This window comes from Chiroxiphia lanceolata, chromosome 7, assembly GCF_009829145.1.
Source record: "Chiroxiphia lanceolata isolate bChiLan1 chromosome 7, bChiLan1.pri, whole genome shotgun sequence".
Lineage (NCBI taxonomy): Eukaryota > Metazoa > Chordata > Aves > Passeriformes > Pipridae > Chiroxiphia > Chiroxiphia lanceolata.
Window position 1 is genome coordinate 29,266,051 of NC_045643.1, and position 910,569 is coordinate 30,176,619.

The window sequence follows — 910,569 nt, forward strand, 5'->3', positions numbered from 1 at the left end:
GAGTGCGAGCATATGGGTGTGTATGGGGTGTGTAGAGGTCTGTATGGAGCTGCAGCCCTGCCATGCACTGCCCCAGTGCCAGCAACGGGGCACTCTCACAGACACACAGGGGCCTCGGGGATGGCTTTGCCTCCCCTCCTCCTCCAGAGCCTGGCTAGGGCCTGTGCACTGACACATCTGTCTAGGGATGTCCAAATCTGGGACAGGGGATTTAGTTTAATAAACCGTTTACAGTTAATTGTGTTAAGTGCTAAATTAGTGTACGAAGGAAGAGCAAATGAGAGATGGGGACAAATTGAATCCTCTTCAACAATAAGACCTTAGAACTGCTGTTTTACAATGTGGAGCTGGAGACCCTGAAGGGGAGGGGTAGGGAAATCAGGTACATTGCAAACTTAAAGCCTTTTTATTCTTGTGGGTTTTTTAATTATTTTTTTTTTATTTGTACATTTAAAAAAAACCTAATCAACTATTCATCTGAAATGGATTTATAACCAGATCGTGGGGATAGACATAAAAGATAAAAGATAGACATAAAAGATAGACAAAAAGCCCAGGTTCTATGGATAAAGCCTTTTTTTTCTGTTCTCTTGCTTTGTCCCGCGCTGTGGTCAGATTACTGCTGGGTACCTTTAAATGTGGTTCTGAACTGCTACAGAAAAAGGAAAGAAAAAGATGCAGAGAACGTCCCTCCTCACCAGGCTCTAAGATACCTCTGGGTGGTAGAGCAAACGACAGTCCAGGTTACAATTCTTTCTCTCCCCTTCACTGTTTCAGCAACCATCAACTCCGACAAATATGGCCAAGTCACAGCAGAGATGTACTTCACTGCAGCGATGTCAGGAATTTTATATTTGCAGAGACCTCAATGTCTTTCATTTTGATTCTGAGGTGAATTTTTCTGCCATTGGTAGAGCACGTGTCCTGCTACCTGAGTAGGCTGTACAAGGAGGCAGTGCTTGCTTTTTCTGGTACGTCATTCCTGGTACCTGAGCACAAGCCTCTGCAAAGGACAAAAGCAGTCCAGTAAGAGTCCATGAAAAGTTATAGCCATTACTTTTGACTCTTTCAGGTGCAGTACGAAGTGAGTGAACTGGGAGGAACTGCTGCTGCCTCTTCAAGAGAAGGCGGTGATAGTTTTCTTATTCCTAATTTCTTTAAATTCACCATGTTAGGAGAAGAGGCTTTTCCTGTTTTAAAGGCTCTGGGACTTTGAAAACAGATTAATAGAGACTTATTTTTTAATTTTTATTTAAACTGGAGTCGCTGAAATGGGAGTCCTGAAGAAAAGTAACTTTGTTGTCGGAGGTTCTGAGTACCTCAGTCCTCTCACCGTTTCTGTTAAACCTCTCTCTGCAGATTTTTTTCTCTATGAAGTCACAACAGAGTTTCAAGAAAATTTTAAGAATATCTGTAAAGTAAAGTAAACCCGTGGGTTGGTACAAATGAATTTTAAATACAGCTATTGGTCAGTTTACTTCACAGGTAAACTGGTGCCAGGTAACACTATTTGTAGTACTAGCATTCAACTGTATGTACATACTGTGCTAATTACATCCAGCCAGACTGTTACATTTTCTTTCTCAATGCATGGTTGTGGCATATTCTGGATTGCCAGATGTTTTCCTCTTTAGTCAAAAACAAGTGGACATGCATCCCTGATCTTTGATGAATTGTGTGACTGTAGTTGATTTCAAACGGCAGTGCACAAGCACAGAATTCCACAGCTAGATACCCATTGGCACATGAGCTGTTAAAAGAAAGATGCTTGTTGTATGAGCATTTTCTTTCTGCAGATAAATGTTTATTTGGCATTAGAATACAGAAAGAATATGAAAACCCAAGAGCTATGCAGAGCCTGGCACAAGCTTGCTTTGATCTTCTCCATGGTCTAACTGAAGTCTGTACTGCCAACACCTTTTTGGAAGGAGTTTTCTTCTCAACATTTTTAAGTATTGTTTTAAGGAGATACTGCTCTGCATCATGCTTATGCTTTTCTGTGCTGATTTTTAGCCTAGGCTTCATGAAACCCATTTTCTTCTAAGTGTTCTCATGTCTTACCAGTTGGGAATTGCTGCTCTAGACAATCTTGTAATAGCATCACCGTATCTGCTTTCAATTTAAAATGATTGCTCAGGCCCTAAACACTCACAAAGAACAAGGCCCAGTGTTGCCAGTGAACCCACATCTGCCTTCAGCTGAGAGGGAGGAGTAGGAGACACTCGAATTGTGATGAAAGCCACTGAGCTCCATAAGGAGAGCAGACGGTGCCCCTGCTGGGTTTCAAGGGATTGACTCATTTTCAGCAAAGCTCACATATTTCTCTTTCTCTCTTGGTGTGTTTTTGTTTATTTTTTTTTTACTTGCACAAATCAGATCAAGAAGGAAAAAAAAAGGGTGAGGGATCTCCCATCCTAGTAGAAGCCAGTGTGACATCACACTTCGTGCCCAGCCATAGTTTGTCCCCAGAGTCTTTTGGGACCATTTATCTTCTAGTTAGGCCTTTGTCCTAAGAGCCCTCTAGGATGCTGGAAGTCAATAGTTCCACTTCTTTAGATGCAGATCCTAAATGTGATCAAGTTTAAAACAGTGAAATTTCAGAAATGATGTTTAATGAATGCTGCTCGCTAGAGTAATCCTGTGCATTCTTAACTGGCTGCTTGAGAGTTGTTTTTAATTGTAAACATCCTTCGTGCAGCTGCTTCAGGGACATGTTTAGGAAACAGCGGCTGGCTGTGTTCAAAAGATTTCAACTCATCTTGACCTACATTTAGATTTTTGTAGCTTACGAGCCACGGACTGTAACCAGCAAAACCCTCAGAGAGCTTATATAGCTTCTGTAGGGCAAAGAATGGGAAATGAGTGAAGGATGAAGTTACCCAGCTGAAGTGTTTGGAGTAGTGAGTTACTGGAGCTGAACTACGGGGTTCAGATGATTATCAGGTGATTAGAAGTACAAGGAGCATAAAGGGAGTAAAGATAACCTCTCCTTTTGCCTTGTGCTTTCTTCCCCATTCATTCTTTCATTTGCAATCTTTCTGTAAAATCCTTTAGGCTCCTTTCAGGATAAAGTTCAGGAGGTGCCTAAACACAATTGTGTTTTGATATATTTGGGAAGTAACTTTATTGTGAAGGAACACACATTCATCCATTTCCCGGAGCCCATTCTTTCTTTTCTTCTGACATGTGAGGGCTTGGTTTTTTGCTTTTTTGTTTTCGTTTTCAGAATGTAAAAAATTCATTCACTCATTTTAAAAGCAATGCAGCTTCTAATCTCTTGAGATTAGAAGACAATCTTCTAAAAGGGAGCCACTGTAATATCTTTCCAAATCTGCAGGCAGACTAAATTATCGCCTTCATCCTGCTTATGTCTTTGCTGATCATGAACATAGAAAGCATTAAAAGCCTGTGAGTTTCATGCTGCAAATAGAGATTGAGTACCTAAGGAGGGAGGAAGCCAAGAGGTCAGTCACGGTGTAGTACTAACATTGACATAACGTTTAGTCCAGCATCAATTCACCCAGCTCAGGAGCAAGAAAAATGAATTAGATGTGTCAGCAAAAGACCACACAGGCAGTTTATTCCTATCTGGTAACCTGTACAGATATCTGAGCCTTTACACTTTTATGTTTGTTGGAAAAAGGCAGCAGGGCTATAAGCATTTGGCTGCTAGGGAAATTTCATATTTGGAAACTCAGCAGCTGTTTTATCCTCTTGTATTTAGAGGCTGAAATAACATATAAGCTGGTGGAATAAACAAGGAGAAGCTAGCAATCTCACTGATTTTAAAAGCAGCTAAAACGTACAACCTGTGTTTCAAACTAACAAAATGTTCAGACTAGCAGACCAAATATTTGGTTGGGACTGCAAAAATTCTGCACCTTCATTTTTTTAAAGCCACTGACGGTGTCAGAGAACTTCTGCTTTCATACATTAAAGCATTGAAAATATTAACTACTTCTGACTGTTGCTGAATGAAATCCATTGGCACAGTGCTATTGGTTTTCATGTAAGGCAAGTTATGGATAAAGGGAGTGGTAACTGTGTTATGCAAACAGAGAAACAGGTACCAACTGAAGCCAGATTGACCCTGCAGAGGAATCATAGACTCACAGAACATCCTGAGTTGGAAAGGACCCACAAGGATCACCAAAGTCCAACTCTTGACCCTGCACAGGACAGTCCCAGAAATCCCATCATGTGCCTGAGAGCATTGTCCAAAAGGTTCTTGGACTCTGTCAGGCTTGGTGCTGTGACCTGGGGAACCTGTTCCAGTGCCCAATCACTTTCTGGTGAAGAACCTTTTCCTAATATCCATCCTAAACCTTCTTACAGTTCACTATAAAGACAATAAACAGAAATACGGTCTTGCCAATCTGGACCATGCAGTTGGTTTTTCCTCTGTCATTAAATGGAAACAGATAGTGCCTGCACGTAGGTGGAAGACACAGCTTTTTGTCCTGAGCTCTCACTTCAGCAGAGCTAAGTTCATATTGACAGAGGGAGCTTTGAGATGATTCAGAGGCTGGAAAAATTCAGCAACTATGCTTATTACTGTTTGTACCAGAGCATAGTTACATTCTGCTCAACAGCCCAAAGTAAAGAACTTCCATTACATCTGCAGTTGGTGTCTATTCCCATTCCCAGAGACCAGCCCAGACAACTGTAGAGTATAATTTACTTTTATTACAACTTTCAGTCTCTAATCTCAATTTCTGGCCTAAAGAAAGAAACACTGGTCATGGCTACATGGCTACAGCATGATTACAGAGATGCACACGACTCTTATTTTATTCTTTCTCCCCCTTTTTTTTTTAATACAAAGCTAAGGAGTGCCAATACCCCAACTCTTGGGAATGAAAGCGAAGAACAGTGTGATAGAAACAATGTCTGATAAGTGTTATATAAGACAGATGTGTTACCCTGAAGAAGTAAACACGATAAATTGAGAAGATATGTTTGAAGATTGCTTAATTCATGGCAATAAAGTTGTTATTATTTGACAAAACTCAGGTTAGGTAAATTCAACAGTTATAGGAGAGTAATGCAGTGTTTGTAATTAAAGGTTTTTGCCAGGAAATTCTGTTCAGTTATAAATCAGTACACAAAAAGTAGATATGCAAGAGGATATTATATTTACGTGTAAATGCAGCACATGCCTGACCATGCTCCAATGCATGTTTGGGATTTCCAACTGCTCTCAGCAGGAGTTTCACATAAATAGTTCACTATCTATATTTTGGAAGCCAACCTCCAGTTACACTGTAGATATAACCAAACTTCTGTATTTATAACCAGACCTCTACTGCAGAGCAAGTGAAAACATGCAATTTAGGGAGGGGAGTACTCCCCTCTAGGCAAGGGAACGCAGGATTTCCCAGACACTTCCAAAACAACTGCATTTGCACATCATTCAACTATGGCATATGCTATCTGAAGATATATAGATGTAGCTAGTACAGTTTACAGATCTAGGGACAGAGAAAATTAATTCTTTACTAGTCCTCTTCCTTCTTTTTCCCTGAAAGAGGAAAACATTCATTTTTACCAAGCTTAATGAGAGAAACCAATCCTCTATATCAGTGCCCTAGCTGAGAGTACTGTCAGCAAATTCCATTTAGACTAAAAACTTTAAGTCCCTGTGGTGGTGTCAAATTTCTCAGACTTTAAGTTAAAAATGAGTTTGAGCAGATTAACTAGCTGGGACTTGAAGATAAAGCTGGCTTCTCTGAAAGAAATCTGTTTTACACAGTGTTAAGTGTGCTTGGTTCCTCTTTTATTCAAAGAAAGCAAAGGAGTTTTGTGAAAAGAGCCTTCAATAGGGTCTTTTCCTTTTAAAACTGTGGAAGAGTTCCAGCCCGTCTGTAGCATTGGCTTGAACTTTGTTTTTCTCCAAAGCAAGAACCCTCTAGTTTTCAGTGGCTTCCACATTTTTTCCTCCTCCTTTTGTAAAATGTGCCAGTGAAGTCAAGTGTGTTGTATTAATTCAACATTTTTCCAAACATTCACACTTAGGACCAAAAAAGGGAACATTTAATAAATATAACCAGGAATATGTTGGAATGTTGATTTTCTGATGATCGTAAGAATTTTCAGTCATAAGGTCTAATTAAATATCCCAAATTGGAAATGCTTCCAGTGACTCTTACGTCTCCTTGTTATCTGATGAAACATTTTTAAGTCAGCCCAAGTGGCTTCTGTGCCAAAGCGATATATTTAATGTGAATAACACACATACACAAGAGATTGCATTAAAATTCACCTAGGCTAGTGACATTTTGGCATCGCTAATCTGAAAGCATCAATTTATTTCTATGCACAGGGGGATAACTGGCAATGAAACAGCTCTGCAGTGGTAGTTGTATGCATTTGTCTATAACAAAATTTTTTGGCCTAAGAAAAATTTGTCTACATGGCCTAGTATGGCAGTTTGGACTACCACTGCTGACATTCTTCAATTTTGATGGAGTGGGATAAAAGGGAAATAAAGACATCATGTGAGACAGTTTTCCAAAAGTACTATGCGATGCTGTTATCCAAGAATAAAGCATTTTTGCCAAGATTAGATAAAGAACACAAAAATGAAACCCAGAGATAACGAATGACTGATTAACCACTTCTTCTGATTAGGAGCAATAGAAATCCAGTGGTACTCAGATAGCCAGAGCTGCTTTGTATTAACTGGTAAAACGAAAAACATTCTAAGAGACGATCAGTGCCCCAAGGAGCATCTCCTCTAAGTAGACAAGTCAGACAAAGGAAGCTCATTGTTTTAGAATTAGGGAACTGAGGCACAGAATAATTGTCTTGTCTGCAGCCAGTCTGTGGTAGGACAGTAATTGAATGCAGATCTCCTCACCACATGCACATTCTCTATCTATATTCCAACTGGTCAGCTGAAACAGCCTTTCATTACTGCTCTGTCAACATACCAAGAATTACACAAGACCATGAGCATTTCATATGCTTCAAATCCTCTTCTCCCACTACAGTATTTAAAAGCATGTAGAGCAAATACTTGCCATAGATACACTGAGTTCTCCAGCCCAGAGAGCAGGTTGGAAGTTTACAGTCCATCTGGAGACGACTCCTCCTGCAAAATTCCCACTGATGTTCTATTTTGAACTTCAGCTTCCTGTTGCAGCATCAAATTTTTCTTTAAAAAATCTTTAAAATGATTTCCAGCTTTTCTTGCTGCAGCTGTAAGATAAAGCTCCATTTACTTTAAGCTAAAATCTACCTTCTTACCTTACCTCACACATTGACCTGTACCATCCATACAAAGAGTAAGACTATCATAGCACTAAAGGTAGTAAATGCAATTCTCAGGTCTACCAACAACCAGCAGAATCCAGGTATTAATCTTATTCGTGTCAATACAGTCTTTGGAGAAATCAAATACAGAAATAACTACAGGGAGGTTTTGGGAGACCAAAGAAAATTAGAGTCTGGCCACTTAGCTGACCTCATTGACTGCAGATGAAAGGGGCAATTCACAGTCCTACTCTGCTTCTAGGCTTTGACACGAGGAGGGCAGAAGGTGTTCCCCAAAGCAAAGTATTTTCTTTTATAGACCTGTGAAAATACCTCACCCAGTGGGGCTTCACAGGCCTCCTGCAGTACAAATAACCAACTGCCAGAGTCAGGCCATTTGTTTTGCTAAACACAACCCTCTCCAAAGCATTTTTATGTTACACATTTGTGTATTTTATTCATACACTTCTTAACCTACTGGGAATGAGGGAGGAGAAAGCACTTAGAGAACAAGCTGTGAAGGCCTCCATTTGCTCACAGGACAACCAGGCAGCTATTTAAGAACTTTGGCACATGGACCATGATATATACAGCACTCCATGTGCTTAAAATGAGGAATAGTAAGAAGTAAAAGAAATAGAGAACATTTGGTCCTTCTCTTTGCTGGTTTCTCTTTGCCTGAAATCCAGAACATCTTACTTTGCATGACAAGAAGCTTAGCACAAGGGAAATGTACCAAGTAGGAGGCAAATCTATGACTCCTTAGAAGCCTGGGTGTGCCAAATCGGTATGTGTTGGCCTCACTGCCATCATCAGTGCCAAGTCACACTGGCAGTCCTGCTGCCCAGCTCTTTCTTCATAGTGTGACGAAGCCAAACCCTATGTCCTACAGTATTCCTCTGTTATAGTTTGCTCCTGGAGACCTACCCTAAAGCCTGTTACTTTGAAGACTCAGTGTTTGCTGGTGTCCAGGAACACATTCAGATTATTTCAAATCATGCTAGTTCTCTGTTCCCAATGTGTCCTGTTGCGGGGAGTTCCCTGAGTCAGACCTTCTTCCCCATCTCCAGAGGAAGGGGTCCTTTCTCTATTATAGAGGAACAGAACTCCACAAGGAGAAAAGCAGCTGACTCTGTTCTGTGTTCACCCTTGAGCTAAGCACAGAATGACTTACTTTTGGGCTGAAAATGGCTGAGCACAAAAATGAGTACCCGCTCAGAGATACACATAGTACCGAAAAGAAATACAACTCCTTTTTTCCTCAGGTCTTTCTCTATTCAACTTCCTGGTCTCATCCCACATGCTCCATGTAAGATATACTGTATCTGCTTGCAGTCGCAGTATGGTTCTTCTAGTACAGTGTCACTATGAGTTGCAGTTCCAGGGACAATTTCTTAATGCCAGTTTTGCTCTTCCTTTCACCTGTGCTAGGAAAGGAGTAATTTAAAAATAGATTGTCTTCCTTGCAGCAGAGAATCTGTGGACGTCAAGTTTGGCATCTCTGTTCTCTGCAGCCCTGCAGTGAAACATTGGGTATTCAAGTCATTTCTGATCAAAAGAACTACTTTTGTCATGGGCTGCTCTATGTCCTTGTAGTTCCTAAATGTTTTGGCAGCCAAATCCAAATGAATACACTTATAGTAAACACTCTGTTTTCACACAGCATTGATGCAGCTCAGTGTCTGTTCCAAGCAGTGCCAACTCCAGCCCAGCAACAGGACAATCTGATCCCTGTCTCACTGTAGCATTTGTTCCTCCTGTGCATCACAAGATTTGTTGCTGCTTTTCACCAAATAAGCAGACTAATTCCCTGGACACCAGTCTACTGAAGCTTGGGTTGCTGTTTATTTGTATTTCTTGATCAACTACAATTTTGGATTCTAGGTGTTTGGTTTTGGGTTTTTTATTCCAGCGGAGAAGAATTTATAAGAAATCTTTACTGTGGGGATTATTTAATCTCAGGCTACATGTGCATTCTTGCAGCAGGCTTTCAAGGCATTTCTATCTCTCTTCTATCCAAATTCTAATTTCCAAGCAACCTGTAGTAGCTCAATTATCTTGTTGTTCCCCCACTTCTGTCACATTAGCTTGAAATCAGACAATGAGTTCAAACCTATTAAAGGGACACAGACAGATACCAGGATCATATAAGCCTCATTTCCTTGATGAAGTAAATTAACATTTCAGATGGTGTCTGGTTCTCATTGCTCACAGTCTAGACAAAACAGGCATACATAGGACAGGCGGGGGATTAGGTTGAAATTTATTTTTATTTTTACTATATTTTCACAGAAAAGAAACTGCAAGTTTACAGTAAGAATAATTTTATGTGGCTTTAGGGACAGCTCAAGAGAATGGCTAAAGAAGTAGAAGCTTTTCATTTCTATGTTTCCAGATTTATTCCAGCATAGGTCAATACTGATTAAAAGTAAGGAGTGTCTAAATGCAGCTCTCATTAGATGGGTACACACTGCAGACAGCACTGGTTGTCAAGGCCATTTTGATTTTTAGAAGTGATCTCTAAATTGTCTTTTGTGGATATCAAGTCCTCCTACTGCTTCCAGGTGATGAGGAAGAAACCAGTACGAAGACATGAAAAAGTAAATATTACATAAAGGTTGGAAATAGACAATAGGGGTGTGTGTGGTGGCAGGACATGAGCAGTAACCTGCAAACTAATGCTGAGTTTGAAATGGAAAAAAAAATTAGGGAGAAAAGCAGACAAAGGAGAAGCTTTGAAGTACACTCCAATGTCACAGCTGAAAGACTCCATCATCAGAAATAAGAAGTGAACATAGAAGGATATTGCTTTATAAGTGCCCATAAAAACTGGATGTGCAGTAAGACAGTCGTAATAAGCTGAATGCTGTGAGTTAATCCATACTTTTTTTCACAAGAGCACTGAAGCTAATCCATACTGGCATTAGCTTCAGTGATTACTCAGTGCAGGTGCATGCATTTGCTACGCCTGTAGCCAGCTTTGATGCTGCTCCAACACAAGCTGTTAGCTGGGGAAGGACGGCAGCTGTAGGTATTTTGTACCTGGCATTCATTAAGATATCCAGTATATATCCCTGCTGGAGCAGCCAGGATTTGACTCTGGTTAAAGTGTGTACTTTGTGGATTTTTCTTCTGGAAATGCTTTGGATACAGAAAACTGTGACTAATGCTTTGTTATTCCACCATAAGGATTAACAAAATATTAGAGTCTTTTAAAAACAATGTTGTGGCTGTAGGATTTTTTTGCCTTTATGTGTGTACATGTATGAATAAGTATATGTGTGTCACTGTCTTTAGCATGAAGGCAATATTTAGTCATTAAGCAGAGGACTAAGATCTTTCCAAGCCTTAATCTGGAAAAAGGTGGCTAGTTTGCCTCTCTGGCCTCCAAAACAGACTAAGATGTCATTGCAATGCAGATGTCAACTCTGATCATTACTTTCAAAAACAATTCCTTTGAATGAGCTTGAAATATTTGAAGATTCATGGCTGTGACAGCTCAAAAACCTAAATACATTTTTGGTGAACTGCAGAAACAGAGCAGAACAAAAATATCATAACCAGCAAATTCTTCCAACAAACAGTATTTTCAAGCTTTTCCCAAATCTTCAGACGTGTACTATGCACAGGTTGCTTACATCCCCAGATCTTTGGTGTGATTTCATGAGGATAGATGTTTCTACTGGAATGTTGCAAAATGTCTACCTTAAAGGTGGAGAAGACCAAGTCCTGAAAAAGATACATGTAAAGTGTGAGATCCAGATGAATTATTGTAATATCTGACTGTTTATCTGTATGTTTGCTGCAACAGATGAGAATCAGTGTTCCTCCCTGCTTCCACACAGAGAGTGTCTCTTGAAAGGTAACTGGATAATTTTATGTGTGGGGTGTGGGTTTTTTAAGACCCAGAAGTATTTCTGTTACATCTTAATTACTCTTAAATCAGTTTATTGCTCAGACTACTTATTTCTCTAGTAGCACTAAATTAGCACCTTCATGGGCCACCTTCTCAGAAATGACAAGTGTTTCAATAGAAAGAACAACCTTGCTGCCCAACCACAGTTTCTAGGCAGGTGTGAGAAGCATAGAAGAGGAACGGATGCTTCCACATGTGGATAGAAAGTGTTGGTCTCCAGACTTGCCAATTTCCAATGCTTTCATAAACTTTAAAGAAAAATCAGTTGCAATTTTATCCCTTAATGAAACAGAGAGAGGCTTCCTACCAGCTGTCTTTCTCTGCATACATATAAGTTGGAAAACATGCTCGCTTCAGTTGAAACACTGCATTCATTTCACCCTGAAGCATCCAAGAGGCTGGGGTTACAAACAACCAAAAAAGACTCCAAAATCTTACCCCAAAATAAACTGTAGAAAAAACCCCTCAGCCTACATGTTTTGCTGCCAGAGTCTGACTTTCAATGGGAGCTGTTTGACATGTTTATATGTTGCACATATTGCTTTTATCCTGGAGTGCGAGCTCATTAGTAACAGAAATGTGTCTCTCATGTTAGCTGGAGATTGGAAATTAGGGGTAATGTAGTCACATCAAAGTGAAATGTTTTCACTGTAGCTATGGAGCTCAAGAAACATTTTGATTTCTTTATCACAGTCTTACAATGTAATCTGATTTGGGCAGCTTTTTATATCTGAGCCTCCCGCTTTTAAATGGAGGTTAATAATAATAATAATAATTAATTACACATATTCTTTGCCTATTTGTATGAGACTTTCAGGACTATAAGATTTACGATTACTTTTTTCGTATATCCCTCATCCTCTAAAACAGAATCTAGTTTGCAGTCTTTTAGCCTTATAACAGTAGCAATAATTATGTTGACTGCACAGAAAAATGGCCTCAATTAATTAACAGAATGAGCTAGAGTCTCGGACACAGATCAGACTCCTATTCATCATTAGAGGCATTCAAGTGCTAAATGATTTGCAAGAAATCTTCTAATTAAAGCTCTAACAGTTTCTCCAGTGCAAAAGATTTTTTTTCTCTGAGAACATTTCAAAATAATTTGTTATATGTCCAGAGAACTGAGAACATGAATGAATTAGTTGTTCATGGAACTATGGCTTTTAATAAGTTAATCTCATTAAGGCAAATGTAATGATAGATTGAAAACAATTAATCAAAGAGATCTAAAAACACAAGCTAAGTAAAAAAATTGCATGCTTTCATTATACATTGAAACCTTCTTAAGTACTGACAGATTGGCTGCTGTTAACACACTTCTACCTGAGGCTTTTGACTCTACAGCTGCTTTTGGAAAGCTCATTTCCTCTTTACACACAATCTTTGTCTGAGGCATCAGCTTTCTCTGTAATCATTTGGCTTCAATAAAGCTGAATAACAAATTTTAGCATTTTTATGCAAGTAACATCATCTGCTTTTAATGTGGCTATGCATGTGTGCAGTCTAGAGAGAAGGGAATTAAGAAGTAGGATTGTGAAATTATGTATGGTACCAAAGGAGATGTCAAGTGGTCCTGTTATCTTGCTTGCCAGTACTGGATTATGGAATACCAACTGAAACTTCAAGGAAATTTATTTACAACTAAACAAAGTGGAAGGTGATGCCACTAGTCCCCAAAATCACCTCTACAGATTGATGAGAAATTATCCCATCTCCCAGCGTTCCAGATATGCCTTGGATTGCAGGCACCCAAGGGCATTATATTTGCACTACTGTTTCAATTAGATTTGATGTTGCCAAAGAAACAATATACCTTGTGCCTGCTAGAGGTAACTGGAATCCTTTATAGGACCAGGCATGCTTAAACTGTAAACAAAGGCATTCTAGCAACAGTTCCTGGAAAAGGAAATTAGAGAGGAGAAGCCTAAAACTAATAGAATATGAACTATGAGGACACCTAAATATGAAGCTGGGCCTCAGGTGTTTCAGTGACTCAATCGTTCTGGAAATGAAAAGACGGATGAGTCAACCAGCCTTGTGTCTGCTGCTGTTGATTGTGCAGAATGTTTTTTCCTCCTTTATTTGCAAAAGAAATTTTCTCCTTATCTCATCTGATTCTCTCCCTCTCTCCTTTTCACTTTCTCATATCCGTTTCAGTCACAGTCTGACTTGCACTGTCATTCACTGACACTGTAATAAGTTAAGCACAAGCCCTCTCCTTGAGACATGAGGGAAGTAATGGTATTCCTAGATTTGTCTGTCTAATGATATAGGCAGCACTGTCTTACCTTGCCACCTTTTAGAGCCCGCATTCATGCTTAAATGACTTCAGATGATACAGGAGAGCTACAAAGCTTTGGAAGTCATATAGCAGCAAGTTTTTGCTATATGGTAAGTCTTACAAAACTTACAGGCTTCACTTTGCCCTGCGCTCTTCAGGAGAATTGCATATCCAGTGTAATGATGCTGGCAGCGGGTCTCACATTAATGCTCAGCAGTGCAGGAGAAAGACCTTTCCCAGGTCAGCTCCAGCTGAATTTCCATGGAAATTTCTCATGAGAGATTAGGGCTATCACAGTCACCACTCCTACCTTCTGCAAGTGTCTAGGGCATATTTTAAGCTTGTCTTTCAGCAAAACGTTGAATTTAGTTGAAAAGAAAATAAATAGGACAATACAAACGTATTTGGTATATCCAAGGTTCGAGTAAGAGATCCCTGACAGAATCCCACTGCCAGACAAATCATACAGTTGCATATAGGGAAAATGTTTAGGAAAAATCCTGCCAAAAACTGAAGTTTAGCTAGAAGTTACTCAGCCTAACTGTAAAAAGTGGAAATATTCAAGAAACTCCTCAATACAAGTAATATAAACCTACCATGAGTCTCTTCCTGAATGCTAACTCACAGAATCACAGAATATGCCGAATTGTAAGGGACCCACAAGGTTCGTCGAGTCCAAACCTGAGCCCTGCACAGGACCCTCCCCAAGAGTCACACCATGTGCCCAAGAGTATCATCCAAGTGCTTCTTGAACTCTGTCAGGCTTGGTGCTGTGACCACTTCCCTGGAGAGCCTGTTCGCTGCCCAATGAACCTTTTTCTAATATCCAGCCTAAACCTCCCCTGGCACAACTTCAGACCATTCCCTTGGGTCCTGTCACTGGTCACCACAGAGAACAGATCAGTGCCTGCCCCCCCCCCTTTTCCTCCCAAGGAAGTTGTAACTGCACTGAGGTCTCCTCTCAGTCTCCTCCAGGCTGAACAGACCAAGTGCCTTCAGCTGCTCCTCATTTGGCTTCCCCTCAAGGCCCTTCACCATCTTCATCGCCCTCCTTTGGACACTTTCTAAGAGCTTAATATCTTCTATTGCGGTGCCCAAAACTGCCCCAATATTGCAGGTGAGGTCACCCCAGTGCAGAGCAGAGTGGAACACTCCCCTCCCCTCCCCTTGACCAGCTGGCGATGCTTTGCCTGATGCCCCCCAGCACATGGTTGGCCCTCCTGGCTGCCAGGGCACTGCTGACCCATACTCAATTTGCCATCGACCAGGACCCCCAGGCCCCTTTCCACTGCACTGCTTTCCAGCATCTCATTCCCCAGTCTGTCCATGTGTTCAGGGTTGCCCCATCCCAGGTACAGAATTCAACACTTTTCCTTGTTGAACTTCATATGGTTGGTGATTGCCCACCTCTAATTTGTCAAGGTCTCTGTGCAGGGCCTTGCTGCCTAACTCCTAGGTCCCTATATTTGTGTAGGCATTTACCATTCAAAAAAGAGTGTGGTAGTGTTTTAAATTATAGCTGTCTCAACAAATAAACACAAAGTCAGAACTTTAGGATTTATATTTTATTTTGTAGGGATGGTCAAATGGTTAGCAGAAATTACTAGCTGTAAATAAAGCTGGCTTGTTTTCTTGGTTTGTTTTATAGGTAAGAATTTTAACATTCTTTTAATTACTTGTTCTGTATTTCTTTTAATTACTTGATGTGTTTAATCTCCAAAGTCTTTTTTTCATTGAAAACATACTGCAATGATAAATCCAGTGAAAAGCTCTATATATTCTTACATTATGTGTAAAGCTTCTTTAAAGGTATACTAATATATTTTATTGGCTAAGTTTTGAAATGCATACGAGAAAACTTCGTTTTGCTATCGCTGTTAGTATGTATCTACCTTTATATAAAGTTTATCTCTGGCATCAGGATTAAGTCAGTGCTTTGTGTTTGTCTCTACATAGCAACAGAACAAGTGGACAGGAAAGCAAAGCTTTCCTCTTTGAAACCCCAAAATAAAGCTTGTAGTAGTGGTACCACATTGCTGGAGTAATTCGTAGAGTATCTCTTTAAAACTGGTTTTCTGTCACTAGATACAGGTTATAGCTGGTGCATAACTGGAACTTCTTTTCTTTTAAAAGCCATGTCTCAGTTTCATATCTCTTTGGGTGGTGATTAGCTTCACTAATAAGTTTCAGGCCTTGATCTCACTAGAAGTAGATTCAGAATGGCTGTACAAGGGCATTTAATGTTATAATGTTATAATAAAAAACTGCTTCAGTACATTTCTTACTAGCAAACTGCTTCTTTTGTTTCTGAAGCACCAGACACACAAACCTTCATTTATCACGAAGTCTCAGATCTCTGTTTATTTGTGTTAACCTTTTCTGTACATAGTAAACCTTTCCATTGTAAGAAATGGATCAGGAGGTGTCATCTTGGTACTGATCCTTCAGGGAAAGTGATGATAAAAGAATAACAGAGTGACACAGTGATTCTGAATTAACCAGCTGAGTACACATGTAAGGGTTGCACAGATTTCAGTGTGGTGAATATTGCTGGTGGTGTTCTATTTGTAGAATAATAGAAATTTGTAGAAAAATATTTGTGGCCTTCAACAAAGGAAGCTAAAGAATATGGAGTTGAATCTTTGTTTTTAAATATTCTGGGATGACCCTTTAAGTCCTTCCCTGTCTGTGGAAAAAGTCAGTTTTCATTAAACTCCAGACACCCTTCTAGTAGTAGTCCTAATATTCTCTAGATCAGTGAAAGCATTTGGTAAACACACTGGGCCTGAAGCGTATTGCAATTTATATGAGAATATGAGACTATTGCAATTTATTATCAATTAAGGATGGAGCAGGAAGAACAGAATAACTGCACGCTTAGCCAACACATCCTGTCAGCTATTAGTTTCTCTGTTAAATAGTATAAGCACTGAATAATTTAACAAATACAAGTCCTGATACTAAAACTGAGATTCAGAGCGCATTCATAGGCTTGGAGCCAAGATACTTACACTGATCACAAGTGTACAGGCCTTTATAAGCATTCTTTGGAGAACTTGGCTTGAAGTTTCCCTGCAAGTTAAGCTATGTTTTATAATGAACTACTCACAGACATTCAGATGTCATTATGGTAAGTGTTTGCTTCCTCCAGCGGATAACCGAGGAAGACTCTTATCCCAGTAAGGGTTGCATTGGAAGGAAGATGGGAGTAGAACCATATACAGTGTGGTATTTGCAAGGAGAGAAGTATGGCAGGAAGGAAAGGGAGAGGCTTTAATGTATAAGCATAAAGCCACAAAGATTAGACCAAGAAATGCAAAACTGCTCCAGAGGAAAAAAGTGCAGTCTCTGAATGTTAATGAGTGCAATAATCACAGAAGGAACACATTAATTTTAACCTTGATTTAATTGTCAATATTTGTAAGAGGTGGATCGGAACAACAAGACTAGTTAATGTTCCCTTAAACTGTCAGAATGATTTCTTTAAAGTCCTGCAAAACCATAAACATTAAATCTCTAGTGACTCGATGCACTACACTGCCAGACTGTCTAGAGCATAGACTGAGAATGGCCAATTACAAGCCTTGTGACTCAAGTAATGAATCTTCTCACAGGCCTGTAAAGTAATCTTCAAAAGGAAAAGGGTTCTTTTGCTAATTTTTGGAGCCCTGAATGATTTTTCAACAAACCCAGGCACTTTAAAATGACTTCCATTTGCAGTCCTCCCAGGTCTCTGTAAAAGGAAAGCTATTTCGGTACATTTAGGCTATAGGTGTGTTCCTGTTTACAAGGTAAAGAAGCTGCTGCTCAGTTACTTCAGCAGAGGAGATCCAGCTGAAGGAGCCAAGTGAGGGGGAAATTTTTAGACTTTTAAAAGTTGTTTCTGGAATTTAGAAGCAAAATGTTTCTAATTGTGGCTTCTGTGGGATGAAATGACTGATGAAACAGTGTATTTGGAAGATGTGGCCAAATCCCAACAACCACTTTCTGCAGCATGGCTGGATGACAACAGCATTTGTTGTAGCTGGGTAAAATAGAGTTTTAGAAATGCCCTGAGCTGTTTACAAAGGAAGAAAATCAGCTTCAGATAACTTTTAGAAATGGTCCCTTTTGTACTCTCATGGGCACCAAATTTCGGTATCGCGCAAGATCATGCTTGGAGACCATTAGGCAAGAAGGGGCCCGTACTGCAGGCACATGACTATTGTCCTATCACTTTTGGAATCTCTGGTGGAAGCTTCTAAGAGGCCATCAGAATATATTTAGAAGACATCTCAGTAATTTAAAATATTAATGGTGAACATGTGTTGTAACTGCAGTTAATCAAGCATTGATAAAAGAATCTGAGCGTAAACAATTACACACTCCCCAGAACATTTCCTGAGTGGCACTAACAATAGCAGCTCTTCTGTACATGGCCTGAGCCGGTCTGTGTGAATCAAGGGTGTCTGGGTCTCCCTGGTGGGCTTGTGGTGATGATTCCTGCTCTTGTTTCCAGAGCCAGCTGCTGGGAGAGAGGCTCTGCTGCAGGGACTGCACTCCGAGCCTGGCACTCAGAGAAGTGATTTCCCAGGGGATGTCTTAACCCTTTTGTAAGAATTAGGGCCGGATTATGAGATTTCAGAAGCAAAAGTGGAGTAAAGACAGTGATGGCACACGAAGGAGTGTTTGAGGGGTGTTCACCAAACACAGTGAATGAACGGGCTGGGCTGTGACTCCTTGGTCTGTACGCAAACTGCTCGCTGCTGTGTCAGCTGACACTGTGGTTGGTGTTGCTGCCTCCCCTTGCAGAGGGAAGGTTGGCACTTGTGACTCCTTGAGATGAGGCATCTCAGAGGCTTCCTAACAGCATAGCAGTGGTTGCAAGGACCCTGTTCAGGTACGCTCCTTGGGAGAGCTAGGAAGCTTGAACAGACAAATATTTGCTCAGCATATGTTGCACTGAGCAAATTGGACCAATGATGGATAGTATTTTTAAAATAAAAATAGTAAGTGCTTTTGAAAGAACTCACTTCCAAATTTCATCTGAGCCTGTCGTTCCTTAGTCAATGGCTGCTATGAAATGAATCACCTAACCTCTATCTTCATTGTTTGCAGAGAGGCTTCACTGCTCTCTTGCACAGAGGATCATGGTTTAAAAGCTGGACTAGGTGTCAACATTCCCATGTGTTTGCTGTTACAGAGGGAAAGTGACAATCAGTAGTCCTTAAATGTCATGGCTTGGCCCAGGGGTCCGTGTGAGACATAAAAATGCCACAGTGAAAATTTTTCTGAATGGAAATGCAAACTTTATTTGGAGACACCACCAGTGCTGGAGAGAGCCCAGTGTCATGGTGAACTGCTGCATTTCTGCAGACTGGGAGGGAAGGGGGATGAAAGTTGAGGGAGTGTATGTGAACATCTTCATGGTGTTGTCAGTCTGAAGTCTTGGGAGGCAGAGCAGAGTTCTTGGACCCCCTTTGCTTGTGTTTCTTGGAAAGGGGGTGCTGGGGCAAGGGTGTTGTTGGGATGATCTTAGTATTGATACTAACTATGGAAGAGAACTGGCATTCCCTGGGGAATAAAGAAAACCAGAAACTGATGTTAAAGCTATTTATATTCTAGATTATGCCAAGAAAAATATTTTACACTTAGCTTAATATCATAATTGCAAGTCCAAAACCATCACTGCTAGCTTCTAAATACAGAATAGAGTCTGGGAGGAGGCAGTAAGAAAATATATGTTTTGGCTTTATGTTTGCAGCAGAGAAGTAGCCAGAATTCATCATGGGCTTGGACAAAACAAGGAGTCTTAAAAGAAATAATACTTCTAAGTAGTCTTTAGACATTCAAATGCTTCAAGAACCTATAAACCACATAATGTTAACTGTAGCACAGGTGGCCACTATACTGGCTAGTTTAAGCTGCTCTTTTTGCAGTCAGTAAAGCACCAATTTTAGACTGTCTTTGTAAAAACTTCAGTAATGGGTGTTCACATTCATGCAAAAAGGAGATTTTCAGCCTATGTCACTACTGCTGAACTTGCAATGCTACTGGTGTCACCTCATGACTCGGGGTTGTTGCATGACTGTGCACTGTGACTGAAGTCTTTTGTGGGGCCAAGAGGTACCTATGGGATAATATTGTCTCCATTCTGTGCCCTGATAAACAGAAGATATCTGTGAAAGCATTGGGTTTTCAGTTCAGCTTGGTATTTTTTCTTCAAACAGCATGTGAAGTCATTCAGTGATGATGCATTTAAGTATGACCACAGCATCTGTGTAAATCCAAATTTCAGTTGACATATCTTGTTCACATACGATTTCATTCCTAAAAAAGATCACCATGTAACTGTGGCATTTCCACCAAGCATTGGGAGGAAAAGCAGTGTCGTCTGCTTGTGGAGAGGTATCTTTCCCTCAGCTCACTGCAATAACAGGTGAAAACAGGTATAGTGAATACACTTGCCAAGACAATCCAGAAACAATCCATTTTCACAGATTAAGAGAAATCTGGAGACTGAAAACTAAGGAAATTACTTTCTTCTCTACTGAAAAGATTTCTCAGCATATGTACAGTGTGTGTAGATACTGCATGTGCTCAAGTGTGCATCTTCAAAAAAGCCTATCAAACTCCCCCCTATTCTTATGCTGCAGAAAGACCTGGTCAACAGCAATAGTGATTGAAGCCTGGGGGAAAGGACAGGTTGTTCTGGTCAGGCTCCAGCTGGTTACAGCTCAAATCATAGGAACAGTCATGCAAGTTACAATCACTCTTGGTTTCACCGGAAAGCAGAGATGCTGAAGTGAGCTCAGCAATAAGAACTCAGTTTGACTGCCCTGTATCAAAGGCTCTGCAGGCACTGTGTTTTGCAAAGAAATTATGGAAGGGATGCCCTGAATTTTGGGGAAGATGGATACTTTGTCTAACACCATTTGCATTAATCTTGATTAAGAACCACTTGAGATGACCTGCCTGAGCTTAGTTGGAAACAGATCATGACAGATCATCTGATCTACCTAGGATGGTTTAGAGCTAAATCTGTGTTTGGACTGAATTGTTTTTCATACCCACTTCAATACTCAAAATCTGACGTGAGATTTTCATCTGTCTGTGTAAGCTCTGGTGCAGTGGCAGGTGTGCAGACCTGTCCTAGCTGACCTATTCAAACTTGAATATTTCTCTGCGCTATTTGGGGATCATTACAGTGACTAAATCTATGATTGTTTTTTATTTTTTTTTTTTGCCTTCATCTGTTTCTCTTCCCTTCTAAGGCAAAAAAACCCAGCCTTGTTAAGAATGCCTGAGTAAGTCAGTGACTTAAGAAATGTACTTGAGGCACAAGCAGAAATCCCTAGGGTTTTTATTTATTTATTTATTTTGTAAAATATTGAGCTGTAAAACCTTCCTTCCATACACAACTGCATGATGTTGCCACTTGATCACAATCGGTGTTCCAGGTAGCTTATTTACACACACAGATGCAGCACTGGCTTCACTTCAGCGAATCTTTCATTCCCTATGAAGTTTCTGATGGAGTTGGACACAGTAGTAAGACAGCAATCCTTTGTGTCTGCAGGGAGCCATTACCATTCCCCAGTTCTTGGAATGAGACACTGGACTACAGGCATTTATTGCTCAAGAAGTCAGAGGAGGGAATTATATACAGGCTAAACTCAGGTATTCAGGAGTATTGTCCAATCTTTTCTATTTTCCGTAAGGAAAAGTATTCATAAAAAGAAAATGACTGTTAAGAGCTTGATGAAATGTGTTTTAAGAGTTTCTTTCTTTCCACACTACTGAGAAGTGCAGATGTCAACTTCACAGAATATGCTTTGTAAAAATGAAACTCCTGTAACTTCTGTGTTTACAAGAAAAATCTAGAGGAGGCCACATAAAATCACAGAATTGTTTGGTTGGAAGGGACCTTAAAGATTATCCTGTTCCAACCCCCTGCCATGGCCAGGGACACCTTCCACTAGACCAGGTTGCCCAAAGCATCGTCTAACCTGGCCTCGACCACCTCCAGGGATAGGGCATCCACAACTTCTCTGGGAAACGTTTCAGTGTCTCACCACCCTCATAGTGAAGAATTTTTTCCTAATATCTAATCGTGATCACTGATATTGTAGCTGCTGAGCTGTTACTTTTGAAGTTTATCCTTGCAACAGAAGAAATGATTCACAGCAGCTATTGTTGAACATAGAATAATGATTTCATGTTGAGCAGAGCAGTTTCATATATCCTTTTTATTTGGAGGCTGATACAGTGATGGATAGAACCTGAAACCAGCTTTTCTGGCCAAACTGGAAAGTCCTGCTGAATACTTGTTGAGCTGTATGATCAAGTAGCCACCTGTGATAAATTCCTCGGCCCAACTAGTTGTGCTTTTCTCGATTTGGCACCATAAGGTTCAACCGTAGATCTTTGCAAATCCTGAAAATACACTATAAGTACTTACAACACAGTGGAAGAAAATCTTAAGCTGTTTTTCTCGTGATCCTGGTAAAACAGCAGGTGTGGAAGAACAGGCTTTGAGATGCACAGGAGATGGTTCCTTTCAGAACTGCCCCAAACATCTCATGGCTGTTTACACGAGTGATAGCCTGGCTACAGAAACAGGCTCCACAGCTGGCTGCACTTTGTCTGATCCCTCAGCTCTGAGGAAGGTCTGTACTATTCTGACACAATAGATCTAACTGAATTTAAAGACTACCTTTTATTTGTTCCTTAGAAACAACTGCAAAATTTCATGTGCAACACGAAAATGACTCGTATAGCTGACACAGTGGCTCAATTCATGATTGTATTCTCTTGCCTCTTGCAAGCTCTCCTAAAGTATCCTTAACAAACATGAAACAGAAAGGGAGTTTGAATTCTGTTGCAAATACAGTTTGACTCCTCTACCTCATTGTAGGGATGTGTCCAAAACCAGAAGTCAAATGAAGATTGTATGGCTCTTATTGGGGTGGTTGGTGTGAGTGCTGGATTTACACAGGTAAAAATTCTGTCCTGCTTCCAGATAGAAAGTTACAGTTTTTAGCTGCTGGGGAAACAAAGTTTGGCGTTGGAATCTAGCCAGGCAGCTCAATCAATTGGATCACAGTGAAAGGTTCTTAAACGTAACTCAGGAGTGTAACCTAAATCAGGAATGAAACTCAATGAAAGATACAGGCCTAAGGACTACATGTGTGCAACAAGGATGAATCCTAGTAACTCCCAATTCATCATATCCTGATCAGTGAAGAGCAGAAATACGTGCTGCAGCTTGAGCTACTCCAATGTTCCAAGCATTGGTGTTGACAAAAGTGATGCCTTTGGTCCATAGTGAATTTTACCTCCTTATTATAGGAATAAGAGTAACTTTTAAACTGTTTTATGCACCAAAGATAAAAACTTCTTTCTACTCAGTCATTTGGGATCTTATTTAGGATGTACTTGCAAGACTGCAAATTTGAGTGGTCAAAACATGTGACAAAATGTGCAAATTTAGGATTGCCTTTATTTTCTGTAGGGATTATTTACTACATACATACATTAAGAGAATGAGTTTGTAAGCCTTATGTTGAGGCTATCAGAACACCAGTTATGTTGATTTCCACAGCTTCAATGCCCTGTCTTGGGTTGAATCCTAGAAGCCTTGCCCAGCTTTAAGAGACTTAGATATTTGAACTTGTTGAATTTTGCTTCCACAACAGTGCACATTCATAATGCCCATACATGGGAAGTTTTATAATTCATTAGGATGCTATAGTTCTGATTGACATGTTTGAGTACAAAACAAAGAACCACATGAAAGACGTTGTCTCCTTCCTGTTTCTTCTTCTAAGCTTCTCCTCCTTGCAAGCGGATACACATTTCAAACCTGCTCATATGTCATTATCCCCAAGAGGGTTTTCCAGTAGTCATCTCCTGCTTTGATAGGACTGACTTTGTGACAATGAACAGGACACGAGTAAGATGGTGTAACATCTTCCCTCACTGAGACAAAAGTGAATGTAAATGTTCTCAACCAAAGAACAACGGGCTTGGGTATCCTGACACCACAGCTGCCTTATGCAGATTGCAACTATCTTTGGCCAGGACAAACACACTCCTTCAAATGGAGAAAGTCCTAGCTGCAAGAAGAAAACTGAATTAGTTTGTATACTAATGAATATTCTTCCCATCTTTCCTCAGCTTTCTTGTGAGTTTTAAAGACTAGAATTTATTGTAGCTTGTCTTTAATCCCCACCGTAATAATAGTTTAAATCTTGCTTAGCTTCTACACTGAAACTGCTTGTAAATATTTAATTAAAGCTTTCATACCATCAACCTTATATTGAATGTGAACACAAGGAGTGTGGAGAGTACCAAGAAATCCAGGCCAAGCCTTAAAAGCATTCTAAATCACTGAAGTCACTATTTAGTCTAACTTTCCTTTTTCGAAGCAGGAGTGCCAGTTGGCATCTTCTGTAGTATGTGTTGTCTTCATACCTTTGTATGACTCAGTTACCAGTAACTAAAACAATCACACAACTGCTTCCCAGCACAATGCATGGACAGTGTCCTAACTTTAAAATGTGTTCATTCAAGCAACTAACCATGAGGGACTTTTCTTCTACTTGGAAACATACAAGAAAACAGTACCAGGAAGCACAGCAATGTTTTCTAGGAAAAAAAAAAAAAGCAATGCTGCAGAAAGAGCAATCTTAAATTCAGGTCCTTATATTGCTGTTTCTTTTCCAAAGATATTTTCCCTGAAAAACAGCACTGAAGCACTGCTAAGAGCGCAAGAGGAACAGAAGGGTAGCAATAACACCACTTTCCTGTACCTGTAACTTAAACACTTATATTATGCATATTCTTGAGACTGAGATGTGGAAAGGCCTGTCGGGGAGAACAGCGGACTGGAATCATTCCCCCTTCCACTCCCATTCCTGTGAGAGTCAATTTGGGTGATTCAGTCCAGACTCTCTGTATTTATGCCCAGTAGATGCCTGACATCTCAACAACTGTGGAATTTCCATGGCTTCCTCACACTGTACATTCTGGTGCTTTGCTAACTGCACTGGTTTGCCAGCTTTCACTAATTCTTAATTTGTCTCCTTTGTGTCAGCTGTGCTGCTTCTGTTTCTCAGCATCAGCCTGTTTGTTCTGTGTTTATCCACGGGTTCTATATTCTTTTACTTTAGATAAAAATCAAACATTAGTAAAAAGTATAACCTGAAACAGAACTGTAGAAAACAACAGAACTTTGATAGTTCTTTTCTTGCTCTCGCCTGAACTCTCCATCAACTTCTTCCTTTGAGTAAAATGGTCCAAAGAGAAAACTGAGTTTTATCAGTGATGAGTGAAAAAGGATTACTTCATGTATTTTATATGATCTACCATACACTACAAATCCCATATGATGGCTGCATTTATTTTTGGAATAGCATGATCCTGACTTAGCAACTGTAACTCTCAGCATTCCTGCTGCTCTGTAGACAGCTCTTCCCTGGCCTCTACCTGTGGAACCTCTTGCTCATGTATAGCACCTTGCAACAGTTCTTAGGGGAAGGGAAAAAAAACCATGAGTAAACAAGTACATTTAATTTTCAAGTATAATTAATTTTGCAAGTAAAGAGTATAAACCTAAGTAATAATTAAAAAAAAACCCAAACCATTTATATTTTATATAAAAAGCCAGTTATTTCAAGTTGTACACATCAAGGGAAACAGTGCCACAGCTTAATGAGGAACAAATTCTATCCATAGCTGAAACAGCTAAGCACAAGTTATTACATACAAATATACATATCTGCACCATACTTATTAATATACTTTAGAAAAACCTAATTTTTCCGAACAAGGGCAGCCCATTTCCCCTCCTCATAATCATTGTTTCCTGATGTTACTCTGCAGAGTCCTTTGTAACTTGGCTATGTTGGCATCCAAGGCTGCTAAACTATTCTTAAAGTCCTCTTCATCTCGAGAAGTAAATGTTGAGAAAGAAGTTGCACTCCACTCAGATCTCACTGATAAACCATCAAATGAAATGCAACTAAAATCAGCTGTTTTACTACCTTTTCTCTGAGAAATCTCTGTTGGAAATGGCATTGATACACGAGGGTATGTACCAGGCTGAGGTTGGTCTGGTTTATCTGTGGAATCTTTTGCAGCTCCACTTGGAATGACTTTTGATCTCATTTGGACTTTGTCTCCTTCCAACTTTGCTTTATCCCCTGTAACTTCAAGAGTGTTTTCCATAGTCTTTTTCACACTGTACCCAGCACTTAACTTATCCAGTACAGTTGGATCCTTTGATAGCTCACATCCACACTGCTGCACAGAACTTGGGAGCTCACAGAAATCCAAAGTTTTACAAGCCCCTCTACTCTGGGGTAGCACACCACTTCTTTCAGAGACTGGCTGCTGTTTTTTAGAGGCACTGCTAGTCAATGGAATATAGATTGTCTCATCCACCTTGTTTTGGTCATCTAGTAAAGTCCCAGAATCACTAATTGTTTCTGCATCTTGGTTCAATGAAGTTTGTAGTGCTCTGGGAGCTGATGTTCCTTCTTCTATGAACGTACTGTTTATTTTACTTCCTTCAGCATCAAACTTTTCATAGGCCAGATTTTGCATTTCCATGTTTCCACTTTCATTTGCGAATTGGAGATCTGTATCTATCAAAATATGATCCATTTCTAATTTTTTAAGGTAAGTCATTACTGCAGTACTCCCAGGAAACGGCTCAGGTTGCATCTGCTTTTCGTGGTCTTCCAGAAGAGACTTTGAGAGAGCTTTTTCAGGTTTGGGTCTAACGTTGTCCACTGTGAGGTCAGACAGAAGCTTGGCCATACTGCCCTGCAAGGTTCTGTTTAGGTAAGATTAATACAACAGGTTCAAAATTAGTCACTAAAAAGAGTAGTTAAAAACTTTTCTATAGGACCAAAACAGTAGATTTATCAGACTGTGGTAAAGTGGCAATGCTCTTTCTACATATTGTCATAAAATGTAGTACAAACATGAACCAATTCCAAGTTTCTTGAACTTTTCTTCAGGTCAGTATGGTTATAAAACAACTAGAATAGCACAACCCAATGAAGTTCTCCAGATTATTCCTGGTTTACCTGACTTTGTGTGGCACAAAATGAAATAAATTGATGCCAAGAAACTGTTCAAAGCAGATAGAAGAAGTTATCAAAATCCCTACAAAATGTTTTCTGAATTATTGTTCCCACTACATATAAAATATTATGAAAAATATTATAAAGGAAATAATTCTTCTGATTTTCTGCTTTGTACATCAAAAGCAATTCATGTTTAGATGCTTAAGTCTATAGCAGATACATAAACAGATGCAGTAAGACATTATTATACCACCATCTGGTGGTCACTATAGCAGCCACAGAAGTGTCTAAAATTCTACTGAATAATTTGAAACGTTGATTAAAAATATTCTGCTGTTTCCATCAGTACCAACTATAAACATGTCAAACAACAGTTTTGTTTCCTGTACACAGAATGTCCAAATCAATTTTTTGTGCATACCACTATGCATCTGAAAAAACCTATTTATGTCTCCCAGCTTGCTGCTATTTTTATCATAAAAGACTGTGATAAAATAAATTCACAATAGTAGTTCTGAAAAAAAAAAATGTGAATAACACCACCTTCATTCAGTGATAGAAGAACTCCTACCTCTACCCATAATTATATCTGGGCATAATCTACTTCAAATGTCTGTACAGTTAAAGAAAGGACTGCTCATTCCCACAGGAAGAGCTTGCTGTGGGTCCTGAAGGCAGATCTTCTCTGCCAATTGTGCTCAAAACCAGACCAATATCTAAAACAGTGTAAAAAAAAATTCAGGTTAAGAGTTAGTTTCCAAATTCTACACCTTCAAGGGAAGTATCAGTATGTTTTCAGGTCCTTGCCCTTCCCATGGAACAACTTATTTCCAGATCTGCTATTAAGAGTTAAAACTTCACACAAGTTACTGCAGATATTATTTTACTTTACCACAGAATTCAAGTCATGGAATATGATAACTCTGTTTAAACAAAATTATATCACCATTGCTACAAAAGTAACTACAAAGAGAAGTTTTAGCCGGTGTTACCTCCTACCACCAAGATATTAAGATTACAGTAATCCACAGCATAAAAAAAAAGAAAAAAACCCAAAAAGACCAATGTCAAGAGGCAAAAAAAAGGCTTAGCCAACAGTACCTGGTTAATTCCCGCAGTCTCTTAACCTCAGCGTCCCGCTGACGTAATGTTATGCCCAAAATCTTGTTTTCTTTCTCTGAAGCTTCCAGCTTAAACTGAAGGCTCTTCACATTTCCTAATGCTTCTTCCACTTCTGAAATGCCAAGAAGAATTTACTTAATTATTTGAGTTCTAAAACATTAAACAAAGAATAACCAAATTGAAAACACGTACCGATCTTGAGCTTGGTGGAATGAATGTCATAATGCTGTTTGTTTTCAAGCAATTCCTCTTCTTTATCTTGAATAACTTTTGCAAGATGTTTATTTTCTTCTTTCTGAGTTTCTACTATTTTAAGAAGTTCTTCATTTTTAGCCTGCAGCAAATCAAGGCCTTTCTGCGATTCTTTCAATTGACTCTGGAGCATCATATTCAAGGACTGCAAAGAAACTACTACCAAAAGTAAAACATAAAAAGTTTAAGTGTTTTGTATGGTAGTTTGAATTGCTAAACCAAACTAAGTTTTTAAATAATCTTGGTAATATGCATTTTGGTTACAAATAGAGGAAGGGGTTTTTGCAGCAGCAAGATAAAGCTCAAGCTTTCTTCTTAATTATCTGTCATCTTCATTTTAAGAGGCACATAAGGAAAAAAAATCTGCTTGGCAGCTGAAGAGCCAAGTCTGATTGTGGAGCCTAAAGAGGCCCAACAGTCCATGCAAATGCAGCTGCATGATTAGACCCACAACACTTAGTTTGGTTGCCACTAAAGGCTGCATTACATACAGACATAGGAAGGTACAAATATGTAAATAAAAAATAACAGTATCTATTGAAATAAAGCTGTAACAAATATCCCCCTGACAAGCAACATTATCAGTACTTTACATTCATAATTGCAGCTCTGTCCAGATTTCTTCTCACTGGTGTCTTGTTCCCTGAGTTTCTGGTTTAATATTCGTAGTCTCCTAAATGTGAATTATGAAAAAGCACAAATTCAGAAGTATTAGAATTAGCTCAAAAGCACGGCACTTTAAATTAGTTTGGTAAGAAGTTGCTACTGAGAATTACATGTCATGGAATGTTTCAGAAACATAAACATTTTTAATAACATGTTTTTCTTACATTCCTGTACTTCTTCAACACAAAAGACCCTTTGCACATTCTGGTATATATCCTTCCCCCTGTTCTGAAGTCAAGTGCTACTCAGTAATGCATTTGAGAGCTTCCCTGAAATGAGAGACACTTTTGCATTTGAGAATGGTCTACAAAAAGAATATGAGCAGGCTAACTGTGTTGATACTGCAGTTTTCAGAACAGTGCATTGATCCCACCCAGCCAAAGGACACTATTAAGACATCAGTATTAACTGAAGACTTGCTGTGTGTTAGTTATTTCTTTTTAAGGCATACAGCCTTACCAACACACTTTCTAGTACATAAATACTGCACAGACAAGAAGGGAAGAGCCCTAACATGTACACCATGACAATGATAGAACACAGGCAATTTAGCACAGGCCAGTTAAAGATGCTTTAGGCACATCTGTAGTAACCACAGGATCGCTGACAGTTACTGACCTGCGCAGCTGGGCATTTTCACTCCTGAGGGGCTGTAAAGCCAGTGCTATTTCAGCTTGGATGTTTGTACTTCCCACTACAGCTGGGAGCAATGATACACAACCTTCTATTTCACTCATCAACCTCAGCATTTCTGAATCATCTGCAAGATGTGAGGGGAAAAAGGAGATTCAATAAACCTATAAAGCTGCAATATGACAGTAATATTTTACATGTGATTAAGCAAGCTACAAAGTGGTTTACTAGTATCTACATTGTTTTCCCCAGGAAAACCTCATTTTTAACTATATTTACTTAAAAAATAAGCTTGACTATGAAAACTAGGCTTTACATCCTCAATAAAACACAAGCCACCATCTCTCCAACCAGCCTTGGTGGGACTGCTGTTGCAACATGTCCACACTGGGCCCTCTCTCAGGGGAAAGGTCTGTATATGAAATAGGAACAATCCTTACCCCAGATGTTATGATAATGTTAAAATAGTCCAAAAAATAATACTTATGCAAAGTGAAACCTGAAGGTATTACTCTTGTGGAAAACCACGCTAAGATGTCACACACCATCTGACACACACAGCTTGCAGGAACTGAAGTGCTCACATTTAACAGAGCTCTTCTGTTATTTGTATGTATTAACTCCACTGCACAACAAAAACGTCCTCACCTTGATCTGTTATCAGTTCTCTGAGTTCACCCATAAGATATTTTATAGTCATAACTTTATGGGCTGTTTCTTCTGGACTTCCTCTTCTAGATTTTAGAACTTTTTTCACACAACTTGTCCTACAGCTTGTATCTCTCACTGGAGCTATGTCAAGGACACTCAATTCATCTTCCTCACTGACCATATCCTCACTGTGCTCTTCAGAAGTATCTTCCTCTGTGTCACTTGAGCCATCACGTTGTGCTGGACAGTGCTGATGGCACCTCTGTTCAGTGCTGCCATTCAGTCCCTCACGTGATTGTAACAGGGCCAGGTGAGCTTGTATGCACCTTATCAAATCTGCTTCTTTTATCTGGTGCTCTTGGCTTGGAGTCATCTCTCTGGCAGAAGATGCTGGGACCAATGTAGGCACTGTAGGGATCGAAGAACCTGGTGCTATACAAGGGACCACACTAGGAAGAGCAGTGCCAGACTGCACTTGTGCAGCAGGAGCAGCAGAAACTACTGGGAAAACCACAGGTCCTCCCATCTCTGGCACACATTCACTGGCACTATCTACAGGAACACCCTGCATAAAGAATATTCAAATTAAACAAAAAATTAACATAATTTCTAAATCTTTAAAAAAATAAACAACAAACAACACTACTCTTGTCTGCCTCAATGTAGTCTTGATCATTCTTTACTAATTATAAGAACAAATTATTAACTGAATAATTTTCCTGTATAATAAGGAGTAATTAAAATGTAAATCTGGTTTAGATTGTCTTTATCTTAAATGTTACTGGCAACATTAAAGCACAGTTCTTTTTCAAGTGTTCTATAAAGAAAAAAACCTCAGCAGTGTTTCTTGAATCCATCTAGAACGGGGAAGAAAGAAGGAAAAAAAAAAAGGACAACACTGTTACCTTTCAAGATTTTAAGCAGATGAATTTCAAAAGTCAAGGCCAGCACTAGCTATACATGGACTGTCTGCAGATGGAAGGTAAGTCTACAGTCTTACAGATTCAAGGTGCAAGCCCTCTACCACATTTCCTGAGGTGGCAGCTGGTTCTCTCCATTAGTTCTATTCTATACCCTGAAATACACAGGCATTTTAACATGTGCCTGTAAGATAATACAGACTGTCTGAAGAAATGATTAACTTGATCATTGGCAGGGAAAAACTCCATATGATATATGATTTCTTCTATCAGGAGTTGGTTAATGATCCTAATGTGCATTACTGAGAATGCAATTAACAGTAATCAATAATTTCCTGCACCTTCCATGTTTATTGTCCATTACAGAATTTCCCATGCAGAAACAAGCAGCCAGTTGAAACGCCTCTAATTTCATTTTCTGGTGTCTATATAAGATGTGCTTTGAAAAGCGATATTTTCTCTATTTTGTTCATCGCTACAGACTGAAATATGCAATTTTTTTAAAGGAAAAGCATTAGGAAAACTGACAAAATTAAATGTATAAATAAATAGGCAGTGCTAATTCAGTATGTTTATTAATAGTCAGAATCAAACTTCTACTTACTGACGGAGTAGTCAAGGGATTAGCTGAATGCTGCAAGGACAGTGCTGATGTGGACGTAGGTAACAGATAATTAAAAGCTGCAACATTTTGACATCCTGAAAGAAAACAGCACTCAGAGATCAGGGAAATTTGGGGCAAAACTCATGCAGTTAAATAGTCAGCTCTACATTAATAGTTCCACTAACCCTGATTTGAGGTAGGAGAAGGAGTTATAGTAGGAATTTCGTTACTCTCCTGTGGTGGTTGGCCAGTTATCAGAGACATCTGAGTTTCCACATGCTCACACAGTTTCTGATACCTCACAGGAGAGTGTTGACTGCAAGGCACATGAATAGGTTGAACCATCTGATTCTGCGCTGCACTGGAAAGTTCTTTCTCAGTAGAAGGTGTGGTGGACGAGGCAAATTTTCTATTTGATATTGGCACTGCAGAGAAACAAGGAACAAAAAACCCACCTGAAGTTGCCAGTCTTCTCGAGCTACACAAACCCATTGTATTGTCTGGTAGATTGGTAAATGCACTCAATTTCCTTTCTTATACATGTAACTCAAACATTTGTGAATTTCAGTAACTGTTTACTAAACGTTTAAGGTTTTAAAAACCAGTAATTTATGTCTACATCCTTTTGTGGATTCAGCCTGGGATCAGCCTATAACAAATGGCAACAATTATCTGAAGCCTTGTCGTATCTCAGTAAGTTGAGGAGTCTTTTAATGTTGTTCAAGAAAAAAATCAAGCCCAAGAAAGCCCACTTACCAATTTCTTTTCGGACAGGGGCAGGAGTAACATTTCTTGTTAACCCCTTTTTCTTGGAAGTATTTCCTTTGTTTAGCAAAGGCTTGGAAGTAGGTGCTTTCCCAGGTTGTTTATGGACAGCCTCCTTTCCTAGTATTAGTTGAAAGAAAAAGTAGTCAACAAAACAAATCAAGAGAGTATTACAAAACCTAAAAATATAACTTGCATTTTCAATAGCTACAACCTGTAGCCCCATTTTGTATGAAATTCTTCAGTAAAGCTGCACACTGATCAAGTCCATCATGGATAGCATCAACCTGCAAAAAGAACACTGCAGTCAGAAAATGAGTACCACTGTTTTCTTTCAGTAGATTCAGGTTTGAGGGGAGTAATCTCCACTCTATCACCTGACAAACTGATAATCAGAAAGAAGTTTTCCATATACTACTTTACAATTATATGGACTTTTGCAAAGATGTAAATTTCACAGAATAACTAAATTGTGTTGTTGCACCATGTCCATTCGCTGAATTTTGTGTCTTGGTAACTGCATGCGTGGTTTTTTTAATTCTTATTTCCATGTACAGTTAAACTATTATCTACAGCCTATTTGTATTTTGGAGACAACTGGTTCAGCACTACACAAATCCCAGTGCTGCAGCACTGACTCCATACCACTCTTTGTGCTCTTTTCAGAACAAAAACTTAACAAGTGTGGCTGTTCTTCTGCCAAGACCAGCCCCCGTCCACAAGCAGCATATTTGTCTTTGCAAAATGTATCCTGTGCTTTAATGAGATTTGTCAGAGCCAAAGTCACTGCACACAAAACCAACTTGCTTGTACCTGCAAGGTGCAGTACAGACTCTCTTACTTTGCAGGAGCTATTTCAGGCTCAGATTAACCTGCTTTTCTTCTATTACTTGTGGTATTACAATTTCTCTTTTCTTTAGATAACAGGGATGACTGTATTAAAAAGTCACTTAATTACCTGATTATCAGAGTCAGGGGAAAAGAATTCTGCGTCAGAATAACATCCTCTCCTTAAGGCAAACCTGAAAAAGTCAAATTCACTGTTTATACCAACTCCTTAATATGCAACAAAGTAAAAAACAACTTACTTTCATTCAATAGTAGGAAACAAGAGGAAATTAATTTTATCAAGAAAAAATAACTTTCACTTTCTGAAAACTTTGCATGGCTGCAACAAACATATTTAGCCAACAATAACAGCTGAAGTCAAAAGCGACTTCAGTCTCCATTCAACAATCTTACATACAGCTAACAATTACAAAAATTCAATCTACTACAAATAAAACATATGCAGAGTCAACTCTCTATTTTTACATGCAAAATTTCTATTCAGTTTGTGTCTGTCTATTAATGGGCTGCTTAGAACCTGGCCATACTGACTTTCAGCTAAAACCTTTTCTTTACATATACAACAAATTTTGGTTAGTTGTGCAGTGTGACAAGTATAAGATTCCCAAACACTCACACATACACTCAATCTTAAACAGTATTTGTGATCAAAGTCTTACTGTTTTCTTCCATTTGTTGGTTTAACTGCTCCTGACAGCCTTCCAGAGGACAAACCCTGTTGATTACAGAAATACACTTTGATTTTCATAGTACTTTCACAACATACTTGAAGACTACCATTGCCCCCCAGTTCCAAGAACTTTTGCAGAAGTGGATCAGTTCAAGGTAATTTACAGCTCCCAGGCCAAGGAGGGGGTAACTGTTGCCACCAGGGCCTTAAACTTGTGGGTTTCATTTCATAAAATGTGCCCTTACAGCATGATGCTTTGATAATTTCCACAGCATTCTACAGATACAGTGATTCACTTACTGACACATCCAAGAGCTGATGTACAAACTCAATAAATACCCACCTGAACCCTGGGGACTTTAAGGATCACACACAGGGTGGAAGAACCCTCACACATTCCCAGAGTCACAGGATGGGTCAGGCTGGGAGGGACCACAGTGGGTCCTCTGGTCTAACCTCCCTGCTCAAGCAGGGCCATCCCACAGCACATGGCACAGGATCGTGTCCAGGCGGTTCTGGAATATCTCCAGTGAGGGAGACTCCACACCCTCTCTGTGCAATCTGTTCCCCCCTTTAGATATTTATACACATTGATGAGGTGCCCTCTCAGCCGTCTCTTCTCGAGGCTGAGCAGACCCAGCTCCCTCAGCCTTCCCCCGTAAGAGATGCTCCAGTCCCACAGCCACCCTCGCTGCGCTCCGCGGGACCCGCTCCAGGAGCTCCATGAGAGACTCGCCCAGAGTTGGACACCGCGCCCCGGTGCGAGCCGGGCTGGGCCCCGGAAGGCCCGACCGCTCGCGGGAGTCGTTACTGGATGGCGGGAGGGACCCCCGCAGCTCCCCTCACCCCGTCCGGGCACACGCCGGGTCTGTGAGGCCGCGGACGAGCCCGCCCCGCGCCCTCAGCCCCCCCGCCCCGCCGGCACCTTGCGCGGCCGCGCAGCCCCCGCGGCGGCCATGGCCCTGGCCCCGCCCCCGTCCCCGCGCCCGCCAATAACGGGCCGGTCCGTCCGTGAGGGGGCGGGTCTAACGGAGGGGGCGGGTCTAACGGAGGGGGCGGGTCTAACGGCTGCGCCGGCGGCAGCGGACGCGGGAAGGGGAAGGAGCGGCGCTGCCGAACGCGGCTGGGGATTGGTGGAGAGCGGGTGCGGAGGAGCCAATGGGAGGAGAGAAGAGGAAAGGGCGGGGCCAAGGTGGCCGTGAGGGGCGGGCGCGCGCCCCGGCCCCGCCCCGCCGCTCCTGAGGGGAAATTCCCCAAGCTAGGGGGAAATGCACGTGCTGATCCCTTAGAGCTCCTTTCGGAGCAAGAAAGTCACTGTGATAGAACAGCTGAAGGAAGGAATATAAGCTAGGGGGAAAAAAAAAGAAGATGAAAACAACTCAAAACGATGTGAGGCAACTACCAAGTTAGAGCCAGAACCATTGGTATACTTCTCTCTTAAAGGAGTTTCTGGACGTTTATAGGTAAATTCTCATTGAACTGATAGATGTGGGTGCAAGATTTAAATAATGAAGAATTATTCCAAGTCGTTTAGTAACAAGTAATATATGAAAAAACCCAAACATCCCCGCACCCCAATCCCATCCTTTAGTTTGAAGATACACAGATCAGCACTTCATCATATTCATAAAATACATCACACTCATAAAATACGTGGGAAAATCAAGCCTTGCAGGTGGGTGGTCACAAAATCAGAGGATCAATTGGGTTGGAAAAGACCTCCTCGATTCCAACCCGTAACCCATCACCACGAGGTCGGCTAGACCACAGCACCAAGCGCCAAATCCATTCTTTCCTTAAACGCCTCCAGGGGTGGTGACTGCACCACCTGCCTGGGCAGCCCATTCCAATGTCTAATCAACTTTCCTGTGAAGAAATTCCCCTGATGTCCAACCTGAACCTCCCCTGGTGCAGTTTAAGACTGTCCGCTCCTTCTGTGTAGTCCCTTGGGGCCTCCCTGTGCTGCCAGCACAGCCCATGTCCTGTGTCCCCTCAGGGACACCCAGGATGAAACCAGGCTGGCAGCCAGGCACAGGGAGCTGCTGATGCGTTGTGTGCAGGCTAAATCCATCGGATCTTTGTTCTCCATGCTGGCTTCCAGCTCGTGTTAAACCTGCCATGGCAATCCCTGAAAACACTCGTCTGCACGGATCATCAAAGACAGTACCTCAGGCTCCACACTCACAAACACACACTTGTGTTTATCACTGGCATATCAGTATTCTGCATATCCTCACTTTTATTAGCTGAATAATAGACCTTCTGAACACACAGCGTTGAAAGCAATTACATTGACTCAGGCTGAAAACTGAGCTATTAAGAGTACTATAGCAGAATTATATATATATAGACAAACATCTCTGGTCTCCCAATGTGTAAATTATGTTGTTATTACTGTGTTAACATTTATGCTGAAACTATGCTGAACTCAAAGTAAAAATATATTGTGAAGATATTTATCATCTTGTCAGAAATAAACCCAAACAAAATAGTAACCCAGAAGGGTTTTCTCCCAGAAATTTGGAGACTGCTTCAATTCTTCTCTTTGAAAAGTGTAAAACAAGAAGATCACCACAATAGAACAGCTGAAGGAAGGAATATAAGCTAGGAAAAAAAAAAAAAAAAGATGAAAACAGCTCAAAAAGATGTGTGGCAACTACAAAATTAGAGCCAGAGCCATTGGTATACTTTTCTCTTAAGGGAGCTTCTGGAATTTTATGGGTAAATTCTCATTAAACTGATAGATGTGGATGCAGTATTTAAGTAAGGAAGAATTATTCCAAATAATTTAGCAACAAGTAACATATAAAGAAACCCAATCACCCCACCCCAATCCCATCCTTTGGTTTGAAGACACACAGATCAGCACTTCATTCTTTTGCATCAAAAGGAAAATAAATACAGAAGGCCATCGAGCTCACTTCTTGCCAACTGAACCATTTTGAAGCTACGGATGAAACAGCAAGGTTGTCTTATAAATAATTTTTTAAAATGTGGAAAATCACTGAATACCTCTGGACCTCTCTGGTTATGGTGAACCTGTGATTTAAAAAAAATAATAAATTATTCCATGTCTTACATACTAAAATGCTTCAATGTCATGTGCTGAGTTCATACATAGTTATGACATATTGTTACTCATACTCATCATCGAGATATGTTTCAGAGAAAAAATTCAATGAAACCATTTTTATCTTTTTTTCCAGTTTGACAGAAAACTAGCATTCCCCATATGTTTCCAGCGCATGACTTTGGATATGGTTGAGGCCTTTGGGAAAGCAAACTGACAATCTTCCTGGTTTCAACAGTGGTGTAGAAATAATGCTTAAGTCGATTGGAAAAAAACATAAAAAAGCTGGTAAAAAGGCTGGTAAATGTGACATAAATAAAAATATAGTATATGTGGAAGAAAAGACTCAAATCATTAACAAAGGAAAAGCTGTCTGAATTATGAATAATGAATATATATATATATGTGGTTGCATTTCAATCTTAATGCTTGAGATGCTGTCCATATTGCATGATGCATCACCAAAAATAACAAAAAGCTTATGCTTAGCCTAAACTGCTTGTAGTGAGTTGAAATACCAGAGTCTTACAGCAAACTGTATACATGACTGATGTGCTTAATAATAATGAAGATATAAATATATGTAGAACAGATTTCAGGGATCAGAGATTTTTGAGGGGACAATTCTTAGAGAAAGTAAAACAAAGCTCTTTTGTTTCAGGAAGGAAAGCAAAGAAAATGAAGCTAAAGATGAGAGAAGACACTTATCAATCAATCCAGTTTCATTAGAAAATGGGGCTTTTCCAGTACCTACGTAGGAAAACCAAGGTGTATTTGCATTCAGTGTAAGTTCCAAAAGCCTCTTGCTACCAGTACCAAGAAGTTCTAGTGATCTAATTAAGTACTAACCTAAGTGTGATCAAGCAATAGCACAAACTAATATAAAGCTTTCCTCTGAATGGATTACAACCAAAGTTTGCTGGACTTAACAAGGGAACATTTCATGAAATGAGCTTTTTTTGAGATCAATAGGCCAGGAATACGTTTATTACTTTGAGACTAGTTTGATAATTGCCCAAATCCCTGTAAGTGTCTAATTAGTGAATAAAGCTACAACTTGAATACTGGAAAGCAAACTAATAGCTCTTTTGTCTATCTGCCTGTCTTTCAGTCTACAGCTGGCCAACAGAAAAGGGGAGGTGAATAGCAGTGAATATGTAGTTAATAATGCAACCTGCGGAAAACACGCACTTCAGAAACAGGTATGTCAAAATCATGCTTAAGGGATGTCATATCAATTAAAATGGATATTATGGACCCTAGAAGTGTAGTGCAATTGTAAAAGAGGTTTCAAAATGATCTACACTAGATTTTCAGTGTTTCAGTCCAAGACATGCTTTAGTTCAATCACACGTAGTGAAAGCTGCCGCAGGACTCGCTGCATGGTCTGTGTGGTTCAGAAAGCTTGTAATCAAATTCTGATTTTCTGATATATTTGGAATTAACGTGTCTATAAGCCATGAGTTTGTTCTTCCTGTTCTGTAAATATAGTGGGAGAAAAAAATAAGTTGCTTTTGGTCTGTCTGCTCACATGTAAATGAAGGATCTTATGTAAAGCACATTAAATGCTCCTAACCTTGAGAAGTTCTCACAAGAATGAGATCATGAGGGTCTTGACTTGCAGGAGACATCACTGCTGTTTTGACCTTTCTGAGCTGGTGACAGTGTAGGTAACACCCCGGCGTGCTCAGACGGTGGATGACACTGTGCTGACAAAGGACTGGTGCGGGAGGTTTGATTGCCACAAGATGGAGCCACGAGAACAGTAAATAATTCTCTCTGCATGGAAACCAAAAGGGATTTGTTGTTTCCGTGCGATAAATCCAGGCACATTTTTGTTTAAATAACACTAAGAGAATTCCAGTGATATTTTACAGAATCTTTGTCAAAACTTGGCTTTTCAGGCAATCCTACTGACAGGAATAATGTTTCGTTAGGGAAAGCACATGTATGAAAATAGTAATTTTTTTGGCTAAAGCACTATTTATTTACTTCTCTACTAAATATAAAAATCTACTGTGACATCAAAATGACCTTTAAAACCACATAAACAATTTTCACAGTATGCAAGTTTAGTAGCAGATCTAGAATCTGATGGCTTTAGAGGGAGAAACAAACTCTAACAACAGATGATTTTCTCAAATACTCATGTTCATTCTGTGTTAGAAAAAGAAATGAAGCAATAGAAGAACAGCAAATAAAATACCTAAACAGAATTGTCCCTAAATAGAGCGTTTGTCCAAATTTCCTATGAGGCAGATTTTGGAAGCAGTACTGCAATGAGAGTGTTGAAGTCAAGGGTCAATGAAGTTTGTCCCACCAAGGTTAAATCCTGTAACACTTGTTGTTTTAGGAGCAGATTCATAGATAAGTAAGTTATGATACCTAAGAGACTTTAATATAGTTCTGTTGCAAAAAGCCAATAGAGCTTTAACCACAAATTTCTTCTTGAAGCTTTAACTTCCATTTGAACTGTACCAGCTCCTTCAGATTATCTCAGGGGATCCCTTCCAAGCTAAATAGTTCTGTGATTCTGATTCAGAACTTTTTTCTTCCACTTTTTTTTCTCCACATCCACTTTTGATTACCTCAGTGTAATCTATTGCCTTGCTCACATCCATGGCCTAGCCTCATCTGAATTAAAGTTATCAGCTGGGAAGTAAAGCTGGCTATGCCAGTATAATAACAGTGCCATAACCAGGGCTCTGTTAATTCTCCACATGATCCCACATAAGAATTATGCAACTAAGTAGTCTTCAGTATGTAAACCTTTGCCCAAATCTGGTAATTAGGATGAGCGAGAGGTCCTTTCCTAAGATCTGCAGTGAATCAATCTCATCAATGCACCTAACTAGTCACATCAGCACAGTAACCTGGTTGTCTTCCACTGAGAATAGAAATGCACAAATCCATTTTCCTCTCTCCATTAAATGGCTAAAAGAAGTCACGCCTTTAAGTGCTGTCAGAAGTATGTAGGTACTTTTCTGAATCCATAGTGAAACCCGTGACTGTATTTCCTGGGTTGTCAACATGAACTGGTAAAGCTTTTAAATTCTGGTTTCTTGTGGTTATGTGAGAAGACTGCAATCTGCTTTCCATACGTATTGACTATCAATTGCCATTAGATCCAAACCCACTCCCTGCCCTTTTGGTTTTCTTAGTAACTGAAAACATGTGTTGTGGTACTGACTTCCCCTCATATTCTTAGGTTTCTTTGACAGAGACTGTCTGAATATTAGGTAGTGTGAAAAGATGCTGATCTGTTTCCTTTGACAGAAGGGGTTTGCTCCAGTCTTCTACATTAGCTATACAAAATCTGAGTGAGTGAGAACAACAAGAAGACAGAACCAGGATATTTGTAAGACAGAACCAGGATATTTGTAATCAGTCCTGGCTGCTGAGTGATGCTGGAAACAAAGGAACTCTTGCACTCACCCTGAGAGCAGAAATGGCTTCAACAAACTATTAGATGAACCTTACAACCTTTGTCCCTGTCTCTCCAGCTATCTTCCCCAATGCTTAATCTGTTGCCAATTGTCTGGAAAGGAAAAAGCTATTACAAATATTCTTACCTCATTGATCCCTGAAAAAATACAGTTAAAGTAATTCCCCTACTCCTAAAAAAGATTTCCTTCTCATTTTTAGTGGTTACCTGGTTAAAACATGCGATTGCACATGCCGGTAATCGCAAAACATCGGTCTCCTTTTTCAACATAAACATCAACTCAAAATCACAATATAGAGGATATTCATTCAGAACACCATGAAAGTATGAATAAACTTACAACTCCAATCAGGAATGCCAGGGCTAAAAGCTTCAGCCACTCGATTTCTTCAGTAAAGCATCCAATATTCCCTACACTCACAAATAAGTCTTCTGGGAGATTGAGTGCCTCCCACATGTGAGCCAGTCCAGCTGCATGCAATATCTCTCTCCCTTCCATCTGGAGATGGAAGGGAGCACAAACTAAAAATGCATCACAGGAAAATTCTTTCTATTTGCCTCCATTCAGAGGAAGACAAAGTTTTCTGTAATCCAGTATCACCCCGAAATACTTGAATTGGGCTTGACCTAGGCTTTTTTTTTTTTTTGAAGTGTGCTGTGATATATAGGGAGCATCAGTGATATCAGATACTAACTGGGTGCCTGAAGCACATGTTTGTTGGGTATATCTAATAAAGATTATAGCAAAAGCACTCCATAAGTAAAATGGAAGAAAAAAGTAGAAGCACATAGATGATTACAAGTTATAAAAATACAGGTAAAATTAACAGTGTGAGTACAGGAAATAATTACTTCTGTAACATCTGGAAGGATGTTAATTTTACAGAAGTGTGGCCTGACTATAATTCAAGATTTGTTAGTAGACATTTATTCATGCATATTCTTTCTTTGGCAACTTGGGTGAGCAAGTGATCTGAGTTTGAAAACCATAAATCTTCAGGACCAAAAGAAGCACAGCTGAAGAAACAATCTACTTTCTACTATATAGAAACAGCTAATACATCAGTATTCATCATCCACTGTATTCATATTAACCATACAGAACATTTATGGACATAGAAGTGGAAGCAGATTATCCAAACTAAAAATGTAGCCAGTGTAACAATGTAACTGAAATAATAAATGTAGTAAGAAGCCTATGGATGTAAATTATCAATGTTTTATATATTTGCCCCAAAATGGGGGGTATATCACTTTCTTTTTGATCCAGGACTTTTAAGAGCTTTGACGTGATGTCTTTCCATGCTGTGCAAGGCACCCTTCCTGATGTCTGGGGGAACATCACCAAGGGCCACAGCAGCTGTTTGATAATTCAGACCTATGGCATCAAACTTGAGATATCTAAACAAAGAAGGCAAGCCTAGAGGTCACCTGGACTCTTCTTCTGCTCCGAGGCTGGGTCAGAGACATCTGTGCCCATCCTGCCAGGAGCCTGCCCTTGAATACCTCCAGCCTTTCCTCTATGTCCCACAGCCCTGAGGGCATCAGTGGCCTGAATAGCCCTGACCAGCCTCCCATGGAATAATCTCTATGCCTGTCCTTGGGCCCAGGGCTCTTATTTCAGCCCAGCCCCATCAGTCCATGCCCCAGCAATGCCATAGGATGCCAGGCTTGGGCTGTACCACAACCCTGCTTTGCTTGGCCATGTGCCCTCCTGATCCCAGCCTGCTGGTTTGACCTTGGATCTGCTGCATTGCCAGAACTTGCCAGATAAGATTGGCTTGAGCTGCCTCCCCTGGCCTGCCCTGACTTATTGCAGTGGGATGGGCCCTGGGTGGGGGGTCTCTGCCCTGCCAGTTGTGGCATTGCATGTGGCTCCTGGCTCTGAGCTATCATCCCCCTGAGCAATCTGTTGCAGTGCTTCACTGTGAAAAAGTTTGTTCTAATCCTATCTTAAATCTTCCCTGCTGCATTTTAGCCTACTGTTTTCTTTTCTATTCTCTGTGAAGATGGAGAGCATCACTTCCCTTTCTTCTTTGAAGTAGTGTTTTAAAGATTTGAAGGTAATTATTGTGTCATGTTTGGTATTCCATTTTCTGTGGTAAACAACCTGAAATTGCTCAATCCTGCCTGTGGGTTCTGTTTCATAGAATTTTAGTTACTCTCATCTGAAGGCTTCATCTGATACACATCTTTCTTGAAATATAATGCCCAAAACTGGACAAAACGCTCCAGCTGAGACCTTACCAGCACTAAGAATAACAAGAGGATTACATCATCTGTCTATAAATGTTACCCTTGTTTCTATTTCTCAGTACAATGTTTTCCTCTTTTGCAACAGCACTGTTGTGAACTGAAGTTGAATTTGAATTTCATGATAGTCCTCAAAACTTTCTGCAACAGTGTGAGATATCCACTTATTCTTTATGTTGTGTATATTGTTGCTAAACTCTGACTCACTGCAGAATTTTGCACATTCCCTTATTGAATGGCTATCTTTTTTCCACAATATTTCTTTATTACTACATTAGCATAACTTTTAATCTAGGTTTCATCCTCTAGGTCCTTGGGGTTAGAATCTGCTCCCTTTAATCTATCCACATGCAGCTGCCTTTACACACTTCTTATATCAAATACTTTCCCTTCCTATCAGCAAAGTAGTTAATAACACAAACATTTCAATTACCATTTTGATTCAATGTTAACACAACAGGATGATGAATCGGTTCTGCCAGATGATGTTGTGAGAAAAATTCAGTGTATTACACTTGCTGTACTGCTTAGTTATTCCAGGTTAGTCTTGCTGCTGCAGTGGAATGGCTTCAGTGTGGCAGTGGGGTGATGAAGAAACAGGTTCACAACAAGCCTTGTAAACGTACATACTGTGCCTACGTGATTTTCATTTACATTATTATTGCATATTATTTTTGTCAGTTTGAGGAATTCCGTGATATTAAAAAAAAGAAACCAAACAAACCAGACCCTTCTGCATGTGAACATTATGGGCTTTTGTTATCTCTCTAGGGAATTAGGTAAAACATGGGCCTGATGCTACCATCCATTTAAAATGGAGTGTCAGCTGGGCCATTGATGTAAATGCCTGCAACTCCCTAGTAATCAGTACATTGACCCGAGCAAGGAAGCTGACCTGTATTCTCAGTTCAACTACTGGGAGTTTCTGAGAGCTCTAAATACTTTTTACTCCTTTTGGACATTAACATAAAGCATTTGAAATTATTAGGAAGTCTACTATTTATTTAATAGTGGGCTTGCGATTATTTTGTTTATAAACCAAATAACAGTGCTGAAAATGTATCATTATCTGCTCCTTGAAACAATAAGGAAGTGACTGAAAATAATCATGTGTTAGATATGTCTCCTTAGACCTGGGTCTACATCAAAGGATGCAAGTAGCAGCTTGAAGGGAAAATGTTGTCTTCATCTTAAATTATTCAGTAGAATTAAAGAGCATTAAATCATTGATATTATCATCTTCACCTAAATTATCTTTTCTGAGAAAAGAAATTATTGATGTAGAATAGACCTTAGTCACAGAAAAACATTTATCCTCTAAAACAGGCTTTGCCTAAAATGTTTTATAGGATGGGAACTATCCTTCACTGTTTCTTATCCTTTACTTCTCCAACACAGTCTTTAGTTGGAAAGTCTGGTTTTGATCTTCCATTTCATTTCAATATTTCTCAGCTAAAGTTTTCAAGCAATCATTTTCACTTCCACTTGTGGAATGGCCATGTAAATCCTTCAGTGATATCCTCCTCCTCATATTTTCTGAAATTTTTGGGCAAATACCTACAAAACCTTTCCCAGGATCTGTGTTGTATCTCTTTTATGTAAAAAAAGTTATACATAAATCACCAAAAAATCACTGACTTCTACAGAACTGAAGTTGTACAGAAAGTGACTGGAGATCTTTTCCTATCTTATGACTGTTTTCTTATGAGAAATTAATTTAGTGTTCTCACTCTGCTTGCTAGTGAATATGTTAGCATAATTCATGACTCCCACAGCAGAGAAGGCTGAAAATATAGACTTGAAAACAGTTTTTCCTTTTCTCATGTAAGTTATCTTGTATTACTGCCGAGGGACACCGCCTGGCTTAGGCAAGGGAAGCTTGAACTGCTGTGCCTGTGCATCTCCATGTGGAGAGGCATAAAGGAGCTATATATAAGCATTTCTCTAAGGCTGCATCCTCTGTACTTCTCCAACAGCTTAAATTGCCAATATTGACTTCAAACTCATGTTTTGTGACGGTTGTTATATCATGGGACTGGCTGCCTTGTGAGTTCTGTAAGCCCTGCCTCAGGTGGACGAGGGTCTCCTTGTCAGAGCTGAATGTGGCTAAGGTGACCTGGTAGGTCATACAGTGATGACCTGACATGCAGAGACTGTCCTGGATTTTGAGCAAAAAAATTTTTGAGCAGAAATTATTTTTTTTCCCCACCTGTTTGGCTTCTGTCAAGATGTTGGATTTTCTCCCTTTCTTTCTCTTTGATTTGATTTCCAGGACTTACAACTTATTCACAGCTTCATTTCCAGTTTCATTCTCAGAGATTAAACCGATGGCCTCGGTCTTGGTGTCAGTGTCAGAGCACATGGAAAAGGTTACTGACCTTTTAAGTTGTTTCAGTGCTCAGTGTCTCACACTGAATTCCTTACTTTTACTTGTAACTCTAATCCCCATTCCAAGTCCAGTAGCTGCCATCTCCCTTAGTTTATTTCCTCTTTCTTTGCCTTCTTTTTGCACCAAAAGTGTCAGTCCTTTAGTTATGGTGGACCTACCCTTACAAGATTTAGTGCTGGTGTCTTGCTCCCTGTCCCATCTGGTCTCTTCCTGGGAGGAGTGTGACCTATGCTGTCATGTCATGAGCTTAGTGAGCACTTCAGTATGCATGGGATAGACCCTTGAAAAGACTACATGAGCTTAAATAGATATTATTTACCTTAGGCTCAAAATACAGGGTTTTTCTAAAGATTTCCAGAGCTTGATATTAAAGAAATGTCTTATTTCTTTAACAAAAAAAAAGCCAGAAAGGTAGATCTGATTTTAAATATTTGATTTAGCATTTGGATTATATTTCTGCACATGAACCAGATGATGAAACTGAAAAAACTATTTACAGTCTTGAAATTTATTCATCTACTTTTGCTGTTCAATGTGATTAAAAGTTAAATGAATGGAAAACAAATTGTTATAATAATCTCCCAAGTGATTACTAACACACAAAATAGGACTTTGAAAGTGTTAGCTCAAAAACCAGTAAAATTAAAAAACACTTTTGGAGTTGAATTCCTATTGTGCGGAGTGCTAATGGAACTGGTGGATCGAAAAATCATGCCAAGAAAATTGTATTAACTTCCCAAAGATTTTTAAGACACATCAAAAAATGAAAACTTGAGCTCCTTCAGACCTTGTCCATCTTTATTTCTACCACTGAAAAATTACCAGTCCATGTAACGTTACTGCCCATGTTCTTTGCTGTGCTTAGTGGAAATTTCTCAGTGTAATTCCCATCTTGCTGTTCTTAAGTCAATTATCTCCTTTTCCTGTACTATTTCACTCCCCATTCTTGTTCCACTTCTCAACCCTTTTCAAATCTTCATTCTGCAATACCTCTCTGAACCCTTAAACATATAGGTCCCCACAAAACTGTCCTGTAATAGATAGTCTCCTCCCATTTCATGACCAACATCCATGCAGATATCCCACCTCTTCCTAATTTTCCCATCTTAACACCACCCTCTCCACCACTGTCCTCTGCATATTAAGTTGTTCCTTCTCCATGCTCTAAACTCCAGTTATCTCGTCACCTGCCTCTCTGTGCACTGGCCCTCTATCCACATTTCCAAGAGCTTCCCCATTTTCCATCATTACCAGAGACTCAGGTTTTCTCCGGGAAGCTTGGCCAGTCTTAAGGAGAAGAAACATTGGACCTGGTTCTAGAAGCATTTCTGTGATCCCAGCTGTAGTCTACTGGCAGGAGCAAGGCTCTCCTTTCCCTGCATCCCTGTGTGAATCACAAACACCCTGATCCCATCAGCTGTGTGATGCCCAAGGAAAGATGAGGCTGGGGAGCTCGAACAGTTCACTGTGGCACCAGAAAAAAATCTGTTCACAATCATGCTAGAGATCAGCAAAGGACGGAGCATTTGAGCACTTCAGGGTGGTCACCTTGAAATACTTTTGTGGCTCGGGATAGAGAAGGTGCTGGTTACACAGACCTGCACTGCCAAATGCCTAAAGGTGGCACAGAGGGTGTAAATGTGTGGGGGGGGACAGGGACAGCACATGCACTTGTTCAGGGAGCTTGCAAACACACTTGTACAAATAGAGTGGCCCTGGGCTCGAGGAGCTCCGTGTCTGGGAGACAAGGGCTGCACTGGGACCAAGGGAGAGCAGCCTGCAAGTGTGTTTCTCAGGAGAATGGTAACCTGTGTGTGACTCTGAGGGGACACCAGCACAATATGGTTTGAAAGTCCAACTTGGTCGTCACCTCCTAGAATTTAAATTATATTTAAATTAGGGCCTATTTTATGTTTTTGTATCCCCCAAATCCCCTGTTTAAATTTACGATTCAAGTGGAATGTTTTAGGCAGACAGCCTAAAAGCAGTAGCTCCAGGAGGTCATCTGAGCACTGAAATGTAAAAGCTTTCCAAAGGAAGGCAGGGTCATGGTAAGGCCTGGCTCCTATCCATTTATCCTGAAACAATACATAGTATTAGTTCAAAACTAACAAATTAGTATGCTGCAAGTAGCTCCCACTCATTGTGTATTGCCTTTGTAAATTGTTTGAATGCTTCAGTCAACAACCATCAAATGCAAAACACATTAAAGGATGAAGAGTTAGAGTCATGAAGTACAGCACATTATGAATTACATGCTGTCAGTATATAACAAAATAGACACAAATGTATTGATGTAGACATAAAATAGATATCTACCAAAAGAGATCTGTAAATAATACTACTCTGAAAGAGGGATCATTCAGTAATTAGAGCAGAACAACTACAGAAATTGCACATTTTTGTAATTATTACAGTAGAAAAACTTGAAAGGTTTTATATCAGAATAGTATAATTCCTGCAATCTTCCTTCAAATTTATGGAAGGTTAGTGCCTTTGTTTCAGGTGACAGGAACTGTGCTGTATGTAGATGCAGTGAGGTTGGTCCAAAGGTCAAGCCCAAATAACTTCTAGCAGAATTTGGCAGTACTTCTTTATGTGACTTCAGTCTACATGTGAAATAGAAATGGTTATTTTGTTTCTGCATACAAAGTTTTTCGCCCTTCCCAATGTTTTTGTCTAAAATTGCATCTAGGCATATCTTTGGAGGCCAGGAAATGCTGGGGAGTTAGCCTGCTGCTTTGTGGAAGTGAAACAACAGGGATATACAACTCTCTTCTTTCCAGTAGTTGTTTTTGGTTTTTTTTTTGCACAAATACAAGCTAAATAATGTTGCTAAATCATAATTCACCAAAGCATGAACTGGATATTTGGGTGTAGCCAGCTGAAGTCTGTGCTGAAGTGGTTGCAGGCTTGCTGAGTGAGGATTCCTGATGAAGTTCTCATGCTCAATTATGTGTTCCCCTATGTAAGTGATTCATGTTATGAATAGGCTTTATATGTCCTAGAGAGATTTGTTGCTAACCAATTAGCACTAATAATATTACTTTCTCCTTCCTGTTGATGTCAGGGTAGGCTTTTGTGCTTGAAAGTTGTGGGAAGAGGATGGGCATCTTAATTACTGAGGGCTGGATCATGCTGCCTTGTAGCGAAACTCTGTGGGAGGAATACAAAAGAGAGCAAGATTCCTCCATCAGAAAAGAAGTAGAAAACCAACTTCTCCTTCCCCCTGCACAGAAGGTGCAGGGATCTCTGTCTCTAACACTTGTAAACAATGTGCAAGAGACACTGGCCTTAGCAGCAACTGGACTTCATTCTCTTCAGGTTGGCAAAACACTGCTTACATAAAAGGACACAGGAGCTTGGTATAAAGTAAATCCAGAAAACTGTATTTACCTCTTTTGTAGACTCCCCATAGCACCTGGGAAATGAAAAGTTATCTCTGCACTTGCTCACCTTCAGGATTCACAGAAACCATTTGGGAGTCATCTGAAAATATTCACCTTGACTGCATACACATAATTATTTTTGTCTAGATATACATATTTATTTTTAAACTTACTGCTACCTAAGCTGGTTTTGACAGGCAGATAATTTTAAATCATGTTTTGTGTGTTTTAGTAAGTCAGAATATAATGACAAAACCATCATGTTTCTTTCTGTGTCTTCTTTAAGGTATTTTGTGATATTCTATTTCCCCATTCCATTGGTTTGAAAAAAAACATAGCAATAATCTAAATATTGGACAAACTGTCAGGGGAGCTTAACAGCTTTTATATTCCTGCTGAGAGGGTGCAAATGCGGTAGAACATGGGCACAGTAACTTTTTTTCTGCAGAAATAAAGCTTATGGAGAATGAATTGAATCAATCCAAGAAACTGCAAATATAGACACTTCTTCCTTGAGAATATTAAATTAAGCAAGTTTTATTGGTATTTGATTAAATAATGCACGATTTTTGTTGTGACTCATATTTATATTCTATTATTCTCTGCCATAATTTCTTACTATGCAGAATAGTTCATAAGCCTTTTTTTAAATAGGAGTGTATTTAATTAATCTAAGGAGAGACATGAATTCTTTTAGCATAGCACAGTAATGATGAAACCAAAGTGTTATAATCTCATGCTCAAACTTAATGAGCAGATCCAGGTGTGCCCAGGCAGTGTCTCAGAAGTGCTGTGTGGTGTCCACATCACCACTCCTGGGAGCAAGTCACAGGAGCTGCTCTGGACATGCACACTGCTAGCCTCAGAAAACTCTGCTTACACTCTTCCCCAGTTTGTTCCTGGTGATTCATCCTTCTTTAATCCATGTTTTGATAGGAAGGTGAGCAGAGGAAGAGAGGCTAATCAATCCTTCATGGGTTGGAGCACTGGGATCATTTGACAGAAACAAAATAAGAGTCAGCAGCCCAATCGGTGGAGACATGCTGTGTTTGCATCTTATCTTTCAGGAAGAACAAATAGTCTGTGAGAGATATGGGAGAAAGACAATGAAGAGGAGCTTGCTGGTTTTGTATCACCATACCCTTAAATAGAGAGGGAAGACTTGAATGTTTATTATTTCCTTATTTGTAACCATAGCCAAGGGAAACAACAGCCTTGCACACACAGCCTTGCATATATTGTCTGCTCTTGGACCTTAGCAGGGTGCAATATGTATGTAGGTGGAGGGTTTTGATGGAGGGTTTTGAATACTGAATAAATTTTAAAACTCAGATATTCCCATTCTCATGCCAAGGATACATCTTTCAGCAAGCCTGGGAGGTCAAAATCAATTATTTACTGTAAGTTCCCTGTTTGATCTTGGTTTTTTGCCATCCAGTCTGACAATCCAAGGGCAGCAAAATTAACTAGGGCATCTCCTTAAGGCTGCAAATTTTCCATTCCTTAATTCTCTGGTGCAGGTGGGATGACACAGGAATGGCATGTGGCCATGGTGCTGTCACTCATCCTAAATGACCCCTGAGCCTTTCAAACCACCTGCTGCTCTGACATTTGGCAGGAAAAGAAAAAGGACAGTTATGGCCTGGTTGCTGGATTTTCTTATTTCATGGCCCCAAGGCGTACATGAGTGGCAGGAGGGAGCCTGTTTATCACAGTTCATTTGGATCTCATCAGGCGTTCCTCCACTCCAGTTCTCCTGTAAATCCCAGGTTTCAAAGAAAAACAGAGAATAAAGCAGCCAGAGTAGTTTTCTCTGTCACCTCTCCATGACCCAGCCAGTGTTCCGCAGAGAGGATGTACACCTGCAGCAGGGAAGGAACACTGGCTCACCCAGCTTTGGATATACCTGCAGTTACTTCCCAGCTTGCTGGGGAGGAGGCAGAAGAGGTGTTATGTGAGGGGTTTCCAGCTACAGTGATAACAACTGATCCTATAAAAAGCCTCCGTGTTTTCAACTTGTCATCAAATACATATTTTTCTTAAGTCAAATTGGCACCACAGGAACTACAAGCCATCAGCAGGTGAAGGCCCAGCACCTCTGACATGCTGGTGTGCAAACTTGTTTGCTTTCTGGTCTTGGCTTTGGAAGTTTGGGATCAAAGAATGGAGGTCAAAGTGAGATGGAAAAAGGAGATTCAATGTACAAGCTGTGCATAAGAGATGACATTCTGGATCTTCACAACAGTTCTGTGCATCCACCTTGTATTTGCCACTGCTCGCTGCCCTTCAGTCTCTCCTTTCTTCTGCCCTCCATGGATTTCTCACTCCCCATATCTGTATCCCTCTGTGTCAGGGAGGAGATTTCAGTGTCCTACTGCATCTGTCCAGGTGTTCCCAGGCACAGAAAAGACCCAACCAGCCCAATGAAACATTTTTCCATAGAAGGGTCTCTGTGCAATGGTATTATATTGCAGAGTTACAAGGTGATATGGCAGGTTGGGAGAGCACATTCCTGGGAGGAAATTTGCTTTGAGGACATCTGTGGATCATATATCACCCCCTTAAATAATCCACAGAGATTTAGCCACCCAGAAGCCTCAGCTTCTTGGGCTACTTGGCACATAACTGAGAGGTGCAAGAGCCCAAACCATGAGTGCAGGGAAGCCTCCACCACCACTGACGTGACTGGCAGGAGCACTGCCCTGCACTGAGCAGGTAAAAACACACTGGTCTTCAAAAATCAGCTGGGTGCCCACGTGGTATCAGTCCAAACGCTTTTGTTCTAGTTGTCCCCAGTCCTCTTCCCCATCAAAGCTCATGTTAAGAGATTATTTACTGGCAGCATTACAGTAGTGCCAAGGGATTGTAGATCATTTGGCGTCAGAAGTTCAGTGAGTAGAACAGAGGAGGCCTCAACATCATAAGTAGATCTCAGACATCCATTTGTGTTTTCTCTTTCACAGGGGTTTCAACTAACACGATTGCTCCACAGGTTAAGTGCAAATATGTAGAATTACATTGGTGTGGTTGTTGTCCTGCAACTTATTAAATCATATCAATTCAGTCATGAATCTTAAAGTTGATGGTGGTGTCCATCCTGTTGATGTTGACACTAGGCTTTAGAGCAGTCAGATCCATGATTAGTAATTTGATAACAAAACAAAAATAGCCAGCAGGACTTCCACTCCATTACAAAATAAAAAGAGGCTGTTTAAATGTTTCTGACCACATAATCTTTGTGAGACAGGTATCCTGACTTAAGACACACAGTATGAGCCAGAAAGCCTGTGAAGGTGGTGCTCAAGACAGGCTGAGGCAGCAAAGAATGGGAACATGTGAATGTGCAGTTCAGCAACTGAGAGCCTCTGTGAAACCTCTGCAAGGCTTCTCAGCAAGTTAGAGGTGCTCTACCTTAGAGTTCTTACCATTTAGCGGAAACCTAGAAACATTTCTGACATATATTTGAATGTTTGGGCAACCTTCATAAGGTCCAAGTGTGCAGCTGGTGCCCCGATGAAGGGTTGGACCTTGGTTTGTTGCGAGGTCTGTCTGAGCCCTGTCTTGGGCAGAGACCTCACTGCAAAGTGCACCTTGAAACTGGACAGCAAAGTAAATGAGCCAGGAATCTCATGCTGGCTGGGGGAATCTTTAAGAAGAACAGGACAGTTTTAGAAGTCCTTTGTTACCAGTAAGCTGGGGGAAACCCACAACTGGGGAACAGAGTCTGCTTTCCTTCCTTTAGTAGGAAAAGCTTTCAGCTGCTTTTATATCTACCCCACTCATAAATTTGAAAAGAAGCACGAGGGTGAGGTAAATTCCTCTTCTCCCTTTGTAGATCCCTCTGTGGAATGGCACTGGGTGGTTTGGGTGGCCCACGCTGACTAACCTGGGAGCCAAGTGCAGCGTCCACCCGTGTGTGTGCTGCGTGATGGGGGCCATTGGCAAATGTGACACGCCTGATTCTTGTTTTCCAATTGTGCAGCTCAGTCAGTCCCCTGCCCATCACTAGGAATCTGCCAGTGCAGATAAACATCTCTTTTTTTGGTCTGCTTTAATTAATTGGTTTTTTTGGTATTGCTAATGTTAAGAGCAATAGAGTTACAAAGAGCTACAAGAGTTACAAAGAGCAGCACGTAATGAAAGATGGAGATACTGTGTGTACATATACACATAATTTTAGCTAATATCTAAATTAGCAAAATATCTAAAGGATCTGAATTTTGCTTTGACTTTTAATTATCTTGGTCCTTTACCACACAGATGAAACTCTGTTAATGCTGCATCAGTATACTGTCAAATGGAAAGCCACAACTCCATTTTAATAGAATCCATACTGAAAATTGGAAAATAAGATTGAAGATGAAGTTTTTGACTTCTGGGCTTTATCAGTCTCTAGGAAAAAATTTACATTTTCAGCTGAAGAGAAGAGGAACTGGGAAGCCAGAGCACAAAAATGAAGAAAGATGAAAGCAGTTGAGAAAAAAGAGGAGGTCAATGAGGCAAAAAGGGGTAGAATAAGAATGAAAGGGTCAGGTGCCCTACTAGGAAGGCAAAAAAAGGATCAAAGGGTAGGAAGCCAAGTACTAGAAGAAAGAATTATAATTTTCAACAGTTAGGGAGAAAACTAGAATAGAGGAGTCTTAATGGTGCATAATTGAAAAGGGAAATTGAAAGGTACTAAATCAAAAATTTATAGTAAGACAGAACTTGTGGGGGAAACAGAAGCAGAGAAGAGCAAATAAAGTAGCTGCTAAATGGAGAAGCATTCTGTCATTTGTAGCAAGGGATGGTGGCATAAGAACAGTAATAGCTTCAGCTGTTCACTGAGAGGTGTTGGAGATCCTTTTGCAGTGTGCAAAGAGAAATATACTTTGCTTGTTATATTCAACTGAGGCTCTTCAGCAAAATGGTGGGAGCAATTAGTACAGATGATGGTTTAGCATTCTTTCCATGCTGGTCTGCTGGACCTATTTTTGGCTAACACATGATACTTACAGACATTTCTTTCAAAGCATTAAATTACAAATCAAGAAACTAATGAGAAACTCATGACAAATATGATCCTGCTTTTAAGGACTTGAGCTTGGTGGCAGAAACTGAATAATGATCTTCATGTGGATTGACCTTCAGGAAGGTTATCAGTTGGGAAGGGGAGAGAATCAGAACGACTTTTCTCATCTTCTGACTCTGGTTTTTTCTGTATCAGCTTTTTTTGCAGCCTGTTTCTGTAGGTGGTGGAGAGATTTGAGCTCTTTATCATGGGATCCTAGAGAGGAATCCATAATTTCCCTAAATTCTTTGCATATTTATGTTGAAAATGATGCAGCAAAAACACTTTCTGTGCATATGTTTTCTTTTGCTTGCACCTTTTTTTCTACTGTATTTTTCAGAGTTATTTCTCCATTCTCTACTATATGACAATCACTAGTGAGGGTTTTATTCTGATATTGTGCCAACAAACGATCAAGATTTTTAGCACCTGTTTTGGATTTGGTTCCAAGAACACAGCAGAGCAAAATAGGATTGCCCTCCCTCTAATTTCTATGATGGAAAAAAAAACAATCCAGAAAAATCAGGCATAGACACAATGTTTTTTCTGTAAAAAAAAGAAAGAGGGTGTCAAGAGAGAAAATGTATTTTTAAAAAGAAGTTCTATTCACTAAATCATAATTTCTGATTAGATTCCATCCTGTTTTCAATGAACAGAATAACAATATTAGTATTTGCAATTTTAGTGGCATTCAAGTAAATGGCAGAAGACCTCCAGTTCACCCTGTCTCCTTGCAGTGTTTTGTCCACTAACAAGGAAAATACGTAAGGGATGATTGGTTAGCAGGGAAATACTGAAATCAGCCTCAGTCACAAAATATTGAAAATTTGATGGAATAAATTATCTGGCATACAGGCTGTAAAAAGGTCTCAGAGGTAGAAAAAAATAGTCATTTGTATTATTAAATCTTGAACAAGATCCTTTAGCATCTCCACAGGACTTTCTTCTAAGAGTGTGACTCAGTTTTGAACATTACATTACCAGTGTAATGAAATTTTAGCAGAATGTGCTTCATTGCTTGAGATATTTTAAAAAAAACATGATTAAAGTAAAAAAAAAAAAGGTGGAGAATCATGCATCCTGAAAGGGAGATTAAAATAATGGTCTGACTCCTTGTACTTCTAAAAACTCTCAGACTTTTCTGATGGTAAATATGGGCAATAAAATGTGAAGAATTTCTGTGCATGTGCAGGAGGTGTTATCCCCTCCCAGTGATGACCCCAATGATTTTTACCTGTTGGACATCTCAGCAGAGTGGTTTGCAGAAGACTTGTACATGCATGTGTACCAAGGAAGTCAAAGAGGACAATATCACAAAACAAGAACAGAATTGGTTATTTACTCTCACAAAAAGAATATGCAGATAAAATATTTAATGGATATGCATTAGCAGACCAAAAAAAAAAAAGCTCATTGCCTTGCAAAGAACCTGTTAATTTTCTCCTTTTAACCTCTTTTTGTGCTCACCTCCAGTTGTCACATTCCTGTCTCAAATCATAAAGTCACCTGTGCATATGCATCAATGAATAAGAGCTCTGAAATGGGTCCAGCTTAAACAGCATTGGGGGAAAATATGGTATATGGAAACTTGTCACATTTTCTAGTGAGCTGTTGGATACTGTTGCAAGTTTTTACAGTCTGTTGACATGGGCATGTGGCAACTGAGGGAGAGCATGGAAAAGCTGAGGATTTGAGCCACCTTCTTCCCCAGAGGGAGTAGTAGCTGGTGAGTTTTAGCAAGGGCCCAAATGGAAGCGGCCACTAAATGGAAGTGCTCTGTAGGAGTAACCTGGGATTCAATCCTGCTGCTTACAGGCATCAGTGACCTGGTGCTGGCATCCTCCTGCGATCAGGGCTTCAGCCTGGGCTCTTATCCATGGGTTTTGTACACTGGGCATGGCAGCCTGCAAGTAGGATATTGTGTTTTCAGCTCCCGGCTCTACAATCTATTTTTCTGGTGTCCCTACTGCCCTGCATTTTGCCCAGTATGATTCTTTCTTGCCCAGTTTCAAAGCTCTAGAGTTCTGCAGCCAAGACAGGAGTTTCTCGCTCTGCTGTGCTGGGGGTGGAAAGATATTCTGGTACAGTGGAGAAGACAACTGAGGTTAAAGTGCCACTTTGTTTATTTCCCAAATTAGCCACAAGGCTCATTTCAGTAAATGTCATTGTAAATGAGCAAATTAGACTGACTTCATTGTTACCATGTTATTTTATATAATTAAGGTTCAGAAAGACTCTGGAGGTTTTCTTAGATAAGAAAGAAATGGTGCAACATGACTACAAATTTTTAGTGAAAATAAAAGAAAACCTTGCCTTTACATGACGTTGAAGTGTATTGTAATGAAAGTACTGAGTTGGGTACTTATCATAAACCCTTTAAGTGCAGAAAGTCTATCTCCTTCCTTTGCCTAAACAAGATTAAATCAAATAGGATTCTTTTTGAAGTTTTGCCTTGTACCTAAATTACAATTCCCTGGAAGAAAGGGGCATGGGGGAAGAGCTGGACCAGGGTGGTGCTGGGTGCAGCAGGTTGCTGTTGGGCCAGTGGGAGATGGGGGCAGTGCTGGGAGAGGAGCCCTGAGTGGCCTGGTACAGAGCCGTGTGGTAGCAGAGAGAAAGACCACCACGGTGGCCTTCAGTTGCTAACAAGGGGAAAGGATAGAGACTGACACCTAAATAAAAGACAAATCTTTCTATACAGCAGTTGTTTGCTAGTCAGGAAGGCTGCTAAAACACGGCTTTAATTTAGAGAAAGAGCTGATGTATTTGAACACACAGTGAAACTAGAGAATCATGTAATCATGTTGTTACAAAGCTCAGCCCTTCTTCTGTCTGCCCTGTCACTTTTCTCTTCTGGATCATTTGAAAATGAGAGCCTGATTTCTCTTCTGGCACTGGAAAGGCAATCACACATGCCTGCACAAAGCCCCTTCGTGTGAGTCCATCCCCACAGGTCTGAGATGTGCTCCTCCCATGGCAAAAGGAGCAGTGTCTTCTAATTCTCCTGTGAAGCAGCTGTTGCTGTACAAATAACAACATAATGACCACAGGAGGAAATTACTTGGCAGTGAAAGTTGAAACAAAACTACTGTTGATTAGCTTAGCTGCAGCCAGAGTCTGCTTTTTTTCCACCTTTTGCTTTGATAAAAGTGGTTGGAACTCTTACACCAAATAGAGGCATTTGTTGTAAAGACAAGTTGTCAGTAGCATAACTCTGCCCACACCATGCAAGCACCATTTATAAAGTGTATGGGGGAAAGCTAGAAAACACAAGGAACTTGCATATCTGCATGTTATGTACTGTGAGTTGAGTCTTCATCAAGCCTTTAAAGGAGCATCTCCTCAGAAAAAAAGCAAGTGTAACAAGTGTATGATGCCAGTGAAGGATAAATTCTTTATTGACTGAATCAGATTAGTTAATTTAGTTGTACCCAGAGTCCATGAAAAGCTAGTGAAAAGGGAATCTTTGGATCAGGTTAAGAGAAGTGGAACAAAACCATGAAAAGGTTTTGATATGTCACAGCACCTTTGAATTAAACCAGACGTGATGACTAAATCAGAGTCCTTGGATTGACATGGAGGTTTCTTTTCTTGTCAGCAGAGACTTCTTTGTGCCTGGAAATCCTTAAAGATTATTGTTGGAGAAGTGTTTCTGAGAGATGAAAGGATATTTGTGCCTGCCCAACCTGCTGCAGAGCTAACAACAAACGTAGGATTCAGTCTTGCCATAGCATTGCAGTGTTGCAGCTGTGATGATCCCACCTTAATGTATAAGCCCGGCAAATGACAGAGCAAAACATTCTTTATTTTAGATGAGATAGTATTACCGGGAAAAACAGATATATTTGGGGGAACGTGTACCTCTTTTTAGGGAAAACTATTTCAAAGGCCTTATGGAAGAGTTATGCACTCAAAACCACATCCAGTGTTTCCCAGTTCTACCTGCTGAACTAATAGAAGATATTCCTTGCCCTTGCACACCATATCTCCTTTTGTGACAGCAGTGTGATCTAAGATACGGGATCTCTGCAATTTATCCTGTTTAGTTCTGCTCATCTTCTGTGATGAGGAGCAGCTGGAGCAGCCCATTGCTGCCCCACCTCTAATCTACCATGGAAGAAATGTCAGGTGAGTTAATAAATTATGGTGGGGAATAGGGGTTTTATTAAAAAACTCACTGTTTTCTAGCTGTTCTGTCTTGTCACTCAACATAAAGCAAGTACTGGAATAGCTGCAAGGTTTTGGTAAAAGCTTAAAGCAGGAGGCACATTAAGGTAGTGAAAAGTCACTTTGGCATTATATCTCACTTTTATTTTTTCTTGCCTTTAGATAAGGAATAATCAAAGTGGAAAGAAGGAATTAAAGAAGGAATTTTATCTTGCCTCCTTATATTTTAATGTGTATTTTCTCTTTACTTGAAATAAATGGCTTTTGTTAATTCAATCAGTGGTCAAACATCTAGAACTTTCAAGTCTAATTTAAGACAATAATCCTTCTGTCTGAAGACAAACACACCTGAATCCCAAATCTTTCTGGCCATGTCGTGAAAACAGTTTAGAAGTAAAAGTTTTGTAGGTATTTCCAGTCTTGGCCAAGTCTTTCTTTCACACCCAAACCCCTTTTATTCTCTGTGGATGCTTTTCACTTTAGTGTATTCTAAAATACACAGCTTTTCCTTTTGTTCCATTTTTCACAGTCTTCCTCAGTGACTTATTTCTTTCTTCCTCTAAAGTGAAAAACCTGGGTGGAGAAAAAAAATTTGTAATTGTATGTGCTCATTAATCCCTGTGATTTCAATTATACACAGGGCAGGATAATTGCAGTTTGAACTCAAGGCTGGCTATACAGGTCTCATTGACTTTTAAAATATGTTTCTGACAAATGGTTTTAATTAGATTCAAGTGATGGGGTTGCTATTTTGGGTATGTAATCTTCACAAGGTATTTGTCCATGAAGATTCAAAAGAAAAAAAAAGTCTCTTTGAACTTTGAAGGAAGTTTTTATCACTGGAAAAAGCTGTCCTAAGAGTGGTCAGTGACACATTTTAAATATGCAGCTATGGTGTTCCTTAGTCATGATAATGTCAAATTCAGAAGTGCTTAGAAGTGATATTGAACTTGTGTTCTCTTTTACTAGCTCTGAAATCTTAGGCTAATTATTCACATTCATATATTTTAAACTAATGCAGATTTATGGGGCTTCAGGCACAAAGAGCCATATGCTTCCTCAAGCAGAGAGCCCAGAGTGAACAAGACACTTGAAAGACACTCCCCTATGTGCCCAACACATGCTTGCTTGCACGAAAGAAAAGAATGTGTATGTTAAAGTACAGTCACAATTTCAGATCCTTACAGGCTGCAGAGCACAAAGATCTGATCCATCACTCAGTGAAATCACTGAGGATTTTTCTATTGATTTTAATCAGAGATAAATCAAGAAGAGGCATTTTGTCCAAACTGAAGAGCCGTGAGTGTGTTAAAACAAATCAGCTGAGGAGCCTTATCCTGCATTATTAAGAAATTCAGTAGAAAATGAATGTTATCTCATTCCTTCTTGCAAAATATTTCAGAGAAAGGATAAATGGGCAATATTTAGCTGGAAAATTTGGAGGTATATAAATCTTTTCTGTTCTGTGAGTCTTGGGAATCTTTATCAAAGATGCTGCTGCCTGTGCAAACACCAACCAGGTCCAGGGGTGATGTTCCCACATGTGCCTCCCCTCAGCCCCTCCTTCACTGGACTCCCTTTGCTGTTGATTGCTCTGAGCCATAGCAGGGACCAAGAACAAGAGAAGGCAATTTCATAGTGCCTCCCAGCAGGAATTTTGCACTAAAAATCTAGCTGCTACACTCTCATTCTCCATTACTATAATATTGCAGAAACGATGGAAGAGCCTTTTTTCTTAAATTACAAATCTCTAGTTGCAAAGGAATAAAGCCTGTGAAGAGAGCAATTTGGTGCTGAGGCAACTCCTTTCCATCCTCTGCTCAATAGCAACCTATTTAAAGATGGTTTGGATAAAGCGTTCGGCCTCTTTGGTTTTTGACAGAGACTTGGGGTTTGTTTGAAGGCTCTCTGTGTCAGCCCAGCACCTTGGCACTGGGAGCTGAGGAACAAGGCGGTTCTGGTAACGGAAGGCTGTGCGTTACTCAGTAATCTGCTGTCCCGTGCACGTACAATCCAGCCCCCTAAAGCTCCTCATGAATCACATTCTTGTTTATTTGCCACTCTCCCTTATTATTCACTGATTTCCTCAGTGCTGATGTTCATAATGGGAGGCTGTTCAGAAGGTCAAAATGCCTCTCGCTCGGCGCTTATTATTTCCCTTTTCCCTTTGCCACTAGGAAGCAAGGCTGTGATCAGTGGCAGAAAGGTTTCCTCATGTGTTTATATTTTTAAGTTAATTTCCATCTATGACTACAGCTAGAGTTAAAACCTACGAATATCTTGCTGTTTTTTTGTGTGTTGAAAAAAAGAAACAAAAAGCAACATATTTTATTGGATATTCTTTCCACTGCCTTGCAAGAGAACATAATAATTTGCCATCCTAAAAAATTTTTTTTTGTTGATGGTTTTTTAATTAGTTGAAGTATTTTTGATGACTTGTAGTGTATCACCTGCAGTAAGAAATCATGGATATTTACAGTAGAGGGAGCAATAGCCCCACTACTGCTCTATTTCCCTTTGGCTGTCAGTTGCGTTAGAGCTTTATAGAGCAGACATATAGAGAAACAACAATTATCAAGATAAAATGATGTGTTCTTTTCTGTAGTAAAGTTTCCCTCGTGGTTCATACTAACTATTGAAATAATACATTCTTTTATAAAAAGCAGAAAATTTTGCTTATGGAGTCGTTTTACAATACAGCTGGATAAGTGGAACTTCAGCTGGATAAGTTTCCACCTGAAGGAGCTTTCCTTTTTCAATTGCTACCTTAAAATTATGCTCTTATCAGAATTTTAAATTGTAATCAGCATATTTAGCACCTTTTTTTTTTGAGACTTGCAGAATGGTTTAAAACCTTCTGAGTGTGTTATGCTACCTGTGGTTAACAAGGCCCTTCTGGTGTTGCTATGGAAATTGTGAGGTTACAGTATGCGCAGGCCAGATCCTCTCCTCACTCAAATGGGAGTGGAAGAGGTGATGATGGTTCAGCATCTCTTTGTTCAACTACACTTCCCTTAAGCAGGAGGCAGTCAGAAAAATTAGGAAATTTTTTGGGAAAAGGCATATTAACGGAGGATGTCATAAGACTTCTGTTCAGTGCAATGAGCCTTGCAGGCTATTTGTAGTATCAGCCTTCCCAGACTGGACTTTTAACTGCAGGTCAAATAAAAATCAATGCCATTACTGGGCAACCCATTTTCACTAATCCTCTGGGTGGTCACTTGAGAAAGATTTCTGTATAGTAAAATGTATTTCCTTGCATTAAAGAGCCTCTTGAAAAGGAGGAGGAGGAGGATGTACTTGGCATGGATGTGTTAGCTGAAGTTTTTGTGTGAGGATGCAGTGGCTGCACATCAGTGTAGGGTTTGAGCTGGTGCCTCTCCAGATGCACAGGTCTGGATGATGTAGCTGAGGACTGAAATGTGCCTTAATGTTGGTCTGAATTGCAGCTTCTGCCCCACCTTCACTTCAGTGCAATTACAGGAGGGATATTTCTCCTGTATGGTTGGGATTTTTTAATAGATTGCCTCCTGCAACATGCGGTGTCTTATGTGGGGCAGAGATGTTACACATCATGGGAACTGGTTCACGCTGGAGGAGTAATCTTAGGTGAAAATGAAGGGGTAAAGAATTTGGCCTGAAAGAAAGAAAGAAAGAAAGAAAATTTGATTTTTCCATCATAAAAATAGAAGGAAAAAAAAAAGAAAGTCGGCAAATCAGGAATTTTCCTATGGGGAAATTTTGAAATTTTTCTTAAAATGTAATAGGTTGAAACTTCCTAGTGAGTTCTGTTATTCCGGCTACAAATTCCTCCAAGCAAGGAACTATCTGCAAATATGGTCTATGTGGTAAGATAAGATCTGATCTTATTCTCTGGGTATTAAAGTAAAAATGAGACATCATAGGCAAGGAAAAAATGTAGGAATAGAGCTTTTCTCTGGTGGTCACTGACAATGAATAAATATTGATCTCAAGAGTGTTGTCTTTATGAAACCACTCTTCTTACCAGAAATGCACTTTATAGCCTCTTTGAAAAGGGATTAGAGGAAGGGAGGGAAAAAAGAAGGCTTATGGCTCAGATGATCCTTTTGCCATTCAAGATGAACTGTCAAAACATTGTCACTTATTGTCACTGACTCATTTAAAAAGCTGAATCACTAATGCATAAATGGCTCTTGTTCATAACATGATTTAAATGGAATGCCTCTGATTTAGTTTAGTTTAATTTGGACATCATACCATCTTTACAGAATCATGTTGGTGTCACTTCCATTTTCTTGTTACAGGTTGCTCTTCAGCAATTCACAGCACCACCCTTTCATTTCACTTTGACAGCATTGCCTCCATACATGCACACTGACAGTGGTTGGGGTATCATTGTTCTTTTGTAATTACATCATAATGTCTTGAAGCAATTAATATTACAATAATGTGTTACAAAAAATATATGTGATGTGTGCATAGCAGTCTGTGCTGTAGCCCTTGTTAGGCTTGTACTGAAGTCTGTTTGCAGGCCTCCAGAGAGGGGTAGTTTGTAATAAATGCTTATACAATAATTAGCATTTCAGTACATTTCAGCAAAAAAACCCCCAAACTTTCTACCTTGTCATAATTAATTGCCTTTTTCTGTGTTAACTCAAAAAGCACTGACGCATTAAAGCTATTTTTAACCAAGAGGATGACCATAAGGTTGACAGTTTATGAACCAATTAACTCTCCACTTTTCTATAGCACTCCTTGAGCATCTCAGAGCGCTATAAACTGGAACGAGGACTCCTTGCCACTCCTGGGAGGCAAATAAGTATCACCATAACCATTTTACAGAAGTATGAAAGAGGTACAGAACTGTGAATTGCTTGATGTCGTTTTGCAAATCCGTAGCAGAATTGTTACAAGACCCAGAGATTCCTGTGCACGTGTGCAAATCACCCAGAGGCTTTATGTATGAAAATATGGTAGTATTTAAAATCTTGTAAAGGGCAGAATACCTTTAAACCAAAACCAAAAAGCCCAAATCTTTGTGTTCATGTTCAGTGCATTCCTCCTGACCAAAGCTACCCTGTTTCTCCCTTGCGGGCAGTGTAACTGGAAGGCAAAGGATCAGGAGGGAACCTCAGGGTCATCAAGCCCTGCCACTTACCTGACAACTCTGTCACACGTTGTCAAGTTTTACTGATCAACCTCCAACTCTGTTTTTTATTTAGATACTTTGTCTTTCATTAAGATCATAGAGAAAAAGATGGGAAAATGAGATTTCTAGAAACAGGGGTAGAAAACTGCCTGTTGCAGGGAAAATGAAAGCACTGCCCTAAAGGATCAGAAACTACAAATAAGAGTCAAACCCTGCAGTTCTTCTCTGTTTGAAATCTTGGGGAAAGGCCAATGGCAATTTTGCTTTAGCTGAGAGTATTTCCAAAATGAATAAGGAAGTGACAGCCCTGGAACTCGAGCTGTCTTTCTGTTGACTCCTATGATAATTATACTGGACTCTGAAAACATGGGTGTCTTTTGTTGTGGAGTGAACAGAAAGCAACATCTGTTGGGTAGGCTCAGAAGGAGGTTTCTGAAACCTTTTAATGGATTGGTTTCTCAGAGACTGTGACAAACTCTTTGTGAGAGGGAGACTTCAGAGTTGACTCCTGTGAGGTTGAAAGTTCACAGCAGATTCTGAGTCAGTAGCTCCTCTGCCTGATGTTAGTGTCTGAAAATGTCCACCTACACTGTTATGGACAAAACCATAGCACAGCAGGGAGGCAGCTCCACGCCTTGGCAGAGTGTGCCATATGTAGTCATTTCTCTAGGGATTTTTGAAATTATTTGGCACTTAACACCTACAGAACTGTAATGGGAGTGGAGTGCCTAAGTCTAGTGGGTTCTTGGCACATTCCCAGCTTTCCTGGTGATGCTTTCCTTGTCTCCTCTATTCCATTTCATTTATCTCCTTCTCCCCATGGGTTTGCAGGAGATGGCAAGAGCTCCTAGGAGGAAGGAGGACATGTCAGCGAGCAGTAGCATGCTTTGGTGCTCTTCCCAGGCACAAGGAGGACTAAAGCAAATGCAGCCACTGCTGGTGCACTGGGGATGTTCAACTCCCTTGCACGGGAGGGGTTGAAATCATCAGGCTCTATTTTAAGTGTCTGCTGTTTTGTTAGCATACCATAAACCACAGAAAGTGTTATTGGGCCTGGAACAACAAACCACGGTGTCCCTGGTGAGGATGAGAAGTCCATCTAGCTTTTGTTTCCTTTAGGGACATATGTTGAAGTATTTGTCTAATGCTTTCATGGTTGTGTTTCTTGCACCACTAAATGTATCACAGCAAAATCCAATTCAATTTTAAGAATAATCACTTTGTAGTGTGGAGAATGTACCTTTCAATGTTCAGTAATGATCTAGAAGATTAATTGAATAATGAGGTGGTGAAACCAAGCAAGAAAGTATGGAGGACTGGGAGAGTGTCCTGAAGGATTTAATAAACTGGATGATTGGGCAATATGATGGCAAATGAAATTCAGAGAAGATAAATACATGATAATGCATTGGGGGAAATAATTTAAGCTGCTCCTGTGCACTGATGTATTCTGAATTAGCTGCAACTTCTCAACTGTAAGAACTTGCTGTTATTGAGGGTAGTGCAAGGTCTGATAACTGATGCAGAAGAAAGTAGTTGGGGAGATCCTGGACCACATTAGTACAGGGTGGAAGAATAATTTTCTGAATGATGTGCTTTACTGAAAGAACACAGAATGCTAAAATATTGATTTTCATTCAAGGAAAAGAAATGTCCCCTGACTAAACTTCCTAGGATTAGTTCTGGTTCCACAATCTAAATAGATGATGAGTTGTGCTGATAGTAGTATTTGAACCCTGGGTTTTCAGCAATAAAAACATGTTATACTGAGCAGATGAACAGCATTTAGATGAAATTCAGTCTTCTTGATGTTAGAGGGCTTTTAATTTCACCAGAGCAGGGAATTTACTCTAGTCCCACAGTTAAAGTCTATAGTAGACTTAAGACACTTATGTAAACTACTGACTAAAACTAAATGCTGCTGTTGTCCCAGCGTTGCAGATACAAGGCATAGAAAATATATTTGGTCTAATAAGTTAGACAAGATAACACTCGTTGGTAAATAAAGAAAACTATTTAGTAGAGAACTTTAATCTTCATTGCCCAAATTAGTTTTAATTTGGTTTCCCACACTTGAAAAATACATATATAAAAAGAAGTGTGTGTGAAACTTTCCTTTGGCCGGGGGAGAATCAGCATAAGTATGAGTGTATATCCACATGTACATAAGAGGAACAGGAGGGATGGCCTTGCAAAGAGGTTAAAATAAAAGGATTGAAATGCCATTACATATAAACAAACGCAAAATCATGGATTTCAAACTATATTTGATTGTGTGAGTGGTAATAATGACTGCAGTGTTTATTTCTGTTGCCTAGGAAAGCCGCCTGTGTTTGCAATATTGACATTTGAATCTTAGATTCATTTGTCGTGTTCTGCTGTTCCATTTTATAACTGGTGAAGAGATGTATCTTTGAGATAAAAGCTTCTCCTGGACTTGCAATTGGTTATTATTTAGCACTCGCAGAATGTCAGACTTGGGGAAGGGGTGGCTGGGTTTTGGGTGTCACTCCTATAAGCAAATGGGGACCAATGTAACTGTTGCCCAGACTCTGCCAACTGGGACAAGTAGACAGAAGGGGAGGGGAATGTGTGTCCCTTGGGCACCAGAGTATCCTGCTATAGCACTACACCATCCACCATAATTGGGAATGTGGAAATTGCCTCTGTGCAAAAGATCCGCCAGGACTTCTCATAGAAGGAAAATTCACCCTGAAGTAGTGTGTTGTGCAGCTGTAGATATAAGAGTATTTCACTGAACCATAACAAATTTAGCCTTTCCCTGAAGGCAAGAATACACTATAGCCCTGTTGCAGATAGGTTAATTATTATTTAGAGGGGTAATTGTTCTCTTCCATGTCACAGTTCGCAGCATAAAGAAACCTTGGATTTGAATCTAAGAATTCTTACTCCCAATATTTGTTTCTATCTAATATATATTTATTGTTCTGGCTTTTGCATTGGAGTAGAAGTTGTTTTTTTCCTTTGGCTACATACCAGACTGAATATTGCTGAGCGTGTACTGCATGTACACAGGTTCAGTTTTTCCAGTAGCCATAACTACTCAAGCTGCACAGGCACCCTGTATTTCACTTTCAGGATACTTGGCTTGTCTTTAACCACCAACCATTTAAAACAAAAGTCTCTGAGGGAAAAAAAGAACCCAAACCCACAAACATTTTCAAATATAGTCAAATATTGATTTGCCCCAGACAGCTCTACCAAGAAACGAAGTCCTGATGAAATGAGTTATGCTTTCTCTAATCACTGACAAGGTGGTGTACGAATGTCTTTGTAGATTTGTGTCTGTGTTATATACCAGGTCTGCTGGTAAAACAGCCTGTTCTACCAGGACCAAAGAGGCTTGGTCCAAAGACACTGGATCTTGGTAGCCAGATGGCCTATGGCCTATAGCTCAGACTTCTTGCAGCTCTGGAGCATGGGCTGTCTACTGCTGGCTATGAAATAAAGCATGCTAGCATAGCATAGCAAGGAATTAGTCTTTCCAGATGTTCACCAGAGCACAGGGAAGAGCTGACACGACACAGCCAAGGAAAGGAAGATGGTTGGTTCTCGTGTACACTTTCTAGATTCATTATATCAGTCAGAGTGATACAGAGAGCTTTTTTATAGCAGATATCAGTGTTCCTAAACAGATCCAGACGACCACTGAGGGTTTACCCTTTGAAGGAAGGCAATGCTTCAGCTCCAGCAGCTGTGAGGCATTATGTTTTCAAAGATATTCAGAATCATGTGTGGTCCTTAAGAATTTATAGCACAGCTTCCCTGGAGGTCAATTTTGATACCAGCCTCTATCAGACTGACAGATGGGGCTGTAGAAATACCTGCCTTGAAGGCAGCTCTTCTGCAGAAAGTATGTCAGTCTTACCTGCTGTTATATAAATGACCTCCCTCTCAGAGCAAGTGTCACAGTGGTTAGGAACATATTGTTTTGAAAATAGTGTCTTCAGACACGGTCTTGCCTCTTCTGCAGAACAGTATCATCTGTGTTTTCCCATCTGGTTCCTAATTTTGTCTCCTTCTAAGCTGTCAGCACACCAGATCTGCACTTCTGCACGAATCTTGGTCCCATCAGCACTGGAACTAAAAATAAAAATATCAAAGTGGCAATTTGTTCTGAAAACCCAAACTATACAAATCTACAGAGGCTCTTTCTTGAATGTTCTGCCACTGAAGCATCTCTTTTAGGGTGAAAAACATTCATACTTGCAGTTGTTGGAATGGTCACAAACCTCATCAGGAATCTTCAATACACCATATGTACATTATCCTCCCTGCCTGGCTACGTCTCCTTGTGAATGGTGGGAATCCATCCCTGACCTTTTAATGCATGGAAAGTGTAAGATACTATAAGCAAGATGTGGTGGCAGTAGAGACCTACTTTTAAAGTTCCGAGCTAAGCTGGGCTATGAGCTCTGAGAGATCTGAAGTACCACTGCAAGCAGTTAAGTGCCAGTTCTGGAGTCATTGCAGAGAGGGGTGGAAGGCTGGCCCTCACCCCAGGGGCTCTGTGAATCAAGAGGATGTGGCTGCTTGGACACATCTTCCTCCTTGTCTAGTTACGAGTCTGGTTGCAGTCACATATGCTTGTCTTGTATCCCCAGTATCCCAACACCTGCCCTCTGTCACACTTGCCTGTAGCAAGGAATACTGTGAGGAAGCTGGAGCTACTCTCTGTCCTTGTGAACCTCTGTGTATGGGCAGCAGTGAGAGGAGACTTGCTATTAGGCAGAAAAGAAAAAGCCAAAAGGACAATAAATGGAGGAGAATATCTGAAACCTTTCCAGCCATAGCTGTAAGCAAGGCTGAAAATATACCTGTGGAAAGCAACAGAAGAGGAATTGTGCTCAGCAGGACTCTCAAAGCTCTCTGGAGAGAAGTAGTTACTGGAAAGCAGGGAGATACTGAATAACTGAGCCCTGCTCATTGTGTCAGGAAGAGTGATGGCTGCCCCTGAGATCTACCTGCAAGAACTGCTGTGTGTGCTTTCAGGAGTGTGGAGGAAAACTCAAAGTCACTGAATAACTCCAGTGCCTCAGATTTGGTCTCAGTAATTTACTGATTGCTGCCTTCAGAAACACTAATTCTATTTTTTTTAAAACAAAACAAAACAAAACAAAACACCCCAAAATCCAAACTGCCACAAAAAACCCCACTGAGGGATAACTTCTAACAGTTCCTTGAGTGAGACTCCACAGATGAGAACTTATCCAAATCTGTTACATGAACAATACTGTGATGTTCACTTGTAGGCAAAATAAAATCTATTTGATTAACTTTATTCATTTAGGTAAATATTGAAAAAACATTTATCTTACTGTGGAGAGTCTGGTGTGAATATCACAATGTACATGTTCAGTGTTGCAGCTATTGCAAAGCACTGAGCAGGATAAACAGGTACAGGGGCTGTGAGGATTGCTGTCAGGATTTATGAGGAATGTATAGTGTACTTTGTAGTAAGGAGGTCTAGGGGATTTTGAAAGGTTTTCACCTGATTCAGTAAGAATGACTTAATCATTTGATGTCCTAAGGATACTTTTAATGTGTTAGCTAATTAAGTTTACTAGAGCTTCTTAGGGGAATCCAAAGCTTAAATATTATGGCACATTTAGAGATCCAATAACGTAGTTTTCTAATTTTTTGTAAAAAAAAAATAAACGGGGTTCACATTGGTTTTGGGTTTGCATACAACACCATTACTTTTGTCCCAGGAAGAAACTTCTTTCTCACACTAATTTATACTGGTGAAATGGAAAACAAGTTAGTATTTATGTCCAGCCATGTGTGAAATTAGTATCCTACAAGTGCACTGAAATGAATGCTTGTGGTAATAAAGTAGTAGTCACTGTTTAATTTTAATGCATGCTTCACTTCAAAATTGGTTTTCTGAATAGCTACCATGTACATTTACATTCTTCCCCAAACACTTCAATATTTAATACTTCCTTTTTCTGTTCTAGTTCTGTAACTCTTTCTACACTGGGCAGAACTTGCCTGGGAGGTTGCTTGGAGTTAGGAGCTCATGTCAAATAAGTACTGCTCAGTATCGCTAAGAATCTGGCAAAATTTCAGGATCAGGATTAAATGTTTTCAGGAAACTTAGTTAGAATAAAATGTTCCAGCTTAACAGTGCTTAAGGCTCATGTTCTGTATGTACATAAACGTACAGCATAGACTTGGCCGACAAAGCTTTTTTCAAGTCTGCCGTAGCAAACGGAACCTGGCTGAGGGATACCGCCTTTGTGATTAGATTTATTTATTTTATTTCATTAGTTAACAGAATCTGTGATCCATTAGCACTTATTAGCAACTTATTTAACAAATGTATCCAAATAGTTGCCAGGGAGAAAAGGATTTTCCATCACTATTGGCTCTTCTAGATTCATATCTGTAAGCTTAACTGAGACCTGTAACTTCTTGGATGCATCAGCTGTTTTGCTTGCTGCTAATTCAGTTTAGCTTCTGTGGCCAGAGTAGCAAATGCAGTTCTGAAATTTATGGAAGAGACATATTTGTCTGTCTACTGATGCTAGCAAACCTCTGTACTGCCACACTAATAAAAAAACTCTCTATTTTTAAAATTGTCTTGCTAATTGCTATCACTTTCTTCTGAGTGGAGTGATGTTTCTGCAGAGGAGTGATTATTGCTCAGCTTTCTGTCCAAGTTAGGGGAAATTTACATCCACTCTGAAAGCAGGAGTATGGATAGTGACTGAGTAGACATTCCCACTTCAGCTGTGATCCAGAGAGGGGGGATAACAATAGTGGGGATGATGCTGGGACAAGGGCTTTGGCATGGAATTAGAGCTTGCTCCATGCCTGCCCAAACAGCTATTCTACATCTAAGCAAAGGATAGAGCTAAGCCACATGTGTAAATGTACATGTGGATGCTGCAAAGCCAACCTCCATGTGCACGTGCTGTCTGCTGAGCCAGAAATTATCTTTGGCATATATATGGGCATTTGAGCCTACACATATGAAACGTGTTTTCTGCCTCCTCCATTCTGCCCTCCAGTCTTCTCTGAACACCCTGTTTCTGGGGACTTGCAGATTTTCCCTTGCAACATTCCTGATAGTCTAGAACGTGGATGGAAACTTCCACCCCCTTGTGCCTGGTGCCATTTAAAAGCGTAGTAGTCTCAAGTCTAATACCTAAACATAGGTCTGAACGGGTCTCTGGGTGTGAGAAATTCTTCTCACATACCCCATAATGTAGCTGCAAATAAATTATTAACAAGGCAGCCTTATGTGCTTTTAAGACTTATATTTTCCTCTTCTGCTATTCAGGTTTTCTCTTGATCCCACCTATTAACACTCCCTGTTTAGACGTTGCTGTGTCACTGAATGGGAGGCACTTTCTGCACAAGTAAGTCTCTGCAGCCCCTTGCAGACTGCAGCTCATCTGCTGAGTCTCCAGGGTGGTTTTTCTCCCTGCCCCTTTTGAATGACAGCCCTTGCCCCTCGTACTGTGTTTTGCAGCACTGGACTCCTGATCCTTTGTGCAGGACACTCATGTTGCATGCGCTTTCTCAGAGTGCTATTCTGTTTCCAGCAGTGCAACTGTCCTAGAGCCTTCAAATGCATTTCTTCTGTCTTGGATCTGCTCTCTTGGAAAGATGAATTTTGCTGATTTCTTGTTCAAATTCTTCTCCCTCCTCCCATCCTATAGCTTGCAAGCTCATGAGGTTTAGCTAAAAAGTGTTTCACTCAGATGCCACCTATTGCCATCCCACTGGAAAACTTGACTGTAGCAGAAGCCTTAAATCAAAAGCCTGTGTGACAGTTTCTGATCTTTGAGCGGCTTTAGGGGCTGTCAAAAAGAAAAACATTCGTACCTAGTTAAACTAAGTTGTGTGGTATGAATTGAGGCATTTGTCAAGTAGAGCCATGCAAAAGATTAAAAGCCGTGTCTGTCAGTGAAACTAGTGTATTTTGGCTTATGTAATTCTACAGGGGGTTTTTTGTGTTTTGTTTTTCAAGGAAACTGTAGGTGCCTTCAGCATTTTATCTAAAAAGTGAATTATACATTGCAGAAAGTATTTTATTCTTTATTTAACGGCTCTTCTTTGAACAACAAAAACTGTAAACTCCTTGCCAGGGCTTGAACGGAAGTCATGGTGGTTCCCACTTGTTAATGATATTTTACAGTGACAGCCCTGTTCTGCTTGCAGTGTTAATAAAAATAGTAGCTCAGTGTCTGGGTTTGCACTAAAATTTACTGATAGCAGACTGTGGTACTCCCCACTCTGCATTGCCATGGTGTGTGCAAATAAGAGGTGTGTGCAAAATGTGACAGCAGGACTAATGCTTCAATGATAATTCCATGAAAACTGTGAATATATTGTGCAGGGCTTCCCTGGCTGGTGGAGCTGCAAGCAGAGAAGAACAAACTTGGTGTGTCTTGCACAGCAGAGATGGGCAAGAAATATTCATGGCTAAGTCTTGATAGACCTTAATGAAACTCTATTCAAAAAAACTCTCCAAACACCATTATTCTTTAAAAAGTGGAACTTCTCATTTCTTTTAAATTATGAGAGATTTGGGACCATTCTTGTTGCAATGACATATTTCTGTGAAGAAAAAAATAATTTGTTTTCAGAAGATATCGGTATTTTATGTGGTTAAATATGAGTGTCTTAGATGGTTTAATCATTACCCAGGAATCTGTGTAGGTATTGGGATGACAGGCCAGCTAAATGAACCACTCCCTCCCTCAGTATTTTCTAACACCTTTGATTGCAGGTTATACAGAAAAATGTGCTTTCTGTAGCCTATATGATTTCTACAGCTGGTGCTGCAGGCCACGCCTGCACTGTTCCTAATGAAAGGGGAATATAAATCTCTCCATCGCTGACAACATTCATTCCCTTTGGAGGATGCTAAACCTTCCCTGCTTATGAGTAACCTCTGTCTAGCTTCTAAGGAGGCTCTACAATGCTTTAACTCTAAACCCCACCAGGTTGTAGCAAATCCTGAGTGGATTCAAAGTGCTTCATGAGGAAGCCACATTCTTCCCAGCTCCCAAGACTTTAGCTCACACTCCTAAATGAACCTGGCGGAGAATGAGGGTTAAGGAGTGAATCTGAGTTGGGTTAGTGAGTATTCAGAGATGAGATCTTGAGATGGGATTCAAAATGGTGCAGCTTCCTTAAGCCTGGAAGATGGAAAGCTTTTCTGCTTTGTGCTGGGATATGGAAGAAGGGGGGAATGGTCACTGAAGAAAGACTGATTGTAATCAGGTACTTGTACTGTGGTAATGTACTATGGTAATGCCCCACTGCTGGCATGCCTGATGCTGAGGTGGTCCTGGAATCCTGGTTGTCCTAAGGAGGTGAACTCAGAGACAGCACAGGGGTCTACAATGAGCTTCAGCAGCCTGGACATAGCTTTTGTGTTGCTATTTTCTGCAGACAGTTGTGAAATTACCCTTTTTATCCATAAGCATAGAAGGATAAATGGCTTCAGCTAAAACCAGCTGGAGTTAGGCATGGGAAATCACACTACATCAGAGATCAGGAGGGAGGGAATAAAGCAACCAGAGGGAAACTAAATGCTAGATGGATCTCTATGGGATGTTTGCCCTTTTCTGAGTCTCTGGGCATGACATATTCTGTTTCAATTCCAGTAGTAAACAGTAAGGTCAGAGAAGATGTGACTGAGATCTCTGTGCTCATCCTGCCTGGTCATTACCATTTTGAAAGTTAAGTTTCTGCAGGGAAATTTTCAGTCTTTTAATCAAATGCAATATACATCCAAATCCAGCCTTCCTCTCACTCAGCTCTATTGAGAAGAGATCAGGTGGAGGAAACTCCTGCTCCTCTGGCATCTAAAGTAATCTGGGCTGAAACAACCTTCTGCCAGGCTCAGCTGCTAACCTGTGTACAGATCGAGATCTGATCCAAACAGTGTCACTCATAAGCAGTTGGCTCTGACACTTGTGTTATTCCAAGTATTTTCTGTCTTGGGATGCACTAGACTGATACATCTTTTGAAGTGCTCCAGTGAGTGTCTCTGTGGTGACCAGGTTCTCAGAGGCGTTTTGTCCTCAAGTCTCTTAAACATCAGAGTTTTTCAGTGGCACAGGAGTGCTGACTGGACATTACTCCTACAGAATAACGATACAGAGTCCATGGGGATGTGCTGGCTAAAGGACTTCTATTCTTGAGAGTGATGAGTGGGATTTTACAGCAAGGATGGGTTATCAAAGAGTAATAGAGCCAGAGAGGTGATAGCACTAACAGTTGCTTTTTCTTCCTAATAGTAGAGGAAGCAAAGATGGAGAACTGTGAGGTGTGAGAGTAACACTCCAGTTTTACAACCGTGGTTCAAATAGGTGAAACAGCAACATTTCTCCTTAAGCAGGCTGCTCGGTTTTAGAGCCGTTACGTGATTATAGAAGAATGAGGAGCTGGGGCAACTTCAAATAGGTGAACAGCAGAAGAAAGTGCCCAAATGGCAAACATCTGTCTTTCTGTCTATCTCTGCCTGTCTGTGCTTGAAATCTTGATAGCTGGGCTCAGAGAAGAATATTTAACTCGCAGCTAACAAAGTACAAGTATTCCTCACAGCACTCCTTTTGAGACAACACTTATTGTCCCAAACCACAAATACCGGACTTACAGTAGAGAAATCAAAATCGTTTAGTGAGTTGAATCGGTGTCTGACCTGGGACCAGGGTCTTGGCTTTTCAAACTCTTTTTTGGCTCTCTAGTCACCTAGGATTATAAAGAACAAAATATGAAGGCATACCTGCAACAACATGCAGTTTCACTGATCGTTTCCAAAGCAAAGGTGCCCTACAGCTCATGAACATTAAAAAAAAAAAAAGAAAGAAAAGAAAACCAAAGAAGAATTTTTGTGTCTGTGTAACCACAGTAGCGTTCACTTTCGCTGCCCGAGTACCTGCCTAGCTGACAGCCGAGCCCCCGCGGCTGCTCCTCGCAGAGGAGACATGGCAGCGGTGCCGCCCGGGGATGCACAGCCACACGGCTGCGGAGCGCACAGCGGTAGGGAATAATAAAACCCCCTGCCGGCCCCCGCTGGGGTGTCTGTGCTCGCACCTGTGCCCGGCCCGCCCCGCCCGAGCGGCCGCGCCCCGCGGAGGGGCTGCCCCGGCGGCGGGGGCGCCGCGGCCGGGCCGGCCTGGCTCAGGAAGTGCCGGCAGGGGAGCGGCGGGGGCGGCCGCCGGGGGCCGGGCCGGGCTGGGCTGTCAGCGCGGCGAGGGGCAGCGGCGGCAGCGGGGGGAGCGGAGCGGAGCAGGTCGGAACAATAGCGGGCGGAGGGGAGGGGGCCGGCGGCGGCGGGGCTCGGCACCCGCACCCCGCCCCGGCCGCGCCGCCCAGCGCAGCCCAGCGCAGCCCGGGGGCAGCGCAGCCCAGCCCCGGGGCAGCCGCCCCGCAGGCACCGCGGAAGGGATGATCCGGGCGGCGCTCGGCTGGGCTCGCTGCTGAACGCGCCTCCATCCCTCCCTCCCTCCCTCCTCTTCTCCCTCCCTCTTTTTCTCTCTCTCTCTCGGCTCTCCTCCTCCCTAACTCACTGGATATTACCAGCCGCCGGGCTCGCTGCCGCCTCTCCCCCAGCCATGAATCCCGCCGAAGGGGCGGCGGAGGAAGGCGCTGTCCCTGACTCCGAGGTGGATGCTTTCTTCCGAACAGGTAGGGGAGCTGCGGGGAAGGGGCCGGAGCAACACCGGGCCCTGCCTCCGCCGCGGGATGCGGGGCTGGCGGCTGCGGCGCGGGCACCGCCGGCAGTGGAGTCGCGAGGAGGGGAGAGGAGGGGATGGAGGGGGGTCCCTGCCTGCCTCTTCGCTTTGTCCTCTTCAGCCCCACGCGCGTCCGTGCCCCGGTCGCCTCTCCCGCCCCCGGGAGGATGCTACCGCGGGGCTGCGCTCCTACCGCCTCGGGAGAGGACCGGCCGGGCCCCCGCCCCAGGCAGGCACAAAAGCCCCGCGGGGATGCTCGGGGACAGCTGCCGCGTTGTCACCCCCCGCAGGAGGCAGCGCCGGCTGGGCCCCGCCGGGCCCCCGCCCCGGGCGGCGGCACCACCCGGGTACCGGCCGGTGTTTGGGAGCGGAGCTGGCCGCCTGCCCTGCCCACCCCGCGCCAACCGGGTGGAGCGCCGGGAGCTGCCCCTGCCGCCCTCGGGTGGGCAGTGAGGGCAGAGACGCCCCGGGCAGCGCTCGCCTGCAGCCCCGCTGCCGGCCGGGGAGGCTGACCCCGCGGGGAACGGCTCGCGAAGTATCTCAGGGCTGGGTGAGAGTCCTGTGTTTCACTCTCCCGTTTCAGAGGATGCTGAAGTGTAGCCAAGCGTAGCCGGGCTACGGCAGAGCGTGGTGTTGCTAATGAAGCGGTGGTTAATTAAATTGTATGGGCAATAGCTACATGCTGGGGTCCCCACTGCATCACCCGTTTGTGGGGTGGTATTTGTGTGGGAGCCACCAGCACAGTATCAGCATCTCAAGTGAAGCAACTTGTGGTTTGCATGACACACCCCCCTTCTCTCCCTCCCCTCCATCAAAATCTTGATGAAGTATTATAATCTTCTTGGTAGATTTTTAATTAAAAATTGTAAAGGATTAAATGCTTCTTTCACAAGGGCATTGACCCTTGTGGGCTAGGACTGACACTTATTGCCACAGCTGTTTGTCAAGATTCTGCTTTTCAGCTGTTTTCCTCCCTCTACCTGCTCATTAGCTACACATAGTGCTTTGAGCTCCGCTTACCAAAAAGCGATTATGTAATCACCAAAACTTTAAAGAAGTAAAATCCTGAAGGCCTGCAGCAGCTCTCTGCTATGGTAGACTGCACCCCATTTATGTGAAAACCCTTTGATCTAGAAGATAAGTATAATAAGGTCTGGCTGTGTGTATCTTGTGATCCACAAGTCATTAAGCCATAGGATATTTGCTTGTTGATAGCCTACCTGGTTACAAGCTAATTTCCTAAGTCTCAACAATGACAGATTTGTTAGGGGGAAAAATGAGAAAAATAATGCACCAATTTTCCTTTAAAAAAAAACCCTGTTAATTAAGGTTCCCCTCCACCTTTTTCCTCTCTCCCCTTCTTCACCTCAGGCTGAATCATTTTTCTGCAACACTGCCCTCTCAACATAAGCACGTTAGCAGAATTGAATTTGGAAAGAGTCAAACCTATCTAGCTTATATGAAAAAGGTATTCCTAAATGAGGGGGAAAAACACAGGGAGACATGTGGCTAGACATTTCTGCCAGCCTGCCTCCTTCACCTGAAATTTCACCTGTAGATCCACGAATACACTTGTCACCTGCATTATACGTTTAACATGGAGATTTCAGAGATTCTTCTAATACTTCTGCTTGAGGAAACAAAATCGCAGGAGCCTGGGCTTGGAAGGGGGGCCTAGGCCACGTCCTTGCAGTGAAGCATGTATGTGTAGGCTATCTCTGATGCTTGTCTCCTTTACGTTAAGGTTCATCAAAGAAGATGGCAAAATTCAGGTTTCTGCACCATTATGTAGCATCTTGTGTCCAAAAAGATGATATGAAAAAAGCGCCAAAGTTATTAGTAATTAATTTTGATTGTCATCGGTTAGAATGGCTGGGCAACATCGCTGAGAAATGGGGAAAGCACGAGAGCAGACACGACTTGTGTGAAATGAGACTGTTGGTTCTCTGCATTGTTTGGGCCCCCTTCTCTTCTGGGGTTTGTGTGCTGCTGTTGTGCCTGTCTGAAATTGGGTTAATGGATGGCTGAGAGAACAGCTCATGTGGGGCTTGGGAGAACAGTTGTAGCCAGGACACAACTGACTCTCCCGCACCTCTCAGGCTGGCAATAACAACCCTGCCTGAGTAGGGACTGTGAGACAGGGTCTGATCTGTTAGACCTGCAGAGACCTGCATTGACTTAGCATCCCTTCCCCCTTGGTATTATCTTTTTTTTTAATTCTTTGTCCTGACTTATATTCTGGTTTTGTAAAGCATAACCATTGTCTTACATGCCCTTATACATTCACATCAAATAAAAAATTGAATTTGCGTGGTTTAAAGATTAGCTGCTCTAAAAGCACATGCATATACTAAACAGCCTAAACTCTTCCCAAATTCACAGCTACCACATGGAAAAGCATGAACTCATTATTCTCCATGAAAAAAACAAGGGTCCGAGTAACTAATATCTCTCTCAGAGGCTTTTAGCAAGCGGCTGGGCTTTGCACTGAGCCGGGAGGATCGATAGGCTGCTCCCTGGTACCGGCAGAGGAGGCTGATGCTGGGAGTGGCGCCGCTCACAGAACAGCTCCCCCAGCAGCACCCAAACACTCGTGGTACCAGTCCCTTATCAGCGGCGACAATTGAGATAGCAGCTTTCTGAGCTGTACCTGGAAAGCCAAATTAAAAAAGTTAACATCAGGTAATAAAGGAAGGTCTGTCCTGGTGCTTCACACTGATGAGAACTAGGAATGACTTTAGAAAAAGGGTGGATTTAACACCTGTGTGGTTGATGCTGGCAGTCAGTTAAACCTCCCTGGAGACAGGCAGGACAGGGACTATTCTAATTTTCACCATCAGATATATGCGGAAGGAATTCAGGAATTCTCCTTTAGACAATCAATTCCATGTAATTGGGATAAAAATTAACAGGCAGAGGGATTTGAAGGGCAGAAATTACTCTAGCAGTCTCCAGCTCTGATTTCTAGGATAACACTGGCTGCTGAATTGCAGCAGTAATTTCTGTGTGATGTCTGTTGCTTCTGTTTGAGCTTATGTTTCAGTAAGAAACCAAATCTATGCCTAGGTATTCCTTATTAAGTTTCTTATGTCTATTTTGGTGACAGATAAAATATGAGCAAGTTCTCTGGAATTCTCAGTAGTCTATATTTAATGTGTACTGAGACTTCTATACTGCATGGAACAGAATACAAATACTTATTGTTTCAAACATAAAGTAAGTCACTTTGTAAAGTGCACAAATGATAGATATCCCTCGGAAACAGACACAGAGGGAAAGTTTTCACTTCCTGCCTAAGCTGCAGTAATTTATGCAATGTGTTTTGGAAACAGAGGTGAAACACATAAGGAAACCCTTTTCCAAAAGTTTAAATATTTACAGAGGTCAGAGACAGAACAATTTAGCAAACTACCAATTACTAACAAGAGTAATCATCAATATTTCTTAGCCACTATCAGGTACAGTTTTATTTTCTAATTTATTTTTCTGGCACTTAAGTATAGCATTGATTGTGTCTGATATGAAGATGCCAGCTTTGTCATTGATACTTCCCATGTGTAAGTCAAAAATTGATGTTGTTCCATCTCCTTTGAATGCGATGAATTATTCTGTTTGCTTTCTGCTTTTCATCTGGTTATACTTCTAGCATTGTTCATTTGTGCATGAGTGACTGGCAGTTCTGCTATTAAATAACTTTAAAATAATTGGCAGTGGCCAGGGTGTTTGATCAATAGATGTGCTTGAGATGATGTCTGCAGAGAAGTGCTCCTCGAGGTTGATGGACTCGAGTGTCTCCTCGTAGAGCAGGTAAATTGATTCAATCGAGTTGTCACTGGGGGTGAGGTGTTCGTGTGATCCCTGCCTTCCTCACCTCGAGACTTTTTAATTCATAAGGCCTGGTCTGGCAACGTGTGCTGATAAAGGAGGCTCTGTTGCAGAAAACACTGTCAGGTCTTTCCTACCACTTGGAAAGCCCTTGTGTTCTTTGAGGTGATGCTGTTAATTAAAAGCTGTACCACTCTCTGGAGGCTTTGACCTCTGACCCTGTCAGGAATGTGAGTTTTGTTGTTTTCTTTCTTTATTGTCTAATGCAGGTGTTTTTTGTTTTGTTGTGTGATTGACATGGGGGAGGAGGACAGTTATCTCACTACATGTGGGGCCCCAGAAGCCTCTTGTCACTGGATACCCCAGTGCACATGGAAGGCTGTGTGGCTCTGCCCTGCTGTTGTCCCATCTCCTCCACCTCAGGACTCTGAGGCAGCTCTGTTAGTCTGGAAATTCACGTATAGACATGGCAAAGGACATAAAGGTGAATCAAGAGGTCTTGGTGAGATGGCTGTCCTCTTCCCCCTCTCACCATGCAGATGCTGCTCAGAAATGGGGCAGAACCTGCTCGTTTGTGGGGTCTTGGGACAAAAAATGGATCTCTTTTTGTCTGATGCTGAAAGGGCACAATTTAAATGAGTGATTTATATTCAGATAATAATTTCTTTCCTATACTACTTCCTTCTTCCTCACTCAGAAGTACATACAGGGCATCAGGGATGACATCTGATAGTTATTTACAATGTGTTTGTTCAGGATGAGATTGCATTGTGTTATAGGCCAGTAGAAAGATACTTACTGTGTTTGATATTAATTCAATTAGTACTGAACAGAATTACTTCCAGAGGAAGGGGCCTTTCACACCCAGCTTCTGTTCAGAGTTCACGTGTACGGAAGTTCACAATCCCTGATTTCCAGGACAGGGCACAATAGGAAACATAAGCCCACAGCACAGACATTAGTGAAGTGCACAGGCACACAAAGCTCGATGTGGCACCTACAGAAGCTGTTGGTGGGGTCTGTTGCCTGCGCTGTGTTTTGGGGTTGAAATTCTGAAAGAAGAAAATTGTATTCTTGAAGTCATCAAAAAGGAACAAGCTTCCTAGTGTTTTTGGAGACTATTTTGCCTGTGGCCTTAGATGGCCATGTGTGTCTTGGGATGATGAGTGGCATGGATAGAAATGACCATCCAACCTGGCCAGGTAGATACAACTGTTGCTGTTTCCTACCACCTGCCTCCCATACTGTACTTTTTATCAAGTCCCATAATAATAACCTACCATGAGGAAACATGAGGTTTTAAAAATGGGTTTGGTGGGTTTTCCTTGGTGTAATTTCCAAGCACACCCCCATGTTAAGAGCCTGTAGAGGAGTCCTCTGGCTGGACAGGTGCTCTGGGCCTCTTGAAGGCTGGGAATGAAGCATTCTCTTGTTTCAGCTGCCGTGACCTTGTGGTCTTTGGGAAGGTCGATTATGGATGTCGAGCAGCTTTATTGCTCCATGGTGACATGTACCATACAGTACCCAGTGGTATTTTAAGTACTTCATAGTTACATCAAAGAAAATACTTATGGAGTATTAGGCCTTATAAACCCATAGTACTGTGTCTTTTATGGCTGGAACTTAAAGTCATGAAACGACTTAGAGGTATTTGTGCTTTTGTTTGATTTGGACTGGTGTCCTGCTTTTAATATTTCTTTGGATAAACAACTCCCGTTTTACAGCCTTGCATGGCTCACACGCCCTGGGTTTAACTGAAGGGACTTTGCCACTTGGGGAATTTTGCCTAGAGAATCTGGCAGGAATAACAGTGAATATTACAATATACGTTTTGCAAAAGAAAGCTGGATACGAAAAGTCAAGTATGATCATCTGAATGGAGAACCTTAAAGTGTAAAGGGCTGTAAAAGAAAGAAGTCATAATATTTTAAATTATTTCTTTCCCACTCAGTTCTGGGATGGACTGTGTTACTGTTGTACAGATCCAGAGAACTTCAGAGGAATTGTTTGGGAGTTTTCACAGATATAACGGAAAACAGAACTTGGCCCAGACACTGCAGTGGCAATCATAAATCTAGGTTTAAGTCAGTCACCTGTGTGATATGTGGACTGCAGTGTGTTGAAATGGGATTTAGAGCATTTTGTGCTAAGAATAGAGTAACATTTCAGCAAAATATGTAAGTATTCATGTTATATTTCAGATTTGGTCCAGAATGAGCACTGTGTTTGAATCCAGGGCAAACACTTTCCTCTGTTGTTAGTCATTGTGAAAGTTGGTAACCTATGTGATTACTGTGGATTCATGTTAGTTTCAGTTGTTTTTCATTTATTTTATTTTTAACTATTCAGTGAAGGTTAAAAGGGGTATATTGAAACAATGTATGTTCAGTGCTGGAGACTGTAATATTATTTAAAACGTTTGTTGAAGTTTTAATAATTTCTGTTTCCTAATCAAGGGATTAGAAGATAATTCTGTTTCTACTTTTAAATATAAACATAAATATTCATTTTGTTTGCTCATTTTCATTAACTAGTGCCTTGAATAAATTGTGGTTTATTGGGGTGCTTTGTGTCTTATCAACGTGTGGCTTTGTTACTAAAATCTAGGAGTGTTTTCTGTTTCTTTCAAATTATACAAGCTGAGAACATGCAGGTACATAGGTCTAATTTGTTGCACTTCCACTTCAAGGCAACAAATTACCTTTAAAACTAAAAATGGAATTCCTTTTTTAGTAACCTTAATTATATGAACCAGCATTTCAGTTTCACTGATGGAACAAAACTACCATAATTAGGCAGCCTGTAGTTTTTAGTGTAAGGTCACATCATGCTTTGCTGAGAATAATAAGAGGAAATGATCTTCAATTTAACATCTCAGTGACTGGCAGACCAGCTGCTCTAGTCATTTCTTTTAGTGAAGTGGCCTTGGGAAAAAGGGTGAATGTGTGTTGTTTGTAAGAGAAATTAAATTAACCTTGTTGCATAATTGGTACCCACATAGACATGGTGGAGTTTTCAGGTTTTTAAAATACATTTTGGGGATGGGGTTGGGGGGGAAAGTGGTGAAGGGGAAGGTGTGATATGTGGAATAAGCTTGCTGAAGTGGCAGAAGACATGCCTTACCTTAAAATAATAATAAACAACATTACAAGGAAAGATTTGACACCAAGATGTTGCTGTCTTCTGGGGATTGTGACCATTTCTTTACCAGGTGAGTGCTTGGTGAAGCAGTAAAGGCAGTAGGTCAGGCATGCTCAGGTGCAACTGGGATAGAGAGGGTGGTTTAATACCTGAAATCAGAATATATAGATATATATCTCAAAAAGAGCTTTGTATAGATTCACCCGGTAATATCGGCGCTGCTGGCACGGTTCCTGACTCCTGGAGCGTACTCGGGCGCTCCCGCTGTTTTAATGGCAACTGGCAGCCTACTTTGGGAGCAGCATCGTCAGCTGGAGACAATAGTGTCTGATTCTTGTTTGTCAGCCGGGACAATGGCCCTGCTGATGGGCTGCGGCGGAGGGGAGCGGGCTGCCTTTGTATGGCAGTGCCGGCATGGCAGATGGCTAATTGGACATGATAAACCACGGGGGCAATGGGGGAGAAAAAGGAGATCTGCGGGGATTGTCGGCTTGTATCTCCCACACTAGGGAAGAAATGTATTTTAAAGATGTTATCAACTTTAGCGCTTTGCCATGCCATGAATATATCGTTCAGTAACAAGGAGGAGGACACCTATCTAAAGTCTTGCCTTAGCTGAGGTGAAATTCACTTTATTATCTGGGAGGAAATCCCATTACTCTATGGCAAGGTAGGCAAACATGTGGCCCCCAGAGACGCTGGCGTGGCACTTAGGAAAATTAGCAGTGCATATTTTTCACCAGTCTTGTAAGTGAATGTCAAACTGTTGTGCCAAACAGCATCCAAGCTGAAAACAAAAGAGCTTTGCCAGCTGTGTTCTTTAGGAGTGGAAAGTTATGATCTACCATAGCCTGTCTTGATATGAAGAGATGTCATTCAGTGTTGGAGCACTGAAAAGTTAAGCTCATTAATAAAGATGGAATTTCTTTATTTAAATGTATTTTATTAGTCTTAATAGAGTATACACTATGAAGCCAAAACCCAAGACCTTTGCACAAACAAACCTTTGCTTATTTAAAACAGCTTAGTGAAAAATGGAATTGAAGCCCCAAGGTTAGGTCCACAAAAATGATCAGAGAGGTTGGAAATGAATTCTGTGAGGAAAGGCTGAGAGAGCTGGGGTTCTTCAGCCTGGAGAAGAGAAGGCTCCAGGGATACTTTCTCATGGTCTTTCAATATTTAAAGTGGGCTTATAAAAAAATGAGTAGGGCCTGTTGTGATAAGACAAGAGGTGATGATTTATACTGAAAGAGAGTAGATTCAGACTAGAGATAAGGAAGAAATGTTTTAGGATTAGGGTGGTGAAAACACAAGCACAGATGGCTCAAAAAGGTGACAGATGCCTCCACCTCTGTAAACATTCAAGACCAGGTTGGACAGGGCTCTGAATAACTTGATCTCTTGGAAGATGTCCCTTCTCATGGCAGGGACCTTTAAAGGTCCCTTCTGATCCAAACTATTCTATGATTCTAAAGTATCCTAGATAGTTTTGCTATGAGATATGTAGGCTTAGCTGATGGCTTTAGTGGCTCCAAGCTGTGGGCTGTGAGTCCAAGGCTGTGCCCACAGCCTGGTAGCAGAAATCAGAAGTTCATCCCACTGGATGCATTTTAATTCCTTGTTTGCTCCCTGCCACCCCTGTTAAACAGTAGGAGAAAGCACACCACAGCTTGGGGAGTAACTCCACAGAGGAGGTATGAGGAGTAAGGCTAAAGGGGGGTGTGTGTCCTGTGACTGGTGTTTGTTGCAGTGAGCTGCAGTCATCGCTGGCTTTAACTCCCTGCTTTGTAAAACGGTATCAAGTGCCTAGAATACTTTGCTATTTTAATGTCTCTCATAATAATAATGTTATGGCATATAACAGATACATTTAAATTGTAGTAAAAATAAATCTGCAAGAGGTTAAAAATAATAGCTAGCAAGAAATAGGCAGTTCTCTGTGGAAGCAGATTTACTTTCTGTGGAAATATCTGGACTGTGTTTCTCTTCCACTGTTTACTACTGTCTTTTCCCACGGCACGAGTATAGTGGAAACTCCAGACGAAAACTTTCAACGAGTTGCCTTTGGTTTCACAGGCCTTTCATGTGCTGTACCTGTCAGTCTGAGTAGCTTTTGAAGCTATAGGTGCAGGAGACTATTCAAAGTATTCTGAGTGAATGCAAATAAAACTTTGAATTGGGCAGTCTTCTTATAGGGTCTGTGATATTGTCATGTTATGATGGTTCTTTACCAGGGTTTATTATTTGTATTATTGTCAATCACTGATTAGTTCCTTCTGAAGCAGATGCCCTGGAAACACTGAACAAAAATATGGTCCTTACCATTGAGTGCTTATGATAAAAGCTGTCAAGTGGATTGTGAATTTCTTTAACCAGACTCATGTTTTCTTTGCTTTGTTTTTAAACATATCTGAAGGACAAGCCAGAGGAGTTACAGAGTCTAACACTGGGTGTGGAGCAGAGGGAATGGCTGAGAATAAGGTACTAGCAGAAAAACAGGGAAGAAATGAGAAGCCTGTAGGGAAACCATGGAAGAGTGCCACAAAGTTACCTCACAGAGCACTTCAGAACTGGAGGGCACTTGGCTGAGAAAGGGATCAGAGTCTGCATCCTCTTTGGAAGGGAAGCAGGTGATGTCAGTATGGGAAAGGTCAGAAGCCAGAGGAAATCACAGAAATAAGACAATAAGATATTTGATTAGAGTTGTAGTTTTTGGGATAGAAAGCCAAAACTAGGGGTTTTTTTAAGAGAAAAAAAATTGAAAGACTCTCTGGGTACACAGTGAAAGCAGGGAACAGGCAAAACCTGTGCACGTACCATGCTTAGGCTGAGGAAAGCAGCCGTAGGAGGTACTGCAAAGCACAGGAAAAATAACAAGGTTTTCTAGGAGATGTCCCATATCATAGAAGACTGTTATTATCACACTGCAGTCTTTTAATAGTGATGCACCAAATGCCTGTCTTACTTTGATGCTGTGAAGAGGAGGCATTTCCGTATGAAGCAAAGACACAGAGCCAGAATCCTTGGGTGTTCTGCTTCACATTTAATGCATCTTGTTCACAGAAATATGTCATGAAGAGCCAACCTCCTTGGATTTGACTGCCACTGTTCACAGCAATTTAACTTTCCTGCTCTGCTTTTCTGTGCTGAGGCAGAGAGTTCAGGAGTGATGCTAATTGAGTCAGTCTGAAGCATTCAGATAAATTTAGTCTTAAGGAGCAAGTCAGGCCTACCGGGTAAATAGTAATGATCTTGTGAGTTTGGAGGACATAGATCTATGGTGTGTGAATCTCCAGTTAACAGCTTGCTCCTATTCAACTCAGTCCTGCTCAAAAGTTAGCTGGGGTGTTAAATAGGTCAGCTATCTCTTACAGGTGCCTGTTAGTCTGTAATCTGTCTGATGCTTCAGGTTATTTGTCAAATCCCTAATGAGATGGTCTTGAACTATTTGAGGCCAGGAGAAAGTTGTTAACACTGTCTCTGGTACTAAAACTGAGCAGAGGGGAAACCCTGTTGGTTGGATGAGTTTAGACCTATTGAAACTGATCCATGTGGTAATGGGAGTCTGTAAAAATGACACTTCCCAACATGTAAGCCTGTATAATGGGAAAAAAATTTTTTTTTTTTTTTTTAAAGCTGATTGACTTCCTCACTGAGCTGTGCAGTAAGGTGTAACTAGCAGCTCAGGCCTGGCTGCTGTGATAGGGACTAATTCCAGTATTTTTCCAGCTTCAACTCCATCATATTTCAGCCTGGAAGCTTTATGATACTCATTTGCAATAGCCCAAAACCAATGACTGGTAGGTTCTTCTTTGTGTAGTCAAAGGACAAGTTTCTGTAGCATCCACCTCCAAAATCAGGAAGTGCTCAAGATGTGCACAATGAACAATAATTTCTTTGCTTGGCTCAGCTATCCTCAGCTCCCCTTGGCGTGCAGTAGTAATGGAGATAACAGGAATTAGAAGTAATGCACAGAATTAGTGCAGCATTTCAGAACATTTTAAGTGTCACAGCCTTTGTGTAGAATCGGGAGATCTCATCTATAAAAAGGGATAATCAGGCACAAAGCTGTAGTAGGTGGTTTTCTTGAGTTTGTATGGACTTTGTGTTCTTGAAAAACCCATGTCCTGGGGGTGGAGCAAATCCTGACGAAGCTGCATGGCTTTACCTTCTGTTGGTAGGGCACAGGCCAGGAAAAGCACACCAATCCTTTTCTACTGTAGGATTGTCAAAAGTCATGGCTGAAGTGACAAGTGAAATGAGAGAGATGTGCAAACACTTGGCTCTTCTTAAACCACTTGATATGGGTGCCTATATATGGATGCAGGTGACCTACTTCAGACAGATTGTACATCTTGGCCTTAGTCCTGGAAATGAGATTGACATACCTTGCCTATGTCCACACCAAGAAGTCAAATGGTCTTAAGATTTTTATTACACTGACCATATTTTTAAATATATGTAGGTCAGAACTACAGCTGGTATAAAAAATGGCCTGATGCCAGTGACAGCAGAGGAGCTACAGTAGTTTACACAGGCAGAAATTTTGGCCTGTGTTCAGCTGTCAGACTCGTGTGGGGATGGGGCCAAAGAAGACTAGTAGCAGATTAAGGATATTTCCAATTTAATGTGTTAAGACATCCAGATGATTTTGCTCATCACCGTGGTACCCAAATGCTGACAAAATGAGGCACTTGGGCTCTGGGTCCGTTCTGCTCACTATTTGGTAAGGTCCCCTGTGCCCTTTTTGTAATGAGCATGCTGCTGTGAAAGTTAAATCTATTAAATGCTAAATGTAAGAGAGATTTAATGACATGCTATTAAAAAGTTCCACCTACCTAAGAATGCTTTGCTTTCCAGCCCAGGTTTGCTAATATATTCCATATTTCTCAGCGATCTCTCCGTGAAGAGGATGCTGTCAGGAGCCATTTACAGCTCTGATCGTGCTTTGTTGTCATTTACAAGTGCCAAATTCCCTGTTGCTGCAGAAACAACCACTGTGCCAGGAAGTTTCTGCTGTGGATGTCTCTCATGGGCATGTTAGTTCCTTGGGGCATGGGAAGGTACCTCCTGACTGGTTCCACTCAGCCGAGTTTAATAGAGCTATAACCATAGTATATGATTTCCTTTTCTTGGTCTCATTTTTCCTCATACTTTTTCCTCTTGGAATATATCTCACAAATGTAAAACCTGTGTGTTGCTATTCCAGACAGGGCCATTTGCTTAACATGGCATTATCCAGGGTAGAATGGCCTTCTGAAGAGCACTGACTGATTGCACACACTACCTAATTAGGTGCTGCTCCAAAGAGTAATTTCCACACTGACAAGAAACAGACAGTCATGTTGCATCTTCCTTTGGGAATATATAGACAAAGGAAAGTTTCCTCTTTGGAAGTTATCTTTAGAGACAGAAGCTGTGGGAGGTGTAGTACAGGCAGTGATCACCAGCCTGAGGACTGTAGAGATTCGTGTGGGAGCTCTCTTCCCCCTGCAAATGCCTGCAGCAGGTTGACCTTGGCTGGTGCCCATCAGGCCATTCTCAGTAGGCAAGGGAGGAGAAAACAAGATGGGAAAAAACCTTTAGGGATCAAGGTAAAGGCAGATTAATAAAGAAAAAGCAAAGGTTGCATGTGGAAGGAAAGGAAAACCAAATATTTTCATCTCTACTTCCCATCAGCAGGCAATGTACAGCCACTTCCTGGGAAGCAGGGCTTCAGTGCGCATAGCGGTTGCTTCAAAAGACAGGCATCATAAATAACAAATGACCCTCCTTCTTCCTCCTTTCTCTTACTGTTTATTGCTGAGCAGACATCATATGGTATGGAATACTCCTTTGGTTCATTTGGGTCAGCTGTCCTGGCTAAGTCCCTTCTCAAGATCTTGCCCACCCCCAGCCTACTGGAGAGAGAGGGAATGTTGGAGAGACAGTGCTGGTGTTGTGAGCACTGCTCAGCAGTAGCCCAAACACTGGTGTGTTATCAACACCTTTCTAGTTACCAGTACAAAGCACAGCACTGTGAGGGCTGCTGTGAGCCAGTGTGTGCCCTGGTGGCCAAGAAGGCCAGTGGTGTCCTGGCTTGTGTCAGCAATAGTGTGTCCAGCAGGACCAGGGCAGTGACCGTCCCCCTGTGCTCGGCACTCTTGAGGCACCTCAAATCCTGTGTTCAGTTTTGGGCCCCTCACAACCAGAAAGACTTTGAGGTGCTGGAGCATGTCCAGAGAAGGGCAGCAGAGCTGGGGAAGGGTCTGGAGCGCAAGTCTGATGAGAAGCAGTTGAGAGAGCTGGGGATGTTTAGCCTGGAGAAAAGGAGCCTTTGCTCTCTGCAATGACCTGACAGGAGGTTGTAGCAAGGTGGGGGCTGGTGTCTTCTCCCAGGATGAGAGTAAATGGCCTCTCAAGTTGTAGCAGGAGAACTTTAGATTAGATATTAGGAAAAATTTTTTCACTGAAAGGGTTGGAACAGGCTGCCCAGGGAAGTGGTGGAGTCACCATCCCTGGCGGGATTTAAAAGATGTGTGGCTTTGACACTTGAGGACATGATTTTGTGGTGAACATGTTGGTGGTGCTAGGTTGATGGTTGAAATTTATGATCTTAGAGATCTTTTCCAAACTTCACAATTCTATGATTTTATGGGGAAAGTTACTGCCCCTCCACTGCTCCTTAGTCCAGACCATAGCCCTTACTTCTTACTGGCTGCAGGTCCCCAGCAAAGTCTTTGTTTGGCTCATGTATACCTGGAAGATTTAAGAAGTAGAAAACCCATTCCCTGGCTCTGTTTTCTAGATGTCCCTAATCCAAATGGGCCTCCAACTTTTACTGAATGAGAGAGTGCTATAGGGGGAGTCTGATGTTCTTTTCCTCTTGTCCTGCTCCTCGGATGCACCATGACCTCAGTTTGTACACAAAATAGTTTTAACGTCAAGTGGTCAAGTCAGAAACTTTTTACAGATTAAACTAAAAATCTTGAAATTAATAGGAGAGCGTGGAGGGCACACTAAGGATGCCTAACTGGCAGGTGTGCAAAGAGCACAGGCAAACAAAGCAGGACTATGAGCTCTTTTTTTTTTTTTTTTTTAATCTGACATGCAGTTACGTTAACAGCTGCAGCTAATGACTTCTGAAGGGATCTCCTCTCCTGGCTTCCTTTTTGCACTTCCAGTCTATGTATGTATTTTCCCTGAGAGCTGTTCCAGGAACTGCATTGAAACCTCTCTAGTTATTACTTTTCCTACTGGTGTGCAAACACCCTGCAAACGGTGGCTCAGGCAGGAGCCTGAAGCAGTTCAGTTTCAGAGGAAACCAACTGTAGCAATCTATTTTTAAAAGGTTATTTTGATGAATTGGATTTTATGACCTGATTTGAACTGCTGTTGAGCACCCATGTGTTATGCTGCTGCAACCTGGACCCACAGGAGTGTCACTGTGTGCTGTTTTACCATTGGAATCCTGTTTGCTTCTGTATCAGACAGTAATAAATTATTCTCTCCAGTCCCAATCCTGCTTGTCCTGTGTGTCGATAGTGGAAAACTGCAGATCTTTGGCTGAGGAAAGTAAAACTACACTTGTTACATTGCAGTTTCTTGGCTGTCCTGTTTCCCTTCAAGGAGTGGGAGTCTGGAGTTGGGGCTGTCACCTTTTGTGAAACACTTTTACATTTCTTTTGATTATCTTAAAAATTATTTAAAAATCCTCCGTGACCAAAGAGTTTATGCAAGAGTTTACATAACATTCATCCTTAACTTTGCTATAGAGTTACAGATATAGGTACTGTATTAAGATGTTAAAACACCAAACATGCAAACCTCTCAACTGCAGAAAAAAAAACTTGAACAACCTTGATCCGGAAAACCACAGGCAGTTGCAGCATCAGTCCCTGATGCCTCGTCTGGACAGATCTTTGCACAGCTCCTCTTACCGTCAGTGGCACGGGAGCTTTACAGTGGGATTTTGGTGGGCAACAGCCTGGGCTTGTACTTCCTTGTAGGAGGCATTCAGCATGTAGGAGTGAATATAAACCTTGTATTCAGTGTCTTGAAACTGTCTCAATATTTCTATTGTGTAATTCTACACAGAGTTTTAATTGTGCTGAAGTAACTTGACTTTATTCTCAATCCAGAAACAAATGGGAAAACTGTAATGGATGGTTTTGAATTAGGTATTGATGCCCAAGAAAGCTGGTATAAGTGACACACTTTTATACATGGATAAGTAATGAATATGTTAATTTGGAAGTTTAGGACTTGTCATGGGGTTTTTTTTCATTCTGAAGTCCTGCTGGGACTCTTCTGACAACTGAGATTTTTAGATAGAAAGCCTGCATGGATGAGTAGGTGCTGATGGCTCTGTTGTTGGCACTCATCCATTTCAGCCCCCAAGAGTCACTTAGACATTAAAAAGGCACTTTTTTTAAGTTAAGACTTGAGGCTCATGGTTTTGAAGCTGTTGGTGCAACTAAGGCGTTCCCCAAGCAATTTCTATAGAGAAAGGCTGCATTTCTATACCCTGGCCAGATTACTCTTGATATAATTATGTTCTCTTGCTTTTCTACATTTCTGCTCTGAGGTTATGCTTTGCAATGCTGGTGTGCATGAGTAGTTGCTGAATTTGACTGTATGAATTGCTGCACTTCAATGTTGAGAGGTAATTTGTATCTGTGATTCTTCCGTAGCGCTTCAGGGTGAAGATCATATTATTCTTAGCCCCTCTACTGTTTTTGCATAACCTCCCTTCCTCTAGTCAAGGTAAAACAAACACTGTCCCTGGCAGCTCTGTGTCGGGAACAGCACATGCAGACACCGTGTCCATGCACCCCGTCCTTCCCGGCTGCTACCGAAGCCGTCCGGGAACACACGGGCTTCCCCTGCGTCACGCCCCAGCCTGCCTGCCTGAAGGAAACCTCCTTGGATCTCCGGCTCTTCCTGCCCAGCTGCGCGTGGCTCCAGCACGTCACAGCTCGCTGTTTCAGGCGGCAAAGTGCGCTGCCGTCTGCAGCACGACAGGAGCTGTAAAATGCTATTCCACAATGATGTTATTGTTATTAAAGAAGTTTATAAATTGTTAAGTACCACGTGTCGGTCAGACAGAACTTTCCTACTTATGCTGCTTGATAAGAGGCTTATGAGCAAACACCTGCTCTATGCAAAGATGGGGGAAGGCAGGCTCTGGGTGTCTCCAGCATCCCAAATCAGTGGGTGCTTTTTGTGGTGCTGACTGGAGTTGAGTTCCCAGCATCTCAGCCCTGGTCTGCTTCTTCATGTGTTGCGTTCATATAGTGTTAAATTAGGGCGCAGCAGCTGAATTACGAGCTCTTTTGACAAAAGCTCTTGAGCTTCTGCATCTGTAACTTTCCCGAGGCTCCTGTCGGTAAAGCCTGACATACTTTATCTGACAGACAGATTGAGACTCCTGACTGTTTACTCTCCTGGTGTCAGTGCATTTAGGTGCAGCCAGAAGTGTTCATCCTGAAGTTGTAGATATCGCCAAGTTATATTTACAAGCAGCAACGTTGCAATAGAAATGCCTCAGAAGTAAGGCATTAAGCAGGCATAAAGCAAGAAAGAGTGTTGCATCCCCATGAGATGAAACAGTTGTGCCTTTTTGGGTGGGAACCATAATTTGTATATGGGAATCCAGGCTTTTAATTTTATGCATTTCACCTTTTCTGATCTCCTTGGGCTGTGTGTCAGACCAGAAGGTTCCTCAATTATTCTTGTTCATCTTAAATATCAGTTATCCCCTTGCTGGGTAAACTGATCCATTGCAGAACAAGGATTTTTTTTTGCCTTGGAGTAATCCTAGGAGAAAAGATTGCTGCTGTGAAAAGCAAAGCCCTTGGTCTTGTTATTCTGTGTTCCTCTTGTCATCATTAAAACTTCTTGTGTTAGACCATGAGCAACCCACATCATCACCGGCTTTCCCTGCTGCTAGAGCCTGCAGTGAGACCATAATCCTGCATTTGCTATCACAGTGTCTTCCCATACAGCGTGATTTTACAAATCCAATATTGTGCTTTCTCTGCAGGAACAACAGTAACAACAAACCAGGCTGCAAACAGCAATGTTAGCAGAAGCAAACATCTGACAGTGCTGGACAAACAGCAAGCTAATTTTCACCTTGGAGTATCAAAGTTGTAGATAAGTTTAGAGGATAATGTAAAATTCTGGAGATGAAGGTCCTACTTCTGCTGTGGCCTACTGGATGGCATTAAGTAGTTAACATTGCTCAGTGCCTCAGTTTCCCTCTGAGAATTGGGTAATTGGCTGTGGATAAAAAGCTCTATAAAATAATAGCACTTAAAGCAGTGCATATAACAGTTATTAACAGAGAGCGCTGTCATCATCTCCGCTGCATAAATGTGAGGAACTGAGGCAGAAAATGGTTTGCCAAGAGCTATTGATGTAGCTGGGGCAAGAGTCCTCATTAGACCCCTGGAGCTGCCTGGCCAGCCTGCAGGCTTCGTGCTGCTTATCACCCTCCTGCCCTGCCCCAGAGTGCCCCAGCGCAGGGTGGATGCACGGAAGTTGGGTGTGTGGAGCAGAGTGAGGCTCATTCCTTTCACTGTTCCTGCTGAGTGAATTGGAAAAGTAATAAAATCGTTTTTATCTAGGAAAAATGCTCTAGAGCCCTCTGTTTTTAACAAGCATTTGCTAATAGTGCAAAGTATATGGGACAGCATTGTCCTAATTAGTTTTCTGTCAAAATTAACGGCCTTTGAGTTCAGTAGGAACAGATTTAGGCCAACATAATGTCATTGAAAAATTCACAGAACTTTTTGCTCTGTGGTTTTGTATGAGTTGAAGCTTCAACATCATGGAACATCCTCTGAGCAGAGCTTTACTCTTCATTTAAAATGTTCTCGCTCTTTAAAAGTCTGCTCCTTAGTGTAATTTGAATCCATCTTATTTTAGGGTATATATTTAGTATCCAGCTGATTTTTTTCCCTCTAAAGTTCTTGGATAGCAAGTCCACTAAGAAATCTCAGCACTGCCAAACCAGTTTAGGACATTTGGAACTTCAATTACCTGCTGAACTCTTAAAAAGTAATTTGGTAATGAAAGCAGTGAATGCATTCTGCAGTGTTTAAAGATTGCTTACAGAGATAAAATGGTTTTGGCTGCGTGTCAGATAAATACTTTTATGATGAAGCATATGTGCAACCAGTTTTTCTCCTTTTTTTGAATGAATCTGAAGAGCCTAATCCTCCAGAATATCCCCAAACAAATCTTGGATTACTAGACCCTCTGTTCTTAACTAAAGAGAAACATTTAGTATTTTGCACCTAAGGAGCATCTTTTATCTCTCGATCTTGATGTATTTTACAAAGCCAAATATGTTCAGTCTAACCAAACTTCTGTGAAACAAGAAAATATCATTTCCTATTTTAGAGCTATGTTAGCCAGCAGGACATGATCTGACTCTCATGTTGGGCTGATAGCAGAGCTTGTTGGCAGATGATATGGGATGGAATGCTTAGGTAAGAAACTTGGGCAACAGATTCTTGGAGTCTTGCTATTTTGACATTGACTTGAATGTGGTCCTGGTCACGAGCCTGATGGCTCTTACAGTTGAACAAAAGAATGTGCAGAACTGTTTGTCTCCCACTCTGAGTTGTGGGTCATATCTGCACGAGTCCCTTGGTGAGTTCTGGCCATGCCCGGGGAGCCAAACAAGGGCTCTGATGTGCATAACAGTGGCCAGCATAGAGGAAGAGAAAGATCTCAACCACCTTGCTACCATACAGATAACACCTGGAGTATTGCTTGTGGGAGAGAAGCTTCTCAGCTCTTCCAGTGTGCTTCCATTTTAAAATTCACTTTTCTGGAGTTGGGTTGGCTGAAATAAATACACACTTAGCTCTAGTTTGAGAGGTGATTGAATTACTGTGGGATGCCTATCTCTGCGTGCGGCTGTGTAGTATTAACAAGTCTATCCTAGTCACCCTAAAATGAAGAATTTAGTTGACAAATGAAGACCATTAGTACCGGAATGGTGGGGTTTCTCTTTTAATTGTGATAATGGAATCTGAAGCTGAGTAGTGTTTCCTGTGAATCATACCCTAAATTTTTACACTCCATAGTTCATCTGTGACACTGAATGCAGCCTCATTTGCCATTTTTTTTCCTGAACAGTGTCTACAGCTGTGGCCAGATGTGCTATTTGGCTTGCAGCTGAGCTGTGTTCGAAGGCTTTGAACCCGAGCCAGGCTCAAAGTGGCTGGGCCCTGTCCCCACTGCTGCAGGGTTGGTATCTGCAGGCGTAGCTGCACGTGCAGTCCTTCTCTAACCCAAATCAGTCAGAGTGATCTGGGTTAAAGAAAACCCTCCATGCTTTTAAATAGTAAGGCAACCTGGATCATTTTGACACAACCGGGTTAGGGAGCGACTGCGTACAGTCACGGTGACAGATTGGAGGGGGCAGTAACAGCTCTGCCGAGCCGAGATGGGAGCTGGACCACAGGCCGAGCCCTGACTGTTGTCCTCGACAACAGTCTTGTTTATAGAAATCATTAAATAGTCTAAGGGCTAAAAGTGCAGCTGATGTTTCCCAGGTTTGGCCTCTGACGAGCAGTTTGCAGCCCGATGCCACCTATTGTAGATGTAGGTTCCTGCTCAAGGGAACATACTGGTAGTGGCTGGTTTTAAACCTACAGGCAATTTAAAGCAACTTCAAGGTTCTGCTAAACTGTGCTGAAAGGAAGCTGCTACCCAGGCAGTATTTTCTGGATAACAGCAGTGTTTTTCAGATGTTTATGCACATGACTGATGTGTGTGTAGTATTGACATGAGAGGTGCTCTGTGGGTTTTCACAGCATTCTAAATGTGCTAATAAGGGGCAGATATAGCAAAGCTTTCTGCAGAAACTGAGTGAAAACATTCGAGATTTTAGTTCAGAGGGGATAGTATGAAAATCTCTGTAACTTTGTCTTGGGCAAGTTTGTAAGTGTATGTGTTTGACACTGGACTTGACAGTGATCTCATTGATTTCTGCTGGGCTCAGACTCAATTACTCTGGTTTAGCATCTTTGCATGTGAGACCAGAGTTAGGCCTGCTGAAAGCATGGATACTTTTTCTTTCCCCTTAGGGAACCCATTGGCATTGGTTATGCAGGTCATGTCCACATGCTGTGACCTGTCTGCACAACAAGCCACCACACTCTGTCACTTGTCATTAGATATTTCCAAGATACCCTCTTGGCTGTATAAGAAGCATCTTTTCACCCTGTCTTCCCTTCCCAGGAGAAACAATCCCCTTGTTCCCATAGCACACACACTGGGTGCTGTGGTCTAGCTCCCAATCAGGGCATTGTGTCCTTGCCATCATGGGACCTCTTTCAGTTTCTGGTGGAGGCAACAATAGGAGAATCCTGTTTTGATGCATAGGCTCGTTCGGGAGAGTTGAGCATCCAAATAAACAAATGGAGGAAGTCCTGCTGCAGGGAGGTGTGTGTGCATGGTGGTGAAGAGAGCTGGCTGGGCCACTGGATGGGGAGCCCCCATGTCATTGACTTCAGTAATCCCATCTGGTGCGTGTTGCAGGTGTGTTGATTGTGACTTGTGACAGCTTCGTGTCCTCTAGCCCTCAAGTTGATGACAACCGGAAAGAAAAGACTTTCCCTTGTTGGGAATTATTTCCAAATGCATTCGCAGGGCAAGGCAGTGTTTCCTCTGGCTGTCTTAGGTGAAGACTTGACCTCTCCTTCTTTCATGTCTCTTGACATTTATTTGTAACAAACAGACCTAGATGTTGCAGTATGTTTTTCTGGGTCCTTGAATGCATTATATGCTTGTCCTTCAAAGAAGAAATACACTATCTTTCATCTCAGCGCATCAGCTTGTTTTTGTTGGTTTTACTTTTGTTGTAATCTTTAAAACCCAGTCGTTTTGTCAATAAGCATTATTCATATGAGAAGAAATAACTTGATTCATACTGGAAGCACAATTCCTCGTGCACACACTCACACAGAGCTGTAGCCTGAGGCAACAGCCACAAGTCCAACCCAAAGGGCCAACTCCACTGCTGTGCAGTCTGGGGAGTTATTTATACCTGAAGGAGTGGGATGCAAAATCCCATTACAGTGCTTAGCTATCAGTGGGGCTGAGCTGTCCCAGAACACAGTGTGGCCTCCGGTGGTTGCACTTGGCAAATTTAAAATTTCTCCTGTGTCATGAGTACATGCTCCCAGTCCAGGCTCTCCTGCTTGCTGTGCTATATAGAGAAACAAGTCTACATGCAGCCTACAGGCTGCCTTCAGCATTTTGGAAACCTCTGTGCATGACGGTTTATCAGCATATCTGGAAACGAGCTTGACTGACACAAACACACAGGAAAAGCTGCATCCCAGATGCTTTTGCTATGATTTCGTTGTGTTTTCTGGGAATTCTTGGCATTCATAGCAGTCTGTCTGGTCTCCTTCAAATCATGTACCTGCCTGGAGGCTAGGACCCTGTGAGCTCATGGCTTGAGCTGGAATTGGCTACCTTCAACCTTAAACACCACTTTTCTGCAACAACTGTCTTTTATTTGTAGAATTTCTGTCCAATTTCATGGTATGCAGGCTGTTTCACTTACCATTTCCCATGCTTTTTCCACACTGTCTCTGCATCCCAGTAGTGCAATGGTCTCCACATAATCTCATCCTGAAAATTTTGATGGTAACAATAAAAATGTCTATGTATATTGATGGTTCCAGGAGAAACCTCTTCAGCTTTTGTTGAAAAAAGAAAACCAGGTAATTTGACATGTTGGACAAAAACCACTAATAACTCAGAAAATTGTTTGAAAACTTGCCAGAAAATTAGAGTAGAAATCGTTAGCTCATGAGTGCTGTATGTTCTCCAACAAAAAGACTACATTTTCTCTGAGAACAAAGGACACCCTCCTTTCATTATTTTGTTGAGTCAAAGCCATATTTCATAGTGAAGAGAAAGTTTTGCTGGAAACTCCTTGTTCACCCCTGCTCCTCCAACTAGTTCATTAAGCATCTCCTAAAAACCCATTCTGTTAATTTCCATGCTTTAATATTTTTGTTTAAGATGTGTTTTGCTAATATATTAACAAACAAACAAGCGAGCCTACGACCTGCACGTGCCAGAGTTAATGGAGCTGTCAGCTCTGTTAGTGCCACAGTGATTGATGGGTGCTCTGATGGAGTGGCCTCTTCCCTCTCTTTCTGTCTTGTCTGCATGTTAATGTCTCCACTCACTGAATAATGATGCACTTTAACACAGATTTGTCTTATTTTTGTTTCTGAGTGCTGGCAGGGCTGAAGTTATGTCTGTGTTTCTCCAGAGCTGGAATAATTCAGCTGGAGGAATTTTACCTGGAGTTGAGCACACCCTCGCATTATGGGAGCACCAACCAGTAAAACCAGTTACCATGTAGTATTTCAGTGAATCTGCAGATTTGTAACTAGGGGAAGATGAGGTCCATATCTTGGAGCTTATGGGATTGCTTGGATCTGCATGAGTGTGCCTGGCCTTTTGGCGTGGTTCCAGCATGACAGAGATGTGGGTTTGGAGGTATGAGGAGGACACACCGGAGTGGTTTTTGGCTTCTTGCAGGAGTTTTTCCAGGCAGCTCGTGGGGGAAACTTCTGCAAATAGGGAGCAGACAGGGAGATCTACACCCATATTGGACTTGGGTCTGCTCCTGGGCCAACTTGTGAGGACTGGTGGGGACGCAACCAGTGGAGTTGTATGTGATTCCCTTGTGGATGCGTTGGGTTATCCCTTATGTGATGGATGCACTTGACTTTATGTACTGGCATCTGAAGCTCATGTAAACCTTCAGAAGCAATGTTTCTCTCTGTGGACACAATTCCTTGTGGAAGGATGTCCATAAGGATGATTTATTTTGACCCATGAACCACATATCTCAAATGTATGAATTGCCAGTATTTTGTAGAAATGTTAAAATCCAAGTGGTCCCAACGAGTTTTAAATTTTTAAATGTTTCTATTGATAGTCAGTTAAGAAAACAGCTAACAAAGTTTACTCCTCCCCCACCCCCCCAAAAAACCCCCCAACCCTAACTCTATACAACTACCTGAAAGGAGGTTGTAGCAAGACTGGAATCAGTCTCTTCTCCCAAGTAACGAGTGATAGGACAAGAGAAAATGATTTCAAGTTCCATCAGGGAAGGTTTAGATTGGATATTAGGGAAAATTTCCTCACCAAAAGGGTTGTCAAGCATTGGAACTGGCTGCCCTGGGAAGTGGTGGAGTCACCATCTCTGAAGGTGTTTAAAAGATGTGCAGATGTGTTGCTTAGGGACAGTTTAGTGGTGGCCTTGGCAGTGCGGGGTCACCATTGGACTTGATCTTAAAGGTCTTTTTCAACCTAAGCAATTCTGTGATTTTATAATGCCTTTAAGAGTTTTTACTTGTCACAAAGGTGGTCCTGATCACTATTTATTCACTTCTCTGTGGGATGAGAGCAGATAGGCTCCCTCATGCAATGCCCCTCCTGTTTATCCTATTCAATATTCCTGTCTCTGGTATAGGTATTTATGGTAGGGCCAGCTCAGTGTATTACTAAATTTCCAAGTCCTTGGTTACATTGTTAGTAAGAATAAATATTTTAAAAGACAAGGGCAATTTGGAGATACTGGGTTAGGTGTAGCAATTTAAGCAGGAAAAGTCAATTGATACTCTGAATAGCATTACCAAGACTAGTGATTTAGCAGCGTGGGAGGAACGGGGCTTCAGGGACCTCTGCCACCAATGCATATGGGATAGTTTCAAAGATTGCAAAAAGACCTAAAGATATTTTGATCAACTGCTGCCTGTGTGATTACAATGTGTGAGGAGGGTGTATATAAGAAGTAGGAAAGGCAAGATTCCCACTAACAAAACATAGTGAGTTCCCTACATATTTTTATACATTTATAAAAAGTTGTATTTTGGGAGCCTGGTGGGTTAAGGAGGTCCCAGGGCTGCTGTCTGTGTAGGATACTTGGAAATCAGGAGATGTTAAGGGTAAGTAATTCTTTCAAGATTGCAATTCCCCTCTCCCTCCGTTATTTACTTCAAAGATTAGTCTTGAAATAAAAGAAAATCCCCCGTTCCTGTTGACAAATATTGCAGAATATAGCATGAATATATAGTGTATGTGTGGGAAAGCAGCAATTCACCCTGTAGCTGCAGTCAATTGGAAGTCATAAAGTAGCACAGTTCCAGAAGGACATCAGAGGCTGCAGTTTGCAAGCTCTGCTCCCTCCTGCTCTCCTGCAGTATTTATCCACCAAACTGTGCAGAGGGCTGTTAGACACCAAGGCACTTGGGGATTTATCTCCCTTGCTGGCTTTGTTTCACTGAGGGGTATGGAGACTTCATCCCTTCATCAAGCTACTCTGGAGAGGTTTAGTGTTGCGAATACGCCGGTGCATGGTACAGCTGTCATATTCCTGCTGCTCGAGCAGAAATTTATGGCAAGGAAAGACAGATACATGTGGTGTTGGGTTATGAGACTGACATATTTGCTGTCATGTCTCATAGCAGTTTAGGTGAGATAAAGCTGTTTTTTGTTTATTTTATTTTGTCATGGAGTGCAAAACTTGAGCAGAAATAAGGGATATTAACAAATAAATGGAGTCTAATTTTCCTGTTGGTGTAAATTTGGAATTTCTCCACTGATTAGAGATGAATAAAAAAATCAAGCTCAGCTAAGTGACTCAGAAGCAGACAAGGTACCAGGCAGTGACAAGCACAACCTCCAGCATTCTGGGTATGGCATCCCAACACTCACTGGAGACACCGTGAGCAGTGCTCACCTGCAATGGGGTTATCACAACTTCACTGAAATTGTTTTCATGTGTGAATTGTTGTCTTCCTTGCAGCAGCTGTCAAAATCCTCCCTTGGGTATCGTCTCAGATTGGTCTGATCCTGCTGCAGGAGGCCACCCGAACCTGGGCCCCCTGAGAGTTTGTTACACGCCACTGATCACGTGAGATGTGCTCCACCACACTAAAATGAAGCAATTAGGGAAAAATGTGGAAACTGCGTTTTGAGCCAAGATTTTGAATAGTTGTTACTAACTTCTTAAATTTTCTGGAGCCTGCTGGTGGTTCTTAAAACTAGGACTGGTCCATGCTGCAGTGACTTTTGTGGTGTTTTTTGGTTAGTATTTATGCTTTGAGGCCAAAGATGTGACTATTTGTGTCAGAAGCTCTTGCCTTAAGCAAACCAAGTAGTGAAATAAAGGTCAGAGTTTCCTTCTCCTCTTCTGTGCCTTCACAGTAGGTCTGTACGCCCATAATCTGTCCACTGAATGTGATTTAGGATGTCTAAGAGGAAAAGGATATTTTCCTGTATATATGAGTTTATTTCTGTCTCTGAAGTAAAATGTGAAGAATTAAAAAGAAAAAATCCCTTCAATATGTAATTTCCTCCCTCACTTACTGGATATCCTTTGAAAAATATAATTCCTATGACACTTGGAAGTTTCAGTGATTTTGTTTGAAAAATCTCACAGGTGATTCCAAATACTTATTGCTTCCTTAGTGGAAAATCAGTTTCTAGAGACTTCTTGGCAACTGTCTTTTTTTTTTATTTTTCCTGTCTTCCTACATCATGGTCACACTTTCTTTTCTAATTCATTGTCCAGCTCTTTAGGAAAATAAATGAATCTAGGAAAGCTGAGTTTATTTGCTCTGTGCCTGGTTTGGGCATCATTCAGCCTTGCTCCTATTTGGACAGTTCCAGCTTTTTAACTTGTCTTCATATCCTCTCTGTTTCTCTGGGTTGGATTGTGTTAAGTTCCTGGCGCTTCTTCACATGTTTCAGAATTGTCACAGCAGGGCTGGTCTGGATAGTGCAGCATAAAAGCATAGGCAGTTACTGGCCTTGCCCTGTTAGGGGGAAGAGAGAATTAAGACAAGTACTGCACAAGTACTCTGGAAAAGCAGCAGCCTTCAGTAGAACAGGAATATCTGTGTTTGTGTGGCTTGCAGAACATGTGGAATATAAATCTGATTTATTCTAGGAGTTTTAGTTTCGCATAAAAAAGAAGTAAATTCAGATGTACTTTTTTTTTTCCATTGTTTGACTTGTCACATGGGCATGACCAGAACCATAGAGGGAACATTGACCTGGATGTGGCTTAAAGCATCAGAAAAAGTGTATCCTTCAGGCTGGGATGATTCCTTCGGGATTGCTCAGAAGAGCTGGCAGTAGATACAGGCCCATCTACCCTGGACATGACTGAGATGTGCACTTAGTGCAGGTTCTGCGTTTACCGCATTGCCAGGGTGGCACAATGTATTGCTACGAGCTGTCTTTTGTAACACTTAACTTCCTTCTGTAGAACTGCTCCCAGATGTGTTTTGGGTTTATTTCCCCTTTGTCTTACATATCTTTTTGTGTCCCAACAAAAAAGTTGCTCTGCGTATAGATCTTAAATAATACTGCTTTTCTGATACAGATACTCAGCCATCTGAAAAGGAGACCCACTCTGTTTTCGTCCAAGACAGATGTCCTAAAAAGGAAAAAAATAAAACCCTCATGCTTGCTTTGAAAATCTTAACATTCACTCAATTTTTTAGAAAACTGATTTCTTAATTGCCTTTGCCCACAGAGAAACTAGAAATTGAATGACTGCAGTGCTCGCTTCTTTTTATTATTTGTATATTTTGGGTGCTTCACAAAGAATATTGATATTGGGAAAAAAAGCTTGAGCTGTTTTTTTTCCTTTTCACCTCTGAATTTGTCAACCTCTGTTGTTTAAAACCTGGTATTAAAATGTGCTGGACATCTTTTGGTGCCCTTGGTTGTGATTTGGCATCAATTTATATTGTGCCTTGGGTGAGATATTTTGTTGTTGGTTTTCTGAAGATTAATTTCTACTTTACCTAGAGTATTCCCTCAGCTAATGCAGAAATTTATGGTTATCTATCTTTTATCCTTTAGAACAACAGGAGTTGATGACATCTGAACACCTTTAAAATGTGAAACCTCATTGCTTCAGTCATTAGGCTGCTGAAGTGTACATATGCTGACAAATTCACTGTGTTGCTGAGCCTTTAGTAACTAATATTCTAAGTATCACCAGTTCACAAACAAACAAACAAAAATCCCAAACCAGCACTACTGAGTATCTAAAGCAACCCAGTTGTTATAAGTATCAAATACTGCAATTTGTAAGCAATACATAAGGGTCTTGTCTTCTCCATCATTGTGAAAATTATTTTGATACCTGAGCTTTATGGATGCTTATGTTAAAAGATTCAGATGCAGTTCCTAATATTAGATATATAAGTACATTTTGGACTTGGATATGAGTTGAGACTGCATTTTGGAAAAGAGCTGTAACGTAGCTCTCTTGGGCATCTGCAAATGAAGTAATTTGTCCAGGAATGTGAAATAGGTGTCTGAGATGGCTGTAGCTTTCAGAGTGTACGACACGTATCACAACTTATACTGGTGTTTACCTGGAGCATCCTTATGTCCACGATGGGAGCTGTATGTCTATGAACATAGAGCAGCCTGTGGTGGTGCTCATGCAGCACAAACAACAAGGTAGTTTTGTCTGTTCTGAACAACCCAAGAGATAGAACTATTTCTAGTCTGATTCATTAACAATGGCATGTTTGAGCTTCCACACCAAATAAGGCTGTGGTAGCAACTAAAGGTCAGTTTTCTGTGACTTTTGTTTTCCATGGTTGCTTTTATTGCTTAGTTTGGTGATCAGGTGTTCTGATAGAGTAGTTCACTTAATGTCTCAGACATGCAGCCTCGAGCAGAGAAAATCTGAGAAGGAAAAATATGTTTTCTCTAAACAGTGCAATTAGGAGCTTAGACTGATAAATGCAGCTCTGGCAAGTATTAAACAGTGTGTCTTAGGCTGTTTGTTTGGCCCCAATTTGTTCTTCATGGAGTGACTTCAACTAAAATGTCAATGCTGTAAAAGTTTATCACCCTTTAAAGAAGAAGCAAGACCTTTGTAGGTTATTAAACTGTTAGAATTCGGGTTCCTGACACCTCTAGTGTAGCTGTTTTCAGTAATCCTTCTTTCGGTTAAGTCAGTGAGAGCTTTGTCACTGCCTTTGGTAAGCTTAGACCACTCTGCAGCAGAGAGAAACTGAGATCAATGATTTACTGAACCAGACTGGTCTGTTCCAACCACCAAAAATTCCCTTTTCCTCTAGTCACCTGATCCTTTCTTCCATTGCTGTTCTAGCAGACATTAAAAGCAGTACTGTAGCAGCACTATTGGAGGCTTACTCAAATTCACATCTGTCTGCTGATGTAGCAAAGCTCTGTGCCCTGCTATCTGTGAGTTTTCCCCAAATTATGAAGTGTGCACATACAGTGAGGCTTCCCTCTACCTCTCCCCAGGGCCATCTGGGCTTTGTTTATCTGTGTGTGAAGTGGGGGATTTTATGTGGCCTCCCTGTTGCTGCACCGTCCTGATGCATGTGGAGTGAGCCAGCTCGCTCAGGAGATGATCTGGGTGTTGTGAGTCACAGCCCCAAGCACTGTGGCTGCACCAGGAAAGAGAAGGCTCAGCATGTGCCCATGGGGTTCTGCTCTGTCCAGGACCAGCACCAGCCTCAACTGGTGCCAAGCTGCCCTCCAGACCTGGATCCTCCCAGTCCTGAGATCGTGGTATCAACAATTGGGGTACTGATGGGAAGGCAGCTGAAATGTTTGAGCTTTATTTCATATTTAGTGGTCCAGTGAGCCTACATCTACTTCGTCCTTCATCCAGTTCCGTCCATTGCAGTTTATTCACTGTTGTGCCCCTACAAAATAACCTCTGGCAGTTTACATGAGCTGACTAATTGCTCCTGTCTGTAATTTTGCCTTCATACCAACTCACACAGTGCATTTTAAACCAATTGAGGACCAAAAAATAGAACCGAAGGTTACAAGAGGCCAGGCACAGAATGAGGGGCTGCTCATCTCTGTCCCTCTCATCAGATCTGCAGTGCTGCCCATCCTCCAGAGTGCCAGGGCTCAAAAAGCATGTTCTTGCTCTGCAGTGCTTTCTCTCTCTGCTGCTCTGGACTGGACTGGGAGGCTGCAAAAGGAAAGTTAGAATTTAAATTTTAAATCACATTCCTACAAAGTGATGATATGGAAATATGGAAATGATATTTATTTGGTGGTTGTTCTTTGTTGACTGTGGCTTTTCTATGGTTTTTTTATGGGTGGTTTTTGTTGGGTTTGGTTGGGATTTTTTTGTTCCCCCCCCCCCCCCCCTTAACAGTAAAAACCAGTTCTGTTTTTTCCGAATTCTTAAATCTCCAGTCACACTTTCTTTGAAGCAGAGTATGATCCAAACTGGACTGCAAAGGCTGTTTTTGCACAAGTTGCAAGGAGACCACATGCGGTCACAAAACTGATCTTACTTGAGATCATGTGATCTCACTTTACCCCACACTATCCCGAAATGTGAGATTTACATTGAGGCTGATAAGAGAAACTTCTTTCACTGGATTTCTTGCTTGGAAAGGAACTGCATATTTTGCTGACATGGTTTGATATTGCTGGAATTGTGAGAGAAGTTGGGCTGTTCCCAGGGTCCCTGTTGTGGACCCTGCCAGCTCTGGGAGCCACCATGGATGGGGTTGGCAATGCTCTCTTGGGAGGGTACGTGGTGCCAGGGCATGCAAACCGCTGTGGGGCCAAGGATCTTGGCATCACAGGGTCTGTGGCTCAGGAAAAGGTTGCCAAGCCACTAGGGCCCCATTTTTCTTTTGGAAGAAAACCAGGTTTTTAAATACTAAAATCCAGCATTAGGCAACAGCTTTTTTCTTCTCAGCTCTTGTTATTGCTGACCCAGAAGGAAGAGAACCATCCCAAATCCTCTTCTCTCAAAAGTTAACTATTCCTTGGATGTCTCCCACTTAATTATTTGTTTAATGTGATCCTTAAATCCCAACAGCCCATACAGTGTGAGAGAAGTCCGTTTAGTCTAAAACAATCTTAATGAGAACTTCCTTGGTTATTCCATGAAAAATTTCTGCAAAAACTACCATGATTGCTTTTTAATTTTTAGGATCTGCTATGGTTATCAGACTGTTGCTGTGTCCCATTTAGGAAGCTGAGTGGAAAAGTGATATAAACATGCACTTTATGTGTGCAGGCTTATCGGGTACAGCTGAAAGATGAAGGCTTTGGGCTGGCATCATCTCCCACTACAGAACTGTTTAATATCAGCCCAACAGGAGACATAACTGCACACAGCAGTAGGCAGTGATACAGCAACACTCATTAAAACAGGGTGAAAATTATATATTGATTAAAAGTTTTGTCATATCGAAGAATGCAACAGATGGTTGATTTATAGGCAGGGAAAGATTATTTGCTCTCATTTATTTGTGTATTTCAGCAATTCAAACATACCCAGTTGCAATACCTGGAGAACACGTGCAGTAATTAATAAGCTGACAAAGAAAAGAGGTGATGCTGTGGTGTCCTGTTAGCGCCCGTCAGCACCGAAACACCGCTGAGCCCTGGCGAGTTAATTCATGGAACAGCTGTGAGACGTGGGGATTATTAGCATCTCTGTTTTGCAGATGGTACTGAAGCATGGAGAGGTGGATGAAATGCTAGGATTTGACAGTGGTGGGAGAACAGAAATGGATCCAGTTTTCTCCTGCTTAACTTCAGAACCTCCTTTCTCCCACCACAGCCTCTTGTAATAAAAATTAGACCCTGTGTATGAATAGTCCAAGTTTTGCTTGAGCATTTTGTCTGATACTCTCTGAATAAGTAGTAAAGGAGGACAGGAAAAGACTTTCACAGAGCTGCAGCCTCTGAGGGGTTGCTAGCCTGTTAATGGGTTGGATTGCAACCAAGAAAACAGTGAGAAGCTGGTCGACCTGGCTCCCTTAAGCTCCCCCCTGTTGCCTCAAGCAAGCAGAAAGTTGCTGGCTGTGCAAGGTGAAATAACTCCACTGTCACCCATGCAGTAACCTCAGACAGGCTTGGTGGGGGTAATGGTCAGAGAAGCTGCCTGAGTTTGATGGAATCGAGAACTGAAGGGAATATATCTGCCTGTTTTGGCAACAGAAAGATCATGGAATCATACCTGATATATGGGTGCAGATCATAAGAGCCTGAGCCTGCTTTGTTGGATTACAAAGAAAACAGGAGAAACACTACAGTAATAATATTAACACTTATGAGCATCTGCCAGGCAGTCCAGAAAACCAGGTTTTGGGCACCAAGCCTTCATTCTGCTCGATTAACATCAGTGGACTGCCCAGACTCCTCCAGGAGCTTACTCACCCCTTTGTCCTCCAAAGGAAAGTAGAACTCCTTGAGACCCTCACTGATAGTGAAGTTGTTACCCTTGTGGTTTGATGGCAAGTAGAGGTACTTGATTTATTTATTTATGGCAAATAATTTGAGGCCTCAATCAAATCTGGCTATGTTGGTCATTCAGGTGGTGTGTGACAGTCTACACCATCAAGTGTTGAGCTCACTAAATGGATGAGATGGGAAAGATGAAGGTGAACAGTTCACTAGGATAAGCTATGTTCTGTGGTTGCATCTTTTAAAAACCCAAGGTGTTTGGGTAGTATCTGTATTTCCTGAATGCTGGCATTAGGAACACATAGTTCTAAACAGTTGTTGTGTAGATAGGAGACAGTGAGCTCCAGAGAGCTACACACTAGTCTCGGGAAATAAAAACTTAGCTTTTAGGGAATAACAAGTTGGATGTCCCCTTAAGCTTGTCCGACTCATATTTGGTGCATATGAGTGAGGTTCTGAGATTCCACTTAAAGCCATTGTCTTCATCCATCCCTCAAGATGACACCACTGAGATTTCCCTCACTTTTCTTTCCTTTTCTTTGTTGCCCTGTAGAGAGTTTCTCTGTATCCCGAGCACATCTGTCCTTTCTAACAGTCATAGCTTTGGAGGTCTTTAACAGTTGAAGATCACCTACATGTCTAAAGAGCTGGGACTGAAACTCTCCAAGTTTTAATTTCAGATTGCTCTTTTGGAGAGTGATGGATGAAATTTCTTGTTCACTATTGCACTGGTGCATAATTCTAAAAACAAGGTGAGGGAGGTACCCACTTTTTTATTTTTCTGTGTGTATAATAAACTTAATACTCAGTTTGTCAACTCCCAGCTTCAATTTTTAATTTAGAGTTAGTCAAAGTGCAGTTTGTTCAGCAGCCTCATTAGGCATTTATGTTTATAACTGCTGATTTAAACAGATTCAGCTTGCAAAGGGCCTCAGAAATCTTCAAAGAATATTTACTAAAGGTCCAAGACAACACAGTTCTTCTAATTGTATCCTAAATTCAGTAGGGACATTATGCTGCTGGTTTCATGCTAAAATTATTATTTATATTCAACAAAAGAGACACTTCCATTTGCACATCTATCAGTTCTTGCAGAGCACAGTTGTTTTCTCAGAATATTTCTTACCTGCACACTAGTAATTAAACAAATAAATAAACAAATGACTTGTAAAATGGGCTGAGACATTGAATTTCTCTAAAAATACAGGGAATGCCAAGCCAGCTTGTGTGCGGGCTAGATGGTTATACCAGGTGTTGTAGAGGTCTAAATGGCAGTTTATCAGATCCTTTAAAATGACATAAAAAAAAGCTACTCTTCTGATCATAATTCTGGAGAAACAGTGTTGCCTAGAGAATAAGTTTTATAGCACTTTTTTAGTCTTAGCAAGCTGTAGCTAAAAGTAGGAAATATATGAAGACTGGAAGTGAAAGTCTTATATTTTGGTCTAATTTTAGGTAAGGAGACACATTTTGTGGATTTAAAAAATGGAAATTTCTTGCTGAGTAAACCCAGGCTCTCCAGCCCCACATTTTATTCTCTTTCAATACTGCTCATCTATAATGAATCCAGTTTTATCAGGTAAAGTACTGAGTGATATATTAGAGCCACATTTACTGCTCTGGGGATTAAAATCACATAACAGTGCAAAGCTGAAGGGAGTGCACTTTCAATGAATATGTGTATCTAAGCAGGGAAAAGCAGCTTTCTGTCATCCTAGAATTGATACAAACCAGCTTAGTCACATTGAGGAATCACTACAAGAAGTACAAACCCAATTTTGAATGCACTTCTTTGTTCACTGTGTTGGAAAGTACAAAGGTCAAGTTAACCAAGGGACATCATGACATGATACAGAAAAGATACAGTAGGAGAAAATAATTGAAAACGAGTACCCATTTACTTGTTCCCATACACTTCATAGGTGGTAAGAGAGTGATGGAGTAATGTCATTAATGCATTGTCACCATTGCTGTGACTGAGATCCATTCATACAGTGTTGTGTTGAAGCTTTTAAATCAAAACAGCACAATTCCCACCACCACCAACTCTGCAGCTAGTTCAAGCAGATGCATTTGTACTGTGTTTCAGAATTCCAGGTTTTAGCAACAGAAAGTCCTTATTGTGCTGACTTTTCCTTATTTTGGTGTTATAAGTGAAATAATGTTATGTAGCCCACGAGAATGATGTGACAGTCTTCTGCCTGATTTGCAAATGTAGAGTTGTTTATCAGGTCTCGCATATTCTGAGCTGAGTAGGAAGGTCTTTGTCATGTCCCACTGAACATTGAAAAGATGTGGTGCTCACCCAGTAATGACTTAAACCAGAGAGGGGATACTAGGAGGAGTTGTCTCAAACCTGAAAATTTTCCCTCCTTTTACTGGGAAAGCTCAAAAAGCTCTTAGTGAGTCTTTGGAGACATTTGATGGCAAACATCAGGGTGATACCTGCCCTGGGAAACTAGCAAGGGATGTTTCAGGTGATGGGATGCATCTCAGGGAAAGCAGAGCAGCATCTGAAGCGTGCTGCTTGATGATGACTTTGGCACACTGCATACTTGACAGTCCCAACAGGCATCTTTTGAAAATTGGTCCTTTCAGTAGTTATTTTGTGTAAAGGTATAGACAGGGTTAGCTTGTCAGGATTTTACATGTGTTTCTCATAAGCTCCATGTGCAAGTATCTAAGTAACAGTTTACAACTTAGCAATGTGTGAGAATGGAAAATATTATTTTTGTTGTATTATTGGCTGGATGACTGAAGTTTCTTATAAAGGATCCAGTGCTTCTGAGGTGCCTGTGTCTTGAGGAGCCTCCATGGTCGGAAATGGATATATCTCGCGGCTCAGGACTGACTGCATCCTACACTCTGTAGGAATTTGAAATTTCCATAGGAACTGAAATGCTGTATGTCATTCAAGCTAGACAGTTTTTGGCCTTTTGAAAGTTTTCAGTGTACACAGGCTGGGTGTGATCCTGCTCTTGTTAAAGCTAATGGGAGCTTTGCCATCAACTTAATAGGAGTAGGAAAGAATCTGTCCCAAGCTATGCCTATCCAAGCCATGGATTATTTTGCACAAGTCAAGGTCTTTGCTTTAGTTGCCTTTTTTTCTTATTGCTAGGTTTTTCTTTATTATTTTTATTCTGCGTGTACCCAGAGACCATGACTGAGCTTTACTATGCTGTGCACTGTACAAACAGGTTCCTGGAGGGGAAACCTGCCACAAAGAGCTTGCAATGTAAACAGGAAGATAAGGGGAAGCTGGCAGGCAAAGAAAGAGGGATGTGCAGAAAGAATACAGGATAAAACTTTCTTGGAGTGGCGGGCAAGGATGAGGAGTGCAGCCAAGTCTCTTTAATCCAGGTTCAGTGCTCCCAAGTGCACTATCCTATTCTGTGCTGGAGTAATTTTGGATCAATTCTGATGGGATTGAAGGAATTTTCAAACTGATTTCAGCTGGAGCACTATCTGCCCCTTGCTGTCAGACGGCAGCAGGAGGAGGAACAGAGTTTTGTGTGTTGGGGAATTACAGTACCTGTTATCATTCGGGAGTAGAAGCCACTTACACCATTTCTGTTTGGCTTACCTGCTTCTGTGAATAACAGTTTGCCTTCTCAGGAAAGCTGTCCTGATGCTGAATGATTCAATGTGCTGTGGCATGAACTGCTAATAAGATAAATAACACAATTAATTGGTGTTTTTCTTATTGGCATTTCAGAAATATCTGAGATCCTTGTTAAAACAGGAGTGAAGTAAGTCTCCTGAAATTAAAATGCACCATTATAGTCACTTGTTTCACACGGGCTGGTTTATTCCTTGAAACTCTCTTCACCTGTTGAAAAAAGGAATTAGGAAAGCTTCACAAGTTCTAGATTTGTCTCAATGAACTCATCTAGTCTCTTCAGGGCAATATCCCAGTCTTTTTCTGACTACAGGGCAAACATGGTATCTGTTTAGCACAGGAGAACGTGAATTTTAACTGTGAGCAAAGACTACATTGCCCACACAGGTATATTTATATTAAATATCTTGGTATCCAACTTTATGCCAAGATAAAAATAGTTTTCTGTTTTCCAAGGTCTAGAAATGGCTGAAAACTCACTTCCCAAGTGGATGCCGGGGGACATTTTTGTGCTAAATTTTGAGTGAAATTAAGTCACTGTTGCAATAAGAAAGATTACATCCTAATCTGGTTCCTCCCTGTAGCAAAAGCCACCAGCATGTACAACATGACAAGTTGGCTCTTGCTGTCAGGAGCTTTCTTCTGTATGTGATACTATTTGAGAAGTAGAATGCTATGGTGTATTTAAGGGCTGTGTTGTAAAAATGCATATGCATGGGGGGGCTAAAATTAAGGTTGCCTGGGTAACCTTAATTCTGGTATTTCCTGATTTTTGAATGCTATTTTGCGCAACCTTCTCATTGACTCAAAGTGGTGCTTGCACTGTGTGCTATTTATATGCACATGGTATAAACAAAAATAAATGTTTTGTAATGTTAGTGGTGAACTTCAGCGAGTTATTTGTTCTTCATGCTGGAGTTGTTTTGTCTTTTGGGTTTGTTTTTGACATTTTTAACAGTTAATGTTATGGATTTTGTCCTTTACATACTCAAGACAGCTCTTTTCAATTGAACCTGGCTGTGTGGGGGTGAATCAGGAAAGATTTTTGCTCAAGTGATTTCTATTTCCTTTGGGACTTTTCTCCCTGTTTTGCAGTAGTTCTGGATACAGCTTTTCAATGAGTAATATGTTTCCCCTACAGTTTCACTTAACTAGAGAGATCAGGATGGAAAACATAGCATCCAATCAAAGTGATGTAATCTCCAAGGGAAAAGTTTCTTCAGCCTGCTATATGTAGAAATTACGTTTCTTTTTAGCAGGTCTCCTGGATCAAGCGGTTTTGTGCTTCTAGAAGGGAGTGACTGCATCCAAATGGATTTTCTCCAAAGTAAAATGTTCTCTCTTTTTTTGGCTGTGCTTTTAATAGCAAAAGTTGCTTTAGCTCTCATCAATTTCTAAAAAAGCAGAATAGTGAAGTTCACTGAGTCATCTGAAAATGTAGCTGATAGGTGATCTTAAAAGTTGAACTGAGGAAGCAGTGACTGGAGTGTAACCCATGATGTATGGGGAACTGGAGGAAGTAAAGATGAATGAAGTGTTTTATTGGAGGTGGGAGCAGGAAGGAAGCAGGTGGGCAGAGCTAGCTCTAAATGAGATAGCTGTAAATATGGTGCAGGTTATTTTTAATATTATGTCTCTCTTTCTTCAAATGTTGGGGAAAGTATTTTGGTTTCCGAGGCCTGACGATTGAACAATGAAACAAATGTTGTTCTGCCATGACTGATGGTGAAATCAGAGTTGCAAGATAACTAAGGAAAGAACCAGGTCAGTAATTAATCCATCTTGACTATCAAACTCAGTAAATCTCATTGCCCTTTTGAAAATGAGGAATGAGGGCAGGTAAACACCTTCCCAAAGGTGTGGAGGGGTGCAGTGCTGGGGTAACACCTCCATCAGCAAGTTAATGGTTTTCAGCAGTGCTGTGTCCAACCCACTAGATATGACCTCTTTCTAAAAATGTTTGCTTGCACTGTGATTTAAAATTAGCATTCCACCCCGGCACATCATATGATTTTCTAGCAGGGGTAGAGCGAATAAGAGTGTTCAGGACACTCCCAATATCAGCTGTTTTAATCTAAGTACTAAGGAGGAGTTCAGTGTCCTTCAGACCTGCTTTCTAGGCTGGAACATGCTGTTCCTTTCTCCCATCCTGAGCTTTACAACATGCTTTGGGCCAAATTGTCTGCTGCAGTAAACACCCAGAGTTCCATTTGAGTTCATACAATCCCAGACAGGTCTTCTTCCCAGTGGGGGCTGGGGGAGGGTGGGGAGTATTGTATTGTAACTTCCCTGCAATCACAGGGAGTTTGAAGTTAAAGAGACATTTAAAATAAATCACTATGCTATAACATGAAATGCACAATTAAATCAGTCAAATAATCTACTTTATACTAATGCCCTGCAATAATGCTAAATGTGTGATTAAGGCATTTTAGTGGTTGTGGTCCTAGAATAGATGCAGCTGATTATGAGGCACATTTGAGATACTTCTTTTTCTCCTTGTGGTATCTTGTAAGGCAAAGACGATTCCTGCAAGACAGAGCAATTGAATCTTTGATTTAATTTGCAAAATGAAATTCAACCTAAGTATTGATTTGCTCAGAGTACTGTCACAGTGAGATCATGCAAAGACTTGCAGCATTTTGTGCCAGCTTCTGTTTCCATCAAGATTACTGGGAACTTCGTCACCGACTTCCTTGGGAGCAGCTCTGGGCTGTTCACGTGTACTTGTCGTGCCAGCACTCCCACTTAGCAGGGCCTGAGGACAAACTGGTCTTGGAGGTGATGCTTCGTTGCTCAGAAAGCCAGCAGGGAGAAATGTGAATCTTTTGATGTGAGGTTCTCAGTCACTTTCTGAGTGATGCACTTCTACCAGTGCAGCTGTGCTCACCCTGCCTTGGAAAAGACCAGCACAAATCTGTCAAGCAATTTTACCTTTTTTATTTATAAATTCTGTGTCCACAGCCCCATCAGCGCAGTTGTCCTGGTTTGATTGAAACTCTTGCACTGGCACAGCTCTGTGAGCTGGACCAAAGACCTCAGCACATCCCTGACGGACACAGTGTGCAGGCAAAATTATGTGGGCATTTTGACACCTCCTTTGTGCTGCTATAAGCCTTCCTTGTTTACTTTTCTCCAGGCCATGACATTCTCAGTGATTAAAATACATCCCTTTGTAAAGAAATTACATACACTGGTCTTGCCCTGGAGATCTGCGCAGTGCACGTAGTGAAAGTCAGGTCTTGGAGTTTGTTACTCTGCTCTACAGGCCTACCACCATTCCAGCCAAAAATCCTGAAAGTTTTCCTTGTTTCTACACTGTCAGAACTACTCTTACCTGCATTTATCTTGCAAAGCCACGTGTATAAACTCATTGTCTTCAAATTTACAAACTCATTGTCTTCAAAGTATGCTCCCAGTGACACATGTACAACCCAGAGAAGGAAATAGTGTTGGCCAGATGACACAGGAGACATAATTAATGAGTAATGGATTTACACAACACTGGACCTGGGAGGACTTGTATTGTTACTGACGATGCATGAACCAGAAATAAAAAGAATTTGCCTTGCAACTTGAGGTGAAGTTTGCAGCAGTACTGCTTTACTTTTAATCTCAGTGTCTTGCTGTAGTGGTTCTTAACAGTTGTACAAACCATGTAGTCCCATTGTACAGAGTCCCAGTGCGGGGCTGAACAACACCACACAGGAAGATGGCAATCCTGAACAAAAGCAAAGCTCTTCCTGAAGACACAACAGTCCTCTGATGAGGAAAGCAAAACTTTTTTTTCACCCACCGTGAAAATATGTGATGAAATCTGAAATTCAGGAATACTTTCCATCTCCTAATTCACAGCTTTCAGATGAACGTCACAGTATGTTTGAAAAATTAATAGCTTCAAGCTGAGTTTTGTCACAACATCCTCAAGTTTGTCTTTACAGCCCAGCAAAAGCACAGACAGTGCTGGTTAAGTTGCTCTCTTAGGCAAGTATTCTGCTTTATTTACTTCAGCGGTGTTTAGTTACTAAATATAATTTTAGGGCCTAAATTCTCACTGTTAACACTTGGATTTACTCTTATTATAATTTGTTTGAAGCCAGCAATGCTACATTGTTACAAGAATGAAGTAAAAGAGAAATCTCTTGCTTCAATCTAAAGAGTTATCGGGTGCTAACAGTTCTGAGGAGAAAGGGCCAATATTTGCAATGCAGGACTCTAAAAAACTTTGACATTTCAATCCATATATGGATGTCTCTTTAACACATGCCTACTTTCAGGCATGCTGGATCTCTGCAGCCCTCGTTGACATAAATGGAAATCAACGTGTTTGTTGCTTATGCTTGCGTAAGGCTCCGGGTCTGCTTTACACATGTGCATGCCCAGTATCCAGGACTTTGAGCCAGATGCTGAGCCCCCAGCTCTCTGGGATGGTTGGGCTTACCATTCTCTCTTTCTTTTTGATGGACTTCCTGTACCAGCCCTGAACATTTGTGAGTAAATGAACCATACTGAAAGCACAGAAGACTATGACAAGACTTCCTTCAAGTCTCATCAATGCTTTTCCTTATCATATAGTTTCCAGCTTCCAGACCCCAGTATCGGGGCCGAAGTGGGCTATTGCTGAACAAGACAAGGTGTACACTTTTCTGAAATAAGTGGCTTCTGTTGCCTCTTGAGTGCTCCCAGCCTCAGGAGCGGGTGACAAGGACCATTATTCAGATGTGGCTTGGCAGAGTCACTAAGCTTCCAGGTTGGCTACAAGTTGGTTCAATTGAGCAATTTTTTTTTTTTTTTTTTGCTTGTAAGAGAAGAAAAAAATTCATATTCTTTGAGTTTGATTGGAAAGAAAATGATCCTCTACTACTGTATTTCCCAAACTGCCACGTAATCCAAATAAGTCTGGATTTGACTGAACTCCTATAAGAGGCTTAGTGATATCTGAGCCATTGTTTTAACTTAATGCTGTCTGATGGGTTGATTACACCTAGTGCTGCAATGCTCAGAGGTTTGTTTTGTTTGTTAAACTGTGGATAAAGAAGTTCATTTGAAGATGAGATCCCTTTCATCATAACAGAAATTAACAAGTCCAGCAGTTGTTCATTTAACGATTAACAGTTCCTGGCATGTGTCACTGGAAGGGCTTTTCAGGTTGGACTCCCAATTTGCACTTCTGATCAGGGATCTGTATGATTTTGGTGGAGCTGTGTGCACAAGGCATGATGATCTTTTGGATGTTTCAGTTCTTTAATGTAAGAGCCTCTCTCGATGGGCCTCAAATTCCTCACTTTCACTGCTGCAAATTTACTGCAAAAACTACCCAGTGTAACACATCCTTGCTTCTTCTTGTAATGGATGAGATTCACTGGCATAATGTTCCTTGTTTGTTCTTGGCTAGCAGTATGATTTGCTGAATGATTACCTGCCAAATCTGAATTACATGCCTTCTTACACCTTGTGAGGATAAAAACATGACAAAGTATCAGTCAAAATGTTGTCTCTGAAGCTATTGTTGGTAAACTATAACTGTCAAAGGGCATAATATTAAAGGCAGAAGAGTAACTCTGTTCAGATCTTGTAACATATAGCAAGAATTTTTTTTCCCAAAACTTTACCATCAGCTATCAGCATCAGGAAAGTGTCACAAATGGGCATCATTAGAGCTGCAATGCTGAAATCATGCTCCCACTCATGTTAGATGTAAATGACCAGAGCACATTCACAGCACAATGACGGAGTTATTAAACACTGAACCAGATTGTGTCCTAGTGATTGCCATCATGAATGTGTTCTAATGAAGTGGATATTTTGGGAGGAGACATGCACCCCTCTGATGGCGTGGCGGGAATTGTGCCCAGCACCTGTGCCAGGCTCCCAGCATCAACTGTATGTCCTGCTCTGATGCCAGGCCTGTGCTTGAGCTGCTAGATGGGAAGGAAAGAGAGCTGGGCATCATGAGGGCTTGAGAATCTCAGGGTGTTTAATTATAACATCATCTGGCCAGGAGAAAGTTGATACCAGCGTGACAAATGAAACTGAAAACCGAAGAGACTCTGGGGAAAGAGGCAAAATTGATTCCCTCTTGTCATGCAGGTATCGTGTCTGATATTTCAGTGACATTTATGGTGATTAAATAGAGAGGATCTGAAAACCTGTGATTTAAGTTTTTGTTGTTGTTGGTTTTTTTTTTAATTTTACTTTAAAAAAAAGTGATTGGGAATTTGGAAGAAAGCCTTTATGGTCTCTTTAATCTGTTGGGGAAGACTTGGTACTATACCAGCTCATGAGAGGCTGGCCTCACAGCATCTCTTTTCCTGCAGTAGTTCGCTATATCATCTATAGTTTGAACTAACCAAAAAAGTATTGCACACTGGGGAACTGCTCTTTCCAGCCTCACTTCTTTCTATCATTTGCATGAATAATGTCGTGTCATGTGTTAGCATAACATACTCCCCAGGTTCTTGCCATATTTTGAAGAATTGACTTGATTTTTCTCTCCCCCTTTCCGTGATGGTTTCAGTGCTGTTGCATTCCTGGTGTTTGAGATCAATCCCATATGAGCTAATGACAGCAGGCAAAGTTATAATTCTGATAATTTTATTAATTTATTATTTGGTGACACCAAAAGCCTCAAGGAGGGTCTAAGATCTTTCCCAGGACCTATACAGGTGCTTGCTGCCTGGCATCCAGATTTGAGCATGTATTTAAGGGCCTAACTTTTATTTTATGCTCCTAGGTCTCTATAGAAATGAATAAGAATTTAGGGTCCAGATTCATCAGAATATTAGACTTTTATTTTCCATTGATTTTCAGTAGACAAAGTCTCATAAGTAAAGACTTATGAGAACATGAAGTAGATTGTGTGGACGCAGGTTATGGAGTGAGTGCTGTAGCCTCTTAAGTATTTTGATAACTGTCCATGAGTAAACTCTTAAATTAATGAGTCACATCTGGAAACGCCTTTTGAAATCTGTGCTTTACTGCTTTAACTGCTGCAGCTGAGGCTCACAGTCCTCTCCATGTGGCCTGGCATCAGGGGGGACAGCACACCAAGCTGTGCTTATGTTGGTTAGGTACCTCCAGAAGTAGCAGGCCTTTTCTTGCCAAAATTATAACCTCTACACCTGGACACGATGCTCTTATAACTCCAATAAACACATATGGAGCTAGTTTTCCAATTGGCAACAGCAGCATATTTTTATTTGATGGCACTTGAGTCCTAAGTGGGGAACATGCTATTAATAATAACTTACTGAAAATATTTTGTAGTGAATTTATCACTAATGCAAAATGTATTTTCCTTTTTTGGAATAACTTCTCTGGCGCATAACAGGCGCAATGGCCTGTGTAGAAACTTGGATTCTTAATAATAATTTCTTCTTGGATAACTTTAAAGCTATTACATTGGAAACTTACTGGTTTCATTTTGTCATGATTAAAAATGCAAATCTGAACTGTAACTTCTAGTCATTCACCAAACGTTCCTCACAGGTATTGTAACCAATAGCTAAATTTGGCATGGATTGGGTCCTATCCAAAACCCACAGACAGGAGAGAGGTAGAGATCACATTGGCACACACAGTTGTTTTGCTGGTATTATGGTCTGTATGAACAGTCTCATTCAGGGTCTTGTTACAACAGAAACTGTTCATTTCATCATATGTGGGATGAGAGGTGTGAACCTCACCTATAAGGAGGAAATCTACATCTTAATGTGCAAGGCATACAAATTGTGAGGAATGGAAATTGTGCTATAAAGCCCTAAAGGCTGGCAGGTGACACTCCTGCTGTCTGTACCTTTCTGAAGCATTTTAAGATTAAGGATAACTTCAGGAGAGGATCAAGAAATTTTGGTCACCAGCTGACCTTCGAGGGGAGAAAATAACCCTTGAAGGACAAAGTATTTATTTACTCATTATACTATACATCTGCACACTGCTTCTCAGCAGGTTTTTATTTAAGAGGGAAACCTAAGGCATCCCTTTGCCCCTGCCTGAATCCGTTCTTTTATATTTGTCTTGCACAGTCTTGGAGCTGCAGTTCCAGTTCCTACAGCACCAGTCAGGGCAGTGCAGCACGTTGTGCCAGTGGGTACCTGTGTCCCATCAGCAGTGGCTGCCCTTGGTTGGGCTTCTTGAGGGCACAGATCCTAACTGGGATTTGCAAGGCTCTGGTTATCCATCTTTCTTCATTTTCAGTAAGAACTCAGTGCTAGTTTACCTTCTTCTGGCTTTCTTGGAAATTTCAGCCTGACTCTAGAGGACCCATGGCCTGCACACAAAACTGATGGTTCATATCAACAGGGAGGGCTGAGCTGCAAATAGACTTAAGAAACCTTAGTAAATCTCCACTGATGTTTTTCAGTCCCAGTAAACACTTTAATACAATCTTGCAGAGTGCTTGAGGAAGGAACTGAGATGGAGCTGGCCACCTTTGAAATAATAAGTAACTGTGCTCAATGAAGGGGACTGATACCCAAATGCAGACAGTTCAGTGGCTGAGAAGGGTGGATTAGTTACTTACTGAATCTCTCCTATGCTCTGATGTTCATTCATCAGCATCAGCTCTCAGATAGGTTCCTGTGCCATCAGGTGCCTCCCAAAGCCCAGTTCTAGTTTCGGTGCCATCACAGCTGGGCAGTGGTAGCCACACCAGTGGTGGAACCCAAGGCATCCTCTTCAAACACAGCCTCAAATGTGCAGCCATTTGTGTCGGCAGGAGAAATAGGTTTGTAATGTCCCGTGTCATTCCTGCAATTACTAAATTTAGAGGGTCCCTACCTGTCATTACAGGTGGGCAAAGAAGATCATTCTGGAGCCCTTCCCTTTCCATAGATATTGTTTTTTCATTAATATCTAAGAGAATATTTGTGATTCTCAACTTGAACATGGGGCTAAATTGATAACTGCTCTTATGCTTACAAAATACTTCAACCAGAAAGAGGAAATGTCTGAATTTGTATAGTCCAGCTTTGAAAAAACATTGGCTTTCCCTTTATAAGAAAAAAGATTTTGTGTTGGAGGAGAAATGGAAAACATTTCCAGACCTGGGTAAGTCTCTTATATAAGCCATCCTTTCTTTTCAGATGCCCAGCAGTAAATGATGCAAATGAAAAAGATACAGTGTGGGGAGTACTATTTCAGTGTAATCTTCCACCTCACGACTGATGCCTGAATGATTTTATTATAAGAACAACATGGTTTGGGGCACAGTGTCAGAAAGTCAGCTCTTGCCTGGAGCACACATTTGAATGCCAGTAACTCCTCTGTTGCCAATTGTCCAGAGAAATCCTGCTTCCTTATCTTTTAAAACTTCTTCTCTTTCTTTCTATGCTGAATACTACCACTGAAGTTCAAACACAAACCCACTGAAAAGGCAAGTGCCGTCATCTGGACTGGCTTTTCAGTGGCATTACTAAACAGGCTATAATATGTGTGGATTGCTTCTTGTTAGAGTAAATCAGAATTAAGATGCAGTGTTTGTAGTAAGACTAGATTTTACCAGCTTGTCACAGAAGGGCTTTACCATTGTCACGTGCTTCAGGAAAAGTCTGCAGGTTCTTTGTTAGGGAGAAGCATTTGGGGTGTGCTATAGCAGTGGTTTGTGGCACTGCAGGTGTGGGGAGGTGAAAAGGTATTGCCCATGAGACTTTGTATTTCCCCCAGGAAGAGATTTTACTTCATAGAAGTGTGTGCTGTATTGGTACTGCAGGAACAAGTTGCCTGCATCAGGGAGAAAACACAGTCCCAAAGAGCATGTGGAGGGATAAATGAGGATCAGTGAGATTTATCTTATGTAGACATATACTAGGCAAACTGTCATTGCTCTGGATTTTGTGCTGTTCTTCAGAGTCTGCACCAAGCCTGTCTATTTTGGGAGAAGGACTTCCTGTCCTGATCCATGAATACCAGCTATATTGAGTGATATAATTAATGTTTACTCTGTGGTCAGTCCATAACATATCTTACCTTCAGGCTAGTGCAGAAGTGCTGTTCTGAATTACAGCCTCCCACAGGGAGTGCCAAATGGGTGTAACTCATGGAAATAATAATCTTCCTAGGGCAACACGGGGCCTGCTCACCTGCAGCAGCTTGGGCAGCCCCCACACTCTTCCCTTCTTGGGACACATGAAGGTGCTGACCTGAGTTGTAGGGTTTTAAATGGATTCAGAGAGGGATTTAAGGAACTCCAGCAAAAATAGTTTGTGAAACAGTTTAATTAGAATTTGTTTCAGAGAAAACTCTTAAACAACTGTTTGCTGGAAGAGCATCCTGGAGAAGCATCACTTGTCAGGTACCTGGGTCTTATTGCCCAGCCCCTCTGTGAGGTTCCTCTGGTTATATCAGTCCTTCCTGGGGTTAGATTTAGGGCAGGACAGGTATAGTGCCCCAGCATGGATGTTCTCCAGAATGATGCTTATTATATTATCTTTGTGACTTAATTTTTTTTTCCCTGTGGTAAGTATGAGAATAAAAAGAAAAGAGTTAGTAGGATGAATAAAGGTGAGACGTGCATGTGTATTCTCACAGGTCTCAAGAGAGCACAGCAAGTCCTGTCTCAAAAAACAGAAGTAGCTTCTTGGGACCCAGGGGCACATGAATCCTGTGGATGTGGACACTGTGTTTCTGCTTGTGGCTCTTTGTGTGTCCTGTGCAAACTGGGCTTTAAAGACAGCACAGAAGCATTTTTTTCCTGCCTTGACTCACTGTATGAGTATTTCTTGGCAAATTATTCTAAGCAGAAACACATTTGAGAAAATCTGCAAGGTTTTATTTGAGTAATCTGTATACAAAATTAGAAGCTTAATTTGGCAAGTGAATTAGGTACTCTGAAGCTTTTGCTGGTCTCTGATTTTGGACCAGGTGGGTTTATTTTTGTAGCTGACATTGCTTACGTACCGATTTAAATGTCATCGTGCTGTATTGAACTCTAAATATGCCACCTATAATAGTACGTAGAGTCAATGTGTTTTGGTTTTTTACCAAACATGGGGAAATACTGATGTATAAGCATATTGAAATCTTGATTTCTTTTACAACTTCTTTAAGTGCTTAACAACTGCAAAATCCCAACTTCAAACACTTCCTGCAACTACTTAGGGATTAATTTGAATTAAGATAGTTCAAATGCTGGCATGTAACTAAGAGTTGGGCTTTAAAAAAAAAAAATCTTTGCAAAATGAAAGGATTTAGGTTTTTTTTTCCTAATAAAAACAAACAGCTGGGTCTCCCATATGGTATTCTCTTGTAAAATATTTACATTTGAAAGGCGCCCAGACTCCTTGCAGTAGAATACAATTTAAACAATGAGCCTAAGTGAAAAAAATCTATTGTTGTTGGTTCTGATCACAAAGGTTTTTAGTAAGCACCTTCCCTCTCCGACCTCCCTGCTCAGCATTAGTCTGTGCTCTTAGTGTTGGAAGATTTTCCAGGTTGAGTAACTCAGTGTTTCCCTTTCTGAAGAAACAATAATTTCCATCAAAGCTCAACCTGATGCATTTCAAAGGGTGTGTGAGGAGAAGGATATGGTGAAGGAGTGTGGGGGGAAAAAGGGTAGAAGGGAATGAACTCTTAATACATGAAGTTTTGTAATGGTTCACTGCTCTGAACTGCAGAAAAGTTGGCTGTAGGATAGTGTCCCTGGAAGCACTATCTCTCCTTGGTTAGTGGAAGCAGTTTACTTGGCTGCCTGGCTGCCAGAGTCTGTCTTTTTTACCCAACTGCTAGGATAAATGTTAACTTTCCAGCTGGAATTGCTCTGTTTGCTTTCACAGTGAAAACAGAACTAACCATTCTGGTAATGTTATTAAAAAAGATTTGTCATGTCAAAAAGTCTTGCTGCCTGTAATTATGTTCAAACATCCCAAACTGAATAGCAACATTCAAACTCAGCTAAAGTATTTGATTGGACTCAGTTAATAATTACTAATGGCTGTGTAGCTTTTATGTAGGACTCGAGGGAGAGAATGGGGGAATTAATGGCAAGCATATTTGGAAAGCAGTGAATGACTGAAGAGCATGAGGTCTTGAACCTCGTCCCGTCCTGTGCAGGGAGCAGGGCAGGGAAGGCTTGTGCCAGGCCTGTTTCATAAAGCAAAAGGTCTAATTTTACCAGATTAAGGCAAGATCTTAATAGAAAACAAAACAGTATTTATGTCTGATGAATGCAAGGGTGGTGGGAGTTTCTTTATCTTTTTTTTTTTTTTTTTTTTTTTTTAAAATTTCTGTTTTGTCTCAAGCCCTCAGCAATCTCTTTGCTGGCTGTGTTTGTGCTGACGTTATGCTCTGCAGAGCAACGGGGACCTCAGTCCGTAGCGTTTCAGCAGCAAACTCTGATTATGGCTCTTTCATGGTGCTGGACACATCATCTCCTGAGTCTGCCAGACACCCACGGTAGTTTTCTAAGGCCTTGTCTCTAGAGGAGTTATATCACTAGGAACAGCAACAGCGCTACTAAAGCAATCCGTCACTCCCTAATGTAGCCCGAGGCTGGACAGTTAAAGGTGCTTTTCACAGAACGGGCTGTTGCCCAGGGCAAGATCTACCTGCATGGACAGAGGTGAGCCCTGCAATGACCCAGTGATGCCACAGCAGGGCTTACATGGGACACTGTGTTTTAACTGTATTGGTATCAAATCACATCCCTGGCCAGCAGTCACACATGGAAGGGAACTTGGAAATTAGAGATAGCTGTGCAGTTTTACTTTTTATTTTATGTCACTCCTGTTTACCAAGGCCCCTTGGTGCAGGCAGTCCATGAGGATGTAGGAGTGTATTATAAGGAAGCTGTTTTACCCTATGCGATGACATCTCGAAGAATTAGTTTCCAGCACAACTTTGTCCTTTCTCCTGTCTTGGTTTTTTTTTTTTCTGTTTTTTTCCATTCTGAGTACGCGCTTTTCTAGCTGTAGTAAAAGAGTATTTCCCATTTGAATTATTTATCAGCTTCATCCAGTGCATGTTGTTTCTCAGGAATAAATATGAACTCCTGATAAGAAGATAGTTTTATGCTTTTTGGCAACAGGCACAAGGTGGTCCAAAAGAGCTGCATCTTTTAATTATATGCAAAATTTGGACCTTAGGAATACATTCTATTCAGAAATAATGTGTTGCCAGCACCTTGAGAAAAGCCATGAGACTAAAGAATGCTTGTTTTTGTTGCTTAAAAGAAGGATTGTAAGGATAGTGTTTGTGATACATCTGATGTTTGAGATAAATTTATTATTGGGGTGTGAAGCAGCATGCTGGTTTACTGGCTGTTTTGAATGGGGGAATTCAAAATTCTGGGTTTACAAATGCATTTTTTTCCTAATTGAAAAGGAGAATCTAATGAATCAGAACACATGAGCAAGATAATCTGCGTGCTGAACTGATTGGTGTCTTTGAACAAATCTTAGTGGTGCATTTCTGAAACAAGTGCTAGAAACTAGTGACCATTTTAAAAGCAAGGCAGGAAGGGCACAGCTATTTTATACTGGAAAGGAAAGCACCTGGCACGGTTACATTGATTTCAGAGACCTACATCACCCGCCTGTGTTTTTGGACAGGTCTGGAGGAGATGGCAGGAAGACAATAGCAAGTTCAAGGGGTGCTGCTTACAGCAAAAAAGCCCAAAGCAGCGATTTAACCCCTTGCTGGCTGCTGCTTTTCTCCTTGGCCATGTGTTGCCCTGGAACAGCTGTCGGCAGCTCCGAGCGCACCAGGCTCGGTGCACACAAAGGCTCAGCGACACGGAGGTTATGACCTAATGTTAATGGTGCTGCCATTTATTGTGTGGCTGCCATGGGACTTCCCCTGCTTTGTCTAGGGTCCTGACTAACCTAATAGTCTCTTTAAAAAGCTTCTTTGCACAAGGAAGAATTGTGAAATCAAACTTTCTCTTTTATTGTAGCAGCTCGTGTTTACTCTTGGCGTGCTTGCTCAGAAAAGCTATTTGTGTCACCGCTGGGGAGAAGAGAGTAGGTTCCTGTGCATCTTGTTTAATCAGAGTTTCAAATGGTTGTTTTCTAGGGGATAAAAAAAAAATTCGGGTCAGCAGTCAAGGGATCTTTTTATGTTGATGGTGACAGTTTTTATTCTGCAGGAGTTATAATCTGGATAAGAGAGGCAAAAATACTCGGGGACAGATATCTGGCTCTGTAGACTAAAAAATGTTAAGTGTTGCTGCAAGGCTGAATGTAAGTCTTTTTCACTCCACTGCTTTACTGTATTCAGTCATGTAGTGGTGTAATTTTTCACCATAGATTTTCCCTTTTAAAGTCTATGCACATCTGCTTTAAAACTAGCTGTAGTTTGTTGCTCCCTACCAATCAGATGGTGGGAAGCGTGCATTTATTACATGCTTGAGGGTATCTATTATATTCCCCCAATAATAATGTGAATAAATGCTGCAGATCAACTATGATTAATGATGATAATAGTAATAATTAAAAAATCAGTCCTTAGATATCTAGAAGACATCTATCTATCTATCTATCTATCTATCTATCTATCTATCTATCTATCTATCTATCTATCTATCTGTCTACTATCTATTATCATCTATCTGTCTATCTATCTGTCTTCTGTCTATCTAAATAGAAGATCTCTTATCTGCAGTAGAAGGTAAGTCTAATTACGAAAGGGCAGCAAGGATGGAGCATTGTCCTCCACTTCAAAAGCACAAGCTCTTTGCTAGCAACATCTGTTCAAATTTGTCTGTGCTTATTAACTTATAGCTGACCTGTCGTACACATTCGGGCAGTCCTTTTCGGGATGGTGAAGGGCAGCAGTGCTCATACATGCTGGCCAATTCATTATAATTAGTTTTGCAAACTGGGAAATCTAGAAGAGCAAAGGTTGATTAGGCACAGGATAATCAGAGCTGCAAAATTCAGTAAAATGCTATTTGGTTTTAACTGTGCCCAAGGGATACCTAGGGGAAAAGCAGATTATAGATACATCACGGTAGAGACAGTGCTATGCAGTCATGTCCAGAATTACTCCCAATGTTTTTATTCAAGTATGCAGTTAAACTTGCCCTTTGGTTAGACAGATATAGTTTGAGATTCAAGTGCCAGAATGAGTAAGGTATATTTCAGGTTCTTGTATCCATTGTCTCTAGCTGGTGCCTAAAACTGAGATGTCTGAAATAACTATGTGCTTGTTAAAACCTTTGCTAGGTTTTCATTCAGAAAATGATAAATGGATGGGCAGGAACAGGAAACATTTAAATTCTACGAACATAAAAGCCTCATGTGGCAGTAGAAACAGAATAGTGGCTCTTTGCCAAATGCCTGGGACAGACACGGGGCCCTGAGCACCCTCACGTACTTGTGGTGCCAGCGCTCAGCCACATGGCGAAATTCTAGCTCGCCAACTTTGTCTCACTACTTGGAGAATCTGTTTCAAATTTACTTACATAAAAACACCGCAACCTATTAAATATGGCTCATTACCAAGTTTAAAGGATATCTGTAATGGATATTTCACAAACCTGCAGGTAGTGAAGGCTACCCTTTGGACAGTTACCTAAAATGACCCTTTGCATGTTTAAACCATTTAATACCACCACTGCAAAATCAATTATAGGGGTATTTTAAAGGAAACACATATTGATTAAGAGACTCCTGGGATCCTTTAGTGGTGGTTTAGATTTGTCACAAGGATGATGCTGTCAAGTATCTGATGTTTCACAATTGGAGGTTGCATAGGGGCACACCCCTGTTTTATCTTACTAGAGGCATAGGAAAGCCCAGCACCTCAGACAGGGGAGAGTGGTGTGGCATATTGTTCAGCATCAGCATATCACCTTTTGAAACATTGCTTACCAAAGTTGCACGTTGTTTGCAAAGCAAATCAGAAAATATGGACCTCAAGAGGTTGCCTTGTTTATCCCCTACTTCACAATGGGGAGAGTGACTCTTGTGTTATACCTGGCAGCTCCAGCGAGGAGATGCCCACAGCCCTTGCAGTGGCCTCTGTTCCAGCACTTCACTATGCACTCTTTTCAAATATTTTTCCTCAAACTTTATCTCATTTGCAGAAATTTAAACAGTAATCTGCAAGTTTGAAGCTGTCCTTTCATGAATTTGTTTGAAAACCCACAGTGTGTTTTCCATAGACCTCTCTGATGAAACAACCCCAGCTCTTTCAGTCTTTCCCAGGACCTCATGTGCTCTGGACCTCTGCACATTTGCACTCTTCTTTTCTGGCCTCTCTCCAATATATCTCTATCTCTGGGGGGACTGGTTGTTTTTTTGTTTTGTTTTGTTTTTGTGAGTGGCAAAGTTATAGAGTGTTTGAAAACAGTTGATTGGGTAAAATAGAAGGCAAAACTGAAGAATTAACATTTCATTATTCAACTAATTCAGCTTGTTCCAGGTGGCCCAGTGCCAATTTAATGAATTTCTTGTAATTCTGATGGAAGAGATTTGGATGCCTTTGTTTCCCAATGTAATTGTAATTCACTTATTGTCTCTTTACTTCCTCCTGCTCCATTCTATAGTATTTACTTACTGCTAGTTTTCAAATGGAATTTTTGAGTAACTGAGAATGAAATGAACAGATCCAGCACAAGAAGGTGGAAATTTACTGAGTGCTCTGTTCCATCCCAGCCACACACTGATTTATCTCTATCTTCATCTGCAAGCCAGCTCCCCTCTCTGCTTTCTAACTCTGTAATTCCTGCTGTAGTCTGGGACATAAGAAAACTTCTCCTGTGTTTCCTCGTTATCCTAAGATTGTTGAGACTGTATCCTAGCTTTTTCTTTGTGTCTAAGGAGAGAAAATTCAGCCACAGAAATAACCTGAACTTAATTTTTCTGTGTTTTGTGAATGTAAATCTTGAATGGCTGACACCAGCCATCCTTATGGCTCTAAATGAGAACAGAATATGGTCCTGCTTGTTTCTAGAAAAAAAAGAAAACCCACATAGTTTGGACTTTCAGTGATATTATCTTTTGGTTTCTGATCTGTCCAATGGTTTTCAAATTATGCTTTCTAAAAAGTTACTCATACAGCATCTGCTGAAGGATTTTTGGCCTAAGCAGATTGGCAAAGTGCTGGTTTTATGGGATCTGTATCTGGGTTCTTGACTGTTATTGCTTCTACTGGCTTATCGTTTCTATGCTGATTTGCAACTCTGACTTGTGGTTACCTGCAGTAATAACTTTGGCCCTTTCCACTGAACAAATGGCCCAGTTTCAGAAGTGGAGTTGCAGAGAGGTTGCAAATCAGGGCCACATGTATAGACTTAATATTTGCAGGAATATGGATTGAAGGTGCATTTCTTTCAAGGGAAAACGCCAAAAGGACAGAGCCTCATGGAAGCCAAAAGTTTGAGTTGTGCAGTGAAAATACTCCAGTTGAAGTCATGCTGAGATGACTTGAAAGAACAGCTCTTACCTAAGTTGGCAACAAGAACAAGAAAAAAACATTTCAAAAAGCACAGCCCATTATGAGACAGAGGCATCAACCCTTGCAGTTGTTCAAGCCTCTGAATGAAACAACCTCCTGTGATGGCTACATGTCTTCTTCAAGTGTTCTTGGGTTTGTAGCAAAATGTGAGAGAAATTTTCATTAATCTAATACTGTAGAATAAATTTCTGTCACAGCTGTGTGCAGGAAAAAAAAAAAAAAAGAATATAAACCACTGAACTTTCCCAAACTCAAAGCAGTGTCTTGGGATGATGAAATGGATGATGGAGACCTGTGCATGACCGTCCCCTCTTCTGCAAATTTTGTAGCCACAGGGTGTGATGTGGTGACAACAGGCATTTCCTGGCTGGGCCTGTAATTCTTAGAGCAGAATATTTTTGCATGCCTCAAGTACAATAAGATCTGAATGTCCTCTTTTCTTCTGAAGGAAACCATCTATCTTACCAATCCTTTTCTTCTCTAACTAGCTGTGCTCAGCATTTTCCAATTCACATTTGTCTAAGTGATAGGGAATAGTTAGCGTGGACTTTCAGTCTTGAAAAATGCATCTTGTGGAAGGAAGCATGTGCTGTCCCTGTATTTGGAGCTCAGGACACTCAGAAATGCTGAGAAATCCCCAGCTGGTACATGCTGCTACATTATGGTGGCAAATAATGTCAAAGAGGGAGTGAATCTGTTCTGAGAGATGGTTGATGTGAAGGAGCTGATGTTTGCACATTGTGCATTTCAATTGTTGCGCTTTGGAGCGGCCCCATGGATGCCCAGAGCACCCATTTGTGGGTTGTGTGCATCAGTCATTTGAGCATCATCCCAAAGGGCACACTTTGGGTGCCCATCAGCCCCTTTGGCAGCACAAATCAAAGCACAGAAAATCAGAGCAGTTGGGAGATTTCTTCAAAAGTGCTTTCTGGACCCGTGTGTGCTGCTGAAGTCCCTGCACCTGCTGTTGCCCTTGTGAGGTGAGGGGCCACTGCCTTCGTGACCACCTTATCACTCCTGCTCCTCTAATCAGTGAGAATTATTGCTGTGGCTCTGAGGGATGAATGCACATCCCAAACTCTCCTTTATGTTCTCCTTCCGCAGTGCAACACATTGGTCTCTGGCACTGTCTCTAAAGCTCCACGTGTCAATGCAGCCCCTACCATCAGCCATGGGGACTGGGCTCTCCCCCTCAGCCAGGTGAAGAGCAGCTTCCCCTCCACCTCCATCTCTCCCTGGGAGCTGTGGGCATATATCAGCACAGCTCCCACTCAAGTGCTTGCTATTTTGGAAAAGAGCAGAGAGGATATCAGCCCCTGTGTGCAGCACTTACTGGAAGTGCCTCACTGACTCACAGCAATTACTGGGGTATCTGAGGTTAAGGGAGTGATGAGTAATTGAGGTCTTTTTCACTTCAGGGATGCCAGTCTCCTTATGCATCCTATGGAGAGAAGTAATTTGCAAGCCCTAAGCAAAGAATTTACAATAGATAGATTTTTTTTTTTTAACCTCAACAATACTAGCAGTGTCTCTAAAATATCCCTTTGCAATGACTGGGGGTGTTATCAAGGGCAGAGAGTGTTGCACACTGCATCCTCTGTGAGGATCCTGACCTTTCCCTGCATAGCCCCTGGGAAATTTGTTGTATCACATACAACACAGGATCATGCCTAAAATTTACCTCTGGTTCAGCATCTATGGAGTAAGAGCCCAGTGAAACCAGGAAGGATAAGATTCTTCCTGAAAATCTTCCAAGAGTGCTGTGTGCCTCTTCTTTATCAACTGGTGAGCCACGTCCTTGGCAGACTGACGATTGATGCCTGATAGCAGACGTTCCTGGGAATACAAATCCCCACGCTGCCGTGTTACACATTCATAAGGCAATTATCAAAATGGAGGTGATCTTGCTGAGCGTATAATTTGGGTGCTGAATAATCTCTACTCAAATGTAGTATCGGTGCTGACTGAAGGAGGTGTTTTTCATGCCTGAACATGTGTATCTCACAGCAGAGAATACAGCCCAGCAGCTCTGGTAGCAAAAGCTTATCAGTTCAGTGCACCCACAGAGAAGAGTCCATTTACTGCAGTTTCCTCACCTTCCTGAAGCAGATTCTGTTGCAGAAATGCTTAGTAATTATCTGACACTGTATATTCCCATGGATTATTGCAGTTCCACCAGATGTACCACATGGTTGTTACTACTTTTCTTTTTAGGCTCAGCGTGGTTTTACTATGGGCTTTTCCATGTGTCTGTAAAAGAGCAAGTTTGGCTGTCATTAATCTCTTGCCCACCTTCCATCACCAACTTTCCTTTCCTTTTTTGTGATGCCTGCTGTGCCATCTCGTCCTGGAGGATGCCTGCCACAAGGGACTGGGGCTGCAGCCCATACGCATTTAATATTTGAACTAAAAATACAGAGATGTCATTCCAGTCATTTCTACCCTGAGGCCAGACAGGCTTGTAGGGTTTTTTTATCATGTAATGAAATGCTTCCAGTGACACAGTCTAAATGAAGAATAATAACTTATGCATCTTGTGGTAATCAATTCAAAACTGAAATGTAATTAAAATTACTTTTAAAGGAGGACAAATCATGCTGAATTCAAAATATGGAAAATTTAACTTTAAAAACTCACTTTTCTGAAGAATGTTGGGTTTGGTTCTGATTCACTGAAGTAATGAGAGGCTTTCAGAGATCAACGTTTGTCTAAAAAATACTGCCTTCCAGTTATGCAGTCCACATGCAACCTGAGTGGGTGAGACCATTCACTGGAGAACAAGTTTTGGTATCACTGTTTAAAAGCAAGTCAAACAAAGAAGCTTTGTTTGAATAAAAGCCTTCATCCTAAGCTCTGGGCAGAGTAGATGTGGGACTTAAGAGTGGCTTGTAGGGTCACAGCCTCACCCTTTATTCTTCTCATGATAAAGTGACCTGTGGCAGCTCCTGGGTTTTATTGCTTTATGGGACTGTATAAAGTGTGGGTACACGAGGCAAACCTCCTCTGGCATCACACTTTCCAAAACTTTCGGAACTTTTGGACAGTGTCTTCTATCACACTTATAAAGCTTCAGATCTAAACCCAAAAGTGAGCCAAATTAAAGCTTTTTTTCCTTGGTGAATCGTGGTTATGCAGGGTGGATTTCTGACACTGTTTTTTGGGGCTTAAACCAGGAGCCCATCATGGTCTTTGGGTTTTCCCAACCCCAGTCAGGGCACTGGGGCACTGACCTTGAGCAGACCCAGCTTTCTGCACCAGCGCCCATTCAGCCAAAGCCTGGTAATTGTGCAGCCAATTAGTCTTCGTTGGGAGCATCTGTGACAAAATACACTTTGTTTTAATAACAATCATTATTTGTAAAGCCACTAAAAATTAAAACAGATGCAGCCATTATGTAGCTGCTTACATTTGCGTGGCTCTACCGGCTTTCTTCAGTCATGAGTGAAATTGTAGCTTGTTCAGGGAATATGACAGACCCCTAAATATGGTGATCAGGCAAAATATTTTCACCCCGCTGCCTTCACACAGAGGAGCTCACACACGCCTGTGCTCCCAGTGGCTCAGGGTGAGACAATGAGCTGACAGATTCCTGAATTCAAAATAAATTCAAGTCAGCCTCAAAGGCAGTGAAGGGAGGGAAGTATCTCTCCCTCCCTTCCCCCCCCCCCCCCTTCCCCTCTTCACTCATGTAAGTGTTTGGTCTTGGTTAGGCTCCAAATCAAATTATAATTTTCAGGTTATAGTTCTGTGAGCATTTTTGTGCTTTTGAAAATATTATCCCAGGAACTCAATTAAAAAAAACCAAAAACGTTTCCTCCACCTGTAGTGGTGGGAAGGTATTTTCTGGTAATTACAGTATCAGGCGTTACTGTTCTTACATTTTTCAGAGACCATCCAATCTTTTTCAAGGGAAAAATTGCATCAGATAAAAAATACATCAGCTGAATGCTCATAAAACAGTCTTGGAAATACTGTTTGAAAATGTCTAAGTCATGACTAAGAAGACCACAATGTCTTGTCTCAAAGCCTGGGATTATATTCTTCCATTTTCTTAACATGCTCATTAGCAGGTAACACTGCAGAGGTCAGTTAAGGAACATTTATATCTGCTATGAGAAGTAATGGGGACTTGATCAAAGTTTTCATTGTATTGTTGTCTGAAGAATGTGAGAGACGAGAAAGGACTGCAGTGAGGGAGATCTCTCAGTTTAGTACAAGCCTCACTTGCTTTTTCCAAATGGGCCCCTATTTGCCCAAAGTTCCTTTCCTTTTGGTGCACAGGGTGGCTCATGCCATGAGTTCATATGAACAGCAAGGCCTCTGCTCTTCATTTGCTAAAGAGAACAACAATGGGATTCTCTTCTTTTTCTAACCTTCATCTTTCACATTAGAGCCTTCTTCAGAAATTGCTCTTCCCCATCTGCTCCTACTGCCTGTTTCTGACTGTTCCCTGAAGTTACAGTTCTCAGGAACAACCACAAGTTATGGACATTGTGTGTCACAGGGAGCACCAGGACATGTAAAACCAGAGAAATCCTTACCATGATCTTTAACTCTCCTTCATTTTTCTTTCTTTGTATTTCCTGCTGTGTTATGCATCCAGTAGGGCCCAGTTCAGTTAGTACCTGAGCATTTCCATTACAATCAGTGGGATGAATAGTGTCAGCAAGAGCTGCTCACCTGAGGAAGATCTTAAAGCATGGCACTGGAACTGCAAGTTAGATCTCCTTAGGCACCTATTGGCTTTACTTCTAAATCTGTTTTAAGTATATTAGGAGACTTAAAAGTGAATCACCCAGACCTTTAAATAAATAATTGATCCTAACCATAGTCTTGTAGAGGAAATTGCTGAGTAGAAACTTTTTTCCACATTTTTCAAGTCATAGTCTGGGATGCAGTCATGTCAGTGGACTTGTCCAAAACGCAGACAGACGGTTTCAGAAGGAGATTAAGAGAGCAGGAATTCCTGGCTCTTGGCCCTGCATTCAGACCATTTGCCCTGACAGAGAAGAGGAAACCACAACACACCAGGCTCTTGGTTGGAGTGCACTCCATTAAAGAGAATACGAGACTTTTAAATTAGGCTCTGTTTCAGCAAGGTGCTTTCAGCGTGCACTTAATGTTGTGTGATTTATGCAATGACTTCACATGTTTTCCATGGGGTTACTCACAGTTAATGTTATTTGTTTGCTGAATCAGGGCCTAAATCAGATCTTCTTTTAAAACTTCCTAGTTAATTAGTGATCTCATATTATCTTGTGCCCAGAGCAGTTTCCAAACTGGCGTTTTAGAGCCTGTGGGTACAGTTAGCTTAGAGTAATCAAGATAAATGTTGGATTTGGAATGCTAGTCCTATCCAAATTGCATGTTAACTAAAAATACTGTTTGCATATGCACTATTGAATGCAAATAATATTGAGGAACTGAACTGGCTCATGTGTACAATTGAGGAGATATTAAAGATCAGGAAGAAGAGGGAATAAGCAAGAAAGCCACTGGTGTATTGAAGAACAAGCCTCTTATTTCTGTCAGATTCGTGACACAAGGTTTTGTAGTAACTAGGGACTATTTTTTTCCAGCTGTTCTAACTTGGCTTTAACTTACGGTTAGTTTTTCAGCTGAAGTAGAGGCATAAGATGATGGAAGAAGGCTGGTAATGTGTTTATACTACGTGACAGAAAGTCTGTGTTCAGTTCTTGTCCTTGCTATAAGTGTCCTGCTGGACTGTGGGCAAATCTCTGAAGTTCTGTGGGCCTCAACTCTTTGTTTTCTGCTTCATGTTTCATTTATCCTTTGGTTGCATATCCAGAGTTTGGGCTTTGCAGGACAGAGACCAGTGTCAAAAAGCTGAAAAAGTTACAATACTGCTTCTGGAATTTCCATATCCCAAGACCTAAACACATATTTTCCATCTAAACAAGTCATTTTAGATATAAAGAACCATGGCAATGGATAACCATGAATCCTAGGAACAAATCTTCCCTAAGGGCAGAACTTTTAGAAATATAGAGATGCTGTCCAATGCATACACAAAAGAAAAATCATCTTTTTTCCAACTCCATGCATGATATTAATTATTTCTACCATGTAATATTCACCTTAAATAATGCTGACACTTCATGCTTAAAAGCATTTTGAACAAGACAAAAGGGCATATTGATCACACTAAATACTGTGAAGCAAAATACAGAGTTTGAGCTGTGATCCTCGATCAGGCTCTTGGTGAGGTAAAACCATGGAGCACCACATCTGAGATGACAGCCCCGAACAGTGCAGGTCATCGTCGTGGTACCAGGAGGAGCTGGGAGAACTTCAGCATATCCCTTAGGGAAACAACATCGCTTCTTGTAGGACGGTATTTTCACAAAAGAAATGAAGCCAGGAGAGTAATTTTTCTTTCTTCCAAACAAATAAAAATGACCAAACATTGTAGTTCATAATATTTTATGATTTGATTATTGTACATTGCATGTTATTACTTGTGTTATAGAAACACCTACATATATTAACCAGACGTAGGACCCACTGTGCTAAAGTTGTATCCTTCTGTAGGACATTTGACTTGCATACCTTCTTCCCTGGTCCTTGTGCAGCAGGATTGAACCAATGTACTGTTTGGTCTTACCTTGAAATGAAACGAAAAATGAGCCCTTGACATTTCTAAGATTGCCCCTCTCCATTTTCTTTAATATTGATTGCTTGAAGGAGATCTAGCCTGTGAAAGTAAATAATCCCAAATACACCTTAGAAGCACCACAGAGTAAATTCAGATGAAATAAAGAATTAATGCCATCTTGTCATAAAATTAATAATTTTGATATAATATTAAAATTATATTTGTTTTCTTGGTGTTTGTGCTGACATAATACTGTTGTGCATTATACTGAAATAATACTGAATACTTTATACTGCATAGTACTGAAAGCATGAGGTTGTATTTAAAGTTCATCTTTATCACACATGGTTTCAACTTCAAGGTGATGTAACTTCCAAAGCAATTAGGAAGTCTGGAAAAATTTACTCGCTGGGTAGAATTCATCAATTAATTTGAACTGCAGTAGGAGTCAGTGTAGATGATTTTAATCTCCATGTTGCCAGTAGTTCTCTATGGTGGAGTAAGATAACATTTTATGACCTGCCAAAGTTGTTTCCATTTTTGACACAGATACCTGGCGTTACTAAGGTTAAGTGAAAGGAACCAGAGGGAATTAAATATGAAAAATTTATTAAAGGCAGAGAGAAAGATGTTCTTACTATATGTTAAAAGACATTCACACATTGCCGATAGTCAGAAGCTGCAAGAGATACTTTTTTTTCCTAGAATCCTTGCAAAATAATCCTGGAACTGTCCCAGAGTATTCAGAAAATCTCTTTACGGCAAATAGTATCGAAATGTATTGCAAATCTTGTACCCCTTTTCCAACTGTCACATTAAGCATTGCTAAGGTACTGAGAAGGAATTTCCAGATATTTTCATTGTCAGCCTACCTCTGCCTCTCTGGTTGTTGAAGCTTTACCAGTGGTATCTGTAGGGAAACCTGACCAACAAAGAGCTCTGAATGCTTCCTTTTCTTCTTATACAGCCAACCTGTAGATGATCCCAGTGCTATCAAGTCATGAATAGGCCTTCAGCCCTGGGAATACACACCAAAAAAGCATTGCATAATGCATAAGGCTCCACATCACTGAAACTCCTGAATGCCAGTTAAGCACCAGATCTTTTTTTTTAACTTGTATGTGAATAGCCATTTCCAGGGGTTTCGGTCCTGGGGCTGTAGTTATTTGGCCAGCAGTATAAACCCACACTAATGCAGAACCTAACGCGTGATTTGCAGCTAGAACTAGAAAAATTGGCCTCTGGCTTTTATACCTGTATAAATAGGTATATTAATATAGCTATATTAATATAATAAACAGAAATATTGATATATCTGTATATTGATCTCGACATGTAGATACCTCATTTGTAAGTTCATTCAAATACAAAACCAATTAAACAATCTCTCCAGAAACAGTTGAAATTGTAAAATATACTTAACAATATTCCACGAAAATGTAGAAATAAAACAGAGACCTAGCTGATACAGCTTGAAATTGAAGGTCTTCAAGCTTTGCCTGAAAGTCCATTGAAGCTCATTGCATTACCTAGGACTTGCATTTGAGTGCAACTGTACACCAATATTTTAGAAGCATAAAATAGGAATAATTGTCAAAGCAGCACATGAAAATACAGCAAACAGTCTAAAAAGCTGTTGAACTAATTAATTAAGGGAATCCTCCCCAGATTCTCTATGTTGTGTTAAAGTGCTGGGAGTTTGGAGATAATAGTAGGTGAGGTATAATTAAAGGGCTTTTCAATTTAATGCTCCAAAGTTTGAGGTCTGCATGGTATATTATCAATCACTTAGCCTGGATTTTATTGCGTGCCCTATGCAATTCAACAGCTTCTGAAGAAAACTAATTTAAATGCTCTGAAATGTAACAGTGCAGTATTGATTTGATGTGTATCCTATTTGATTTGAAGATGGAAAGCAACACAAGCCTCTGGTCTTTGTCCTGGATTCCTGTGTTCAACACATGGTATGTCCCAGGTAGGAAACAGTCATTGAAATCAACAGTTTCACAGGCAGAGCAAGCACAGGGTCTGCAGTGATGCTTCCCAAAGATCCTCCTTGCTCTCAGCAGACCAGTGCTCCATTCTGCTGTTTGAGTAAAGGCATTACCACTGGGGAAAAAATTCCCAGTTAAACACATGTAAACCTTCAGCCGGGCTAAAGGGGATTTAACTGCATGGGGGGATTTAACTGTAGGCATAACTTGGCAAAAATGGGAACATTATATGAGAAATAATAAGTTTTGAGCTTGGGAATAACTGATCAGGCCTTGGTAGCATTTGATGGATAATTTTTATTCATCAGTCCCCTTTTTCTCCCTTATGGTTATGATTTCTTCCCTCAACTGGTTAGGAAAGTACTTTGCTGAACTGGATGTAGTGGCGATTCTCCCTTGTACAGTTAAGGTTCAGATGCCAATGCAACTGAATGGGTGTGAAAAATATATCTGTGGTATAGGAGTGGCTCCAGTCACATGTTCTTTTATAATGCATTTACAGATCCTTCTTTTACATTTAATGCTGTAGAGTGTCACTAAGGAGATGCAAAAGGTTGTTGCCTGTAGTTACAAAGGGTCTCCTCATTTATCATCATGAGCTGTTTTGATCAACAGATTGGGATTTTCAGCATTTCCATTAATGAAGAAGGGGTTTGAAAACCTGTATATCTTTGCAGGCAGTGTTTACTGCTGCCTTGCGTTGTGCATATGAGCACTCAATACAGACTATAGCAAGTCAAAAGGCTTAGTGTGAAATTTTGTGTGATTTATATGCAGTAAGATACAGGAGGTCTTGAGGAAAGAGTCAGTGTTGAATAACAAAATAGTCTGTGGGAAATGCAGCCAAACAGCTTTAAGGTGCTTTAGGGGAACTAAGGGGGTTGTCAGCGATAGAAGGAGCTGGGAGGTTTTAATCGCTGAGAAGTGTGGGTGGGACTGTCATCACCAGCCACTGCTGACCATAAAAGCTCATTCCTGCAGCCCTCAGGCAAGGCTTTCCTTGCCTGAAGAAGCTGTATAATCACACCTGAAACGCCCCATCACTGTTAATGTTTGGCAGGTCATTTCACAAAGCATCTTTTGGTTATAACTGTGAGCATCCTTTCACTCCCAATAACTAAACATTATTATTAGCTGGTGGTTACAAGCATATGTCTTATGTTCTGTCCACAGAAGAGCCTGAATGTATTTACATTTCGGCACAGAGGCAAATTATATTGGGATGGTTTGATCAGCATTTATGGAGAGGCCAACAGCTCCCATGCCATCAAGAACAACATAAAAAGGCTGTTTCTTGACATAGCCCACACAGTTAGGTTTGATGAACCTGAAAATGTTTTGTACAAAGAGACCTTGCAATGTTTTGTCTAATTGTCACAAAATACTAATGATATATCCAAGTTGCTGTTGTTTTCCAAAATAAAGTGGTAATACTCAACAAGGAATAAAATCTTCCCAGCAGAATGATGTAATACATTTAAATATGTAAACTCTGTAAGTGGCTCTCCAAATGATTTGAAGGAAGCGTATAAAAAGAAATTGGACACTACCCTTGTTTGCCCTACACAGAGGGTCCTCCTCAGCATTTTGGTGCGACCGGGGTGGTCACCAGTGCCCGTGGGACACCCCTGGCTGGTGCAGAGGTGCAGAGCTGTGCATAATCTCCATTGCTCTGAGGCAGAGACCATGCCAGCTCTTGAGTGTCCTTCATCCACAGGCTGGCTGAGCGGGTGACTGATGTTCCTAAACAGCAGTTTAGCGCTGGAGAGAGCCCTGGGGGCTGAAGTCATTTATTTATGTGCAGAGCGTCCTGCACTCAGCAGTGCAGTGTCTGGCCCCTCGTGGGGAAGCACCCAAGGCTGCCTGCATGGGACCCAGCTGTCCTAGGCATCCTGGTGACTTTCTGGCATGGATGCATGCCTGGAGAAACTGTCCAAAGGCCACTGACACTTTTCCCATTCACCTGTGGTTCCCAGATCAAACTGGGAAGGCTGTTGCTGGTGTTCCCTTGGGAGTGGTAACTCAGGCAGCCCCCAGCCACAGCCACGCTTCCAGCTGCCAAAGGACCTTAAAGGGTGGCTTTGAAAATGCTGGAGTTGTCCCTATAAGTAATGGCTGGAATGGACATGTGAGTGAATGGCATGGAAGGTGTCTTCCAAAAGAGGGCAAAAAGCAAGGGTATTTGGGAAAGTCTGGAAAACATGGATGCTATAATACAACCTTAAAGCAGTACAGGGATTTTACTTCCAGGAGACATCAGATAGACTTCAACTGGTGAGATGAAAGTGACTGTGCTGGGCTTCCTATGCCCTGATCTGTCTCACTCCATCTGAGGAATTGCTGTAATATATACTGGTGTTTGACATATCTGCTGGTAAACAGTTTCCTAAGGCAGGGATGGAGTGGCAGAACAGTTAATTTACGAATGGCTTTTTTCCTTTGTCCAGTCCATATTCTGCTTCTCACTGGAAAGAAGATGTTTACAGTTGGGCTAGATTATCAAACTGCCACTGATGTTATCAGGAGTGATGATTTAGCATTTATTTGTGATGGACAGTGATGCCTCTGGCAATTCTCACCCACGAGTATTTAAAGGAGCCAGTCACAATTTTATGCAATCAGAGTTCTTGTTGTTGTCTCAGAAACAAATTAGAAGTTTAATTAAAATCAGCACTGTCTTTATTGGCTACAACTCCAAATATCCTAAAATGATCAGACATGTGTCTGCAGCCTTTAGAATTGTGAATAGTGAACAGTTGCCAAACGCTGAAATGAAGGAAAGTGTTGGCATGCATTTAAAACCCATATAAATGCTAAATTAAATCTTTTAGATTGGATAATAATCTCCATATTTATTTAAAACTATTTTAAGTATATCTGTCTCAAAATAAAGCAAGGAGGCAAAGGGAATGACATATACTTCAGACAGAACAACATTACTCATCAGACTTTTAACTTTAATGATCACAAGGCTTTTAAAAGACTCTCTGTTCAATACTATAATGTAGAACATATTTTCAGCTGAATATTTAGGACAAATAGAGTCAGTTGCTACAAGACAGAATCAAGCCTCCAAAAATGAGCTTTTGAGAGGCCCTGGGATGGCACCACGGTGGGGAAAAGCTGGTCACTTCTCATATAGTTCTCTTCTCCTCCCCATTACGCTGGAGTCCTGACATAAAGCTCATTAGATTACCCAGTTGATGTTTACGTTTTAAAACTGTAATAGAGTTTTGTTGAATTTGTATTTCTTATATTTTAATTTATGTCTTTAATTTAACAAGACTTTGGCATATATTATAGGCAAAGAGTCTTGTTCAGGAGAAACATTGGTTTGAGGAGGAAACTGTCCCAGTGCGACCTGGATCTGAGTGCAGATGTATAGATTTACATGAATGTGAATATGTCAGAAAACTCCCCCTTTTTTGTTCATTAAAGGTTAAACCACAGGCTCAGTAGCTAACTTCTTGAAGATATAGTCAAGGAATGTCTGCATTCATGAGGTGTCAGGCTGTCAGAAAAACAGAGGAAAGAATCAAAGACAATGTAAAAAAAGGCATTTTTATTTTAATGTCCCTTCTGTTTTGCATGCTTGAGTTTGGCAGGGTCTGCAGGAGTGTCCTTCACTTTGAAACAGAACCTCGGTGTTACACAATGGATCTCACCCAGGATGTTGTAAAAGCCCTTAATGGTCCATATTGTGGGATTTAAAGCTGCAGAGTACTGGAATGTTTGCCTTGTTTATTATGATTTTTTTTCCTCTGCAAAAAGAAACCTCAGAATTGTGCATAATTACTAATATTAGACAGTCAGTGTGTGGTAAAAATAACATTCAGTCTTGGTGTAGTTATAGTTGCAGAGCTGTTCTTGCTGGTAACAGCCACACGCTCAGATGCTCCACCAGATCACGTCTGCCAAGAGTCTGACTGACTATTCTGCAGTCTGTTGCTGTGGACAGAACTGTTATTAAAAAGGCACAGAAATCATGCTTTCTGCTTTTTCTGTCCCATCCTGAAAGTGCCCTTCCATTGCCCATTGTAGCAGCTGGTTGGGTGAGAAATCAGAGGTGCAGAGAGGAAAGAGTTTGAATTTTCTGTATGTGGATGCTCTGCTCAGGGCTAGTGGTCGACTGCAGCATGATAGTGTTGTTTTATCCATGTTAGAAGGTATTTTTTATTCATTAAATATGTGCCTTGATGACACAGGGAAGTCCAGATTTCTTTCTGTCACTGAGACAGACGTTCTTCAAGTGTAGCCCCATTCTTCCGGCCTGCTTTTGTTAATCATTGTAAACAGGCCCAAACCCTCATCTCCCAGAAATGAGAGAATAGCAGTGGTTCCTTTGGTCAGTGATGTGTAGGAGAAGACAACACATCAGGAGGTTTATTCCCAGAGAAGTGTTGCAAGTGGGCTTCAGGCAATAAGTTTGGTTAAGCATGAACTTGGTAAGCATAGTGTCCCGATAAAAGCAGGAATAGTAACAGAATCAGATGTCCAATAAAGGAAAACTTTAAAAATGTCTCAAGTGTTCTGTACTTACAGTTGTGAATGTACTTAAACCAAACCTCTGTTTCTCACCTTCCTATCACCACAAAGGTATTATCAGGCACAAGGTTGTTTAGGGCTGCAAGGTTTCACCTTCCTTTCTGGCATACAGCAGGGATCATTTGATAAACATAGTCAGCTGGAAGCCTTATGCAATGTTGTGCACCTCAATCTTTCAAAAACTGCGGGTCGGGCTCACCAATGCCTTGAAAACAAGATTTGCAAAAAATATATTTTTGCTGGCCTTTTGTATCTGTATCTTGGCCTTTAGGCCCCTAGGATCTGTCCTCTGAAAGTTTACATCGTTAAACAAGTTTAAAGGAAAGTTTCAGGAGGTTTCTGGTAACATCAGGAGCAATCAATCTCCGTTTTATGGTATGTTAAGTCCAATATGAACAATAATGGAGAATTGAAGTTTTATATCATATTCTCTTACGTGTAACATATGTACTTCCAGATGTGACACAAATGGGACTTGTTGATATTCATCCAACACAATGCACTGATCATGCTTTAATTGTATGCAGTAATATTTCACAGATTTTATTGAGATAAAATTTTGGAGTTTGGAAACAAATTAGTCAGGCTTATTTGAACACAGTTAAATAGACACTCTGGGAACCTGCAGAGTTCTGGGTGTTTTCCGTTTCTTGTAAGATCTCCAAAGTTAAATTAGAGCAAAAGGCATCATTAAAAGGCCACACAACTGCCACTATTGTCCCTCCCCAACCTGTAATTACAAATAGTTCCCACCAATTTGCCCCACTGACCTCCAGTGAAGGCAAATGAGCATTTATTTGACACTGTGTTGCAAACTGTCCTGTGTGTTTCTTGATGTACATTGAACTTTTTATTCTTTCCTCTTTGTTTCTTTGGTTTTGGGGGAATCATGAGTTGGTAGTATTTGCTTAAAAGTTATAAAAACAAGAGAAAGAAAACTTTAAAAGCAAAGAGGGAATGTGTTGGCAGAAAAAAATCCATTTGAAGCCACTGGAGAATTCCCACTGTCACTTGAAATGGCTGTTGTGAGGGGAGATAGTGCAAAGGCCTGGATTTTTAAATGTGATTAAGATAAACAAACAGTGTTTCTTATCCTTGAGCTGGTTACAATCTAATCCAAGCAGCTAAGTGTAAGAGTGCATTTTTGGCCTTAATTGATATTTTTAATAATGTTAGTGCACAGTCTGGAATGATCACATTTTGCTTTGACAGCGCAAAGCTTTGTGTAAGTTTTCACCCGTACCACTGAACTATAAACATCGCCTGAGCCAGCCCATCAGAGCTTGAACGTTTGAACTGGGACCCACTTTGCCTTGAGTGCAGGAAGGAGATGTTCTTGCCGAGAGCAGAGTTGTCAGTGCTGGTTTAGGGGGACACCAGCAGGGGCTGGTTGCAAGAGTTTTAGATTTTATGGGTCTGATTCCATAAAGTGCCTGGCCATGGACTCTCAGGGTGCAGAAGGAGCTGTGTGTGTGAGAGAGCCAGGTAGGGCTTATCCCAAGATAGTTTAGCTGCCTGTTCATGGTGCAGTTTCAGTATTAATGGTGAAGAGAGAAATTTTTTAAGTACTGATGGATGCTAAAGCTCCTGTGCAATGTCTATCACAATATATCCTCCCTGGTTATTTGCTTTAAGAGTGTTAAGTCCGTCTAATTTCTTTGTAAGTCTGAGGCTGAAGTTTTTGTTGGAATCCCTATCCATGAGCTGTGTTTCCACTCCTGGTGGGTTATTCCGTCTGTCCCAGGAGCATGTTCACCTCCAGCCAAACAGGACTTTTGCCAGAGGGTGGTTCCCTCTCACTCAGAGCCACACTGCCCTGTGCTAAAAGGGGCAACAGCAAAAGGAAGGATCTCAAAAGGAAACATGAATCCTTACTTATCCTATCCACAGTGCAAATCAAAGCTCTGTCTGGTTGTTGCTGGCCCAGGGCGTGGGGAGCAGGTGGTGGCTGAGGAAGTTGCTGTGGGTGCTGGGACCCATCCAGACTTCTTCTCCGTGTTTAGGTGATCTTGAAGAGCCCTTGGGTAGCACAGCATTGCCCCCAAACTGCTGCCCCAATGCAGTGGATCTCTCTGCTCTGGGCCTGGCTAAAATGATGCCACCATAGGTTATAATATAACATATTACAGAGAGATTTGTAGGTTTTCTGCAGCAATTTCCATGACTTCAGTTCAACTCTTCCATCTGCATCTTAGATTCTACCCTGCCCCCAAACCCAGGAGCACAGAGGGTGAAAAGTTACAGGAGGAAACACTACAGCTTTTCCAAGCGGCAGTTAAGATTTGATTTAGACGTGAGTGGAAAAAAGCTCACCAAGAAGCAATAACAAAAGCAAAAGAAACCAAGTCAGGATGCCACAACATAAAAAATATATCCAACAAATAAAACAGGAAGGGAAGATAAAGTAATTCTCTGTTTTCTTTTGAATTTAGAAAAAAGAAAAATCATAATGCTATAAACCCATATCAGTTATATCTTAGCCCATTTTGTTTATTCGGAGTAGGAAAAGTTTGTCCTTGTATTCACTCAAACTAACTCATTTGCTTCAGGTAGTTTGTTTACAGAAATGAGCGATGACACTCCTTTTATTATTTCTGCTTCATCCCAAACCTGTATCTTTCATTTACAGTCTTTAGTGGCCTAAAATTATAAATACCATTTTAAAGTTAGTTTGCCTGTGGGAAAAGAAAACTTGGGACAAGTTGGCTGTGCAATCCTCAGACCAAACCTACAGCATCAAATGAAAGAGCTGAGAGCAAGTGTTGGTGAGCAGAAGGGACACAGATAAGGCACTGTTGGGGTGGGAAAACCAAGATGGGTTAAGCTTAAAAGCTGCTGCTCATGAGAGTAAGTGGGAAATAAGATGTGGGAATGCCATATTTCTTGTCCATATGAATGGAAATGAAGTCCATCTTGACCCTAAGAGCCAACGCTGACATGGCAGAGCATATCCACATGTGTCCAAGGCTGATCTGAGCAGGAGAGCACTGGGCTGTTACCGGCTTGTCCCCTTGCATCCTTTTCTGCCTCTGTGAGAGGAGGAGAGCTGTGGTCATGGTTGGCCCTATCATGAGAAAACTTGTAGCTTTGAGTGCTGAGCGAGCTGGGATTTTAAGAAAAGGAATGGTTTAGATACATGTGTTTGCATCCAGGGGCTGCTACTGTTCATGTCCTCCTTTTACCTCTTTCCAGTGCTGTAAAGCAAAGGCTTGTTCTGAGTTTCCTCTCAGTTTATCACTCCTGGTATACACGTGCTTCAATTAATTAGAAATGTAAAGTCAGGAATCTCTCTGGACCAGTTCCTCTTGCTCAGTAAGATATAGAGTAAGACAAAGAACAATTGGTACTACCATGTGAAATATTGTACTCACTGTGTCCGTGCTGACCCTGCAGCACCAGCCAGCTGGCTCCTCAAAAAGAATTTTAGTCCCCTCTGAAACCTGTGAAACAGTTCACAAGTTCACATGGCCTCGGTAGCCAGATCTTGCCAAGGTTGGCTGGGATCCACACCACCCTGCATGTGGGTAGTTCAACATGCCAGACTCCTGAACAGTGTATTTGGAGCTGGTTGATGATTGTGTATTTATCAAACAAACCTTATCTGATTATATTAATTTACATCCTCTTTGTGTATCACTGTCAAAAACCAGATTAACCTCTCCTTAATTTCCATGACACATCTGCTCTGGGATGAGGAACACCTGTACATAAATTTGAGGTCTGTTGTCCAGCTAAAACCTGTCTCTTCATATGTCCCTCTTGCTATCTTCCATGCCAATGAAGAACTCCATCTACTCTATGGTAAAGCTGGTACTGATCCAGACATCTGACGTTGACTGCACAAGACCTAATCCATTGCACCAGATCTTGGTTTATTTCTTGCTCTTTCCCAGTCATCAATGAGGATCAGTATCAGAAGATACTGTAGAAGACATGGCTTTCCAGAAGGCAAGACAACCTGGCCATCCATCTGAGCAGAAAGTTTATTGGTAAATATGAATCAAGTCTTAAGTAATACAGGCAATATTCAAACAGAAATATTGCTAATTGTGGTGTGTTGGCCAGGGGAGCTGGTCAGGGGAGAGAAAATGTAACGAAAGGCCTGTGGGTTGAGATTAGTACTGGGAGAGATCACTCCCTGATTACCATCCAGTGCAGCCTTCCCACAGGATCACAGCCTCCTTCAGGCATCCCCCTGCTCTGGCATGGGGTCCTCCATGGGCTGCAGGTGGATCTCTGATCCCCTGTGGATCACCATGGGCTGCAGGGACACATCTGCCTGACCATGGGCTGCACCATGGGCTGCAGGAGAATCCCTGCCCTGGTGCCTGGGGCACTTCCTCCCTCTCCTTCTTCGCTGACCTTGAGATCTGCACAGTTGTTTCTCACACATTTTAACTCCTCTTCAGCTGCTGCTGCTGCTCAGCCAGCAATGGGTCCATCTTGGAGCTGGCTGGCATTGACTCGGTCAGACATTGGGAGCCTTCCATCAGCTTCTCACAGAAGCCACCCCTGTAGCTTCTCCCTGCTACCAAAGTCTTGCCACTCAAACCCAGTACACTACTTTAGACCTGTCTACTAACAAAGAAACAAAAAACATGATTACTCTATTACAGGATAGCCAGAGCCAGTTTGGGACTCAGAGTTCTTACATGCACACCAGAGCATCCCAGGGACCTTCAAGCAAGTCTACTAAAACAAATTTCACAGCCCTGACACAGTTAAGATATGTTGGTTCTTTAACCTTTGATATTTGCACTCTACAGTTTCTTATGATCATACTCTTAATCCTGGATTTAATCTTTCAGAGACAGGGCCAGGCTCTGCATCCTCCATCTCACCAAATGGATGCCAAATGGCTCTTTTGGAAGAACAAGCTCACATAAATATTCAAGACATCCTCACCAGCAGCAGAAAAGGCTCAGTTATGAACACTTACCTGGCAAGGTAGGAAAGGATTTCAGTTTGGCTCACTGACACCTTCTTGTCTCTATCCAAAGCGCAGAGCCAAGGTGTTTTAAGCCTGCCAGTGGAGAAGTCAGGCCTCCCAACAAGATCACCAGAAGTTCTATTTTAGAAATGGTCTGGTTTTGCTTTCTGCAAAGATAAGAGTTTAAAATATTTAAGAAAGAAACATGTGTCTTCCAAGGCACATAACTCAATTTTGATGGGACTTCAGAGACAAATTTTGCAACCAGCATCCTCATTCTTTCCTTTTCACTTATAGGTGACTGGGAGAGCTACAAAGCTATAAAAACAGGGCTCCTTTTCAGTATTCTATATGCATATGTCACACAGAGACCTCACAGACATCTATCAGAAGTGATCTCAGAATTTCATCCAGATTGGCCAATATATCCATCAATAGTCTTTCCAGAACTTGAAGAAGCATTTTGCAAGAATAATAATTATAAAAAGCATATCTATCTCAGCATAAGGTAATCTAAGCCCAGCTCAACTTGCATTTTGGAGACAGCCTTTTCACCAGACAGCTTGCGGCGCGTGACGAGCACTGCATGGGCTGTTCAGAGGACAACAACTCCCCGGGTGTGTGCCTTGTACTCCAAGGGTGCTCATGACTGCAAAGTCCTTGGTCTGTCTGCAGGGGGTTTTTGATTCCTCACTGTCATCTTTTGATGACAACTGCAAAGAAATGAAGAAAGGAACGGCTAGAAGTTAAAATATGTCTTTGTGATGGTTCAAATCAACACTCAGTTATGAATTTGGGGAGTTGGGGTGTTTTGTTTTCTTTTTTCTCAAACAATCTTTCAGAAGAGCATGCTTGCTTAGAGCGTCTCAACTATAATCTGTGACAAAAATGAAGATTGTTTTCTTGACTCAGAATCAGCTATGGTAAACTTCAACAATGCATGTGTATGGGCATGAGAAAGTGAAAGAAAAAAGGAAATTTTAAGAGAAAGACAGACTGAAGAGCTAGAAGCTGTGTTGCTTACAGTGCAGCAATCCTTTTGCTTCAGGCAGAAGTGTTGAAGGCTGGTAAAGGGTAGTTGATTGAAAACAAGGACACTGAAGGTATTGAAAACATCCAGCAAGTGGGTAACTTCTTTGTTCATGGTGATGCATCTCCCTAAATCAGTTTGCTTAGAGTGAGTTGTCTGGTAAGAGCTCTGCTCCTTGTTTGAATGAGAAGTGGGGATATTTAATTTGTGTCATCAGAGGTTAGGTAATGCTAAATCAAGGCAACTGTGCTGACAGACGGGAATGCTTAGTCACAACCAGCTCCTGGAGGCTGTAAGATCTACGATCTATGAGGACAAGTACATTTGTTTTCTTACCAATGATACAGGGACAAGAGGCCCTCTACAGAAACATTGATTAGGTCTTATTTTCTCTCCTAATGCTTTTAAGTTCATCTGATCCTTCGTAAGAACTTGTGCTTACTTATCCTGTTTAATTTATTGAAATACTTTAAGCCATTCAAATTATCCACAGGTACAGAAGGACTGATAGAAGTGTCTACTTCAGCAGCAAAATTGTCTTATTTTACTACAGTTTGGAGGAGAAATAGATGCTGAGACTGAGAGAAAACCCCGCTGGTATGCTGGATGCATTCATGGCAATTAGTCAAGGAGCTATCAACAGGAATCCTTACATTTCTTTTGTCTGTGGCATCTTGAGAATAACTTTTCCCAAAGTACAATAAACTTCAGGAGGCAGAGATTGCTACAAGAAAATTCCAGATATGAAATACAGTGTTTCTTCAGTGTTATAGAGAGAACTCTGATGCTTGTAAGAATCAAATACTAGATCAGACATTTAGTCCCTTTAAGTGCAAGTTTCTGGGGTTTCTTTGTTTGTTTTTTTTTTTTCCCATTGTTTTTTGTTTGTTTGTTTTTGTTGTTGTTGTTTGTGTTCTTTTCCTGTGCTTTTAATATTATTTTGCTTTTTCTGTGTCTTTCTTATTTATTTCCTCCCTGCTTATTGAGACAGAATTGCATATAAAACATGTTACAAAAGCAGTGGTGCTATTTGTTTCAGGGTATTACATTTGTCCCATCATTATCAATCTGTTTTGGGGAAAGTTCCATAGCGTGCTTTGTTTGTGACAGGTATTGAGAAATGGATGTTTCTATCAGCTTGTATGTCTCCTTTTCCTTAATGATTGCAGTCTTCTGCCATTGTAAAACTAACCTGATCTTACTGGAAAACAGATTTCACCTAATGTGTGTTTGTTGCAGAAAGATCTAATCATCTAGCCTGATAAGACACACAATGAGTACATTGACACAAGGATAGGATTCATAAGGAGAGCCTCATAAAGGCATTGTCAATTTGGGTCAAAATCTGAACAATCTGAACTTTTTTGAACTGACATCCTCCCCCCCAAAAGCCACAAGGAAGTTTTCAAGGCCAAATGATTCGTCATGAAAAACTGCATCTGGCTCAGGGACTGCAGTCTGGGCTTCCCTGAGTCAGGGTTGCTTAGGGGCCACAAGAGCAAAGAGGAAATATCCTCTGTTGTTGGACATTTTCAGGGGAGCAGGAGTGGAAGGGAATTTGTCTTGGGGGAGAAGGGGAGGGGGGATTTGTTGGAGAAGAGAAGACGGGAGCAAGTAAAGGAATTACAGGAGGAAAAAAGGGTTTATCTGTGGGCCTTGTGGTCTCCTTTGGTGGTACATTTAGGGGTTCACCACTGTAAAATCTGTAAAGGGTACCCGAGTGTCCCTTGGCATATACCCGGGCTGAGGTGGAGCACTGTATCCAGATGCTCCCACAGCAAAGAACTTGTCCTTCGTTACTGTCCTCTGTAGACTTTGCTGCTGACCAAAATGGTATTTGTGTTCATTCCTCAGCATACTCTTTTGCAACCTCAATTAAGAAAAAGTTCAAGCAAGAGCTGTGCACTCAACCCCATGAAAAAGCCACTGTGGCCTTGAATCTTTCCTCCCTCTTCAGATGTTGCTGGGGACGCATTCTTTGAAACGTTGATATTGTGTTGCTTCCAGACTGAGCCATTTTAGGATTGTGGTTAAATATCATATTGTTGAAATTACTGCTGTTGATATTAAATTGGCTGGATGGTGACTCTTGCTTGGGGTTAGCACAAGAATAAATTCCTTCTCTAATGACTGCTTTCAGGTTCAGCGCCACTAACATTGTGCAGCAAATCTGTTCTGAATGTGCTTAACTAAACCTCTTGGCATTAACAGATGTGTTGCTTCCACTGGTGTACACAAAACAGAGCTTGCAGAATTTCTTTGTTTTGGGAAATCTGGACTCTTGAAATCAAAGGGGTGAACTGAATGTTTAGAATAGATTTATATGTGTTTTAATTCTTGCCCTGTGGAAATACTGTACTGTCTCTTAGATGAGATACCTTTAGATTTACATCCAATACCACTGACAAGATGTCTCTTAAAATTTGACATCTCAGTACAGTGCCACATACTATTTCAATGTGGAATATTTTTCACTCATTCTGTATTCATTTAAAACCTGCTAGTGCCAGCAAAGAACCCCTAAAAAGTAGTAATTCTCTGCCAAAGTAAGCTTGGAGATACACAGGAGACAGAGCATGAGAAATGCAATGCTCTGCTCTACTATTTCTCATTTGCTTGCTAGAAGCAACATTTCCGTCTTGGTTCTTCTGTTTGTGTTGTTCCATGTATGTGGATGTTCTGTGTATTTGTTAAGCACTCGTAATTTTATCAACTCTCTATGAGATACAAATATCACATCAATCCCTTCCTGGGGGATTTCACAGCCTGGAAAATTGCAAAAGCAAAATATGCACCTGGGTCAGGATGCTCATAAGTCACCAAGGCTAACCTGAGGGGACAGAGCAGCCCTGCAGAAAATGTGTAAGTGAAACGTATGTTCTGATCTTGGAAAAGAAATGAGCCTTTTGGAGAGGTTGGTGTAAACGGGAAACGTGAACTTTTCTGTACCAGTGTTTGGGTGAGAGGGAACTGTTGGATACCCTTTTTCAATAGTAGCTGCAGAGCGTGAGGCAGGGGCAGACTGAGATGGGAGAGTGGGCCCTGTATGTGCTGCAGTCTCTCAAGCACATGAAGTGAAAAGCAGAGGTGGTAGGTGGGCAAGTCACAGTAAGTGGGTTGGTGGGGAACCCTCTTGAGATGCTCAAGGATGAGTGTCCTTGACATGGGGAGGCTCAGCTCAAGGACAGGGTGGCCATGGCCAGCTTTGGGTGTCTGCCTTGGGCCATGTCTTTGCCATTGTGTTTAGCTCAGCGGTTCTCTGATCTGCAAGGATTTGCAGCCTTGCACCTTCTAGCAAGAGGCCCTGTCTGCTGAACAGGGAAAGGCTGGGTTGGAGAGGATCATAAAGCAGAAAGTGGTTTATTTTTGTGATGACTTTGTGATTGTTGTTTACATGGAAGATACATAAACTCTCTCCTATCTCCTTACTTTTAGGCCATCTCCTGCAATCTACAGAGTCCAAGTGGAACTAGTTATGTTTATTTAAACAAACTTTCGTGTTCTGTCCCTTTTACAGCTTGCTTCAAGTCTCTCTTTTCTTATTTGAACCATTAGTAGTCTGACTCCAAAGGGGAAGTAATCTTTAGAACTATTCCTGGTGCCTATAGGCACAATGTGGGAGTCACTGTCTTAATAAACCCTTCTGGAGATTAACAAAAAGCCAGGGGGGACTCAACATCTACTCTGTGCACATAGAGTGCTTTTGGGGTGTTCTCTCAGTAGGGGAAATTTCTTCATGACAAAGACTCTTCCAGAGGAGTTCATTGTGCATTAAAAAGTGTCAGATTTTTATTTATAATGTGAAACTGAGTAATTTGCTCTTTTCATTAACCTGTGAAAGTGCAATTGCCTGAGGTCTAACAAAATCAGCAGAACTGAGGCCTCTCTAGTAATGACAATCAGTTTCTAGCCTTAACTTATGAAAGAGAAACATGATAGTACTATGTGTAAAGCCGTTATTAACTGTGTAAGTCTTTGTAATTAATTTTCTGCATTCTCCTAACAGTCTTTTTGCCTTGGTCATTTGCTTTATAAATCTTTCCTGGAATGCCATGGGTTTAAATTTTTAAAATTGAATGTAATAAATGTATAAATGAGGTCATTTGTGTTGTAAACAATGCTAGGAATTCTGACTGAATAACAACAGATCTTTTAATACTTCTGTTGTTACTAGACTACCAAACACTGTCAAGAACCATCATCTCTAGTGATGGATCTGATCTAAATTGCTAGACAAAGATCTTCTTAAAGTTTAAGTTCACAGTTGTTTATATAGTCCTAGTTAGCTACTCACAAGGCATAATCAGCTCAGGCAAACATCTGGCACGTTTAGAAATACCTGGAGTGGGATGTGCAAACAGTGACATCTATACAGAGCAGAAGATGTAGAGAAGGCTTTGCAAAACATATTGATAAGCAGCTGGACAAATTCAGTTTGCTCCTTAGCCCAGTTTGTGAAAGATCGACACTACTGTGGTGGTTGAGAGATATTGCCAGTTCTCTGGATAATAATTTTTGAGCCCAGTGGGAAAAGACTGACTATGACTTGAGTTATATCATTATTAGACTGCAGAGAAAACCTATTGTAAAGGGTGGTTCTGAAAACTCGAGCTGTAGAGAAGGCTTTGGATCAAAATGTGTCATACACCCCAGGGAACCCCTCTACAAGACAGAAACCCATAAAAAATGGGCATTGTTAATGCTGGTGTTGATTGTACTTAATTAGGGCATGAAGCTGGGAAGCAGTAAATCTGTCGGTTTGTTGGGTTTTTTTCTAACTCTGACCTTAACTTGCTTCAACTGTTTGAGTAGTTGTTTTTAAGATCTTGGATAAGGATTAAAGTGTTTTGCACTCTCTCCTACTCATGGTGATAACATTATGCTTTACCTAGAGAAATGGCATTTAGCCTTTGTGTCATCCAGGCCTGCTTTTCAATATGAGTGTAATATTCTCATTAACGAGGATGTTTCTGGAAACTCTTATTCAGCTGCAGAAGCAGGGCAGTGTTACTGAGCTTGATACCTACAACTTATTTCACCCTTCAGAAAGCTTGATTTATCATTAGCATAAGGCCCTCTCAGAGTCTGTAAGGGCCAAAAACATGCTCTTTTGTGACATATTACTTGTAGGGAAGCACAAAAAGTCAGTGTTAATGTTAGGGTGAAATCATTCTGAGTCAAATCAGTGGAAGCTTTGCCAATTGCTTTGGAAAACCCAAGCCTGTAACATAATGACTAATTAATGAGAAAAAAATCCTCATTAGGAAACTCAAGAAACACACTTGCTACCTCCAAAGTTCAAACTCAGTTTACACTTTGATGAAAACAAGAGAATGTTAAAAGTTTTGGAATCAACTGGAAATCAACAAACCATAAGCCTCTCCAGGACTATGCTTTTCATCCCTGCTCCAGGCTGTTAACCTAATAGGAACTCATTGATAAGAGCATTAAAAACATATCGATAAACTGATGAGAAGAGCTGTGCAAAACAGATGGGCCTTGGAGGACTCCCTTCCCAGCTGCTAATCAGTCTGCAGATACTTTCCAGCCTTCCAAGCAGCCAATCTGAAAAGCCATTTACTTTCACACATATCAGGATGGAGTTCTAGCAGCTGGAGCTGAGTGAATAATTACTTCAATTAAAATACATTCTGCGAGAGGTCAGTGAATATTTGGTGTAACAACATATCTAGTACTTAGCAGCTTAAATGTGTGCAGATTTTTCAGCTGTGCATACATACAGAGTGTCACTTTGGGCAAGTTGTGAGAGGCCCAGGAGAGCAGCCAGGAGGTCTGGTTTTTACTGCCCTGCTGTCTGATGGTGTTTGTGGTTGGGCTGTGGGGTTGGAGGTGGGATGTGGGACCAGCATTCATGGGTGAGGTGCTTCCCTCCCTGGGTCAGGACTCAGAGAAAACCATTGCTTGCCTCGGGGTTGGACTGAAGACTCACTGACACCTGAGACATTATATATGAACACTGAGCACGCAGCTGGATTGTCCTCTGTTATTATTATGCAATAACTGCACAAAAATGCTATTAAGCTACACATGAAATTAATTGAACATAATATGGAACAGACTCATGAACTGACTCCATAGTCTGTCTGAGACATTGTGGTCTGGTATCCACAAATATGGATTTATTTCTAGGTCCTATAACCCGTTTTAGTTGTGACAGATAGTTAAGGCACCTGACAGGGTGTTCAGGGAATAGCATGTCCTAGCTCCTTGATGACCTACTTATTCTATTTGTGAAGTGGAGATATAAATTCTATTCATCAAAAGATCATGGAAAATATTCTTAATTTGGAAGCATTTTCCTTTCCTCTTTTTGAGCCTTTCCATATAAGTATCCCTGTCTGAAAAATTTTAGTCCTTTCCCTCTTTTTCTCTTGCAGTTGAATAGTCCAAATTCATTGAGCCCTCACCAACTGAAGGGCAGCAGGGGCTACCCAGGTAAGGGGCCCAGGCCTGAATTGCAGCAGTGCACCAAGTTCCCAGTAAGACATCAAGGCATCTGTTGTGTGACAAATAGTGGATCACACCATTAAGTTTTGCTGCTGTGTGCAGGATTAAGTGGGGGACTGTGGGTCAGGATGCATCTATTGACTTCCATGCTGATTGCACAACTGTTTAAAGGAAAATATTTTACCCAGCCAGGGTCATTAAAGGATCTGAGCCTTAGCAATTCAATTCACTTAGCTGCCTTTTTTTTCCCCTGTTTTTTTTTCAGGGGGAGGTGTGGTGGGGGTTTTGGTTTTGTTTTGTTTTGTTTGTTTGTTTTTTTCTGGAATAAAATCCAATTTGATACAAAGATAGTGAGAACTAGAGACATAGATCTTCCTGTAGTCAAATCTATGGCCAGCCATGCTCTTTATATAGTTTTTCTCATCTGAACTTCTTTTATAAAAGAGGCAGTAGTTAGACCCTGTAGTGCAGTCAGATGCTTTATTGCTGGTAAACTAAGCTTTTAACAGTCTCATTTAAGATTTATTTTTCTATACCTTTATTTTTTATGGCAGTTTCTGCATCACTTTCAAAATTTCAGTCTCACTGTAGCAATACTGATTATAAGCTGCAGTAGTTTTCCAGTTCTTCTTCCTGTTCTCCTTTTGCAGTCCTCAGTTTGCAGATCCCTTTTGTAACATCACTGAATGAAGAACTGGGGTTCAGCTGCTGTAGCTCATTAACCTAAATTACTTCAGACCTGCTGCCTTCCAGAGACAAGTCCCACTTTACTGTGCACGTTGTTTCTTCTATAATTTTTCACCTTGCTTCGTAAAAAATATGTGGTTCTGGAATGGATTCCCAAGCAACCTGTATTGCTGCTGTACTAGACTGACGTGCCTTCATCCCCCTTTACTGCTTTACAGGCCTTTTATCAATAAGGCATTACAGTAGTAGCAAAGTTACTTTTACCTCCTGAATGCTTATGAAAATGTTCAGTGTCTTCAAGCATAACAATCATAATTCCTGAAGAAACCTCTGCAAACACCCATCCCTCATGTGTGGTTTGAGACGTCAGTTAGCAAGGTCTGAATTCATTTAAGGCACACTTTACTGGCACTCCATCATGCTTATTATTAATATGCGTGTCACGCTACATTAATTTAAACATTTCCTAAAAAGATATGTGCGCTGTATCTATACAACTTCAGACTTCAGCAACCACACTTTGCTGCCTCATTAAAGAATCAAAGCAGGTTTGTTTGACAAGATATTTCAGTGATTGAAGTATGCACTGAGGTATTGACCATATTCATCTTTATCAATTGCATTTTTTATTAACTTTTGCATTCACTTCCTTGTGGTTGATGTCAGACTCTATCGTTTATAGTTGTCCTAAATCTGTGCTTGTACTTTTTCAATGTTGGCACAACATTAATTCTCTGCTAAAGATTTTTCCCTGGCTTAATTTGCAGACCAAACTTCTTAGCTGGGGTTTAAGACCTTTGGGCTTTGCTGCTTTATGTTTTTGCATTTCTTTCCCATAGATGGTGCCTGAAAGTGCTTTCAGGTTTTGATTACCTGGGTTCATCATCTTTGCATGATGGGAATTCATTGTCCTACTTCTCTCAGGGCAAAGTGCTTTTTTCCCTGGTAACAATTCACCTTCTGGTGTCTAGCAAAAAGGGCCTACATAATTGCTAGGATTATAATTGCTGTTATTTCTTTTTCTGTAGAGGTTTATATAAAAATTTGAAGTGTACAGAAATACAGCTGAGGACGAATAATTTACTGTAGGAAGTAGATGTGCACTCTGTTCTTACAGAATGCTCAGATCTAAAATGAAAGTTCAACTTGGCTTCTGGTGCAGCATGCTGAGTAGTTTTCCCTTTAAAGACTTTTCTTCCTTTTTCAGTGAAACCTTTTCATGTAGGCCTTTGCTTCCTTGAGAAGATCTCATGCTGCTTAATGTCAGTAGATACACCCACGGCTGGTCAGGAGGTAGATGTCAGAAAGGCGTCCTGCTGGGTTTGGATTCCCGAGGCAAGCCAGGTGCCCTGCTCAAGGAAAGGAAAGAAGCTGAATGCTGCCTCATGCAGCAGTCAGTAATTTTCCCTGGTTAAAATGAAGCTTTGAATATAAGCCCTGTAGTCCCTCCCCCACAAGCCCAATCAAAATGCTTATTTCTTTTGTTTAAAAAGCATAAATCACTGTCATTTCATGTACTTGTGCATGTCATAAACTGAAGCTATCTACTTTTTCATTATAAAGACCTCTGTTATTACGATTTGTATTATATTTGTTTTTTGCTATTTGAACTTTTAATCTTTGATGTTACTGTGGTCTGTAGCAGCATGGCCAATAACTTTTTTCCTCATGTTTTGTCCTGTCCTATCGTATCTTATCCTATCCAACATTTGTGTAACTGTGCTCATCATATCCAGAGCTTACTGTCTTCGAGTGGTGCACTAGGCAATCTGAAGAAGAGCTGAAACACATGACAGCATTACCACAGCTTAAGGAATTATTATAATTTGGTGAATAACTGACAAGTACAAATATGTAGTACTTCCAAGCTCAATGTGAGATGCTATTAACAAAATATGTACAAAAACCTGGACATCTCTATTCAAGAAAGGTGACAAGAAGGGCTATTGGTGTATGTATTCAGAAAACTAGAGAAGATATATATGGGAATCTCACTGAAAAGATACTAAAGGTGTGATTGTTTATTTACCTAGAATAATGAAGACAGAGGGTAGGTAGGCTTTGTTTTCCTGTAAATACAGGAGGAGGTAATCTATTATTCCACCACTAAAAGAAATTGATCTCCAACTTCTTGTCTAGTACAGATTGTCTCAGGATATCAGGTCAAGTTAGACTGGGCTAGCAGCTGGTCTTGGAAATTTTCTAGGAGTTTTCTAGGAAGCAGGAAACTTAAACTTGGTCATCATTTGTGAGAACATTGTGAAGTTCTTCAGAAGTCCAGATAGGTCCTTTCAAATCATGACCATTGTTTAGTGGACTGGATCAGACATCTTGAGGTAACTTCGTTTCCTGTGACTTGTAAGCATCCTGTAAACACTTTTAGTGATGGGCAAAAGGAGAAGGTGGAGGGTCCCGTGACCAGCTAAGGTCACGTATGCACCAGGCATGTTACAGCATGGCTGGAATGGGTACAGACAATTGTTTCAATCAGCTTGAACAGAAAATGAGAGACCGGGGAAACCATAGGTAGCTATTACCTATGTGAGAAGCAAATCCTGGGCTGTGGCCAGTCATCCTGGACTGTTCCTCCCCTTCCTACACTGCTGGACTCTGGAATCAGGAGTTCGATCTTCAGAGAGCTGATGTTGCTGATGTTGCTCAGCAAAGGCTGCAGTTATGGCTAGTCCTGTACTCCCTGAATCCCTACAACTCTTACCACCACTGGCAACACAGAAAAAACAGGCACAAAATTTTCAGTGAGAGCAGCTTTACAGCGCTTTTAATTGTCATACAGTTGATAATCTCCCTTCCCCCTCAGTGTTTTCTGACTGATGGGTAATTTGATAGATTCAGGATGATCCTGGAAATATGCGTGGAAGACTTTTTGTCTTTTGTTTTGTTTTGTTCAAAGAGAAATAATTAATTCCCTTCCTGCTGAATTCAATTCTGTTGCAACTTAGTTTTTATGCCTCATCTTACCACTTGACAGGCAAATATGTTTGTGTAAGAACTGGCTTATTAAAGTGGGATAGCCCAATAAACCAGAAGTAAACCCACTGAATCCTAGTAATATCCTTGCCTAACAAAAAGCCAAATCCCATGCAAGTGTCCTTGTTTATTGTTCCAGATTACATGAAAGGTGTGTCAACCAGTGATGGGAAATAAACTCTTATTTTTCTTTTGATATTTGAGTTTGAGGGTAAAAGAAAAGAGGAAATATTCAGCTCTTTGAGCAGGAATGCCATCTGCCCTCAACTTGGAGATACAGGCCAGATGTCTGTGTACCTATCCTGGAGGTCTGTGGGAGGGTAATTTCAGGGCAGAGATGATCCAAATTGTTGGGTGCCAGATAGCTGGGACTTGACTGACCACAAATATTCAGCCACATTTGGATGACTGATGTTTTTGTTATTCTGAGGGTAGGTGTTTCTTTTTGTCTTTTCTTACTGCCAGGGCTTTGCCTTTTTATGAGCATCTCTGGTGAGGGGGAGGAAGGGTTGTGGAGTGCAGCAGGTCGTCAGTAATTCCACTGCTTGGAGTAGTCTCAAGCTGTTCAGAGAGAATAACCTCCCTTTCTCCTTATTAAATGCTAATAGCACATTGGCTTTTGAAAACCTTTCTTTGCTCAGGTACTTGGCTGGAATCTGCAAATCCTGGTATTTTAGGGAGGTGGGCTGAATATTTCAGTAACTGCAGAGTACTGTGTTCCCATAGCAATGGAGAAACCTTAGTGCCTTGCACAGGCACTTGCATGATTCACAGTTAGGAAAGACAATCAAGGGAGAAGGGTGGTAAATCCTACACAGCCCTGGTTCTTCGGGACAGTTTGTCGTGTCTGCTCCTTGCTGAGGGTGAAATGCTGACATGGCAGTACTTGGTGAGTTCATCAAATCACACTGAAAAAGAAGACGGATGGTAAGATTTCACATACTTGGGTGACTGTTCACCTGGATACATGTTTTGTATCCTGGCTGTCCTGTCCACAGATGACAACAGGTGGGTTTTCCTGTTTGTGTCTGCTCACCACACCTTTGCTGAGGAGAAGGAGTTTGGGAACAGCATTTTCTCTGCAGTGCCATTCTCCACTCTGCTTTCCTTTTGATCAATGCAGAGTAAAGAAACTATGCATTGTGAATACCGAGGCACTGAACTACTGAGGAAACAGCTGCATGGTTATGGTTTTACCAGCTTCAGGAGTAGCCAAATTTGGGAGACGAGCTGATGGAATGAATTGAGAAAGAGATTATTTTCTGTAAAATAATCTTTTATTATTTTTATAATTTCTTTGCTTGACAAAACATAGAACCAGAGAAGCAGGGAAAAAGAGAATCTGGACTGTATAGTCAGGTTGTCTTCTGAACAATGGAGAGTCACCCAAACTTCTCCCTTAACAGGCTCTTTCTCTTTGGGATCACAGGTTACAGCCATATCAGCTGGGTTTGGTGGTGGAAGGGTTTGCTTGGACAAGGACATCAAGGACTGGATACCATCCAGTGCTTGGAAGCAGGTTAGGGCGATTTGTGCCCTGTCACTAATGTGCTGGGGCTGTGCCAGGACACATTCCTCTGGCTTCTCAGAAAAAAGCAGTCACTGGTTTCCGTGTATGAATGTGCAGGGAGGAGCTTCAACTGCCTCCAGCCAGCACATCTTTGAGAGTGCTACTGCAGTGACCTTCCAGACCTGTTGTGAAAACCAGGCTCAGAAATGGCCCCTGAACACTCAAAGGAAAGTGCACTGTATTAAACAGTTGTTTAATTAGTAGGAAGAGGCATACTGAGATCCCCTCTCTGGAAGCTGTAGTCAGCTAAATTGAAACAGGAGAGGTGGGTGACACTTCAGCAATCAGGGTTATGGCATCTACAGTAGCTTTCCAGCAGATGTTGAAAGTTCTTAATTACCTGAATTTTTCAATAAAGATTAAATATCTTTCTGAAGTAAATGATCTAATGGGACCACAGCATGTAACTTCATTTCCAAGAACAGTTAAGGAACTATCTGCAGCATATCTGAAGTGGTGGATCTAAATTCCTGTGCTTGTGATAGTCTCTTCTTGCTTCAGAACACAAGTATCCATGCTTTGATTATTTCTGCAGATACCTAAGTAGTGAAACTAAGGGGGGTGATCAGGCAGTGGATTGACACCAATTTCTGCACTTTGTACTTTTAGGCCTAAAGAATTCTCAGAATGACTTTCCAAATACTTCTTGACTCAGGCTTATTTGTTATATATGTCTTACTGATGAAAAAAAAAAGCATGCTGAAGTAAGCTGCCTTGATTAAGGCCACACAGGAGGGCTCTGACATTAATGAGACTGGAAACATATCTTGATTTTTTTAATTTAATTTTTTAGCACTGAGGAGAGACCATAGGATCTATGCTGATATATTCTCTCCAGTTAAATTAGCCTGGTTCTACTGGTAGTTGATATAGTGAACTGGAGAATTAGAGTCCTTTGTCCATTGCTAAGAAATAATGGAGAAAAAAAAGGCAAGACAAGTCTCATTCATTTGCATCCCATTCCTTGAGCTGAAAGAAGTGTTTAGCTTGTGAATTTAAAACCCTGTTAGCAGATACTCTTATCTGTCTGGCTGAAAGAACCTTGACAGAAGTTGTAGTAGGAGCAGATGAGAGATGTGGAATATTTTTCACTACATATACCTTCTGACCATCTATGCAGGGCTGGTGACAGATTCTGGCAAAGACAGTCCAACATTTTTGTATTTAATGATGTGATATTCCCTCTATCAAATCAGCAGAGGTGAAGCTTGAAGCTCTTTCACAGGCTGCTCATTATGTTCCTAAGCAAAGAAAAAAGCACAATTGTGCATTTTTCCTCCATTAATTAATAAACAGCAACACAATGGGAGTACACATAGTGCCTTTTATCTCTGAACTTTGCAATACTTAGCAGAGGTAGATAACCTTCTCAGTTCATTCAGAGGAAGAAGAACAAAGGTGAGGACCACATCACTCAGTGAATCAAACAGTGCTAGTGCTGACAACAAAGTTCCTCCAGTTCAGCTCCACTTACAAGCGGCTGTCAGCTACCAATAATCAATGTATTCAGTCATGACTTGTAGCTTCTGTTCGATTTTATGATGAGTTACAGTGGCATACATAACTGGAGTTCATTTTTAGAGTTTGAACCGTAAACAGTTTTAAGAGAAAGTCTTCTTAAATGTCTCTAAACATCACCTGCTATTTTTAAATATTCAGACCTGTTTTCATGTAAATGTTGCTGATCTCTTTGTCTTCTCAGGAAAATAACGTGTACTTTTAGGTTGCTCTCAATCTGACAAAAGCTAAGATATCATAATAATTCCCTCTAGCAGAAAGAATATGCTATCTGAACTATCAGTGGGATGAAGTTTAGCTTTTTTAAGAATTTAATCTAAATCGTGAAATGTATCAAAGATCATGGTGATTTACTAGAGCTTACCTAAACCTCCTGAAAGTTCTCCTTTCATGTTCACTCTACTGAACGTCTGCTTCTGAAGGTATTTGAAATGTCTGAGAAGTTAAATTCTCTTTTTACAGAAATCTCGCTTGATTTAGCCCATGAGCAACAGCTGTGAAGATAATAGACCACTGGTGGCAAGGAATAAATTATATTGGCAGGTTTTGTTATCAAGAGAGAAAAAAAAATGGTTTTAGAATAAAACTAGAAGGTTGATAATGCATTTCTGCTGCATTTATAAGATTTCCTATAAGCTTCTGCATAGCTTTGTATAGACAAATTGGTATAATTCTTAACCCAAGCGAATATTAGAATAAATATTTAATCAAACCACTTATAATGTGAATCATAGAGTGAAACATAAATCTCATGTACAAACTTTCTATTTCTTGCCCTGAATTTTGATGCAATATTTATTGACTAGATCAAGTTAAATAATTTAGGCTAGCATAGCTGGATTTCCCAGAGCTGTGTGTACTCTGCCTGTCATTTGCCCAGCAACCTTCCCATGGACATACCTTGTTTGCCATCTCTCCTTCAGGAACAAGTGAAATAATAAATCTCCCAGTATTTTTGATTTCTGCATCATGAACTTAAAATGACTAAAACTGAAAGTAGAGGGAGTGTCAATAGGCTGCTTGGTAACGATAGGGGAAGAAAGCAAACCCTGCTGTATTTTTTGTCTCAAGTACCTCTTCAGCAGATTGTGTCTGTTTTTGTAGGCTGGTTGTGCTATGAACAGCATTACTGATATAAACCAGTAGATACTTGCATTGCTATTAGACCAGAGGGACTTTCAAACGGAGTGTTTCAAGAGACTGGGCTCTCCCCAGGCTGCCTGTTAGAGAAAGTAGGACAGTAGCACACATCTGATGTGTGCCAATGTGGTACACTCTAAACTCTTTCTGGTTTCATAAATCTACAGGGAAGTGACTCTTTTTTCTCCCAGCTCTCTGATACCTGAAGGTGTTTCTGTGGCCTGGTACCTTAGCTCTCTTTTTGGACATATAAATTTCCTGGTTGTCTACGGGTCTTGTGGCAATATAGCACAATATTTTTTTGTTGTTACTATTAATATCTATAATTTGAGACTAGAACAATTGCTTGTAGTGAATGTCTTGCAGAGGTGTTCTGATCTATGTCCAAAGTACCTCTGGTTTGGTCCCTCATTCAGTAAGGAGACAGATGGCCCAAATGAAGAGAAGATACAGGGTCGCTTTCCTGATGTGCTGCTCTCAAAAAACACATTTCATGCTACTTCTAAACCAAATCCTGAGATTTCCCTTTACTTCCCGTTCAGTGCTGTGACCCCACTGCTACAGGGGAAAGGCTGAAACCTGGGTTTTGATGTAGGAAACTAAACCTTGTGTGGAAGGCCTCTAAGTAATCTGGTGAGTATGTTTGAGTTCTGAAGTAAGCAGTTTTTCTATAAGTTGCCCTGGCTCCTTTGCTACTCAGATGCTTCAGTGATAAGCACAGTATAGGCATTAGGAACAAGAAGTTAGAAAGAAAAGAAAAAGAAGCAGAAGAAAGAATTTTGAGCACTGTAGATAAAGAAAAAGCTACTGAAGCGTTAAAAAGAAAGAAACGTTTTTGACCACAGGGATCTGTACTGGGTTTGCGTGACAAGGTTTTGGTAGCAGGGGGACTACAGGGGTGGCTTCTGTGAGGAAGTGCTGGAAGCTTCCCCCATGTCTGACAGAGACAACACCACCTGGCTCCAAGATGGACCTGGCTGAGCCCATCAGCAGCAATGATAGAGCCTCTGGGATAACAGATTCAGCAAGGGGTGGAAAAACATGCACAACAGCAACTGCAGCCATAGAGAGGAGTGAGAATATGCGGGAGGAACAGCTCTGCAGATCCCAAAGTCAGTGCAGAAGGGCAGGGAGGTTCCAGGCACGGGAGCAGAGATCCCTCTGCAGCCCATGATGCAGACTGTGGTGAGGCAGCTGTGCCCCTGCAGCCCATGGAGGTCCACAGTGGAGCAAAGACCCACTTGCAGTCCCTGGAGGGCCCCACACTTGAGCAGGGGGATGCCTGAAGGAGGCTGAGACCCTGTGAGGAGCCTGTGCTGCATCAGGCTCCTGGCAGGACCTCTGGACCTGCGGAGAGAGGAGCCCATGCTGGAGCAGGTTTGCTGGCAGGACTTGTAAACCTGCAGGAGACCCACACTCGAGCTGTCAGCTCCTGAAGGACTGCACCCTGTGGAAGAGATCCACACTGGGGTAGTTCATAGCAGACTGTCTCCCGTGGGAGCGACCCCATGCTGGAGCAGGGGAAGAGTGTGAGGAGTCCTCCTACTGAGGAGGAAGGAGCAGCAGAGATGTGATGACCTGACCACAGCCCCCATTTCCCATCCCTCTGCACTTCTGAGGGGAGGAGGGAGAGAAAATTAGGAGTGAAGTTGAGCCAAGGAAGAAGGGAGGTGTGAGGGGAAGGCATTTTAAGATTTGGGTTTATTTCTCATTATCCTGTTCTGATCTGATTGATAGTAAATTTTTCTCATTTCCCCAAGTCAAATCTGTTTTGCCTGTGATGGTAATTGGTGAGTGACCTCTCCCTGTCCTTATCTTGACCCATGAGTTGTTCATTATATTTTCTCTCCCCTGTGGATGGGAGTGATAGAGCACTTTGGTGGGCACGTGGTATCCTGTCAGGGTCAGCCCACCACAGGGTCTCAGATACCAGATTTTTATTGGCAAAGTAAATCTGTGCTTTATGCAGCACAAACATACAGAGCAGCAGTGACCAAACAAAAATGAAATCTATCTCTTATCATTGAATTATAAATAATACCTAACATATGCATGTAATTATGACCAGGATTACATATACACAGAGAGCCAAGTGAGAGCTGTAATGTCTATGCTTTAAGAACCAGCAAGGTCTTTCCAGTCCTGTAGGGATTATAGGACAGCATGTTCATTTTACAAATATGTTTGCGGTCCTAATATGCCAGTTTCTGTTTCTGTTGAGTTACTGTTGTTTTAACTCATCTTGACAGCTGTTTAACCTGGAGATCTTTAGTTATATTGTCTTGGGGACCTGGAAAACTCAGGAGACAGCTGAAGGGCTAACCTTCAAGGCCAGGTTGTCCTCAGATGCCATGCATCTACATATCCCACTGAACAAAATGCTGACTGTGGCGAGCATTGAGGGAGTGAAAAAATGGAAGAGAAAAATCCTTGTTAAAAATGTAACCAAAATGGTAGCAAATCTGTGGTTTTGTAAGTGGTTCCCCACTTATGACCAAAATCCTGTGTAGTTCACTGTTACTAAATTGGCAACACCTGTACCACTCTCACATCTCTGCTGCCTCCAGAAGTGTCAGACATGGAGAAAACGGAACGGCTCAACAGAGAGACAAGGAATGCCTCTCACTTGATATCAGCTCTTATTACAAGAGCTCTTGATATGAGCTCTTATTACACATATTATTACTGACACTTACCCCTAAACGACTTGGATATCACTCGTTTAAGCAACAGGGAAAATCCATTATTTTTCTCTGTTGCCTTTTGTTATAGAAAAATTCCGTTAGTGCTAAGCCGCTCCTAGGAGAGGTGATCAGCTTGAAACTCTTCCATTTAGAAAGGTCCCTCCTTCGTGAGTCCAGATACATCCTGCTGGCAATTATCTTGCTCTTCCTGACATCCTGCACATCTTGCCTATGCTCCTGGTTTGAGCTGCTGGTCATGGAACACAATAGCAGTGCAAGGGACATGAGAAAGAATGGAGCCTCCTACTCTCATCAACTTGGAAAACTGATCAGATGCCTGCATACTGTAACTCTGAGCACTTTTGCACCAAACCCACTAATGTTTGCAGAAGTAATTTTAAAAATCATTATTTGTTTGCATTTTTGGTTGTGATTATGCAAAACAGAAAAAATTGACAATTACCTTAGATATCCTATCAGGATAAGGCAGACAATTTTCCCCTGCAGCTTAGTTGTAGCTCTTTAGGGACTAATAAAAATTATAATACTCTATCTTGTTTAAATCATTAAGTAACTTTATCCAGTTTTGTAGGAGAAAATATTCTCAGATTATCTGCTTGCTTTGATGTAGAAACTTTTCCTTGGGTAAAGCTTTTTCCATTGAAGTCTTATTCATGTTGCTCTTATTATTTTATTGTTTTCACACGTGGACTCTATTATCAGCTTAGGGATGAAATGGTGTTTCTATATTCCTTTAAATAGAGAGTTCAATGAAAATAATATTAATCTTTCTGGGATATTTGTTCAGCATTACGAGTAGCATATCTGTGGCGTCAGTGTAAATCAGTTTATGCAGAAAGAAATGACATCTCTCTATTGACCCTAAAGCATTGTGTGTTTGCCAAGTATTATTTTGCAGCACAGATATCTACTGCTGATTACTGTGGTCCCATGAAAGGGTCTATTAGCTGTAACATTGATTTTTCTTGTGCTCTTATATATATAAGAAAAAATGTGTTTGCTACAATTCATTTGAAGGGGGATCAAACAAGTTTTGTGCATTCCTCTAGCCTCAGCTCACAGGACAGCTTGGGTCCTGCCTTCCTGGGTGATACTAAGGTGGTAGTGCAAAAAAAAAGGTAGATTTTTTTAAAAACCATGGGATAATGAGCTATAAGTGAAACTTATTGAGACTGTACTGCCTTATTGTACTGGAAACTGGGGTGGAAAAGAGAAAAAGACAAAGTTGGGCTCTGAAATGGAGGGTGGTAGCTGATGCAGCACCCTGGCCAGGACCTGACCACTGCCCATAGTGGAGGACGCCAGAGAAATGCTTGTGGGTGTACCTGTCCGCTGATCAGATCAATTCTGTAGCTGTATCAGGCTTGACAGGCCCTCAGTGCTGCACATTAACTCTTGTCACACCGTCAGGTCTGGATCTGTCTGCCCAGTGTATTTTTAGATGTGATTTGATAGAGAAGTGTGGAGACTTGCCCTTTCCCTGTGGAGGGGAGCTCTGATTATCCCTTTAGCTGCTGCATTCTTGTTTGGCCCTCTCTAATCTACTGTACCTCTGGAGGCATTTCTATTGCACTCATTACTGTGGTATGCGAGCACTTTGTGCAGTGAGCTGAAGAGCAGAGTGAGAGACAAAAATCCCCCGGCAGGATCCTGCACTATGTTCTACTTCTCTCTTTTCAGGATGGTGGTGGTGGGGGACTGCTGAGTTTGCTTTTCCATTTCTGTACCTTATGTATCTGGCCCCAGGGTGGTTATTGCTTTCTGTGGTTCCTGTCCCACCACCATGTGCTGGAGGACTTCTTATATGGGGGTTTCCACCAGGATTCCAGCACACCATAATGACATCGACTGTAACGCAGCTACTGCTGTTCTGCCCAGACAGTACCCCTGAGTTGCAAAACAGTGATATCCCCCATTAGCAGCAACACGTGTCCTCCTTTGGACCATTTCAGAGTGATGTGATTTTTAAAGCCTTTTTTGTTTGCTGTGCTCTGAACTACTGACTCACCCTCTCCTTTTCCAGCTTGGACAGCTACGCAGCTCCCTGCGATCCGTGACCCTTCCCCTACGAACAGGTCTTTATCTTTTCCCTCTCACAAACTTGTATGATCCTTTAATTGCACTGCTGCCTGCCCGTGCCAGGGTTTAGTCACGAGGCCTCAGTGTGTGTTTGCTTCCTATGCTGAATACCTGGAGGAGGGTGGTTTTGTCCTATTCCTTGGTGCAGAAGCAAATTGCTGCCAGAGAAGCTGAGGGGTGAAGAGCCACGCACAGAAAAGTAGAAGCACATCCAGCTCACACACTTGGTGGCAACTTGGCATGTAAGGGTCATAGTTTCCTGTAGCTTTCCCCCTCTTATATCCATAGCGTTATGGAAAAAAAAGGCTGAAAAGTGCTGGTTTGGCTTGGAGCCTGGGTCTCCAGAAGATACAGTTCTGCTGGCTACTCACCCTCCGTGGTGCTGCTCAGGTGCCTGTCTTATTCTCAGCTATGTCCCCCTGTGCAACATTGCAAAGAAACATACTTGTCTGTGATGGTTCAAATGCTCTGGTAACTGCCAAGGTGTTTCTTTTTTCATCCGTTTGGCAGGGGATCCCTGTGAGGTGGAAAACTCCTGTTTTCAGCAGTGATGGAGAGAATAAGAGGGACTCGTTCTCCATCTGCTGAGCTCCACTTAAGTTGTTATTCCTTCATGCTTTCTCCACTCTTCAAACATAAAATTGGCAGAAACAAATGAAGCTGTAAAATAACAGTTCTGAATTAAAGCTTAATTGTGCCAAGTGCTGTTAAAAAGAGCATTGCCCTCAGTACACTCTTAACACTTCAGCTGTTTTGGCTGCTGGGAAGAGAGGAAAGTGGTTCGTTTTTACCTGCCTGGATACTATGGGGCTAATAGACCCCACGCTGGGTTGGTCAGTGTTAAAATCACTGTCTGGAGCAAGTGGAAATGCTGTGGAAGCCACTACAAATGCAGGTGAGCAGCACCAGCTAATAGCCTGGCTGTTAAGAGTGGGATCTATGGGATTGCCAGTGAAAATACCCAGAAATGGGCTGGGCGCTGCTTAGAATCAAAACCTAGTAGGAGCATGCACAATGCTGCTGGGAAGGGGTGGGATTTTCACTTGGAGTCATCAAAGACTGATGTGGATGTCACGTCTCTTGGATGAGACTAAGTGAGCAGTGTAATGCTGATCTATCATAAACATTTGTTTAAAGTCTTCCCGGAGACTCACCCCGGCCCAGGCAGGGGGCCCGGTGCATTTGCTGACTGTCAAGCAAACCTGCTTTGTATTCATAGGAAGGTAGCAGCGTGTCTGAAAAGCTGCCAGATTTTCTATTTAATTATCTATGAGGGACATGTCACTATTAGGGCTGTTTCCTATTTTGCATTCTTTGAGGAAATACAAGAACAGGCTCCCTCTGCCAGTGACAGAGAAATTCAAGGATGACTGAGAAGAGTGGCTTTGCTGGGGCTGCAGCTCTATTAGGCATGGTCAGAAAAATTTTGGCAGAGTCCACACTGCAGCTGAAATGTTTTGTGGCAGCTGGTCTCAGGGATATTTTCTAAACGAACAATTTGGGAACCAATGCTGACTGCAATTACTTCTGAAAAGAAGGAGAAATGTCTCCATCAGACCTCTCACCTTTTCTGCCTTGAAACAGATATTTTGACTGTACTGATTTTCCTGTAAAATTTGAAAAGATTTTCAGTCCAATGATGAACTCAAACAAAAGAAAAGAAAGTATCCTTTGTTTAGCTCTAGGTTATGTCAGGGCACGGAGATTCAGAGAGCAGCACATCTGAGAACCTAAAAGCCCTTCTTTGGTTTTTGTCAGTAAGAGGATGCATGTCCTGTGTAGTACAGACTGAAAAATCTCTTTAAAACCCAAGCTGATTTTCACTGGGGTTGAGCTTGTTTTTTTACTTTCCTTTTCCTTTGATTATTAATTGTTGGTTTTCTCTGTGGTGAGGAAAACTGGTCACTCAGAGCAATAATCTCAAGCCTGTGGCTGTCAGATATGTGATTAACTGGCTGCAGCGAGAAGGGTGTCTCATTTAGATGATTAGCTTGGTGATAGTGTCATGGGTCTTCAGGTGAACCAGCTGACCAGGTAAATGCAGCTGCCTCATGATCCCGTAGCAAGACTCTGTTGCTTATAGGTAGCATCAGGTCTGGAGCTGCCCTGGACCTTTATTGGTATGTCATGTCTATGCACTAAATGGGATTTATAGACAATAGAATAAAATGAACAGATCTAGTTACCAACATTTTGAATTATTTAGAAATTCAACTTAGAGGTCTTAGAGTGTGGTGCTCCCAAGAAAGTTATAACATCCAGGATATTCAACCAAGAAGAGTGGAGCTCAGATTCCAGCTCCACCACTGTTATGGTGGATAGTGCTGGGAAACAATTTTTCTTAACATTTTTCAAAGGTGACTGTTTTGGGTGCAGGAGGTAGTGTGCTGTGTGCTTGGTTTTCAGTGCCAGAGCCAGGAACTCGTGCAAGTGCTTAGAGCTCACTAGTGCTGAGAATTTGTCATGGCCATCCTCATATTTGACGAGAGAACATTATAAAGCTCAGAGTCATGAATGTCTTTTGAAAACTGTGGTGATGGGCATGTGTAGAACTGGAGTGGCAGCACAGGCTTCAGCATCTTTCAATCCCTCATACAAGTACTGAGGAAAATGGCAAATTAAATGGAAAAAATGGCATCAAGGACTTGGGTGCAGTAAAACAAACATGAACATTAAATTTGCAGAATTTACAGTGGTTCACCCTTGGAAGCCTTTGGAAATGAATGGGAAATACAAGATTTAGTTATTTATTCAGGCAAACCAGGTTTCTGGTATACCCTTTCCTTCAGAAAGGGATGTTAGCGAGTGATTCTTGGTCCAAGAAATGTATCTTAAGAATGAATTTTTTAAGTCAGAAAAGAAAAAATAGAAAAGCTTTATGGACATTCAGGGAAACTTTGGCTGAGAGCAGGTCAAGATACAAAGGAGCCACTACTCTACCCTTTTCCTGCAACTTTATACTGATATTATTGGAAAAATACATTAGCAGATGTGCACTTTATGAGAAGAGTGCAAGTGGCCATAATTAAGAGAGGGGTGATGTATTATTTAAGAGTAATTTGCAATTAGTGTTCCTAAGTGCTATGCTATATTATTAGTTTCTTCTCTCTGTCTTGATCAAATGCAGTTGGATAATCTGAAAATTAATAATGATGGAAAAATCACTATGTGTACAGCTCTAGCCCTCTGGACTGAGAAGAGCTGGAAGAGGAATTGGCAATTTGCTGCTCTGGTTGCAGAGGGTGGGTAGCTCCTCTCACCTGCTCCTGACTTTATCTTTGTGAATTCACTGGAAAAGGCCATAATCATGCTTCACATGTCCAGTGATATCCAAATGCTGATGGTTTAATTATTTCCTGCATGGTGTTGAATAATGGATGTCTCATCCAGTGTCCATGCTTCTCCATGGACACTGGATAAGACATTTACATGTGCTTTGGGACCATGGAAGAGTTTTTCAGACTGTTGGAAGCTCTTTCTCCACGTAGGCATGAGGCAGCACATGTCACCACTGTCACATAATGCCAAGTGAACAAGTTTCTCAAGCTCTTCGTCACCTTCCTGCATTGTCACATTTTCCTTTCCCTTGGCAGATTTATCTTTGCAGTGGCTATGGCCAAGAATGATCAAATATAATTGATTATTTCAGACAGTTCCCCACCGTTCGTGGCTTTAGTAATGTGGTAGGAATATAGAAGTGTTCAACCTGTAATGTCAGTGCAAGGAATTAAATATTTATCATATGTATAGTATTCCAGGGAGTGATTTGGGAGTGATTAACATATAGATTTGCATACAGGAGCATTAAGGAACCCCATAAAGTGGATCATTCATTTCTAAAAATATATGCAGAATCATGTTTTGTTTTCAAATTTTCAGATACATGTGTTTAAAAGAAACCTGAAGAACTGTGATTGACATGATCCTGTAATTCTGCTGGCTTCAATGTCTGATTATGCTCTGTATCCCATAGGGCAGCCCTCTCAAAGGCTTTTTGTCTATCTACGACTGTCAGTCTCAACTGTTTCTGAATCAGCAGCAGTTTTAATTTGAGCTGGTGTCACTGTGAGCACCTAGTCTTAATTTGCATGGTTGGAAGCAGTCAGATAGCTGTGGCTTCACAAATTCTAGTTTATCAGGCAAAACATGCTAATCTACTGTTAGTGTGCTCTTAGCTTACTCCAATCAGTGGTGGGTTAAAACCTCCGTGAAACAGCTGCAGATATCCCCCGAAGCACGTTTGCAGCAAATGTTTTTTATTTCAGTATTGAAGTGGGCTTAAAGTGCTCACATACTTATTGCAACTCAGTGGATGGGGAGTAAATTGCTGAGCTGTAACCGCTCAATCATTTTTGGTTATGGGAATGTACCCATTCTTTCTGTTTTTATTAAGAGTTTGATTTTTGTTATAGGTCAAATTTGACTTGGCAATGACAAGCTGGAAATGCTTTTGAGTCTTTTTCAAAATCAAGCAGAAGAACTTCACTTGCAATATTTTAAAGTGTTTTAAATTTGTTGTCACTGGTGCTACCTGGCCATTTAAGCTAGGAGCTCATTTCTTTCATCTGGGCAAATGAAATTGCTTTACTCAAACTAGAAAACCAGGAGGATTTTAAACCTCTTTTCACTAAGAGGGTATTTCAGTCTCTCCTATGGCAGTATGTGAGATACATGTCCAAAAGTGAGAGACCTGTTTTTTTCTCTAAGCCAGGCCTATTAGTGTGCTTGACAATGGTCTGGCTTGTAGAGCTTGTGCTGAATCCTGCTGTAGACCTGGCAGTTCTCTTGCAGAGATCACATCCCACCATCCTGTTGGAGGTTATGGCCCATGGAAGATGTGTTTGTTCTGCAGCTCTGAAATATCTTTCCCTCTCCAAAAAGATGGGAAGAGCTGTGTTTGATTCCACAAAGCTCCACAGATGTTAAAGGGAAATACAGAATAGAACTGAGCTAATTTACAGATATTGCAATATCTACCTTGTCATCAAGTTTTAACAGAAAATTATGGCTTTCAGAAAGCTTTTGCATGTAATGGAAGTGAAGAACTTCAATTGGAGCCCCCCCATCGCAGTTCTACTCTTAATATGACAGTTTCCAGCATATTTGCAACAGTCAGCATGGCTTGAAGTGTTTAAGAATCATAACAAGTCAGAATTGCCAAAATCTCTTTTATTAATATTCTTTTCATTTCAAATTTCTTGTGTCCTGGGGGCAGAAAGAGTACTAGAGTGGGCATCCAGAAGAGTGGGTGACCAGAGGCCCAGAGGTGTTCCTCGTATTACCTTATTTCCAGTCTTACCAACAATACTGGTTCTAAGAAGCGGCTTTTTTCTTTATAAAAACTCATTTCAACTCGAGTTATGAGTTTTATTTGTGCAATATGCATTTTTTGTGATAGAGTTGGCTTAACTGTGCGAGATTTGTAAATATTTGGTACATTTATTTTTGTTTTCTTTTGTCTTTTAAGTGTTCAGAGCACCAACGTGATAGGATGCTGGGAGTTTATGTATTAACTGTGGATATAGTGATGCTATTCTGGGAGTTAAATTAGATTCAATGTACAGCCAACAATTCTTTTTCAGTTTCTGACTTTCTTATAGAATTCAGTCTAATGAGGAACAAACCTGAAAGAGTTATCGTCTGTGTGTACTATCATGATGCCTGATGGGATAGCAGGTTGTTGAATCAGCTGGTTTTAGAGCCCAGGTACAAATCCTGTGGTGTTGATGAAATTCCATAAAAAGAAAAAATGAAAGAAATGGAAAAGAATAAAACAAGGACCAAGAGTTGAAATATTTTATGAAACACATGCTAAATCTCCCATCTTTAGGGCTGGTGGCCTACAATGTAGCAGAGCACTGGGCCAAGAGGAATAAATCTCATTCTAAATCAGCGAGACAATTTTATGCACAGCATGAATTTAGAAAGGGGAGGAAGGGAGGAGGCCGTAAGACAAAGCTTAGCAGGAACAGAAAGAGGTAGAATATGTCTGCAAGAGAATGCAATCGTAAAAGGAAAGGAAAATTGACACAATATGAACAAAAAAGACGAACTCACTTTTTTTCGTTCTATGGCACTTTGTCTTCTCCATCAAAGCCTATTCTACCATTACCTCATCCTTGTGCTGAGTACTAAACTGTGCTTTCACTGGGTCATCTGTTGTTCCCAGGAACTTTACTGCCTATTCCGATCACCTCGAGCCTTGATTTTGCATTATGTCCATGGGGTTAGTCCTGATTTATGTTGTTCTAATCCTATAAAAATCGCACACTTCATTGGTAACACTCAGCATTTCTTTAGGGTTTATCATTCATCGATCTCAGAGCACTCTGTGGCAGTAAATAATGATCACTTCCAGCACGCGGCAGATGATTAAAAAAAAAAAATGGAAAGCGGAGAGCACTTGCATGTTTTGCCTGTGATCACATGGCATGGTGGGGAACACAACCCAGATCTCCTGATGCCTTGCCTATGAGGTCATGCTGCCTCCCTAAATAAAATTAAAATGGAGTTCTGCAGTAAAAAGGAATGACTCTGCTCTGATACCAGTCTTAGTGAGGTCAGCAGTGGGCCTCCCCTTAATAACACTGTGTTACTGTCAGGTTCACTGGGAACACTGTTAGACTCCTTCAATAACTGGAGAAGAAAATGCCCAAGCTTCGGTTTCAATCTGTACACAAAATGCTGTAACACATGGCAGCAGGAAAACTTCAGCAGGTGAAAAAACAGTCATTCATTTCACAGTTTACATAGCAAAGCAAGTATTTGCTATATCCGCCCAATTTGCATCATAGCCGAAAAAAACACTGATTGTTTCCCTAAGGTGGCAGTGTCCCCTGATTTATCTGTGATTTTCTGAGATTCAGCTGTCTTCGGTGGGATGCATGTCTATCCCACTATCCCTTTCCCTCTCTTTCTACTCCATTCTGATTGGAAAATGTGTTTTTAATATTGTGAATCAGAGATTGTGTTTCCATGCTACCAGCACCACAGGAAATTCAGCCCTTACTAACAATAAAAAAAAATTTAGTGATTTCAATTGGAAGGGAGTTCAGGACAAGTGCAGAGTGCAGTGTCTCACCACAGGGATGTGAGGATGTGGGAGCTGGGCAGCAGTGGCCATTGGGAAGGGCTTTGGCCATGCAGAAAATACACCACAATAGGGAAAATGAAAAGCAGTACTGGGATATGAAGCAGTTGGGATGGCTGCTTAGGCCTGTCCCAGTTGGTCTGCTCAGATGCTCAGCTGGCACAGTGTTGCTGCTGTATGGTAATGCTTCATGGAGAAACAGAGGGTCGTGTTGCTGAAGAGCACTGAGTTTTTAAGTTCCCCTATGAGAATTATAAATTTGTGTTGCCATACTCTGAGGTGAGTGATATACACGAAACTATTTATGCGTGCCCATATGAAAAAAAGGTGGAGAGAAAAACAGGTTACTGTTTCATTATTTGTAGGTCTACCATTTATCTGGTTTTCCCTGCAAGTATACACTTTTTTCTTCCTGGATTTCCACCCCCCAAAAAAGTGCTGTATATCAAAAGGCTTGGACAAATGGTCCTAGCAGATGTTTAGGCCACCTTGGTGCACATCTGTTTATTTGTGTTGGACCTGTTGGGCTCTGTGTGGTGTGTGGCCCACTCAAAAAAGGAAAGTTTTCCTTACAGAGAACAGGGAGACTCTGCTTCAAGCAGCCTGACCCCTGGGTATCTGCTGAGGACACCCAATGCAAATGGGTGGGTGCCCTGAATTAAGATGCATTTTGCTGGGAAATACTAAACTTTGGGGCAGTGGAGCTGTTCATGTACATGAACATAAAGTAGTCTGTGATAAATGAGAGGGCAAAGATGTAGTGCTGCTTCACTGAAATGGAGCCGCTGTTCTTTTATCTTTCGAAAATACAGCTGAGATTTATCTTCATGGGTCAAGGTCTGTTTGTGATCCAGTAGAGGAACATGTAGGAATCTGACCATGAAGTATCTTAATACTGCAAAATTGACCTGTAATACGGTGGTGGCCTGCAGTGACCTATTGCACTTTCACGTGCTTCTTCACAGGTGTGAATGGTCGGGGCATCTTCTGAGATATTTCTTTCATGATAACCTGTTCATGTGTGGCAAGTCACATCTGTAGTGATGTTTTGCCATGACTGACCACTTCTTTTTAAAAGGGTTTTAAAGGACATGTTTACTATGTATGCTTGATGGCAGTAAAATATTTTGGTTGCTTTAAAACATCATAATAGGAACAAAGAGCAACTTTGAAGTTGGTGTGGAGTTCTGGCCTTCCTTTGCTTCGGTATTTCAAGTTTATATAGAAAAGAAATACTGGGTTGCCGTGGTAACTGCTTCTTCACAGTTTCACCCCGTGTAACATGCTATAAATCTTTCTTATGTGCTAGATGGACAGATAAGGAAGTAAAATCTAGGCTCAGAGTCTGATGTATGGAAAGGTAAGTATAAAGTGTGATTATGTGGAAGTAATTCAAGCAGTGCAGAGCACACAAATGTGCCAGTCTATCAGTGCATCTCTCTCCCTATTTTAATTAGTATTCCTCTCTTGGGAATACCTGCTTCATCGAATTCACTGTGTTCATAGGCCATCCAGTAGAACTGAAATTGTAATGTTATAGCTCTGTCACGTGGCTCATGGTTTTCTTAATAAACATTTCAGCCACCTATTTCTTAATGGGATTTGCTCAAAGCAGACTGACAAACAGTGTTTGTGATGACCTCTGTGGAAAATCATTACTGCCTTGCAAGGCAGTTAGTGTCCCATAAATCAGTAAGATTGTAACTCCACCACTCTCCACAAAACACAGCTCCTACCTCCTTACTTGCCCTGCCTGGCTTGCACATTTGTGCTGAGGATAATGCCTGTGATGGGCTAATCTCCCATTGTAGTAGCAGATTTTCTAAGTGTTTCAGTCCTGTTTAACATGTAATTTGTAGCCAGTGTCTAAATATTACTAAGGAAAAGCTTTAAAATACAGAGAACTGTGTGTCATAACTGGCAAACATCTCTTGATCATTTTTGGGAGTGCAGCACAATTCTGGCCTAAGCAGTTTCTGCCTTGGAAAAAGCTTTCAAACCAAAGAGAAGCAGCAAACAGAAGCTTTAAGGGTAAGGACAGAAATACAGGGGTGACAGAGCTCACCAAAGATCATACAGAGACACAGCAGTGTAGTGGGGAGCCAAGGGGAGCTGAGCCCTGGGTCTGTCTGGCTGTGACACATCCCCAGGTTTGTCCTCAGAGCAGGATTTTGTACATGGTCATGACTTTGCATGAGACAGAAAATTGAACTTCTCAATGTCTCCTGGTGATTCTAACCTTGATGTATGTTGCAGGGTGAAGCAGGGTGAAAACTCTGAAGTGAGAATCTTTTGAGTGAAAAAGTATGAAATGGTTTATTATCATTTTTCCCAGATTTTAATGACATCCTGAGTGTGTACAGAGAAATATGAAAAAAAAGCAGTGTTGGTCACACAGTGTTGTGTCTTACAGGCATTTGCCTTGCAGGCATTTGTGTGAGAACCTGATATTCATGAGTTTCTCAAGTTGACCTCGTCTCTTCACCATTTTTCATTTGTGGGGAATGTGTTCACGGTGAAATACACATGGGAGACAGTACATTAAAACATGAATAACGGGGAACATGTTCTACTTCTCTGCAACAGGTAGATCAAAACAACCTAGAATCTCCAAAAAAACCTGGCTTGAAGCTCCCTTTCTATTTTTACTGGTGGCATGAATGTCCAAGGAGAACCTTGAGAGAAAGCAAGTGCTTGTAGCTGTTTGGCTTCATCTTTTCCTTAACAGAGGCAGTTTTGCTAGAACTCTGAATGCTTGATCTATGCTTCACCAGGCCGGTATAAAGTGAGATCTGACACCTGAAATACTGGTTTGAAGGACTGTCCCATGCTCTGATAATCTGCAGCACTACAGCACCACATTGGTTTATATGGGTGAGATCCTTTTTGCCAGGCCATAAACTTAGTAGAGGAAATTACCCACATGTCATAATTAAGTTAGAAGTGTTGTGGCTAATTGTAAATATCCATATTGTCTTTATTTATCCTGGACCTAGGGGGCATCTCAGACAAAAGCCTAAGATTCAGATTCTACTTACTGCAAGAAAAAAGTTGGACAGCATCTGATTTTGTTTGCATTGATTGTTTTGTCCATTAAGCTTACGCACAAGAAAGCTTTTGTGAATGAGTATCGGGCTGTAGGTAGGCAGCATAAAGAACTGATAGCAGGATGCTTTGCTTTTTACCAGACATGCTGTGGTTGGGGGCATCAATTGCCAGGAAAGTATTGAACGGGAGACAGATGGCTGACCTCGTAATGGGCAGCGTTAGGGACTTGTTATGGACCATTTCCTGGACGAGCGAAGCACTTCGGCACCGCTCTCATCCCCCACCAACACTGGAAACAAAAGTGCCTGAGAACCAGAGCCGGCCTTGGCCATCGGGCTGTTCCTGGCATAGGGCAGGGTCACTTGCTTGGGAGTTTCTGTGTGTAAAGAGAAGGAGCTGCAGCCTTCACCAGATCCCAGATCCTTAAATAAGGGTGACAGGTATTACTTGTTAAAAAATAAGAATTATGTGCTGTCTGGAGGATAAGGCTGCAAAATGACAGAGCAGGAGTGATGGGGTCACTAAAGGCCTTTATAAGATTCCTGGATGCTGAGTGTTTGCAACTTTCTATGAGTCTGGAGTCCCAAATTATTTCATTGGCTCCAAAGCACATAGGGCTCTGGTCATTCAGTGTTTTAGAACATAACTTAGATTTCCTGAGTTACCAAGGTTTTCTTCCAGTTGAAAACAGGACCTGGACAGGAGTCAGTGGGACTTAGCACTTTCCCTGATGTTAAGTTGGGATGTAGCCAGAGTATACATGCAAAGGAGTGGGGAAAATTTCCCAGACGTGATGGTTTAGATGTGCCCATGTAAACACTGTCTGCTTTTCCTGATTTATTTGACGATGTCACCTGGATAAACTTTTACAATGCTAGGCAGTACCTTTGAAACTTCATCTCCTGCAGGGAATATTCGCATCCCACTTTCAGGCATTTGATCTGGATGCTTCAATCAACAGCTTAGGTGATCTGTATGAGCTCGCAGCAGTCTCCAGCGGCAATTCAGAGCCTCTAAGCATCAAATTAGAAGCCACTTCTAAAGGGAGAGTTTTTTACATGCCTTTTTCTAAATCTGAAACAATCCAGTAATGCTCTTTAAGTGCACTGTAGGACTTCATAAGAAGTCATTCAGTGACTGCTTTGGGAGTCCTGGGACAGAAAGATAAAAAACATCTTTACTTCTACTCTGGCTGACTGTTGCGTCCAGATGGAGAATAATTCCATGTCTCAACAAGACCAGTATTAGGTTCCTCGGTGGTTAGAAGTTAGAGGGAGCAAAGCACACGGTGAAATTACTATCAGAGGTGACGAGGATGTTGACTTTGAACACGTGCAACAGAGTAGAGATGATGATATTTTTGTAATGGTTGCGTAAAGGTGTGTTAGGAGGTGGAAGTGAGGCTTTCTGTCTACTCGAGGTCACTCTGTTTCTGTACTGAGAGTTGAAATCTTGGACAGCTTCTGACTAGCTTGGAAAGTTTACTGAAGCACTGAATAGCTTTTTGGCCTGGTTCTCATACAGGGCATGGCACAATGAAACCCTTCTCTAGAAAGGGATCTGGTGCAGCCACTGGGCATGTAATACGTGTGCTTCTTGGCTAAAACATTTGCTTTCGATTGAACTTCATGTAGAAATTCCAGATGCACCCATGATTTTGTTGGTAAGATAACTAAATCCAGGTTACAAACAGAAGGCAGCCTCTCCTGTTGTTATGGTACTTTTAATGCATCAATAAAAAACAACAGAAATTTTTTCAAGAGAACATATTTTGCATGCACCGAAGTTCACTCATACTGTCGTTTCTTCAAAATGGAAGAAATTTGGTTTGGTTTTCTAGGGTGCAATCATCAAATCATTAACGTAAAAAAGGATAAAGCGGTAATGAAATGGAAATAATTTAATTAATCATATTTAAAGGTTTTTCATATCTGTGTCTTGTTACTATTTATCTCCTTTTTTCTTTCCTATCTCAAATCTATGGCAGATTACAAAAACTGGAAAGCTTTTATTCTTTCTTCACCTTCTAGAAATCTGTATGAAAGGCAAAACATACAGGCACGCACACTAAACTGTTAATGAAATAGCATCCTATTTAATTTTAAAGACCCCATCAGGAGACAAACTATAAATAGCAAATTATGAAATTGTGCCTTTATACGTGAATTACCTACAAGATTCCCTCAAAAGAAGGTTTAGTCCCAATGAAAATTATATGTCCATATCCTCATATATCCAAAGCACGTAGCATAAGCTTTCCTTTAAACTTCTGTAGTGATTAAATGTAAGTTCATTGTATTTTTTGAAGTATCCATAATTGATCAAGATTACAAAAGTGTGACAGTAATTCCTCTTTTAGGAAAGTTGCTTTGCATTAATCATACTTGGTTGTGGGGAGAAGTGCGGGTGTGACTTTTCAAATTAAGCAGCCACAGAGAAAAACACTTAGTGATTTTCTTCAAGTAAGTTAATGTTTTGAAAATTATTTTCATTTGAAAGCAAACAATCTTGAGAGCTGGGTTGGAGAAGGAGGAGCGATCTTTTATTTTTATTCTCATTTAATGTTCCACCTTCGTCCTTGCCATTTTTGTTGCACTAAAAAAATTAATTAACTTAATTGAGTTCATTTGGAAATAGTAACAGAAGGATGGCAGACGCATTTGTCGACCCTCTCCCTAATGAGGGAGCATTGTCTCATTCAGTAGCTGCCCAGAGCTGTGTATGCATGGAAGGAATACAGTGGTGGTCCCACTGCCTCTGCCTCTTAATGAGCAGAAAAAGTCCCTCCCACTTTATCACTGCTCTGTAAATAAAAGCTGCAAAGATGGTCCTGCGGGTCCCCTGCTGGGGGGTGGCAAGGCTGTCACTCTGGTGCCTGTTCAGGGGCTTCGTTTTCTATGTGTCAGGATCAAACAAGTTTTAGTAGGACAAAATCCACTGGAAAAAACAAATGAGATGAAAAAATGAAGATGTTTCCCTCTGGAGGCAGGAGGCGGATACCTTGGTCCTCTGTGTCCCCGCCATCTCTGAGCAGCAGGCGTTGGCATCGCTGCTGCAACCCCCTCCAGTCCTGCCTTTCTCTTCCTGGGGGTATTTACAGTTGCCAGCTCTTTGTCAGCCTTTTACTGGGTGTTTGCACAGCACTGGCTCCTCATTTCTGTCAGGGCCCCCAGGTGCAACTGCTCTTTTTGAAAAATCCTTCTGCCCACCTGAGGAACAAGCATCACCTGGAACAGGTGATCCCTCACTCAGAGGGATCCATTCAGTGTGAAGTTTTTGCTGGGATGATGCAGGAGAAGCTGACTAGATAGAAGACGGAAATAATCACTCAGACTTGAGTCTGAGTCTTTTTTCTTGCATGAATCATCCTTTAAAGAAAATAAATAATTCTTCACTGAATTTTAATGCTGAAATTGGGGTCATTATTGTGGGTTTTTTTGTTTTCTCTATCTAATCAGACATCCAAGGAGACAGCCCAGAAGTCAGAAATTGGCCCAGGGGGGTTGGGGGCTTATCCTTTGTGGTACATGACCACCCTGGCGTTCACATCCTCCTCCCCCCGAGTGCAGTTGAGTAGCTCAGTTTCCCGTCGTGCAGGCACAGGTGAAGACAGCTCCTCTCCCACATCAAACCTCACACCAAGCTCCAGAGGTCCAAGTTTGTCTCATCATTTACAGTTTCAGCCTGGATGTTGAAAACATCTGCTAACCTGTCTGCAGGCATGAAAAAAAAAGGGGGGATTTATGTATTGTAGTCAACTTGATTTAAAGAGGTAAGAGTTATTGCAAGACAAGGAGGTATCAGCTGTTCTTCCTCGCAGAGGGAGAACCACCACATGGCCACAGTAGACTGTTTTTGGCAAGCACAGCTGAAGTGCAATAATGTGCGTGTTTCCTATGAAACATGGGGGATGAGCCATGAAAAATGCCAAGCAGCTCTGCAGGAGCAAGGCACGCTTGGCTTTCCTCAGTGCTGAGCCCTGTACCCCTAGGGTGCCGGGGCTCCTGAGACCTTGGTTTACCACACCTCCCCTGTGCAGCAAAACACAGACACACATGCTTGAGGTTAAACCTACTCCTAAGTCTGATATAACTCATTAAATACAAGCATATGTGTTTAAATGCTCTCCTGAGTGACACCCTCACAGCACATGCCAGCAAGCACGTATTTAATTTCATGCATTTGGTGAAATGTTGATTTTGTTTTATTTATTTTGGTGCCTGGTGAGAAGGAAAAGCTTTTTTTATTTAATTTTTTCTGCAACTTTCTGTATAGAGAGTGTTGAAAATAGGGACTCTACACCATCAGCGAGGAGCTTTGCTACCTACTAAATCTAGTTAGGTTTTTAAAAATCCATGGTGATTTTTAAATTAATATGCTAAATAGTACATTAGGTTATTTTCATGACAGCTTTTATCTTTAATATCTGGCTACAAGGTAAGAGGTGTTAGCGACCGGCATGATGTGTAAAAGAAGAGGCATCGTTCCCAGTGCCCAGTGCACCTTTGACAACAAACAAGCAGTAACATTAATGCATTAGAGAAGGAACATGGATTCCTGTAAAGAAGATGCCACCATGCAGTCCCAGCTCACTGGAAAACATCCTAGCTTTGCTTGGATTTTGCATGACTATGGCTTTACTGGAGCAAGGGAGGATTTTGAGGAGTTTTCTCATACATTTTTCCTCCCAGTGAACACCAGCTTCCCCCTTGCATAAGGTGTGCAGTTTCCCTGTTTAGATTGGTCTAACCATTGCAGACCTAGTTCAGCAAAGCTTTTAATCATGTTCTTAACTTTAGCATGAAGTTAATGAGCATGCTTTGATGCTTGGGGGTTCATTTCTGCAGTACCTGGGTAGTTTTCTGTACTGGAAATCCCATGCAGGAGCGTTACGTGCATAAAACTTGGCTGCTGGAATTTCTGATCTGCAAGCGAATTGCAGTAGGTCCTGTAAGAGCAGAGTGGAAAGCATGGTGTCCTAGATCTCCCTGCTGGTAGGCTCTCTTTAACATTAATATCAGGGATGGAGGAAGGAGACTTTGGCCTAATTGTTGGATGCTGGATGCTAGGTATGAGCTGGCCTAATTGCTGGATGCTGGTACAAGCCTGTCACTGAGAGTGAGAGAGTTGAATTTGCATCAAAAAACGGTACAGTTCTAATTAGTCACCTAAAATCGTGTTAATCATTAAGCAGCTGAAAAAGACCACTAACCAAAGTCCTTAGAGCTTTTAACAAATGTTAGCAAGATCACTGTGAAGCATCCAGCCCTTCTACTGGGCATCTTGCCCACAGAGCTGATGGTATTTTGTAAAGGGTGTAAGTGCAATATGTGAATCTGTCAGGTCTGGTCCTTTAGACTTCCCTCTTATTGTGCATCTGAAATAACTTCAGAACAAATCAATGTAGGTGGACTTTGTGGAAATTGTGTGAGGGAGAGACTGGGCCACCAGGGAAACTTCCAGACTAACCTGCAAGGGCTTACATATGTGTGGTTTGGGATCTGTGGTGCTTCAATATGGAAGTTCACACAGGAGGGTGTCCATTCCTCTGGGACACTCAGGGAGAGGTTTGGATTTATCATGTATCTGAAACTTCCAGGCTTGTGGCCTTTGCCAGAGCTTTGGTGTTAACCTAACATAAAACATTTTCTTTAAAATAATATACTGATATCTGAAAAAGAGAAGAGGAAGAACAACACAGGAAATAATGAGATCTTTTTTGACAGCATCACTGTGTTAAGCCACTTTGTATCAGCAGAGGTTTTGGCTTTGGAAATGCTTCCACTTTTCTAAAAGTTGCATTACTGGCTTAGTGAGATTGTTACGTTTCTCTTTTTAAATAATGTCTTCCAGGTCTGGAAAGCAAGCCCCCTTTCATTGTCTGGAGTGAATGTGCAATGGGGTTGGTGAACCATAAATGGACCTATTTGAAAGCACTCTCTTCAGAAGGGTTTCTGAGGAAAGTGAAGGACCAGACAACACATTTTTATTATCTTTAAATGGTTAAGAGATGAACTGGAAAACTGTAGGCTAGTTTACTTAACATCTGCTGTTAGGACAGGAAACTTATTGGAAGATTTCTCAAGTGATGTGGTAAGAAAACACCTGGAAAAGTGTATTTTGCCTGTGGACAGGCAAGGTGAGGACTGGCTGGGGAGGTCATGGTCAGCCAGCTTCTGGTGACACTTTAAGATATCGGTACCATGGCAGAGGAAACACATTTTGTAGAAAAACTGCAGTGCAGAGGGCTAATGGGGGGGAGGGAAGGAAGGAGGCAGGTTTTAGAAAGAGGTCTGCATGGATGAGCAGTGGCAGAGGAGCAGTTGTGTGCTGCTGGAATCTGGCCAATAACAGATCAGCATAGATGGAAAATTCAGATTTGAAAGGGGTCGATGGCGTGGAACCCTGTGGCACAGCTCCACTCATCCTGACCAGCTGGTGAGGCAGCAGGAGGGGTACCAAGGCAGATGTGGTGGGACACTTGAGGCTGCCAACCCCCCAGGCCTTCCAGCAGCTGTGCCCCTGCAGCTGGGGGTCCACTGTGCACATGGGACTGTGCCTGCCCCGGGTTGTCTGCTTGGTACTGAGGAGCATAGTCAGTGTTAGGACTAAGAAGCTCTCTTGAAGTATCATTGCCTTTGTTAAAACAGTATGAATAGTCAAGATTCTGGGGTTTTTGTTCTGGGGGGGGTGGGGTGGGGTGTGTTCAGGTGTAAAGGTTTGACCTGAAGCAGCGTTAATACTTTCCTATTTATTTTCTGTCATGCCAAAATGAGAAATATAAGGTGGCCATGATGTCTTATACTCAAAATCTGTACTGATACAAATGCATGCAATTGCATATATTCATCTCTTTTGGACACAGGAGGGAATTCTTCTTGCTCCTCTTTAAAGGTCATTGTCCCTATTTTGTCTAATAGCAAAATATTAATTAGGGTAACTGGTATAATCCTCCTTTATCCCTGAGAGTCTGCTAAAGCCTGCATCACCCTGCAGGCTTACTGCCAAATTTCAGTGAGTGCAAAAGATGCCTTGGATTTGTGTGCATGGTCATTTCTTGTGCTGTAAGTAAATGAAATGATCAAAATGCGCAAGCAGCATCTGACATTAATTGCATGAAATACCATTCTGTTGAGAGTTAAACAGAAGAGAAATTCACTGCTGGAGACTCCTCGTCTTTGAGATTGATGATACGTAAGACAACAGCCTTAAAATTCATTATTTAAAGTTCATTGGAGGCTGTTGACAGGAGAGGCCATCTCGATGAAATGAACTCTTCATGTGGGATTTCCTAGTTTCTCAAACAGGGTTGGCCTTTAGAGAAGACTGTGTTAATAGTAGTTAGATCTTTTGGGTTTCTCTTATGTTCTTTGTAATGCCCAGGAAATCCGTGATGTTGTCTCCTATTCTCAGATTCAGAAATAAGGTGGTGCAGGTACAGACAGCTGCTTGGTGCACCGTGTTTAAAAAATGACATTTCCATTCTTGTTTGGAAGCAAAAGCACTGTGAAGCTTATTAGAGCCCAATTAACGTAATATATTGCAGTTATTACTCTCAGAATGATACCAGACATTCCCTTCGGAGGGGGTAAATTGAATCCTCATAACTGGCATTTAAACAAAACTGGAAACCAGCACTTAATAATAGGCAGTAAAAATAGAGAATATCATTCTTCCTCTTCTGAATTCAGCTAACTCTGGTTGCAGGTGAAGAATTAACCATAGACTTCCATCTTTTGTTAAAAAAAAAGTAAAAGACAAAGAAAACTTTAGCCTGAAATAATCATTACGCTTCATAATGTGGTTTGCTGTCAGTATAGAGCTTAGAGAGAAGGAGGAAGGTTTTATGGTCCTCAGCTTAGCACTTGATGGACATTTATGGACTTTATCAGGCATTTCTTCCCAGGCCCTGCCCTCATTTTCCTAAAAGACAAGGGTAATCATTTTTCAGTCTGCTGCAATCTGCTAGACCTCTTAATATGATCCTTTATTGCTAATACAGGAAAAAAAAAAAAGTGTTCCAACTAAAGCCTTAGGCAGAATTCTCTGTGTCCTCTGGTCCTCTGCAACATGATGGGACAAAAATCTAGGGTTAGGTTAGTGCCTCAGAAACAAAAATTCAATGCCTACTATGTTGCCCACAAATCAATATGATTTTCAGGCTTCTGAACAGAGCTTGGAATTATTTTTGTATTGTAACAAACAGTTTATTTGAAAGTCCTTTTCTCTATATATCTGTTTTTTTCATGATCCCCAAATCACGTGGTATTAAGCGAAATAATTATTACAGATACAGGAAGTTTTAGTACATTAAAGTGAATTGCATTTAGTCAGTTCTTCCTCATGCCTAAAAGAGAGGTTGCCATGGCAAGATGCCAAAGCTGTCTCCATAGATTGGTGTGTTCCCAAGGCTTAGCTCAGTGCAGCAAAAACTCAAGCTGGGAACAGCTCACCCGAGAGTTCCGTGGGAGGTTCCCCTCTTGCTTCACCCAGTAGTGTCTCTATATTACACAGAGACCTACTAAGTAAGAACACTCAGTGCAGACAGTTTTGGAGAATGGTCCTTGATTTAAAATGTAATCCCTGCTAGAAAGTGTCAGCTGGAAAATTTGTCAGTTGGAAAACTGAAAAGTATACAGGGAAAGAAGTATACAGTTGCAAGACCTGTTAAAGATGTGGGGATCTATGAAATAGAAAAGAACATTGATGATCTGAGGGTATAAAGTTATTTCATCACATATAAAACCCAAGTAAAAAAACTTACTGGTTTTTTTTCCCATGTAACCTGAAGTAATTATGACAAACAGCTGGCAGGGAGGAGCTGCCTTCACAGGCCAGTAGTGACCATGCTCTCCTCTGCACCACACTTTTCCGAGGTCCTCCCCACACTCACATTCAGCAAGAGGCTCAAGGCCATGCTTAGATGCATTAAAGCTCTTTTAAAGGTATGATTAAGTATTTTATTAAATGGAAACCTTGTCTGAATTGGGGCAGTCAGTACCAAGTCAGCTTTTCTTCCAGCCTGCTGCCTTTCCCCCATCCTGAGGGCTCTGTGCCCTCAGTGGAGCCCATTCCCTTCCCTGCAGGGTGTTGAAGGCTTGATTACTGTTTGTTGAATGGTCTGAAATCCTCGGAAGGAAGTTGTCACAGGAAAGCAAAATATTGCAAAATATGTCTGTTCTGATGTACTTGTTAATAGGTTCTGGGATCCCTTGGAGATGGAAAGTGCTGCATAAATGTGAAATTTTAATTATTTCATGTAGCATTACTCATCAAAGGTGCTGCAGACCTACTTCTATCTGATTAATATCTGAGCTGGTAAATTTCAAATATGTTTAAATATCATTATTGGATAAATTGAAACTACAGACAAAACCTAATTTGTTGGTTTACATTGATGGTAAAACTCCATTATTATTTTTTATGCAACTTAATAAAGATTATGTGCATATATTAATTATGAATAAAACTGTACAGTGGAATGGGTCATGAGTGACCAGTATTTCAGTGATTAAAATAACAAAGCACAGTGGAAAGAAACATAAATAAATCGAGACCCGTTTTTAATTATTATTAGCCTCTTTTGTCGTGCAGGTCTGAGAGTGGTGCTGCCGATGTCCATTGCCGTTTAATAGCCTCCTTTGTGTGATTCCAATTTGCATGAGATTTACTTGGGAATTGATTCTTCTCCAGCCCTGCTAGCTGCTATTTTGGGAAGACAAAAGGGACCAAGTATGGTGCTGTAGCTCCAGCACAGGGCAGGATTTCAAGAGCTGCACCCCGACAGGCTTTGTATGGCTGTCAGGCTGCTTTGTTTTCCTGAGCTGCTCCGGTCCAAACGTTGAGTTTGTGAGCTTTCTATCTCAGAGAATAGAAACAATAATAGTTCAATTATTATTTCTAAAAATAGAAATAAGAGAAAGTCCGATTTTCAGTGGACCCCAGGCATTTAATAATCTTTCAATGATTCCTGCAAGTTGTGAAGATGGGGAATTGGAGCTTCTTTATAGCATATGAAGCACTAATGTCTGTGTGAGCTCCTCACTCCTGCCCTAGCAGCCCTGTTCCTGGAGCAAGGAGCAGTGCAGTGCCTGAGCCCTGATAGGGCAGCTCTTTCCCTACCTGGGAAGCCAGCTGCCTCCCCAGAGTCCTGCAGGAAGGGTTTGATGTATAGGAGGCAAGAGCATATAAGGGACATAGATTTACTAAGGAGACTGTGACTGTGTTTGATAGTGCAGTATAACCAGAGCTCACAGGGTGATGGAGGAAAGGCTCTAACACAGAGAAATCGTCACCAAATTATGCTCATGGCCTTTCCAGTCCCAAGGTGTTGGGATTTGGAGTGAGTAAAGAGGGCTTTGAGCCACCCAAGGCTCCTCTGCCCCATGGGCTGTTTGCTTTATACTGCAAGTCGTAGCATGGTCTCATGACAGGTTGCCTTACTGAAGTGGCTTTTATTTCCACAAGGACTGCAGTCTTCTGGGTTTTTACCTATATAACACTCACTGAAGGTAACTTCTTGTGTAGGTGGGACCATGGCTGCGTTTGCTTTCACCACCAACTTGACAAACCTGTGAAGGTGTACAGGTACAGCACTGAAGATCAGACATGGGAAATGTAGTTTACACCATAGCCCTTGGTATCTCTGTTGAGTTTGCAGACAAGGGTGCCAAGCAGTGTTGATGATAAAGTGATTTTTGGGATAAAAAGACTTATTTAGCAGCCTTAGCACAAAAAAGATTACAAATTTGAAGAAAATGAAGAGGTAAAATCTAAATCAACAGAAAGAATAGCTCAGCTGAAAAACTGAGGGTGTTGTGACAGGGGTTTTATGCAATCTTCAAAGTAGAAACATATAATTCTAGCACCATCCGAGTCTCTAGGAGAGGCCAATCCTGCATGGTTCAGATTCTGGTAGGAAGCAGAGCGTTGGTGGGAGCTGAGATGACAGAGCTCCTGGCAGGATGAGACCAGGAGCTGGCATGTTTCACAAGTGGCTCTTTTTGCTGCTAGCAACCAGCTCTTCTTTGACAAGTAGGGAAATAAAATGAGTGATGTGCTTTTTGGTTCAAGGAAGAATTTTAAAATGTGATGGAGAGCTGCCAGGATAGGAGACAGCACTCCTCCCTTGCTTTGCTTCTGATGTGCAGCAAAGATGGAGGTATTGCCTTGAAATAGTCTCCTGCACTGGGCAAACAGGAGAAGATAAAAGGGAAGAAAAGTGGGAAAACAGTCTCGATTTAGACCATGGCAAAAACAGTGTGCAGAGTAGCCTCTGTAAAATGTGTCACAATAGGAAATCAATTTTGAATTACACTATGTGATGCATACTGTATTTTCCATCCTTCATTATAATGAGCAAACACAACCTTACATAATGATGGCTTTTTAAGAGATTGCCTTTGGCTGAATTTATTGCCAGACAGATCTATCCCATGGCATTTAAATTCATAATGCTGGGAAATGTGCAAGCTGGCAGGAGGATGCTTGTAAAACTTCATGCCAGTGAGGGCCATCTTTCTTTTGCTCTTACACCTCATTGGTCTCTTGCAACAGGTGAAAACCAACACAAATTGATGGCACAGATCTCTTGCAGGAGCTGAGTGTCACCTCCCTTTTGCTGTACCACAGCAGCAGCAATGCTGCTGTAACAGGAAGAAGGGATTTTCCTCGGCATTGAGATCCTCTGTGCACGTATCATGTCCTGTAGGTCTGTACCAGCAAGGAAGACTGAATAGCTGACGTGGCTGAGCATGCAAGATGGTGGCAATTGTTGAAATAAATTGTTGAAATAACTCTCTGCACAACTTGGGGTAGTGAGGCTTTTGCTGTCTCGGTGGAAATCCCCAGACAGTTTAGAACTGACTAGCTGAAAGTTGTCAGCATGCAGCGTCTGCAGTTTCACATTCCTCCTCTAGACATTTGGGCACATTTTCCAGTGTTGGCAAAACACTGTCCTTGAGTGAGCCTGTTGGGCTCAAATAGAGGGGGAGACACTCCTCTCTCATGCACATTTGCTTCCTCTGCCTTGCAGCTGAGGATGCCAGTGAAGATGCAGGTTATAACAGTGACTTTTAGCATGTGGGCATCCTTCCCTTCCAAAGCCTGTGGATGGATGGAAAGATATTATTTCATGGAAGCCAGATATTTCATGTGGATAATAACTTTCAGAGGCTGGATTTGAACTAGACTGCTGTGCAGGGAGTGCTGTACTAGTCGATTGCTGCTTTCCAGCAGGACAGCAAATGCACTTTCAGTTGAAGTTGCACTGAACTGTCCTGTTTTAGGGTGTACTCATAATTGTCATGACAAGATGAGATTTTCACATTTTTCTGTATTTTTGGTACTAAGTTTCTTTCTTCTTTGGTATGGTGAAATCCCCCTCTCCTCTTCAGAAACTGCAGTATTATTTAATGAATATGAGCTCTCTTTCAGCTTGGGTGACATTTTCAGCAATGCTTAAAATGAAACTCAGTGATTTATTTACTTCTGGAAATAGCCAACCATCCAAAATTCACCCTGGAATGTCAGGATGCTTCTCACTGAGTCGTATTATAACACTGCTCAGCTGCATGAGATGCCAATTCACTAAAAAACCAGAAAAACTGAGGGCCCAGTTCCTGTTTTGTAAAGTGAATCAAAAAGATAATTTGAATTAGAAAACAAATGTTTTTGAGTTTCCATTTTGGAATCTAAACTGGATTTGGTTGGATTATTCACTGTGTCTGCAAATTCTTTGAAAAATGTTGGTATTTGTCCTACATTTGTCCACTGAAATTAGGAGGTATCTCCTGGGTCTGAGATGGATGAGAGGTCCCCAGTGTGGAGCCTTGTCCTGACAGGCGTACAGGAGCCCTTCAACATAAATATTCTCTGCAGCCCGGCTTCACTGGCTCTTTAAGGGTTGCTTCCTTCATGTTGAGAAGGTCAAAGCACAATAAGGAAATCGAACACAACTTCTTGACATTTGAGATCATGAATTTTCCTTTTGAATTAGAGCACTAAATTTGCAAGTTAGTAAGAATAAAACTCTGAACCCTTCAGATGGTTTGGGGACGGGGGGAGTGACTCCAATTAAATCCTCCAGGTCGAGCAGTCCTCACTCGCCTGGTTTGATTTTGGTGAGCTGCCTGAGCTGGTGTGTACAGAAGTGTGCTGCTGTTTGTTTTGTTTCCCAAAGCACAACTGCTACGAATCCCCCAGTGACAACAGCAGACCTGGACGTGCTCAGCTGTGGCAGATTGATTGCCTTGGCTTGCCCTTGGAGTCACTGGCTGTTTGCACAGCACACAGGGATGGATATACATCACTTTATCCCTTAGAAATGTGGTGAGCTGAAGCTCCCCAGCAACAGAGACGGGGGATGCTTAAATGCAGATCTGGTTTGTACCTGTACTTTTCCTGTTCTTGTTACCCTCCATGCCTGCTGCTCACCATTGCCTCAGCTGGTCCAGAGGGCCATTTTTTCAAGAGCATGAAGCATTGACATCCAGCCTGCATTTAGTTTACTCATCAAATGCAACCTGTGAAGTCTGAGTTCAAATAAATGACCATCTACTCCAGTTTTTGGAGGAGGAGAGAGGAACTGGCTGCTCCCCAGCTCTTGCAGACTCCGAGGCCAAACTCACCCAGCATATCCTGCAAGATGGGCAGGGAGACTGGAGTTGTCTAAGAATAGCATGAGACCTGGAGTTAGACCAGTCTGACTAGGATTGAAAGGAACTGTACAAAGCAGAATAGCACAGCTATTTTATTAGAATTTTCCCAGGGAAGCATGGAGCGGTCGGTGAGGGTGTCTGGAAGCAGAAATGAGCTATCTGAGCTGCTTGTGTAAACCAGTGGTAAATCTAAAGCCAAATTCAGATCTGCCTAGGCTTAACGAGGGTTAATGAGGTCTAACCCTGGGCTGGTAATGGGCCCTGAGAGGTTCAGGTTCCTTCTCTTCTCTGTAACAGACCATGGATTCTGCCTCTGTCACTGATAATTATTATGACAACAGTGTTGGGTCCGGAGCCAGGAGACTTATTTGTTCTACATAACAGAGCAACTTTCCAATTTATGTATGTGTTTTACATTGCTATTTTTGTTATCACTGGACTTATCCAATTAGTCCCTTCCAGTTCCAATTTCTATAGGTATTTGCAGTACAATTGTACTGCAGACACACATATGGCAGCATTTCTCATATCACTACTGTTTCCTATATGGGGTTCCCCCAGATTTTGGGTGGGTTTCATTAGCCCTTCCTACACAGTTGTGTTCCAGTTTACAGTCACCACTTCAGCCCCTTAGCCCTTACTGGGTCCTTGGTCTCTGTTTGAGCAAACCACGGAGAGTCTTCCTGGCTTCTGGTCTAATGTGGGAGCCTATAGGACAAATATTAAGTTATATATTTTCTAAGAACTGCTTCTGTCTACTTTCTTGTGTGGTGCCACATCTTCCAAGATTTTAACGACTTTTTGTTTTCTTTTCAAAGACAAATATTTCCTTTCCTTTTACATGCTTCATGCATCTTTTCAGGGACATGCAGGGGATTTTGAATCACCAGCTGTTTCCTTTCAAGATCTCTTTGAAGATCCCTGGACCTGTACTCCTTACTCAGCTCCCGGGTAGCTGCAGGGTCCATGCTCCATGCAGACTGCAAGGGAATGGCTTCCAGCCTCTGTCTCACCTAAGAGTACCTGGGGCTGCCTTGTCTCTCTGACTTTTGGCAATTCAGTCATCCCAGTCCATGGTGGAAGCAAGTAACATATATATGACTGTCACTGATAAAAGTTCCTTTTTCTCATGCCCTGTGAGATGTGCCTCCATGTTAAAGAGCAGCAAGGCAAAACATGGGCAAAGTGAGAAAATGCGTTCCTATGCTATTTGCAGTCAGAATTTGGATAAAAATTATATAGAAGAGGTGGAAATTTTCACAGCCGGTCTGTGCTAAAGAGTGAAGGGCTACAGCAGATAAAATGTGCTCAGCCTCCAACAAGTTTGAAGGCACCTGCTGAGAGCAGCCACTGAGGAAATGTAGAAGTGGTAATGCTGGACTTGTTCCTGAAAACATTCCATTGCAGTAACGGGAAGACTATAAGTGGTTGACAGGATAATGTCCCAACTGGTCCCTGGTACATTTCTGGGCATGTCCTTCATTTAGGGTCACCATCAGGATGCTGGAGCTTTCCCCATGAGCACTACTCCCACCTCCGTGACAAAGGTGTCTGGTGTCCCCACGGCACTGATGCTGCCCTTGCCTGGACACTGCCCACCATCCTGGAGTGATTGTTCCTACAGAGGTGACCATCCTTCCCTCAGCTCCGTGCCAAAATCGTCACAAAGTCAGGAGCCTTGAGATGTGTTGGAAACTGAGAGGCAGCAACTTGGTCCATTTGTGAAGGGGATGGCACTCTGTGGATAGGTGATGGGGTACCTGGCTGTGCTGTGAATATTGGCCTCCACAACCCCACCTAGTTCTGTCCATCCCTCCCTTGGTCCCAGAGAGAGGATTTAAAGTGATCTGGCTAATTCTGTGAAGCTGCAGCTCTGCAGCTCAGCCACCAATGCCACCCTGGCATCAGCTCGCTCTGAACTTTGCAGTCATCACGGAGGCACGGGTTGGCTGTGTCCATGCTGGTGCATCTATCACCACAAAGTGCAGGAAGTTTTCCCTCTGAATGGTGCTCCATCATTAAGAATTTTAGCACCAGGTGTAACTAGTAAAGCCCAGTTACGAAATATTTGTTCTAATGACGCATTTGTAGCATTGCTTTTGTTGCTCTCAACAATGGTAATTGCTTGGGTCCCTGGAAGACCCTGCAGCTAAGAGATAACCATGGCCTTTCTACTGCAAATATGCCTATGGGTAACTTTTTATGCATATGCAGTCTCATTAAGCCATCTGTAGAAAATTAGACTGCTTACTGCATAATCGTTCGCGGGAACAGGAACTGGGTTCATCGCCTTTCTAACAAAAATTGTATATCTGTCTAGAGCCTGATGACTTCATTTTAATTTGCATCAAGGCGGTGGTAATGAAGTAGGCTTGATGAAAATGAAAAGCAGACTATGAGAACCTGGCATCAGTAGTGAACTACTGATAACACGGTCTCATTTTCAGTTCATCTTGAGTGTGCTGTGCATGTGCTGGGAAAGTCTCATTTTGTATCCTGAGAACATCAATCTATCAAAGACCTCTGTACCAATATTGATGCTGTGTTCTTACTGTTTATCCTCTTACATACATGTACTCTCTTTTTAAAGAAAACATTTATTAGAATTTTCATATTTTTCTTCTCTTTTTGAAGAGTAGGACAGTCCTTTAGTTGAACACTTGACTATGCTGGATTGAGACAGTTTCATTTCCAGCTTTTCCTCACTCTGATACTGCAGTTTGCCAATGGCATAAATAGGATTGTGCTCTTTCCCTTCTCCTACTCCATGTGTACTGTCTTTAGAGATTGTCTTGTCCTTGACAAGTGCTAACTCAGGTACCCAGCTAATGCAAGCAGAGGTTGCCAAAGGACGGGCTGCAATGTCTCATATGCCCAGACCCTCATCCCAAGTGCAGCCTGGTTTTGCTCACCTACAGACAAATCTCGAGACGTAAGACTGCTGGAAAGAAAAGGTTGTTGCTGTGTTGGTGACCACACTACCAGGCAATGCACAGTGTCTGTGATGTGTTAGACACTCAAAGTTTGGGGTCTTAGGTTAGTCAGCGGAGAAAAACTGATGGTCGTTACACCATCAGCTTTTGCCTAAACTGTTGAAAATCTTCCTTCATGCCATAGTTAAAACCCCATGCTGCTTTCCAAAGTGTTCACCCTCTAAAGCATTGTATGTGATGCTATTTGGCCTAAACATGTTGGTTTACTACTAATGACAAAACTCTGGGCTGAGGAAGCTTGAAGGCACTTCAGCATCTCAGCTCTCTGAAGGTGCTGTGGGTGGGGTTGATGGATCCTACTTCAGAAGTTTACAACATTTACACCTCCATCTGGACTAATCAGGAATCTCTTTGTTGTTAATTGTGAGATGCAGACACTTTTAGAGAGTGATGCATTGATTTTTTTAGATGTGTCTTACAAATGAGAAGAATTCTCCCCTACATCATCCCATTTCTCTGTTCTCTCTTTTGATTCTGTTATAAGCCATTTGCAGCCCATGAAGCAAAACCACTAAATGTTGGTCTCTTCAGCTGTCTTCCAGCACCCTGCTGCAAAAGGAGAGCTTACAGCTGCCCCAGCCCTATGGAGAGTGAAGGCTCATCAGGAACCAAGGTGTGCTCCAAAGTGTTCCTACCTGAATAAAGTGATCAAAACCCACAACTGAACGTATTCCTTGAGCCTGCACGGTGCTGTAGGGCTTTACTACTTTCTGTGCACATCTTTGCAACCTACTGTATTTCTTGTACTTTTCTCCTGCTTTACTTGACCGAGGAGCAGCTTTGACTTTGAAAGAAGTCGTCAGAGACTGCAGCAATCTGCACTCTTCCACTCTATGTGCTGTTTGCGGCTGAAAGGGAGAAGCTGCTTGAGGTGGAATCCTCACTTGCATTTTGCCACCACACACAGCCATATCTTACAGTCAGGGAAGCAGACATTGCATATGGGGCACTGATTTATTTCATACCATGCTCTTGTGAGGCAACCATGGGTTGAAGTGGAAGCGCACGAATCGGCCACTGCCATTAGAGAGCCTTAATAAATATTAATTTAAGTGTGTGCTCTCCTGCTAAGAAAGTCACTGGTGAGCAGAGTGCATGCTGGCAGCTGTGCATAAATTAAGCTTTTCCATTTGCTGAGTTTATGCATAGCCACAGAATTGCACGGGGAGAGGAGATGCACCGAAGTGGGCAGATGTACCTTGATGTCATCACACCACAGAGTCCATCTAGTCTCGGTAACTGACATGAGGAGTGTCTTTGTTTTTACTTTTTGATCCTTTTACAAGTGACACTTGGTTTGATTTAGTAAACTTTAGGACATGATGATTTGCCAAGGCACATAATTTACACCAAATCTGGCACTTTTTCCAGCAAGTAATTATATTAGAAGTAATTATATAGCTTCAATAATTCAAATAAGAAGCTTCAAATTTCTTTCTCTTATTTTTAACTTTTAGGCTTTAATCACTTAGAAGATAGCGAATATTTTCATTTTTATTTAACAGCTTACTTTTCATTCATAGTTTATATCAAACTTACTAAGATGGAAATTGGATTTCCTTTAAAATGCAGAAAACCTGCACTGTAAAATAGCTTTAGTATTGGTTAAGTAAATCTACTTTCCTTGTCCTGGATGAAGAGTTTTGGGGTTTTTTACTAATCCATGTATACTTGTATTTTAAAAGGTTTAAAATATTATTTCCATGTAATAAACTAGACTGATTATTTTGGGCAAGCTGTCCTTCCGAATTATTAAGTCCCAGTTTTCCACACTCATTTCTTTTTGATGTATCAGAGGGGAAAACAAATCTTCCTGATGTGTTTTGTTTGTTGTTTGTTTTTTTTTTCCCAGTACTCAGTCCTTTTCTTAATCCTGGGTGAACTGATTACCCTGACTTTACTGAATTAATTAACCTAAGCTAAATGGATCATTCCATTGAGATAGTAAATGTTTGCAAGGGTGACTGAACCTGGCCCTAATAATAGATAAAGGAAAGAGATGTGCTAGATTTTATTTTCCAGCCCTTGAAATGTTAAAGTTTTCTGTAAAACTGTTTGTAACCGAATGCATACCTCAGTCATTCCTAGGTCCCTAGGGATCCATTGGTTGTTACTGATTACCAATGCTAGTCTTGATCTAAAAGGGACAAGAATTGATTTTAGAAGGGTATGTAACACTTCTAAATGGGGTGAAAGTTTTTTTGTGTCCAGAAACATTCACTAAGAGATCTAGCTAAGTGAATAACCATATGATTTCAGGATTGAATATAAGTAGAAACTGAAAGACTTATTATTGTTATCAAAGATAACAGTTGATTTTAATACAGAATTCTTATTATTTATCTTTATGGTTTGTAGAGCTAAGAGTTGTTTATACATTGCAAGTCAAACACAAAATAAGTACTTTATATGAAGAAGAAAAAAAGACATGTAAATATATTGGGTTGGATTTAGTTGAGCTAGGTTATTAAATTATTCAGTTCTTCATGTGATATTTAGATAAATAAAGTCTCATTTTCCACTATGCAGCTGATCTCATTAAAGGGAGAAAAACCCCTTTAATGTTTAAACCATCCTCTAATTCTGAGCAAATCCCTAAGAATGTTCTAAGGAGAGAGAATTCTTAAATCGCTGGATTTTGTATCCTAATTAAATCTCTTGACAGCTCTCTGCATTATGTGCAGCAGTGGTTCAGTGAAATACAGGAGGTGGAGCTCAGCTTTTCATGAGTCTCCTTTTTTACAAAATAAGGCTTATATTTCCTTTTTATTCTGTGTACTGAGCAGCCCCATGTCTGGGTGATCCAAGTTCAGTTACTCCTTGGAGGTGTATGTTTTCTGGGTTTTTTTCTTGACTGGGAAAGCGGGACTGTCCAAAGGAGGGGTAGATGTTTCTAGTAGTGCAACAAATTAGGAGGAGGAGTGGATCCATTTCTGAAGATGTCTTAAGAATGAAGTATGGGATTTGACTGATAGATTTTAAACTATAAATGGATTAATTAGTGTGTGACTGAGATCATGTATAAAAAAGGAGCCAGCTAATTAAGTCTGAGCAGTACTCCAAATGCCTTTTGTACTGATGACTGGAGATCAAAGGCTAGAGAGAGTTTTTAAAGATTATATTTCTTTAAACGAATAAATGAGCCTCACTAAGGGTGGACAGGGCATTCTTTTCAGTCAATCCAGGCATATTTTCTACCTAGTGGATATGCTTAGAAGTGTGTCTGGGTTTTAATTGATGCTTGGGTATTCAGATATATTATACTCCCTTGCATTATGGAAGAATAGATTTGTACTTTTGCATTGTGATGCTTAATTTAAGTGCAAGAATTTTTCTCCTATGTTTTTGGCTCCATTCTCAGAGATTCTGGAAATTTTGTTTATTACCAATGGACTCTAGCTGCACCAATCCAGGAATTGCATATGCCCTAGAGACTTAGCCCTCCTTTCTTTCAAGGAATGCAGTCAGATTTAGTCTGTCCTATGTCTCTGCTGCCAGCTCTCCTTTCTTTCTGCTGCTACATGTGTGGCGGCTATAGATACACAACCAGATTTGGGGATGGTGGAAGTTTGTTGGGGGGCAAGTTATAGTCATCTTGTATCTCTTTGGGGTGTCACATAGGACAATCTAATCCCAAACCTTCTTGTTTTGCACTGGGCTTTTGTTGGAGAGTTGTGGATTGGAGGCAATAGCAATGGAAAATAGAAAGTATCATCTCCTGTGATGTGCTGAATGCCTGACATCAACACAAAGTTCTAGGGAAAATAAGGACACTCAGCTCAATACAAAGGAGCGCTGAATGTGATTAGGAGTCTAAGTGGCACTTCAGTTTTTCTTTAATATTCCATTGCTTGAGTTTAAATAGAAATGATGATCTCCCTGAGCAGAACAATCCAAACCCAGATACTTTGTTGTGGAAGTCAAGAGACAGTAGGAAGACAAGTTTGGGGCAGAAGGACAGTACACTTCACTGAATATGCTTCTCTCTGCCCACAGTCACAAAGAGACCTATTCAGTATAGTTTTCATGTTTGGACATGGTTTTGCACAGTTATTTCTCATTTTTTGACACGCTGTACCATGGTACGTAGATGTTGATGTTGGCATTTCCACACGCATGTGATGTTGATGTAAATTTTCTGTGATGAAGTTGTGGGAATTTTTTCTTATAGACAAGAAAATGGCAAGGAGGAGGCTGCTAATTTTTGATGGCTCCACTCTAAACTGAGAGCTATTTCTGTGTGGATTTTTAAAGAAAAGAGTAGGTTTTTGCCACTTATGGGGTTGGCATAGACCAAATGATGTCTTGAGGTCCTGCGTTTTGATTTTGCCAAGTATGTCTTAGAAGTGACCTGACCATTTGGAGTTACATCATTTAATTAATGAGATTTGTCCCTTTTCCTGTCCTGTGGTTCAGCTACCAAAATTTAAAGAATCATTTAGGACCATGAGAGTTACTGGCTGATGCCCAAGTGAACGTGCAGAGTCTCCTGCTGAGGGTCTTGACAAGCTGGGCAGCAGATGAGGTTTATAAGATATTGCTCCTGGCAATCTCATCTTTCAGACTTGGTCTGATGTGCAAAGACTTGTGAATGGGATTGAAGGAGGATTTATTGTCCTCCTGCCCTGGATGGCCCAAGGTGGAGGGCTGTTCTCCAGACTATGGATTGTTTGCAATATCCCTGTTGCTTCCCATGCATCACAGCAAAACTGCTTCAGTCCATAATGCTCTTGGAGAAATATTACTTTTTCATGACAGTAAACATCACTTGATGGATACTCCAAAATAGGTTTTATTGACCTTTGTGTCTTTTTATATTTTCTGATTTGTTTCTTTTTTTGAAAATTGTGTCTTGGATAATCCATTGTAGAACTATATAATTTCAGAAATGAGAGTAGCTGGAGGCTTGAAAGCATCTCCTGTTGCCAGGTTTGACCAGCAACAAAGGAAAAAAGGAAATAGCTGGTTCCTTAGCATTTTCCTCCTGTGTGGATTGAATTGATGTTTGATGTCTTTCAGTCTTCAGCACTGGTTTAAGCCAAGAGGGATCTCCACCTCACAGTGTGCAGATGGGTGTTCTGCAAGCACCTCTTTCTTTCTCCACTTCAAAACAGAACACCCAACAAATGGTTGCAGATGCTGACAGTGGTACTTGGACATTGAGAAGCCCATGGCACAACCTTCAAGACAGTGGTCTTTTAACATACTCAATAGCAGAGGGGACCTTTGAGTATCCAAATCAATAGGAGATCTCCTGGACTTACAAAAAAAATCCTAAATACATCTAAGAACAGATCTGTGTACAAAGAAGTGTAAACATTACCTTGTGGGTCTTGCAAAATCCACTTAAACACCTTTCCTAGATCTGCAAGCAGTTACTATTTGGAAGACAGATGACTATCAGCCAGTGTTCAAGCCATATCTCTCTTTCTCAGGGCCTAACTAAATGAAATGATGCTTCACAAGCATTTCTATTTGCAAATAAAAACTGCTTGAAAGCATATTATGGACAAAGGAAGAATTCTGTGGAGAGTGAGATGGAATATATTATGCCTGTTCATAGAAATTTAAACTGGGTTATTCGGCAGGGCACAGCATGCACACAACTACCTGTATTATGGAATATTATAACTGTATGTAGTAGACAAAATCAAGTGCTATTACGTAAAAATGTTATCATCCCCATTATTCTAATTCCAGTGGCCATTTGGCCCCGTTCAGGTGCTGGAGTTGCTCTCCAGGCCCACAAAAGCACACAAACAGCAAAAAATTGTTTGTTGCTCAGTTGCTCATCACATACAAGTCTACAGTAAAGTCTTGTATTCAGGTGCATAGTATGAGCCAATCTGTTATAAAATTGGGATGGTAATTCCATTCTCTGCAGAGATGTTAAGTGAAAGGCCATTAGGGATGTAAGTTATCGGGAATTACAGTGGAAAGGACAATTCATTTCTATGTAAGGGTATCGATCACTCTGCCCCTGAAATCAACAGTGTCACCCCCAACACCTTAATCAGGTGGCAGCCAAAAAGAGCCATGGATGTAATGTGGCCTGCTGCTGGACAAACAGCACATGCCATCTGGGAAGCCAGAGCAACACAGTGAGTCCCCATCCCGCAGAAAGCCAGACATCTCACAGGTGGGGATGGCAAAGCAAAAAGCCCCTTCCATGCCAAAGCATCTCCAGAAATTGTCTCTTTCAACTCATAGTAGTGTTGCACTTCTTTTATACATAGGCTGGTAATCTGACAGGTTTATACCATCCATATTATATATATATATAGGTATACACAAACACAAGCATGCTCAGTTTTCTCTGTCTGGCTTTCACAACTCTTGACTTTTGCAAGTGGCCTGAACACTGTATTTATAACACAAGTTATATTCTTTGATATTTCTTTTTCTTTTTATGTGGATGAGTTTCTAAGCTGTGCTCTCACTGCCATCTCAGAGCAGTGCTGGTGGCTGGGAAGTTGCTTTAACAAGACACAAGCAGAAATCCGAGTTTGATCTATGTAGCAAGTAGTCAAGGCAATTTGAGATTATTGCATGGAAGAAGGGATGGTTAGTGCAGAGCACTCATGTACAGCTTTTTGAAGCCATGAGCCTTTATTGTAGTTTTCAACCTTCTAAATGAATTTAGGGTGCAGAATATTCTCTGGGTCTTTGATTTGCAGCCACAAAGAAACAGAAGGAAGCACAGGTATTCAGGCTGGCTCTCCCTTCTTGAAGGCTGGCATACAAATAGGGATACCCTAATTATGCAAAAATTACACCTGCAAAAGCATTCTTCATTTGAAATCTAGCCCTGTCTGAAATGCAAGATGGAAAGGAAAGCTGGTTTTGTCAGTGAATTGAGAAAATGTGGAACTTATGTCAGAGCAACTGCTCTTATATGTGCTGCTGCTGTCTTTCACAGGAGTAAAATTTAATATGAATATGTTTATTATTACCTCATAAAGCCAAGCAGCATTTTAGAGCAGAGTAAGAAAATATATTTGATGGATTGTTTCCCCCCATTGGAATGAAATCCCAGTGAAAACAATAACATGGTTAAAGAGTCCTTTGGGAAGCAGAGGATGACGAGACTGGAAAGCCTTCTGCCATTTCACACCAGCCTGTAAATAAGCTCACACCTCTCTTCTGACTCTTCATGTCTCTGACATTTAATTTTAGGACATACCTGTGCTTATATTACTGTCTCTGGAACTAGGAGCAGTTCTTCTGCTAACTGGATTTTCTTTGGAAATTTTTGAAGCTGTGGGCAATAAAAATTAAAGTTGTCCTGTCCCTTTCTAGAGTTACTTGGATGTAAAAGCCCCAGTGTATTTCACACCTCCAAGTGCTTGTAGAGCAGGGTACTGTGAGTGACGTGTGTGTGCTGGGGGAGGTTTTGCAGCTGAGAGCTGGAAGCACAGGGAAATGGATCCTGCTCCTGAGGCGTGTTGGCTGCAGGGCCTGTGTCCACTGCTCCACCTGTGTGCATCGTTCTTCTGGGGTTTTGTGATGCCAAAACCCACAGTGACTGTACTTTTCTGTCTCTCTGCTTGTAAGACTTGGGCATGGACAGATCACTTTGAAGTTTAAAGGGTAACTTAATTGACTCCAATGGACATTGTCTCTTCCCTGTCCTTGCTCTCTTCAAAACACTTTGAACTCTCCCAACTAAAAGTGCTAAACAGGTGAACAGTATTTTCCCTCCTGCACATACTAGAATATCCTTGTTTTTCTTAGGGATTTGAAGGGTTGTTTCTGTATCTCTTGGCAGAAGAGCATCATAGTCTGTTCCTGTCTATAAAGAAATACAGGTAGTTTGATTAAAAAAACCCAGCAAACACAAATAACCTTCACCATTAGTCATCAAAGGTGTTAATAAATAGAGCACATAAATATTGAGACTATCTGTCTCAAATATTACAAGTCCCGCAAGATAAGCTTCATTATAAGGATTGACCTGTCTCTCTCTGTGTTGAAATTTTTATGGAATTATAGCATGCCCTGAGCAAGGATTACATGGGGGAAGCAGCTTAAATTACCTGGAGATTTTAAAAATTGGTGGGGGAAAAAGAAAAAGAGAAACAAAAGCCAAGTCCATTGCTGCAAGATCCATGGGGGAAAAAAACCCAACAAAACAAAAGCAAAAAAGCCCCCTCCCAAAACCCCCGAACTCAACAACAACAAAAAACAAAACAAACAAGAAAACCCCCACCAATCCCAACCCCCCAAAACAAACAACAAAAACCCCCAAACACAAAACGACTTATAGAAGGAGAAAATTTAATTAGAAGATTGGCTTGGAGGCAGCAGCTGAATCAGATTTACAGTCTGAAGATCTAGGACACCCCTGCATCTCTTCCATCTGGATCACTTACTTGTTAGGAAAGACAGTTTACTATTACACAGCTAACATTTATGAAACCACAAAAATAGAAACGCTTAAACAGAGAAATACCCCAGAAGCAGTTTAGGGCAGTGTCTTGCCTCAGCCAGTGCTGAAGGTCAGCTTTGGTTGTGATGTTTTCCCTCCCATACAAGCTCACTTTTCTGTCCATCTCCTAGGAGCAAATCTCTGTGGTGTAGAAACTAGAGATGAAAATCTAGGTGGTCCTGTCCTCCAACTGTCCTTTGCAGAACATTATTCTTAAGTATAGTTGTCATTTACTACTTCATTATGTTAAAACTGTGTAAGTGGCCATACTGCTGGAGATGAAAGTAATTTGAAAGTGCTGTCTTTCAAGGTGTTGAGCATCTTTATGTCTATTAAAGTCAGTGGGAGTTGACAGCACTTATCACCTCATAGGAGGAACTGAACATCCCAGAGGGTTTGAGTTGCACATTACAAAGCCCCTCAGGGAAGGAGTTTGTCATGATTTATTTGTCTTTGAATCTCCAGAGTCCCCTGTGGTGCTGTATAAATAACAACACCCTTCTGGAAATGCCATTTGTGCAGCCTTGGTAGCTGACCCACTTATCTTAAACATCTTAAGCAAGATCCTACTGTTAAGCTTGAGGGTGCAATGTTTGTGCTCTCAGTATGCTGAGCAGGGGGTGCTGTCGGAGATCTGGGGCACCCAGCCCAGCAGCCTCCCCTTCAGCATCACAATGGGAAGTGACACGGGCCCAGGGGCTTCCCCTGCCCTGGGAGCACACAAGTGCCTCACTCGTAATTAAAAGTTTATCTGGAAACTAGTTTATCAAAGAGGTGACCTGCAAACACGGCGAAGAACAAAGAATTTTAGGACAATGTCTCCAATGTCTCAAAGACTGAGCAGGTGGGGGAGATTTGCAGCTTTTCTCCCTGTCCTCATTAGTGGGCTCCCAGCTGCTGTTTGGGGAGTCCAGTGCAGGATGCACTCAGCTGCCCAAACCATGGCATAGGGGAAAGCATTCATCCTCCACCACTGAACGTTCCTGTGTTTTGCCACTGGTTTTGTTAGTTTAGTTTGAATGGTAGAGCAGACAAGCTCACCCTTGCCTCAGCATCCTGCCTCCAGCCTGTGGTGGAGTGTCATCATCACCTCACAGTGATGTAGGCATTCCCCTGAGAGGGTGGATCTCTCCAAGTGATCCACACAAGGTGCATCACTGCTCATTTCCACGAGCCTGATCAAGCAGATGTGTCCCCAGGTGGGAGCATGTGAGACCCACTGTCTAGACTAGGAGGAGAGGGAAAAAAAAAATAAAATCTGACATCTGTTCAGTGTCAGATGCCCCCCTTATCCTGCTGCTCAGCACGCCGACTGAATTACAGATTTAGTGCAGAGAATGAAGGCTCTCCCTTTTAACACAGCCCAACTGAGGCAGGTTTAAAGGGCTACTTTGTCAGCTCCTTCTGATAGAAAGGTCAAATATTCCTTTGCTTGTAGTAAGTGATTCCTCAGCGAGCAAAGAAACCCTCCAAGCTGTGCTGCTGGTGCATTTGGCACTGGGAGTGTGCAGGGTGGGGAGGCAGGACACCAGCTCCTGTAGCAACTTGGGTTTGTGTCTGTGAAATTGCATGTGATGTACCTTTGGGGTTTGTGTTTCTGTACTGACTGTAGTGGGGCAGGGGAGGATTTCAGGCTCAGCCCTGCAGCTCGAGGTGACTGTACGCTCTCAGTTGAGCGGTGTAAGTCACGATGTAACCCAGGCACTATTAGTGCTGTCACCAGAGCAAACCTGTTTGCTGCTCACCCCCTGCTCAGCTCAGGACAGGGCTGCCTTCTGACTTGCAGCACAGCAGTGAATGCAGCTGCTCAGGAAGCAGTTTTTCACTTGGTTTTGGCCATTTTGAATTTCCCTGTTAGAGCTTTCCTGGACTTGGTTAATTCAAATTTTTGATTTTAGTCTTCACTGCTGTTTTCTCCAGGGGAATATAGAGACTGAGCACAAGTGCTGTTTCCTTCTGACCATACCAGCCCCACCATTTCAGCAATGGCAGGAGCTCTATAAAAGCTTTTAAGCAGGGATTGCAAAGGGATTGCTCCCTACTAAAGTGCTTTCTGATCAATGATTATCAAGGTCAGCTACTACACTGTAGAAGTTTCCAACCTACTTGTTAAATTAGGAATTTTTTTAGGGATGCAGTCCTGGAAGTGCTGCAGATGAGGTGTGTAAGCCCTCCAGCAGAAAAAGCTTCCAGTCTAATTCAGAAATACTTACATCTGTTTTTCAGTTACTTTACAACTTTTTTACCCCCCTTTATTACATGTTCATCACCAATAAAAGAAAAGAGAATCTAAAATCCAAAGTTCATTTCTCTGGTCAATTTTCTGTCTCTTGTGAAAGAGTTTTGCTGCTAAATGCGTTATATGCTGCGGGAGACAGAGCTGACAGGCTCTGGGCTGGGAGTTTGACTGCTAAATCCCATGAACAAGGCTGCTGATGACTTTGACAGATAGCATGGCTTTTATGTTGTGGCTCAGCTTCACATTAGATTTTTTTAACCTCATAATATTGGGATCTTCTCACAAGGAGATGCTCTGACAAGCTGAAATATTAATTCAGTGATTGCTTACCGCACATACCTCTTATGAAAATTAAATTCTTTTGACTTTCTCTGTAATTACAAGCTGCACAGTGAGGGTCGGGGCTTGCTTGGGGACATGCTTGTTGATGAACCAGCCACTTTCTGAGTTTTTTTCAGAGGCTTGTCTTTAATGTTACTCTGCAAGGGACATCAGGACCACACAGAGGCTGTGGAACACCCCAGGGTTGGGATGCACGCAGGGTAACGTGAGATCTAATGTGTAAATGCAGAAAAGGGGCCCAGGATACAGTGTGGGTTGTACACCTTCCACGTTCTAAAGAGCCCTGAATAGCAGGAGTTCTAAAGAGCCCTGAATAGCAGGAGCTTTTCTCGCTCTCTTATGCAAAAGGATGGGTTCATCCATGGATTTTGGAGACACTTCTTCCCCAAGAGCCTGGCAGCCATCCCCTGCACAATCGTTCCGCTCCCCACGAAGCAACAGAACGAGACACAGGAAAACCACACATTGGGATTGGTACGTGACAACATGGATGAGAGGTGTCATGATGGCTGCTCAGAGTAGTCTTGCTCAAAGAACCTTGAGGTTCATCTCTGCCTGTGATGTTACTTACCAAGTAGTTCACAGCCTCCTCTGGTCATTACTTTGTGTTGAATTTTGAAAAAAACCAAAAGGTTGCTTTTTCTCATTTGTTTGGGGTTTTTTTGGGAGGGGAGGGGGAATGAAATCTGCAAAGTGCTGGGTTTTATTTAGGACTCACTTGTGCCAGTGAATGAATTAGAGAGTTGTGGTGATGCAGCTGATTTATATGCAGAAAAATGCATAGCAATATCCAGTGCAAAGACTGGTGCTTCCAAGGAGGAGAGGATCCCATATAGGGGTTTATGTCCCAGCCCAAATGCAGTGCAGAGTTGCACAGCCAGGTAGCAGCTCATTGGGGTCTTTCCGTCCTCTCCTACTGTTAAAGTGTGTCAGCCCCTTGTGCTGCAAAGCCAGATGGCAGACTCGATGGCTCCGCAGTCCTGCTCCTCAGGGAAGCTGTTTCCCTTATGATCTCTCTCCTTCTGTGGGCCAGATCCTCAGCTGGGAAAAATCATAGCAGCTCCCAGGGTTTCACTGCAGCAATGTGAAGTTACAGCTGCTGACTTCAGCTGCTGAGGATCCAGCTGGTACCAAACAAAGAGCCCAATGAAAACCTTATCTCATGGAGGTAGCAGCCAAAAATTCAGATGAACAGCTGTAGATCCAAAAGCAAATCCAGGCTGTGATGTCATTGATCAGCATTTTGCCATTGTACCAGTGCTTTAAACCTGATGCTGCAATAAATGCAGCAAAAGTGTTTGCTACACCTGCACAAATCCCCTTCCAGACCAGGGACTTGCAGGGCTGCACAGACGTACCTGAAGTCAAAATCTGGCACTCGGCTTTCCACCTTGAGCCTTTGCTGCCTACTGTTGGCTCCCTTCGACAGGTGCCAGCTGGCCCTCAGCCTTTTGCCTGGCTTGGGTCTGGGGAGCAACATTTTCCCCCCACACTGTCAGTGGTCAGCCAGTTACGACGTGTTTATTCTTGTTGAACTGGTGAAACACTCAATGGGGAGAAACGCCTGCCAGTCAGTTTGGTAGGAATGGGACTGTTTCTCATGCTGTGCCATTCCTGATGTAAAATCCATGAGGGGTACAGCTTTGTGCAGGGTTTTGGAAGATGCCCACCAAGCTGTGAATGAAGGGCTCCAGTGGATTTCGGCACGGCTTTGGTCCCAAAGCATCCAGGGTTTCTGGCAGCAGGTTTCTTCCAGCATCACACTTTATATATATACATAATTATATATATTGGATCTCACTTAGTCGTGAGTGTTTTTCTTGTACAGGAATGAGGAGATGCACAGAAAGGAAATGTAATGGCTGCATATAGGAAAAATGTTACTTTCTTTGGCTTTAAAAGTTTCGTTCATACAAACCACAGGAATATTCCTCCTCCCACTGGGAGAGTCAGGTTTTGTCTGCGTATCATGTCATCTGTCCACATTATTTTGGATCCAAAGAAATTATTAAAAGTGATTGAAAAATCAGACTTTGAAACAGTTGGTATGGAAGTGTGAGACCTGTCTATCACCTTCCATCAAGGAAGTCTTGGCACCTCTCTCGCTGTCTGACAGTTCTCCTCCCTCTGCTTCTGTAAAACAGAAATGCCGCCTGCTTTGGTAGGAGAACACAACCTAGTTGATACCAGCAGATATTCTGTGTTCACCATGTGACCTGTTGGCAAATACTCTTGTTAGAAAACTAATCCTTTAAAAGAGAATTAGAGAGACTGGAGGTTATGACTGTGCCCTGCAAAGCATGTTGGTCTCTGGGATATGGTCTCCAAGAAGCCCTTTTCTGTTTTTTGTAAAGGAGGTGCTATCTGTTCTCCATCGTTTACCTGTTTGATTTTTTTCTGCTGTCACTGGTGATGCTTTCTTGGTCAACGCCCTGCACCATCATCAAGGCAGCTTTTCCTTTCAACTATTTGTTTTCCAGCATTATCCCTTTTCTCTTCTGTTTTCAGAAGTGAGGGATTGACCTATTTTCTCACTTCTTTGTGTTTCTGCATCCAGTCTTCCCCTGTTTTATTATTAGCAAGCTGAAGCGTCACTCACTAATCTAGGAAAACAGCCCTGTCCCAAAGTAGCATAGCCATATGCCCAAGTGCCTTCTTGAGTTTAGAACTAAATCCATGCCCTTCTCCTGCTGTCCCCCACCAAGAGAGAGCTGTTTCCAAGCAAGGACTCCAGTCACAAACCAGGGCCACTGCAGGATCAGTATGCAGAGTCAGTTTGGCAGCCCCAAACTGTGATTAGGTTAGAGACTGGGATTCAGAGCTGTTGACTGCTCTGCTAAACAGCTCATAGGCAGCGGAGCAGCTGCAAGGTGGGAGCAGCAAATTTGGACTTGCTGCTGACACAGACTTTCAATAACCAGATCCTGGGTGCAGAACACCTCTATATAAAATAATATGTATACAACTTTATGTACAATAAGAAAAACTAGCCCACATGTTACTTTTCCCCTTACCTGCTAAGTTACCACATATCTACAGTGTCTCCACTTGCTGTCATTGATTATAGAGAAGGTACTTGCCTGCTGAAAATTAAGTCAACAAGATTGGCTTATTCATCCTGGGTCTGTCCTCATTGCCATCTTGCTCCAGGGAAAAAAAGAAGTCTGTCCAGCTTGACATCCTTCCTGTCAATGTGTGTCACTCTTTTTTCAAGCTACTGTCAGTTATTTTTCCCAGTGCTAAGACTGGGCTCAGGGAGCCTCATGTTCCTCACTTGCTGTCCTGAACCTGAGCTCTCCTGGTCTCTCATCTGCTCCTCACGGGTAGTTAAAGGGCTTCCTCCATACAGATTCTTCAGACTATTGCTCCTGCCTTGCTGATCCTCCCAACCCCTCCAGAGCACTGTTTGATTTTAATTGTTCTTATCCCTTTCTTGGTTCATTTGACATACTTGCGTGTTGCCTCGCATTTCATTAATTTTTCATTTTTTGCCCCTGGGAAATTTCTCTCCATTTTTGGCATGTTTCCCTCATTCTCCCCACAGAACACTGAGTCAAAGAAATCATTTAGTTTCCTAGCAATATCCGCCTCATCTGTCATCGAGAGATAAAATTACTAAAACAATGAACAAAAGGTTAAAAAAAACCTGGATGTCTCTAACTGCCTGATTGTAGGTCCCTGCAGTCAAATACTGGTTGTGTGTGTATTTTCCCTGTATGCCTTCACATTTACCTCCTGCTCACTTCCCTCCCTGTGCTGAAGCAGCTTAGTTTGATCTGATCCATCCTTCTTGTCTAGAGAACAGGGAGGAAACCTCCCTTAAAAGCATCATTTTTGCTGATGGGACAGATGGAAGGTGTTTGGAAATGTCTCTTTGTTGACTGTCATTAAAAGGAAGTATAGAGTGGTTTGTAGCACTAGAAGTTTTACTGGGATGCTTGTGAGTAGGATTGGGCAGTGCCTTTGCCCTCTCTAAGTGTGTAGGTAATGCTCAAAACATTGGGCAGACAGAGCCAAAAGTAAGTAGGAAAAAGAAGTGGGTCTACTTAGTGGAAAAGAGGAAATTCTTGGTTTATTATTATTCATACTGTAAACAGAAGTGTTTTTCTTGGCCAGCAGATTGTACACAGCACAGTTATTAGTGCTGAGGACAAGGATCTGCTGGTGGATATACCTAATTTCTGCGAGTACAGGAACTCCTTTGGGTGGCAGGGGCTCACATAGGTGTGACGGATTTTGTGAATGACTGAGGGCTTCCTCTGGTTTGCTTTCTGGATCTTGAGACAGCAGCTGTTAACAGGGTGTGCTGCTGGTCCTTGTGGAGCTGGGCATGGAGGAGAGCACCAGGGCCAGGCTCTGTCCTCTGATGGGTGATGCAAACCTGGAGCTTTCGGGGCACTGGCATTGCTCAGATGTGCTCTCTTCTAACTGGGAGTTAGTTCAAGACCTTTAAACCTCCAGAGATCTTCAGGTCTCTGAAAATTATCTTGAAGGTTTTTCACAAACAAGTGTTATGTCCCAAATTTGTAAAATTGAATAAAAGTTGTCTGAGTCGTCTAAAATTTATACTGGGAAAATCTTGTTCAACAGAATGAGATTATCTGAATGTTTCAAACAGCTGTCAGGCTGAAGCTTGCTTTTGTCCCAGATATACGAATTTCCAGCAATGTCATTAACTGGATTGTTCATCCTCAGTGCTGTATGAAATTCCTTCCTGCCATTGCCATTGAAGGGAACAAAGAAAGAAATAAAAGGCTGGGTGTGGTGGGGTGGTGTTGCAGGGTGCCTTCTGCTTTCCTAGAGTGATTATAGAATAAAGCTTCTGTCAAAGCCAGACTGTGCACGTCAGTGAATGTGTTTCATGTGATAAAGGAAGAAAAGTGACAAACCTCTAATTTTGTGTCCGTCTGGAAGGTTCTGCTTTGGGCTTCTGGCAATTTTGGCGGTTATTTTAAAGGTGGAATCCAAAGAGTGCAGAAATATGTGATGACTTTGTGGCGTGTTAGTACCAGCCAAAGTCACCAAGTCACCACTGTCAAATGGCAAAAGTGTATTTTTGAAGCCTTGACAGCAAATACCTTTGTGTTTTGCATTTCAGCTGTGGTTCAGTTTGGGCTCTTTGAAGATCTTCTCATCTGTGCTCCTCTGGGTTGGGATTTTCTCTTCTAACATGTGACAAGGAACTCTTCCTGTTTGGAAAAAGGCCATGACCGTGCCCTTATAGTGCATTGATTTTCATATTGTTTAAGCACATGCAGAGCAGAGAAATATTACCAAGTCATGACCTTTATTTACAGAGTAAGTAAATATTGGTAACCATTAAGTTTATATCAAGAAGTCAGAGGAAAGGCTTGTGTCCAGTCACTGATTGTCCAGAAAGCGTGTGTGTGGTCTGTCCTTTACAGCCTGTGGCCACACTCTGTTATGAATTTGCCAGAAGAATCAGTCTTTCAAAAATGCATATTTTTCCCAACTGCTATGGGAGTAGTCCTAGACCACTTGCTATTCCATAACTCCGGTAAGTAAAACACTGTAAGTTTGCTTTTCTCATCTTAGCTTGATGACCTGTGATGAACAAAAATTGAGTGAGGTATTCCAGTTTATTTCCCATGTGCATTTTAATTCTGCATCCAATGCAGGTTGCTCCATCAATTTATATTTTTCTTAGATCAAGAGTTGCTATTTAATTTTTCCTGGTATTTCAGCTGTTTCAAATTTGCTCTTTTAAATGCTCACTAAAGCATCAGGATGACAGTCAACACTTGGAAGTCTGTTTTATGAAAAAATTTGACATTACCGAATTTGTTTTCTTTCAAAACTAGAATAAACCCAACCTTGTTTGAATTTCCCTTTGGGACAGAATTTGCAACACTAGAGGTGAAATACCTCCTTCCACCATAATTAAAAATTGCAGAGGGCTGAAAAAGGCTACAGGAATGAAACCTCATCTATTGGCAGCACAGAGAGAACTCCACCTCTAAAAGAATTTTAAATCCACCTCCATGGCCCATTATTTCTGTTGCTTCATTGCATTTGGCTTCAGAGCCCATCAAGGCCCACTCCATGTCCCCACAAATGAGGCAGAAGAGGACAGGGATGTCTCTCTCTCTCTTTCTTTCTCTCTTACTTGTGTTTAAATGTACAACTCCAGTGAACTGTAGTATACACCACCAGAAGAGGATCTATGACTCCTTTTACATTTTTATTCAAAGGAATTGGAATTCTAAGGTGACATTTCATGTAGACTCTAATGATCAGGCTTATAACACGTGCTCGCATATGTATCCTCTTGTATAAAATCTCTACATCTTGCCGGGGTGCCAATGACTTCACACTGTAAATGTCTTTAGTGCCTTGTATGTTAACAGCCCTAATTGTTTTCAGTGATCCGTCGTGAATTGTTAGCTGAGGACACCAGCTTTTAACAGGAGACGTTGCACTAATTGCCCAGTTTTCACAGATTGGCTAAACCTTTGGCCTTCTGAAGTTTGTGTGTGTTTGTATAGTCGTGAATGGCACATAAATGATGAATAGAGCATTCAGCTGTGCTGGCATCCTCTAACAGGGGCTACAGACCGTAGTGGTTACTACCAGTGAGGTCCTGAGAAGAGACAGCCAGCTGCTAACGACTTTGGCTGCACTCTTTATGTTCAGAAGCTTCTGGAATAAAAAGACACTACGGAGTTTAGCATTTGTGTGAGCCCTTTTTTAGTTTTGAATTATTTGGAATCTTGTTTCTTGTAATCTGGGATCACGTTATACAAACACACTTCAGCCATAAATTCTGCAGACTTGTAGAAGTGGTTACAAAACCCAATGCTCTGAAGTGGTGAAAGCCCTTCCTTGGTGCTTTACATGGTGTCTCACTCATTTGCAACTAGTGAAATTCAGCTATAAAAATTCTTTTCTTAATGAAAGGAACTTCTGTAGTAAATAATTCTGACATCTGTAAAGCAATCCAGAATAACAGACATCTTCAAAGGAACGTGACTTACAAATTTCTGATTACTTGTAACTCTTTCCTTTTTTTCTTCTCAGAGATACAGGATGTAGAAAGCCAAAATAACTCGTTGCTGATCTGACTCTGCAAGATGCATTTTTGTAGTTCCAGGATGAGGGCCATGATGAAAAAGCTATTTCAGCATGACTCTGAGCTTCACCTCTGGCATTTGTTGGCCGTAGTGGCTTCAATTTACTGTAATAGTTTGGTGCTATTGTAACGTGTTTGTTTTCACTTAGTGCATCTTCAAGATTCAGGTGATAGCTGTTGGGTTTCAGATTTTTTTAGGGGGAGGAGTTACGTGCTTCAGGGACTCATGTAGAAGATGTTGATCCCTCTGAAAAGCTCTTGGAGTTATCAAGCAGTTTCTGAGGGCTGGTGATGTTAAACAAGCCTCTGTATGTTCATGTCACTCAATTGAACTTATTACTGCAGATTTTAGGTAGATAAGATCCAAAACCATGTGGAAATGTTTGTGAGGTGCATTGATGAAGTATAAGCACTTGCCTTTGAATCACAGGCAGGATTTCTCTGTACAAAGATCACAGAGATGATCTGGAATGGTAGAACCTTTAACAGATAAAAATGTGCTGACCAGCTCAACTCTCTCGTATCTTGACTACAGCTGATAGGGGATTTTCTAATCCTTGGCTCCACAGGCTGTGCTGTTACTGTGGACCTGTCAGTGTAAAGATCTAGTGAGAGTAATTTAATGGCAAAAAGGCATTTTGTCCAGAAGACCAGGAAAACCAGTTTGGGGACAGTAAGCATTTCTCTTGCTGACCAGCTACTGGAGTGAATCCCTCTGATTCTTGGTTCAGCACCTCTCTGCCCTATGGTAATTTTGTCCTGCTATATGAACCTGACTGTAGGTTCCCTGAGCCAGGCTTGTGGTGGTGATTTCCCTGTCCACAGTGTCACTCCATGCTGCTCTTTGGTGACAAATAGCCAAGCTGACAGGAGATGCTGGGACCAAGGGAGAACCATCCTCAAATTGCCGGATATACACACCAAATTTCTAAAGTTCTCATGGTAATACAGTTTTTTTGGTCCTTGGGTCAAGGGGTGCCAGAGGCTGTGGAGTGATCATGGAGGGAGAGAGCCCAGCAGATGGGCAGGTTATGCTGGGCAACCATTTGCAAATTGAAACTTGATGGCTGCAGGAAGAAAATGAGCCCAGGTTCAGGGAACTATTCTGTTTTTAAAGTAATGGAGGAAAAAATATTTGGTTTTGGCAGAAATTTGGAAACTCCGTTTCCATCAGCCTCTGTTAAAAGAGTAATTGTGACTCCCTCATACTTGTTACACAGACTTTTATTTTCCAAAGACACCAAAAATTAATAGATTCTGAAAGTGTAAGACCTTGCAGTCCTTGTGTTTTGATTTATGGCTTCTAATGGCAAAGGAAGCAGTACTGTGTGAACAAATTATTCAGAGATCAGAAAAAGCTGGGGGGAGGGGAGGGGGGAAACAGGAGGCTACTAAAGAAATTTGCCTGAAGAAGCACCTAAAGTGATCCCCGTTTCCCAGTGGAGAGCTGGGATAAAGTGTGCAGCACTGAAATGCAACTGAGCCTGTCCCAGATGTATATTCAGCAATGCAGAAAGAGGAGGCAGAAATGCAGAGCAGAAATGTTGTTAAATGTGGGGGAAAGGAGGATGTCTGGGTTTTTTGGGGGAGAGGATTTCTTTGTGTGCTGTGCTGCGCTGCTCTTGGGGCGGTGGGAATTAGGAGGCTGCCTGGTACCACAGCAGGTCTATTGAGGACTCCAGTCTGAACCAGTACTTTAGCATTCATGATACATAGACTGAACTGCTGACAGCCCATTCAGCAGGGCAAGTGAAAAGGACAAAACTGCCCTGTGTTCTGCTCAGCTGCACTGCTCTCTGTTTCGAACTAATACAAAAATTCCACTCCAACAGTAAAAGGAAACTCACATCACAGTGTAAAGCCTGATTCCTACTAGTAGTAGATTAAGCAAGCCTTGGCTGTACCTGATATTCCAGGAGCTGAGGTGTGGTGTGAGATGCCAGAATGCTATGCTTTCAGAATTGCAGGTTGAAAGAGTTTGTCATTCGATAATCTGATCTACACAATTCTCTTTAATCTCTTTTCCTAGTAGAATCCTTAAGTACGCAGGAAGGTTTGGCAGAGAAGGGATGGATTGTGATATATCTCCTTTTGGAAACTGACTTTCCTTTTTAATAACAATGAACATTCTTTCCACCCATCACTTTTGTGACTGACACAGCAGATGTAGTAAAACTCCTGTTTAGAAGAAGTGTTAGGTCAATCTGCAGCATTTCCTACACACAGGAACAGTTAACATCATTGTCTGGATAAACTCCTCAGATTTACAGCCAAGTGCTTGTTTGAACTTCCTAAGCATGCTGAAGGATTGATTTTAGTGTAAACACGACCTGCTTGCAGCGCTGACAATAACACCTTACTTCAGTGTGAGCGGGAGGAGGATGGACAGGGGATCCAGAAGGCTGTGTCAGATACGACACTGGGAGTGAGATTTTACCAGTGAAAGCAGACATTTTGAGGGTTTGTATTTTCAAATTCCCCTTCTGGAGCCTCCTAAAAAGATGGAAGGTTTAGAGCATGTTTGTCGCTTCTGTTCTTGAAATCTCTACCCCTTAAGAGGTCTCCTGCAGTTGCTAAGAAACTGGGTTCCCCAAATGGACATCCCTTTGAAAATCCTGGTCTTTTGTCATAAGTATTTGCAGTATTTCAAAGCAGACACAAAAGATTCAATAGTCCTTTTTTTTGGTTGTCATTTTTTGTTGTTGTTAAGGTTTTTTTGTTGTTGTTTTTTTGTTTCTTTGTTTTGTTTTGTTGTAGTTTTTGTTATTTTTGGTTTGCTGCTGTGGGCAAGTACAAAAAGAACCATCTTTTCTCATAGAGACACCTGACAGGTGAGAAATTTGGCAGAGGAAAGGATGTCCATCATCCCTGGACTTAGGAGGATGGTGCTGCTTTTATAATATGAGAACACTGGTCTGTGTACACAGGGCAAACACAGCACAGTCCCAACTCACTCTGGTGTCTTTTCCAGGCCTGCATGGCTAATACAGGTGAGAGGGAAGTGTAGGGGCAGGACAGGGAGCATCTTCATCTTGAAGCCATGTCCAGCTTTTGCTGCTCAGACTCTGCTTTTTCACTGCTCTGCATATCCCTGTTCCAGATCCCAAATCCTGCAGTGAACAGGCTCAAGGAAGAATGTCTGGATGGTAGAGTTGTTCTTGTGGTTTCTGTGGTAAAGTGACCAAGAGGTTGGCTCAAACAGGGTTAGCTTGAGCATTACTGATGCAGCAGCCTCAGTACCCATCTCTTGCCTAGGAGATGGGTAATGGCTCTGCCAAGCTTTTTAATGTGGTAGCTTGTCAAGTGCACTTATAGCTGCTTGATTATCTGTACATTCCACTACTGTCTGACATAAAGACATTCTCATGTGAGCTGTCCTCAAAATCCTTCTCTGCTTCTCCATGGAAGTGAAAAGCCATCATCATCCTTTGCACTAACACAGTCTTGTGTTCTTCCCTGGGAAAATGGCCGTCATTTGAGCCTATCACCAGCCTCTACCTTGCTCCATTTTTTGTTTAAAGATATACTATCTTATAAAATATAAATCGAGGGCCAACTTCTTCTCTGATTCATACACTCCATGCTACCACCTGGTCCTGAATCTGCAGTGTCTCCTTGTTGAGATTTCCCATCTCTTTCAGAGGGTGTTTCATGCATGGATGGGATGTACTGACTTGGCCTTGTAATGATATGTTATTTAGCTGCTAGTTATCTTTGTGTACTGTAGAGAAATTCAGGCAAGATTTGCTGCTTGGTAAACAGGAAGGCAGGGTAGGAACCAAACCCTTTTTATTCACGTCAACTCCTTTAGGTTTTGTCTATAACAAATACCTTCTGTTTAAGAAAACTGTGTGTGACAGGAGAAAAAAGGGAACGAAATGATCATGGATTTTCAGCTTGGAGAAGAAATTGCCTACTGCTTTTATTCCAGATTCTGGGTTTGAATATTATCTTGTCTGGAAAGGTTTGATGAGGTTTTACCACCAAATAGCAGCATGTTTTTATCAGCCCATACCCTGTCTTCTGATCACCATGGAAAAATGGATCATTCAGGCCTGTTTCATGTTCAAATCAGCAGTTTATAACTTGAGCAAATTAGCCTGGAATAAAGAATTATGGCTTGTATGTCTGTCTTCCTCATCTGCATGAATTTACAACATCTATTTGAACTGGCACTAATTTGTAGTATTTAAAATAGCAAAGGGCATTTAATTGAAGAGAACTGACAATGTGCAAGGAATAATAGGCTGTGAAAGGAATAATTGGTTATGAGGTTACAATGCTAGATGTTTTCTTTTTATTTGTAATTTGCCTTTAAGCCTAAGTTAAATTTCCTTTTCTGTGCATATAAGATAAGCAGTAGTTATTGGTCTTGTTTGAAATGATTTCTTGATTTCATTAAGAGTCCAAAGCATCCTGGAAAAACAGAGGCACAAGCCCAGTGCACAAGTCACACTCTGCCTGAACTGCTGATCTGTAACAATGCATCAACCTCAGACCTGTGGATTCCTCCCTTGGTTTCCAGATCTCCTGGCTATAATGGTTTCTTCTCTTGAAGTATTTTTCCTTCATTTTTTCTAAAAATGCTTTCCACAGTAGTAGCATCCTAGGATGTCTAATGGCTGTTGGGTATGTGTCACACAAAGATGGACATAGCTCCTATCCATGCATTTAGAGAAAGTGGGCTATGAATTTTCTGTTTTCCATGAGCTGGATATTGGGGTATAGCTGTAAATGAAAGCCCAAGTAACCAAGAGGTAAGTTACTAGGCTGTTTCTGAGGAGAAGAAAAAGAAAGGACACTTGTGTTTAACAAATTGTCCTGAAGCTTTTTAGCATCATCTTAATTGTTAGTTCCTCATGATTTCCTTCCATAAGTAATTATGAAGGAGAAAAGTCATAAATTATAACTTAATTTGCCCCAATTAATGTTGAATGATCAGTGCAGTTTGCAGAATTGAGTGATTCAGCTGCACTAATGGATTGTGGTGAAAATGGGTTTCTGTCATGTTATATAATGTTCTGTTATTGTCTTTAGCTCAGCTCATGAGATGCTAGAAAATCTCTTGTTTGCGCTTGCTTGGAAGCTGGAATCTGTCTCACATTGCCAAGCAAATTACGTGGGTTTTCTCCTCAATGCTGTTACCAGGAATCCTGACAAAATCCAAACCAGGAAATAGCTGGATTTCTTATTCAAGGGTTATCTTCATGGCAAAAAACCCAGTATGGACTCATTACAGATAAGTGTATTTGCTATATCCTTCTCTAAGATCATGATCTTACATATTAATTTTCAAGACTACCAATTTCCCAACGGTTTGACTGGGATCTGCAAAAGCCTTTGATAAGAGTTTATTTCCTGTCATGGGACTAGACTCTGCTTCCAATTATCATCCTACAGTTTTATGTGCAACAGATCACTGACTATTTAGAAGACAGGATAAAAAAAATCTGTATAAAATGTAATTCTTTTAACTTGCGCCACGTTCAAATTTTCTTCTTTTGACTTTTAATTATGCAATTTCACAGGATAATATTTTCATTAAAAAGTGAGTCTTCCTGTCTCACTTTCTCTTTTTTTGATTCCTTGTCCTCATTTCCACATGTTAGCTGTCTGTTCTCACCCCATTGCACTTTCAGCTGCAGGGGCCTGGCAGTTCTGAGCTATCACACAGTCTTGTTCTTTTAGGAAAGCCCTACACGTTGCATTAAGTTTCTATAAATTCCAGTTGTGTTAAAGGAAGATCTTAAGGTAGTTGGATTACCCTGTTTTCAAGAAATAATATGTCTCTGTGACTTGAACAAAAATGTATTCAGCCTGAAGAAATGATAAACATTGTCTCCCAGATGACACAAGTTCTCTAACAGGAACCTTGTATAAAGAGATACGGCTCCAGATGAGCACATCTCTTTATGACTTTCTGACTGGCTTTCAGCACAAGTCCACTCACAACAAAATCCAGGCCTTGGCCGAAAAAAGGCCTTGGAAAGGCATTGGAATTTGGCCTTCTTTGCCAGAAGAACATGTGGCTGGGACCCGTTATGATGGAGATGCAGCTGAGGCCTTGGACGCTTCTCTGGTCTGAAGGAACAGTTTTGACTTGCAGCTACAAGCCCTGTGTAAGACCTAATTTCCCTCACAGGACAGCAGGACAAAGGAAAAAGATAATCTAGTCATTAATAACATCATATAACATTTTTCTGCTGCACATTCCCCTTTTTTCCTCATTTTTGGTATGCATTCATTTTTTTTTTCTTTTGCCACATTATTGGTTAGTTGACCCAATTTAAAATCACGAATTCTATCAAATCCAATATTCCAGAGTGTAAAGCTGCAGTGCTTCTGATGTGCTTCCTCTTCAGGTTTTGGTCTAGATGTGACTCTTTGACTGGGAGCAGGGGGAGTATTTTCTTTCTGAAGCTGTCTGGGTTTTAACCACACTTAAAACACTGCTGACTGCCAGCTTCCTCTCTCTGCCCTGCTTAGTACCTCCCATGCAGATATATGGGACAAGCACTTCAAATAATGAGAGGTAATCTGGTATCAGTGTGGGTTCACCTGAGATTCACTCGAGTAGAGACAAACTGATTATTCCAAATTTCAGTGTGTAGATTTTACTATTAAGGACCAAATCTGCATACTCATTTCACTGAACATCCCACACAGAGTTGGGGCGTGTGTCTTAAAATTTGAAGGTGATGGTTTTGGTGACCAAGTGTTCTTGCTTCTGCAAAAAACATCTTAAAAAAGGCTTGTGCTTGTTTCCCCACACTGCAGCTCCTTTCTCAACTGTGTTGGCAGCTTTCAGGCTCATAGATAGAGAAATTATATGCTCTAGTACCCAGGCAATTAGGTATATGGTTTCATGTTTTATTTTCAAATCTGCCAACTTTTGGAACTGTTATTGCTCAAAAATTGAGTGCAGTCTATTGCAGATAGCAGGAAGACTTGAGGAGGAAGAGATCTGGGCTAACACCCACTCTGTGCTTAAGTGCCTCTTCTGCCACCCAGACTCCATATCTTCTGAAGATCACTACTTGCTGTGGTGGGAATTTCAGATCTAATGAAATGTTTGAAAGCTCAGAAGATTGAGAATGTGTAAGCAGACTCCTGACAGAGGCACCTTTTTGAAGTGTTTAGTGAAAATACCTGTAAACATCTGCAGCATGGAGGGATAAGCAAGTGACTGGTTCGGTCCTGGTCTTTGTCAGCAGAGGCCATGCAGTGCGTGGCACGAGGCTCTGCACAAGGGCTGAGGGGCTTATCCTGAGCTTCTGATAACCCCATGTGTGCCCTCAGTGAGGGGCTTGGCTTTCCCATGCCTCTCTTCCTTCACTCACAGAGTAGATTCACTTTGCCTCCAAGCACACTGTTCTCCATGGCAGCTGCTCCAGGATAGGAGTGATCCTGCTCAGATGTGTGTGTGGAAAGCTTAGAGATGACTCAGACAAGCTGGGTTTCTTTCTTAGTGCAGTATTTACCACTCTTATTTCTCACTTGCTTAACTAAAGATTTGCACTGGGTGATGGGTTGCACCCAAAGGTCTTCACTGGGTCCGAACAGGCAAGTGGGGCAGCTGAGAATAACTCTGGCTGAGCACCCTCTGCTGGAAACATACTGAGGCTTGCACTGACGGTAAGTTATATTACACCCAGTGAAGTTCAAGCAGTCAGCAGACTAATTGCTCAAGACTTCACTTGGCAGCAGTGCTAAATGTGTGGAACTTGTAATATTTTCTCACTTTTCTGGAGATGGACATTTTCTTTCAAGAACAGCTTTACATCTTTGCTTTCTGCCTTTTAATTTCCCTCTGAGCAAACCGTACAGAGAAAACACCCACTTACCACTGATGGTAAGAAATTTTCTTGGCCAGTGAAAAGACAAGATGCTGCTTCCAGGCTCTGAGGCTGCTCTCAGGAGTTAGGGAAACATGCTGTCCCCAGCATATGGGTGAACTGAGATGCAGGAAGAGCGAACCATTTGCGTGTGATCACGTTACATCTGTGGCCAGGATTGAAAAGCAAATATTTCCAGCTAACTCGGGTAACCATTATCCTTCCTTATATTGGGACCACCAGGGAAAGTGTCAGAAAGTGTCCAGTCCTGGAGACTGGAGCTGGCACAGCAAGACCCGAGGCAGAGCTACATGGAGCTGGGGGAAGATCTCACATATTGGGCCACCTGCAGCTTTTATCTGCCTCACTATGACATGGGTTACTTCCTTCACAGGCTTTTGGAGAGGGTACACCAAGGAAGGGAGGGCCATTTCCTTCCAAGGAATAAAACTCAAGTGTAAGTTCAGTGTTAATTTCTAGAGAGCTTTCTTAAAGGAGCCACAGAAAGGGGTTGGGACCTGCACTGATGTCTGGATATCTCCATTATCTGTTTTGTTGCAGGAAAACAGCTAAATGAATGGTTAGAAACATCACATGTTTATAAGGCAGTAACTGTTTCTTGGGCTAATTTAATTTATATGCAACTTTTGAATAAGATATACATCCTGAGACTTTTAGCCAACAGATTGTCCATGATGGCTTTATTGCCAGATTAATGTGCTGTACCTCTGTGTTACTCTTAGCATACAGATACGTGGTCTCCTTTTTCTCATCCTAAAATAATTTAATAAGGTAAAGATAAAAAATGAAATGGGCTTTCAGTATCAATTTAATCTGCAATGGGCTTTCAATATCAATTTAATCTTCAGCTATCAGTAGTGCTGCGCATTAGCCATAGCTGCGTGCTTGCTCCCTGCTATCCCTGGAGGGTCTCTGCAACCTTGCTGGTATGCCTTAACACTGATTTCCATACCTTAGCCATCTTGGTTTGCTTCTACATTTAACTCAGCTCTGAATTTTCTGGATTTCTTTTTGTTGTGGAATAATTACAACTTCCCACAAAATGCTACTTTTGCTTTCGGATATCTGAATTTACTCAACTTAAACTCCAATTTAATGTTTATTTTTCTTGTGAATCCAAGTAGGAAGCTTTCAGGTCCGAGCCAGTAACTCTACAACATCCTGTGCTGTAAATGGCAAGGCAAATCCATTGCTTCTTATAAGGAATTTAAATAATTCCCAGAGGGATCATGAGGAAAGTCATACAGAAGTGTGGAACTGAAGGATGGTTTCAGCAGGGTGAATCTACAGTTCTCTGAATACTGTGCAGGGCTGCTCCTCTCTACCTCAGCATGACTAAGGATAGGGTTTAATCCAAAGTCTAAAGCCAGTAGTATTGGGAGGGTTCTGTTTTCCTTTCAACCCAGAGCATTTCATTTTCTACCACCCTACCACCCCACCTGTACAAGACATCGAACATCCCTGAAGTCTCCAGGACTCAGCTCAGCTTGGAGCATTGTGAGGGAAGCCAAGCTCTCAGCCTGAAAGCAGAAATGCTGCATTACTGGTTGGGAACTATTTGCATTCTCAGATGAGGATGACTCAAATAGCACGAGCTGTGACTAGTGCTGGGAAAATATCATCCGGAGGATGGAGTGAACCACAAGTACTCCCATTCCTTCTCACTGTGCTCGTTTCAGAGCCCCCTTGACAGTTTATGAAGGCAAGTCAGTAGCATCTTGTTGCAGGAACAGCCTTGTCTTGCATGACTGTGGCTCTAAAATCTCCAGGCAGATTTTATCATCATGGGCAAGACCTTGGCTGGGGCTGGAGTGGAAAAGGATTGGCAATTGCCTGACACTTAAAGGCTGTGTGATTGACAGGACTCCTTAGGAGTGAATATGTCCTAAGCAGCACAATTAGCATTTGAGGCTGCGCTTTCCTTCCCTTTACACCTGAATACATACACAGAGCCAGAGAACAGAAATGCGTCTCTCAATGCATCTCTCAGCACCGTAACAGCTGTAATTGGTCTGATGTTACATTGATCACAGTGCTCTTTAATGATGGAAGCCAGGAGCGCTGCTTTCCAAATGAACAATTTTACACTTAGCTAAAAATGTTAGCATTTGGATGTAGTTAAACACCCTTGCTTGTCCTTGTTGGAGGGGGATAGGAAAGGGGGGAGAGCCACAGTAAAGCTGTGAGGATGGCCTGGCAGTGCTGCCCCTGCAAGCAGGCACCTCCAGCTTATGAAACCAGCGTGGAAAGGCTGGGTGTGTAAAACCGGCCAATATTTTGGAAAGTTCCTCTCAACTCGCTAACTCAGTACATCTGTAAATACTGGCCATGTTCCCGGCCTTTATTTTCAGCCCACTTTTCCAGTAAGCTCTCATGCATTATCTCTTTGGTTGCCATCAGACATCGTCATTAACTCTCAAAGGCACAAGGATGGAGGAGGCAAAGCCCAACTCCAGACAGGGTGGTCAGGGTGGCTGCACCATGGGTCACGAAGGAATGCTTTGTGACAACTGGTGAACGGAGCGAACACTTCTTCAGTTTACCCACCATAAATCTGTGTTCACATACAGCTGTTAGCTAAGGCTTCTGCAAATCCTTTGCAGGGTTCGAGGAGACCATCACACTGGGATCCACAGAGCAGCATTCTGGGTATAATACGTGTTTGACTGGTGGCATCCAAAACCATGTGGCAAAGGAGCTCAGAAGGAAAGAGCTGGATATACTGGGGGGGATGAAATGGAGAGAAGCTGAAAAGTGGAGGTTTTGCTGTAGGGAACTCACAGGGGACATGACAAAGAGCTAGAGGATCTGTATGTCAAGGTGGTAGGTAGCTAATCTGGAGCAAACCAGGTTTCAGGAGTTCTGCCTCTAGAACATCTTGTTTCTTTCATCTGCAGGTCAGTGGGGCTCAGATACCTAATTACAGCCTGTCAGAGTTGCCATGAGGGAAACCTGCTAACCTACTAACCCCTACAACGCTGAGGTTTTACAGACAGCTGGGGAATGGTTGAGTTACATGTGTGCACATGGGTCTGTGTAAGCAACTTGGTGTTGTAATGCAATAATTTGCAGCTGTCAAATAGTTAATGTACACTCAGCTTGCAGACTCATAAATTTTAGTTTAACATGCAATTCTGCTCCGACAAGTATCTATATAAAAATAACACCTTGCTACAGAAATGATCTGCTTTCTGTGTGTAATCACATGCAAATCTGATTAATTTGCTGACTAAATTAAGGGGAACAGTTTTGAAAAATGGGTGCCTAAAGTTAGCTACATACTATTTATGTACTTAAATATGCAGTAAGATTTTATGTGGTGCTTAAATCTTGTCACTTCAAGATGCCCTTGGAGTAGCTTTTAAAATCAGATTACCTTTCTGAAGCCCTGAAGCACAGAATTAGATAAGTGGGTTTGAAAATATTGTCCTCATTTTTATTCCTTATTATCTCTGAAGCTGGAAATACACAGCCACTCCGGGAGCGAGCAAGCAGATTTCTTTTTCATTCCTTTTGCAATTGTACAAGCCAAAAAGATGACAACTTAACTTCTAGATCCCAGCATGAGTTTGTAGACCTGGTAGTTGGAAAAGCAAACCAAACATCTCTTTTACTTGTAAACTGACTGCATTTGATCTGGAAATCATTGAGACGCAATAAACATGAACTCCATGATCCTATTTTTATGGAGTCAGAGTAGAACCACACGTAACAAAACAATCATTATAATTGAATAGCAGTGCTTTTGAAAAAGGGCTGGATTGAAAACACTGATGACAGAAGCCTTCTGTTTATCCTTGGAACAGCAGTGACAGTGGTAGCACAAGCTACAGCACACTGTTCCTCAAACGATTGACACCCGAGGGACTCACTGGTGTTATGGCTTCAAGGGTACTGTTTTGCCCAGTACCTGTTTTCTAGCAGTGCTGGTGCTCCCGAGCTCATGGTACTGTAAGTTCTGGTGGGTTCAGCCACGTTGCTGAATAGGTAGAGCTGACTTAGGGCACTTCACCTTGCTGGCACTTGTGTAGCTACACTATTGCTAAACAGTTTTCAGAAGCGAAGAGGTGAGGCGGTTACTCAGTTGCTGTTGGTGGTTTGGTCTCCACAGACAAGCTCACTGCTGTTCTGTCCATTGCTGCTGGCTTTTCAGGGCTTGGACTTCCCCCCCACCCCCCAGTCTTTTTATGCTGACATCTGTCTGTTGGACTTCAAAGTGCAATCTTTCAAAGCCACAGAGTCATATGACTTACCAAACACTTAAGGGATGATCTGCACAAATAGGGGCAGGCTCGCTCCTGGAAGAGGCATTCTTCTGTCGTGATGCGTTAAAACAGCTCTTTGTACTTGGGCAATAACAAAGATTCATTTGAAAGTATTAGCTATCATCAGGGCTTGACCTCTTCAGAAAGTATTCTTTAGTGAGCGCTTTAAAGTGGATTTGGAAACATAATTATTCTTGTTCTTTGGTAGAATCTGGGCAATTTATGTGCTCAGCTGACTTGCCACTTTGGCTTCAATGGATATTTATTCCCATAACGTAAGATTTCTGTGCATGGTTTTGCTGTGGTGGCTGAGAACGATGGTAATGGGCAGATCAGATACATGCAGACAGAGATACTGTTCAGGGTGACACATCCTTAATTGTCAGTAGTCTTATAGCAGCAGTGTGCTCAGTACTGAAGCACTTCAGTGCAGGGGAAGAAGAGACTGTTTATCTCTTTGTTTTTCTCTGTGTGTGTGAGTTCACAAAACATTTGCAAAAAAGCACCATCTCATGGCCGTGAAAAGGCTGATTGTCTATATTTTAAGCCAGTGTACCACTCAGAAAATTGAATTTTGTGCCTCTCCTGCATAATAACTTTCTATAATATTTCAGTATGCATTTTTTGTTCCCAAGCATGCCATTATTGCTTTATCCTGCAGCTTTCATTAGTAGCCAGTGTCATGTATCTTGGCTTTCAGGAGTTAATGTACACCTTGCTATAAATGGATATCACAACATTTGATAGGGCTTCCTAGGAAAGTGCTAGAGAGGGTAGATGTATGTCCACAGGCTGCATTTTCATCATATCACAAAATTTAAGCAGGCATTACCACAAGGGTATTTTTCTGGCTCTCTCAGTCCCATGTAATATCTCAGAACTCTGCTGTTGGGCACTGGCCAAATCCTGCACTGGGATCCACCGGATGAGGTATAAAACAGAGATCTGCGGACTCGTGAACATTTCCATGATATGTTCCTCAGGAACGAGAGCTCTGTTGTAAAGTCCTATCTACTTTTCCAGGGCAAGTTTATAAAAGCTTATTATAAATGTCCTGCTTCAAATACCTGGCCGTGACACCTGTGCTCTGCCATCAGTCAGCTCCCATGGAATACGGGAAATGCCATTATGTGTCTGGTTGTCTCCCATCATATCTGGCTCTGGCCTTTTTAGGCACTTTGGGGTAAAAACTGCTCCCCATTATCTGTTTGTGCAGCTCTGTACCAGTGCTGCTGACTGGACCCCATAACAAAGCTGCAGGATGCAGGCATAAGATGGATGGTGAGGGGCACCAGCACAACTACTATTTTCCATGACTGACACACACATGTTGCACCAGCTGGTGGTGGCAGAGGGGTGGAAACAGAGCTTCTTAATGTGCACCTGCTAATATAAATTAATTATTATAATAATGAAGCCAAAGCGTGATGAATCTATTCTCTCCAGCCCGTCTTTCATTCTGCATTTGCTTTGGAAGCAGACAGAAAAATCTCACTGCATTTCTTTCTTTTCCTTTGTGCAGTTAGTTTGCCATTTCTGATTTGTCATCACTCCTAATGTTTCATTGACTTCTGGCTGTGACTTGTCATTTATTCAAAGCCTTATTAGCACGGTAGTGCCTAAGAGTTATTGAACAACTAACATAATGGATGAGTCATTCCAGCAGCAGAGCTGGAGTTTGCAGGAAAAGGTCATGGAAATCCTGGGTTGAGTTGTAGGCTGGAAACATGGACACGATCTGTCCTTTTTTCAGCGAAGTCAGAACCAAAATATGAGAAGGTGTGTGGGTACATGTTTGTGTGAGAGAGCAGGAATGCCTGGCATGAGATGTTTATGCAGGATGGATTCGTGGCCAGGGAAAAATATAAAAATGGGTTATTAAAACTGCTGCAGCCAGAGGAGTGAAATCTCACCTGGAGTAGGAGGTGTGGGAGAAAGGAGAAGATGTGTTTTCCTTTCATCTCTTATTTACTGAAGGTAATAAATGTCCTTTGGTTGACTGAGCTGGGTTTAGATTGAGGTCTACTCCTCAGTGTTATATTCAAGGAAGGCTTGGCAGCCACCTGCAGCAAGATCCTACAGGGTGCAGTAAGTCATCTCAGATCCAAGTATAATTTCACTATCTTTAGAAGACCTTCCTAATGAACTATGTGGACTATTACTGACACTTTGCATGTGACAATTTCCCCCTACCTAGAATTGCTAGCATGCCTAGCATGCTACTCAGTGAAACCACCAACCAGTAAAATCCCTTTAGAAGAAGGGAAAATGTGGGTGGGAAAAGGATTTTATAGTTCAGTCTGTGAAATTAAAAAATCATTGCCAATATATTGCACTTCTGTCACCTCTGTTGAAAGCAAAAAATGCAACCTGGCAGTGGGCTGGAAAGAGGGGCCCCAAACTATTTCCCTCTTTCAGGGATGAGTTGGATGGTCATTTGACTCCAGCTGTCAGGGATCTATAGAGCAGCAGCTTGCACCCTCTGGAGACCAGTCAGATCTCATTAACCTGTAGCCAGTTATTTGTGCAGCTCCCCCTTAGTGAAAAAAGGCAATTTACTGAGTTTAGGTGATAATCTTTTAGCCCGTTCCACAAAGAAAGGCATGTTGGAGATGAAGAACTTATTTCTGGTAACTCTGCTACCCAGAATCACAGTCTAATGGGTTTAGCGGTGGACTTGGCAGTGCTGGGTTAACAGTTGGACTTGATGATCTTAAAGGTCTTTTCCAACATAAATGATTCTATGATTCTGTGATATGTAAGATGAGATTAAATGCATCTCCTCTGTCTTTGAAGCCTGCCCAGTCACTTTTTGTAACCCTGCCTTCTGGTGAGTGTCATTTCAGCAAATTTTAGGACTGCTTGTCCAGGAAGAGATCCAGACAGCTCATAAGGCTTTAATCCCAGTCATCTCTTTATATGTGTCCTTAGCTGCAACAAACTAAAGGGAAGCTGTGTTTTCAACCCATTGGTGATCCTTTTGAATTCGACAGTACAATAACATCGCAGGTTATTAGCACAAAAATGTCAAGCTTCTTACAGCACTAAGTCTTAGGGCTATAAACATTTATACTAGCATGCTAAAGAGATTTGGGCATAAGGGGCCATAACTGGCATCAGGGAGCAGCTGAAAATATGAGTAGGCTAACATTAGATTAAACAGAGGCAGGCTGTAATTTAATTGGCATTTATACATTGAGAGAAGGAAAAAATAGTAAGTTTAAAAAAGAAATGCAGCTAGGAAGCTTTTGGAAATCAGGGAGGTAATTTGCTTCCCAAAATGATTCACAGCATCTCGTGTTAGCTAATTAACAAAACAGCAGGTCTGTGAATTTAACAGCAGTGGGGTTAGGACTCGGTGGGCTGGGCTCTCATCCATGTGTTCACTGGGGTCTGTTCCGCCCCCTCAGTGCTTTTGCTCTGCCCTTTGGCATCTGGGGGAGCCCGGCTTCTTTCAGGGGGCACAGTTACAAGTGGCTGCGCTCTGCGATAGGAGCCAAATGAGGGTGAAAGGGGCAGGTGGAGAGGCAGGAGATTATCCATTGACTGGCATGACTCAGCCATCCATAAAATGATGTTCATTAATGTTTAATGTGTGTCAAAACTGTCAGCATCCGCAAGAGAGGCAGATAAATTATTTAGCCCTGTGAGTGTCTTACCCTCCCCCTCCACCTGATGTATGTAAAATGTTTGCCCTGGTTTTGTTTAGATTTAGGACGCTGTTGGGGAAGTTAAAGCAATTGCTGTTACACCCAGAGTATTTCCTGGCGAGATCCTCAGAGGAGCTGCTGCCGCTGCCGCTTCACAGTTCAGTGCTTTATGAAAGAGGTCTGGGAAACCTGAAGTCAACTGCAAGTGGGTTATGTACAGGCCCTGCTGGTGGGCTGTGGTTGGTTTTATATTGGTTTGCAGAGGAGTAGACCCTGGGAAACTAAAATAAGAGCAGACGAGTGGGGTGTGGAGGGAGGTCCCGCTTGCCAGGTAAGGGCTGCAGAGCGACTGTTGGAGTAGCCCAGCATTGCAGCATAGCCTGAGCCTTCCCTGTGCCTCTGAGGAGATGTGCTCTGCCTGAGTTCACCTGGAGTGCTTTCTGCTGCTGTTCTTGGTGCCTTGGTTTTGTTGGTTTTGTCCAGAAATGCATCACCTAGAGGCCTGCAACTGCCTTTCCTGGATGAGCTGTGTCCTGCTCAGGGGTGGGGACAGCCTCTGCCATCCCACCAGGGACCCATGTACACCTCTGCAGGGATGATTTCTACTTTTACCTGCCCTGTTTCAAGAGCTTATGGCATAGATCTCACTTTATCCCTAACCAGGGAATTCATGCACAGGAAGGGAATACTCCCCTTTGAATTGAGGATTTAGGTTTTCTTTTTCTTCTTCCTTTTTTTTTTTTTTAAATCAGCCTCCCAGGGTGACACAATAGCTGCAAGCAGAAATCATAAGCCCTGACAGAAAGAAAAAGGGACCAAAGGAGATGAGCAAAGGCAGAAATGTATGCGGTCAGATGGGATTTGAGGCGAGGTGAGACGGGGGAAATGTAAGCCTAATTAATAGCGAGGTGCTAGTTTGTGAATGTCGAATGAACCACAGTCAGAAATGACTAATTTAAAACCTACTCTGACACTCGTACTAGACACAGCCATGCTTCTGAAGGCAATGGGAACTTTGTCAGCCTGTGCATCCCTTCAGACGAGGCATGGTAAAATCTGTCAGAAAAATTAAAAAGAGAACTCTGCATTAAAAGAGAAAATGTACAGAATGTTTTTAAACATTTTGGTTTGTTTGGGATGTTTTTTCTTTTCTAGGGAAGTCACAGGTTTTGGGAAAAGGATCTCAATTGGCCTCTAATTAAAGTTGCTTTCTTACTGTCTGGCATGAAATCCCCTGAGAGGCAGATGTTTGCAAAGCACACTTGGGGCACTGGCATATGGTTCCTTTGTAAGGCTGGCGTTTCAGCTAAATGTCTCCTCAATGTTGTACATAATTAGATATTTTATTTTATTTTTTTTGTCCTGGAGAAGTTACTGGTGGCTTGGGACCTCTGGGATGTGAGTGGGAGGCTTTCTGGGAGACGGACGGGAAACCCTAAGCACGTCCCTGATATGTGACAGGTGCTGGCAGATGCCCTTTTGCAGTTTTTTGGGAAAACCCTGTTGACTAAACCAATGCCAGTTAAAGGAAATTATTCTAACCTACAGAATTTAGTAGAGGATGAGACCCTGGGTGCTCAGCTTCTACAACTTCACTGGGGCCCTGCATCCTTCCTACAGGAATCCATCAGCAGTTCTAAACTTTTTATGGGATTATAAAATTCTGAGGAATGTTTCCATAAGGAACCCAAATGTAATTGAGAAGGGAGTGAAATGAAAAGAAAATATTCATGCACACTAGGCCTGGGTAGAAACCATGGCTATGTCTAAAATGTGACTTCAGATTACAAATGGCCCGTAGCTGTTTATTAACACCATAAAAGTCTGCTGCGTCTGGGTGGTCACTGATGTGTAGAGAAATCTGTAGATTGCAAGACACTTAATGACTAAAAGCTCAAGGTGCTGAATATACTTATTTCCCTCTGGGGCAGCACATCTATCCCTTGCACACTTAAGAAATAAAACACAGGATTTTGTGTCAGATGACCTAATTTTTCCAATTCTCCCAACGTCTCCATTTTTTTCCCAAAAAGCCCTTTCTGTGATCACCAGAGCAAGTCTTTCCTACTGTCGGTGCCTCATTTTTGCCTGTCTATAAAAGTGCACTGCAACAGTTCCCTGCCTCAGAGAGGTTTTTTGAGGCAGAATTAATTCACGTTTGTAAGGTGCTTTTGAGGTCTGTGAACCTGACTGTGCTTTACTAATGTGGGCAGTCATTATTTCCGTTCTGTAGAGAGGGAAACCAAGATCTGGCACAGTTAAAACAGCTTGTTCAGGATCATAAAGCAATTTAGGAGCAGAACCACAAATAGAGCCAAGTCTTTTGAGTAGCAGTCAGATGTACTATCCACAGGGCTACCTATAACGTCTAATTATTTTTCCAAGGGTAGGAACTGAAAGATCTCAGCCTGATTCCAAAGTCCTCATGAAAATAAAAGGGAAACGCGTACAAGATTGACTCACAGTCATTGCATTCTCTTAGCATCTCTATTAGTATATGTTTAAAATGAAATGATTAAAATCCCCCATGGATAGAGTTGAAGCAGAGCCTTGGCCGCAGATTGTGCATAAATTCAGTATCCTTCTGAGGCTTTGAATGGTTTTGTGCCATCTATTGAAAGGCAAAGCCTGGCTGTCAGCTTAGGTGGTGTGCACAGGGTGGGACGTTTTAGGTTTCAGATGCCGAACACGGCTTATTAGAGGCCACACGTGCTCAGAGGCCGATGAATTTGCATGCTTGCTGCAAGCGGCTCTGTCTTTCTTGAGGCCTTGCCTATTCTTTGGCGAGCTTTCAAGCTGAGGCTACTGTTTAAATGTGTGGACATTCGAAGGCTGTGCTGGGAGGCTCGATGCTGTCAAGTACCTCGTGGAAGGAATAACAATCTTAGCAATTAGCAAGGTCCCCCAAACCCCAGCCCTGCCTCTCTCGGTGTTACAGGCAGGGGAGGGGGCGAAGCTGGGCTGGCAGTGGCTTTCCCTATGCAGGGATTCAAGCAATGGGAAATCAGAGGATCTAACCTGTCGGTGTAGAGGTGGCAGAAAAGCAACTGGACCTCTGATATGCACTGGTAAAACTTGGAAGCAGAGGTAGCCTGTAGTACTGCCACCTGATAGCTGTGACCAGAAGGATATTTCAGTGAGCAGTAGTGGTGTGTAATTCATAAAATGAAGGACAGAGTAAGGAAACAGAGATAATAATATTAGTCATGGACTGAGGCTAAGTATTATGTATAAACCCAATGTTCATCTTTTCATTTTAGAATAAATGCAGCAATGTAATGCATATGACTTCTGTCTCAGCTGGGACAAAGAGTGTGGCATGTGGTGCAGTGGGATTAGTCTTCTGTGCAGACCATCTAATTGTTGTCCATGGCTCTTGCAACTTCTGAAGCTGTGGCACGAGTCTGTGTGTCAGTCTGCACACTTGATCTGGTGGCTTGAGAAAGAGAATGGAGGATGGAGGGGCACAGATGCCATCCTTGCCCCAGGGCTATGATGCTAGTCCAACCTGCCTTTCCCCCTGTCCCTGCCACACTCTGACCTGCAGTCCTAAATGCTTCCTGTGAGATCAGGTATTACCTTTATTTGTTATTAAGGAGAAGTATATAGCTCTGGGTTAATCTTCAATAATAGTTCGTAATAATATTTACAGCTTAATTTTGTGGTATTTCTGTCTGGTGCTGCCTTTAGATTCAATTCAATCCAATCCTTCCTTCCTCCCTCTGTGAAATCAAAACCTGCTCTTCTGCTGCCTGCAGCAGGCGAGCAATGCAGGAGAGCGTCGTGGGCTCCTGGGGTGCTCGGGGCACTAAATTGCTCTTTCTTTGCATCAAGGATCAGGCTGTTGTCCACAGAAGAGCGACCAGCAGATGCAGAGTGTCCAGCCCCATTTATCTCTGCCAGATGGTGCTAAAATACTAGTCCGGAGCACATGTTGCTTCTATTCAACCAAATGCTTGTGCCATGCTGTGGCCTCTCTGCCTCTGAACCAATGAGCCTCAGCCAACAAAATCCCAGCGGCAAAGGCCCCAGCAGCCCTTGGCTAAGCCCCTCTGCATGGCTTGTGGAAAATCAGAGAAATCAAACTGGGAAGGCTCACAGCCCTGCGGGGACAGACAATAGCCTGCAGGAAGGGGAGGAAGGGGTTAAAGAGGGTTTATCACACACAAAAAGTAAATATTTGAGGCAGAAATGCAGAAGGAAAGAATAATGGAGAGAGAAGGGCAGGAGGAGGAAGCCAGAAGTGTAAAGAGAAGAAAAAGGAGGATTATATTCTGCCAGAAAACAAAGGGATGTTTGTATGAGAAAAGCATTGGGGAAGCATTGGGGAAATGAGGGTTCAGCTCTGCACAAACTTTCTGTCTGACACAGGACAAGTCAATCTCTCTGTGTCTCAGTTTGCAAAGGCTACAATGGGAATAATAAAGTCTCCTTTGTTCTGCCTCTCTCTGCTCACATCAGACGTCCCTTCTGCTTGTATGTTGTAGAAAGCCAAGATGCCACTGTACTGCAAACATGAGTAAAATCTACTGAAACTTTGAGGGGAAAAAAAGGAAGGCAATTAGACTATCATAAACCTGGGAGGTAACTGCCCCCAAAACTGGGAGGGGAGGGGTGGTGGTGGTGTAGAAATACAGGAAAGGCCTTTACTGAGGGAAGAAGAAAGAAAATATGGACCAGATTAATCCTACTGTTGCATACTGGACTCCAGTGGCATTCCTCGAGGGATGGGTTTAAGCCCAACGAGTTCAGTTTTGTTTGGTTAAAGAAACTTAGTGCCAAAGTTTTTAAATAGTCAAATCTGTTCTGAGAACTATGAGAATGTGGGCTGCCTCTCCTGAAACATTGCATGGGACTTGGGATGAACAACTCCTGCTGAAGGCATCAGGAGCCAAGTGATTAAGCCCCATGCAGTGCTCTGACAGGAGGCCTTCTTCTTGCCTACGCATACTTTTTTTAAGTATAGAAAGTATTTCCATATTTTCAGCAGCTGATCTTTATTTGAAGCCAAGAGCTGCATTTTTCAGACTAGAACTGAAGCTTTTCTAGGAAAAGCCACTCTGGAGCAGATCATTGCTCCATCTAGCCCCAGACTGTGTCTCCAACAGAGGCCCTGCACTCTGCTTAGAGAAAGCAATCTGAAAGCTCACAGAGCTCTCTCCAGGCATAATTTATATTTCATTCCAAGAGTTAGAGCTTGGCTTTCACTTCAAAGTCTGTAGGCTTACATTCTTTTCAAAACTCTTGCTTATTTTATTAATTTTCACAGTTCCCTGGAGATTGTCATTTGCAGATCTCCAACCTGTTCGGGAAGCCCCTTGAGCTGCTGACCTCCGTGTCCTGCAGCAGTTGAGTTCCCCAGGCCAGTTGGGGCATTTGTGCAGGGGAAAAAGGAATTTTCTCAGTTTCAAGATTGCTACATTTGACATGGAAGCATGCCTTAAGCTTCTCGTCTCACCCATCTGGCTTCTCATTACAGCATGTCATCTAAAACAGTGAGCTGCTTCTGCCACCCAGGGAATCCCTGCTGGGAAATGGACTGTGCCTGTGTGATGCTGCTCTGCCCTCACATGTGACTCAGCCATGCTGAGGATCCACTCTTTTAATTTTTCAGTGCTTCCAAGTTTACAAGAACACATTATGCTGTCAGCTGCTCAAGCTCACATGGTGTGCTCTCTTCTCGTGTCGCTGGAGTAATACAAGTTTGTAGCCAGTCGTGGTGTCCCTGTTATGTGGATGGCACACTAAGCCAGGACAGGAAGGAGGTGTGAGGGGCGGCAGGGTGACTGGGTTACCCTGAGCACTGTGCTCTCTGTGTCTCTCTTTTGGTAAAGAGGAGATTGCAATATTCAGATGTCTTGGCAGCTCTTGGTGAGACCTGTTGGGAGAAAGCAAGAGGCACACTGTTGTGTAGTTCCATGCTTATGAGGGTGGTGAACCCGCAAACAAATACCTGGACAATGGGGAGGATGCCTCAGTGTCCAGCCTGCCCTTTCTTCATATCTCTGTCCTCTGTCTGTCTACTGCAGGAGGGCTTGGGTCTTAGAGGGGTAGCAGGGAGGAGGAGGGCAGGATACAAAGTACAGCCTTGGTGTACATGGGGCTCTGCAGCCAAAATCAGATGGTGCTGTGCAGACATGTCCTTGGATCCAGCACACAAACAAACAAAACAAATGTATTAGAAACAGCTGGGGAATAGGATGAAAATAAGCATTTTTAAGGATATGCTTATAATAGCTTATGAGCTGGGGATTGAATAGTTGCTACACTGGACCCTCCTGGAGACAGATTTACTGTTGGTTTCGGGGTCCTTATTAGAGCCATAGGTTTTCCCATTTATGTATACCTTCCCCTAGACCTTGCTGGAAAACCTCATAGCATGTGCTGAGGTGTAGCCTCTAACACAAGGATTTTGTCAGGAACCTGAATGACCTCTGAAAGCAGTGGCCATGGCCTCATCTGGGGGTCATGAGCTGCCACTTGGTTGAGCACAAACATGATCCAGAGTGAGGGCATTGCTTCAGGCACTGATCTGCCTTCAGGAGTTTCCTTCCTCATCCTGAGGGAAGTTTTGCAGATCTTGGGGCTTTTTGTTTATTCTCTGGCTGTAGGATGGGCTCACAGTTTTCTAATTCATTCATCGTGTTCGAGCAGGTCTGACCTACCCTGAGTGATACTAAGAAGGGGGAAAGTACCTTCTGGCAGCACTGTCTCCTTTCAAGTCTTTTCTTGCCTCTCCTGTGCACAGTCAAGGACATTGGGGCTGTTAGCAGAGAGGCCCTTGCCTGCAGCCTACCCTGCTACAGCTCAGGAGGTGACCATCTTTTAAAGTCACACATTTCTCTCCTGGCCTCCATGCACATTACCTTTGTGATTTGCAGCCCTTCCTTGTAGAAGTGTGTCTGAAATTGTCCTTCAGCCCTCAATATAGCGGGCTTTTGCTAAGAAGTCCTTGTTATGTGCTCTACATACACCCACTGACTTTTTTTCTAATGTTCATTGAGGTCTCAGTTGTATAGTGTCTGTGTCTGCTGCATAGTTAAGTGCCTAAGAATTGACTTTGCCATTTCCCTGAAAAATTTAATAAATATTGGCCAAAAATCAACTTGCACTGACACTGCTGAACATGCAGCTGGGTAAGTTTGGCCCACTACTCCATTTGAGTGTCTTCAACGCCCCATGATGTGTCTAGCACATTGGCTGTTCTTGTTTGCTTCACAGTTGGATGAGATGCTTATATATAAAGCTGCTTAAACTCCAAACATTGTCTGTGGCTGACAAGTTCCTACCTTTGATGTGAGAGCTAGCCACAGCCAAGTATCTGAGACGTTATTCTTGTTAGGAGGATATGTTAATAGCAAAGTCTCCTATATTTAACACAGAGTGCACAAAGTCATGCTTACTTGATCACAGAAAGCCTTCAGCAACCAGGACTCTTGTGCTTGGTCCCAAAACACTTTACTGATACAATGCACTCTTTAGGGGTCCCTCAGGACTGTGCTCTGGTGGCTGTTCAAAATGCAGCTACATTGGCCGTGGCTTTTCATTGAATTACCTCACTCCTAATTTTCACTAGCTTACTGGTCAACTTGTGCATCTTTTGGAGCTGAGTGCCACAAAGGTGACACATGAGAACATACAGGGACACACAGAGGTAGCTGTAGCCTTTGGTCACCGGTGATGCACATGTTTACATGTGTGAGACAGTCTTGTTGCACAATCTGACTGTGAATGGCAAGTGCTGCCTCATTTGCCATTAACAGTAACTCAGCCGTAATAATACTAACACTTGTAGTTCAGCTGCAGGTGAAAATGGCTTTTACAGTCTTCATCCTGTCTGTTCCAAATGTCTGCATGGATCAAACCACTGTACTTTTGCAGGCTGCATGTTGGAAGTAATAGGGGGTACTTTTATCCTCAGTCCCACTTTCAGTCCCAAATGTTCAGGTATCATTTGCTGTGTTCAGCAAGGAGGGTGTGATGGCTGCAGCAATGTTGCCTTGTCTCTAGAAAGCTGCTTAGTGAGAAGACTTTCTTTCCCTGGTACCATTTCAGATGATCTGCCTGCCTGTGAAAGGCAGAAAGTAAAAATACAGGTTTTCAAATGTGTTATATTCTTTGGTGAGCTGGAATAGATTTAAGGCGATATGGAAGATCACTTGTCATGATGGGTATTCACTACCCAGTGATGGATGACTTATTTTTCAGAGTAACTACAAAGATGTCCTTCAAACCCACCTTTTGATTTGTAATTGCATTGATGGAGTAGCAGTGTCCAGCTTGCTCTGGGGTTATCCATTACTGCTGGGCTTTTGCAAACAGAAAGATGCTGCTGGTGCCTGAAACTGTCAGCAGTTCTTTTTCCGAGGCTTCCAGGAGAGTAAAAATCTGTGATTTCTTTGGTGAAATTTTAGGAGACATGAAATAATTTGGCACTGCAGGGAAGGCAAATGGCCTGTGCAGGTACACTTAACATGTAATCAAACAGCATGAATTACATGAGGTTGTGTTGTGGCTTCAAACTGCTCCTTATCCAGGGAAAACTCGTCAGGAGCATGTCCTCCCTCTGACCACAGTCCACACCTGGAGATGTTCCATCTCCAGCTGTGCTGTGTACAGCAGAAAAGGGGAAAGGGGAAAAACCTTATTTAAGCCAGTCTCTGTGCAAATCTATCTCAAGGGCTGATACCAGATGGATGTGTATGAGCTGCAATGTTCCCTGTGATTTTGCTTGGACTGTGTTGAGAACAGTGAAGGGAGAAGGCTCCTCGCTTGGTGTGCAAGCTGGGCATCTCCCAGGCTTGATACTATGGTCTTGAAAAATGCAGCAGGGATAAATCTAGTTACTTGGTGGGAAATTTGTTAACCTTTCAGAACTTCTGAAGGATAGAATGGTGAGCTGATTCTCTGTATTTTTTTTTACAAACATATCTCTATTGATATTAATGCTGTTGGTGTATCAGCCATTTGAGTCCATTTGTTGGTGCTTTTATGTAATTTATAGACTTTCTCCAGTCTGATTTTGAAAAACATGGCATGTCCATGAAGCTGGGAGCAAGGGCATACTTCCTATTAATGTGGCTTTCCTGTTTTTCTCTGTTTTGCAGGTTCTTTTCGAAATGATGGTTTAAAAGCTGCTGATGTCCTTCCTATACTGAAGGAGAAAGTGGCCTTTGTGTCAGGTGAGCACTTCTTTTCTTGATCCCTCCAGCTCAGCATGAGCACTGTCTGGTCCTTATGGCGCTGCAAGGTCATGAGGGACCAGCTTCAGGTTTTGGCCTTGGTAAATTAGTTCTTCTGCTAACAAAAGGACTGTATGTGGAACAGGGCTATCCAGTAATACTCAGAGAATTGGAAATTGGCCCATATTGATTTTCTTCATATTCTGAGGAACAGGTAAATGGGCAGCACAGGTAGGATGAAATGCAGCTTCTCAGCTCCAGCCTAGATGTGGGCTGTCTCAGCATTCAGGGCAGTTCAGGGATCCTGCTTTGGTTTCAAGGTCAGTGAATAGCGTTAATTCCTATTTGTAGGCAGCACTCTGACCCATAAATCACTGGTGTTCCATTTACAATCCCAATCAACTTGCAGTTAAAAGTACCATTGATGCTGCATTTGCATAATAACTCAGATGCTCAAAGCTCTCCTGCCACCCTGTACAAAGATTTACAGCCTTCATTCAGGATACAAATCTCGAGGACCTGGGGGTGGATGAGGACTAGACAATATGGAAAAGGCTTTGAGAATAGCTTGGATGATAGTGTTTCTGGCATGAATTACAACTTGTCAGTGAGAGGGGGAAGAGAAAGTCTGAAGCAATCATAATCTTGCATGAAGTCACTCAAGCTGGCAGCATAAACCCAGGGTATTTCCAGTGGCAGCATTTCTATGATTACAAACCACTCAGGCTGCTTACAGTGAAAAAACCTGCATCAAGAATAGCCAGCTTCCCTTGTTTGCAGTTTTTGTTTTTTGTTTCCTTCATCTCCACAGTAATGCTGACTGCAGAAGGGAGGAGAGGAGCAGCAAGGCTGTTTGGTGCCCAGACTCTTCCTCCTTGGCTCTCTCCCCAGATGTGGAGTCAGGCCCATGAGGATGGGGCTCATCACCCTTCTGAGCCATGGAGATGCTGTCCAGGCAGGAAAAGCTTTTGCCTTGACTAATGGTTGGTGTGAGATGTCTTTCCATGTAGCAACAGCTAAATAGTCCAGGGATCATGAGTCCAGCAGTGACTTGGGCAAACAATTTCTGGCCCTATAAAAGCTAAACCTTCTCATCAACAACATGAAAATCCAGGAGTTTGAGGGAAGTTTCTGAAACACCAAAAGCCTCACATGGAAACCCAAGACTATCCCAACAGTCCTCACATGCAGGAGTACTTTATCTCACACTGAAATCTCCTTCTGAATGTCCTGAAATGTTTTATGTGGTTGTTGGCTTTCACTGCTCTGAAGTTTTTACAGTCGTAAAAACACAGTGTACCTGCACCCTTGTTTGTGACACAAAAGTTGAACTGGGTGCTCTGGGGAGGTGAAGGGGAGGAATTTATGCAGGGACTGTACTGCAATTTAGTTCTTGGCTCCTGCTGTTGCTTTTCATGGAAATGACTGCAGGATCATTTGGTAATTCATGGAATATTTAATAACGACAACCTGTCTGGATTGTTTATATAGTCCCTTGCACTGATGGTGCCTGTGTTCAACTGTGAGCCAGAGGGTCTCACACCAAATCATCAGCTCATTAGACACTGTTCTGGGCCAAGCTTGCCTTTGGGTGGGAAAGGGTGTTAAATAAGCAACTCCAACATGATCTCCTGGGGTTTCGCACCATGATCAGCTGCAGGCAGGGTACAGCTTGCTCCTTATAGACTCACCAGCCTCCAGACTTGGATCTGCTCAAAATGTGCTGTTCCTGACACAGCTAGATGTCCTAAGATTTACACCTCCTCTTCATAGTCTCCAAATGCAATGAATACAGCCAACAGTTGCCAGAGGCCTTTGCAGGCAGAACACTTTGAGATTCTGGTGTCCCACTGCAACAGCCCCAGCATCATTTTCCAGCCCAGAGTGTAAGTACTGCCCAATCTTCCCCTGAGTTGTAATAAAGCAGATTAAGAAAAGGTTTGAGCATTTCAACTGATGGCTGAGTTCTTTTTACTTAAAATGGAATAATTTCGTAGAGTATGCTTTGAGCACAGAATGTTTGCAAAATAGAAAAATCAAATAGTTGGACTTCGCAAGATAAAAAAAAAGTTCTGTAGTTAGCACAGACTCTGAGAGCACATTGTGTTTTAATCAAGCTTCCTTGAGGAAAAGGAATTTTATTGAGTCTTCTTCAGATTTTAATGCTACAGTTAATTTTAACGATAACAGTACACTAAAGTTGTTGAGGGGGCTCTCCTTACACCAGCAGAATTTATCAGCACGCACAAAAACTCTCAGCTGAACCTCTCAGTTACATAGTTTATTTCTTTTCCCATCAGCTGTGCCTCACCAGCCGGTTTCTTAGTCCATGATTCCACAGGAAAACTGCAGAGAACACACAAGACCCCTCAGGGAGGGGATACACCACTCTTTGTGTTTCAGTGTGGTGGATGCTCCACACCTGGACCCTGCAGAGCAACAGGGCAGAACAGGCAGGGAAGGGAGAGCGGCTGCCGCCTGCTCCGGAGCAGGCACAGCAGGACCTGCCTGCACAGCCGTGTCATCTCAGAGGAGCACTCAGGCTTTCACAAGGACACTTAATTTCAGAGTTGACATACAGCTCTAACTAGCTGGGCATGGATTCATCCAGCCTAAGTGCTGTCTGGGGCTCTGTGCCTGGCACTTCCCCTTGGCTGACTCAGCTGGCAGCGAGCAGCAGGCTCTGCATCTGCATCCCTGCGCTGTGGGAGAGTTGAGGGATGGTGGATAATATTGGGATTTTTTCCTGGAACTGGTTCTTGATTTCTTCCAGTGATCTCATACATGAGCTAGACTGAACCCAGAGTTCATCTGTGTGCCTAAACAGCACCTGAAAATCCCATTCCATAACTCACATTCTGAGTGATGGACTGAGCAGTCGCAGAGGCAGCACGTCCGGGCCATTGCCATCTAATTGCTTCCATCGCTGACCTCCTGGAAGCAGATTAAGCAGGGGGTTGGCAGGGGGGTGGCTTTGGCCACCTGTTTGTTGTCTAAACCCCAATAAAATCTTGGCTTTGCCTGGGTGGTTCACTGTGTTGCTTCCAGCAATGAAAAGGCTTTGGGAACCATTAGTGAGTGAGTTACAGGCCAGAGACTCATTTTTGTGTTCTGAGAAGGGGATGAACACCGAGGGGAGGAAATAAAACAGATTGTAGATTATTTTAGGTGTTTTTTTTCAGTGAGAGGTGGTGAAATATTTTGGAAACTGGTCTTATAGTCTTTCTTGGGAAACACAGACGCTGTTTTAGAAGAGTAGTGTAATTTGGGGCGTTGTTCAGCTGCTTGATTGTATTTATAGGAGATTTCCTATTGATCAGTGCAATGCAGAAGGAAGAGTATGAGGCTCTCAGGAGAGGGAGGGGAATGTGTTGCCATGTTCCTTTCCCATGCATGGAGCTTTTAATGCACTTAGGCTATAAAAAGCTTCTTTGTTGACTGTCATGGGTCTCACTGAAAGCATTTCCCCCATCCCACCCAGAAGAGTTTCTCGGGATCCTTTGCAGTGCTTCTGCTCCCTCGAGGGCTCAGAAGAACAGTGGTGTGTGGGCTCCCACCTGTCACCCAGGTGCTGTCTGCTCATCTGCCGAGGTAGGAGTACAAAGGAGGAGGCTGGCCAGGTGTCTGAGAGGGTGGTTGAGCACTGAGGAACCAACAGCCCATGGCAGAAGTGTGTAATAAGCTGGTGAGCTGCTGCAGCTGTGACAAGCCGAGCTCCCAACCCACGTGTTTTGCAAAGAAGGAGGTTTTTCTGTGGACTTTGGGCAACAAAAGGCACAAAGCAGGGAGAACTGGATGTAGTAACAGCTCAGCCATCTCCATCCTTCAGAAGTCCACTGTCCCCAGCACCACATGTCTTGGGAGCAGCCTTGTGAGCTGAGTTTCAGTATAAATAGAGTGGGTGAAAGGACAACTTTGCAATTAGGTTCCACCAAATTTAGGCCAGCAGATTGAATCAGAGAGGAAAGCTCAGAGAGGGAGACACTGACCTTCCCAAAAACTTGTCCAAAGACACCACAGGTCACTTATTGTCAGAGGTACCACATGTGGAGGAGCATGTTTTTTCTTTTTATGTAATGGATGAACTTCACTCTACAGAGAAAGGGTTGAAATAAGACCCCCAGTGCCTCTGGGCACTGGAAGACTTCACATCCAGGTTCCAGGGGTTCTCAAATGCTGATTTGAGGACACTGGAATTTGTATTGAGTTGGGAATAAAACTAACTAAAATATTTAATTTTTGAATAAAACTAACTAAAATATTTAATTTTTGAACTATATAAACATTCTGTATTTGCACAAAAAGTTCTGATTTAAATTAAAAGTTTCCATCCTCCTCTTCCTCTGGAATGGAAATTTCAAATGAAACATCAATAATTCTTCTGTATTTTGTTACAGAAAAGTCTCTTCCATTTTATACCATTCCCTATTAACATTAGTGTAGTTTGAAATAAATGGAAATTCCAAGAAAAGAAAATATGCTATTACAAAAACATGGCATTGCTTGACTATTGAATTTTCCTAGTGGTTTTGGGCCATGATGCTTTCATCAGGGATTTGCTGCTGCATTAATAGAGATTTTTCTTTAAAGAAGAAAACGAAAATCTTTAGACTGTGACATTTCCAGGTCTTTTGACGAAGTCTGAGCCTGCCATGTTTGTTTGTTTGTTTGTTTGTTTTTTCTTTGTTTTGTTGTTGTTGTTGTTGGTTTGGGTTTTTTTAATTGTCGTTTTATTTTTTTCTTTTGTTTTCCAAGAGTGTTAGCTGATTTTTGAGGATAGAGAAGAGCTTTTACCTATAGTGTTTGTTTAGATATCCTCATAGGTCTCTAAAGTTAAAGCAGAAATCAAAAAGTCTCCTTGGATTTCTGATTTCATTTACAGGTAGTAAATATAGTGTGCAGAATCAGTTGCTCTATATTTTTCCACACATTTTAACCATAGCCATGGGACATTCTGTGGAGAATGTCTCGTCACTTCCAGCACTTACTGTCCCTGCATCCTGTCACATAGGTATAGCTTCTCAATTCATGTCAGGGACTTTGAAAAAAAACAATAAAAGGGAGGAACTGAGCCTGTGAAGGAAGAAGGTCTGTATACGTCCCATCCTGTTCCAGCTCACAGGGTTTTCTTGTCCTTAATATAAGGACCCAGGAAGGTGACTGTAGCACTTGAGATATTTAAAACAATAACACCCAACCATTTGGGTTGTTTTGCAGTAAGATGTGCTCTTCTGTCCCACTAATGAGACTTGTCAGCTCTGGAAACTTCCTTATTTTTGTGAAAGCACTTTGGTTCCAGGCTTGTGTTTTTTTTCCTAAGGAATCAATTTTAACTGACAAGAAGCACTGAAATTCACAACTGGACATCCTCTCTGTTTCTTGTCATTGTGGGGTTTTTGTTTGTTTGTTTGGGTTTGTCTGTTTGTTTCTCTTTTGGTGTGAAAATATAGGCTATTTGAAATGGAAATACTTTGCTGGAATGTGCAATTTCAGAAACATTTTCATCTGCCAGTGTTTTCCAGCTCTAGGCTGAATTTCTTCTTAAAGCCAGAGGGGGGAAAGACTTCCTAATAGCAATTACATAAATCCAGTAGCTTAAACTCTCCCCTGAACTTCCATTACTTTGCAGGATCCTCTGTTTGGCTGTAGATGTTGAGGACTTCTCTGCTGGGGATGTGGCAAACCTGAACAGCCAGTTATAGTGAATCAGTTTATCAATATTTCTCTTTGCTGATGAACATCAGAAACTTTTCCATTGCCATTTCTCCATACTTGTCTCAGATGAGGAAGACAAACAGTGTGTGATCAGGGTGAATCTGGCCTCTCTTTGTTTCTCCTTATTCTCTACAGCTTCTAACATTGTGCCCAGTGGTGTGAGTTTGGAGTGTCTGTCGGTACCACCATCATTAAGTGCTGTGTTCTTCCCTCCCTATCTCCAGGGGCAAGAGGGTGTGCAATGGGCTATTTTGTTTTAGAAGACTTGGGGGTTATTTTGTTCAGTTTGTCAATTGATTTTAAATATATACAGCTATTCCCATACATCTGCAATAAAGGAGGCAAGATCAAAAAAAAAGTAATTTGCATCTGAGGCAAGAGGCAGAGAGGTTTAGGGTCAGTTTTGAAGAGGAGGGTACTGGTACTCCCTTGATACTTCAGAGCAATCCAGCTACTTCCAGAGGAAAAAACAAGCTTCTCTATACATTCTCTGGAAGTTTTGCTTTCCACATGAAGAAGCTTTTCCTTCCTTTTAATGAGTCTCCCTTGTCCTTAGTTTTGCTTTGCTAGAGTAATAACTTGAGACCATTTCCCCAGGGGCTTGTTGGCCAGCATACATTTAAAGTTAAGGAAGTATCCCAAAATACTTGCATAAAGCAGCAGAAGTGTATTACAAGCCACAACAGGTGGTCTCTTCAAATCCATGCAGTGGCTTTTTGGAGGGCAATTGCAGAACAAATCTACTTGGTAGGAGATGGGATCCTCCAGGGACTGTACTGGGCATCCTGTCTACAGCCTCTGATCTGCTCTGCCAGGAGATCTTCTGGTGAGATCAACTGGTCTTGTTTTTGGAGTCATTAACCCTAAATGTACTGTTGTGTTTGCTATTAGGACTTGATTCAGGTAATTGACTTTGGGATATGGGATTCTGGTGACTGCACCACAGCTGTGTTAATTGGCAGGTGGGCTTGTTGTGGGAGCTTACATTTCATCACAGTTGCACTAGAATCACCTGTGTTGGAACCAACTGAACTTGAGGGCGGTCACACAGATAATCCTGTATATGACCCATGCAAGATAGTCCATTTTGAAGCTGGAGGATTTTTAGTGTAGAAATTTGTTCAGAGGAGGTCTAGTGGCAAGCAGTCGCACACAGCTCAGCTGTGGCAGGGAAAGGAATGTTATTTTAAGACTGGATACCAATTCTTTGATACTTTCCTTTCCTAGGAAGTCTGTTAATTGGATTTAGAAATCCAGAGTGTATTGTTTATCATTGCATTGAAGTGTCTGACATCAGCTGAGCTCCTTCTGTCTCCTAGTTCTCTTCATTGTCATTCATTTTTTCACCACATTTTGGAGTGAAATACCCGTTGAGGATTATTTCAGCTCCTCTGGAAACTCACTTATGGTCTCAGCAGAGTCTGCAACCTCAAGATGGATCAGCATATGATCTGCAGGGTCAGATGAAGCAGCGTGTTCATTTGAACTGCAGAGACATCTGAACAGGGGCCAGAGACACTGTGTGCTGCTCCCGTTTCTGTTCCCAGTGTGCTGCAGGACATTAGACAAGGTACTGGGGAGCCTTGTCTGTGGGGATGTTTCTCTGAATCTCTGGTTAATCCTTGTGAATTTATGTTTATAAAAAGAGTGAAGAAGGAAGTAGAGGGTTTGGAACCCTTAAATATGGGTCACTATAAGCAGGTAAGGTACTGTGGTAGAATGGCTGATAGAAGTGGAGAGATGGAGCTTGAAAACAGAGCTTGATAAGATCATTATCTGCTTTATACAAGGAGTCTGCATTAACGGAAACTGATAATTTCCTGTCCTAAACAAGACTAGCCATAGTTGGAATTCCAGCTTTTTGTGTTAATGGGGATGAATTAACAGTCTCACGTCTCAGGACTTGAGATTGGTACAGGAAGTTCGTAGCAGCAACACTCAGGGTTGGGCAACATCTTTGCTTACCTGTGGGCACCTGGGGCCACCACAGGCAGAAACATTTGGGCCTACCACTAAAGGGTTAAGATATCAATTTGGGCAGCTGCTAGGAAAAGGATCTTGTTGCTGAAGTCTCTTTCCCCTTGGATGCACACTTGACTAGGTGAGTGGTCATCAGAAGGCCGCTGACTATGCAGCCTGCTTCCATCCAGGTCTTCTGAGGTTTCTTGAATATTTTCTTTTAATGGGGTGTGCGTCACAACTCCTTGTGCCATCACTGCAATATCCCCTGTATGATTTGTGGAAGAAAAATTATGTAATTCTATTTCTGGGAATAAGTGCTGACTTTAGCAATCGGTTCATATAGGCCAGAAGAAAGGGAGATGGGAAGAATCAGCAAGGAAGCCACTGACTGGCAAGGCCATCAACAAAGCATTTCTGTAGAAGAAATGCAAGACATATATGGCTAAATATTTGTTCTCAGTGTACTCTGTGCCCTGAAGAACATGTGTTTTTCTAACTCTTTTTTTCCAGAGCACTAATAACCAGACCATCTGTTTGCCTCTCTAAATCAGAGCAAAGCCCATGAAAACTCACCTTGAAAACCAATAAGAAATTATCAGCTCTTTGTTTTAGCATTTAATAACTGTAATTAACAAACCTAATGACATGTTTGATTATTGCATCTCATGTCTGTGAGTCCAGGGGGAGACAGGAGATGGGACATATTGATTAAAGCAACTGAAACTCTTTACTTCCTTCTACTTTTTATTTTCTCTTAAAACAACGGGCTGAGTAGCTCTTTGAAGACTGTTCATATACAATTGATGTTGAGATCATGGCTGACTTGGGGCAAGATTAGCCTCCTCGAGTGGATTACTGACAAGCACAGACAGTTTCAAGCACTGTGAAGTTCTAACATAGTGGGCCAAGTCAGAAAACCTCATTTCTACTGGTTCTTCAAGTGAACTTGCTGTGGGATCTGGGCTGAATTTCTTCCCCTCTCTCTGTACTTCACTATTCCCCTCAGTAAAAAGATAATAATAAAGAAAAGGAACAATATAAGCTCCCTATACAGCTGATGCCAAAAGATTTTCTTCTTTTTTAGTGCCTGTTGCTACCTGTCCAGAGACTCTGTTAGGGCAGATGGGTGTCCTAATATAGACATGTTTGGTGTCTGAAGTTTGATGGTGGTAATATCATATTTAGACTGCCTAGAAAAGCTGTCTTTTTTGGTTATAAAGTGCAACAAGAAAGGTACATATTATCAGTATTTAGAGGAGTAAACCACAGTTACTGAAATCTGTAAGCCTTATGGTGAATTAAACATACCATGGTTTGTTCTGGAAGAAATCTGATGTTCCTTCATACAGGCTCTTGATAAAATCATAAATTATGCAGGCATTCATAAAAAATAGGGCTTTCTCAATAATTGGGATTGGCTTGAGTTGAACTGAATAATTTGGAAGCAACGGAAGGATTCTAATATGTATGATGCACTTGTAATAATAATTTCACCCTATTGCTCAAAGCATAGAGCAGTATTTTTATCACAAATGAGAAACATTTGTTTCTAAACCTCATATATTTTGAGATTTGCCCCATGTCTCGTTGTTTTTCTGTGCTGTAAGACTAGAATGAATCAACCCAGGCACTTATTTATCCTTCCATCATCCAGAAACCTCCAACTGGGTCATCATGTAACCTTCCTCCTCCAATAAGAAATTAACCCATTTTCCTCAGTCTGTCCTGGTAACTTCTGACCCTGTGCCTGAGCCTTATTTATCCTGCTCCCCTGAGGACAGTTTAGATGAACTGTTGAGGGACAGTTTTTATCCTGAAGCAAAGACACGATGGGAATGTTCTGGATCCTGTTTCCTTTTCTGTAGCTGAAATCCTTGTGTTACCATTAGTAAAATGGTAACACTTTTTCAGCTTACCAGAACTTAGATATTTTTTTTAAATTATTTATTTATTCTGCAGAGCTCACTTGGGTGGAACTGTAGGTGTCAAAGGGGTTCCAGAAACATGATTTTTGGTTTACTAGGTGAAAGTGAATGGGCAGCATCAAAGTGATTAGGGCTGATTGGGAAGCTCATGGCCCTTTACAAGTGTTTCATATCCTGGGGGAGGATTATAACTGTGGGCTTGGATGTCTCCTGATCTCATCTCTTAGTGCTTTTTCAAGTTGTACAAATATTTAAATAATTAGGAATGAAGAAACAGAGGGAGCCTGACTGTGTAGAGGGTAGCATGATCTTCTGGGATGCAGTTCAAGTTAAGGTCTCTGCTTCAGTGAGTATCTGGAAGCTTTTGAAAGCCTTAGTTACATCTTGATGTGATGGGAAATTTTTCAAAACCTTGAAAAGCTTCCTGTGTTGAAAAAATATTTCCCTCCAGCTTTAGTTCCTGTACTGGTTTGCCATTCTATAGACTGGCTTGCTTTTCTGTTGGACACATCATGCGTGATTTAATGGCTTTGGCACTGGTGTGGTGTGTGAAATAATCTCAACCAAGGGAGAATGTACTTAAAATGGGAAACTTTTTTCATGAAAAGGTATGAAAATTTAAATGAGCTTATTTCCTTGTAAATTGAATCCTCTTTACATTACACCCCCATTTTCATGCTGTGTGGCAGAGACGTGGATCAGCCAAGGTGACACTGGATTCCAATGGACCTTCCTCACCTTCACGGTGTGAAGCCAAAGGCAAACAACAGGCACAGAGATTTGGGGCGAGATTAGGCAGGACAGTTTTTTTCTCCATGTGTACCCCTGTCTGCATGAGGGATCAAAATAAGGATGACATCTCTTGCTTTCCTCTCCATTTTTATCTCTGGACAAATCAGATGTGACCTGGTTCCAATGGAGAGTTGCACAATGTAGCCATTCAGGTATGTTGCATCCATTGGAAACCATGGGAATGTGGACTGCTGAACTGTAACATGGGGTACCAGTGGCATCTCTATCAGTATAGGTGAAGTTTGTGTAACAGATTTTGTCTGGTACAGGCAGCAGCACTGTAGAAGACTCCTTAGCAATTAAAAAAAAATAAATCTATATTTTAAGAAAATGTTTAAATAGTAACAAGAATGTTCCAGTAGCACAGACTTCAGGTGCCCTGAGTTCTGCATGGGGCAGTGCAACATGGATCAGTGCTGGAGATGTGCATGTCCTTGTGTAGCCTTTTCTTCTTGTTGGCCAAGTAAATTAGCTCAGAGAAGCACGTGATTTTCCTTTCTCAGGAGTGATATTTCTGGTAAAGGGATTACACTTTTAGTGCAAATTCATCTGCATTTTTACAGCTTGTTTGTGAAGTCATTGCAGTTCCATGGTAGCTTTTTGAGCTGTAGTTTTGCTGTGGCTTTTTCCTAGATAACAGTGCAAACAGGTATCTAAAAACACACAATTCCTGGAAAAATTCCTGAGATAATATGTGAAGAAAGAACTAAACATTGAATAAGGCATTAGACTTCAGTTTCAAGCTTCTTAAACCTTAGTCACAGGAGAGAATAAAATAAGGTGCAGTAGAATAGATTGTATTCATACCTGTACTTGTGACTATATAGTTCAGAGTAGAGTCATTCCTTTATGGCTAAGCCTTTAGACAATTGCTGTAAAAGACTGAGTGCCAAACACTGGCAGTTTAAAGGGAGTGGATTTTAAGACAGGAAACCTACAGAAAAAAAAACAAACTAAAAGATTATTCTGACTGCCAACAACTTTCTAAATAGAAAGCATAAGAGGCATGAACGTGTACTCAAAATTCAATTTTAATGAATTATCTGATAGATTAGAATGTTGTACTGCATAAACTTTACTGGGATACATCCCTTCAACCTGGCAGGATGTTGTGAACTGTCTTGCAATGAACTGTGCAACACACCGAGCAACAGTGAGAAATGCTTTCACTTTCCTGATGTTGACCAGTCTAAAACTATCCCCACAGTAGGATTTCATTATCTTTGCCTGCTTGGATTGGCAGATATATTAGATTTGATGGGATTAGGTGAAAGAAGAAATGCTAGTAGCAATTTTCCTAGTGTGGGCTTTTTTTTTTAATATATATCTTCCCCTTTGGAGCTCCAGCAAATGCAAGCCTGTCTTCCTCAATTAGGGAAGCCTAAAAGCTACAAAGAGTGCATGGACTCTTGAATGTGCTGTAATTTATGTTTATCAATTCAGTGCACATAGTTTTTTTGACATGTGCTTCCTGCCTGATTTTCTAACAATCCTTTATTTTCCACAGGTGGCCGTGATAAACGAGGTGGTCCTGTCTTGACCTTCCCAGCCCGCAGCAATCATGACAGAATAAGGCAGGAAGACCTTCGGAAACTTGTGACTTATTTGGCCAGCGTGCCAAGGTAAAGCTAGAAAGAAAACACTTCAAAGCTTAGGGTGGATGGGTGGGTGGGGAACTTGTTCTTGGCAGTTGCTGCTTTCCCAGTATGAACATTTAGTACCTCGAGTTCTTGGGGTGGAGGGACAAAAGTGTTCCCTTCCTCCTCCTGTGTACACCCCGGTGGTTTTTATCGCACACGTGGCAATGCAGGAGCTCCACAGCGGAGGCAGTGTGAGCAAACCCAGGCTCCTGGCTCGTCACAGCAGCGAGGAGCATCTCTCATACCCTGTGTTTCTGTGCAACTGTTTTAGAGGATTGCAAAGGAGGAGAGTGCTCAGAGGCCTGCAGTTAAATATAGCAAGCTGGAGAGAGCCTGCTGTCTTGTTGTTGCTTTCTAATACCTTGTGGGAGGTTCAGGAGAGCTGGGGAAGGGGACTATATTTGCTTGGGAGGAGAATGCACTTGTACAAGGAGGCAGATTTTCCTGCTCCTGCACTTCCCGGAGATTTCTCCAGACTGGGGAGGGAACATAGGTGGACTTAAGGGGAAGCTTTCAAAGAAAGCCATTTCAAATTGTTCTGAATGTAAACCAGCACCTTTCTCCACATTAGTCCCTGTGGCTCTCCTCCAACAAATAAGTCCCCATCCTTTTCCCAGGGATGCTGGTGGAAAGGTGTGTTGCCAGAGCATGTTTATCTTTGCAGGCTTTGGGAGACTGTTTATAGGGCTCAGTGCACAGGCAGGTATTTCTGATCCAGCCTCAGGGGCTATGAGGCTATGAATGCCCTCATCCAGCTTCCTTTTCCTGATTTTAAGCTTGCCAAATATCTTTGCCCAGTAACTACTGCACTGGCTATTGAGATGAATGTTATCCCCAGGCAGGTAAGGGGCTGAGAAGGGACACTCAGGTTTGCAATAACACACCCTGAGCCACCCAGGAGCAACTTCTCTTTTAAAGCCACTGTTAAGCAGTGCTTGTGTTTTTGCAAAGAGTGTGAAGTTAGGACATGAAAGGCAAAGGAATTGGCTGCATCTGGAATTCAAGAGGTAAGGGTCTCAGGTCACACATGCAATGTGCAGAGAACAAAGGTCGTGTTTGGTATGGAAGAGGAGTAAGGGTTCTCTGGAGACTCATCACTTGGCTGCAGAGAGTGAGTGGCAAAAGCAGCTGCGTGTGCCAGATCTGACAGTGCTTGTTCCCTGGATGTCATAAGTCCTCTGGTGATTAACTTTTTGCTGCGTTGAACTTTCAGTCATCAAGGTTTTGTTAGTTGAATCTCTGAATCTGTTTGCTTTTCTCCCCACCACTCCCCTTTCGTCCTCTAGCCAGCTCTATTTTCAACCATATTGTGAGAGAGATTACGGACATGCTGTGGGGCTGGGAGAGCAGTAGGTCACTCCCTAGGAGTGCATGTCCCAGGGCTTGACAATCCCCCTCCAGCTGCTGCAGTAATGAAAGTGCTCCCTTACATCTTATAATTTCTTTGCATAGTTGCAAGTATGAAGATATGACATTGCTTGAGGTTGCAAGCAATTGCAGAGCAAAAATGACCTTCTAACATGTCAACCTTTTTTATTAATTGCTTTTCCCTCATGGAGGTGGCAGCAATAGCAAGATACATCCCTTCTGCTCCCCACTCACACAGCTAAATTGATTAGCTCAGTCTTTGATGCTGCTTTTGGTTGCCTTGCTCTGGATCAGTGCAGCAGTGATTTTTCTCTGCTGATGCAGACACTGGGGTCAGAGGTGCATGCTGAAGGAGCCAATACAAGACCTAGCTGCCTGTCTTTCTAGAAACATTAAAAAAGCTTTACCCCCACCGGTCCCCCCTGCAAAGCCTTGTCCTGCCCTGATGTGTGAAGCCTTTGGAGGATCAGAGAACATTTCTTCCTCTGTGATACAACCACCCATTCAGAAAATGTGCCAGCAGTGAGGGACATGTGAAACACTTCTACAAGCTTCCAAAGGATCCTTGCAGATTGGACCTCTGGAGACATTAGCTAGAGTACTGTCTCCTTCTTGGGATATTGCACATTGAGGGGTGTGGAGCAGAAAGTAGCGAGTGATCAGTGGGTCTTGGAAGAGTAGCCTGTCAGGGAAGGATTGAAAGGGTAGAGTTTGTTCAGCCTAGAGAGTGAGTAGGGTCTGTGGAAGCACATTGTGACACTGCAGAAGGAAGGGATTCACAGGGCTAAGACAAACAAAAGTGTTTCACTGAAGCAAGTGAAGCTTAGGCTTGTTATAAGGAAGAGATTTCTAGTAGATTCATAAGTTATCTAACTTCTTCTTAAATCCTTCCATTACTCTATAGACAAACCTTTGGCATGGGTATAAATGTTACGAAGAGGGTATGATAGATCATGAGGTGATGTCTCTTGGTTCCTTCTAGTCCTGTTTTGTCTGGTGCCACAGATGTGAACTTGCTGCTCTAGGAGGGAAATGTGACCACAAACTTCACGAGTCTGGCACGTGGGATTATGTAACCTGTGTGGAGTAAGGAAACCCTGAAAACTCATTTTCCCTAAACATTTTGTTCACTTCAACAAGGGCAATCAGCCGAGCTTTCAAACTTATTTACTTTTTGGAAACAAATACATGGACAGAGCAGTTGCAATTCCTATGACTGGCTCTCAGTTCATGTTTGTTCCAAGATGAGTGCTATAGTGACTAACTGCATCAGCCATCTACCAAAATGAATAATTTCATTAATGGACCCTCTGAATAGGATGTCAGGAGAAACTGCTCTGATGTTGAGTGCTAAAAGCAGAAGAGTTTTCTGTGCTAGCTGAAAAACTGGAAATTCTTTTTTAGTAAAAAGAGACTGTAATTCATCATATTGACACAAGGATAATAATTCTTTCTTTATTCCCAGTGCATTGGTTTCTGAGTGAGACGGATTGCTATCCAGGTTGATACAATCTGTCACTTAACCCTTGGTTTATATCTTAATGGAGGGGGCAGAGGTGGCACAGCGCTGGGAGCTTTGAGCAGGTATGAGATTGGTGATGAAATGTGATGATAGATTAGGGTAAGTGAAACCAGGGTCTTGCGAGCACTTTTGAAAGTTTCTGATTCAGCTTTCTGCAGTTCCTTTTTCAAAACCAGAATAATAATGTGGGTTTTCTGAAAGCGGCTGTGTGTGCTTGAGTTAGAGCAGAATAGTGAGGGCTTTCATGCAGCTGGGAGTCGTGGTCAGGCAGGTGCCTGCAGGCAGCGGGGTTCCCTGTGTCGTTGAGGATTACTGCGTGGGGGTGAAGACCTAGGAACGCAGTTTTTTCCTTTCCCAAAATGGTAACCTTTCAGTCCATAGTGCCTGGGGTGACTTAGGGCTCCTGGAAGGTTCAAAAGCCTGCTCCTGCATTCTTGGGTGCCAGGAGAAGGAGGTGAGTGGGTATGTGACGGTGTGAACTAATGCAGTCCTGGTTCGGTGCCCTACGTTGGCTCTTTCAGGCAAATCACGAGGTCCTTTTCTCCAAACAGTTCCACTGTAATTAGTTACTAAGGAACTAAGACTCTATTCATTAGATGTAAAGGTAATTGCCACGGATGCCAGGTTTCTACCACTCTGCCATTTTCTGCTTGGTTTACATTTGCACTGATGCTTTCTGGGTAGGCAAAGCTCTATTTCTTGTGAATCAGGATAGCTCCTATTTATATGCAAATTTAAATGGATGCGATGTTTAGAAATTTGGAGGGCGTGACTGAATGTAGGATAACATGGTGTTTATGATCAGGGAGATGAGGGGGAATCTTCTGCCCTTGCTGATCTTATATTTTAACACCAGTGCAGTGCCATCTATTCCGGTAGACTGAGCTTTGATTTATATGTGTGGAAATGAAACTAGCACCAGGCCAATCTCCTCTGCGAGCCCTTTGGAATTAAGAATTAAGTTATGCGTAGGCTATAGGAGGATAAAAAGCAGACAGAATATTATTAGCCTGAGTTATCTCCTCACACGGAGAAGCAATACGATGAAGGAAATGTTCTCTGTCAGCTACAGTGAATCTTCCGGCTGAACACATCCATCTGTTCTGGAGCCAAGATAAGCAATCTTCTGTGCTCTCTGCAGAGGGGGAAACCCGAGATGCCTTGGAGGCCTGTGTTTTTAAAGACATCTACTTTTTATTTGTCCTCTGTTCAAAAACCTGCTCAAATATTTCCCTGTTCTGGGGGACATCCAGGGCTCATAACAGCAGCAAAGTGTTTCCAGGAGCCAGCCCTGTGTGTTTGAACAGTTCCTCAGAGCTGCCCGAGTTTGATGGAAGGTGCTAGGATCAGTAAAACAACTGAAGTGCCTCTGATAATTAGTTCAGTGACTGGGGCTTTGTAAAATTAGAAGAACAATACAGGGGATGGTAAAATGTAGCAATACTCACCCACTCCTGGATTTATTTTAAGCTCTTCTCTGGTGACCTGTGGTACTGTATATATTAGCTCCTCTGGCCAGGAGTAGTGTGAAACTCATTTTGTTGATTGATAGGAATTAAACCCTAGAGCTCTGCTTTCTGTTATGTGATCCTAGCACAAAAGGAGCTTTTGAGGACTTTTTTTTTCCAGAGGCTATTGTAGATCTACAAAAATAACCATCTATTTAAAAAATAACACCAGGGAATTCATACTAATTTTAGTAACTAAATATCTGGTGCCATCGATAATTATTCCACTGTGCACTTGTATCAAAATACCACAGTAAAACAATGAAGTGAAACTGATGAGCCTAATGGAGGTTTAGCATTTTCTTCAGATATAATTTGATTTAACAGATAATTGTAAGGTATTTTGGAGCAAGAGACTCATTAGGAATATATAACTGACATGAGTGCTGGGGATTTTAAGAGCCTTCTGCCCCCAACAGCTAGTTAAAATCCAGCCTCTACTGTGTGTGGTACTGGTAAGTGATGTTATTATCACCATCCATTAGGGATTGGGGGACTTCTGTTAAAATAATGATGGTCTTGGCTTGTCCTATTAAAGGACTTCTGACCACACTGCTCTGTTTTGCTTCCTGTGTCACCTTACTGAGCCCCTCAGGACCAAGTTACATGTTCACTGCTTGTTGGAGATCAGGTCTTCAGAAGAGGATCTCTGATTTCCTTCCAGATGTGGTAACAACATCTGGAGGTATTGTATTCCTAGATGAGTGAACAGTGGCTATAATCGATGTTGACATTCTGCAGTGTCTACGGCTGCAAGCTTAGCAACTTTTTACCAGAAACTGCTAGAAAATGTGGACATCCTAGAGGTGCAGAGACAGTGATAAGAGCTGTCAGAGCCTGGGGAGCAGGAGTTATGAGAAAAGATTGAAGGTGTTGGGGATGCTTATGTTAGAGAGGGAAAGTAAAAGTGATGTGTTACAATCCACTGTGCAAGACTGAGCTAAAGTAAACAATTTGGCCTCAGTCTACACTGCAAATGGGACAAAAATAAAGGCATTAAAATCAATAGATTGAAGAACTGAAACAGGTTTCTTAGCATGCCCATCTTAGAGACCCTGTTAGAAGGCATATCAGGAGGGATCCAGATCTTGTCACTCCTGTCTTGCAAAAGAAGGATGAAAACAGGCTTTCCAGCTCTTGTGACACTGTTTTGTATAAAGATGTGGGTTTTTTTTAAACAGGTACATAATTTTAATTTCCTATGTTTATTCTTAATCCCTGGAATTATTTTTTTTAATCCACCCAAACCTTAGGTAAGTGGTGGGAGCTTCAGTATTGGTTTCCGAATTACTTCCTGCTTTCATTTCCTGTTGCTGTTTTTTTGGGATAGTCTAAGGTCTGATCTTACACAGCTCTGGACCTAAAGCAGATGTCCTCTTTTTCTCTGTCCTCTGTGGGAGCTAGGAGTGCCCTGAGTGGTTCCAGCTTGGTTAGCTGCTGAGCCCTGCTCTGCCTTCCAGCTCGATAACAGTGCAAGTGTTTTCAGTCTGGTTTTGTGATAGGCAACATAAATAACATGATACAGAGATTTGCAGTTAATGTACTGTGACTTGCACAGCTCATGTAGCCTTTTTCTTCTAAAGACTAATAAAGGGTAGGGTAAACTGAGCTCTGAACCTCACTTCTATTAGCCATCATTAGTATGGGTCTAACAGAAGCATATCTCTATTTTGAAATAGAAGCAAGTGAGAGTAACCCGATGTTAATATTGAAACAACCTCATGAAGATTTGATTGCCTTATTTCAGAACATTAGTTTGGGAACTCAAATACATAAATAAAATAAAGGTTGATGTTATTTCAAGACTGAAATTGTTATTTGAAGTAAATTACTCAAAGGACATAGAAATTACTTTGCAAATCCTTTTGCAAGCTGTCTGTCTTGTATACAAAATTTTTTGCACCATTTTGGAAGACCCGAAAATCTGAATTCAGTGGGTTTCTTCACACCAAATTATACAATATTTCTATGTTCTTAAGTATAGGTTGTTCTGTTTCATTATATTTTAATTGGATTCCAATAAATAATTGAAATTGCTGATTGCCACATGCAGAGAAACTGGGATTTCAACTTGTCATTGTGTTTTTAAGCATTCTATTCAACACTCAACATCTGCTTAATTTTAGACTATAAATCTGCAGTTGAAAACAGTTAATATGAAGGAATCCCTCATTTATTATGTCTGAATTATTTCCAAGGCAATTGTTCTATTTTGCAGTGTAGGGGAGGGAGTTCAGTTTTCTCTTACTGCCAACCATGCAGACTCATGCTGAGATTTCAAAGTCATATTGGGTTCTTTATGATTCATCCATCATCTCCAACAAAAATTCAGTGGGTTAATGATTTGAAGATTTAGGATTGTGGAGGTAGCCCTGCAGGCCAAGTTTAACATACAAAAAAAAAATGCACAGGTCTGGAAGAAAAGTTCCTTTTCCTGGCACTGGGCTGTTTTCCAGCCCAGTGAGAGCTCAGTCATGCCTTCTTCAGTGGAGCCAGGGAAAAGGGCTTGAGGAGGCACACATCCAATGAAACAAAGGTCACTGTTTTACTTTGTGCTCTTCCCAGGCAGCAAAGCAATTGTCTCTACCCACTTCGGGTCCAATGCCTTTTGGTTTTACTGATCTGGCCTTTTTGCTTCAGCCCCACCTTCCCAGCTGTGGGGTGTTTCTCCTCACCACAGGCAGTGCACTCAGGCTGCAAGTTCAGAGCAGCCAGAGGGATGGCAGTGAGTGGAGTCCTTCTCTGCAGCCCCCCATGTCCTCTGCACAGAAAGCAGCCAACAGGCAGCTACTGCCCAGCTGTAACCCTGCAGCACCTCCACACTTGGCTTCTCTGTTTCTTACTGTGAGAGGAGGGAGTGAATGGCTCTTAAAACCCTCTGAGAAAAGTCAGAGATGCCTGTGGCAGTGCTTCTCCCATGGCCAGGGGGTACGGGGCTGACCTGGAAATATGTACCTCCTGTATGGGTGGTGATTTGGTGCAGCAGCATCAGCTGAGCCTTCTTGAGGGTTGATGGGCTGTGCCAAGGAGTCTGTTTCAAGGGTCTGAGCTTTGCCAAGGCCCTGAGTAAACCTCAGCTGTCTTCTCAGGGGAGCCTCAGATGCTGCTCAGCTCCTCTGCATGAGCTGGGGGTGCTGATCTCTGGCTCTCTTGCACAGGATGGTTGCCTGCCCTGTGCAACTGCTCCCTGTGTTGCTGTATTTCTGTTAGCCATGCTGTAGGTAGTGCCTGACTGCATTTCCAACAGGGGTTCATACTGAGAAGGATTCTGCTTGGCTTTCTCCAAATCTGGAGCAAACAGTAGAACAACCCCCCTCATCATGTACACTGCCACTGCGAGGATACAGGAGCCACCATGACCGAGTGACACCCAGTGGCACTGGCAGGTCTGGAGCCTGATCCCATCCCCTGAGCTGTCTCACGTAGAGCTGCGCTGCACACTCTGCTTTTTGAGCTCTGTCCAGGCCCCCTGACTGGGGATTAGATCAGCATTGTTCCTTGTCCTAAATGGCTTTTGCATGTTGGTTGTACTGGAATTTTCTGCCTGGAAGAAGGAGCTGAGGTGATGGAGAAAAGGCATAAACTTGTAAACTAGGATATATTCTGCACCCGCTCACTGGTGAGGGAGCTGGCGGGCACCACAGCCTGCTATAAATTTTATGCAGAGCATCATTTTCTCCATCCTCTTTCTCAATGGCTCTCTGACAAGTGGTCTGTGAGTCTCTGCAGCACACCTCACCGTCCAGCCCTCCCTGGCCTTTGTTGTGCTAGTGCTAATGTAAAGCTGTTGCATGGTCCTCATGGGCCTTTTAGCCATCAGACCTGTGGCTCCACAGTACTCTGAGAGGTCCAGGCAGCAGTGACTGGGAGAATTCCTTGGAGAAGGCAGGTTTGTGTTAACGTGAGGAGTAATTCAGAAAAGCTAAAATTAGCAGACAGAGATGTTTTGTGGGAGCGCTGTGCTGGCAGCAGAGCTGGCACCGGCGGTGTGTGGTTCCTCCTGAAGCTGTCAGCAGCTGTCAGTGGAATGTGCAGTGGCTCAGCCAATCCCAACTTCTCTTTTAGGTGATCTCTTTCCTACGGTTTTTGCAGAGACTGTTCCACTATGGATGCTTGTGTTCCTCATCAGTAACTCCAGTATGTGTTATATCCTCTTTACTCTCAGAAATTATTACAATTTGGAAGTTGCTTATGCCATGCTCTTCATGGATGTCATTAGAAGCAGGAAAACAACTGCTGTGCTTTGCAGTCTTCTTTGTAATGGGAATATTGTCAAGTGTATCTTAATGTCAGTGGAAAGCTCTTCTAAACTCCCATGGAGAATGGATGAGACCTTTACTGTGTGCCAATATGGAACAAGTAATGGGAGACACAGAAGTGGAGTCATCTCAGCCCAGACTGCCTGATCCTTATCCTTACTGGATCTGTGGAGGTATTGTGGACGCTGCTTCAAAGTCTGGATTCCCCAGTGCACAGCTTGGGTAGGACTGCTGATGCATTTTCACGAATATATTTTTAACTGTGTCTCCAAATTAATGATTAATAGCTTGTGCCATCGTGCTGTCTGTCAGTCACTGTTAAACCAAATCTGTCAGAGAAGATTCTCAAGAATATTAAATTCCTACAAATTTAATGAGAATAAACAGCTGCATCAAGGAAAGAGATCTAATTAGTGTCCACAGAGAGGGAAAGGTGGTCTGAACTCAGCCTTTTTCAGAGACTGGAGGTGTGGAGGCATCTCCAGAGCATGTAAGAGGCACATTGATTCTCTAATGGTTAATAACGAATGTGTAAACCACCACCAAGGGTTCGGCAGTTCTCATGCTCATAAAAGCATGTGCTAGTTTATGGTATTAGAAAATTGGATCATACTGAAATAGAACAATGACCAATTCATGGTAACATGTGGGATTGAGCGGGCTGATGCTCTTATAACGTGGAAAGTATGGGTTGGGACTGGCAAACTGTGTCTCAGAGGTTGGGATGCTCAATTCCCTGCTGTTTGCAAAGGGAAGTGGTATCCAAGTTTGGTAGACAGTTGTAAATCTCATCAGTGGTTTCTTCTCATTTTCCACAAGGTGCTCCTAACCAAGTCTGTGGTATTTTATGTCTTTCTTGTGGATCCTGGTGCTGCTCAGAGCTCCCTGTGGATCCTGCATGGCTGCTTGCAGCAAAATGTGATTGTAACTATGTGGTGTGAGACTGTTGTGCTACTTAGATTAAGAGAAAAAAAGAAAGAGATACTTTAACACAAAGCAAAATCAGAAAAATAATTCTAGACTCTCTCCTTTCCCCCTAAGAAAAAGGAGAAAAGTGTAACACTCAAGTGCTTTTGGCTTGGCAAACATTGTCTGGTCTGCAACGTGTGCCACAGTGTACTTTTCTACTATTAACAAGGGAGCGTTGGTTTCCCTGCCTGTGTACACAGGGCTTTACTTTATGTCTGACTTTAAAGAGAAATCTTAGTCTCTGGAGAATTTCCCAGCAATACAGTATTTTAGAAAGTTCCTTTGTGGTACTTCACCAACAAGCCAAAGCACCAGAACAGCTCTCTCTTGTCCTACAACTGCTTTCAGGGAGATATCTTCCACCTCTTGCACATACCTGTGCTACAGCACAAATGGGAAAGTAGGAACCTGCTGTAGGTTTGATGCTGCATTTACAAGGGATATCTTTGCGGAGTGCTCCTTCTGGATTAAAGTCATTGGATAGAAATTGTAGCAGAGGACTGGTTTTGTAGAATAACTGCATCTCTCTCTGAAAACTGTAGCAGCAGCAGTTCATCTCCAGCCAGATTCAGGCTGCTTTCATAAGCCTTTCCTGTGCCTTTCCCCCATTTCACACATGAATACAAAAAATTGACAATCTCTAATATTTATGCAGTGTTATTAGCAAACTTGCACTAGAAGGATGACTTAAGTTTGATAGATTATTTATTTGAGCATCTGGCAAGCCAGGTGCTTCTGCTATTGATGTTGTCATTGAGGATTGAATAAATATTACTTTTTTGAAGTTTAGTGTGAAAAAATTACTTGTTAAAAACCTTTGCTTGGTAAAACTCAACCCTTCTTCCTCCACCAGTCCTAAACCAGGGTCCAGCATCCAAGCAGTTAGAAAATGTTCCCATTTAAGGAATAGAATAATATGGATACCAACACAGCATTGATATGGAGATGAGTGGGATCCTTAGCAGGAACTTTATGGTACTTTAAAATACATATTGTACCCATACAGGGGCTGTGATACTTTAGAACTCCAGGAACTGTTTTCAAATTTTCTCTGCAGGTTACTATTCTGCAAGGCATGGTTCATGGCTCTGGTGTTCTTGAGGCATGATCTGCAAAACACTTAGTTTGAGGTCAAGACTGAATGCTGTGTTCTGAAGTGCTGTTGCATGATATTGAGTTGCTCCATGGGCAAACATCATGTCCCACTGGGAATAAAAGGGTTTTTTTCCCCTTAGAGAACTCCAAGTGGGCTTCCTGTACATCTTTCATCAACTGTGCATGTACACTTTGTATGTCATATGGAAAAGTCATGCTGTCAGTCATGGTGGATGGAGACTAATATTCGTTAAATTATATTGCTACAAACTATAAGTCTAAAATAGTTTCCCGTCATTCTTCTTTATTTGCATGTTAATTTAATGCTAGTGAAAAATTAGCTGCAAGAAAGGTAGGCTTCTGGTACTGATTATTGTTCTTTCTTGGCTAAGTACCAACAACATCCCTGGCTACGATGATTAGTTAGGTCTCTTCTATCTCAATCTTCTGTGATTCAGCAGTTGACTGCCCTAGAGGCCAAAGTCCTCTGCTAATGCAGCAATGCAGATTTTTTTCCTTTTATTGCTTTTCTGTTGTGTGTCAGTCCTAACTGGAGACTAAAATTACATTTCTGTTTCGGTAGAATTAGCAGCTCTTCTTAGCCCACCAACTAAAGCCTATGTTTATTAGCAGTTCTGCTCATGTCTTTTGTGATCTTTGTAGACGATAATTGCATGGACCCTGAGGTTTAATTTAGGTCACCCATTTAGGTCACATTTGCACTAAGGTAGGTGCCATCCTAGAACATAAGAGAAGACACACAGTCAGAGTTTCCTGCATTTTAGTTCAGGACTCAACACTGAGTTTTCTTCTCCCTTGGCTTAGCTGTATAACCTGAATTTACCAGTCCATACTCCCTAAAGTTTGGGAAACCAAATTAATTGATATTTTACATCTTGAAGATATAAAACCCTAAGTGTTTTGATTATAGGTATGCTGTATGAGGCAGAAATACACATCCCTTTAATGGCATGCACTGATTAGACCTCTAATTTCTGGGAGACAGGGCCTTAAAGCTGCCTTTCCCAGTGCTGAAGTGGGAGCACTGTGTAAGAAATTGGCTGTGTACTGTGTCACTGCCTGACCTGAGAAAATGTACTTGAAAAACCTGTCTCCGTTACAAATGTACCATTTTGCCATGCAGTGATTTTTGGGAGTATAAGAAGAATGTAGGGGAGAACAACAGTTCCAAAACCCAACCTAAATAAAAAGCGGGTGCCTGATTAATTAATGGGCGATCTTGCCCGCAGGAAGAATGACTGGAAAAGCTTATTAGTAAACTCTTAGTTTAAGAATTAATCAAATGGACAATATGTTCTTTTTCTTTAAGACCTCTTTTTTCCTCTATTCTCAAGACAGAATTGAACTCTTAAAACACTGATCAATCACATCCAATTTTGTGGTTATGTCTCCTTATTTCTCCATTCTTCTGTTTCTATAACATTTGTAAGTTAGTTCAGAAACTGCATCTGGAGAAGCAAACATTTCTGGGATGACAGATTAGTTTAGATTTTGCTTCCCACTGGAGATTTGTGGTAGGAGCTGCAATTCCATTCCAAAATCTAATTAAAAAGCAGGTACATAGGAAAGTAGTGAACAATCTTACCCATAGGAAGAATGTCTGGGAGCTTTGCTTTGTTAATGAACTGTTAGACTAGGAATCAAATACACAAGCAATATGTGCAGGTATTTTAGGGTTTCATTCTTCTCTGTTCACAAGGCAAAACTCAACTGTTATATCATTCCCCACTTACCAGGCTTACTGGAAATCTCAGTTTCTCTTTAATTTCCAGAGCAGCCACCTCAATGATTTTGCAGTGTCGGATTGTGCATGGTAGGTGACAGGGAAATATGGTCAGCTAAAAAGGTTTCCTGGGATTTTCATTTTGGAATGAATTGTGTAGGACACTTCACCTCTGTAGTTTTATGGACTGTTAAATTGTATCTGTGGTATAATAGCATCAGCAGCACTTATCTGATGACCTGTTGGGCACTACTAATTATATGAAAAGGGCATAAATTTTTGTTAGGTAAAAACCACTCAATACCTTTGAGAAAAAGGCCACTTGAGAATCCACCTGCTCTAACTTTGACACAAGGTTTAGAAATATTCATCTAAGTGAATAAGGTGCTAGTTGTCTTCATTATATATTTTGTACATTCCCAGGGGCACTTGGAAAATTAAAGCAGACATGTTTGATAAGGTACAGAAAGTGGAACAATATAAATCAAATTAATGTATTATATACAGTACCAGTGCAAAGCTGTCTTGATCTCCATTTCTGGGCTTTTGAAATGGTGACAAGTCAGTGTTTTCAGGAGCTGAAGTCCATCTTGCCAATATTGTGCTCACATTGCCCTTTTAGAGGTTGACTTATAATTGTTTCTACAAATGAAAACATATTTTTTCCCTTTTTTTGTGGGAGTGTACAAATGCACAAAGAACTTTAACTGTGTTCATGCTGCCTTGAAAAGATGCCAGAAGTCAGATGTGTAATTAGGGATTCTGTTAAAAGTCTAATTCCTGCACCTGTGAACATTTTTTTGGCACATAGCTTGTTGAGTCCTTGCTTTTCTTTTTGTATTTCTCATTCTTGTGGCCAAGGAGTAAGTTCCTTTTCAAAGGAAATTGTCAGAGATCTTCTGGGGTGTAATTTGTTCTTTGTTGAAGTCCAATACAAAAAGGTGGTTTTCTCTGCCTTTGTTGTTAAGTGAAATACTCTAAAGCATAACATTAGACCCTGTTTTATTTAACACCTGATTACTCATGGCAAAGTTCTTTAAGATCCTTTTTTACATGTTAAGATGCTACAACAGTTTATGACAGCATTCTTGCAGTGTGGGTTTGTTCATGCAGTGCTAAATATGTGCAGATGCTGTGGCACTTTATGTTCTACATCACATAAGTTCAAATATTGGTCAAGTTCAAACAAAGTTAATGATAAACTATTTTAGTTAGATGGGGCAGAGAGAAGAGCAAAGAAGCCTTTATCACCAGATGATGTAACAGGATTTTTTGTGTGGATTTTAAGGTAGTTGGAAACAAATTAATGTATCAGGTAATTTTATGAGTGAGTCTCAACTGATTTATCAGACCATTAGTTCTTCCTACCTTTGATAGGTGCCTCTTGTGAAGATCACAGGATTCACCTGTTACTTCTTCCAGGCTACAGCTGACTTCCAGAATCGGAATGAATTGAAAATATATATTTACTCTGCAAAAAGAATCAAGCAACAAATGAATCTCAAAATAACAGACTAGAAAGAATCTATCTAGGCAGCCATTACCAACCCTAGGACTTTTCCACAAATTCTCTACATCTTAAGACAGAGCAAAGATATTTATTCATTGTGTTAGTTGCCAGGGGCATAAGAAGGAAATCATCAAGGTGGAAACGTGCATTCACCATATCTGCTCTTAGTCACAAATGAAAGGAGGATATCAATACTTTTTCAGGCTAACACATTAATTTACTACAATAAACTTGGAAATTGATGCAAGAAGTCAACCAAAGCAGTAAAAGGCCTACCTGGCCTGCAGGCTTCTACTTAACCATGTCCTTTTCCTAATTCTTAAGTACCGTCATCCTCCTCCAGAAAACCAGTCAAGTGTGATCATAAGTCCATCCATATCCAGCAAGTGTAAACATGTGCTTCATGCACCATCTTAATTGCTTAATCAAGCTCCTTCTATTGTGAGGCACAACCATACAAACAGGAACCAGATGGAAGATATTTTTATCAGACGGACCATAGGATTGAAGAAACACGGTCATTGAACATCGCTGTCCTTAAAAAACCCAGCATTAGGATGCAACTGCATCCGTGCAGCACCCCCACAATGGGATAATTCAGGCAGCAACAACTGTCATAGACTCAATCTTACATCTTTATTTTCGGACACCAACCACCTGTGTGAGTTTGCTTGATGGACATAAACACTCATTGATAATTATTTCAGAGGAGCTTGTATCAAAGAAGATTGAAACAGTTATTTACGTTTGGAATCGGTAATTACAAAAAATACAGGCATAGTCAGTTCTACTTAGAGTCATTAGTTTTGTGGGTGATTTTAGCATGGAAGTAAAATGAGTTGATATAGCGTCACTCTCATAAGAGACCAGGGCAGCATTCTTATTATTTTCAAATTGTAGGAAAATGGCTGAGTGTATTGGAGCTGTTTTCTCTGCTGTTTCTAAAGCATGTCATAGCAACAGAGATTTTAATCTGTTTTCCTTAGTTTTATCTCATAAAGCACTTAAAATTATGCATTAGGCTAGTGCTCCTGTGGGTTCTACATCAAATCCACAGTAATTGTGGTTTTGCAATCTTTTCCACTATAGGTTTCTAGTAGTAGTTTGATTATGCTGTGATCGCTTTTTTACTCCACACAATTAAAAAAGAGCAAAATCTTTGATTATAATTGCAGGCATAAATATTTGGCCAGGTACTTTCCTAGTCCTTATTGACAGCCTGAATTGTACACCATGGTCATCAAAATGGGAAAGAGCTGATGTGAATAATTCATGGCTTTGACAAACATTGTGTCTGAAGATTTGTGGTAAAATTAACGGAAATGAAATAGTTAAGAATTGTGGTATTTAGGCTGTCAGAATTGGGTTTTTAGTTAACACCCCAGTAAGATGGAGAGTGCAAGTTCACTATTCTCCTCATCTCATTGTTTCCTTCCACTGGCTGCAGACTCAGCAAGACAAATGTGCATTAGTTTATATTGTCAAGGCTATCTTTGCAAGCAGATGGGCTGGAAATCTAATTAAAAAACCCAAAAGCTTTGATTCTGGCAAAAAAATAGAAAAGTCTGTGGGACAATCCTAAATCCTCTGAGTTAAATGGATCTTCTATGTCAATGCCATTCTATTGTCCCACTTTATAAATAAAATATGAAGGGCTCTGCTTTCAGATAGACCCATAAATGTGCTCATTTATGAGTTTAATAAAGCATGTATATTCAGTACAATTAGATAAGCATATGTGTAAAGCAATAAACAACTCCTATATAAAATTAGCATACGTGTAAAAGAGGATATATCCCAGTGTGGATAAATAAGCACATGCTTAGATTATTAAGTGATATCTCTTAATCTTTTGTGAATTAACCATGAAGCGGCCAATGACTATTTGCAATTCTCCTTGTCATTCTGTATCCTCCTCCCTGTGTGTGAAGATATGGTAAATATACATTCAAAGGAAAAATGCACTAGTTTCAATAAAGAAAAGTCAGGTAACATGCAGAGATAGAGTTGAGCTGTTACACAGAAAACACAAGAAAGAAGTGAGTAACCCAATTAGGCTCACCTGGCTCAGTCTCATCCCTTGGACTGCGGTGCTCCAGCTGTATGTGAAGCTATAATTGAAAAGAAAATAGTTACATATATTTGTGGTATCTCAGTATCAGGGAGTTACACTTAGTAGGCTTTTCTTAAACTGGGTGATGTGTCCATTGAGGGGCTAGAGGTTTGCACAGCGACTGTGAAACGGTGTCTGTTGTTTCTCATTAGCTGTTTTCTGGGGGATGTGGGGATATGACTGTGGTGGTTCAGCTTGCTACAGAAAGCTGCTGTATTAGGCCCATTTCAGCACAGGATGTTATATTGCATTAGTTTAACTGACAGGTAGGAAACCATTAGTCTGGTGGAGTAGATGTGGCCTGTGATGTATGTTTGATGTGTCTTTTCCAGATCAGATGAGAGACTCAATATTAGGCCAAATATCCTTAGGTGCAGTGTTTCATGATTCTGCTCTCTCTGATTTTCATTACCATGAGCTTGCTGATATAATAATAAATTGCTGGATTTTTCTGACTAGCAGATTCCTATCATTCCTATCCTGACTAATTTGTCAATATAATTTTCAGGTCTGGCAGCAAGAAAAGCACCACCTGGGGTATGTAGTTCTTGAGATGAATAGGGTGATGTGTGTTCACATGTGGTACTTGTAGATGGGCTTGCCTGGAAGTTTTATTGTGCTTTTGATAGAGATACAATACAGCTAAGAGGGAAAAGGGAGCAGGCAGTTGAAACTACATCATTTATCTGAACCTGCTTTAGCTGATAAAACAGTTGCTCTGAGTTTTTCCAGTTAGAGGTGACTGATGAGTAGAGGTAGTTATGGAGAACTGGAATTACTTGCAATCATGGTGAAAGTTCAGGATCATAAGGGAAGCAACATTAAAACTGTGTTGCCATGACACCAGTGTGTGATTTCCCATTCGTGTGGGAAAGTGCCTTAGCATGATGGACTGTAAACCTGAGAAGACCACACACAGGCACCTAAGGAGCTCAGTCTCCTAAAAAGGTAAGAGTATCTGAGGCTGGAAAAATACCTGAAGTGATCTTGGGAAGACAGGCAGAGCATTAGCTCAGAGACTCAGTTGAGGTTTGCATGGTTATTGCCACTTTCTCACTCTCACTCTCACTCTCAGGTCTTCCACTCCCTGTGAAATACGGAGTTATTGACTTGTTTGTGCTCAGTCAGCATCAGTGATTTTCATCTCTTGCACATTTATGTCTCCACAAATAACAAGGGATACCTCACCTCCAGTAGCTTCATTGGCAAGGCTTAGCCCCTCTTGCTAGATGCAGACAGAGCCTGGCCTTGCTAGGAGACAGATTCAGAATAAATGGGATGTGAGCTGGATGTTTTGTAGCTGGGTTGTCAATAGCACATCAGTTTCCACTGTCTCTTGAGAACTCGGTAAAAAGGACTTTTTCCACTCTCAGTGGCCATCATGGTAGTTATTTGAAAGAATGAGTAAAGTCTGCTGTGTAAATGAATGCACAAAAATTGATTTTACAAGTGTATCTTATAACACAGATTGATTTGTAGCTTCAGAGCAAGCCCTTCTGAATGTAATACAACAGGCAGTCTTCACCCAGCCTGGCATGGCAGGAAGTATCTATCTGATAAGTGAACTATTTTAGGTAAATCATTGTGCCTGCGAAGACCTGCTTTGTTTGTATATGGGTGGAACTCAAAAAAAAAACCAAAAAAGAGTACCACTCATTTATTAGTCATGGTCAGCCCTCATTGTCCAACCTGGGGAAAAAGGAGGCATCAGCTTTTTAACTGTGCAATTCTAAAGAAAACTGAAATACTCTTGTAGTTTCATAGCAAAATAGACCTGTAGAAGAGACTACAGAGTATTTCTGGGATGTAGCACTCAACCTTTCCTCCTAACAGATACACTTGAATCCAGTGTTTGTCCTTAAATAAAACATGGAGTGAGTGGACTCCGGCCAAATCTTGTAGGTCTCAAAGAATAGTTACATCACTTCTGCTTAGGAGATAGAAAGTGCAAATCCCGTGCTGAACTCTGCACTGCAAAAGGGCAGAAGCCAAGTTACTAAGTTGTGGAAGAATTTGCTGGTTTGAAGTGCAGATTTTTCAATGAGGAAAAAATCCAAAAGCTTTAAAAAATTCTCACCAAAAAATACCTCTAAAATGCTATGGCAATCAAAATATTTTGATAAAATTCAGAATTGTTTTCTCCCCCCTTTTTTTTTTAGTAGACTGATCAAAAAAAGAAACAAAAAAAAAAAGACATTTCATCTGAAAAGGACTAAACAGAATATTTTGCTGCTATAAAAGCTTTTTTTCAGTTTTTAATTCAGTGGTAGTTCCATGAGAACCTGCACTCAGTGTCTCATCTTTTCTCCCTAGTTCCTTATTTTAATTACAGTACTTCTGTAAATGGATGTGCATTGCTCTCCTGCTCTGCCAGGAGCAGCGTACGAGAACTGATGAGTGCTTACTGCAAGAAATGTCACTACCACATAGAAAAAGTGATTTTACCATCTTTGAAGAGGTTTTTTTTTCCTGTCCTCATTTGTGAGCCCAGTTGAGCCCTGAATCAAATGTGCTAGTCCCAGAGTGGTTATACCTGCTTGCATCAGCACGGAATTTGGCATGGTGTCTGCCTCTGGACATATATTGGATTTTACCAGGTGCTGCTGTCGACTGTCTAGACCGACATTAATCATCCTTTGCATGAGCCGAACATGTTTGCAGGCTTATTTGTGCTATAAAAGTTCTTTCCCCTATGGGTTTCTCTGCCTCCAACAACGCGTTTCAAGGAAATGTATGTATTTGCAATCTGGAGACTTTCCACTCTGGGGTGACTGTGTTTTACAGTGCTGACTGGAATTCCTGGAGCTGTTCACCGTGCTCCATTCACTCCCTTGTTAAGTCACCGATGTCGAGAACTGATAAATTAGGATCCCGTGTCTAAGAGCCCCAAGCACTCATTGCCCAGATGAGAAAAGTATCCTTTTCCTTATGTGAAAATCTGGCAGTGTTGGCTGTAGACTAAACTTCATAGCGACTGCACGTGAAATGGACTTCATGGTCTCCTTGCTTGGACTATGAAAAAAAAGCTTAAAGCGCAGGCAAAAAGATATATTTATTTTTTGAATCTTACTAGTTTGGTTGTCCTAGGCACAACCATATACACTTATTTCTCATCTGGAATCCAGTGGATTTGAATCTTCAAACTTACTTTTAATAGCCTCTGCTCATCCAAACCTTTTCAAGAATGATGTGTTTATATTTCAACACAACCCTAATATTTATTTTTTCCAGCAAATGTCAAGAATGTGTAATTTTCATTTGGTAAAGCATTATTGTTTTGTTTCTGCTAAATCATCTCAAATACAAGACTTTAAATGCTCAAGAGAGAGTTGAATGGTACTTACTGTTCAAATATTTCTTTGTTGTAGTAACAAGTCTTTAAATGTAGCCCTGCTTCAACAAAAACAAAGCCCTGATTAATATCATATTTATCTCAGCAGCTGTTTCAAGGAAGACCTGCCAGACATTGATCCAAATATAGTAGATGTGCAACAACAAAAGGGGAAGAGGGTAAATGGGTTTAGATGAAGGCATCATTTACCAGCAGAAACTTAACAGGAATGTGAAAAATTATAATATTCATCCTCCAGACTTGGCTTTAATAGCTGTGATCATGCATTTTTGGACACAGCTGTGTCTTATATCTTTGCTATTTGAATGAAGACAGGAAGCTTCTCAAATAGTGTTTATTTGCTCAATTAAATAAGAGAGCTCTGGATTCCAGTTCTGGTCTGTAACTATGTAGATCAGGATTTTTACCTGGGTGGAAGAGAGCACAACACAAACCTGCTGAATTCCGATCTGTACCTCTTAAAATAACTCCCAGAAGCTCATGGGATCATGGTTACATGCTGGGAAAAGGTTTTCTTACACCTAACTCGTGTCTGAGTTCTTCCTAGCTTACATCATTTTACAACAGAATTGCTTTGAGTTCAGAGTAATTTTTTTTAGAAGTAAAAATTGAATACCAAAATGAGTTACTTGCTTGAGAATAGCAGGAGGGCCCATTCTGGCACCAGTTAGCTTCTGCCAAAGTATTTGGGTTTTTTCTGTCTTTTTGTTCCCTCCTGTTGATTTGAGGCCAGGGGCAGGGGTTGAATGCAGACATTGTGCAGCCCACACATCTGCATTCTTGTGCCATTTGCAGTCACACCGTGTGTCCCCTAAGAGCAGTGGCTGGAAACCAGAGACAGAAGGTTTGTCTCTGCCTGGACCTCACTGGCTCCAAGTCTTTTTACAACATGTCACTGAAATTTCTCTATGCTGCTTTATGTCCAGTTCCAGCCAGTGTGAAATGGGCTTTGGTTTCTTTCTTTCCTTCTCTTTTTAAAAAAGAGAAGTGAGAATGAGTGATTCCTTTTATGTGCTGAAAGAGAAAAAACAAAGTTAGATTACAGCAAGGAAGAAATGGAGGCTGGGTGTCTGTTTCTTCTCTAATTGCAAAAAAAGCATTGTGAAACCAAGTTAGGAAATGTAACAAGGAAAATTTAGGATGAAGACTGTCTACCTACAGTATTTTAAGTAGCTGAAATTCTCTGGTGGGAATTGTTATTCCAGAGTAATGGTGCTCTCAGGATGTGCATCACTAAGTTCCTCCACTGGTTTCTGATGAGCGGGCACGTAAGGGAGGTGTGAGGATTAGGAGTCACAGGTGCCCCAGGATCTTTGGGAAGACATTCTGCCTCATCACAGCCAACAGCCACAGTCAGTGGGGGATGTGGGTGATAGCTCAGACTGATGCTGTGACAGTGCAGGAACATATCAATTAACTGGGATAATTAGCCACATCGAGTTTGCTGAGAAGGATTAAATAGAGTAAGCTATTTTAATAAATAACTGTGATTCAGGAGTGCTTGACAAACAGGTCTACTAAAAAGGACTTTACCTGGTCCTCTAAATGTACTGGAAAGTATGTTCCGAATACAGATGACTATTTCTACTGACAAGGTGATATTCAGGCTCAACATGGTGATGTAAAATCAAAGTATGAAACCCTATAAGTTAAGCTGATTATAAACATCTTTGTGTAGTTTCATTTTCAAGCTGAGCAAATGAGTCACAGACAAAATGAATAAAAATTTGCAATTAATCAAAAATATTAACACATAAATTACAGAAGTGATCCTCGGTGCATTTTGATATGGAAACCAGGCAGTGTAATTAGTTTGGTCTCAGTATGAAATGAGGCCTTTGGGATAACTGTTTGTGCTTGGAGGCTTTCACATACCTGTTTTCACATACCTCCTCTTCCTCTCCCTTTTCCACCCTCAGCTTGTGAATCATGTGGCTGACTACAGCCACATTTGTCAAAGGAATGGTGATCTCAAAAATAATTGGGTTCCTGTAGATTTTGTGCTTACAAATTGATGCTTGAAGAGCTACTTGTTATGCTGAGAGTGTCTCCTGACAAGGTTACACCGACCCACCTTAAAAGAGATCTTGTTCTCCCCGTTAACAAATCATATTTTGAATGAGATGCTAGGCATGTCAGATCTGTGCTTTTAATGGTCCAACAGGTGTGCTAAATGTGCTGCTTCATCATTAACTCATGACTGCAAAATGGGAATGGAGATATTATGTTGTTTCAGCTAATCAAGTGCTGAAGCTTTGAAATGCCAGAAGCTTTGGCCAAACCATAAAGATGAAAAATACACAATCAGTGATAGGTATTTGAAAGATTAATCAGAAAGCATGAAGTCCTCAAATTCATTTGGTACCCAGCAAACCAGTTCTTGCCAAAGAAAATACAATTTAGAATGTGCCTGAATTAAAGAGGAAATTTGAGAAAATAACCTTATGAAAGCACCCCAGAAAAAAAAATAGAGACATTTATTTTGACAAAATTATCACATCTGCTTCTGAGTTTCAATTTTATGCTTTCTTTTTTTTTAAAATTCAGATCACAAGTACTGTTTTCACAAATATTCTAGGGTGTTTTTATTGAACTTAGAAGCTGGTCTTTGTCTTTTCTTAAAAGCAGTGTAGCAACTGAAATGACGTATCAACTATCAAATATTTTGTGCTCACTGTTGCAAATCTAGTCCAGATGAGCACAGACAAAAGTCTGATGGATTGTTCAAATACCTTGATCTGAACGTTTTTTCCAGTTTCTGGTCAAATATCGATACCGGAAAAAATTAAGCACCACAATCAACATTAATTGCCATACTAAAGTGATTACTTGTGCGTAATAGATACGTCTTGATGGAGCATCTTGGGAGCCAGGAATAACGCATTTCTTGCTTGGACAATGTGGAGGAAGCTTGATTGCTACTGATTCTTTTCCTGGATCAATTGCTGAATTAGGAAGGGTTTGAATTGTTGCTTTTAAGCAATAAAGTTAATAAGCATGGCTGCACTATTCAAAAGGAACCTCGGGTCATTTCCTTAATCCATGCTGAGGTAACTGAAGAAAAATGACTGACTGTCAAAGATGACTAATCTTCACAGATTGCCTCACCAGAATTTATCAGTGCTTCGTTATGTCTATGCAAGGCCAGCTTTTTTGGGACCTGATCAGTAGCTGTGAATATTTGGATATTGCAGCTTAAATTTTGGCCTGTTTTTAGTTTGTTTGTTTGTTTGTTTGTTTGTTTTAATTAAATTGCCTTTGAGGTGTCCCCACATTTATGCAAATCTTTTGTACTTTCACATACGTGTTCAGTTTCGGTTTTGCAGATCATTATTACTCATTATTTTTAATTTCCTGGATTTGCATCTATGGTTTCTTGAAAAGTAAATTATTGGAATTCATTCCTGACAGCTGAAGACTGTAGTATGAGTATAGACAGCTAGAGACCTCCACCAAGGCAAGCTCCTTAGACAAAGGCAGCATAGCAGATGCCCTGAAGAGTTTACAATCTAAATAATTTTCTTATCTCCCACTTCTTTCTCTGAGATATTAGTGCCTTATTAGTATCTGGCTACCTGTTTGTACAGTATAAGTGCTTTCTCCACAGTAAGCTTGGCAACTGAAAGCAGAAATAATGAGCAGACAGCTTTCTGTCTTGCAACAGTTTAACCACTGTTAAATAATAGCTTTTGACAAGCAGGTTTAAAAATCAGGTGCTAATTTTCTGCAGAGTCAGAAGAATGTGGAGTTATCACTGTGCTGGGGAGATTAAATTGTAGAGACAAGACTACAGACCCTCAGATACTGTTACAGCTCAGTACCATTCATCACATTAAAGAAAAAATTTGCAAGCAGAACTACTTCTGCAAGAACGTGAAAAATGCTCTTGAAACAGCGTTAGATTTCTCTCACAGCAATAAATACCATCCATTTGTGTGTTTTCCTGCACTAGGATTAAAAGGGATACTCATCTTTGCACTTATTTCATACAGGAACTTACAGGCTTAGATGATGAATGAAGTAAAGAAATCCTATTTGTAATTAGGAGCATTGTTTGGAGTTTTGTATTACTAGTGAAAGAGTTGTTACATGTTGATGTGTTTTGAACCAAAGAAATCTATGATTATTCTTCTTTCTTTCCTCATTCTCCATACCTGTTTCCTATCAGTTTCATACTTTAAATGTTGTTGAAAATTTGGTCTATTACAAGGAGTGTGGATAGGGCTGGTAGTGAACAACTGCTTTTTCAAGGGCAAGAATCAGGAAGCATCTTGATCCCTACCCTGGGCTGATGTCCCAGCCTGGTCCACAGCATCAATGGTTGTTCTCATGTGTCCACCAGAAAAAACTGGGAATCGTTGCCTTTTCTTCTTCCACTGAAAACATACTGTGAAGTCTCCAAAACCCTGTCTGATCCCTCTACTGCTTCTCTGCACCTCCTGGGCCTGCAGAGGCTGTTATCTTTCTGTAAACAGACTCCAGCCCACAGTTACGTTTCTTAGTTCCCTACCTGGAATATCTGTCTCAGTGCAGGGTGATCTTCTAGTCGTGGTAGTAGGTAATCATGAGTATGGAGGTATCACACTGCCCATGCTCCAAAGCTGGGGACAGTTTTTTATTTTCAATCTGTTTGGATCTAAGGCTGTAGTTCAGGTTCATACACAGAAGATGTCAGTCCCTCAGGACATTCCTGTTCTGCTTACTGAAACAGATTTTTATGTCGCTCATCAATAAGCATTAACTCATTGGTTTAGGTCAGATTTGGTAAGTTCTCAGGATGGCAGCAGCCATGGGGAGTTGGAATGGAGCTCATATTGGCTATGCCTTGCTGTAGTTGCCTTGGGGTGGTGATGTGCTTATTTATTTATGCCAGAAAAGAGAGATTGCACTTACCTGTTACTTCTCTGCGGTTGGAGCTCTCCACGTGCCTGTATGGCTCCTCGACATCTTTGTCAAGTGTTTGGAGAAAAAGAAATCCTTGAAAAAGTCAGGTCAGTATAACTGGGATCAGCGACTTGGCAGGAGTTCCCAACGACCCTATAAAGCTTTGCAAGAAAAATAACACAAAACACAAAACGCCTTCTATTCATCCCTTTCTGATTTGATTCCTTGTCTCAGCTCTTGTTCCAAAAGCCAAGAGGCAGTAGCACCACCAACAAAGCTTCTTTTACAGCCTTTTTTGGCATTAGTTATGGAAGGATCAGATGTCTGACCTTTCAGCAGTAGGTAAAGGGAGAATAAAAAGGTCTATATTCTTGACAGTGTTTGGAAGTGCCTGGTCTCCCTAGTTTTTCTTTGCACTGACTGTTGTATGCTGTGTGCTCTGGATATGCCAATAATGTTAAGGCAGAGGACCAAGCTTCTTGTCTTTGACTGTTACAGTCTGGCACTAAGTTGAGGCTGTTCAAGTTAGTGAACTCTCTTAACATATATTAATCCAGTGTGCCTCCTATGAAGAGTATCTCAGTCCTTGTTCCAGCCAAGAAACCTAGTTGTAAGCTTTAGAGGGTTGTTTTCAGTTAAATATATAGGAGATGGATCTTATAAGCAGAAAGAGTGTTTTAAGAAGTTAAAGAGGTAGAGTGAAAATCTTCCTGTCTTTATGCACTGAGAGTATTTGTGTGGAGGCTAAACAGAGTCTTACAATTTCTGCATTATACCAGTATGTAATAATATCTGTCCTCGGCATATTTCAGATTCAATCCAGTGATATCATTCAGTGGTATCCAGTATCAGTTACTATTTTAAATTATCTTACATATGCTTCTATGTACACAATATTGATCCTATTTATGTTGATGTCCCATTTGCAGAAAAGTCAAAGGTTCTATATTCATGTATTAAAGAGGATTTCTTGTTCTGTACCTCATTGTTTGTTCATTATACAAAATATTTTCATGTTCTGCCATCTTTCTTTCATTGTTTTTTTCTGTTTTCATCCTCCTTTCTGCTTTCCACACTTCCTTTCTTCCAACAGCTTCTCTTTCAGTGGAAAAGGCTGTGACCTCCATCCCAGCTTAAAAAATAATAAAACTAGATCAATATAGACCATTCTGGCATCTTTAGTGCATCACAAATAAATTTTACTCCTTTACCATACTGATAATGTTACTGTGAATGGGGACATTCACATTTTGTGCAAGAGTTTGTGTCCTAAAGCAGACCCATAGCTCTCAAGACTTCAACACCATGCAAGGCAGATATATTAGCTGGTCAGTGAGAGGAGTAGACACTTCCTAAATCTCATCAAATGTTGGATCTGCAGATGGAGGATGATACTTCTGAACTATACCTCTTTCCCTCAAGACAAATACTACTACATCCCTTAAAAAGCTATACTGAAATCTGCCCAGATATGACTTGAATCAACGTGTCCTTTTATTCTTTCTCCTCTTGAGGAAAAAGAGGAGTGTTTGCAAGCTAATGCTCTGGTGTCGTTGGGCCCCATGCATTGCCAGTGACCAGGCCAGATATCTGTCTTGAACTTCGGACAAGGCAGGAGCACAGGCTGGCAGAAAAGCCTGACTGCAGATTGAAAAAGATCCAACAGCATTTGGAAGATCAGTCAGGAGGGAAAAGGGCCCAATGATAACAGTGCACATGCTGAGTGACAAGGACCTTCCTGTCAGGGAATGATTGCCAGGCACTTTTCTGGAAGTGCCACTTTTTTAAAAAGCTCTTAGAGGGACCTCTGAAAATGAAGGTACCCAACTTTAAAAGTGGCCAGTAATGTTAAGGCACAGGACCCTGCTTGTTGACTTTAGCTGTGGGTTGAATTCAATACATTGAAAGCAGAATCCACTCTAAGTACATATAAAGAGCTTCTATACAGACATATATGATTCTGGTTTCAATTGTGTGGAAGTATATATGGTTTTAGTGAAAATTTGCATTAAATGTGTTTGGCAAACTATAATATGGACACTTGAATTTCATGTAAATTAGATTATAGTAATATTAATACAACCTTTCTGAAAGCCTTCATGCTGCGCAATATTTTGTCTTTTATTTTAAAGTATAACACTCCTTGCTTTGCCGTGAAGCACAGAACACTAGCAACAAAAGTTAAGTCTCAGTGTGACTTCCCACAATATTAATTATAATGATATGCTTGTATTCCTACAGCGAAGATGTTTGTAAACGAGGATTCACTGTTATTATCGATATGAGGGGATCCAAATGGGATTTGATCAAGCCTCTCCTAAAAACCCTTCAAGAAGCCTTTCCTGCTGAGATTCATGTTGCCCTGATTATAAAACCTGATAATTTCTGGCAGAAGCAGAAAACAAACTTTGGCAGTTCCAAGTTCATCTTTGAGGTAAGAGCCACAAAGAAATGTATGGTAAAGCATTGTCTGTGATGAGAACTTTTCTTCAGGTAAAAAATAATTCCTATGCCCTGTGACTGAAAGCAAAAAGTACATCTGAGGACTGGGAATGGGAGCAGGAGTGGGCTCATGCCCTGGCATCAGGTTGTCTTCTGAGTACACTGGTGGAATGAGTTGCATGTTTCATGTCAGAGGTTCACATAGTTCATTTTGCTGAGGGTTTTTTTGTGGTATTTATTTTTGGTGGTGTTGCATGAAGTCCTTCCTTTGTTTCTCATAGGAAAAAAACCCCAACAGCAAATCAGTTAAAATACTAAAGACAAAGTTCTTTAGAAGCAAGTGTATGGGTTTGTTAGTTGCCTTCTATGCAGCTTCATGTAGTGACTTTTTTGGGGGTAAAAGACATTTACTAAATTGTCACCTCTTTATATTGTCACCTCCTTCATTTAATTGAGCTTTACGATTCAGAGGTAACATTATCAGTGAATGATAATGCCTCAGGCAGTGCACTTCAGTTTTTTGTGAATTTCAGCTTCTTACATGAAGAGAAGCAAAGCTCAAATGCATGAAGTGCTCATACTTCAATCATGCCCAGCCATGACTTAGTCATGTGTTGTTTTTTCTAATTCACTGAAAAACAATTATATTTTTGGCTGTCTTACCAATCCATTAATTCCAGAGAGACACTCAGATTTTGCATCTCTGGAACTCAGTAGAGAATTTGGCTATAGCTCTTAATGTTTACTATAATGGAAGACTGTATTTAAGTATATATCTAAGATTTGTTGAAATCAGTGTGATATAAATATATCCTTATTTTGAACATCTTCTTTGAAGCACTCTTGAATTGGTATGGGGAATTAGATTGGTGTTACACATTAACACAATTTTACGTTATTATCACAATTTAACTATTTGTACACTTTCCCCGCCTGTTTCACAAAACCCAGGCAACTTATAAATTTTGCTTTGATTAAATAACTCTTTACATTCCTTGGCTACTTTTGAGGACTCTGCCATCAAAATAACTTGCATTTGCTATCTCATATGCTATCCCATATTTCCCTCTGAAAGCAGGGCTGCCTCCAGTATGGGTTTGTTACCTCCAGAGATCCCTGACACTTACTGAAATCACTGCTCCTGGCAGAGGCAGCTGCCATCACAGTGCAATGAGATTGGCAATGCTGCCTGAGGGGAATGAGATGGATTGGGGCAGTGGGAAGGAGGAGGGAGATGTATGGGCACAGAAGAACGTGGAGCAGGAGGGAGCCTGTGCAGAGACTAGTAATAGAATAGTTTTGCGGGATGGGGACTGTCTATTTAAAAAATATGTGGGCGCTGAGGAGCAGTCCCATAGTAGCCCAAGAAAATACAGGATATGCATGTGTATCCAACACTGAATTTCAATCCTCCAGTGCTTTAGTAAACAAAACCAATGTCTTCCTAGAGCTTCAAAACCTAGAAGCAGAGTAACAGAGTTAAAATACATATTTTTAGAATATTTGTTTGTTTTTAAAATGAATTAATACTTTCTGTAGGCTTTTTTCTGTGTGGAGTTGGTGTGATGATAGTAAAGAGTAAACTGTGATCAAGCTATTCCTCATAGTTACAGATCTGAGTCCGTATTGTGTTAAAAGCTCTGGACTTGTTTGCTGTACATGCTGGCACACATGAAGGGCATTTTAATTTTGTGTGTGTTGTTTGTGCCTTTGAGCCTTAGTCTGTCTGCTGGGCTGTTCACATGGGTGTCTGTAATGGGTTACAAGATTTTGGACTGGAGGAGGAGTGTCACTGCTTTTGCTGTGTATTGGACCACCTGCAGATACTCAGAATCATAGAATGGTTTGAATCCTTCAATTCCATAGTGTAAACAAAGATTTCCTAAGCTGTGGTCCACCCTGCAATATATGCACCACAATCCAGGAACTTCTCTTTTAAAGGATTCTTGGGGCTGAGGCTGCTGCTGCTCATCAGTAAGCTCAGGCTCTTGGGCAGCTCGTGCTCTCATAAGAACTGAGTATCAAACAAGCTTCACAGTTCAATATGACCCACATTTATTTGATTTATGTGGGGCAGCTCACAGGTACCTTCTCTGCACTGAACTGTCATGGTGATTTCCCACAGCTCGGATCAAACACGAGGGCCTTGGCAGGAACACACTGCAGTGGAAGGCGATGTAAGTCTCTACTGAGTTGCCCCATCCACAAATTCAGCAATAACCAGTGTCAGTTTTAAGGCCAGATTTCTCTTTTGAGCTTAATGGAAGCATTATATGTGTGCCAGGGCACTGTAGGACCCTTAGTGGAGGCTAAGGATTTGGATTTTGTGTGGTGAGACCTCAGCAGAGTGTTTCTGTGTCACAGTCCAAAGTGAAGCAAGCCCACAGATCTTCACACAAAAGAAAGGGTTTGGTTTATGTATGTGGACTCCAAAGCTGCCTGGCACTTTGAGGAATGGACCAGGCAGCTTAGTTACCAGTAATTCAGAGATGCCTTCAAGATTATTTTCTTTCTTCTGCTGAAAGAGTCTAAATAGTGGACAGCACTTTTTAAAGTGATTTCTAAAAGAAGGATGGGTGACACCTGCAAGACAGTTACCACCTGCCTGCCTAATTAAGATTGTTTTCATTAGAGTTTAAAAAACTCCTTAAAAACCCAAACCTGAATAAAGGAAATTTCTTCAGAATTTGTGAAATGAAAATCCTTTCTGCTATCTCATGTCAAATTTTGTCCATGATTAGACCAGTGCTTCCATTAGCTTGACACACTGCAGGGGGGATTCCCAAGTGTTAACCATGAGCAGAACTATTTTCCTGACAGGCAGTTAAACTGTTAAGTTGAATTATCTTCAAGGGGTCATTGTCCAGGTCAAGAGATTTAAAAATTTGAAAAACCTCTGAAGCTACATACTTACCTTCCCATTGTTTGTTGGCTCTTCCCACTGTCTTCCCCTTTCCCCAAAGCAAGGAATAATGCAAGAAAGTTTTAAAATAATCTTTCTCCTGAGCATAAGTTCAGTACAATCCCAATTTTAATAAGTTCCAGAATGCCTGATATCTTTATATAGATACAAATTGAAAGAAAAGGCTTATTATTAAATTTAAACCAGTGGTCAGCCTGCTCTTTTGGACATAATTCAGGAAAATGATCACGACTTCAGGTGTTTTTCTTTGTAGATGACTTTTATAAGATTGCTGTGACTACTGGGTTCCTCCACTTCTGAAGAGCACAAATCCTGACAGTCTTTAGAGACTTGATCTTTAGGGGATAGATATGCAGTCACTGAGGAATATCACAGGCCTTTAAGGGCTGCCAATTTGAGTGTTAACATGACAGCACTGAAAATCTCTAGTTACATATGAAACCCTAAGCTTGTATTTCAGAAAAAGAATAATTTGTCAAAAATAAATGGGAACAGCTATCGGTTGTTGCATCCTTAAACTGTAATCTGCTTTCCAGACACTCAGTGCTTTTCTCTATCACCAGGTACTGAGTTTGAATGAATAAAAACCATCTCTCATTGACTGTGTGTGATTCATGAGCAGTACTTTCTATGGGCAATAAATTCTAGTTGTTAATACTCCAGTGACATTTCACTTTTACATTGATTTTGGCTTAATTACATTAGGAATTGTTAATATGGAAGAGATCTGCCTGTGGCAGAAGCCAGCTGGAATAATCTGGAAGAAAAAACTCAACACGTTGTGTGTTTTGGCAGGTTGCAATACCTGCTTCAGTTCATATGCCTAAAATATTTGCTTCTGTATAGCCACTGGCTGGGGTGTAACACAAGTAGCAGAATCCCTGTAACACCATATACCTGTTCAGTGAACAACCATGTCCAGATATCCAAAAACTGCAGTAAGATGTCTTCAGTGTCCAGCTGCGTTGATGTAATCTGTGGCAGAAGCATTCTCATTATTTGTTTTTGATAGTCAGGCCAGCTGAAAAAGGTAGACATTATTCCAGTAAATATAATGTCTTTTAATAAATAAGTAAATCAATACCATTAATAGCAAAGTTTTCTATCCAGTTAATTCATCAAAATTAAACATAGTCCTCGATGTGTTTTACAATGTTCCTTCAATTATGTATTGATGAGGAAAATAATCACTTCATGCACCATGCATCGCTTTATGGATTGCACTGTTGTTTCTGATTAGATGGTCACTGATTCAAATGCTGTCCTTTTCCCTTCCTTAGACGAGTATGGTGTCTGTTGAAGGCCTGGCAAAACTTGTGGATCCTTCTCAACTGACGGATGAGTTCGAAGGGTCCTTGGATTACAACCACGATGAATGGATAGAGTTGCGTGTCTCACTGGAAGAATTCTTCAACAGTGCTATCCATCTGTTATCAAGGCTGGAGGATCTCCAGGAAATGTTGGCTAGGAAGGAGTTCCCAGTTGATGTTGAGGGCTCGAGAAGGCTGATTGATGAGCACACACAGCTGAAGAAAAAAGTGATTAAAGCTCCCGTGGAAGAACTGGATCGTGAGGGTCAGAGGTTATTACAATGCATAAGATCCAGTGATGGTTTTTCTGGTAGGAACTGCATTCCTGGAAGTGCGGATTTTCAAAGTCTTGTGCCAAAGATCACCAGCCTTTTAGACAAGCTGCATTCCACCCGGCAGCACTTGCATCAGATGTGGCATGTCCGCAAGCTGAAACTGGACCAGTGCTTTCAACTCCGGCTTTTTGAGCAAGATGCTGAGAAGGTAGGGAACAATCTTTTCCTTTCATACTTTAAACAAGACACAGTTGCAAGGACACTGTGACCATTTTTTCTATAAGTGGCAACATGAGGTGTTCATCCCAGGTGTAAATCTCGTGTTGTCAGCAGATGTACTTTGTGTGACTTGTAAACCAGGTTCATTGAGCTAATAATTGTTGGATATAGCAGACATAATGATATCCAAGAGTAGCTTGTCTGTGTGACTTTTGGTGAAAGTTAATCTGATTTTCTGTGTCACAATGAGTATATTTAGTAGACATTAGCACGAGAATCGGGCTTTTTTTCAAGTTTCTTTTACAAAGCTTATGAATATATTTATCTACTTGTCACAGCACCTAAAGAAGAATGATTTTAGGGTTTGGTTCACTATGATTATTGTTTGCACTTCTTGGAGTCTATGGGAAATTTGCAGTTTAAATCCTCCTAATTGTTACCTCAAAGAACATTTTCAGTTTCCCGTTCCTAGGAAATCCCAATGAGATTTTAAATGGGTAAAATCTTTAGTAATGGCTTTGTACCAAAGCTGTGGCCACTCAATTCCCACAGAACAGATCTGAGGCTATGTTTCGGTTAAACATATGAACACTCCAAGAGAAAGTATTCTGAAGTAACAGCAACACGCAAAGCCCAGTGTGGCTGGTTTGCATTTGAAAGCACATAAGGATGGCTTTTGAATTCATACCTGACACTGAGTCAGTGCCCTGTTCCTGTTCACCAGCACAAGACCTTATTTGAGAAATATTTAACAATAAAGTATTCCATCGAGATTTCATCACAGCTTCATGTTTCTTAGATGTTTGCAATGTAGTGTGTCAGCCTGAATGGCATGTAGTGTGTCTCGAAATGCAATACAATATACAAAAGTATGTAGAGCAGCAAAAGTACAGGTAAGTAACAGGGATTTAGGAAGCTATAGTTTCACAGGTGTACAGTACCACATCCTCATTTCCTGCCTCTTCAGAAGATACTAATTCAGGAACCTGCATTAGATAAGGAAGTCCCGTGCAAGCAAAGCATAGCAGCTTGTCGTGTTTGTTGAAAAGGCTGGCTAAAAACCAGCCAGAGTTCCCAAACCAAGTCTCACAAACAGCAGCATGTACAAATTTCACTAATACACAGTAAATCGTGCTCCTTATTACTTGAAGGTTTTGTCTGTTTGCCTCTGGAAGCACATGCAAGTACAGGTTTTGGAGAATTTACTTTAGAAAATTGTGTTGTGCCAGAGTCTTGGCTTTCTTAATGCAGGAATGCTTGACACCTTCTTAGGTGCTTTTGTGAGAAGTCTTTGCTGCACATTTAAAATTCTAGGCCAGAGAGGTAGGGTATTCTCAGTGGAAGGTACTAAGCTCTCAGACCCGTGTTTATCTAGTCTGTACATCCATCAAAAACACCAATCTGTGAATCTTCTCTACTTAATGTATTATCCAGTTGTTTCACTAGTGTGTCTGCCTGGACAGACCCAGGGGGATCTCACTGAAGATGTTTTTTTTTAATCAGCTACAAGTTAGTATTATTTTAAAACATCAGGGAAAAGCACATTGCTGAAACAAACATAATCTTCAGTAGTGCAGAGCAACACACGTGACATTGTTTTTCAATGCATGTACTAAATATCTCTAAGACATGTTAAGACTGAAAAGGCTCCATCATTGTATAATCAATCCTGTTGGGAAAACCTTGAATTCAGATGAATCCCTCCAAAATAAGAGTCGCTGCAGCATCACTCAAGAATGTATAAGGGCAGAATTTTAATTCCAAATGCTCCACTTTCTTCTTCTCCCTTTTCCTTGTGTATCAGGTGCTGTAAGGAGATCACTCAATTCTGTGCTTCCCAGCAATGGTTGTATTTCAATGGTCCAGTTTGGATTTTCAGTTTCTTTGGGATTATTCAGATGACTGCTACTTACTAACGTAATTTTAAAATTTATGATTGTGATTAGCTAATATTATTAGTAAATTATTAATATTTAGGAAGTTGTTGTGATGAATAAAGTTATAAGCTGAAAGCCTCTCAGATCAAGTCAGTGTCTGAGAAGTTCTTGTTGCCAAGCACTGTTCTGAAGTGTTGAAGGAAGTCTCCAGTATGTTTCCCTTTTACCTCCTGAACAGGAATAAAAGGATGGGGTGATGTAAGTCTGGCAGTGTGACAGCTACAATCTTTGCACATCTTATTCTGAGGTTGTTAAGTGTAAGGTTTAGGCAAGTCAACAAATAGATGAAACCTTTGAGGTGAAGGAAGAAGCGGTGAGAATGTGATTCCTGCCTTTGTAACACTGTCCATCTTGAGTGATTCCTGTTTGACAAAACTGGTATTCTGGTATTCTTGATGTCTCTTATTCATCTACCTCACATTAACTAAACACACAGTCTTGATTTGGCTTCTCTCTGCTTTGGCTCTGCTTGCCTTTCCTTGACTGCTACATTTTCCCGAAGAATAAAAAATATTTTGTTGTTTTATACTTTGAAATCTGTCCTTTTAACCTCCCCAGTTGGAGAGTCCCTAAACTTCTTCCAGGAAAGGTTGCAGACCCTTTAGCTTCACATTTCACACGCGTAGACTGATGTAAAATATTGATGTGCCTTTTCCATGTAGCTGCCTTTTGCAGGTCTCTTTGAAGTAGTGTGATCATCTCAGACTGGAAAGTACTTGTTTCATAAAATGTTCAGAGCTAAATCAAGTCTGAGCACTGTCTCCACTGTAGAAATAGCCACCAGTGTGTCTGTGTATTGAATTTTAGAGTTTCCAAGTACCTCCATTTGCTCAGTTGCACTTTACGCTCTACACGTAGGTGTGGTAGCAGAGCCAGGACAGTCTTCATCTCCCAGGGAGAGGTGCAGCTCTTTCCATCTAACCTGGATATGTCATTTAGTTCTAATCAAATGACAACTCTAATACCCTGTGAAAGCTCGAATTCCAACATAAAATTCTGAATATAAACAAGGTTTTAGATTTTTTTTTTAATATCTCTGTATACTCATTGGATGATATTTCAGGAAACCTGTTCTAATAAGGAGAAAACGAACAAGGACTTTCCATTCTCTTGACATCTCTGATTTCAAAAATTTCAGGTGTCCTCATTGCCTGAAAAGTTCTCAAAACTGAGATAGAAAAAAAAAAAAAGGGACACGAGAACTAAAACCAGAGTATTTTAAGGTAGGTTAATTTTTGAACCCTTTGGTATTAAAACACCCCAAACGTTCCAAGCAAATCAATTCAGTTTTTTTCCTCCTATAGATCCCCTCTATTGGAACATTTAGAAATGGCAGTCATTGCCCTGACACACAAATCATTCAAACTACAGGTATTACAACTTAGAGAAGTCTGTAGAGTTGTGTGCTGAACAGCTCCTATTATTGGCAAATAAGCGAATGGGTGGCAGTCACAGCCTGGGTTTCTCCCACTCAGATTAGTGGAAGAGAGCAAAGCTGTCTATGGAGAAACTTTGTCTCTAAGTCAGGCCTTTAGGATTTTATTTTCCTGTACTGGGGCCAAGGGAGGGGAGAAGGGGAGCTCTCACATAGGCAGAAGCAGTGCAGTGAGATTGAATCCCCAGATGGAGACTGGAAGCTCCTTGAAGCTCAAGTCAGCAGGCAGGTCAGCCATGTGGGGAGCTTTGGCACAGGGGTGTGAGGAAGTTCACATGCTGTGCAGTGCTGACTGTAATGATCTGCTGATAAATAACACATTTCAGCATAGCTCTGTTCAACAAATTTATTCCTCACCAACTAATATAGAAATACGTATGTACATACATATAATTTTGAAACTAGAACTGAGCCTTCACTATGTTTTTACTGGGTAACAGGGAAAATATTTTTAGTCACCAGTAACTTTAAAAAATGTAGCCCAGTCTAAACTGAATATTGTTTGAAACAAAAAAACCACGATCTGTGTAGATCCAACTATTAAAACTATCTGAGAAATGATAATTGGTTGGTTGAAATCTGGACAGGGAGACTAATTCAGGCAAGAGTCCACATGTTTTGCACTTGAATAAATACCAAAAAAAGACAAAAAAATTATCCTTACATGCTGTACTTTCCAGCTTTTCTGGAAATCATTTGTAACTGGCACCCAATTTGACTTTTTGTAGGAATTTCCACATCATTCTGGATTGATTCCATATCAATTTTACTACCCTGGCACGTATGTGAATGAAAAACAGCTATCATGATGTAATCAGCAATGTCCACATTAAGTATAAACAGTACGGTCACCAGCTGGACTGAACTGAGAGTCTCCACTGTAAACTTGTCACAGCAGAGCAAAGAGGAGGCTGCTCTAACACCACTGGGGTCAGCCCCAACAGGAGGCAGAGGGGGCTTTGCACGTTCTCTCTGTCCTCACCTCCCCTTCTGCTTCCTGTCTTCCCATCCACTACACAAAGGCTAACTCCAAAAGATGGCAATGGTAGTTAGAAAATGCCACAAGTGAATTTCACTGGAAGTTTGCGGTGGGAGAAACATTTTATTTGGATCAGGCCAGCTTTGTAGAAAGTCTAGTGGCAAACCACAGGCCACATCTAGTCTTAAAGGAGCAGTGAAGCAGCAGGCTTGCAGTCAAAACCAACTGCCTCATGTACACCAAAGCTTCCCTTTGAAAAAACACAGCTCTGCCTGTGATTTTCCCTGTGGAGCAGGCTCTGGGAAGCTCTGCTGGCTGCTGGGGGATGCCGTGGTGCTGCTGCTCTGCAGGTGGTTGCAGCGAGGGGGAGTGGGAAGCAAAAACGGCTTGCAGCTCATATCCCACAGCAGCTGTTGCTCCCATTTCCCAGGTGATGTGACCAGCTGGAATGGCAGTGAGCACAAGAGTGATTGGAGATTAACAATGCAAAGTTCATAGATAGAAGACGAGTTTGGAGGGGGCTGTAAGCAAAATGATTGAGGGGGAAATAGGGTGCAGTAACAGTTGCAGCAATTCTTCTGCATCCTGCTCCCTTTGCAAGTGTGGGCAGTGAGACCATGGCATTTAACAGCACACACTGTGTCCCTCCTTTCTCACACCTGCTTCAGGCCTTTTCCTCAGTCAGATTTCCTTAAATAAGGGAACTGATATGTTATTTTACTGGATAAGTGCTATTAAACTCAGCCCCAATGTAGTGAAATAAATAATTTGTCATTTGGTTTCTCAAGGAGGAAAATCACAGGTGTGTCATCTCTACTAGATTCCTGTCCAGTATCCGATTCCAATCGCCCATGAAAGTATTGGAAAGACTTCTACTGATTTTCAGCAGAAGCACAAGATAGCCATTAACTAACAATATACCCACCCTGAAGTGCTAGACAAAATTTAGGAGTTCCTCGTTTAGAATGTCACTTAAGACCAGACAGCTTTAGTCTAGAAAAATACAGAGAAGCTTTAGCTCCACAGCAAAGTCAGTGGAGGGAGAAGAGTATCTGAGAAGTATATAATCTGAGTGTTTGAACTATGCTCATGTTGTTATTGAAGTATTACACCTACCAAAGGTTCGTGTTCCTCAGAAGGAAGGAATGCTCTGCAAGCTACTCTTCATGTAAAAAGATGCAAGATGGCTTTGATGGATAATAGAATGTAAAATGTGGAAATTTATGGTGTGGTTTAGGTGAGAAAAGATGGCTTTAAGAAAGAAACACTGATATCTTGAGGTTTGAGAGAAGGAAAACTATCAGTATATTTGTGTCTGTATGATACTCACTTTAACTGTTTCATACATTACTTCCCTCTAGTGCACTTAAAAATTCTGATGCTGTATGTTCTGTAATAAAATGCATTACAAATCTGATCGTGTGAGCCTTCTTGCTAATAGAAGGCAGTTTATTTTACTACAGTCCATTAAGTAGAGCAATTGTAACTGCTCCTTTAGTCAAGTGATGTGTGGGGAAGCATTTCATAGAAATGGGTCTTAGCTGACTTTCTAGAAAAGCAGCACAAGAAAGACTAAAAAGATTATCTTTTTAGCAGCATCTTCACTTTCTTCTACATTTCCCATCACCTCAATTTTTTTTTTTCTTTAGGAGTATCAAGAGACCCTCGAAGTGATACATAAACAAACAATAGAGTTTTTCTGTTTGCAATGTCCTATTAACCCTTAAGGATCCAGATAATGTCAACAGGCACAGCACCTGGGACAGACTCCTCTGACTAAGATAAAATCCTCTCAGTGAAGGACCATTTCTCCTCTCTCATTTCACTGCAGGAAGCGCTCAGTTTCTTTGATCTGTGCTATGCACCAGATATACAATTGCCTCCAAGATTTCATGTGAATTATTGGCTTAGAAATTACTGTAAGACGAATGTGTCCCAGGGAAGGAGAGCGGGAAGCCAATGAGGAAAGTACTGAGAAGCTGACAGAGGGAGCTGTCATATGTGAAAGGAATACAAAATGAATGAGTTCTGGGGAGGTGGTTAATTAGGACTGGGGAGGAGGCAGGAAGCATATTAAGAGGGGACAGAACCAGAATCAAGATTAAGAATGAGAGCACATCCTTAGTGCCTTGCGTCAAGGAAAAGTACGTTTGCCCTGGGTGCTGTTTCACTGTGAAAGGATTTGTTACTGAATGAATGGTATTTAACAGTTAACAGTAATAATCATACAGGCATAATAATCATGGATTAGGCATGGATTTTTGTATAGGATTTAGATTTCATTTAAGTTATGTGAATACCACATTGGTGTGCAGAACTCAGCATGCCCTGGATTTTCCATGTAAGGACTTACACCATGGATATCACAACAGCACAGTAAGTGAGCGTCACAGTAAGGAGCTTTCCTGGAGATTTTGAGCACGGGGGCTGTTGTTAGACCTGGGGTAAGCTCTGTAAGACTTCTGCAATAAAAGGAGTCAATGAGCTTAGTGCCTTCTGCACAGACATTTGACTGAGGGTCCAAGTGAGGCTCATTTAAGCATGTTTCTTTTATCCTTAGCCCATTCCAAATGTCTGTGCAGAGATAGGACAGGGCCTTGGGGTATAGATACTGTCTGGGAAAGGCACTGAACTGGCAGCCTATGTTTGTGAGTAGGCATGTGTTTGCAGAGGGCTTTATGAGAAGAGTGACCAAGAATTTATCATTGAGCATAAATTAAATCTCTTACCCACGGTCTCAGAAAAGGCATTCTCAGAGGACCAATTTGTTGTTGGTACCTACCCCTCTCAGACCAAAGTATCTGCTTCCCTCTTCATTGGGTGAAAACACTCAGTTTTAGGCCAGTTTTAGCTGTATCCCTGATCTGATTGCATTTTGGTGCTTGAGGTCTCCCTGAGTTGTCTGCTAAGAAGACAGAGACCTGGTCCTGTACAACAGAGAGAGTCTCAGCTTCTACTGAAATCAGTGAAGGACTCATGGTGTCTGTAAGAGCTCCCCCTGACAGGCACTGACTGAGCCAGAAAGTGTATCATGCTCTGGTAAAAGTTTCTGACTGCGGCTCCAGCCCTGCTGGTGGCAGGATTAGCCACTGCCACCTGCTTGTGGTAATAAGACCATGTTTTTACCTGTCTCTGTTGGTGCCTCCCCCTCTAGTATTCCAGTTGTGTTAATACACATTTGCAACATCATGGGCAGCCTGATTTTCCAGCGCTTGAAATACTTCTAATATAAGAACAACAAGCTTTGAAAGTGTTCTTGACACAATTGGTTCTCATTTTTATCATAGAGGAGGAATATACAGATCTCTGCATTTATGGATCTGGAGTAGACGTTGCTCAAGAGGAACATTTAGTCTAAGAATTTTAAATTGCCTTGGCATCTTTGTCTCTTCTCATGCTATGGACTCTTGAACAGAGCACATAGTGTCTGTTCTCTCTGGAAACCTTGTTTCCAAATCTGGCATCTTCTCCTTCATATTGCCAGTGAAAAATGCTTTCTTTTATAATCTGAAGTTTCCCTTAGCATATGGTACCTTTTTTTTTTTTGCTGTAGAGATTCTCACTAGACAACTGTTCATAAAATCAGACTTGGGATGCCAATGTTGTGAAGGAAAGTCAGCTTGCAGCTTAAATAAGCTGCCATGTGAATAGAAGATCATCAATTTGTCCCATCCTTTATACTTAAGCCTGCTATAAAACTAAAGCAGAGGAGAGGATAGGCCCTGTGTTCAACATGAAGTGTTTGCCCTGACACAGAATTTCCAATACCAGGCAGACCACAGAAAACAGATGCAGATAGGTTCCTAAATTGTTGAATTGGCAGACACTGTCTTACAATATCAGATCTTAAAATGTTAGAAAAATTATTATATAGGTGATATGGAAAGGAGGCTTAAATTGAGACTGAGCTGGGTGTATAAACAATAGTTAAGTGCTTGTTTACATGGCATGTAGAATAATAAGGCCCTGAATTTGACTGTGGTATTGGTTGTTTCAAGCAAAGAAATGCATATTTTCAGTTGTAAAATGCCCTTGGAGATGTAAGGGTATGGAAACATTCCTACTGAATACAGATCTATATGCACACATGGTTTGGGTTGCAAATATTCAGCTTCACTTCAGCTGTTTTGAGCAAGACTTTTCTGATAGCACCAATCAAGCACAAAAGATCAACACGGGAAGTTCATATCAAAGAGGGAAACTGTATATTCATTTCTAAAAATCTGTTTATTTCCTCAAATGAATGAATGCCAGCTCTAATCACTTTTACTTAATTACTTCACACATCTTAGAACAAAGAAGGCTCTAAAAAACAGGTGAGAATTGAAAGCATGTAGCAATAACTCTATTGTAGCAGGTTTTCATTAATTTTCAGTGTTTATTCAAATGTGTTCTTTGTTGTGTTTCTTTTTCTTTTTCCTTCCCGCATTTTAAAATAATTGAATTCTTGCTACTGACTGCTGCTCCTGCTTTGTCTTGAAGCACATTTTTGCTCTCTGTCATGGGTAAGCACCTATGAGGTGCTCAGTGCAGCTGAATAGACAGTATGATGCTCTGAATACATCTTTACTGATTTTTTTTACGAAGCTCGGTGGTAGCATAACAGGGCTTTGACTCACAGATTTCCCAAATTACTGGGTTTACTGGCTCTCAGAATTTATTTTTTTTTTTTAATAAAAAAAATAAAAGAATGAAGTTGGCCTAGAAGCAGAAAAAATGTTATAACCAGGGTGGTTGTGCACAGTGTGTGTTGGCAGTTCCTTTTGATGCTGTGACCGTACATGTCGTGTGCTAAAGAGATTTCATACTGGGATCAGCACCTTCGTTTTGGAAGGCTCTGAGAGTGGTAGCTAAACTGTGTCAAATCTGCAATTTCCCTCACCTAGTCATGGACACAAAAGAATCATTGGGGAACTGTGGGGGTAAATCCTCTCCAGCATCTTCAAGGATAAATTATTTTGAAAACCCTTCACCTTTCAGAGGAAGATGAATCCTGCATAGCCGGTATCTCTCAGTTCAGGAACCTGCATGTCAGGACTTGCAGTCTTTGCAGGCTGTAGCTCTGAATTAAAGATGCAGCGAGCTGACATCTGCTCTGTTCAATATGAAGTCAGCTTCTGACAGGTTGTTAATGCCATCCACAGTTTGTTGTCCCCAATCTAAAGTGAAGAGTTGCCGGAGCGGGAAGTAATCATGGTGGGCTCTGTGGGAAGTGTTCATTATTTTGACCACTGCTGGTCACACTTAATAAGATCCTGTTCTTGGTACCTGTACGAAAAAAAAGACCCACAGATTTTTGCAAGATCAGGAGATAATTATAGAAGTTTTCAAGTTTCCTTAAAGCACAAACAGAGCTCATTTCTGCTAATTGGACTGTAAAAGCAAAAAGTCTTCATTGTTAATGATATTCCAAAGAAGCTTTCACTGTGTCAAGCTTGTATTCTGCTACTTTCCTGTTTATCAGTCAAGACCACAGGGGGTCTTTCCCTGTGTGCCGATAGCATTGTGAACGTTTGCTTTTCTGCCTTTCCATCCATCAGTAGAAAGCTTGGGGACAAAGCTAACAACCACAGGGCAAATTCACAAGTACATACCAACTGCTTTGTGCTGCTCCTACAACTGAAAGCAGCTACAAACCCTGTTTTGCCATCTGGTTTGAGGAAGTGTGGGATTGCCTTGCCTGCTGAGCAGAGCAATACAGGGAACAGGGTAAATATATATCAGAAATCCTCTTCCTTATGGCTGTTATTCTAGTGGTGAATGTCACCTACCATTGCTGCAACCATCATTTCTTTCCCTGTGGTGAAGAGGGCAGGACCCCTTTTGGAGCCTACCACTAGCATTGCTGTTTCTCCTGCAATGAGTCTGCTGGTTTGACAGCTCTGAGGGTACAAACTTCCTCCCTTCACACTTCCATGACCTGAGTTCAGACTCCAGAAGCAAAGCACATTAAGAATCTTCTGAAGGCATTTGTACTGATTTTTCAGATGTGGACAACTGTCCATCATGAAGGGCAGTCATCTGCCAGACACTGATTTCTGTTGATCTGGATTGGCTTTGGAGCAGCAAAATGGACGTACAAAGGATGCAAAGTTCAAAGCTAAAAATGGGGAATTAAAAACCACAGGGGTTAACTGCCTTGCCTCCTGTCACAGAGAAAGCCTGTCCTGAAGTAGGAGCCCCAATCTGATGTGTAATATAGATATCTTAGTGCTTTCCTTCTTTCTTTTTAAATTCATTTTGCCCTGTGCTGTGCTGCCAAATCTGGTGGTTTGTTTTTGTTTTGTTTTGTTTTGTTTTTTTATTATTTTTACTGGCAGCTAAATGTGTTGCCTCCACAGCACTTGGAATTGAACCTGGTCTTTTCAATGGGAATGTAGAAGCAATAACAATGCCTCTCTCCGCTGCTGCAGCTCGGGATGAGGAAGCCTTGCGCATTTCCTTCGTGCTAAGTGTGCCCTATAGCATAGTTACAGCACCAGGGGACACCTTCTATCCCATTTACACTGGATCATCCAACACACTCCTGACCTTTTGGTGTAAGAGGGCAGAACATTATCCGAGGGATGGCGTAGTTCCTGCTTTATGTTTCCAGGCTCTGGCAGCAGCCGCCTCACAGCCCGTCCACTCCTGACTGTAAGGAAACGGCTCTGCCGCTGCTGGAGCTGGAACATGGTGTGCTCTGCTATTTGCAGTTTCCTGCTGCCGACACTGGATACGCAGTTACTATTCCTCTTGCTTCCTCCATGAACATTAAAATGGGTCCAAAAATAATTGAAGGCAGTATGTTCTGATGGAGTATTTTTGCATTTGCAGAAATTTCCTCTTTCTTTTGCTTGCCAATTTTGATAGGGAGCATTTCAAGACTGTTTCAGCATCTCCAACTTGGCACCGCTGGGAGGCACAGGAATGCTCCCCTGATCAGTATGGCACAAGAATCTGTTTTGGCATCTGAACACAGACCTAAACCTCATTTTTAAGGATGATTATAGCATATTTTAAGCGTGCAGTTCTGTTTTATCTAATGAAGACTAGAAGACCCAAATGCTCTAAAGGGCAACGAAGCCCACACTTCTAGAAAAAAGGAGAGAGGCCGACACATACAGAAAAAGAGAAGAAAGCTGCTTTTTTTAATTTATTGCTTTGATCCTCAAGAAGGTTAGGTGATAAGAGACTAGCTGTCAGGAAATAATGTAATTAAACTGTGCATGAGGTTCACAGACTTACTGTGCAGCATCTTTCAGATGTAGCCATGTGATTATTTCTAAATTAATGTCTTCCTGGCCTGGCTGAAATGCTTTCAATGGCCCACACTTGGCAGAGCTTGGGATCTTAAAATTATGCTTCATATCTATTTATAGGGAACAGATAAAGGTGGGTGTGCAGCTGAGACATTGCCTCCCCAGGAGCTGGTGAGGGTTTTTTAAGAGGAAAAACCAGGAGCATGATCTGTGGATCACTTCCAGAAGTATCAGTGTCATTTTAAACCACATCATTCTGACTTTGCATCTTACATATCATGCACATATCATGATGGAAACTAATTCAGAAATATTGTCTTCAATCTTCATGTCTTGCAAGGCCCCTCTGTATTACTTGGCATCAAAGTCTGGATGCCTTGTGTCCTACATGGGTGCTGAAGAGGTGTCGTAAAGGAAACAGTCTTGAGTTGAGGAATTTTGCTCAACTTATTGCTAATGAACACAAATATCTGCTCTTAATTTGGGTGTTAAAAGGAAAAACCAGGACACAATGCCATAAACACCTACTCTTCCCCAAATTCAATTTCCCTCAATTTTGTCTTGGTTTATACCCAGTCCATCAAAACTTTTTTGGTGGGATGATGGGACAGGGATAATATTTGCGTAAATTTCTTTCTACTGCTGTTACAGCTATTCTCTGATTCTTACATCTTTTCATCTGCTGTTCCTTACAGTCCCTGCCCTGGCATGAGCCACTCACTGTCCCCTGGGTGAGACCCCACAGAGTGTCTCCAGCCCTCAGCAGCCATCATGTTATTTCCCTAGCACCTTGTATCCAGGTGTTCTCTGGCTGATGGGTGTTTTGGCGCCATGGTCAGGCTCTGGCATGTGGTGGTTCTCCCCCCTGGGAGGAGAGGCCACCTCGTGAAATCCAGGGGGATGCTGAGAGGGCAGCGAGACCCAGTGCCACCTGTGGAGCCACCTGTGCCCCTGCACCAGATGAGGACACTGCTGTCCCAGCTCCGCGGCTTTGCCAGCATTGAGCAAAACATTGGGCTGGGCCCGGAGAGTGGTGGTGAACGGGGCTGCATCCAGTTGGTGGCCAGTCACTAGTGGTGTCCCCCAAGTATCAGTGTTGGGTCCAGTTCTGTTTAATATCTTTTTTGATGATTTAGATGAGGGGATTGAGTCCACCATCAGCAAATTTGCAGATGACACCAAACTGGAGGGCAGTGTCGATCATCTGGAAGGCAGGAGGGCTCTGCAGAGGGACCTGGACAGACTGGAGAGTTGGGCTGATTCCAACGGGATGAGGTTCAACAAGGCCAAGTGCCGGGTCCTGAACTTTGGCCAAAACAACCCCCTGCAGCGCTACAGGCTGGGGACAGAGTGGCTGGAGAGCAGCCAGGCAGAAAGGGAGCTGGGAGTGTGGATTGACAGGAAGCTGAACATGAGCCAGCTCAGGTAGCCAATAAGGCCAATGGCATCCTGGCCTATATCAGTAACAGTGTGGCCAACAGGTCCAAGGAAGTGATTCTTCCCCTGTACTCAGCGCTGTGTACACACCTCGAGTGCTGTGTCCAGTTCTGGGCCCCTCAGTTCAGGAAGGATATTGAGGTGCTGGAGCAGGTCCAGAGAAGAGCAATGAGGCTGGTGAAGGGACTGAAGCACAAGTCCTATGAGGAGAGGCTGAGGCAGCTGGGGTTGTTTAGCCTGGAGAAGAGGAGGCTCAAGGGAGACCTCATCACTCTCTACAACTCTCTGAAAGGAGGTTGTAGCCAGGTAGGGGTTGGTCTCTTCTCCCAGGCAACTATCAGTAAGACAAGAGGGCATGGTCTTAAGCTCTGCCAGGGGAGGTTTAGGTTAGATATTAGGAAGAAATTCTTTACAGAGAGGGTAATCAGGCACTGGAATGGGCTGCCCAGGGAAGTGGTGGATTCTCCGTCCCTGGAGGTTTTTAAGATGAGACTGGATATGGCACTTAGTGCCATGGCCTAGTAACCACAATGGTAATGGATCAAGATGATGATTTCAGAGGTCCTTTCCAACCTGGCTGATTCTGTGATTCTATGATTGAACTGGTTGATTCGTGGGATGGGGAAACAGCCAGTGCACAGGGGTAGGAGGGCTAGGCCCCCCAAAATCCAGCAGAAAGCTGATATCCGCTGCTTTCCATCTGTGCACAGATCTCAGCTCCAGCCACAAAGTGCCATGACATGTCAGGATTTTAAACCTATGATTACACCACAGCTGTATCTTTGGGTTTCAAACATCGGTAGGTTTGCTAGTGGAAATGCCATGATTCTGGTACAAAACAGTAAACACCCATCTGGCAGTTTTTGTTTTTCATGGCAGCTATTTGGAATGACAGGAATGTCACACATTCAGCCAGGAATAGAACCAGGGTCTATAATAAAGTCACCAAACTTCTATGGCGTTTTACAACCAAATGAAAATTTCTTCTGAAAACTGAGAGGAAGATCCCTCATATGGGAACCCACTGTGATGTTTTCATAATTTACACTGTGGTTTGCATTCACGAGACTGTTGTCTGTTTATATCTTTTAGTATTACAATTTGTGTTCAGCCAATGAATTAATTTGCACTTAGACAGTAAGAAGTACTCTGTAGATGATCTGTGCCCAGGACAGGCCATTTCCATTTTAAGGAACAGAAAATCCTTTCCAGGAATGCCTGAGTGCTTGATGTCACTAGGTGTGGTGGAACGGTGCAATATTTCAAAAAGCAAGCAAACAACACAGACATATAAAATACGCCCAGATATCGTTAGTCATATTTATCTGTTTGGGAGCTGTAATTTTCTCCCATCTTCAACAATAAAATTTTTGCTTCTTTGTTCAACATTATAGGAATCACATGCTTTGTGCATGGCTGTGGCTTGATATCTGTCAGGAAAAAAATACACAGATCTCTTACTCTGGCATTTAGTAGGAACATTCAGTGTGAATATGTTGGAAATGGTGCTCTGATATAAATACAAAGCTATTTGTCACGTCACACATCTAGCTAATTTTCTAGTGGGTTGACAGTTGGGCCCATTGTCTGGAATAATTTAATGTGCTGAAGCTTAAACTTACTGTACTCTGTGAATCATATACACAGTTATTTATAATGGAAAAACTGTGTTCATGCAGCATTGAGGTTACACAAATACAGCTGTGGGTCTGAATCTTCAGCTGGTGTAAATTGGCCTTGTTGGAATGGCATCAATTTATCCTGGCTGTGGACCGCTCTGAACACATGTGAAAGGGAAAGATCTGGCAGAAATATTGGCTTGTCCATCACCATCTGTAAACAAGAGACAAACACAAAAACAAACACAACATTGTATTTAGGCCCTGGCTTAGCAAAGCATTTAGATGTACGCCGAGTTCTATTTTAAAGCTACAAGTAATTTGGTTTCATTAAGGCTGTATTTATAGAGTGGCGACAGGAATTACAGCAGATTGGGGCTTTTTTTCTGTTGAAGCAGTTTTCATCAAATTTGTTGATTCATGAAAAAAATTAAATGTGCTATCAAAGTTTATTCTGGAGCCATTACACTGCTGCCTGATGACCCTTCACATACCCAGCCCAGTGTCAGGGCGCTGATGGACATTGATGGCCCTGACCAACCTCACCTCCAGCTTTTCCACAGCCCTGCCCTGCCAGGCCATGAGCCCTGCTGAGCCAGACACTGAACAATCAGCTGCTTTTGTGGCATGACCTGGGACCTTCCTCATCCTTGTGGACCTGTGCTGTGGTCACAGGGCTGTGTCTGAGTCTGGTTACCCTCACTGAACCTGATCCTGACCTGCTGGTTGATTTCATAGTCAGGAAGCTTGGACTTGTTTGGCCACCAGAACTTGTGTGATGATCTCTTGTTTAAACCTGGTTACTATAAGCTCTCAGGGGCTGTGGGACAGGCTCTGATTACTGAGGGCCCCTGTTCTACCTGCTGGTTCTTTGTTTCTGGTTTCTTGCCCCCTTCTGGCTTCTTGCCCAGCTAGTCTGGGCAGCCAGAATCAGCCCTCTGTTCCACTGAATTTAGCTCAGAGCTTAATTGTGGGGATTTTTCTGTTTTCTGGGTAAATGTCCTGATTCTTCAGACTGTTGACATTTCTCATGTGCTCCTTCATGGAGATGTTGCACTTCTGTTGGCCTTTTCCAGGCCTTTCCCAGATGTACAGGTGACCTAGACACTAGTTCCAATTAAACTGCAGTTCTGATTCTAGTCTGGATGCAATAGGGGACTTTCTTGATTGTCTTTTATAAAGATAGCTCATATGCAAATCTTTCCTGGATCAGGCCCTTGCATGTCAATGCGGACGGTGTATGTGCCACAAATCTGTTGCACAGTATTATTTTTTGTTCAAGTACTGGCTAAATTCAATTGCAAAGGATGTAAGAAATATGTCTTCATTTTTGTTTAATTGAATTGCTGTGAATACTTGAACTCCCTTAATGAGATAGGAATAGACCTTGTAGCTGGAAACTTTGTAAACCTCAAGAGAGGGACTCTGGCAGTTACTGTTCTACGTGTGTTATTATTTTGTTTATATTGTGGAAACATATGAAAACGAACTTCCTTAGCTGTAGATGTTCTCAGAGTGGAACTTTCCACTTTCTGTTGTAGATTACTTAGTTTAACACTGGCCAGACAGTTTTGAAAATCCAAAATGCACATGGACTCTTATATGGACCTCTCTTTAATAAGCAATGTATGCTTATCTCCAACCTTTCCCAACCTGTGGATCATGGATATTAAATGCCAACTTAGTAGTTGCTAAAGGTATTTGATAAAGCAGATTTATGGTTTGAGGACTCGAATTTGCTATAGCACTTGCTTTGAACAATTGTATGGGGTCCACGAATTGGAAGAGATGGAAAACCACTAATCTAATAGAGATTTAATCTGGCAAGACATTCTTTTAGATTGCCAATATTTTTCTCTTTGTTAGCAGCATATGGAGGCATGGTGGGAGAATGCATTTATGCCTGGTGCATTACGTGTGAGACTACCAGGAGTTTATTTCAAGACCCTGCCTCATATTTTTCCTAAGTGCTCTTGAACTTGCTCTTATTTGGAACATCACCCAAGTTATTCTTTTCAGAGCAAATCCGGTAAACACTACTGGTCTTTGATACTATTTACGCAGGAGGCTGCCAAGAGAAAGATGGTAAGTACTGGTGATCCAGTACTTGTTGCTCTTTCATTTTTATATCTCCTTTTCTAAAGCTGATGCCAGAAGCAAAGGTTATCGTACATGATTTCAACTGGAGTATTTCCAGCAAAAAGAAATCAACATTCCACAAAGTGCTACTAGGACCTTAGTTGAGATTGAAAGATATCCGAACTAGAACAAATGCAGAGAGAGGCTGTGTGTCTTAAGATGAGTTAAAAGCACTGGGCTCTAGTAAAACAAATAGCAGGAGAGACAATGAACCCGCAACAGTCCACACTGGAAAAGGTTAAACACCTGGGAGAAGAACTTTTTTAACTTGAAGGAAAATGTTAGCCTAAGAGTAAATGTGTATAAACTGGACATGAGTCTTATTTAGGTCAGAGAGTGTGTGATGAGTTCAGTAATGAGCAGAAAGTTTCTGGAGCTGCTTCTCATAGGAGGAGCTGAGCTGAAGCACTTCACTAGTTTTCAGGTGGAGCTTCATCCCTTTATGAAAGGAAATTTTATACTGTGGTTAGCTGCCAAAAGCAGTGATTGGACTTGATCTGTATGTCCCTTTGGGACCCTTTTCTTTATATGTATCCCATATTGTTCTTCGAGACGGTGTGGTTATAATGGTTATCATTCTGCCCTTAATTAACCGTATGAGTTTGATATTTATAGTTCAGAACTTACAGAGAAGATGATTTGCTACAAGCTGGTTCATAATTAATTCCAGCCCTCGTACAGTGTTCAATAGATTTGGGATTTATTATTTTCAGCATGTATAAACAATTTCATTAATGAATATATTCAGTTCACTGGCTGCCAAAGCCATGAAGGCTCTAATCCTCCCATCAATAACACTTGGCATAGGGTGTGCTGCCAGCTCTGTGCTGGGCACATCATCCTGTGGTGCTGTGCACCACTGTTCCAGAATCCAGTGCTAATGCTTCTCAGCAAGCTCTGACAAAAGCCAGAGAGCAGAGGTTTTTATCTGAATGATGTTATAAATCTCATTTTATCTGAGGTAGGGCTGGACTGTGCACAGGCTGCATACATGCTGTTCCATATCCGTGTTTCTTCTCTGTTCTCAAACAGCTGTTCTCACCCTGTACTCGCGAGCCTGCCAGATGTTACAAATCCAGGGAAAGCATTCTCCCTCGGCAGGACTTATTCATGACCAGCTTGAGACCTGCTGTTTGGTCTAACGCTTAACCTGGATTTTCTAGTAACTTATCAACTAGGATGACAAAACATGAGGTTAAGAACTCATTGTTGCCAGCAGGACTGATGTCGGAGATATGATCTGATACCCTGATCTCAAGTGAAGTGGCCTCAAGACCACATGTGTAATAATTACTGGTGCATATATGATCACTAATGACAGTCAGGCTTCTCAAAGCACTGGGCAGAGACCCTTCGGATCATTCTTAGTTCTTCTGGCTCTCTCATAAAAGTCTAATTTCCTTAATTAAATGTAGCGCTTAACATTCTTCAGCATATGCATTCAATTTCCTTTATGTATTGTTCGAAACGGGACTACAAGAGATAATCACATCGAAAGTTGATCTTCTGTTTTAAGTGTGCTTAACTCCTCTCCCCAGTATCTCAGTCACTGGAAAACTCCAAATGACTTAACTGGTCTCCAGGTTATCTACAGCAGTGTGGAGAAGTGCTAGGTTGGGAGACATTGAGGACATTTGGTTCATGTGTTTTTAGTGATATAATGTCCAATCTTAGTTATTTTGTGCTGCTGTTTGGTGAGAATTCATGAATGCAGGAATGATTAGAAGGCTTACAAGAAGAATTAAGTCACTGGCAGTCATCATAACTCCAGCTAAGAAGTAAGTCATGGGAATAATGAAAGATTCAATAATTTTATGATAATCGCTTGGCTAGGTTTGCTAAGACAGTCTTTTTCATGGATGGTATGAGATCAATTGATACAGTGCTGTGTGGCAATGTTAGAATGACAAAGGAAATCTCAGTTTGCTGAGACACTATATCTGGTTTAAGCTGATCTCACAGAGCACATTTGCCAAATTTTGATATTTACTGTATTAAAAACTCACTCCTTTGACAGGGAAACTAACTTGTCAAAGGATCTTGAATGTTTTTTCAGGAGCCCAGATTAGCCCCTTGAAACTGGAGCAGTCCTCCCAGGGTTGAGTGAAACAGCAATTGTTGGGTCGGTGCCATGTTCACATCCGTAATGGTGTGTTTTAATTAAACAAACTAGGCAACACACTCACTTCAGGAACACAGGAAGCATCAGAGTTTCTCATGTGGAAAACAAGTTTAACCTGAAAGCTTTCAAGAAATATTGCTAGTAATGTGGGCCAGGCCAGACAATGTTGACAGACCTTCATATTGAAACCTCCTGGCCACACACTGCAAACCTGCTGCAAACTTTCACAGCAGCATCACAAGTCATCTGACATCTGGTATTTTCAGCACCTCAACTTTGAGTCATATTATTATGAGAATTTTTTTTTAACTCCATTTTAGACTTTGTGGTCAAAGAAAAGAGTTTGAAAACACAATCCATTAGATCTCAAAAGCAAATAAGACCCCATTTTTAGGTATTTATTTATTTAAATACCACAATTGTTAAGGAAATCTCATGACCTGTGGGACTGTGTAATACTGACTGTTTCCATGCATCTTTGATTAGGAGGGTGAAAATACAAAGTATTCCATGATGCCAGACTCCCAGTACTCTCTTCTGGGTACTTGGGAAAATGTCTACAGTTATGTAAGTATTAAGCAGAAATGCTTGAGAAGTCTCTGAAGGAACCAGCCCTGGAAACCAAATCAGTGTAGATACAAATCCAAGCAGTACTGAGCTCAGGCTGTGCTGTTTTGAGGGTCAAGTTGGCACTTCTACACAGCATGGGACTGTGCTGTGCCAAGGTACCAGTTCATCTGGAACTTCTTTGGGTACCTCAGACACACTATTGCATTGCTTAAGGCTGGCACGTCTGCAATCTTGAAAAGCCCTGGCTGCTGTGTAAAGCAAGACTGTTTGTAAATACTGCTTGTTATTCATTAAGACTCAGGAGCAATGTGTGTTCTCAGGAGCAATGCGTGTTTTCACAGAGCAAAGTCATCATTAACCCTACTTCTGCCTCTACTGAATCTGCATCTTTTTTACTCTGCACTTGTTCCGAGACATCTTGCTTGATTTTCTCCCAGCTCCAAACCACGTGAAATGCAAACTTCTTTATTCTCTGGGCATTTGTGTGAGATGTGAGAGAGTCAGAGCAAGACTCCAGATCATATTGATAGGGGATAATTTGCTACAGGCATAGGCCAGCTGAAAATAAAATAATTTTTTATGAATAATATCATAGAAAGATGCAAAGTCTAAACTGAAATTGAACCTCTTTCAAAATCTGTTATTGGCCATGGATAGAAGTTTAAAAACCATATTGTTTTTATGGTACAGATTTCATCATCAAAGTCTGTTGCTCAGTGTTGCTCAAAACTCTTGAAGGACATCCTTTAAACTGTTGTTGTGTATTTTGGTTGATTAAAAAAAAAGACAAAAAAAGATTAATCATCTCCTAAAGTTCCTTTCTTTTTCCTCATAGTTTACTATTTTATATTAAAAGGCAGAAGCATGGTTTAACTTAAGCTGGATTCTCATCCAACAATATGTGTGTAGATTAGATGGAGGAAATGCTCCCTATCCACAGAACAATAGATTACTTGTTTAAATTATGTGTCTTAAAAAGATCCTGATTCGGCTTTACTGAGCATAAAATATTAAATTTACTGTTTATTTTTAGTGGATTGCTGCCAGTTTTCTTCTCCCTGAATGTCTTTAGATTGTTTAAAACATTAAAAAATGTTCACATCAAACATATATCTACTTACAAGAAATCTCTGTTGGTCTCTCAGCAGAGACGTAAAATCTTGTTGTTGGGACATGAACTTTACTGTTATGGAATTTTCCTTTCTTTATTAGCTTTAAGGCTTTTCTCTTCTTTTTTTTTTCCTCTAAGACCGCAAGTGTGGCAAATTATTTTGTGCTAATGTTGCTTATTAAATCTTCATAAAGTGAGAAAAAGGAATCCAATGAGAAAGCTTAAGATGTCTCTTCAGGTGTACTAGGTTGTTTTGTTCTGTTTAATTGGCAGTAATGTTTGAAACCCTTGACCTCATCCTTGCAAAAATATTGTTAGTTATATTTCCTGAAAAAATGGTGATAGGCCTGATCAGCTCCATGGGTACAAATGAGAAATTAATTGTGTCATTGATACCACTTCGGACTTGCGTCTTTGTAACCTGAACCAAAATTGGCCTTTAGGACTATTCATCAACACAAAATACAAGCTGGTGCAGACTCTGTAGCTGCAATTGTATTTTCATAAAAGGTAAAAAGTCAGGCATATGTGACAGATTTTTGGGACCAGGTTAGTGTAGCATGTCTGGTGACACTTGCAGTGTTTATTTGCCTTCTGTTGGAAGGGATATTCAATATTATCTTTGCAAATCCCCTGCACAAAGCAGTGCACTCCAGTGCTGAATGGAGTGCTCAGCATGAAATGTTGCTTTTACTGCAGGAGTCGTAGGTGCCCCATACAGGGCCTTTTCTCTCCTCTCGGAGAGAAATCTCTACAGGGAATGGGGCAGCGACCCTGAGCAACTACAGCAACATACTGTGCCTGAGCAGGGGGCTCCGAGTGTTCTTCAGCTGTCACAGGGCTAAAGAACAAACCAGCTCTTTACTGGAAGACATGCAACTGTTACAGCAAGGATCTGGACTCATTCTGTGACTGTAAGGTGGCTACTCAGAAGTTGCATCACTGCCTTTTGACCCTAAACCACTTTCTCTAACACCGAGGACTGTACTCACCTGAGCTCTGCTGCCTCTATAATTAGCTTTTCTTTTCTTATAAGGGATTAATGATTTAGGGTTTAATTTGTTTATTTTTTTATTATGAAAGAGTCCTTATTAATGGACAGTCCTCTACCTTGCTGGGATGGAGATGAGGGAAGGTGCTTTGAAGGGATTTTGCAATAAAAATATTTGCAGAAAAGAAGAAATCTGAGATTGTATTTGCCTGCAGAACTATAGTCAGGAATAAAGAATGAAAGGCTCTCACTCCGAATGCATTTAGTCTCTAATACAACACAAAACACCAAAACATAAATTCACTATCTCCTACCTGACTTTTGACAGCTTATAATGAATGAACGTGCTGCAGATTGAAATGTCACATTAATGTGCTTCAAAATAAGGAATGAGTTCTGTCAGCTTTATTCAATATATTTCTATCTGTGTCTGAAGTACAGAACAATCCATTTTGCTTGGAAATACATTTGGAAGTGGAAGAAGTTGAAATGTGTGTTCTTTGTAGATATTAATATAATACATTTTTTTCTTTTTCTCTCTTCATTCCCAAAAATAATAAGTGGAAGATAGACTAGGTTCTGGCTTAGGAATTGCAAAGACCTGGGAAATATAAGTGTCGGAAGTCAACTGGCTATTTGAATGTAACATTTGGAAACTTTATGTACAGATGAAAAAGAAAAGGGGTTGAGAAAATTGCATCCATAATGTTTATGGAATTTTTGGTCCATTTGTGGATTAAAGGTACTTTATGAACTGCTAGAACTTTGGTCAGTGAAGCAATCCCTGATTGTAGTTTACTTATAGGAAAAGACTATGGGATCAGCTTTCGGAGGAACATGCTTTATGAATGTTTTTCTGGGTCTATCATTCTGTTAATAATGAAGTATGATGATAACTTCAATGCTTCCATTGCTCGACAACAGTTTATTTTAATGAGGAGCATAGATGAGGTGATTTTGTCTGTGTTGCATATACATCTATGAGCATATACATCTATGCATATACATATGAGTCATAACATGATTTTTATATTTTGCACTGTCTCTCATTGTTTCCATCCTTGTCTAACTATTTTTTCCCCTTTATCTTATGTAACTTGTAGATGTTCGACTGGATCAGCCACAACAAAGAGTTGTTCCTGCAGAGTCACACGGAGATCGGTGTGAGCTACCAACATGCCCTTGACCTGCAGACCCAACACAACCACTTTGCCATGAATTCCATGGTGAGTTGAGAGCATGATGTGAACAACACATGAGTGAGTAAAGGGCCCACACAGGGGGCCACCTCCAGTTCAGAGAGCACTGTGGAACTGTGAAAGGTGAAGGCAGGAAGGTCAGGCTGGGCTGTGGTGGCAGCCCTCATTCTGCAAACAGAGCGTTGCTCTGTCCACCCAGACGCTGATACATGATTATTTCCTTGACATAAGTTCAGCACAGTTCTGTGGAGTTAGTTTACATTCTGGGGAGAAAATACAATATTTTTTAAGCTTTGACATTTCTTTGATGGGGAATTATTGAGAGCTATAGGTGACACCTTAATAATTTATGTTTCTACACTCCTACCCTGCTAAGGTACTTTTTAGAACCTTGAAAAAGAGACAATAATCAAGCTGTCAATTGTGGCCACAGTAGGATTTTGCCTTTTTCAATTATTAATCAGGCAGAATTTTTGAATGCAACTAAATTTACCTTTTTTCTTTTTTAAAAAAAAGATCATCACTATACGTTTATAAGTGCTTTCCTCATTTACTTATTCCTTCCAGGCATAAGGTGTTTCTTCTGGAAACTGCTCTGCTTTCAGCACAAAAATGAGGACAGAGTGTATTGATGTTTTGATTGTTGCAGTGGGTTAGAAAGATGCACGTATACCCCCTGCTGCAATTGCACAGTGCAGAGATAAGCCCTCTCTGAATGCTCTCTGCCAAGTACACCAAAGCTTGCCCTCAGTAAACCAGATTCTACAGGTGAACCTGCTCATGCTCTGCATGGTCAGACTACAGTTGCAAGGAGCTGAGACCTCAAAGGTGGTGGTGATGTTAAAGTTGAAGGTGTAAGTCACTGGAGAGCCACACCTGCTGTGCTGCTCAAGGACAAGGTACTGGAGAGCAGTTGTCTGAAATGTGAAAAAGAGGTCCTGGCTGCCTGAGGTTGTTAAAACCACACACGGCTTTCATAATGCTACAGGCATTAAGCTTGGTATTCCAGCCAAATTCCAGCTTGAATTCCACCCCCCATTTGCACCTAGCTGGCTGTTTTCCACTTAAAGCACTGTGCCCCACTAGGGCATTGCATAACAGTGGGAGATGAATAAATGTTTATAATGCCTATTAATGTATTTATTGTGATTATATCTGAAAGAAGCAGTGAAAACCAGGCTCTAGGCACTGATTTATAAGCTTGCCCTCACAGTGCCATCTAGCAAAATACAGGATGGCACTGTCTCCATATAACACTTGCTGCTCTCAGAGTCCTAACAAATAAATGTGTCCTGGAGGTTAGTACATTAAAATTCATTTGGCTTATGAACGATGCAAAGTTGGTCATAATTCTTCAGAAAACACCAATAAACAGTCAAGCCGTGGAATTTTCCTTTATTCTTTTTTTGTGGTACTAGATGGTATTATTTTCTTAAAATAGCTGGAAATTAAGCTTGGAAAGGGATCATTGCTATTAATAGAAAATTAACAAGTGTCAGGGATGGTCCACCTAATGGAAGAAAAATTGTTTTCCCCCATTCTTCTTCCATCTGTCCCCAAGTACAGTAAGAGATGATGCCCAATTCTACCCTATTTAATGGGACTGAAACATATGGGAGAATCCCAAAATGTAACAAACATGCCAAACGCTATGTATGTTCTTAGGTAATCCGATGTTCTTAGATATTCCTATAGGAATATAAATCAAAAAGAGCAGACAGCTGCATGTCATTTTTTATATGCTATTTTTTGTTTAACTTTAGTTGAATATTAGACCTGGAATCCCCTCTGATGATGGGGTGATGTCTTCTGTTTGGTTTTGGATCGTACAGAAAGCAGGAACAGTGTATTCAACTTAAATTTCCATTTTAAAATTTCTTATGATACCCTTTCTCAGTAGGAACTTTTTTAAAAAATTGTTCAACAGATTTCAGTTGTCAAAGAGAGATTAGATAATGAGTTGTGGTATTGTTACTGCAGTGTGGCAAAGTCAGGTTAAAAAAGACTACAGAAATATTTCAGGATACAGAAGCAACTCAGGCCTATATTTTTCTTTTTTTTTTTCCTTCTTTTTTCCCCCCCAGTCTAAATGAGGCCTCCATGGTATTTTTTTGGCAATATCAGAGCTTTACTCAGTGATTGAAATTCCTCACAATCAAACAGGTTTTTAAAGACTTTCCCTATCGCTGAAAGGCCTGTATTTGGGCTGTGCTTCTGCACAACATTTCCAGAGGGTATTTCAATGCCGAGGTTACACAGGCTGGCACATGAGGTGACTTTTACAGCCTGAAGAGTGGAATTAAACAGGGCTGTGGAATTAACCAGGGCTGTTGTCCTGCAGAAGGCTGGGCATCCTATTTTTGAAATAGCCGATGTGGGGATGTATCAAACTGAAAGGATATTTGGAAAAATAGTGGGAAAAGTGTAATAACCGTAAGCTGCCGCTGTTTGAACTAAACTGAAGCTGCTGCTCATATGTCAGCAGTGATGTACTTTTCTTTGCTAGAAAAATGTGGAGTGAGTCCCAGTGTCTCCGCAAGTCAGCATTGTGAACATGAGGGTGTTGGCATGCAGGAGACATCACTTTGCTGCATTAGAGTGTTGAGCTGCATACTAGTCACTCCACAGGTGGTAAAGTGTGCAGGAAGAATGAGAGGAGTCTGAAACTAAAGCAACCCTTTCCTGTCTTATTTTTATGGCAACATCTTAGTTCACCTGTTCATGCTGCTGTTTGATTTCTGTTGGAAAATGACTAACCCATATTATCTGGTGATATTTATATTTCAGTGAGAGTAGTAGGTTTAGGCCACTGTTACACTTAGGTGCTGTACACTTCAGAGGAAGAAATGGTCTTTGCCTTGCTGTCGGTTCCCGAAGGCTCTGCTCCTACAATACTGATATACATAAAATACTTTTGCATATCAAGAATATTCTTGCATTAAGTTACCCACTGATAAATATGTGTGAAGCTAAGGATTAGGTTACATAATGCAAAAGGTGTTAGAGAGGAAAGTGTAGTTCTGGTGAATTTACTATTAGTTATGTACTTATTGGTGTTTATAGTCCAGTATTTCTCAATCCCTTCATGTAACACTTGGCTGCAAAAACAAAATGACAGGAATCCTTTCCAGTTTCTTTACCAGAGCAAGGGGATAATAATACCCTTAGATTTGTTTGTGACCCACGTAAGTCTGAAAACTTAAGATTCTAGTGAGTTTTAATAAGATAAACCAAACATTTAATTCATATCAGATTTATATCTGATGAGTTTTTCAGCTCTCTCATGCTAATTACAAAAGTCAGTATTGAGAGAGGAGGAGGACAAAGTAGCTAAGGATGGCTGTATGTTTTGCAGGGAAAAACCCTACAAACTTCAGTGGAAGTTGGATCTAATTTTGGATTTCTAAGGTGTTTTGTTTTGATTGTGTTTGTTGTTGTTTTTTTTTCTTTACACTGTGCCTAGTGTCCTTTAAGCCTGGCATAGGTAATAATAGTTAAAATATTGTCTTCAGTTCCTCTAGAAAATGCACACTCCAAATGTTTATTGGGTCATGCCTTTTGTCGCATGATCTTCCCATACATCTTTATAGGCATGCTGTGACCAAAGCTCCTGCTTGGAAAAACAATTTGTTGCTCTGTTTGTTACAATAATAATTCTTCCTTTTAAATGATCAATGTGGGATGTGGGGAAATCATATATTTGAGGTAATAAACTGTAGTGTGTTATTTTTCTTTCAAATAAGGACCATAGATTATTTTTTTTCCCTGTGATTCAAGGCAATGCTTGTTTTCACTTCAGTTTCAAAATAAATTATGTTAGTCTTTATCACAGCTGTATAATGTTTATACTAAAGCAATAATACTTTACACAAGGATGAATATTTAGCTCGGACCTTTTTTGAGGTATATCAATAGTCTAATAAATCCACTAGAAAACAAAACCCTGGTGTTTCAATATGGCACAAAGCTCTGCACTTGGATACATGGTGTATGTGCCATTTGTTCTGAGTAACTGGAGTTATTCCTGTTGCTTTTGCCTGGACTTTTTTATGCCTGGATCTATTAGCCTCCTTAAAGAATGACTTGCAACTTTGTGTGGGGAATGCATAAAAATGGCAGCATTCAGAGCTGTCATTGCTGCCTATCCTGCAGTCTGACACTACATGGACACCCATGCTGTCCTAAGTCACAATATATTTCAAACACGTTACAGTTATCATGTGAAGGCTAATAGTGTCTGTTGAAAATTCCCAACATCTGTCTGAAATGAATGGTATTTTTCTGTATGTAGGCAGAGCTAAAATGCCATCCAATATTACTCTGCAGTAGGCTACATGTAATGGGCCTTGTTATAGAAACTTAAAGGTCTTAAAGATATCTCATGAGTTTTTTTTGTCACTGAAACATTCTGCTTTGGAGTTATGTGTTAGGTTCATTTCACATATGGTTTCTAAAGTCACAATAACACAGTGTAAACTGGTTATTTTTAAATTTTGTTTTAAAGAACAACTCAACAATCAAATCTCACCTTCAATTAATCTGCAAAACCCTTCTCTAGCAGCCCACCTTTGCTGCTTGCCATCACAACATCTCAACTAGTTCTCTAGGAAATGAGATGAACACAGCCAAATTCCTTGCAGATTTAATGCTTCTCACTCCTCATTTTTCTTTTGTGAGTGTAAGGTATTCTTTTCATAAGTGTATCATAAGAAAGTATTGTTCCAGCTAGGGTTGGAGGTTTTAATTAAGAGGGAAGGTCTCCCAGCATGCCCGTGAGATGATCAGGGCTGAATTACTGTGTTTCCCTGTGGGAGATCATTCCACAATTGAAACTCCACTACTGTCAGTGCTTATTGCTGAGACTGAGGGTTCTTGTCCTGCCGTGTGCTCGGGACCTCAGCAGCGCTTGGTTGTACTGCGGGAACAGCTGCGTGACACACACCGCTGACCAGACTCAAGGCCTTGGTTAGGCAGCAGAAATGGACTAAGAATCGGTGCACAAAGAGGGGTATGTTCACTTGCAAAGCACTGCACAAGGCCTTCCTGAACTGTAAAAGAAATTGTTATGCATCATGATGCCAATGAACGTGTGGGGAAATTTTTATTTTGTTTGCCAGTCTGGTGATTTTTAGAAGGCAAAATTCCCCTTTTTTTGACTAAAGTTTCAAAGCTGAAATAAAGTCAATACCGAATTAACTCCAGCATGTGGAGTGCTTTTGGAAAGTTTGCAAATACATGTAAAATAAAGTTTTTTCAGTGATGAAGGATATATATTATCCAAACATTTGATGTATCCTAGTGTCATGACTACAGAATGTCAACTGAAGTGCTTTTACTTCTATACATCAATATATTATTTTCTAATTGTTTGACCTACTGTGGTCCTATATAGCTTTGCAGTCCTTTCTGGGGACACCTCTATTTTGAAAAAAAGGTGAGGCCTTAGATTAAGTTTAAAGTGAGACTCTTCATGCATCTGATGAAGTGGATTTTCTGAGCTTAAAGGAAAAACAAAGTCACAGACATTAGTCGCTCTATGTAATTTGTATCATATAAAGAAAGATAAGAAGATCTATATAATAGTGACATAGAAAAAAAAATCTCAATTCACTCAGTTTTTAGAGGTGAACAAAGCAGAGGGAAAGGAAGGTTTAACTTTGTGAGATGTCATCAGTTGAATTTTGTCAGCATAGATTTTCCATTTTACTCAGACCATTACACACTGGCAGATAAAGATGAAAAAAAGGTACTTAACAATCTTGTACTTCTTCAAGGTGGAAAACAAATGTCTTGCATTTTGTGAATTGTGGTCAATTAAATGTTTTTCTCTTGAAAGTAAATTATGGAGTGCCTTGAAGCCATACTGCATTTTATATCAATCTGCAACAGAAACCCATATCTTCCAGTTTTCCCAGGGATTTCGTCTTTCCCAGTAATAGTGACATTGAGCAAGCATCCTGAAACTGTAAAATGTCTAGTAGGATGTGCTATCCTGAGTTCCAGTTCTTCAGCCAAATCTTTGCTCTGTCATGTTTTTCTGTGAGACCTTGAACAAATCTTGTATGTCCAAACCCCACTTCAGTGTCTCTGCATCACTGAGATGGGATAAAAAAAATGAAGATAAAGGGTGCGTGTGTCAGGGAAGTGGAGGTATCTCCACTGAACGACTTTTTGGAGCTACAAAGAGCACATCCTGGTTGATACTGGATTGGAATGCTCAGAAACTCAGGCTTGTTCAGAAGGAGGGGCAGGGGAAGCTCAGGGCTCTGTTTCCTGAGCCTGTTCCACTTGGTGCACTAAGAGTGGAGGTGTGAGCAGGTGATTCCCAAACTGCTCCTTGCTTTCTGCTGAAAAAGCTATGGAGTTAGTGAATTGGTACCCTTCCATGAAAAATTCTCATATAGGAAAGAAATTTCATCCTCATCTCTGTATAAAAATACAACAGACATAAAAAACTATAAATGTCTCTGACTTAAAAAACAGACTCTCAGAACATCTGATGTAGTTCAACTAATATTACCTTTACCTTCCTGCTAGTTAACACTGTAGTGAACCAAGGAATTCACAGTTGTTTTCCCATTGCATTGCAGTGGCTGAGGTAATTCTGCAAGGAAAAAAAAAATCAGGATGAAAGCAACCATTTTTTACATGAAATCAAAAACTTCTCCAGCAATTTTTCTTTTCCTTCAAGCACAGCAAAGTTCCATGTCTTGTTTTAACACAATTCATCCAAGTTTTAGCAACTATAGTGTAGCAGTGCAGTCATGCTACACTGCTTTCCACCAGAAGGACTGACCTGAAATATTGCAAAATGATCTTGGTTGAGGCTTAGTCATGAAGACTTTCTGGGAAAAAGGCTTAAATATTTAGTCTGAATTCCAGTTTTTAACCTAGAGGGACACAAAGAAGTGTTTGGCTATGGCTGGTGGTTAAAATTTCAAATCAGAGTATCTTTCTTTAGTGTACCTTAAACTCCAGAACAATTTTGATTGGTTTCTCTAATTGTACTGGAAAAAAAGAAATTCTTTAAAATTAATCTGACAATTTTGGGCCAAGTCCAATTTTTAAGAAAAGGCTTTGTGATCAGGGGAAAAAACACAACTGAAGGCTGAGTATTGCTTTAGATCTGTGTTATTGAGGTGGCAACTTTCACAGTCATGGTTTTACCAAGGAGAGCAGGGTGGCTGTATGGGGTGTGGCTCCATCCTTTTGCCCTTTATCACCTACAGGTATGATGAGTGTACTTCATAGTTATCCCTCACACTTTGCAGACATACTTTGCCCTGCTTTACAACTTAGTTTGGAACTGTGCCTGACTTGGCAGTGCTCTGTTGTGTTTCATGTTTGGATTGGCAGATACCTTTCCACATTGTGCTCCCACTCACTATGATGAGATCCTGCTCCAACATACACTTCCATCTCTGATTTATTATTTGCCCATGAGTAATACTGTTAAAATCATCAGGGCTGTTGTCTGTCCTTGCACATAAGGGTCTTACAGATTCTAGTCTCAGAAATTCCTAAAGCCCTTTTGAAATACTTCATTGAGACAAGAAAGCAGCAGAAAGTCAACACTAGCAAAACATCTGAAATTCTGAGATGTTCCTTTCATCTGGTGAGGAGGAAAGAGAAAGGAAAAGTGCTTACATCAAATGACATTCCAAAAATCTGCAAGACAGTTGTCATTTGTCTTTTGATGGTGCATCTTTGTAAGACATTGTCATGATGGCTATTTATTTTCAGCACTGCATTCCTATGCAGAATGGGGGTATTGTAATGCAATTATATTGCTGTCCACAGTTCAGTTTGAGAAAAAACTGTTCTTCCACTTCTTCAAGGATGAATAAAAACTGTAATGGAAAATTCTTATGAAAGAACAGAAAATATTACCCTTTTAGTGGGCTTTTTGAATCCTTCTAAATGCGGAGTGAAGTTAAATAATATCTCTGCTGGAGAACAGCTTAAAATAGCCTGCAGAAAAGATAACATTTTAACTGAAGCCTATAAGGTAATAGACATTTCTATGGAAACACTTATATGTCTATAGAATATCCTTATGAGCTCTTTTAAATTCTATGAGACTTTTCCATTTGTTGACACTACGTGTCTATAAAGGATTATCAGAGTTCTCAAAGGACAGAAAGCAAACATTTTACTTATGAATACATGGATATAGCATCCAGATATATGAAATAATGCAACAGAAATAATAAAAACATAGAAACAATGAGTAGACCCTAACAGGGGAGTAAATAGGTAAAGTATGGCAAATTAGTTTTACATAAATAAATTCAAGTAGAAGGGGAGATAATAGTGTTAGATAATGGCATAGATGAGCAAAAAGATTCCAAAGGGATGTATTTTTAGAGTGGAAGGTAGTATGCCTGCTATTCTCGCATATTTAAGCAGGTGCTTGATTGCTCTCGCTGAACTGCTTGGCTTTACTCCAGCTGATGGTGTTTGGAATGTGTAATGAAGGCAGAGGGTAGTCACAGTTCTTCCTTCTCTTTATTTATGTGTGCTTTTTAATTTTCAGAACGCCTATGTCAACATCAATCGAATCATGTCTGTTGCGTCCAGGCTCTCCGAGGCAGGCCATTATGCTTCCCAGCAAATTAAACAAATATCCAGCCAACTGGATCAAGAGTGGAAGAGTTTTGCTGCAGCTCTGGATGAGCGCAGCACCATCTTAGCCATGTCTGCTGTCTTTCACCAGAAAGCTGAACAGGTGAGTTGCTTTTGTGAGTGGCAAAACGATCCACTGCTACGTTGATAATGATGATGCTGCAATTATTACTTGATGGCCTTTGGCTTATGTGCAGAGAGGTTTAGAGCCTTGTTCCTAGTGGCTCAGTCTCTCAAAAACAAATAGTAACATTTCCACCCCAAAAACGGCCCATGTTCCCTGATGGGTAAGAAATTATGTTTTCACTTTAATAATGAGGAGTGTGATCATGAATGAAGTGCAATAGTGCAATAACAAGCTGTTTTGTTTCTATTGCCTAATATTTCGTTGGTGCTGTGGATAAATTCAGGATTATTATGGTCAGTAAGACAGTATGTATCTGCACCCATATGTATATGTGCTATGTGCACAGGAATGTTCACACATAGGGCATAGATCCATACCAGCAGACAATTTCTAGGAGCCAAAGAACATTATTGTTAATGAAGCTTACAGAATTCATTCTAACAGTTACTCTTGCAGTGCTCTCCATAGCCCTAGACTTTATTAGACCTCAATAAGTAGAGATTTCAGAGACAGGAACATCCAAGAAAATTTTCCATGTCCCTGAACTCTGGTTTGTGTGTTTAACAACTACCAGAATGATTCCATAATTCGTAGCTACAAAAGATTTAAAATACGTCAGTGAATAAACCTTCCGATTTTTTTGCACCTAAACCAGGTCCACCTAATGATGATGGCTCAACATCGATCATATGTTGATTACATTCATTTTCCAGTGACAAAGACTGCTTTGGAGCTCTTTTCAGTGTTGTTGTTTGCTTGTTTTTCCAAGTGGTTAATATCAAGGCTACCAAGTGGGTGTTCTTGGTGTTTATAAAATGACCCATACCTGAAGCATCTGAAGAAGAAATTGTGAGATAAGCCAGAAACTGTGCCTCTTAAGCCAGAATTTATGTATAGAAAAGGTTAGCTCAGAGAGTAAAGATTTTCCTTATTGTTTGTTTCTGACTGTAGAATTATAATGGATTTTTCTTTATTCTGTGTTTCCTACTGACAACAGGACATAGCATAGAGCAATTACTCACCCTACTGGGCACTTACTCATGTAAGCACACTCTGTGCCTCTGATGGGACTGATACTCAAAGAAGATTCCCAGTACAAAAACTTTCATCTCCTTACAATAGGTACTGTAGTGTTTAGGAGTAGTCTTCGTGTTAATAATTGTCAATCATCATGTATTCATAAAGAAAACTCAAAAAAAGAACTTATATCCAGTCTATAGTCACAATGAAAATGTTTAAGGTTTATTATGAATTAGTTATTTCTTCTTTGCGTGGTTTAGGATTGGATGTTTTTGTTTTTTTTTTTTAATAAGTGATCCCCTATTTTTCCAAAGTGTCAGTCTTGTGAGCTACTTATGAGGTATTGTACAGCATGAAAGGCAATAAAACAGAAAACTGCACTGAACTGTCTCTGAAACTAAAGGTGACTATTTTTTGTCTTCTTGCCTTTTGAATACTCTCGAAGTGGGTATTTTGCCTCAGCCTTAACTTGAAAAAGAGCCACAGTAATGTCACTTTCAGCTTTGGGTCTTCCTTCTTTACAGTTGTATGGATGGGTCTGAAAAACCCAGTCCTGCCTTGGCATCTCCTCACAACAAATTGAAGTTTGTGCTGTCTGACAGAAGCAAGTCTCATATTACTAACAGACAATTTGCTAATTGTGATAGCAGTTGCTCCTTACTTGCAGTAAGAGAAAATTCAGTGTAAGATAAATGCTGATGTGAAACCTGTGAACTCAGATTGCTGCAAAAAAGAAATGTGGGTGTCAGTGTGTCCATGAGCCAGGAATAAAATTTCAGCCCTGCCTTAGTAACTTTGGTAAAATAAACGAATGACCTGAAGGCTAATAATTTAGTCATATGACCTCTGTATAGTATAAATAGTGAGGTGTTTGAGATTTGGTTTATAACAGTGTTATCTATCCAACATTCATTCAATATGTGATTTTTTATTATTTCACATCACGCAGGGTTTGGTTTTTTAAACTTAATTCAGGGCTTCATTATTTTACAATAAATAAGGCTTAAATCTATGAAGCAAAGATGTAGATAAACCCATTATTTCCTCTGTTGCAGATCAAATCTGTTTTTGCTCCCTTTGTTCTGTCAGTAAGGGTAATCTTGTTGTGGATCCAACCATTTCTCCCACAGTGTACCCCTGCTTCCCTCGCACAGATCTGATGTGCAGATTGCCTTTTTCTCCACTGTGATAAGCTGCTACAGTCTCTTTGTTCCTTCCTTCCTATTGATTGAAGTTCTCTGTGATACCAACAGGAAGTGAGTCTATTAGGACCATAATCTTCCAGCCTTTTGCACATCCCAACCTGCAAGGAAGTTGTTGGTTTGGAACAGAGATTTTTGCAAAGCTCTACAATTTGTATAACATGCAAGCTGAGCAGGAAGAAACTTGTTTTTCGAGGTCTCTTCCTAAAGACCCCACACAGAAAACTGCACAGAATACAATTTGTCTGGCTTGGAAGGATGAAAGGCTGAGTCAATCCTGCTGGGAATTGAGCCTCACATCTGTCTTCATGTGCCTCAGAATCACATTGCTTTCCTGGCTCTTATTGCAGATACATGTGGCATTTTGAATGGGACTCAGCTGAATGGATTCCTGGATGAAAGCTTTTTTTTTTAATTATTTTTCTTTTTCCCTTTTTTTTTTTTTGTGGGTGTGCACACACCTGTGTCTTCCTTAGTTTTTTTAAGCACAACCTGTACATACTAAGCCATCATCAAGAAAACAGCAAAGAAAAGGAAAAAATGGAAGAAAGAAAACAAACCAAACCATTCCAAATTAGCCTCCAGCCAGGGATCCTTCAACACGTGTGTCTGATCAAAAGCCAGTAAACTAAACTCCAAACAACTACTATGTCCAAGTCAGGGTACCATTCAGCAGATTCACTGGAGGTGTTTCCCAAATGTCCTATAATTCCACCTGGTACAAATCTCTTGATTGTTTATTTTTTCTTCTTTCCTCTTTCTGTTGTTTTTTTTTTTTTTCTTTTTCCCTCCCTTTCAAGTGCTAACATGGAGATATTCTAGTGCAAAAGAGAATCTGCTTCTGTATGTTTAGGTTTGTCTGAGCTATTCAAAGTTGCAAAAGAACATGGCACAATGTGTCTTATCTCACTGCGATTTCAAGAGAACTGTGCTGATTTACTCCAGATGAGATTCCAGCTCCCTAACTGCCAGATGGGGGAAGCACACATACCAGGTGTCCTCCCCTGCTTGGATGTAATCTCTGAAAGCGTGCTAAATTGTTCATAAGATGTTCACTGTACAGATCCTGTCAGAATGAACAAATTAATGTTTTCAATCGGCTGAGAGATCTCAGCCAATTAATTCTGGGTCAGAATTCTACCCTCAGAAGTGCACAAGTAGAGGTAGCAGGTGTTAGGTGCACATACTAGACATTTATGCTGATTCTCAGAAAACTGACCCCTGGCCATTTGTTTCATATTACTTTACTCCCCAACCAGGAAGACTACTGTTCTCATCTCTCATTTCTGCCCAGATCTGTCTAAGCACACCCTCAGCTCCCCTATATGAGGAAAGGAAATGAAAAAGAGAGGAAAAGAAAATAGGGAGGAAGAACTTAATGAAAGGGAGAAAAGGAAAATCCAGTTGATATCTACGAGATACAGGCATAAGATCAAAATAACTTCTGCATTAGACAGGGAAATTCCAGAAACAGCAACAGGAAATATGGAATTAGCCTCATACAAAAAAATCAGGGTATCAAGAGGTATTAAAAGTCACTGAGGAAAGTGGCTTCTTGGCCTTCTTCCCACCTTTCCCCACAGCCATTCTGGAGCATGAAGGCACATTAGAGTTTTGTTCTAAATTTTCTGGGTCCTAGGAGAACCACCCTGGTTATTTTGCAGCTTCCACACAGAGGCCTAGCAAGCGGTAGAACTGTGCATATCTGTGGAGAAATACAGAGTACAAAATGTCTGAGCTGTGCTTTGGAGCAACCATGTGACACAGCACAGCAGTCCCCGAGGAAAGTTAATAAGAAGTGGTCTGAGAATACGTTATTACCGGCTAGAATCTGCATACACAATTTGCAACTTAGGTGAATAGGTTGTGAGTCAGGAATAAGTGTAGGTCATTACTTTAAAGTTACTTTTGGATTGGATCAGAGGCACAAAGATACCCTATGGACTTCTTTATTTTTGGGGAGAAATTTTTCTCAATCTTTCCTGAAGCCTTGAAACGCACAGACAATTATTATTTCAAATCACATTTAAGCAGTTTTTATGTTCCCAACAGGAGATATTCTAGTCAATAGACTAACTATAAATTTAAGCATTCAATTTAAATGGTACTGATTATCCAGTGGACAGTAATGGCTCGTGTTCCAAACTAACAGTTAGTAATTTATAATTTTAAATGCAACTTCTTCCAACTGATTCAAGTGGTGATTTTTTGATGTGAATATGCTTCTAGCATGAAGGGTTACATTGAACTAAGCTTTTTGTGTCTGCCACAGTGTGTGACAAATAATAAAAATGAACATAGCTACATTTCTCAAAATACCCAAATCAATAGTCCTATGCCATGAACTAACACTTTGCAAAAATCCTTAAAAAAACCCCTGCTCTGCGTACGTGACCCTACATACACAGCACAGACCACTTTGCATTGTTTCAAGATATCAGAGTAAAGCATTCACAGGCTGAATCTCTTAAAACTTTTTAAACCAGATGATGTCAACTGCTCCTCTAGATGCAGAAGTAAAATTAACAAAGTAATTGATGTGACATTGTCTATATACAGCAGATCAATGCCAGACAACATGGTGGACATGTGGTTTATGCATCGGATCTTCTTGAGACTTCTCCCACCTACTGTGCAAATCACAGTCTGGGGATACGGCAATAGATGAGTTACATGACTACAAGAGCTTTTACTAAAATTGGTAGAATTCTGCAGTTTTGATAAAAGCCATAACAGTGTGATTCCAGCAGCAGGAGCACTGGTCTATAAGTTATAAAGGTCTTTTGTTCATTGTTTCAATCAAGAGGTTCATGGAACATCCCCAAAAGGGACTGATCTCGGCTCCGTGCTCTTACACTGCATAGGAAATTATGTGAATTCCACCGCCTTGGCACAAACTACGATGACTTCAGCTCTGTGCAGGGGTGTTTGGGGATTTCATCTGAACAGATTCGACAGATTGTAAGTCAAACCAATCCGAGAGAACCTGCCATCCTTTCCTCTAGTCTTCTGGAAAGCATAGTTGTCCCTGGTAGATTTGTACTTTGTAGACAGGAATGTTTTGGAATTACTCTTTGTCACTGCATCTTTGTGCACTGAAGTGTTTACAATGCAAACACTTTATATCCTTGATTACACAGCAGCATGGTGAATAGCTTTACAGTACTAATAAAAGAGGATACTGATGCCAGAGTTGAATTGGAATTTTTTGCTTTGAATCTCATAGCAATCCATGCTGCAAGTACTTTACTAACAAGCCACAGGTGAACTCTTCAGGAATGGATAAAACTGTGATCCTGGAGTGGTTTTGTGGCATTATACATTCATCCTACAGGGCACTGCATCTGTTATATAATTAGCTGTTCTTTTTTATAAATAGCCCAAAGTATGGCAGGCTGGTTTAACAGAAAAATGGAGGAAGAGAAAACATTAATGAGAAGTAATGAGGTGGCACCAGACAGCTAGTATGGGCAAAATACGAACATGTGTGCTGTGTCATTGAACTAAGCCCTGATTAAAAGAAAAACAGGATGGGAACCTTAGAGACTAAATTCCTCTTTTTTTTTGCAGAACAGGCAGCACACAGGAGAGCTTCCCCAATTTGTTCTGCCAAAGTGCATGAGCACTACTCTGGAGGCCTTTAAGAGTGGAAACATATTTTTTTTCCACCCCTTTGCTCCGCAAAGTGCTCGGTTTCTGGCTGGCTGTTAAGGCTTCCAACCAAGGTGCTAAACCATATCAATTGCAATGGCATTGCCTTTTTTCTTTTTCTTCCTTTTCATGGATATCTGCCCACTGGCTGCCTAGCAGTCATCAGATGGTAATGGTATCTGATCACTGCTGATCTGGGCCAGAAGAACATGTGAGACCCAGGGGGTTAAAGCCTTGGTATCCTATTAGCAATCCCACTGAGCTGGACCAGGATTGGGAACTCCTTCAATACAGACTGTCCATCTTTCACTGAAATGAATGTCAGAAGTGATTTTAATGGGAGTTTTCTGTTGCTCAAATGAGTAGTGTTCAGGACAGGTAAATGACTGAGGGAAGACTGACAGATGAGACAACGCCAGAAACAGCTGGAGCTGTCACCGTGTCCTTTTGTGCTTCATGCTGATGGTTTTTTCTAAACATGCTGCAGCCTCCCTTTTTGGATTGCAATATTGTGGCCTCCCTGCATGGTATGTGAAGACTTTTAGAAGGTGTGTTTGCTGAGCCTGGTTAAATGAGCATTTGTTTTTAATCCAGAAGGAACAAAAAACATGCCTTTGGATCTGGGTGTCCCTCAAGTACTGAGGAGGTGACAGGTACGCGCTGTTCCAAGGTGCCCAAAAGGACTCTTTTATAATTGTTATGTTTTTCTCAGTTGTTGCTGCAGACATATGTGGCACTCTACAAAGTTTTCTGATGTTGATGACATGTTGTTCTGTGTCACTGTTACTCATGGTTCCTGGAATTCAGTTCCTTTCAGGTGTGGATGCCTGGTGCAAAATGTGCAGTGACGGAGGCCTGCCCTCAGAAATGCAAGACCTGGAACTGGCCATCCACCACCACCAGACCCTCTATGAGCAAGTAACACAGGCCTACACAGAGGTATGTGCTTCCCAGAGAAAATGTGAGTATCTGTTAAGTGATAACAGACATCCGACTGCATTTAGGAGCGTAGCTTTTCTAAATGAAGTAGGTTCTGGTTTCCATTTCTGCAACTCTTTCATGGAGTTAGACCTGTAGTAGGTGACTCCCAGCAATCTGCTTGTAAGGACAGAACAAAAGGACAAATCTGAAGGACAAACCCCATACAGAAATAAAATCTAGAACCAGTGTTAGCACCCAAAGAAGAGCCATTTCACTGCCTTTGCTGAACTGGGAACCCTTTTAAGCCACCAGCAACTTTACTACTTTTGCTTTCTTCCTGTGCATGAGTCCAGGCTAGATCTAGCAAGGGTATGCTGATGGCACACAGCATGCCAAAGGGTTTTTCCTTTAATATACAACATCAAAGACATGTGAGGTCCTAAGTGCAATGAATTTTGCAAAAGACCGTGCTTTAGACAGAATCTAGAGTCATTTAGACTGAAAAAGATCCTTAAAATCATGAGTCCAACCTGCAAATTACCCTGGAGGTAGGAATCCATATATGTTATCTGTTGTATTCTGTTAAACATGTGTCCAGGACTCAGGTTTGTTGGAAAGTAAACGTCAAAAATACCTGAACACTTGGTTTTATTTGCATTTCTCATTTCCCTGTACTGTTTTAAGCTTGACTGCCTTGCTGGCTATGAAGGGATTTTGCTCCTTGCAGTTTTGTAAGCTGGACTAGAGGACTGTGGTAGTGTTTGCTATACTTAGTAAGTCACCAAGTGAAGACTACATAACAGAATGTAGCAGCTCTCCTACATGCCCAGCCCTTATTCTGGTCATCATGGCCTTGTAAGAATCTATAGTATAAAACAGAAGAGCAACTGATTTGCTCTTCTAGGCTTGGTGGTTGGCACTCACACATACAGAGTGCAGTTGTGCAGATACCTTGATGATAAATATAAGGAATGTTAGATAAAAACCTCTTCTTTCCCAAATGCCTGCAAGAATTTGAGAGTTAGTCAATTAGAATGAGGAAGTCTGGGTTGCAATGACAAAGGATGCTTCCTTATTCAGTCCTTAGGCTTCTTGGGAACAGTGAATTGTGTGAGCAAAGACAGAACAGTCTTGTTGACCTCTAGTTGCAACTATGAATTTCATACAAATGCCCAGTCAGGTGAAACTAAGTTTTTTAGGTTGCATTTAAAAATATTTCAAAAAACTATGTCATATTGGGTTTAAATAAAAAATAATAATGTTTGAAGCTGGCATTTTGTTTATAAGCCCCAATCTTAGATTTTGTGAAATCAAAATTTGTTTAAAGCTCATTACCAAAAGTAACTGTCAACATCCATATTGCTTTTGCTGATGCTTCCTCAGAAAGCTATAATTAGTCACAAACACAGCTGTTTAAAACATCTCTATACTATTTTACTAATAAGTAAATTTTTAAATGGTATGTAGAATTGCCAGAAAGATTACAGTCTTTCATTTCAGAAATGTTCATCCTTTTTCCCACAGATATGTGGTAAGGTGAAGAGTCTTAGGAGTCCTGCCTCCTATCCACATGCCTGTTCTCCAGTCTATATAATGCCCCTTCTCATAGAAAACAATGTCTCTTCCCTCAAAGCTCTCTATGATAGGATGAAAACCTTAGCATTTTCTTTCCTTTTCATTGTCATTGAAAACCCCTGTTTCTATTTTCCTGCAGTCACTGAAAATCTCTGTTTCTATTTCTATAATTCTGAAAGATTTGAAATAAGAGTAATCATTCCTTGAAATAACCATTTAATATGGATATTTAATAGGATACTAGCTAACATTTAATATGTTATGGGCCTATTATGTTCTCTTACAGAGTATAACAAAGCAGTTCGAATTCACTTCAGTAACCTAAGAGCCACCCAAAGATTCTTAGGAAGGATCTTAGGAAGATTCTTTTTATCCATCTTGCCATAATTGTAGTCATAATTATTTGTCTCATTTCCTTTATTAAGCTTGAGTGAAGCTCAGAACTAGTGGAGGTGGAGATCATGGATGTGGTATGCAAACCACATCTAAGAAATCTCCTGCACTATACCAAGCTGCTGGCAGAACAGGCCTTCTTCCTTTGAAGAACTTAGTTGTGGCCTTGCTTTTCTTTTGGGTAGAGCAGGGCTGGAGGGAGGAGAGGCACACAAGATGTATGCCTTTGGCAGCTTTCCCTCTTGCAAGGAGATCTCCTCTTGATTTCTCTAGCCAGGGTGTATTTATGTTGCTCAACCAGTGTTTCTTGTGGATGAGGAGACAAAATCAGGACATCTCTACTGAGGACTGCACTGCTGGGATAAAGATAAGGTTAGGAGGGAAAGAAAGGTTTTCTCCAGTTATGGTTGACGGTAAGAGCATCTTGTTCACTGTGACATAACTGCTCTCCACTCTCTGTTCCTAAAGGCATGATATATTCACTCTAAAACCCATTTTTTTTTCCCCAGTGCCAATCGTAGCTATTTCACAGATGGCACTATTAGTCCAGCCACTTGCAAGGCTCTGGAAGTCTTTCTTACCCTCTTTATGGGATATCTGCAGATTTTAACTTATTCCCTAATTATGTATAAGGCATCCATGGAGACTATTCCACTAGCACAATAAAATCTGTTTTTTGCTTCACCCAACGTCACATAACTTTTGCATTCTGCCCATCCTTCTCCTACCATGAAGCCAAAATGCAGGAATATCACCAGATGACAGGAGTGTATATGTGTGTCGTGTCAGGTAATGAACTAAAGAGATTTGTTGATTTATTTTTACAGTTATAAGGAGAAGAAGGAAATGACTGCAAGAGCACAGTAGGTAGCTTCTCAATTTGTGAAGCTGCTCCCTTCCTTTCTGAAATGTGTTCAATTGGAGAACTCTGAGAGCACAAACCTTCTGAACTTATTGATGGGGAATGCAGTAATATTTACAACAAAAACACTTTTGGAAAATGAAGTTTTTAAGCCAAAGAATTTCAGAGCTGCAGAAGATATGAAACCCTGGAATATGTATGTAATCCTTGTGAATACTGCATACTGCTGGTTACCTCATGGTCACCGTGCTCCTTGCCATATATTTAGTCCAGTATGACAGGACAGGCATGTAAATTGGAGAGCACTGGAGCACTTCTAGTAGCCTCCAGTTTGTATTAATGATTATTGGCAGGACAACAGAAGCCCTTAAAGTCTGGTTTTTGTCTCTGGCTGTGCAGAGAATAACTGGAAGGCTATGCCCATCAGGGAAAAATCATAACTTGTAGTCTCTGAGGCTTTTTAAACAGACAGCAGAAACAAATTGCCATGCAAGAGATCAAAGCCTACATCCTGTAGAAGAGAAAGGAGTAAGAGACAATGCAGAAGCTGTAGGTATTAATAGATCTATATTACGGCACAAACTTTCCAGGAAAGTTGTCCTGAGTAAAGCATGTCTGTCATATTTTCTATGCATTCTCTGCAGTCAGGGCAAACCTTTGAACCTGCATTGTTAGTCCCAATTCTGCTGTGATTGCTATTAGTGTAAATCAGCAGGGACTATACTAAAACCGTTGTACCACCACCGAGGGACTGATTCAGACCAACTGTAATCCCAGAGCCCAGTAACAGGAGCATACTGAACATAGACAGTGAATTTTAGCCAGTGCAAAGAGGGAGTTTCTAATAAGCTGCACCCAAATGTGTCCATAGCCTTGGTTTCCTGTTCCCAGTGATTAAGTTGCTGCTGATTGTCTTCCCACAGATAAAATAGGATGTACTATGCCTTATCTCTTTACCTGTCTAGAAGCTGCTTCTTCCTGAGTATCAGATAATACCATATCCATAATCTTGCCGAGGTAACACCTGTGCCTCAGTGTTTCCTCCTAAAGTCCTCCCTCATATCACCACTATCCACTATTGCTGTTCCCTCTGTGACTCCAGAAGGCACCAGCATGTGAAAATTGTTCCAGCTGATCTTCAGCAGCAGCTGAATTTAGTAGGAAAGCCACTCCCTATGGACTGGCCAGTTATTTCTGGATCTTATTTCAAATTGCCTTGAATATTTAAAAAAATCTACGAGGATTTGCCTAAGCCCACCCAGCAGTCATAAATATGATGAGATTTGACTCCAGTTTTTGCCAGTATAAATCTCAAAGGGTCTCTTGATTTCTTTGAAAATGCACCAGATACACACTGCAGCAACAGACTGGGATGTGGCATGACTTGCCAAAAAAATACCCAAAAAGTTTGGGTATTTAAGGATATTTACTACATTTGAACAAGCAACTTATAATACAGAAACAAATGAGACTTGGAATCCTTGAGATGTGTTTTAACTTTGACTGATAATGTTCAAAATTTAAACTAGATGAAAAACATTCATTAATCTATTCCCTGGCAAGATTGGTAATTGTGATTGCATAGAAATAAAAACACTTTTCAGAAAATCTTGTCATTTTCATTGCAGTTTGTTTTAGAGTGAAAAGAAAAAATTGAACCAGGAAAAGAGAGGGATTCCAAGAGCGTCCTCATTTACCATTTCTGTTGAAAAAAATATTTTAATTTTGTAACCTGCAACTGAAAAATATTTCAAAAAGCCATTTCTAGAGAACCAGTGCATGCACACACTTTTTAATAGCAATTTGGTTTTTATGGTTCCATTTTTCATATTGCCCCTGCAATATGAAAATGCTCCAGGAATGTTCCAGGAAAAAATTCTGGCATAAAAAATCTGTCATTTTTTTTTTTTTTAATTCTCAAATGCCTTTGCATCTGTAAATGTATTTTAATATTCTCAAAAAAGGTTACACGTGGCTGGCTTTACATTAGCTAGCCAGCTGTAGTCCTTTGAAAATGGAGACCATAGGTCCCTCTGAGCTATTCCTGGGGAAGAAAAGAATCACTGTCATATACTAATTTATTTTTCACTGCCACTAAATGAAAATAAATGAAATACAGAATGGAATGTCACACTTCTCAACGTGGAGACATACTTAGTAATCCTTCGAAGAAAGGACTCTCCTTTATCATACAGAATACGAATGACTCTGCCATCTGTGGTTTTCTTAAAATGCCACCTCCTCACAGAAATAGGCCTGCTACTGCAAATGCCACCTGTCACTAGCCAGGATATGTCAAAGATTTTCAGTGCCCGAGTGTCAGAATGTAACATAGCCTTGGGATGTGTGTGTGCAGTCCCAGCAGTGCAGTACCTCTGCTCCTGCTGAGTGACACAGCAGGCTCACTAGGAAGCAAAGGCAAGTGCTGAATGTGTAAGTACAAGTCAAAAAGAGATGTGATGAGGTCTTTCTTCCTTTTTGACTTAAATAAGGAAAACACACGGGGGAAAAATAATGAGCTAGAATGTTCTCTGTTGGCTACTGGATGTTTAAGTATCAGTGCAGTGAAGTAGACCTATTTCTTCACTCAGGTGAGCCAGGATGGAAAAGCCTTGCTGGATGTTCTACAGCGTCCCCTGAGCCCTGGGAATTCTGAATCCCTCACTGCTACTGCAAACTACTCCAAGGCTGTTCACCAGGTGTTGGATGTGGTACATGAAGTCCTGCATCATCAACGGCGCCTAGAAAGCATCTGGCAACACAGAAAGGTCCGGCTACATCAAAGGCTGCAGCTCTGTGTGTTCCAGCAGGATGTTCAACAGGTAATATCACTACTAAAAGAGATAAAAAATGACCATTTCTTTTCAGCCTGTAAAGATTGGTGACTCATCTAGAGGCTATTCCCATAACCAAGATTTCACAGGCAGCTCTATGTATGCTAAAATCCTAATTCACCTTTCAGTACCTCTCTGTTTCACGTTGGCAATCATCAGTCAGTCCATTGATTATTGATCAGTCCATTCCCCATAAGGAATGTGACATTATTTTCAGTGTTCAGTTTTTCACAAGTGAGCAATTAGCTGTAGGTGCTCTACTGTTTCTGAGAAAGTGATGTTTAATAAAAAAAAAAGAATTTCAAGTGTAAAAAGCCATTGAACTGTGGTGTATTTCACTCTCCTGTGAGGAAACAACATAGACATTTTAGTGGTGGTGTTTAGATCATCTTTAGATGTTGCTGTGCTATGAGTTTGCTGGCTGCAATGAACTTCACACCCCAATGTTCCGAGCCCATCTCACAGAGGTACAGTGTATAGGGTACAGGCTCACCTCTGAGAACTTGGGCTCCAGGTGAATAACTTTTCTCTCCCAGAGGAATCCACATGAATACCAGCACAACAGCATAAGTGACAGTAGGTGTGAGATGCCATGTTTTTAGCTGCCTAATATGCAAGCACAATCAACAGATGTTACAGGGCTCCGCTCATTCAGGATGGTGTGGTTTGTTAATGGGCCCCATTACAGCCCGAAGCAGATGCTGGTGGCAATATGGTACTTGCTTAAATGAAGAGCCTGAATGCTGTAATCATGTTTATGGAGCATTCTAATGTCCCTGGGGTTCTTTATGTCATTGCCTTCCTCCACGTGAAAAATGACGCGGAGACAGAGCAACAAAATTGTCACAAGCAAAATAGACATGAACCAACAAGGGGAGGGGACAGGCAACTTTTATTCAACATGCAAATCTGGGGTCCTGTTAGTGGCACAATTGGAATGCACCAGCACAACTGCAGCTGTAGATGTCCTTTGCAAATATGTATGACCATTTCTTTGGCAGTCTTGAAAAGTTTGCCATTATTTCTACCTGCCTAATTTTTCCTCTAAACCCACAAAAATATTCATGCCGTATATATATATAACTAAAACTGGGACTGAATGTAGTGAATGCTTAATTTAAGCAACTTTGCTTTCATTATATGTCAACAAACATGCTGCATGGTAATGAAATTCATAAGCTATATATTAAATAGGGAATGTACTTGGAATTCAGGATACTTTCAGCAAACTATACAAAGTTAATACAGTTTTAGGGTTACAATCTCAAAAATCAAGGGTTGTAAATTCTAATGCTTTTGTGATTTTTCTAATTGTGGTATATAATGTCAATAAGAATCCATATTATCTTAGATATTCTTCATTCCCTACAGTGATTTACACTTTTTTTCACTCTTTCCAAACCAAAACTTGCTCTCTTACATCTTCTGAATTCAGTAGAAGTGTTTATGAGATTCATTCCTAAAACCCATTCAGACTTTTACTCTCCACATATACAAGGCAATGAGGCTGTGTCACTGGGTTTCAGAAGGAACAGGTCTCTCGTATGTACCGTGACTTTTGGTGAGAGGAAAAGAAAGAAGCAGTAAGAGTCACTGGAGCACCATTGCTTTAGAGAGCAATACTCTGTGTGAGTTCTGTTGGCAGCAGTCTTTCCAAATTTTTCTCTTAATGGGTAGTTATTATCTGGGAAGCAACAACTTAATGACAGACGTCTTTCCATCCTAGCACACACTGGAGGCATCTCTTTGTCCTACTTAGAAAGCAGAGAGGAAGAGATGAATCATTCTGTTCACTAAACATCTGTACTATTCAAGATAAATGCTTTGTAACTCATAAATGAAATTATCAGCTAAATGTGAAATATGAATTGTAGATTCCGTGAGGAGGAGGAAGATATCTGAGGAAGTTGATGAGGGCTTTGAAAATAAACACCTGTATATTTGTTGTGCAATTCCTATTATGCTTATTTTGTTAATGCCCATCAGTTGGCAGATGAAGCTCTCTACCTGTATGTTTTCACTAAAGATATGCAGCATTTATCTGTAATAATTTCTTGACTTGTCAAAATTTAATAACCTTAACTGAGTTCTTCCTGGTTCAAGTCTAAAATGAAAATATGTGGGAGAACAAATCGTGACAGGAGAGCTTAGAGTTTATTAGAATTTGCTGTCTTCTAGACAGGTAATCATACAGCGTAGTTTCTCTAAGGAAGATACTCCCCTTTCCACCCAGCTCAAAATTAAATGTGCTCTCAGAGATGCAGTCTTCCCTGTCAGGATGTCCCGTGGCTCACACTCTCCAGCTGTTGGCTAGTGCAGTAAAAATTCTGGTGAAAGATGATCTCTCTGTCAGAACTTTCACTCCCTCACTTGTTCATCTATACCTTTCTCTTCATGTCACCTGTTCTGTGTCAATCTCGTTTTAAAAGTGGATGTGAATAGGGACAGGTTTTGTTGTTTTGCACGTTCTTAATACAGACTCAAATATTATTTTGCATCTTCTCAGTCTGCTATTAGCAGCTTTTAATAGCGATTAATAGCTTTTGGGAAAGACACATCTCCAAGAAGAGATTCTTATGGATCCTGAGAGATCAATAATTCCTCATCTAACTACTCTAGTTAGTCTTGCCAGAGGGATCAAGTATTTGGGCATCAATATCAAGTGTTCACATAGAGGCCTTGCAAAACTAATTAGCTGGATGAAGGCTTTATGTAGGCCAAGTGTGTGCCATTTGGACTGGATTTAAGGGTTAAGATATGTTAAACAGGGCTCATTCATATAATTCCTGGCATACTCTGCACCATTTGCAAGGCCAGACTACATGCTGTATGTACTAATGGCAGGTCAGGGCTGTGTTCTCAGATAGTTTCACACTGTCAAGGAAATACTTCTGAATCTAGCTGGGTTTTAGTTTGAACTGCACAAAATCCTTACAGTCACAGCATAATCAAAATACATGTTGTGCTGTAGAAAAAAACCAGTGTAAACACTATGGATTGACAGGTTACAATATTAATGTAAGAAATGTTATGCTATAAAATATCATTAGAAATAACCATTACTTCACACCATCAGACATTTTACAAGACTGTTTACTATTATACTGTGTATTAATACAATGACATCCATTTGCACATGTGAACCAAGGTAAATAATGGAGTGCTAAGGGCAATGAGTAATGAATATACAGTGTTTTAAAGAAGGAAAGAAAGTAAATGGCATGAAACTGCATTTGCAGCCTTTGCAGGAAGTAGAGCACCATTCACACAAAAGCAATAGCAGTTAAGACAATTTGTGAGCTGTTATGAGGCTCTACACAGGCAGGAACTGACAAGGAACTCTTTTAACACTAAAAGTATTTAGGATCATTATAAAAATGTTGGGTTGCTAAGTGTGTAAAATACTTCATTGCTTCAGTTGCTTTTTAGAAGTTCTCGGGTTTCAGATAGGGAAGAGCTACAGTGTTTGATCCTTTTAGAACACAGCTGTGGGAAGAGGTGATGAGATTCTGTCCTGCAGGGGAGGAAAAAAAATCCCTTTGGCATTCACACTGGTATTTTATAATTGCTGCAGATTCTTCAATTTTTGTTACCTTTTCCCTTTTCCCTCTCTCTGCTCTGGGTCTTCCCCTTCTGCAGACGATTTACCAGCAAATTAACACCATTTCCATCGCTGTTGAGATTTGAAATTGTTCTCATGTAGGCTCAAATTTCCACTGCTTTGCACTGTTAGATTCTGATTTATCCTGCCAGCCTCTGCATGCATCTCTCCATGCATCTGATATGTTCCCTTTGCCCCCATGAACATCAACACTCTGAAGCAGCAAGAGTAGGATAAGGGTTGTACCACAAGCAGATGTTACCATGCAGCCTTAGAAAGAGCTGAAGTAAGTTTATAAGGCTGTTCTGCACCTCATTGCCTCCCCATCCCATTTGTTTCATATGGGCAAGAATTTCATCTGAATTCTCTACTTTATAAGAAACTCATTCAAGAGAAGTTGTAAAGCCTGAAGCATACCTGTTAAAATAGAAGGAAAATGGAGACCCATTAGATGCATTATTGAAATGGTCTGGGCAAACCTTGAACTTGGTATTTTAACACACTTTCATGGCAGAATAGTCAAAGTGCTACTCTCATTCTACAGGCCTTATGGCTTCTCACAGAAATTCTTGGTTCTTTCTGTCATTTCCATGCGTACATAAAACACTCAGCCTGGCACAGGCAGCCTGTTTCTCCACAGACTCACATAATTGTCTCAAAGTCATGGCTGGTGCTACTTTCTTCTTGCTTCGCTTTGGTTGTGTTGGCTGCCTGTAAAGGAAAAGCGGAAAAATAGGTGGATGTAGAGTTACTGTGGGGGGGGTTTCTTGGCTATGTACACAGTGTTGAGGTAGCTGTGGTGGCTCTGCATGGCAAAATGGAACAGGCCTATCATGCCAGATGAAGACCAGTGGCAAACAGCAAGATGACACTAACAAACAAGAAAGTAGGGGTACTAAGAGAGCTAGGGCTGTTGCCTTACCAGCTGTAACGCTGTCTGAAATTATCTTGGTTATTGAAAAGATCAGGCTGGACTAGTGTCAGGTTCATCTGATTTCTCTAAATTTGGGGATTTGCCTTCTGTTGGCTTCATGCCCAGATACATTAATGGACATAGTTTTGGTTCCCTTGCGTGGTTATCTGCCTCTGGTGATGGATAAAAAGGCCATGTGGCCATTCTGATAACATTACATTTACCAGCTGCCACTGTTGTGGGAGACTGCAGAGTGTTGCAGAGGAAAGGCTGTCTCTCTTCAAAACCAAGCACTTTAACTTGTAACGTGTCTGGCTTTTCCTGGCAGAGAAAACAGATCAGGGCATGGTTCCGACATAATTTGTATGGAAAAGTGTCCTGACAATGTCTATCTGTCTCCATACACTATCTGAGAATGCTGAACACTTCATGTGATACATGTGATCTCTGTAGTTCATTTGCAGAAGAATGCTAGGATACTTGAGGCAGTTGGTGTTTCATTTAGCTCTCACACCAGATTTTAGAGGATTAGGTCTGTACATCCCCCCCCCGCCCTCCACCACATGCACATGCATGCTAAGTTGTTTTGATCATTTGATCACTTCAAGGCAATGAAGAGTTCTCCACCACTCTGTAGTTTTCCAACCTGTCACAGTTTGTTTCAAAGACAGAAGAAATCAGACTATATATCTCCTTTTATGCTTTGTTTATAATAATACTTGTAAAACAAGAGATTTATACATAAACAATTGCTAAGGAAAAAGAAAAATTAAGTCAGGATTATATTTACTACCAGATGACTTCAGCCACAGCACCCTGCAAAAATACATCACATGCTCTGTGCACCATCTGAGCAGATTTAGCCTGTAAATAGCTACCCCTGACAGATCACTGATTAAAACATTACAATTCAAAGCATCCTAGAGAATTTTCACAACCCTTTTGGTAAATTGATCAAGTCATGAGATGCACTTAATGTTTGTCATTTATATGTTTACATTTTCAAGGTATTACTGCTGTGAGTTCTCTGAGCTTAGAAGGTATATGTGACCTTACCAGCCATGAGTGATAGTGAGTACAGGCTCTAATTATGGTTGTATTGCCCCCAAAAATTAATGAAGAAGGAACTCAGGAATCAATACCAGTAAAACTTCTTGGCAACCTTCTCCCAATGGGATGTAACAGGAGGGAAAGCAACCTTTTGTTATCCGTGACCTAGAGATAAATCCCTTTGTTCTCAATAACTTTGTCCTTCCAGCAGTTGGTGAGGCCACAATGTCCTGGTTTGTTATTTAATGTAAATATCTCACAACAAAATTCTGATAGACCATACAACTTTTACCTACAGAGCTCTAAAGGACCAACTTAATAATATGTGCATGTGTTTCCAAACCCAGGTATGTCTCTAACAGCCTCTTATGCTGTTAAATCTTCTCTGCTCTATTATTTATGCAGTAAAGGATGGTACAAGAGTAGTAAAAGGGGTTTTTGTTTGTTTGTTTCCATCCAGTCTTCATCACAGACCATGCAATAAAACATTTTGGCAACTGCTTTTTCTGGGCAATTTTCATTCCATTCCTTTTGTTCCTGCCAAAGGAACTGGCACATTTTCAGTCAATGTGAGTGCGAGTCCAGGCAATGAACAGACTTGTGGCCCCACTCATCTTCTAAAGAGGATTAACAAGTAACTAGCTCTGTCTTGAAAGTAAAGTGGTGGTTTATTTGTTCTGATTAGTATCCTGCAGATATTATGAAAGGAATTAATAATGGCATGGCCATGAGTGACTTATTTGCTTATTTTGAACTCTTCAAAGAGGACTGCCATTCCTTAATTTGGACCCTCAGTAGCATGGGATTATGCAGGAGTTTCAGATGATTTCTACTGGCTATAGACATACCTCTAAGCTCTGGTGGCGGCAGAGAGCAGTAGAATAAGAGCACCCTGCCCAGCCACACAATCCCTATTTCTCAATGACCAGATTGTGTTGGATTTGCTGCACAAGGCAGCCATGCTAGGAAGGAGAATGAGAATGTTTCCCACCTGTTTTCTGGTGATTTCATATGGATGTTTCCCTAGTTCCTTTGGCTTGTGAAGACACAGAGCATTTATAGACAGTGCACTCAGGGTTTTCAACACAAACAGGACAGGGTTCTAGGAAAAAGAACACAACTGAAAGCAACTTGCCATTAACTCTGGCTTAGAAATCTGCCCTTCAAAAGGCCAGAGCAGAGCTTCCTGCCTGACTTGGCACACTGATACTTGAGCATGTTCAGACAGTGGCTGTTAGTACAGAGGCAGGCTCTGTGTTTCTGTCCAGGCAGTCACATTTGCACTCTGTAACCAGTGATCAGTCCATGGTGTAAGAACACCTGGCATGTCTTAGGCTATCAGGTTAAGAAGTAAATTGCTTTAAATACTTTGAACTCACATGAGAGAGAGAGGAAGCTCTGTTCTAAACTTCTGACAGTGCTCTTAAATTTAGACCAGTATTATCCTGTATTTTTTTGTGCCAAAATTCATCACAAAGAACTATAGTTTTAACTTTTCATTTAATGATATTTCTGGAAATGATAATGATATTATTCTGGAAATTCCTTAAAGGTTGCTGGTTAACAGTACACTATCCTCTTCATAATTTGATTTAAAGTGTAACTTCAAATTATCTGGAAACAACCTTTCTCTCTTTCTTCCTCTTTCTTCCTCTATATGGTTATTAAGTCAAGAAGACAATTGTTCTTTGTGCTTTTAAAGAGTCACTGATGAAAAAATAATAATGATCACTTTTTAATTTATACACAGAGCAGTAGTGCAAGGGATGTCAAACTTCGGGGGCCAGATTCAGTTACCAACTGAAGTTTACTTAACACTGATGTATGAGCAGTGCGAGAACACTTTGATGAGCTTCACAGCTGTCTTGAGAGATAGGATCTGTAGAAATCTGAACCAGCCAGCTTGATCTCTGAACCTATTGAAGTGAGAAGAGGAACTGAAAAATGAAATTCCTTTGTCTGTCAAAAAGAGGTTTTCTTCTTCAGAGCACTGTCTGTCTTTCAAGACCTACTACTTTCAGATGGTCTGTTTTGCTACTTCTTGAACTGCAAATGTTTGGATTCTAACTGAGAGCTTACGCTAAGACGGCCTTGTGGAAACCCTCTGAAATCTTACTGATTGACTCACTGAAGATCTGTCTTTTAGTGGATGAAGAGGAAACAACTCACAGTATAAGGAAATGGAGAAGGTGATATAAAGATGCAGTTAGTTCTCTGTAGGTAGATGTAACTATCCGTGCTCTGTATTTATCCTGCCTGTCTTTAGGATCGTAACTGAATCATCCAAGTCAGGAGCCTAATGCGTGGTCTCCTTTTATAGTCAACAGAGAGACACTGGCATCTTCAGAGAATGACTCAGTCTAAGATCTGAATTGTACCCTGGATACTTCCCTCTCTTATTCTTGACTGTCAGGGAAATAACGATAAGGTAGGCTCTTCAGACAAGACCTTCAGTTCACTACCTAATGGTGGGTGAGATGTATTAGGATGCAAGAGCCCAAAGCCTGTGTGGTGTGAAGCACCTCTAACCATTCTGCCAGACATTCAGTGTCTCCTGATACAGGATTGGCTTTGCAGAAAACTGCAGGGAAGTCAGTCCTAAAGGAACCGCTAAAATTTGCTGGTACACTTAATCAGAATTTGTAGTCATTATGTATCATGTCCTCGTTGTCTGTTTCTATCCCAGGATTGTTTGCATGTCAGCATCCCTGAAAGTATCATGTTCCTGAAAGTATTGTTCCTGAAAGGCATCGTTTGCTCTTATTGTGGTGGCAAAGGAGGAGAAAGAATTAGGCTTGTATGTTACTGATTAGCCCTACAAAAATAGGAGGGTTGCAGTGGTGAAGAAAAGAAATAAAATAGAGTTTTCTCCAGAAATATGTATATTTTTTGAAAACAACTGCTAGAATGAGTAATTGTCACTAAAGACATGGAGAAAAATAAGATCTTTGAATAGATGTAGACTGGAATTCCAGAAAACTTTCTCCCCTGTAACTTTAAGAAGCAATAATAACAGTAGTTCTTCTTTCTTATTAAGATTTCTTTCATTTCAGGATTATGGGTTTTCTAAAAGGTTGATGTTGAACAACTTGCCAGAGGTCACTGAAAGCTTCATGACTAGAACTTTTCATCTCAGGATGTCTGATTAAGAAATCCCTGCTCTAAACTCTGAAAATCATTGCTACTCCAGTTTTACCCCTTATGGAAATGTCTTATAGGATTTATTGGGACTATCTAAAAATGAAATAAGGGTCTGTTATGCTAAGAAATAAATATGCTATTTTAGGCATTGGTTTAGGAGTCCAAAATAGTCATTCTTTTCTACTCCATTTGTTTCCCTTGATCTTTCCTTTCAATTAGCTCCTGATATGGCCTCCCAGCTTTTTTGTGGCCTTCCCTGTCACTCAGAGTGATCAATCCTCTTTCATATTGCTTTTGACTGATGGCCAACAAAAGGTATTTTCATTGACGTGAGAAAAAGCCTTGCCAGACAACAAAGAGGGTAATGATAGCTAGTTCCCAAAGTATAACTATAACAATTTCACTGTGTTTTCCTCCACAGAGCAGCTGCTCAGCCAGCTGGTTACTTTCCCCCCCGGTAATGAATTACACTCATGATTTGAGATTATTATGTCTTGCTGGGTAGCAAGAGCCAATTTAGGTTGAGCTGATCTGGCACCATTACCTGTTTCTCCTAGCTGCTCCTCTCCCTACTAGTCATTCCTGCTAGTTCTCACTCCTCCTTCTGGCAGCTCTACCTTACTCCGTGCCACAGACTCCTTACGCTATCCGTGCTCCACAGGGCTGTGCTCTCCAGCAGCTCCTTGCTCTGTTAGCGTGTCCTGTTGGCCGTGCCTGCTTTCTGTAGCTGCCTTACCAAATCAACTGAACAGTTCTGGTATTTCTGTCCTTGGAAGAGAGGCTGTGCACTATTTTGGACTAAACAGAGTGTTTTAGCTCACAGGAGACTTTTAGGCGACTTCTTTTGTTTCATATTCCTCATAGGGAACTGCTACTTACAAAACTTCTTGCTTGTTTTTAAAAGCTGAAACCTGGATCGTAGTTCTGGAAGCTATTGCCTGGGCTGGGGTAACCCTTCAGGCATATTTAGACAGAACTGGTTGGCTCAAACCCCTGTATTCTGTTACAGCTATAAACTTCTTTTATGTTATGCTACGGTTCCCTTTTAACAGAAATGTCTTTCAAATGTGAAAACACACAAACCAAACATATTTCAGGCCTGTCCGTTGGTCTTTCACCTTTGTACTCCCTTTGTTTTGATAGCTCTTGACTTGTTTCTTTCCTGCCTTTTGAATTTTTTCAGATGGAACGTGTGTTGAGGGATAGAGAAATTTTTTTTTTTTTTGACTTCAGCAACATATAAAACTTTCTGACCTTGAGACAATTCCCTTCCCAAATAAGGAGGAAAAGTTGTGGGGGAGGGAAATCACAAAATGAAACTTTTTTTCTACTATTATTATCCCTTTCTCTCCAACAAAAACTACTAACTCTACACAATCAAAACACCTTTTGGATATTGTTACTGCTTGCTTACCTCCACAGGATTTCAAAGTGCACAAGGTGTCAGGAAACAAGAAGAGAAGGAAGTTCAGGATGATGGGATGCCATATCCTGAGAGCCACTGAGCTAGGAGAAAAACAAGAAAGAAAGCAGTTTTTCACAGAAAACTTCAGTTTGGAGAAAACTGAGCTTTTCTTTAAAAAGGTGCTCTTAGAGAAAGTCCCCAAACATGCCCTTCATTCTGCCTGTGACTCTCACTCCTAGAGTCATTTAGGTGGCTCCTCTTTTCTCTTTAACAGCTCGAGGTTGCTGCTTGCTGAAGGGACTTTTCATAAGCCTGATCCTGCTTGCACATATATTCTTGTTTATTATTGCATTAGTAATCTGCCACAGGACTCTGGGGTCACTATCAATTCATTTGCCTCCTACAAACAGCTCCTCACTGCTGTTATCCATGGCCTCCTTTGGTGAATCTGTGAGGTTATTGGCCTTTCACCCTTCGAAACCCTCACAGGATCCTTTTCTGCTGTGACATATAGAAGAATCAGCCATAGATTACACAATGATGCAAACATCCTGGGCTTTTTATCTCAGCTCTGCTGTGTCCTGCATCCCCAATGCCTGGCTCAGCATGGGGTCTGTGTGCTGCACGCAGAGCTTCTTGAACATCACAGTAACTCAGCCCTTTCCCCACTTACTTGCAGTACTGAACTGTGACTTCTTTACCCTGGACACCCTGTGTCAAGATGGGTTGCCTGAGCAGGGATTGACAGACAGGGAGCATAAGCAGAGGACATGCTACAGTAGCCCTACAGCAGGAGAAAAGCTATGGTGCAGGCTTGAATCCCTGGGCAGGACCAGTGTCAGGGGAGCGCTGCCAGCAGGTCAGACACAGCCTTGCAGTGCATTCCTTTCTCCCTGCACAGAGCCTGACACACATAAACTGAGAGATAAAATGTTTGGGACATCTGGCTATTTATTTAAAAGACAAGAGATCCTAGAAAACTCCCTGATGAAGAATATCCACTCCTTTTATCCATGTTCTCCTTCTCCTTTCCCACATGGTTTGCGCTCTTGTATTTTGCCTCTAGTCTCTAATTAGGTCAGAGCCCTATGGAGAAAGGTTATGTTTTCCTAGCTGTTGGCATGATGCTCAGCCCCAAAGGGCTCTGTTCCTGGCAGGGCTGTTTAAGACTTCTGCAGTGCGGTGCCATCCTGGTGAGTTTTTCTGTAATGCTACGAGACTCTGTACCAAGACCCATTTGTCCCAGTTGGGATTTGTTCTCTTACTAAACCTGTCTCTGCTGTGTGCTGTGATTGTAAGCCTTGTTAAACCAGGATGATTAAATCATCTGGTCCCAGTAGTAACCCAAAGCAGTGCTTTATTTAATATCTTGGTCAGTCAGCAGTTTCCTCTGCGATGAAGGAGACAACTCAAGCACAGTGAGGAGTGCCTCTGTAGGGCCTGGAGCATTGTGCTTGCATTAAAGACTACTCTGTTGTAAAGCTCATCCTTCCTTTATCAGTCCTTTCAAATTGCTACTTACCTTTAAATATCTTGTTTAAACTAGTAACAATTTAGGTGGGTTTATACTATCAAAATGTGCATTTAGTGACAGAAGTAATGATATCGTTATCTTAGTCTGACATTTATCTATCATTGGATTTCTTTCTTTGTTTTACAAACTGAGGCACTGCAAGGGACCATAAAGCAAATCAGGGTTCGAACTGTGAAGAACACTTGTGTTTTTTTCTGAGTCTTTATCCACTTTCTATTAGTTTTGTTTTGCTTCTTCTCTTGAAGACCATAGCCACATCTGTCACTGGCAGAGTTACAATCAGTAGTTCTACTTACATATTTGAGGATAACGTACTTTTCTAAAGAGCTCATGTAGCTCCTCTGTTCCCTCCTGTGTGCCTGCTGTATTTCAAGGGGTCCTTTAACATTTTTGGACACTCCCACTGAGAAAAAACCCGAAGCAAACAAATGCAAGGAAAATACTTCACAAGCCACAAAGGGCCACACTTTAAAATGCACAAATTTCTCTATAGGATCAGAAAGCTTTTCCTCACAAACATGAAAATCAACCCTGTGATGCTGTGTTCACAAACATGAAAATTAGCTGTGATCATACATGTCATTAGTAACAACTTGGAGGTCAAGACCTTAGAAATCTAAATCAACTGGGTCCTGAGTATGTCTCTACTTACTATCAGAGTGCAAATACTGTTTTTCTGTCAATGTGGTGCCAGGGAAGCAAAGCAGTTACTAAAGGTAGGAAGAAACACAAGGTGCTAAATAACTATTTGAAGAATTAATAAAATCCCTAGTACAGATGGTCACAGCAGAGTCTGAGCATTAACTCAACATACAAGAGGTTTCTAATAATTAGGATATTGTTTTATCTGCTGATACTGAAAAGCTGTAGAGATCCCCCACATAAGTGCACATGAGGAGGGAACTGGGCCAGACACTGAGCATGCTCAGATATTTCTGTTCCTGGGAACTTCAAAGCCTAAAGTGATGGAAGCAATCATAAAGGAAAATGAAATGGAGGCTTGCTTGAGTAAAAAATCAAGAGCTTTGCAGGTTGCCTTTTCTTCAATGCTTACTCTGCCTGGGACAGTGTTCTTCCCATCCTCTTAAGCTATGAGAGACCTGGGGTATTCTTTCAGAAAACACTGATTATGACCAAGCAAACAGCCCAGATGGGGAGACCCAGACCTTAGACTAGATATGGCCCCAGCTCTGCCTGACGTGGCAGTTGTGCCCTGTAAAACTGATCTGAAAGGACAAACACGGGACAAGAAAGGGGGACCTGGGGAAAATGTATTAGCCTCAGAAGGAGAAAAATCACTGTTCTAACTAGTGCTATGGACGGCAACAACGAAAACCTTCTACACTAGGTTTGAAAATACTTCTGAATATTATTGTTGGTAAGAGACTGACAGATTTGATGAGTTGTATTACTAAGTGATCACACTGCAGCTAAGTGCCAGGTGTGATTCCTGAGAGCTGGAGAAAAGACTCACAAAGAGCAACACCAGCAGCATAACTGCAAAAGAAATACTCTACCTGCCAGCATCAGGAAGCTTCATGCAGAGCGCAGCAGCATCTTTCTATGCTGATGCAGAACACACTTTCTGTGTCTTGTACAGAAGGAGCATACACAAATGTGGTTATTTATAGCTTCTCCACCCACACTCAGCTTTGAAACTTGCTCTAAAAGAAGTTCAGCATTTAAGGAATACAACAAAGTTTTTAACCTGAAGATATTTTCTTTTCTTTTGATTTCCTTTAAAACAATATTCTGGGAACATTAGTAGCAATCCAGGCATTAAGGAAGAAACATTAGTTCTTCATTTGTCTGTCTATTGTTCTCTTACTTGGAATGTTTTTAGAGGGGCAGTTGCCAAATTTTGCGAAGTAAAATATTTAATCAAGAAAATGAAAGATAAGTGGGATACATTTGATAAACGTGAACTGTGCCAAAGGAAAGCAATGTTAAGTTGAAAGAAGTTCTTTCTCAGGGTAGGAGAGGCATGTGTATATTCCCACTCTCTTTTGGGGAGCTTGCATCCTAGAGGCTGGGGCTGTGTGACCTCAGCCAGTATCCAGAGGAAATGGACAAGTACTGCTGTGACAATGCCCAGCCTACACCCAGCCAGCTCTGCCAGAGCCCTGAATGGAACGTGTTGTTTCCAAGAGAGACATAACTAAATCCTACATCTCACTAATTACTAGAGCTGGGAACAACTCTTCTTTACATGAAGGTGGATGGGACTCCAACACATCGTACTCTCACTATTCTCCAAATGTGAATCAGTTTCAAACCATCATGATATGTTTATAGATGTAAAGAACTGTACAAGTACATAACAGCCATCTGCAGAAAGCAGACACAGGGTTATTTTTGCCATATAAGCCTGTGAAAAGGTAATGAGTTAAGGTGGAGCGGGAGGCAGTGGGTACCTCATCATGGCGTGAAGAGAGTAGCTGTGGTGTTCATGGGAGGGTGGCATATCTGGGAGCAGACAGGTAATTCTGACTATTGTCCAGGTTTATAGGTCTACAATAATGTGAAAGTTCTCAGAGGTGGGTGGGGAATGGAAAAGCACTGCTACAGCAGGTCACCATCAACTTTTGAGCCTCTGCTAGAAAAGTTGAGAACAGTCTCATTGGTGCATGGGCCATTGATATGGAAGATATTTAGAATGTCTTCACTTAGGCATACTCTGGAGCTCTTTCATAACTATTTGGCATACTTTTGCAACAGAAGCTTCTAGGAAGGGGGTGCCTGGGGGAATTGTTATTCTGTAGAGATTTCCACTGCAGAAGCTGTTGATGAACAAGGATCCTGCTGCAGGCACTGTCTTGTCTGGATAAACTCCTACAGTCCTGTTTCCAGATGGGCTTGTAGGATATCTGTAGGTGATAGAAACAGTGAGAAGTGTGAATAAGACTATATGCGTTTATTTTTGCATATTTAGGACACTCTTCTGGACCCACTTGTCTCAGTAGTTGTATAATTTACTCAGATGTGTTCACTAATATCAGCTGTGCTTTACAAGGCTGCCCCCACTGCAAAGAACACAATGTGGATGTTCTGCTTTTGACAGACCAGTGGGGTTTTTAACTACAGAGGTTAGATTTTTGTTGTTAAAATGAGAAATTATGCAGAGGTGAAACTTTCACATAATGTCCAGAAAGCTCATAAAAACACCTACAATCTGACCTCATGGGGACTTCTTTATTTGGTTGAATGTAGACAAAGGAATAAAGGAAGGTTTTTTAAATGTTTTAATTGGCTCTGTATTTAATTCCCCTCATTAATTTAGTTGCAGTATGCAGCAAAATACTGATAGGTCTGTAAGGTTGTTTTTCCCTCCCAGGGTAAATGGGACTGCATGTTTTTTCTTTTGAAAAGACCTCCTTAATTATGTGATGGTATTTGGAATAGCTACAATTAGCGAGCAAAAGCAGGGAGTGATTAAAAAATCAGACTTAATAGCAGCTGCATTAGTTCCCTGACTTTTGAAAGAGACCCAGGCACAGTTGAGTACATACATACCACACGGAGGAGTTGTGATGAAAAGGAAAGGCAAAATGATGCTCAAAAATTTTTGACTGACTTAAGGGAACATTATCTGTTGTAATGTTTTAAGAGAGATCTTCCTTGAGAAAGGATTGAAGAGGCATCAAAGTTCATCCTTCTTGTCCAGTCCTCGAACTGTGTTAATGAGTGTAGCTCTGTTCACTCAATTCCACCTTAAAACAAACAAACAAACAAACAAACACACCGAATAAAAACCCTGAAACCTCAGATTGCTTGTGTGGTGATAATGGGATATACCACCTCTCAAGCCAGTTTGAAAGAAGTGACTTATTACTTAATGTCTGAGCTGAATTAAATGCAGAAGAACTTGGTAGGCTGTCTATATTATTTTCTGAAGATGAATTAGTCATTACCACATGGACAGATTGAGCTATGTTATTTCAGGATTTATAGGTATATGGTCAGCAATTAGGCAATTATACCTCAGAGGTTTAGGAGCAGCTTACACCTGATTTTAAAGCCCTGCCTTTCAATGGATTACCTGTTCACTTTTGCACAGTTGCCATGATGTTGCTTACTATTTATAATATTTCAGTGTGTTCTTGCATTGGAAAAAGTTCCTAGAATTCCCAACCAAATTTGGAGCTACGTATTGCCAGAGGCTGAAAAAGCTTCAAGGCAGCTTTCACTCCAAGCACTTCCTCTTTCAGCCTTGCTTATTGCATCTGTAAATGTGGGTAATGTCATTTCAGAAACGTGAATGGAGGCAGGGACGTTGAGTCATTTGCTGAACTGCAGTGCTGAGCATTGAACCAAATCACTCCAATTCCAGTCTGCTTTAGATATGAAATCCTTGTTGCTTTTTTGCTTATTTCTTAAAACTCTAGCAGGAGTTGATGTGTTTAACCAAAGAGAGTGAACACAGTAAGGCACAGTTCCCTCCTGCCACTGCTGAACTGCATCAGCAGGGCTGTATCTGCATGGGGAGTGCACTTACCTGCATTAACCTGTGCAGCCTGGGACACGCTGTCATATGAATTACATATATTCAGAAGGAAAATAGAACATGGTGTGTGTCCAGAGACTCAGGTTCTGCTGGATGCATGTGTAGTTCCTGCCTTTTAACTTGACAAACACGGGGTCTGTGATCTGCATTTGCCAAAGTCAGTTGAAACTTTGCAGTGGCTTTTGGTGAGAATAAGATCTGAGTTACAGACTCATATACAGATGCCTCTGAAAATAAAAATAATTTCACGGGAGCCAAAGATGATGTTTTTGGTTTAAACATGAGGTGTGATCCCCATCTTTAAAAAATCTGTCAAAAATACTTTACTGGGCCACCAACATAAATTTATAATGAAGAAAGAAGTGAAAAAGGGAGCTCAGTTTTTATTATGAGGTAAAAAACCACAAATGAGAATGGCTGAATTTTGTTTTGGGTTCTATTATAAACCATTAATAATAGCAGGAAAAGCCAGAGGATAAGTTCCTTTGTATTTTGGTGTATTTTTCTCAGCTAGACCTTTAGTTGACATTACCCTGCTGTGACAGGGCCAGGGATAGGAGGGAAAAGGAGTCTTTTTTCAGCAATGATTTGGAATACAAAAAGAAACTGATTTAAATCAGACTTTGTAGGCATTTTATTCATTACAGGGGATTAGGTCTTATTAAATCTCTTTCAGTTGTTGTGGGTTTGGGGGGATTTTTCATTTTGTTTTTCTTCCGATTCCCTGTGTTAGTTCTGTCTTCCCTGGTGCTGTTGCTGACACCAAGTTCTCCCAGAGGGCCTGGTAGAAGGCATGGGATTGGGCTGGCCATTCCAGCCTGTACAGAGCAACATTGTCCAGGAGATGGAATTGTGATGGATAGAAGCTGACAATACCACCCTGGGTACTTCCTCCACTCAGATCCAGTGGTCTCCCTGGCAAATGTGCAAATTATCAATTAGAGGCCCTTTTACCTCCTGATAAGGGAATGGTTCATGGGTATCCTGAGAGCACATCTACTTTGAACTGCATTGCTCATAAATGCATGTATGATGTGTAGCTTCTCGTTCTTCTACTGGAAGAAAATGAAGTATCCTCAGCCAAGAGATTCTCTGTCTTGTATTTGCAGAATCTAGTGCAGTCAGGAAGTTTTACTTACTAGGCTTGTACAATCTTGAAGGGCTTTGACAGAAAAGATTGGATTTTGTTGCTGTGCAATGTAACAAAACATTTACATTAAGCTTTGGACGTAAAGTATGATCTGAAGCACAAACCTTTTAACTACACTTCCTGGTTACAAAAAGCAGGCTTGGCAAAAGCAGAGCTTTTGGAATAGGAGGTTTCAGACATGCAAGGCCTTGGAGTTACTGGGCATTCATAATAGTAGCTACAGAGAAGATAAAGATAAGGTTTGATTTTTGTGAGTGGAAATAGTGATGAGACTATAAAACTGCAAGTTTTGGAGTGCCATATGAATTCCTGGTATCACACCAGAATTTAGTTATCCCATTGTATCTCAAGAGCAAGCAATAAAGTGCTCATGGTGGCAGCTTGATACTGCCTGGCTTCCTTTCACTGACATAAGCCTTGCAGATTTTAGAGGCTCTATTCATGTGTTTGAAGTTAGGCAATGCTTATGCACCTATTCGAAATGACGCCTCATTTAAAGCTGAATAAATTGGGTGAAATTGCTCTGGAATTTATTACAACTCTCTTACCAAAGAGTTAAACTAACCCCTTTGAGCTATGCCAGGTTTATGCTGTTTTGAGATCAAGATCTGACTCTTTACTGCTTAAAGTGTAAAATGTTATAACTTATTTTCAGTTTTCAGAGTAACCTAGTTGTAAGAGTCACTATGGCAAAACAGGGGGTCTTAGAGTAACAAAGATTAATGATTCCCATGGCTGAGGCACTTCAATGGGTCATCTCACTCAGGAAATGGAACTGTTCAACATGGGCCTGGGTCAAATGCAGACGTTGGGGTGCTCTGTCACTGCTAACACAACAAACTGCATCCTAATCACCAGTTTACACTTCTCATCTCCTCCTGTAGGACGAGGGCAGGGGTCAGTGACTGGTGTATTTGAGCAAGCCTCAGTGTTCAGGCTGCCCAGGAAAGTGGTAGAGTCACCATCCCTGGAGATATCTAAAAGATGTGTAGATGTCTTAGGAATGTAGTTTAATGCTGGGTTAGTGGTTGGAGTCAATGATCTTAAAGTTTCTTTCCAACCTTAATGATTCTGTGATTCCTATTGAAGTTATTCTCATTTCATCTTCATTCATTTATTCGAAAAGATATACAGTTTAAAAGATGTGAAAATGCAGAAATCTTTCAACTAGCTTCAACAACAGATATAGTTCCTTAGATTAATGGATTTACTACTTCTTTCAAATTTTGTATTCATGTAAAATGGGTGCATATCATGAGGACTTGCTTAGAAAGAATTGTTTCCCAAGGAGGTTTTAATTTAAATCAGATAAACATATCAAATGTTTCTTATTTTTCACGTTTACTGATTAGGAAAGATACTTACAGAAAGACTTCATTTTCACAGAGCTATGTTGAAAAGTCTACCCTTTAAAAATAGTGCTCCATTGCTTTTTTTTTTAATTTAAAAATCAAATTAACTTTTTTTAAGTTATTAAAAGACTTGACCTTAACTGCACTAATGCAATCATCTTGCCAGATTTCCATCATACGAATTAGCCTAGAGGAAGAGCAATTATCATTCCAGAACTTTGCTTAATTATTGCCTGATTGCTTCTTCAACCTTTTCCCTTTAAAACCAGTCTTCCATTTCTTTCTTCCCATGTTTTCCTGTGTTATCCCATACAATCACCATTCCCTGCAAATGGACTAACAAGAAGGTTTTTCCCTGACCTCACCTGGGCCATATTTATTTTGCCATCTTAGGTGTGCCATAGGTCTCAGACTTCCTGTAGGCAGAATTTCAAATGTCAGCAAAAAGGAGTGTAGAGAGGGCTCTGGAACTGTTTCTCTTTGAAGCACCTGCCTCTCAGTGCTGTGCTCAGATGAAGCCTGTCTGAATTGCCACTATTATTATTTCTGCAGTTACACAGATCGTTCTAAAGGGACAGTTATGGCTATTCTTCCTCCAGGTAGCATTTTGAATCTCGTGGTCATCCAGCCATACAATGACTGTAATAGCCAGCACACTCAGCCTGCTGTCACTGTACTGAGTTTTATTTAATTTTCTTGGTGACTTGGGTTCGCTGTTTATTTTGTTGGGTGTGTAATTGTGCCCCTAAGGAGATAAGGAGACAGGACATGCACATTATGATAGAAAGAAAAGACTGCCTCTACCATTTTTGATCTTAAACAAGCTGGGGAAAGAAAAAGAAAGAGAGAGATTAACATCTTTTTAGTTCACGTGTGTGTCCTGCAATGTTCCCACCAATATACGTTGCTGACATCAGCTGGGCTTCTTGAGTATATTTGGTTTGTGTTCTGCTTCTGTTACAGGCTCCCAGCAAACAGTCATGCTTTTGAGCCTGATGCTCAGTTTGCTAACTGGAAATTAAACACAATATTAGGAAAGAAAGGGAGCCACCTTCTCACCTCCTAGCCTCACATGCACAATTTCTGCAGTCCCATGGAAGTTACCATCAGAGTTAATGGAGCAGCTCATTTATTTCCTCCTGTGGACATCCTATGGGACTGAGCAGAGGAATAGCAGAAACAGCTACCCCAGTGAACTCGCCTGTAGTGATGGGGTCAGTAAGGGGTGGGATGGGAATTTGCCATAGCTGAAGGTAACATACCAAGCCTCTTATCCTCCCATTCTTTCAGAAGCTGTCTGTGAGTTTTGATGCTTCCTAGGTGATTCCAGGGACAGCTGCAACCATGCTTGGACATGTGTCTTGAACTTTGAAGTCAGTTAGGTTTTTATTAATGCAGGATTATCTAATGGACAGTCTGGACTGGAAAATGCTGCCCACATATGGAGTGTGTCCACAGAGCAGTGGTTAGCCTGGATTCCAATTGCAGTGAGGCAAGATTGGGCTTTCCTGTGCTAGGAGCTGCCAAGCAGGACAGAGCTCTAGGACCCTGTCTCAAGTAGCTTTCAAACTAATGTGAGTACAGTAGTAAATGCACTGAGAAAGAGAGCTGGAATATACTGGAGTTAAAAAATAAATCTTATGTTTCAAGAAACACCTCAGATGATGAATCTGTAGTACAATATTTTAATTCCAAAGAACTCATGACTTACAGTCTTTTCCTAGCTAGAAAAAAAATAGCTTAGCAATTAAGGACAATTAGGAAATTTGAAGATGTAATTTGGAAAACACTCTTAACTGCATTTTTAATGGCATCTTCAAGCTCCTTTAAGTTTTTGAGGAGTAATTAAATTATTTGAACTAAGTTACTGTAACTTCAGTGGCTAACTCTATCTCAAGATGTTAATTTTCAGCAGTAGAGTAAGTTACACAGTCTGTGCTCTCAATTAAAACATTAAATGTTTATCTTGAATTATTACACAGTTATGCTGTTCTAAAGACATTTCCTCTCTTCAGAGTAAGGGAGAATTTCTCCAAATTCGCTGACACGTAGATGTTTACAAGTGCTGGTGATTTCAGGTTTAACTGTGACCTTTCAGAGTTGTTCCTGTATTTGCCACAGACTAATTGCTTAACATTTCTCATTATTTGCACTGGAGAGTAAGTGCTTTGTGTCTGTCCAGATTTATGTTCTTGCTGTTGCTATCCTCACTCAGTTATTCCATACATCTGTTATTCTGTACCTCAACTCCTCATTGAGAGCAAACTTTCTGTGCCTTGTAGGATGGAAACAAAGATGTGATATTTCTCCATGGTTGCAAATTATTGTGAGCTTATTAGATGCAAGTGCTTTATATAAGGAAAAATATATATTTTTTTTAGCACATTAGTAAATGCTGAGAATTCTTTTGTTAATTAGAGCTATCAGCTTATCAGAACCTCATCCTAATATCCTGTCTTTTGTCAGCTTTCTGGGACACCTCAGTAATTCACTTAGTCTTTATATATATATGTGTGTGTGTGTGTGTGTGTGTGTGTATGTGTATATATATGTATGTAATATATGTATTTTCCCCTCCTTTTATGCAAAATGAAATTATAGCATTTATGTATTTCATAAGATGGTTGTGAAAACAAATTCATTGAAAACTGGAGTGGTCAGATATGTTAACATGGTTTTCCGAGACATAGAACATGCTGTTAAGCAAGTTATTCTCTAAGAGTAGTTATTTCTCGAGGGAATTGGCAGCAGAAAAAAAGACCTAATAAAACAATTTAAACCACAACTTTTTAAAGAGAAGGAAGGGTGTGTCAAATCTGAGACATGGCACTCTAAGCACAGAAGAGACATAGGAAAGAAGTAATCAAATAGGGTGTCACAGCAAATGTCTTAAGTAGATGATTTCTGGATTATTTTTTTAATCTTGTCTGCTCACAAGGATTTGATTTATTAAGTGGGTATACAATTTTGATACCTCAAGGGGTATTTTATATCTAATTTTATAAATGAAAGATTTGGAAACCTAATCAATACCTGCATAGATAACTTTGGAGGGAAGTTTTCACGGTAGAGGAATGTCAGGCATTATGGAATAACTTCTCAAGTGCAACATAAGACACTGCGGCAGGAGTTGCCAGCTCTTATATGAGTCCTGGAACAAAGGCTTATTACCTATGTATGAATGTTTTATCACTTTGGTTTTTGGCTTTTTTTTTTTTTTTTTTTTTTGAGAGAGAGAGAGAGTAAAGTTTCCTTTTTTTGGCCAGTACTGTGGTCTACATTAATTTTCTTTATTTTCATCTTTGTTAACAGTGAGTGTCATGTGTTTTATTTCTTACTCTGAATTGAGGCGTGTAACAAAACATCTGTTTATAAAATGGAAGAGTCAGTCCCTGTCAACAGTCACCTAATAGTGACTAAAACAGGCCAGTATAACATTGGTTGGGATAAAAAATTTTATCATTATGTAATTACTACTTCAATGCTATAAGCATGAAAAAGTTCCTGGAATAGTTTCCTGTAGTTACAGTGAGTGGCTTATCAATTATTAATAAACAGAAAGCACATACTGCATACTAATTTAATATGAAACATTGTTTAAATTAAAGCCACTTGCCATTTAAAAAATAATATTAGATGAGATTTTTTCCGAACTTGAATTTGGATCTGGTTCCATTTTTAATAGATAAGTTGAAAACTACTGACAGGAGGAAAGATGTTGTTAATGGAATTATTTGCAGACTGTTAATGACACAAATGCTAGAAGGCTACCCTCCAATAATTGTTAATACAAGTTATATAGAGATTCTGGTCAAAAATTCTGGTCAAAAATATATTGCAGAAAAGCTCTTAGCAGACCAATTGGCACATGACTGTCAAACAGTTTGAAGGAATTCATTTAGTATTCTCTACCCAGAGCAAATGGGAGACAAACTGGTCAGAGAAAGGGAAGCAGGAGGTAATGGCTGTACTGCCAACACATCTGGTCCTGCTTCCTCATACCCACAGTGTGACTTGTGCCAAATATGTGTTGTCCCTGCAGGACATAAAGTACTTTGATACCCCATTTTGTGTAATTATTTGAACTCTGTGGATGAAAAATATGTTGTAAGCACGGAGCATTAATTAAAAAATGCTTTTTCCAGCAAAGAAAAGGGCTGGAACCTAAGTATATGTGTATAAAGCTTTGTTTGTACTTAGAACTTCGTATAAAAATATGCTTGCATTCTACATTACAGAAAATGCTGAGAGCCCAGGTGGTTTAGATTCTGTACAACCAAGCCATGAAATAGTTTTACTTGCCTGAAATAATAATTAAAAAATAATCACATCTTCCATTTTTCTAGTCTTAGGTTTCTGTGCTTAATCAATAATATCTGTGGTAGTATCACTATCCTGGGGGTGCTTGCAGTGTCCTATCCCTTGTGTGACAGATGTCCCAGCTGTTGTCTCCTAGTCCATCAGCATCAGTAGCAGTGAGGATCCACAGCTCACTGCGAGTGCAGAGCTCCTCGCTGGATGAAGTCCTAGCTGCTGTTACAGAAATACCAGCACTGATCTAGTACTATTTATTCCCTTAGCTTCTGTGTATTGGGAAAGGGATGTAGAAAGCGTGGCCATCACCTCCTGAAATTTCCCAAGCTTATATGGTCAAATTGGTTTTTTCCAGCTTGCAGTAGACCCAGAACAGGTTTGACCTAAATTTTAGTGCCAGTGTTACTGTGAGAAGAAACTCCACATGGATAGTCAACATAGAAACTACCTATTTTTGAAAGAAAATTTTTTAACTCCAAGAATATCAGATTTGTCACCCTACTTTTCCATAGGGATCAGTAACATTTGGAACTCAAAACTCAAAAGACTTGGAGGGTGCACTCTGTCAATATTTTATGGCCTACAGTGAAGGTTTCTTAACCTTTTAATTCCATTTTCTCTGATAATGCTTTCTCCTCACATAAAAATAGATTTTAATTGATCCTTCTGCCATGCTTTTGTACTCACTCTCACATTGACATATGAAATCAGTTATTGCTGGTTTTCAATTTACTCAAGGAGCTCTTCAGAGGAGGGTACTTCCTGTAAAAGATTCCAGATTTCTGATTCCCATTCCCCAAAATTCATTTATGTGAAAGTAAATATTTAATATCTGCCAGGCTCAAATAACTAAGCTACACTTCAAAATAAATTGAATAGTAAAAATTCAATAAACCTAATTTACAGTAGCATCTATAAACATTTATCTTCTGTGTAGTGGAACGGACTTTGACGGATCTGCATGTATTCAGCCATAGCAAGTAGAAAGCATTCCTCTGTGGCTGTTTCATCCTCACCCTCACAGGATTTCTCTGTGCTGCTGCGACAGGAGAGGTAACTGGATGTTCTTTTTTGGCAGGTACTGGACTGGATTGAAAATCACGGGGAAGCCTTTCTGAGCAAACACACAGGCGTGGGGAAGTCCCTACACAGAGCACGTGCGCTGCAGAAAAGACATGATGATTTTGAAGAGGTAGCACAGGTAAGAGTCTTAATTGGAGACTTTTGCTGTCTGGAGCGATTTTTGTTACTCCTTCTGTATACTGAGGAAAAGCTATTGCTGTGTTGGGTCACGCTGCTCAATTCAAACGTTTGGAGCTGGGCTGGATCCTGTCTCCGAGGTTTGGAAGTCAGCATGCACACTGCAGAGCATGGCAGCAGAAGGAATTACAATCAGAAAATCACCACACTGGGTCGATGAAAGGTCTCAAAGCCCATGAGAAATTGCAAGCAGTTTACAGGAAAGCAACACAAACTGTTGGGACATAGAGGAGAATGGTTTATGAGAGACAGTGATAAAAAAATCAATTGTAACTCCTGCAGTGGAGACTGAGGGCCTTGAGAATAGGGTGGGAGGCAGTTAACCAAGAAGCAGGGGAAACATTAGAGTGTGTTTGCAGTGAGGGCAACTACCCTTCCACTCCTTCTGAGAGTACAGTGGAAAGGAATTTTTGCTTCTTTTGGAATTAGAGGCAATTGTTACAGGTAGACCTTCCTTCCTTCCGTCCATTTGTCCGTCCTATTTTTCTCTAAGTATCCATGGCCAGAAATTATCCAGTCTCAGCTCTGGCTGTCAGATCATGTTACAACATTTGGACTTAGATTTGAAGCATCCTCTATCTGTAATTGATAATCTGTAAATCCATTAAAATCCTGATTGATCTGTGTAAAGCAGAATGGATCAAATGCTTTCTCTTGCTGGTGCACCCGAGGCAGGTTGTTGCTGAAATGTTTCACTGCGTCTTAAGACAAAACTTTACTAGACTTTAGTTTTGGTTTTCTGCAGAACCATTCCCATGTGACGGCCTAGTTTAGTTTAAGATATTTCCAGTAACAGGGATATACCTCTTTCACTGTTTCATCAGGGAAAATATTTCACTGCCTGATGGCAGTGACTGACTAGATGTTTATTTTTTCTCCTCTCCCTCATATTCAATTTATATTTTTCTCACTTTTTGTTTTTTATTATTCCCTTGTTTATGTCCTTTTGGTCTTATTTATCTCTCTTAAGGAGACAAATGCCAGGAAAAGGGATGAATTAATAACCCTGAAATATCTGTAGAATGTTGGCATGTCTTCTCTTATGTGCCTCTTAACCGTATTAAACATATTTAATTCTGCTAGCATGTTCTCATTCACCAATCCCTTAGATGTCTTTTCTTATCTATGTTGTTGGAAATTCAGATTACCAATATTCTTCTTTAGATTAGATGTTCAGCTGTTGATGGAGTATCCAATTGCATGGCTTGCTAATGAACTTTGGTGTTACCTTTCAGCTGTGATGGGAAATCTTTACATACCATTGACAAATCACACAGCCTGAGAGCATCAGTTCTAGATTGGTGGGTTTCTAAAATTTCATGGGACCACCTGTGGATTTAAGCCTTCTGGTAACAGGCTTGAAATTTTGAAAATTTAAATCTGCAAATTTATTAAAATGGACCTGAGGCTGGAGGCTGCAAACCATGGCTCTATAAGGCCTCATCCAGTGTGAGGTTTCCTCCTGAAATCAGCATTAGATGCCTTTTCAGAATATATACTTGACTCAGCTGTTATGGATACCATCCTGGGCTAGCAAATGAAAATGAAGATCATGCAATATACAGGAGCTGAAACTAAGTGATTTCATGTCCTTTGTGGCATTAATATTTTCTAAATCTCCCTCCTCTGATACATTAGCTTCATAACTCCAGTTCCATCTCTCATTTCTGGATCAGATTAGCTTTTTTATTTCTTTTTTACCTCCTCTCTGAGAGTGTTTCACTGGAGATGTAGGAAAAAAATTAAGAACAGTTGAGAAAAGAAAGAAAAATAACATGGTCTTGACAATAGAGATGAGAGCAAGCCATGTAACTGTCTGCACATGGAAACAACAGCTCATTTAAGGCTTGCTTTGCTGGCTGATGTAATTAGGAGATACATCCCCTCATCAGGATCGTGGAACCTTACAGATGTGCAGCTTGCATGTGTAGGTACTAAGGCAGAATATAATTATTTCACTAAAGACTTTTCTAACCCATCTGTTAGTCCTTCTTCTATATTATTTTAGCATGTCTGCCTGTGAATAACTTCAGACACATTTCCTTTCACTTCACGAGGCCAAATTCAGAGCAAATGAATCTTGTTCACTGGCTCACCACATGTGTTCAAGTGAGGGGAATGGAGAGGAAAGAGAAGAACATAGCTTGCGTGGTTATGAAACCTCTTGGGCTCCTCTGAATCTGATTCCTTTACGTCCTATGTGGTAGCATCAATGAGCGTCTCATTGCTCTGCCTGGACAGTTGAGAACGGTCACGATCAGCCCTGCACTCTGAGAATGAAGTTTATGGTGCCTCCTAATTGGAAATAATTGACATAAGTTGAACCTAGTTACTTCCCAATGGCTTTGACAGGAATAGTTTCCTCTGGTGCATTCACGAGAATATCATTGCTAATTTATGAGGCCTGTCTGCAGTGTGACACTGGAATGTGGTGCTGGCAAATGGACGTGGGGACATGCAGTGAGGGGAAGTGAAAGGAATCTCAGGCTTTATCTGAGGTCAAGGACTTGAGAATATAATACTCTTTGCTTTGGAAAGAGTAATAGTGAGGGTAAGAGGGGAGGCCATAAATTTATCACACCTGGAGTTCTCTTGCAGAAGCTTCTAGTGGGGTCGATTTGGGGAAATAAATCTCCTCCCTGCTCTGATTATGACCAATTTTTATTCTTCCTAACTCCCTTCTTGATGCTTAACTCCTTAGAGCTGGTTGGTAATTAATGCTAAGTTAAGTTTAAATATTTGCCATTTTTCTCAAGCTATCAAACATCTTTGCCATGGCTAGGGTGGATGACTGGCAGGACCTATTCCCAGTATAGCCATATAATAAAGAACGGGTGCTAACATTCTAAACAAACCATCCAATTTGCCCATTCTTCTTGTCAGGATGTTAATTAATAACATTAATGGTAATAAAAAGAGTTCAAGGTTTTTTCCTTAAAAAAAAGTAAATAATAAAAAGTATCATTCTGACAGACCTGGTGAGATTGACAGTATAACCAATAGTATTTGCTATTGGCAATTCTCTGATAAAAACACTTAGCCTGCCATACAGTATAAATCTATTTTCCAAAATATACTTTCCTTTAGCTCTGATATATTTGGTCTTATCTCCTGCTGTTTCAGGAAGGCATTTACAAAGGTCAGACTAGAAGCAATTTTAGTAAGTTTTCTTGATATTGTCGACAAAGGGCAAAACATTCCTGGTTTTACCTGTCTGCATGTAAAGCAGAATTGTGTATCCAGGATTGCTGTGCGGAGAAATGCTCTGATTGACTGACCTGCCAAGGCACTAGATTGAGAGGTGGAACGTGCTCCCTCTATGTCTGATTAGAAACTCCACAGATTGATAAATCTGGATGTAATGGCCCAAATAGATCACATTCCTGCATACAGCTGTGCTTGGAAAATGTCAGTGATTTTACAGCACTGTATTGTGGGCAATAGGAAATATAATTTGGGGCCTCCTTCTCTCATAACTGCTGTTTAGACAAAGCCCTGGCAATTTTTCTGACCATAAATACACTACATGGAACGCACAGATGGCAAATGTTTGAATTTGGATTAAAAAACCTGAGCTCCTGGGAGGGAGGTTGTTATCTTGTATATACCTGCAACTGTTTCTCAGGCAGTGCTGATACTGTTCGCAGCCTGCCACCCTGAAAATGCCAACCTCAGCACAGCACAGTGCCTACCATGCAGTGAAATTCAGTAGTCAGGCATTATCGAGATATGACCAAAGGAATATCACTCTGAATGTAGCTGCAGTGTTCCAATGATGGCCTCTTTGCTTGGCTGGAATTATTTTGTGCAAATCAGATAACCACAGTCCAGCCACTCATGGTTGTAAATCCAAAGATAACTTCATTTTAGACTTTTTAACTTTTCCTTATTCAGGGCTCTTACCCTGAAAACATCATGCGTTCCAGTTGGAAAAATCTCCCCACACTTCAACACTCTCAAGCTGAGCTGCACGTGTTGGAAGCCCATCTTTGTAGATGAAGAAAGAGGCCACATATCATTTTCCTTTCTGCCATTCCCAGCAATCAGAGGTTAAGGTGCCCTTCTCAGCATCCTCCTCTGCTCACAAAGAGCATTGCTGCCTTTGTGCTGGTGCAGAATTAGAAAAGATGCTGGGAAACTGCTCTGTTAATCCCCTGCATTCTGCTGCCGTAGGACTGAGTGGTTTCGTGCTTTGAATGATCCAAACCGAGCATTTCTTTAGTCTTTCTGCCTTTATGAGCTTTTCCATCAGATGTGCTGTTAAGATTTCCTATCGTGCAGGTTTATCCACATTTTGGCAGGCGAACGCCCACCAGTGCGGATTTCAACCTGCAGATGGCACTCGCAATGCGCTGTAAAGCCTTTAGCTCTAATGGCAAACACAGCCGGTGTTTCTGGTCCAAACTAACCAAACATTGTCTCGGAGTGAAATGAAGCAGAAGTGGGAGCTGGCTCACTCGCTGTCCCGTGGTGTTCTCCCACCCCTGCCAAAACCCACATTGTTCAAGGTCACTCAGAAAAACAACCCTCTTAATATTTTATTTTTTTAAAATGCAATGCTGGGCGATCCCTGGTTTAATGCAAGGTGGTGGTTGTCATTTGTGTTTATGGGATAAGCTGCTCTCGGGTCTGTGGAGCTGCTCTTGGGCCACATGAAGCTCACAGCTAGAACTGGTTTTGTATCTAGTACCTGTGTGTGTGTTTGCATGCAACAGCACGTGTATTTTCCAAAATCATCAATGTTTACAAGGTAAAATATCACAACTCCAGCACACAACAAAGCGTGTGTTCTGAACAGCCCTGGCCCAAAATGTGTGAGGTTGTCCCTTGTTATCGAACACAGTAAGGCGGCTGACTGGAGGCGGTGTGTGGCCATCAGATATCATGGGGTGTGTCCAGTGTGGCAGCTCTCGATTCAGGCCTCATAACTGAAAGAGTTTTGATTTAAGTACATGTTTGGATCCTCTATTCCTGACTTTGCAAGTTTGACAGGCTCCATTTTGCCAAGGTATACATGCAATGCAGTGGACTGTTCCTGAGTTACTACAAAAAAGGAGAACCAGACAAAATGTGATCAAAAATGCTGGACTTTGCAGTATGACATTTGGAAGCCATTCAGTTTTCCTGTTCTTGGGTATCCATGCTTGCCTTCCTCTGAGACAGCTTTTGGAAGATGATTAAACACCTGAACACTGGCTTCATACTGTCAAAGTTAACCTTATGTGTATATACATAGTTCTTTCAAGATTCAGCTCTTCCTTTTATATTTGTCTCAGGGAGGTAAATGTATTTCCTGCAAGGGAAGGCTTTCAACAGAGACCTGAAAGCCAAGGGCCTGTATCAGCCACAAGAAATCAAAGATCAGGTGATTTTCTTCATCTAAGAAGTAATTTGTTCTCCAGTGTTCCTGTCTGGAGTATTCCCTTCCTCCATTGTGCTGTTCTTAAAATACTGTCAGTTTGGAGTTTTCAAAAAGCTCTTGCAGATAAAAAAGAACTTTTAAGTGTAAGTATGGTGAAAAAATATGATTATATTGTTTGTCATGTGAAATATCCATTGGATTCAGAAAGAAATGCTGCAGGTAAAAGTGGTATTCTGTGGTCTCTCAGTCCCACATAGTTTTACTTGAACTGCTTTAAAACTAAGTGTGATAATGGAATAGTCAGGCCAAAGCCAAATTGCAAACAGCTACTTGTTTGGCCTTCAGAATAAAAACCTAGTGCTTTCCCATACAAATTCCAGCTCTGTTGGATGTCATTGTTCTAAAGTTTGGCATGAAGTTCAGTACTGATGTAAAACAGCTAGGAATAAATTAGGAGCCCATGTTGATAATAAGCACTTAGGAAGCATTATCCCTGGGTGGTTGTTTTAATTACTATTTTGTTATTTTGTTTCACTTTTTAAAATTTTGTGACCTACCTGGTTGTTGAAAGGAATGGCTTGCTGGGCATACTGGATTTTTGCCTTTGGGTTGGGTGATTCAAGTCCTATGTGGGATGAAATATTAGGCCAAAACAGGGCAAAAGCAGACAATTAAACCTGGTAAGAAATATGCTCAAAGTTGGCAATAATAACTGTGCTTTCAGAAATGCCAAATCTCTATAATCTGCATTTTTCCTGTTCATTTCATTTATGTAAATGTATTCAATTCCACACTGGCAGCAGATTACACAGGCCTTTGTACTGTGGTACAGGAGCTCCAGGATTCCTGGTTTCTTCTCCTGGCTGGCAGCAGGATGCATCTGGCAGTCACAGGCAGCAGAGATCAGTGAAACTGCCAATACATGAGTTGTCTGTGAAAGTTATCTTGAGGCTTCTGGATCCAAAACCTTCTAAAAACATACTGAAGAGCCAGATAGTTTACCATGGAAGCAATAGTGTAACTTTGTGCAGGAAGTCATCTCTGGGTGACTCGGGACATATCTGCGTTGCAAGGACAGAGGTACTGAATTGGTCCTTCTCAACCTGAGCCAGGAACCAGAAAGGCTGGGAAGGGCTGAGCAGAGTGCCTGTCTTGGATGTGGTGCTATGGAGACTTGACTGTCAGACCTAAATCATGTTTTTTTCCCTGAGGAAGTGTGATACTCTTCAGATGGTATGGATATCAGGACCATGCTCCATTGCATAATCTAGACATGCCCATGGAGACTCTGTTAGCAGGGGCTGCTGAAACAGCGTCTTAGCTGAGCTTCTGGAAGCAATGGAATTGAGTTGGTAGCCCCTGGTGCTCCATGGTCTAGTGGGGGACCTGTTTTTAGAGAGGCTCTGTAATAGTACAGAAATCTTCCTGGCCACCATGTGAAGAGCTGTGCCTATTATACCATGTCTCTGAGTTTGAATTTCAGTGTATTTCTCCTCCAGCTCAAAGTGATTTTCTTTCCTATTTCTTCTCTTCCAAAATCACTTGACAGCTGGATCTTTTCATTAAACCTCCTGCAGCATGATTCACAATCTAAATGTTCCCTATAAAATCTCAAGGTTTGGCAACACTGTGCATTTTTTACAATTGCCAGGAGCTAGCTTCTTATCACTGGTTTATTTGGGTAGGTTTGTTTTTGTGTCTTTAAAATATGTTCCTTTAATTTGCCTATAAATGCAAAATTCTGTTCCCATGGCAGACAGGGAGACAATGAAGCTATTTAAGAAATATGTATTTTTAATTCTAGAGGTTCTGGAAAATAGAATTTCTATTGTGTGGGGAATTCAGAGACTTTTGAATTAATTTCTTTTTGAATCAGAAAAGACAGACAAATGTTTCCTTAAGAAGAAAAATCCTGGAATTTGTTTCTTCAAGGCCCCAAACTTCTTAAAGAATCATAGAATCATAGAATCAGATGGGTTGGAAAGGACCTCTGGGATCATCAAGTCCAACCCTTGATCCACTACCACCACAGTTGCTAGACCATGGCACTAAGTGCCACGTCCAGCCTCATCTTAAAAACCTCCAGGGACAGAGAATCCACCACTTCCCTGGGCAGCCCATTCCAATGTCTGATTACCCTCTCTAAGAGAACATTGGAAAATTATAACACTGTATGTTGTATAGGCCGTGTCCTAAAAATACATTCAATGTGGTACTGATGTCTCAACTGAATAAACCTACAGCTGAAACGAATGGTATTTAAAATTGACAATTTCTGTAAAATATACCTGCTTACATGAGCTCTTCTCTTCTGGCTGTCCTGTCTATGTTGATGAACACCATCATCATCTAAAGGCTTTTGAACCTCTCTGGTCGTTTTTCTTTGCGCTCTTCCTATTGGCAGGTCAGTGGGTTATCAAACTGTACCTATTGATTCTGGAAGATTAATTGCAGCAATGTCCAAATGTCATTTCTAATGATGGTGGACTGGTACTCTTCAATTTCTAGTAGCTATTGATAGTGAGGGGGCTTGAGGGGAGAAAAGTGACACTGTGAAACATAGCAGCATTTTTGCTTTCTGATTCTGTTACAGGGCAATAGAAGGAGCTGGCCATGGCTGTGCTGCTGCTCTGGGAAAGCTAGTGCTGGCCTTAGGAGAACAACACAACCTGAGCCACAGCAACTGGATTAGGATGTTGCTGCAAACAAAAAATATGCTGCTTTGCAGACATCAGTAAAGGAAATTTCATGTAGATTAAGCCAATATCAGAGATTTATATTCAGTAACAGAGCAAAATAATTTTCAAGGTCAGGTTTTAAGTATTCATTAACATTGAGTAAATGTTCTGGAAATAGACTAACTGGGTCCGATTGATCACTCTGCTGCACAAGACTTAGAACAAAAACACACTTCCAATTTCAGATAAATTGCTTATAATTAACTTGTTCTGAAGAGTGGAGAATCTAGTTCCATGGCTCTACACTGCAGAGAAGCTGCTTGGCTGTATGGTTGTCCCTTCTCTTCCAATCCCTAATTGTCCAGATGAAGGATGTCCTTAGTCCCACAGCAGGTGTTTCATTTGTCTAAAAACTACACTTGCATTATGAGACTATTGCAACGTTTTTATACCTATTATATATAAATAGAGAGTATTCAATCAGCATTTTATTGCATATAAACCTATTTTTAAAATTTATTTCCTTGGGATAGAGTTCCGATCTCAGTTTCCCCTGTATAAAAATATGGTAACATCAGCAGATTTGTAGAGGTCTTTTGGAATTACATGTGTGTGAATAGGGACAAAACCCCTAAGGTCTATATAAATAATTCACTTGTTGATTCACTGTTTGTAATCCAGCCATTAATATTGCCCTCCATAACTGTGGTCTGTGAGATCTGGTTTTGCATAACCAAGCCCCAGGGAAGCACTGGTTTGTGTCACTATGGGAATGGGATCTGCTCTGAGGCATTTAGGCACCTTTGTTTAGTGTCTGGTTCAGAGCACCAGCACATGCAGAAGTGCGGGTCTTTCTTATCCTTTGCTGAGCTAGGGAGAGAAATTAAAAGATTGGCATGAGAAAAGCAGGCAAAATCGGCTTTCTCATGTCATTACATTTCAAATGAAGCTACTTTTGGGAAAAATAAATTGCAGAATTTGCCAGAAGTCAGGAGCTGAGACAGGAGGTGTTTCTGAGCTGTCAGTGAGTATGTGCACACATTACTCTAGCATGATTACATGTATTAGTATGAAACTAATACAATAGAAACCACTATGTGCTCCAAAACAATGACACTGTCTCCTATTAACATGCAACCCTCATTTTTATTAGACTGTTCTGTCCAATGCATAAGGTTTTCTCAATGCAGTTTTTTTCTGCACAGTGTAGGTGACTCCTCATGACACTGGTGAGATCCACATCCATGCAGCAAATGCAGAGCCAAGCCTGCTTTTGCCTCCCTGGAGTAATGTAAAGGCTCAGTTCAGAAGTGCACAGTGTAAAAGAGTGTTTGTGACTCATTATTGTCAGCAATGGAAAGTGCAGCATTTACATTAAATGTGTCAACCCGAGAGCTGAAGCGAGTGCATTGGGAGTTTGGTGGAATGAAGGGTGTTTCTGAGGGGAGAGGTGGCTGAAAGCACTGGGTTTTGGCAACCGACTCCTGGTTGTTTTGCCTGTGGCCAGGATTTATGTTGACAACCAGAACTTGGATTTGTCAATGCCCAAATGTCAAAGTTGAGTGCAGAAGGACTGGAAACCTGCAGTGGAAGGGGGACAGGTCTGGTGCAACTTTGGTGTTATTTTTTTTTGTCTTCTGGGGTTTGTTTTAGACTCAAAATGGGCCCAGTTGAAACCTTTCCAAAAGCAGAGGTACATGTTTGTTCCTACCACAAAAGTGGTTCAAACAAATACTGCCCAGCCAGGAATGCATTCATGTCACTCTTTTTTTGAAAAACAATAAACATTTCTGACTTGAGGTGGAAAGCTACTCCTCCCAGTTCCAGGCCCTTTCTCTCCTCCCAGTTCCAGACCCTTTCCCAAGGGGATTCATAGTTTTACCTGTGCCAAAGCACAGTTCCTCAGTGCACACCGAGTGATGGGCGCTGTTCCGGCTTCGCTCCTCTATCGTGCACTGAAAACCAAATGAGAGGGAAACAACCTCCCAGCATGGCCAGGGCTGTGCAGCCACGCTGAAATACCAGCCGTGTCACCCCAGTGTGATGGGGAATTGGGTCACTGGGTCATTTAACCATTGTAAATTCAGGTTTTTTATAGTCTCATGGAAATGTGGGACAGGAAAAAAAAAAAAGGTATTTCAGAGCACAGAGCACAATCCGATTTGTGTGTTAACATAGGGACATGAAAAAAGGAGGTTATTTTGGGATGTGAATGCTGAGAGGAGTGTTACTTGCTGCTTGGACCTGCTGGATATGCCTCCAGGATTGGGGCAGGTGCCCAAATCCTACTGTTTGGGGTTTGGCACAAAACTGGGACTCTGGGATAGCAGGCAGAGAGAGATCAAAAGACAACTCAAACAGAATTTCTCTGATCTTTGCTTTTGTCTCATATCATGGCCAGTCTTATCCTTTGGGGGCTGATTTGGAATTTCTGGGGGAAGGGGGATTGGATAGGGAGAAGGAAGGATTCAGAAACACTAAGTAAAGAATACACCAGAAAGCTGTCAGGATTTTTTTTATAGTAAAAAATGTGGCAGATGTTGACTGTAGAGGCAGTATCTCATATGCCTGCAATATTCCCGGAGATCTACTACTTGCCAAAAATCAATACATTTTTTACCATGAAGATTTCTAGTGGGAACGCCTCTGTACCAGATCTCTCACTGTAAGTCATTATTAAGATATATTTATCTCAGATCATGTGTGGCCCCCTAATAAGAGCCAGAAATAAAAACACAATATCTTTCTAAATCTTTGTTGTGCTTATGGATAAGCTGAATTGAATTTCATTCACACAGTAGAACACATTTTTAAAATGCATCCCATATGAATGCTTTCTGGCCAACATGAAAAATGTTAGTTCCTGTCGGGAACTTTTCTGAAGTATAAGAATAAGTCTGGTGTAAAATAAATAAAATGGTCTATTACTTCCAGGGTAGTGAAACATCTTTCTATTTTTCCTCATTATAAGTACACAGTACATCTCCCTAGCTGTAACAGATTTTAATCCTTTTAAATTTCAGGGAAGAAAAAGCCCTTAGTCCATTTTGCTTTAGTGGCACCTCTGAAGGACTAATTTGACGGGTAAGCTGTACAGACAGTTCACATGTCAGGGAAATAACAAAGGTGAAAAATTGGTTTAAAAATGTAATAAGATTCAGAGAATGGTTTCTACTCATTTGAAACAAATTCCAATGTGTAAACCACAATAGAGAGATGAATTAATGTTGACAGTGAAGAGATTCTGAATCCAAAGGGACTGTCTTGCTGACCTGCTTCTAATGATGCTAAGCTGGAACAAGGAGATGAAGTAAAAAGTTACTTCAACTTTAATTGAAGCTGAGGAGACTGTTTTATTCTTGTAGATAGCAGAAGGGCATTCTCCATCAGGTTATCTGAGGTCCAGAGAGTAGGGGGATGGAGGTAGAGGTTATTTCAGTGGTGCACAGGTGGTGTGCTACCATTCCTGTTCGCAGGGTATGTTGAGAAACCTCCTTATGCCAAATGGAAATATCCACATTGTGAACAAAACCAAAGTGCTTGTGTTTTATTCTAATTGTGTGTCTGTCTCCAGCAGGCAGTGTACTGTAGTGTGAGGTTTACTCTGGATGCAAAGTAATTTATTTTTTAAGTGATCGATTTATAAGTGATTCTTTACTATGACTTAAACTTACCTGAACAAATAGAAGGGATACAGGAGAACACCAAGGGACTCCCTGCTTGCCTCTGAGTCTAGAGGGAACATAGACAGTGCCAGCACATAGCACCAGCTCAGCTGCACCACAAGATGTGGTGCCCTCACTGAGAGCATCTCCTGTACCACTCCCACCTGGGTTGGTGCATGGGAGTGGATGCAATGCAGCATGTCAGGGGGGCTATCTCTATTTCAGAGGAGCAGCAGCAAAAATTTAACTAAATCTCTCCATCCTTCCTCGGGTAGCAGCACTGCACTGACCCTGTTAAAGGGCTGTGGCATGTCTTCCTCTGTATTTTTTCTGTCAACAATCAGTTTGCTTGTCAGAACTGGCTTTTCACTTACGGCAAAATAGTTTACTGCAGAGCTTGAGGTCCTGTAGTGCATTAGTGTTACACTTACCTTTTTGCAGCAGCCTGTGTAGCATTTTTGTCATATATTACCAGACAGAAAGAATGATCATTACATGATGTATACACAGCACCATGTTATGCTCCAGACTGCCTTGTCTCTATGTTCAGCTGTATAGCAATTCTTAAGCTGAAAGCTCTGGAGAATTTGGGTCAAAGTTTTGCTGAATTTTCTTCCATTAAACATTATATCATTCTATAAACAGTCCCATGTCACTTAAACTGTGCTTCAGGAAAGATGTTATAACTGTCTCCACATTAATGGAAATAAAAGCATAGCTGTGTCAGGGTAGTAGCTGTGGGGGAAACAGAGAGAGGAAATGCTTTGGTGTCTTATTTAAAGTAGGTTTAATAAAAAACTAGACAATAGAAACAAAGCCAGGCAGTTTACAGAATTCACATTCTCACAGGTTTATTTCTGCTCCTATTTTCAAGGCAACAGTGCTGGCAGTTGTACTTGGTACTGGCTTTTCCCAGTGCTGCTGACAGTCCAAAGCCTTCTAATAGTGTTGTTGCTGTGTCTTTGAAATCTCCAAACTGTGAGATGATATTAAACCTGGAATGCCTGAAGTTATTTCAATTCAGGATACCAGCAGGACTTGATAAAGCTGTCATGATTGCACTTTTGTCTGTAAGGCTCAGAAAAGATGTGAACTGAGCCTTTGGGACAGAAAACAATATCATGCCCTCCTAGGTTGCTGCTAACCTTGGAGCTGCTGCATGTTTATTTCTCCACTTGCCTTCCCTTTTCCCCTTATCATAAAGAAGTTGTGAAACTTTGCTGTGAACTACCTGTCTTTTTGGTAATATTAATCATTTAAGAAGCTTTCAGAAGGAAGTGCATTTCACTCCTGGCACTCTGGCTGCTTGTGCTCCCTTGTCATTTCCACAAAAGAACGTGCTTTCCTCATTTTTGCTGAGTGTTAAAGGTTCAGTTATCAGACAGTCACTTAAGCAGGTCTCAATCAATTATCAAATCACTGGGCAGTGCTAATACTGTTTTACTGGTACACTCACTGTACTACATAACACTGACCAGTTTGGTTTCACATGTCATACCAGAACTTCTCTTATGTTTTCTTTATTGTCCTGCTCTATTTGTTGTTGTTCACTTTCACGTTTCTGTTCCTGTGCAAGGATGTTCTCAAAGTGAAGGGGCCAAACTCTTTTTGTGTATATTACCAAGGATCAAACGCTAGGATGAAGCCTGGCCAATAATCATCAATTTCAGATATCTTTTCTAATTCAGGAACCATCAAATATTGAAACAGCAGCAGGAGTATTTCATCATCTTTTTTTAATATGCTGTTTGTATATGCTTCTCCTAGAAGAGCAGTAGGGTGGCAGAAAATAAAAATTAAAATGTTCTTATAAGCACAAAATGAGCTTACATCTAATTTGCTTTCCCAGCTGGTCACATCTCTTGGTCTCAGGAAAGACATTAAAGATGGTCTTTATAGGACTAAAACTTCATTCTTGTGCCAAGGAGATCTTCTCCCAGTTCCTGTGTGGAGCTTCACAAATCAAAACTTCTTAAATTACATCTCACAAAGAATAAAGGTGCATGGTGCAAAAGTTCTGGTACTGTGAACTGCAGGTTCTTCAAGGATGTGTATCAGACTCCAGTGTAATCCTGCAATATGCCCTCCTTATAACACAAAGTAAGCAGATTGCTTCCCTGGAAAGCGTAGAACTATTTATTTATCTCATATTAAGCAAGTGCTTAGTAGTTTATTTAATAGAGGAGATTGCACATATATACTGATTAAAATAAATGGGGGAGGAAAGGGGAAGTTTGCCAGACTGCAGGTGAAACCTTTGGTGGGTATAGTCTTTTTACCTACAAAAAGAATAAAATACCTCGTCTTTCCACTTGCAATAAAAACAAATTAATCTTACAACATAAAAAAAAGAAAAGCAAAAAAAAAAAAAAAGAAAAAAAAAAGAAAAGCAAAACAGAGCTTTGAAAACTGTTTGGTCTTTGCCAAATGTGCTTTTGAACATTCTGATTTAGAATAATAAAATAACTCTCATGGCATTCCAACTAAAGTCCTTGCATTGATGGTATTCTAAGGAGTGATAGTTAAGTTTACCCCACTGAGCTAAAAATGTAGCTTGTTCTTTGTGTATATGTAGCAAGTAGACAGACATGTGCATCTGTGTGTCTTAGCATACTTGTTGATATTGGATGTTATGTGTGCTTTTAATTGTAATTTAAAACATTATTTCACTATATATTTCATTGTCATTTTATTGAATAATGGTTGTGATCACACTGGAGTTAATTTGCGAGATTGTGGTAATGGGAGTATTCCCTACTTGATGTATGACTGCACTCCTGATTGAGATGAACAGTTGAGAGGATAAAATATACCATAGCCAACATTTTTTTTAACCTAAAGTAAGCACTCAATATGAAATAGCACAAAGAGGAATTCTTTTAGCTAATGTATTTCCAGCTAGCAATTCTAATCTTGATTATTTATTAGTTTAAAGGTCTAAGGCAGCTTTAAGTCAATTTATCTAGGGGTTCAGCATTTGATGTAATGTGTAACTGTCACTCTTTTAAATTCAAATAATAAATTCATCTTGGTTTGTATGTGAACCCCGAGGGAAAATCGTAAATAAAAGTAACAATACATGTAAAAATATCTGGTTCTTGTCAGTGATCAGTGAAGATTCTATGTTGTATCCACCTTATCATTCCTGGGAATATTTTATAACTAATTCATACTGAAAAACCCCATATGCTTATATATATATATTTAATATATATTATTATATATATTATATAATTCACTGAAACAATGGAATTACTGGAGGTGTAAACAGTCATTAATATCAGCATGATTTTATATACGACCTCTGAGTCATCTGAAGTCAGACACAAATTCACGTTCCCCAAATCTATGGATGTTTCTGAATAGAGCTAAGCTTCAAATCATAGAATCATAGAAAGGGTTGGGTTGGGTTGGAAGGGACCTTTACAGGTCATCTAGTCCAACCCCCCTGCAATGAGCAGGAACATCTTCAGTTAGACCAGGATGGTCCCATCCTGCCTGACCTTGATTGTTTCCAGGGATGGGGTATCTACCACCTCTCTGGGCAACCTGCTCCAGTGTTTCAGCACCCTCATCATAAAAAAACTTATTCTTATCTCTAGTCTGAATTTACTCTCTTTTAGTTTAAAATCACTACCTTTTATCCTATTGCAACAAGCCCTACTAAAAAAATCTGTTCCCATTTTTCATACAAGCCCCTGTAAGTATCAAGAAGCTGCAATAAGATCTCCTTGAAAAACATCAGTGAGGAAAGTAGCAGTGGGTCAGATGCCCATACAGAAAATGTGTAAAGAAAAATAATTTAAGGCATTGTGAATGATGCATGGTCCCACAGTGGGAGATAAGAGGTGTAAGGACTTTTCAACCCCATATACCAGCTGCAAAGATAGCTTTTCCAGGAGCTGGGAGAGAGGTTTTCTATGCAGTGCTGGTCTGCTGAAGCATAGGTGACATTCCAGGAACTCTGGTTCCTAGACTGTGTTTTTAAATAGATACAGTTCTGATATTAGTAGTAATTTCATTGAAATTGTCAAGTGGTTGATACTTGGACACACATTCACATTTGCTTGCACTCACTAACGGAGACCCTTATTTGTTAAAAGTAGTTAAATAAATGTGATTAATTAATTTAAAGATAGGCATGTTCTTAACACGTTCATCAAAAGATGCATATAATAACCTGTAGTATTTGAAGAGCTCAAACTTCAGGAAGGACAGTGCAAGGAGAACTGGGCTGATATTATGACTAGGAGAAACTTAAGATGAATTTCCATATTTAAGGAAAAACAGTCTGACAAAAAAGGGGGTGATGGAAATCTCATTAACCTGAATATTTTTTTAAAAGGTCTGAAGAAGTTTCCATTCTAGTATATAGTAGGGAACAGTCCTGTACTGATACAGCAAGTGGCTGCATGACCTCTGAGGGATGTTCTGCCTTTAAATTCTGTAACTATAATTCCTGGAAAGTCTGTTTTGAATTAGAGCAATAGAGCACAAGTAAGACTACAGGTCTTGATTTAATTATATGAAATTCAAAAGAATAAAATCACATCTTATATTAGATCTTCATATGCACTTAGCCTTTGCCCTTCTTAAGCGGGGAGGAGTTTTGACAAAGATGGATGCTTCCTTAAATCCCAGATTTATTTATCAAAGAAATGTTTCATTGTGGTCACTTATTTTAGCTTTAGAATATCAAGTTACTAAAGATATAATTCTCCACGAAAGCCTGACTGTGAGATCACTTAACCTCAACAAAAAGCTGTACTTAATTTTAACAAAGTAGCTTGAGCAAACAATCTGATAGCACTAAGTGAGCTTCATAATTAAAGATAACAACAGTTTATAAGGCTTGAGAAGAAATGCAGAATCAGCTTCATAATTATAATTTTACCAGTGTGAATCATGTTGTATTTCTTTGGGGAGGAGTGCTGCACTCTGTTTATGCACAGAACAAGGGTACAAAGCCTCCAGAGTTCTATTTTTAGCCCTTTGCCATTTTTCGTCTCCTCCTGAGATCTTGAGTAGATGTCTAGGAGGCTGACCCAGTTCTCCCTGAAATCAGTAAAGATCCTTTTTACTGTTTTCAGCAAGAGATGGATCAGGCTTTGAACTTTGTCTCGACATCCCATCTTCCCAGCAAGAGTCTAATACAGAGATTTCATCTGTGGTGTTGGAGAGTCGAGTCACGAGCCTAAGGAACATAAAGAAGATATCACATCAGAGAAAGCCTAATAAGTCCCCTAAGCCTCAGCCTGCAGGCATAATATGGGATTCACATCACTAGTCTTTAGTAAGAAAGATCAGATCTAAGCTAGTCATCTTTCTCTCTCTAGTTGGTACTTAGTGGTCTCTAGAGATGCCATTTCTTCCATGCCTTTACATGGTAAAATGCAGGTGACAGAGCTCTCTGAATCAATACCAGGAACCTTTGCCTGGAACTGCCTTTCACAGCCCCAGAACCTGATCAATACTGAATAAGGCAGACTAGTGCTACCTCATTCCCCTTCCGTGTATCTGAACATCTACTTGGGAAGTGAAGTCTGGGGGATGTATTTGTGTTTAATGTGATGATGTATCTGATCACCTGCCCTGTTCCCTTACCTCATGTTTCTCCTGACATTTGCAACTAACATCTTTTTCTGGCTGATGAGCATGGTTCACAACACATTGGAGAACCTGGAGACAGTTACTATGAAAACCTCTCAAATGTAATAAACAGCTGTAAAATAGTGTGCAAGGGGAGATTGTTCTGGAAAAAAAAAATTGCCCAGATAAGGGAATGAACTCTGCCCTGGTCTAGCATTTGACACAGCTATTTTCAGTGTAATCAGCCTAGAAACACACAGAAATAAACTAGTTACAAGTGTAGTTCCTAGGAGTATATAAAAACTACATGGAATAATTTTCTGTAAAAGCAGTCAGGTCAAAACTGAAATGCTGCACTAAATTGATTGTTGCCCTAAAAATATGTAGAAGGGTCAGTGAAAACACAAATATATATATATACACACATATATATATATATGGTTGGTACTTTCCTTTTTTAGTTTGAAAAGGATGTTAAGGCACTTGAAGGCGTCCAGAGGAAGACAACAAGGCTGGTGAAAGGGCTGTAAGGAATGTCTTGTGTGGTGAGAACTTTGGGTTTGTCTGGTTTGGAGAAAAGGAGGCTGAGCAGCGACCTCATTGCTTCCTGGAGCTTCCTCTGTGGGGGAAGTGGAGAGGGAGCTGCTGATCCCTTCTACCAGGGATCCAGTGGTAGCACACATGGGAATGGTTTGAAGCTGTGCCAGGGGAAGTTCAGACTGGACATTAGGAATTATTTCTGTAGTGAGAGGGTGGTCAAACCGTGTAACAGACTTCCTAGACAGTCGGTCAATGCCCCAAGCCTGTCAGTGTTTAAGAGGCATTTGGACAATGCCCTTAACAACAGGCTGTAAATCTTGGTCAGCCCTGAAGGAGTCGGGTGGCTGGACCAGATGATCACTGTGGATCCCTTCCAGCTGAACTATTGCATTCCATTCTAATTTGTTTCTAACTGACTAAGATATTAGTCATATTAGTCATATTATTATATTATATAATAAATAATAAAGGCAAAATAACTGTGTTCTTCTGCTTAAACCCCATATCAGTCCAATAATTAACTGATGCCTTATCCAGTATCTTCTCATTTCATTAATTTTTTTTTTTTAGTTAGGGAAAAAATGACAAATACTTTCAAACCAGAATTAGGGCCCTTTGGTTGGCTTGTACTGAGAAATGCAATGCTATTTTTTGTGTAACACTTGAGGCCAAGCACGCACTGCATGCAGCCAATGCTCTCTGATGCTGAGAGTCAGTGCAACTCCTACTCTGGGCTAAAAAGATTGGAAGAGAACAGTTGTGGAAACACTTCTCTGGCACAATGACTATGGACAAAATAATGTTAGTTTCAACTTTAAGGAAATCTCTTAGGAAGCAGTTTGCTGAAAGAGTTGTGTTAGGATAGTGCATTTCCAATGCAAAGATGGTTTCATGTGCATTAACCTGGAGACACTGTGGAATCTCAGCTGAGATCTGCTGCCTGGATCAGAGATGGATCCTGACATTTTGATGCTTGTTGGTCTGAAATGCAAAGGAAAGCATGATAAATATAACAAGAAAATGTCACATCAGTTTTTTCATAAACCTTTTTTTTCCAACTTGCTATAGAATATTAAACTGTTAACAATTAATGAGATAAAGTTATAGGGAATCCTGTTAGTAAATATTCCCGTGGGATAAGACACCAATCACCTCCAATTCTGAATTGTGATAGAGATTGTTGTATAGGTTTTTATAGTCTATTTCTTTTCCATAATTGTGTTTCTTTGTTGTTGTTTGGAAGAAACAGAAGACATATGAAAGCCCCCTGATTTCATCTAAAATTAACTTCAAAAGCATGTTTTGCAGCCATTTCCACTCTGGAACCTGAGGGGTGCAGCTTCAGTTCCTTGTGTTTGCAGATTTCATGATTGAAATAGGTCATTATGCAAAGACTGGTATAGAAAGACTATTAAGAGATTTGAGGTGGAAGTTGGTTTTGTGCATGCAGTGGTGCAGAAGTGTGTAATGCCAGTTAGCAGCTCACTGAAAACCTCCAGGTTTGCACATGACAGTTCTCTCACAGGTTAATACAATATTAGGAAAAAATGCCCACAACCCTAAAATTTCAGAAAGCATATAATTTCATAACTAGTAGATTATTTTTTCTGTGTAACTTGTGCTATTATTGTTTGACAGGAACTCATTTCCACAGATGCGGAGGAGAGATTCTTCCTGGGATCTCCCCTTGGAGGGATTAGCCGTTTTTGGTGTCACTTTCCTCAGTAAACTTTCCATGGGTCTGTGGTTTGCAGAAAAGGGGACAGCCACAATTGTCCTTCTAGTAGGAAAAATTTACTTCTGCAGTTACATTAGGTCTTAACCTTCTTCCAAAGTTTTGAATCTTGATGCCAACTTGGAGATGCACCTAGATCCTGTGCTCCTGGTAGATCCTGCTACATCTCAAAAGGGCTGGGAATCTGAGTTAACCTCTCCTGGCTGGGGTTGCTGGGACAAGGAGGCATTACATGCTTTTCTTCATCATAAGACTTCATTCTCTCTTGGATTCTCACTCTGCATGATCCAGGGTTGTATCACATCAAAAAAGTACAAAGTGCTTCAAACATATAAAATAAAGGTATCTACTCTGAAGAGCTTACTAACAAGAGAGTAAGCTCAGGATGAAAATGTAGGGAGCAGGGGAGCAGTGCAGCAAGTATTATAGTACCAACCAGGATATGAAAGTCTCAGATTCAATGGAGCATTAGTTCAGCACTGTAGAAAAATACATGTACATAAAAATATTTGATATGTGTAACAACTTCTGGTATGATTTATGAGCACTTTAAGCAGATGAACAGAACAGAAGTAGAGCAAGCCCTCACCAAATGACCTCCAGCTTATTTGGCCTGTGCTCTGTGTAAATCTCGACAGATGACAATAGATGGCACTTCTTTCATGAGTACAACAAACTGGAGTTCAAGGCGAGTGTGGTTAACTCCCAAATGTGGCTGTTTATCTGAAATGTATCTATGACTCTTAAATTTGCAGCAATGAGCTGGAAATGTCTCAGCACCAGGCCTTCCTTCTAGAATGGCAGGGATAAAACCATTAGTGGTTTTTTCTGTCATAAACGGCACCTGTTTTTAAACTCCAGACATTTACCTGTGAACTCAGCAGACAAAGACAGAAAAAGAATAGAACAAAAATTTTTCCATACTTAAAATGCACTGTGTTCAAGCTTTCTGTGCATGACACACTTATGCAACCATGTCCAAAATTATGTATGAATGCTTCAGGGAAGCATCCCTGTATACTGACAGTGCCTGTCACAGCCCAGGGAAAACACTGTGTGTGGCTCCCTCCACTGTGTGTGGCTCCCTCCAGCCTCCTTGCAGAAAATCCCCTTTGCCTTTGGAGAGCCTTGTTCTATGCAAAGGGGCTTCTGCAGGACAACTGCATCTTTTGTTGCCTGTGCAGTGTGGCCAGAGCCTTTGTTGAGGCCAGTCTGCACTCTTTTTTCCCCACATTCTAGGGTTCATCCTCTACCCCTTTCGCCAGTGTATTTATATGTATATATGTATTTATATAGTATCAGTGCACTCCCCTTATCCACATGTAATTTGATGGAGCACGTGTTGGAGACAGTAAACTTGTAATGATTTTCAGCAGAGATGGACATAAGTGTATTAGGGACAAATGCAACGAAGCTGTATTCATACTGTATTTCAACAAAGGTGTTCTGTGTCCCAAATATGTGCATAAGGAGAGACTGAAGGCATTTAAAAGTATACTAAATAATGTGTATAAAAGCAGAAACAGTCTTCTACTCAGGGAGCTGGATTGGTGTTTGAGCTGTTGTAGTGGTAATGTGTGAAAAACCCTAGTGTACTAGACTTTGAAAAATAGTGCTAACTTTGGCATTTGCTCCAAATACTATTGGAAGAGGATCATTCGGAAAGGATGTTGTTAAGTGAAACTGGACCCTAAGTCAGATCACATTATATGGAACATTTTTTACAAACTCTCATCTAAAGAGATTTCCAAGACATGACTATTAAAACATAACATTTTGCTGCTGTTAACAGCCTAACCTTTATAGGAGTAGCCTGAAAGTGAGGGAATAAAAAATTTACTATTGGTAACAAAACTGCCTCAAATATGTTCTTCACAGTCCAAAAGGAGAAATGCAAATACTGTATATTTATAGTCAGCCCTCAGAAACTGGGAAAATGAACAGTGAATGAGCTGTTTTCTTTCTTCTTTTTATAACTGGAGATATTTTCCCCCATTAAACACTTGGAGGTCAGTGCTCCATTTTTGTATTGAATATTTGCTTAAACAACAACTGTTGACTGCAGCAGGATGTTATGTAAGTAGGAACAACATGACTTGATTCATGGCTTTAATGTTTGACACTGTTCCTTTAATGCTCAGCAGTACATGTGTGTCCACAGTGTTCAAAGGTAGTTTGTGTATATGCATCAGTTGAATACATTTTTAAACTAAAGAGGATTTTGAAAAGGAAAGTGCTACAGTTCTGCTTCTATTGATGAGGAGATTAAAATTCCCAGTGGGAGCAGCCTTAGGCCAATGCTGAGCGTTTGTGAAGAACTGCCTGGTATTGGAAACGCTTTTAAGCTGATATCACTGTCTCTCCTTATTTTTGTTAAGTGTTAAATACCACAGAGCTAGTGGCCTCATCTTGAGTGAAGAAAGCCTTTCTATGACAGCAAGGGCTGGCTATGTTTAGTTTGCTGAACACAGCTGACTGAACCATAACTCCATAGATATGGAGAAGATGACTGCACTCCCTGTCCGTTTCTGCCGTTATTTATGAGACTCTCTGATGTATTAGTTGAGTGGTGTTTTCCATAAACATGAAAGTAGGAGAGAAAGGATGGGTAGGTAGTTTGAAACTTGAGGTAAGTTTGGTGGAATTCCCCTCTGTTCCTTGACAGTCTTGCGTGTCTTAGGTATATCACTTCACTTACGTGTTCTTCAGTTCCCTCTCTGTTAAGTAGGAGTAATACATCTCATACAGCAAAGTCCATGGCTATGGGGTAAATTTGTTCAGGATGGTGCAGTGATCAAATTCTTATGTAATGCAGGACAAGTAAGTGCCTCAGACAAACTGGAAATGAGCATTACACACTGGCAGCTGCAAGCTAATCACACAGACTTACTCCATTTAGAAATGTGATGCAGACCAGGAAAAAAGTAGAAGGGGCTTGAAGACATGGTCGTCTCAAGGTATCTCACAAAAGCCAGTGGAAGGCAAATATTTCTTGGGGCTGAGACATCTCTGGCTAACACAATTACATGCTGTAATGTGAGAGCTGCTGGGAGGCCATTGCAATGAGCTGGAAGCTGAGTGTCACATGAGGCACTGTAGGCTTCTGAGGTGGTCAGCCCCATTTGCTTCATTACATTATCTTTGAGAAATGGCAGGGAACTTGGAAATAAACAAGTGGGCAGCCCTGTTGCTGTGTCTGGCAGTATTGAGCTGCAGTGGTGTGTTTCAAATAAGAAACTATTTCATGTGTACTCAGAGATTAGTCTATGGAGCTTTATATGTTCTCCTTTCACAGATGGCAGTGCCAGTAGGAAATATTACTATTGTTTTAAAACTCTGGTAATCACTTGCTTTCGTGCCTTTGAAAGTATAAACAGCCTCTTTTCAGGGGTTTACGTGCCACAGTTGTATTACTCATACTGTGTTTCTTGCTTTGTTTGCCGGTAGAATACATACACCAATGCAGACAAGCTTTTGGAGGCTGCAGAGCAGTTGGCTCAGACTGGGGAATGTGACCCTGAAGAGATCTATAAAGCAGCCCGGCATCTGGAAGTACGGATTCAGGATTTTGTCCGGAGGGTGGAACAGAGGAAACTTCTCTTGGACATGTCAGTCTCCTTCCATACCCACACCAAAGAGGTAAGATGTGCATGAGGGAATTTTGCTGTGTGTTGTAGGGTGCTGCAAGAGGCTGACTTTGAAAACTCAGGTCACAGAGAAAAGACATCTTCACCAGACAGGGCTGATATTATCTAGTTCATTTCATGCAGATGACTAACTCTTGTAACGAGGAAATAAAATGTGAATTAAACATGAGTGTTAAACTAAAATACAGGGGCAGCAAATCAAGTAGTACTTAGTTCATGACTAGAATGTATTGTTAGAAAGCAAGAATTCTCTTGTAAGAACATGAGTTGATATTAACACATTAGGTATCAGCATGCCAGTAGTGTGATACGTATCCTCAGAGGGATTCCATTTGAATGTAATGTTAATTAATTTAGCCATTATTATTATGTGTTACTGGAAATCTTGCATTATTTAATGAGTTAGACTTCACTTTTCAAAATAACTCTTAAAGAGCAAATAGTCACATACTGAAACAGTGAATCAGTGGGGACCTGAATAAATGCTGTTTAGTGTAATTGAGAAATATCCAGAGATAAGGCTGTCTTGCCAGAGATACAGTGGACAGGACATCAAATGGGAGGCCACTGGGGATGTAATTAAAGCATACTTCAAATTTTTCTGCAGGCCAGAGGCCATTCAGTGGTGAGTGACTTTTACAAATAGGGTTTCTGCTGAGAGAGAGATGGAATTAGTCAAGATGGTTGTTTTCATGCTCTGCAGCATCTGTTTGCAAAAGCACTCTTGATCATGCCTGTGTTTGTTGATGTACATGTTACAAACCAGTTGTGTATAGCAGGCTTCAGTGTGTTGGGGAGCCTCCTGAAGTAGAAGGTGTGTGCACATGTTCATATTTACGTATGTGGAAGATGGACTTACAGCACGTCTGCTATAGCTGTTGGTACACGAAGGTTTTTCTTTTACATTCTTCTTCTGCAATATACTAAAATATAGTTAACTTTCAACTTGTGAGTACTGCTGTTATTTCCAAAGTAGCTCAAATGCTTGCAGCTATGCTGGTTTGCCACTGGGGAAACTTAATTGGTTATTTCCTCAGTAAAAATTATTTAACAGTTTCCTACTGTGATTAACCTTGCTTCACCTATGCAGGTGATGAGTAGTCAAAAACAAAAGATAGGCATGACTCTAGGAAGTTTTTGGTGTAAATAATATGTGTTCTATCATCAAAATTTCTCCTGATAATTACTGGTACTATATAGCCTAATTTGGGTTTGGGAAATAGAGCTTCGCTACATTAAGGGTTTGGGATTGCAGTGCATTATACTCACTCCTGTCTGTCTTCAACAAGAAGGGAGTTTGCCTGCTCCAAACACCTGGTTTTAATGAGCTCTGTTTTGGTGAATAGAAAAGCAGATGTATAAAAATGAACATTTTTTGAAAATTGTTTTAAAAGCCAGTCTTTTGTGATAGCATCAATGTTGTTTCATAGATGTTGAGAGTAAATGCTAAATCTCTGCCTCATAAGCATTTACCCATGGGACAGATTGGTGCTGTGATGCCTTTTTGGAAAGTTCAGTAATTACTTCATGTCACTTTTAAGGAGATCCAGAGTGGACAAACTCTGGGTGCCTCTCTCCTATAAAGGTCCCTTGCAACCCAAACTATTCTGTGGTTCTATAATTCTCTCTCCGGAGGGCCAGTCAAGGGAGCTGTAGCATAAAACTGGGACATCAGCAAAGTCAGGGTGGACACAGGAATCCACGTCCATCAGAATGAATGAAAGCCATTGGGTTGGGTTGCTGAAGTTATTGCAGTCTCAAACAGTTCCCCAAAATCTGAGGATGCCCAGTAGCTCTGCAAGAAGAAGGAAGTTTTTGTTTACTTATTTCTGTGTTACTTCATTCCTGTGGGGACCAAACACTGATTTTCTGAAGGTTCAATGAATTTCACTGTGTGTCACTACCTGCTTCCTTCAGGGACATATTTCTGCACTGGTGGGAGTCACGCAACTCAATACCTCATTTCTTTTGCCAAAAATAACAAGTGAGGAAATTGCTGTGGTTTTAGTGTTTGTCTGCCAGTCGTAGGGATCCCCACAGACACAGTGAAGTAACAGCATCCTGCCAGGGATGAAGTGGTACAAAGGGCAAAGCATTACAACAAGAGAGCCTTAGCACATGTTTGGATCTGTATTTGCCTTTTTATGCTATAAATAGATGGGCTCAAGTAGAAATGACGTGTTGCTTGGCCTTGCTTGGCTCTTCATCTACATTGTGAAATATACATGAGTATACCATGTATACATACCAATGTAATTGTCATTCTTCAATACTAATAAAAAACAGATACACATTTAAATAATAACAGATAGAGGGAGGCCCTGCAGACAGACCTCAGCAAATTAGAGAACTGAGCAATCAGCAATTGTATGAAGTTCAACAAGGGGAAGTGACGGATTCTGCATCTAGGATGGGACAACCCTGGATATACGTACAGACTGGGAATGAGATGCTGTAAAACAGTGCCAGGAAAGGAACCTGGGGTCCTGGTCGATGGCAAGTTGAATCTGAGTCAGCAGTGCCCTGGCAGCCAGGAGAGCCAACCGTGTCCTGGGGGGCATGAGGCAAAGCATCGCGAGCTGGTCAAGAGAGGGGATTGTCCTGCTCTACTCTGCACTGGGGCAACCTCACCTTGAGTATTGTGTGCAGTTTGGGGCAGAACAATATAGGAAAGATATTAAGTCATTGGAAAGTGTCCAAAGGAGGGCCGTGAAGATGGTGAAGGGCCTTGAGGGGAAGCCATATGAGGAGTGACTGAGGTTGCTTGGTCTGTTCAGCCTGGAGAAGAGGAGGCTGAGGGGAGACCTCATTGCAGTTACAGCTTCCTCAGAAAGGGAAGAGGAGGGACAGGCACTGATCTCTGCTCTGCGGTGACCAGTGACAGAACCCAAGAAAAGGGCCTCAAGTTGTGCCAGGGTAGGTTTAGGTTGGATATTAGGAAAAGTCTTTTCACCCAGAGGGTGGTTGGGGGCTGGAACAGCTCCCTGGGGAAGTGGTCACAGCACCAAGCCTGACAGAGTTCAAGAGGCGTTTGGATGATACTCTTGGGCACATGGTGTGGCTCTTGGGGATGGGTTAAGGGTTGGACTAGATGATCCTTTTGAGTCCTTTCCAACTCAGCATATTCTGTGATTATGGTTTTTTGGCCCTAATGCAGGGAACTATGGCCTAGATGTATTTTTCATCTAAGTTTCACAAATTCTCATTTTTTTTAATGTTTTATTATTATATTGAGACAAAACTGGTTAAAGGGAGAATTAAGTAGAAAGAATTTGTCTTACTGACACTGTTTTTATGGAAGTATTCTAAATATCTTCCTACAATGAACTGTTTCTTCTGACAGTCTTCCTATCACAGATGAATTGTGTTTCTGATGTGGTAATTCCCAGGTGTGGATGAATTCATTGGTTGTGAACTTCTCACTGCTTCACCTGTACTCTGCCCAGCTCTTCATCTCTACATGAGGCTGCTCAGATTCCCAGCACCTGAGAAACTCTTTAACAGCTCCTGTTTTTGAAAAGTGATTTTGTCAAAGAAATGTTTCCTTTTGTAGTCTGTCTTCCTAGAATTTCTTCACCATTAGAGAGTCATTTAAATGCAGATATCCCACGGGCAATGAAAGTTAAGCATGTTTTTTTTATAGTACAGTGGACTTGAATCACTGCTCAGTTCATATAAAAGCATTATAAGAGCATTCCTTCTGTTAAACACTTACTTATACAGTTGAAGGAATATGAAAAATAAAGTCAGTTAAGCATAACAATAATTTTGATTTTTTTTTTAAGTGACCTTACTTAAATGCAATAGGCTGAAACAAGGACTTTCTGGTATGGTAATAACATTTTAGAGGCATAAATTTAGAGCAGTTCCCTAAGTGATTGCTAGTGTCATAACTCATGAGTGATGTAGTTATCCTACTACCATGCCTATAAAAGAGTTTTTGTGTGTCCCACTGTCCTACAGTATTCATTATGCTCTTTTAGCCTGTAGTCAATATTTTCATGCCCTTTTAGACCAAGGTATTCCTGATGGTACCCACAGAAACCTGATACCTTGGGGATCAAATCCAATTATCTGGATGGCAGGGTAAAGTTATAAATTATTATCACTGGCATAAATGCATTCAACAATCTTGTACCTGAATAATTTCTCTCAGGATTCAGTGTGATTGAATTCAGGTTTTACATCAGATCTGAATAAATTATTGGCAGGATTGTCAGATCTTACACTTTTATCACAAATCTCATGATAGTTGATGTTTTTCTGTGAGCTTTCAGCTGCTATGATCAAATGATGATACAGGGTTCTTGGCTGGCATTTGATTTTGTTTAAAAGAAAATAGTTTTTGAGCCTCTTGGAGAAGAGGTTGCAGATGTGATGAAATCACACCCTGAAGACTCAAAAACCTCAAGGTAAATAATAAAAACATCTTGTAATTCATTGTCTGAATCTTAATAATTTAGTGTCTCACAATTTTATACTTAAGATTCTGAAGTGTACTTTACAATTCCAAGTATTAGAATGTAGACAGGAAAGAAGACTGTCACCATTTCCATATCATTAAAAACTTTTAAAATACTCTTGCTAATTAAATGATGATTTAAGTTTGTTGTGTTACTTGTTGTATTGGCTGATAATGCAGTTGCTAATTTAAGAAGAAGAAGGAACTTCACTGAATTTGAATCCTTCTACAGCATATTGGCCTTAACTGAACTACAAAGCAGTTCTACAGTTGTTTCATAGCTCTTTGGGGCATGAAGAGCATGTTCTACCACTTCTAGGCTTCTTGTTTCTCCGTGGGCTTCAGATTTCCACTTCTGTGTTGAGTCCAGCAGGAAAAAGCCCGAGAGGCAGAGTAGTGTGGTTTCAGGTCATGTGCCCTGTGTTTTGTTGGCCCTCAGTGGGTCAGAAGAGCAGTAGGATGAGGTGCTCAGGGCTTCCAGCTCCATGTGGAGCCTGCCAGGTCTACCTGGCTCACAGAACAGGAGGATGAGTATGCTCAGAAAATATTTTATGTTGAGAACAATGAACTGCCAGACTCTTAACAGGTTCTTACTGTGCAAACTGGAACTTGGCAGAGGTCTTCTGAGTGACCAAATTTGGGAAAATTTTCACAGGGATGATGTAATGTATATTCTTGACATTAAGGCTAAACCCTGCAAAATTTCAAACCCTTGCTTAAAAGCATGGAGGGTCTGGAGCATCTCATTTGAGCAGAAATAAGACTCCTCTTCTAACACAGGCAAAATAACTTCTTTTTCCTCTTCCTCTCATTCTGGACCTTTTACCTCAAAATCCATCAAGTTGTACCTTAGGCAGATACCTGGTATGGAAAGTTTCACTCCGAACAGCTTATCTGATAAGACCATGAGAAACTGAGAGCAAAGTCCTGGACCATTAAGTGTCAGACAGCTTCCTATACTATAACCTAAATTATTTGTGGTCAGCAGGTCACCTTGGTCACTCCACAGAGATCAGTGGGGTTACTGAAGTGAGTAATGGAGTGGGTCTGCCCTGGCAGTCAGGAACAGTAACAGCATTTTATTGCAGGCACTGCTAACTTTATTTTACTTGGTAACCAAGACCTGTGAAATTAAATTCTCTCTACTTCAGTTGAATATTATGATTAGGACATTATTTCAGTGTAGATCACTAATTTTGACAGGGCTTGTCCCTCACTTTCAGGCAGAGGTAGCAGAAAGCTCACGGGGCTAAGGTCGGCTGCTGTTGACTCTCCTCAGAAGAGTTGACAGAATGTATCAAAGTTAATCATGGAGCAAACATGACAGTGGTTCTGGGATATATAGTGTAATCCTGTCATTCATTGTAAATTGACCCAGGATTCAAAGTTAATGTTACTGTTGTTTGACTTTTACTGCTAATATTGACTTTTTTTTCAGAGCAATCGCCCATTCCATAATAGAGATTTGTGGTGCAGGGCACACTCAGTTTAGCAACTCCACTTCCTGGCAACTTCTGAAAGTTTTGGAAAAGTCTTGTTCTCTGAGCATGTCTACCACAAAGTATTTGTCTTACGCACTTACACACTACTCTTGTCCTGAACAGCACTTTTGTTCCTTTTCTTGTATTATGTCCAAATTTAAAAAACAAGGAAAAGATGAAAAATTGAAATGACCCAGACTGTCTCTGTGCACATAAAATAATCACTGAGTGGCCATTTCACATCCCAGCACTTTACAGTGTTAGAATGAAGCACTATGTGCCTTATTCAAAAGCTAGAAATTTTGTCCTTCATTGGCATAACTTTACATTAACATGCAAACTCAAACTTTGAAAGTATCTCTCACTGCAGGGCTGTGAAACCTCAAATCTTAGACTTATGCCTTTTATAAGCATGAACATTATTTTTTTCTGGGAGCTGAATCTGTGTAGTTTGATTAGGAGAGTATTATAAGCATAGAAATCACAAGACAGGAGGATGAAAAGAAAAAAACAAATGCTTTTATAAGGGATTAAGATTGAGTACACCCTATGTAAGTTCACAGACCACCAAGTTGGGTGGGAGTGTTGATCTGCTGGAGGAAGGCTCTGCAAAGGGATCTGGAGAGACTGAATTGGTGGGCTGAGGCCAGTTTTGTAAGGTTCAATAAATCGAAGTGCCAGGTCCTGCACTTGGGTCACAACAACTTCATGGAGTGCTACAGGCTGGGGCTGGAAAGTTTCCCCATGGACAAGGACCTGGGGGTGATGGCTGACTGTGGCTGAACATGAGCCAGAGTGTACCCAGGTGGGTAGGAAGGCCAGTGGCATCCTGGCTCGGATCAGTAATAGTGTGGCCATAGGACCAGGGCAGTGACCACCCCTTGTACTTGTCTCTGAGGAGGCCACACCTTGAGTGCTGTGTCCAGTTCTGGGCCCCTCACTTCAAAAAGGTCACTGAGGTGCTGGAGTGTGTCCCACGAAGGACAATGAAGGACAACTGGTGAAGGGTCTGGAGCACAAGTCTTATGTGCAGCAGCTGAGGGAACTGGAGATGTTTAGTCTGGAGAAAAGGAGGGTCAGGGGGGACCTTATTGCTCTCTATGACTCCCTGAGGTGGCAGTGAGATGGGGGTCAGGCTCTGCTCCCAGGTAACAAGTGACAGGACGAGAGGAAATGGCCTCAAGTTGTGCCAGCAGAGATTTAGTTTGGGTATTAGGAAATTCTTTTTCACAGAAAGGGTTGTCAATCATTGGAACAGGCTGCTCAAGGAAGTGGTGGAGTCACTAACCCTAGAAGTGTTCAAAAAATATTTGGATATGGAATGTAAGGGCATGGTTTAGTGGTGAACAGGGTGGTGTGGTAGGTGGATGGTTGGACTTAATGATCTTAAAGGTCTATTCCATCCTTAATGATTCTGTGATTCTAAGTAACTGCTGGGTGTTTTGTTTAATTGGTTTTCAATTTGTTTTGTTTTGTTTTTTAAGTGCTCAGTTCCTAAACATTCTAATATTCTCATCAGAGGTGGATTTGCAGGCAGAAAGCAGAGGTAGAATTCAACTGCCAGAGCTGCACATACAGGTTACGTGTGTGCCATCCCTTGCCTGTGTGGCAGATCCCTTGGACAAGATAGATGGGTTGTGAGCTTACTGTTATCATTCTGATAATTGTGGCTATGAAAAGTGTTATTTTTTGTGTGAGATATGTGAAGAAGCAAAATAAAAGCAAATCTCTCTCCAGCTCCAGAGGATAGACTGTGGCTTTGGCCGAAATGCCAACATTCACCAGTCATTAACTTTGGTGGTTTCTTTCCAGAGTTAAATCTTGTCTGTAAAGCTACCAACAACCTGGGACTGAGGAAGCAGGACAGCTGGGCTGGTGCAGGGTGCCCTTCTTTCCTGTCCATTTGTTGCCTAAAAGCAAGTTTTTTTCATGAAGGATTAAGAAGCTAAGAATGAAAAGAGCTGTGGTATCCTGGCAGCACATCCCGCTCTTGAGCTGGGAAGTTTGAAGCACAGCCAGACCACTAGTAAATAAAATTCTGCCATCTGTGATAGGAAAAAATTGTGGGACAGAATCAAAGTAATAAGAATTAAATGCTTGTAAATGCAGCCACATAACCCAAATGTCAGGAATGCAAACCTGCTGCAGAGCAAGGGCAGGCACATGGAAGAGAAGTTTTTTCCATCTTTCTGCCATGTGCTGGCCAAAGGATTCCTATAGACTGCATCTAAGTTCACACTTTGCTAACCACATTTTTCAGGCCATTCACCAGCACTATTGCTGAATGATGGCTCCACTCAAATATTGTCAATGGCTTTTGAGGGTCCTTGCATGTGTTTTGTGTGTTATGGAGATGGGTCTCCAGCCTGTATGCCTTGTTCTCCAGATAACAGTAGTTCATGCTGCAGCTAGAAGGGAGTTTTATGAACATCTTTAAATAGGATGTGCCAACTCTCATAAAGTACCTTTTTATTAGACACATGACTGCCCGTTGTCCCGATTGCCTGAAGCTGAGGAAGATGAGCTTCCCCCAATTCCAGTGTGTGGGCTTTACCTCTGTGTACGAAGGCAACAGAGTGGGCAGCTGATGCCTGCAGTAATTTGTGTACTGAGTAAATCTGCATCAAAGCCATTCAGAGACACTCCTGTAACTCACTCATCACTTCAAAGACACGTTCTGTTGTGCCTTAAGTACACGTGTGCAATAGAGTTATGCAACAAGTTTAAAAGGGTGTCGGTGTAGTGGTTTAAGTCGATGGATCCAACAAGACTGTTTCCTTAAAGAAAGGCCCCACAGTTTGTTTAATCCTTAGCAAGTTTCAGAATGATTCAGAATTGTCACAAACGGTTTATTTATGAGATTCCTAGGACATAGTGCACAAAGTTGCAGAAAAGGCTCAAAGCAGCAGATCAGGGTAAGACTGCAAGTGGCCAGTCACTGGAAAAAGCACAGAGGAAAGAGATGGTGCAAATTCCATTTGAGAAGTAGTGAAACAGTAAAAAAGTAATGAACCGGTGAAAAATTAAAGTAGAATGTAATGGTACCTGCATTTATTTTACTAAATTGCTGATTTTGTAGTGTGGAAAGCTTCTCCAGCACCAAATTGTACTATATTACACTGGTGTAAATCTGAGTAAATCTTTGATATAGGAAGAACTTTTCTAAGCCTATTATCAGAATGATCAAGTGTAGAATTTTCTTGGTACAGTTGCTGAAGTTAATTACATCCAGATTCATAATTACAAGTAACATTAAAATTACAGTAGAAGAGGAACATGATTTTACAATTTGTGATGGTAGTAGAGGAAGCACAGAACATGTACATCTGATTCTTCAGTTATAAGCCAATTTCCCCTCCTACAGCAAACAGTCCCTGAATTACATTTACATGACCTTGAGCTGGGGATCTACACATTCCCTGATGTAAGGCTAGCTACCCAAAGCATGTTTCCCTTGAGAGGAGATTATTTTGTGCTATATCAGTCTGGTCCATGCAGGTCTTGGAAAAAGCATCAGATGTTTAGGCAGTGCAAATCCTTTTGCCACAGGCAAGGTTACTAATTAAAAAGAATCAGCATACAGAAGCACCAGATGCAGCCCAACCAAGGATGAATGTCAAGAAGTTGGCCAGGAAAAAGGAAAAAGCAAGAAAGAGGTTAGTAAGAGATCAGATTTTTCACAGAATGTTCCCTTTCTTTCCACTCGTCGTTTCTTCCCGACCAGTTTGGTGGTATCTGACGTTACTTCTCACAGCAGGGAGTCTCATCAGTTGTGTCTTACCATGGAAGTCACGTATTGTGGCATTTCATGTGTAGTGTCTGGTCATATCCCATCCTGTCACGTTTTATTATGTGTGCTGTCATTATGTGACACTTCACTGGTGGCATGTGGTCAGTTTGCAGCTCATCATTACACACATCGTTTTCTGTGTTTCTGTTGACATTTCCACAAGACCTTGAATGTGACTTTGGACAATGTTGTTGAAATACGCTTCCAATTTAAAACAACCACCAATTCTTTCAACTGAAACAGGACTGGATGCATTGTAAGTGTGACTAAACATCACCTGATGTAGGTTAATTGTAATTGTGCTGGAAAGTTTTAGCATCTCCACCATGTTGGTATGGGGAAATCAAAGCAGAACAGGCAATTTAGTAAAGGTTGTGCAGTGAAACCAGATGCAAAACAGTACTTGAACAGGTGCTTAAACATAAGCACAGACAAGTCCTGCCATAAATTACTCTGAGCTTGAGGTCTGTGTGACTTCCTAATGCATATTATGAAAAAGCTAAATGTTACTACTCGGAATAGGTTTGTGTAAGCCTGTCATAGTAGCAGAGTCAAGTAGGGTTGATGGACAACTCTCTGTGGAGCAATTCTGTTTGTGGTTTGATTGGATTTTTTTTCCTCAGCCTGCCCTTGCTTCTCTGAACAATTCATGGAGTAGCACCAAGGTCCCTGTATTTCACTGAATTCTTCTGCATTCTGCTCTAGTCTTCATTGCTGTGATGAATGTTCATTTGCTGAGGTGTCCTGAGCACCTTTTTGGGGCCTGTCCTACAATACCTGATGCTTCTCTAACATAGTGAAGGGGTAGCACATATACCGTGGAAAGTTGCTTCTTTCCATTAACATCCTTGTTTTGAATGACTGGCAAAAAATGTTGTACAATGGTAATTTTCATGGATTGAACTGTCTGGTTCTTTGCTTTGCAATGGTCTCATTACTCAGTGTTTTTAAACTGCTTTTGAGGGGAGTATAACTCATCTCTGTCGCTTACAAATAGCAGCATATAAACATTGGGTGTTTAACAGTTATTCCAATCATGCAGGCAACATTTTCTTAGCAATCCCTTTAGGTTTCAGGTTTTGTTTAAAGTAGTCCCTTACTCTAAGTCAGAAGCATTAATTTCTAAGTAACAGGCACAGATGTCCTTCAAACCTACAGTAAATGGTCTCATTAAGTACTTGAGTAAAATGAAGGGTATTGCATCAGCTAAAATAGCTGGGAATAAAGAGCTGTATTGTCTCTTGGATGGAGGGAAGCTGCCTGTGTTTTATATCCAAGAAAAATGCAGAGGTTGTTACAATGTATTAGAGGTACCAGATGCTCCCTCAAAAGAAAGAGGGGGTGTCGTTCTTCTTTTCCACTGTTCTAGGAGTCAATTATCTAGGAGATAATTAGTTTTCTTGTTTAAAGCCATGTTACCTTGATAAATAAAGCTTCAATTCTGGAGCCTCTGTGGACCTTCAGCAGGAACTTTTTAGGGTGAGGTATTTGCCTGCGACTTTTGTGTAGCTGATAATTATAACATTTTTGCATGTGGTTTGCATCAGTCATATTTGTGGTTGAATCTCTCTGATAGACATAGTTCAGGTTTTAGCACTAATGCATTAGTATCTCCATATCCAATTAATCATACCAAAGCCCAGATCAATCAAAGGAAGCACAAAAAATTATTTTTCTGTTTCTTCATTATTGTTTTCCAGGATTCTGTATTTTTGCTTTAGTACCTGTTAAATAATGCAATGTAGAAGTTATTTTCTTTTCTGGAGACATGTGTCACTGGAAAACTTAGTAAAAGTCATCACAGGTGTATGTGGAAATATTACCTTAATATTTGGAATGTTTGCATGTATCTACATATGCGCTCTGCATGGGATTAAGTTTGGAGTACGTAGGTGAACGGGACAGGTGCTCACAAATTTTGCTTGTGCTAGGAATAAAAGAAGTCAGTTTCTGCACATATGAAATAAAAGTTGTGCTGTGAAATGTGACAGATTTCAATGAAAAAGTGAAACAGTTCACTCAGTCTAGACTATCTAGCTGTTTAGAGTAGGTCACAGCATGAACTGGAAATGCACAAGGTGTCTAGTGATTTGGGGCTTTAATAGTCAGGGGTTTTTTTTTAAGTGCTTGAATAGTTGCAGTGGAATGAAACATCGAGCACTAATAGGGAGTGATTTTCCTGAGCAGTGACAACCAGGATGTGATTTCTGTTTCATGATTAACAGCCTTTCTGACTCTAGTGTTGCAGTGACAGTGGAGTTCATCTTTTCACTGCTGTGGCATTCACAAGTGGGGCTTGGTAGCAACTTATTCCAGGTGCTATTAGTTGTAGGACACAACCTGGGAGATTTTTGAATCAGGTTCCTATTGTGAATTATTCCTGAAGGATCTTCGTAATATTATTGACTGATTCTTTGTATTAGGATTTCCCAGGGATTGGTGAAGTCTAGAGGATTAAAGGCCTCTGAATCAAGGATGACCTACATTCTGATAGATTTTATTATGCAAATCCTCACAGTCAGAGGTCATTAATGGAAACATCTGAAGCTAATATGAGTTAATATATTTGAGTGCTCTCAGAAATTAATGATTGTTTTGGTTCCAGGTGAGTACAATAGAGTTTAAGTATTTTAAACTGTTTTGATTTAGAAGTGTGCTCAGAAAGTGATTTAGGATCTTAAATGTCAAAATCCTTTTGGCTGCTGGTAAAAGTTGGGTTCTGAAGACACTTTTGAAGACAGGATTTTCCACTGAAAATTGGGGGATTGGAAACTTTCTACTCTGCCCTTTCTAATGATGATTTCAAGAGATTCCTAACATTGAAGCAAGTTCTTGATTTCACTGTCATTTTTGTAAAGGAGCATTTTTTGTTATCTTAAATGGGAAAACGAGATATGACAAAGAACAGAAAGAAATTAAAAAACTGCTGGCTTTCCCACCTCGAGACAGGATGATGGTTTAAACACATAGCCATTTTTCTCTTCTGTATTTACAACGTGCTCTATTACTTGAAGATTTGCTAAGCAGAAAAAGGAATATTCCTGAACAACCTGGTCCACGTCTGTTATAGTCCAGCTGTCCCTACTGTTTGAGCGGCTGTAGGGATTGGATCAAAACCAGAAAGATTCTGAGTGTAATTCATATATAAAGGCATTAATGCATTTTCCTTTATGGTGGCTTCTCAAAGTTCAGGGCATGAATCTAAGGCCACAAATGAAAAAAACTCTCTGACTCTTTAAATGTGTTTTTGTTCTTTCATTTATTTCACAAGCCTGACTGCTTACTTATATTTCATTCTTTTGTGCTATGCCTTTTTCCTGAGAATGTGAAAATATGTAAATACATTCCTGAGCAAATACATTCCATTGCAGGCCAGTAGTAGGGCAGTCCATTATGATTACGCTACTTATGAATAAACAGAGGTGTTTACCCAAAATATTCAAAGCTGATACTGAAAATCTAAAAAGCCTTCAAATTAAGCATATGTTTTAAAACTTGTTTTTGTAAGTCTGTCAAGCAAGGAGTCAGTAACAGAGGTAGGGACAGAGCACAAGGTGTTGGGCTCTCTCTTTTCTGGTATCACGAGCAGTGCTGGCACAGGTTCTGATTTTGATTATTTTGGTTTAGGTCAGCATGATATCCTTGAAGTCCTTAGTGTGTGTATAGTGTAGCATTTGGTGACTGGCCGTAGGTGCAGACCCTGGGCTATGAGAAGCTTTGCCAGCTGGAGCCTTAGGTGTCCCTGTCCTCCTCTCGTTTTATGTGGACATGCAGAATTCTCAGTCTAAGAAGAAATGCTGTAGGATGCGGATCCAGAGCAACTCGTTTTGAACACAAATGGTTTTACCAGCTCTTTGCCACCCACACACGTCTGTCGTCCCCTTCATGTGCATCCCTAGGTCCCTCTGAGACCAACTGCTCTGCAGCTCCCTGGAATGGCAGGCAAAGCTGCCGCCAGCACCGTGTCCCTTGACATTTCCCAGTGCACTGGCGCAACGCGTTGTTTCTCACTCCCGTACTTCTCTACCACCTCGCAGCATATACCAGCAAAATGTGGGTTAATGGGGCAAGCATGGCACAGAAAACAGTCTCTGTGGTGGAGTCATTAGGATTTGCTGGCAGGCTGCCAGCTCAGTAGGTGGAATTTTACACTCACTCTTCAGAGCAAGCTTAAAGGGGAAACCTCTGTTCGCTTTAAGCCTTTACAGCCAGCGAGAGGCTGCTGGGACATGCCTGCCCCTGTCCAGACCTCTGATGAACAGCTGGCTGGAAATTCTCATCTAAGCACTTGCAAATGATTTGTTGCTGTGATTGTGGTTTTAAAATTGGTAGTCAAGACTATTTAAAATTAATGGATCTGCATGGGGTTGATTGGTGATGTTGCTGTCTCGTATGTTTGGATTTTCCCAGAGTTAAAATGCGGAGTCTGAAGTGCATTTTGAGGAGGGGGTTTAAGTGTTGGAAACAAAAAAAGAAACAAAACCCCAAACCCTGGGAAGGCATAGCTGAGCAGGCACAGCTAGACTTCAGCCAGTACCGTACATACATACCAAAGATTTTAGGTCTGTTCTGCAACAGGCTTCAGCTGCATGTAAAATTAATAGCAGCTGATAGTACTCAGCTCCTGAAAGGGTTAGGTTGTCACAGCTGTAGGAGACTGTAATTTGTTACTTGTGTAAAGAGTTAATGAGAATAATATAATTAGTTATTGTCATAGAATAAACTGAAATTCAAATTAATTTTTGAAAAAACCTACCTCATACTGTATTTATCTTACTTTCTTGCTTTAAATGGGATCAATAACAAATGTATCTTTCTGATTTTAGAAATTTTAGGTCAGTTTTCATGTGAAACATGCAGCCCTGTTTAATGCTATGGATCTGGAAATAGAGAGCAAAAGGGTTAAATCTCAATCCCTCTGTGATTTATATTTCCCTCCCCTCCTTCCCAGCTGTGGACATGGATGGAAGATCTGCAGAAGGAGCTCTTAGAGGATGTCTGTGCTGACTCTGTGGATGCGGTTCAAGAGCTTATCAAGCAGTTTCAGCAGCAACAAACAGCCACCTTGGATGCTACCCTCAACGTTATTAAAGAAGGGGAAGATCTAATCCAACAGCTCAGGTAAGCATCCACCTGGAGGACAGGTGTTGAGAAATCTGATACATGCTGTGGTTTAGAGGTGCATAAATAGGGAACTGTAAGCTAGGATTAATTGGGAGAGTTTATTAATTCTTTGATTATTTATAATTCTTCAGATTCTTTGAGTGTTTCGTTGAAACTGCAAGGAGTGATTTGTGTGGACTGATTAGAGTAGTCTGTGGATCAGCATGGGTTTTCTGTTTGACAGAGAGATTATTTATAGGCACAGTGAAGTGAATTGAAACAAATGTGTTTGAAGTGAATATTTTTAATTGGTATTTATAGAAGATTGTTAAATGGTTGTGAGCCGAGGCCTCATGATTTATATGGTTATTCCTGATTTAGGAGAAGTGTATTCCTCTTAATAAAATACACACGTGTCTAACAGTCTTCACTATTTCATTTTGCATGCAGCACCCTTCTATTTATCTTTGTCTGTGTGGGGTTTATTCATAGTGTCAAAGAGGCTCTTATACTGCTGGTTCTACTTGTGTTATGAATTAAAACAGCTCATTTTGCCTGATTTAAAATACATGAAGAAGTTGAGGTTTGGGCTTTTTTTTTTTTTTTTTTTTACTTTCTCAATCTGCAAGTATCATCACATGAATGTTTGCAGAGTAAACTTACATAGAATTTGTAATTGAGAAATCTCTCTTATTTATTCTTACAGTGGTTTACTGTGCCTTCCACTTTGTTGACAGCAGTGAGTTTTCCTGCCTTTAAGGGATGTACTGAGTGTCAAACCAAGTCCAGTGCATCACTTATTATTTAGATCTTTGTATTGTTGCAGGTTACCCTTATTTACAAGCAGACAGTGTGCATGTTCTGTATACATGAATAATATGCAAATCTCCCATGTCTTATGCATTTCACCAGAGACTGTCCCAAAGAGTTAGATCACCCTCCTCACCCTGAGCTTTCCTAATCTGATGCCTAACCTCCCACCTGAAAAGTTCAGAAAACCATGAGCCATGATAGGAAAAGCCTAAGATGCTCTAGATCAGAATGGGTAATGAAAGACTCTGGTGGAGTTCTGCTCTTAAGAGCCCTCTTAGTGTCCTTGAGCCTTCTACTACTGCATGTGCTGAGCTTTTCTTTATACTTTTTCCTGTCATTCTGGAGGCAGAGTGTTCTCCTCTGGGTCAGAAAAGAGATCTGAGAGGGCTGCTCTAGATTTTGATTGCCTTTCAGCCCTGGACAACCACATTGGAGAGCCCATGTAAATTCCTAGTCTTGCTGTATATGGCTTGCCTGCATCGCAGTGGGAGAGTGAGGGATCTGAGCTCTGGTACTGCTTGCTGAGATTAGAGTTGGAGAGGAAGGATCAGAAGCAGACATAGCTAAGTTCTATCCATCTTCACCTTTACTGATGAGAAAAGTAGAAAAGAAACATGCTGGGTTTGAAAAGTGAACTGCCAGAGGGAAGAAGTTTTAGCTAAGAATGTATGTATGGCCAGCCATAGCAGATAAATCAAAGTTCTGCATGGTAATTTCCCTTTATGCACAGGAAGTGTTTGCAAGGTTTATGGCAATTCTATGAGATCACAAAAATGGCAGTGAGGTTCTGAATTTTGGTTATTCTTCCCACCTGTTGGCATAGCATCGCTTCAGTGTGAACACACGTGAAGTACCTGAAAGGGACCTTGTATATGCTCATCATGTGTGGAGTGTGGAGTGGTTTGTGGGGTTGCAGAAAGTGTCTGTGTTCAAGCAGTCCTGGTTCTGGTTGTGGGATTGGCCTAAAGGATTTTTGCCTGCACCTGAGTCAGTAGGAAACTGGCATGTAGAGTTGGAGCATGGCCAGGGTAATACCTGGAGCTGGAAGTCGGTGGAGCATGGGAAGAGGTGAACTGCAAGATGGTGTGTGGGACTTCAGCTTTTCCTTAATGTAAACTTAGTCAGTTCTTAGTTTCAGTCTTTGAAAAGAGACAGTGGCCTCAGCTTTGGGACTTTTGGTTTGGAATTGGTGTCATGTCCAAATATTTGCAAAATGCCAAGCAGGTTTTGTGGCAGCTGTGTTTAACAAAGAAATGTTGAGTTTGGTGTCTGGCTTGTATTCTGGGCAGTGAGCAAGGTGGAACAAGGTGAGCATATTTGTGCAAAGTGATCCCCCGCTTCTGATAAAGCCAAGACCAGACACAGAGAGAACGCTGTCTGGACGACAAAACACACAAAGGTTTGCAGTATGGAACTGTCAAGATGATCTTATTGAAGTGTTGTTTTTGAGCACTCTGACTAACTGCAAAGCCTGTAATGGGATCCTGGACTCTTTCAAATAGTGAAGCAGAACTGTGTGGAAAAAACCATGAAGCCGCCTCTGCATGTGCCCACTCTAACAGCTTTTGTGGCTGCTGGTGAGAGTAAAGAAGACAGAGATAAAGGATAAAAAGCAAAAAAACTAAAATTGCTGCAATCTTTCCTTAACACAAGGTTGCATTTCACAGCGTGGATCACCTTGTACCTGCTGTGAAGAATAGCTAAGATTGCAAATGCTACAACAATGAAGGCAATGAAATATATCGCTCTTATTAAGCATGTCATAACACAGGTTAAAAGCAATAAAATTACTAGAGCTTTGGAAAGTTTTACATTTCTTATCCTTATCTTTGAGAGAACAGATATTGGTTTAGAGAAGATCACTTGTGTAATGGCACTCTGTGTCTCCTCCAGAGGGGTGAAGAAAAGCTCAGCTGCCTGAGCTAAATACGATGTCTGGAACTGTTCTTCACACCAGGTCTTCAGGGCCACTGTGAGTACAGAGATCAGAGATCCTACCTGTCAGAAATAAAACAGGCCTGGCTACCAACTCTGTACCTGTCATGGTTAACACTGCAAACTTTTTTTCCATTCTTCCCTATCAGTGTTTTACTGAGGTGATCATCGTTCTCAGCAGCCAAGGCAAAGAAAATGTTTTGAACTGCAGTTCTAGGGGTGCTGCTGGGGGCAATATTTCTGCTCATCTGTGAAAGGCAAAACAATAATTTGCTTCAGTGAGGTGTGAAAGAGCAGGAATGTTAGGGGTTGAAAAAAAAAGCCAGTGAAGAGTTGTGTATTTTGCCTTTTTTACAGTAGTTCAGCTTTTGATAATGGGAATATCTCACTGAGCTTTCTCCCAGTTAAAGCACTGAAAGTGGTTATAGGAGCACAGTGTTCATTTTTAACAAACTCAGCAGCAGTGTCCTGAGTTCAATCTTATGTTCCCCAAAGTTTATTTTCTTATATTTTCTTCCCAGTAATTTCCTTGAATTTTATAACTGTAATCCATAACCTTTCAAAGATTAGTAAGGATCTTATATTAATTCTCTTCCAGGATTTCTCAACAGAAAGAGCAAGAAATATTGTGGCAGAAGCATTCTAATCTCAGAATTTTTTTTTTCTGAAGGGAGATCTTTCTCAAACCAAACTAGCCAGGGATTGTCAACACCTTATCTGACAGGACTGTTAAAAAAATATCAGATTAATACTCTTAAACCTTTGTATTGCATCAGTCACTGAAATGCAAGTGTGGCTTGATTTGAAGAGTGAAATATTTAATGAAAAAGAATTTCTAAAACTAAGTGTGTCTCTAGATCCCATGAGAGATTATTCAACACCGGCCTTGAATAATTCATTGAGTCATTTAGGTAATATCTGCATAGTAATAATCCTGCATTTGAATGAAGACATATTTCATGTCCTTTTATAGAAGACAGGTGCTGACTGAAGGAAACAGAACTTGATTGGATGCAGCCTCAGATTAAGCTCTAGTTTCAAAATATCACCTAGTTATTTTCAACCCTCCTTCCTCTGTACAGCAGAGAGAGAGACTCTGGGATCATGAAGAACTGGAAAACAGACTGACAGAGTGAGGCATAAACCATAACACCTGGAGAGCAATATTAGTGTAATATTAACTTATAAGCAAGAGAAATTGGTAGCACTTACTTCAGAATAATGCTGGAGCATCTGAAGTTCAGTGTATCAAACATCAAGTATTTGAGGAAAAAGAGGCAGAACACATCCAAGTAGCTAACTACTGTGCAGTTAATAGCATTCTGTATTTTTAGTTTTAGCCTTAGACTTCAGATGTTCAGGCAAATGCTTGCTCTTTTCCTCTAAGGCACACTGAAAACAGAATAATGTGTGTGTGTTTTTGCCTTAAAATCTCGAAGGTGTGTTTTCAACATAGTTAAATGACTCTGTGTCAGTGCCTAGTTCAACTTAAAGCACTTTTAAAAGATTATACTTGTTTTTTTCTCCATTATGCTCAATGACAGGGTTAAATTAAGTTGACTGTATGTTGTTTTGATATGACCCTACGTGACAATAATTTGCGAAGAGCAAAGCATGAACATTTCAGTTAAGTTCTGTAGAAAACTACAGAACTATAAATGCTTTGCTATATGTTTATGGAGGCAAAATTCAACCCAGAAAAGGGGAATAAAACCCTAAAAATTGCAAGCACGCTAGCACTCTTCCATAATGGGGAGACACCTCAGCTGCCCAGGTTTGCTGGGCAGAAGAATGGCTCCCAGTCTCATTTGGTCCCTGCAGGACAATGTGGTGGCTTGGCAGCATTACCTGACATCTCACTTGTCTCCCAGTATTGTTAGCTGGGTCACTGCACATGTGGGAGTTTGTTGGTGCACTGATAGTCTGATATGTGCTGTTGGATTTGTAATTGTCCTCCCCACCTTCTCCAAGGCAGAACTGGAGATCAGTAGGAAAGATGGTAAGACCTGATTGCTTACCCACTTCATCCTGTCATCCTACCAGTGTATTTTGTAGGGTTTTCTGTTGTCTTGGATTAAATGTGCCAAATAATACAGCTGCTCTCACACACCTTTGAGCAGGTTGGATGAAGAAGACCATTGCATCTAAATCTTGTTTGAGCCAAAGTACTAAAGCCAAGATTAAATTTTGGCCTCAGAGTTTCCTTTCTGGTTCTTCTGAAAGTTGAGGGACCTTTTGTGGAACATTTGAGGATAGCTTTCAGCTCTTTATGTCTGCAAAGGTTATTTAACCATGAAATAGTCACTGAAAAAAATTTACTGAGGACATAACAGACTGTAGGTCAGCTTATTAACATATGTGAGAGCACAAATAGAAAAGGAACTGTCAGGACTGTCCTGTTCTTTCAGGTACAACAAACTCCCTCTTGGTCCTAGCTCACCAGTTTAAAGGGTTTGCTCCCTTCTGCTGCCTGTATATGGAAAATGTAAATGGAGCAGTATCTGACCTGTTACAGGCATGTTTCTTTTCACTTACCCCAATGAAATGACAAGTCAGTATCTCTTGGAGTGTTTGAAAGGTGTTTTCCTTCAGTGGAATTTTTTGCAGTGTATTCTACATCTATTGCTGTACCACATAATCCAAAGGAAATTAAGGTATCCATACCCCTTGGTCTAAAATGCTCATAATTCTGATTCAATTAGTCCATAACTAATAAAAAAAAAATGCAGAAAACTAGCTTGTAAAGTTCCAGCATCTCTGAGTTTGATGTGAGTATAGGCTGGAGCAGGTCACTCTGTAGGATTAAAGGGTACTGCCAGCCAGTTTCCTCAAGAGAGGCATTGAGATTGATGTACCATTCTCCTCCCCTCCCCTCCCAAACATGCAAGGTCACAGTGTCATGATACAAGAAAGGATGATCCTCTTGTTCAAACTTTGTGCCGAGCTCAGGAGCCACAGGGTTTAGGCAAGTAGACGAGATGAGTCTACACCTTCCCTCAGCCCTTTGTGCTTGGGTATGCTTCTCAGCAGCATGCAGAATCACAAGTGTGTAGTTCTTGCTCTTTTGCCTGCCTTAAAGCTGAGCTTTAACCATGCTTTCTGCCTTGCTACAGGGATTCTGCGGTTTCCAACAATAAGACCCCACACAATAGCTCCATCAGCCACATCGAATCTGTCCTTCAGCAGCTCGACGAGGCCCAGGTACAGATGGAAGAGCTCTTCCATGAGAGGAAGATTAAGCTAGACATTTTCCTTCAGCTCCGGATTTTTGAACAGTACACCATTGAGGTAAGAGCTGGCTGCATGACCTGAGAAAGGTAGAGCTGTGGGACAGGGAGTGCATGTAAACATGCTCTGTTGGGATACATCTGGAGCTCTTTGATTGTGCTCGGCTGTCCAGTGAGGGAGAGTTACAACCACGTTTTAATTCAGCATGTTGAGACTAAAAATATGCTTTAGGATATAGTGCTGGAAGGCACTGAAATAGATTCATGTGTGCTTAACTGACTATGCTGCAAATCTGCCTGCTTTGCAAAGAAGCTTCATAAGGTGCCCGTGTTATAACTCTCTATTGACACAAGTCAGTCAGGGATTTGAAAGTCATGTGTCACTTCTGAGCGAGGTTCGTCTCTTCGGATACAAACAGATACATGCTTGTCTTTAAACCACAGAGTGAAAGAAACATGTAATGCATAAAAGGAAGGGATATTTTAAAGGTGGGCTTCTTAAGCATTACAGTGGATTTATTTAAAAAGGAAAAAAAAATTAGAGGGGTAAGTTAAAGTGCATTTTCATGTCCTTATGTAAAAAAAGGTCTTTCAGTTCTGTCTTGAAATCAAAAGCACTGGATGGAAAACTTATCAAAACACTAATAATTGAGGTATTCTTGGACTGAGAAACTTTAAAGAGACTACAGCCAATCTCAGTAATTACTTGCTGTAATTCTGATAGGACATGAGGGAGAAAGAACAGCATGTAAATTAACTTGTGCCCACAAAATCTATGAAAGACTTGTGTCAGCATTTGTGTCCTTTCTGGGTTGTGTTCTTCCTGCTGTATCCCACCGGTGCTTGCTCAGTTCATGGAGCACCTTTGTGTTTTATGATGATACATTCCTGAAGGCATTTTTTGTAAATCTGTAGGTAATCTCAAGGTGGGTACTGGTAAGTAATGGGAGCCTTAGAGTGCCTTGTTGTATTCTGTGTTTAAGACATGGCATGATGAATTATAGTGAAATAAAAGGCTGGAAACAGAGGTGTCCTGTTTCCTGAAAGGTGTCCTGTTCTGTGACTGGATGCCAGAGATAGAAATCAGTGAGGAGTATCTGAGCTTTTCTATTGAGACTGCACAGTTAGGTATTGTAATAAAGTCTGTTCTACAGTGCTTGTTAATTATGTAAATTAGAATAGTTTCATTTACTTGCCAGTTATATGCAGCCTCCTTGATACTGAGATACAGTATCCTTTGTATGTGTGTATAAGTATAAATGTATGTATGTATTTCATGTCAGATAACATACTTTGCCATAAGAGTAGTATCTCCTATATTTTAATAGAAGATTTCAAAAATAAATAAAAAAAAAGAAAGAAGCAGTATGTGCTTCTGAAACACCCAAATGTGTCTGTAGAGAGTATATGGTGAACCCAGGTGAGTTATTCGTTAAGATCTCAGCCTGTTTCCCTACAAATTCTAGGTCTGAACCTGGAATTATGTTAATCGAAGTAAAGACCTTAAAAAACCAGAATTAAAATAAATCACTGCTCTCAAATTCTGTTTCTTTAATAGTCTTTCAATCAAAGATCTCACAGACAGTTACCACCCCACATGACTTAACTGATGGGGCAGCTGAGGCATCCGGAGATCATGTGACTTACATTAGTCCCCTCCATATGTGATGCCAGAATGGGAAGACTGTGTGGATACCTCTGATTTTGTTTCTGCATGAATCTTACTTCTGTGTATTCATAGAATGGAGTGGTTGTGATACATTAAAATATTTAAAATTGAAATGTGCTTCAAAGTCTTCTAAAATCAGATTAGCTAGAAAGGATTTTAAGAAAATCACCACGTGGTTGTCACTGCAGATTTGCTATTTTTTATCATATGAACATCTGAATTTCTTCTGCAAGATTAATATTACAGGGAAATCTGAGAACATGTTTCATAGAGAGTCTATGGGCAGATGATTTTATTTAGAAAGCTCCCTCTTTCTGAACAAAGTATTTTTATTTTAGAATAATTATGAAATTTATAGCTGAAAACACAATGAAAAATATATCCAGGTCAGTATCTTAAATTTTGTAAGTTCATTTAGTGCTTAAACAATAAAGGCAGTTTGATGGGTAATAAAAACAAAGGCATTTTGAAATAAAATATTATATGAGATGTATGCTATGCTTTTCAAGGAACAGCTGAATTGACTCAAACTGACACAGTAATGATCCTTAGAAAGTAAATTGCAGTCAGTTGCCTCAGCTTTTTAATAAAGATTCCAAGTCAGTAGGAAACTGTTATAAGAATTAACAGAATTATCTCATGCCATTGTGGAGAAACAAAAAGATTTTTTTCATCACTATAATTAAAAAGCATGTAGTATTGCTGATGGTTGACTATTCCAAGCTGTTGAGGGAAAAAGACAAGGAAATTTAAATCAGGAAATTAAGTGGTTTTTCTACTAAAGACAAGTAGCTTGAGCTATGAGTGGAAATGTATTTAGGTTTTAATTTTCCATAATAACCTAGATCCTGCATAGATTAAGAATCGTGAAATAATGTGTACCAGTATGATTGATTGTCAAATGAATTTCTCCTCTTCTAGTCTAGATAAGCCCCCTTCCATCTGTCCAAAGAGCAGTGCCATATTGAACACATCCTTAATGAAAGCCCTCTACCTGCTGCAGCGTGTTAATCCTCCCTGCACTCACACAAACTGTCTGCAAAAAGTGGGCCCTCCTGTTCCTCCCAGACTTGAACACCTTTGTTTTATCAAGCACTGAGTTTCCAATTTTCCCCCCTCAGATCTGTGTTCTCACCCTGGGTTCTCACGTTCTTGAGCTTCAGGGAATCCCTTAGGACAAGGACCCTTCTCTGGCAACTCTGGTGAGAGGGAGACTTGCATATTTCTGGTGGAAGCCAGAAGGATGCAGCATTGGGAGCCCATCTGCTCCCCACAGCTTTAGAGAAGGCTGTGCACCAGAGCTCAGCCTTAGAAAATAGTTACCTCCTGTGTTGTCTCATTCCATCCAGTTCTGGTACTGAACAGTTTTGATTAATCTGTTAATTTTCCCTGCTACCGTCTCTCTCTCTCACTCTCTCTCCTTTCTAATTAACAATGCAAACTGAAAATATTAGGATTTTTAAAAGCTCACAAATGGCAAAGGAGTGATTTGCCTTTTGTTTTATTTAGAAAGTGCCTGACTGTCATTTGTTCTTTGGAAACCTTCCTTCTCTGACTGTTTTCCCCAGCTATCAAAATTTGTGCCATAGATCACATAACCCTTTCCTTTGGCACTCCTTCCTAAACTCACACTGTACCCATCTGCTTTGTAGCCCTCCTGGTTTGCAAGCTTTTCTATAATCTTCTCTTCTTGACAGAGGTTTGGAGCCCAGACAAACTTCAGGATTAATGTTTGCTGCACAAGCAACATTTACTTCCATCTATATAGGCATTATTGGACCTTTTCTTGTACTTCAGTGAAATCTGCCAGCTATTGTTGCATTTTGTCTTCAGAAAAAGTATTGTCTTCAGAAAAAGTATTTTACTTTAAGAGAAGCCACCTACCTATTTTTGTGACAGGGCAGACCAGCTGTGTTCATTTAGGACTTTTAAAGGTCTTCTAAGCCTCACAGGCAGCTTTTGTGTTGTACTTGAGTCATAGGAGGTTTGGCAGATATGAGTTTGGATACAAACCCACAGGCACAAAGCATGTGCTGCCTGCTCTTTCTTGCCTTAATCTCATTATATTGACTGATATTTACACACTGGGTTCTTGGGCTAAATTATGAAACCTAAACTATGGCAGCACCTGGAATCAGACACAACAGAAACATGAGAGAGCCTGGCTGTCCCTATGGGAGGCTATTTTGCCTTAGGTTTTAACACCATAAAATGACAACCCATTCTTTATTTCGGAAACATGTCTACCTGATGCCTGGTATGTTTTATTCCTTAACCAAGTCACTGCACGTTTCAAGGCAAGATGGGATCATCGGGATTTTATGGTTGGTCTTTATGATACAGACTTCAGCTGAGTTGGTGCAGCCAGCCAGGTAACTCAGGAGATTCCATGCAATGTGAATGTGGTAGCTGATCTGCTGTGAGGAAATGGGGTGTAAGGCTCAAGGAACAATAGCTGGCAGACATCAGCAGTAGTCCATTGAGAATGTTATACATACAAAGCACAGTCTTGCTCCAGAGTTATATCCTTAGGAAGGTCTGTCAAGTATACGTTGTCCCTTGCTTCAGAAATAGTAATTTTAAGGCTTATTAATGATTACTTGAATGAGTGCTAATGTACAGTAAAATGCTGAGTAAATGCATAAGAGCCAAATGGTAAAATGCAGTGAATTGTGACCCCTAAAAAAATTGCTGTCATCCAGAGTCTTTCTGCACATTTTTTCCTTATCTTTTGTAGAGAGATGATCAAATTCACCTGTAGGCCTCTATAAAATACCATGACTGAAAACAGGAATGGTCTCAGCCAATGCCTGTCTAGCAACAGTTGTTGGTTACCTCCAAAGAAACTTCCCTCTCCTTTTCCAAGAAGTACTCAGCTCCATCTCTTGTGTGTTGATTTTTGCTACAACTTGTAGGGATCTGTTCAATGCTAGACAGAGCCTCTGCACTGTCTGAGAGTGACGTGGTTCCTACACCAGGACATAGTGCTGGAAGGGATTAAGGGGATTCCCACTATACAATATAAATTTGATCTTGTATACTGTTTATTATATTTTACAAAGCCCCATGATCACTAAAATCTTCACCTGCTGGATATCTAATTTTCCACTATTCAATCTCTTTGGCTTTATTTCATCTGCTAATTGAATTTTTCAGCTTTGATTCCTCTTGCTGGCCCCTCTGGCTGTTCACAGCCATCCCTGAGCATGAGTTTAGGAAGAAACAAGAGCCAGCTTTCACGGTAGTTTATTTCACTGTTATTTACAACTCACTTGAGTTTCCCATTCCAGGTTTATAACACTAGCAGACTTTTTCAAGTGAATTAGCTGCCTACATAAGGTACAAGATGTTTTATAGCCCCCTCATTGACTTAGAGCTGACACTCAGGTGTGAGCTTCTTTGTTAGAAATAAGTGTTAGAGAGGATTTGAGATAGATTTGAAAGAAAGAGAATGGTGAGAAGAATTTCAGCCTGTCCTGTTCATAAGCTGGACTCCTATAATGTCTCATGCTTAGTGAGCTTTTGTTTCTCTTTTCCATCTATTCCTAGTTTTCAAATTGCAGGTCACTTCATTTTAGAGAAAGGAATACTCTAAGCTGCTCTGGGCACCCTGTCCTTTGGAGCGGAATTCCATTGTTTCTCTTGATATTTTTGGGATTCAGGAGTCAAAAGCACCAGAGCAGAATCATCACTGTGACAGTCCTTTCACACTTCAGTGGCTCAGGTCCCTACTAAGCCAGTGTGGCATCTCTGTCTGTTGTCAAAAAAAAGGGTGGCAGTGTTGTCATACTGCACAGCATCAGCCAAAACCAAGGTCTGAGAAGGAAGAACAGCAAACTTTCTGCTTATATGATCTCCAAAAGTGACAGTTTCATTTACCCTTTCCTACCTAAAGCTCCACTACCATGTACCTTTGGTATTAGTCTGCTCCCAGATCCAGTTATACTGTCACATCCAGACCTCTGCTCCTTCAGCCTGCTCCGAACACCGAGGCAGAGCCAAGTGTTGTTGCCCTTGGCATTCCTGGTGCCCAATCTCTGGTATGTGCCTTAGAGATCTGGTCTTCTCTACTCCACTATAACTCCTTTCTTTCTGCACTCACAGACACTCCCTCTGCATCCAGAAGTTAGAATTACCTTCTTTTTGATTCCTTCCTGGATTGTATCTAACATCTCATGTCATCCATCCTCATTCTCTGTTAATTCTGGCTGTATGGCTGCCAGTTTTTTTCCTCTTGAAATGAGGTAGGAATTCCCTCATCTATACAGATCTGCACTGTGCCTGTGTGACTGTTCTTCCTGTCCTGTCTCATCTCTGTGTTTTACCCACTCTTCTTGCCTTTGCTTCTCTTCCTACTTGCACCATCATTTTTCTTGCAATCTGCCTCCTACATTTGCTTGTTCTTCCCAGGCATCTTTACTCCTTTTCAGATCCCTCTTGCAAGCCCACTCTCTGTGTTGATAGCTTCTGCTCCCAGGATAGAACTTTCTTTCCCCTCCTCCTCATATGCCCTTCCTTAGCCCATACTTTGGAATATCAGTTCTTATGTGATTCATTCACCATATATCATTTATTTTCTATCACCGGATTCCTCATTTCCCCTCTCTACCTCCTTCAATTGGCAAACAAAATTTTCTGGTTGGCATTAAACAAGATGACTTTGGCTGTCAAACGCTGAATTAAGGCCAAGCAAGCAGCATTCAAGGCTCAGCAGCACCATTTTGTAGAAAGTCTCAGCAGCAGCATAAAAAAAAAAATATACCTAAGGATTTAGATAAGAAATTATTTGAGACGTACAATTGCTTGCACAGCAGCTGCAGCAGCTCCAGCAGGCTCTTTGGCCTAATTCACAAGCAAGCTGCAATGTAGGCATGAGATGCCTGGGTTACTCCTGTTGTTACTGGTTTTCACCTGTGTACCTCTTCTCTGTACCTTTCACTCTGCTCCAGGGTTGAAGGTGAGCATGTCTCTCTCCATTTGGTCACATTTCCTGCTGGTGTTGCAACATGATAAATATGGGAAGCAGCAAATGCAGCAGTATTGCCACAGTGGGATTTTTGGATATATTAAGTTACTACTTTAGGAGGATTCCTGCCTAAAGAGAATGTGGTCTAGACTGTGGTCACTGTGTCTACATGAAAAGCAGACCTGGCTGACATAGTCTGTATATCCATTCTAGCTCTGTGATAGTAAAATGGAGCTAACACAAATCCAGTATTTGCTCACCTGCTTCCTCCATTTCCCTGATAAAGATATCTCAGGTATCTCACTTAACACTAGATTGGGTTCACTACCAAAATTGCTCCTCCCGTTATCATTGCAACAGGAGCATCTGTTTCAGGTCAAGAAGGAAGAAATCTGCTTCCTAGGCTCATTGTAATCAACTGCTTTGTCATGTCTTTCTCTTTCATTTGTATTCTTGGGTCATTTTACTTTCAATTAGTAAGGAAGGCCTGTTTCTTGGCCCCAAGCTTATATGACCCACAAAGAAGGAGCGTAGCTTCTTCCAAGGAATCAGATGAAGTGTGACTGACATGTGTGCAGCTTTCCTTGGAACAGTGTGGGAACAGGGGGATAAGTCTGCTGCCTGTGCTAGTGTAGACCTGTGCACTGCTGCTGTTGCTGTACATGTGACCCTTCTGCTTTGGTACAATTTCTTTCTCAAGCCAGAGCAGAGCAGAGCAGGGCTTCTCTTCTCTCACAGCATGTGAGGTTGCTGAGGTCTATTTAGGATCACAAACACTGGGAAGTAAAGTGAGTAAACATAAATGCTATCAGTTCCTGCCACCAAAAATCTAGCAGATAATCAGAGTAAACTCTGATCAGCTATTCTTCTGTGTAAAAAGGGAATAAAACAAGTTCATGGCCAAGTGAGCTTCATTTATGAAATAATTCTGACATAGGCTCAGCTCACTCTTACCACAGCTCAGGACACTTTTGTTTGATGCAGTCCAAATTTTATCATAGATATCAAGGCCTCACCAATCTGTGAAAGCATCCATTTTTTTAGGCTTGAAAAATATACATCTGTAGTTAACAGAGCTGCCTAATTACAGCTTCTTCCCGAAGAAAAATAAATCATTTTTCCTATACCCAAGTCAAACCAGTAAATTCATACTCTGGGAATATTTCCAAATGGTCCAGTTTGAAGTACAGAAGATGCTGGGATTTTGAGGCATTGGCTGTACAGACAGAAAAGGAAGTGTCTTAATGAGATATGAAAAGCAGCATGGTCTGTGAGATAGGGCACCAGATTGGGATTCAGGAAACTTGTGTTGTTATCACAGCTCTGGTATTGCTTCTTGCCTGAGTGTGCTTTAGATTCCCTTCTAGCCATCTGTTAGTCTGTTACTCAGAGCAATGTACCCAGCCTTCCTGTACATGCTTAGCCTGAGAGATTCAGTGATGTTCCACCTCTTGCTGTGCCTGATCCCTTCCTCTCTTCCCCTAACCCAGCACCTGAGATGACTGGCACTCCTTCATCAGCCCCCACTCAAAGGCTGCTTCCCTCCTTCTTTCCTTCTACTCTCCACTGTTGGCTGTGCTCTTGGGCCTAGTCGAGCTGGCACTGGGGCAACAAACCCTGCTGGACCTGTCCAACTGTCCAGAGCCGCTCAGGTGCAGGCTTAGCCTCTGTTCCCAGTCCTGACAATGTCACACAGAGCACCATGGGCTGGCCTTCCATCTCATATAATTTATCAGCTTGTGTCATCGCTGTCCTTTCCTCTTTATTTGGAACCACTCATTTGATCTGGGAAGTGTTGATAATGGAGCAAACCCCCTCTTTGTTCCACTGTCTACAAGGGACAGGTAGATATTCAGGTGCATCTCCTTCTGTGTGCAGAGCCTGGTGGGAGCTGCTTGCCATCACAAGGATGAGCAGCACTGGTTACCTAGAAGCAAACCTTCTCCTGAGTGTTTGTAGGTGCTTCTCTGCTACAGACATGTCTTGGACACATGTCTTGGACATGTGTCTTTGGCACAAAAACTGGTGCAGTCAGGAACAGCCACTTCCCCATGCTCAAATGGAAATGATTGTAGATTTAACGATAAGAGCAATGTCCCTTCCACAGCCAAGTGGATGAGTTACTAAGAAAAACAGCACCACAGCGGAGAAGTTTACCCAGGAAGTACTGAATCTCAGTATACTTGTCAAACTTCTGTTGATTCCTTCTTACATCTGTCATTAACTCCCCTGACAGTTCAACCCTACGAAAGATTTGCATTTTTCTGTCTTGGACTTGACATCCATAGAAATAAATGGGATGGAGAGACTTTGTTTTGTTCAGAAACTCTCAATCATAAAGTCATGGGTCTGAGAGCAAACTCATGTAACACGTTATTTGATTGTTTTAATCTTTTCTGTTACTGTCACTTATAAATTGTTTTAGATGTCTTGAGTGCACATACATAAGAATGTCACAGGAAATTGGGAAGTACTTTGTGAATCCTTGCAAAATTTCAAATAATTATGTGTTAGCAGCCTGACAATCCATGCAATGAATTCAAACAGACAATATTTTTAACAGCTCATAACAAATAAAGTTCTGATTCACTTGTGTCACATGCTTTTCCATTAGAAAGAACAGAAAGAGCTTTGTACTGAACTTTGTGTGTTACTGTCATGACTGTAGGAACCTGCTCTCATTCTAAATTCATTCTGCTGTTTGTAGTTTGAAACGAGGTCAAGATCACCTCAGTTCTGATTACTGTTAGCTGAGCATTTGTCTCTAAGTGCAAATGTATCTAGTAAAACTCTTCTCCAGAACATTTCTTCATAACTGTTAAATCTGCCAGTAAGTCTCCGCTGTCTGGGGACTCCAGCTCTGATATGTAAATGAATCAGAGGCTGCTGGAATCAGGAATGGGGCCAAAGACAGTGTAGAGATAGCTATTATTTAAAGGTAATTGAGTGGAATGGGCAAAGGAACAAGCTCAAGAAAAATAGAAGCCCCTCAGGATACCCATGCTCTGCCTTTCACCCTGCAGCTGAGGTCCCAGGTTCTTGATTGAGTCTGCTTTTCTGCTTCTCTCAAAAAAAAAGAGCATAAAAACTGGTTTTTTTATTCCTAATATGAAACTGTACTACTGTCCATTCTAACGTGAGAAAGGCTGAGAACTGGTCTGTTTGGTTTATCTTCCTAAGCCTGTATTGGATATATGTTTTCTGGAAAGGAAAACTGAGTGGAAATTTTTGAGTCTTGGCTACTTAGGAAGTTAAGTGTCTCACTGCACACAGGCTCTGAAGAGCATTTTAAGTGAGAAACAGAACTTTTCACTGCATCATAATGCACAGGTGGGAATGTAGATAGCTAGATTCCGAAGAGTTAAAACTAGTTATGAGGAATTAACCTATTAATCGAAATTGAGGCATTTATTTAATAATTTTAAATGCTTTTAAAAATTGTATTCTGCACAGTGCCTATGTGCTTGATGTAATTCCCATTTCCCTTTTCCCCCATCTCTCATTCATAGTCACTAGTATATTCCCTCTTTTTAGCCTGCAGTAGCAGAATCTAGGTGGAGGTGAGACTGATGTTTGGCTGGCTGCTGAATCTTGCTTTAATTATAGAGGCAAAAAGGGAGAAGGACTTTGATACCAGTTGGCTGCTTGTGGACTGAGGTAAAACACAGAAACTACAACAAATGGACTGCTGAAATTGTCAGACTTGGTGTCACAATTAGGAAGCAGAAAAAGCAACAGAAGATTTTACATGTTCCCATGAGTTATTGACAGCTTATATAGGTCTTTGGTTACAGCCAGGTACCATTCCTGAATTTTCTGGTGGATCTCCTAGCCCTTGAGTGCGATGTTTCTGTGTTGTGTGTTACATCTGTGATATGTAACAAATAGCGTGTTGCAAAACGTTTGTAGAAACATTCAGGCCATTTGGGGATTATGTGGTTTGCAATTCTGCAAGCATTATTTTTTTATTTAAATTTTAATTTATTCAGAAACATTCTCTCTACCATCCACACAAATATAGTGGATCTTCTCTTCCCATGCCCTTTGAAAACTATTCGGGAAACAGGAGGTGTCCAAATTCTTGTTGGACTGATAACATGTTATGGATCCTGGCTTAAGAAAAATGTGAAGTGTGACCATTAAGTGGGCAGGATCTAGAGTGTACTGAGGCTGTGGTTTGAATGTTTCTGGATCAGAGTCAAAATGTGAAGTACTTTCTGATCCAAACACAGTTCAAGTTATTTCATTGATCTTGAGCGAATAAGGTGTCTGTCTTCTGTCCATGAAGGTTACAGCAGAGTTAGATGCTTGGAATGAAGATCTGCTGAGGCAAATGAATGATTTCAATACTGAAGACCTCACTCTGGCTGAGCAGCGACTGCAGCGTCACACTGAGCGCAAGTTGGCCATGAACAACATGACCTTTGAAGTCATCCAGCAAGGGCAAGATTTACACCAGTACATCATGGAGGTCCAGGCTTCAGGTGAGCAGGACAATTTGATCTCTATTTTACATGGAGGGGGAAAAAAACCCAAAAAACACACCCAAAGTAAAAACAAGAAAAAAACCCAACCCCCACAAAATATGTTTCAAACAAAAATTTTCCAATATGTGTTAAATACATCAGCTTTTAACATAACTATGAGCAATACCTGTTTCTCCACACCAGAATTGTTTCAAAAGTTTTGGTAATTATTGGATTCAGGAATATATGTTAATTGCTGCTTCTTTGAGACTGAAACTCATCGAGGAAATGAAACTAAATTTCAAGTTTCATTCAGAAATTTTCACAGCTGTAGGATGGAGTTTGTGATTGACTCCAAAATGGATGGAGAGGGGAGGGCAAGACAACTTGCTGTTGCAGATCTTTGTCATTCCACCAGCTCAGAAAACGAGCACTGCAGAGTCATGAGTTACAGATCCTCGAGCCAGGCAGTCAGACCTCAGGTCTGGATGAAGTCTAGTTGTTCTAGACTCCTAAGCTTGTTAACCTTTCTGCAACTGGACTTTATTGACTGACCAGATGTGCTGGCTTCCTTCTCCACAGATCTGAGTACCTGTTCGCTGTGCCACATTTCAGGGTGCAGACATGCCCAACAGAAAGAGAGAGAGGAGTGAGGGGAGAAAGAAACTAGTTTTGCAAGAGTCCTCTGGGAAAGAATCCAAATATGAGAACCTTGAAACCAGTCATGAAATGGAACTCTTGTTTCCAGCCAGTTCTACTTGGAATTATTTTGTATAAAAAGGGAATATGATAAACCATACTGGAATTTTCCTTTTCAGAGTGCACTTGAAAGTTAAAGGTAGCAACTTGGATGTTAAAAAAAACCCCTTTGGTATGTGCTCTGAAATGAAAGACTTGATTGATTTTGATAGGGAGTCTGTCTGATACTTTTACTCTGCTTTTCAGCAGTAGGATCTTATTTTCTAATACATCGTATGATCAGGATTTTTGTATCCTTGCATTTTGCATTTGGAAAAGGAATATCGTAGTTCAGATTAATCACTGTGTAAAGCCCAGAAGTGAATGTTACTTGTGAAGTGCTTTAACCTTCTTAAATGTCTGGAAAGAGTGCAAAGCAAGAGCAGTTCTTTCCCTCTCAATCTGCACTTTTGAAATAAGAAGGATTTTATGGTTTTATTCTTTGGCAAACATTTTACCTCTAGGCACCTACGTTTAAAAAAATCTGGCAGTACTCAGCCTGATTTGGCAAGCTGAACTCAGCAGAGGCTTAAGGACTGCTGCAAGAGTATGTTGTGAACGAGACAATCCGGTGCTTTGTGTGAACCGTGTGTGTGAGCTTCTCTGAGATCTGCCCACACGATGCCTGGCCCTGTGCTTCAGCTTCCTTGATTTCTGGGACAGAAAACTTGTTCTAATAGATTGGTTCAGATGCTTCTGCTTTTTTGATTGTTTGTTTTTAATCGTGGAAGAGTCGTACAAGTAAGAATCCATGGGAGGTAAAGAATATGATCCACAACAAAGCCAGAAGTTTCAGTGACAGATTTTTTAGAAAATAGAAAATAAGTAAATTCTATGTCTTTTAAGAAGTTAGAAACAAATTCTTTTGGATTGTAGACAAAAGATTAGAAACTAAATGAAGTGACTTGTAAAATGTTTTTGTAAGATTATCTAAGGTCACTTTCTATGCAGCCTACCCAATAAAAATCCACTGCTCCCAAAGGCAAGGAAGCAGAAGCCCCATAGGGATGTAGAGTAACTGTAGTTAATCAAAAATAATGGTCATGTCTGCCGTGCATGGAATGCTAAATGCTGGGAGAATGGCAAAATAAGGGAGAGAGATGGCATGTGAGAGCCTACTGTTTCTTACTTCAATAAAGGACAGTTACACTTCATAAAAAAGTGGTTTGATTTTACTCCCTCTTCCTGAATCCTTTATCACAGTCATTCAGTGTATAAGGTAAGGGATGATTGTTCTTAACTGCTGGAGCTTCAAACTTGCAGGAGTCCTGGGAAATCAGCTGCTCTTGCTGCTTCCTATTGTACACTGTCACCACTGCTACCATCAAAACTCAGCTGTAGCTATAGGAGATAAAGCCAGAAAAAATGTGATTTTCCAGAGCCATTCTACCTAACCAGTCACCCTTAATTGACCAAGTTTCTTCCTTTCCCTATAAATCTCTTTGAGCTTTATTCTTTTTAACATGTCACACAGGAAACTGATTCAATTTTGATCACTCTGTCATTTGGCTTGGAGGTCTTTAAGCCAGCAAGTCTGTCAGATAAAATGACATCCAGGTGTTTCCATGCCTGATGCCTTTTTTGCTCGGAAGTCTTGTAGAGGTAGAAAATGAAGGTTTTGGACATTTGCCCACAATTTTTGCATGTCTGATGCAGTCTTGGAGCAGTGATTCTTACAGGGCTGTGAAAATCTCTGTGAACATACTCATGTTGTTGCAATAAATCCAAAGGTTCTGTGATGTACCATATCAGACTCTGTGTGGATATTGAGGGCATCTGTGCACATCAGGCATTGGTGCAAATCCTGTATTTCCAAAGTTCCATACAGCTCAGGGTTATATTCCTGTGATTCCATCCACTATTCCAGTCCATGTGAGTGAGCCTGCTTTGGATTAGCCTGTTTTCACCAGCAGAATAATTATTTTTCAAAGAAATGTTTGTTTGTATTAGTGAATATCTAAGATCTTGAAGTCAGGTTGTGTTTTCTGAAATTTAGCAGTACTTGCAAATTGTCTTCATATCTCACTAAAATCTGTGTCTTTAACTAAACTTATTTGCATTTAGAGACTATTATAACAGTATTCTTAACCAGACTGGACTTTTGAATGAGCCAGCTCTTTTTATTTCAATGAACCTATCTGCTATTTTTCCAGTTTGATTGTAGCTCTCTGCTGCTGATAGCAAAGCTAAATATGTGGGTAAATATTCTCAAAAATGGATATTGATTTTTTTGGGTGCCTAACTTTATATGTTGAAGGGTCCTGGCATTTTCAAAAGTGACAGCTTGGACATTTCTGAGAAATCCATTTCCCATGGAAAGTTTAGGATAGATAATATTTTAGTAGCGATTTAGCACTTTAGTCCAAACTGCGGTGATGACACAGTCATGTACTTTTTTTAGCATATGCAACTTAGTAATTCTCATTCTAGGAATTAAAAGGAATTACACTCTAATAGCTGGTTAGTTGATTACACAAATTTATTTGATTATTAAAGTTCGTTTGCATTGTCAGCATCATTGTCATAATGAGCCCTACAGCTGGGAGTCTCTCATGGTTTACAGAGCTCCCTTTTTATATCTTAGAAGCAATTTGTCTAAGTCAAGCCTGAAACACTGTAAAGCTGAAGTTGGGGACGTTTATTCAGTCCCAACCTGATATGTGGAAAATTCAAAGCCGTTTTGGTTCCTGGTCATCAAGTTAACATTGTTCACCTTTTCTCCCAGTGTTGCATTGCTTAAAAGGGAAGTGGAAACCTACTTAATTTTGTTTGTGATGTCCTTTATAGTTAGTTATAACTATAGTTTATATTGCAAAGAAGAGAATATAAACTACTATCACAGGCTTCTAATATTTCAGCCTGAAGCATATTCAAAGCTGCTTCAAAACAGTTTTTTACAGGTCAAAAAGCTTTCCTCAGACTGAATTGTACCTCACATTGCGAACAGTTCAGGTGTCACTAATGCATGTTTTGTAGGATGCCAGTTAGTGTGGCTCAGTACTCTTTTCTGTAGTATTTTTTAAAAAATATTTTCAATTCAATATCGTTCCCTTGACATCTGCTGCACTGTTTGAGATATCAGAAGAAAATGGCAACCACGTTCAGTTTATCAGAAAGTCACCTGTGCTTTTCGAGCTGTCAAAGCACAGTGTAAAGATAATATGTATGAAATTATTCAGGAAACAAAGCTTTCTATCTTGCAAACCAATTCTTGAGAAGAATAAGCGTTCTCACCGCACGTGCTGGCACTGTAGAATAAATCTGCATGACATATGACAAGCAGGAAAGGGCAGATCATTCATCATGGGGAGTGCAGGCTGCCCTTGGATAGCATCCCAGGCAGTTCACTGGTTGCTGCTGATGAGTTAGCACAATCAGAACCAGACCAGCTGAGTGTGCACGAAGGAAAACCGTGCATTTAATATCCAATAGGTGTAGTGAAGTCAAGCATACAAAAAGCCGTCATGTCCCGAGGATACAGAACCATATGCAGGCTAATTGTAGCAACAATGCCTGGTGTCAGGCAATTGAAAGGAACTTCACTCCCAAGAATAGAAACACATATTAAATTTCCAGTTTTAAATGGGAAGCCAGGGGCCATTCCACTTTATTTGGTAATGAAGGAACTGTTTTGTTTTGGCTGGGAAAGGGAATAAGCCAATCATTTGCATTCCCATGTGCTTTTTCTGATAAAACCAGAAACCAGAAAAAGGGGATAGGGTTAGTAATAAGGTCATGTTTATTTTGCGCACTGTCCTCTGTAGATATGGTTGTGAGAGAGAAGGAAAGTCATGAGTCTCTGAGGAGGATAAAGGAGGAGGCCAAGACAACTTTCTAAATGGGTTTTTTAAAGTGTCCAAGTTTTTATTTCAGCAGCTTCTAATTAACACATTTCTTATATTATTCCATGAAATCAAATGGCTTTGGAGAAAAGTGCAGTGTTTTCTCAGCATTACTGCAATTAGATTATTTTTATATTAGGTTCCTGATCCTTCCTGCATTGAGGCCAATGGCAAAATTCCAATAGACCTCAGTGAGGGAAGAGTTGGGTCTTTATTAGTTTATAATCACAGGGATTACAGTAACATGGGATGACATCATATTTCCTCCAGGCCAGACTTCCCCAATTGCACTGGTAACATACCCAGCAATGGGTGTAATCAAGAAGGAAGGTGTGAAGCTCTGTGATGTATTTCTTGTAATGACTATACACAAGCCTCGAAGTGTCATAAGAAAATTCAGGAGGTAGGGAGATCCTCAAAAGGTCCCTCTTTCAATCTCCTAATCAAGTCAGGGCCAGCTATGAAATGAGACCAGGGGTTTATCAATCTCATGCAGGATGCAAGGGACAGGGAATGTGGTACCTGTCCACCTTTTCTCTCTGATATGTGACGACTGGATGAAAGCCAGTCTGTGGAATAATTCTGAACTATAGGATGGTTTAAACTAATTCATTTTTAATGATCTTCTGTGTCCAGATGGAGAAAAAGTTTGGGCTGTGGAGATCTCTGTACTTGTAACACTACTGTAGATCTGGTGACTAGAGTTTGCTTCCTGTATTTCACTTTTGTATTTTCTTCTTCATCTCTTTTCTCTTCTAAGGTTTTTTCAACATACATTTCTAAAGTGTAAGTTAATGAATTACTGTAAGAAAGGGAGGTTTTTTTCTGTCTTTTTTATAAATTTGATGTTCATGTAAGTTTCTGAGAAAGACTTTGTCTAAATCCTGTCCTACTGGCCAGATGCTGATGGGCAAGATGAGCAATGATCACCAGAGAAACACTACTTTGTGGAAAAATGTAGTGAGGCCGAGTAGGAAACTGGGAAAGCCAAATATTACATGTGAAAAAATTTAATAAGAAATAATTACTCAGATAGTTGCAAATCAATGTGTTAGGTGGCAAAAAATGTTGAAGTTCACATTTATGCAAAATTGAAATTTCAATGGTATCTCTCTCTCTGCATGTTACAGGTATTGAGCTGATCTGTGAAAAAGACATTGATCTTGCAACACAGGTTCAAGAACTGCTGGAATTCCTTCATGAGAAACAGCATGAGCTGGAGCTTAATGCTGACCAAACTCACAAGAGATTAGAGCAGTGCCTACAGCTCCGGCACCTACAGGCTGAAGTCAAGCAGGTGAGAGCTTTTAACCACTCATAAAGAGTTTAAGTGGATTTTCAACCATTACATACATGCAACTGCTAAACCAGCTTTTGCCAAGCAGCATACCTTTAGGAGGACAATCTTAATCCCTCTTTGCTTAACAATACTTGATTTACTGACAGGCTACAGAGTGGCCCTTTGGCTTCATGAATAGGTATTGGGAGTCTGCGCAGAACTAACCCAATAACTTCTCAACTGGAGAAAATGCATCAAACTCGAAGTGTTCTGAGAATATAATTATTTGATTTGGGACTCAGACTTAAGCTGAGGTGGAGAATTGGCCCAAAGCAAAGGAAACTGAGCTGCGAGGTCTAAGTATGAAATTATAGTAGTTTCACCTTTTCACTTATTGCTATACAACTGTTGACCTGCAGGAATCTTTAACATCTTCTGGTGATTCAAAAAATTCTGGCTGTGGTCTCTAGATCCAAGGTCTTGTTTAGACATCTCAGTATTGTTACATTGCCTTTCTTTTAGTTTTCATCCATTGTAGGCAGTCATGTTCTACCTCCATTGGTTTTCCCTAATATTTAATTTGGATGCCTCATGTTTCTTTGTTTTCCTTTGCTGCGCAGGGTGACACTACACTTCCTGGTCCTAACCCATAGGTGGCTTCACACTACAGTGTATGTCTGGATTTCAAAGGAATGGTCTTGGTTTCATTAGGAGAACCAAGAACATCTTTTCAGACACCTGGAATATTGAGGTTTCTATTTTACCTGTACAAGTGGCTGAGGGGATGGGAGAGGTGTCCAAATACTACAAGGTGTTCATTGAAAAGATTTGCTTATTTGTTTACTACATATATATACATATATATATTCATACATATGTATATATGTATGCTGAATCCTTAGTACGTATGATCTTAAATATTCACTTATGAAGAGAGAATAGCCAAGTGATACTTTACCTGCATTGTTTCATCATCACTGGGCAAAAATCCTTCATTCTCAGACAACACTCAGGCTAGAAGCTGGAGTACCTACACTAGTGCATACATTTATTTTCAAAGTCTGTTTTGATGTGAATATTTTGCAACCCTACCTAAAACCTAAAAGTAGCATAAAACTATCTTAATTTTTTTATTTTTAAATGTAGTCATTTTGCATTTGTGATTATTGAAGATGAACTCCTCATGAAGTTCTAGAGCTCTGTAGAGTGCTTTGGCTTTCTTCTGGAAAAAAAGACAGACTCTGTGATATTTATAATCACCACTGTAATATGATTATGAATTGTATCCTTTTTTTTCCATAGGTTCCCCAAGTTTCTTACACAGAGCTTAGCTAAGCTTGGAGTTTTGTGTGATAGATTTATGATCAAGTAGAGACATTTTATGACAGAAAACAGGAAGTTAAACCTGTAGTAGAAATGCTAAAGATGCAGGTTGCCCACTTGCCCAGGATGAAGTGCAGTGGGTCAGGCCTGTGGCTGCTCCTGGAGCCATACAGCGACAGTGCAGCACTTTCTGCTGGTACTTGATGTTACCTACCTTATTATCAAGTATCTGCCGGGCCTTAAGTATTTTACAACCCAAAATCTACCCAAAGGAAGTAGTTATAGGACTGAGCTATCTAATACTGTGAGAGAACAGCTGTCTTTAATTAGTATTTCCTTGATGGAGCTTGGGACCATGTGAGCTCTCATTACTAAGTGACCTTTCAGCCAAACCAATACTGAAAACATTTTATTTGTTCAGCTGAATACTAAGGGCTCCTTTGCTTGTTAACCTGTAAATTACCACAGCTACAGTTTCCTTTAGGAAGAGGCCAGTTACAATATTTCTGTGTCCTATCTATTTGGTTTCCTGTAGATGAGTCATATTCCCAACCATTTAGTGGGATTGGGAAATATATTGATTTTGGCTTGTAGTTCATCTCCAATCTGGTCCAGGTTTCCTTCACTTTAATTTTAGTGCATCTGAGACGATGGATGATCTCATTACCAAATTGCCCTTGCTCTTCTGAGTGGGGTGAGATGTGGTTGCTGCAAGACACCTACTGTAGCTGTGTTAAGTTCTGCTGACACAGTAAAATTGGTCAAGGCTGCTACATGTACATGTGTTTGCATTTTGTTATAATGGCTCATGGAAATAAAAAGTCTTTTAACTGTCTCTATCTATTTAAGTTTCATTTACCAGAGATTTCTGCTTTATATCATATGCGCCAAGGGTCTGAATGCCAAGACAATGAACTGAAGTTTGGGACCATTAAAAGCAGAACGATTCCAAATTAGATGTTCTGTGAACTGCTTTAGAGTGGAAATGGTAAAGACCAGTAATTCACAAACTCTTTGTTATTAAGGAAGATCCTGCACAAGCCTGATTTCCCTCATTTGGATCCTACTCATTTCTGACAGAAACTACAGAGGTTGGACTGCTTACATAAAAGTAATAGCAGAATAGATTTGTGGAGATCAGTTTAAAGGAAACAAACTCTAATGCTGTGCTGCAGCTGTTTGGCTTCCCTATCCCCTTATTTTATCTTTGTATGGTTTGGGTTTTTTTTTCTTGATAAGTGTTGAACTTGACCTAATTTTCTTCAAGATATCCTCACAGTGCCCCACTACACTTGCTTTCCAGGTTGTTTTGAAGAATATTTAATCCTTTTGATGTGCCTGTTATCCATCTATTTTTGCTGTTTGGCATTAGATTTGCTTCCATATGTATATGCCCAAGGGATGATGGGAAGTAGTCATTTGAGAGACACTGAATACATTTGTTTTTTCCTAATCTAACATCAAATAGCTTCTGGAAACCTGATGCAGTTTTGAACATGGCTAAAATTTGCAGAGGTTGTCCTTGCTGATGGCTGTGTCTGTGTGGTACAGTCCTGTCAAAGAAGCTATAAAGGGTCTGGAGATGTAAAAGATTCACTTACATTGTTTTATCATTTAAACTTAAAAATCTTTTCCTATCCAACTTGACAGGTATCCATTACAAGGCCTTAAGTCTTTTTTAGAAACATGAAGGAAGGCATTTGGACTAAACTAAACAGTAGACAAAAGTACTACATGATACAGAGCTCTCATTCCTAAAGAATGGCTGCACAAAGGGTGCCTCAATGTTTATTTTTCCTGGAAAATCTGCTTCTGTGCTCAGTGAAGATGGCAAAGTTTCAGGGAAGAAATTATGAATTTTAGAAGAATTTGGTTCAATTATTTAATTAAAGACAAGCTGTTGTACAGGAGTGTAGCCTCTTTAAAGCAAATTGGAGTCAAAGGTGGGAGTTATTTCAGAACTGTGGTGGCTGCCCTGTAAATAACCCATTCCTTGCAGAGAAACTGTTCTCCAGTGTCAAGTGGCTGTTATATAAGATGCTGTAAAAGTATTTCTGCTTCTCTGCTATTAAAAAAAAAAAAAGTTAGGCATTTTAAGAGAGCCTTTGGAGATTTATTTAACCACAGAATTATTTAATCAGTGCTTCTACAAAGCTGAAAAAATCTGTAATTTGCAGGAAATGTCTGTTTAAAGCCATCTTTTTCTGTCGACCCAACAGCACGTTGCCAGATAATGGTGAATCTGTTAATACAGGAAATGATCATAGAAGGATCTTGGTGCTGTATTAGCAGCTTCCCTACATATTTTAATGACAAGGTATTAAACACTTTATGAGTAGGAGTCAGCTTGCGAGCAGGTCTTGTAAACCAGATACAGAGGTGTAAATGCTCTCTTCTAGCCAGTTCACCCTCTACTTCTAAACCAGGGACACAGTGAATGTCTCTGCAGGTGACTGGTTTTTGCACTTAGACTTGAGAAACTTTGGTAGTGCAATTGAATTATCTTTATTTTTTTTACTGTGTATAAACTAAGAGAAAGACATTACTATGAAAATAGCTGATGCAATCCCAGATGAGGCTCTGACATTTAAGTGTTGGGCTTTTGGAAGTAGAATGGGTCACTGTGTAAGTTCTTCCAGGCAAAATTTGCTAGTTCTTGGGTGCTCACTGGGCCTCGAAAGGGAACTGTGGGAGCCCCACAGTGAGTGTTTGAACCCATACTCTGGGGGAAGGAGAAAGAAGCACCACCCAGGGGTGGCAACAGCCTTGGTCAGGAATGGTGCTGTCAGGAATGGTGCTGTCAGCATTTCTGACAAGATGGAGCCCATCAGAGCCTGACCTGAACTGCTTTAGCCTGAATATTCTTGTGTTTGCAAGACAGTTGTACAGAGGAATGCATATGTATTGATAACACTGGGGGAAACCTGGCAGATCAGTTGTATGGTCTCTCCTTAATTCCTTTGCTTTGTTTTAAGAATGATGTTTCCACTGATTTTTTTTCCTGATTTTTACTCAGATATTTGTATGAAAGCTGTTGCAGTTTTTGAAAATTTCAGCTGAAATAAAAGTTGAGGGGGAAAAATGCTATATTTTTAGCATAGATAGTATTTTCTACACTCTAAATTGTCCAAGTCAGGATGTACTGTGGTGTGTAAAATGTGAAAGCATGTCTTGCATTATCATGTCCTCACTTCAAGTCTTTCCCAGGTATTGTGATCCTTTGATTAACTTCAGTGTTTGGTACCATGTAGTTGGTAATAATGTAGGTTTCTAGTCTGATGGATTATAGAAAATACCAGCCAATATAATTGTCCTATGATAACTCGATTTCTTTTCCTGTAAATCTTTGCGGCACTTCCCACAGGAACAATTACACCTGATGATGAAAGAAAGAAAGCTGACAAATGAAATCTACCACACTGTTGTACTGAGCAGAATGTAATTTTCTACAAATTAGGGTCAGCTACATGTGTAGATGGCTCCCCTTTCTTTCTCCTAGGGAAAACTCATTTTCCTACCCTACAGGGAATTGAATGGCTATAACTAGGGTGATACATGATGTAGGGATACAAAAACAAAGCAACAGAAAATTCGTATTTCTTTCAGGCAATTTAATGGATCACTTGGTGAAAATGATAGCACAAAAGGGAAATTACTATGTAGAATACTGCAGCAAAGTCAATTTTGGAACTTTGTAAATCATGAGCTATATTTAGGGCAGTGACTGAGCAGTCAGGATTTCCTGTGCACCCATGAATTGGATTCAGCAACTTTCGGGCTTTACTGGAATAATTTTACACCTACACAGGTAGAAAATAAGCTTTGAGACAACACAGAAAAGAACTTGCTCGTGTGTTCTGGGTGCTAATTTCCCAAACATGTATCTTAAAATGGCAGAAAATGCTGCTACTTAAATGCGTGAGTACAAGCTTGATAGATTAATTATGTATATTTAGGATTTGATTCTGCAGTCATTACCGCATGGTTTGCATGTCTACAAATAATCTGAACATCTCTGAAGTAAAGCCTCTTGATTAAATACAAAATGCAGGACCTGATATTTATTCCTAGCTCTGCATGCAGGTGGAAACTCCAACTGCTTATTAACTCTATGCTAGATGAAACCATCTGTGTCTTCTTCATCCTCACCCCTAAGCTCTGACTTTTGTGTGAAAGAAATACAGACAAGGGGAGCAGAAAGGTGTTGTGACATCTATGATGCCAGTTGCAAATTTGAAAAAGAGAGAGATATCTTTGTTTAAATTCAAATCTCCCTCATTATGATTTGTGGTTTTGCTGTGGGGTATTTGAGGGGAACATTCACTTTTGTGATCAAACCTTGGAAATGAGTGCCCTTTGCTATCCAAATATCCATGTGAATACTTTGGAAGTTTAATTCTTCAGGCAATAACTTCTAAAGTAAGATCTTTGCCATGTAAAAACGTAGGTCATTCTTATCCTAGGATTTCTTTCTGCTCATAGATTCAACATGAGACCACAGTGGACAAAGCACATTGTTGTTCAGCCAGCCTGAAGCATTTTCCAGTCTGTGACTACATAAACCTTAGTACTGAAGCAACCTTTCCATAAGCGTATCCTTTCTTTACAGGTACTTGGCTGGATCAGGAACGGGGAATCAATGCTGAATGCAAGCCTTGTCAACGCCAGCTCCCTCTCTGAAGCTGAGCAGCTCCAGCGAGAACATGAGCAGTTTCAGCTGGCCATAGAGGTAAGACCAAGGAGTTAACTTTGTTTCTCCTTCCCAGGTTAACATCATGCAAAAGGTTATCTCTTGAGCATTGATCATTGCTTGCTTGAAGGAAGGGGAAGAATAAAAACTTTAGAATATCAACTTATATCAAACTGATAGTGTAGCCAGAGGCTAATAGTGAAATAATTATTTATAACCTGCAGCTAATTTTTCTGCTGTCAAATATCAGCCTTTCCATTCATGAAAATAACACTCACACATCTTCTGGTAATTTCTTTGATAACAAAATAACATTAAAATTCACAAAGTGATCTGAAATGGGAAAAGTTTGTGAAGTCAGTTTCTTCCCACATCCACAGTTTGCAGGTCATTTCACAGCATTCATTTATGAATATCTTTGTTACTGGATAATGCTCTCACACTAGATCTTTTTCATTCAGCTCTCCTTTTGTGGACAGCAGAAAAGAAACTCATTCAAACTCTCATCTTCAAATAACTTTGACAAAGAGGCAAGAGAGGCAATTTTTAAGAATTGCCTGCTAAACTGCTTTTGCCCCTTCTTGCTCTGGAGTAACAACACATCTCTGACCTGGCCCTTGAAAACTGGTTGTGAGCCAACCCATTTGCCTCACTTACAGGGCCAGGACTTGGCAGGAGGAATAACACCTGATTTGAGCTGCTTTCCTTTGAATGAGAAAGCAGTGGAGGGCTAAAGACTCCCCTGAGTAGGGCACTACAAGATTTATAGTTAAGCTCAGTACTTCATGTATCTCTGTCATTACAAACAAACCCTACACTCACAGGGTGTGCTCACTTCAGCTGCTAGAAAGAGGTTCTATTGCTTTCTCCCATTCCTGTTTAACAAGGTGTATGTGCTTCCCAAATTATGTTAATTGTTAGCTACTTACAGAGCAAAGAACAAGCTGCAGAATCCCTATTTATTTGAAAACTAAGCCAAACTTTAAACTAGGCAACTATGGAAATTCGAAGAGATGCCTGACTGTGTGAGGGGGGCAGGGGGAAGAAGGAGGGGGGAATGTCTCCTGGTAAACTTGGAATAAGTCAATATACATACTAGTGTTGCTAGTAAGTATAGAGTTTAAATCTTAGCTAATGATCTATTTGGATCCAGCTCCACTCACAGTAAGGAAGGAGTAGCTGCTGCAGCTCCTAAAGGAAAAGGAAGAAGTCTTCTGTCAATTCTGTGTGAGCTGGCTGGTACCAAGCTGTGCTGACCACATCTTGGCAGCCACCACCAGACAGCAGCGGGGAACAAGACACCCACTGGCTGAGTTATCACAGCTTGCTGCCATCGGGGAAGTGCTTGTACTTGGTGGTAAATGCAAATCACAGAGGGAGAAGAGGGTTACACCACAGTAAGGGGAAAATAAGTGTTCGAAGGGAGAAAACACTAGATTAAATATTTAAAATGTTTAAAGCTCAACATGGGGAAGAGATCAGCAAAGCACACAGGGCAGGCCGTTCTCTAAAGGCATTCTAGATGTGGAATTGATTTTCAGTTGAAATCCTTTAAAGTCTATTTAAAACAAGTATTACAATTCTAACATCAGTAAAGCAGCTGGATATTAAATTTAACCAGTTGTTCTTGAACATCTTCCTAAGTGTTTCTGCCAAGTATTAATGCTTACTTTTTTGCTAATAGCTTTCTCTACATTGCAGTATTCATCAGTGTATTACTAGATGATTTCAAGCTTCTTTCCAGGTTCAACGACTGGATCATAAAAGTATCACATGAGAATTTGTCAGTGGCAGTTACAAATGGGATGTAGCACAGAGGAGTCTTTGGGAGATTTTAGAGCTTCTGTTCAGAAGATTAAAATCAAATACTGGACTAAACTATGTCTGAACACAGTTACTCAGGAGTCTTTGAAGGGACTGGGGCTATTTTACTTTCAGCAGGCCACAGAGGGAAGTGTAGCCACCACTTGGTAATTCTGAGAGGAGCTGGTACAGGCTGGGGAACGGGGCAGTCAAGAATTCAGTCCTACCTGTAAAGAGGCCACTAAATAAATTGGGGAACGGTGGAGAAAATGGTTTGACCCTCCCCAGTTCTAACCTTAAAGGTAGCACAGTCTAGTCTCTAATGTGAGTGAACTGACTTTCAGAAATGTATCTTTGTGATGTAGTTCATGCACCTTAGTAAGACATCTCCATTTCTTCTGGGATAGATGTTTTGTATCCTGTGGACAGGACAATTACACACACAAGTAAAGCTGCTGCTACCAGGTAAATTGCCTGGCAACAGTCAAATTAAGGTGATTAGGCCCATAGTTTGCCAGCTCCTCGTTAGGGTTCACTTTTGGATCTGCAGATTGTGTGGGATGCCATCAGCACTGAGGCTGGGTGAGAGCTCAGCACAGCAGCTGCCTGCTCTGGGATGCCAAAATGGACCCACCAGGAACCCCACCCTGGGTTGCCCAAGGAGCAGTAGCTGATCAGTGGAGCTAACCCATTTTAGCAGTGCTTATGTATTCCAAGCTCTAATATTGTGTTGCAAATATGTGTGAATAATTGAAACTAAAATGCTTTGCAGAAAGTAACTGTTAACTGAAGGTAACTCTGAAAATATTTCACTCTCTCGCATCTCCATGCTCACGCCTCGCCTCACCTTTCTACCATACATCTGGCACATCTGTACGACCTCTCTTTCCTCCCCTCATACACAGTCCCTCTTTCATGCCACTTCCTTACAGAAGACACACCAGAGTGCCCTGCAGGTCCAGCAGAAAGCCGAAGTGTTGCTCCAGGCTGGACACTACGATGCCGATGCTATCAGAGAGTGTGCTGAGAAGGTGGCCCTGCACTGGCAGCAGCTGATGCTGAAGATGGAGGACAGGCTCAAACTTGTCAATGCCTCGGTGGCCTTCTATAAAACCTCTGAGCAGGTGAGCAGTGTTGTATCTGGGCCATAGCAAACCTATATCTGAACTAGTCTAAATTCTTTCTTTGGCAAGTATTGTAACAGAAAAAAAACAAACCAAACAAAGCACAACCCCCCAGGAAAAAAAAACAACAACAAAACCAACGGCAAGCAAAGGAAACATGGACGAAAGAAGAACAGCAAGTGGTTTGTAATAACTTTCATCTTAAAATTTTCAATGAAGCAATGTAATTCTTGAAGTTGTTTCTTTAGAGTTTTTTTCCAATTTTTTCCACTTTCAAACAGCAATAATTTTTGAAATTCCACCATTTTTGTTTAAAGTTCCCATGATATCAGACTTAATTTTGAGGAATATAAGTCTGCTTTTACTTGAGAACTGCTTGCAGTAACCTCTTGTTACTTTGTGAGCAGTACTAGCCAGTGTTTTCAGTAGTGGTTAAACACCACCATGCTGAAAAAGATGCCAAGATACAAAGGGATTTCTCTTAAATCCACCTGCAACACAGATAATTACAGCAGTAACCCATTGTATGTTAACATTCCAGGTGTTCGTGAATTTTAAAACACCTTCCAGTTGGCTGCTGGTATGGTGGGATTATTCATCCTTTGCACAAACAGGTGCCATTTCTACTGTAGTCAGTGAGAATTAGTGCCTCAGTGTGGCTACTCGAATAGCCTTGCCTGATATAATTCACTGCAGTCAGGCAGTTGGTGTTAGCAAGGACATTACAGGAACCTGTGGTTTTACACAAAGGGCAGCAGCGATTGCCATGACATTTTCTGTTATTATTATCATCACACAGTTAGTTCCTCAATTAGAGAACTGGACTTGATGAGATTTTTAGCACAACTAAATATGTTATTAGGGAAAGAACTTGTTTTTCCTTAACATCAGGTTGTTGATGATCCTTGGGCCACTTTTTGGTGTCATTTGTTTAATGCATTTTTAAGATTAAGATGAATTAATTCCTTATAGTGAATGTCTTTCGCTCTGAAGAGTTTCAAACAGATTTACAGTCCCTGATGAATTCAAGATCAAAATGAATTACTACTGATGGAGCTTTGTGAGAAATGAAAACCATTGAGGGATTCATTAAAGCATTAGACAGTTAAATGTGCTGGCCAAAGCATGCATAGCCGGTAATTTATCAATTCAGTCTCTCTTCCTGTTTCAAAGTCATACACAAACATACACTGCAGTGCCCACCAGTTCATTCATAAGTTGTGTCTATTCAGCAAATGTTTAGAGCAAAGACTGTTCAGTCCTTAAATGCTCATGAACTCATTGCTGCAAGTACTCTGTCATCCTCTCTTGGGCTGCACAAGTGATCTACAGTCCTTAAGGGTCTGCTCCCTGACTGGATGACAATGGATTGAATGACTTACTGGATCCTGAATTCTCTGAGTATCTAGAAAAAACAGCTAAAAGGGTGGAGAGGCTGTCACATCCAGCTGAACTTTTTCACGCCTGTCTTCCCCAAGCATATTATGTTCTTGATGTAAGCGGTGAAGCCCTGGCTTTCAAATAGCCCAGTTTCTCTCTGACTTCATTGACAGCCCACTTTACATTCAGTTCTCTCATCATCTTAACAGAGAGAGGATATTTATACGTGCAGGGATGATTCTTTATGGAAAGGTGTGGATCCTAGGTAGTCCATTTACTTCCATTAAGTCACCAAAGTCCAATAGAATGTCAAAGTTTTCAAGAAGTAAAATGCAAATGCTTTTCTATGCCTAAATAACACAAGGGGTACTTGCTCTCCAATAAATGTTTGAGAGTGAATGCTGGTTTGCATCCAAGCAAGATGATTTCCGATTGCCAAATGCATAAATGTCCTTGCATAATGCATAGTGCACAAGCCTGGCAGCAGGATCAGTTGATCATTTCATCTTAACTCACCAGTTTTAAAATGGGCTTTGATGTTCTCTGGATTGGTGGGTGATGCTGGACTCCACACTGTGCTCTTAATCATGTGGGGCCATCTGAGTTAAAACTGTGTTCATATGAAAGTTGCAGGCGTAAGCAAAAAAAGGATGAACATGGTTAGCTGGATCCCTAGCAATAACTCACTGGATCTTGAGTCATCTCAGCAGGGAACTGTGTAGGAAGAGCCCTCTGGGAAAGAAGGGGAAAGATCCAAATGTTCTGGAAAACTTCTGCAGTTTTTCCAGTGCCTCCACAAGCCACTGAGAGTATTTTCAGGATCCGCAGCACTGCATAATTTCCAGGATGTGTTGCTTTATTTACCTCATTCCTACTATTCTACCAACATAGAAGATACATTTGTGAGCTCTGTAGAGTGGAACATCTGCATCCACCTAGGCTGTTACACTAATTTAATATTTATTGGTTTCAATCAGTCTTTACAAAAGCTGTATAGGGAGCAACTACCATGCAGGCAAACAGAATTAATTCCAGCTTCAGGAAAGTATTTAAGCATGTGTTTTTCTTTAAGTATGTGCTAAGTCCCTTGACTTAGGTAGGATTTAAGCACATCCAAAGCATTCTTCTATAATAGGGATTGTTTCCTGAAGGATCCATTGGGTCTGGATTGATCTCTGCCTTGATTCAACCTTTGTACTTCCCCCCCCCCCCCATTATCCATTAGAAGAGAAAAATCATTTATCAGCAGCCTTAAAGCAGATAAATTTTATCCCAAACAGTAGAGATCCCTATGGGTAAGAAGAACTGCTAGATCATTCTGTCCAGGACCTGTTTTATACCCAGGTATCCCCATGCTGTGGCCCATTAGCACAAAACATTTAGATTTGAAATGTCATTGGTCATAGACTTTTACTGAACATGCTCCTCCTGTTTAGATTGTAGACAACTGAATTGCTGTGCTCTGGGTGTGTTTCAGGTCTGCAGTGTATTAGAGAGTTTGGAGCAAGAATACAGACGGGATGAAGATTGGTGTGGAGGTCGAGATAAACTTGGACCAGCAGCTGAGATAGACCATGTCATCCCTCTGATCAGCAAACATCTGGAACAGAAGGAGGCTTTTCTCAAGGTCTTGTTTTAGTTCTTTAATAAATCAGGAAAATTCTTCATTAAGTAGACAGGTTAGAACAGTGTTAGACAGGTAAGTTTGAGAGGAGGTTCTGAAGTGTAATTCCAGTTCAGCTACTGGCTGGCTGTATAAATCCCAGGCCAGTTTTACTTTGTTATAGCAGGGGTAATAAGCATTATCATCAGTGCATATTTCAGAGAGATGTCGCCGGGACTATTTGGGTGGTATTTGCATTGCACTTGCAGAATGCTTGTTGTTGTGCTGGTTCAAAGTTAGAATTCTCAAAATTGCATTATAGATGACAGCTACTACTCATTATTTTGATGTTGGCTTATACAAACCATCCAGCATTTCAAATTGTGTCCTCCAAGCCAATAACTGAAGAACTAATAACAACTGAAGCAATTGTGTCTCTGCAAGGCAGCACTAGGACGGAGACAGAGATTTCTTCCTGCCTTCCAGGTGCTGCTTTGTAAGAACTGTGCAGCTGACAGGCTGACAAGTGAACTGTCAGCCAGCCTTTCGCCTTCCACTAAAACTGATACTAGGCATGAAACTACGCTTGCTGTCCAAGCTTATGAAATTATGCCTCTAGATTGTACCTTTTTTGAAACAATTAGTACTTTTCTTGAGAGATGGGTTAGGTTTGGTTAGACTGAAAATGTGTGAGGTACCAGTTCTTTACAACCAGTTGTTTTATTATTGTCATTAATTCTCTTAATGTATAAAATGAGCCATTATATTGAAAATTACTTACGTTGTAATACATTTATGAGGCTGTTAGTTTATTAGGTGAGTTTATTGACTCTTAGCTGAAGGTCTCATCCTCCCAGATGAAAGAGAACTTCTCCCTGCAAAATAAGCAGAGAACTCCCTTGGGTGCCTTTTCCTTTTGCTTTCTTTGCTCATCCTTACTGATTCTTTTTGGTGGGGGCTGTTTTTCTTAGGCCTGTACACTGGCCCGAAGGAATGCCGAGGTATTCCTGAAGTACATCCACAGGAACAATGTCAGCATGCCCGGAGTAGCAAGCCATACCAGAGGGCCTGAGCAGCAAGTGAAAGGTTGGTGCATTGGTGCAGGGACAGCACTGAAGGTTTTGTTTGCTTCCCCCTCTTCTGTCTGCTCATCCCAAAGTCTGTGCACATGCTGAGAAGGCACCCTAAGTTTTGCCATATACCATCACTAAATGATGCCTGTGCCTCACACCTTTAGAAGGGATCCATCCTGTGCCAGGCGAGAGTTCTTACACACAACTGGCTGCTGCAGGTGGTAATGGGGGAAATAGGAAAGGTGTCTGAAGCACAGGCTTCTCTTGTCAGAAGAGTCTGTGGAAGGGACTGCACCAGCCCCCATGTCAACTATGTCAACTGGTACCTGACTCCTGAAATAAGTAACAGAAGAGAACAAAAGGACTAGAAATCATAGAACCTGCTGTATTTACTGGAGTAAATCCCAAACTTTATCCTAGCATCTTTTCCTTTACCAGATAATCCTGCAAACTATACTTTCTTTGTGGTGGTTTTTTGAGTGTGTGATTTGTTTGGTTTGTTGTTGTTGGTTTGGTTTTAAAGCAGCCCCTTTGAATCAATGCTCATTTTTAAGAAGTACAATATTGGGCACTCTTGCTCTCGGGAATGTGTGCACTTGGCAGAGTGATTAAATTCAGCTTTTTATGGCTTATTTCTGTATGCACTCCAAGAATCACTAGTCATGCAGATGTTTTCCTTTGCCCTGTAGCCATTCTGAGTGAGCTGTTGCAGAGGGAGAACCGGGTCCTTCACTTCTGGACCCTGAAGAAGCGGCGATTAGATCAGTGCCAACAATATGTTGTCTTTGAGCGCAGTGCCAAGCAGGTAGTGTAAAAACCCCACTTTGCCTTTCTCTCCTGGCAGCGTGTGAATATGTCCTGTATCTGTGTAGTGCCTCTGTGTGGGGTTCCTGTTGCAATCTCAAGTTGTATTTAAACATATTTAACTACTGTAACTTTTGAAAATGTGACAAATAGAGATTTTTTTAAAATATAACTAAAGTAATACCAAAACTCAACAACAAAACTCAGTATTTTTGCTACCTCAGGTTAATTTCTGTATTTGTTCATTTTTTTGAAAATAAATATAAGAGCAAACTTGTTTTATGGAGCTATTACTGAATGAGAAAACTATCTGTGTGAAGATTTATCTGTTTACAGGTAGAATTCCCTACACTCCTTTTTGTCCTAGAAAACATAGAGTATCTTCATGTATCCTTTCCCACCTACTTTCATTACTTTTTTCTTTATGCATGCGCCTAGAAAATATTTTAGTATACACAGTATTAAGTCCCAATGGGTTTGCTATCCTTTATTTGGCAGGTTTGGGGTTTTTTTTGCCAGAGCATTAGTTCTTGAAATACAAAGACTATTTGTTTTGTTTTTCCTTTGGTTGTTTTTGATGTTCACAGGCCTTAGACTGGATCCAAGAAACAGGCGAATATTACCTCTCTACTCACAACTCCACAGGGGAATCAGCAGAAGAAACTCAGGAACTCCTGAAGGAATATGGGGAATTCAGAGTACCTGCCAAGGTAAACAGTGATTTTAATCTAATTATGCCATCTACTTCAGTCTTTACTTATGGTTCTGTTTCAATGCCTCAAATCTCTAGTAATATTCTCTTGATTTTATATTTGCCTTCTAACATTCCCGGCCCAGAAGATAAACATCTTTTGAGAACTGTGATCTTTCATTTTTAGTAAGACACAGACATAGAATGGAGGGGTTTTTCCACCTTGGTCAGTACTGGTTACAAAGAATTTTTATTCTGATCATAAGGAAGAGAAAGTTCATTTGTATACGGAGCAACCTTATGAGACATACCCTAATTCCATCATCAGACAACCATTCCAGAATGGTATAAAGTACATAATTGTTTTGGACACATCCAAGGTCATGGTGGATTCCTGGCCTCTTTCTTCTGTCATTAGGACTACAGTTTGCTTCACTAATTCCAGCTGTTTTGATCACAGATGATCGTTTATCTCATTAGAAATAATCTGCTGATCCCAACAAAGTACTTTAAATAGATGAGTTTTAAAACTCTGGGGTGAACAAAAACTGCATTACCAAGAATCTATTCATTTATATGGAGCAATTCTGGGAAATCTGGTGGGGTTTACAGAGGAATGGTGATTGGATCTGCTTCAGGCAAATTAATTCAAACCACAAGTAATTCGTAGACAGTGAATCCACGGGAGTATTAACAGTCACTGATAAGGATGTAAATTGCAAAGTCAGACTGCAGGAAGACCATGGCTTTGGTATTATGTAGCTGCATTTCACTGTGTCCTGCAATTGATCTTCTGTAATCCTTAAATTCCTCATTAGGCTGTCCATGCTTCCATGGGTTTGATTCACAGGCTTTGTGGTGTACTTGTCTCCTTCTTTTCACTTAGCTTGCATGTTTCTGAAAGTGTTAGACAATTAGCAGTGGTGTACTTGTCTCCTTTTCACTTAGCTTGCATGTTTCTGAAAGTGTTAGACAATTAGCAGTGGATGAAAGTTAATTTTATCAGACAGGACATGTCCGATACTCTTTTAACTACTTCTGAACTCTAACCACCCATAATTAGTCCACCTGAAATTATATTCCAGTTCATAATTTCCATAATTTAATTTTTATCAGAATAATCCACATTCATCTTGAAGTTTCCGAACTATTTCAGCTCTTGACTTAGCCTCGGATTGCTTTTTATACCTTGTTCCTATTAACCATTTCTGGCTGCTCCTTACAGTGACACATCTAGTCTTGCTCCTTAGGGCTGTCATAAATCACTTTCTTACTGCTGACCTAGGACATTTTCACTGCAATGTGCAATCTGGTAAATGCATGTCATTCCCAGACTGATGTTATACTCAAATGAAGCTGTAACTGAAAGCCTTCCTGATACAAATAACTTTCTGGCCAAACCAATTATTTGGAATGCAAAACCACCAGTAGCCTTTGGGAATGAAACACACTTTATATATGACAGGAAATCAGATTTTTACATCTCCATACCTACCCTTGCTTAGATACTCAGCTTGTTAGGATGACCTCTGATTCAGCTGTTAATTTATTATGGTGGTGAAATTTCTTGAATTTAGTTTTGGGTTTGAAATCTGCTAGATATTTTTGCATGCATTTGTGGCCAAATCACCGATGACAAGTACCTGACAGCATATCTTGCTTTAGGCATGGTGGAAAGTCCTCCCCATCTGAAAAGAAATTTGCCAGTACCTCACTTCCTGGGATAGACTTGGAATTGGAGCTAAAGTTTATAACTAGGTTCCTTGTGCCAGTTTTCCACAAAGTTCCTCAACATGGAAAACCACCGTAACTATGGGACATTCAGAGCATAAGTGGAATAGAAAAGACCTCTGGAAGGTTTGGGGGCTCAGTGTATCTTTTGGAGTTCAGGCATCTTTTAGTTGGTAATGTTCTAACTGGAACTAAAATACTGATGGAGGCTTTTATAGTAGACCATGAATTTGGATTTAAATTCTGTTTGGTTTTGAAACAGAGTAGTACTGACTCAAAATCACTTCTTGGGCTAATAAGTGTATTAATAACCTGCCTATACAGGTCTGCAGAATGACCCAGGTATAGACTCAGAGTAATTTGGTGTATTTTATGAGGCATGATTTTTTAATCTTGTCTTCTGCTCCAAGGCTCACAAAAAAATAAGCTTATGGTTATGGGAAGGAGGCATGTCTAACTTCCAGCATGTCTTCCTTGTGTCTCTGTGTGCATGGTTTCAAAATCTTGACTTTTTCTATTATCTGCAGCTTCATAAGTGTCCTTATAAAAATGTCTTTAAGTTTTACTGGGCAAAGTTTTAAGTGTCTGATTCCGTATAAGATGAAGCACAGACAACCTTTAATGATGTATAAAAAAACCTGTGAGCTGCTTTTGATTGCTGTGTAAATTAAAAGCAAAGGAAATAATTCAACATAATCAAGGACCTTCTTTTGGGCAGCAAACAAAGGAGAAAGTGAAGCTCCTCATCCAGCTGGCCGACAGCTTTGTAGAAAAAGGACATATACACGCCACTGAAATTAGGAAGTGGGTCACCACCGTTGACAAACGCTACCGGGACTTCTCTCTCAGGATGGGGAAATACCGCTACTCCCTGGAAAAAGCCCTTGGAATCAATACAGAGGTACAGTAAGACCATGTCCTGCTGGGGTTTTATACCAAAGCTGAAAGTCATAGGGGAAGGTGAAGGCTATGGTATGAATGGTGCAGGTTTTTGTGTACCCATTAGAAACACTTAAAGCTCAGCCAGCCTACCCAGCCAAACTCAGAACTGCTCCTGAAGAGAAAACTTGCTGTGGCAGATCAATGATATGAAGAGGAGGCAGATGGAGATCAGAAAGACTTTCTAAACAAATGTTTGCACTATTTTCCAGGAGACCATAACAGCTCTTGGGAAGGAGGGGAGTAAAAGTCTATGTTAATTTTAGTATAAACCATAAATCCTGATCCCGCACCATTATTTTGAGTTAAACTCAAATTTTGCCTGTAAGTTTCCATTCTCTCATCCTTTAACTAACATAAAAATTTGATCCTCAGCCTCACCTCTGAGCTATTTTAGGTGACACAGAGCACACAAGAGAAACAAAAAATAGAACCTCTTGCTGTTCCCTGCCCATAGTAAGGGGGAATGTCAGAAGCAGAAATGCTTAAAAACCTTTCAGAAAATGAATCTTCAAAATTAAGTATCAGAAAGAGGAATAAATTCCCTCACACCCTCAGATGCTTTAAATGTACTGTTCCTTGCAGGGTCTGCGGCTTACACAGAGTTACTAACCACAGCCTGGAAAGGTATTTTCATGGTAAATGACCACTGAAAGTTGGGATTGTCTCTGCAAGGTTCTCTACTTTATGAGGCTATTATTTAGGAAGTCCCACACGAGGCAACTAATTTAGATATGAAAGAGTAAGGTAAAATATAGACATTTTTCATCGATACCTATTCCTAGATAGGAGTAACAGTGAAGACTACAGTGAATATCATAGTTGACATTTTTAAGATGTCTCTCTCACCTTCTTCTCCTTCTCACGGTAGTTCTACTTCTCTCGGAGTTTCCTTCTTTTTGAGATGATCTTACTTTTGTCCCTTCTTACCTATTTGATCTCATGAACATGCTGCACTTTGCTCAACAATAGGATTGCAATGAATTTAAAATCTGTACTTTTTTTTTCCTAGGATAACAAGGACCTAGAACTAGATATTATTCCAGCAAGTCTTTCAGACCGGGAGGTAAAGCTGAGAGATGCAAATCATGAAGTCAATGAAGAAAAAAGGAAGTCGGCCAGAAAGAAAGAGTATGTCCCAAATGCTCACAGCCTGCCATGGCACATTATCTGATAAAGAGTGATTCTACAATATTTGCATGACCAGAACTGACAGACAGTCCTATAATTCCTTCCAGTTGCAGAGCTATTGAGATAACTCTGCAGATGTAGGGTAGAAGTTGTTACTTGTAGGATAGAGAATTTCAGAAGATACACGTTGAATTTCTTTTGGGTTTAATCAGTAGTTACTTTTGGAAAGGGAAAGCAGTGAGTCAAGCACTTGGATTAACCCTGATATCTTTCTGGCTCTATGTGAAAAGTAAAATGAACAGGATAAAATAAAAACATCTTTAGATGTCTAAGTATTATTTTAACTTCAGTGACGACTAGAGGAGTTAACAGGGTTTCAGTGACACTTGACTTTTAGGTTCAAATTTCAGTCAGTATAGAACTGAGAGACCTGGAAATAGTTCATACTAGAGGAAATACTTGAAGAGTGCTTGTTGTACTTAAATCTAAAACCAGTGTATTTTCACAGTATTTTGTCTTGATTTTTGTGTAAGAATATTTGGAAAGTATTTGTATGTATAGTCCTTCTCAGCCCTCTGAAATTGTCACTATGGTGCATAACTTTGATCTGCTTTAGGAAATGTCATTACTCTCGGTCTGCCTATGGCATATTTTCAAAACATTGGGCACTTCAACTTTAGGTGCCCAGCCTCAGGCACTACAGATGCCATTGATGGGTTTTCCAGCATTTGGATTTTTTCTGGTTATATACCAAGCTGTTGAAGAGCCTTCAAATTAGTGATGTCTCCCAAAATCCATCTGTATTGCCACTGAATGTCAAGTTTTAGGGTGGCTTACCACTGACAGTCACAAGGGTGCAAGTGTTTTTGGTGAATCTCAAGTCCTTACTCCTGGGGAAAAAAAAAATTTTGAGAATCAGTTGGTTATTAAGGATGGGCACGTAGACAGTAAATCCCAACTTGGGGCTGCAGAAATACAACTTAATAAGATTTTATGCAGAAAAGATATTTAGAAAATAAAAGCCCTGCAAGAGACTGGGATACGAAGTGGTTTTTCAGTCATGGAGCTGAAAGGTGCAAAGTAAGGCAGCTGAAGGTCTAGGGTGGAAATTCCTGTATTTACTAAGACAACAGGAGGATGTTTTTCTGTTCACTGTACAAATACTTATAATGCCCCAAACACCTAAAATACTTTATTTTTTTCAGATTCATTATGGCTGAGCTGCTTCAGACAGAAAAAGCTTATGTCAGGGATTTACATGAATGTTTAGAGGTAAGTTATAGCCCGGGAATTCCCCAGTATTCCCTGGGAGCACATGCTATCCTTTGCAGTGGTGATGTTCACTTTACTGCACAGGCTGATCTTGGCAGGGCTCTGTGTGAAGGTCCCACCACTGGTGATTTGCTGCAGAGCCATGTCCTGCTGGGAGTGGGAGCTGGGTGGACAGCAATGGGAGCTTGTCTCCCACTGGTAGGACCATGCCCTGTTCTCTCTACTCTTGGCTGTGTCTGCACCTCCACAGACACCTGAGTGTGCCTTGATTGGCCAAGCTTGTTGTTGTTTGTTTTTTTTTAATGGATTCATAGAGCATTTTTGTAAGAATTCTAATCTATTCCTTTGAATACTCTCATGATGGAGAAAGATCCAGATTTGCACACTCAAATACCTGGCCTAGCTGTACAGCAGGGTGTTCCTGAAAGGATCAGTGATATTCAAGGCATCAAAAAGAATGTATTTCAGTGAAATCTGTCAGATTTCACTGAAATCTTTCAGCTTTCTTATTCCTGCAGTCGGAAAGAGATTTTTATGTATCTAAGGATCCTGAAGTGACGAATCTGGCTTATCTTTCAGCTGTTTCTGCCTGCAGTATTTGAACACCATCAGGTGGACAGCAAAGACTGATGTTGTTGACTTGTTTCTGCTTTTTCCTCAGAAAACTTCTAACTGTCAGCACTTTGAATTTCTCTGGAGACCTTTCTGTAACACTGGAAAATTTGGGTTTTCTTAGCTTGTTTGTTTAATCTCAAAGTACATAGTACCCTTGTCAGACTGTGCCCTTGGCAATAAACCAGGGAGATCTATTTTTTTCACTGCATTTATTCTAAGAATTTCTGGTGCCTTCCAGACTTACCTTTGGGAAATGACAAGTGGAGTGGAAGAAATACCAGCTGGGATCCTCAATAAGGAACACATCATCTTTGGCAATATTCAGGAGATATATGACTTTCATAACAAGTAGGTTTTCCTAACAGTTCTGTTAATGTTTAATGACTAAGGAAACCAAAGGCGCGTACAGGCACTTGTGTATTTCTGTGGTGTCTGCAGAGAACACCTACAGTACAATGCACACAGGAGTGTAAAGTAATTCATCCAGATTTGTAAAATAATGTTTGATTTCTTGTTTTGTTTCTTTTACAAAAATTATTTGCAAGTTTGCCTTCAGCTGATTAACAATATTAAAGTCATAGGATACCAGTGCTTTGCCATCCTATACATGCTTTCCATCTCACAGCACTAGATCTAGTCTGGACTCTTGCTTGTCAAAAATATGATCCTGGAAAACATGAAGGTCCAAAAATGGAATTGATGGCATGAGCTGGGTTAATAAGTAGCTTTCCTGCTACTTCTTGAAGACTTTCTGTATTTAATCTGTAACTAACAGTACTCCATTTTATTAAGATAAGACTGCATACCACATCAGCTTAGAGGGCATTGTTTCCATGCTATAATGTGAATGCAACTGCAATTATAAACTTAACATTTAGGGGCGCTGAATCCCACAAGTTCAATCTGAATTTCAAATCTGTCTTCAGGTTACACGTCAAAATGTAAATGGTTTTTAAAACAAATCAGAAAATCTTTGCCTGGTCAAGTTCTGGGAGATCTTAAGTGCTTCAGCCAGACAAATGTACTATCACATACACATAAATATGGTCCAGCAGAGCCTGCCATATGCATGCTTCTGTGCAAGTAGCTTCAAAGCATATCAGGAGAGCAGATTCAAACTACATATTGCATTAAAATTGACTTCCAGCCCAAAAAAATTGCCCTGTCATAGAGGCAAATAGTCTCCTCCATTTAAAACTATGTTAGGATCACCCAATTGCCAGCCCACTTGCCCTCACTCTGTGGTGCTATATTTTTGTTTTGATGACCCTGACTGATGCCATCAGATTGCTCTCCTTTTTGACTTTCTCCTGTTCCCAGCTGCCATCCCTTCAACCCTCAGTCATGCCCTACAGCTCCTCGCTGCTGTCATTTCTCCTTTCTCTGAACCCTCCTCCTCCAGCCTGCTGCTTCTGCATAATCCTTTTTCCTCTAAAACTTGTAGCAATACTAAAATAAATTTCCCCTCTATCACCTCCACCAGTGTCCTCCACAGCTTTCTCCTTTGGCTGGTGATGTTAAAGCATCTTCCAGACTGATTCAGAATCCGTGTCCAAAGAAGGGCAACAAAGCTAGTGAAGGGTCCAGAAAACATGTCTTAGGAGGAGCAGCTGAAGAAACTGGGGTTGTTTAGTCTGGAGGAGAGGAGACTTGGGGGGGACCTCATTGTTCTCTACAACTACCTGAGAGGAGGTTGTAGGAAGGTGGGGGTCGATCTCTTCTGCTGTTTGTCAAGTGAAAGGATGAGGGAAAATGGCCTTAAGTTGTGCCAGGGGAAGTTCAGGTGAGGCATTAGAAAAAAAAAAATCACTGAATGAGTGGTCAGGCATTGAAATAAGTTGCCAAGGGAGGTGGTGGAGTCACCATCTCTGGAAGTGTTCAAGAGGTGTCTGGATGTGGCACTTGGGGGATATGGCTTAGGGGTGATTATGGTGCTGCTGGGTCAATGGTCAGACTGGATGATCTTGAAGGTCTCTTCCAATCCTGATGATTTTGTCAGCTGGGGAAACAGCATATTCAGTTGCTGCTTCTTCTGCAACCTCTGTTCCACATTTCTCTTTCCACCCAGGCATTGGACAGGGCTCTGTCTGCAAACAGAGATGGCACTTGTGGTACAAGTTGTTGGGAGAAAGTTGATAAAAAAAATTGTATTTTGGGAGTTTACTACTTACCTATGAAATGTTGAGTTTTTTCGAATTGTTGTCCTTTGTCCAGTGTGCTGAGTTCAGTGATGGACAGCTGGCAGCCTTGGGCTTCTCTTTTTTTCTTCCTCTGAACCACTACACAACAACTCTGAAGATTCACGTTCTTGATTATCGCTTTGCAGTCCTGGACACACTGACTCTCTACTAGGGATTGCCATCTTTTCCTTTCTAGAGGAGTCAGGCATGACTGTACTCAAAATCAAACCATACCTTGGCAAGAGACACTTTTTGCACTGGCAGGATGCTTGATTAGCCTCGTAATCAAGATACAAGTATTGATCATTAGTACTGATTAACTCATTGGTCATTCTGCATCTCCTGGGTATTTGAGTGTAACTAATTGCACTGGTGTCTTCCTCTTTCAGCATTTTTTTAAAAGAGCTAGAGAAATATGAACAACTGCCTGAGGACGTGGGCCACTGCTTCGTCACCTGGGTAATGAGGCTGCTTCTTCTCATTATTTATTCACATTAATTCCTGCAGTACAGATGGAAACAAGCTGGGAATAGGTGCAAGGGTTATGTCCTTGGTGATATGTGAGATGGGGAGCTAGTCTAGAACTACAACTGCTTTGTCCTTCTCCTGTCTCTGGATGAAAGGTTCCTCCCCTAACTCCTCTCCTAAATAGTGTAAAGGCTTTCAGAGCCTCTCTCCTTGTCCTGCACTGACCAGCACAGCTTCTGCTGGTTTCTGTTTAACAGGAATTGATCAAACCAAACCTGTGTTTAGGGGTTACATTCATTTCCCTGTGAAAGGCCCTAGGAGGACAGACATTAAAAATCTTAATATACCTTCCCTAAAGAATTTTAGTTGTGCCAAGAGAACTTTACAAAGGCATGAATAACATATTTTATCAATGTTTTTCTCCAGAAATTAATGTCAAATTTCTGAGCCACCGTGCTCTCTCATTCCATTATCCAATGCCAGGATGATTTCCAATAGGACTTTGAAATCTTGATGCTAAGAATCTCTGTGGGCATAGGAAGCTCTGGGAATTGGCTACAGTGATTTATCTGTATGAAAGCTATTCTCTTTTCAAAATATTTACCAGTCAAGCCAGCCATCTTCGTGTTTACTTTGATGGTTTTATTAATATTTCAAACCTAGGAATTAGTGTTTTAAGAGTAATGATGGAATAATTTCACTTATCAAAAAACTGAGCATGTTTGGATGATTGCAAGTGGGCTTTTAATTTAAAAACATGTCACAAGTATTGATGAAATGGATTCAGGAATATTGTTTACAAAGAAGAGGTTTGTAAACCTCTTTATTTATATGCAAAATGTGCATCATTCTGTGCAAAATCTTCATGGTACTTTTAAGACACTACAGCATCATCTCAGCAACAGTGAATGTCTAGAGCTGTGTGTATGGTTACAGACATACATACAAAGCTGCTTGCCCAATTGCATGGTCCTGTTGTTTAGATACCTGGAATAAAAAAATGCAATAGTAATAAAAGGAAGCCATCCTCCTCTTTTATTTGCCTGCCTCTTCTTGAGACCAGAGTACAGCAATATGAGGTGGGAGTGCACAATTGCTTTTTATTTCCTCTTAAAAGTAAATAAATTAGGAAATAAAATGCAAAACAGCCTAGCACAACATAAAATGTGAGCCACTTAAGTATGAACCAAGGTAGGAAAGGCAAGTCTAGGCCAGGTGTCACAATTTTCAAGTAAATAATGTTGGCTCAAGCTAGTTTAAAATAGGTGAGTCTCTTGCCCATAGTTTCTACACTGGCTTTATCTTCAAGTAGGTGATAGAGTCAACACTTCATGGTTTTGAGACCTGCAGACTTTTGGATACAATCTGTGTAACATCATTAGAGCTCTTAGAAATTACTTTATATCTGGATTAAAGTTTTAGGCCTTCTCTCTGTGATACTTGTTAAAGAAAGCCTCTCATAGCCCTCAGAACTGCTCAGGTAAGGTATGAACTTAAAAATCTTCTGTTCTTAATTTACAATTCTTGTGTTCCTTGATGGGGAGTGGGCGTGTGGGAGGGTGTTATCACCTTTATTTATCCTGGTAAGCCTTAATAAAAGACTGTGGGAACAGAGAAATAGCTGATCTTGCTTTTCCCTTGATGTTTGTTTTCACAGGCAGATAAATTTCAGATGTATGTCACCTACTGCAAAAACAAGCCTGACTCCAACCAGCTCATCCTGGAACATGCAGGGACTTTCTTTGATGTAAGCAGCCATTGCCATTTTCCTTCCATACACCTAGTGTAGCTGAAACACCTCCTTTACATCTGAGCAATGGGTTCATTTCTGTGCCTTGGTATTGGGGTTTTCATTCCACTGCAAATATCACATGCTGTGAAAACTGAGAGGCTGTGGTGTGATGTCTGATCTTCATCAGTGTGGCAAGGTGTTTTGAATGGAGACACACATTCTTATGGGAACTTTTATGCTTTTTTTAGACCAAATCCTTTCTAAAAATCTGGTTTAGATGTACTCTCTACTTCTGGGTTTAGTGGTAAGGCAGATTCTATTATGTTTTATTATCTGAAATCCCTCAATCCAAAACAAGATCCTGTCCTCCTGTTCAGCAAATTTTACCTAGCCTATTACAGATTTGCTTCATCATACTGGTAAGAAACTCCATTGACTGAAATTAAACTATGTTCCTAACAAGCACTACACCTGGTGAGAAACATTTTTAGGCTTCAATTCCAATTTTGTAGGCTGAGAAAATTGTTAAAGTTTTTGAGTACGTTTAAACTAAGCTCTTCCTCTTATTTTTGGAATCTCATCCATTCTGCCATATTTGTCTGCTACCTTATAGTTTTAATTAGTTGCCTCTCTGAAAAAAAACAGTGCTAAGACCACTTTCCCAAAGCACTGAAAATCTGTTTGCAAATGTAACCACTCAGCAGCATCCAAGCTGTGATGTGGTTGGCAGCTGACATAAATCACCTCCTCTGGGGTTTGTATGTGCCAGTGGTTGTAGCATTTCAATCACACTCGACAATGAAAGGTCTCAAATGAGCCAGAAGAAAAGTGATGAACAACTTTTTCGTTTGCCTTGGTTTTTGCCTTGTTACCAAATGGTCCAAAAGTAGAATGGAACTGAAAGGAATTTTCCAGGAGGTGGCGCTTGAGCCTGTTGAATGGTTTATACTGGTCCGTGACTCGTGGAGGGTTGTGAGCTGCCCTAGGTGTCCGTCAGTGCTGTTTGCACAAGTAAAACTGTTTTCTCTGCTAAGCTTTTCCACTCTAGCTCTCTATATGGGCTGGAAACCTCACTGATGTTGCTTAGTAGTGAATATTCCTGTGTCAGCATCTGCTGTTTTGCAAGGGGAGACGTTTGCTTTTCATCGGTGCTGGGCTATACCTAGTGATGCCTGTGCAAAAAGAGAAAGATGAGTATTCCCCCAAAAAATCCCCAAGGAGTCGCCCAATCTGAGTGACTAAAGTAATGCAAAGTACCTGTAGATCCTTCTTATCTTGATCTTGGAGAGGCAGTGTTTCAGTGACAGCACGGGACAGTCTGGTACAAGGAAGGAATACAGAGGAAATGGCTGGTTCTTTTGTTCCAGGCAGAACTTGGAATTTCCCAAAACACCCTGATGATGAGTGAGTTATTTTGAATAACACCCTTAGTAAGAAGTTTGCTTGAAGATCAGAAGTATACAACCCCTCAAATTGCATAAACTGTCATAGAAAGACACCTTTGAGTTGAAAACAAGCAGTCCCAGTAACCTGCTTGAACCATGGAAAACTGGCAGCTTCAGGGCTCACTGCAAGGATTAGCTAACTAGGAGAAGGAGCAAAGACAAGTGACATATCTTATTGGAAACCATGAACTACTAGTGTTGCTATGAGAGGTGGGATGTTCTAAGGGTACAAGTGAAGCCATGTATGTAGATAAAAGCAGGTTTTTTTACTAGACCAGCTGAGACAGGTGGAAAACTATGCACTAACTCTCAATTATGAAACTTGCCTAGTTTATCTTTAATGAAGGATTAAGACTACTGTCTTCTCTCCCTACAGATCATACTCTGTTTATAAAATTCAGAAGTTGTTGGTATGGTTATATGAGCTGAAAATTGCGTAGGGAATGAAACTAATGTGCTTATTCTGATATAACTGCAGTAGACATTAATTTGGTTCTTTTGCTTTTTGTATTTGTCTTGTTCATTATCTGAGAATTTCTTAAAACTTTATTCAGTAGTTTCAAAGATAAATGATGCCTACCATGTTTAGCAATTTTTAATATTTGTAATACTATAAAATTCAGGCTAGCAAGGTATTTTTTTATTACCAACATATGTTAGCTCTCGAGTTGGTGGAAATCAGCATGTTATTGAGGGGATCAAGTTGATTTTAGTGTCTGTTATTTGAGCAAGCTTTGGTCCTTGGGAAGAGTTTGGTTCAGTCACCTACATGCTTCTGCTATTTTAAACATTTTTTTCTTTAAATCTTGAAAAAGATGATATTCAGGAAGCTGCAGGGCACTTTTGACTTGCATGACCAGCATGGAACATGCTCCTTGACTTTGGTAGCACTGCAGAGCATTGTGTTTATGCATGGGTGGTGGTTCTTGAACAGGTTCTCCACTGATCTGGAGTGTCCCTTAGGAAATGAGCAGAAGTACAACCAGGGTCTCAGCTTCTGCTCAGGTTCTCTTTCTGCTTTCTGAAAAAAATATTTCAGAAAAAAATATTTTTTCTGAAATTGCTCATCAGATTTCTGTCATGTATCACAAAACCCAAATGTCTCATGAGAGTTTTAGTGCTGAAACAGTCTACTTACCAAGTCTTTGGTCTGTACATCCAGTTCAGGATGCAGTTTGTCCTCCTACCAACCAACTGTACACAATTAGATAACATATAAATTTGTGAATCTCTTTAAACATTTGATACAAAATCTAGGCACTTAGTCACTACTTCATGGCAAATTCAGCAGTCCCGATGGTATGACATTATATTTAAGTATTCCTGTCTCAGTGTGTCCATCCAAGGACTTCTGAGGGTCTTGTGCTGCCCTACGCAGAGGATATTTTTGGTGCTTGTCTAGGATTCTGTCATTGCCTCAAGACTACACGTTGATCCTGCTCTGCAGCTCATCTGGTTTGCAATGCACAAGTGCCAGCACACAGTGCCTGTCAGATATCTTCATTTCTTCCAGGCCTTTGGGATATTTTACCACCCAAGGAACAACTAAAATTGTGTCTAGTGGTGAGCCATGGTGATGTACTATAACATGAGCCAAGCTTGCTTTAAACAAGAAGGAGGGCAAAGTAGGGAGCACAGAGCCTGTGGTCAGCTTGCTTCTGAAACCTGGCAGCTGCTGCAAAGCTCAGACACCTCTGTGCTCCCTGTCCCCAGAGGTGTGTGAGACATGTCTGCACTGCTGGGCTCTACCCTGCACAGACCTTTCTCACTTCCATCTCCACCCACAGTAAGTCCAGATCTCTCCAGCTGTTACAAAGCCAACCCAAGACACACTCCAGCAGGCTGCCTTCTTACTCCCACGCTTCAGGGACCAGAGGGAGGAGCTGCAGGGATAATGTCCCTTCCCAGCAGTGTACTTGTCTGACTACCATGTAGCAGTGCTGTTGCTACAGCAGGGACACTCCACCAACCCACTGTGTCTCCACACCGTCTGACCAGGGAGCATCCTGACAGAGCAAGGAATGCCCAAAGGGGAGGCATCTTACTGAGATGCCCTGCTGTTCAGAGAGCTGTCAGGAAGGAGCAGTGCTAACTCAGTTACTTGGATCCTACAAAAACAAGTGTACTTTGCCAGCTCCAGGAAGTTCACAGATGTGGCTGAGGTCTTGCTGGCTCCTGCAGTTATGAATTGAGTCCCAGCCATGTGCTCTGCAGGCTCAGTTCCTGTGTGAAGCCAGCCATGACTCAGCTTCATGCAAACTCCATTAACCTCCAAACAGAGCCCCTTCCCTTTTGGGTCTTGTTCATGGCACCAGAGATATTTTTTTTAAAAAAAAACTCATCTGCTTAAAAAAAAAAGGCACATGGTGTGAAAAGTGGGTATTTTTGCATCCCATCATACAGATAAACATTGGGGCTAAAAAGAAGCAGTAACCTCCCTAGTACTCAGCAAAAAAATCAGACTGTATACAGAAAGAAAATCTCTGCTCTTGGCAGCTCTTTCCCCTTCCTTTTCTGTACCTTCTTCCCTTTACAGTGTCAAATTTACCCTTCAGCATCTGGAGATAAGTCCCATTCCCTTTCCTCATCTGCTCCCTTAGGAACTGTGGAATTCCTGATGTCCAGGAGCAAGGGGAGGTATGCCCAGGGCTTGGTGGAGACAGAAGGGTTTCCAACCTGTTCTATTTCAGCAGAAAATCTACCTCTGAAGGGAATGAGTTTGAGGTCTTTTAGATGGCTAAATATGTGCATTAGGGTGCTGTAGGATTTTCAGGTGCTCCTAACTTGCCCTGGAACCTGTTGGAGGGAGGCAGCTGAGCCCTTTGCAGACCTCACCAAGTGCCTGTCTGTAATGTCTGCAGAAATTAATGAGCACATCACACTGATCAACCCAGACATTTTGGTTGAGGTTCAGATGGCGAAACAGAAGTATTCGGTGCTGTCACAGGTATCATAAAGGTATCTCCTGGGACCTGCATGCCACCTCAGAATAGCATGGATCTGTCAGCACTGTGTCAGACCTGTTACTCACAGGGGGATATTTCAGCTACCCAAGGCTCTCAGATGGTACTAGATGACTATATTTAGACAGCCAAATTACACCCTATGCATGCAATTTAATTTAATGTCACTTCATTTTAATTGAATGTTAAGACTCTGCTTTCAGCCTTCATAGCTAGGGGAAACCAGATGACATGACAGGTAAGTTATATTTAAATTGAAGCCTGTGCAGTTTTATTCAGCAGAGCCTCAGCTTGACTTGCAGAGGGACCCTGCAGTTTAAGTGGCCCTAGGGGGACTCTGTAGTTTATTGCCAGCCTCTGAAACCACACTTTAAGCATGGGAGCTTAAAGAAAGTTAAAAAAACTAAATGTAGAAATGCAGGGATCCAGAGCTAAAATTAGTTATGGGTGGTTCTGTCTGGCAGGGGGTTAATAGTTTTCCATGACTGACTGCTGTTTTTATCTGTTCTAGGAAATTCAGCAAAGACACGGTCTGGCCAACTCCATCTCTTCTTATTTAATCAAGCCTGTCCAGAGGATCACAAAATATCAACTCCTACTGAAGGTACCTTAGTGAGCTGCACAAATCAGCTCATGCAGAGCAGTTCACAGGTGTAATGAGTTACCTTGCGCTTAAGGGAGCTGCTTCATGACCCCTAAGCAGCTGCTGCTGAGCTGCTACTCCTACTTCCCAGGCCTGGGCATGACAACAAAGTGTGAAATCAGGTTGGCTGTTTTAAAGGAAAAGACTCGTATAAAGAAAGAAAAACCAAACCAAAACCAAACAAACCAGTAAAAAACCTTTTCAGCTGGCTTTCGGTTTTGTTTCTTTTGCATCCAAGTGGATTTCATCCTCAAAAGCAACAAATGGGAAAAGAAAGTTGAAGGATGACAGAACTGTTTATTTTGCTTCTTGGCAAGTTTGTGATGTAGTATTTTGATTAAAGGCTTCAATGATGGTAGCAATGAATTTTGGGAAATTTCACTGACTCTTGACTGAGACTCCTTCATTGGCACTGGATTGGGTTTGAGAGCTAACATGTTCGTGTTTGAAGAATCAGGGAAAAGTTCCAAGGACTTACAAGTGAAACATTAACATTTCCCACTTAAAAAAAACGCACTTTGTTGTTTTTTGTAAACTGGTTACAGGTTTTTCTAGTGTCTTGTGCATAAGTTAATTTTAGATCTTACTTAACCAGCCATTGCTCACTTCAAACTAGTAAGCCAGAGAAGAAAAAATTCTGTGGGTTAAGGGAAAAAACAGATTCTGTCTTTGAAAACCTAGGACCAGATATGATACTTCTCTTTAAAGCTTCCTGTGTATATACCAAAGGAGTGATAGGCTGTACTAGGAAGGTACTTGCTACGTTCAACACACTGACAAATCTGTGCTTTGTACCTGTTTACTGAAACAACACTCAGGTTTACCATAGCCTAGTGAGTGCTGTGGGACAGCAAACCTGCACTGCATAACCCATCTGCTGGTGGGAAGGCTAAAGCACCCTTTTGGGCTCTCCTCAGATGAATCTTTCCTGAAAGGCCCTCCCTGCCCTAGAGTGCTCACCAGCACTGCAGGATCAGGCAGGAATCCTGCCACCCACCTGGCACAGCTGGGTGGAGTGGTGGCTGCAGCATGAGCGAAAGTCCCCAGAAATCTTCCAAATGCACAGTCTCACTTGAGAGCACCTTGCTTTATCTTGTTTTATAGTCATTCCTGTTTGATCCCTCCTATTTGTGAGCATCCACAGTGGGGTTTGCTATAGTTCAGCTTTCTCCTATCACTGGTAGTGAAGCAGCTGCATGTACCAAGAAACACAGTCAGACACAAAGCCAGCATGTTGGTCAGAGTTTGTTTATGGGTGTTTCTGCATTGCTTCTTAGGAACTGCTGACCTGCTGTGAGGAGGGCAAAGGGGAGCTCAAAGATGGTCTGGAAGTGATGCTCAGTGTCCCAAAGAAGGCCAACGACGCAATGCACGTCAGCATGCTGGAAGGTAGCAGATGGGCAGGTGGCCAGGGCAGGGGAGGGACCCACAGATAAATGAAGCCTGCTTGTAACTTGTGTGGAAAGTTAGTAGAGGTTGACTGTAGCAGTACTGTTGTTTGATCATAATTTTCAGGTACCTCCTGGCTCCTTTCTGATATTTTTCCAGAAGTCTTGGAAGAATAAAGCTGGCTAGGAAGTTTTGGGGGGTTATATTTTTATCTCTTATGTGTGTGTGTAGATGTACACACACGTATACGTACGTATATGTGTACAATGTATGTATATATATATATTTAGTTAAAACATTATTTCTTAATGAAAATATTCGTCCTGAAACAGTATCAGTTTAGCTACTGGCAGCCATAACAATTATTGGATCAAAACATTTCTAAATACTGTTTCAACATTTCAAAAGTTCTGGTTTTCTGAGTCAAAACAGCTTGTGTTTCAAAATGTTAGCATAATTATGCCAAAGATGTAAAAAATATTATTTAAAAAAAATTAAAATTACAGAAAAAATTTGATTGGCATAAAGTCTTTTATTGGCTTTTTGATGTGTGAAGTATATCTAAAACTTAAAAATTTTATTCTGGACACAGATACTTTATTTTCTCAAATGTTTTCTTGGCCTGGGAAAATAATTTCCAACCTGGCCTGAGTCCGAACCAAGAAACAAGCAGAGTACTAAAAACAGGTGAAAAAAAGGAAACTGTGCCAGTAGCTAGGCAGCACATTAAGACCAGGTGATTAAAATTGCAGGAGAGCAAACTGACCCAGCATAGATAGAAACACTATGAAGATGGTTTTAACTGTGGTGTCTGGTGAAAAGCAAGGGTTCCCAACATAAGGTCTGGATATTCTGTCCTCATGAGATGATCAGCACCACACAATAATGAAGAAGCAGAAATGACTTTGTTAGGGTAGCCGAGCACTTACAGAGTTGTCTTCTGAATAAGACATTATTTCTGAATATTTGGAGCAGGGACCAGGGCTGCTTGCTGCTCTCCAGCGCTGTCTGACAGAGCCAACCAGACTGTGCTGGTGGTGGAGCAGTCCCCAGCTCTGGAGAGAAGTGTGACCCGTGAGCTGCCGAGAGCAGCTGCTGAGACAGGAACTTGGAGGGCACCTTGCACTGTGGACTCCCTTTTCTCCAGTTAAGTGGAGGGAGGGAGGGAGGGAGTCCTGTGATCCTCAGCCATGTGAAGGTGTTTGACAGGCAGCATGGGAGATGGGAAACTCCTCCTGGAAAACTTGTTTCAGACACCATACCACTTCACTCTCATAGATGTAGCTCCCCCATGCCACTGCTCTCCCATGAAGGTTGGTTGACATGCTTGAAAGCATCATGGTAGAGTGGGGCACTTCTACCCACCACACACTACATTTCTCTGAATTTGTATTGACGTGCATAGGATTTCTTGCAATGCAGTTCTGTGTACAGTAACCACCACTGAAACCTTCATAATGTTTGTTTTTAAGTAATTCCTACTACAGTTTAGCAGCAGTCTCATTTAGCACATATGATATATTTGCCTCTGGCGAAATACTTACGTCATTGCAGTAGGGGGAAAAAAAAAAGGGAAAAAGAAAAATATTTTCACTGGGGCAATGGGTGCCAATAAAGTCCTTTCAGGATATGTGTAAAAAAAGAAAAAGACTGTTTTATTTCAAGTCCTTACTGCTCTGGTGTTTCTGGGAATTGCTGGTCCTAAGAATAAATAAAAGCCAATCTGTTTTGTGGTTTTAGGGTTTGATGAGAACCTGGACGTCCAAGGAGAGCTGATTCTTCAGGATTCCTTCCAAGTGTGGGATCCCAAGTCTCTCATTCGGAAAGGCCGTGAGAGGCATTTGTTTCTCTTTGAAATCTCTTTGGTGTTTAGCAAAGAGATCAAAGATTCTTCAGGACACACAAAATATGTTTACAAGAACAAATTACTGGTAGGTGTGGCTGCAAAGAAAACATTCTGGGTGTTGTGTTTCTTGTAGGTAGAGGTGGAGTTTGGTAGATGGCTCTCAAGTCCCCATGCTGGGTTTGGGATATTAATGCCACCTGGAGGGGCTGGCTCTGAGTCCTGCAGGGCTCACCTGTAAGTCAGCTTGCAGCGAATCTGGAGAGTTTTAAGATAGTGAGATGTGAAGGATGGGTGGGAAATGCAAGCAGGATCACTCAAGCCATTCAATTCCCTGCCATCCCCAGTGGTCTTCTGTCTGTTTTATCTGTGTGTAGCAAAGCAGAGATAAGATCTCATTCCCTTACCCATCCCAGCCACCCCACTTCTTCCTGCAAGTCCAAAGTTTTCTGGACTCATGAAGCTTTGTATATATGAAATCTCTCATCATCTTTCCTTCACACTAGACCTCAGAACTGGGAGTGACTGAACATGTTGAAGGAGATCCCTGCAAATTTGCTTTGTGGTCTGGACGAACACCATCCTCAGACAATAAAACAGTGCTGAAAGTAAGTCTTTTCTGTTTGTTTTCTTTGCCTTTAGAGCTTCTAGTTCAGGCCTTGGGAACACTACATGAGAGGACAGTTTCTTCCTTCCTCATATTCCCTTGGCTTCCGTGTCTGTCAGTGGGGTCATGCCAGCATCAGGAGCACTTCAGCTCTAAGGCTCCAGTTGGAATTGCAAATGTGGTTGTGCAGCCTTGCTGGAATTGCATCTCCTCTTGCAGCCTGGGTTGAGTAGCTGCACACTGACACAGGGCACGTCTCAGGGTGTTTGGCTGAGAGGTGTAATTTTCTTACTCCTTTGCCACTGGGCATATCAACAGTCACCCATTCCTCAAACCTCCAGAGCTGACAGCCTTTTCTGTCAAGTGAATTTCTAATGAAGAATTCATGTTATGGTTGTTTTGTCTGGGGAAATCCCAGTTGTGCACTGATAACCTATTTCCCCTCTACAGACCATGCTGTATTGCTTAGCATTAAATATATTTATCCAGAGCTTAGCTGCTTTGCTGTTGCTTGCCAAGTAGGTCTGGTAAAAATGCTCTCAGTTCTCCAGGGGCTGCCAGGTAATCCAGTGCAGCAGAGAGGACAAACAGTTAATCATGCATTTTCATCAGCCGACCACGATTCTTCTACATAGGAGGTGACATCCTGAGAACGTGATAAAGTCTCTGTCTTTCTGCCTTGTGGAACTTTAGGCATCCAGTATTGAAACAAAACAGGAATGGATCAAAAATATCCGGGAAGTTATTCAAGAAAGGATTATTCATCTGAAGGGAGCTCTGAAAGAGCCAATTCAGCTCCCCAAGACACCAGCAAAGCAGCGAAACAACAGTAGAAGGTAACCTCAACCATTCCCTATAACATGAAATCATTAGTGTTTTCTCAACCCACAGCAGTGTAGTGTTTGTGGGCTTTTTACTGTAGTCAAAACAGTTTTCATTGTCTTTTCTTTTCATATGTTGTCTTGGCAAACATAGCTAGAAAACTTTTCTATGTGCAAAGATCTTCTATTGTATTACACTCCAAAGTATTAGAGAGAAACAAACAGTAAACATTCTTCCGAGTCCACGGTTATGTTTCTTTCCTAAAGCAGATTTTACTTCTTCACATTTGAATAAAACCAGAATTTTTTCCCCGTTTGGCATTTTTAATTGTTTGAAATGAAAATCCTAGTTGATCATGACAGTATATTATTACAGGGAAGAATCTGTTTTCATCATCAAATACAAACTCATTTCAGACTGTGAAGTAATACTAATTTTTCTTGTCGACTTCTTTCAATCCTGGATTAAATAGAAATTAGACAAAATGAATTGTTCTTTCTCTGTTGTGGCATTCCCAAAAGCCACCTGTAATTTGAGCACATCCATTTCCTCACAAGTTTTATACCTCTCTTACTTCAGGATGTATTATAGAGACAACCAAAGCTTAAGTAACCAAGGTCACTCAGGAGACTTGTAGCAAGGCAGAGATCCAGACATTTCTTCCTGGGAGCATGCACCAATACAAGAGTTTTCTAGTACAGAATGGAGATCCTTTTTTTTCTTTGTCCTTAAATATGTATTTTGGATTATTTAAATGTTTGATTTGAAAGACTAGTAACAATTTAGAACTTTATCTATACAGCAAAACAGAAGAAAATACCCTCTGTTAGCAGCCTCGTAGAGGTAAATTTGTAGAGCCTCTACACTGTCTTTATGTTTGTTTTGATAGCATATTTAAGGCTATCCAAACTTAAATTTTAAGTATTAAATTTCAGAAGATGTGGTTCCTGTGCGGCAAGAGAAATGCCCTTTCCTTCAGGGGCATGTAAGAGAAATGCCCTTTCCTTCTGTTGCATGTAAACTAGGCTGAATGCTTTTGGTTAGGGCAGAAATCTAACTGAAGGAAGATTTCTGCCTGACACCCTCATTACACAGATATTTCTGAATGCCAGAGTCTTCTATGCTGTCAATATGCAGGCAATGGCCATCCTGTTTCCAGCAACAAATGTTGTGATTATGTGCTATTCCCAACCCTATGGCTAAGGGTGACATCATTTTAAATTGCAGTTAAATAGCATCATGGGCTGCATTAGTGAGGTAATTGTGGCACAAAGCCAGCTCTGTCCCGCTGATGCTGCTCTTCTCAAATCCACCTGTAAAGCTGTGCACATTCTAAGGTGGTGTGTTCAGTAAGCGTCGTTGTTCCCCTATTCTGTCTCTTGCAGAGATGGAATAGATGATGCAGACAGCCAAGGGGATGGCAGCAGTCAACCTGACACCATTTCCATTGCATCCAGGACATCACAGAACACAGTGGACAGTGATAAGGTAGGACTGGAATGTGAAAATACACGGTAGCTAATTGCCTCTTGGAAAATATAAGTGAAAAGCAGAATAGAAGGCAAAATAAAGCAACCTGTCATCTACTGAGTTGAAACTTCTATTCCCCCTTGCTAGGCTATTAAATTCCAGTCTGTTTCTATGTGCTAGTCAGTACTGCTGTTGTACACGGTAACATCTCTGTTGCTGCAGCTTTTTGTGGTTAATACAGAGGCTGGATTGGCTCTGAAGAAACACAGCCCAGAGCAACCTTTTCTTCCCCAGTAGAACTTGTCCTGTGAGAGCCAGCTTCTGAATCAGCAAACAGTTGGTTATGTTACATATTTACCCTCTGAGCTGAAATCAGTAGTTTGTTGGCGGGAATACAGGTGCTTACACACCAATGAATAAAGCAACACTGGGATCCTGGCTGGTATCTTGAGAGCCTGGGAGACCTACCCTTTCCAGAGACTGTGATTCTGGACCCCTTTCCTCACAGACATATGGTGGAGCATATGGATGGCCCCGAGACGCGCTAGATTCTGTTGGAATGCTGCACACTGTCGGCACGTATGTACTCACTGTTTTACATGTCAGACAATCTGAGTCCAGATTCCCAGCTCCACTAGGAGGCCTCACTTCAATTTGTCACCCTGATACTGCCAACTGTGGTCTTCCACTGAATTAGCAATTGGTGCTAGGAGTAAATGGGTGGTTAATAGTTACCTTTGCTGATGGGGTTTGTCATATCCACTGAGATAATGCCTGTGTTCACTTCATGTGTTATTTAGAAATCACACGTAACTTGAAAAAATATCAATTCTTCCATGCCTTTATGGATTTATCTGTTTATCAGGGCTTTAATTATGCTACCACTTACAGAGGTAGAAGGGTGCCTTCACAAAATCAGAGACCAAGTTCTGGTTGTAAAGTTCACAGGTAAGGTTCAGTGCAGGCATTATTTTGAAAGCTGGCCTCAGAAATATAAGTTAATTGCAAATAAATTACCTTTGTAAGACCAGCTATTGTATTTATCTTAAAGGCACATCTCCATGATTTTGCTTTTTTGTCCAATAATGTGCCTTATAAAAGTATTGATCCTCACAATCCAAAGGCCACTGTACTGTATGCAAATACTTTGCCCGATGTCTGAGACGTATTTTCTTGTGTCCTCAACCCTTCAGTGGACTTGCCTTACTTTCTACATTTTTCACATTTATCATTCCTGATAAAGGCCCTGACTTAGTAAAGTACTTGAGCTCATGTTTAATTTTAGGCATTTGCATAAGCTTTGCTCGTTTGCCCCAAGCCCATTGACTCAGTTGCATGAATTCTGGTAATGTCTAGGTGAGATGCTCCATGTTGCATGCTGCAGCTGCATACAAGGGCTATGGTGCCAAGTCAGGCTGTACCCTGAAAGACAGCCCATCATGTCAGGAGTTTGTTTAAGGATGCAAGACTAGAAAGGGTTATAGGAATTTCTATCCAAAACCTTGTTTGAACCAAATGGTAAATGTGTATGAGATAAACTGAGTACCAAACCTTACAGGGAAGAAGTTATTACCACTGGGGAAAGGGTTAGGTCATGCTTTTAACTTTTTTAAGGTGGGTAGGTTCACTTGCTGACTTGAGGCTGTGTTTGTGTGTCCTTTTATACATTTAATGAATAGAAATTTGAGTGTGCAGCTAAGGCTTAAATACACTTGTCTGAGATACTAGAGCATCATCTTTAACTAGAGAGGCAGTTGCTGCTGAACAGCTTCCTTCTTGTCACTGCTAGAATACTGTGTAGAATTTAGCTCCCAGACTACTGCATTACCATGTCTTTGCTCCAAGGAAAATCATGTCCCCGCATCTCTTTACAGTTCTTTCTCGGTTTTTCTGCACAATGTTACCCAAATTAATGACAGATGAAGCTGAGTTGTCTTATTTCCCATGGAAGAGGCACAGAGACACACCTGCATTCAGTCTTAGTTCAAACATGTCTGTCAGCAAAGCTGTGCAAGGATCCGAGACACACGACTCCTAGTGGTGAAGTTTTACCACATGGGAACAATTCACTGTCATTCTAGTGAGGTTATTTTACTCTCCAATTTTAAAATTGTATTTTTTTCCTCCAGTGTGTAGTTGAGCTTATCTTTTAGGATGGTCTGAGCGAATGTCATTGGACTGAGAAGTTTTATATTCTCACATAGGCTGGTGCTGGTTATTGACAGTGGAAGACTGGACCATATCACGCTCTCTGATTTGGTTTTCTTAGCAGAGTTAATAGTGCTTGGTAAACACTGTAACATAACATGCTGTAATTAACTTGTGTGGGACTGATAGCAGCTCTGATAGGTAAGGTGTTCAGCAAATAGTGGTTTCCCTGCCTATTTAACTACAGCATAATCAGCAGAGCTCCCCAGGAGCTCAAGTTCAAGCTTTGGGGCTTTTTGCAGCAGTAGCCTCCACAGATGACCTCTCTGTGTGCCCCAATGAGATCTCCATCCAGAGGAGCCAAGAGAAAGAGCTCTTACCTTTAAAAACTCTGGCTGTTCACAGCAGCCTCATTTACAACAGGGTTCTGCAGTGCTAGCAGTGTGCCAGGATGGCAGCAGATTAATGCTACATTGGGACCATATATGTGTTAACTTGGTGCCAGAAACAATTCTCAAGTAACACATAAGAGTTGATATTACTCTCTGAAGGCAAAAGAATTCAAAGATCCAGCTGACACACTTTGTGCTTTCCCTAAACCTGGCTATTGCGCCTGAGGATTACCTAACACAGCTGAATGTTCAGACAAGAATGCCAAGCAACATTTTAGACAAAGAAAATCACAACTTCTCAAAGATAATCCATCTCAAGTAGCACTTCTGCTGTAATAACACTCCTCGTGCCTCAAGTCATATGTATTTCTTTCAACTTATTTGTGAGTCAATTCCTTCTGACTTGTGAGTAGTGATTTCTGTCTCCTCTCATCCCAGCACAGCCCTAGAGCTAAGCTTTACCTTTGCATTTCAAACTTCTAAAAATACAGAAGGTTTTTGGTGGGAATGAAACATTAAGTGGGAAAGAAATAACATTACTGTAAATTCAGTAAGGATTTTGTTTTCTCTCAAGGCAGCTGAATGTAGCCACAACATTTATCAGGGGGATCATTTGATGCAGAGGATAGAGCCCTTGACTGTTCTGCTCCTTGTTCTCCTCCATCACTCACATGTTGGAAGCCATCACAAATCATATTTGGTGGCATATTACCCTTTCCTCTTTCTTTTCTTTGTTTGGATGAGGAATTGGGGGGAAGGGGAGACAAGAATTCTTGCAAACATTACATTTGTACATTAATTATAGCATTGCCCTCTGTTGTCCCAGCACAGGATACAGACCCAAATTTGGACCTATTTTTGTACATTAAAGGAAATTCACAGCAGCCTTTATAGTAGCAGACTCTGCTTTAAAAATATTCTTAATTATATGCCTGACTCCAGAAGTGTTACTAAGCCTTTAAATATTCAGGCTTTTCTGGCTGCAGGCAGTGGTCAGGTAATTATATAGACTCTTCACATTAAAAGAAGTTAATAGTGTTCATGTCTGTTTAAATTAAATATCTGATTAAGTAGCTTCTTAAATCTGGATCTTAGTGTTTAATATTGTTCATTTTCATGGATTTTTCTCTCTCAAAAATATATAAAGCAATTATCCCTGGGCTCAAACATTTCATTTTCATTAAATACTATATAGTAGAAACAGAGACTTGAAGTAATGTCTGTAGTCTGCACCTTTATAAGAGATAAGAAAGAGAATACATATAAAATGTTAATTTTTACATTTGCAATCCATTATTTTTTCTATATGCAATCTATAATCTAAAATATTTCATAAAAAGAATTATTTGGATTGTCATTTGTATTGTAGAAGTTTTATATAGAGGGGAGAAAGCTGGTTGATGACCCAGACTTAGTGCTAAAGAATCAATAGATAATGAATACTATTACAGCAATTGTAATTCCCATTGAGCATCCAGGTCAGGTCTTAGGTAACCTACTATGCAAAATTTCTTCATCCTTTTCCAAAAGGCAAAGGAGAGAGCTTTTGTTCTATACAGTAAGCCCTCTTCAGCATGCTATCTAAAAACCTCTCCTTAGAGAGAAATCCTTGCCCTATTCAATTCATGGCACACGGGATTTCAGTCTTTATATTTGGATTCAAAGCAATGGGGAATTGCATAAAGAAAATGCTACATGCAGGGCATTCTCATTTGTTAAGCCCATTGAGCTGTTGGCTTGTGAAACAGCTGTTTCTGGCGATACTGGTCCATCTTCCAATGGCCTCTTTTGTGTTGGCTTTTGCAGAATACTGAGGAGAGCAGTTCTTACTTGCTTCTGTTGTTTTTGGATGTGGAAAAAAGCTCTGAAATGTGATCTGAAAACTTTTTACTCTCTAAAAATAAATATACACAATACACTTTTATCTTTTCCATTAGCTGCTAGACTTAGCTCATGTTTGAGCAGTCATGAGACTGAGATCTTGGTATTATAAAAAATCTGGGAATAATAATTTTTCTACTTGAAGGTAATCGCTGTAAGAGGGGAGATTTTAGAAATAGGGCTTGTTGGAACAAGTCACTTAGGGGCAAATTCTCTTTTCTTGAAAGGCTTCTAATCAAGGTGATTTCTCCCCGTGATATTGTTGCTGAAGCAGGAAGTACTGCTTCAGTTTCTTTATTAGGAAGAATTCTCAGTTCCTTGGAAGTTTCTTTTCCAAGTAACACAGGTATGAGGAGTGTCTTGATCCCCCTCTTTCTTTCTTGAGGCTACTAATCATTTTGAGTTTGAACTCCATGAAGTTGTGCACCAACATGCTGCTCTTTTTTCTAAATAGGTTGTGTTTCCTTGTACTGTCACTTAGTGTTAATGTGTTATTTAAAAAGAAAAAACACACACACAAACCCCCCCAAAAGTCCATAAACCCCCAAAACAACATAAAAACCCAAACAAACAGAAAACCAAACAAAAATTAGCAAATGAAATGCCCACTCATTACATAGTAAAGGTAACTTGTTATGTTGCATACCTCACAAGGAGGCCATAAGGAAAATCACAGGATCACAGCATGGGTAAAGTTGGAAGGGATGATTGGTAGGGCTACTAACCTTTCAAGGAAAATCTCCTTGAAATAAGAACATCAACATAAGGAAGAATCATTTAAAAATTATGTAAATATGAAATACTACTTTGTCAAATACAGAAAATGCAGATATGGGATAAATATGAAAGGGATCCCCATTTTCATAGATGGAATTAAAGTCACAGAGAAATTAAAAGCAATACCATAAGGCAAATGCATACATTAATTCTGCTAACAAGAGCACTCTTGCTAAGACTGAGCTGACAATTTAATTTCTACTTAGTTTCTCAGCAAGGGAACTGACATACCATGCAGAATTAAAAACTGCATAACAGATCTCTGTCTCTCTTGAATGTTGCTAAAGTATTCTGTAGCTCTCACTTATATAGTTTACTTTCCTGAAGCATTTTTTTTAATTTTGGACCCCTGGTACTAGGGGGTTTTTAACCATGTTTAAGCTCTAAAAAAATATTTACACAGCTGGTGATTGAAGCCCTCTATCCCTCTGGCATTATTATGACACAATGTGTGCATCCCATGATCTGAGTTTTGGCCTTTTCTGTCTCTGCCAGTGAGTTCTGTGTTGAGTCATGTGCAAGAGACACATTTCTACTTCAATACTGGGGGGATGTCAAAGGGCAGGATGTGTTGGCCCCCAGTAGTGCTTGTGGATGGCCAAAATGTGTCACTGTGGACTGAGGTCTCTGCAGTACTTGAGCAGTGAGACTGAACTGAACAGTAAACACCTTTCAGTCTCTCTGCCAGTGTTTAGTGGGTGCTGTGGATTGTAGCTGATGTAAAGGAAATTGGAAGGTGTGATGTGAACTCTTGACTGTGGCAGAGTTAAGGAAGAGCATGCTCATGGGAATATGGAGTGGGTGGTGAAGCAGGTAGTCACTTAAATACAAAATCTGGACTATTTCTTCAGCAGTCTTCCTATTTTCTGGAGCACTGTGATAGGTGCCAGCACTTTGTCTGCCAGGTGAGGCTGGGCATTGACCTGAAGAGGTTTCTTCCTCCAACCAAGATATTTTAGTCTCAATAAATTACATTAGATTAAACAGTTGTGAGTTTATAAAGGGCAAGGAAAGGAATTGATTTGGACTCATTTATGTAAGTATTGTTGTGGTTATTCTCCACTAAGCCTGTTCAGGCAAGTGACGTGCCAGAATTCAGTGTACTGTCTGGAGTGCTGCTTCCTTATAGTGATTGATGAATTATGGCACCACAAGTAAAATTAAATTTATGTAATAGAAAATGACTGCTGACTGTTAAGTGAATTTTTCCTGTGAAGGCATGATAAAGAGGAGTGAATTATGACCCAGAGGATGTATTTCTATTGCTTGAATGCTGCCTAGCATTAGTGCAGTTGTCACACTGAATTCTTACTGCCCTCATCTGTGGAAAAGGGAAAACACGATAGCGATCAAAGGAAAACCTGACATAAAACATTTTGGCACTTTAATTAGCCTTCTTGAGTGCTCACTAGCTATAGGTGGTTCACTCTCTGTTATGTAGTAGCAAAATGTTTATCTTATCAAGGAAATAAATTTTTCGGTCAGGAGATGACATCTCTCCCTTCCCTCTCTGTCTCTCTAATGGTAGATTCTTTAGGTATTTCCTTAGGCTTTGGGTGACTGTCTCTCAATTTTTGCTTTGAATCTTAGCGAGGACCCCTGTAAATTCAAGTCTTCCCTCTGAAAAATGTACAAATGTATGTATCTTTTTTCCTTTTTTTTTTTTTTTACTGCGAATGGTTCCCTGAAACTGAAGTCATTGAAGTGACACTTGGAGCTGATAAAATGAGACTGGTTTATCTCTGCTGGCAATGGTTTCTTTGGCGTGAACTCGCCTTTCTAATCACTGATGCTCACTAATAGCACTTTTCTTTTTTCTCTCTTTCCTAAGTAAAGACTTTCCCTCTACTTTCTGTATTTCTTATCAGGAATGCAGCAGCGCCAGCATTATGAAATATTCCAGCATTTGATTTGCAGAGCTGTACCTGCCTGTCCACATTTGAGATTTTTCAGTCTTTTGGAGAATAAACTTGAGGCTCTTGGAGTGAAATATAACACACTCAAAGAGACAAGGTATAAATTAAATTTTTTAGATTTCTAAATAAAGTCTTCCCAGGACTGAAGTGCTATACACATTTTATTTAAATTGTTGTGCGAAGTTACATGGGCACTCACAGAAAATTCTGAACCCCAGAGGGGATCCAAATAGTTACAGTGCTCAGTGTTAGACCTATGCTCTGCCTTAGTATGACTTAATCTCTGATTTAGGGACTTTGCTGATAGTTCTCATTGCCTTTTTTTGTCTACACCAGTCACTATGGCTTGTACTATACAGGAACGTACCCACCTGCCATCTGCAAGCAGAGTCAGTCAACAGCTCTTTTTTTATTGTTTTATAATGTATGTAGCACAGGATCTCCAGCTCCTCAAAACAGGTATTAATACTGGCTCTGCCTACAACACATATCTCCCAGGACAATTCTGGGGCCTTTGGCCCTCTTTTTTTTCTCTATGAACTTAGAAAAAATGGACTTTGGTCTTTCCTGGGTTGGAAGCAGATTCCAGAACAATAAAAAAATTCTTACCAACCTTAATCTTCAGCCAGGTTTAATCCTGGTTTGAATTATGTGTTGCCTGTCTTTTCCAGCACCCATTTCTAAATGTAACAAGTAGATGATCAGCAGTTTACCTCTGAGAAGAGATCTGTCAAGGGTGCAAGTGCTGCTGAGAGTAAGGACATTTGCTTTCTGTTGGTGCCAGCAAGGATTTGCTGCAGCTGCAGGTGGAGGCAGCACTAGCCACAGGCTGTCTTGTTTCAAAGAGCTTTCTCAGAAAAGGTGTATGTGTTCTTTTGAAAAACAAAGTAGAATATGATCAGCTGCTTTTAAAATATAACACTTGCTGGAAGCACTTGCAAAATTCATAGTGATTACTCGGGACTTTCTCTAACCAAGTAGTGGAGCATTATCCATTTCCTATTGTACTGCATGGCTGGACAATTCCTCACACACCTACTAAGGAGATGATGAAGTGGATGAATTTCCCCAGAGGTCTTCTTTTTCTTATCTAATAGTTGAATTTTAGCAAGAAATTTCCCAGAGATTTGACTGTTTCACACAACCCTGGCTTCATCACTGTGAAAATATAGCAAAGCCAAGACAAAGGAAAGAATGCATCAGAAGCTTCTGAAGGGGACCTTTCATTCTCACATCAAATGACATTTAAAATAATGTGAATAGTGCCAGATTTTTAATTGTATTATATTGATAAAGTTTTAATCTCACTGTAATTGTTTCTAATGTACCTAAAGCACTCTTAAAGAAAACCAAAACCAAAACAAAACAAAGAAAAAAAATCCCAACAAAACCACCAACAAACTGCCTATTGAGAGTTTGCTGACTGTGGAGCATCAAATTCATGGGCAAGAAAATGAATGAATACCTAGAGATATGGACATCTGCAGTGCCCTTGGAAATAGCAGTCATATTGTTCCTTGGGTAATATTCCCAGAAACTACCTTCATAAAGGGCAGACAAGAAATTCGCCATGCATCTTAAATATCTCAGCTGGGATTTCTGAAAGTGCTGTGGAATTTTAGTTGGACCTCTGCTCTCAAAATGCTTGGGCACAATTCTCCCCAAAGGAAAGCCATTCCTGTGGTGGTCAGTGCAGGGTCACTGCTCAGCACTCACAAGTTTATTTCCAGACTAGTGCCAGAAGCAGCAGATATTTTCTTAACACCTCTCTCAGGGTTTTGGTTTTCTTTCAGCTATAAATACTGCAGATATGAATCCAGATGCAGTTGAGTGATCAGATGCTAAAAACAGATTCAACTGAAAGTCCCTGGAAGTGAAGTTCTACAGAAGAGATTCTTCAAAGATTTATTTTCAGCATTTTCCTCCATGCACAACTGGCAGTCACACCCAGGGCAGACTGAGTATGCTCCATTGCTTTTATAAAGTGCATTCTTTTCTAAATTTTCATGTCTATGGCTATCCATTTCATAAAGAACATTTGTTATTGATTTTAATAGATTTTTTTTCATTTAGGAAATAAGGGTCAGCATTTAGTATACATTCAGTCTTATTCTTAGATCATTTCAATCTAATTCATCTTGTGATGGAAAATAAGTAAATCAATAACATTTGAAAATGTAAGTCAAGTCCCTCTATAACAAAATAAGTGTACGGAACTCCTTCAGACTGAAGCTCTCCTAAAACATTGTAGGTATGAATATCAACACTTCCATGTTGAGTGTATTTAAATGTATTTTCTGTGGCAACCCACTTGATCTCTTCTTTCTAGTCCTGCAAGCAGTGTGAAAATCAGATTCTATACTGATATGCTGATGGACACATTGCCCATAAGGGTGCAAGGCACACAGATAAACGTCATCTTAGTTCATATAGCAAGTATCCTAAATTCATAGTAAATGTGGTATCTCTCAATCACAAGACATTTCTGAAGAACATGTGATCCTGCTTAGACAGGATGGCTGTAAATTTAAAATGTACAGAATAAGGTGCAGAGTGGTGCCTTTGAAATGATGGCTGAAATTCAGCTGTGAACAACATTATGGTCTTAAATTATAGGAAATAAATCAAGGTCCATATCAATAAATCTATATTACTAAACAAAAAAGAAGATATTTTGATGCCTATTGTGAAGAAAGAGGATGTTTAAGTTATAGGGATGTTTAAGTGAATCAGTTTGAAGCAATCAAAACAGACTAAAAAGGAAGGAAGTGCAGTAAAATCCCTAACTTTATTTCAAAGACATCACCAACCCCAGTCATTTTAAGACAGAAGAATAAAAATAAATTATTGATTTGCACAGAAGAATTAAAGAATATTCTGTTTTTTCAGCTCTAAACTGGGACCAGCTGTTGTTTGATTTTTATAAATGTGCTGTGATTTTTCAAAGAGCCAGATGTCAAAGATTTGTTGCCATTTACCTTACATTAGAAACTGAGTTGAATCTCAAGTATCAGAGAATTTTCTAGCTCTGAATTGATCTTTGACTGATTGGGAAACTTAAAACTGATTCATGTTAGTCAAAAATAGTATCTTTTTCCAGCAAGATTCCATCTGTAATGGTTAGACAAAAAACCACCACCATGTATATTAAGACATCAAGAGATTGAGTTCCTTCTTCCTCTAAATATCTGCTAATGAGAGTGTGAGCTCAAATGTAAGTCATTAGAGGCCATTTCCTCATTACTGCTTATCAAAATTAACATTGTATTCCTTCCCTTTCTTCTCATGAACAATTCCTTTTCACTTTTGTTCTTGCACAGCACAGGATGTCAGTCCTGGACTGACACTGGCCCAGGTGATTCCTTATCCTGCCCACAGACTGACCTGCTCTGTCACATCTCGTAGGGGTACACTGGCACCTGCCCAGGCCCATGTTCCTAAAAGTCTGAGCACCACTTTGGAAACCAGCCTGCTCAGGACATGAAATGGATACTCCTGGCTCAGCATCATGCTGTTTTTCTGTTGATAGAAGGGACAAAAGGTGGCTAGATTGTGTGGTTCCCCAAAATGAGGTCATAAATAGAATAGGAATTGTCCATCAGTATTCTGTAGTTGTCTCTGTATCTATTCTTGGGCTACCAGATCATCTAAAGTGCTTGACTTGGAAAGAAAGGAGCAAACAGCATATAGAACTTGTTTTTAAAAAGGTATTTTATTATTTTTTTAATTTCATCTCAAGTTCTACCTTCTATGTTGTCATTAAGCAAGAAGTTATTCATCATCTAAATCTGATCATTCTCCTCCTGTTCTTCAAAGAACTTGAGTTCATGTTTATTTTTCCTGTGCTGTTGTTTTGAGTTGTTTCTGGGGCTTCATTCTAGTGATTACAGTGTGTTTGTTTGATTTGGCTGTACAATATTAAATATATCCCTCTGGAGGAACAATATGTTTTCTTTTTGGCATACAGTTTTTTTATTTTAGAATTCATCATTTGTGTGCCATTAATGCTTATTAGAAGTGCCAGGTTTGTTCAAAAAACTTAGAAAACCTTGGAACAACATGGTTCCAGCTATAAAGGGCATATAGGGATAACACAGAATAACTGTCTAGAAAGGAAGAAAAGTTCAAGTAAGATCAGAAATTAGTGTTAGGAACCAATCTTTGAACAACACTGTAAACTTCATTGATCAAGGACATTAGAGGACATGGAGATCATTCAGGTTCAAAGTTAATATTAGCAAGAAGTTTGGTATTGGAAACAAAACTGTGTATGAAGGAGGGCGACAAAGGGAAACAGTTCCAAATTCCTTTTCTCTTTGTATAGGAGATCAAATCAGGAAAACACAGATACTTATAAGACCTTTAATTCAGGTGTGGTGGTCTGTACTGGTGAGCAGTTGCTCTTAGGCAGGTGTTCAGAAATTCTGTTGAAGGATCCTTTTTTTATCAGGAGTATGTGCGAATCTGCACACAGCAGCTATTGCCACCTTGGATGTAGTCTGAGTTATGCTGGTGTGTGCCGGTGGCCTTGTCCAGATCTGGCTGACTCTTGGTGTGCTGAATTTATCAGTTCCTGGGGATTAATCAAGGTTGCTTATCTCCAGAGCTGATCAGTTCTTGTGAAAATTTCACAGCCCACCGTCTCAGCTCTTATTTCTCCTCCCTTCAGCTTGCTGTCTGCTGGTAAATGTTTCTCCATCCAAACCTGTATATAGAACTTATATAAAACTCATTCACAAATTCTCATGTGGAAGTGGCATGGTGAAATGCCTGATCAAGGGCAAAAGGGAGCAGGCAGACAGTGAGATAATTCATTTTAACTCTTTAACCTCAGTCTTTGTTTGTTGCCTGGTCAAGTACAGCTATGACCATGGAGGACCATGAGGTATCACAAGAACATAGGTACGGGAAGGGGAGGCAATAGAAGGAGATGTAGGAATGTGGAGGGCAAGCCACAGGGAAGCACAGAGCTGTGCAAGTAGCTGAGGGAGGTGAAAGCTTCCAGGAGAACTGGAGGAAGAGATCACACCACATGTATCATTATTTTATCTTCTCTTTCCCCTTAAATCCTAGTAAGGGTTTACCTCTTGTCACCCCTAGGTCAATTAGGGAAGAAAATAAAAGGCTCTGAGTTATGGGGAGGGCTATTCCCATTGCTTCTGCTCATCCACAAACTCATGGCCTCTTCAGTGTTCTGAGGCAGTATTTATTCTGGAGCCAAATATTTTTGCTGCAGGATGCCCCAGGAGGCACTTCACTGCCTTGGAGTCAGCATTCTCCCCACCTTGTAAACCACATGCATGCCTTGCTACTGGCAGCCTACAGATGAGAGACATCCAAAGGTCCTCTCAAGCCTCTGTTTCCAGAATCAAGTGCTGCTGCTATCCAGACAAGCTTTATTTTTCTGTTTGGATCTTGCCCTAATTTAAAACTAATTTAAAACAACCAAAATCAAACTCACTCTCCTCAAATATGTGTGGGCGAGAAACAGAGGGGTGTGAAACATATGGCACAACTCCACAGGCCCTTTTCTCCCTGGGTTCACTTTTCCTGATACTACAGCATCACTTCCTGACCGTACTTGCAAATAAACAGTTATTGAAAGAAGGTGGCTGGACCACACATGCGTATTTTCCACTGTCGTGGAGAAAAGCTTTGTGTCGACTGGTGGTTATTTATTTTCGCAAGAGTCAGTTGGGTTTGTTGTTGTGCCTTTAGGGCACCATCTCTCGAGGTGCTGAGCCTTCTCGGCTTGCGGGAAGAATTAAGGGTGGGAGCCAGCTGTGCCCCACAGATCCTGGGCCTCAGTTGGCATCATTGCTTCTAAATGTTTTCCAGTGTTGATACTTACTGCATGACCCTAAGGAGTCAATAGGAAAGGACAGCAGGAGTCTACCCAGCAGAAGAAATACTTAGCCAAGCCATGTGATGTTCCTTTAAAACAGTTGTTGTTAAACCATCATTTAGAAGTGTGATATTTATATAGACAAGAAAAAGTAAACTGAAACACAGAAACTTCAGCTTTCTTGCTTGCTGCAGACAATGCAGAGAGCACTGATTTTTGTATGAATTTACCTGATTGTCCTTAGAAAGGTGAAGGGCTGTGTTCTGTACCTGTTGCTACATGTAAAATGGGGAAAGTGCCATTCCGCTGGCTGGTCTTTACCTTCACAGTTTGGCATCGTGCGTCATGGATAATCCTCCACTGTGCACGCTTCCAGTGTGTGCTGGGGCACTTGAAAGGCTGATGGCACCCTGTCTCTGCTTCCCTCCTACCTTCCCAGCAGCAGACGCAGCCTCCCCCAGATTTGTACTGGCTTAAACAGCTGCTGACTGCAGGGTACAGATTAGGGGCTGAGGGCTGTTCTGGAATCACCTTCTGGCTTTTGTTGCAATGCTGAGCAGACTATGGCTGCAACACCCCTCCCTCTGCTGCTCAGATATAAGAGGTGTAAACCAGGTTTTCAGGGGTTGTTTTTGTGGGTTGTCTTTTGAAATCTCTGAGGTTTCATGTTCTTGCAAAGGTCCTGGTCTCGGTGCTACAGGCAGTTATTTTGCAGAAACTCTCTCATAGCTCTGTAGTTCTGCTGCCCTCCCCAGCAACTGAACCTTTGGTACCTTTTACCTTTATGAAACCTCTGCCTTTCAGACTTCCTAGGAGAGAAATCTGAGGACTGAGAAAGGACTTTAAAAATCAACCCTTTCTCAGGCTCATCAAGTTGCTCCCTTATGAACTTCTCTTTGTATGATGCCCATGTGTTATTTATGAGCACTTGGCCACTTCTCTCCACCAAAAAAAAAAAAAAAAAAGGAAAAAGATAACATTGTTGAGGCTGAAATGCAATTAATTGCGTGGCACTGGAGAAAGGGGTTGGTGAGAGCTGTTATACAGGGTTAGGCAGCTGTTGGGTCAGAGGTGCAAGGCAGAAAAGATAAGTTATTTGAAAACATGGAAAGCAAACAGGATGATAAATAAGTCGGTTTTCTTTCACCAAGTCAAGGAAAGCACCACACTCTGTACCAGATGAATATCTGGCTTTGAGCATCTCGTAGCTCCACACCAGATCCAGCCTTTCAGGAATCCATTGGCTGCTCAGGGTTTTGTTTCAGTAGTAGCAGGATTTGCCTCCAGCCTTTGAACAAAACACTTTCCCTGTGACGGAGGAGATAAATGAATAAAAATAGTTCAGTAAGAGCTGGGCTAAAGCGGATGTCTTCTAAACAAATATACAACTTATTTTCCATCTGCTCATTCCCAGTCCTTGATTGCTGTGAGAGAGAAAAAGCAGCACATTCAGGAGAACCAGAATGTGCCTCCCCAGGTGCAGATCTGAAAGGTGGCCACTTGCATCCATGAACCTGGTATTTTTGTTGACAGGACTAATATAGAAACTGCTAAAATTGATCCTAATGAATGAAAGTTTTCCTTTGCATTTCTTAATGTATAACTGATTAATTCTCTGAAGAATTCTTCTGGGCATCCCATCCCTATGTAAAGACTATGGCTAAGTGGCTTAATAGGATAAGTGCTTTATAATGACAGCTCTGTCATGTTTTGGTTGCCTCTTTTCATTTCAGTAACAAGCATAAGGGAAGCTAATGTCCCAGTAAACAGGGATTTGTAATCACCATTAATGGAGATAATTCCCCTCATGGGGGACAATAAAAAATATCATTGCAAGAGCTAGAACACTTTTCTAGCTTTGCATTTTCATCACAACAGATTGTGTCTCTCTTGCTAAATTTCTTTGTGCTGTAGAGGAGAAAATAAATCTAGCAAAGAGAAGCAAATTTAAATCACTGACATAAACTCTTGATTGGGGACAATAAAGGCGTGACTCTGAGTGTCCCAAGACAGCATATATATGATTGAGGAAAATGAAATAAAATCATGGCAGCAATTAGCAGTTTAGTAGGTTTTAAATGAGCCCTGAATGATGGCAGAATTAAGAAGAGCTTTGCCTTTTTCACATTATCATCACTAACAGGAGAGGTCTTGCTGTTTGTTCTATTTTGATGGTAAATCCTGTTTTAACAAATATGCTGACAAGCTGGAAAAGAGCAACCAACTTCAATTGCATGGGATGTCTATCTTATATTCAGTAGTCATAGATCCCAGGCTACTGCAAAGCAGTCAGTGTCATTTTGTGGCTGAGAAAACAAGTCACAGAGCACCGATGTGATTTGCCAGAGCTCACACTGCTGCCCAGCACAAGGAGAAGTTCTGTCTCAGTCTCACTCCGTGCTGAATCCATTGGGCACTCTTTCGTAAGGGAGATTTGTAAGGGGAGGTTGTCAGATTTGTATTGCTATGCCACAGGAGCTGAGAAAGAATCACTTGCCTACTGTTTTCCAGTTACTTTATGTTCTTAAGAAAGCACTGGGCAAAGGTTGTTTTGATGCTTTGCAGATCTGACCAGAAAAAGTGTAGCAAGAACCTTATTTTGTTCCTGGAACTTTTTTGGGAAAGCACCTTTCTGGGGCTGAATACCAGGTTAAAAATTAAACGTGCTGTAAGTATGAGAACGTACAAAGGAAGAAGCCTTTAAAAATCCATGTTAATGTTATTTTTCTTTTCTTTTCAAAATGCAGAAGCAGCTTGTGGTGCTCAGAAGCTCTTGAAATCTGGGCTTCATGTCTTTAAAACATGCAGTGGAGATTAATACATTGGTTTGGTTTCTAATGAAGTGAATCTTGGAACTGGATTTCAATATTTGCTGCAAACGTTTTTATTTAAATGCTTTCTTATTTATGGCACCATTATCTAACTATTAACTCGTGTGACAAGATGGATTTTAGGATTAAATAAATTGTGAGCATTCCTTTTAAATTGCTGGAGCCAAAGGGGTTAGGAGTGTTAGATTATCCAGCAGCAGCCATTCTTCCTGCATAGCCTCATGGCACGCTACAGGAGTTGTGGTGGCTGAGCAGGAGGGAAGAAGTCACTGGAAGCAGCTTGAATTGCACATCCTCTACTCACCACATAGGGTAGGTGACCAAACTGTTTCATGAGCAGCAGGCAGAGAGAGGGAATGGTAGCTTTGATTCAGCACAGTATAAGCTCCATACTGGGCATATAGTTATTGTCCTTTGAAATCAGTCAGATTTAAATGTTTTGTGCTTTTTTTTGCCAAGTTGTGGTTGGTATGCTGAGCTGCTTTTTTGCTTTGCTCAATTAGCATTATGAGCAATGTGCTAATGCAAGTGATTATTCCAGGAGCTGTTTGAGGGGCAGCATGTTTCCATTGTGTGACTGGCCCCAGTGATCTTTTAGGTGCAGAAAAATAGATGGTTTCTCTTTTCTTCAACTGCAATATAGCAAATAAAGAACTCACTCATGTAAAAGTGTTGTTTTAGACTGCACATATGAGCTGTCTGCATTCAGCTGCCTATCACACGTGTGTTCCCACCTCCACTTTTGGAAACCAGTTATGATTCCAGGCCAAACCCTGTTCCTTTTAAGTATGTGAGGACTGCCTTTAGCAGGACCTGAATCTGTATTCCTTCTCAAGCAGGTTATTGCCTTGAACCTTTATACTTGAAACTAGAGAACATTATGAGCCTGAGAATGGCTTTGAGCCAACACTAATCTTTTAGTCAAGCAAGAAAGAGTCGTGTTTTTACATCTAAACATTAAACATTTCCTTCCTGCTGTCACACCTGTTTCCACTAACAAGTGTGGATTGCATAAAGAGTTGCTACCATTTACAGTCAGCTGTTCCTTGGAAAAAGTCATCTTCTATACACACCTTTCCAGTTTCCTCTAAAGCATGTCCTTGGGTGATTAAGTCTTATGCAAACAAACCCTTGACTGGGTGATCATTTCCTCACCTGTTTCTCATATTCATATGTTATTGTCCTGTCTGCTACATAGTGTGCAGTGGTTTACTCCGTCTTCAGATTTTTGAAGAAAAAAATTAAATTTATCATCCTTCATTTCTCCATACATCTAGATACAACCTCTTTGTTGCCAGGAACTTTGTTCACTGAGGCTGATTAGTCAAGGAAGTGTTTTTGTCCCACCATCTAGTGTTAATTTCCATCAGTGATTTGACTGGATGAAATGACTGGTGCAATTACTCAGGTCAGTATGTCTCAGTGTAATCAGACAAAGATATAGAGTTTATCTTATTACATTCACTTCACAGAAATCAGTGTCAACTTGAATGTCACTGTTGAGTAAGGCTTTTATGTTCATGGAGTGGAAAATGAACAGGAAAAGGGAGGACAAAAAAGAATGAGTTTCTCAGTTCCACAGAAATGACATCATGAGATGTGAATTTTAGTAAGAAAGAACTAGCAGAAGGAGCAGAAGGACTCGTGTGAACCTGCCTCTATGTCAGTGGATAAATTGGGCATGCTTCAGCAAAATGGATAAATGGGAACAAGTGATACTGTGACTTTCTTGTCTGTTCTGTAGGCTTGAACAGCAGTGTGACTGTTTTGTCTGATCTTACCTGTAAAATGGGGAGCACAGGGTGCTCGTGACAACTCTTTGGTCTGATCACTGTGGCTTTTATTTTGCAAAGATGAGAAACAACGTCAGGCAGTGTGACTGGATAGCAAGAGGTGGGAATGAGGCATCGTGCCTGAAGTGCAAAAGGTAGGGAGCAGGAGAATGGGAATAGCAATAAAGCTTAGAGGCTGAGATGTGGAAAATAACAGGGAGTGAGGCATGTGGAACAGCCCCAAGCAGTGGCTGGGCGTCTCTCACTTCGGACTTGATCCCATCAGGTCCACAGCCCTCTGGAACTGTTTGTGTCCAGGTGGCCAAATGGGTCTTGCACATGGGTTAGAGCAGCCCATGGCAAGGGCCCCAGTGCAACTTGATTGTCCCACTGCAGCTGAGCAGGAATCTGACACTCACCGAATATACCAGGGAGCCTGTTGGCTGACATTCCTTCTCTAGGAATGAGACAGTATCACTTAAAGATGCTCTTGGTGCTGCTGTGCTAATATCTTTCACAGAAGAGTAGGAGAAATGATTGGAAATACCATCTTTCGGAGAAGACTCCTTGCAAGCAAATTACAGACCATGAGTAATGAATACATTTGACAGCAGAATTTCTGATTTTACAACACATTCATAACACCTTGGAGCACTTAGTACCTTGTTAACCCAATTAGCATACGCTAAAACTGCCAAGGAAATCTGAACAGTTATTAATCACATGCCAAACTGTCCAAGATCGTGCTTTGTTATTACTGCAGAGGCAGCTAAGAGTAGACTGGGAGAGAAGCATCTTTAAACGTCTACGTGCACAGGCAGTTGGTTACAGTAAAGCCAAATAATACTGAATCAGAAATTAATATAATAAAACAAGCCATCCTACCATAGACTGTCTTGCCTCATCGGCACTGGAAGAACTATAGTAGTGTATAAGCGGAAGTTGCTTATCCTGAAGCCATAAAAAGAGCCTTAAATGGTTTGTGCTGAGCAATCACTGATAGTACTGTTCCAGCCCGTGGGCTGTGCAGGTTGTTTCTAGCATGTCACAGAAAATGGAAGCGTTAGTGAAAGACAACTGCAGCCTGCAGGCAATCAGACATGGACCTATGCTTGTAGTGAGCAACTCCAGATTGTACCCTCCACGAGTCATTTCCAGCCTCTGGTGTTCACAGCTAACATTTAAGTACAGTTCAGCTCACAGGCACAGGTGATCCTTGACCTCTGTTGCAAGACAGCTTTTACAGGTGTTAATGCAATGGGACTGTTTGGTCCTGCCCAGGAGGAATGGGACAGGAGATCTGTGTCACAACTGGGCTGCATTAGCATGTCCATTAGGGAGTTGCTTTTCCTTATCTGTTCAAGTTCCCAATAGCAAAGTCTCTTACGATAGAAAAATCGTTTAACCTATAGAAGTCAAAACTGATATGGTTTCTAATGACATAGTAATGGGTATCTGTGTTCCTGCATGAGATATAAGTAATAGAAGAGATCCTGAGAAACTTCAGAAATTGAATTTAACCTAAAAATGAAAACAGCAAGAGGATTCATAAGTATCAGATCATTTCACTTTAACTGAGTTGATGCAGTTCTCAAAGTCTGCTATGTCTCTTTTGTAGTTAATACCACTGAATTGCAATGACATGCAATGCTATACCAGGAATAGCAATGAAATGACAAATAAAGAGCATGAGTTAACGATGGATTAAACCTTGCGCTTGTAAGTAATGCCAGTTAGCACCTGATTATAGAAAATAAAATTAAGCTAGCTTGGTATTTTTTATGAAGTTATAATTCAGCTAATAGAGGAAATAGTGATAGACTTTTGTGGCCATTTGATTTGGGCCATGTGACAGACCAGAACAATAGAAAATAAACATGGCATGTGCTAAACGATGGAAACCTGGCTACTTGACAGATATAGATATAATAGCATTATTATAGGGCAGACAACTTTGTAGAGAAATACTGAAGAGACTTATCCTTACCTTTGTGGCAGGAGAAAGTTTTAAACTTTATTTTCTAAGGAAACAGTGTTTTCTTTCATGTTTTGCACATCTGTTTGTGCTCTGCGCTCTAACAAGTTTGGTACTCATTGGACAAATTCCAAGCAAATCAGCAAAAGCTTCTGATCTCAAAAATAACTTCTGTGTAGATCAGTGTAAGGATAGGGACAGCAACCCAGAAGTAGCTCTAATTAGGAGAAATGCAGTAGTATGAAGACATGTCTTTGTGGACACACACGTTACTAAAGACTGCACATGGCTGAGAGGCCTCATAGATGCTTGACTCTCAGGAGAAGCTTCCACTGTATCTGGAGGGTGACCACACAGCCCAGACCCGTGGGAAGCTGGCCTGCACTGGGCCTGCTCCGTGGGGACTGCTAGTTATGCATGAGAAGCCAAAAAAATTAGAAGTATGCCACTAATGCCTGCAGCTGGGTGAGCAGTCAGGAGCAAAAAGAACAGGCTGCTGATCCAAACAGATCAGTAAGCTTGGTGTAGGTAAACAGGACCAGCCCTAACACACACAGATCTCATTGTCATGGAGGGAAGAATATCAGCCACACTTTTAGGGGTTAGTAGTGGTATTGAGGAGACTGGTGACTTCACCAACACAGAGGTGGCTTTTGTCTTGCCAGAAATAAGCTAATCTAAACAGCATGTTTCTTGCAAAAACATAACCATTAGTTCAAATGCAAGTTTGTACATGGTCTCATGACAAAGTGACTGGCGCTATCCCTATTTCCAAGATGCAAAAGAGGTATAGGAGAGTGGAGTCATTCAAGTTAAACACTGGCCAAAAAAGAGAGTTGGAGTTAGAACCAAGATATCCCAGGCAGTGGCCTTCTGCTAGGTCATTTTACCTTCCATGACTGTATGTTTCCATCTTTAAGTGGCAAACCAGTCCATACGAATGTAGAAATGGCACCTTTCTTATATGAACGTTCGTAACAGCTTGGGGCAGTCAGCACTCTTGAGACATAATTATAGTCTGTCCCACTGCTAAGTCTTTCAGATTTTAATTATTTTGCAAACACATCTGTAACAGCATATACAAGAGCAACAGGGTAACAATAACAATAAAGATGTGTTGTGTTTTTTTGGTACAAACTCTTTGGTTTGAAGTTTACGATTTATGTGTTCTGGAACTGGATTATTGCCTTATAAAACAATGCAGCAGCCTTTTCTCATTTAGTTAGACATCTATTTTTGTTAGGGTGTTCTATAGAATGCCTGCAATAATATTATAAAGGTGCACAAAGTTCATTATTTCACAACAAGCAACTAGCCAAGACCATTATTATTTTTACAACAGCCAGGCTTTCTATTGAAATGTAGTTTGGATTATAACCTTTTTTTCCTCTTCCCTCTTTCTCTTTTCTCTACCAAAAGCTGAGATGTGCAATTGTTCCTTTTCAGATTGCTTTTCCACTCCCTTACAAAACATGTCGTTTTCTGTGAAATGGTTGGATTATAATGGGAACAGATCAGTGATAATGCATTACTGGAATATGGCCATTCCCAAGGGAGCTTATAATAATATCCAGCCTTCCTAAGCTTTAAAATCTGCAGTTTGGACAGCCTATAGCTCTAATATGGAATCTAGTTCTGAAATTTCCCTGCACTTAAAATTCTTTGATGCTCAGTTATTGTTTGGGTTCTGCCCTCCCTGTCACATTGCCATGGCAACTGCCTTGCGTAAAATCCTCTGCTCAGACAATACAGCCACTGCTTTACAGAGGGGCTACAGGCTCAGAAAAGTTGAAATTGTTGTTCAAAGAGATTACTCAAGATTAATGACTCTGCTTTGAGCACTGCACAGCAAATTTCTGAAAATTGTAATAATTAAATAAAAAATACATACAGATGGTTTGTTCTCCTGGTCAGGAGTGTTGACACCTGCTGGGAGTGGTGGAGTTACGGTAAATCTGTAGTAAAAACACCTGTGTGTATTATTCCAGCATTTAGTTTCGTTGTGCTAAACAGCTCCGGTGTGTAATTAGCTGTGGTGGTTTTCCTTCGCCTGTTCTCTGGTTGCAAATGGAACATATTGGCCAGGGTTTGCCACTGGGACTGGTGTGAGTTGGCTTGTCCTGGTGCTGTGCTCACTCAGCCTAATGGCTCCACTGATGAGACCAATGCTCTGTTTCCTGCCCCCAGCCTGTTGTAATTCTGTGGACACCTTACTGGTTGTAAGGAGGATGAAAACAGAGCTGCAAATTGCTTGTGCTGAATCATAAACCAGAATGTGTTTTATGAGCCCATTAAGTACATGCCCCTAATGTTAAGCATATGCTGTACTCTGCTCCATAGGAATAGAGTTAGCACTGGCTTGAGGTTAAGTGTGTTTTAAAGTCCTGCACTGCCTTGAATGTCTTAAGAGTTGTGAACCTCACTGGGACAATGAATTAAATACATTGATTAGATTTGCAAAAGTGTTAGGTGTTTTCATATTCAGTAATAACATCTTTACTATTACATGCCACATTAGTTGTAAGCAGCTGTCATGCAGCAGGCTTTAAAGTAATCTTAACAGGAGTCAAAGAAGGCATTTTGTCTTCCTCAAAGACAATAGCACACCATTGGTTTGGGCTTTGCTTCCCTCTGAAGGTGAGCAGTACTCCTCAGGCTAGCCTCCAAAATCACATCTGTTGGAGAGCAGTATATTACAACCTTATGTTACTAAAACATGTGTACTAGGAAAAGCCTAGCTTAGGAAAAAATCATGGGTATTCTAAGGGGATAAAAATATTAACTCAAACCAGATGCACAAAGGCTAGGGACATCTTTGTTCACTACACAAGGTCTTGCAAAATCTGTTTCAGAACTTATGTCTGCCACATAAAGATCTGAGTTTGTGTACATCAAGAAACCTGCAAATATGGGAATTAATGAAAAATCAGAACATGTTCACAATGTCAAGCAAAGAAGAAATACATGCAGTCTGAAAGGGAACAATAATTCATTTTGAGATCTAAACCTGTTTTCAAATTAGCTGTTTGTATGCTAACTTCCTCAATTCAGAAGCTTAGCCATCTGTTTCAGTTAATTAGTTAGCCTTTGGCTGAAGTTTAATCATTGTAGGAACAAGAGGTAGGGGAATCAGCAGTCCTAGAGGATTCACAGAGACCACGCCCATGAGGTTGAATTTAGCATCAGACCCAGTGCTTAAAAAAAAAGGGCAACTTTGCATTGCTGCACAGGGTAGAATCCCTGCCGGGCCCAGCATTGCAAGTAAGACTGGTTGGGTGGCACAGCTGCACTGAAACATATTTTATTGCTCCTGGAAGATTCTTTGGTTTTGTTTCCATATCCAGGATATGATCCTCTTTGACGACTTCTGGCTTCTCCCTCTCTGTAGTGAGAATAGCAAGGTTGATAATAAATAAATTTGTACCTTCAAATTTGCTAAGCTGATGTTCATGGCTGAAATAGTCTGTCCTCCTGCTTGTGGTGAGCTGTAGGTCTGGGGTTAATTGTAGCAAATGTAAGAAGCATTCAGGCACCTGGGCCAGCCTTTTTCATTGGGGTTATTTCATGTCAATTGCTGCAAATTAGACACATATAAAATTTATAATGTGTGGGAGCCTGTGCACAGAAATTTAGCTTCCTCAGTATTTACAGAACATAAAACAGTCCTCCTTGTTTAAGGCTAGGATGAACATTTCTGTCACACTAGGAAAGGCAACCTTATTTCATTCTGCAGCTGCTATTTAAATTCTACAAGATCCTTTTAATCTTAGGCAAAGTTCAGAACAAGATATTTCAAACATCTGCTAACTATTATGGGCCATGCCTGTTAGTAGAGCTAATAAATTATAGCCAAGAAGAGCATCAAATGTCTTAATAGTGTTTGTGTTCATTGCTTCAAAGTTTGTCCTCTTTCTGTGTTATCTGTTCTCTTTTTGAGCATGGTAGCCTGCAAAGGAGGTTGTGCTGTGGGTGAGGTGGGTGGGATCACTGTGGAACAAGGGTGACACTCTCTAGTTTAAGTTAGGGGAAAAACAACAAACAACTTGGGTTCTCTATTCCAGAACAGAGGGAAATCTAAATAAATCACAAAAACGCACCCTCTGTGCTACGTGCCAAAAACAAGACGGGTGGGTCTAGCGGAATATGGGAGAGAGGGCATTTTAGTTTCCTCCAAAGGGGAGATAACAGATCAGCTTTCTCATTTGTCATGGAAACCTTTTGTCAGCCCAGTAACAATGACGTCAAGGTGGCAGTGGCACAGAGACAGGGTTGGTTAATGTAGCACACACCTGTTGAACTGCCAGAGGGGAAGGTATGTTGGCTTTTACATTTTCCATCCCTGATTCTAAACAGCTTTGGTGAATGAAGGTTTAGGAAGTGTTATTCAAGTCCCAGTGCAGTTTTCCTGAGCTGTGGCAGGTTCATACTCTGAGCAGGTGGTGCTGGAGCTTTCACTGATGGAGAAATCCAGCTAAAGAGGCGTTTGCTCAAGCAATGCAATTGTACAAATCATCCTCTTTTTGGTATCCATTTGGAGGGTGGGGAGAGCAGACTTGTACCTCAAAACAACAGCACCAAATTCCTTAAGAGTGTTTGTTTTGCTTGAGAGTAAAGGCTTTGCTAGTGGTTGCCAAAGGAGTTTTTGGAAACACTTCTATAAAAAGAGAAAACCAAACCTATATTTACTATGCCAGATCTGTAGCTGTAGATGTATAGCAGAGGACTGTAGCCCATTTTTGAAATGACAGTTTTCCTGCCTATTTGTCAGGCAGGTGCTATGCCTTTGTGTTTAGTGTTGTTGAATGGCTACTTTTTCTTTTCGTGAAGTGAGATTAGATCACTTTTTCACTTCCTTCAGTGTTGCTTTTGTGGCTACCTTCCCATTTTCAGTAATTAAAAAATGTTTTAACAATTCCTTTTAAAATAAGCTTACTTCTTTTCACAAGAAAAGTGTGTAAGCAGGGAAAGCAGTTCATTTTTTCTGGCATGTTCACGTTTACCGAAAATCACAGAGGATATGTTTGCAGAAGACTTTGAATCAGTTTAGTATTGCACTGTGTCAATAGTCGATGCAGGTTCAGTTACCATGGCTAAAACATGAATTTACATTGGTTGTATTTATTCCCTATGGTAACACAGATAATTCTCATAAATTAAAGTATACCCTTGTTATTGCTAAACAATATACATAATACAGAATGTTTCCTATCATACAGTTTGGAAGAAGAAAAGTAGAGCCTACTTTATGGATGATAATTCAAATTATTTTGGGTTGCAGTGTGGAATTAAGGCTGAGAAAAAAGAATGACATAAAATGACAGTGGTCAGAAAAGGAAAATGGAGTCAGCCAAAGTAAATGATATTTACTGTACAAATAGAATTCACCTGTATGTAGGGATGCCAGTGAGCGGTAGAAATTTTTGCAAGAGAACCATCTGGGATTGTAATTGTCCAAATAGCCAATGCTGATAACCCATGGCATCCTAATAGAGACATATGATGTCAAATGCCTGCCAAGTTTCAAGGAGGTAGAAGAAAATAACTGGGTGATAAACATTGTTTTCTGTAGAAGATGAAATTGTTTTTCACATGAAAGAAATAAGGTTTAGCTACATTAGTACTATTGCCATTGTGGTCTGTGTAAATACTTTGGAAATATCTATGAAGAACTATAATTCTCCTTGGCTTCAGTTTGGAAAATGTTGCACATTCATCTACATTTTTTTTACCCTTATTACTGGTGATTTCAGCCTGACAGAGATATTTCGTGTGATTTGAAGTCTCTGTAGTATTGTTCAATTTTATTGGGGACTCCAGCTGGAAGGCTAGGAAAAGGCATTATAGACATTCTTGAAATAAGACTCTTCATAAGTCTTTACTATCACTGATAGGGAAACTGAGACATGGCAGAATCTATTGTCTAGTTTTGGAGGTGCTCTTCTTGCTTTCATCATTAATATCCATGAGATATGACTGTGGTCTCCATAATGAAGTTTCCATGTGCTTGGCATAACACAAAGAAAATAAGTGGAGACATGGAGTCTAGGGAATGGAACCAAGATTTTTATTTCCCAATGACCCACATCCCTCTCCCCAGACATAACAGAGCATCCCACCCTGTAAGATGCTGCAGAATCATGTGATGAAATGGTCTCACCACATGCTTAAATCCCTCTTCCTTTTTTGGGACTGCTGCTTGTTTTGCCTGATTGCAAGTACTCACATCAGTCCTGACTCACAAAATAGCACCCTTTGCAATTTAAGTCCTACTGATTTTTACTAAGCTTGTGCATAAATGTGGCCGCTCTTCTGTGCCTCTTTGTGCCTCTTGCATCAAACTCTGCAAGTTCAGAAGGGAGCATAAGAGAGACATTTGTCAGTGTACAGAAATGTCTATTTACCCCTTTACGTTTCTTTCTGGCTTTCTGTGCCAAACTTTCTCTTAAAATTCTGTAATGTGGGGACTAGGGAGGGGGGGGAGGAAGGAGCTTGCTGCTGCAGCTAGACAGTGCTACAGCAGTGACCAAAAACCTCTGTCTGTCTGCCAGGAGCAAACCTGCCTCTGAATACTGTTTTCCCTGAGTTTCTCTGTTTTCTGCAGGGACTTTTCAGACTTACTTTTCAGACTCTCTTTGCTTTTTTCCCATGTCTCAATGGTGCCTATTACTGACAAAAATACCTTTGATATAGGAGAAGCAAATTCATTCATCTGCACTTTTGATCCATCCAGACATTAGTTATGGTACAATACGGAGCAGTGTGATAAAGAGTCCCTTTTTTTGCTGAAAGGACAGAAAGGGGACCCAGAAAGAAGAGAAGGAAGCAGTGCAGGCTGTGATAAGTTGGGTACATGCTCTTAATAGGGTTACTACTTGCTAAGGCCTTGCATGTGAACCCTGAGAAGGAAAAATGATTTGTATTGTGTTTTTATCATTTTCTTGCAGAAATTTATCATTGAAAGAGCTACTGCCTTATAACCATAGTGTTAGGCATGGTGATGCAACATTAAATTCCTATTTCATGCAGTAAAGGCTAATTCATTCTCTTTTACTTCAAGCATGTTTTCCCTCCACTTAGGACTCATTCTGGCAACCAGAGCATTTCAGTAGATTCTTTTTTAGATTGGGTGGGGATTAATGAGATTTGAATGCACAGCTCTGCTACTGTATTGCCTGGGATAGAGGAAATTGGTTACTTATTATTTATCATTCTTGTTTTATGAAAGGAAACAGATGCTTATGCCAAAAATCTTACAGCATAGACGAGGTAATAGTGAATTCGTAAAACAGAATTTGTTGGAGGACAAATAATTCTGTGACTGAAAAAGGAAATATTCAGCCAAGAAAGTGTCCTGTTGGATGTTCAGGTTAAGTAGGTGGGATAATACAAGGTTAATAGCTACAAGCACAAGTATGGCAGGCAGGCTGTGGATGTAAGAGTAATAGGAAGTGAAGCTGAAGCAAGTGCAGCAAAGATTAATAATTTTTTTCCTTCATTTTAGGATTCTTCAGTACATAGTTTCAGAACCTGATCTCACATTCAAGTTTTGTATGGGAATTACTTGGTTTTATTGTAAGTGCTGATCAGCACTGAAGGCTGTGTATCAACCAGGCCAGTCACTGCTGCTGGTATTCACCATCTTCTTTTGCCTACCCCCAGGCTCCCATGTTGCCATCTGTCCTCCATCTCTCCAGCCCCAGCTCTACCATAGCCCTATTCTTTTCCAGTGCTTCTATCCCTCCATGCATGGGCTCCTGTTGCCCCTCTTGCCTGCCCCTAGGATGCCATGAAATCCCTTGCTATTCCAGCTGAAACAAAGCAACTCAGATCCACTGTCAAACTCTATGGATTCACTGTAATAGAATTTTTTACTCAGTTTATCTTTATTTCCCAGTTACTAGCAAAAAATCAAATGTGGTTCCCTTGAGCACACATCTTTAGATCTGCTAATTAAGGATAAGATGGAGATTTAGCCGAGGGTTTTCAAAAGAGAGACAGAGCAAGTTAGTGTTCGGTTTACACTGAACATCACTGACTTCAGGCTCTGGTCCTCCTCTGTGATTCTGAAATCCCCAGCAGTAACTCTGATTGAGCTGCCCTGGACGTGTCCTCCACACAGCTTTAGAGACACGCTGGATACGGTAATGTCAAACACTAAGTGTACTTGGATCTCAGGCTAAAAATGTTACACTCCTCTACCAGAACCTTTTGTTTATCCTGGACACTGTTGTATTACATGTTGTCAAATACCCTGAGGATGTTTTAAGCTCAGGTCATGTCACCTTCCTCTGCATCTGTGGAGTGCGAAAGAGAAATATGGTTTTAGGGAACAAAAGAACACGTGTATGAGTGTTGTGGATAAACACAGACATCTGTCTGTGAAAATTGAGGCCTCCATATTGATTGAACTGAGTCTAGCAAGAACAGAAATGAACATATTTATCCGGGAACAATTCACATGTAACAGTGATTGCACAAGCCAGAGCATTTTATTGGAAGTGTCTTCAGGGAAAGAAATTAAGCAGGAGCTGGGAATGTGCTTATCAATAGACCTTATTATTCTGCTCATCCTTTGATAAATGAACATAGCAAGTTCTTTCAGGCTCCTCTCAATCTTCTACTTGTTTGTGCTGGACTTCATTGATCCATATTTAGCCCTCCTGATAATGTGACATGACAGCAAATGTAAATGGCAAAGTCAATGAGCATTTCCTTTTAGTTGAAACAAAGCAAGTCAGATCAACTATCAAACTCCTTGGATTTATATTCTTGTTTGAAATAGAATTTATTACCTTGTTAGAAACTAAAACAAAACACACCAAAAAAAAAAAGCGTGCGACCATTTTTTATTATTGTAGTTAAAGAAGAAAATTTTATGGGAGGAGTGTCCTTTGGGCATGCTTCAGTCAACTCTATCAAACAGAGTGGCCAAGAATGATAAAATTCAAAACCTGCAGCTGCTGGTTCCTTTGGGAGTCACATTACAGTAGTACAAGCAACAGTCTTTCATTTCAGAAGGGAAGCATATGATGGAGCCAAAGGCCTTTCAACACTATTTTAGGTAAGCTGATCTGCATAAAGGCCATTGTAATCTCTTGTGCTGCTCAGGTTTTAGGCGATATTTTCTTTCATAATGCTGTTTCTGTGTCCACTGAAAACATCTGCTTAGACGTGCCAGGCTCGATCGTGCACCCTGTTACATCACTTGGCAAATGAGGTCACCTCAAGTAAATAGCAGTATTATGGAGAAGGGAATGAAAGCCTCAGGATTTAACTGTGGGACTCAAACTGCAACTGTCGTGATGGCTGAAGATCATGCAGTAATGCTGGAAAGGCTCAGTGGGTGCAGTGCACAAGGCAAGCAATAGGGAGGACTCAAACTCAAGTAATCATCTCTCCCAAGTTCCTTTTTTCTCAATGCCAAACACTCTCTGAGGGCAAACTCCTGTGCTCAAAGTTGGCTTTGCTTCAAGCAGAGTTCACCCATGCAGCAGCAGTGGCCTGGTTTTATGTGGTGATTAATGGGAACACTGAGGTGAAGCATATCATTAGGATGATACTTTAATATAACAACCAGTAAACTACCAGTATTGGAGAAAACAGATTGGGACAAAAGGAGAAGGATCCATGGGGTTGCCTGGCTGCCTCCAGCTGCTATCAGACTCACTGCAACCACCTCACCCAAACAGCATCCATAGTTTACATTGCACCCCCAGCCTCTTAAAGTGTGATTTAAATTTACCAGTAGCATTATTACTCTCAACTGATGAAAATTCATGGGCTGCATTGGGTGCAATAGAAATAGGCCCCAGATGGCCAGGTTGCACTGAGCCCAGCCACATGCCCAGTGCGGTGCTGGGGCAGGGAAGTGCCCTCAGCCATCACATGTTCTTCCAGCCTGAAGCCTCCCTGGCAGCTCTGCAGTGTGACACTTGCAAGGGGAGAAGGAGCAGGAAAATGTGCCAGCCAGGAGCAGGTCTTCCTTTGGCAGCTTGGAGAGGAACTCACTGTCATCATTCTTCCCAATGCATTTTCTGCATCTCAAATCTGGATTTACCTTTATGTTCTGTTAGACCAACCTACCACCGAAAATCATTCAAAGCAACTTCTCCAAATCCACCTTTGAATTAATTTTGGGCCTCAGGCCCTGATTTACAGTAATGGGACCTAGGGACCAACAATAAAAAAGAAAAATAGCAGCTATTAAATCCGTAAAAAGGAAATGACTTGAAAATGGAGAGGGATGCCAAGCTAGCCTCTCCAGCAATGGCAGAGGGGAGTCAGACTTACAGGACCATATGGCCTAGACATAGTTTAAATAATCTCCTCCAATTAAAAACAAAGCCAGTTTTATGTAAAACATCTGTTCTACAAATTCATCAATTTGAGCAGAAAAAACATCAGGGGATATTTTAAATACTTCATTGTGGTTTTGGTTTCTTTGTTCAGATCCTCACCCATTTTTAGAAGCTAATATCCCTGAAGGAGGAGTGCTGGGGTTTCCTATGATGCTACCAAGCATCAGTGCAGGCTTTTGCTTTTCTGTGTGCTGTGCTCCCTATCCACGGTGCCTTCAGATATCCAGCATTTATTATGGAGTTGTGTGTTCCAGAGCACCTGAGGCAGGCCAGTGAAGATCAGCAGAGGGTCTGCTGGAAGCTGGCCATGACTGTCCACTGGAGAGGGTATTTATCTAATGCAATCAGTCTAATTTGAATCTAAAACAGAGTGGCACTTGGCTACTGAATCCTGATTCTTCCATGCTAGCAGAGGTAAAGAAGAGAATATAAGATTATCACTTTTCTGCCTTCAAGCACTCACTTCTTACATCAGGACCAGGAAAGCATAGCTTTGAAGCAATCTATAACTTCTAGTCTTGGAAATGTCTGCTTTTTGCTTGAACAGGGGAGGGAAGATCAGTCGCAAGTATTGTTTGAAATTTTATCACTTTTCATAATTTCATTAAAAGTGTAACTGTGCAGACAGCAATGTACCTGTCTAAAATAATTATCCAGATTATAAGGGAAATATAATCTGGGGAGCAATGTGTATTGAGCAAAATTGATTCAGTGCACAAACTGAGATTCAGTTTGTTCTAAAGCATCCCTACATGATCTTACTGTGCTTTTTCTCTGAGTTTCATTTGTTTCCTTTCCAAGAGGGCATCATTCTGATGTTTCTCCTCTGGTTACTATGAACCATTGTTCCCAGTTCTTCAGGTAACTATATTCATTTTGCTGTAATTTAAAAGCTGAGGTGGCTAATCAGGGACCTGTAGGTCCTAATTATTCTCTGATGTTGATATCAGGGAAAACGTAGGTTCTCTGATGATAAACAATTAGTGGGGGGTCATACTCAGCTGGGAGCACTGAGGAGCAAACAAGTCTTCTGTAAGATTTTTTCATTCCTCCCTTCTCAAAACTCTGGTCAAGGCAGAATGCCCCAGTTAGATAAGGACAGATGTGTGTATTGCCCACCCTTTGCAAAAGCTCATATTCTTGTCCCTTGTTTTTCTAAAGCTTCTGTTGGACTTAAATTCTCCTTTTCCACCAGCATCAGGTATGTGATGCAGGCAGCTGGGTTTCTATTTTAAACTCATCAGCTGTGAAGAAAGATGTTTTACTGTGCACATTTTGCATCTGCTATTTATACCTGAAGGTGTTTCATGAACTTCCTGGCCAGAATACATGATCAGATTTTGTGTACTTGCTAGGAGTGTCTTGGGAATTGGTGTCTGATGAATCGTCTGTGACTGGAACGTTTGATCCCCCAGATCAAGATTGCTCACACTGTGGCGCACGTAGAAAAGAAAGCAACTAGTTGGTGCTTCCTGATCTCAATCTATTCTTGCATTTTTATTAACCCTGGGTGAGTTTAGAACATCTTGTGCTTGCAAAAGACAGCAGGTAGGGTTTACCTTGGAGGCTTTCAGCCATCTGCCTTGATCACCTTTCTTACCCTCTGCAGCGCCGGCAGGGTTTTGGAGCCAGTCGTGCTGGCAGTGTGTCTGAGGAGCACAGGCAATATCTGCTCCATTTTGTGCCTCTCCAGGGAAGAAAAAGGAATGGAATTTGGGTACCAGCTCTTTGAGCCAAATACCATGAGGAAAATGTCAGTCTTATAGGATCAAACACAGACATGCTCTGGTTCAATTCGTTGAGTGAAACAAAGTGAATCTGGTTGTCTTTATCTTCAAAAGAATTTTTTATAGTTAGAAGTGCTGTTTCATTTGGATCGACTTTAGTCTTACTTTCTGGAAAAAAGGTTCCCGAAATAATTCAGACAGCTCCATTCAAGCTGTTCTGCAGATGTCAGCATATGCCATAGTCCAAAATCCAACACAGTCTATGGTTTTCTAGTGGAGACTCCAGCAAGAGATGCTGGACAGGAAAGGTATGTGCTATTTGAGACTATAACACCAAATTTCCTTTCTGTTAGCATATTTATATGTCCCACGTGCCATCTCTGTCTCTTCTTCCTGCTGTGGAATAACTTGCTGTGTTTATATTTATAATGCTGCACATCCAGATGCCTCTCTTATCTCCTTGCTGAGAAGAGCAAAGATGGTACATTTGAACTACAGGATGTCACCATTATCCTAGCCATGTGTTTGACTAATTGGCTAAATATAAACAGACCTTCCCGTGAAGCTCAAGCAGTGCTCCTCTCTGTTCAGTCAGACAAAACAGAAAGAGTGGGAAGCACCAAATCCATCTTAGTGGAAAATGGGTAGAGGGGCCTGAGGACTAAGAAAGACTCGGAGATGAGCCAGGTGTTCCCCAGTGAATTTCCAATTCTGAACTCAGTCCAGAGCCATTCTACTGACCACAGCAGGTTATTCTTGGTTCAGCTCATAGCTCCTGAAATACAGTCTGTCCCCACAGAAGCACCTCCATACAGATGCAATAAAGCAGTCACCAGAATTGCTGGAGCTCACAGTTCAGCATCCTTTAGAGCTGCAGAAGCTTTAGAGGCTGGAACATAGGTGACTCAGAGTTCACCCTCCAAACAGAGCCTGTTAAAGAGTAAGAAAAGTAAAGGAATTCTCTAGCACTGAAATTCCTCAAAGGCTTTTTCTGAATTTGATCTCTCCCTCTCTAACCTCCCAGTAAAAAGAAAATCTCTATGATATTACAGAAATTTTCACAAGGAGCTCTGCGGGGGATAAGATTTCTCATTCCTGTCCTCCAGCTAGAGTGACAGCTCATGGATTTATTTCAGCACAGACAGAAACAACATATAAGTGGTTTTACTCACTTTTTTTTAAGCTCTTGATAAAAATGCAAATCCCATTCTTGCTCTCACTGCCTCTCTCACCCTCTTGAAATAGGCTGTTTATGGTGACTAAATGCTTCTATCCAAAACTGGCTTTCATCCAAAACCAGATGGGCAGAAAGCCTAAAAGCAACAGAAAACTAGCAATTTATATTAGGCCACAGTGCTGCACCACACAGGATGCTTTGTTTAAACTAGCAGAGCTCTGTGTGCTATTCAATAGATGTAAATAACCAGCTAGTGTGGATTTCTACAACAATGTTGGCATATTTCAAAATACTTAAACAGACTTCAGACATGCACCTCCCAAATACCTGCTCACCCTATTACAGAGCTAATTGTTCCCACTTTACTTTCAACTGGAGTGGATTTAGTACTACTTAAAATCTATTTTAGAGAGAAGGAAGGACAGCCTGTGACCTGATAGGTGTTTTCTGTCTGCAGTATGATGAAAAATATGCCTCTGGTGTTCAGCCTTACTTCCTCTGGCTGCTGCTTTGTGGCTGAAAACTAAACAGGTGCAGCAGTGGCCATGAACACACACTATGATTCAGGAAATATCATCTCATGGTAATCCTGCACTAACCAGTACCTGCTGGTCCCTGGAGCTGAGCTGGCTCCTTCACTTGGAGCACCCTGGATGCCTCTGCAGCAGAGTAGGAGAGGTGCCTGGGATCATTTTGGTTGCTTGCACTTCACCCTCCTGCAGCTGATGGGCACTTGGGTGTTCCCAGGAGCAAAAAAGTTCATGTGAGCGACGGAGCTCGTTCACCAGGGTCAGTGTCTGACGTAAACTGCTCACATTGATGGTCTGAGGTGTGTGAGCAGTGTCCTGCAGCAGAGGGTCAATGGTGTGGTTGGGCCTCTGCCTGCACTGGTGACATAGGGCAGGGCTCCATCCTAGCTCAGGTTTGACCTGTGGTAGAACATCCTCATGAAACACTCACTTGTCGAATGCACAGTGATGCTTTCTAGCCCAGGAACATGTGAAGGCAGAGGATGGGAGATGGTTTGCTGATGGCAGGCACTGTGGAGGCAGGCTGGGGCTGCTGCTGGCTTCTTTCAGGGCATATGGCTCCAGACTGCCTGGGGCCCTCTTGCTTCCTCATTACATTTTGTTACTTGCTTCTTCCATTTCCTTTTCTTCCTGATTTTAAGGCTGTTGCTTGCTGTGCAATTCATTAGATCTGTCCCTGTGTCAGATCTTTCAGTTATGCCTTGTGCTCTGCAAAGGCATGTTGCATTGTTATTTTTATTTTTATGTGTCTCACCAATCTTGTTGTGCCATATACAGATTAGGGTGCTGTCTGGGTTTTAAATATATCCAGTCAGTGGCTTTAATGGTGGTTTTAATCACAGGAATAATAAAAGTGAACGTTACATGTTAAAATATGAAGCCATTTACCTGTGAAGTTCAACCTTAAGGGCATTCTCTATTTTCTTTCTCTTTCCAAAACAAATGCAGTATGTGTGAGAAACCAGCAGCCTATCTGTATTCCTATTTGTGTGCTCCAACATAGAGAGAAGCATGATGCACTTCTCTGAGACTGGAAAATTGCTCCCTAAAAACAAATTAAGTAACTAATGGCTTGAGCGATCACTTCATAGGTGAAAGGATTTCTGTCATCGGGAATCAGATGTATTTGCATTATTCCTCAGTGGTTTACAAATTGTGTATGTATTAGTATATTGTAAGTTTTCTAGAGAGATTACTTTGCTGTGGGCTAATTTGGTAAGTAAATGTTCATTGTGGTGTGGTGGTTTGTAAGACACAGAACAGGCCTGAGAAACACTTGGAAGGCTTTGGGCAAAAGAAGGGAGCTCCTTTTCTGTTCTTTGCAAGTGGCACCTAAAAATGATCTATGGGCCCCTACCTGAGCTAACTGCTTGTACCTACTACCTGCACCTACCTGTAAAACAGAAACTGCTTAATTCCACCTGCCAAAGATGGGCTCTTTCCCAGAAAATGTGTTATTTTAGCACTGGCTCCAAGTGGTGAGTTGGAGCACACCGAAAACCCTGATCCACAGTTTCGTTCAGAGGATGCTGGAGGAGCAGATAATATAAATTCATACCGCTTCCAGGAAGCTGAGGGAGGTTGGCTCCCTCCCTTACACATCAAAGGTATGCTTCTAAAGCTAGGGGGGTGAATGTCTCCCCTGCTGAGGAAGAGCTTGATCACATCAGGTGCCAAGCAGCTCCTACAGGGGATGATTACTTCCAGTTCTCATTATATTAAATTGCTATTTTTAATGAGTCAGAGCAAACAGGCGCACAGGGCTGGATGGTACCTGAGGGTCATGGGGCACACCTGCATCCTCTGGGATAGTGTTTACAGGTGTTGCCCAAATAGAAGCATCTGTTTGTGTCACAGATGTTTAGTTATTTCAGAAGGCCTGTTAGGTTGGCTGCCACTCAGGCCCCAGTGAGGAGGGCAGAATCTCAGGCATGGAGCAGGCAGCTGCTTAGGGCAGCACTTCCCAGGCGGATGCTCCCTAGGAAATGTTTTGTTAGCCCCAAACTTCCCCAAGTGCTGTCTTGACCAGGCCTTTACCCCTGGATTATTTCAGGGCTGTTTCACATTTCCTGCCTAAGCAATAAAAATTACTTATCTTTCAAAATTCAATCTGCACCATCTGCAGAAAATTTTTTAATATTCTATAACATGCTCTGCCTTTATTATTGAAAGCAGTGAGTCTTGGGATCCTCTCTGAACCAGCTCCTTCATCCCAGACACTGCACCTCATCCTTAGATAAGCACATTGAAGACGAGCAAGAGTTAATTCTTTATAGCAAATTCACTTGCTGTGTGATGGCAAACACGGACACCTAGTGGTACTCGGGGACAGGGCATGGAAATGCTCTAAATAGCTCTATGCGTGATAAGTTGATATAGCAGAGTATTTGTTCGCATGTTTTCCCCTAAAAGAAGGAGAGACTTGATTACTTTCAGAGAAGATATGATAGATGGCGTAATTTGGGGGACAGAAAATTTACCTAGCAAGGAACAGTTGGAAGAGTTAAGGGGAAATTCATCACATTTGGTGAGATTTGTCAGTGTATTTAGCAAGAAGTAATCAGGTTTTTTCTTGTGTCTTAAGTATCCCACACCATACAAAATCAGATATCATATTGGATCAAGAAGATGTCATACTCCCCAAATTAGTCCATAGCAAAGGAACCTCAGCAAATGTCATAGCAATATCTTATTCTTGCCATACCTGTGAATGTCTGTACTCCAGTTACGTGGAGATTATGTCAGTGTGACAAGAGGTTGGTTTGCTGATAAACTGCCCAAATAGGTGCTAAAATGATCTCTTGTGTGCTTTCATCAACCCACTGAGCTCTTTCTGTCGGGATTAATGCCAGCAGTTCGTCTGAATGGCCTCAAACAGCTGCCATGGTTTGTTTTGTTTGTTTTTTCTATTTATTTACAAATAATCTTTCAGAGAAATATTTCCTTCTTCTTCCCCAAATCTAGCATTTCGTCTACGGCAGAGACACAGGACAGGTGAGAACCAGTCCTTGTCCACTGACCCCTTTCTGTAACTGTGAATATCACCCCTGTGAGTGGGATTTCTCTCACATCTGCATTGGACACACAGACCCCTATGCCACTGAGTGGGGAGACAGGCTGTTCCCATGGGAGTGTGTATTTGGGGCTGCTTGGGCTAAGATAAGGGATTTTGAGATTGTACCAGCTGAAGAATAAAGTCTGTAGAAATGAATGTGATCTCCTCAAGGGTTCCCCCATTCAAGCTGATAAGCAGACCCCAGTTTTCACTGATTTTGCATCTTACAAGATTTACTCTAATTCCGTTGGATTGACAAGTTGTTCCTTTAAAAATATTGCATGTTATCCTTTGTTTTAGCTTCATATACTAAGAAAATTAGGTTTATGGTATTATTCTGTTTTAAATCAGCTTGTTTACTATTCTCATCTTAATAACTTTTGGATCAGTGAACTAATTTCCATCAAAATTTCTACCAACTGTGACACTGGAATAAGGACCTCAGAGATCTGTGGATACTTCAGGGCAGTAGGCAGCATGTAGGACAAAGAAGGAGGGCCCCTAACAATGGGCAGACAGCAAGAAATCCACATTGCAGAGAGGCATTAAGAAAGATTCCTCATGCCAGAAAAACTTAGATTTGTTCTCACACCTTTTTAGACACAAAAGAATCCAACTCTGAGATCCAAATCTGTAAAAAACCCAAGCTTTGTTAAAAAGAAGCTTGTGCAATCCCTTCTTCTATTTTGCTCTGCTGTATGCACAAGTGCTTATATATCCAGTCTCTGGTTATAGAGAGACTGTGATTACACAGAGACGAGAATTGTTCATCCAGAGTCACAGGGTGTGAGGCTGAAGGAAAGCAGCAGGTTGCCAGTGCTCAGTACGGAAGTAAGATGATACATTTATTCTTAGGTACAAATCCTGGAAGTCAGCATATAATCAATCACTCTGTGTTTATATATTTACACCTCTGGGTTCCATCAGAAAGCATGGGAGGAGCTTTTCTGATCTGTCCCCTCAGGATTTCCTAGTCTCCCAAGAGGTCCCTAGAGCAAGACGGGGGAGATGAGGGTATGTTTCTTGTCTTGCAAGAAAAGAGAAGCTGTTTCCTCACTGCACTGGTGGCATGTGGGAATATGTCTAGGTCAAGCTGTAGAGGGGCAAGCTGGAATTTGTCCTGCCCTGAGGCACAGCGCTGAGGCAGCCTGGGCTATTGCCCTTCTAGAAAGTCACCCCAGAAACTAAAACAACACAAAAACCCCCAGGGTTTCTGATGGACACTCACAGCTAGAAAATTCACAGCTTGAAAATTCCCCCACAGCTAGCATTCAAAAGGTTAGGGGGTGGGTAGCTTTGGTGTCTCACTTCAGCCCAGGAAAATCAATAAGAAGTAAAGGAAACCAGGGCCACAACATGTTGAACTTTGACAAAAGAAATTATTAACTTGGCTACTAAGGAATACAAATCCTGTCTTTGCCAGTGTAAATATGATGCAAAGATGATTGCTTTCATCCTACCTCCTCTAACGTCTATTCCTTTTCTTTTTTTTTTTTTTTTTTTTTCTGTTGACCCTGGGCAGTTGTCTGGAGGGTGTGAACTAACTGTGGTGCTCCAGGACTTCACAGCAGGCCACAGCAGCGAGCTGAGCATTCAGGTGGGGCAGACAGTGGAGCTGCTGGAGAGGCCAAGTGAAAGGCCAGGCTGGTGTTTGGTCCGGACCACAGAGCGGAGCCCACCTCAGGAGGGTCTGGTCCCCAGCAGCGCTCTCTGCATTTCCCATTCCCGCAGCAGTGTGGAGATGGATTGCTTCTTCCCTTCAGGAAAAGGTAGGCAACAGTCTGAAAGGTTTGAGACTGTTTTGAATTTTCCCTTTTGTATCATGTAAGTGCAAAGCTGTTTGGGCTGCTCCTGCAGTTGGCATGGGTAAAAGGCTGTTCAGTCATTGGTGAGTTTTGTTCCCAGGTCTCTGTGAATGGGCACAGCACAAGCCTGACTCCATGTCCATGAATCAATGTTTGTACGTGTGCGTCTTCTGCTATGTAGTAATCATTATTGTCTTGAGAATATGGATAAAAATAAGACTTTTAAACAACAAAGGGACTGTTTCAGTGCCTAATGGCCTACTGGGAGGGGAAGTCATGCTGTATATATACCCAGGATGCCCCAAATTGTGGATATGTTATTTTATGAGTGCCATGGTGCACACCAGTTCATGTTCTTTTAGTATAACCCTACTGGCTATCTGTAACTGCAAAGAGGCCACCAGTGAGTACTGGTACACACTACTGCCTTTTGAACTGGAGACATTGTATGTAATGGCACAGTAAAATAGGGAAAGAATACAATTAGTGTGGAACAAAACACATCCCTGGTATTATCCTGAGAGCTTGGGCTTCACGTGCAATGAATGGTGAAACACTGTTTGTCTCTGTGATGTCTGTGGCCTCTTTAGTCGACGTTCTGTTCTGAGCAATGTGTGTCCCACGTATAGCATCCATGCAGCCAGGCTTAGGAGACGCTCCAGACTGATAGACCACAACTGGTTCAGCTCAGTGTGGCCAGAGCAGATCTCTTTTTGGCTGTGGCCCCACTTCTGGCCATGCACAACGCAAGGAATGTCCAGGTAGGAAAGGCTCGTATCATCCCAACTTGAAGCCTCCAACCTGAACTGGCTTTTTAAATTTTTTTTCCCCCATCTGCATTAAGAGAAATAGAATTTGAATCATTGTTGCTTGAGCAAGTTAATCTTGGTGGTTTTGTTTGTTTGGAGAAAAAGCACTGAAGCTGAGCTGTAGTCTGTCCTCGTTCCCTGCCTGCCCTCCCACTGCGGAGGCTGGGAGTGGGACACATGCCCAGGACAGAGCAGCACTCTAGGACCAGGGTCTGCTATCAGACTTTCCCTTAAAGAGGCATCTGAGCCAAGTCCGGGGGAGGAGAGCTCAGCTTCTCCTCTCAGATTCGATGCCCTCAGCTGTCAGCTCTGTTTGTGGTGTGAACTGCAAACTCCTCACGCACCTCTTAGACCCACTGCCACCTCTCTTGCCTGTCACATGCTCGGGGCCCTGCCCTGCTGCTGCTGCCACAGGAGCCTGTCCTGTTCCGCAGCTCTCCACTGAGAAGTGCTACAGTTGCTTACATGCAAATTAAATCTGGGAATAAATGGAAAGGTAAAGCTGAGAGTCAGCCTGGCCTGTGTAAGAGCAGTCACTGCCTGGCATGACTCACAGGAGGCCAGGGACATGTCTGCTGGGTGTGTGGTCCAGCAGTCGGGCTTGTGGCCTCTGCTGAAGGACACTTCACTGGGTGACACCACTCAAACTTCACATTATGTCCACCAGGTTGTAGAGCTTTTGCTTAAATGAAATATATCTAAAAATTGCAAGAGTAGGCTGTGGAAAGGGAGGCAGGAAATCCTGAGGATGGAGACAGGGTGGTGGAGGGGCTGGAGGCTGGCAGGGGATATGGGAACTCTGCTTTTGGCATAATTGCACGAGCTCCAGGGCACAGTGGCACCACAGGTATGGCAGGATGGGCACAGTGCTGGGCTGTGGCTGGAGGTCCAGAGCTGACTTCCAGATGCCTGGAAGCTACCACGCTGTGTCAGCTGAGCACTGAACCTTTGCTAGCATGTTTTGCCTGCCTGTGGGCAGGTTCTCTCACCTGATATGCTGCCACAGCTTCCAGGTTGGAGCTGGCTCTTGGCCCAGCATCTCTAAACAGCTGCTGAGTGAGTCTGGGGACAGCTGGCTCCAGCCGTGTATTCATGGCCTTTATTTCCTTATACCTCTTTCCCCCTTGGCCTCAGTTTTCTTCCTGCACATACCAAAGCTGTATCAGGGAGCCTCAGTATTAATGGGATCTCCAGAAGTGCAGCTAGAAATAATAAAAATAACCACCCTATGCACTATTTTGGCTAGAGTACAGCAAATAGGCTCTGTGTCTAATCAGTTCTCCCTCTATTAGGAAAACAGGAAGTTGTTTAAACTGAATGAACAGATGCTGGGAATAAAGAAAGAGGGGTAAGTTTAAAGGGGGAAATGCAGTAGCTGCTGAAAGAGCCTGCTGGTCTTATGAGATGCTGGAAAGATTAGCATGCTAAAGGGCTTCTGACTATTCAGGGTTGTGCCCTTTCTGCTTCCAGGAGCTTTAGGCACAAGTTGGATATAGAATTCCTTGGTCCAGGCTTCCAAAATTTCTGGCCTTTCTCAACAACCCAGAACAAAGGCTGGCACATCTTACATCAACATTAATGGTGTTCCCAGTCTGCTTCAAGTATGTAAACATACACAGTGGCAGGAAAACAGGTTAACAGCTGAATTTTGCTTGCAATTACCAGGACACATAATTCTTTGCTTTTACAAGCACTGTAACTTCAAGAACAGAAAGTACCTACACTCAAAACTTAACATTTCTAATAATAGAATTTGCCATCTATTTTAGAAACACGCAGAGTTTTGCCAAGTATCCAAACATAGTTACATCTGCATAGAGGGAAATGGCAAATTACTCTGTTTTGTCCTATTATAAGTTATTATGGAGTGTAAATGTAAATCGTGGCTTAGAGAAGCTACCTACTATCCTTAACATGCAAGAGTAAAGAAAGTAATATGTCAGCCAACATCTGAACATATGGAGGCTTAACAGATTCGGTGGGATCACCAGGACATTTTGTAAAGCATCAGTGCAAGTCCTCATCAAGCTTTTTTAAACAGTCTAACTGAAAGCCACTGGAAATGCAAAACCAAAGTTCACAACTGAACATGTGCTCTGGCTCTTCCTCACTCTTTTACACCTCCTTTGAAAATAGGTGGTGAATTAACATAAAATATTGCAAAAGGAAAAATGTGGTGTCAACAGAACAGAACAAACCTAGAAGAGAACACTTCCTACCTTTTGTAATGAAATATGTGTACAGATCTCTCTTATTGATCAGTAAAAGTGCAGAGACTGTAAGGACTGGTCTGCCAGCCTTCTCTCTGACTCCTGACTGTGTTCCTTTGGAGGATACACATTGGATTTTTTCAGCTCAACACACAAGTGTACTCCTGCCTGTCCTTCCTTTCCGATGATCTGACAGTGTTTGCAATTACCCTCTATAAAAAGGCAAACAGATTTCTGGAATTAACCTTTTGCAAGTGATTTACAGATGATTGAGTAAAAGGAACTCTGCAGTCTCTGTTACTGTACTCCAGAATCTGCAGGATGTTTTTTCTTCTGACTAGCATCCCTAGGAAGGAAAAAGAAAGATCTGTGATACCAGCAATGAAGCTCTGTTTGAACTATCCCACATGACTAATTACAGGAAAGCTGTGACTTTTATTTCTTTTATTTCTCTTTTACCCTATAATTGAGATCTAAGGTATTAAGCTATACATTTCAAATTAAGAGAGCAATCCACTTGGGTATAAAGCAGCATCGTGACCTAGCCAATATTCATTAAGCATGTTGCCACAAGCATATTCCTGGTGTCAACCTGTTAACTTTGAGTGATTCCAAATTTGAATTTGGCCCGTGAAACTATTAGATGAAATCTTGATCATAAAAGTCTTTGTCTTATGACCCCTTACACAGCATTTTTCATGTACAATCAAATACACAGAGTATTTCAAAGAGAAACAAAGGTTAGTTCTTGCAGTAATTTTAAGCAACCTCCATCACAAAAAGAAAAAGAAAGCCTTAAAAAAAGGTAGGGTTTCATGGCACTTGTTTTGGATTGATGATATGTGAAAGGAGGGTCCCATTCAGGGCCCCAGACCAGATCCTGCTCACAGGATGCTTGTGTCTGGTGCATATCTCTGGAGGAGATAAGGAATATATTTTTTTAAGATGCTATGCAAACATCTTGCTGTGCAGGCAGACGGCCACCTAACAGCAGGGCTTTGGTGGCAGTGGTGGGTCCTTGTAACAGAGCAAACAGAAAAATAGTTGGATCTCTTTCAACTAAAAAGGGAATACAGATCTTGCAGGGCATATGTTAGCAGGGTGAGCATCTTGCCTGCACTTCCCAGATGGGTCACTTTGGCCTGGTCCGTCAGCTGGGAGAGCACCAGACTTTGGGCAGGAGGAGCAGGAGTTTCGGTGCTGTGCAGGTCACAGCTTATGCATTTGGAGGGTCTCCTGCCCAATCCTACAGCCAGAGAGAGCCTGTGGCTGGTAGGTGCAATGGCAGGCTGAGCTGTGGCAGAAGGAAGCAGAATAAGGATTTAACCTAGTGAGAAGGGTGGTACCAATGAAAAAGAGGTCACACTGAGACTTGAAGTTTTGTAACTTCTCCTCGTGGGAAAGACCAGATCGTTTAATGCATTAGTGTGCAAAGCTGGTCAGGCTAATCCGGCTCGAGTTGCATTTTAAAGTCTCTTTCCTTCAGTTACTGATCTCAGAAGCATCATCTCTGTAGGGAAAAACATTATTGTTTCTTCCCACGTCTCTTTTTAAGAACATCTTGGATTTTAGTGCGGGAAAAGAGTCTAGGTTGCTTTTATTGTATCCCTGTTCCTGTTGAGTATTAAATTGCGATCTGCATTGGCTCACGGATTTTCTCTGTTGTGTTTTAAACAATCTCTGTTGCAAACATATTCCATGGTAATGATTCCTGATGTCCCAGGGGAGCTGTGTGAGGACAATTCAGAAGTTTTAGTGTGCTGCATTAAACCTTCATTTGTCCTTGTAGAGGCTGAGAAATTGGTTTTGTTTTTGAAAGTCTTAATGAAGAGCAGTCGATTAAAATGTTTGCAAGGCTCTGAACTAAAGGAAATATTTCATTAGGTAACACAGTTGATATAACTTACATAAACAGGTCGTGGGGTTTCCTATTAAACAAACAATGTTCAGGCTCCTATTGTCAATATAAATATGCAATATTTAAATTAAAAAACAAACTCTCACCTCTGTTCTTATTACTGCTCCAACAAGGGTGTTCAGAGTCAAAATTTCATAGTGTAGGCTGTCTTTCAAGAGAGGTCACATGGAGCCCTTCTGCTGGCATTTAGTGCCTCCTTGTTACAAGTTCAGGACATAACTTATGAAGAAAAATCACATCAGGAAAGTTTTTGCCACATTTTCACTCCTTTTCAATTATGATAGAGCAGCTGGAAACAAGCCAGTCAGCCAGCATGGTGTGACATGGCAGCTCTCTCTGGGCTGGCATTAAGGCCTGCCATAGCCCAGCTCAGGACTACTGCTCTGCCTCAGTGTATGAATGTGGCTCTATGCAGTTGTGAAAGGAATGGGAAAAGAAAGACAAAAAACCTCAAAACCACTTTGCTATTTCAGTCAGGTCACCTTTTTCCTTTTTTTCTCTGCTGTGTCTCCCTCCTCTCTCTCTTCAAACAATGTCCATCTATCTTCACCTTCATGGCCCTTCACAGTTTCTCCCCACCATATCACTGCTTTCTACCTCAGCGGGCAATGCCTGCGCCACAGCTGGAGAGCCAATGATGCCTCACTCCCCGACTTACTGGTATATTTTGATCCCAGACCTCTGTGCTTTCTCCTTCTTCAAAGTCCCTCTGCAGAACAACTCAGACACCCATAAAGTGTCCATGCTTGGAGTTATCCATGTTTATACCTTCTCCTGGACTCTATTAATCTCCTACACAATAAAAAAATGAACAAATACTCAATAACAGTTGGCAATACGGGTGATGAGATCTGATTCTCATTATGTCTAAGGGGTAGGCCAAGTTGAGGCTGAGAGGATGAGCCATACCTGTGTAGGGATATTCATGTCACTATGCCTGTAGCTCTACAGAGATTTTACCTGTTGGGCACATCAGAAAAACAAAACTATACTGACAAATCCTTGCCTAGTCAACCCCTAAGAGGCAGTGTCAGTCCAAGCACTACCTGAGTAACTAAGCTGGACACAGCCTGACCAAGCATGGGAAACAGATTGTATGCTGGAGCCATGCTCTCATGGCTTGTGAACAGCCCTATTTCTCCGATGTGGTATTTCTGTGTCATGATTTTTTCTTGTTTTCAGTATGGCATCACCAGATATTAACACCTACATTCAGCCATGTGGACTTGTTTAGGACATACCAGGTACCACTAAAATCAATAATGCTTATTGCTTCAGCTGCTTTGTAATCTAATCAAAGCAAAAGGCCTCCAGTGCTCTACCTGGGACTTTATTTTTGTGGAGAAGTGCAATTTTGATGAATGCTTTGATAAAACAGGAAAGGCTATTTTGGGGGAAGTTGCTTTGCTTTTGTACAGTGGATTTTTATTATTTTAAACACAGGAGTCTTTGTTTAAAAGAGAGAAGGCCTGCAACTTTTCTTGTTTACTTTGTCTTTGCTTCCCCTTCTGACAGGGGGTAAAATATATCCACCTAGTCCCCTGACAGCTTAATCCCAAATTTCAATGTACAGTGTCTGTGCTGGTTTTATCACTGGGAAAACAAACAAACAAACAAAACCAAACAAACAAAAAACCCAAAACAAACAAACAAAAAACTGGAGGGAATTTAAAATGCTATGGCACACTGAGCTCACCAAGAATGCCAAAGGGTTCAGCACTTGGTCTGACAAAGAAACTGGCGAGAAACTCAACAGTGGGACTGAGGGGAGGGGAAGATGGATCTCAGCTCCAAAGAGGCTTTCTCTTATGGCCTCTCTGGACCTGTTTCCTCTCTTGCTTTTTTTTGCTCTTGCCTTATTTCTGTCTGTCAGAGATGTTGAGAACAATACTCAGGTATATATGACTAAGCATTTTAAGGTGAGACAGAGAAGGAGAACTGAGTTGCCAAAACATAACCATGCATTCTCCCAACTCTTTGATGTTTCTCTAAAACTCTCATGTCCTGCTGAAGTTTTCTTGTAAAGTCATTGTTGGAAGGCATTTTCATTCTTCCCCACAGGGAAGAAAAGAACCACTTGTGCAGAGTCCCCCTCTGTATCAGGCTCAGGACTGCAGGGCCTCACACAGCCTCTGTGGAAGCCCACGTTTTCCAGGGCCAGGTTAAGCCAACCCAGTTATGTCCCTCTTGCTGTCCTGCAGAGAAGTGAGAACCTCCCTCCTTGGCTGCAGCTCACAAAGGGAAGGTCCCAGGTGGTCCCTGTTGCTGGGACCTGGCTGCTTAGGTGAAGAATGAGTGGGTGGCTGCAGCCCTCTCCTGACCCCACAAGCCATCTGAGAGGGAACAGCCTGAGAGCACTTCAGCCGTGCATACCTGGACAAACAAGACTGCACTGGTCCTTTTTTACCAACTTCAAAGATATGGTGGAAAAGGGGTCTTTATTGCTCGCTTATTGATGTCCCAGCTGTTGCGACATCACAAAGGCCAAAGACAGTTCTACTGAGTAAATACTATACTTTTAATTAATTGAGATAGTTTCCCAGGGTAATGTGGGCTGTGAAACATCCCATGTGGCCTAGGGAAGACCAGAGACATCTTCTATATAAAGGACTCTAAGCCAGTCCCCAGCTCTTCAGTGATGCCATCATATGCCTGTTCACAAAATGGCAGAGCTCAGCCTTCCGTTGTGTTCACAGGATCAAAGCAGAGTGAGAGGCCTTTGAAGGGACTCCATAAATGGTGCTCACAGAGTCTGAGCAGTGGTTGTTGTACTGAGAAAGGACTTGGGCTCCTGCTGTAGTAATGAGGTTCAAGAGACCAGGTCAGGTATTATCTAAAGCACTCTGCACAGTTATCCAGGGAAGACACCTACTGAAAATTATCTGAATATTCTTTTTATTAACTGCATAGGAAGCTTACAGATGCCTCCTGTTTCTTCTCCTTGGAGCTGTGGTGCCTCAGTGCAGCGCAGACACCAGAGCAAGCAGGCAGCATAGAGAGTTCATTTTGTACCACGAGGTTTTATACGAGCTCTGACCTAAAGCCAGCAGCCATAGCATCTCCATGCCTCCACCACGCTAGTGAAAAACAAGCAGCCTGGAGGAAGGGTATAAAAATAGCTCCTTGAGTGAAATTTATTTCCTCTGTATTTAGTTATGTGTCTTGAAATACATGTAGTGTGGTGGGAAGGGGGGAGTTGTTCTGTAGCGCTTGGCCCATCAAGTTAACAGGAAGGTCATCCTCAAAGATCAACGGGAGCATGTGCAGGACTTGTGTCTTGTGTTTCCTCTGAGGCCAGACTAAATTTAGCATTTTCACAGATGGACATTGAACCATAATCCATCTAGGACTGTGGGGTGAAGAGTGGAATCTGCTTTTTGCTGTGTAACCGGCCTTAGTGCTCCACTATTCATTATTACCTCATGGTTTTCTGCCTTGCTCAATATTCTGTAACTTACTGCCCGATCCTTTTCCCTGAAATGTTTAAAGTTTGAGCATGAAGGAAAAATAAACTGCTGGTTCTGGGTTCATGCCTGACATCCCCTACTAACTTAGTGTCAAATGGTAGGTGTACTTTTTAACAGCACCACCACCAAGATTGAACCTATAACTGGTACTTACTTGCAAGAACTGCAGTAACGCAAATACTAATGATTGATGATTTTGACTTACCTAAAATGTTGCCTCCCCACTCTTTTAGCTTCCAGACAGTTAAAGGGACTAATCCTAAACATAGTATTTGCACCCTGCAACGCCTGTATACTGCTGGGCTGGTCCTTCCGTTGCTAATCTTAAACAAATATTTTATGAGCATGTTTTGAAGTGAACTACTTCTGCTAAAAACCCCATTTCCCTGACTGGTCTGAGCCAGAGATAGGCAAACTGTGAAGCAAAGCCCATGTATATTAAATGATGTATTTCCAGTAATAGAAATTATGTTTCTGTGTATCTGCTTCAGCCCACTGCACAGATTTGATATATTGATCCTGACATGAGAAGCCTGATTTTCCTGTCATTTACACAAGCATTTTTTCAGAGCACTTGTTCCCAGGTTACACATTTTGCAGAAGAGCCTGAAACAATGTCAACTTTGCTTAGTTCAGATTAATCCCAAATCTTAGGAAGTGGAATTATTGTTCTTGTCACTATGATAGTCTAAAAATCTAGAGCAGGAGGTCATTTATATAAATGTCAGTGTATCTTTTTCCATTTGTATTAACTGGTCTTATAAATGATATTATCTCTTCTTAAAAACGTTGCCTTTAACTCCAGAATTTTATTTTTCTTTTCTTTAAGGCAGAGTCTTTGACTACATTTTCCTTAAATCTGTTTAAATAGGTGTCTCACAATTCAGAACAGGATAACAGAGGTTAAACCATTCTTGTTCTTGGATATGCTAGGCATTTATTAAAAGATGCTATTTTACATATGTATTATATATTCTTCATAAATGCACTGAACAATTATTGATTCTGCAGAATTGAAAAGCGGTGAAATAAGTATTTTTATTTTTTTCTTTCCAAAGTTTGCAAAATAGAAATTAAATTTTACACAGCATAAAAATAGAGATAATTGCTTGCATATTGCAGGAAAGATTGGGATGGCCTCCAGCCTCACTAAAGGTGTGCCTTCCAACAGAAACAATAATCATACACTTCACATAATAAAGCAACCCTGACTTCTCTTAAGCAAGACAATTTGCAGTTCATGAGTGTTGGTGACTCCTGTTTTCATGGAGTGAACGCTCCATTTTTTTCACCAATAACATTAAACTGCCTGATGCCAAACTACAGGTCTTTTATTGTCCTTTTCTTTTGGAAGCCAAAAAGATTACAAGTTCTAAAGTAGCACCCAGTGTTCATATTTCAAGGACATTTTTCTATTTTCTACACTAGGGAGGAACACTGAAATCTTTGAACTCAAGACACACTTCTAACAAGTATTTTTAGGTCTTCGTACATTTTAGTTTTACTTCTTTCAGACTGTATCCAGTTCTTTAGTTTCTCTGTAGACTTCATGTATCTTCAGGATTTTAAGGTAATAGCTGTATTTTGCCAAAGAGTACATACATACTCAATGTCCTTGGAAATCTATGGGAATTGCATTTAGGTACTAGAGAACAGATTCTGGCTGTAAGAACCAAATGGCATTCTTCAGAAAAGCACTGAAGAATTTATTAACTCTGCAGGACTCTTACTCAGTGAAATAAGAACACTTTTCCTCTCACTAACTGCAGAAGTCAAATTAGGTTTCATGCAGTGTGAAGGAATCAGGGTGCTCTTGCTGCAGAGGAAGGACAATTTGACCTGTGAAAAAACCTTAATGAAAAAAAGCTTTGTGCACGGGTGGCCAGGCAAGGTAGTTCAGGCTTTACACCCTGTAGGCTTCATGGTCATTGCACATCTGTTCAGACAGATCTGCTGTGGTTGTGCTGTGCATACATAGTGCTGCTCCATGGGACAACTGCTGGTACACAGCCTTCACTTGGGATTTATACACACTCTGCAATGTTCAGCCTGCTGCAGCCTTTCCTTATTATTCCAAAGATGTGCCTTTCTGCACGTAAAGATGCAAAAATGTACATTCCACTCCCATCAGCTTCTGATTGCCATCATAAAACAGGACATTCAGGCTCAACAGAGTTGGGCTCGTGCTCAGCAACACTGGGGGCTAGTGCCTCTCCCTCTTTGCTGAGCAAAAGATAGTCAGCCAGATGGAAGGACCTGTTTTATCTCACATGGGGAGGCTGAACCTCTCTGAGCATCAGGTATGTGTCCTGTGCCTACTTGAGAAGCCAGGATCTACCACAGTGAGAGAGGCCAGGAGACAGCACAGTAGTACAGATGATGCAACTCCAGGCTTTTGCAGCAAAATCTGAACAATACTGACAGGAGAACCAAGGCAGACCAAGGAACCAATCTGGGCTAAAACAAACTCTTTTTTTTTTCCACCCTAGGTTAATTTTAACCTGGATCCATTTGCGGATCAGATTCATTGTGAGGCTGCACAAACATTTCTGTTGGCACAGGGGAAGCAGCAGGAAGGAGCAGGCACCTGGGAGAGACAGGAAAGGCAACAAAGGGTTTTGGCAGGGCTGTTAGCTCTTGACAACTCAAAGTGCTCATGGAACTATCATGTAATGTGGAGCTGTTACATACCCAGATTTTGACTGAACATAGGAATTAAAAAGTAGTCCGTGACATCATGTACTTGTCCCTCTCACAGAAAGACAAGAGGTTTTTCTGTCCTGTGGTGACTTGAAATGCCAGTGTGTAGAAATCCAGCTTTTGGCAATGCCTGATGGTACCAAGCAGAAGGGGGATTTCTAGAGTATTTGGTGCTAGACTAGCAATTGCTCTCTGGTATTCCCAGGAGCAGCATTTCTGGCAGTATATCAGCAGAAATCCTGCCTGTCAGAAAGCTAACCTCCTCAAAATGCCATTACTGTGATAGTATGTGGACACCAAAGAATGAAAGCAGGCAGAGGTTCTCCACACTGAGAAAAGCAGAAGGGTTGTTTTCTAGCCAGTCATTCCACCAGCTGATAAAAATAGCTTTAAAACTACTTTTTTTTTCAATTTTCCTCACAGCAGGCTGCCTGTTATGTGTGCCCTTGTTATTTATACCCACCATAAGTTTCAATAACAGCTCTACACGTTCTTTTATGCTTGTCTTAGATCTGGTATTGTAAATCAGAAAGCTTTGCCATCCTAAACATTTGAACAGTAAGAAATCCTCTGTTTTCTTTTTACCCTAGAAGAAAAAGGAAGTGGAAAATATAGTGAATGCAATAATTTGGCCTGAATAAATAAAAGCTTTTACAAGATTGGCATTGAATTTTATTTTAATTCCAGACCAATTCCTCCAGCTTGGCAAAAGAGTGAAAATTTTCTCTCTAACTAGCAAATAGTGTATGCCAGTTTTTAAATTTTTCTTCTAACTTGCCTTGAACCATAATTGTGTGGGGTACTGGGTAGAGGAAAGGTGATGCATAGAATTTGCAATTTGCTGCAGGACATCTCAGGAAATAGTCTGAATACTCTTTCATTAAACAAACAAACAGGTAAAACAAAACAGGTAACAACTTCCTCTAAGGAAGGAGAAATGTGATTTAAAGAAAAAAATCAGCTGTGGCTTCTACCATCCAAATAGAACAACCTCAGGCAAGTTGAGACAGGCAGGCCAGGAATAGTTTTGTTACACTATTAGTTTATAGTTGCTAAAACAACAACTCACCTTTGTCAGGCACAAGTGGGTGAGGCTCCTGTTTGTCTTGGAAAGCAGACCGTGATGGGCTGAGATAGGCTTATGATTTCCCCACTGAGACCCAACAGAGTAAGGCAGGAGCCAAAACATGTCCAAAAGGCAGTGCTTTAATGCTTCTTGTCTTCTGTCATTGGCTATTGCTGTAACTCCCAAAGATATGTCTCTGTTCTAATGGAGATAAGTGCTTCAGGAAACAAACACACAACCTGCTTTAATTTTTTATTTCACTCTTTTCTGCTGAAGGGTTTGGGTTTTTTTTATTCTGACCAGTAGCTTGTTCGGGATGTGCCCACCATCCAGCATACCTCTCCAGCAACCAGCCAATACCATACTAACATAATGTGGTACGTGGTTTTGCTTACTGGACCTTGTAGGTTAAACTAGTTCATGAGAGGAAGCTCTTTGCTACAGCCTCATGTGAGTGTAACTGATCTGGTGGTACTGATGGTAGGTCAGAAAAGCCCTCTCTGCTCATACAAGACCTTGCTGAAGCAGTAGAGCCAGTCTAGGAGCAGGTGAACCTACCCTGAGGTCTTGGAGGATGCTAGCAGGGCTGCATTTTACATCAGCTTGTAACTGTTTTCTTAAGCAACTCGCTGCCAGCAAATGGTTACTGCTTAGGAAGAAGCTGTATATATAGTGGAATTGGTCCTGTGCCCAGGAAACCAGAGGAACTGGACAACGTAGGAATCTGTTCTGAGATCTCTGGGAGGCAAAGTTAGGCTGGAGGTTGAAGGGGCACATGTGTTCTGCAGGTGTGTTTTGCTCCTGAGAGTGGGTGAAACTATTCTAGATTATACCTACCTGAATATTTTTGGAGTAACTCTAAATTGCCTTGAAACAGACTGAATCATATGAAAGCAAATATATGTATCTCATTCTGTGGTCTGCTCTACGGCCATCCACCTTTACTTGATGAACTTTTATAAGATAGTTTTGGGGATAAGTCTCCAAGAGACTTCTTCCATAGACTTTTCCTTCTTTTTAGGATGCTGAGAAAGAGAAAATATGGGTTATAAATTAGGAAAGAAAGTTAGGCTAGTGTCAGTAGAGGGGTTCTCATGTCCGGGGGGGTGGGTTGAGCAGTCTGTAAAGGTGAGGTCCATCGCAGCAGAGCAGACAGGTCTGGCTTTAAGGTTCTACAGTAGAGCTGGTGTGCCAGGATGTTATGAGGTCATGGCAACTCTGCTGAGTTGCCATAAATCCATCCTGTGCTGACATCTACAGCAGAGGGATCAGGAATGATATATTCTAACATTTGCTGAACATATGCCTACATTGCAGTTCAACATGGAGGTTGTGCTGGACTGTCTATATTTCTTCTTAATTTGTTTGGTTTAGCTAGTTGAGAATGTTCTTTTTTTACCTACCACTGTGCTGAACTGAGGAGCCAAAAATCTCTCCTTGGAGTTGTACTCTCTTGAGCCAGGAAGGAATATGACTCCATTTATTTATTTATTTTTAATTTATTTTATCTGTTTTAGTACCCAATAAAGTTGTTGTTTTTTCCAACTGGCACGACAAGGCTCTGGCTATTTTTAAAGAATGTGGTTCATTTGATTTAATCTAATGAATGTTTAGTGCTGTTGAAAATAGCTGGAGCCAGAGCCAAGAATAATGTACTGAAATGTGCTGGTTGAGCAAGGACTGCTTCACTCTGCCTATCTGCTTTCCCTCCAGTTGTTCAGATTTACCTGGTTTTGCAAGTAGCATTTGCAGGCAAGACATATCGATCAAGGTGCTTTTTAATACTGACTCTAAAGGCCAGTAATATCAGAGCCATATTTTGTCACTCCCATTTCAAGATACATCTAACAATAACAATTCTTCTTGTTGTTCAGTATGTCTAATCTCTGTTTCAGACCACTTTAAAGGGAATGTGAAATGCTAATATCCTTTTATTGCACATAGAAAAATTGAGGCATGAAGTGGTAATTTTTTCCCCTGAAGTCACCCAGAAAGTGAGGGAATGAGTAATGAAACAAGTCAGGTAGCATCTACTGGGCTCCCGAAGTTGGTGTGTAACTCTTGATTTCTCGATGAACTGAAACAAGACCATAATCTGAAAGCAAGTTCTGTTAAGTCTTTACTCCTGGTGTTTCTCACTGACTAGTTCTCAGTCCATGAGAATGTCCATGTTTGCCGTTCTGTCTGCCCTGTGTGAATTGCTCTGCAGAGGTACCTAGCTCTCCCTATCAACAAAATTTAAATTTCATGCGTGTCCTTTTACTATCTGAATATGACTCTGCAAGTCATATCACGTATTTAAATGATCTCTTTAAAACTGTAAGAATCCATCTTCCTTTTGCCATTCATGAGTTATTTCTGTTACATAGTTGGTTTCCAATTCCTTCCTAAGAAATGAGTAGCTAACACTTAAGTTTCATTGGATTAAAAAAATAAATCAGCCATAATACATCTTATTCCATCATAGTGGTGCCCAGAGGGATGGATTTTCTGCAGAGATCACTTTACACCCTAAAGCACAATGTAGGATTGACTTGTATAAGTAATGAACAGATGCTCCTGACAGCTATTACATTATTCATCTCCCTGTGTATATGATGGGGGGAAGGAAACAGCACCTGTTATTATGGGAGAAATATTGTCGCTGCTGTTCTGCATTACAGACCTCCAGGGCAGTCTGAGCCAGGCATTTGCGTTGACCCAAAATGAAGCCATGCCAGTTTACATCCCCTAGTTGCTCCGACCTGTGTTTCCCTCAGTTAGATCTGTTGGTGTATAACCTAAGAAAATGAAAGAGCTGCTGCAGGTATGAGGGAGCACTGGAGACAGTGAAAAAATTTATGTTCCATCTTTCACCCCAAATTTTGCACAGTAAGGCAGGGTCAAAATATGAGAACTTATTTCCCCTCTACAACAAAAGTAATTTTTTACAGGCTTTCTTAAATTTCATATGAAAGCAACTCATATGCCTGGGGACTGTCTAATGGTGTATTTAGGAGCAGACAGAAGTGATTTCCTTGTCATCCTGACATTAGACTGAGATGACTTCCCTTCCATCATTTGGTTTGAGCAGGGCAGCTCTTGGCCCATGGTGCAGGCACACTGCTAATTGCCTTAGCTTCAGATGCAGCAAATCAGCACCCTAATATTTTCTTGTCTGCTCCACTGCAGATAATGATTGTGTTTAGAGTATGATGCCAGGAGATGTTTCCTCAAAGAACTCCTGTGACTCAGCTTTTCGGTAAAAGGGGCTTATAACAAAGAGAGAGAGTGCCTTTTTACATGGGCAGATAGTGATAGGACAAGGGGAATGGTTTTAAACTAAAAGAGGAGAGATATAGATTAGATGTTAGGAAGAAATTCTTTACTGTGAGGGTGGTGAGTCACTGAACAGATTGCCCAGAGAAGCTGTGGCTGCCCCATTCCTGGAAGTGTTCAAGGCCAGATTGGTCGGGGATTTGAGCAACCTGTTCTAGTGGAAGGTGTACCTGCCTATGGCAGGGTGGCTGGAACAAGATGATCTTTAAGGGCCCTTCCAATCCAAACCATTCTGTGACTCCATTCTTTGACTCAGGCGTCAGTTAGAGCAAGGGTATGGATGCTTTCTTTGCCAGGGGACATCCAGGTTATTCATGACCACAGTCACACACTCATGCATCCTGCTGATAATCTAGTCCCAGACAAGCAGCTCCTCCTCCCTCACCTAGAGCAAGTGGGCTGTACAGATTTCCACCCCCTCCCAATCTCTGCAACTCTTCTACATCCCGAAGGCCAAACTCCCTACTTGAAGCTAAAGGCTCAGTGCACTTGGCAGTATAGTGCTGCTGCTGCCGCTGCTGAGTGAAGCAGGGGCTGGAGCTGAGCTAGACTGCCCACAGCACATCTCCCCCTCTGCTTTATAGGAGCTAATTGGATGTGTTGTGATTATTAAGAATATGGCTTTCAGTCTTATTTTGTGAAATATTTATTGCATGTATAATTCATCAGTGAGTATGCATAGATGTATGGGGTTTTAAAGAGTAACTTCTTAAAGATAACCTTCACAACGTTGCTGAAACTGTAGATTAGGGAGGGGTGGAGCCTGCCTGCTCCACAATAATGACTTCAATTATGTTTTAATTAGGCAAAGAGTTTTTTCAGAGCTGAGATTGCACCTTAATTATGTTTTAAAGTTTGCTGCAATTACAAGAGCTACGAACTTGCTTCCAAACGCTCCTCACGGTCTCAAGACTCCATGTCCACGTGCTGGCTTAGCCAAGCTTCGTTCCCAGGCAGGGTTTATTGCAGTGCCTCTGCCGTCACACACTCCACGTTTTTCTGCTGTTCTCTGGCTTTCGGCCGATGTCTCCGAGCATCCCGGTCCCCCGCCGCCCCAGGCCGCCCGTGCCGTGCCGGACCCCGCCACCGGGTGTCCCCGCCGGCTCCGCCACCGCCGCGCCAAGGACCGCTGGTCCAGCACACCCCGCCGCCGGGCTCCTCGCAGTGGACAGCTCTTCCGAGGGTCGCGGGAATTTAGGGCTGAAATGCGATGCTTAGGATGTTTCCTAGTTTCTTATAAGAAGAGTCTTAAAGGTTTTCTTAAGCTGACTTTTAAAACCCACCAAGAGCTGGACTCTGGCGAACCCAGCACTGTATATGGACTGCTCCTGCTTTGGAGCCCATATTGCCCATCAGGGCAGATGCCACATGAACAGTGAAATGCCAGTGAAGAGCATGTTCATCTTATGCATTTTCTGTTTGCACAAAGCAAGCTAAGATCAGGGGGGAGGCATCCAGCCCATGGGGCAAGAGGTGGGCATGGTGTGTGAGGGTGTGTTAGAAAAGAGAGATGCAGTACGAAGTACAAAGCAGAGAAGCAAGGGCCTGCCTTCTCAAAATAGCCCTTCTGGAAGTTTCCTGAATCACTCAGGCCCTAAGCTGCTGCCTTCTTACTGCCTGGCACTTCTGGTAGCCAAAATAGCCACCTTGAAGAGCTGCTGCTAGGGGAGCCGTGGCAGGGACAAAGAGGCAAGGGTGTCCCAACTGGTTCCCTGTCTACCTTTTCCTTCTCTGGCTGCAGCTGCGGTTTCTGCTTTGTGTGCAACATATTATCTCCCTGCTACAGGCGTAAGAGCCCTGAGTGCACCCCCGAGACATTCCCTTGCAGCTCCCAGATAGGCAAAGACCCAAGTCAAAGAAAGACAGGACACACAGCAAGAGGGAAATAGAGTTACAGTGGCCTTCATTCTTGTGTACTGGAAAGCACCTTGGTGCTCAAGGGCATTGGCAGGAAAATTTTGTGTGCTGAAGGCTTGTCGTGAAGTTGTTAGTCATTCCAGTGAGGTTGTAGTTGAAGAACAGTTCCTGCAGAGCAGCCAGAAGTAAAGAAGGAGAGTTTCCTATTTGTCACTGTGGTGGAGGGAGTCTCTCAGGGAGGGGCTCTGGCCCTTTTCTGGCACCAAGTCCTGAGGTCCTTCTCCCAGGATGGCTCCAGGGTGTGCATGATCCCAGCTGATGGTTACATGGAATCAGCCAGTACAGGCCTGCCCCTGGACAACAGCACCCTCTACATAAGCACAACCCAAGGTGGGTTTGTGAATGCTCTACTGTGGCCACAACCCTCCCTTCCTGTCCAGAAATGGCCCTTGGCCCCACGGGAGTGGCACAGGAGCCATTACCAAGAGCCTTAGTCTAGATGACCAGTCTGTGGCATCAGTAGAGTCATGCCTGGTAGGGCTGAAGCCCTGGCACACAGAGGCACAAATCATGGCACATCTGCCGTCTGCTCTTCCCTCTCAATACCTATTCCTGCCTAGGAGAAGTAGCTTGTTGGGTTTGTTCAGGTTTTGATGCAAGAGTGCAAAACTATGATGCTCTCGCTCTGGAATCCTGCCCGACCTCTCCTACCAGCTGCCTCCAGCAAGGTTCAGGATGTTTTTGGCACCTCCAGTTTTCTATGCTTTAGGTGGGAAATCCCAACACAACAGGCTGGCACCTTCCAAAGCAAGCTGTGCTCCTGGTTCTCAAGTGTCTTAGTCCATGTGTCAGAAGGGTAGGCATTCCCACTGCAGTGCTTCAGGCAGGTCTACTGCTGCAGAAAGCAGGCAGAGCCCTTGGGATCACAAGACAGCTGGGCAGTATTTTCAGCTAGTTGGAAAGAGTTTTAGCTGTCAGATGCTTAAGCTAAGGAATGGCACTGGGGGAAGGGGGGGACAGGGGGGAGAAGTTGTGAAGTTTAAAAAACCCGCAGCGGTACAATTTTTGCCTTTTAAAGGCTTTGGAGGAACCCCCCTCCCACAACGTATCGGGTCTTTACCAAACTTCCTCCTAGGCTTTTTTTATTTCTCGCTACCGACTTCGCATGCCGCCTGCCCGGGCACAGATACCGCCTTTCCTCATTTCTTCCCCCGAAAAACTCTCTTTTCCTCCCAGACAGCGGCGGGAGCCCCGTCCGGCCGCAGCTCCGCCCTCGCTGGCGGCACCTCCCCCGAGGAGCGCGCCCGGCTCGGGCACAGCGGCTCCGGTGCCGCGGCCGCCAGCGGCTCGGCCGCCCGTCACGGCCGTTCCTCAATAGTTTTTTTTGCCTTTAGGGCGTTTTTTTTTTTTCATTATTATTATTATTATTATTTTTTGGTTTGTTGTTTTTCCCGAGCGGGCCGGTGGCTCCTTGCCATGAGCAGCCCGAAGGCAGCATGAAAGCGGGCAGGCGCGGCTATCCCGCCCGCTCCGGTGTAGGATGGCTCCTGGCGAAGTGCTGCTGCTGCTGCCGCCCCTTCAAAGGTCGGTGGGGCCGCGGGATCGTGTTCCGGGGGGTTGCTGCGGGGCCGGGAGGTCAGCGGTGTCCTCGGCAGGGCAGCGACCCCCGGCCGGCTGCCCCGGGGACAAGCGGGGAACAGGGGCAGGCGGAGGGAGGGACAGCCGAGCCCTCGGTCCCGGCGACAGCGGAGGGCAGGGACAGGCGGGGGGACAGCGGCGGGGCAGCCGGAACGGGCACCAAGAGCGGGAGGGCTGTAGTTGATACAGTTTATACAGTTACACATTTTATCGTTTTTGGGAGGAAACACCCTGGGACTGTACGGTCAATAGGGCGGGGAGAAATATTTGCTTGAATGAGATTTTTTTTATTTTTTTTTTCCTTCCTCTCTAGTCTTTCTTGGGCTCGGGTAGGAGCTAAATGCTTTGAGAACATCTGTTTCTCACAGTTCACAAATCTCTGAATGGTGATGGGGGGAGGTCTGGGGAAGCTGGCTGAGCTGAAGCGCTGAGAGAGATGTGGGAAAGCCAGGGCAGCTGGAGAGCCTTGTAAAAATAAAATCAAAATCTGGCTTTTACATGGAACAGTGCAGCTCAGATGCTTTGACTGAAGGTTTCCCAGCCTGCAGTTTTTATGCTGTGATATGGCTCTTGAGCTAGTTCTGAATAATGTGAGTTTTTTGGAGATTGTTTGTGGTATTTGTGTTTCCTGTTCTCTGGATGGCCAAGCAAAATGTCCCGAACAAAACTTGGCTTTTGTTTTCTGTCTTTTTTTTTTTTTTTTTTAAGTAACTGTAGCTTTCAAATGCATTTTTTGGTAACCCTGAAGTCCAGATAAAGAACAGATAAAGATGACTTTGAGGATGACTGGGACTACTAATTTCTTGAGGCACACATATGCAGTGCAAGAGCCCTCTTTCCTCTAACCTATTCAAATCTACTGAATTAGAGTCACGCTTATGTGGTGATAGCAGCAAACTAACTGGTGATGGAGTTTGCCATGGCTTTGTAAGACATTGATCTTTTTCAACCTGGGGAGAACCCACTACTTCATGCCAAATAAATGATTCTTGAGGTCAACACACAACATTCCACTATTTTGCAGCCTTTAAGAAGGAACATTTAATCTGGTTGTAGGGGCAGGGCTGCCTGCAGAAAGGTTGTGGTACTAAACTACTGTGAAAGCCAAGTCTCTTGGACAGTCTGTGCTTTAATGTGTTGGCCCGTGCAGCAGGCTGGAGAAGTATTCAAGCTCTCTGACAGGGCTTGGTCTTATACATGTTGATTCTAATGGATTAAAATCTCCCTGCTGCCTGTCCTGCCTACAGATGTCTCTAGAAGGGGGAAGGGGAAGCAGCTGGCTCTTCTCTCGCCATTTGAAATGTTAACTTTGTTTGCAGTTCTAGTTTATTGAGTTGGTAACAAAAGGTGTTTTGTGATACAAATTGAGTTACTTCTCTCTTGTCCTTGGTAGCAAACTTCAGGTAAAATTTGTAAAAGGCTATCTGTTGTGTTGTATTTACTAAAGAAAACCAGAGGTAGTCAGATGATGGAAATACTCCCTGAATTTAAGCAGGTACCAAAGCTGACATTTGACTAGGGATTCAGGTGCCTCAGATTACAGCATCAGTGCACCCGTTTGCAGCTTCTGCCATTAAGCGTGGAGATGGTTTACTGTGACCCGTAAAAAACAGACTTTTGAAGCTCTAACTTCATGTGTTCTGTGTTTTCAGTGATTACCTGGGCTTCTGGAGGGGACACTGTTATCCCAGGGCTTCTCACTGATCTCAGCCTTGCAGTGCAAATGGGTGACTGTAGCTTGTATTTAAGAGGGATGTGAAGCACCTTGGAACTATTCTCAGTGCTGCCCCATAAGTGACCTTCCCTTTTTCTTTGGAAATTCGGCTCTGCTTTTTTCTGGTGACAGATGCCTAGTGTATCTTGATCTTTTCCAACAACTGAGTAGGTTTTGTTGTGCAAATAAGAACCTTTGAGAGAGAGAAATTGAGAAGATGAGTGTGCAGTCCATGTTCAAACACAGGTTGTGTCGGTATGAGCTGCGTCACTGCTTTTCTTGCTGTGGAGCTTGGAAGTGATGTGGATGCTTGATATCCTAAATAGCAGCAATAATGCAGAGCTGAAAAAACCCAAACCATAGGTCCCCAGTGTATCATGAAATACGTAAGTTTTGTGTAACTGGGCATTTCTCTGAAGGATTTTGACAGATGACTCAAACTACTCTTTTGCATTAGTTTTCTCCCATCTATTGCAGCAATGGAGACTTGGATGCTACTTTTTTGCTTGTTTCTCTTGGTGAGTTTCTGATCTTGTCAGCTTTGCCCATGTACAGAGCCATTGGGATCCATCCAGAGAAAGCAAATGACACTTAGTACCATTTACAATTTTTTTCTGACCTCAATAGTCCCCTGCATGAACTAAATAAGGACTACTTGTCTGTTCTGAAGTATGGAGAGATATGAATCCTAATATAGGAGTGCCTCAGAGCAAGAGTCTGTCACTTGCTTTCAGCCATAGAGGGGAGTAGTTAGGAGCAGTAAACTAGCATAGCCTCTAGGCCAATGCCCTCAGTAAGCCAAGAGTGGGCAAGGAAGGCTTTTTGCTGTGTTTCCTAAATGCACAAATGCAAAGTGACCTAGTGTAATGGGATGCTTCTTAATGCTGCAAAACTGGCCCCGATAAGAGGGTTCAAATTCTGATGGCTTTCTGATAGCTAGAAAGTCATTGAACTCTCCTTAGAAATCAGTCCAGGATTTGCAATTATATACCTTTTATGTAACAAATATACCTTATTTTCTTTTAACATGAAGTCTGTATCTCCTCAGTTACCAGCGTGGCTCAGATTAGAGATTGCTTTAAGAGAGTACTGATGAGGGAAGGTGAAGAGATGGAAAGTATTCCTTTTTTGTGAAATGTTTTTCCTAAAGCAAAATGGTCCACTGCATGCCTTGGATGTGAGGAGCTTAAAATTTTGTTGCCTTTAAGCACAGAGCAAAGTCCAGTGGGTGAGTCCCATTACTCTGCACTACCTTCAGCGTAGGGCTTTGAAGCTCATCAGTGGGTGGGAGCATGGAGGTTGGGTGGAGACTAAATTCCAGGCTTTGATGCTCAGGGAGCTGTAAAGACTAACCAGTGACTCAGATTTAACCCAGATATTAAATGCTGTGTGCAGGGCCTTATTTAGAGGACATTTTTTTGCAGTAGCTCAGCTCATTTGGTTCTAGCCCAGCCTAAGAGCATGCTGGAGTCTCATTGCCCTAATGGGCACCAGGAGGGTAGAAAGCACTAACAAGGTATAGGAAATGCTTTTCATTAAGCGTGAGAAGAGAGATGTTCCCATCTACTCGACTTGAGAAGCTGGCTATGAGTGTATCAGGTACAGACAAAGAAAGTGATTAAAAGTAATCAACTGTCAGAATAACTTCTAGAGTTCAATACCTTACACCCCATTGTAGGTAATATTATGTGGCTGCAGAGTGGTTTCAGGTGAGAATATAGAATACTTTCTACTTGAGGGTATCCAGAAACTGGGAGGATGGATTTAAATGGATATGTTGTATTGGCTTCAGTAAAGAACATGTCCTCTGCCTACTTGTACAGTTGCTCTTCTGAGTAGGCTGCTGATTGTATCCAAACTTTTCATTTCAGAACAAAAGAAACTTAACCTGAATGTCAAACCGTTAATCTCAGTGTGTTAAAAATGAAAGGTTGAGTGTATTTGTGTCTGTGCTAAGCTCCTGGTAAAGCTCTTATTTTAAATTTCCTCTCCCTCCGGCTGCTCTTATCTGCTTCTGCTTTTTTTTGTTTGTTTGTTTTACTATCCTTTTTTTCTTTCTTTCCTTCCTTCCTTTTCCTCTTCTTGCCTGAGTCTTTGATTTGTTAATGCTGCTTAGCTCTAAGATTAACAAAGACAGCTTCTCTTGAGAAAGTGATGGTGACATGTGCAGTGAAGGGAGTTCAGCCAGCCACCTTGTACATCTTTCCTAGCTGGTCAGAAACAGAGCCTTAACTGGAAGTTAGGAAAACAGGCATCATTGCAAGGGCTGTCAACAGCACGTTTATAAAAGTTATTTCTTCATTAGGGAAAAAGTGAGATCTGATGGTGCTTTTTATAGAAGGTGCTGACACTTACAGAGAGCTGCAGAGCTTTGCTAAGGAAACTGGTACCTTTGTGCTGAGTGGTAGCAAGAGAGTGATCTGCAGTATTATATTCAAGCCCATAACATTTCCTAATTTGAACATATTTTATTTAGTGCTTCAGGCTGAGCCATGGTTACACTGTGTAAAGCATAATGGAATGCATGGCCAAAGCAGTTCCGTCAAAATTGAGGCAGAGGAGAAAACAATAGTAAAATTAAGGGTGTCAACCAAAGCTTGCTTAGTTTCCTGGTCCTTCTTGAATGAGAAATATGAGGAAACTGTTACCTTCCCCAAATAAACTGCTTGGGTGATGTCCATCTGTTGCTCATTAGTTGCATCTCAGTAGAGTCAAAAGGATCAAGTGTACTGGTCTTCTGTAGGCAGTCTTTCTCTCTCATGCCAGAATTGAGCTCTGCTCTTTCTCCTGGCAAATTCAAGAGCAAATGGCTGTGGTGAGGTTTGTGAGACTTGTTATTTCCTTCCAGTTCTATTAAGAGAAAACTGGGAAGCCCATGACAGGAACATCTCTTCCAAGTCCTGTGTTTTCCCACCTCTGCAGGCTGAGTCAGGAGTCAGAGTAGGTCATAGCAGAGAGTTATTGGAAGAGACAAAAGAGTTGATGAAAATGCTGCTCAGTTGAGCAAGCAGGATTAACTCGACAAGGTGAATACTATTAGCAAAAAAAAAATCACTCTTTTTGTTAGTGTGGAATTGTGCTTTCCCACACCTGCTCTACACCCTCCTGACAGATAGTTCTGAGTTAAATGTGTCCCAAAAGCATGACTGACAGTCCCCATGCCAGTCTTTTGGGTAAATAGACTCACTACTCTAAACCTGTTAGCATTTGTGTGCATGGTAACACAGGAGGATTTCAGGAGAAGACCTGGGGCTGATAAGTAACCTCTGAACATGGACAGAAGGAGAAGCATGGCCACTGCTCTGCTGGCAGGCGGGGGGGAACAGTTAGCTCCCTTTAGGATTACTCAGTTTTAAGCGTTGTTAAATCTTACCTGTTTGCAGGAGGGTTTTTTGAGGTAGGAACCTTGTTCATGGATACAGCAGGTCAGATTTTCAGTGGGTCTGTATTACTGTAAAATATTAAGCGTCTAAGAGCACAGGAGGTTCAAGGTTTTTACAAGTGCTGGTTGCTGCACTGCTCTTATCACCAGCCACTCTCTGTAAATATGTTGTTTATCATAACAGTGCCAGTGTTGGGATGCTTTAGCAACTTTCTCTCGGTTTCCAAGATCCAAGCAATAATAGTGTTACCTTTTTTCTCTTTTTAAGTTTATACACACCACTAGACAGCTGTAACTACTTTCAGATCTTAATTGTCTAAAATAGATATCAAGAGCTTCCATAAAGATCAGCTTGCAGTTAGTAGTCTGGGGGTGAATATGTGGTTGGGGATCCTCATAATTCAGATTGCTTCATTGTTTTCAACTTCTATACATTTGTCCAGCTTTAAAGAAACATGGGGTTTGCTTTTATGTAGGCAAAGCTCCTAAATTTCTCATTCACTCCAAGAAACATATAGGAATTCACAAGGCTTTATTCATCTTGTCAAAAGCCTGAAGAAGGGAGACTTTATTCTAAGCAAAAGAGAACAGATAATTGTGAAAAATATAGCTTGGGTTACTCCCTGCTCAGTGCAAAAACATGGGGTAACTAAACATGCTGTTTTCCTATAAAATAAGTGCCAGATAGATGTATTGTTCAGGAATTCAATGCACGGATGCTGAAATAAAACCTATCCATTTTGAAGTGAAACAAAAAGGGCAGTTATTTCACATGACCCCAAAAGGTTTTTGTTTGGGTTTTTTTCCCAAACTGTTATATTTCAGCATACACCTTGTTAAAACTTGCGTATGTATTGGGAAAACTAATCTATCATTTCAAAGTTAAAAAAACCCAAACCTCAAAATATTTCAGTCTAAAAATAGCATCAAGATACTTCTCAAACACACCAGAACACTGTTTCATTTCAGTCTAATTCTTGTCTGTTAACAGGCTTTATGAAAACATTTTCATGTTTGGCAAAAGTTGCAGTTTCTTTTCAAAAGAGCAGTTGGTGGGCAGTCAGTGATTACAGCAAGGATCTGCAGATGTTGTGGTTTTCAGTTCAGTAAGGAAATCCAATTTTCTGCCAGTTTAGCCACTGCGCATCAGTTGCTATTGCAGGACAGTTCAATTGCTAATATTGCATCATGTAATTCAATGTCAAGTAAAGATACTTTTTAATCCAACTATAGAAACACATTGAGCTGTTTTCTTAAAAAAGATGCTTAGATCACAAGTAGGACTTCAGGACATGTAAAGAATTATTAGAAAATACCTAATGAGATAAGCCTGAATACATTTCCCTTGGCTATCCTTTGTCGTTGGAAAACCACAAAACAAAAATTAACCTGTTTGGTATTAGCTCCTAATGTTTCATGTGGCTAATTGTGCTGAAACACAAACCAGTCCTTGAATTACAGGTAGTTAGTGCATCCCATTGGGTCTGCTGTTGAGTTTGACCTGCCTCTCAATCCTTTAGCCTCTGGCCTGGACCAGCCCCACAATCCTCTTCCCAGCAGGCTGAGAACTTGGAAATCGCACACATCACCTGGGCTCCTTTCAGATAATTAGGCCAAAATATGAAAATTTCTTCAATGAAGTCCTAATGAAATGAAAAGTAGAACCTGCAAGGTGAATTTAGCAGTTAATAATAGGAGAGCCATGGGGGTTTCTTCTCTGTGATGGGGAGAGACCCATTGTATGCTTCAGTTTACTATACAGGAGCTATGGTTGCTCAGTACTTTTCAGAAAATGGAAGAAGTATGTCTCCTATTTTGTGTGTTGCCACAAGTTAGGAGTTGCTATTCTCTTGCCTATTTTGCACCCCAGTACACTTGGTTGTTCCATATGGTACAGTCATTGCTAGTCCTGGTACAACTCAACAACTCTGAAATCTTGGATCCCTGCAAAATTGTATTTCAGGCTGTGAAGTTCCATAGAGGGACGAAGCCTGGGAGCCAGAGCTGTTGGGAACCCATTAGCAAACATCATCCTAAGGAATCAATAGGTGGTTTCTGGTCAAGATTATTATCTTGTATATTGGAAGATTGTAAATTAAACATGGAAATTTAATGTTGCTATGTACGGAAAGCACAAGTAGAGTCTATATGTGAGTTTTGAGCAAAGATCCCCTGTTCGCTAGCACAAGACAGCATTGAATTAGACATTTAAGAAAGAGAGAGACTCTGGCCCAAGATAAGAAGGGACTGGATTTAGCGACCCTGGAGGTGTCTCCACTGTTATGTGTTCTGAGCATTTTTCCATGTTAATTTTTCACATGGAGCAAGCAGATCAGAGCACAGGGAAAAGCTGGGAGTGGCACATCCCCGGCTGCAGCTAAATCCTCTGAGGACACTTTTTCATGCAGTTCAGCAGTGCTGATAATTACAGCTACAGAGTACAGCAACCGAGGATGTGCCCTGTTATGCTGTGTTGGATTTTTTTTCTCATCTCTTCATAATGCATATGCAGCTTTAGTGAACAGAGGTTTCTTGCATCCCCGGGACATGCAGTACAGTCATAACCTATCTGAAAACACATTACAGCTCAGTGGGTGCCCAGAAATTTTCTTGAGGTCATGTAGGAAACCGGTGACCAACTGCGCATCAAATATTCAGCAGTGATAGCTTCCAGATTTACACGGACCAGTTGATTTCAGGCGCGCATGTCCCGGGAAGCACATCCCACACGTACCCGAGATCATCTTGTTCTGTGGCACCAGTTGGCTGTGGCCAGAACAACACCCACGGCGCAGTGGGGAGCAGCAGGGTTGCGCTGGGGGGGAAGGCAGCACCCGAGGGGTGGTGAGGCAGGAGCATGAACCTGCGTGTGTGTTCCTTCTCATGGCCTGGGATTCACTGCAGTCCCGGATCAGATCTGCACATGTGAAGCACCCCTGATGAACAAGGCCCCAGCTGTCTGCTGCCACAGAAGCGTGTGCCAAGGCAGGCCATGAGGAGTGTTGCACAACCGGTATAATTTAACCGCATGCTGAATAAATACACTTTTGAGAACTCTTTTGAAGAGATGTTGCCTAATTAATCCTGCAGGGGGTATAATATGTATACTTTTGAAATCCAGTTTTAGCATCCTGCAATTAGCTTTTATGGCCTAAGGATTCTGATTTAAGACACTCTTTAGTTACTAATGGTAATCTGTTTTAATTAGAAATGCAAATGTGTTTTAGATCCAAATGTGTCTGAGTGGTACAATGTAAAATGATGATTCACAGCGAATACCATTGAAGTGCCTCAAGTCTGGTATTCTTTGTACCTTCTGTAGTTTGGACCCTGAGGATCAGCACAATATTCAAGCATCGCTCTCAGCTGAAGCCTGTGGAAGCTGAATAGATTTCTTTAGGAAATGGAATAAGTATTAATCAACAGGGATCCTTTCTAGAATGGCAGAAGGAAAATCATAGCTTTAGGCAAGAAGGAGGCGAGTGCTTTGAATGTTAGTGGCAACTTCAACTCCACAGTAGCAGAGCATAGCTCCTGCCAGGGCACAGGTGCTGAGCAGACAGCAGCATCTTAGCTGACTTTGTCTTAGTGTCAGAGAAATTACTCAGGCTTAAAGATCCCAGGCTGCTCATAGGTGGGGAGGAGGGCTGTAGCTGCTCAGGGCTGTGTTGCTGTAAAATTTGATCTAGCAGTGTGTCTGAGACAAGCCTCTACAGCAAGGCAAACTCCAGACAAATATCTAAAGGCTGATGCTTGTTGAATATTCACTGCAGTCAATTGTCCTGGAGATACTAAACTATGAGGCAGGTTGATGTCTGTGATCAGACATCTTACATTGCAGTAACAGATCACTTATATTTGACAAAGTCTTTCTAAAATCAGAGCCTCTGCTGCTAGACTAATCCTTGTGTTGTGTTCAAATAAGTGTTTCTTTTACCTGATTTCTTTGAAAGATGGGCCCAAAAGAAAGCAACTACTCAGCAATAGGGAAGATGGCTTTTATAATGATTATAGTTTATTAGACATGTTGCTTGGTAGAGCGTTTTTAGAGCTATTTATGATGAGAGTCAGTGATGCAAATGGGAATGAAGCAGCACAGTTTATGCAGTACACCTCTCCACATCTCTGTTAAGCTGGATGCAGAATTGTTTTCCATAAGGAGGCTGCTGGTAGGGAGCAATGGTGTGGGCACCACAAAAGCTGTGGGAGGTTCTCTGTAGCCCTCCAGAAGTCAAAATCAATGAGTTTCTTAGGAGTAGCCTTACTGGGAAGGCTGGTGGCTGGGTCAAGGCACTTGCACAGTTTCAGAGGGCTGAGAGCTCGGCAGGGTGCTGCAGGGAGCACTCCTGTTCCCATGCAGCAGATGCTCTCTGAGACTTCAAGTTCCTTTCTTACTGACGCAGATAGAGTGTAGTAGTGACTTCGTCACCTGAAATTTGATAAACTTGTTGACTGGCATCAGAGGGAAGGTTCCTCACAGATCTTCTCCCCGCACCAGAGAGCTGTCAAAACAAAAAACCAAGGCGTAGATCGCGTGAGCCTGTTATATGGGACAGCAAGTGATGTTCTGGTTTTCCTACTTAAGCTGAATGAATGAAAGCTTCCCGCAAGTCTAACTGATGGTCTTGAATGTGCAATTAAAAGTCTTCGAGCTGCTTAGCCATTTCCCTGTGCTGTGTTCAAAGAGCATCACAAGCACCAGCAGTTCTTATCTGTGTGTTTTATTTCCAAACCGCTGTTTGCATTGACTTCATTCATTACTTCTTTTAATTCATCCCAACCAGTACCTTTGCTGTGAGCTTGTATTTTCCACTAGTATTTCCTGGAGGACAAGAGTGTGGAGGAAGCTGCTTTGGGCACCAGCCCTGGAGGCTCCGGCTGCAGTGTGTCTGTCGTTAAACACCCCAACCTCGTTGTTCTTGGTGGTTACGTGGTGTCCACCCTTGCCCTGCACCACTTGCAACTTATTCTTATTCCATTCTTTTCTTTTCAGGGGCTGTCAGAGCCTGAATAATTTAAGAGTGAACAAATGAGAGACGTTCATGGAGGACTCTGTTCTTACCTAGGCACAATTTGACAAGCATGTAGATTGCCTTGGGTTTCCACTGCACCTACCACAACTTTACTAAGTGAAAAGCCCCCTTTCCCAAACATCTGTGTCACTCTTGCTTAGTAAAGTTATTCAAGATCAGCGCCTTTGGAATTGGTTGGTAAATGGACAAAGACTTTCTCTTTGCCCGGAGCTCCTCACAGCCTCCAAGTACCAAAGAGAACTCCACAGCACTAGAAAGCAAGAGACAGCTGCTGAATGTTGGAAGCTACTGCATTTGGCAAAAGAAGCTGACGCTAAGATGCACACAGTTGTGTTTGTTTGTTCTGCTTGTTTTCTGTGCTTTCTGAGGCCTGTGTGTGCCTGGAAAGTTTAATGACCAATCCCTTCTTTCTCAACATGCAGTTTTTCTTCCTATCCCAAAAAGCTTTGGGTTCTGTTCTTGCTTTTTTTCCAATTCCAATTTTGTCGTTGATATTCTTCTGTTGTTTCCATGAAGAATTGTTTGGGTACATGGCCACACTTTCCTTTGAGGTAGGGAGACCTAAATACGACATTCAAATGTCGTTGTCCTCCCTCCTCTCCCCCAATTCAGCAGAGTAGTCCACCTTGTCATAGAGATTACTGGCTTCAAATGTAAGCCAGAGCTGACCTTAGCAATGATGTCATTTAACTGAGAAATTACTTCAGAATTCTTACAGTAGCTCAATTTGGAAGCTGCTGAATGAAGCTGACCCTTGACACTTCACAAAAGAATAAGGCTTGTGTTGTACTAACAGCTGCTTGGAAACCATGTGTAATAAAGTTTGTTTTTGTGCCCAACGTCCGGGATAAAAGATGGTATTTGCCGACTCTGGTACCCTTACGCTCCCAGCAGAGCAAAACTGCTTAGATCAAAGTTAAAAAGTCTGCTTCTATGTGGGTGTCTAAGCATTTCACAGTTCCTTATGCTAAAAGTAACAGTGTACTTGCAAAGGCCAGCAAATGCTGCTCTTCTTGTTCAGCTTCAAACATGACATTTACCCCCTCATCATCCCATATAGCTTTACATAAAGGTTCAGGTTAAAAGTTTTTTTACGGAAAGTGCATAAGTCTCCTATCAAAATATATCAAGGGAGATTTTTGCTCTGTGTTTGGGGCTTTGTTATTTTTGCTGCTAGCTACACTTATTCTGGAAACTTCAGGGTCGGGAATTATTTTTGTCACAGAACGAGGACAGTGTAAATACAAAATGTAAAGTAGAACTTAGAGAAGTGCTTCAACGACTTGTTTGACTAAATTGAAATAAATGTTGATTTGTTCAAAAAAAAAAAAAGCATGCCCTTTCTGGATCTTGTTAGTCTTGACTTTTTATTTCCTTCCTTTGCTAAAGTGAAATGCGTGCCTCTGGCTTCAGAGATCTGCTTTCCCAGCTGTGAGACATTACGGGAAGACTGCTCCAACATGTGCTCCCAGCAGATGTGTTGGACTTGCTACTGCTGTGCTCTGGGCTGGTCCAGGACATGTGCTGGGCACAAACTTGAGGCAAGAGAATGGGTGAATGAAATCAACTGTGTACGGATAGTGCATCTGGCCCCAAAGTCTGCTGTGTGGAACAACTGCTTTATTTCTGAGCTTTTCCACAGCCTTTCATTCAGTAAAAACCTATTCTAAAAAGCTGTTGCTTCAGGGTTCCCTTGAAGGTACATTATTGCCCTACCTTGAGTCCTGTCTCATAGTATTTTGGAATAGGAACTGGCTAGGAGTATCTCACCAACACGTTGTGGATTGACTGTGGATGTTTATTCTCTTATTATTCTTGTCATGAATTCACAGCAGCCTGTGTGAGGGGTCAGATGGGACTCTGAGGCAGGATGAATTGGGCTGATAAATGGAGACAAAAAGGCTCAAACTTCCAACTAGAGAAGTTGTAGATACCCATCACAGTTGTAAGCTGTTATATGGAAACATATTTCTGAGTGGGACACTCAGAGAGGAGGACTGCAAGCACTTCAGCTGCTCTTCAAGTGCTTGGTGCCATGGGGTTGAGTTGCACACTTTCCTGAGATCTCTTCAGAGGCACAAAGACATGTTCTGCCTTCATGTGCAGCAGCTCCTCAGTTAAATGCTGATCTGTAGGAAACAAGACCCTGCCCTGTATTCACCTGAGGACTCATCTTGCTCTTTTCGCCATGCCCTCCCTACGAGTCACCTCTGATAAAAGCTTAGATCCATATGAAGCAGCAGATACAATAGAGAATTCCTGCAGCTGTTCCTCTCCCTAGGCACTCTTGGAGAGTACTGAAGTCATGTTTTATTTCGGCAGGCTCTCTCTGTGCATTCCCCTTGTGCTGTTTCTCTCCCTGGAGACCCAGCTCACTCATTCAGCACGCTCTCAGGATTTCAGTAACTTTTCTTGCAAGGTCTCTTGGGACCACACGCCTCTGTGCTGTTCCTCCAGGCTTTTGGTTTTATCTCAGTCTTTGAAACTTTCCCAGAACTGCAGTGACTTTTCTCTGACCTCCAGGAACTAGAGCTCTTGAGCCCTAACACTCTGACTGGCACAACCAAGACCTGGAGACTACTTTGGGATGTCAGCTTTCCCAGCACATGCTGGATGGAAACTGCATCTGAGCAACACCAGCTAAAAATAAAAGCTATTCAACTGAAGCTAATGGCAGGTTGCCATCAGTTATTGCTCATTAAAGTGGATTGTCAGATGCTTAACTTCAGCTAATCATTCCCTGCTGTGAGATCGGCCTGGTATGAAGCGTACTCAAATGTGGGAAGGGGATTCACAATAACTAAATTTAGCTAAGGGTATAATTTCCTCCGACTCCCTCTGTAGTTAATGGAAAGAGAGAGGCTCCTACAGGGTGTGGGTCCCACTCTGCATCACCCTTGGGCAGAAGTGTGTGCAGCTCCCTGACTGCCAAGAGCAGGAGGTGAGCTACGGCGTGACACAAAAATGAGCAGCTCCGAGTGACAGTGTTTACCCACCCCAGCTGGGTGAGTGCTTGTTTTCCTCAGCTAAGGTTTCAACCTGCAAGTAATAATCAGAAAGTTGAATGTGAAAGCCAGCAGATAGGTGACCATTTCCCAGAGGCAAAACCCATATGCAAAATCCCCCAGGAGCATCTCCTGCTTTGCGGTGTGGCTAAAAGGAATTCTGCAGATTATTCTTTATCTCAAAGCAGCTCTTCTTTCATATTTCCAAGAAATACCAGCTATTCAATAATGAAACAATGTGTTCTGAATGTTGGGTGATTAATTTAGATTCTAGTCCTTTTTTTCCCCTGTTCTTTTTGGAACTTAGTCATGTTTGTGTGTTTGGCAGTGAAACAGAAAGTCAGATTTTGAGTTTTTACATTACAGTCAGTGATCAGAAAGTTTGTCCGGTACATCTACTTTGTCTATTGGACTAGAAAGTTTTTTATAAAATATTTAACTTCAGACCATTATTCTTGAGTTTGGACAGAAGTCATTTCATCCATATAAATGGAGTTGTGAAAATCGTGCCAGATTGATTTGTGCCTTTTGATGGTACTTCCAGCTTAAAGCTTCAAACAGTACTCCCAAGACACAAACAAAAGTCAGTTGAACCTTCTCAATTTGCTCATTTCCAGGAGATTATGGAGTTAGGGAGAGCATTTGAATCTCCAAACAAAATTTGTATTTAGATTTCAATGGCGTAGTTTGAATGTGCCTTTACCCTCTGGTGTGAAACTGGCTCCTACATGGTCTCATCTCATTTTTAGCTCAAGCTGAAGCACGGGGCAGGTCTGCAGTTGAACACGTGCAGAGTGGCTGAGCAGAGCTGGGAGCAGATGGGGAGCTTTGGGAGTCTCCAGGGCACGTTTTGCAATTCCATTGCGAAAGTTTAATGTACTTCTAATCTAAAGGGCTTTCCAAGCCAGTTGTCCTCTGTCTTTGTCTGACATGGGCACTGAAAATTTCATTGTGTTCACTTACACTCTTCACTAGAGCCTCCTTCAGAGGCTGTGCCTGAGGAGACAGCTTATCTGTTGACATAAGAAGTTGTCAGATTCATGATGTACATTGTTAAACCTATTTTTTTTGCTTGAGGAATAGCTGTAAAGCGACTTCGTATTATCCAAATGTTGTTACTTCCCAAACTTTTGCAAATCCATGCCAGGTTTTACAGGCAGAATAGGCTCTAACACTATAACTGGGATTGGTACTGTCATCTGCCTAAGCCACAAAGTTTTGTAACCCTGACTTGTGCCAATAAAAATGTTTCACTGAGCATGTTTTGGACGTTTGATACAAAAGCACAGAAGAGACCAAAGAAGCAGTCTTCATACCTCATTCTGCCATCTTTGCATCTGTCAATAGAGCTTTAGCCCTGAATCCCTTGAGCAGACCCAAGGTGGCTCTCAAAACAGCATTTCCTAAGGGAGATCATAAAACTTCGAGAAGCTGAGAGCTGTGAACTGGAACCTATGGCTGGACATGCTCTTGGAAAGGGCAGGAGAGGGTGCATTTTGGTGGTTTAGATGATTCTTGTTTGTTTAGTGTGAAATTCTTAACATAGGGGCTTTGAGCATAGGGTGGGTCTGGATGATTCCTGCTTTCCAAGGTTTTTTTTTTACGGAGATTCCTATTCTTTAGGAAGCTTACTCAAGTAAAGACTTGAGTGAGTCTTTCACCTATGTCTGATTAAATTCTGTCTTTGTCAGAAGTATTATTTTACAAGAATCACTAAATGTGGAAAACGGTCTCTGCTGAGCACAGCAGAGCTGATTTATGTGCTCATTGGTCAGATTGCCATTACTGGCTTTCATTCACAAGTGGAATTATTTCTGAAAAAAAGAATCATTGATTTAAATGCACATCCTAGGAGGATTACAGAGTTCCCATTCTGACTCATTTTCTTTGACTTCTGTGGAAAAATCTTTTTCTCTCAGTCTCTTTTTCTGGAATAAAATTTCTGGAGAAATGGAGCCATAGATAAATGAGAAGAGGATTCACCTCACCTAAAGCAAGGTTCTGCCCTGCTCTACTCACCTGTCTTTATAGCTATATTCTGTATTCTGGTTATGGACACATATTTCTTTCCTATCATATATGGTCTGTGGTTATTATGTACCAAAAAGACAAGCCTGATGTTTTCTTCAGAGTCGCTGTGAGAGGCCTTTCCCTTTCCCTGTTAAAGAGTTGAGTTCCTGCAAAGGAGTTTGGTGCTGCATGACTGATCAGACAGACCTCCTCTCCCATGTGTGCTCTGGGGAACAGGGAGGTAAAAATAAAATGCCTTGTATTTATGTTCCACTAGTAATTCCTGATGACTCAAATGGGAATACAACTATGCCTCTAAAACCAGGTCTGTGAGATTTTCATTTTTCCTTTCACTCAAGGTAACACAGAACTGGAACCTTCCATTTTTCAAATACAAGAGCTGTGCTTTTATAGATGTCTGTTCATTTGAGCAACAACAACAAACATTTCATGTCTCCAGCAGTGCAAAAGCACTGAATGTTAAAGCTCTTTGGTCTGGCTGAGTATCTCTCACAGTCCTCTTGCCAGAAGTTTTTTGGAGGTTTGCTTAGGAGTGTTTTGGAAACCATCATTTCTTCTGTCTGAATGAATGGTTTGGCCAGGAAATCAATCTAGCCACATGAGTCTGCTGACTTCCCTACACCCATTTTGCTTCACCAAATACCTTTTTTTAGACATGTGTGTCCTGGGACCTGGTGGGAGGACAACTGCTCGTGGCAGTGTGAGGACAGCCACTGCTTCGCTGGTCCCTGTGGGCAGCAGAGCTGCCTGAATTATCACACGATGAACTGCTGCATCTTTTCCAAAAGCGCTCTGGCTTTTCTTAAGGAAACTGTGTTTCCAAATAGCTCTACTAATGCAGTTTGCAAAGCACTTATGTGCTAGTGCTTTGCAAGAAGAGCACGGTAACGTGTCGTCCTCTTCCGCTCAGTCCACCTGGTGTCTGCATCTCAGGCCAGTATCAAGTGTCATGATTGATGTGTTTGTAGCTGTATGTGCTGCAGAAGCAGCGGAGCTCACACAAGCTCAGCTTAGGAGCCTGTCTAAAAGATCTTTCCTGGCAGATTTTTTTGTGTTTCATGTTTCTGTCTCTTATTTCATAAGCTCTGCTCTTCCTGGAGCTCCAGTCCTGCCTCTGCGACCATGTCGATCTGACCTGCTTTATGTGCAGAGGAAATCACTCTCAGGGCTGGCAAAACAACAAATGTGACTTGCTCACAAATGTGTCCAAATTTGCAGTTCCTTTAAAAAAGAAAAGGAAAAAAGGTTATGAATATTGTGTGTGGACTCTCGGTATGGCTTTTGCATAGTGCATGTGTGGTGGTAGTGGTAACTGGAATTATGAGGTTGGGAATATTTTGTACCTATGTAGGGTGCTGGGTAGAGAAAAGTCACCCCACCCCGAAGGGCTCTAATGGTGGCTGGGGAGCAGGGAGATTCATACCAGTCCTTCTCTCCCACCTCCCTGCCTGTCCTTCAACCACAGGGAGACTACACTACCATGTAAAGGGAAAATAAGGCCATGTTTCCAGTCTTGGGCTGCATGGGCCAAGCAAAGCCCAGGCTCTGTCCTAAATGCCTTACAGTGCTCCAGCAGGGCAGTTCAGCAGACAAGGAGAAAGAAGGGACTTTGTATCTGCCAGGGCTGCACACAGCATGGCATGACCGACCCACGTTTAGTAACCCCTTGGTAAACAGCCTTTTTCATCACCAAAGGCATTACCTTGAGCAGGAAAATCCAGAGCCTTGTTCAAGTGGGACTGTTGCGTGGTGTAACACGCCTCCCTCTGGAAACCTGTGGGTTGGCTTTCACCGTGGCTTGTGGCTCCTGGGGGCTGATGTTTGGCCTGCAGAGTTTTCCTGGCCCTGGATTAAACTTTGGACAAAATTCTTGCAAGCAGGGAGAGTGAGCTGTGGGCCAGCTTGGGACTGGGGCTGTTTCTTCCCACCTGCTGCCTTCCCTGGAATGACAAGGGACAACTGTCTGTCGCTTCCCCAGGCCAGTTGAGCAGAGTGCTGTGACAGGAGAGGTGCTGTGTGTCTGTCCATGCCCTGGCTGTGGCTGTGCTGCCTGGGAAAAGGAGAGGGAGGCAGCAAGGCTGGGACCTGGCCCTGCTCATAAAACCAGGGCTGTTTTATGGTGGAAACGGAGGTCCCTGCCTCTTCCATCATGGACCTCAAGGTTCCTTTATCTGGATATGCCTTGAGCCTGCTGGGCTGACATAGGATTGCATGTCACAGTAATAAAACCTTCGGGTGGATGGGATTGTCCCAGGCTCCATTAGCCTCCTGTCAACTCCCTTCCATTACCAGAAGTTAAATTGGCGAAGTGCTGTCAACTGGAGGTAGGGGTTTGGACTATGTTACTTACAAGCTGTTGTAAAAACCTCTCTGTACGTTAATCAACAAGGTGAGATCAGCTTGTCGTCAGTTCTCCTGAACCTTCCACCGAGCCCAGTCCCCACCAAAGGCAGTGAGTCTGTGATATGGCTGCTTGCTCCAAGTCATCCCTGGGAGTGGAACCTCACAGAGTGATCACTTCCAGCATTTCTCCTTCTGTGACTGCAGCCCAGCTCCCTTTGCACCAGTAATGGCCAAAGTTAATCCTCCTGCAGCAGTAGTGGGAGCATGAGCACCTGAGGGCACTCCTCTTGGCAAAGCCCCTTGACAAGGAGCCCTCAAGCTTCCCCCACTGCCTGTGGGGCTTTCAGTGGGGTGAGGGCACTTGGAAAGTCAAAATCACCATGATGAAACCCTGAATTTTGCTGATGCAAGGTGCACTGATAAACTCGCCCAGCATCACGTGGAGCCTGCAAGGGGGAACTATCCAAAGGCTTTTGAGTGGAAGATAAGCTGGCCCCTGATAAACATTATCTTGCACTAGTTGATTTAACGCCACTTTGTGTACATGAAATAACATCAACAGGAGCTGGCTAAACCCAGACCTTTCTGAGATAAGCCTGCTATTTTGCCCCTACAGAGGAATGTCAGTAAGTCACCTGGGATCCGTCCTCCTCCCAGCCCCTCTCTCACTTACTCCTCCTGTTGTCAAAAGACAGATGATTTGGATTTTCTTCCTGTCTGGGAAATGAACTTTGACTTTCTCTAGCTTGTTAAAATGATTCCTGTATGTTCTAAAAATCTAACTTTTGACCTCAGGTATGTAATAAATTATTGGTTCAAATTCTGACTGAGGCTGTTGTATGGTTATAAAATATTCTGACTCTCACAGTCTGTGTTGTACAAGCTGGCAGACAAGGCAGGCTGCAGTCTCTGCTCTGTGCACAGCCAGCTCAGAGCAGCAGCTCTGCTCAGAGCAGGTACAAGCTCTGCATGCTTGTAGCAGGAACTGGCTTCTAAAACAACACAGGTTCTCTGGAAGAGTAGCTCTCCCTCAGCATTTGTACAACCCAGCATCTCTAATGATATTTACTGCTGAACTGAGAATATCTCAATGCACCAGGCTATGTTCATGTGTTATAACTTAGGTTTTTGGTGTCTGCTGGGGCAGATAAAATATTCAGAGATAACAGTCTAAAAATGTTTAATAACATCAGCTGACTGCTTTCTGATGTACAGCCTGACTTGTATTTTGCAGGCGTGTGACAATGTTTGAATTTTGTGAAAAAAAACCCTTCATCTTAAACTGTGTGGGATTAAACATCACAGTCCCTGATTGCTCCTGGGGAGGGAGTTGCCTTGCCATGGTTTCAGAAAGTTGAAAACAGGGCACTTGTTCCTAAAGGGCAATTGAGAAATCTTTGGGCAACTTGTTTGTTTTGGTTTTAAAGCCTTACTGACATTGGCACATCTCTGGTCTGTTGCGTTTGGGGGGGAGTAAGGAGGTTGCACCCATTTCTAAGGTGCTAGTCTGAACGTGTATATTGATGACTGCAGTTGAAAGCACTTCAGCAGAATCTCTTGCTAATGGGACTACTGGTTAATTTAAGCCTGTCTTCTGTCTCATTACTGAGAGTTTCCTTTGATTTGAATAGTTTATCATCTTTTGTAATTGTTCATTCCAGTTTCTTAGTTCTAGGGAGTGTGTGGATTCTTCTGACAGGGTACTTTCAGGGGCAAAGGAAATAATTTTAAGGTGCTTCAAAAGTTAGTAGGTAGTCTAACTAACAGTCATGTAACTGGGGTCTGAAACCAGCTTAGAAACAATTATGGAATCGGAACCTAACAATGTGTTGGTGGTTGTCAGGTCTCCTATAGCTATCTGCTTTTTGTACTTATTTTCTTCCTGGCAATTCACATTGAAATTGTGGGAAGAAGCTGAGAAGTTCAGCATTTAGCATGAAAGTCAGGCTTTCATAAAAAACTAAATAACTTTGCTGTGTGTGATCTTTCATAAGGACAGATAGTGTGGCAGGAAATGAGAGAAGTGTGTAAGATTGTGGGAAATGCCTGTTGAAGGGCATATTCCACTCTCTGGTGTGCAATAAAGTTTACACAATGTCCATAGGTCACAAAGCCTTTCATTGAGGCAGCTTGTATTTTCATGCTTAATGCTGCGCAGCGCTTGACGTGCACCAGGGAGTAGAGGAGGTGCTGGTATGAGCTCTCACCTGCGTCGCTTTCTTCCAGACGCGTATTCAGTCTCTGCCAATGACAACGGGGGCAAGTCTGATTCAGTGGCCAACTTACAACCTCAGCCATCCCTCAACTCCATCCAGAGCTCTCCTGGCCCCAAGCGCTCAACCAACACCCTGAAGAAATGGTTGACTAGTCCTGTGCGCCGGCTGAACAGCGGGAAGACCGAGAGCAACATCAAGAAACAAAAGAAGGTGCGAGATGGCCGGAAGAGCTTTGACCTTGGCTCGCCAAAGACTGGAGATGAAACCACTCCTCAAGGAGACAGCGCAGATGAGGTGTGTGTTGGTGTTTGTTGCGGGAAAGACTGTGTCTTCAATAGTCTCTTCTATGGTCTGTGAGTCATGCTTGAGTAAACGCAGTTCCCTCAGGGTCTAGAGGGAACAGCAAATCATATGTAAAATCGCATTGTTTAAAGCAATTAAACAATGTTTAAAGCTGTGTTGCAAGCAGCTTTGTCATCCAAAGAGCAATGGAATATATAGGGAAGAGCATTTCAGAGTTTGCAAATATTATTGTCCTTTGACTAGATTTTTAAATAACCTATTAGAAAGCTGCCAAAGATAAAAATGAAGTTATTCTTGAGCAGCAGAGGTTTATATCAGCTTTATCCTACTATACCAGTGTAATTCCTTTTTGAAAGAAAATACTCAGCCATGTTTCTGTTAAATCTGCTATGTTCCTGTACCTGCAGTTTTTCTGCTGGAATGTTCTTCACCAGAATGGTGCTTTCCTGATAAAGTGAATGAGGAATTAAAAGCCAAAAGTGCAAAAGATACTAACTGAACACAAACAGAAGAACACATTTTAAAAATTGTACATTGAACAGTTCTTATTTGAATGAAAAAAATACTATTCTATCAGCACACAGCTATAACTGCCTTAGCTGCTTGGCTGACCTATAAACCGTATTTCTGTAAGCCTTAGAATGCACCAGGATTAACTGACAAAACCTTAAGTCTTTATTGCTTCTCTCCCATTACCTGCAATTCTCTCCATCCAAAGCAATATTGACCCTGGGGGTAGGGCTCAGATACCCTGCTTCTAATTATATCTAACTTTTCTTCAGAAGAGCAAGAAGGGTTGGGGAGAAGATGAACCAGATGAAGAGTCTCACACACCTCTTCCTCCTCCTATGAAGATTTTTGACAATGATCCAACCCAAGATGAGATGGTAAGGCCTCCCCTACTATGTAATTTTTCTGTTAAAGTGCATTTCTCGCATAGCTATACACAGTGGTTTCGTAGTAGTCTTCTAGTATCCAGAACTAGCCTAGACTTGTGGTTATAAGAGTCTCCTACAAGCAAATCATAATCTAATACCTTTTTCCAACTGGATTTACAGATAGGACTAGATAAGCAATTTAGTCCTGGCATCCCATTTCATGACAGGTCGATTGTGTGCCTGTGCTATGTGTGGTCAGAAACTCCATTCATACATCTGATTTATAAGTACTGTTGGTGTCTGGCTGTGGCACTAGAAATGGTATTTGGTGGCATCATGCTGGTGGTGGTAGTTCTCTGATGTTAAGTAGAGTCTCTTGAGCGTTAAGTCAGAATTTGCCATGTTAGATGGCACAGTGGCTTGCAAAGTCCTTCAGTTGGTCTCGGGATGAGAATCTGTGAACGTGGCTGTCACAGTGGTTTGCATTGACAGTCAGTGCAGGTCCTGTCTGCACATGTCCTCCCCCACCCTTTCCTGGTTCTGCCGTTCTCCCTTGTAGAAAACTATCCTCCTGTTTAGCAGTTTCCTGCTTTCCTGCTGACATCTGTTTTTAGCACTGCCACTTCTGTATCGCTATCCTCTGATTGTAATTGCTGCAGGCAAAGAAGCAAGGATAGGGGAGATTAATAAATTGTCAGACAAAAAAAAACAACACAGAATGTTCTTGGGGAAGGTTCAGGCAGGAGTTTGGAAATACAGAGAGAGAAGGATGTAAATATTTCTGGGACTTGAGCAGAGTGATGGAGTAAAGGATTTGGGGGCTTTCTGCTAATCTGTTAGGAAATGTTATGACATTGTGGTGGCAGCGAGACCAGAAGGAAGCAGCTGGAGTTGTGGACTCTTGCCCTTTCAGTGCTATGTATGCTGGTGGCTGTCTGGAGAGGGGCAGAGGCGAAAGGTCAGCGAAGCAGAGCTGTGGTGGATCCATGCCCAGCACAATAGCTGTTGCTCCTGGCTTGTTCCCCATGGAGTTTAGCTAAATGTTTGGGGGCTAGCTTGCTTTTTGTGTGGGGAGGTTTGTTTTATTTTTTTTTTTTAAGAAAAACAAAACTGATTTAGGTCAGGTCACTATTTTTGGTGTCCAACATGCCATATGACTTCAGTATTTCTTAAATACATTTCTGACAGCGTAAATGTTGTGGAACTAAACTGTTTTCTGCTTCTGATGTCTGAGCTTTATCAAGTGTTTTGGCATCCTTTTTCTTTACCCACTCCTGACAGACAAGATGCATCTGAAACCTTTTCTCTCTGTTTTTCTTCCCCTCCTCAACTTTTGTTGTGGGGGAAAAAAAACCCTAAAGCTCACAAACCTGGGTCCCAAAATTCTCTGGCACAGGACACTGTGTTAGCGATGTTTGAGCCATGCTGGAGCTGAAAGCTCTCTAATGGTGTTAATTTGAGCACAACTTCTTGCTCATGTGCTGCCTCTGTGCTTACAGGCACAGGCTTAGGTTGGACCAGCAGCAGCAGCATGGGGCAGTAGCTGTGGTAGGGGGGGAGATGTCTGCGTGGTGTGGGAGGTGACACTTTTCCCTGAACCCCCCTGCAAGGCAGCAGTAATCGTGCCTCACTGCTCCTGGAGGCTCTTAAAAAGACAAACTGGAAGATGTCTTTGTATTAGAAATTCATAATTTGCTCCCTGGGAAATAGAAATACCGTATTTCGATTTGCCCCACACAAACCAGACTCTTGTCAATCCCAGAAGTTTTATTTAACCCTGAAAGTCTTGTCAGCAGCAAATGTTTCCTTGCTCCCTTCAAAATCTTGCAGTTATTTATTTTTCAGAGATATTGAGCAATTTCAGTTGAAATAAGTGAGAGCAACAGCTGTTTAGTGCCTCCAAAAATTGGACTCCTCCTGCTAGAATGGTTATGTTTGGCTGTTATCATCAATGTTGTCCAGTATCTCTTCAAAGTCCTTATTTTCAGTCGTCTTCTTTTCCTAGACATGTCTGTCTGCATTGTAGGTGAAACAGGCTGTCTGAGCTTTAACATTTGTATGAGATTCCTGCATTACCAGCCTAATTCCTTAATTATCAGCCTGATTACCTGTAGTTTTTATTGTTGTTGTAATTAGAATTGTTGATTAGATGTATTATTTGTGAAAGACAAGACGATGCCTGGCAGGCTGTTCATGTTTCTGCTCTATCACAAGGCTTCTGGTTAGGATTAATCTCCTTTGCTTTCTTTTTCTTCTCCTGGGGCTGTGTCACTCAACAGGAGAAACCTTCCCAAAGGGCTGCGGAAAGAGGTGGCCAGGTGCCTAATTCCTGCCATCACATTTCCACCTCTCATTCCCCAGCACTATTTAATCTCAGACGCGTGTTTGTTGGCACCTGCACAGTGATTTCGCTGGAGTAGCTGCTCTCCAGAAGACTTTTATTAAGCAGCTGAGAGATGAATAAACTTTTTAATGCAAAATTTATAAAAATTAGCCATGCTTTAGTCTGTGTCAGCCTGCTGAAAGCAGGTTATGAGGGCTTATAGTTTTAGTCAGTGCTGGTATTGCCTTCAGAAGTAATGTACATACAGGTGAGCTAATAAATCCCAATTCCCATAGCTGTCGAGTGGGTTTGGATGTTCAAAGTGAGGTTTCCCAGGACAAAGATCAAGGGGTGATATGCCCTTATAGAGCAAAAACTTTAAACTAAAACTGAGTATTTCACACAGAGCCATGGGGGTGCTTGGGAGCACATTGAAGAGGTCTTAGTGTTTCTGGAGATCTGTAAGTGGAGGCATCTAAAGACACGACATGATGTCAGGCACCTAAAATCGAATACCTGTGACCAGCAAACAGGCATAGAGAGGCAAGACTGTGCCAGGTACCCAGGATAGATGAGACATGTAGCGGTGTTTTTTCTCCACTGGTTGCAGAGAGAAGAGTTACATGTTTTAGATGGCTGAAGTTGCATGAAGGGGAGGTGTCATCCAAGTTCATTTGGAGTTGCAATTGATCTGTGGGGAAGGGAGAGGGAATTATTTGTTCCTCCCTCCTCTACTGCCTGTAATTCTGTGTGTGCCTTGTGCTTAACTGCACTTATTAAATATGTATGTATGGGGGAGGGGGTAATTTCTTACTTCTGCAGTAAGATGATCAGTTTTCTGGAGTCTGTAAGACCATAGATGTCCTTTGAAGGAGGAACCAGCAGACTTTAGGAGTATTGTAACCTGCTTGTTCCCAGTCTTGGAACTGCTGAGGGAAATGTGTAGCCAGAAGTGGATGGCAATTCCATGCTTATCTGATACGGCAGCACTCGCTCACCTGTCCGTGCATGTGGCCCTCTAACCCTCCAGCTCCCCTTCCACGTTCGTTCTCCTGCCTCAGAAGCTTCTTCGCTGACCGCTTGGTTTCCTACTCCCTTCTCATCCTTTTAACTTGCTTTTCCTTTGCAACCTGGTGTCTTGCAGTCCTCTTCTTTGCTAGCTGCTCGACAGAGCTCCTCCGATGTCCCAACTGCTGCGGATCTTGTCAGTGCAATAGAAAAGTTGGTCAAAACTAAGCTGGTAAGTTTAGTGTTGTGAAAACTGTGTGCACAACAGGCCTGACATGACTGTAGGGAAGTGCTTTAAAGGCTACCTCTTGTTTCTGGTTTCCTTGCTTTCTACCTTCATCTGCTATGCTTTTATTAACCCCGTGTGCTCTGCTTCTCAGTAGTGTCTAATATTTTTGCTCCCCATATGAGGTGAAGCCCACATCTCACATAGGCTCTACACTGCACAGTCAAAAGTCACTTCTGAAGTGGGCTTTGCAGAGCATGAGTTATTGTACTGTTCTCTTTCTGGGGTCTTGTTGGTATTCAAATATTTTACACAGTGGGATATTTTGTTTGTTTTGTTTTAAAGCTTGTTCTGAGGCACGGGAGTTTTACTGTGTGAATTTTGTTTGGCATTCTGGTTTCTCTTAAAAAGACCCTCTAAAGAGTAGAACTGCTTGAAGTACCACAGCTGTGCTTTAATTTTACAAAGATTCATGTGGCACTTTTAATCTGCCTTGTCAACTCTTTCTTACAGGGACTGGAATAAGCAATAAAATTGCTTTGGAATTAATTTGTTCAAAAATTTCAGTGTCGTACACTCTCCCTGTCTGATCCCATGTCTGTTGGACAAGGAGTAAATCCTGTTTCATATCCTGGCTTCTCTTAAGTTTTCCCTAAGCAGTTCAAAATCTTAAAATCAAAGCTAAACCTTTTTCTACACGTTCCGGGACCTCTAAAAGTAGCTAAATGCTTTCTTTGAACAAGTTAAAAGCAGGATTATGATGGGCCTACAAAGGTTCATTTCCTTACATATACTGGAACAGTGAAGAGAGAAAAAAACCAAAACAATCATTAAATTACTGCAGCTCTGTGCAAGCAGTTTTATCTAGTGAATCATTTCAGAAGGTTTTGGTATTTTCTGTTTGACATATTGGTACACGGAAAGACTCGGCATTCATAGCGTGCTTGATAAGGAGTGACGGGTGAAGGAGTTCTTTATGGGAAACCAAGAAGGATATTCCCAGAAAATTTACTCAAAATAGTTTTATTCCATCGAGGGACTAAAAAATTGAAAAGTATTTCATTAATCCAGTTAGACATATTTTTGGAGGTTATTTTGTTTTCTCTCCCCCACATACAGTCTATTAGACCATTACAATTACTTTCCAGGGATTTGGGGGAAGCTTTAATTATTATGGAATGTTACTGTGTGTCCATCTTTCTGTTTCTTTTTCTGTTTTACTTTACTACAAGAATCCCCATTCAGCTTTTGGCAGAGAATCTTTGACCACATGTAGCCTAACAAAGGTCCTGATTGAGACATCAGGATATTTCCAGGTTATTTTGAAATAATTTGGAAGAGTTTTCTTGGAGCTACTGGAATATCTTTTTCCACCTTCTAACAGAAGGACGTGTTCTCCATTTTAAGGGTTTTTTTTGGGGGGTCCTACATTAACTTAAAATTACTTTGGTTGTGTTTCACTAAGTCCTGCAGGAAAGTGTTGCTGAATACTCTGCTTGGTTTTAACTGTAGTGTTGATTGCAGAACTGACTCGAATACTTATGCTGGAATTCAAGGCCTATGCTTATTCTGTTTTCTTTGGGGTTTTTTTAGACCCTTGAAGGAGGATCTTACCGAGGAAGCTTAAAAGATGCCACTGGCTGCTTAAATGAAGGAATGACACCTTCAACGCCCCCCCGAAACCTTGAAGAGGAACAAAAAGCCAAAGCAATGAGAGGCAGAATGTAAGTTGTATTGCTGGTTTTTCTTTCCAAAATATGCACCCAAGGAGGACACAGAGCAACACCGAAAAAGTGAATGAACGTGGAACTGGGAGTAAAACTGTGTTCTACTTGCTTCTAGTTTTTGTTACACTTAAAAACACTTCATAAAAGCAATTCCACACAGGAAGTTCATCATCACTCTGAAATGTACAGCTTTTACCCCAAATAGCACATATCTAGTGCTGTAAAAGCCTCTGAACAGCTCGACAAGTATTACTGAGATGTTTGCATTGGTAATTACTTCATTGCCAGTGGTGAAATCAGCTCTCACAGGGGGAATATGTGGTTGACCTTGTTAGCTACCTTCAAGGAATAGAATAGAGAATCCCACTAGGATTTTTTGAATGAGATAATATTTTTTTTGCCTTAGTATTAGCAAAGGAAGGGACAGGATTCAGATGGATTTGTGGTGCACCACTGAAGAGAAAGCTTCATTTGGGAAACCCTCATGTTCATGGTAATGGGAGAGAAAAGAAATGATGATGGCTCATGAAAGTTATTTTTTAAAATTATCTGTACACTCCCTTAAATGTAAATAAAAAATAACACTTGTCCCTTCAAAGCCTATAATGATTAAAGCATTTCTTAAATGCATAGTTCAGCTGAAGAACACAGAGAACTGGAGAAACAGAATCAAGAATTACATGAAAGAGAGCTGAGGTAGCTGTTTTCTTTGTATCACCTCTTGTGCTAACAACGGTAACTGCAGCGATCTAATCAAATGGTAGACTGGGGGGGGAAAGTAACATTCCACACAGCTCTCATTGGAGTGTGGAAGTGTGAGAGGTGGAAGAAGAGCAGCCTATTTGGGATAGACGCCAAGCGGGGAAGGAAACCAAGCTGGGGAGAACAAGGAGGCCCGTTAAGAGTAGAAGAGGAAGTAGGAACAGTATCATGGGTCTGTGAAAGCCATCATTTGCTCCTGCAGTTTGTTGTAGGAAGCCAGAGAAGTGATACAGTGAAGAACTGGAGCAACTCCCAGCAGCAGACAAGGACATGACACTCCTGGATGTATTTCTGAATGGGAGAAGTTTCCTACTAGGCAGCTGTCATGGGCAGGGAACATCTCTGCCCATGAGTATCTCCTGAAAGTTCCTCAATATTACAGGTTCTGGACTTTCTCTAGCAGCAATTCATTAATTAGGTAACTGGCAGCAAACTGCAGGTTGCAGTTTTAGTGCAGAGACCTCTGGCACTGTCAGCATAGTTACAGGAACACAGGAACACTCTCTAGCGTGTGATGCTTCTGGCAGGGGAACTGATAGCGTGTTATGTGTAATTAATTAGTAGCTGCCAGAATTCCAAACATCAGGATGTTTAGGAGCACCTGCTAGTGGCTTTCAGCACAAGACATCTGTCTCTGCTCCAGCTCCTTTGTGTCTGTGTTCTGTATCTCTGCAGCTTCCTAGGCTTAATTCCATAGTCATGTGAAGCAGCTGAGCTCCCAGCTCGAGCTGTGATCCCCTATTCCCTCACAAAACAGCAGCTGAACCCTTGCACAGGCATGGGCAGTAATGTCCTGTGGCCCTGGCAGCACACATGTGCCAGCAGCTGGCCCTGGTTTTAGGAAAATCCTATTCCATCAGGCTTAATTGCTGCATTTCTACAAGCAGTAAGACCATAGTCTTATTGAATGTCATTGTTCAGTATGGATCGAATACAGAGTTACCAAAATATACAGATATTCAGATTCCATCAGAAGTGAGGAGGCTCTACCCTTGTTCCAGTTCATGCCATTTTAAATACAGCTATGTAGTCAATACCTGCTGGTGATAAGGGCACTTTGCAAGCAAGCAACTAACTGCCTGCCCTTGCTCCGTATTATTAGAGGAGAAGATGAGTGAACTTGAATTTTTGGCTGCATACATCTTAGAAACCTTAAATTTGGGAGTACCTCTAAGGTGCTGTGTCAGGTAGGCTTCAGAGAACGAATAGAGATGGTCAAGGTTGATTTTTCTGCTTGCTAGGAAGAGGGGAGCTGAGGGAATGCTGGTGCTGAGTTTAAGGCAAGAAGTGGATGTGCAGACCCTGGATCCTAATAGAGATGTAAACGTGCAAATTTCATCTGTTCACCAGAAACCTGGTTGCTGCACTGATTTTTAATAAACACCCACCTGCCTGCATGACCTGCAGCATTATGTACTGCAAGCACCTGCTGCTTCACTTTTAGAGCAGAAGTTAGCCAGATAACCTTGTAGGAGGGAAAGGTTCTCCCCATTCCCTCAGCAGCTCTCTGTGCTTGTGGGTAGCAATGCAAATGGAGGGTGGTGCAAGCTGAACAGCACCTCCCAGCACCCGTCCCTGGGTCCCCGGGCAGAGTGGATGTGATGAGCCTTTCACGAGGGCACGGTGGGTCAGCCAGCGAGGGGGGGCTGTACAGCACACGCCTGCTCAGGCCACGTGGTGCTGGGCTGTGAAAGAGCAGCTTGTTGCCTTTTGCCCCGCACGTGTTTGCTGCCCAGGCACACAACTTGGCAGGGCACTTCGGAGAGCACAGGCATCTGGTGTGGCCGCTGCCAGCCCTGCCTCCTGCCAAGGGGGATGGATTTCACTCTCAAACGAACAAGAAGCTGTTTGACCTTTTTCTGACGTGTGTCCTAAGAGTTGCCTCCGCTTTGTCTGAGCAACAGACACGTTGGGAGCGCAGCAGGGGCAAGATTTATTTTCTCAGTAACTTCTAACTAAGTCTCTCCTTGCAACACTATTTTGTTTTCTTTCCCCTCTAGGTATTTTAAACCAGCCTTTTATCTTAGCACTGTTTGCCCTCAGCCCTATCACTTCAAGTGGGTCAGTCTGCTGATTGATGTGGACATGAAAGCACTCCTCTATCTAGTTAGCCTTGTTATGCTGTAGCAAACTTTAGCACAGATGGAGTTTATTTGTCATGTGCCAACTCTGTGTATTGGCGTAATTGAGAGACAAACTGTCTGCAGCAGGCTGTAACTTTTGAAATTGTCCTCGAAAGAACATGATGTGATTAGTCAGTTTGACTTACTTAGGAGGGACTTTTTTTAGCTTGCTGTTGTTTGCATGCATCAAGCCTTCATTAGATGACTCTCCTCTCCTGGATTATTAGCTGTGAAATCAGTATTAAAACATTCAACACATAGATTACCTAGTCTGAAAGATTAAGCTCTTAGTTATGACGGGAGAGGGGATTTGTTTTCCAAGTATTTGAAACTTCCGAATTAAAACTTAATTGATGACTCTTGGACAAAGCCAGAGGAACTGGGGCAAGAAATCCTCTCCTGCTTGCCGCAAAATGGGTCAGGACATGTCTCCATTGTCCTGTGTAGGGGGGCTGTGTAGGGCATGGAGGAGGGGAGGTCAGGGAGGGGTAGTTCAAAGTGGAGGCAGCTGGTTGTGCTGCTGCTCTTGCACCATCCTGTGCTGTGGGGGCAAAGAGGGGTAGGAGGAAAGAGTGGTTTAGAAAATTGTGACTACCCTGACCTGAAATGTGACATTTTTTTTCATTTACATTCCACTGAGCTCTAAGTGAGTGATGAGTGACACACGTTATGTGATCTGAGTGACAGTGGGGGTTTATGGTGAAGTCATATGTGGTAAGAGGAGCAAACATCAAGGAATGTGGTCAAAAATATGTGTGTTCTGTTTTAATACAGGTTTGTCTTAAATGAACTGGTACAGACTGAAAAAGACTACGTCAAAGATTTGGGAACTGTTGTGGAGGTGAGCTGAAGCAAACCCTGCTATGCAAAATGTTTTCCCACTAAAAAGCACCATGCTGACAAGTGACAACAACAAAAATACAGCATGAGAAACAAACTGCTTTATTTTGCACTCTGCTTCCATGGTCCCCTTCTCATGTTGACAGAAACAAGGAGAAATGCCTTTGGAAACTATTTTTGTTTCCATCTAACAAACGTTGTATTTTAGGTTCAACTCCAGTGTGCAAAGATTTTTCTTGGCTACCCTGCTTATGACAAACTCTTTCTGCTGTAATGCAGCCTTGGGGGCAGCGGTGGGGAATTAACTTATGCTCCTACCACTTATTTCATGCTTTTTTTCTTGTCATATTGAGTAATGATAATAGATACTTGAGTTTGCACCTAATGTTCTGTGTCTGAGTACATTTCTAGAAAGTGGGCTTGGATCTATGTTGAGGTGCATGTGTGGACCATGGATTATTGTTTTGAAAAAGAAGCCTGAAAAAAACTAGAGTTTGGGGGTTTTTTTCTGTTAAAAAACAGTTGTTTTTTTTTTTAAACTTCAACTTGTGAAGTTCCCTAGGGATCACCTGTCAGATCCAACTCACTCGCAAGGTCCATTTTTTTTTCCAGCAAGGACTCAGATCTGGAGGCATGTGATTCACTAGTGGCATTCACGAGTCCAAGGAGAATTATCAGCCTATCTGATTTTCAAGAGCTTCCAAACTTGAAGACCTTTGTCTTATGTTCTGTTTATATCATGCACCACTGACAAACCTGACAGGGCTGCAGTGCTCCCAAGGCTTACAAATAAACTCTCAGGAGTTGTGAGAAATCCTGTTCATGTGACTCTTTTAAACTTACTGCTTGGCTTTGTGCTCTCACAAAATACTCATGGTGATGAATGGAAGAACTCTGTACAAAGTTCTTCTTCCTCTTACTAGAGAAGCCAAGAGCTTGATAAAATCCTTTGTTTAACTTTATCTTACATTTGCACTTGTCACTTCAATTACATCTAATAGTGGTTTGTGTAAGTATTGTAGGTATTCTAAACAAATTCTTAAAAGTTTTATTTTAAGCAAACTGTGTAATTTAAAGTATCTAGTTGGGTTTCTGGTTTTAATTTGTACAAAAGATATTTTAAGCATGCCGCTCACTGATCCTTAATCTTAAAGGGCTTCATGAAGAGGATGGAAGAAAAAGGAGTTTCTGAAGATATGAAAGGGAAAGACAAGATTGTATTTGGCAATATTCACCAGATCTATGACTGGCACAAAGAGTAAGTTTTTGGTTTAGTTCCTTTCTAAACACCTTTCTAACCACTGTCCATAAAGGATTCGGCTATGTGGTGTCTGTATGTCTAAGCTGCTTTTAACTGAACATCAGCAGGTCATTCAGGGCTGAACTTCCAAAGGACATTGCCTGTCTTTAAATGGTCTCTGTTGGTTTGTAAGTGCTGCTTAACTTCACAAATCATGGCTACCTTGAATCCCGAGAACATGTTCTGATTCATGTGCTTTTAGCCACAGTTTCACTATACGCTAAATCCTGATAGAGGGCTTCGTCTACCCAGCCAAAACCAGCACAACTGCATGATGCAACGCATCAGTCTTACATGAAATCGTTTTTCCCAGTGAAAAAAAAAAACAACTTTGGTGGGCTATAGCTTTGCACTGCCTGGCTTCATGGGAGGGTGTTTGTCATGCTGTCTCTGATCACAGATAGAGCTTTATGCTGGTTCAAACACTGTGCCAGGAGTGCTGGTCAGTGTGACAAAAAAGCTGCACACAAGAGTCTGCTCTGTGTCAGAACTGTGCTGCCAATGGCTCTGCCACTCCTTGCTGGGGAGCCGCAGCAAGAGGTTTCACTGGGATATACCAGTGTGGTCCATCCACAGCTCCTGAGCTATGGCTCATAAGCATTCCCAACATGGCCCTCGGAGAGTTGCTGCTTGTGAGATATTTGCTGAATCCTCAGAAAAGCTACTGAGGCTGCCATAATTGTGTTTCATGGGTCACAGCTGTAGGCTCAATTCATCCTACTGATGTGCAGTAGCAGTGCTGGAAAGTCATGAACATCTTCACACGCAGCTGATTGGATCATGAAGGCTGACCGTACCAGTGGTGTTTGGCTAGAAGGGCGATGAAATGCAAATTCCTTCAAGATCCTTCTCACATGAAAGCTCTGACATGCTTTGGCCTAGTTGATGCTTTTGGCTCTGAGTTAGGAACTCCATTCCCTGAAAATCTTACTCATACAAGTAGATTTTGAAAAGCTGCTGGAAGCACAAACCCTGGGCCATTTCCATTCATTTATGAACAATAATCTCTTGCTTATGAACAATATGATCATCATTTCAACTCTGCCACTCAGAAATACTCTACAGCTCCAACTAACTAGAATTTGAGCATGCATGGGCAGACTTGAGCAATGGACACTGGGCTGGATCTTCCTTCAGCTCTGGACATTTCCCTCACCCATGAAGCACAGTATCCTTCTCATCATGTGTCTCATAACCTGGGCCTGTCCTTATGTTCTGACAGATGACCTTGTGAACACAAACTAAGAAATGTCGGGAAAAGCTTCACCATATATTAAGTTGATTCCCGCAATGGAGTGTTTTTACCAGAGCCATTCCTTGTTTAAGTGTGATGGTAGGAGTTTTCTGTAACACACAGGAAAGGATTCTCTATTTTTAGTTCTACATATCTGGGTCAAGAAGTCTATTTAAATGCAGATGAATGTAACATTTATAGAGGACTGAGTTATGGGAGCAGCTGTATCTAATGGTATCCCCCCCCCCAATGGGGATTTTTGGTTGGGACAGATGTCCAATTTGCATTTTTTTTTTGTGGTTCTGGGATTTCTTGGGACCAGACCATTGCAGGCATGACCTCTCCCCAAATCTGGCTACTGTAGTAAATCCACGGAGATATTTGAGACAGAAATCCTGAAGTGAAAAAGAGTAAGTTCATGGATAGGGAGATTGTTGGGATTTGCCAGCCAGATAGAAAAATGTAGCAGTATTTCTGAAGTTTACTTTAGCTGATTTTACCTCACTTTTAGGCATCCCAGTATATTCTTGATAAGGGCATTTGTGCTGGAATGAATGACCTCCCCAAAGCTGCAGGCTGAGATAGAGATGGTGTTTATGAATTACATATTATGATTTATTATGAAATTAAAACCAGTGACAAACAGAACATACTGTAACTCCACCAGCAAAATATGTTGATTTGTTCATTCAAGTGGAAACTGCTGCGTCTCTTTCACATTGACCAGTACTCCAAATCTACTCATGAAACTGAGAACTCCTGGTAAAGCTTCAGTTGAGTTTTCACAAGTATTTTGGTACATGGGAAAGTTTTACATTGGGAGTTCTCAGTGAAGGAAAGCAACTCTTGTGTAATCGGCACTTTCTGAAAATTGAAACCACTGTAATAGTAAAGAAGAGCAGACAGTTTGCAAGAAAAGACCTCCACATTTCGCAGCTCTCATCTAATGCTTTAGAAATCCAGCCATTAAGGGCTGAAGCCAAGCTTACCTTTTCATTTATTATTGAATATTGTAGCTAAAATTGTACTGACATATCTGAAGGATGACTAGTTTGCTGCTGTGATGGCCTAAAGAAGTATTCTGAAATGTTCATGTCCTTTCTTTCAGCTTTTTCCTGGTTGAACTGGAAAAATGTCTTCAAGAACCTGACCGTTTAGCACAGCTTTTTATTAAGCATGTAAGTTTTATTTTGTTACCTATATCTAGTACAATTGTCATTTAGGGTGTGATGACTCTTTTCCAAAAACATCTGTTAGTTTACTTTTATATGTCTAAACTTAATTTAAACATCAAGTGACCCTTTAGTTATGCATTTTCAAGTATGCAGCTGAATTGCACTAAGGCATTAATTAATTGCCTTCTTGCAAATGACTTATTTTGGAGGCAAAATTGATGTGGCCAAGGACATCTGCCAAAATATAATTACAGCAGGTACTTGCAAGCTGCTACAATTTACATGTTCATGTGATATTAGCCAGAGCACAACTCTAGCAAATTTCAGACCTGCCATTGTGGGTATGACATCTCTCACTGGCTACCCCCATGGAACCTTCCCCTTGCTTAAGGTGAAGTCTAGAACAGAGCCAGTTACCGATTTTCTTTCCTACTTCAGCAAACTAAATCTTTGATTAAACCAAAAATAAGGAAGACCAAGCAGAACATCATAGCAATTCTCTGCCACCCTTCAATAACCGAACAGTAGCCAAAATCTCACCAGGCTGCTGTGCCTCTTACCTTCACAGGAGCGGCGATTGCACATGTATGTGGTATATTGCCAAAACAAGCCACGATCTGAATATATAGTAGCAGAGTATGAAACATACTTTGAGGTAAGCACGGCCCATTACATATTACTACTGCTTACAGCTGGGAGTCCTAGTCAAGGAGACTGTTCTGTAACCTGTGGGGTTTGTCTAAAGCAAACTCTAGAAGATTTTAATACTACTCATGCTGCTGAAATCTCTACCATAGGGAGAAAATGTTATTATTTAATTGATTTCAAATTCTCATATTGTTAATTTCTAATAAATATTTAATGCAGTGCTGACTGTGTGTGGCCCTTATAGTGGCCCTACACTAATTCTATTCCAAATAAAATATGACTTTTTAATCAGTAGTCTACAAACATGGGAGGAGGTAAAAGCTGTTGGAGTTGGGTGGTGCCTCTCATAAATTCCGAGTAACTTTGTCTGTTTCAAAAAGTCTTTGGGACTAGACACATTTAGATAGTAATGTGAAAGAAGCTTGTTTAACAAGGGAAGGATGTTTCCTTTTACCCCAGGATGTGAAGCATGCCTTGCAGGACTTATTTGTGAGCTAATCCTGCTGCAGTAGAAAGAGTGATCTTCAGACCTTGCAGTCCTGCTCTGTCAGCTCAGAGGGGGGAGGGATCCTGTGCTTTCCAATGCCTTCCAGCTCGGTCATGACTTTTACCCAGTCCTTGCCTAACCAAGATATGCCAGATTTTTAAATCCTCAGAAATTCCCCCTTGTAAACAAAAGATTAAGAACAGACCAACTTTCTGTGGAAATAAGTCTCTGCTGAGACATTTTATCGTGTTCTCTGTCTTACTCTGTGATTGTTTGCAATTGTTTTTAATCCTCAATTTGTAGGAGGTTCAACAGGAAATAAGCCAGCGGCTAACCATCAGTGACTTTCTGATCAAACCCATTCAAAGAATAACTAAATATCAGCTTCTTCTTAAGGTGAGTGGAAAGATCCAGTTTGGACTAAACTATAGTCTGCATGTGGCATTAGATGCTGTTATTTTAAGTCAGCCTTAGACTTAACTGAGGAATAAATTCATCACATTAAGAGAAAAGAGGAGTCTGCTCTCTGGGCATACAATGACAGAGGCCCATGGAAAATGTCCAGAGGCCCATGGAAAATGTCCAGAGGGCACGAAGGCCACATCTGTGCAAGTTGTTTGTAATTTAGGATAGTAAACAGATTTTATTTTTTTTTTTATTTTCTTTTGGGATTTTTTATAGAAGAGTAAACTTCAAATAGGAATTTTCTTCCTCTAAGGTTTAAGAGCAAATTTTCAATCTTTTTTTTTAAATTGAAACAAAGATACACAAGTGTGTTAATAAAGTCTGTCTTTGGTGCTGAATGGTGTAGTTTTAGTAAATGCTATAGCCTCCATTTCTGAATAGCTTTATTTCAAATTACCCTAAGAAACTTATTTCCAGAATATTCTGACATCTTAAAATTTGGGGAGCTCCACACAATTTTTTTCTCAAGGAACCTGACCACTCTGGGTTATACTAACTTATCCACAATGCCAATTACTCAGCATTTCTGAAAATTCATCCTGAGGGGTCTCAAGCTAATATCTAACATCAGGCATGTCTGAACCCTACCCTGTAATCGCCAGCAGCACCGGAGCTCACAGCTGGTTTCTTCTCTCTTTTGAGCTAACCTCAAGCAGGCTGCCATCAGCCCACAGTTTGGTAATTGCACACTAGCAAAGAGACAGCAGCGCGTTCCCCAAAATGCCAAAAGGAAAAGAAAAGCCTTCATATGTGTGTGTGGTCTTGTGGCTTAAGGCAGGGACCAAGTAAGCATTCCTAAGGGCTAATCCCAGCTTTGTCTTTTTTTATGTGATGTTTTCAACAATCATCCGCACCCCTTTTCCATATCTTTAAAGTGGTTATGACATTCAGCAATCTCTGCAGATGGATTTATTAATATTAGCAAATTTCTTCTCAGAAAATGACATACTGAATATGCTTTTTTCCTTTTCAAACTGGCACCTTTTGTTCTCTCTTTCTGAAGTGCCTTAATGCAAACCTTTCTGCTTTCTCCAGGACTTCCTGAGGTACAGTGAAAAAGCTGGTCTGGAGTGCTCCGATATAGAGGTACGTTTTCATGTCCAGGACAATAGTGCTAATGGCACTTTGTATGGAGGATTGAAAACCCCAGTATTCCTTTGACAATAGTTGAAGATCCTGCTGGTATTCTAAATGTGGTTTTTCTCTTAGCTTAAATCAGAATTAAAAAATGACGTCACGATCCTACGTTTTAGGTGCCTCATCCTGTTTTTAGACATTAGCACACATCTTCAGTGCATGAGGGCCTCACCATGAATAACTGACAGCAGCAATTGTGCTATTGAACTTCATTATTTGACACTGGGCTTTTAGGAACCCCCTGATTCTCTTGTAATAATTCAACATCCTTTTTCCTCAACAGAAAGCAGTTGAATTAATGTGCCTTGTACCAAAACGTTGCAACGATATGATGAACCTGGGTCGCCTCCAAGGCTTTGAGGTATGTATTTGCATTCTGTTTATAATAATAACTAGGCAAGAAAAATTATTTTATCTTTCTGTGATTGTCTCTACTCCAAGCTGTTTATTTAATGCTTTTTCTTCTCCAGTGCTGAGCTGCATGTTTTGGTGAGGTTTCAGAAGTGAGGGAGTAATATACCTCTCACTTTAAACTTGTGATAATCTATCTATTGTTTCTTCAAAATGTGAGGTCTGTAAAAGCTTCTGCAAGCTTTAATGAGACTTCTTATAGATATAGTCAGAGCAAAATAAGTGATGAACCAGCCTGCTCTACCTATTCGTAAGGTCAACTGGCATTAACACGTTAACAGCTCTGACTGACTTTGGCATCATCCAGGAGGGGACTTTTGAGTTACAACCCTACAGGTTACAACTTGTGGTTTGCAATTAAGCCACTGTAGGCTTTGGTGAGATGTCTAATCTCCAAAATGAAGTAAAATTTGTCTTACTGTCTTATGGACTGTAGCATTCCTACGAACAGGTAGGTCCTGGTTTTTTGCACCTTCAGAGTTGTTGTGTCATTGACTGCTGGTTTAGGGGGTGATGGAGAGCTCATGACTAGAGAGAAAAAGGCACTACAGTAACCAACTACATAATGGGAACAGTGTTTGAAATGAAGCATACAAAACAGTCTGCTTTGAGACCTCTTGCTTTTGGTTTTATATGCACAATCAGTGGCAATGGGAGCAAAGAAAACTTATGTTATTTTTCTTAAACTGAGGTCACAATTTATGCTGCTTTGATAACCTGTGTGGGGATATGTCTCACATGAATGTGGTGCTGCCTGGAAAACTTGGACTGCATGAAATACAGCAGTTCATCTTGTGGGACCATGGTGGGTCAGGGTTTGTAATGGTAGTGCCTTGTCTGCTTCTCAGGGCAAACTGACAGCTCAAGGCAAGCTGCTGCAGCAGGACACCTTCTACGTGACAGAGCAGGACTCCGGAGTTCAGTCTCGGCCGAAGGAGCGCAGGGTGTTTCTCTTTGAGCAAATAGTTATCTTCAGTGAACTCCTTAGAAAAGGATCTCTAACACCAGGCTACATGTTCAAGAAAAGCATAAAGGTGAGAAATGGAGAGGGAGAGGCATATTCTGTTTGATAGTCCTATAAAGAAATGTTTCCAATTTTCTGTGCTATGAGACTGGTTCATCCTGTTATATGTGGACAGCAATGTGCAGGAAACATTTGCATCCTTTCAGTGGATCAGAAGCCATTTAAGACTATCTCTAAATAAACCACTGGGTGTCTAAATTTACTGGGTAATTTTTACAAGGAACACAGCCAGGGCAGGTCCTGTGTCATTCATAGCTCTGAGTTAGCAAATATTGCTACAAAGCCTGCAGTAGTTAAAGGAAGTATGCAATAATCACTTTTAAGCATGATCATAAAAGGTAGGGGAAGGTAGAGTATCAAAAAGAATCATCTTAGGCCAAACTGTAAGTTGATACTAAACCTTTATGTGACATTACTGGAAATGCTCTTCCCCAATTCAGAGGAGGGCTGTTAGTTCAAATGTGAATGTTGCAAGAACATTTCAAAAATAAACAAAGCCACACAGTTCTCAAAATGCAGCTATGAGGAATTATAAAACCAGCTAAACTATAAAGAAAGCTGTAAGAAATTAATTTTGGTTTTAAATAATCTGTCCAGATTATGGGGATGGGACTAAAAGTAAAAACTGAAAGTGACCAGGAAAAATACTTCTTTGTTTCCTTGTTTGTTTAAGGGGTTTTATGTTTGTTAAACAAATGCAAAGTTAACCTCTGAAATGGTAAGTGAAGATGAATGAATGCTGCACATCTCCTGGTAGAACAGCCATTGCTGTGCCTGCAGAAAGAACAAAATCACTGGTTCATTTGAATTTCGTGATCATTCGACTCTGAGAAACCGGTCTGGGATTGATTTCCTTTTCAGAGACACAGGTTAAAAGAGATGTGAGAGAATTCTCCCACACAATCTCAGATTGTGTTTGCTGTAAATTTTAAATGGTACATTAATATGAAATAGAAAAGAACAATATCAGGTGAAATAATGCATATTAACCATGTATAGCTAAACAAATCTATGATAAACAGCATATTTACTGAAATGAGGGCATCATCTTGGCTGACAGAAGCTGCAGCATTTACTGAAAAGCCTACATCCATTTGCAAGTCAGTGTATTTTATAGTTTCCAACCAAATAACAGGCAATAAAGAAAAAACCTAAAGCGTACAAATAAACAATCATCTTGATTTAGATGATTGGCTTTGATTTTATCTTTTTGCTGATTTAAATCATTATTAAAGTTGGAGATGGAAATAGCATGAATCATTTTTACTTCAGTTTATTGTATGTATAACAATGAGGCTTTTATCTGCAGGAAACAATTCCTGAATTGTATATTGTAGATAAAGAGAGAAAAATAAATCTCTCCTAATGTCAATAAAATTAGCTTGCCCCGAGGGTATGAGTTGCTTTTCTAGTTAAACAGCCTACAAAAGGAATGCTGTTCCCACTGTCTGAGTTTAAAATTTTTTGTGTGATAATTTTCCAGTCCCTTTTTTTCCATTTGGCAAAACAGCTCATTCTCCTGTTGAGTGCCTACAGCAAGTGTGGGATCCCCAGTGGCTCCATGTGCATCTCCCCCACCACAGTGTAGAGTCCATGTGCTGGCAGCTCTCACACCTCTCACGCTCTTGACTACCAGCCCCTATTTCAGCTTCACGCTGCTTTTGCATTTCTCTTGTGCTTTCCCATAGAGATGAGCTGTGCCTCACAGTGCAGCAGGACCATTCCCTATAGCAGGATCACTCCCTGCCTCTCTGGGCTGTGGGCATCCTCACCTCACAGTGGAGCCGCCACCTGAGACAGCACCATAGATCCCACTTCCTTCCTCTGTGTCACAGCCACTGCTGAGCACTGAGGTCTCTCTGTTAGAGTAAAAAGTACAGATGACTTCAAATGCAGCTGTTCTGGTCTGTCAGGGACATGAGGCTCCCAAATATTGTTCTCCAAGGTCTGTCACACTCAAACTGTGACAAGCTTCAGCATGATGTCCTACATTAGCTACGAACCCTTTTTTATGCAGTGAGGTAGTTAGTATTGAAAAATGGCACATCCCTTCTGAGATACTTCTCAGTTGGGTACCTTTCAGACTCTCAAAATACCTAAGTGGGAGCTTTGGCAAATGCATCTCCCTGAGACACAAATAGGGGGTTTGAGGCTCTGACCTACATGTCCTTTTCCTGGAGCCTTAACAGGATTGACTCTCTTGCTTTGGCTATCAATCAGAGGAGGAAGAGCTCAGACCAAAAGGAATACCACTGTCCAGGCTCACTGTCTGTCCCTTTCCTTGTCCCCATGTCAGGGGAGTTTCTGCATGTCTCTCTAACTTCACAGGGATCCCCTGAACCAAAGGAAGAGGCTAATTCCATCTTGCAGTTTGAATGCTAGACAGGATTCCCATGTGAAGTGGATCTCTCCATATCTTGACAGATACTCAGAGCAGTTGGAGATAGATTTCTAGAGGAATGTTACTGCCTTAGTCTTCAGAGCTGTCTGCTTTTGACATGAAGACTCTCCCTCTTTTTTTTTTTTTTGAGAGGCTATGCCAACCTATTCTTGTTTAGTATCCAGAGTATCTCAGAAAAAGCTAAAGTTACAAGTACACTTAAAACAGAAGCCTCACAAGGACAGAACAGCAGCCAAAATTACCATCCATATGATTTCCAGAAAGAGCATCCATGACTACAGTCAAGTGAAATGATTGCACACAGGTGACTTTAATCTGCAAGAAATAAGATCTGTTGGAGCATCAGGGGAAAATTTTTTTTTTTATATCTGTGCACAGTCCATTCCATTTTTAAAATACTCTAATGACTGAGATTTTCTTATCAAAGGATAAGAAATGTAAACATTTCTTTAAATTGGAGGAATGATAGACTTTATTACCATATTAATAGGAACACTTTTTTTCTATTTATGTGTTACAGTAAACTTTTAGCACATCAGTCAGATCTATGTTACCTTAAAATAGAAGTTGTAAATCAAGACAAGGCAGGTGGATGTCTGGTACATCTGTCAGAGCTTTATTAAGCATCTTATTTAAGATTTAGATTTATCTGGGTAAATCTATATGAGGCAAATTCTACTGATTATGATCTGACAGTTTGTCATTGGACTCAGTTATTTTCAGGAACATTTCACAACAATTTTGATTCTTGGGTAACGTTAACTCATGCTCTATGTAACATGCTTACCTTGACTTGTTTCAGATGAACTACCTTATGATTGAAGAAAATGTGGACAATGATCCCTGCAAGTTTGCTCTAATGAGCCGGGAAACATCAGAGAGAGTAATTTTACAGGCAGCTAATCCAGAAATTCAACAAGCTTGGGTACAGGACATCAACCAGGTCCTGGACACACAAAGAGATTTCCTAAATGGTATGTATATGGTCTTTGCTCTGTTTCCCAAACCATGACACTGAATGGGATTTAGAATCTTTTTGTCTTTGTTTCCTCTATGAGAAAAACATTCAGCGATTTCTTTTCATAACGAAAATTCCCAAGGAGAAAACTCCAGCCCAGCCTGCCTGTCATTAAACATTGTGTCAAGTGGTATCCGCAGAGTAAATGGGAAAGACTCATAATTTACAGCTGGTCTTTGAAAAGAGGCCACCTCAATGCTACTCTGCAGAGATCTCTGTCCTCTATACCAGGACTGCCTGGTGGGAAGATGAAAATGGGAGAAGGGACAGGCAAGTCTGATCTGAACTGCTGTGTGGCCCTGGAACCTGCACTGAGAAGCTGCTGGAGCCCCGTTAAAGACCACAGGTCATTCTGGCCTGGCTTTATTAGCAGCATCTCGTGGACTGGTTTTGGCAGTGAACTGGCCCCCTCCTTAAATAGGGGCTGGGTCCCTGTGCCGTTGCCCTGAATGTATCAGTCAGGATCATGTTCAGGTCTCAGGTCCCTCTGTGGGTGGTACTTTTGTGCAAGATCCTTTAAAAATGCTGGGGTTTGCAGGGCTGTGTCCCCTGGTGCCTTCCATCCTACAGGGAGATTTTAAATCTGATCCCAATCTAAGACCTTGTTGAAACCAGGTTACCATTTTATCTACACAGTATCTCCCACTTACTCAGAGCAAGGTTCCTCAAGAACCTTCTACTAAACATCACCATGTGCTACAAGCTGAGGATGTGCGGTGGGATGAAGGCTGCCTCACCACCCATCCCCTTACAGGTCCCACCTCTACAGGGGAGCAGCTGCTTTTAATTAAACAAACAAACAAGCAAACAAACAAAAAAACAAAAGAGAGGACAAGGAAACAAGGGCAAGGGCTTGTTTCTCCTAGAAACCATGGGAGCTGTACATGAACAGGGGCCTTTCCAAAGTGTCAGCTTTGCTTTAGGAATAGAGTCGAGGTGGTTTGAAATAGTAGTTCAAATTCAAGCTGTGTTCCCCAAAAAAAACCAGACAAACACACATGATCAATGGAAGTGTGTATTTTGAAAATACAGAGGAATCAAATTCGGTTAACAGTTTTAGCTTCTTCTTGTTCATGAATGGATGAGGGAAAGAGAAGGAAACAGGACTAGGGGAAGAATCTAAAAATAGTATCTCTCTTGTTTCTTTGGAAGCAACAAAGTTGAAAGCAACAAAGTCCAAGATTGCTTTGCACTATTCATTTCAAAACAGCTTTTTTTTAATGCAGCTTATATTAAAGTTCTGTATTTAATGACTTAAAACATGTCCAATAATGAAACTTATTTGCTTGAATCAGAATGTGTTGGCTTGGCACAATCTGTTAGATGTTTTGCTTTTTGGGTTTTACTGTTTGGTTTTGTTCATTTTTTGTTGCAAAATTGGATAAGGCTCTTGCAGCTCACATCAAAGCAAAAGTACCCTTTTCTTCAACATGTAGGTTTTTGAAGTTTTAAGTCAGCTTAATTTTACTTTTGAGAAGTTAACTGGAAAGGGGTTACATGCAAAAATTGTTTGTGATAGTTCAGAAACTACTGCTGGGCTGAGAAGGGAAATAGTGTTTCACCCATGATGCCACCACTTGGTATTGGGTTTTCATGACTTGGAATAGAGAGGGGCTCATACAACCATTGTAAAATGATTCCTTATATATTCTGGTGGGATGAGCAGTTTCAAGTTCTCCAGTTTGACTAGTTGGTAACAAAACCTGGATGGTTTTGTGCCAGTGCAGTTGGCTTTAAATGAGGAATTATTGGAATAGAAATAAGCTCCACTAATACTTAGCTACAGACTTTTTTTAAAAAAACTTTGTGAGAACTCCAGGGGCACTGATGCAGGTGTTTTCTGTTCCTTCCACATCTTTATTGCTTTTTTTTTTATTTTTGATATATTCACTCTTATCCTTCCAGACTTAATGCCCTGTGAGACCCTTTTTCTACTGAAGCATCTTCCTAGACCCTATTTAGCCCATCTTCTGTGAGACCAGCAAGCAATTTGATGGGATAGGAACACAGTCATCACTATCTTTGAAGCTAAAAGTAAAAATAGATTTATATTAAAACACAAGCTTAAGGATTTACCTTAAACCTATAAATAAATCCAAGAAAATTATATTGTATCCAGTAGAGCCTGTCCAGTCCAGAACATTTTAAGTGGCTTTTAGAATGTAATCTTATTGAGGCTGACTAATCTTTAAATACGTTCTTTAGCTTTGCATTTCATTAAAGCAGATGTTTTCTGTCTTTAAAATCATACTAAATCCACACTGAGCCTGTGCTGTGTAAACTTAATAACAAAATATTCCCTGTGAGTTCTTGCTCAAGCTGTCTTTTGATTTTCTCTCTTGGATAGGGAAGCCCTAAAGAGTACAGAGCTACGTTCAAAGCATCCACAGTTCACAAATGTAAAACTTAGTACAATTACACTGTAATATTCAAATTTTTCATATTTTTCCTTGAAAAAGCAAAGGCTGCTAAGCTTGAGAAACAGGCAGTGCACCAAAAGACTGGTTAGTGTGACTGTTCTTTCATTTTGCTTTAAGAATCAAACTGTAAAGAAAATATGTCACTGATGGATATATTTCATAAGGAAAATGCCATTCATCTGTACCTTTTTTTTAATCATGTTTTGAGGGGCAAGTTGAGAGAGAAAGAGAAAATGCAAGTACCTACACACTGATTTTGCCAGAAGCTTCTGAGAATACTAACAGATGTTTGACAGGAGGCTGGAAGCCAGGCATGACTGTGATAGTTAATGGTGGAATTAGTATCACAAGTGGACACTCAACTAAATATCTTTTAAAAGCACTGAGTAGAATAGACTGTTTCAAGATAGATTGATAAATATTCATTCACATCTTACTGCTAAAGACCTTGCAGCTGAATCTACTGTATACAATAGAAAAATGTCACTGTCAAAGTCATTGTCAAAGTTCTCCCCAACCTTCCTTGCCCTCTGTGGCTGATCTGCAGCAGGACCAAACCATTTCCAGCTGCAGCTGAAGTAAGCGAGTGAAACTGGCAGTCACTGTGGCATAAATACAATCTGCTTTTGTAACAAGGGTCACCACGCAGGTTTTGGAGCCAGGTAATCTTCCAGATTGCTACAGATCTATGTTTGTGTCCTTTTGAAGAAAATGGTGATCTGGCGTCCTCCTCGATTTTTTTTTTCTTTTGTTCTTTAGTATGAAATGATTTCTCTTTGAAGTTGTTCTGCCTTTCTCTGGAAGGAGAATGCTAGAGAGTACACTGTGTGGTGCTGAGCCTTTCTGTTTTTCTTTACTTTTCCTCTTGTTGGGAAAGACATTCCTTCTGTTGTGGTTCCCTGGTGGGGCTGATGCTGTGACATTATGTCCTCTGTCTGCCTCTTGCTAGACTAGTCTCTCTGCATTCCAGTAGGTTTAGTCTGGTGCATGTACACAGTATTAATTGACTATAAATCATCCATTAAAACCACATGACATGCAAGAAAGCAAACCCAAAGGTCTGGGGATGGTAGTCTGAGTCCAGAAAATCTGTTCCTTTCCCATTCATTGTGAGTTCCAGCCCTGATCCCTTCTTCTCCAAACGTAACAAATTACTCACTTTTTTACAATCTGGAGTTTTTATCCTTCCTTTTTCCAGCGTAAGCTGTCTTCATGACTGTGAAACATGCACTCTCACAAGCACACTCTTTTTTTTTTAAAGGCTTATGAAGCTGTTTAGTATTGCCTGTTGGGTGTTTTCTGGAGGGGCCTGGACTGCTGGGGTTAATGTCTTAGAGCCATCTATACTTTCTCACTTGCTGGTCAGTTCCAGCAGTTTCCTTGAATCAAAGCAGTTAATGTAAAAAGCACATTGAAAGCCAAGTGCCAGTGCATCATGTATAAAGAGTATTTAGCCGTCGCACTTTTGGGAATATGCAAATGAGACTTGGGGATCTTGACCTGTATTTTCTGCTGTTAGCAAAATTCACTGTAAACGTACTATGCATCTCTTATTCAGGCTTTCATTTATTTTAACTAGGGGATCTGATTAATTTTTATGATTTCAAAGAACATGAATGCAGACGTGTGTTTTAGCCCACTGTGTTGGTTAGAGAAGCTCTTCTTTGCAGTAGCTGTGTTCAGTTCATGCACAGCACGGTGTAACATGCTTGTGTCCTGTCTGGCCATGAATGCACCATGTGCTTTCATGGGTGGCATCTCCTGTTGCTGTTCAGTTTGCAGCTTACATGTCTGTTCTGTTTGAATCACTCCACACACCCCCTGCAGCCCCTTGCAAGGCCGTGGAAGGCGTGTGGCTAATCCTTGTCCTCCCTTGCAGCGCTGCAGTCACCCATAGAGTACCAACGCAAAGAGATCAGCTCAGCGGTGCTGAGGCCCCAGGCCGGGAGGGCCCCTCAGCCCAACAGCAGACCCCATTCCTCTATCCCAGTGGGGTCTGAGAAGCCTTTGAAGGCTACAAGCCGTAACCCATCTCTCCCACCCCTGAAGATATCTACCTCCAACGGCAGCACAGGGTATGAACACTCACAGCCTGGAGACAAGTATGAACAAAGCAAGGTACTGAGCTCATCTGATAACACATGATCTCATAGCCCGTTTCTTATGCCATAGACGATCTGTGAGGTTAGCTCTATCAGCTAACCAGCTCAACAGGAATCAACATACTGAAGCAATGGTGGAAAATGGGATTTGGGATTAAACAGAGACTGCCATCCAGATGGATGGCATGTCAGCTGGGAAATGGATACAGAGCCTGACCCTGGAGCACTGAGCCCAGTGTTTTTCAGGGCACTGTGCTTGCAGATCTGGTGAACTAGATATCCATTTGCAGTACTGGCAGCAGCAATGTTCGGGCTTCTCTAACATCCATTAACCACCCATTCCTGAAGAGGTCTACTCTGCTGGTATTTGAAGAGTTTAGACCTTTTGCCACGTAACATCTCTCAAGGTGCAAGCTGAAAGTCATAATTCGGGTGCATGTGCGCTGCACACAAATCACCAAAGAGTCAGCAGCCACCAGCAATGTTTCAACCCTGCTGCTGACTGAGGTTGGCCAAAGCCACTTTCAATATGACCTGTATATAAGTGTGAGTATTCATTCAGCCTCTAACGTTGAGCCTTCATTGGTCTTTCCCCCACTTTGGCTCAGCACAGACAGTTCATCTGTAACACCCAACAAACAAGAGCACACAGGGGTGCTGTCGCTAGCAGCTGTGAAATCTGATGTGAAATAGGAGATTGGTGTTTGCTCCCTTTTAGAGTCCTAAAATCCTTTTCTGCCAATGTGAACTTCAAGTGTTTTGTATCTTTTTCCCTGGTACAGTTTGTTTCGAAATAAAGTATCGGGGTTGCTGCTGAGAAAAGCAGGTTCCTTAGCGCTGCCCGCTCACCGGTTTCTGTTGTGTCCATTTTCACAGCCTGATTTGGGAGGGTGCAATGGGACCTCTTCCATGGTGGTGATTAAAGATTACTATGCACTGAAGGAGGATGAGATCTGTGTGAATCAGGGACAGGTGGTTCAGATCCTTGCTATCAACCAGCAGAACATGTTCCTGGTGTACCAGCCTGCAAATGACCACTCTCCGGCCGCTGAAGGATGGATCCCTGGCAATATCTTGGCTCCCCTCACTAAATCCACCACAGATAATAGCGACGGAAGCATCAAGTAAGTGCCATGTTGGCTTCGCTGGGAGCACTGTGTGGATTTTTTGAGGAAAAAAAAATAATAAATAAAAATAAACAAACCCAAATGGTAGGGCATTCCTGCTGATTTTAATCTACAGTGCCATTGGAACAAGCTGAGTGGTCAATCCGCAGCGTCAGGCAGCCATGGTGGATAGCTCGGGTTTTGCTTATTTTCCTTTTCTGGGGGTTTGTTTATACTTTGGAGAGAAATAAAACCATAGACGGTTAAAGATTTGCTTTACGTTACACCATTTTACACCGACATGGACCTGCTTGGACTGGACTTATATTTATGTTGTATTAAGTTACTAATCTATATATTGGTTATAACAGCATCTAGCAAAAAAAACCCCACAAAAAAATCCAGGCCCTGTGTTGGACTGAGGTTCGCTTCTCAAGGAGGAGAGATTTTGTTGTCTATGGCAATTTCCTTGTACAGCTTGTATCTTTTTTTTTAATTTTGTTTTGATTTGTTTTATTTTTTTTTCTGTTTGCAGTAACTTTTGTAATATACTTTTTGGTTTGCAAGTCCCCCATCCAAGTACATTCCTGTATAAAGTATTTTGCACTATTTAAAAAAAAAAAAAGGAAAGAAACAAACTCATATTGATGAAGTCAGGTTGTGCAATATAATGGATAGTCGCAATGTTCATCATTGTACCTGTAATGTAACTAATTTTAAATGTACTATTTTAAATACGTAAAATAAATTTTCACCATGAGCATGTTTTAATGAGGTAAAAGAACTAGTTTGACCCTTTTTTTTGGTTTTGTTTTGGTTTTTTTAATTTTGTTTATAATATTTTGTTGCTTATTTAACAAATGTGTGGATATATATTTTTCTTTTCTGATTTTTAGAACTTTGTCAGTCTGAAATGACTAATGCAAGAAAGTGGTTTTTTGGTATTAAATACAGAAGGTACAACCCTCTTTTCAGTAATACCTGTTGATTTCTTTTAACATCTAAAATTACTAGACGGTAATGCATGATGTATGCTACAAATTGTGTTACCTTACACAAGTACCTCAAGGCGCAGAATTCAACACGAGGAAAGATTTTGTGACAGATTCGCTAAAAATAATAACTTGATCTCTGCTACCGTTTCAGTTAAGAGAAATTGTGACTTTACCTGTCAGTCAGTAATGAATGCTACCTGGAATTGCATGTTAAGCCAAAGGAATTGCTTAGCACGTCTCTTGCACATCCGCCACGGCCATTCCTGGGTTCCTCTCTAACCACAGTATGCAACCACATGCCCTTAGATTCATCCACTGTACCGGGCTCCTGGTGAAGACTGATTTCATGGCAGCTGTACAGTAAAATTCTGCATCAAATTCTGTAGTCAGATGAATTGTGGCCAGAAATGTGTAACAAAATTGGAAGACACATACATTGCACTTCTCTCTTTCTTACTACAGTGAGATTTAAAGTCTTAAATAATTTTTTCAGACTCAAACAGCTGAAAACAATCCTGAAAACAAAATCAGACTTGAATAATAGGAGTCCTATGGGTAAAAAACAACCTGGAACTGGTGTTATCTTCAACCCTATCTAGTCTGCCAGATCATACTGACTAATTAGTTTAAGTAATGAAATTGTTTCTTAACAAATACTGTACACAAAATACATGGTAATCCAGTAGTGTTGTCACTATGTATTATTCACCGACAGGTCAGGGAGTCCATCAGCCACATCCTTGACTCTTACTGTATCTTAAAGGAAAACGTAACTGTCCTGAAGTGTTGGATAACTTCCCCTGCTCTGCACATCTCATTTGGACCTTCTCCAGAAACGCCCAAATACCAGTCAGCACTTACTGTCTGGCTGAGACTTGCAGGGTGCTCTGGTGCTCCTTGTGCTCAGGCGTGACTGCCTGTGCCAACCATGTGCACTGGAGACACTGATCCTGTGGCAAAAAAAGTCGACATGACCCAGTTCAGTTTTGCGTCAGTGGCAGCATTTGCTTTTTGTTTAATTGAGCTATTGTACAGCTCCCATCAGGTGCTGAAGTATAACCAGAAAATGCTTAGGAATCAGACTCAGTGTCCTTGGGGGAGCGTCGGCTGCGTGGGGCATCCTTTGAGTCCTACCTTGCTAACATACTGCGTTTTATTGGCATCGCAGGTGATCCTTGGATTACATGCAACTTGCTTTGTAAAATGTGTCAAGGTACTGTAGACGTGACATGTGCCAAACATTGGGCTTAAACATGCAAATCAAATTTGCATGACTTGAAGGTGGGCAGATGCTTTGAACCTGGATCCCACCTCATCACCCTGCTGTTTTGAGAGCTTTATGTTTTAGACAACATACCCCTTCCCAAATTCCCCCCAACCTGTCCACTATTTAAACCAAATGAAATCCATATCCAGAACTGGTTTGTTTTTTTCTTAATTTTTTATGTCTGCTTTGATATGCAATTTCTGTTGTCAACACAGCATTGCTCTTACAAAGGGTGACATGGTCTTTTATTGTTCTTTTCCAAGAATAAGGTCATAGGAACAGTAATAAGGAGTGAAAAATGTACTGGAAATGGTGCCTGCTGTGATGCTAGCCAAAACCCATGGGCTGACTGATGTCCTCTTATCTAACTGGATTGGCAAAATCAGATGGGAAATTCTTGGTCTTGAGAGGCACAGAACATGTCATTCTAGGAAATTACTTATCTCTTGGAAAGTTAATGGTGCAGCTCCTATTTATTGAGCTATTTGTGTTCTGAGCAACATGTAGCAAGCAACACCTTGAATTTCTTAAATTTTTTTATGTGCTGTACTGAGTAATCTATTAAGACCATTCTTAAGTATTTATATTTGTTTCACTGCTTTTAACCAACAAGTCTGAGGACCAAATTGGTCTTTTAACTGTAGCAAAATTGAAATAAATTTCTATTTGTTGCAATGCAAGGCAAAGTCCCTGAAACCAGATGACCAAGTTCTAGTTGCCTATGCTTCCATCATGGACATTTTTTTCCTGCTCCATGCATTTGAACAGCAACTGTGGCACAACATCTGCTTTGCAGAACTCTTTGGTTTTTAACTTCAACTCTCATTGCTGAGATTAAGACAGGCATATTGCTGGGGGCTTTCACCTTCTAGGGAATTGCAGTAATTGCAAATGTGGATGCTGGTTCCCCTTTCCAAATCCTTCCTTCCTTCTATGATTTGCCATTTGATTGCTGCGTTTTTTGGTACAACAGGAAGTCATGTTCATGGCATACCCTGCGCATGAGAAAGCGGGCGGAAAAGGAGAGCAGTGGCAAAAATGAAGCCAATGGGCCACGTAAATCCAAGGATATTCTGGGAAACAAAGTCTCTGTTAAAGTGAGTAAGGCCATCTGAAAACTCTGTGCTGCTCTCCTGCTTCCCATCCTTTCCACCCCCTATAGTATCCTCTCCTGAGAGAGGGAGGGGGCGGCAATTTTGAGTTTGGGTTTTGCTTTTTTTGTTGATTTTTTTTTCAACTTTAGTTACCTCTTTTTTTTATTTTTTTCCTTTTTTTGTAGTATCCATTTTAGCAGGATTTTTGCATGCAAGATAAAATGCAGCCTTTGTTTTTTGTTTTCTTTTTCCTGGCATCCCACATGCAAGTAAGTAATCTTCATTTAAAAACCCAACTATATATGTGGTTAAATAGCTTAAAATTGGGGCGTTAGTGATTTACTGACCTCTAATCTAGCCCAATCTGCAGCTCCATCAGAGCACCTGCAGCAGTGAGAAAGCCAGTGGATGAACCAATGGCCTTGCTGAAGTTGATGAGTTTTCTGTAGGCCAATATTTCACCACATCTCAAGATAAGGGGTTCCCAACCTTGAGATGCTTAAGGTTTTTGGTCCAGGGAGATGATCTCAATGACCTTTTTCTTTCCATGTTAAACAGGCAGGGCAGAGATGCTGACTCTGTCTTGCCAGGAGAGGGTCTCGTGTGTATCTGTTCGTGTGTGTGCGTGTGTGTATGTGTGTCTGCGTCTCTCTCTCTCTTTCTCTGAGATCTCCCAGTATGGAAAAGGTTGAGAACTGTGGGGTTAAGCTCCATCTTCTGCTCTGGGTGCCTGACTACTGTGCTCCAACTCAGAGGATCCATCCCTATATACCGACCATGAGGCCTGCTCAGGACTCATCTGGGGCTTTCCCCCCAGAGGGAAACAGAGGCAAGCAAACACTTGTTGTGATTTTGACACAACCAAAGCCCAGCCTTGATTCAGGAAAGCACTTGAGCATGTCCTTTGGATCCACTCCTCTCCAGAAGAGCCCATGATTAAGTGTTTTCCTTTGCAGAGGCTTTCAGTCTTCCAAGCCTAGTGAAATAGCCCTGGCATGTGCAAAGGGAGGAACCTGCCACTGCAACCCAGGTGCCCTCACACCCACCGTGCAGCCGCCCTGCAGCGCCAAGGAAGGACTGGGCCCACGGGAAGCAGTTGCTCCAGCATGGTGGCACAGTTCTTCTTCCTCTTGCTTCCTCCTTGTTTTTACTACCTGAACAAATTGCAGAATCACTGCTGCTTCTTTGGCAAACGCATGTCTTTGCCCTTGCTTCCCTTGTTTTGTTGTCAGTTTGTTTTTAGTTTGGTTTTTTTTTAGGAGCATTTTCTCTACTGTTACCCATTCCCATGCTGCTCACAACTGTGCTGCTCTGCCCTGACTAACCAATCTCTTTTCTAATCTCTTGTTCTCTTTCTTCCTCTTCATGCTGCCAAACAAGGAGACAAACAGCTCAGAGGAATCAGAGTGTGATGACCTTGACCCCAATACTAGCATGGAGGTAGAGACAATCATCCTTGTGATTATTTTTTTCCCAAGAAAATTTTCCATTTTGAAATGCCTTTGCTGAAAGGGGAGCTGGTGGGTCTGTATCACTTGCAGACGTGCGCCAATTCAGTGTGAGTCACACAAAGTGACGATTCTGGGTTTGCCAAGGGCTGGAGTTTGGACTGCCTTTGTGGTGGGAGCAGTGGAGGAAGCTGAGGAACAAGCTCCTGCTGAGCTAGAGGCTCGTATAGTCACCTTCAGTCACTGTTTCCCGCCTGGTACCTCATTCCAACAATAATGCATGTCTGTCAACTCTGATAAACATAGCAGCTTTTTATGTTAAAAACAACCCTTGCCCTGGCTGAGCTGCTGGTCAGGCCTCTGTTATAAATCACTGGAGCAAATGTTGTTGTACCACAACCAGCACTTTAAACTATCTAGAAAATCAGAAAAGGCAATGTTTCCTTTTTCTTCTAAAAGAGTGGGAAATTGCATTTCTGTCAGAGTACTGAAGGACAATGGTAAAACAGTTGTGTGAATGTACTCGTATCACAGGCAAAGCTGATGCAAATAGGTGAACTCAAATCATGGTACATTATGCTACTCTTTTTCCAGTGTGAAACCACCAGTTCTAGTGGAGTGCCTTGTTGAGAGAGCCTGAAGGAGATTAAAATCATGAACAGTTATATATCTGGTTCTTCTCAGTCCATATCTTGCAGGATCCATTTTTTTTTTTCTGTGTATAGTGACCACACCAAGCATTTCTATACATTGTACCAACGCTGAAAGAGGTTCCTGCTGAAACAGGCAAGGACATGGTTCAGAGATGTAGTAGTTTTGTGGCAATGACAGGCCAGGTCACTGGAGAGCAGGGATATCTGTGTCCTAGCAGATCTCCCGGATGCTGTTAGCCAGGCTGCACTATAAACATCCTGCAAAGGAAAGTTGATCCTTCTCCTGGAAGGAAAAAAAGAACAGGGAGAGGTGTTTTGAGGTGCACCACCTTAGCTGGTAACCTGAAAGGTTGCTTTTATTTTAATTGTGTTGGGATGTGTACTAAAGGAAAGCTTTTGACCCAGCTGACATCCTGGAGATTGAATTGTCCTTACAACTAAAGCTGCATTATTCTCAGGAGTGTGTTTACATTTTCAAAGAGCGTTTTGCCAGTCACAGGTAATGAGAAATGTATGTGTTTGTTAAAAGGCAGTGCCCAGTTACTGCATGAGAGTCTGTGCAAGCTTTCACTCGCTGAAAATTGCCCTGTGGGGTAACAGGTGGCTGAGACACAGATGTATTGTACAGAGCTGGGTAAGAATCACTGTTCTTTTTGAAGAGGATTTCTGTGTTTTGACTTTGCTCAATAGGAGGAAAAACAGATGTTTTAAAATTGCCAGTGGGCGTATCTGAGTCCTACAGTATTGGCATTTCTGGTTAGTTCCAGCATATTCCACATGGGTCTTTTTAATTGTTTGATTTGGGTTTTTACCATGGTGCAGTCTACTGTTCTGAAGTTCAGGAGGAAAAAGCGTTTCTATTTAAATCAAAAGACATTAATGTGAAGTCTTAGCTATGATATCAATCTGTTATTGTGGGGGTAACTATGTGCCTGGTGTATGACTCAGTTTACACTCAGAAACTGCATCCTGCATCTCCCAGGTCACTGGCTGGAGGTGCTAGAGTCACTGTGCTGAAGTCCCCAGGAGCCACACTGTTCCTCATGGCTTGGAAAGCTCAAATTGGCTTCTGAGAAAAACTCTCTGGGGCTGAGCAAATGTTTAAAATGGCAGAGGGAGGGAAATTAGGAGAACAATTGTGGGGGTGACTTGCTAAGGTCACACTGTCCTCCAAGGAGCAGCATGGCCCTTGCCTCGTGCTGGTTTTAGCACATTTGCAGCCTGGAGTGAGTGTGGTCAGCTCGTTGGTCTGACTAAGAAATCCTGAGGCAGGGGATTGCTGGTATCCAGTATAAACTAAACAAAATCGTCTGGAGTGAGCAAAGCAAGAACAGGCTCATAAATGCTCATGAAGACCTAGAAGAGCCATAAGAAAGTCTGGTCTGTAAAGGTCTGGAGTATTCACCTACTGGGAGCCATAGTTGTTCTCCCTTTCCTTTCATTTGGAGTGTTTTGATTCTCCTTTTCAAATGTGTTACGAGAAATTACCTTTATTACAGCCTTGGAAGCCAAAGTCTTTTCTCATTAAAACAGAGGCAAGACAAACTACTTCCACCAACTGAGCCTGGTTCAGGGCTTCATCAGTGTTCTAGGCTTTGTGTACTAGGCTTAAATAACTCTTAAACAGCTGTGCTACCCCTCCACCCCAGCCTGTGTGTGCAGTGAACATCACCATCTCACCTGGTTTTCCTTTCCCTGCTCTGCATGGTACATCCCAACAGAGCCACTGGTGACCTCCCAGGGCAGTTGGAGAAAACATGACCAGCTACCCAAGGAGGGGGAAGACCTCGTCCTCACACTTGGCTAGGCTCGTGATGGATTTTATAGACACTGGGAGTGCTGTTAGGAGAGCTGTGTCCCAGCCATCAACATTCAGGTGTCATTAAGGTGGAGTCTGTAGCTGTCATTACAGCCAGGTAATAACAAGGCAAGTCACCTGGCTTCTCCTATAGGACTGTCACCCCTGACATCCCTCTTCCTCCCACTATGCATGAGAACATGCACCCAGTGCTGAAACAGAGAGAGCAGTCTCTAAATGCAAAGCAGACCTATTAATTACACGGAAGTGTCAGTGCAATTTGCCTCCAACCTACTCACTGCATAAGAAGTTGGTAAGCTGGTCATAGTATCCATGAAGTCCCTCAGGTACTGTGGCTTTTCAGATCTTGCTTGGCTTGCTATTTATGAAATGCCACAGTAAATTCTGTTCAGGAGATTCCAGATTTCTAAAGCACTTTGCCTTTGTTTCAAGGGGACACACAGTCAGAAAGAAATGTGGAAAACATACATCATGAGAGCAGGAAACTGAAATTCTGGGTGACGCTGCTTAAAGGAGCTAAAAATGCCATTACTGGGGTTTTGCCCACACAGGGACATGCTGGCCTCAGAGAACTTCCCATTCATTGTAGCTTTAACTAGAAATAGTACCTCTTGATGACTGGTTTTTTTCCCTCTTTGTTATTAATAGGTAATGAAAGTGCATGAGGGTGGAAATGAAGTTTGATTTTTACCTCTAGTTTTCTGCTTTATGCTGTAATTTCACAAAACAGAAGGCACAAACTCATCTATTAAATATGTGAGTGTAGGAGCAAGCACTTAAGGAACATGTGTAGCCACGTGAGTGATAGGAGTAACCTATATTTAAGGAAGATTGGAGACTCCCTTTCCACATGTCTGTAGTTAATTGCACAGAGACAGACAACTCCTGGGAATAAGGTGTATGCCCTTGTGAATCAGCAAATATCATCCACACCCAAGTCTGGGGTCCTGAACAGTGACACAACTAATTGTCCTACAATTCTATGTCGTAAAGTCTCGTTGGGTTTCGATAATGCTAAGGGGGTCATAAGTCAGCTGTGCAGATCCCATTGGGCTACCTCTCCGGGCTAAGTGAATGATCTTCCAGCAGTCTGAAGGTCTGACTGAGCTAAATCTCACTGAATCCAGCAGGAGCTTCTCCCAGCTTTGGGATGGACCCCACACATCTTGTTTTGCACAGCAGGACTCCAACTGCAGCGTGATACAAGTACTGCTGGTGGACACATGTCTGTCACTGAGCCTGTAGTGTTTGTTCCTGTGTCTTAGGAAAGATGAAACCCAGGCCCGCCCTGAGTCACTGGAAGTGCCGTCATTAGATTAGTGAGCTGGACTGTTGCCAAGGTACATATGTTGGGCTTCTTAATCTGCTTTTTTCAGTTAATGACATTTTAGCGTTTTAGAACTACTCAGAGACACTTAAAGCAAAATAAGCACTAGGAAACATCCTGTAAGGATGAATACTGTGTTGAGTAAGTAATGGCTTGGTGGATACAGCATTGGCTCCAAGTCAATACTCAGCTCAGGCCAAGAATTCCCAAGTGCTTTAGGCAAATACCTTCACCCCCTACCTGAGGTTGTCCATCTCCAGAGCAGATCTAACGTCCTCTCTTGGCAAAATCTTGTACAATATTGGAAAGAAAACCTTTCCTGGCCTGTTATTACAATGTGAATGATTATAATCCTGAGAACTCCTTATGTTTCCCTGGGACAGCCTCCATGGGCAACACCACTGTGCTGCTGCCCTGAGTGGCCAGGGATTGTTGAGACAGATCAGGAAGGTGGCTCACCAGGTGTGAGCCATAGTCTGAGCTGGCAGCACAGACATGGTGGTTTAGCTTTTGGAAAAGGAAGATGTAATACTTCATATGCAGGAAGGGGTACGGTGCAATGAAGTGGTGCCTGGAGTACAGAGACATCCAACAGCCTCAGCCATGGAAGCAGCCAGCCATTAAGGCCTTGCAGCAGGAATCTGATGAGGATGAGAGGTCTTCTGACTGTACAGCAATCACCATTCCTTGTGGCTTCTCCATCACTCTCAAAGGTAGCTGAGCCCATCCATGCTTGGGTGCCAGAAGGCATCCCCCATCCCTGCCAAAAGGCTGATGCCATGGGACATTTCACCAGATGCCATTTTAAATTATATTTTTTCTTTGCTGGCATCTATCCATGTGTGATGGAATCCTTATTTTCTCATTTTATCAGGAATTTCCTCTTGTTAATTTGTTTCTCTTTTGGGGTAGGGGAGGCTGGTAACAGCATGAGCTTGTCACCCCAAAAGTCTCAAAGTAAAAGTTGACCTAGTCAGTGATGAGTGATAGATCTTTTCCTACAAATTGGAGTTGGCTTAATTTCTCTGTAACTAATTTCTGGGAATTATTAGGTTTTTTATTTTTTTTTTTTAGTAAGGGAGCAAGGAATATGATGCTGACTCTACTATCAGCATGTGCAAATGTGTCAATATTTTATTTTAACTCAGTGACCAAGAGGTGCCATGAAGTGTTTACAAAATGCTGAGCTGCTTGTCTTGGAGTAAACATGCCCTCTGCTGTTTAGATGAAGCACAGGTCTTGTTACAGAGGGCTTGGTTTGCAGCCTAGCCTTGTGCTTTGGGGGAAAAAGAAATGTTCTCACTCCTGGCTTTGATATGCACCTCTGAAATGGGATTGAAACATGGCATCAGAAAATACAGGCATTTGCAGGACCCTTCTGTGCATTGGTGTGTCTGAGTTGGGCATAAGCCTCCTCCAGGGAAGTGGAGTAGGAATGGCAAGGACACCTCTGCAATGGAAAAGCAAACCCTGGCCGAGGTGCGAACCCTCTCAGGCAGCCGAGCTGTGCTTTCAAAGCATTTCAGGACCAGCCACTGCCATGGCAGGATGGCTTCTCGCTCCCCACCAGATAAAGCATGTGTGCACAAATGAAAGATAAGCTTTTGCTAAGAATTAGGGCAGTTGGAGTCGCTTTGGAAGGGGACTTTGCAGTTACTAATGCAGATGCCCTTCTGTCTTTACAACATGAGCTTAACAAATGAGGAAAAAAGTGGCCCAATACTGCAAAATGCTGAGTTGCTGGATGAAGCACCCATGCTGCTTTTCTAAAGCCTGACTGTTGAGTTACACTTAATTCACATAGATCTAAGTCGCTTAGATCCCTGCAGGTCCTCAAAGGCATTCAAGTACGTGTCTCATGTGCCTTTCTTGATTTGAGTCCTGAAACCATGCAGGCTGGAGGAGGGAGAAGGAAGGTCTATTTCTGGCTTTTTATTGAATAACCCTGAGACATCCTCCCATTTCTTTATCTCACACCCCTCCCTCCAGCTGCCTGTCTTTGCCTGCTCAGTGTTAGACCCCGCATCACTTGAGCAGAAGCTGTTTCATGTTCTGCCTTTGTCACCTTGCATAGGGTTTCCATTTTCAGCTCTCATTGTATGGGAAACAGAAACTCTCCTGGCCTTGGAGGGAGCCTTGCAGGTTTTCACCTACGCTGGATGAAGCTACAGGTATTTCATCCAGTGGAAAGAAAAAAAATCTATCTCATTTCAATTAAATTTTGTTCCAAGAAAAAAGAGCGAGCTGTGTTTCCTACCTGTCTTGCCAACTGAATTTCACCCCTTAGGGTTTGTGTTTGCATGGTATGGACTGACGCTGAAGATGGTGTGAGAAGTTTTCATGTTGGGTAGTTCCATCCCCATGAGTTTGTTTGCTCACAGGCCAGACTGGCAGCCACACTGGGGCAGGTGGTGTTTGCTGGGATTTCTTCAGGGAGCCTTTGTCAGCATGAGACCCTGGCCCACCTTCCCCTGCTTATGGCCCCATGGCCAGGTTATGGCTGTCAGGACTGAGCCTCGTATTGCTTTTCAGAGAGAAGTAAAAATCCCACATATCCAGCAGAGTTTTTCTCCACCTGTTAAAGCAGTACAGGGCATTCCTTGAGGCAGTGATGCCCAGAAGCCAGGACTCCTGCATCCCCACAAACACCACTGCTGCCCTTCATCTTGTGGGGGAGCTCCCAAGGATGGACAGGGGCTTTAAAAAGGGGGAAAACGTGCTGGAGAGGGCAGTCTTTCACATTCTTTTTCTGAGGGAGAAATCACCTGGATTTGGAGCCCACCATGTTGCTCATGCAAACATCCCTGGCAGCATCATGTGCTGCAGGTGCAATGTGGTGGTCCCTGAGCCTCAGTGGCTGCAGGGGACCTGCACCCCCTGCCCATAATCACCATGTCAGTGCACAGCACCTCACCCTGCTTGCCAGAAGCCCACCTGGGCCCTTACCCACAGGGATTTCTGCTCTTCAGAGCAACCTGACCTGGCTTTCATCTCTCTGCAAATCCCTGAGGAAGAAAGAGGAAGAGAATTGTGAAAAGTTACTTCCATGGACTTTAAGATCTTTTCATATAGCTTTTTGTACAGAGCATCATTTTAAAGAGGTACTTGACAAGTGCATCCACCAGGGAAACCAGCCCTGGCACCAGCAGGAGGCTGTGTGTGAGCAGTATGTGAGTTCCCATCCTCTGAGGGCAGTGAGGCCACGCTCTGGAGCCCCCTCTCCATCCACAGGAATTAAAAACCTATTTGGCAAATGAAGAAATTGTCTCCAAAGCTCTTGTATTTAGTCTAGAAGGACTCTGGAGGCTGTTCTCTCCTGCTATCCACCCATAGCCTGGAAACCTGGCCGGCCTGCAGAGAGAGGCAGCAAACCCCCAGGGCCTGGGAGCAAATGTGTGAACCAGTGGATCTGGCTGTGAACCTTTGCTTTCCCATTTCTGCCCTTCCCACCCCATTCCTTCAAAGCAGACCAAATCCTGTTCCCTAATTAAGTGATGTGCTTTGGTAGCACTTAAACATTCTCATGCAAACAGACTTTTACTTTTTTCTAAGCTTAACAGCAGGCAAAAGCTGTGACGTGGCTGTGGGGGTTTTGTTTGGTAATGTTTGATTAATTAAAAGATGAAGTTTTGGGAGAGGAAACGTAAATTTTACCCACAAACTCTTCCAATATTATCTAGCAGTAATAATTTTATTTCTGCTATTCCCATGGTGAAAAAAACATTGGTAGGGCAATTATTATAAATTATTGTACCTTGGATGTCACTAGAAATGTAGAATTCTTTATTTGTAGGTATATTCATTACATTCATCATTGTAGTTGCATCTCCTAATGAATCCTTTAGAGTTATAAAATTAATATAAAGTGTTACGGGTGTTTCTTTCTCCTGATCTCTAATCCTACAGGGATGGAGATCAGTGAATAATAAGGGAATTTAGTACATGCTGCAGGGAAGGAAGGGGAGAGCTTTGGAGGATGGATCTGTATTTCAGTTAAGCCAAACACTACAAAAATGAAGATGTATGTGCAAATGAGCTGATGCCTGGGGTTACTCAGCTGAAAAGCAGACAGCGTCTCTGTGAGGGAAAGTGGCAAGCAATGGTATCCACAGAACAGCTTTTTCTTTCTTTGCTGTTTTGTGTGAGCAATACAACTTGATCATAGAGATCCATCTCTCTTAATTCCCATGCACAGAGGGGAGAGAGGATGTTCTTCAGCCAGTACCCCATTGTGCCCCAATTTCTTCCTGTCTGCAGGGTCCTGGGGGGCTGTATGTGGGTTCTGGACCCTGCAGAACAACAGTTGCTGCATCTGAGTCCCTCACCCTTTCAGAGGTTTCTGGGCTGGCTGGCCAGAGGTTCATGTCCTGGTGTCAGTGCCCAGCTGCACCCTTCAGATGGGACTTCGTGCTTCCCAATGCCTGGGAAACCAGGGCCAGGAGGTGCAGGCAGGAGGAAGACTTGACTCAGGATCCAAAGAGCTAGGCTGGCTCTCACCTGCTCAGGATCCTGCCAGCTGAGCCGAACTGTGCCATCCCATTGCAAGGGTGGCATGACCTCCCCACTGCAGAGATGCCCCAAACATGACTTTAAAAAAAATAAGAAGCTCTAATTATAGTAATAGTGCTCCAAGAGCCTTCCCTAGGGATGTAGATAGAGGTTGCTCCTTCCAGAATGCTGGGAACGATGCGTTTAAAATCTCTCAGCACTCTTGGGAGCATGTGGAAGTCCAAACCATCACTTTTGTCCACCAGGTACAGACTGACTGGCTGTGTGGTCGGGACTGAGACCCGTTTTGCCAACAAGCAGCAGCCTCCACTCGTTTCTGGAGTGCTGTGTGTAAAGCGCTGGCAATGACTAGTTGTTTCAGCCGGTTCTGTGAGCCTTCTGTTCTCCGTAGATGTATCCCAAAGGATCAAATTCTGCCTATTTCTAGGACAAAGGAAACTCTCAGTCTCAAATGGAAAGGAATTTGTTGATGTCAAGTATGTTTCTGTGGGGGAAAAAACGAACATTTGTGAGGGGCAAGTCCGTGTTATGCCCGGTTCATCTGGGCTTTGTGGTGGTGATGGGGGAAAGCAAGAGCCTGAGGTCTCAGTGCTGGTACCACAGCTTTGCCTGAGGCTATAAAGAAGAGCTGTGGAACCAAAGTGAACCTGAATATGTCCAAGTGCCTCCTTGAATGACACCCTGAGCCATTCACCTTGGAACACTATTTATAAAGCCAAAATGTAAATATAAATCTTGAAGATGCATCTACCTTATTTTGAATGGTTTTTGCTTCTATTTCATGGCCTGGTTTCTGAGCCTCTGCAAAAACCTCCCATCAGCTTTGTCAGGCCACGAATTAGGTCACTGCTTCATTGGCATCTTCCAAAATAGCTCTGAAATAAATAGTAACAAAGGTATTTAAGGTGAGATAAACCATATTGGGTTTTTTTGGTGCTTGATATGAAATTATTAGCTTGAATTTTAATAACAAGGCTTTACGAGATTATTAAAACTGTTAAGAAGGCTAAACCCCCTATACTGTTGTACACCACAATTTAGGTAGGGTTGATTCTGCATGTAAGAACTTAGTGGCATTGTCTTTGCTTTTCCCTACTTTGCTTCCAGGATTACATGGAAGCAAAGTTAGCACACAGAGACCACAGAGAGACTAGCATTTCAAGCCCTTGATAACTTGATCAATTAACTAGTTAGATAAAATAATTCCTTGTTATTCAAACATAGTTTTGAGTTGGAAAGTTTCCAGCAGTCCAGTGAAATGAGTGAATTTTTATTCACTGTGATAAACCAAGAGTTGTTGCAGGACTGATCCTCGCCAGTGGGCAAAATGAAGTATTTCTGGTTTAGTGCTTTACTTTTTTTTTTTTTTCCCTGAAGCTGAGCAGAATTTAAAGACATTTCCCCAAACCTGGCTAGTGGCCAGATTATTCATGACATGCCCCAGGTATGTGGTGACTGCAGGTGCTGTGTGACACGAGTCTGGAGCCAGGCATGGGAGGAGCACAAGAAGAGTTGGGAAGAAGAGTTGATGGCTTCAGCATTATCACTCAGGCAAAGAGAAAGCACATCCACCCTCCTCAGCCTTGGTGCTGTTGCCTGTTACCTGTGATGCTTTATCAGAGTTGAAGAAGCCATAGCTTTCCTTTACTTTCCCAGCTGTGCCCAGGCCTGTTCTGTTGTCACTAAAGCTTACTGCACCTTCTGCTTGTTAGAAGGCACTTGTTGCCACTGATCTGTGCTTCTGCAGTACTGGTCAGGTTCACCACCTTGTGAAATCAGATGTTTCTTTGTCACCGTCCAGAAAATAAATGCTTTTATCTCTTTCTATTTTGCAGATAATCAACCCCAATTTCATTCAAGAAGGTGAGTTAAGGACAGCTGTGCAGCAGCTGTGATTTACTCTGGTGCCACAGAGTGCTCTGCATCCTGCATTTGCAGCAAAGGCAGCATTTGCAGCAAAGGCAGCTCTCCACTGCTCAGTCCCTAGGGGCTTCCTGCTGGCTGCTCAGTCAGACAGCCCAGGGCCACGGGAGAGGCTAAACCCTCCAAATCTGCCCTCACAAAGTCTCATCCTCCTGCCAGGGCACAGGGTGGACAGTTCCCACTACCTCCTTCTCCGAGCTATTGACAGCTGGCTTTTAATGAAGGGGAGTTTTGGTAATGTAATCCCAGGACCCCCACCTTTTTGGGACCCAGATCCCATAGTTGGTCCTGTAATGTATTCTCTAGACTTGTATAACTACAGACATCCTCCCCTGTAGATAAAAGGTGTCATGTGTGTGTCCCCATGTTTTTTTTTACAGTGGCTCCCGAGTTTCTTGTGCCATTAGTGGACATCACTTGCCTACTTGGTGACACAGTGATGCTGCAGTGCAAAGTCTGTGGACGACCCAAACCAACTATAACCTGGAAAGGACCAGATCAAAACATTCTTGACAATGACAACAGCACAGCCAGTTACACGGTGTCATCCTGGTAAGGTCCTGCCTGTGGATCCCAACACAGCTGGTCATGATGGTCGTGTTCAGCTCAAATATGGCACCAGCCCAGCTACAAGACTCATTAGAAATGCAGTTAATCAAGTCTGGCATGGTGTACAGGCACATGGGTGCACCACACATTGGCTAGAAAGGGTCAGACTTTGGGGCTCATGTGGCCCTATTGTTTCCTGAGCTGAGTGTGCTGCTGGCAGATGTGAGCTTGCTCCTGTTGACCTCCTGAGCCAGCTGCAAGCCAGAAGCCAGAATGCTTACAGCCTGCTAGTTTGGCTAATATTGCTTCTGCATTGCTAGGGCTTCTCTGCTTGACTTTGATCCCATGCTCACCTTTGGGACTCAAGCAGAGCAAGCCCCCACCAGCTTGCAATACTCTTATTATTGGGCATTTTCTCATCTTATGGGCAGAGGTGGCAACTCCTGCAGTTTTCCTGAGCATTTCCTCAGCTGTTCCTAAAAAAGCCCACATGTGCTCCTAGGAAGGCTACATCTGGCTGTGCTTGGACAGAAAGATGCTTGTCGTGATGTTTCCAGCTTGGCTAGGGAGGAGGAAAACTATCTTTACAATAAGCATTGGGAAGATTCAGAAAGATCTGGAGTTGAATTCAGGTCAGGTAACAGCCTGATGCTGGATGCTCATCTGCAGCTTATATAAGCTTATATAAGCAATTTGGGCCAAACTGCAGTGGAAATCTCCAGGAGGCAATCTTTCATTTGAACTTTTCAGCGCTTCTGGCTCAGGCTGAAATGAATCCAGGAAGTACAAAGCCACTGAAAGTGAAAAATGAACACTAAGAGAGAAGGGATTTTACATGTTTAATAAAAAAAAATTAAATATGATCAGGAGCTTTCTTCAGAGACCATTTGCTTATGTGACTGCCCCAGAGCATCAGAAATTGTCTTTAGCCATTACTTAGTAGATCGCTAGTGCCTTATCTTCAGGCTCTGGCTGGGGTTGGGATGGGGGGATTTTTCCATACAGGGTTCTGGTTTTCATCACAGTCCTCTGTCTGTGTGTTGGCTCCCTGTGCACTATCAGCACTTGTATTGTCTTGTTACTCATATACGTTTTCCAGTGAAGACACTGCCTGCCAAGGAGAGGCCCAGAGGAGCAGTGCCTCTTACAGATCTTGCTGGCATGAGTGTCTGGATTGCAGGGAAAGAGGATATTTCTGTCCTGTTTTAAACCAGTACAGTCAGACCAGCAAAAGCTGCAGTGTCCCGACAGTTATCCCAGCAATGTCCTTCTGCGGTTTCCAACAGATTAAGCATTCAAGAACTAGCCTAGTTTTGCCATCAAGGGAACTTACTGTTAGCTCTAAGCTGGGTCTCCATTACAGCTATAGCAGTTACACAAGCAAAATCCTTTAATTCAGGCCAACTCCCACAAGTTGCATGTTGAAGACTGAAATGTGCAAACCAAAGTGACTATGAACAGACCTGCTATAAATTCCCTAGACTCTGCAGAGCTGTTTATTTTCTCAGATTGGCCCAAAGACTGAGCGTCTCTCATGAACTCGGCGCTGCGCTCTTTATCCCCAGCTCTTACGAGATGTCCAACCTTCCAAATGGGGGCCTGGCAGCAACATAACATCAATGGCACATGCTCCAGCGATCTGAAACTCCCCAGAAATGTCAGGCACCCTGTGCTGTGTGACTGCTTTCTGCATCTGCGGGAAGCCCAGTTTGTCTGGTGTGTGTTGGACTTCACTGCAGAGGTACAGCAGCTCAGCATCTCCTGAGATAGGAAAGATTCTGAGATAGGAGATCTTTCCACATATATGGAGTCTAAGCATCCAGCTCTGGACAAGCACAGGAAATGTTCAGCTCCTCAACTTTGCTTGCTGCTTGAGTGATCCTTCATCACCTCCTCTGAGGCCATAACAGACAAGCAGATTTGCCTGGCAGGCAATTTGGACCAAAGCTTTCCTCAAAGGTTTAATTAACAGCCTAATCCTGATATATGAGGGATTGTACTCAGGTACCAAATTGCTGGGGGGATGTTCCTTCAAATAAGTTAACAAGATTTGTGTGTTTGTAATTAAGGCAGGACAGGAACTGTATAAAAACCATTAGCAAGTGAAGCAGCACTTTATAATTGGGGCTTTCCTGCATCCACAGTGAGTCTGGAGAGCTCACCTTGAAGATCTGCAACCTGATGCCTCAGGACAGCGGTATTTACACCTGTGTGGCAACCAATGAACACGGAACCGCTTCAACCTCTGCAACCATCAAAGTCCAAGGTAGTGCATCTGACCTTAACATGTGGGATTTTTCCTGTATAGCATCCCTTGGTGGGGGCAGGGAGCACACAGGAACAGCCAGTGCAGAGGCAGCCGGATGTGGAGCTGTGCCAGGTGAATTGAGATGTTAAAATCACACAACCATTCCTCAGCCACAGCTCCCACTGATGGCTGAAGGCTTTGCATGTTCTTTGTGCTTGATTAAGTCGTCTGATCATAAACATCACGTCTGGGAAATGAAAATGCATTGGCACTGGTTCAGCTCCTGCATCCTGCTCACAGCGCTGCTTCTCAGGGGCTCAGTGAGGTCGGCCAGGGGAAGCTCAGCTCCCTTGGGCTGCTGAGTGCCTGGGGAGATGACACCCCAATTAACTGCAGGAAGCTCTGGGCTTTAGAATCTGCCTGGAGCAGGGGGACCTTGTATCCAGTGACACCGATTTTCCACCTCCACCTCTCTCTAGGGGATAGAGGAGGTGAATTAAGGATTTGACCTGGGTGAACTGTTCTGCAGGATTCAACTTGGAGACATGTCTCCAAGCCTGAATTCTCAGCACTGTAATTAGTGACTCATCTAATTGTAATAAATACGACATAAGGAGTTGATGCTCATTACCTCCAGCTTGGAGGTAATGTTCTGGGATCTGATAGCATGAGAGATGAGAGGTGCCTGCTGTGTTGAAGGGGAGGGTCCAGAGAAGAATGTCTAGCTGGAGACGTACAGATGCAGCAGTGTCATGAGCATTTAGAAGTCAATTTGTTTGGCCTCACCAGATGCCCTAGAGATATAATTTCCCCAATTTATCCAAGCAAGTTAGTGGCTGCACTAACTACTCCTGTGCTGAAGGGAGCCCTAAGCAAAGCACAGAAGAATTACTGGTCATTTGTCAATCTGCTGCCAAGCATACAAAGCCTCATACGCACAGAAGAGCTCTGAATGCCTTGCTTGTGTCATTTTTGGACACTTCAATGGCAGTGGACTCCCCACCCTCAAAACCTAGCTTGCTACTTAGTGAAGTCCATGGAAATATTTGTTTTCCTCAGTTCCACGGACTTTGCATCAGGACTTGAGCTGGAGTAAAAATCAGCAGTAGAAAGTGACAGGTAAAAAGGCTCTGCCTTTACAGCAGCTGAGCTCAGACAGATCCTCTACATTCCAGGGGTGATTCTCATGGCTGGTCTCACAGGGAGCTCTCTGGGCCTCGCAGTGAGCTGACCACCAGCTGTGAGCAAGAAGAAATTCCCCCCATGCTCTAGTACTGTGGGACCATGTTGATGCAGCAAGGCTTCTCTCTTGGCTGCTAATATGGAAGTACCAGCCCCTCAGTGGTAGGTGAACTGGACTGTGACACTGCCTTTCCTCTGGCTGTGCCAGAGTAAACCACAGTGCTCTCTCTACAAGGTGCAGCTGTCCCATAGTGACCTGATGTACCTGATACACCTGATCTTCAGAATAAAGCATGTTGATGTGTGCGGGACTTGGTGCTTGTTTTCTCTTCCCAAGGTGTCCCAGCTGCCCCAAACCGTCCTATTGCTCAGGAGAGAAGCTGCACCTCTGTGATTCTACGCTGGCTCCCACCATCCAGTACAGGCAATTGCACCATTTCAGGCTACACTGTGGAGTACAGAGAAGAAGGTGAGTGGTTTGAGCTGTGCCCTCTGGCTGAGAGAATGAGAACAAAGTAAGTCTCCTTTATGTCACAGAAGGTCCCAAAAGCATTTTTACCACCACTGGTTTGCCAGTAGTTGTAGCTTACAGATCCCAAAGTCTTAGGCCAAAAGAAGCCCTTCTATCATCCAGTCCAATCTCTCATATGTTACAGACCTTTCTGCTTTCTCCAGTCACTTATGACAAGTAAAGTGTACTAAGCTAAAACATGTCCATCACCGAGGTATCCTTTTATCATTTGCAGTCTACTACTAGGTAGAAAGATATCCATCCTTTCTGGTGTATCCTTCCCAGGAATGCCAAAAACAAATCAGCTTTATTTTTCTTTTATCTGGATAGAGTTGCAGATCCCTGTATATTTTTTAAGCTCAGCTCTGAAATCCATTTGTTCTTAAATCCAACCATCCCCTGAAGAATGAAGTAGATATTAAATGCACCGTTTTCCCAATATACACAGGCTCTTGAAAAGGGCATTTGAAATTATTCACATTCCTTTTGCATTCTTCCTACAAAAGTGTGAGGGTTCCTGGGCAGTAAATTTTGTCTTAGGTATATGGATTCTGGTTTTAACCCTTTGTGTTTCAAAAATGTAGTAAATGTGCTAACCTAATTACTCTATCATATTAATGCCTTCTCGTAGTGAATACTCTCCCTTTGGCCCTCACTGTGCCATCAGTGTAACTGGCATTTTTGTGAGAGAATAAAAGTTCCTCTATTAACAACAGCCCCCAAAACAAACAGCAAAAAAAAAACAGCAGTGGTTTTAGTTTTTGGTATTCCTCCCACTCCACAGGTAAAACTGACTCTTCCCTGTAAAACCAACTTGACCTTGTGAGACTTGGCAATCAGAATTTGTCCACAGTGCACACAAACTATATGGGTTGTGGTAAATAACATAAAGGTAAAAGGCCCTGAATTTACTAAAGATAAAATTTTATATATTCTTGAAAGAAATCACAGTCTGAGACAGGGCTTGGTGTCCCAGGGTTCCTTTTCTATTCTGTGACCCTGTACAGATGAGTGAAGTATGCTCCTTTGGATACCACACATTAGGCAATGGTTGGGTTTGTTTCTGATAGGAGCGGAAACACATGACAGCCACACATTGCTGCAATTCTGCTCATCTGCAAGATACCCGTACTAAGCCTCAGAAAGCTGGTTCTCCTCCTGCAACTGCAGCTTTCACTGGAGCCACCACATCTTCACCTGCAAAAGCATTTGGATTGCACTGACACCCTATCTCAGCTTCATCTGAGACTCCTTTGACCATGGTTTTGGGGCTTTTTTTGCAATATTTCTGCTACTGTTTCTCTTATAGCAGAGTTGTCATCAAATCACCCCTCCACTTCTGTGTTATCATGCTGCCCTGAGACATCACTTGCAGCACACAGCCCCAGCACACAGCTTGTCCCTGGGCTGCACTTTTTCCATCGGTCAACTGAGGGGCATTTCCTTCTTCAATCATTTAGCCAGATGGGAAGGTGGCTACAACACAGTATAGCTTCCTCTGATCCATTTCTGGTGTAACAGTCTGCTGTAACATCGCCTCCTAAAAACCCTGTAGATTTTAACCTCTCAGGGTTAAAACCCAACATGTGGTGGGCAGAGAAAGTCTTTGCCCTAAATTCAGGCAGTGAGACTCTTTCCTTCAGCTCTCCTTCTCTCCCTTTGGTAAATGCAGGCTCACAGGTCTGGCAGCAGTCGGTAGCCTCAACTTTGGACACATACCTCGTCATTGAGGACCTGGCCCCAGGCTGCCAGTATCAGTTTCGAGTGAGTGCCAGCAATCCCTGGGGGATCAGCTTGCCCAGTGACCCATCTGAATTTGTGAGGCTCCCGGAGTATGGTGAGTGGGCAGGGCAAGGAGGGGCTGATGTGCACAGGAGTCCATCTGTGCCATTTGTATTGTGTGCTTTGATGGATCCCAATAAAAACACGGATCCTGGACCCGGTAGGAATACAAGAAAAAGCCTGGGATATGCTCCTAGCCAGCTCCTGCCACCATTGTCATGTCTTCACCTCCATCCAGGCTCACAGCCACCCTCTGCCTAAAAGCTGTTTCAGTTTCTTAGCAGGTCCCTACTTTGTATCCCAAGACTATTTCATGTCTTCATCTCTGCACAACAGGCTCTGTGTCCTGGCTGGTGTTCCCCTGCCTTTCCAGCAATGTCGGCTGCACCAGAGGCCTCTGCTGGGCAGCCCAGCTGGAGGCTGCAATTCCACTTGCAGAACATACCCCCTTGAGCAATGCAGCTGGAATAGGAACGCTCCGTGCTGCAGGAATTTGGGGTACAGCTCACTCAGAACAATGTTGTGAGCAGAGCCCACATTTCCCCATGTTTTAGCAGCTCCAGTGTGTAACCAGGTCTGTGACTGGCTTGGATAGCCTGTGCTGGTTGGTACAAGAGCTCACACAGCATAGCTCTCTCTCCCAGTTACACACATGCCCTTAGACTGTCTGTGTGGCCCTTCTCAGCCCAAAATTGGAAGGACAGATTTGAGTCCACCTTATCTTTGGCGAGCTCTGGCGTTTAGTGGTCCAACACACTGCAGCTGTGCCTGAGCAGTATGAAACTGGACCCTTAGTGGCAATGTTTCCTATTTTAAGTAATATAGTCCCACATAACTTTAAAATATGCTGTTTGTATCCCTCAGGAAACTGTCTTTATACTTTCTGAATGTTCTTTATTTTCTCAAAGACTCTGCTGCCGATGGTGCCACTATTTCATGGAAGGAAAACTTTGACCTCGCTTATGCAGAGCTGCATGAGATTGGGAGGTAATATTAACCCTGCTTATCACTGCAATAAAACACTCAAAGCTTTTTCCTTGGAGGAGAGTTTAGGTTTCTTTTGTAGTTAGCCTGAAAATGGTGCTCCTTTCAAAGAGCATTGCACATTAGATACTGATTAACATACTGACTAAATTTCGGGTTTCAAATTCAGTTCTGATTTGAGGATTGCAACTTGGCAAACTAGTGAACTATTAGGCGGCCAAATCTCTGGAAGCTGGTATCTCCTCTGTCATCTCTGGTTTGATGTCATCTTTTGAAGTCATGACAATTTACTGGTTCTGGATAAGCTTAACCTCAAAGACTGAGTGTGCCAAAGCACTTGGGCATGTGACTGACTTAAATCACATGCCAAAGCTTTGCTGATTAGGAGGGTCAGTTAACAGGAGCCTAAATAGGAGCTGTATATGTTGTCATCCCTTGGTGCTCTGTGCAGGCAACAGATAAGGGGCATGCAAACAATTCAGGTTAATGCAGTTAGTTCTTCAACTCAGTGGTCAGAGACCAGTAATTCTTGGGCTGAAAGGACAGGAGTCATTCTGGTTCTGTACAGAATAGAATGGTGTATCAGTAAAAGCCCAAGTTCAGCACTGGGTATTTTACTTTCAGGAACGGTACTAGGCACTAGTCCGTATGAGCTTCCTAAATGCTTTCCTGGCAGCTTTTTTCTTAATTTCTTACTGTGCATCTGAAAAGGTGAGACAAAATGTTAGGTTAGCGATTATTTAACAAGGCTGTTCTTTTACTTGTCTGAGAAAGTTTGGTCTCTCTAATAAAGCAACCGGAGAAGGGAGACCCATAGCTAAAAAAAAAAGATATAGAATCTGTAAAAGTGGCAGCAAATTGAACCCAGGGGAGGTTGTTAGAGGACATCAGCATGGCTGCACAAAGCAAAGTGACACCATTTGCTCTCAGTGTTTGCTAATCCCCAAAGAATCTCTACATGCAGGGTAAAAGACGGAGGGCCTTTGTTGGAAAAGGTTATGAACAACTTGTTAAATCTGATTCCTTGTGAAATATTAATGTGATTAATGAAATAACACTTAGAAAATCCCTCTGTTATTGCACTGAAAACTAGGCGTGATTTATTCATGAGGCCACTTCATTATTCTGTTTTCTTTATCATTTCAGGGGTCGATTCTCCATAGTAAAGAAATGCATTCACAAAGCCACCCGGAAAGATGTTGCTGTAAAATTCATTAGTAAAAAAATGAAAAAGAAAGAGCAGGCAGCACACGAAGCAGCTTTGTTACAGCACTTACAGCATCCTCAGTACATCACTATCCACGATACCTACGAGTCTCCTACTTCTTACATCTTAGTTTTGGAACTGTAAGTACACAGAGCTGCAATTCAAGTGTCTGGATAGGAATCACAGCCCTATTAAAGCCAAAGATAAAATTCACCCACCCTGAGTTCAACAGGGCAAAGATTTTGTCATTTGCTTTTTATTTATTGTGGTGTCAAATGAAAATAGCCATTTTCTGCAGAGTTTCCACTGCCTTTTCTTTACAGTAAATAAGATTCAGAGGGACAAATAAAACTGCTTTCTACTGTGGTGAAGCTTGGATAATTGTGTCCACAGTTAGTTTGTCCCATTGAATAACATTAGATTTATTTGGGCAGTTTTGTCCACTCTTAAAGGAAATATATATTTTTATATAAATATGTTTCAGCTAGAATAAAGCCTACATCATTCTAATACTTCTTGGTGAAAAGGCATGTGTAGCAACCATGCTTGCATCTATAAGGAGAAGTAACAACCACAGTCTAAAATGCTTCTTTGTTACAGTGTGTTCAACAAAGTATATTTGGGCTATTTGATTATTTGTTGGCAAAGATAAATAAAACTAGGTGGAAAACTTTTATTGGGTTAGTTTTCCCACAGAATATATTACCAGCTGAAAATGTCAGTGATTTTTTTTTTCTGCATTATGCAACCAGCTCTATAAATAAATAGATGAATTCGAATAATTAAGAAGCTCTGTTTTCAAAGGGATTGCCTCTGTCTATTGAATCCATCCTTAAGCAAATGAGTTTACTTTAAGACTGTTGCTAAATTTGTCAAAGACCAGAGATAACAACTGAGGATTAATTATTCTACCATGGCCTGTGGTATCTTGAGGGATCATTAAATACTCATCAGATCTTGCATTGTAGTTTCCTCCATTTTTAGGTCATGAAGTTTCCATTTCAACTTTGTTTTCAAATATTAACTGTTCCTAGAGATACCATGTGATCTTTCACGTGCAGGGTTTGATTTGTTTGTAGGATGGATGACGGTCGTCTCTTAGATTATCTGATGAACCATGATGAACTTATGGAGGAAAAAGTGGCATTTTATATAAGAGACACAATGGAAGCCTTGCAGTACCTTCACAATTGCAGAGTGGCTCACTTAGACATAAAGGTAAGAACAAACCAGAATGGTGCTATTATTCCATGCCCTGGAACAGTGAGTTCCCAGCTGTGCAGATAGGGAGGAGGTGCAGTCTGTACTCCCAGGAGATGATCACTAAATGGACGAGCACTGCCTTTCAGACCTGTTGATCAGAGGAAGGATTTACTGACCTGCAGCGCCTGGTTTTTGCCTTCAGACAAGACACACCTGTTTCCTTGACTCACTGGTTTGTTCTTAAGGTCTTCCTGGATTTAATGAAGCAGGAGGATGTCTGAGGCAAGAGTGAGATGTCATTAGCCCCTGACTGAAGGGGAATTATAAGTTAAATCTATGGGGTATGGTTTGGGCTCACATCTGTGCCAACTTAGCCACCAAGCTCCCTGAGCAGAGCTGGCTTGTGCCCAGGCAGCTCAGGGCAGGCCAGAAGGAGCATGAGTCTCCCTCACATCTGCACCTGTACCCTGGGGAGCCCAAAGCAGGGGGATGGGAGCAAGCAGGAGATGGGGAGCACTGGCAGGGGCAAAGGAAAGCAGCACACTGCATTGTGCTGCAGAGCCTGAGAGGGGAACTGGGTGGGAAATACAACCAGGGAGAGGTTCAGAGGAAGAACGAAGAAGAAATGTAGGTTCTATGCACTGTGGAGAAGATATTCAGCCTTATTCTAGCATCACACTCGGATTGGTACAGCTTGTACCTCCTTTTGTTAGTGCACATGGCAGGAGGCACTGTACTGTCCTGGATTCAGCATTGTACTGCTGTCCTCCCCAACATCCCAGTTATACTGGATGACAGAGAATTAGCAATTGAAGTTATGATCAAGTGTTTTGAGTTTTGTGATCTGCAACATTGATTTTGGTTGCCAGGATATCATATAATCTATAACTTTTTGCAGACTTAAATGCCAATTAAAAATGGAGAAAGAGAGATGAATTTTACTTTCCGAAACAGTGATAATCCAACTTCAAGGAGATCTTTTCTCATCTCTCTAACCCCAAGGCATGTCAGATGAAGTGATACTTTCATTCTTCTGCTGCCTACTACTGCTACAAAAAAAAATTCCGTTCGTACAGTACCTTATGTGAGAATTAGACACAAAAGGCTAAATCATCCTGGTTTCTTTCTATAAGATTGTTTGTATTTATAGGACCTGTCAAAAAGTAGGTATCACTTGGAGGTAAGAAACTGCACTGAATACTCTGTTTGATCATAAGATACTTACCAGAAACAAGGTGGAAAGCTAATTTTCTGTGACCTATTTACAGTTCTTCTGAATGAGGGATGCTAAATAAAGCACCTTCTGTTGCTAAGTGGGAAGCAGGAAATGCACTGGCAGTGACAGCAGACATAGCCATGGACTGTGTTGTCCCAGGATCCAGCTCAAGGACGTGTTGATTTTGTTGATGCAGACTGCACAAGAGAAGAGCAAGCAGAGACTGGAACAGCAGTGTAGTGAACTTTGCTTTACATATATATATAGCCATGAGGCAGCAGTAAAATATGAATGAGGATGAGGGAGAGAAAAAGGGATCTAGAGAGTGTGCAAGAAGTAAATTCAGAAATCGTCTCAGAGACAACAAAGGAAGGAAAATTCATGTTAAGTCCCCAGAGCAGAGTGTGTAGGCACTGCTCAGCACCTCTCACTGAGAGAGAGACCTAAAATACTAAAACAGAGAGAAAACCAACTGGGATGAAATGTAATTGCACCCTGGCCTGGAAAGCGTGATTGTGTCCTGGTGTGTAAAAGTGAACACTGGCAGCTCCATTCATGTCAACTGACAGCAACAGTAATGGCACACATGACAGTCCTTCCCAGGATGTGTGGTAGATGGAGAAAAGTTGAACGTTTACTCCATGAAGAACATTTCTGTTACAAGTTACACACACTTACTTAGCCAGTTGTCATATGAACAAATGGAATTTAAACTACTTAGAGATACACAAATCTCATCAAAGTTTAAAAATCTGTCAGTGCTCTTAATCTGTAGAGATTAGTTTGGGAAAATAAACTGTAAGTATTTAGGACAAAGTGCAAAATCCCAGCGTGTTGCCCTAGTGCAAAAGAGGATGCTGTCATCACAACTTCAGCGCTGATCTGAATTTAGAGCAAACAGCAGCTGAGCTGGTTCTTTATCATTCACTCCCCTGATCTCTACCTTACATGTCTGATTAAATGTGAGTTTTGATTGGCTATTAAACCTACATGAAACCTACACATTTTATTTGCCAAAATATAGTACAATTAAGTTTGTATTATTGTATTTTCAACAGCCAGAAAATCTGCTCATTGATTTAAGAATCCCGGTACCTCGCGTCAAGATCATTGATTTGGAAGATGCAGTTCAGATCACAGGTCACTACCATGTCCACCACCTCCTTGGAAACCCAGAGTTTGCAGCTCCTGAAGTTATCCAAGGCCTTCCTGTCTCCCTTAGCACAGATATCTGGAGCATTGGTGTCCTCACCTATGTCATGTTGAGTGGTGTCTCTCCATTCCTGGATGAAAGCAGAGAGGAGACTTGTATCAATGTGTGCAGAGTAGATTTCAGCTTCCCACACGAGTACTTCTCCGATGTGAGTCATGCTGCCAGGGATTTCATCAACGTCATCCTCCAGGAAGACTTCAGGAGAAGGCCGACGGCAGCCACTTGTTTACAGCATCCGTGGCTGCAGCCACACAATGGCAGCTATTCCAAGATGCCACTGGATACCTCCCGCTTGGCCTCCTTCATCGAGCGCCGCAGGCACCAGTACGACGTGCACCCGGTCCCCAGCGTCAAGAGTTTCCTGTTGAGCAGGCTGAACCCAGGCACGTAATTCCTCTATCCCTGGGGTCCTACGCTGCTGGTCCTGAGGCAGGAGCGCCAGGAGCAAGCAGGCACCAAGCAGATCTGTCTGTACATAGCCCTGTATTTGGTGTTTGCATTTCACCTGGCTTCCCCAGCTGCAGGGTGCAGACCACTGCAGAAGTGGCAGTACCTGGGACCAAGGAAAGGGGGGAACAGCAGCAGGGATCCGCTCCCTCTCTTGGGGCACATGGTATTGTCACATCCACTGCCAAAAAAGGACTGCAGGAAGCAAACACCAACTGGAAACGAGAGCCAAAATTGCAGTTGCCTTAATCTTTGTGAGGCAGCCTTATAAGAAATCCTCTTGATCTTGCTGAACTGAATTCAAAATGTACAAGAGATTAGGAGTACGGTAGTAGAGGGGAGTGAGACCAGGCTGACCTTAGCACGTACTGCAGAACCAGACCGGTCAGTTTTTGCTGAAATCATTGCAAGCCTGCTCCAGGTTAACAGACAGACTTTTCATGCCCCATATGCCCAAGTCTGCCATGATTTTAGTGGGGACTTTGCCTGCGTAGGACATGCAAGATCAGGCTCTAGTCACTGCTGGATCAGCTCCCGTGGTGGCGTGGCTTAGGTACACTCCTGTGGCGTGGTAATGCTCAGACCAAAATCCTCCGTTAATCCTTGGGCTTTCTGCTGTGTCAAGTCAATGTGCAGCACCTTTTGCAGCTATGATTAAGGCAATGAATCACTGGAGCATATAGCTGGTTCTGACTAAGCACAATGGGACTATGATGGGTTTTTTTAAAAGCATTTTATACACATTGTACAGAAATCTTTTGCAAAACCTGTGCATTGAGAAAAGGCTGAGTCCAATTTTTGCAGTATCTGTAAACTAGATGATGATGATGATAATTTTTTTCTATCACAGGTTTTCAGTATACATATATTGTATCATATATATAAATATATATAAATATAAAGGTTACTGTTCCATTTCTAGTTTCAGAATTGCTCGTCCCAAAGTCCATCTGAGCCTTTCAGAGTGCAGTAGGAGTGGTGAGTTCATTCTTGTGCTTACAGCTTGAAAATCGTTTTCAATGTTCTAAAGTGTGTCATTTGTTTCATTTCCAAACTTGTAAATATCTCTCAGCCACCATTAGCACCTCATCACCAAAGCATTTGTGAGGATATTTTTATGTCCAAAGCCTACTTTGTAATAATAAAAAAAAAATATTCACAATTAAAACATTTCTCTCTTGCAAGCCAAGTTGCAACATCATCATATTGATGTTACAGTGACGGAGCCAGCCTTAAGTATAACCAACACAGGGAGTCTGCAGTGACAAATTAGCAGTTTGTAGGCTGGCCAAATCCTCCTCTCCAGCAGTGGGACTGGGAGGGGAAACACCTCCCCGGCTGGGGCTTCCCCATCCTACTGCCATACCACCATAGAGATCCACAGCCTCTCGGTTTACCGTCAAAGAGATTTATTTTTTTTCCTCTGGCATGTGAGGACTTTGTCTCGGTGCTGAGTGCAGTTGCTGTGCCTGTAGTGGGATGTTACCAAAGGTTTTCCTAAGGAAAAGGGCTTGATCTGACCACGTGTGCTCAGTATAGACTCTCTTGTTGGTGCAAGAGTCAAATTTGATTTACTATCCAAGTAACTGTACTGTGAGCCTGCATGAGCAAAAGCTCTCTCTGCCAGCAGGGGGTGGGAGATACACTGTAAGTCCTGTTAAATTCTGAGGGCTCTGATAGCCTCTGATCCACCCCCCAGCTCAGTTTCCTGGCAGGTAGGAGACCTGGCCCTTATCTTTGTGCTTGCTCTATCAATACGTGAGGGTGGTCACTATTTTGCTAGTGGAGAAGAAAGGAGGCACAGCAAAAAAACCCAGTGTTCATGCAATACAAGAACAAACCCTGAGATGGGGGAGTCACAGTAAGAAGGGTGAGCACAGTCAGAAGCGGTGTATGAGGCTTTGTGGCCAAGGGAGAGAAGTCTAATACAGGGAGGAGTTGTGGAAAGGCTTGAAAAAGACAGTGTTCACAGGTTAAACTTTTTGAGTCATATAGAACCTATCTCAGTTCCCCTCTGTAGTGCAGCAGCTGATTTTCTAAGCAACTCAGCAGCACTTCTTAAAAAAGACCAGAGTCTTGTCCTGAGCAACAGTGCAAAGTATGCAATTTCTTAGCAACTGAATACAGACAGCAGTCAAGGGGTGTCTTTAATTAGCACCTGCCTCAGGTACCTTCTCCTACAGGATTGTCTGTACTTCTTCCTATCTGTCAAAACTGGCTCTTTGTACTGTGATTGTGCTGCCCTTAAAAAAATGTTTATGGAAGTGTGGTCTATAAAACCCACAGCTTTTATTAGGCCCATGGGTACAGTTTAAGCCACAGGCTTTCTGCTTGGCATTAATACGAACGAATTCTCATGTATCACATGAAACTTGGAGTTATTTAACATTTTATTTTCCTTCCTCCTGCATTCACATGTCAAACTGCAATAGCAGACACTTTGGATGCACAGTGGGAAAAAGCTGAATTGCTTAAGGAAATATTTAGTCCTCTCATTGCTATCAAATAATAGAAAAGAACACCCAAAAGGCTGAAAGAGATACATGATTAGGTTCTCAGATTCAAAAATGATTCCCTATTGAGAGCTGGAAGTGCTAAACTCTGGAGATTTTGAATGTTGTGGGGTTGCTTTCCTTTGTGGTTTTGCTTTTTCCATATTCACATTAGAGAACTCCTCTTCTTGGGCACCACTCTTCGTACAGCACATTCAAGAGTATTTGAACCTGTTAGAACTTCTAGATAACGTTTGTGATTATCAACCATTCTTGTATTTTGTCTCAAAGATTTCTTTTGCCTGAATAATGTCAAGTTGACATGCAATGCTGCCATATGATAGATACAGAGGAAGTATTCTGAGCTTGCCCTTTTGAGGTCTTTCTCAGCCAATCTGTGGCCTCTCTACAGATCCTACAGGTGCTGTAACTCTGTTGTAAACTGTAACTTTGTTGTAAAAAGATTACAAAGCTCAGTAAGTAGGCCTGGAGTGCACCCCCTGGGTGAGAAGCACCACAGCCAACTCCCTGTGCACCTCCGACTAGAGGATTTTTTGGTGCATGAAATATTGCCTGTAGCAAACACAGGGAAACACATTTTCTCAATAAAACTCCGTCAGGCCTTTACAAAGCTCCCCAGACTGAGCTGACTCTGAGGGGAAGATTTCTGCCTGCAGCTGTACCACTCCGGGTGTTCCCAAGACAGCCAAGTGAAGGTGTGGTGGGAGCTGCACTCTTTAGCTTCTGCAGCAGCTCCAGACCAGCCAGGATGACCAACAGGAATACTGGCAACGGCGCACCACGAGCTCCGTGCAGCCACCACCTTCAGACATCTCCACAGTGCTCCTACCCTGCTCTGACACCAGTGTTGCTCACAGTGTTCCCTGGCGCTGGGCTGGGTGACAGGAAGGTAGCAGGTGCCAGTAAACAGAGCCCAGAGGACATGATGACATGGGGTGCTCTTTATTTAAGACAGCTGCATTTAATGAATGTGTCTGGCAATGAGATTTAAACTAACTGGCCTCTCTCCACTTCACTTGGAACAGCCTGGCCAGGACATTTGACTCTTAGCCATCGAACAGGGATTCTGATGGCCCATGTAACACTGTCAGCTTCCATCAGGTGTCTGAAGACCTTGCTGTCCTGTGGGAGAGCCCCCCTCCCCACCACACTGCCAGGCCCCCTACACATGTTACTACAGGGATGAAACACAGCCAGTCCAGGGTTCTAGACTTTATTTTAAAGCAATATAGACTTCCAAATTTAAAAAATTTTCCCACCTACACCAACAAATTTTGTTTATTCTTACTACCCCTTTATTTTAAAAGACTCTATTTTTTTTTAGTAACAATCATCTTTAAAAGCATTTTACTGGTAAACTGAGTTAATGCTGAGACAAAGTCTGTGCCTTCAACTGACCCGTACAAGTGCTATGGCTTCAGTGGACTTCATTAGCATTTCTGATGATGCTATTAGGCCTTTGTTACAAAGACTGTGCATAAAGGTTGAATGCAGAGACACACATCTGACTATGTATAACCCTGTTTTAATACCCTTGCAATGGGGGGACTGCATCCAGTAACCTGGGATACTATAAACTTCAGAGACAGATATAAAGGCTATTCTGTATATAAAGGTCTAACAGATAATTAACATGTACAGGTGCTAACCACCTGGTTTTGTTTCAGTTCCTTTCACTGCAGAGATGGATTCTCCACTAACACAGGGCTCGGATTAATTCTCCAGCTCGTTTGTTCATGTCCCATCAGAAAATGGTGCTTTCCCAAGGAAACAAAATAAAATCCCATTTTACTAGGCTGACTGCACACTGCCATCAAGTGATGAACTCTTGTTCTGGGATCTGTATAGTGCTGAGTGTTTCCATAGCGTCAGGATGCTGAATGTTTGCTGTAACTGTAGTCTTTATTATGGAGCTAGTGAAAAACCAACATCTTTTCTACTCAAGCCATATTTCACCTTCATGTCCAACTTCTGATGCTGGTGCTTTTACTTCTCTTTCTACCAAACTGTTCAGCACTGCTCTGCCACTGAGGTCAATTTGCTGATTACTTTTGGAAGGCAAATGCAATAGGAAGTGCAAAAAAAAAAACCAGTTAAAAAAATAAATCTATCTCAGACTTATTCACTGAGATCAGAGCAAACAGTTGGAATGTATTGATGCTTTTCAATCTTTGCAACAATCCACCGAAGGAGGAAAAAAAGAAACAGTATTGCTAACAGCTCAGCATTTTCAAGGTGCAAAGTAATTCCACAGCCTTAATTATTTCAGTGTATTGCTGGTCTGCCTTAAGTGTACCTTCAGTTTTATTGCGGATTTCATTTTGTATGCACACAATGTTGGTTTGTAAAGGCAGGTTTGTAAATATTTCCTTTGTAAGTCTAATCACTCATGTGTACCGTTGTGAGGTGACTACTTGCTGTCCCATGTTGTTGTTACTATACTGCAGTATATATGATCATCTACAGATGTAGCTTCGACCTGTACATCTTCTGTCCTATAAATAGAGTATACTAATGACTCCGTTTCTGGGCTTTTTTGATTAAATAAAATTATTCGGAGAAGACCGGGTCAGTCTTATTTCACTTGTATGGCATCTTTCTGAGGCCTTCACGGCTCAGGGCTGGCTGATGCCTTTATTCAGCTCATCTTTTTCGGAGGGATCTCACAGGAAACCAGCGCCGAGGACCGTCACTCAGCGTGGCTGCATCCACCCAGCGGCCTTTTGGGAGTCACCCCGAGAGAAACGCGGCGAGAAACTCTCGGGCCACATCCAACCCTCCCCGCAGCGGCGGTTTCTGCTTCCCTGGGGAATGGGGTGACGGGAGAACCTGAAATCGCTGCGCGGCGTGGGGTGGGGGGCCGGGCCGGGATGGCGCGGGCGTGGGGAGATGGGCGCGGGGAACCCGGGCTCTGTGCGGGGCTGGTCCCCACGGCGCGGACACATGCGGGGATGCGCGGACACATGCGGGGATGCGCGGACACATGCGGGGATGCCCGGGCCCGCCGGGGTCGGGGGTGTGGCCGCCCCGCGCTCCTCCCGCTGCTGCATCACTTCCCTGCGCCGGGCCGGGCGATGGCGGCCGCGGGGACCGTGGCGGTGGCCTTGAGCGGGGCGGGCGCTCTGCGCTTCGGGCACTTCGTGCTCAAGAGCGGCCGCGCCTCTCCCGTGTACCTCGACCTGCGCGGCCTCGTATCCCACCCGCGCCTCCTCCGGCAGGTGCGGGGCCGGGTGTCTGTCCCCGGGGGGCCGGGGGTGTCTGTCCCGTGCGGGGTGACGGGTCTCCTACAGCTCAGGGGGGAGAGGGAGACCTGGGAGCGCTGCTCTCCAAGGAGCCCTTCCCGGGGCCGGGCTGTCGGATCGCGGTGGGAACAGCGGTTCTCAACTCATGTAAAGGAGCGAGGTTTTCATTGCTTCCCGCGGTAATGCATTGGTTTAGTCACTTTCACGCCCGCCCGATTTTAAAAAGCGTTTGATTTTCCTTTTTCAGGTTGCGGATCTCCTCTTCCAAGCAGCCAAAGATGCGGGTCTGGAGTATGATTGTGTGTGTGGCGTTCCATACACGGCGCTGCCGCTGGCCACAATTATCTGCTCAGAAAATCAGGTCCCGATGCTCATACGGAGGAAGGAAGCAAAAGACTACGGTAAAACCATCAAATCAAGACTTTGTGTCAACTTGCTGTCTTGTTTGGGAAATTACCTTATATATTGGTGATTGTTTTGTTATGTACAGCATTTCGGTTTAAGGTTATTTAAAAAGCAGCTCCTTTTCACCCTAAAGCATACTTCCTACAGGTCCCAACCTGATCAGACTCTCAGCTGGTTGCCAACTAGGCTGCAGCTTGAATCCTGCTGTAGTAGGTTTGGAGAGTCTTGAAGGGTGTTTTCTGTTTCTTTGGGTTTGTTTGTAAGGGGTTTCTTTTGTTTGTTTGTTTCTATTCTTTAGCAGTGTCTCTTTTTTTTCTCTTAGCCCATTACTGTGGTTCTGGGTTAGTGGCCTCTTCCAGAAACGAGGATTTATAACTCACATTCTCTAACATGCTGAGCAGAACTTTTTGCATATTGACTCCAAGAAGAACCTTTCTAGTCCCTTCTTCATTTATTTCTCAAACCGCTTTTTCTTTAATTTTCCTGTGGTCCTGTAATCAGTAGGCCGGGTTAGCAGCAGTCCCTTCTCTACCCAATGAACCATTGATCTGATTTTGATAAAGGAAGAGAGGACTGAAGCATTAACCTGCCATATAACTGGATTTCTACGTGTGATAAGAGCTGTCCTGTTCCAACAGCATGTAATTAGAAAGTACGCTTGTCAAGACTAAATGCTACTTCTGTGTCAGGCAGTGGGCCAGGCATGGAAACATTTGCTTTTCCTTCTTGTGAAGCACAAGCCAGTTGTGACAGCAGTTAACTGCCTGACACAAAGTTTCTGGTGTCGTACCGATTGCAAAGCTGTACATGTGCTTGTTCTCTAGGCTGCCATGGTCTAAGCAATGCACTGCATAATGTTCTCCTGCTGCTCTATGCTTCCTGGGAAAGCCAGGCATCCTTTGTTGTTTCCCTCCAGGAGGCCTTTCATGGATGTGTGCCTGTTGTTAGTTAAGACAAAGGCATTTGGGGCTTTACTTCTTCTCATTGTTTAAACAGGCATATTGAGTACAGAATGCTGTCTGTGGAAAATAGGAAACATGCTAAGGAGTGCCAATAACTCGGCTGCTTTAAACATGTTTTAAATAACAAGAAAATAGTTCTGTAATTCTGAGTTTTCAATTCATGACAATAATAAACTTCCGAAGTCATTCAAACGTTTGAATCTGTGCTGTTAACAGTGTGTCAGTTTTGTTAATAGAATGTAACTTCTGGAAACATAAAGTAGTATTTTAGGAGCTTGGAAAAGTAACAATCCTTATTAATCAAATTACAGATAAGCAACTGAGCTGTGGTAAGAATTGTGATAACTAGGATGACATTCTAATAAACAAATTGCCTCTCCATACTGACAGTGAATGTGAAATTCCTAATCTCTCGAAGTCCAGTTCCACTGGAATTCAGGATACGCTGTAGTGTATGCTTGTATGTGGAACAAATATGATCTTTATTTTAGCACAGCAAGTTAAAGTTGTAATACTTTTAAGGTTTTTTGGGTCTTTTAAACTTTCTTGATGGAATGTTTGCTTTTTATTTTTAAGGTACTAAGAAGATGGTAGAAGGCACCATTAATCCGGGAGAGACATGCCTGATCATTGAAGATGTGGTAACAAGTGGATCCAGTGTACTGGAAACTGCAGAAGTTCTTCGGAAAGAAGGATTAAGAGTCACAGATGCCATAGTGCTGTTGGACAGGGAGCAGGGTGGGAAGGCTAGGTTAGAGGAACATGGAATTCACCTACACTCTGTGTGTACCTTGTCTGGGGTGTTGGAGATTCTCCAGCAGCAGGGAGAAGTGGCTGCTGAGATGGTTGAAAAGGTGAAGGAATTCATTCAGGGAAATGTGTTTGAGTCAGTGGCTCAGAATGGTCCTGCTCCTGTGAAGAGACTCTGTAAGGAGCTGAGCTTCAGCGCTCGTGCCCAGCTGCCAGGGGTGCATCCTGCTGCAGCCAGGCTTCTCATGCTCATGGAAAAGAAGCAAACAAACCTGTGCCTTTCTGCTGATGTCACTAGCTCTAAAGAGCTGCTGCAGTTAGCTGCCATCCTGGGCCCCAGCATTTGTATCCTGAAGACTCATATAGACATCTTGAATGATTTCACCCCAGAGGTAGTAAAGGAGTTGAGAACCCTTGCAGACCAACACGAATTTTTGATTTTTGAAGACAGGAAATTTGCAGACATTGGAAACACAGTGAAACATCAATATGAAGGTGATTAACATCAACCTTGATTTACTGTTACTTTGCTGCTGGTGTGTGTAACTGCAGTGCTGGCACAGGTTGCCAGGAGAGAGTGTGGAATCTCCAGCTTTGGAAAAGACTCAAGGGGTCAAGGGCCTGAGCAACCTGATCTAGCTTTGAAGTTAACCCTGCTGAGAGGGTGTGACTTCCTGAGATCCCTTCCAACCTAAACCTTTTTATGAATCTGTAGTTGTGCTCAGTAAGTACTCCTGAGCAGTTGTCTCCTGTGAGAAACTGCAGCCTGGCTTCTTAAGGCAGCCTGCTATTATTGTGTGCTTGTTACAGCTTTCATTTGACATTGGATCTGCAACTGTAGAACTGCTTTTCTCTTTTGCTGATCCTTATGTCCCATATGATCTGCATACTGTCTGGGAAGATAGCACCTGTGACAGTGGATTTCTAGGCTACCATAAATGTCTCAGTGAACACTAAAGGTGAGATATTAGCAAGTGTTTGTGACAAGTAAACTGAGGGGTTACACTTTGTGGTTATCAGCTATCAGAACTGTCTGATGAGACTGAACTTGCAACTGTCAAGCTTCAGTAGTAAAACTGTCTTTAAAAATGTGAGTGATTTAGGGTGCAGCTGGTTTTGTTTAACTTGTGTTTCCTGTTTAACAGATTTCTGGTGACTCTGTCCATGTCTTCCTCTCCCTGTTCTCAGGTGGTGTGTTCAGAATCGCCTCCTGGGCAGACATCATTAATGCCCATGTGGTTCCAGGCTCTGGAGTTGTGAAGGGTCTGAAGGAAGTAGGTCTTCCTCTCCAGCGTGGCTGTCTCCTGATTGCTGAGATGAGTTCCCAAGGGTCACTTGCAACGGGTGAATACACAAAAGCTGCAGTAAGTAGGCAGACTTGCTTCAGGTTAAAAGCTTGTAAAGTGTGACACGGAGTTTTTATGTGCTTCTAATATTTGCACTTCCAAAAGTCCCTCCAGCTCTAACTGTTATAGGTGTTTTTTCCTTGGAGATTCAGGAATCTGACAGTGTGGTGGTTAAAGGTTGCAGCTGTAAGCTAGTGATGTGAGGTGGTCAGAGTTCACACTTGGAATTGTAGTAAACATGCCAAGTTTGCTATTAGCAGCCCCTCTCTTTTTTGTTTTTCTTTCTTTTTGTTTTTTAAGCAATGTTCTAACTAAGCATAATTTCTAATTAGTTTAAATTCATTCACTGTAGTATTTATAACATAGAAAGAAACATAACATTCCCTTTCCTGACAGAGAGGTGAGTATGGGCACTGAAGGAGAAAATGAGGCTGCACACACAGAGTTTGATTTCAGCACTTGTCCACCAACCCTTTTTGGTGTTCCCCTTTTAATTCATATTCTCTCATAAACAGCATTTGGTGTTTTAGTTAACCGAAATTCCCAGGATCGTCCCAAACCATGTGCCATGATCCCACACATTCACACTTGCATCGTGTGGTGGCTGCGTTCAGCCACGGGAGAAAAACACGCGCTTATCAGGCAGGCTGGTTAAAGTGGTTTTCCACTTTGAGACATAACATTCTGTTTCTCAAAGCACTTAGCCAAGGTCGATCCTCCCATTTGATTCCAATTAACTAAATGCAGGTGCAGAGTGACTCAGCTTGTTCCCACAGGTGAGTCAGCTCTGGGTGACTCTACACTGGTAATGCAAGAAAAGGTGTTTCAAACCCCTGCCTTGCACAGCTTAGTGTGTCAAAGGGTGAATGAGAAACAGATTGCTAGTCCAGCTGAATTTTAGGTATATCACTTGTAACTCTTCACTGATCTTCTTCAGGTACAGATGGCTGAAGACAACTCAGATTTCGTTTTTGGATTCATATCTGGATCTAGAGTTAGTAATAAACCGGAATTTCTTCACTTAACCCCAGGGGTGCAGCTGCAAACTGGAGGTAACTTTTTACAGGAGTGATCTGGCCTTCAGTGAAAAAGTGGTTTCTGAAGAGAATTTAGTTGCTGATTCTCTGTGGGAGGAGTCTGTTTGCCACTAAGGGCTGTCTTTCATATTTCTGGGTATGCTGATCCCTTTCCTGGGAGCTCTGAAAGGCAACCAGCAGGCTACACAGCCTTCTTTCTTGTTTTGAGGTCCATGCATACCATAAAGCACAGTCCTGAAAACACGTGAAATGTCTTCAGATAGGTGTTAGATTAGATGTTAAACTACTGAGTAGTAGAAAAAAAAATACAACAAATACAGAAGTTCAGCTGTAAGACTTGTAACTGACACAGATGCGCAGTATCAATGAATTGAAAGTCTTCTACTGACTAAACAGGTTATCACTGAAGCAGATAGGGGAGATATGTTTCTCTGCAGTACTTAATTCTTGTGAAACCTAAAGTGAAGTCACAAGCTTTTACATTAATGTTTGGGGAGTTTGCCTGTTTTAAGAAGGCTGAGGCTCATTTCAGTAATCCTGATCTGTACTTCTTTGTGTAACTGCTCCATCTGTTCTGATTGGTAAATCATGAAAAAGGAGGGTGCTGGCTGTCAAATTTGATCTGTGTAATAGTATTTGTTGGGTGGTGACAGAGTTTCTAGTTATGTTTGTGGGTTGTTAGGATTAGAGTTGGAACAGCATACCTGTTCTCTGTTCCAGCATGTCTTTGAAGATTTGTAGTAGATATGGTTTTGTACAAACTAAAAAAAAATGGTGTCTGTTTCAGGTGATAACCTTGGACAGAAGTACCTGAGCCCCAAGGAAGTTATTAGTGAAAAAGGTTCAGATATCATTATTGTGGGACGTGGCATCTTGTCAGTTCCAGACCGCCTTCAGGAAGCAGAGAAGTACAGGATGGCAGCTTGGGAGAGCTACTTGAGCAGGCTTGGTGTTCGTGCAGAAGATTGAAAGCTGGACACTCCTAGTCCATAAACACAGCTGATGGACCTGCAGCCACCATGAGAGTTCCAGCTAAAACATCAATACTTCAGCCTGTAAAAAACTGCCCTTTTGGAGAAAAATCTGTTACTAAGTTTTTTTAATTGTACACACACAGATCAAGTTGTACTTGCTATGGTTGTTTTTTAATATTTGAGTTTAAGAACCCAAAACTTCATGACCAATCTTTAGCCTTAGTAGGCTTTCTTGTTTGAAAAATGTTGCACAGAGCACTCCAAGGGTATTTGGTTGGCTGTTGTTGCCTTTGTTTCTTTTCTCCACCCTCAAATTCCTTCTGGCTCTGGAAACAGTATTTTGCTGTTCTTCATAAACTTCACCCTCACACCTGACCTGCTGCCTCATTTTCACAGGTTTATTCAGCTCTGCTGTTTCCAAGGAACAAGTATAGGTTTTAATGCTGTACTGTGAAATTGAGTTATGTGTTGTTTAATAAATACCTTTTTTGCTACTGTTTTCCTATTACTTGCTTTGCACTCTTCCTTCTGTGGCAATATGAAGTACTGTTTTCAGAACCCCAGTATCATAAAAAAATCAATCTGGTATGTTTGTGACTACAGGAATTATCATGGTTCTGTTTACAGGAGCTGCAAAGAATTTGTCAGAGCAGTTAGTTGTTGTGTGCTTAATTACAGTGGAGCTGTTGATTCCTCTAATGAGAAACAAAAATGTACTTTGTTGACTTTTTGTGACAATAGGTGGAATACTTCCAGGATTTGCTTTCCACTCTTTGTGGTGAATAAGGAGAAGCAGAAATATCTTGTACAATTGGTTTTGATTAGAAAGTAACCTAATGTATATCTAGCATGTACGAGGTGCAGATTGATAGAATTTTCATCCCTCTCAAGAAGTCCAAATGGTGATGCAGTTCTAGACTGTTGCTGTTCCAAAGCACACAGAGAAAGCTGAGTTCTTTTGTTAATACACTTTTCTGTAGACTAGGGTCAACTGTAGTGAGAAGAGGGTTTTTGTCATTACTGCTGAACTTTCCACCAAGTCTTTCAAAATAGGAGAGTGGAGGGGTTTTTTTGACTGGATTAATCTATACAGTGTCTAAGACTGGGGGAGACCAGCTTGGATCTGAGGGCTCTGCCTTATGCCTCTTGTATTAGTGTCACTGTTCCCTGTTCAGTTTAGAAACACAACTGAACGATTTCGTGCTGCCTGAGTGTATTGGGTGGGATGACTTTACCCTTTGACACTCCATGTGCTCTGGAAGTGCCCAACTCCCCTTTGTGACAGGGCTGCTTGTGTGGCTTATGATGGTTATTGTGGAGAAAATGTTAGAACTTTGTGTATGTGTGTGTGTGTTTTATTTTCCTTGGGGCTACCAATTGCTTCAGTAGTCATGTATCATAATTTATGTGGGGAGAACTCCACCCTGGGGAAGATGGAACGTGATGATTGTGTTGTATATTGTTCAGACGCCCTGCAACAGTTAGTCAGTCAGGATATTTCACATCTGCTTCTAGGAAATTCCAGTCCTCCAAAGTGAACAGAGGATTTGGGATTTGTTTGCTTTCTCATTATCATGGCCTTGAGGCCTGTAGCAGAAACAAAACTTTCTCACGTAAACTATTTTGCAGTAAATTACTTTTTCCACCAGAGGGAGCTGAGACACTGTTTTTCAGGAGCGTTGAGGTCCTCCTGGCTCTTTTACAGCTAATAGTTTCCAACGATGATACCACCTCTAGATATCCTTAAGATGAAAAAACATCTGGTTTTCAACTAGTCATACCCTTGCTGTTTTTCAAACATTTAATATGCATTTAAATATCATATGAAAAGATAAAACAGTAGTCTAAAACTCATTTAAAACAGTAGTTTATCCAAGAGCTGCCTCAGGCAGAAGCTCAGCACTGTGTTGTTGTAGGCTTGCTTTTACAGCGCAAGCAGAATTTCATGAGTTCAGTATTTTCCACTAACTCTGCTGAATTGTGTTTGAGTGTGTGGCTGATATTCACACAGCTAAATCCCTGAGCAGGCTCTTTGGAGAGCTAGTTTATCAGACCTCTAGCTGAAAAAATAGCAACTGGATTTGGAAAGAGGGAGGTGATCTAATATCCAGTCACTTCTAGAGGATACGCGCAACCTCTTGCTTTACAAAACAAGTTCTGAGGAACGGATCAATTGGGAAGCTTCATTTCACAGTCCTTCTTTGTGCAGTCCAGAAAAAACTGTATTCTGGCACTTCATTTGACACCAATGCTGCAAACATTTCAATTAGTAAAACAAAAACCTGTTACCTCCTATATGCATTCTCCTGTCAGAATGATTATAGTAAACAAGTGTGTGCACTTCCTTTGAGGCACCTGAAAGTGATTAAAAATCCATTTCAAATTAAGAACAAATGTTAATTTCCTTGCTTGCCCCTGCTGTTCACAGTCACTGCATAGTTCCTGCTGTTGGTCCCAACTGTTCCTAACATGGGAACTAGGTCACAATTTACAAAACTCATTTGCATCATAATATATGAATCTGAAAGTCTCACAGTTCTGTGATCTGATTGAGTCTGTGGTAGAGGCATAAGGCTATCTGTAAGTTGCTGGGTTTAATATTATCTGGCAAGTAGGCATTTATATGAAATTGTGATTCTTAATCCACTCTGGAATATGGTTTATAACAGAATAATTAAAGGATATCACACTTTTCATAGTGAAATGCTTGCAGCAGAAAGCAGGCTGTCTTTCTGCAATTTCTGAGCAGCAGTTTCTGAGGTCTCTTAGAGGGACCAACACAAGCTGGAACCACTAAGGAATTGTTACATAGCTTTTGATATTTGTACATAAAGTTCACTCTGTCTCCCTGAGGTTGTGGGTATCTGTGTCTAGCACAAGGAGTGTTGTGTCAAGAGAACCCAGCCTGGGCACTTTAATCAGTATAACTGCGTAAGAACAGTGCTTTACTTGGACTTAAAATTCCTGCGAAATCTTGATAAACCCAGCGCTGAATTAAAACCAGCCAAGTTAAAACTTTTGTCTTTAAAAGTATGATTTGTATGTCACAGTATCAACATTGCTTTATTAACCAATAACTGACAGGTCACATTTTAGTTTCCATAGCCTTGTCTACAAAAATTTATTTGAGACTTAATCCCAGAAAAATAACTGAATCACTTCCTATGTGGAAAGCCTGTTGCTGTGGATTTTTTTAGTAAGAGACACAAACATGGCATTTAGGGAATAGCATCAAAGGAATGTGAAAGACCCAGAGGAAGTTTGTTTCCAGATCTGACTTTTGGAGGTCACTGTTTCAGGGAATGGTCTGTTTTGGAAAGCTTGTAACTGGGCTGTGGGCTAGACGGGTTGGATGGTTTGTTTGTTTGTTTGTGATCACACTGGTGGTTCTTGTTTGGCCTGTACCACTGTGACAAGTACAGCTTCCAAGTTCGAACGCTGTAGGAAATTAAAACTCAGCCTGGTGCCTTCTCCAGCTTCAGGTTTTCCTCTAACTCCTTTGGCAGGCATTTGCAGGCTGGGAGAGGAGACCTTGCCTGTGTGTCTGGGTTGACTTTATCCTCAGTCCTGGTTCTGTTTCTGCATGACCCATGTGCTTCTCCGAACATTTTCCCGTTAGCTGGTGCCAGCCACAGTCAGGCTGTGAAAGTGCAGGGCTGTGGTGGAGGCTGTGGCCAGCATGGAGAACAGGAGGAAGCCTGAACAAGGCTGTAACTGCACACGGACTCAGGAACAGAAACATGATGGCATGATGTCATAGGCTGTGTTTAGCCCAAATAGGTATTGCAGGAGGAGAAGCTAAACAGTACAGTCACTTTTGACCCACTCCTGAACAACTAACAGTAGCTATGCAAAAGATACTTTGACAAACAGGACTATTTAGACAGGGAAATTCTGCAGTGTTCCCTGCAAGTGATCATTTCTGCTTTGCTAAGGGGTATCATTTTAGGCTGATGATGGAAACAGCCATAAAGGTGACCTGGTTATAAGGGGGAAAATATTGAACCAAAGAAGATCTCTGCTCAAATACTGACAGAGAAAATGCCTGCCACCCTGGGAAACAGGCCTGGGAACCAGAAGCATCCTTGAGAAGTGCAGCTGGCACTTTTGAAGTGCAGCTAGGTACTGAGAAACCAAAGATATCCAGAGATACCACTGATAAGTGCAAAAACAGTACGGCAACTTATCATCTGGGAAGGCAAAAAAACAACTCTGGAAAAGGAGGAAAACATTCTGAGAAAGGAAGAGTTGGTAACTGCAATTGGCTGTTCTAACTCACAGAACGGAAAAACAGCCTGATAAAACAAAAACTGGTCTGAGAGAATAGAAAACATCACCAGTTATTGGCTATGCCAGGTGAAAAATAGAAATTGGCAGCATCTATTGGCTGTGCCAGGTGGTGGTGCTCCTACACCCCTTTATGTCTCCATGGTATAAAAAGGACTTATTTTTTACCCGAAATGGAGCCTCTTTGCTGCACAGAAACCCTTTTTGTCCATGAGATTTCTTCAGCACAGCAGATCCTCACCAGGGACACCAGGCTGACTCCAGGGACACCAGGCTCCACAATGAGGATCGTCGTCCCCGTGAGACCTCATCCACTATCGGCTAGACCCACTTCTGGAAGGGGTTTGATTGCCCTCACTGCTGGGATTGGTTTGATGAGCACTTGGTACAGGTAACATTTTTGAATATATATCTTTATATAAAGGTCTGCATGTTAGTAATTACTGATAAGTGCATTTCCTGCTTTACTAGTAGTAATTCTGCAGTAATTTGTAATATTGAAATATAGACTTGCTGCTAGTATTGATTGCAGCTGCTGTGGAAATATGTATGTCTGCTTTCTGGTAGTAATTTGTAGTAACTTGTAGAGTAGATATACTTGTTTTGCCAACTGTAACTATAATTGCCTCGATAGTAGTAAACTGTAATGAACAAGAGAACATAGGTAATAAATCCTCCATGTCTCTGTGCATGACAGAGTCAGTCAAACCTACAAACGGTTGCAATCTTTGCATACTCACATACTCTGGGCTGTGGCATTAATTCGTGTAAGAAGTGGGGCTCTGTGATACACGAGTCATGGATGTTTGGGAAAAGGCAGTAGAAGAGCAATGAAAATAGCAAGAGATTTGTGGCAAACTCCTGCGTGAGACAGGGGTAGCGTGTCTGAGAATTGGTTGACTTGAGAAAGGCTGTGAGCTGTGTTTCAGAGGTGGCAGGACACTCAAATGCAAAGCAGAGAACAGCAAGGGGCCCTTCTTTAGGCTTCTCACAGAGGCATCAGAGGCCGTGGGTGCTTTCTTTAACAGTGCTAGGCAGGAACTGGGACCTTTGCAGCAAGCTAAGGATGCAGAAGTGTGAGCAGTTGCCTTTGAATCCTATTGTTTTGTTGCAAACCAATTACTCAGTGAGAAACTAACCTCAGACCTCTGGCTGTACAACAGCTAGAGCAAGAGCCTACACGGCTGGGCTCAGAACAAGATCATTGAGAAGATACAAATACTGAAAACAGAAAACAAGGAGGAGGCTTTGATTCCGGCAGTGGGTCTTCCTCCTCCGCTTCGTTACCCAAGCTTTGTCTGGATAATGCAGCCTCCTTGTACCCTCACATTAAAAATTCCCCGGTACTACTCCAGGCTCATGCTGGGAAGGAAGGTGCTCGCCCACCACCTGAGGGGTCACGATGACCTCTGCAGATTTTAATGATGCTAAGGCTAAGGCAGCTGTCCCTGCAGGACAGCAAAAGCCCCATGAGGACTGGGTGGGGTGGGTGGTGCAGTGCTACCCACTGGGGGCTAGAACTGTGATTCTTCATCAGGCTGAGGCCGGACAGATATTCCTGGCAGGAAGAATATTTCTCCTAAACACTGATGCAGGGACCAGAGTGAATACCTTCTCCCTGTTATTATTGATAATAAATACTGTTACAAGAATGGGGGAACTGCTGAGCTTCTTCTCCTCCCTCTAGTACTCTTGATGGATTTTCTGGCTGGACGATGAGACTGGCTGCTCAGGTTGTCCTTAAGGGACAGGAGCAAGCCCCTGGGACATGATGGCTGTGCCAGCAACAGCAGCAGGGAAAATTCTTGCAAAATGCTGCATCTAGAGTGGCCAAAAAACCTGGCCTTAATGTTATGATATGAAACCTGACACTGGAATGCCACAGTGGCCCAAGGGCTGCAAAATTGACAGTCCTTATGGGGAGGCAACAAGGACAGAGAAGCACTCCCAGAGTGATAGTCTGTAAAAGGGAAGGTCAGGTCAGGGTTATCCAGAGGTTAAAGGGAGCCCAGAGTAAAAAGAATAAGGGACAAAATGCTTGAAATGCTGAAATTAATCAACCTGATGCAAAGTGATCCCCTACAAACAGGACCATGATCTGGAATGGAGACACTTACAGGATCGCCTGCAAGGAACAGGATTCACAGCAGGCTGGTTAGAGGAGATGCCCATGTTTGTCTTGCACAGACTGTGGGACAGACTCAACAGGGGTGGCACCAGCAGCCTCTGGGCAGGGAAGGAGCCATCTCCCCTCAGGAAGCTGCAGAGATCAGTGAGGTCTTGCCTCAACCTCCTTTTCTCCAAACTGGATACACCCAGAGTCTTCTGGAAGCATGCAGAGACTTTAACATCCTTCTTAAATTGTGGGGCCCAAAACCACAGACAGTATGTGATTCAATTGTATTTAATTCTCATTACTGAAATCCCTCCTTACCAATGCTTAAAACTTAATCTACATAGTTAAACCCTCTTTATAACCAATATACAGATTTATATGTTCTCTGTCCTTTAACAGATTACTGTCACGGGCCATGGGCTTCCTCCACTCCTTCAGATGTTCACAAACAGGCTATGACTTGGGCCCCAGCTGTCAAGATGGGTGTTCAGGACAGAAGAATTAATATGTTCGATTGTTGAGCACCAGCACCACATGGTTTGGATCATCACCGCACTCGTCTGGTTCCTTGTGAAACTCACTCTTCCTTGGTTCAGGTAATTTCTGCTGCATTACTTCCTACAACATACATCTCGCAACACAGATTATTTTTCCTCCAAGTAAATATCCTCAAAGCACACACTGGATATCCTCACACTTACACATTACCCACCAAGTACACCCAGATCCTTGAGCAAATACAATCCCATTAATGGATTTACCTTTTCCCATGAGAGCAGCAATCCACTCTGCCTTCCCCAGCCACTTCCCAGTGTGCACCACAGGGACCTTATCTCCTGCCACAGTATGTAGTGGGTTTGTGTGAGCGGGACCAGGACACTTGTTATATCCTCTGGTGTTAACCAGCCAATGGGCTTCTGTTAAACTTGTATTCCAGTGTTTCCATGCCCCATTGCCTAAACCTGTCAACATAGTCTTTAACGGTCCATTATGTATCTCAGTCCTTCCAGAGGCTTGTGGGTATAGGGGATGTGACACACCCACTCAATGCCGTGTTTCTTTGCCCAGGAGTTTATGAAGTTATTTTAGGAATTAGTCTTATTGTCTGACTCAGTTCTTTCTGGGGTACCATGTCACTACATGATGTGCCTCTCCAGGCCTAAGACAGTGTTTCTGGCAGTGGCATGGCTTACAGGATAAGTTTCTAGCCAACCAGTAGTTTGCTTTCACCATGGAGAGTGCTTGCCTTAGTGCATTCGTAGTCCAAAATAGTCATTTTGCCAGGCTTTGCCATATCAAAAACCCAATCACAATCCTTTATTCCAGGGAGATTTTACTCACATGGCTCACTTGATTGCAGCACTTGTTTCACACGCATGCGTGACCTGTATGTTGGCCTCCACGGTCAGGCCCACTTCTCGATCATGAGCTCATCTGTAGGTTGCAACGTTCCCTAGATATCCCAATGCTTCTTGGACCCATCAAGATACAAATAGCTTACCCTTATACTCCCATTACAGGTCCACCTGAGCTACTTGGCAGCCTTGTCTACCCATTTATTGTTTTGGTGTCTTCAGAAGTGTGGCTTTTGGGCATGAGGGCATGGCACACCTTTATAACCATGCTTTTGTACCCAGTCACCAATATCCTGCCACAGTGCAGCAGCCCAGATGTCTTCATGCCTGTGCTCGCAACTGGTCCTTTTCTACTGCTGTAGCCACCCCCATAGAGCATGAGCCACCATCCAGGAGTCAGTATAGAGGTAACACACTGGCCAGTTTACTTGTTCAGCAAGCTCTAGGGCTAATAGGATGGCTTTCACTTCACAGAATCACAGAATATGCTGAGTTGGAAGGGACCCAAAAGTATCATCAGGTCCAACTCTTAGCCCAGGACCCTCCCCAAGAGTCACACCATGAGCCTGGGAGGATGATCTAAATGCTTCTTGAACTCTGTCAGGCTTGGTGCTGTGACCACTTCCATGGGGAGCCTGTTCCAGCACCAATCACCCTCTGTGCGAAGAACCTTTTTCTAATATCCAACCTAAGCCTCCCTATGGTGGGTTGACCTTGGCTGGATGCCAGGTGCCCACCCAGAAGCTCTATCACTTCCCTTCCCAGCTGGGCAGGGGAGAGAGTAAGATGGAAACAACCCTTGGGTTGGGATAAGGCAGTTTATTTAAAGCAAAAAGCAAAGCGGAAGCTTGTGTGTGCCTCCCAATGCTTCCATGTCCCATTACTTAACGCTCTTAACATAGTTTTCAACTGTCCACTATACCTCTCAATCTTCCCTGAGGCTTGTAGGTGATAAGGGATTTGATAGACCCACTCGATGCTATGTTTCTTTACCAAGAGCTTATAAGATCCTTCCGAAAGTGAGTCCCATTATCTGATTCAATTCTCTCTGGGGTCCCATGTCACCACAGAATGTGCCTCTCAAGGCCTAAGATAGTGTTTCAAGCAGTGGCCTGGTTTACAGGATATGTTTCCAGCTAGCCAGTCGTTGCCTCCACCATGGTGAGTTTGTAGCTCTTGCCTTTGCAGACTGTCCTGTATGTGTTGCGTGATTGCACTTAGGATGATCTGCTCCATAACCTTGTCAGGCACTGAGGTCAGGCTGATGGGCCTGTAGTTTCCTGGGTCCTCCTTCTGGCCCTTTTTGTGGATCGGCGTGACATTCGCCAACTTCCAATCATCTGGGACCTCCCCAGTGAGCCAGGACTGTTGGTAGATGATGGAGAGTGGCTTGGTGAGCTCTTCTGCCAGCTTCCTCATCACCCTAGGATGGATCCCATCTGGTCCCATAGACTTGTGAGGATCCAGGTGGCTCAACAGGTCACTAACTGTTTCCTCCTAGGTTACAGAGGGGCTATTCAGCTTCCTGTCTCTGTCTACCAGTTCCAGAAGCCAGTTGTCCTGAGGACAACCTGTCTTACTGTTGAAAACTGAGGCAAAGAAGGTGTTAAGTACCTCAGCCTTTTCCTCATCTTTAGTGACTATGTTTCCCCCCATGTCCAACAAAGAATGGAGGTTTTCCTTGCCCCTCCTTTTGCTATTGATGTATTTGTAGAAGCACTTCTTGTTATCCCTAGCAGAAGTGGCTAGATTGAGTTCATATTGAGCCTTTGTCTCTCTAATTTTCTTTTTACGTGACCTAACTATAGCATAGCCTCTTTCATTTTCTGGTAACTTGTTGTATGGTGGTGCTTTTTGGGCACGAGTCACCTCTTCAGGCAATGCTTCAAAATCTCAGCCTTCTGGCCAGTCCATAATCTCTTCCAGGATTCCTGGGAAATTGGGTTTTCCCATTCGGGCTTGTTGTGAGATCAAAGCTACCCACTTACTCCATGCAGCACAGGTTGCGTGATGTGTTGAGGGAATGTTCCCTTTGAACATACAGTGCAGCACAGGACATGCTTCTGTTCCAAAAACTTCTGAGGCGGCTCGAACCCCCTCACAGGCTGCTAATATCTCCTTTTCAGTTAGAGTGTCGTGGCCTTCTGATCCTCAATAACCCCGGCTCCAAAGCCCTAATGGTCAACTTCAGGTTTCTTCTGGTGTTTTCTGCCAGATGCTCCAGGTGAGACCATGATCCCCAACTGCCGTGTAGAGGATATTTCGCACAGTTGGTCCTGTTCAAACAGGCCCCAGAGCTACTGCACGGGCTATCTCCTGTTTGATCTGCTCAAAGGCCTGTTGTTGCTCAGGGCCCCACTTGAAATGGTTCTTCTTCTGGGTCACTCGATAGAGGGGGCTCACAATCTGACTGTAACCTGGAATGTGCATCCTCCAGATGCATCCGCCTGGGGCTTCCTTTCCCTCTGACTGAGGCAGGAGGGTACCAACCTCTTGGGCTGCCCCTGAGAGCTGAGGTGCTGGCCCATGGGAATGAGGAAGTGCCCAGAGTTTCTTCTACATTTCGAAGTCAGGAGCCATCACCTCTACAGTCTGTGCATCCATCTGCAGGTAATATAATAGCTGCAGCAGTAGCTACCAGGCTACTGGAATATGATGCAGGGGTGCTCTGAACTACCTTCCTCCACATGGCCATTGTGCAAGGGACATCCTCTGGATCTTTAGGGGCGTGTAGTGGATTAATCCTGGCTGGACACTAGGTACCCACTAAAACTTCTCTCACTCCCCTCTGTGACTGGACAGAGAAGAGAAGAAAAAACACCTAAGGATTCATGAGTTGAGATAAGAGCTGAGAAACGTCACTTTCTGATCACCATCACAGGCAAAAGAGACTCAAAATGGGGTTATTAATTGATTTATTACAAACAGGATCAGAGCAAAAGAGTGAGAAGTAAAATAGTCTTAAAAACACCTTCCCTCCACCCCTTCTTCCTTTCAAGTTCTCTCTCCTCCTGCCCAGCAGTGCAGGGGGACGGGGAATGGAGGTTGCGGTCAGTTGTTGTTTCTGCCACTGCTCAGGGAGAGGTAGTCCTTCCCCTGCTCCCGTGGGGTCCCTCCCACAGGAGACAGTCCTTGATGGACCTCTCTGACGTGAGTCCATCCCATGGGCAACGGTTCTTCATGAAACTGCTGTCTCGTGGGTCACTCTTCCATGGGGTGCAGTCCCTCAGGAATTAATTGCTTCAGCATGGTTCCCAAACAGGGCCACAAGTCCTGCCAGGGATCACCTGCTCCAGTGTGGGCTCCTCTTTCCAAGGGCTGCAGGCCCCCAGCAGGACCCTGCTCCATCATGAGCCGCCCATGGGGTCACAGCCTCCTTCAGGTATCCACCTGCTCCAGCATGGGCTCCACCACAGGCTGCAGGTGGGTCTCTGCACCCCGATGATCCTCCATGGGCTGCAGGGGCACAGCTACTCCACCATGGTCTGCATCAGGGGCTGCAGGGGCCTGAGCTCCAGCAGCTGGAGTACCTCCTCCCCCTCCTTCTGCACTGACCTTGGTGTCTGCACTGTTGTTCACGTGTTCTCACTCTGCTCTTTCCCTGCTGGAATTTTCTTCTGCGCAATAACTTTCTGTTCTTAAGTACATTATCATGGAGACGTTATTATCGCTCCTGACTGGCTCGGCCTGGAGGTGGGAGGCACTGGCTCCATGAGACAGGGGAAGCTTCTAGCAGCTTCTAACAGAAGCCATCCCTGTAGCCCCCCCACTACCAAAACCCAGCCACAGAAACCCACTTCTTAGATTACCATACATTATTTCCAGCACTGCTAATTCTCTCAAGTACTGGATACCTCTGTCTGCAGAAAGGTCCACTTTCCTGGGGAGTTCATTAAATCTTCCTTAAATGGATACCTTACCCTTACGCTTGAGAAGAGCCATCTCTAGAAACTGCAAATTATGGCTTATTAATATAATATAATAAGACACAACTCAGCAGCTAGGATGGCAAGCAGCCAATCTTTTATTTAAAGGAAAATACCCCCTTATATACCCTTCAGGGGGCATGTGACCCACCTAGACCCAATCACAATAGAATACACATTGCCCATGTGTGTGAGTGTGCTTCTGGAGACTACAAGACCCAGAATGCCTCACCATGCATCCCTGCGGTATGCCTCCTACAGCAAATTGTTCTTTCTTTTCCAATTCCTCTTTCAATTTCCTGATCTCTAGCAAGGGATCCCAGCTCTTGGGTGTGGGGAATAGGGCCTGGAAAAAAACCAGACCTTTGCAGAGAACAGAACAACTCATTACAGAAGTGAGCTGTAACTCCAAAAACTGCCGTTTCAACTGCTGTGACAGCTAGCAGCTAATCATAGAATCATAGAATCAGCCAGGCTGGAAAGTGTGGTTTTATTAATATAATAAATTGTCGCTGTTGGAACGGACTGCGACACGAAAAAGGTTCAGCAAACTTTATTTCCAGGAAAAGCAGAACCCCGGGGCTGCATTCGCAGCCCCTTAAGTACAGTTTTTGGACACACGTAATCCACACGGATAGGTTAGTTCAAACTCACACACTAGAATTCTTACAGCTAATAGGTGGGTTCTCTAAACTCTACTTTCTCATAACAACTTTGCTCTTTCCAACCCTGTTCTTTCCCAAAACAGTCCTGTACACCTGCTCTTATTTTTCTCTCATGTTGATGTTTTTCCCAACCACTCTCGTTCAAAACAGGTCCTTGTTCTCATGAGACAATGTTCCTGTTCTCATGAGACAGTGTTCTCTGTTCCCACAGGACAGCTTCCTCAGGATGCATCAGTGTGTTGTCGGGATCAGGGCCTCCATTTTCAGTCACTCTCTTTCAGTCCATTTCAGGGGCTCGGTCCCGCCGAAATCCCCCACAATAAATTACCATACAACCCCATTGCTTGGATTTCCAACAACCAAATCCATTTATTGGAAGCGAACATCACCTTTTATATGCCTTCAAACAACACGTGATTCGCTTAGCCAACCACCATGGGACTTACCACTGTCCATGTGTATTAGAATATGTTTTGGGAACTACATCTCCCAGAATGCATCGTCCAGCATCCCTAAAACACGTTCCCCACAGGAAGGGACTTCTGAGATCATCAAGTCCAACCCTTGATCCACTACTGCCATGGTTACTAGACCATGGCACTAAAGGCCACACACATCATCATGCCTAGGCTTCGTGAATGATGATTTGGGAAGGGCTCTACCCACGTTTGCTATGAGCGCGTTGGTGGCTAAAAAGGCCAATATGAGATAGGCAGGTCTGGTTGCAAAAGGCACGGCAGAAAGACTCCTTAGGTGGTATATTCTGCAAGGCACGATTCTTTCTGCGTTGTCTTTTCTCCTCGAGAGTGATCCTGTGTGCTTTCTCAAAAGCATCAGCAGCATTAAAGACAGTGTATCTCCAGACCTCCTGACTGGAGGCCAGAGTAGACCAGTTATGATGATCAATATGGCCGAGGCTGAGATGTTGTTTCAGGGAGTCCTTGTATCTTCTCTTCGAGGCTCCTCTCATGCGGCAGCCGGTGGTAAGTTCACCATAAAGCAAGATCTTTGGGAGGCGGTGGTCCTTCATCCTGGAGACGTGCCCTGCCCAGTGCAGCTGTGTTCTCAGCAACATGGCCTCAATGCTTGTGACTGCTGCTTGCTCTAGAGCAGATGTATTGGTCACATAATCTGACCAGTGAATGTTTAGGATTGTGTGGAGACAACGTTGATGGAAGCGCTTTAAGAGCTGCAGGTGGTGGCGGTAGATGACCCATGATTCGGATCCATATAAGAGAGTAGACAGCACTATGGCTCTGTAAACACTGATCTTTGTGCTTTTCTTCAGGTGTTTATTTTGCCAAACTCTTTTATGAAGCTTTCCTAAAGCTCTATATGCCTTTGCTAATCTGTTGTCTATCTCCCCATCAATCTTACCATCCGAGGAGATGAGGCTGCCTAGGTAATTAAACTGCTGGACTGATTTGAGCTCTGATTGGCCAATGGTGATGTGGGGATGAAGGAAGACTTCCTGAGGTGCTGGTTGATGGACAACTTCTGTCTTCTTTAATCTGACTTCCAGCCCAAAGAGCTCAGCTGGGTCTGCAAAGCAGGATGTTAAACGCTGCAGAGCTGCTTCTGTCTGGGCAACGAGGGCAGCGTCATCAACATAAAGCAGCTCCCGGACAAGATGGTTTAAGGTCTTAGTGTGGGCCTTCAGTCGCCTTAGGTTGAAAAGGCTTCCATCAGTACAATATCGAATGTAGATACCGTCCTGATCATCGAGGTCTGCTGTGGCCCTTTGGAGCATCATGCTGAAAAAGACTGTGAATAGGGTTGGTGCTAGAATGCAGCCTTGTTTCACACCATTAGTTATTAGAAAGGGCTCAGGAAGTGCATTGCCATGTTTGACTTGGCCATGCTGATCCTCATGGAGTGATATGATCATTTTAAGGAACTTAGGGGGACAACCTAAACGTTCCAAAATCTGCCATAGACCTTTTCTGCTCAGCATACATGTTAATTATTTGGTCATTCAGCCAGTTTTGGCCTTCCAGTGTAGTTAAATAATCTCTATCCAGTATGTGCTTATTATAGGAGATTTGGAAATTGCAAGTGGAGGATTTTGGATGTTTTTCTTGATATTTCATGATTTCTCTGGTGATAAAAGGTTTTCTATGGAAGAAATCTTCATTAAAGTCTTATTTTAATCTCTTCAGGACATCTTTTTCACAGAGTGGTATTAAACTGCCATATTTCTTTATAAATTCATCTAGAAATTCACAAAGCTATGTTGCCAATTGCTCATCAGTTACCCGAGAAGGTTTTTTGCTGTCTTTTTTGTCTCTTTTGTGAGTTCCTGATTTCAGTCCTGTGCTTTCTGGTGAAGGCTTTTCAAGAGGATTTTTACAGTAAGGGTGATCTAGTAATATTGAACTAAAAATGTTTAAGGAGTCTTCTATTTCCCTTTGGTTAGGGCTATTTTCATTTTGTGTCAGCTCCATGGATAAGACTCCATTTCTATGATCGGACAAAATATATTTTTCTCTCTTTTATTTTTCTATTATCAAGTCACCCACAGCCTGGGATTTGAACAGTATTTCTAATAGTGATTGTTCATTAGGATATCTTCTAGTCTGGATCTCATTTTCACAGGAACACTGTAAGTGCCATTTGGTTCAGTTACATTCCCAAGGTTGTCACTGAAGGTGACGGTGATGTCAGTGAGGTCGCAGGTCGTGGTGGTGCAGGACAGGTTTGCGTGGTGTGGCATCATGTTTTGGGTGTAGTTGTCCAGCACAGGCTCCTGTTCGATGACTGTGTTGATCATATCAGGGGAGCAAAGGTTTGTAGATGGAAGAAGGGACAGTACATATGCTTGAGCTAGCATCTCAAGTTTCTGTATTCTGAGTAGCAGGTGGTTGTTGGCATGTTCTAGTTTCTTCAGGTTGTTTTCTAGCTCTTTTGTGCGCTGCGGGTCTCTTTGCAGTTTACGGATGTACTCAACTGAGGCTTTTAGGATCGTTGTTTTATCCCAGCATATATTTGGGTCATTGGGTATTAAAGTGTGCAGTTCTTTTAAATGATTATTAATATCAAATCTTCTTCTTCATTCATTAAAGTTGTGGTTGTCTTTTTTTGTCTCTCTTTAACTAACGCTCTTGCTTCTGAGTCTGTGAGTTCTCTTTTAACATTAGGAAGATTAGCTGGACGTGAGTTGCTGATGTTTAGTTCTGGAGGATGCATGCTTTGGTTTCATGAAGGTTAACTAAATCGTCAAACACAGGCAACGTATTTGTCATTTTTAGCCTAAGGATTCACGCGGCGGCAGGAGTTCAGAAACAACGCACAGACGATCAATATGATCAAACAATGTTCAGTTTATTATTTAAACGGCTTAGCTTTTATACAGTCAGCTCCTTCCAGGTACATGATTACAACAAAGCAATTGGATAGCTCAGTCCGTGCACGCGCTTCATGACTTTAGTTCATTGGTCCCGATGCCCTGTCCATGCGTCCTGATGTCAGCCACGCCGCCCAAAGTCCCTCCTACCGATCCGCCTTGGGGACTTTCCAGGGGACTTTCCAGCTTTCTCTTTATTGGTCACGTACACACAGTTTCACACAACTTGCAACTATAAACTGTTCTTTTAATAACCTCCAAAGTTCTGTCAAGTGAGGCCTACCACTCCTCAGAGCTGGTCGTATGGATTGTTCACAAAGTGAGCACAAATCCTCCTTTCTGTTTTTGAACAATCCATACTTGATTGAAAGCCTTGTGGATCATTTTCATTATACATTGTAAAGCACAACTAGCAATTACTACACAACAAATTAGAGGTACCAGAAGTGTCAACCCCTGAATCACCAATCCTTTCACCCACCCAGTGACGCCAAATTTGCTTAGCCAATTGGACAAGGTCTAGGTGTTTGCTTAGCCAATTTGGTCTAGGTGTTTGCAGCTGCCTATTATGCCAGTCCAGTATGGCCCATTAGCAGAGATGACCCCAAAGGCTGTGAAGGTGCTAATGCCTCCCTGGAGGGGAGTTATCACAACTGAGTCATTAGTGTGAAGACAAAGAAACGCTCCTTGTAGAGTTCTTTAACACCCAGTTTGTAGCCTGAGGTGTCAGGTGTGCCCCAGGCAGCTGCTGGGAATGATCCATTATTACCAGTCACTCAGAAATTACATAAAGGCTGTAGAATACACAGTTTTGGTTACAGCCACATAGTGATAAACTGGTCCCAGCCCCTGTAACTAGGACACCAAGCCACAGGCTGCCAGCTTCTCCAGGAGAACGCTGTGGATGACAGTATCAAAGGCTTTGTTGAAGTCCAGGTAGACTACATCCACAGCCTTTCCCTCATCTGCTAGGTCTGGTCTATTCCCCTCTGCCCTTCAAATCTAATTTAAAGCCCTCTCAATCACTAGGGTGACAGGCATCTCATTTCTAAGTAAGGAATATCCATATTACCTAATATCCAAAAGGAATGAAGCGATTTTGTTTTTCTTTCAGGTCATCCTAACTGCAACATCAGCAACCAGAAACTCATACTATTATTCCTGGATTTTGATCCTACTTTATTCATCATACTGATTTGGCAAGTTGGCATGAAATGAAACAACATCATGAGCATTTTTCTTTCTTATAATTTTTGTATTATATCTATCATATCTCGTAATTACATTATTGCTTGTTCCCTTATTTCAAGAATGGAATAGTGATCACATTGTTCAATTTATGAATATGATTTCTCAAGTGGGCAACAAATTGGATTGTTAGTATTGCTAACACCACCCTTGATCATTAGATGCCAAATTTTGATGCCCAGCAGACCCTGTCTCCATAGCATCTTGGTATCAACCCAATTTGGCATACTTACTCCCCAATACACCAAATTATTGACAACAACCTTTAAAGCACATTGATATGGTGAGGCCCCATGGTGCATTATGATGCTCCAGGACACAAATTCAATTCTTCCTCACCAATTCTGGGTGAGGAAGACAAGCAATTGTAATTACACTTTGTTTTACAATCACACCCAAGCATGGTTTCTGTGTAAATGGGACAGCATACAAGCTTGTATTGATTCGGGAAATCTCATGGACCTGAAATAACGAATCAGCAATTACAAACAAAGGGTTTTTTAATGGACTTTGGCATCTTATATGGGACATTAATAATATGAATTGTGAAAGATACTGTAATCTCATCAGTCCTAATGCTACATGCTGCTGTTTACAGAGTTGGCTTAGTACTAATGATAATTGGAACATAATGACGTAACGTAATTGGCTGTATAGATTGTAACCTCTTCTGGACATTCTGATTAACAAAACCAAATTCTTTTTCTATTCATTCTACAAACATGACAATGACTATGAGTGAAGCTGGTGGTCAACTTTTAACCCCTGGAAGGTTCTGGCTTTGCAGCACTAATCCCTCTAAGAGTCTACCACCACAGTGGACAGGCTCTTGTACTACAGCACATCTTGCTCCTTAGGCATTTCCATCTCAAGATTTGACATTTAACTTTCAACACAAGCATTAACCTGTAGGTAATCAGGGCAGAGTGTTTAACCCTGCAGTAACAAGACCATCTAAGTTTGGACCTGCACTATTTCCAAACTTAGGTATTGCTTAATTAAACTGAGTAGTTGTTATTAATTTCACTACACTTGAAATTACCCAAAATGTTAATATGGAAGTTCTAAATAATCTACAGATGGAGAATAACTCACTGTCACAGTTGGCTACTGTCACAGGTAAATTATTAAGGAAATCATCACTGTGGGGTTAACTAAACCTACTTGGATTGTCTTTTAGGCACACAAAGGGGTATTTCTGTGTTAATGAATACTAACTACTCACTGCTTCTATGCTAACAAAGCCAAACAAATCGAATATGAAATGAATGTTACTCAGCAACAAATCTGCCAAATAGCCCAAGGGCAGCCCCTGCCCGGGGTCTGGCCAGTGGGCCAGCCACAGCAATCACCCGACTGCCAGAGCCCAGAGCGTGGGCACGGCACTTCTCCGTCACATTAGCTCTTGTCTAAGCTGCAGGGTCCGTGCTTTTCTATCCTGTATCAAAGCACTGTCTGCATCACTTTTACCCAAAGCAGCACGATATACTCGTGCCTCAACCAGCAAACCCTCTCAGGAACTGCAGCAGCTCTGGGCCTGACATGGACATGGATCTCCTCCGCCTCACGCATTAGGAGGCAAGAGAGACGCACCGGGCAGGTGTAGTCTCACTCCTAGTGACCTGTCAGTGGTCATGGGCCACAGGGTGGAGCAATGGGAGCAGCCCTGATTGTAAGGGGGAAAATACTGAACAGAATATGACCTGTGCTCAAATACAGCGAAAAAGCCTGCCAGTCTGGGAACCAAAAGCAGCACTGGGAGTGCAGCTGGATATTGAGAAAGCAGAGAATCCTGAGATACCATCAATGCAAGGTGCAAAACCAAGGAACTGTAACAGCAATCTATCTACTAGAAAGCTGAAAAAAAAAAAGGCTGGAGAAGGAGGAAACCATCCAGAGAAATGAAGAGTTGGTAACTGCCATCGTCTGTTCTAACTGATAGAAGAGAAAAAACAGTCTGGAAATACAAACATTGGTCTGAGAGAATAGAAAATACATCATTTATTGACTGTGCCAGGTGAAAACAGATGTTAGCAGAGTCTATTGGCTGCTCCAAGTGGCGGTGAGCTATTCCTCCTTATGTCTCTGTGGTATAAAAAGGACTTAATTTTACCCCAAAATGGAGCATTCCAGTGTGCACAAACTGCTGTTCCCCATGATACTTCCTTGGCAGAGGGGACCCTCACCAGGGATGCCAGGCTGACTCCAGGCTCTGTGATGCGGATCACTGTCCAAGTGAGACTTTGTCCATTGTCAATTGGCCCCACTTCTGGGATGGGTTTGATGAGCACTTGGTACCAGCAAAATTTTACATATATGTGTGAGTATATATAGATGTATATGTATATACATATATGTATACACATATACATATACAGTGGCATACACACACACACACACACACATACACACACACACACACACATATATAAAGGCATAGAATCATTTAGGTTGGAAAAGACCTTCAAATTCATTAGTATATATTTTTAGTCTGTGCTGCCATCCAGTAACCCTGGGAGCTGAACACATAAGAGGAAGGTTGCTGCCTTTCTGAGCACCCTGTCTGTTTTTGAAATACCTCTGAAGTTAAACACGACCTCTTCACTCCAGGAAAGAAAGATTTAGACTAGAATCATAAAATCATAAAATCACTTAGGTTGAAGAAAATCCTTAGGATCATTGAATCCCAATGTTAACCCAGCACTGACAAGTCCGCCTAAGTCATGTCCCTAAATGCCTCATCTACTTGCCTTTTAAATACCTCCGGGGTTGTTGACTCCACCACTTCTCTGGGCAGCCTGTTCCAATGCTTGACAACCCTTTCAGTGAAGAAATTTTTCCTAATATTCAATCTAAACCTCCCTATGGAAGTATACTGTTGGTATATTGTATATAGAAGTATTTAGACTACTTCTAAAAATTACCTTGGCATAATTTGAGAACATTTCCTCTTGCATTAAATAATAATTACTGATAAGTATATTTGCTGCTTTACTAGTGGTAATTTTATCGTGACTTGTAAAACTGAAATATAAAATTGCTACTAATATTCATTACTGCTAATATTGATTTCTGCTGCTGTTGATTTGCTTGTGATGGTTTTGGCTGGGATAGAGTTAATTTTCTTAATAGCAGCAAGTATGATTTGGATTTTTGCTGGAAACAATGTTGATAATACAGAGATGTTTTAGTTACTGCTGAGCAGTGCTTGCACAGAGTCAAGGCTGCTTCTGCTCCTCACCCCACCAGTGAGGAGACTGGGAGTGCACAAGGAGTTGGAAAGGGACACAGCTGGGACAACTGATCCCAACTGACCACAAGGATATCCTAGACTATATGGTGTCATGCTCAGCACACAGAGCTGGGGGAAGAAGAAGGAAGGGAGGGATGTTCAGAGTCATGGCATTTATCTTCCTAAGGCACCATCACCATGAATGAACTCAGCTTTCCTGGGGTTGGCTGCACACATGCGTGCCACTCTGAAGGAATGAATTCCTTGTTTTGCTTTGCTTGTGTTCAGCTTTTGCTTTACTTATTTAACTGCCTTTGTCTCAACCCACAAGTTTTCTCACTTTTACTCTTCTGGTTCTCTCCCCTATCCCACTGCAGGGGAGTGAGTGGCTGCATGGTGCTTAGTTGTCTGCTGGGGTTAAAACACAACTGCCTTGTAACTGTAGCAGTTTGTATTATATCTGTTTTGCTAATCATGTGTGCTTGCCTTGATAGTTGTGACTTGTAATAAAATGCAATAAAATAATGTAGGAAATAAAGCCTCTGTGTCCTTGTGCATGACAAGGTCCTGCAAACCCACAATTTCAGCCTTTGCCCACCCACAGGCTGGGTGAGCCTGGGTTGTGTCAGCTGAATGGAGAGGTTTCTGACAGGCTCTGTCCAATGAACACCAGGATAAACTAGAGGGCATGGATAAAGGATGAAATAAACTGCTGGGTCTCTGCTGTATTGTTTTAACTTTTGGCAGTCTGGCAGTAAAGAGGAGGCAGAAGAACAACAGTCAATTCCAGTTCAGCATGTACTCAGTTATGGAGATGATGCTGAGATACAAGGGCCCTGAGATGCTACTGGGCTGCAGATGTAGCGAGTTACCTCACCTTGGTATTTCCTGTCACACATCTTAGTGATTCCCTTCTCAATACAGTAGCTCCTTCGCTTTCCACGTGGCTGGAGAAATCCAAGGTTAAACAGGTGCAAGAGTGTGCAGAATTCATCTTCCAGAGCTCATGCTCTGCCTTCAGCTATTGAGCACCTTAGTGCACCATAAAGGGCAAGAGGATGCAGGAGGGCATGTCTCACTCAGGCTTGTGTAACAGTGAGGGGTTACACTGCATCTCCACAATTAACAAAGTAATGCTGCCATTGGCCTTGACTTTTCCCAAGGAATGGTGTTCTCTCCTCCCCCAGAAACACCAGCAGTGCAGGGAAAAGGCATTGTGAGCCCCAGGCCCGGTGGCCCTGCGGCAGCAGACTCCAGCTGTGGCTGGGGAAACAGGAGGAGCTGATGTTGCAATGGCATCCGGATTCCAGCTTGGCTAGACAAGCACTGACATTTTTCCATCACATTTGACCTGCTGATGCGTTTTGCTGGAGTTTTCATTATGGAATGCTAGCTGTGGTCAGGCTGTGTGTATTTACAGACACAAATAAACTGCTGCTGACTAAAATACACCATTCTCATGACTGTGCTTGGCACTACACTTGCAGGGGTAAAGGCAGATCTGCTTACACAGTCATGCAAAGCCTTAGCATCACTTCCTTCTTTTCAGATGTAACCTTGTGGATAAGCTAAATTTGGTGGGGACAGATGGGGGCTGCTCTGCACTACCCACTGCAGTGCCACAGGCAGCAGGATGCTCTTCACTGACAGCACCAACTATTCCCTTCTTTTTGTATACTGGCTTGGGAGCCTGGCCTGTGGCATCCTTCCCTTGCTTACTTGCTCCCACATTGTTCCCTGCCCACTCTGCAGACCAGTCTGCTTTACAGCAGAGCATCCCTGTGCAGGGGAAGGAGGGCACTTGCAGTCCCATCCCCAAGCCTTTTCTCTGCTCTTTTCCACTCTCCCTGCCCAAACCACCCCTTAGCAATGAGTCAAATCTTGGCTCCTGACAACTGCCTGGATTGCCCAGTGTCTCAATACTAACCCAATGTTGTGGGAAATGCCACAGCACAAAGGTAATCTGCTAGGGTGCAAGGGAAAGGGTGGTAGGGCACTGCCCATGCTTTTCCTTTCAGAGTGCAAAGGGTGGATTTATTTTTAAACTGCTTGGTCCCTTATAAGTTGATTGCAGCAAAACTGTATTCACAGTGTTTGCTGCTTTGGGTGGCAAAGCTGGTTTAAAGCATTCCTGTCCTTCCTTTCTCTCCACTTTTCTTCCTGCTCCCCCTTTCCATGCCTGGGGCAGTATGGCTTGTGTGAGGCAGTCACATGAACTATGCTAAAACCTGCTCTGTCTACTCATGATGACTATTTCTTGACTGTTTCCTATTTTTAATTTTGTGATAGTGATGAAATCTGTCTTGCCAGCCTGGCACTAGGCAGTGGGTTAGTCACAAAACCCAAATTTGCCCCATGGATGTTCCTTCCCCGTTGTGGCAGCGTTAGTCCCAGGCATTCAATACACAATGTCTCAGTCTGCAAACTTAAGCCTAGACCTCAATATTGTGTAGGAAACATGGAGCTCTGAATAGCTGCTCCTCTGCAGTGCTCAGGCCTGTCCTGATGCTTGTGCTGTTGCGGGCAGGAGGCAGGACAGCCCCCAGCCCACCCACAGTGGGAGGCAAAAAGCCAAAGGCAAAGGCAGCACCAGCATCTAACCAAAGCCTGCCCTTGCACCCTCCACCCCTGCTGGGGTAGATTTAGTGGAATCAAGTGGGAAGACAGGGTACAGACTTCATTTGCTTGAGGTTTTGGGTTTTTTACCCTACCTGATCAGGGCCGATGCTGCCAATGTGCCACTTGCTGCCCTCCTCAAAATCCCCATTCCAAGATATTTCTAGTCTGGTCTGCTGCATTTCTTCAGTGCTGCTAATAGGAGGAGGGGGAACCATAAAATTCTTGAAGGAGAGCTGTTTATACTGAACAAATAAGAGCTTCTGTTTATAGAGGCAAAAACACATTAAAAAAAAAAATCTGGAAGGATGGGCCCGTGGCCCTTTTCCAATGAGAAGAGCAAGTCAAAACAATGAACACCATTTGTTTTTGCTTTTCCCTGGCAAGCTTCCTTCAGCTGACTATTGCATGATCTGCTCAGGGTGAAGAGCCAAAAAAAAAGAAATTTAAAAAAAAAAGAAGGAAAAAACCCCCAGGCAGTAGCAATTGCTCCAGCTTTTTTCTCCTGTGGCGGCTCCAGCCCTGCTGCTGTCTGTGTGGGTTTAAAGCTGCAGCTGTCAGCATGGTAACCCAAACCCCAGCTCCAGAGGAAAACACATGGGAATGGGGGAACGGTTTGGGTGGGGGAAAAGAAACCGAAAAAACAAAGTGAACTGTATGCCGTAAAGCAAAAACACTTTGTTTTATTCAGCTCCCTTTCCAACCAAAAGCTCAGGGCTCCCTTGCTTTTCCAGCTGGACCCTACAGCAATAGTCTTCTGGTAAAAAGTCTGAGGTCTGGGTGAGCTGCTGTGTGCTCCCAGTTGCTCTCCTGCAGGCATCCAGGCCGGATGCCTGCTTGCACACTCCAAGGGATGGGTGTTTAATTTAGTTTCCTCAGCCTAAACTCCCATTTCCCTTGAGCTCCCACCAGTTTCCCATCTGTTTAACACCACCAGCTCAGAGCAGGAGCTCCTTGAAGCACTCCCCGCCCTGGGTCAACACCAGGGTATTAAATCAACATAACTTCTGCAGCGGTCCCTGCGACTCCACCTCCTATTTTTATAGCTATGCTTTGACTGATAAGGCTCTATTAATAAATCAATCAGGCAGTACCACTCCTGCTTGCAGGAGCAAGCCCCATTTTTCATGGGGGGCTCAGCAAGGAAACAATGAACTCTCCTCACAGCATCATATATGCACAATAGTTTTATTTTGTTTTTTATATAAAAAAAATCCTAAAAACTGCAGAACATTTGTATCCTAATTTCTTACACAAATTCTTCCAACACCTTCCTCTTTTTAAGCTAATTCCCCCCTAAGAACTTGTGATGGGCGTGGGTTCCCGTGATTTTTGATCTAGTCACCCTTTCTAACGGGATATGTCTAAAGCTGCAATATGGCACCTGGTTGACTTAGTTGGCAGGTTTAATAAATCCAGAAAGCTGGGGTATGGAGTCACACACGGCTCAGAGTCCATCAGCACAGGCAGGGAGCCTGCCTCCACATCCATGCCTCCAGAATGAACCAGACCTTTCTCCTTACTGTGCAAATAACAGGCTTTGGTCATCGACCAGTCCTGTCGTAAGGGATTCTCGTCCCTGAAGAGGATCCCATCTTCAAGTGGGGAAGCAGCATGTACAGTCAAGCAATTGTCCACAGCAGTGCCAGGCGCTCAGACCCCATCAGTCAACTGTACCGTTGTAAGACTTATTGAGCTTGTTGAACGTGAACTCTACGTTATGTGTGGAAATTGGCTTTCGGTAGAGAGGGTTGGATGCCTTTGGAGAAAGGAGCAAAGAGAACAAAGGTGAGGAACAAAGTCTGTGTCATGGTGAAAACGTGTCAATTAGTTTGGAGATAGCACTGTGTTTAGCTTTGAGTGAATTGAGCATTCAGATCCAAACTGCAGTGTTGTTTATCCAGAGATGGTCCATCAGACACACCTTCCATCCTGCCTGCAGGCAGAGGCGATGCCCTCAAATGCTGATCAACCCCACCCAAAGCCTCCCAGAAGGACCCCCTTGGAGACCTGACCAATCTGGCTGCCACCAGAGTTGGGGTGTGGTCCTCTCTCCCCTACCCCCTTCAGCCTTGAGCTCTGCTGGGAAACAGATGATGAAAGCAAGGGCTGGGTATAATTTTGCAGAGCATTTGTAACTTGCCAAGGGGAAGGCAGTGCGACATGCTGGACCCTGAAGTGTGCTGCAAAGGCACTGCAGGGCATGGCACCTGCATCCCTTGTTCCTGCCACCCTTCTCCATCACTGCAGAGCTGTTTGCTGCCAGCACATCCCAACAGCACCCCCATACACCAGCAGCACCCCTGCCCCAGGCTCACCATTTCATATCTGGCCCGGGAGCGTTCGCTCTGGAATCGGTCGAACTCCCGTCTGTCGTGAATAGTGACGAGCAGCTTCCAGAGTGCCAGCAAGATGATGCCAATCAGCACCACACTGCCAATCACTGCCAGCACGATCGTCACAGCGCTGGGGGCTGAGCTGCAGGCTGGTCATGAGGGAGAAAAGGTAATTAGCTCCACTGTCCTGGAACATAATAATGTGGACTGCAGCCACTATGCAAGTGAACTCAGGGCAGCACTAGCAGCAGTGACTAAATTAAAAAAAGCAACAGTCCCCTCTGAAATCAAAGTGTTTTGGGTTTTTTTTATTATTAAATAAATGCCTTGCTAGAGGCAGGTCAAAGGGACAGCTCTCATGCATGTCACCAGAGCTGGGATGTCATGTAGCGCTCCAGGGGAAGAGTAGGGCTGCAGTGCCACTGTCCAACAGTGACGCAGGGTTTTAATGCCAGGTGACCCATGCAGGATGCAGAGCATTAGGGTGCCTCTGGCAAAAGCCAGCTCAGCCTCTGGCCCACAGGGACACAGGTGATCTCTAAGGACTTTAAGTACATTAACTGTCAGCTAATCAACTGGTCTTTCAATTAAGTGCAAGCTGCAGCACAAATGAAATAAAACATAAGGAATCTCAGTCTTTCCCATATTGGCCTGTGCCTCAGAGGACCAGAGCAGATCACAGGAAGCTACTGCTGGATGCTTGCCAGTTTGTCCTAAAACCCCATGAGAAGTTTTCTTTGAGCAACTGCATTGCATGTGATTAAAATAACGCTGGGAAGCACAGCTGTCTGTGCAGTCTGGGGAGGGGAGCAGGGACACACAGCCCTTACACTGCCTGGATAGGAGCTAGCTCTTCGGCAGTGTAGAAATCCCTAGTTGGTACAGGGATTTCCTAACATCCTGACTTAACCAGCAGCAGCACCAGGTGTCCCCTTCTGATGTTTTTGTTCCTGGGGGCTGTATCCCCAGATCAGGCATGCTTTTTGCTACTTAAATAGGCTCTATTTATTTTAATTCAGCATCCTAAATTGGCAGAAAACTCTTCAGCCACTTGCTAGCAATGCTGGCAGCTCAGGTGCATGTTTTACTTGAAGTCCTTTTTTGACTAAGTTGGGAGCATTTGTAGTTGGGTTTCAGCACTATAAAACACTTCAGTTTAAATCATTCCAGTTTATCTGCTCACACATGCAGCCAGTAAAACCAGCCTTGCTGCAACTCGCTGGGCTGCAGCCCATCACCTCTCCTGAGGCAGCCTCTGCTGTTAAAAAGGAAACCAAAGGAGGGCCAACCTGGCTCTTTGAGGACGGTGAGGTTGGATTTCCCACTGGGAAGCTCCAAGTAGGTGAACTTCATGACACAGTTGTTCACCGGGTAGGCGCAGAGGATTGCGCTCGGGTCATCTGTTTCTGGAACGAGATGCAGAGTCACAGAATTTTATTTGGGGAGCAGGCCTGGAAAGCAGCACACTTTGATCATGACTCATGCAAATTGTAACTGAGCAGTGTCCAGATTTACTGCTTAAGAAAATGTGGCACTTGCAAATGTCCCATGGCAAACAGACTCAACCTCTCTTACACACACACACTTTTCCTTCACACAAGTCTGCTTTGGCAATAAATGCCGTTTTCTTCTTAATTTGCCAAATTTCTTGAAGAGTGGAAGGTGAAGAGAAAACAAGGGGCACAGACTCAGATGGGGCCAGCAGCAGCAGCCCATGGCCAGCTCATGCTCCTCCAGCTGTGCTGAGTGGCTCCAGCTCCGGAAATGGCTGAGAAGTTTGTTTTTAAAGAGTGAGATAGAAGAGGAAAATGGGAAAGGGAGGAGAGGGGGAGGAAGGGACAGGGAAAGGAGGAGTTAGTTGGAAAGATGATGTGTAGATGGGTCACAAGAAATGAGAGGACTTTCATACAGGTACTGTGCGTTTGCCTGTCTAACATACCACCAGGCAGAGCCTGTTGCTGCTCTGGTCAGTCTAAGATGCTCCCTGAGGAAGGCTGCTTCACAGAAGCAATTTAAGATTCAGCAAAGCCATCACCTGAGGTTTGCAGCTCTATCTTCAGGTGTGATTTCAGTAAAGCCACTGCTCTGCGTGGCCACATCTTTTCAGGTGTCTTCATTGCAGGGACAGTGACTGGAGGGAGATAGGGCAGCATCTCGGGCCATGAGAGGTAGCTCTGCTGAGCACATCTCTGCAGGCCTGCATGGGCTGAGCGTGTCAAGGGAGAGGAAGGGATTTAGGGACCCAGTGCTGTTGGCTGGAAAAGACATGACCTTGTCTTAGGCACCTGGAAAATGCTTCCCACAGCTCTCTTCCTCACTCCTATCTGTGCCTGTCTGTCACGCTGAAAAATGATCGCATTAATGACCACTGCTACTCCAGCCCCTTAGCCTTCTCCTGTCTGTTTGTTTTTCCTTTCAGTGCCTTTGACCTGCATACAGTTTAAAGATTAATACCCTACATTTCAACAGCTGAGCCCAGATGCAGCTGCCCCTCTGGTGAGTCCTGACGAGTTCCTGGTGTGGACAAACCTCAGCTGTTCCTACCCTGGGACACGAAAACCTGCTCTACCTACACAGTGGTAGCAAAGGCAGGGCTGGAGAAGTGCTGATTGTTACAAAGTAAAGTACTAATTAGATTAATATAGATAAAACTTCCATGTTTCTTGACTAACACCCTTCTGAGTTGAGCAGCAAACCTTAGTTCCTTCAGGCTGAGCTGCTTTCACTCCGATCCTTGCACCGCTATTCTGCTAAAAGAGACAGGGATTAAAGTCTCAATAGTAATTATCTCTGCTGGTCTTCACTAGGTTTCAGAGATCACATGTCCACATAGAGAGGTGTGAGGGCCCCACTGAGTTTTCATGTCCACTGATGTGTGCTGTTGCCAGGTTCAGCTCATGCTCCTCTTGTGTTGAAACTTCCTCTCTGGAACCACTAGGAATGCAAACGTGATATTGTAGAAGCGAAGGAGATCCTGCAGAGTCCAAAGCAAGTCATACAAGCCTCCCACAAGGCAGCATTCTGGCTTATGAGTCCATTGATTGATGCCTCTGCCATACAAAGCTTTGAAGAACTGGCTGCTTCATACTCAGAGTCAAAAGGCACTTGAGATGCTCCAGGGTGTGCTCACTGCAATTTGATATTTAAGGAAGTCCCATCCTCCTCTGCCAGGGTACTGCAGATCTATGTATTGTGTGACAAATATCAGCATTCAGCCTCTCAGCAGGGACTTATAATATGTGCTGAATACTACAGAAGTGCTTGAAAACCAGGATTTGGCAAAGTCCGCCTGTAAGGAAGTCCATAGTACCCAAGAGCTTTTTTGAGGAATATTTTGCTTTATCTCTTTCTCTAGCAGCCCAGATCTCCAAGCACCATGTGCAATCCAACTGCAATAGTTCAACAAAAGCATAAGCATAATTCCCCAAAATGTTTTAAAATAGAAATTTGGCTGTGTTTTTCCCTGAAAGCCATGCAGGGGGTTTGCAAACCATAGCCCAGCCTCACCTTCCAGGGCGCAGTCAGCACAAAAGCTGGCTTTGGTGTGGTACAATAACCAGGCAGGAGGGATGAGCTTTAACCCCCAGTATTTGCTGGCTCCTAAGAAACATGGGCCAGCCAGGCACCAGAAAGAAGCTTTGTGTAGTTTGGACTTCCACAACTCTCACAGTGGGCAGGTGTAGGTGCCCTCCTGGCTGAACTGCAAGGAGAATGGAGAGAACAAGAGCAGGTGTCCCAAGTAGAATGGCAGGAAACCTCACTAAAAAAGCTAGAAAAAACCTCACTAAAAGCTAGACACTGGATGTGAGAGGAAAATGGGAAAAACATCACCTGCAGGCAACTCAGGGGGAAAGGAGTGAAAAGGCGAGCAAGGTAGGGCACTCCTACCTCTATAAAGTATGGGAAGAGAAGGAAATGTCAGATGCAGATGGTAATTTATCCCTGATTGATCTACAACCCTCTCTCCAAGGCGTATGGCTAAGGACAAGGTCAGGATTGTGATTAACGCTGTCACAAGTTTGGATCGCCTCTACTCCCCTAAATAGCAACCAGGGACTCCCAGAATGGATCTTGAAAAGAAGGGGGAGAAAGTAATTTGCTGAGAGATGCACATGTGGGGTGACCTCTAGAAGAGGACACAAAGGGCAAGAGAGGACCTTGCCAGGGTGTCTTGTAGCAGTCAGGTCTCCCAAAGCAGAACTCGTTTCCAAAACAGCTTTGCTTTTCCTTACAAGCTCACTTCTTCCAAGATGAATTCCTTTTGTACTCTCTCATGGCTCATCTCTTCTTCCGTCTCATCTGACCTTGTTCCACTCCCTTTGCTCCTTGCACTGGCGGTACTGGTTAGATGTGGTAAGATGTTATTTAAGATCAAAGAGTTTTTTTACTTCATTATAGATTACAGCCCAGAGAGAGTGCCACACATACCAAGTATACACATATACATACTACCTGCACATATACATTTCTAAATACTAGGTATTCCCTGAGGGTTTCTTTACAGATGTGTCTTGGTCTGGTTAAGAGGAGTTCAATGCCACAGTCACTGGCTTCCACTGCCTGCAGTCCTGCTGCTGCCAACTTACCGAGAACATCCACGGTGGTGATGATCTCGTCCTTGCAGTGCTTTTGGCAGGTTTGGTTATCAGCCAGTCTTCCTGAGTTAAACAGCTTGCATTCAATGCAGTCCCTGCAGGAACACACATAGAGGGGAAGATTAAGCACCCACAAGAAACTGCATGAACACAGAGATTCAGTCCTTGGAAAGGGACTCCCTGAGTGCCAGTCTTGAGGCTGCACATCTGAACCACAAGGAAAGAGCAACTTCAGGGCCAAGCATCTCCATCTCAAGGATGGATTTATTCTAGGGGTGGATTTGATTAAGGTGTAAAACAACTGGGAGGTTTGGGGTATTTTTGCCCTTTGGATGTCCGGAGCTGCATGTCAGCTACTGCAAAATCCTTCCTGAGATCAAGGCAGGCAGCATTGCTCTGTACTAGTCTGAGGCTGATGCCCAGGCCACCTCCATTGCTGTGAGGCCCCATCCTCTCCTCCTCTGCAGCTCACAGCTCTCTGGACCCAGACATTTGCAGCTCAGAGTGCAGCAAAACTGTAGTTCCCAACCTTTCCTGAAGAGTGGGACAGCACTGGAAATGAATAGGGACATGAACCTCCGTGAGGACTGGAGCAGCTGGAGCAGCAACACTTGTTGCTGCTCTACCTGGGATACTTTCAGGTTGCTTGGCATGGGCTCCCAGCAGTAACAGGCTTGTCTGGGGCGGATCTCCCCTGTTCAACAAAACAGGAGTAATTCCTTAGCTGAAAAGTGTCCCAGGATACAAAGAGCTGCCCTTCCCGCCAGCAAAAAGACCCTCCTGAAATGCCCACGAGTACCTTTTAGTGCTACAGACACCTGGGCAGGTGGGACACTTCTCACACGTCTCTCCAAAAGCCCCTGGCTCGGTGCACTGACACTTCCCACAGATGCAGGTGCCCCTGCCACTGCACATCTGGCCATCACTGGAAACACAGCTGTCCATCTCGGTGGAGCAGTTGCAATTGTCCCCGATGTAACCAGCGTGGCACTTGCACTCCCCGCAGTGACACTCTCCATGACCTGAAAGCAAGAGCAGGGGAGAGGCATCAGCAGCGTTCGAGGCCAGTGATGAGTGCTGTGGCTGCCCCTATGCAGCAGGGATAAGCAGCCCAGCAGGAAGAGCTGCCAGAGAGACCTTATTTGTCACAGCAACAAACAGATGGTGATGGGAAACACCGAGATGTCAAATTAATATCTATATTTAGCAGCAAAAAATACCTAGTCACTGATCTCCCAGCTTCCCTCTACAGTTGCTCAGGACAAATAGGCACCTCTCCCTTTCTACTTTTGTATGAATTAATCTCTTCTTTCTCTGTCTACATCAAGAGATATGAAGATGGAAATGGAGTAGTGCTTCCTTGCTGGTTTTGAACACAGAGTTTAGCAGCAAAAAGCCTAGCAGGTTGCCCACTTCATAAAGTCTTTCCTACCCTTCTTTCCTAACAGTTTTACTTAAGAAGTTCTCACAAAAACCTTGAAAAAAAAATTAAATCAGCAAGCACTGTCTTCTGTGTCCAAACAGGACCTTTGTGTCCCAGCCAGAGCCATGAAGGTTGCTGGGACCAGCTGAACCCTCTCAGGGAGTAGCTCAGGGCTGCTCACAGCATGGATGGATGAAGAAACCAACTGAGTGAGCGCACTCCTCTACTGAAACATCCCCTTGCAGCTACGGGGTTTAGCAATGGGCTGAGAAAGTCAACAGGCTCCAAGGCTTTCAGTGACAGTAAGAGCAGTGGCTGGTTGCCGAGCAGCTGGTTTCAGAGAGGCATCCATCGGCTTGCTGGAGAGGCTGCTTGAAATCCTCCTTGGTCAGTCCCTAGGAAAAGGGATGCCTTTGAAGGCACGGTTTATAGAGCTGAAGGGTTTGTATATGAGGCTCATCAGCAACCTCATTACAGCTCAGCTTTCCCACTGGAAACAGCCTGAAGCACCCCAGACATGATAAATTATATACACACTCCTTTCATCGACACAAAACCACTGATCTCCCTGCCTCTCTCACTGCGCCAAGATTACAAGAGAGGCTGTGAATTGTCAAGCTATATCCCTTGCCAAAAGTCACGGGAGTACCTTGTGTTTTACTAGGCATCTCATATGTCCCAGAACATCACAAGTTGCCCTCCTACAGCCTCTTTTGCACTCCCACCGTTTGCTTTGGATCCAGTCTGAAAAGTCAAACATTACCAGACAGGAGATTATGTTTACAAGATCTCTAGAGGTGACCTCCTTCCCTGCCTACATCTGATGGAGATTAAAATCCCTTGCTCTGTTTGCCTTCATGATGACAGCCTTGCCCTTTCCCCAGACATAGATGTATAGGCAGGTTTGGTTTGCCCCCTCCCTACAAAGCTTTGGGTTTGAGCCCATGGGCACAGCTATGTCCACAACTGCTGCTGTTCAGGGTACAACTGCAGAACTGGGACCCTCACGATCTCCACTTCACAGACAAACCAATTCACAATTAATTCAGGTGATTGGTCTCATACACAGCAGGTTTGGTGCCTCCATGGCAATGCATGTGTCCAAATTAGCTATAAATCATGGTTTTCTTAAGTGGGCACTATTTCAAAGAATCCAAAGCAACTGGCATTGGGAATTCATGTACATGGCATATTGTAAATGTGTTCAGGCTTGAATTTGAGCTGTGAGGGACAAGAGAAGCAAACCAATGGCATTCATATCACCTCCCAGTCCTGACCTGGGTGGGAGCCACCCCCTGCTACTGGACAGAGGGGCAGAGCCCCTGTATCATCAGCCTTAGCTCAATTCTCCTAGGACACCACAGAGCCCAGCACAAGATGTGAATGCATTGGTAATCCGTCTCTGGACCATAAAATGATTCAGTTTTTAAAGGCATCAGTGCCAGGTCGTAGAAGGCTAGTGAGACTTCACATCCCTTCCAGCCCCTGGCAGGCTGGAGATGGAGCCTGGAATGACTGTTGAATGGGAACCAGCCATTTCCAAATAATGCATCCTATTAAACCACTGTGATCGGAAAACTTAAGAAACAGTATCTTAAAGGAAGCCGTTTTGTTTATTGAAGGGGATGAAGAAAAAGCTGGTTTTGTATGAGGGTGACTAAGCGTGGGGTGTGACCTTAAAATTTAGAAACATGTTGACATGTTTCCTGCCTTGGCCACACTGGCTCACTATGCAAGAAATCACTGGCTGAAGCTCACCATGGCAAATATGCCAAGAGTGGGAATTTTCCATCTTGACCTGTAATGGCAAAGATGTTACAATCTTCTCTGCCTACATCAGTTTGAAAGAGTGGCCACTCCTGCAAGCACCATGAGCTCCATTTCTGGTGCCATTCATCTCCCACACAGCCTGAGTGGGAATCATCTCCCAATGAGTGGGAAACATTTATTTCTCATGTGGACACAACAAGAGTCATCCCACTTCCCAAGGTCCAGATGGAGCACTGGAGATGGGAATCCACTCTGTCCTCTTACTGAGGACACAATCTGAGAGGAGTCTCGAGGTAATGTGGCACTGAGTCTTATGGTGATGGTGACCCAGAGCTGAGGTTTGCAGAGTCCTACCCAGTACTCACATTTTGCAGGAAAATGTGCTGCACATTTCTGGTCACACACAGTGCTGATGTGGTCAAGCAGTCTCTGTGCTAAGATCATGTCCGCAGGAAGCCTTATACCACCATGGCCAGGAGAAACCTCTGCTTTATTTCCCAGTTTCATTTCCAAGATGACAATCCGTTTTCAAGGAGGGTGTGTTTCAAGACACCTCTGCACCAGCAGCAGTCTCGTGATGCAGGACATCACCCTGGACTTTAACCTCCTTCAACTTTGAGATTGTACATTCTCTATTAAAGCCAGTTTGTGAAGCCAAAATACATTCATTATGTTCCCCAAACATTACAAGAGATATTTTCTTCTGTTCCCACCCTTGAAATAAGACAAGCTTAGAAGTTTAAAAGACGGGAAATTAAATGTTCCCTTTGAATTTGATAACATACTTTCCAGGCAGCTCTTATTAGGGGGCTAACACAGAACACATATCAGGGAGGCTGCAGAAGGATGCTGGGAGGGTGTAGCAGAGGAAAGCAATGCTTTTGTGGGGGAAAAGCAGTCCCTACAATAAGTTTGACTACTCTGGGATCCATCAGGGCAGGAGCCATGGGGTGCATTGCTTCTTGGAGGCATCCTCTTCCCTGCGAGGCCACCAAGGTGAACTGAGACCCACAGCCCAGCCGGTGCTTCCTTCTCTCTCTCTGCCCTGAAACACAACCCCATCCCACTGCTGTGTCCTGGCTGGGCTGCACCTCTCGCTGTCACTCAGGCAGCTTTTGGCAGGACATCCAACCATCCTCATTTCACCCCAGCTGCCTCTGCCTTCCCCTCTCAGCTGCCCACCAGGATGACAGCCATAGGCCAAATCCTCCCTGCCCTCACCCTGGCACCACAAAAACCCGGGCTGGCATTCCCACACCAGCGTTGTGTCTTGCTCTGGTCCCCAAGCAGAATCATTGTTGAACTGGGATAGCAGCTTCTGGCAGAAGCTTCCAGCCTCTGATCCTGATTTCATCCCAGGCTTCCTGAGAGCAGGCTGTGACCCTGCTGAGCAGGACAGCCCGTCTGCCCTCCATGATAACTGTCCACCTTTTAGGAATTGTACCAAGAGGTCTGAAACTCAATGCACTAAAAGCTCTCTCACTAAGGATTTTGATAGAATAGAATGTGGTTTTCCTAAAGCTTCCTACTTCTGGGGATGGCAAAGTTATGCAAAAATACCAGCTTTCTTTTGAAAGAAAAAATATCATCTCAGCTTTTATGGAGAGGGCAAAAATGTTTGAAAACAAGCCCCCTTCAACACTTTTTTTTCAAACCTTCTAGAAAATTAAATCGATGTGCCTACCACACAACAAAAAGAAATCCTCATGATTTTTAAGCCAGTTTCTTGGTTTCTGAGAGCTCGGGAGGGGAAAGATCATACTGTATTTTCTTCCCATTTAATCAAGCCACTTATTTTTTTTGCCTCTGTGCTCACACCCAGACTTTGGGTCAGGACCTCCAAAAGGCTGTGCTGTTGTCATTTTTGGTTACTTGAACAACTAGTTTGAAATAGGAAAAGCCCCAAAGGAAAAACAATTAAGAGAAATAAGTTATGGCAAACAATTTCCAGATTCCCCGGTGCCATCCCTTTAAGAAGCCCTGGCTGCTGTGCCCAACACCTTGAGAGCCCCAGTGCAGAAGCCAACATTTGTTTTTACTTCTGAGGGGTGGATTCATCAAAAACATCTGCTTATGAGAGAAGTCAAACCCTATTGATGCAGAGCATTGCTTGAGCATCAGTTTTGTACCAGATCAGCCAGTCTCTCAGCAGAAGTGCTCGAAATTTGTGGGAGAGGCTCTGTGATCGGTACATTTTGAGTGGGAGGAAGAAGGGCAGCAGAAGAGGCTTTGGACACTTGGAAAACACAGACCTTTCTGTTTGGGAAAGGGCTATGGTAAGACACAGCGCCTGCTTAGGCAAATAAATCATCCTACTGATCTCCTTCCATGACTCAAAGCAGCCAGCACTGCACATCAAGAGGCCAGGCAAGGCGAGGTGAGGCAGCCTGCCCATGGCACAGCTCAGGTCCATGGCTCTGCCAGATGGTCGGCACCACTAGGGAGTCAGGAGAGCTCAGGAAATTTTAGACAGTGAGGATGGGTTTAGGATCCATTCCCTGGGTCATGACAGTCTGGCAGTGGAATCAATGGTGGCAGGTTGGCCAGAGCATTCCCAATCCCTGGAGCCTGCTGAGCATAACAACCTCCTTGTGAAAGCCAGGCTACCATGTAAACACAGACAGACGAATGTCAAGGGACCAAGGTTTCTGTGTAATCTGAAATTCATCTTCTGACTGCCTCCATTCACACCAGAAGAGAGCTTGCCCACACATTTATCCACAACGCAATACTGAAGCAACAAAACAAACACTAAGAGGTCAGTAATAAGTAAATAGTGTTTTTCTGAATGTTATTTACACCAGACACCATGGATCTGTGCATCTTTCAATTGCAATGGATATTTATATCCTGGAGCATATGGGTTTGACCAAGAACTGCCAAGGCTTTAAATAAGCCTTTATTTCAATCCTAGTGCTGGTTGAGCTCACCAGTCATCAAAAATAGCATCAGAGATGCAGACTAATGAAACCAAAGGTTAAGGAATAAATACAGGCTTGAGCTGCTAATTTAGCCATGGGTACCAGAAGCCCCATCACCAGCTCGACATTACTGACAGTAATCACGGTGCAGCACTGCCATTGCAAAAAAAAACCCACCTCAGTATGCCAATTTCTCATTCACTTGGGAATTTCTGGGTTAAATCAGAACTGGACAGGAAGACAAGGTTTTGGAAACTGCTTTCTCATGAAGGCAGCTAAAAGCAATCTGAGGCAGGCGGATTTCCTGTGGCAGCCCTGGCCAGCCTTTCCTCATTTTCCTTCTCTCTGCTGCAGAAGGGGAGGTGAAATGCAACCACAAGATATGGCTGATGATCCACCAGAAAGCCAAAATGGGCAGCAAGGACTCATTTCCTGAAAGAGATCTAAAGCTGCATTTCTTAAAATAAAGCCTTCCTTTTTTTTTTTTTCTTCAAGTAAACTCAGCACTTCACAAATCTCTTGACTTCTGCTTACGTTAGTGCCTCAGCCAAGCCTGCCACACGTGGCCTTTTGGATGGAGACCCAGAGCTGGGAATTGGAGCTTCTAAGTCCTGCTGCCAACTCTGCTACCAATGCAGGGAAAGATATAGGGCAAAGGCTGCAGTCAGATCCTCCCAGAGACACAAGCGCTTCATCCTGAGTGGGGACAGTTGGGATGGGTGTTTGAGCCATAGGCCCAAATACCATCCCAACACATTGGGCACATGCTCATCCTTGATTTTGTTACCCCTTAAGTAGCTGACATAGAAGGCACTGCAGGAACTGCTAACAATTCACATCATTCCTTAAGCCGGATTGGAAGATAGGGGTGTGTGGGAATCCTCCGGGGTTTCCCCCCTCCTGTGTTTCCCTCCAAACCTCTCACTCAAGAAGTGCCACTGTCCTTTTCTATTGACCTTGATCTCTTCACATGCAAGTGTTCATTGGGTCTACCATAGGACGCACCAACACCTCTCCCATAGCAGTGCTCCTCTCTCCAGCCAGCTCTCCAGCCCCCTAACAGATGAGACTTGCTCACGGATGAAACCCCTCTGGATGCAACTCTCTCCATTTGTTTTCTTTCTCCTCAAAAAGTCTGACAAATAAAGGTGCTTGACAAGAAAAGCATTTTCCACTTGGCTCTCCCAGCCCTGCCCAGATACCACCAACACCCATGGGTCCAGAAACAGGAACTTCTCCACCATTTACATACTTCTTCGCCCATCTCTGCCCAGGTCTGCTTATACAACCCTGCACTTGGCCTTCAGCTTTAGTCACTGTGAAGGCTCTGGAAGATTTAGAAACGTCAGGGGACATATGGTAACCATGCACTTTGCTGAAAGGCAGATAAAGGTCTTGAGAAAACCTATAGCTCTGCAACCCTTCCACTGAGGTATGGTGCTCCCAGGAAGGACAAGCTTCATCTTCCCTGATGCCTGAGCAGACTACTACCAGCTCCTACTGCACAAAAATCCTCCAGATATGTTCTTAAAATAAAACCTGACTCCAAAACAAAGCTGCATGATCCCAAATCCCTGAACTCCAGAGCCAAACTCTATGGTTCAGGTCCATCCTTCAAATGAAAAGCAGACTAATTCCCATCCTGCTGAAGCCCAAGTGGGCTGAATGTCCTTTCAGCTGGACCTCGTTGAGAGGAGTGGGCTCTGGAGCAGAGAGATATTCTTCCTCTGCAAAATTGAGTGCCATGGGAGCCTTGCCCAGTTCTGTGTTTGGATGCAAACACATAATCTGTGATGCAAGTTCACCAAAGGTCTATGGTTTTGGAACAGATTTTTTCCCTTCCCAAAGTACCTGGAAGAAGTTAGAATATCACTCAAAATAAGACCAAAAAAAAAAAAGGAGAAAGAATGAACCCACAGCCTGCACTGCATTTCCCTTTCACGTCAATTATTTCAAGCCAATTTTTTAAACCAAACTGAGCAAAATTCACAGGTTTTCATTGCATGTGAACAAGAAATGCAGACACAGAATTTCACTCACCTGCTAGTGGGAGGCTTTCATCTGCCTCTAAACTCCAAATGCAATGTTCATTTCCAAATGTGCATTTCTGTTAATTACTTTCATCAGATGGACCAAATTCAAATGCCAAACTCAGTGAGACACTGGCCAGAAGACCATTTAAAGGGAGTTTGTTCTAACACCATCTTCTCTCTTTGGGGAGTGAGTGGGCTTTATTTTCTGAGTTCATCTTGGTGGGGTTTTTTTGGAGCTTTCTACAGGGCTCCTGGCTGTGGGAGGGGGCAGCTGCAGCAGGACAGGGGGTTTGGGTACCTGCATGCACCATCAGATGACACCCCAACCCACATGCTGTGCCACTTTAAGAGCAGAGACCCAGAGACGGGGCTCTGGCTCCCATAAAGACGTCAAAGACGTCACTTCTGTATTCTTTAATTCTGACCGGGCATTTAATGCCTCATTAGCATTCATTAACGCTTGCAAAAGGTCCGCTCAAGGACAAGGAGAAACCACAGTGAAAAGAGGCAGGAACAGCAGCCCTCTGTGTGGGTTGGTCCTCAAGGAGCTGTTGCCAGATTTGGGAAGAACTGCAAGACTTGGACAGCAGTGAGAGCCCAGTCAGGGAGAAAGGAGGGGTAAGAAAGGGCAGCTTTGCCCTTTCGTGCCAGGAATGGAAACTCTAGTGAGCAGTACTTAATACACTGGCAAGAGAAAGTCCAACTCAGTTGCTGTTTCATTGTGAAAGACCAACACAAAGCCCTGGTGTGAGCAAGGTGGGGCAGACAGGGTATGCCTGCTGCCAGGAACACCAAGGAAGGTGAGGAATAAACACAGCACTAAGCACAAACACAAACAGAAGTATCATTTGTGTTCCTGTAAGAAATCCATGCAAAGATCATAAAATATCTCAAGTTGCAAGGGGCCCAGAAGGACCACACAGAGTCCAACTCCTATATAATCAATGTTATTTAATAGGCAACAATATAATGCTAATGCCTAGTGGCACAATACCTAATAGTGCATTTATTTACTGTGAAAGAAATGCAGAGGAGCATATACATCGAGCACAGAGCATTCTGCTAAGAACCATCCACTGCACTGACGGGCAGCCTCCAACCTGAAACACAGCACGGGAGGTCATTAACAGCACAATTAGAGGAGGGACTAGGCATTTTTACACTGCAGCTACAATCACTGGCCATGCTTTCACAGGTCACAGCAAGCAGATGAGGGTCACCCCGTGCTGTTTGCCCCAGCCCAGAGGCCATTTGAACTCTGGGATGTTCAGCCTTTTGAACCGGCACAGAGCAGGATGGGGAGCTTCACGCTCCTGGAGGGCAGCGGCGCATGACTCAGGATTAAACTGGAAAGAGAACAGAAACCAGGCTAAAGGGGAAAAAATAAATTTGGAGAAGAAGAAGAAGGGAGAAATTGGGGAAGGATGGAAATGATACCGTAGGAGGAAGTGTCAGGGAGGTTTCAGGAGCCTCCCAAGGACTGGAGATGTGAGGAAACACATGCACTGAGTCAGCCCCATTCACATCCAAAAGGCCACTGAGTATTTGCGTGCTAGACTTCATGAAGACGAAATTTGGAATGCAAAGCACCTCCCACATGGCTCTCAGCCCCTCTCTACATCAGGGCTATGAGCCACAGCTCCTGCAGATGAGCACACCCAGAACACTGTGGGACACCCTGCAGTTGATGCTCAGGAACCCTTTGCTTGCAAGAAAAAGTCAAATACTGCTACAGAAGAACGCCACTGCCAGCCAGCCACTCACACAGCTTAAGGGTGGAATCTCTCTCCACCCTTTCAAATTATCTGAGAGCTTGGGGCTGGACATCCCTGCTTGCCAGCACAGAAGGTGCCTCTCTGGTGCAGGGTACAATGGGGCACTACAGGCTGCCCGCAGTGGGCAGGCCCGTTCCGTACATGTCTCTGTCATTTCTCCTCCTCTTCACACTGTGTAAAGAGTGGAGAGTTTCTCAATGACACTCCACACTAAAGCCTGAGAGGTTTCAAGTGTTGCTCTCAGAGCTCACTGCAGTCTGGCAAAGCATGGCCAGACCCACCCTTTCGGGAAGGCATCGTGCAAAGCAGCCTGGGATCACCTCAGGGCTCAGACATCAGCTCTTGTCACCAGGACAAGACCTAAAAGCCAACATCCCACATGTGTTGGCAGCAGCAGGCACCTCCACAGTTCCTTTCTCACTTGCAGAAATGTTTTCCAAATCACTGCTTAAGCAATCACGTGCCATCTGCCCAAAATGTTGCAACAGCATGGCAGCCCCATGCTCTGCAGGAGGTCAAGCAGGAATGCAGGAATACCAACAGCTGATATCAGAAAAGATCTCATAAGTAGGGCGAGAGCAGCATCGGTTTGAGTGGGATGAAGGTGGATTCAGGTGACTGCTCCTCCAGGTAATCTCCATCACAGTCCTCAGCCCTGCCTGCCCCTGCTGACCTGGACCTTACATTTTTTAGGCTGAACCACAGGATGGAAGTAAATGGAGCTGACCTAAACCTTCCATTTCTTTACACTAATCCATGTGATCAGAGTAAGTGGAATATGCCCAGCTTCACAGTTTAACCCCAGAAAAGGAAGAGGACAACAGAGGTGCCCCATTTGATTAATTTCTTACTAAATGTTTGCAATCTATTCTTATGGGAGCCAAAATGTTTCACAGCTGGAGGGGGGATGTAAGCTGGAGAGGGGATGCTCACCCAGGCGCAGGTAGTCTGGCCTCAGGTCCTCACAGATACGGGACACAGCAAGTGAAAGATTTATTTTTCCTTCTTATTCAGGTGGATTATTTTTGTTTTATCCACATTTGGGACAGAGCCTTTAGCTGAGCAGCTTCTGCAGGTGACAAAAGCAAAGGACAAATAGGAATGCAGCAAGAAGAAAGGTTTTTAGGAAGCTCTAGGATAAACATGCAGTCTGACTGAGTCTTGATCACATCTTAAGAGAGAGATGTTACCACAGTGCCATTGTCTTGTTATTTATTGTGGCCATAAGGGCCCCTGGGCTATGCAGTGGTTCTGTAGGCAGGAGACCTGAAGCCAAGTTTGCTGGCTGCTAAGGAGTAATGGGCACCCTGTGCCCACACAGCGTGACCACATCTACATACTTTTGTGTCTCATAGCCCAGACTCAGCTGGTTTTTAGCTCCTTGTCACCTACCCTGCTCTTTGGTGGGGAAAAGGGACATTCAAAGTCCTACAATCCACCCCAATGGAAAAGGATTTTGGCTCAGAGGACTTTACCTGGTTCTGTTCACCCCAATCCACTCCCCTGCCCTGCAGCCCTGACAGCACACGCAGCTGCAGCCGCTGACCGGCCCCCTGAGCTCCCAGCCTGCTGCTAATGACTGGGACTATTACAGAGCAACTGGTACTGTGAGGCTGCAGCTCAGTGACCCGAGCTGACACTGCATCCTCTGTCACCAAAATAAGCCTCAAATATGGTGGTAGATGTGTGCTCCCCATCCTCCTCCCACACGGGAACCAGAGAGGGATTGATCTGTGAGGCAGCTGCCCCAGCGACAGAGCTGCATGTCCCTGCAGCTGCATGGCTCACAGCTGCACTAGCACTTAGCAACTGCCAAAAGATTATTTTTAACTTCCATATTTATATGGTCATTTTATCTCTCCCCTTCAGGTCTTTTTTTTACTAAGCAGTGCTCAGATTCCACCTTTTTACACAAACTAAATAAAAAAAAAGACCCAAATCAAAAGCCTAAAGATAACAAGACTTGACATAACTTAAAAGGAAACACTGCAGATGTGGTTTAGGCTCTGTTCCCTATCTTCTTTTTGCCACAGGCCAACCTCTTCCCTTGTGGCAGGGGTACATTTGCTTCATGCCACCCCACCCACAGCATAGCCACAGACAGCGGGCACTAAAGAATCTTCCCTTCCTCCCCAAACCACACTCAACCCACCACCTGCACCTTGGAAATTAATAAATCAACTACCCATTTCTTCTTCTGGTAAAAGCTTACATATTAGGAATGAAGACAATTAAGACCAAAAAAACCACGCTGGTATGCATCTGAAAGATGTGGATCACCTTTATTCTCCCACCTGAGCTTTCACATGCACACCAGTATCCTCTGTCCAGGCACTACCACCGGGTAGGTGAATAATAACTACAAAGGTGTGTGGGGAATAAAGTCTATTTCACTAAGATGTGTTCATGAGCATAGTGATTTGTACAGTAACAGACCCAACCTGAAACCCCAGAGTGGAGATACCAGCAGTACCATCAAACCCAAGTGTAACTCTCAAAGCTCGGGGTTGTAATGCAGGACCAGAAACTCGGGCACTGGCACCAGAGCCATTGTCTCACCAGATGCCCTCAAACACAGCACTGTTAAATGCCATTACGGTGCTTGGGACAGGGAACACCAAAAACAAATTGTAAAAGCATGAGTGAGATTTCTAACTTGAGGCTATGTTAGAACAAACAGATAGCCTTATCTCCCTGGGCTTTAGTAAAGGCTAAAACTCCCTGAGCTTCCCCATTTACTAAAACCAAGAGAGGAAGCATTCAGAAGTAAATACTGAGGACTTGTACATCCTCAGCAGTTTTTGAAGTGGTTTCTGGAGGGCAGCTGGAGTCGCATTGCATGTCAGCTTGGTTACTCTCTGCAAAATAAGCAGTCACTTTCCAATGAGCTGTCCCTTCTCACATCCCATCACAGAAGTGATTCTGGCACTTGCATGTACTTGCAGATTTGACACTTTATTGCTGAGCTGAGTTTTTTGTGTCACTGGAAGCCTTGTGCCGGCAAGTGAGGCCATTCTCCATCTCCTCTGCTCCGAGGCATCGTGATCACACTGTTCTTTAGCCAGCCACAGTCTTTAGTCACCTGAACCAGTTAAGATGCTCACAGGAGCTTACAAGCTAGAGAGACTTTCCAAGGCTTGATTTACAGGTGCATAGCATTTATAAATCTGATTTATTGTCTAATTCTAAAAAAAAAGAAGACAAATCCCAAAAGATCTGATCCCAAAGCTGCGCCAACGTCAGCAGTTGCTGTGTTGCTCAGGCAGTATGGATTTTCCAGACAAATCCTTTGTGTTTTAGGGGGAGGAATGGCTGCAGTGTGGTGAGTGCTCTTCACTTACACCTCATTAGCGATGTGCCTGCGCACAACCAGAGTCCTGGGCTGAAGAGCACAGGACAACCACACAGGGAGCCAGGGAACAGTGGTGATGGGTGAGGGGAAATTTCTCTAGAGACACCATGATGCCATATTACTCTGCATCCCCCCATTCAAGAAAAGATAGGTCTGGGACAGTGAAGCTAATGAAGCTTGGCCTCTGGCAAGCCAGTCTCTCTTCATTAGAGGCAAATGTGTGATGCCCTCAGTGGGGCCTCTCCTCCCTCTTGCCACCTAGTTTTATGGCACCTTCAGGAATGCAATTAGCGCAGAGATGTTTCCTTCTTTGTCCAACTGCCTGGCAGGCAGCCAAGGGGTTCAAAAGCCTCTGGGTTGTGCAGCCAGCTGCCCCTTCCCCAGCCCAGCTGCAGGCAGGAAGGTTTTCAAACCTTCTCCCACAGCCACCCACACTTCAGAGCAGAGAGGCCAGAGAGATGTAGCGAAGGTTTCCATGCAAAAAGGCAACTTCTCCATCCAGATTAAAACTGGGAACAAAGCATTCTAGGATTTGGGAAGTGACTGCCTGCTTTGTCAGAGCATGGTGCTGTGGACAATTAGTTGCATTTCTTTTGGAAGAACAAAGCACTTGTGCAAGATGTCCCCCACAGCCCTTCCAAAAGCCAGATTAATGGTTTGAAACAGCTACTCTGGAGCTGTTAACTGGACTCGGGAAGCAGCAGAACAAATGCCACTGACTAAATGCCACTGACTAAGAGCTGGATGCAACTTGAATCAACATTTACGACATGTTATAAATGACTCCTTTTCCCACCTGCCTCACAGATGCAGGAGCCACGTTAAACCTCCCACTAACAGGAATTAAATTCTTTTTTCTTCTTTAGATTATCTCCCACCCAAAATCTGCTCTTCCACTTCATGGGGGGGCTACAAAAGCACAGGAGCCAAGGCAACACTGTCTGCAGGCACCTCTCCTCTAAAATGCTGACAAAATGAGGTGCCAATATTTATAAATGGATCCATGGATGAAAACACTTTTGCTGGCCAAAGGACCAAATACCAAGAGACAAGAAACAGGTTCATTTCAGACCATTTCAATCCTGCTCCGCTGTGGCTTTCGCTGGGAGTAGAGGATGCTTGAGCATAATATGCCACCTATCCCTGTGCCATGGTAGTGACTCGATGGGGACAGCTTTGCTACAGATCACAAAAGGAAGAAATGGCCAGGCTGGTTGGCAATGGGCTCACGGGGCATCTGAGCTGAGGCGAGCAAAAAGCACAGCCACGTATGTGCAAAGCAGTTTGCATGAGCAGATTTTTACCTCTCAGCTTGGAAAAATGTGCTTTCCTCCTGGTCCTCCCCCCCCCTCAGGTCAGGTTGGACTGGCTGCTTTCCTACTGGCTTGGTCTGGGATAGGCACTCAGAGGTTCATATCACCATCTCATTCAATAACTTGGGCAGGTGTGAGTGCATTTGGCGGGGGACAGCACAGCCTGTGTGCTACACCTCAGGTTGGATTCCATTGGGGTGAAAACGCTGTTCAAAATACAGTCATCAGTAAGGCACGGAGAGGTATTAAGTGCCTTCTATGCTACCAGAGGATTCATAGAGTATAAATAAAGCCCTTGACAACAGTGATGAGTTCCCCTCATGGGTGGAAGCCAAGGAACTCCCTAGCAAGGACAGAGACAACAGTGATCTGCAGCAAAATGACAGCTCCCTACATGCTGCTTTTTTGGTTTGTGCATTAGCTAAAACCCGTTGGTCTCCCCTTACAGTGGGATTCAGCCTGTACTGGGTACTAGGATGCCAGAGCCTTTCAGGGGCAGAAATTGTGCTCAGGAACAGATATTGTGCCCAGTGAGGGCAGAGTGGCACTTCACTCCCTGGAAGGAACTGGACACCCCATGCAACTGCCCTGGAAGTCATCCTGCCCCCAAGGCATCACCTAAACCCTTCTGGCTACCAAGTCTACACAGCTCAGTGCTGAGCTAAACACACAGTCTTCTTCAAGAAGGCTTCATTTTTAGGAAGGAGAGAGTTTGCATCTGCTAGAACTGCCCAGGGATGTTTGTGTAGCAGAGGGCTGTTTGTCAGGGGCAGCTTTGGACACAGTCCCCCCCACTCCACAAGCTCAGACACTTTTGGTAGGCTGGTGAAATCCCAAGCCTCTTGGCCTGACAGAACCACCTCAAAATGTTATGTCACTGGCCCAGCGCTTGCTACAGCTCAGATTTAGCATCGTAACTGCTGGAATTAAAAAAAAACCTAAACAATGAAGCCAACAAACCAATAGCAATAGAAATACCAGGAGGCATAGGGAGAACCAGCCCAGGCAGCCATGCCAGACTCCATCCCATTCCTGGAGCAAAGAGGCTGCTTGGCCTCAGCCTCCCCTTTTGTTTTCTTTCATAGCTATAAAAATAACTTTTAAACGACTTTTAAAAGCTTTGGCAGATCCGAAACCAGCTATGCTGCTCTTCCCAGCACCAGACACCCTCCACAGGGACAGAATCAAGCAGGTGCAGCAGAAGAAACGCAATTTGCTTTCCTGTGGAGCGGCAGAGCTCTGGCTCTCCTGCTGAAAAGGAAATTTGAGCAGAGGGGTGTCCTTCTCTTGCAGCAACTGCTACACCAGTAACCTCCAACCTCTCTTTATAGCACTGCTGCCCTTAAATATACTCCTTTTGGATGGGATAATGCTATCAAAGCAATATGGTTCTTTGGAGAACCCCCAGGCAGTACTGCTCTTAATTACTTCACAGCTGAGTTTATTTTTTCCCCCATCTACTTTCAAATACCTTTTTCCTGCTTGCTCACCCCTATTTCCGCTCCTGCATCAGCAGGGAGAGTCCCAGCCCTCCCAGTCTGGGCAGTCACTGTGGGAGGTGGTGCTGGCCTTTCTCACTGCTCTGCAGCAGGGAGCTCCAGGGCAATTCCAAAACCCAGAGTATCACCTGCCTTATCTTCAGCAGTGACAAAACAGGCTACAGGAAAATCAGCACAAACATCCTCTACCTATATAACAACACGATTGTCTCAAGCAGCCAGAAACTTGCAACCAAAGGGTGCCCCATCACTTACTGCCCAGCTCTGAAACGTGCAGGGTAAGATAAACAGCAGGGAAAAACCCTGCCAATTTCCTGGAGAAAACGTGAAAAATAGCTATTTTTTTCCAAGCTTACACTTGTTTCAGAAATTCTGTCCAGGATTTTCAGCTAAGGAAATATTTTACTTGCTTGAAAGCAGGCAAATTTTAAAAAACCCTTTGCCCAGATCCAACTGGGGGAATTATGTCTGGGGGCTAATCCAGGCAATTATGCGACCTTGGACTGACGAAGTTTTAAACCATTTCAGCAAACACAGCTAAATAACTCCTCTGCCTTTGTTTAAGCAAAGCTGACTGGCTACATCTTTCCCAATGAATTACTTGTTTTCCTAGCGGGAAGAAAAATCTATACATAAAATACCTTTAGGAATCTTTAACACAGCTTTTCTTTAATAAGTAACAGCCTGAAACACAACCTTTCTTTTCACTTGTGATGTACCAGGGGATTACTCCAAATGGTTCATCTTTAAAAAAAGATTGTTTCTGCCTAGGCAGGGAAGGATGGCTCACATAGAAAAAATCCAGCCTATGAAAACACCAAAAAGCTTCAGAGGATTCTGAAGCCTGTGTTAGTTTACTCTTTCCTAAGGATATATGTTAGTGTGCAAGAGATTTGCATAGTTACATCACAATAACACCAAAGCCAAGACTCTGCTCATCTCCGTGGGACCCAGGCAGCAGACAAGCCTGCAGGGAGAGAGCCTTTCACTCCAACACCTGCAAACCCAATTCTGATGGGGATAATGCAATTTTTGTTCTTTACTTTGGATGCACTTAAACCTCTCCCTCCTTTTTCCCCATAAGGAAAACTAAGAGAGCACAGATTTCTCCAGGAAACAGGGCAGATTTGGGCAGGTGGGGCAGGTGCAGCCCCTCACACACTGTGCACAGCCCAGCCCAGCAGCCTTCCCCACTTCAGGCCGGTTTCCCCACTGCCACAATGTGGAGGGCACGAGGGAGAAAAGGCTCCTACCTGAGCAGAGGACTCCCTTGTACCTGGCGCAGGAGAAGTCATCGCACTCGCAGAAGGGCCCGTAGATGTTTCCGAACTCGCTCTCGTAGCACAGGCACTGGTTGCAGCTGCACTCCCCTCTCCCGCTGCAGAGGGGTTTGCCCTCCGCCTCCCGGCACATGGCGTGGTGCATGTCCCCGCTGGCCCCCTCCTCGCACTCGCACCTGGCCCCCAGGTAGCCGGGGTCGCACTCGCACAGCCCGCAGGCGTAGGTCCCGTTGCCGCTGCACTTGCCGCTGGCGGGCGCGGCGCGGCCGGTGCAGCCACAGCGGCAGTTGTAGGTCACGGCCACCTCCAGCGTGTCCCGAAAGCCAGCGGGCTTGATGGTGAAGGTGTGCGAGGTGTCCTCGGCAGGGCAGCTCCGCGCCTCCACGGCCACCTCGAAGGAAACCTGGAGGGCAGGTTGAGATGTAGGTTAAGGGGCACGGCCCCAAAGCAGCCATCAGGGGTGCCCCAGGAAGGAAACAGCAGATGTCCTGAGGAAAATCCATGGAGCAATTCCATGGAGCAGGGACAACTCAGCGCATTGAGCTTCATTCCCAGGTGTGGAAAAAGCCCCCTAACAATTGCACATCCAGCAAGAGCACCTGCAGCTCAATGCACCAGCATCTGCCATGAGGGGTTGGACAACCTTAGCGTTTTAAAACTCTTAAATGTCAGCCATTTACAGCAATTTTCCCCATCAGGAACCGTTGGTTTCTGTGAGGTGGGAAGGAACCCACCTACTGCCAAAAAGAAACAGGGCAAAACTCTAGCAAATAGCCCAGTTTCCACACTGTTAAAAATAATAAACTCTGTCAGAACAAACACTATCAAATATCTAACCAGCACAGCACAAGGGCCCGCGGTGCCTACAAGATCATGGATTCAGAAGGTTTTATGGGACTCCTGATTTGCACATGGAGATGTGCACCAGCCACAAACTCCCAAGCTTTCAGCATGCCATTTTTTTTCAACAGGCCATTTTTAACGGATGCTTCTATCAAGACTGACTTCAGAAGAGTTACACATCATTATATGGTTATACATCAACCCCCTACTCATCTTATGTGGCTACAATCCAGTGTCAGCGATTTTCTCCTGGAGAAAACCAAGACCATATAATGGCTGCTCGTTTGGTCCCTAATTTAATCCTGTTGTTTGATGGGGCCAGCCAGCACTGCCCAGAGCTGCCTCGTAGCAAAGAGGATTAACCTTATTCCAAGGAAATGAGACCCTTTCCTTGGGTCTCATAATTCAGGAGGGAATTATTTCTCTCTGGAGATATTTGGGGGTCACCTCAAGTTCTCACTGTCTGCACTGTCCCACATATCAAGGGGTGATGTACAAAGGACGGCAGAGCAGCCACCTCCAGTGGGAGAGCTGCACTCCCAGGAAACCTCCCCTGACATCCCCCCCTTCCCAAGGCCTGAAGCAATTAGGATAGGAGTTCAAATTACAGAGGAGAAGGAGATCAGAAAGCAAGCTAAAGGGATCAGGGTAATCCTGCTCCCTTTCACCCACTGACACCCACAGCCCCAGGACTAAACCCCAGCAGATTAGGGTCCAGTGCCAGCATTATCCTCTTTGGGGAAACTTTCTTAGCAGGAGTCAAATCTTGATCCACATGGAAGCACTGAACAATACGGGAAGGAGGGACATGACCCCCACAATCCTGTGGCACACAATCCTGTGCAAGCACCTCTATACTCAGGGTGCACCTAAAACAGGAGTGGTACCAGTGCCAGCTCCCTGCTGTGCTCACTGCCAGACCTCTCTATAGCACAAATAGCAGTGGTTGGAGCAATGCCCCTGCTCCTGCCAAAGCCAGGAGCTCGGGATTACCTTTGCTTCCTCGGGGGCTCAGGCTTTGCCATGGGAACAAAGCGCTACAGGGATCACTTTTACCCACCCATCCAAGATACAGTAAAGTCACCTAAAAAAGCAGGGCTACCTCCCTTTTTAACACTTCACGTGATCCTTATTTGGCGGGGTAGAACTTCTGCTACTGTTGACTCTTTCAGACTATTTTTATATGCCTCAGCACTGAGAGCTCTGGTATGTTTGCAGAGTCACTCCTCTCAAATAAGGCAATCAGGCTGCCAACAAACCCACGCCCATGGCCTCAGACAGCAAAAGTATGGAGAAAGGGAGGAGGTTCCCCACTGGTCTGAGCCTTCCTGCCCTGGCCCTGAAGCCCAGCAGCCTGTTTATCTGCTTCAATACTCAATTTAAACATGCAAAGCTTAACTTTTTTGCTTTTTATAAAGCACAGGATGGATTATGCCATGTATACTGCTAACATTAAGGAGGAAATGATAATTTAGTCTGTGCTGCCATCCAACACCCTAGGAACTGAACACACGAGAGGAGAGTTGCTGCCTTTCTGAACACCCTCTGCCTTTTCTTGCAGTACCTCCAAAGTTAGCCATGATCCCTTCACTCACTGACACAGGACAGACAGGTTTAGATTAGAACCACAGAAGCATGGAATCATTTAGGTTGGAAAAGACCCTTCAGATCACTGAGTCCAATCACTAATCAAGAACTGCTGAGCCCACCACTAACCATGTCCCTAAGTGCCACATCTACACATCTTTTAAATACCTCCAGGGATGGTGCCTCCACTCCTTCCCTGGGCAGCCTGTTCCAATGCTTGACAATCCCTTTGATGAAGAAATTTTTCCCAATATCCAATCTAAATTTCCCCTGGTGCAATTTGAGGCCATTTCCTCTTGTCCTGTCACTTTTACCTGGGAGAAGAGACTGCCATTCACCTCACTAGACCCTTCTTTCTCGTAGAAAGCAATAAGGGTCCCCAAGCCTCCTTTTTTCCAGACTAAACACACACCCAGCTCCCTCAGCCCTTCCTTATCAGACCTGTGTTCCAGCCCCTTCACCAGTTTTGCTGCCCTTCTCTGGACACACTCCAGCTCCTCAAAGTCTTTCTTGAAGTGAGGGACCCAAAACTGAACACAGGATTTGAGGTAACTCACCAGTGCCAAGCACAGAGGCTGGATCACTGCCCTCATTCTGCTGGCAGTGCTATTTCTGATACAAGGCAGGATTCTCAAACAATAACAAGGAAACCTTAAATATTTAATGGACTGGGAAAAGATCAGCAGACCATGGAAATAAAAATTTCACAGCTGAGAATGTGATGTGAATATCTGGGATTACAGGAAAAAAGCCTGTTCTTGACTACTATGTTCTCCTGCCTAAGACCTTTATCTCAGTGCTGTAGACAAGACACCTGTATTCCCTCTTTCCTCACAGCTGACCTTAGGCTGATCTACACCACCCAGAACTATTTCTAGAAGAAACACACTCTCTGGGTTTTTTATATCATCATGGCACAGCATGAGAAGAGGAAAATGAGCAAAACTATATTTTATTGCCCAGGACCGCTCATCGAGAGAGTGAAGTAGGTGAAACAACCTCTCCAGGGAACAGACTGAAAGGCAGACTCACCGTATCTCCAATTTTGAGATCCCCACACTTCCTGAGCCCAGGATAGGACAACCCATCCTGGCAGGTGGCAGTGAAGGTCAAGCCAATGTCCTCAGGGCTGTCCCAGACCGTGAGCTCCACCTTGGACCGAATACTCTAGAAACACAACAGGAAAGCAAACCATCAGGCTCCCAAAGACAGGTGGGTTTCTTCTGCTTTAGTCTCTTCTCCTGATGTTTCCAGATGGTGGCTAGGACATCTCTGCACCTATATGAAAGAAAATCACCCCTGCAAACACATTGACATTTGAGTTTCACTTAACGAGCTCAAAAGGCTTCTGATGAACACAACAAGACTCATGGGGGGCTGCCTACACACTAGGATAAGTGTGATAGCCATAGTAGCCTGTACTGAAAATATATGGATGCACAAGAGAAAAAAAGAAGAAAACATTCTCAACCCCAGATGGAGCATCTCTGAGGTGAAGGTCAGAGCTTTGTGTGCACATCTGCACCTCCTCCTCCCCATAAACTAGCCCCTTAGTGAAGTGCAAAGCCTGATTCTCCACCACCAGTTGTCCTACAATGTCTGTTGTACAGCACAGAAAAGGTGTAAAACTGCATTAACTCTGTCCTGCTTTCTTCCTTTCACCCAGTTGGTCAGAAAAATATATTTTTCCTCCTAGGAGAATGTGCCAAACGAAAAGCATCCCTTCATAAGTATCAGCTGGAAACAATGCCATGCGAAAAAATAAATGAACAATCTCTTTCTTTGCAAAACTTTTTGAAGTGAAAAGCGTTTTCCATCAGTGAGGTTTTGGTATGCTCCTACTCCCTTTCTTCTGCTTCTCATCTCTCCGCCCTACTGCACGCACAGACTTTTTAAGTCACAACAAAAAGAAGTTTATAAGTATTAATTTGGAATGACATTGTTTTGTTTAATTCTTCCAATGGCTGGAACTGATTTTTATACAAGTAGTGTCCAAAAACGACAAAGTTTTTAAAAGTGGAGCTTTTTGTACAAATATTCTTATTTTCCAAAGCCAGCTTCCAGCTCCATCTGTCTCCCCCTTGTCTACAACCCTCACCAATGAGGTCAGATTAAGGAAAAGTGCTAATTCAGACCTCTTGCCAGTACATGTGATGACAAACCAGGGTTCACAGGCCAGCAAAGAGCCAACACTTTTGGAAATGGACAGGAAATAAATGAGTTTTGGCTGAGTGAATCTAAATAGTCCTCCAGGAAAGAAAGGAAAAATTTCCCATCTCTCTGCTATAACAGAGAAGCTGTTCATGGGGTGGCAATTGGGACCATCCATCACCTCTGGGCTCAATGTTGCATGTGCCAATAAATCTCAGGATACTGCTCTGCCCCAAATTATCCTGTAGAAATCAGCTGCCACACTGATATGCTCTCCTGTCTTCTTTCCCAGAGCATCTTGTCTGGGGCATGGCAGAAAACAGGACACCATGCCAGACCTCAGTATGACCTTGCATGGGCTCTTCCTATGTTCATACACAAATGCCAAGTTTTCCTACTAGCCCTATATGGTCATTCTGTTAACCTAATTGTGATGGCATTATTATTAGGCCCTTTACACTGTTACACAACAATGTCTTCTGACAGCACCACAGCCACCACGGAGGGCAACCGATAGTTGCAACATGAAACACATCCAAGACCTGCCTGGATTTAGTTTAGGAAAGTGCTTTTTAAACCAGTGTCCCATTTTCTCTCTTTGGTCCAAACCCAGTCCTGTGCCTGGGCACAGCCCCACACGAGCCATTCCATCTCTCAGGTATGTTGAGATTTGGGGGAAGAATTTGTTCTTAGGGGTTTTTTTATTTTTTTCTTTTTCTTTCCTGCCCTCTTAGTGAGGGCAGGAAGAAAGTAGTCCCTGTTCTCTTCTGCTTCACACCTTGCAGGATGAGGGAGAGAAGACAGCATGCTAAGCAGAAGGAACGTGAAGGGATGGGGGGAAAAGGACCTTGAGGGTAATGTAAGGCCCATGCAAGTCCAATGTGTGCATCAGTGGAGGGAAGCAGGGGAGAGAGGACCAGAGATGTCCAAAGCACTGAAGGGAAGAGGCTGAGCTCAGGCCCAGAGCACCAGCCACTGGCACCCTTCAAGAGAAGATGGTCCCTGTCACAGATGAAGGATTTCTCCAGGCTCAGAGTTTCCTTTCAATAAGAAATAAAAAAAGGTTCACTCACACTTAGAAAACAGAATTTTAACCTTCTCCCTCAGTGAGAATTTCCTCCACCATTTCAGGACAAAAACAAAGCTACCAAGAGGAGACGGCTGGGCAGGTGCCAGGTTTCCGCCAGCCGCAGGCTGCCTGGGGCGCAGGCAGGAGCTGCCAGCTCCTGGCAGCACACCCAGGGGTCCCAGCCCACACCCACCACCCAGCTGAACAGGCAAGAAACCAGCCCACGTCCCAGCAGCCACTCATCCCACAGAGGTCATTCCATGGGGCACCTTGGTCTAAGCACCCTAGTGGTTTCCAGCCAGCTGCACCGCAAAGCTCACAAGCAAAGAGACAGAGAGCAGATGTGGGGGTGTCAGATTCCCAACAGTTTTCATTAGCTTATATCTATCTGCAAAGGCTTGAGGGGTGCTGAAATGGAGGCACGGATGCATATTTCATCCATGAAACTGAGGCAAAGGGACGTTTTCATGTGACGGTGTTGAGATCACAAGCAAAGTCAACGTGGAGTGAATGTTCATTTCTTTCTCCTCAGACAAGCTTCTTAGTCGCAAGACTCTCCATCCTCAAAGGGACAAACTGGGACAACTGAGCTTTTGTTTTGCAGTATCTCCAGGGCCTCATTAGCAGCATTAGCTGTTCATTGCCTTTCCTCAGAAGGTGAAGCTTTGGGAAGCACTCTTCCCAAGGGCATAACCAAATGCTGTTTTAACTGCAGAGAGCTGGGGGCGAAGGAAAGATGACTTTTACGGCATAACACAATCCTACATGGCCTCTGGATGTGTGAACTCCTCCAAAGATGTTCTTCCTCGCTCCGTTGCACTAATGAGCACAGTACTAAGAAGAAGAAAGGTGTGTCCATGGGTCCCACACATGAATAACTCTACCTGAGGGCTGACCCATTGTGGGGTCAGATCTCCATGCCCAGCACCTGAACAGCAATATCATTCCAGGATCATGAAGAACTGACTCATAAGGATTCAGGGAGAAGACCAACTTGTGATGCACACAGAGCAACACAAGGATGTGACCTTAGCTGGAGCTGGTCTCATCCTTGGGAGGCCTCTGAACATCAGATAACAAAAATATAATCTATTTTACCTACTGGTAGGGTGCTCTGAGAGAGAGCTGTTTTAGATGGAGGCTGTATATTGAGGGTAATTCTGCACATGAGAGATGTGGGGTGAAATTTCTGCTGTGCTGCAGGCTCTCTTGGGCATCCCCATGCTCCTTCTCCTCCTCACACACCTTGCTTCCCCCTCCCCAGGGTGGACATCCCAGCCCCAGCAGCATGCAGAGGACCAGGGAGGGAGGCGGCCAGCTGGGTGGAGCTCGCCGGGGAGGGGGGAGCTGAGCTGGCTGAGCTCCTGGCACTTTTCACTTCAGCAGCTGTGGTATTAAAATGCACTTACATTGTAGGCTTTGACGATCAGCTCAATGATATTCTTGGAATCTTTGTGCAAAATCTCCACTGTTGTCCCGGGAATCAAGGCAGTAAAGTTCTTATAAAAAAAAACGAAAGCAGAGGGTGAGGAGGGACCGACCCCATGCCAGGGACACTGGCCACACACACTGCCCTATCACCCAGTGGTGTGCATGGAATGGTTTGGCTCCCATTAACGTGGAGCTTTCAAAAGTAAAGCATCGCTAACAAGGCATGTCAAATATTAAACAAAGCTCATGGCCACAGGACAGGGACAAACAGACCTGGGTCTGCTGCTGGAGCTGCTATGCACTCGGGAGGGCAGGCCCAGGCAGGAGGGAGGTGCAGCTGCCCCAACTTCCCTCACAACTCTGAGCATCCCCAGGAGAGGGGGTGGAGAATGAGCTCAGCCTCCTGCTCTCCATGGGCGAGCAGCAGCATCCCGACCATAGCAACACGGCTGCTTGTTGTTTCTGCTTGAGTCTCGAGAGCCTCAGCAGAGGTTTCCAAAAGCAACCCCGCCTGAAACACCATCCCTGCACCTGCAGAGCAGCAAAACCCTGCAGGGTAGCTCCAGACACAGGCCAGTCCTTGTGCCTAGGGCCACCTTTTCTTTTGGGAGGCTAGAGCAGGAATGGCAAGAGAGTTCTAATTGTGTGTGGCATGTCAGGGCCCTGGACTCCGTGATGGAAAAACACAGCTGGGCAGAAACACTGTGCATGATTAGGTAATGGGATTAAGTCACTGCAGAATGGGCTGAGCAGGTTTCTGCTCTCTGGCATGCTGCGTGCTGGCAGCCGTCCGAACATCAAGATTAAGATGGAGTCTATTTTAGGTCTTCACATGCTCACTAACACATATATATCTGTTTGCTCTAAGAAGCTTTAGCGCTTTTTGCTGAAAGGACTTAGCAGGGCGGGACAGCGGCTAAGCCTGGCCTGCCTTCACCAGGCAGCATGTGGCCATGGGCGTGCACACCTATCACTGTACACACATGTCTGCCACTGCACACTCACCTGTTTGCAGTTGTCTCCACTCCCCAGGGCATTTCATTCCACTCCTCAAGAGGCATTTCAATCTCCCCCCAGCCCAGGCAGTTTAGCAGTGCTTACCTTATAGAGGACATAATGACTTTTTGTAACAGCAAAAATCAGATGGATGTTGTTTTCAGCGAGTTTCTCCCCAAGAAGCGCCAGGGAAGGATAATCCTAGGGGCAAAAAAGGGCAGAAAAACTGATGGGTAGCACAGAAATAAAGATTAATCTCATTGTTCTTCTCCCAACAGCAAAATTTGTTCCAGACACGCCATGTTTCACTGTGGGATGAAGTCCCTGATGTACCAGCATAATCCCAACTGAAACAGTAGAAATCCCTTAAATATTTCTGCTGCACCCTTCACTAGAATACATGACTGAAAACACCATTAGCTACAGCAAAACACAAAACACTCAATTTCTTTTTTTGTTCCTTCTTTCTTTCCACTTTGCCATCAGCAGACACGTGTGTACTAACTAGCTGCTACCTCCAGGGATGAGAGGCAGGGAGATCTAGAACTGCAGCAAGTGGATTTTTTTCTCCCAAAGTGGAAACATCCATTGCCTGATTTTTCTGCATACTGGGACCATAAAGAGATTACAATAAGCTCTTTAATTCTGCAGATATCCCAGACAGAGAGGACAGAAGGGAGATACTGCTCTAGATATCCACAAGCAACAAAATAATTAACCAGGGCTCAATTTCAAGAGACCAGCTTGAGTTTAGAACTCACGCCTGCTTCTGAAGTGCTGTCCTTGGAAAAAAATCCACCTGATTTACTTGCAGAGTGGAGGGCTGATTGAGAGCCTCGGAGATTCAAACATGGAAACACCAAGGAAGCATGCCAGCTTCACAGCATTAACTTCACATCAGTACAGGACTGTGCTCCCTTATGCACATATACACTTACCAGGATTGCACAGATGGATGGAAAGAGGTTCCACCACAGAGTCCATCTTGTGGCCATAACACAAGCCACCCAGATTCACCTCCCCTTATGCGGTGACATCCATTCAGGAATCATAATTAGTGCACCATTCTGTAGAAGGATGTGCTAATGAGGTGGCAGGCAAGTGCTCATTCATTCCAGACGTTTCCTACACTGAGTTAAATTTTAAAAAGGGCTGATTTGCCTATTTATTACTAAGACCTATGCTAGTTTTGTGCTCAAAGGCTGTGAATAAGAGAAGCATTCTGTTGTACTCGCTGTTGTAGCCACATCACGGTAGATACAGCCTCCTCAGGAAAAAGCTGGCAGTCCACTGGAGATTTTAGAAAAGGGACAACATATTCTATGCTTCCTCTACACTTTGCAGACAAAATACAATGCTCTTCAGGACACCAAGTTACTTTTCACTCTCTTGCAATGGGCCCTGAAAGAACTCACTACACTCCTAACTTGTTTTTGATCATCACAGAAGCATTCACTGTGGGGGGATGCCTAAAGGGAAGAACAGCAAACTTTATTTGCAAATTGCAGGACCAGGTCAAACCATGCTGGTCATGCGCTGTATTTGCCAAAAGATGCTGGAGTGGGGGTTGGCTGGTCTCCAGAGAGGTTCGAGGTCTCTAAGGGTTGGGCCCCTGTGTCCCACTCACCAGCTGGCTGGACGCACTGTACTCGTTGGCTTCATTCAGGTGGCACTGGCCATCATGGGGCTGCACCAGCCCCCCCAGCTTCCCATCCAGGGCTATGTGTGGCACATCATCCGTTGTGAAGACCAGCAGGTGAGATGCCTCCTTACGCCAGCCGATCTTCTCCTGGAAGAAAACAAACCCTGTGAGACAGATGGTCTGCCCCTGCCAAGCCCACACTTCACCCCTCACCCTGCACATGGTCCCAGCCACGTGCCTGGCCAGCAGCAGACTCATTAGCACTAATTAGGAGAGTACCATGCTCCTGTCCACCCATCCCTGGTAAGAAAACAAAGTGTCAGGAGCCCATCCAGCATTTCCCAGCATCTCCTTCCAACACACTTACTTTAAAAGGCATGAGGAGGTATGTGGACTGTCCACCAGACCTTCTCTACCAAGATCCAAGAATAAGAATTTCAGCTGCTTTTATGGCCAAAGGAAAGCTGCCAACTTCCTCCATACACATTTAATCTGACCTTGTTTCCTCAGCTCTGTGGAGCAGCCAAGGCAACAGCAAGAGCAAAAGCAATATCCCTGCTCAGCATTTTCATTACCGCCCGCTCATAAAGGCTGTTTCTGAGCTGTGACAGACAAAGTGAGGTCCCTGACCAAGGGATCTGGCTTTGGTGCACCTGCATTCATGCACAGGCACTGTGCCCTGCTCCCCTTCTGCACACATCTCCTGGAAGCTGTGGTGCCTCCAGGCCTCTGCCATTTCATTGTGCACCTCTACACATGCTCCAAACGGCTCCATGCCCCCTGCACCACAGCGCAGAAGAGCAGGGACACACACAGCTGGAGCAGAGCGGGGCAGGAACCTTTGGCATTGGTGCTGGCACTGATCCACACACAGCTGCCCTGCACAGCTCGGCCGTGAGCAACTTCTGCCTATTTAAAAACATGGTAATGCCAAGACATGCTCTAGTGGTCCCTACGAAAGCACTGAGGTGTCAAGTACAGCACATGAATTGTCCTCCAAACCCTCCTTAGTCACTCTGTGCAAGGACCAGACATCACTGTCTTCACATGGAGAGAGATGCAGGGATTTTTTCCAAGTAAAGAGATAGGATTTAGATTCTAAACATTTCCTTCCCTTGGAGCTTCCCTAGGTTTCCAACTTTGCATCAGTTCAAGAAGCAGATCTGTGCCTACAACAGCACACTGAAGCAGTTAGTTGCAGTGGAAGTGGAAGGAAACAGAGGTCCCCAAAGAAAATTTTTGGAAACCACAGCACTGCAGCAAACTCTTTTGCACTCACTGGATGCTCCTGCTCATTGTCAGCTCATTGCCAAGCAGGGTGGGCTGAGGTCTTGCTGCCAACCAGGGCAGGGAGATCCTGCCATGGCACAGTCTGGAGCCAGAAAGGCCCATCACCTGGAGGTTCCCCTTATCCTGGCCACCCTGCCTGTCTGCCAGCAAAGACACAGCTCTACACCTTCCCTCTCCACACACTTCCAGCATCTCCGTCCCTCCAGATCCTGGCTCAGAGCAACACCACACAAATGCTGTGGGAAGGGATGAGGAAAAAGCTAGTAAAAGCCTACTGATGGGAACATGGTGCAGATGAAGATGCCCAGCTCCTCCAGAGCTTACTGCTCAGCTTATTTAGCAAAACCTGGGCTCTGTCCTGTTTACCAGCACATGAGCTGCCACAGCCCCACAGTAAAGGCACTTCCTTATGGAAAGCAGGCATGGGCAGAGCAGGAGAGCAGAGCAGGCAGAAGGGTGCAGAACCATGTCTGCCAGCACAATTTTCGCCTCTAAATGTGAGTCATAGCCCAAAGGCTGCTGATCTTTCTGATAAATGTAACTCTTCCTTCAGGGACACTATGCCAAAGTAGACTCCTTTTTCCTGCCTATTTCGAAAGGTATTTTTTCTTCATGGTATTTTAAAGACCCATGAAATGCAAATAAGGCCATAGGAAGAAATCCTTGGCAACACACTTCCTTTTGTGCACCAGCACATTACAGTCCAGCTCAGTACGCAATGAGGACTTATTTGCTCTGGGAAGCAAGATTTATTCCACTGAAGTTACCCAACTGGACAAAAGACTAAAACATCATGCCAAAATGTAACTTCTTAAGAACTCAGCCCAAAAGTGATTAAAGCTCTAACAGTGCAAGAGGCAGATTTCAGTCTACTCAGCCACCAGACAGAAGCCCATCCAGTTCACTTTTCTTTGAGTATCCAAAGCTGATTTCTTTTTAAATGATTGAGGCCAAGAAACTTCCAAAGAGATTAGAAGGATTAATCTGAGTTTCATTTCCTTAGAAATGTGCTACACACAAAGAAAAGGAGCTGCATTTAAGCAGCAGCTAAAAAAGCCACTTCAGGGGTGATGCTGCTGGTCACCTGCCTGCTAAGCCCACCTTTAAATCATGGGTTAAGCACCCCTTTGCAGACAAACTTTCCATGCCTCTGACAGAATTTCCCACATCAACAACATCAAAACTGCTGGGACTGCTCAGTTCAGGAACTCACTTCGAAAAAGCAACAAGCACCCAGCATCCAGGCACTGAAAGCATTGGATGCCTCGGAGCATCAGACCAGTGTGTTTTGGATGGGGTGGCCAAGCCGGTGCTGATGCCACACCAAAAGAGCTGTAGGTCTATGAAAAAAAGCCCCCAGGGAGGCTGGCATGCTGAGGAGCCACTGCATCTCGCAATGCCTCTGCCAGCGGCTTCCAGGCACTGGAAAAAACAGCTCTTCAGCATGCAATTTCCACTGAGAAACCCAGAGCAGCACTCTACTCCACTTAAAACAAATAACCAAGGAGTCTTTCATTTATTTTTATTGGACTGGGATTATTGAACAAAAAAACCTGCACTGATGCCTGCCCCCTCATCTGTTCTTTGATCCTCATGGGATATAAAGGATTTTGAAAGCAGGGGTGGGACTGGAACCAAAGCAGAGTAAGGTGGGAAGACGTGTTTCCACAGAGCTGGGCGTGCTATGGATCCTGCCCCTACTCCTACAACCAGTTGCAGTTGTCTCCCATACCCCAAACAGCTTCTCACTCCATACAGCCAACAGTGACAGGCAAAAATGCCACAGCTGCCACAGCACACCCCTCCAGACACTATTGAAAAGGCTGCAAAACCCATGAACAGTATTTCCATGCATGAAAAAATATCTAAATTTATACTTTGGGCATTGAATAAAATCTGTTCAATTGCCAAGATATCAACTGCCAGAAAAGCCCTCTGGATTCATCAATATGTCTAAAACCTCACCAGTTTCTCAGGTGCAGACCTTTTTGGAAGCAAGAAACAGATACAGGTGCAAAACAAGTATGCCTTAGGGGTTAAAAGCCAAAACCTCCTTCGTTTGGTGTTGCTCTGAAAGACACCTCAGTGTCTCCCACGTCTTTGCTATCACCATATACCAGTGTCAACCAACTACTAATCAAAACTGTTTCAAAAGACACTTTATTTTTCAATCAAACATTATCTCCTTACTGCATTTTAGCATACAAGATCTGAAACTTACACATACTACCAAGCCATGTGAACCTTGCACTTGGAAAATGGCAGAAAACCAAAATACTGCAAATGGAAAATGTAATTATGGAAGGTTGATTAATATTCCTGGCTTACTATTTTAGCATCAGAATAAAGGCTTATTGTCTATGGCTCTTTCACTGCCTCCAAAATAACATTTACAGTATCTTTATCTTTCAGAAAAGAGCCAAATCCTGGGCCTGCTCGTTAGTCTGTATTAGCTGTACAAACTTTCCCCACTCTTTGGGTTGAAAACCAGGCCAAAAAATTACTCGAGTGCTACAGAGCTCTTAGACAGCTCAGGCAGAAGAAATGCTTGATATAAATTACAGTATAAAAACACCTAGTCAACAAGAGTAGGTATTGTTTCTGACACCCCAGAAGGGGAGGAGAAGACCACACTCAGACACCATGCTTGGAGACAGTGAGGCTCTGCTATGCCATGGTTAGCTCTCCCTGGGACATCCCCCTTGATGCCACAAACTCTTCTGCTGAGCACAAAGTAATTTATGGTCAACACGCTGCATCACCCAAAGGCAGGGGACTTTCTAAGGTCATAACTGCCCTGGAAAAAGCCAGTGAGATGCAATGGGGTCCCAAACCCATCCCAGAAAGTCACCAAGGTACTTGTACGCTGCTATTCTTGCATGGTGGGGAAAATAGTTCCTGAGCTAACAGAAACTAGTGACTTGCAGGGTTTCAACCTCATGTTACTCCATTAATCACTGTGGATGCAAAATACCATGCAAAGACCATCCTCATCACAAGCAGCACTTCACTGCCACCCCAAATGTCCACCAGCTTTGCTCTCCTCAACAGTGCTGAGCCTCACCACAACCCCTGGCCACTGACCAGTCTGGGCCATCACTTGACCAGCCTGGGCCATCATTTGACCGCTGTGAAGGAAATTAAGCACTAAGTTCCCCTTTTGACTATGAGGCCAAACATCCTGGTGTCAAATCAGCTGGCTTGAAATTTTGGCTTTTTTAACTCTGGACAGAGTCTTTGCTGCTTATGGCTGGGATCAGAGGCAGCTGCTCCACCCACAGCAAGGGGCTGCCAAGGCAGCACGAGTCACGGCACAACTGGTTCTCCTGTCTCGCACACCAGTCCCGTGGTCTTTCTCTCCCACACCCAAGCTTCAGTAATTGCAGCAGTAACTGCTGTGGCTGCAGAAACTCCTCCGTCATGACCTGCCAGATCACGCCAAGAGCCACACATTGCACATGCTCACCTTTGGTCACCCTTCCTAGAGAATGCTCAGTCCTGAATTTAGATGGTGCCAGAATCTAAATTCACCTTCTGAATTCAGAAGGGACAAGGCCGTGCACTCAAGAAAAACAGTCAAAGATTTTGATCCTTACCAACAGTCTGAGATGGGCACAAATGTGCAGGAATTATCCTGCAGGTCTCCTGCCTTCCACCAATACCTCCAAAATGAGCCCTTGTGATACACACTGAAATATTGCTGCGCCGTAGGGAAATGTTGTCCTGTTTTTGCAATAACATGGTGGAAGGGACTGCAAAAAACCACGTGGTGGGTGGCACAACTAAGTCATCATCCTGAGATGTCCCTATTCTAACCATGAGAGCCACCTCTCCAAAACTGAGAAGCACTTTATATCCAGACAAGTATTGGGAGCAGCTCTGTAGTTGTGCCAAGAAAAATACCTGTGTCAGGCTAGGAGAGGCAAGATGACTGTTGGCTGGCATCAGATCCAGTGGGGCAGGTTCACTCCTGCCGAGACTATGAAGCGTAAATGAAGCCAACCCAGGTGGAGAAAGATCTGCTTTCCCACATGCCTGCATCCCATCACTCCCACAGACGATGCCTATCTCCCGGCTCCCATAATTCAGACCCAGAAGAAAACATCAAAAAGACTATGAAAGGCTGAAGCAATCAGAAAGCAAATTGTATGCCAAGAGGGGAAATAGCAAAAAGAACCATTCCCGGTGAGCAGGGAAACTCAGCTACACATTGGAGTGCAGCAAAGACCTCCATCCATGACAGACAAAGGGATATGGAGCAACCCACTACTCATTCCAGAAAAATATTCAAGCAAGCATCTCCAAAAACCCTAAGGTTGTGGCTAACATGGCACCAAGCTAATGAACTCTGCTCCAGTTTCCTTGACAAAGTGGGAAAACGGGCTACCAGTGCTCGGAGGTGGGATCATCCAGCCCCACACACAAAGGGGTCAGGTAGGAGCAGTAGGAACCAGCTCCAACCCTCAACATGGGTCAACCACTCTAAGATGTGTTTGACACACTTAAGAAATGCACTGATCTGACATGTGGTGCTGCTGTACAAAAGTGTATGCAAATCTTACAGGATTATGTCCCAGGTGCTCAGGGATCAGCACCTACAAGTCTAACTGTGTGATGAAATCTCAGCCCTAAATTTGCATTTGCGAAAACTCTGTTTTTATCCCTTTAAACTAGAAATAGCATTAACCTTTTTTCCTTTGCCTGTTTATCTACAAAAGCACATGAAAACAATAGCCTCTGCTTTTCAAAGCATTTTTCATGATTTCTGCAGGAAAAATTTAGTAGTTACTTCCAAGAAATGGCATATTGAAGCTTTACTCTGGTCCAAGAACAGAGCAGAAGCAGCCTCCTCCTCCTCCTCTTTTGCTTTGCTGTAAACCCTTGAAATCAGAGCAACTCACCTTGCACACAGCAGCCTGCAAAATCGCATCAAAGCCACCCTCTGGAGCATCTCGGTTGCGGGAAACCTTCTGTTTCTGAACTTCTTCGTTAAAACGGTCAACTTTATCCGTCAGGGACAAGAGGTGGCGGAAGCCAAAGGATGGGACGCAGCTGGGGAACAGCTTGTAACTGTGAGAGGAACAGAGGAGTGGTCAACTGGGAGGAACCACATCAGCAGCCAAGAGCCACAGAGGCTCCCGGCTCTACCAGGTTGGTTTCTAAAATTCTTCATTTAGAGGGCTGAAATACTCTCACAATTCTTCATGTTTTGGACACTGATTTTTGGCTATCTATATACAAAACCCTACAGTAGAGCCCATATTTTTTTTGTTTCCCCTCAGGAGCTTTGAGAAGCTGAAGTTTCCAGAGATCCCACTAGGACTGAAAATCTCTCTCCATGTACAGTGTGAGTAGAGACACAAAGCACCAGCCCACCCTGGGTCAAGCAGCTCTGCAGTTTCAGCACCCATGAAGTGGTTTTCACATTGGGAATCTGCAGTGAAGGATGCAACCCAGTGATAGGGAGGGTATGTTTTCCCAGCGGGCTATGGGGATGGCTATGGGGACTAAGCCCCATGCCTGCAGAACTGGTGGGCTGGTGTCAAAGGGCACCATGCAGGAGCATCACTGCTGAGAGGTACCTTTCCCCTGTTTTGCAATATGGATTTTCACTCTGTCAGCCAGTTTTCTTGCCAGCATGTGCCACTCTACACCCACCGCACATCACCAGGCACCTGGCAATTGTCCAGCATGAGATGTAATAATAACTAACACCAGCTCATGCTTCCTCCCACTCTCCCTGCAAGTCAGTGAGCAAACACCATCCCTGCCTTCCAGGGCGTCACTGGAGCAGAAAGGTAGGAGGGGCACCCTAAGACAGAGAAATGCTTCAGCGGGCTACCAGAAAAACTTTTTTTCCCATACAAAACCATGAGAAAGCAGCTTTGCTTCTCACCACATGGCTGGGAGAGCTCAGCAGAGCAGCTCCTGTGGTGTGAGAAATCAGGGAGCATGTGCAGGGGAGAGGGATGGGAAGGGTAAAGAAGAAGTGTGTTTACAAAGGAGTTGGGTTGGCACTAATTCACTCTTATCTTCAAAGATAAAACCGAGAGAACAATTAAAAGCCTCTGCTGACACATGACCCTCTATAGGTAAGTGGTAAGAGGCTTTTTACACAAAGGAGTATTTAAGATTTACCACCACTGAGAATTCAAATCCCTCACAAGGGACCCCAGAGCAGGGATTTCCACCCACACAGCCCTGCACACACCTAACCATGGGGCACATCCCACTGTCCTGGGCCTGGCTGCCAATTGGAGCCATTCTCTATGATCAGCCCCCATGTCCAGACTTGTATCCCACTCGCACACAGGGCCAAGGCAAGGAGTTTGCAATGTCTGAAACCTCTGCACTGCAGGGTCTCTGCAAGCTGCCCTTAGCCCATGTGATACAAACCCATATGATCTGTCAGAGCCCTGCTGCACAAAGAAAACACTGACACACTGCAGGGTCCTACCTCCCACGAAGATGTATAATTTAATTCTTTTTTGTTTGTTTCACACTCCAGGTTTGCTGGCAGAAGCTGCAAGGCAGCAGTAGGGTAGGCGCCCCATAGCTGAGCAAGGGCACACAGTGGTGTGGGTGGGTTATCTCGGCCTGTGACCTCCACAAGCCATATCACAGAGAGACAGGCAATTAGGGGTTCAGTCAGGCCCTCTGCCTTCCTTATCTTTTTAAATTTAGTGTTTGTTTCCTTCAAACTATCATCTCTCTTGAATGACACTATGGCTGCGGGAAGCCACTTCCTGGCTTCCTGGGAGGTCCCACCCAGGATGCTGAGTCAGGAGCAGGGATGAGCAGGCACAAGGGATCCCAACCTGATCCTGCACCCCACCCAGGACCTGCAAGTCAGACATCACCACAAGGAAGCGGAGGAGAGAGCCTGGACCAGGGGCAAAAAGCACCCACTGCAGCTCATGTTTACTTGCAGCTTTTCTTAGAAGCTGAACAGTTTGACACTAGAAATAGCTACAAACAAAACCATACCTGACAAACCTCACTGCAACATCAGTGAGCCACATGGCAGCAGCCAGAGCCCACTCAGACTGGGCAGGGGAAGGAGATTCCACCACAGAGCAGGGAGCCAGCACCCCTAGTTTGGATGAAGGAGACATATGGCAACTGGAAGGGAGCACCCACCAGATGAGCTACCTTGGGCAATCCTTCCTAAATACTTCCCCAAGACCAGGCTGGCTTGAAGTAACCCACAGAAAGAAAAGCAACCACCTGGGCAAAGCCAAAAGTACATGCAGATATCCTGATCACGGTGGGAAAAGCTGAGGAGACAGCTCTGGATGTCCTTGATGAAAGGTCATCGGTAGTTTCAGGTATTGCTGAGTTGTCCAGTTGCATCCTCTCCTCCTTTCCCAGCCCCCTCCTCCTGCATATTTCACTCTATTTCACTTGGCAAAAGCCATGTTACTCCAATTAAATCACAAACCAGCCAAACAAAGTTTCCAAGATTTCTCCAGCTGGAGCTAAACCCTGTCCCCAGCCCGCAGGCAACATGAGTGGGTATCAGAGACTGAGAATGACGGAGATGACTGAGAGGATCTCTCAGAAGCCACACCAAATTTCTGGGAGAAGTACTATGAAGAGGCATGGTGTGCTGTGCCATTGTGGCAGAGCCGCCTTCCTGGCTCAGTCAGTGCGGTCACTTCTCACTTCATGGCTAAAGTATGAGTTTTCAGTGTTAAAATCCATTTGACTTTCCACTCTGGACAGAACTGGTGAAAAGAGAATACAGATAATTTTTGTCTGGTCAACAGTCAACGTGCATTGAGATGCCAAATGCTTGATCAGTGCCAAAAGCTGGCCTAGAAACTAATAGCTGATGCAAGCTCTCTTTATCTGCCTCTCATGCTTGAAGCATGCACAGAGCTTGGCACCCATTCATGAGGTGATCTTACAATGTAAGTATCCACAAATGGCTCAAATAAAAATGCTGACCTTACTGTCCTTACATGACTAGAAAGCACCTCACTGATGGATGAGGTGAAGATGGGGACTAGAAAGCGTAAACGGTGACATCCTCCCAGGAGGGCACTTGCTGCTGTATCCACCCTTTGATTCCAACATCCAAACCCATCGGAGCCTGGACACCCCCCATTAAACCCAATTTCACTCTCGCATAATCCTCAATTCAATGGATTTGATCCCAACTCTGATGGCTAAAAGGCAACAAAAAGACTCTTGCAAAGACACTAACAAACAAAAAAAAGGAAAAAAGGACAGAAGGCTCTCATATCACCACAAAGCAAACCACATCACTTGTGTCTTTTGCAACTGCCAGTTTGCTTCCTTTCACAGCAATAAAGATGAAAAAACCTGCCTGATGCCTTCAAAACACTCTACAAGAACTCATTAATCAGCACTACAGGCCATCACAAATCTCAGTTCCTCCAAATACTTTTGTTGGGAAGGACTTACATTGCCTTGGTCTTCTTATCTGTAAAATGCAGACAAAAAGCTTATTTGATTTACTCAAGGCCAAACTATGACTCAGAGCTAGGATCAGAAATCAGGAATTTCTGGCTCTGGCTCCTTTTGCTTAAAGCCTGTAAAAAAGCTGCCATGTCTGCATCCTTTTCAGGTACTTAAAAATAACTTCAAGCTCTCTGATAGGACAGTTTCCTATCTCTAGACACAGTGATCTCCCAACAGCCACAGCAAAACTGGAAGTTGTCCTATTTTGAATTGCTCAAGTATCACAGTGACAGCCATGGCTAATCAGCATTCCCAAAAGCTGAGGCTGAAGTGTGGTTCATTATTTAAAGCAAGAATGGAAGAGGAGACTGCAGCCAGGCTGTGTGCAAAGACAGGGCTTGTCCCTTCAGGGTACACCCACCACTTACCCAATGCAGGGATTGTTTTGATATCTTGGTGCTGTGTAGGAGAAAGGAGAAATGTTTTTGTCCACAAAAGAGCCAAAACCCAGACGGAAATTGCTTGTGAGCTTTCGCATCTCTTCAGCCAGCTTGGTCCCCAGATTGCGGATATTATCCAGGTCATCGTTCATGGACAGGGAGAGATCCATCAGGTAGTAGAGGTCCACAGGATAGTCCTCCACTTGCCGAACCTGAACTCGGAAGGAGGTCTGGTCACCTGCACACACACAGGAGTTGAGAGTGGTGAAAAGGAAACTCCAAGTACACATAAAATCCAGACTGCACATGCTTTTTTTTTTTTCCACTGCAGAGCAGATAGATCACTTGCAAAAGAAGAGGGTGAGAGGAAGAAGCTTTTCCAGATTCATCCCTTAGGAGACTACCAGGAAAAGCAAGTATTGATTTTGGGTTCTCTTAAGCTATGCAGTGTACTGGTTGGTAAGAAAAAGACACATCTATGGAGTGCACGTCTCTATTTTAGCTCTTTAGACATATGGCAAAATGTCTTTCTATCTCATCTGAGAGAACATCTAAAGGGGGGACACGTGAAAAATGCAGTTGCCCTGGTATGTGTACAAGGGTGTTTTCCTAGAAAACTGGAAAGAAAAGCAAGCAGAGTGAATCTCAAATGGATGTTTCATGGACTACTGAGACAGGGACCCTGCTCATGCTTACTTCGGTACATCCTCAAAGCAAACCAGGAGGAGTCTAAAAAGTTCTGTACAAAAGAGAGAATGAGTGAAGCAGGAGGAGAAAGAGGGTCAGTAGAAAACAGTCACTGTGAGATTAATGCAAGATGTCCTCTGAGCTGTGCAGGGAAGAAAAGTTGACGCAGACACAGAAGAAAGATCTTTAAAGAGGACCTCCCACCCGAAAAAGAGCTGTGCCACTGTGATCCTGAAGAAAGCAGGGCAAAAGGGAAGTGAACTGGAAAAAGAAGGTTGTTAGGGTGACCCAGGGAAGCACTGAAGCAGAGGGTAAAGCTTCCTGAAGTGAAGAACAGCAGGGAAGGACCTGACAGGGCTGAGTCACAGGCTGTGCAAATGTGAAGACAAGCAGAGGAAACCTATCCCTGACCTTCCCCTTTGCCAGAGCAGTTTCTCTAGAAATGCCCTCCACAAGGGGTACCAGGGGAGGCCAATGCTAGCACCACCCATGTCTCAAAAAAGGTCAAGGGGTTTCAAAATGAACTCAATCTCACACCAGACAGGAGGTGGTAAAAGTCTGCCTTATGCTTTGCTGAGAGACGGGTCTAAATGGAAAATTCAGACTTCAGCACCTCACGTCCCAGCTGGTTTGGAGATCCCATGTCCTCAACTGCACCTCAGCCCCTTTTTCCAGCTCAGTAGAGTCTCAGACCCAGGGGAATCAGTACTTAAAAGCCCAAGTTCCCCCTCCTGCCCTCTCCCAGCCCTTCATGGCCGAGGCTGAACTTTGGGTACTGGCAAGTTCTGCAAAAACACTTTTGTTTTCCCCTCTTCTTCCCCGAATGAAACTCACATTTTTAGCATTGTGAAAACACTTCCTTAACCACTTATTGTTCTCTCATTGTGCACAGCAGCACAGCTGCTCCCACTTAATTCCAGCCCAAAAGCAGCAGCAGCATCCCAAAACTGCCGTGCTGGCAAGGCAGGCCATGAGGGGCTCTGCAGCCCAGCTGGCACCTGGAGTCAGGCTGCACCAAGCTGCATGCAGGGCCAAACACTGTCCCTGGCTCCAAAATCTGCTCTTTAGTGATCCCTGCAGCCATCTCCGCGTGTTGGGAGCAAGTGGACACCCTTTCCCAGTCTCTGCAGCAGCTGCTTCAGCCCAGCTGCATCCAGCCCCTCAACGAAGGAGCCGGAATCCCAGCACCCAGGAGGATGCATTTAGAGGTCAGAGGCTGCCCCTTCTGCAAACAAAGCTGGGAAGGGTTTAGATCCCAGTCTGCTCTTTCCTCCACCAGGCTCCCTGTGCATCTCCCACAGCTCTGTGCTGGGGTACCAGAGGAGTCAGCTACAGCTCCTCAAGCAAACACCTTCTTTCTGTTTAACATCTCCCTGCACTCTGCTACAACCCCACTGGGACAAGGTAGGGCTGTGAGAGGCACCATGTGCAAACATGCACATGTAGATATTGCCCAGATACCCGCTGTAGGAGGCAGGAAGCTCATGCCATAAATACTCCTCTTTATTCTCCCCAGCTTTCTTTTCCAGCAGGAGCAGGACTTCCCCCGCTGAGATGTGGAGTGCAGCAAGATGTAGCCTCAGCACTGGCCCTACAGTAAGCAGAGATATTGAGGTGGCTTAACCAAATCACAGAACCCTAGAAAGGTTTGGGTTGGAAGGGACCTTAAAGATCATCTCATTCCAACCCCCCACCATGGATAGGGACACCTTCCACTAGACCAGTTTACTCAAAGCTCCTGTGACTATGACTCCATCCAACCTGGTCCTGAACACTTCAGGAATGGGGCATCCACAGCTTCTCTAGGCAACTTGTTCCAGTGCCTCACCACCCTCACAGTAAAGAACTTCTTCCTAATATCTAATCTAACCCTGCCCTCTTTCCATTTGAAGCCATTACCCTTGTCCTATCACTACAGGCCCTTGTAAAAAAACCCTCTCCAGCTCTCTTGTAGGCTTTCTTTAGGTACTGGAAGGTGCTCTTAAGGTCTCCCCAGAGCCTTCTCTTCTCCAGACTGAACAACTCCAAGTCTATCAGCCTGTCTTCACAGCAGAGGTGTTCCAGGTGGGCCTGACGCTGTACCTGGCATGCATGTTGTGGGGGAGCAAAGAACATAATTTATGTAGTGCAAAACCTGTTAGCACTGATTGCAGGGTAAAAAAACATGATTGCAAGCTTGACTCTAATTCAGTGCTGCAAAGTATGTTTAAATCTGGAAAAATTCATTCCCATGCCTATGTTTTTCATTCCTACATATTCTTCCCACTGGAATACCCAACCCTCTCAGAAAAAGAGGATGTGTCCTTCTGCATTTTGCAACATTTCCATTTCCAAAACACTATTCTTCCTGCCAGAGAGGATATTTGGTATGGTCTGATCCAACCTGCCTCTCTTAATAGTTACAAATTTATTAGTCCCTGAGAAGCACCAAAACCAGCAGGATCCTGTGCTTAGTTCTTCTTTCATTCCTAACTGCACAAACCAATTATCTCAGAGAAACGATCACTAATGTATGAAGATGTAAGTGCAAAAGAATTTATTATTCTCTGTGCACAGTATTACTCTCACACTTCTAGGGATAATCCAGCCCCCTCCTTCCTCATGTACCGTCACCACCATCCTCTCCTTAGGGCTTTTACTGAAAAGTTTTAAAACTCAAAATGGAATTCAGAAATGTTTCTCGGATACCGTCACACAGAGGCAGTGCAGAAACTGGAAAAACTGATTTTGGCCAATTTAAAAACACAAACTCGACAATCGTGCTTATCCAAGAAAAGCTCTTTTCTGTGCTTGGTGAGGCTTATGGCTTGATGAACAACACATCTTGCACCTATTACTTTTTTAATTCCTTTTACACTATTTATATTATTCATTTAACTAGGACACACTGCTTTATAGCTGGACTCAGGATTAAAAAGCAATACAATAAAAGCTAAATGCTCAATCCAAAAGCTACCCTGGAAGGACATCAATTTAAGGCCTTTGGAGTTTAGCTGCAGACACAGATTTGGGGATGTGATTTCTGCCACAGGATGATGAGATCAAACTGCTTGGGTGGGAACAGCAAACAATTGACAATCCACTCCCTTCTGCTTCTGCTTAGCGATCGAAGAATACAAGATCACCACTGCCACAGACCACCACATGAATTTGTCTTTGAAATAGTACACCCTTCATGCCCAAAATTAAATCAACATTGTCTCCTTTTTGTCTTGGGTTCATAGGGTGACATCCATTCTCTCAAGATGAAGGAATAATGGATAATTTAAACTGTGGCTGCTAATACAAGGGTTTAGGAAGTCAGCAGCCCAAAGGAGGAGTGCTACCCAACATCAAAAATAGAGCAAAAATGGGAGATACTCTTACAAACACCTAGGTATCTACCCCCTCCTGCAGTGACTCTGATGCTCTGCAAGAGGAGCACAGGGAGGGGAGCTCGCTGGCTCAGTATGGGAATTGCTGCAGAGGTCCTTGGGGTGATTCCTACACTTCAGCCCCGACCTGGAGGGCTTCTCTGTCAAGAAGATGGCCATGAGTGTGGTCCCCTGCAAGGGCAGGGAGAAGCAGCACACCAGCCCTCTGCAGCCCAAGGTATCTGACAGCACAGGCCCGGGAAGCCACAGGGCGATGGACCCCCATGTGCTGCTGCAGATCAGAGTGGTGGGAATCAGCGCCTCAGCCGGGCAAAACTGCCAGGGATTGGAAAAGGGGAATTTCACTGAGCACCAGGCACTGAGCATGAAGAGGGGTGTACAGGAGGCGAGATGTGGAAGCTGAGCCAGCCCTTTCTGCCAGGAATTGCCTCAAGAAAGAGGAGTAATAACAACTCCCTTTTTTTAACGGGAGCAAACCTGTTTCATCAGCAACATTGAGTGGCAGAAGCCACGCATCTAGATGTACATACAGTGGTGACTGTTCTCAGGTACCTGCTTTTAAGGCTTTGAAGCAAAATATTTTTTAGATTTGAGGGTCTGACTGATGACAGCAGTCATACTGCTGGAGAAGTTAATTGAGAGCCATAACAACCATCCAACCTGTACAGTTAAAACAGAACTACTGCAGCAGCTGGTAGGCTCTGGGAGAGCACTGGTAGCATTAGCACCAGCTCCAGCTCCTGTTTTTCTTGGGCAAAACATCATATTTCCTTTTTCTATATGCAAATGAGAGCTGTCACAAAACTGTAAGCCTTAGAAACCCACACCAATCGCTTATAATGAATCAAGCTTTTATATTGCTTCTTAACTTTGCAATAAAGAGCTTTTTTTCCCCCCCTTCAGAAATATCAGCTGCCACATTTTTGCAAGAATTCTAAACCCACATTAAAGCCTCCCCCTACCAGGCAAAAACTTTTGATAAAAGCATGCTCACATGGCTCAGATGAGCCACTCCCTTTAAATTTTAATTAAAGGAAGAGATTGAAGAAAAGTGATGGCTCAGGGGAATGAAACAGGGACCTGGCTACAGTCCAAGGCCTGAGTCCCAAGTTCAAATCTCCATCTTCTCCCTTGATCCAATGGCTCTTTTGCTACCAACAGAAAACAGATAAGTGGGGTTTGTTTCCAATTTATAGAAGGAGCTGTCTCAGTTTAGAGCCATGCCACTGTCAGCTTGGTCGAGGATCCAAAGTTATTTTAACTCATTCTATCCAGTGATTCTGGTTTTAAGCTGAGCAGGTTCCTTTTAAAACACATGCAAGGGTTAAGACTAGTATTGGCAACAGTTGTGGGTGGGCTTTGATTGACTTTGCCCAACAGCAGTGTCCTCTCACAGAGGACATGTGCCTCAGCCCCAAACCTATTTGTGATGCACCACCGAGGTTCACAAGTATGGAAGGGGCCAGCAGTCACCTGCTTTAGTGGGTTATAAGGCCACGAGCTACAACACCCTCTGGCATGTCCTGGTCACCCCTTCTCACTTCCCCCACACCCACATGGCAACTGGGGACTCACCAGGACGAAGATTCAAGGCGACCTTCTGAGGCATAATCTGCGTGACATCAAGGTGGGTCTGGCCAGAGCCCTTGCTGCTCAGAGGGATGTTCTTCACCACACTGATGCTGCTGCTGGGGTTTTCGATGGCTCCGGCACAACCGTTCGCAATCAGGTTCTGCAGGAAGTCGCACCGGGATGTGATGGACTTTGTGCTGCCAAACTCCTGGGGGGTGAAGAATGGACAAAAGGGAAGTGGAGGCGAATGCATCAATCCCCACAGCAGGGGCTTTCTTTTGACATGCTGGTATCTAGCAAATAGGAGATGACAAGGAGAAGCTGGTGTCCTTTGTGGTGACTGTACTTGGAAGGAGCCTGCAGCCTTTCAAAGAGACCTACCAAAAAAGGAAACTCTGCAAGGATCTGAACATTGAATTTGCTCGCAGAGCATCGCAACAGAAAGCTAAGCCTGGGTTTTCAACCCAGCCACGGCAACAGCACTTGCTCCCAGCCCTGGTTTGGGACCCATGAGAGCAAGGCAAAATGTTTGGTTTGCTGCATGGACAGCCTATTGCCATCTCTATTATTTTATGCACATGCATCGCCTCAAAGGAACTTGGCAAAAGACAGAAGAGAGGACAAGGAGGTGACACCGAGGGAAGACGGACAAACCCACCAACCAAATCAGAATGTGAAGCTGGAGAGTGAGGCTGGGTGGCTCCAGGGACCTGCATCCTTTTCCCCAGGAGAGACACCAGCACATCCCATGTGAGCACCACATGTACTCCCCTCCCTCACACCACCCCACTGCAGGCCTTGGCACAACACTATCACTTGGGAAACAAAAATGACAGCAAGCAGTCCGTGAGGTGGAGCACTGACGGAGCATTTTGATGTGGGCAGGCTGTCCTGGGCAGCTTTGCTGGAGAATAAGGGAGGTGGGAGAGACTTCATGGGAGCTGGTTAAAACACAGTCTGTGCCCGCCACAGGCAGTGAGGCACAGGCAGCAAGGTGCAGGCAGTGGCTCACTCCCAAAGGACAGGCTGCCAGGGCTGGGAGTCTCCCAGCACCCGTCCCAGAGCTCCAGCCCTTGCTGTGAGCCTCGTGCGTGGTGCACAATGCAGCCTTGTGCAGGGCAGCCACTCGGAACAGCCAGCCACACAATGCAGCCTTTTGGCAAAGAGCCCATTTGTTAGAATGCCTTTTTTTTTTTCTCCTCTCCCCAAAGTGCCAAAGGGAACAAGTCACATGCCTAAAACTTACTGGATTTTAAACAGTCGAGTCTGCTTATTTTTCTGCAGTACAACAATAGAGACAACCCCCTTCCGCTCCAGGGCTGAGGGACTAAAATGACATGAAAGAATGCCGAGAAGTGCTCACAGCATGCCAGCCCCTCTTCAGCTGCACAGCCAAAACCAGCGTGGGGCTGAATAAATCTCACTTGTTGCTGAAGCTCCAGAATGGCAGAGGACAGAAGACTATCAAGGAGGGAGAGGTTTCTGACAGATCCTGGGTATTCTCCATGAGTCCCTCAAGGACAGCCTCAGATACAGGGCCCTGGGACACAGAGGCTTCCTGCTGCATTTTTCTCACTACAAGGTCCCAACGCTATTTGAGAAATGCGAGATTGCATTCCAGCATCCAGCAGCGGGGGTCCAGCCAAGAAACCGACGACGGCAACATCAGATGGATACGAACACAAATTTCTTGGAAACGCGTCGTGTAAACAGATGAACTTCCAAAAAGGAAGACTGGGACTATTTAAGTCATCTCCAGCATTACAGAAGAAAAATCAGAACCCCTCACAAAACTGAAAACAACTCCCATCCTTTCAGAGCAGCACGTTTCAGGCAGCCTTGGAGAAAAGTTTCTCTCGGATGTGGTTGACCCTCAAGTCAGGGAAAAGCTGGCGGGGTCCAGGTGCTCTGCTGGGCATGTCCACACCAACAATAGGGCACCTGTGGGGAGATGCTCTCTGGCTCTTCCAGTACCTGGACCCCAGCTCCAGGTGAGCACCTCTGCCAGCTGATTTCTGCTGCCACCCATTAGAAAGGACCACTCTAACTGTGCAAAAAGCAACACAAACAAAAAACACCCAGCCTCAGGGTACAACCACCTGTGGGGATTGGGGGTGCAGCTTCAGCACTCAGGAGGGCAGGACTTGACTCCTACTTCTGCCTGATTTCTTACCCAGGAAGAGTAACTCTGAGCAGGGGGAGTGACAGTGGCCTTGGGAAAGCCCCAGCCATTGCCACAGCACCCGCAAACACCCTCATGTGCACCCATGGGTCAAAACCCAAAGCCAGAACTGAGGCTACCAGGTACTATCCAACACAAGTGCAAAGTTTTCTGTGACAGAGATCAAGGCTCATGGAGGTTCAATGAAAGGTAAAAAAGGATGAGCAGATCTAGGGAGTAAAAGGGCATTGCACAGGTCCAACTAGCTCATGAACAATCATGCTGAAAGGCAGCCCACACCAGCTGGTTCAAACCCCAAGCAGAGGACCTCCTTGCAGTAATTAAGCAATTCCAATCCTGCCACCATCTGCCTGCATGCCTGCTTTGGCAAGAAACCCAAGAGGTGCCCCACACAAGCAGGATCCACCCCAAACATTGCTTCAGCCACAGAGAAGCACTGGCTTGGGAAGGTCCCACTGAGTCCTCATCAGTAACTCTGGCTGTCCCCAGCCCAGTGGGCACGTCGCAGTCCAGCCTCTGTGCTAACAAGCTCACAAAAGCCAATGCTCACAAGCAGAAAGAGTGAATGGAGACAACAGCGTGACAATTACATGCTCATCAGTTTGACAGTTTTAAGACAAATTGCTTGGTTCATGCTATAAAAATGGAAAATAGCACTGACTATCTAATATCTAACTCCTGACTGGGCATGTCCCTGACATTTTTTGCTTTAATCAATCCAGCTCTGCATTAATTCAGTCTGAAATATGCCTGCTTTCTCCATTAAAAAAAAGTGGACACGTTCCCTCTAGGAACATCACTGAGTTTCCTTCCTCATTCTCCAAGCGCACATTCCTGAGATGGGAGAGCGTGGGGTAAAAGCACCTGCTGGAAAATAGAGGGTGCCATTGGGGAAATTTCTGTTCAATTAATCAAAAAGGACATTTTGGCTTAATTAAGATTCCAGCAAGGATGGAAAGGCTGTAGCAGTCTCCATCACCCCAAGAGTCATTTTCCCTCCAAGCTCTGTTTCAAGGCATGCTCAGTTGATGGTTAAGGCCAACATTCACATCTCCTCGTCTAAGCACCACTGAAATCAACACCTTTAAGTCCTGCCTTTCAAGGTATTCTTCCAACAGCCAACAGAATTGATGTCTGCTTCCAAACTTCCAACAGCCCAAAGACTTGTGGTTAGCTCAGCAGCTCCTGGGGGCTCTAGGGCTGCTGCATACCAGAAGCTGCTATCATCAGCTCATCCCTCACCACCCCTTTGGAAATGCTGAACACAAGCAGAAGTGAAAAGAAGTCAAATCAAGCCAGGTTAGGAGGTGGCAGTCATAAAGTGACAGCATCGTGACTACTCTGTAAGCATCTACCTACACACATGCTCTTACCCTCACAATTCAAGGCATACAAATTCAAGGAACCTTATCCTTCCTGGAAAACTATCGGGATAGGTCTCCTTGCATCCACAGGATTGCCTTCATGCACTCCTAACCCACAGCTGCAGTCTATGACTTGCTGCTCCTCTGTGCTTACATGGAGGCTGGATCCAGGAGTGCAAAGGGTGATGGAGGAGGATGAAACACTGGGGGAGCCTGCATGAAATGTGACTGTCTCTGGGAAACAGCACAGCTTTCCTGCTCAAATTGCTGCTCTCCCACAAACAGATAGGATGGTACTGCCAAGTAATGTTATTCCCCAAAGGAAACACAAGAAGGTATATAGAGAGATGACGATAAATAATATATATAATTAAACTTTGTGTGTGTATATATATATATATACATACTACATTTCACAGACATCTCTACACTTCCTGTACACATAATACATACACACGTAATACGCATAATTATATATAGAATTATACTATATGTACTGATAGACTTCTACTCTGTATGCTCCCTGACAACATTATTAATTGATGCCTACCAAGTTGACAAAAGCTGGCCCAATTTGCTCCTAAACCTGTTAAGTGAAAGCAAAGGGAGCACAAAATACACACAAATCAGGCTTATTGACATTCTACCACAACATGACTACCATCTGTGGAATCCACTCCAATATCTTACCCCAGTATTTAAACAGTAGCAGAGCTATAGAATTTGACTGGCATATACTCTCCCAGGCAACACAGACAGCAAATGACAGCTAATGGGAAAAGCTGAGGAAAACAGATTACGAGCTATTTAACAAATTTAACAAATTTAATAACCTGACTAGGCTGCAACAGAGGGAAGGGGAATAAGATGGTGAAATGACTATGAAAAGAAAGTGGATATTAGAGAGTTTATAATATTACTTTAAAACTTTTGAAGTCAAAAAACTCTAGGTGTCTTTCAAAATCCCATTACCTCACCTGATGATCTCAGCTAAAGAGAAATAATTAGGGTTTCAAACAGCACATTCTAAAAAAATTAAAAACACAGAATTAGAAAAGAACTTGCTAAGTTTTAGCATGTAGCATGTAATGGGGACAGAAGCTTTTAAACATGTAGCTCTTGGCATGAAACACCTTGAACTGTGCTTTTAAATAGCTGCTGCAGGCTAAAGGTCAGGAATTATTACAGCACTTCCCCGTAAACACCCATCTTCCTTCTTGGCCTCTCCATTCCAGTTTGGAACATTTTTTTTTGGTAACTATTCTGTTTGCAAGATAAGAGTCAGGCTGCCAGTCCCACGGGCTGCTGTACAATTAGTGGTCACAGCGACCACCAGACAAACATTTCCACTGCAGCATTTTGCAAAAAATTGTCTTTTGAGGCCAAGAAGTAAAAGAAAAACAAAAAAACCCAACAAAAAAGCACAAGCTATTGGGTACCCATAGCATAATAGCCAGCGTTCCTGGATCCAATCTCACCACCACAGATTAGCTGGCTCGAAGAGGAGCTCTTACAGCTGTTTACAAGATGTCTCAGAAGAGAGATCTATTGCTTTACCCTTTCCCTTCTGCACACCATTTGCCTTTCTGGAAAAAACAACCCATGAAGGCTATTACACTGTCCGGCAGCGTGGTGTTTGTAACGTTACAAGTTTTTCCCTGGAAAGCTGCAACTGTGCTTACAAGTAAGTGAAAAATGCAGTAAAATAGACCTGGAGAGCCAGCGCATGGGGTACATCCCAAGACCCAGCCAAACCATGGGGACTGGGAGCCACTTCTGCTCCATGTTCATATCCATCCCCAAACCCACCCTCTGCCCTGAGGAGCTGCAGCTGCCCCAGGCAGGCCTGGCAGGAGGAGGGATGGAAGCAGCAGAGGGGCACACAGACAGTTCCTGCATCCTCAGCTCACCATCACTCAGCATCAGCTGGAAGGTGAAGCGAGTGCTCAAAATGGGACCAGGATGGCCACACTACAGGAGTAAGGGTCAGCAGGGAACAGAACAGCAGCATTCCTGGCCATGCCCACTGAGAGGTTCAAAATTATCCACTGCTTTGTAGTTTCTCAAAGCCCAAACCCAGTTCCTGGCACAGCAGCTGTGCCTGCAAGTAGGCAGGATTTTTCCATGCATCTTTAAGCACCCATCTTTCTCTCTTAAACACTTAGGACAGGCAATAAGCAGACAACTGCTATCTATGCATCAGATGTTACCAGGTCTTTCATGCACCTTGTTCTCTAGAAATTGTAAGTCTACATGATAAGACGTATATTGGATTATATCTATCTATCTATCTATCTATCTATCTATCTATCTATCTATCTATCTATCTATCTATCTCTAAACTCATGAGCATCTCCTAGGGAGCAGGGAAAGATAATTGCAATTTCTCCCAAAAAAAGGAAGTGCAATTAAATTACAGGTGAGCAGTTTCAGCATCATCACAAGGATGTATTTTCACTCTGAAGTGCTCGATTGAGCTGTGCAACTCATGGATGCCAGAAGCACGGGTTGCCCCCCCAGAACAACACAATAGATTCAGAAAAGAGAATTATCTTTGTTACAGACAAGAGCCCATGCCATGCCAAGCCACACGACAAAGGACACGTAGCAAGACACCAGCCAGGGGCTTGGGGCTTTTTAGGGAGAGAGCTTTTGAACAAGCCTCCCTCCAAGACAGAGCCCATGCAGGGATCCAGCATCCACCAAAAACAAGAAGGTAATTGAAGGGACAGAAGGACTGAAGGAACAGTGCTGCTCTGTTGAGGATGTGTGAGGGCCAGTGGGGTCAAAGACTTACTTCCTATGATGTCAAAAAGCTGAGGAGTTGTACACACCCAAAATACGCTCTGCATGGAGCACCCACTGCCCTCACTCACCCCTTCCAGCATGGAACCGATGCAGGAACAGGAAGGGGAGAAAAGCTCTCCCTTTCAGCATTACAAAAAGCATGCAAGACAAATGAGGTCTGCCCACATACCTCCTTGGAGCACCAGGCACACTTGGGATGGATGAGGAGACACTCTTCGCAGGATGTGGCACTTCCACTGGTGCATAGATTGAGACCTTCAACAAGAGAGAACAAGACAGCAGGGTGGGCTGAGAGGTTACTCTACTCCAGAACGGTGTTCAGGGGGGTCCTGAGACATCTTAATGCTAAACATATTGTAAGTTTAAACAAGAGCAAAGAATCTCCCAAGAGCTAAAATAGGCAGAAGAAACTGTAAATCTCACTCCACCTGCGAGGAGGTCTTGTTTTCTTTTCCTTCCCCAAGATAAGCAAAAAGGACAGAAATTTGTTTTGAGGTGCTGAGAACCTCTGAAATATGACTGAACCTGGTGACTTTTCTTCCCTCTTTTCAATGGTTTCTGGTTAATCAAAAAGTTCAGCTATTCATCTTCCTAATTAAATACTTACTGCAGACAGAAGGCAATAGCTGTTTGACCAGCCTGAAACAAAGAGCTGGGCTGTCTGAAACCCCCTGAGATGCTGACTTTTAAGGTCACATCTTTAGGCACATCTTCTGAATTTTTCCAGCTGAATATATTTAAATTTTCATATTAAAGCAGTCTTGGAAGATGCTCATCTCCCTCTTCCACACAGGTGATTTCCACAGTGGACTCATGTTACAGTAAATTACTTCTATTTTATTGCAAGAGTCATTTCCACAGGATATCCAGGTTAAGCCTGTCAGTGTGTTTGCACTGGGACATGTCCAAGGCTGGCAGGGGTGGAAGACACTAAGGGCTCTCTCTGCCCATGAGGCCACCAGGACCATCAACTAGGGCACCAGTGATGCCCTTTTTCCTGTATTGCTGGTGTCCAGCAGCACAAGGCGTACCAAGTGAGTTTCACTTGCAAAATCCACAATTTGGGCTTTGGTCTTCAAAATAAAGTAGAACCACACAAGTTAAACTGAAGCGACATCAATGGTGTGGGCTTTGAATGCAGCAGCTTGTTTAAGCATGCCTGTGGCTATGAATGTGCCCTTCGATACCACCGGATGCCCCAGCTCCCGCGGTGCGAGCTATTAACTTCCACTGTCAGTAACTGATTAAAGAAATTGTCAGCCCAGGATTCGGCACAGAGGCTGCACACGCCAAATAAATGCCTCAGGCTTGAACTCCCAGTCTGCTATTTTTTCCCAACCCAAATGTCAATAAAGCATTGTCAGGCCTCTGCTTCCAGCCAGTTGCATCTGCAAATACCAGTCCACCACGCTGCTACTGGGTATAAGCTATGCAGGTTCCACAGACTTGCCAATACCTGCTGAAGAGCCACACAGAGTTTTCTCCTGTCCCAAGAACTTTCTGCCACAAGAGCCTTGGAAGAAGGATTTTTGCTGTATCCCATGTGAATATTGCACCAAAAAACAAAATGCACTGGCCGCCTGGGCCACTCCCATACAGGGCCAGGCTGTGAGCGCAGGAAGCAGTGATCAAACTGGACAGCTGGAGGAAAACCTAGCATGCCCTGGGCTAAAAACAAAAAGAGGATAAGCAGATCCTGTCATCATACTCAGTCATCACCGAGGCGTGACCGTGTCAGAGCCCTGCACTGACGGGCCTCTGCTGCCCACAAGGTGGTTAATTCTAACCCGGGAGTGCCAAGCCCTGGACTTTCTCTATGGCTCTCATTCAGACAGGCTCCTTGGGCTCATTCATACCAAACAAGAGCCTTCTTAAGGGTGTTGGTTTTTTTTCTGGCTGTTACCACATACCCAGGCGTTTCATTCCTTGTTCATGTTCAGAAGTTATATTCCAGCTCCTGGACATTGCAAGAGCTCAAAAGACGAATAGGTAATATAAAGTAAAATGTAACTTGTTCAACTGAGTTATAATTTAGACAGCCATTAAACACTTGCATTTCAACCCCACAACACAGTCCAAAGCCTCTCTTCAAGAGCTGCTGCTTTGCCAACAGTACATGGGGTAACATAGCAAAAATAATGTGCTTTATATAGCAAACACTTGCGTTTGTACTCTGGCTACCCTGCCCTGGCTCTCCCACAGCTCCACTCGCCATCTGCATAGGAAATAGGATAATATTTATCTCCATTTCTGACTGCTGGATTTTGACAGTTTACTTAGTACAGCTGAATGAAAACCAGGTCCTCCTCCTTCCACCGGGTGCCATGACCAAAGCAGCCCACGCTCCTGTGGCCAAGCCATGGGGTGACATTCCTCCCAGTGGCAGCTTTTGAAGTTTCAAGTATGCTTTTCTTTCCACTCTGCAGCAGCACTAAACCATTTCCAGCATTGTTGTGAAAACAAGAGCTTTGTGAAGCCCTCCAATTTTAGACTGAAACCTGAGCTTTTTGAGTTGGAGTAGAAACACGCAGGACTTTCCAGATGCAAGTCTTTGCTGTGCTTGATTCAGCACAGTCTTTCCTGAATTGGGCAAAGGAAGGATCTGATGATGCGCATGCTAGTCCAGATCCTTGCAGATGCTGGGGCAAGTCACTCAGTAAGACTGGAAGAAACTCAGTCTGCTCCTTGACTATGATACATTTAATTAAAAGATTCCTGAAAATCAAGTAAACTTCTTATAATGGGGAAAATTCCATCCAGGATTTAGCTGGGATTACTCTGGAGGAAAATAATCCACCCCCCTGGATCACTGAGCTGCATAGCCCACATACAGTCCTTTACACTGATGCCACTGAGTACTAAGCCCTGCACCCTGTTTATTTTGCAGAGGAGTGTCCAGCAGGCACTGGAACATCTCCAAATCACATCCTTCCCTTGGGTTGAGCTGCGGGAGAGTTCAAAAAAGCAGAGGAAGACAAGTGTATCTCACTAGACAGCAGAGATTTTAATACATCAAACCAGAGATGTAGAGCGAGATAGAACTCTCATGAAAGGTACTCAACAAATTTACTAATAACGATGCTCCAGGCAATCGAACATCATCTTAAACCGTTCTGCAAGAAATCCTAGTTTGGGCAACTCCTCAGAGATGAATGTACTGGCCTGCTTGGGAAAGGGAAAAAAAAAAGTGATGTACATTATTAGAGATCTGTGAAAAAAAAGAGCATTTTATTTAGGCTTCCAATGAGCATTCTAACAGACTCGTCACCGAGGTGGTCTGCTGCAATACTGAACCATCAATTTCACGGATCAGACACACAAAATAAATAAATAAATAAAGCAAAGAAAACCTCTTCTGAGCTTTTGCGGTCGAGCGCCACAGCACTCTGGAAGATGTGCCTCTTCTTAAGATCACTCATTAAAACATTAAGCAAGGAGAGTATGTACCAGACTGGTGGAGTCTGGGCATTTTGTGGGCTTCCTTCATATAAAAAAGTTTCCCCAAGTGCTCAGAGAGGAGCAAAACCCCATTTTCAGTATTACTGGAATGGAGTCACCAACTGTACTGCGGCTTGTGTGTGTGTGTGTGTGTGTGTGTGTGTGTGTGTGTGTGTGTGTGTCAGAGCATCCCCACGGGAGATGAGGACCACTCTCTGGGCGCCACGCAGACTTGGGGGGACGACACAAGGTGCGAGTGAGGGAAGGTACGAGGTGCGAGCGTGGAGATCGGTCACCGGCAGGGCGAACGTTTCTGTGTGGCTTTCTGCTGCCGCTCCTCATCCCATCGATTAACACACAGCGCTCAGACAAACATCCCAGGGCAGCGCTTGTCCCTGAACAGAAGTGGCTACAGCTGCTTCCATTAAGAATATATAGCGAGCGATGTGTATATATAGCTGTTCTGCGGTTTTTAAGGCGAAGGTGTAACACCCCGCGGATGCAGTCCGTGCCCCGCTGCGCTGCCGGAGCGCGGGTCCCCACCGCTCGCAACCGGGACCACAGCGGGAAGGGGGCAAGGGTGCAGCGCCGTGCCGGGGGCCGGCGGGGATGAGCAGGAGCCGCAGCAGGGATGAGCAGGAGAGCCCCGGCCCCGGGCAGGGGGGCAGCGCGGACCCCCGTCCCGCCGGCAGCGCGGAGCGGGCGCCCGGCAAAGCGGGGCGGCGGAGGGGCAGGCAGGCAGGAACGGGGGTGAGGGGAGAAGAGGACACAAACGGTAACGGAGAGCACCGAGGCGGGTTTGGGGGACAACCCGCCTTCCGGAGCGGCGTTCGCGGGGCCCGGGGCGGCGGGAGCGGAGCGGCCCTTACCTCTGCAGGGCTGCAGCGGGGCGGCCAGGAGGAGGAGGCGGAGGAGGAGGAGCGGGGGGGGCCGGCGGGCGGCGGCGGGGGCCGGCAGCCCCCCTCGGCGGGGCATGGTGCGGCGGCCGGGGCGGCCGGGCAGCCCTTCCCGGCCGGGCCCTCCCCGCCGCCTTTTGTGCGGCCGCGGCGGCGGCGGCGGGAGGAGGAGGCGGGGGCGGCGCCGCGGAGCTGCCCGGGGGCGGCGGGACCGGACGGGATGGGGAGGGTGTGCGTGTCCGCTTGTCCGTGTCCGTGTGTCCGTGCGCCTGTGCGTGTGTCTGCCCCGCTCCCGAGGGCGCGCTGCCGGCTCCCCGCCCCGCGCAGGGAGGCGTAGCCCAGTCCGTGCGGACGCGGAGCGGGACCCGCGGGCACGGCCGGGCCCAGTCACACGGGTGGGTTTGTGTGCGCAGGGGCACACACACGATCACACGGGCACGGACAGGCTGCCTCTGCACGCCCGCCCGCGTTCATACACAGCGCTCGCATGCGGACGTGAGTGCCCGCATGTGAGTGCCCGCATCACACGAGTACATGCGTGCGCAGAGCATCCCCGCGTCCGCACACACGCACCTGCATGTGTGCACACGCGTGCACGCACCCGCACACACATACGTGTGCACACACCCGCGTATATCCTTCAGAGACACACTCACAGATCCACAGGCAGCCGGGCAGGTACCTACAGTCAGACACGCACGGTGCTCAGACACACGCACAGACACACACACCCATGTACCCACAGGCATACGAAGAATGCGCGCCCTCCTCTCCCGCTCGCAGCAGGGCTTGCGCTCATTCCCCACGGGTCAGTGCCTGCTCTTACGTGGCGTTTTCCTGCTTCAGGGATTTTCTCTGTGCAAACAGACTGTGTCCATCTGCTGAAAGGCTCTCTGAGCCAGGGCACCCAGGCAGCGCTGCACTGCCTGACGGCTTTTTGGCACTATTCGTGCACCCACCGCTTGGGCCATCAACACTTCAGATCTAGAGGAAACATACGATTTATTATTGTGTTTGGGTTGCTGGAGGGCTTTCTGTTTTCTTCTGTTTTTAAAATAAATCATAAATCAACCACAGAGCTGATCATTGATTTTAAAAGCAATTTGTAGTAATAGGTAACTTACCTATGACCTGCAGCCCTTCATACCACTTTAGCATAATGTCTAATAGATCTCACCGTCAGATTTTGCTTAAAACACATGTGCTGTGTTGCTGTTCTCAGACAGAAGTGATTAACTGTTAATGCCACCTGCCAAAATTTCCCTTTATGTGCACTGATTTCCAGTGCTGCTTTCACAAACCTCACTGATTTCTTTAGCCTCTCCAAAGCACTGGGAGAATGCAGGTTTGCAGTTAACGTGACTATTTGTTGTTTAGGAAATATACACCTACAAAAGTTGTAGCATTTTAACTGTCCCAGTGCTGGTAAATGAGAGTAACTCCTGTTGGGCTGTCGGAGCATCGCAACCATACTGCTTGCAAACAGTGCAAAAATATCACTAAATGCCTCACTGCCATGGTAGGAATGTGGTGTGTGGGCCAGGCAGTGACCTACAGGCTGCCCTCAAGCTTTGTCTGTGCGTGGGGAAAGGGACAGCATCATCTCTCCCTGTTATCCCAAGAACAAAATAAAATGCATGCTATCGCCCTTTATTAATAATAAAATTAGTACCGGCCATGTTGAGTCTGACCTGGAAATGCAAGACATTTGAAGCAGGTTGTTCCTCTGTGGTATGTTTTTAATATTCCTGTGAAAAGAAAGAAAATTAAATGCATAGCCTGCACTTGCAAGAGATAAAGTACCTGATATGAGCCGTACTGCCCCAAGAAGCCTCATGTAGACCTAGAAGTCCCTTCTCAGATCTTCTGGCCATGCCCAAGTACCCCGAAACATGACTACATCTACTGACATCCATGGATAGGCTCATGTGTGAGAGCTTTAATCACGTTGGTAGTAGGAGCAGGGAGACCCTCATCCCTTGGCCCTGTGTCTGCCATGCTGACCAGGGACTGCTGGGTGGGAGAGCAGATGCTCAGGGGCAAGTGGTGAATGAGCAAGAGGGAAAAAGGAAAAGCAGGATCATGGGAGAAACAAACTATTTGGAGGGAAGGAAACCACCTTCTGAGACTCAACTGTGGCATCTCAAGGAGCAGAGAAGAAGGTTTGCGGAAGAAGGCATTGCTTTCAGAAGGAATGTGTTGCAGTGGGACTGGAGCCAGGCGAGGCGTAGGAGCTCACCAGTCACTGGTTATATTTAGCTGGGCTCAGTCGAGGTCGAGTGCCTGCTCTTGCTCTCTGCAGGCACCTGGGGCATTGCTACAAGCCTGCTGTGCCTAGGCTGACCTCATCCCACAGACCCTGTGAGAAAACCCCACGAAAAGGGAGAAGGTCAGGAGCTGGTACTACGCATCCTTTGAGCCGTAAGCTGTCGTCAGTGCTCAACATCTGCTGTTTGTCAGGTACTCCTATCATCGTATTTTTCAAGCCAAGCCCCTATGAAGGTCCCACAGAGTCACAGGACACATAGCTCATCCCATTAGACCACTGTTGACCAACAGACTACAGTTCAGGCCCAGGGCTCTCCAGGGAAAGACCCCTGGAGCTGCAGGGAAGGAAGTGCTGTGGCTTCCCCAATGAGAACAGTGTTAATACCCTTCTCCAAAACCAGTGCTATGCTCTTGCCCCACATGCAGCAGCAAAAGGGGATGTAGTTGCACTAATGACCAAGTGAGCAGCTGTGACACCAAGAGGGGGAATTTGTGATGACTGAACATGGGGAATGCACCCACCATGGGGTGGGCAGCTGGGCCCCAGAGCAAGCAGGGAGCCTTGTGTCCCTGAGGTTGGCCATGGACCAAGAAATGAGGCAGGAGCAGAGGTAATGTGTGGCCTGGAATGAGCTCTCCAGAGAAAGTGTTGATATAAATCCTTCCTTTTTGCTGGTGATAAGGGTGCCAGACCAATGTGTTTTTCTGGGTGTTTTGTTTTTCTGGAGTTAGGGATGGGGTGGAATAGATGCCCAAAAAGAAGATTCTCTCCATGTACAAAACCAGATAATCCCTTTGTCTTTCTCCTGGGATTCCCTTGTTCTGAATAAGGGACTGAGAAAAAAAAACTAATAGTGCTCATGTCTTAATGACATTGTTATATGATATACTCAGTAGAAGATGAGTTTGAGGCAGCACCAAGATTTTGGGATGAGAACCAAAAGAAGGGTTCTGTCTCCTAGGGATCATGAAAGGATGACCTGCAACAAAGTTACCCTTGATCTCCAGGAACAGCTGTCACCACTGCCTATGTCTTTTCTCTCTTGACCATCATGTCTCCTGTCTACAAAATGCCATTACTGAGCATCACATAGCCCATGAGACTGAGATCCCTCAGGTTCTTTGAAGTATTTAAGTGCCACAGATGCCCTGGGACTTGAGTTTTCAATATCATTGCACAGTTTTGCTGGAATAGGGAAAGGAAAATCCCGGTCTGGAAAGGCCTGATCTTTGTGCTTGCTTTCTTATCATTTGCATTTTAAAGCTATGGTCAAAGTAGGACATAAACCCAGTGTATCTGACCTGGGCATGCATTTCCAAGTGATGCAATTGTAAGTTGGTTCTTTGGCTCATTTATTATCAGTTAAAACAAATAAAATCCTTTATCGGAGATACTTCAGGTGTATTAAAGATAGGTTTTCATTGTCGTATCTTCCTTGTGGCAGGAAGGGTGGATAAAAGCATCTGAGTCATGTCTAGATATCTACAATGGCACTGAAGAGATTCTAGATTTTTAATGATGACTCTTTTTTCTGATCCAGTCTGAGCAAAATACCAGTCCCAGGTCACTGTCCAAGACAACTGTGTGTTTCAGGATGAAGCTCCACCTCTGCCTTAATGTTTCACGAAATATTGCCACCATCCTGCAGTGAGATCCTCTGACTTTCTCCCATTTCTAGACTGTGGTATAAGTTAAGGTTTGCTACTTAGCTAGCAGCTTCAACTGGAAGAGATATCTTCCAACTGGATGTAACTCATTATAGCCACATTATTTGGTATAATATTCTACTACTGTAATATCAACTACCATATTTGCATTAAATTCAGAAACCATAGGATCCCAGGCATGCTCTCTAGTGTGCCAGAAGGACCAGCTAAGACAGCTAAGATTACCCATTTCAAGAAGTCACAGTGAAGACAGGGATGGCTGGAGGGGGAATTTGAGTGCAGCCTGGCCTCAGGCACCACTGGTGCACAACAGGTCCTGAACATCCCTCAGTCCTTTGCTCCAGGCAGCTCACTGTACAATAAAAGATGGCCAAACTGGAACCCAGATGGTGAACAAGCTGGACTGATTTATGGTTTTAATAAAAAGGATTTTGGGGGGAGCTAGGGTCAGGCTAGGGTGTAGAATCAGAGCTATGAAATAAAAGGCAAACTCATTTGGACCTTGGAAGCCTCCACCATGTTACAAACAGTTCTCCTATTAGGAAAACACTTTCTTTTCCTTTCCAGGTCCTCACCATGCTGTTTGCTGGGTCCTCCTGGCTGTGCCGTGCAGGGAAGTGGGAGCACAGAAGCACAGGCTGTAGGCACCGGGCCTCCCCCCCCTCAATCAGGCCACAGACCTGGCTGATGGGGTTTTCACCACTGTGGAAAAAGTTTGTCTCCTGCTTTTTCCAAGGAAACTATAAAAAAAAATACAATTCACACAAAATTCTTGTCAGTAATAGGCAACTACCAGATGCCAAAAATTACAGTCATGAATTCAATCCTATTTCTATTCTCTGGCTAAAGATGCAGCTGGTGTTGCTTCTGCCTGCTATAAAAATAGGTATAAAAGTATCTATTTTTACCATCTAAGAACCAGCCTCAGTTCTCACATACTCAAGAGGTACTACTCCTGACCTGCTGAAAAGCAGCATTGCAACATTGCTGGGAAGCAGAGAGCAACACCTAAAATTCTCTTGCCAAGTTTTGACCCTCTCCCATACAAAAAAAGGCAAAGTTCAGCATAAATCTCTGGACAAGTCTATACCTGAAGCTGCTGGGCTGGAAAGTGAGGGAGGTACATGGGGGAGATTTTCCTCATGCCTCTGAGGTGCAAAAACTTGAGTCTTTCAGACAAAGATGATGAAGCCAGACCAAATATGGCAAGTTTTGGTGTTCCTACAGTCCCCAGAGCAGGCTGGGGGGCACTTGGCTGCCCGAGCAGGAGGGGCTCACTGATGTGCTGAACTGAAATGGGTGATGGATATCTCCAACCATGAGCCACCCCAAAAAATATGCCCATATCCCCCGGAGTTAAGGACTGTGCCATCAAAGGGACAGGCATGGGGATGCACAAGGCTGTGACACAGGAGAGGGTTAAAAATTGTTAGCTCCATGGAAACCTGCCTGTGGTATCTGTTAATGGTTAGCTCCAATTAAAATGTGCCTTTGGTGTGCCCTATCCTGCAACTGCAAAGAGCCAGCTCCATCTTGTGGTCAGGGACTCTGCCACTCCTCCTTCCCAGAGAGGAAGGAGCGGGAGGAGGGTTTGATAGCTTGAGGATCCGTCCCCACCACCCTGCACGGCATGATCAGAAATATTCTCTCTTCCTGCACTTCTTGCCTCATATGAACCTGTCCCACTTTGGTTAGCGCTGCAGGAGAGCCACAAAAGCCAGGAGTATTTGCTGGACGCATCTAGCAGAGGGTTTTTTATAAGCAGAGAGCCCAAAGAGATTCCCTTTGTATGCCTATGTGTAGGGGAAGAATCATTAAATATGATTTAAAATGTCAGCAGGTAAAGCCAGACAGGCTTGGCTCCACTCAGATCTCTGGCAAAATTCCCACTGAATGAAGTAAAAACTTCAGTCCTAAGCACCTGGACAAGCAGAGTGCTCTGGAGGTAGAGACGGGTTTCTGAGGAATTCACCTGGATCTGTGCAGTTTGGACCTCCCAATGCAGCTTTTTCAAATCTCAGTTGACACTTGGCTATTTAATCCCTACATGAAATAAATCACTGGACTCTGGTATTTTGCTTGTTTTTCTGGCAAGCAGTTTTTGCCCAGCATGAGCTTGCTGCAGAATCTGTTCACACCAAACTTGGAGGACAAAATAGTTGAGAAATGCTGAAGTCTACAAGGAAAAACCTTGCTTTTAAAAGAATAATAATGTACTGTTACACATATGCAACACAAGCCCTGTTTCATTTATAGGAATGATATACAGGCCCAGGTCCACAATTCCTCCCCAGAGACCCCTATTCCCATTAATGTCAGTGCAAGTTAGGCACTAAAATACCTGCCTGGACTTGACCCCTGGTTCACACCAATTTAAACATTCCTCTGCTTGAGAGGGGATTAGGAACCTTAGCACTATAATGACCTTTTGAATTCATTGACTGTTCCAGATATGAAACATTTCTTTTTTTAACTTCTGGCTGATTTACCCCATAAAAGGATCTCTATGGATAAAAGACTTCAGAGAAAGACTTTTTTTCCCCAAAGTCTCATTCATGCAGCAGACTTTCTTTCCCCAGCTACATCCAGACATCAGGGACAGGCAGCAATGCCACGGGCGAGGGTCTAGGGGGGCTCTCTCAGGAGCACTGAGGGATTTCCTTGTGATGGACGTTACTCTGGGAAGCTGTTAATGCCACTTTCACAAAATGACTGCCAAGAGATGACCAAACTGGGAAACCAGCTGGGACAAATGTCCCTTTAGGGTGCTACCAGTGTATTAGTGTTTCAGAACAGGGGGGGAAAAAAAAGGAAGAAAATGCTTGGTTGGCATAGATGCTCACCAAAAGCAATGTTGGCCCTTCCACAGTCCTTTTTGGAGTCCTGCGCGATATTTTTTATTCCTCTCAGTGCCCTGTTTTTCTTTTTCCACTTTATCTGGCCCTACAAGTCTCCCAGTTCCCCTGGGGAAATCTCTGCCATGTTTGGGCCACCAGCTGGGCAGATATTTTTTTTCTCTGCTTCTCTTGATGTTGCCCACCCTAGAGGGTGCCATGGGGGATACTGTCCGGGATTTGGAGACATTGCCCAGGGAATTTGGAACAGAGGGAAGCAGGTGAGGCACAGATCCTTCATAAGCTGTTTTGCTTCTACCAGGAGAGGGAGAGTGGGAGCTGTTGGTCTTGGTTTGCTTTTCCTGGAGGAGAGGAATAGAGTTTGCTCTCTGGAGGTTTGTCTTTGGAGCTTGTGTGTGAAAGGCAGCACCTTCTGCATTCAAAAGCAGGAAGCATTTTGCATTTTTTCAGTTGTTTGATTGTGAAATTCTTTCTTTGTTTCTTTTATGAGGCTGTTTTTACATAAACAGCAGAACCTCACGTACAGCACTTTACCCTGCCTCTCCCTGTTCTATGAGCAGCCTGGGCATAACTAGGACATACAAGACCCACTATGTACCCATGAAACAGGCATCACCTTTCAGCCCATGCTGTGTTGAATAAAACAGGGCAATGCAGAAGGTGAGAAATGTGCCTCTGACCTAGGATATCCATCCAGCCCCAGTCTCTGCTCCAGAGACTGTAACAGGAGGCAATGTCTTGGGGGCCCAGTTCCTTTTATAGTCCCTTCCTGCAGCACACCTGCTTTCTCATCCTGTTTTTAGGGGATACATCTCTCTCAGGCATTTGCATCCTTGAATTTGCTTAATCTCCTCTTGAACCTGCAGATACAGCATCCACAACATCCTGTGACAGCAAACTCACAGCTTTGTGTACCCCTGGATTCTGGTGGGTGTTTGGCTGCCACCTTGAGTCAGGGGCTTCAGAGACCCACCAGTGAGAGCTCAGTGTGCCTCAGTGAGTCTATAGGGTGTGATGGGCTGGCCATACCTGGGCACACAGCCGGGTACTGCAGCCCCCTGCACCTGCACCACTGGGCTGTGTTGCTCCTCTAGTCCCCAGGATCAGTGCTGCCTGGTCCTGGTCACTTATTAACAACCACTTTTTCTATTTGACCTTATCCCTCCTGTTACCTAGTTACTTCACTTACCTTCCTTTACTCCTGTTAGCTTTTTGTGCTATGTTACCTTTGTACTTCTGATAGCTCTGGCTCCTCCAGCTGATCCACTGCACACTGGCACATATATGAAGCTCCCCAACAGCTTCATCTATAAAAGCAACCACAAAGATATCACTGACCTTCTCTGCTACATTATCATCCCCATATGCCCCTTTTATACCCCTGTCATCAACGTTCCCACTGATTTCCTAACTACCTTTATGGCTTTGGTGTATTTAAAGAGCCTTGTATCAGCAGCAAGGCAATTTATGGATTCTTATTTTTAGCCCTGTTTATTTCCCTTTTAGTTGCAACCTGACATGTTTTATGGATTCCCCTGTTCTTAGGGCACTTTGGGCTTTTAGGGTTGGGTTTGGGCTTTTTTTGACTAGTTGCTGTAAAAATCAGTATCTTCAGCTCATACCCCAAAACCTGGAAGAGGTCAATTTAATCATGCTGGGAACCCTTGGTAAGCAAAGCTGCTCCATCCACAGACACCAGACACAAGGCTTTGAAGTGGAGAGCATTACTGTGCTAAAAATGAACAGGTGAAGGGTGGAAAATGAGGATAAAATAGCAATTGATGACTTTGCATTTGCCAAACTTGACAAATGGCATTCCTCCTCTCACAGGAGTGGCAGATGAGGCAGTGCTAGGCTTACCTTGTTTGCCTTGCTGTGATTTGTGGCCCTGGGCTATTGAACCCAAAATTTCAAGCAGGATCCCAGGTCTCTGGGTTGTACCAAAGTCCAGTCAACCTCCTGAGCCCCGGATGAAGCTAAGGTGGTCTCCCCAAAACCAGCTAGGGACAGTCATGTTCACCATGGCACCTGCCTGAATCCCTTCAGCCTTCACCTGAGTTTCCCTAAACGCTCTCCATACTGGGGGTTTCTGTTGGGGAAGCCATTCCTACCAAGGAGGTGAACACTTCTTGCTGGAGGAGAGGTTCATTTTCCCTTACCTCTGTCCCTCTGGTTGTCAGGAGTGCTATTGTTCACCCTGAAAAGAGCCAGCCATCAAACTCACAGTACAGAAGAAATGAAAAGTAAGGCCTCTTGGTCTGTAATAGTGTCTTACCTCCATTATTCACTCTTACTTGTTTATGCCTCCAGCCTGGCACATCACGTGCAGGATCTCTGTAAAAACAGTCTCATAAAGGAAAAAAGGGGTGGTTTTCACCAAGAGATAAACAGAAAAAATGCAAAGTGCTTCCTGCTTTCAGGCCTGAAAGGTGCTGCTTTTCACATGCTAGTTTGGATGCTGGGCTTTGCTGGTGAGGGTGTGGATGCAGTGTTTTAGGTCTCAGTTTTCAGGCTGGTTTCAGGTATAAGCAGTGCTAATAACAGCAGGCCTGATCACCCCACCCATTCTTACCCCACATCCCATTACATTCCTGTGGTGCAGCTCCTCTAATGCAGCTGCCCAAACTCAGGTTCTTACCCCACTACCATCCCCAGCACCATATCCTTCCCCTCACATCCCACATTGCTTGAGTATGCTTGGGTGTATCCAGAAAAATGGAGAATGGCATGTGACTGAAGCTATCCAAATATCCCCATACATGTTATAACCAGGCAAACCTCTATCCCAACTCCTTTAGCACTGTTTAGCACAACCTGTGCAAATGTGCCAAGCAATTACACTCTCTAGAGTAATTTTTGGTCTAGGACAAAAGTAGGCAGCAGACTTGAGTGGCAGTACCTTTTCACCTCCTCTGCAGGTCATGTGCCAGCAGGACCCCCTGCATCTCAGGGAAGAAGGTGGGTGGGAAAATCCAGGATGTGAAACAAGTGTGGCAGATCCCTGAAGCCTCTCAGCCTGCAGGCATGTCCTCACTCACACAGATGGATGAAGGTTGCACCCAGATCCCTTTTCCATACCTGGTTGGATTTTGAAGGATGGACGGCTGAAAGAAAGCATGAGCCAAGCAGCAGCAGCCATAAAACACCACAAAGAGCTCTCTTCCGTTATCACATTTCCCAGCAGAATCACACACTGTTAATAGCCAAAGAGAAGTGAAATATCTGAAAGCTTGCCCTTTCAGTACAGAATTCCAGCCCAGATAAAATAACTGTATCAGCCTTTGAAATGCTAAAGAGTAGTAGGCTCACTGTGGTATCTGATAGCCCCTCCCTGGCATGGGCTAAATGAGACCTGCTTGCAGTAGCGGAAGTTAGCTTTGAATTAGAGCAATGAAAATTCCAGCGCAGCTAAATGACACACACACCTGACTATTTTTGCTGCTTTTATTATCAGTGGCAGCAAATATCTGGATATCACACCCTCAATAAAGTTTTATTGCATTAAAGTTTCGTTTATCATTGAGCTTTCAGCTGCATTTCCAATCTCTGTTGCTTTGCAAAAGAATAGGAGATAACACTTAAAGGCCTTTTCATGTACCTCTGTAGCAGGCTACTGTTACTTGTATTTTAAGGATCCTCTGCCCTGAGTGGATGGAACCAGACCATTTACTTCAATGAAAAACCACGATGACCCGTCCGGTGGGCTGCTATTTCTTGACATAGAGAAATCTCTTTATTTGACTCCACGTAACCCCAAGTTTCACTCTGCCATATAAAGAAGGGGAGGAGGGGGTATTCCAGCAAAAGCAGCCAGCTGAAGGAAGTAGAAGACTACACTCAGCTTCATGACCTTTTGCCAGTTCCTGTCTATATCCCACCCGTTTTCCAGTGTCTCACACTGTGCAAACTCCCCAGAGTGGAGTTTGCATGAGGTTAACGGAATGCTGCTGGCAGCAGAACCTTTTCCTGCTGCTGAAAAATCAGAGAAAAAGGGGAAAAGGAGAGGACTTAGCAGAAGTATTAGAAGCTGGGAGAATCTCCTTCGCCTGGGTTATGGGCTCAAAGAAAAAGAAGGGGGTGTTAGCCATGCATTAAACTGTTGGGGGAGGGAGCCAGTCCCCCTTGAAGGGCTTTATTAGCTGGAGGAAGGATGGGGCCTCTGCCTCTTGTGGTAAGCGTAGCCACCATGCCTTGCTTTGCTCCTCATGGGTGAGTAGTCTCAGAGGAAAAGTCAAGAAAATAAGACTAAATCTCTACCATCCTTTGAATAAGGTATCATGGCTAGCCAAATCCAGCTAGCCCGGCTCACATGGAGTAAAGGTTACCTTAAGCATGTTGAGATACACTTAGATAGTGGGCATTGGCTAATGCCATCAGAAGCTACAGACCCTGCCAATGGCAGACACTGTGCAGCCAGGTGACAGCAGCAGAGGGGACAGGAGTCAACGGGAAGAAAGAAACAGTGAAAGCCCAGGAAAACAACAGAGTCAAAATGGCACCTTTTCTCACCAGTCTACTTCTGGAAAGCAGGGTCTACCTTCTTTTGCTAGAAAAGCCACATGAAAAAGATCAGGACTGTTTCGTTCTCAGTTTTCAACTGCAAAAATTAGGAGCTCGTTTTGATCATGGAGAGCACTGAAAACATGCATCTGCATGGACATCCTGGTAACCTTTACAGCCACATACAGTGTTCTCAACCACTGACCCCCAAACTTGTCACTTAAGCTGAAAGATGCTTCTTTTTTCAGTTGTGTGCCATTAGCAGCTGCTATCAAAGAGAGTAGCTTATCCAGCATTTTCAAAGGAGATCCACTGCATTAACTATCCAGTTCCCACTGAAAACAATCACTGAAAAGTGGTGCCAGTCTTACAACAATAAACATTTTAGCTTCATTAAGATTTAATAACATTTCTGATCAGAACCGCTGAGTAAAAGCTGGATGCTGATGTAACCAGTCTGTGCACACTTGTGTCTAAATTCAGCACAAATTTTAACATAAAATAGTCTCTAGAGTTATAAAAAACCCACTTACACCACTGGGAGCAACATAAGAAAGTCTTGGTACTGAGAAAAAAATAATGTTTAATAGGAAGAGTTAATCTACATATATAAGATACAAAGCAGAAAATATAACAGAATTAAATTATGTTTTAAATGAATGTAAACTATAAATATATGTACATATGTGTGCTTATACATATTTTATATATATATATATTTATATTTATATATATATATATAAAGGAAATGTTAATGCTAGTCAATAAATAATGCACACTCGGTAAAATGTGGATTCTTTTACAGATAGATTTTCTGATCATATGTAAGAAATCGGGGAGAAAAAAACCCAAACACCAACCTTAAGATCATTCAAATATAAAGAGTACAAGAGAAAAAAAAATCTAACACTTTCCACAGGAACTGAGAATATAAAATCAATGCAGTTGGGCAGCAAGGAGAACAAAGTTGTTTGTTTGAAGATATTGTTTCTTGCCATTTTATTGGGAAGGAAGGCTGTGGAAAAGGTCAGACAAGTGCCATTGTCTTACACAACACATGTCAGCAGAGATCTGAACAAAATGCTTTCAGATAGGAAATACTGGGGGGTTGAGGAGGGTAAAAAAGACTGTATCTGATATAGTAAAGTGAAACAGGGTAGGATCTCATGAAAAACAGTTTTGATCTACCCAAAGCCTTAGTTGAAATTGAGTGAGCACAAATAAAGGTAAAGCTCTGGATGCTGACATTTTTCAGCATCACACATACTTCTTGGACCATCTTCCAGAAGAACTGAAAACCAGCAGGATTAAAATCCTGATATCTTGTATACACTCATTCTCTTGCCAGTGTACTGGCCTTCTCAAAGAAGTCTAATGTTTGTTGGAGCTCATTATTTTTTTTTAAAAGATATCTTCTTCTTTTCCCTATCCTCTATTACATTTTCCCCTTATTTCAGAGTTGTCCATGATCTCTTTCAAGCGGGTGTCTTCTTTTAGAAAATCTTGAGAGAATCTGGAGTCAAGGACTTTGTTGTCTCCTCTGCTGAAGTAACTGCATTGGTGAGAGGCTGCGAAACTCTTTGGTCTGACCCAGTGTTGCAGTGGTCGTAGGTCCTTCTACTGCTCTTGTCACTTAGTATCTGCTCTGCATCCTAAAGCCCCCACGCTCCCGTGATGGTTCGTACTACAGAGAATTTGGACAAGAGGAGAAGAGAAATGAGGAGTAGCTCTGGGTCAGAAAGTTCCTTTCTCAGAAGAGTTCAGCATGTAGCACACTGCACGTGAGAGCCCCTTCACCAAGATATACCAACCCTCAAGGAAAACCAAACAGGCAGACTTGAATCAGTGAGAAGTAGACACCTTTGGAAAGTTAGAAATGCCCAAATTCATGCAAATCTGACCAATTAACTAACTACTTAGATGTTTTTCTTCTCTTAATTGGCAGCTTTTTAAAAGCTGTTGGTTTTTTTAAACATCAGATATCCGGGTTGCTCCTGTCACGTTTAGACCTCAATTCTGCAAAACATGTAAATGTATTACAATTAAACAGATTTCTTCACTAAACAGGGACATTTTCTTGCACCACAGAGGTGGAGCAAAAATGTCATTTCAACAAGATTTGAACATACAATGTGCTTCTTATTTACTTGATTCATGTTGAACCCAGCAAATTAATCATATAGCATACACTTCTCAAGGCCCAGCTTCCTCTACAGCTCCCTTGCAGAATTCAGGGATAAAACAGGCATGTTTTTTAGAACACACCTTCCAGCTAATGACACACCTCTACTGACCAGGCTCCTCTGGGCTATAGCAATGCAAAAGCTTCTTCATGGCACTTCACACTTTGCCCCTTTGCAGTGCTGCAGCAGCTGCAAAGGCTCTTGCTGTGAACAAAGCAACAGCAGAGCAGGTGGGAGGACACCGACCCTCTGGGCAGCTGTCCCAGCTTAAACTGTCTGTAAATCTTGCGTGATGCTGCAGCTCGGAAGTGCCACTGCAGCACCTGTTGACTCCACAACTGGCTTAAAAGAAGCACAGGTGGTAACAGCCTGTGATGCTTGCAGGCACACTTGTGGTGGGGAATGTTTGGACAGTGCAGTCAAATGTTCTATGACACAGCAGACCCCTGGGCAGCCAAGCTGTTGCTTTGGCCATTGCTTTTCACTTGTGACTCAAGGATGACTACTGGGACTTTAGAGAGATCTTTATGAGTTGAGTGCTGATCTCTGTATCAAGGCAAAGTTTTCAGCTGCCGCTACAGTTGTTTGGATGCCTTTATACCACTGTGGCCTTCTAGATCAGGGGAGGATGGACAAAGTGAAGTTTAGGTTCCAGCAGTGTCTGTAGCCCACAATACTACACTCGTCTCTAGGACTTACTCTCTAGACCCTTCACCATGCAATTCCCACAGGTCTATGTGAAACACTTACCAAATCATCATAATCCCTCTCCAAAAAATGACCTTTATTTGTGGAAGGCATCTCATATGGGTTGTTTGGCTGATATCCTGGGTTTGCATGGCCAGAAGTGGTCTGGACTCTGGGGAATGTTATGGTCGGTCTATCATCAGAGATATCTGTGTCGGAATATCCTGACTTTATCAGCTTCTTCTTCTCTGGATTTTGTTTGTGTTTGGCTCTTCAGAGGAAATGAAAGAACAAAGGAGATTTTAAAAGACCATTTAGTGTGCCTTACTTATTAAGTCAGTCAAACTTATCGAGTTGTCCACTCCCACCTTATTTCAACTTCTCAGTCCTGTTCTGAAACTCGCAACTGATTTTTGTAGCATGCCTACTGCATAACCCTTGTTATCATTGTTATAATTGCTATTATTGTATAAGAGTACAAAGTTTGGCGTCTTTTCTCACAGGTGAGGCAAAGCTGCCAGGAGAGACAGAGGGAGACTTTGGCCTCTTTCAGCTAGTTCCTAGAGTAAAGGAGTTTCTTTCAACCGCCACTAGCTCTAACTGACTATCCAGAGGAAGAAATGAGGCACTCATTAGACTCAGTTAAGAAAAGGTGCCCTCATGCCTGCAGCCAAAGCTGGACACATACACTTGACACCAGCTTGTGCACCTGCTGGCGAGCAATGTCTGCTGCGGGTGGTCTTGTAGGCATCTTTACTTGGGCAGTGCTGGAAGCAAAGGCAGAGGAGCTGCTTGACTATTTATTGTGTGGAGAGAAGTGAGGTGCAACTGCAATCAGACATTTGCCAGTACACCAGGAGCAGCAAGCTTTAAGGAGATGCTTGGCTGAAAATGACACCTGTATTGAGCTGAAAAGGCCATGCCAGGCCTTGAGCTGAAGTGTGAGCAGGGAAAGCTGCAGAGGGTCTGAATTTGGGCCACACAGTCTTCTGATATCAGCATCCTTCTTCAGTCTTATCCAGATGCCATATCAATACTGGCTAGGGCAGGATTATGACTCATGGATCAGGTGTGTATTTTGAAGACTCGACTGAAGCTTTCATAGTTGAATTCACAGCAAGACAATAAATGCTTCTTGGAAGAGCACATAAGTAAGAGCAAATTCTGATGACTGTATGGCTTAAATGAACATGTCTGCCCAACTAGGCCTGCAACCTCATCCACAGCCCTGCTCCTTTCTAAATTTCTGCTTAGTTCTCTATGAACATGCAGCAATGCAGCTTCAATTATAAGAAATACTCTTACCTTGCTGAAATTACAGAGACTGTTATCACTAAACTCAGGATAATGGCTCCAAGAATTGTACCCACTATTATAAGGATGAGTTCAGTGTCTGCAGAAAAAAACCCCAGCAAACAAAAACCATCAATTGATCAATTGAAAACTCATGGTGAATATTGAAAAACAAGTTCTGTACCTGTCCAGAAGGAAGGAAGGAAGGAAGGTAGGCAGGCAGGGAGGAAGGAAGGAAGGAAGGAAGGAAGGAAGGAAGGAAGGAAGGAAGGAAGGAAGGAAGGCAAATATGGAAGATGTCATTTATTCCCAGGCTCCTTGTGCTTACAAATGTCTATGGGCACAGGAAGATGTAAATTAAGGATCTACATTACAGACCATCTCTTCTGAATGCTATTTTGATCACAGCTCAAGTTCCTGATACCATGCACTGAATGGTTTTACACATAGTTATAGCTGAGGGACAGGAACAACTAAGAGGGTGCAGGGATTCTTAAGCTAGTATTGCTGCTAAAATGTGTAGTTAGGTATCAAACAGGCTCTTTCCATGCCCTAAGCATATAAGGCATAAGATAAATTTCACTCCTTTTTTTCCCTAACGTTTCCCTGCTGTAAGCGCAGAACAAAGGCATGCCTAAAGGCTGCTACTTGTAATGTTTTTAATTTCAGACAGATTAAACATTACCAGGTATTTTTCCACATTATAATTAAAAATTGGAAATTCTTATACTTACTGTCAGTGCAGTTCTCCCCAGAATAGCCCACTTGACAACTACAGGAGAGAAAAAAGGAAAAGAGGAAAGAAAGAAAAGATAATGTCATTAAGCAGATGATTTTTAAAGTCCTTTCTAACCAAACCATTCTATAATTCTATGATCACAAAACAATAGTATATTTCCCCCTTTTATCTGTAATTTCACTGCCTGTTGTTTACTAAACACTTCAGCATACCAGTTCCCACGGTCCAGTTACTCTGTGTTTATATGTAGTGAAGTAGTTTATCCTCTTCACTGACTCATGGGTGACCCTGGGCCTCCTTGGCTTTCCTCTCAGGTATTACAAGTGACCACAAAAGACTAATGCCAAGTAGTAAAAATACCATAACTTGGGACACAATGGGAATTTGTCCACCGGTGAACCACCTTAGGCACCTCTCTGATTCACACAGCTGCAGCCTGTTCCTCTAGACTGTGTCTGACCCCGTGTTAGATGTCCCTCTCCCCTATCTTTGCCTAGAACACGGGAATGCAATAAAAGGCTGAATACTCACGGTACGCATTCTCCATCATTTCCATCTTTGTCTTCAAAGTTAGTCATACATGTGCATTTTGGGATCCCACCTTCTATTGCGCAGTACTTGTGTGCTTGCGCAGAACAGTCTTTACTGCAAGCTGTATTTTCAGGGGGAAAAAATATGAGTTAATTGAAGATAGTCCCTCCCCAAATCAATGTTAAAGGTAGCCCCTCTCCCCCCTTTTTTTATTGCACTGACAACATACTCAACTCTCTCATTCTTCAAAGCACCAGAATGGCTTTTTTAGGACTATACCTATGTAGAACAGAAACTGAAATACAAAAGTACAAAATTAGAAGTAAACTGGCTTTGTTTAAAACCATTCAGCTTTATCAAAAAGGAAATCTATCTAGGCTGCATCTAACATAGGCAAACAATGACCTGCAGTTTGATCTGACAGCAGATAATTTGTATTGCAACTGATCTAAAACTGGATCAGATTTAGACAGGTTAAGACAGGTTAGGGGCCACAAAGGCCTACACTGGATCACATCTCACTGGGCTTTATTGCAGCCAGCTTTCATAACTTTATCATAGGTGTTTGAAATATTTATTGTTTTTCTTAAAATCTCATATCTTAGAGCTTTTTTAGTTTCTGTAGTGTAAAAATTTTAGTTTCCGTAAGAAGAAAATAAGGTACATCTCAGGGCTTTGGAGGACAGCTAAAAATATAAACAGAGTACCCATTAAAACATTCAAAACTGTAAAGAAAGTAAACCCCCAACAACTAACAGTTCCTAAAAGTCACAGAAATCATTCTTCCCACAAAAACCTGTCTAAATCCAGGTCATGCAAACCTAGAACTATGAACAATGAACAGGTCGTTGTAGTGCATCCTGAGGGCTCTAGTTCTGTCAGCATTCCCATAGCTGCCTTCAAGTAGCATGCAGAATTTATTCCCAAAATATGTACTAGCAGAGAAGGCTGTGAATACAGGATTCAATTTGTTCCATCCTTCACCTATTTAGGTTTCAGTTCTTACCAAGAGTCTAACCATGCATTTAAAGAATTGCCCACTCACTGCTTTCAGTGATGATTTTATCAAGCTTTAGTAGTTTATTCTACTGGAATAGAATTATGGATGTGTTCAAAGTGAAATGTGAGAATGTGTTTCTATGGCTTTCTTAATAAGACACACATTCCCTGATTTTTAGAGGTCAGCACAATTGCACAGCATCCTTTTTCAACAAGGGACTGAGACAGGGAATAAGCAGGTCAGACTTTCAGGGATAGATAAAGTAGCAAGGTTCTTACCTGAACAAGAACGATCATCCCATGTCGTCTTTTCTAAACCACTTTTGCATTGGCATTCTGGAAACAGGTCTTCTACACAGACTGTGGTTTGATTATCACACTGAAACACATCACATTTCTTTGCCTCTTTAAAAGAGAAACAGGGAGCAAACCTGATTACTAATAATATTTCAGAGAAAGCAGTGCACTTGCTCAGTAAATCATAAACCAATTATTTAGTAATTCTAAAGAAAAAAAATTTATGAGTTCTTTTCCTGGGACATCAATACTGCAGGTTTTTGGACCAGCCATTTCTTTTCCCTTGCTCTTTACCAGTTAAGGTCCTGTTTCCATCATACATTCTGACTTCCTTTTTCTCAGCCTCCTGCAACTGCCTCCAAACCTTCCTGGTTTCCAGTCTATGAAAAGGGAATTTCTACCCATAAGTTCATATTCTGAACATTGGATTTCTGACTCACCTTGAAAAAAACCCTACAGAAAAAACCCATCACTATTCCCTTAGTTTTTTCCACAGTTGAACTGTGAGGCCCAGATCCCATACAGCTCTACATAGATATAAATATTTATGGGCAAGCAGCTCATTTCATGAGCAGTGTTAGTATACTTTTTGCCCAGGACAATGCTCTTTAGATGTATGACTCAGTGGTGGGAATGGTTTAAAAACCTCAGTGCATGGCACACATTAGAGGGATGTGCTGGTGCTTTGCAAGCTCTCAGGTTTTTTCTATTTCCCTCTCACATTTAGGAACAGCACACAAGAAATGTCGTAATTGAGGTGCATATGGTCACCTCCAGAGACCAAGCTCAGGCTATAAGCCATGAAATGGACACTTCTAATTATTAGCTATACCTTGTGAGAAAGCTGGTTTCAAAATAGGATCATATTAAAAAAAAAAAAAAAAAGAAAAAAAAGGAGAGAGACAGAGAAAAAAATCCATAGTTTATTTAGGAAATCATTCTCCAAGTAATTTAGTAAAGCAAGAATTTACTGGTTTAGATGAATGAATCACTTAGCTCTGCAGCTAATCAGTGAGGCCTCATTTCAGTTACCATAGCTAATTATAGAAGTCTAAAGAGAGTTTCATCCTATTTTTCCAGAAAAATACTGACTTACTCTCAGAAGGACAATATATGTCTGTATATATTTTATCCTGATTTTTCCCACCACTTAACACTCAGCAGGTTAAAATCACCATGCCATTGCTTACTTAGGAGTAAGTATTTTCCTTCTCTTCTTTACATAGGAAGTAGAAAGCCTTAATAAGAAAAAAAAGCCTAGCACTGCATGGTTGAATCTTCAAAATTACACAAGATAGAACATTAAGCTCCTTAAAATCAACAAGGCTTATGCTTTGATGGGCTTTTATGCACACAGAAATCCTCCAATCAGGTCTCAAGATAGGAACCTCTGTTTCTGTTGATTATTTACTTCCACAGTAAGGAGTTACATACCTTTGTAAGAAGAGACATAGGATGAATTTTCTTCTATTGCTTGTTCTACTGCATGAGAAACTGTTTCATTGGTCACACTTGAGTTCTCCTTAAACAGGTTCATCACTGTTACAATCGTTTGAGAAGCAGCTCTGGATTTTTCTGAAGGTCTGAAAAGTACGGATAGTTCCATTTAAAAGTCTCATATAATCCATACAGATAGCAAAGACAAGAGAAATTTTCTGCCAAATCTCCCTCTCTCCCCTAGCTTATTTCTTCCCATAGCACAGGTAATTGCCAAGACACCTGCAAATGAGTTTGCCTAGCTTAGGAATGCATTTACAGCCATCTTTCTAGTAGATCCAGATATAAATAGGTAGCTGTTGGATTTAATGCTAACAGCATTGCTCCTTCGTGTGCTGTTGACACACAGCTGACATTTTTTAACTGAGCTAACCTCAAGTTAGCTGCAGTGTGGAGGACATTATCTGTTAAGCCCTAACTTTCACATGCTTGCATCAGCCTGTGGTGTCATCCAGGCATGATGTGGAGAACCCATCCTGAAGCATGGTGAGGATAATTCAGGGTATGACCACAGTGAATTCAGAAGGGTCTGTTTGCAATGTAGAGGTATCTATGCCAACTGCACACTAGCTGGGCTGGATTTAGCTGGACATCAACCTCCCTGGGGTGAGGTGGAGAACAGCAGTGACTACCCTGTTCTTCGGTTAAACTTCATGCTGCTGGGATATGCACACAAATATCTTTAAGTGGCAGATTGCTGTAGTGCCTTGAGATGTTACTGTGCCCTCTGTGTTTGTCACAACTGCTCTGTTGGAAGTTACTGCCCTCACAACTCTGCTGGAACAACACTCTGCTTAACTGCTTAGTCCATGGGGTTCACTGAAAGGGCTTACACTGCTGTGTGTGCTACCATACCAAGCTTTGCTTGATGTGGCTTAGGAACCACTCACAAAGAAGCTGGCAGAGCTCTGGGGACAGTAACCTCTAGCAGATGGGGATGGGAAGAGAGGGATATCTCAGCGTCCACCTAGACCAGCAAAGGACCTTATTTCCACAGCTACAGTCACCACAGCTCATTAAATTCAACCTGCCGTCAGGAGAGACCAACAAGTGCACAGTGAGATGCATTTTGTATGCCTTCTGTAATAAGGGTGGTTTTTAAATTAATTGGGAGTCCGAGCTGGATCTCCAAGTGTTCATAGGAACCTCAGAGTTAACTGTTACAATTTCAGATATGTCAGATATTACAGGGGACTGCTAGTTATAGCATAGTGCTCTATCCTACATGGTGCTAAAAGTGGGACATCCACAGTGGACCTGTGTCAGCCAGCCCATTTCACAGACATTTTGGGGGGAAAATGGGGCCAGCATTCCAGAAACCTTAAAAATATGAAAAGAATGTCCTTCTTTAAGGGAAAGCGTTCTGAACTGAACTCATCCCATATCTTTTATTGAACTGAGTATTCCGGGGGAAACAGATTAAAATGGGGTGTGTGGGAAACACGTAGTGTGCAAAAACCAAACTGGCAAACTTACTGAATTTCCACGATGACTGTCTGTACATAGGTCGATAAATTTTTGAAGGCCCTTTCAAACTATAAAAAAAGAAATTAATTGTGGTTAAAGGCAAGCAGAAACATAGACCAAAATCACATGAACCACTGAGGCTTCAGCTGTAGAGTTTTAATCCAGAACATGCTACTATAGGCACAAATAAAGCAAGCCGATCAGTTACATACCCTGGCAAGGTGTTGCAGAAGAGGAGTAGTGGGGTGGTGCTGTAGAATATGGGAGGACAGGGAATATGGGAGAGCAGTGGAGGGATGGAGATTGAATGTCAGGCAGTGCATTAGGATAGCTGGACTGGACTACACTGGCTGGATAGCTACAAACACTCTATTGCAAACTCATTGCTTAGGAGGGTGTCTCCTAAGCAGTACCAATCTACGAGAGAGAAGAGCGAGAAGTAGGCATCCTTCCAGATGGCACGTGTCCCTGAGATGCAGTGAAAGGGGATCATAAGGGGAGAAGCACAGCACTGATGAAAGCACTGGGAGTGGAATGGAGTCAGTAGAAAAGTCACTGTTCTCCCTCATCCCATGTGAAGCAAGGAACAATTAGTGGTGGCAGCTGCCTTCAACTGCCACACAAGCAAGAGACACCACGAGAAAAGGATAGGATGTCTAATTCAACTGAAATGAAAGCTAAACTATCCTTTTCAATAAAATTAAAATAATTTTCTGTTCTATTTTCACTTTTGCATTCTGTTACTACATTATACCTATTCTAGTCCTACATATCATGCTCTTCTGTTGCCATGCCATGAACAAATGCTGGACAAAAAAACTGAGGAAAATATTTTTAAACATTCTGGAGGAACAATTTTTGGTCACTTTCTGATAAAACATTCACAGGAAGCAATATAATAACAGGCAGAAATTGATAATCAGTTTTGATGATTTCTGATTAATATCTGGTGAATATTTTTTGATCAGATGTCTAGTAGAGGTGCATATCTCTTCTTCCTTACTACCAGAAAGAGACATAAGCAAATCCACTTGTTTTAACATGGCAGTATAAATTAAACTGCTCATCTTATTTTTCCAGGAAATCATTTACCAGATTTTATGTACAATCATAGAAAACTCAAAATGTGTAGTATCCATTTAATTAACAGCATTAAAATGCTAATACTGGTAGGCTTATGGAAGAGGCTTGTTATTCAGGTATTTAGAAACAGTTGAACAGCCATTCTGAAAAGTTTGTGCTGTGTGGAAATGATAATTTTCTTAAAAAAAAAAAAAAATTGTTCATTTTTACTCATACCCACTGAGTATTGTTGAGCCTCCAGTGAACAGTGGAGTTCAGAAACTCAGTAGGCTGGACAGCTTCACTCAGCCCCATTGTTTCTGGAGAGGGACCAGTGAAAGATGCAGAGCAATTTATGTGAGAACTCCCCAGAATGAAAATGGTATTAAAAATGCAGACATTACTTTAATCAGGTACTTCCCTGAGGGCAAAATTCAAGTCTTTTACGAATAGGTCTAAACTAGTATGAAGAGTTCTTTGAAAGAAGTAGTTTTCTCAAGTGAAACTCTTCTGGCCTCCACATTAAAGGCAATGTGCGCCCTCTCTGTCTGCATAACACCCAGTACAACGTGAAATATACAGAAAAAACCCAACATTGTCACTCACAAATTCTGATACACCGTTGAACACCTCTTCATATGCTGTGGAATTCACAATTTTAACACTGTCATTGGAGTTTTGATTCACACTAATGACCCCTGGGTATACATCCCCTGAAATGAGAAGAGAGAATACAAGTTAGAAAGCATTCAAGAAAGTCAGGTTTCACCTTAGAGTTCTCCAGCCTTCAGTGATGGGGAAATACAATGTGGAAGACAGCCATTGCTATTTTTCATATACTGGAGGGATCAGTAGGGAACAAATGTTTGCTCAATCAATTTAGTCACAATGGGGGATTTACTCTGGCTACCTGGGAAAAAGGCAGGATCGTGGCTCAACCAAATTGTCCTGATTATGAAACTGAATAACATTAAACTGTCAGAATGGCCTAAAACTAAAAGACTCTCTGTGAGGTGTTACAACATTTAATGAGAAAATATGTATATTAAGGACTCCAAAACTGCAGCTACTAAGCAGCTAACATGGTTCATCATATCAGAAAAAGTGATTCAGTATCAACCTGTTTCTTAGGCCTCACAAGTAAATTTGAGAATCTTGCTTGCTGGCACTTAAAATAAGAAGCCCTATTTGCTCACACACTTAGCCTTCAGCAGCATCTCAGAGAAGCATTCAACAGGACTGTGATGAGTGTTGGGGAAGTCAATCTGGTTGTTCAGAGGTCTTCATGAGTCTGGACCTTTTTAAATCCTCACAACTGATATTGATGTCAGGTTTACACTTGCATTTTTTCCTGCTTTTCACTCATTTCAATCTCCAGCACCCCTGACAGAGAACTCACCTTTTCCTAGAATCTAACCTCTTTGGCTCTCACTCTTTTGTGAGGTAACAATCTAGGTCATTGTAGCAGTGGCTATCTGCAAAGCAAGGAATTGCTGAGCAGTCACTTTCCCAGATTGATTATGTTTTCAGTTATAACATGAAAACAAGGGATATGGGAAGAAAAATTCACCTGAACAGGCAACAAAAAACATAGATGCCCTTCTGCAAACTCACCTCTGTAACAATTCTTATCCTCCTTGCTATAGTAGAATCCATAGTCACACTGGCAGGTATAATTGCTTTTTAAAGAAACACATTTAGCAAAATTTCTTCCACAAGGGTCTGAACTGCAGAAGTTCTCTGATACAAAGATGAAAGACACTGACGTTAGTATTTCTATGAAATTGCAATAGCCAGTTCACATGTAAAATAATTCATATATTGAATAGTTCATGTGTATTTCTACTAAAGGAATCTACCAGGTATGTTTTAGAGAGTATAGATGCGATTACAGAGCACACAGCTGTATGTTGCTTGCTTAATGTCCATATAGTAACTGTTTTCTCTATACAATCCAGCAGGATATCACAGTGAGGACTCGGGGTATGGCTGAATTTCATTATCTGTCATATTGAGCATTCACAACTCAACTCTACTTAATACAACTAAAACCAAATCAAACAAAGAAAGTATATCAAGGCTTGCCAAAGTCAGTGACTGTTAAAAAAAGGCAAACTACATTAGCCTGTGAGTCTTTAATACGGCACTGGTGCATACTTGCCTTATTATGACACAGTGTCATGGCACGGTCCATAACTGCAGACAGATTATTAAAATGAGGACTCCAAAGTTAATTATCATGGTATATTTTCTCTGAGTAATTGTACCTTCTGTAAAGATTTTAGAGTATATATTTTATATCTATCACTAATTTAAATGGTTAAGAAGTAATTAAAAGTCATATTTCAAATATAAATTATACATAGGATGGTATTACAGTTATCTTCCAAGACAACAGATTCTGCTTTTTACCCTGCCTGGTATCTTTCACTTAACTCCATAGGTATGTTCTCGTGGATAAGACATTTTCTGTGCAATGGGGAAAAAAATAGTAATTCTTATTCAAACTCCAAAAAGCAAAAAGAAAAACATTGAATGAAGCTACAACGCCTATAAGGTTCATCTTCAGATATTGTTTCCAGAGACCCTACTGAAGCCAATATTTTCTCCTGATGGAAGAGATCCCAAGTAGAAAGAAACAACACTTGTGAAGTCATCTGAACACAATCCACTTGCAGCAAGAGCCAGCAGGGAACAGTGGTGGGGAGACACAGTATTAAATGGGGACATATCTACTCCGGAATGCCCTAGCGGGATGAGGGATGGTGGAGTATGGAGAACACCTGGGAAGAAAAGATGTACAGTTCCCCAGACAAGGCTTCTGGGCTCAGCCCTGTGCTACTGTGTGCCCAAACTCCCTCCCTGCCTGAGTTCCAACAAATCTAAGGCACAGCTACCAGCAGGGCCCTGGCAGGGGCTGCCCTGGCCATGTCTTTGCAGGGATCCTCTTGCAGCCAGGCCTGGGGCAGGAGGCAAGGGCAGTAAGCAGAAAATCGGCAGCCTGCATATTCACAGCCTTGATCTGGGCAACTTTGTCTCCCCTGGGAGAGGATCTCAGGGAAACCTGGGCACAGGCACTCATCCCTCTCTGCAGGCACTGCAGAGCTCCCTGCAATTCACTTCCTCCAATCTGTGCCCAGAAGAGGCTGTCTGAAGAGATTGCTCCTTACCTGTAGTATTTGTGGTTGTATTCGCTGATGGGGCAGTCGTTGGTGCAGTTTCATTCCCGCTTCCTGATGAAGAGAAAAGAAGAAACATGGCAGCACTGCTCAGCATTGTCTGTTGGAAAAGCTTTGGGGAACTCTGTGCGCGCAGGACAAGCTGTGAGCACGTAGGTGGTGGGGGAGCCATGAGGGGCTGAGCAGCCAAAGCCCTCAGCAGCCTTGCCCAGCCTTGGGCATCCCTGCATGTGATGCCTGTGTCATCTGATGTGTGGATGAGGGCACTGAGCCTACCATTATCCAATTAACAGATGACACCAAGTTGCATGGGGGTGAGTGTCAATCTGCTGGAAGGCAGGAAGGCTCTCCAGAGGCACCTGGATAGGTTGGATTGATGGACCAAATTCAGTAGTATGGGGTTCAACAGGACCAAGTGCCGGGTCCTGCACTTTGGCCACAACTACCCCATGCAACACTACAGGCTGGGGGCAGAGTGGCTGGAGAGCAGCCAGGCAGAAAGGGAGCCGGGGGTTCTGACTGACAGGAAGCTGAACATGAGCCAGCAGTGCGTGCCCAGGTGGTCAAGAAGGCCAATGGCATCCTAGCCTGTACCAGGAATAGTGTGGCCAGCAGGAGCGGGGATAAGATTCTTCCCCTGTACTCAGTGTTGGTGAGGCCACACCTTGAGTACTGCGTCCAGTTCTGGGCCCCTCGGTTCAGGAAGGATATTTAGGTGCTGGAGCAGGTCCAGAGAAGAGCAATGAGGCTGGTGAAGGGACTGGAGCACAAGCCCTCTGAGGACTGGCTGAGGGAGCTGGTTTTGTTTAGCCTGGAGAAGAGGAGGCTCAGGGGAGACCTCATCACTCTCTACAACTACCTGAAAGGAGGTTGTAGCCGGGTGGGTATCAGTCCCTTCTCCCAGGCAACCAGCAGTAGGACAAGCAGGCACAGTCAAAGCTGAGCCAGGGGAGATCTGGGTCAGACATGAGGAAGAAGTTCTTGACACAGAGAGTGATTGGATCGTTCCTCTGAAAGTTGGAGGCACAGAGTCATTGACGATGCTTGGCAATCGTGATGGGGAAATGGGAATCTGGAAGCAAGGTTGCAATCCACCAAGCCCCCTATGCAGGAAGAGCTGAGGGACTGGGGAGGCTGCCCCTCCTCTGTGTGATTCCAGCAGGAGCTTCAACCCACCTGGATGGGCCTTCCCAACTCCACACTGGGACAGGCAGCTTGGCCAGGATGGAGGATGACAGGGAGGGACTGCTCCCTGGTCCCCAAAACCGGTCCCTGGGCTCAGCCCTGTGCTGCTGTGTGGCCCAGCTCCCTCCCTGCCCGTGCTCCAACCAACCTCAGGCACAACTGCCTTCAGGGCGCTGGCAGGGACTGCCCTGGGCATGTCTTTGCAGGGATCCTCTTGCAGCCAGGTCTGGTGCAGGAGGCAAAAGCAGCAAGCAGGAAAAGAGTAGCTTTTTCAAATCTTCCCCAACACTTGATCCTTGAGACAAAGAGCAGCCAGGAAATGGGGCGAATCGAGGGTATTCACGGCCTAGATCTGGGCAACTTTGACTCCCCTGGGAGAGGATCTCAGGGAAACCTGGGCACAGGCACTCATCCCTCTCTGGGGACACTGCAGAGCTCCCTGCAATTCACTTCCTCCAATCTGTGCCCAGAAGACGCTGTCTGAAGAGATTGCTCCTTACCTGTAGTATCTGTGGTTGTATTCACTGATGGGGCAGTCGTTGCTTCAGTTTCATTCCCGCTTCCTGATGAAGAGAAAAGAAGAAACATGGCAACACTGCTTAGCATTGTCTGTTGGAAAAGCTTTGAGAAAGTCTGTGTGCGCAGGGCAAGCTGTGAGCACATAGGTGGTGGGGGAGCCATGAGGGGCTGAGCTGCCAAAGCCCTCAGCAGCCTTGCCCAGCCTTGGGCATCCTTTCACGTGATGCCTGTGTCATCTGATGTATCCGTGACCACTTTTTCCCCAAAGCTCAGGGCTTGAACATGTGCCCTACACGGGCGCTGCGTTTCCCCCAGCTTAGCTGTGCTCCGTGGCCACAGCTGTCTTGGCCACAACCACACACGTATTCCCCCTGGCAGGAAAGCTTCCTCCAGCTTCAAAAGGAAGCACCACATGTTCGGGAGCATGTGTCAGAGCAGCTCAAGCAGGTCCATCAAGCTCATACAGCCAGCACACCCTCTGCTACAAAAAGAGGCCTTCTCCCCAAAAATATTCCTCAAGAACATTCCTCTGAAAGTTGGAGGCACAACGCTGATGATGATGCTGGGCAATCATGATGGGAAAACGGGAAGTTATCAGGAAGGTTGCAATCCTCCAAGCTACATGCAGGAAGAGCTGAGGGACTGGGGAGGCTGCCCCTCCTCTGCGTGACCCCAGCAGGAGCTTCAACCCACCTGGATGGGACTTCCCAACTCCACACTGGGACAGGCAGCTTGGCCAGGATGGAGGATGACAGGGAGGGACTGCTCCCTGGTCCCCAAACCCGGTCCCTGGGCTCAGCCCTGTGCTGCTGTGTGGCCCAGCTCCCTCCCTGCCCGTGCTCCAACCAACCTCAGGCACAACTGCCTTCGGGGCGCTGGCAGGGACTGCCCTGGGCATGTCTTTGCAGGGATCCTCTTGCAGCCAGGCCTGGGGCAGGAGGCAAAAGCAGCAAGCAGGAAAAGAGTAGCCTTTTCAAATCCTCCCCAACACTTGATCCTTGAGACAAAGAGCAGCCAGGAAATGGGACGAATCGAGGGTATTCACGGCCTTGATCTGGGCAACTTTGACTCCCCTGGGAGAGGATCTCAGGGAAACCTGGGCACAGGCACTCATCCCTCTCTGCGGGCACTGCAGAGCTCCCTGCAATTCACTTCCTCCAATCTCTGTCCACAAGGGGCTGCCTGAAGAGATTGCTCCTTACCTGTAGTATCTGTGGTTGTATTCACTGATGGGGCAGTCGTTGCTTCAGTTTCATTCTCGCTTCCTGAGGAAGAGAAGAGAAGAAACATGGCAACACTGCTTAGCATTGCCTGTTGGAAAAGCTTTGGGGAACTCTGTGCGTGCAGGACAAGCTATGAGCACTTCTTCTGTTAAGTTCTTAACAGAGAAAGTGATTGGGCACTGGAATGGGCTTTCCAGGTAGGTGGTAGAGTCACTGTCCCTGGAGGGATTCAGCAAGAGACTGGATGTGGCACTTGGTGCCATGGTCTGGCAGATAAGGTAGTTTTAGGTCAAAGGTTGCACTCAATGATCTCAGATGTCTTTTCCAGCCTAGTTGATTCTGTGATTCTGTCCATGACCCTTTGTCTCCCAAAACCCAGGGCTTGAACACATGCCCCACACGGGCACTGCATTGCCTCCAGCCTAGCTGTACTCCTTGGCCTCCACTGTCGCAGCCATAGCTACACACGTGTTCCCCCTGGCAGGAAAGCTCCGTCCAGCTTCCCAAGGAAGAACCACACGTCTGGGCACAGGTACTCATCCCTCTCTGCGGGCACTGCAGAGCTCCCTGCAATTCACTTCCTCCAATCTGTGCCCAGAAGACGCTGTCTGAAGAGATTGCTCCTTACCTGTAGTATCTGTGGTTGTATTCATTGATGGGGCAGTCGTTGCTTCAGTTTCATTCCCGCTTCCTGATGAAGAGAAAAGAAGAAACATGGCAACACTGCTTAGCATTGTCTGTTGGAAAAGCTTTGAGAAAGTCTGTGTGCGCAGGGCAAGCTGTGAGCACATAGGTGGTGGGGGAGCCATGAGGGGCTGAGCTGCCAAAGCCCTCAGCAGCCCTGCCTTGCCTTGAGCATCCCTTCATGTGATGCCTGTGCGGTCTGATATGTCCCTGACCCCTTGTTCCCCAAACGTCAGGGCTTGAACACGTGCCCCACACGGGTACTGCATTGTCCCCAGCTTAGCTGTGCTCCGTGGCCACAGCTGTCTTGGCCACGACGACACACGTATTCCCCGTGGCAGGAAAGCTCCCTCCAGCTTCCCAAGGAAGCACCTCAACTTCAGGAGCATCTGTCAGAGCAGCTTGAGCTGGGCCATCAGCCTCATACAGCCTGCACACCCTCCACTCCCCATAGGGGAACAACTCACTGAAGGGCCCTGGCAGGGGCTGCCCTGCCCATGTCTTTGCAGAGATGATCTTGCAGCCAGGCCTGGGGCAGGAGGCAAGGGCAGTAAGCAGGAAATCGGCAGCCTGCATATTCACAGCCTTGATCTGGGCAACTTTGACTCCCCTGGGAGAAGATCGCAGGGGAAACCTGGGCACAGGCACTCATCCCTCTCTGCGGGCACTGCACAGCTCCCTGCAATTCACTTCCTCCAATCTGTGCCCAGAAGAGGCTGTCTGAAGAGATTGCTCCTTACCTGTAGTATTTGTGGTTGTATTCACTGATGGGGCAGTCGTTGCTTCAGTTTCATTCCCGCTTCCTGATGAAGAGAAAAGAAGAAACATGGCAGCACTGCTTAGCATTGTCTATTGGAAAAGCTTTGGGGAACTCTGTGCGTGCAGGACAAGCTGTGAGCACGTAGGCAGTGGGGGAGCCATGAGGGGTTGAGCAGCCAAAGCCCTCAGCAGCCTTGCCCTGCCTTGGGCATCCCTGCATACCAAAAGGGGAAATCTCCCCAGGATCATTGCTCTGAAAGTTGGAGGCACGGGATCATTGACAATGCTGGGCAATCGTGATGGGAAAATAAGATTCTGGCAGGAGGGATGCAATCCCCCAAGCCCCCTATGCAGGAAGAGCTGAGGGACTGGGGAGGTTGCCCCTCCTCTGTGTGATTCCAGCAGGAGCTTTGGCCCACCTGGATGGGGCTTCCCAACTCCACACTGGGACAGGCAGCTTGGCCAGGATGGAGGATGACAGGGAGGGACTGCTCCCTGGTCCCCAAAACCGGTCCCTGGGCTCAGCCCTGTGCTGCTGTGTGGCCCAGCTCCCTCCCTGCCCGTGCTCCAACCAACCTCAGGCACAACTGCCTTCAGGGTGCTGGCAGGGACTGCCCTGGGCATGTCTTTGCAGGGATTCTCTTGCAGCCAGGCCTGGGACAGGAGGCAAAAGCAGCAAGCAGGAAAAGAGTAGCTTTTTCAAATCTTCCCCAACACTTGATCCTTGAGACAAAGAGCAGCCAGGAAATGGGGCGAATCGAGGGTATTCACGGCCTAGATCTGGGCAACTTTGACTCCCCTGGGAGAGGATCTCAGGGAAACCTGGGCACAGGCACTCATCCCTCTCTGCGGGCACTGCAGAGCTCCCTGCAATTCATTTCCTCCAATCTGTACCCACAAGGGGCTGTCTGAAGAGATTGCTCCTTACCTGTAGTATCTGTGGTTGTATTCACTGATGGGGCAGTCGTTGCTTCAGTTTCATTCCCGCTTCCTGATGAAGAGAAAAGAAGAAACATGGCAGCACTGATTAGCATTGTCTGTTGGAAAAGCTTTGGGGAACTCTGTGCGTGCAGGACAAGCCATGAGCATGTAGGTGGTGGAGGAGCCAGAAGGGGCAGAGCAGCCAAAGCCTTCAGCAGCCTTGCCCTGCCTTGGGCATCCCTTCATGTGATCCCTGTGTCGTCTGATGTGTCTGTGACCCCTTATCCCCCAAAGCTCAGGGTCTGAACATATGCCCTACACAGGCACTGCATTGCCCCCAGCTTAGCTGTGCTCCCTGGCTACAGCTGTCTCAGCCACAACGACACACGTGTTCCCCCTGGCAGGAAAGCTCCTTCCACCTGCCCGTGGAAGCACCATACAGCCAGGAGCATCTGTCAGAGCAGCTCAATCTGGGCCATCAAGCTCATACAGTCAGCACACCCTCTGCTACAAAAAGAGGCCTTCTCCCCAAAAATATTCCTCAAGAACATTCCTCTGAAAGTTGGAGGCACAACGCTGATGATGATGCTGGGCAATCATGATGGGAAAACGGGAAGTTATCAGGAAGGTTGCAGTCCTCCAAGCTACATGCAGGAAGAGCTGAGGGACTGGGGAGGCTGCCCCTCCTCTGCGTGATTCCAGCAGGAGCTTCAACCCACCTGGATGGGCCTTCCCAACTCCACACTGGGACAGGCAGCTTGGCCAGGATGGAGGATGACAGGGAGGGACTGCTCCCTGGTCCCCAAACCCGGTCCCTGGGCTCAGCCCTGTGCTGCTGTGTGGCCCAGCTCCCTCCCTGCCCGTGCTCCAACCAACCTCAGGCACAACTGCCTTCGGGGCGCTGGCAGGGACTGCCCTGGGCATGTCTTTGCAGGGATCCTCTTGCAGCCAGGCCTGGGGCAGGAGGCAAAAGCAGCAAGCAGGAAAAGAGTAGCCTTTTCAAATCTTCCCCAACACTTGATCCTTGAGACAAAGAGCAGCCAGGAAATGGGGCGAATCGAGGGTATTCACGGCCTTGATCTGGGCAACTTTGACTCCCCTGGGAGAGGATCTCAGGGAAACCTGGGCACAGGCACTCATCCCTCTCTGCGGGCACTGCAGAGCTCCCTGCAATTCACTTCCTCCAATCTCTGTCCACAAGGGGCTGTCTGAAGGGATTGCTCCTTACCTGTAGTATCTGTGGTTGTATTCACTGATGGGGCAGTCGTTGCTTCAGTTTCATTCTCGCTTCCTGAGGAAGAGAAGAGAAGAAACATGGCAACACTGCTTAGCATTGCCTGTTGGAAAAGCTTTGGGGAACTCTGTGCGTGCAGGACAAGCTATGAGCACTTCTTCTGTTAAGTTCTTAACAGAGAAAGTGATTGGGCACTGGAATGGGCTTTCCAGGTAGGTGGTAGAGTCACTGTCCCTGGAGGGATTCAGCAAGTGACTGGATGTGGCACTTGGTGCCATGGTCTGGCAGATAAGGTAGTTTTAGGTCAAAGGTTGCACCCAATGATCTCAGATGTCTTTTCAAGCCTAGTTGATTCTGTGATTCTGTCCATGACCCTTTGTCTCCCAAAGCCCAGGGCTTGAACACATGCCCCACACGGGCACTGCATTGCCTCCAGCCTAGCTGTACTCCTTGGCCCCCACTGTCGCAGCCATAGCTACACACGTGTTCCCCCTGGCAAGAAAGCTCCGTCCAGCTTCCCAAGGAAGAACCACACGTCTGGGCAAAGGTACTCATCCCTCTCTGCGGGCACTGCAGAGCTCCCTGCAATTCACTTCCTCCAATCTGTGCCCACAAGGGGCTGTCTGAAGAGATTGCTCCTTACCTGTAGTATCTGTGGTTGTATTCACTGATGGGGCAGTCGTTGCTTCAGTTTCATTCCCACTTCCTGATGAAAAGAAGAAACATGGCAGCACTGCTTAACAGTGTCTGTTGGAAAAGCTTTGGGAAACTCTGTGCGTGCAGGACAAGCTGTGAGCACGTAGGTGGTGGGGGAGCCATGAGGGGCTGAGCAGCCAAAGCCCTCAGCAGCCTTGCCCTGCCTTGGGCATCCCTGCATAACGAAAGGGGAAATCCCCCCAGGATCACTGCTCTGAAAGTTGGAGGCACGGGATCATTGACAATGCTGGGCAATCGTGATGGGAAAATAAGATTCTGGCAGGAGGGATGCAATCCCCCAAGCCCCCTATGCAGGAAGAGCTGAGGGACTGGGGAGGTTGCCCCTCCTCTGTGTGATTCCAGCAGGAGCTTTGGCCCACCTGGATGGGCCTTCCCAACTCCACACTGGGACAGGCAGCTTGGCCAGGATGGAGGATGACAGGGAGGGACTGCTCCCTGGTCCCCAAACCCGGTCCCTGGGCTCAGCCCTGTGCTGCTGTGTGGCCCAGCTCCCTCCCTGCCCGTGCTCCAACCAACCTCAGGCACAACTGCCTTCAGGGCGCTGGCAGGGGCTGCCCTGGGCATGTCTTTGCAGGGATCCTCTTGCAGCCAGATCTGGTGCAGGAGGCAAAAGCAGCAAGCAGGAAAAGAGTAGCCTTTTCAAATCTTCCCCAACACTTGATCCTTGTGACAAAGAGCAGCCAGAAAATGGGGCGAATCGAGGGTATTCACGGCCGTGATCTGGGCAACTTTGACTCCCCTGGGAGAGGATCTCAGGGAAACCTGGGCACAGGCACTCATCCCTCTCTGCGGGCATTACAGAGCTCCCTGCAATTCACTTCCTCCAATCTCTGTCCACAAGGGGCTGTCTGAAGAGATTGCTCCTTACCTGTAGTATCTGTGGTTGTATTCACTGATGGGGCAGTCGTTGCTTCAGTTTCATTCCCGTTTCCTGATGAAGAGAAAAGAAGAAACATGGCAGCACAGCTTAACATTGTCTGTTGGAAAAGCTTTGGGGAACTCTGTGCGTGCAGGACAAGCTGTGAGCACGTAGGTAGTGAGGGAGCCATGAGGGGCTAAGCAGCTAAAGCCCTCAGCAGCCTTGCCCTGCCTGGGGCATCCCTTCATGTGATGCCTATGTTGTCTGATGTGTGTCCTTGACCCCTTGTCCCCCAAAGCTCAGGGCTTGAACACCTGCCCCACACGGGTACTGCATTGCCCCCAGCTTGGCTGTGCTCCGTGGCCACAGCTGTCTTGGCCACAACCACACATGTATTCCCCCTGACAGGAAAGCTCCCTCCAGCTTCTTAAGGAAGTACCATACAGCCAGAAGCTTCTGTCAGAGCAGCTCAAGCAGGTCCATCAAGCTCATACAGCCTGCACACCCTCCGCTACAAAAAGAGGCCTCCTCCCCAAGAACATGCCTCAAGAACATTCCTCTGAAAGTTGGAGGCACAAGGTTGTTGACGATGCTGGGCAATCAAGATGGGAAAATGGGAATCTGGCAGGAAGGATGCAATCCCCCAAGCCCTCCATGCAGGAAGAGCTGAGGGACTGGGGAGGCTGCCCCTCCGCTGCGTGACCCCAGCAGGAGCTTCAACCCACCTGGATGGGGCTTCCCAACTCCACACTGGGACAGGCAGCTTGGCCAGGATGGAGGATGACAGGGAGGGACTGCTCCCTGGTCCCCAAAACCGGTCCCTGGGCTCAGCCCTGTGCTGCTGTGTGGCCCAGCTCCCTCCCTGCCCGTGCTCCAACCAACCTCAGGCACAACTGCCTTCAGGGCGCTGGCAGGGACTGCCCTGGGCATGTCTTTGCAGGGATCCTCTTGCAGCCAGGTCTGGTGCAGGAGGCAAAAGCAGCAAGCAGGAAAAGAGTAGCTTTTTCAAATCTTCCCCAACACTTGATCCTTGAGACAAAGAGCAGCCAGGAAATGGGGCGAATCGAGGGTATTCACGGCCTAGATCTGGGCAACTTTGACTCCCCTGGGAGAGGATCTCAGGGAAACCTGGGCACAGGCACTCATCCCTCTCTGGGGACACTGCAGAGCTCCCTGCAATTCACTTCCTCCAATCTGTGCCCAGAAGACGCTGTCTGAAGAGATTGCTCCTTACCTGTAGTATCTGTGGTTGTATTCACTGATGGGGCAGTCGTTGCTTCAGTTTCATTCCCGCTTCCTGATGAAGAGAAAAGAAGAAACATGGCAACACTGCTTAGCATTGTCTGTTGGAAAAGCTTTGAGAAAGTCTGTGTGCGCAGGGCAAGCTGTGAGCACATAGGTGGTGGGGGAGCCATGAGGGGCTGAGCTGCCAAAGCCCTCAGCAGCCTTGCCCAGCCTTGGGCATCCTTTCACGTGATGCCTGTGTCATCTGATGTATCCGTGACCACTTTTTCCCCAAAGCTCAGGGCTTGAACATGTGCCCTACACGGGCGCTGCGTTTCCCCCAGCTTAGCTGTGCTCCGTGGCCACAGCTGTCTTGGCCACAACCACACACGTATTCCCCCTGGCAGGAAAGCTTCCTCCAGCTTCCCAAGGAAGCACCACATGTTCGGGAGCATGTGTCAGAGCAGCTCAAGCAGGTCCATCAAGCTCATACAGCCAGCACACCCTCTGCTACAAAAAGAGGCCTTCTCCCCAAAAATATTCCTCAAGAACATTCCTCTGAAAGTTGGAGGCACAACGCTGATGATGATGCTGGGCAATCATGATGGGAAAACGGGAAGTTATCAGGAAGGTTGCAATCCTCCAAGCTACATGCAGGAAGAGCTGAGGGACTGGGGAGGCTGCCCCTCCTCTGCGTGACCCCAGCAGGAGCTTCAACCCACCTGGATGGGACTTCCCAACTCCACACTGGGACAGGCAGCTTGGCCAGGATGGAGGATGACAGGGAGGGACTGCTCCCTGGTCCCCAAACCCGGTCCCTGGGCTCAGCCCTGTGCTGCTGTGTGGCCCAGCTCCCTCCCTGCCCGTGCTCCAACCAACCTCAGGCACAACTGCCTTCGGGGCGCTGGCAGGGACTGCCCTGGGCATGTCTTTGCAGGGATCCTCTTGCAGCCAGGCCTGGGGCAGGAGGCAAAAGCAGCAAGCAGGAAAAGAGTAGCCTTTTCAAATCCTCCCCAACACTTGATCCTTGAGACAAAGAGCAGCCAGGAAATGGGGCGAATCGAGGGTATTCACGGCCTTGATCTGGGCAACTTTGACTCCCCTGGGAGAGGATCTCAGGGAAACCTGGGCACAGGCACTCATCCCTCTCTGCGGGCACTGCAGAGCTCCCTGCAATTCACTTCCTCCAATCTCTGTCCACAAGGGGCTGCCTGAAGAGATTGCTCCTTACCTGTAGTATCTGTGGTTGTATTCACTGATGGGGCAGTCGTTGCTTCAGTTTCATTCTCGCTTCCTGAGGAAGAGAAGAGAAGAAACATGGCAACACTGTTTAGCATTGTCTGTTGGAAAAGCTTTTGGGAACTCTGTGCGTGCAGGACAAGCTATGAGCACTTCTTCTGTTAAGTTCTTAACAGAGAAAGTGATTGGGCACTGGAATGGGCTTTCCAGGTAGGTGGTAGAGTCACTGTCCCTGGAGGGATTCAGCAAGTGACTGGATGTGGCACTTGGTGCCATGGTCTGGCAGATAAGGTAGTTTTAGGTCAAAGGTTGCACTCAATGATCTCAGATGTCTTTTCCAGCCTAGTTGATTCTGTGATTCTGTCCATGACCCTTTGTCTCCCAAAACCCAGGGCTTGAACACATGCCCCACACGAGCACTGCATTGCCTCCAGCCTAGCTGTACTCCTTGGCCCCCACTGTCGCAGCCATAGCTACACACGTGTTCCCCCTGGCAGGAAAGCTCCGTCCAGCTTCCCAAGGAAGAACCACACGTCTGGGCACAGGTACTCATCCCTCTCTGCGGGCACTGCAGAGCTCCCTGCAATTCACTTCCTCCAATCTGTGCCCACAAGGGGCTGTCTGAAGAGATTGCTCCTTACCTGTAGTGTCTGTGGTTGTATTCACTGATGGGGCAGTCGTTGCTTCAGTTTCATTCCCGCTTCCTGATGAAGAGAAAAGAAGAAACATGGCAACACTGCTTAGCATTGTCTGTTGGAAAAGCTTTGAGAAAGTCTGTGTGCGCAGGGCAAGCTGTGAGCACATAGGTGGTGGGGGAGCCATGAGGGGCTGAGCTGCCAAAGCCCTCAGCAGCCTTGCCTTGCCTTGAGCATCCCTTCATGTGATGCCTGTGCGGTCTGATATGTCCCTGACCCCTTGTTCCCCAAACGTCAGGGCTTGAACACGTGCCCCACACGGGTACTGCATTGTCCCCAGCTTAGCTGTGCTCCGTGGCCACAGCTGTCTTGGCCACGACGACACACGTATTCCCCGTGGCAGGAAAGCTCCCTCCAGCTTCCCAAGGAAGCACCTCAACTTCAGGAGCATCTGTCAGAGCAGCTTGAGCTGGGCCATCAGCCTCATACAGCCTGCACACCCTCCACTCCCCATAGGGGAACAACTCACTGAAGGGCCCTGGCAGGGGCTGCCCTGCCCATGTCTTTGCAGAGATGATCTTGCAGCCAGGCCTGGGGCAGGAGGCAAGGGCAGTAAGCAGGAAATCGGCAGCCTGCATATTCACAGCCTTGATCTGGGCAACTTTGACTCCCCTGGGAGAAGATCGCAGGGGAAACCTGGGCACAGGCACTCATCCCTCTCTGGGGGCACTGCAGAGCTCCCTGCAATTCACTTCCTCCAATCTGTGCCCAGAAGAGGCTGTCTGAAGAGACTGCTCCTTACCTGTAGTATTTGTGGTTGTATTCACTGATGGGGCAGTCGTTGCTTCAGTTTCATTCCCGCTTCCTGATGAAGAGAAAAGAAGAAACATGGCAGCACTGCTTAGCATTGTCTATTGGAAAAGCTTTGGGGAACTCTGTGCGTGCAGGACAAGCTGTGAGCACGTAGGCAGTGGGGGAGCCATGAGGGGTTGAGCAGCCAAAGCCCTCAGCAGCCTTGCCCTGCCTTGGGCATCCCTGCATACCAAAAGGGGAAATCTCCCCAGGATCATTGCTCTGAAAGTTGGAGGCACGAGATCATTGACAATGCTGGGCAATCGTGATGGGAAAATAAGATTCTGGCAGGAGGGATGCAATCCCCCAAGCCCCCTATGCAGGAAGAGCTGAGGGACTGGGGAGGTTGCCCCTCCTCTGTGTGATTCCAGCAGGAGCTTTGGCCCACCTGGATGGGCCTTCCCAACTCCACACTGGGACAGGCAGCTTGGCCAGGATGGAGGATGACAGGGAGGGACTGCTCCCTGGTCCCCAAAACCGGTCCCTGGGCTCAGCCCTGTGCTGCTGTGTGGCCCAGCTCCCTCCCTGCCCGTGCTCCAACCAACCTCAGGCACAACTGCCTTCAGGGTGCTGGCAGGGACTGCCCTGGGCATGTCTTTGCAGGGATTCTCTTGCAGCCAGGCCTGGGACAGGAGGCAAAAGCAGCAAGCAGGAAAAGAGTAGCCTTTTCAAATCTTCCCCAACACTTGATCCTTGAGACAAAGAGCAGCCAGAAAATGGGGCGAATCGAGGGTATTCACGGCCTAGATCTGGGCAACTTTGACTCCCCTGGGAGAGGATCTCAGGGAAACCTGGGCACAGGCACTCATCCCTCTCTGCGGGCACTGCAGAGCTCCCTGCAATTAATTTCCTCCAATCTGTACCCACAAGGGGCTGTCTGAAGAGATTGCTCCTTACCTGTAGTATCTGTGGTTGTATTCACTGATGGGGCAGTCGTTGCTTCAGTTTCATTCCCGCTTCCTGATGAAGAGAAAAGAAGAAACATGGCAGCACTGCTTAGCATTGTCTATTGGAAAAGCTTTGGGGAACTCTGTGCGTGCAGGACAAGCCGTGAGCATGTAGGTGGTGGGGGAGCCATGAGGGGCTGAGCAGCCAAAGCCCTCAGCAGCCTTGCCCAGCCTTGGGCATCCTTTCACGTGATGCCTGTGTCATCTGATGTGTCCATGACCACTTTTTCCCCAAAGCTCAGGGCTTGAACATGTGCCCTACACGGGCGCTGCGTTTCCCCCAGCTTAGCTGTGCTCCGTGGCCACAGCTGTCTTGGCCACAACCACACACGTATTCCCCCTGGCAGGAAAGCTTCCTCCAGCTTCCCAAGGAAGCACCACATGTTCGGGAGCATGTGTCAGAGCAGCTCAAGCAGGTCCATCAAGCTCATACAGCCAGCACACCCTCTGCTACAAAAAGAGGCCTTCTCCCCAAAAATATTCCTCAAGAACATTCCTCTGAAAGTTGGAGGCACAACGCTGATGATGATGCTGGGCAATCATGATGGGAAAACGGGAAGTTATCAGGAAGGTTGCAATCCTCCAAGCTACATGCAGGAAGAGCTGAGGGACTGGGGAGGCTGCCCCTCCTCTGCGTGATTCCAGCAGGAGCTTCAACCCACCTGGATGGGCCTTCCCAACTCCACACTGGGACAGGCAGCTTGGCCAGGATGGAGGATGACAGGGAGGGACTGCTCCCTGGTCCCCAAACCCGGTCCCTGGGCTCAGCCCTGTGCTGCTGTGTGGCCCAGCTCCCTCCCTGCCCGTGCTCCAACCAACCTCAGGCACAACTGCCTTCGGGGCGCTGGCAGGGACTGCCCTGGGCATGTCTTTGCAGGGATCCTCTTGCAGCCAGGCCTGGGGCAGGAGGCAAAAGCAGCAAGCAGGAAAAGAGTAGCCTTTTCAAATCTTCCCCAACACTTGATCCTTGAGACAAAGAGCAGCCAGGAAATGGGGCGAATCGAGGGTATTCACGGCCTTGATCTGGGCAACTTTGACTCCCCTGGGAGAGGATCTCAGGGAAACCTGGGCACAGGCACTCATCCCTCTCTGCGGGCACTGCAGAGCTCCCTGCAATTCACTTCCTCCAATCTCTGTCCACAAGGGGCTGTCTGAAGGGATTGCTCCTTACCTGTAGTATCTGTGGTTGTATTCACTGATGGGGCAGTCGTTGCTTCAGTTTCATTCTCGCTTCCTGAGGAAGAGAAGAGAAGAAACATGGCAACACTGCTTAGCATTGCCTGTTGGAAAAGCTTTGGGGAACTCTGTGCGTGCAGGACAAGCTATGAGCACTTCTTCTGTTAAGTTCTTAACAGAGAAAGTGATTGGGCACTGGAATGGGCTTTCCAGGTAGGTGGTAGAGTCACTGTCCCTGGAGGGATTCAGCAAGTGACTGGATGTGGCACTTGGTGCCATGGTCTGGCAGATAAGGTAGTTTTAGGTCAAAGGTTGCACCCAATGATCTCAGATGTCTTTTCAAGCCTAGTTGATTCTGTGATTCTGTCCATGACCCTTTGTCTCCCAAAGCCCAGGGCTTGAACACATGCCCCACACGGGCACTGCATTGCCTCCAGCCTAGCTGTACTCCTTGGCCCCCACTGTCGCAGCCATAGCTACACACGTGTTCCCCCTGGCAAGAAAGCTCCGTCCAGCTTCCCAAGGAAGAACCACACGTCTGGGCACAGGTACTCATCCCTCTCTGCGGGCACTGCAGAGCTCCCTGCAATTCACTTCCTCCAATCTGTGCCCACAAGGGGCTGTCTGAAGAGATTGCTCCTTACCTGTAGTATCTGTGGTTGTATTCACTGATGGGGCAGTCGTTGCTTCAGTTTCATTCCCACTTCCTGATGAAAAGAAGAAACATGGCAGCACTGCTTAACAGTGTCTGTTGGAAAAGCTTTGGGAAACTCTGTGCGTGCAGGACAAGCTGTGAGCACGTAGGTGGTGGGGGAGCCATGAGGGGCTGAGCAGCCAAAGCCCTCAGCAGCCTTGCCCTGCCTTGGGCATCCCTGCATAACGAAAGGGGAAATCCCCCCAGGATCATTGCTCTGAAAGTTGGAGGCACGGGATCATTGACAATGCTGGGCAATCGTGATGGGAAAATAAGATTCTGGCAGGAGGGATGCAATCCCCCAAGCCCCCTATGCAGGAAGAGCTGAGGGACTGGGGAGGTTGCCCCTCCTCTGTGTGATTCCAGCAGGAGCTTTGGCCCACCTGGATGGGGCTTCCCAACTCCACACTGGGACAGGCAGCTTGGCCAGGATGGAGGATGACAGGGAGGGACTGCTCCCTGGTCCCCAAACCCGGTCCCTGGGCTCAGCCCTGTGCTGCTGTGTGGCCCAGCTCCCTCCCTGCCCGTGCTCCAACCAACCTCAGGCACAACTGCCTTCGGGGCGCTGGCAGGGGCTGCCCTGGGCATGTCTTTGCAGGGATCCTCTTGCAGCCAGGCCTGGGGCAGGAGGCAAAAGCAGCAAGCAGGAAAAGAGTAGCCTTTTCAAATCTTCCCCAACACTTGATCCTTGAGACAAAGAGCAGCCAGAAAATGGGGCGAATCGAGGGTATTCACGGCCTTGATCTGGGCAACTTTGACTCCCCTGGGAGAGGATCTCAGGGAAACCTGGGCACAGGCACTCATCCCTCTCTGCGGGCACTGCAGAGCTCCCTGCAATTCACTTCCTCCAATCTGTGCCCACAAGGGGCTGTCTGAAGAGATTGCTCCTTACCTGTAGTATCTGTGGTTGTATTCACTGATGGGGCAGTCGTTGCTTCAGTTTCATTCCCGCTTCCTGATGAAGAGAAAAGAAGAAACATGGCAGCACTGCTTAGCATTGTCTGTTGGAAAAGCTTTGGGGAACTCTGTGCGTGCAGGATAGGCTGTGAGCACGTAGGTGGTGGGGGAGCCATGAGGGGCTGAGCAGTCAAAGGCCTCAGCAGCCTTGTCCAGCCTTGGGCATCCTTTCATGTGATCCCTGTGTCATCTGATGTATCCGTGACCCCTTGTTCCCCAAAGCTCAGGGCTTCAACACCTGCCCCACACGGGTACTGCATTGCCCCCAGCTTAGCTGTGCTCCATGGCCACAGCTGTCTTGGGCACAACGACACACGTATTCCCCCTGACAGGAAAGCTCCCTCCACCTGCCTGTGGAAGCACCATACAGCCAGGAGCATCTGTCAGAGCAGCTCAAGCTGGGCCATGAACCTCTTACAGCCAGCGCACCCTCCACTACAAAAGGGGAAATCTCCCTAAGATCATTCCTCTGAAAGTTGGAGACATGGGGTCATTGACAATGCTGGGCAATCAAGATGGGAAAATAAGATTCTGGCAGGAGGGATGCAATCCTCCAAGCCCCCCATATAGGAAGAGCTGAGGGACTGGGGAGGCTGCCCCTCCTCTGCGTGACCCCAGCAGGAGTTTCAACCCACCTGGATGGGGCTTCCCAGCTCCACACTGGGACAGGCAGCTTGGCCAGGATGGAGGATGACAGGGAGGGACTGCTCCCTGGTCCCCAAAACCGGTCCCTGGGCTCAGCCCTGTGCTGCTGTGTGGCCCAGCTCCCTCCCTGCCCGTGCTCCAACCAACCTCAGGCACAACTGCCTTCGGGGCGCTGGCAGGGGCTGCCCTGGGCATGTCTATGCAGGGATGCTCTTGCAGCCAGGCCTGGTGCAGAAGGCAAAAGCAGCAAGCAGGAAAAGAGCAGCCTTCTCAAAACTTCCTCAACACTTGCTCCTTGAGACAAAGAGCAGCAGGGAAATGGGGGAGGGTCGAGGGTATTCGCGGCCTTGATCTGGGCAACTTTGACTCCCCTGGGAGAGGATCTCAGGAAAACCTGGGCACAGGCACTCATCCCTCTCTGGGGGCATGCAGAGCTCCCTGCAATTCATTTTCTCCAATCTGTGCCCACAAGGGGCTGCCTGAAGAGATTGCTCCTTACCTGTAGTATCTGTGGTTGTATTCACTGATGGGGCAGTCGTTGCTTCAGTTTCATTCCCGCTTCCTGATGAAGAGAAAAGAAGAAACATGGCAGCACTGCTTAGCATTGTCTATTGGAAAAGCTTTGGGGGACTCTGTGCGTGCAGGATAGGCTGTGAGCACGTAGGTGGTGGAGGAGCCAGAAGGGGCAGAGCAGCCAAAGCCTTCAGCAGCCTTGCCCTGCCTTGGGCATCCCTTCATGTGATCCCTGTGTCGTCTGATGTGTCTGCGACCCCTTATCCCCCAAAGCTCAGGGTCTGAACATATGCCCCACACAGGCACTGCATTGCCCCCAGCTTAGCTGTGCTCCCTGGCTACAGCTGTCTCAGCCACAACGACACACGTGTTCCCCCTGGCAGGAAAGCTCCTTCCACCTGCCCGTGGAAGCACCATACAGCCAGGAGCATCTGTCAGAGCAGCTCAATCTGGGCCATCAAGCTCATACAGTCAGCACACCCTCTGCTACAAAAAGAGGCCTTCTCCTCAAGAACATTCCTCTGAAAGTTGGAGGCACAGGGTCATTGATGGTGCTGGGCAATCGTGATGGGAAAATAAGATTCTGGCAGCAAGGTTGCAATCCTCCAAGTCCCCCATGCAGGAAGAGCTGAAGGACTGGGGAGGCTGCCCCTCCGCTGCGTGACCCCAGCAGGAGCTTCAACCCACCTGGGTGGGGCTTCCCAGCTCCACACTGGGACAGGCAGCTTGGCCAGGATGGAGGATGACAGGGAGGGACTGCTCCCTGGTCCCCAAACCCGGTCCCTGGGCTCAGCCCTGTGCTGCTGTGTGGCCCAGCTCCCTCCCTGCCCGTGCTCCAACCAACCTCAGGCACAACTGCCTTCGGGGCGCTGGCAGGGACTGCCCTGGGCATGTCTTTGCAGGGATGCTCTTGCAGCCAGGTCTGGTGCAGAAGGCAAAAGCAGCAAGCAGGAAAAGAGTAGCCTTTTCAAATCCTCCCCAACACTTGATCCTTGAGACAAAGAGCAGCAGGGAAATGGGGGAGGGTCGAGGGTATTCACGGCCTTGATCTTGGCAACTTTGACTCCCTTAGGAGAGGATCTCAGGGAAACCTGGGCACAGGCACTCATCCCTCTCTGCGGGCACTGCAGAGCTCCTTGCAATTAATTTCCTCCAATCTGTGCCCACAAGGGGCTGCCTGAAGAGATTGCTCCTTACCTGTAGTATCTGTGGTTGTATTCACTGATGGGGCAGTCGTTGCTTCAGTTTCATTCTCGCTTCCTGAGGAAGAGAAGAGAAGAAACATGGCAACACTGCTTAGCATTGCCTGTTGGAAAAGCTTTGGGGAACTCTGTGCGTGCAGGACAAGCTGTGAGCACTTCTTCTGTTAAGTTCTTAACAGAGAAAGTGATTGGGCACTGGAATGGGCTTTCCAGGTAGGTGGTAGAGTCACTGTCCCTGGAGGGATTCAGCAAGAGACTGGATGTGGTACTTGGTGCCATGGTCTGGCAGATAAGGTAGTTTTAGGTCAAAGGTTGCACTCAATGATCTCAGATGTCTTTTCAAGCCTAGTTGATTCTGTGATTCTGTCCATGACCCTTTGTCTCCCAAAACCCAGGGCTTGAACACATGCCCCACACGAGCACTGCATTGCCTCCAGCCTAGCTGTACTCCTTGGCCCCCACTGTCGCAGCCATAGCTACACATGTGTTCCCCCTGGCAGGAAAGCTCCGTCCAGCTTCCCAAGGAAGAACCACACGTCTGGGAGCATCTGTCAGATCAGCTCAAGTTGGGGCATCAGGCTCGTGCATCCTTCACACCCTCTTCTCCCCATAGCAGCCTTCTCCCCAGGATCCTTCCTCTGAAAGTTGGAGGCACAGGGTCATTGACAATGCTGGGCAATCGTGATGGGAAAATAAGATTCTGGCAGGAAGGATGCAATCCTCCAAGTCTCTCCGTGCAGGAAGAGCTGAGGGACTGGGGAGGCTGCCCCTCCTCTGCGTGACTCCAGCAGGAGCTTCGACCTACCTGGATGGGGCTACTCAGCACCACACTGGGACAGGCAGCTTGGCCAGGATGGAGGATGACAGGGAGGGACTGCTCCCTGGTCCCCAAACCCGGTCCCTGGGCTCAGCCCTGTGCTGCTGTGTGGCCCAGCTCCCTCCCTGCCCGTGCTCCAACCAACCTCAGGCACAACTGCCTTCGGGGCGCTGGCAGGGGCTGCCCTGGGCATGTCTATGCAGGGATCCTCTTGCAGCCAGGCCTGGTGTAGGAGGTAAAGGCACCAAGCAGGAAAGCATCTCATATCTTCCCCAACACTTTCTCCTTGCAGCAAAGAGCTGCAATAGGGAGAGGGAAGCATGGAGGGTATTCACAACCTTAATTTGGGCATCTTTGTCTCCCCTGGGAGAGGATCTCAGGGAAAGTTAGGCAAAGGAACACATCTCTATGGGGACTGCAGAGATCTGTTGGACTTGATTACTCCAATCTGTACCCAGAAGTTTCTGTCTGACAGTTTTTCTCCTTACCTAGAGTTTTTGAGGTTGTTGGCACAGTTGTTGATTCTTCTCCTTCTGAGGCAGCAGTGGTTTCTGATGAAGGGAAAAGAAGAGAGTTTGCAGCACTGGGGAACTCTGTGCATGCAGGACAGCTTAGGAGGCAGATACCTGCAAGGGGTCCTGTCTGGGGCTAAACGGCTAGAACTCTGGGTAGCCTTACCTTGCCTTTGGGCTTTCCCCTGGCCTCATGCATCATTGTGTTACTTTTTCTCTCACAGTCATTTTCTCTGACCCTGCCATTGGAATCCTTATTACAAATCGCAGGTTTAAACTCTCCCTGCCTTTCTCCTCTACATGAGTTGTAGGCACACACATTTCTCCCTGCAGTGCAGACTGTCAGAGCAAGGTCTGGGGCATCCCATTCACTAGGAAGTGACCCCTGGGCTGAGCACTACTGGAGCACCATTGAACACTCTCTGTAGACTGTTTCAGAGCAGTGGAAGGATGACGGCCTTTGCTAGCACCTGCTCTTGTGCAAATTTATGTGGACGCTGAAAGCAGACAATTTCTGTTCAACGAATGCTTGTTCTGCTACATTATCATCAGTGGTATCAAGACCCTTTTTCCTGAATCACAATTCCATGCAGTTATGACAGTATTCATTATTTTTTTTCTTTTCCTTCCTTTTATAATTCTTTCTGAATAAAGAGAAACCTGGGTGATACCAGACAACAGGTAAAATAATTTACTCACACTTTGGTTTCAGCATTCCATCATTGTGTTTACTCTTCCAAAGTATTTCAGATATTTATTTTAAAGTTTGTTTGTTTGTTTTTAATTTATTTAAACTGTGTAATTCTCAGCTCTTGAAATAAATGTGTTGGGGGTTTGGGGTTTTGGGGTGTTTTTTTGGTTGGTTGGTTGGTTAGTTGGTTTGGGGTGTTCTTCTTAGAAGTAAGGAAAACAAATAATAAACCAGCCTTAGTGATAAATGTGTGATACTTACAAATGGCCAGTTTGGATCATATGATCTAACTTTAATATGAATTAGTTAATATATTTTAGGAATAAAGTTATTTACTCTGAGTTATGCTGCTGCAATCGTAATTTAATCTAAAATATTAATAGCATGCAGCTGGGGGACTAATGTATTTGTGGCTAAAATCTGTGTCACTATCACACTCTTCAAGCTGATATATTAAAAAATATTGCAAATCTCAGTAGACATTTGAAAAATAGACCACACTTTTCTGGAGCTTTGTAGTGCTTTGAAAATCTAAAGTGAGGAAAATCTTTTAAACCTTTTTCTCCTAGTCAATAAAGCTCATGTAGAAAAGGCATGTGAAAAAGACAAGTAATCCATTTGTCTCCTCTACATGAAGGGAAAACATGAGCAATTGTACCAGTTCTCTGCCAATGCTTCTGCCTCCACTGGTCACTGAGTTCTGTATACAGCATTATGTGTTCCCAGTCAATGTAAAGAAATGTACTTTTTCCTATAACCATGATATAATATGAATCTATGTTAGCCACAAGCCATGGATGCTGGGGCAACAACCCCTTACACAACTAGCCATTTTTTTTACAATGACTGTTAGTCTCAAAAGGCTCTGGCTAACAGTTGCCCAGGAGTACCCTTTGGACTCAGGAAGAACAGCATCCGTGGTGACAGCAGAGCACATGAGCTACAATTGAACCTTTCTGATGAACTTGTCAAAGGTAACCTGAGCAAAGATGGCTAATTTATGGCTCTGTGTACCTAGACCTAACTTTCTATGTAATGAAACAGGATATGTTAATGGACTTAAGCATTTACTGCGGCAATAAAGAAATGGATGTTAGGACCAAGGTTATGGAACAGCAGAGACATCTGGCTGCTGAGCAGGGCAGGGCCATTGCCAGTACTATTCAAATGGACACATCCTGCAAGGTTTTTAACAATGTTTGCTTAGAAAGAAAAAAGTTTCTGGGCTAACCCATTCTGATGCAAAGTCTGTTGAAGAAAGTGGAATACATTGCTTTCAGTAACTCCTGGGTTAAGATTTTTCACATCTTGCTCTTACCTACAAGCCTCCAAACAGAAAACCAACCAACAGTCCTGAAGACTTCTATGCTCATGATTTATAGCTGAAAATTGGTCTGTAGCATATTGTAGATGTTGCTGGAAATACATATGTTCACTCACAGTAGTCAACAGAGCCCCACAACCATCTGTCACCAATTGCAAGCTTAACAGGTCTTAATTTGGCTCATATCTCTGTAATTTTATCTTTGTATTACCTGGGAATTCCTGTCCTCTCACAGCTTCAAGTTGCCACAAAACTCTTCATATAGTTGCTTTCATTCTACTCCTGCTGATGCCTTCACCCCCTCATATCTGAGTATCAGGGAAAGGCAAGTTTGGGTGGAGGCTCTGACCCACAACAACCAAGTTCGTCACAATGCCAGAAAAAGTAGTAAGTGGCTTAAGGAATGATACCTGCCCTTTAGTTTGAACAGACCACGATACAAGCCTTTTGCAAGCTAGTGGTGATGTTTCCATTAATTTATTTCAACAGGAGGGAACGAAAGCTCTGCAAGTCAGTTCAGGTGGCACTGCTTTCCAGACAAGGAGCCTCTGGCCGGAAGGGTACTGGGGTGGAACAGTTGCACCTTTTGTTATGACTGTAACAGAGCTTGAATTACCTGGGTTTAGTGTGGAAGTCCTGCAAACTGCTCTTGGAATAGGCTAAATTAGGTTAATCACAGGCACCAGTGATTTTGAATTGTTCTGTGAACAAGGAAAACTGTTGGCTTGCAGTGACATCTTTCATCATTAATTAATCAAAATCTAGACATGCTGAATTGTGTATCACCACTGACTTCTCAGCAGCTGCTGAAAGTACTAAGCAACCCATTCACTGCCACACAATAGTTGCTCTCATAAATCCCAAAACAGAAGATAGTGTTTCTTACCTTTCAAAAGGCCCAACACCAGGCTGAGCAACACAGCGAGGAATACACGGCGTCTCATTGCTGCTTCTGTTGCTGCTGCTCCTTGCTGCTAAACCTTAGAGAAAGTGCTTTTCTCCTCTGGCGTCAGCTCATTTAAGGTCCCAGCCACAGGTAGAAAGTTCAGCCCTGAGCTGACGTCATGGTGGCAAGTGGCAAATGATAGATTCAAGCTGTGTTGTATTTCCTCTTCAGGCTGGGAGGAGATTTCTGGACTGGCAGCGTTCTTCCTTTAAGTCATAAATATCTGACACAAGGAAGTTACCACTAAATAAGCTGACATGGGAACTGACAGCACACCAGCTATCCCCTGCTAGTTTTCTATACCAACACCTTCAGTGCAAATTAAATGGAGGGTGCCATATAACCTGTTATTAAAGTGGAAGAGGTGACCCCATCCCAAGGCATGCTTATTATGCACTTGGAAAATAGTACCTGGGATCCACATGCTCACTTCTCTTGCAATAAGTTACGAGCACAGACAAGCTCCATGCCTCAAACTCTGATTATTTCTTTCTTATAAGCAAAATCCTATGCCAAAGCACTTCTTACTGCTTAACAGGGTAAAAAGAAACAGAAAACACCTGCACCTTTGACATCAAAGAAGCAGGACTGACCTTGGCTTTTCTGGTAGTGATTATGGCTGTTTTGTTTGCTGCCATCTTATGTATGTTGTGGGCTCGCTAAAGTGGTGGGCCAAGAGAAGGAGGAGCAGGCAGCACAGCCAGCAGATGTTTGTGTTCAAGTGGCAGCATTCCTTTCTTGAGAGGAAGTGTGCTCCTGCTGGGTTGACATTTTTAAGTAGGGATGGTCAGGCTGGAGCAGGAAGCCTATAGCAGATCTAGAAATGACACGTAACCCAGAAGGCCATGAAGCAGGTAACACAGCTGTGATGCAGGGAAAATAGGTTGGAGACTGAGACTTTTTGACATTGCATGCCAGGAAGCCTCTGAAAATTGCCAGATAGAGACCAAGATGGGAAAAAAGGTCTCTGTGGGCAGGATTTGGTTTTCCCAAACTCTCTTATTTTTAGCTGCCTCCCCTGCCTAAGTTCTCCAGCTGAACAGTACCTTTGTTCTGCTTTGTGCTCCAGTAAAATGCATTGCTTGAGACCATTAGAAATCAGATGGGCCACAGTGGTTTCCAGTTCCTCCTTTTCAGGCAAAGGTGTAATTTTTCTCACTTTACAGGTCTGGGTGATCCTGTATCCTGCCACAACTGCCAGTAAAGTCTTTCTGTGAAGTAAACACAGATTATCCCATCATTATCAGACACAGACAAGAAGGATGAGCAACCCGTAGGTTATCCCCTGCAAAACCATGTCTAATGGCTATGTAGCTAGTCTCTGGCAAACTCAGCTGCCAGAAACACTGGCAGGCTATAAACACACTCCTGAATTCCAGGTAACAGCTCTGTGTGTTAAACAGCTCTCCCTTCATCTGCTTTTGTTTGATCTTCTGTTTTAAGAACAAGAAATGAAGTCTCAGGTACTAATCTCCTATATTGAAGGGGTGGCTCTCCTTGTATGTAGGAGGGTGGGAGAGACCAGAAGTATTACGCAAGTAATTTCTCAGCTTAGGGTTGTCCTAAAATTTTACCTTGCGCTGAACCAGGAAACACTTTGGCTTCTAGGCAGTAAAAATGGTGATATACCTCTTGCTGGCACGGAGAGTGAACTGCCTCATCCCTCTTCACTCTGCCATGTGAACCTGCTCAGGGTGTGGAGCCTGAAATGTGGGATGATTTGTCTGCATCCTCCTTTGCCCCTCTGTCCCCGAAGCCCCTCCAGTGCAGCCTGCTCCCCACTCCTACTCCTAATCTCCACAGTGATACCCTGGCAGCACCTACCCTTCCTATGGCAGGCTGGGACAGGACTCCAGATCCCTCAGGAGCTGGTGCTGAGGGGGATGTGCTGGGTTGGAAGCAGCCCACGCTTGCTGTCAGAGAGCTGCGGGGCCGAGGGCACTGGGGGTACCAGGAGCAGCTGGGGCCCATTGCACTGCCCCCAGCTGGGAAGTGGGGCTGTCCTGCCAGGATGGTTAGGGCAGAGCCAGCCCTGAGCCATTATGGGGGCCCCTCAGCCCCCCTCCCACTCTGGCTACCTCTCCAGGCCATGCTGGATTCAGCTCCTGCCCCTGCTGCTACTCCCCCCCATACCAGTCGCCCAATCAGTTCCTCCAGGCCCCTCCTTAAGACTCTGCTTTGCGCCAAGGAGCTGACAGGAAAAGGGGAGGAAATGGCTGGGAAGTGTTTGTCCCCCGTGTGCTGTGCTTCCCTGCTTGATCAGCGTCCAGCCTCCACCTCAGGCCACCACCTCCCTCCCAGATTCAGGGGCATCCAAAGGGGACATCCAAAAACTAATCCCAAAGTCTCATTAGAATAACACATTTCAGTGCTGTGATCCCCTCAGACATCAGCCATCTGAGGGAGCCGCAGCACGTGCTTCAGGTGGAAATGGGTGTGCAGAGGGGAACAAACCTGGCTGTGGAGGGTGTTTGGCAGAGTTGTATGCCACCCATCCTCTGGGGATGTCCATGTCACAGATCTAGACTCTTCAGTCATTGCAATACATTCAGAGTTTCCAGTGTTGCCTCGAGGTGCAGCTAGACTAACCCGGGTCTTGAAATCTTCCCGTTAGCTGTGAAGTGAGCGTGTAGGACCAAGAGAACTTCTCAGGGTACTATTGAAAATGAAGGTCAGGTCTTCAGCAGGTGTAAATAGTGCAGCTTTGCTGCCTATACTAGTGTCTAAAGGTTGAGCATGCAGTCTGCACATTAAAACTGTTCTCTACAGTAAATGCACATCAGGAGCTGGCATATTACCTGTATTTTTTGACTTTGTTTCTATTCCTACCTGATTGTTTATATCTATTACAATCACAGTTTTGGCAGAGTGAATCATTTGCAATGCAAAAGGCACCAGTTCCTCCAGGAAATAATACGCTGAACAGACACACATCTTCACATACCAAAATTTTCGTCTCTACTTGCCTTTTCCTGTCCATTTTGTGACACACCAGTGGTCACAACAGGGCCTCTCCAGGAAGAAGGGGAGTGACAGGCTGTATGTGCCCCATTGCTTGCTGATTTGTGAGGGAATTAGTAATAGAGATTTGGTGGTTCAGGAGAACAGATGCAGAGAATTGCCAAAACAGGAGAACTGATGTCAGTGAAACATCAGCAGGTACAGTTACTAACGAAGTCATTAGGTACACATTTAGACAATAGATAGTTGACTGCTAGTCCAGACAAATTCAACAGCCACAGCAGTTGTGATGTCCTGCAAGGAATTATGGAGAAAACCTTCTTTGAAGAAATAACTAAATAACTTTCCAGAAGCTGTAAAAACAAGTTGGTGTGTCAAAGCTCAGATATAACAGTCAAGAACACTGAAAAATTATTATGGAATAGAAACTATGCTATATTTAGTAACTAACACAGTAGTTGCTCTTGTCAACACTTGCTTATGCCAGCAAAAAGAAGTATCAGAGGTAAAAGGCCTTATTATCTATTAGAAAGTTCATAGTCCTGTGCAACCTCATTATATAAGTTGCATGTAATCAAGGGGCAATCATGCTACCAGAAGATATACAATAAAGTAGGAACAAGTAAGTGTCTTTTACAGCTCTTCATGTGTGTCATCTTGATACTTTCTTCCCACATATTTTTCAATCCTATTCCTTACCAGATTCCTCTACATTTTGCTATCTCATGTAAATTTGGTTCATCCGCTATATATTACATACACAAGCAGAAATATATGTTGTAATTAGCTAAAAGTTAAAGTCTTCAGAAAGTCTAAATCAAAGTGCTATACATACAGATTCATGCATAATCAGGGGAAGCAGATGCACTTTGACTTCTTTTCAGGTGGTTCCCAAGATGGCTGAAGGCACACACAATGGGTGGATTCAGTGGTCTCAGAGGCACTGGTATGCAAATCTGAAGTGGGCAGGACTGTTAAATCATGTGCTTGTCCATAACTCCAAAGATCTTTTACCTAATCCCATGGCAATGTTGTGACCCATCCTTTCTCACTGTTAATTTCCTTAAAAGTTACCAATGTCACACAGAAAGTAGAATAACTTACAAGAGTCTTGGTAACAAAACTGAGGCACAGCTAACAGTCCTTCTCTTGCAAATGAACAGAACCGCAGAGTTCATCATATTTCTCTCCCCTTTATTTTCCCACCAGAGTCTTACTAGACAAGGAGTAGGCATAAAACACAATTCTGTGCTGTATCACAATAGACAGTAGACAGAAGTTTCGGGATGTACCAGGAAGTATGTTTTACACTCTGCATTGCACTTCATCTGAGGCAGTTGTCTGGTGCGGGGTCTTGGGTCAAGAGTGAGGGATATCTTACCATGGGGTGAGCTACTCTCTGTGGATGCTTGTCTCTTTTCATGGCCACTGGAGGAGCCAGATGGTGTGTTCAAACTGGCCACCTAATTTTTGATAGGACAGATGAATCCCACCTTAGTCCCATCTGATTGCTATCACAGTCATGTTGTACTGGTCTGGAGCAATATAGGAAAAAATTGACCCAGCTGAACATACCTGCCATTGCTCCAAATGCTCTTCCACATCACGCTTTTTCCCAGCAGCCTTCGTGTTCATCTGGATTCAAGGTGCCCTCCTTCTTCCTCTGAGGGACACTCAGCTGTATATCCTTCACAGTCCCCAGCAACACTTACTGAGACAGGAGTGATCTCACTGTGATCAGGTCCAGTCCCTTGCCCTTGCAAACAGCCCTGCTGCACCTGCATCTCCTGAGGTTGTCCTCCCTTTCAACATGCACTCACACACATAAACACACAACTTCACCAATTCCAGTAGGATGAAAAATTAAACTGATGAAAAATTAAAATTAGACTGAGTTGCTCAGTGCTACCAAAATAAATGTATCAGAACACAACTTGTGTTTCAGCTGAGCAGAAGTTTGCTTGGCACAGCGAACAGAACATACTCACTTCCTCACTGCTTTTCAGTTTAGTTATTCAATCAGGAGGCACCATACAAAGAACAAAAGAACTATACAATTTCTTATTTTTGGGATTAGATTTCTAATTATAATTAAAATCATCTACAAATTGCATATGTTTTTCTTTACATGCACAGTTAAAGAAAATAAAAAAGCAGAGACATAGTAATATTCATTGTTTTATTGTATCCTTTTATATTACTGACTAGAACGCCAGATTTAATAATATTGGATGCAGGTATAAAAATAATCCAATCCTTAAAAATTATATTTTGCTACTACAGTACTGTATAATTAGTGGCAGCTGAAAATATGATACAACTTTAAATAATACTGGTTTGGAAAACATCCTCAGAACTCCAGCGACTTGGAAGCAAACATTCAGAGATAAAGGGAAGGAAATGGAGCAATGTCAAGAACATAAAGCAGGTTTACATTCAGAAGAACAAACAAATGCTGAAAATTTACCTTTTGAAACAGAGGTGACAAAAGCTGAGCTTTACTACTGCAATTCTGAAAGCTGCTCAAACAAACCATTATGCTTTTACACAACAAGTTTGATCTTCTGATAGGGGAAGCTCCTGCAGAATTTAACAGGGTTTAAAGCAAATGACTGAGTTTAACAGAATTTCCTTTAAAACTAGTAAGTATTTATTCCGTTGTTTTGTTTTGTTTTTTATAGTAAACCCATCCTAGGAGATTTTATTGGAGACCTTTTTTGTCAGGTGAATTCTAGGGCACTGCACAAGAGAAGTGATCAGTGATAAGTGTTTACAGTATTCCACAGGACTTTTCCATATAGGATTTTGCAGACCTGGGGGCTGCCTGCTGCAGTCATTAAGCCAAGCAAGCCTCCCATTCCTTCTAGCATTTTACCAGAATAAAGACTTAACATTTACATACCACTTTTGAGAAACATCAGCCCCTGTCTCTAGGTGTTCCCTCAACAAGGATATTATGCACATGCAATACAGACTAGACACAGAAGAGGTGTCATCCCACACCTCACAGTACTGATGCCACATTTCTGTAAATCAGGTGTATTCCTTTTTTTTATTTATTTCTTACCCCTTCATGAATATCTCTCCTGCTTTTGAATTTCAGCAATTCAAGGGAATAAACAATTAGATACACATTGAAAAGGTCCCAAACTCTTATGAGCACATAGCACATACCCCTTCTGAAACTAGGAGATCTTGCTTCATTTCTAAAGAGACAAGTAAGAGTGAACTGAAGAGTAGTTGTTATGTGTGACTGCAGGAAACATCTCTACATCCCTAGAAGATCTTACATGATAGGGAACAGGTTGGCTGACCAGTAAAACAAATACACAGAATTCACACTCACTCTCTTCTTGGGAAGGTGTTTCAGATCTTTAACCCGTTTTGTTCAATCTCACATAATACAGGTCTTGCTACAGCAATGAGTATACTTTAAAAAAAATAGATACAACATGGAAAGGCAGCAACAGTATTACAAAAATAGGCACCCAGGTGACTCTGGTGGTGGAATAATTCAGGCCTAAAAAAACCCTTCAATACAGTCCATGGGAGAGTTACCCCAGTCATTATCATGGATGTTGGATTATATCCTTTGCGTGTAAAGAAGAAAAAACATTAGTCGGCATAGGAAGAGCATTTAACTAAAATGGATCTGTTCTTGTTAATTTAAGGATGAAAACTGAAGATTAAAGATTACTATGGGGGAATGAAAAGTTCAGCTGGACGTGGAGTGGATACGGCCATTGACCAGCATCAGAGACAAGTCTCAGCACTTGGTGTATCTGCAGCAATGTCCACACTCACTCTAGGGCTCACTCAGGTCCCAGCAAATAACCTTTACAAGTATTGGCACAAACAATTTCAGAATTACAAACACCTCTCTCTAACGGTAATTTATTGCTATTTTAAAAATCCTTTTAGTATCACTCAGTTTGAAGCCAGATACTGATTCACGAGAGGTGACTCAGTTTGTGACTATGACAGTAGGACTTACAAGAAGTGCTGTAATAGCAGTGAGATTCATTGCTGCTGTGAAACCTAATGCTTTAAATGTGGAGGTAAAAGGGCATCAACGTGTCCTGTTTTTACCACAGATAGCCCGATTCAGTGCTGTGAGGTTTCAACAGCATGAAAAGAGGCCCTGATTTTCCCAGTGCAGGTTGGAGGGCTGGCCAGGGAAAAGCAGCGGTGCATGGCAAGGACACAGGAAGGCTGTGTGTTAGAACTGCCTTTTGAATGATCCCTCAAATATGCATTTTGCTGATCTGTTCATTGCAACTGCCTCTCCTATGCTGACTGCCGGGGGTATTTCTATGGGCGAGGGGCTTTTGTCAGTACAACTGGCAGAGCACCGCAGCAGCAAATACATGCCTGTCACAACTTTTCCTATCAAGCAACAGAATTAGTATTTTTTCCAAAATTAATTAAAAATACACCCTCACAACTGCCCATGGGCCCTTGCTGACTGCTCCCCTAGCTTTTCACAGCAGACAAGAGCAACAGCAGATTTATGTGCAGTGCTGGTGTAGTTTTTCTTCCTTTCCCCTCATCTGGCTGAACCACTTGCATCCTCCTTACAAAAAACATGCCAGTTCGCTCTTATCCTCTCAGATAGTGGAGAGCAATTCCCCTTGGCAAAACCACCCAATGTGCTCAAAATTTGCAATTTGGGGTAGCCAGTAATCTAAATAGTCTGAGAAATGAGCTGCATTTATTTAGCCATCCTATGGGGAGTTAGGTAGTGAATAGAGAAGGACCCACATTTGAAAGTGGGCTTGATGACACATAGACACCCTTCTTATACCCAACAGGAGCAACAAGTCCTACTCCACTGCCAGAGGCTGCTTAGTCTATGGCAGACAGGCAGAGAGGATCCCAATGGCAGCTTTACACAGGGGCAAGTTGCACTGAAAGAGGTCACATCCCTGCTATGGCCGAGTGAGTCCATGCTGGGGTGTGGCAGTAAACAACTGCAGTAAAATAAACACCATAAACTGTGGCAAAACACAGGGCCCTGCACATACTCCTTCTGTCCCAGCAGAGCTGGGAGTGGGTGGCACTTGGCTGAAGACAGAAGCACCACAGCACAGGTTGCAGCTCGGCTGGTAGAGACCCAGAGGCTGAATCACCCCAGGCTGCATCTGTCACCTTCACAAAAACTTCCTGGATCACTTTGTGGGAAAGCACCTGCATTCATCTTGGTGCTGGCTTCTCCTGCCTAAACCCTCTCTTGCCTGCTGAGCAAGACCTCATAGGACACCCAGAGAAGGTGTGGCAGATCAGGAGACCCTTTCCCTCCTCCTGTGGACTACGCATTGGCTCTGTGATTCCTTTCTTAACAAAGCTAAACAGAAGGTCAGGCTGAAATGGATAACTCCTCATAAGAAATGCCCCAATGTTTACCTTCTTTGGCAGAGAGAAAATTTCAGTGCAATGACATTCTCTACTTTGGGACCAAGTTTTGTAGTCCTCACTCAGAAAATCCTGCTGCATCTATTGAGATCCCTTCTCCTGAGATGAGGCTTTAAGAAGAATTTGAAGATCATTAAGAAATTAAAATTAATTACTTACAAACTTTTGTGTGCTCTCAGTTGGATATAGTCCTATCTCAATTTCACTCAAATCCCTTGCAATTTACAATGTGCTGTGAGATACAGACCAGGAGTTTTGTTCACAGACTCCATGTTACTCTTTGCATAGAAGGACTGATCTGCAACTGTAAATTGGTATTTTCTACTTCGAACTTGACACACACGAGTGCATGACCCAGTGTTTGAACTAACTAAGCAATTAAATATCCTTTCCTCTTAGCATATGCCTAACTGCTTCCCAATCTGAGGAATTGCTGACGTGTGGTCAAATCATAGGATTCCCATCATTGCTGGGACACACTTCCTTTCTGACAAGCTGCTTTAGTAAATAGGGGCAAAGTCCAGTGCTCATCTATATGCTTTGGATTTAGATTTAGCATGATTCCCAGCTTCCCCTTTTCTTTTGTAACAGAGACGACACTCTCCTCCATACCATGGGAGAGGCAGTCCTTTCTGTCCTGGGCACTCTGAAAAACAGAGGCAACTCCCCCACACAGAAATGACCCTGCCAACCTCCTCTTTGAAGGATCCCACAGCACAGCAGAGTCAAGTCCTTAGTTCGCATCAGCCAATGGATCCTGTGCAATTAAGAGATCAGCTGCTAAAGAAAGGGAGAAGAACATCATTCACGGACTGGAAACACTGATAAATGTGGCAGGGAACAGCTAGTTCCTGTGCTTTACCTGTTACATTATTTTGGATACTGTAATTAAAGCTTTCCTCAAATATAGCTCCCTAGGCAGCAATACTTCCCATAAGCATCCATTCCTTTCCTTCCTGCATCTCAGATAAGCTGTGTACTACCAGCTGCAAGGCTGATTATGGATCAGGCAGGCTTGAAGTTGCATGCATTGTCACCATAAATTCATGTAAGTGCAAAGGATACTGCCCTAGGCAGCTCTGCTTTTCTGAAAGCCTACACTGCTGTTTCTACATAGTAGATAAAAGGCATTAAAAGACTGCATTTGTGTGCTATGGTTGGTGCACCAAACTGTGTCTTCTCAAGCACACTTGTGGTGCCTTTCCTGTCTTGCAGTTTTGAGAAAACAAAAGCAACTTGAGCAGGGACCAGAAACCTCTCAGCCAACACAGCTAATAACTGCCTGGTGCTATCTCCCCTTCCTCTGGGTACCTGGTACTCACTTTTGATAGGGAACACAACAGCCTTTGAAGTGCTGGGAAAGGATCTGGGAACTCACACCATCTGTAGGATGCACGTACCTGCTCCTTGACAGAAGGCTCCTCATCACCCCAGGTTTGCCTCCAGTGAGTGACCACACAACACATGAGCATCTGAACTGCTGCTCTTACTTGGGGTTAGGCACTTTGGGGGACACATCCTGTGATCCTTAGTGCTTCAGTGAGCTGAGCTACCTTACAGACTTAATTGTAGGCACTGTGTCTTTTAAAGCATGGTCGGGGAGAAGGGAATATCAGCTTATGTACACACTACAGAGATGGTGGGTTAATGGCTAAGGAATTGTGCAATTTGTTATCCTCATACAAGCAGCCACCTTGAATTAAAAGCATAGTCACATTCAAGAGAAGGACTGGACCCTGTATCTGGACAGGATTTGGATCACTCAGATTAACAGTGCAGTAAAGATAAGCGGTAAATACACTTCATTATATTTCCTGCATGTGGGTTGGGGCAATCCCAAGTACAGATACGGAGAATGGACTGAAAGCAGCCCTGACGAGAAGGGCTTGGGGTGTTGGTTGATGAGAAACTCAGTGTGACCCAGCAATGTGTGCTCACAGCCCAGAAGTTGTGTCCTGGGTTGGAACAAAAGCAGTGGGGGTAGCAGGTCAAGGGAGGTGATTCTCTCCCTCTGCTCTTGTGAGACCCCACCTGGAGTGCTCCTTTCAGCTCTGAGGGGCTGAAACATAAGAAGAAGTGAGTCCAGAGGAGGCCATGAAGATGCTCAGAGGGCTGAAGCCCCTCTCCTACAAAGACAGTCTGAGAGAGTTGGGGCTGTTCAATCTGGATAAGAGAAAGCTCTGGAGAGAGAAAGAAAGAAAAAGCTTACAGAGTAGCCTTCCAGTACCTAAAGGAGGCCTATAGGAAAGTCAGAGGGACTTTTCACAGGAATATGTAGTGATAGGACAAGGGGGAATGATTTTAAATTGAAGAAGGTAGATTTACATTAGACATAAGGAAGAAATTCTTCACTATGGAAGTGGTGAGGCACTGGAACAGGTTGCCCAGAGAAGTTACCCCATCCCTGCAAGTGTTCGAGGTCAGCCTGGATGGGGCTTTGAGCAACCTGGTCCCTTCCAACCCAAACTATTCTAGGGTTCTATAATTAGTAAGATCTCTTTAAGTACACAGTTCAGGTCAGAATACACTCCATGAGCTTTCAGTCTGATGTCTGTTCAGGCTTTTGCTAATATGACTTAACATACCTGGGTGAGTAAACCTGCCTGGTCTGAGTCACTCGAAACTAGGATGTAAGAAAGAAAAACACTTCAACATAAGTGATCTTGGTTATGGAAGGAGTGCAAGCATCATGTTTTTTCTCTGTTAAATGCAACTGCCTGCAGTGAGCCTTATTTTCCAATATTCTGAAAGCCTCCACAGCTCCTACAGAAGGCAAGGTGGACTGTGGAGATTATAAAATGCAATATTTCATCTTCAGTGCCCAGAATTCAGGTTCATCTGCCAGCCAAGGCTGCAGCATTACTGCTCTTTCACAGATTCCTCCTAAAGAGTATGCTGAATGCACAGGTCATCTTTTTCTTCCCTATGAGCAATTATTCAATATTATATTGCTGTTTCTACAGGCATATAAATCCCTGCAGGGATACAGAACCCCAAAGGATCCTATACGGAAGTGCCATGACGATGTGCAGTGGCATCACTTCTGAACAACATTGGTGACAAAACAACAATATACGTGGACTCTTCCCTATATATAGAAGATTTTCAAAGCAGCACATAGGAACAAATGTCTTTTTTCAGTCAAAATTGCAGTGGTATGACTAACCTTCCCACACTCCTTGGAGACAATCAACCCATGAATTCAGCCAATATTGCCAGACACTGGGCTTCAGCAAGGACCCAGCCACCTGGAGAACTTCTACCGGTAAAAAGGTAAGGGCCAAAAGTTGAGCCAGCTTCCCTGTTGTGCACAAAGCAGATAGCAATGCAGCAATGTAAAAGGGAGTGGACAAACTTGCCCTACCAAACACAGTTGCACAGTGAATCTTTGCATGAAGGCTGGCTAAGAAGGCAAGCACAGTCAACAGTGAACAAGATCTGTAAACAAAACACTCCCTAGTGGTATTCAATGCAGAGTGCTGGGCACAGTTCATCTGCCCATACTGATCCATGCTTGCCGCGTAGCTTAAAGAGTGAAGATGCAGCATAGGACGAATATGGAGTACATGTGTTAGCTTCCATCTGGGTCTTTTAGGGATGTGCACCTTGAGCCATTCCCTCCTCTTCCTCCTCCTTCTCTCTGCTGCTCAGCAAGTGTAACAATACCTCAGGGCAGCAATGCTCGGCATGAAGTTCAAAGTCCTTCCTGTTAAATGGGAAGAGTAAGATTGATGTGGCCTGAATTATCCAGGAGACAGATTGTACCTGGGGAACAAGGGCCACAAAACTGTGTCCATCTTCCACTCCCTCTCCACTCCCTGCTAAAAATAGTCTCTTCTTCTGGTTTCATCACTAATGAAGGATGGATTGTATTGTCCAGGGTAGATGCATGAATGTCGAGATCCAGGCAAACCAGTGTAGGGAGGATAAAGTCCGTTTCTTTCCAGTTCAGGATTTCTCAGTCCAGTTGGCTGTATTAGCAAAAAAAAAAAAAATTAAATAAAAAGGGTCTTATTCTCACACTCAAATCCTCCTTCAGGCACAGTTTTAGCACCTTTCCCAGCAGTTATTTCAGTAGCTAGAAGGAACAACATGATTGCTTATGATTTCTATTACCTATAGTCGTTTTTACTGTGGGAGTTACGTATTGCCTGAAGGGATTATTCTGATGAAATCTTGATTTCGACATCTGGCCAATGAACAGACTTGAAGTTTACCTGACTCCACCAAGTGCAGTTTAAGAACATAGTTAATTTTTAATCCAAAAGAATTCTACCGATGAGCTCAGGAATTGAAACCACTCTCACAAAAAGAATATTGTCCCAGACCCATCCTTAAAGGAAACAATTCTAGAAAATCAAAGCTAGTCTCCTGCTCTGAGTATTACCTAGGAGCACTTCTCTCCCCATTAACGATAGATACCTCCTCTCCCAACACAGGCCCTCAAATTATATATCAAATACAAAGTGATCTGACTTTCCTTTCTCTTCCTTTCTCTTAATTAAGGTAATCCCCTGGGGACACTTGGCTGAGGAACGCTGATGTCTAAGACCAAGATTGTACAGTCCTTTCACCCAGTGAATAACAACAAGCCACTTGGTTTGACCTGTTACAGAGCAGATCCATGCAAAGCCCTCATCACCCACTGTTTGCTAAAAAGTTCCCCTTCCTAGTTGTCAGCATAATAAGGGTCTAAAAAATAGTTTAGAAAATGCATTTTCATTTCCAAATATTTCATTCTTAGTGGAAGCATGAAGGAGGATTATTTTCTTTCATGCTGCACAACCCAGTAAACTTGCTTACTGCAAAACTTAAAATACAAGCCAGAAAAAAAAGTAATGTTTCTGTTCTCTGCTCTAGAAAGCAGGGAGTCCAGAATGTGTGATGTGGGTGAAATCCTGTGACCTTCACTCTCAGGAGTAACCCACACACACTTTAAGTACATGTAGCTGTAGATAAGTGACAGATGACACACCAGCATCACAGCTCTGGATATAAACATTAGCAGATGGTACCAACCATAACAGCAAGTCCTACGTCTGTTCCTTTCTGTGCCCTACACAGCCTATTACTCCTTGCTCCCTCAGAGCTGAAGGGATGCTCTTTTTGTACCCTGGAGAGGGAAGGAGTAGAAGAACAGAGAGGTCCTCAGTGACCAGCATCTTCCCATTTTGGGGTGAAGTTCCCCAGACAGGGGTCTCAACCTTCTGCATCATCAGTGAGGGTGGAGAGGAGAAAACTACCTACAGTGAATCCTAGCAGTCTATCCAAAACCCTTAACTGTCCTCTCTAGGATTGGGCTTTTTGGGCATTCTAACAACATGTTCCTAGACATTTCTCTATTATTCTTCCTAATGACATCTCTTTGTGATATTCAGCACAGATAATAGTTAGAGCCCATAGGACTCCTGATGCCTTGCTGTCTATGGAAGACATTTGCTTTGCCCTTTTATCTTGCAGGAAAGGGATCTGTACTTTCAAAAATAAAGGAATATCTCTTTCCTGTATCAGGCAGAAAGAGTTAATAGTTAAGCTATGGATAGATACCGAATAATACACATCTGTCATCTGCAACAGGTTCTTGGTGCTTCCATTCTCCTGCATCTCGATGGTCTCTCTGCCCCACTCCTGTGCCCGGGGATTCTTCGGATATTCAGCATAAGGTGACATCTGGAAATCCCCACTCTTGAAAATCAGTTTACTTATGTCATTTTTATTCTTCCTGTTTATAAAAGAATGAGGGAAAGTGAAAACATAAAACTTATCCCGCTATCTTGTATGCACTTCTGACATGATCTCAGGAGAGATCACCACTTTATATTATGAAACTTGACTGGGAACAAAAGTCACCTCAGAAGGACTACAGTCCAATCTTCTGCTCTGAAGCCAAGTCAGATATGAAATCAGACCATGATACTCAGAGCACTATGTAGCGGGATTTGAAATCTCCAAAGACAGAGATGGGATTCTCTCTGAGTGACCTGTTCCACTGCCTTACTGTCCTCTTAGTGAAAGAATTTTCCCCTACATTCAGTTTGAACCTCTCCTGTTCCAGCTTATGCCCCTTGTCTCTTAAAAAAGTGTGTGGTCATCTGAGTCAATGAAAAAATCCTCAATTTTCTTGAGGAAGAAAAATGTATGGGAGGCCTCATGCTATTTAAGTCTCCAAGTGATTAACTATAGCACTTCTAGGCACTATGTTAATTCCTAAGAAAGAAGACTTGCAAGGACCCTGTCTGAATGACACCAAATGACCCTAACATGAGTACCATGTTGTGTGAGTGGACTTCAGTGACACTTCCAGTTCAAAGCAGAGTACCCTCCAGGAAGCCACATAAGCTGCCAAAGGCCAGGACTCATTAGAAGGTCAGTCCACCCCTGCAGAGATCTACACTCTGGGGTCTGGAGTTGTACTGGCCATCTCACCTCCTGGCTGGGGCTTGCTGGTCCCCCTGGATCAAAACACAGGGTAACAGGAGCACACCACTGTGCCAACCAAACCATTGCCACATCTATATTACCAATAAATCCAGCTGCCAACTTTATCAGAGAGCTTTGAAATCCTAGATTTGGGAACTGGAATGGCAGGGAGAGGGTGTTACTGCAAGGCATCCCTTTTCAGAATACATAAATCATGAAGCAGAGCTTCCTCAGCAAGCATATCTTGCCTCCAAACTCAAGCTGCCTGCTGGTACTGGAACTATGTATGTGTGCATGTGTGTGTGTCCGGGAGGGAGAGACACACAGAGTAAGAACACATGCAGGATTTGTCCATGAAGGAAAATGAAAATAGCCATAAATACACACAAACAGCACTTGAAAAATGGCAAGTATAACCTCCCCTGTTGCCTAAACCTCCCTTTCCTCTTAGGATGCATTTTTGGAGTCTGCTTCCTGGCTTCAGAGCCTTAAAGCTCTGAGTGCAAAGGACTCCTTTGCCTCTCCATCCTTGCAGGACATGATTTCCAGGTGTATCATTAAGGGACAAGCAGTTCAGTTGTTTAGCCTGGTTGCTGGAAAAAAAGAAGATACACCCCAAATGAAAGCACAGTGTGATACCTCAGTATCTCTGATTAACCCACTTGCTTAGCTATCCTATGCTTTCACCTATGTTTTGGTCCTTCAGAGTTCACACATGGAGCAGTAAGTGTGGTGTAATCCACTGAGAGGACACCATGGATGAGCCAGGCCTGGTGGTGGTACCTACCGGCAGCAGGTGACGATCAGTGCTATGCCCATGATAAGCAGAAGTCCCCCTCCTGCAGCCGCAATCACCACGGTGATGAGCTGATACGCTGCAGACAGGAAAGACAGAGACTCACTTAGAAACAGTGGTGTGGTTTTGAAACACTAAAGTCAACATATCCACCGTCCTCATGCAAAGGGATTAACTGTTTATTTCCCATCTTCCCTCCCTCTGCAATTTCAAGTGAAATAGATGGTATTGGGGATCTCCTGACGAAGGAAGAACAAGTTTTTGTTTCCCTAGGGTATGGATTCCCTTCACTGATAGATCAGAATAATTCAAATTATATTTCATGGATTCACTTTGGAATATCTTGCTTCAAGACTGCCCACTATATGTGCCCACTATACTCATGACGGAGTATCCAGGGAAAGGAGATCTCCTTTCCTTAAGACATAGCATTAAGACAGCTTTGTTAAATAAGGTCGACAAAATTAGTTTCAACAGAAAATGAAGAAACAAAAAACACTGACAAAAGCAGTGTGTACCTACTGCATTTTAGACATAGTCATTTGCAATTATTTATTTCAAATCTCCCATTTCTGACACCATGGAAAATAAAGAAAATTTGTTACTCACGGTTTCCACAGTTGAATCCACCTAAGCCAAATGGGCAGCTGAGAACAGAAAACAATAGGGAGTTTCAGCGGCTTAGTTGTGCTGACAGGTCACCAAAGCAAGGATAGTGGGGTAGGAGGAGGGCAGAACAATCACCATACCTCACACAGGTCTCATTTTCCAGCTTATATCCATCTTCGCAGGCTAAAAACAGAGAGAAGGGCCATGAGCACCACGTAGTGGTGCAAGGAGGCATTTCCCATCACTGCTTCCCACGGCAGCCCCACCCCAAACCACCCTTGGGGCCCGGCAGCAGCACGGCTGCACAGCAGGAATGCGATGCACTTTGATGGGATGCAGTATGTCCTCTGCAAAATACCGTGCACTTAAATTCACCTCCCGCTGGCTTTGACAGGACCATTTCAGGGCTTCCAGGCAGAGCCAGCTTGGAGTCTGGCACAGGGTAGGCAGCTGGTAATGTAATTCCCAGCAGAACAACTTCTTGCCCAAGTAAAAACTCACTGCACACTTGTACTGCTTCCCACAAAATAGCAGTTTAAAAAATCTGCAAGTGCCTCCAGCTTCTGTTTTGAAACCTCATTTGAACAGTGCTACTTTAGCATTGGTGCACATTATTAATTACTTTTAAATGTTAGTATTGCTACAAAAAGTTGTGCAAACACAGTTATGGTAACCCAAAGTGGTATGATAATGGGGGTTTTTTTGCATCACTTTCTTTTCTGATCTTTCAAATTTGCAGCAAAATCAAATTTTGAGATATCACATTTTACTGTACAATAGAAATTAAATTTCTTAGGTCTAAATAACCCAGAAAACTGCTACATGCAAAATGTTGATGGAAAATTGAAACCATTGCTTCAAAATAAAATAAAGTCTGTGCTTATGGACAGCTATCCCATCACCTGAATTATCTGAGGAAATTATACTACCCTTCTGATGAACAGGAAAGGATACATTGGACACACAAATATAAGATTCAAACTACTGATGAGATCACTGCTTTTCTCAGCAATAATGCTGCCAGAGTTCTTGCAGATCTGGTGCCTGAGCAGAAGCAGCGAAGGTGGTCACTCAAAGACCTGAGCAGACAGAGTTGCTTTGGGCAGAGGGACAACCCAGGGTCAGCACAGGCAGCAGCCCCTGGGGGTCTCCAAGACATCACCCAAAGGTGATGCATCACACTCCACAGGGAATTGTTAAGTGAAAACAAAAGTGTTCATGGATTTTTTTCACCCTCAAACACTATGTGCTTAAAATGGATGAGGCAGCAGCTCTCAAGCCCTACTCCCTCTGCCTTGCTCTCTAACTGTGGGGATAACCCATAGCCAAAAGCTCTGGCACTCTAACACCAGCAAGCAGAGAGAAGAGGAGGCTTCCAGCAGAGGTCCCAGCTAAGCTGTAGCAAAGCCCTCACCCCCTCCTGTGCTGCTCCCAGCACACTGGATGCCTTTTCTTGCTGGAACAGCCAGCGATTGTATTGTCAAAAACCCAAAGTGCGGGAGGGGAGGAAAGGAAAGAAGACAGACAACTGTTGTCTATTAAAATGGGTTGGTAAAATCATCGTAAACCAAGAGAGAACTAGCATTCTGGCTGGATTCAGAAGTTTATGGCTCTTCCAGTACCAATAACAAATGATATTGATGCCCGCAGTGAGCATGTGACTGTGACCTCCCTGTTGTAATACAGGTCACAGAACTTCCCTGAATTTAATTCCAGTTTCAAATCAAGAAGGTGAATTGGAGCTACATTTCAGAGAAACAGCCAAGACTGATTTTAATATTTTCAGTGACAGACAATCAACCACAACCTTGGGTTCAGATGCTCACAAAGTTAATTTCCCCATCCATTAAAAACATTCACCTTCTTTCTGGTCTGAATTATCCCAGTGTCAAATTCCAGACTCTGGATGTTTACTTACTAGATTGGAGAAGGTTATATGTTCCCATTTCTCCTCCTCACTATCAAATAACTCCTTTACCTTGAATACAGCCAAGGGTACTGAGATCTTTGAGTCTCCCTAATTATTGCAGCTTTTCTCCGAACGGTTCTCATTGATCCTCTTGATTTCGGTTCCCAGAAATAGATGTCAGAAGCCCAGGGATAACAAAATTTCCCATCTTCTGCCTGCTCATAATGCCTAAATGCACCCTGGCATCATATTACCCTTGGAAGCCAGAGCTGGGAATCTCTTTTTTACCTGCCGGACCCCCTTCGCAGTTCTGCCCAAGTCTCGGCTTTCCAGGAGATGCAACACACAGTGTGCCTGGCACTCTGCTCTTGGATGCTTGGCCTTGCTTGTGGCCATATTGAAAAAACTGTTTGCCTATATACCATTTATGAAGCATCCATGTCACTCAGCCATTTTCCCTGCAGGATGTGGGGACAGATGAGTGATGCACTCACATCATGAACATTGCATCTGCAGACATAGACTTGCAGCCACTGATATCAACAATGATGGGGTGCTGATGTCCATGATACCTGGTCTTGCACACTTTTCTTTGCCCCTATATAGCCCCACTACTCCTTCACTACCTCCCTCATTACATTTATTTTGCCATAGCTGGGGATGGGTAGGGTGAAGTTCATTACACAGTCCCCCTGCTGCATCTCATTGTGACACTTTTTGTACTGGATATATTTTTCTCCCTCTAAGATGGTTTATTTGAAGTGAAGGAAGAGACCAGAGGTAACTGGGCAAGACTTAAGAGCCTCAGTCAAGAAACAGCAGGGCAAGGGCAGTAAATCCCAAAGGATCCTTGTTGGGCTCATTCATAACATTGAGGCATTAGCAAAAGATGACTGGATGGATTACTCCTTTCACTTGCTAACAAAAGCAGACTGAAAACACTACAGAGTGAATGTTCTACCAAAATGAACTACAAGATCAGACAATAAAAAAATCTGCAGTGGAAGGAAGGGAACTCACTGGAGTTGCCTTCTTTAACGAGCACAGTAGCCCCATACATCCCAGCCCCAGCTCATTGCTGGAGTGTTGGGAAGGCCTGCAGGAGTGGGCAGGCAGATGCTGGAGCCCACCCTAACCTCAGCCCTAGCCCAGTAACGTGTGTGGGGCACATACACATTGAGCAGTCTCAAAGCTGGAGCTGTGCCTTGAGCAGGAGCAGCCTTGGGACCTCACTGGCACACCCTTCTCGGGCCAGGAGGATATAGGGGCAGTAAAGAGGAAAAGAAAGATCCTGAATACTCATTTCTCTCTCACTTAAAAACTTGGTGCTTATGTCTTTTCCTTTCCTCACCCTGCCTTTTCCTGCCACTTTGCTTTCTCCTTTGGCATCTTTCCTGCTCCTTTGAACATGTCCCCAGGAGACCTTGTGCTGTCACACTCACTTGGCAAGCTTTCAAACATAAGCAGGGAACAGAGGAAAGGCCTAAGTGTAAGGGGCCAACCAAAGCTATCGAGTTGTGCTCTTCAGGATTCCTTCGCCTTTGCCTTCCCAAAAGACTCTCAGAGGTCTCTTTGGAAACCTGATTTGCTGCTCCTTGCTTCATTCCAGAAACACTCTGTACTAGTAAAAATAGCACGTCCTTGAAAAGTTGGCACATTGGGTTTGTTGCTCTGTTACTGAAATAGCCCTGAAGACACTAAAAGGTTGAAAACCACCGATGACCCAGAGACAACTGAACTGTACATTAAGAGGTACCATGGCCAACATGTTGAAACTGCTGTGACTCAAGGGACTCAACCCTTCCTTGGTCCAGGAGATGGTTTTTCAACCAGAGGACAGATGCTGCAAAGCAGGACAGAATAAAACCTGGGGGTTGGGGCAGCCAATTCCCCATGCCCCAGCAGCTCTCCCAGCCACACTTGCCTTCCCACGGGGGAGACCGGACAGGGCAGCACAATAGCCACTTCCCTCTTTGCAAATGCTATATTTGGAGCTACTGCACTGCATTTTCATGACCCACAATGAGGGTCGGATGCTCACGAGACCTCAGTTCCTGTTTAGGCACTGGAAGGGCAGAGATTTTCAAAGAGGCTAGCATAATTGTATGCTATATTCATCAGCAAAATAGCCCTAAATATCAAATGAGGGCCATAGCTTGACTTCTGAAAAAGCCTTTACAAACCCCAACCTCCTGGCTTACCCAGATGGGAACAAGTGATACCGAAAATCTGGTATCTTGTCAGAGTGTGGCACCATGCAGTTGGTACTATCCTCATGCACTACAACCTAAATCCCACATAAAACTTAATCACTCAGACACTCTGAAGTTGGCCAATAAGCTGTTTCCTACTGACAGCAGCGAGCTGAAGCTGGAACTGAGGCCTCACTGTGTGCAGGTAGGGTTTTTATATTTTCCACAGAAAACAAGATCCATAAGTAGGGAGTAACCACATGTACAAGATGTTAAATCTCTTAGCCCTCTGCAACCATCGCATCCAAGTGCCTCACAGCCTTTCGGGTATTTATCTTCACAACACTGCTTGGCAAGAGATATGAACAAGACAAAGAGAGTAACTTTCCCTGTGTCCCCACTGTCTATGATGGAATAAGAATTGGGTAAAAATCTCCTAAGTTTCAGCTCAGCTCTCCAGTCACTACATATGCCCTTCTCTGACTCCCTAGGGTCAATGGAGATGGTCAGTATTTCCTAATAGAAGTCCTTCATCCAATGTACAAGATGAAGGGAAGGAAGGAAAACACAAAGGGAAAGGTTTTGCCTGGAGCCGTAGAGTGGAGGAGAGGTAGGAATATGAGATGTCCATCCCAGAATCTGCAGCACACGAGTTATTTCTACGCACATTTTTCTCACTCTCTGATCAGATTTGGAATCGACAAAACATCTCCTCCTATTTCAACAGCAACCCAGCAGACAGTGCCAGAAGCAATATATAACCACTACTGCAATTCTTATTGATATGTCATCAGAAAACTGCATTTCTTAAGAAGACCTACAACAACCACTGAAACTAGGGAATGGACACCCTAATCCTACAGATGTTATTTTGATAACTGGTATGCAAAGACCTTGTTTAAAATGCAGCAAAACCAGATTTTGTTGATCTGAGGAGTAGCTAAAAATAATGTAATGTTTAAGCTTAAAATTTCTACTAGGAACCCAGCTGAAAAATAAATTCATAATCATTTTCGGATACAAATTTTTAAAATATTGATGATGCATTAATATAAGCTTGTGAGTTTAAAGCACTTCCCCTAAGTTCACTGAGAGTTCAGACAAAATCAAAACAGGCAGAGAAACACGTCATCTCTGCTCTGTGCCACTGAACTGGAGCCCAAAGCAGCCAGGCCCCTTTCTCCCTCTCCTCAATCACTGTGACTCACAGCATGCTCCAGAAAGAGATAATATTATTCCTAGAGAGAGACTGTGTCTTCTGTGTCTGCTGAAAAGCCCCCTAACTAAATAAAAGAAACTTGAGCTGCTAATATTTATTCATAATATTGAGCTTCTTGCATGCACAGGGCTACACACACACACTCATTTCCACCGGAACAGAAAGTTTAAGCAAAATTCAGGGAAAATGCACCACACAGAGAGCAATACCTCTGCAGGAGTGGTCCATCTTGTTGTATTTGAAGTACCCACTTTTGCACCGGCAGAGTGCAACTCCATCGAAGTCAGTGCATTCCGAAGTTTCCTTGTCACATTCAGGGTCTTTCTTTCCACACAAGCTGCCAACTGTTGGGAAGAGGTGGCCGACATCAGCATGGTCCTTTCTGAACCCACCATTATGCATATTTGCTTTCCCCAGGCATCACATTCAGCTCATGTGCTGCTTTAATCTCTTTTTTTTTTAACAATGTTTGCTCCATTAGGAGAGAGGCAACATTACCCTATGTCACCATTTCTTGTGGATAATAAATGTTTCAGCTCTGAGGCAGAAGGGGAAATGAAAATGAAAAATTTGGTTTGGCTCAAGCTGAAACACATTCACTCCATGAGACAACTCAAAAAATCAGGTTTTAAGTTTATATCAAGCAAAATATTTTGCTCAGCCCAAACCAATTTTTTTCCATTTCAATATTAAGCACTGGAGTTTTTCATTTTTCAAACAAAGAATTTGTCCTTTCATTTACATTACTTTGAAGCAGTGTTTTACTTTAGAAAGTCAGATTTGTTACAACGAGCATTCAGCAAAACTGTGGATAAATGATGGAAATTTTGTCACCAAACTTACATTTTTTCCTGGGAGGTCAGACTAAATGGAATGAATAAATATTCGTGAGAAATATGATTTTATGGAAAATATGTCACTCATTTGGCACTCACCTTTCATAGACCACTCCCTGCTAGATCCAATTTTTTTTCTATCTGACTTTTTTTTAAAGTACTTACACAAGAATACAATTTGTTTCTTATTCTGCTTATTTCAAGTTAGAAGTAGACTTTACCAGAAGCATTGTATTAGAGGTAATGTGTAGGTATAATCTGAGTGGGTCTACCCAAACAATTTAATGCAATCCATGGTGCAGTGTGGCTTTAAAATACAGCACATTACAATAAAAGCACACTAAACTTCTCATATTCATGTTTACTTTGCCAAAACGATACAAGGAGTTTCCCTCTACAGCCAGGCTAAACACTGTCACCCTTCATCCTCAAAGCCAAACCTCGAAGCCTTGAACCCCACAGTCACAAAGCTCCACGTGCAGCAGGAGACCATCTTTCAAGGGTGCTCACTCCATGCATCCTGAGGTACCTCTCAAAGCTAAATCTCCTCTATCAGTCCCTCAGGAAGCGAGAACCAGAGCCACAACCAGCAACGGGGTCCACCTGAGAAGATCATGCACAACACTGGTGTCCTTCTCCACATCTTTCTGTGCTGCATCCACATTCCCCTTTAGCAGGTAGAGGATTTAGTACAGAAATCAAAAGGTCTTAATTGTGAACCATCTTTACACCCTGCAACACTGAAATTGGGCAGGCAGTAGAGACGAGCTCCCTGTGCAGTCTCCAGCAGCTCTAATCGACTTCACGGAGGGGTTTTGTTTCTTGGCTTTCACACCATTTCTCAGCTCCCAGCCGTGTGGGTGGAATTAAGACTTATGCTTTTTTGATCTGGCTGGGCCCCGTGTCACATCCCAGAGATGAAAGGCTGCCCTACAATGCCTCTAATCCTGTGCTGTGTGATGTTTTCACAGAGACGCAGATTTCTCACACATGTGGCAAAGATAAGGCTCGGCATCTGGGTCCCTTTTGTACTGTGAGGTTCTTAAGATGACTCCCATTTAAATAAGATAAAATGATTCATAGGGGCTTTTCCAAATGCCAAATCTTTCTCCCTCTGTTATAAAAGAAGCCAAATAAAACATCCCTTTCTCCTCCTGTCATAGTTCTCCAGATGCTGCTTACCTCTGTGGAATGGTTTCAGGTTGGAGATGAATTGGCAAGCTTCGGTGGGGGATTTGCAAGCTCGAATGTAGCTTTTCACACTGCTGATAACATCGTAGAAAGTCACATTGGATGCTAAAGAGAACGTGGATTGCACTGAAACGTGCACAATATTTGCCTCCCTAACAGAAAACAAAACAAAACAGCCCTGAGTATCATGGTTAATTCTGATGTCGTCATTAGCACCTTATACATAGGACTCTGATTAACATAAGCCATGCTTATCACAGACACAGCATTACATGCATTGTAACAGACCTTAAAAACAGGAAAAAACTACACACAGAGAAGAAAATTTGGAGCTGGAATGGATGCTGGTAGCTCACTTTGGAACCAGCCATAAATCCCTCCTGGGAAGCTCCCAAGCCTGTCCCAAAGCTGCTCAGGCCAGGAGAACCAGGTAAGATGGTCAAGCATTCCTCATGCCCTGTACCACTGCCAGGACAGATTGTATCAAGCCCAGCACCAACTCAAAATGGAGAATGTGGACCTCAAGCTGAACATCCCAAATGCTCAAGTTCCTCATTCTTCCCCTGGTAGCCTTAGTCTTACCTGCTTGCCTTAACAGTGGAGTGGTGGTACCCCGGCAAGCCTGACAGCGATGCATTGAGCTGCAAGGAAGGGAAGGAGAGAGCAGCTGTTAGTGCCCCAGAAGATTATGGAGGGAGGCAGCCCAGTGGGACGTAGCATGGAATGGTCCTCCTGGGTCATTGACACTATCCCCTGTGCTTGCCAGAGGTACCTGCTGAGACCACGGGGGCTCTGTACATCCCAGCAGCTCATTTGCTCTATAAGAAAGATGCACTGCCCTGTTGCCAGTAAGAGATGGACAAAGTCACTATCGTGCAGCCTTGGACAAGAACAAAGACTTGGGGATTTTGACATGAGCGTCTGCCTGGGGCCCCACTGGGCAGTGACCACAAAGGCCAAGGATGAGCCAGATGTCAGCAGGGAGAGAGCACCGTGCAAGGCTGATCTCAAAGCAGGACCTCAGAGACTGAACATCTTCTGAGGAGCCTCCCTGACCCTGGATCTGTGCAGTTGTTTGTATTTACTCCCGAGCACAAGCTGTGTGGACAGCATTAAGGTGACTCCCGCCAACTCCTCCCTCATTTGGCAGCATCTCCAAATCACCTATTCCAAAAAGTTGGAATAAAGTGCAGCCAGTCTAGGAACTGCTAACAGGATGAACTTGTGCATGCAATGAACTGGATAAAAAATGTACAGAGATGTACCTATCCGCAGCCCAGGGGTCTTTTTGGAGCAACTGATGGCTCAGCCTATGGGGCAGCCAACAGCTCATCTGGTGCTTGTGCGGAACTGACTGAGGGTCACACGGCTACAATCAAATGGTTGAGAAACTCCACCCAGAGGAAGGTATGTTTGGGTGGGTGCTGCTGCTGGGTTTCATCCCACAGCGTTTGGCTGAGAGCAAGGTGGCTGCAGTACAACCTGCTCCAGCATCCATGAGATTTACTAATGAATGGTGGGGCCCAGAGTTACTGTTTTAATGTTTGACCTTGGAGGAGCACTGATGCCCTTTTGAGATCTGGAAAAAACAATGAAGCCAGAAGACAGTAGGAGAGGATGGAGGCTACTGAAGCATGTATCCAGGCACACCACTTCAGGAAAAGGGATCCAGGATTTTCCAGGCAGATATGCTGCCTTAAGCCCCATAAGGAGCCAGGTTTCTCCACTGCTGTCTTGACAGCTGGGGCAGGGCAGAGGAGAGAAGCGTGATGGGTTTAAAAGAGTACATTCACCAGTCCTACTTACACCAGACTAGGGTAGTTCAATGATTGAAAAGGCTAAACCCACGCTGCAGACTCATGGCTTCCCATGACAACCATAAGAGGAGCAAAGGGAACTTGTCCCACCAGCATTGCCAAAGCCCCAGCAAGGACACTCACCATAGCCAGGATCTCTCTCTCAACGTGGAAGAGCTCTGCATACTTCCCATGGGTGATATTAGGTTTCAGGGGGACCTGGCCAATAAATATTCTCACTGAAAAGGAAAACAAGACAAGTTAGTCAGAACACATCTCTGTGCCGTATGTAGATGTGGTTTCATCTGCCTTACATGAGAGGCTGTTTGTATGGAAAATCTCTTTACACAGCAAACAGAAAACTCGCGTCTGAGAATCATTGCCCCAGTAAAGCAGAGTCACAGCCTTGGGTTTTTTCCCAAGTGTTGTTGCAATGTTCCCACAGTCCCAGTCAAATTCCAGAGCTCAATGCTGCTGAGCAGCCAGCATTTCGTTGCAGTGTTCATACATTTCATATAGGAACACAGACTAATTTAAAAGGATTCCTGAACACAGAGAGAAATTGGTAAAATTAGTAACAAGACAACAAGTTACAGGTACCAAAGCTATTTATGATAATTTGGGGTAAACATATCAAATCTCTTACCCCTCCCTGCAATGGAAGAAAAGCAAACCAGCAAGTCAAAATAAAGCACTGTAGAAAGGACATTTTCATTTTTCAAACTGTTGGAGAGAATGAGCAATGACATTTGAAAAGAGGTCCAAAAGATGCATTTTTCTGTGCTTAGATTCATATTTGATTCACGGCAGCAGAATGCAATAATCTGAGTTGTCCAGACTTGGAGAGATAATACCCCTAAATCTTGTATTAAGTGTCATGAGATACTCAGTGGAAATGAGAACTCAGAGCTCCAGCTTTATGTTCCATCAGAAAAACAAATACGGTTGCAGATAACATTATAATTCTTTCCCAATTTTTTTCCATCCACAGAGCCTATCTTCGCCACAAATTTTATATCAGACAGCTTTAATGTAACAACTCTGGACAAAAAATAAAATGAGAATCACCTTCACTCTAGTTATATAATCTGCCTGTATCCCATTTCAAGGCATAATCAAAACAACTCTCTAAATTAGAAGCTGACACATTCCAGCTCGAAGAATGTTTCAAACACTCTTCAGGGACACCTCACCCATGTTTCCCTAGCAAAATTTCCATGCCTCTAATCCTTGTTGATTAAGGGTCAGAAGAAAATCTGTCAAAACAAATTCCCCTATACAATGGGACATTGTAAATCCTTGAGAGTCCACTAATAGGAAGGAGGGGGTCAGAACCTGAGTTCCAACTAATAACTGTGCTGCTAAGAAAATGCTAAAGGTATGAAATAATACCCTGATCTTACAAAGACTTTCATGGCTGCTTAATTTTCCGCACATGGCTGATCCCACTGAAGCCAGGTTACACAATAGCCCTGCTCACTTCTCCCAAGCCAAGTGCTGTCACCGAAGTTTGCAGGGCTGGGAGCTACAATAAGCTGCTGAATGCTTTTTGGAGGGTTGTAAAACACACTGGGAACAGAAGGGACACATCTGTCCTTACTAACAAGCCTGAGCCCACTGCTCCATTGCTGCACTTTCAAGAATCCCTCAGCTATCTCTGCGCCTGATCCCCAGGCAGCTCAAGTCAACAGGCATCAGACACCGTACTCGGGTAAACAGTAAAAGGCTCTGACAAAAGTGGTGGCTGGAAGGAACATTAAGCTCCTGAACTAGTCTGAGCCCAAGTAATTTATTTAGAAGATTACAGATAATTATTTCCATCTTGTCCTCTCCTGGTTTTTCATTTTTGTTTTCTTACCTAAATTGCACTTTCCTTTTTCCATTTCATATCCAAGAGGACACTGACAGATATAGGAGCCATGGGTGTTGTTGCAGGTGGCCAGCGCAGGACAAGGATTGGAAAGACATTTATCCACATCTACAAAAGCAGAAAAAAATCCCAGGTTATAATTACTGAATCATAAAAGTCATCAACTTTTGGGCTAAAAAAGATCAGCTCGGTTCTCCTTCTGTGACTCCCTGAGCATTATCAGATGCTTCATTGCATCATTTGCACTTACTATTTATCCTGTTTCTAATTATTCTGTTGGAGCTGAAAGAATAAATATAAGCCACTTGAATATTCATTCAAAAGCCCTTGAGGACCAATGTGGATCCATGTTAATATGAACACTCAGCTTGTTTACAGCACTGCTCATCAGAAGATCTCAGAGTTCTTTTTGAAGACAAACAACCCCCTTTGGTTTCTCTGATGGAGAAACCAAAGAATGAACCTCGAGAGCCACAGCTAGACATGGGAGCACAGGCTGCTTCACCAAGTCCTGCCCTTTTCATCCAAGCCCTGTTTCTGTGATCCAAAGCTAGTGCTTGAACACTGATACAGTCTGTAGATTACCCAGTTACGGTGGAGGCAGCCCTGGCTGCTATCACCTCTTTTTCCAGGGCTCCTCCATGCCACCCTGGGGATGGACACAGCAGTGATACCTGTCTGTGCCACCACTCATAATGCCCTTTCTGCTAGGTGAGCAAGGGATTGGGGAGCAGAGACCACTGTGATATATGGCTTATCAGGGGATTAATGGCCGTAGTCTCAGATCATTCACAGATCAGCCAACTCAAATTGCAGATTCTGGAGAAGATATCCAATACTTCCGTTCAAAAAAAAAAAAAAAAAAAAAAAGATGTCCTGGTCAAAAAGGCTCCTCTTGCTGTGCATGTGACTCACATGAGCACCAACACATGTCACACACGTGTGCAAGGGTAGACCATAGCAGGGCTGTGGACTTGTCAGCAACAAGGTGCTACAAGACAAACAAGACAGCTTACACACCACTCATACCTATTTTGTGGCTGTTGCTGAGCACTGCAACAGAGGGAAGAAGGACTGGCTCTGTGGTTAAAGCATGAGGCACAAGAGCAAAACCCACGTGTCCATTTCTGACGGCACCGCGGTACACCACGGTATCACACAGGCTCTGCAGACCAGCACTCCAAAGCCAACCACTGCGGTGGGAAACACCATTCGATGTAATCTCATGCCTAAACTAGCCTGGCACAGATACCTCAGCATCAGCAAGAAGGCCATTTAGTGTCTCTAATCTAAGCAGCCAGAAATGAGTGGGTGTGTTTTAAAACAATAGCTTTCACTTGGCCATCCTTCAGTTTGTGCTTTGTACATTTTTTTGCAGGGACTAGGGCAGCTCTTCTCTCGTGGTAGTGAGTGCCCATGAACAAAGCACCATGTCCAAGGCAGCAGAAGGATCTTTTGTATTCTGACAAATGGCAAATCTCGGTATTCAAGGGAAAGAATAATTTGGCAAAAGCGTGAATCCGATGCTAAAAAGGATACACTACCTTAATTTTTCAATTAAAAAACCCCTCATTCCCCTACAGTGACTTTTTTTTTTTCATGAAGCCATAGCTATAATTAAAACTAATCAGCCTTATAAATAACCTTTAAATACTTAATTATTGGATGGCATATATATTATTGCCAGTATTTTACTCAGATTAATGCCTTTAGTGCACACAATATGCTACAGCAGCATGAAGGCCAGGCTCTGAACTTGAAACACATAGCCAATTTCCATTCATATAAAACTTCAGTAAATGTATTTACTTGAGAAAATAAGGAGCCTGGCAGTGGTAATAAATGATTATAATGACACACTGAGCAAGACTATGGTACATAGTCTACTGGGAGAAGCAATGGGTCCTTGAGTATGAGATTATTTAGTGAGTTGGGGAGAAAACAACCATAGGTTGTAATAACAGAAGCAGTTCCAACACAAATACCAAGTGCTGGCCAACTGTATTTTCTCATCAATAAGATAGATATTAATTGATATCAATTGATATTGTTAACCTATCATCAAATATAAAATGCATCCTATGCTTACTTGGAAGGCCAGTCAGCTTTATTTTCTCAAAACTGTCAAATTTCAGTTTAACCTCTCTATCATAAAAGTTCACCAAAGTACTCACCCTTATTCCAGGAGTTCAACTTGATTGCTAAACCCTTAGCTTAAAAATACCAACATGGAGACAGAGTTCTTGCCCTCAAACCCTGCTGACAACAGACATGTCATACATATGAACACAACCCTTTGATGATGCTTAAAATTGGGACCCAGGTGTTCCTGCCCTCCTCGTCCCAGCCCCACCACTGATGAGTGTACCATTATACACGTTACCTGTTGCTGGAGATGACGTCCTCAGCCCCACTGTGCTACTGGATGGAGGAACAGTGGTTGGTTTGGTAGCAGCCAAAGTAGTTGCAATTCTCACAGTGGTCTTGATGGTTGGAGGGGCTTCAGAAGGACTTGTAGCAGGGATGTTTTCCTCGGTGACTTTACCAGGCTTTGCAGTGGTGGGATCCACAGCTTCTGTGCTTTCACCAGTGGTATACATGTGCTTAGTGGCAGTGGGTGTTTGAGCTCTGTGGTCCTTCGTGGTGGTAGCTTCACCTGGGGTTGGCCGGCGACTGGCCGGTGTTGTCAGCACAGGAGGTTTGACCGTGGTCAGTGCCACTGCAGGGACAATGTTGCTGTGGTTTCTTGCACTTGGTGAGGGACTAAGGGGTACATCTGTTGGACCAGCCCGTGGAGCAAGACCGGCCGTGGTGAATTGTGGTGTTGCCTTCTCAGAGCTGCCCTCCTGGGTGGTGGCAGCTCTAGGCAAGGCAGTCTCTGTTACTGTGACAGGAGTGGACGCAGACACAGTGTGTCCACCAACCAGCTCCATAGGTGCCGTAGGGAGAGGAGACACGGTGGAGTTGAAGGTGGTACTGTTTTGGGGCTGGTGTGTGACACTGTGCTTGTTGGTCTCTCTGGGTGAGCTCCCAGCCATGGCAGCTGTGGAGGGCACCTGCCTGACCACCGTTGTAGCTACAGTGATGCTTGCTTGATCATTGTCATTGGACTGCGAGATGGGTGAGGGTGATGAAAACAGAGGCAATAAAGATGCTAATGAATAAGATGGGGAGATCAATGAGGAAGTGGGCAAGGAGGATGACAAAGCCTGCAGAGGGGGTGAAGATGCCATCACAGAGGACAAGCCTGGCTCAGGTGATTCTGACGGTGTGAACAGATGACTTGGTGGTGGCGTTGGTGACAGCGAGTGATGCAGTGATGACAGTGAGGAAGACACTGGAAATGCTGATGAAGATAGAGATGATCTGTTAGTGACCAACAAATCAGAGTCAGTGTTGAAGACAGTTGTATTTTCTATGCTGCCTGTAGAAGCAGAAGTTGACAGTTTGGAAGAGTATACCAGTAGTGGCTCTGTAGATGGTTCAACAAACTGCTATCACTCGATGCATTGGTCCACCTGTCCTGAGACACGAAGATTTTGATGCATCAGAAGGGCTGGAAATTTCAGAAAAAAGGTGGAACTTTCTGAGGAGTCAGCAGAGGTGCTGTTGTGGAGATAGACAGGAGTGTCCTTTCTCTCCTCTGGTATATGTGGTTGAATGTATGTGCCATCCGTATGAGAACAGAAGTTCTTTTCTCAGTGGCATCAATGCTACTGACTGGCTGATGGCTACCTGAAAAGTCTGGAGTAACAGGACAAATATATTAGTAAGACAGAGCAATATGAAAGTATTTGATGTTGTATTAAACCACTTGTTAAATACAGAAGATGTTCTCGTCTGTGAACTAGTCCATGCTCTTCTAAAAATTAGAGTGCCATCCAAGCATGGGTATGGAATTAGGGGTCTTGTGCACTCTTTAATTGTTTCTAAAAGGGGAACCCTGACAGATACAAGGCTCCAGTGAAACGTGTAGGTTTCCAAAACTCTGTTCTTCATGTATTGCTTTTCTAAAGTGATTGAGCACTTAACATTCCATGATATTTGTTGCAAGCTAAGCAGGAAAAACCCATCTGTTCTCTTTATCACTCATAATTTAAAAAACTCATAACCTCTTCCTTTTATCCTCCATTCCCATCTACAGAATATCCATCTTCTTCAATTTGTTTTCAGATGCAGTGAACTTATGCCTCTGCAAGATGAAATTATTACATTATGCTAATTCCCATCTTATCATAAACTCATTGATTCAAAACTTTGCAGTTAGGAAATCCTAAATGAATAGCACATCCGCCTGCAAAAAATTGAGATTATTTAGCATAAAAGGTGCAGTCATCCTATATACAATGTTTAGCCATCTCTAAAAAAAATAAGGTATTGAAAATTTGGGTTAATTTCACAATTGACTTAGGTCATCATGAAACAATTCTGAAAGCATCATCCAAAAGAGACTGGTTAGGATGCAAAAATGTAATGCAACCATCAAAAAAGGAGGGTTCATGATTTCACTTCTGGAACAGTTTCTCATCTATGTGGGTTCTGCCTTTGAGTTCTTTGATGAAAATAACCCCCTGAGTGAACTCACAGGTGGCACTGCATGTAGTAATGAATAAGAACTTTATGTACAACATAGATAAAACAGGAAAACGTGAATTCCCCCCAAATGTACAGCAGGAGACATCAACTTACTTGTGAGATCATTTTGGAAAGAAGAGTAAGTGGGTATCTTGGAAGAACGTACAAAGACAGTCTCTGTTGCAAGGTCTGTGAAGCCCCTACTGTTGGGAGAGGTGTTGGCTGTCCATCGTGTTCCACTGATGTTGGCTTAGCTGGCCCTGGAGAGCTGGCAGCTTTGGCATAGGAAGAAGATCTCTCCATGCCACCAGCCAAAGTGCCATCCATTGCCGAGTGCAGTATCCTCTCTTCACCACCAGCAGATGTGGATGAACTGTACACAGGATCAGTGACGGGGCTGGACACCCTTTCCTCAGCACCTGAGCTGCTTAGGGAGCGATGGCTGCTGCTAATGGCTGGAATAGGATCAAAAAGCAGGCATCTTGTGAGCTCTACAATAATTCTGTTTGGAAATTGCAGATTAATAAAATTGCACAGATAAACACAGATTAAAAACATATGAAGTAGATCTCACATACCTATCTATCTTAAACGTGGATTTGACACAAAAAGCCTATTCCAAAAAACAGGACTGTCTAAATCCAGAGGGCACAACTAGTGCCACTAGTCATAATAGTATATTTATGTTATTTATAATTATCACCCCAACCCAGACAAGCAGTTGAGGTGTCCCACAGCGACAAGCTACATCTCATTCTTTAGGCCTTTCCTGCTGAGCATCAACAGCTGCAGATATACAACACCAATGGGCAGAACCACCACCATTTATAAATCCTACCCATGACACCTGCAACAGCTGTGATACATGCTAGTGGTCATATCAACACCATGGAGGAGGGGAAGGGAGCAGCAGTCAAACACTATCCCAGAGTTCAGAAAAACTCACTGGAAAGTTCACCAGCAGCTGAGAAGTAGGTGAAGACCCTGGATGAAACGGTTGACCTTGGGCTCTGGGTACCCTGCTTGGCCAGATGGCATGTGTCTCACCCCAGGCCAAGCTGTGGAGGATGGGAGGGGGCCGATGCGGGTTCCCCCAGCTGTGTCCAGGTGAGGTGTGAGGCTTTCTGCCTCTGTGCTCCACATGCTGTGGCTAGCTGCAGCTTGAGATGTCCCCTCCCTGTGGCTGGAGAGTGTGGTCGAGATGTACGTGGTCTCAGTAGGACACCAGAAACTCTTCTGCCTCTCCCTGAAATGCAAAGCACAGATATACATACATATATATGTACACACATTGTGTATTAATAATACCTTTGAGCCCTCTACCAGTAGTCAAATCTGAATATTTCAACCCCACAGCAGAGGTGAAACTTGGGGACAAACATCACTTATTTGCTAAGTGGGATTCCCAGATTGTCTGTACTTTTCCCCTTTACACCAGAAAAATAAACAGATTGGGGTGCATGGTTTTTCTGAAGGAGAATCATGGCAGGTGAGGTAGAAATGGTCTTGAATGTCCTGCAGAAAATCTTGGGTGGACCATTCTCTTGTGGGACCCTGGCAGCAGAGCTGAGGCTGAAACATACAATAACTGAGACATAAGGAAAGGCAAAAAAGGTTCTACCAGTCCCCCACCACATCTCGTGCCAGACTCCCCAGGTTTGAGGCTGAGGCCAAGGTTCCATGGCAGCCTTCACAAGTGGTCCAGAAGAGCTGCCTGGCTGTCCAGCTCCTGACACAAGGAGCTCTGCCTCAAGTGCCATGAGGTGAGTAACTCACCAACCGTGCAGTGCTCAGATGCCCTTCACTATAAACCAGGCTTATTAAAACTGCAAATATAGTTTAAAGCTAGAAAAGGAAGGGTGGGAGCTTGGGAGGCAGGTGAGGAGGAGGGATGTCCTCCACAGCAAAATGGGAAATCACAAGACCCACCTGAAGCACTTGGTGAAGGAGAAGGCACTGAGATGCTGGGAGAAAATGCAGGCAGTAGCTTTGTTGGAAGCTCACTGAGTCCAGCATCCCCCTGTGAAACGTCACTCTGCTTCCCAGGCTCTTCTGCTGATGAGGACAGCAGAAGGACCACGTCCAAGGTGCTGGTGCGGGGTGGAGTGGGAGCAGAACTCCCTGCTGCACTGGATGCTCCATGGGTGTCCAACACGGGCACAGTGCTCCTCTCCTCACCAGTGGTGATTATCCCTGCACTGGGTGTACTGGTGAGAGGCAGGTGTCCTCCCGTTGCCGAGGTCCCTTCTGCTGAGAAAGGGCAAAGCAAAATGAATTTATGCGCTCTAAGCTATGAACAGGCAGGTGTGCTCTCTTCCACCACTGCCCTCAGGCTGATGGCACAGATAGAACGTGTCAGAAGATCCAAACCTGGAGAAAACACTAATTTGAAGACACAACCCCTTTCTGTGCAAGGAGGTGCTGCTTACAGGAAGACACCCTGAAGAGGGTACTAGAAACAAGTCATGGGAGCACTTTTGGGTCTGCTTCCCTTCAGTACTGCTCCCGGTGCCACAGTCCCACCATGGGCACCACATGCCCACACTGCCACCTCAGCACCAGCAATGAGCAAGGTGAGATTATGCAGCACCCGAATTCCTGATACTCAGAACAAAGCATGGCAGGCTTGTATAGGATCAGTATATACTGCCTTTGCACCCCAGGGTGGGAGTCAGGAATGACTGGCACTGCTTCTGCTTGTATAAACAAAGCCAGTGGGGCAGACTTGAAATTGTGCTGTCTCTGAAAACACAGCAAATCTCGAGGCCAGACTGCTCTGGCAGTAAGGCTGGGTTTTTCTGGTGACTAAATATGAGAAACTTCCATTTTTCCCTGGAAGTTGAAATTTTCATCCATAACATCCAACACCATTGTCCAGCACATTCTAGCATATGCTCACTTCTCCACAGAAGTCTAATGTCTACAGGCAGAAGCCCCACAGAGGTGGCCAGAGCTCACCTGGGGAAGCGCTTTCCGAAGCAGATGGTGAGCCTGTGAGCAATGGATTCGTGGACGTCACAGTGGCACCTCTGTCTCCACCACCCGAGGTTCCCAAAGAAGACTGGGAATGGCCTGGAGAGCTGATGTTTTCGGTACCAGTGGTGGACATCTCTGTCGTTTGTGCCAGCCTGGTGCTGGCTGGCAGAGACCTTAACGTCCTCCCTCCACTCTTGGTGCCTGTTACGGAAACGGAGGTGCCAGTGGTGGGGAAATTGGTTCTCTCTGTTGACAGGAATGCTGAATGACACATGGCTGCTTCCAGGAACTAAATGCGATAAGAAACAATTTACATTTTACACATATGAAACTATAAATAAAATGAACTTAACTTTCAGTAACACCCAGAGGCAGCAAGTACAAACACAAGTAGAAAATATGAGAAGATGTCAATCCAGAGAAAACAGGAAATTTCAAATACATAAATCCTTCTAGAAAAATTTGTCTCTAAAAAACATAGTTTTTATGCTGAGAAAAGTGCTATTATATAAAAACTGTTGACATACTAATGCTGTGCACTTGATTTTACCATTATGTGCCTGACTGCACTCCGCGCTGCTAGAACAAATATCGTGACAACCCAGAAAAGCCTGGCAATCAGTTCAGACAAGGCACTATACTGAGAAGTCTGAAGAAATAGGATCAGAGTGATCAGACCCTTCAGCACCACAGTATGAAGGACCAAAAGCAGCATGAAGGACCTCAGAGACCACATTCAAGCTGCCCTAAATTTGTTGAAGCTGGTTCAATTTCTGGAAGCAGCATGGTCCAAGAGGCAGGACAGAAGGTAGGAACTGAAATCTGATCCCCAAGACTGCAGGGACATGATCTAATCCTCACTGCTTAGTTCTCTTGCCTATAAAATGGAGATAGCAACTGGAGATATTAAAAAAGGATCGCTATTTGAACGTTATTATTTTTCTGGCATGATGGAACTTTCCACCATGTGCCCCTTCTGTAAAAAATTTAAACCACATATTTTTAGTCAAGCAAGAGCTGAAATATTTCAGATGCAAAATCACACTGCATCCTTCCAAACAGTGTATTATGCACAGCAGAAAAGAGTCGGGCAAGTGCAAGCTGCAGTAACAATCCTCCTTTTGGCTTATAAGAAAAATGGTATTCCCTCTAAATGTGAGCTCACCTGGGGAAGGGTCTTCCAAAGGAGAGTGAGAGTGTGTTAGGGAAGAGTCTGCCACCCGCTCGGTGAAATCCGTCATTTGTATGGACTCGTGAACTCTGTAGGTCTCTCTCACAGGAGATGTGGACAAGGATCGGATTGTGCCCAAGGCCCTGTATGTGCCGCTGCTGGACGTGGAGACTTCTGCTGCCCACCGGCTGCTGCCCGTGGCAGACCTCGGGGTCCTCCCACCCTGCTGCTGCCCGTGGCTGAAATGGAATCGCTGGTGGGTGAGGAAGGGATGGGGTTTTTCTCTGCCATTGAGCTGTTAACTGGTCGTTGGCTGCTTCTGACACCTAAGATACAATAACCAGGGTTTGATTTATGCATACAGAGCTATACATTGGAGTCACTGTTTGCATGGTGTGCATTTCTAAACTGTCCATTGAGTTGCTCTGAGAAGAGGTGAATCTCTCAAGTTCAAGCACATGTGCCTTACTAAAAGCCATGAAAATCAAAAACCCAGTGTCCTACAGACCAGCCTGCATGACAGACATAGCATGAGACAACAGCTGCAAATCCCCAGCAAGTATCTCTGGCACGGTAAAAGTGTGTGCATCTATTTCTAACTGATGCTTTTCCCAGCACAGGAGTTTCATTAGCAATGAGAACATTGATGTTTTTCACTTTCTCACCCAAAAGCTGAGATCCACTCTCCCCCTTCCCACCTACCCCACTGCCAGCCCTGTGTAGACAGTAATAAAAACATCCATGTATCCAATAGTGACTGATGGCCGTATCCGAAGAAAAACAGTGCAGGGATGTGAAGTCTCATCCAGCCCCAAGGCAGACAGCTTTCAGACTGACAGATTTACCTCTGGACATACTTTCGGAGGCAGAGACGGAGCTTGTGAGTAAAGGATCCCTGGGAAGGGCTGGGAGATCAGTAGCTTCCCGTGAGCTCTTGGGACGATGTGTCCCAGTCCCTAAGGGGGAGGAGGTCACCCCCAAAGAGCTTGTGGGGCCGGTGCTGGTGGCAGAGCCTCTTGTCAGTCCAGCTGTGTGGCCATTTGCAGTCCCCACTGCCACGCTGGGCACATCAGCACCATGTGTGCCTGAGTGCAGCGTCACCTCTTCTGCAGCTGAGACACTCTTGGGTTTGTAACTGCTGCTAAAGGCTGAAAAAGGAGAAAAGAAATACAAAACTGCATACACACAAATGAAAACTCTTGGGTAGTTTTCATCCCTATCTACTTCATGTACTACCCCTCACCTCCTTTCATCTACTATCAGTAGATGTAGACAACATATGTGTGAATATTCAATACGGAAATATTTAATACTGGGAAATCATTAAGATGGGGGAAAAATGGTCTCTAAATAGGAACCTGCTGAAGTTGTTGCTAGCAAAATTTCACTGAAAGTTTTCAAGGAAAATCTATCCTCCCCTTCCAACAGGAATAATATTATCCATACTTTCATTTCTGTGAAATGTTTTTAAATGTACACAATGTGCCAAACACAATATTATTCCTCTCCTTTCTTTAAAATAAAAAGGATGTATTTTGTTAATAATAAATCTTTAAATAACGTTCTGAGATATACAGCTATATCAGAACTCACTTGTGGAAGTGCTTTGTGAAGCAGGTGGCAAGCCTGTGAGCAAGGGTCTGTGACACCTCTGCCATCACCGTCTTGGGCACCCGTAGACATCTCAGGGGTCTGGGCTGAAGAGCTGATGATTCAGTGCCAGAGGTGGAAATCTCTGCCACACTGACCAGCCCAGCGCTGGCTGACAGAGACCTTAACGTCCTCCCTCCACCCTTGGTGGCTGTTGTGGAATGGAGGTACTGGTGGCGGGGAAATCCGAAGATCTCCTCTCCGTGGCTGAGTTGCCTGGATGGCTGGTAGCTGCTTCCAACGGCTACAGTACATAAAAAAAACTGGATTTATACATATGAAATTATAAACAGATGGATCCATTTCTTCCCAGATGCTTACAGCACACATACAGATATTAAGCATGGGAAGTTTTCAATCTGGACAAAGTGCTCTTTTGGAAAGGCATGAATCCCCTCACCGCAGGAAGACCTTGCACAAAATCAGGGCTTGCTGCCAGGCTTCATGAGAGCAGGGGGCTCAGACAGCAGGAAACCCCATGGGAAAAGGACTGCAGAGACTTGCCTTTAAATCCCACCTCTGCTCTAAGACTGATGGAAGTCGGCCCAGGCTCTCTTAGTGGTTTTTTTGTGGGCTTGAAAACTGCATCAAACAGCAAAGGGAGGAAATTTGAGTGCAGCCACATCGCCATATGAGCCTGCAGTTCACTACATATCCCAGGGCTTAATGGGACACAGGGAAAAATATTTAAGGAAGCACAAAAGAGGGTAAAAGAACAAACTGTAGACTAACTGAGCTCACCTGTGCAGTCCTTTCCAAAGCTGGGTGAGAAGGGGCAAGTTGGTGCTCCGTGGAAGGCCCAGGGAACTGTCCCTGTGCCAGGGCCACTGAGGAGTGCACAGAGGCCAGGGGCTGAGCTGTGAAACCAGGTGCTGTCCTTGGATACCGGATCTCTTCTTTCCCGCAGCCCTGGTGCTGCTCCCAACAGCTGTGACAGAGGGAAGGGACATGTCACTGTGAGAACCCCAGAGATGTGCTTGCTCCTGGCAAGCCCTGGGCACAGGATAAGGACTCAGCAACACAGGTCTTCAGTAAGTTCATGTGGAGTGGGGCAAAGTCTGTTTTTGAGAGCTCCAGAAGTTGGCTGCTGCAGAGCAAGCGAGGGGAAGCCAATTTGTTAAGCACAGGCATCTCCCCTGTCTAGCTGAGGGCAAACCCACTCGATGTGGCCATAAGTGTGGGTTCCCAACCTCCTGTCCCACTCCAGCACCACTCGGGTGGGAGATACAGCTCAGGTGGGGCTGGGAGCTGCCCTAGCTCTGCAGTTGGCACTGGACCAGTGGAGATATTTCACAGCTGCAGACACCCACCCTGCAGAAAACACCGTGATAAGGTCCAAAGAACCTTTTTTTAAGTGGAAAATGCTAGGGGTTTGGATCAAATTATTTTTTCCACTGCTTTTTCCTGCTTTCAGCGGGGAATTTCAGCTAACCATCCAAATAATAAAAACAGAGCACATGCAAAACAGAGCATCTTCTCTGTTTCAAGAAAGCAAAACTATAAAAAGGCTTTATAAATCTATAAAACAAAGCTGTGGGCCAGCAGAGCTCACCTCTGAAGCGCTGTCAGTGGCAGGCGATGCTGTGAGCAAAGGGCTTGTGGAGTTCCCTGTGACACCCCTGAGGTGTCGCATGACCTGCTCTGCACCAGTCTGGGTACTTGAAGCTCGGAGGAGGATTGGGGCTGTCTCAGGGAGCCACGGAGGGCAGTGCCAGGGCTGGTTCCTCCACTGCTCCCAGAGGGGCTGGGTGAAGTGGCTGCAGGTCCACAGGGGAGCTGCTGGACAGTTCAGTGCCCACCCAACTGCTCACCAGTCGAGAGGGGCTGTCACTGCCTGCAAGGGAACAGGGGAAAGCAAATGAGAGCCAGAGATGGGCTTAGCTGCCCACCCAGCATCCCCTGCTGTTACCCTCTGCCTGCCTCGCAAACCACAGGCCCTTGTCTGCACTATGCTCACAGCAACTTTGTGTTCAGAGCTGCACCAAGTAATTTATATTTTTCCATGCCAGGAGAAGCCACATGGGTGGCCACTTCTCTCTGCCCTCATGCATGAAGCAAGTCAGAAAACTGTCCTGAGCAAAGAGTGGAGAGCTGGATCCACAAAGCTCTATGATGCTTAACCATGCCTAGTTGCTCAACGGCACCTTTTTCCCAGGGTTGGAACACTTGCTCAGTGTTCCCAGGCTGAACTGGGAAGGCTCACCTGAGGTGATGAGATTCTGAAGATGAAGGTAGCAGCACTGTCCTCATCGTGTTGTTAAACCCCAACATGTTCCAGACCCCACGGTGCCCACCCTGTGTCCCCTCAGCCGAATCAGTGCTGACGGTTTCCAAGCCTGGTGGTGTCCTTTCAGCAGCTGCAGGGGCTGCTGGGAAAAGCCAGAGCCCTCTTGCCTCTGTCCTGGCTGCCTACAGCATGGTGATGGCTTCCAGCATCTGGAAAGCAACACAAAGAGGGTCATGTTCCCCTTGAAAGTTATTTCATCTTGGCTGGGTGGCAGCAGCATCACCTGCAGTGGTACCCAGCCCTACCCTGCAATAGGCAGGGTCACAGCTGCATCCCTATGTTTAACAGAGCACAGTTTAACTGCAAGAGGAATTGGCAGGGACAGAGGGTTTCTGCCACTAAAAATTAATGGCATTTCAAACTTTGTCTTCATTTGTGAATGGCAAAAGAAACACTTTTTTTTTTTAAAGACATTAAAAATGCAGAAAGCAATAAGGAGCTGATGCCAGGACAGCCAGCAGCTGGCAGCCTGGGCATGCCAGCTCCACATTTTAGGTCCCTAAGCAGAAAAAAAAAAAAAAAAAAAAGAAGGAATTAAAAAAATTAAAGAAAACCTCTATGCTCACATCTCAGACACGTATTTCAGACGGAGGACATTAAGAAAAAAAAAACTGAGGTGAGGACAGGACAATCAGCACAGACTTATTCTGCTGCTGTGGGAAACAGGCTCTGATGTAGGTGCATGCTCAGAAGAGTACATTGTTACTTATGGCTGAAGATTATGAACAAGCCCAAAGGGAAGTGTTCACTTGCAGGATTTCCATGTGAAGACCTCAGCTACAAATCATGACAGAGCTGATCAGGCATCCTTACTCGGGCTCTTATAACCTAGGTTGGCTTTGTGATGGGGTTAAGCTCCTCCTGGGAAGGAGGCGTGGGAATGCCCAGGGGTCTCTGCTCTGTGCTCTGTGGATGGGCAGGACTCTGTGGGTACTGCTGGGTGGTGAAAAACAGTGGCAGCTCCTGAGAATCATCTTTGCTGTAATGTTAAACAAAAAAAAAAAATCAGCTTTCCTGAGACTGGATTTCTTCCAAAAGTCTGCATTTGTAGCTGTGGGGCAGGAACACCTCCTAACCCACTGGCTATGCTCAGTCCATGGGCTGGGCACAGCAAATTGGGACCCTCACATCAATAAAACTCACCAGGAGGATGGCTGTGGGTGGGCAGGTGGCTTGCTGTCCCAGTAGATGGGTTGTCTGGGGTCCTGCTCCCGGTGGGGTGACATCCCCATTGCCAGCCAGAGGACCAACGTGCCCCATGACCTTGCTCCCCACTGCACCGCTCCGTGCCTGGCAGGAAGTGATGCCCACATCCCTGCTCCCAGCCAGCATCGTCACCAGCTCCACACTTTCCACCAGAGCACCAGGAGTCCTTATCCCTGTGTTTGAACTTCTTCCCTCCTGAGAGCTGCTTTCAATGACTAAAAGGAAAAACAAGAAAAGAATTTAGATCCCATCAGCATTGGATGTGCAGGCTCAGCTCATTGCAGTAACACCAAGGCCAAGCTCTGAGCTCATTTACTTACACGACAGAAAAAATTTGCATCATCAAAGCAGAGACCTGACATTTATTTTTCGATTTATACCCGTGGAACATTAGATAGGTCTGTGGGATCAAATGCCGAAACCCACCTTTGTGCACAAGATTAATTCGATTCAGCCCCTCATACTTTTGTGTGTGTGTGTGTTAGGAGAAATAAATCTTTAAAGGAGCCAAAAGAAAGTCTGAAACAAATAACTGATGGAGACTGGCACAGTGTAGAGTCCATGGAAGAGTATGTAGGTCTCCTGAGCTGATGGGCAGCTGGAGCCCAGCACAGCCCATGTGCCCCATCCTGAGTGTAAGATGGGAGAGGAGAGGGCTCCACAGCTCTTTCCGCAATGAGCACTTGGCCAGTGTTTGTTTCACACCTGACCTCAAATCCATCACCTGCAGAGAGCTGGTGGGAAGCTGGCTGAGAACTGTAGGGGAGTCAGGAGGGTCGGCATAATCCATCCAGACACCACAAGGGACCAGGGACAGAAGAGATCAGTATGTGGTGGGATTATATTGCCCATCCAGGCACTGAAATACCCCAAGGTGATGGACATTCTGGCATATCTGACAGTAATGTCTATCAGAATATGAGAAACAAAATGAAGTTTGGCATCTACATGTCCATTTTCTGTGAGCAAACATGGCCATAGCCCTGCTCACCCTGCAAAGACCTTGTTTCGGTCTGCTCTCTTGCTCCTGATACAAGGCTGCTCCAAATCCTCACCTCTCCCATCATTCATAGTCATTTTCCTTTTTCATAGAAAATGAATAAAACACATTTATGGAATAAATGTTGGTTCCCAAGCCAGCATTACCCTTTAGCTTTGCTAGCTCTTCCTCTGCCTCCAGTGCTCCCCACCATGGTGATGTCTAACGGCAGCAACCTCCTCCCCCCTCTGCACAAGTTTTTTCTGCATTCTACTATCAGCTCTATCTCATGGACCCAAAAATTACTTCTCACAGGGGCATCAATAGGCATTACATGCTTTAAGGGATCTTCCAAGTACACAGGTAGCTGTGTGCATCCCTGGAATACAAACATATTCCCCAAATAAGTCCTAAGAAAGGACTGAAGACGTTACTCAATAGCCAACTTCTCATCGCAGTCATTAACACTGACTGCCAGCAGCAGCAGCAGGACTTGGTGCAGTAGCTGTAGCTTCAGCCTGGGGTCTGTCATCCAGCCTGGAGCTGAGCAACTAGTAACAGCTGCTCTGAGTGGTTCCTGTGAGATTTGCTGGAGGAATTGGGGTTTCCAGCCTGTGGTACCACCCAGGGCTGTGTGAGGATTTCCCTGCACATCAGTCACACAAAAACCAGCACCCACCATCTACTTTACAGCCCCGAGACTTGGCTGTCACTGCAGCCTCAGATGATCTCCAAAGCCCACAACAAGTCAAAGCAAGTCCAAATCTGAAACAACAAGGTCCCAATTTTGTCCATCTTCCTTATAACCAAAACACAGCCCCTGGGCTAAGGTAGCCCAACACACACTTTTCTTACTGAGTAGGTAGAATGGGAGCCTGGCTAAGAAAGTTGCAGTTTTGGGAGGGAAACTCTTCCCACTTTGCAGTTCAGAGATAGACCAGGCTATGGGACTTGTCCTGAATGTCATGTGCATGGCATCAACAGGGCTATGGATGATACACAAGCAGCAGCTAAAGGCACCATCTCTGCCCAAAAGCTCTGATGTTGAAGGCTAAGCTTTGCATCTGTTTTTGGCCTCGGAGCATTTTCTATAAAAAAATTGTATCTCAGAGAAACACCGGTGGGACACCTCTCCCTTGTCTTGTATGTCTACTCTGGAGTTGCTGCACCTGCCATGACTAAAGTGGTAATTTTCGAAATGCTGTCCTCTATCCATCTGCAATAGCTCCAGTGGGAACTCACCAAAAAAAGAGGTGTATGTGGGGACAGTCTGTATTTCATCCTGGGAGTCTGAGCACCAAGAGGGCCAAGGAGAGAAGAGCTGTAGTGGAGCAGAGCCACTGGGGTACCTTTACTGACAGCCCTAGCACTGGTTGTGATGCCACCTTGCTGAGCACACCAAGCAGCTGCTGCCACCCAGAGCCCGCTGTGAGCCACCTCCTGTCCCATGAAACAACCTTCTTGTCCTCATGATTTTGAGAAAGGGATGCAAAGTGGCAGGGGACACTTGCTGTGTTCATCTGCAAGCCAATACCCAGCCTGTAATTGTAGCCCACAAGTCCATTTATAGCAGCCCTGAAAACTGTGAGCGTGCTGGAGGGCAGCACACTGAATTTCTCTCCATTCCCCTCTCACTAAAAGCTTTCAGCTGTGCAGGCCGTACTGACTGCAAAGCCTCAGGGGCCAGCTTTGCTGCACAGAGAGAAGGCAAAGCAGCAGATGCGTAAAGAAACCCTTAGGAGATGAGTATAGACAGAGGCAAATCTGCTTTCTCAGGTTGCCAAGTCATTTGTCAACAAGGGCTCCGGACAGGCAGGCTAACATACATAGCAGGACAGCACAGCAGGCATTCCAATGCCCCTTCTTAAAAGTAACCCTGGAAATGCCAGTAAACAGTGCCTTCAGCTACGAACCTTGATTGAACGCAACCAGTTCAAAAGTAAAACACTGCTGGTTTCTTGCCTGGTGGTTGTTTCCCCTGGAAATCCACCTCAGAGTTTTCTCTATTCTCTTTTGGCTCTGTAGAGCTGCTGGGAATAAACTGGAGCACAACTCTTCCCCTTATCGTGGGCGCCAGCAAACCTGGCTTTTAGTGCAGCCAGGGAGTGGAGGGACTGAATAAGAAGGTATTATTTACACAGGCTTTTAGAGTCATCTGGCATTTTTAACTCTGCCATGCAAGGTATGTCAGGTCCTGGTGCAGGGAGGAAAACTTCGTGCCAGCATGGGCTCAGCTCCCCAGTTCACTGGGTGCAGAGCATGAGCCATGCTGGAAAATCCAACCCACAGCATGTAGTAACGAAACCCCAAAAAATCAGGTTGTTCAACAAAATAGACATGAAATCTCAGCTGATCACACATCCATCAAGCCTGCCAGAAGTGCAAGACAAACACAATCTCTTTTTTGACTTGCCTGCAGACATTAGACTTCAAAGACAACCCTCCTCTGGAGCGGATAGACTACATCAAACTTCTTCCAAAAAAATCTACACAGGACCATCTGGCCTCCCCTGATGCATTAAAGGCTTAAAGCAGAGCAGCCCTTTAACTCAGGTGCTGATCTGTCACTAACAATTTTGTCACATCCTAAGCTGCCAACTGCTTTCCACGGTTTAACTCCACACGACCACAGCCATGGACAAGTATTGACTTCCAGCACAAAACCCTCCTGCCACCCACTGCACCGGTGTTTTCCTTCCTAGTTAAAACTAGCAGTGATGCTCACCAGACAGGTCGAGGCTTGGAGTTACTTTTTCTTTGCAAGCATAACAAGTCCACAGCTTGCTGCGAGCTGAGTTATAGCTCAGCCAGGACAAACAGATCAAGTTCCAGCTGATTTCTGGAGGCTTTGGGCTTGCCCCTGGCAGCCCAGTTGGATATCTACCTTGTGAGACTCCTGAAAATTGCCTTTTGGACCAACAATTTTCTGACTCCATTCCTGATGCAGCACAGGCACTGCCCTGTTCCAGAGGTGGCTGCTACCAGGGCAGCATCTTGGTGATGCTCAAGACTCAACCATGGGTCAGCACAACACCAAAATTTTTCTACCATGATTGTGATCTCACAGAGATATTTTAGGGCAGGGAGAGAGGAGGGATGTATCCTGCTAACACCCTGGGAGCAGCATCCCCACAGACAGCACCTGGCAGGAGCACTGCAGCCAGCCAAGGCACACCACAAGCTATCCCAGCCCCACTTCTTTCCTGCAGATGGGATTTTTTCTCCTCGAAGGGTAGAAAAATGCTTTCTTGCCTGGGAAACACAAATTTAATCCGAGTTTGCACACAAGGAAAGCCAAGAGCAGTAGATCGGCTGCCCAGAGTAGCCTTCACTCCGGAGCAGTCCCTCCTGGGGAGGGCGGCGATTCCCTGGGGAGCATTCCCGGTACGGCCGCCCATGCAGCGGCGGTTTTGCCAGGGCAGTGGGCCACCCCGGGAGCATCCCATGCAGAGCTGTGCGCGCGTGAAGCTAAAGCGGGCTCCTCCCGAGGACAGGCAGCTATAATTGCAAAGCCCACATCTGTTAACGTTGCATAATCTTAACATCATCCGAGGCTCGCAGAGGGGAAAAAAAAAGCTAATCTCAACTTGGAAAACTCCTTGCGGGCTGTAGGGAAAGGTTAGGAAGAAAGGCAGGCTACGAGGGAGAAGGAGTGGGGAGCAGAGCCGGGGCTCTGGCCCCGCAGCGGGTGGCAGGGGTGGCTGCGGTCCCTGCCGGGGCCAGGCTCTGTGCTCTGTTTTGAACGGCTGCTGCGGATGTCGGGATCATGGGTGGAGGCCGGTTAGGAGCCAAGTGAGTTTGTGCGAACAAAAGCTAAAGCCCTAAATCTGGACCGTCCAGGGCTCTTTGGGATTTTCAATTTCCTTCCTTGTTCTTGCTCTGAAAGAAGCAGTTCGAGTTGGGGGGAGAACGGGGGGGGAGGGGGGGGGCTGAAATGGAGTTTAAAAAAAAAAAATCATACTTGAGATGGGTCAGTCGAGCGTAAACACACTGATAATATTGCTCAGGGAAGGTCCCTCGTGTGCACTAAGCACGGGAAAAATGCAAGAGGTTTTTAACCACATGCGGTCAGCCCTATTTGCCTTTTTTTTTTTTGATATCAAGAAAGGAATTATTCCAGCTGGATTAAGAAAGATGGCAAGAGAGGGTGTATGGAGAAGAAGAAGCCTTTATAGAGCCGCTCACCCTGTTGTGGGGATTGGTTTGGATGCAGTACCCTATAGACACTTCCTCTGGCAGTGCCCTGGTCTGGTCCTTCTGCTCCTTGCCCTCTCTCCACTGGGTTCCAAGCAAAGCGGGACAGCAATTCACAGGACTTTAAATCATTTTACCCATAATAGGAAGGATTTATGCAGGCATCAAAGGTGACTCGAGCATTAATGTGTCAGCTCAAGAAAAGTGATGGGGGCTTAATGCCAGCAGCAGCCCCTGGGAGCTCTGAGTGCCAAGGTCCAGGTGGTTCATGCCTACCTGGCCACTACCAGCGATGGGTGCCCATGGGGGTGGGGACACTGGCATCATCCTCAGCCCCTCCCAGTACACCAGGCCATGGCACTTTGCTTGCAGTGCTGCTTTATGAGACAAAAACACTCTGCACTTCCACACCACCTCCCATACAGGACATTGGAGGATGCCAAAGGCCATTTTTGCCTCCTACACTTTTATCATTATCCCAGAGCCTAATGTTTGGAGATGCCACAGGGAAAGAAAGGATCCAATTACAGCTCTTACAAGCAGTACCCAGAAGCAGGGGAACAGGTTTTCCAAAATAAAGAGTACACAGATATCTGTGGTTCTGTCCAAAAGCACGGGATGCATGCATATGGAGTGCCCACAACTGGGGATAAAACCTGCACAGTGCAGGGACAGGATATTGTTCTGCTTATCAAGCGGTTTACAGCCTCTTAGTTTTGGTGTCCTAAACGCTTCCCTGGGGACAGGCAGGCTCCCAGATGACCAGCTCAAGCCCATGAAATCCTAAGCTTCTTACTCATCTTTCTTGGACAGTTTGGTTCAATCCACAGATCCCTGGGACAACATGGATCCATGGCACCACCTGTGCTGTCTGAAAACCACCAGCCCAGGGCTCAGAGCAACTCCTTGAACCTCTTTTCATTAACTTTTGGGTTTAAATGGCTTTTTAGCAACTGAATTAAAAAAAAAAAGGAAAAAAAAAGTCCTGTTTTATTACCGAGTCTTTAAAAAATATATTCAAATACAAGCCCACTTCCAACAGGGATAAGCTGCCTCATGACTACCCATACTTCTAAAAACCACATAAACATGCCAAGGCTCCAGTAAAATCCCAGTCCGTCCATCCATCCATCCATCCATCTGTCCATTCAGTGAAGAGGAGACTGAGCCTCCAGCACCTCGGGACCCATGTCCTTTCTGTCTTTCTTGAGCAGAAAGCCTGACATAGCCGTATTTTCTTGCTTGACAGCTCATATATTCTACCTCAGAAGTGTCCCTCCAGGGTTGCCTCCTGGTGTTAATGTGGGAAAAGCCCCTGCAGTCCTGGGGTGGTGAAGGCAGCACCAGCTGACGGGTCCCAGGAGCACTTACCAAAGGGATTTCTTTCTCACTGTTTTTAGTAAACATCAGTAAAACTAAGCCAAAATAAATCTCCCAAACTGCACAGCTCTCAGAGCACTCACATCTCCTCTCCATCCCCTTTTCCGCTGCCCTACTATGCTGAAATGTCTCCAACTGCCCTGCCTGCACCATGGATCCCAAATGCTAAACCCCAGCACCGCCAAATTCACTTCTAAAACCCTCTAGGCTTTTCTGTAATGTCCTGCAGAAATGTTACACAAAATATCACCCACGCATTGCTTCTCCTTCTGCTCTCCAGGGTTTTTAAAGTCCCCTGGAAGCTTTTCTCATTGGGAAGGCAGTTGTGCCCTCACCAGCACTCATGAAGCCAGAGCAAAAGCCACATAGGGACCCAGCCCCGTGTCGTTTTAACTTCTGCTCCCATCCGAGGGTAGTGCTGCTGGAGACTGTCAGACGGCTCGGGAGGAAGTCTCCTGGCAGGGCTCCACCAAAGTGGAGTTGCTAGGTCACTGGAACAATAAAAAGGCAAGAAAAAACATCCTGGCTGCAAAAAAGAGAGGGGGAAAAAAAAAAAGAAAAATCCATGGTGGTGTGTACAGTGCTGGTTAAGTGGAAAGAAGCAGGCTGGAGAGGCTGGAGGGAGCAGGACCATGCCACTGTCCACTTTTGCAAGCACGAGACTTCATTTCTAATACGGATCTTTCTCCAGAGCTCTCACACAAGTAATTCCAGAAACCTGGAATCTGTCTGCAAGGTTTGCAATTGGTGAAAATCTCACATGGGACAATATTTCCAGAGGAGGTAATTTGCTGCTGCTATGGAGAGATTAATTGCCCTTTGCGTGTTAGCCAGGCATCACAATCCATTGGATGACTTTCTCACGCACCCCAGCAGCTGCCCATAGTCATTTTAACTGTATGCATATATCAATATAAGAAACCTGCCTCCAAGCCTGGATGTGTTTCACTGATAAGGGGGTGAGCAGCTTCACGAGGGGCAGAGTACCACACAGACCTGGGGTACTAGAACCTCTGTAAGGAAAGGTGCTAGAGACTTAGAAGCTGCAGGATAAAATTTAGCTTTCTGAAAAGTCTAATTTCAGGGCCAGAAGGGAGCATTAGCTCATTCTGTCTGACCTCATGATAACCAAAGTCATTCCATGTAGCTTATTTCCTCCTAGTATAAGCTCAGTGACTTGTATTTGATTAAACAGATCTTTCAGGGGAAAAAAAACCCCAAACTATTGGTATTTGTGATTATTTGAGATTTTACTTAAAGCCATAAGAACAATGGGCTGAAACACAGATTTTTCTGCACAAAAGCTCAATACCTATCAAAAAAGTGATGCCTGGCAGTGTGAAGCATACATGCAGCAGGAGCCATCTGCCCCAGGGGCCAAGAGCTCAGCCCTTTGCAGACCAAGGAGAAAACAAGATGGTATTTTCATGTCAGACTCTGGAAACAAAATGACAGGTCACTGCTCCGAAGTGGTCTGAGCCCAGGAGCTGCTTCCCACAGCCAGGAGGGGACAAGATGGGGAAGATGGAGGAAGAAGTAGGAAAAGGGGTACTGCCATGAAGAGAGGCAACACTGGGAGCAGCCAGGGACTGCCACAGGTCCCTGGGGGCCGAGCCATGCTGCTCACTGATGCAGGTGGGCTTTGGTCCAGGTGTCTTGACCAGAGTCTCGCTCCAGCAATGCACTTAAGAATTGCTCCCTAGGGAACTATTCTCTGTGCTTAACATTAAGCACACGCCAAAGAGGTTTGCTGACTGTCAGTCACACCAGGGATGATGACCAACCTCAGAACTGAGCAACTTCTCAAGGACATGGTGGGGATGAGAGGGATGAAGAGCTCTCCTGGATGCAGGAGAATCACAAGTGGTAGATGCAGTTTGGTGACACAGAGATAAAAGGTTTGCTGGATTCTTCCCCCCATGTAAACTAGCAAAATGTAATCCCATCCCAGGGGAAAACTGGCAGTACCCCAAGCCTTACACCCAGTTCTCACCTCCCAGCTGAAGGTGGGATGCAGGGCATGATATCATGACAGTAAGAACCTCGGATGCTCCCATAGCTCCCACTCTTCCAGCGAGGGACAGTGAGACTTGTGAAGGGATGGAGAAAAAAGAGCAAATAGGCAAAAAAATAAAGCAGCTTAAAGAGAAATTAATCCCCAGAAGAGATAAGGGCCCCCACCTCCCTTCCCCCATCTGCTGCAAAAGGATGATGATCTAAATCGCATTTCCTAGATGACACCACACCGATCTGACGCCGGAAGCGGAGGTGGCAGTGCTCAGGATGGCGCCGAACCTCCTTCTTCCAGGGGATGAGCCAGGTCCTTCCCCACTGGCACTCACCAACCTGTCATCACTGACATGCAGAGGAACAGCATGCCTGGAGGCAGCTGGAGCAGAGTCCTGCTACCCTGCACCACTCTCCCAGTGCCTCTGCAGTCACACGTTTCCTTTCTGAGAACCAGGGGGGAAGGGATTTACCATTTCCAGTGCCTTTCTGCACGTGTTTCGGGGAGGCTGAAAAACAGACGCCTTCTTTCAGGTGTGGCCAGCAGTGAAGTGGGTGACGGAGAAGGGCAGAACTGGCCTGTCACCCTCCAAGCTGTCACTGAGGACTCACGAGGAGTCAGGGTCAGGTCACATCCTACCTTGATGCATACGGGCACAGTGTGCTGAGCAAGGCAGCACACAGGAGCAAGAGGCCAGAAATCCGTGCCCAAAACCCATCTGCCCACACACTGACCCAGATTACTCAGCGTAGAGCCACCTCACACCAACTGTCCTGGCATGTTCATGTCATCAGGTGACCATCAACTTCAGTCTTAACCCAGCACGTGACACAGTTTACCCAGCACCGTATGATCTCCAGTTGTACCAGCAATTTGCAGGACAGGATCATGAGGATCTGTCTGCATGGTGTGTTCTCAGAGACCACAAAATTGCTGTTACTCCCATTCCCAAGGTCAGAAGCCTCCTGGTGCTCATTTGGCTTTCTTCTTGCATCATATTTGCTCCGTCTCCCTAAGAAAAGACCATCTTTATGATTCTTCTGATTATTCTTACTCTGATTATGTTTCCCTCCTAAGAAACATCCTTTCAAAAGGCCTTTATCTGCAGGGTTGGCTGCCAGTCTAATACTGCAGCCCCATTCTGCATTTGCTGAAAGAGCTGATAATGTCCTAAAAAGAATTAACATTTAGATGTTAGCCCTGTAACCAAATCTGAATCAAACAATGATGACTGTTCAAATGCCTAAAGCTACTCAGGGGTATTTTCATTTAAGCTCTACCAAGCTTGTACCAGGGGTAGGGAGCTTTCTAAAGATGCCTTTGTGAGCACCAGCTACTAAAACCCTTCTCCTTGTCCCTTCAGACACAGATACAATTATGCCCAGCTCCGGCACAAAGATAAAGGCTGAATTACAAGAGCAGTATTATGCTCCACAATCAGGGTCCTTGATTCCAATTGACAAGGAAAGCAAATCATGTGCAGTTGGTTTGCGGATGCTTTCACTCCTGGAAATCATTCCCATCACAGGGATAGAAATTAGTTCAATAGACAGGGTTATCTTTTGCGTTTCCCCCCCAGATTGCTAAATTACCTTGTCAGTTTGTGAGATCTTACAAGTTATGCAGGGTCAAACCTAGCCAGCATTTGTCTGGGATATTTCTTTGCAGAAGGTTTAACTACCAGCTGCTACAGTTTCCCTGATAAGAAAGCGTTTTCTTACCTATAATGGCACAACTGTAATGGGACAGTTATTCAGAGATGCTGTGAAACCCTTCTCATTTTTAAAAAGGTGTTAGAGAAATATCTTCTGGGGTGATCCTGCAAGGGGAGACATCTCAAGATCCCTCGGGAGATGTCTTGAGATCACTAGATCGCTTTCAGACCTGCCTTTTGCTTTTATAGAGCACTCAACCAAGGCCAAATGAAAAACCCATCAAATATCCAAACCCCAACTTCCACCCCCCAACTTACACATACTCCAAAAACTGCTCTCCTCCCCCTAAAATAGATCCTGATGCCCTGGGTGGGTGGGCAGCAGTACCCTCCTGCTAGGCTATCACAGAAGGTATCTTTCAGATAATATATTAAAGCCAAATCTTCAACTTAGTGTGATTCATCCCTGCTTCAGCAAAGTTCACCAGAGCGTGACGTTTCACATCGGTCCTCGGGGCTTAAGAGATTTTCCACAAGAGGAAGGGTGTTAACGCCAGCATCCTAACAAGCAGTGACGTGAATAATTGTGCTCTATAGATCTAAATTCCTCTTGTCACTCCAGATGCAGAAGTGCCTTTTAGCATGCTCTTCAAGAAAAAAAGAGGCCTCCTTTGCTACCAGCAACCAAAGAACCCTGCCCATCAGTCCAAAATGCCTGCACAGGGTTTCTCTCATGGTCTGGAGATCCTTGCAGGAATCTAAGAGTGTTTCTGGTAGCAGAAATGACAATGATGTCTGCCTGGTTAGAGAGGAAAGAGGTCAGACTGATCCTGTAACAGCCTTTAAAACCTCTGCCATCACAGCTTGCTGAAAAATGCTGAGAAAAACGCCCTAAATGTGTGTGTGCAACATGATGTCCTCTGGGAAACCCAGCCTGGGCTGCACCCCTGGGACAACAGCTAACCCTGCCGAGTTAACCCTTTGTGCACAGTTTGCATGCCTTTCTATCAGACCACTTAAAATTCCTCCTCACTCTGTTCCTCCTGATTTCATCTCAGAGCTAAATTAGCTCAGAGTTAAAAAGAAAAGGGTGTTCCTCCCAAACTTCGGCTGCGAGGTCCTCATTGCCATCAGACCACTGTGTAAAAGGTCCCTCAAACATCTTTGTGTTTGCCTTGGCAAAAGAACTGCAAAGGTCATGGCATTTCCAGAGGACTTTTTCCAAGCACCAAACTGGCAGTCCAAGATGGGGTGCTCACACAGGAGGGTAAAGGAAAGGACCTGCAGCATTTGATCCCCTTGTGAGTGACACGGTCACCCTCAAACAGCTTAAACTGGTCAGACCACAGTCAGGATGCTGTGAAAGCAATTCTAAAGGTTGTCCTAGCTTCATGTCCTTGTAAAGAGCAAAAAGGCAGATGGAACTTGCTTCTCCCAGCAGAGAGTCAATCTACCAAAGTCAAGGTGCTTGCACAGGGACTGCTGGACAGAAAGCAACTGGGTTTGCACCCAGTGCTCCTGCTGTGTTACCCTCCCTGTCTCTGCGTACCCTCTCTTCTCCTAGGGAAGCAAGACAATGGAGAGGGTCACACTCCTCCTGCAGATGCATGGGCAGAGCCCTGCAGGCAGGGGTGTCTGAAACAATCCTTCTGTCTGGACTCAAAAGCCTCTGGAGATCAGCTTTGAGCTAGTGGTATTTTTTAAATACACCCAACCTGGGCTTCTTGTGTGACTCCTGGAACTGCAGCTAATGTTTCCAAGGCATTTTTATCTACCACCTCAACAGCCAGAATGTCTTTTTTACCCCTCTAAGTGATTCTCCTGTAATGACAACTGCAGGAGTTGGGGTTTTAAGGAAAGACAGCCAAATCTTAGGAGGCTCTTGACACAGATCCTGACTTTTGGCAGCAATGCTCCCTCGCCCACAGCTGAGATGCTGACTGCAGCTTGGGAGATGCTTAAGTAACCAACTGCAAAACTATTTATCAAATTACTCCAAGTCAAGGGCACAGCAGATGCAAAAGCAGATATAATCCTCCTCAACTGCCCTGCCTGCACAGAGGACAGGCAGTGGGAAACTGCTCCATTCAAAGCCCCAGAGGGACAGGGGGCAGCAGCATGGGAGCAGAAGCAGCTTATAGGATATTACACCCCATTTTTGCATTTCAGGCACTCTTTAAATTATACTTTTATACCTCATGCATTTCATATTGGTTTCTGAAGAGTTGAAGCTCCTGAGACAGTTCTGTTTGTCCTCCTACAATGAAACAAATTAGCCTGGAAGGCAGAAACCTCCAAGACAGCAAGTTCCTACAGGTTTTGTGAAGACTAACACTCTACTAGAGAAGACTCTAGTGAGTGTCCGACTTGGGGAGCTGCTGCACCCAGACCAAGGGCTCAGTCAACTCCCTGGCCGTGGGACCCCCACACACTTAGCACCCAAAGAGTTGAAAATAAACCATGGTACACACTGACACCCCCCCACCCTGTGGCAAGCAGAAGAGAACAACCACAGGTACTGTTCACAGAGTAAATTTCTCAAATGTCTCTCTCTTCCATGGGTTTTGCCCAAACACCGACAACTCTAAAATGAGCCTCTTTCTGCCCCGGTTTTTTACAACCAGGCTTTTGTTGCCAGTGATTGGAAACCTTGCATAATTTTACCCTCCTCTGTTCACCTTGGCTCTGCCTGCCCCTTCTCCAAGCTCTTCAGGACCATGGGTGGCCATCACCCTATCCAGCACACAGCTGAGATAAAAAACCAAATTAACAGCAAAGGAGGGATGTGACCTAAGATCCCAAAATCTGTATTATAAACCTCACAGTACTCAGATCCTACAAGAGTCCCTCATTTTAAGCAGGAACTGGTTCTTATTCCCTTTTCCCCCTGTTCTCTCCAGAGCACTTCAGTAGACTGGGTCTGACAGCAGCGTTACTATAGCACAGGCAACAGCTATGCTAACAGCCTGGAGAAGCTGAAGTTTACAGAGCTTCCTTTACTCAAGGGAACTGCATTTTTCTAAGATTATATTATTACTTGGGCTGGTCGCTCAGTAATGCAACATCATTTCCCTTTTGGGTGGGAAAGTTCTCTCCTTGTCCTCTGATGCAAATGATTTCAGCCTGAAAGGATGAACGCGGACTCTGCATGAACTGTGCCCCTTGCTGAAGCAGCAGGATGTTATATATATAACACCTGGGCATTAAAAAAATATATGGTGATGGGTGCACAAACACAAATCAGCTGTATGTATGCAGAAAAGGATGAGAGAGAAGGGTTGTCAGATGTGACAAAACCATTTTCTCCTTATAGGCACCCACAGATTTCATTCTTTCACAACGCCTGTGCTTGTAGCCCTCTTGCATCTCCTCTAGATGAATATCCCAGCAAATGAACCTCTCGTATTTACAGAAACAGCAAATTACAATGCAAATATCACAAAACTGCTCAGAGAAATAAAAATTTGAATTTGTAATCAGGTCTGCTGCCACTGAAAATTGGATTCTGCCTTCTGTGCTCAGCCATTCAGGAAACAGAAAAAAACCTATTGTATGACCTACATCTTCAATTGAATGTAAATAACAAGGCCTGTGGTTGGGGTATTCAGGCCTCGTGACAAGCTTGCTCACAAGCTACAGACTATGGATTTTGTATCGAACATTGTCAGGGAAATATTTTGAACAACCAACCTTTAATTTGCTTGGAGCACCTTCTGACACACTGGTTGGTCAACTGCCCCAAAGTTTCTCTGTACCGTTTCAACAGCAGAAAGATACCAGAACAGGTGCCAGGATCTGGCCATGACTCTTTCCAGAAGAGCTCTGTGCGTATCTGAGTGGATCAGCTCAGATTTAAGCAGTGCTATTTGTCTGCCCAGAGACAACCTGACCCCCTCAGACCCTCCTCACCTCCCACACCATAGAAACTCTCTTGAAACTACTTGGGAAAAGAAATCCAGAATCCAGAGGGTTTACACTGGCTATCTATGATCCATCCAGTTCTGTTTTCTCTGGAGGTATTTCACAGGTTGCAGCCCTGCCTGGAGAACCCCATGCATGTCAGGGGCAGCTGGGCTGGGCAAGGCTCAGACAGAGGGAGAAAGGCAGCATTTCTGTGCTGCAAAAAGGCAGCAGGCTGAGCCACAGCTGAGCCCTGCCACTCTATACCTATACTTGTTTTGGAAATGGTACATAGTGCTTATCAATGGGGAACACACAGCACCAGCCAGTAGGTCTTTCCAGCAGAGACTCCAGAAGAGTCTCTGGGAAACACAGACGTTGGTGGTGTCTTAATCTCTACACCGCAGCACTGAAACTGTCACTATTTTGAGAGATTTTACTGCCTTGATTAGCTTGTTAATTGATATAGTTCTTTATTCTGTTGGGGTTGTTTTATTAGCTTGGATGAATGCTTCACTAAAACCATCACAACTAGGCTGATGGTACCAAGTTTTATGTTTTACGTTTTACGTTTTGGTTGCACAGGCACAGTCCCAGTCTCAGCAGCATCCGTTTGTTTTGCACTACAACAACCAAGACCAACAGCCTTTCTAACCTAAGGCCTTCTGCTAAATGAGCATAATCTTCTGCCACCTCTGAGAGATGAGATGGTGATGGAGCCATCAGCCTCACCAGCAGTGACATGTCCTCTGCAGATGAGCAGGATAGGGAGAAAGGAGGATGGAGCACGTAGAACAGCTTGGGAGTTCAATCACAGAGAGTCTCTGACTGCCAGCCCAAAAACTGGTATCCGTAAGAGCAGGTAAAGGAAACAAGTTGTCCCAGAAACCCCATGCTCCCCTAAACTCCTCAGTATCTGCAACTTTTCATACTGAAAAGAATATTTGCTGAGGAAGGCACCCTGCACCAGCAAAGCTGGCATCAGCCCCTGCAGACACGGCAGAAACCGCCCATATCCCTCGTCCTCCTGGCCACAAGGAAAACTTAAAGCAAGTTAAATTATCCCTTCAAAGTGATGACAGCTTCTAGAGCAGCACACACTGCAAACACCTGCTGAACAGGCACAGGCTGGTGCTGGTGGTTTGGTACTGGGAAATTAAACTTCGTGGAGAGCCCAATACCTCTTTAGCTACAGCAGCTCTCCCCTTACCCACTGTGCCCTGCTCACAGCTTAGCACGCACGTTCACTGCGCAGCGAGGTGTAAATCAATACGCATCACTGTGTGCTCCCTGACAGCCAGCTTACACAATTATCTCTCAGACCATATTCATTTAGCACTTAAATATTGCACAAAGTGGTCCACAGATTGATGTGAACCCAGCTGGTCAGTGCACAGCCCTTGCTACCTTCTGGGGCTTGGGATGGGAAACGGGCAGAAAAGATGATCTCTAATCTCCCTCCTTTTCTGAAATACCTTTTTTTCTTCTCATTTCTTTTTTGCTTTTAATTATGTACCCCAAAGGAGCAGAGCTAAATCCATACAACCCCAGGGACTTCGTGTTCACAGCACACCAACCAAATACACTTACAGCTCACAGAGGAGCAGCAAAGATGCCCAAGGCAGGAAAACCCTGCAGCCTTTTGATAGTGATGCGGAGGCGTGGGGGGTGATCCCTCCTTGTCCCTGCACCGCAGGGGTAGGAAGCATCATTCCTGCACCACAGTCACCTGAAATTGCATCAAAGCTAGACAGCAGTGTCTTATACTCCTCTGCATCAGTGTGACCGCAGGCAGAGCCAGGCTTCTGCCCCCCAGGAGCCACAAAATACATACTGCAAAATGTGAGGAAGGTTTGGAGGCAACATACTTTTTTGCAAACAAGCATCCTCAGCATCTTTGTCCCTCATGCCTAAATTTGCTTCTTCCTCACGCAGAAAGTTTCAGAAGAAAGTTAAAGAATACATAAATAAATACAGATTGTTCATCCCCTCTAGGAGGGCTGGAAAGTTTCTTCCAGCAGCCAGCCTAAATCTCTGCTGCAAGCAAAGATGGTTCATTCTCAGGTGATTTCACACCTTATTTCCGGGGCTGTCACCAGGGGAGCTGCAAAGAAAAGTGACAGTTGGCATGGGAGAGAGGGAGAATGGACAGAAGGACAGACACAGACGGCAGAAAAGCAGATCAGCTTCTCAGGGCAAGCCCATTGCCAGCAGCCACATGCTGTGCTGGACACAGTGGCAGGGCACCTGTGTGGGTCAGAAGTAACAGGAAAAGGGACACTGAAGAAAAAGGGGGTGACCCCAGCCATAGGGACTTTTTCAGGGCTCAGTCCCACCTCTGGTGCCCTTGTGGTGTTGCTGGAATTATTACCATTTCACAGATGGGAAACCTGGAATACAGAAATCTGCAGGAGGACAGAGATTGTAACCAAACTCTCACCTGCCCAAGGCTGGTAGCAGACAGTGCCCTTTCGTTCGACTGGCACCCATGTGAAGTAGTTGCCAGGAGGGATTTCATACAGAGCTTTGACAATATTTTAACTTTACTACCACCAGGTTTCTTGCTTCCTACTTCATCTATTTTTTTTTCCTGTGTTCCTTTCCCTGGGTTCAGACTGTATTTTAAACACAGGCAAAAGCCATCTGTCCTCATCTCTCCGCCCAACAGGGAGGGCGGCAGATGCAGACTGAGGCACAGGCTGGCCAGAAAGGCAGTGAGGCTCTGAGGGCAGCCCTGCTCCCTTGCCTCACGCTTTGTGAGAGACTCAAAAGCCCCATTTCTACACCCACTGCCTCACCATCTGCTCGCTAAGCCCTGCCTGAGAAAGGGCTTTTGCCTCCCAGTCTCAGACTGTCTCAAAGGGAGATGTAATCTTTATTTCCATGTAGTGCTGGGGTGATGGGTTCACAAGAAATGCTCCCCCCACTCCAAGCAAGTGTTTTCAAAGGTGGAAAATGTCTCCGAGGGGCAGGAGCAGTGGTGAGACAAATAGGGATTTCTTAAGCACCTGGGACTCAACCTGAGAGTGATTCAGGAGATTTCCCCAGCCTGCCCCCATAACACCAAACAATTCCCTTGACTGACAGGCATAGAGCTGGAGCTAACAGCAAGTGAATCGCAGCTGTCAGGACCCAGCGTAATTCATGATGCCGTTTGCTGGGGAGAGAGCTACTGCTGGGCTATTTATCACTCCTTCATGATGCATCCCCCGTTCCTTCTGGATGGGGTTGACATAATTCACGAGCACCTGTAGCTGCTGAGCACTAGCTGCACAGAGCAAAGCCTCCACCACTGAGCCAGGCAGCCAGACACTGGTAGCCTGACAAATGGATTTTCCAGCATGTGGACAGATAGTTGAGCTTTTCAGACTCTTAACAAAGGAAATGCATTCCTCCGCTGACTCTCAGGAGTCATCAAGGTCACAGGAAAAGATGCCAGATCGAAAGCTGAGATGAAATTAAATATTTTTTTCTGTCCACTGAGGAATTTGTGCAGCTCTCATCGAATAATTGGTGAGCACTTTGCTGGCAAGTTGCAGAGTTTATTTTCACAAGATTGGTAGCAGGTATGGCAGCATTATTCTCTCCCAGTTTGGAGGGCAAACCGATAGTTGGAGTAGCACAAAGAAGTGGCTGTGCTGGGAACAGACCCAAATCTCCTTCATTTTGAGGCAATATCCTAGTCACCAAGATGCTCTCACACAAACACTGCTAGTTAAGAGCTTTCTCATCCACTGCAGGGTACGTTCCAGCTGATATCCTCAACTGTACATTTTGTCTAGTGTGGATACATCCTATAAAGGCACGCCTTGGGTTTGTGAAGAAAACTAAAATGTTACAAATGTAGATTTGTCACATTTCCTGAAATTGTACAGCCCCATGCAACTAAACTTAACCCCAAGTACCAAAACATGATAATTAAAAGATGAAATTTTACAGTCCAGCCCAGGCAGGTGATCAATCCTAAAACCTACTTAAAACCTGTGTAGGACTAATTTGACATATTGTCTGCAGGTGGTATAATATGTCAAATTATGACAATGTGTCATACCTGCAGATACCCAGCACTTTCCAAACTCATTGAGAATTAGTCACCCTTAGAGCTATGTGTCCTTTTCAGTGAGCCAGTTTACTCAGTGACACTTGAAATGAGCCCAGCTTGCTCTGGGAAAAATATGGTTTGTCCTGTACTGAAACCAAATTCAGCACAATTTGCAAAGCATGAAACTAATCATTGTTCCTGATAACTACACTGTAGATGTAGCACGCAAAGAAAAATGTGACTTTATACATGACTAATCTGACAGTCTCTAGGAGACATAGAAAGAGAGGGTATTTATAGAGACCTGAGAGCATCTGTCCCCACACCTGGATGTGGGTCAGCACCTAAGGTGAGATGAGGGCATGTCTGGAGACAAGCAGAAGGCAAGCCAGACCCTGAAGGCCACCTACAAGAGCCACCAATTTCCCACCCGGGCAGCATTTTGGTGGGTCGAGAGTGCTGCCAGTATCCTGGTATGCCCCAAAACCTTTCTCAAGTTCCCCTGTGAAGTTTCCACCACTCACCTTCCTAGTCAGTCTGCGCAGCTACAATGTGTTTACACTTTCCCACTCACAACTCCCATCCCAAACCTTCACCCACTGAAGCAGTTGACTGTAGCACGATGAGCTGGGCAAGATTAAAAAGGGAAAGGAATATGGGGGGTGGTGAGGTGGTGCTGGTGTTACATTTCGCAGCTGAATCAGCTCTGGGTGATGCCGGGATGCTCAGCAGTCGCGGTGCGGCAGAGGGTGCACGGGGTCCCACGCCACGAGAGACCCGCACGGTGTGGGACCCCACGCACTCTCCGCCGCACCGCGACTGCTGCCGGGATGAAATCCCGTCCCTATCCCCATCCCCATCGCGGGGCACTCACCCGGGCTGTCGGCTTGTCCCGCGGCGGGAGGCGAGCAAGGGCGGCCGAGACGGCTTCGGGACGGAGGAGGAGGAGGAGGAGGAGGAAGACGCCGTGGGGAAGCGAGGGGCAGCGACCCGGCTGGTGGGACCGGGACCAGCCCCAAGCCCAGCAGCAGCAGCAGGGTGCAGGCTGCCGGCATGGCGCTGGGGGTGGATGGAAGGGGAGGCGGGGGGGGGCAGGGGGGTGGTTGTTCACATACCCGGAGCGGGGCAATGAATAACCACGTAAATAGCGATTTTTAATGAATTCCCGCTGCCCCCCCCCCGGGGCGGCGCCTTAGAAGTGCGAGGTGCCCATGGTGGAGGGGGCGAGGGGGGGGCCCGGCCGGCAGCGGCAGCAGCCTGCGGCCAAGTGCCGGCGCCCGAAAGTAAAAGGGCAGGCGGCGGAGGCTCCTCCTCGAGCCTGACATCACCCAGCCGCGGCTCGGCTCGGCTCGGCATGGCCCGGCTCCCCACGGCCCCCCCCACCCCGGCCCGGCCCGGCCCCCAGCGGCCGCCCCCTCCCGCCCCGCGCAGCCGTCGGGCCGCCCGTTCCCTCGCCCGGCTGCCTGCAGCATCAGTAACGAAAATAATAACAATAACAACAATAATAACATTTAAAATTATGCTTCTTTTTACTTTTACTTTGTTTCTCCTGCTGCATCCCCCAGCCGCGCCGGGAGAGGAGGACCCCCCTGCCCACCGCCCCCAGCCCCCGAGGAGGTGCCGCAGCGACACCGGTACCGCGCGTAGGTGCGGGCAGCGCGCAGGTCCCGCACCCGCGCAGCGGCACCGGCGGGACACGGCCGGTCACCCTCCGGCTCCGGCACGGCCACCCCCCTGCTCCCGCGCTCGATAGCCCCAAACTTAATTCCCATCGAAATCAAGTCCTTGCCAAATAACTTCAACCCCGTTCTTGTTTATGAAGCTGACCCGCTCCCTTTTAAATGTCTCGGTAGCATTTGAGGCTGCAAGAAGTTGGTGAATTTCCCAGGCCAGGCTGTACGGCAGGCAAAGGATTTCCCTTCATTGTTCTGAAATTCCCCTTCATAATTTCATGCTCCTGGTTCTGCGAGAGAGCACGCCACGGAGCAGTGGGTTGGGCTTTGCCGAAGCTGCCGGCATCCCGATGCGCCAGGTTTAGGGTACTCACTGAGCTCTCGCTCCCCAGGGAACACAAACTCACCTTGGGCAGTCTCTCCTCTCGAGTCGTTCCTGGGCCCTATGCTTTTCCCTCGAGCTAGTTCAGAATCAGGCTTGATTTCCACAAGCCAAGCAGAATCCGACCTTTCAAAGGGGAGCTACAAGTGACAACGCCCGGCATCCAGACAGATGCAGCCTCGGACAAAATTGAGGTCTGGTCCACAGCTCCCCACTTCGCCATTCACGAAAAGCAGAAGCCGATGATGATGAACACGAACTCTCTTGAAAGCCTCTTTCCACCCGAGAGGTGGCACTGATGAGCCCACACCAGCATGTCAATGGTCTTGGCTTTACCCCGACACAGGACTTGCTCTCTGGTGCTCAGTTTTTTCCACACCACTTCACAGTGAAGCACATTCAGAAATCCTCACTCTGGTGCTTGAATAATAATGGATGAAAACCCTGGGAAAGGCCACCTTTGAAGCATCCCTCTATCAACCCATTCTCTAGTCTGCTACAGCTTTTGGCATCTCCTTGCTTCAAATTTGCTTAAACTCAAGGAACAAGTCAAGCCAATGTCGGTTTGGGACACAAAGCACAAATCAATCATGATTATGCTTTAAGCATACAAGTAACCATCCCAATCCTGGCATATGGGGTGATCTGAGTGACCTAGAATCCAAAGGCAATCACCACCAAGGAGCATGATCCACAGAAGATATATTTAGGCTCCTTCAGCCTGTGCCAATGTATTTACACACTCTATATGGAACAGGTTGTGCAAAACAAGGCTTCCTTCTTGATAAGACAGAGAGACCAATACGCAACTAAGAAACGTGCCATCATGGGAGTGAGTTAAAGCTCATGGGAAGAGCTGTGAAATATTTTTATACTTTGGGAAATGGTGCAGGGAGTGCAGAGCAGCAGCTCAAACACTTGGGGATATCTTTACACGTGAAATGCAGGACTCCCCTCTACCAATTCCTCAGGTAATAAGTAATATCCATAAGAAATATGATTCTTCAGAAAGTTTTGTTAGTCCCTGGAATGAAAGCCTTGCCAACCAGCACTTCTGACGCTTTCCTACACCTTTTAACTATGCAACACAGGTGAGGCAGTAGAGGCACAGAAACCTCTCTAAGGCCAACAATACACCCTCAGGGCTGCAGGGGGCAAATCAAAGCCAGACCTGGCCCTGACATGAAATAGATGCTCTTGTGTCCACTCACTCTCAAGGCCTACAGCCCTAACACTAAGCCTAGAGCTCACATCCCTTTTCCCTCACCTTCCCAAGAGACTTCCCCAACATCTAAGCCACTTAGCAGCTCCCTGCTCTTGCTGCATTTCTGAACCAAACAGGGCACTTGTAACCACAACAGGGGTGACCAGCAGGACCCTATGCCCGTATGCACAGCCAGCACTAGGAAACACCAGCAGAAGGGCCCTGTGCTGCCCTTGAACCAGCCACATCCTGTCGGAGCTTAATATAAGTGGGAAAACAGCACTGAGCCAAGGAATGCCCATTACAGCCTCTGAAGCACATGGCAGTGGTGAGGCTGCTGCCAGCCCCAGCAAAAGCCTCACAGTGTGAACCCATGTGCCTAAACCAGTACTTACCATCATGAGATAATCTCTCTCCTCTTTCCATCATGGTTCCAGTCACGAGCAGCACATTATTCACAAGCACCTGGAAAGGAAATGCCAATATTCAGGCAGTTTCAGACTTCACAAATACAGTCCCTTCCCCCACGGCTGCCTGATTTGCCAAGATGTAGTGCCTGTAAATTTAAAGCTACTGTATTTTCCTGCCACCTTACTTTTATTCCTACCTTCACGGTTTCATAAGGAATATCCCTGAATTGAAGGTGTCAATTTATGACCGATATTTTTGAGCTCCAGCTCCAACAGCCACATGAAAATATCAGGAAAAAAAAAATCTCACTTCTTTTTTTTTTGTTTTGTTTTTCCAAAGTGGGTATTGTTTTATCCATTGGAGCTGCAGAGAGTCGTGTGGACAGGATACCAATCCTGCCACCCATGTGCCATGTTGGACACCCTCCCAGGAGGACCGGGAAGGAGCATCAGTGGTGCTGTGCTGCAGCAGGATGAAGGTGTATGTGTGGAGCATGAACACTCAGTGAAGGCCACCACCATTTGCCTTTTCCCTGTATGGTGCTGGAGTTGTTTATCCCTGTGGCACGACTGCACGCTCCACTGCCACATCCCGCTAATACTGGTTACGGGACAGCTCCAGGCCAACACTGCTCCCCTCTCTCCTTGAAAGCACAAACTAATGGGAGATTTAAATGCATGAAATCATGTCTGAGGAGCCAGATGGGCCAGGCAGAGCCTGATGTAAAATAATGCCATAGCATCCTCCTGAAAGAGGCTGTGACCTCAAACATCTCTCCGAATTATGTATAAAATTCATTTAACACTTCCACCTGAAAGCAACCAGTACATTCCACACACAGCAAAGGAGTTAAAAACAAACAATCTCATCAATAGAGGAAGCCTCTAACAAAACTATATATAAAATATGATTGATATTGATTTATTGAAACCCACCCATCACCTTGTTTTGGGGGAGGAAAAACACGGTGTGTTTTTGTTTCACCTTGATTTCTACTCTCCAGATTGACGGCTTAGAGACACGTGACAGAATTTGATGGGTTCTACATTGTTTTGGCCTGAAATCACTAAAAACCACAGGAGTCTGTACAGAAGAGGCATCTCTGTAGCACTTGGTCAGGATTACAGTGACCAGTCCCTTCTCTCTGGTTCCGTAGGAGCCTTTTGTGGCCCCGGTCAATGTCATGAAACTCCTGCAGCTCCCTTGAAACTCATCCCAGATCTGTCCAAAACTTGGATCAGGCTCATAAACCTCAGACAAGTTTTAAGCCGATGATGAATTAAGGTACAAAGTGAATATTTTCTCCTCCTGGAATTTGTTATTAAAAGCCCTGAGTTTCCAAAGTGGACAAATAGTTCCTAACTGAGTAATTAATTACCTTCCCATCTCCTCTCAATGCCGCAAGCCATCCATTAATGGATACCAATCATCCTAAAGGCACTTAATACCTGACCATTTTTCTTGTGATTTTGGGGGTGGTGGTATTTTATTGATTTATTTTAACAAGAACTGCTTGCCTTGTACCTCTGTTGGAAGTAGCTTGTTCTAGATACTTGACATTTGGAGGTCAGGATGGATATGGGTCTTGTGATCTCTCTTCATCCCTCACAGAAAAATACACAACTTGAAATGATGTTGCATTTTGAATCCTGTCATTGGAAATAAATCTCTTGCTTTCTGGGGGGAAAATAAATCAATCAGCTGTTCAAATCCATCTGGGAAGAAGCAGTTCTAAATTTCTGATTTATTTCTTCTAGAACCCTTTTCAGCCAGCCCTGGTTTGGAGCACATCAAGGAAAACCCAGACATTTTAGAGCTGAACGAAACACTTTAGAATGTTAAATCCAGAAAGAAGCCCCCAGTGAAGTTTGACACTTGGATCCAACAAAGTTACAGGTGCTCTCCTTGACCACTCAGTTTCTGGGAGCACCCGTGCTTCTCCTCACTCTTGCACAAGAGGGACAACTCCCAGCTGTGAGCATAAAAAGCATGAGGGTACAAGCATAAAAATTATGTGGTAAAAAAAAGCCAGGAGGAGCAGAAAGCAGAAAAGGAAGGAGCCTCTCTTGTGCCGTACAGGTTTTAAAGTGATTTATTTTTAGCCTGCAGTTTGCTGCTAGAGCCTCTCATCCGTAGCTTTTAAGGCTGTTACTGCTGAGGTCTCACCTTGTCTTAGGTTTAAGTGATGCTACGGCAAATCTGGGTCGTAGCAACACAGCACTGTGGAATATAACAAGTCCATTATATACCATTTTTGTATGGAGTTAGCAAATTTATAGGTAGTCTACAAAATCTCTCTTTTATCCCTGTAATTGCCTTTTCTAAAATTCACCAGGCAAGGGCAATCATTCAAATAATCTCCGTTTCCTGCTAACCTAAATGTTAATCCTAGGCTGGCTCCTGTGCTTCAGCAAAACTCTTCTGACCTTGCAGGTCAGAAGTATGATGCTGTTTAAGAAACTCTGTCTGTCTGAATCAGAGGCACATGGGCAAGAGAATACCAGCTCATGGGGCACAGAGAGCCACCCCCTGCCTAAATTCATCCATGCACAGGAACATCATTTCATATTTTGTCACCCTTCTTTGCTACTTCAACAGTATGGTCACAACTGTCTGCTGTGAATAAGTGACCATGGCAGGTGTGTGATATTTTGGCCACCATACACAACACAGACCATCCAAGGAAACTCAAAACTGATCAAGAGAAGCCATGAGGAGAGAAAAAAAAAGACAAGTTTGAGCTAAGATATGGATTTAGGGAGTGTGATTCATTCTCCCTGTGCAGACTCTTAATGGGACACAGATCCAGGTGGATGACAATTTATACCAATTGAGGAGCTGTCTCCTAATGCCAATATCACAATAAAACTTCACTTTTCTTCTGCCCGTTCTTAGTCCTGACTATTTGTAGTGCAAGTCTTTTGAGGCAGAAAATTTTGATTTCCAGACCCGCTTAGTGCTGAGGGGTCACAAATACAGCATGAGCTTCTAGGCAATACTGCAAGGCAAGTAATAAAATATTTATCCTCAACTGCCTTCTATCCTTGTATGCTCTGCAAAGGAAACCATCAAAAGTAGAGCCACCAATTTACAGTTAGAATCTTCAAAAGGAACAAAACAGAGCTGCCATATCCACATCTCCCTCGAAAACATGTTTTCACCCCTTGACCCATTGCAGAACATTTTAATTTCTTACATAATAATAACAAAAGGATCAAATTTCAAACCCAAAGGAAAATAATTATAGATGAAAAAAAGATTATGTGGCTTAGAAAACAGGAAAGCCTTTCCACAATGACATTAACAAAGCTGCAACCTTGACATATAACAGGACATATGATGCTCAGAGCTGGGTCCCAAACTCACCTTCAGGGAACCTGAAGCTTCATGAAAGCCTCAGCATGTGCAGGCACAACTTGGCTCTCAAGGGGGTGAAAGTGGTACATTACCACTCATAGAGGCAATCCTCACCTACATTTCTTCCCTTCAGCCACTAAACATGAAGCTAATAAACTCCTAGCCCCCTAACTTCACCCTTTTTTTCTTTTTTAGAGTGCTAGTGAAGCTACAGCCATTTTTGACATAACACCACGATCTTTAGCTGTACAACTGCTTGCTTTCTTGTTTGCTGGAAAAGCTTCCTTGATGTGCAAAGCCCTGCATACCCACAGGGCCTGAACTCGTAGAGTCTCCAATCATACCCAGAATGTGGTGTGGGACTACTGGTGCTAAAACAAGGCTTCCTGCCACTCTTACCATTAGCTATGCCAGAGTTAATGCTCCAGAAAAGATTAGCATGTCCCTTTCCAAGCATTAAACAGGAAAGTTGTTATAATGTGTAATGGCAGCGAGGAAATCAACCCTGCGTGATGCATTTCTCCCTTGCGGATGCGAGGGGAGGGAAGGACCAGTGCCTGTACTTACCAGGTGGTGGAGAGAGCTGGTTCCTGCTGTGGTGGTAGTGCCAGTGGAGAGGTGGCAGAGTTTCTCCAGCAGCAGCACATGGAGCCCAATGACCAGAAACCCCTGGAACAATGTGCTCTGCAGAGCATCTCCTCTGCTGCCAGGTCCCAAGAGCAGCAATTGCCATCTGGTGCCAATGCCAGCCCTGCCACTGCCTTTTTCCAGAAATACCAAGGCACAACCCCTGCACCCCAGACACTCCCTCACTGGGCCCCTCCACAGCAGAGCACAGTGCCTTTTCCAGCCGCCAGCAGAAGCTTCATCAGCCCACAAACACAACTGAAATTGTTCCAGAGGATGCTCAGATGCAAAGAGCTGCTGGATGGTGGTGGCAGAAGGGGACAGCTGCTGCACACTTAGTCAGCTGAAGGCAAAGCTGCAGGGCCTCTTCACAATACTACTACCAAGGGAGACACTGTTTGTATTTCTGGCCCATCACACCCCAGTTTTGGGGATGCACAGGGACTGCAGTGTTGGAGAGGCCAACACTCTCCACCAGGTCATCTGGTTTCATCCTGTGCATCTCCTCAGCGAGTGAGGTACACAGCCCAGGGACCTTTCCCCACTCTCCCTCTCTATCTCCTGACTGATGTCTTCTTTTAAGAAGGGAATCAAATTGTTTAGTAGCTAAAAAAGAAGTTACCTAGAAATTTCTGTCCATTAATTCCTTCATGTCATGCTCTGGGGTTTTCTTTTGGTCAAGCTACAGAGAAATGCAGGGCTGGGCATTCCTCAACCTGAAAGGAAAGGCACTATGCATGTGACTGGACTTTATGAAATGCTAGATTTTACAGTAACAGCATTATGGTTGGGTATGAAACTGTAACAGGGATTGTGTTCAGCACCATGCAGCTTGCCAGCAGTGGGTCAGCACCGAGGAGTGTTCAAAGTCTGCACAACAGCAGTATCTGCCAAGGTCAAGGATGATACAAGCACAGGGAAGGCTCCCTGGAACCACTGGTCCCAGGAAACCCAGGGGAAGCTTCAACACCGAGCCACATCCACACAACGGATCCAGACTCTTTGGAAACCAACAGCAAAAGGCAATGGAAGGAAGGAGCCCTGGAAAGAGTGTTTCCAACACTGAATGACTGACGTGAGGTGACTCAGAGCTGGTCACACAAACACAACTTCCTTCTTGCCTCTATTGAGATAATTAAGGTTAAAAACACTTAGTAAAAGACCTGTGACCTTGAAAAATGAGTATGCTTTCTGCAGTGCGCCAGGGTGGCTCTTTTCCTCATGTCAGCAGAAAGCCTCCTGTTCATCCCTCTGTGAGAAAAGTGGAAGAGCCAAAGCTGCAGCTGGGTCAGACCATGAGATGGGATGAAGCATCCCCCCCACACCTGGTAACACCAGGGCACTGAGCACAGGCAAGCAGAACGGTGCTCAAAGGCATTGAGTGTGCCCAGAGAAAGAACAGAGAGGAGTTCCTGGCATCTCAAGGTTTTATTGCACAGAAGGAGAAATAAATAATCTAAAGGCTGAAATGATCAGAGATCAAACAAAGTGAAAAGCAGTGATTTGCCTTTCCTTGTAAATGCCAAGTTACAACAATATTACACAAGTGATGTGTGTTGCTGGAGCTTGCCTCAGCCCAGAACCCTCGCTCATGCCTGTGTGGGTCCCTGCCAGGATGGCTGCCTGTAGGCAGGACAGTGCTCAGTGGAGGGTTTTTTCCCTGAGGAGAAGAAGCAACAGTGATGAGAGGTCCAGATAAAATCTCATACCCCCCCCCAGACACTGCCCATCAACCCTAAGATGTGTTTTGGAAATCCTGCAGCACCCTCAGCTGAACTTCCCACATCCCAAATCATGGCAGCAGGAGAAGTGGCTCATTGTGGGAGCTCACTGTGGGCTGGACTTTAAGCAAAATAAGCAAAGATGAGGTTAAACTTATTTTGTTAAAGCACTTCTGAATCATCTACCCCTTCAGCCAGGAGATGCTCTATATGGGCGCAGTTATGTTGTCAGGTCTTAGGTTTCATATCAGCAAGCATGTGGCAAATCACTGTGAACAGCTTCTAAGACATCATTTCAGAGTTACAGGGAAGAGGTCATTAATCTGCATTACTGCATTTAAACGTGCAATTTCAGTTGTGAATACACTTCATAATCTTCTTGCACTTGCCACTGATTCTGGCCTATTGTCTAATGCCTTAAAGTACTTTCTAAGATCTTGGTAATTGAAATGCTGAGGTAGAAAATTACTATATTACAAGCAGGGAAGATCATGCTGAGGGGAGAAGTGAATTGACCTGGAAGGTCGCATCCATCTGTGGCACAGCTGGAAGTGGGGTGCCGGCTCCTGCTGCCGAGGTCACCACTCCCAGGCACAAAGTGTCCCTAGTCACCCAGAGGACATCCAAAATGGGGTGTTGTAAGCTTTTATAGTGGTAACAGTCTTTAGACCTCAATAGGGCTTATAACTGAATTCTTTTAAACAGTTATATTGTCCTCAGAAACTCATCACTCCCTTGGACTGGCCCTTTCATTTCCAATTTTTCCCTCAGTTTGGGTAAGATTTGAAGCCCAGTAATGTTGTAGTTTGCATAAACAAACAAGCTTCAAATACATAAATAACTATTCACATTCTTTATGCATTAATTCAAGTATTTCACAAGGCACCGCGGCACCCATTAGCACTTCTAAATGCTTTTTGAAGTAATGGATTGATTTTTTTTGTGTGTGTGTCCTTCACTGGAATTGGTTTCCAAATTCCTCTCTTCTGATGAGTGAGGACTGGTGATAGCGGTCCCGCGAGGCAAAGTCAGCGTTCTCCTCGGTGAGCTGCCTGGTCTCCATGCCAACTGTTGCAAAGGACGGTGTCACTACAATCTGCTCCTTGGGAGATGGCCTTCTCCTGCAAACAGAGAAGTGCCTGCATCACCCCTTGTTTGTCATCCATTCCCAGCCACGCTCTCGGCTGTGAAAACAAGGCAGGGTTCTTCGAGAAGAGGCTAAATCCTTCCAGGTGCCCTTTGGAGGCAGAGAGCTAACCTGAAAGAATTTTTATTAAAAGATACGCAAAAATTGTACTCCCTTCCTCCAGTAAACATAGGAAAATATACCTTTTCTTAACAAATAAGTTTCATCTTTGGATGTTGACTACGGCAAACACCTTCTACATTGTGCAGGAGAAGAAGGAGCATGAATCATTTCTAATGAAAAACACCCTTCTTACAGTTTCCGAAGCAATAAGAAAAATTACAGTAATTTTTGTAACTCTTTTTAAATAAAAGGGGAGATTTTCCTGCAATCTCTTTATCCCAGAGGCTGATTTTAAGAAAACCTGATTGCACATCTTTAAATCCAAACTGCAAGAGCATACAGCACTGACTAAGATCTCATCAAGCACCTAAGAGCCTTAGAGGTGTCAAGAACCCTTGTGACTCAACAGGAAGGTCTCCCTTATTCCTTTTCATCCTTATGGCCCCAGCCTCCACGTAGATAATTTTTGGTTGATTTTAATTTCACACTGACTGATTTTAGGGCTTAGTTTGATTTTTCTCTGTGTGCTTTAACCATCTAGTAAGTAGTAGAGTGAACCTTGCCAACGAACTCTGAAACGCTTTCACTTTAATATTAAACCTCTGCCAGAGATTATTTGAGCGACCTAAAGGATTGCCACAACACAGTGCACACCCTCTGCACCCCCTCACCCCTCTTCTGGGTAGTCTGTCTGACCTGGGCTCTCATCCTCTAAGGCTTAGGCAAGCTACAGCTTTACACTGCTGTGAGAGGCAGCAGTACCTGTGTGAACAAAGCTATTCAGGGCAAGAGGTGTGGAGGACAGGTGGGTCTTCAGGGACCCAGTCCCATACTCAGAGGCATCCAATGGTCTGGTAGAGAGAGGGATGGACGTGATGTGGGACAACTGTCTTGTCTGTTCTCAGCCTGCCATGGAGACCTCTCAGGGAGGTCCCATCTCCCCTGGCTTCTTTCCCTAACCACCTCTGTTACCAAAAGCATGTGGCCATGTTATAGGGACTGTGGGCAGAGGCAGGAGCTGGCAAGACAGACATGGGTATGTGCCAGTGTGCTTAAACTGTGCTGGACTTTCATTTACCTTAAAGGAGCCATCAAATTTGCACATATAATGTATGGCAGCTCATGTTGTGCAGTCCTTCCTACAGTGTTCACTCACCCCAACCAAAAGCAACCAAATCAACTGAGAAACTCAAAGCCATTTCAGGTGGTCACAACCTGCTATGGGAAACCCAACATGATGGAATTAATAATTAATAGCATCAAAACAGATTAACAAAACTAGTTAATAACCAAACAAACAAAACCCTCAAGGTCTTCTGGGAATCAAACGCCAAGACAACGGACTGCAGTCCCATGCAAACTCAATACTGAATGGTTCCTTCACCAAAGACACTGTTTACTGTATTTATAACTACTTCAGCTTCCCCCCCAAATCTCCTCTCTGAAACTTGAGCGCAGCTTCCATGTGTGCTGCTTCCACCAATGGTAATTCACTTTCAGTGAATGGTGGGTGGAAGAGATGGAGTGTCCAATTTCTCATTTCCTGCCAGATTTTCCCATTCAACTTGAGCCATAAAGGTTGAGCACAGACCTTTGGGGTAAGACAAAGCTTCAGGCACCAAGATATGATTATCAGTTGACATGCCTACACACAGAGCAGCAGAGACTCCATTTCCCCACATCCACAGCATGTGCCAGGCTAATGAGACCAAGCAGCTATTTTTACCATTAAAAAAGAATAACTTTGAGTATGCAAGAAAGGGCAGACAGCCTGCTTAATAAGCAAGTCAATTCTTCCACCCCTCTCTGTGCACATCAGTGGGTCATGGGAACAATGAGGAACATGTTGGTCACTGCCAAGTGACTGGTACCAACCTGCACAAAGTGATCAAAACCGACTTAATCCAGCCAAAGAAACTGAAATTTGCTGCTGCTCCTATGGAGAAAAGGCACGAGAAGTCAGTATGCTGCTAATTCTTTCATAAGAGCATTACACCACTCAATTTTTGCATAGAATCTCAAACCAACATGCTTGTTATTAACTTGCAAAGATTTTGTGGTGGTGAGAACATTCTTGCAGTTTTCCTACATGCTGTGGCTTTTAAAAACTTGTCAAGAAATGAACCCAAATTTCCCATGGAGAACAGCTATCTCTTCCCAGCCTGAGAGCTTGTCGAACTCCAGCAAAGCCAGAGCAAAGCATGGACACCCACCGCAGTACCTTTTCCTCCATGAACCACTCAAGGAGAAGGGAGACTGGACCACTCACTCAGGGAGACTGGAGAAGCCATTCAGCCAACCTCAGCCAGGGCAGCTGTGGTCTCACCATTCATTCCCTCTTGTCTGACCCCACAGAGAGCTGGCTTAGCATATTATACCAACACTTTTTTTCTTTTTTTTAGTTTCTCTGTAGAGTTAGTTTCCTGCACTGGTTCCCTGCAGGGACAAGGAAGTGCTGGAGCTGGAAGCAAAAGCAGCAGGAGGAGTTTGTGATGAGGGACAGAGAACAGAGACCTGTCAGTGGCTGCTGGATTTGGCTTAGGCTGCTGGGGGGGGAAGACAGAGGAGAAGAGATGTGCCAATCACAGGGCATTTCTCCTCTCAAGGCCTTCGTCTAGCCCTTAATCCAGAGCATCTCTCAGGCCAGTGTCTCCCAGCCTTTCCAGACAAAAGGGTTGTTCGAACCTTTGAAGAACAAACTCACAGATCACTAGAAGCCTTGTGACCACAAAATAACGTTCACTCACAGCCAAGTAAAAATCAGGCTGAACTTTGTTTCCTTCTAACATTTTCATTGCCATGCACTGTTTGTGTATGTATGTATGTGTGTATGCATAAATAGGTGAGTATGCCCACACTGTCTTCCTTTAGATATGCAGAGCAATGCAAACCCCTCCAGTGGCCTTGCTAAGGAGCTATAGACTCTCATGAGCTGCTTTCTGAATGTGCTTCACTGTTTAAACTTGTTCAAGCTGATCACATGCACAGAGCCTTCTAATGCCCTCTGCCTAAAAGTATTTTCCCAGATTATGTTCCCAACACTTTCAGTGTGTTTAGCTCTGGAATCAAAAGGCTCTCTTGTTCCACAGTTACGAATGCTGAGATTTAGTGAGATATTCATTTTCCTTAAAGCTTTCTCAGGTGGGTTTAGATTGATTAAGTTTATTAAAACTAATTTATAGTGGATTTTTCTCATTGCTGTTATACATTTACAAACTGCCACCCCCATTAAGTCTTAGTATTAGTATCTGGTTTTGCCATTTGAAGTACAATATAATAAACCAATAAGCATTACGTTCAAACTATCAAACCAGTAGTATAGTTAGAATCCAACAGAAAATTAAAGAGTCAGAGAGAAAATTTATTAAAACTAGCAATGAAACAAAAACCTCATCATTCACTGTGTCACCTGCATATTAAACACAAGAGTCTCAATTTCTAATTAAGTTAAATTAAAGCTTAATAAATTTTTAAGCAGATTTAATAATACAGGGAAAAAATACTCACCAAGGGGAAGTCCTGGGCTCACTTTGCCAATGTAGAAATAAAGAATAACTGCTGCACCCAGGCTGACCAGGGTGTAGATCCACTGAATGACAAACGTTATGATGAGGGACACAATTGCCTGTTGGAAAGACATGGTTTGGGGTTATCCCAGAGTCTGTAAGGTAATATGATGTTGACAGTCCTTTTTCTGCAAAGCCCAGCAGCTTCACTGACCTCCTGCTCCAGCAGAAGAACTCTCTGTGGGAGAACTGGCAGTGTGGTGCCCGGGAAGGACTGTTCACCTTCAGACACAGCCCAACACTGACCAGGTCAGCAGCTTATTCCTCAACCTGGCAAGATGAGCATGGACAGCAACTCTTAACAGAAACTCTGCAATAACTGAAGTGCTGAGACTTTCAAGTTCTTATGAGAGCATCAGGAAATGCACTTCTTTTTTTTTCCCCCTCAGAAATGCAGCATCTTGCTGTTAAATGCATGCAAACCCAGTGCTTTGATGGCATCATCACACCTCTTTCTCAGGGTTTTCTTGGGAGCCTTGTGTAAGAGACATGTAAAGTCAGGTCCCAGGATACAGCCACTCGGAATTATCCTGATGAGTGGGTCCTTTTAGGTGTCTCTGGGAAAACAGCCCACAGAGAGTGGCTTTTGGCCACACAGACAGCATTTCCACCTACTGTTATCTGAAAAGATTAGGGTATGTCATGGCTGAGGGTTCCTGGAAATGAGGTTCCCACGATAGAGAAAGCCTCATTTGGTCTCACTCCTAAAAGGAGAGACAGCACAGGTTTACAGTGTCATCTTCAGCAGCATGGAGCTTCAGTGAGCTACCCTGAGTCCTAGAAGCAGTGTGGGTCTCTGCTTGGGCTACTCCAAGAGGAGTATCCAGAGGTTCACCAGCTCAGAAGACAGATTTGGCTCAAGTGGCATATGAATGGGGTAGCATCTCCATGGGTGAGATTAGGAACAGCAAGGGGCAGCATGCAAAGAAAGAGCTGAATGAGTCCCGACTGACACGACCACCGGTGAAGCTCAAAAAGAGAGGGAAGAGGGGAGAGGAGTCAGGATAAATAAACACACCTGTTTTTTGCTTTTGTGATTTTATATTTTATTGTTGATTCTTTCCCAGCTCTGCTGCAACCTCCTCCCAAGTCTGACTATTGACAGGGAACCAAATCTGCTTTAATGAACACGTCAGTCATCTCCTGCAAAGGCAGAGAACTGAATGCTCTGCCCTGACATACACTTGGGAGCCACATTAGTTACTGAGCCCAGAGATGGCATCAGCACACAGCCTCCTAAAGATGACATCACTAAAGAGGGGCCACCACATCCAACCCACCCCTGGTGCTGCAGCCTGGTGGGCTGCAGGAGCTGGCTGCAGGCAGCAGGAGCAGTGAATTTGAAAAGCAGGTATCAAACTCCATCTGAGGATTAAACTAACAGGGTCTGGTGGGTTGTTTGAGTGGGTTTGTTACATTTTATGCACAGCTATGAAATCCTCATCCATGCAGCAAAGCCATATGGTTCATTCATTATGCATATCTGACCCTTTCCCTGTCATCTACCCAATAATCAATCTTCCCAAGATGAATTTAAATGTCTTAAATTTCTCAGCAGCTTGAGACAGAAGCTATTTATAAATTATTTATTCTTTAGAGTAACATACTGGAGGAATGCTCTACTTTCCTCCCTCAAAAGATGGAATTTCACAGCCGGGCTGCTGGAATCAGGAGGTCAGCACTAATGAAACCCCACCCCAAGCTTGCAGAAACTGGCTCATAAATAAAAGCAACACAACTTTGAAGCTGATGTCTCAATCCATCCCACAGCAAGAAAAAGCAGGCTGGCACACAGTGAAAAGAGGGACGCTGATCTTTTTCCTAGCCAGCCATGCATCTTTAAAGTTTGAATTACAGACTTTGAATCTGTACCTTTTTGTTTTGAGTTGGGGCTTTTTTGTTTGTTTATTTGGGGGCTGGGGTTTTTTTTTTCCTCTTGTTTAATTTAATATGTCATCAGGCTTTCTCTGAATTTGAACTGCTGGATGCATGGTACCTTGACTACTTTAATTCAGGTATCCTGGAATACTAGATTCAAAAGCCATTTTTTTAAGTACTGAAGTGTATTTTGTGATGATTTTCCTTCTGTTTTCTACAATCACAAACCACTGCTCCAAAAAAAAAAAAAGAAAATTACTTACAATAGCAAAGGACACCCAGTGACTGAAAAATCTGGAGTAGAAGGCTTCTGGTATTTGCTGAATTCCCAGCTCTGGATTTTGTTGCTTTATAGATGTTTCTACAGAAAAGAAAAAAAGATTAGAAAGGAGCTATAACGTGGGGTCTTTTCCTCTATTTTACATTACCAGATTCCAGGAACCAAAGCAAAAATTGTAGCTGACTGCTGAGTATGACAGAGTTAACCAAAAACTCTAAAATGAAAACTGAAAAGAAGTGCAAGAAAAAACAAAAAAGGTTGCCAACTCTGGTACTGAGTCCATTTGAAGGCTACATCTGTCTATCTCTGCCTCAGCTTCTCTACTTTGTGAAATAGGAAATATAATAGTTTCTTCCCCAGAGGGGTTTATAAAGCTTCACTGACTAATGCTGATGAAACACTACAGCACTGGGAATGAGAAACTCCATGCAAACACACCTTATCAAATACCCACAATCACGAACAGAACAAATTCAGACCCTCAGTTATGGATGTTGAATTACAGAGTCCAGCTGTGGCATTGGGACCACTGAATTTTGATAGCCTGAGTTTTAGACTCACATGGCTCCATCCCTCCTAACCCACACCAGGATGAAGAAAATCCCAAGATACACTCAAACTCTTTTTAATGTACAGCATTAAGCATGTCTGTGTAGAATTATGAGTATATAGTAAACAACTCAACACTAAATATAGTCCTGCCTGCTTTCTTGTGATTAATCTTCCGTAGGAAATCGCATTGGAACTTCTCCTGTGATGCATTGCAATGAACTCTACCTTCACCTGGAATAAATGATATTATTGCTATGAATCACTGAATGACAGCCCCATATAAAGCTAGTTTCACGCCTGCCTTCAGGAAAGCACTGGGAGGGCCAAGGTTATAAACCATTCCCTCTGAGCTTGGAGATGTCTGTCTCCTACAGCCCTTAGCCTCTTCCCCTCGGGCCAGGGAGCATCATCACTTCTCTGCAGAACTGTTCCCCCTGCTCCAGCATCCCAGGTGTGTGTTGGGCAGACACAGTGGGTGAAGAACACTGACCTGCATCACTCTGACAGCCCTGATCATCCAGGTCCCGCTGGCTCTCGCTGTGGGGCTCCGTGGTCTCATCCCAGCTGTACTGAGCTGGGGCAGCATCTTGATGGAGATCCAGGAGAAAGCTGTCTTGTAATGTCTGCTTGGCTGGCTTCTTCACCTTTTGTTTGGTCTTTCGGGTTAAATTCTCAGCTCCTTCTTTTTTGCAAGTACCTGGCTCACTACAAAATGGTTTAAAAATCTGATCCATGTCTTTTTTGAACTCCAGCAAGGTGCCATTTGATCTGCTTTGAGTTACTCCATCTGGTGCACGGCTTGAGGGCTTGTTGAAAATTAAAGGCTGGGAAGAGTGAGCAGGTCTAGCAGTTTCCATCTGGGTCTCGTCAGGCTTCTGCTGAATGTTGTGGCTCAAGGAGATAGAGAAATAGCAATAGTCTACAGCAGTATATGTCAACATGTAGTTGATGGTGACTATGGGAGCAAGAACATTTACTTGCCCAATGAAGACAAAAGCCATAGTGATGAAACTTGTTAAGAAAATCGCAGCCACTGGAGTCTTGTTGGGGCCTTTCTAGTTCATAAATAAAACAAAATTACATTTAAATTAATAACCATGAACCTTGCCATGAGGATTCCCCACTTGCTCAGCTGCCATGGGTGGTTACTTGGGTTGTCTGCAAAGTACCCCCTTAATCATGAAATACATACATGCATGTGCAAACAGAGGCTCACAGGCCTAATAAATTAAAGAATCGGCTGGAAGCCAAAAGCTGTTGAGCTCCCACCTCATCCCTGAGCCTTACTCAAGCCTTGTCTTCGGAAAATTCATCCACTCTCACTTGTATCTCCATGGTAAAACAATGTCATTAAAGCAGCAATAAACCTTCAGAGAGATTTGCGGGGCTTATGGGAAGTCTGGCAATAAAACTTGTTTAATTAGAGTTAACTGTTCATCTCTAATTATTCTACAGGACTCTGCATGGCTGCCTACCCCAAAGGCTCCTGTATGCTGCCCTTGGAAAGGCTTTGACTGCCACGGTCAAGGAACTTCTGCCTGCACAGAGCGGTGCCACCTTCACATCAGCAGCTTCTGGCCCTGCCCTGACACACAGCTGAGCTAAACCCATGGTCTGCTGAACCTCTGCACATGGGGTTTCCCTCCTTTAACTCACCCAAGTTGCATCTACCCAACAGCAAGAGGAAAGTAGCAGTGAGGTTGGGCAGGAGAGGATGCTGGAGAGTGAGAGTCAGCCCCCAGCAATGCCAGGCATGTGTTGGGAAGGCAGGCAGCCAGGAGAAACATCACCTGCTCCTCTCCTTTGGGAAGGGGTGGAGGCAGGGAAAGGAGGAGACAAAGAGAGAGAAAGCAAAGAGCATTAGGGGTGGAAATACTTGAGCCTTCAGCTCATGAACTGAGCCCAGGTCTAACATGCCCTTCCTTGGACGAGGCACCGTGTTGCCATTTTGCCACCTGAGAAGCCTATGCAGGCTGTGTAAAGACCTTGCTGGAAAATATCTTACAAAATATGCTAGGTTTTCACTTACTGCATTTACTTCATTAATAAACACACAGCTCGAATTGAAACTATTTCTATTTCCTTCCCTCTTATTTATTAACAGAAAGGGGGACCAGTTCTGGACCATTACATCTTTTCAGAATGAATAGAAATACATCTCCGGGACAAAGGAACACAGATCTCAGAAAGCATCTTCAGTATCAGAAAGATGTACTGAGATGGGGAACAGATGGAATGATCTCATGATGCCTCTGGCTTGGGTTTAACTCTACAGAAAACATTTGTGTCCTTCCCATCAGCTGAGGTTTTGGTGACCACACTTTCTTCAAAGAATAACTGATGTGGTACAGAAGGGTAAGGACAAATTAGATGTATTTACTCTCCATAAACCAAATGTAAACAATTTTCAAGGTGACAGAGAGAAGAAAGGGGGAAAAGTGATCTGTCTTTGATTTCTCACCTCTTTTTGAGCCCTTCCCATCAAGGCACTCTGCCTGGAGTTCACTGCAGAAAATTTGACAGAAAGACAGAAAACTATCAGAGCAGAGAGGGAATCAACTTTCCAGTCAACTTTGATAAACCACTGAGAATTTCACAAGGGTTGCCAAGTGGAGAACAGTCTGTTCTGGGATCACCTGAAAACTGCCTTCAGGAGCTGGAAGTTTTTGCTGTTGTTATTGATCCTACTTTCTCTATAATTATTACTATTTATTATCATTGCTATTATTATGACTTTTATCTTAGCAAATTACTTTGAGAAACATAAAACAGTGGATAGAAAATTATTACATTCATAAATATTTAAATATTTTAAAACATTCATAAGTACCACTATTGTAAAATATTTTTCTGTATTTACAAGGTGCTCTGGAGGAGCAGAGTGGCTTTTCCAGCCACTCCACACACAGTTAGGTACTGCAGGTTATTGAGAGTCATGGAATTATTTTCTCCCTGTCCAGAATAATGGAAAATCATAAGAAATTGTTTGCTCTGGATAGGAGTCCTTGGTGACTGATACCTTGACTGATATCAGTAGAATGACTCGTGAATGAAGATTATTCATGAGGACAAGGGAAAAGCTTTTTGTCATATTCCAAGCAAGACTTTGTTTGAAAGCATATCTAAGGCTTAGAAGTCCCCTAACTTAACCTTTAAAATCTATTCTTTGTTTTTATTTAACAGTGTCCAAAAGGCACCTTATCTTACAAAGAAGAGTCCTCTTCTCCAGTGCACAGAGACTGAATCCACAGCACCATGACTAGTCACATCCTCAGCTATGAGGTTACCACAGAGGACAGGAACAGCTCAAAGAAAGTGTGCAGGAAAGAATAAGAAAAAAGAAAACAGAAAAAAAAAGGTAAACAGACAGTTACCATCCATTTCACCAAGTGTAGAGACAAAATTTCAGTCTTCTGCCCTGGACAGAAGAGCAGAGAAGAGCTAGGTACTTCCTTTGGTCATGGTCAGGATCAGCACCATGTAGATAAGGTGTTTGCAAAAAATATCCAACAGGCAAAGTTATATCATAAGTGGCTGTTTTACTGTGGACATCTTGAAGAAGTGGGTCAGAGGGAGGGAGGGGACCCCAGGAAGGGCTGTCCATGCGTGGCAGGACACACAGACCCAGGCTGGGGCACAGAGGTGGGTGAGCAAAATGCCAGGGAGAAGCAGAGCTGCTCCTGCACAATGACACACCCTGTGGGAGGGCTCAGAGCAGGGAAAGGACCACAGGCAGCTGGATGCCTTGCTTTTTTCATGAAACCACCCATTTCCTGGCTTTTCTGCCTATGCAGAGGATACTGGATCCTGAGCCTTCCCCTCCTTGCATTTCACACATCCCTCATCTCACTCTACAGACACATCTTGGGTGCTTAAATTCAGGTGAAGTTTTGACAGCAATCTCAGAGAAGGGATGACTAACCCCATGTCCAAGGAAGGTGAGCATAGGGATCACGTTCTCCTGGGCAATGCACTGCAGGATCCTCGGTGCTCCATACAGCCCTCCCATACAGGAGGCCAGGGATGAGATGTACAGCCCTAGCAAAAACAAAAAACCCACCAAGGATACCTGGAGGAAGCGGAGAAAATGCAAAGTTGATTATATTGTCCTTTAAAGACCCCCGAGCAGTCTTAAATACATGTATTTTAAGAGATCACATATATTTTGTAACATTGTTAAATGAACAGAGAGAGCCCTGGGAAAGCAGCTATTTAATTGGTCTGTGGTAAAAAGTACAAGCAATTAATACAGGAAAATTATCCCATAAAAGTAATTTAATACTGAACATCCTGTACCGACAGAGACATTTTACAAGCTCATATCCAAGAAATTCTTTGTCACTTGGAGCAATTGCAGCAAAGCTGCAGCTATTAGATTCCCCTTAAGTAACTGGAAGTGAGTTTATTTCAGGAGAGATCACTTATATACAGAGCACATCATACAGGAAAAGCTGCCCAGGCTTCCAACCATCCAAAACAGGAAGACAAACCCCTGTGTCTCAGAGGGGAAAACCAATCCTGAAAGAAAACCCACAGTAAAACCAAATCAAAATTGCCACTTAAATAAATGGCATCTCAAAAAACACGCTCCAAAGGATATAATACAATGACCTTATTTTCCTGTCTTCGATGAGAAAAGAATTTCCTTTGGCCAACATGAAACTTTTAAAAAAAAAATCTTTAAAGCCACAGTGCTAACAAGGCTGGGTTTAGAACTGGTTTCTGGAAAGCATCCTTTCAGTCTGGGAGTATCTCCTGCAGGCGTGGAGGAAAAGGAAAGGCAGCTCCTGGTCTGTCACACAGAAGCAGGTCCCTCTAAGCAGGTCCCACTGTCAAGAGCTGCAAGCACAGACGGCACATCTAAAAAAGCCCACCCAAATACACAAATCCCCACAAAATGAACATTGTGAAAGAAAGCTTTGAAATGGGAGTGCTCCTTGCACCACTGTGTAAGGACATGGACAGTCACAACTAAGGAAACTAAGGTCTAGGGTCACCTGAGCCATCCCCAAGTCCTGCAAGACCACACAAGTCTGACAGCCAGCAGCCAGGCACAGAGAGCAACAAGGCATGGGGGTAACACCAGCACTAAGGCCAGGCAGAGAGAAAAACCCTGCCCATACTCCACTGAAGCAAGTGCTGGAGGTGCAGACAGACATCTGCGGCAGAGGATGTCACCAAATGCAGGTGCCCTGCATCCCACATGTCTTTTGCTCTCACCCCTCCTGTCGAGGAAAAGAAGGTGAAAAATGAACACTGGTTCTCCTAGGTTCTGCCCCTGTTGAAGTCAGGTGGCCCATTCTTTATTAGAAGGAATTACAAAAATTTACATGGCTAAAGATGAGTCAAGCAACATCTGGCTTTTTCCTGTCTATGAAATCTGCATGCAGCAAAAAGGAGATTGGGTAAAAAAACATAAAAAGTTCATTGTTTGGGGAAGGCATGTAAAATCAATGTCACAATCCAGAACTGTACAAACTTCCTACCACAACGTTTCTTTTCTCCATGAAAATCCACTTGGCTTTGTGAATTTTATCTTGTGGGACAGAAGAAACCTGAGGCAAAGATGAGCAGATACCAGCTGCCATTAGACCAACAGACACTCAGTGGGAATCTTCCCTTCCCTCCCCTCTAATCCTACTCTGCTCTAAAAAATACTTGGAATAAACAAACAGTTGTGCCAGACATCATATATTATTTTAGCTGCTAAAAATGCTCGCATTTAAATGTGCTACTTGACATTCAAATCAGGGTTAGAGGGGAAGAGTCCCTTTCACTGAGGCTGATGAAAGGGTTTGCTGTGGGTTTTGAACACAGAGAGTGTGAATATATTGCAAGGAATTGGCACTGGGAGCTCATTAGAAGTGAAATTACTGAATCTCATTTTTATGTTTAAAAAGACAAACAAATATTGTACCAAGAAAAGCAGCCAAGCACTCGCTCACCTGTGAGTGACAGAAAGGGAGAGTTTGGAGGAGTAACGATCTCTCCCTCCTCCCTCTCTGCGATGTAATTAAAATCTAAAGCAGCTAGATAGCTTAAAGAAGCAACATGAATATTGGGATTGCATCACTGGTTCGTTCAGTACTAGGGAGACAAAACCTGAAGAAGCTTTTTCTTTTTTTTGGGGGGGGTGTGTGTTTGCTTGTTTGTATTTTATATTTATCATTATTAAATATCTTCTCATTCTTTACTAGGAGATTTTTCATCTCCTCCCTAAGGGTTTTGAAGTTAAAACACAGCTTTAACAATCTCTTTCTCTTCAGCTGATTCATTTAAATCTGATTCTTTTAGTTACTGCACTTTTCACCCACTAAGTCACTGATGAACAAAGAGGTTGCCTTACAGAAGGTAGGCTCATTCTTTTTTACCCTGAAACAGAGCTTTTTTTTTTTTTACCTTAGCAAGAAGTGGCAGAGCCCCACCAACAATCTGGAGTTTATTTGGGGGGCTGGAAGAAGTCTAGAGCTAAAATTACTTAGGAAACAAAGCCAGTGTTTTAAACTGACATTTTAGATTAAAAACCATGTTACAAATCAAATAACACAAGCTTCTCAACTTCAAATTAATCACAAGAAATTGTGTCAAATACAGTGAGCCCATGATTTTGGATAATACCGAATAACAGAAAATTAGCCCTTTTATATATCCCATTCAAGGTAAGACAATGGCACACACCAAAATCTTTTGCTCTCCTTTCAAAGGCCTGCAATGGTAAGATGTAGCATGTTACACTACAAACCTCCCTCGGGTACAGACACCCGTGTGGAACGTCTGGAGTTTAATAATCCTATTGCTTGCCCTGCAATTACAGCCTGCTAGATATGGAAATGTGAGCTTCGCTTGACTTAGTAAAGATAAGCAGGGGAGTTCTTTAGAGATTTCAATTTGGTCTAAGCTTTCACACACAAGAAAGGATACATTGAATAAAATACAGCATTTATCATTAGACCACATTAGCATACTTTAGCTCTTAAAGCTATTGCTTGGGTGATTATGCCAAGATTCAGCATTACTGGATATGCTGGTGAATGCAAAGCTATTCAAATCAATTGTACACTGGGATTTGCAATAGGGAAATCCCCCTGAATTTTAATGAGGGATGCGTACCCAAATTCCTTAGGCTTTTGGAAAATTCAAGCATTCAGTAAGGCAGATGACAACCTGAAAGCACCACTCTATAAAACCATGCTGGGTTATTTGGACAACTTACCTTCTCTGCTATCATGAAGTCATAGCGCAGTGACTGACGGGTACAGATGGCTCCCAGCAAAAAAACAAAGACCATGTACAGAAACCACCTGCAAACAACAAAAATAAACTTTTTTTTTTCCACATCAAGACAAAGCCATTGAACATTCTGCTCACTAGGAGAGCCAGGAGACAGTCAAGTACCCACAACTTGGGTCTTGGATGATTCTGCATGGTTCCTGCACGATTCAGCTTCAGGGCTAAATTTAACACTGGTCCTTGTTACCCACTATGATGTGCCAGGGACAGCTGCAGCAGAACTGTATGGTACCCCTGAGGGGAAGCCACCAGCACTCTTGAGGTGTGCATGGAGAAATATCCCAGTCCTGGGGACATACCTTTTAGTAGGGCCTGCAGCAACAGGACAAGGGGTAATAATGGTTTTAAACTAAAAGAGGGTCAATTCAGACCAGCTATAAGGAAGAAATTTTCTACGATGAGGGTGGTAAAACATGGGAATAGGCTGCCCAGAGAGGTAGTGGATGCCCCACCTCTGGAAACATTTAAGGTCAGAATGGATGGGGCTCTGAGCAACCTGATCTAGTTGAAGATGTCCCCTCTCATTGCACAGAGGTTTGGCTAAATGGCCTTTTAATGTTCCTTCCAGCCCAAACCATTCTGTGATTCTGTGGTTCTGCAGGTACACAGGTCCCCCCATCCGGCAGTAGTATTACCAGTGCAGCCAGTCTGCTCTGCAGCCTCGCTTATGATCCTCCTCTGGGGACTCTGGCCCTTACAGTACTCAGGTGGAGGGATAAGTTAGTCTGTCTGTAAAGCCCAGACAGCAGAGATGGGAATCACACAGCCATGAATAGCTGGGTATCTGTTATGCTCCTGCGTCCTGTGGAATCCCCCCACTTAAAACAAGCACCAATTTCCCCAGGAATCCTTCCAAATTTTGAAGATCCTTCCTTCCTGACTGAACCTTGGTACACAGTTAAAAGCAATAATTTCAAAGGCAATTTAGGTGGCAATAAAAGCAGGCAGGAAAACCTACTGGGGGGGTTGTGTTAATATGTAGCAGTACTTTACTCCTAGAAAGTTGCATTTCTTCAGGGAGAGCACTACTTGGCTTGGATGCAGGGCTCCTCTGTTCCCCTGGCCTTGCAGGTGGGTAGGTCATCTCACCTGTATTGGCCTCATTCTCCCAGTAATAAAAAATATAAATTTTTAATTATTATTTTCTATTTATATAGAGAAATAAAGAAAAAAAAACATAAAAACCCCTCTGAAATCAACAGCAATAAATGACAAAATCACACACTCCAAGCCTTCAAGAACTCTGCATCCCACTCTGGGACAGCCAGGTTGCAGGAGTACAACCATTCCAACACCAACACACATTCCACCCAGCAGAGGAAGGACATGAACAAAGATTTTCTCTAACCCACCCAGAGTACATGGTGGTAGTGGATGATAATTTGAATGAGAGCCACATTTTAATTTTCCAGATGGCTGAGTAATACAAGGTTGATGGGAGTGTGAAATGGATTGGTCACACCCAGGGCTGTCTCCAGAGTAAATTTTCCCCGATCTGTGACTTACGAGGTGCCAATAGCAGCCAAAGACCCCAGAGGGATGTTGGTGGCAGGCTTCCGGAGATCTCTACTCATGTCGAACCCAACCATCACACCTGTATTTTGCAGACGTAAGTGCAATTTAGAGTCAAGAGAAGTTATAGTACATATAATACACATTAAAATATGTAATACAATTTAATCAATCAGTTCATTGATTGATTCAGAGTAGTAACTGTATCACTTCATTGCACTGCCACACAAACGAATACTGGCCCCCATGGATTGCTTGGTAAGAAACTGTGTCTTTTATAGAACCAAGCCACACATCAAAGAACCCTTTGTCCAGTTTGAACAACGCTGGGCAGGGGAAAAGAAACAATATCTGAACAAAACCCATCTTATCTTAATACAAACCTCACAGAAGACAATGTAGTCCAATTGTTGAAAAGAAAAATGCCAGTGTTCATCACAGCAGCACATGTAGCAGGTGGTACTACCCCCGGACCAGATCCATTACAGGTCCCTGCATTCATGGGGGACAGCCACCCTTACAGAGCAGCCTGTCCTGTCCATGTTGAATGATGATCACATGCACATTTAGCAGAGGGAATAACAGTGCTCTCTGCACGTAGGTGGCACCTTCCAGCCAAGGGATCTGCTTTGGAAGTAGGCATTATCTCTGCTTTCCAGATAGGAAAACAGAAACACTGAGAGGGCAACTGATTGTCCCAGCGTCACGTAGAAAACACATGGTAGGACTAAGAATAAAGTACTGAACTGTTATTTTAGGCCAGAGTACAGGGTATTATACAATCAGAGAGAGTCCTTAGCCTAAAAAATTACCATCTAGAGACGCAAGAAAGGGAAACAGGATGAAGCAAAAGTATTAGAGTCTCCACATAAAGACTAGAAACCCAAGGTACAGAGTGGTTAAGAGGCTTTGTCCATGGTTGAAGGAGGAGTCATACCAGCCTTGTCAAGAAAACATGACTTTCCTTGTCACATTATCCCAAAAGTTTTCCTAGAAGACTGTAGGTATCTGCTATAAATAATAAATAAATAAATAAAAATCTGTGATTTAAAATCATGATGAGAATTTGGACAATTTGAAGGCAGGACCAAAGAGCCTCTTTAAGATGCGAACTTCTGCCCATCACCATCCCACCCCTCAGATGTCAGACAAATGTCTCCATAACGACACGTGGGTCAGGAGCCAGCCAGCAGTGCTGATGGAATGGTCCTCCCAAGATGAAGGATAAACAGAAGCCATGGGACAAATCTCAGGATAAAGGGGACAAACACAGATCAGCCAGATGGACACCTTCTCTATTACCTACAGACCTTGTATGGCCACTGATGGGCTGCCAACAGGGCACAATGGCTGGGTTGCCAGTCAAGGAACAGGAACTCTGCTCTGCCCTGTCTCAGGCTTTGCTGTGCATCTTCACAGCTCATCACCTCATCTTCTCCATGGAAATCATAACACTTCCTCTCCTCACTGTGCTGCTGTGAGGATAGCACATAAATGAGCACCTGTTACCAAACACATCCATGGCTTTATTTGTTTATTATTAATACCTTTTCCTTGTTCATCTCTCTTTTTTCCCCTTGATCGGTCCACTCACCAGCCATCTTTTTCTGTCATCTCCACCATGGAGACAGAGCACCAACAGCCACTCCCTGGTCCCCACAGAATCCTGGCATTTCTCAGCTTCTGGAAGAGCTTTTCCTCCAGATTCAGACCAGATTGACGCCATACCAAAAGCATTACAAATCAAAATGAGTTCCTTAATTTTCTCCTGGAAGACTATTTTGTGGATGTATTTCTGAACAGCACAGCTAAAAGCCTGTCAACTGCTGTAGCTTTCTCTAGATAAAGCGTCCAAGCCCTGTTCAAGCCCTGTCCCTTTTAAGCAGTTACACAACAGGCTTAGTTGGAGGTAAAAAAGTTAGGCAGAAGTCCATGGAAATGGTCACAAATATCATGCTGATCAAAGTCTCTGTGAAGCACTCTTAGTGACACGCTACTTTGCCATTCAGGGACAAAGTAGAAAGCTGAGAATACTCTGATTTTTAATTTCAAAGGGAGCAAACTACTGTCAGGAGGACAGATGTTAATCTCATGTGCCTCTTTGCCAACTCTCTCAAACATCTGGCACCACCTTTAAATCTTACATCTTGAGCTTTACTCACCTCTTCCTCATCTAAAGTCCTGCCTCAGCAAAGCACTGGGGAAACATCAAAACAGCATTTTCTGGGCTGAACTTGAAGAAAGTTGAAGAAGTGAGTCATCAGCATGGCAGTGACTGCACAGCCCGGGCTGCCTCACTGCCTCCCTCCCATGGACCCACGCACACTCCGGAGCAGCCAGGAGATGACCTGCCAGAGCCCACATAAAGAGGATCTGGAGACTGATGACTGACCTCCTGCTATGCAGTGATCAGGGGTCAGATCCAGGCCACTGCTCACCATTAGCTTCTGCCACAGCCCCCAGGAGGTCACCACAGTCTCATGGCTTCCAGGGCCAAGGCCATCATAGAGGGAACCAACACAGATATTCTGAGCCACTCAGGCCAAAGCCATCTCCTCTGTGCTGCAATTATGCCTCTGACCTGACTAGTACAAAAGTATGGACAATCTGGTAGTACAGATGTATGGACAATGCCAAAGTCACCTCTTCATCACCACCCAAAAAGTAATTTTCCAGATGGGATGACTGCTCCCAAAGAGCAGTTCTGAGAAGGTCTTTTGTAAGACTAACCAATCCACTTTCCAATGAAAGGACAACCTGATTAATTTTAAAAAAACACCATCCTACGCAATCTCCACCATCCAAAGCCTCTGACAGCCCCTACCAGAGAACTGGTCTGACTTGCAAGAAGCCACAAAAAGCCTTGCCAGAGATTCTGGCTGCGTGACAGAGGAAAAACCCTACGCTTGTGTATGAAACTCAACAACATAGAGAATTCAGGACGTTCCTTTCTTCAGACACAGGGAAGAAATCCCTAGGGAAATGGCCAATCCCCTCTGAACTCAATCAATCATATCTGTAGACTGTTCACAGAGAAAATTATCCACCTCTCTGTTTCAACGAGATAGCAGGCTGGATTTTCCACACTGGCTATTATCTTAGAGAGCAGCAGATAATGACAAAGCTCCTGGACAAGGAAGCATGAAAACACGGTCAACCCAGCCAGGAAATTATGGCTGAGACAGTCTGTACATTGCTGCTATTCCCAGTGTAATCTGGCTCTGGGCATCATCCAGGTGGTGGATACATGCAGGAGGGGACCACCTACATTGTCTGTTAGACACCACCACCAGCTCCACCAGCTCTGGCTTCTAACTCCACCAGCTATAGTTTATGACTGCAGATACGATCGCTTGCAAACACCCATTGCATTTTTCAGTGAACTTACTATAAAATATAAAAAGGAGTTTTTTTTTTCCTTCACCCAAGAGATGAAGAATGGAAAATGTTAGATAAGAATTGTAGCTAATTTTTTTAAAGGGCTAACTTCTCCACTGATGTAAGCTGGCACCTCTCCATGGACTTTAATGGAGTTATGCCAGCTTACATCATCTGATAACTTAGCCCAAAGCTTCTAAATCTATTTGCTGTCATTTTGCAAGTGCCAAATATGGTTTATTTCAGAACTGGTTTCAGTACGATGATACTTTCCACTACCGTCGCTTCAAACGACAACTTACTTTCTTGTATCGCATGACAACACACTTCTTTCATTAGACAGAAAACCTCAGGGATTTTGTAGAAAAAGAAAAACATTTCTTGCACAACAGAAATTACATTTATCTTCATTTTAAAAATGCACTGATGGCTGCATGGCTGCTGCTGGGAGCTGACTGTGGGCAGGCAGCTCCCAAGATTCCCTCCCTGTGCTGGGTGGTTTGCTGAGTGTTTGCCTGTCACAGCACAGCAGCAAAACATGTGCATTAAGAAAGTATTTACAAACATGTAGAAAAACATCTGTTTAATGCACAGCATCTCTATAGGGGCATGTTCACATCTGAGTATCTAGCGAGTACTTGTCTTTTTGACTGAAACCAGCAAATCTGAGTCTTCCATGCCCTTTTAGGCCAGCTCTAGATGTATATTTTGGATCGCTCAGCAACTTCTCAGTGATTAAATGACAAACTTGAGGGAATAAAGCCAGCTGCGCTGCACATCCAACTGAAATGGTTTAAACAGCTATTACCCAGGGAGCAAACAGAGCAGCCTCTGCTTACCAGCACTCAATCGTAAAACCAGGATAACTTTACTTGTGTTGCCGGAGTCATACCAGTAAAATACAGAGAAATACAAAACAACCTGACCTGGAGCAAAACAATCCAAGGAGGATGGTTGTAGGAGGCAGCACGTTGCTACTGGTCTACAACAGGCTGGGATGACCATCCCTTGCCCTCCAGCTGAAGTATCCCCCAACAGCTCCTCCTGCCTGTTTGGTCCTGGGAAGAGTCTCCCCACAAGTCCTGCTCCCCTCTCCTGAAGTGGCTGCCACTCTTTTCTTTTATAGCTACCAGCCTGCATTTCAGAAGTTTTTGTTTCACTGTTATTTCTGGTGGAAACAGGCAACTTCATACCACTTTTCAGTACATCCCAGAGACCGAACAAACCAGTTGAATTCAGACAACCATTTCTAGTTAGAGAGGAAAAAGCTTATCCTGAAGAGATCAAAATAGTTTCACTTCAAAGAGGAACATTTCATCTCAGAAAGGCCCAAACAATTTGTTTCACAATTTCCTAAACATTTTTTTAAAAAGCTTTGTTATCAAAACAGCATCTTAAATTGTAAACTAGCATATGCTAAAAATTAAGAAGCATAAACACAATATTTAATAACTAAAGATAAACAGAACATTGCTCTGGGTCAAAGAACTGTTTCAAACTGGTTCAATGTAACCGTTCAAAACTAAATAGCATATTGTTTTGCTGGAACTCTCCTCGAATTTCTGTTGTATCTTAAGGCAAAGGATTTTGCTTCTAGTGCTTCAGTCAGGTCACTGTGGGGGTTCCAGAAGAGGTGGGTAGTTGGAGGTGACAGCCTGGGAGCAATGTTCACCTGTCCCTGTCATTCCTCACAGTCTGCATCACACTGCCTGCCCTGCATCAGAGGCACTGGCAATCCTATCACATCTCACCAGACTCCTATTAATGTTCCTGCCAAGCCCATCCCTGAAATGTCATCTCCAATCTCACAGACCGCCTGTCCTGCTGGTAGGCTCAGGCTGCATCCAGACAGTGCCCACACTGCAGTGGGAAGCAGCTCTGTTCCACCAGGTAGAACCCCAAGCAACCCAGGGCCCCCTTTACACCCAGCATCACACCCCTGCTGTGGGGAGGAGGAGGACAGCTACACTAGTGGGGTCAGATGGGGCCTGGGGGAACCAGCTCTCACTTACTGCCCCAGCCCAAGGAGATGTGGGCTTTGTTCCCAGCACTCACCACAAATGGGCTCCCAATTTGTGATCTGCACCAGAGAAGTCTTGACTCTCATCCTATAAGTTTCTTAATCAGACCACAAACTCTTCCATGCAGAGCACCAAACACAACCCCACGTTTTATGAGGCTCCTGATCTCTGCTACAAACAGCAATAACAGGAGCAATAAAAATGTTATATGGTACCACTGCCACTGCTACTCCGAAGGAATAATTTAAATCCTATAAATAACCAAGCAATTAAAAAGAACACATGAAAAAGCTGTGTAACAACCAAAGTAATTATACATCATCCCAAACTGTATTTTCAGAGAATGTTTAACATTACTACTGGTATTACTACTGCTAACTAAACAGAGCAACAGGCTGCCAGGGCTTTAAATAAATTGTATCTATTAGCTTTGGCATTCTTCCTCGCAGCCAAGCATTAGCAGTGATGAAGAATCATTTAATACGGCTAATCACAGTAATTTTCTGTGCAGTCTTGTCATAACTATTCCTTCTTCTATAACCAATGAACTGGAAATGAACTATAACCAATGAACTCTGCTTTCTTGCACTAGAGGCAGAGCTCTCGAGGAACGTCTTTTTCTCTGGCTGGGGGACTCAGATGGGCCAGTCAAAAACGACAACAAAAAAGAGGGCAGAAGCCATTTTCTCCATGGTGCCAATAGTTCAGGCCAGTGAGTTTTCCAAGAGGAAGTCTACAGAGAGGCAACAGCCACCCTAATAAACTGGGAGAAAGGATTTCAAAGGATGATTTTAAGTCCTGCACTAGGTGCACCTGACAAAGTGACTTCTGCTACCAGACCATTTCTCCAGTCCCATCCGTTTCACAAAACCCTTTCATTTGTCTCCTCGTACTGCAGCAATTCTGCAAACAACTTCCAGCGAGTTGCTTAGAGCTAATCCTCTGAAAATTCATTCTGTAATCCAAGGATTCATCACTATGGAAACTGCTGATAATCGGTACTTTTTATAGCTTAAAACACCCAGCATCAACAAAAGGTATTGTAACTCCAACTGATAGTTATTGCATTCCCACTGGAGATTGTCAGCTCTGGAAAGGGGACATGCATCTTCCTGCTAATTTAAGGGAATGAATAATATGAAGGCATCTAATTAAGCTCATGAATGAGAGCTCTGCCAACATACAAAGATGAATCCATGATGCCATGCAGTAAGTGGTGGGTCAACATCACGAGCAGTGGCATCAGCCCAGCTCAGCCACCTACTGAGGTAAAGATGGAGGGAAAGTCCTCCTGTGCTCTTCCTACTCTCCCAGTGCAATCAAGTCACAAGGCTCATCTTATATGATAAATCATGCTCAGCCCTTTTAAAAAGGCTTGATATCTCGTGGCCTGACAGCATTGGCCAAGATCAGTGCCTGAGCCTTGTCCTTGGCAGAGAAGGATTTACACCCCATCAACCGACGGAGTTAAGCAGCAGTTTCTGGTTACAGAGATGGAAGAGCACATCCAAGTGAACAGGACAGGAGAGTGCAAAATTTCAAATGCCGGAGGGAAGCCTGAACATTTTGAATCAACCACATGAGTCTGCTATGGCAGAGTGCAGTCCTGCTCGCTTCGCCTTGCAGCCCAGAGGAACTCCACTCGCTTCTGCTCATCTCTGAGATGTGCCTGTGGAGGGAAAGAGGGAGGACAAAACTTAATAGTACCTGTGGCAGCTGGGAAAAACACTCCAAAAACAGTGAAGAAGGACTCCCCCTGGCTGTAGTCTGGCAGCGTGTTGTTGGACATCAGCTCTGCGGAGTAGCCGACGAAGCCGTTCTCTGCAAAGACACGGAGGGCGAGAGGAGAACCTCAGAAACCAGCAAGGCTGCAGGAGACTGTCCAGCTGCTCTCAGCGACCACCCGTCCTCTCAACGCACCAAACTGCAGCGGCTGCTTCCAGGGATCATTTGAAAGGATAACTGTCAATTTACACGGTGGGGGGCGAAGGTAGAAAAGAAGTCCGTGTGGTTACAAGGTTGCAAGTGCCAAGGAAAGGCGCAGGGGTGCAGACCAGCACATGGAGAGGCACCACCAGGCTGGACAGCTCCTGCCAAGCCAGAACACGGATTGTATGGAGTCCTGTCTCCAAGCAATCAGGGCATCTTCCTGTGAAACCCGGCTACCGAAGAAAACTGCCTAAGGGATCAGATATTACATTTTTAATATTATCTATACTTATTTATCCATGCCAATCTAATCTTCTTTCCAAAATGAGCAAAATGATGCTGCCATAAGACAACTGCAATTCTGAGCAAGCCCTCACACCATATCCCAGTGCTGTGTTCCTGTTAGTCAAGCTCTTGCACAGACAAGACCTGAGATGTACCCATGCTGTGAAGCTGCTACCAACACACCCAATTTATATACACTGGTTGCCAATGAACCCAGAGCCAAAAACACCGATTTGCTGCAGGGTGGTCTTTCCCCTACAAGATGACTCTCTCAGTGGAGAAGGAATAAAGAGCTCTAAAACTGCCCACTGCCTCATCATACCCTTACCCTCCTGATGCCTTTGCTCTCCTGTTGCTGCATTAGCATCTCCAAATCTGGTCAAAACATGGGGCTGTGCAGCACAACCAGCCGCACTCCCCCCGCCCCCAGTCTTCTGCAGATGATTATCATGGCACAACAAGGAGCAAATGTAGAGACCCTTGGCTGTGCCCCACTCCCCACATCAACTTCTGCCCCGTCTTTCTAAGTCACACACAAAACCAAAAAGTTTTTACTTTCCAAACAAAAAGTTTTACAGAAGATAGGAGAGAGGGGAAAGCAATAGGCAGGATATCATCATCACGCACCTCATCTACTCATACATAATGGAGGATCCCTCAGTTCACAGTGGAAGGATGGATCAAATTCTTCTATAAACCTGGATTTGTTAGGAAGATTTGAGTCTGACAGCTGACGTACCAGCAGGGCATTCACTAGGAAAGGTTTTAGATGCTTACAGATAGAAAAGATAGCTTATGATAGCTATAGGTTAAGGAATTAATGGATATGTCTATGAAATTAATAATTTCATTTTCAATAGGCAACACTACCTTTTAACGGAGTATCTTAATCTATGGAAACTTCTCCTCCCTGTCAGTACTCCCAATGGTCGTGCCAGCTGGGGGTAGAAGGTGAGGAAAGTCGGTTCCTTTTTTTCTCCTGCCACTACAATCTATTTCCACAAGACATGTGACTGCAATAACCTGAATTTTCTCATTAGCAAGCAGGATGTTGTTTATGGCTGCACAGGGTGATGGCCAGAAATTAAAAAAAGACTCCATCAAAGCTGTCCCATGCCTCAAAGACAACATTAATAATGTTTGGACAATAGATTAAACCGGAAAATTAAATCAGAGCTCTGAACACAAGACATATCCATTTAAAGTCTCAGAATATAACTAACCACAGAGCTTTGAAGTTGTCACAGAAAAATCCTATAGATAATCAAAAGTTTCCTACTACATCTGCATTCATTGTGTTTCCCAAACATGGATGGAAACACACCGATAGAAGAGGTCTCCTGCTGCTAGGCTTTCTAAAAGCACTAGCTATCTCCACTAGGAACAAGTCCTAGATGAGATTTAAAGGGAATAAGCTGAGCACAACACACTGACCTCTGGACCTCACAGATGTCTGCAGAAAGTGCAGTTTCTGGGGAAGTAAAGGGGGAATTTGTGTAGGCTGTATGTTCCTGTAAGACTAGACCTGAGTGCCTTCAACTGGAATCCACATCCATGATGGCACATGGGCTGGCTGCAAAGCTCCCACCAAACTGCTCAAGGAAAATTTGGTCCTTGGCCAAGGGATTTTTCACAAAGTATGGGCTCCTCATAGAAATGTTAATGTTTCATTAGTAAAACAAAAGAAGCGAGCAAAATATTCATCTCACCCCAAGAAGATCTGCAGGCCTTCTCCAACCGGTGCTTCGCAGCAGCACCATCAAATACATCTATGTCACTTGACAGAAGTTTGATCCGCTGATTCATAGAAGTCTCTCTTGAAGTGGACTCTATCCTCTCTTGATCGCTTACTCTCATATTTTCCTGTCTTTATCATTTAGGTTTCCCCTAACCACAAATTGTCCTTTTCACACCATTTTCCTAGTTTGTGGAGGTCATCTGAAGGCCTGACTCTCTCTGCCAGATGCTGCAAGTCCTTCCCAGCTGGGGGTCACCTTCAAATTGAATCTGCATATTCTCTTTAGCATCATCCAGGAAGCTAAGAAAAATGCCAAATAACACCAAACCAAAACCAGACCCCTGCAGAACTTCACCAGGCACAGCGTCCTGCTTTGCAAGTAAACCATCTCCAGCTGGGGTCTTCTAGTGGTGTTTTGAGGCTATGTAATTCAAATGAGGCACTTTGGGTGCCTTCTGTTTCCTTCCTCATACAAAAGGCCAAGTATACAACCAGGCTGTATTTCCTGTGGTACTGTTTTGGCCATACTATGGCCACAGACTGACCATGAGACTCATGAGTCCAATGTCTGACCTGCATCTGTGTGTATTTGACTGCTATTAATCTCAAGATGTGCAATGATACCTTGTGCTCCTTTCATTCCTACGTCCTTCTCTTTCCTACTTAATTCCCCTAAGCGGAAATCCTGGGTGAAAGAAACAAAGCCTGAAACCATGGCAGATGTCCCTGGAACCACAGAAAACGACAGCCATAGATTTATTGAAAGAGCCACAGGATGTGCCTACATCTCTATCCCACTTCTGCTTCCTCTCCTCACGGCTCTGGCAGGTGAGAGGAAGCCCAGCCATTCCACATTTCCCCTGTATACAGAACCAGGAACTTTCTTGACTAATTAAAGAGAAGTTCATCCAAATGTTAGTTGTCATTGCAACCTCATTTCTCATTCAGTCACCCTCCTGTGAAGCAAATCTCACATCCCTTTTGATTGGTTTTGCACCAGGATTTGCAGTCACCATCAATTTAAGCAAACTATGGGCACAGGAGCACAGAGCTGAGGACAACACCCTGGGAGCATCTCCTGCCTGCCCTCGTGCCTGCGACTGGAGCGAGTCATCTATGACCTTTCAGCTGTCATATTAATGGGACTAATTGTAGCTGACAGGGCAATTGGGCTGAAAATCATCCAAAACAACACAGGAATCAGCAACTGAGACCAATCGGTTAAACCAACAGAGCACTTGGTCAGTTGTTCACAGAGTCAATTATCCACATCCCGTTGAAAGTGCACTTCAAAAGGACGAGCTTCGGAAGGAGGAGGGAAGGAAATGCGATAGGGCCTATATTTGGCACTCTGATCTCTAAACAAGGCAAGATCGTTTTATTAATTTTTCTTTTGCAAGATCTTTTTCTCCAGCTTACTGCTGGGTACATGAGATTCAAAACAGATTCCTCCCTCCTCGCTCATTACAAGATGTTTGTCTGACAAATTTTCCTCTCAATCAATTTATGCAACCCCACAGCTTCTAAATCCTGCCTTTAACGATCCTGCTCTCAGCTGGCTTGCAGAGGGCTGGAGCTGAAGTGCTATAAACAATCTTCCTCGTGTCATGCTAGAAGAAAAGAATCCAGTTCCTTCTCTGTGCCGTGTCAGCCTTATGGGAAATGCACAATAAAGAGTGGTAACAATTTATTTTCATCATTAGATACTCACTAAGGAGAAAGCAAATAATGGCTTTCTCAAGTGGTTGAGCTAATATAAATAAACAATTGGGAAAAATTGACTTAGAGCAACATCTGAATTATTCCTGTGATTTTTCACAAATTAAGTCCTTTTAGTTGCCCATATTACAATGATGTAATAAACAATAAAAACTGCCTAGCAAGTTTGAAATGGAAGAGCTTCCAGGATGAGTATCCTCCATTTGCAAGCACAGGGGGACCACAGGAGGCTGCACACCAGCCTGATGCAGCCAGAGGAGGAGGAGGAAGATGGTCAGGACTCTCACATCCCTCCAGCCACCAGGGATGCCTGGGAGGAGGTACCACTTTTCATCTGATTGCCACTGCTGCATTCTCCCTCTACCCTGGCAGGTTTCCGTGTTTGAGCTTTTCTTGCACTTTCTCCCACTTCTGACCCTGTGTAAGGGTGTGAAAGCAGCCAAGGAGGTTTTTGGCACTCAAGACACCCCTTACAAGGGCAGCCCCTCCATGAGGCCCGGGGTTTTGGAGGGGGAACTCCAAGAGGTTGGAGAAGGAGCGCAAGGCGAAGCTGCGGTTACACAGGGTCAGGCCATTATGCAACGGCACAGAGGACGATGGCGCTGCCAAGTTCCAGGCAACCTGGAGCTCATTACAGACTAGTCAAGTCTTGGCCAAATTCAATAAGCCTGTTCACAAGCTTAAGGTTAAGCAAAGCCTGGCACCGAGGCAGGGGCTAAATAATGCAAAAATGGAAAACCACCTTAAGAAACAGCTCCCAGAAGACAGTTATGTATTGCACTCTTCTTGTGATTAGAGATTTTAATTACAAAGGTGAATGCTGAAGGGTTGAAATGGTTAGTGTTTTTTTTTCTTTTCCTAAAGACATGAACCCACACCTTCCTGCCTGGAAGGTACTTGCTGAGATTTGCTTTCAGAGGAACAGCTGGAAGTGTTTGTCTTGCAGCACATTTCCTAGGTCTGATCTCAGCATTTTCGGGATCCTGTGTGATGTAAGACACGGAGAGCCAAAGAGTAATTATATATCCTTGGCATAATTATCTCTGGTCTCTCTCTTTTTCCCATTTCTTCTTCCATCTCTAAACCCTTCTGGCATAAGCTCTGAAATCCAGTTGTTCCCCTTGGATGCCAGTCCAAATACACACCCAGAACAAGGTCCTGGTGCAGGTGCTGGAGATATCCAGGCACACAAGTGTGGAGAAAACAGGAATGGTCCTCACAACCTGGTCTCACAGCTGCCATCCTCATCTGAACACGCACCTCTGCAGTAAGATAAGGTTTCACTCCTCACCAACCACATGCTTACGTTTTCCTCCTCCAAACTCTTAGCTGAGGGCAAGTACAAGCCCAGAACTTCTGAGATGTTAACTCCCCAGTGGGCAAGTCAAGCTCTGTCAGGTTGATAACTCTCAGAAGCTGAGGTCTATCAGATGGCTATTGAGTGGCCTAAACGCAATTAATTCCTACATAGGCTGAAGTGCTCTACAGCAGGGAAGGAGTGAAGTTCTCCCTCCAAAAGCCCTTGCAACACTAATTCTTCTCCTGCCTGCAGAATAAGCTCATCCACGGTCTGGTGATCACCAAACTCACAAAGTCACATACTTAACTGCCCATAGCCTATCACAGGAGAACAGTGTCTTCACTTGTCAAGGGAAAATCAGGGATGCCAGCCTTTAATGAAGTAACATTTTGTTGCCAAAGGACCACCAGCAATAGGTTTTTCAGCATCTCAGTGTGCAATCACAGATACACAGGATTAACCACCCACTTAGAAACTGTGGATGTGCAGAGATAGATGCAAAGCCACGAATGTTGTCCAAACCCCAAGGACTTTATCTTAGCGTTCCCCCCACTCTATGCAAATCCTGAAATTTAACTTGAGGCAGCAAACAGTACAGGATCATCTGACACAACAGCTCTGAAAGATGCTCTTCACCAACACAGCCACACTCTGGATGGCTCTGGACTTCCCCAGTGAAGTGCCAGAGAACTACATGGGTCCAACTGACTACAGCCACAGCCCTGCAACACCATGCAGCACACCCAGTGAAGGGCACTGAAAATGGTGCACATCCCCAGTGGATTGGTATAATCGAAGAGGCATGAAGAGGGCACCAGGGTTGCAAAGAACACCTTGAGTCATCTTTCCCAGCAGACAAAAAATAAATCAATCAAAGTGGTGCAGACACAACCCTCCGCATCCCTCCATGCACACGCTCAGCTTCCTGTGTTTGGGCTTGTTTAACACTGACATTAACAATCACATTTCCAAGCTCTTCCAAGGTCACGCTGTTTCTGCAGCCATGCCTTTGCAACTGCCCAGCTGCAGCTCCTGAGGTCCTCACAATATTTTTCCCAGGCAAGTCCAACACTACCATTGCTACTCTCAGGCATTGCCTTACTGCTGCCAGTAGGGCAGTTGGAGGCCACAGGGCCAGCCTGCCACAGGGCAGGTGGAGGCAGGAATGCATGAGAAAAATGTGGAAAGGTTGGGAGGAAAACAGGGAGAGGGAAGAAATACTGGAGGTGGACAGAGGACAGCATAGTGGTTTTTCTGTGCCACGAGTCCACTGCTCAACTTGCTGCAGGTTGACACTTGGCCTGTGGGATGCATGAAGAGATCTTAACAAAAGTCCCAGTTCTCTAAGAGAATGGTGAGGAAACTGGTGAGTCATGGAAGCAAAGGGCATCAAGAAGCATAGCTGCACTGACAGGTACAGAGAATAAACATGACCTTTGCTGAACTTCTACAGGGATACAAAAATGTTTTAACATATTCCAGGACATCTGATTCACCTTTGGATAGACAAGTGTTGGCTGCAAGACTGGGAAGAAACAGCAGGAAAAAAGAAGAACTGTCGGGGAGCAGAACTTGAGGAAGATGGGATGGACTGATGAGACTGATGCCCCTGTCTTCTGACAACTACATCTACCCAAGGGACCACATTCACCAAAGCTGGGTTGCCCTTTTCTGCAGCACTACATGTGCCACGTGAGTCAGCATGGATCAGTGCACATTTCCTATGAGCCAGGATCATGTCAGCTCCACGTTGGACTTGTGGGCAGCAGCACAGCTCCATAGCTGGAGATGGGGCATGTGCAGCCCAGCCCAGACGAACAAGAGTAAACACAGGACTTCTGACTGCTCCCTGCAGATTCACTCTCCATATGTCACAAATGACATCATGACTTGGGTTCATCTCAGTCTTCAGGGCCACATCCTATCTGCTGACAGCTCCCATAGCCTCAGTATTTCTGCCTGGGGAGTCTTAAACTAGACGAGGAAAAAAAAAGAGAAGACTTTCTGTGTTGAATACATGCAGGTCCAATGACTATGCAGTGATAGAAACGAAGCTATTACACAATTAACACAACGGCATGTGGGCACACAGATCAGTGCAGGAATGCTGCAGAGCATCTGCCTGAGCTGTCAGGGCATTGAGAGATGCAGGATGAAGGAGCTCCACAGCCCCTGCTCTACCCCACCCCAACCCATGTTGCTGTTGGCAGCCCTTAGGAAGAAGTACTGGGAAGAAGAGGAGGTAAGAACGTGAAGGGACTCAATTCCCTCTGTAATTTCATCCTTAAACGCCAGTTAAATACATTTGCTACCAGAAGAGTTCAGAGCGACCGCAGACCGCAAGCCACAGGGAGCAGAAGTGAAAGCAGCAGCTCTTCCACAGCTGTCTCCCCACAGAGGATGGTGCCAGCTGAAAATTAAGCACTGGGTGCCGCAGCCAGCATCACCCTATGGCTTGCTGGCCACAGCAAGTGACACCCTCACAAATGCCAAACCAAAGCCGAGCAGCAAGAGGCAGTCCAGGGTGGGGAGAGAAGCCCATTGCCATTTTTCTACTTGTGGTGAACAAATAAGCTCCTGTTTTATCATCAGCACTAGGGAGATTGTTTCGTAAGTTAGGACAAACACTACACTTACGTTTCAAATTCATCAGAGCTGCAAATAGCAAAAAATAGACAGGTTTTAGTGGGGAAAAAAAAGATCAGAGCAAATTTAAAGAAGGGAAGGAGTTCCCTTGCCCAAGACCTTCTCTGCACCCACAATAAACCCAGCCAAACTAAAATGAGAGATTATGTACAGTCTGTAATTGAAGGAGGGAAAGCCACACTTAAAACAATCTAAAAAGGCCAAGCCCTGAGAAAGGCTACTCGAATCCCTTATCTTTTGATGGAAAAGAATGTGCTCCCTGAGATTAATGACGTGTTTACCCAAAAGGAAATCGCCGCCCTTCTGAAGCAGCGAGTGTTTGTTCCTCCCGAGCCCCTGTTTTCTGCTCCAGAGCTGATCTCCCAAACCTCCTGTTTAAAGTCAACACACAATACGGCTTCCTGCTGCCATGGGCTCCGAGGCATCCCACCATTAGCACTCTCCCGAAAACCACACTCCACTGCACCTGTCTATCCCCCACTGCCACTGGCAGAGACAAAACTGGGATATTTAGATCAGACTTTGAGCACCACCAGTATAGAGACAGGCGTCACGCTGACAGCTGCCAGGAACCTTGCTGCAGGGAGATGAATCACCCCCATGCATAAATATTGCTCAGTTCAGCAGACAAATTAGCAAGCGTGGAGACTGACAGAGCTGTCGAGGGAAAGCACTCTGGGCGACCTCTTCTTAAGCTGCTCAGGGTTTTGGCAGTGCATCCTGCAGACCAGCTTGCTGCAGGATGCTCTTGGAAAGAGCTTTAACATCAGCAATGGTCTACTGTGTTAGCAGAGGCACAGAGGAGTATGGGATGTGTTGCACTGAATACCCTCAAGCGAGCAAGAAAGCCTGGAGCAGAAGCACTGGGGATGATCTGTTTGAGGAAACCTGCAAAAAAACTGCTCAGGGGCCATCAGCCCTTTACATATGTGACAAACCCAAGTATTCGCATCCTCCCTCTCTGGTAAATGCACCCCCAGTAAATGCACTCATGCTTCATCTCCAGTCTCCTCTTGGGGCATCTCAACCACGAGAGCCATCAGGTCATGAGCACCTCCTCTCCCTAAAGCCAATGGACCTGCAATACTGTGTGCTGGCCAACAGCTAAAAATAGGACAAAAGGCAGAATAAACAAAAGGAGCTGCTTAAATCTGTCTCTGATGTTTGTCTTTAGCTGATGGAGCGATTTTCATTTGCAGGATGCTTTCACCCCTCTCAGATCATGAGGCAGACTAAGCTCCCCCCCAAGCTCTCCCCAGCCACATCTCATCTCCTGCAGGACTGGACTGGGTGGAAGGAAACGCTAATTTCTGCCAAACTCCCCATGCGCCTGCTTTATCTCCATCTCAGCTTCTCGGCAAAGTGGAAAACCACTAACGTACACAAGAGCACACTTGGAGCCTGAAAGGACCCACACAGGCAGCTCCTCATCAGAAAAGCACTGCTTAAATAAAGGAAAACTTAGGAATGTGCCTGTGGAAGTAGCTAGTAGAGCTGTTTGGCTCTTACTCTGTCTTTACGGATTGACAAAAACTTTTATTTTTCGCAAAAAAGCCAAAAAATGGATATTTTCTGCAGGTAGAAACTTTAAAATTCTGGTTATGAGAAAAAAGGGAAGATATTTTAGCACAGGTGTTTCAACTTTATAAATTCCACTTATGTTTTATATTATTTAATGCTAAGAACTAGACTTGCTGTAATATATAAATCCTTCCATTACTATTTGATTTTTTGATGTGGTATCCACAGCCTGGCGTGCTCGGTAGTATTCAAACCAGCTGCCGAAAACTATTTTATTCATTACAAAGAGGACAAGAAGTAAAGCCTCCCTTGCTCCATCCTTCTTCTAGGAAAAGAGTTTTCATCAACGGGATATTATTATCAATTACAGAGTGGTATTTCTTGGAAGTCCTGTCCAGAGTCCCCAACTGTGGGAGGCTCTGCAGAACTTCTCCAATGAAAAACTCTAGCCTCAAGAAATCAGAATTTAGGCTGAGTCAAGGCACAACAATTGGAGGAAAATGAATGGCAGATGAACAGTGATGACACACATCCTTTGGACTTTTTGGAGTGACCTCCTCTCTATCTTGGAGCTACTCTGTGTATTATTTTGGACAAAGCCCAAACCATGCTGATCAAATCCCCATCTTTCAAATGAAAGCAGTTAACTATGATAAAACTGAATCCACTGGATCCTGCCACGGTCTACACAGTCTTCTGCCTTTGTGACTAGAGCATCCCATATTTCCAAATTATGGATGTATTATCCACATGACAATGGTACTTCAAAACAGAACTATTCCATTTGTTGACTTTCTGATTTTGTGTCTAAAATGATAGTTTGCTTTTATTTTTGGAAGGTTTTCATTATCCTCTATACAACACACACACATCTACAGCTTCAAGTCTAGCTTCAGAATGCAAATGAAACTGGAAATCAAAGAGCGTTTGATTTTGGAAAGGTTGAGCAAGATGCTGTCATCCCCAAAAAATTGTTTTGTTTGTTTGAAACTATTAATTGAATTCCATTTAAATCAGAGAATAAATTTTTCCTACCAAAATCAATTTTTCAATGGATGCACTTCCCCTTTGAGTAAAAAAGAAAACCAGCAAGAACCACTGGGCCATAACCCAGGCTAATGAAGGTACAACCAGGATAAAATCCCTCATCTACAGGCAAAAAAAGGCCAAAAATTATTAGCACAAGCCAGGAGAGAAGATGATGAAGAGTAGATAAGGATCCATGGCCCACGCAAAGTTTTCTCTTTAGCCTAGGAGAGGAATGCAAACTAGAAGTGCAGCGGCTGGAGGAAGAATATAATATCTAGAAATTATCTTCATAAATTAAATCCCTAAATAAGGAAAGCGGATTCAGGGCACAGCTGAACTGTGACTGGAATTAAACACTGGGGGAATGAAAAAAGAGGAGGTAAAATATCTTCATAATTTGAAAACAATTATGTGGTGGCAAAAAAAAAAAAAAAGAGAAAAAAAATCAATGCAATTAAATAAAGCTGTCCTGTTTAAACACAGCAACAGGGAGAGAGGGAGAAATTGTGAGATTATATATATATCTTTCTCAAACCAGTCAGTTTTATTAGTTCTCTAGCATTAAACAAGTTGCTGGTGAGCAGGGAGCCTGCACAGGAGGCTTTATGGGAGGAATGGGTGGAGAAAGCCCACATGAAGGCAGCATCTGGCAGGGGACAAAGCCAGTCGAGGTATTTCAGGATTTGTTTACAAGCTCTAGGAAGATGAGCTTAGAATTGCCTTGCAGGGAAACAGCAAATAATTAAACCAAACAATGTGTACAAAATCCCCTGTATAAACCAGGAGCAGTAGTACCTATTAAGCAAGTTTAAACCTGTAACAACTTCAGCAAATTCTCTCCTGCTCCAGGAATGGATCTAGGCCAGCTGGTCCCACTACGGAGTACCATGCTTTAGGGTTTCAAGTGACACCAGGACCCTCCTCATCCTTGGCAGCATGTGGCAGAGGGCAGCTCACTCCCATGCCCCACACGGCCACTCACATGGCACAGCCTGGAAAAGAGACTGAAGAGGAACACCAGAGGTCTTCCAAGCAAGGTGGTTCAATGAAGAAAGGAAGGACACCAGATTGTCCCCAACTCCTCAAGAGATCCAAAATAGTGGGGTTTGGCAGCAGGAAGAGAGGTTTAGCTGACATAGCTGTGACTAGAGCAGGGTCCCCAAGGATGCAGCAAAGGATCCATCACGGGAAATTTTTAAGAGCAAATTAGATGTATGTGGCATCCATCCCCAGCACAGCCCAGTGGGTGAAGGAGGGCAGGGACCTGCAGACCCAGAGCTCTCCTCCCCTCCTTACCCACCTCCTAAGAGATGCTTCAGGGGGCTCAGAAATCCTACCTGGTCTCAGCAGAGCAAGGGTACAGGGACGCCAGTCCCAGCCCCTGGGGTGCAGCAGCTCTACTGACACCCCAAGCTGACACCTGTCAGCAAGTCAGACTGCTGCTCCTCAACAAAGGCCTGCTGCTGGATGTCCTCCAGCAAGGAAACACCGTGAAAACCTACCTACAAACCCACAGTTACATCTCAACCTAATGTTTTGGTTTGTCTTTTTTTTAAATAAACTGTTTTAAATACCTACTTCAGAGAGCCTGGACAGAGCGCTGTAGCTTTCCTCTCACTATCTAAATAAGGCCTCTAACAATGTTATCACTTTTCAAAACACATCTGTCCCCCAGCTCCCAGCCCAGACAATTGGCAGGTAACCAGTTAATAAATGTCTTCGCCAGACTGTTGAATAGGCTGGCCCCAGCTCAAGAGTGATGTCAGGGCCATTCAATGCACTATAATTGGAAAAACCTGGGAAAAGCAATCCCATGTTTTTCAATAAATAACGAGTGTATTAGCAGCCTCCTGCTTTTATTCACCATGGTATCTACCTTGTTCGGTAGCAAAGTGAGATTTTTTTTTTCCTGCTGCCACTCATTCAGTGATTTCTATTTGGAATTTGATGCCAGTTTCCAGATGTGTCTCAGGCCAGGAAGTCAGCAATCGGCCTGGATAAAGCCTCTGGGATTAGCTACAGATCATCTTCTAACACACACATCCTTCCTGCACCCTCTCTTATGATATTGGGGCACACCCCTTGCGCCCAAAAATAAAACAAAACAACCCAGAGTCGAGCAAAAGCCCCTGACTAGGATGCTTTGATCATTTTCATATTACATATGGGGGAATATAATTAATTAATTCAGTCCATCAAAGCCCCAGAGGCACCATTTGAGAGATCTTTGCACTGGAGTGTTTATACACATAAATCACTTTAACAATTGCAGGTTCTCTGTCTGATGGAGCAGCTTCAGGCAAAGCTTATCTCCCACAGCTCCTCACCAGTGGTACCCGCAGGAGAGCATCAACTCTCCAGCTCAGCCACAGAACACTGAAGTGGGATGAATCTTCCAAAGCACTTACCCTCAGAGGAAGAAGTGAAGATGATAAACGAGTTTTCTGGGCTCTGTGTGAGCAACTCTGGGAAGCTAAAACTCAAGTGGGTGACAAGAAGGATGTGGTTTGCATGGAAAATAATCACAAGCAGAAGCACCCTGACAGCAACATGCCTTTCAAACCTCCCTATGCCCCTGAGAAATGAACCACTCAGATTTCCCAGTCAGGAGGAAAGGGCTTAGCCCCACACAGCCAGGCTCCAAGCTTGCCCCAGCCACATGGTACCGTCTGCTGCAGGACAGGGGGGATCCCAGCCCAAGGGGACACAATTACTGAATTACCAACAAAATAATTTATTGTTTTCTCCCCCAGGCATTTAAGAAGCTGCTGTTGGGCCCCTTCTGCTCATGTCGTGATTCCTTTCATCTCTCCATCAAAGCACAGTCAAATTAACACCAGCCCTCCTCCCAATGATCGCCCCCCATGCGCTCCCACAGCCGCTCTGCTTTAACAGGGCACCTGGGAGCCACTGCCAAAACAGGAAAGCAGGCGCCTAATTGAAAGGGAGTATTTGGGAGTCACCCTACACAAAAATTAGCAGAGATATGCTAGGAAAATAAAAGAGTGGGCATTAACGGACAGCTTATCTTCTTTTTCCGTGACTCTAACGTTCGGGACATGAAAAGGCCAAAAAGTTTCACATACTGTTCTAAGGAGCTGGTCAGGGATAGGAGCATCCTCTCCTCTGCGTTCACTGCTCCTCCCAGAATAACTTGGACTGATTTTGAGGTAAGGACCTCCAGAATTAAAATGCAGATTGTACACAAGCCAAAAAATCCCTGCTACTATGAACATTTGTAGCAAGTGCTGGGTCTTGGTTAAGGGTTGAGAAGTTGACTGATTTCAGTTCACCTATGTTAGGTTTGATATAAACACTAACCTGTGCCTAGAGAGAAATAGAATATGGATGTCTTCTGTCTGAAGGAGGGACCATGGGGGTCTCTGTTTATGGAGGGGGCCTGAATTTTAAGATGAGTGGCCAGAGACAGCTCAATGAGGCTGGTTTTCAGACAGAACAGGGAGCTCCTCTCCTCGCTACCCACCCTTGGCTGAGATCCCAGCCTGGGACTGTGACCCAGCCCCAGGGGAAGTGCCAGCTGGAGCCAAGGGAGGATTTAGGATTAACTCCAAAACATCAGCCAGTCCCACCCCATCCTGCGGACAGCCTGTGGAAAGGAGCAAAGCCCTCGGGGCCAGACAGAGGGACAGGGCAGGCTGGCAGGGAGCTGGCAGTCCCAGCGGGGTCAGCAGCATCTGGAGAAGCAACCCAGAGCACTCCCTGTCTGCTGGAGCTGCTCAGTTCCTCCGGCCCCAGCTCCGGGCTGCAGGAGCCTAGCTGGCTTTGGAGCGGGAGCAAGCCACGGCAAGAGAGAGGAAAAAAGGAGAAAAAGCAGCGGGAAGCCCTGCTGAGAAGCCCCCTTTTGTGTAAACATGCTCCGTCCTCAGACTAAAAATAAAGGCAAACCACAGGAAGGGAGTGAGTGCTTGGACAATATCCGATTTGGTGTGTGCCTGGGTGTGAGCTGCGGGAACAGGGAGAAGAGCAGGGGACTCCACCCAGAGCAACCACACAAAGGCAGCCGGTTAAGACCTTCAAGATGGACAGGCATTCCTGGAGATTATTTAAATCCAAATAACTGCTGCTTGGCAGATGTGCGGTCCTTTGGTATGTGTGCAGCACTTGGAAACACTAAGTGAGGGAAAAGGCTGCCATGACAGGAGCAGGAAAGGCAGGATAACGGCACATGGCCCATTTTACAGGTTCTGAGACTGCAACCTGAGGCTGTGAACTGAAAGCCCATAAACCTGCCATAAAAAAAGGACACAACCCAGAAAAGATGTCAGCTGAAATCCAGCTCAGAGGTCTGTCCTCAAAAACTACCTCTCCCTGCACGCTCAGTTCCCGCTGCAGTCACAGAACCACACTCAAAACAACTGCATGCTTGTGAGGGCTGTGGAGAGATGATTAGTGGACTGCTCACCTCAAAGGGGTCTCAAATGCTTCCCCAAATGCTGGGCTTTGATGCATTGCACCCCACCATTGCCATCAGCTGGCTTCCGAGGAGGGAGCTTCACTGACACCTACACGTCCCACCTGTAGCCCTCTTGCAGGAGGGATGCTTTGCTGGTGGGGGCAATTGCCCTGGAGAGAAGAATCCATCCATCCACACAGCGTGAGGAGGCTCCTCAGAGCCCAGCGCTCACCGTTGGTGCTGACACACCACTCAGAGGCCTTCTGGGGAAATGCAGGACTCGGGAGGATCCCACCGCCCAGCCTGGAGGGAAAACGCACTCTCACCAGGAAGCAGTCTGTGAAAGGAGAGAAACCCACAGCTCTCCCGGCCAGCTGCATGGCCGCAGGTCCCACTGTATGGGCAGAACTGCTCTGGGGTACTTGCATTTGGGGCTTGGATCTGGCCACCATCAGCCCAATGTCCTTCCACCCACTGGAAGCCCTCCTCTCTTTGGTCAGCTGTGGCTAAACTGCAGCATCTGCAATGCTCAGCCACCTCGTTTCCCTTCCTTTCTCCATTTTCTGTCAGAAGAAAATGACATAGTGCTCACCAGTGGAGGAAATCAAAGACAACCATGTTGACCTCAACTTGGGCATGTTTCCTGCTGACATCTGTATTCCTCTAATTCTCGCCTCCTGGGGCCACGTTCACTTTCCTACCATCAGGCCTCACCTTGAGTATTCATTTTTCTTTACTATTATAAAGGTCTCCTACGAGCACAACCAAAACGCAAAACCCCTCCATTTACTTTAGAAAACAACTTCCAATGAAACACAGCTGTTTGGAGCAACTCATTTGCTTTCTCTGCAAAACAGGCCACAGCAACAACCGTCCTTGCTTCGTTTTCATTCACAGGTACTGCTGAAACTTTCACAGGTTTTCATCTGGGGCATTTCTTACATGCTAAATATAAGGCTCTTTCCATAAGGCTCTTTCTATAAGAAGTGTCTTTCCATAAGGCTCTGTCTTACAGGGGAGCAGCTGCTTCTGTCCCCATGCCACATCGTCCTCACACACTGTACCAGCAGCACGAAATAAAACAGCAGCATGAAAGACAGCAGTGCCATCGGTGCTATGAGCACCCACATGACTCACCTCCTGCCACCTGGCTCAGCGGCTGAATCACAGCTATCAATCAAAACTGAAGATCTTTCCTTTAAACTCACTTTAGTAGGTCACTTGCAACCCCCCAAGGTGCTGCCGGACACAGAGGAAGCCAAGAAAAAGGTGACACCTTCTGTTTACTCAGCTAATTACACTTATTGCTGGAGTGGCTGCTGCGGCACTTGTAGGCTGCTTCCACAGCAACAACCCACGCCTTCAGTTGTGTTTCCCAGCGAACACTTCTTGGGGATGCAGATGGAGGGAGGGGAAGGGGGCTTGAGGTGCAAGAAGGGCTGCACTGAACCTCTGCCTTGCCCAAGCTGGAGCCGTCACTGCTGGCTGAACTCAGTCTGGGAAAAGTTAACAGGAGAACTCACACTCACAGCTCCTTGAAACCCAAGCGGTCACCTGCCCTCACCCAGTTCCCTCCTTATCTCCCCAGCATGACTCTGGACAGCAGATACAATGGTGTGTAGCCCAGGGCCAGCACTGGTGGCACAGCCAGCACAGCTCAGCACAGGCAGGGTCTAAGTGACCTCAGAGGACTCCAGGAGAAAATCTTCTTATCTCAAAGTCACAACCCTCTGTTTTCATGGGCACAATGCTTAATGCTGAGTTAGGCAGCAGAAGGCAACAAAGAGCAACTGCAAACACAGATGCTCTCTGTTGTTAGAAAATCTCTGACTGCAGTAAAAGTATAACAAGCACACACATTGAGAGCTGAATTCCTGAGGTTAAACACCTAAATTATAGGACATCTTCAGTCATGCTCTGGAAATACTTACTCCCTGCAAAATTATTGGTTGCCTCTAAAAGATCAGTGCCAAAGGACAGGGGATACATCTGGAAGCTCTGAACTCTACCTCTGCCCAAGTGTGTGTAACTTCACACACACAAATGATGAGAAAACCCCAAGAAATTAACACCTCCTGACCTCAATGCAATAAACCCCCAGTTTTACCTGGATCAAGGTGTGTAAAGGACCCAATGACAAAGTCCAGTGTTGAAACAGCCAGCAGGAGGAGCAGCAGGAGCTGGAGCCTGATTATCCACTTCACCCCAGCCAGGTTGATCCCCTGCAGGCCAAACAGGACAGCCAGGGAGATCCCACGCACTGCCCAGATGTTGCTGAGGCTCAGGACATCTGCAATGGACTCTGCAAAGCCAGTGATGTACATGGCACCTGCAACACACTGAGGGAGAGGGCTCTGTGAGTGCCCCATGGCAGAAAAGGGATCCCCATGCCGGGCTTGGGGAATCTCTGTTCAGACAGACAGACATTTGCTGTCACAATACAACACTTTTGATGTTACCCTGGCCTACAGGGACTGAACCTTATTGCTCTACAGCACACTGCCAGGGCAGCATAGCTACAGCCCAGGCAAACAGAGAAGGCTGGGTGCTAGGGCCAGCCCCACAGCAACATTCCACTGGCTTTAAAATTTACCCTCCATTAACACTCCAGGAGAAACCACACTGGCTTCTCTGAGGGAGAAAAGGATGAGTCAACCTCTTCATCTCCTCTCTTCTTCTGTTTCTCTGGAGGAAAGGGTCCCAGTTCAACACCTGCCTGAAGAATTGCAGTTTGTTTGCCCCTTCATTGCCTTCCAGGGGTTATTTTTAACTCAATGTTTAGTTTGGATGTAAAAAAAGAAGATGCTTCACTGGCTCCCCATCTTGTTGCTGGAACAGAGCCTGCACTTTAAAGAAGAGCACATTGTGCAAGCTGTGCCCCCCCCCCCCTCAAGCTCTAGGGAAAGCTGCCTGTTTGCCTTGCAGCAGGGCAGGACACGCACTCTGCCCAGGGTGGCTGAGAGTCTGCAGGATGGGACATCTGCACACAGGCTCGGGCCTCAAACCCCACTGCGGGACAGCAATCTGAAATACCAGGACATTTCCTTCTAGAGGTTCCCACTAACTGACACTTCAGCAACAACCCTTTCCAGTGTATGGCATCCCTGGAAAACCAGGTCAGGGTTTGCTGGCATGCTGACATGAGTGGTATGAGCTTGGGTCCTGCAACCCCACTATCCCTGTCCACGGATGAGGGATGTGCAGCACAGCTCCCACATGCCTGGATGGGAGAAAACCCCTACTCAAGCCAGCAAGAGTGGAGCAGACCCCTCATTCACCACAGATCCCCCCCTTGGACAGACCCAGCACTCCTCCACTGAGGGTGTTCAGAACAACCTGGAGAGTTGTTCTGAACTATCCAGGAGATGCAGGTTCATGTGTGGTTTTCAGCGAGGTGCAGGGCATCCACCTGTCCAGACTCAGACACCTACACCTTGGACATCCTGAAGGATTCACTTCCATCACAGGTAGACAACTAGCACAGATCAGGGGAACCACACTCTAGAGTCTCTGCATCAGCAGCATGTGGCCAGGCATTCCCCACTTGCCCCAGTCAGAGTAGGGAATAGGGAATACTCCACTTCTGGCTAGGCTTGTCTCATGATAGAAGTTACAGCACTCCATGACCATCTTGTACTGAGGAGCAGCCTGCAGCTGGTGCAAAGCACATTGGGCAAAAAGCACAGCCAAGAAGGGAAAGGCATCAGGTTTTGGGAGCAGGCAAAGTTCTTAACTGAGTTGCCAGCTCCCATCCTACACTCCCCCATGCACATGGGATGCCTACACAGGGGCCGGCGCTGCCGCAGCCCAGCTTTTATGACCCTCAGGACAGGCTGCAACCTGATTGCTTTCCCAGACAGGGTCCTCTCAGAGAACAGGAGTGGAAAATATGACAGGAAGGATTCTCATGTGTGGCCCATTTCCATATCTTGGCTTGTAACAAGGTTCAGTTTGTATTTTATGGACACTTGCTTTTAATCTGGAGCAAAAGGAGAAGAGGGGATTATTTTTGGTTTGGGGGTTATTAAGGGGTTTTGGAGATTGCTGTAAACCAGTCAGTTAAAAACAAACCTCCATAAAAATGCTTCTCTGCTCACCACATTTTATACTGTTCATAACGTCTTTATAGGGGGAGGGGGTTAAGTTACTGCAGGTTTAAGAGATTATTTTCCATTCTTTATGTGCACTACTTGTGTATTTTTGTGCTTCGCCACCACGAAAGTTCCTTGGGATCTTTCAGAAAATCCAGAACTGTGACTTCTGGCTCACAAAAAGTGGCACTTACGACTGCCCAGCCCTCCTCCCACACCAGCTCCACTTTTACTGGCTCCTGCAGAGAAGCAGCCAAGGCTTGCCCAGTCCCTAAGGGCATGGGGAGCACACCAAGGCCAACCAGCCAGCCCACAGCTGCTCACTGAGCTTTAGGTGGCCACCCTGACTCTCCCACTTCAGTTTAAATTCAGCCTCCTGCCAGCAAGGGCATGTCCTGGCAATGGGGATAATTTGGGATGGGAGAGCATGTCCTGCATGGCTTGTTCAGACACACAACTCCTCCACCATTGTGACCCTTGCCAGACAGCACATTGTCATGCACAAGCTTACTCCTGAGGAGCAGAGTGGGGTTGAATGCTCATGTTGCTCAGCAGAGTGGAGCATTACCCAGATTTTACCTGGAGCATTGCTTCATGTGGCAGGAAAGCACAAGATTAATACCTGCATTGCAAAGTTTCTAAATTTTCTTTAAACAACTTTTTCAAATTACCTGGCCAAAAATGTAAAGGATGCCAATGGTCCCCGCTATTTGACCTCCAAGGACAGTAGAAATCATGGAGTAGACTCCTCCACTTCCAATGCTGCACTTTTCACACACTCCAATTCCAGACAAGACTGTCACCAGGGCAACCAGGATGACAAAGGACACCAGAAACATGCCCATTACAATGCCAGTGTTTCCCTGGAATGAAAAAAAAAAATCAAATAAAGATCAATTCACACCAACTCTGTTGAGAAAGAAAAAGGACCTACCTGCCTCTAGTCACTACTGATGTATGAATCTGGAGTCATTACAGATTAAAAGAAATGCACACAGACACCTCTAGTTGTCTAATTAACTTAACTGATTGCCAAGTTTACAGCTCCTATTAGCACCCCTTTGATGAAAACCTGTCTCAGCCTGGGGCTCAGCAGACCTTTATGTGAGCTGGTTCTGCTCTGTCACAGAATCACACAGAATATGCTGAGTTGGAAGGGACCCACAAGGACCATTGTATCCAACTTTCAGCCCTGCACAAGACTTATCCATGAATCACTGATTTTGTCCTCTGGTTTAAAAGGAATGAGGTCAAACAATGATTCAGTCACCATAGGCAGGGGATCGCTGCCTATTTGCGTGGTTTAGAATGACATGCTTAAAAAAACCCACAAAACACTTTAATAACAAAAAGTAGTTTCAAAATTGAACCCCTGGGATTTGCAACAGCTGATTTATTAACAGCACCAAGCCCGTATTTTAATTTTTCAGAACATTTACCTCTGAAAGCTCTGATCCTCCCAAACAATGAGATCCCAAAGAACAAAACCCCAAAGGCAACACAGCATGGAAGATAAATAACAGTCTCATAAACCAGCGTGTGCCAGCCCTTATCTGAGGGACGTACACAGAGTGACAGGTGGCTCTCGCCCTCCGTGGGCTCGGGGGAGTTTTGTGCTGAAAAAAAAAACAGTCCTTCCTGCTTGCAGCAGAGGGAGGGCCCCGGGAGGAGCTGCTGCACCAGCCACGGTCTCAGTGTGGGGTATAGAGCAAAAGCCTCTGAACAAACACAGCTGCAGGTCCCTGTTGGCAGCGTTAAGGGCCAGCATAACCCATTTTTTGGGGTGTTCAGTTTGCCATTTAGAGATGGATTTTCAGAAGGAGAAGGTGCTTAGCACTTCCAAAAGCACTTAAGGACCTCTTCTGAGCTCGAGATCCTACCACCGTCTTACCCTCTTGCACACAGCTGTAATTTCTTTTCCAGGGTCAGAAGTTTTCCCTCATGCTCCAGCCCACCTTCCTCTGCTGACAAATCACTCAGACCAGCGCACAGCAATCAGAAATCTCCTCCAGTGCCCAGTGTGTCGTTAAGGTCTGGCTTCCCTTCCCTGCCTTTACTCATATTACGGGCCATGTCCACATCCCCCCTTTCCAACCTTGCTCCAGCAGTGCTCATCTTTGAGGTCACGCTAACCGTGATGGGGTTTGTTTATCAGCAGCACTAAAAGGCTGCCTCCCTGCTCTGGGGTTGGTTGAAATCCCAGATTTTTTTTTCTTTTCTCTTTTTTGTGAAAAAAAAAAAGAAACATATCCAGGATGTTGCTATCATCATAAAATCCTATTTTGGTTCAGCATCCTGCTGCCTTTGACAGGGGTGTTATCTGGTCAGTGGGGAACAGAGCCAAGGTTTGCTATAAATGCAGCATAAACGCAGCTGTGGCTGGGTCAGCACCACAGACCACTCCAACTCCATACTCCTTTTTAAAAGGACAGTTGTTCTTTTTTTTTCAACTGCTTACCCTCAGGTTAAAGGGTTAATAAATCTGACATGCTTCAGTTAAAAAAAATTTAAAAAAAAAAATTTAAAAAAAGGGCAAAAATATGCAGACATTCATGTAGCCTTGGGCTTTTCCAGAAAGTGCTGGTGGCACCAGGCTATGGCAGCAGTTAGTTAATGGGCAGTCCAATGGTTTCCAAAGAAGAAAGGGTTAACATCAAGACCCGAAGAGGAAGGCTGGACTCACAGCAACAATAGCAAGCAGAGAAAGTGGGAAGAAAAAGCCCCCATTAAATGCTGATGCTTATTTATGCATGCGCGCCAGAAGGGGTTAGTGCAGCAACTATCCTTGTCAACATTCAGGCAAGATTAGGGTCCTCTGCAACTGCAAAGCTGCAACAGCCCGGGCTCCAGCCCTGGAAATTTATAGCAAAAGCCTGACTCTGTGAATAGCTCGATGTATGACTGTCCTCTGCCAGGGGAGCTCTCTGCCAACCTCAGTTTCTCCTCCCTTCCCTTTCATGCTAACTTCCAGCTGGTTCAGTTTTTCTTTTATTTACTGGCTTTATTTTTATCTGTGTTTGGTCCAGCAATAACTTACTTTCAAAGGAGATGTGGAGGAAATAAAATCAGAAGGAAAAGGAAGGTAGAAAATCATCCCAACTTCTTCAACACAATGACTGCAGCTCCCCTCAACACCTCCAGAGCAGTAATTTTCAATACAAAGTGTCTTCCTGGTCCTTTTGGAAGGCGTTCACCATGCCTGTGACATTAACTCATGCCTGTGACATGAACTCTGCCTGAAGCTCAAATCCCATCCATCCCTGGGGGAGCTTTCCTTATTCTAAGAGGAAATTTTAAGGGACAATACAACATTTTTCATCAGGAGGGGAGCAAAGACACTCTTCCAGGCTCTGACTCTCAGTGAGATATTATTCTGGATCCAGAACTGAAATTCTCTTTGATAACAATGACAGTTTCAACTGTCTGGGGATTCCCTGTTCAAGAAATCAGGGACTCAATCACTGACACATTTAGAAGAGATCTGCTCCAGTGGTGTTAGGAACAGGGCTGAGTACCTGGAACTATGGTGATACACTTCACCTGAAAAGTGGTTATTCTGTCTCGACAATACAACACAAGGATGTCCCTGTTCATTGTCAAGGTTGGTCGTTGTGTTTTAATTTTTCTTTCCAAAAGCTAAAATAGGAAACCACTTACAAAAACCACTTCAGCTTTACATTTTACCAGAACTTTTTGAAAAGCTACAAAATACCAGAGGGTATAAGCAATGTTTACAACAAACAGCCCAGAATCCAAAACACTTGGGTGGTGATGGATATATAAAGTAAGGAGGTGTGAAGGAAAATGTCTATTCAAACATCCAACCAAGTCAGCACTCACTCACCACGAGCCATCCTGTCCTCAGGAAAAGAACCACTCCAAAAATGTTGATCATGCAGGAGGTGAAGACACCATCCCATGTTCCAAAAAGCACCGGCTCCCATACAAACAGCTGGATCTTCCACCAGGGCTTGGTCTGCGTTCGAGATACCTAGAAAAAGCAAAGCCTTGGTTTTACCTCTCATGTTTTAAGGGCAGGCTGCAGAAGTGATGCCACAGCCAGCCACCAACAGCGGGACAGCCACCAACAGCTGCTAAGGCAGCCCTTTGCTGCAAGCTGCCTTTAAGATAAAGGGGCAGTAGGGCTGTTGGGATCCCTGGGCCCTGAAAGAGAATGTTCCCTGCGATACCCTATTTATATTCTTGTAGGATAAGCAGCAACAGAGTCCCACTCAGGCTCAGTGAATTAACCCCATTACATGAACCAAAACCATCATTCAAGGGTCCTTTACAGAGCCTGCAGCTGTACTGAGTTTCTCCTCCTGTCCCTTCCAAACACCCCACCAAGGCAAGCAGGGTCCTTGGTGCATGGGAGAAGTCTCTAACAGGAGATGACAAACCAGGTAGGACCAGCTGGGATCAAGAGAGCAGATTAAGATGGTCTTCCCATCACAGTCATCTCTGACAAGGTCACTTTCTTTCTAGAGGAGACACAGGACGCTGGTACTTGGGGGCACAGTGAATTTCAGAATTGCTGGAACTGAGACCTGAAACTCCAGGGAAATGACAGTTTTCCTATGGCAACTGCTCCCTCTGACCTCTTTCCCTTTGTAAATAATACACCTCAGATTTACATATCAAAACAAAGGGCAGTGTCATTACTTTGGTCCTGTTCAATTCCCACAGAGGTGACCAGGAGGAGTGCAGAGACCATGGAGATGGAAATTTGGGAAAGGAAATGGCTCTGTGACATACCTGCTGTGCTTCCTCATGGAAGAGCTCTTGGACATAACCCTCACTTTGGGGAGCATTCAGACTGAACATCATATCCTTTGTGTTGCCTCCGCCTGCTCAATGCACAGCTCCAAAACAACCACAGGCGAGGCTGATCCAAGTGGAAAGTCAGCTATTCCTCTCGGTCAAATTCCTGCAGTGCGGGATCCTCCATTGTAGAAGATTCATGGTTTTATTGCACTTTACTGTGAAAGCAGGAAAGACAGAAGACATGACTGCTGCTTTCTCAGTCTGCCAAAGCACAAGGCCATTACCCACAGGGAATCGACAGCAGCTCACAGCAGATGCTGAACCACAGGGTGACACCACAGCAAGCAGAGAGCAATGCTCCCCCGGCACCTCCCAAGGCCTGCTCCTGGCACAGGCTCTACCACCATTCCTACATTTAACAACCCTTGGTGGCCTTTCCTGAATCTATCCACACCCCTGGCGTCCCCAGCATCCTGCAGCACTGTGTGTTGCCTGCAAAATGCATTTCCTCTCCTTGGTTTTAAATCTGGTGCCTGGTAATTTCATTGCATGGCCCCGTGCTCCAGTGACAGAGGACACATGGATTATTTACTTCCCAGCGCCACCAATGATTTCACAGCCTTGATCACATCTCCTCCAGCTGTACCTTTTGCAGACTAGGGTCCTGCCAATGTAACCTTGCCCCTGAGAAGCGAGTTACCTCACTCTGCCCCTCTCCTAGCACGATGCTGAGATGAAACTGGAGCAGTGGAAGGCATTCACCACCACAAACTCACACTCTGCATTACTGATGCTCTCAGCCATCCCCTGTACTGATGTACAGGAGCCTTTTTTCAGTCACACCCACCCTTGGAGCTACAGTCTTGTCTGCAATGGCCCAAATTCAGACTCCTATCTGTCACAGGCATACTCTGGCAGAAACAACACCATGTACGTAACCAAGAAAGCAGCATCAGGCTTTATTTCAGGGGTAACTAAACCCATCTTTACAGAAGGGGAAAGCTAGCACAAGCATTTCTCTGCCTTGAAATTGCTGGTTCCTTCTCTTATCAGGTTGTCTTTAAAATTAAGTTCTCTCTCTAATAACAGAGAGGTACATTTGTACACCTCCCTCCAGCTGGCTGCAAGTCTTAACTTCCCCCAAATTTTCTTGTGTGGGCCATCAACAAGCCACCCACAGCCTCCCTCACCAGTTGTCAACAGAGCCTTTTTGACCATTCCTCAGTACAGCTACACCATGCCTAGGCAAGACAAAGAGGGCTGTAGCCAGAGGGGAGCAAGCTCCATGACTGTGGAGAGGGAAGTTTGTCTGGATCGTTGGCTCTCCTGGGGATGGTAAGTTTCCTGGCCAGTTGAGCTTACATGCTTAAAAGAACCAACCATGATCACAGAAGGCTTGTACCAATGGCTGGACACCTTACCTGAGACCAGACACCAAATTAATTATGGGCACAGTGTAGGAATCTCTGACTCCTCAAGCTTGCAAACTGTGGAGACAAAGCAACCCACAGAAATACTTTTCTTATTGCACAGGGACAGAGACATACAGACACTGCTTTGTGTCACTCAGGATTTCTGTATCAGTCTGAATCCCAGCTCTGAGATCAGCACTTTCACCATCCTGCCCTTATTACCCTACTTTGAAATACCCAACAGTAAATACCCAAAGCAGACGCTACTCCACCACTGTGTTTCAGCTGCAGAAGGTCTCCTACAGCTGGGGTACAATGGTCAGCACAGGAGGTTTTTCTTCGCCCTGCCCACGTGGCCAGTTAAGCAGCATCAAATCTATAAGAGTTCATTGATTCCCTGCTGCTTCCTCCACATTTTTTGAAGCAAATAACCCCTCACAATATCATAAATGGTTGCTGTTACAGGGAGATTGGGGCTTCAAGCAGGGCAAAAGCAGCAGGAGCAGATAAACTCCAAAGAAACAAAGCTCATGTTTTTATGCAAATAGTCACAATAATAAAAAATGGAAGAAAATGCACAACGTGAAAAAAGATTACAACTGAATAGCCATATTCTCCTAAGATTCCCCAGTGCAGCCCTTCCTCAATAGAGACTTCACTCAGTAAAGCAGTCACTGGGGCCATCCAAACTCCAGTCTCCCAAAGCAATCCTGTCTGGATGTAGGAAAACAGGGAGGCTGCAGCCTTGCAGCCCCTTGCTCTCCTAAACCACTCCACCAAGGGACCCCAGGAGGACATGGCCCTGACCCCTTGCAGGGGCTCAGACTGGCTGAAGCCACTCACTCAGCGTGCCCAGTGTGTAACGATGTGTAGGTTTGATACACTCTATTACCCACCTGAAACTTGCAAAATACAGAAAGAAGGGCTGCACGCAGGGATTTCCGACCTGAAGCATACCTTGCAAGACATTTAAATCCCCTTACCCCACCATTTGCTTCCTTTTTCTCTGCATTAACACCCATCTCCTGCCCTGTGGTCTGGAGCCCTCTCTGCTCAGCCCTGCTCCTGCTCACCTTGGTGTAAGATCTTTCTCCTCCACAATCTCAGGAAATTGCCTCTCCGCTATTGCTCCTCTGTGGCATTTCCAACTGCCTGAAATCTTTTTACTCAATTCTGTAATTATTTACATCCCTCCACAACGCATAGATCCATTCATCCCTAGGAGGCAACCGAAGCAAACACAGGAGGGGGTACAAAGCACAGAAGCGAGAGCTGAACAAACATGCCAGGACGGCCGCTGCACACGCAGCCACAACCCGATCCAATTGCAACAAATTTTTTTGCAATTTAGGGTCTGCAAGTGAAAAGTCCTTGTGGCAGGAGCCCCCCTCTTGCCCCGTGCAGTACTGTCCCAGCGCAGCGTGGTTCCTAAGCTGCTGCACAGCACAGCGATGTTTTTGTGTGCTATTATCTATCCAGGTCACCAACCCTGAGGAAGCTTTTTCAGCTATACACACCAGCAGGCCAAATAAACCAAACAGGTACAATTTAATATAAGTGAGCCTCTAGCTTGGGAGATAATTGATGTTATTTTTCCTAAAGTTCCTGCCAAATACACTTACCAGTCTATAAATTAAAGAAGAATGGCTGTTTTAATCTTTCCATACCATTTAGCATTCAAGAGAGCAGAAGAGCATTAGCAAACCTTGCAAAAACATTACAAAGGCTCATCTCCTTTCCCTGCAACACTTCTATATTTAATTACAAACCCAGATTCCTATAGATCAAATTTCTGTGCCCTCCACATCCTTTCAAAGCGCTATTTTATTAATCATCACATTAAAGCTATTTCTGAGCTAAGCGTCGCTGCTCTGAGCTACTCAACAGCTGGCTGATTTTTAAGAGGAAAGGTTAACGCCTTCTCAAGCACAACTGCGTGTGGTCCCACGACCTCCGAAGGCTCTGTCCTTGCCAGAGGAGGCAATTCCAAAGCCTCCCTCCCTCAAGGGACCCAGCAGCCAACAGCACTTCAGTTTTAATAAATCCCCCCAACTCTTCTCCAGGTCAAGTTCTTAAAAACACCTAATTTAGGCGACTCTTAGGAAGGCGGGAACTAGAGGGAAATAAAGCGGCTACCACTGCAACGAAGGTAACGCCGCACAGAGCAGCTCTTGGCTATTCCCAGTTACTCATTTACTGCACCAGCTCGTTACGTTTTCACATATCTTTGTAGTGTAACGAAGGCTGTGGAACACCACAGGTGGGGAAACAAGCCCGGGCTCTCCCCAGCAACTTCAATTTCCCGGTGCGGCCGGACGGCTTCGGTTTTGCAGAGGGCGCGGCGTTGCCAACATCTCCCTGCCAAGGGCTGCGGCCACCGCCGCACCGCGCTGCCCACCCTGCCCGGAGAGCGCTCCAACTACCTGTTCCCTCTTCTTTTTTTTTCTTTTTTTAAAAGGCTTTTCGCCCTCCCCCCTTTCCCCCCTTTTCTTTTGTCTTTCCCCCCCCTTTTTTTGTACTTTTTTCTTTTGTCCTTTTTTTTTTTTACCTTGTTTCCTCTTTTAATTTTTTTACCTTTTTTTTTAAAGGGTTTTTTTTTAACACCACCCCCCCTTTCATTTGCCTTCTTTTCTTTTCTTTTGCCTTTTTTGGGCCCCTTTTCCACCTTCCCCCCCCCCCCCCCCCCCATGGCTTTGATTCTTTAGCTCCTCTTTCCCCCGTTTACCTACCCCCCACCCCGCGCCGCCTCCGCCCCGACGGAGCCGCCGCAACGCCGCGGCCGGAGGGACCAGCGGGCAAAGCACCACCTGCACCGTCCCCGGGCCGTCCCCATCGCTCAGGTTGGTGCCCCCCCGGCCCGGGGGTGTCCCCGCATACACTCACCTGGCGGCTCCCGGACCCTCCCTCCCTCCTTCCCGCGGCCGCCGCCCCCGGCCCGCGCTCCCGCGGCGCCGCCTCCCGCCGGGGCGGCCCCGGGCGCTGCCACGTCTGCCCGGGCACCGCGCCCGCCCCCGCGGCTGCATCTGCATCTCCCCGGCTCGGGCAGGTCCCACCCGGGCCCGTGGGACACACGCCGGGTGCTGCTTCCCGGAGCGCCGAGACCCCGCAGCGCCCGCGGCGGCGGCACGAGCATGGCAGGGTGTGGGAAACTACTGAGGGTTTAGGAGCAGACTTCCACTAAATCTGCAATTCTCGGGAGTCTGATAAAAAATAAAAATAAAAAATAAATAACCAAATTGATATAGTTGCTCGGTTGCGGCAGGAGGAAACGCTTGGCCACAGGGGAAAGGGGACTCTGATTCCGCACATCTCGGTCTCGATAGGAACTCGCTCCAGTGTAACTTCTCAGCCCTCAGCTGCCAAGAAATTCTGTGACCCTGCGTAGGCAAAACTCCATCTGAATTAAAGGCACGAATTTTGGACAGTTTCAATGTTAACAGGATCAAATCTAGAGCCAGCCACCCTTCCTCAGAGCTCATGCAGCATTCACAGATTTCATTTACTTCTAAAATGTGTTAGGGCCATTTTAATTTTCAATAAAGTATCCACAAAAGACATCGATGTAGCCTAGTGAACCCACTGATTTTCCAGAGTGTCCTGCAGGGCAAAGTGTAAACAAGCCTTCAGTCTTGGATGGAAACAGCAAGGACAAGCAAGTGGCAGAAAAGGAAAGGAAGAGTTCAGAGGAGACAGATGACTTCTCAAAGGAGGATGAAGCCTGAGGAAATCATAGAATCACAGAATGGTTTGGGTTCAAGGGGATCTTAAAGATCATTCAGTTCCAATCCCCCTGCCATGGGCAGGGACACCTTCCACTATCCTAGGTTGCTCAGAGCTGCATCCAACCTGGCCTTGAACACTTCCAGGGTTGGGGCATCCACAGCTTCTCTGGGCAACCTGTGCCAGTGTCTCGCCACCCTCACAGTAAAGAATTTCTTTCTTATATCTAATCTAAACCTGCCCTCCTTCAGTTTGAAGCCGTTCCCCCTTGTCCTGTCACTACATGCTCTTGTAAATAGTTTCTCTTCATCTTTCTTGTCAGCTCCCTTCAGGTACTGTAAGGCTGCAATTAGGTCACCCCTAAGCCTCCTTCCCAGACTGAACAATCCCAATTCTGTGGTATCTCCCCAGGATATTCCATTCCTGGAATATTTCAAAAGCTCTCCTGCAGCTCCCTTTTTACACTCTGTACAACTACCAGGGAACAGGTTCAGCCAGATTCTCCTATCTTGAGGGCCAGTGCAAAATCTGAAATAAGTATGTTCGATTTGCTGCAGAACTGATGAAGAGTCACTAATTCCCTGAGGACCAAGCCCTGTCACCTGCCTGCAGGCATATTTGCCCCTAAACACATGTGCACACAAGGCAAGTGCTAAAGAAGTTTCTTGGGCCAGTTGCCATGGCCACTCCCCACTGCTGAACACTTCTTTGGGAAATCCTGCCTCCTCGCTGGAAAGAACTACAGCTGTATTCCAGCAAAAGCTATTTTCAAGGGCCGCACTGACACATTAAAATCACCAAGCACTGCTGCTAAGAAGCATTTTCAGAAGTGGTTGGTGTTGAGCTCTGTCTGCTCCTATTTAAGACATGGCAATTTTCAACATTTTCCTTCTTGGCAAGAGAATCCTTCCAAGAGAAGGAGCATTCCTTCAGCAGGGCTGTGTGTGTTTTGGAGGAGCACACTGCTTTTCCATACTCAGCAGGTGAAGAAAACCATAACTGGCATAAACTGTCCCATCTCCAAAGGCAATCAACCAGTGGCAGGCACATGCACAGCAGTTTGCTTTCTTTAAAGAACAGATTTTGAAAATAATAAGGTAGCACAAAGGCAAGAGAAGTGGCTCCAACTTAGCTTACTTGTAATGAATATGTGATGATGTGGAATGGTATGAATTCCCTCAGTGCGTGCTCAGGATGGCTGCATGACTCACAGCTGGCTCAGCCACCAGCATCTTCATGTGGGCCTTCCTCCACACTGCTTCAGGGTCTACACCACCTTCCAGGAAAACCATCACAAACAATTTGAGAAAGTTTTTTAGAAGTCCCAGATAAAATTCTCTCTCATTATGCTGAGTACCTTAGCTCTACTGGGAATAAAAGGGGGGGAAAATGAAAATAAAAGTTAAAATTGTTTTATCAAAGTCCAATTCTTGAGTGATTTCAGGGCTATCAATGGACACTGTGAGTTCCACAGACCAACTGGAATCTTTTCCCTCAAGGTTACATAGGTCCTCAGGACTGGTAGGTGGACCATCCAAAGACTGGCAGACCTGTGTTATCAGACATCCTGAACTGTGATTTGAGAAGACTTTCCATAGTCCATATGGTGTCAGTAGAAATTTGTTCAGGGAATGGAGTCTGGAGATGGATATAAGAGAGTAAGAAGGGTGCCAAAAGGTTATGTGGGATAAAACCAGTATGGGAACACCACAGAGGTGTCAAAGATACAAACGCGGTCCACAGAAACAGGGAAAGTAGCAGCACAGAGATGTGAATTTGAAACATCCACAGGTCTGAGCCATCCTATGAAATGTGGAAAGGACTGATTCTTAGTAGGATGGATGTTAATTACCACCTACCTCATCACCATCTTCTTCAGCTGCCAGGCATACATGTCTTACAACACAACAAACTGCAATTTCCATGTACACAGCACAGACTGTGAATAAACTACACAATTTAGCTAATCACATTGCTTAATGACCTACAAATGCTAGATCAACAGTAAAACACGCTGTGACACGTAGAGGATGTTCCTAGACTAAATGAAGAGCCAGCCTTTTTCAAGTTCATTCATCGCTGCAAACTGTATAATACTTTGCCTTTCAAATGGATTTTTACCTGATGTTGCTCAGTGTGTGTAACAGCAGTAATCAATATAGTACCTGACCATCACTACAACGTTCTTGTTTCAATTCCTTAAAATGGATTTTCAGGAAACAACTCTGAGAGCTGACGCTGCCAAAGCGCATTTCCACACCCGCTGTGGGGACTCGCACTGTCCTTAGGGCTCATTTTCAACTGGCTGCAACATCCATCACTCTAGCTATGTGTTTGACTAGGAGACTGATCAATCATCCTGTTCACTTTGATTTGACACTTTCCTTTAAGGTAACAAATGTTGTTTTAAAGAAGATCCCCCTTTCTGAGTCCTGGTTTGCACAAAAAGATAATTTTGCCCCAGTGGTATCCTTGCGCTCGCTTATCCGTCTTTCTGAGCTGTAACTTTCTTAGGCTGTTCTGTCTATAATTAGCTTTGTAACAAACATGATTTCAGGAACTGGCAAGAGAAATGGAAGTAAACACAGGACTTGAGAGAAAACGAATAAGTCATCCTTTCAGCTTCTGATGTCATCCTCTGCTTTGTTCTTACACAGCACTGCGTGGTCGAGATTACCTCGCAATTACCCTGAACATTCCCAGCACTCGCAGTCGTTGCTTTATCGTCTCTCATGACTCAGTTTATCTTGTGGCAAGAAAGACCGATTAAAGAAGTGCTGCTCCTGAAGACCTTTCAGAGTATAACACATTTTGAACAGTCATTATTCATATTACAACAAATATTTTTTTATAAATCACACTGTGAAAAAAATGGATCCTCTTCATTTCAGTTAGTCTAGGCTAGTGCTTTTGATCTAACAGCAGTTACAAAAGCTCTGTTACTTCTGCCTCTGTGAAATGGCACTAATGATCACATCTGACCATGAGAATAAGAACAAAAATATATATATATATATAAATAAAAGTGAAAACTAACACATGTTCAGTGCCACTGCTTGCATTTCTATAGCCAGGCCAGCTTACCTCTCTCAGGCTATGCAGCTGAGAAGGTATCACCTCCTCTAAATGAAGGCAGCTATGTACAAGCTACTGGCAATGCACTGATCTGTCTCAAAAGATATCAGCACAAAGCTTGATCTGGGACTAGGCACCCACATTTCTAGGCAAGAAGCTTGAAAGGTGCAGCCGCTGGCCAAATAAAATAACACAGAGCGATCACGCACCAACATGTCTTGGCTCTCCTGGAAGACAGGAGACAGGCAGAAGTTGCCCAGGGAGATGGACTCTAAGCAGAAAAAAACAACAGTGACTTGTACATCCAGCAATCATCCAGAAGTTCAAATACGGAAGGTAGGAACTGGATCTCATGCTTTCTGCACAATGTGCATGGCTGCTTACACACACAAAGTGATGTTGCTGCAAAAGACACACACGCACACATTTTAAAACAGAACCTCACCAAACCATCCTATTTAATTTCTGCCAGTGACTCAAACACATATGCATTTGACTGCCTTTGAAATTGAAAAGCTGGAGCAGATGGTGCAGCAGGAACCTGAAGACCAGCCCTGGTGTGACACAGGAAGGACACTGCGGAGGAGGCAACTTACCTGAGCAACCAGGGCAGGGCTATTGGCTTTAGAAAGGACAGCACACATGGGCTCCATCTTAACTCCCTATGCCAGTGGACAGCTCTCTTCTTTAAACTCCGTGTCTTGACAACTAAAGCAGACAAAAAAGCAAACAATATTCTCTCGGAGACTATATTCTGTTCGTTTGGCAAGTGCAATGCAGAAGGTAACCAACACATGGGACACTTGAACACTCTTCCAGACTACCTCCCTAAGCCAACCCACCTCCAAATAGCTCAACTTTATCATAAACTGCTGTCTAACCTGAAGCTACAAAATAGTTTACCCTGTGCAGTGCAAGAAAAATACTAATTTCAACTAGATATTTTTTAATGCCTCTAAATACACAAATAACCAATTATTTTAACAGAAAATTGTTTCCTTCTTCTAGCAAAAAAAAAAAAAAGGCAAGCCAATTTAAATAGACTATTTTTCTCACTCAACACAAAATGTAGCTTCTGGCAAATCTTTTCAGTATCAAAATATTGAAAAATATCTTGTTTTCAGTATCACTTTACTATTTGACAATTTTAATCATGTAAGCCAATACACAGAAATGATCAGTTTTGATTTCTTATTTCCATTGTATAACTAAAACAAATAAAAATCAGTATAATTAATATAAGCGAACATAAAGACAAGCAGGGTGGCTGAGTACAGAGACACTTTGTCAGGCATGTTGCAGAGTGCACCCACAATTTAAAAATATTAAACATGAAACCGTTGAAAGTAGTTACTATACTGGCTGGATGTTAACATACCATGTTAAGTAAGATTGAAACAAAGTCATATCAAGTCATGGTGCTGTATTCACACCACACTTCAGAGGTATGCAAAGGCACTAGGAGACAGCAGCACGGCTCAGAGGGACTGAATAATGGCAGCTTTCCCATGGCCAGTTCCCAAAACATCTGTGCTGATGTAGTCAGTGACCACCCTGGGCTGTGCATGGCCACCCCTGCTAGGGCTGCTGTCCTTGGGTAAGACAGAAGAGCAACTCTCCTGAGCGCCCTTTCTCTGCTACCGTGCAAATTCAGTCAGCTCAGAGGGGGTTTAGGCTGAGGCCAGATGAAAAGCTCCTCTCCTGCAGCCACCGCTGCCCAGAGGAGGTTCCCCGAGGTGGCTGGTGGAGAACGCCCAGGCAGTGACCCTGCAGGCTCGAGGCCCACCAGGAGAGGGGCTGCTGACATCCCAGACCCGCACAGCTCCTCCTGCCGCGCTCATCTGAGCACAGCTCAAGTCTTCACATGCTACTGCACTACTGTTTTTTCTCTTTAAAAAGCATTGTGCCACTTTTAACACTTTCTTACATAAAACTTGTTCTTACATGAAGTAAAATCAACAGAACCATGCACTGCATAAAAATCGAGTATTTACCAAGAGGGACCCTACCAAAAGATTCAGGGAAACAATGCCTTAAACACACGACCAAAAGATTCAGGGAAACAATGCCTTAAACACACGAATAAATAAAGGTGAGAAAACTAAATTAACTTAAAAACTTAATTAATGCTATGGGGCATATTTCTGGTTTTGTAAGTGTATATATGCTATAATCTTCAATATTTCTCAAAATACTTGCTTCAACAATAGAAAAATCTATGTAACAAATACTCCATATATATAACACATGCTATGAAATGGTGTAGCACACATGGCATGCTGTTATACAACAGACTTGAAACCTTAAGTAATCAAGTTCACCTTTCTTACAACTGAGATTCAAATGAAGTCCTGGTTCTCTTTATTATGAGGAGTTGCTGGGACTGAATAAACTCCCTCCAGTGCAAACAAAAATCACAAAAGGAAAGCTGACGGTCTAACACTAGGTGTTTCTACTGAAGTGATTCCAGTGCAATCCTCTCAGACAACCAGGATTAAAGTTAAGGTCAGATATTCTGTTTGCTGTAATCAAAGGAGGCAATGAGATCCAAAGGAGAAGAAAACCCAAATAAGTTTTGTATGTCTCAAATCAATATTTAAATATTTCATTTAATTGTTGAAAAGTATCCACTTCAGTTCTTCACAATGATATGTATCTTTACATGTCTTCATCTGTCTCATTAAGAAAGCAGATTTTGTTCGAAACTATCTAACATGAAAAATACTGCTAAGTCTATTCATAAAACAGTATTCTATATTTTTATTTTTCAAACAGCAAGTGACCACATTTAAAATGCATCATTTGCAAATATAAATTATCAAACTATTAGTTTAATTAAAAATAAAGCAAAAACATAACTTCCCTTAGTATCACAATACATAGAAGGGTATTATAAACCCAAAAAGACTAAGTTAACCATAAGAAAACAATAACGTCAAAAGTGATGAAACTCATTAAGTCACTTAATGAATAAATCAGTCCTAAGAATACAATACCATTCACCATGATTATGTAAAAAAAAAGCAATCTTTCATTGTATTATACAGATAGAACAATCCAATCCTTCATGCCACATTTTGTAAACCATGATATAAATTACACTCACAGTCAAATGAACAGGAAGAATAACTCCCAAAATATTTTAAGTTGCTTTTAGGGCAGAAATAAAGGCAGAAATAGAATCCTTTAAAATATATCAAGTTTAACCAAAAAAATTCATTTGGTCAAGCTTGCTATCCAAATAGTTTTGTTTCCTGCAAAACTATTTTTGTCTTTTTTTGAATTATGAAATTTAAATGTTTCTTTTACATATTAAATGTAAGTCATACGTTGAACTACATTAAATCCTTTTATATTTGTATCATTTTTGCCATGAGACCCAAACATCTTCCGTGTACCTATGTGCACACACACACACACACACACACACACACACACAAACACACATGCACACACACTCCTCTTGGTATCAGGAAATTCCTCATTTGACAGGAATAATGAGAGACTCACATACTGATTTCTGTCAGAAACATAAGGAATATACAAATTCATACTCTTCAGGTTCCTATAAAACCATCTCTCACCTATATACATACTTTAACTGATGGAATTCAGGTTACGGTCTTTTGTCTGATAACAAAGGGACGGAATAGATGTTGTAGGATAAAGAAATACTGTATAATAATTGAAATAAACCTATTGTCCTAAATTTATCTATACAAATTATCTTTTTTTTTTAATTAATTGAAATACAAAGAAGGCATATTGACTTCAGAAAATAACACTATATCAGAAATTCACTGTAACAGTGTTCCACTATATATATCATAAAGTTTTTCATAACACAATTTCTTCTGTACACTAGATTTTGTACTAATTTCTCTGTCTTCAAATTAATTATATTTTCATATCCAATTCAGCACTATTTAGTATGCCTTCAAAATAAAAGGAAGTCACTTGCTCTATTTGAATACCAAGTTCCCTCCCAGACAGCAATTAAAGAAAGACAAGACTACAAAGACAAAGTCCAGTATAATTCATTTCTGACAATGAAAATTTCAACCCCTCATACTGTTGCAAAATTCCTCCTACTGAAATGTTTTACTACAATAATAATAATTATAATAATTATAATAATAAAAAGCATACATTACATATAAAAGATACCAGTGTACTAAAAGTGACAGAAGTGGACTAGCAAATCCTTCAAAGCACATATTATATAAATGACTAGCATTTAAAAACATTTCTTTTTCTATAAAATGTAGGTCATATACATTTATAAATTGGGGGGGAGGTTCTAAAGCAGTGATGACTGTTCAAATAGTTATGCTGCTCTGTACAGTCTAATACCTATTCGATTCAAACTATAAGTTTGACATTTAGTTTATTTATCAGAATAAACCCATCTCAACATCTCATAGCTCATAATTTGAAAAATATGCAACTCAAATGACGAGGTGGCTCCTAAGTTCACTGTTTATCTGCATATGGAATAAGAAGAGAACTACTCCTTTCTATGGGAGGCCCCAGTCTCACCAGTTCAATATTAGGACTTAAAGACTCCAAATTAAGTAGAGGAACTGTCAGGAATCAGCATAGAAGCAGAATAGTATCTCTCATCCTTTAGAGACACAGCTATTCAACTTTTGCAGTCTTCCTCATCTCGCAGAAGTGCAGCCAAGCCATTCATTTCTTACTCAAAGTGTGTACGGATGAAGCCATAGATCTAAAGACTGTCCTCTCTGTGACTGAAATTGTGCTGTGTAAACAATGTTATATATTCCAGCAGGAGGACGTTTGAATTTATTTATAAAAAAATGATTAAGAATATTCATTAACTCAAACAAGGCTATTAACTCCCAAAGGTATTTTTGGAACTTAACCTTATGCTACTTGTCAAGTTAGCACTGTCATGTATTATTGCTTACAAACAGTACATCATCTTATGCCTTCTAACAGAGCAGTACTGTGATCAGTTCATATTTACAGGCTTTTTTGTTTGTTTTAAACAAGCTATAAAAACATTACATACTTTACAGACAATACAAATACTCAAGTCAAACAAATGGAATGCATAACAATAAGAAACGTCATAAAGGAAGACTGACATAAGTCCTTGATTGTCAAGACACATTTATATTTATATATAAACTCTAGCTGTGCAGAATCAAAGATTCAATCATAGGTACATCCTTATTTGATAAATCATATTTACAGCATGGTATTGCATAAAAAAATAAAATAATGTTGTTTACACAATATTACCTTTCCATCCATTGGATTAAGGAAAGCAAGAAACAAGTCTTAGAAATGTTTGCTTGCCTCAGTTTGTGTTTCCTACCAAAAGATGTAATTTTAGAAAGGAAACAGAAGGTTTTGTAGGTCGAGTAGAGCAAAAGCGACTATAAATTTATTTCCCTGACACAAAGCAAATTAAACTTGAAGAAAAGTTTAAATTTTAACTTAGACACATCTTTTCATTAGCAGTAATACTTTCTTAGTGCTTGTCCTTTGCAAAGTGAGTTTCAGCTAAATGCATTACATGCCTGACATAAACATGCATTACCATAAGTCGAATGAACTTTCAAAGTTACAAGGCTTCATTTTAGTAAAACATTTAACTCTATGAAACTGTGGCATTATTCATTTGCTTCAGTACCAACCATGTAATTTGAAAGTTCACATGCGTACTGGTACCGACGGCATAAGCATATTCCTGCCTGTTAACATTTCCAACTGGATTCCCAGGAGTATTAGGATTTTTCCCTGCAATTTGTAACAGTATTAAAACAAGCAAACAAAGAAGAATAAAAATCAAAGCTCTCAAAGCCAAGAAAATTTAGTTAGCAAATATACATACATAAAGTAATCCAACGCTGCAAAATTCAGAGTGAATTCATCCAAATATTCTGGTTCATTTCAAATAGTTACTACACATGATACAAATACTATAAAAATATTCTGATCAAGCGTGGAATATAATGTATCTGTCCAAGTGGAAAGTTTTCATAGGAGAACATGAATACTTTAGAATAAACTCCAAAAGTTACAGTAGAACCCCAATAATTCGCAGCAATGTCTTAGAAACCCTTTAAAAATGACAATTTTGAAAATAGCGAAGAAGCAGGCAACAAAAGCAAGGATGTCACATCACAAAATGTACTTTGTTCATTTATTTTGACAACTGTAATTTAGTTTTCAATACTCCTTCTATCTCCCAGTATACTAATGTAGATGCTGTAGTATACTTGGGTGAAGTAGTACAGTATTATTGTATGAGACCTCGCTACAGTACGTTTTAGACCATTGCAGAGAGGTGGGAAGAGACCATCAGGGATGTAGAAACCTACTGGATGCTCTGTTTAGAAGTCAGCGAATTAGCAAGATTTTACTGTACTTCTCAATTAACAATGAAAAGCTCCCGTCATCCAAAAAACTGACAAGTATAATATAAAAATAATACAAGTTGTTATTTCACATGAATACTTCCTTGTCCTATTTTCTTCTTGAAACACAATTTTCCTAAAGACAACACTAGGAGACACAAGATCATAAACATGGTTCTTTTATCATCCAATTGAAATTGTTTATGTTGTTATTCGTAAACCAACATACAGTAATACACATGGTTAATCCTTCTCCCCAAAACTTGTCATTTATGATTAATTCATTCTCAAATCAAAGGAAGAAAATGTAAATGCCTATTAGTATACCATTACAAGCTGATTCCTTCATTGTCTGTTATATTAATGGTAAAACATATCAAAAGATTCATGCTAAAAGGGACACTGTCAAGTAATTTAGGACCAAAATATGGCCTATTAATAAGTGCGTATATATTTATATATATATATATATACACACACATGTATTGTGTATATATATAGTTTGTTAATAAATGTCATCAGTTTCCCCTTTTTTTAAAATTATCACTGCTCTGTCACTAGTAGATATCCCCAAAATGTCTACCTTACACACACACACACATTTGGTGCTTACATGACCTTTCATTAAGAATGTCTGTTGTTGGCTCAGGGGAATACACACACTCACCCCAGCCTTGTGCCGACTGACTGAACAGCATCAGTACAAGAACAGAGCAGAAAACCAAAGCTGCTTTTTTCCAAACATACATGAAAAACTAAAAATCAAACAGTGACCGGATCAACATGAAGAATGAGCATCTGTAGATTAAAAGCAGCAGAACGTGAGCGGTGAAAGACGTTATTAAATAATGTCATTATTAAACAAGCAAGAGCTTTTTACTGAGTTAAACCTAAATCATAGCAGTATATTTGGCTAACTCCTCCAGTGCAGAAAGCTTCACGCATCAGCGGATCAACTACTCACATCACTTTTAATTGTACATATGGAAGAACCCTATGGGATAGTCCCTGTGGCTTAGACGGGGACTTCACAGCCTGTCCTAAGGCACAGAGTGTAGCTGGAATGGCTCAGCAGCAGGCTAGGGAATGAGTTCTGACGTAAGGGATAACAGTTCCTCAGGTGACTCCCATTTGGCTGCAGGAAGAGCAAGTTCCTTCACTCTGTACAACAGCTTGCTCCCTCATGCTCCCATGGAGCAATTCCTAAGTGTGGAGATGGGATGGAGTGAGAGCAACTCTCCCTTACTCCTAAATCACCTTCTCCCAGCAGAGTATCAATGCAGTAACCTTTTCAAATAAAGCTGAGTCAGCCTCCTTAGGGAGAAGGAGGCTTTATTCCTCTTACCTCCCTATGGGGCCAGGGCAGTGCAGTAATAACCTGGCCTTTTTTTTGCCTTTTGTTCCTTGCTGTATTCAACAAATAGTACAATTAATGGCCATCTACTTGCAGCATCAGGGCATGAGAGCAAAGATGCCATTCAGGCAGCACAAGCAAAGATGTCATGGAAATGAAACACTCAAAATATGCATTACAAGAAGTGGCTTCCTGGGATATAGGGGCCATATATGTTATTTCTGTGCAACATAGAATAGAAAGTGAAAAAACCAAACTGACCATAAAGGAAGAAAACCAGATGGGCATGAATCAGTTTAAAAATATTCTTTCAAAGAAATTTCTTTGAATGTATCATCAATAATCCAAAAGGAATTTACTTTTCTCTCCTGATGCCCGCTCTTTAACTTGGGGCCAAATATTTGGGCAAAACTACTGGTAAGTCATAGCACACCGAAACACCTTATTGTATTAGATAGAGGGGTCAACAAATCAAAACAGAACCTGTTTTCTTATATAAAAGTATTAAGAAAAAAGTTTACATAAATTGTATTTCTTGCCAATAAGAGAAGCAAGCTATGGATAATAAATACCCTTTCTCCCTCAACTGTACCAAGTGAAGTTAGTGCTGTATTAGTGCTACCAGGGGGAAAAAGATAAAGAGTAGGATCAGTTTCCTGATAATGAAAATTAAGAAAAATATTGCTACTGCTTTCAAAAGAGGTGGGAATTGTTCTAGGTCCCGCTCAAGTCCTTTCTTAAAAGACAGAATATATTTCAGCCCCTTGAGATGCAGTCTTTTCTCCTATCCGATGGCTTTGTCTGAGAGATACCAGCTAGCAACAGCAGTGTAAAAACATGTATGCAATCCTATTTTTAAAAAAATCACCATAAACATACCTACCCATATGTGTGTGTGTGTGTTTTTCCCTGGTTAATCAGCCTACATGAGGCTTAAACTGCCTTAAACTACCAGACAGTGTCCCTTTAGGGAAGGTGCAATAGAATGAACATTACAGTTCAAAAATCTGTAACTTGTTAACTTAAACTACACAATAGTTAGGCTACTCAAATCTTACCACCTTAAAAATGCACACAGAACTACTTATCGTACCATACCGTATACTTCAAGACAAAGTACTATTCAAAAAAACATATTCGTGGTACAGGGATAAACTTTGTCGTTTATTTATACTGTGAAATGCAACGAAAACTTCTGATCACTCTCCTAGGCTGGAAAAAGAAATCCTGTCCACTAGCATCATTCACCGGTTTGGGGTTGGTAAAATTGTAATGACTTTCACTAAGCAAACACTAAAAAGGTAGGGAATCTGAATGCCTGCTTCTTCAGCTTTCAGGGATACTTCAATAAATTTAATGGTCTGAATTGTCAAAATGCCAGACAGAGAATCAAAACAGTTTTTAGAGAAGCTAAGGATACCCACTCTCAAGTGTATTGAAGAGAATTACTGGAGCTGTGTGAGATGAAAATGATGCAACCGTATCAAACCTAAAAATCTCAAAATGGTTTTATTTTTTTGAGAAATCGAAAACTATCAAGTTGGCTAAGTGCTCTATGTTAATCGTTATGAGTACGGAGGGTAAGGTACAATTAAGCTTTTAAATCTTGGAATACACAGTCTGTGTAAGCATTTTGCAATTGGGAATGTCATCTATAGAGTATTTTAACTAAAACTCCAAAATCTTGGTATCTGTGTATGAAAAAGTCATTAAAAAGTTACATCTAGATTCAGCTGTACAAAGAAATACACATTACTTCAGGAATGAAGTAAAGGCTTTAGCAGTTAGGCATTCTGCTTTAAAAAAGTGTTTAAAGTATTTTAAATTAATTAGAATTTTAAATAGTAGAGTTAGTCTATCAGAATTCATTTTTTTTCCCTCCAAACACAACTCAAGGTAATGCAAAGCAGAAATAAAGGGCACATGATCTAAAACTTTTTTTGAGAGACTGAAGCTTATTCTTCTAGAAAACGCCATCTTTTAAAGCCGTTTTTGCTTGACCTTTGAAACTTACTTGTTTATTCTGTGTGTTTAGTACATGTTGATTCCCTGCTGAAGAGCAATGACTGTGCTGACAAGCTCAGAAATGACAAGGTGAATAATATCAGACAATAACTGTCCTCCCAAAGTATACAAGGAAACCAGCAAGGAAACAATCATGGGGGAAAGTCTTACCTGGGGATTTTGTTTATTTTAAATTTCATAGAAGGTAAAGAATTTTCTGGACTCAAACAAGTGAATAATAAACTGCCTTTGATAGGGGCACCAACATCAGGCAGTTCAATTACTGGTGGCTAACCGAAAAATAAAAAAAAAAAAAAAAAGAAAAAGGAAAAAAAAGAAAGAAGCAGTTATTGGTCTTGCTAATATCAGCTTACTTTTGTTTTAACATAGCGCTCTTAAAAGCTGTACAGAACTCCATCTTTTACAGAGCAACCCCCTTTTGACAAATGTGTTCTAAAGTGCCAGTATTATTTACAAAGATTTCTTAGCCAAAAGTCTGGCCCGTTGTGGCATCAGGTGAAGAAGTCATCCCAGCTCTGCTATCATTTACATTCACCAAGGGAAATTCTGGGAAATCAGCACTTGTCCCTGGTCCCCGAAGGTTCACCTGTCCATTGGCAGTGCTAAACTGAGATGATATTCCAGCTCTTGCCCCATGGTACTGAGCTCTAAAGGGCTGCTCAAAGGAGCTAATTTGATATGCTTGATGAACAGACTGTGCCTCTGCTTTCTTCTGAGAAGTTACTTGATCCAAGAAGTCCTGTGTAGAGGAGGAAGAAGAATGATTTGCCTCATCACCTGAAAAGGGAAAAGGGTGCTGCGAATCACCAACCATTAGTCCAAAATGAGACTTGTCTGGAGTTGTTCTTAATGGAGAGTTCATTCCTGATCGAAAGCTATTGACAGGTATAGATGTGTAGACCTTCTCCATGGAAGGAAATGCTGGCTGGGTTGTAAGAGTCTGGTTATCAGTCACAAAATTAAGGCTCGGGTTGTTCAAATAGGCATCATTTTGGCTAGTTCTGTCCAAAGCTTGTTGTAAAAACTTTGAATATTCTTGTAACATACTAGCTTTATCTGATGAGGAAGCTTGAGAGCTTGTTCCAACCGTCTCAGATTGGGTGACCTCAGATACTTCAGAGGAATTGATTGATATACTGGAGGTCACTTCCGTGTCAGCCACGCTGAAAGAGATCTCATGTTGTCCATTAGCCTTGTGTGAATAATGATCTAACAGAGTTTGCAGTACCTCATCTGGAATGACATTTTTGTCATGGTTACCTTTAATTTCAACATTCAGCGCCTGTGTGTCTAATATTGAGGCTGTAGCAGTTTCATCAATGACACTGGCCACAGCTGCCTGTGTTACTGAAGGTTGAGATGCTATGGTACTTACATTCAAGGCATATTCTCGACTGTTGTTACTGGCTGCTTGTAGATACCTCTTTTTCTTTAAGAACTGCATTGCATCATCATAATTAGTGCTGCTGTGTACAGGTTTACTGGGCCCCTCCTGTAATGTGTCCACTTGATCAATGTCAGCATTACCTTCGGAGTCCAGTAAACTTTGCTTATCCACAAGATCGAAGGCATACTTTGAAACCTTGCTGTCTTCATATGTAGACAAAGGTGAAATGGTTTGACTTTGCTCGAGTGGCTGTTTTAGACTCCTCTTGTTAACCTTTTTGAGAACAAGCTTAGGTGGGTGTATTTCTCCAGAATTTGCTTCTTCTAAGTGCGTTCCACTGACTGAAGAATGTGGCATCTCAACAGCATACTCCGCTACCATATATTCATCTTTTACTTTAGTACTGGAAGAGTACAAAGGCAAATAGTCATTTTTGTCCTTCTTGTGTTCCGATTTATCTGAACTTTCCTTATCCCCAGATTTTGTTTTCTCTGTTTTCTGCCTTTTCTTCTTTGGCAAGGAGCTGTCTTTCATAGGCGTTGAGAAACCAGAATCTTCCTCCGATGGCAAAAAGCCAACTTTGGTGGCACTTCTGTTCGGTTTCTTCTCGCGGTTCTCATGGCACATACGTTTGTGTTTCAGCACACGATCGGTCCTGGAGAAATACTGAAAAAGATGACGATGGTGATCATTATTATTAGGGAAAAATAAATATATTAGCAGAAAGAAACCTTTCATTCTAACGAATTTACTTGACAATTCATCCACTTTACCAATTTCTAATGAAGTGTCAAACAACAGTACACAGTCAATAAAATCAAGCATAGCCAGCCGTGCCTCTGTGCACCAAGAATGCCCACTTTAACAGAAACAACATTTGTTATACATTTATGTGTATGCACATGACTACAACACATGGAGAAATCCCTGTCTGTACTACTTGGGAATCTACTGGTGTTTTGTTTGTCAATCACGAAAGATTTCACCAAGTCATCTTACCTGCAAACAGTATTCACACTGGTAAGGCTTCTCTCCACTGTGAGTTCTTTTGTGCCTTTCCATATGATACTTCTGAATAAACCTCATACCACATTCATCGCAACGAAATGGCTTTTCACCTGATAAAAAACACGTAGCAATGTTAATCAAAGAAAATAAATCAACGTTTTTCCATACAATTACCGGGTCAAATACTACATTCTTTATTAGAAGTTGTAAGAGGATTTAGTCTATTGCTAATGAAAAACAACATAGGGCTTGCTCACACCACTATTTTTCCAATACTCTGTAGATGATGCCTCAAATTATTTTAAGCTTTTGTGCTAAAAAAAACAAACCACCTTTAAAACTAAATCCTTACCCCTCTTTCTAATGGTGGTGGCAAATATATGTCTTACACTTAACAAATGAAGAACTGCAAAGATGCTCTTCCTGAACTGCTGTTGCATCACATATTTTTAGGGCAGACGATTGTATAAAAATACCTCAATTCTCTCACCAACTCATGAACTCAAACCCATCCCTTCTAGGAGAAAATTATGCATTTCCAAACTTTGAATATAACATTTTTGAGGGTGCTCTGTATTTTTCCATATTTTTTACCTTATCTGTATGTAGAATTGAAATAACTGCTTTGAAAAAATCCTACTACTTTGGTTGGAACTCAAATTTATTTATTTTTAAAAAATTAATTAAAAATATTTTATTTAAAAAACTAAGTTGAAAAAAAGGAACCTCTACAGCTAAACTGGTGTTTGCATACTTACAGATTTCTCATTTTGGTTGCTTGTTTTGCTCGGTTTGGTTTTCAGTTTTATCCTTTACTTTCATGAAACATTTGTTCAGACAATATGCACTGCCCTGAATTCATCTTCAGTTCTCCCCTTATTTTTCCTCACAAAGAAGCCCTGCAATGGTCTTTTCTGGGGTCTATTTTTGTTTCTTTTAACTTTGCCTTACATCTTCCCTCTGATATTCTTTATTTTCTATGTTTCTCTGACAAAACCTAAAAATTCCAAGTGCATTGAAAAGTTAGTTTTGCTTTTACAGAAGTTCACTATTATTTAATAGAACTCAGCCTGAACAATAGTGATCTTTCCTCTTAATATTTACTAGGAAATCTTTTGGACTGACACAGAGATCAGGGATTGTCTTGGCAGCATCTGTCAACATCCTCTTTTTTCTGGATATTGCACTGCACTGGTTTTTGGGATATAAATCATCTGTGCTTTGTTTCCAGAAATATGCAGACTATTGCTGTTTTCTGAAGTAGTTTTATTCTTACTAATTATGTTATGGACTAACTTTATTAAATTACCAATAATTATCAACATTTAACATTTTAAATTAATTAATTTTATTATTTAAAATGTTATGAGTGTGTTTTTCCATTTACAATAGAACTATTTAGCCACATCCTTCTACAAATGGAAATACAGTACCTTAAAATAAGGTGCCTGTATTTATAGAAACTAGAATGAAAAATATCTGTATCGCCCACAAATGTGCTCCTAGTCAGATCATTAATGCCCAGAGTTTCAACTGCCTTAATTCCAAGCAAATTCTAAATCTCTCTCTTTGTAAGCTTATGTCCTGTTTCCAATTATTAATTCTTACCTCTCCATGTGGCTTTTCAGCCAATTCCTTTCTTAGATGAAATTATTCCAATTTATTCTCTCCTAAATCAAATTATCTCCTCTACTCAGATCTCTCAGCTTCTTCCATCAGTTCTTTTTTCTACAAGCTCACAACCTCAGCATCCTACCTCTTCTTTCACTTGAGTTAGAGACCTTTATCATTTCTTGCTTATTAATAATTACCATAAAACTTTGCTTGTTTTCAGCACTCTTGTAAGCTGTAATATCTATCATATAATTCTCTCATACTGTCTATAAGCAAATCCTTCTCTCTGGTCTATTTCTTAACTTTCAAACTCCAGTTTCATTCTTCACCTTCTCTTTATTTGTTGGGCACCCTTATGACTATGGTGTTTTACTCCCATCAAGCCTGTTGAGACTTTCTGCATCAAATTCCAATCCTTGTCTTCAGTTTTCAGCAAGATGAGGCAAGATCTTTAGATGTCATTGTTCTCTTCCATTCCCAAAGTCTACTACTTAATCCTTACAGTTTTCTTTCCCTTTGCTCCACTATTCTACCTGGTGTTTCTTTTAAATTGCCTCTTCCAACAACTCTCCTTACGTTGTCTCAAAGTTTGCTTACGTTTTTCTAGAGAAAGGAGCAACTGTTTGGTGATCTATTTGAGCCTTACAGCAAAATAGCTCAATCCTGTTCTGGCTCTGAACAGCCCCCTAAGGAGCTATTCTGCTACCCCAGGAAATGCAGAACACTTCTTTAATACACTTACCTGCAGCCTTATCCTCATTTCTGTAAACGAATGGTCACAGAGTTCCTTAACATTTGTCTACTCAAGCTGGCTATTTGCTGGCAGAAGACTCCTCAGCTACCTATTCCCATTTCAAGGCTTAAAAAGGGCCAAACAGGGGTTCTGAGGTTTTTTGGTGTATTATGACCACCAGCTATTTTGGAGACTTTCAGGGTGCATACAAAGGCACTGCTGGCCATGCCTTAACAGGGAGAAAATTCTGGGGACACTGCCCTTGAACTGCTCAGCACAACACAGAAAATGGTATTTTTCAGTAGAATTCCAGAATGGAAGTAAGATTAAGAAAAACTTTGTGAAACTGATACCATACTTAATTTTGGCTTTAATCTTCATAAGGAAGATAATGTTAGAAAAAGATTAAAAATTAATATGGAGATATGCTTCCAATAATAATTTCTTAGCAGAAGCCTGAAACTTCAGATGGCTTCTGCAATTTTGTTGTACTTTTCAAACAGGATCTATGGCAAATGGAGGAGATCGTTAATAACAGCCTTTTGCTAATGCATGGAGAATCCAGGACATTTTTCTGAAATGTCTTGTTGAGTGGGATAGAATTAGATGTATAAAAAGAAATCAAAATTTAAAAATACAGTAATTACTGCATTATTTACAAACACAGCTTATGTGTTTGTCTGTGTTGGCAATCTATTAAAACCCAGCAATAGAACTGTTCATAAAGTGTTGTACAAATATTATGTGCATGAAGGCTGTAACAATTATAAACCCTGAGGCATTTTAAAATCTAAACAGACAAAAACCAAATTATAAAATAACAAAGACGACAATAAAAAAAAATCAGCAGGACTGAATAAGAAGGCATTTGAATCATGAGCCCCATTGCTGTTTTACTTTTTTAAATGTAATCTCAGTTTTTATGATTAAAATGGAAAGTAGGGTGGCTTACACAATTAGGACACATGAATGCATGAGTGAGTAAGGTGTATAGAAACATCTCTAAGCAAAAAGAAAGCAGACATATTAGAAAAAAAAAACATTCAGCATCTTCTGGAATCTAGTAAACTGAAAATACGAAAATATTTGTGTACTAGTGACTCTTCCCTCTCTTACAACTAAAATGGCAATTTTCTGACTCATTAGGGACAAGTTTAGCAGCAGGGTTCTAGCACTGCTGCCCTCCTCTACACACAATTATTCCTAGTAAGTGAATTTTGTATTAATGCAATGTCTGCTTTTAGATGCAACTGTTTAATTATTTACACAAAAAAAAGGCTGTTCATTGATTGCTTCATTACTCCCTCATAACATTTCATTTGAAGGAGCAGTTCAGAGAACCAAATTCAAATCAGACTGGAACTAGCTGGAGCACCTGTAAATAGGGGGCTTGTAACAGGCATAAAGTGGGGCTTCTAAGTGTTACCACTGGCTTTGATTGGCTTAAAATAAACAGGAAAATTTGATAAATATTTTTAAAAGAGTAAGAGACATCCTGTTTTCCATCAGTGTTTTGAACACTTGTACAAAAGCTGGTGCTAAAAGTAATCATTCCCAGAGGTAAAAATGCAAAATAAAAAGAAAAAAAATTAAGTATTTAATTTATAAGGAACATTCCTTAAAAGAATACGAATAATGCAAATAGGTCTTTTCTTTACTTCCATCAAAGTGAAATGCAGACCCACTGCACACCTTCTTGTTAGAGAAGCAAGCTGAAAGTGCAGCTTTTCTGGATGGGTTTAGTTATACAGTCCTGAATAACAGAATAACTACACAAACAGCTAAGGCCCAGTAGTGAACACGATCACATAGAGGTGAAAGCACACACGGGCATGCAGAATGCCAATTAACTACACTATACCTGAGTAATTTAAACACAAGCACCATCTTCAATTTTCTAAGAAACTACCAAACTATACCTCAGGATGCTGAGGAAAGGAGGAAAATATATGTATCTTAAAAAGTCAGATAACAATATGGTTAATTTGTTAAATGGCACCTTTTTCTCTGCTAAACAACTACTAGCATATGGTAGAGCTGGCATAAAAACCTGCAATCCCACCAACACCACCCCCTCCCTCCAAAGCTTAAAATCAACACAGAATTCTCATTAGAGCTAGAAGCTGAATTAAAAAAGATAATTAAATCAATTTATAAAATATTTGCAGTCAAGCAATAATTAACTAAATTGCCCAGACTCTCATTTTCAAAGCCACGTACAGGGAATAATCCTCATTTGAAAAAAAAGAAAAATCTTCCAAAAAATGTGAAGACTGCACTTAAATTTTTGCCTTTTTTTTTTTTTTTTTTTTTTTTTTTTGCGAGGGGGACAGATAGATGGAAGAGAGTGAATGAGCATTCTTTTCAAGAATAGTATCTACACAAAGTGGAGGCAGCATGGTTCACCAATTCAGAGCCAGAGGAAAGACTAGGAGCAGAACAAAGACACTGGACAGAAGAATGGAAGACTCTTCTGTGGCTGACTGGCTGAAGGAAACCTACTTAGTCTGGACTCATGGCAACCTAGGATACAAAAATCCCATAAACAACAGGGCATTTGTGCATGTAACTCCCTGTACACTGCTCTGAAAATTCATTTTGCAGAGTTTTTTCTCCCTCTCAACCCTTACACATGCACACACTGCACTGCGTGTTAGTAGCTTTCATATCCATTTAAATGCTACAGCCAAGAAACACTGTGCACATTCACCAGCTCTGCTTTTCTGAAAAAGAGGCTGAGAAATTGGCATCTAGTCCAAAAGGGACCATATTACAAAATATTTAAAGAGGGATTGAAAGGCCATGCACCAAAATGCCAAAAACCCAATGAAACCAAACCTGTTAAAGAATGTGGTTCTGTGTGGTGCAACAAGATAAAAAAATAAACATGAATAAACTTTAACGCTCTTTGGTTTAAAACTTCAGGCCTTATTTGACCTATATTGCGTATTTTTAAACTAAGACTCTTACTTTTAGAACAGTTCTGAATTAAACCTAAAAGAAAAAGTGGGTGAAAAGAAAAGCTGATACTAATACCTTTGGGGTTAGGCATTTTGGCCATTTTAGTCCTGGCACTTTTCCATCAAATTCCAAAACAAACAAACAAACATACAAACAAATAAATAAATCTATGGAAATGGAATTTGGAAGTCCCCGTTATCTGAATTAACTTGACAGAACAAAAGATAGAACTGCTTAACAAACCTTGACTATTATGAATGCACAAACTTCAGGATTTGCTGCTCTGGGGCTATTTATAGAAAACTACTTTCAGATCTGCTTACTAGAGTTCATACTCACTTTACAGCCAAAAGGAAAGTGGAGCAAGTTGAAAGCACAAAACTCATTCCTTTTTTAAAGTTTTATAACATGTGTTAAGTAAAAACAAATTACAACAGGGTTTTAGGCTGCATATTTATTACCAGAAACCTTGCCTGAGTGGGGAAACAGTTTTTAAGCACGCCAGTAAAGATACTCAAGGCACTATACTCACCAGTATGAATCTTCTCATGCCTCTGTAGCAGGTACTTCTGTATGAAACGCATGTCGCACTGACTGCACTGAAATGGTTTTTCACCTTGAACAATATAATTCCACATCCAAAAGTTAATAACTACACACTGTTGTTTCTGATAACTACTTTTGAGGAATATTAAAATGTCTATTAAAAAAACCAGCATCTGAGCGAATTCCAAAAATACTCTAATACAAAAAAAAACATTAGCCTTACTAAGTATAGGAACTGCGGAGTTCTTTCCATGATCCTAAGAGTCACATTAAGTCTAGCAGGAAGAGTGATCTGGAATGGCTGTAATTTCCTCATGAACAAGATCAATCACGATGCTGGCATAACTCTGCATTCAGGATACTGGCAAGCTATTATAATGGTAAGTACCTTTTTCACTTCTCCGAACCAGAGAGATACCTCATCAGGCAAATAAGCAGCCGGAGCACATTTTACAAAGGGGTCAATTTTGGCACTTAGGCTACAAGTCAACCCATAACTTTCTGATAAAGAAAGAAAAGAAACCTTGTAAACAGTTAGGTCTTCAGTTTATTAAACATATGTTGATTTTTTTTTTTCTTTTTTCTGGTATTCTTTTGACACTTTGGTGCATGGAATCTCTAAGCTTAGATGCCAAGTTAGCTACACTCTTAAAACTGAAATTCGCATAGAGCTGAAAACATTTTTAACATAAGTAAACAACTCTTTATATAGTAGAAAAAGACAAATTTGAAGTCAAGCAGTACCTGTATGAATGAAGACATGTCTCTGTAAATGGTAGTTGGTTCTAAAGGCAGCATTGCAATGCTCACAAACATGAGATTTGTGGGTTTTCAGACCAAGTGATCCATCCTCATTTATTGTAAGGATCTATTTTAAAAAGAGTAAAATTTGTTCTCACACTACCCTCTAAAGGTGTCTTATTAACTACAAAAAAAAAACACATTAATTTTTGCGATGCAGAGAATTTAAATACTTCAGGTCAAACAATGCTGATTTCTACAAAGCTATGCAGTAAGCTTCTAGTACACATTTCCAATTGCAGTCCAATCCAACTTGTGTCTCGTTGTGTATTAAGAGATATTTCAACAGGACAGAGGCAAAAGCAGCTCATGGAAAATCAGCTTAGAGCTTGCCTAGACACAGCTGAGTCACTTTATAGGCTACTGTTTACTTTGTCCGTCTGTTGGAAAGGATGCAAAGTAACCAAATCACCTCTGGGCACTAAACCATGGATAAGCATATTTTAAAGCAAAAGTGAAAAGTTATATTCTATTTTCAAATCACAGCTCTAAATGTTTGCTAAAAGGCATAAACTTAACAAGAATAGTCATATAAATTATCTATAGAGGCAAAATTATATTTTAAAAAGCAAAACCCCAAAGCCAAGCAACCAAGAAAATAGTATTATCATTCTCCTCTTTCAGGTTTTTCACTCAATAAAGTATTGCTCACTCAATATACATATTAAAGCATTTCCTTGACGAATTCAACTTGCCACACTCAATTGCTTTGCTGTCAAACAAAGCCACTATTTTCATAAAAGTTAAAAAAAACTTATATTTAAAAAATTGCACTATATCTACCTTAGTCAATAAAGCTAATCACAGGTTTTCTCTAATTTGTCAGAAAGAAAAAAAACAAACAACCCGCCCCAAACCAAAACCCAGACTCTACTATCTCTGGCAAGAGAATAAGAAAACCAGTGAACAAATTACATTTCTAAAAGTCTTGCTTAACTGGAAACAGAACTATAAAGAAAAGCTTAAGTAACCTTAAATAAAACCATTTAGTCCCTTGTTATTAACAAAAAATGAATGTCTGCTGGGGAAACACATCTGCAATTTGATTAGCTATGACATTTTAGGTTTTATGATAATGACAGTGATGAGAAAGAGAGAGTCAATAACTGAAACAGTAGCTCTGCAATAGTAGCAAATACTGTAGGATCTACTTAATTTTAAATTCTGCTGCATCAAAACTCAGCAAGAGTGAAAGTCTCGGGCTAACAAATTCTCGTGCATTCACTCTGAAGGACAAGTACATTCATACGTTTGTAAGACTGGCATGTTACAGCTCCAGTCACAGATAGAGACAGTTGTAAAAGCTCTGTTCTGTAACCACATACAGCTGATGAAACGGACTGGGTCTTTAAAACAAATTTAAATACATGTTATGGAATGCTTTTCATATATTATGTTGGAATTTTAAAATAATTGTGCAGAAAATAACACTTAATGTCACGGTGATCCTAAACCTGGGCTCTTCTACTGCGTCTATTCATTGTACCACATCATAAAGGAAGAAAGGTAACTTAGTCAATGCAGCTTCCCTAATAAAAGCAACAAAAAAGCTTGTGCGTGTGTGTGTGTGCGCGTGCGTATGTGTGTGCACGTGTGTGTGTGCGTGGAAGAGGGAAAAGGAGACAGGATTCATAGTAACTAATGACTTTTTATTTATCTGATTACTACATTAATATAAGATAGAATTTTAAATGCTTCAGGACGTTAACTGACTTCCATTTGTAAAAGTTCCAGCTGCTGTTGGAGGGAAAATCAACCCCATTACTCTGGAAATACTAAACTTAAACTGCAGTAGGCTCTCACCTATGTTGGTCCTTCAGCTTTTTTCTGCCTTTCTACTCTGACAAGTCTGAAAAAGTGGAAAAGAGACTGAAAAACAACCCGCTTAACGATTCTCCTGATCATTGTTCAATCTTTTGTCATCTCAAAAGACTAAACCTGGCAGATTGGGAGATAAAAAGGAAGCATGCAAGTTCACGTCTGTAGAAAGAGGGACACACGCCTCTCCTACCTTGCCATGTTTCCATGGAAGTGATCTGTGGATGTACTCAACCTAGATCTCCTTTTTCTATCAAAGGGAGAAGTGAGAAGAAAATGCACAGGATTTGGAACTTGCTTCCACACCCAATCTGAAGCAATTTCTCAACTTTCCAAGAATACTACAGGTGCAACCTTATCTGACAGTGCTTTGGGGAGGACTGGAAGGTCCTGCTCCCAGGGCAACAAAAAGGTTTGGGAGATTTTCTTCGTGCTACGGTGAGTTTTCCTTCAATGTATAAACAGTTTGGGTTGATTTCTGAGTAGGTTTATCTTAATGCTGCCGTGTGATAACATATAACTGATTTCTGTCTATCAGAGCAGCCTGGATATATTCTGTTTTAAGTCTGAAGGTTAACACTGATTTGGGGAATTACTAGAAGATACAACACTGCTACCTCATGAGGTGAAATGATTCTGGTTTTATCTGAAGTGCTTCTCAATAGGAGAAAATTGTTTTCAGACATACAGGGATACATACTCTTCATGAATGGATCTACAAAACAAATTTTGAAGTAACAAACCAGCAGCTATGGTAAGAATCTCTTGATATAAATAAATACATATATGAAGATGATTATGACCACAGGAATTTTCCCTACCAGTAAATTATTTTATATATATTAGTAAACTTTTTAGAATTTTCAAAACTACCATTTTAGATTTCTTTTTAAAAACTTTTCACTACTATGCATGAAGCATATAAAATTATCAGGCTCACAGAAAAGCACAGCTATTATTAGATAGATACAGAGTAATGATTTAAAAGTTGTCTACAAAGCTACTGACTCATAATTTAAAAAAAAAAATATTTGGAGAGAGAACTGCCTGGAGAGACAGATGTTAAAATATGTCAAGAGTTCATGTTGCTAAAAAGAGTTCAAAGAAAAACACTGTTATATCAGTTTTGTTTTGGGTCTCTGCTGAACTTCAGAACTGCATCTTTACTGAGCAAACAAACAATTTCCAGCCTAACTACTTCAAATGCTAATGAAATTAGTCATAGTCAACCAAATCTTCAGGTCCTTTTAATCTTGGTTTTGCCAAATCAATGTCTTACTTTTGCTGGTGAACGCTGTTTTCTTTTCTTCTTTTTCTGCAAATCTACTGGCTCTCGTATTTGTTTTTTGTCTCGTTTCTGTTGTTCAGATGCATCAGTAAAGGTAATTTCTTGCTTTACACTGATCTGTTAAGATACCAAGTGCCAGTTTCAGGTAAGGTTCTCACTACAGAAAAGCAATTTTTCAATTTTAGAAGATGACAAACTGCTGAAACAGAAAACCTTTTTCTAAGGGAATTATCTTCTGGCTTCATTCTTTCAGAAATTTAAGTGAAAGGAATAATATGTATCTTAAATAAAAAGGGCACAGTTAATTTCCTCAATGACATTTTGATGTATCCTTTCATTCATCTCCCAAGGTCTTTTTTCCTGACCTGTGGTGATTTTGAGATCAGTTCTTATGTTAAAATCACTTCCATCTGTAAAACCATTCAGTTTTTCATACCTATTTTACTTTAGTCCACGCTGTTGTCAATGCAAGATTTAACGGAATAGTTTATTATATATTTAAGACAGAAGTATTTTTTAAGAAAAAAAAAAAAAAAGACCAGTTCAAATGAAGTTTTGGGGAAAAAAAAAAATCTTCATCTAATGTGAACCTCAATAAAGACCATGATACTCTTACATTTTTCTAACACCTGAACCACCTGATCTGCAGCTAACAGAGAAGTGTTTTAACAGTGCTACCTTTCTGAAGGTTATTCTTCGTGTGTAAGGCTATCTATGTTTATAGTCCTGGTAATTGTCCTTTATGTTTGAAGGGTAACAGTGATGATGTGCTGCATTACAGGCAGATGCTCTGTTTTTGAAAGGAAGTCATCTACATGCTCTCTGGGAAAGCCGAGGTATGCCTTCTATGAGATATCGTGGAGGGGCATATTTATGGTCATGTATGAAGTGTCACAGTCCAACCTGCAGTGTGAATGCAATTGCTAAGCGTCCACATACCTTAAAAACACACAAGATGCTTCCTATAGCAAAAGCAACTAAATAGTACTATAAACAGCATAAAAAGCACCTTTTAATAACACTATTTATTCTGGTTTGTAGTTACCCTTGAACATTGAATATACTTAAAGGAGCACATTTTAATGCATTAGTTCTATGGTAGCAGCCTGCTTATAAAATATTTATAAAACAGATACTTAAAGATTATACTTAATTGGCAAAATTTATCCACAGCCAGAGGCAAATGACATTTTCAGAAATAGCACCCGTTCATAAATATTTTGATAATCATAATCCAAACAAGCAATTAATAGATTCTTGCCAGAGTAGGATTAGGCTACCAGATCAAGCTTCCTAGTAATTTCTCCAATATTTCACAAAGAAATTGCTTACAGGGACATTAACAGCATACTGCAGCCCTTGAGGAAGTCTATCTTGCGCATCCATTTCATCATCATTTTTTACCGTCTCCTCATGGACCATGAGTTCATCATGTGAAATCATCTCTTGCTGTCGAAGTTCACTTTCCTGTAACACTTCATCTGTTGCAAGAATTTCTTGGTGCGGCATAGTCCGATCTTGAAGCACTGCCTCTTGCCGTTCTCTCGATACTCCAGACTGGTCAGATACTGCACCCATCCCTACCATAGCCCTGGATGACTGCATTTGGTCTATGCCACCACATTTAAGAAATAATCCTCCCAGCTTGTCTTCAATGTTCATTCTTAAGTGCAATTACCTACAAAGAAAGTTTTAATAGTAAACATCTACAATTGGTGCACTTGCTTAAAATTTTTTACTTAAAAACATTTTATAAGAGCTCAAGTCAGTACTCAACATAAACACATGCACTCCTAAAATTGATACTGAATAAGAACCAAACGTTGGATAGTTTGGTGTAACATAGAAAGATTCTCCTTTCGCACACATCCACGTGTACCCAATTGAACGCTTTCAAATAAAAGGTTTCAAACCAAAGTGCCCTCTGACTACTGGCAAAGTTCTGGTAATTAAGTGATAGCTAATTCCTCCTTCTTATCCCTTAGAAAACGTCTATTTTTTTCCTGTGTGCCCTTTTTACTCTGTTCCCTTTTTCCATTTTGACAGTCTTTTACAAATGCCTCTTTCATTTCGGTCCTGTTCTCCCTATTTCCTTGTCCCTTTTGTGCCCTTTCACTGCTGCTACCCCAGGGCATATTGTAGCTGCTGGAACATCTTAATATCCACAAGTGAGAGAAAACTGGGCTGCATCAAAAGCAGAGTGGCCAGCAGGTTGAGGGAGGGGATATTCCACTCTCAAGACCCCATCTGGAGTGCTGCATCCAGCTCTGGGGACACAGAGAAGAAGGATGTGAAACTGCTGGAGTGAGCCCAGAGTAGACTACAAAAATGCTTAGAGGGCTGAGCACCTCTGCTATGTTGACAGGCTCAGAGAGTTGGGGTTGTTCAGACTGGAGAATAGAAGGCTCTGGAGAGACCTTATTGCAGCCTTTCAATACTTAAAAGGGGGCTTATAAGATGGGGATAAACCTTTTAGCAGGGCCTGTTTCAATAAGACAGCATGTAATGGTTTTAAATTAAGAGATGGTCAATTTAGACTAGATATAAGGAAGAATATTTTTAGTGAGGGTGCTGAAACACTGGCAGAGGTTGCCCAGAGAGGTGATGGATGCCCCATCCAGGGAAACATTCAAGGCCAGGTTGGATGGGGCTGAGCAACCCGATCTAGTTGAAGATGTCCCTGCTCATTGCAGGGGGTTGGACTAGGTGGTCTTTAAAAGTCCCTTCCAGCCCAAACCATTCTGCGATTCTTTGAAAATGCAATTTTCTGGCTAAAGGTATATATCACATAAAGACTAGAGAGAGGTCAGAACTGTTAGTAAAAAACGTGTTCTCTTTCACCCCCACTAAGCTGGAGCATTAGTCAGGAAATATAAATTCCAATCATAAAAAGCAATACCATTAAATTGACTTATGTTACACAGACAGATATAAAATCATAATATTCCAACAAGTGTCATGACATTATTAATTGGTTTTTAACATAAAATGGCAGGCTTTTGTGAAGTTGGAAGTGGCAGCATCTTCTCATTCTACTAGTTATTATATATGTGAGATAGTTCTACTACTCTTCTCCTTGGTTTATTGGATGTCCAGCCACAGCAGTCAGGCTCCTTCACCCTACTCCCCAGGCCCATAACTCTTACCATTCCTCATTGCCCTGCCCTGCTCCTTCAGGCAGACATACCAACAGACAGACAGAGAAAACATCCTTCCTCCACTCCTCTATCTCCCCACAGCTGGAGGGCAAAGGCTACACATACAAATGCTACAGCAGACACAGGAGTGGGAGCAGAAGCACAGTGGAGCTGGACAACACACAGCAGGCCCAGATAAAGCACCAGACAGGGATCTTGGGGAGTATTACGACAGTGTCAGCACCTTTGATTTTGATGCATTCAGAATTATGATACAGATGTGGTGTTGGCATATTGCAGCTCATCAGCTTTAAATTCCAACTGCCTTGGAGTGCACCACAGAGAAAGGCTCCATCTCCATTCAAGTCTTAAGTCAGAGGCTGTGCTGCTTTCCTTGCAGCTCACAATGACAACTCATAACCAAAGAAATAGATCTCTCTGCCTAAAACCATCAGGGCCATTACCCTGCAGAACTGCACCACTACAGCCCCTTGCCAACATGCAAAAAGACTCGATCAAGCAAATGTACATCAAATCTCTAAATTTCCATTTTCAGTTTGATCCATTTGATCCCCTTCTAAATAATTTCCTTCACCAGGAAAATATTTTGAAAATTCTCAATGTACCTCACACATTCATGAAGACTTGATACTAAACTACACTGAGTTTATAAAATAGATCATGGTTTCTCTTTAGGTGAAATCCTAGAGAACATGGTAAGAATGGAAGCCACTAGCAGAAACATCTGAAAAATCTCAATCTCATTTCAAACATTTTTGTATTTTATTTCAAATATTACTACTGATTCGTAACCTTCTGAAAGTAAAACTAGCTCAATTTCTTAAAAGAACAAAGAAAAAAAACCAATTCACCACACACCTCAACAAAGTAAAAAGCCCATTAACACCTTCTGATAGCAACTCACATCTTATAACTCAAAAGTGAAAGAACATTTGTCTCTATTCTTTATCATGAAAGGTTCTGAACTTCTGAATAATACAAAGAAAGGCTGACAGACAGGATGGTCTGACTTCTACAAGTTTCAATAGTTAAGACGCTCGCCAAAGAAAGAAGATTTTCAGTTAAATACTTCATTATTTTTAGTAAGCCTTGCTCTGCTGGAAGTCAGGAGGACAGAGTCACCAAGCTAAATCTCTTTATATATGAAAATGTCATCAATATTTTTAATATTCTTCCTTCCTACATAACAAGCCCATTTTAGGGACCAAAATCACCTATGACAGGAGAAGAACATGGAAAAATACTGTTCAGAACATTTATGTTTGCAATTGCTCCTTTTTTGTTCTCCTGCAATTCTAACATAAGGAAGTTTGAAATCATGCTCTTGATTTTCACACTATCTGTTTTCAAACAAGGACAACAAGAATGCATAAAGAATGCCCTGAGTGAGCTCAGGTGGTGCTGTGTTACGAGTTTACTTTCAAATCAATCCAGTTTAGAGTAAGAGAATGAGATTTCGGATGTCTTCCAGGGAAAATGCAGGTCTGGTATGCCACACAGCCACCTGCAGACATTATATAATCCATGAAGTATTTTTTGGAGGTAACTGGGAAACCATACTGATAGTTTCTCAGCAATAACACAAACAAACAAACAAAACCTGGCAGAGCACTAAGGCTGTATTTTTCCCACCAATGCAGATCTCCCAGAGAGATCTTGCAACAACATCCTAAAAGAAGAAAATGAGGATGACTTTATCGTCTTATTGGTGTGGAGCATCCTGTGCCAAGTAAGAAATGTGAGACAGAACTGAAGTTTTAAGAATCTGCCTCGCATGGAGCCATCATTTGATAAAAGATGGTGCAAAAACCTAAAGTCAAGACTGGTTTTTTTGGTAAAGCATTCTAAATATCTAGCTTGAAAGATAGACTCCAAGAAAAATAAACTGATACATCTGCTCACTTCAGCCTTCATCCCAAGTTAATCCATAGTCAGGGTACATCTCACACAGATTGTCATTCACTATGCTTTTGTTCCACGCTACAGAAATACCACAGCATAAGCTCACTGCAGATTCTCCAAAGCAATGACGTGGACAGGTACTAAAATACAAGAACTCAAGATGCTGAAACACATTCAAGGGAGAACAAACAGTATCAAGTGTGAGAACATGGTGGCCCTAATCTGTCTGCTCAGGCCATTGACAAAAACAGCACAGAAGGTTGTTCCACATGGAGGATACCGCCACATCACTCTGAAATTAGGTATGAATTCCGGAAATCCTGGATGTAAAGCTACTTCCTGGCAGGAAGGTAGGCAGACAGAGAAGCTGAGTGTTTAACAGTGCAGAAGAGCCTGCTGCTCTCACCAACAGAGGCGGGAAGATTTGTGACATGCTGAACCCAAGGACAGCTGGCGGGATACAGCAGTTGCCCAGAGGACAGGCCAGCTGCGTGCTGGTGTTTATTGGTCCTGCTGGTTCTCTCAGTTGCAAAGGATATGGAAACAGTTTCTTTCTCACCCTGACTAGTAGGTTCAGCAGAGTCATGCAACTAAAAGCGCTCAAGTTGTTTTCCAGTCATGATCTTGAGTCATATCAGAAGTGGTGCAGTGAGTGCACTGCTTATTAAATCAGGCTTTCAAACATCTGGGTTTTCATAGAAAAATAATGAGAACTCATAGGGTTAGGCTATATATTCTAAATAACTAAACACAGTGTAAGCTACATGACTGCTGCAGGTAATGTTTTAAAACAAAGAACCACAAACAAAAATAGGCTATTAATCCAAACAAGAAGCATCCCAATTGCAATTAATTCAGTAAAACACGTGTAATTTGTCAACTGACACCTTTTGGCTCACATAAAAGGAATCCTATCATTTAAATTGAAGATGAGGCGAAGTGTGCCTGGAAGAATGACTGTGTGATAAAGGATGTAAGTTAAAAGCATTCAAACAAGCACACTTTAGCAAGCCTGCAAAGATTAAATACATATTTTAAGTGCAAGATGCATCTGTAAAATAAAGATCAACTTACTTTGAGATTATCTCTAGGGAAGCCACAAAAATACAAACCACATACACACATATGCACATTTCTTGGCATAAGACGTTGTGTTTTTCATGGAATTTCAGAACTTCTATTAAGTCTCACCAAGTAATCTCACAATTTTTCTTTGAGTGCATATAGTTTCTCTATAAATTGACTGAAAAAGAGTTGTCAATAAAACCTCTGAAGTATCCATTCTGTTTGGAGACGGTCTCCAAGCCTTTACTCCAGGAAAAGCAGCTCACAAGAGGTGTCTACAGGCACAGCTTCCTGGGTACACAAAAGTTTTGGAGGGGGAGAGAGGGGAAGGGGAAGGACTGCACAGAAAAGGTCTCATGGGACCATCTCAGCACCTTCTCTTTTCAAAGGGTGCTTCACAGCTGCTTGCAGAACATCCCCATCCAGCGAACCACATCGCTTCATTTCAGAAACCGCTGCTTCGCCAAACCCTACGGCTGTACTTCAGAACTATTCATTTCAGTAACCCTGACATCAGTTTTTCCAAATACTGGTGCAGTAAGTTGGAGAACTGAGCACTAAACACAGTATTCCTAATTAAAGAAACAACCATTTAAACAAAAACATACTAAATGAAAAGCATGACAACATTTCAATTCAGAATCAAAAATTAAAACACCATCAAGAGAAACATTAAGTGATTCAAAAAGTCTGCTGCAATGTTAGCTGCTACAAAGTAAAGCTGAACAGAGACCCTCAAGGAAAGCAGCAAAACTTGTTTGCCACTGAAGTTCAACACATGGTCCAGCTCTTTTTCTCCACTTTGACTGATGGTGGGGAGGGGGTTATTCTGTCTTCTCCCTTCTTTTCTTAAGCAGGCAGTAAAGCATTATTTGATGGGATGAGCAAGTACCCAGAGATACAAATTCTGTTCACTTTAAAAATAAAATTCATATGTGCAGAAATACATTAATTCTGTAGTTAGGATTCAAAAGACTATTTACGAGAGGTGAGAAAAAAAATGTTTTAAGGATTAACAACAGGGACAAAAGATAAAAATCATCTGCAGTTTAATATCTATTTGTAGAACAGAACTAATTTAATGTTTTTGCTTTGTTTTTTAAAAGATGGACTTTTTCTATTTGTAAACAATGTCCTGGAAAAGTCTTTGTTGTTTCAAGACTTATACGTCTCTTTCTAAGTGTTAAAAAGCAGGATTTTTTACTTTCTATATCTGTATCCCACTCCACCTTCTTTTGTATCTTATCTTCTCCCTACTTTTCCAAGGCAAAAAGGAATGAAAGAAGGTTGAGGGAAACAGGGAAAGAAAGTTGTTGAAATTTAATTATTCTCATGGCTTAAACCTTAGCTCCTTCTGAAGGATTATAGCAAAGACTTGAGAGAGAAATGAGACTTCCATGTACAGCAATAAACTCCATTTGACCATATTTTCGAAGATACAACAACCCAAACACAACAGCCAGGATGCACAACAGCGCTTTTAACTTGCCTTTAGCAACTCAATACCGTTCTGACAAAAACATCTACCTCCAAGATTCCCTCACAAAAGCTGACACTGAGCTCAGTCCGAGGTATTATATGGTTTCAGGGTAACCTTACACTGGAAGTAGCCTGATGACATTATTTCAGTTCCACATTTTGGGAAGTCTGCTTTCATTTAAGATAAGACATGGTAAACTTCCTAATGAACAAATACCTGAAGCTACAGAACACGTACCTGAGCACATTCCTACCACATCCTTGCTTCCACAACAGCCTTTGGAAGAATGAGTGCATGCAGAGCCCAAACCACAAAATGTATAAAGGTTACTAGTGCAAAATGCACACAGAATAAGCTTTTAAAAACGCAGTCTGGGGAAACCCTCAGCTTCTTAGGGCTCAACTCTATGGTCATGCTACAATGATTTATGCTAAACTGTAAACTTAAATGAATATAATGTATATACAATCTATACAACTCCCTAAATGAAGTGTCTTATTCTATCACAGAATTTAATTTTCTTCCTTCCCCATTTAGTGAAATTCACTTTGGAAAGGTTTATTCTGAATTTTTAAAAAAGCCAATCACTGTATAATCAGAGCAGTTTACTGGCATGACTAGTAAAACCTTTCTAAACAGCCAAACTTCTATAAAATCAACTACAACTGATAGGCCATTCCAGTGGGACATTTGATGTGTTTTCCTGTTTACCCAACTCTCAGTGATATAGCTGCAAGAAACAATCTGAGACATGGGTTACCTGCTCAAAGGGTCGTGCACTGCACCTCTTCCCCGTTACACCTCCTTGCTGCCTTCTCTGGGCTGAGCATAGCACTGTGCAACTGAGAAGGGAGGTGGACAAAAACACATTCACAGAAAAGCCATGAGGTTTTGTCTGGATCAGTGGGACCGAGCAGGCCAGGCTTACAGGAGATGCATGGTGAAGAATCAGGGAGGAGGGAACGGGACTGATTCTTTCAGCAGCGGTCAGATCAGATTAAAGGGTGTTGTGAAACCGCTCCACAAATGCAACGTACACACACAAATGAACACCTTGCAGACAGACATACCCAATGGCTATGCCAAATTCAGATCAGGGGAAAAAATGTCTATCTACATTCTCAAATGCTTTCTTCCTAACAGGAAGCATAGAAGTCACCAATAACTCTGCAATTCCTAACTCCTAATGCTAATGAAGAAAGAGATAGCAACATGGCTTAACAGCATATTTAAAACTACTAATGTTTAAGCATTTCCATGAATAAAACTGCCATCAACATAAACTCCTCCAAAAGAAAGAAAAAAATCAGAGCTTAACAGGTTTCTAACATCCACTTTAAATCCCTATCAAGCCATGAAACATGTTGAATAGTCTCATCACATCACAAAATATATTTATTTGCACTATTAAAATATGGATATAGTCCAATATAAAAGGAAACACAGCTAGCTTTCACAATATCAAAGGTTCAATTTTTAACATACTGCAGAAGCCTGGGAAGTAAAAAATAATACCCTACTTAATGGTTCTAAATAAAGAACAGTAAATAAAATTATCTCTTCTCCCTACTCAGAAAAATAAGACACAGCTAAAAGAATGACTTTGAAATTAACACACAAGTGTTTCTAAGAATGAATCAGAATGTGTTGACTTGCAAAATGAAAGTAATCAAACATAAATTAGCCTGAAAAGGTTCACAGATCATAAAATCAACACATTCTGAAAGGCAACATATGATACAAACACCCTTATGACTTGTTGCACAGTTATTTCTAAGTGCTCCATGTTGCTGAACACATGCCAGTACAGGGCCTGATCCCACCAAGATTTACACTCATACTGAGCTGTGAATAGTCCTATTACAATCAACAGGATTACTCATGGAAAATCTACTTATCGTGCATAAAATTATCCATGCGTGAAAATCTTTGCCACCTTTCCTATCCTGAAATCTCTATTTGATCATCACCAGCATAACCACAATCTATTATCAAATGTACCCATTGAAAAGCTTCTGATACTGTATTAACAAAGCCACAGTTACATGTCAAAATCCACAGGGGTGTCACCAATGTAGCAAACATACTTTAAATAGTCAAAAAATCATAGGCAATGTTATGGGTTTATCGGGGGAAAAAAAGCCACTGGTTTTGTGGCACTAAATTATAACCTACTAGAAAATAATTATTTTTGAGAGTTTATCTGGGAATTTCCAGCACTGTATAGATAACCTCAAAAGAACAATGCAGAATTTCTGCCCTTGCACCATGAAACTTGGGCACTCCAAAGTGCTCACTCTGGGGACTTCCAATGGCATTTATATTCAGGAAAACAGGCACTAGACATAACTTCAGTCCAACAGGTGAAAATCTTGTGAAATTCCACGTATCACATGCTTCAGGCTGAAACTTTATAAAAGTAGTTCAGATAATGTATCAAATGTTTTTCCTATTTGATTTAGATAACAGTGCAGTTCTAACACAAAGCTGAGCCCATCTAGCAGCTAATGGTCATTGAAAGGGGCAATCCTGATTCCTGCCCCTCACTCTGAGAGTTCAGCCTATCTTTTGTGCCTACTCTGATCTCATATAAAGACACACTTGTTTACACTCCAACAGCCTGGCAGGTTTTTTTTTTCCCAGTTATTAATTTTCTGAGGTTAACTCACTGGCTGGATTTACCACAATGACAGTGTGTCAGAACATGGTGCAGGAGTGGACCCTTCTCTGTTCAGCATTCACAGCCTAACTCTCTCAGCCCATCTCACATATTTTCACCTTAAAAATAAACAGAGAAGAAAAATACATTCCTCTTTTAAAAATGTGATTTTTTTTTTTATTTTTACAAGCCTTTAAATTCCTTGGGTCTCACCATTCGTCTCCTATGTGCAAGTATCTGGGAAGCATCTCTGCCCATCACTAGCACTACGAAAGTGCTGCTTTACAGAAGATGACAACCCACTGTTGCTCTGGCCCAAATGGCAAAGGTTTGTATGTATGTGTGCATACATTCCTCATCCCTGGAGGATAAAGAATTGTCTCGATGGTTGCACTCAGAGAGTTGTGGTCAGTGGCTCAATGTCCAAGTGGACAGCAGTGACGACTGGGGTTCCCCAGGGGCTGGTAGTGGGCCCAGTGCTGTTTAACATCTTTGCTGGTGACACGGACAGTGGGATCGACAACACTGAGCTGTGTGGTGTGGTTGACACCCTGGAGGGAAGGGATGCTACCCAGAGGGACCCTGACAGGCTGGAGAGATGGGCCTGTGAGAATCTTGTGAAGTTCAACAAGGCCGAGTGTAAGATGCTGCAAGTGAGTTGGGGCAATTCCAAGCACAAATACAGCCTGGGAACAGAATGGATTGAAAGCAGCCCTATGCAGAAGGACTTGAGGGTGTTGGTTGATGAGAAGCTCAGTGTGACCCAGCAATGTCTGCTCACAGCCCAGAAAGCCAGTTGTGACATGGGCTGGATCCAGAGCACCGTGGGCAGCAGGTCCAGGAGGGGATTCCGCTCCTCTGCTCTGCTCCCATGAGACTCCACCTGGAGTGTTGCATCCAGCTCTGGAGCCACAATGTAAGAAGGATGTGGACCTGCTGGAGTGAGTCCAGAGGAGGCCACAAAGATAATCAGAGGGCAGGAGCACCTCTGCTATGCAGACAGGCTGAGGGAGACAGGGCCGTTCACCCTGGAGAAGAGAGAACTCCAGGGAACAGCCTTCCAGCAGCTAAAAGGGGCCTAGAGGAAAGCTGGAGAGAGACTTTTTACAAGGGCCTGTAGTGACAGGACAAGGGGGAATGGCTTTAAACTAAAAGAAGGAAGGTTTAGATTAGATATTAAGTAGAAATTCTTGACTGTGAGGGCAGTGACAGACTGTAACAGGCTGACTAGAGAAGCTGTGGATGCCTCATCCCTGGAAGCATTCAAGACCAGGCTGGATGGGGCTTTGAGAAACCTGATCTAAGTGGAAGGTGTCCCTGTCCACGGCAGTGGCACTGGAACAAGATGATCTTTAAGATCCCTTCCAACCCAAAACTTCTATGACTCCATACATATGTATACAAAATTTCTGTTGTTTCTTTCCAGATTGCTTTTTAAAAATCCTTAAAATATTATACACAAAAGCCCCTGGGAGAATACAAGAAGTTGCATGCAAACATACAGAAGTTTCAGGGACTGCCTTCACTAGGGTACCTTGGTTCATCATAATTCACCTTTCCAGCCTATTGGCACTGATTTTTATTTTTTTTTAATAAAAAGATCATAAATATTTATGCATGTGTGTACATCCATATCTAGATATAGATATATCTTTTTCTACAGCACACTGCATGGAATGCTCCATAAAAACTGGTGACACTTTATAATACCCTTGCTCCATTTGTTGCAAATGCCAAAATGTGTAAATGAGTCACAGAGCACATGAAGAGAAAGCCACAACCATTTGCTACCTTGCAAAATAGGATACAAGCCTACACAAGCCATTTCTACCAAAACTTTTTAAAAATAGGTGATCAATAATTATACGTTCCACATTTTCTGGGTGCTTATGCTGACACATTTGGGTCAAATTCACCTAAAATGCTGAGTACTCAAGGTTGCAATTAAATCAATTACAACAATACTTTAAAAATACAAAGATAATGCAATGCTGTTATTTAAAAAAAAAAAAAGTTCTTAAAGAGCTCAATGGACACACATATCAAATGCAAACTTTCATCTTACTCACAGACACCAATTCTCCAGCCATAAAATAAGAAATATCCATTTCCTTTCCCTGAGGTATATTAAAATACTTGTAGTACTAAGCAATGTTCAATACAGGTCACAAGGGTGAACTAATCAGTTTATAGTGCTCTTGTTCCTGCAGCCAGCACAGCTCCTGAGGGGAGAAGGCAGCAGCCCTCAGATGGACAGGTAAGGCTACTGCAGTTACTTAGATAACTACTGTGAGGAGGTGGGTGAGATGGTCTCGCCACTCCTAGGACTTAATGACTGATCAGAAAGCACAACCAACCAGTGTGTTTCCAACTAACATGGAACAGCCACTTCCGTGGAGAATCACGAGAGGAACGGGTGCACTCTAATGCAGGACTGTTTCAAGAAAAGGTAAGCACAACAGTAAGACTGAAGAGAGAAACACTGGTTACCACCACAATGTAACAGAACCGAGAGAGATTTGGCTTCTCACAGCTCTGCCACTGCTTTTGGGCACATCTGTTATCTTGGCAAATCCCTGTTCCTTCTTTCCACTTCCTTGTCTCTAAATCGGGTGCAATGACCCACCTTTGATTCAGATGTGAAGTGAGCAGTAGGAACTACCTATGAGGCCCTCACAAGCCTACTGATAACCATTACAGAAATTTCACAAAGAAATATACTCATTCTGCCTTCAGAGCAGGATTAAGCAGAGCATAGTAAGGGAACACGTGTTATGCAATGAGAAGAAAGCAAAGTATAGAGCAGCTGCTTATTCAATTCCTGTGCATTCAAAAAGGTAGGGGCTATTTAGTATCACTAAATACTAAAGTATAATATTAAGGTATAATATATTAGTGATATAATGAGGGTGGTAAAATTAAATGGCATAGGTAAAGCTCAATGCTGTCATTTTAATGCTTGCATGGTTGACTTATACCTAAAATTGCTCTTTTAAAAGCATGCTTTGCTTGTAATATCTTTACTTCAGCTTCATTATTTTCTAAGAGGCCATCTATGTGCATTAAAGAAAAATAGTAATTACAGAAAAATTCAGGACAATTACTTAATGCATCCACAAAGACTAAATAACATTGGACAATAAGCTAATGAAAGTATAATCAAGAAGGTTTTGATCAAAAAACCTGGAAGTTAGCTGCAAAAGTGATCTCAGAGGTTCTGGAAGATATTCCTCATTTACATACTTGACAGCATAAGGAAAACTTGAGAGGAAAAAAACAACGCTATTCTAAACCATAAATGAGAAGGACATGAATAACAACAAAACAGATCTTAGAGAGCACAGGTGATTATTTCTAGATCTTGCTTCGGTATTTGAAAATGTTATTTCAACATGGGCTCTCAGGTTGTGAGAGCAATGCAAGTATTTTAGAATACAGGAATCACTCTCCCAAGTTGCAATTTCAACTTCAGCACATCACCATGAACAAAGCAGACATTTTTTCCCTAACTTCATTACAGCAAACTTACTTGGGGTACGATTACATTCTGTGTAACATCTAGAAACAAATTCTACAAAATATCGTTGGTTCTCTGTGGACTAACTTTTCTCATGGGGATATTGCAAAGGAACACTTTCTTATCTAAACCTGCAGAGGAGGCAGTGTCATACCTCAAGGTAGCTTCATTTTTAATGGATATTTATTTCATTGCAGCTATATTTCAAACATACCCTTCATCTACCTCAAATAATCCAGTTAATCTAAAACATGATAGACTGAATACCTCTTTAGTAGAAGATTCACTCCAGACAGACAAAGTAAATTCTATACTTTCTATACTATGTTTCTCAAATACTACAGTGTTACCCTAAGTGGCCATCTCTCAGACCCACCTGAAAAGGTGGGGTCAAAAGTCTGGGCCAGAAGATCAGAAAGAGCCCTTTCTAAAGCTAAAGACATAGATCTCTATTAATTGCTCCACTCCTCAAACCCTACAAGTTTACCTACACAAAAAAAAAAAAAAAAAAAAAGCCTTTCAAGGATCTACCTATTCCAGAGGACTAATAGACCTAGCAACTAAAAATGACAAAACTAAACATGAAACAGAGAAAATAAACTACTTCAAGAACATATGTACTTCACTTTTACTAACATAAACACATGGCAACACACGTGTAACATAGTCAGTAGAATAAATAAGCCCATATAATAGTTCCCTGAGGAAAGAAAAAGAATCACAGGTGACAAAATGTGATCAAAATGCACAAGACATTTCCAAAAAGGTGTTTGGAACCTTCAGAGATGGTGGCAGTATATGATTATAAAAATAGTAAAATGACAATGATTTGGGTATCACTAGAAGCACCATCTTGAACTGTATATTCTGGTGGCAGCCCTTTCTTTCCTTTAATGCACGATTCAAAACAAGGAGCAGACAATACTGTGATGCTCCATGAGGGAGAGCACTGACCAACAATGAACCAAAAAAAGAAAATCTATCACTGTTCTTCAAAATATTCCAGCAATCACAAACTGGGCACCAAGGAGCAATTTTCATCAGCGGAGTCAGGGATTGTTGTGGCCTAACCAGCACTCTCTGATACAACAGCATCGGAACAGTATCAAGCACCTTCATCAAGCATAAACAGAAGAGTCAGCACATCAACAGACACATGTAAGTATTTAAAGACCGTATGAGATCAGCCACAGGGGGAAGGAGTAGAAATAAACTCTAAAATCATGGAAGTGAGCAACTAGGTCACTTTCTCCAAACCCCTCTTGGAACACAAGCATGTTACAGACCATGTAAATTTGCCAAGAAAAGAGTATCCTTCCGTACAGTTAGGATATTTTTCCCCATTGTTGCAACAAGCCCACCACCTCCCTGCTGATAACCAACACTTCTGGTCAGATTAAATCAGCTAAGAACTATTCCTATCCTGCTTACATAAAATTCCAGAACTGTAAATCAGCCTTTTTAATCTGGCTGATCCTCACTTCAAAAGAAAAAAAAAAAAAAAAAAAAAAGGCAAATCAAGTAACTACTAAATCCAGTGTGCTTCTGCAGTGTATCCTCTTCAAAAGGCTATCCACAACCCCAGTAAGAACTTCCAGATAACTCTTTCCCTTGATACTTCAAGGATGGTATGAACAAGGAATCCCACTGACTTCTACCACATACCCCAAGGTAATTACTCCTCATTACAGTTTTAAATTTCTCAAACAATTTTCAGGCACTTAAGCCCATTTTCAGATCAAGGCAAGCCAAAACACAAGATGCCTAGAAACTATTTTATAGGAACAATAATAACACAGATATGATGGCCCATTAACTAACATTGAAAATAATCCAAAAAATAAAACTCAGACTCCTCAAGATTGTGCCCTCTTGAATAAAAAGATTGTGGAAACTGGATTCTGCCTCAATGACTTTGGTACCCTGCAGCTAATTCTCACTAATTAAGTCCTAGAATACACTAAAACAGGAATTCAGATTGATCAAAAGATATGATCTGTGTTTATAATAACTCCTATAATCATTAGGAACAAAAATCTGGAAGGTTCTTGATGCCATTAACTCACAGACCAACAATTAAGAGCTACCATCCCAAAAAGATCTGAAATTTCTGAAAACCCATAGTCAAATAACTTCATGATGAAGCCAAGTCTCAGTGAAAGACATTCAATACAACCCATAATACTAAGCAAGCAGGAAACCAATCTGTAAAGTGCAAAAATATACTTACAAGATTCTGATGAAAGAAAAAAATGTTCTGCATTTATGGACTGCTTTCTAGATACTGTTTCCTCATCCAACCATGTTAAGAGTCTCAAGTCCTCAAGCCCTGAACACGCTGATGCAGCTGCACTCACCCAGGTTCCCTCAATGCACAGATGTGTCCCATGAGGTAAAAGGGCAACAACTTATTATAGAATCCTAAAATGGTTTGGGTTGGAAAGGACCTTAAAGACCATCTAGTTCCAATCCCCCTGTGGGCAGGGACATCTTACACCAGACCAGGCCGCTCAGGGCCCCATCCAACCAGGCCCTGAACACTTCCACGGAGGGGTCACCCACAGCTAGGGTAACCTGTTACAGTGTCTCACCACCATCAAAGTTAAGCATTTCTTCCTAATATCTAATCTAAATCTGCCCTGTTTCAATTTACAGACATTCCTCCTTGTTCTATCACTATGCCCACATACCCAAGAAGCAAGAACCAGAGCCAAACTGCTCTGCTGAACTCATGTCCAAACAAACATGGGAAATGAAGAGTTGTCCAGAGTTACAGCAAATTTTAGGCACATAAGATGTAACTACAAGAGATCCCATTTTTTCTACACATGCAGCCATACTCTCATCACCAGCACAACTGTGGAAAGCCCCCTGCCTGTCCTATGACCTATAAGGAATGTAATCCAGAGAGGATACAAAGGCACACTAGACAGTAAACTGCAAGGTCATGCAAAGAACTGAGAGATTAGGTTTTCTGTCAGCTTGTCCCTTTACATTGCTGTTCCTTGAAAAGTGACAGTAAACTCACACTTAAAGCTGCATTATATTTGATCCAATACAGTGTATGTAACACTGAGTACAGGTTCCTAACAGGCACCAGCCTGAACACGCCTGGTTTGCATGATCTACTTTTAACTGTCAGATTCAGACAACAAGCCCACTGGTTTTGTCTACAAATTGCCACCTACTCTACATATTCCAGCAAAATACTGTGACAACTGGATGATCATCCTCTGCATGTTCCTCTTCTACAAACTCTATTTTATTCCCCCTCCCAATCCCTTAATTTCATCCTTGGTGACCATAAAAAACCACATTTTAAATACATAAGAATTCTTTTCTAGTCATTTAAAAAGAAAATTTCATATTTTCTACCAGGAAAAAACAACATTAAAGCAAAGTGCCTTTCCCTTACTTCCTTACACTCCATAACAATACAAGCTTTCCTGCTCCCCAGAAGACAATCACATAACTTTGACATCTTTTTGCTGACTCAGACGAAAATTCATCACTAAGTGTAACTGTCAGGTTTACCAGTGACAGAGGAAGCTCCTGAGAACCACAGCCTAATAAAGCTTTCCTCCTTGAGAGATGACAGCAGTCTTTCTCCCATATGAATGATTCATTCTCATTTGATATTGTTAAAGCAATATTCACATAGGGCACCTTCACACTAGACTTTACCTTCAAAAAAATTGGTTATGAGGTCAACACATAAGCTGAAAACCAGTATTCCATGGGCATGTCTGGAAAATCTGCAAGTGATTGTGGTCTAAAATAATTGTATCACATCTTGGTACCCTTAGGATTCACCACCTCCTTCTGCACTTGATCTAGTGGTCATTACAAAAATTTTCTTCAAGGTAAGCAGTGTAAGGTTACTCTAGCAAAAAGGGAGTTGGTTGAGTTTACCAATCTATCATGAAGAACTTCTTTGTTAAAAGAAACTTTACAGAAACAAAAGGAGAACATTTCTTAAATTTATGTATATAGCTACTGATGTATCTAGACCTGCTCAGTGCTATAAATGACCCAACTTAAAAAGCCTGACAACTGTCATTCATCTCACATATATTTCACTTGACAGAGACTGACATATAACAGTGACCTATGTTAAAAACCACTGTTTAAGTGGTCCTAACCTGAGGAGAATCATGCCTTAGGAGGTCAGCAACAGAGACAGTAATTTGATTCAGAATATTCTTGCTTGAGAAACTCTAAAATCATCCACAGCATCTGGAAATTCTGACTGTTATAATGCTTACAGACTAAAAAATCATCCATGGATCCCGTGAAATGTACTCATTTCTTGGCTTAAATACTCATTTTTCTCCCTCTGTCCTCCCTTTTAAAAACTGAAGAATGTCTGCAATGCAATACTACAGAATCACTTGTTGAAAGCAAGGTTAAATAGTTTTCACTACCCAAGGAAGCCTGAGAAAGATGGTGAATTTAGAAGCTGCTCACTGGCTTTGCCCCTCCTCAGTGACATCCCAGGCACTAACCCACATCATATGCTGCTTATTTGGCAAAATAAATCTAACTTTATGCTGAACACTTCTCATTCTCCATGACTAGAGCTTTAGGCCAGACATCATCATAAATAGATGCTACAAGTGTCTTACACACACATGTGCACACATGCTTTTTAGGAGCATTATCACCATTTCCTTGTTTTATATACAACCCTAAAAACAGAAAAAAAGGAAATCTGACAAATTTTCAGGACAATCACATAGCAGTTAACATTCACAGTGTGTAAAAAGTTGTTTTTTCTCCCTTTCTTAAACAGTGCTAATGAACATGTGACTATGTCAAACCCGCCCAGCATCAGTATTTCTCACTTCACCTCTTGCATTAAGGTAACACGACCTGGTCATGCTGTTACTGGCATTGTAAACCCCTCTAATGATGTCTTCTGTATTCGTGTTGGGGTACATAAGTAGTAAAATTAATACAGATTTTATGGGGAAATTAGTACATAAACATTTAAGAAATTTGTACAAATTTTTGTGAATGGGGATCTTTTAACCTTATAGATGTAGCTGCCATTTGAAACAATTTTAGAGCAGAAGGCTTATCAGTCTCATAGCTGAGCTCACACAGATATCATAACAGCTTTAGGCATGAGTAATATCACATGTTACATCAAGAAATTGTACAGACATTTTACAGGCACCTGGATTTTTGGTTTTGGTTTTTATGTAGTTTTTTTTGGTTTTTTCCCAGTGCAAGAGATCTAGACAGTTTATATTTGATAGGCTGTTCACAAATTATACCCTACTGCTGTTTGCAGGTTAGAACTTCTTCCCACACAGACTTCATTTTATCATCAGACTGTTTAATTCTGCGCTTATAAAAATGTCATCCTAGTCATAAGGGAAGAATTAGACAGCACTGTCTTAAGGTTTTCTGCACATACCATGACAAGATGCAGATACTGTGATACTAATGTGCCAGTAGAGTATATCAATTGCACGATCAGGCCATATACACATGCTGTTACTGAGCTGTGTCTTGCTGTTTTCAAAAGTACAGTGAAATCATGAAGTAATATAAATTAGTAATATATTAACTACATTACAGTATTCTCACTGTTGCCTCTTGATATCATAGCCTGGAATACATTAACACACTGATAATATCCTAAGAGTACATTAAAAATTATTTCTGAGCAAAAGCAGTACTAGTCTCCATATTATCTCCCAAAATAACATTCTGACAGTGTGGAAGAAGTTATCAGGAGATTCTAACCCTTCTACATGTTGTAGATTCCACAGTCTTTCTAAAAGACAGCCAATTTCCCCTTAGGACACACTTATAATCAAGTTTTGTGAGAACATATTACAGATTTTTCCAGATATTTTATCCAACATGCTGAATGATATATGAAAAATATCTCTATATGGAGTCAGGGGAAGATAACTTAATCATATATAATATTGGAATACTCACATATGTTATTGTATTTTAATTTGTACAATAATTTGTAAGTTAAATAGTTTAAAATTTTACCACTTCTGTAGTTTATGGCACTATTGCTGATGTATAAAATATTCTGTTCTATGTGGATGATAAAAAATGTATATTTAAAAGGTATACAGAGTACTAACTAATGAGCGAAACAGATGGGAGTTGTGTTTTAACTTCACTGGAAAGTACTGAAATAAAGTAACTAACAGCATTTGTGTAAATGAAAATAAATCTCATGAAAATCTGAATGGATTTTCCTTTGTTAGACAGAGGTCTGTGCTTGCCTTATAGCTATATATTATAGCCAGTGGCTGTATTTTGCTGACATGGTCTGTCAATAGCTATGTCTCAGCTGTTAAAAAACAATAAGTTAAATGTATAAACTCAACACTGTGCAGGGGGTTCTGCACAGATTCCAATTTACAGAAGTGAAAAAAGAAAAAAAAAAAAAATTCATGAATCTCAGTAGTCCAAGAAATACATTTTCCCCAAAAGTATTTCTGTCAAAAAAACCTAAACAAATTAAAGTGGAACTTAATCACAGTACTGATCCCTCACATAAGCCCTGCAACCTGACAGAAGCAGATACCCATGTCTGCTTACATCCATGGAGCTTTTGTGGGACCACATTTGTCTTTAAACACTCAGTTATGCAGATCAGACTGCAAGCTGAAGGCTTGAATCTATTTCATCATTTGAAAGGCAGCTATCATTAGAATGCCAGGCAGAGGCACACAAAGTACTTATTTTAAATAAAACCTATCCCTATCTATTTCTCTGTTAGATTCATTTAAGAGTCTTCAAAGCAAAAAATATTTCCATTGGTGTTTACTTTTCTCAGTCCTTGTCCCATTCACTTAATATACAAGACATTGTTAAGGTTGGACAAGAAAGCTGGATGCTTCAGTTTCATGTTTAGGGTAACAGCAGTATCTTTATTTATCACAGACATTACCACAATGTTACTATTTCTTATTTAACTTCGGTTACTTCACATAGAAAAATGTATTTTATATTAGAGCCAAAATTAAATCAAACTTAATCCCAAATTATGCTAAACCACTTAAAGTGGTTTTGATAGATTAAGGCCCACTCCATCAAGCTGCTCTGTACAGACAGGTCTCCATTTGTAAGAGCCCACACAGTCTTCCGCAGCAGAGGAAGACTCTACAAATATCCCAGGTACAAAAAAAAAAAAATCACAAATCTCTAGCAGCAGATACAAAAAACAAACCCACCCTGCTTTTCCCCAAAATACCAGAATACAACAAATGGTTCTTTCTCAATGGTACATTTTAAAATGTTTAACCTAAACCCCTACACTAACAACTGACACCCTGGACACCACTATTTGCAAATTTACATTACTGAAACTGTGGTGCAAAGAACTTACCTAGAAGTGAGCTAAACTCTTTAAGATGTACCATCACCATAATTCACTAGAGTAACATATTCTTAGCATTCTCATAGTTCAATTCTAACACTACCAGTACACAGAAATTCTCAGTTGGAATTAAGAACTTCCAACCTTGATAGTTTTACACCACCAACTGTCTCCAGAACGCACACATGCTCCACAACACTTTAAATCCTCATATAAATAAACCTGTACACACCGAACTGAGAGGGAAAACCGTATTTTGAGAAGCTATATAATAATATTCCCCAAGCATTTGTTCCTTCAGGTGCACCATGGAGCCTGAAATATAACTTTTCACATTCTGAGTAATTTTTCTTCCATTTTTTTTAATCATTGTTGTTCTTCAAATAGCTACCTACTAACTTAATAGTTTGATTTCATAATCCATTATATTAGAGATCTTCCATAAACAGAATATGTTTGCAACAGAGTAGACATGAAACACATATGGACAAGAAGGACAATAACAAAAGCACAGATTACATACACATCTGTTCTCTCAGGTCTCAGCCTCAGGAGCAAAGACAGAAGAAGTACACGTGCACACAACAGCCTAAATTCAAGAGGTCACTCTCATCTCTTTTAGCTTTATTCAGTTATGTGAGCTCACTAACTACATGTATATTTGGGGAAGAGCTACATGCAGACATCCAGAAACAACTACAAAGCAAACACTTTTGGAAACCGAACACACACATTCAGCTGCGTATTCACCACGAAAGGCCATGACAACAGTTTTCAGGAAACTGCCCAATTGAAAACTTAATTTTGTTTTCCTAAACAACCTCAAGAAGAGCAGGGTTTGCCGGCCTCTCCTGTGAATGTGTGTGTACCCTGTACCAGGAGCCTGCAGATCCTACAGGATCCACAGGAAAACTGAGGCCTCATGAGCTCTGGAGCTTCCGGCGCAGCCAACACTCCTGCAGATGACAGCTGTCACTGGACACAGGCACGGATCCCAGACACTGGAAGTGAGACACTGTAAAACTAACATTGTCCGAAGGTATGCAAACTTCTTAAGTCTAGATCAGACCACTGGTTTATCTAAACTGCTTCTGAGCATACCATAAGAACACTTGCAAGAATTGATACAGGGTAGCACTAGTTTTCTACCTCCTCCCTTCACCAGGCATATTCACCAAACACATGGAGAATGGCTACAGAATTTCTACCACTTGCAACAACAAAATCTGACATGGGCACTCCAAAATGTTGAAGCATCACAGGCCCAGGCATACATTCCCAGCAGGCCTGTAAAAGTACTACTGCAATTTGTGAGCAAGTGCAGCAAATAAACAAAGCAACTGAGATCCTATTCAAAAGAAAAACCACAGTCCTCTGTCATTCGTCCTGTACCAACAGCAAAGATGCTGTTAATCAAGAGTAGGACATCTCTCCCATCTAACACTTCTTGGACCAGAACATCACATGTATGCAGACAGAGAGGGAGGTGATGCTCCAAGTAGACCTTTAAAGCAAGACTAAAGTTGTGATTACTGGATTCCACATATCTACCTTTTTTTTTTAATCGTTGTGCAAAATCCCTCACAGCTGCTGCTCTGAACAGTTCACAAAAACAAAGTGATCAGAGAGATGAGTTATGTTGGCAACATAAATGTCTTTCCTTTTCATGAACCAGCTTAATGCAGATGTTGCTGCAACTCACCCCAGCTGAGGTTTGGCAGGAATTGGGGAAGGAAAGACCATGAAGAGTGAAAGTGTTTGAAGCCCAACTAATTTCTCCTTAACTCCTACTGGTCCCCCTTCCTCTGCCAAGCCACTTCCAGACTGGCACTTGTTAGCAGCTCCCGACGCTGGGGAGAAGAGGGTGCCTTGCAAAAGCTTCCTCCGAGCAGCCGAGAGGAGACTCTGAGAAGGTTATTCAAAAATAAAACCGAACGGAGTGACTGCTCGCAGGTCGGCACGCTTCAGCTATCTTACACCGGGAACAATGGGGAGGCGGGCAGCCGGAGGATACGGCCCGGGAGCACGGGGCCGGGGGGGACGCGCTGCCAGCCCGTCCGTCCGTCGGCTCTTTGTCCGTCCGTCTGTCCGTCCGTCTGTCAGGCGGCCCCGCCGGCCCCATCCCCGCCGCCCCGGCGCGGCCTGCGCGGCCCCGCGGCTCCCGGCCGGGAGAGCGGGCGGAGCGGGAGCGGCGGGAGCTGCGGGAGCGGCGGGAGCAGCGGGCGGAGGGCGCCCGCCGCCTCCTCATCCCCCGCTCCGCGCCGGCCTCCCCGCGCCGGGGCCAAGCGCGGCCCATGCGGGACGCGCCGCGCCGCGGCCCCCCCTTCCTTCCTTTCCCGTTCCTCTCCTCCTCCTCCCTCCCTTCCTCCCTCCGCGCACCGAACGGCCCCGGCTCGCCCCCACCGGCACTTACCGGCCGCAGAGCTGCGAGGAGAAGGCGGCCGGGCCGGGCCGGGCCGGGGCGCGGCGGCGGCGGCGGCTCAGAGCGGCCGTGCCGCGGCCCCGGGCATGGCGGGGTTGGCGGGGCGCGGGCGGGGGGGGCCGGCGGGGCGGCGGCGGCGGGGCGGCGAGCCTGGGGGAAGCGGCGGCGGCGGCGGCGGCTCCTTCTTCTTCTTCTTCTTCTTCTTCTTCCTGCTGCTCCGCGGAGCGTCCGCGGGCGGTGACAGCGACACCCGGCCAGAGCGCCGCGCGCGCGCTGCACCACGGGAAACGCGCCCGGAGGACCGGCGGGACGGCAGCAGGAGGAGGAGAAGGAGGAGGATGGGGAGGATGGGGAGCGAGGGAGCGAGGACGGGAGCGGGATCCCCGCCGGGGCTGCGGCCGCTGGCGGGGCGGGCGGTGCCGGGTTACGCGCGGGTCAGGAGGCCGGCGCGGGCAGCGCTCCCACGGCCGCGCCGGCCCCGGGCGGAGGCGGGGCGGGAGAGCCCCTTCGGCCTCGGGCCGGGGCTGCCACCAGCTCCCTCCGGGGTCGTTCCAGCGCCCTCGCCCCCAGCAGGGGCTCCCGGGGGAGAGGGGGCCGGAGCGGCCGCGGTCGGTGCTAGGGAGGAGGCTGAAGTGTCACAGGGTTGGAAGGGACCTCTGGAGATCACCCAGTCCAACCCCCCCCCCCCAAGGCAGGGTCACCTGGAGCAGGTGACACAGGAACGCCTCCAGGTGGGTTTGGAATGTCTCCAGAGAGGGAGACTCCAGGCCCTCTCTGGGCAGCCTGTTCAGGGCTCTGCCACCCTCTACGTAAAGAAGTACAGCCCGATGCGGTTCCCCACTGCCAGCACATCCTACATCCCTCCTGCTGGAGGAGGCCGCAGACCATCGGTGCCCTTATGGAGGTCCATGGGGCTCCCAGATCCTCCAAGTCCATCAGAAAGCCCCAAGATGAGTTTTCTGCACTGCAGTCTCCTTGATCGTGATGTCCTCCATGACCCCACACCATAAACTTTCCGGAGAATTGCTAGAAGCCAAATCTTCCTAAAGACCCTGCGTTCCTTGGAGCACCTCTTCACCCAAACCGGCTGCACATCTGCAGCCTGGGCTGTGCCACAGTGTCGCTTGCACCTCTCAACTTCATCACTTTTAGGGGTTACCAACTTTTCCACGTTTCTCTAAACAAAGCCTTTTGCCAGCCACGCATTTGAACACGTGCGTAACTCAATTGCTCCGTGTCACTCGCGTATAATTAAGCATGTGCTTAAGTGCTCTGCTGGATTGAAGCCAAAATCTCCATAAGCTCTCTTGGGTAAAGTTTACCAGCTTCGCTGGGCTTAGCTCAATGAGTCATTCAACCAGCAGCAGCCCAAAGCTTTTTGCTAGAAGCTTAGTTATTCCCAGGTTGTCCTACAGGATCACCCTGTCCCCGTGACGAGGCTTCTGCCCTTCATTCAGGTCCTGTTAGAAGTGAGACGCATCTGCCCGGTGACTCAGCTTTGCCAAGGGTTTCAAGTTCCTTCAGCAAGAGGCATTAATAAGGTTCTGCATCCTCACACAGGTCAGAGGTTGTGCCATCCAGTTACAGTGTAATAAATTGCATTGAGAAGAGAGTATTAATGACACCAGGACCTAGTGTGAAGGTCTGCCCTGACTTTATGCAATATGTTTATTTCAAAATAATTGCATCAAGAGGAAGGAGTTAATAAAATGTGTCTACATTTCATGCAGCCCTCTACAGATTCACACAAACACAAGAAGTGTCATTAACCTGCTTTTTGAATAAAATGGGGAACTTTTTTATTTCCAAAACCTGAGTTTTAGAAACTGAGGGAAGATGTACATTTATGCAGCTTTGATTTTTTTTTTTTCCTTCAAAGACAATTAATTGGGTGACTCTACTCATTTTTACCTGTCAAAAAAATCTTTTGAATTGCATTAAGTCTGAGTTGGGAAGCTCAGCACTAAATCCTTATATTAAAATACACTGAGGAATTAAAGCTTTCTGCAGGGTGAGCACAAGTCTTTCTCCAAGGACACATCAATTGGAACCTGCTTTTCAAAAAAATTTGTTTGGCAATTAACAGCATAATATGAAGAAGAAAGACTGTCTTGTATTTAATGCTAAAAAGCAAGACTCAGCATATTCGAGTGCTGTTCTTTACTCTCTTACCATTCTTCTATGTCCTTAATCAAGACATGCTCCAATTTTCAAACGTCAGATTGGGTTATGGTGCGGTCTTTTGTGGTGTTTTAAGAGGAACTGAGCACCTATAAGTTATCAAGTTCAGTGAGAATCTTACAGTGCTTTGTTCATCTGGAAGTCCCCACCACCAAGGTAGAGTTGGTGAAGGGACACATCAGACCTTGGATCTTTGCCTCATGTATTTCCTAATTATGGTAGTTTCTCACCAAGTCACACAGCTGTGACACTGATGTCCGTATTAGTTTTGACAGTCATTTAATACTGTGGTATTTATTTATTAATATTAGTGCTTTGACGTAATGAAATAGAAAAGAAATATATAAACTCAGTAGCTTGAGAAGCTTAAAGGAGCACTTGCATTTTGACCTACATTTTTTTCTGTACACTGCTCTGTAAATAGCAGACAAACTGCTTTTCCCTAGTGAAAATATTAATAGTCTTTAATATAGTCTTCCCTCTCCCTTCTGAATTTCAAAAGTTGCCCACCTGTGAGAAAGCCTCTAAAACGCAATGTGTGTGAAGCATGGAGCACAGTACATTTCAGTTTCCTTTTATTAAGAGGGCTTAAATAATGGAAATTAAAAGGCATTTCCCCCCTCCTTCTTTTTCTTTTTCTCCTCTTTTCTGTATAAATCTAGAAACAAGAAAATGTTTGGCTATGTATTAAAAAGAGTGTCTTTGGGGAATCACTGGGCAATATGTGTGTGTTTTAAAAGGTCTTCAACAGGAAGTGGCTTCAGAAGTAACTGTACAGATCAAGCAGAACCATCACGTTTGACATCCTGCATGACAAACTGAAGGATTTAATTCAGAAATTTATGCTTCAAGACAGTAACTTCTGTTGAAGCGGCAGCTGATCTGGAAAGATCCTGTTTGAGAATTTGAGAGAGAAGTCCACCAGTTAGATATGTTTTTTACATGGCCTCTTAGCCTAACGCTCAAATTTATGCCTTCATACTTGTCTGAATTCATGAAGCCTGAGCTTCTAATCATTAGTTTTAGCTATCAGATTTAACGACTGCATTTAAGGATTTTTAACTCTGTTTTCCAGGTCTTTCTTTATCCTTGCAACTCTTTATAAATCCCCTTCCAGTTTTTCAAAAACTATTTTTGTTTGTTTGAAAATACTGTTAGCCTGGGCCTACTGCTCAATCATTTAGCCCACAGACAGGTAAATTAACAAACATCAAGTGCAGCTTTTTTCACCACCCCCTCATATCCACCTAACCTTTTATCTGCACCTTTAGAGTGATGTACAAAGTCTAATGATGTGACCTGTCCTACTGACTCTGCCCAGGGTGATGTTTCCTGCTGCTTCTCTGTCCTTCCTCATGTAAAACAAGGATACAGCATGTCTGTCTTCTCCCCTTCCCCATGTGGATGTCACAACTCACAGTTAATAGTCTCATTCCTTCCAACACGTACAATTGGCTTTTCTTGAGTTTAAAAAACAACAAAAAAAATCTGTTGGACTATTTGTGTCTGTCTGTGGTTACATGATCAGGCCAAAGGAAATGTGAAAAACAATCTGCACTTCAACAATCAATATTTTTACTGAGTATTTTATAACCAAGCTAAGTCTTGAAAAAACAGATGATGTGTGAACAGTTCATGTCAGTAGTTTGTATATGGAGAACACTGCTTGAAAAATCTTTTATGTTTTAAAAAAAAGGTATTTGCAAACAGAATGTTCAAAGCCATGGTAAATTCAAGAGGAAGCATGAAGTGTTAGGGTGTGGAAAGACACAGTTCATCTTCCCAGACAATGCTAAACCTGACTTTTCTGTAGTTGTGGAATCATCAAACAACTGAAGTTAAAACTTTGGTGGAGGATGAGAATAACTTGACTTTCAGAGATTGCAGATGTGTTCTCCCCACAACACTTGCATTATTCTTTTAATGCAAAATTTAGTTTTAGACTTAGTGTCTGTGTGTCTTACCACTCTCTACATGCTGGGCATGACCTGCAATTTTGCCTGGAAACCCTTTGACAAAAAATAAGTATCAAATCATAACTGCATAAAGGAACAGTAATCATCATAGGACTAAACCCTGGATGGAGTGCAAGAAGTAAATATAAACCAGTTTATTGTAAATATAAACCAGTTTACTGCCACAAAAGTGGAGATAAACACTACCTAGTCCTCATCACAGATTTTTGTCTCGTTCCCTGCTAAGCAGCACAGCCAAGCACATGTCTAACTTCAAAAACACAAATATCCCATTGAATTTGTGGAACTATCAGATACTGAATCAGAAAGAAAATTAAATGCTTTCTTCGATTTCTCTCTTCCTCTCCCCTCCTTTCTTGAATCACTAAAGTCACTGTAGCCCTGGTTAGTACTAGTATGTGCCAGTGATCCAATGCATGATGCTTCAGAAATGCCTAGATGAATGCCTGACATTTCAACAGTGGATCCAATCAGGGAAAAATTGCTAGTAGAAGCTAGAAAATCAACTTCCATCCATTTTCTCAATTGGAATATTTCACCAGGGCTTTAACTAACACAAATATTCAATGCAGAAATTTAATGAGTCCAGCGTCTGAGCATTCACTCACATAGTCTGTAAATTGCTTCTCTTCATTTCAGTATTCCTGATGGAATTTGTGTTTTAAGTATTTATTTATTTATTTATTTTATAGCAGGCTTTCAATTCAAGATCCCACATAAGCCTGACTCAGTAGAATCTGCCTTGCCCTATATTGCTGGCAGGTCAGGAGTCTGTCATAATGCTGCCAGAGCAGTACCATGTGCTCCTCCTTACATTACTAATGCAGGGATATGTAGTGGTATGCAATGTCTCAAAATACCTGTGCAGCTGACACTAATAAACAAAATAATTAATTAGGGGCAATAATGGTCAAAAGAAGAGGGTGTTTGCAAGTCAACCAGCTCTCTTCCTTATTCCCAGAACCTTTTCTGTTCCCAAAACGGTTTAGAGGAGAACACTGTTCCACTTCCACCTGAGCCCTGAAGAAGTTCTTCATATCAGATTAGTTTCTAATGCCACAAACATGCCTGACCTGACTCATTCATTTATTTTACAATAATACAGCAGCCTGAAGTGCTATAAAACTTGACCTGAAGACAGCACAAAAATCCTGGAGCAAATGAGAAGTTTGATGAGAGATATAGCTGCCTGAAAGAAAGAAAGATAGCAAGTCAGCATCAGTCAAGGTGGTTTTGTGTAGATACAAGACATTCAGATACCTGTGATACATCTGACTTGGTCCCACATGGCATTCCTATAAAATTAGCACTATAAATCTCTTAAAAGAAAAGATTAAAAGAAGAGAGGATGTTTAATGTCCCATGCTGAAATGTCTAATAGACAGAAAAAGCCACAAAAATTATGATAATGTAATACTTGCCTAACATAAATTGTCAAATGACACAAATAGGCAGAACTTAAAGAACCAATTTCTCTGCCTTAAAACACAAGTTATAAGAAGAGCAGAAAACCATCTACTCTTAACTTAGATTGGCAGTCTACCTAAGACATTTAAGCTGAATTAACTGCAAATGGGAAAGCAAGAGGGCCTTAAACCCCAGTGTGAACACTTTAGGATTAAACCTTTCAGAAATAAATGTAAAGGAAGCAAGGGATATTTTGTCTGTAAAAGAGAGAACATCCACACAGGGATTTGGTGGGCTTTAAAAATCACAATTTAATGTCACACCTTTACTTAATGCATCTTAATCTTTCCCATGTGCCTGTCCCACTGCAGCTGAGTTCTTTAATTTGAATATTACGGTGGATCTAATTTGAAAAACAGCATTAGCTGAACCATTTAGCTGAAGACTTGTCCATTTGGGCAGGTTACTCAGTGCTGAGTGACCAGCTACCTCATACCTACTTACTGTCAATACTCTTGGTTTACATTATAGTGTTGTAGGATGTATCACACCACCTAACATGCACTGAGAATTTTTGCAAGGCAAGTACAGGGTTTTAAATTCAGATTTACACCTCCTCACAAGTCTAACGTTTACCTGATTAAAGAAGCAAGACTCAAGATTTGCAGAGCAGGTAGGATACCAAGCTGTGATCCAGTGGTAATGTAAGATTGATACTTATCAACAAAAGTTCAATGCTAAAACAGGAAAATGTACATATTTAAGCTAATATATATATATATGCTTATAATGTCTCTTGTATATTATAAAATATATATTAATATATATGGTGTGTATATATAATATATTGTTATAATATATATTGGCAGGGGGCTTGGAACTAGGTGGTCTTTAAGGTCCCTTCCAACCCAAAGCATTCTCAGATTCTGTGATTCTATATGTTTAAGCCCAAGAGGTTGTACATTCCCAGGGTTGCAAGGATCAAGCCATTATGTCAAGTGGGATGTTTCCATACATTATTTGAGCAATTTGGAAAGCCTACAGAGTATAGAAATCTCAATCTGTGAAAGCCAGTAAAAGGAAAATCTCTAATTTCAGTTGGCAGTGAAGGAAGGGAAAATGAGAAGGACACAAATGGACCTTGAAGACCAACAGGGAGAGATTCTTGAAATAAGGAAGTTAAAAAAAAAAAAAGCCTTAAAAGGCTGGAATTGGAACTCTGTAAGTTAATTGCTTAACACAAAAAAAGGAAGGGTTTTGCATAAAAACATAATAAAAACCATGATAGTGTTGCCCTCCCATTACTGGTGTCCTCTGGTAATACTCTCAAAAATTGCATGAGAATAATAAGGAAATGTTAGAACAAAACAGGCTATTAAACCTTCTCCAAATTACACAGAGCACATCCATGACTGTCAGAAGCTGAACTGACTGGGCTGCCAGCAATACTGTGCAGCCACACATCTTTACCTGCAAAATCACCAGAATGGTCTTTCAAACCATTTGAAAGATCATGGTATGGCAAGTAAAGGAAAATCAGACCTCACTCATCTCTTAGAATTATTGATTGTATCAGTAAGCTAAGGAATAAGAAAAAGCATGTGTTTACTTTGTCTTCCAAAATATATTTGACAATTTACAGTGCCAGAATTTGTCCAGAAGACAGAAAGAAGACAGGAGATTATAGGTGGTCACTTTTCATCAGGGTATCAGGTTAACAGCAAAGGCCTCAGCTTTCCATCCTGAATCTGTTTCATGTTGGTTGTTACACTACAGATTGGGAAAAGATGAATGGGATAAACTGGGATATCACAGATATAAATAGAAAACATATTAAGTTAATCAGGCCCCAGAGAGGACTAAAAGAAACCTTAGAGGCCCTCAAAAAAGCCAGATATAATGGCCAAGGAAGTTCATTGTATCTGCATGAAGTTCTGAATTTGGGAGAAAAGGTAAACTGCTAAGATACATTACAAATGAAAAATGGCTAAGGTACAGCTTCTGGGGGGGGGGGGGGTAAAGGTAAAGCTGTTGATAAGTTATTTTCTCATGTGCCTTTCACATAAAATGAGTAGTGAACTAGGTGACATTTCTCTAAGGCCAAAGGAAGTGAGTTCAATGCTACTTGAAAGTAGTTATAACTGATTTTTATTTCAAAATACATGGATGCATTGAGTGGAATTGATCAGGACTTGCACCAGATTATTCAACCAGAGGACAAGGACAGTTAAATATTTAGATTGCAGCAACTAGGAGATGGCTGCAAGAATGTCTGGGGTCCAGGTCCAGGTTCAGCCTCCTCTAGGAGTAAGCTGAAGATGGTAGAGCACAGCTCAGTAAGGATGGAGAAAAGTCCTCATACTATGGCTAAACTACAGGACAGCAACATTTCAGAGGATGGTTTAGTAGGGCAGTACAGTTGTTCACAAGCTGGATGTGCACATCATGCTGTTAGGTATGAACTGGCTTAAACGTTGTAAGACACAAAGGAATCATTTCAATTCAGTCTACACAGCATTGCTGAGAGTTCAGCTGAATGTGTTGTGTCTGGTTTGGGGCAGGAAAGAGATGGCCCAGTTGGAAAGGTCAATAAGAATGACAAGAGATCTAGAAAACATGACCAAAAAATGCCTAAGTGAACTGTACTTGTTCCCAAGGAGAATGCTAAAGAGGAAACATGATGAGAGTCTTCAAACACGTAAGAGGCCATTGCACAGACAAGTGGAAAAAGCTGGTTTTCCTGCCCTTGGGAGGTACATAAGATGTGCATTGCAGCGAGAAAGCTTTAGGTTAGGTATTTTTCTGTCTTTCTAATAGCAAAGGTCACAAACCACTGGGAATAGCCTACAGGGCTGTGGAGTCAATAGAGGTCTTTAGAAACAGTTTGGTCAAATATACCAGGAATGCTTTAGGAAGTAACCTAGATCATGGCCTTTCCCCCCAGGTGCCACCCAGGTCTGTTTTCTGTGTGCAGATAAAATAAGCAAGCAGATAAAATAGGCTGCAGAACAATAAAAAGATAGAATATCTTGACATAGATCTGTAGTACAACCTCAAGCAGACTGCTGTGGTCCAGCCATCTCCAGCCATCTCAGAGACTGGGAACTTCAGAGGATTCAAAGAGCAACAAGTAGGATCAAGGGCATGGCAATTCACAAAAGATCGAAAAGATCTGGATTATTATCTTCAGAGAAAAATGAGGGAGACAGAATAAAAGTACATGAAGTAATGTCTGGTACAGAAAAAAAAAAAAACACAACAAAGGAAGTATACAACAAGAGATTAAAATGGAGGACTTTGCTATGGCACATCCAAAGCATTGATGCTAAAACCAAAAGGATTCTGGACGAAAATGGCTTACCACCATAGGTACAAGAGGAATCTTAAAGTCTATAAAGAAGTCTGCTTCAGCTTTGCCTGACATCAGCCCTTTGCACTGTTCTCTATGGTTGTACCATGCTCTGTTGCAGAAAGGGCGTGCAATGGGGGAAAGCAGCCAAAAAGCTGAATTTTCAGATATTTCTCTTCTAAAAAACAGCAAAGGGGTCAAAAAGAAGGGCTGCTTGTTTTTAAGAGGACACTGTTTATCTCAGTAGTCTGGGGACTGGCTGGCCATGCTTCCCCATCACTAAAAGAATGGGGGACAAGTCTGTTCCAAGCACTCTCTGTCTCAGATATATAACGTGTCCTGAGCCAAAAACACTGCTTTGCCCCAAAGCAGTAACTTGAGAACTTGAGTAGACTTTGTAAAATTGTAGCCTTGTTATCATCTTAAGAAAACTCAGTGTGTGTATCAAGGAGGTGTATCTCGCTGTCTCTGTGTGTCTAGTTTATCCAATAACGAGCAAACAGTGACAAAGGATCTCCCAACCCGGATGACAGCACTGACTACCTAAAAACAGAAGGGCAAAGGTCTTTGTTGCTCAGTTTACCCACAGTTAACTTAACAAACCTGTTTATTACTGAACAACTTCAGCTATTCCATTTGCAATTCCCTATACATTTCTGCTGATGCCTGTGAAGACCTGAACTTGAAGGGGGATCCATTTAAGGAAACATCTCAGAGACATACCAGAAATTTTACCAGAAATTTGTTTAAAACACAAAGCAAACATCAAAAGACCAATTTCTGGAGAGGAATGTGGCGCTGTGTGTAGGCATTAAGAAAAATGTGACCTTTGTAATGCTGAGACATCACAGTATTTTACATAAGGAGGGAGGTCCCTCCTCAGCTTCTCTCCATGGGTGCACTTTGATAAGGAAGGGATGCTGTCTCTCCTGGTCTCCTAGAGCATCACACCTGGTGTGGCACTTGTCAAGTCCCTTTCACACTGACAAAAGCCTTTAGAAGGTCTTGGTGAGGAATAAGGAGGACAGACTGCATCCTGCTGGTGAGACCCTGAAGAAGGAGAGCATACCCTCACACTTTGTGCCCAGGCACATTCAAAGAGCCTGGGAGGTCAGTCAGGAGGCTGGACCATGTAATGCCAGCTCAGAAAGCCTCCAAAATAGCAATTACCACCTGCTTGGGAAATCCAGGGAGCTTGGCTAAGCCTTAGGGACAACGCAAAATTAAGTGGTCAGAAGAACATCAGGATGGTTTGACTGTGGGCTGAGGATATCCCAGACAACAAAGGCTGTTTGGTAAGTGCTGCTATCCATCTGCAAAGCAGATGAGAGTTCAATGCTGAGGGTAATTTAAAAGTCAAATAAATGGTTTAAAATGCCTTGTAGTAAGTAAAACCATGTTTCTTTGTAAAATAAACTGCCCTTGTTTGCTGGCTGGATGTGTGTATGCCAAGCCAGACAGGCAGATGAAGAAAAACTGGTCCCTGGGTAGAAGAAGAGAGTCTTGGCCAGTCTGAGAGGAGCTGCAGTAAATGGTAGAAGAAGATATCCCATCAGTGCTTCAAAGGGCAGGTGGACAAGGAGCTGATGGTGGATGAAAGCACATAATTGGAGAGAACAAACAGTGACAGTGCAAAGTAATGCACTGGATGTTCTTCTGGGTCAAAGCTGTGGGGAAAAACACTGTCCCAAGAGAAGAGGCAGCTTCCCTTTCCCACAGCCCCTCTGGGGAGCTGACAAGTGTCACAGAGCAGTTGTGCAGTAGGTCCTAACTGCCAGACAAAGTTAAATCTCAATTTTCAGAAGCCAGAGGCACAGAGGAAATAGACTCTGATAAAATATCTAGCTGATAACCTTGACAAAATAGCAAAACTAAATAAATAAGCAGGAGCAGGAGATTCTGGGTAACTCATACAAAAGGGCATGGCCAACAAGGTGACCCAAAATCTATATATCTCGGGGGGAAAAAATAGCTTTATTAAAAAAAAATTGTCATATTATCAAAGACTTCTTATCAACACCAGTAGATTCAAGCTGACAGGCTGAAATCAATGCCAGCTATTGGAATATGAAGGCATGATAAAAAGCTATGACTTCCTTTGAAAAATGTGTATTTAGATGTAGATCAAGGATACTTTCATTTTGTCAGCTTGGCCATTTTTGATCAACTCACTTAGCATATTTAATTAAAGATATGATAGTCAATCTCATTTCTAATTGCATGCAAAGTGGCAATATTTTGCAGATCAGTTCCTGCTTGGGAAATGTCTCTGTTTGTAGTACAGCCCACTTATGTACTAAAATGGCTGCTTTTTCTCCACAGTTTACAGAGAAGTTAACGAAGCTGGAGCTGTCAAAAAATAAAACATCCTCTGCTGTAGCTGTGCATACTAACAAGTAGTCTTAATGCTGGTGAATTTTTCATGTAGAAATCAGTAAATCAATGTCCTTAAAAAGGAAGAAAACCACACCTTATTTAGTGCCAAGGTAGACAAATAAAATAATTTGAGAGAGATAGGGAAAAAAAAACCCACAAAGCAAGTTCAAAACACCATAAAATGTGTTATCAAAGTAAGTCCTGTTGGTAAAACAAAAGTTATCTGGATCACAAATAAAGAAAATAAGTAGTGTGGTGTAGCATAGAGTGAGACAGCGTCAAAATATCCCATGCAAAAATAGCAAACGGGCTGGGTTAAAACAGAAAGAGGATGTCACTGTGTCTTCACCACAGAAATGCTGATCATAGGCATACAAAATGGTTAATATTGCAGCTTCAAAGTTTAGTCTAGTGAAAGATGATTTTCATAATAATATAGGGACATGTCCTTTGAAGCTAAAATAGAAAAAGGCAAAGGTACAGTAATTTCAATTGTCCTTGCAGGAGCAGTATCCTGAAGCCAATGACGAAGAACAGCTGCTCACATCAGACCAAAATTCCTACAAGGTAGCAGCTCAGGGTGTCCAGCCCACTAAAACACAGAGCAAAAAAACCACAGAGATTGTTTACTATTGGACATTGTTAATAGTCTGAACCTGTCAAATTTTTTAACACTTCAAATCATTCCTAACTAATTGGTATTGTGGTACCACCCAACAGATCCTGCTGGAACTGAAGACCTGCTTGAGCTGGACACAGCCATCAAAAGCACGAGATGTCTGTCTGTCCTCAGGTCTGTTATAACACATAAAGATGCAACCACCAGCAGGAATAAAATGTTCTCTTTCTCTTGTTGCTGAATTTGCACATCCTCTCACTATTCCCTGTAAGATGTCTATTTTTTATAGCTGCAACCAAATTAACGAAGGAATGTTAACCTGAAATCACTGCAGACAAGGAATCTGGGGAGGAGAGAGGGAGTGCAGGGAGCTGCTGTGATCCTCCCCTGTGATATGCCTGACCCCAACCAGCAGCTGCTAGTAAAAGCACCACCTTGCACGGTCAGGCTGTCCCTCTGTGTTTGCATAGTTTCTAGTTAGGGTCACGTATTCAGGAAAAAAAAAACACTTCTTTGCACAGTGAAAGCTTTTTCAGACCTATAGTAAAGCCTGTAGCAGCAAACCAGCAGCAATACAAACAACTACACTTAAATGAACTAGAAGGTTTTTGTGATTCATCCCAGATAAATTGTTCTCTTTTCCTCTTAATAGATCTTAAAGAAATTTGCATCAGAATGGGCAAAAGAAATCTCGATCACCCTCTAGAAAAGGAGATACTGGTCATCAAACATTGCACTTCCTGTAATTGTCATCATGTTGTGAGTAAGAGCTGGCACGAACTGCAGTTTAATTGTTTGCAAAATACTTTATATAAAAGGTGCCCCCATTTCATCCCAGAGCTCCTGGCACAGCCGCCAAGCCTCGGAATGTGCTCACACAAGCCCTGTTTGAGGAGCAGTACCCCTGAGCCCAGTTCAAAACACCACATTGGCTGCTATCCCCTGTACACTACTGAATGTGCCGTGCCCAGGTCCTGCATCCCCTCCCATGTCGTGTCCCCCCACCCACAGCTCACCAGCATTCCCACCAGATGGGAACTGGTCCACTACAATGCATCCCTGCCCTGTAGCCTCCACACAGCCAGGCGCTCCCTTGTGCAGATGGTCCTGCCTGTCCCCAGCCTCCCTTCCAACACCTTAGAGCCCTTCCATCACTCTTCAAACTGCTTCCTTCCACGTGGACATTTCAGAAACCATCATAGCGCACAAAAGGTACCAGCAGCACAGATTTCTCCCCTTAGAACCTTTTCCAACCTGGAAAAGTTGAGATAAGGTACTGCCCACTGTCACACCAGTAAGCACACTAACCTGTAGTTGGGTTTTATACTAAATGCCTTCTAAGATTCCCTGGCTTTGCAATTACCAAAGAATACAAATAACAAGGATACAGCAAACAACGCAGGGCTACACCTGTGTCATCTGCTTTGTGGTGTGAAATAAAGGATTTATGACAATAATCATGAAGAGGAGCTGTTGTTACCTGGAGGAGCAAAGCACATGTGATTGTGCAGGGAATGAGTCAACAAGAAAAGCAGAGGAACCAGAGAACAAAACCAGGACCAGCTAGCAGGTGCCCCTTTGGAGGTGTCTGACTCCATCAAGCAGCTGCATTCCAGCCCCAGCCAGGCACAACATTCCCCCAGCCACAGACGGTGACAGTTCCCGCTCTCCAGCAGCTCGAGAGCCATGGCAAGCAGCAGGACAGCCACAGATGGGTGGGGGAAGGAGGAGCCTCCAAGGCTGTGGGCTGCACTTGACCACACTCACAGGAAAGGAGGCTCCCATGGCAGCATTTTCCAATCAGTCACACACTTACCCTGGGAGTTACCAATCTGCTGCTGGAGAGCACTGCTTAAACTGCTGAAGAATCTGGAAGAGGTTACAAGTAGCTGCCATCTGCAGCAGAGCAATCACAGAGCAGGGCAATCCACACAGAGAACAAAATACAGGCGATCTCAGCCCAAAAGGGCCTTACCTGCCACCTCATTAATTGCAAGCTAGTCATACGCTGTATTGCACACACAATCTAAAGTAGCATCCCACCGCAGGTTTCCCCCTCCAAATTCACAGCAGCAGCCACCAGGCACTAAACTGGTATGAAATGAAAGTTTAGGGGACCATGGTACACAGAGAGAACTTACCTTCAGCTTACTGCGGCAGCCACAGCACCAGGTGGTTTGTCTCTCCATTTCCCCTTCCTCCTCCCATAAATTCTGCAAAAACAATCAGGTTTGCATCTCCCCAGCCCCAAAGGATGCTCCAGTGCATTCCCATGGAAAGGTACCCAAGGAGCAGCAGCCCCAGTTTTTGGGGACATTCCTTACCCTGTGGAGAAGGACCTTTCTTGGAAACTTAGCAAAAGCTGATTTCGTTCACAGCACAGAGGGACACAAGTCTGAGCGCCTCTTAAGATAGTGTTTAAGGATGACAGCAAGTCCCAGTGCGTCTCGTATTGGCACCATCTTGCAACCAGAAATGACTCAGCTGTGATCAAAAGAGGGCAGAGGCTGCCAGTGTCCTGTCCAGGGGATGAGCAGAGGAGACACAGCCCTGGGTGTACACAGGATGTGCAGCTCCACAGGCAGCACAGCCACAACTGCCACAGCTTGTGCCCATCTGCCTCCCCCCTGGGCACAGAGACCCCCAGCAACCAGGGATAGCCTTTGCCACAGCCCCACCAGCCTTTCATGTGCTGTTTGCCACTGTGGAGGTGGCAAACTGTCACGTCCTTGTCTTTCTGCAGCAATTCCCAATTCATCTGCCCCTAACGTACATCTTGGCAGCCCAGCCTGGCTGTACATCACTAATCATTTGCATCAAGCAGACCCACAGGCGCAGGGATGTCACTAAATGAGCTCCTTCTGAGCCTTAGGATTTATGGCTGCATCTATACCACCAGTGCCAGGATGGCAAAGACTTACCCACAGTTTGACTCCTTTTACTGCTCTAAAAAAGAGAGATAATTATCAAGGATGAGCAAAAGAGCATGTCCCAAGGAAAAAGGAGATAAATTATCAAATAATTGGAGGAAAAATCCAAACAATCAAAACCCAAAGAAAATGAAGACTTGACAGTAGCTGAGGTTATGCAAGAAGAGGAAGGGAAGCATCATCTCCCACTCAGCTGGAAGAAGTCAACACAGAAGAGGCTGCAGGAGAGCAGAGCACCTTGACTGCACACTCTCTGCCCTGGGGTGTTTTGTTTGGTTTTTTTCTAAACAAGAGGTACAAGTCCAGGCTCTGCTCCTGAAGATCTTGTCAGAGATGGTCCGCAGCCAAGTAAGAAATCCAAAAAGCCTCTCAGAGGAGCTAGAACAAAACTTTGCATCTGGAGTCACATATGACAGAACAACTCAGATCAGTCTTCTCCATCTTTGAGGAAGTTTGGATGGGGATGGAAGCATGATGGCCAAGATCTGCCTCTTCTCTGACAAGTTAGCCATAAGCAAAGAAAATTTTAATTCTCCAGGTCCACAAATGAAAATAGTTTCTCTCACAGACTCTGTCCAGTAGGAAGAACTTGAGCTGAAGGATTTTGTTTTCATCGTCAGAGCAAAGACAATGGATCAGCTTGCAAGGCAAGGCCAACAGGGAGTGTGCGTTAGATGGCTTTTGGGGGGGGGGGGGCTAGATGGCTCTTTTGGTTTTCCTTTTTGCTTTCTTTTCTCTTTCTTTTCCCCCTGTGCAAAGCATGCCTTAAATCTTTCTCCTTTTTTTTTTTTTTTTTTTTTTTGGCTCTGTTTAGTCTGTATTTGGGTTTTTCCGCGGAAGCCTGCTGGATCAAAGGGTACTTGTTTGAAGGAGGTGCGCAGCTGGGTTTGCTTTGTGCGCTCCCTCCCGGTGCCACATCCGTGGTCACCAAAGCCGTGTCGGGGGAGTGACACGTGCTCGTGACAGTGACACCAACAAGCATTTGCGCTAAAATGCCAAGTTTTGACAGAATCCACAAACACGCTTGCAAACACCCAGGAGGCAAACAACCACCGAGGCGGCTGCGAATTGCACGTCTGCGAGGAGAGCTGGGGAGCAGCGATTAGCAAAGAGCGCTGCGGGCGCGACGGGGCAGGTAAGGGAGCGCTGACGAACGTGTGAGCAGAGAGAGATCACATTGCAAAACCACGCAGGGGCTGTCGCTTTACCCTGGAGCCTTGACAGGCACACACGGACCCCCCTGGCTGCACTCTGCTTGCACAAGAGCCTCCGACCCGAGGAGTGACGTTGGCTTGGGCGCTGTCTCCAAGCAGCCCCGGGCCAGGCGCGGCGCTGCGATTTGGCTCCGGCAGGAGCAAACGAGCACAGGTACGGGCAAGATTCATTTTTCCTGTTGGAACATAGTCGTCTGCAGATTAGCAGCGGCTCTGTGCACAGGGAGCCTGGATACCGCCAGGTGACTCTTCTCTGCCAGCCTACAGCCACAACACCACTACAGCCTACAACACCCAGCTCTCCAGCCACTGTCTGGTTCCTCTGGGATTAGTGTCCTGCTCTTCAAGCACATAAACCCAGATGCCAGTGGGACATCAACCTGAAAACTTTTTTTTTTTTTTTTCGGAGGAAGAGGGGAAAAAAACCATCTATAAGATGGGGGTTCCCTTTCCTAGAGAACAGCAAAGCTGGTGTTTCTGGACCAAACCCAAGAAGGCTCTGTAAAATTCCCAGTTTCTAATTTTTACTGACAAAAAGAGGGCAAAGTCTTCAAAAGCAAACCCACAGCAATCCTCTACAGCTTCTGTTCTGTTCATCATTTAGGGGAGACTACGTCGGAAATCTAATTATCTCTCTGCAACTCCCTGTGCAGTTGAGGCAGACAGAGAGGATTCTCCAGGGAGCAATTCCTTCAAAACTGGCTGAAACACCTACCTTGGGATGTGACCAACTCTCTCTTACTCCCAGCACCAAGGGATGCTACACGGAAATTACTCCAGATCTCGTCTTCTGGGACATGTGAGTCAGACTGCAACTTTACACTCAGCAGAGCAGCTTGTCCTTCCCAGTATTAGCCTCTTCAAACACTTGGAGGTCAAGAAACATCTTTGGTATGTGTTGACCCAAAGGACTACAACAAAGCTACAATCAGTCAGCGAGAGGAGGTTATTTCAAGTTTTGTGTTTTATTTTTCTGTCTTTCCCCAGATTATGGCAATCTAATAACTGGATTTAGAGCTCCCATACAGCCACGCAACAGTTTGCTTTTCCATTCATTGGCTCCAGAAATGTCCCTTGTTCAGAGACAGCTGCTGAGACATGAACAGAATATAACACGCTCTTAGGGGCAGTGGGGGAAGTGCCCCTCTTGCCACATCACTGGCCTGCAGCAGGAGAGGTTCCTCAGAAGTGCACCGTGCTACAAGAAAATCACTGCTTTGGGAGAGGAAATGTTGATGCAGCAGCTGAAGAACTCTTGGACGACCCAGCTTGCCAATCACTCTGTAAGGACAACGGGGGAAAAAAGAAAAGTGACTGCCAGGGACATGGTTCATCAAGGCTAAGCAAGAATTTCTGCAGTTTTTAAACATGAGAGAAAAAGGACAAAGCACATTCAGCTGGAGACAGAAGGGGAAAGGGCGGGAAAACAGACAGGAAGAGGAGAAGCAGTGTTGACCAAGGCTGCTCAACCCAACCTGAAAGGCAATCTATGCTGCCCAGAGAGCTCTTCAGCAAAACACCACATCTTTCTGGATGACAGAAGAACGTCATTCAAGAGACACCATTCCTGCCTTTCTAGAGCCAATACATAATAAAATGTAATTAAGCTTAAATTTCCAGGGACAGATAATTATGGAGCCACCTGTAAAGAAGCAGTGCCATCCTTGACAATGTACATCCCAGGAGACTGGGAGCATTGGTGAAGACTTAAGGGGACTCAGCACAACACAAAGGAGCAGATAACTCAGCAACATTTTTTGAGACCCTTTCCATCCACAACTAACAGATAGGAAGAACAGAAAGAAATCAAGAGTGCAATCACATTGTAAGTGAAAGATTAAGGTTTGTGTACTGTGGATGGCCACTGTATCAGTAGAAGCCACTCCAATTTTGTGAGCATCAGCATCAGGCAGACTGAACAACTTGGAAGAGACTGAACCAGCACAAAGGGAGAATGAAGGGGAAGAGCTGGGATGTTCAGAACAAAAGCAATGAAGGAAATGGACTAGTTGCCTGCTACAGAGTGGGTAACACATAAAATCACCTGTTACGACCCATTTGCAGGCACAAACCTGGCACAAGGGTGTTACCAACACCTGGTGGAAAGATACACATGACAAAGCACTAACACCAATGGAAGGCAGAAAGGTACACAACAAGAGAGGAAGGGAAGGTTCCCCCTCTGGCAAAGATGACAGGAACAACTTTTGAACCAACAACCATGTTTACCTGCTCAGGCAGCTCAGGAAAATTCGCCATCTCACCCTACACAGGCCACTCTAACCTGAGGCACCAATACCCAGCTCTGTTGCTCAGGTCCAGGGCTCTTGCATCCCGCATGTTGCTCCTCATGTGAAGAAGTAACCTCAACTCTGCTGCTGAGCAGAGCCATCTCTTGACCACGGCAGGTTCATGTGAATCAGTCCTGGAAGCCAAATTTATAAACATACTCTTCCACCAGCTGGGCCTGTGTTTGCCAAACACAACCTTGCCCAAACCTCCAGCTGGGCTTGCAGAGCTCTGTGGTTTCTTCCCTGTGCTTATCTCCAACCCTGCTCCTATTAACAGTTAATTTCCCCTTTATATCCTTGTCTGCCTACTCAAAGAGGGATCTTGCAACACAGAGGTTAATTAGCTCCCAAAGGCAAGGTCCTTCACCACCCTCTGCTCCCCTGAAACCAGCCAAATCATGTAAGCACCCCCAAATCTGGAGCCTGCTGCCCTGTGACCCTCCAGGAACATCTCCATTAGACCCAGCTCCACAGTCCCTGTGTGTTTGTTGGGGACCTCCAGTACTACAAGGCAAATGCCATCTCACTCCAGTAACTGGTGTAGGGAGAAAGGAGAAACTTCACCTGAATGGAGTCAATAATTCTCCAGGACCATCTGCCAAGGAGCACCACTGAGGCTTCTGTCCTGCCACTCACACGTTTGCTGGCAAACATCACTTTATTTTACTTATCATCACTTTCATTTAACTCCAGCCCAGGAAGCTCCATAGTGGATGTCAACATGAGAGAGAAAAAGGAAATGTTTTCAAATTTAAAAGTAATATGAAACCCAGTAAACACTAAATTGCCTTGTAATCCCAATCGTTATGTTTGTTGGTAGGAAACAGAAAAAGCCCAGCTAAGCACTATGTATTTAGCATTTTAAAAGCTAAAAATAGCAATAACTTCATCAGCAGGGAGAAGGAGTTTGAACAGAAACTGAATGATCACCAGCAATTATTTCTGGATATTTTAAGTAAGTGCCCTGAAATTGGAAAAAGCAATGCCATGTTCAAATCCCTATCCTGGCTTACAGGAGAAATACAATCAGGTAAAGTATTGCAGAAAGGGGAGGAACGCTAATGGCAAACATAAAGAGAAGTTAGAGGTTAGAAAAGATCAGTTATCTGTAAGGAAGCAAGATGTATCAGGGAAGATTTAACACTGAGAAGGATTTTAGATTTTGAAAGGAGGCTACCCAGACCAAATGGTGTCTCCGAGTCTACGACTTCCCCATGAGGGGAAGAGGGGGGGCAGGCACTGATCTCTTTTCTGTGGTGATTAGTGACAGAACACAAGGGAATGGCCAGAAGTTGTGTCAGGGGAGGTTTAGGCTGGATATTAGAAAAAGGTTCTTCATTCAGAGGGTGGTTGGTGGTGGAACAGGCTCCCCAGGACAGTGGTCAGAGCACCAAGGCTGACAGAGCTCAAGAAGTGCTTGGACAATACTCTCAGGCCCATGGTGTGACTCCTAGGAATGGTCCTGTGCAGGGCCAGGAGCTAGACTCAATGATTCTTGTGGGTCCCTTCCAACTCAGAATATTTTGTGATTCTGTGAAACTAGCCCACTCCATCAGTGAATATTGCAGACACGTGACATCGTTCAAAGGTTAATTCATTACTTTTATTCCAAGATGTTGGAGAGTTTGGTCAAATTTCAGCAACAGTATAGAATTATAATGTAATACTGTGTTAAACTACACAAGGATATGCTTTTCACTTCATTTGGGAGGATGTTAAAACCAAATCACACTTCGTGCGGACTCTTCATCAGGCACAGCTGTGCATTAGCTCCATCACGAGGAAATATTTTCTCCTGAGTCACATACAGGGTACAGCACTAGACACCAGCTGCCTTAAATTAATGCCTGTATCTCCAGATCCATATAGCTTTTTCTCAAGCTTATAGAAATCCCAACATAAGAGATCTCTGAACCATGGACGTTGATTTCCAACAAGTCTTGGATTTCAGGAGGCATTCCTCAAGCCTGAAAGAAGTAAAATATTTCATCTGTTTATAAAAATATATAGTTACAGAGACTGGATAACTATAGGCCTGTCAGTCTGAGATTAATCCCTGGGAAAAGAATAGTTGATACAGAGTTAAAAGAGATTAGCGCCAATCAACACGTTCATGAAAAAACAAATCTTGTCAAATTAATTCTCATTTTAAGAGATTACGGTTTCCTTGATGGAGCAATAGCATTAATGCAGCAATTCACCATATCACAGCTCTTCTCACTCCGGTTGGGCTGGTCCTGCTCTTAATCAGAAAGCAGAGAGCCAGCCTAGCATTCCCTAAAATAAATTAAAACCTGGTCAAAGGCTTCAGGATGTAAATGGAAATAGGAACTCTTTGGGGAAGCAGGGTCCCGCTGGGTTCTCGCACTGGCTTTGTGCGGGTCAGCGTCTTTACTGAGAGCCTGGGCAGTAAGAGCATTACTGAGACCACGGGTGAGGTGGAGGTGGAAAGGATTAGAGGGCCACTGAAGAAGAGGAGGCTGTGCTCCTGGGAAGCAGTGATGAGTCACCTGATGGAAGCAAACAAGGAGCAGGTAGGTGGCTCCATGCGGCCCCAGTGTGGGCTGGCTGGGGGAAGAGTCACTCTGAAAGACAGCAGGAGCACCTGGTGTAGCTTGAAATGATCAGGATTACCTCGTGGCTGACACAGTCCATGGAGGAGCACAGGGAATGTCACACGGGAATGGGAACGCTGCTGTGGCTGTTGCAATGTCCACTCCAGTTTGGCAAACGCAGCTCTGTCACGTGGCTCCAGGGGGATCCTGGCACAGCACAGGGACCCCATGGCTTTTCTCTGCTGCTCCCTGAGCATCCAGTATCTGCAGGGCCATCAGAGGTGAGCAGGCAGGAGCCACCAGCCCTTCGCTTGGAATCTAATAGCAAACAAGTGAGGCTGGAAATAAAGTCTGTGCTTTTAGGCCCTGGAACAACCATCATGAGATTTGGCCTCTGTCACCAGAGAAAAGCTCATTCAAAGCAGCACTGGGCCAGGGCAACTTTGCCATTTCTTACACAGGACTGCAGCTTACACAAGTGGCCATAGATCATTCCTTCTGACCATGCAGCTGGCACCACTTCCAAGCAGTTATTAAAAATAAAAAAATACTGCTAGCTCATAAACCTTTAAGTGCAGCTCACAGTTGCATTTTTGTGGTGTGAAAGGTGCCCAAAGAACCTGCACACAAGCTGCAAATCGCAGCGTAACACATGGTGTTTGTTATTAACAGCAACCTACAACAAGACACAAACTCACCACTAAATCCTGCACGGAAATCTTCTCCAGGTTAACCATCCCCTCGTATTTAGGCTTCCATTACACCCCAGCTGTTCGATGGCTCTCATACCTCTGCAGGGCAGGAGGGGAGAAGGTGTCCGCCTCCCTCCCACCGCAGCTGTATCCCGGTCCCTGCGAGCTCCTGCTGGAGACCCACAAGAGGGCAGTCGGGGTTGCCTTTTCCCTCCGACTACATCATTTTCCACCTTAACGTCCAGGGAAGCCTCATCACAATGTCACCTTTCATCTTCTGCGGACACTTATAGCTGCTTTCTGAAGAGAATGTCATTGATGTTATCGTATGCCACGATATATACAGGTAACAGAACATGTTTGCTGCAGATGAAGTAGCTATTTATTAATTGTAGTCCTTGGGATAGTGGTGGTACGTGGGGCAGCCTGTTTTAGAGCTGCATCAGCCAGGAGGCTCCCCAGATCCCATGGCTGATTATGCTGGTGTTTGTAGGATCGGAGTGTCCATAAAGTTCATGCTACGTTTTTGGAGACTGAAGCTGCTTCTCCTGTTTTATTTATTTGGAAAAGTCAAAATGATTGTATTAAGTACAGATACAAAACATGACAAAAAAATACATCTCTCCTTCTGAGCTGAGGAGAAATCATACACCATTATCAGTGCTGAACTCCAAGACCACATTCACCACTACAGGTTTCACTCACGTATTATCATTATACTATCATTAGTATTATATAGCTGCCTTTGACAGCCCTTGAAACTTCCTTACCTCCTGTTACCACCTCCCTCTCTTTTTTTACCTCTCCAAAACAAGGACCACACAGTGCTGCTTTCCCCTTCTGCACAGCCCAGCCTCCAGGTACAGAAGCTTTCCACCTTTCTCCTCTCCCGTTCCTCCACCCATTCCATCTCTGCTCTCCCTCCTGCCTGTTCCCTGTCTCTTGTCTTCTCCTTACTTCCTCACCCTCTTGTGCATCTCTCCTCAAAACAGGAGGAGCTTCATATACAGCTTAACTCCATCCTTGCCTGTCCAAGCATGGCACCATCTCCCCTTATCTCAAAAATACTCTGTATTTTCACTGTCTGGAGCTGTTTTTCTCCAAATCCACCCAAAATCCTTTCCAATTTGTCTTTGTTTCATGTTTTAGATACCTTCTACAATGAGTCAGAGCCAGAAGATTCTTTTTGAAGAAAACACAGCATTGGGAAGGCCAGTACAGGTAAGCCATTCAAAAGCAACAAAAAAGGCAGCAGGGGGGGAAAGGGGGAAGTTTCTCTGCATTTGACCCTCCACAAGTCAGAATCCCGAAATCCTTTTGGTAACACTGTATCACACCCAGAAGAATCAGAAAACAGCAGCTAGCCTCACAAACCTTAGGGAGATAGCCCTGCCCTGAGACACACAGCTCTGCTGGGGAAGTAAGTGGGAGCCCATCAGGCAGGAGCAGACATGGGCTCTGTGGCAGCAGCAAAGCCACTGCTTACACAGGCGACTGCTTTTACTGGTCATGCACAAGTATTTTGTGTTTGCATTTGTCACCAAGGCCTGTGCTCCAAGTTTCCCAGCTCCCATTCTGCTTGCTCCCTTTCTTTGCATTATTACAGAGCAGCCCTGTAATGGGGGTTTTTATTACACGTTGTCCCTCCCCACAGAGCTCTGGGGCAATACAGGACAAAGGCACTGGGGGTAAATACAGGACAGAGGCACCAGGGGTATGGAGAACAGGGGCACAACAAAACAGGGGTTAGAGCCCTGCCCTGCCATTGTATGACAAGTGTGGGGAATTAAGACTACTTCCTTCCCTGTAATCCTTCAGGCAACATTAGAAAGTGTTTGTCGTTTCTCGAACTAAAATGCACAAAGGAATTTCAGTGGTAGGGAGAGTGATACAAGAAAACAAGGTCTCCCATTGTCAGATGCAGTGCTCCCAGCCAAGCCAGCTGCTCTGGGACTGCTGCATGTTTGGCCACAGCTACCACTTTCCTGCACCAGGCAAACTCCTCAGTGTGGACTCGAGTGCCAGGATCTGCTCTACGACTGCCAAGGTAGTCCCTGCACACAGCTGCTAGGTTAGCGCTGCTTGGGCTGATGTGCCAGATACTGAAACAACACAACATTAAAAGAAGAGTTCAAAAAACCACTCTATCTTTCCATTTCAGCAGGCTCCCCTCACCCCAGCTACATTTCAGGAGCAGACAACAGTAGCAACTAAAATGCACTGACAAGTCAAGGTCCTGGCAGTAATGGGGAAGGTCAGAGATGGTATGAGCAGTGATAATCCACCCAGCAAAGCTTCCTGGGACAGGAGTGACAGCGTCAGCAAATCAGATGATCCAGGCAGGTAAACACTTTCACATACAAACATTTTACTAAGATGGAGTTAAAATGGTTTTCCTTCCTGCTACTATTCTCAAGGCCTCCCACCAATTTTTGATGTTTACGGGGTAACTGAAGGAAGCTCACTGAGGCAAAGTGGAACAAATCACAGGAGTTAAATCCCCACTGTAACTGGAAAAATGCACATTTCACAAGTGTACATGTGTCACACGGGCACTTTTACCCACATGGAAACAGCCATTAACTAGCTGGTTTCACCTTAAAAAGTTAAAAAG

At 42.8% G+C, this 910,569-nt stretch overlaps 9 protein-coding genes across 18 annotated transcripts; 2 read left to right on the plus strand and 7 right to left on the minus strand.

Moving 5' to 3' along the window:
• Positions 1–25,000: 25,000 nt before the first annotated feature.
• On the minus strand, positions 25,001–34,670 carry CCDC14 (coiled-coil domain containing 14). 4 transcript variants are annotated; one of them, XM_032693703.1, is made up of 13 exons: positions 34,588–34,670; positions 33,652–33,707; positions 33,102–33,165; positions 32,358–32,430; positions 32,135–32,263; positions 31,564–31,803; positions 31,379–31,473; positions 29,852–30,419; positions 29,189–29,330; positions 28,498–28,577; positions 27,845–28,063; positions 27,632–27,764; positions 25,001–26,274 (listed from the first exon to the last, which is right to left on the minus strand). In XM_032693703.1, exons 1-13 carry the CDS (start codon positions 34,618–34,620, stop codon positions 25,293–25,295), a joined length of 2,814 nt encoding a protein of 937 aa, XP_032549594.1. In that variant the 5' UTR covers positions 34,621–34,670; the 3' UTR covers positions 25,001–25,292. The 4 variants fall into 4 exon arrangements, with proteins under 4 accessions (XP_032549594.1, XP_032549593.1, XP_032549590.1 ...); XM_032693702.1 differs by lacking the exon at positions 34,588–34,670 and adding an exon at positions 34,349–34,487; XM_032693699.1 differs by lacking the exon at positions 34,588–34,670 and adding an exon at positions 34,006–34,093 and having other exon boundaries at positions 27,845–28,060.
• A 38,850-nt stretch (positions 34,671–73,520) lies between these two features.
• Positions 73,521–579,827, plus strand: KALRN (kalirin RhoGEF kinase). 4 transcript variants are annotated; one of them, XM_032693924.1, is made up of 64 exons: positions 73,521–73,584; positions 74,128–74,232; positions 234,559–234,633; positions 246,535–246,649; positions 273,233–273,425; positions 277,637–278,149; positions 300,845–300,967; positions 309,477–309,668; positions 316,373–316,504; positions 321,908–322,138; positions 346,193–346,315; positions 369,391–369,582; positions 384,275–384,444; positions 390,288–390,462; positions 401,325–401,520; positions 407,213–407,379; positions 413,294–413,413; positions 416,083–416,301; positions 419,159–419,308; positions 420,256–420,370; positions 421,047–421,162; positions 421,749–421,871; positions 424,302–424,484; positions 425,535–425,653; positions 426,859–426,925; positions 427,779–427,888; positions 430,110–430,179; positions 431,846–431,935; positions 436,840–436,932; positions 438,249–438,360; positions 440,101–440,291; positions 440,710–440,811; positions 441,504–441,646; positions 443,018–443,120; positions 479,396–479,425; positions 481,009–481,255; positions 520,009–520,292; positions 521,084–521,188; positions 524,647–524,742; positions 526,330–526,460; positions 530,123–530,189; positions 531,343–531,446; positions 533,831–533,900; positions 534,466–534,552; positions 535,336–535,428; positions 536,533–536,583; positions 536,918–536,995; positions 537,894–538,079; positions 541,273–541,444; positions 545,788–546,026; positions 546,887–547,134; positions 550,352–550,475; positions 551,853–551,912; positions 562,064–562,091; positions 562,532–562,703; positions 564,845–564,966; positions 566,468–566,599; positions 568,314–568,478; positions 569,332–569,410; positions 570,554–570,754; positions 571,694–571,832; positions 574,092–574,629; positions 575,616–575,671; positions 579,811–579,827. In XM_032693924.1, exons 1-63 carry the CDS (start codon positions 73,530–73,532, stop codon positions 575,645–575,647), a joined length of 9,063 nt encoding a protein of 3,020 aa, XP_032549815.1. In that variant the 5' UTR covers positions 73,521–73,529; the 3' UTR covers positions 575,648–575,671; positions 579,811–579,827. The 4 variants fall into 4 exon arrangements, with proteins under 4 accessions (XP_032549815.1, XP_032549817.1, XP_032549818.1 ...); XM_032693926.1 differs by lacking the exons at positions 520,009–520,292; positions 521,084–521,188; positions 524,647–524,742; ... (23 more) ...; positions 575,616–575,671; positions 579,811–579,827 and adding an exon at positions 510,364–511,735; XM_032693927.1 differs by lacking the exons at positions 73,521–73,584; positions 74,128–74,232; positions 234,559–234,633; ... (32 more) ...; positions 481,009–481,255; positions 579,811–579,827 and adding an exon at positions 499,935–500,220 and having other exon boundaries at positions 575,616–579,784.
• A 441-nt stretch (positions 579,828–580,268) lies between these two features.
• On the plus strand, positions 580,269–586,424 carry UMPS (uridine monophosphate synthetase). The gene is made up of 6 exons (XM_032693831.1): positions 580,269–580,424; positions 580,696–580,849; positions 582,392–583,060; positions 583,754–583,929; positions 584,849–584,963; positions 585,736–586,424. Exons 1-6 carry the CDS (start codon positions 580,281–580,283, stop codon positions 585,915–585,917), a joined length of 1,440 nt encoding a protein of 479 aa, XP_032549722.1. The 5' UTR covers positions 580,269–580,280; the 3' UTR covers positions 585,918–586,424.
• Positions 586,425–600,813: 14,389 nt separating this feature from the next.
• LOC116789799 (microphthalmia-associated transcription factor-like) lies at positions 600,814–601,690 on the minus strand. The gene is given in 4 exon segments (XM_032694018.1): positions 600,814–601,352; positions 601,355–601,468; positions 601,471–601,520; positions 601,650–601,690. Coding segments are annotated over 4 exon segments (744 nt in total).
• A 7,676-nt stretch (positions 601,691–609,366) lies between these two features.
• On the minus strand, positions 609,367–669,354 carry ITGB5 (integrin subunit beta 5). Its single transcript, XM_032693320.1, has 15 exons — positions 669,178–669,354; positions 665,040–665,125; positions 658,520–658,724; positions 652,872–653,121; positions 648,918–649,086; positions 642,712–642,873; positions 641,190–641,285; positions 640,067–640,156; positions 636,470–636,604; positions 632,981–633,410; positions 616,441–616,663; positions 615,633–615,736; positions 612,336–612,452; positions 611,029–611,195; positions 609,367–610,469 (listed from the first exon to the last, which is right to left on the minus strand). Exons 1-15 carry the CDS (start codon positions 669,281–669,283, stop codon positions 610,374–610,376), a joined length of 2,436 nt encoding a protein of 811 aa, XP_032549211.1. The 5' UTR covers positions 669,284–669,354; the 3' UTR covers positions 609,367–610,373.
• A 12,125-nt stretch (positions 669,355–681,479) lies between these two features.
• MUC13 (mucin 13, cell surface associated) lies at positions 681,480–716,980 on the minus strand. Its single transcript, XM_032694019.1, has 24 exons — positions 716,845–716,980; positions 713,920–713,982; positions 712,610–712,672; positions 708,599–708,661; positions 707,378–707,440; positions 706,431–706,493; positions 704,986–705,048; positions 703,765–703,827; positions 701,598–701,660; positions 700,949–701,011; positions 699,728–699,790; positions 698,781–698,843; positions 697,336–697,398; positions 696,115–696,177; positions 692,865–692,990; positions 691,857–691,963; positions 690,198–690,256; positions 688,659–688,807; positions 687,207–687,332; positions 685,929–686,049; positions 685,393–685,430; positions 684,671–684,758; positions 683,429–683,636; positions 681,480–682,179 (listed from the first exon to the last, which is right to left on the minus strand). Exons 1-24 carry the CDS (start codon positions 716,900–716,902, stop codon positions 682,129–682,131), a joined length of 1,950 nt encoding a protein of 649 aa, XP_032549910.1. The 5' UTR covers positions 716,903–716,980; the 3' UTR covers positions 681,480–682,128.
• A 5,050-nt stretch (positions 716,981–722,030) lies between these two features.
• HEG1 (heart development protein with EGF like domains 1) lies at positions 722,031–777,368 on the minus strand. The gene is given in 40 exon segments (XM_032694020.1): positions 722,031–729,248; positions 730,825–730,999; positions 732,485–732,572; positions 733,103–733,140; positions 733,243–733,285; positions 738,632–738,766; positions 740,441–740,601; positions 741,032–741,090; positions 742,390–742,484; positions 744,104–744,223; positions 746,499–747,608; positions 747,611–747,649; positions 747,652–747,690; positions 747,693–747,800; positions 747,803–747,859; positions 748,805–748,915; positions 748,918–749,145; positions 749,637–749,691; positions 749,693–749,936; positions 750,111–750,117; positions 750,620–750,940; positions 751,649–751,922; positions 751,924–751,955; positions 752,832–753,060; positions 753,063–753,163; positions 753,683–753,985; positions 754,431–754,472; positions 754,475–754,549; positions 754,552–754,644; positions 754,647–754,704; positions 754,706–754,731; positions 755,229–755,415; positions 756,040–756,155; positions 756,158–756,262; positions 756,265–756,324; positions 756,695–756,851; positions 756,853–756,923; positions 757,918–757,977; positions 757,980–758,195; positions 777,012–777,368. Coding segments are annotated over 40 exon segments (5,769 nt in total). The 5' UTR covers positions 777,193–777,368; the 3' UTR covers positions 722,031–729,098.
• Positions 777,369–786,211: 8,843 nt separating this feature from the next.
• Positions 786,212–837,020, minus strand: SLC12A8 (solute carrier family 12 member 8). Its single transcript, XM_032693916.1, has 14 exons — positions 836,970–837,020; positions 832,666–832,889; positions 831,755–831,901; positions 828,582–828,773; positions 825,927–826,158; positions 808,946–809,059; positions 801,834–801,921; positions 800,251–800,338; positions 796,960–797,106; positions 793,528–794,092; positions 792,469–792,566; positions 790,269–790,386; positions 788,637–788,697; positions 786,212–786,633 (listed from the first exon to the last, which is right to left on the minus strand). The coding sequence occupies exons 2-14, from the start codon at positions 832,735–832,737 to the stop codon at positions 786,468–786,470; spliced, it is 2,088 nt and encodes a 695-aa protein (XP_032549807.1). The 5' UTR covers positions 832,738–832,889; positions 836,970–837,020; the 3' UTR covers positions 786,212–786,467.
• An 8,980-nt stretch (positions 837,021–846,000) lies between these two features.
• On the minus strand, positions 846,001–886,418 carry ZNF148 (zinc finger protein 148). 4 transcript variants are annotated; one of them, XM_032693328.1, is made up of 7 exons: positions 886,357–886,418; positions 864,138–864,483; positions 862,797–862,922; positions 859,643–859,766; positions 858,885–858,968; positions 853,036–853,154; positions 846,001–852,702 (listed from the first exon to the last, which is right to left on the minus strand). In XM_032693328.1, exons 2-7 carry the CDS (start codon positions 864,465–864,467, stop codon positions 851,113–851,115), a joined length of 2,373 nt encoding a protein of 790 aa, XP_032549219.1. In that variant the 5' UTR covers positions 864,468–864,483; positions 886,357–886,418; the 3' UTR covers positions 846,001–851,112. The 4 variants fall into 4 exon arrangements, with proteins under 4 accessions (XP_032549219.1, XP_032549218.1, XP_032549222.1 ...); XM_032693327.1 differs by lacking the exon at positions 886,357–886,418 and adding an exon at positions 885,646–886,012; XM_032693331.1 differs by lacking the exons at positions 862,797–862,922; positions 886,357–886,418 and adding an exon at positions 885,646–886,012.
• Between the last annotated feature and the right edge of the window lie 24,151 nt (positions 886,419–910,569).

Bases quoted from the DNA above. Each gene is read 5' to 3' on its own strand.
- CCDC14 (XM_032693698.1), bottom strand. From the start codon at position 34,059: ATGTGTGAGGGTTCTTCCACCCTGTGTGTGATCCTTAAAGTCCCCAGG. The intron at 30,420-31,378 runs GTAAGTAGAAGT...TTCTTTATGCAG, and splicing joins ATCCCTTGACTACTCCGTCA to GGTGTTCCTGTAGATAGTGC. The intron at 28,064-28,497 runs GTAAAGTACTGA...TACTTTTGGTAG, and splicing joins ACAGAGCTGCAATTATGAAT to TAGTTTCTTTGCAGTCCTTG.
- KALRN (XM_032693924.1), top strand. From the start codon at position 73,530: ATGGCAGCGGTGCCGCCCGGGGATGCACAGCCACACGGCTGCGGAGCG. The intron at 425,654-426,858 runs GTATGTCCCAAA...TATTTTTTTCAG, and splicing joins AAGTCGGCCAGAAAGAAAGA to ATTCATTATGGCTGAGCTGC. The intron at 481,256-520,008 runs GTAGGCAACAGT...GCTTTCTTCCAG, and splicing joins CTTCTTCCCTTCAGGAAAAG to ACGCGTATTCAGTCTCTGCC.
- UMPS (XM_032693831.1), top strand. From the start codon at position 580,281: ATGGCGGCCGCGGGGACCGTGGCGGTGGCCTTGAGCGGGGCGGGCGCT. The intron at 580,850-582,391 runs GTAAAACCATCA...TTTATTTTTAAG, and splicing joins GAAGGAAGCAAAAGACTACG to GTACTAAGAAGATGGTAGAA. The intron at 583,061-583,753 runs GTGATTAACATC...CCCTGTTCTCAG, and splicing joins AGTGAAACATCAATATGAAG to GTGGTGTGTTCAGAATCGCC.
- ITGB5 (XM_032693320.1), bottom strand. From the start codon at position 669,283: ATGCCCCGCCGAGGGGGGCTGCCGGCCCCCGCCGCCGCCCGCCGGCCC. The intron at 653,122-658,519 runs GTGAGTCCCCAG...GTGTGTGTGCAG, and splicing joins CGCCTTGAATCTTCGTCCTG to GTGACCAGACCTCCTTCCGA. The intron at 615,737-616,440 runs GTACTCGTGGGC...GTGTTCCTGCAG, and splicing joins GGTGTCTGTAGCACTAAAAG to GGACTGCATTGAATGCAAGC.
- MUC13 (XM_032694019.1), bottom strand. From the start codon at position 716,902: ATGAGACGCCGTGTATTCCTCGCTGTGTTGCTCAGCCTGGTGTTGGGC. The intron at 712,673-713,919 runs GTAAGGAGAAAA...TCTCTTCCTCAG, and splicing joins AACAACCTCAAAAACTCTAG to GAAGCGAGAATGAAACTGAA. The intron at 706,494-707,377 runs GTAAGGAGCAAT...TCTCTTCATCAG, and splicing joins TACAACCACAGATACTACAG to GAAGCGGGAATGAAACTGAA.
- SLC12A8 (XM_032693916.1), bottom strand. From the start codon at position 832,737: ATGATGTTCAGTCTGAATGCTCCCCAAAGTGAGGGTTATGTCCAAGAG. The intron at 792,567-793,527 runs GTCAGTGTTCTT...TCTTTTCTGTAG, and splicing joins GGGCTGTCAGAGTGATGCAG to AAACATCTATAAAGCAACAA. The intron at 788,698-790,268 runs GTGAGTATTTTT...TTTTCTCCATAG, and splicing joins GAGCCCAGGACTTCCCCTTG to GAGCAGCAGCAAATTTCAGT.
- ZNF148 (XM_032693328.1), bottom strand. From the start codon at position 864,467: ATGAACATTGAAGACAAGCTGGGAGGATTATTTCTTAAATGTGGTGGC. The intron at 858,969-859,642 runs GTACTGCTTGAC...ATATTGTTCAAG, and splicing joins ACATGTCTTCATTCATACAG to GTGAAAAACCATTTCAGTGC. The intron at 852,703-853,035 runs GTAAGATGACTT...CATCTTTTTCAG, and splicing joins AGTGTGAATACTGTTTGCAG to TATTTCTCCAGGACCGATCG.